Below are 1,153,433 nucleotides of genomic sequence, written 5' to 3'. Positions count from 1 at the left end.
GTGCACGGGTTATTTTTAGTAACATATTAGTCACGGGTAGAGTCTGCAGGGATTCCTACAAATTTTTCTTTTTGTTTCCTCTACTAAAAGTAATGTATAAGATATGTAAGTTTTAGGGTACATAATAAATAAAACACATAACTGATACATCACATAATTGAAAAAATATGTAACAAAAATGGCATTTGGGGTCCAGCCAGACCCGTGCAGTCAAAGGTTAAAGTTCAAGGAATGAGTGAAGTATTGGATTCTCATAAATATTCTAATGATTAATTGTATCTGTTTAAGCGCTTACCTAATTGTATAGCTATACATTCTTACTACAATAATTTTTGCTACGCTAATTCGCCATCGTGGTATTCCCGGTCACAAATCTTTCGTCCGCACAAGTTTGGACTTTCTCACTTCGCTGAACTCCCGAATGCCTGCCGTCGCGACGTTTGCCCTCCACCGACGTCGAAGTGCCGCGAACGGACGGTAGTTCTATCGGACAAGATCCGTTATCCTTCCGCAGTTTTCCGTCGCGTTCGTCGTTTTTTTCGTGAAAAAGTACCGGCGAAGTGGCCGGGTGGCGTGCGAAATGTAAACGGATTGCCCGTACTGCGGCCGACATTAATGCCCAAAGTTCACCGTGCTGGGTTTTCTCCCTTGCTACTTCCGTTACGCCCGCGCCCGCGGCTGAGACTGTGATATACAGCGGGCGCGGTGTTCCCAGTATGTTACGAAACATGTTGTTCGCATGGATTTAACCCTTTCATACAACTCCGACACATACATGTATACAATGCGATCCACTTTTTCTTCATTTGTGACACGCAAATGCATACATGTCGTCATGAAGTATTCGTTAATCACACAAAAACGTCTGAATTAATATTTGTGTTCTATTGATATCGGAATTTTTTTTTAATGCTGCTATTAAACTGTTTGAAGGACAAGATTTGACATTTAATTTGGTAGAAATTAGTAATGTAAATGGATGTAAATGTAATTGGATCAATATTATCGTATTGCATGACAGTTAATTGCATCTCAAATTTTCCTGAGATAGAGATGAGTTTGTGTGACTTTGTCGATAATTTGATCGGTCGACCAACGAGATTTCGATGAATTGATTACATGATTATACACATGATTACATCTGCAAATAGCACTCATATGACGATATTAAATGTGTATATGCACAAGACGTATATCAATTTCTCCGTATATCCTTCAATTTTGGGTTAGTTTGTAGTCGAATATATATATATTTCTGAAATACTGTAAAATAATTAAAACTTTAAGAAATTTGAACTGACTAGTTTTATGAAACTTTATCAAGCCGTAAAAAGAATCATTGCGAGCCATTCAATTATTCTAGAATTATAGAAGAATGCGTAATCAACAATTCTTACATTTTGAAAGTAAAAAACGTATTTTTAGACAATGAAGAGTTTTATAAACGTTTTTGTATAATGCAAAGTTATTTCTGCGTTTTGCTGAATATAAACTTTATTTTTTCTTTGCATCATACCTTAGAAATAAATTCTAAAGATATTTTCAACGCGGAAAATACGAGACCCGGTTACATAACATTCTTAAACGCGTTTTTCCGATATTCAATTTGATATTTAAACATTAATATTTTTACAATGACATTTTTTTGTATCTTCCATATTTTACAAGATACGCGATGAGAAAATAAAAATTTTTAATCCAGAATCAAAAGTCCTCTGTACGTGAGAGTGCACCTGTAATTTCGATTATATAATCGTTAGCAACGTAATCGCTGCAGATACCACGCACGCACGTACAGTTACGGACGGTTCTATTTTGCTATCAGGCATATTGAATATTAATGTTACGCAACGATTGTTAATGGACTTAGCGAGAAGCACATTACGTAAGTTATAATCTTTTAATGCCGCATGCACGTGCGGAGCAATGATCGCTTTTCAAAAAATAAAATCAAAGGCATTGATGCATTGCAATCGCGAAATAACAATGTATTCGTCACATTAATTAAATCAATGGACATATTACAATTTCTAAAATATAAACAATTACCTTGCGTTGCAATTAATTAAATGATTGCAAATCCGAGATTTAATTATTTGTTTTTAATTATATATTTGCATATTTATTTAAACTGAAATATTATACCTATTATTTAGCGGTAGAACAAAATTTTATTTTTTAATCGCGATGTATATGTAAACGTGTATGTGTGCGTAAATTCTTAATCATAAAAAATATTACATTGGAAATTGAAAGATAATATAATATGGAAAAGGAAAATCGTTTTATGTATATTGACTCACTCGGTTACAAATTAGCATTATTTCAAGATAAGCCGGGTTTGTTTTATTGTACGTGAATTGAAATCCGGTTTCCCGAAATTGCGGGAAACTCTAATCCCCTCTGTTACACGCTAATACTGGGTAAGCTAACTCTACCACGAGTTTTCGCTTACATACAGCATAGTGTGCGTGTTCATATTGAACGGAAATTCGATTAAGATAACTGAAGAGTTCTAAAGTAAATTTAAGCAAAGACAAATTGTTGGATTTCCGTCAAAGTAAGAATTAGGAGATACTCTTTCGTGAACATGATATTTGTCCTTTATATTTTCATCAATTTTTGAAAGAAGGAGAGAGAAAAAAAGAAATCTTGCAATAATCTGAAGTTCGCTCATGTCGCTTGCAGTTATTCTGAACAAACCTTGCGACTACCATCTGATTTTTCTGAGTTTAAAGCCCAATACCTCCATAGTCTCCCACCGAAATAAAATCGCGACAGAACATTTGTCGGATTTATAAACATTTCACAGCAAATTCTTACAAATATTTACTTGAACGTTCCTAAAATATTTAGTTAAGTTCCTTTTACGATATAAAATAGGTTTTTTAATTGTAATTTAATAATAAAATAACATCTAACAACATAATAATTAAAAACTAGTAGCTTTATTTTTAATTTTTGAAAATAAAAGTTATTTGTTAATTGTTCTTTAAAAAATATCTTCAAAGCTTTATTATCTTTTTTCTATAACTTCTTATACAAGAGTATATTACTCTTTATATGACTATAAAAATAAATATATACATACATATGTATCTACATTATAGATACAATATTATTTTGTATCTCTTAAGCTTCTAAAATTCTTCTTAAAGAAGATTCCGTATGTGATATCGATTAGATCGCATTCTCCATCACGGATTAGACCATTCTCTCCGAATTAGACAAGCACTCTACTGGCAGATAAAGATGCAAGGGAATAAAACGAACAGGGACAACCGAGAGATCAATCTCGTCACGCACGGATTTAGGTCGGCCAAAGACAAATCTTTCGCAGATCTGTGACGAGATAGAGACGCGGAAAATGTGCGTTTTTTTCCCCTCCCTTCCCACGAGAAAGGAGAGTTTCGAGTATCTCAAGAAAATCGACATACCCTGTCGATCCCCGAAATCAGTCTTTCAGTAAGTTTCATGTAACCACTGTGCCACTTTTACGTGCTACGAAGTAAAAAGAAAAGCACGCTCTCTTTCACACGTTGAGAGAAAAGATTAACTATATAGTTGCGCCGACTTTATTACTGCCGTCGAAAGATCCCTTTAGCTTCGAAAAGGAGATTGATCATTCTTAATTGCATGTTTTTTCTCTTTTACCTAGGTAATTACGTTTATATCTTCAACGGTAACTATCAAGAAGATATTATTTTTATTGAAAATTTTATTTTATTTTATTTACTTATTACTAATCCGCGCTTTTTTTATGAAGAAAGTAAGACGAATTTTTTTAGAAAGAATTAAAAATACTAAAAAAAATTTAAAAATCTGATTTATAATACACGGGATATACTATTATACGCATCTGCAATGTGTTATCGATTGCCATGTTGGAGAAAATGTCAATTAACTGCTAAAACTTGCGTCTCGGTCGCGTGCCCTATACGTCCGTCCTTTAAAACTACAAATCAAACGTGAAAATCTTCGCAAGATCCACCGCTGCTTCATCGATCTATGTGCCAGTATCTCTCGACTCCAAAATCATCCTCTTCAGTTGAGGAGTATAGAGTTGAAGATCCGTTGAAAGGAAGCTCAAAGTTCGTATACGTGGATCTGGGTCGGTCCCGGACAAATCTTTCAACGATGCATGACGAGATAAACACGCGGACACAAAGGAAGCATAAAACTGCGTTTTTCTATCGCATATCCGATGCGGCGGTCGCGAGACTTAGCAGCCACACCAAGCGGTAAATATTCTGGCTCGAGTCCTCCGAAAACAAGATAAACGGCCATGCGAAAAACCTGTTTATACTGTTAATCTGAGCACCCAGCTCTTCGACAAAAATAATAGTCTTTAAATGCGTGCTTTCTTTCAATATCTAGATGACCCAGATTCTATGACAAAAAATTCGCGCTGCTTTATCTCAAATGAAGTCATTTAAATGAAGTATAACACTTCATTATTTGTCCAATTTTTTTATTAATTTCAAGCCAAATTAATGGCTGACACTTTTACGTATATATAAAATATAATTGTTGTAATTTCTATATTATAAATATATTTTTAAACCTGGCATAAAGTTTGTTGAATGAGAAGAATGGAAGAGTTCTTTCACAGTGATATATAAATTCCATTTGGATTAGATATATTTGAGAAATTGTATGTATTCTCAGTCATTTCTATTTCACAATTACGTAATACTTTTGTTTCGTATATCAATCGCGAATTTAATGTCAAACTTTAGTGGAAAAAAAGCTTTAATAGGATTTGCGTAAAATACGTATGATGCTCTTAGCACAGGGCAGGCGCGTATGTACTCTTCCCGCATATGTGCATTAATAAACAAAAATTTACCGCGTCTGTGCGCGGATGGATAAACCGCCGACGGAAAGCGCCATGAAACCGAACATATAATCGTATCAACCTCAATTTCACAACTGTGTAGTATCGCGGTCTTGTCCCGTGGTGCCTCAAAGGCTAGAAAAAGGGGCTACCGAGGGGACGGAATGGGCGACCACACTACGTTTCACTCCGTCGTTTCTTTCGCATCGTTGCGCCCGCACGAATCGATTTTCCCCTGTCGACTTCAACTCGCGATGACCGCGCGCGATCTTGAACGAGGAGAAGCCGTAGTAACGACTTGTCCTTTTTGCGTTGTTATTTCTTGCCGTCTTTTTCTTGATTTCCGCACACAATCGAATGATTTGTAAATGCTGTAACCACCATATCTATCGCGGTAGGTTATATTTGCCAGGAAAACGTAGAAAGCGCGAATGGCATTCAAAGTTCTGGCTTTCGAAGATAGCGTCTTGTATATACGGGCTATTTCTGAGATGAATAGCTAACTTAAAGGAATGTCACTTATACTTTCAATCAGTTGGAGTTAGTATTAATATTTTTCATGTAGATTTCATATCCATTTATTTTGGAGCCATTTGGTACGTGTATCAAGCAGAAAAGATTTATATTATTATATATACATCACAAAAGAGTGTACCTTGTGTGTGTGTGTGTGTGTGTATGTGTGTGTGTGTGTAAGTTTCTTTTTTATTAAAGATTTATATTGAAGATAAAATTTTGTATTACTGAATAAATGATCTTATATCAAATGTGAACGACTATCTAATACGCTATTCTAAAAGTTATTTTACTTTAGGATAACTAAACCATAGAAATTCGTAATTCAAATAGTTTACTATCATTTTTATATACCTATCAAAGACATTAAAATAAAATTATTAAAAAAAATAATGAAAATTCTTTTTTATTTCTTTTTTTATAATCCGTATTTACAATTCAGTGAGAGCAGGGGCTCGATTCTTGAATTTATTTGCAAGATAAACATGTGCGCAAATTCCATTCTAACGAAAAATATTGAACAAGTTGATTGGCTAAAAGCTTTGCGATAGCCAATCAACTGCAACTTTTCTGTATAAAAGCAGAATTTGTTTTGCATACATTTCTCCTGTGCGACTAAATTCAAGAGTCGAGCCCCTGGTATTCATTCTAGTTCCCAAAAAGAAACAAATGCGACAAAATCAATTCATCACCAAATATAGTAACTTAGGCCGAATTTCACCAACGTCGATCAACTGTAACCTTCGATTAAACTGTCCCTCTAAGGTCCAGTTTCACAAGTGTCTAAGGGGGACGTTAGAAGGAGACGAAGAGTGAGTTAATCTAAGATTAAAAGTTAACCGACACTTGTGAAACTCGGCCTTAGAAAGAGACGAAGAGTAAGTTTAATCGAAGGTTACAGTTAATCGACGTTAGTGAATATGGCCTTGACGAATTATCTCGCTCGTTTTAATTTTCTATAAAGTTTAAGATTATTGAATCGACAAGAGGAGAGATACGTGCGTAATTGACAGTGTAGCTCGAAGTTATTTCGAGCTGGTTTATTCCATTATGGTATGGCTCCCAAATTAGTATAATTCCGAGTTCTCCCGAAGTGAGAGAGAGAAAACCAGAATCGCACGAAGACACAAACGTTTTTATTAAAAGTACCGTTATTAAAAGCTTTTAGGCACTTAATTAGAGGCTTCTCCCGAGGGTCGCTCCGCGGCAAATGTTGTTGCCAATTAAAAATAATTACGCCGGCGGTTCTAACGAGCCTTAATCTTCCGTTGTCAAAAGAAATGCAACGGCTGCAACTTTCACGCATTACGTCCCGCAAATTATTTTGATTGCGAGTATTTCGCGAGAATGCAATTGGAGTCGTGAACGAAATGTCTTTCGCTCTTTGAGCGTTTGTTCGAGCATCGATTATTCACTTTTGTGCAGAGTATAGAGTATTTCATTTATGCATCACACACACACACATACACACACACACACACACACACACATGAATACATTAGCGTATCTTATATAATAGAATATATAATTAAACGTAGAGAAAAAATATCGCGTGGATACCTACAGGTATTCCATCACTGAAAAAAAAATCTGGTTGAATTAATTGGACGTCTGGTGGAAAATGAGCGAACCAGATTTTTCCAATTAATGCAACCAGAAATTCCAATTAATGCAATCAGAATTCTAATTATGCAATCAGAATTTCTATTAATTTTTTCAACCAGATTCTGGTAGATTCAACCAGTATTTTTCTGGTGGAAAATGAACAAACCAGATTTTTTTTTAGCGTATACGCGTCAAAAAGTGTCCCTGTGAAATTATTGTATTGAGTTAAATTGCCCTTTTTTATTGTTAGCATGCACTAGACACGTTGCACGTGACACGGAAAAATTGTGCCGCAGGTTCGTGTAACAATTTCTTCCTCGCTTAGGCGTTGTTTGATCTGATGCGAGGCACGTACAGGAATGCGGGAAGTAACACGGGAATATACAAGTCCCGTTTCTCCTGTCCCCTTAACTCCCCCCTCGTCTACGTCGACAGGCTCGATGCGTCTCACGTCGTTGCGTCTTCCGCATTGTTGCACCAGATCGAATCATTTTCCCTCACCGGGGGCTTGCACCCGCTCCGTCTTTCGGGCTCGTACCAACGTAACCGGGATGTCATGCAAGAAACCATAAAGCAGGTTTTCCAACCGGTAATTTTCGAGAATGCTCCGTGTGCGTTGGCCCGAGAAATCGAATTCGTATTTTCCCCTTTCGCCTCTCTCTCTCTACCGACTTCCATGTATATTTATATATATCCGATAGCGTCACAGGCTGGCGTTTTCCTTTTTCCCTCCATGCACATACTGAGAAAGGAACAATGTATAATAATTACGAAGTTTTTATATTCCAAACGTATGAAAAATTAAAGCAGCTTGTGTTTAACAAATCCGAATCCTATATGAATTGAATTACAAGTGCATGAAAGCGAAAAATTGAATGGCAATGCGGAACGGAGAGATTTATAACGGAAAAGCCGTGTGAATGCTTTATTATTTGTACTCGAAATGCCTTATTCGTATACTTGATAGTTTTTCGCCAGGAATACGCGATAAATCTTTAAAAAAAAGAAAAGAAAATTATCAGTCCTTTTACGAAGCAGTCCCAATTTCGGGTATTCATACGCAGAAACTTTCGAAGAAACTTCGGACCGCGTCGTGTCGGGTCGAAGGTAAGAAGGGTAGGACGCGGCTCTGGGTACTGCTGCTGTTGCTGCTACAGCATTGTCGGCCTTTTGTTTCGCGATGCTATAGGACGCGGATATCGCGAAACAATGCGCGAGCCTCGAGCAACACCGAGGAAAGAATCGCGCTTTCAGAAAAAAAAACAGACGGGATATAGAGTCAACGAGAGAGAATGAGAAATAGATACAGAAATAGGTAGACACATAGAAGAGAAAAAAATACGAGAGGGAGAGAAAGAGGAGATAAAGCAGAAGATAGGTATAGTGGCAGCTGTCAAGAGAAAAGGCGGCAAACGAGAATAATAGAAGAAAATGAACTAAAAAATTGCAGAAGAAAGAAATGTAGGAAAGAGAAGAAAAAAGGAAACAAACAAGACCGAAGACAGAAGAAGATAGCTGTGGCCAGCTAAGAGAATCAATGAAAATAAGAGCTTCACAAAAAAGCAGAAGAGAGAAAGAGCGCAATAAAGGTTCAATAATAACCGTGAAAAATGAAATAAAAGGAAATGATGAAAGAAAGGCAAGAGAAATAACGATTTAAAAAACGAGATAAAATGCGAGAGAAGCAGTTATCGCTGCGACGGCCGACAAAAAAAGCGCATAAAAATAACAGAAGAATTGGAAGAAAGCTTTATTAGACGCGAATATAGTACGATTAGTGAATGGGAACAAGTATAGTGGAGGAGACGCGGGAGAAAATAAAGCGAAAAAAGAGAGAAATAATTACAGTCGAGCGAGAAAAACAGACGAGACAGAAAAACGGAAAAACGCGAGAACGGCGATGTAAAAGCAGAGAGAGAAACAGAGCGAGAGAGAGAGAGAGAGAGAAATATAGAAAGATAGAAAGAGAAAAAGAGAGAGAGCGTGGAAGTACATATCACGGATGAAATAACGAACGAGCGGAAAGATGTCGGCTCTGCCTACGTTTAATCCCCCACTGGTTTTCTTCCCCTCGCGCTTTTTGGATTCAATAAGACACCGAGACGCGGCGGGGGCGGCGAGAGGATGTGTGATTTCAAAATCAAGCGCGCCGCGTTGCCCCTTGCCAAAAACCGCTACGCGGCGGTTAATCGATAAGAGTTCCAGTAGGTCACGTCGGCATAGAGAAAACTGTGCCAAAGTCTTTTCTTTTCCGCTCTTCCAGCTTCTCTCTCCTCCCTTCATCCTGCGTTTTACCGTGTAACGCGGCGCGTGAGAATGTTTTCCTCGCGATAAAGAAGGTTTTGACATCGAGGTATAAAAGCGTGGAGGATCTCTTCTTCTCGCCGAAGGAAGGATACGACGTATATAGGGATAAAAGCATGAGGATCTTTTCTCTCGGCGGAGGGGGTAGTACGGCGTAAGGATAAAAACGTAAGAATCTCCTCTTCACAGTCTTCACCGAGAGGAAAAGAATCAATGTAAAGGTAGAAACGTGAACACATCCTACGCGGCGAGGAAGGTTTCTTGATGTAAAGAAAGAAATGTAAATGGATAGTCGTTTGGAGGCAAGCGATTAAGGGGGAAAAAGGACGACATTTTGGTCGCTTAAGTATTTCACAGCGATTTTGTAGCGATCGTAGCTTATTATATGGTCGATATCTCGCAGCTTTATAATAAAAAAAATATATATTCCTCTGTCATTCTTATTTTTGATAGCGTTCGTAAATAGTATACGTTGGTTACAAGTACGACGCGTGTCAACGCGCATTTAAACGATACCAGAATAATACACGAATGAAAGAAGACTTGTACTCAATGCAACACGGGGATGAATGCTCTTTTCTGCTCTCGCCGTGTTTCTACGAATGATCGACTCGAAAATTGTCGCGATTTATGACACTGTCACGAACGAGGCCACCCGGCTCGCGCGATGTAAACGGGGATGCAAAGTTGCGCGGACAACTCTCTCTCTCTCTCTCTAGGCGGCGGGTTACCTCGTCCGTCGTGGTCGTGGCGTAACAGACGCGCGCGTCGACGCATCAATGCCTCTCCCTGACAAAGACGGACTTCGTGGCCGCGGCCACTGTCGACCGGAGAAACGCAGATATCAACACCGCGCCATTCCCACTTCTCGCTGGCGCGCGGTGGTGGTCGAGGAGCCTGTTTTAAGTAGTCGAAGGCCAGCCGTTTGCATTATGTCGCAGATCGAGTAAAACAGTTATGTTAAAGTAACGATAGAATGAAAAAAAATGTTGATATTAAAATATCGATATTTTATAGAAACATTGACAATAGACAATAGAGGTATAAGTATTGTATCAATATTTCGAATACCGTTAAATATCGATAATTCGCTTTCGATATTGAATACTTTTCGCTTCCCTACTTTAACATTAATCAATGGAACATCATAGAAATTTGTAACATTCCTAATCATAATTTGCAGTAGTAAGTTAATTAAAATTGTCCGGTCATTAGTGTGTATATGTACTCGTATTTATTAAATAATCTTAATTGTTAACATAAAATTTGTTAATTCAATTAAAATATTGAAATAAAAGATTCTCCGTTTAACTTTGGCATAAATTACATTGTCCTAAAAGAAAGCAAATTCATATATTTTTTATTGTAAATCAGTTAATTGGCAAATCAGTTAACTGGCACGGGAGAAATCAAAGGGTTAAGACCATGATAATGCTAAATCCCAGCGCTGCTTTCTGCCATATTGTGTGAAATTGATTGTGAACCCCGATCACGTATCACATACGCATTGAGGGTCTTTCGTTTATTCCACCCTCGTCCGTTCCCTTAAAATGGCTTTCTGAGCGCGGCGACCACCACCGCCGTTGAACCCTACGTATTGTCGACGTTATGCGACCAAAAGGGCGCAAACGATCGTTGAGCTGATCGGGCAAGAAAGCACGACGCGGACGCCTCGCCTAGTAATCGAAGAAATATGGGGCTCATGCGACGGCGAATAAGAACGTACGTAGAGGATGAAGCTCGGCTAATCCCGCGATAATTTAACGTCAGTGTCAGCAGAACGCGCGCGCTTTTCGTCGGACAGGTTGTTTAGCTTTTTCCTAAATATGCTGCCACTTCGTACCAAAAACTCGAGATTTAATATGCGAGATAATTAACTCCGTAATAATTACCCTATAAATTATCTCTGCAGATTAACACCACACATATTAAAGTAACCAGTTGAATAAAAGTTGTCAACTAATTGTAAGTAAGTTTGATTGAAGCTATAAGAGCGTTTTTTAAAGTAACAAAATAGTAAAGTGTATAAGTTTTAACAAATAAGTGAAACTACAATAATATTATAAAACAAAAAATATATAAAAATCATGAAGTTCCGAAATATGATTTAAAATGCATATTTAAATTGTTCTAACATAACCCATGAATTAATAAACTAAAGTCTAAAAATTGATGTTCTTGCAGCTAGTTTATATTTGTTTTTTTTTCTGTTTTGTTATCTACAAGATCAACAAATTTTTTTAAAACTCAAGACGATATAATTTATTAGACGAAGATTGAACGGCAAGAAAAAACCAATCCAATTATTAACTGATATATCTCTAGCAATCTCTAGATCCGAAATCCGACGTAGCGGCAGCCTTAGTGTGATTGGAAAAATCCGTACACCGTCTATCAACGTTCAACTCGTATAGAAGAGGAGAAGGGACCTAAACAGTTTGTCAAGAGAATCCAATTTTCTACCAACAATCATCGCCTACCGCGAACGGAAACGCACTTTACAGTGTATGGAGATTTATGAGCACTCACGACATAAGCAGGTTGCTTTTACGCTTCGGTAAAAGCATTCCAACGCACGCAACCGATATAATTAATCTCACGTTAATGCGCGCCGCTTAAAAACAAACATATATTCTTACGGAACAAGATAAGGAAGCAAGAAAAGTGGAGATGCTAGGGATATACTTACTAGCACACAGAGTTTCTATTATATTTGCATTAATTTTTCCGGCTTTTTAGACCACAAATGTATAATAATAATGGTCTCTCGTTTTGTTATTTATTAAATCTTTATAAATTTACAAAAAATTACTTTTGCATTGCGAGAAATTGACTTTTAGATACTTTATTTATTACAATGCTTCAATATTAACCTTCATTCAAATAGCCTATTTTCTAAACGCAAACGCGGAACGTTATTTCTTCTGCAGGAGAAAGCGATGTTACATGAAAATTTTTGTCCGCCGGCTTTGTCTCCGAGAACACGCGCTGTCGTTGACGTTTAACAGCGTCTCAAACAAATCCAATTCCGCGAGCAACATGAGAAAACCTATATTGCAATCACAGCAGGATGGAGTGGCTCGAAAAGGGAAAAGAAATGCGATATCCATTCAGGAAGGAGGACTCGGGTTTCGAGCATGCTGCTTCGCCGCGAGGTATATTCGATGCTTGCGACCACTCTCTCGAAGTTTACGAACAACAATTGTCGTTCCGAGGGACACTCGCCTATCGATTATTACAAAATCTTGCGAATATCTTTCCATTTCTCGACACACGTAACACTCATATAGAGTCCCTCTCGCTCTCGATATTCATTTCAAATTTATTCCGACTTAATAAAGGTATTCCGAGATAAATTGAGAAACTTGAACTGCTTCCTTTTATATATAAGAGGAAAAATGATTCATACATCGAAGTGGTTCCGCAAACACCTTTATAGATAGTATCTCATTTTGGAAATATCTTCTAGCGGACTATAATATGGGTCACAGTATACTAACTAAAAAAAAGCAACTACAAAAAGCACCCCAATAACACACACACACACACGAAGCAGTTTTTTGTCTATTATAAAAACGCTTAAAAAGATACGATGTTATCATGAATATCTTTTAATTATCTCCAGCCATATAGTTATTAATTGCAACCAAGAAGGAAAAATAAATTTGATGCATTCTGCTAAAACTTATTTATCAAAACTGTTGTGTTGTAAGATAAAATTTTATCTAAAAGACAAAGTAGAATTCCTGAGGCACATGTCTGAATTTTTGCTTGATCGCGTGATACGCCCTTGTACATCGAAGGAAGTATATATTACGCTGTTAACGCGCTGACGCTGCTATCGCAGCGACGAGATGCATAATGCATCATCCGTCGTGTAAAACGTAAGACGTGGACTGCGTCCCGAGTGCGTCGTATCGTCGTCGAACTTTTCCATCGGACATAAGCTACGCTTTTATGGCGAATCGCCATTATATTCACATGGCCACTGAGAGATAGCCGCGGCGGCGTGGAGAGCTAGGTGTGCTTTGATCTAGCTGGAAACTTATGGTTATCCGATAAGCGCTGGGGAAGAGAGAGAGAGAGAGAGAGTAACTTTCTCGCTAGGGAAAGGGTTCGGTCTCTGCATCACGCTCGATCGGCCACCTTCAAGGATGGCAGGTTCTTTTGTCGCCGTCGTTCACGGATAGGCCGCCGGATAGGACTAAATTTAAGAATAAGATCGTCGGAGAGCCCGCGGCTTACTCGCGACGCGAGGGGGTCTCTCGCTCGGAAAATATTGACTCTTTAACGAGCAGCTCGGTAAAGTAACTTTGAGAACACGAGTTAACTCGTGAAATGGAGCTTCGTTTCTCTATTATCTGTCTCGCGACGAAAATCGCGACATTTTTCTCTCGTGCAAAAGTAGAATTTGGCGAGCATGCACTCAAAGGTATATCTTTTTCCACTTTTGCAGTAGTATAGAAGTAGTTTTAACGCTACAGATAGCGCTGGACATCCAAACTCGGAACAAACTCATCGCTTTAATTCGCCATAATTAATTAAAGCCGGCATAATGACGGTAACGCAACACCCGTCGCTCGAAATAACTCGCAACTCGCTTTGGAATCATGTGTCAGACGGGAGCACCCAGTATACGGGACATAAACGTAGAGAGACTGTATACTCTCTCTACGCTGAGCACCACATCAGGCTAATACGTCACGACGTCCTGCGGCTGTTATAAGACACAATTTTATGATTGCATAATATGGAGACGCTTAAAGATACGTCATGCGCTGCTGATAAGCTAACTGTTTCTCATTTATTTCGAAAGCGGCATTCATGCGAATTAAATTTTTGAAAATTCTAAAATCGTACATTATTTTTATCGTCATGAATAATCCTCGAAGAAGAAATATTTAAACAAATATTAAGTCTACATTATTAGCAAAATTTTCATAGTTTATAATAGATGATGGAAAACGCCAAGAAGTAAATATATATATTCTAACAAAATATATGTTACAATGTACAAGAGATATACGTATTATAATGTATTTTGTACATAAAATAAAAGTTCAGTTACGTATTGAATACATTTTAACGACAAATTTATATAAATTTGTTTAAAATTTTATTAGAATTTTTGATGACTAGATTGAATTCAGTTTGGATTTTAGGATTACTTATCTAAATATTGGCTTACGCGTTTACATTCGATGCAGCCTATCGACCCCTCATCCCCCAACAAATTTCCAATCGCGTTTAGTGCATGCGTATTCAACAACTATATGCTTTCGCAATTTGACTTACACCATCGAAGCGATAAATAGCTCCGGTATTGGTGTAAATTATCCGTATCTACGTCCCGCTTGTTTGTCCGAAGGACCAATTTGGCGCCGTGAAGAGGGTTAACGTGTGAAAAGAAACATATTTACGCTAAACGCACTTTTGAGTCGTTAATCTGTAACGATTGTGCTCTTTATCATTTAAGTTTTTCAAAGACGAGCGCGAATCGTGGCTGCCGAAAAGAAGCAAAAACGTCTTCCCGAATAAACAAGGGGTGCTAAGACAGCACCGAGGATGCTACTACTTTAATCTGAATCCAATTAGCGCGGCGCCGGTAATGGCAAGCCGAGATGTACCTTGTAACGAGTTTTTGGGAAGGTAAATTGTCTCTAAGACAAATAGCTGCGCGACGTGCAACGACTAAATGTGGCGAATTAGAATGATGATTGTTCGTTAATGTTTTAACGGGATTATGTAACGCGTCATAGTATTGATTTAACAACGCTAAAGCAACAATGCCTTAACGAAAATTTCGTTGGACATTATCTATTTCGGCAACGTTTCAATTTTCTATGTGTCTTTTTGCATTTAATTTTATTTCAATCGCTTTCCCTTTAATCAATATAACGTTTTTTTTTTTTAAGTTTTATATAAAAAATTATAAAATCTTTTAGTACATAATTAGGAGGTACATAATAGTAAATAGAATCAGATAGAAATTATCATATTATCCATTAATATCTTATATAAAACCATGAAGAATTTCGAAATATACAAAATAAATTTACAAGTGAGAGTCGGTCGTACGCATTAATTCGTTAATAATTCTTATAATTAAGCTCTACCTTTGGTCAAGTAATACGTGTCGACTGGTACACCCCAGCAGGCTCAGCAAAATTAAAAGGGGCTCTGTCTCATAAGACACGAGATTAACATGAATTTTACAAAAGAACGCGGTTTGAAATCTAGATTTACGTTCGACGTTTAATCCGTTCCCCGTTACGGAAGGTTTATTTTCTCATCGAGTGGCTCGTAAGGAGCATGAGAGTCGTTCGCCTTTAAAGAAGCCGGTCTATGTAGGGCAGACCCTTCGCTCGCGACCTTTCCAATCACGTACCCTCTCTACCTGATAGCAATAAATTGTGTGAACGAACGTAACGTCCTCCACTCGTACGCGGTGGACATCGTTCCTTTAGCACTAGGCGGTGCTCAGCCGTGAATACAAAGCTTCTCTAAAAGGGCCACTGAACAGGATTCCATCCTGACGACCCGTGAACCGGTTTCGGATTTCGAAAGGAAATGGCTTCAGTGGCTGAACTGAGTAGCACAATATATCGAATAAATCGAAATTCTAAAAACTGAATTTCTTAGTAAAGTCTTACAAGTAAACTTCTCCGGAGATTCTCGTATATCGTGGAATATGTGGCGTTCCAAACCAAGAAGTCTTATGTATTAATGAATTTCTGAGCAATTTATTCCGGAAAAATGGTGTCGAAAGAAATATAAACGTTTAAATGTTTTATTTCATGTTTGTCTTCTCGGTTTTCCGTTTGTGTTAATATATAAAAATTAAAAATTGTTTGCACGTACAAAGTTAAATTTATTGGACCTTTTTTTATTTCAAAACTGAATTGATGGAGATATTACGTTACAATATATGTAGTATCATACTTGTGATTAATGCATACAGAATAAAATGGCATTGATAATGCGATATACGCCGCGGTCGAAGAATATAACATTTATTTCTATATTCCTCATATTTACTCTTTTAATGGCTGCCCTATTATCTCTGTTGTATAATAATGTTTGTAGCTGCTGTTCCCCCGGATGCATTGAAACGATGCAACGGATCGATTCGTATGATGGCAGAAGTCTTTGAAAGGCCGGAAAAACAACCTCGGCCGGTCGACGACCTCCTCGGAGCGTTGAGAAATTACTCGGCTTTTATCAAAATTACTAAGCATGTATTATCCAATGTTTGTGCGATACTGAATGAATGAATTAATTAATATTTACAATATTCTAATATAATAACAAAACGCGTATACACGATTATATTTAAAAATATAACAAATACTTTTGTGTTACAATTTTTGACAGTTTAAAAGCTTTGTCTTGATTTAATACGGCTTAAAATTTTTTGCCAAATCGTATTCAATTTCATAAACATTCTCATTGCAACTGCAACAGATATTTTGAATGAGCATTCATGTACGATTAATCACGCGATACGGTATAATCATCGAGACATAATTGAGCGATGCTTAATTGCATATTGTATAATTTCATTGTCATTTCATAATTTATTTTTTCTTTCTCAAATACAATGTACACACATATGATACACATACACACACATGTTTGTTAATTATTTAAAATACAAATTGCAAGTTATAAAATGATATAAATAATATTTGATTTTGAAATTATAACAAACTTATTGCACAATTATGCATTATTTATCGCGTAATGTCCACGAGTGTGAGTATATATATATATATATATATATATATATATATATATAATATATATATTTATCGCTTCTCGATTATCAAGTATAAAGTTCTATCGTTCAATACTCTTATAAAAAACTCATCGCAAATCTAATTCTACTTTCGTCGTCCGAATCTACTTTGTCTTTTTATATCCTTCAGAATGTGACAAACCACTGCTTTTCTTCTTTCTCCCACTATTACGATCAATTGAGTTTGCGATCGATTCTATATACCTTGAGTTGGACGAAGAATGTTTTTTTCCACTTCCAACCAGGACACGACGTAAGGATCAAAACGTTCTCTCATCGGTCCAACCAATCTTTCCATCCAGCAATAAATTCCGCGGATTAAAACGTCAATTTATTTTCTATCATCGTGGATGTAAACCTGGAATCTTTTTATTTACGAATTCTATAATGATGGAGCGCGAAAAATCTGAAGCTATTTCAGAAATAACTTGAGCACTCTTGAACATAACGTATATAACAGTAAAAATTAAAACGTTTCATTGTCGGTTTTATAGTTGATTTTTCCACGAGACAACAAATATTATGGATTAAAGAAACACACACATATTGTATATTCTATAATAATCGTGATAAAGCTAAAAATTTACGAAATGATTTGAAAAAGTTTATTAAGAAAAATTTTAAACTAGAGAAGCTTAGTCGGGAGAATAAATTATCAAACGAAAGATTATCTTAAAAACATTGGTTTTAAATTACACGAGGTATTTAAAAGAAAAATATGAACTGTTGATGTATTAATATACATATCGTATAATATTAGTATACATTAATATATAAATACGTTTTTATTTTAACAAGTGGTTTCTTGCATCAAGAGACACGGCAGGAAGACAGAGAGCGAGACCGCACCGTGACTCTTTTACGCGTTTTAATTACCATTTTGTACTTGTTATTATTGTACTTGTTAAATTATTTTATCCCAAGTAGTAGAATGACGTCTAAAGACGTCTTAATGACGTTTTATTGACATTAAGACATTAGAGACGACCTTAAGACGTTATTAATACGTCATTTGACGTCACTCTGCTACCTGGGATGTATGCTCGTTATAAATAGCGAGCATACGTGAAATAATTCGAATGAAAATGTTAACGTGTTAACATTTTAACAATGAAAAAAGACATTATTAATTTCCCATTTTTTTAAGTTCTCGAAAACAAAGCATGAAAAAGAATTTATTCGATATATTTATCGCGGCTTTGATTTCAATATCCCGTATGCGCACAATGAAGCTCAATAATTATAAAAAGCATTCGTGCTTCCCTATCGAACCGAACAGATCGACTTCAATCGACTTCGACTAATCCCGGCGTTTCTAGAGTCGTCTCGACGCGCGGCGGCGAGGTCATGCGGCGAGAATCGCGGTTGCGTTCGATGGTCGCATCGGAGGACGGCATTCCGCTTCGCCCGGGCGTGCATTCGACTGCAATCCGCGTGTCTGTCTGTCTGTCCGTCCGTCTGTCTGTCTGTCTGTCTGAGCCCGCGATGCCCGCGCGGTGCCGCGACCGGATCGATCGTCGCGTGACGACGGCGGTCTTCGAGAGAACGGCACGAAAGCGCGCGGCTCTCTCAGTAATAGCAGCGACAGCAGCCGGGGAGTCAGCGACCCTTGACACTCCTGGAGACGGGAATATAGCTGCAAGTTTCTGCGCTCTCGTTATCCTTTTTCCTTTCATCGTCGCGCTTCGAATCAGCGCGATGCGCGAAAACCGCGCATCATCAATCTCTCGTCTCACACGAATCCAACGTAATTTGTTTTCTCTCTTTCTCTCTCCTTCTCCCGAGTTGGGAGCTCTCTATGAAGAGAGAGAGAGAGAGAGAGAGAGAGAGAGAGAGAGAGAGAGAGTATAACTGTATACATTAAAACTTTAGACACATCTATCCCACGTCTCCGTTCTACGCTATTAGGAAGTTATACGAAGAAGAAAAATTCCGTATTATGATATTAATGTATAGTTATATTCGCAAGACGTTCTACGTCCGTTTCAACGCTATGCTTGTTCGCTTGTATTATTCGAATAAGTTGTGAATTTACAAGTCCATCGGTCTTCCACGTTTAATTTCCGTTGCCTTCCCGACGGATCTATTGTACATTATTATTTTTCTACGTGATTTAATAAATTAGAACAAGTGGAAAAGTTAGAGTAAATCTATATCGCGAGACTACATATTTCTTTGGCTCATGACGAGTTTCGAGCTCTCCTGTCAGATAATTTGCTGTCTGCCAGAAGGCGCGATGGAGGAGAGTTACAAGACTCCTCGCTCCGATTTCATCCAAAGCAAGGATACAAGATACTTCAATTTGACGTAGACAATTCGATGTGGCATAATTTCAGCAGCAACAAACTCAATTAGAACTTCGATCAAGTTCCCCGGTAACCAGATTCCGCTGTAAATCATCCTTCATGTCAGACACATCGATATTTATTCCGATAAATCCTACATAATGGGTTCCTTTGACATTACGCGTATAATTATATTGGAAAGGGTTAAATGAGCGGCGGAGAAATGGTTACGTTTTATCGACGCGGTGCTGCAGTAAGCTTTTTTTGAATTCTGCGTTGACCTCATTCTTCGCGTATTACTTTTTTTCGGCCTTGCGACGGCGGAGTATATCCAGCGGGTATATAGGTGGTATAAAAAAGCGAAGATTATAATCGCTTTACATAATACCGCTCGTCGGGTTATCAGTCTTCGAAAAATTCTGATGAAAAAATCTTCATAATCTCCGCGTTTCTCGAAAATTATATGAACAGTTAGGTCACGCAACGAGCGATGAGTCGTAAATAAAATCAGCAGGATCCGCGCTTGCAACCAATTTTTATTTGATGGAGACATTATATACATTATTAATTTACAAAATGTGTAAATAGATATACGTGATTTCTAGCATAACCAGAGGAATCTCAATATTCCAGGTTTGCAAGAATTAATCAAATACACGGAGAGAATTTTTTGTTATATTTTACCGTTAAATTCACTACAAACTTGGGACAACTTGGCAACCAATCAAATATTATCGGTAACAATAGACATTTTTGAAGTATACAAAAAACATTTTACAAACTACATAATAAAAATTACCAAGCAGATTGGTCATTTTTGAAAAATTATTGAAATTTTACTATATATTTTAGCAAAATTAATTAAACATTTTATATTTTACTGTAATAGATATTAATCAGAATAGCTTGCATAAAATTCTTCGTAATACGTGTTGTCCCACAATTACCATGATTTTCACGGTAAATTCTAAGAGAAAATTCTCTCTGTGTATCTGAGAAGAAAACTTACAATTAGAATAAGAATAGAAGAATTGAAAAAGATTACACAGAGAGAGTTAAATAATAATTTAATGATCTAGAGCAATCTATAGAGTGTCAGCAATCTACTAGCAGCGTGTAAGTGCTTCGTTTACCATTAATAATAGATAATAGACTTTCGATAACTTTAAAAATATTAATCTAAAATATATTTTTTCGCGATTGCGTGAAAAACGACAATACCGCATAATAGCAAGAAGGCAGCGGAATAAATAGAGAAATGAGATAAATAGAGATAAATAGAGATAAATAGGAATGAAAAGAGAGAGAATTTTATTATGTGTGTGTGTGTGTGTGTGTATATATATATATCTATATATTTGAGAATACAGATCCCTTAAGAGCACTAAGCTAGCCACTATACCTCGGTTATATAAACCGCGTGAAATTACCATCAACGCGCGATAAAATTCGAATAAATAATATGGCTAAGCATTAAAACGAATAAATATTTTCGCTATTATTACACTATAATTATTACCTATTTATCAAGAGTAATATGTATGATGTAAAAAAATATATATTTTGAAAAATAATAATAATAATAGTAAGAAATAATAAATAAAAATATATTACGTGTATTTTTATAAATATGTGTTATATATACTATGATATGAAGGCTTATGATCATTTTATTCATTATATTTAATCATTATCTCGCATATACGTGACGAGTATTTTTTCCTTTTTCTCTGCCAAGAAATATTTTCTACCGAATTCTTTATATTCCTCTTCTGTCAGACCAACGGTTAATAATAAATTTCTAATAGGACAAAGACCCTTATATCAGAATGTTTTTGAATTTATACGCCACTAAGGACAAAGGATTTTTTACTAATAAAGCTTCCCAGGGAGAAATAAATACAACTTTATTTTACATTTAATTTCAAGCGGAGTTTTGCAACTTAATTTTAACTTAATTGTTAATTACAAAAATATCGAACGTTGGGGATTAAAAATTTGTGAACGAATAAATAAAAAAATTTGCCGGGGACGTTTCCTCGTTAAGGGAAAATCAATCTCAAATTCTTTAATGATTCTATCACCGTTAACGCCATTAACAGTTGATCTGGTAGAAATGGAATAAGAGATCCCACACATGAAATAATTTTTATGGATAATTTTATTGCATTTCGTACGCCAGTTGCGCGTAAGAATATAGATAAATGCATTAACTTAAATATGCCACGATGCATTTTAATTTGAAGAACCGATAAAAAAAGGACCAAGGGGAAAGAGAGCGAGCGCGATGGATAGCGTGCGAGTGTAGGGCTGACACCAGAGAGAGAGAAAGAGAGAGAGCGAAAGAGAGAGAAAGCAAGAAAGAGAGAGAATATTCCAGAGGGCGGCAGTTGGAGGGATGCAGGCGCAACACGTGCAAACCACTCGGCGGTTTGCCCCACTTCGCCCGATAGAGAGAGAGAGAGAGAGAGAGACGTTCTCGTATTAGAATCGATAACCGGTTCGCTTTCGTATGGCTGACAATTAAATTCTCGTATGAGAGCGCGGCGGTCGATGAACGGCGGCCGATGGATGCCCACTCTTGCCCACCTGCCCCTTTTTCCTCCCCCCCGCTTCCACCTTCCTCCCCCTTCAACCCCCAAATGCACCCATTCACACATCTCTCGCGCCGGTTATCAATAGCAACCGAGAGGCCGGGCTAGCAAGAATCAAGCGCGAGCCCATATTTCTTGCTAAATGAGTTATTTATCATTTACTCGCTCGGGGGAGCGGTGGTCCATCGATCAATGACAACCCCAGAGGTGCCTAGATAACGTGTATATATTCCGCGTTTACTTCTTTTTTATCTTCTCTTACTTAACGCTTTCGGAGGATTGACGGAGAAGTTGGCTCCATTATCATAATGAAGTACCAACCGACAATGGCACTTGGTCTCTCACACACACACACACACACACATTATTCGCTTCATTAGTAATACTAATAAAGATAATATCTCATGAAGACTCGATAATATTTAAGAAAATTTAGGATAGCTTTTGAATATTAATTCTTGCAGAATTTAAAAAATTAATTTGATCGGATTGCGCTTACACTTCGTGCAAAGTAACATATTCTGTAATAAAGAATAAATTTTAGCAAGAATCAAGATGGACAACGACAGCGTCTTTCAAAAAAAAAATCTTTCATTTCCGTCAAAATTCTAAGCTATCGATCGTACATTCCTCGAGCCTACCTTGTCCTCTAAAGAATTTGGCTGTTATAACGGGCCGGTCTCAGATTCATTCTAGCGGAAAGGCGCGTGCAAAAACGTCGATAACGGGAGAGGCGAGAGGAACAATGACGGGATGTGACACTCGACGAATAAATACCGCGGTAACCGCCGGTATATCAGTACACCTTTTGTGTAGCCTGAGCGAAAGAAAGGGAGAGGAAGATCCCTCTTGCTATGCGCAACCATGTGCACGCCTATAATCGTATTCGCATCGCGCACCCATACACGGATGATCCAGCTGCAAATCCAACGACGTTAAATTGCAAGCTGTTGCATCGCCTAAACGACGATAAAGCCTCTTCCAAAACCCGCCGAGACTATAACCCCGTTTGCTTATATTGCTCCCATTACCGCTTCTCACGTGAAACTTTGGCGAACGCCTCGAGAATTCGAGAATGGAAAGACCTGTCGTCCGCCGGTCGACGGCTAATTTTACGTTCTCGTTTGGAATAAAATGCCGGAGTTGCCGGATATTATTTCCCAGCGCAGAATTTTAAGTGACGAGCAACGAGTCATACATTACTCGAATATATATAGCATTAAGTATAATATACGTCATATATATTCGTAAAAATAAAAAATGTATATTTCTGAGAAAATTTATTTTATTTATTTTTCTTGTCGTAAATATTATAATTTAAAAAGCTCTTACATACGATGTTTGAAAACACCTCTAATGTATTAACATTGAAAAAATAAATATTCTTGACATTTTTTGAATGAGCGAAGATGGTGTCAAGACCACTAAAGACTTCAGGAGATATCTCTCGAAATATTTCAAAGAGATATTTCTCGATGCTGTTATTAGCCAGCAAATGAAGATATCATTCGGATAAATAATATCTTGCATCGGGAATACTTTTTTTGCAACAAATGGAGGTAGAAGGTGACTATATGGATTATTCATAGGGGTCCGTCCTTGTTTAATAGAATTGTCGAATCGAACTGTCTGGCATTTATTTCTGTTCGTGTTATTAGACGGTCAGATGATTACGCCGAGGTGCTGCTATAACGCGACTCTGTATGAATTCGTAACGCATCGAATGTTTTTATAAAACGTATTAGACAATCAGTGCCAAAGCGTCCTTGTTATCGGATCGTTGTAGTGTGAAAAATTAAGATAGCTCTGTTCGTAACCGCAAACTGCATTAACAATTCACTTTCTTGCAACTTCCTTATAGAAGAATATTATAAATTCTTCAAGAACGCAAAAATTAGAGTTTAAAAAAAATGTACATTTATTGATTACGTATTTTTGTTTTTGAACAATTTAATGCAGACATTTGTTATGCTATAACAAAGCTGTAATATGAATTTTATGGGGGTATTCACAAATAATAAAATAATCGAATCGCTATTTAATGTAATAATTTTCTAAGAAAATCATGTGGATTTTAAAGCGCCACACTTAAAGTAACGAAATAATTAGTCAAAAAAGTTGATAAACATTTTATAAATATTACTCATTGTTACTATCTTCAATATCTCTATTTTCCAGATAGAAAATCTACGTGATAATCTGACTCGTATGAAATAAATCATTTTACGCGAACCGTATACGGAAATCATTTTAGAATAAGTCTCCCTATATACCTACTTCTCTACACAGAAATCCCCCATTCCCACAAAAGTAATCTAATCTCCATTGCCACACGATTAATCTCGCCGGCGACATAAATAATGGTGCAGAAGGATAGGCGCCCCTTGGCCCTTCTAACGATTTGATTGCGAAAGATAATCAACTCGAGCACTAATTTGCCCGGCAAGATTGCTTGCCGCAAACACCAAAGTCGTTCCTGCGCTAAGCCTTCCCGCTGTGTGCTTACCCCGTAACTCGCGACACAGGACCATTTAGGAAGCACGACACACACAGTTATCCGGTCAAAGTCGTCCACGGTATTCGGTCTAAGACACTCGATTGTTGCCGTCTCGGCAACAACTCCAATCAAAGCGGCCCGTTGGCGTGCCGCTGCACAAAGATGTCGTATAACAGTGTCAATTGTAGAGCCCGGCTATCGCAGGCAATTGATAACAATGCGCAGTCTATGATACGGTCATTTTCAAAAACCACCTCGCTCAGATTTGAGATCAGTTACACTAACATATTCGGTTCGTTAGCACTCATCTGATTGATAGGCGCCTGTCTGTTCTTTGATCATAGTTGTAGCTGTAATGCAAACACAGATAGAACAGAAATGCAGTGAACCGATTGTCGTCAATTAACGTCAGTGTTCTCATATCTTCCTAGTTAGATTTTACGTATAAATCCTCATGCTAGTTTGATTTTTTGATTTATTTTACAATTTTCTTTTTTTTTATTTATATTTTTTTTAATACAGCTAGCGTTTCTTGTAATTGACGATATAACGTTACACATCTCTCGAGCGTTTTACTCGCGAAGAAATTCCCTGATATCGAAATTACCTGATATCAGTTTTGCGAAGGGGATGACGACGACAACGACAAGAGTATTGTCGTCGTCAGCGGCAAAGTTCTATCGCTAAACGAAGAGCGAGATCGCACTGCGCGCGGTAAGACACAATAGCAAGTCGCGCTGCGTTACGTCGACTGAAATAGTTTAGAACATTGTTAATCCGAAGCCAATAAATGCCGCGAGACATTCTCAGTGACAATACCAACCTGGAAAGACAGAAAGTGAAAAGGAGCGAGTGAGGGGAGAGAGAAAGAGAATCATATCAATTCGAATCTTTTTTTTTCTTTTTTTTTAACACAACGTAGAACACACTCAGATAAGATAGTTTTAATCTGAATTATTTTATCTTTATCGTGAAAACAACTGATTGTTAGAGGGGCCTGTTTAAGGGGCCTTTTCATGCTGACGCTCGACGCTTGATTTAGGGCGTCAAAACTGGTCACGTGACCAACTTCATCGGTAAGAAGGCGAAATAGCATCAAATATGCGAGCGTCAAAACAAGCAATTGACTGAAACGAGCGTCAAGCGTCAAAGCTGAACACAGTTGAGCTTTTGCCATTTGACGCTGGAATTAAAAAGACTGTCACGTGACCTATCACGTGATCAAGTTTGACGCCCAAATCGAGCGTCGAGCGTCAGCATGAAAAGGCACCTTTATAGTAATAAATAAATAATATTAAAAATTATTACAATGTAACCCTCCATTTGAATTAATTGTTTCGAACTAAACAATAAATGTAGGATGCATTACAAGAACAGATCACAGATCATTCGAAAATAATGGTTTTTCCAAGATATAAAATATCCACAAGTAAATAATAAAATAAATAAATAAAATATATATTTATTGAAAAATGATTTTATACGAATAATGCCTAATTTCGTAGTATGGAACGTCCGCGACAGAATGCAAGAAGTTTATAGGGAATGAAAGATGAATCGTAAACGCGAGCATCAACAAAGCATTGTTCGAGAATTTAACGATACCGTGGCGCGAAAATGGCGAAAGCTACCATCGACCGAGCTCGTTTCCTCGTCTACCGACGCGTCTTCCGTTGGGGGATGGTCGCGTGGTGCGGAACATGCACAGGATGCGCCCGTGTAATATGATAATGACGGTAGGTTTCGTTGCACAGCAAACGAGATTCGCAGTTAAGGCAAGTCAGGTTTCTCGGCGTTACTTGCCGCGAATTGATTACTAAAGAATATATCGTTAAGGCTGGAAAAAAAAATCCCTTAAATATCCTCTATTTTACGAGAAAACAGGTAAAGTGAAAATTTAGATTTACATATCTCTACTTCAAATAAAAATATCGTTAAATATTAAACAAATCTAATAACGGTAACAGTGTATTATTATAAAGAAATAATTATTAATGTGGCTTAGCCACTTTTTGATGCTTCGACAATTACATGCTCAAGTGTCTTTTTATTGAATATTAAAGATGCTGGAGAGATGCTGGATGCTGGAAATATTACGTGATTCATATTTAACGCTAAGTTTTAATATGAATTAAGAGATTATACGAAAGTATGTCACGATGAAAACGTTAAGCATCGCAAGATACTCGAGCTAAATATGTATTATTTTCTTTAAAAAAATACATTAAAATTCTGTTTTAAAAATTTCAGCTCTCTTTGCCGTTTTGCAATTTTCATATCTTGCAATTTTGCTTCATTTCACGAAGCTTATTTCATGTCTCCCTATATACCTCTTTGTATCCCTGCGAGTAGTATAAGTTGCATATGTCGCATCATACTCGAGAAGTAGTAGATGCGCGCACAAACAGACACTTGAAATCATTCGGTGTTTATTATATCAAATGATTCTCTTCACAAGTGGCGAAATACGAAAACGTATTTCCTCACGATGATGTAACACACTAAAACACATACATATATAACGTTTCCGAGATTGTCATAATCATATTAAATAATCACTATATACAAAGTTTCTTAGTCATTGAAAGCTAGAATATAATTCTTGAATCATTCGTTACAAAGTTCTTTCATAGACCTTTGACCCTTTTATTTGTACATTCAAAGGTCTTTGGACAGTTCAATTCCAATCTTTCATCTTCATACCTTCCGATTTCTGTCAATATTTATATAGCTCATCTGGGCTTCGGAGAAGGTCCCGGCGTATATCACTCAGTATACTCGGTCCGGTTCTCAAACGAATTACGCCTTTTTCTCATTGGCAGGCACCGGACCGAAGAGACAGAGAGAGACAGAGTGAGAAAGAGAAAATGAGCCAAGTTTCGGGCGTGTGCATTTATTGACAACGCCAGACACCCCGCGTTTCCGTCGCAGGCTGCGACGGGCACGCTCGTAAAAACACTGAGGTAGCTAGTAGGGGCTGATTTCATCGGGGGGCTACTCGCAACGTTTGGCACAGTTTTCGTTTATTTATACGTATAAGATCGCGCGTCCGCTCATGCAATTCGTCGAGAGAGAGAAAGACAGAGACAGACAGAGAGAAAGAGAGAGTGAGGCAAAGGAGAAGAGAAGTAGAGAGGTAGAGACATTCGAAGATATTTCACGAAGCGGAAAGGTGATAGTGATAAAGGACGGGGGGGGAAGCGGAGAGGGAAAGGGAAGAAGTTGTCCGCTCTGTTTAGAAACCGGCCATCTCCATCGCAAAACTTTCTACGGGAAATTTTTTACTCGCCGTGGATTCTCGTTCAAACTCGTCGTGCGACTTTTTTACGACGGGATAAAAGAAGATATCTAATGTTTGAGCGAGTGACTTTGTCGTAGAGTAACTCACTCTTTTCTCCGGTCCGAAAGACCGTAAAAACCATTCATTTATTTTAATTTTAGCATTATTAATTACTGAACTATACGTAATTCAAATACATTCTTAATCAGCAATCGTAATACAATCATAATACATTTGTGTGTATGCAGTCCCAACAAATAGATTCAATTGTAAGGAACCAATTTAAACTGAAAAATTTCACAGCAATTTGCAAGACTCACGTTTCAGCTAATAACACAGTGTGTAACTTTAATTAATACATACGTGTTTATATTATGTTTAAAATCGTTGATCATATTTATACGAACTGTAGCATATTAAATATATTCATTCGGCCGAATCATTATCATTAGCATTCCGCGAGCAACTAATGTAAATGACGTAAGTAATTTATTACCTACTGTTATTACTGCAATTCATATTATTAAATTGCTACAGAATATAATCGAAGTTACACGGATTTAAAGTAAAACCGAAATCTCCCTCCTACGTCACGTTAACTTTAAGGGCGAGGATATACATTATACGTTATCTCTGATTTTACACAATTCTCGCGTGCAAGTTGAACTTAAGATTTCAAGAAAATCTAATTTATGCGATAATCAATTTCCGAATCCGCGAAATATCTCGTAAGAGCTTTTACGTTACCCAAATTAGAGGTGCGAATCGAGATTACGCGAGATCCTTGGCGTTGATATCGGTACGGCTGTCTCGCGCGCGCACACATATATACGTACGATTTCCCTGTCAATAATTGCGGGTTTTGGGAGAGATGGCCGATTTTGCTGGCGGACGGCTCCGTGATACGCGCGCGTATGTGTGCAAGCGGGTTGACGAGTGCGTGTAGCCGTGCGGTGCGTGCGTGCGCGCACGTGCGAGCGTGAAGTGTCTTCTTCCTCGGCCAGCTGCGCGTTCGATAACTCTCCGGCGCTGCATTGCACGCCCACGTCCGCACGCCCACGCATCTGCGTGCACCCCGCTGCAGGTCGCACGGCATGGGACATCTAGGGATGCTTTATGCTGGCTTGGCCAGTGTGTCGTAGTATCGACACTCTCTTGATAAGTTCATGATGCCAAAAATTTTCTGCATTTATTTTATTCTCAAATATATAACATATTTGAATATCTATCTTTTGTTACGGAACCTCTCAGGCTAACAAGACACCTTTCGTACGTTTCTTCACTGATTTAGAATCGGCTCTTCTCGAATAAAAATGCTGGGGAACGAACATATTTGATTAGATTATTTAATATTGAAAGTTGAAAACGTCGAACAAATTACAATGATCTCCTCGGCTTGTTGCTCAAGAAGAATCAAGTCTAGATTGGATCAAACAACCTAATAAGATGCCTTGCTAGATCTCAGATATCCTACATAATCCCCAGGGGCTACACTTGAAAAGTATCAATATCGAACTGGAAGTATTGGAACTATACTTGAGATTCGATACTTTCTAGGAACATACAGATATTGATGAGGCACTTGATACCCTTGGAACTCTTGGAACAAGCGTCAGATAGTATGAATACTTATCCGACGACATTAGAGATAGAATATTAAGAATTAAGTAGCAAAACACAGTGCTGACAATGTAATAACATTAATATATTTAAAAATAAAATTGGAAGGATGGAAGTAGAGTATCGATACTTCTTGTACTCGATATTTAGATTAAAAATATGGGTGTTTTGTGAATTTTTAAGCATCCCTAGATTTGTCTGGAGACTACTGTGACACGAGACGATGCGGCGAACGACACGTGAGTTACCCGATTGAATGTCGCGATGCGCCCGATTCGCATGGGTCCTGTTACGATCGTAACAGTATAAGAATCTCTAACGAATTTTTCTCAAGAACGAGTTAGATGTATACAGCGTCTTTATATGTCTCTCAAGTTTACAGTCAAGTTTCTTTACAATGTATTGAGGGAGTCGAGAGAGTAAACGGAAAAAGTTTCCAATAAACATCGGCCCGTAATGCTTTATTAAATGCGCTCTGGGGTTGTATCTAACATTTATTCGCGATAACTTGTAACATCTCAGAAATGCTTAAAAAATATTGGCAATTATTAATTCAATGAATAGAAGTTTGTTCGAGCAGGAAGAGAAGAAATTAATAATACCACTTGTGACCGATACAGTTTTATTATTAGTTTATATATATATTTATTATATTAGTTAAATTTCCAATCAAATATTTTCGGTTATATATTTATAGGAATCTCTTTTAGCTACTGAACTCTCTCATTAAATTGTAAGAATTTGTTTTATAAATATCTTATACACAATTAATAACAGTATAAATGCATTTTGTCGGGTATTTTTTTATTAACCCATGTTTTGTATCATAAAATTGACTTTTTGAAATTTAAGTATTGTGATTTATTACCTTAATATAATTATACAATTCAATATTACAAAAATAGGATATATAGTAAAATTAGTCTAGAAGATATATTCTACGTGCATAATTTAAAATTTATATTTATATATTATAATAAAATATAATATAAATATAGTTTTTCTTTCATAGAGAATGTTTCAAGTATTTTACTACAAAACTCTTATATGTAGGATTATTAATAAGGATAAGATAGAAAGGTAAAGAGAAAGGTATAGAGCAGTGAAAGTACAGGGGAAAGGTTAAATCGTTTGCGACGTGAATATATGTCCACCGTTGATTATTCGACAACTTAGGAAAATTCAATATGATACATATGGTGCCTATTTCGTCATAATACTCTTTGCAATTATCGCATGTTTTTTATCCAAGAGTGTAGTATAACAAATTTTACTATTTCTAAGTAACGTGAAATAACACACAGGGTGTCCAGGACGTTTCCTCACACACATGATTGATATATTTGATTTTTTTTTAATCTATTTTCTGAAATATTTTTGAGACATAATTATGTTTCGAACAAGCTGAAAGAATATCACGCGAAGATAATGTTTTAGAACATGCAATTTTTAAAAACGATATTATTCAATTTTTTTCAAGCTAGCTCTTCATCGTTCAACTAACTAAAAAGGTTCAAAGTTCAAAAGAGAATGTTGCAGATGCGATAATTTTTGGACGGTAAAGAAATAACATCAATTATTAACACTTCGAACACGCTCGGAAAAGTGGTATTATTTCTGTACTGCTGTTCCATTTATGTCATGTGCAAAGTATCCGAAAACAAATCTGTGACTAGCAGTTTGAAATTAATTAATAAATTAATTATTCTTGAATATTTCTGTAGGTACTGTCGTTAAAGGGAAGTGCAATTAATTAGTATGCATATATATATATATCCTTTCACTTTCACGATACCACTTTTACCTTGTAACAGTCTGTAATTATTACACCGTTCACGTGTTCCGTATACGGAGAGATTGCCAGATACAGACAGAATAATCCCGAAAGTTTTTGTCTATGTTATTTTTAACTTCTAGACTTTGCCGCGGTAATTCCGAAATTTTTGTGTAATCCGCTCTAGAAAGCTCTGCGGGGAAACTGTGCTGTTGCTTGAAAATTTTAGACATTCTTGAAAGTCCGTTCGAGGAAAATCCCTGCGGAGGAATTCACTTCGCCTGACGAATCTCGGTGTTTCTCGAAAAAAATTCGTCTTTAATAATTGCGTATTCTAAAACACTATCTTCGCGTGATGTTCTTTCAGCTTGGTCGAGTCGTAATCATGTCTCAAAAATATTTCAGAAAATATATAGATGTAATGAGGAATAATACAATGGGAATATTACGGAAATGATTACAGAAAATGTTGCTATCAAAGAATTTATATGAGTAGCTCAAGAGATTTTGATGTCTCATGCTTCCTCGCCATTCTTTCCTCCATTTGCTATATTACTACGATTACTACGAACGCACGATCTGGTGCCGCGTGGGTGGATAGGTCAGCAATTATCAGAAGCCTCAGTAGGCGTAATTGTTCCCCGAATGAACGAAGATAAACGAATGAACTAGCGTAGGTTTATAATTAATTGACAAAGTGTCATTAAAATCTTGTAAATTCATCTTTTTATAGAATGAAAGAAATAATAAAATATATTACGTTTGTAACATTAGAAATTTATAAAGAGATTCAGATTCAATTTCAGTTTGATTCATATATGCCATTATATGTTTCTTTCCTTTATTTGTTATTTATAAATCTCCTTTCGACCAGGTTTATTTCCGGAGATAATTATATATCTCAAATTATAAAAATTGATATTTCTCAGAGTCCAGAAAGTGGATCGGAAATATATGTACAGTAAATAAAACAATTTTAGGTCAATTTCTAAAACTTTTAATTTCACACTGTTATAACCGTCTGTCATTGAATAATTATAGATCTGAAAGTCTTTATCATTTTTGTACAAATTAATACGTAGATCGAATAAATGCAATATAAATACAGGTTTTTAAAAAAAGTCGAGCATTTTTTTCATTTTCTAGAATATATATTTTTTCAAAAAATAAACTTTCAAACAAAATAAACAAAAATAAACTTTCAAACCAAGAATAAACTTTCAGATACATTCATGTACGCACTCAACAAAGGCATAAAAAAATGAAAAAGAATTTTATACCCCACATGCAGCAATACAAAATCTATTCTTCGAAAACAATGAATATCCTGCGAAAATATTTAAAATATTCGAGATAAATGACTTAGCCTGCATATAATGTAGTTGTCTGTCAAAACAACGAAGATGAACGAATGGTTCGTAGCATATAGGACTCAAATTAATCAACGTATTGCATCGAGGAACCTCTTGAATTCGAATCTCACAAATCGCTTCAATATATTTTTTTACAAAAACAAATTTTAAAAAATCGCAAAGATTTGATAAATATTAAGTCAGCCGATAAAATTGATATTTTAATTAATTTGAAACAATTTCCGTTAACTTCTACCGAAAAAAGTTTTCGTGTCGCGTACAAAGACGTCTCGTTTAACATCCGCAGATTTTTCTCGGAGTAGCGATCGATCGACCAGACGAAAGCACGCGTTAATCACTTGGAGAGAAGAACACTTCCCGTGCTTTCTTGCGGCGTGGAGTGACTACGATTTTTGCAACCATTTTCATTCCGACGAGGCGACGTCTGCAACGGCGCCGGTTGCACCAGCACGGCCAACTGCGTTGCCAGCCGGCGCGGCGGTGGGATGCTAATTAATCAACACGATACGTCATGACAGAACGATCCCCGGACACGCGTGGACGAGGTGGGTAACTTCCTAATTTACATTTTACACGGGGCTAACATGCACAATTTGGTAGTGCAGGTGGAGACAGCTTTTGACGTGTGCCGCGACTGCAGCACGGGAATGTTTCCATTCGGTCTCGATCAACACGCGCGACGGACATTCATAATGGAATTTTCGTGTTGTTTTCGTACGTAAAAATATTCACGGCATCGCGAGCGCGATTGAATGCGGAACGCATCAGAATTGAACGATTATTATTTTTAACAGGCACGTTGCAATTAATTAACGTTTCACAACGCGGAACGGGAGGAAGCGGCAATTTATATTCCGCTCAAATTTATTACTACTATTTCGAACGACACGATCGTAATAAATTTAAAACTGAAAGAGATTCAGAGATTATTTTTAAATGAAGAGGTTGTTGAACCAAATGCTTAAATTCTACAATATTAAAAAAAAAGGGAAATTGTCAGTTCGGAATATGTATCTCATTATTAGTATTTCTGAAGAGTCGGAATGCTTTTGCAACTATAACGTATCATTTTCTACTTTTTTTAAACGATACAATTTATTTGGAAAGATTATATTGAAAGAGAAGATAAAAAAAGGGTGTGAATCTTTAATCATAATATATCTTCTGTATAATAATGTATCGTCACACAACGGTGGACAGTCTACATTTGTTTGGTTAATTTTAAAAGCTGTACATTCCACATTTCCGAGATTCATCCGCGAATAACGCGATCCGTGCTATTCTTCCATTTCGAAAGACGACGTGAAGGCGAAGGCGACGCGACGCGACGCGAAGGCGCGTCAAAGATAACGCGATCGCGAGCTCCGGTTCAACGCAATAAAAACACGATTGGCGCAACGCGCAAATATTTGTGCGATGCCGATTTGGCGCGCGACGCGACAACGCGCGCGCGTTTTGACTTTCCAGCTGGCGGCATCAACGTGCCGCTAACGAGGCGCGAGACATCGCGTCGCTCTGGAAGCGCGTCGCGGGTTGACGTCAATATTGAAACGCTGCGTCCACCCTCCTTCCCTCCCCAACCCCCCTGCCTCCCCTCCTCCGCCCTGTTTCTCCTCCCGGGATTGCGGGCGCTCTACATCTGTGCCCGCTCCATTCAAAGCTCGAAAACTCGACGAGGATCGCTCGCGCCGATCCCGAAAGTGAGAGACCGACGTCGAAGAGATGAAGGATCGCGATCAACATCCACGCCCGGAAAGCGAAATTCGCCCTCTTTCGTAACCCGGGGCCGGCAACCGTGATGTTTAACCGCCCGGCGCGACATTTCGGAAACGAAGTGCGAATCTGAGTTTCGGGGCGAACGAATAACGGAGATCATCGCGAAATGGAAAAGTATTTCTCGTATATAAACAACGAAATTGAAGAGATTTTCCTAGCTCAAGTGAATCGTTCTCTCGTCACCTGGAAAATAATGTTAAAGAAATCATAGCAAGAGTGCACTCGTATAAACAAAACTTGCTGATATAGCAATTTCTTCGAGCAAACTTGAAGAAATTTATCTGTTTACGAATAGAAGCCTCGCGCGAATTCTAAAAATGAAACTGGTACGAACAGATGATTAATTGCAATCAGGATTCGCGCGAAATTGGAAACTTCAAACTTGAAGAATTTCACATATACTCGACAAGTCGGCCGATCTTCCATGCTTTCGCATATATAACTAACAAAAGATCGTGAAGATACATAAAATTCTAGAGAGCAGTAAACTTCTGATCGAAACTGTCGATTTGCATTAGAATCAAAATTCACCGATCCGAATCGTAGTATTGATATATTTTCAATCGCAAGCTGAACGAGTCTTCATGCATCAATATCAACAAATCGTAAAACGAGAGATCGCGTGATAGAAACGAATTGCCATGATATTACCAATCGTAAAAAAAAACGTCGACGCCACTGGCTATTATTCAAACTAGTCAGCCGTCCAGCGATGATTTTAATTATTCTCCAGAACGATGCTAAAGGGGAACAGATCGATGTAATAATGAAATATGTGAAATACATATCGTTTTTGCGGCTTCGTACGTTCGCAGCGTCGGAAAGAAAGAAAGAAAGACGGAAGTTCGGAGCAACGAGTGACGCGTGACGTCGACGGACACTTGTGGAAGGGACGAGTGGGAGTGGGACACAGTGAAAACTCGAAGAAACGTCCTGACGGATGAGGAGAGCCGGACCGATGGTTAAGCGAGACGTACGGCGGACGAGTTCACGTCGCAATCAAGGTTCATGTGGACGGACATGTCGGACTAATGGCAGAGACGCTCTCCTGAAAGTGGAGTCACTCACCCGATGCAGCCAGGGCTATCGCCGCGACAAGCGTCCACGAACGTCTCATGTTTGTTCGAGGGGGTGCCGGAACGTAGCTGCTTCCTCGATGACCGCCCGGCCGTGCACCACCTCCTCCACGTTGCCGATTTTCTCCACTTCCCTCCCCGCCACCGCCGCCTCACCGCCGCTCGTCCGCTCGTCCTCGCACGTGGTTGCCAGGCGGCGTCGAGCGAGGACGAACCTCGACCTGAACCGCCCGGAAGATCAGCTGTCCCCCGGCGGCGAGCCGCGCTCGGCGCGATGGGAACGGAGCGATCGTGAATCCTCAGGGCTCGCCCGGTCGCGCCTGCACCGGGCTCGCCAGGTGCATCGTCCTAGCTCCGTCGGGGGCACGTGACCGCCTCCACGCAGCGATGTCCCGGTACTGTCGCACGCCGCTATCCGGCACCGGATGGCACAACCTGCGTGCACTATGGCCTGGACAGCCTGCACCACAACGCGGCATCGTCGGGCAGCGCGGACATCTCTTCCGATTTGGATTCGCCTGCGGATCCCGTTTACCACCTCGGGGTCCCTCTCTCACTCCGATCTCGCGAACAGTTCCCGACAGACACGCCGTCGGTCACGAGCAGCCGAGCAAGGGATATCGGTCGAGCTTCGATCGCCAGCGATCGCAACTGGGGATCACTGGGGGCTTGATGCAGATCTCTCGCGTGGCTCTGTGTGTATGTGTGCGTAGAAAATGGGCTTAGGGACGCATCCGCAGTCCGATCATCGGTACGTCCCGTACGTCGGGTTTCCCGCGTTCGCTCGGCTGCCGCAGCATCGGGTCATGGTGAACGACGGGGAAGGAGAGAGGTTCACTCTCGGTACTGCGGGTCTCGGTACGCGTGCGACCGGCAGCACCGCGAGAACATCCCTGACGTCTCTTCCTTCTGCTATACGGATAAGCGTACGTCGGACAGACTCTTTCTAAATCTCGGTCGCGGAGCCTACTGTATCACTCTCTCCCGTCAATGGGGGGTTGTCAGGTGCGGCCTCGCCGGCGAACAACGCTGGACTGATTCTCATTTAGCTGCAGCGCCGCGCGGTACTGCCGCTTCAACCCGCTTTGGCGCTAGCTCTGTGGTAGCCTCTACCACCACCGTTCACCACCTTCCCTGTCTCGGTTGCTCGCGATATCGCCGTCCTTCGCGTTTTCTCTTTTTCCCTTTCGGCCTGTCTCTCTCTATCTCTCTCTCTCTTTCTCTGTCTTTTTTTTCTTCTCTCGCTTCCATCTTCTTTGTCTAGTTCAGCATATACACCTGCTAGTCGCCGTGCGCGTCTAGATCCCACCCCTCTCCATCATTTTGCACCTCCCTCTCTCTCCGTATCGTTCTACCTCGATCACCGACGCTGTCCGTCTCTCGCAGTCCTCTCCGTCCCTCTTCTTCCTTCTCGCTCTTGTTCTCGTCACCTATACCTTCTCCCCCCTCTACCGACCGCCTCGGTAACCCCCTTTCTCTTCGTCCCATCGGCGCTTCATCCCACGCTCTCTCCCTCGCGTTCAACCCTCAGCGGCCCACATCCGCGCATCGTGGGGTGGCGTGGTACACCATGCGGTACGACCTGCCTGCCCTCTCTTCCCTCTCTCTTTCTCCCGCCCTCTTCTCCGCGAACCCTCCCGCTCGCGGCTGCTCGCTCTCTCGGCATCCCTCTTCCTCCCGCGGCTATAGTGCATCCCGGCATCGCTGCCGGAGAAGAGAGAATCGTTACTATGGCGAGATCAATATGATAGGACGGCGCATGCCTCGGTATCCTTATACTTGAACCCTTCGCCGCCGCCACTCGCTCTGCCGCGTCTCTCTCGCAGTTCCGCTTATTCCGTCGTCGTCGCACCTCATCCTTCAGGCCTCGCCACCTCGCACTCCATCACCGACAGCCCACCGTCTCCGTCGCTCGTACGGATCCACATTCCCCCCCGATGACGTCCTCCATATATCTCTCATCCCCTCGCGCGATATATCCTTCTTCGTCTTGGCGCGCGCTGGAGGCCGCGTGCCAGACCGTGGGCGGCGTTGACTTAAGTCACTTTCAGTCAACAGAGGCCCGTATGCGGGAGGATACTGCCTCGGTCTCTTCGGTCTGGATCGACCAAGGGATGTTCTCCTTTTCTCCCATCGAATGAAGTAGAGGCAAATACGTTGAAATAAAACAACAGCAGCTGCCAGCTAGTTAGGGGAGACCTTATTCAGAATCGTAACCGCCAATATTTTGATATTGGAATAAAGACAACAGGGTATGCCTGATTGTGTATACTTCATTCAGCTCGCATTTGAAACGAGCGGGCGCCAACTAGATACTTTATAAACGGAAGAGAAATGAAACTGGCCGTTTATCGTGTGTAGTATTTTGGCACGTTCGGGAAAACGACGCGTTTGTGTGCTACTGTCCGAAATACGTGATATACGACTATCGAATCGCGATGCGGCATATCTACGTACGACGAGACGCACCAAAATCATATCGAAAAGAAGAAATTTAATACAATTAGGGTTTTTTTTTTTAATTTGGCTGGCGCAGGGAGCTAGAATAAACATTGAAAAGGTACATAATTGTAAGATAAAGTTAATTTCTTTTAAATAACCGTATACACGCTTGGAGAACAAAGGAAAACAGAGGAAGGCACAATCGTTGAAAGCGCTGACCGCGTAGCCTAAATGAGGCGCCATGAAACATTCCAATCTTCGTTTGCTAGCAATTCTTCAGAAGCAAATAAAATATCTCAACGTGAGGGTCCGCGCTTTTTCTTCCAGTTAGAAAAAGGGATCATCTGGACGGAGGTTAACGCTCCGATGGCCCGATTCTCCTTTGTGCTGCCTTTTCTCCATCTCGACATTGCGCTCCGCTCTTCCGTGTCGCGCGCGTTTCCTCACATGCTCGTGTGTGTCGAACGATAATGACGACGGGTGGAAGATAATCGTACAACGACGGCATTCTAATCCGACGCCGCGCATCATCGTACGAGCGAATTCCTGAATCAAACTACAATTGAAACAGTCTTGCGCTTCCTTCAGAGATAAGCTAGCTATCCTATGTTACTTATGCTTAGTCTTAATCATGATTAAACGAAAATCTAAACATGAATATATTGTCGATTTGTTTTAGAGAACATTTCTGGAGATCGTTACTCTTTAAATTAACTCTTTGCCGTCCAAATTTCTAGTAAATGAGCAAATATCAAGTATTTTGTCTCAGTTTCATCCGATCAGCTTGTCTAACATGAATCAAGGGATTTTTATTACTTGGAGGAATTTATGGAGATCCCAAAAATATAATTTGCCGATTATAATCGCGTACAGATTTAAATACTTGAAGAATCATGCGATAGGCAACATATTGTCATATCCAAGTCAACATACAACTGCACAGGATTAAAATTACGAAGAGGTAAAAGTTAGTAAATTAGGAAATTAGATGAAATTAGATGAAATGGAGTTTCTTCGTGTAATTATACCACGAAAATTTAGTCTGCGAAAAGAATCTTTTCACAATCATTTGCAATTCAAAAAATATAGACGATTCGACATTTCATAAATGTGCGATTGAAAATGCTACAATCCTAAAATTTAATGCGACAAAAACATTCTACATTAACACGTTCTCAAACTGAGTTTTATCATCTTCCGGCAAAACTTTGAAATATTCCGAAAGAAATTCCAACGTTGAAATCCGATTCTATAACGTACCGACGCTGATAACCCTGGATAGACGCATTGGGCGCGCTATATTTACGTTTGCATCACTGGCATCCGGACATTCCGTCTTTGCGTATTCTCCGCTGTATACCGCTGGTAATAGTCGCGAGTTTATACACTCCGCTGGCGTCAAAGTTCCAACGTTTCTTGGGTAGTTTCCACCACGATGCTCCGACATTCTTCGACATCTACTCGCGCTTCCGCTTCTGATTGTCTGTTCCGTTTCCGCCTCAGCGATCCCTTACATTTTTCAATCCAACCTATTTGACGCTGTCCAATCGCGAAGAATAACCAATGTAAGCCCGAGTTTGCCCGATCGACTACAAAAAAAAAGCGACGTAAACTTTTCCGGCTTTCAATGCATATTTGTCTTTATTTCGCCGCTGATTGGCGCCGAATCGGACGGAGTATTATTTTCTATGGTCTGACTCTGACAATGAGTCGTAGAATCATAATTATGTCTATCGACATTTCAGTATTTATGATATATAATATTTCAAAAATTTGACGAATATATTTTCAAATCTATGAAAATACATTGTTAATTAAAAGTATACACATATGTGGAAAACCGTTATTACCGACAAAAATTACGAAGCAAAATTATCGTACAATTCATGAATAATTACTTTGTTTCTCAACTTTTATCGAAAAACCAATCAGTGTTCAGAAATTAAAATTTACATAATATCGGACTTCTTTGCTCTAAAAACGGCGCGCAAGCCAACTTTAGTCCAACGAGTCAGTGAATTTAAGTTAACAAAGGTCGGAGGTCTTCTCGGACACGTGCTTCACTAAATCGAGACGCGTGACAAACTTTCTTATCGCGTTACGCGACAGAAAGTTGTAAATATTCAACATTTTCTAAATATCCGGTATATATCCGCATTACGTGCAGATTATTCCGCAGTATTCGATAATGGCGTAACTCACGGCGGCTATTGTGTATCCCTGGTGTACGTTACCTGACACGGTTCAGTAATAGCATGAACGTCGTCAACCGCGGCGTTCCAACGTTATTTCTTGGCCGCCGGTGAGCGATTGGCGATTATTGGCGCGACGTACGTTATATCAATATTATCGATTATCGTTGTTACCCACTCCGTCGTCGCTTGAGATATGAGTGACACGCGAGATCTGTATCGCGATGAGACGCTAATTAACGCCATCAAATACGATCGATATATCAAGAGTTAAGCTAGGACCCTTGAACGAAAAAGATCGCGCGCATCTCACGAATCTCACGTTGGCTCGTCGCCGGTTTGCTATCCGCGATCTGAGCGGATATCCTGCGCGGATTTTGGAATACTTTCAAGCTCGGCGTCTGTTACATCCGCCGTAGGAGCCATTCAATCAAATCAGCTAATGGGCACGATCGACGAGATTGGCGGACGCGTTAATTATTCACAATCCTTCTCTCGTCGCATAAGACTAGAAATTTATTTTCATCTCCGAGCGGATAAATTAAAACGCTGACCGCCAAACGCGGTCGACGTTTCTTTCAATATGATGATTATAAATCCGCCGAAAGCCTGATTAAAATCTTTCTGGAGTTTATTGATGGAATTTGCATAAATGAAAAAGATCTCTTATATATAAACTGCCTCTCTTATATAAAATATTCGCAGGTTATTCATTCGTGAGACACGTTTGCATAAATTTGAGGATTGTCCGTATATTTTATCATTGTCGTTTTCGCGAATAAAGGCGTATTTTGCGTGCTCATCGCTAGATTACCTGCAGACAGATGATAAATTACTACATACAATCAACTTTATGAACTATTACGAAGCGCGTACGTTCGAAGGATTTGCAGTAAGCGAATAGACGCTGTTCGCTCGCTTAAGTTAAAGCCATATCGAAAATATTATAATTAGCAAATTATTACGGAAATGTATTAAATGTCCTATCATCTTTAAATTTTAACTGTTAAACAATTCATCTTCTTTCTTTTCTTTTTACATAGGAATTTAAAGAAAGTCTTCTATGACGAATATTGTCAATTCTACTAATTAGCTTTGCTATTGGAAATTTGCGATAAAATTAGTTTAAAAGGAGATCAACGTTTGCTTAATTATGAAAAGAAAGTAATAGATTATCTCTTCCAATCCCAATTTCAATAAAATCGATAGTTACATCCAAGTATGGATACGAAAAAGAATGACGGAAAGAGGAAGAAAAAGGATGGCACAACGTAAAGTCATTTATTATTTCGGGGGGATTGCGAAGTTTCAAAAATGGCAAGTTTAATCAATCAAGGCTATTTAATAATTGCTTGCTGACGTAGTAACTTCATGTTTTAAAGTTATCAAACTTACTGATTTTGAACTGAACTTCACCGAGCTTTATCAGGCTTTTTCATAAAAATGTCGTTCGCACCTAACGTTCTGCCAATATAAATTATTATTTCGATGTTATATCAGAAAATTAACGACCCTTCTTCGGAGGCGATTGATATCCGTCACGAGACCTCTTGATGAACCGAGCGAAAATGTGCATAGTGACTTATTATTTAACCGCTGCGGTCGAAGCACTCTCTTCTCAATTGTCGTCATTACTTTGAGTTTTCGCCGGAGTTCGTCCCGGTGACGAACTACTCGAACGCTAAATAAAAATCGACCTTTAAATTCTTTGTCGACCCCGCGCCGCGCCGGGTTCGCGCGCGATTGTGTGTGCAAACGGAGAAACGAGAGTTCGCGTCCACCATGGGGCGCCAAGGGTGGGATGTTTGCGCACTTGCACTCTCTTCCTTTCCCCGAGTCCAATTAACGGAATTACCTCACGCCCGCTACAAAGGATTTGTTTTAACAATCCGCGGTGCTTTGGCAGCCGCGCGACCGGCGCGGGCGCCTCGCCGGAAGGAACTCCCATTTCCTGAATTATCCTCTCGCAACTCTCGTCCTCCAATTAATGACGTTTTCCGCCTCGAGAAAGACGCTCGCCCCAATGACGCGGATGAGTCCTCGTCAAGGCGGAATTTGCAGGACTTGAACCGAGAGTTGTCGCAAGTTTACCGATAGTTAATGTGTACTTTTGTGCGCGAAGAAATTACGTCAAACTGGAACTCAGATCTGGGAGTCCAATTTCCGAAAACGTTTGACTTAACAATGACTTATTTTTAAGTCAAACGACCACTCCTGGAAATCAGGGAGCTTTCTTGTTTGGCGCCGCTGCCGCCGCCGCCGCCGCGTGAGAGTTTCGCGCTTGCATATTAATAAATGTTAAATTGAATTCGGTGCGCCAAAATTTTATGCCCTTCAATTTGCGTCTCTCCGAAAACGCTCCGGAAATCCGGGTCACCGCCGGTTTTTACCTTCGTTCTTGTCGATCGGGGCTTACTTCGGTTACCACCCGTTTTTCAGAAGTTCAAGATGGAACGTCGCGGCAAGATGCTGCACTTAAAAGTCACCGTCGAGCGCCGGCGAAACGTTTCACGAGCAGGCATTAAGTAAAAAAGGAAATGACACGTACTTGAATGTGGGTCAAGTCAGCATAATTTAATAACGTCTGGTCTAAAAGGTTTCGCGAAAGGCTTCGATGGCTGTGTTATCAACGGCGCGAGCTCCGAGCGACGCGCGTCTATTCGCGTGCGATATATAACCGGGGCACGTCGACGGTTATTATACTATCGGATGAAACAATGAAGGCGCTCATAAATTTATTATTAAGTACGTTTCAGCAAAAATTATAATGTTAATTTCGGAATCGGTAAAATTCCCGAAGTTTATATACATATATCTTGACGTCGCGTTTATCGCGGTAAATTTTCAATCGGCAGTTTCTGATATCGGAATTTAATTAAAGCGATCTATTATACGAAATAAAGCAAAATTTTAATAGTGCACATGTTTATAAACTTTTGCGGCCTACGCACGAAACGCGAATCCCATTTATAGTGCTGTTATTAATATATATTGTATTTTCGAGTCTCTTATCCTGCCATCCAATAACGGTTAATTATTGCGCAATTAATTATTACGCGATAACGTTGATCATCATTCGATACATTATCAATTCATTTAATATCGCGGATTCTTTTGCGCGATATTGCAACAACAAACGTGTACAAAAAAGTATACTGTAAGAATTTTTCACGTTATCGGACATCCAACGAGCTGTCAGTAATTAATCCGTCAAGCGGAATAACGATAACGAAAAACACAACGCGAATATGAAATTCATCGAACAGCGCTCGTACGGAATAATATTCGTGCTTAATTAGCCCACATTTACGTGGTTGTTATTTAGCATTTCAACGAGATGCAGTTACATGTATCGCGCGTGTAACTCTGCAACAACGAGATGTGCTTAGAAAACGCTGAAATCGGGAAAAAAAACCACCAACTCCGAAATAATGTAGAATAACGATCATCTGATACAATAATCGTGCCATATTTACACAAATAATGATAGGCTTTTCAAAATTTAACTCTGATTGATTAAAACCATATCGTTTAGCTTTTTTTTTTTATTTATACAAAGACTCCGCCTAAATTTTCGTAAGAATAAGATAAAAGTTAGATCGAGTTCCATGGTTGGTTTTAGCTAGAAGATTAAGGGAAAGAGCAGACTAATATTGTAAACGATACTTAGAACGATTCTTTATCGTTGAAATAAGAGGGTCAGAGAATTTTTTTATTTGAAATTTATGAGAACCAACGGAAACATTTATTATGCGATACGATACGTATTAGCATTTATCAGCGAGGTAATGGAGCGGGGACGCGTATTTTGATATCCCTCGTTTTGCACGTACCACCCGTGTCGAAAAATCTCATTTTACATCGCATAAATAAGGAAATACGTAACTTATTAAAACTTGGAAAACTCGCAATGTGTTCGTTAGCACGTGAAATCTGATCGCGCTTCGTAATTATGTCCAAGTTATCAATTTTGTTGGCGAATAGATGTCCCTGTCGGAAAGTTTGTTATTAACAATATTCCGTTGCTAAATCGACGTTCCCTTCATGCTCCTCGGACGACGCCAGTGATCAATTATTTTTTAAATAACTTTGACAGTTGATTATTAAGTGACGTTTATGACTAGAGTAATCGTTGAGATTAAATAATTAATTACGAATTAATGTATATAATTTGTAGTCGGTACTCACAAGATATATAATTATTTTTTATTTCACTCGACGTCTTTATCGTATTTTTCTTCTTTAAAATGACGAACGTATTATAAAATTTGACAAAGTCATACAATTTAAAAATATTACAAGCCATGCCTCTATCTTTTACGTCCATTTTCTCAACGTTCATATATAAAATTATTGCATTTCAATATTACAAATAGATTGGAAGAAATAGTTAGATTTACGATCAGACACATATAAAAAGTTGTTTCTTGATTTTATCACGCATGCGTACAAATTTTCTCAAAATCTAGGAGAGACGTGAATTGCAAAAGTTGCGTTGACTTTACATTGGCTTGTATTAAACAAGTTGGAAATGGTCTCGAGGTATCGTTATAAATTACTAACAATCCCAAAACAACGGCGAACCATAAAAGAGACACAAAATACACTCTTCTTTCATTCACTGTGAAGGATTATTGTGCGACGCGAAACGAGATACATGCGCCTGTGACATTAAATTTATACCAGTGCTCCATTGTTTGCGAACATTCGGGAGCGTGCTTCCCGTTGCGCTTTATCGAAGGATTATACTATACGTATATTACGGGCTCGCTGGGCGATGACCAGATGTCTCGTAGATTTGATAATGAACGGCTTTGAGTTACGGCCGGTTATAAAAACCCGGGTCGACGTAGCCCTGTACGATCGCGCGGGAGGTCGATATGGAAATTCGGTAATACATACCCCGGCTATATTGCACGGCCGCGATAAGAGTTGCAAAACTCTCGGGCAATTTTCCTCAGGACCGCGGACTTCATAGTCGCGGTGAAATCTGATACTTTACGCGACTCGGGATCGCGCTTAACGGAACGCGGTAGTCAGCCACTGGTAAAAAGAGCCCGGTAGCCCCGTCGATTTATCGAGTGTCGAAACTTCCCACGCTCGAACATTTCTTTTGATACCAGGCAACGACGAAGTACAAATGCAACTGATACACGGTACTTTGTAATCTTCAAGTTGCATCGAAGATACACCATGTCTCTCTCTCTCTTTATTTCTACTACAATATACGCCGATATGTTAAATCGCAGATTTATTCGCAAATCATTGAAATAAAAATGTTTACGAAACAGCACAAAATTATTTAGATAATACTTTTCTCGATCGTATTATCCGCTCCGCAAATTATCGCGCGCGTATATAGGTACACCGCTCATTGCAATGCACACTTCTCGCAAAGCCCAACCGCGTAATGAAAAATTATCGCATTGCGGCTCGTCCGCTAAAGTAAGATTTGGTGTTTTGGGCCGCAACGCGATATTACATCGGTCCGCAAATTAACTCACTTATTAACTATCCTCACCGCAGGCTCGTGTAGGTGTTTATTTATGTGCCACAATTATTCTGTAATTAGCCTTCAGTTATTCCGTAATTAGCGTTAATAGAGTTTAATGAAAGCTGTAGCTATCCGTTGCGAACTCGTTGCTTCTCGATTAGCCCGAAACTCTAGGCGCATCCCCCGGAGATGCAGGCCGCGATGTACGGATGGTGCCATCGTGGGCAGAACTCGTGGAGATAATGGCGCGTCTTCGCGTGACTGTGTATAACACTACATAGACAACAAGATCGCATGCCCCGCACATGCCCATCGCAAGTTATTGTTCTCAAACTCGCCGCGATTCGTCTTGTCAAATAATGTCTCCATTTTTCTTCGTTCCACGCTTGTGTGCCATGCCAATTCGTTCTTACACTGAATCCTTATATACATTTAAAATATAATTTGAAGATAAACGTTCAAGTTCTTCTCTCTTTATTTATCATCATAATTATTTTATAAATCGTGTATTCCATACAAAAATTGCGCGATAAAACGAGATTTTATAACAATTAATAATTATCAGCTTTATCTCAATCATATTTATTCTTTCTTCGATATTTTTCACATATTGTGTGTGTGTGTGTGTGTGTGATGTAATTTAAATTTTCTATCTAAATGTAATTTTAAGTACAGCTGTCACATTTGATGAGAAAACGCAGCTGTGCATTTTATATACGGCAATTTATATATACAAAAATAAAATATTCTGCTTGCATATAAAAAAGTAATATCTTAATTAAAATTGGGACATTTAATTTATACAAAAGGCATGTCATGAGTCAAATTTTGTTGAATTTTGTTAAATTAAATAGCTATTTTTTATTTATGCTTTCTTTTCGTATATAAGCTTTTTCGTAATAAGTGTAATTGCTTTAAAAAAAATTGCATGTATTATTGATTGTCTAAAAGAAAAAAAAATAAGAAAAAATAAATCTTTCTCTGTTTATTGGGAAATATACGTCAAGTTTATCCTTTTGTTCATTAAAAATAACTTATTATTCCTGATTATTCAATCTCTGATTACTTGTTATCACTTAAAAGATATTAACAGTCAGTAAATGATATTTAGCAAAATCAGCAGATGCTTATAAGTTCGAAAAAATTCCGATTAATTTAATTGGCAACTTAATACTCGTACTATTTTTTTAACATAGATAAAATAATAAATTTTTTTATATTTAAAAAATCATATAGAATAAAGATTTGATTAAAGATAACAAATGTATATAGTTAATAGAAATTTTACGTACAGTAATCAACTTCGGTTTAATTGATCATTGATCAGATTAATCGGAGTCATCCTCAGAGAAATAAAGATATTTGTTAAACATGGATATAGAAATCAATTTTTTGTTAAATAAAAAATTACATAGAAAGAAAGATATTTGATTAAGAAACACCAAATTATATATAGCTCAAAAATTTGCAGTAATTAATTCCGATTCAATTAATCATTGATTAAATTAATCGGAGTTATCCTAAGAGAAATAGAAATATTTTTTAACATAAATAGAAATCAATTGTTTTATTGATTAAGAAATTGCATAGACAGATTTGATCGAGCGGACGGATACTTGGTTAGAATTTTTACATTTATTACAGAGTAATCAATTCCGGTTCAATTAATAACTGATTAAATTAATTGGACTCACCCTAATGGGAAATAGCACGAAATAATGTCCACACGAAGAAACTTTTTATTGTAAAAAATACAACCAGTATATGGGAGTAGGAGCAGGCGACACAGGCGTATTTGATGAAAAGAGCGACCAAAACCCAAAACGTGACATACGCTGCCATCTCGTGTTGCACTGTACAAGTTTTGTAAAATTTATTATATAGTATGCCAAAAGTGGGATCTACGAATCTGTAAGAGATGCAGAATTTGTTAGCGGGATGATATATGTGCGCATGAGATTAAATAAAAACGAAGATCTTAATAAAATGCATGGTTTAATTCAAACATGTATTGCACACTCTTTCGCGTTGTAGTGAAGAAAGGCGAATTGATGTCATGTTTTTATTTTTATTTGTATTCTCTCTTTATTTATTAAGATGGAGTTTTAATATTTAAATGAAAATTTTATCTTTTTTCGTACACAAAACTGAATAAAATTAAAATGCTACAACAGCGCTTATTATTCCTGAAATATTCACCCGATACATTTATTTTCTATACAAAGTTTAACATGCTAAACAAATATACAAAATATCCAGTTTACCCTAACTAAAAAGTAGTTCTTGTAAAGTTTCATCATCGTATACATTCCTACCGGATCAAGCAACTGGAATGTAACGATGACCTTTCGATGATAAATCAAAGTATATAATTGGATATGACTTCAAGTATAAATTGTATACAACATGATACAGTTATTCATCATAATTTACTGTACTCTGATAAGTTCATCCCATTTCTTATAAACATTACAATTTGTGTCGGTGTTGACCAATACGTGTATACAGAGTCGTCTCAACTCGAATCTGTAAGATTCCACGGGGATTAACAGACAGGTATACATTGGCTTGAGTTTAAGTCAGCTGACGAGCGGCATGCAGGCATCGTGGTGGTGATGGTAAAAGTAAAAGCTATAATCATTCGGAGTTATTCGGTTAGAAGATGATAATGATTCCCGCCTCTTCCCGGCATGCTTTTTTGTAAACTCTTTCGCATGGCATTTTTTAAAAACTTTTTTCTATCCTTCAGAAATTCTTCAGCTAGATCCGCTCTCGAGGGATGCTCGGGCTCAGGATCGTTCACTAATGCCAGGCTATTAGGCTAGGCTCACTGCAAGGTCTGCAATTGTAAAATGGCATATGTAAAGCAGGGAGCACGCACTTCTGCATAACGCATAACGCGTAAGCATAAGAAAACTGATTGATCTATTTTCTTATGCCCATCTCTGTATGGACCAATTAATTTTCTTATGCTTACACATTATGCGTTGTGCAGAAGGGTGTGCTCCCCGCTTTTTTTTAAACTGCACGTCGCTGTACTCCCACCTCCCACCGCCGCGCATGCGCGAAGCCACGCTGCCAGCTGTGCCACACTGCCACGCAACATGACTGTCCGAATCGCAGAACTGACTGTCTGAAGAGTGCAGGCTGTGTGCTTTCGGAACTAATTTTTTAAACAATTTTTTGGCGTGTTAATCGCAGGTCAGTCAGCCAGGAAGAGCCAGGAGTTCGCAAGCGAAGGACCTTCGCAACTTTCAGATGGCCACGCTCGAGGATAAGTCTATCTGGGAGGATGGAGAGGTACATACGCGACCCCTTTTTTTTTTCTTTTTATTTACGAGAATATTCAACGTGTCGTCGACCGAATATTTTCGGGTCGACCGAGAGTTTTCGGTCTTTTTGACGCATCCAGTACTTAGTTCTTTTCTTGAATACCGATAACCTCGTACGCTCTCGTGCGATTGTTACTACGTATATATCTTGTTGTCACTTTTTGACAGCCTTTATTGTTGTGCCATTTTCTCTTAGGAAGGTCCAAAGAGCTTTTAGAAGTCACACTAATGTTTTTTTCTAACTTTCCTCAATGTTGCACGGATATGAAATTCGCAATTTTTCTAGTTTCGTGATAAAATCTATTTCTAACCTCAAATCTAACGCATATAAATACAATATGACAATATCTTGAGACTCTGCTCCGTGTAGCAACATTTATATAACCTTTCCTCGCGATTCATTAAATTATAACGGTTAGCTCTTAAACGATTAATCATCGCGATCAATCTTTTTGCTCTGCTAAACCATGCATGGTCTGCTAAATCATGCATGTTTGTTTTCCATAAATGCAATACTCGTTAAAATATTCAATTCCCTTGAATCTTCTTTGTAGTTTTAACTTTTCTCTAGTTCTATTGTACATATCTTCTTTATAATGTCCTCCAGTCTTTAATAAGCACCTTGATTCTATCGTACTTCTTCCGTTGTCTCCTAAGCTAACGCACCTCGTTTCCTTTCATTCTTACATGACTAGAAATATATCCTGTAATATTTTTTATACTATTATCTACCTTAGATAAAACATCTCCTGCAAAGGAATATCTTTTCTTTCATTTGATAGATATGTTTATATTGATAGACTAAGGTCATTATTACAAAATGCTTTATAGGTTCTTAGTGAATCACTTAAAATCAATGTTAGTCATTTTTTGTACAAAGCTTAAAATTTTCTCAATCGTCAGTGCATTTGTGATATTATTCAAAATCACAATATAAATATACCAGAATTCTAAAAAATAAATAAGATTTGTAAAACCAGGACTAAAAATATAGAACATATAGATGATAGATATTTGTAAGATAAGTATATGTATATTGTTATTGAAAAAGAATTTGCCTCCTCCAGTAGTTTTGAACTAAGTACATGAAATATATTTTTTTAAAACCTCTTCAGTTTCAACTCACTAAAGTATATGAATATATGTATATTTAACAATCGTCATGTGTATAGTTAATTCTTACATTTTAACAATAAAGAGGAATTTTGTAAAAAAAAAAAGGACTACGTTGTCTCTAGGAAACATTGGGAGAGGACGTCCTGCGAATGTCCACGGACGAAATCGTATCACGTACGCGACTTTTGGATAACGAAATCAAGATAATGAAGAGCGAGGTGATGCGGATTTCGCACGAGCTTCAGGCGCAGAACGATAAGATCAAGGAGAACACAGAGAAGATCAAAGTGAACAAAACCCTCCCGTACCTGGTATCCAATGTCATCGAGCTATTGGACGTCGATCCGCAGGACATGGGAGAGGAAGACGGAGCGGTGGTCGATTTAGATGCGCAAAGGAAGGGCAAATGCGCGGTCATAAAGACGTCGACTCGCCAGACGTATTTTTTGCCTGTGATCGGACTGGTCGACGCCGAATCGCTGAAGCCAGGTGACTTGGTGGGTGTCAACAAAGACAGTTATCTCGTACTGGAGACTCTGCCGGCCGAATACGATGCCAGAGTCAAGGCTATGGAAGTAGATGAGAGACCTACGGAACAGTACTCTGACATCGGTGGGCTGGACAAGCAAATTCAGGAGCTTATCGAGGCCGTTGTGTTGCCTATGACCCACAAAGAGAAGTTCGAGAACCTGGGAATACAGCCCCCTAAGGGCGTTCTGCTCTACGGCCCACCTGGAACCGGAAAGACTCTATTAGCTAGAGCCTGCGCCGCCCAAACAAAATCTACCTTCCTAAAACTGGCTGGCCCGCAACTAGTACAGATGTTCATCGGCGATGGTGCAAAGTTGGTCAGAGACGCGTTTTCGTTGGCCAAGGAGAAGGCTCCGGCGATAATATTCATCGATGAATTAGACGCTATCGGCACAAAACGTTTCGATTCGGAAAAGGCAGGAGACAGGGAGGTACAACGTACGATGTTGGAGCTGTTGAATCAATTGGACGGCTTCAGTTCGACCGCCGACATCAAAGTTATCGCCGCTACGAACAGAGTCGACATCTTGGACCCAGCCCTGTTGCGTTCCGGACGCTTGGACAGAAAGATCGAGTTCCCGCATCCCAACGAGGAAGCCAGAGCGCGCATCATGCAAATTCATTCACGTAAAATGAATATGTCGCCTGATGTAAATTTCGAAGAATTATCCAGATCCACGGATGATTTTAACGGAGCACAGTGTAAAGCTGTTTGCGTAGAAGCGGTAAGGATTGAAGTTCAGGATCAATTATATCTAATAATAGCAAGCATCAACTCTTTAACTGAACAAATATAAAATTTTTTCTGTCTATATATTCACTAATATATTATTAACATCTACATCATATCATTTAAAAATTATTATATTGTCCCAGTTAATGATTTGTCCTATTCGATCTTGCTACGTAATTTTGTCAAAATAATGATCAAAATGTGATGTGTTTCAGGGTATGATAGCATTACGACGGAACGCAACAGAAGTTACTCACGAAGATTTGATGGAAGCTATTAATGAGGTCCAAGCGAAAAAGAAAGCAAATCTGAATTATTATGCTTAATACGCCGTGTCGCGTCATTTATTTATTAAGATATCTTTTGTATAATAATAAATATAGAAATGTCTAACCCCTTCATATTTTCTTATTTTTCGGCAAATACGAGATGCACAAAGAAAAACGACTGAATGAATACTTTTCAAAGTCGCATGTATTAAGAACAAAATTTTTAAATGTCATGTTCTTTGCTACACAAATCTTGCCTTCTATACTAATACTGTTCAAACATTATTTCACAATGACTTAAAAAATGAAATTTCACACTTGAATAACAATTTTTATTAAATGTTGCAGATACGTATATTTTTTAAAATGCCGTATCGCGCTACAAAAATAAAATTTTAATGACATTTATTTTATGCAAATTGGTACAAGGTATAGTGATGAATGTAAAATTGTTGCCAGATGATAAGAAGTATATCGGAGAGAAACCAAATTGAAATATTCACACAAAATATTAATAAATTTAGCTTGCACAGTAGATGATATCTGAGTTCGTGATCTTCCATTTATTAACTAATTGTATATGACGTCCTTCACATCTAGATAGATTACAAATAGATTTAACGAGAGAGAAATCATTGGAAAGAGTAACTATGTTATTTCCAGCGTTTACAAAATGCTCATCAATTATAAGATAACTTGTCTTGCTTGAAATGACGATACATAATAGAAGATACGATATCATGGTTATTAATCTATAATTCTCATCGCCTTCTGTGACTTCTTTTCCTGATTCTATAAAAATGGAAAAATATGAAATATAAATATCGATATATGAATCTAAGTATTGTATCAATTTAAAGATTCAAATAACTATATTACATAGTAATACTTACTTCTTCGGTCCTTTTACGAAGCACCAATCGACGGAGATAGCCTGACCTAAGATTTCTGTGCCGTTTAGAGCCTCTTTTGCAGCTTGTGCCTCCTTAAACGTTTCGTATTCCACCAATGCGTAGCCTTTTAGAAATCCCGTTCTTCTGTCCAGATTTAAATGCAAGTTCTTGATCTGGCCAAACTCGGAGAACTTGTCCTGAATATCGTCCTCCTGTGCCTCCTCGTGTACTGAATTTATGAATAAGATCCATCCTTCCACAGCTGAAAGTACATAAAAAATATTAAATTATACCGACTGTAACAAATAAAATGGAGAAAAAAAATAAATCTTGTAATTCAAACTGAATTCTCACATCTCTGAGGGCCAGGCTCGTTGTCGTCCTCTTCAACTACATTCATGGACTCATAATGACCAACGTCATCTCTCGTCGACACTAATTCCGCGCCATGGCCTCTGCCTTTCCTCTTTTTCGCCTTCTCCTTAAGACGAGCGATACCCTCTGGAAACACACCAAAATAATCAGAACAATTTTTCACACGGTCCACATCGTTATGATCTTATTGCCATCTGTTTTCACGTTTCTCATCATGAAATCTAACGATTTCAGATGAGATTGACGTTTGCACCGCCAATATTATTCAATAATTGCACGCTATTCCAAAACTGCCAGGGAGAGAGATATAGGGCTTGCTCGTTTTAGCTGAACTTCTCGCACGATTGCACGCTATTCCAAAACTGCCAGGGAGAGAGATATAGGGCTTGCTCGTTTTAGCTGAACTTCTCGCACGATTCATCTTTCAAAAAGAGAAGAGATAAACTGTGCGAGAAGTTCAGCTAAAACGGACAGGCCTATGGTGCTCAGCTTGTTAAAGAGACACAAATGTATGAAAACGAGATGAAGAGAAGTTATCGAAGAACAGTACGAAGTTGAGGTTACAAGCTAAATCAATGCTCGTAAAATGTGACGAGAAAACGAGACTTACGATCTCCCTCGTCATCCACCTCAAACTCCTCAGCGTTATCGATGTCCAAAACGTCCGCCATGGCTAAAGTTGAACTATTTAAATAACGTGTTTTGTTTGTGAGTTAATCACTCCGCTTTACGCGCGATATCGCGTTTACCGTTTACTACGCGTTGCCGCAGCACTTGACTTGACTTGACCCTTGACCATGAGCAACAAAACAGTGACTTTAGCGCCACTGAACACTCCTGGCGCAATGGCGAACTAAGCGTGCGACAAACACGGCGACGAAAATTACGGGAACCAAATTTAAATCTTCATGTATGTATACGCACGTATATCTTTCCGATAAGTAAAAAGTATCAGGAGAATATAATCAGGTAAGAGATGAGAAAATTGAAACTGCAGACACTGCCATTGCAACAAGCTTGAACGTATTTATTATTCTCTTTACAAGCATAAATAATGCTTGTTTACTACAATTGTTGTTATTAAATTTAGAAAGTAAATGGTTACACACATACGTATACGTATATATTCGTCACATGTTTAAAATGATGCATTTTCTCTCTACGACCACACGCAGGAAGAAACTTTGTAAATCAATTGTATTCTATATATATTTCTAGAAATATTAGTTTGAGCAATTTTCCTCCATCGTGTTGAGGCAAGAAGAGAAATTTTATAAATTGAATTTTTTTTATACATTGCTTTCATATTTCTGAAAACATAAGAATAAATAAGGTAGCTTCTTGATCTACCGTAAAAATTATAAAATGTCTTTCACGAGAATTTCATCATTTTCTATAGTTCTGTTACAATAACTGCATCACATAACTTTGTTATAACTTGTATTATTATAATACAATTAGTATTATTATAATTTTGTTATAATGGTTATTATAACATTGTCATACAATTGTATTATACACTTTTGTTATATGTTGCATACTTTTGTTATAATGATTATTTAACATTATATAACGTCATAGTAATTTCGTTATGATATATACGCTAAATGACAAAATTTTATTTATCATTTATTAACCCTCGGTTGTCGCACCTCTTTTTTTCCAATACGTTTATCACTTATATTATCAATTTGACCCCAACCATCAATTTTCAAGCAGCTACCGTTCAAAAAATGAATCGCAAAAAAGAATTAAGTTTAAACATTGCGCAATGTAGTCTCATTATAAAAAATTAATTTTTTCGAGTGGCATCGTGTTAAAAAAATTCTTAAAGAATGTAAATTTCGGCAAAAAACGAAATCATAACTTTCATTTTTCAATGTTTTTTGGTCAAAATTTTGCATAATACTCTTAAGATATTTTACTTTAATAAAAATAAAAAAAATTGTCTAGGGTCACTTGACCCCGTGTGACAACCGAGGGTCACCTTTAAATAAAAGTCAGACTTCATGAATAACACTTTTTATCATTTTCCTTTTTGTATTGACTGCAAGCCACCGCGAACGAGCACGACGAAAGCTGCAACAGACATAAAAAATAAAATAGAAAATTTAGTTCATTATGTTTTGTAAATGTTACTATAAATTATTATTGTTAAAACGTCTTAATGTTTTTTCAATCGCCATTGGAATGCTTTTAATATTTGATAAATATATAACTTCATTATGATAATATGTATATATACATATTAGTCATATTACAGAGTGCATGTATACTATCGACTTATCTGTGAATTCTTTAATCAATTTAGAGTTGATCTTTCCTTAGCAAAAATATCAAAATAATTTATTTAGTTTTAAATTATTGTATATTTTTAAAATTAAGTCTAATTACACTATACATTCTAATTCTTCTCTTCGGAATTTATTTTATTACATTCATATTTTTGCCAGTTGCTTATGATCGATTGAGACGATAATCTGATTGTGAGACTTGAATCTTTTTGCTGAGAAGATCATAAAGAATCAGATAATTATCATAAAAAGATATTGATAATTAACGAATTACGAGATAATCGATGTATATCAGTTATATATATATAGTACACATATGTTGGTATTTAATTATTCATATACATATGCAATAAATAGAAGTCTGAATGTAAAAAGTTAAATAATATAATTATTTATTCGAACGTACGTGGCATACGCGCGCTGCAGTAACTCCAGCTCGTACGGTATGTGTAAACCTATAAGAACTCCTTAAGTATAATGCTCCCGAAGTTAAAGATGCCTTTGGTCCATGAATTATTAGTCAAGGCTAATATAAAGTAACGTACGATTATAGTGATCATACACGCGTTATATGTTAGTGTACCAAGTACTATAAAAAGAAAATAACAGACTGCTCGAAACATGTCACACATCTCTCTGCTATTTCTGCATATCTGCCAAAAAAAATTAACGTCATATACAAAATATATATTAACGAAATATTCCTTCTGATAAAATCATTAACAGTTATTTCGATAATTAAAACTGAACGCTTAAATTCTAAAACATTGTTGACATATCCCATTACCATTAAATTAACATTCTATCACCATTTTATCTGTTTTCTTACGCTCTTGGCTGCGGTCCACTTGACGCTACAGGCTACAAATGCTTCGAAGCATTCTTCTCCTTTCTTTCAATGATGAAAGAAGAAAAAGTACGCTTTAAAGCATGTGTAGCGTCAAGTGGACTGCGTCAAGCAACCTTTATAGGCACGCTAAGATTATAAATTGTTCAAAGAATTGAATATTGTCACGATAGATTGCTTATAAAAAACAATGTCTTCTGTTATAACTCTATTAAAAGTTTTATTTTTAATATATGTATTTAACATGCTTATATGTATTTTGAGCTTTAGGTATGACACTGATGATCTCATTTTTACTTAATAACGTATATTGATTTCTCGCAAAATACATTTTTTAAATTGTAAAGTAATAATCTATTTTGCTATAAGATATAGAAATTCTTTTCTTTCCTTCTCTCTCCCAAATTTGATTTTATTTTCGACGAGCACTTTGCGATTGTCAATCCCTTCATATGGATTACCTGTATTAATGATTTGTACTTTACTTCTAATGGAAAGGCAGCATTACAATGTGTGCAATGAGATTGCTTTCTGAGGTTTGACGTATATTCTAAACAATGAATATGCATAAATTCCCGGTCACCGGTGCATTCACATGGACGTATGAGTTTCCCCTTACTGTCATCTAGAGCATAAGCAAATTTATACATACATTTGATTTACAATGCTTCACAAGTAGAATAGAATAAAATTTATTTACTTCAGCTACTTGACAAATAATAGTTGTACATACATACAATACACTTGGTAATAATTTCGCGTCATTAGAGAGCGTTTTCAATATCTATTTTGCAGAAATATGTGTACGAAATCTTTAACTTGTGAGTGTTGTGCCACACCGTTGTACAAATCATATAAGTTCAAAAATACAATCTTATCAAAATCCCCAAAATAAACAAAGATTCATAGATGTCTTTTCTTAATTTTATAAAACGAATATACATACCTTCGTTACAATGTCGGCATATAGATGTAAAGGCAATAATATCATTACTTTCCATATCTATCGAATGAGAGAACATCGGTTGCATGTGTATGCCAGGGTTCAAATCGTCCATTTCGTATGCTTCCATTTCTGATTTAATTTATTAAACAATTGTTCTTGAACACTTGCAGCATTAATGCGAGAAATTTTCCGAGTTTCCCTCTTTATGTCGTCACAATTCACTTAATACTGCTTTATATGTATAGTACCGCGTTATAATAGTACTCTAATATTCTTCGAGACTGAAAGAAAATATTTTGATATACTTAGACGGAGCCAGCTCAAATACAAACAGATGCTCGGAATATTCGGTTTAATGTATGTGTGTATATATGTGTATATATATATATATATATATATATATATATTCTCCTTCGGTTTCGAATCTATTTGATTTCATTATCGATTTTATCGTAAATTTCGATTTTCAACAACTTTCACACTTCAGTTGTCACATGCCCTCCACCTAAAAAAAAGGCTGAAAATTTAAAATTCCCGTTCACAGATGCCAAATATAAATTAAAAATTTTCATGTTCAACAAATAAAAACGTATGTATGTTCAATGAAACAGATAAAATGACTTTTCCATTGCATAGACATTTATTTGAAGTAATATGAAGAAATTGTCAAGGTAATAACCCATTGTAAAAAAGGGATTAACTTCTGCTCGCCATGCTAATTACAGAAAAGCATTATACATTACTTATGCTATTATCGTAATTAGTCATTCTGGAAAAGTCGAGCGCGATAAATTCCAATAAATGATAACTGGTTTTTGTAAAACTGGAATTGAGCATTATCTTCGCACTGAGAGAAAAAATCGGACAATTCTTTCAAAAGGCAACAAATAGATATTACCGATCCATTCAATCAGAATTATAAAAAGCCGATCAAGGAATAATGTCCGATCAATGATATCCGAATATTATTTAAACTCGGATTTTTCTCTCAGTGCGGAGAATTCTGTTAATTTGTAGCTTATTTCAAACTTCCTTCTTGCAGCCGAAAATCTAATTTTCGCCGGAAATGGCAACGGAACCAATAATGAAGTGTACGTCGAAAGAGCAACTGGCTGGCGTGAGATTGACAGATGAAAAGAACGGTGAAAAATCGGATAAGAAATTGACGGTGCTTGAATCGCATGGTTATGCGCTTGGGAAGACTATAGGTGCCGGATCATATGCCACCGTCAAAGTGAGCATCCATCGCATTTCCTTTTCTTTTCCTTTCCTCTCTATATTATGCCATTTTCTTTTTTAATTCTAAACTTTTGTTACATGCTCTCGTGCACAGATTGCGAAGTCTGATCGGCACGATTGCCAAGTGGCGGTGAAGATAGTCTCGAAGTTCCAGGCGCCTGGAGAATACCTCACGAAATTCCTACCTCGTGAGATCGAAGTGGTCAAAGGCTTAAAACATCCAAATCTCATTCATTTTCTGCAGGCGATAGAAACCACACATCGGTTGGTTCATCTTCCAGATTAATCCTTGAATAAAATCAGTAGGCAGATCAGCGTAGAAATAAGTGTATTTGAAGCGATTGAGATGGAAATTCATCCCATGAAATTCCGTTATACGAATGCTCTTTCAATTTCTTTCAAATCGCTTGCTTTTTCCAGGGTGTACATTATTATGGAATATGCACAAAATGGCAGCTTGCTCGACGTTATACGACGCGATACTTATATCGACGAGTTACGTAGCCGTAGATGGTTCCGACAGCTTTTGGATGCCATCGATTATTGTCACGAGCACGGCATAGTGCACAGGTAAAGAAAAATACAATCATCGTAAATGAAAATTTTTAAAGAGAATGAAGATTTTAAAGCTTGTTGAAAGACATAATCAAGTTACGATCTCGAGAGAGATCTAAATAAAGATTGTCCAGAGCAATAATTTTAATATAACTCTGATGAAAACTCTTGCAGAGATGTAAAGTGCGAGAATCTGCTCATGGATTATCGCTTCAATGTTAAATTGTCTGACTTTGGATTCGCGCGTGGGCAAATGAAATCGAAGAACGGCGAGTGGCCTCTCAGTACAACTTACTGCGGCAGTTATGCCTATGCATCACCTGAAATTCTACGAGGAATCCCTTATCAGCCTCAACTCGCCGACATATGGTCCATGGGCGTGGTGCTTTATGCTATGGTTTACGGTCAGCTGCCGTTTGACGATACAAATTACGCACAACTGCTAAAGGTATCCAGGTATATGCCAAGACCAGTATACTCAATGTATACTGAAGTCGAGACCAATCTTTCGCATATTCTTCTTCCATGCTCAATTTATAAAAATTATTTTTTTTTTAGGTCAATAACAGATCATATAAAAAAAATAAATATTAATATATATATATATATATATATATATATATATATATATATATATATATATATAAATAATATAAAGTAGAGAATAATAATAATCTTTACTGAACATGAAAGTACCAGTTAAAAAATTACTATTTTCTACATACGTTCCTTGCAAACGATTACGCCTTTTGTGCTGTTATTTTCTAATGCAATCCATTCCTCTCTCTCCTTACTCAGCAAATACAAAACAGAGTGATGTTTCCTAAACGTCCTAAAGTATCTCAGTCGTGTCGTTCTCTCATTACCCGTATATTAGTACCTCAATACGCACGATTACGCATCAATAATATAAAAAGCGACGCTTGGCTCGAAACATCTGTTGTCGCTCAAACATCGATCAGCGACAGATTTATTGTAAGAGTTAATCAATGCACCCAAGTTTATATGTGTGCCTGAAGAATTTTTGCGCTTTATCACCTTTTATGTTATTACAGGAAGCATTATCTACAATACCTGCAACTAAAGAATCCAAAGTATTTGACGAATGCGTAGTATCCATTGATCCTGCAATTTTTCAAGGGAATGAGAGATCGAAAGATGTTGACGAAGATAACACAGGAATCAAAAAGACTGACTTAAACGCAAAACCATAAAGCTCATGTAATATCACAAAGTAACATTGTAAAATGAATTAGTCAAAACACAGAATGTTGAATAATTAACAGATTAAAGATATAAAAAAAGCAGTAATTTCCTAATGGTTCTTATTAATATACTATGTATAACAATCTAGTAATTATTTTATAATATTATGGCACTTTTTATTCTTGACTGTTTTTCAATCCATAAATATTAGATACTATAATACAAATAATAAAGCAATGCATCATACTTGGTAGACATATTTTCTGTTGAAATAACCAGATTTTGTCTAAATGCAATATACAGTACATGGTACTGCATATACAAACTTATTATAAAGTAGATCTATACTTAGCAACCATAAGCAGTATCATGGTTCCAATTATAAATACACCGGGCGCAGTCGCTTTATGTATATCCTCTGTGTCATCTGCAACAGAAATATCTGAAATTAAAATTTATTCGTATAACAGTTTCATATTCATTAATAATGAATCATTATTAATAGTTACCACTTGCTTCTGGGAGTGGCTCCCAACCTAAACTTCTATCAATACCTATTTTCCACTGAGAATATAAAATATCACGTTCTGAAATTAATATATTAGTTAATTAATCTCTCCGTACACAATGCCATAAAATTTGTATTTTATGTAATAAAGTATGATTATTGTAAGGTAATCACCATTCTCAGTTATTGATGGGAAAAAGATATCACTGGGAACAGCAGCGTCAATCTTCACATCCCATTTCCGTATTCCTTCCGCGCTACCCGCAGCAATCGCAACTCCAAGTGCAGTAGTTTCACACATTAATGGTCTAACTTTAACATATAAAATTATGCGCGCTCATTTAATTTGTTAACTTTTAATCTAACAATATGTATGTAAGCTATTGGAAGAAATAGTTTACCTACCTACTGGAATACCACAGATATCAGCTTGCATTTGCATCAACAAATCATTATTAATCATTGCACCGTCAACCAACAGTTTTGACAGCACCAAACCAGTATCCTCCTTCATAGCTTCCAAAATGTCTCTCGTCTGAAAACATACCGCTTGCAGAGCTGCTTTTACAATATGTGCGTTAGTAGTATCTTCACTAATACCACATATGACACTGAAAATAGTTAATTCGTAGACTTAAACATTGTCGCAAAGTAGTCAAATTCCACTGTATTGATAAAACTAACTACCTTCGCGCATCTTTTCTCCAGTATGGAGCATACAGTCCAGCAAACGCTGGTACAAAAACAATACGATTGTCCGCGGATATTTGTTCGACAATAGTTTCACAGTTTTTTATACTAGTTAGTATCCCAAGATTATCTTTCAACCATTGTACAACGGCACCTGCGATAGCTACAGAACCCTCAAGAGCGTACACTGGAGAAGCGTGCGCTCCTAATTGATAAGCAACTGTCGTTAATAAACCATGGGACGAATCAACAATCTGTAACAATGAGAGAAACAAAATGATATTCATTTGTCAATGAGCTTATACTTGTACCAATATATACACGTTGTGACGATATAATAAAATTTTTCTTACAGCTGTGCCAGTATTATAAAGGAGAAAGCAGCCAGTGCCATAAGTACTTTTCGCCTGTCCTTGCTGTAGACACATCTGACCTACTAAAGCTGATTGTTGATCACCTAAACACTGCAACAAATATTTTTATACATACTTGAGTCAGATTTACCTTAACATTCATAATTAATATTACAGAATAAAAAATACGTTACATTAATAAAAATTAAATTTTAATACCATATTATTTGATATTATATCTTCTTTGTTATACTTAATAATACTTAATAAAACAGTACAAGGATTGCCTACCCCCGATATAGGAACGCCCTGCAACAATTCATCTTGTATATAGCCATAAATCTCAGAGGAGCTCCGTATTTGAGGTAAAATGTCAGGAGGTATCTTAAAAAATGACAATAGAGTAGGATCCCACTTCAACGTCGCAATATTCATTAACATCGTTCTCGAAGCATTCGTGACATCTGTGCTGTGAACACCACCGTGGGCACCACCAGTCAGATTCTAAATTATAAAATTGGCGTGTTAATCTAAATATCGATCTAAAAAGATTTCTTTACATTACGCTTGCTTTGCGCGAACAAACCCAAATTAGCCAGGAATCGATGGTGCCAAACATGAGACGTTTGGCGGTTAAAGCTTCTTGAACCCGAGGTACATTCTCCAACAACCATTTCAATTTCAACGCACTAAAGTATGGACTAATTGGCAAGCCGCAGAGCGGCTTCAAATAATTCTTATTTTTATCGTGTATATCCTTCAATATATCATCCACAATCGATGCAGCTCTCATATCCATCCATACTGCAACATATTATCAAAATTAATGACGCGTATCGCGTATTGACAAGCCATTTAGGGAGTCTAAAGTGTCCCGTTCGTAACATTTATAATAATGCAATTTTACCTATGGCATTGTAAAGTGGTTCTCCCGTTACGGAGTCCCACACAACCGTAGTTTCCCTCTGATTCGTTATACCAATCGCAACTATGTCAGCTGGATCTATCGTCAACTGCTTCAAGTTAAATACAGTTTGCTTGAGGCATTCCCTGACTGCCCTCAATATTTCTAAAGCGTCCTGTTCAACCCATCCCTCTTTTGGACATGTCTGCGATATCGAGACCTGGTGATACGTCAAGACCTCAGCTGTATCTGCCGCAAAAACCTGTATTATTGTAATGGAGAAGAAATGTGTAAGCACACGTATCTCACAACCTTACGTCATAATTACTTTAATAACAACGATCAATGATCGACAACGAAGGAAGGAATGGACAAGTGAAAGATACCAGATCTGTCACAAGTCTCTTTTGGATCAAACATCATCATCCATGTTACAAATTAAACTACATACTGCTTTGAATGTGTCTTCACACACACACAACTCAACAATTTATTTTAATTATACGAATATTTCGAACAGATTTATCACAGTAGTATCGTATACGGTGCATCCTCGGACTTCCGATCGCGATAACCGTGATTTCGCGGCAAAGCGTTATCTCTCGTTATGATCATTGATACATTGCGAGACGAGGATTCTTCGTACCAGGAATCTCGCGCTGCTCGTCCCCTCGTCGATCGCGCCGACGAGAGGCCCGTATCTGCTCATCGATTCATTTTTGTTCATTTGAGCGAACGCGTGGTCGCCTCCTCGTCACGACCGCGATCGTCATGCGACTTCAACACGTGCTCGCTAACCCTGGCCCGAGTTAGCAGTCTAACCGACGCGCCTCGAAACTCGAAAGTACGACTGACACTAATAGCGATGAGCGATCCGTTGTCTCCTTCTGAAATATGATAATACATCTGTGATGTAACCGAAGGAGAATCATGTCAAACTAGGTTTATTAATCAATATCCAAGCAGTTAAATTGATCGTCGGACATTGTTTAAATCGACCATGATTAAACGATACTCGCGTCTCGCGTGAAGTCAAATGAATGATTGCGATTGAAATACGACGGGAATATATGTTTGGAAACATTTAGTTTTTCTTTTATTTCAAGTTTTGTATTTTATTAGACCGTAGAACAATTGCGTTATCATTGAAGTAATCTGAAAAATCTCGAGTTTAATGCGGCGACAATTAATAATTTAAGTTATCTCAAAGTGGATATGTATACCACAGTCATCAAGAGTCGTTAATTGATAAACGTTACGTTGTTCGATATATCTTAATTTGCAATTAATATCAAACTGGATTCGTCTTTATTCAGCTGTTCGCGTAAAATTGCTTGAAAACTGCCTTAAATTCGACGAGATGATTGCGCATGACGCGGACACGCGTGTAGGTCGCATGAGGCAACCGCAATTTTGAGAAAACTATACAAAACTGTTATAAATTGCGAACGCGAAGAAGATGTAACGTTAAAGAATAGATCCTTGCGGACACAAAGCTGAAAAATTAACGCTATTAGCTATTCTGAACCTCCATAACGGCGAGTTGGACTCGCTCACCCATTCATTTTCTACCAACGTAGATTAACTCTGTTCAACTTACTTTTAATCTATATCTCTAATGTTAATTTCTATCACTGTAGATAAACTTTAATCTCAGTTCAATTTACTTTTATCTTTTTCTAATTGTAAAAGAAAGAGAGGGATATATAAAAAGTGAAACAGAGATTAAAGTTAGCCCGCGTTGATAGAAATAGACAAAACTCTTGGAATGAGTTTAATCAAGATTAAAATTAATCACTGATAAAGATAGATCATTCGATTGGAATTCAATGAGAACCGCCTTAAGATTTCAACAAAAATAGTTCAATAGCTCGCTATCAATAATGTATCAGCGAGGAAAGGGAATTATTTTCAATCATCAGTCATTTTCTCTGTGAAAGAAAGGAACATTTTTCGGCGGAAGAAAAGTAGACGATTCACACGGACGCGTGTGGGTGTGGGTGGATCATTCGCCGCACGCGGCACCGGGCACGGCGGCAACACGACGGCAGACGACGGCGTCGCCATAGCAGATGGCGCGCGTGGCGCTCGCCCGTCCCCCTACGCGACGACGTAATCGGTAATATGCCGGATCCTTTCCGTCCCAGCCAGACAGCCGCCACTCGCCAGGTAGTAAAAACGCGCGGATACCGATTACGTCGCCATTTTCAGGATTCCTCTGGCGTCGCAACGGCCTTAAGTCCGTCACCCGACTTGCTGGCCCGGACCGTCACACACGAGGCCTCAACGCCGTCGTCGGGGCACCGCTGGGCACCGCTCGGCTGCTGTTCTCCATCTCGCTGCCAATCGTCCGCACCGGGGAATGAAAATTTTCAAGTCAGTGCTGGCAACTTTTTGCGTCTTGTTATCGTTGTTGTCGCGTCCGACACCGCCGTTACCGCTCGTCACGGCCGTCACGCGCTTGCCGCGCGCGTTCTCTCGATTTCGGCCGCCGAGCGTCGAGCAGGATCCGCTCGCGTGGAATCATGTGCGTCCTCGGACGATTTTCTGAGCGGCGTCCCGTCGCCCGGCGACGTATCCGGGACTCGTCGGCGAGGGTCGCGTGTCGCGTTCGACGCGGACATGGCGGGAGAGAACACGGACGGCCCCGCGACCGTGTTCCGCGACGCCCGCGACCGCGAGCTTTCGAGCGCGTCGAGTCGCACGGGCACGGGCGAGAGTGGCGTCTTCCCGCTTCCCGCAGCGCGGCTCAACGCCTCGAACTCGGCGACCGTTTGCGAGATTCGGGCTTTTATCCGTATATTCATTTTATTCGATTTTCACGTCACGAGATTGCAAACGCGGAAATACAACTTGTATTTTTACTGAAATCGCGACGCGGGTAGGCGGGTGGACGTCGACATCTTGCGCGACGCGTCGACGAGGACGAACGACGCCCGGCGCCCGGCGCTTCCGGCTTCGGTGCCGTCGGTCACCGTCACCGTCGGTGCTCCGGCGTCGTTGACTGATGACCGTGCACGCTTATGACTCGCATTAAAAAAAAACGGTTGGCGCGATTATACATGTCTAACATTTCGAAAGCTCTTTTCAATGTCTAATCGCGATAACGGGTCAGGATATGTAGAAAAAAAAAATGTATGATTTTATTTTCAGTAAAATCTCAGCAAACGCCAACCAACGATGACGTTATACATATAAGTGTATATACAACACATGTACATAAAAGTTAATTGTAGGAAATGATATATTGATATATAATGATACTGTTGGTTGGCGTTTGCTGAGATCTGTTAAAAACAGATTTTGCCAAGTGTTGGCGCGTTATGCCTGCGTTTGTTTACTCCCAATAGCTCCCAATGTGACCCTGGTAACACAATTTGATAGTTCAGATACGTCCCAAAGAAGTGCGCAAGAAAACAGTTCAAAATTGCGACAGAAGTGCGTAAGAATTGCGACAGTTTTATATATAAAATTTCACGGTAGCTTCTTACAGCAGACTGCTGCAATAGTACGATAAGTACTCGTTCAATCATAGATATTGTGCACTTCTGTCGCAATTTTGGACTGTTTTTTTGGATACTTCTTCGGAACGTATCTGAATTATCTGATTGCGTTACCAGGGGAATAAACTTGCGCGCAGGCTTTGTCTGCGGAACGCTAATAGAGATATAAATCTGTTAACAGAATATGATGGCAGATTTTGATTGTAAAAACAGAGCAGAATCTGCTATTTTGTGTAACCATTTATAAATGACGTATTCCACTTATGCATTATAATATGATATTTATTTATTATACGCCACTTTTAATTTTCTTCTAGTTGAAAATACAGTTATTATTCTTAATGACATGTGGTGCCACATGGATTTCTAATTTTCCACGCGAATCGTACGATGATACCATTCGTAATGAATTAATTGTATACGAAATGAAACTAGAATTATGACCACAACACGTATTATGTCAAGATCAAGGTAACTGAAGGTAACGATTGGAAAAAAGTGGCGCCCGTATAATGAATAAGTACAATATGTGTATAATGCATGTATAAAATGGAACTAGATTTTACTTGATCCATTCGAATCTACTTGGCAGACTGCTAATATTTAGTTTACTGAGACATAATGAATAGATTCATACATAAGAAGCCTCTCAGAAGTCAAATTGATAAACTCCATGAGATAAAAAGTAGAGAAAATTGAAAAAATTTATAATTTAATTGTGTCCTCTGCTAAAGTTAAGGAATAAAATAAAGTTGATCGGTGTGACTTCTAAAAGAGGTTCGTATATATTTAAGAAATAAGACTTGAAAATAAATTATTACTCTGACTACAAAATATCTGAAAGTTTCGTTAATAGGCAGGCAGAATAAAACTTACAAATTACATATCTTCACATCTAGTATCACTCACAATAAAATATATCAATTGCAGCGGTAAAAGATGATGGCTGGCTCCGATAAAGATTCCATACAATGCTTAGTGTGCGACAGTAAAATTGGAGTATCCACTCGAAACAGTATTCGCATCTTTGATGATTCCAGTTGCACTGCAAGTGAGAGATCACTGGTGGATGTTATATCAGCTGTTTTAGAAATTGATATCAATGAGGAATCTGCGCATTCCCACGTCATTTGTAAAAAATGTTTTAAGCTGTTCAATGAGGTAAAGCAATTACGTTAAACGGCGATTTTTCGCGCGATTTTGCAATTTCCTCGATCAACAATTTATCGAATTGGTCGAAAATTACATTTTTCTTTCTTTTTTTTTACGATTTTAGGTGGACGAACTTGAAAGTAAATTAACTGAAGTCAAAACGGAGTTACGTAACAATTATAAGAAGACAATTGAAGTTAAAAAATTATGTGACATACTTCAAAATGAAGAAGATTGTAACGATCATGATTATACTGATAATACGGAAAGTCAACACACGATAGAGGTAAGATGTCACGTAAAGCTTGATTCAAAATCAATTAATTATCAGTTATAGTTTAGTAGCATATAACTATATTTGTAATATTTATAGGATGTGAAAGAAGAAGATATAGATTATGCACCAGAGGACGATGCAGAGACACAAGAGGAAGGAGAACGAGAACTGCTTGTAGAATCAGAAGAATTCACGGTTGAAGAAGCGGACGAAACAAATAGTTCTGATGGCAAAAAGAAATCGAAGAAGAGCAAAGTTAAAGTACTTCGCCCTCAGGAAAATGTACGTACGGAAGAATTCTTATTCTCGCAACATAAATTATAAAAAATTATGGCATATGGATTATGTTATGACGTTTTTTCAGATTGTATTTAAAGATGAATCTTCGTACACCTGCTACTTGTGTCCAAACGACGAGGAGAGATTCACGGGAGATGCTAAAGTCATTGTAGTGCACATGAAAGAGGTGCACGATATTCGTTTGTATATTTGCGACGTATGTGGACAGGATTTTAGAAAGAGAAACGAACTCTCCATGCATCTCGACGATCACGTCGCGAAGGAGGAAGGTGACTTTCAATGCGAGATATGTAATAGAATATTTAGTAATCTGCGACTATTCCGAATTCATAAAAGGATACATTATCCCCAAGTGAAATCATGGCCCTGCGTGACATGTGGGAAAAAATACAAGTATAGTATCGTGAAATCAATATATAAAACTGTAAAATATAAATAAAGTAGAAAGAGAGAGATAATATGTATATTTTTTCTTCGATTTAGTTCCAAAAATTTATTAGAGGAACATATGAACACGCACACGGGTGTTCGCCCATACGTGTGCGAGACTTGTAACAAGGACTTCGCATCCAAGTATACGTATAAAGCACACGTAAAAACACATGAAGTACGACCTCGTCCATTCGAGTGCACTCGATGTAATAAAACGTTTTTAAGCCAGCAAAATTTGACTCAACATGAACGGACGCATAATGGGATAAAGGAATATATATGCCATCAGTGTGGTAAGATTTATATATATATATTTCATATAATATTAATATTTAATATTTTTGATACTTCTTGTGCCAATTCAATAGTTATCCCTTTTATGTTAACATCTCATTCGCTTTTTAACAATCATCTTTTTTAAATTTAAAGGGAAGGCTTTTACCTCATCTCACAATTTAGAGGTACATAACATAGTACATACCGGATATAAACCCTACATGTGCAAAATATGTAGCAAAGCGTTTGCACGTAAAGCGGAAATACGTGATCATGAGAGAACTCACACAGGTGAAAAACCTTATCAATGCGAGTTTTGTGGAGCAACATTTAGGTGAGTATTTAGGTGAGTAACAGAAAAATTAGAGGGTTACACAGAAATTCTCTATGCTTAAATTAATTGTTCGCAAACGCGATTAATATCACTACTATTATTTGCAGTCAGAGATCGAATCTACAATCCCATAAGCGGGCGACGCATTATAACGACAAACGTTACAAGTGTGACGAGTGTGGAAAAGGTTTCAAAAGAAGAAGATTGTTGGATTATCATATAAAAGCGGCGCATACTGGCGAAAGGCCGTATAAATGTGAAGTATGTACAGCTACGTTTGTCTATCCTGAGCATTTCAAGAAGCACAGACGTATACATACAGGCGAGAAACCATATCTTTGTGAGGTATGTGCTTTAAAATGATCAAAACGTTTTCTCTAATTGTTTCTCATCCGGTCGTTTCTATTCTTACGTTTAATTTGCATTTCTCATATATATAGATGCGCTCTGTTTCAGGTCTGTGGCAAAGCATTTAACAGCAGAGATAACAGAAACGCTCATAGATTTATACATAGCGATAAAAAACCGTATGAATGTTTAGTGTGTGGCATGGGCTTTATGAGAAAACCATTACTTTATGCACACATGCAAACTCAGGTAATATATGAGAAAACGTTTTGAGCTTTAGCAAACTCTTTCTATTTTTGTTACATGTTATTCCATAGTCATGGTACGGTAGATTATTATTATGTATTGTAACACGTTATACTTGACATTTAGAATATTATTCATTATTTAGGGTCACTTAAATGATACCATAGTAGTGAATCAACCGCGACTGACAACGGAAAACGAGCAAGTAATAACTATTCCCAATAATAATGGCGAACTGTTGATGGAAGAAGTTGAGAATCAACAACAGGTAATTTTTTTGTGTAAGAGATATAACGTGTGTATAAATTATATATTTTTATACAATTATATCCTCATAAGTGAAAAATGTACAATAATATTCGTAGTACATTTATTCTTGATTTAAGAACGGTTGTTTTATTGCACACAATGTACAATATCGTGGAATATATATTCGCACAACGTGCGAAGTTTTATTACGTAAATATTATATATATATATATATATATATATTGTTGCTTATATATTCAGCTGGACGAAACTGGGTTATATGTGACCGAACTGAAAGATCATGTGATTATACAACAAGAAGGGGAAGATCAGATATATAATGAAGAGGATGTTGTGTTAAATATTCCGGCAGAAGAAGTTGTAAGCGCCGAAGTCGACCATCTTGTCGTCGAAAATCAAGTAAAATAATATAATTTTTTTTAGAAGTTTGCTACGAAGTAAATTTATTGCATTAAACGCTACATTTTTTGTTTTATAGATAGAGTTTGTGAAAACTGAAACTGTAGAAAATAAACCCGATATTAATCAAGTAGAAACGGTATACGCTTTTAACGAGAATGACGAAGGCGAAACGATAGTTGTACCAGCTTCAGGAGAGACCAAGAACGTGCGATTAGTGCAGATCAGATTTCCGACTTCTGTAGATGAAGAAGGCAGAAGCTGGTTGAGCTTAGTACAAAATACTTGAATTTTTTACTATCAATATGCTGTGTAATTTACTACGATTGGAAGTATGACTGGAATAAGTATGTACCAATAATGACATATATGAGTCAGACGACATTTATGTGTTAGAACAGTTTAGAATATTAGATAATTTAAGCCTTGCCTCAATTATTGAATTATTGCTGTAATGTTCTTATGATGAATTTCTATATAAAAAATTCATCATTTAAAATAAAGATTTATATACTATTTTGGTTGCGATAAAATTAATTAAATTTATGTGAAAGTTAAATGTCAAATTCATTATAATCTAATAAATTACAGTCTAATTCATATTAATCATTACCATACAATTCAATGTCCAGTGTTATAAGATTAATTTTAATGATAATTTTTGTATGATTTACTGAAGAACATATTACTAAAACGCATTTATATTTTTTATTACAATTTCTTTGAAATATACATCTAAAAGATTATGACACGTATATTATATTATGTGTGTCTGTGTGTGCATGTTATACATATACATATATTATTTATATATATACACATATACATATCACAAATTTTACTGTTTATATATATCATTAGGTACTTATTAAATAAGGAATATATATAATATATATTCATACGCTATGTTTTATTATTTTAGTGGAGGCAAATTAGACCAAAAAAGTGCGTTATCTCGGAACTGGTTTTGAGATAAAAACCTAATTTGCCTCCACTATTTATACAACTTCAAATTTAAAAGTTTGAATGTTTAAAATTACATTTATCAGTCTAAGTATCAATTTTTCCAACTACTTCAAACCATTGACGTAAGGCATCGCTCAGAACTCCCGGTAATGTGTTTATGTCTTTAAGAATCATATAAAATGGAAATGGAAAATTATCCATATATGATCGAATTCCTAACAATTTTCCTCCTTCGAACACAGGCATACGGATGTCTAATATTGAATCCTGAAAAAATAAACAATCAGACTTAATAATCATTTCTTAAAGTTTTTTAGTGTTGAAAATGAACTATTATTATTATTATTGCGATGATTATTAATAACATGATAATTTTAAGAAGTGAAATAAGAATTACCTTGTTAATTGGATTGTCGACTATTATGAACACTAGGAAGATATCTACAAGTCTAGCTCTCCTGACAGCATAATTCACTTTTTCTTTTCCTTCTGAAAATATCCCTCTGCCATCCGATAGTACTACCAACAGTTTAGCATTGTCGGATGAAGTACGCTGATCCTCGAGCATGTCCACCGTAAAATCGACTAATTGCCCAATCATTGTCTTTTTTTGATCAAACCTCATTTCTTGTATTAGCCTGTAAAGAAAAGAACAGAAAAGAAACATGAAATGGCTATAAAATTCCACACAATTTTTACATGAAATAAATAAAATAAAATAAGATTATCCTGATTAAGTTCTTAAACAGTTATGACTGATAAATTTGAATATGTAAAATAGTGACTAATTGTAAGATCAATATCCTTTGTCTAGTTTTATCTCCTAAACTATTGAGCTTATATTTAATTTAATATTAAATGCATATAAAGATTTACGTAAAAGTAAAGGTACCTGGATCCACTTTGTTCTGTGAAAGGTTCTCCTAAAGGATGCAACACTTTCACCTGCTCCCCGAAACTTATGACACTAAGTTGTCCTACTTCCAGATACGTCATTGCCTTACTAATCAGTGACAAAGACTCGAAGGCCAATTCCTTGGAATGATTATCTGCCATGCTGCTGGAATCGTCTAATGCGAGGACGATCTGATAGTCACGTTTCGACGGTTTCGTGCGCCTGAGCCAGATTTTATCCTTGCGAAATTGACTGGCTATATAGGGGATGATTTTTCGCATATTGATGCGTTTGCCCGTCTTATAATCGCCCTTCAATCTCGACGCTTGCGTGGGCTCCAACACCAATCTTAATTTTTCGGACAAATCCCTAGCGGCTGCATCCGTGACCGAACATAGACGATTCCATGCGGCTGTGGCTTCCTCCGTCGAAGGCATTTGCGTCCATTCGCCCAACATCTTTTCCACCTCGAATCGCTTTCTTTCCGCGTAACCGGAGGCAAGATCACTCTCTTCCACGCTCCATTCCATCGTGTGAAATGTAGATTCAGTTCCTCTCTGCACTTTCATAGTTTCTGCTGTTTCGCCTTCCAATTCGACCATTGTCTCCGTCTGATTGTCGTCCACGTTGTTTCTTTTACCATCAGAATCCTTTTTGCCTTTGTTATCTGTAATCTCGGAGATCTTTTCGGATTTATGCTCATTTATTTTATCATCCGCCACGTCGTTCTCTTTATCCTCGTGCATCTCTACGTCCATAGTGTCATCTTTTTTCTCCTCTTCATTCTCATCTTTATCCGTATTCGAAGCTTGTTGTCTGACCTGATCTTCCGTCGCGGCGTCGAGCGTGCAATCGTCAAATCTTTCAGATTCCTTGATGTGTTGAGCCATCTCGGCTTTGTCGCCATCAGCATTGCTCGCATCGTCCTCCTTCTCATCTTTCGATATCTCGTCCTGCGAGTAGATCGTCTTCAATTTCTTCAGCGTCGGCTCAAATCTATCCAACAGACTGCGATCCTCGTTGCTCTCGCCCGGGTTCTTCCTCTTCTCGACTGGTTTCGTCATAGCGTTGCTCTGCGGTGCCGGAACAGTTTCCTGCTTAGATGATCCTGAATGCCCGCTTTCTTGTTGTGCCGATTGCGACTGGCCTGTGCCTTTATCATTATTATCCTCTTGAGTATTTTCGGCTGAAGTTTCCTCCTGTTGATCCTTCGTGTCCGGTTGTTGCGCCACCGTGTCCCGTGAACCTTCCATCGTTTGCTCAATTTGTTGCGCAGCATCCATTTGCTTGGTCGCATCATCTGCACTCGGCGCTGCCTTCTCTTGTAATTTGTCTTCCTCCGCTTCTTCATCTCGATTCTGCTCCTCGTCTTTGTTCTCGGCTCCCGCATTCTCTCCACTTTTCTCTTCAGTTTCCTTATCAGTTTCGAGCTCTTCCTCTGTTCTTTCCGCTTGGTTTTCTTTATCCGTATTTTCGTTATTCTCGTTCTCGTCTTCGCTGGAGTTCTCCCCAGAATCATTTTCTTTAGTCTCCTCAGATTCTTTCCCGAGTTCTACATCCTGCTTTTCTGGCGGCGGCTTCTTCATCTCGTCGATGTCGAAGGGATTCTCGTCCTCGCCCCCCTTGTCTTCCTTACCGTCCTCATCCAGATTCAAGTCTTCCGGTAAATCAAGCGGTTCGGGTTCCGGTTGAGGCTGGAACTTGCCGTGATAAGGATTAATTTGATCCTCATCTACTTCTGGTTCATTCAGCTCGTTTATCTCCTTTTTATTTTCCTCTTGTCGATTTTCATCTGTGTCGTCATCGTCTTCCTGTTTTCTGTTATCTCTGTCATCCCTCGCGCCCATTTCCTTCTCACCGATTTGTTCGCCCGTGCCTTCCTCTTCATCCTCGTTTTCCGGCTGTTCGTTGTTCTCTTCGGATTCTTCCTGATCGTCGCCCCAGATTTCTTTATCAAGCTGCTCAGCGCCTTCTCCCGTCTGTCCCATTTCTTTATCCAAATCGTTTTCTTCGTCATCATCGCTCTGTTCTTCATCATTATCGTTCTTCTCCATATCTTGAAGCTGACTTTCGAAATCCTCGGACATGTCGATTCCCTTCTCCTCTTCATTACAATTCTTATCGTCTTGTTTCTCCCGTTCTTGATCCGCGGGTTTTGCATCCTCAAGCTGATCCTCGGATTCTATTCTATCGGAAACGTCTCTCGTTCCTTCGCCATCAGCTAAACCCATTCCGCCTTTCTCTGTCATCTCGCCTGACTCGTTTGAATCGCTTTCCTCCAGATCTAAATCCTTTGGCACGCAGAACCCATTTGCAGCCAGATCTAAGAATACGTTTAATTGCAGGTACAGCATTTTGCACGTGATACGGAATGATGCCACCTGCTCGTTTAAATAAAACTGAACGAGCAAGATATATTGTTCCAGTAGAGGTAAATATTTTACGAGCGACCTGAAAAAAAAAAATATATATATACTTATTAATTTCACGGAATTTACAGCTTCTATTTCACGTTAGCAAAAATTTATTAACATTGTTTTTATTTATAGATATAGAAAAATAATATGCTTTTGTTCAATAAAAGATTTCTCAAAAGAAACATCACATTATATTGATTGATGACACATTATATTTTAAAATCATCTATGCCGCCCGCGAATAGTAAATGTTGAATAGTCAAATAATCCTTACCTGGTACAATAGTCTGCTGATTGTAAAAATAAATTGTATATGTTAGACAGTTCCAGTTCGGTTATATCCTGTTCAAGCAATTCAACAAGTTTCACCATTAATTTTTCTTCTGCTTCTTTTTCTATGTCGTTATCATTTTCCTCGTTCGGTTTCTCATTGAGGCGCGGCACATCTTTCTCGGTATGAGCTTTGTATTTCTTCTGTATTACAAGTAATATCTTTTCTTTTAGACATTTTAGAGCTGATTCATACTGCTTGATATTGTGATTTTTTTCTCCTGATTGCTCTCTATTTTGTATACCTGTTCTAAATTTTTCGACGCAACAAAGGAAAGATTCCATTTTCTTGTCTAATGACTCTATATTGTCCCAGATAGAATGTACAACGTTCAAGTTGTGCTCAAACAGTCGTTTTAATTCCTTAGTTCGCGCTCTTAGGACTTCGATTGTCGCACAACATTGCTTCACGAATTCAAAGTTCTTCGAACTTAAAGGTAAATTATGGCTGGCTTTAGGTTGATTTTCCGATAAGATTTTAAGTGGCATGAATAAGGCGTGGAAACGTTTTGCGGTATCTCTTACTGAATTCAAATTATCCTTCAGCAGAGCGTTCGCGTTTTTCCAAACTTCGTCATTTTGAGAGCCAGCGATTATAGGAAGTGCATTCGCGTCCAACGTAAGTGCCGCTCTGTTCGGATCCGTTGATGATTTCGCGGGACAGCATTGCAGAAACAGCAGCAGCTGCTCGAATCCAACTTCCAACGTAATCAGCAACGTTTTCAGGTGCTCCGCGCATTCATGTCCTATTTCCCGCTTCTCCCCGTACAGATCCTGCTCGTGCGTTTCGGACAGACTCGAAATCTGTACGCGAAGCAATGAGAAATAATTGAATGTCTGGACGAGGGTCTTCTTCTTCTTGTGGGCCATCATCATCAAATGCGCGGAATATCCACGGCAACATTCTATGTTCCGCAGCCCCAGATCGGTCTGGCTTGTGCTGAGCATCGCGTTGAGAGCGTTCAACCTGATGAGAGATTTATAATAATACTTCTCGCAGCCTTTCCACTGCATCAGCATATCCTGATCAGGTTTATTCAGTTTAAAGTACTGGCCGATTATACTCAGATCCAAAGGTGGCACCGTGAAGTCTATCACCTTGTCCGCGTCATTTTTCAACGCCTGTATACCAGTGCGATAGGATATGCCTATCTGAGTCTTCAACGTCTTGAAGTACTTGGAGAGCGTACTTTTCTTCTGATGCAAAAAGCTCTTCGCTTCAGACTTTTGTTTATTCTTCGGTAAACTTCTGTTGACGTTCGTATTCCGTAGACGCGCGCTCTGCTCCATGTAATCTTCGATGAAATTTTCAAGTTCTTCTCGTACCTGGGGATAAGAATTTGCCAGGACTATCTCTTTGCATAGACGCCTGGCTGTCCCTGTTCTTTTGACAAGCCCACTTAACTGTACTTCCACGTTTACAGCTGGTGGTATAATAAAATCTTCAGGGTTCATCACGTGCCTACGATGTTCTCCATCATCCCAGATGCCCTTGTTCATCTCTGTACTATAAGATTCTGACTTAACAGTCAAGCAAGAAGACACGTTTTGTTTCAGGGCATTCTGAAATTCCTTTACGTATTCATGCAGTTTGCGATGCGTCTTTTCGACCTTCTCCTTCACAGCCGAATAGTTGATATCGTTCGATCGCTGAGATAGCTCGATCTCAACGAAGTCCTTCAGCTTCTTCTCGATGGGCGCTTTCAAAGCGGCGATCTTTGCATTCACATCGTCTACGAATTGCTTGTAATAATTGTACATGTTCCACAATACGGCCAAGAGCTCGTTCTTGTTGTCGCTGTCGTCGAAGTAATACACGTGACAGTGGAACGTCAAGAGGAGATCCAAGCGCGACTCGAATTCGACGAGGGACGACTCGTTCATGAAACGCTCCAGTGATTCTACCAACTTTTGCCTGGTGATAGGCTCGTCGTTTGCTTGCTGAACGTTATTTTTCTCGGGTCTCATAACGTAACTTTCGATCAGCGCGTACAAAAAGAACCACCACTTGGACGTATCCGATCTGAGATTCTTGTACGTTGTATCGAGGCAACCTTTCCAGCTTTTTAGCGCTAGTTTCCTCCAGGATTCTATCCGCTGCGTTAACTCTGACATGAGGTCCGTGATTATGACGCCGCTATGCGCGTTCTCCTTCAAATTGTGCATCTCGTCGAACAGCAACACCAAACCTGTCAGAAATCTGGAGACAGGTGAAGTGATCGAGAACGTGTAGATCCTTTCTATTTTGCATCGTATCGATCTCAAAGTGGGGTGTTCCGGCCTCTCCTCCAGCAGCAGCTGATCGACACGATTCAGGATACTCTCGCACAATGGTAGACACTTCTCCACTTCCTCAACGTTGCAGTCCTTGTAGAAATCGTATGCTCTCATTTGTCCTTCGATGTTCTCCAACAAATTCCGATCCGCGCTCTTCTCTCGACTCGCTTGCAACCCCAAAGTGACCAGGAAGTTGAAGCTGTTGTACAATTTGACCGTAAATTTTTCGCTTAAACTCGGCAGAATGTTGTCGAGTATTCCGTACACCACGTTGTACCTTTGAATCAGAGGCCCGATGTAATTCGTCGAACTCGCCGCAGCAGAACTGTTGCATATCCACTTGGTCGCGATGTAAGACGTGACGATGTTCGAGTGGATCTGCTGGATCTCCCTGATGTCGTCTTTGGTGACGAGACCGGTGAAGCTCATTTCCGTCTCGTCTGATTGGATCTCCTTTCGATCAAAGGAGTCCTTTTCGCGGTGCGTTGGGAACAGTTTGCGGACTTCCAGAGCAAGCTCTTCCTTCTCCGTCAACGTGTCGCCGTGATTTTCGATCTTATTCTTGTACAAGCTGTCTTTCTCCGCGGCCCGTTTCTCTTCCTCTTGCTGCTGCTGCTTCCAGATCAGAACTATCTGTTGCAGCAGCTTATTCATGTCTCGCCACTCTGATCTAGTCAGACCTCTGTTGACAATTACGTAATTACGTAGTTCGTGCAAACCCGACTTCAATATCCGGAACTGCTCCCGCATTTTAACAAACGTATCTGTGGAAGACGAATACTCGCCGATGAGATTCCTTACGCTCTCGGAAACGCATAATCTACTTAGATGTGAAAGATCAGCGACCGACGACCCGCCGATCGTCGGAAACTTGATCAAATTCATCATACGCTCGAAATCCGCGTCATCGGTTTTATACAAAGATATCAGTCGTCGGATTTCGTTGATCAGTATGGAAACGCCGTGATTTAACTGCGCCAGCGCAGTCAGTAATGGAGAAATCACGTCCGGATAATCTGACAGATAATTCGTCTCGATCCGCTCGGCGAACCCTTGCACTGATAAGCTCCAGTTTTCCGCTTCTCGCAAAACACGATCATCTGATTCCACGCGTTTTTTTTCAATGATCTTGGTCCCGATATCACACAGGTTGTTCATGTGCTTCTTCACCTTCGTGTAGGAACCTACTCCGTTCCTAAAATCGGCGCAGTCTTTGCTGAGCGAGGCAAATTTGACGGGCGGTGGCCTGAACGCTCTCAGACAGCTGAGATTATCCCTCAACAAGAACTTCTCGTTCTTGTAGGTGCTCGTGAATGCTGATCTCGGATGGATTCGCTCATCCATCACCGGTGATATACCCAGAATACGATCCTGCAACGTTGTAACGTATATCGTCTTTTTGCAATCGGCGATGTCCTCCTCCAAGTACTTGAATTTCAATTCCACTTTATGCACGGGATCGATAAGATCCAAATTTCCAAAAAGTAACAATTGCATGTAACCGAGTATCATCCACGCTCTTCCCCGTTGAAGCGTGTCTTTTTCTTGAAGGACCGTCTCCTCATTCATAATCTTTATTTTGTCATACGCTTTGTTCAATTCTTCCTTCGGCTCGAGATAATCGCTCGTCAACCTACGCTCCATGTCTTCGCAATTTTTTATATCGACTCTAATCAGGTCGATTTCAGGATTCCGGTTAGGATTCTTTCCGTCGGCGTCAATCGAGATTCCAAGTATCTCGTACAGTTTTGATTTGTCGACCGGAAATTTGGATACATATAAGTGCAAGTAAAACGTTAATGTTGCTAAATCGCTACGGCTTGAATCGCGTCGGGAGTTTGTTAACGAGATACTATTGCGCCACAAAATCTCATTTAGTAGCTGCAGCTGATTCACTTGCGCCGCATATGTTCCGAGCGTGATTGTGGAAAAAACATTATTCTCTTCTTCTTGGTTTGTTTTATTCAACATTAATTGCAGTACTAGTTTCAAGAGAACGGGTCCACCGACGTATATAAATTCCCTCTATAAATAAATGAATAAAACGATATATTTTTAAATGAGAAACTTTAGAAAAGTTTCGAGAAGTAGTTAAAATTTTGAAAGATAATTATATCTATGATTATGTAAATTATAAATATTACATTAATTGTGTGGTGGCCACGTGTGTCCCTATCAAAACGGCATTACACTAAGCAGACAAAACGCACTTTCTCGCGAGCCCCTGGCCGCGCCGACTAAGTTTATAAACGATTCCATCAAATTACTAAGCGGCCAATCGGTCCTTTCATTAAGAGTCGAATTGGGCACATCATACTAACGAAAATCATTATCCGACTCGTAGAGCGCGAATGGCTATTTTTAGGGGCACACCACATCAATCACACGTACCCCAAAATTGTATATATTGATTAGATTAATTGTATTTGAAATATCTCCTAATAATAATTAATTAACAATCAGTTTCGAGTTCCTAACTGCTGAAAATTTAATATTAGTAATTTATATACAAAAATAAGACACAAACCTTGGATTCGGTGTAGGAAGTTACCGATTTCTCTATATCTTCCTCCGTTATACCGCGCCAATGCAAAAGGCGGCTCGAATCCTTAAAAGCGTAAGAACGTTGAACAAACTGTTCGAGACAGCGGAACAGTTCCGGCAGCAACAAGAGATCTGATCCTTGCACGACTTCCTTTCGAGCTATCGCGCTCAACAAGCCCATCAGATCGCTCGGTATACTGGCCACATCCGCGAATCTCGCAAGACATTTGGCCAAAGCGACACCGGAAATCGTTGCTTTCCGACACATTTCTTCTTGCAGAGTACAGGCGAGCGACAGAAACACGTACTCGTAAATCGGCCACAACTGTGTCCTCATGTTCAGCTGCGTCATTTCCTCTTTTGGAAGAGAGCGTACTTTGTTCAGAATATCCTCGACTTCCGTAGGACCTCGCAGACGAATGTGGCTCTCTTTGCAGAATTTTTCTACCTCGTTAACGGTTTGCAACGTCGTTCCGTCGCTCGACTTCCTGGAGTAAATGTCGCTCCACAAGGAAATCGTTTGCTGTCTCATCGCCAGCGTGTTCTCAAACTGCGCGGATATAATCTTTAATTTTTGTTTCAGGGTGCTGCCTCCTTCGTCTCTCACATCGAAGTCCCCCGTTATCCTCATTAGTTCCGAGTGCACTTCCATGCTGATCTTCGTGGAATGAGGCGGTGGGAGGGTCAATTCTTTCTTGATTCTTTTCGATATCTTCCCGAGAGGATCGTATATCGATTCCAGTTGGTTGTTTATGGGGCTTATAGTCTCCCTCAGCCGTTTGACTACTACGCTCATGGTTTCTACGCTCAAATATTCTTTGGCTCTCAGGAGTAGTTCACGTATGAACTTCAGTAGCCATTTATAATGCACTCTTAGCAACAGAGAAGTCTGTTCCAAATTCGTGACCACGTCTTTAGACTTTTCTGACTTATCTATGAGCGTAATTTCGACCAGTCTTTCGAATCTCGCGAACCATCTCAACCCTGCTCTCCATTTGACGTAACTGTCGACATTTACCTTTACATATTGTAAAATCGCTTTGATGCAAGAATGCGCTTGTTCAAGGAACTGCACGAAGCACGTTATGAGCGGTTGGTTTTTCAATTGTGCAAGTAGCTTACCTGCAAGTAAAAAATCTTACTAATGGTCTATCCAATAAAAACATCGTGCCTTGAAACAAAAAGCAAAACTAAAAAGTAATAAATGAGAAATCGAATACTCTTGCAAATTAAAATTATTAACCTTTTATTTATAAGATAAACTAATTAAATAAATTGTTTTATTCTGGAAAAAATTCACGATTTCGAAATAAGATATTGCGTTAATTACGAATTGATAGGCTTAATTGCACTTCGCAATTTTATTTCCTAAAAAAATGACTAAGTTGTGAGACTTTTCAATTCAAGATGCGATATCGTTGATAATGTAATTAAATTAGATATCGTTAGCTTAATCTAGAATATTTACCGTCATTTACAACGCTAGAGTTATAGTTATCGGATATCAAGTCTTCGTTCTCCAACATCTCCGTCTTTTTTTGCGATGTATCACTTTTTAGAATCATACCGAATGCATATAGCAACAGTAACAATTTATTCGCGTCGCTAAGTCCTCCGATGGAAGGATCCTTTCCAACGAGCTGCCATAGATCCCAGGGTAACGAACTTCTCGCGTTTGCAGATTCGAAACAAAAATCTGCGATTATTTTCGCCCATAGCGCGTTCTTCTCCTCAAGATCGTCAAGTATCGCGTCTCCTCGCAAGATCTTTGAGATCCATTCCTTCCTGAGTAGCGCGTCGTCTTTCGAGGATTGCTCGTAAAAATTCAAGAGGAGATACGGCAATACGTCAGCAACGTCAACGTCCAACTTTTCATCCTCTTTAAGACCGCAGAAGTCGTTCAACAACTTCGTCGTAACAATATCTCTTTCGATATTTCCCGAATCAGATTTTAGGGATGATTTGTACATGTTAACAGCAGCGTTCAATAGTAAGCCTTGTTGTCTGATCCTAACGAGTCTCGAATTGTCTTGCAGATTCTTCACGCTCCACGTGGCGGCATCCAAATCGATCATCGACATCTCTTCATCATCGCGCGCGACATGTCGCTCAACAATTTCATCGATCAGGGAAGTCAGATGGTCTTTGAAACGCGGATCTCGCGACGATCTAGACTTCACGTAGACGTCGATACACGCGTTCCTGATCGATTGCTCCGCGGGGAATCCGCGCAGCGACCGTTGCTTCACCAAGAACGCGGTGTGCAGCAAATCGATCGCGCTGAATCGGTCCACGGCGACGATCTCCTCCGACATTCTGTCGTAAATCTCGAGCAGTGCGTCGCGATGCGCGGACTTCGTAATGCCGGCGCTAAGTAACAGCGACTTGAAATCGATTACATCCTCGTTGACGTTCTCCTTCGAGCCGAGCATGTAAATCTCGACGCCTCTGTTACGCATGGCCCTAAAATCGTCAATTGTATTTTGTATTAATGGGTATCTAAAATTATTCTGTCACGATATAATTGATATAATTGATTTCACAAAATAATTTCATGATTTTAAAACTGTATTGCAACATGTTGAATGTATAAAATGATTATCATATATTTTTCAAACATTATATTGTAATGTAAAGTTGCCGTCTTGGTGGCAGCTTTTTATTCCATTTTTGTCAGATCTTGGAAAATATATTTGCATATGTGCGAGAATTTGTGACGTAATATTTTCGGAGTAGGATAATAATTTAATCTCACGACTTTTGCACATAATTGACGTATATAAAATCATACGATATTTAATTATTATTGACATGTTGGTGCCAAGAGATATAAATCACCTGGAAATTTCGCCGTATCGGGGATCCATGGTTAGAAATAGGCGAAAATTTTCGTGCGGCTTGATGGTAATGACATTGCCTTCGCTATCAACTCCTCGTTCGCCGATACTGAGAACACCGTTCGGCTCTAACAGTCCATTAAGTCTGTCTAATACAGCCGGGCTACACAGATTAACCTGGTCGATGAGCAGCCAAGTACCGTCTTGCAAGCACTGAAAGATGACTTCGTTATATTACTTTGGACGAAACAAAGTTTTAGCTTAATTTAGCAAAGTTTTGCTGATTGGAAAATGAGATTCTATAATATACAGCTTTTCACGGATGTGTAAGAAATTACAATATAACTGCGCTAAAAAAATTGTTTAATATAACAGATTTAAAATGTTTTTCAATATATTGCCGAATTGCAAAATAATCAGATGAATATTTACGGTTTACTTTAGCTTGACAACTCATTAACTGTCATATTACATTTAATATATTATAATAAAGAGGAAATGCAATAAAATTGATATAAATAATGAATAGAAATAGTTTCACGTGTTGGGAAAGTTTTGGAAACCACAATTTTCGACTCTATTAAAACTTTTGTAATACTTACGTTATCATGTGTCAAGGATAAAATATTAGGATAGGTAGCGAGAAGTAAAGTTCGAAGTAGCCCAACTTTATCGCTCGCTATGTAAAATATGAGAAGCATCGTAAAGAATAACGTATTAGAGTTGCCTAAATTAAGTTCGGGTATACTACGAAGTAAGGAGAATAATTTAAAGCAACATTGTCAAAATGTCTTCTATCATATACATACGTTAGTATCATGCGGTGGTACCACGTGATACTACGGTACATCCCCATAAAGTGAGTCTTCATAAATTTCAGTAATGAAAATGTAGCTCTCTATGATAAGGAAACGTATAAAAGCGTGTCATTGGATTGAATACCTTTACTAACACACTGTCCACCCATTCGAACTTTCCGCCGGCATTCAGGCATTTATCCTGCTCGACGAGAATCCTCAAGTCGCTCAGCCTCGACTCGATATCTCTTAGCTCCGATTCGCGGGATGGCTCACGAAACTCCATCGCCGACACCACGTTCGACAGTTCCTTGATTTTACGTAAGAATCGCCCCGTCTCCTCGGCCATTGTTCTGCCGGCGACGTTTTCATCTGGCGGCGAACGGATGGTGAGTGATAAGATTTTATTTCAATAAAGGAAATCAGATTTCTCATTGTGATTAGAAAGAAAACCTTTTCTGACGATAAACTATAGTTTTACTTACCGAATAAGTCTCGTACTTGCTCCAGACGTTTGTGAAGTTCGGCAACTTGCTCCAGACGTTTGTGAAGTTCGGCAACTTGCCCAAAATTGTCGATAGCTATCTTTGTTTGCAGACTCTCGATAAGTAAAGTCGTTACGCGCTCAAATAGTTGTTCAAGATGCCGATTATAATCCGTCTGAAACAATAGAAAAAGATACTTAATTGTTATCAAGATTAAACTATAGCAGGACTATTTAACTTTATTTATCAACTTCAAACTGCCAAATGCCTAGATAAAGTTTGGAGCGTTTATAAAGGAAAACAAATAAAAAATTGCCTTAATTAAAAAAATTATAAAAAAATATATGTATATTTATATAAAATACGATAAAATTACAACAAAAAATCAATTTAAAAATAATAAACAAATAACAAAAAATAAAGAAAAGAGTGGAATAAAATTTTCACAAAAACACCGATTCCCGTGATTTACCGTAAAATATACAAAATGTAAAAACAATCTCTAAGATTTTTGACTGTAAGAATAAAATAGTTTAAATAGTTTAAATAGTTTCAAATAAAATCTAAGGCTTGCGCGTTTGGCTAATATTTTATATAAATAGTTTAAATATATAAATTCGTGCAAAAGAAAGGAACTCAAATATCTTTTTAATAAATCGAATGTAGAGATATATGAAAAAAATTATTAGTAATTAATTTTAATATTAAAACACAAGTTATATAATATTACAATTTAAAGGCGCTTTCAAAATCGAATAGAATTGTTATCTCAATTAGTGACGGCAGTTTTAAAAACAACGCGCAAAGTATGCGATTTAGTCTGTTCATCAAAGAGTAAAGAACGGAATATTCGACGTACATTAATTCGCTGGATATATTAAACGTAATTTTTATTATATCGATAATATGAGTCTGTTTCCTATTGCCGAACTGACCGCGCTAGTTAAAGAGTTTATCATTTTCCTTCTAATGTGGAGTAACTTATAGTTCAGCGATAGAAAACAGACCCATTATTGGCAGCGAGACGGTTGGCACGCTCGGCACTGGTTTTTGTATAAACCGCGGCGCCATACGTCACGCCGTGACGTCGCGCGAATCACAGGCCGCGCCCGGCGCTGTGTGACTTTACAAAAAAAAGTCGCCGCGCCAGCATTCTCGTCCGGTGACTCGAGCCGACAGCCAGCCGAGCGTGTGCCGTGCCGCTCCGCGCGTATAATATTGTTACGCTGCGAAGTCCTTCGCGGTGAATATTACGATATGGTATCACAGGTATCGAAAATATATATGTACATGGTCCTCTTCCTCTATTAATCATCGTCTACGCGACATTAAGTATTTGTCTACGCGACTGATCGATTCTCACCATTCGCACGCACCGAGATGCTGGTCGTTCATTGCAGGCGCTTCGCGCGGTTTATTCGCAGAGGGAATCGGAAAACTAGATTAACTCTCCGTCTGTATCACGGAGATAAGAAGAACAGGAGGGAGCATAGTTACAAACCCCCTGCTTCCTAAGAAGTAAGGGGAGCTCACGGCCATCTTGTTTAAGAACGCATTTTTTATAAAGAATTGGATCGATAAAAGCAGATATTATATTTTGGCTCGAACGTCGTAAATTCTGCACGTATACAGACGGAGAGTTAACGGTTCGTCGCGATTTACTTAATGTGAATCCTGATTATCTCTCAAAAGATATACTTGAACTCAAACGCGGTCCGATTAATCGTTAATCTTAGGGTAACTTATTAGTATCCGCTTTTGCATTTCGAGAGCGCGGAGTAGTACGCGAATCGTCGGATCGCGCGATTTAATGTAATGGAATACGCCGATATACAGTGTGATTTAGGTAACGGAGCCTAGCGCAGTGATGTGTTAACTGTTCAATTGCATTTGCATCTCGCGAAATTCACGCGAACGTGTCTCGAACGTATATATATTTTTGGACGGTTTGTTCGGAATGGCTCAATTGGCTGCTGATTTGACTCGCGTAATATCCACGTCGGTACTTATATGAATGTTTTGGCGCATCGTCGGATTTAAATCACGAAAGAACGTCGTAATACGTCGATCGTTTCATCTCGGGAGTGTCTAAATAAACTTATGACAAATGGTTCGCTCTCGAGTATCGACCGCGTTCACGATTATCGTTGTTGGAAGTGTGTATAGCGAGGAGACTTGAGACGAGAATGAGACATGGGAGAATTCGTTGACAAGACAGATTATTATCTTTCTCTGTTAACTCGAGGTGATGTAATTGGGTGAATATGGTTAGATATTTCGCCATATTTCAAAGATCGATTGCCTTGATATGAATAGACTAGAACAAATTGGGGGGGGGGTATACCATAATATATAATATATAAATGTTTAATCCTGGAATGGAATCCATTGTGCACACAAAAACGCACACGTATATAGAGTTCACATCAGAACGGAGCTTGTAATTATCGACGCGTTATTGATCGAACGAATCACTTACTTGCAATGCATATTTCGATACTACAGTTATTATATAACTGAGCAGTAATTACAAGAGACAAACCGTTAGAAGCATGTCTCAAATTTTTTTTACAGGAATAAATGAATATAAATAAAAAAAAAATTATAAAATATATATATTTCTTATAGTTAATGCTTGGGGTAGAAAGTGATTAAATTATATAGCAACACGGTAATTTTTTTTACAAAAATCTGGAAGATCTTTTTTTCTTTTTGTTAAATACTTTATATATGCAGATAAAATTTCAGGAAATAATATTAATGGGATATCATAAAGATATAATTTATTAATTCTCTAATGTCAATATATATTGTGATTAATTAAATTTTTGAGCTTAGTACTTCGATAAAAAAAGATAAGAAAGAGATATAAGAAAATTATACACAAATAAGTAAAATATTTTTGGAATATAAATTCTTTATTTAATTTTATTTCCTTCATGTGTGTGTGTGTGTGTGTGTGTGTGTGTGTGCGTTCGTGCGTGCGTGCGTGCGTGCGTGCGTGCGTGCGTGCGTGCGTGCGTGCGTGCGTGCGTGCGTGCGTGCGTGCGTGCGTGCGTGCGTGCGTGCGTGCGTGCGTGCGTGCGTGCGTGCGTGCGTGCGTGCGTGCGTGCGTGCGTGCGTGCGTGCGTGTGTGTGTGCGTGCGTGTGTGTGTGTGTGTGTGTGTGTGTGTGTGTGTGTGTGTGTGTGTGATATTCACATTTCATGAACCAAGAAGATTAGAGCAAGATATTTATTCCATTCTATATACTTACAAAATAATAAATAAAATAATAAAATACATTATCTATACAGATTTAAAAAAAATATTAAAGTATTTGGACGTGTTATTTTATTTTCTCTTCTCTCTTTTGTCTAAATATTTTTTAAATAAAATCTGAGACGCGTTAAACATTTCTTTTTTTCTTCCAGAGTTAAATATATATAAAATGATATAAATGAAAGAGAGAGAGAGAGAGAGAGAGAGAAATACCGAAATCTCTTAAATATATATCTATAATTTAGAAACATGTAGAAAAAAGAAAGAAAATATTTTAGAATTACAATATATCCTGAATAATTAAATTGATAAAAAATATGCTAATAATTATTGCTTTATAACACGTCAATTTTAATTTAATTGTTCATAATCTATCTACGTATTATATATGCATATAATTGTATAATTTTTCACCGACGATATCTTCCTTCTTATATAGGTACGACTTTGGCGCGGTGGGAGGACCCATCAGTACTCCGAGGATTACCCAAGCAAAACCCTTGTTCTGCTTGGATAAAAACCCAAAGACGGGGAAGCTCACGTACCCTCGTCGTCGATTTAACAGAATAAACGAACCGCAGCCGGTTCGTCGTGCCGCGCGTTTACTTCGGGAGTGCCGTTCAAGTTATCGGACTAATGGACTTTTTTTTAAGGCTCCGAGATTGAATCCGAGGTCTCCGACGGCTTGGGAGTCACCCGTCGTGAGGGGACCAGTATATATGGGATCTCAATTTACTTTATCCTTCGCTGTAAAAGATTTAAAGCTGATTGAGAATACACCCTGTTTCCGGCAAACGGTTCGGCCCTAAGCGGTAATAATTCGATCGATTGATTAGACACGATCGATTTCGTCTTCTTCCGCGTGGCGCTTAACCCTTGTCCGGTATTGTTATATTGTGGTTCCAAATATACTTGTCTACCTTGCAGGGCTAGACGCTGCTAGCTTTTGAAGGAATTCTCGAGGAGATCTTACGTGGAGTGCCGCAGTGTCGCGCAAATTAATTAGTCCGCGCGCGATTGTAGTATATTATCCGCGAGTGTTTTCCGCGAGTGTCCTGAGTAATGGAAGAAGCAGGAAGAGACCGACGATCCAAACATCCTGAGAGGAGGGAGAGATTTCGGGCCTCGGCGGAGCAACTTTGGGGTAAGGATTATTTCTTATCTGCATAAAATTAATAGTACTTTCCCATTTCTTCGGATCGTTTTATTTCGATAAGTTATGAAATAATTAGAGAAAGAGAATTTATTTAAATTTTGATATAAAGTTTATTTTTGTACAGATCTTTTATTCAGAAAATAGATAATTGCATTAGTAAATATTTCATTGAAAGAGATGAATTAAAAGTCCTTTGCGTGTATAGAACTATCTTTTAACTATAGTTGTATTGGTCATTTTGAGCTCTATTTTAATTCGAATCGGTTTGTGTGTTACAGTATCATCGTAGCTACGTGGCAGATACCTCCGCCCGTTGCGCATCAGGGTCGGTGAGTCAGAAAGTTTTATTTTATATTGGGGTAACAGATTTATGAAAAAGAATTTATCCAATATATGTACATATCTACACATCCACGATTAACAACGTAATAATATATCATATCTCACAAATCTGTTGTCTTAAAATGGATGGACTAGATTAAATTAGTTCAGATATTTAATCCTGGATATCACTATTTATTGGTTTATTGTGTATACAAGGAAGTAGAAGCTCGTCAAAAGTTATTAGAGCTCATTGTAATCGCCGTTTATATCGCGTTAAGTATATTAGTTGAGAACATCATATTTTTCATCAGAACGCCACATATTAATAAAACGTTTATATGGATAGTATCGATCTGTTATATACATTTCTTAATTAGTATTCAGTATATTACATCTATAAGAATTTTTTTGAATCTATTGTTCAAAGTATAGAATATGAAACTTTAAGATATAAAATTTTGACGCGTTTTTATTAATATAGAGCTTTTATTAAATTTCACAATTTTAAGTCTTCCATATGAATAATTATCATTATATGTTCAGATTATTTGTGTATCCTATATGCTTTTTTATTCCAAATAAAAATAAATAGATAAATGATAATTAAAAATTAATAAATCAGGTAAAATAAACAAATAAGAAAATTAAGTTAATAAAATTGACATGTATACAATAGAAAAAAATCATTATAATAATTAAATATGTTTTATTTACTCGTCTATTCTCTTCTCAGATATTTTTCCAGGATTAAGTATTACAAATTGGTGCAAAAAAGAAATATTTAATTCAAAGTATGTTAAAAGATTCTTTCAATATGCATGCATATGTGAAAGAAAGAGAAGAAATATATAAGTTACACAGCAGATTTTATTCAACTTATTTAACGAAAATCGCGTTATTGATTATTAATTATACATATATATATATACAACTTGTATGCAACGCACTGATTTTGTCCTAATTTTGTATAGTTCATGCATCTATATTAATTGGCTTTGCATGAAATAAAGCCAGAGTAAAAATGGATGACATGAGATTCAATAAATTAATTCGATAGAAAATAAGGCTTCGCGGATATTTCTTTGCGTATGAACAATTTTTTACATTAGTTACATTAAAGTTCGTTTTACGTTCCATTAAAATAATTATAATTTTAAAGTATATATTTTTTATAAATAATTTTGATACGGAAAATAAGCAGTATAGAATATAAGAAAAAGAAAATATCCGTGTAAAAACTTCACAAAAGAGTATAGCTCAGAGAGATGAAAAATTTATGTGGACAATAGGCACAATAGTAAGTGTACGTACAAGTCATCATGGATTTCATGTCATCCATTGTAAATATCTCATCTGATGAACGCTCGTTGAAATTAAAATAATGATCGTAAGAAATACAGACTAGGGAGACTAAAATACCTAAATACAGATTTACGCGTTGGATAAATACAGATATATACGATTACGAATCTCGGTTCGCGATAGAAAAATTCACCTATTATTTTCGAAACAATTATAATTTCTTATTCATATTCTACGGTTTAATTTCGCGGAAAGTAATTTAGATTTTTCTGATCTCTCGGTGAGATTTAATACATAATATTCATTTTTAACATATATTTTTCGTATATTTTCCAAATTCTTGTGTGCAATATTAATGTCGAGACATCACGTGGATGACTATCTTACGTAAATAAATCACGCGATTACATTCTATTGAACGTTTGGCATTCATCTTACGTGATTTACGGCGCGAAGCTTTTAATAAACGACCGTATTGTCTTGCAATCGTCTTGCATTAATGAGCGTAGAAAACTACGTTTATGTGCTGGCGCTGATTATCAACTGCAATGCAGTTATGGTCAGGATCAATCTGGCCGAAGAAAGAAGAAATTCATCGAAGGTAGGTGGCCGATATATTGGCCAAAGTTTGTAAAAAGTTCACTTAAGTACACGTGAATACATAGTTTTTCTATATATATTTATAAGTGCGATGTCGCGTAATTAAAAAAGAAAATAAATGCGACCGGTCAAAAATTAAATTACGATTAGGCTACATCACTTCTCCCAAATCTCGGGTGATCGCGGATTAGGTATCCCACTGGATTAATCAATAAGTAGAGCTCATCGTAAGCGAGTTAGGAATCGTGTTGGTTCAGCCAGCAAATAGATCGCATAGGCATATATGAACGGTTTTAATTAGTGCGCTTAACAATAAACTTGCGGGAACTTGCATTAGTAAAATTTTAAAGATAAAAACGCGGAATTTAAATGATAGGTTAATTGTAAGATGTTAGAATTATTGCTAGGAATACTATTAAAGGCAATATTACTAGAACAAAATTAAAATACATAGTAAGCTCTCACGCGAATATATTAGAAATGTTATAGGGATACTAGGTTTGCGATAGGGATGTTAGGATTGTTAGGATATTAAAAATCATATAAAATTTAATTTTTCAGATAAAATTTAATCTTAATTTAATAAAATTAAATTAAGATTTTAAAAAATTATATCTAAAACTCAGAGATAAACTTAAGATATTAATTTAATAATATTTAATTTATCTTTTATAAATAATCTTTTAATTATTAAAAATAATGAATAACGGGTATTTTAATATAGGTATGTATGATTTATTTTTATAAGTTTAAAAAAAATGTGTAATATATTATATATATTTTATAAATATATCAAATTCAAACGTATTGTCAGTATCTTTATAATTCCAGAAATATTGATTAAAGCTGAATTAGATTTTGTCAAAAATAATTTCTCATACTTTTTATTTTTGAATTATTTCCGTTTAGAGATCATATTGGATATTGACAGCATAAAATTGTAAATTGTAATGTAAGTTACACCTAATTGGACCCCAAGCTATCGATCAAGCCTACTTAGAACTTGATCCGTTCACTCGTTATCGAGATCTCAACATCTCGGGTACTTGCAACCCGTCGCGTCGCGTAAAAGAGTCACGGTCGGTCTCGCTCCGCGTGTACTTGGCGCGAGACACTACCGTGTCTCTTGATTGTAAATTACATGAAATCGATGAAATTTCGCAAAACTCATTAAGGTAAATGTGCCAATGCCTGGACACATACCTATGTCTAGACATTTTTATTATTTTAGTCCTTAAATAAGTTATAACGCGAATTAAAATTGAAGAATTAAAGATAAAAATATTTTTCTAGTATTATATTTTTATCTTTAATTTTAAAATTCACGTTATACTTATTTAAAAACTAAAATGATAAAGGTATGCAGACATAGGTCTTAAATGTCCCGGCATTGGTACATTTACCTTAAATAAAAATTGATTTGATAAATATTCGTTTAAAAAATTTATTTCAAAAAATTATTCAGAAATATTAATAACTTATTTTATCTATGTCAAAATCATTATTAAAAAAGTGTGAATATTCATTTGTAAGCCAACAATCAAATATTAGCCTCTCGTTTACAAAATCTGACAATTGCGTTTTCGACATTCGAGAATCACTAACACATTCGGTAAAATTATAGTAATTCTTTTTCTCTCTTTCTTCTTCTTCTTCTTCTTTCTCAGCATTATAATTCAAGAGGGTCTACAATTATTCTTCTCTAGTTATTCCGATCTCTCGTGACGTTGGCCCAGTTACTAATTTTCATTCTGCTTAGACCTTCTCAACATGTCCATCTTTTTTTCCCGTCTGCCCTTATTTCTGCAGCTACCTTCCGAGTTACTGGTGTATATTTCTTTTTACTGCTCCTTTCCTCAGACATTCAAATAGCACTCCATCCAATTCTTTGCGCTTTTATCAAGCGTATAATATTTTGGTTCTTTGTGAGACATCTTAGCTCGTAATTGTATCTAATTCTATATTCTATATAATTTGTGCCATCTCTCTCTCCACATTTGCCATTGGCCCATATATTCTTTTTAGAATTTCGCACTCAAACATAGAGCGAGTCGATTAGTTTCTTTTTGGAGTCCACACTTTACATATACAAGTGTTGGTCTTATTAATGTATTATAAATGTTAAGTTTTATTCTTCGGGATAGAACTCTGCTCATTAAGAAGTTGATCAAACAATCCTTTTCATTTAGGATATATGTATTTCTTTCTTTCTGTGTTTTCTTTATATATTTCCCTTACATTATTTCGTGCTTGATATTTTTCTATTCCTCGTACTTTGGCATTTATTGCCACCCTTTTTTTCTCTCTCTTCTTTGCAACATGAATTATATGTATATTTGTCATCTTTTATGCCAAGATATAAATAAAATCGATGTAATCGAACATTAAGAGTTATACAATTAAACACGCATAATTGTGCTGATAATTTTAAATGTTTGTTTAATTTCAAAATTATGGAAGAATAGAGAAGAACTGTTAGAACTTCATCAAACGGACAGGATATTCAAGCCAAACGATAATCGCGATTATCTTATCAATACACGCTGAGCCAATGGAAACGCGCAATAGAACGCTTTAAAAATTGGTATTGATAATAACTTCCAAATAAAAACAATTTTTTAATGATTACGTGTATATTAAGAATTTCTGATAATATAAGCAGGTATATGTTATATACATTTGTACCGTTTAATATTGCAAAGTTGATCAGTGTTATAGATTAAAACAATAACGTAAAAAAGAACAATAGAAAGTAGTTTTTCTAATTGTAAAACGTGAAAATTCCATTACTGATATTATTTTTACTGTATATCATTCATATCATATCGTACAGTTGCGTAGCATTTCAACACGACTCTCAATTAAAATAAAAGCCTTAATGATCCAGTTTCAGATGGTATCTACGATAAAATGCAAACATATTATATTTATTTGCGTATATGCAAGTTTATTAAAGGTCTCACTATATATGTTTAAGCTAAAATTGCGTTCTCAGATAACTTTCCTTTATAAAACTTAACATGATATTTAATCGTTTAAATTGATTAAATAGAAATATGTTATACAATTATATATATATATATATATATATATATATATATATATGTATGTGTTATATAAACAACAATCATATTACCTACATTTTTTAGATAATGAAGTAATAAGCTCAATCTTTTCACACATGTATCAGTTTGTATCGCTTTTCGTTATCACGTTATTCAATTTATATTCGTACAGCATGCACGTACCTACAATCAATAGAAATTCTATGAGTACAGCTCAGAAAGAAATATCTACTGAAGTTCTATATATATATACTTTATTTAATAAAAATAGAAGAAAAAAGATATACATCAATCATAGATCTTATCAGAAATAATGTTATAAAGTGTTGAGGCAAAGATGATCCTAGATTACAATCATCATTTATTGTCGCTAGTTAAACGTTTAGCAAGGAAAAGTCAGACAAGCTATAGTTAACCAAATAAGTAATTGAAAATGTTGTACAATGTACATGTACACTACTGGCGTGAAATAAAAGCATGATGTATCATACTAGCACGCAAGATCGCTTATTAACCGTTAGTTGCTCGCCAGTTGCAGGGTTCATTAAAAATAACACGCAAGACTAGTGTCCCGTCCAAGTCAAATTTAGTCCTTACAAACGTTAAACAAGTGTTTTCTTTCCGCAATTTACGAAAATTTGGTCAAACTCGCAATTAAACGACGACTCTCAGTGCTTATTCGGTTATTCGAGATTTATCGTTTCAACGAGGAAACCATGTTCAATTGCACATAAAATTTAAAAAACATAACGTAAGCTTATTTATTTATATAATATTTATAAAATATTATATATATATATATATATATATATATATATAATCGTAATATCATTTAATATAAATATACATATGTTTGTTAATCAAATAATAATTAGTCCATCTAGGTTGATGGTGAATGGTTTGAGATAATGTCGAGTATGAATTATAAACAGGCAGTTATGCCTATTATATGGCTCAATTGTATATTTTGCATGGGTATATTTGAAATACCCATAAATCGCCCACAATATTTTCTAACTGCTGTCTACATCATCTCAGTGTTGACTGTATTTTTCATTTCGTTTTACAAAGGAATTTATATTTTACAACAAATATTTATTCAAGAACTTATGATATTTTACGTTGTCGTGGGAGTCAACGTCTTAGTTGCCGTCTGGGCTATAATTGAGTTTTGGCGTTATAAATCAGAGGTAGGTATGTAATAACATTTCGCATGATCTTAGTGTAGAAGTGGCAAACAAAAGTTATGGAAAGACTACGTTAATGAATTAAAGAAACATTAATATTTAGCTTATTTTAAAATATGTGTAAATTGTGTAACAAAGGATTTTTTTCTTCTATTTACATTCTTCTTGTGAATATACCAGAATTGCTAAGTATAGATTTGCATGCGTATAGATTTTTTCTTTGACATCATGACGTGTCTTCAAATAAATATTGAACAAATTTACTAATCTATTAATAAATCTCGATACTTGAAGAATATAAATAAGATAATTAAGAGGAATGGTATAGCGGACAATACTTTAGAAGCATTGGGCATAAAAATAGATTATCAGAAAATATACCGCTCTACTCGATGTCTTACGGCTATCTGGGTAGTAACTACGATAACACTAATCTTCATGCATACACTATGGATGTATCGCGAGGAATACTGGGTTGTCTTTTACAACAACATGAGCACATCTTTTCCATTTATATTAAATTCTGTAGTGGACCTCACCTTCGCCGCGCTTGTCAGGCAAGTAATATGTTTCTTAAAGTAATAAACAACAACAATATTTCGTGAGAAGCTCGACCAGAAAACTTTGTCAAGATTTCTTTGATTTCTAAGATATTTGTCAATTATAATAATATCTCTTTAATTTGTTTGTAATGGACAAGTAAACATATAACATGTTTCTGTTTTACGTATTTGAGTACTGATTAAAATTGAAATGCGGCAGATGTGTTGGACTAAGATTTCAGAAGATAAATACTCTAATCAATAATGCAGTGCTTTATGCAAATGAATCAAATGCCTTCAAGATTTATAATCGGCACGATAATACGTCCATTGCATTTGTAATGGCAAAATATAAAAACCGCAAAGACAAGATAATGCATCACATTCAAACGCTAAGGTATAAGAGATCAATAATAATTCTTGCTCCTATTATCAAGTTTGTATATAATATGACAATTAAACATTAAAAAGACCTTATTTACATATCTTTCCTCTCTCCCATTCTCTCATACACACACTCATAGACACCATATGTCCCGGATTCTGTAACTCGTTCGAATAATTAAGTATTTGAAAGATTTTAATATTACTTAAATAATCACTGACTATTTAATATTTTTCTGTCAAAGACATTTACATTTAGAAATTACGAGAATAGGACGGCAAACAAATCGTACTTTTTGTTTCCTACTTCTGCTCGAATTGGCAGTTCATTTTACGATAATAACATCGACTACTTACTGTTTACATGGTGCATTTTTTGGCCAGTTAAGGGTGACACTCGACAACGAAAAGATTATATCCATGGCAATGTGGGCATGCATTTATTCATTTAAAATTATATTAATAAATTCGCTTTGTTCAAGTGTATCAACCGAGGTATAAAAAATTATTTTTTATATAATAAAAATAATATATACAATTATATATATATATATATATATATATGCAATATTTATGTAAAATTGAGTTATTTGTAGTTGAACACATAAAATTTATATTAAGAATATTACATAATTTATTTATTTTATATAAATTGTATATATAAATTGTATATAGGTATATACAGAATGTCTTTTAATAATGAATACATATAATAATTTCAATTTTTATATATGAATATAGAATGTGCACCGCACATATATATTGTGCAATTTATTCATAATTTTATGTCAGATTTGCATCGTATGCATTAATGTTTATTTCAGGCATATAAAACCGGCGAAATTATACAATCTTTTGAAGGATCTATTATGGATGATGACATGAAAGAAGAGGTGAATCAATTCATGTATCATTGATAATTATACATATATCAATCAAATTAGATCTCTTTCTCCATAACATATAACATTATTATTAGTATTATTAGTAATATTTATATACGGCGATTAATTTATTTAAGACATTTAAGTGTATATAAATTGCAAAATTTCAAATCTATAAATTCAATGTATTGTTTATGTATATAACATGAATAATGCATATATTCATGTATATGGTTACATATATGTATAATAAGAATACAAATATATTTGCAGATTCAGCAATTTACACAGCAAATAATACTTAATTCATTAAATTTTACCTGTACTGGTTTCTTTTCAATTGATAATTCTCTTACTGGGAAGGTATGTTATTTACTTTATTACTTACATATTTGTTTAACTTAATCATTTAAATGAGATTATGTTATTTATTTATTCTTAATAATAATGTTTTTAACATAATTGTTATATATTAAGCTACTTGCTACATTATTTAATATAATCATGAGATTATTGAAAATGAAAGAAATAAGAAACTGTATACAGTTTAATTGTTTCAGTTCTTTATCACGGTCTTGAAGTATGTTGTTATTCTAATACAATTCAACACAAAATGACATGTAAGATAAGACTTTATAGATAAGCAATCTTCTATTAATATTACTATAAAAAAAAGGAATTTACAAAGGAGTTTAATAAGAGCTTACTTAAGTTACTGTTCTTTGCAAATGTCATGTATTTAATAAAGAATTAAATAACATTATACAAACTTGATTAGTAAAATTGTGTTAATTTTATTATAATTGTATTCTATTTTAAAATAACATATAAATTGTAAATTTGGAAATAAAAAATGATAAATAATAAAAACTGAAAAACTGAAAAATGAATTGGACAATGAAAAGAGGACCGTCGATTGGAATCGGCGGGAGTGATGAAAAGATCTCTGCAATGCAGGTTTCGTTTTTACTGGATAATAAAGATCTTTACTCTCTCAAATTTAACATATTGAAAGACGAATATAACTGGAAACATTTGTTTATATATTAATAATAAATTAATAAATGCAGTATTAGTGACTCTAGCTCGGTTTATTCGAAATATATACTACATGCGCAACGATCCTATTATTTGTGTACGAGAGGATTTCGATGTTAAAGAGAGTTGTCAAAACCGCACGTCGAAATACACGTAATAAATATGTATTCAAAGGGCAAATAATGATCAGAAAATTTTAGACGCATGGCGATACGTATACGGTACGTGTAACATATTCTTATAGACAAGATTGCAACAATGTAGGAACCTTACACAGCTAACGGATTTAGCAGCTTACGAAGCGAACACGGCTTTGACCAGGAAGTTTGTAGAGCTTTTGCTTTGTGCACGATACATGATACTTGTCGAGGACACTTTGTATAGGATCAACCGCAGCTAATTGAAAACTTTATCGGGTTGTGAGTAAAGGAATCGATCTTGCATACGAGACAATTATATAATCATGTTTCATATAAGAAATAAGAAATTAAACTTCTTAAAATGATAATTTTATTAGAAGCAAGTAAAATTGTGCGTAAATTACATAGATGCTAATAGAGAAAACTTAGCAGACTCGTGTAAAAAAATCTGAATAATAATATAAAAGATATCTTCCGTAATTCACTTAATTTTAATTACAAATTCTCTGACAAATTTGAAGTAAATTTTTTAAGTAAAAATGTTAACAAAAGTATATAGATTCTGAATTATAAGTAGCTCCAAAATTTTTTTCACAATCAAATTTTAAAGAAGACTAATAAATAACAGAATAACATTTGTTGCCTAATTTTAAGTTTGTCTTAATATAATTTTAATTCGAGGCTTGATAAAGAGACATGAAAAGTTAGAAAATTGGAAATAGTGTCGAGTTTTTATAGGAAAGTGCAAGTTCGATCGTAAGTTTGTCGGAAGAATCGTAAAACTTAAGATTGCGAGTTATGGAATATTCCGTGTTAATCCTAATTAGTACATCGTACTTCGTACTTTATAAAAGTATGAAACTTCTGAAGAAATATCGACTCTAATCAATAAATGAAAAGCCATTAAAAAGTGATAGTAATCGTGCACAAGATTCTAGAAGCAAATGTTTTTTCCATTACGGGATTATAAGGATCTAATATCTGTTTCCATTACCGGATTAAGGATCTAATATCTGTTATTATCCTATAGCCGAGCGGATGTCTCTTTTCGCTCGGCGACGAAGTCGTTCTCATACTTTAAGAAGCCGGCATAATCCTCCGACCGCGCGTCTTCCCAGTCGGCTAGAGAAAGGTTCCGTTCCCGAGGAACGGGAACATCCGTCAGGATTATCCTTCCCCGGGCGAATCGAACGGCGGCTGAGAATATCAGGCGTGAATCAAGATGATTGATGTCGGTCTGATATGGATTTTCACGTGTTCGCGTAACCGACCTCGTATAGATAACCTCGTAAAGTCGCTCATTTTTCACAAATCCGTCAAAAATTAGCGCGTTCTGGCAGGACGGTTCGCTTCGCCTCTCAAGAAAGTCGCTGCCGTAACGGAGTTACGGAGCAATTTAATCTGTCCGAACGAATAAATGGATCGTTGAATTGATTGCGAGCAACTATTCGTCACATGGATTGCGGATAATCGATTGTCATTCGTGTAATTATTTTCGGAGTTGAGCTTAGTTTAGATTAGAAGCTTAATTTAGTTGAAATCGTTCGCAAATTCAAATTCACCTCGGATTTGTTTCTTTTACTTCCCATTATTCTTGATACTAATATCACGAGGCAAGCTCCGCGTTGTTGTGAATTCTAATCGGATATAAGATATATAATATTAACTGAAAATACTGAATTTGTGTATTTATGACGAATGATTATTTTTCGAGTGCTAAAATACGCTTGATTTCTGAGATGCTTAAACAAAATATTTACAAAGTAAAAGTTAAAAAGAAAATGTATCGCGGAAGATGAGCAATATCAAACATAACATATGTTTTCGTTTCTTTACAAATGGGAATTTATTATTGCGATTCGTATGTTACAGTTTTATTTTCACGGAGAACGACATCGTCGATCACGGAATCGTTGGATGTGTTTTCTGCGTGAGCAATACAAATTATGAAAAATGGGGGTTACTTCTCAGACAAATCGTTCACTGAAACACTCACTTCGTGAGAACCTGCCATTCGTGATCTTTTTATCGCGAACAATGAAGCAATTAATTCAAGAAAAAATTAAAGGATGTCTTATACTGCATTAATTAAGACGTTGAACGTGCGTAGAAATAAAAATCGTGATAAACTACGATCGCGTAAAATTTTCCCTGAGGGAACTAATATGTAAAAAAGTCTATAGCCGCGCGTAAGAGATGGCACGGTGTCCAATGCCGACGCATCCTAATAACGCGCGTATTAAATATTTATTACGTTTGCGTATACAGACCGAAACGGCGCTGTGAATTCATCTCGCGTGTGTTATGTAGCGAGAAAATTGATATCGAGTTTCCCCGACTGCGCCTTTCGGCGCCCGTCTTCCTTGTGAAGGAAGTACCTCAACTTTTCCTCCTTTATAGCGAAATCCAAGGTAAAAAAAAAAGCAAAGAGACATTCCTTATTGCAAAGTTGCGCGACGAAAGGTTCAATGCACGTGTGCCAAAAAATAGGTAGCAACCAACAAACGGAAAATTGAACGTGATGAAAATCATAACGATTAAATTTCGCAATGTTATTTTTCTTTGGTACTTTCAGAAAAATGTTTCCAACTATTTTCAGCAGCTTCCAACCGTGTACGAATGGAGACAGATCAATTTTTCATAAAACTGTTGTGTAAGATTTAAATCTTAATATTATCGACTTTTTGTATCAAACATTATACATATATCATTTAAAATTAATAGCAAAACAAACGTATATCGAAAAATAATGTCGATAAACGGTCAATTGATTTCAGTTAATTACTGCTTTATTTTTAGTACAATTGCATAATAATTAATAAATTCTCCAGCCATGGAAAAAAATATTATTTATAACTTATGAGACAGAAGTGCATTCGTCATATTGTGTATAAGTAAATGGTTTACATTTTCGAAGGATTATTCCTAAATCTGCACGCTGGCAGCTATAAAAAAAGATACCTGTCTTATTTCAAGCTGTTCTATATATCGAAAGGCCAACTCAAAATTGGACATTTCCAATCTCGTCTCCAGTCGATCCTTTATCTCGTTCACGTCAAAACGAAACGCGGCTTTTTAAGAGGACTGCTACTCCGCGACAGTTTTCCTGAGGGATTCACGTATTCGGGACACGTAAAATCCAACGAGAAACGAACTGTGAGTCCGAAACGAGGCTCGACCGGGAAGGTGAAGAATGTAAATTCCGCGATCGTGGAGAATGCCGGGGAATCGTCTGAATCGGATAAACCCTCAAACAGTCAGACGAAATTTTTTATCCCGACCTAACGACTTCTTTATTGCGCGAAATATTGCACTCGCGAGCGCAGCTGCAGCAAATGATAGCATGTGGAGATATATAGATAAGAAAGATTTAAGAAATAAGAAAAATAGATGGTAATCGCGCTGTTTGACTTTGCTTCCACTTGAAAAGATCGGTGAAGATTTACAAATAGCTTTAAATAGCATTGTTCATTTATAATTATTATATACTTGTACACCTGCATATGATTATTTATAAGTGAAAATGATTTATTAGACTTTTCCTTCAATTATGAGTTTTAAAAGTATATGTTTGATGCAAAGTTTTGCATTAATATATTTACAGAGTAATATTTCTCAATTTATGGATTGTGGTATAAGCATGACACTACAAAAGTTTTGAAATTGAGGAAATATTGAAATATATCCTAAAATCAGGCGTTCACCTTCAATTAAATAATAAATAAATAAATATAAAAAAGCACAAAAAAATAATATGATAGTTAATGAGACATTTAAGCGGATATCTCACTTTCATGAAATGAAAATCTATACGATTTTCTTACAAGCGAATTCGTTAGATTTAGTCTGTTTATTTTATTTATTTGTATGGATTTCGTTCACAAGTAGGCTCGTTAGTCAACAGAAAAATCTTGTTCGGTCGGATTCTTGATCTTTCACGGAGCATCGATGAACGTAGTTTTTCCAATCGGGTTATTCGGTTCAGAGGAGAAATAGAAAACAACTGACTTTCCGAGCCTGATCATCAGGTGCGGAAGCAAAACGAACGAGACGTAATTTAACGGTGGCCGATTCCTCAGCTATCGCGAGTGGAAGAAAATTCTGCTTCCGAAGAAAAGAGAAATATACTCGAAACACGGAATTTCCACTGGCGTCAGATACATATTTTTTTAAAATATGTACATATATATAGGATATATGACATAACCCGATTTTATAGGATGTATCTTTACGTACATCGAATCTGGTAGATCTGATTTTAACCGCGACGTATAGTGAACAAACAATTGGATTCGCCAAATATCGAGTAAATATGATTCTACAAGCTTTAGAATATTAAATTCTATTTTTCGGATAAACTTAAAAAATTTTGATGATATAATATTTCATAAAATATATTATAATAATATATTTGACCAAAATATATAATATATATTAGTAGATAATATTTAGTATCATCTATAAATTAACACATGTTTAGACATAAAGAAGTATTTCTTATTTCTAATTAAAGACGATTTTTTTTCTCTACACGGAAAAAAAAGATTAGCTACTATAGCTAAAATAGTCATAATATATGGATAACCAACATTTTTTACAGCGAGAACAAAAGGTTTTGCTATTATTGCTAAACTATAGCTCTCGCTGCAAAAAATATTAGTTATCCATATTTTACGACTAAATTTAGCTAAATTTTTTTCCGTGTATAAAAATTTGGCTTTATAAAGTTACTTTTTTGATATTAATTAATTAATTTTTTATATGGAAAAAAAATTCTACCAGCTAAATTGCGAGTTAACATAACTAGACTGCAAATAACTTTCGTACGTCATAAAGGCATTTGAAAAGAGCGTATAATGTTTAGACTTTTGAAAATAATTTGTGGCGACCGAGTTTGCGAATAATGCCGGAAAAGAAAATGGCTTTCAGTCAAGTTATCGGACGCTATTGTCGAATTACTGCAACTTTTTCCCTACGTAGAGAAGAATTCCGTTGCATTAGCGTTCTCTCGCATAAAACATCGTCGTAGAACAAGGACGTTATTCTCAAGCATTCGCGGGAATTGTGAATCCGTGCACGCGGAGTCGTATGAATGCTACTGCTACATAAATGTACAAAATTATTCTTTCCAAAGCAAGAGTTTTCATATCGAAAACATAATAATTTTATTTCTTAGCATTAATGAACCATCAGATGATTACAGACTAAATTAAAAGTAATATAGTAATTCTTAAAGTTGGAAAGTATTCTCTGATTTCAAAAATGTATTTAAAGTCAAGTATAATTATGGGATCAAAGACTAAAATACCCTCAAATGTTAAAAACATAAAACGATATTGAAGGAATTGAAAAATCAATAAATCGGGAGATGTAAAGACGTAATAACGATCTAAATTAATGTTAAAGGATTTTAGATCTTAACAATTCGACAAAAGTTCAAGATATTAGAATGTAAAAAATTCTCGAAAAAATTCCAAGAACCTTTTAATGAAATCTAACAGAATTTATGTATATTTCTTTATCAATTGCTATAGCATGTTCGCAATTTACAAAAATAGATGTAATAAATAACAGAATCCATACATTTTTCTCTCCTCCCCCTTTTTCTCTTTTTTTTTTCATAGAGATAATGTTCGTTCGCTCCGCGCCAAAATTAAGAGCGCATTCTTCGAGATCGCTTTAATGACTTCACGATACGCTTCTCTTTTCTGACGGCTTTGAAAAATTATTTCCGAAGGCGAAGGTGAAGTTATAAAACGGTGAGTGAAGTATGAAAGAGGATTTAACGAGCTCATGGGGGGAAGTGGCCCGTGAATCGTTAGCGCAAATTTCCGCTCAAAGATGTATGATTTTGGCCATTGACTGGCAACGCGGTAGGACACAGCAACAGCGAGAACGATGCCCCTAAAAGGATCGTGCAAGAAAGAAATTCTGACGCTTTTCAGTCTATCATCTCGAGCTTGTCTTTCTGCGAAATCTAATTCAAGGCTGCGCGAAGCATGTTGGTTTTACATATAAAGTTATGTCTCGTTTTTAATTAACATTTTTAAATATTTGTCATTAACGATTATATATCAGCAGGTAATTGTTGCACTATTATCGGAATACTATAACCGCGAATAGATCTGCGAATTTATAGCGCAAATAATGTTCTTTATGGCGCCATATACGCCGGTATACAGCAAAGGATTTAAGTGTTGACTATTGCGCATTTTTCAGATATGTCCTTAAAGTCTGCCGGGGCAGTATCTTCTTAAAGCACTTTTATCACGTGACACTTCCCACGGGTATTGTTGAAGGTGGCTGGCCGCCCTCGTAACATGAAAAAGGGACTTATAAAATATGTGAAATGGTTATTGTCAATCAATCAATAACGACGTCAGCAGCAATCAGATCTCAAGCGAATATTATATAGTGACATTTTGTCAAAGATAAATTTTGAAATTTATCCAGATATTATTCCGATCATCGATATTGATTTAATCAAAAGTTTCTGAAGTTATAACATATTTGTACTTGACATAAATATTTCCTACCATACGTTATCTCACTATTACAGTTTCTAATTTCTATTATAATTTATTTTATTACATGATTCTCGTATATTAATTCATAAAACAAATGTTTTCTATTATTATAAAAATTCTTCTTTTCCTCTCTTCTTTAAGGCATAAATTTTACATGAGTCTTCTGTATATTAACTCTTTCCTTGATGACATCATAATTTTGTTACGGTTTTTCTAAATTGCATGAAAGTTTTAACCGCGTTTGCACGATAGAGGGAGAGAAAGGAAGAGGAAATTGCTGCGAGGGCGACATAATGTCGTGCTATGCATAAATAGATTTTAAATTTTCAACTGTTCCGACAGTTCACGGTTTCACCACGTAAAATATGACTATCGCATATTCTGTGGATACGAAACGAAAGTTTCGGTAGCTATAATAGTCCAGTCACTATGTACATTTAAAAAAGACATAATTCTGACCCAGGATTTTTCTTTTGGGGGGTGTTGGGGGGATCAAAAAAAGCTTAATCTCAAGTTTTCGACCTTTGTTTCCCGCTTGCTTTTTTTACGGGAGTAAAAAATGTGAAAAATGGTTTTTCCGCGATAATTCGGTTTCTAATAAAGTTACAAAGGTCGAATCGGAGCTCATTTTAAAGTTTTTTTTACGCTCTACAAATTATGTCGTATGACATTTTTACGTATGATCGATTGTTTTCGAGACATGGAACGAGAAAGGGAAATAAAAAAGTATGAGAGATATTTAGTTTTTTCTCTTTACTCATTATTGTCGTCCGAAATTGCAAAAATGCTTCAAATGAAACTTGTAGAGCGTAAAAAAACCTACAATTTTTATTTGTTATTCATTTCATTTCGTTGAAAATTACGCCTTGTAGAGCACCTCAAAGTGGAGAGTCGTCGCCATCGCGTCAGCGATAAAGTATTTCTTTCTTATAAACTTACTTCACAAATATTGTCACTTAGATATAAAACTGCACGCTTTCATGTATTCTTCAATGAAACGGTAAGTGTAATTAAGAAAACTTGACGGTTTCAAAATAGCTACAATAATTTCAGGCTTTGCAAGATTTATTTGCAACTTTAAGGCGTAGTGCGGTATGGAATTTTCAACGAAATTAAAGTAATAAATAAGAACATTTTACGATTTTTATTGCTGTGCAAGTTTTATTTGAAGCGTTTATACAGATTCGTGTGCGAAAAACGATAAAATAGAAAAAAACGAACAAAAATGCTCAATTTTTCCTTTCTCTTTCGATATCTCGAAAACTATCGATCGTACGCCAAAATATCACTGAACGTAACTTGTAGAGCGGGAAAAATCCTATAAAAAACACCTATTATGTTACTTATTTGCGTCAATGAAGTCGGAAATCTTAGCGAAAGCGTTTGGTGCCGCGTATCGACGTAACCAACGCGCCGCTAACGCGATGACGACGACTCTCCACTTTGAGGCGCTACAAGGCGTAATTTTCAACGAAATAAAATAAATAACAAATAAAAATTGTAGGTTTTTTTACGCTCTACAAGTTTTATTTGAAGCATTTTTGCAAGTTCGGACGACAATAATGAGTAAAAAGAAAAAACTAAATATATCTCTCTCATACTTTTTATTTCCCTTTCTCGTTCGATGTCTCGAAAACAATCGATCATACGTAAAAATGTCATACGACATAATTTGTAGAGCGTAAAAAAAGCTTTAAAATGAGCTCCGATTCGACCTTGTAACTTTATTAGAAACCGAGTTATCGCGGAAAAACCATTTTTTCACATTTTTTACTCCCGTAAAAAAAGCAAGCGGGAAACAAAGGTCGAAAACTTGAGATTAAGCTTTTCTTGAGCCCCCCAACACCCCCCAAAAGAAAAATCCTGGGTCAGAATTATGTCTTTTATAATCCGTTTTTTTGTACATAGTGACTGGACTATAACGCGTTCCTTTCCCTCGCGACCGTAAAGCTAAATCAAATATAACGCAATACAACGAAATTTCAGTCGTCGAGAATCGAAAAGTGCCTCTGCAACTTTGATATCTTCGCGGGCGATTCCCCTTCAACACCTCGCGCTTTACTCGAGTTTCGTAAGACCGTTTTAGATTCCGATTTGATGTACTCGGCGGTTTTACACTATAATTAAGAGGTAGTTGCGTGCAATCGTCGATAATGAAATAATTCCGAGTCCTTTAGAACGATATACATATATATTTTAACGTTTAACACGAGTTTGCCGTAACTTATCAAGGCAAATTCGCTCAGCACTAATGAATAATAATATAATATTTAAAATATTAATCGCGGCGCAAGATTAACATTGACGTTTCATGAAATTTTTGCATAAGTATAACTATTTTATTATTAACCTCACGTCATTTAATTATCGCAGTTTTAGGTAGATATCTTACTATGAAACGTCTGCCTCTTTAATTTGTTTCGCGAATATCGGAAAAGCTGCCATCGCAATCTTTGAAATTCTCTCAAATTCTTATCTCATTAGAAGGATCAGTCACTCAAAATATATTAAGCTGCAAACGGTACAGCTAACAATACAGATCGCTGAAATTTATCACTAAGAGAAACGGTATCGTGACTGAAAAACAAAAGGGAATTTCCAGACAAGCACACTTGCCAAAAATACGTTAAAATATGGAAGTTCTATGCCATTAAATGTAGAATGAGAATTCTCTATCTTTCTATATAGGTATTATAGATAAATTCTTCTTTCGTAAGTAGAAAACGAAACAATCGATTCTTTTAAAAAATAGCAGCTCTTTTATCACGTTATAATATCATTTTCATTCAGATCAGTTTATCAACATAAATCTTATCTTTAATCATATATATATTTGTTATAGCGAAGGAGAGAAAGTAATGTAGCATTTCTGCCAGAAATCCAAAATATTTCTATTTATTTTAAAATAAAACTTTTCAAGATCTCCCCTTGTTGAAAATTGCTATAATCTTTGTAATATTTTTGCGTCGGAATTGTTTCTACAAACTTATTTATGACTCCAAAAACTCACTTTTTAACTTTACTATTGTTTCGTATATTACTGCACATAATAATCCACCACCGTTTATGCAAGATTATGTGCATCTAACTGTGCAAAACGGCCTGCGTTATTGTGCATTTCGGAGAGATTAATCGGTGAATATTAAAGATCTAGATCTGGAAACTTGCAAGTTGGTTAGAATCCACAATTCCTCCGTATTCTATATTCTGCGCTATAATCGAATTAATAGTTGCCATTATCTTGCGCCGAGAAGTTGAATTAAACTTCAGATTTTACGTAGCAAAAGATAAATGAATTTCTCGGACGTAGATACTCAAGGAGAAGTTTGCAGGTGCTTTCCGTCGCCGCTGGTAAAACTCAGAAGAACTCTTGTGAGAGTGACACTTTCTTTTAGTAATTTTGCCGTGGATAATATAAAAATTAAAGAAAAAAGTATAATTACACGCTAAAAAATTTTTTATCAAATAAAATATTGCAAACTGTTACCGACTAAAAGTATACAATCCGTGTACAATGTATCTGCACAATTACCTTTTCAAAGAAGATAGAACAATTATGCCAAGTACACGCGCCTTTTGTACCTATTTTTTGTGCAAAAGTCTATTTTACGATCCAACAAAAAAGAACTTCACGAAAGTAAAAAAAATTTTATATTCATACCTCCATTAGTGAATATTATTAGTGAATAAACCATTTAATCTCTCATTTATACAACAGATTTAATATCAAAAATAGACGCCGACTTATAATCCCGTAAAAAAAGAATCTTACAAAGGTGAAAAAGACATGCCAAGTACATAAGATATGCAATAAAAATATCTAAAAATATATGTAACAAAAGTTTAAAAAAATTATTCAGAAATAAACTCTAGCTGTTCTTTCTAAAATGGATTTGGAATTAATGCAATTAGCTAAATATTTTATTATTTAAAAAAGATCTCATCACACAAAGCTAACCTGTAAAAAACCTAGTAAAAACTTTACTGTTTAAAAATTGGTATAAATATCAGTGCAGTTAGTCAAGAATTCCATAATGCATTCATAAGTATAATATATTTAGCAAAAACTTAACGTATTTAAAAGTGTATGTAACAATTAAAATTCGTAACATTCTGTGCACTTTAGTGTGGGAATATAATATTGCAACACCCACTCATCTTCAGCTACCGGGTCTGCCATTATACTTTATAACCGTTTTATACTGCGGAGAATTAGGTACTAAATACAGAAGGTACAGACAGACGTGCATTATTTGAAGAAACGTTTACAAATATTGCTCGCTGGAGGTTAAGAGCAAAGGTCCGACTGTAAATATTGATATCATGCTTTACTTTCGCTCTGTGCCTGATTACCAGATGATACAGCTCTATTTCTTATATTATATTGATCGTTCACTTATTTTAGATTTATTAATATAAATCTAAAACACGCGCAATACTTATACACGAGGGTTAAAAAAATAGAGTTAGCTGTACACATAGAAAAAATTAATATAATTTTACGATTATTGTAATCTTAGAAAAATTATAGTAACTGAATATACGTAACTGCAATATAGGTTTAGAAGTTCAAAGTTTGAACAAAAGCAACCGTTGCGTAACATGGGCTTCATCGGTTTTTCCGTTTGTTTAGATGCATTATATAATATTACGTGTTTATAATATTATATACAGCGCTTCCTGTTTATAAAGAAGCTAGTTTTAGACCATCGGGAAATACTTTATATCAAGAAACAATGACCCATATATTCTGAACGCACTTTTATCGATGAATGCGCACATTTATTTCTGAGATTCTATAGTATGTAACGTAAACTATATGTTAAATTCGCGCATTTAGCGATAAAAGTGCGTTCAGAATACGGGCCAGTGTCAGTTTCAAGTTTACGCGCAGCGAAGTTTGCATAAAACGGTGCGGCGGTGAGATGCCCGCGGCTCTATTTATCGCTCAGATAAACGGAGCGCACATTTTCATATTTTGACGGCTGAAGTGATTGAATTGTATTGTAATTACTAGTAATTAAACTCAATCGATAGCTATGGTTAAATTGGATAATAAAACTATGTTTATATAGTTTTTTCCTTCGTATACCCTACGAACGGAGATATCATATAATGCAAAATTCAAGTTTTTAAATTGTTATTAAGTAAGAAATGACCACGTCATCATTAGACAATGGCGTAATATCATGGTGTGACTTTCCTATTTTCGAGGTACCAGGCAATAGAAACAGTCAGAGCAGAGGAATGATTTTTTGTCCGACTATAAATATTGATATCAGTTTTTCCATGCCTGATTAGTGATTACCAGATCATGCATTTTATTATTATCGCGAAAATACAATAGAATCTGACTGAGATTGATAATGGCTTCGTATGTTCAACCAAACGGAGAAAATAATTGTGCCGTAAATCGAAAGAAATTATGATGTTATCGGGAATGGAAAATATATGAGGGTACATTTTTACAATTATGTAATATATATATTTTTATGAAAATATACATAAAATACGTACGAAGAAATTGCGGATGTCTATACGTATTTAATATAATATTAAAATATAATAAAAAAGATATAACATGTAATAGCATATATATGTATAATCGTTGAAAATATCGTTGAAAGCTTATTTCGCGTTTGCTTAACTTGATTATCTTCCACGTTATTTCGAGGAGAAATTCGAGTTTCGTAGGACGGAATCAAGTACGTTTAGTTAATGTGTCTCGTATCCACGGTTCGGATTCTTGCTCGGAACGTCCGTAAAAATACAAAATTGCTCTCGAGTTTCGTCTTGAGCAAGTTTGCGATGTGCAAATAACACACTCGTGTCAAGATCTTTAGCGGTTAAAGCGCAGTACAAATGCCAACGGTGACAGAGATAAAAATTTCATCGTCGCAAATTTCATGTAACCCGATTAAAAGTTTCTCCATTTTTCTTCGTGCTGTTTCTCCCCTCTCGGCCTATATCGATTCACCCCCGTGCCATTCGTTCTCCTACCGTGAATTTGTCTTCCAAGAATAGTACGGCTATGCTATGACGAAACAAAGTGGCAAATATCGAATCTTCGACTTCGGCTCATCTGCTAATCCATCAGCGCGATTGATGTTTCCGAGAGTATTTTTACGATTCAAAACTTGCGACTTGTAAAAAAGCACGAATTTACTGTCGCAACTTTAACCACACATTTGTAATCGTGATAAAAATATGTGTAAACATAGAAAATTTGTGGCTTAATTTCGCAATTAAAGCGCCTCGCGTAAATTCTCCTCGCAATGTTCTATTTGGAAAGAGCAGAAATCCAAGTTCATTCCCTTGTGTATTCAGCCCCTGGCTAGGATCCCATTAAGAGACTTGTCGTCCTAGATGACGGGAGTAGCCACTGGTGAGAGAGATGGGAGCTTTACCCGTTTCTAGAACGCAGGGGAAATGGTCCTCTTCAGGAAGATGTGGGCAAACATGTCTTGGCTACATGTCGCTTCTAGAACCGCGACTCATGAGCGAAAGAGAATCCCTTGCACTCAGTTGGCTTGTCGGTTCGAATTTTAACTGACTCTGCGATCGCGCTAATAGCATTTTTTTTATGAATTCGAGCGAATCCAGTTTCGATGTTGGACACAATGTCACTGTTCGCAAATTACGGTATCAAGAGTTAAAAAAATTAGAGATAAAAGAAATTTGTGTGTACGCGCATGTATGTGTATTACAATGGTTATTAAAAGTTATTATTGAAACTTATTTTATAAATAAGTACTTGAAATAAGTTATAAAGTGTAATTTATTTAAATGAATTAAATAAAAATAATTGCTAATATTTTAAATTAATTAAAATGTTATATAAATTGACATTTTAGACGTCATGTTAAAAAAAAATTTGTTAATTTTACACATTAGTATTAATTTGAAAGTTACGATTAATATCCTGGGATTCATAACTTGTATAACTGTACTGACCGTAATTTCATGCAGACACGAAATTAACTTCTTTCTTTTCATTTTTGGATACAATATATTATTCATATTACAGTGCCTAATTGCGTGTTTAATTCTAATTTAAGAATGACAAATTGTTTTAACGTTGATGGCAGCGATCCAAAAATGTTTCTAACTAATAGTAACACAATAATGCATGTTGTTTTTGGAGAATATGCAATGCACCCAAAATGATTTATTAGCCGATGCTGCATGTGCAGAAACCTTGCAAAGATACGCTCGATGTGCGAAAACGTCTTTGCGCACCCGAAATTTAGGAGTATTGTTGGACGGGATCCAACGAGACTTAAACGAATCGTGTGTTTGTGACATTAGAAAGATAGAAAGGTATTCAAGATTAATGTAATTCATCTGATATATTATTTACATAAGATACTTATGAAAGTCTCTCTTCCAATCATGAGCAGTTAAAAATACGACAGTATAAATAAAAAAAGAAAGTCAGTTATTCGCCATTAAAGTATCGAAACGATAGTTTGTGTAATTAAGCAGGATTATTTGTAGAATTAAGCATAAAAAGTTTCAAAGAAGAACAAAATTTTATCCTAAATTTAACTTTACTTGAATAATTTTTCTATATATTTCGAGATATATATTTATATTCAACATAACATTTTAATAATTCGCTATTAATCACTAATGAAAAATCCTTTAAATTTAAATTAAGAAAAACTCTACATTTGAAAGAAAAAGCGTGACTCTTGGATCATTACTAAAACATTTTTATTAAAATAAAACATCGATCTATTTTCTAAAGAATATTGTAAATATTTCATCGCATTTCCTAAAAGCTGGGCTTTATTAAATTTTGTACATGGTAACGTATATGTTCTGGAGTTAATATTAAATTTACTTCACAAAACTATATGAAGTGTTATTTGTCCTGCATTCAACGTCGACATGCAAAAGGAAATTAGACATCAGTTACACTCAGCAATAAACGTCCAGTCGACATCTTCGAAATTGTGAAGTAGTTTGAAGTGAAAATGTATCATATGTCGCGTGTATTACACATGTTATGCGCATTTTACGGCTGCTGCGGTATTACATTTTACGGCGGTGCACGCGCGTGTGGTCCTTTATGACTCTCGAAAATTTCAACAAGCTCGTCACGTATATATACAGGATAAATATCTGGTGTGCCTCGGTAGAGGCAAAATAACCCTCCCCGAACAGGCAAGCGCGTAACTCTCCTTCGGGAAAAATCCATAAGCTTAAGAAATTGCGGTTGGTATCTTAGGGTCGGTTACTTTATGAGGTACCAACGAGGATTACTGAGACACGTGATTTAATGGCATCGCACGAAACATTACCCTCCGTAGGATGGTCATCAACGGGATTATCTTATCTTTTACAGGATATCGAATCACCACTACTGCTGCTAAGAGTAAACAGCGCTGAGTTCGTTCAATAAATCTCGAAAGTGCACATTGTGCTCTAGCGTTATGAAAGCACAATGAAGGATGAGATGTGTAGAAGTAGTATACAGTAAAAGCACAAACTGTCAAAATTTTAATGGATTTTCTGGGGCATTTAAAATAGATATTCTCTTAGGAAAGATCTCAAAAGGAAGAACAAACTATAAAGATATTTATAAACGTAATAATAAGATCTTGTTTATGCTGAAGACTTTCAGGTAGCGTGGACTTTAAATTTTGGCTGAGAGAGTTTGCTAATAATTGAAATATATATATATATATATATATATATATATATATATAAACTGAGAATGAAGTTAAGATACGTCAAGGTATACATTTTAGGAGTACAATTTTTTGTAATTACGGGATAACGGATAAAAATAGCGGTCATGTTGCGCATTTTACTCGCCGCGGCAACTTCCGGATTGGTTAATCCGAAAGCACGCAATGGCCGTCGTTTATCTTCGCGTTTACTGTTACGTCTTACCGTCGACGGTCTTCGCAATTCAAAATGTAATTCCATTTGAACGATCGTTAAACCTCAAGATTGAATGCGTGCGGCCAATAAATCCCTAACGATATCGGTAGTTAACTCGTGTAAGGAAAAAATCGCGCGTTAAGTCTATTAAATGAATAAATTACGGTCGCCGAATGCGGTCCCTGAATTCGTACCAGCATCACGGGAGCCAGACGCGAGAAATAAATTGCGGTGCATTAAACGGAATAACAAATTCTCATCCCGAAATGCCAATCGCTGTTGTCTCTTTTATCTTATCTTTACTTAAAATAATTAGTATATACACATATAAAATATGCTTCCTTGTCCTCCAAAATAATGTTGACAAGTAAAATTTACTATAAAAAAGTTCGAGCTTCCAATTCGATGAATCTTAATGTCACATTCCAAGACTCATATAAATGTAAAATAATCATTTAGCAAATATTAATTATATACGTACAAGCAATAGCTAAATGTATGTACAATAAAATAATTCACAGCGATAGAACACAATTTAACAAAGTAACAAAAGAAAAGTGGATTTTGAGAGTCAAACGCGGCTAGCTATACGTGAGTTAACTTTATGTAACATTTAATTAACAATTCAATATAAAGTTATAATTCTATACAAAGTTATAATACGTTTCGACTCTATTTTGAGCCATCTTCACAGCAAAGCGGTAACAGATAAATTAATACAATTTAATTTATTTTACAAAGAACATCAACAAAAAGTTATTGATTTAGTTTAGCTTACACATTTAAATAAAAATATAGCTAATACAAGTACCAAAAGGAAAAACTGTATATCATATGAATCTTTGTGTATGTATTTCGGATCATATAAATCTTGTGTATGTATTTTATACACCCAAGTATCTGACAAAACTTTGATGCAACACAGCGAGAAGCATTTCGAAACGAAAAGACGCAAATGCGCGATTAATAATTGGTCTCGTTATTATAAATGTCACTGTCGCGAACGGCGGCGACGCGACGAAGTGAAAATAAGTGAGCAAATAACGGCGGGCATTGACAAACGAGAGTGCAGAAACGAGTGACGTCGCTGACCCGTCTTCGCCTGGCGCGAGTTCTCCTCTCGCGCTCGCGAGTGGCCCATTCTCTCGGCGAGCACAAAGCGATTTCCCTGCTTCGGTACTGATCGATGAATCCGCCAGATCGGGATTGATGAGAAAAGAATGGAGAGCGAGAAAGGAAGAGATAGAATCGGCGAAGGGGAAAAGGACGCGTTGAAATCACGCATTAATCAAGGTAGATCAAGCAACAAAGAAGAGAAGGAAACCTGGTGGATCGTTGTACGTCGAAAAAAAGTAACTTTGCATAAATTCACCATCTGGCAACGCCGTTCCGTTTATGATTACGCGCGATACACCTGCGTTCTCGGAAGCGAATAAAATCCTTCTTGGTTTTGACGGATTTAAGCTTAGGGATCATACACGGCAGATGGAGTTCGTTCGCGTACAACAAAAGCAGAAATCGATAAGATAAACTTAATTTAAGATCAAGATTTTACATTAATCTTTGTTAAAGCTTTACGTATTAGTAGTATCGGTCTGTCAAATCGAATTCTCGAGATGAATTTATATGTTTGTTATAAAAGAACGAAAACAAAATTGTAATAAATTAGTGCTACGTTCTTTTAACAATAAAAAAAATTTTATATTCTTTCCAATAATTAAATAGATTTTGTAAGCATTGACTTTGAGAAATATTTTCATTAACGTATTTACTAAAATGGTCTGCCAGAGCGACAAATAGAATATTAAGCTGTTTCCATAAAATACATAGCCACTTGCTAATATTTATTCAATCGCCAGGTGCAAAAATGCAATCACTTGTTACGTATTGCGTCCTGCATTTATGCATGAAATTATTAACATATGTCCATACAATTTGATGGCACGCCAATTTTACTGATCATCGTGCGATTACGATAAGAAGACAGTTGAGATTAAATGCATCATCCTGTAAAGTGAACGAGATTATGTTCGGCGCTGCATCCGTGCATCGATGAGTCTTGAATTATGCACACCGGCATGCCAGTGCTGCAAGCTGCTGCCGTCAGTGTTCATCGAATGTATCGAGATACCGCGTACTTATAACGCTATTATAAGCTGTCCCAGCATGTTTGTGCAACCGAAACGCTTGAACAGTTCAATGCAGCGAGCTTGAAGAACACGCCTATACAATACCTTCATTGTTGTATATTTTAACTCCTCGAAACCACGAAGGCCGCAGGACAGGTGAAACGAATCAGGTATAGCCGGTAGTGCAAAAGGAGAACGAAAGACTTTGTCTACGGGGGCTGCGAGGAGAAAATTCGTTGCTTACAGCTCGCAGATAGGGCGTTTATCTCTTTCCAGGTCAGAAAAGGCACGGGGAAATCTCGCAAGAGACGTCTCAGAATTAAGTGCGCATTCGAGGGAAAAGTGTTTCCAAAAGAGCGTTTCCGTCTCACTCGGCTTGGTACATTAAATGCACCACGTATAAATAACGTAATCCATTAATTATGCCTTTTCGATAAATGGTCGCGAGGACAGTCGTCCATTTTTCTGAAGAAATACTTAAGAACTGATTAATTGCAGTGAGTGCACGCAAATAATTTACCTTGCAATAGTTTCCACCGTTAAATGCAATTATTAAACAATCTATACGATGTTTTGAAATTCAGATAAATCCAGATAAGCTATAAGAATAACGATAATAACAGATGTAATCCAGTTGTTTCAGTCAAATAAATTTCTAGTTCATTGGGTCGTATATATAGCAGCGTTTGCAATAATCTCGGGACGACACCGCGTGCTCACCGCCGCGCTTAGGAAGTTAGGCGCTTAAGAAATCGCGTCGCGTTGATGTGTCTTGCGGGACGACACCGCGTGCCCACCGCGCTTAGGAAGTTAGGCGCTTAAGAAATCGCGTCGCGTTGATGTGTCTTGCGGGACGACACCGCGTGCCCACCGTGCTTAGAAAGTTAGGCGCTTAAGAAATCGCGTCGAGGACAATGTCGTGCCTGTCGCCGCGGAAACTGTAATAATCTTGCGAGGACAATAGACTCTCTTCGAGAACCTCCGTTTACATATGTCACTGAACAGTTGCTGATGAAGTACATTGTAATTATACGTGAATCGAAAATATATATCTAATGTTATATTAAATAATAACCATATAGAATAATTTTTAAATACATCGAAATTTCAACGATATTCTTTACAAAAGTCCTGTACATCTTTTTTAAATAATCTTAATGCCTAAAATAATATAAATTATAAGATTTTTAATCGGTAACTTTTATTCTGATATCACTTTAAAAATTCAAACAATTTCTTCAAACAAAATTCTCAATTATTAAATCTGCAGGAAATAACTTCAAAACTTTTGATTTTTCAGTTTAGCTTCTTCACTTACTGCGTAACATGATATACGAAAAGTACGTGAGAGTTTCAATATTACGAGATACTTCTATAGATGATAACGGTTGATTATTGCGATTGGTAAATTGCGATCTGCGAAAGAGATAAGAGTCAGTACTTCCATAGCGACATGTTCAGAGCGACTTTCCAAGAATATTACCGTTTGGCTAACGATGTTTCCAACGAGCTCTTCGAATGCGCAAGATATACGAAACGGAGGTGCACTTTGAGACAAGCGGACTTATTGTTAGATGGTTATGAAAGACAAGCGCGTCTAGAATCTCTAACAGTCCAGAACTTTATTATGATAGAATAATTACACACATTTGTAATGCGGCTACAGAAAAGATCGATTTTTTAAATCTTCTCCTAAAGATCTCAGGATTATAATGCGAGGATTATAAATAACTTTCATGACAATCAGTTTCGATGAAAGTTGCAATTAAAATATAAGTTTAGAAATACAGTCTTCAATTATTGAACTTTTATATTACATTTTGATATCTTCTTGTATCTTCGGTAAGAACTCTTTTGATTTTTTTTATCTGGAAAAATGTACACCCTTACAGGGGATAATGGAGAAACTTGAAGGTCGGCAGCTGCGTAAATACAGTCTTCAATTATTAAATATTCACATTACGTTTTCATATCTTTTTATATCTTCAGTGAGAACGCTTGATTTTTTATCTGGAAAAGTGTACACCCTTACAGGACATAATGGAGAAACTTATAGGTAGGAGGCTGCATAAATACAGTCTTCAATTATTAAATTTTCACATTACATCTTGATCTCTTCTTATACCTTCGGTAAGAACTCTTGACTTCTTTATCTGAAGAAGTGTACACCCTTACAAAGGTGTAACGGAGAAACTTGTAGGTTGGCGGGCGCGTAAATCATCACGTCGGTCGATGATTCGATCGACGTACGATGCCCCAGGTGGTCTATTCTCGTATTATCGGAAAACAATGAATCTAATGTCGTCATAGGACCAGTATGGGGCGCGTAAAAAGTGCTAAAAACTCTATCCGAGTTTGGAGAACGGACGAGGCATATAAATACAGTCGTATCTCAGCGTGTGCGTCGCACAATGCTTTTCCAATATCAAAGATCTAAACAATGATAATCTGCATCCATTGCGTAAAATATACACAATGACATTTTGCGATAAAATTGGATATTTACGAGAGAGAGATTCCGTATTTCATTTTTCGTCCAATTAATATATATGTAATGTATATGTACAAACACAGAATGAGGAAAATATGCAATTATTTGTAACGTTCAAATTGTGACTCTTTATCGCAAAAAATTATATTCATAAGAATTAGTGATATCAGAAGCGTGAGCGTAATTATTACATCGTTTTATTATTGTCCCTTCGTCTCGATAGATACACGATATAATAACATACAGCAGAAAGGATGATTGTGCATCGCGAAATTCACGAGGGATATAAAATTTCCAACCGCGATACTGTAATGCACCTCGAGCATAACGACGTCGGGAATCGTAAAGTCGCAAATCAAAGCGCAACGTCACCCGGATCTGCTTAACATGCATGGAATTTTTCAATAAAGAAAAGCAGTACGAAGCAGTCAGTTTTTCCCGTGCAAAATCGCAACTGACGGGGAATATCCATTTGCTTGTTCGAACGAGCGATGCGTTTAGTCTCGATTTTTACCCAATTAAATAAACGCGCGCGCGAAAGTACGATTATATGCGGATCGCAAAACCGAGTCGAGTGCGTACAATGCATCTCTATGACAGAATACGACAACTGCAGGTGATCGCAATCAATTTTCCATTGTGATATTTTTGTCACGTCGCGTCACTTCGGATTCCGCATTCGTTTTTAATTGACACGATAAATTAATTCCCAACCGACTGACTATTTTGAGCACGCGTGCTCAGAACGTAACTACAAGACATAAATACGTTCGAACAAAAGGAATAACATAAATCTAATACGAAGTAGAGAGATACAATTGAGACAATACGCTTGATAAAGCATTAATCTCTGTATCAATTTTATTATTATTTTATTATTGATCAGTAAATTATTCCGTTGAATATAAATCATGCACTTAATATCGACTGAATTAATCCTCAACCGACTATTTTGAACACGCGAGTTTGGAACGCGAGACGTAACTACGAGACATAAATACAGCAGATACGTTCGAACAACGAAAATACAAATAAATCTATTACGAAGTAGAGAGCTACAATCCGAGATGATACCCTTGATAAAGCGTTAATATCAATATCAATCTTATTATTATAAATTTATAATTAAATAATGCACTTCATGTTGGACTAAATGTGAATTATAAGTTGCGCATTCTTTTCAAATAGTTGCGTTTTTTGACACACACAACTTCGTTAATTTTTAGTTTGATTCAATTTGTTATTTATTCAATTAAAAAAAAGATTTGCTCTTCTTTCACATTAAATTAGTTATGGAAATATGGTAGGATCGTATGTCTTTTCGGCGAATTATACTTTTTGCCTTGGCGAAACCAGCCACCCTAACGGTTGACCTATTTCCAATGTCAACGATCCCATCGATCAATCAATCGAGCATTTAGATCGGTCGAGGCTAATACGACACGACGAGGGATGAGATGGAGAGCCGGGAGGTTTCTGTGTGGATCTCTGGGCACTCGAGCGCTAATGAAAACCTATGCCCACACTTTTTTCATTCAAGTTGCCTATCGAGTCAGTGCTGATCAATCTTTTTTTTTTAATGACGTATATTATTTTTTAAATATCAAACGGTTTTATATATATAAATTGACAGCTATAAATATATGTGCATTATATTTTTGTATATTTTTAATGTTAATTTTTAAAACGATATAAAATTGTTCTATTACAGAAATAATTTTCTGAGAAATAGAGAAACGTAAATTCAAAATTTCACTTTTAAGGCGAAAATCTAGATCGAATAGTCCTATTTATTGTTAGAAGTTTTGATTCGATTTAGTTTATTTCGCAAGTTGCTTGTTTGTTAAAGTACACTACAAAATTTGTAGAAAAAGTTTCGTCCCGCGCGGAATGGGTGCGTTCAGCCGATACTCCGCTAGCCTAGCAATCGTGAGCAGTCGCTCGTTTACGCTCGTTTCCTCTCCTTTTAATCCATTGGGTCAAAGGAGAGGAAACGAGCGAAAACGAGCGACTGCTCACGATTGCTAGGCTAGCGGAGTATCGGCTGAACGCACCCAAGTTGAAGAACACGTTACTATACGTACTGCAGTAATGTGCAGACCGGTATAGTGCATAGCAAGTACACTCTACGTAACTGCCGAAGCGCATCTGTGCAACATACATGCGGTCCGATGCAGCAGAATCGAGCGCGGACCAGTGTATGTATGTACACCAAATTGCCGGCAGCTCAATGATTAATCGCTTCTTGCAGTTGCTTACAATCTCTAATTACATTACCACCGTGATACTCTCCGCATGCGTTATATGGCGCGTTCAGAGAATTGCTCATTTCCTGCCGATTATTTCGTCATTTCCTATAAATTGTATGTACGTTAAATTTAACGGTGTCTCTCTTTCTCAGCAAAAATTGATTAAAAGGAAATTGTATCTCGTTTTCAACGTTAGAGCTATTTTCGTAATTGCGCACAGTAGTATGTACAAATACATCAAGATATTAAAAATTTTCGTCTTCCTTTAACAGCATTTATTTATACGTAAAACATTTGAACAAAAGAAAACATATATGAAAACAGATTACATATATCTATAAAATAAATACGCAATGCTTGAAGGTTTAAAAAAAGAATTGTAACTCTGAGCAAAAAATTACAATTCCGCGAATAGTAAAGAAAACAAAGTATTTCAGACAAAAGTATAGACCTGATTTCGCACATCGGGAAAGAAGTCTTATTATAAATAAACCTCGTATTAAAAAATTAACCCATTTCATAATAAAAATCATCCATTAAAATAAATATTTGTTGAATAAATTGGTGAAACTGAGAGAAATATCCGTCTAATATAAAAATTGATAACACTGTCGCTAGCTTGATGCGGTATGGCGCGTATTTATCGGTTAAAATGCGTATATACACTTCGATGCAACAAGACGCAACGGGTCGAAATCAAGCGTGAACTGTACACCCAAATTGTACTGAACGAACTCTATGTATTTGCACTTCGTTAACTCATGCGGCGACCATATTGACTTTTTCCCGATACGTCCGCCTCTCAATCAAGCGTATGATATACTACCTTATAAATTTACGAAACCTGCAAGCACCTCATCGTCAAGATTTATATCGAGAAAAAACCTGCGTCGTAATTATGAACATGTCTAATGTTTCAAATAAACAAAGTACATTCAGATATTAAGTCAATTGATTTAATTAGCGCGACAAATAATATTTTGTCGATTCAATATTTATTGTTTGTCAATCACATCGACGAATTTTAACGTTGCAACTTATTATATCACATAATTTATTCGGCAAAATTTATATTTGCTTGGACGAGAAAGTATCCTCTGTTCGCCCAGACAGTTTTCTTCATTTTTAAGCATAATTTCGTTTTCTTAAAACACAATTATAAACATGTATTCGTGTGTTAACAATAGTTAAAACTATTTAACTATGATCAACTTTTTATTTAACCATTTCATAAAAAATTAGCTAATTACTTTAATTAGCTAACATTTTCAATCGTCATATATAATTCCGGCTTTTACGTTTTACGCGTTTATTATTATGATTTGTATACGCGTAGAGAGTTATTTTATTACCAAGAAGTTTGCCATATATGTCACTGTTGCACTGGAATGAAATTTAGTCATCGGGTGAAATGCGTTGGCACCCGCTTGGAAAACACTGCAGGTGACGTCACGGAAACAACATGTAAACGCATTGTTCATATGCAAGTGTTGGAATGTGTAAAACATTATACATATAAAATTTCACCAAAGTCGTTATGCGAAACGTTCGCGAAGCAACGCGCATTTTACATATAACGTTATTACATCGAGTTAAATACAGCGACTGAAATACAATGCACTTCCTCGTTGCCTTTTGCCTCATCTTATTTATGATTGCAGCAAATTTTACACCGTCAAAATAACGAGATATTAAACGGGCTGTTGAGTTTGTATATTTGCGACGTAAAATATGAGATTAGCTTTCAATTCCGTTATGAAATTAGCAGTTTACGACTAATTGCTATATATGTTAAAATAATATTTTAACGATCAAAAGAAAATTTGAACGATTTATTATCGTTATATGCAATATTCGTCAAGCTATTGTTGAATCATGAAAGCTTTAATATTTCATAACTTTCATAAAAATTATGGAACAAAGAAAGGAAAAGTATATAAATGCTACGAGATGGATAATAATATTTCGTATTTAATACTCATTTTTAAACTCAATGTATTTATGAAATAATTTTTTTCTCTATAAATAAAATTTTCTCTTCTAAATATTTCTAAAAATATAGAAATCTTATACATTTTCGATAAATTAAAAATGGAATTAAATTACATGAATTAATACTTTAAATATCGAATAATTTTTTCTGTAAGAGCTGATAATAAATGAAAAATATTGATATGCATAAAAATATTATTTTTTACATAAAGAATTAGATTCATATATACATAATTTATTTTTTTTAAGTACTCATAAATAGATAAATCTTTGTAAAAAAATAGAATATTTAAAGACACAGTAGTGTCTCGCGCCAAGTACACGCGCAGCGAGACCGCGCCGTGTATCTTTACACGATTCGTCGCGTTGCGAACACTCGAGATTAATAGATCCTGATCTCAATAACCGCTCAACTTATCATGTTCTAATAGAGATGGACGTGACAGATATCAGTTAATATTAGGTCTTATTAATTGTAAGAAGCAAGCTCAAGGCAAGCTTTTCGAAAGCAATATCTCTCTCTACCCGACCAGTATTATTTTCTTTATAGCGAAGATCGTACCGAAGAAAACAATAGTATCGGCTTACATATCTCAAAAGACAGGCGTATATATTCTAAATTGAGAAGAAACTCGCGAAGGGGGGCATGAGTAAAAAGTCTCGGTTAGGTGTGAAATCCCAGTTTATGTGTGTGTGTGTGTGTGTGTGTGTGTGTGACGATATTAAGGAAACTCACTCTCGTGTCCGCAAAAACTGACGATTGGCCAATTTCCACCATCATTGAGGGACAGCTTGAAGTTACCCGAAATTGAGTGTATGTCGAGGACGATAGCGGGAGATGGAATCTTGTGAGAGTGTGAAGAGAGCGTGAAGTGGAGTTTAAAAGAAGAAAGACAGAGTGCAAAGAAAGAGCAAGGTAGATAACGAGACAGAACTGACAAGATAGAATTTTGAAAGAAGACAAAGGAAAGAGAAAAGGAGAAGGGAGAAAGAGAGAAACGGATACGGAGTGGGAAGCTGGCGAGGGCGAGAGGAAACTCGAGAGAGAAATACCGAGAAAGAGAGAGAGAGGGGAAGGACAGAGAGCGAGAGGGAGGAGTAGCGGCAGTTCAGAAGCAAGGGTAGCGAGGGGGAGGGTCGCGGCTTCGAATCAGGGGTTGCTTTCAGAGGAGCACGCAGTGCTCTCTCGTCTCGCGAGCCGGGAGAACGGGAGAGAACGTGCGTGCCGGCTCGCGGAAAGAGGGTAAATTTCTCACACCCTCGGCAGACTCCTACCCTCGTGACTCCCCCCGGCCCCCCTACCCCCCGGTTGCTCGTTCCCGCCAAAAGAGGAACCTGCGGCAAGATCGTGACAAACGCCGACTGTGTCAATACCCTCCGCTTTTCTCTTTTCCTTCCGTCTCTTCGTGTCTCCGTGAAATCTGGACGAGGCGCTCGGGAATGAGACGACAGCCAATTAATGCGTCGGGATTTAAGACCAGGTGGAAGATCAAGGAGTAACACTCGTGCGGACAACGTGATCCTCGAGGTATTCCTCGATATTACAACTTTCGCTTTCGCGGAAGTGCTCCAGCGTTGGAGTGTGTCGCTGAAATCCCGATCAATTAATGTTCCGATTAAAACGATTGAAAATCAAGTTAATCAAGTGAAATATAAAAATCATCGTAATGCGATTTTCAGGCTGTTTCTCGGCACGAAATTTAGCTCGCAAGTCTCCCTAAAGGGAGTTATCGGTTGAAAGATCGGCATATTCCCGATTGATCAGGTACCTTTAATCCTAACCGACGCATTCCCTTCAATGGTCCACTCGACGGTCCATTCGATCGTGAGCTGATTAACCTGTCGGGGATGGAGAAATTAACGCAGCGAATGCTTTAGTTCAGATATATGGCGCTGATACCACAATGAGTTTGCTGATCCGCGATTTCCTCTTATCGTCACGAAGACGGGAAGGATCATTTAGTAGACCGTTTTCCCTCGTTTTCAAGTCCCTGGGAGATTTCAATGAGACAGTCGGCTATGAAGCAGCCAGATTAACGCGTAAACAGCTTGTAAGGAATATGTTGCAAGCATAAATAGAATAATGTTTTGTAAACATAATAAAAGAATAAGTGTCTGTGCAATTAAATTAAATGATAAGTTGTCAGTCTACTTAACCACAATTAAGTTCTTTAATTGTGTGTTAAAAATCGTTCTATAACCAGGTAAAAATACAAAAAAAAAGCGGTTTAAAAAAATTATATAAATAAAACTAATCAAAATTCATGTGTCAAAAATATACATATTTTTCCATAAAATTATATAACAGATTATGTAATATAGATGCTAAAATATAATTAATAATTAAACTAATTGAAAATGTGTCAACTCTTTAATTCATAAATTCTAACTACTTTGACAGGAAAAGTCACAAAATAATTTATTAAAAGCGTTTATTAATCTTCTAGTTAAAAGATGAACCATCTAACGTCAGGAATCAAAAAGATATAATTATTTGTTTAATATTAGAAGCGAGGAAAAAGTGATTACCGTGTTATTTATCGCACTTGCATTATTTTTTGGCTCAGCTAATAAACGTACGTCGTTCAAAACTCGGGCGAGACGTGAAAAGGTTAACACCCTAAAAGAATCGCAATAGGATCCTTGTAGTATTTCGGGGTGGAAACTGAGACGGACGTTTCTGGGTACTTTAACCCGTAGTGCACATTCAGGATTGTCACGTATAGTAAATATTAAGGTTGGAAATCTGAAAGGAGCTCTGTTTTAAACTTGAAACTTCTCTTATCCTGTTAATTACAATCTTATATAAAGCATAAAGCATATCTAACGTGAGAGTCAGTCTCACGTTAGAAAAAATAATTATTTTCACGATTTTATATGATGACAGTGTCAGTTCTTATTTCCTGAATGAGTTCTCCTTTAAAAGTATGCCTTCTTCTCAGCGTTAACTGTGGAACTTTTATAATCGTACATCGTACATGACAGAATTCATTGTCATCGTTAAATTTCGCGAAAACTGCGATACTAGACGTAAAAAAAATTGGAGTGAGAAAGCTTTGACACCTTCGTTCGTTTCACTCGTTCTCGTAAAAGCCCGTGTTACTGTTCAGGCGGAATCGAGTTTTCAAAGAGCAAGAACGATAAACATAAAGACTCACGATCGATTTATGAGGTCCATTGATACGAAATAGCGCTCTTCAATAAATACAGGCCTCGAAGTTTCAAGGCAACAGTGAGATTGAGTTCTATTTGATCACTGACTATTTTTAAACTACAATGTTTTATTCCGTTTCATTAATAAATTGTGCGCCGATTATAAACATAATTGCATTGATATTTAAACGCACTATTTTTAGTTTTAATTTTCCGAGAAATATTATTCTAACAACTTTTATTCAATAATAAAGACATTAATGATATGCATATATTTTGCATCAATAGTCAAATATTTAATGATATACTCGCATATACAAGAAGATAATTGCTTCTATAAAAGCATTTAAAAATTAAAGCAATTAATTAGTTTAACAATTATAATCTTGCTTAATTAAATAGTAGCCTTGAAGTCTAGTATTTAATGTAAAAAATAAAATGGTACGATAAATAATGACATTTTTCCGTAGTTCGTAGTCTTAAAAAAATTTGTGTGACGGTTTTCATCTTAAGATCAAGAAAATTTGATCTTTAATGTTTCGCATGATATATATTTGCAATTCTTTTTTTATATGGGACAAACCCCAGGATAGTCAAACGAACGAACCGCCGCTGCACACGGCAATAACCATCAATTCCGTCGAGGAGGCTTCTTTCGTTGATCTTAGGTCGCGCAGGAACGACTCTCGTCGGTCTATTTGCTGAGCCGGCGGAGAGTTTATCTTTCCAGGTCGCGGATTTGGCTTTATTTAATTATTTCCTTTCGGTACACTCGCGCCAAAATCACGGCGGCAGTCCGGTCTTTCATCATGTTTACAAACGAAGACTCTGATTTAGATGCCAAATACGATCAATTTAGTCTGCGACATGGCATCCGCGGCAAATCGGCCGAGAGAAATATCCATAAATATCCTAAATATCAACTGTTCATAAATTTAAAGTGATTAGTAACGCTAATACCTGTCCAAATGAAATATCGTCCCGACGAAACGATGCAAACTGCGGTTGCAAACTCGTTACCTTGCGCGCCGACTTCGTAACATTTGTCGACTCGATTTTATTTCCACGTAAAATTAGCGAATCCAATTAAACGTGGTGTCTAACGAGGCTAACTTAATTTAACTCGTTTTTCCGCGCTGCACACGACGTGTCTCTTTATTATGTCAGTCGCGTCGCCGTTACGGAAATTACGCGCCGATAGCACCGCGCTTTTTGCCAGGTTGAGGACTAATTTCGGTATAAATTCGCCCTCGCCGTTCGCAGAGAGAGAGAGAGAGAGAGAGAGAGAGAGAGAGAGAGAGAGAGAGAGAGAGAGAGAGAGAGAGAGAGAGAGAGAGAGAGAGAGAGAGAGAGAGAGAGAGAGAGAGAGAGAGAGAGAGAGAGAGAGAGAGAGAGAGAGAGAGAGAGAGAGAGAGAGAGAGAAAAAGAGACTAAAAAGGGGGCACGTACGTTCCTATGGATATCAAATTTGCCTTTGCCTTTCCTTCCCCTTTCGCGAATATAAGAGACGGTAAATCAATTCGCAATGTAATTTAATCTCAAGTGATCGAATTGAATTTCAAAGAGTAGGCCATGTAAGTTTCCGCCTGGAGGCAAATTTGCCTTTTTCTTCGGAACTTAAAAATAAAGAACAACTATATGTATATATTATTAGTAAAAGAACGTTACGACGCGAACCACGTTTTGATCGAAAAACGATTTAATTCAATTTAAATTAATCTGATTCCAATTTATGTAATTAAGAGTACTTATGATTTGCTTTAACTTTTGATATGACTTCTCTAAATCGTATAATTAAAATTCAATCAATTAAATTCAATTCTATTCCTTGGAGCATGAGACTATATAAATTCACATCTCATCACTTCGAGTCGCGAGAGTAATAGAAAAAATCCCGTAAATTTCCCCGCGAAGTAACATACATAAATATCGAGTTACGTTTTACCAGAGCGACGATTAATTTCCGAACGAATTCGGCGCCCTCCCTGAGTGCTTCGATGAGGAAAAAGCGGGTTGGTTAAGTTTCTATCGGTAACCGTGTTCGTCTTTTCCGTTCGCGTTGGCGAAAACAAGGAACAGCCCCGTTGCTTCTAACTTCCAACCAAAACAGTTCGGTTCGGCGCTGATGAGTTCGAGCATGCGATGGAAACTTCGGCGCGGTGGAACGTGTCCGGCGGCCACGGTTCCGGACGCGTCTCTGACGCGATCCGGGGAAGTTTTCCCCGGATCGGCGCCAATTGTGCCCAGCGGAATCAGCGGGGAATAAAAGGAGATCCGGTTTTGATCAGACTTGATTATACTTGTCCGAATTAGCGGTTGTCGCAGCGCACAAGATGTACTAAAAATTTATCAAATTTATCTTACTTCATCCGGAAAACTAAAACTGCTACGAGTTAGATTTAATACAAATAATGTTAATATACAAAGTACTTAAAAAAAAAAACGTTAACACATATATATAATAATATCTACATGTCATATATACAGGGTGCTTAAAAATGTTATATCATATAACACAAGATATTATATCATAGTAACAAATGTATTTTGTCTTCAAGGAGTCTCCACTTGTTGACCATCATTGTCAACATATTCCTGGAATCTTTTCCAAGTGATCCCCAGAGCCCTGAGATTTCTTTGGGTATTGTTGCAATCACATTTGCAATTTCCTGTCAAAGATCTTGCACATTGCAACGATGGTGAATAAATGGAGACTCTTTGAAGACAAAAATACATTTGTTACTATACGATATCTTGTGTTATCAGTTCTATTTCTTTAAAAATGTTACTTCCATATAATTGTTAACATTTTTTTTAAGCACCCTGTATTATTTCTCGACCTTGTGTCCTTGTATTATTGTGAAAGTGTACTGGTACTTGAGAATAAAAGAAAAACTGATACCTTTAAATTATACAATGTAGTATGGCGCATGGAATCGAAGGAAACTATGAATAGCAATCGTTTACTCGTTAATCGCGTCGCGAATATTTTAATTTGACGCGGTGACCGATAAACGAAATTACTGTGTAACGAAGAAATTAAGATGGAACTGATGTAATTAACACGCCGGATATCGGCGACAGAAATATTAACGCGTGCGCGCATCAAGAGAACTAAATCGGGACGGTAGCGGTGACGGCAATTAACACAATATTCTGCACATATATGCTAAACCAACAAAGTCAGGTTAAAATAATTCCAAGCAAGCTGTGCTCGCTCCGCTTATCTAAATATTAACACTTGCTAAAATCCGAACGCAAGTCCGTACACTTTACGTCACTTACGCCGTCACAAAAGCCTCTCGGAAACGTTGAATGTAATATCAAACAATGGACCGGACCGGGAATGAATGATGCATGTATAACTGGCAAAATCGTGCAAAAGCGCATATTGAATTTGATATTGTATTTCGCTACTTTGATGTTAACAGGACCGCGGCATGTGCACATGTCGCGTTCACGCGCCATTAAACTGCAGTTTCATAAGATTTTTACCCATATTATTTCCGATCTGTTCTACCGATACTAAAATGTGTTTCCGTCCACCGCGAAATGCAGTAGAATCTTGAAGCATTAACCAATTTCTTTGAATTATATTTCAGTCATCGCATTTTTACTTACGAATTAAGGAAATAAAAACTTTTACTTCTTTCTTCTCGTAATATATTCTCAGGCTTGAATATTGCGTTCATTTTTTTCTAATAATAATTTTACTGGGGTATTGGAATTTTTAAACAGCTTGTCGTGGTAAACATAAAGTGGATTGTAAACATTATGTTCTTAAATATTTCCGTGACGTAGATTTTCTTCGGTACAGCACTTACATTTTATCCTCTTCTTCCTTTTTTAGAGAACTAAACTATAACGCGCTATTCATTACTACGACAAAATTCTTTTTATTCGTAGTTTCTGCCTCTCAAAGATGCCTTTTAGATTTTATACATATACCTCTGCATTAATAAAATATCGATTAACTTTTTCTATTAGCTATAGATCTATTGATAAAAACTTCATTTTCTTTAACTATAGTTCCTTTTTAAACTGTTTCATTGTCGCCAATTTTTTTTCCAGTGTTAATTATTTACTTCGCTGCCAAATTTCTGTAGCAAAAACATTTTTCACTTATCAGAAAATTAAATGTAACATTAATTTCCTGGAACACTTCATAGAGTTCGAGAAGTCGTTTAATTTCTTTTTCCCTTCTTTGGCGAAGCACTCTTATATATATCCATACTAGAAAATTAAACTTTTCAAGGCTTCTCTCATGCAGAAGAATCACGGCGCGAGCACGAGGGGCTTTAAGACGAACATAAAATGTGGTAATATTAAGATGCTTTACACTTAGTACACGTTCTTTCACAACATATAATCCAAAGATACAGATAATGTATATAAAGAAAAATGGCACTTACTTCAATCTAAAGTCGATCGTTAATGACTGTTTGATGAATGACTAAACATTAAGGATCGGCAAATTAAATCTCGAAAATTGAAGCAAAATCTTGTTTCTTCGCTAATCTTAAATAAACTCTACTCATCGTTAGATTATTTATCTTCCGATAAAGAAAAAGAACGGCGCAAAGAAAAGGCAATCGGACGTGATTAATTATATACCATCCAATATCCCTTGATTTTTCTTTCGTGTACATATCCGTTAGGATAAAAAAAACGGGCATATCAAGTATTCAGTTGAAATAAGAGAAGAACACATTAAGCATTCATCAAGAATTTGTCAATGCTCGTGAAATAACGAAATATTTCGAGAATATCGAGGCAAAAAAAATACATTGGAGGAGAAAATTTAATTAGTCGCAACCTAACAGACAATTCCCACTTAATATTTCCTTTCGGACGATGCTTTTAAATTCCTGTATTATTTCGACATCGGGTGTAATTATACAAATATGTGATATTGATTAAAACACATCTCCGAGAGAGATAACTCTTTATAATGTGCTGGTTATATTCCCACGCAGTTATATATTCTCGCGACAAAATAAATTTCACTCAGTAACACACACAATTAGCAACTATATACTGCCTGCAGCAAGCAGCATTTCTTTTTTTGTCCGTTTGCGTCATAAATTATCCAATGGAATATAAAACTGGCTTACTTCCCTCGTGTAAAGCAAAATCTCTGTAATGCTGTTTATGCAGCTGGTAATTACTAACGATTATCTGCCTTACAAAGTATTCCGATAATATTAGCTTGTATTTGCATGTGCATCCGTTCTAAACACCCATCGCGTTTTATTAAAATCGTGACTTGGATAAACAGCACGCGCACACGTGTTAACATACGCAACACTGAATTAAATTAGACCGGAAGTTAAAGAGAATTCAATTAGTATATTATATTTAAGATCTTCCTGCGCGAACGTGTTCGTAGATAATTTTAATTGGATGACTAGTATATTAGAAAGTTGTATAAAAATTTCCGGATACGATTTTAGCATAAATCAATTTACTTAAAAATTCATTTAACAAAGAAAATGTTTACTAAAATTTCATTTTAATTTAGAATTATATATGTGTCGTATAAAAAATTAAGGCGAAAGATATTTCATATACATATATATTATTTTATTGATAATAAAACAATTTTAAAACAAGTTCTAAATAAAAAAAGTATGCGTCAGTATTCAAGCAGCTTTATTTCTGGTTAAGATCAAGATCATCCATTACTTTTCTAAAATGGTAGTGAAAAGTCTTCTTGCACCGATCACCATGTTTTGTGCGTAAGTCTAAGTGTCACTACGGGACAATAACAACGTTCGCGTGAGAATTATTCATCGTGGACGACGAATATTAAAAAGTAAACGCGAGAATCATGGTCGGACAGTACCGTAACTTCTCGTTGTTTAGCATTGGACTATTTCTCCCTTGGGTGCCAGTAGCTTCTGAATATTGCAACGTCGCCGTAGTTTGTAGCGCTTTGTATACTGCGATAAGGACGCGCTATTTGCAAGATGCAAAACCAATTACACGCCTGCGAACATATCGATCCTGTGTATATCCGTAAGCGTTGAGTGTTATTTCTCCACATCGGCATCGTCTAAAATTACTCAATCTGAGGCCCGTTGGCCTCGTTCTTCTTTTTTCAGTTAAAATTGCTCAAATGGAAAATATCTCATTCTTCCATCCAATTTAAAGTTGACTCCTTCTCGACAGACAAAATAACAATTTCCTAATTATTTATATGCTTCCGGAATAAAATTATTTGTCAATATCGACTTCTAAGTACGTTAACTAAGAATAAAACTTCAATTTATATTTTATTTCAAGTAGATTTTTTGATAGAATATTTAATTACAAGATTTTAAATTTTAATATGCTTAAAATAGTTGAGAGGGATATATAATTTCAATTTTAATATTCCTAAAATTATTTTGAAAGAGATGTCAATCACTTTTTAATGAAATATAAATGGTATATGTAAATATATCTTTTACTCTATAAAAGAAATAAAACGTAGAAAGAGACGAAAAACTCATAAAGATATCGAAAAAAATAACTTAAGCGTTTTTGAAAACAAGTTATTTAGATGTCATAAGTGAGGAATTTTCACAAAACCGAATGAAGACTTTCTGATCACGTCTTTCTCATCACCATTATCTCGCGAAAAAAATATTGCAAGAAAAGCCTCATCCGCCCAAGAATTTCCGAAACGGCCCTATCGCCATGGAGGCAAGATAAAAAGAAACGTCCTCTCGTTCCTTTGACGACCATAGAATCCGTGGTGAGCGCTCGCAAGGGAAACGTTACTGCTCTCTTTTTTGCTTATATAGACTCACTTTATATCCTACCATAATAACGTAATTGCGCTTCTCAAATCATGGAGTGCGCTCGTCCCCCGCAGCCGGGCACAGTGAGATGTCTGAATATTCTAACTGCTATATATATATTGTATATAAATGAAGAAATAAAAAAATGCAAATCTAAAAAAATAGTTTATAAACTTTAACTTGCGTATTTTTAAAATCTTTTTACTACATTTTTTGTCGACTTGTTATAGTAAAGTAAAAAAGAATTTATTGTATACATGTAAAAGAAATCATCTAATTTTCCTGAAATAATTTTAATAATTTTCATGACTTGGACATGCATTTAATATGCTTTGATATAATTTCAAAAGTGACATATACTCTAAACAATATTAATATAAATGCATCTCCAAATTCATAAAATGTCTGTGAGAAACATTTCGTTTATAGCAAAAATTGTAGAAGTTGTTGCAAGCCGATAAATCGAATGACTTACTTTGTATAAAGAAAATGGAAATCGTTGCATTAAGGCTCGCGCAGGAGATTAAAGAAAGATACGATTGGGAACACAGGGAGAGCGCGATAAAAAAAGATCCGCATTCGCTCAGTTCGAATTTCGCGATACACCATTGCATAAGTACGACAAAGCCGCTATAGTATTGCCGGCTCGATACTTCTCTGGATACGTCTTCTCGCGCGACAACAGCGGGATAGTTTTGCGCTCTTGTCGACGCAGTTTTGCGCCTCGTTGCACCGCGGCGTGTAAGCGCCATAATCCGGTCTGTATTAGAGTCGAATGCGCCGCCGTTGTACGGAGTAAATGCGGACCGGTGTGCAAAAGCTGCGAATTCATTTTTCCGATACACCCAATTGCATCGATCAACGTCGGCTTTACAGTATATTTCGTCACCGGGATGTGTGGTTCGATATGCCATTCGAGACGATCATTACGGCAGAGAATTTCTGCTTTTGTAACACTCTCGTCGGAGAATAATTTCTCCCTTTTCCTCGTCGACACGTTGACGTCAAATGTAAATTATGAATTTCTACTTCTGCATTCCCCGACCGCGCGACGTTAGAGAGAATAACGAATTTCAACTATAGCTTCGACGAGGATCTCTTTTGTCGCCCGGAACGCACCCCCTGGTTTCGTTAACGATGAATATTTATATTTTATTGCGTTTACGTCTCTCTACTCCTCTCGCACAAAAGCATCTATCCGCGCGAACATATCGCGATTCGTCCGCAATTTTTATTCAGTTTTCTTCTGCGCATTCTCTTTTTAACGTGCTTCTGTTGCAAAACGGTGCTATCGAAAAACGGGTTGCGTTCTCCATCTGTTATCGTTATCACGTCGCTTTTAGGATTTATATTGCACCAGCGTTAGTTTCATTCGATAACTTCGGCTATCTTTGCCGGCATAATGAAACACTATATAGACAAACGGAAATAATCTTCCACCGTCTTCTAATTAATCCTGCAGAAATAAAGTACTTCAGATAGTATTTTCAAAATTGTATCGATGCGAACCTTTGGATTTTATTTAACGCGACGTGAAAAATACAATTTTCGCGGCCACTGTTTCAACGTTAATTAAACGGTGAGTATTCCTTTTCATGCCGTGTTGTTGAAAATGTTACGAACTACTCGGCCGTTTATCTTCTCGACCACTTTCGACACGGCGACACGTGGGAAAGGCGCAGTGGTCGCGTTTCATCGTTGAATTCTCATTAACTGGGTGTAAAAATTTTTGTTTCTCTGGGGTGAAAGAACAAAGAATGATCATCAGTATTGTGAAAATTTTCTGCAAAATTGCATAAATTTGTATAAACTTAAGAAATAATATTAAAAAATAATCGAAAAACACACATAATTGTATTTAATGTTAAATATAAAGAAGATGTAGAAATATAGTATTTCTAACGCTCAGAAATAACTTCAAAGTAAAAATGTTAATCGCTACATCGATGGGCTGAGCTATATTCTCGGATTTTCAAGCAGGGGCACGATGTATCTGTCTAATTCCGTGACATTGTAAATTCGAGAAATGCGGTATACCAGAAGCAGCTTTTCTGTCGATGTAAAAAAGCGCTAACACACTAGCTGATAAGTTCGCTCGTGCCACGAAGAAAGTTCAAGGCAAAAGAGCGTAATCCATCACGGGGATCATAACGCGACTTTCTTCTGCCCTTCTTGCGTAGCCGGATGCGAGACGCTCGTAAAAATGGACGGTGGGATCCCTTCGGTGCAGTTTCGAGAGGGGGAGGGGGTTTAACCGACCAACTTACTACGTCTTCACTTCCGGAATAAAACGAGCATGACCAGGGTATTGAGTTAAGTTAAGCAAAGTTTAACTTTTCTACGGTGAAAAGAATTCTACTCTCGTGTGGCCGAAGAATTGGAGAATCGATTCTCGAGCGAACGCGTGAGAGGAGTAGCTGATGGGTATTAAGCAGAAGCAAGTGAAAAGGGTGCATGAGAAGAAGCAAAATAGAGGATTGTAACCAAAGGGGTGGAATAAGTCGATATAAGCTGATGCTTGTATAAACGCGGCAATTAAATGTATAAGCTGAAGAAATTGACAGCATAAATAATAATGATAAACGAGTGAATTAATGCTCTCTATACAATTTAATTTTCGAGCAATTAATGAATTACATAGCATATACATATAGGTGATAGAAATTACTAAATTACATATCGTTATATTATTACGATAAAATATATTATTATTCTCAAATTTAAGTCTTTGCGCAAAATAAAATTTACAAATACTGCAAAAAAGTCTGTTAAAAAAAAAACCAATTTTGTATGGAAAATGTTTCTAATTTTTATGGTGTTCGTTAAATCATCAAACACAGAAGTCATTATCAAATATTCCTGAAATCTTATAATTAATTCTATCTAGACGATCTCGTTCCATCATTTAAAGGTTAAATCCCTTCCAAGCGGAACATCTTAGTACGTGTAAAACTTTCTCACTAAAGTACGCTTTATTTCAACCAAGTTAGCGCATCAGGGCGTAATCTTGGGTAAAATATGCGGAGTTGTACAGTAGGAGAGGCACCTCGTAATGTATTTTGCTAATAAACCCTCATGTTAGCAGTGCGCTCACTTATGAGTTTACTTTTATTTATTTGTGATAAACACAAATATATATATATATATATATATATATATATATATATATATATATGATTTCATTTTCTAATTTAATGTTGAGATAAAAATATTCAGATGCCTCATTCAAATCTTTTTCACACATCGGAAATTTTTGGAAAAGGAGAACGTTAATTAAATAAAACGCAAATTCAGATAATATCTAATCTTACGATTATTATTATAAATATAATAAACAAAATTTTTAAACGCAATCGATAAAGCTGCGCGATAATTCCGAAATATCTCGCGATCATCGAGACATCATTACACCGCTTCCATTCATGTGCGACAAAAGATTCACCTCAAGAGAAATTAAGGGCGCTGTTTCACGAAACGAGGGGTATGCCGAGAACGTTTTTCACACGCTAGTATTCCGTTTCGTGCGCGAAACAACTCTCTCCGCATTTCTCTTCGCCCACGTCATAACGCGAAACTACCAACAATACCGTACACATTGAGCACGTTCTTCGTTCTTACCCGTCATAAACATTCATTTGTATCAGCAACGTAGACGTGAAGCGATAGAAAATATGTTTTACACATGTATATTTTACTCATATGACAGAAAATGCGTTTTTATTTTTAATGAATCTTTAAAGAATATTATTCCAAACTAAATTAAAATTTGCTGGAATTACAGAATTGTCAAAGTTGTTAAAAAAAGATTTGATTTGTTTATATCATATACAAAAAATCTATGTTAGACAAAGGGTGACGCCATTTTGCCATTTTGTGCTATTTGCTTTCCATTGCAAATTTATGCTGAACAAATAAAAATGTTCGTTATTAAAAAATTGACGTCACCGTGGCTTTAAAATTAATCTTGCTTTCCCAGGGTTTCTCAAAAATATTTTATATGCATAAATGTAAATTACATTCATGAATTTCATTTGAAAATCTTAATCTACTTTCCATTTCTCTAACAAAAACGATTCGATATCGAACCAATTGCAGATGTTTTACACATTTAAATAGCAGATGATTGCACTCCCTATTAGTTATAAAATTAGTTAGCGATTTTTGTTGCTAAAATCACACTCTCAGCGTAAGAGCTACATCATTCATTTAAAAGAAAAATAGAATAAAATGAGATTAACAAACAATTATGATTAGGTCGTCCAAAAATAGCCACATTTCAGTAATTTCGCGCGCGCGCGCGCGTAAAATACCTAACTCTTCTCCGCAAGACGGTTATTCCAGGAATATAATAGGATATGTGTGTGCTCCTGGATAGGGGAATCGGAGAAATTAATACACGGGATATAAGCTAACAAGGTTTGTTATGATGTGACATTTACACAGCAGATAACAATGATAATTGCGACAGAGAGAGAAAGAGAGAGAGAGAGAGAGAGAGAGAAAAATAAGAGAAAGGAAGGAAAGGATTTAAGCTCCTGAAATGTGCAGAATGTCTTTTGCCGCGAAAGTAGCACTTTGGATTTTCAATAAAAGCGAGATCCGATAAAAGAGAAAAGGGCTCGTGTTGCATTAAGTTACATTCAACTTGTTTTAATAACACAGCCGTTTCCGATGTTTTTACCCCCGAACGGATTTATTTTTCCTCTCTAACTTTATACGCGCCAGATTTCACGACATCTCGCGGTAATTATAAAACACTCATGTAATTCAAATCGCTGGAGTGAAAAAAGCTGTAAAATATGCACCCGGCTGATGTAACGTCGTTTCCTCATAATTATTAATGCTCGTGTGTTAGTACGGGATTAGACTTGTCATAAACGAATATCGCTCGACGCATCGAGCCGCTGTAGATAGGACGGCTTGATTGTGTTACGATAAAATCAATATTCTATTAACTCGTATGCGTATCAGCGTTCAGCTCGTGGGAAATGAGAATCATTTCGCGCTGATGGAACACGAACGAGTGCATGGGACGTGGATAGTGCACATAAACAAATAGTCATATAGCCTGTCAGCTGTACCATGGTTAAATGCGTAAGCACACACACTCGCCGATGCTCGAAAGCACTACAAAGAAGCGCTTGATTCGAGGAGATCTCGATCCCGTCAATCTCGAATCAGTTTCCATTATCAAGCGATAGATTTTAACATGTAAAACACGTGATTTAATTAATTTAAAAGATTAATTTCAATTTAATAGAAAGATCTGAAATGTTTGAGGTAACGCGATATCCTTTTGCATAATATTTCCTGTCTAACACAATTATCGTAAAGTGTACGTAGAAACTTTGCAAAATTCAACTTTTCTGGGTTAATCCTTCATAATCACAAGTTTCATTATCTCCTTTCATTATGGTAAGTGCAGGGAAAATTATGGATACGCGTATTGTTAGCGCAAATTAATTAGTCGTAATAAAGACCCAGGGGAGAACTATAGGCACACAATCAATTTGCGCATTTCATCAATTTCTACCATTAAATTTATTTCGATGACTATACGTATGCGTGATAGGCACCTAAATACAGACCAATGAAAATGATCGCCGCTATTTATCCTCGAAATGAATTGCTCATCGGTATAAACAGCGATACCGACAATCTCTGCGTCGATCTGCCAGTATTGCAGAATGTTAATAGTATAATATAATTCGCCGATAATTCGTGATAAGCGCACGTCGACAAAGAACGACGCTAAGCCAACTGTGATGAATGGGCAACGAGTCGAGAATGAGTCGATTAACGGCGATAATGAAAGCCGCACTACCGTCAGATCGACGGAGATACGAAACCAGTTCGTCGTTATCAAGTTATTCCCCCCTTCCCCCTCCCGGGACTTAACCCGATTATATCCCGCAAAACCCCTTTGACGAAAAGTCGATATAGCAAACAATGACCCGGGTATCTTCAAAGTTTCTCACGTGATCTTTTATTTAAGAAAAAGAGAAAAGTTTTGGGATGGAAGTTGCAAGATCGAAAGATCCGACGAAGACACTGCAAGCGTCACTGATTGATTGATTAATAAAAAAATTGGTAACAGAACTCTCCCCTATGCTTCGACTATGGTATAATAATTTCCAGCAGTATTTTAAGATTTAATTGTAACATTCATATTATATTTTAATTGTATAGTATTCATATTATATTTTATTCTTAAAAAGTTATATAGAGTACTTTACATATATCGAACTTATCGCACAATAAACTTTTTAAGTACGCAAAAAAGAAGAAGAAAAAGAAAAGCGTGCGCGCGCAAAAACATGGGCCATGTAGTGTTAATGAAATATTTCATAGCAAAGAACGCGGCGCAGTGAATTTTCGCAAAAGCTTTCTAACGCGAGAAAAGCGCGCAATAAAGAAGTCAGCTTTCCGATATTTATTCACGACCGTAGAAATAGGTTGGGACGGCTTCGGGACGATAGAAATTTCGCGACATCTCTGTATTGTGCAAAACTTTCTTCTAAATATTAGAATAATATCGTACTTACGTAAACTTCGTGTCGCGCGCGCGCGGGGAATGGCACCAGCTGCGAAATAATATGCTGGAGATGAGAAGCGAACGTAAAACATTTATAAACCTTGTTACCTCTGCCATGGGACGCGGAAAATGTATAAAGTCGAGACAGTTAATCACTTCTCTCTCTCGCCTTAATCCTCATGCTGTAGCATCTGCCTGCGAGAGATTCGTTGTACATGCATAATTATCATTCAACTCTAATTATAAGTCACATTTTATCACGGGCAATAAAATTAACCACAAAATTTTCAGAATTGCCCATTTTCAACAGTTTTCATTTCTATTTTATTTCATAATTTATTGGAATAATCTATTTTATAGCTAATTGCAAGTGCAACGTGGCTACGTAAATTGAAAATTATGAAAGTCTGTACTATCATAATTCAAGCTCCTGTACGAACCATTTGATGCATATAATCGATACGTATAACGCATGCCGGCGATTAGTCAGAATATAACAAATGATCTTCGATATAGTATATACTCGATCGTGTGTTACAATGGAGCAAATAATCGTTTCAGTATATAATTACATCTCGAGTCTAATATGCAGTTCAATTGAAAAAGTGCGTGTGTACATCATTAAATACGTTAACTATGTTAAAACTTTTAGAGAGAAAATCCGTTTTATCCTTCTAAATTCCATTCTTACAATTAAGTGAAAGTTAAAGTCTTATTAAGTCTAAGGATTTTGATTTGCCAAAAGTTTACACAAATTATCATTCCTTTGATATTTATAAAAAGTTTCTAATTTCTTCTCGCTCAAAGCATTCTAGATTAAAGAAACTATAATTTTATTCTGAAATATCTAAAAGTTGTTACAAGAGATAAAAAGTTTATATTAAATGCACAACCAAAAAATATATAAAAGTATTTAATCTTTCTTTAGGTAAAATTGGATTTCAAATTCTACGTGCATATACACATATTGAAAGTAATCCTGCAATTATAAATATATGCTTTTTTGCAGCATTTTATAACTAGCAGTGAGTATAGGCAACGATTATTCAGTATGCATATCTAGGGATGGCAAAATGTGATACAATATCGCGAAATTTCATCCCGTTATAAGATGTCCCTCGACCTAATATCACGCGCAATAACATTTACATATTCGCGACATTAGGACCGAAATGCGGTTTCCATGAAAACATGAATTTAATTATGTTTTACATTATTAAAACCGCCAAACGTAGCAAGTCCTCCTGCAATAAATTTTCACATTTTTACTACATTTAGACATATACATTTATATACACAATGCCGTCCATAAAAATTCCTGATTTAATAGAAAATACAAAAATTAAAATTCTTATATATATAAGTGATCTATTTATCACATTAAAAAAAAAGATATCAAATAATAAAGTTTATTCAATAAATATAATAATAATAATTAAAGTAACAATAATAAAAAAATAAATAAATAAGACATAATATTCTTGAATAATTTTTCTCCATCGCTTATTCTTTTGATTTGTCAAAACTTTCGAATATCTTGGATATGTTTATGTTCATTTCATAATATGGTGCGGAAAGCGCGTTTTCAAAGTTCATACGCCCGCGGCAACCACGACAAAGGACAATGTATTATTAACCCGAAGATCTCGAAGATGCGCTAAGCCAACATTATTCCCGCAGTTTTATTAGAATTTTCCTCAAAGAGACTCAGTAAGCCTGGAGGGATAAACTTTTAAGATACTCCGCGAGAGAGAGAGAGAGAGAGAGAGAGAGAGAGAGAGAGAGAGAGAGAGAGAGAGAGAGAGAGAGAGAGAGAGAGAGAGAGAGCGCGAACGGTATTCACGTGTACAATTTCCAGTTAAGATAATTCGAAATCTCCATTTCATCCTGGGAAAACGAAAATTAAGAGCCCGCGGTGTTCGTCGATCTTCGATTCGGCGTTAATTAAACATTCAGTCTCCACGAACAATTGCCGCGGTCAAACATGCGACCGTTTGAACGTTTGCGTAAATTAAATACATTTGGTCCGTAATGTCGGTTTTATAAATGTCTGGTGCATTGTAGTAACGAATATTATGCAGCAATCGCGTAAATTTTATTATCGCCGCAAATATCGTTTATTGTATTACTTGTATTATTTTATTTTTCGACAGTTTTATCAGATCCTAAAATAAATTTGTCGTTTTCCTCTACTTTCCATCATCGTTATGACATGACATTCGAATCATATATAGCTTAAGAAATTTTCAAAGATATCCGATGTTCTTATCACGCTTTGCTCTTGACACATTTTTGCTGAATAAACTTCTCAAGTATCTTAAACACACGTATCTGTGAACATCTGGTTTAGAGCCCCCTCAACTGTCAACGACCGTTGAACGACCGTCTCGTGGACGTCCGACTATGCAAACTTCTTGATTTATGTTCGCCAGGATTAATTACATGCGCGAACTTGAAGTAAACATCATAAATACGAATGAATGCGAGCAATAAATCACTCTATTATCAACAATCTCGCAGGACGCGTCCTATCCATTATTTTACGCAGCAAAAGTTGCGCTTTGCCAGAAATTATTAAACATCATAAGGGATAACGCATCATAAACCTAAAGCCTCTCACATTTAAATTATTATTCCCAAAGCAATATTGTAATAATAACGCTTAATTAAACAGCAAAGAAACACGTGGCAAGTCATATTTCGAAGTAAGTCTCATTCGTCATTTAAAACTCATCCGCCATGTAAGGGCTAATTTCGAAATTGAAAAAACGTTCGCGGGCCCGCCGTCCGTGTCAGCGGGTTGATTCGATTAACAATTTTCGCTCAGAAATAATTTCATGCCACGTTACACACCTTCATTAAATCGAAATCTGACCTCGGAATTTCACGTGATTTTATTCTGCCGGACGCGCTCGTCGGGGCGCGATATCCACGACAAACCAGCGGACTTTTCTTTCCTGTGACACGTCGAATTCCATAGAATAATCACTTCTTGTATATCAGTCTGTAGAATATTTTTATCCTAGCTATTCCGCTTATTTCTATATAATGATGTAAGTGCAGAAAAGCCAAATTGTTGACAACAGATCATATAGCATTTATAACCTACTAAAAATCGACAATTATGATATTAAATAAAATATTTTATATATTTATATTATTTTTCTCTTCTCTCTCTCTCTCTCTCTCTCTCTCTCTCTCTCTTGGAAGATTTTGAATTTACATTCTCGGAAAAAAATTCTAGATACAATACTATTAGGATCGAAATAGGGCCAATCATATTTAGTATTGAAAGAAGAATATTTTTATCTTAAATAGAGGAATTCTTAAATCTCTAGAATAATTCTGAGAAAATTAGAGGAATAGCACCAAAATTATTTTATTCTAGATTTAAAAATTCCTCTATTTTTAAGATTATTTCGATCCTAATAGTATTGTATCTAGAACTCTTTTCTGAGAGTGTATATCCTATGTGTACGACGGAGAAAAGTAAATATATTAATTGGATGTCAGTTGTACGGTATGTATCCGACACGGCATCATTTATTATTAGCTCATCTTTATCCATAGATTGCAATGTGTATACCTTTTGGCATCTCTAGACGATTCGTCACATCTTTCTGAAAGAAGCAACGCGCGTATCAGGAAAAAAATCGCCATCAGTTTAACGAGACGTATATCGATGATCGAGAAACGCGATATCAAGTACAGGGCGACATCCTTATAAGAACGACAGCTGATGAAAAGGATGACGCATCCCTTGCGCGGATGGACGACAGATCGAGGAAGAGCGTTTCGCACGTCGCCGAGGCGCCGTCGGCGGACCAATTAGACATAAAAGTGATCGGTTGAGAGTAAAAGCAAGCCCCGGGAAAAAGAAAGTCGCTGCGCCGAGGTCGGGAAAATCACGAGGGCGAGAAGAAAGCGGAAGAAAGCCGTGAGAAATATGTCCGTCGGTAAGTGGAAGTGGAATGCGAACGAATTAAGCACTCACCGCGATGCACAATGCACGGATCTGGCTATCGGAGGAAGTGGCAACACGCTCCTTCGCGTATTAATAGCGGTCCAGCGACTCGCTTGGAGAAATTGAACTTCTCTTTCGCTTCTCCGCGTCAAAGAGCACTCGCGGGAGCGGCGCTTTGCGACAGAGCGTGAACGATTTCCATAATCCTGCAAGCACTTTAGCGCCCTTCACGCCGCGCGGTTAAATACCACTCTGCTTGACTCTTCTTAGAGCCACACAGGCTTGTTATATATAGTCCATACACATCGTAGTGCGTAAATTTCTGATTGCCTCGCGGCACCAATTTGCATTGCACCGACGTCAGCCTGACCCATCTCTGTTTCCACTCAAACACGCTCGCACCTCTAGATTGTAACGATGTAGCCTGTAGCGCATTAGTATGTGCTTGTATCGTTTTTATAGAGTAATGTAATGTTATACTAAATCCTTTTAAACTATATATACATATAATTGTAAAGAAAGTATTATTTGACGATTTTGTGTGTTTATTTCTTCTTTTTCTGAAGGTTCTATAAATTCAGAATAACGACTGCAACAATGACAATTTGGCTATAGTTACGTTTAGAACGTCGTAACCATATTAAATCTTTTGAAATAATTAAGCCTTTTTAACTCAATCCAAGAATGTAATCTTTATATATACATATATATATATATATATATATATATATATATATATATTGCATGAATTCTTTTTATATTACTTCTATATAAGCATTATAATAACAATCATGATAATTTTCGAGAAGAGTTTTAGGAAAGTTTTAACTAATTATGTATGCAAAATTTTTTCCGTATCTTACTCATCACAAAAAAACTTCCAAAAGTTTCACACACATTCATCTCATTATATGCATATATGTATTATCTATAATTCTACTATGTATTATGTAAATACGTGTATAATTTATTAATATAAAATTTTCTTTTCGAAAAGATTATCGATGTAACTGTTGGGAAATGTTAATATCAAATTGAACATACATTATGCAAGCCAAACGTATCTTTGCAACATAGACGAAGAGACGAATCAAATGTAATTTCCATTTGTATGACATCCTAGGAGATTACCGTGAGATGATCGTGACCCATTTCCCACGCCATGACATTTAGCCCTATATATACGAAGCAAGATCAGGTCTCACAGGGTAGTTTAAACTTTAAACACATTTTACGGCGATGTAAACGCATCGGATGTAAACGCTACGGATGTGCGCATCCGCAAACACATGATATCAACTAATAAAATAGACAATTTGCGGTAAACGGTTATTTCTTCACTCGCATTGTGTCTGTACGGGGTGTTTAAAATAAAATCACGGTAGCAACGGTGAAAATGGCGCAACATATCGAAGATTTCTCGGAACGTGACAAAGAATACAACTCGTAACGTCTTGACTCTTGTACTTTCCATTCTCAAAGACGGTGAAAGGAAACTCGCGACAAATCGGGAAAATACTCGAGTGTGTGAAAATGCAATGAAAAATGAAAATCCCATATGCTCGCTTACTCGTACTTTATCACGGCAAGCATCCGCGAAAATTGTATTTTCCATGTCAGTAAAAGCTCGAGAGTATCGCGCGGAATATGAACCACTCCTCTCGCGATACTTCGCTTTCCTCCGGGAATATATAATTTCGTTCCGATGTACACGGGCGCCACGAAAGGGAAAAAAAAGAGCCAAAGAGTCAGAAAGAGAGAGAGAGAGAGAGAGAGAGAGAGAGAGAGAGAGAGAGAGAGAGGAGACTATTTCGCAAATGGATCTATTTTTGTCCGAGGGCTCAAACGCACCGTGATAGTATCTTGCGTAACTAGAAATTCGACGCATTTCTCTCAGAGAAAGAGCACGAAAGTACGTACGGATTGAGAAAGATCGTCGGTTATTGTTCGAGAATTTTAGTTCCTCTATTAGTGATGGGAATTGTATAGATAAGAACATTATATCCTAAATTGATAAAAATATGCTTCCGACTTTTAGTAGCCCAAAGGTTCAAAACAGCATATCGCTTTTTTAAAATAATTTAAAAAGATTAATGATTAATTAACTAAAGACTCTCAATATTAAAATTAACGAGTAGCAAAGCAAAGTGAGCTTTGAAAGCCAAATGCGGTTTATATATAGTTGTACGTAAGTTGATGCTGTATAACATTTAATTAATAATTCAATACAAATTATAAATCATATACGTTTCGGCTCTACTTCGAGTCATCTTCAGCGGTGATAGATAAATTAAATAAAAAAATCAAACGTACTAAATTGTATTAAATTATTAATTAAATGTTACACAGCATTAACTAACCGCGCTTGACTCTCGAAGCCCACTTTTTCTTGTTACTCGTCAATTGCAAAAATGATATTTTGCCTCTGCATTTATTATAAATGCATATTTTTAGAGAAATAAAGATTTCAGCTTTAAAAGAAATATGGCAATATCTTTATTATTTAAGTGAATACGCTTTCTGAAAAATATTTGCATTGAACAATAAGATATAAACTTTGCTTGCGCCATCTTTTTCCTTACTTTTCAACTGGGTTTTAAGTTAAGCAGGTTACATAAATGCATCATCACGATCGTAAAATCCTTTCGTCCTATTCTTCGCGGGATAATTTGACCGTAATGCAGTCGTAAAAGGTTCTCCGACGGCGCAATTAAAACTGAAATGGGCGAGGATAAGTTGCAGCGCGGCCGTGCGTAACTACACGTGACATTTATTCAGAATCGCGACGTTACGAGGGGAATAAAAAACGGCACTCTGAATATATGACGAAATTTATGAATTAATCGCAATGTAACGCGACACGCTCCGGATAACCGCGCGTCTTCATCTTCCGCATCTCTCCTCCTCTTCCTATTTACCGCCACCCCCGACAGCGAAGACGGAAATGGCGTGGCTTTGATCTTGAAATTGCTTTACTGAAGCGTAATTCGATTCCAAGTTTGGGACATGAGGGAAGAGCCGCGTATAGGAAATCGGTATTCGCAATTACTTTGTTTTTTGTTCGTGCCGGAGCTTTTTAATTCGCCCCTGCAATCTTATTACTTTTAATCTACAACGTTATATCGAGAATTTTAAAATGACATAGAAAATATTAAGGAGATGAATTTTTAACTGCCCGACTTTACGTATTTCGAACACGATCGGATATTGCTGTTTAAATCGAGGATAAAGGAAAAAAAATAGGGTGCATTCCGTTTCACGCATGATGCACATAATGCAGCATTTATCCTTGTTGTTCACCGAATGTTAAACAAAGATAAATGGTGCATTATGTGCGTCATACGTGAAACGGAATGCACCCTATTTCTTTTCCCTTATCCCCGACTTAAACAGCGAGACAAATATCCGAGATCGTGTTTGGCGAAATATGTAAAGTCGGGCAGTTAAAACTCACCCTTAATATTTTCTCTGCCGTAATCGTTTTATGAGAAGTTATCTAACATATACAAAAACTGAGAGTGAATATATAAAAACTAAAAAAAAAATAATAATAAAAAAATTAAAACAGCTTCGATCGTGCGTTCTATAGTAACTTAATTTATCGTAAAAGTTTCATAGATTGTTCCGATGTTTTCGCGCATTTGTAAATTGGGTTACACTGGTTACGTCGTCGTTGGAGCTCTCAATCACCTAACAAAGCCGCCCCACTTTTCCGTGCAGTGCGAAACGTATTTAGCCCGCTACACGAACGACCTGTGTTAACAAACTGTGAGAATTCATTATCGCGGCAGAAGTAATTATTGTCGCCACCGCATTTTTCTCCGTCTTTAACCAATACCGGTACATGTCGGTAACCGTCGAGGAAATAAAACAAAAAAAGTATTCCAGCATATATTGCTGAAGAAAAATAGCTTGTTTACTTAGTAGGTACGGGTAAATCGCGAGATCTACGATTCGAGGGAATTCCGTTTGAAAAACGGTGCCAATTTTGTGGATCTTATTGTTAGATAAAAGTACAATCCTAATAGCCTACGGATTAAACTGCTCAGTCGTAAGAATTTTGCAAATGATTAATGATACCTAAGCGTAAATTATCCGAATTAATAGTATCTACATGTAAATTGATATATGAGGTATAATATAGTGCGTTTGCTAATAAGTAGTATATTGTGGGTACAATTACAATATCACCGATTAATAAATGAAATATTATATTTGACTTTGGGAGTTGTGTAATATTTTTTTAACAGAAGCCATAAATATCTCGTTTATTATACTTTTAACGTTATATCTGATTCCATACATATTCCGTGATATATCTTCCTCGGAGCACTTTACAATTTTTCATTCGGCGCAAATAGAATAAATCACGCTGACGTTTTCTTTACGATGCGAATTTATTCGTACGCGCGCGTGCGAGCATTGCAGGAAATTCTCATGGCTCTCCGCAAAAGTGAACGGACTTACAGACCGTAGGGAGGCAATGGTGTGCGGATTATCGTCTCTGCATTAGCCATTCTACCCGCGCCCCATGTCCCTGCGGGACATTAGATCCGTTCCGGAACGCTGAACTTGCAGAACATAGGCCAAGATTGCGCGAGCAAGAAGCAAATACTAGCGTGTGCATTTTGTAATTTGTGTAGTATTATGTCAATTAGATCGTTGGGTTACTTACCGATCTAATGATCAGTCTATAAATAAGAATAAATATGGCTACTTCTTTCAACACAAACAATTGCCTAATTGTCAAATGACTTCTACGTATAAAATGGATTGATTAACATTAATTTTGGTCTAAACTTTTTGCAATACTTTTTCAAAAGTGGATTGTAATAACTGAAGAATATAAAGAAAAGAATAATTCAAAACTCAATATGTAATTGTTTCAGTATAGCGCAGTGCAAAACATCGCAAAAAGACTACTTTATTTCTTTATCACAAACGGAATAAAGAGTGATGTTTCACAATGAGACAAATTTTTTATAAAATGTCGTCTGATTGCATACTGCATAAGGTAGTTTCATTAGCATTAAATTGCATGGCACCTGCACGTTTTATTTGCTTCCTTAACGGCGTTCGTGATATCTAATTGCAAATTTAATGCAAAGTAAAACGCTCACACATGATTCAACTTTACACTTAGAATAATATATGAGTCAAATATGCATGCAATTTTATACACAGCTCGGTTATACACATTATATATACATGTAGACATTTCTAATTGAATGCATAAAATTTGATACCTATATAAAATCATCATCATATCTAAAAAAGGCATGTAAAAGTCGATACTCGAATATATCAAAATTTATTGTTGTCGCTTTACTCGCTTTTCCGCGATGCCGGTTGGTTCTCTCGCTGCGCTTACTTTATTTGCAGCTGTCATCGTATATTTTGACAGTTATGTGTATCAAGGAGTTAATAGTGTAATAGTAATAGCATAAATGTCAAAGCAAAATAGCGCGCGCGAAGCGCGCGTCTGTGGTGTCTAGTATATGTTAGTATATATAAAAAATGTGAGAGAGAGAGAGAGAGAGAGAGATAAATAATTGAAAATATAAGTTAAGAAAAATTTTCATATTTATATTTCTATTCTTGTTAATTAATTTTTTGCTAATTTATAATGATACTTAAAATGCGACAACATACCATGATCTCATTGATGCATCAATCCTTTTTTAGGTCAATGCTGCAATAAAGAGAATAGTAGTGTTCGAGAGAAAATACCGTGTCATAAAATGTTGAAAACTGAGTGCACTAAACGGTGAAATAACTGCATAATTTTGCTCAATTTGTCGAGAAATGTGTGCGAAGGGAAGAACCCGATGTTAAATGAGATACAAAACTATTACGCTTGCTTTCACTTGTAGAACTTTTGGCCAATGTAAATTCAACGTTTTCTTAATAGAATTTTAAAGAAAGTTTTAATTTGCTTACTTAGCATTGATATAAGAAATTTCTCCACTATTATCTTTAATTAATTTAAAGAGGATATAACTATATATATAAAACTTTCTAAAACCAATTTTGGGAATTTGTAAGGCTAATGTAACTTAATGTAAGAATCAGTAAATTTTTGTAAATAATAACTCGCATAAAATTCTTATTAAAACAAAATTTCAAATTTGTCAAAGAATCTAGCTGAAAATAAAAAATTCCACAATTCTAAAGCACAGTATGCTTTGTAAGTAGTTTTATACAAAAGACTGCAAAACAATGCGCGGATCATACGACAATTAAGTTTTAATCACGTCGTCATTTAAACTTCGGTGACTAAGAGAAGACGATAAAAAAATCATGGTCGCGGTCTGTATCGGCTTTAACCAGGTTTATCGCGCGTCGCGCGGCATGATAATAAACCGGCCGTATTTTTCCCCGCAATGCCTGCATAGCCAATGGGATGCCGCAGACCGGATCGGTTTACGGTGAGCGTGGAGTTATGGCAATAATTATCGGGTTTTGTGCATTCGCCACTAGACGCGCCGATATAGTTAACGAGCACTTCGCACGTTCCATTTGCATCGACGACGCATGGGAAATGATTCACAGGATAACGACGGTGTGTGTGATCGTCTCGCAGAGAAAGCCTCGCTTCCGAGTCTCGGCCGTGAGTTCTCCGCAAATATTTGACGCCCGTAGCGCGAGGCGTTCACGCGGCGCGAAATTGCTGATTCGCGCTCGAGAACGTCGATCCTGTGCCGCGAAGTCGATCTTGCGCCATTAGCCGTGAGAAAAATTTTACGTCAAGTACAGTTCTCATCCGTGAAAACTCAGGGAATCGGAAAATCAGTGTAACCGAAAGTACGACTGAATGAAGGAGAGAACTCTCACATTTATCATTCGAAGGCGCTGACTTTGCTGTTCAATGAAATGTGTCCTTAACACGTTATGACGTAACTGTGGGATGTCGCAGTCTCGTTATAATAATTGAAGATTTCGTTCAAAAAAAAAATATAAAAAAAATTAAAGATTTTAATTTAGCATTTTGTAAAAATGTAGAACTAATATGTCAGAAAATTTATTATATTTAATGCAAAAATATAATTGCTTGTATATATTACTTACTGTTTAATAAAAGAAACTGCAAATAGATTTTTTTCTAATTAATCACAAAATATGCTAAAAATTTGTTAAATCTAATAACTCTAATAACTACTTTATTAAAAGTGATACATTATGTTTCCTAATTTATAATTTTAATTCTCCTTCGCCTCTTTCTTTTAATAAATAAGCCTGACATTTTGATTTACGTTCTTCGACTGAGTGCGTAAGAGATATGTTTCAAAGTTAATGCGTCACTCCTACATATTCAAGCTTTGTAAAGAAGAAAATGCTACAACAAAGAAGTCACGTCGAGTTTGAGAGAAGGAGGTAATAGCGTGTGCATTGTTGTCCCTGCTTATACGAGGAGCCCGAGGAGAATGCGAGGGAAACCAGAGCGCGTTTCAGAACTGTACACCCTTCACAAAATGGTACTCTGGTTTCTCGTAACGGTCGTCTTTTAAATTTTAAATAAAGCCGGGTTTGCGCGAGAATTCCGCCGTCCAGGCAAGGTAGACAATGAATTTCTATCGTGGGTCAGTCTTGCCGTACCGAGAAGTCGGCTTGTCGCGAGGCAGCGGAGGTGTTCCCATGGAATTACCTTGCCCGAATTGGCCAGAATAATATTTTGAATCCCGGGGGGGATAAAATATTCGTCGTTTCGCGAAAGTCCGAACTCGGAATAAATTTTACGAGTGAGACGCACTGAGATCGAAGGAGGAAAGGAGAGGGGCCGGACTACAATAACGAGAGTGAAGAAAGGTGCTACTAAGAACGACGGGAAGAAGATCGGTTCATGTTTCGACGTGACGTCCATAGAGACGACGAAGATTATTGGGGAGAGTAAAGTCCAAGGATCAATTGGGCTTTGATCTTCGAGTTGACCTATACGAATACTGTATCTGATAAGGAGAAAGAGTATATGTATTTGCTCAAAACTTTGATCGAGATAACGTGAATTTCGAACTTCGAACGACCTGGTTCTTGCGTAAGCATCTTACATAAGATCTTCAAATATATTATAAGCATAAATTTACATAAATAAAAAATATAAGGAATTAGAAATTGATATAAACTATATGTGGGCAAAATAAATTAAAATTAAATATTTATGCGAGCAGATAAAATTCATAATGTCAAAATTGCAATAAAAAACAATATACATTTAAAATACATTCTGATTTTTACAAATGTAAATATATATGTATATCGGCAATAGTTGAACTAAAAGGTCACGAAAAATTTTTCTTTATACATTAAATTAATATTAAGCGAAACTTAATTGCTTTCTTGTGATAAATATATTAATTACAGTTGTGTGTGTGCGTGTGTGCTCATCGAAGTCATTCATTCAATTCAATCTCAGTTGCGTATCCATGCATGAAGATAATCCTTCACAATAGTAGAGATATCAAACATCCTCCCATTTATAGCTATTGTGATAGCTATTGCGATAGCTATACTTTGAGGTCATAGCGATGGTTTATGCGACGGCAACCATCGGGAAACCGCAAAAGCGGATGAGAATTTTTGTGTGGAGATTTTATAGATTCTTCGCAAGCCGCAGTCACTGTCTCGGAAAATAGGTTCTTAAACAAAGATCGGTGCGCACACGCGGGCGTCACTCTATAATACCTACGAAATTCCATTTTCCGCTGTAACACTGGAAAAACTTGGCGAAAGTGTGATATTGGCATCGATGAAAGTCAGCCATTTTTCGATGCTGCACAAGAGAATTCTGTCGATTTCATTTCTTTTTAGGTTTTTTTTTATATGTATGTTCTAAGCTTCTAAGTGCCGTGAGTTTAAGATAACGCCCGCAAAGATAAACGAGCGACGGGGGAAATTCGATGAATCATGACATATCATTTTCTTTACAACGCTGCACCGGCAAAATTGACTTTTGATAAGATCGATCGACAACCTAGACAAACTGCTCGGGACTCGCAATTTCGCAAAGAATTTTTGTTTATTTTCATAAAAATTTTGGTTAGATTGTATCGTATACATACCCCCATCGGATTGTCTATATATTTAAATTATATAATCAAAAATATTTAAAGTATACTTGTAATTTCCTGAAATAATATACTGAGCTTTCTCTTGCAATATGACTTTAATTTTACTCACCCTATTTGCTTGATATATGATTATAAAGCCTTCTCTTAATATTAATTGTTTATAAAACCTTATTTAATTACTTTTCATCGCGTTTATACAACAATTTATATATTTGGAACATTAAAAGTTGCAAAATTCGATACGTTTCTCTTACTTCTTTTAAATACAAAGAAAATAAAAAAATCTTATATTTAACAAACAATCAATTTGTCCCGAACTGTGACTTATCGCGCGCCGATGTTCACACAGTCGTCTAATGCGCGACAAGCGAATTAGACGCGGCGGGAATTTACAAATTAATCATCCCCGAATGCCGGGCATTCATGCATAATCGTGCCGAGTCGCGCTCGCTTAAAGGCGAACGATCCTGAATACGTCACCACTTTCCAGTCGCTGGGGGAACATACGAGATCCAATTACCGCCGCGGTGAGGATGCGTAATTAACATCTTTGATGACGTTCCCCCAGAATTATACCAATGCGCGCTCGATCAGGCTTTCCCCCTTCATGTATGTACGCGAGGAGACCGAAATTTAATTAATCACGCGATGTAATTGCCGCGGGAGTCTCGCGCCCGAGACCGGAATAATCAAAACGCATTCTGCAATCGCGCGATTTCAATGGTTCGCGGAGGACATCCACCGCGGATTTCCGGCGATTGTTATGTCCCCGCGCGTTACCGCGCTCTGCGAGGGAGGCAAACTTTACAAGCGCGCGTGATGTATTTTCCAAATTACGCTCGAAAGACAAGCGAGTTTGATGAACTCATATACATAACACAGCAGTTGTGCCAACGGGGCAACAGTTTCAGCTAAATAGACTTGACTTAATGATTTGCTGTCTCTTTCTATATAAATTATAGCTTCATCTACAATATAGATTAATTGGTTTTAAAGAAATTTTCATTTCCCGTCTATTACTAGTTCTAAATAATATCAATGATGTCGGTTTTTAAATATCGTCATAAAATGATGAAATATTTGTTTTAGTCTGCAATTATATTTGCTGAATAAATAACTATTATTTTAATGAAACGGTAAAAGAAAGATATCGAACATTGCAATTTCGATGAAATTATTCTGCGGTAAATTACTAGGTGCACGGCATCGCTTCACGAATTATTCGGATTGTTATTGGTTTTCACCCAGGCGAAAGAAAAACAGGGTAAGCTTACAGCCGATTACCAAGAATGGAAAAATCGAAGGCGAGAAAACAACGGGAGAGACAAAGAGAAACGGTGTTGGGATCTCGTCAAGACTTAACGAATTTATTTAGGTCTGTCTAATTGGATTGCTTTAAATCCCATTCGTTTCTATCGGAATCTACGTGATCCACTTTATATCTGTGTAACTGTGTGTCAATTACCGATATAATCCTATTTACACATGTAAGTGTTTATCGATCGAGTAATCAAATATTACCAATAAACCGTCGACTTTATCACGTCTTGTTTAATTTAAAATCTTTGCGTTAATTGAAAGGGTAAGATAACGCAATGGCTAACACTATCAAGAATAAAACATTTCAAGGATCCATCGCAGAGGAATTTGCATATGCAAATAGCCGTGAAACTATGAGCAATTAAACTTTCGCTACAATACATCATTTTGTCTATTTATTATTCAACAATCTCGGATTTTTACGATTTTTAAATCTACATTTAAATCTACAGTTAATTGAATATTTTTATGCATCGCCGTGCTAAACAAAATTATGTAAATATATTTCAATTCCAAATTAATATTATTAATACAGAAATTCGTTAGTAAATCTCGATTTTCGCAAAGTTCCATCTTTAGGACAAAGTCGTTATCGCTATTGTATAACTTTTATGTTATAATAATCATGACATCTTAATTTTTCGAGACAACTAAAATGTAACTCAGCGCTTCTCAAAAGATATCTTAATAAAATAGCGCATAATCTTTATTTGAAATAGATTTCAGTCCACTGCAAATCCAAGTGTGTTATGTTAGCTGAAGCTCTTCTTACACATTTCTTGCCGTTTTAAATCACGTCATTTAACACGATTAAACGTATTAACTTTTAAATTAATACAATTAAACGTGTTAAATAATGTAATTTAACACGTAAAGAAACATGTAAAAAGAGCTTAAGTCTAGTGTGTTATTTTTAGACGTTTATGCATGTGAAAATGACACACTTAGATTTGCAGTGTGAACAATGTCCATTCAATATCAGAAAAAAAATTGAAAATTTAATAGTATATTTTGCACCAATAAGGGGCGAAAATAGCATTTTTCAGACGAGTGTGAAGTTTGACGCTCGAGCAGAAGGCGAGGGCAGCAAATCAGACGAGTTTGAAAAAGCTTTCGACCCGAGATGCACACGATATTTTTCACGACATTTTTACGGAAAGTTCGATCTCCATGCCTAGAGAGGGGCGAGAGTGGTCAATTTTAATGGTTACTTTCCGCCCGCTATGTCGCCCTGGCGTGAAATTGACCGCTTTCGTCCCTCTCTACAGGCATGGAAAGTCGAACTTTCCGCGGCGTGAGGTGTTGTTGAAAAAGTATTAAATCTTTTTATATAAAAAAGAATATCATAATCTGTGCAGAAGTCTTTTGTAGATAGAAAAGAACAATTAACGATTCGATATTATCGGCTGACTATTATACGAACACCGTCTTTACTCGCCTTTTATCAAGATACCGTTTGAGACATCTTAATAATATGGCGGATAATTTTTATTTGAAATACATTTCAGTGAACAGTCTATTTAATGTCGGAAACAAAAGCTTAAAAATTTAAAAGTATCAATAATCTTTTTATATAAAAAGGGATATCGTAATCTGCACAGAAGTCTTTTGTAGATATAGAAAGCAATTTACGAATCGATAATATCGGCCGGTTTATTATACGTACACGTCCTTTACTCGTGTTTTATCAAGATCATCTTTTGAGAAGCGCTGAGTTATTATACATTTTAGTTCTCTCGAAAAATTAGGAAAATGTCACGGTTACTACGACATTAAAATTATACAATGGCAATATAACAATTTTATCCGCTAAGAATGGAACTCTGGTGAAAATCGACTCCACTATTTTGGATCTTTTTTCTTTTTTTAATTCCAATTATATCAACGCGCCGCGAATGGGCGCCACGTGCCTCGTTGCCCAGAAATAACCGTGATAAAACTCACGTAGACGAAACGGAAAACGCCGCCGCGCCGCGGGGAAAACTTTCCCGCGAGAGATAACTTCGTCCTGGCGCCGGCTGAATATACATTCAAGTTTTGAAACACGCGAAAAGTAATTTCGAGCGTTACTGCGATTCTGGACCCGCGCTGCGGGCGAAGGCTGGCCCGCAGCAGGACGAATTACCGGCAGGTTAATTGTGAGATGGTCAGAGGGAGGGTACACCGCGCTGCTGATGTACCACAACCCTAAAATTGAATTATGTCATCCCCGCATAAATATGCATGAGATATATGTTCTTCTGGCGCTTCCTAGATGCGGCTCGCTAAAAACTCTCGAACAGATGGAAATTTACGATTCGTGGGACGGTCGACGAGAAAAACGCGCGCAAAAAAAAACACGCTGTCACGAATTGATAAGGAGTACGAATCTGTCCGTTTTAAATCAATACATTTAAGCATTTACCCAGGATTTGGATTAGTTTGTGTGATTAATCAACATCGAAAAATATCGTAGCTTATAGCAATTGTAACAGGGATCAAATTTATGATCCCCAAATTGAAATTAGGAAATCTGTTTTTAAATTCTTTAATTTGTGATGCAAGCCTTCTTTGAATTCGTCGGCTTTGATTGTCTTTTCTAAGTCTTTAAGTTTTAGGGAAAGTGGAGAAGGATATTGATTTAAATTAATCGCTTATTTGATTCGAAATCTGATCCGTTTTAGCTAAACTCGTTTACCTTCTCTTCAGAATATTTCAATTTTAATTTAAACAGCTTCCTGAAAATTAATTATTTCATTTGAAGCATTTCTTGGTTGTGACAGATTTTGTTTATACTATTAGGTATATCCGACTCTTCATAAATTTGAATTTCCAATTTCAAGATAAAATTTTAAACATCGAGATAAATTTAAGTTGAAAAATTACCTTTCTTCGACAATCCCGAAATTTTTCTAGAATATGTTGAGATTTCGCTTAAGTGTAAAGACTGATCGACTTAAAAATCGAGAACTGGGAAAGTTACTACGGCATTTCTGCGCATTAATTTATACACTCAAGTGGCCAGAACCCCCCGTGCGAGAGCTTCTCACCATTTCCTATCCATTCTTGTAGAGAAGAAAGGTCTCGGGATGTAATTATATGCTCGTCCAACCGGCGACCTGTGGCCGTTATGCCTATATACCGTATCGGAAATCGGATAAATAATCGATATTACTCTACTGATATCTGCTTTCCTTAACTTAACCTATCATTTGGAAATATTCTAAATTAATCGCCGTGGTACTATGACTCAAAGTAGAGTCGGAAATCCAACGGGTCAAAGGAAAGGAATATTCTAAATTTAAAATTCGTCCGCAAGTCCGCACGCATTGTCCGCCGCGATTTTTAATCAGAAACATTTCTCTTTCTAGATTTCCATCGACGTGTTTTTATGTCAACCTATCATTCCTAATTAAGTAGCTTATTTTAGAAAGAGACTTGATCCATTATTGCAGGTTTCAAATTAAAGGCAAATCTTGTTCTCTCTCCCTCTCTTCTTTCTCTCATATCATAAAAAGATATGTCTGCAGTAGCATAAATTTAATTAATGTAATTAATTAACGAAGTTAACCATGAGCACTTTATTTCGCACGAATTGCTTCGTTTGAGAATAAAGATACTTTGATCTTTTTCGATATTTCAATCTATCTGCTTTTGCCTCGCGTCTTCTTAATTTAAGAGTATTGCGAAATAACTGATTAATATTAGGAATTTATAAATTAGATACCAATGATATCAATCCACTCACAACTTAACGATCAAAATCCGACATCAGATAAAAGAACAGTAGTAGAGTATATACTTTATGGTAGCAGTACACCACGAGAGAATCGTCGTTTCTTTTTTGACTTCAGATCAGTAAAACTTTTTGCCGCGATCGATAGCTAAAAGGGAAGACTCGCGTCGGCCGATTGCCAAGCGACTCCCAGCAATTCTGGAATCGAAAAAGCTGTGACGTCGAAAGGCGCTTTCAAGATTCCATGACGTGGCTTTACGGCTGCAAGCTACGAACTTAATGGCAAACATATTTTAAATTTTTCTGTGACAAAAAGTAGAATAAAAGAACCGTTGTTTGCTACTCATCTCGCTGTTGTGTCCGGAGAATTCATCGTTACAATACCAGAAGAGTAATAGTTTCGTCTCAAAATAAATTCATCAAAAATGCAAGTGAAGAACTTGGCGATGAGGGAATTTCCCGGACAAGTTGTAAATAGCTCGGAAAACTCAGAAAATCGTATAATGCTGGACGCGAAGCGTACGTCGTCGCAAGAATAAGCGGAACCGTGACGAAGCGCGCGTGTCAACAGGCGACAGAGGATATTTTCTCTTCTCTCACCTTCGTATAGTTCCTGACACAATTAAATGCAGCAGACTGAAATCGAATTAGTTCGTATCGGATGCTGCTTAATTTCGCTGGCTTGGCTGTACATCGATAGCTATTGCAGTTTTCCCGGACCGAGTCCGGCAACGACCGAGTTATTACAGGTCGAATGAAGTTGAAGCTCTGCTTCTGGTCTTTGTTTGTCTCTCGCGCGTCTCCCTATTTTTCTCTTCCCTTCTCTCCCTTAGTTGACACTTCTCGTACGGCAGTATAATATATATATATATCTCTCTCGGTTAATGCGGGTCACGAGTCACGAGTCGGAAATGTGGGTCGTGTGTATGCGCGAAAACAAGGAGACGTTTCGAAGACAACCGCGCGCCCGCGTTTATTTCGGTAAACGAGAACCGAATGATTTTGCCCGAAGGAAGAAAGAGGGATATATGATCTCGCGATAAGTGCTCCAGAGCGCGCAGCGTAACCTGGATATATACCTTTATTGACCGATAAGAGATGAGATTCTCCCCAAGCCAAGCACTTTACTGAAAATTCGTTTGGCCGCATTAGACGTGTTTCATCAATCTTATACGCTTATTCGTTTTTACGATAAAGAGATATCTGTAGAAATTAAATTAAACATAAAGTTCTGTGGTCTATTTGCAGTATTTGATGTACATTTATTTGTGCAAGAACAGTAGAAAAAATATTTATAGATATTAAATATAAAAAAAAACGAATAAATGATATGAAATTTTTCTATCGTTTATAAAATTGAAGCTTATAGTGCGCGCGGAAGGGCTTCTTTTTCTCTTGCAATTCAACTTCTGATATCGTGACATTTATGACAATGAAAAATCGATTGCAAAAGGAAGTCCTGCGAGTGAAGAAAAGTGCGGTAGTTCCGAGACACATATTGTACGTTTTCAGGTACAGATATCTATAAAATTCAGATATAGTCACTGTTCCCAGTCTCTCTCCTATTTTCTCACTTTTCTTTCAATAAAATGTGCGCGCAACTGAATCCCGACGAAAGAATAAACAAGCAATATCGCGTTCGCCCGGATAGGTATTTTACGCCTCTTCGAAATATCTAGAGATACCGTGCTTGGCCAAATTGGTTTAAGTGAATAAAAATGGTCAGAAAAATTGAACAAAGACTGAATTAAAATAAAAATGTAACCGCTTCTGAATAGAACGATTTAACGAGATCTATATTTTGACATTTTACGGCGCTGTTTAAAATTTATGGCTGATCGACAGCCAAAGAAATGGAATCTTTTTATAAAGACCGTATTTTCGAACCAATATTTTTATAAAGACCGTATTTTCAAAACCATAGAGTTGCAAGTTATCAATATCTATAAAAGTCAGCAATTTAATTCAATTCAATTTAAATCAATTTTTGAAATGTTAAAATTTAAGAATTTGCATCAATCTATATTCTATCAGCAAAAAGAATGTTTAAAGCGATCAAGTTGTATTTCAAATAAAATTTATTAAATCAAATAATTGATAATAAAATAAGTTTTATAATAAAATTGCCGAAAAGATAAGATTTCATCCTTGATCAATCTAGTTTTGTCACCACAATGTCATCATGTCAATGACCAACTGAATTAATCAAAGGAATCATTGGCAAAGATCGCTTCTGATGCTATTCCATAATTATTGAGACAATAATTGGACGTTCAATTAGTGTTCGGCCTCTAGTTACACACGAAGGATCATTAAGGCCTAACTAGAGTAACTGGATTTCAATGAGAGCCGGGAACGGAACACGAGATTTCACGGAAAATGGAAATATCTGAGATTCGCGCGTTCTTCATTAATAACAACAACTTTTAACGTGATCTAATAATGACCAGATTTCTGCTCTGTACTTAACATATTTTGTTAACCGGAATTGTATGGATCATTAAGAAGAATTTTTGTTCAACATGCACTTGGAACTAATAATTCTCACATCTTGCTACAAGATTGTGCTAAATATTTTATACTATTCGTTAAATTCGAACATTTATATATTAAAATAAGATTAGTACACTCGAATGATAGGACGATTTCGGGATTTCAAGACCGTTCCGTTCTAATAACTAGTACAAAATTGGAACGCGTGCGTTCGACAGCTAAATGAGACGATTCTCTGGTGCAGGTTCAGCGGTAGCGATGATCGGAGCTAATCTGAGATTCGGCATCGGCGCTTCCGGGAATGTCACGTCCAACGCCACCAAGGTGTTCCAGTGTCACCCCGGTGGTGTGACCGAGGCCACCGTCATATTTAGCCTCGGTGCACTAGGGATGGGGGCGAATATCATCCTCATGACGTTGATACTGGCGAAGCGACAGCTGCGCAGGTACGAAGCGATAATAATCCACGGAAGACCAGGCGCTTTATGATTCCCCCCTGCTAGCTTTGCACGGCCTGATCCGCATGGAATAACGCCCCGGAAATTCTCGCGTTATGACCCGTTCGATATACGACACAAAATCGCTTCCTATACCGGCATATCGCGCGACGATGCAAAAATTACCCGACCGTGATTTCTCACAAATGGAAGGAAAAGATGCTGCGCGATATGGAAAACGCCATATTTTCCATCGCGTTCTATTATATTTGCCTCGTAGCGTTCAAACGCATTGTGAATTTAATATGCATTTGTTTGATATAGGAACATGCTGTCGCAATAAACGAAAACAATTTTGCTTTATTGCGACTTCTCATACTTTTGAATAGAATTTATGAGTAAGGGCAAGTTCAGTTTCCGTGCCATACGCGTGCAGGATTTTAATCTCGTGTAAAAGTATATCTTGACTTGTTGAACTTTATTTCAGGTATACGTGAACAGGCAGCTATATTGCGGCTCGGTAACCGTCACGTGCTGTTTACCGAATAAAATCTCGATCGTATGCTGTATGCTTGCGAGTAAACAAAATATCTGATCGATACGCGCGCGCGAAACATGGCGCGCGTGACAAACTGCGGAGTGTCCCAAATATGATATCGAATCTTATAGGAATGTACCTTGCTATCAATTTACAGTTGATTTTCCTTCTCGAAAACGTTGGTACATGCAATATCTTTTGAGATTGCAAGTAACTGCAAGTAAAATGTGTATATTTCTTGCAAACTAAACTTCACAGATTGAAATGGTTTAAATTTAATTAATAAAATATCTAACGTTGAATGCAATAAATGACGGAGGGAGATAATCGTTACATATATTCATGTAAAAAAATTATAATACGTTCTTGATTCCATATCTTAGAAATATTCTATTAGCATTCATGTTTTTTTTTTTCAAACATAATTGCAAATAAACTGAAATTGCCGGAGACATCTTATATAAGATGCACACAATGATAAGTTCTGCTATTGGATATTGGAAGGGTAATCGGAGATGAGACGGCTACAGAATAGCGAACGTGTTGACATATAGTTATCCCGGGATTCACAGGTGGTCCCAGGGATTGTTATTCCACCAAGCCATGGTGGATTGCGCGAGGGCCGCTATATTGTTGCCCCTAGGCTCCAGTATATTGAATTGTCAGCCCGTTAACAAATGCTCTCTGGTAGAGACCGCCTTTCTGCTACTGGTGACCGTCTCCACGGTAAACATGCTAACGACCGTGCTAAACGACAGCCCGGTATTCCCAGAGAGCGACGAGGAGGCAGATCTGACCGCTCCCTTGCTGATGGACTCACCCCAGGTAAGAATTATGACGCGAATTGTCAAGTTAATGCGATATGTGCTTTCTATTCGACAAGGATTTCTCGTGGTTTTCTCAGATATGCATCGTAAAGTAAATAAGAGTAGATTCGTGCATACGTCTCGATCTCCGAGAGTTTTAACACAACTCAGTTTTATTTAACTTATATCCCTCAGCACTCCCCCCCAGCTCGTTCAATTTACAAACTCCCTAACTTTCAACCCTCGATCTTCTCAATCGTCTCTTAACTCGTTGCGGTCCAAACTATTTTCCATAAATAAGCAAAGATAAAGTATTTCGTCTTCAACTTTTGTCTAATTAATTGATTTGATGTTAATCAAAGGATTTTTATTAATTAAAGGAATTTACAGAGATCCTAAAAATATAGTTTGCCGTTTATAATCGCGTGCAGATTTTATTGCTTGAAGAATTACGTGATAAGCAACGTATTATATCGAGTCTAACAACTCATCGGTAAAGGATTAAGCATTTGATTTTACGTTTGTACACACATTACGGTTATAAAATTACGTACTTATTTAAACAAATATAGATACTGCTTTTAAAACGTTAAATCAAATCAAGGTTAAATAGGTTTGCTTGTGACAAGCTATTGATAAAATATTATGACATAAATAAACCGCGTGACTTTGGCTAACGTAGACTGCGGTTGTCCATCTCGCATGCAAAATGAGAGAGAAATTTCCGCTGAACCGCAGCATTGTGATAGCGAATTTAGCGCTGACTGATTGCGGTGCAAACCGTCCGCGTCGGATCGCAGCATAGAGATATCGGAGCGAAAGCTGTCGGACTAAATCGGATTTTTCAAAGGAAAATTAATTGCACCGCAGAAAAAAAAACATTAAGCGCACAGCCTGAGTTAGACGCTTCTTAATAAGTTGTGATAAATTCATCCAGTCAACGTTTGTAAAGACAAAATTTTTTTCTGTCAATTTCATAGTAAATTTTTATATATTGAATTATTAAATACTTAAACATAATCACTAATAAAGTATAAAAATAAATAACGTTTCAATTTGCAAGTATTGTACGACTAGTTCAGTTTTCTCATCACAAATTATTAAATTATTATTATGTTCTACAATCTCTCATTTATAACTTTAAGCAAATTTTGTTTTTATTCCAACTTACCTACACAATGAATTTAATTAAGAATTTAAAAATCACGAGGCAGAACTCTGACACCGAGGGAAAGTTATCTTCAAATTCATCAGACTACACTGCAAGGCTTCTAAAATTCGATGCAGATCTTACGAGGCATCACCTATATCATTACAATACGATCCAAGACACTGAATTAGCGCAATTAATTCCTTAACGACTTGGCTTCTCTGCGCGTATGTAGTAGCAATTATAGTTTCAAATTAATTTGACGCAATAACTTGTACGTCTAGTGACACTCGATTCGTTTTCGTAACAACAGAATTCTAATAATGGTTCGTTAAACATGCAATGCGAGATGTCTATTATTATGTGTCCCTTGCGAGCAAATTGCAATTGTAGCCTTATATGGAATGAAATAATTTCTGCAATTACTTTAAACGTCGCTAACAACATACGTTTTATTCGGCCTTAGGTTTTAATTATGTCAGAACAATTTTCTTGGTACCCATTGCAAGTTTATTAAACTCGCTTGTTGCAAGTTAAATTTCTAAATTGCAAATGAATAATAAAACGTAAAATGTGTAAATTTTTAATAATTGCAAAAAATAACGAGGCAAATATGAAATTATGAAATATGAAATAAGAAAAATATGAAATAGATTCTATTAGAGAATTTTAACTTTTAATATATATATAATTATATTTTAAAAATTTTATTATAATAATTTATTTTTATAATTTTGACAAAAAAGAGGCGTATTTAAAATAGTATTTGTTATTTTTATCAGCGAGCGAATAAATGCAAAAAATGTAAAATCTGGTTAAAGCTTGGCTTCGGTAAAATGGTCTTTACTCTTTACGATGGCGGATCAATTATGGATTACAGTATTGCATAGGTGTGTCAGTTTCTAGAATTCCAACGAAGACAATCGGATTATATAATTAATATTTATGAAATTTTATATATATGAAACCTGTAAATATATGTTTTCTAAAAATTTACGATCGCTATTTGTAATGATTAATGGTTTTCGATAATATTTTTGCTGATACTGTTTCGTGCTGGACAATTAAATCCATAATTATATTTGTAACACATCCTACTGTGAAAATTCGTCGGATCAAACAACACCGTGCTTGATTTAAAATTGCAAATTTAAATTTTCTCTTGTAGAATTTATTTATAAATTATCAGCATCGGTCAAGTAATAAGATTAAAATAACTATAGCATTTCGTTCAACTATTTAGTAAGCTCATTGAGACATTATTTATACAGAAAACATAGAGGACTAGTTTAATTAAATTGTGAAAAAACAGTTTGTATCGTATTTTACTTGAGACAATAGCAATCAATAGGCGCTCTCATATGCAATCATTTGCTATCGCAAAAAAGGATAAAAAATATTACAAATAATTCGCAAAAAAACGATAATACTTAATTTAATATGTTAGTACTATATTTCCCAAATAAAATCCGTTTCATTATCTTTATAAAAAAATTTCAAAGATTCGTTGTTGAAAAATTGTTATCAAACCGCAAGCGCAATTCGCGAAATACTACTGGTTTGCGCCGATAATTCCACCTTCGAAAAACTCAGGAAAAATAACGTGACTGGAAAAATCATTTTGTGAACTTTATCGAATAATTATTCGCTTATGTTTATTGCAGTGCGTGCTCTTCGGCACCTTCATGATTTGGTTCGCCAGCATAACTATCAATTTGGGACCTACGTTTCTTAGCGGGGCTTTAGCGGCGAACACGGAGAGCGGTCACAACACGCCCAGCTGCCCATTAATACACGGTCCTTTTCGTCACTATATACTCAATGCCCTTTGGATTGTCATCAACATTATTTGCGTAGCGCTCACGCTCTTTCACTTGAGAAAGTTGCACAGAGATCTGACAAAAGCAAACGTCGAAGCGGTAAGCAGAAAAATCGAGCCAACGTCTATCAAATGTATATAGGTATAATAGATAATTAAAAATTCGTTGGTTTCTTCTACCCCTATTTCATATAATTTTTTTAAATTTGGTTGACTAAACCCAACTTTTTATATACGCAATCGAAGGTTCATATACGAAATTCACGAAAACAAAGCTTCCTCTATGAGGAAGCAAAAGAGTTCCTACTTCTAAAACTTACAAAATATTACAAACTATTACAAATTAAAATATCACAAAAATGTAATTAATATATATTTTTGCATTTTTATACAAGAAAAAAGTTTTTACAAATTTTATACATTTTGATAAAAAAATATCACTTAATTTTACTTAAGTTTTACTTAAATTTATATAACATTGTATTTATTTCCAGGTACGAGTAGCTGGCCTCGTTACAACGCTCGTTAATGTGACGGGAGGGCATCAAGGTGCAACGAATGCGCTTGCAACCGAAGACGGTGACACGAGAAACGGTACGACGCCAAAAGTAAGTCACGTCAATGATTTTCAACGCGAAGAGCGTATTTCTTTTCTATATACATATGTTAATGAATAATTATTTACAAATCCCCTCATTTTGATTGATAATTTAAATAATAGTTCAATCTAAAAAGCAAGTTTTAAATATTACCAACAACAGTATTGACGGTAGGTATTAGTTTTTCTTTATATATACATATATACATTTTTATACACCTACAAATGGGACACATATGCGATGAAGCAGATGGAAATGAAAAAAAGAAAACGCGAGTGCCATGTAAAAAGATATAAAATTACCCAGAAACGACATTTCAGAGAACGGGTGCCATCGAGGAACACCGGAAAATGAGGAATTACCTCAGGAGAATGGAACGCGAGGGTGTGCAGAGGGTGAAAATGTTCCTGGTTATAACAGCGGCGTACGTCTTGTTCTGGGGACCATTGTTTTTCGTTACCCTGGTGCATCATCCCGTTATAGGAAACCCTACTGGTTACGAGGTAATTAGAACGTATAGAGTGTTGCGAGAAGATAATGGCAAGTTTGTATCTGCGTTCGGGTTAATGTTACTTCCCGCGAAATTTAGACGCTATCGATATTTATGTCCCCCATAAATATCTTCCGGTCATTACTTATCTCACTTGTAATGTAATGGCGCATTTGTGCGGATTTGCGATATTAGGGAGAATATTAATAGCTTGATATACAAATGTTTCCCGCGCCTTCGAATTTCGTCCCGTTAAAAATATGGCATTATATGTCGTGTTATTTATTCAACTGTGAATGAGCTCCCTTATATTAATTTCAAAAGATGTATTAGCCAAAAATAATCGGTGGCATATCAGCAGCTTATATAAATAAGCATTACAATAAATACAAATAAATATACAGTATCGTCACACAAAAATAGCATGCAAATGTCGAAGTTAATCGTCTGAAGATGTAAATGACTGGAGATACAAATTTCACCCTTTTTCTTAATCACTATAATTGAACGTTATATAATATATAATTCCTTAATCCTTATAAGTGCGCAGTTTTGCATATATGCAAAGCGACTTTTCTCCGTGTAGGTACTCTCTATGAAATTCGAACTAAAAACGCGCGACTTTGCACATCTACTTTTAAGGGTTCAAATTAGTAAAGAAGAATTCTTTTAATGTTTTATTAAAATTCTTAAAAACAATCGTTATTTATTTAAAAAATTTTTAAAATAAAAGGGTAAAAAAATTTTGCATTTCAGGGTTAATAATTCTAATGACGCGATGTCCAAAACGTGTGCGAGATATAATAAAATTTGTCAAGTTTTAGTTCGACTTTGTGATAACACAGAGAGATCTGAGATAGAAAAAGAATGCGAAAACTTCGCGTGAAAACATGAAATCGTAACTTGCTCGACCGTGCCAATACGTTGTATTGCTCGAGCGAATTCACAGAGCAGAGTTTCTCCGAAGAATCTTTCCACGAGAATATAAATTTTCCAAGAGAGGAGAGTCTTCGCCGAAAAACTCGTCGAGAGACTCGAAGACATCGCGCAGCGGTTTTGCTGATGTAGCATCGTAACAGATGCACGAAATTACTGCATTTTATTTCCTCGATGCGCGATAAACTTCCGGTATTTTGACAAAACGTAGATGAACGGCGAAAATAGTGAAAAGCGCAATTTAAAAAAATCTTCTTGTGTAAACATGTATAAACTTCAATATCTTTCAATGTAGAAATTTTATAACATGCCTCATATAAAAAGAAAGATTCTTTTAAATATATAATTCTCCATTAATTTAAATAAAATCAGATTCATACGAATAATTAAACTATAACATTTATTTTTATTGTTATTTTTAGCATTTTTTTTATCGTTCTCATGCGATAAATCGATCATATTAACTATAATTTTAATTTCTTGCTTTAAAAAAAGACAGTGCAGCTTCTCTACGTGGTATCGTCCTCCTTTCTATTTTATAAGTATCACGCTACCACGCAATTTTGGTTTAGCTTATAGATTTATGTTTGCAGCAGCACGATGCAAACTGTGCATCGCATCTAAATCACTGGATTCCGCGGTTTTGTTGTACCAGGTGACCCTACACATCGCGTACGTCCACGCCTTCGTAAACCCGGCTCTGTTCCTCGCCCTGCACCGGGGGCTGCGGCAGGGTATGACGGACGTGTGCTGCGGTTGCTGCGAAAGCATAGCCCGGTGGATCCTCGGACCCGCCGCGGCCGGTCCGATGCAGAACGTTCAGCTACCCCGATACGAACCGCCGATGAATCTCCCCTCGCCGCCGGATCCACCCCTGGCGGCGCCGACCGTGCCGTCGGGATGCAATTTTACTGATGTGGCGCTCTTAAAACCACCCCTGCCGCCAACTGCCAAACACTTACTGGTGGTAGGACACTCGTCTGAGTAATCACCAAAAGTTATCGCGGAATTCGTATTTAATCGCTTAAAAATTGATCTTTAACGACGCCCCCATCCCTCAATCACTCAAAGATCACTTATTGTTAGATTAATTTTCCTCGCGATGTTTCTCCTATCGAGACATTTTTGTGTGATTATTATATTAATTATATAAATCTTTTATCCACAAGCTTACGATACAAATACAAAATTATCAGTAAAATTACAGGACGATTCCATCGTGATACCACCCGATCCTTGGAGTCTGACCTCAAGACCGAAGAGCACCTCTAGCCTGTACGGGGAGGAACTATCCAGGAGACCGAGCCTCCTGCCACCACCACCGACGGAACTGAACGATCTGCAAATGAGTCCGACGAGTAGCGACTTCCCCAGCGAATAAACGACCTTGATCAATCATCGAACCAAAAAGCACGACGTTAATCGATTACAATGTAAAAATAATTGCAAAAACGATAAAAACAGACTTTCAGGAAAAATCCTTCCTACCCTCCTAATCCTCTCCTGGAGCATTATACTCCAATCAGTTCATATATTGTTGATAAAAAGCTGAAATCAAATGAATCACGCGCTACAAATACTGCGTTACTTAAACATTTTTTAAATGAACGTTAATATATCAGCGAATATCACAACTATCTCCAATTGCGTTTGAAAATATCCACAAAACTTTACGTTCATGCAGTTTTTAATATCAATATTAATCTAGATAAAATTGAAGTTATACCATCGTAAATTTTTTTTACGGACATTTAATACAATATCGAGGAACAAGAATACGTCAAAATGTTGATAAAATGTGTATGATTGATTAATCATACAAATAATGCAGCTCGAGTTTTGTTAGAAAATAAAGTTATTAAAAAAATTAGAGTACGCACTTTACTTTTACAATATAAATAGACTTAAAAAAATTGACAGACTGACTTTTTTCATAAAACTCGTATTTATGTATATATCAATTTCCACTATTGTCACGTCCAAAATCGTTAGTTGAAATAATATAAAAATCATTGCTTTCTTATCCGAAAAACGGTATTATCTTGCCTTAGAACGTACATGCATATCTTATATCTTATTTGTCACAAAATTTATCATTAGAATTTTTTCCGACAACTTTTACAATTTTCATCATAAAGCAGAAGTACTTCATCAAGAAATCTAAAAAATATTCACAAAATTTAATCACACTTCTAAGCAGTAGTGTAGTAAATTGACAATTAAACTGATAATTAAATACTTAATAATAACATTAATTTATTTTAACTATGATTTGCATGCGATCAGCAATCCAATTAAAATTTCACGTTAATTTAATATTCTGAATAATATATATGCGCATAAAGTATGTTTACTTATCATTGCAAGCTATGTATTTTAATGTCCGGATATCATTCGATATCATACAAGTTGAAATTTAATTTCCTTTTCTTTTTGATAAGTTGGACGTTGTAGCTAAAAAATAAAACGCGACAAATCGAAGAGGAAAGAAATGTAATCCACCGGGCATCATCTGAATGTATCTGTGATTGCTTATAAACGTCCTAGTCTCTTTGTCGGTGTGCTTTCATGGTGATAGATTCTTATCGTTAGAAAAATATAAAGTATATACAATGTATATGTACAGAGCGATATATACCTTTATAAAATAATATTAATTCGTGATCTGCTTTTTCAGCTACACAGAACAGAACTGAAAACGAAACGAATATCTCTATTGCGAGTCAGGGAAGTACAATACGTGGTAATGGTAGAAAGTATAATTAACTGGAAAATATTTATAATTTCTTCATTTAGCCAAGTTAGAGGTGCACTTATTAAGTGTATATAACAATCGAATGTGCAGTCCTGCCGCATTTCAGTCCTTCGTAAAGTGGCACTACTATACTGAGCATCTTCATCTGGGGGACTCAATCTTCTCGAAACGAGATACTATATATACTAAATTACATAATATATTTTCTACGCGACATTTTAGCGTTGCAATCGCACGATGCATCAATAGGCCCCTTATTCGTTTTCACTGCACTTCTGAACTAGTGCAATAAATTAGAATGAAAAAAAATATATTTGTTTTATTCTAACTTATTGCACACTAATTCAGAAGTGCAGCGAAAACCAATAGGCCTAAGTCTCGCCGATCTAATTGTGCGTTACACCAAAACTTTTGTTTTATGCAAATGAGAACAATTAACGAGAGTAAAAAAGCAGAGAAATCAGTCGTTTGTTCTACAAATGGAGAACCGAGAATAATTATACAGTAAATGTAGATGTAAATGTAGATATGAACAATCATCCCCATTCCGTTGAAATTTTTTGCTAGTTGTACGCTTGGTATATTAATACATTTCCATAATTGTTCTCAATATATTTACCTCCAATATTTATTTTCAAATTTATAAATTTAATGTTGTATTTGAAGCAAAACAGCGAACCAAAAGCGATATATCCCTATATATATTTCAAATATTTGCTCATCACATTTCTATAATAAAGAAGAACTTGAACGGTTTCGAAGTCTTACTCCCAAAAAATTATAATATTGAAGTGATTAACATGATATTATATAAAACATATTTAAAAAAGGTCGACTCTGAACATTGAAACAAGAAAAATCGACAAAACAAGAAAACTCATAATGTTAAGAACAATCAAAACTCTATTAATACCTAATACTTAAAATTGACAAATTAATGTCACGTGATCTTTTAAAGCACAGACATAATACTTCACACGAATTAAAGGTATAATTCCTAATTACAAGAATAACTAAAAGCAGTGATTTCTACTAATTGTATGTAAAAAAAATTGTAAAAATTATTCATATCAGGCTTGCGTCGTACTATATCGTAGTTCGCAGATCATAATTGTAATAAATTATCCTCTAAAAATCTAACTAATAAGCATATTTCAATCTTAAAAAAGACATTTTGAATTTGTGGACGTGGAATCTAATAAAGAATATCTTCTTAACATGTTTATATTATTTATAAGTCTGGTTAAAATAAACACAAATCGGAATTATTAAAATTTCTTCCAAAATTATAAAAGATATGCACTATTGGCATAATTAAACATATATTAAAGTATCTTAAAAGTGTTAGTATAGAAATTGTTTCTTATTGTATAGCGAAAAGCATATCAATGTAGAGACGCGTCATGTGTTTGAAAATGAATATACGGCGTAACATTATGTGGCGAGTCGATATTTATCAAAATTATGTAAAATTAATATCCTTACTCAATCCCTTCTTTCTTTATTCACCAGAGATGTGTCAAAAGCAGCGCGCGTAATAGGACGTTGCTTAGGTACAAGTCAATTAACTGTGACTACCACAAAATATTTTCTTCTTATATAGGTACGTCGCGTTTGTAATAAATGTTTAATGTAAATTAATGTAAATTATATGTGTAAGAAAGTGGCAGAGCAAGTCCGAAATTTTTTATTGTAATTTTATAAACGCAACATCGAGACGTGATCGATTAATGGCAATTGTAAGAAAAAAAAAAATTTAGAGATGTATTAAAAGTGTAATATACGAGATGCGTTTGAATAGAAAGTCTCGCAGCCTCGATTATATGTTTAATATATTGAACCGTACATTTCTTGCAATAATATATTATTTTAATTCATCTTTACAATTATTTACATCGGGATTATTGTTTCAATAAATCCCGAATATTTGGGATATGCTTGAACGTCCTATGTATTTTGAAATACATTTAATGTTCACCTGTAAAATACATACTCCCAAAATTTTATAATTTATCGTCTTAGGTCTTTACCATTTAACAGCAAATATCTCTTAAAATTGCTATTAAATCGATTTTTTTTAGAGCGTTCTCTTGAAAGCCAAATATTTAAGCGAATTATTCTAAATAATCTCATCAGGGCAAAGTATTATTATTAAGAACATTTCTAAGAGACCGGTGCCTGAAAAACCGAAATATCGCTGCGAATCGACAGCAGAGTATGCGAGATAATATCGTAAACTATATAAATATATATAAATTAACGAGGATGAATTTAATCCTTTCCAGAAAGAGAGAGCCATGCTTTATATTTAACTGTATATAAAACCCTGCTCACACACATATTTAAAATAAAAGTATGTGTGATATATATAAATTATATATGTTCTTCTTTTTATTTAATTAATAAAATATTGCGTATTTCAAATATGGCGAAATAAATAGCAATATATTTTTTAAACTGACCTTACACATTTGTAATGATTAGAAAATATTAAAATTTCTCTTTAGAGAAATGAATTTTGAACAATAATGATAAAATATTAAAGACATTTTTTTTATATTTATTAGATTAGAAATATCAAAGACACGATTAAAGTAAACCTTCCATTGCTTTTCCAAATTACACGAGCTATTTCGTTCTCGCGGTTAAAATTTGCAAAGCGAAAGAAGCAGACAAAATAAGATAAATAATAAGAAAATATTTAAACAAGGATGTGGATTCTAACAATTTGTTCGTACTGAACAAGACTTACAATATTTGGTAACGAAGCATATTAGATCAGGTCTAGAAGAACATTATTATTCATTTTCATATCATTTGAACTTATCATATGCGTTGAATGGCGGTTCTAATGAAGAAATCCTATCGGATTGCTGGTCAGAGAAACTAGCGGCAATCCACAATTTGGCAACTAATTGTAGATATCAACGGCTAAGTTATATATATGTAATGTAAACTGCTATACCGAATCGTCTATTTCCTTCAGGAAATATAAGACCCGTCAGAAAGCATACAGAGAAATCAGAGGCTCTTTGAATATTCGAAAATTCCTAAAGGCCATTGCACGTAACGAAGTTTTAGTAATAATCGTAGGGCCGTAAGAAAATAGACCAATCACACTCGATTATTCTTCGAGCTCAAGGAGAATAATCGACTGTGATTGGTCTATTTTCTTACGGCCTTACGATTATGACTAAAACTTTGTTACGTGCAATGGCCTTAACGTAAAGTTAGGAAAATATTTATCTGTCTCACGTTGTCACTTACCTGTTCGAAGCCACCTAATATCTCCGTCGTGTCCATCGCAGAATTCACGGCAATTGATCTCAGCTTCTGGCCTGTCAAAGCGGCAAGTAAACGAACTACACTGCTTTTCCCGCACCCCGAAGCACCAACCTATAATATATTACATTTGATCGCATTATAATTAATTTAGTCAAAAATGGAAGTTTAACAAAAAGCATCTCACAAAATATAAATAAACGTACAAGAATAGACATCCAATTCATTTTAACACACTGCATGAGACTCCTCAATGTCTTTTTCTGTTCTCTCAGCACTAACAAGTTAAAGTCCTGTGGTTCACTGCAATTTTTTCGGCTTAACGTCACGTCGCCGATGAAAAGTTTGTCTTCCGTGATGTACATAGGTAGTTGATTGAGTGGGAGAGGATAGCTCTCTAAGAATATATTTTTATATACCTGATAAACCTGTAAGACAAAAATCCAAACTAAGAAAAACGCTATATAATAAAAAATATTATAACTCAACATATTTTAATAAGCCTAGCAACTTCTTGCAATACAATTCTGAATTTTTCGATATTTTTATTAGATACTTTGATAAACATAACTTTATAATGACTCACCTTTTGTCGATCTTCATTAGTCCTCATTCTGTTAACATAAATGAGCTCCACGCTGTCACCTGGATTATAGTCTAAATTACTACTGCGAAATTCGTTAGAAGCGGCTTCGATAATCGTTTCACACCATCGAGTAAGATCTCGTAGATTCATTTCCCATGGGGACCCGGCATGTCCCCATACGATGCCAGCTTCCGACGCTAATTCGCTATTAAATCGCACCATGGCATTGATCAATTCCACAGGAAGTTGTGGAAATTGCACACCAAGTATAAACATCAAGTCGTCTTGCATTAATGCATCTATGGATACCTGCAAGAATGATAAATTTAGATTACAGTTTAAGTTACTTATTTTCATAGCACACATTATATCACGCTATATATATGTATATCCATAATATATAAATACCTGAGTAAATCTATTTAAAAAGGATCTCGGTAAGCCTCGTCTAGCTCCACCTTGCCGCAAGGGATTTTGACAACCGAACAATCTTGTACCAGGTTTGACTGAAAATGTCTTCCCTAGTTCGGGGATGTATATCTCTCCCCTGTGATCAAAGCATGCATTAAGGCCTTCTAGGACCGATTGCGATGCCAGGTTTAACTCATCAAGCAGAATCCAATATCCGGCACGCAAAGCTCGCAAAAATGGACCATCCCGCCATGCAAATTCACCGCCTTTCCCGTTTTCTACGGGAAGATCGGCGCCAAACAAGTCGGATACGTCCTGCAGACACAATAGCGATGTCATTTATTTTAATTTTTGATGAAATAAGCTATACTTTAAGAGAATACGATAAAAATAAACTGCGCCATTTTACGGTACCGTTTGGTCGCTTAAATTAATTCTGAGCAAAGTACGCCCTGCGGCTTTCGCGAGTGCGGAAACCAGACTAGTTTTTCCTACACCTGGACTTCCTTCCAGAAGAATCGGCTTATTTAATTGTAATGCTCTTAGCAATTTCAACGTATTCAGTTTCGTAATGGGAGTTGTGAATGTAAATGCATGAGTTTCACAAGAGATATGCGGGCCTTTTTTAACATAAAATGGTGGCACCCCGAATACGTCTGAAGTATCTATAACGTCGTTTTTGTTTATCATAGAAGTAGTTTCCACATCAAGTTCCAATTTTATTGTATCTTTGACTTCCGACTTGATAAATTGAAAAGCAGTCTCTGTAAAATCTTTCAATTTACTGGCACTAAAAATAAATAAAAATCGATTACTAAGCATTAAATTTTTCATTGCATCAAAATAAATAAGTATTTATATTGAAGCTAATTCAATTGAGAAAATTTAATTAAATATAGATCAGGTCTAAAATTAAGACGGTTGAACAATTTTTACATGCAAAATTAAAAAATATCGGAATACAATAAGAAATACAATAATATTATGTGCTAATAACACTTACCTCTCCGAACCCGTGGTACCAGATCCAAGACTATCAATATACGTGAGACAAGCGCCGTGATAATATGCATCTCCGACTGTCAAGATGCCGGCAGTAGATACATTTATAAAATCGATCCAGGTGAGTACATCTCGTATACTCGCAGTAAGCTTCTTGCCTACTTCGGTAGTTTGTAACCATTCAGTGAATCTCAATATCGCAGTGGCGACGGACTCTCTCGTTGTTTCCGAATCGATGCGAAGATTATGTTTTATTATATCGCGTAGATCGCTCCTGGCCATACATCCCTCGCACCACACTTCAGTGAAGCGATTTCGCAAGGCCGGCGAAAGCTCCTTCTTGCCGTAATCACCGCCGGGATTCATCGTGCCGATAAACACAAATTTCTCGTCCGCCACAATCACAGTGTTCTCTTCACCGTGCGAAGACTCTATTCCTTTTTCAGCCAGTAGAAGACTACGCTCCGGCTCTGTACAGAAAGATTTATTATAGAAACATATAAAGATCATAATACGAGTAAGCTTCACTATGGATAAAATCCTGTAATCTTCTTTTTATAACAATTATATATACACGGAGACATGTGCACGATTGATTTCCTCCGATAGAACACGATTTGTTTTATGCGTCTCATGCTTACCTAAAAGTGAGTTTAATCGCTCCAAAACGCTATCGTCGGCTAATGAAATTTCGTCAGCCAAAAACAGGTCGCCGTTACGCATGGCATTTATCAACGGTCCATCCACCCACTCGAAGAGCCTCTGATCATCCTTGGCGTGCTCACGAACAGGTCGCAGATTTCCCAGAAAATCGGACGATTCGGTATGCATATGGCAATTCACACCGCGCATAGCTTGGCCATTGATGGCTGCGATCAACTGGCAGACTGTGGTTTTGCCTCCGCCGGTTTCTCCAACCAGCAACACCGGTTCCTTAAACTGACAGGATTTCTTTACCAGAACCGCCATTCGACGCATGTGATAAGTCCATACGATATGGTCAAAGCCAGGAATACTGTTCTTCAGTTCTTCCAATATATGCCTCGTTACTGGCGAAGTCTTATCGTTCAGTGTGAACAAGCTGTCAGGGTCCACGTCCCTCTTCAAGTGTTTTCGTATCACTTGTCTTATTTCGTCCGCTTCTTCCGCTTTACGGACCTTAGCCGCGAGAACGAGGTAGCCTTCGTCCGCCAGATGTTGACTCCAATCATACAGTTTCTCGCCTACGTCGGGCGCTAATCTGTACCTCTCACCCCAACGAAATAAATCTCGCAGAGTTATAAATCCTTTTTTACCAGCAAAAGTCGACGTACTTTTACGTCTTATTTGGAGATCCGTCATTACGTTGATTATTTGTTTGCAGTACGACACTGGCATACTGCATCTCTGATTGAGTATTATCTGCAACTCGTCCGGCGGTATTTCGTCGAAGTGCAATTCTACAAATCGGTTCCTGAACGCTCGTGACAAAACTTTTCGGCCGCCGTAGAGCCCAGGAGGATTTTGCGTCGCAAACAGCATAAAATGATCATGCGCTTTTACTACCTGTTGCGTCTCAGGTATGAATAATTCCCTGTTATCGTCGAGGACGCGATTCAAGGCTTCCAGAACGTCGCTCGGGGCTAAATTTAACTCGTCCAAAATAATCCAGTATCCTTTACGCATCGCGTCAACTAGGACACCTTCCTTGAACACCAGCTTTCCGGTCTCGTCCGCGATGTAACTTCCAACGTATTCCTGCAAATCTGTGTGCTCGTGATTGTTTATACGGACGCAGACGTGTCCCGTGGTCTTCGCCAGATAGGTAATTAAACTGGTCTTGCCGACTGACGTGTCGCCTTGTAGCAAAACTGGAATTTTTCCGATCGACACGACTCGTACCAAGTCTTTCAAATTTCTCCTGACGGAATCAGTCAATATATAGTTGCTAGGTGTTTCGGGCGTTAAGCTTCCTTGCAGGACCCAATATCCTTCGATGTACAAATATTCTTCTCCTGGACTGCATCTCGGTTTCGGTATAGGAGTGCCAAGAATTGCTTTGGCGCTCTTGTTATCGAGAATAGCTTCCTCGATCATTTTCTGTACCTTCGGATACGAGTTGTAATCCAGCTGCGTCAGAAAACTCAAAGAGAAGGCTTCGTACAGGGATCTCAGGTCATTGCCACAGGGATTCGACGCGGAAATGTACAAGGCGCGACACAACGTTCTCAAACTGTAATGCGGTTTATGCGCCGTGCCGTCGAACAACGTGGTCATAGCTTTCTCTCTCACGTTCAGGTAGAACTTCACGATTGATTTGTGCTTCTCTAGCGACAGATTTAATTCTGCCAGATAAGAGCTCACGAGCAACTGAAGATCCGATTGCTCGGTCAGCTCGTCGATGTAGAACTCGGTGAATCTGTTCCTCAAACCGACCGGTAAATCTCTCTTGCCGACATCTGTGGCCGGATTCATGCAGGCGAACACCGTGAAGTCGGAATGTCTTATCACGGATTCTCCATCACCGCGCTCCAATAACGACAGAGACTCCGAAGAGCCTTCCAACAAACCGGAAAGACATTCCAGTGTCTCCGCGTTCGCCAGATTGATCTCATCCAAAAGAACCCAATAACCGTTTCGCAAAGCCCTGACCAGACTCCCCTCTATAAAGGAGAATGCCAGCGCATATTGACTCCTCACCTGAGTTCCCAGCTTGTCCAGTTTCTCCAGTAATTTTTCCCACTTTCTCAGTAGATTTATATCAGTCTGGATATCCTGATCAGATTTCTCTCGAGAATTTTTGTCTTGTTTGGAACGTTTCAAAGCGTCTTTCTTGAACGCATTGTCATCAAGGTCCCCGCATTTATCTTTCAATCTCTTCACAGCAGCGCGCGCACTGTGACTCATCAAAGCAACAAGATTCTTCCACTTCTGCTGCTTGTAACACAGAGCAATGTGTTCAAGAAACTTTCTGTTTGACTCGATGACGAAGTAAGAGCGAAATAGGATCTCGAACTCCTCTCGAATGGGCGAGATCAGAAACTTCAGATCGACCGGTTTGTAGCCACCTAATAAATCCGCACTCTCGCTCTGCTGATTCATATTTATGATTGTCAATCTGTGGCCTGTAATCTTCGCGAGATATTGTATCGAACTCGTTTTTCCGGTACCAGTCTCGCCGACCAGCAGCACGGGCTCTTTTTGTATGACGCAACTAGCTATGCGCTCCAACAAACAGGCAGAAGGTATTGTAAAGGAGAAATTGATCTTTTCTACATCTATTCTCGCGTATTGCGCTTTTTTACGTGTTAACTTCGCCCTGCCCGCTATCAGAAGCTTGGGACGTAGGTCTATATCCGGTTTGCGAAACATGTTACAAAAGTGCTTTGGCTTCGTCATTACAATGCCAAGTTTAGGAGCTACCGCCATCGCCAAATTTAATCGTTGCTCTAAAAAGATAATATAATTAATTATATAATATTTAATTGAGAACACACTTTTAAATATTATTTAAAAAAAAGTGGAAGACAAAAATGTATAAATATTTATGAAATGTATAAATTGATAAGTAAGAAAGATCTAATAAACATATATTTAAACAGAAAAATTAGGAAGAAACTATTACCTTGATTAGGCACCGAACAGCAAAAGACGTCTACAGCATCCTGAAATATTTTGAATAGAGAATCTGACGATGAAACTCTGTAATCAATGACAGCTCTGGAACACCATTTTATTAAATCTCGCGTCGACGTTTGTCGTCCAATCTTCAGTGATAGTATAGCATCACTTGCGTTACTTTCACCGTCGTGATCTCCTGCGGAGAACAACAAAAATACATCTACTATTTTAGTAGCAATAGTGCTCAATACTGGAAACAGTGTTTGGACCACAGTCACTAATTCGTCCTTGGACAGAGGTTCCACGTTTAGGCACAGCCAATGCTTTTGCAACAAACTTGATGCTCCTGTGACATGTTTTTGAATGCCCGTTGTGGACATCATCAATCGCTGAGTAACGAATAACTGGAAACCGCTGTTGGTATAAATGGTATCGCGATAGCCGGGTACGCTGAGTGTTCCAGTTTCCACCAGATTGCTCAAAACGCTGGCTACATCAAGGGCAGCGCTATCCACGTCCTCTAAGAGTAGCCATTTGCCAGCGACAACCGCCTGTGTGAGGACACCCGGTTGCCAAACAAATTCGCCAGGCACGTCGGTACACCTGTACATTCCCAGCAGCATCTTCGAGTCGGTCTGATCGCCCAATTGCACTTTAACGAAGTTCGACGTATCGTGTCCAGTGACTCTGGCTAAATACTCCACCAGAGCCGTCTTACCGCAACCAACTGGTCCTTGCAGGCAGATACATTTCCTGGAGCCAACGGCTATGGCCAGACTTTGCAGATTTTTCTTCGTGGAAGAAACCGCGACTAAATTGTGGGCGCTTTGATTCCTGCCGAGAGTGGGCAATAAAATGCCACCAACAGATACGATAGATGGAATATTTTTAACTGTGTCCACCGTTGACTCAAAGCTGGCACAAACAATACTAGTATCTATGCCTTTGTCTTCATGGTCAATTAAAAATTTTAATTTAAATTTTTCAAAATTTGGAATGATCTTTTGTGCCCACAACAGTTTTGTTGATTCAGACATGTTCAAAACTATAGCTATACATTTTAAGGCGATCCTGAAATGAAATTAGCAAATTTTTACTTTCAAACAATTATAGATAAATTAATTAATTAATATCATTCTGGGATATATATATTATATATATTTTTAAAAAAGATTTTTATTAAGTTTTTTGCAACGTACTTACCATTTCACCCTGTCATCTAAATTTTTTAAATACTCGTAAAATCTAGACCAATGCCATTTTTGCTTAAAATGGCTAGTAGCAGACTGCAAGATATTGTGACATGCGATAACAATGTCATAGTCAGATACTTCTAAAATACATGAAAATTTTCTTCTGTTTTGTTTCTTTGGAGGTGGAACTGTATCAAGAGAGTTGTCGAATGGAGCTAGGTTATTATCGAAGTAACGTAAGACAAACCTGAAATAAGAAAATATATAAATTTCTTCGTAATCAACAGAGAACATTAATGTTCAACATTTAACTTTTAAATTTGAGAACAAATAACTAATATTTAGTTACAAAAATGTAATTTTAATTTAATACTTTATACTATTTAATGTTTAGCGTAAATCTATCCCACTTTGCATATCACTCAAAGAAATTCATAAATTGAAATTTTTTGCTCATTAATCTTGCATACATTAAACATCATAGGATTTTATAAAGTAAACTTATTACTGCAAAAAGTAAAAAGTTTATAACAAATACGTACACTAGTAAATCTTGATTAATATTAACCAGCTTTCCTAATATGACACAGTTTAATCTATGAACCTTGTCCTTGTCCTTGTCCATTAATGCTGACAATTGTACGTCATTTGCAGGTATCGCTACAGAAACAAGCGCTGGTAACAATTCTGGAAAACAGTCAGCAACATCTTTTGTGCACTCTGGTTGCATCAAAAATTCACTTAATATTTCCAAAATTTTGTCAGGTTCAAGTTTATTACATTCCTGTAAAGAAATAAATAGAAAATTAAATTTATATTTATTTTAGACGTACACAAGTTCGGGTTAAAACTAAAAACTAAAATTAATAAACAATAATTAGGAAGAAATCTGCAGGAATTTACAATAAATATAAAGCAATATTTAAAAAATAACGATACCCACTTCTACAAAAGATGAAAATTTCTGCTTATATCTCTGATTTCGTTCACAGAAAACTGATAAATTTTTAGTTAACATCTTGATTATTCCGGAAAGTTAAATTAATTATTTGAAAAAAAAACAGAGAACATTGTTGGCGCCGAATGCCCCGGAGAAAGTTTGTTTTGGAGACGAGTGCTTTCAATTCTAAAGTTATAAAAGTACAATCACAACTCGACTTCGTAACGCTGAAAAAAGAGATTAAAACAGGTTACGACCACGACGTGAGAAACACGTGGTCCTGCGTGGTCCCTCTGTGAGCTTCTCCAGTTTCCCGAAGGCGGCAGGGCAGCGGCAGAGCAGAAGGTTTTGTTCATTGAACTTCTCTCTCTTACTCTCTTCTGTACTATCTCTTTCTTTTTTATTGTGTAGCCATATATCTATTTCATTTTAAGTGCAGATAGTACATACACAATAGTGTAGTTGCGAGGAATAAATCTATAGAGAGAGAAGCCTGAACGCCCTGAACGTCTACTGGCGCTGACTGGTGCCTCTTTTTACATACACCTTGAACCTTGAACTAGCCACGGATATATATATTTCCGACTTCTCTGTTCTCTCTACCGAGATATTCGCGCATCGATTGTTGAATGTTCGAAAAAAACCAATTTTCTGTCTAAAAGCGCAAAAATCAATTGCCATTTGACCAGGTCGAATTTTTTTTCGTTTCGTTTCTTTTTAAAACATATCGCTGCAATATTTTTTTAACTTATTGCGATTACGCATATAAAATATATAGGTAAACATACACATTTGATAGTATATGTAAATTCGCAAAGGTAATTATTATTGGTCATTTTTGAGATTTTGATTTTTCCAATTATGAAAATAATTTTTTAGGGCTTACATCAACTTTAATTTTTAATTTTTATTTATTTTTATTTACTAATTTAGGCTATTTGATTTATGCAAAACATTTTCATTTTTACAAAATATATTTCTATTTCTCTCACACATTTACATTTCCGCACACGCATTCTTTATGAAACTATACATATAAAAATTTATATTTGCTTCTCTATTAATGAACTAATAAATTACTATGTAATCTATTTCCATTTTTATAATAGTTGACAAATAATCATGTTATTCTTTATAAAGATTATTCTTCATTAACGGTGTTAAATAATTTCAAATATTAAAAGTTTATTAATAAGAAAAGTTACATAATGTATGAAAGATATTAATTATGTACAAAAGTATCTTTAAGTATCTCGAGAATTGTTTGTCAATAATCAAGATCAAAAACTTAGTAGATCTGCATGCGTCTTGAACTCCTCTTGGATTCTTCTTTCGATTCCTGGCAATACTATGTTATCTGCAGTTATGTTAAAACTAACATATATTGGTTTTCCAAGCTTCACGCTCAATCTCTTAGCCATGTTCATGGATGTCGCATCGGCTACAGAACCCATGATCTTAGTCGCAATAGGCTGTCTCTCAAAATTTGACGCAAGAGCAAAAGACAGATCTCCCATGATGCGATTAGCGGAATCTCCAATCCACAGATACAAGCAATCTTCCATCTTTATTATCTGGCAATTAATATTAACATCGCTGACTATGGCAGCAAAGTCATGAAATTTGAAGCTGCACGGTAGTAACTCCACGTCGGATCTTTTCTCCGTCACATTTGCCATCCTTTATTTTGGTTCCCTTACCTATGGATTACATAATTTTAAAGTTAAATTATATATCAAAAATAACAAAAAAAAAAAAAGAAAAGATAAGTGAAATTCATCAGAACAATGTTACATGTTGATATATTAATATACTGAAATTATACGAATACTTTGAAACAATAAGATATTCTAATTTTTTGTAAGTTTTAAATTTATATATTTAAATATCTTCTTCAGTAATCAGTTTCTTTAAAAAGATAAAGTATTGTACTTTATTTTGGTAAATAAGACTTGAATTCATAGCACAAAGGGAATATTCTGCTAGTGATGTAAATCTTGACATAAACCAGACTGTTAAAAAAACCTAAGAGTTAGGCAATCAGTAAAGATAAATAACCTGATTGATAACCTTGATTTTCAAGTAGTTGAAGTACACGAAGCTTGGCTGACTTCCAAGTTCAACAGCTAACAGTGCAATTTTTGTATTCCAGCATAAATATTATTTACGCCATCGTGATCGTGACACACAACTGTGCCCAAAAATTGTGTTCAGAAAACGTAATAATTCAGTAACCATTGCCTGTGATTGGCTTAATTGAATTGTAAACCTACCAATCAGAGATCCAGTTTTCCAGAAGCCTATCACCACCTACCACTAAATTCTGTTGTTTTCTGAACGCATCCCCGAATCTGTATATGCACTGTCTCTTTTTATAACCTGCTTAACCTATGCAAACCTATGTTGCGTGCACGTGGCGGCGTTGAAACGTTTGGTGTTTTGATCGATTGATTGATCGAAACATGAAGACAAAAAAAGAAGATGCGGCATCCAAGGAGTCGGTCCTGAGAAGAGTTGTTAAGAGCAAACAGAAGATATTGAAACCGAAAGCAGGCGCCAGCCTCGAGAAGGCTGTGAAAAATGTCAAGCAAGTTTTCAAGGTATCGACATAACCTCCAATAGAAAACGTATCCGTTGCTTTAATTTTATTTCTGTGCTATTTTGTATTTATCTAATTATTTTATCATATATTTGTGCTAATTTATATTGATCTGCCATTATTGCTGTTATTTAACTTATTAATTGTTATAACGATTGTTGCCCTTTTACGAATTGTGACACAATTGTTCGAATAAAATTCTTAACTAGATTTAAATTGCTAGGTTAGCAAGTGTTGATATTTAACAATAAATATTTTTTTTTCTAGGAAAAGAGAGCGGAAGCTAAAGCCGCCAAGAAGAAGGAGGCGAGTTTAGCAAAACCCAAACCTGGACCTAAATCTAAATCTAAACAGTTCAAAGCGCGAAAATTGGGACCCAGAGGAATGGTCTATGTAGGGCACATACCTCATGGATTTTATGAGGAACAAATGAACGACTATTTCAAACAGTTTGGGAATGTAACGCGAGTACGAATAGCAAGATCTAAAAGAGTATGTATATGTCTTGTTGTAAATGAATTGTTAACTGTTTTATGACTGTATGTAATGAGCTTATTAAAAAATATATATATTTCCAGACCGGCAGTAGTCGTGGTTATGGCTATGTTGAATTCCTTCATCCAGATGTTGCTAGAATTGCAGCAGACACCATGAACAATTATCTCATGTGCGGCCGATTATTAAAAGGTATTTGCATTATTTATAATTACATTAATATTCTTAGTTAATTGCCTTTCTTTACGAATACCTTTTTTTAGCTACATATATTCCACCTGAGAAGCAGCACTTTGGATTTTTCGCAGGCGTAAATTGGTCGAAAGATAAATATCCCAGACTGGTGAAAAGAAAAGAGGTAACACTGAGTCGAAATCGGACTCAAAGTGCTGAGGATCATGAGAGATACGTTAAGAGATCGCTCAGTAAACTTTCTACATTAGAAAGTAAACTAAAAGACAAGGGAATTAGCATGAAATTTCAACCCGTCGATGCACCGGAAACGTAACAAATATTTAAAGATATCTAGCTTTATTTTATTTTTAAGTACTTTATATAATTGATTACTTGCATTAAATAAACAATAGGAATTCATCTATATACGACACCATATTCTACAAATATCTGGAACATTGGATAAAATTCTAAACTGAATGAGATTTGCATTTACATAAATTATGTACAATTAAATCTGAATTAATTAATTAACGCACTCGAAGAATATATGTCACGATGCAGTGGTTGCTGCCTGTACGGTAGCCGCGTTCCCTTTCGTTCGCTTCCATTTCATGCGCCTATTCTGAAACCACACTTTCACCTGTAAGAAATATGATTTTACCGATAAAAAGATACAAAAATTCTACATTCCATTTAATTGCTTATAATCTACCTGACGTTCCGTCAAATCCAATGCTACGGCAATTTCGTAGCGGCGCAAACGTGTCAAATAATTGCTATGAGCAAATTCGCATTCGAGATGTCGGATCTGTTGCTTCGTAAACGCGGTTCTCTCCTTCCGCGGCTTGTCGCTTGTCCTCTTTGTTGTTTCTGCGATCAACAGAACAAATAATAAATCATAGCAACGCACTTTACTCAGATTAGCAAAATCTTCAAATCTTAAATATATTCTATCGAAGAGAGAGAGAAATATGTTTACATCTTCAATTTTAATTATCTACACTTTCTATATCTCTAGTCTTATTTTCGTCTAATTTCGCAAAAAATATATCTGATTAAAAATTTATATAAATGCAGATAGATAATTTTAAATGCAATTTAAATGCAAGAAAGTAGTTTTATATATATTATTCAGGACAGTAATATGGAATTTATAATGGCGTAATTCTTATGTTTCAAGCCATCGATATATTCGCTTGAATTTTAGTAAAGAAAGCATAGTAAAGTGTAATTAGAAAAAAAAAACGAGCTCGTGTACTATCTGAAGAGAGTGTTTTCTGATATGCGCCCTTAATTCCTCCCACCTTTCCCGTTTGCGTTAAGACCGTTAAGAGCATATCTCTTAATGATCCAGTTTCCTCCGCGGATGGTGACATAACGCGTTCATCATCCGGCTCGATCTTCTTGCCACGTGGTTTTCCGCGGCAAGATTTCGCGGCTCGTCGGCGACTTTTTGTCGTCGGCCTCAGATGAAAATAACCGCGCATGTACGATGCACCGAAGCTTGTCGCTTGCGAAACCCGCTTTTGCTGGAAGCGCGCTTCTCTATACCGCGATGCGACACGTGGCCGTGTCGAGAGAGCGAAAGGCTCTCTCTCTCTCTCTCTCTCTCTCTCTCTCTCTCGCGCGCGCGCGCGCTCTGGCTCTCGAGGCCCTTAACTTTGCTTCCGTGCCGCTATCTCGGCTGTAATTGCCGAGCTGACGTCAATCGCGGGATCTCTAGCCCGCGGCCCGCATCGATGGCCACTATCGAGAGCAACACGAGAGTAACATCAAACGAAGTAGCTAAAGCCACACATTTTGACGCTACCAATTTACAAATTCGGAATGGCTTAATGTATATTGACGTTCATATACGATAAAAAAAAAATATGATACAGTATTCCATAAATTGAAGCGTCTCAATTTAACTTTTTTTTTATATTTGAAAGTTATCTGGTTAGAAAAATCTCTAACTAAAGAAGTAAAAAAATATTGTGTCATTAAGTTGCACTGCTTGTCGATATATAGAAGTAAAAATGTTTAAAATAAAGCACGTGGATTTTATTGGAATATTATAATTGCAGCCATTCTTCACCGATTTGAATTCCCGTCATCATTCATAATGCTTCCCTTAATTAACGTTTAATATTCAACAATGTTAATACAATGTTAATCAAGATGTTAGAACTTTCTAATGGGAAAAAAGATGTAAAGATACCGATTTTAATTTTAATTAATTTTAGTTTTATTGATGATTTCGTTATTTGTTCTATTCAGTTTATGTCAGAAACAGTTCTCGACGTAAAAGTTTTATTTGCTGTTCAACAAATAGCAGTGTAGACAGAATACGTTATCAGAATATCAATGTAATAACTAGAGATACATGACGTTTATGCAAGATGTATACCAGCTCGATGCAGTTAGACTTCCGATAAACATTTAGATTGTACTGGGCCTGTTATGGCCGCATTGGCGACACTAAAGACATAAAACTTCCAACTGTATTGTCAATGATTTACGTCAGAAATCTGTCGAAGCTACGACTCGGAATGTGTTTCCAGCTAATTTATTACGCACAGCTGTGCACAACTATTAGAATTTGTTGAATTTGTATAACGGTTTGATTTATTGCTTCAGAATAATTTAAGTAGAATTAAAACTATTTTCCAACAAGTTCTAATCAATTTCTATCTGAATGATAGATAGCTTTTTCACAGAACTTTTCTAATATAATTTTAATTTAGTATAGCTTTAATATATATATAGGTTTTCAGAGCCAATTTCACCAACCACGGTTAGCTTAATCGACGGTTAAAGTTTAGTAGGGTGGATTTATTTCTGTTGGTCAATCCTGCTAACTTTAACCGTCGGTTAAGCTAACCGTGGTTGGTGAAATTGGGGCTTTCTCTTATGGGGTCATTAATTAAGAAATAACGCATTACCTTTTTCTCGTTGATGCGGACGTGTATTTTCTCCGAAGAACGAATTCGCATGATTCTCATTATGTTGCGAATCCTGCCAAGATTGATACTTGCTCTCATGCTCGCAGTCCATATTCTGCAAATGAGGCATCTCCCAAGTGCGAAACGTCGTTCCCGTGTTTGTCGTCGTCGTCACACGGCGATCTTGATTATTCTCGTATAGTAAATTTTCAGGTTTACTCAAAGATCTCTCATCTTCCTTTTCATTCAATTGCTCGATTATCGGATGAAAATCTGCTACATCTTGCTGGGAATATTGCTCCCATCTTATGAAAATTAAATGTTATATAGTTATACATAATTATATAAGATGTAATACATCGTAATAATAATTGCACGACACAATTATGTTAAAAAAATGACTAACTTTATCTATTTTGGAGAAATAACAAATTATAATAGAAACTTTAAAAGCGGCTGTTAATTGTATAATAATTAGTTATTAAAGAATAACGTGGCTTTAGAAATTATGAGTCACAATATTCATATTTTTATCGTTATTAAAGCAAGATATTCTTGAATAGATATTCTTTAGAGTGCAAAATATACATAAATGTAATTTATGTATATATACGTACATATACGTAAATGTACATTTTCATAAATGTAAAAATATGTTTTTAAGAGGAGTTGTCTTTAAAGCATTTTTTTATGTTGACTAAATAAAATACTCAGATAGTAAATAAGTAAGATGCCAGAAGAAATATTAATTATACGCCGCGCGTCCCATCGGATTTAACATTTCTTACCTGCACGTGCGATAATTCTGATTGCTGTCGGTGTTTTGGAGAAAATTCACGATGTAAGGCGGCGGGATTAAACGAGCGGTATCGTCGGTCGCAATGTCGAATCCGCTACAAGGATTCGACGGGTTGCTCCAGGACCACCTGTGGTACCACGAGGTCTCGCAACCTGTTGCCGATCTCGCGTTCTGCCCTTCCATATGTAGAGACGACGGTGTTGGCGGTGTCGGCGGTAATTCGAAATTGTCGGATATCCGATGGCTGTTCGCTATCGTATCTTTCGACCACGACATAGCAACGAATAAAGATTTTGACAGTTTCAGCGTGTCACAATTTGCGAATTCTTTATACGAGTCTTTTTGGAAAGGATCAATAAAGAAAAATTATCAAGCGCAAAACAATCGGCAATGAGTCTGCAATAATTTCTCAATGATTATTCATTTTTATGTTTCTTTGATCTTTTATCTTTTTCATCTATACTTATATGAAAAAGAAAACAGTGGAAGAATATTAGGAAGGATAAGTTCCTAACGACACTTATATCCGTTCAGAAAGAAAATTTTCTTATCGGACGTTACAAAAGAAACGAATTAAATATTAGATAATGATCTTTCTTATATTCTTTGCTCGTATTTTTTCGCTACGGTTCTTATATTTACTTTCTTGATAAGATTGCGTAACATTCCGAATTTGCGTTAAAATATTATTTCAGGTGGTAACGTTAAATTTCCATCACAATGGATAGATATGTAATATCTATCAATTGTCACTATATAACTCGTTGACAAGCGAGCACAGGTTCACCGTAGAATCACTCCGCGCGCAGATGGATGCGAATTGCGTTAGTGCCTACTCGGAAATGTCAAACGGAGCACATGTGACGGCGCCGTCATAGGGCAGCGAGAATGTCGTGGAGAACGCCGAGAACGTTCGGAGGAGAGTCGTAGGAGTAGGGCCACGGAAGCTCCGGAATCTTCTTCTACGTTTCCCTCAGCTTTTTGGCCAGGCCAATCCCTCCAGCGTGAATCGTTCCTCGCAGCCTCCAAAGTGGCTGGTCGGCGTTCGCGAAAGAATTCGAAATGGTGACACACGAAACGGCAGCTGAGTTTTTTGCTCCGAGTTATATATTTGTCGGGAATTGAGAGAATTTTATACGACGTATGTGAAGAGCGGTGTTCTTGCGAATTGTTTTATCTGAGTACCGCTAACAATAAGTTTTCAGTAATGTGTTTCCACGAGTGTCGAACGAGACAAGTAATAGCCAATTAGGAATATATTCCAGATAATTAGAATACCTATATTAATTCTAAAATTTATTTGTTAAATGTCTAAAAACTTACTTTGTAAAGTTAAAATACATTTTAAACATATATGTTTTTGTACCTTTTGTCTTAAAATTGCCAAACAATTTTCTCTAAGTCGAGATAATCAGATAAGATAAAGAAAAACTGAGTTAAAATTAAAGGTTTATATTTTAATCAATCATTTTATGTTTAAATTACATTAATATGTATTTGTTTTTATATATAGCATTTATAGTAGCACCACCGTCCAAACGTGATCCGGATTTCTCCCCCATTTTTGAAATATGATACTAACTTCCGACTATGAGACAAGTGTGTAATGCTATATTAGAAAGGAAGAAATCATTCGTTTCGGTTGTCACAAATTTTAAATTTTTTAAGAATTTAGTAGAAAAGAAATTTATCGTGTAAAATATGCTCATAATATGCTAAACAAAGAAAGTCGATTATTCGACTTTCGTAAGTATAGGCATTTTTATCAAATTCTTTTAATATTTTGAAATTAAATATTATTATGGTATATTTAACGCTGAACGACTGACTCTTCTCATTATTGTTAACACTGTGCTTTTAAAAATAATATAACAAATAGATAAATTATTCATATAATTTAATTATTATAATTGATTATAATTAATTTAATTATTATAATCACCATTACTGTTAATAATGCATGGTAAGAATACGGGCTCGAGTATTTAAATGCAATCTTCCTATCAACAGAAATCGACGAAAATAAGAAAGATGCAGAGAAAAGGAATCAAACTGTTTCCTTTGCCGAGCCGATTCATTCACGATTTCGTCGTTGGTGTTTCATTGAGGATGGCCATTACTCCATCAACGAGGAGCGTAAGTCAATCTCGGTAGGGGCCCACCTAAGAAAACACAGGGGTAAAGAGAGGAGAGAAAGAGAGAAAGAGAGAGAAAGAGAAAGAGCGAAAGGTGACGGCCGCGCGAGAGTGAGAAAATGGGTGGATGGGACACCACCACCGGCCGGACCCCGACGCGGTATTTTGAAGGGTCGATTCCTTCCCGAGGGTCACGCGTCTCCATTAGTCATCGACATTGTTTGGCTTTCTCTCTCGAGCGCTCGCCACCCCCTCCGAATGTAGCTCACATTTGCACGATGCCGAAAGAGACGCAACGAGAGGCCCACCACCTCGTCGAAGCACTCGGCTCTCGGCACAGGAAGCGAGATTCCTTGAAACACGAGACACTCCTAGCCGCGAAGTGGTGCCGAGCAGTCTGCGAGGACGGGAACGCCCGCTCGGAAACGCGTTTCCCGAATTTCACGTGTCGCAGCACTAGCTTCTCCAACATCTTCCATACTAGATAAAAAATAAAACACTAATTTAATTCGCAAAATTATAAAGAACGATTTAAATACCGTCATTATTGTTAATCACACGACATATTAATTTTTCCATCTCGGAAAAAAAGATGAATAAGATATCTCTCTATCGTCTAGAGAAAAAGAAAGATAAATATTTATATAGAATAATATAACTCAGATATCTCTATCTAAAATTTTATCAAAAGATATATATTACTACCTAAACCTATTACTGACCAAAATCACATACATCTAAAATCAATCTCAAATAAGACATTTTAAAGATATCTTAAAACAATATACATATATCGAAGACACACACACACACATAATACAGTTATATTTTTCTAATAATTTCATGAGATGTCTTTGAAATCTTAGACGTCTCTTAACCGATTTCGAGACGTTATATAGTGCTCTCTGGGAGAATTGTATCTTAATATCTTCTTTTTAATAATATAAAAATAAAGTTTTAAAATATGCAATACGTTTTTTCAAAATAAAGCTAAACTTCGAGTCAATTAAAATGCTTAGTTTTCTAAATCGACATTCCTTGAGAAATAAGAGCTTTTTGCTCTATAAGAAAACAATTATTACGGTTACGTTGAAGATCAAAATATTGTTCAGATAGCTTAGTCACTGAATTTCTTTGAGTGACGGTAAATTTCAATTTTAATTAATAACTGAATTATTAAAGATAGAAGCTTCCTTTTCCCACGATTTCAAGAAAAATGATCAGAGTAGACAATATCTCATAAACTAATAAAGTTCTTTTCTTATATGAAACTGAGTCCCAAGTTTCGTGGGACGTAACGTGAAAAAAGTAAAATCCCACAATGAACACTTGTTGCGGGCTCAGTCGAGTCTTCCTTTCGAGTATAAATCCATGAGTGTAGGTGTCTGGCTTTCTCATCAGCAACCGAGCAACGATTCTCATGCAACTAATTCAAAAGTTAGATGCTAATGCCGACATATCTACGGGCCATAGTCGCAGCACATTAAGCATACATTAGACACTCACGTGTAGCTCGCGATTATCCAATCGGTCTACTAAACGAATTAACTGCCTGTTGACGCAACAATCACAAATAATTCCAAGTTGTTAAATAATAATTGATAACAGAAACGCCATATTTTATAACTTGTGAAAAATTGCAGCACTTAAACGGTAATTTAAAGAATTTAAAGAAGCTTATATTGTGTCTTGTAAAAATATCTGTCAGCCTATGAAGAAACTTTATATACAGAAAAAAAATAATGTTGCTTCAATTAAACGTCGGCGTCTCGGGTTGCCGCAAGCTTAAATAGTTAATTCAATTGGATATTATTGAACCAAATATTTATTTTATTATTAAAATAATTTATGTTTTTTATTCATTAATATTGATGTTGCATAGATTTTATCTCAACTTACACTAATGCTGTTAATACAACATCATTTTTTTCCCGTGTATAACTATAACTTTATACTATATCTAAACTTTATACTATAAATAGCAAGCGATTTGAAATATAGTCGATTAATTGATATAGTGTTACATTTCGTAGACGTCTAATTAAACGTTCATCACCTTCAAGTTAGCAGTATTCCGCAAACGTTATACATGTATTGGGACCAGCGAGAATTGTTTTCTGGTACCAGCCAATTTCGTCTATCATGCCTGCGCGATGATTAATGGACGAAATGACCCTGAACTTCCCCTTCGGCTATTTACCGGAAGCCTATAAATTATAAACGCGAGATGACGGCGCTGCTCGTGTATTCTCGACGACGCGTTGCATAACGGAGACGCGCACTCGTCACGACGACGGACGGCCCGCAAAAAAGTTTCGGGCAAATGGCGATCGACAGTAAACGTCGGTGTAAAGTACAGAGGAGGGAAATGTACAAGTGTCTGCGGGTGTATTTTTGGCGGGCGTATCTGGTCGAACCACAAGCCCTTGACGCCGTTTTCTGCTTTTCGGACGCAGTAGCCGCTAGTTACCCGTCGTGGCGATGTTCGTTCGATCGCCAGATCCTGCGGGAGCGTAGCTCTCCGTCGCCGGCAAGCATGGAGGATAACCCGACGCAAGGTAAAAGCATGGGGTTGCGTCGAAAGAAGAGCTTGTTAAAAAATGTAATTTGTAAACGTGCGATACAAGAAACACATATATATTCATCATATTTCAATCAATCGTATGTAACACACGACAACTTGTACACAGTGTTTTATAAAAATCACCAGAATAATTATTTCTTTCGCCAAGATGAACCCTGGTGAAAAAATTTCTTATACTTTCTTAGAAATTTTCTAAGAATTTCTCATACTTTACATTTGTAAAAAATTCTGAAAAAATATGTCAAATTTCTCAGATCAAGAAATACTTGGATGAGGATTTTTGAAATATTTTAGTATCTGTATGTATGAAAATTTCTGATAAATTGCGCGGATTTTCTCATATTTATTCAGATTTCTACAAAGATGAGATAGATTAATTAAAGACAAGCTATGGTATGACTACGTATCACTAATTCTAATCAAAGTGATTGAAAACTATAATCTTTGCTATTATCTTGCTTATCTTGTTGAACAAATAAATAAAATTTTAAACTCATGGAAAAAATGCTTCAGAAATTCCGGCTTACGTTAGGCGTGGATGGCACGTGAGAACGCGAGTCGCGGTGGTGATACTCATCTGCGTCGGCTCGATGATCATTTACTGGTTCGTCAGTTCGAGCATGGAAAATCGGCGGGATGGTAGATACAGGGGGTCGACCGGTGGGAAGTCTCGCAAAATGGCCCATTTGGAGAGACTGTCCGATCAGATTTTACCGTTAGAATATACGTAAGCACACACCAACGCGATATATTTCCGATCATTGATCACGGAAACATTAAAAACAACGAAGAGAAAATGTTCTGTCCGCTGCGATCTTTGACTATTCCCTAAAATTTTAAAGATTTTTCGAATATTAAAAAATTAAAACTGACGTAACAAAAGAGGAAAGCTATTTAAATGCTGCGGTATAATATTTAAATAAATGCGTCTTCTCTTATTTTATATTTAAAGTTGAGATAATATGTTATATTGACAAAATTGTCACTGTGTTAGTTTTTGACTGACGTCGTCTTCTCTGTCCGCGCCGCATCTATCATTAGTGACAGACATCGCAGACTTAAACTAAAATATTTGCAGCACTTAATCTCACTTGTTTTACTTGTCAGACTATGGCTAGGATTAATATTAGAAACTATAAGACACGGTAATAGCCAGAAAATGAGATATTTACATTTAGAATAACAAATAAAATAATAAATGCAACAATAAAAACGAAATGAAAACGATAAAAATATGGACTTTTAAGACATACAAATAAAATAATAATAATGTTAATTCTTATCATCTTAGTTTTTAATATCATGTTACAATTTTTCTCTCTTCACTGTAGTTTGAAAATACTGCCCATATTAGAAGAGAAAAATTTCACGATGATCGGCGATGCGCAGATCCAATTTTATTCCAAAGTATCGACTAAGCACGTACGACTTCACGCCCGCAAGCTCCTCATACAAGACATTAGCGTGAAGGAATACAGTTCACCGAATGCAACGATGTTAATGAACACGTACCTCGTAACGGATGAGGGCTTTATCGACGTCTTTCTTTTACATGTATTGATAGCGAGAGAGATTTACATTTTACACATAAAATATATGATCCCGCTTGATCAAAAATCTGCAAACGGACTTTTTAGGAGCTCGTACATCGACAGTGATACAAACGAAACCAGGTATTACGATTTCGTGCATAAGTGCGTTGCTATATCAATATATAATATATTAGCTTCAATAATTCTTTTTACGACGTTATGTTTAACGCAATAACTTACGTTATACCTGATGCATATTGCGAAAGCGGACATTTCTTCCCAGATGGATAGCGGTGTCGAACTTCTCTCCGGACTACGCTCGCACAGCTTACCCGTGCTTCGACGAGCCGTGGATCAAGACGCCGTTTCGCATCTCGATCGGCAGAAAGTCACACATGCGATCGCACTCGAACTCCATGCGCAAATCCACTGAGGAAATGTAAAAAAGAGCGATTCAATTGTGCTGTATAAGTAACATACGTATACACATCGCTAATCGCATCCCCCGACAGTAATTACAGCCGTTTAGTTAAAGAATATAATCCCGAGTTTAATCCAGTCTCCCTTTTCCTCAGACGCGGCATGCCGGGATACGTCTGGGACCATTATGAGAAAACCTTCCGGATGCCCACTTACTTGGTCGCCTTTATGGTCACCGATTTTTCGAGTTACGACGTCGCCGTCCGCGATCGACCGTCGCACACGATCTTTTTCCGGAAAGAGATCGCGAATGACACGAGATACGTCGGCGATCTGATACCGAAGGTTCTCCGTGTGATACAGAATCTTACCGGATCTTATTACGAATTAGATAAACTGGATGTGATCGTGGTTCCTGAATTAGAGTATGCCGCGATGGAAAATTGGGGCCTTATAACGTTTCGGTAAACGAAATTATTTTTCCGCAATAGTTCAACCTTTTTGCGAAAGGTATTAGATATACTCTAAGAATCGTCGTCTTTAAGCGTGATTCGCGCATTCGGGTTTTCCTCAATAAGAATTTGTGATTGCAATTACTTCAGAATGTTATGTTTTTCTCGCACAGCAAATTAATATTATCAGAATTTTGTGCGCAATTTAGATTAAAAGTTATATTGATGTTTTCAGAGAAGAAGTTATTCTTATAAAGAAAGATGACAGTATTGTTGAGACCAAAAAGTCATTGGCTATTATTGCAGCGCACGAAATCGCCCATCAATGGTTCGGTAATTTGGTAACGCCAAAATGGTGGGATGAAGTATGGTTGAAAGAAGGATTTGCTTCATTTTTCGGAATCCTAGCACTAAATACGGTAAAGTGGATATAAATCAAATTCATCAAAAAAAAGAACATTTGTCTGAAACTTATTATTTAATTATTTCACGTAACAATTTTGCTTTTCAGAAGCAAAGAAATTTGTTTCTTTAGAAATTGTTTGAATATTCTTTTAAATAAAAAAAAATTTTTTTGTACAAAAAGTTTTATTATTATATATAAATAATATTAATAATACTTTAATATTATTGTTATTATTATTATTATTATTATTATTATTATTATTATAAATATATATAAATATTAATTTTTACACCATTAAAAAACTATACAAATTTTGCGAAGCTATGTTAAACCAGAATTAAACAGAAAATTGATAGTTGATATTTCTGTTTTTAACAATTTTTTAATAATTGATTGATAATTTTTCAATATCTTTATGCGTGTTTTAATAATTTTATGAGAACGAATTTTATCGTTGCAGTCATGGTATTGTGGCATTTGGCCGACTGTGCCGCGATTAATTCTTGCTTGATCTTTCAGGTCGAGCCTGCATCCTGGGACCTGCGGGCCTATTTCCTGCTCGTGTGTCACGACGTGTTTAACAGCGACGCCGACGAAGCGGCACACCCATTGCATATTGATCTGAGGAAACTGAGCGATCTCACCGACATCTTCGATACGACGTCGTACGTCAAGGGTAATTGCATGGCGCACATGATCTATCATTTTCTGGGCGAGCGGATCTTCCTCGCGTCTGTGCGCCACTACATGCGCATGTACCACTATCGCAACGCCGATCAGGAGGATCTCTGGAGCGTTTTTCAGGTGGAGATCGATGGAGCGAAGGGGCTACCGGTTTCCCCAGGACTCCGCATGAAGGACGTTATGCGTACTTGGACGTATCAGGCCGGCTTCCCGGTCCTGCGCGTCCAACAGAATCGAGAAACCGGTGCGATCGAGCTTACGCAGGTGCGTCCGATGTTTATCGCAGATCGATCTCCAGGCGCATTTCTTCATCTTGTTCCGTCGACGACAAATTATTTATCGATGGAATGCATTTACGACGATATTAATCATCGTTATTCTCTTGGCGCAACAAGAAGAAAGGAGGTTCCGTGGTTTAAGTTCACGAATAAATTATACAGAATGCCTCAATTTCTTTCGGATCCTTCGATTAATTTGGGATCAACTTCTTTTTTAGTAAAAATTTGATAGGTTCCATATTTAACCGTGCATGGCTTTTCAATTTCTCAAATTAATGAGGCTTTACATTTTAAAAATTGCTAACACATTGATAATTTTTATATCAACTTGTCTGGATAAATAATCGACAATATTTCTTCCAACTCCAATGTCTTCAACATACTTTTGCATGTTTATGCGTGTTGTAAAATTACAATTTTATTATATAAAAATTGATGAGAGAGGGTATACAAACTACAAAGCATTACAGATATCTTTTATGAATAAAACTGCAATTTTTTATAATATTTATTATAATATTACAATAAAGCTATGATAATGAAAAGTAGTAAATGAAATAAAGAAGTAAAACATAATTATATGTATATAAAATGTCTAGAGTGGACGTCGATAAAAATTGCTCGATTATGCGATGTTTGTGTTTCAGGACCGATTTTATCATTATGGCCTAAATAGAACGAGCGAAGAGTTATGGCACATCCCGTTGACGTGGACAACCGAAAATGAAGAGCAATTTAGTAATACCTTGCCGAAGGCATGGATGGTCAAGAAACGCATGAAAATTAACGATATTGCTTTGAGCCAGGCGACTTCCAACAACCAGTGGATTCTGTTCAATATCAATCAAACGGGTAATATCACTGTCGTAACATATGCCGATCAATTAAGAAGATAATACATAAAGTATTTTTATACCGACAATAACTAGTGTCGATCAATTTGGGCTGCACTCCGATATTTACTGTCAGCAACTGTCAGTAAACTGAATACTGAAAATGTATAGTATACGTGACATAAAATATAGATTTTCAGTACTGACAGTGAATATCGGAATACAGCCTTTGAAACAAACTCGAGTCACTTCATAAATTCATAAAGAATTTGTTTTATATATAGGGTGTTAAAAAATCGTCTTATCGCTATCGCAAATCGCGGACATTAGAAGCTAGAACAATCAAATATCATCAAGAACAATCCCGTTTATCGTAACATCGAGCGAGAAAGATTAATAATTTACTATAATACTACAATATTCTTTTCGGAAACTGTCGCCTCTGAACTTATCCATACACTGAGAGAAATGGACAGTTTGTTTAAAAATTAACATGGATTATAACCCGATATTTTTAGTACGAATTATGAAAAGCCGATCAAGATTAGAATAATGCCCAATCAATGATAACCGGATAGCATTGATAATATAATCGATCGGCTATTCATAATTCCGATTAAAAATATCGAATCCATTTGTTAATTTTTGAACGAACTGTCCATTTCTCTGAATGTATAAGACTTCTAGTAATTAATTAACAGTTTATCTCTATCGTATTATTTACAGCATTGTACCGTGTCAACTATGACGCAGAGAACTGGAAACTGTTAACAAAGTCCTTTCGAGTTCTACCGGAAATAACCAAAGCGCAGTTACTAACCGACTCGTTCGCGATAGCTAAAGCCGGGCTGCTCGATAAAAGAATTATGTGGAATATTCTTGAGAAGGTGGAAGCAGAAAGTGGAGAAATACTGTGGACACCCGCGTTGCGTTTATTGACTTCCATCCAGCGTCGTCTTTGGGACTCGGACTTGTTCAAGGTAATATTTGAAACTGCACCGAGGCGATATTTGAAGCTACGCATTTATGCATGATATTCAAATAATAAATTGTAATTAAAGCGTAATTTTTTTTTTTTTTTTTCAATTATAAGCATCGACCATTTCTTCGATAAAGAGACGATCGTACACATATGTGAAGCATCAGTGAACCCTTTTTAAAATCTTTAAATATCTGCGGTATTTTCGCAACATTCTAGAGTTGCGCGACTCCCGGTCAAGTTTATTCGTCCTTCCAAGTAGATTAGCGCGAGATTGCAAAGGCGAGCACATTTCCCTTTATTATTAATTTATATTATACGGCCGCGGCGCGATAAGATATGCGAGATATAATCGACGCTGCTTCGCGCAATCTAAATCGTCCGCTATGCAATTCCGGCTTATGTCGTTATTACGCGCAGTTAAGGCTTAAGTATGGCATTATAAAGCATATGATTATCCCTGGGACAGATATACAAGTGATCATCGGCCCATCGGGCCGTCGTTACGATTCGACATTCTCAATTAGGTCGGAGGACTCAATCATTATTTGCACCGAAATACGAGGCACGTAACATTTAATTAAGCACTCGCGCCGACCAATATTGCCGTAGCAGTTCCCTTTTCACAGAAGCCATTATTGCAAAAATATACGAGAGGAGAGAAGGCTTCCACCGCGAGCACGAGAGGCGGGACCCGCGGTTTCTTCAGGCGCTCTCCACGTCCGTAAACCTAACGTGCCAAATTAAATAAATACGTTGCGGCGTATCTCTGCGTTTTAATCCACCCGGTTTATTGCTCGTAAATTCTGGATAAATGGAATTACTTACTCTTACTTCTTGTGCGAATCAACCGCAGATCTCTATAATGTTGCGATAAATATCGCTGCCGGTTACTTTACCTTCTTCCTCGCAATTTCACAAGAATACTTTGATGTTTTTAAAGACGAAAACGGAATCCCCTGAAACGGGAGAGTGATATTCGCTCTCGATACGGTAGCAGCAGACACACAGTTTTTCTTTCTCAAGAAAACGAGATACGGCGAAAAAAAAGGACAACTTTATCTGAAATAATAATATCAGATTGTTACATTTTTTTGAGAATACTTTTTGAATTGTCACAGCCATTTTTACTTTTTTAATATTCTAATTAATTATACTTAACACGTATTGAAAAAAAAAAACGTCTGTATAGATAATTTTATATTTAAATCTTAAGCTTGATGTTTCTCCATTTTTTTTTTTTTCACTTAAACGAAAAGCGGAAATTTAATCGACTTCTTCCAGTTCGTCATGTGCAAGTTTATAGATAAGGTGTACAGCAAGACGGCACCGACGGTGGTATATAAGGCTCCCACGCTGTGGACAGAATTCGAGATCAACGTAATGAAATCGGCATGTTCGGTAGACTATCAAGCATGTTTAACGGCGGTCCTTAACTTTGCTCGAGAAATGCTACGAAATGAGTCATCAGATTCGTACGTACCTATAGCGAAGTAACTGCAAATACTATTTGTACATTTAACAAAAAATATAATTGCTTATTTTTAAGATTTGTCTATCACGTATGTGTTAACGTTAATTGAATATCATGAAATTGCTTTTGTATTAAATTAAAATGACAATACGAGCGATAACCTTTAGAAGATTATATATAGAAGAAAAATTATCTGTTAAACTAGTTTGCCACAAGAATTTCGTAGCTGGACGTACTGCACATTCGTGAAAGTCGCCACGGAGGAACAATGGCTGGCACTCCTGAAAAGATACAACGAATCAGCAGCGCACGATAAGAAAACCCTCGCGTTCGCATTGGGATGTCATGTTAACGCGAGTCTGTTGCAAAGGTGAGACACACGAAAGTCTTAACAATTGCAGTACGAAAGGCACTAAGCATTTTTGTTTTTATTATTTCGAATTATAATATATTGTTTAAATGTATATTACAATTTCTTTTTCTTGCATATTATAATTTCAGATATTTATCTGTAATACATTCACAGAGGAATGTATCGTCTGAATATGTAGAAATAGCTCTAAGGTCCATCGCGTTGAATCCATACGGATATCACGTTGCAATAGAATTTATAACTCAACATTGGAATAAGTTTAACATGTACACAAATCAGGAAGGAAGTAATAATTAGTAAGTTAAATAAAATTTACAACTGGTAATAAAAAAAAATAACTATTCTGTTTCAAATTACTCTAGAGATAATTATAGAAAATTTAATAATTATTGATTATTTTCGCTATACATTTTATACGATCGTCCGACTACTATTATCTCGCTACGACATCTTTGTTGTTTTACTTCCAGCGCAAATGTTTCCTTGATCGAAATATTGGATGCCTTCTCGAAACGCATTCGTAAAGAAGAGGATGTGGAATGGGTAAGAAAATTGCGCGAGCAGTGAAACTTAACGGGGATCGAAAAGTAAACCATGATATTTTTCTCTGAAAACCAATGTACTTATGTAAACCTCGGGTGTTAAAAGTGTCAAATCGTTATGTAAGAGTCACATTCTTCTTTTTTCTCCTCAGCTGTTGCGATTGAGAGGCAAGGGCGAGAAGTGGGACATCGCGATTGGAAAAGTTATTAATAGAGTCGAGACCAATGTCGCGTGGTATAAAAAGCAGAAAAATGAGGTATAACTGTCGAGTCTGAATACTCAAAAAGTGAAACGGATTCTGTAAAGTCAAACACTATATGAAATTACTCGGTTCTCGCATTAAAATCAACACGTTTCCGCATTTGCATGTGGTTTCATTAATTAATTGATAATTATAACTTAATGGCATCTAATGTATTCTAATATGTAATTGCTTTAATTTATCTATTATAACTTACAGTTTATTTAAATGACAAAAAGACAAAAAATGGATACGATAAAATATATCTATTTGTTTCACAATTTATAATGACGTTAATTTAAAAAAATAATCTATTTGCCAACTGTTAAGATCTAATTCTTTGATGTATTTTTTCTGCAGACGTTACAGATACTAGAAGAAATTTCTACGAGACATGCCGAGACAAGAAATTGCGGAAAACGAAGTTAACAGACATATTCTGCGAAAATCTTATTCAAATCAATACAATCCTGCGATTACATGAACAAAATTATTACAAATAATTATAATATAATTAGTTTATATAAACTCTGATGCCATGACGTTGCAATCAAAAACTAAATTCTTACTGAATTAGTTTTTATTTATTAATAAAAATAATTTATCCAAAGAATATGCATTTTTTTATAGAATCAAATAAAGAAAACTTCTAAGGAATTGTATGCTGCTAGTATTTTTTTCCAGCACAAATTAGCAAATAAAACAATATATAAAAAACAAAGTATCGTATGTAATACGCAATACGCATTATATATAATAATGTACCGGAATTTCTGGAATTAAGCAGTTCAGTTGAGAAAATAATATTTTTTATTTTTAACTTTTCCTATTTGGGATTATCTTCCGAATATATTGAGCTAATTGTAAAATCAAAGACAATCTCTCGATATCAAAAGTGATCAGTTATTCGAAGCTATATCGCGTCACCGTCGATGGTAAGGCGCGGACGCTGCGATGACATCGGGGGGATATTGTCAGCATCCCCCGAAGGGGTACGAGGGAGTTGCGAGAAGTTCTTGCTGCGAAAAGTGACGGCGGTACCCCGGTCCTAACCGGACAGTAACGAGCCGGACTTTCGTGTGGTCGGAATTTGTTGCTGCGTAAGGGATTGATTCACGAGCAGTTATAATACCGCCAAACCGAAGAGCCCTAATAGATTCAGGTCAATGCCACTACCGTTCTTCGAAGTCGTTTATTATGTGGGAAGAGCGGGCCCCGTTCTCATGCCACACAGGTCGCCCCGGTAAGCAGTGTGTGCAGCGGACTCTCCGCATCGAGAGGATTCGCTGCAACACCGGGGACCCGAAGTCAAGATAGAAGGACCCTTTAAGAGGACCTTTTCCTTCGCACGATACTTTCTTTTATTCCGCATGAGTCTCGATGCAGTTTATTGAACCAAAATAATGTGCGCTCTATTTATTTTTTTTCATATAAAAAATATAGGATATACATATTTTTATAATATATATTTATAATACATTATATATATATATATATATATATAATTTGAATTTACCAAACTTGATCAAATTACTATAATTAAGTCAAGTACTGACTTGACTTTTCTAGCTGTAAATGCTATAAATCTTTTTATTTTTTGTTATTATAATAAATGTAATTTTTATATACAATAAAGTTATTTGTGATTTGAAAATGAAAATGCTAATAGTTACATATACTCTCTTTGCCAATCAAAATTACAATAGTTTGCTAAAGGAAGTTGATTGGTAACTTTCTCACGCCTGAATAGTTACCCTTTGGAAAAAGAATCTCACGCCAAGTTGTTTTGACCGGCATAGTTACACGAGTGGTGTTCAAGTCCATTTTTGCAGAATGTTTCTAGCATAGGTCACGTAAGATGTTAAACGACGGTTGGGTTTATGGATTAATGTGAATATACGCTGCATTCGTGATGTGTATACAAACAATACGAAACATCGACATCATTTTTGCGTATATATATATAAACGTATATATTTAATACGAATTAAAATTCCTAATCAAAAGACATCTGTGATAGTAAAAAAAGTTATATGATAAAGATTTTTTTTATTCGACCTAATTGACCATCTTTTTGTTAATTATAATTGTCAAGACCTTTTGACTATTGGTTTTGGAATTAACAATAAAGATTTTTTTAAATATACGTTTAAAAAAATAATTCAATTTTTTCTAATACGAGGATTAATTGAAAAGTTTCCGGCCTTGTCAAGAAAACATTTTTTTAAGCAAAATAAAATTTATTTTTTAACATAGTCTCCTTTCAGCTCAATACATTTACCATAACGTTTTTCTAGACCTTTCATGCCTTCGATGAAATAAGATTTGTCTAAATCCGAAAAACAGCCATTTATAGCGCCGATTACCGCAGAATCCGATGAAACTCTCTTTCCAGATAGCCATTTGTTCAAAGTTGGGAACAGGAAGAAGTCACACGGGGCACAATCCGGAGAGTACAGTGGATGGAAAATCAATTCATACGGTAATTCTGCAATTTTGCCATCACGATTGCTGACGTGTGAACCGGCGCGTTGTCCTGGTGGGACATAATTTTATTTCTTGGCCAAATGCGGACGTTTTATCTTGATTTCGGTGCTTAAACGTTATGATAAACCATGCCACGTAATACTCGTTTATTGTTTTTCCTTTTGCAAGTAGTCGATAAAAATTATCCCGTGGAAATCCCCAAAAACTGTGGTCATCGGCTTTCCAGCCGACAAAACTGTTTTCAGCTTCTTCGGAGTCGATTCACCCTTCGAAATCCATTGTTTTGACTGTTGTTTTATCTCAAGTGAACCCAAGTCTCATCAATAGTAACCAAACGCCGCAAAAAATCGTTTTTATTACGCTTAAAACGTTCAAGACACATTTCCGAAATATCTATATATATAATCAAACACGTTTTTGATCCACGGTCAACAAACGCGACACCCATCGCGCGTGCTCAATTTTCTAATACCTAAATGTTCATGTAGGATGGCGTGTACACGTTTAGATGAAATGCCAGCAGCCTCTGCTATCTGTCTTTTTAGAGTCAATCTACATACAAGTTTTGCTTTTTCTTGCTCAGACCGGAAACTTTTCAATTGAATGTTTTTAAATTTTCGTATATAGTACATGCTACAAAAAATTACTTTTTGTATATGATATTAAAAAATAAATAATATAAATAAAAATTCTTATATATATTTTTTTTAATAATAAATGTTTAAAATGTTGGACCATATATAGGATTTCCACTGGCCATAGGAATCTTTTCCACGGTTAACATGCAAAGTCAAAAGAAACGAGAACGGTCAGGAGATTAAAGACAGAACCCTCTTCCCTCGAAAAAGGGGGTCAAAGAGCGCTACCGTGTCCCCAAATACAACAGGGACGCGCAAAAGAAAGAAAGAAAGGAATAGGAAGGAAGTCTCTCGTCGCTTTGGTTCGGCGAAACGCGCTCCCTGCGCGTGTGCTCCTTGCTCGAGCGCGAGCCAGGACCCTTCCTGAAGTTAATGATTCGGTCATTGCGATGGGTGGCGATGGCGGTGGAGAGTGGTGGAAACGAAGTGGTGTGGGCCCGGCGCGGCGTGTAGAGTAGGAGAAGAGTGCGCCAGGAGGGCGAGAGCAGAAGAGAAGGAGGATTGGACTGCACAGGAAAGTAAGCCCGATCCCAGTTCGAACGCTTCGGTTCGGTCTTACGGGTTTAGTCTTGAACGGCGGATTGGATTGTTACCGTGGCCGATCGGCTGGATCGGGGATAGATATATACCCGAGGGTTAAAGATCGTCGTACACACACCGCCCAGCCGTTGTCACTTAGCGAGCGAGCGGGCTAGCGCCATGCACCACCGTTCGCGTCTCCTCTAACCAGTAAGAAGGGCGACGTCGCGTCATACGGTGACTGAAAAGGGCTGATCGTCTCTTCCGGTCTCTTCCGAGGAGTGATTCTTGACGCTCATTCGAGGAAAGAAATCCATCCGCGTGATATATAGAATTCACGCGGGCCGAGAGTAGGCTGCTCCCGAAAGGACCATCAACAATCCGATGCCGCACGCCGGCAATCCGACATCAGCTTTAGCTGCGAAAACAAGGCGGAGGCAGCAACTACCGGCCACCCTCAAAAGTATGTATGGGAGATGTGGGGTTGTAAAATGAAGATTATGCGTTTATACCATTCAACAAAGAATAAATATATAAATATTAATTGCTTTGCATACTTTATTGCAAAGATAATTTTGCACAGATATATTATTAATTTGACCTATATGCTTTGCCATCATTTTATTTAAAAAGTTACACCTAGGACTCAAATGTTCAAGCATCGAAACTATTGTTGATATTGTTGGAGCTAATTTTTTTATTTGTAATATTACTCAGCATACAAATATACATAGCTTTCAATTATAATACAATTAAAGAAAGCAAATAAAAGTCGTATACAATATTTTGTTTGGATATATAAATATAAGGGAAAAAAAATTCTAAAAACAGTACACCACGATATGAGACATATAAGACATTTCGCGTATTCGCAAAAAGCTAAAGTGGATTGACAAGAACCACTTACGGACGCTGGTCTTGTTGAAGTACCGTTTTAACTCAAAGATTCTCGGTAGTATATCTTTCGAAGAGTATTCCATTTATTGCAAAAAATTGACGGTTAACTATTGAAAAGCAAAATTGCGGCTTAAACTTGTCGTAAAATATCTTTTTTTTTACTGAAACAATTCCATTAATTTAACTCTGTCAAAGAATTTATTTGGAGAATATCAGATAGTAATAAATACAAAATAAACATTCCACAAAAATTTAACAAAAAAATGAGATACTTGACGTATTTTTATAAAAAGCTTAAATTTATCGTGCTTCATCGAGAAGCAACCTATAATTTATAAAAAAATATGCAAATATTATAATTTTTTGTAGGTAAATATATATTCTAATATTGTTTCTTCTGAGTGTACATAAAAATATGATTAATAATTAAATACAAATATTTTTGCAAAATAATATAATAATAATTTTCTGTATAACGTTTTGAAATAATTTAAACATAAATATAGAGAGAAAGAGGTAAGGAGGAGAAGGGGGAAAGAAAGAAAGAGAGAGATGAAAAAAAAATATCACACGATCAACCTCGTTAGTTGATCACGGTAACTCATTTACCATGCTAATGCGTAATATTTGCAAAAAGCAATAAGGCTAATACTCCTTTCTCTTCTCTGGTAATCGGATGATATGTACATTCTGAAACACGTAATGCACTTTCTTGCGAAAAACATTAAGATAAGCGTAATAAGCAAGGAGAACGTTAAGAAATTATCAGTTGAATTAAAGTAAATCCATGCAGACTGTATATTAGGGAGTAAGTAAGTGAATCACAAGTTTTTGTTTTAATCATTCGTACGATGCATTGATATTCATCTAGAATTAAATTCAAAAATTTTTTAAATCAAATTAATAATAAAAAAAGCGGCCAATAACAGCGAACTATTACATATCAGTTTAACGTTAGTTTCATCGCATATTGCATAATGCTGAATTGTATCTCCACAATGCTCGGTCGAATTTCTGGAAATATGAACTAGACAGAAAAATTTAGACTGTCTTGTTTCTATTTTCTCATTTTTCATGCTAAACGTAACAATTTATAATCATTACCAGTCTACCAAAGAAAAATGTACGCTTTCTACATATAATGGAGCGAATAAAATATGAAATATGAAATATGAAATAATATGACTAGTATTTAACATAAAGTGATGTACGGCCCAAAAATTATCTATGTTAATTCCGGGGAGGGAAGGGTTTTTAATTCTAACAATTACTGTGTTTTAAGTCCGACAAATAATCGGCGCGCAGTTCGTTGGAAAAATTATATGTATATATATATATATATATAGACATATATGTATACAGAAACTAATATAAGGCTTTCAAAGACCTAAGCTTGGATCGCATGGCTTTTGATTCTAATTGTTTGTTTATCTATGTTATTTATTTAAATCTTCCTTCGTCGACCAAAAAATTAATTAAAGGTTGAATCAATCTTAGCTCCAATTTACGAATTGTAACATCTATACAGATAATAACACACTAATAAATCTTTCTCTTATCCAGTAAGATTAGCAGTCTAATGGGAATTAATTATGATAAGTGGGAGTATATATTCACGCTCTGAAATCAAGCGTAAGCGCTCGAGCACCTTCGGAATATCCGCGTTAATTAACGGGCCAGGATCGGGCCATTAAACGCGCGAATTGACAACAGGCAAAAAATTAAGAGGTCGTTATGTTTCCGTTCGATTGTCGCTGGTAACCGGCGACCTTTATTTCTCCGCTCGTTCTTTTCTCAGGAGGACGAGCACGTCCTGCTTGTTGAGAGCAGGCATTGAAGTCACCGACAGGCGCGCTTCTTTTTGACGATCGATGTCGTAACACGTCGCGAGTTCAACGTATATTAATGTTACAATTGGTGTTAACTATAGGCAAAGTTGAAATAAGAGATGAGATATAATAAATTACGTTATAACTCATCGCAAATATATAGATGACGATAAAACTTACTAATATGACAAAAGATGTAAATATTAATCTTTTTCTTAATCTTTCCGTTACAGTATTATGATAATAATAAAATAATAATTAATATTCTTGAAATTAATTCAAACAACGAGATTATTAATAATAATAATAAATTCATTAATTGCTTAATATTATTGAACAATATTCTCATTTTTTTCACGGATCTTTTTCTTATATCTTTTTAGCAATATTCACAGGCAAGAGTTGATTTACGGCTTTTATTCTTTAGCTGCTTTCCCGCTTATCCGCATTAGTATGATCGATCGCGATCGTCACCGCGGTGCCCGCGTACATCTTTCACTTTGTCCTCGTGACTCTCGCGGTCTCTCCGTCGTCTCCGTCGTATCATTCCGGTCTCCGCATTTACGCGAACGGCGAAAAAGCGGACGTGATCACCTTCTACCTTCTTGTCGACAAACCCCAATCGGAATTCCGAGGAGGCGCGTGGGATCGGCGCAGGCAGGTAGCGTATGTCCCGTGATCGCGATCGAGCGAGCGAACGAGCGAGTCGATACTCATGCGACCGCATGAATCGTACTTTTGCTAAAATGGAGAAACAATCTCCCCAGGAACGGGGCGACCGCGGTCGGCTCGTTCGCTCGCGGTGCGCTGCAAAGTAAAAAAGGACGAATTCCTAAGACGGACTAAATGACGCTCGGAGCTATCCCAGCGGGTAGTATACTAACGGCATACATACGTATCGCGCTTCCTCGGGATTACCGTCGTGGAAGGTAACGCCGATAGCAAGGAGAGATGCGAACGCACGGAGAAAGTGCAAAGCGCCGTTAAGTATCCAATTTCTTTGAAATTCGCTCGTCCTCGAATCACTCGGACGCGGAGCCACCCAGAATATATCGATTCCAAAGCCACACATTTGCGTTACCTATTACAAATATAAAGCGGAAAAAAATGTGCCCATAAAATTCCGCCTGCTGGGTGCGGAAGAGTTAATAAAATGATGTCTGCGCAGAATGGTGGCCGTGGTGGTTGCTGCTACCAGGATGCTTGGCGTCGTGGACGCGATACGTCGAGGAGTACGATTCCATTAGAGTGGCCAGGTGCGACGCCCGATGCGGGGAAAATCAACCTGACGAGGTACGTAGGATAAGGACACGTTATGCAAGCGAGTTAGCTTACAATTAGCCGTATCGCCGTTAATATCTGTATACCATCATTATATCAATGATGTGGTAATACTATATGATTTTCAAACGACGATTATTATATAATCCTATACATGCTATATACTCTAAAATCTAATACAAAGTTATTAACACAATGTTGTTCTGCGTTTTAAATGTCGTGCGAGTGAGCATGCGTGTCAAATGCATTATAAATAGCATTATTTGATCAACATTTGTGGGGAACATTATAAAAATTAATATTTCAGTCTAAAAGGATTAATGACAGGGAAAAATATTAACATTGCACAAACACAATCGTTATTCCAAACAAGATCGTTGTTGGCGCTTATGGCATCGACCCGCGTGTCGCAATCAGGCGGAATAATCGCTTCGATTAATCAACGCGCTACATTGTGCGCCGCTGTCCGAGTGGAGATCGATTTTAATTTCGATGGCCGATTCGACACTCGACAGCGTCGCTAAATAAACTGGTTCCCCGCAACGCTTTGTCGCCTTCTCGAGAGGGAGAGAGAGTCGCAGACGACGAAGACGCGAGATCGTCGATGATTCATCCGGGGCTTGTCCAGGTTTTGCGGGTTCTCTCGCTCGCGTGTAATTAGTTATGCGAGTCCGAGCGTCCCTGAGTCCGCGCCCACTTGAATCTCATCGTCACGCTCGACGATTTATGAGGCACGCCGTGCCACCGGCCGCGGCCGTGGGACTTGACTCGGACGATGCTAATTCGGCATTTCGACAACGGCGGATCGATAACATTGTATTTGGGTCATCTGCCTGAAACCTGCCGTATCCCATAAAACTTCTCGAGAACAAGTGGAGAACAATTGCACTGATCGCGATCGTCTATGCGTTAGGGGTTTCTAGAATAAAGTTAATATTAAAATTGAAGTAAGAGGCTCCTGCTATTGGGCGTCACCAAGTAGAAGAGGAGCGGACTAATTGAGAGCCAAGCGCGGCAAGCGGTGCGCAAATTTTTCTTGATTAATAGTTTTTTATTTTCTTATTAATAAAGATAATTTTAATTTTAGTTTTGGAGGGGTGTGACATTATCAGACTTGTATCCCTCAATATTTGCAATAGCATCTTGCGACACTAAACCTATCGGTTTGCGTATCGTACATTGAAAATGAGGTAGATGCGGATAGCGAGAGGGTTAAACATTTTAATTGGCGTTGGTTGCACGATAACGCCGCGACGAATATGAACGACAACACTCATTGACTTACCAGTAACTCGCGCCGCGGCGGGCGCTTTATTGCTGACATTTTTTGCCGGCGTGTATATACACACGTCATTACAGCAAACGGCCCCGAAATGATTCCGGGGATGGGGTGGAGGCGGTTGAGAGAGGGCGAGGTGGGATGGTGGACGACGGGGAGAATGACGAAGAGATAGCCCCCGAGCTCTGACTGCCGGCCAGCAATAAAGTCCCGAAGTAATGGCCTATAAAAGAGTTGCGCCGCGCGCAACTCACTAAGTCCGGATGCGCGCCTATGGCGCGCACTAGAAACGTATCTTCCGACATTATCAAAAACAGGTTCTTATCCCGAAGCACCGACGATCAATCTTCCCGGTGGCACTCGGCTACGTCGCGCGCTCTCTCGCGCGACGCGTCACTCTTCGGGAACTGAATCCGCGCATTGCCACACGGTTGACGAAACTTTCCGTTTCCGGCATCGATACCATGAAAGCGAGCCTGCCTGACGATATTGACGCTTTCGCGTTTCCTGTTGATGCTGCGTGGACGTACCAGGCTCTAACAAGCATCGAACAGAAATAACGTGAATGGGAGAAACATGACAATCGAAGGATTAGATAAAAAAATCTGATATGTAAATTCATAATTTTCAAGATATATTGTACATGTGACTTTAATTTAAATTAATTGATAAGGTTAATAGATTACTTTAAAGACTTCAGTTCGCTCAGTAAAAATAAATTATTCAAAATGCCAATTAAACCGCACGGATAGCTATTAATTCTCTTCAGTTATTTTTAGAATAAAAAATTTAAATTCCCTACTTTTTATTCAATTTAATACTCCAGAGATTAGTACTCTCAATTTAATTTAGAAGTAATTTTTGATTTGTGTTTATTTGCAATTTCGCTTCCGTGAAGTCTCACTCATTAATTTGCGTGTCATTTCCGATTAGTGTGTGAAGCGCGAGGCATGCACAAAGTAGATATTCACAAAGCATCATCGTCATTCGGGATATTTTGCGCACGTTTCACCGGAATTTATATCGTATTTTTATCTTCGCGCAACCAGTTACCTAATCTTCCGCATTCTTTTAATGACGTTTATTGTTGCTATAATTAACCGACGTGTATAATCGCTACCAAACTTCGCTAAGGAAGTTTTCTGGACAAATATAAATTCTATGATGCCAATCATGATGTCGCCTCATCTCGAATACTAATTATTTTTGTTTAATAATATATAAGTGGACTGAGTGGACAGATGCAAACAAAAAATAGCTGCTATAATTAACTTCGCCGATATAGTCGTGAGAGCGGAATTCCGCTGGTAACTTTGTGTATTCTATATATAAAAATGTAAAAAAGATGAAAAAAAAGAGAGGATAAAAATGTAGTTGTTTACTATTATTACAATTAACTTCATTAGCATAACGTCATTGCAAAACTTCATTTTGAAAGTAACGTTTAATGAGTAGACGTGAATTCTTCAGTATCAAAGCGGCGGCATCCTTTAGAATGTTGATGAAAAAAGATAAACCACTGCCGCTATGACAATCGACTTCGTTAGCGCGATCGTTATATCGCGGGGAACTCTACCGGAAACTTCACTGTGTTCGGCCGGATCAAATGCAGGTTCCGCGCGCAGCGCCGTTTCGATTGTTAATTATTATCGGTGTCGTTCGCGGAGGGAAAAGAATATGCGAGAGAAGAAAACGAAGTACAAGAGAAAGAAGACGAAGCGAAAAGAAAACGACGCTGTGGTGAATCGCCAATGGGCAATATAATTTTCTTAACGACGGCGATCGGCGGCCGGCCAATTCTCACGATGAACTTCGATGGAAGGCCGCCTCGACTATACCGTTCTTAATAAATGCTTCAAACTGCGATCTTCACCAAGTCTTTAATTGGGGTAGTCCACCGATGCGAGAGAGATCCCCGAGAGGAAGGGAGACGGAAAGAAAGCGGTTCCGCGGGGGAGGCGGAGGAAGATGGAGCAAGGATCGGCGTGCATGATTTTTCAGTATTGCCGATCGACACTATCGCCGATCTTCGTGGCGGACTACATTAGTCTCCTGCCATACCCTAATCTTCACGATCACTTCACGACGGCCGCGCGCTCCAATCTTCGCGAAGAAGCTCTCGACTGGAACAGATCGGACCCCGCGCGCCTTCGGCGCGATCGACAAAGAGAGCGAATGCGTGCGGAGAGGGACGGAAGAGCGAGATCTGGTGAACTTCGTTAGCCTTCTTGTACATCTTTGATCCGCGTGATCGCTTCGGATATCACTCGACGATCTCGGCGCGCATCGGCGAAGTTAATTCTTCGACCGTGACGACGCTTCATCAGATCGCGCGCACTTCAGTTTACTCTTTTCACCCTTTTACGTCCCGGGAGACGATTATCACTCGCGTTGTGTACCGCGCGAAACCGACAATCGTCCACTTAGGTCTTCTGATGCTTGTCGAAAAAAAAATGTACCAAAGAAAATCAGAGCGGGATACTTTAATCCGAGCTTAATCTTTTCGAAAGTTCGTATTTAAAAAACCTGACGACTGATTTTTTTATAAGATATTTTTACATTGTAATTTTATCGTAACTTGCACATATCTCTATAATTCAACAAACGTTAAATTATAAATCAGATTTTTTTTTTAGACTGAATCATTAAATTGAGTCATTAAATTAAATGACAAAACATTAATTTATAATAATATTATTGTAATTAATCAAAGTTGAAATAATGTTAAACCGCAAAATGATATTGATTGTTTTATTTTATTAATTTATCTAGAAATTATGAATGCAATGAAATAATATAGTGATCCTTGTAATAAACAATGTCCTATTTTGTAACAATAACGGTATTTATTGCATAAGAGCTTAGAACACAATATAGTGATCCTTTTTCATCGTTCTTGATAATATCTCATATTGCCAAGTCATACAGGCGCTACTTCGCTAGAGAATGGAATTCCAGCCAATGATAAATAGTACCTGTATAAGTTGAACCTTTATGTAATGTTACAGAGATCCGTATCCCACACATACACACACACATAATTCTCCAAACTATTTATAATAATATATATTTTATATTTGTACAATTTTATTTATTATATTATAATTTATAAGTTTTATTTACAATTTAAAAAAATGATTCTAGAACATGAATAATAAATCAAGAATATATCAAGAATATATCGTAATATATCGAGATGTTATGAACATAAGAAAACTATAATAAAATTGTACAATCAAGATCTTTTTAATAAATATATGAAAAACTAATTCAATGATTAATTAGACTAGATTCCAGGAACATTATACACTGAGATTCCCGTCTGATATTCCCGTTTGACTTGCAACAAATTTCAACTGACAACGGAACGCGGAAACCAACCTACCAATCGCTTCTGTATTTTTGTAGCAAATGTAGAGAGAAAGAGAAAGAGAGACAGATAAAGAGATGTAGAGAAAAAGAGAAAGATATGCTATGTATATCGACAATATACACATATCAGACATATCCAATTTTATTTTAAAAAAATGTCTAAGATTATTTTATGATTAATTTCTCTTCTCTTGCTTGGTTTAGTCTAATATATCATCTGATTCGTAGATAAATAATAATAAGTTACATTTCGAATACGTAAAATATATTTATGTAAATATATATAATATACATATCTACACATATTAATATATTACATAATAATAATAATATATATTTATAATTCGAATGAAAAAAACAATATTATATTTAGCTATTTTTATAAAGATTTCTAAGATATGAGATTCCTCGAAATACCTTCAGTTGTAAAGATATTCAATTAACAGTCTCCCAGTTTCTTTTATATATATATATATATATAAAATAAAAAAAAATCATATATGTATATATATATACATATAATATGATTGGTTCTGAATACACGGTTCCGCTCTATAGAGCAACGGATCATCGGGAGCCGATTTGGGCGGTGCCCGCGGGGGAGTCCCTGAGAGTCCCCTGAGAAAGGGGGCAGGTATAATAAAGGGGTAACGCGATACGTATGATTTCGCTAACAATACTGATCGCGGCGCTACCGGCGATGCGACCCTCGCATTGCAAACTTTATTAGCTGGTCAACGGCCCCGGGCGATCAGCGTCGCGGACGCTGTCCGGCGCAGTGCCACGGGTCCGCTTCGCTCGGCGCGTCCGCTTCCCTCTGTAAAAAGTAGGCCAATAAGTAAGCGAACCAGTTTCCCCGACCGTGCGAATGATATATGTCGCGATCGTAACAGCGCGACAACGTGTAAACATTTCCAAGAATGTTCCTGGATCTCCTCCGGGAAGAGCCCGCGACTCGTCATTTGGCAAATCTTATATCAGAGCTCGCCGTGTGTAAAGGTCGTTAGCCATACCCACGGATCGGGGGGAGGGGGTCGATCTTTTGATTTCTCCGATTTTTAATATCATCAGTTTAGCACTTGTTAACCATAATTACGATTTCAGAAGAAAAAACGTGGATTTTTCTTTTTCTCGTTTTTTTTTGCCATCGTACACGTAATCTTTTGTAAATTTTAAAAGGCTCTTTTTAAATGTTAAACATTCCCACACAACCTTTCCATTTTTTTTAATTTCTTCATCTTTTACAGTATTTCTCTTGTAAATGATTTCACATTTCTTTATGAAAAATATTTTATGAGACGTTAATGCAAAGCAAATTGTCAATATATGCAAATTATCTTACCGATTTACACTGCATGTTCCTAACGATCACCAAAGATTAATATTAAACATTCCATTCACGCATATTCGAATATCGGATGTAGAATTCTTAAAATACAAGCTTGTAACGACGAACCACGTCGCTGATAACCATCGCGCAATTAATGCATTTAAATATTTGAAGGGCTTCTGTAATGTATTTGTGCTATTTTTGGTTCGTATAAATTATACCTCATAAGTCAACTTTATAAAAAAAGTTATTTATGCAATTACTACATTTCCGAAAAAAAATTTTTGACATGTAATTAGCGTTTACTTAGATTTTATTCTTTTACAACTTATTATAAAAAAATATGTATTCAGTGTTTAGAGTAAACGATACGATGTGTGTTACATGATATTATTCAAAACAACTGTCGTAAAAATACATTGATTACATGTCACACTTTACACGCCACAAAATTTGATGGACGCACTATACGTAAGTTGCAGCCTCGTCAAGTTCGTTTGTTCGCAGCGAGCAACGCGTTTCCTTCAAGTGATTCTTTATGGCCCATCTAGTCACATACACGTGTCACTGGTAGACGATACAGCAGATACAAACCGTCCATAAACCGTCCCAACATCCGGCATAGATCTACGAAGGAAATGTACTGCGTTACAATCCATAAACGACGGCGACTCGCGACTCTTCCTTTTTCAATACGTATATACGCGGCGCGCGTCTATTCTTCGATGAAGCTACATCGATGAAGCCATCACAATCGCGAAATTTGATACGATGTACTTATTTTAACGAGACTTTGAAAATTTGCCTTGAGTCGCCTATTAAGTTTAACGACACGCACTTTGCAAACACCATATTACGCTTGTAATCATATACATCTCGCAACGTCGCCGACGCTTATCTTAAATGTTGCATTTTTCGGTTGACTTCACAGGGGACCGGCTTTCTCGCGTCTCTACATTGTACGAAAATGATGACGGCATAAAAACACGGCAACCCGCGCGAACTCGAACGCGCATTAGGTTGAAATATATATGAAGCGGCGCGGCATCTCCTCTCGTCCTGACGATTGGGAATATGCCTCGGGGCCTCGTTTAAAAGGATCCGGACTCGCATTTCGCATTTGAACGGAATCGAGGAGCGGCAGTTTCGTAACTAGCGAGAATTGGCTTCCACGAAAATGGCAGAGAAGCTCTCAATCGTGGCAGAGAACTCGACATCGGCGCGGCGATTTGTTGTATTTTTATTTTTTTTCCTTTTTACACGGCTATTGGCCGTATCTTTTTCGGTACCGACGGGATTGGATCGGATCGCGGATGGCGAGCAGATCGAAAGCACTTCGATTAAGATGGAATGCGATGAAGCCGGCCTTAATAAACCCGCCCCGTTGAAGGAATAGTGAAGAAATAATTTCGCATAAGTTGTTGAACGAAATAGCAATATAAGTCAATCAAAAGAGGATATAGAAAATGTACAGCTTTCATGAATGTAATAATTTTGGTGAAATAAAAGTAAAAAAAATTTTTTTTTTTTTAAATCTCATCAAAATTTTAATGTATTTAACTCGTAATATGTTTTATTTTTAATGCATTCATTTTCTAAATTATGACTAATACGAGAAAATATATCAGATTTTATTTGCTGCCTAAGATTTTAGAGCAGCAACATTACAATCAATTACTTAATCAGGTTTCATTGTATATACATACAACTGTCAGGAAAGAAATGTTAAAAGTTAGGAATGAATATGTTTAAATAAATTCTTTCTCATCATATTTCGTCATCCTGCCGTCGTAGTGCGTGGAAAATTGCTTGGCGTCGAATTACACAAAACCTGGTTATTGCCCTGAGAGAATGTCTATGACGCCCTTCGAAGCCGCTTGCTTGATCGCCTGCGTCGACGACTCCCGCTGTCCGGATTTGGCCAAGTGCTGCTCCCACGATTGCGGCATCACGTGCATGCATCCCATCGGTTTGGACAGTCGAAACGGTGAGTGTGGCAGTTGTTATTTTGTGAGCGCCATGTGTTTATTTCTCATTCGTATCTGTATCATGCAGACTAGTAATTTTGTAAATTGCAAAAGAGCGTCGTGAAAGGTGAAAGACTTCGGGAACTAAGTTTCTGAAGTACAAGCATCACTTTCATTTAATTTCAAGTGAATTTCATTTTGATTGATTTGTAATTTGAGAAAGAATTTCAAAAATATTTAACGTCAAAGATATATAGAAAATTCGTGACAAAAATGTCCTATTTCGACATCGCGCGAAGATCGATTATAAACTGATTGAAAAATTTGCGAATAAAAAAAAAGACAGCTTGTGCTAATTCCACTGTAAGGTTCAAACTTACTTATTGTGAATAATGATTTCAATTAGATCTGCCACCTGTGCCCGAGAACCTACAGATACAACAGCAAAAGAGAAATCTGGTACATTTGACGTGGCGCAACGGCAAGCCAAGCGGCGGTAACGTATCCGCCAACAACAAGGACGGGGATGTCCGGTATCTGGTCGAGGAGCGTCATCTAGTCGGCCCCAGATACATGGAATCCAGATTGAGTTCCTGGACTGTGTGTCACGTGTCAACGAAGCCGCACGCGACCCTCCGAGGTAGGCTGAAAACAGGACATTGGTATCAGTTTCGTGTGGCGGCCGTCAATGGAAATGGATCGCGCGGATATTCGCAACCTTCCAGGCCCTTTAAAACGAAAGGTGAGTACGTACAAACGAGATAAGACCAAATCTGCGCAGTCTATTAGCCGCGATTGATTATTATTCCGATCAAATCGTTCAAAAAAGCATTGAAAAAAAGAGCGGATTTATTTATAACATTATTATATGAATTAATACGCGATGCTTTTTATATAATATAATATATATGCGAAAACTCTTATTAAAATGAAAATAAAAGTATATATTATAGTGTCAAATTGAAACTTGCAAATGTAGCAAGTTTTCTTATTCAGTGTAGTTATTATTATCGACAATAATGTACGTTTCATCGATGGCCCAAACCGAATGTCAGTCTCCGTGAAACGTTTAAGTCCCGTCATTCCTGCATTCTAAATTGACAGGAGAAAACAACAATTTAAAAATATTGTGGAAGGCTAGAGTTATTATCGTTGATTGTCCGAACTCGTGGAACAACTCGTCTCACGCGAGGTCGACATGTGTAATGTTCCACCCGAAGAAAATTTTACCTGCGAGTGTATTCGTGTTTGAGAACTGTTTGTTTGTTGACTTCGGAATTCGGGCCATTAACCCGCGGTGAAAAGTTTCAGAGTCGCGTTAATCGCTTGCGCAAATCGCCGCGGTAAGTATTGCTTAATGTTGACCTTTCGCACGCAAATTAAGCTTCACAAAGTGAAGGCCAGTGGCTAACATGCGAGAGCAAACATGCTATTGAAAGGTCGCGAGTATACGGTGCGATTCGACAAAAAGAAAAGTGACCATGGTAATGAGTACCGATATTAGCTTAATTATTAATAAGCGGCGTAAATAAATCATAGCGTTAATTGCTGACTTAAATAAATCTCAAATATAATTTTACATAAATTTTTCGCCTTCGTCACGATCACGGCAAACGGGTTTACATAGTTACGTGAAAAAGAAAGAATTATTAATATAATGAATGGTTCACGCATCGACGAATCATGCAAAACCGGATTAAGTAATTCCAGTTATTAACAGCAAGAACTAGCTAGAAATCACATATGCGGTTATCATTTTGAATTAGTCTGATGGACGATACATTTTGCTACTTTACTTATTTAATACCTTTAATCCTATATATATATATATATATATATATATATATATATACTTTATGCATATATCCTACAGTGAATGTAATAAGAAGATATAATTCTTCTCTGTAGTAAATCACCATCGCAATTTAATTAATGAACATATTTTATTTTTTTTTTTATACGTGGTATATAAAAAAACTTTTTTAAATTAACGATGGTCACTTAATGCAAAATACCTTTTTTTATCTAGTTATTTCTACAATAATGCAATAATCATTTAATAAGTATATTAGTTCAATAAGTCATAGAATAATATGATAAAAAACATTATCCAATTAAAAGCTATTCTATTCCTAAAATGTATTCTCTTTTGGTAAAATGTACGTAATTATATATATATATATATATATATATATATATATATATATTATAGTTCCGTTGTAATTAGCATTGCACTGCGAAGAAGCAATGATCTTACGGTGTCTCCCTACGGTCGGTTGCAGAACCGCGAAATCCGAAGGAACCGCAGAACTTGACCTTGTCTAACGCGCGGCTCGTTGGTGGAAAGCTGCGTATTAATTTACGATGGGTTAAACCGGTATCGGACGTGCCGATATCGTTTTATAAAGTGTTTTGGAGCAGATTTATCCACGGACCTGACGGACCAACAAACGATTCTATTCTCGTCTATCACAAGACGATTCTTAAAGTAAGTTCTCTTCATCGTTATTAGAAGATTTCGTAGAAAAACCTATTTTATAGTCATTGAATTTAATTTTAATTTGCAACAAAATGTAAAAAAATAAATTAATTTTATTTTAAATAATTAGATGTAAACGTATGACTTGAAAAGGCTGTCACCCCAAATATATACATACACGTGTATAGGTATCTTTATTGCGGCGCTCGGAATTAAAAAGAATCAAATGCATTAAAACATAAATCATGATTTGCTTGAAATTTTCATATAATGTGTTACACACAATATTTGTATAATATTTAATATGAAAAATTGTATAAATATATTATAAAATATATATGTTATAAATATATATTTTATATACTTACATATTATAAATTAAATTTATAATGCAGGTACCTCCTAGTTCCAAATGCCGATAATTTTCGCGTTTGAGTTGAAATTTTGTTTCTGATGTAATCGAGAGATTTCCGTATGTGCTTTCCAGGATAAGACCTGTTACGAACTGAAGAATCTGGAGGTCAAATGCCAGTATTTCTTTCAAGTGCAGGCGGTGGCGATGTACGGCGGTCGGCGTCTTACCTCGCGCAAGGCGTCCAAGGTCTTCAACGGCACCGATTACATGGCGTACGGTAAGGTACCAAACAGTCAATCCTTCCCTCAGTTTCCCTTCTTAAGTCCAGTGTAGTCGGGATAACCAACGAAAGCAGTGACCTTTTATTGAAGCCGACGTCGGGAGACGTTCTCGCAGATGCGAGCGAACGCAGGCCGGCCTCCACGTGAGTCGCATGAATTGCCATTGTGGGGAAGTCAAGGCGCGTCTAGTTTGGCCGACGAGCAGCGACGCTAGCATGTATAATGTCACTTGGCAAGAAGAGTCCTGTTCACGCAAGAAAAGCCCGGAACGTCGGCGGAAATTCGTTGCTTGGAAGGTGGTTCAGGTATGCCGATTTCAAATTCCTTTGCCTTGTGCTTTCGCGATTGACAGTCATTGGCTGTGATTGGCAAAGCTTTGGAAATTTAGTAAAAAATGCACAGAATATATTTTGATATAAAATTTGATATAAAATATTGGATTTAATTGCATAACTGTATTGCAACATATGTAGACACGATAGTATAAAATGAGAACTTATAAACAAGAATGACATTTCAAAGAAAATACTTGTAAAATTTTACTTTCCAATAATATTGTATCTATTTTAATTATTAATACAGCCATAATTATGCAGTCTTGTCTCTGTAAGAAATAAAAATGTTATATATACATAACATATGTTTTTAAAAAAGAACATCATCTATCTTCGTTATCTTAATTATTATTCTAAATAACATTTCCTTTAGACTGTAAAAGTTTTAATACATTTGAAGAAAAGTTAGCTTATTACATTATTTAATTTAGAACTGTGCGAAAAACAATTTTAGAAAAGAATTTAATACGTGACATCGTGTCAAGTATAATGAAACCAAAACAACTGATTTCAAAATTATTTTAGAATAGTAAAAATTTCGAAATAATTAATCACACAAAATAGATATGGTATAATCGGGTACTTTTCTCTATAATTCTCTTCGCTCAGATGAACTCCTGATATGTGTTTCAAAAAATATTTTAGTAATTGACACTTATAACAATAAAAACGAAAATGAGAAACAGATATATTTTAATATATCTCAAATCTATCCATCAATTTCAGACACCGCACTATGATTTGCGACAACTTCGAAACGACTGCATGTATAGCGCGAATGTGCGAAACATATTGAAGAACGGCGAAAGTGTTGATCATGGAACCAGTATAGAGTTCTTCGCAACCGGATGTCAGGACGATCAGAAGCAGCGGAAGTATTCGCGGGGAAAAGTAACGCGATGCAAAACGAAATCGTCCAGATACACGAAGCGGTTTTCTGGTTTATTTGTGATAAATAAATAAATAAGGATAAATAAATTTTGGCAGGATGTGCGCAAAGCAAACGAATTGTAAGCTGTAATTGTAATATCTATAGCTTATGAATAATAACGATAATTTCTTCATAGCTTATAAATATTATTCAGACATCTTATAATTCAATTGTGCGTTGTGTGGAACAGTTACATAAACCGTATTCGATAATGCGGTATTGCAGAAACTTTTTAATGTCAAAATGTGTATACAATAATTTTTCGAAGAAAGCACGAGGCTTCTGTAACTTCACATAGATGCTTTCTTTTATGAGATTTTTTCATAATAAAGATTGGAGACGTATAATATTTCTGATATATACATACATGAATGTTTTTATTTAATAATAAATAAAAATAATTTCTTTATATCTTATTTAAATGTGTTAGAGGAAGTGTAAAATTTCAACATGTCTTACTTTTATATCAGTAAAAACTGAACAAGCGATTATTTTAATTTGAAAGTTAATTGGCTTGCGTTCCTCACTTCAAAACGCGTTTCCGAATTAGATGCTTTTATTTTTTAAGAATCTTATATGAAATGACAAAAAACTTAAAGAAAAATGCAGACATATAAGTCTTTATTTACGTAAGAATGTTGTTCATAAATGATAAAGAATATCCACAGAACATATATATAGGTTTATCAGAAAATAAATATATGTACATGAATATATTTCGTAGAATATGAATTGCGAACTTTCATTATTATATATTTATTAATAAGAAATATATTTATCTTTTTTTAGGTAATACACAAAACTGAAATTTATTCCATCAATAAGTTACAGCTTTTTAAATTTTTCTGCAACTTGTATTTTTTTCCGTACTTTAGTTTTTGCAGAGCAAAATGATATAATATTTATTCTTTACCACTTACTTATACAAATAATAGATTGTAAAGCAACTTATATTTTTATGCATCATAAATAGTTTTTTATAAAAACTTAAATTGTTTTATTTGACTCATCTTATATGCTCAAACTGTAATATTACATTTAATCACTAATGAAGAGAGAAAATACTTCTATTAAATACTTTTGTTCTACAACTGTTTAAATTCCATGATGCTGTTTTACATAATATCAACGTCTAATTTAGATTGCATACATTAATAATAAATATCTTCTATGTAACAAATTCACCATCTAAATTCATATTATTGATCGAAAGGCGAAACTGAGTATGCACATCGTTCACCGTAACGCTATTCAAACGTACGTTCGACGTTATTTTTGAAAGAATAAGTTTAACGAAGTCTCTAATGTGAATTTAGACGATGAACGTATCTAATTCAGATACATTTACCGTATCTGAGAAAAACGATATTGCAAAAACTCCCTGTCTGCTTTAGGTACTACACATCACGCGATGAAGTAAATTCTAAGCATATGCCATCATTATTGTGATTAAAATTTTTATTTTTCTTTACCTTACTGATTTCTAAAAAAATCCACTAATAACGTGTATCTCACACCAATAATCATTGATCATTATTTCCTTGTATTTTCTTTACTAAAACAAAAAATTATTAACTTTAGCAACATAAAAAATAGATTCACAAGTTTATTGATTGTTATACTTACCTTGCAAAATAAAGTTCTGCATCATATTTGAGATGTTCGCAATACATTCTTTATTATTTTTTAACCACTTTTAAACATAAAACAGCAATTGAGTATGATTGATTCATAATCTGGATAAATTTTTAATAATAATAGTTTCATATATAAGCAGGTAAGTGATACAGTAAACGCACGTAATCTTACCGTCATATATGATGGCAAAGAAATGTTAAACTTTTCAAATGATACAAGTCTACATTTTAAATTATTGGCCATTATCATTAACATGAATTTGCGTTTTATTGATGGCCGAGACTGATACCAGTTTTCGTGAAATGCCATATCTGTCATTTCTGTACTCTAAATCAGATGGAAATTAACGCATGGTAGATTATAATTGTTAATCAGAAATACCTTTTGATATAACTTCAGGAATGTTTGTATTTCATAAATGTTTTCTAATTAAAACAAAAAAGTATGTAACAATATCTTTTATAAATAATATTCAATATTCGAAAAATTCTTATTTTGTTTTATTTATCACGTTATATATTCGTCAGAATGTATGTGACAAGCGGTGGCCAAAGAATGCTGCAAATCTCTAGCGCAATCATTGAGACAATTCTTAATTGCGTAAAAATAAATATTATATATAATAAAACTTACTGCATCTAATAATTTTTGTACATTAGAACACAGAATGTAAAATTGTATTATTTCGCCAGAAGCAAAGAAAACCACCGCAACCCGTTCAACAACAGTCTTTAGCAGGTCCTGAAGAATTATGAAAGAAAAAAGAAGTACATCATTGCACTTACCTGCATATTGTAATTTATGCAAATAAATAAATAACCAATTTCAAAATTTATTCTTTTTTAATTATGTTTGTAATTTTTAAATGTAATTTCGAGATCAAATGCGTCTAATATTAATATAAATTTTGCAAATTGAGTAATTGTAAATTATTACAAAGAAATGTATTGCATGTGAAGCATCGTCTATAATATTATATATAATTCTTATTTCTTTAACATTTACACGTTTTAAATTACAAGAAAAAGATTTTTAAAACATCTGATGTTAGCAAATATTACTTACTGTATTACTCAACATGACTCCGATAAAGGAGAACCGTAAAATGTTACTTATATAAATTAAACAAAAGTTTGAGGACAGCAACTTCTTTAACCTAGACGACATGCTGAAAGAAGTACAAAGGATGCAATACGTATATACATGTAATTTAAAATAAATAGTACTAAAAAGATATTTTAATTGTAGGAATGGTAATTTGACAATAATTGAGCGAGCTGTGAGGTAAAAGTAGTTTCAAGATAATTTATTATCAACGAACATTTAGATACATATTCGCTTGCTACTTACCGAATCACTGTGTTGTGATGCCGACATATCGCTCTCATCTCAATTTCTGCCCATAAGTCAGTCTCAGGATAAGATTCCTTTTCAGAATTGTCACGTTTGCCCTGCGAATTTCCTTTCCGAAATATTTCTTCAAGTTTTACCGAAATGTAGCGATATTGCGCTGTCATCAACATCACGAAATTCAACGTATAGATATCTACAGCGGCTTTCTTTATAATAACGTACACGCTGCAGAGCATCAGCAGCAGACCTCCCGACAGAAAAATTTTCGTCGAGAACGGTTGCTTGGAGATGGCGAACGGTAATCTGAAATCTTCGTAGAAGAAGGTATTCTTTTTAAAAGCCGCCGTGAGCGGCATGCCGATCCAAATTAGCGTAGTCGTCACGCTGGACACCCAGTAATACTTGAACGGGGAATACATCAGTTTTAGAGACGCCATCACAACGCGTCTCATAGTCTCGTTCTGGACGCGAAGAATGTCGTTTATATCCTGAATCAATTGTACGATCAGATCACGGTGCGAATGAATACGGGCGATCATGAAACATATTTCTATGATGAACACGATGGCGAGCATGCCTTCGTTTATAGCTTTTTCTTTGGACACCATAATGAACCCGAGGCAAAATCCACTGATTATGGCTAAAGTAATCAGCCATGTAACGGCGCTGTATATCCTCCAGCCAATGGGGAATCGCGAGTTATCCGTTGTCATCGGAAACAAATTGCCGGAAATCAAGTTTATTCGCACATTCAGAAGATTTACGCTTTGGAAATCCATCATCTCGACACTTTGTTCTTTTGAAGAGTGTTCCTGTCAAACGTGCCTTATAAAAATCGACCGATTTTTCAGAGGTTTCGATGCTCGTGTGTCATTCTGTACCACCGTGAGTTTAAAACTGAGTGTGACCGAAATTGAAGCGTTTGCTCATGCCGGACAAGTGTACGTCATTATGGTTAATTTGGAAAAAATTGACTGGTTTATAGTCGACTAATTCCTAAAGACATCTTTCTGAAAATTTTCTCTTTAAACACAGAGGGAAAAGAAGTTTATAATGACACTTAATGGCCAAAATTAATATAACTAGTTCTTAAGACAAATAGCTACCTTTAGTATTAAACGTACTTACTTCTTTATTTGCATGCCATCGTCGCGCGCATGTTGTTTTCTATCGAAAAGAAAATGAACAGTTTAATTATTGGATGTAAAAATCGTTGGTAAGTCATTATCAATTTTCGGAAATCTATTATTCTTACTTTCTTCTGATTGTTATTAATATATTGTGCAACGTTGTACGTACATATTAGTTATATTTTGATTTTTTTTTAATTATTGACGATTTCTATGGCCATTGCCTAGATTAATTATTGCAATATGAATATGTTTCTCATTATAATTTTCTACTCTTCATACAGCTAACAATAAGTAATGAAGTTCATCGATAAATGTTGCAATGAGAGTTTATTGCAGCAATAATTATCCTTATCTTCCTCATTAGGTTTACTACAGTATGATATATAGGTATTTATGGATTTTGTTGTAATTTGCATTGCGATGTGAAGATAAAGCAATTATAATTCTTTGTCGATTATTGTAGAATTGTAGAGCAGTGAAATTTCAGAAAATCGAAGAATTTTAATATGTCTAATATGAATCCCATCAACGGAAAAATACGCATTAATCTACAACGTGCTAAACTAGATTTGGATGTATCAATATATCATTTTACACAACATTTTGAAGTGAGTATTTTAAAGTAAATTTTCTTCATATCAGATGATCTATGAGAAGAATGATTTCTAAAACAAAAAGTTAAATGTGTGATTATAAATAACTTATATGCAAAAACGCAACTAATTCCTGTATAGATTTATTTAAATACATAAATCGTTAAAATACTTAATTTGTGATGTGTTGTTTTTAATTTCTATTTTGATCTGTTTTTATTTTGTAAAATTACATCATAATAATATTTACAGATATTTCTAATATAATTACTAATTTTAATTAAATTAGCCACAAATTTATTACCATTAGTTTCAAAAATAAAGTTTTGATTTCAGAAATGCCGCATTTAAGTAATCTATATATCCTTCATTACTATTCATGTACTCGTAAGAGAAGAAGAGCAATCGAATACGATTGATTTAAGATCTAAAAGATTGCCAGAAGGGAGAAACACACAGACATAAAATTCTAATATAATATCATTACTAATAAAAATATAGAAAATACATTAACTCTCACCGTCATAAATGAGGGTAGAGACAAATTAAATTTCTTGCACGTCGAGAGCTTGCACTCTAAATTGTTACTTATTATCATCAACATGAATGTACGTTGCACAGATGGTCCAAACTGGTACCACTTTTCGTGAAATGCTATATTCGTCATTTGCTGACTCTAAATGAAACATACAAAAATAACAATTAAAGTAATTTAAATCGACCTGACTGGCAATATATATAACGTCTTTCCGATATGAACATTGATACAAAAATAATAAATAATTAATTCATATAATTACTAATTATTGTTCATAAACAGTGTTGCTGCATGCAATATTTAGATCAAAACTTAAAAGTCACAAATCAAATATATGTATATTTGACAATTATTTTTTTAAATGTACAAAGATGGAGAAAAGAATATAATTAGTGATCTCTATATATATAAAAATAAATGTATGTATGTATGCATGTTTGTCCGCTATGTAAATCTACAGTTTTTAAATTAGAACAACCAAATTTGTTATACTATGATACTCTAACTTAGACCCCCGTAGAGGGTTTTGGGAAGGGGTCTGAGCCCAGGGACAAGGGGCCCCCATACAAAATTGTCTAAAATTATATATCTTGAATTAAAATATGTTTGAGATTAAAACAAACAGATTGAAAATTGTTTTCTAAAAATTATTAAGCAGATATTACATTTCTTACTTTCCAGTTAGGTTTATAATTTAGATATTAGGATGCCTCCCCAAAAAAGAAGTTTAATTGGGAAAATTTCTACTAATGCGAAACGGAAAAAGACCGAGAGGGAAAAAAAGCATTAGAAAAACATTGTTAAAAGCCAAAAAATGAAAGTGAGCCAAAAGTGGCGGGTCAGCGGATCGAGGGTACATCCGCGCAATGCACGGGCAAAATAAATATGTATCTCTATATATATAGATATTTTAGAAAGAAAAATATAACTTATGTTAAAGTAAAAAAAACCGTCTACGATCAAAAAAGTAAGAGAAAAGAAGGTTTAGGTAGAGAGAGAGGTCTATATAATAAGAAATAAATGAAGACGCCCCAGCCGGCGGAGGGTCGGTGGAGTGGCCGCCGCCGGCGGAAGGTTAATGTATAAATGAATAAATCAATGTATAAATGAATATAGTTATAATTTTAAAAACTTACTATTACCTACTTACTATTAATTTTAAACTTACTAAATATTATATTACAACTTACCGCATCTAGCAATTGTTGAACGCAAGAACACAACAAGTATAATTGCACTATTGAGCCACACGCAAACATGACAATCGAGAGAGCTTCCGGCAAATTTGTTGATGGTACCTGAAAAGACATGTAAAAATATATTATTTATATAATATAATTTATAAATAAATAAATTATATACATATACGGGGCATTCTTTGTCAAATCGGACACCCCCCCTGTTCAAAATTGGGGGCAACCGAAAAAATTTTTTTAGGGCTCATTTTATAGCTATATGCATGTATAGCTATATGCTATATGCCTTTTTGAAAAACAAATATAGCGGACCCAATATGGCGGCCAAAACCTGGAAAAACTGAACTTTAAAAAGCAACATCGCTCATTAGAGCGTACTAAAGCAATTGCTTTTTTATGAAATCCAGTGGTACAGTGTTTTCTTCATCTCTGGTAATGAACAGTATATATAAGTCTCAGTTAATAATATCATCATTTTCTACCATTTTCTTGGCATTTGACCGCCATTTAAATTTCACCATTTGAAATTTGATAGCTTTAGTACAAATTCGTTACCAAGGACGGAGAAAACACTGTACCACTAGATTTCATAAAAAAAACAACCGCTTTAGTACGCTCTAATGAACGATATTGCTTTTTAAAGTTCAGTTTTCCCAGTTTTTGGCCGCCATATTAGGTCCGCCATATTGGTTTTTTAAAAAGGCCAGAGTTAAAACAAAAGTACATGCATATAGCTATAAAATGAGCCCTAAAAGAAATTTTTCGGTTGCCCCCATTTTTGGACGGGAGGGTGTCCGATTTGACAAAAAAAGAATGCCCCATTATAACATATTTATATCAACCGATAACAATTGTCTATAGAATCATTAATTGAGTAATTAGCATTTGTTACTTACTATACTCAACTTGATACCGATAAAACAAAACCGTAAGACGCTGATCACATAGATCATACTGAAGTTCAAAGACAGTAATTTCTTTAATATAGATGATAAGCTAAAACAAAGCTCTCGTATACATAAGATATATCATAAAATATTCTATTAATATTTTATATATATATTTAGAATTTAGTTTAAATATATAAAAATTCTATTAATCCGCTAAATCTTTATTTCTTGCATTGCTCAACACCTTCGAGATGGCACACGAGAAATATTTTCGTCTTACATATTATGTCACAAATTACTTCATTATTAATACATTTGATTACATTCAATTTTAAATTATTAAAATATGTGACAAAATAATAACACAATTAAACATAAAGCTACATAAAAGTGCAATCTGATTTTTTGAAATAAAAATTAAGAGAGAAGAAAATTCCAAGTCAATTTTTGAGTTTAAAATTCCTTTAATTATTGGCCATTGTCAATGCATTCTTATAAGTATTTTCTCTTAAGCAATAAGTACGTTTTAGCAAAATTACTTACCGAACGACAGTGTTGTGATGTCGGCATAACGCTATCATTTCTTTCTCCACCCATCGATCTATTCCGGAGCAGTACTTTTGACGAGATTCATCGAAGTAACTTAGCGGGTTTCCGTCTCGAAATATTGTCGCGAGTTTTGTAGAGATAAATCGATACTGCGCCGTTATCAGTAGTACAAGATGTATCATATAAACATCCAAGCTGACTTTTTTTACAAAAATGTACATGTTACCGATCAGTAGGAGGATGCTGCCCAGTAAGAAGACTTCAAACGAGAAAGGCTGTTTGGAGAAGACCGCTGGCGTCCTGTAGTTCTCGTAAGAGAAGGAAACCTCTTTGAAGATCAACAGAAATGGTAAGCAGGCCCACACGAAGACACCCAACCAGCCAGACAGCCAGTAAAACTTGAGCGGATTCTCCATAGGCTGCAGAGTCGTTGTCACAACGTTCTTCATAGCCTCGTCCGCAAAGCGTAGAGTGTCGTTCAGTTTCCGAATCAGTCGATTCACCAGCTGCCTGCGCGAGTGAATCCGCGCGGCCATAAAAAACACATCTACAGTAACTACACAGAGAATTGTGCCATCGTTCAGCGCTTTTTCCCGTGACACCAGGATCAGTCCGGGAATTAACACGATTGTTAGAACTATTTCAATCAGCCACACCAATACGCTGTATACTCTCCATGTTGCAGGAAATCGCGAGTCACCTGGTTTCAAGGGCAGCAAGTTGCCCGAGAGAACGTTTAAGCGAACGTTCAGGGGATTAACGTTTTGAAAATCCATATTCTCGGCAATTCTTCTTTGTGATAAAAGTTAGACAATGGGCTTTCGTTTTAAATATTCGTGATATTTGGATATAGTTTACGTACGACTGCCACTATATGTTTAATACTAAACCGGCACAATATAGAAGGGACAACATAGAAGCTGTTCGTCCATATTATGATCTTATCATCGCGCGCACACTTCTTTTCGATTTATACGTCGAATTTCTGTAGCATTTTGAAAGTCGCTCTCAGACGATCATGGATCTAGGGCTATTCATTAGTCCCCTTTGGTCACTACTTTTCTGCTGGGCTGTCATTAGTATATTATACGTTATCGTACAAAGAGACAGAAGATATTCTGTTGCTTTCAGTCGCAATTAAGCGAGACATCAATAAAATTTTCTCGAATAAAGACTTAGAGAGATATTGTCGCAGGCAAATGAAGAAGTTTATGGCTAAATGTTGCGATAATATATGAATATTTATAACAGTATGATCTTTTTCTTTATGTTTATTGTAGAGAGATGCACGTGACTGTAAACTTCTTTTTAATTATCATTGCTGTGAGTGAAGAAACGATTATCTTATAGCACTTCGTCGACCGTTGCAAAGTATCGAAACCTGACCATGTCTCAACGTGAACTTCGTCAACTTGAGACTATAGATTAACCTGGTTTAATACTGCGAAATACTACTGCAAACATTTCAAAGGAAGCTTATTTACGAATTAAATCCTCATATCCTACAAGCTGATACTTCAGGTTTGTCCTCAATTTTTTATTTAATAAAAAGACCGTAGAAAAATTAAAAAGTAAAAGTTTTTAATATATTGTGACAATATATTTTAATATAACAATAATTATTATACTAAATTTAATACAGATATTGCTGTTACATAAATAGATACAAATTAAATATTACGTTTAACTTTGCAAACCTATAAATGCTATAGAAAACTGTACCTACTAATATTAAAGACAGTAGATTTTTGAAAGATAAGAATTGGTTTCTTTATAAAATGTTATAATTTTATCATTAACCGCATATTAAATATTATGTCACATAAAAATATTATAATACATTGTAAAAACACATTTTCTATGTTGATAAATAAACTTTTATTTTTCCTAAATTCTATAATAAAAAGACATACCTTTGCAACAAATATTACTTTTATTTTGATATTATATTCTGATTTAACTATTAATTTTTTAATTTACAAATGATAAACATTAATAGTATATTGTGCACCAAGGGGACACAGTAGCGTTTTTTCTCGAAAAAAGCTTTCGACCCGAGATGCACACGATATTTTTCACAACACTTTTACGGAAATGTTCGACTTCCATGCCTAGAGAGGGGCGAAAGTGGCCAATTTCACACCAGGGCTTACTTTCCTCCCTAGGAAAGAAAATTGATACTTTCCATTCGGTATAGCGGGCGAAAAGTTGTTACGGAAAGTATCAATTTTCTTCCCTAGGGAGGAAAGTAAGCCCTGGCGTGAAATTGGCCACTTTCGCCCGTCTCTACAGGCATAGAAAGTCGGACTTTCCGTGGAGGTGTTGCGAAAAAGCTATTTGTCACTATTCCTTATACGGAAATAAAAACTAAAAATTTTAATAAAACTAAAAAAGTTTTCCACTTATATAACATAACAATAATAGTTACTATATATTTCAGAAATATATTGTCTTTGTCATTTCTTATTGCATTCTTAATAACAGAAGGGCAATAGAATATGATTGATTTAAAACCTAAAAAGATATTTGAACAAAAATTATACAACACTATCTATTATTTTTTTAAATACTAATAAAATAAACTATAAAATAAATTTATATCACATATTATTCATAAATCTTACCGACATAAATGAAGGTAAAGATAAATTGAAGTTTTTAAATAATGAAATTCTAAGATCCATATTGTTACTAGCCATTATCACCATCATGAATATACGTTTTACGGAAAAATTGAATCGATACCAGTCTTCGTGAAATGCTTTATCTGTCATGTCTGAAGTCTAAATTTGATACAAACAAAATAATACATTTTATAATTTTCAATTGTAGAATATGCTCAATTTAATAATTTATGTTCATAATTGGACATATTTTTTACTTAAATAAAATATATATTTTTTTAACATTTTTAATCAAACACACGGACTACATTTACACAGCGGCTTATAATCTAGCTTAATAACTGCCGTACACTATCCAATCCAAAATTTTTCTTTTTTTGATTCTAACGATTATTTAAATATGTACCTATTTTGGTACTCTAAACATTACAGTTTTTGGATATCTTTAATATTAAGCGAAATATTGCAAGTTAAAGTTTGAATAATTTATCAAATCAAGCACCCATAAATGTCTTCATATTCCGCAAATAAAAAAAGCATCGCTTTGAAGTACTATTTTAAATTAAGTACTAGCTATATTTACTAAACCATAGCAAATACAACAAAAGTTTATGTACATTTTGTATTCTACTCAGGCTTCTCTTTCACCTCCTTCTTAGTTGGTTGACCTTACTTTTCGCTACCTCTATTATACATATATATATTAAAAGTTGTAATTTAAGTATCAAAAGAAGCTCGTATCTTAAATGATTGTTATGATCAAAGGAAGAAAAATTTTGGATTGGATAGTATATATACGGTAGTTAATTAAACCGGATTATAAGCCGCTATGTAAACATAGTCATGGTTAAAAAGATTATTAGCTATTTAACTTGCTCATAAATATAGCGAGTATAAGTCAGTTAACAAAAAAAAAGAGAATTAAATTCTGTCACCGATTTAAAAATTATTCAGAAACTTTTACTCTTGAAAAAATGTAATGAATAATGATATATATTAAAATAAATCTTACTGCTTCTGATAATTTCTGAAAACAATTACACAATATATAGAACTGCGTTATCGAGCCGGATCCGTACATAAAGACCATTGAACCTTCCAAGAGAGACGCCGATATCTGAGGTTTGACAAACATCGCTGCTATACTAACTGATATAGTAATTTGAAATAATTCAATAGCAGTGCTTGTTACTTATATCTGTATAATTGCGAACGCATTTCTAAAGTAACTGATGTCATAAATTATTACTCACTCTACTCAACATGACACCAAGAAAGCAGAATCGAAAAACATTATTCACATACATAATAACGATATTTACAGATAGTAATTTCTTTAGCATTAACGTTATGCTGAAACAGAAAATGCATATATATCCACAATGTTATATAAAATGTTAGTACAGAGAGTATTAATGTATTGATATATTATAGAATGCCATATTACATTACTTGTAATGAAACAGAATTTTATATTAGGTTACTTAAATGCACTTACTACACCATATTGTTGTATTGCCGACATAAGTTTTTTATCTCCTTCTCTATAGACGAATCTACCCTAAAATTACTTTCTAGAACATTGCAGTTATCTGCTTGTTGGCTACAATTTCGAAATGCCAATACAAACCTCGAAGCAATGTATTGATACTGCGCCGTTATCAATGATATCAAGTGCGTAATATAAACATCCACGCTGACCTTCTTTACAAAAATATATATATTGTTGATCAATGTTATTATGGTACCGATCAGATAAATATCGACGGAAAATGGCTCCTTGGAATAAACGCCCGGTGCTTTAAAATCCGAGTAGTAAAATTGATTTTTTTCAAAAATCAACGGAAGCGACATGCAGCACCAGAAGGAAGCGGAAAACGTGCCGATCACCAAGTAAAATTTGAATGGAGTCTCCGTAGGTTTTATATTCGTTAATACGATATTCCTCATGTTCTCGTCTCCAATGTTCAACGTGTCATTCAGTTTTCCTATCAGTTGCTGTACTAGTGCTGTCTGCGAGAATATTCGCACGATTACGAAGTTTGCTTCCGCTATGACGATCAAGATAATTATTCCATCCATTGTTTTCTCTATCGGCACGAAGAAGCAACCGAGGATTAATGTGACTACGTAAAACAGTTCGAACAACCACACGCAAGCGCTGTATATCCTCCAGAATGTTGGAAACGACGAATTGTTGGTCATCGGTAGCAGATTGCCCGAAAGCAAGTTTAACCGAACGTTTAAGGAATTTACGCTTTGGAAGTTCATTGCTGCATGCATTAACTCGGTATCGCGGGAACTTTATAACGCGTAGAAATTGTTCTGTAAAGTAAAAAGTGTAATAATTGTGAGACGTTGAATGATCCATTCTATTTCTTATTTATGCATTTTTTTTCGCGTCCACGCATCAAATAAAACTCACTAAAAGTGGCCAGATTAAGACTTAATTCAGATTTCGTAATATTATTATATTTTAATATTACAAGAGGTATTTTACTTAAAATTATGAAAAAAACTTAATTAGCAATATTTCTATTTAAACTAAAGTTTTTTAAAGTAAAAAAAGATAGTTTATTCAGTTACAGTTGTTTTTAATATACTGTCTTATAGAGGAACTACCTTCAGTATACGTTAGGGAAATATGACAATTCACAGTGCGAGTATCTTACCCTTGTTTCACATTGATCCACACGCTCCTTTCTGTCTAAAAGTAGGTATGCGAAGTATTTCTGACGATATTTGACGATAAAATTATACTAATGAATGCGCGCACTTCGAACAATTTCGTAGCCCCCTTTGTATTATTTCTATCATTTATCTATATATTATTCATCTTCACGTGACGGTATATTTGAAGCGGAAACAAGTTTCTTTCCTTGTAATCAGAGTTTGTCCTATGATTGAAGGGGTGCATCGCGGATGAATTATCGATAATAACGTAGGGGTGTAGGTACTCGAGGGTGTACTGGGTAGCTGTTTATTTAGAAAGACGATATTTATGATATGTACGAAATATTGTATAGAAGTTTTATAAAGAAACATCGCGATATGAATGACGGTACGATTTATGGAGGATATAGGTCTCACTATACATATATATTCACTGTCGAACGCGACTGTGATGTTACTTAGCAATTATTAATGCGCTATAAAACGACTATTATCTTATGGTACATTGTCAGTCCAAGAATGCTGCGGAGTCCTTACAGACTCACAAAATCTAAAATACGCACAAAATGATTTTGCCTGACACGCGCAAAGTACTCCGACCAGTCTGTACAATATTTAACGATTCTATCGGTTGCAAGCTGATCCTTAATGTAAGTTGTTATTTTTATTTAATTACTATTTGATGTTCTATCAGTGACAATTTTTAAGAAGTAGGTAAAGACGAGTATCAAAATTCCCTTTTTTGTTGTGTCACAGGAAATTGAGATAGTATAAGATTTCTCTCGACATCAACGCTTTACTCCTCGAAGAATTGTCGAAAACTTCACGTTTAATGTTAATCCTCAATCCTTGTGTCTGTATGCTGTGTGGTTTAGTGTCTTAGGTGTTCGTTTAATTTCGCCTTATTAGCAAACGCCGCTCGAGTTTCGGAGACGCGTGCGTGGAAAAATCGATAATATCGATTTCTATCGAGCAGAAAACCCAGAGAGAGGGGAAACGGACCGCGTAGCAATCAAGAAGAAGGGAAGAGACATTTCCCTTCCATCTGTTAAAGCGTGCGGTTGGCTTTCGAGGAGTTAATTGTAAATTTCGAGAAGCTCAATTGTAAATTAGTATATTTAAATGGATTGTTTGTTAGTATATTAATGTCTCGGGAATTATCTCCAATTTGGACGGCGTCGGTCGCCGGAGAGCCTGTGCCAACAATTGTGGGAAATTCGTTAGCAAAATCGAACGTCTGTAAGTGAAATAAATTTATATTCTTTATCTCAACTTCTTGCAAATCTATTTTCCTTGGGTTCACCAATAAATTGCAAACACATGTCTCATATTCATAAGTAAACTTGTATTTTTCCTAAATAAAGAGATCTATCTTTGTAACTAGTATTACTCATATACCAAATTATAGTCTATAATTTTTTAATTTTTAAGTGATAAATAATATTAATTGCTATTTGTTATTATTTTTTATGCTAAAATAAAAATTTTAATAATAATCACAAATTTTAATAAAACGCGAAAGAATTTTTCGTATTTATAACATTAATTATAATTATATACCATTTTAGGAATATATATCATTGCCTTTGTCAATTTTTATTTCATTTTTAATATCAGAAGAGCAAATAAATATGATTGATTTATAAAACCTAAAAAGATGTTTGAAAAAATTATAGAAAACTATCTTTTATTGACAAAATAAATTACTAATTACATATCACGTATTGATCATATATCTTACCGACATAAATGAAGGTAAAAATAAGTTGAAATTTTCAAATAATGCATTTCTAAGATCCATATTATTATACTAGCCATTATATCAGCCATCATATCAGGAATGTACGTTTTAAAGGCTGAGTCAATTCCAGTCTTCATAAAATATATGCTTCGTCCGTTATGTCTGTACTCTACATTCAACAAAAACGAAATAATTATACATTTTACAATTTTTAATTATATTATATTCAACTTATTAACTTTATATTTATAATAATTATTCATAATTATATATATATATATATATATATATAATAATACAATAACTTTTAGTTAAATACAAATATTTTTGTTAACATTGCTATTAAAATATGATTAGAAGGATTAATAATAGTAACTATTTTGCTTATAAATATTGCGATTGTGAGTAACGACTTGAAAAAGAGAATTAATTTCTGTCATTAATTTAAAAATTATTAATAAACTTTCACTCTTGATTGTGCTTAACGTTACACGTTAAAATAAATCTTCTGCTTCTGATAATCTTTGAAAACAAGCACACAATATATATATAGAACTGCATGACTGAGCCGGATCCGTGCCGGATTATTACCATTAATTCTTCTATGAAAGACGCTGATATCTACAGTATCATAAACATCGTTGTTATGCCATAAATGATCCAATAACATTATATATATTATATTTAAATAATCGTGCGAATGTATTTTTAAAGTGATGTTATAAGTCGTTACTCGCAGTAGTCAACATGACACGCGAAGAAAGCAGAAACGAAAATATTATTCACGTATAATATAAAAGAGACATTTACAGCTAATAATTTCTTTAACATTAATGTTAGGCTAAAACACAATACATTTATATCTATTATATTACAAAAGGTAAATGAATATATCTACCTATATGTTGTGTTATAGAATTCCATATTATACACACATATTATGTGATAAAATGTGTGTATAATTCAAAATTTTTAGACAATTTGCAATATTATTAATCAATTGCAGATAACGCACTTTTACTTTATATAGCTTCGATATGTTGCCGACATAAGATATTTTACCTCCTTCTCTGTGGAAGAATCTACTTTGGAATTATATCCCGCTGTTCATTGTTGCGAAATGTCGATACAAGTCTGAAAGTAATATATTGATACTGCGCCGTTACCAATGATATCACGTGGGTTTTATAGACATTGATCGACGCTGATTTTCTTGAAAAAAAAAAAATATATAGATTATTGGCCACTGAATGGTTCTTTGGTGCACAAGACCAAATTTTTCAAATTCACATAATAGAATTCATAATTCAGTCTTTTGAAAAATCAGCAGGACCGATATCCTGCACCAGATTAAGGCAGCAGTTGTGTCAAGCACCAAGTAAATTTTGCGTGGCTTTTCCATGAGCTTTAGAATCTATTTATTATACGATATCCTTCATGTTCTTATCTTTAACACTTAGGATTTCATTCTGCAAGTGTTGTGTACGCGTGAATTCGTTCAATTACGAAAACTGCTTCTGTCATGACGACCAACGCCAACGATATAACTCCATAGTTAAACGCTTTAGCTTTCGGTACCAAGAAACAACCGGGGATTAATGTAACCTTGCAAAACACATGGAACAATCACACGAAGAAGCTGTATATCTTCCAATATATCGGAAATGAACAAAAATTGTAAAATAAAAAGCGTAATAATTGAAGTTTTGATTGATTCTTTCTATTTCTTCTTATTTATGCAGATTTATTCTGTCCATGAATTAAATAAAATTCAGTAAACGTGGACACTGGACACATTAAGATTTAATTTATATAGATTTTGTAATATTACTTTATTTTAGTACTTGAAATTGTGAAAAAACTTATTTAGTTAAATTTAATTAGCAATGCGCGCTTCTTCTTAAGCTAAAATTTCTTAAAATTTAAAAAGACAATTAATTTAATTTAATTTAACTAAAATTGTCCTTAATGTGCACATTTGTATTATGAATGATCTACTTTCAGTATGTGTTAGAGGAACATGTATATACAATTCATAAGTTCGTATACCTTATTTCTATTGATGCACACACACTCATTTCTGTCCATAAAAATATACTATATGCATTTCTGTTGATATTTAAAAATTACTAGTACACCTTGAACAATTAAGTGGCCCTCTTGTATTATTTCTGTCTTTTATCCATATGTTAGTCATCGTCATGCGACAGCGTATTTAAAGCGGAAACAAGTTCCTTTCTTTGTAATTATCAGAGTTTGTCCTATAATTAGAAGGAGCGCGTCGCGGTTGAATTATCGGTAATAACATAGCGCTTTACTGGGTAACTAATAAATTAGAAAGAAAAGTTGTCCACTATATACGTATGAATATAAAAGAATACGTATGAATGTAAGAAAAATATCACGATAATGAATGGTGATTTATAGAAAAAAATGGAATAGAAATTTTCCTTTGTTCTTTGAGCAAAAGCGACTGTGCGTTTACTCGTATAATTATCATCATGTGCTATGAGAAGCGACGATATAATACATTAGTTAATTTAATATTATCGATTTCCTCAAAGCCACAAATCTAAAATCCGCACAACGTAACGCCATGTCAATCTGTGCAATTTTCCACGATTCTTCGTCTGTCGTAAGCTGATTTTTTATTATAAATTGTTATTAGAATTATTTAATTTACATTATTAGATGTTCTGTCAATAATAAATTCTCTTAGAAGTATTAAAGAAAAGCACTAATTATATTTTTTCTTTTTATTAAAAAATGTCATTAATTAAAAATATGTGGCCGCTGTTTTGAAATATGAGAATGCTGCTGCAAAAGTTTTATATTGCTATAAATAATCAAAATTTTTATTTTTACGCAATTATCTGTCACAGTGAAATCTACATTTTATACTGGTATTTGCTTACTGTTTATTTAAATTCTTAATCAATTGCTAAGCTTAATACATTGTACATTGTAATATTATTTTTACTGAAACAAAAATTGTGTCCTTTAGGATAACAGAAAGTAGCTCCACAAGCGTCATTTCTAATCATTATATTTTATTAATAAGAAGTATACTTACTGTATAAAATCTGTGCAACAACGCATTCCTTAAGTTCTTAATAGCAAAAGCGCGATTGAATATGACTGATTTAAAATCTAAAATATTATTCAAAAATTTGTAATAATATCTGTTACAGTATTAATAAAATACTAGATACGTTAATGAGACATGAAATGTACATAAAGCTCACCGCCATAAATGAAGATAAAGATAAATTGTACTTTCCAAACGTTGACAGTTTAATATCTAAATTATTAGACATTATCATAAACATAAATGTACGTTTTATGGACTTTCCATATTGGTACCATCCTTCGTGAAATGCATTATCCGTTATTTCAGCACTCTAAATTAGAAATAGAGAGAAAATTCTACATATCATAGAACATTATTAATTACAAACATTTCTTAGTTTAATCTCATTTTGTATGTAACGTGTACATTATTTAAAAGTAGTGCAACCAAGCCTACCGCATCTAGTAACTGTTGCATACAATAACATAATATATAGAGCTCCACAACCCCACCGACTGCGTACGGTATAACCGATAATCCTTCCCACAAAGTTACTGATGGCATCTAAAATTTACCAAAAAATAGAGCGCATCGGTAATATACTATCCAAGTAAAACAGAAAATCGCAATGAGATATCAAAAAGACATAAAAAATAATGAGAAAATAATCTAAAAATCGTCATTTTGCCATCATTTTGACATTATTGTGACTTGCTGTTCTACGTGAGTAACTGATAAGATGCAAACATTATGCTGTCTTTAGATTTAGCACATATTCCAAGAGTATAAATTAGTATTAAAGATTGTTACTAACTGAAATCATCATGATAGCAATACAGCAGAACCGAAAAACGTTTATTACATATATTAAACTAATATTTAAAGACATTAGTTTTCTTAGCATTACCATTATGCTGAAACAAAAACACCACATACGATAATAAGATGCTATACTAAAAGATAAAATAACAATTACCATTGTATTACAGGATAATTATAATAATAAATTTAAATTATACATATTGCAATATGATTTTTGTATAATTTAGTAACACTTATTTATTTTTTAAATAAAATATCAAACATTATAAACCAACACAAATATTAAAAGCAGGTTTAATTAAAAGTAAAGGTTTTACGGTACTTATAACATTTTCGAGAAATTTAAAAAGTAATCTTACTGAATGATCGCATTATGATGCCGACATAAAGCTTTTATTTTTCCTTCTACGTAATAATTTATTTTTTCTTCTGCATTAAGATAACATTTCTTTATGTTAAATTTGCTATAATCATCACTCTGAAGCAATCCATCTTGAAATATCATAGATAGTTTTAACGCGGTGTATTTATATTGTGCCGTTATCAGCAACATCACATTTATTACGTAGCTTTCCACGCCGACTTTCTTCGTAAAAATATACGCGCTGCTCATCAGCACGATGATACTTCCAAACACAAAGATACCGGTCGTGAATGGCTCTTTGGAGTAGACAACTGGCATCCTGTAATCTACGTAGAAAAAGAATTTTTTTTGAAAGGCCACTACAAACGGTGAACTACTCCACAGTACTATGGACGTCACGCCGGCCGACCAGTAAAACTTAAGGGGAATCTCCATCGATTTTATGGTCGTTGTCACTATACTCCTCATCATTTCGTCCTCCACGCTCAGAATGTCATTCAGCTTCTGAATTAATTGCTGCACCAGTCCTCTACATGCGTGAATTCGTATGATTGTAGATATCACTTCCATTGTAACCACAATACCGATTAGACCATCTTTCAGAGCCTTTTCTTTCGGCACAAAAATACACCCGGGGACTAACACGCATGTTTGCACTATTTCGAGCAGCCATACCAGAACGCTGTATATTTTCCAAAATATCGGAAACGACGAATTGTCGGCGGTCATTGGTAATAAATTGCCGGACACCAAGTTCAGCCGTACATTTAGCGGATTCACATTTTGGAAATCCATGTCGTTGATGTCACTGTTTCGTAACGAATTGTACTGGAACAGAGAATGGAAAAGTAGAATATGTGTAAAACAAAAGAGTCGAAAATGTTTGGTAGAACCGCGGTTCTATTTTTTAATGATTTAATTTTACACTTATACGTATTTAGCTTCAAATATTGCCGCTAAAAATTGTTTATACTGTATTTATATAAAATGTACAAAAAATATAAATTTTAGCAAGTTGTTTGCAAATAATACAATAATTTAATATAATAATAATAATAATAATAACAACAACAACAGTGTACTTAACTTAATAATATTTTGCTCAAAACTAATCTTTCTTTACAGCTATCGTCTGTTAGCAAGCATTATTGAAAAAGCACGTATACACTTCATATAAAATCATCAGTGTGAGGAATAAACAGAGAATGTGCCGTTATATTTGTATTCGACTATGTTTCACTTACGCTTCTTTTTACGTCTACTGTACAATGACATTTCCACCAGCATTGAAAGTTATTCGCAAAATAAGAGTTATTTATTATTCCTCTTGAATTTCTATTTCTCTTTGTCCTTTGTGAATATATCATGGTGCCGTACGATGACAAGCTACGATCTCTCAGCGCAAGAATGTCCAAGAGTATTCTAATGTAATTATTATCTATAATTTTACAAACTACTTGATGATACTTACTACTGCTACATATTGAGACTCAGAAACAGTCTTCTTATACTACTATCATAAGTAATGATATTATAGTTTATGAATAATTAGTACGATTCCCTAAGGCGGCTTATTTATTTTTGATAAACATAGAGCTGAAAGCAACCGTGAAATTCCTTGTAATTTCAGTGCTATATGCGCCGCAAAGTCCAGAAAAGTCACGGTACCTATTTGACAGTATCTTACTCGTATGTCATCGACAAGAAATTGTGATGTATCTGATATAGGCCAATTTCAAATGCTGGAAATGCTAATTTTGTTTTATAAACTATCTTGCAGCAATTTTACGGATGTTCACAGACTGAACAGTAAATTAATTTTCTTTTATTATAGTGTATTTCTCATTTGCACTAAACAACAAATCTATTTTGATAAATATGTTAAAATAATAATGTCTTTACTTAATTTAAATATATGTCATTAAAAATATTTGTTGCAAAAAGTGTTGGAAAAGCAAAATTCACACAAAAATATTATCATTAGGCGATCAAGATCCAGTCCGACTAAAGGTAACACTTATCTCTACTTAATTGAAAAATATTTTTAATAAAGTTTGCTACTACTTTAGAATTACTTTGTTTGTTTCATATTTTTAATAAAATAAAAATACAAATTATATTAAATCTTAGGCATTAGTATGTTATCATAAATTAATAATTTAACATAAATGTTTGCTTCTTACAGTTGCTATTTTAGTCTACTTTTTTATTTTGCAGAAAATTTAAAAATTATAACAGTAAGTAGTAATGTATAAATTTTTATTGATTTATAGAACATAAATATATTTGACTATTATCGTTATATTATTTATCAAATATATTTATTATTATTTTTTTGCTTTACTGCTAAGAATCTATAAAACACTTTTTTTCATACATTTTCCTTTATGTTTCATTCTTTCTACTCTTTTTTTCTCTTATTTCTATTTAAAAATTTCCATATTTCTTCCGTTCCATTCCTCAAATTTATTAACTATTTCTTCTCTATTTTTTTTCTTTTCTTCCTTCTGTCCTTACTTCTGTTCCAACAATTCCTTCAACTTAATTATTTCTCCTTTCTTCCGTGTATTTTTCTCTTCTTTCTTTACCTTCCTTTCATTTCTGATAAATCTTTTGTACTTTTATTTTAATAACTTTACGTTTTATATTTGTTATAAATAATAAGTATTTTTATTTCTACTAAATTCTCTATTACAGTGATATCTACATTTTATACTAATTTTTCTTATTGTTTATTTAAATTTTTAATAAATTTCTAAGCTTAACGTTATACTATGCACTGTAATATTATTTTTACTGAAACAAAAATTATGTACTTTAGAATAACATAAAGTAGCCTTACAAGTTTGTTTTTTAACTCTCTTTATATTTTGTTTATATGTATAATAAAAAAAGTATACTTACTCTGTAAAATCTATACAACAACGCATTTTTAAGTAGTTTTTAATAGTAAAAGCGCGATTGAATATGACTGATTTAAAATCTAAAATATTATATAAAAATTTTTAATAATATCTTAAAATATTAAAATAATGCTAATATAAAATAGATACAACACATGGAATGTACATGAGACTCACCGCTATGAATGAAGATAAAGATAAATTGTACTTTCCAAACGTTGACAGTTTAATATCTAAATTATTAGACATTATCATAAACATAAATGTACGTTTTATGGATCTTCCATATAGGTACCATCCTTCGTGAAATGCATTATCCGTTATTTCAGTACTCTAAATTGGAAATAGAGAGAAAATGATATATATCATAGAACATTTTTATTAATTACAAACGTTTCTCGGTTTAATCCCCCTTTATATGTAACGTGTATATTATTTAGAAGTATTGCAACAAAGCCTACCGCATCTAATAACTGTTGCACACAATAACATAGTATATAGAGCTGCACGACCCCACCGATTGCGTACATAATATGCAAGAATACTTCCCACAAAGTTACGGATGGTATCTAAAATTTACCAAAATATAAAATGCATCGATAATATATGTTAACTGATAAAATGCAGAACATTATGCTGTCTTTTATAAATTTAGCAAATATATTCCTAGATTAATTGGTATTAGAGATTGTTACTCACTGAAATCAGCATGATAGCAATCCCGCAGAATCGAAAAACGCTTATTACATATATTAAACTAATATTTAAAGACAATAGTTTTCTTAGCATTATCATTATGCTGAAACAAGAAACATCAGATATGACAATATGATGTTACAGTAAAGGATTAAATAATAATAATAATCATTATTAAAGAATCAGTATTAAAGAATAATTATAACAACAAATTTAAATTACATATTGCAATAAAATATTTAAGAAATGTAACTTCTTGTATAATTTAGTATAAACTATATGTGTTTTATATAAAGTATCAAACACATTATGTAATGATATTATATAATAAATCAAACCACAACTAAAAATTGATTTAGTTCAGATTAAAAGTTTTTCATACTTATAACATTTTTGAGAATTAATAAAAGATAAACTTACTGAATGATCATATTATGATGCCGACATAAGGCTTTCATTTCTTTTTCTGCGTAATAATCTGCATTAGGATAACATTCTTTTGTATTAGATTCGCTACGATCATCACTTTGAAGAAATCTATTTTGAAATATCATCGATAGTTTTAACGCGGTGTATTTATATTGTGCCGTTATCAGTAACATCACATTTATTATGTAGCTATCCGCGCTGACTTTCTTTGTAAAAATATACGCGCTGCTCACGAGCACGATGACACTTCCTAACACAAAGATACCGGTCGTGAATGGCTCTTTCGAGTAGACAACTGGCATCCTGTAATCTACATAGAAAAAGGAATTTTTTTGAAAGGCCACTACAAACGGTGAACTACTCCACAGTACTATGGACAGCACGCCGGCCGACCAGTAAAACTTAAGGGGAATCTCCATCGATTTTATGGTCGTTGTCACTATACTCCTCATCATTTCGTCCTCCACGCGCATAATGTCATTAAGTTTTTGAATTAATTGTTTCACCAATCCTCTACATGCGTGAATTCTTATGATTACCGATATCACTTCCATAGTAATCACAAGAGCTACCAGACCGTCTTTTAGAACCTTCTCTATTGGCACAAAAATAAACCCAGGAACTAACCCGCATAATTGCACTATTTCGAGAAACCATACCAGAACGCTGTATATCTTCCAAAATATCGGAAACGACGAATCGTCGGCGGTCATTGGTAATAAATTACCTGACACCAAGTTCAGCCGAACATTTAGCGGATTCACGTTTCGGAAATCCATGTTCTTGATGTCGTTGTTTCGTAACAAATTGTTCTGGAACAGTGAATGTAGCGTGTGTAAAATGAGAGAGTCGATAATGTTTAATGGAGCCAGTTTTATTTATTTATCATTTAATTTATACACTACGTATTTATATATATTTGCTTTAAATATTACAGCTTACAAAATTGTAAAGTGCCATGCATACTTATATTAAATGCACTATAAGTTTTAGCAAGTTGTCTGCAAATAAGTCAGTAATTTAAGAAATTGTAGTAATATAATATCAATGTACTTAACTTAATGATGTTTTGCTCGGAGCTCTTAATGTTTTTTTATAGCTATCGTCTGTCAGCAAACATTATTGAAAAAGCATTTTCACATTTCATAAAATCATCAATGGATGAAAAGAGAGGAATGAAAAGAGAATGTGCCGTTGGACTTGTATTTATCTTTGCTGACATACGCTTTATTTTGTGTCTGAAAGACACATGTGACATTTCTACCATAATTATAAGTCACTCATATAATTTGAGTTATTTATTATTCCTTTTGAATTTCTGTTACTCTTTGTCTTTCACGAATATATCGTGGTGTCATCCGATGGTAAAATACAATTTTTCACCGCAAGAATGTCTCCAAGAATATTCTAAAGTAATTATTATCTATAATTTCGCAAATTACTTGATGATGCTAACTACTACTACCTCATATCGATTCAGGAAGAGACTTCTTGTACTACTATCATAGATAATAAAATAGTTTACAAATGTTTGATACAATATCCGAAAGCAGTTTCTTTCGTTTAAATATAGAGCTGAAAGCAACCGTGAAATTCCTTGTAATTAGCGCTAGGCCATGCAGCAGTCATTATCTTATTACTCGTTATTGATCATTGCTGCGCTGCAATGTCCAGAAAAGTCACAGTATTCGATAGTATTTTACTCGTATATCATCGATGAAAAATTGTGATATATCTGATATACTAATTTGAAAAAAGTAGAAATATTAATTTTATTTTATAAGTTATTTTGCCCTGCAATTTTGCTTCCTCATAGAGGAAGCTTTGTTTTTTTATGGATGTTCACAGTCTAAACAACAAATTGATTTTTTTATTATAGTGCATTGTCTTGCTGTACTACACATCAAATCAGTTTTGTTATGTAAAAATTATATTATATTTGAGTAATTTAGATACATGTTATTAAAAAATTATTTGAAAAAAAGTATACAAAATTTACATAAAAATATTATTTAAAGCTTCCAAGATCCAATCTGATCGAACGTGGCACTTTTCTCTAATTAAAAAATATTTTTAATAAAATTTATTGTTACAAATTTAGAATTACTTGTTTGTTTTAGATTTGTAGTCAAATTAAAATATAAATTGTATTACATTTTAGGCATTTGCATGTTACTATGTATGTTTGCCTACACACAATTGCTATATTTATTCTTTAAAAATTTTAAGAACTATAACAGTAATTAACTTATAACAGTAATTAGTAATGTGTAAATTTTTGTTGATTTAAAGTGAGAATATTATTATACTATATTTTTACATATTATAATCACCTTATTTGTCAAATATCTTTTTTATTATTTTTTCTACTTTATTGTTAAATATTTAAAAATCTAATAATTGCTACAATATCTAGGCAATAAATTAAAAAATTGGAGAAAGCAGTTATATAATTTGTGTTTATATTATATATGTGAACAATCTAGTAGGTATATATATAATAGGTATATATTATATAATATTGTGTAATATCTAGTAGGTATAGTATTGACATTAACATTCTATCTGTATTAGTTATTGATTTTTTCTCTCAACATGTACATTGATTACGTAAATGTACATTTAAGCTGTAATCAATTTCAGGTATTTTGTCATGAATTGTCGCTACTTTATTATTTTAGGTGCTATTATCGTTGTATATTGTATAGGAATCAATTACAAATTGTAATACAATTACTGGCATTTTTGTTTAATCATTTTAGGTACTTTTTTCACTAAAACACGTTAACTTTACCAAACGTAAATAAGTTGCTCTCATAAAATGATTTATTTTCGTTATTAGATTGGAAGTAACAATTATAACTACTATAGGCAAAACGTCTTCTTCGTCATTTTTTTATTTCATTTTTAAAAACAGAAGGGCTATTGAGTACGATTGATTTAAAATCTGAAAGAAAATTTGGAGAATGTTAGATTTTTTAAAAATATGACAGTATTACTGCGCATAAAAAAATAGGAAATGTACAAAATCTTACCATCATAAATGAAGGTAAGGAGAGATTAAACTTTTCAAATGTCGCAATTCTGCATTCTAAATTGTTAGCCATGATTATCAAGATAAATGTACGTTTTATCGATGGGTGAAGCAGATTCCAGTTTTCGTGAAACGCTTTATCTGTCATTTCCGTACTCTACATTCTCATAATAAAGCAATACAACAAAAAATAATATAATTTTTATTACGTATCAGACACAGTTTGTAATTCACAAAACTATAATGTGTGTCTAGTTTTTTTAAAATCAATACTTTATATTATTGTTATCACTAAAGCGAAAGGAGCAGTTTATGTTTATATATTATTATAAAAAATAAATTTCGTAATAAATCAGTCAATTTTATAACAATTATAAGTTAAAAACAAAATAATATAATCAATAAATTACAAAAAAATTACCGCGTCTAATAATTGCTGCACACAGGAGCACAAAATATAAAGTTGCACTACTGCACCTGACGCGTACATGACAATCGAGATCGCTTCCCCAAACGTAGCTGATGTTATCTTAAATTATAAAAAGATATATTAGTTAATATATCACAATTAATAATAATCCCTGCTATAATTCAATAGTTATTTTACATATCTTTTTATCCGATATTTCTATAAGAAGAGAGAGAGGGAAAGGAAGAGCAATTAATAATAAGAAATTCTTATTACTCACGCTGCTTAGCATGATACCAATAAAGCAGAATCTAAAGACGCTGTTTACATATATTAAACTAAAGTTTAAAGACAGCAGTTCTTTTAGCAATAAAGTTATGCTGAAAAAAAAAGCATAATATACTCGTATTTGTAAGACAAAATTACGTACTGAAAATCACATAGATTTAAATATAAGTTTCATACAGAAGGAAATATTATTCAAGCAAATAACTTAATAGGTACTAATTTGCCGTATGTTAATTAATCATGATATTTATATTTTAAGTACAAAAATTGCTAGACAGTTATCGTACTGACTAAATTCTGAAATACTTACTGTACCACATCATTGTGATGTCGACACAGTGCTTTTATTTCTTTTTCTTTTCTTCGATTTATTCCAAGAGAATGTTTCTTTGGAGATTCATCACCTTCATTTTCTTCTTGAAATATCATCGCAATTTTCAGCGCGATATATCTATACTGCGCGGTTATCATCAGGACCAAATGCACCATGTACACATCCACGCCGACTTTCTTTAAAAACGTATATATCGCGCTGATCAGAAGGAACAGGTTTCCTAGGATAAAGATTTTGAGCGAGAATGGCTGTTTGGAGAAAGCAGCGGGTATTCTGTAATCCTCGTAACGAAACAGATTCTTCTCGAATACCAATACGAACGGTATCGAGCTCCACGCTACTATCGACGCCACGCCGGCGGACCAGTAGAAGTTGAGCGGGGTCCTCACCGGCTCCAAAGTCGTCGTCACGACGTTCTTCATAGTTTCGTCGGCGGTGCGCAGAATCTCGTTCAGCTTTTGAATTAATGGGCACACCAGGTCCTTACGGGCGTGAATTCGCACGATCATGAAAGACATTTCTGTAAAGACTACGAAGCAGATCATACCGTCTGTCAGAACCTTCTCTATCGGCACGTAGATGCACCCTGGCACCATTACGATCGGTATAAAGAGTTGGCTCAGCCACACGAAGACGCTGTATATCTTCCAGAAGAATGAAAAGGACGTCTCGCGGTTGATCATCGGTAGCAGGTTGCCCGAGACCATGTTCAGCCGAACATTTAGGGGATTCACGTTTTGGAAATCCATGCTCGCAACGTTGTTAATTGGAATTGTGTGATATCCTTCGTGTCTTAACCCCTTTGCACAATGCCAGGCAATAGGAACAGGGAAGAGAAATTAGAAATCATGTATAAATGCAGAATAAAGAGTGGCACAGGCAATAGACACCAGAGTTTCCATCACGTTGGAAATTCTGTGTCTATTGCCTCTTGCCGACCAATCATAGCATTCGAATTTTTCAGGTTGTAATTAACGATTTTTTGGTTATTTCCTGTTCCTATTGCCTGTTGCCTGACATTGTGCAAAGGACTTTATATTTACTTTGTTTCACGTGTGTCTCTCGTCGCGCGCATGTCTCTTTCCTTTTATGAAAATTATGCGCGCGGCTTTTCTATCGGAATTCAGAAATAACTCGCGGAACATCGTCGATTTTCGTTTTATTATTCCTTTTGAATTTCTATTCTATATATACCTGGGTTTATATTAATTAAAATAATAGACGTCGTCACACATATGACAAGCAATGGTACTCTGTCCTTTTCATTATGACCAACAATGTTTCGTTCTATGATTAGTATATGTCGGTACTTCAATGTTGTCGATAATAAGGGAGCAGTTTCTGAATAAATAACGATTTGGCGAAGTTATCTTTCAGCCTCTGCTATGAAGAAATGAAGTTTATAAATAAATGTCGCGATGTCTCTCAAGAAATAAAAACACTCAATGTACAGGACTATACAATCTTTATTACATCTATCACAAGGACATCTATACATACGGCTTTCTTGTAAGTGATAATTAGTAGCTTTTTGTCCGTGTTCTACACAGCAATGATTATCTTATAGTACTTTCTTAATTGCGCGTACGACTATACCGCTGGATTGCAAGTTGCGAAGAGATCGCAGTACCTAATGCTGTTTGACGCGTACTTCATCGTGAAACGACGAAATAATTTTCTGAGTTAAATTGGTATCGAATATGTAAATAATGTTCTACACAAAGGGATGCTGAAGTGACGGCCGAACTCCGACGGGATAGCGCCATCATCTAAGAATCTAAGCGGAACTAAAAACTAAATAATTATCATAATAAAGGCTCACAAGATTAGAAATCAATCGAAGAAAATGGAGCGTTGAGTCGTAACAAGGTGTTGGTGTTCGTGTATTCTATTTTTACGTAAAGAAGTAACGTAAAACAATGTACAATAATTTACAGATACATATATTCCAACTTAATAGATTGCGCGCCGATTATTTGTCGGACTTGAAACACAGCTATCTTTGGAACATTAATACCCTTTCCTCCCCGGAATTAAATCGACGCGATTTAATTATTTAAAAAACTGTAAAGAATTTATTGCAAAAAATATTACCTCAGCCAGGATTCGAACGGGGAACCTCTCTCATTCCGTGAAGGGCGTTGTACCAATTCGACTACCGAGGCATGTGGTAATATTTAACGCAATAACCGGTTAATAATAACAAACTTGAAGAAACGCATGTTTAAGCCCGCGTATAAATATAATAATAAAGGCTCACAAGATTAGAAATCAATCGAAGAAAATGGATAGTCAAAACGCGTTCGACAGTATTCGGCAATATCCGTGCCAAAGTCATGAAAAGTTTATTAACTTTATCTTGCCGCTGCGGCAAAATCAACAAATTTTGATTTTGCCGCAGATTGACGCAGACGACTTGCGGCAGTCTTCTGATTGATCCATGCATTCTGCCGCACGGCCTTGCTGCAGCTCAACGCATAACGCATCTATGGAGTCTTAGCTTAACAGTTTTTACGTGTATACGTGCGTCAGTGACGCACAATGAAGCACAAGGGACATTCAGTCATAACTGTCATAAGTCATAACACTCGTAACCTCTCGACCATGGTGGAAGTATACTTCCACCATGCTCTCGACGATCCACATGCTATCGCATGCTACCGATGTTTCCAGCAACACTGCGACTGCAGCACGTGGCGCGCCGAGTGAGCGAAGAAAATATATCGTTCCCTCCTTTTTGCTCTGATTGACAGCTGATATTGGCTGATATGATCGAGGCTGCTACAGTGTGGGTGTAGAGCATACAAGGAAGGAGCCCTGTACGTACGTGTACGCTCGGCGTTGGAGCAGTAGAAGAGCGCAACATACAATCGGCTGCCTCTTTCTCTCCCGAGCTATAGTTATAGCGAATGCCTCGAGAATCGCATATATTAGCACTTTGGCTCTTCTATTACATGTCGCATGTCCCTTCCAGCGTGTATCCCTAGGCGCGAGTCACCATCGTGTCTCTTATTTGTTTTTCAATTAAAAATTGATATTACTACAAATAAAAAACATTATTATTAAAAATTACAAATTAAATTAAACATAGGGGAGACCGGGGCGAAGTCGTCACTATTTTTTCGGTGCCGATTTTTAACACAACAAAACAAATAATTTTAGTAAAATAATAGATGTACGTACATATCTAGTAGGTATAGTATTGATATTAACATTCTATCTATATTAGTTATTGATTTTTTCTCTCAACATGTACATTGATTACGTAAAGGTACATTTAAGCTGTAATCAATTTCAGGTATTTTGTCATGAATTGTCGCTACTTTATTATTTTAGGTGCTATTATCGTTGTATAAGTAATAATTACAAATTGTAATACAATTACTGGCATTTTTGTTTAATCATTTTAGGTACTTTTTTCACTAAAACACGTTAACTTTACCAAACGTAAATAAGTTGCTCTCATAAAATGATTTATTTTCGTTATTAGATTGGAAGTAACAATTATAACTACTATAGGCAAGACGTCTTCTTCGTCATTTTTTTATTTCATTTTTAAAAACAGAAGGGCTATTGAGTACGATTGATTTAAAATCTGAAAGAAAATTTGGAGAATGTTAGATTTTTTTTAAAATATGACAGTATTACTGTGCATAAGAAAATAGGAAATGTATAAAATCTTACCATCATAAATGAAGGTAAGGAAAGATTAAACTTTTCAAATGTCGCAATTTTGCATTCTAAATTGTTAGCCATGATTATCAAGATAAATGTACGTTTTATCGATGGGTGAAGCAGATTCCAGTTTTCGTGAAACGCTTTATCTGTCATTTCGGTACTCTACATTCTCATAATAAAGCAATATACAACAAAAAATAATATAATTATTATTAAGTATCAGACACAGTTCGTAATTCACAAAACTATAATGTGTTTTTAGTTTTTTTAAAATCAATACTTTATATTATTGTTATGCGTCACTAAAGCGAAAGAAGAGAGCAGTTTATGTTTATATTATTATTATAAAAAGTAAATTTTTCGTAATAAATCAATCGATTTTATAACAGTTATGAGTTAAAAACAAAATAATGTAAACAATAAATTACAAAAAAATTACCGCGTCTAATAATTGCTGCACACAGGAGCACAAAATATAAAGTTGCACTACTGCACCTGACGCGTACATGACAATCGAGATCGCTTCCCAAAACGTTGCTGATGTTATCTTAAATTATATAAAAAGATATATTAGTTAATATATCACAATTAATAAAATAATCTCTGCTATAATTCAATAGTTATTTACATATCTTTTTATCCGATATTTCTATAAGAAGAGAAAGAGGGGGAGGAAGAGCAATTAATAATAAGGAATTCTTATTACTCACGCTGCTTAGCATGATACCAATAAAGCAGAATCTAAAGACGCTGTTTACATATATTAAACTAAAGTTTAAAGACAGCAGTTCTTTTAGCAATGAAGTTATGCTGAAAAAAAAGCATAATATACTCGTATTCGTAAGACAAAATCACGTAGATTTAAATATAAGTTTCATACAAAGGGAAATATAATATTATTCAAGCAAATAACTTAATAGGTACTAATTTGCCGTATGTTAATTAATCATGTTATTTATATTGTATATAAGTACAAAAATTGCTAGACATCAGTTATCGTACTGATTAAATTCTGAAATACTTACTGTACCACATCATTGTGATGTCGACACAGTGCTCTTATTTCCTTTTCTCTTCTTTGATTTATTCCAGGAGAATGTTTCTTTGGAGATTCATCACTTTCATCTTCTTCTTGAAATATCACCGCGATTTTCAGCGCGATGTATCTATACTGCGCGGTTATCATCAGGACCAAATGCACCATGTACACATCCACGCCGACTTTCTTTAAAAACATATATATCGCGCTGATCAGCAGGAACAGATTTCCTAGGATAAAGATTCTGAGCGAGAATGGCTGTTTGGAGAAAGCGGCGGGTATTCTGTAATCCTCGTAACGAAACAGATTCTTCTCGAATACCAATACGAACGGTATCGAGCTCCACGCTACTATCGACGCCACGCCGGCGGACCAGTAGAAGTTGAGCGGGGTCCTCACCGGCTCCAAAGTCGCCGTCACGACGTTTTTCATAGTTTCGTCGGCGGTGCGCAGAATCTCGTTCAGCTTCTGAATTAATTGGTACACCAGGTCCTTACGGGCGTGAATTCGCACGATCATGAAGAACATTTCTATAAAGACTGCGAAGCAGATCATGCCGTCTTTCAGAGCCTTCTCTAACGGCACGTACATGCACCCGGGCACCATCACGATTGCTATAACGAATTGGAACAGCCACACGAAGACGCTGTATATCTTCCAGAAGAATGAAAACGACGTTTCGCGGTTGATCATCGGTAGCAGGTTGCCCGAGATCACGTTCAGCCGAACATTTAGGGGATTCACGTTTTGGAAATCCATGCTCGCGACGTCGTCAGTTGGAATTGTGTGATACCCTCCGTGTCTTAATATTCACTTTGTTTCACGTGTGTCTCTCTATGTCGCCCGCATGTCTCCTTCCTTTCATGAAAATTATGCGCACGACATTTCTATCGGAATTCAGAAATAACTCGCGAAATTATCGTCGATTTTCGTCGTTTCATTATTCCTTTTGAATTTCTGTTCGATACCTGAGTTTGTATTAAAATAATAGACGTCGTCATATGACAAGCAATGGTACTCTGTCCTTTTCATTATGACTAACAATGTTTCGTTCTATGATTAGTGTATATCGGTACTTCAACGTCGTCGATAATGGAGCAGTTTCTGAATAAATAACGATTTGGCTAAGTCAACTTTCAGCCTCTGCTATGAAGAAATGACGTTTATAAATAAATGTCGTGATGTCTCTCAAGAAATAAAGACCCTCAATGTACATACAGGACTAGAATTTTTATTACAATTTTTATCATAGGGATATATGTATATGGCTTTCTTGTAAGTGGTAATTAGTAGCTTTTTGTCCGTGTTCTACACAGCGATGATTATCTTATAGTACTCTCTTAATTGCGCGTACGACTGTACCGCAGGATTGCAAGTTGCGAAGAGATCGCAGTACTTAATGCTGTTTAACGCGTACTTCATCGGGAAACGACGAAATAATTTTCTGAGTTAAATTGGTATTGAATATGTTAATAATGTTCTACACTATTAACTGCAGCATGTTTATGTATCACAATATTATTATAAAAATAAATTTTTCTTTTGTGATAGTGTTATAATATCTGTCGCCTGTTAATGATAGATTACAGATTGATAATAAGTGATCAAATTTATAAAACGGATAATGTAATTTAATCGAATATAAATAGTAATAAATATGTAATAAAGTGATTTGTTGCTAATTTAAATTTTTATTTTTTTTTCTCAATACTCTATACTTAAGTAATATATATATAATATAAGTTTATATATATTAAAATATAATAATATATATATTATATATAAATAATATTTGAATTTTTATTTAATTGTTAATCTTAATTAAATTCTGCTGTTCTTTGGAACTGAAACAAAAAATAACAATGGAAATATTAACCCAGCGAAAAATGACCCATTGAATCTATAAACGTCTAATTAAATAGACGTCGATTCGATGGGTCATTTCTCGCTGGGAATCGACTCTACTGGCCATTATAATCGCCAAAACAATACGACCACGATTTGGTTCGATTATAAGCTTCTCATTTAAATAATTCAATTTATTGCGAAAAATATTACCTCAGCCAGGGTACAAACCTGATGGAACCTCCCTCATTCCGTGATGGATGTCGTACCAATTTGACCACTGAGACATGTGGTAATATTTATCACAATAACCTGTATTATATATAAACTAAACAATATTATTCCAACAATAGTAACTGCGCGCCGACAAATCGTCAGACTTAAATAAGATGCTTATATGTATATAAGTATATCAAAGATTGCATGACGATAATCGAAGCAAATCGTTGTCGTATTGTCTTGGCGATTATAATGGCCAGTAGAGTTGATTAATATTTCCATTGTTGTTTATTATTTAACTGGCGAAGTAAAAGTAATTTATTCTGTTTGAAATAAGAAATATAAATATATTACATATAGTTAGCAACGCAAATAAATAGTTTACAAAATAGAAATAAGCGTTTATAAAATTTTATTAAAAATTAAGAAAATGTAGCTAAACTATTTAAGACAAACAAGAAACGTACCTCGTACATTTTATTTCATTCTTAAAAATAGAAGAGCGAACGAGTACGATTGATTCAAAATCTATAAGAGAGAATAGACAATTTGGAAATAGGTAAGCGCCACAATAATATTAATATTGGAATTGTAATGTGTGTATAAATTTTAAAAGGTTGCAAAAATAATTTACAAAATAGGTAGATATTATTATATGTGCTCAATATAAGTACTACATTAAGTCTTACCGTCATGAATGAAGCCAGAGACAGATTAAACCTTTCAGAAATTGAAAGTTTACACCCTAAATTGTTAGTTATTATCATCATCCTAAACATATGTTTTAATGATGGTCCAAACTGATACCACTTCTCATGGAATGCTTTGTCTGTTATCTCTACACTCTAAATTTTATATAAAATCATAAAACATATAGCCGACTTTATATATGATCTATAATTCGCGTCAGATTTCAAAATATAATTATGTTTATTGTATATAGTGAATTTGTGGATATATGTATGTAGATATATTTATGGATACGTTTTAATATATTTTATGTACGTATTCTAAATCTTCAAATATTTTTTATATTATGTACAATATTATAAATATCATCTTTGGATTCCGATGTGTATTGTGTATTGTCAAAAGTAAGCTTTAAGAGACCGTAATTAATTGCAAACAGGCAACTTGCAATTTTATTCTATTTTATATATTTATTACTGATATTCTGTTTTCAGAATCCTTCTCAATACAAAAGAGAGAATTAAAAATTTGAAAAATAGCTACTCTTTTTCATATAATAATTATTTCAATACTAGACATTAGCTTTGATTTTATAGGAAATCAAACGTACGGTAATTTAAGACTTTTTCAAACTTGTTACAGAATAATGAAGACGTACTGGAAGAAGGATGGTGACGATACATTTTAACAAAGCTTACCGCATCTAGTAATTGATTAACGCACGAGCATAAAATATAAAGCTGTACTAGGCCGCCGCATATATACATAGCGATCATAATTCCTTCTACGGGAGCCATCGATAATATCTATATAGGTTTGACATACATTGTTATATTATCATAAACATCTATCTTCAATCGTCTGGAAAGTATTTTTAGTATTATTATTGTCATCAAATATTACTCACCGTGCTTATCAGCATAATGTCGAGAAAGCAAAAAATAAAAACATTTGTCAAATACATTAGACTCATATTCAAAGACAGTAGTTTCTTTAACATTAACGTCGTCCTGAAAAAAAAAACCGCATCGTAATGCGACATTAAGTAAACGACTTACAGAAATTTAATACTGTAAGTGATTATTTGGTTAGTGATTAATTACTTATTTTGAGTATTAAAAGCAGTTTTTAATGCTTTTTAATACTCAAAATAAGTAAATATTGTAATTAATCACTAGCCAAAATAATCACTTACAATATTAAATTTCTGTAAGAGACAAGCATCGGGAATGGTATAAGATGAGGAAGAATATAATCTTAAGAGAGAAAGAGAGAGAGAGACGAGTAACACACACAATAGAAAAAAATAGCAAATAGGTAAAATACTTCATCGCAAAATTGCCTAACGCTCACCAATTACTTACTGGACCACAACAGTGTGATGTCGACATAACGCTTTCATCTTCAGGATCGTCAATGAATCTATCGTGGGATATTCCTCTTTGGATTCATTACGCTGATTCTGTGGAATATTTTCCCGAAATATTGTTGCGAGCTCCACCGCGATGTAGCGGTATTGCGCTGTTACCAGTAACACGAGATTTATCATGTAGACATCCAAGGCAACTTTCTTTATAAACATATACACGCTGGCAATAGACGCGATACAGTTTCCCAGTAGAAAAATTTCCAACGGGAATGGTTGCTTCGAAAGAACTATCGGTAGCCTATAATCCTCATAGAGAAAATATTTCTTATTGAAGATCACCGCGAAAGATATGCAGCACCACACTATTATGGATCCCGTCCCAGCTATGCAATAAAATTTCAGCGGAATCTCCACCGGTTTTAAGGTCGATCTGACAATTATCTCCATTGTCTTGTTTTCAACGCGCAGAATTTCATTTAGCTTTTGAATCAGTTGAATCACGAGATCTCTGTGCACATGCATTTGCCATAATAAGAAAAACACTTCGATGGTGACCACTATGCCAACCGTCGCATCCTGCAAAGCCTTGTCCTTCGGCACGAACAAGATTCCGGGAATCACCGCGCTAGTTTGAATCGCTTCGATCAGCCATATGACGGCGCTATATATTCTCCACGCTACAGGGAATAAAGAATCGTCGTTGGTCATCGGTAACAAGTTGCCTGAGAACCTGTTCAATCGAACGTTCAGGGGATTTACGTTTTGAAAGTCCATGTTCTGGTGGAAATGCTCTTTCGTGACAAATAGAAAATACTGTACAAAGTATAGCTTGCAAAGATTGTTTTTAATATTTCTTTGTTCTTTCTATTAAAAAAATATATAATGTCCTCTTTTAAGTTGACTTCTTTCCTAAGTTAAAAGATAATTTAATTAATTGCAGCTGCGATTAGCGCTGATCCTTATAATATAAGTAGCTATTTTTAAACATGTGTGCTAGATGTATCCAGATATATATTTGTATTTACCTCCGTTTGACATTTTAATTATCGCGCACACTCTATTCTTCCCTTCAGAAGCATGTACGGGACTTTTTAAACGCTATTTGAAAGTTGGTCCGCAACCGATCGTCATCTTTGGATATTTTATTGAATTTTTATTTCTTTGTAGTATATATTATAATATGCATTGTCACATTGAGAAGAACATCATTTCTCTTTTGCCGCAGTTATAAGCGTTTATTCTACGATGACAATATGGAAATATGGCAAATTAACTATCATCACCAGAAAGCTTTCATAGTTTATTGTAAAGAAATAGAGAAGTTTATAATCATCTCGACAAATTTGAGATATGTCACGATCTCTTCGTTTTATTTATGCAGGGGATGGACGTGACTCCAAGCTACTTTGTAATTATCCTGGGACTGTAAAGCAGCGATTATCTTATGATACTCTAGGAGGCCTTTCATTGTGGAGATACTCCATCGCAAAGGAAGAAACAGAAGAAACTAAATATCTGATGTTGTTTAGTGCGAACTTCTTCGGACAACAGCTGAGGATTGATCTGCGATAAGTTACATAGACATTAAACGTGCCAATGTCTATTTTATAAAGTGAAACATATACTCGTTTATGAATGAAACAACAATTAAAGTGAGTTTTTTAGAACAGATATTTTAAACAAATTAGCTATAGAAAGCTTTAACCAATGACTTGTTTTAAATTGCTTACTTTTAATTCTCTGCGTTGTTTAATGTGTGTTACTACACAAGAAATTTTTATATTTTAAATAAATTATTCGATAAATTTAGATTTCATCTATTTAAGAAGAGTTTAAAATAAAATTCAAATTATTGCACTTTTAATATATTTTTGTAACAGATTTTGTGAAAAGATGTAAACTCTCTGTAATCTCAGACGTATATTATACATTATTATCAATATTTAGATATTAATTGTTTTCTTAGTAACGGGCTTTAATATACGTATTTTATTTTAATTGTCGATCCTAATTATAAATATGTACTAATTTTTTTTCATAAATTTAATGTATAAATATTACAAACATTGAATTTTATTACTATACTTCATTACTAATTATAATTTGCTATAAACCTATTTATAAATTTATACAATTTGCCTGTAATTAATTTAATTTTTTTTTAATTAAAAAAAAAAGAAAGACAAAGACACAATTTTAAACAACAGGCGAAACTTATTATTAGTAACGTTATCAATTTCAAAATGTGTTTAAATATATTTTGTGACCATATTTTGAAATATTATCTAGAGTGAATTTGTTCATGCTTTGTTTTTAAATAATCGTAATTTTTTTTGTCTTTTATAATCATTGTATCTTGTAATTGTCAAATTTGAAACGTAAGCAACGCGATTATTGGTTATTTCACTTTTAAGAACAGAATCGAATATAATCGATGTATGATCTGAAGCGATAATAAGAGACGAGCTACTATAAGATACGTATTATATTTATCTTAGCTGAGTATTAAGCTTGACATCTGATAAATAATGCCTCGGGATCCTTACAATATTCCAATGAATATAATATATAAGGATTAAGGATTCTGATGGGGCATTGTTCATTAAATGTCAAGCTTAATACTCATGTGTTAGAGCTAAGGTAAATATAATACGCATCTTATATACTAACGCATGACAATTTTTACGTGATTACGAGAAAGTACTGGCGCGCGCCGCGCGGTAGCCGTGCCGCGGCAGCGTTCGCGGTCGCGGGTCGCGGGTCGCGGAGCGTTCTCGCCAGTTATCAATCGTTATGGTGGACAGTTGGCGGTGTGTGCACAACGTGGTTTTATATATTGTCACAGTCGATATTAAATTATTAAATTATTAAATTTTAAATTTTATTATTAAATTTTTGATAATAAAAATTAATGCAATTAATATTAAGTAATACAGTACGTTATATATACAGGGTGTCACAAAAAGATCAGGACACTGGATTATCTCGGAAAGATGACGTTTTCGGAAGAAATGTTTCAGACAAAAGTAGTTCTATTGAAAAGCCGAAAAAAAATTATACATAAACTTTCAACATGCATATTACACGCTAACAATAAAAATTTTATATTTTTTGTTAGTGCCATTTAGATAATATAAACACTTATTCTATTTATTAGTAATATTCATTTTTAATTCTTAATTCGTAAGACCTGTCCTGAAACAAGCAGCACCAATTTTTACAATACTGATTGCTCGTTATAATTAAATATTTCATTACCAAATAAAAATGCATAAAAGACAGATGCAACGTTCAAGACAGAATAAATATTCTCGTCATTTTTTATTTCACTTTGAAAAGCAAAAGAGCAATCGAATATGATTGATTTAAAATCTAAAACAACATTTAGGAATTAAGAAAAATTTATTTAAATGTATGCTTAAATAGCTCATTAGTATCTAAAGCTCAGAGTATCTGAATAAATGCTCGAAATTTGTAAAAAATAATTTGTAATGTCAATATTATGACATACATTTAATTTAGATAATAATATTGAATATAGCAATATTAGTAATCTTACCGCTAAAAATGAAGGGAGAGACAGACTAAACTTTTCAGAAATCGAAAGTTTACTGTTTAAATTATTAGCTATTATAATCATCCTGAATATATGTTTTAACGATGGCCCAAATTGATACCATTTCTCATGGAATGCTCCATCTGTCACTTCTTTACTCTAAATTTTACAGAAAATAATAATATTTAAAAGATTAAAAGTAATTATATATATATATATATATATATATATATATATATATTAACAACACGCATATTATATGTTTACACGTAATATTTATTGTCGATAGTATTTTGTGTTCAGTTTCTCTTAAAATTAAAAATCAATTATTTTTTGTGTAGTTATTTAATTTTAAAGATACAAAAATTTATTTACATTCCAATTAAAATTTTTTTTAATTGTTTGATTAACTAAAAGGGAGAAAGGATAAAATTATTTTGCAATAGAATTTACCGCGTCTAATAATTGATGAACGCAGAAGCACAGAATATAAAGTTGTATTAATCCACCACACATATATACAATGAGTATAAATCCTTCGAGGAAAGCCCCCGATACCACCTAAATGCGACCCATACTTATAACATATCATAATTAAGAAAAATAAATAATAATTCAATTAAATTAATTCCGTGTTTTTGGTTGTCCAGAAAGTATTTTTGGGATAATTAGATGTTATGTGTCAGTTTTTACTTACTGCATTTATGAAGAGGATATCGACAAAACAGAAAAGAAAAATATTATTTAAGTATATCAAACTCATATTCCAGGATAAAAATTTCTTTAACATCAACGTCGTGCTAAAAAAAACAATGTTTATCTATTAGATATTGAGTAATTGATTTAAAACTAAAAAAAAAATTAATTTCGTATTACCTAATAAATTTAGAAGTACGTATTCAGAATATTTAGCAAATAAATCAGTTAGTAAATAAATAACATTAATTATAAAGTTAGCGAACGCTCAATTACTTACAGAATTATAGTATTATGATGTCGACATAACACCTTCATCTTTTTCTCCGTCAATAAATTTATAGAATAATATTCTTTTTGGGATTCATAGTTCTCATTTTCTGAAGCATCATTGCGAAGTATTTTTGCGAGCTTCACCGCGACGTAGCGATACTGCGCTGTCAACAGTAATACGAGATTTATCATATAGACATCCATCGCAACTTTCTTTAGAAACATGTAAGCGCTGGCAATGGTTTCAATAAGGTTGCCCAGCACAAAAACTCTTGTCGAGAACGGCTGCTTCGAGAAGGCTGCCGTCAGTCCAAAATCTTCGTAGAGAAAATATTTCTTCTTAAAGATCAGCGCGAGTGGTGTACAGCACCATAGTATTACAGATCCAGTCCCAGCTATGCAGTAAAATTCGAGCGGAATCTCTAATGGCTTCAGGGTTGAACGCACAATGTTCTTCATATTCTTGTCCTCGGAGTCCAAAATGCTATTCAGCTTTTGGATTAATTGACTCGCTAGATTTCTGTAGACGTACATACGCGTGAGCAAAATGAATACTTCAATGCTCACCACGATGCTGATCGTTCCACCATCCTGCAGAGTCTCACGATTTGCCACTGACACAAATCCGCAGATCGTCGCGCTGGTTTGAATCAGTTGAATTAGCCATATAACAATGTTGTATATTCTCCACGCTACAGGAAACGGCGAATCGTCGCTAGTCATCGGTAACAAATTGCCTGAGATCATATTTAATCGAACATTTAGAGGGTTTACGTTTTGGAAGTCCATTTTCTTCATGTCATTCGCTCAGCAATAAATAAAACTAATTTTGACAAATTTAGCCTCAAAATTATAATATTCGATTGCTCGAGATTGCATTAACTCTTGTTTTATGTTCTGTCACTGTGAAAATGTTTCTTTCTTTACAGAGGTATATGATATCTATCCTATTCGTATTTCAAAAATTGTTGATCAACGCTCGGCTATTTTCAATAATTCGCTATTCTCTTTGATGCTTTATTTCTCCAGCTTTTATTAATACATTATTGTATACAGTCATACGGCAAACAGTGACAGTATACATTCATTTCATTGTAATTATTTTTATCCTGTGATCATTGTACAAGTGTATCGTATAATTGAATGTCGTACTAATAAACGACGATAAATTCAATGAAGAACTTTTTCGGTACGTTTGTCGCAAAGCAAATATAATCGCTAATTTTCTCGCAATTGCCCCTGTGGTATAAAGTGATAATTATCTTATGGAACGATGTCTGTCGCAGACCGCAAGGAAATCGCATAGTGTTATCGACGAGCATCTCAGTCGGCAGTAAACTATGGCTTTGTTTGCGGTGAGCAAAATAAGTGTAAAAAGTGTTGGAATACATTCAGCGTTGTACAAATCAACTGCATGATTATCGTAAGATTATACTTAAAGTATGTAATATAAGTATATGATTAAAAAATATTTAATATGTTTTTTTAAAAAAATAGATAAATTTAACTAAATATCGTAATAATATACGAGTAAGAGATCTTAATTTACCATGCCATGAAAATACGACTATATATACATAGTCCCATGTAATTCCACTCACGGTATAAAATAGCAGTTATCTTATAGCACCTTTCTCCCTGTTCGTTCCAGAAATACGGAAGGTTTTACAGTATTATTCCAAGTATACGTGTTGTTGAAGAGGATATTCCAACGACTAATCTAATGACTAAATGACATCGAATGTACTAAATTTAAACTCGTTTAAGGACCAACAAGTAAAGTAAATCGTTGACAAGAATTTAAGAAAATAATGATTAATAAAAAAATAGATTAATAGAAGACGAAGATAAATACGTTGACAAAATTACAGTTTACAGTGACAAGAGTTTCTTTAGCCGTTGACCGATTTTCCGGAAAAATTAGACGTAAATTGGTATATAAGGACATATATTTTTTCCTGTAGAATCACAAACTTGCGTTATATGTGCTGACATTATCTTCACAGACAATGAGTAGTGCTACTATTAAACAGACAATGAGTAGAGATATTATAAATATAACAAATTAAATCATTAAATTTGGTTATTCCTTTATTTTTTATTCGAGAAATAATAAGAAATAAGAGAGTGATAGACAAGGATTAAATTTTTTAGCAATATTTAACGCTTTCTCTATATTGTAACTCATTATATTATTATAACTATAATCTTCAAATTTTATTATGCAAAACAAAAATTTATCTACATGTTTTTTAAAAAATGTATCTTAATTCTTTTTGTCTCACAAGTAACTATTCTTTATCTTATATCTTATACCGAGTTTAAACATGTGTGAGAAAAACAACTTTTTTTTTATATTGCTCTTAAGAACAAGAGGGCGATTGAATACGATTGATTTATGATCTAAAACACCATTAGAAAATACGATGTAAGAGGCTTAAAATACTTTCAAGACGTATGTAAGAAATAGAGATATAAATTTTACCGTCATGAATGAAGGCAGTGACAGGTTAAACTTTCCAATTGCTGCAATTCTGCATTCCAGGTTGTTAGCCATTATCAGTAATATAAATGTACGTTTTATTGGTGGTCCAAATTGATACCAGCCTTCATTAAATGCTTTATCCGTTATTTCAGTACTCTAATATAATTATAGCACAAAAATATAGAATATGTCATAGATTGTAGTTATAAATTACATATATTTACAGTATTTACACCTGTCACTGACGTGTACATATACTTCATAATTATTTTTATTATTTACATAATTACAGTTGAACATAATTGTAATGATTAAGTGATAAATTATTAAAGTGATAAATCTTACTGCGTCTAATAATGTTTGAATAGAAGAACACAATAAAAAGAATTGTGTTAGCGAACCAATAGTAAATGAGACGACCGAAATTCCTTCTGCAAAAGTCATTGATGGTACCTAAAAGTGCATAAAACACTTATAGCGATATTTCAAATAAAGAATAACATAAATGTATTTAGAAGTAAAGGTTCACACACATTTTAACTTTTATAATTGAAAAAATTTTCAATTTAAATTTTAAATTAAATAAAAATCTAATTTATATAACATATTATGCAAAAATAATTTTTAAAAAATTTTACTTTGATACTTATTAAATATCCTTAATTTAAAAAAAAAAGTCATTTGATGGGCAAGCACGTATAATAAATTATTAATCTATATTAATAGTTATACTTATAAGGTAAATTTTTTTAGAGAATAATGGTTTATAATTATATAATCAGTTATATATATTAGTTATATATCAGTTATTATTACTCACTGAGCTTAGTAAGATACCTATAAAACAGAATCGAAACACGTTGTTGATATAAAGTAAGCTGAAGTTTACTGATAGAAGTTTTTTTAATATAAATGACATGCTGTAAGAAAGGACAGAGTGTATAAAATATTGTAAAAAAGCCACGCAGCCAATAAAAGCTTCAATATTTTCTTAAACAGTAAAATTAAGGTCTGTAAGAAGTAAGAAGATTTAAAGATTTTTATTTTCCTTACGTCATCACTGACTCAAAAGTGTTGTCATCTAATTAAAAGCCCAAAGAAAAATTCTAATTGCTCGATTCAAACGCATTTCACTCCATTATTCAATTCGCTTATTTACTTTAGTGATCACAGCTGATCACATTATTATGGACTTACTTTAAAACAGTATTTTGGTGCTGACATAATTCTTTTAATTCTCTTTCCATCCATCGCTCTTTCCTAGAACGATACGGTTCCTTTTGAGATTCAGCGTGATAGTTTTGTAGATCCCGAAACAGTATCATGAGCTTTTCCGCCGTGTATCGATACTGGGCCGTTAACATCAATACCAAGTGCATCATGTACACATCCACGCCGAATTTTTTAAGAAACAGATAAACGCTGCCAATTGTCATAAAAATGCTCGAGGGAATCAGAACGCGGCTGGAGAACGGCTCGGCGCTGAAAGCGGCTGGCAAATTGTAATCTCCATAGAAAAAGGTAGACTTCTCGAAAACCAATGCAACCGGCTGTACGGTCCATATCGTGATGGATATCACGCTGGTCACTCCGTATATCAGGAACGGCTTTACTATGGGTTTTATGGCCGACTTTACGATATCCGTCATAATCTCATCCGCATTTTGCAAGTTACCGTTTATCTTCCGTACGAATTCCTCCATCAGCTTTTTGCGCGAGTAAAGACGCGTAAGCATAAAAGACGCCTCCAAAGTGACCACGGCGCAGACGGTGCCGTCCTTCAGACTCTTCCCTTCCGGTGCTAGGAAAAGCCCGAAGACAAACGCAATCGTATGAACCAATTCTATTAACCATACGACGACGCTGTGAGCGCGACAGATCACTGAAAATCGCGAATTATCAGCTGCTACCGGTAATAAATTCCCCGAGAGCACGTTCACTCGACTGTTGAAAAGATTCGCATTTCTGAAATCCATTCCGTTCGTGCCGCGTACTCGCGTGTATTGTAAATATTGGAAATGTCGTGGTAAAACGCAGCGTGTAAGAATTAAAACTTCAATTGTTCGCGTTCCTCTTCCAATAATATCTGTCTCGCGTACCGCTGTCGTTTCTCTCTTCATAAGTGAAAATGAGTGAATTTCCCTTTAGTATTCCATAATTATATTTAATTCTATGTCAAGAAATTTGTTATTCCCTTTATTCCTCTCTGTCTGTTACTGATACATTGTGATCAGTCGAACGGCGAAGGGTGACAGTTCTTTCCCTTCATTCCATTTCTCTGTTATTTCTGCTTGCTCTGTGATCATTGACGTGTAGATATATCGAATATTAAGTGTTGTCAAACCACGTCCCTGACAAAGATAATAATTTCGTGAGGTTTTGCATTATAATAGAAACATAGAGAGATCACTATACATTGAGCGACAGTTCGTTGAATGTAGTCCTGTATTCTTTTTATTCTATTTATTAAGAGCATAAATGATTATTAAGTCCGTCGTATTAATCCCTACATTTTCGCGGCAATTATCTTATGTTCGGTCGAACATTGTAGAACTGCTGAAAACCAGAGACGTCGCAAAAATTATTATTAGTACTATCTGACGCTATCATCTAATAGGACGTTTTTGCAATATCGTCTTTCTCAGATATGATAACGATATCTGAACTATATAGATACGTTCACTGTATAAATTCACATTATCAGTCGAAAAGCGAAACTGCACATCGTTCACCGTAACGCTATTCAGATAACGTCCAACGTTATTTTTGAGAGAATAAGGTTCACATTGCAATTACCGTCGACGTCATAATTACGGTAACGAAATTCCTAATGTAAATTTAGACGGTAAACGAACTACGAATATTAAGTGATTTGAGGCTATTTTTTCCACGGTATAATTAATGTATACATTTTCATTGAATGCTGACTGATTTTTTTACGGTAAGTTTTATTATATTAATAGAAGAATTTTAGAAACGTGTTAAGAATAAGAATTTTGTGATCCTAAAAATTTGTTTCTAATTAAAAGTATCTCTTAATTAAATTTATCTTTTTCATATATTAATTATTTCTTTTATATTATTATCTTCTCCCCAATCTTTAGATATCTTTATTAAAGAAATAAATCAAACTAGAGTAATTTTAGTTATAAAATATAAGAATTTAATTTTCTAATTTTTAATTAATTTAGAGCTAATTTGTAAGATTTTGTAAAAGAAATATAAAATAAAGCAGAATTTATATATAAAACTTAATTATTAAGATGATTTTAAATTCATTTCATTTTTGGCTATATGTAAATCTGTTATTATTATTATAGATAAAATTACATAATATATGTTGAGGATTATAGGATTGGAGTAGAAAGAAAACGCGTGCGACTCGTCTGATTGCTCCATACAAAGTGATATATTCCCGACACCTGTACAACACACACAACACGTAATCGGAGTTACTCCGGAATTGGGCAGATCGCGACACCATATATAATAAAATAGTGCCACGCACACACACACACACATACACACACATAGCCGCCCGCGACATAGCTTATTAATATATAATCCCTAGATGAGATGCGAAAGAAGCACATTCAAAGGTACTATCTCTCTCTCTCTCTAACAATAAAAAATATTATATATATATATATATATATATATATGTATATATATGTATATATACAATTAAATTTAACATATATAATTTATATTTCATATACATACAAATGTGAACATTTCTTTTATAAAAATGCGCTCTCATTTTACGTTTGGTTTTAGTATATGCTCGCAAATCGATAATTTTTAATTATTAATATCTCAATTAGACATGTTACAAATATATTAGGTAATATTAAATAGCAATATACTGCTGTATTTGTTACATCACCTAGTTTGTACAAAACGAATTCTTTATACACGAATTAATATTTAAATATTTAACAACATGCAAAATTGGAATCTAGTATATCTTCACAGAATTTTGCGGCAAATTATACATATATGAGAAGGAGATTCTTCGCAATTTGTAACCCCTTTATCTCTTTTTATATATTATTATTAATTAATTATGATTTGACAATTAATTATGACAGCTCTCAATGTTTTTGTGAAAAACATTGCTTTCCAAATAATGCAGTTATACGATCGTGTAGTATATTAATCATAATAAATGCACATTCTCCAAAATAGTGCAATAAATTATGTATATCACATAGTTATCCTATCGCATTTTAAACATTGTAACATCAAGTCCGATTTGGCACTTAGTTCTCACATTAAAAATTCTTGTATAGAAGTCTGGCTAAAAGATTACTAAGAACTATGTAGATCATGTTCCTGGAAATTTTCGAGGACGCGCTATTATAGCCCTCTAGGCGATGGTACACCTTCCTGTTGCCGAGGTTTTGAACAGGTCTGTAATTGAACTTCAGCGTGCCATTGCTGCTCTCCACGTGTCTGAATACGTTCATCTGCAAGCAGATTAAATATTATTATTAATTTATTATTCCAGTAGAATAATTACAAGTAAAAAGAAAATATTAATATGTAGCATACATCTTAAAAAAATTAATGCTCACAGAAACAAACGTTCTATACATTTATTATTTATATTCAAATTACCTGCGCTTCTGACACTTTGAGTTTTTCAGTCATAACAAACCACAGTACAGATTCCTGGCATCCGGGTGTAGTTAACGATCCCTCGTAATGATAATAAGTCGTATGATCCGTTGGTAGGAATAATAAAGGTATCAGCTTGGTCCTTATGCGCGCCATGCTGTGCCCCACCCAATGCGATACCAGCCTCGTAGCCTCTACAATCGGCGCCAGATCCGGATTGTCATCTAATGATAACTATACGAAAATGATAACGAAACACGAAACATTAATTAATGTTGTGTCCGTGTACACTTGAGAGAATTTCCACTGTAGAAAGAAGTAAAAACACTAAAAACGAGTAACATATTATCACCTCAAATAGAACAGCGACCACGGCAACTCCGTCTTCGTGTTGCGCCGCTACGCTAAAATTCGAATACTTTTTATCGTAATGCACTAAATGCAACTCCAATGGATCACGTAAACCGTCCACGGTATGCTCTGCGCCCCAGTGAAAGTGCATTTGTTCCAGAATATATATCGATGACAGAACTATGCCACTGAGATGGATTGGCACACTGCTATGAAGCTGAATTTGCACTATGAGAAAATTCCAATTGAAAGATATTGAAAGTACATAGGAAATATAGTTGTATTATTGCGGGATATATTGCGGACTCGTGCTCATTGATTCAATATCTCATATTGGACAAAGTTTTTAAAAAAATGTTCAACCAAGAACGCTGATTGGAACAGTAACTTACCGGAATGTCCAGTGTTAATCAGCGTGCTAGGAAACGCGAAATCGTATCGATAGGTTTTAAGAGCACCGAGATCAATTCTTATGGCATCATCCGTCACAATATCAATCGGTGATTGCTTCTTTCCCGTCGTACATATTCCCGGCCAGTTTTCTGGTCCTATGCAACCATTTTCAAACTTGAGTAACACGTAGGCAGTATGTTTCACTTATTACAAAGTGTAACAGAATTTAATATTTATATTATAAAGTATCTATTACTACGGAAAAAATACGTTAAAAACAGAATTGATAAGTTTTAAAAGAACTACAATTTAAAGAGCCGTAAAAAACTTATGAAAGGTATTTTTTTTAAAAGATATTTCTGCGTTTGATAATATTAAAATAAGTTGCAGACATCATACATAATTATAGGAATTTTTATATGATTGCAATTATACAATTGTATAACTACAGCAAAATATAAATTATTCTTAAATTAATAATAAAATGTTAGTTTATTGCTACTTAAAAAAAAAAGAGAAAAATGTGCTGTTATATTATTATTCACAGTTACAAAAATCTACATAGATATATTAATAATTTATATATAGTGTTCGAGATTACACGAGCGTCATTATTCATAGCTTAAAAAGTATAACGCTAGACTCGTCAAAGGTTATCAAACACAGTCAAAGGTATCAACGACAGTCTTATCAAAGTCTAAGTTTATATGATAGCGATATATCATTGCAAACTCGAGTCATTCTAGGAACTTCGTGGGCACAGCTTCTTCGGCTATCGATATTTACCTAGACGAGAGATAATCGCTAGCGGTGCATCTGAAACTTTGTCATAACAATTTCGCAAAATCTATAATATTAGTCTATCATTCCCGCTAAATGTTGCCAGAGGCCCGTAGTCTCTGGCACTTTCTTACAATCACCATGGCACTTGCCATTTGCCATTCGCGACTCGCCAACGACTCGTCGTTGTTTAAGTTATTTTCTTTGTTTATTGTTATACTTTGGCTATTAAACAAAATGTCGCATACGCTTTTAGGTATCAGTGTCAATGTCAGTGCGTCCCATTACGTCTCCATTTTCTTTCTTACGCGCCGCGCGAACATATAGATATTATACATTTAATAATTATCAATACTTTTTCTTAATGTTATGGGTCTTCAAAATCTGAGCCACGGACACGTCAACGTTAAATGCTATCTCATTCTGAAACACTTTTGCGCTAAAACATTGACGCAGCAGCGTTGAACGTGCGAACGTCCTATTTTAATGATAATAATACATTCCGAAATTATGTCAACATTATTGATACGTTAACGCGCTATGATTGGTTAGTATCGAATTACTATTCGAAGCAAGAAGACAACGATGGCTCACAGCATATATGGAAGAAATAAAAAAGATATATATCATCCGTAATAAAATTCCCTATAATGTACAGTTTTTCGCGTATATTGATAATGATCTTATTTTTGCACTTTTCGTCTGCATACGCATATGTTTATATATTACATTTTTTACAATATATATTTTCTGTCTATTCGTACCTTTTATTTAAATAAATTTATAACGAGAGGTACGTCACGGTATTTGCCTATTCTGAAGTGCGAAGTCCTTATATTCAAAATGATTGTCGACGACAGTCGAATCACGGTTGATGCAAAGTAATTGCTCTCAAGAGATCTGATCTAATGGAGAATCGTGTAAGACCTTCTACTCCCGCGGATCCTCTTGATCGAGCAAATCGTGTGACTTGCCTTCTTTACTTTATTTGCAGTAATTAAAATTGTAACAGAAACTAAGAAAACATATATCTATGTAAAATTTTATAATTATAAAATACATAGATTAAACTCGCAGTAATATTAATTTACGCACATATGTTAAGATATAGACATATAGGTACTAAATGATAAAATATTCGGATAACAATTGAGCTTGAGCAATAATATTTGAAGTTTGTAGATAAAACATATGAGATAAAACGCATCAAATTCTTCTAGTATAATAAACATGTATAAATATATTAAATTGTAATAAAGTGATAAAGTTTCCCCAGAAAATGTACTTGTATATTTTCAAGTCTCACGGTACATTATTATCGAATAATATATTTTTACTTAGAAGCTGTTTTGTTATACTAATATACACATACTTGACTTTAGTGTTCAAATACCTTTAACTGACATTCAAGGTTGTTGTTATTAGGTCGCTAATGATTTGAATGTAAGTTTCATATAAGCTAGATGAAATTGTATACATATGCTTATCGCGAAATTTCGTAAACATCGATATTGAAATCGCTTATCATTCACTTGATCGATTTTATCAATCGGTACTTTCCTCGTACATTCTTGGAAGGTTTATCACCATTAAGATAAAATTATTATGTTGCATAGTTAAAATTTCCGATAAAACTGTCTGGCAAGGTAGGAAGATAATGATATGTGTAAGCATATCATTCTCTCCATGACCCTGGCCTAATATCGATAATGCTTAATTTTTTGTTTAGATAAAAGCTTAAGTTTAGGAAATATTTCATGCACCTTCGTGTGACGTTACGTTGTGTGACGTTAATAGGTGAATTATAAATACATTTGCATGGATATGTAAACAGCGTATAAAACTTTCCTCGTAATCATTATGTAATTACCATTTTTGCCCCAATATCCCCAGTCAGATGCTTCCGATGTTTGTAAACCTGTAATTATATAATACTCGTTAGTTTCTTTGAATTAAAATTGATACTCCTTTTTCAACGAATAACTATACTCTCGAGAAATAAGCTTTTAAGAGTGTAGTCTAAAACTCTAAAAATATGCACAAATAAAATTCGCAACAATTAAGCGTTATTAGATCATTCTAACAAACAATTAAAATAGTTAATCGAGTTAACCTTGTATACACAAATGAATCAAACAAACATATCTAACTGCATCTTTTTACATCGAATTGTTAACTTTAAACAGTATTCACAAAATAATAATGTTTATGCTTTAGATTAGAACAACTTTTTTTCATCTGGGACTTTTTTCTACATTTTTTACTGGATAAAAATTTGTGTTATTATTTATGTTATTAATATTTAAATAATTACTTATTATAAATTTCAACAATATTGAAAAAATAAAACAAATTAACTCTCAAATATATTAATGTCAATATTAACGCCATTATAGTCTTCAATTAATATTACTACTCAATTAATAATACTATCGATCACAGTAATTATGATTGCCATTGAAATTAATTTTACACGAACTGATAGGCGCATAATAAGGTAATACATTCCTGTTAGTGATCTCCATGCATAATTAACGGTACGCCTCAATGTGATAATTCCGACTTGTTTCAATCCGGCTGCTCGGTTTCAGCATTACATGCAAATTCGTTCAAATGAGACAAATTGCGGATAAACGTGAGCACTATAATAATCGCGATCTAAAGCCGGCGCTGACCTCGTGCTCGCAATATCAATTTCACGAGTTCGCACGAACAGTTAATAAAATATAATTATTTCCACGTCACTGCGCCACGCGAACGGTTCGCCATATCGCGAGCGTGTGTCCGTCCCATTGGGCCTAATAAGTAATTGAACGCGCACGACAGGAAACAGAATTGACCTCGCATTGACCGCTCGGACCGCGACGAATTTGTTCGCACTTATTCCTAATCCGAATCTCGTCGCGGCCGCGGGAAGAAAGTGACGCGGTGCGAGGAATAAAGCGATCGTTCCGCGAAAGCCGTCCATGCGCGGCCGGCAATTAGACCACAATCGGCGGATAAACGCCGGCGCTTTCTAGATCAGCGCACCGGCCGCAACAACGGCCAAATCATTCAAACGACCCGCAGATTTTAATGATGCATAATGCACGCTTCCGCTGCGGGGATAGGGCGTAAGACCGGCTAATCGACATATACGAGTTTCGCTCATAGTTGGGGATGCTTAAGATAGTTCGATACTATAGACACATATCGAGCCTTCGTCTCTACGATTCTCGTGCATTTCTCTGGTTAAAAAGTGATTATTTTGTGCACTACATTGGCATTACCTCTCAATGAATCACCATTACTCTTTTCGACAAACCTATTGCAATAGAATTTTAAAAATTGATCCTTTTGTTTCCCTCTATTACTCTAAACACATAAGTTTCATTATATTATCAAATTTGGAGAAAAAAACTAGTTTTACAATCTCAAACTTTGGGATTAAAATACTTTTTCCAGTAACAATATTTATCTTGAAATATTCTTTTATCATATAAATTTTATCATATAAATTTTTAAATAATAAATATTATTTTTTCTATATATATCATTTATTCTCAAGTAGTGGTGCTTTTTAATAAGAAAATTTAATAATGATATTTTTGTAAATTTAAAATAAAGTTTAATAAAAAAATACAAAATTAATATCGCTTAGCTGTGTTCGTGAAAAAATATATAGAACAATAGTAATGAGAGTTTAAATAAAATATATACTCACAAATTTGCAAAAGTCTTGAAAAAAAGAAGTGAGCTTTTAAGAATGAGAAAAATATATGAAATTATTCCGCATTTACATATTATGAATTGACTATCAAAACTAGATAACGGTTGCAAAAATTTTCGAAAAATTATTAAAATGATAAATTATTAGATTAAGTATCTAATCATATTACAAATATTTCAGACATACCCAAGAAATGGCAAATGCATTAATAAGAGAAGATATATTCTGAGAGATATTCTTCTTGTGTCTACTAATTTTTTCAAATTGATATTTTCTCTGATTAAGCGAAGTGACAAAAGAGTAATCATGCGGGCGGGAATCAGCTGTCGCAGAGTAGAAGAGCCCTTACCTAGAAGAGCGATTAGGCAGAAGAGACGCATCGCAGGGAACCACCTGAGACTATCGCGATGGGTGACACACGAGCGCGATGACGACGAGTGTACGACTGATGAACGCGACGTAAATCTAACTGGATAACCCCGAGATTATACTAGGAGCTATCGCATGAGGTTTAACGTATACACGGGCTATGTCAGGTCATAGTCATCGCAGTATGCAACTGACCGACCGACCGACCGACCGACCATTTGATTATCAGCGCATTCTATTAACGATAACGTAAAGAGGAGCGGTGAATACTCGCTCTCCTTTTTAATTCGTCAAAGTGGATTACTTTTCGTACAAATAGTCGAATGCGTTCATTCATCTGTACTAAACGGTCGTGATTCGAGCGAACGTTGCAGAGTGATTCATTCAATCTACATTGACTGATTGAATGAATGCACTTTTATGTATCAATTGTTGCCACGAGTAATATACGTTCTTAGAGAAAAACGCATAATGAGAAGTAAAAAGGCATAAAAATTGCAGACCTATTTTTTATTTTCTTTTTGATTATGTAATAATAAAGATTTCTTGCAATTTTTTTCTTTTCTATCTTCAAAGCTGGCGCAAAAAATGTGACCAAACGCACCGTTAAAAGAAAAACTTTGTGAATTTACATTCGTAATGTAATTGAAATTTGTGACAAACGAGTAAGACGTTGCATTTTCGTCGCAGCAATGCCGTCATCGCGCGCTAGCTGAAACGATCAACCAAGTAAAATTAAATTCGTGAACAAAGCATGGTCCAAATCTTAAATTTAGACGCGCGGTTTATATGCGTTCATCAGCCGATCGACGTAAGTATTCGGTCAGCATCAGGTAAGTATAAGCGCAGCGCTACCGCCATGTTATGTGCATCTTGCATTCACTTAAAATAAGTCATCGTCTTCAAGTCTCTCATACACAAACAGTCTCAGAAGTATATTTACAGAAATAAGTTTATTAGCGAAATGACATTGATATATAAGTGCAATACATCTTTCTTATTTTGAAAAAGGGTATAATAAAGCAATAAATTCTTAAACACGCCAGTTTCTATTAGCGATTAACATAATTAAAATTTTTTAAATGTCAAATAGATGTTACAATATTAAAAGAACAAGAAATCTTTTTAGTAATTATATTTTTCAAAAATTTGAGGATACAAAATAAAAAACAAATTAATGTGTTAAATTAAATATTAATTTTGCAAGCGACAAAAAAAACATAACAATATCAACATAAAAACTAATAATTATTGCTAATTTAAACGAAATTTTGTGCTGTTTTAGAATAAGATTAATATATGTACTCACGCATTAACTATTCTCTTTCTCTTTTTCAAAAATATATAATTATTTCCTTTTATTTTGTATTTAATTATGTGTAAAAATTATTACTTAATTATGTGTATAAATAATTATCTACTTTTATTTTTTACTTTTCTTTTTCTTGTGTTCAATATTTGAAATATTGCATACGTTCTAACTTATGCGTTTAGAAATTAACATGTTTTAATGTCTTTAAAATGCCGGTAATAATCAGTAAGATCAGATAAGAGAGAGCAAAAACTTTATCAAAAAGTCGCGAAATGTTTTTACCTGTGCAGAGTAACGTCAATGTGACCATCAGCAAGTGACCTAAACCCATTTTCACATACGGTACACCTGTTATTTTGCCGAGACACAACTTGGACGAGGCTCATCGTCCGACTGATCTACCTGGCAGATTCCTCGCCGAGAGGCTGACGTATCCAACCCCCGCGTTACCGTATCGAACTCGTGCGAAACTGCAGTTTTGATCAGTCGATTTGAGAACCGCGAGTGCGCTCGAGTGAATTTTTCGCGAATTCAGCATTTTTTTTTTTTTACAGAAGAACGAAGAATAGAAAAAGAGGAATCGGATAATCTCCTTTGCGATAATCGCATTTTGTTCAATTACAGCGTGCGATTGGAATTGATTTTCTAATTTAGCGATCAGGTAACTTTTTAATTGTTCGGATATGCCCATTCAAATGTCCATTATAACTGACAAGAAAACGAAGTCATTTCGACCAGAAATTTTTTTCAATTGCAAAATCTTTTCTAATTGCGATGTGGTTCGTGATAAATAGAAACGACAAGCCGACCTCGAAATTCGCTAATCAAAAATTTGCCTTTTTATTGGAGATTATAAATAGTTTTATAATAAAGTGCTTTTTATAACTCTGTTTCTACTTTACCTCTATTCGGCGCTCAACAGAAAGAAATAACTTCAATCGAAACACTGTTGAAGATGTTGGAGCAATTTTCAAATGTATGTCGAGAGTTCAAATTACTCGTAATAAGTTTAGGTATTTTTAGGCATGTCGACATAAAATCAGGCTTCTCGTGACACGTCCGCCCTGTTTCTCGTCATTCTTAATGCATCAAAAGTGATATACATTATGGCTATTAAAATTCTTCGAAATCGAAAGGCGCGGTGTTCTTCTTCCGCACACCCTCAAGAGCATTTATAAGATGCCGGAATATATGCCTCCAAAGCATGAAGCTGATTACGCAGATTGTAATAAAGTAAACTTGTCAGTATTTTAAGTCTTACAATAATTTTTCCGTTTAAAATTATAATAAATAATAAAATACTATTAAAGTTCCTTTTACTTTATAAATACACTAATTAGTTTAACTTTTAAGTAATTACATTAAGTAATAAACTTATTACTTTATATAATTAACTCATTACATTAAGCAATTGCATTAAGTAATTACAGAGCAAAATAAGTCAGAAAAAGTATGTTACATTAAGTAATATACTATTGGTTTAACTTATTCTGTCTTATCATGTCAAGTTTATTACAGAAAGTTTATTATTGCGCTGGTATGTCGAATGTCAAACCATGTAGCATTTCTTTACTAAATGCCTCGCTTATCTTCATAATACAAACGCGTGGGCCTCTAAAAGCGGTTACATTGACAAATATGTTTAATTCCTGGTAAGATTATCTAAGTTCATATGAAGATGCATCCATTACAGTCTACGCAAGCAGTTATCTAAGTTGATATGAGGACGCATTCATTAAAGCCTAAGCGAGCATATATTCGCGGGCAGCAATATTAAATTTATGCATGTATGTAATTTTGCGTATAATTTTGCAAAGGGTAAATAATTCAACAAAGGGGAACTCTTCCCCTTTCACGTTGATGCGGCTTATTATGTCACACGATTCTCTCTATATCTCCCCCTCAAGTTCCGATATACTCGTGATGCTGTTTGGAATGCTGATAACCATGACACACTGCGCCGCTAAAGTTCCTATCACACTTGATATTATTTCACAACCATTCTTTCCAGTGTGTTTCAAAATTGATGCGGTAAGGCATGTTACAATAAGGCTAAACAAATTCTTTATAATCGGTATATTTTGTATAATCGGAATGTCTCTGTCTACAATTAAAGAAAGCTGTTTATTTGTCTCGTGTTGCAGCATACTATTTAGCAACAGCCACTACCGCGTGTAACTATTTCAAGTTCCATATACACTCGTTCCTTCGAATTTACCGGACACCGTTTATGTAGATATGCTGGTAAAAATAGTAAACTCGATGGAGTTAGTTGCATGTAGTTAGTGACTGCATAACGGAGCTATTCTTTTGCTAAATATCGGTACATATACGTTAATGTTGTGTTATCTAAAAATATCACAGTATCGTATCTCTTATCAAAATTTTAAACTTTTGACATTCGTAGAATTTCTAAGATAAATTTCTTAAATTGCGCATCTTAAAATTCTATGTGAATAGACCCACAACGATTAACTCGTAATTCACATTATACCTGATTTAAAGTAGTGAATTGATAAGTCGTTTTAAAACTTTTATACATAGCATCAAATCATTTATTCAACAATAACATGGTTTCTTGAAGCTTGGATAATTTATCAAAATTTTAAAACAATGCAAACAACAGTGCACTTTGACTTTGCGGATTATCGTTCGCAAAATCGTATTAAAACAACGTACGTATATAAGACCACTGTAGCGATTCTAATCTCGTGGAAGTAATCCACGAGAATGAAACAGTGTGGCAGAGTGCCGTATAGTACGATTCGACAAAAGTGGAGAAACGAAGACCGATAGACAGCGGAATCTCGAAGGAAGAAACGAGAAGCGAGCGACGGGGCGTTCCGACCAGAAATAGAAAAGCGGCACGGGGAGAGTCGTCGAGTATCAGCCAAGGTGGTGTTCCATGTGAGTCTCTTCGTGCCGGATCGGAAACTCGTAGTAGTTCACGAATCGAAACATGCCGCGCGGCATCCCAATGAGATCCTCTCTGAGGAGCCGAGACTCGTCCTCGACGTCGACCGGGATCGATCCTCGGGAGCGCATCAAGGACTGCTGCCGAAAGCTGGTGGAGTTCATGTGCACCCAGGTCGGCGTGGGCGGCCTGGTGGTGGGCTATGCCATTGTGGGTGCCTTCGGCTTCATAAGCATCGAAGGCCAGGTCGATCCGACGGCGTCGGTGTGCGTGCGGGAATACATCCGTCAGGAATACGCCGACGAGCTGTGGTTCAGCACCGCCAGCAATCAGTCGGTGAATATATTCAACCGGACCACCTTCTACATGGTGTCGAATAGTATTCTGCAACGTTATCAGGAAAATATTACCAAACGACAGAAGGACAAGTGCAACGGCCTAACGCCCGTCGATCAATGGTCGTTCCCCGCGGCGTTGATGTTCTGCCTCTCGGTGTTCACTATGATCGGTTACGGCAGCCTGGTGCCGAAGACCCAGGTGGGTAAAGGTGCCACTGTGATCTACGCCGTGCTGGGCATTCCGCTGTACGTGCTCTATTTCTTGAACATGGGTAAGGTGCTCGCGCAGACTTTTAAGTGGCTGTACACGCGATTGTACGAGTGCACCGGTCAACGGAAACCTGGACAGAGGATCATCGTGCCCTCGACCGCTTGTCTCTGGGTGATATTCGGCTACATATTGGCCGGCTCGATCATGTTCGCCGAATGGGAACAGTGGGACTACCTGGACAGTACCTACTTCTGCGTCACTTCGCTCTGCAAAATCGGCATGGGCGACTTAGTTCCAGGCTGGAGCCAAAGTACGCAGGACAGCCAGACAAAGCTCATCATCAACTTCGTGTATTTGCTGCTAGGCATGGGCCTGATAGCCATGTGCTACAATCTGATGAGGGAGGAAGTGTACGTGAAGGCACGGGAACTCAAGGAACAGCTAAACCAAGCGATGGATGCGGTCAATTATAAATTAATGACGTGTTGCAAATCGGAACCTACGAATTGAGAGATCAAAAGAAAATCGCAGGATGCATTACGAAAGTTATAATCTATCGTAAAAGGATGCAAAAGCGGTAATAAGGTGATAATTAATAAAAACTTTTAAAACCTAATCAAAGAAGAGATTTCTTTCTCTGTAATCAGCAAAAAGTTATATAAATACAGAGAAGAAAGAAGAAAGTGGAAACATTTTGTATCTTTGCATAAATGTAAACGTTATCACAAGTGCGGACTAATCGTTAAGTACATTCGCCAGCGATTGTAAACGGTTTGCGATATATAGCGCGTTGTTTCATGCTGTGTGTCCAATATTGTTATGACATATATAATAATGTTTATATTTTAATTTTGATATGTTAAAGAAAGATAAGAGATTCTCGTCTAAGAAATAAGTTGACCCATTTTCGATACGTGATTGTTAAATAATTACTGGAAGTTATAGAAACAAAATTATGGAATAAATGTTACGATTGCTGTCAAATGCATTGTACAACTAATCGTAAAATTTATAATTTTTATTACGTTATTACATTAATTGTTAATTATTGCTATAATGATGAAATTATTAGTATTTTTATGTTTTATAGACTTAAGTATAGATAGATTAAACTCTAGCTCCCCATATGAAGCGTCTAATCGACAGTGCGTTAGAGCAGTTTACTTGTGAAATACGAATCGTGATTTATATCAACAGTCAATAATATTTTTAATACCATCATAAAATCGCGTCGTCGATATCACCTATACTCGCGAATAGTATGTTTGGGATGACGGTGTGAAAGTTTACATATTGGTCACTAGAGATATCGGTGGTAGAGGTATCGCTCCGTGGATTTTTGCGACGGATTATTTGCGTTCCCTGATATAAACCTTATCGTAGAATTATCAACGCTTTTCTGCATATAATAATATAAGAATTGTAAGAGAGACATTAAAATAGCTAGTCAGATACATTAAAACGGAAAAACGGAATATATTAATAATTTTTAAAATCGCATTTAATAATCGTAATCCACACGATATCTTTATTTAAATATTAAATCAATATTGATTATATCTGATTCTAAATCACTATTAAATGTATTTTTTATTTAACGTATAAAAATTAGGTGTGAATGAGCTATATGATAAGCTATATTTATAAGAAAAATTTACACGAAGTTATAATTGTTTCACTCATAAAAACATGTTATATTCTGACAACAAATTAATACGATTATATGGTTTTTGCTTACGTTTAATTTATTGTGAATTTTGAAGACAACAGGAATTTATAAAGCTATCGAAGTGTCCGTCATGAACATACACATGACTATATATACATACACATGAGAATATATTTATCTGACAGCACATGTCAACCACAAAATAACTGTGCTACCGATTATTATCAAGAGTATAGTCACTCTGCTAATTTATCGATCACGATAATGTCCAGCACAGTAAATTAATGAGGCTGCAATGACCTCGTCGAGAGAAATGATGCACAAATGTAGATAATTTATTACGCGCATTATTATACATTCCACGAAATGATTTGTACATGATTGCCAAAAAATAAAAATTTATTGCTATCGATAAAAGAATTTACGTTATTTTGATGTGGTGATTTTATTTTTATAACCATACGCTGCTTTAATAAAATTATAGCGAAAGGTCATTGTATTTTGTTTGTCACAAGACAATGCATAATATTAATATCGTGATTAATATTTATTGTACTGTATTGCAAACCATATTTTTTCTACTTCCATTTGTATGTCAAGTTTAGAAAAGTTATTTGACTAAAAATAAAATATAAATTTATTATTAACAAATCTTTAATTTTATTGACTTTAATGGAAAATTAAAATTAGAAATGTTTAATATTCCTATTTAATATACTATTCAGCATATATATGTGCTTAGATCGTATATATCTATGTATGCTTTGAAATAATAATCTAGTGCGATCACAGAAATAACCTAACCCGAAACTGTCATGATTCTGGTGAGTCACTTTGATTTCACTGCAAATGGTTAACGGAGCTATCTACATACTCCCAGTTCACGTAATTTCTCGCTGTACCAAAACTCGTGTTTTGAATAAAAATAGGAATCTTACAGCAATGTTAGATCTTGGATTTTGTATGTAATTCATGGTATTGCAAATTAAATTTCCCCTTGTACTATTGATAAAAAATTCTCATAAATTTATCATAGTGAATGATTATTATTTATCTCATAAATTTATTGTGATAAATAATTATCGATCTCATAAATTTATTATGGATGGATGAATATTATAGGTGGATGGATGATTATCAGTCTTATAAATCGGATAAAAATTTATCGTAAAACTCTGTAATGTTATCGCGCCGGTATAATTGTACAGTAGCTGATAACAGTCAACTATGCTTCTTCTGGTAAGTGTAACTTGTTGAAATAGAAGCGTAGTTCTCTACATCGCGGAGTTCTCTACTTTATCCGCCTTCAATAAGATCGCGTAACGTAATGACATAAATCATAAATGCATTTATTGAGCACAGATAAAAGATGCTTTAACTTTAGGCGTCGATTTAGATTTTTTTGTTATAAAAAAATAGATATATTATTAAAAGAGAAAGATATATGCTTTTCTAAAAGCTAAAATTAATAAAAAATATATAGTTTATAGCATGAAACTTAAAAAACTATAATTTTTGATACGCGGCTAAGGCTCGGCATCACTTTTAACAAATAAATTATAATTAGATCATATGTTTTTTATAAAACAGTTTAGATAACAAAAAAATAATTTTACAAATTTGATCCTAAACGTTCAAAACACTTTGTTAAATATATATAATTTTCTATTTTAAAAGAAGTATATCCATATATAAATGCTGTTGAGAAAGAAGATAAATAACTTTTGTGTGATGAGCTAACGAATTATACGGAGATGTTTTAGTGGTAAAAAAAGAACATTTATAATTCATAAATCTCAATGAGAGCCATATACACAAACCGTACAAATTTCTAGAAATGGTGCCTCTAATCTACCAGCTAATCTTGCTAGTTGATTTAAACTTTCATACATCAACGGTGGTACGATATTTAATAGAATTCAGAATAATTCGGCTGAGTGCTATTAGGTTAAATGCATTTGCATCGATAAACCACAAATAATAATGTAGCAGCTTTTATGTGTTAAATATATAGTTCACAATTGATTAATTTCTCTAATAACAAATTAATTTGGTTACATTAATTAGAAGTTATTTATTAGCACTATTATCATTGTAATCAAGTCTCTTATTACGCAACCTACTTAGTGCGATTATTATCGCCTAATAGTTATTTTACTTATAATTGTATTTTGTTAAATTACAAGAAAATAAAGTATACGTATTTAAATATTAAATATTAAAAATAATAAATTAAGCATAAATCTAAAAGCAAAGCTTAAAAAGATCTAAGAAGCTTAAAAAACTTAAAAAAGTCTATATAAAAAATACAGCACATAAGAACATTGTCATAACTTATTATAATACAATTGCAGATGTCTATAAAAAAAGAGTGTCAGCGCCTCTTTCAAGAATCACAGATTAGTAACAATCAAATCAATCACACTTGAAATCCCGGCGGAAAGTGCGCAAGGGAGTTACCTCGATGACAAGTTGGCACCGTCGTCGAATTGTTGAAATTTGCAGTGGGGTCCTTGCAGACGTCCAAGCTTACTGGCGCAATTTGTCGAGTTGCTCTCGCTTGGCATTTGAATGCAAGCAGACCTGCAGTTCTCCAGGATTGCCGAATCACTACGGAATCCTGCCTCCGTTGGTCGTTCTTCGCCGTGTACACGAGCTATGTGCTTATAGAGATATGTGAAGAGCTCTAGTTCGATAATATCAGCAAAGTGGACAATCAGGGACGCCGACATCACGGTACCAATCAGTTAAACATTATGCAATCAATGCAATTATGCAAATCTTTTTAAAAAATTAATATATTGCGTAATATACATATATATACTTACGCTATGTGAGTATCGTTTTTAAATATATTTTATTGTCTTATTTTGATCTCCTTTCTTTCCAAATTAAATTTTACATCAGAACTGATTGTGAGTGACACTTGCAACATCTAATATTAATTAGATTTAAATAATTTCTAGTGATATATATATAATTATACATATGTGTCACATAATAATGCATAGAAGGAAATGGAACTATGCAAATGGAATGATACGTAACCAATGAGTTTTCTATTAAGCACATTATGTTTTAATTAGATATTACTGTTTCATCGAGACAGAACTGTATTTCTTTAACAAGAACAGACAGGTTTCTGAATTCACTGAATTTTAATTGATCGTTCAATCAAATATCCTCCTAATCCCGTGCCAGATGCAAAATGAATTCAATTAAATCGATGACCATTCGATCATCTTTATCTGAAATAAAACCATCATTTATTTCAGGAGAACGCAATTTCGAGGGGGATTAATTAGAATTTTCGCCGCGCAAAGATCGAAAGATTAAAAAAAGTATTGGATTACCACTGACCGACACTGGCGAAGAAATATGTTTGCGCTAAACTATAAAATATTATTTATAGAGGCATATATTGACGGAGATATTTTCTTCTTTGCCGAAGTTTGAAGGCAGACACCTGAATCAACATCGAATGCAGCGCACTTTCCCCCGCGGAAGCAACTCGCGCGTTTTGCGAGGCCCGCTTTGTTGATTCTGACAAATTTGCCCCCGAAAGAGCTATCAAACAAAACGCGAAACTTTCGGGGAAGGTTCTACTTCGGTAAACGAAACAAAACCGAATCTTCATATATATTGCACAGTGAGTACAACAACAACAAGGCTTAACTGTGAAATCTCCAACGATAACCATTTATAATATCATAATTAGTGAAAATAGATATTGCGGAAAACACACTTATTCAATTTGCGTATACTGAAGTCTCATTGACCCGTACAGTAATTTATATTTACTGACACAATCGACAGATAAGTTTTTATCTAAAAATTACCAATCCATTAATCAACTTTTATCTATAAAGTATAATAATTAACAAATTTGTTTCTTCTATAAGAGTCGACGGTATATACATCATGATGTCCGAACTCGTGGGTAATAAAAGGGATAGCCGTCTCTGTGGCTTTGGCGAGAGCCGGATCACAGTTTGGAAATTCTATAGCGATAACTCGATTTAAACTGAGTAAACTCCTGCCGCTGAAACATCGCGAACTGCGTCGGACTTGAAATTAATAGTAACTTCTGTGCTCGCGAGCGTATCCGCTGAGTGCTTTGACTAGATATACGAAGCAAAATCTCGACGGTAATGCGAAGGTAATTTTCATCGAGAACACTTTGACTCCAATCAGGTTTCTGCGTCGGGAATGAGCTAGCTTAAAATTCCGTCGCCTTGAATATCTAACTTTTACCAGGTCAGCGAGAGTATTTCTTGAAAAATATTCAATTTACTCCGTCTTGCGCGTACTTCAAAGCACGTATACTCACGGTGTAGCTCTTGTATTATGAATGAGATTTTAACTGTAACTGGACATTGTCTCTGTAGAAAATTAATAATATATCGTACAAGATTTTCAACTCATGATATCTTCAATTTTAATAATTAGAACCATTCACGTCGACTGAAAGAAGGTTTTATTTGATTTATTGTTTGATTCTTAATCTAGTTTTCTTTTCATACTGCGCAGTTTTGCGCTACAAAAAGTAAGAAAACAATTATAAAATATCTCAGACGTGTTTCTCTTTCCAATCGCGAATGACAGTCGCTATACATTTTATTTAATTCGGACGTACAACTACAGAAGTGTAGTCGGTCCTTTTGCCGACAGATTTATTTCTATTTTGCATCGCGTTTGCACACAAACAAGGAGCAAGAGAGAAAGATGCCCGCGAGTGTTCGTATCATAAGTAGACACGAGCGCAAGATTGATGGCACAATCGCGTATTTTTCCGGCTTGTATTTCCCCGGATTCTAATTCCGGTAACGCCGGCTGACATTTTTCACCTCGGCGTGCTCGGCTCGGCATCACACATGCAGATACACACACGCACACACACATCTGACATGTACACATTGGACAACGGTAAATCGGTCGGGCAACCCGTTTGAGACCGAAATCGTGAGGCGTAAAGTAGATAACGCCGATAGTGGCGATCCAAGGAGATTATTGGAATCTTGCCAAGTCCCCTTCAATATGGAGCTCCCACGTCAACCTACCTCCATCTCCTCGCGTTTATCCGATCGCTCGACACACGATGTGTAACGCGGCACAATGGGCAAGAGAAAAATACGTCGTCCTGGTAAAAAGAGGAGTTGACCAGGGATACTGCTTTTTGTCGGTTGGCGTTTTCCGCGACGGAATTAACCTTACATCTCGTGAATAGATGCGAAAGGCATCTTTTGAGATAAAGCAGCATGTTACTTCGACAATTCGCATAATACAATGACAATTAAATTTCAGAACACGACGTTACGGAATTCACTTCTTAATTAGCATACGTCTCTCTCTCTCTCTCTCTCTCTCTCTCTCTCTCTCTCTCTCTCATTGTTTCTCCTTTGAAGAGAACTATTCTAATTTGCTGTGTACTTCAAACGGAAGTTATATGTACGTTCTTTTGGAAAACGCCTATAAAAAAAAACTCCTCAAGATATAAAAGATAAAAGTAAACAGGAGAACTAAGAAATAAATCTCAATCTACATCACGAACGAAGTACAGATTGATCCCGGTAATTTCTGGGGCACGTTTGAAGTGCCCATAACGATCCGTCGGATGAATTAAGAAGGAAGTTTTAATTCTTGACAAACAACCCGCCGAACTTTCTCAGTCCCTTTTATCCTCCGCTCTCCGCCATCTCCCTTCCTTGCTTTTTTTCCTATTTGCCGAGAGGGAGATTGGCGTTCAAAGTCCGGTGATAAATGAGCTACTCCGAATCGAGACGACTCACTCTGCTATACGCCTGTTTTACTCAGTCCGGCTCGTCTTTGACTTGTAAAGACCAAGCAAGTCTCTTCCCCCTTCTCTCTCCCACCCTTTCTCCCTCTGCCTCTCTGCTATTGCAATTTTAATTCATCAATATGTCGGCACGTTGCCGGAAGCCGGATGTTTCGTACCGGAGGTTTAAAGGGATCGTCGCGGTATGCCGGTTAATGCGCCGCCATACAATGCCACACCGATCCATTGTTCCAGCTAAGGAACACCCGTTGCCCTGCTCCCGGTGCTTTTCATGGAGTTAGCTTAGTCTATGCCATAAAATGGCGAACTAGGTTCATGAGCGACGCTAAATTAAATTTACGCGAGGCTGGCCTGCGCGCTATCCGTATTTCCCAGCCGCGTATCTCTCCAATATCATTATATACCGGCCGCTTATTTAAGGGAAGGTATGTGTACATTTTGTAATAATAGTACAGCAAATTTAAGCGTTGGTTAAAATAATATAATACATCAATTATATTCAGTTTTACCATACAGTTTGAAAACTGAATTCTTGTACTAGTAAATTTTGCGGAGATATTTTCTACGTATGAGATATCTAAGAATTATATTGCATTTTTACCGATTATAATTTTATTTCATGTCATTTTCACTAGCCAAAGGTTTTTCGTTCATCAAAGGCAACTATTATGTAACGTCCGAAAGACGTTTTTACTATTTGTGTGAAATATCCGCCGCATCATAGATCACGAATAATACAGATATGATGAAAGAAAGTGCTATCTCACTATAGAGATAGATTACGAAAATTTAGTCTCCATATGTAAAAACATTATTTTTGTTTCAGGTATTTGCCAGATGACATTGCTGTAAACTAGCCGATTTTTCAGCGAGATAATCCAAGCAGCAATAACACGATTAATCGCTTCGCATTGTGTTTATGGCGGGACTTATCATTCAGAAAGGTTTTACCGTAATCTCGAAGAATCAAGCAATTAATGTTACAAGTGCAATTGCTTGATCTTGTTGACGATACGAACGCTGAATTGTGCGACCCAAATAAAACATTACTCCTCGCGAAGACTTGCTTCTGTCAAATGGGAACAACAAAACTCAAATCCATTTGTTTTGTGGATGAAAAATTAAAAACGTATAATCCGGGAGAAAACAATGCAGAGAGTTTTTATTAATTTTCCTTTTTGAAATGAAAGCAGCCGAGTCATTTTTATATCCCTTCAGACGGATGAAACTTGAACCTTTTTCTTAGTTTTCACATATTTCATGCACATAACGATTTCTTGTATTATATGTTGTATAAATCTTATTTTACGATCTTCATCGTCAATGCAAATTTTCAGAACAACGATCACTGTTCCATTTTGTACGACGTCTCCTAAAAACAGACTTTCCCGACGTAAAGAAAAACCATGCATCGCGGCGATCGATTTCTCGTCATCTCGCGAGATGATCGAAGTCTATTCAACCCTTTCGACGGAGAGAAACCCCTTTCTCACTCTCTTCGCGTATATTAGGCGGAGCGCTTTTTCCAGCTGATGTCTTCGCGGTTACTGTGTCGCGCTCGTCTCCTCGTGCATAAACGTACGCGCAAGTTCGGTCCAGATTCCTCCATCGCGAATCCACCCCACCGTTGGCGTCGGCGGGGATCACCCTCCCAGACGCCCGTCTCTCCCGCGGGCTCACACTGCGCCCGGTGGTGCGCACCCGGTGGCGCCTCCAAGCGATCGAGATCTCGGCGCACCCCCTCGACCACGGGCTCGCGACGACGACTACCTTCAGTCGTGGGTGCAGTGCGTGCGAGTGTGCAGCGGTCCCGAGAGCTGCTGCGAGAGACCGGCGTGGCTTATTGGAGTGCGCGCGAAGTTAGGTCAGTGTCACCACCCCCCCCCGTTCATCCCCTTCGTCATCGTTGTCGTCGCCCACGGCGGGCACCGCTTGGGAACGACGGCACCCGAGATTCCCCGCCTCCGACCGAAATCATCGGGTTTGCCGGGCGCCCCGACGCTACGTAGTTCCCGGTAGGCGTGATGCATATTTCTTAGAGGAAGGGGGTGTCGCAAAATCCTCTGCGTTTACCACGCGCAAGCAGTGGAAAATAGACGGAACACAAATTTGAGAGATTTTGAATGCAAATTATGTTGTTCTATTAGAGTACGCGAAAATTATGAAAATTATTCAAAATAGAAATCTTCGGGGATTGCAAATTGCATGCGTGCAAATATATCGATGAAGAGGATTTTACAGTAAAATTTAGGCGATATGTTAATATCAGTTCTCGTAACTAATTATTTACAAAATATCAAATACATGTAAATTTATGTAAACTATAATAGTAAAAAATAAAAGTTTTCAAATAGTTTTGCATATTTTGATTCTTGTAACATAATTTTCTGCAAAAGTTGTATAATGTATTTTGTAAATAAATTTTATTTTCCACAGGCAGCATATAAATGCATAATTGTTTATAGCTGTAATTGCAAAATATATTTTTTGGGATGTTGATTTCGAATTAACACTAATTTTCAGCAAAAATTTAAAGTAATATTAACATAAAGTCGCAGAATGTGGGCGAACTGTATGATTAATATTTTTCAAGAAAAAAATAAAATTTACGTTATGTAGTAAATCTTAATTGAGAAAAAAAAGGAATAAGAAAATTAATAGGGATAATTTCCGTATTTGCATGAATAATTCTCCGAGTTTTATCGCGCGGATTCAAACATGCGTAAGATATAATCGCGAGTAATTAGAGCGAAGTTGCGGGGCTGGTTCGCGCTCTCTCGACAGCTGCTACGCTAATCTAAATTCTCATAAACTTTAATCGCAGAAAGCATGAGCGGCGGAGCGCAGTAGCGGAAAGATGCGAGGAATTCGCGATTCGCGCGATATCCGCGGTAGCGGCGGCGTTGAAACCGTCGTGAAGTTATTTCATTGAGATTCGACGATTATCAAAACATTTCGCTGCTCTCGGACACGCGATGTCGCGTGGCGTTCTTTTTATTATTTCTCGCTTCACCTTCTCTCCCCCCCACCCGCTCCACCTTCTGCACGACGGATTCAATATCCTCCGCCGTGAGGAATCCTCTCCATTGTGTCCGCATGCGGAACTTTCGGTATTCGAATTGGAATTGCGCCACGATTTTTATCGAAGTTTAATAAACGCTCTAATCCTGAATATCATTCACCAAGAACTTCAATATATCCCCCTGAAATCCTTCCGATTGTATTCTATAATATTATCTCGTATCAAAGATATACAATTTAATCCATCATTTATCCTACGCGTGTTTTTTTTTACTATTTCATATCTTTATTCGTTATAATATTACTTGATAATACCCGTAAAATAATAATTTTCTGAACAATCATTTTTTATAAAAAAAAGAAAAAAGGAAGAGTAATAATTAATTCTTCAACTACATGTAATTATGAGATTTAAAAATTTGCATCAATGTAATCTTTTTGCGACAGATTTTTTCCAAAAAATAAAACATTTGCGCGCGGATACTTCAAAAAACGTATTGCATGTGTAATAATTGAAGTAGTAGATTGTAAAAAGTCCCATGAGCTTTGACGGATTTTGACCCGATCGACAGATTTTCGCTTAAACTTTCATCGTCAGCAAAGTACATTCTGGGTCTTTTCAATTATGCGTCCGAATCGAATGCTACGGTGTGCGATGCCGTGGAATCCTTTTCAGTCCCGGGGAGCTAATGGATTGTCAAGAATAGAAACTTCACGTGGTTTTGCGATCGTTGGCTCGATATAACCGATCAAATGTTTTCAATTTTATTTCCCACGGACCGCGCTTTACCCTCCCTGTCGAAGCTGAAATAGTTTCGGAGATAGACGTCATTGAAAACAACGTGCCATTTTCACACGATAACTTTTTAATCCGCAACATATCGCGCGCGTGCGAAATATACATGGTATATCGCCGCGACCGACGACGTCGTATCATAATTATTTGATATTAAACAAAATATAATGTGCTTTAGCTGGAAATTTTAATGGGACAAATTATAATATGCGTAAAAGCACTAAACAATCGATCTCTTGATGTTACTTTAATTTCGATCTCGAAGATTGCCTCGCACTATAAATGCAAATAGGCACGGGAAAAACTACTCTACCTGTTCCGATCGTTAATTTTACAGTCGATATCGAGTGCCAACCGAGTTCATTGTCTCGATTTCCATCGAATTCGCGCACTAGAAGCGATCCTTACTCGGAGGCGCTCGAGCGATTACAAAGAGTGCTATAAAGTAATTTACTTTCTCACTTTCTCCATAGAAAAATAAAGAGGAAACGCGAGAGAGGTATGCAATGAAAGCGAGCAAACTGTGCTGAATCGTGGAGCTGTTTAAAATCCATTTGGATTGTACGATATCGAATTGCTCAATGCTGCGAATTATACGCACTGTGGAATCGATCAATAACTCTATTCTATATATATATATATATATATATATATATATTCTATATATATATATAATCGTGAAAATATTTTATTAAGTTAATAAAATATTTTCTTATGTAATGGTAACTTAGACAGGTGTCACTTAATAATACTTAATCTCTAATATATTAAACATATTATCCGATTATTTTAACTCATTGCTTGTTTTATACAGTTATAGCACATATTAGAGAGGGCACGTTTTAAAATTATTTCAATCAAGATATAACTTAGAAACGGAAAATTTAGGAATTGAAAAACTAAAAAAGTAAGTATGACTATAAAGATCAAGACAGACTCTCAATGTTCTCAGATTCAATGCTGTCAGAGATGGCGGTTTTAATATCGAATAGGGGCCCCTCAAGGCGAATTCCCAGCTGATGACAACATCGTGAGGTCGGCTCTCCTCAGCTCGCTAATCCGAAATATATATACCGTTGACCCAGTTAGCGGTGCAACAGCAATTAGACATTCGCGCGGTGGCAGACAAGGCGGGACCAGAGCGTTGATCGATCCTCCCTTGTCTCTCTCTCTCTCTCTCTCTCTCTCTCTCTCTCTCTCTCTCTCTCTCTCTCTCTCTCTCTCTCTCTCTTTCTCTCTCTCTCTCGCTGGGCGTATGTACTCACGTAAATTCTCGTCGTTAATACCCGCGTATCGGCCACAACGACTGCGTCGACATGGACATGAGTTACGGTCTCAAAGTCGCTCACCTAACGGGGAAGGAACTGCTTATAATCGATTTAAACAATAGCGGCAAGAATTTCAGAATAACAATTCGATATAATCCGGTCATGCTTGTTTCATATAAAAAGTCCGATTTGCAGCAATGATAGGTAATTTAATGCTTGGCTCAAATATGACCGCGTTAATAATATTGCGTTAATAATAAGCCCACTGTTATTTGCAAATTAAAAAAAAAATTTTTCTATACAAGAGAGAGAGGGAGAGAATGAGGCTATCTATCATATATATAAGTATCCAAATTGAGGTTACTTAGATTTTTAAATATTTTCTTTGAAAGTCGACCAGAAAGTTTAAGCGAACTGTATTTGGGTTAAGCATCTGTTATACTAGTTACATAGAAGTGACATCTCGGCGCCGGTTGTCTCCTCTGTAAATAGAAAAAATTTCGCGGAAAGTACGGAAACTTTTAAAATATTGTTTCATTGGCGGTTCTATTATCTCGCTTAGTAACTTTGTTGCATAATGGTATTAGGTAAATGCGCATATAAACTCGTGCTCTTTCTTATCTCAGGATACAAAAGTCTTGAGAGTATGTAGAGATGTGGAGAGTAAAAAATAGACCAGATGTCTCTCTCTCTCTCTCTCTCTCTCTCTCTCTCTCTCTCTCTCTCTCTCTCTCTCTCTAGTTTTGTCATAATAATCAATTTATAATCACAAACATTCCCACGGACATCATCCGTAGTAATTACAAAATAATTATGTTAAGATATCATTTTGTTGTAAAATGTAAAATGAAATGAAAACTATTACGTATTGAACAAGCTATTTACTTACGTTACACGTTTATAACATTGTAGTCTAATCATTAGTAAATTGTATAAGTCTAACTTAAATGCGCAGCTTTGCATATATGCAAAGTGACTTTTCAAAATATTCTCCTTTATGAAATTCAAAAACTCTCGGCTTTGCACATCGAAAGGATCTTCTCTGGCCCTTCTGGATGAAAAGGTCCAGAAGCTAATTATTTATTTTGAAAGTATACTCAGAATGCTACGAAAAATTGCGTAGTTAAACTCGTAAAATTTACAGTACATAAAATTATCTCTCTATTTGTTGCAAATCAAACTTTCTTTAGATAATTTTTTATCGCATCATTTTCTTGATGATAAAATGTTAAAAGCGTTAAAAGGCATCGAGCATCGAACATGAATTTACTGTAATCGTTGCAATTCGGTCATAATAAAATCCTTGTTTACGTAATAAAGAAAAGAGGCTAAATCCGTTTCATCCGAGTTTAAAATTGGTCAGTTAACTCGCTTAATCGTGGCATTCGCGATGAAATCGTTGCGTAATAACGCGGTTGACCGTTCTATTCGTTTGGACTCCGTTAATACTCCGGTCGAAACGGACGAAATGCCCGCGTAAAGTGCCTCACAATTTCCGAAGTGTGCGATCAATTCTCGATCAATGACGGCGCGCGATTTGCAACCGTCGAATTAACGCTCTAATGCGCGTCGAAAATCAACGCCCGCACTATGCCAAGTGTCGATTCACCGTTAATCGGCCCGATTCCATCCGAACACTTTAACGTCGTTACGCATCGCGGTTCGGGATCACAGGATCGTTTCGCCGTCGTGCTTCCGGTTTACTGCTCGTATCGCCGTATATATAGTTACGTCGGGGATTGAGATTACCAACGCATTTCGTATTACTCTGCAAGTTTGTAATATTCATCGCAAAGCGGGTAAACCTTTCGCGGCCACGAATATTTTGTAGCTTTAGCGAGAGAACAAAAGGCAAGAATCAAAAGAATAACAGTTTCAAAAATTAAATTTCAGGCAAAAATGTACATTTTACACTGAACGACATTATTTTCATATTCAAAGCAACGAAATTTTTTTGTACGACTCTCGGGGATGGGGAAAGCGAGGGAAGAAGAGAAAGGGTTGAACTCGTTACTTGTACCCATAAATCCGCCCGCGGACCAAGTTGTACCGTTCGCAGTCGGCAGTCTATGGTACACTGTACATCGGGAATTGCACGTAACGAAGTATATAGTATGCACCTGGCAAGGTGTAACTACACAGCGGCTTAAGTTACTTGAAGTTTCGCTTGTGTGTTAGTATAACATGGTATATCAGGATTTATGCATTCTCTTGCGGCGCTTAAACAATTTAGGGTTATTTTGTGAACTTCTTTTTTAAAATTTAATAAGAAGCCCCGTTTTTCCTCACAACTCTTTAATTAAATTTGAAAATTTTCTTGAGTAATAAGATACACTTGGAATTGTAAAGAAGTTTAATCCAAAAATTAATTAACAAGCTGCGAAAGATACAAATTTCAAGAATTTTATTAAGAATGCTGATTAATTTCCGAGAGTAAAAATCAATGATAGAATTGTGTGTCAATTATATCGCACTGTAATTTATTCTAACGATAAAGAATAAAATTAGCATGTGATTAAGATGTTCCCAAGCGGTGCTCGTGTCGTGCGAATGTCGAGAGAAAAAAACAGCGGCTGACTTACATATCTTCTCACATAGATACGTGATTCGCGCGGCCGAAAGAGGGTACAAAGGGGCCGGACGTGTCGTTCACGGTGGAGAAATCAGGGGACCATGATGCCCCCCATAATCGGGGAAACGCTGCGCGTATGGTTCCTCTCGGCGCTGGTCGTTCACGGAGCCGTTGCCGGGAATCCGGACGCGAAACGCCTCTACGACGATCTGCTGTCCAACTACAACAAACTCGTGCGCCCCGTGGTGAACACCTCGGACGTGCTGCGCGTATGCATCAAGCTTAAGCTCTCGCAGCTCATCGATGTGGTAAGTGAGCGTTTCTTTGAAAGTTAAAAATTGTTGAAAAATTGAAAAAAAATTCAATAAAGTTCGATTGCTGACAAAATTACTGGGCTATAATTCAATAGCTATCACGAGCATGCTCGACAATTTTATTACGCTATTGACATGTATGATTAAAGAGTTTGCCACAATACAATAGTCGACGATTATTATTTATTGGCCATATTCTGATCATAGAAATGATCATAAACAATTGTTGGTATAATAATTGACAAGTATATTTGCCATCAATCAAAATATATTTAAAGTAGTATTTTAAAGATTTTTTCAGCGAACCTATAATATATTAGCGGCAATTAATCACCTTTTAAGAATACAATATAAACAATAGTTAAAAAATCGATAATTTTATAAAAGATGAGAATATACAAATTTTCACGATACAGAAATTGTTTAAAGAGTAAAAAAGATAAGCGTGAATTGTAAAATAAAATTTGTTATAAAGATGCTTTATAATATAATTTTAATTTTTTTTATAAGAATTTTATTTTATTTATTTAATCCTTGCTAATGTTTAGCCACAAATTCTCCTTTGGCTTGATCGTAGAAGAATAAAGAACGCGTTATGTATAATTTCTTCTACTTCTACCAAGCGGTAATGATTATCTATATCCAAAGTATCTGTATAAAGTATAATCTTCAAACTTTGCTGATATTGCATAGTCTCCAAGACGACGGTTAAACTTGTGCAAGTATTAAAGTGCGTGTTACAGCTATTATAAAATCAATAGCTTATAAAGTCTACGGACATTTTAGAATGGCTAATTTGCGATTCAGGTTAAGATGCTCCCGTAGAAACTACTATAGAAATCCAAATTGTCGCAAATGAAAATGGCACGAAACTTGAGTAATTGGAATAATTACTTAGTTGAACTTTGACGAAATTTTAGTTATGATTGTGCCTCGCTAAATTATGGAGTATGGATAAAGGCTCTTAAAAGCATCATTTAAGACCCTATTAATTATAGACTACACTATTATTGATAATACACACAATTAACTAATAATATAATTAAATTGTATTATAATGTATAATATTTTAATAAGATCAATAATTGTATCCAGTAATCGCGAGAAAAGTAATATTCAAAATAAATAATATTTAAAGGTCTCTCTTAATTAATTTTACCAAAATATTTGTGACATTTAAAATTTTGTACAAGTAATGATATCTAATATAATACTTAATAGCTTTATATCATAAAAAATTATGTAAAATCAATCAACAAGCAGCATATAGTGTTACACTTGCTTATATCATTAGGGCAATACACGACGGCAAACGTATAATGAGAATCAGGAAATATCTTCTTGTTCAGTAACTCTGCCAGAAGTTCATATCTATACGATTAACTCCTACATCTGTTTGGCAACAAAGCACTTACAGTTAATAACACGTGCATAAACTAATTACCTACGCTATTAAGTTGCGCCTCTCTCTTTGAAATCTGTTGAAATTAGTCGCCGATTTAATATTGATACTTGATAGATCGTTTTGTCAAGTGCATTTATGATCTATTAGTTATGTGTCTTTTCAATGGAAAATTATAGAGCAAACAGACTTCTTAAGTCTACCTTTTTTAATACATTAAAGTAATACTAAGCAAATAAAAACAAATATATTTTAAAAATTAAAAAATTAAATTAAAATTTGTGGAATTTTAGAAAAAAAGAAAAAAATTGAAACTCTCTGAGGATCAATGTGCGCGAAGTATCAATAGTCCTTTCTTCATATTTCGGTCATCCGGATGTAGAAATTCGATATACGTAACATGTAATATCACGAAAGTTTATCGCGACGTACAAAAACAAGCAATAAAACGGGCAATAAAACATTTCATAAGGGAGCTAAAAATTTTTCGTAAACCACCCGGCGAAAAATTTGCGGATACACAGAACCGCCAGTAATATATTCGACATAACACCACGCATCCATTTCATAGCCGTGAAGAATAATATCACGATTTCAGTCTTGTGAAAATGTACACTGGGACAGCAATTTCTTGAAGATGTCGACTAACGATTGCGGGAACTCCCATCGGAACGACCGAACAAGATACACAATCAACGTCACGACTCACCGGCAAATTTTCAGTAATATTTGAACTGTCCTAGTCTTTCAAAACGCAAGTTACGATTTTATTAATGTTATACGCGTGAAGAAATGAATTAATTCACGAAAGAATATAAAAAAGAGTTTGTTTTTGTTTTCAATCTGTCTTTAATGTTTCTCTACGTTGCATATCGCTTTATATGTAAAAAAAAACTAGTAGTAATAGATAATATTAATATTAATATTATTATTAATTAAAATTAACTCTCCAGTAAGCGTGTATTTTACACCTCACAACAGCTCGTTAAACATGAGCGGTTTAAACTCATTTTAATATACAGAATCGATTATTATTTAAAAAAATTAAAATTAAAGTTTTAACCTCTTAATATGCTTTAAATTAAGATATGTACAACAATGAATAATATTAAACAAAAAACAAAAAATATTAATTGGTTTAATATTTATATAATATAAACCATGCAGAGAGTGTAAAATACATCCCAGCACTCCCTCACTGGAGAATTAATAATATATATATATATATATATATATATATGTATATATTGATATTAACAATAATTAATATTACTAGTAAATTGCGTCCCATGCGTCCTTTTAGGTTCCAAATTTTCACGCGCCCACTGGAAAATTAATAATATTAATATTATATTAATATTAATATTAATAACGTTATTGAAACAATACTTACATAATGCAGAATATACTTCCACAAATACTGCATATTTAAAAAAAAAAAAAACAGTAATTTGGCTAACAATAAGACTTGCTTAACGTTCAATCAATGTTATAGTATTAGGAACAGTTTGCTTCAGAACATAAGATAAGAACTCGTTTGGAGAGAAAACTCATCAGGAATTTATTCCTGGTATAATAATTCTCAAATTAGTCAAACCTCCACAGTCGATTTGCGTGACTCCTCGTGACTCCTTGCTCCCTTCCGGAAGCGCAATTTCAGTCATACGCAAATGTATAATTCGCGGAAAGGGATATATTCTCGCATTTTGCTTTTACAATTGGATGTACGGGAAGCCGTTTGACTTAATGCCGGAACTCGGTAAATCTACTGTGAAATCCTTCTCGGCCGGACTTATAGACCCGTTAATTATGCGCGTGTGTCACAGGAATTTCCACGTGACTCATTCTGCCCGTAATTATATTTCCCGAACCGGAGAATCCACGCGCAGCGCATAATTATATGGCAATTATGCGACCGCTAACATTGTAAAATGTGGGGGCTTTCATGCTACTGTCGACTGCGCGCGAAAACTGCAAGCGCGGCTTCTTTCGAGGTAAAATTTTATACGAAGCACATGTTATACGAATAAGCATATACATTATGTTAACGAAATTTTGCGTGCGCCGCACTAAAATCTAACCGGCTTTAAAATTTATAACGTCCCGCGTATTATAAACAAATTGCAATACAACTACAAATTGCAATATCCGAAATCCATTAGACTTCTGACTTTTCCAAAATAGAATGCAATTATATAGTCAAGAAATATTTCTTTCTTTACTTTCGTTCCTCACAAAAGAGGAAGCAAAAATGAAATACATGTTGTTGAGATTGAAGTTATAATACGAAGTCTTACCCAGGTAAAACAGAAAGTCACAATAAAATCAAAATGACGGTAAAATGATGGTAAAATAATGGTAAAATGACCAAAAATCGTCATTTTGCAGTCGTTTTGACTTTATTGTGACTTGCTGTTCTAGTGTAGCCACACTACGTCAAATGTTAAGAAATAATTTTATTTTATTTCAGAACTTATTAACGATTAATCCGAGAATAGAACAGCCATGTATATTAAATGATGAAAAAAAAACATCATCTTTAAGATTCAGTTTGTCGACCTTACCGAAAAGGTATAGTTTAGCCTCGAATCAACATAACGGCGCGGCCATCGTTGCGGGTACAATCTCGTGCACGGCATCGAATCGATATACTTTGCCATATCTCACGAGTCACTGATGGATGCTTTCACGCCGCGTTCGATCAGCACCGCGGTTTCTTGCGTGATCAAAGCGCGATCACGCGAGTTCTCATTTTCTCGGGATAGCCTGAGCTTTACGAGCGCCTGCAAGGCGCTCCGCCAATTTTCTCCGGTGCCGGGGCTTGCGAGAGTCGTGGGGCTTGCGAAATCGCGCGCGGAGGAAGGCTGCTAAAAGTTAACGAAAGACGGAGAAATGGGTGGAAGCTAGAAAGAACGGCGAAATAAGCGTGGACGTCATTGCATCCGATTTTATCGGGCTTAAGAGGCATATCCATCAGCGCTGCCAGATCCATGAGCATTCCTGGCCGACGTCTCGATCGAGAATTCCTTGTGCTTTTATAGAACCTCGTGAAAGTTTCATTCGACGTCAGCCGCATTTTCTCGCGGGGAGGAATTCTTCCATTTGTATCAAATGAAGCGGCGAGCGAGGAAGATGCATCGCATTCTTACAAAACTCTCTCTTTCTCTTAAAGATATCTCGTTATTTATTTTTCCTTGTGCAAATAAAAGATTAGAATCGTAAAAATTCTAACTTTAAAGAAATTATTAATAAAAGCAAAGAAAAGTTGTTTAAAAATTAGATTACATTATTTTAGACTAATTTATTTTTAAAATTATAAACTAATAAAGAATTAAGAAAAATAACTTCATAATATGTATTATGGAATATCCTCGTTTTGTGCATGTGTCCGAATGTTCGATAATTAACGATTACTCTTCGACGCACTTAAACACTTAAGCTAAAATGCATTAATGCCTGATTTATTTTTATTACTTCTATTATAAAAATTTAATTGAAATTGTTATTTTGAGAATATATATGCTCCCCTTGATAATTATATATCGTTAATTAACTTTCTAATTAAATTACAGGAAATAAAAGAATAATGGATGACTTTTGTCTTTAGTAATAATTAATTTATCTCTAATTAATTTTGGTTAGTATTAAAGATAAAATTTCCCGCAGAATGCAATGCGCAGAATGCGATGAATTAAAAGACTTTTAAAAATTAGTGAATAATGTAAAATCCATATTTCACACTAAGTACCAATACATCATATAAAGTAAATCTTAAACGTTATAAGCCATAAAATCTCATCTAATTGAATATCTTAGTAAATTTTCGGAGTACCTTGTAGTATAGCAGAAAGAACAACGTAAGACCGCAAAGAGCGCTAATTGGAAGAGGTAGCACAGAAATATTTGGATTTCGTGTACTGGCAAATAAGTGCGGATACGATAACGCATATATATATATATAGATATGTATAATAACACGTGTGCTTACGCGTGCTACCATCTATATACGTAATCCCGTCTTAGATATCACGCGTATATGACGTTCTGCCTCCATATTGTCGAGACGATCTATCATAAGCAGTGCACTTTGCGTTGCACCACTGCGATATATGGCGAAGGTATTACCGACACGAACGCGAACGTGTTGGCACGGCACGGGGCGGCTGCAAGTTCTCGAGAATTGCCAATTGGATTCCATTAGAGTTCATTAAAGCGTATTACGAAGGCCTCCACGGGGCAAGGCGATCCATCCACTTGGAGTCCCGAAGTGATGATGATTGTTCCGGAAATTTCAACGTTAAATCGCCGGCGCCTCGCCAGCGATTGGAGATTATCGACTTTTATAGATTTATCCTCGCGGGGAGAGAATTGAAACGCGCGCGACTGGATCAAGCGCCGAGCGATTTCGTGTCGCGCGAACGGCGCGCAATAATTATTCTCGCGTACAATCGCGCATTCTTCGCAAAATAGCTCGATCGAGAGGGGGTTAAAATTATTTAGTCGTGGCGTGAAGAGTAATGATTTCACGCCGACGAGGATTGATTAATTGACGCGGCACAACATATAAAGGTCGCCTATATCTCCCGTGTGCTCGCGTGCATTAATGTTATCAAAATGTTATCAAAAGGGAGCCACCATCAGGCACAATGTTCGGCGGCGTGTGTTAGAAAAAAAAAGACGGCCATTGTCCGCCGGCGTACACACAATAATCGGATGATACGCGACATAAACGAGATAATTTCATCGTCGCGTCGTCGTTACCTCGGCCATTCGATTTATGTGTCGCGCATAAATTTATAAATTACCCGCTACCTGCCGATATGTACGCGAGAAATTTGCATACGGGAGTACCTAGCTGCGCACATACAAGTATATGAATGTATCGTTTTAATGCCGTCACGTAAATCAAGCCGCGCTTGTTGTCTGCAGTCATCCGGTTGCATTGTGCGCGAAAGCAAGAAAGTTTATACATATATGTATATATTCGTGTCGCATTTTACGCGTTTCAAAATTAAATTCTGTTTTCGCGGTTAATATATATGTAATCAGGATTACAATTGCAGAGAGCACGTATCCCTGTCCGTTATTGAGGCTAAGCGGATATTGTTGGAATGACGGTGCGCAACATTCGAGCGTGACGCGTTCATCGGGCTGGTCGTATTGATTACTAAAACGATATCGTCACCCTGTCAAAATTACGTTGCGTTATGTACATCCCGCGCAAATTTCTAAAGTTTCCCGCCTGCCGTCGCGTGTTATCTTAATTAAATTTTCGTTCGGTTTGCGCGAATGTAAATGTTGTCGACTCGATAGCGTTTACACGCATTATAATTCGATCTGCGTTCATGAGTAAGAACTTTGATGAAACGTTTGTGCAACGGGGCGCAGTAATTTTCGCGTTACGAACAACCGTTTCGAAAAATTTGCGCCCGTTAAATCGGAGAGATGACACGCACGATAACTAATTTTTACGTGGTCGCAAGGCTCTCTTATCTACATTACGAAGGGCGTATGTCGCCCTTTATCACGATCTAACGCTCGAACTCTTCCGTATCAACGTGGCGTTTGCCAGTCGCGTCCGCTGCTTTGGTATTCATAACGACGCGCCGAAGGCCTCGTTATATCGTGCCTGATGCATTCGCTTTGATATTTGGCACAATCTCGAAACTTTGAGCTGAAGTTGCAAATGCGACGGCGATACAGACTCGCGTCTGCCACGACCGCGTCAATAAAGAAGCGATATATTTTTGCGAACGTCTAGCGTTAATTGTCTCAATTTTTTCGCGGTCCAATTTTAAATATCTATTTTTGTTCGAATAAAAAACGTAGCGTCGTATTGATTATCCCTTGACGAATTAAATACATATATAGTGTAACGAAATCAAATTTAGTAGTAACAAAATTTTATTTCTCGACTAATGTCAAGCGCACTGCGCCTTTGCAAAGACTCGATTTAAGAAAATCTGAAAATCGATGGCAGAGTCAATCGAATTTTCGTCAAGGAAGAAATCCGGTAGAGAATCCGTATAGTCAAGAGTAAAAAGTCTCTGGGACATCTTTATATTACTACGGCACTAAAAATAAGTTTCAATCATATTAAAGCCAATGCTGATTAAAGAGAGGAAGATACGAAAAAATGACAAGACGCGAGCAAAAGGGACGGTTATGTAGAGGAAGACGGTGGAATGCCCGGGGAAATATAAACAAGTAGGGCTTTCAGTATACGTCGCTCGAATGAGCAATGTTTATGGCAAAAGTTCTCCACCGGTACGTGCCCTCGCAAGTATCGCAAATGCGACCGTGCATTTCCGGAACGCCGACGATTTGTCACGAGAAAGTCCTATAAGAGAGAGAAAGAAAGAGAAGCTCCCTGGTTCACCGTTTCCTTCGGAAGGGCGGCGAACATACATATCTTCCCAATTCAAATTTCTATCATCGATCCTCCTTCCTGGCTTGTTGCATTATTACGATGACAGCTTTTAATTATTTTATTTATCAATTAATTTTATAACATAAGTATGTTCTATTATCAACTACCAATTATTTCATTTTTTATTTTTTACTATTTTACTTTGTATATATTGACACGTGGTAATAAAATAAAATAATATAATATTTGAGCGTATCGGCTATGCTTTTCTTATTCCGTAATTCTATTTTCACATCTTCCTGGTGTTTCGACGATATAAATATCAGAAAATCGATTTTGTATCAATCTTCGCGTTTTGGAAAGCAAATCCCAATAAAGTCTTGAATGGCGAGACTTTTTTTCGTTCTTTTTTAAAGAAAGATCTGGCTGAAAGCTCATAAACTGATATCGTATTACCCATAATTTCAGATGGTCAAAGTCGATTTCGAAATCAGCCCTTCGTCGGGAAATACGCGGCGTCTTCCAGCGCTTCGTGTTCCCGCAGGAATAGCGAATAGTATCGAATCGAAAATACATTCGATCGCGTTCGCGTAGGGATCCTTCTCGAGTTACACGAAGGATTGATACGAAAGTCAAAACCCCGAGCTCATTCTCGTAAACCGCGAACATAAGAGCCGCATCCATCGGTATGCGACCAGACGCCTCGACGGTTCTCAATTAATTTAGACGCGAATCATTAAAGGATAAATCCACCGGGATTCCCGCCAGCGCGCAGCGCACTGAAATTCCCGACGGCCGTCATTAACCGAACGATAAATGAACCGTGTACACTTGCACCTGTGTTCCATGACTATTTACGAGAATCCTCAGATCCATCCAGTGGATGGAGGTAAACCGTGAACAGAATTAACGAACGAATAAACGTCTTAATATAACTTTACGATGTATAAAAAAAAAGTGAGATAATGTAATGCAATCAAGTTAAACCAAATTATTTTTAAATCATCGGCGAAATATTTTATACGCAGAATGCTCCTTTTCTTTTCTTCTTTTTTTTCAGAAGTATTGAAATATTTGAAACATCGTAGACTTCGATCAATTTGAAGCCGACTTTTCTTTAGCATATTTAAATTATTAAGTTTTAAATCAAAAATTTGTTATACAACAAATTTGCTCGAAATTAAACAGAGTAAGATTTTGATACCTACAGAACTTAAATTATGTGTGAAAAAGCTTTTATTTCTAATTGTTATTGAACTATAATTTAACTATTTAGAAAAAGTATTTTCATATTTATTTATTTTCTAAAGAAAAATAAACTCCAAACTGATTAAAAAATATGCAAAATTTATTTAAGTATTTTAAAAACACAAAATTTATTTATCAATTTGAAACACGCGTCTTTGAAATTATTTTGCGATCAAAGCTATAAGAAACGCGGGTTTTTATAAGCTGGGACCGATAAGTTTGTCACCCGACGAACAACTTTTTCAAATTCGCTGAGTCTTAAGCGACTCGCGATTTAATACGAAAACGAAAGCTGTCGATTATGCGATCGACGTAGCGGTTTTTAGTTTGAAATTGCGGCAATATCAACGTTGTCTATATACTAAACAATATTATATTATATTACAGTTTTGAAAATGCGACAAAATTGCTGTCCCCGTCGATTATCGACACATTTCGCGAGATCCTATTAATGTCTTGTTTATTAAAGATTAAAATTATGTTGCAAATAGAGATTATTTACTTTAACAAAATTAATATAAATATATTAGCGCAAGTTATTTGCTAAAACAATTATTAATCTTTAAATATCAGGGATAAATTTTCATGTAACTTTATAATAAATATTGAAATATATTGATGATTAAAATAATATTTAAAATTTATTATATATATTCGTTTCATTCATAAACGATAATTGACTCGACTTTTACTAATTTGTACTATAAAAGCATGTAATACATATTATTACATACATTATTCAATTTATATGAATTGAATTATTCAATTCGAAGATGATCAGTTTTTGAGGTAAATTTCACGTTGTGCTGAAACTTTATTGTTATTTGTTATTGCAAATAGAAGCTTCTAACTAAATTGTAGCAAAAGCATCAGTAAACAAATTGCAATGCAACCGAAGCTCAACCGACGTCGGTCGGTTTATGCTTTATACGAGCAGCCACGTTTACTATGTTTGCTGCATACCAGTTGTTTGGTGTTTCCCAAAGTTGAGATCCGAATTTCACCGCGAAGTGCTAAATCAACTGCACTTAATGCAAGTCCGTTGGACGAGGAGGGTAAAATGTTTGATAAAAGTTTCAGACACACACACACACGTTATATGTTACGCGCGTTACGGCAGACATTAAGAGCTTAAAAATTATGACTCTTTTAAATTAACACACATTTTTCACGTTGTAAAAATTAAGCAAATTAAAAATGAGAATGTCCAGACTCATCAGACTCACGTCGTGCGTATTTAAAGTATTTTAATTACAAAACACAAAACATAGTTTTTTATTAATTAAATAAATTATTATTAAAATTGGAGGCCGCATTGTTACTCGTAATTAAGTTAATCTCGCTCCAGAAGTAAGTTTCTGATTATATGAATAATGTTGGGCTTGTAATTAATGTGGCGCACCCCGTAGCAGCTCGCCTGTTTGGACCATATTATAACGCTGTCTAATGGTATTAATACCTACCCGGTTTAGAAGAGATCTGGCGGTGAAGTTGATTACTTCGCTTTCTAATTACGTGAGAATTAAGTAACCAAAATTCAGGCATTTTCTCCTGCTGATTCACTGGCGAGAAACGTTCGTCTTATATGTAATTAATTTGCGAAACCTAAATCTCGTTAGCATATAAAAAAAACATGAATATATTCACTTTTTGGATGTGTGAAGATGGCAGTGTGGTCTAGTGGTAAAGCGCCAGACTCGTAACTACGAAGAACCGGGTTCGAGTCCACTTGATCACAGGAATTTCAATATTTTAAACTGGCATGGCACCTTTCCGCACGGAGAAATTAACGGGAAGACTCTCGTGCGGAGAAACTGGGTTCCGTCTTTCGGAAGATGTTAAACCGTCACACAGCTGACAACTGCTAAGTGCATCCTCCATTTGCTATCATGCCATCATGATTCAAAATATAAACGAAACAAATAATTACTCATGAATTATATGTTTCTTACTCGCTTTCTCACATGATTGAAAAGACAAATCAAGTGATTCCTAACATTGACATTGCGCAGAGAGATCCATATCATAACTATAACTGATTGATATATTCTGTGCAATGTTTAAATGCCAATGTAAATACGAATATCTATTTAAAATGGTGTATATTTGAAAAAAGCACTTGTTAGAGCATGGCATAATTCTTTACCGCCCACTACCTAACGATCTACAGTCACATTAGTAATTTACTTCCACTACCTGACAATCTATAGCTATATTTCAGAAAAAAAAACATTGTTAGAACACAACATATTTCTTTACTTCTCATTAACCAACGACCTACAGCTACATGTGGCTGTAGGTCGTTGGTTAATGAGAAGTAAAGAAATATGTTGCGTTCTAACAATGTTTTTTTTTCCTTTTACCTTTATTTCTTTTTAAGATGATTGAATCGTGCTTTATGTAAAAGCACCTTACCACTAGACACTAGACCATACTGCTACTTTTGCGCTATATTTTGTATAAATGCAAATATATTATTTAATATCGTAGAAATAAAAATAAAAAATATAGATTTTATTGACTAATATCGCGAGATAAGCGTTAATAATATTCGCATATTTAAGTTACGGCAAAAATATATGACGATATAAAATCGGTTACTAGTAGAATTTATGAGAGCAGTCGGATACATACGTTACTCTGAAAATTCCACTATGCAGTTTTCCCAAAGGCGCTCTACGTGTCTTGAGGGAGTAAAAAAGAGAAATGAGTAGAACTCATCGGGAAATTGCCCTTGAAATGTTTCGTTACGCTCCATATAGAAGTATAGCTGGGTGTACCATCAGGTTGCTCTAACGTTCTAAGGGTGTCAGATAGAAAGAATCTTATGACTGAGGCGTGATGAGAAAAGAAGGGGCGTCATTTTCTCGCTAAAAAAGAATCCACGCTCAGGTAGAAAGAAAAGTAAACTTGATTAGGGTCGCGATAGTAAATAAAGTTATGTAAAAAGTCTGGGTAAGAACGAAACAATGACTCTATAAAATTTTGTTTCCCGTTTTATTACGAGCGTGTTTGGATCTCGGATAAAAAATAATTTTATTCATTAATTAATCGATTTAAGATGTACAGCTTGTTTGTTAAATTAATGCACTTCAATTTTGGCACGTTGTTTTACGATATTCCCCTTGTGGCTTTTTCTTCATGAATATTTACTGAAGAGGGAGATTAAATATGAAGGATCATAATAGTTACTAATATTTTGATGAAAAACAATCAACTTTTCTTCACGAAAAATAACAAACTTTGTTTTCACATTATTTTTATCCAGTTTACTGTTCAGTTGTGATGTAATTTCCATCACATTTTTATGTTTATGCCATATATTGTACAAACGGAAGCAATCTCTCTATTTTAAACACTGCACAAATTATTAAAACAATTTGTCACATAATATTACTATCTGTCATGTTTTATCATTTAATTTACATATTATCTCATTTACACTCGATTTATTTTCCGTTTTATCTATATATCCTATATTATATTGTCAAGCACCATTCTTGTATAATTTATGTAATGAATTTCACCTTGTTTATTTCGGAAAAAACTTTCTACCACATACGTCTGTATGCAAAACATTAACAACGTTCTGTTAATTAACTTGTACCAATCCTTCTGCCACCGTTTATATTTGCACGGCAGTATTATGTTGCTCGAGGATATGTACATTATATTATCTATATTCTGCTATGAGCCTTCGACAAATAAACGAGAAGGTAATCCGTGAATCCTTCCTTTCATGTTAGCAGCTTTCACGTTAGCAGCTAAAGCATTGCTTTATTGTAACTGCTTTCGGGGGGAAACGAAATTAATTTAAATGCCACAGATATCATTACTTTACTGTAAAACATTTTGCGAATTCGATATTTATTATTTATACATGTAAAATGAGTGACGTTTACAAAGATAAGTGTTTAAATTGAAAATACGATCGAAAGCTTACTCATCTTGTCGCTGCGGTAAGATAAGTAACCCTTTGGGATGGACGATGTATTTTCAACAGTTTCTTGAGCTAGACAAAGTCTCAAGACATTTCAATTCAATTTAATTTCAATTTCAATTCAATTCATTTCAATTCAATTCAATTCAATTCAATTCAATTCATTTCAATTCAATTCAATTCAATTCAATTCAATTCAACTCAATTCAATTCAATTCAATTCAATTCAATTCAATTCAATTCAATTCAATTCAATTCATTACAATTCAATTCAATTTAAAACAGGTATATCAATGCATTGCCGTCACTCATGACAAGTTCCTCGACAACACTAACGCGTTATCGAGAACGTAAAGTAGAACCGAAAAGAGTCGAGGGGACGCCGGCAAAGCGAGAGAATTGACGGATTCTTTCAAGGATACCGAGGATACCGAGGATACCAAAGATACCAGAAATGGCAATATAACGCTTCGACAGTCCGAAAGATAACACCCGGGTGTTATCATCCGGGTGAGAACCGGGTCATAACGGATGATTTAAGAGCTTTAATCTGTTAAACAAACGAAACATAAGAGAATGTAACTTTGTTAATACAGCAATTTATTTCACACATCTAAGATATAATAATTTAATTTCTTTGGTTTTCATTCTTTGTAGATAAAATTTTGTTAATAACAGAAAAATATTATTACCCAAATGTTTAAACAATTTTCCTAAACTTCCCTAAATGATTCCCAAATTATATAAAAAAGAATAATTCAAAAATATTCAATTTGTCTGCTAACTCTATACGGCGGTGATTTCCCCGGCTCTTTCGATCAATTTTGGAATTTAATTTTTGAGTTTGTACTACGCCGCAGCAGAAATATCGACGGATGTTTGATATCTTTCAATCTCAGTGTTTCGCGTGCGGCGAAACATTTCCGCGGCCGCGGATATAAGCGCGTGCAAATAAAACGACGCGCGCGAAATACGACGGATTGGCGGAACGGCTTTCCCAAAGAGCAAAGTGCATACACGGCCGGAGGCATTCGCGCGGTGCATCGAGCGGCGAGAGATAACACCCGGAAGCGAAACGCGTTACGTTATGGCGAGATGCGCGGCCGCGGCGGTAGTTGAGGTGGAATTTGCAGATCGGGCTCGAACGTGCCTTGTTCCAAAGTGCCTCCAGAGCTAGCCGATATTGACGCACTCCGTCGAACGTTTGTCTCGTCATATCTCGATATTTACGACGATTGAGGGCCCTTTCGGAGTTCCTTTCCGAGTGTGTTATCACCGCGCACTTTAGGAGACCGCTTGGACGAACAAACTTACACCGATGGCTCGCTAATAATGGTACGACCGACGTTACGACTCTACGACTCGAATAAACTACGTATTTCTCCGTCGACATTCAAGTATACTCAACTCAGTACGATGCATTTCCATACGCGTCCGTGGCTTCCCGAAACGTATTAAAGTTCTTCCATTTATGTGTATTACTTGCGTATAACTTTAATTTACTCGTTTTAATTTTCACATTAATTTTTATTTGAATTTCTCATTTAAATAAAGATCTTTTTTATTCAAAACTAATTCCAGAGGATATAATTTGATCTTCATAATTTGTAATATTGGACAAAAGGTTCATGGTCGATGATCTTTATTCCAGCTGCTGGCACGCGATATGAGGGTAATTCGTTGTCATAATAATCGCGCAAAACAAATGTGTATGACAATCATGTCAGTTGATAAACTCCCATACGAGTACGCGACTGTAACTAAAATGCGAGATGCGATTCCTCTGGCAAACGTAATACGGAAATTAAAATTTACCAAAAATGGATTCGTTTATTTGATATTCATTGCGCGAGTTTTGAAGCGATCCTCGATCCTCTCTTATCGCGAGTCGAGCGTCGCCGGAAGATAGAAAAGAGGCAGGGTGTGGAGATAGAGAAAAGTAAAGGAAGAAGAAAGAGAAGATCGGGAGTAGGATGCGCTCGATAGAGGCACCTAATGCAAGAAACCATATCGACCGAGATATCGGCTAACAGAAGGAGAAAGGACTTCGAGCCGCGAAAGGGGGGGAAGGAGAAGGAGAAGAGCGGTCGGAGAATGAGATGGGTAGGGTTAAGGGGTGAGGGTAAGGTATGGGGTGCGGAAACTACGCTGGGAATCCAACCTAACTGAAAATCAATAGAAATTTCCACGGTGCACGCATCGGGGAGGTCTCGATATCCATTTCCCCCTGAACAAACGTCTTTCGGTATCGTAATCTTTTCCGAGCACATCCATCGTTCCCTCTTCCTCGCTTCATCTCTTTCGCGTTCGCGTTGTTTTCCGATATCCGGCCGACTCCGCGGTTTGACCCGAATCGTAGCCATTTCAAAGCGGACAGAAATATTTTCTCGCTTCTTCGGATCGTCGCGAGTGACACATTTCACCTTACGTGGACAGAGAATTTTACACAGTTACTGCTAATCTACTAATAGCAAATTTTTTATTGTTATATACGAAAATTATCGATTTTCGTATTATGCTTACGGAAAAAATTATAGAGAAGTTGTGCACGTGTCTTTTTTATATCTTTTAAAATAAATTCAAGATAAGTGCGTTACACTTATAAAATTTGTCATGAAGAAAAATGGATACTACAATAATAAGCAAACAAAGATTAATGCAAGAACATGTAAAAAAAAAAGAAAAAAGAAAATCTTACAGAATATACTTTTCAATTAATACCTTTTACGTAATTTATATATTATTCAATTAAGATCGACTTTAGAATATACAAATATTAGTCATCGTTAATTCGGTGGAAAATCACAGATTCCGAGAACCGTAAAAAAACCTGTGTTTAATTCCAGCTTTGTAAAAGAAATTCCGAGATCTCAACGGGACACCAAATTAGACATCGCAGATGGATCTTGTGAGAACTGATGAAAAATAACTCTCCACAATGAGAGTTATTATGATTTCCCGCTGGGACGAACGCGTTTGTCCATCTGACACGAGGAGTAGCGATATCATCCAAGAATGTGAGAAAAACGCGGTTATATGTTAATTAGAATCGTACGACATTTTGTACAGAACGCCCGAAAACTAAGAAAAATGCGATAGTTACGATCGAGAGCAAATAAGTCTTAGCGCGACATTTTACACGGCACTCCCGAAAACGTGAGACGACAAACCGTCCGAGGTTTGCTTGTATATTCGGCGGCGATTGTCGGTGAAAACTGACATGCACAAATCACATAAGAGTCATTGCCATTGATTTTATATGCAATAAGTAGCTTCCTCGTCTTTGGGCTTTCACACCCTCGGAGTACTGAACCCTCCTATCTCGTCAAAGTCATAAGTACCCGTAGGGCGAGTACAGCGAAAAATCATATAATTATTGGTGTACTTAGAGAAAAATAAGTAGTATCGATCAATTCGACACGAAGTTGCAGAATATTTAATTATAAAATCAATACCAAATATATTTTATTTAACTATTTAATTTTAAACAAGTGATTTTGATATATGGGAATTCGTCATTACTCCGATCTAATGTTTTTTTTTTTACTTTGTTTTACCTCTAATTTATAAGTAATAAATATTAATTTGTAAGTAAATTATATTTAAATCGACGAATAATTCTCTAATGTTACGCTAAATATCGAATCCAAAAGTACTGCTAATGAAATAATTATCGTAAGTAGAAGTTTTACAATACGGCTTTCAATGCGGATTTCAAAATTACAACACTTCCAATGTTAGTTATTTGGTATTTACGTGCACCAATGAATATAATAAATAAATATATGATACAATAAACGGTATATTTTATCATTGATTTACAATATTTATATTATTGCTAACATAATATGTAAAAATACGTTTAAATGCATATATCACACACACATAGACACACATAGGCACACATCTATGCATATGTATATAATATATAATACAATTTTTACATTTCGTTATCGAAATAAAATAAATGTCTTTTTGTGACTCATCAATCGATGCATAACAGCGATATTGTTGGTCTCGTCCTCCTCTTCTCAGGTTGATCAAACAAATCACATGAATCACACGAATCACGTGATTTATCATTGCAACATTTGAAATACAGATAATTACCGCGTTAACAGTCACGTATGAACTATCTATCAAAATACATATCGCGTGACACTTTGCATGACATTCCCAAGTTAAATTAGAAGTTAAAATTAAAATAAGCTATCCATTATATACATATGTATACATATAATGATTTCTCATTATTTGAATCTCTTATTCGATATGCTTCGTATATGATCGTTCATCAGTATAACAACGTGCCTTTGAAACATCGATACCAAACGATATTGAATGTAATGCCGGATACAATCCATATGAAACAATGATTTTATTCCGCGACAGCGTGGCATGAATTACAAACGTTACGTAAAAGCGAACACGATCCTGTCGCACGGATCTCGTGATTAAAAATATTTCCCATCGTAATATAAATTCCAGTGACGCTTACGAAAAGTCAATGCGCTTCTTATCGATCGCGCCGCGTTATATTTGTTACATGTTCCTCTGCAAAATTATTCTCCTTCTGGAGAGCTCGTGTCTCTAACGAGAACCTAAAACTTCGGCTCTTTTATAAGTCCAATCAATTTTGCAAAACGTAAAAATCGAAATGGGCTATATACCTTTACCTGAAATATCGTAACAAGGACTTCTTATCTTTAGCCGCATCCCCGTTCGATCGGAACGATCCACTTTATCGCGAAATGGGCGGAGGAACTCAGAGATGATCGGCGTGATGAATGAGCGTTTCCGGCCGCTGTCTCGGCCAAACAAACTATTAATTTCACGGACAGAGTTAAGCATCGTGGAGCGCGCGCGTTATATCGTCCGTGAATCCGATTACGTGTACGCTCGTAACTCCTTTCTTTCCACGACTCGCAAATCCGCTTGAAAACATTTATCCGATGGTAATATCGCGCGTTGTCCATCGATTTATAACTCGGGGAAACTCGGCAATGCGGGTAAACGCAGTAACTGCCATTGCTCGCGCTTCACCGCAGCGTCTTTGTATATAACGAATTTTAATATCCATTATGGAGATCACAAAGATATTCCGAGATCGCTCTGAAATGTATTCCTCCGGTTTTCCTTCTTTCATTCTTGATAGTTTGAAAAATTACAGAAACCGTCTTTGCGATATGCAAATTGTATTCCGCTTATACTTTTGGTAAAATATAAAAATTGGCTCATTTTCTCTTTCAAAATTAATTTACAAGATGTTAGATTTTCGCTGCGCTACATTCTGAATTCTGAGACTGACACGTCAGACAGTTAAATGCATATGTATAAATACGCAGCAAGTATAGTTCTTGCTTATTAGAAAAGATTGATGGGTTCCAAATTCCTCTCAAGCGTGTTTAACCTATGCGTATATTTTTTCCACTGCAATGTCGCGAACCACCCGGAGGACAAACAAAGAAAAAGTGTCAAGTGAAATGGAAGTCTCGCTAGTTGGAGGCATCGTGTAAAATTCTTATTTCTCGTCTGCTCATTATTATTCCTTTGCGTTACAGCTAAATTGCCTTAACAGTTTTATCGCGTTTGAAGTCGCGCAAAGCGATTTGCGTTTTTCACAATTGCTCATTAAGTATTCTATTTGCAAATTTAAGCACAAGAAGAAAGAAACTCAATTTTTAAAAAATACTGTATTTAACATCTAACGGATCTAGCTGTAACAAGAGATTGTTACGGGAAAGTTTTCGATGTTCGCTGAGATCGGAGATTGTTCGCAGAAACGAGATCGTATTATGGATGATCGTGATATATTACGCCGCCCACCGCATCGCAGTGATTAGATACTTCGGCTTATTAGGAATCGATACGCCGCAGCATCGCGTTTGCGAGCTTCCTCAGGGTCAACTTGCAAATGGACGGAGTTCCCTTCCGCAGAAAATAAAGCTGCGCCACAAAGCTGTCCGATTTCTGCCACGAGAAGACAATGCGACGTAATAGCTGCTAGTTGTAACAATACGTGCAACAACCGGCTATCTTTCAACGGGTGCACGTGCATCGATGGACAATGCCGAGAGTAGCTTGCGCGGACGCTGCGAGCTATCGCGAAAGATGGCTAACTCGACGGACGATACGCGATGCCGATGCGTTCACTTTTGTACCTTCCTTACTTTCGCTGAAAAAAAAAACGCGCACGTAAGAGAACAACAATGCAGGGAAGAAACAATCGACCGCTGCGGATTAAAATCGAGCGGCGGTGTCGTCAAATTGTGAGAGCGTATAAGGAGAAAAAGCGAAGTTTTGGGAAACCAGTAGTATAACTGTATGCATGACGCGATCTAACTAACGAACAACAAACATCCATGAGATTTAAATCTCTCGGATATTAAAATACCTGAACTCTCATGCATCGCGATCATCATCAATTGATAATCTGGAGAAACGAGAATAATATAGAAATTATTTCTACGCTACAATATACGTCGAAATAAATAAGTTTCTCTTGCAAATTTTTCGCGGATTTTTTTAAGAACTCGATAAATGGACGCATAATTCGTATATTTGTCGTGAGCGGAGCAGGGCACAAGTGAATTAAATTGTACGGTCATTTGTCGATTAACGAGCAAAAACCGGAGTATCTAGCGCAAGTTGACAAACACGCTTTATCGATCGCGAATTTTCAAGTCGGAAACGCATTCCCTTCGTCGACGTATATTATACCGCGAGAATAAATCACGCTTCTTTCTCATGCCGTAGTTTACATGATAATCTGATAAATAAATTTTCTAAAATTATTTTAGTTTCAATAAAAAGAATTTGTTTAACCGGCAAATCAAACGACACTAAATTGGCACCAAACAAATAATTTAATATTTAAAACAATATTATTTTACATTAAATCTTTTTGTTGTGAGAAAACAATTTAAAGTAAAAACACGGGCAATAATACTTTCTTTTGGTTTAACGAGCAAAATCGTATGCTTCTATCGAGAACTACTGTAAAATTCATAGTGTAATACTCTCTCGGATGATCGTCTACAAAGGATATAAATCATACCTAATTCAAGTTCAAATCTGTTGCGAGACAGTTTAGTGACTCTCTCAGGTGTGTAAATCAATAAACAGTTGCAGTAAATCACGTTTAAATCACATTTACATCAAGGTACATCGGTATCAGAGACGAAACTCGAGCTGCTTTACCTATAATATACAGTCAATATATCCAGCTTATCTGCTCAAGCCATTTCACTGTCTGATGTAACATCGTTGTTTAAAGGCGCACATTAAAGTCATTGGCTCGAATTTATGCTCCGCATTCACCGTCATTTAACATTTCACATTTATCCAACACAAACATTGCGTGTAGTTTTATGCAATAAATTGAAAATAATATATATTTTAAAAATATCACTTTAAAAAATAAATATAAATCGAAAAATTATGTATAAAAATATCGTATTTTCTTATCATATGGTGCAAATCCTATCGCATTTCCTGTGACACATTATATTTCTAAGCTTCTTTAGACTTGCCAAGTCATTTAAATGCAAGATATATAATACAAATGATGCGTGCATCTCGCAAGGTAGCAAGGGAAATCAACGTCGCTTCTCATGTCTTCTTAGAAACCGAGGAAATTACCCTATCACGTCGGCGAGGCGGGTTCCGCCTCGACGAAGCCGTTCGGTAAACTTTACCGTGCTCTCGTAAATCGTAAGTTTTCCCCATTTCGGTAACGACCTATAGCTCGCCGATAAGAGCTCGCAAGCCTATTACGAAGCTTTTCGAGCCGACGAGCGTCCAAAAGTTACCGGGCGGTCATGATGTACCTTCGCATTATATGGACCCTTTTGCACAAATCTCGCGATAGTTTGAAACATAAATTTCACGCGTTTGATATGACTGAACCACCGTCATTAACGCGTGCGTTGCTGCTCTTTATGGTATTATGTCGTAAATATAAAAATAGAGATTTGACAGAGAGCTATATTCATTAATATGAATTAACTTTCTGTAAAGGTTCATGTTACAAGTATAATTTATATTTATTTGTTGCAAATATTGTTAGAGAAATATCATAATTTATTTAAACATATATTTATCGGATCTATAGATATGTTTTATCTAATTTCATCTTCTTGAATATATGCGGTACCTATATATATGTAGGATTATAGAGATCCGGTTTTTTTTAATAAAAGTTTTCTATCCTGGAACTTTTGAGAATTTAAATGTAAGACAAAATATGAGAGAAAGAGAGAGAGAGAGAGAGAGAGAGAGAGAGAGAGAGAGAGAGAAAAGAATGAAAAGCAATTCTACGATTCGAAGATCGAAGTCAGACTGTACGAACTTTTACATGTATAAAATTGCATTAGTTTAAACTCCGCTCTTTAATAATTAGATTATAATTTTAACAATTATTACATGCTTTGTAAAATCAAAAGAATTTTTATACGAATCAAAATAATAGAAATAAAATTATTTTCGAATTTAATTTAGTTCTTTTGTCTTTCTAAAAAGCTTTTCTTGTTTTCTTAATCCGTAACTTTAAATTATTATTATTATTAAGCTCCAAGATTTATAAACATTTCTGCAACGTAAAATTTCCTTTATAGATTCTATATCAGATTTAAACAAATAATTCTTCTTAGATTTTGATATTAGAATTTGTTATCAGAGTGTCACAAAAATTTGCAAAACGCATTTAAACTATCGGGTCGACAATTTATCAGAATGGTTACGATTCAACTTGTAAACATAGAGATAAGAAATTTCGATCGTGTCATCTGCAGACGGTCGCCGAGAGGCAAAATTCCGCTTGCAAACTTGCAAACGCGAGAAGTCCCGTGCTTTTCAACATTGGCTCGCTCAGGACTAGATCGGCGATAGAGCCGGAAGTCCGCTCGATGTACGGACGCGGTGAGCTATAAAACGCGTTACTCGGCCGCTCGGCGGATATCTGAACTTATTCGTATGTTAATATATTTCCATGTTTGGCAACCAGCCAACTCGATTGGCCTCAATACCGTTCGTCGCGCAAACCACGTATCTCGATCCATCGGTGCATCGATGCATCGCACCATTTGCAACACACAGTGTCGTAAATGCATGTATTCATAATCAACAATACGTGTTTCAGTAAATTAGTTAATAACTTAATGTACATTAATAATAAACTTTTAATTAATATCTATTACTCAAGAATTAATTAATTTTTACTATGTACGTATTAATACTTGAATTTAAATATAAGTCTAATTTTCAGATACTTTACGGTCAATGGATCTCATTCTTTTACAAAAAAAAGATAAATCATAATATATAATATATATAATAAATAATAATAGATCATAGATAAAATGAAAATATAGAATTTCTTCATTAATAGAAGTTGGAATTATTTATCAAAGCATACTTGCATGAGTGTGCTCTGACAGGGATGGCGTTTACATGCAAATATACTTGAAAGCATAAAACAAACGCCATAGCAAAAGTAAAAAAATTATTCATATAAAATATAGAATGCTTTCAACTTTACTTTAAAACAAATCTCTACTTCATGTTAAGAACATTTAGCTTTTATTTATGTGACTTTCAGTATTTATAAAGTAAGCACTGTTAAAATCATGTTGTTGTCGCTTTGTTAACGAGAGCTGCTTTGATGCACCCCATTCACGCGGGCACGGTCATACGCGTTGCAAATGCAGCACCCTCGAATTCGGCATCGTTTGCACGAAATCGGAGCAAGGATATCCGTTCAATTTGCCAGACCGACATTTATTTACCCGTTCGGAGTGGACTGGTCGAATCGCGGCGCTCACGACAAGCGAGCCGGTAGAATCGTTTAAATCACGCGGAGGTCGCGCAGAATGCAAATCGGGTTTATCATTACGACCTGACCGGATATCGGTTCGCCGACTACGTGCCGTCGATTTCGTATGTTTTACTGTTTGGCGTTCGCGTTTAATGCCTATACGAATCAGCAATCTCAGACGATCAATCCACGTGAGTTAACGATGCTTTTGTCTTAAAAGAATTAAACGAGAGCAACACATTTCAAAATTGTTTATCCAGCTTAATTATAGTTTAACATTCTATGTATCTACTTCTCGAAGTACGCAGCTTGGGAATGCAAACGCTGGATTCAGCGATCCTACCCCACTGCTGATAACAATTCCGGAATTTCTCTTCCATTAAGATGTCCGGAACTGAATCGTGACTTCTAGAGATGTTGTCTCTACCGTCTATTAGAAAACTTTTAATTGAGAAAAAATTCCATTGCCAAGTTGCTATTATACATTCTACAGATCTAAATCTTAATTGTCATCGTGGGATCTCTTCCGAAAGTTAAATCAATATCGAAAAATTATCATCATGTAATAATATGTCATATTTAAATCCCTCTAAAACGTATCTTTTGGAGAACTGTATATACACAGAAAAAAACGAAGTGTTAAATTAAGACTTATATTCTTGTATATAAGCAAAAATTTACAATCTTCTTATAAGAATTTCAACTTTTGTTCCTGATTAAACTATATAAATACCTTCAGTCAAACAAGTTTTCTTTAACACAATTTATATCTCATTTCAAGATTATATATTCTTGGTTATATACAAGAATATGTCTCGATTTAACACTTCTTTTTTTTTTGTGTAGCTGTATCATTTTTCATCCGTAGTCTATTGGATAATCAAAAAGTTAGTTTGCGTATAAATATAGAACATAAAGCAGCAGTAAAAAGCAACAGTTTTTGAGTTTTTAATTTTTTACATTTTTGCGATGTAAAGAGAATGTGTATGAGTATATAATTTTTGAAAACTAACAAATGTCCATTGAGTTTCAAGTGATCCAGCCAGCACCAATTAAAGGGAATAATTATACGAATGTAATTGTATGAGATTAATGACAAAATTGTAGCTTATTCTCATTATTTTATCGTTTCTAGATATTATTTTAATAATGCTTCCTAAAATATGTATAAATCTTTATATAAAAAAATTTGGAAAAGTATTCTTGTCGAGAAGTGTCGTATATTAATTAATAATGAATGATGGATAAAAGGTACCCATATGTTTGCATTGATTAAGGGTCAGGTGGGTGTCGGGATAAATTCGTTCTAATCGGTAATGCATATGGTATTATAATTGCAATAGCAATAATACTCAAACCGCTCGCATCTGTTGCCGTGCGCAATTATATATGTACAGATATAATATTTATCAAGGTTTTTACCGCCGATGCTGGATCAGATTATTGTCGTTCCACTTGGAAATTATCCAGAGTACGACACTTACCATTCTAAGCGAGGGATCCGCAAAGAATTATGGCCAGAACACGTGGCCAATGGGCATATCGCTATCCGCAGTCATATATTCGCGTTAAGCCCGTTCCAATCTTGCGCTTCCGAAACTGTTAAAATCTGTGCGTTCCTCGACAGAAAATCGATTGGTGAATTATGTCGAGTTCGCATGACACGCCGTTTCATGTAGAAGAAAAAAACTTCTCGTGTCCCTTTAACGAAGGTGAACCATGGAAAAACGGTTACACGAATTTTCGATTAATGTGCAAGAAAAAGAAGACAAATATATGACCTGCTTATTATAAATACAACATACAAAATCGGGAAAGGAAACAATTATCTTTAAAGGAAAGAAAGCTTTCTTTATTTTTGAATTTAATTATTTTATAATAAATAATAAAAACACGCACACAACACAATTAAAAAATGATACTATCAAGAAAGCCAGAAAACGTGCAACGTGATTGAGCGGATTTTGAACCGGTGGTAATTTGTTTCCTCTCCCATCGCACCTTTAACAGCTTTACGCAAAGCTTTACATGCATTAACTTCAATTACGCAGAAACATGATTTCGTTTATTTTCTCGGGAAACTATAGGTTATATTCGTTATTCTTCAACTTATTTGTATTATAATTGTCAAGTTGGAAATATTGGCAATGAGTAAAAGTTATATTTTCTTTTTATATCCTTTTGCAATAAATAAAATATTTAACAAAAAGATATATTTCCTGATATATTTATATTTTTGGCACTCGCGGTTTTTCTATATAGCCATTGCAGTTCTTCAATCGTTATATAATTCTATTTGTGGCAGGTGAGTTTTCCCAGAATACAATAGACTCTTTTTCGTTTTCTCTCTCTCTCTCTCTCTCTCTCTCTCTCTCTCTCTCTTTCTTTCTCATTTTCTTTCTCTTTCTTTCGTTTCGCGCGACAAACCGCTGGCACGCTCGCCGTGTTCGCATTTCTGCTGAGTCAGTTCTTCCCCTTTTTGTCCTGACCTACATCTCCGCGAGGCGCCTCCTCGTAAACCATTGCACGAACGTCCGATTCTGTTCTTCCCGGCCATACCGGTGAAGCGTCTATGATTCACTACGCGTTTTGTTTTTATCGCCTCGTCTTTTTACACCGGCAATGCACAATAGATGCGAATGCACATCTCTCGCATCTTGCATTCCCTTCTTCTCGATAAAAAGGCCTGTAAAAGTCTCGTAAGGCTCGCGAACTAGGCTGAAGAGATCATAATGCGTGTCGCATAAAGGACGGAAGAAACGACAAGAATAAAGAAATACAAGAGGAGAGGAAAACGGTTTAAGAGAATCAATTATAAATTCCACGCGCGCATCCGTTTATACACAATCAGCGATAATCGCCACCTCGGAATAAAGGCATTCCCCCCCTTCTTTCAATTAACTAATAGTAAGCCGATCCGGCCTCTGTCACTCCTCCGCTACTCCGAGAGATTATTTAAGTCCGTAATAACAGAACCGCCATGCTTCGCCCGTTGTACCTGTTTTCGGCGACAGCTACAAATGCTATCCTCGACACCCTCTCTCGCCCTCTCCACCCAGTGTGTTTCAAGCGCGCATACACCCGCCGAAATTTAATTACTCTCCGCGCGGCTACCCACACCGAAACTCCCCTTCAGCTCGTAATAATTTCGTCGGAAGCCCTGTGAGTAATGCCGAGAACGAGGGGTATCTAGGGAAGTCGCCCGTCCTCTTCGCTCTTACCTGAGAAATCCGCTGAAGCGGGGATATTCTAATCTCCCTCCCTCCCCGCCACCTCGTCTTCCGCCGCGCTTAATCCACACCATTGTGTACTCCGCGTGTTAGGGGCCATTAAACGAGCTCTCATTTTTATATCCAGAACTACCAGTAATAAGAACTGTATATATAGCGATCGAGATGCTATTGCAATTAAATTTAATTCTGGTATTAGCAAACAAGCATCGTTGTGTTTGTATATACAAGTGTCGTCGTATCGAGATATTAATGTACATAAAATAAAATGCAACTTTGAGAGAGAAAATAGGAGCGTCCATTTCTCAAATATCAAGTGCAATTAACAAAATTAATTTTGAATATCTTCTAAATATCATCTTCGTAATTACGGTCGGGAATACACTTATTCTTTCGTGTAATTTAGATTTAATATATTATTTTCGAAAAAAAACCTAGATTAATATGGCAGTCGAAATATTATACCTTTTTAAACAACGGAAAAGAAAAAATGTATTTCTTTGAGAATAAGCGCGCCTTGACTCTCCGGACTGCGGTTTGGAAAACGTTGTAACGGTGGCACGCGTGCTAGAATTTGAATACGGCGCGACTTCTTTTTACCGAGAGCAACAATGTCCCATAACGCGAGTCACGTACGACCTAAATTACCCCGCGTGCACTGCGTTAGAATTACTCCGGATGCCTGAAGCCACATACCGATTACAAATGTAACGTCGTAATGTGTTGAGAAGATAAAATGAGAGAACAAAGAAGAGCAAAACTCGAAATATCTCACGAACATATCCATAGCAGCGTACCAAGAAAATAACATTGTATTAATTAATTGCTGTCCATTAACACTAGTGATACCGCTCTTCATTTTATTTCTTTCTGTTTAACTTTAGCAAATATTTTTATACAGCAAATATTTTATGTATTTTTAATAATTATTTTAAATAAATAATAAAGTAATTAATCTTTATATTTATCGCTCTCGTATGACATATATGTTATAATATTTCCTCAGTAATGTAAATCTGCGGTTTTGACAATTGCGAAATTATTATTATTAACTCGAGAATGTATTTACGTACGCGCACACGCAATTTACTGTAATGAATACCATAATTTACTACAATTAGAATCATATTATATTTGTTGTGTAATGCATGTTATCATTACACGGCACGATTAAATTGCGGGCAATTGCTTCGCAATTCAATGTAATTAATACGAAACTTCAACTCCTCTGAGATTTCTAATATAGTATTAAGTATTGAAAAAGTTTCATAATATAATATAAATTAATTTCAAGATAAATTAATAATTATTATCAGCTTTCTTCTAAATACACCTAATTGTAAGACAAGTCTAAAATTTAAATGTATAATAATGGTAATTGCAATCGCCATATAATTTCTTCTCTTTAAACTAACGCTATCCTCTTACTTCTGTCAAGATGCGTTTTTAAAAACACATGCAACATTACCTTCGTGCCAAATGTGTATGAAGATGACTAAGAGATTTGCATAATACATTTTTACATTACACTACTCCGATGTCTTTTACGTAAGAGTCGTATATTGTACGTAAAACGACTTGTGTCGCGCAACGACATTTTGCATCATTCAGTAGATTCTTAGTCTTTTAAGTCTTAACGTGCACGCAACTTACGTTTCATTTGCTCATGTCAAGTCACTCCATAAATTCATTCTTAATATATCGTAATCCATGTGCTCTCTTATCTTTAAGAAATTTTAAAACAAAATAAAGAAACGTATTCAATATTTTTCACACTATATATATAAAAAGTGTTACATTTTTTTATTTGATAATTTTCAATTTGATTTTTCTCTACATCTATGTAAAAAGTTAATTGAGTTAATAAATATATCTGCCTAAACGCGCACAAACTTATGAAATAATCTGATGCTTTCTATATTAATGAGGGATTTAGATCAATTTTCGAAAAGCAAGAATTCGTTATAGCAAAAATGTGTCAGAATGGCTTCGCGTAATCGTGACAAATATACTTCAGAAGTATGATATATATAGGCTTGTCCGAAGTGCCTTATTGTGGTCACGTACGTAAAGGACCGCATGAGTGCTTCCGTCATATCCTACTCTCCCTCTCCCCTCCTCCCCCACCCTCTTATCGTTTCCTCTCGACGCGGATTCTAACTAGGGCAGTAATTTTCCCCAATGCTCGCCCACTACCACTCTTCTCCACGCACTCGACCCTCGTCCTTGCCTCCCTCTTTTGCATGGGGCCCTTACACGTTTTATCCCGACTCGCGCCGCGTGATCTCGTTGCGTGCAAAGGGCAGAATTATATATCTGGCTGCCAGACACGAAGTAACAGACAATGATTCGCTAATTAAAGTTAAAAGCGGTTAATTTATCATATCGCCACTCCAATATCACGTCCATGTGTTAAGCTGTGGGTTAAATCACGTTCTGAATATGGAAGTTTTAATCTCTAAGTACGTAATTGCTTTTGTAGTTGTAATTATGTAAATATGTTACTATAATAAATATTTAAATATATAAATAATTTTTAGAGTGTAAAAGACAAGAGATGTTATCTGTTTTTCTTAACACATAAACTTTAAAATCTTAAATTTAAATAAATATATATCGCGTGTATAAATGCAATCAATTTTTTAAATAAAACGCCCCATTTTTTTTCTTGAACACTTATCTCTCTGAAAGACGTTAATGTCCGTTTTTACCAACGTCATTTAATTTTAACCTTAGTTTAACTCACTCTTCGTCTGTTTTTAACGGAGACTGTTAGAAAGAGACAAAGATTGAATTGAACTAATTGTAAGATTCAAGTTAAACGACGTTGGTGAACCGGGCATAAAAGATTTTTTCCTTCTGCATAGAAAAGAAATATAAATTCTTAAAGAAACTCATATTTTTCCTTTATTCTTATTCAAAGTTCACACATTAAAAATAAAATATTAAATAAACAATTTTATTAAAATGACTATAAAATCGTCAATTACAATGTAGACAGATGTTTGTGAATTTTTTTATGAGTTTTCTAAATACTTTAACGTAGGAAAAATAGCGTCGAACGCAACAGACTCACGTATGTACTGGAAAGGTACCCGTATATACATACGAAAGCTTAAATGTTAATGGAACTATTTTATTATTTAAATTTGTGCAGTATTCATTTATACGAATACTTGGTACCTATGTAAAAAATATCAAATGATGTTTCTATAAAATTAATTTATAAATAATTTATTTGTGACGTAATAGACCAATAAACGGGATCATAGTTATAGCATTCAAAAATTACGGGAAACGATTATAATTATTTTTGTTCTCGTGTATTTTTTTTACAATATTATTCGGTGTTATTTTGACACCATGGGACCTACAGTATATATCGCCGATTCCGAACGGCTTTTTTTTTATAAGGCTTCATTGAGGCCGGTATAGGTCATAATCGGATCTTAAATATAAGATATGACTATATGAATACCGAGCGGTGTCATTCCAACAAGCTGCTTTTATATACCATTGTTCGTCGTATTTTAAATCTCAACATCTCGGGTACTCGCAACCCGTCGCGTCGCGTAAAAGAGTCACGGTCGGTCTCGCTCCGCGTGTACTTGGCGCGAGACACTACCGTGTCTCTTGATACGAGAAACGCCAGCTAGCGGATGCCATCCAGCGGATGATCTGACATTTGCATTACATAGATCTTATAGATATGGTCTGAGACAATACATAGCAGACGCCTGTCCGGAGTAAGTTTATAGAGAGAAAAACGTACTTTTCAGTACTCCTTTCTTAAAGTCAGAACCGTCTCTCCTCGTGTGCAGAGAATAAAAAATTTTATTTTGACGAATCAAGAAACATATCGCATTATTTTAATTATCATATTTATGTAATGATTGCCGTTAATCAATTAGGATCCAAATGATTATATGTTATATTTATATGTTATATGTTAAAATAAAATAACAGTTACAGCAGAACAAACGTCAAAGCGTTAATTAAAGTTTCTTAATATATTACGACAAAATTAAATTATCATTTAATTAACACATAATTCAAGCAAATACTGCAATTAATTACAAACTACATAAATTCGCATTACCGCATCCAATTCCTATTTTCTACACACACTTCGCTCAATATATGTGATTTTAATTAATATTTAAAAATATTTTAGATATAATCCAAAACTAATAAGTAATTATTTTAAAATATGGTAAAAAAGCGTTAATAAAAAATATAAATTTTAATTAAACTTTTAAAGATAAAATTTAAATTAACTTTATTAAATATTTTATAACATTTTGTAATTTCTGATACGTTAATTATAAGTATAAGCGATGGCGCGGCGGTAGAATGAGACCTAGGTCGAAATGATAAAAATAAAAAAATGATTAAAATAGCTTTAATTAAAATATTCTGCCCACTTTTAAAAACTAGACATTAAATTTGGAATGTAATAAAAATACATTTATATACATGTATATCGTCAATAAATAAAAAATACTGCTTACGTGACAATACTGACAATTAATAAAGTTTTCAAGATAGACAAAACTGTAACTTCATATTTTATTAAAGACATACATATTTGACGGAATAAAATAGTATTTCGGTTTAATGAGACATAGCAGTGCGGCTTTAGTTAGTACATAACATGGCATAACAAATGCTTATCGCCTAGATATGAGCGAATAGAGATTATACGATTCTCATTAATATGTCAAATCTGTAGCATTCAATCCCCGAATTCCTCTGCGACCAAAGTGATAAGTACTTCCGCTTTCAACCATGAAATTATATAATATCGTTCTCCATTCATATCATGCGTTCTTTAATAATATATTCAAGATAAATTTGTTTATATATTTTTTATCTCTTGCAAAAGAGGAAATATACAAATTATGTTAAGTAAAGATTCAGTTTAATAAATTTATTCATAAAAATATTGGATTTATATTAAACTAAGCACCTTTAAAATTTATGCAGACTTCTTTCATTATACAATTAAGAAATATATTTTATAATATATTTAAAACTTTCAAAAATTATATTTGAAAATAATTTTATATATATAATATGAGGTATTTTCATATAATTAATTTAAAAAAGATTGATGAATAATAGATTATCAATAATCGATCAATATAATTTATCTATATTTGGATTTATTGGAATGATTAAATGTCATTCTACATCATGAATTTATCATAAATAAATTTCATTTAGAAAATTCTTTTTCATGTAAAACTATTGTTTCCGAGTTTCTTCTCCCGATCGTATACGTGTTTACATGGCGTTGAAACAAAAATTCCGTCGTTTCAAACGTTACGATATCACCGCTTCCTTCCAGATCCAAAGTTCAACGAGGTCTGATCATATCAAACTCAATAACATAGTGCCGCGGAGTGTGAAAACATCGTATGTGAAAGATTCTCCTTCGTTTATATGCATAAAACTGGAACGAAGAAGTATATAAAGCAGATATTTTCAAATTCCACAATTACCATCGGAAAAATATGATTAATATTAACAATAAGTTAAGACAGTCGTTAATAGTAATAATAACGAATAATTGCAAACGCACATTAAGTTTTTATACTGGCTAAATATAATTTTTCCTTTTCTTTTGCGCGACAAAATTGAAAACGGTGAGTTACAAGCTCAAGCTCTCTCGTTTGAAACAAGTATCGCGCACACAACGCTCGAACGACACATCGGCTATTCATACCAACGTACCTCATTTCTTTATCCCATTCAAGGCTCTCTCTCCCCAAGCCTATCCTTTTATACTTCTTTTTCCCGCGCCATAAACCTCTCGGCGCATTTAGAAAATAAGTCCCGCGTGCAAGAACATGGCGCGGCGCTTTCAGGAGAGTGTTTCTAGCGAGAGAGGGCAATGAGCCTCGGCGCGATGTAAAGTCTCGAGGGCTAATAATGTCCCAGAAGCGTATACATAGGAGAGGTCGTAAGACCAAACACACGATGTCAGCGACCCCGACGCGGCACACGACGAAGAGAGATTCGCGCTTATCAATACGATAGACGGCGACGCGACGGTGTTGCCTGTAACCTGTAATATTTGTGAAAAATGCGAAGAGGACGTATGCAAACGTAGCTCGCATCCTGAGGGCCCGGCGCAATCTCCCTGCCTCATCTCGCCGTATCGTCACGCGTTTCCGCGATTTATTTCGACGGTATATCGGCGAAATAAAACAGTTTGACAAATATGAGACTCTCACCAGTTAGTTTCGCAATGCTCGCAATTTAATTCGCGCGTGAACGACCTTGCAAATTTTCCAACGAGTTCATAACTTACAACGCGTAATTAAGAGCATGAAAATACGCGTCTTTTTGCAACGGCGAGTCCGTCATCAAAGAAACTGCAATCTGTATCCAACTCGCGGAATATGCACGAAGCATTGCCATCAGACAGGCGAATATTTCGCTTATAAAGCATAGAAACTGCAAAAAGGAATTTTTCGCAAACACTCATTTAAATGGAAGTGTTCGCAGAAAAAATGGAGCAACTTTCTTTGCGTGTTTACGCGGAAAGAAAGTATCCAAACGGAAATACAATGCGTGGGGTCTTTTATTCTTTATACGCGTGCGACGCGACACCCGCATTTAGAGATATACGCATTAGAATAATTTATTCGCGGAAATAAATTTGCGAGAGGTACCTCGCGTTATGTGTGCGCAATATATAAATTGTAGTTTCTCAGATAATATGAGACATCATAATTTGTTTATACTGTGCAATTTGTATGTTTGAGTTTATCGAATAAAAAGATCCTTTGTATCCAGCAGCTATTACTTGCTGCCGTAATTCTAATAATAAACAACTAACTAAACGCAGTACATATGGTGCGTACGCGATGGACCTTTAACAAGACTGGTTTTAGTTTATCACGCTTCTCCGACGCAAACACATTTGTTTTACTTAAAATTGAGAATGAAGCGAACAACAGAAAGACATTACTGTCACAGACGTTACCGTCAATTATCCTGCATCTGAAAAGCTGTCGAGGCACGCTAGGCAATATCTGCGAGAAATTTCCTGAAATCGTTATTCGCGTCTGCAAACGACTGATATTAAAGTTAAAATTTTCCATTCAATAAACGGAGATCGGAGATGTCCGAGAAGGTTTATTTAACGCGGAGATTTCGCATTGCTCGCGGGCACACGCTCTCACAGGGCGAATAATACGATACGTCCATCGGGAATTCCATTCCTGGCACGGCGTGGCAGCGGTGTTGCCGACATCGGACCCCATTGCAAATATTGAAAAACGGCAGTCACCTGCTCTTTCAGACGTAATGAATGCCCGTAAAATATTACCCGCCCCTATACGCGCCTTCTACTTCCAACCGCCCGTGCCGTTTGGGCATTTTCGAAAGTTTTTCCGCGACGGTTTATAAAAAAAAAAAACTCGCGCAGGCCGAAACACGCTAATTGAATTCGCAGAATTTAGTGTTTTAATTAACTCTCTCTCACCTCTTGGCACCGATATCACTTCATTTGTGCGATCGTCCGCCCCTTAGTTCTCACGTCCATTCGTGAATTTCCATAGCGAAACTGTTCTTTGTGTAACGCTCGGAAGCCCGCATTGTCATGGAAATGGAAACTTTTTTTTAAAGAGAGGATTGTTTCCGCCATAGCACAATATTGCAGCAAATGATAAAAGAGTATTACATAGTCGCTTTGTCAAGCGTGTAACAAATTTCTTTTTTTTTTTTTTTTCAATTCACTGCTCAATTAAATCTGCAATTTTCCAATGAAAAAAATACTTGGGAAAAAGTTATTTATTCTATTAAGTAAAATAAATTAATCAGATATTTTTTTAACTGCGTAAAATAAATTACGTTTTTTATTAGGTATCTTATACCATAGGTATTTATTGTAATATCGTGTTATATTTCTCTGGTTACCGTTTACTCACTGCAGCAAAATATATTTTCTGCGAAAAGGAATTTAAGTCTTGCAGTGTCGGACATCAACAAAGTAACAGCAATATTTATGTCAAAGTAGAATCTAACAATAAAAGAATGTTCATTCTGATACTCAAAACAAAGTCTCGCTCCATTGCGATGATAAACTTTTGCTTCAAAACGCGCGCGATGCGACTGGCAACAATTTCTGCGGCAGACTGTCTCTTCCCTTTTTTCAGAACGCGTTAGAGTCGAGCAGTAACGAGAACGTCGGTATATGTATAGTCGGGTTTAATTAAAGTACAGCGGGCACGTAGTTTAACGCTAATGCGGTCCGCTGTGGGGAAGGGGGGGACAAAATAAAAGTATGGTATGCGAGTTAATTGTTTGTCACGTCTTGCACTTATTCAAAACGAGCGTTAAAACCAAGGGCACAATTATTTCACAATTATTTCACGTCGGAATCTATAAAGTCTAGAGTAATTCCTCTATCGGACATCGTTTTAACATTTTGCGAAAAATTCATCTCGATTCTCGAATATCGCGGCGAAACTTCTGCGAAAGTTCCAAGAACACGAAAAGACGTCGTCGAATACAAATACGGTGGTATTAAATATTTTCACGTAGACTCCTCTAACAATTTTCATTTCCTAGCAGTACGCATCTGCGACCCGCGGCTGCGTAACACTCAGGCGTATGAATATTTACATTAAAGAAAGTCGGACCGAAAAAAAAAGGAAAGGAAAGTACTTAGTCCGTGGGATACAAAAATTGCTGCATCGCAGCATTTATTACGGCATTATTGTGCGCAATAAAACATTAGAATTAGAAAACAGAAGTAATTTTTTAATGTAAGAAGCACTTTAATTAAAATTCTGCTAAAGTATAATATAATAATATAGTCATAATCGTCGTAATTACGTTGCAGAATAAGATTTTATTTACTTCTACCTCTGAAGCTCTTAATTTGCAGAGTCTTTCGTTTTTAATTATTTTTAGCTAAGACTGTTTTAACGTCTTTGCCAAGACAAAGTAGCAAGTAACAAATTGACAAGATGTTTTAAAAGTAGAACTCCATACGAATCTAAGCAATAACGTCGTAATTGCAATGCATTTTTATCGTTAAAGTAAATTAAAAAAAAAAAAACACGGCCAAAAGTTAAAGTAACGTCATATTCGCTCTTTCGCATACACGGCGTGTTCGCGAATTTTGCTCGCTGCTCGATTGAAACTGCCCTAAATTGGAGGTCAGCCTAAATTGCATCGTATCAACGGTGTATCTGATTGGGTGTAGACGTGTAGACCCCGGCAGCGTAATTTCTTTGATAGAATAAACGGGCGCGCGCGGGTATCGAGGCACGATCGGAATAAACCGGAATTATGTATCCGTATCGATATGCGTTAATGACACAAGTGGCCCACACCGCCGTGCCGCGCGCCGCGCAGCTGCCATGCGGAACCCCATCCGTGCTAAACCGCTGTGTGTATACGTAGCAATTCGTGGATGGTGAAGACCGTGAATGTGAGCGCCATAGTACATGAGCCGCTAGCATTCCGGGCATTCCTAAATCGGAGGTCAACCCAAATCAGATTAGATCGGTATGAAGCTTGTCCAGGAATTGGAATAGCTTGCACGCTAACGCAACACGACGATCGAAGCCACTTGTCGATCGGTGGTTTTGAGATGACTACGCGAATACGAGATAAAAAAAATCTCAGAATTGGAAGAGTGAGATAAAGCGGCGAAAATGTGGTGTTCGTATAGCTTAAAAATTTATGATTTCTCAAAATACCTGAGGCTATGCAACGAATCCCGAAAAGTTCAATCTCAAATGTAAAATTTAATAAAACTACATTGGGAATTATATTCACAATATTGATTATGTTTAATCGAAGTACAACGTGTAATTGAAACAGCTGTCTTTCTGAAAATAAGAACAAATAATTCGCATTCTTTCTCTTTCAACTTATATACCATAATTTTCTTATTATTTCAACTTATCACACATCATATAAGTTACACGTTAAGAAACATGCTCTTTGTATAAAAAAGAAACATTTTATTCCCAAAAAGTGTCCTAAATCTTCGTCAAAGTGACGCGTTATCTTCGAAAAATCTCATAATCTCGGTGAAATTCGTGGTAATATATGTCGACTACTTTCGTTTCGCAGAAATCGTCCGACGAATTCTTTTTGTGTCCCGAGTCGCCGTTGAATATTCCCCGACGTTACGCGCGATGCAAATGATAAAAAATTTACATTTTCCTTAATTTGCACAATAATGGCGACGTCACTTCTCGACCCTGTTCCACTCGCGACTCTTCCGTAAGAAAACTTTTCCGTTGTACTGCAACTCCTCATTGAATTTCCTCGAGATATTTGCGTTATTCTCAACGCTGTAAAACGTAATATAGTAGCACTTGACGTACGAACCCATCACAAATATATTTTATACCAAACAGTCGTAAAGATACATGATTATTATTATTCATTCATTACATAGAATGCAATAGTAATGACAGTAAAATTATGTACATGTTAATTAATGGCACCAATAGATTAACCTTAAAATAAATTTTTTTAATATCTTTTTTGAGATTATTGAACTTAAATAATGAAAAATTTATCTCTTCTTCTTTGTAAGCAATATATACTTTTAGTACAATTTATTATATAATATATACGTATACACATATATATATATATATATATATATATATATATATATATATATATATATGTATATATATATATATATATATATATGTATATGTATATATATGTATATATATATATATATATATATATATATATATATATATATATATATATATATATATATATATCTATATTAATATTATATAAATAAATAAATAATATTTTATATATATAAGTAATCTAAAATATATTTTTTTCTTTGGTATATGTTTGTAACGTTCCACTTAGATAAGCCTGTTTAGATAAGCACGTTACTTTCTTCAGTGACATTACTGTCAGTACTGGGAAAGGAGAAACATCTAACAAACAGAATTTTGATCTTAACTTTAAATCTTCTTCGGGACAAGAGCGATAGAATTTAATTAGATGCCAACTTGGTCGTGATACACGGAAGATATTTTAAATTCATGAACCTCGCAAATTGGGCTTGAAACCGTGTCTCGCTATAGAGTTAACGGTAGTCCGCGATGTACTTGGCTCGTGTAACTTTCGCGAACGTTTCCCGCGTTGCATAACAGCAACTTAAATCGTACCGCCGCGCGCGAACGAAGCGGAAAGTTTTGGGGAAACTTTACGGAGAGGTATTCATTTGCGCCCGTGAATCTTACGGCTGTTTCGTGACCGAAATGCCCGACCGTAAAATGGGCAAGGAAATTGACGGAGTCTTATCTTTTCCGATTTATCAGATCCCAGATTATTTTCTACGAACATTGAGGTTTCGAGCTTCAATCTGCTTTAGAATGTATCTGAGATCTCGTCAACTTTTGAAGATGGATGAACAAGAAGTTCGACAATTTATAAACCGAACCGTGTCTGTTAATCGTTCAAAATCAAGGCAATACCGAACGTTTAGCAGCGAAACCATTACGGCGCAAATTTCAGAATCCCCTAACGGACCTGTACATCATCCCCAGGCGTAGTGCCACGACAACGGCGCCGGTATTTACGTAATTATTGGACCGGGCGTTTGCTTTGTGGCTAGGCTCATCGGTTGCCTCTCGGGTGCATGGTGCATGCATCATTAGATTAACTATGCTGCTCTGCGTTGTGTCAACGACATTTATCGATATTTTAAAGCCATTTATTTCAAAAATAATAAAAATTCAATTCCATAATATTCTGAATTAGAAATTGCGATGTAAATCTAATCAAAGAATCTGTCACTAAAGCTAATCCCAATCTACGATATTCCATGCGTGATGTATAAAGAGCAATATTTTCTGTCAATCAAATCAAATAATTCTTTATTAGAAAATTTTAAAAGTTAAAAACAAACAAATATTGGCGCGAACGGGGAAAAATTTCCTTGAAAAAAGATGAAGAAAAAAAGAAAATTGTCAGAAACGTTCGATCCATTTTAAAAACAATTAAAACTTTATATTATTTATCAATAAATGTAATTTGTATGGGAACGCAAAAACAAATTCAACGTGGTTGGCAAGAATACGTTATAACAGCAATATCTTTCTTTACAATTGATCATGACTATTTAAAAGAAACTTGTCATATATCATGCACTGTAAAATCGAGATTGAAAGTTCAAGAGTACATTGCAAGAATTGGCGCATTAACAATTTAGATGGTACAGTTCGATAAACGAAAGTTTCTACCTTTAGATATTGTTCTTAGAAATTATTCTGCTATATTTGCTACTAAAGAAACCTATTCCATGCGAAAAATACACGCGCAGAATATAAATAATACCATATCTTACTTTTTATTTTTCATTTCATCTTATTGTAATCGTACTATCTCTTACAAAATATCAAAAATTTGCTTATAGCTACCGCACTCAAAGAAACACCGCGTGACATTAAAAAATTATACTTATTAAATCGTCTCACTTGCTACGAGACCATTTGCTAGCCTGTAAATAATTTTTTCACCGGAAAAACTTGCGTGTTTGTGTGTAATCGACCAACTTCTCGACAAAATAAACAAAATGTGTTAATAAAAAAACATAGAATCTAATTTATCTACTAATTAATAATACGAATTCACATAATTCTATCAGTGTGCCCTAAAAAGAAAGAAATTTCTGGACTTGTGCTCTTTCTACTTTACAGATTTGCATTACAGCTAAGTGATGAAGTGCGTATATAGATCAAATAGACGAGAATTACTCTTATTCTACCTAATCTTCGTTTTGATACGCGAACGTGCCGTCGCGTAAATGAAAATCATTTCGCGTAGGATAAGCGGTAGGTTATACATCAAGCATCAAAAGGGGATGAACGCGGCTCTTAATCCATGAAAATGGAGAAACCAGCGAGTGTTGCCTCTCGATATGAATATCTAACGGCTGTGCTCGAACTCCCATAGTCTGAGTTACGGCCCCGCGGATGAGTGTGCAGGTTGGTCCAGTAGTAATGGAAAGCCGCTGATCAGCCCTTACTACAACGATATTACAGGTCATACACAGGATTATGCACTTTAGCATAGTTAACGGGCCAGAAGCTAGGTGCACGTTAGACCGGATTAGCATAAGCAAAATAATAACGATATCTGGCGAAGAGCTTAACACGCCTTAAATCCCTTAGATTTCCTCTATTCATTAAAAAAAATTATTTTCTTTAGAATTTTTCTTTATAGGAAAAAATATTATACACGATTTTTAATTCAGTTTGACTATCTACTTGATATTTAATATGTATTTCCTACATGTAGATATTTTATTACAACAAATTTATAATTTAGATAAAATTTCAAACTGTAAAGAAAGTAAGCGTTAAACGTGAAAACATATAACTAACAATAAGATATCTCTTGCTCGACTTGACTTATATAATTAGTGACACATACGGGAGTTCTCTCTCTCTCTCTCTCTCTCTCTCTCTCTCTCTCTCTCTCTCTCTCTCTCTCTCTCTCTCTCTCTCTCTCTTTCTCTCTCTTTACGGAAAAGTAATATTATGAGAACCCGTAATTGTGTAGAAACGTAACGTAATTAAAGATGAGTCAACGAGATTGACACGATCGTGCTGGGCTTAATCGAGCTGTCTAAGGGACGAAGACGAGAGTCAGACGACAGATGATGGAAATCATAATGAATCTCGTCGTTTCGCCTCCGTCGCTCAGGAATGTGAAATTACGACAAGAACCTGTCTAGCACGCTCGCTAATATATATCAGTGACTTCGATCTTCATTAATCTTCCACCCTTGATCGATCTTGGATATCTGGCATTCTTCCGAGCGCAATTTTCTTGTTCGCCTCTAACATAATCTAGCTTACTACAATAATTTACACAAAGTCATTATCTCATTACGGGATGGTATTGTAATTTCAGTATTTTAATTATTTCTTGGTACCCCTATAACGACAATTAGTTGCAACATTGACATCTTGGAACAAATTAATTTTTCTTTATTGCGCGAAATTATGCATTTTTTTGTGCTACATAATGCGATTAAGCATTCGAATTATTGTGAGTATCGCAATTAACACACAAGATTAGTTGAGTAACTTTTCTTGTAACATTAGCGCAAAACCGATATCTCTTCTCTCAACCTTTTTGCAGACACCCTCACCCTTTGGCTTCCTCCTTTCCCTTCGCGTGCTATGTACTTCCTTTTTCGCTCATTGATCAAACACTATCTGTTTATCCCTACTTCTGAAGCCGGAATTCCTTCACGATAACCACCCCAAGCAAACACCAGCGTGAAATATATCCTTCAGCACTACGACGCGTCCTGATGCCGATGCAGAAGCGTCAAGTGGGTTATCAGTTTCACGATAATGACGATCAGTATCGCGATAATGTTCAGTGAGCGGGTCACATCGTGCCCGCAAAAGCTCGCGATTGTAATTAATTACGAAACATCTAAAAACACTTCTAAGAAACATAAAACGTTAAAGTTAGAACGATCAATTAATTCAATTAAAGAACTTTTAAGAAGCGAATTGAAGAATTTAGAAGTTATCATTCGAGTTTTACATCGAATCCCGCGCTATTTAGACAAGAGATGAAACTCGACTATGAAAAAAATTATATGAATTTGGAAAAAGCTGTTAATTCACTTCGGGTTTCACCGCTCGGCGGACTTATGCAATTAAACGCGTATAAGTATATAGATATGTATGCAATGAAACTGACGAGTAATTCTTGCAAGTAATAGCGAGCTTACTCGCTTGTGTACCTGTACTAAACGACCACTCTCTGAGAGTACTCGTACATACACGTACAAACACGAAGAACGCATTCCTTGTAAGCGTTTTACGAAGACTGGGATTTGCTCATAAATATGTAAATTTCTCGTGGGTACGTATATAGGGGCGGCGCGGGTAAAAATGTGGCCACGCCGAGAGTTGCCGATACGAATTGGATATTCAATTACGATTGCATAAAACGGCGATTGCTGAAAAGCGAATATACCTAACTGTGGTTCAACACAAGAATTGACACCATGCCATCTACGCATTTATTAATTTTCATAAGATATTAACGTAAAATCTTAATTGTATGCTAGATTGTATACGTGATTTGACATCGTGGATATAATATTACCAAGATAATTTTTAATAATATACAGGGTGACACAATAGTTCCCAGAATTTTTTTTAAAACATTAAGCAGAGCTACAAATTGATATATACTTATAAATATAAAATCTACACTTTAAACACAGGACACAAAACTTTATTAGAACATTAATAACCAAATTGAACAAAGAAAATTATAATAAATACTCAAAACTGTTTTCTTTGTTTTTAATACATCTTCTAAGCCGCTTCGGAAAATTGTTCACGTTGGTCGCGCATACTGTTAGATGATAATTTCATTCCAGTCACGTCACAGGGTCACTTTAAGGGACTCCGTTGATTTAAAGCAAACTCCAGAGATCTTTTGCTCCAAGATAAAACCACGAAAAAGTCCATCGGGTTCAAATCCGGCCAAACGTCCTGGCCCCAAACAACCGGGAAACAGCTCTTCACACGTCGCGATCGTTGTTCGCGCCGAATGAGCTGATGCTCAATCTTGCTGGAGCGTAAATCCTTCTCCACCAAATGCTCCGATGCCCGTGGCTTCAAAACGCCTCGGAGAACGGTCTCTTGGTAGCTGTGACGTTGATTTTCGCGACGTGTGCTAAGAACTGTTTCCCACGCAGTTTTTGGGGCAAAGACGTTTGACCACCAAACTCGCCGGATTTGAACCCAATGGACTTTTTCGTGTGATCTATCTTGAAGCAAAAAATCTCTGGAGTTCGCTTTAAAACAACGAAGTCCTTCAAAGTGGCCTTGCGACGTAACTGGGATAAAATTATCACTTAGAAATGCGCCGACCATTATAAACAAATTTTCCGAAGCAACTTCGAAATAATTAATTAGAAAATTGATCAAAAGACCTTCAAATAAATATATATTTTCTAATTAATTAAACAATTAATCATATAATTGTATTCTAATTGCTCTAATAATAAATTAACTTACGTTAGTATATCGATCATTTAAAAGATCTTTAGTAACTACGGTAATATTTTACTTTGTAATTACTAACTATTAATGAATCATAGTACTTATTGAATTATATAAATGTAATGCATGATTAAAATTAATTTAAATAACATTATATATTTAGCGATTATCTTAATCACGATTAAGTAATTTATTAATTGCCTCACTGCTCACAAGATTACAAGAATAATCAATCCCTCTAATAATGATTGCAAGTGACAGCTTGACACTGACAACTGTGCAGTGTGGCGGAGAACTTCCGTCGCGAACGGATTTCCGACTTTCATGCGTTTGCATCGCAACGTTCAGTTTACATTATTCATGTGCAACGACTCACGACTCACTGCTACAGGCAAATCATATATGCAAGTATAAAATAAAAATCATCTTGTTATGCATCGACTATAGCGACTTTTACGTGTGTAGTTATGATTCCATAACAACTTTGCATTTTTCTGCAGACTTGGATTGCATTTGCTCAAGATGCGTCAGGAAAATGGTACATACAAAAAAATGGTGAAATACACACACGCACATATACATATATTTTTTTAAAATATATATTAAATATGTATGTTAAATTTTTTTTTTTAAATTATATGCGTGTGTGTGTGTGTGTGTGTGTGTGTGTGTGTGTGTGTGTGTGTGTGTGTGTATTTCACCCAGTATTTCACTATTTTTTGTATGCATCTTGGACAAGTGCAGCCTAAGTTTGAAATATATACATATATATTAAAAGAGCTAATATGCTTTCAATTGCGATTTAAATATTTCAATTTTTATTCTCCGATCCATTTATAATTTCGTTTATATCGATGACTCAGATAAATCCATAATTCTAAAAAAGTAAATCTAGTTTTATAGTTATCTATACCAAATATATTTTAAACACGTTCCATAAGATTTCTTCGTATATGTCAAATGTAAAAAATATTAATAAATAGTAATATTAAAGGCATTTCGAAAAATTAGTGAATTAATGCTATAATATTTTCATATAACTTTTTTAAAACTTATTGTAATAATGAGTAAATAATATAATATACAGTAATGTAAAAAATTTTACCAGATCTGTATATTAGAAATAGTATATGAAAAATCTCTCCAACCGCGCGCTTACATTTACAGCGTAAAACTTGACATGCTCTACTCGTCGCGTGAATATCGCGGAGAAACTGAAAACAGTATAAGAATCACATGAAAGCATCGAGAAGCCTAAAAGCACCGAGTGGATTTAATGCGCCGTTTTTCCACCTGAAACTTTTAAATAAATGAGCTTTCCTCCTTGACCCAAGTTCCTTCTAGATATCCCTAGTGAAATAATTCTCTCTGATGTATTTTTACCATTTAAATAGTATTTTCAAAAGAGAAGTCTTAAAAATTGTACATTTGCCAAATAAATGTAAATATTAATAAATAACGTTAAAAACGTCTCAAAAAATCATTGGTGATTTTTTTTAGTACTATCATATTTTTATATAACTCTAACAGTAAATGTATATCTCACGTGAATAATGTAACATCTCCGTAGTAAAATATTTTATCAGATACGTGGAAATGGTACGTGAAAAGTCTTTCTACTCATTTCCAGCAGTTGATACACATTAAAAAGAAAATTGGATTAAACATTGATCGATATATTCGTAGTGCAGCTTTCCGATCGTCAACATGCCTCTTAATTATTGCGGTTTAATGCATTTAGAGGATCAAATTGCTCGCGGAGCGTTTAAATAGCGCACGTCAAATTCACGTCGGCCGCAACTGGGTACTTTACGTTCGATATGCGCTCATTAACGTGGTACGTGAAACACATTGAGTTTCTTTCGATGAGTATAATCGAGGAACGTTTGGAAGTAATATAATTATATGTTCTGAAACGTAACGCAAATAAATATAGATACGTATATCTAATCGTTATAAAATAGCAGATTAGATCGAATATGTTATCCGCCACTCGTCGGTGATTGCAAGTAACAGAACGAAACATGTGAAAAATTTATTTAACGGTAATACGTTTAATTAAAAATAAAATTCAAGCATAAGCTTTTTACTACGGTACAAGATCCCGGACTTGATAATTATATCCCTCCAAATCTTTTGCGATTAGTATAATAACTAAAAAATTTCAGTTATGAGCAAAAAATTACGTTTCACGTAAACTCGTGGTTGTCACGCCGAAACGTTTTGCGTGTTTCGTGAATATTCAACAATCTTAAATATTCAACGCCGGAAAACAGCATTATTCATCTCTTGGTGCCAGCCGTTCCGAGCATACATCTATTTTTGTCACTCTAATCCTACTCCAATCGGTCATCTTGATTTACGACGTTAGAAATGAAGAAATTATTCTCGGGAGCATTTTGCTATCTTTGTTCTTTGTCATACTGTCAACTTCATAACATTTGCCGTACGTGTGACTTATGGCCACCAATTAATTTCGGATCTCGTTACAGCGCTGGAACTCAGTAAATCTGATTCAGAAATATATAAATCCACTCAATCCAATTAATATTTTACGCTTCGAAAAAATATACATCTTTCATAAAAATATAATTTATAGTTCTCTGAATACGCGCGCGTGCAAACTTTGTACATAAAATACTCTTCTCTTCCGCGTCCACTCAATTTATTTAATTTATACTCAAAGCCGACATTCTTTATGTTCCGCAATGCTACGAAACAATCTATTTATTTGCTGACTGAAAATTTACTTGATGCGAAAAGCTTCAGTTCTGAGTGTTTTATTTCTTTTTTTTATATCATTCCTATATCTATTGCTGAAAAGTTCGCGCAGGTGCAAAACTTATTTGCTACCAAATCGAGTTAAATCGATGTGACAACCTCGAACAGCGATACAAATTAGATCTGCCTGATAACGCTTGTCACTCACTATATTTTACTTTTCCTACGATCGTCTTTCTCATAGCTGCAACACGTTCGCAATATCGCAAAGGCTGGCTGTAGCGATACGAGGAACGCATATTTCTATTTGAGTGAATTCGTAAAAGAACGGACAAAGATCAAATCGGATTTTCTAAAATATATATTTTACGCTAGAGTAATTTATTGTAGTGAGTAATATTAAACTTTCTCTATAGCTTCAACCAATATATTATGACGTATATTTAAAATATACGAAGTTTTTTTAAATTACGTTTTGAAAATTACGTTAATCGATAAACTATAATTGTAGCCAACAATTTTCGTTTCTCATTTCTCACGGGTCACGGAGTCAGATGTCTCCTGCGCAATAATTACCCCGTCTTCATTGTTGCCGTAATTACTAAAAAGCAAAAGCAATCCATCCTTTCCTGAACTGACCAACAGAGCCGAATACGCGACATGCCGTATATAGCGCCCGAGAATTAATTAGAAACGATCGGTTGGCGAATACTCTCTTGCGCGAGAACTCGACAGGAATTTTCAATTTACGATCCACATGGCCAGCACAACGCGAGTCTAATATCCACCTAGGTACCGGAAGCCGTCGCGTATGGTCGAATCAATTAACATATAGCACGCTCGCGCTAATGGTAGCGCGCGTACATTCGTGCGATCGGTAAGGGGCGTCCACTCGCCACCGCAATCAGAGTTTAATTACACATAAAGTAATTTGCTAATTACCTTTCACTCCGCCCGCAATCGGCAATATGTCGCGGTATTGATGCAGAACAGTTCGGAGTTACTCTGATGGTATTTTTCGAATTGTTCACGTCGTGGCTGATCAATGCGAAGAATATCAGCGCTGACTTCAATAACAATTGCTGCTATTACGTCATTACATTATTAGTGTCAGTTTAATTAGGTGATACTATCATAAGTCAAACTATGACATTATTTATCATTAATAAATAATTGACAGTCCACAATAATGTCAATATTAAGTTACTGTATCATTTTATTTGATTTATCATTATTATGCTGTTATTATTAATATTGGCAGGCATTAATACCGCACTAACCAAAAAGCATGGCATTATTAATTGTTATTGTTATCATTATTACCGCTGTACTCTCGACACTGTTTCACGTCAAAATCGATTATTCGCATCAACGAGTGCAGACGTTTTCGCATCGGTGCGGAAATTCGTATAAACAGACAACGCGAGTTTTCCGCTTTCCACGGCTACAATCCGTATGACATTAATTTCGAGCGAATGGGCGAACACGCGCGCGTATATCGGATACGCACAAATTAATTAGCCTTTACCCCCCTGTAATCGCGATAATGCGCATCTTCGCGACGAGTCCTATATAATCTCGCGAAAATTCAATCGATTCGACGGAGTCACGCGAGTAACAATCTGCGCTTGTTATCAAAATGTTGAAAGAAAAGAAGGAAGCAACACATCGTTTGTACAAACAAAAAGTAACGTCGTTTCTCTTCAGCCAGGAAAAATAAACGTCCTCGTTAGCGGTGCATATTTCTATAGTGTAAAAAATATAGAAAATTAATAAGATACATTGCAGAAATGCAATATGTATTAAATTTATTACTTTTTAAAATTGCAACAACGATAGAAAAAATTGCGGATTTAAATAATGCCGGCTATCCGAAAGGGAACGATCCTTTTACATTATTTTGTTTCGTTATCTTATTTATTCTTTTAATTTAATACGTTTCTAATAGCATAATAATTATAAAATTTATGTATAGAATAATTATAGAATTCTAGTATCATGTAATAATTATAGAAGTAATAGACCGAATTGTGCTTTCCGCGGGAAGCAATGCTAATGTTTCTTGATAGCGTCACGATAATACATCCGGTCTTCGTTACATTTACATCCGCGATTCATCGAAACTCGCAGACCAAAGCTATATTGGTATATTATTACATTTGCATATGAATGCAATCTGCCTTCCTATCGCGGAGGATAACTCATCCCAGAGTGAATATCCATTCAATACCGTCCCTCGATGCGACTATGCTATGTTGCGATGATTACCTTGTCGGACACCTTCTCATTGGTGTCACAACGGAAGCGCCCAACATCGTGAATGTATATATTTATTGTATCGACACACAACGGAAATTCATGGCTGTACATAAATTTCCGCGGCGCATTAGCATTGCGAAATTAAAAGAGCGAAAACAACGTGAAAACAACAATATATAATTGCACTCCGCGAGAAGATAAATCATTGACCGGATGTTTATATGTAATAAATATCATAATATATCCGAATATCAGATAATGCAATAATAATACGTTATCAAATTAATAATGTTGACACAATAGAAGAGAAGGTGGTAATATGGAACCTTGCTGATAATATGGAACCCCTCAATATCTTAAAAACTTCGAGCTACACTTTATAGGTGACAGCTGGAACTTGTTTATTAAGTTGCCCTTTGAGCCGTAAGAGCGTTAGATTCACTAGTTTGGCAATAACAATAAAGTAAGAAACACATATATTGTCGATTTCCGAACGTTTAAAAAGTAAGTCAAAACTTTGTTTATTTGTAACCGTTCGTGATTAACAGCTAACGTTTATAGTCAGACACTTAAAGTATATGACGTTATCTAAAAAGAATTGAGAATCTTGATACAGTTATACATATAATACCAGAAATGAAAGAATTAAGCTTATAGTTTACAAGAAATAGCTTAAAAGCAAAGTAAAGTTCAATATTACCACCTTTCTCCTATATAATTTTGATAATAATTTTGTCAATTGCAATAATTATGACGATATCGATGGCAACGCCTACGGTTTTACTAATAAGTAATTAATAATTGTATCTCCAAAAGTCAATAGCCATTGAATCAATATATATCGCAGAAATATTTGAGAATGTACTTGTCTCCGACACACATCGTTCGCATTCAATCAGGATTAGATTTGCTCGCATATGCAAACAGATGAGGGCGCGGATAGATTCCGTGTGTGGTATAACTTGAATTGTGAACGTCGAGGATTCGCGAAATAGCGGAAAGTCCAAAATCGCATACTCCAGCAGTCCATAACTCTAGGATTACGGCTGCAAGTTCCATCTATATGCGCCTGAGCAGCTAACTGGTCCAATTAGTCGAGGGGCGACGTTGAATTCGGAAATTACAATGCACTGTGGGTGACAAGTGCAAAAAGGAGACGAGGAATGTCCTACACTTTCTATCGAGATCCGTTGCCAAGCGCTTGCCAAATAGGGTTGTAAGAATTGTTATTGAAAGTTGAATAAATTTCCAGAGAACGTCAAATAATTTATTTCTTATGTAATAATAAATAATAAATAATTATTTTAAAATAAATCTTAATTGCATTAAAGATTCTATAAATCGATCAAAAAATGTGTATGCTAATAAAACAAATAAAAAAATCTAATACAAATTAAATCAAGAATAATTAAAATAAGTTATATAAAATAGAATATATAATTGCAAACGGATTATCAATTTACGATAATATAATTAAGAAATGTATACTGTTTATGTTTATTAAAAAAAACGTTTTTGTTACAGAATTTGAAAAACCAGATCATGACGACGAACCTCTGGGTCGAACAGGTGAGCGATAAATAATTTTCTTTCAAATATTTAATTCGTAACGCGTACTCCTTGAAACATTTCTCTTACGATTTTGTACAAATGAATAATTATTTATAAAACGTTGGCATTTCTAACGTTATTGCACAACTTTAATAAAGATTAATTTAAATAATATAATTGCGTGATACGACAATATTATTTAATCAGCATTTAATTGCGCGAGTAAAGTATTCACTCGTTTTTCGAACTGCAGCGATACGCGAAGTTTGGTAGAAAAGAAAGACTCAGAAGTGTAATTGGACCGTTACAAACATTAGAAGGAACATTATGGAAGGAGAAAATTAACGAGGTAACCGAAACGTTCGCGTTTGGGAAACAACGGCTGTTTCGCTGCTTCACGTTACACGAACGGCAAATTACTTGTATTATTATACCTGGTATATATACATATATATCTACCGATGTATCTGCGTGACGTTGTGGCCGTTTACCATAAAATACTAGGCAGGATAAGGCAAGAGAAATTAGACAACAGGTAGCGCACCGTCGCGCATAATTGAAGAATAATTAAGGCGTCGATTAGTATAGCGATTACGGTCTGTTTCTTCGGCGAAACGACGCGCAAAGCTCTCAAAACATTGTCGTTAACGGACTTCAGGAATGTCTAGACGTTAACGGTTTCTAGGAAAATGCTAATTGCCTTCACAAAAAGACTATTCTTTTTTTTATACAAGACCTGCCACAATCACCGTGCAATGCTTTAATATTTTGAAGATTATTCAAATATTCTTAAAATTAATCGAAATTAAAAATCTTGAAAATGTCAAGATCACGATAATTTTCAAATTATAATAGTTAAAATTAAAGGTTAATGTTCGATTAAAGTTCGTGTAAAGTTCATGCGTTCATATACTTGCGCTTATATAATTGCGCTTACATATGCTTAAACTTACTTTAGATGATTCATTAATTATTATGAATTAATAATTGAAAACAGTTATATACATCGTTTATCCCGCTATATAAGAGATTTTATAAGCTTTATAAAGTGCATTGTAGTATAATAAACTTTATAAATTGCTATTTAATAATCTTGCATTTATAATTAATTTGAAATACATCTCTTTTCCTCCTTGTTTATCATCACTTATCTAAATAATAAATTCAAAAGTTTAATTAATTGTTATGTATCTGATATTAAAATTAACATTTTTAGCTTCATGATGTCCTAAATTGTATTTTATAAAAATTGTATTTTCTAAAAAAAATAGCATAAAACGCTTGGCAAAAAAATTATGAAAAATAATAACAATAATATCTTTATGAAATTCAATTGCTATAATATTTATACTAGAAAACAATTTTTCTATTACAAAAATTACTTTATTATTATCTATTATCTTTTATCAATGTTTTTGTTTTAAAATGTTTTTTATTGTTTTTATTTCTATGGAGTTTAAATTGTCCACGTATTTCAAACGACTTGTGTAGCTTTTAATTATTATTTCATTGCGTAATAAAGCACCAAAAAATGCCGATAAATAAGCAAAATGATCAATAATGATTCGTTAATGAAGCTTTATTTTATGAGCTTTTTATTATCGAATCACTGAGGTCGCTTTAGTTATCAGCATATACAGCTGGCATTTTTTGGTGCTATATTACGCAACTAAATAATAATTAAAACTCGAATTGTCATAATTCTGCCAGTAAATAAGCAAATGGTCAGTGCAATATATAATTCGATCAATGAATATTTGCTCACGTTCCAATATTTAAGTTTAAGTATTACCAATCATAGCTTATCCAGTATAAGATATACACATAATAATACATAAATCTATAAAATATTTGTTCCATTGATCTTCTTAATAAAGTATCTTCTTAATTTAGCATACATGCAGTATAAACATTTATATAGATTTTATATTTGATACAATATTTCTTAAATGTATTAGCTCAATTGAAATAAATAAAAATATTTTGTCACTCACCGACACACGATGCGCAGCGGCGGAGTTATAACGCAAAAAGGTTGATCTGTAATATGTACAATATGTAAGTTAGAATTGGCGCTCACAATAACTATAACGTTTTAAAAACTAATTGCCATAATAACTAATAACTATATAATTATCTCAAAAAGAGTAAATTTTTATATAAACTTTCATAAAATCTAAATAAAGAATGGAAGTGCGACTCTAATATAAATAATTCAAATAGCGAATCGTATAAATAACAGATACTTACCCCGGTTGCTCCCCGCCGTCGCCCGATGCCTCCCAGACCTCCGCCTCCTCTCAGCCGCATAGTATACATCAGCACAACACTCGCGTAAATACCGTTAATTACAATCACGCGTACATGATTCTCAAACGGGAGTCACTCAATGGAGCTGGAAAAAAGAAATAATCACATCGAGCGTCTCTCTTACAGTATACTTGCTACGACGGCATATCGAGCTTTATAATAATACGAAGGCAATAAAGGCATACTTTTCGTACCGATACGTGAGTAAGTAGTATAATAAAGCAACGCGCACAAACTTACAAGCACAACGCATCCTATACCACAGAAAATAAACGCCGAGCGTTGCGTGCCAGCCGTTACGAAATATTCGATGTATTAATTTTTTAAATACAGATTCCGTAATGTATTCTGGTCTTTATATATCAGTTACCATAGCCTACTACACGCGGCATTCCCCGTTTACCCGTTACTTACATCACACGGATCGGATTTACGCAGTGAGCCGGTCCTACACAGTAAAGTTGTACGTACGTCGGACTTCGCGGCGGAGTCGGGTACTCGGGTCTCGGGTCCGAAGAAAAAGAAACCCACCCCACCTATCATTTTCAAATCGGAAAGTGCGGAGTAAAGTCTGTTCTATACAACCAGATGGTCGGTGCAACAACGCAGCCGATGGCCCAATGAGAGAATTTCTTTTTTCGAGAACGAATTTTTCTCATTGGACCATGCACGCGGCTGCGTTCCGACATCTAGTTGTAGAACAGACTTTACTCCGCACTATCCGATTTGAAAATGATAGGTGGGGTGGGTTGCGTGTATAATTGGAGAAGGAGAAGAATTTAAGGCGATATATCCGAAGAATCAGTGTACACGGGAATCACGGGATCGGGGATACCGCGACGACCTCGACTGCGTTCGGGGAGCGCCGAGCGCGCTATTTGCCTATTCCTATCCTTGTTTTACACCTGATGAGCAAAAGATAGAATGATATGCAATAGCGCGCTCCCTGAACGTAGCCCTCGTTGCGCCGCCGTCCTTCTTCACCTCCACGAGCCTCCATCTTCCTCGACGTATACGTACATATTCGGTGCGGTGCGGGGTGCGGCAGCGGCGCGACATCGCGGCGTCGACGGACAGAATTTAGGTTAGGAAGGCCAGAGCCAGAGCTTCCAGCTTCCAGCTTCCAGCTCTCGCGCGGGGCGACGCGATGTGCCGGTCGTACCGTCTAGTTTAAACGTCGTTGACATCATTATTGGCCGTAAGTATATTAATGAAACGATGACTTAAAATTCTCCATTTCTATCGCTCCGATCTTTCTAGCTCAAACGAACAAATATCTGAGTTTTTGCCTAATCTTACGAGTAGTTCGTATAAACGAGAGTAATTCATGACGCTTGAGTAATTGAGCGCCATGTATAAATGAGTAATAAATTATTGGAAAATGTCACTATCGGCTCGTTCGGGCGTCAACGAACGAATGATTGCGTCGTTGCGCCGCGCGTCGTGCCAGACCTTGACACGCAGTACGCACTATGAACAATGCTCTACCCTGTGAGTCAAAACCACGGTCAAGAGCCGCGTGTGTTAGCCAAATTTCCGTTCCTTATATTTTTGATTACATTATTAAATGCTTGCTGCCTATCTCGAAACGGATATTTATTTATTTTAACTAAAAATCGAAGCTGTAGGATAAGAGAATTTTTAATTATTGCAATGTCTTGTGCCTTATTTATGTATTTATATGGATAACGATCATTTTTTCAATGTATAAACTTGAATATATTTCGAATTGCGTTTTGCATTGTTTTGAATGGACTATCGTACTTGTGTTTTATTTCACAAACTTGTTAGCATCGTCTAAGATATATCTATACCGATTATTTTTTCTCAAGTGTGTAATTAGTCAATCATTTAAATTTTTATATAAAAACGGGTTGAGTAATTTTTATGTAAAAGTTAAAATTTACTAGTGAAATTAGTGATAAAATTTTATTCTAAATTCTAATACTAATTAGTGTAATTATTTATTATATTGACTTTTTCTTTCGATTTTACTAAAAATGAGGTAAATAGTAAAATCAATATTATACTGTAAAGATTTGTACAAATTAATAGATGATATATCGGTATGCGTAATTTGATAACAGGAATTTTGAGTGATATTATTAATCAACTTTGATCATTTATAATTTCGAAACTATTGCGAAATTTTTGACATTGGAATTATTAATTCTAATTATTCTTTATAATGAGCTTTATATTATTGTATCGTGATTTTGTGATATCCTATATATGTACCTACAGAACGTTATATTGAAAGAGATAAATCTCTGGAATAAATTTTTATATTACATTTAATTAAGACGCGACTCACGCGACAAAAATATTTGTATAAGCATATATATAGTTAAAACTTGGAGGACAATAAAATTAAATTACGGGGTATTAGGGAAATTTACGACAAATAATAACGGTCGCTTAAAAAAAAGGAAGCTTTTATGTTACATAGAAAACATCGGAAACCAAGATTTTGTTATGTAGATTTTTAATTACAATTAAAAGAGATTGCATTCGGCAATGTTTTAACTTTATAATATAGTTTTAGTTTAGAATCTATATTCAGTAAGATAAATTTTTCAATATTTTGCTATATTGAATTACTTCTGAACTTTTGCCAGGCGCGGCTTAGTAAACTATTATATTTGTCTTCAAAAAGGCCGTTAACATCCTGACAGCTTTATATATGCGCTCTCTCGATTACAACAAAATTCGCTCATGCAGAATGTTCCGGAACAAAACGCGGTTTCGACGTTGCATCGCGTGTATATATAGTTTCATAGTTAAATCCGATAAAATCGCGAAGGTATACCCACGTATGTCGGTCCGTCGAACGACGAACGTTAACTCGTCGCGGTACGAAAACGATTCATATACTTTCATACGCGGGCCATACGGTCCGCGGATCGCCTGGTTCGGGGGGACGCAGCCCGTTTGCAACACGAGTTACATTTCTGTCTAAACGCGTGTTGTACCTACGTGCACATGGCAAAGCATTCCCGGCGCGTCTCGCAGAGCGACGTGCCATCCTTCAACGTCGAATCCGCCCTCCACCCTCGCAGAGCGACTGGCCGCCAACAACCTCGCCTGATGCTGTTAGTGTCGGCGCGCACTACTTGTCACTCCGCCTCGCTCAGGCTCATCCATACCGTGCCTGTCGTTATGTCGCTTTTCATTTTCAATTATTCTTTAGTTTAGATAGCCGACAAATCTTTATCGCGCAAAATATAATATGAAAAACGCATGGCATAAACAGTTTTTTTTTTATACGAGATTAAAATATAGATCCGGAAATTAATAAAGCGTTATTAATTTTGAACAAAAATTTAAGTGGATATTCTTAATTAATGATTATGAAGATTATAAAATTAGTCATAATAATGCTATATATTATGCAATATTACGGTTTAATATATTTATGCATAACTAAATATTAAATTGTCAGGGAAATTTTTATTTCGTTTGATGGAAAATATATTTAAAGTACTTAGTGACATATTATTTTATTAGGAAACTACATTTTAATTTAAAATAATATTAAACATAGAAACATTTATAATTAACACAGAAGTTTCAGCTAGAAACTATACTAATTTCTAATAGAGTCCCTGATACTTTTATGTACATAGATATATAACCATGTAACTAATTTGCTTTCAGTGCTACATGCTACGCATGCAGTGACAACGAAATTTGGGTTTCTGATGTTATCCATGTAACATAAAAATTTTTTTCTTTTTAAAACGTCGGTATTATTTGTCATAAATTTCCCCAACATCTCGTAATTTAATTTTATTGTCTTTCAAATTTTATTCTGCACAAAAATTAATATCTTTTTTTAGAAAATGTAAAAAGAGATGAAAATACACTGCATCCAAGTGTGTTATTTTTACACGCATAAACGTTTAAAAACGACACATTTGACTAAAGCTCTTTTTACATGTTTCTTGCGCGTTAAATTATGTCGTTTGACACGTTTATTCGTATTAAATTACAAGTTAATATACGTTCAATTGTGTTAAACGATATAATTTAAAACGGAAAGAAATGTGTAAGAAGAACTTTAGCTAAAATAACACACTAGGACTTGCAGTACAGGAGAAAACTTGAGCATTAAAAATATTGTTATTGTACTTGTTTACGAAATTTTATTTTGGTTTAGCTAAAAAATGAACAAATATCGATGCTATTTCACTAGCGATTGAAAGTCGAGACATTTCTGTATATAGTTATAAATCATCAAACGATTGTGTTGATTTCTTGGCTAAAATTTAAATTGTAATTCTCAGATAAAATTTTTAGACTTTACGCGAATACGCACAATTTCTCTATTTTTATTAAGGTCTTCTGTTTGCGGAGGCTCGTAATAAAAAGTTTATTTCTTTTTCTTATCTTCTTACGCGCTCATTCCTTTCCGTCTGTTTCATTGTCCATGCTATGCGTAAAGATAATAAAGTTTCATACAGAATAGGTTCGGCATACAAAGAACCATCGCGATAATCTGCACATATAAAAAATCTGATTATGCTACAAGATTTCGCAGAACAAAAGTATAAAACATGAAAAAGTATTTGTAAATGTACCGTCTAGAAAAGAAAGGGTAATTTTCTCGTATATACCATTTCGTTGTACTTCACGATTCTTAAACTTTAGAAATATTGACATGTCGAAATATCGAGAGACTCGTCACGTAACATTTCCTGATATGTATCACAAAGTTTCTTACGTATATAAATACGGGAAGGCATGGCGGTACCTGCGCGATTTATTCCGACGAAATGGCGAAATATCTGAGGGAGCTTTTCTCGTACGTTTTGAGTTACCAGTTTAATTTTGCCGTAAAATCGACCGCGTACATATCGACAAATCCACAAGCGAAATTACTTTTCCTTGCTTGAGTACGAAAACGAATTAAACTACGCAACGAGATGGGAATTTTGCTTAATTATATAAACAATGGGATTGCTTTAAAAAAAAAGGAAAGGAAAGATATTGCAGAACTGTTGAAACGCAAATATGTCTCCGCTTTTAATAAAGCAGCGCATCAGCAAGAGAACTGTAAACGATTAATCGATCGATTTTATTGTTAATGGAAATAGAATGATTGATAAATTGTGCACAAGTATCGAGCTTGACGTGCGGAAATTTCGTTTTAATTTTAGGATGCAATATTTTTACGTCGGCATACTCGCGAATAATTGAGCAACATGAAATATTTGATTAATCGCCTATTCGATAATAGAACGATCTTTATCTTAACCGTTCCATCTTGTATAGATATATCTATATTGTATGATATATAAATTTATTTCTACATATATTTATAAAAAGAGCAAAAAGACGTTATTAACTTTTAATCAATTTTCTTTCTTTCAATTAATTCCAATAATAACGCACGCTTATTTTCGAGCTATTATTTTATATATTTCTCTTTCAGTGCTTCGTGAATTTGAGTTTTCTGAAAAGAAAATTATATTCTGGCTTCTGGATTTTCCGTGGTGAAATCGATATCTCGAATAAGAGTGAAGGCATATCCCATAACAGAACTTGTTTTTTTGAACGGCTTAGACAGACGGTAGCCAATATGTCGAAAATAAATTGATATAGCGACAGAACGTCGACAATCCTGTTATCTACAAATACCTTGTTCACACACTCTCGCCCAAACTTTTTTTCTGCTTTTTTCTTGACGCTCGGATATCACTTACTTGCTCATCAGATATTATATTTACTATCTGTTCTTATGTTTCATTCGGCTATGTTTTTTTGCTTTCAGCAATCAAATTTTTCTCTAATATTTAAAACATTTTTATATATTTTTGTTCATACAATAATTAATAGGTACAGCTCAATTATTTCATTATGTGGGAAAAAAAGGAAAAAACCGATGAATTGCAATTGTGAAGTCTCTTTGTAAATGCGAGTGTAATGAACGGCATTAATATTTTTAATTGCACATCCACTTCTTTTCCTTGCCTTCAGCGATTTTTAATATTAAATGATCCTTCCTTATTTTATATCAAGGATTAATTAATATACGCTTCGCATTTACTTCTTTTTCCCTTTATCTTCTTTCTCTCTTTCTCTCTCTCTCTCTCTCTCTCTCTCTCTCTCTCTCTCTCTCTCTCTCTCTCGCAGCCCCTTTCTTTCCCATTTTTAATATTTCCTCCTAATCACGTATCGTTCATTATTTATTTTCCTCTGTCTTCTGTTCACGTTTTTATGTATTCGATTTAAATTTGCCTTTATTTTTTTCTCCGCTATTTTCTAGCCTCGTATTTCTTTATTGTTTTGCTTCCTCGCCCATTACATCTCTCTTTACTGCCACCTCGATTTCCCTTCTTCTTCTTCCCTATACACTTAATCCATCGCTCACAGTTCCCGCTCTCTTTTTCTCTTTGTCTCTTTTTCCGCTCCATTATTTTCTTCTCGTTCCCATCGCTGTCTCTCCTTCGCTTTTCCTCCTCTTTTTTTTTGCGCTTTGAGGTCGCTCGCTCTCATCAGTCTGGCTTTCGATTCTCCGTGTCGATACCGAGTAACAAAGTTAGCATGCCGACAACGCATGTTACGCTTCAGGTGACTGATAATCTTTTATCCTTTCCGCTTCCTAACCCGACGTCGTTGTATAAATAAATCGGGTTTCCCAAGCGAACGGCGAAGACTTTCGCATTTCGACATCCTGTTACCGCAGGAAGCCCGCGTTCGCCGGAAATGCGCGCTGTCTACGACGTACGCGCCGATATATACACCGACCGCTTATCAATAAATCAGATTTCTCAGGTGTTTACAAGATTTCCGCGACGCGCCAAGTAAATTTTCTCGCAACGTTGAGCAAACGTTGTTTGCGAGCCTTGCAAATCTTTTCTCGATATACGCATGATCTCTCTACCTCACAACGTAATTTATCCGTTTGCTATTGATTTATACTTTCTCTTTGGAAGGAATATTCCAATCGCAAAATGTACCCTTTTTTGTTTTAGTTCGGGTGGAGTATTGAACAATGCGATTACAGTCACGTTTACAGAACTTTGCGGTTTTCGATACACGTGTCTCGGTAATGTCTCGCGAAGGAGATGTCGAAGTTAGCTTCCGCGTTTTCCTCGAAAGCAACGCCTCCGTCATGTTCGCGGACGAGAACTTCGATCGTCGTATCAACGTGCACCGCGAACCAAAACGGTTATCGCCATCTTCTATGAAGTCGACTTTTACGACGGCACGTTTGCCTTCGTGCGAAACATCGACTTTTAGCACGCCGTTGACCGAGGTGTTAAATAAAACAAGACTTTTGTCGTCGAACCACGGGGGAGAACTAGTCTAGTTAGCTGAGCGCAAGCTTGCTCCCTGTTTAAACTTTATGTAGTTATGGGTTCTTCCGGGATGCGTAAATATAACTTTTTCCGGGGGTCTCTCTTGCGCGACTAGTTAGAGAGTTAAGGAACTTTCGAAAAGGAGCGAGGCGAGCTGCCGCGCAAGATCGGTCATTTGTCTCGCGAACGAGATATCTTTTTATTTCTAACTGGATGGCGACCAATACCTGCGAAAACATCGCAAATTATTAGCGACGTATCAATTTGCCCGCGTAAGCCGTGTTCCTCGGAGCCATTTCTCCTTTAATCGGCGCGACGTAATATCACTGAAAACGTCACTTATCAGGATTGCTTTTTAACTTCTCAAGACTAAACTTTGCAACCTCGCTGACTCGCGCTCCTCTCTCTCGAGATCGCTGATTCAATTCGCGAACCGGCGAACGTTAATTGCCGCGTCGTCGCTCGAAATTCTCGGTGGAGCTTCTTCGAAACGAGAGATTGGTTTCGCGTAACTTTTCAGGCGAATGCCCCACCGGACTCGGGGGGGGGGAGGTGAGAGAAGGGAGGGAGGGAGGAAAACTGCATCGTCGCAGAGGGAGAAGCTGCATCAAGAGAGGTGCTATCGACTCCGCTCCCGAAAACAACCCCGACATTCCACCCTCTCCTGCTAGTTTCCCCTCTCATCTCACGATAAAGCATAGCGAAAAACACATAAATCTAAACTTCATTTACGTTCGCCAATGCCGACACAAAAATGCAGCTCGCACATAAACATTTGCTCGTACTCGCGCTTGAATTTCTTTCTGCTGATTGCGGCGACATGTAATCGTCGAAACAATTCTCGAATTTATGCGACAGCTTTTTTCTGAGATTTTGAAGGCGGACTCGTAATAAATGAAACCAGATTAAATTGTCCACGTCAAAATATTTATATAATTAATATAGAGTAGGAAACACACACAAATAACTTGCGAAATTAAAAAATAGGCATAAATACCTAACATTTAAATTTTATTTTGAATATATATGTGTGTGTGTGTGTGTGTGTGTTCTGATTTAATTTTTTAAATATATTTAGTTTTATATTGCATAAAATTTGACTCCAATCTGATTAGAAATTTATTCAATCATTCGATATCGATTTTTTAATTGTGCTCTAATTTTGATTAAACCCGAAAACTTAATTAACCGCACGGGACTGATATGTCTTTGCATCACTTGAACTTTTGAGCCAATCGATTGAAGTCGACATAGACAATTGTTTTAATCAGTAGCGGACCAGCCACTAAAACGTTGAACTCTCCTCAGATCTCTCAATACTCTGATTGAATCCTGTCTGGAAGAAATTCTCATTGGGTCCCGCACCATCTGCAGACTCGCTGCGATAATTGGCCGCTAATTAACGACCGCGGGGCAATCGAATTTTCACGAAGTTTCATCTCTCACGAGAGGATCTCCTCGAGCTCTCTTCTCGAACAAAATTACTCCCACTGTGTTCTGCAAGGAAACCGAGTCATATTTTGATTGAATTTACCATACAGCCAATTACAAAATTTTCTTTGCGTCGTAATATCCGTATCTATGTTACGAAAAAGGCGAAATGTATGTTCCGCCGTATATATAAATCCTAATTCGTGAAGTAGAAATTTCTAACATTAAAACGCATTTTAATATCGCGCAATTTTCGATCAATTTAGAAAATGCTTGTGTAGATAGAAGCATACAGAAAAATATGTAAGTCTAATGATTTTGACAATGACTTGAAAATTTGACTCTAAAAGAAAAGATACACGCATGAAGCAATAATAATTTATAATTTAACTTATGTTTCGGAATGTAACGTGGTTTAGGTGTTACACAAATATTTCCATCGCGTTGCTCGCGTGCATTTTCCAACTGCGTTACATAGCGATCCTGGCCGCTGGAATTTTAGGAAGCACATTTACCTTTTGGACGCGTCTGATGCAGCCGCCGAGTTTCGCCCATTTTCCACGCGCGAAAATGCTAATATTTATATACACAGTTGCCATAAAACTGCTTTTTCGCACGGTGCTGTCTAAATACGTAATTTACGACCAGTTCGTAGCAACAGCTACATAAATGGTGAAATTTGCGAGGATTTAGTTTTTAAGCGTTAATACGTGGTGACACTGTGTCCGTGTACTGTCATATTTTTTCCAAAATTTACTTGGAGTAACCTGAATTTTACAACGAAAACAAGTAAAATTTAAAACGAAATTAAATAAATTTTGTAATGAATTATTTAATGTTATTAATTTTTAACATTGTTACTTTATATTCATTAATACGGATATAATAGGAAAAAGAGAGCAGTGTATATATTGTAACTGTATTTCTACAAATTTATTTATTATTATTCTTGTCGATTATTATTATTACTTTGAACAAGCATTTTTGCAGATTGAAAAATTTATAAGAGGATTTTATTTTCGAGTTAACACTATAATTTTCTATCAAATGTCAATTTTCAATTATTTTATCAATTCCGCCAGTTAAACAGTTAAAAAATTGCTTGCTATACATGGCTCTGTGAAAATAATTTACAAAAATAATTTAGCGCAAGTATTCTTGAATCTAAATTTTTTTCTTCATTTTTTTACAATTTTTATAACTGATCTTTTTATGTCTTTTTCTCTCGTCTTTTTTTTAATCTTTAAATAATATACAAGCAAAGGTAATTTTTTAGAATAGTGATGAAAATAATTTCTTAGACAATTTGATTTGGTATTTACAATCGCCCATTTTACTTTCTTCTTCGCGCAACACATAATCGGTTTGATTCTAAGAACTTCGTAATGTACAAGCTCGCAAAGGCGTAAAGATCGCGCTTTGTTATCTCGGGGTCAGTCGGCCTGCCAAAACTGAACTACTCAATCCTTTGTGCTTTGTTCCTCCAGCTTAAAGAAGTTCTCAAGCTCAAAGAAGCAGAGCCACGATCAGGTTGTGATTCAAAGGCTACTAACAATAAACAAAAATAGAACACGATTTATGTGATAGAATTTTGCAGTGTTTCCGTACATATGTATATTTCAACGCTGCAAAAATTTCGAGGCAGATCGTTTCCTTTCCTTTCTTGTTATCGAGAAAATAGTTCGCTCGAGATACTATACATGCCGATGAATCCTTGCTCATTCTTCTTCTATCCTGTTGTCCTCTCAACTTTTGAGAGGACAACCGATAGGTTTCTCCGAGAGGTTATCCTCTCGAAGGCTACTTGCCTCCCTCGAACAAAACCCATGAAATCTCGCGCAATCCCAATGCACAAAATTTTCTACTTCGATATTTTTTGGCATACAGAACACGTATGTTTCCTCCGGTCGCTCTCCTTGTAATATGCGCGCATGTACTTGCAAGTGTATGCTTATGTATGTACACGTGCAAGCATGTCCGGGCGCAATGCGAGTGGAAACGCCGAGGAACGAAAGGATCGACGAATGAGCGAGGGAAAATTGTAGACTCAATGGGGTTGATAACCCTTGCTCGGCAAAGAGAGCGACTGCCGTCAGCTCTTTCATGATCGGAATAGTTTTTGCCGTTTGAAAGCTTAGTTCTTTTAGGACTTATTTTAGATAATCTATAATTCACAACAGAATTCCATTTACGATTTTATTATAATGCGATATAATAAAGAATTCTCATAATTATTAAGATTTAAAAGAACGTTATGAGACGTATATTTGTCAGCGCTTTTATGTTGCTGCTCTATGCGTAATAGCGACAAGAATCATTATCGCGCGCACCTTTCCCTTATCTTCTCCTTAATTAGTGAAACGTGCATAAACATCGTACAATCGATCATACTGACAGAATGCTTAACATGGGTGTAACGTGATGCGTGCAAAATATGAATATTTACTTAACGACGACCCAGATGCTGGTCCATAAATCAACGTACTTCATAATCTATACAGACCCTCCAAATACATAAACCGTATAACGAGCAGTTGCGTCGTACCGTGTATTAAATATATTAATGGCGGTATTAACGCAGGGCGTAAAAATAATTTATGGTACCGCGAATGTCAAACTCTGGAGCGCGTGCCAAATTTTTAACAGCGAAGGCACATGAAAGCGCGTTAGACATAAATATGACGTATACCGTGTCCACCGGGTTTTTCTCTCATCGTGAAATTATTTTTTTTAAACAATTTAAAAAAAAACATCAATTTTTTTAATACGGAGATATTTTATATCCCGCATTAAATTTACCTCGTATATAAAAAGATATCGTTACTTTTATAAGTAGAGGAGTTATTGAATAATAATAGAATCTTTTTATCCGCGTGACGCTTATAGTAAAATATTTTCTTTTACTATATTACTTGGCAATGTTAATTAATCTTTTTGAACAGAAATTTAGGCGCAAAAGGAGGCTGCGGGGATAGGTATTTTAACCAATGAATTTTCACGTGATTTCGAAATCTGCGAGCATCGGTGACTGAGCACCGGGTCTATTGAAATAATTGATCCATAGATGAACTAATTACTAGCTATGATGCTTGAACCGCGGTTTACATTAGCGATGGCACAACAGCGCGAAGCCGCGAAGCTTGAGGATGTATATGTGCACGCATAACGTTGATCCGTCGAGTGCCTCGCGAATCTATGTGAATGTTTCCCGTAATTAGGATGGCTGATGTCGTACGTATACACGTACGCATCAATGTGTCGTGATTAATAGACATGTAAATATAGCCACAACCCTCAGCTATTTCCTCCCTATTTTGTGCGAAGCAAAGGATGAATTTCATATCACAATAGTTTCCTCTCTCATGTTCAATTATTACGAACTATTTACAAGATAATTCACGAGCCATGTAATGATGTAATCTGTTTTGAAGATGATTTATTATATTTTTATTTTTTATTATTATTTATTACCCTCCATTCTATTTTCCCCAAATTTATTTATTCTGAATTCTGATTCTCGTAGACGCCTTGAATTAGAATTGAATGAAACTAAAATGATAATATATGTCTCGTTGCCGGATATTCAAATCAGTGATTAATGATTGTAATTATATAATGAATAATCACAAGCAATGAATAACAGGAATATCTATATTTGGTTATTTTTATGATTTATTAATCATTGTTTGATGAATGTGTGATTACATAATAATTGCACAATTAATAATTACAATTACTAGCCAACAATGCTATAAAAATTCGCTCATTTAGAAATTGCGTTTAAAAAACAATTGTGACTCGTTATCTAAAGTAAAATTTCTATTTCCATTTGCATAATACTCGATTATAAAATTATTCAAATACAAAATTGTGTCATGAAAATCACGCGTTGTTATTATTATGCGATAAAACTTTGTGCAACGATGTATGATCAACTGGAAATGTCAAGAAGAGAAACCAAGCATGAAAACGTGAGGCTATTGGATTTTCACTTGACGCCTTTCCGGGATAAATTCGAATCTTTTTTGGAAGCATGCGCGCGGCGTATGTCCGGCAAAACTGTCTGTACACATGCGTGTTCACGGAGGAAAATATTACGTGACTCGTATACAGATTATATGATATTTCGTATGATTTTTTGGTATCAAGCGAAAACTTGGAAAACTGCTTTGTCGAAAAGAAATCAGTTTTGATGGGTTCAAAATTTTTTCGATGAAAATTATTAGATAAATATTTCACAAAAAAAATATTTTAATCTTTTTCGGTATAAATTATATAAAATATCATTTTATAATTGATTTGTTTTATATATAATTTAGAAATATATTATAACAAAACAAAATAATATATTGTAGATGCGTTTCTTATTTTATTAATTAAATAACAAACCTTAAATATTTAATAAAATTAGATTTCTCTCTCTCTCTTTCTCTCTTTCAAAATTTTAATTCAAGTTTTAATTGAATATTTAATGTTAGAATTATATAGATTATAAGGAAATTGTAATAGATTTTAGTTTACAATGACAAGGCTATATTGCGAAAAATTTCTGAGTACATTGGTATTACACTGATTGAAATCCTTCACAGACAAATGAACGAAAAAACGTAGAGAACATGAGAGAAAACACGCAGAAGAAGCTTGCTCGAGTATTCGCCGACCATACACAGAGAGAAATGTTTCTTTAGATTTAATAAATTTTCTTAAATCTAAAGAAATTTATGCATTGGAATAGTCCAACCGAATCAGTGTTTAAACTACACATTGCAATTGTTTGACTTTTCAAATAAAATGTATCTTTACCTTAAAATAAATCATCTCTCAAAAAGAGTTGAATATTTTAACTTAAACAATTTTATTATTTTGGCTAAAGTATTGCACTATTGTACTTAAATTACATTTATGTTGAATGAAATAATTTCATTATTTCGACTAAAGTAATATACTATTTCACTTAAATTATAATTTTGTTGAATGAAACAATTTTATTGTTTCAGTTAAAGTATTGTACTATTTCACTTAAATTATAATTTTGTTGAATGAAACAATTTTATTGTTTCAGTTAAAGTATTGTACTATTTCACTTAAATTGTATTTTTGTTGCATTAAAGGCCGATATCACAGTCTTCGATTAACGTGATCCTCCGATTAAACTCACTCTTCGTCTCTTTCTAGGGGGACAGTTAGAAAGAGATGCAGAGTGAGTTTAATCGATGGATTACGTTAATCGGAGACTGTGATATCGGCCCTAAGGAACTCTCTTACAACTGCTAAAAATAAATTTATTATATTGATTAAATAATTTAATTATTTCAATAAAAAATTCGTTCTTTTAATTAAATAATTAAATAATCTAATTCAGTAACAGAGAGAATTTTAGGGATTTATTTGAGAACTTATTTTATTTAAATACTTTCTAAGGTTGAGATAGCAGAGAATAAGACGTTAGGCGTTTACATCTATTGTAGTGGAAAGTAAGGCAGAGAAAAACGTAAGTTGTAACAGGCTGTTGTATACAATAGCCTCTTGTTCTCTGCCATCAGCCTTACTGTGTTAATTAATTTAATTGCAAATAAAACATTGATGCAGTTTGATAGATATGGCACAAATTGAAAAACAAATATATTGTTATTAGAAAAGTGTTGCTCTTAAAAAGTAATGTAAAAAAATATATAAACAAGACAAAATAAAGAGACAAAATATATTAAAATATAAATATTTTATTATACGAAAATATTTTTCAGTGTTTTTCAACTACTTTCAATATTGTATAAGATATTTAAATATCTTCAAATTAAAATATAAATTATATGTTGATATAAAAGTAACTGTGGCCATTTTTGTTATTTCAACATAATTACAATAAATGGTAATTTTTAGACTTTTACACATTATAACATAAATAAATGGCATTGGACAATGTTTTTAGAGATCTCACAACTGACAAATAAATGAACGAGAATATATGGTAAATCAAAAACATACTTTAAACATTTTGCAAAATGTTAGTCGCCAATGTTTCCTAAGATCTTCCAACTTACAAATTAATAAATGAGAACAGATGGTAAACTAAATACATATACTTGAAGCATTTTAATCGTATAAGTATCAAACTTTAATCGTATAAGTATGTAATGGCTAGCGCGAAGGAAATATCCGTGAGAGTGCGATCGCACAGAAACGTCGGTCAGTCCCGTCAGAAACTCTCGATTCTTCTCAAACACTTTTCACGTTCGCTTCTTTGTTTAACGGCACACGGCACACGGCACACGTTCGCTGACACGTTCGCGGTTTGCACACGTTTGCACCAGAGATGTTATGTTCGCGACGTTGCGTTTCTGTACGCTACTACAGCGCGTGGTGGGGGGCTACGTGGGGGTAACGCACACGACTCGGCCTGCTCAGCCAGCTTCGGGCTGGTATAGAACTGTAGAACAGCTATCAGCCGGTAACCAGTAACGCGTGGTAACATGTATGCTATACTTACAGCACGGGAAAGAAAGAGACAGCAGATCATATGTCTGCGCTCTTCTATACGCAAACCTGGCTGAGTTTTCATCTTACATTCTTTGCCATTACTTCTGGATTTTTAATCAGATTTAACGGTTATTCCAAACAGAACATTAATTGTAAATAGTAACACTCTTATTTCGATCAAACATATTTTATATTATTTTTATGTAAAGAAATGTTTTATTTCATTGAGTAATATTTAGTGTAACCAAAGAAAATGTTTTTTCATCGAAACATATTCTTTCAAACAATCGTGTTTTTTCTATTAAACAAATGGTTTAATGTAATAAAATTACAAAATTTCTATTCAACAAAATAATGTTTTACTTAAAATAAATTTGTTTCTCTGAAATAAATATAATCCAAACAAATCGAAATCACGAATGTAAAGAAATATTTCTCTCTGTGTGCGGAATAAATTCTCGCTCGAATCGGAAAGCTTTTTCAGGGAAAACGCCGAACGAGAAATATTTGCGGGGAAAAGTGCGATGCGCTACTGTCTCTCGGGTTTTTAGTCCGTGACGGTAACCTTCGGGGAATGTGGCTTTTTACCACTTCACAAAGCAACAGAAATCATTATCATAAGAAATTACGTTTGGGCTTTAGGGTGACAACTGGCTGGAAAAGAAGAAAAAATAAAATGTAGATTAGAATTATCCAACTTGTACTACGTTGCATGCAGTTTATCGCATATTAATATTTCAAATGAAATACTTCTTAAGAATTGACTCACCGAATACATGAACTCCTCTTTTCAATAAATTATAAATAATGCAAAATATAATATAAGTATAATATTTGTAAATAAGTGAATGTGCAATCTATATAATCGATGATAATCCGCATTATCGCATTAATATCCATTATACCTCTATATCGTATTGTTTCATATTAAATTATTGGCCATAGGGAATTTTCCCCACAAATTTCGATGTCATTTATCATGATTTTCAATTTTCAACGTTATATGTCTCTGTAATTAAGTTCCAAGTTAAAATTACGTTAAAATAATACTTCGCTTGACTACTTGTGCGAAATTGACTGAGAAATATAATTCTGTTAACCATGAAGCTTTGTTTACGAAAGATTTATTACTTTTTGTTCATAAATTATTGATACCAGAGTATTAAACAAAGAATCTGTTATCATTTTAATAATGATGAAAAATCACCATTATTTTTATCATGAATGGATTCGCTGTTCCATTTATTTGCAACTTCATATTAGTCGTATTGTATAGACTACGCGATTTAATGACACGCAGGAGCATATCAATAATATGTTTATATTTGTTGTATTGGCTGTTTCAAGTCATGGTACGACTACAAACTACGGTGGGAGCCGAAGGAGTACGGCGGAGTTCACATGTTACACGTGCCGTCCGATCACATATGGCGGCCCGACATAGTTCTCTACAACAAGTGAGTTCATCAGCTGCGTCTTGTTTCGGATTTTGATTAATGTGGATACACATTGATCTGGTATATATCGTAGTGGCACAGCATGCTGCCGAGAGAGAAAGAGAGAGAGAGAGAGTGAGAGAGGCAGAAAGAGAAATGGAGAGACACTGGGGGTCGAGCGAACACACGTTTAACACATGGTGGGTTTTGCGTGGGACGCGCGATGCAAATTACGATCAGTGTCGAAATATTGTGCACGCGGTTCTTTTTTTTTTATTGCACACAATATGACAATCCGCGATATTGATCGCATGCTGATTTTAATTAAATTTCATACGGTATGTTATTTCATTTAGGATAAATTGAAATAAAAATAACGATTTATGTGTTTACAGCGATTTGTAACTATTTAATTTAATTTGATTTATAGTAATAATAAATTTCAAGAATCGAAATAACTGCGATTTATCATTCACAATGTTAATTATTTAAATTAGATTGATAATTTTTTTCTTTTTTAATCGCAGCAAAAATAATATTAGCTTTCTATAACATGTGTATATTTATTTTTTAATTGTTTTTTGTGTAATGTAATTTTACGCTACCGATGAATCTAAATTAATTTAAATTTGTAACCCCAGTAAATCGATAGTGCATGTGCGTACCGGTATGTAACTGTTTGCGATGAATAATGAAACTAAACGAAAAACGAGTGTCCACTCGACCTCGACAAGAGAGGTACGATTGTCGTGCATATTGCATTTCAAAGTAGGACGGTATATTTGATGCGGGCGGTACAACTCGCGCCGCGGCATCGTTTTGAAAGTTACGGAAAAATGTGAAGCATTTCGATCGGCGGCGATTTTAAGGAAGCTCGTGAATCTTAAAAAAATATCTTTAAAATAAGTCTCAATCAGATCATTAGTAGTATGTGAAAACCACTTTACGCGCGCGTTTTATTTATTTAATATCGATTACATATAAAAAAAAATGTTGACACGTTAGAAGAAAAAAGTTATGTTAAAATATAACATATGTATATAAAATAGACGCGTGTAAAATGTTTATATACTTCCCAGTTTTAATGGAGACGCATAGCTAAATAAAAATTATTTTTTGCAGTAAATGTATTGTGTGTAAGAAAACTATTTATAGGTATTATTAACAATTTTTGAATGCAGTATATAAATGCTGAATGCTGCAAATAAACGCAGTATATAAATTATCGTTTTATTGACTCTACCAGGAACCGATATTCTTCATTAAATAAATATATGCTCATATTAAAATGTGACTAATATGCTAAAGTAGCACATTACAATATATAGAGTTTTGTCAATAATCCTACAAATCATACGCGCGAAATATATTCCAGTGAAGTTATAAATATTTTCATGAGCGCAATAAATATGAAGACGAAAGATGAAAATTTATGATGATATAGTAATATGGCGAGATACATCAAAAAATTTCTATCTCAAAGATTTCGACGACTTCACGTGCTTCCTCCGAGCCTTTGCCGAGTACCGAGTGGCCGTTGAATAAAACATGCGCCGAACGTTCTGCTACTACGGGCAATAACATTATTTATTGCGCAATAAATCGTCCCGAGAGAATTTTTACCATGATAATTGAGACACTTCCGGCACACTCTTACCGGGTATAGAACGTTTGGCACGCATGAATTGGCCTCGTAACTGCGAAGAGTTAAAGCCGCGAAATTGTGCGCGCCCTCTCGCTTGTAATTACATACCGGGCCCTCAACATTCCCCACCGACATTGTCTTCACATATTTGCGTAACTTTATACGCGAGCTTTTTCGTCAGATTGCTATGGAATTTGTAATTGGACGTACATTATTTCGCAATTAACGCTTTAAATCGCTCTGTCGCCGCGAGTGTCAAAAAATGTAAAGGAATGACTCGTTCATGAATGTCGACGTTCGGGGACGTTAAAGAGATTGGAATGATATAATTTCGGTGTTACAAACGACCCAAGATATATTTATTTGCAGCTTACATTACGGTTGTAATATTACTTAGTTCACTTATATTATTATAAAATGCGATTGTATATTATCGATTAAGAAAAATGTCGAAAAATCGAGTTGTTCGATTACAAATCCTGTGTTAGCTCACGCTCGTGACAGGGATGCGAGCAATGTAGTCATCCCATAGATTATTATTCATATCGCATGAAACATGGGCGCTGCGGCGAAACATTTGCGCGAACGGGCCCCGATAAACGAGGCATCACGACCGCAGGGAATCGCGAAGAAATGTTATGTGCTGAACAGCCTCAATTCTTTCGTTAAATAAACAATTAATCACGGATTTATTTATTTACAATCTTACATGGATTTATTCGGGATACAATGAATCGAGAAGACAACGCGATTGTGTGTGTGTAGGCAATCACTATAAAAAACAATTCTCGATTATATCTCTCGATACATTAAACGAAGATTCGTGTCTGTTCTTCAAAGCGGTGGTAAAATTGCACGACGATCTTTCGAATCAATATCCCGTTTTTATACCTAAGTGATAAATAAATTGATCGCCTCTGTAAGTATTTATTATCTATTTCATTATTAACATTGCAAACAACATTATTATCGCGATTAATATCTTGTTTGATTATGCATTCAAACGCGTGACAAGATTTTGTAAAATTTAAAAATGAGGTTAAACTTTCCTATTCGTATTGCTCTATTGCTTCCTATTCTATTGCTTGTAATTCAATTTTCTTAATATGCGTATTTTTGCGACGTTTTCCTGCATTTTTTCTCACTCATCTCTTTCTTTTATATATGATATAACAAAATATTATTATGAGAATAACGGTCAATAATCCTCAAACTGTAAGAATATCCATATTCAATTATGTGAACAGTTGTAGATATATATATATATCTTTTCATTCATATACGAAAAAAGTTGAAATCGACAGGCTCTAATTTCAATCAAAACGGAATGATAGTGATCAAATTCTAATATTAATCAAATGTTTGATTGCTCTGGCGTAATATTCGGAGGTTTTAATAATAGAAATCCATATATATGCCACCAGAGCATTCGATGTTAAACTCAATATCCGAGAGTATTTTTGCTTTTGAAACAGATATTACAGCTTTTACTACACTTTCTTACTATTATACAGCCGCAAAAAAATGATTTTTCCGCTGTATAATAGGCAAAGAAAGAATTCTATCGGTTAAATAATTTACTCAGCATTTTATGTCAATTTTAAACCGTTAATAATTCGCGTACAAGTCTGCGCTTTTCTGTATTCGAGGTGAATGCATCGTTGATATCGAATCTACATACCGTATAGATCGTGAATATTAAGCACTATGGATATAAAGCGGAAAGTAAACGTTGTCCGTACCTGCTCACGGAATATTTCAAATATCGCGATGTTAAAACGCGCACTTGTTTCCGATACAATACTATTTTTAAAAAAAATTAATCACTCGTCGCGTAGCATTAAACGAGTGTCGTTTGCTTGAAAAACAATTGAATTTAGATAACAATGTATTTCACTTTTTCGAGATTTCTAATATACGAGGGAGCACTCAAAAATTCTTGGGATTATCTTTTAAAAAGTATTTCAAAATGTACTTATACAGGTCTGAATTTGTTATCTCCTTTGAAGTGACTCCCCATGTGACTTAATGCAACAATCTCCACCTCCCGCTTCAGGAAACATTGTCGAAATTCTTCTTTCGGAATGCTAGTAAGGATTGCCAGCGATTCTTGAATCTTATTGAGCCAATGTCAGTGAAACGCCTCCCTTTAAGTTGCTATTTCATTCGTGGATAAAAAAAAATTACAAGAGGCGAGGTCGTCGCGTGAGTAGGGCGGGTGGGACACAGTTATCATTTTATTTTTAGCAAAAAATTGGTGAACGCTCGAGGCCGTATGAACAGAGGCATATTGTCGTGATGCAGGAACCAATCACCACTCTTCCACTTTTCAGAACATTTTTGCAAGCTTTTATGCAATTGTTTTAGTGCATTCAAATAATATTGCTGATTTATGGTTTGTAAAAACGAGGTTCAACGAGAATCACTGGCAGCTCTTAACAGGATTCCGGGAGAAGAATTTAAATAGTGTTTCCTGAAGTGAAAGGGGATTGTTGCATTAATGATTGTGTTACATTCGAAGTACTCTCTATATAAATCATATGGGAAGTACTTCGAAAATGATTGAAGCTTCAAATCTGTAAGTACACTTCAAATATTTTTTAAAAAATAATTTCGGAAACTATTGTGTACCCCTTCGTGCATACAAATTTTTAAACGTTTTTTAAACAAAGTTGATGTTAATGACAAACAATCTTAATAATAATCTAATAGTGGAGAGCATCTACGAAAATACTATTTCCACCTTTTGTTAGTATGAAAATATTTGTGCCATTAATGAATTGAAAGGCAAAATATTTTTTTCTTTTCTTGGTAATAGCACGTCGTTTAGTAAAAACACAGTCTTCGATCCCCAACAATAATCGGAAGGCATTTCTTCTCATAAATGCCATTAGTTCACTGATTATTTTACGTTTATTTGCCATGGCATGTTACTCTTCGAGTATAATTACATTAAAGACGATGGATATAAAATAATTCGATAATAATAAGAAGTGTTAATTATTTTGCATTAGCACATAAATTATTCAATGAGTTTATTGACGTATAAACGAAAATCGTCATTTTCGTGCAAATACATAGTTATTTTCTTCTACATTTACACGCGCGTCTTGCTCCCAGAAAAAAAAAGAAATGTTCCATGGTCCACATAAACAATTCTCACAACAACCAACTAACTCGGCGGCCGCCAGTTTATTGGAGGCGCCGTCAGAAAGCGAGTTCCGGCCAGATATCGGACCTAAAAAATGGACGAGAGCGTAACGCGTCCTTTCGGAAACGACACACCTTTCTACGTGAATTCTTTCTAAGCTATGGTTTACGAGTAATCTGGATAAGGTATCAACGTGTACGTATATATCCCGGCTGGAGGGAGATTGAAATTTTCGCACGTTGAAATTTAAGCGGCGGAGACTCGCGCTATCTTCCGTGTCCACGTTCTCGGGGTGAGAAACGTTTTCAAAAATTGAAACGCGCCGCGGAGAGATACGCGGTAAATTGACGACTTGATATAAAAGAGGTCGTATAAGTGTGTCATGCTCTCGGGAAAAATCATTTTTCGTTGAAAAAGTCTTTGTGCGCGCGCACCGAGGTCAATAGCATTGTAAAATCTTGCAGGTGCCAGTTACGAGAACATTTATGAACTGTAGAATGTGTGAAATCCAGCCCGAGATCCAGCCCCTTCATTTTTATCGATAAAGTAAAATATATTGTTTATATAGGCAGAGCCTATAGCTGCCCTTAGGACTTTAATTGAGAGCTTATTTCACGCTGAATTCTCAATTACGGCACGAAGGATGCATTATTGCTCGGGAGTAAAGGCTTAACTAAATGAACCTTTTTATCACATATTTAAGAGTCTGCGCGGTGTGCGAGGTGAATTTATTGAATGGTTAACTTAATTTATTCGTCATTTGATTTTTGCGAGACCCGGTTTTCTCGTGAAAGCTATGTTAAATCTCGTCGCGAAATAAAGTTGAGTTTCGCACATATTTGCATTCATTGCGAGTCGCCGGCTTTAAAGGTTTCCCATTCACCGTATCCAAATATTCTCATTGGGCGTACCGTAAACTCTGCCAACAAAGAACCGGCCGAAATGTGATATCGCGAATCTTCGTGAAAGCATTACCGTGTGTGTTGCGATTATATCATCTCCCCGCCGATTTTATACATTGGATCGTATCTATCTACGTAAATAGGAAATATAATTTTAACGTTACCTCTATATATATATATATGCTGCTTTTATTCATTCGTAGGATATTTTATATAATAATAGAGAAGAATTTAAATTTATGATATTTAATATTAAACTATTTATTAGAAGTTATATATATGTAAAAAGTATTTTTACAAAGGAAATATCACGAAAATTTCGATCTTATGATGGTACGGGAAAGGTACGGGTAGCTAAAAATTTGAAATAAAAGCAAGATTAAGTGCGTCGCGGCAATAACTGTGAGATAAATGGTGCTGCTTCTTGCAACAGACATAATATTTTCTCAGCTATTATGCCGGTTGTCCAATTTGTTGGTAAACTACCTAATAGTTAAATCATTCTATTACCCGTTGATACTTAAACAGGCTTCTATTTCACGTTTTTATTTAATGTTTCACAAAAATCAAGACTTATGAGTTTTACATATGGCGTTTCAGATATTTCAATTATGAAGGAATCGTAACGCGGCGCGATGCGATCAGTCTGACAGGAGCATAAAATCGTTATGGCGATTGTTTACTCGATTTTAACGCGAAAAGTTACGAACACTATTTTCCGTCGCGTTCTCATCGTCGAGTATGGAACACCATTCTGTTACGTTAATAAAATTTTAACGCGGAGACATAATTTCAGGCGAAGCGATAAAAGCGACACGTTATTTCGCGGCGATCGAAACATGAATGCATATTGCGCGTCGGTATTCAAAGGATGAATTTAGGGACGAAGTTGCGATCAATAATCGTATAGTTAATTGAAAAAGAGCCGCGTATATAGAATGCGAAATTATTGTCGCTGTCTGCGTCGTTTGGAATGAGATATCGATTATTCCGCCACGTTCGCAGACACCAATCAGACTTAAATTATTGTTAGTTTGTATAAGGCCTATAAAAAATAGTTTATGTCCGACATTTTGAGATAAATGAAGAATAGAGTTTATTTCGTAATTTCTATTTGCAAAATGATCGAGAAACAGAGTGGGTTGTTTGAAAGATTTTTAAATATATCTCATATGGCTGAAGTCTCTGAGTGAAATACTATATACTACATAAATTAGACTGGAAACTCCGTTACTCGCAATCTTTTTCAGCGTGTAGTATCCCAGCGGTAGATTTCTGATCGATCGATATTGCACTTAATGTCTTATTATCTATGACTCTTTTGCAGCAATGCCGTTTCTCGAAGCGAGAGTATCCGTTTTCAATTATAATGCATTAACTATGGCGCGAACTCGATCATGAAGTTGCTGAGTTATTACGCCGTGCCAGGTTAACGGATCACGGCTGTATAATGAAGCAGCGATATACAACGATTAACATGCTTTACACGAAAGCGGGTGAATTTACGCGCGTACGTCTCGTGAATCCCTGCGTTGCCGGTATATGATCGCGCGTTTACACAGTCGGTGTAATACCATTATATATTAGCAGATTTGTGTTAAATCAAGCGTTGCATATTCGATAAACGTCATGTTTACGTCACCTCACGCTCTTGCGCAGCCCGGGCTCTAGACGGGTTGAGAGAGACGCGATCTGTTTGATAACCACTATAAATTTATTCCTATGCATATGTGTATAAAGTCGGACATTGTGAAAGACTAATTACTAAAACATTATAGAGTCGACGCTATTGTCTCGCACTTGCATCTCGCGCGCTATTGTTTCTAAAAATATATATTTCGCGCAATATATAGCAAGTTGCATAATAAATTTTGCGGCGTTATGGAAATATTAAAATATCTTGAGCCATTGAGAGCGACACTTGCAAGTCGGACGGCAGAGGGTGGTTTCAGCATCATAAACGCAAGCGTAAATTAGATCCGACGCGGATCGCCGACCATTGTCAGCGTGATCGCATAGTGGTTACCGTGGGTCCGGGACAGCGTTATTATATTCCGAGACCGGTGTGAAAGGGGTTGAACTCGCCTCAGTCGCGAATGTCCCGAGGATTCCACATCAGCGACGGGATTGACGATACGTGCTGCCAGATGCACGTAGCATGAAATGCGAGATAACATACCTACGCACCTTCATAGTTGCATACATAAACACCGCGCGTCTTCATGAATCGTTCAACGGCGTTTGCATAGGGTGACGAGCTTGAAAATACTCGTAATGTTCGTGTTGGTTTTATGCTTAATTTTTAATTCTTTATTTTTCGAGAAGGGATAATACGAAGGAATGAAGGAAGCATAATTTTATAAAAATGTATGAGGGTATAATTAACTAGATTTTAAAAACCTTAATTTCTATAACTGCATATAAGTCAAATCAGTCAAAAAGTATCAAGTCTTATTCTTTTTTACGCGAAATATTTTATATTGTATTAATTATTAAATTGTCTAGAAATTGTGTGTCAAAGAATTAACATACTGATGATTACTAATAATGAAATCTTAAAAAAGGACAAAGATGGTAATTAGGACATTTTTGGTTTATTAATTTGTTAAAACTAGTGAATCAAATTATGATGTTTGATAACAGAAATTAATGTTTAGTTATTGTATATATAAAGAAATATTGGTAAGAGGCACCTAGAAACTCATTTCATTAAAACAGAAATAATGTATCATAATTGGGGGGCGATACAAACATTAAAAGGTTTCAATGCACGAGATATAAAGTCGAGCTGTAGCACTCTCAAAGCGAATTTTCGAGTTAGAAAATAAAAGGATTAACTCTAACAAACGAAGTTAAGAGATTATAGCAACGCTTGGAGTTCATTTTACAGTCGTTCGATACAGTTGTTAGATACAGCAATAACAGTTCTCTTGTCTTTTGATTTCGTAGTACGAAAAAGTAGTCGAGAAAACTGAACATTAAGTATCGTCAAAAAATAACATTTCTTCTATTTATATTTCTCGCTATATCGTCAACAATTTCAATTCTTTTTATATCGACCAATAATGCTTGTTTATTAAATGCATACCACTTTTATTGGAAAATATATTCATTAACTTTTACATCAGTTTTTGCTGGGAGAGAAATGTCGAAATGCTGGGAAGTCTCTCGAAACGGACGATTACAAGTCAAGAGTTCGAGCATGAAACATTAAACGACCGCTTATTCCAAATATACTTTTATTCTGATTCGTATCGAATGATCGTAAAGAATTTCTACGTCACCGTAGCGAGTATCACTATTGCTGACTTTTCTTAAAAAGCGACGACACGTGAATTTTAATAGAAAAAAAATATTTCGCAGAAAATGTGGAGTAGTTTTGTTTCAATTATGGAACTTAGATCCACGTGTTTTTTTTATATATATTTTTACTGTTTTATTTTATTTACTTTGCGATCCCTTGTCTCTCCTTGTACACTTGCCAATTGATCGGCAAACGGAGGAAGGAAGGTAAAGGGAAACGGAAACATTGTTTAATTAAGAGCTTGAGGCTTTTTCCTTCTTCTGGAGGACAGGAACAGTGGATCAGATGACAGCAACGCCAATTTCCTAAGAGGTTCACGTTATTTAGAGAACTTATTGGTTACCCCGAAGAAAACAACGGATCTTGTGTATAAGAACTCTTTCGAACGAACCAAGGAGTGAAATTTAACTGGATTAAATTGCGGTTCCACGCGATGCAAACAGAAATTTTAAATGAATGGATAATTAACTAAGAACTCCTGATGTTGAAATTAACAAATAACAAGGAAAAAGTGATTGAGAGCTTTTTAAAATAATTTATTAAATAATTTATCTATCACTGCTTCGCTAATTTTGGCCCAAAGTAGAGTAAAAACGTATGATAACTTTGTATTGAAATGTTAATTAATTGTTACATAACATAATTGCATTTGATTCTCAAAGCCCACTTTTTTCCTTATTACATTATTGCTAATAATTTTAAAAATATGGGTTTGTTTTCGCAAATATATTTTCTGACAAATATGCTTTTCAAACTTTTAAGCATTTTGGAATAAATTTAACAAAGATACCACAATATTAATTATAACTAAATTAAATAATTAAAATCTCACAATTTCTACGAATTAAACTTTTGATTTGCGAGAAATTGATGTACAAAATTAATTATTTGCAAGCAAAACATCTTGTTTAATGAAACTTTTACTAAAGAAAAATCGAGTTAGAATTTTTCAATTCACGTACTTAGAATCTGTTTCAGAATTTAAATTAAAATTATAATAAAAAGTATCTTTGACGTTCTCTCAAAATTTCTTTTGCATTTTTAAATTTTGTAACAAACATTCAACAAAAGATATTGATAGATGGAATTACTGTCCAATAAATTTGCTCTGCGTGCTTTGAATCTTTTGAAATAGGAACGATGGGGTAAATTCCAATCGTGATACACAGTTGCTCCAACTTTGAGAGTAGCCAAAGGGTGACTCCGTCGAGAAGGTTGATGGATGACGTTTTAATTAAGCCTTAAGATGCTCGCGGTCTACATCAGACGTACCTCCTTCCGCAATTCTGTGCACTTCAAGTAATAACACGATATTGCATCGTTCGAACTTCTTGCACGCATTATCGAGATGAAAGTCATTCACGAGTTCTCACGCCCATGCTTAGCACTCTCGTTGAATTCATTTCTCGCGAGAAAGCTATAGCTTTCTGTCAGCAATTAAACTTGAACGCTTTATCCTATTTCTTATCTTTTACCTTGGAAGTAGTGGTTTTTCTTAAAATTCTTTTACATAAAATTGAACATTTTTTAAAAAGAATTTTACAAGATCAATTAAACAATTAAATTTTTAAACAGTAATAATAATGTTGGGTAGGATAAAAAAGAAGAAAATAACACGTTAAAATTTATATATTAACTTAATCAAAAATTTTTTATTAGAAAAATTCCAGAAAAATATAGTTTTAATTTTAAATTAAAACTTCAAATATACAAGATAGAATGAACATTATTTTAACCCTATATCGCAGAATTTAACGCTATAACTCATTTTTTTAAGTATTTTTTAAATGATAGGATAGGGATAGATGTACCTATCCATTTGAGAAATTGAGTGAATATTATAATAACCGCGGCGGGATCATGGCCTGAGTCTCGCTAACGACAACGGCAATCTTAAACTAGCCTATTAAGTTCTTAAGCGATCGATCTGAACGCACACTCCTCCGAGAATTAATCTCGTCGTCAGTCAACACGGCGGTAAGTGGACTGAGCGCGTCATTACCCTAATAACATCATTCTCCATTTTCTGAATTATTGGAAAATTTTAATATTTACAAATAATTTATATAATTTATATTTAGAATTTACAAACTGTTTTTTATTTTCTTTAAATTAAAGTTTAATTAGAATGATAGCGTAGATTACGCATAATTAAACATTTATTATTCATCGTCTTTAAATTCTCAGTTGTAAAACAAAGCATCTTACAAGAAAGGACGTGTAAAAATGAATAAATTAAGTAAGATAGTAGCAATCCAATTTTCATCGATCAGTTGATTAGAATCACTTGTTCTTTCCATTTTTCTGTATTTCTCTGCTAAATTTAATTATTCATAAAGTATGTGATTGCTCAATTATAATAATTACAGCATTATAAGGTATTTTGGTTTAGAGGGATGTATCCATTGTGTGTAATCCGATGCTTATTATAGAAACCTTTCGCGCATCGCAACAGCTGGACAAGCAGCACGCTTATTTGTTCAACATAACAGTATTGCAGGTGATTAAATACTTTGTGCCACGATACAGCGGGCATAATTATTTCAAATGTACAAATTCTCGTTTATCCGCGTACAGTGCGTAATTTAGAACAGACCATTCGGAAATAATGAAGAATTCACCAATTCGATATTCGATTCTCTAGAAGCAGATAATGACTAACATTTGATCGTAATAGTAAATTTATGCTTGGCTTGCTCTAGCTAAATTAAACTTTAAAACTTTTTATAGAATTTTGTTAAGTTAAATAATTTTGCATATTTTTCCCTTATTAGTACAAAGTGTAATTTGAAAATCAAGTTAATTGTATCTTTTTAAAAAAATTATTCTGTAAATTTTAGTTTAATTTATTTGTATTGGTAATTGTCGGAACGAAAAAATGGTGTTACGCGAAACGTGAAACAAGATTAATATGTTATTGATATTTCGATAATATTTCACTGTTTTCAGCAGAATATTTTTATGTGCATATCGTTTTACTTTAAAATATGAAAACGTAAACAATATTTGACAAGATTTAACATTTTCCAAATCGTGGAGTTTAATTTGGAAGAGTTTTTTAAACTCGTATACGATTCAGTACTGTTACTCACTGTATTGCGGTATAGATTTCTTTTAATTACAATGCAAATGGTTTTCACATTGTGATCGGAACAATCGTGTTCGTTGCATTTCGATTTCGTTGCATTAAATCGGAGTACCAAGTACATTATGCTCTCGTATTTGCTGCATTGAGATAACTGTGTAAAAAGTAATTTTATCTTTTTTAACAATATTATCGCAGCAAGCATGTAATTAAATTAAGATTTGCATTTATTTGCGTACAATGAAGATATTGAACGTTAATATTTAAATTTCTTTTATTATTAATATTTAAAGTTTATGCAGAGTTTGAAACGCATAAGTTCATTTAAGAAGAAAAAGAGACCTTTGCATGTTTTTTTGTATGTATATATATATATGAGACGTTGTACGTCATACACAATTAATAATAACAATGGAAAATTATGAAACGATTGCCGGTAACAAATTGCGATTAAATAAGTAATAATTATCTTTATATATTCGAAATGTCCGTTTTTCTCTATGAACTACTTTATAAACAGAATGTATATAATATAATGAAAACCAATATTGCCCCATAGCGATAATGCTTCGTAGAGACTGCAGCTACACGATGCAATTATCGACCACTCGACGAACGTGTCAGGAACGTAATGAAGGAGATCAATGGATTTTCAATTGCCAGTATGGCACGGACTCGCACCAGAACTTCGAAATAATGCTGGCGCGTTGTATAATTGACCGACGTTATTTCCTGGTGCGAATTATAACGTGTCTCCTCCCACTCCTCTCCTCCTACTCTGCACGCGCTAATGAGATTCAGAGAATTAACAATCGATTCACGCGGACAAGTAGCATCAATGTCACATTACGCTCCTATGACAAATCAGATCAAAAAGTATGGCGATTAATAAATTTTACTCCGAAGAGAGACGAAATGCAATGTTCGATAATCAAATATCATGATAACACAAGTCATGGCATTATGGCATAAGTTATAAAAATATATTTTACCCCATAAATTTTTCATATTAACATATATTTATAAAACTACGTAATGTTATGTTCAAATAATAGTAAAATCTCTCCTTTAAAACGTTATGCTTAATAGATATGATCACATTTACGAAGAGAGAGTCTTTTATGTAAAATATTTTAAATTGTTTTAATCTTAAAACATTATTTTTACTTGTACAGAATTTGAAAACATTTATATGTTTTACTAGCGTTTTAATTATATTGCTGTATTGATATAGGAAGACAGAATAGAAACTAGAATGTGAGCATGTATCTTCATTATTCATGATATTTAATTAAAGTTGCTCATAATGTCGTATAGATTATAATTACACTGTCTACGGGCAAATACTGTTTGTCCTAAATGCGAAACTGGTCTCTAATGACTTAATTATAACTGCAGGCTTTTCGCTTAATGAAAGGGACCTAAGTGCAGTGCGTTAAAGTTGCAATAAAAACTCGAGACTGGCGTCTTCGCGTTTTAAGAGAGTCCGCGTTTTTCTTCTTAAAACTGCACTAACGTTCTAAGAGACAAATCTTTTAAGATCGCATATAAATGCTATTTTCTTATCAGGCTTATACAGCGCGTTGCGCATGTTTTTTTGGTCGATGTATCATTATAGAATTCTCCCAGAAATAAAGGGAGCTCTCTAGAAAAGAATTTCCGTCAAAAAATGATGATGACAATAACGCAAAAACTCTCTTCTCTTCGTAATTGTAAAAATCTTATTGTTGCAGCTCAGTCTGCTCTTCTTTTGCTATTTTTGCTGGTTCCACATCGCAAAAATAAAATTAATTTTAAACTCACAATGAGCATAAAATCCATAATTGAGAAGAACGTCTATAAAACGTTGGTTAAACAGATAATACAGAATATTCCAGACACTCTTACACCAGTTAAGAATTGTCTAATATAAAGTTAATCTTTCCAACAATAACGTCGAAAGACTAACAGCTGGAAACAGAATAAACTTTAAAAAGATTTAAACATATAATGAAACTTTATTCTTCTTACAATATCATATAAATGTTGTTTTAATAGTTTTTTAATTCGGGAATTAATTACAAAAAAATGTTCAATATTGAATATTAGAAGATTGTGACTAAAAATGATCTTTCTCAATGTTTTTTTTAATAAAAAATTGATCCTATATTAACCAATATTAACCAAAGAAGGTAAAAACGGCTCGTCAGAGAAGAAAGATCTGAAACATTTTATACAAAGTATATATTCATTTAATTCAAATTTGCTGCTTTTTTTACTACAAATATCCATTAAATGTGATCCGTCAAATCTTTCCTCGCATTCTTAATCAGGATATGTTGCATCGGATCACCTGCAGAACGTGACTAAAAAGCACAATATATCAAAGCGTGGTGGGTAGCAGATCGTGATAGGAATTCTGTTGTCGTTTTTCGGACGATATGGGATCGACTCGCGCACGCGTGCTCAACTTTTATACACATAAAACTCGCGAACTCCAGTCGTAGTACCTACCCATCCTGAACAGAGAGTTGGATTTAGATTCATGAGGTCCCCGCAGGCCTCCGTGGACACGCTCAACTTGACTGGACTACCGCCGGACTTATTCCAGGCAACCGCGTAGAATGAAAGAACACCCTGCGGAGAGACCAGTCGTAAAGAATATAAGCAGGATGGTCTCTTACCGCAGCCATCCTTTCGGTCGAGGACATTTTGTAGCGAAAGGACGAAAGGACTATACTTTCAGCCGCGACAAATGTCTCTCCTTAACTCTTCCAAATTTGATGACACGTCCCAGATTTTTCCGTACCCTAGAAAAATTTATTCCCATTTTTTCAATTTCTTTACAGCGACGAAATTTTCTTCTTATCCACACACACCAATCGCGATTTCTCTTCGTTAAATATTTCTAAAGGCAAAAGTAAAAATTTCGTATGATTTAATGTAAGATTAATGGAATGTTTATTTTAATTTGATTCGATTATATTCTTTTTCCTAGTTCAGATTATAACTCTGTATATTATTAATATAAAATAACTTACATTTATCCTCACATTTAGTTGTATCGAGGTACTATACACATATTTCAATACATGAATTTTTACGTCTGTTTGACGCATTCTCAACGTGTTATATATGCTTGGTGATAAATTTTTCATTCGGACATCTGCGTACAAAATTTTGCGAAGTGTCAGGTGTAAAAGCGCTCGCTTTCGCTTCACAATGAGATTCGAAAAGAAGTATCGTGCGAATGCAAGATAGATCTAAAACGCTCGCACTTTAGGAAGGTTATATGTATATATGCAGCATTAAGAGGAAAATTTGGATAAAAGAGTTTATATATTTGCTTAAAAATATTAGACGTGATATGCAAAAGGCGAGAAAAGAAAACCTCCTAAAATAATATTTATTACATTTTTGTGGCATAAAATTACTTTTTCGAATAGTAATCTTAAAATTTACATTTTAACTTGAGAACGAGCGCTTGAGGTGAATTTTACACCCCAGTATCTAAAAAATGAAGCTCACGTTACAATAATTTTAACATCTTTCTTTTGTTTTTTATATTTTTCTTTACTTTCTTCTCAGAAAATTTTAAGTAAATCTATGTATAATATATAAATATTGTCATCAAATATTTATAAATTATAGAACAATCAAAAATATGCAATATATAATTAATAAAAATAACTTTTAAATGGGGTGCAATAATCACCCCAGATGACCATTAAAAACAAGTCAAACGCCTGTTCATAGGTTAATTGAACAGATCTGTTTGTTTATAAACAATTTGGATTTGTTTACATAAAACATTGATCAAATTTACTGTGAAAATGTATATATATTGTATTTCGGACACATCGGTATTATAAATCAACTTATCATCTTTCTCCTATTTATGTTGTAATCAATTCCATGAAATTATAATGATAGTTTTAATTTAAAACAAGTAACATACAATTTCACATGTATCTTCGCTGAAATAATTTGTTTTAAGAAAAACTGAGCAGAATTTTCGGCATCGCAAACGTTGTCGATTTCACGCGTCAAGCGGGTCTCTCCCCGGAAGTTTCACGAGACCATCTTTCTGTCACGTGCACTTTCGGAAGTCCTCGCGCGATTTTAGCAGAAGAAAAGTTTCGAAGAGCTAGGATCTTCTTTGACAAATTTTATATCAGCGCGCCTAGTCGAGGCGAACGTCTGGCGAAAATTTATAGCACCCGGGGGAACAGTATAGCTGGAACCGAAGGAAATAATCGACCACGTGATTTGTGGAATTTTCGCTTGATCCTCTCGCTTTGTACGAATCTTGCTTCGTTACCGTCCATTGATGACTTTATTCTCGTAGTGATATTCGCGATTCGATTATTAACATTCGTTTATCAATCGGAGAAAGAAAATTAAAAATAATTTTATATTTTAATTTATAATATCCTTTGAAAATGCAAATAACGATAATTTATTATTCCTCTAATAGAATTAAATACAATTATAGAAAATTTACTTTCACAGTTTATCCTTAATGGATAAAGTCATAATAGATAAATTGTAAAAGTTTTTCTCTGCTGTTACGAGAATTTGTAAGTCGATTTCGAAGGAAAGTTAACAATTATTATTTCTCAGAATATGACCGCGTTGGACAAGTTAAGTAACGGATATTATATTATGTGTCGATATTGTTCTTACAGTTACACACGTTCTTCTTTTTTCTGCAGATTCTCAGAGATTTCACAGCGATGTCGTTTTTGTTCTGTAGCAAGAAAGAGAAATAGAAAAAGAGGAAGAGATATTCTCTGAAAGCCCGCATTGACTTTCAACACTCGTGAACCTTCTTCCTCTTGTACCCTAGCACTCTCAGAAGAAGGAATCCTGCCCGTAGGGTTTATAAAAGCGTTGAATACACCGAATGTATCAAAAGTCGCATAACGATTTCTCTTGAACTTATAGTTGATTTTTTTTCTTCTTAACAAATATTTGTTCGATTCTTTCTTTAAGCTTTAACATTCAACTTGAAGTAGTTTTGTAACGAAGCGCAACTTCGAAGTAAGTATTTATAGTGTGTTGGAGCAGAGCATGGCAAATATTCGTCTTTTGACACTTACATCAACTTTTCAAACATTTTATTTCTGTTTGCTACAATCTCTCCGAGCAAGGAACGATTGCCAATATATAATCGCTTGATTCCTACACCGAATATGAATTCGCGCGGATTAATTCCAATTGGACATTCGGAGTGTCGGAAGCGGAGCAGGGATTCAGGGGCGGTCGTATAATTTCGGATTAAACGCGGAACACGCCGCAGGAACGTTTCTGGGGAAAATGAAATGATTTTTCGCTGGGAAACGCGTAATTAAACGCAACTCAATTACAGTCGTGTGCATCTCGTCGTTTTATTCGAGGTTTTATTCGGGCGTGCGGTCTCGTGTTAGAAATAAGATTTACACGATTCACTGAATCAGCAGCGCTTGAAAATAAAAACCTTTTTGGAATATTCGAAGCATATATGGACGCGATATATGGACTGGATCAAAAAGTCTGCAAATGTAGTTTCGAGCAAACGCGTATATTTCCTCCGACATGCCTCGGTCAAATATTGAGAATTTTTCAAGCATACTCGAATATCTCTTCGCCAGTCATGCGCCGGTACCGGCCTGTCAGCGTTGTGTCAGTTAACTTTGACCACAGGACCGTTATAACACTGTTCCGAGATGTACGCCGTTACTGACAAATAAGTATGCGCCGGGTACTGGTACGGCAATACTGTACAGAGTTAGTTCAGTATTTTGAGAGCCAACGAAGTTAGGCAATATCAGCTTTGATTGCTCCGTTTTAACAATCAATAACGTTTTCTGGCTTGTATATTGAAAATTTATAAAGTACCAACACTAAAAATGATAAATTACTTGAACTTTGGAGTATACATTGAAACATATTTACCGTTAAATATTTATTTAGCAAACGTGCATTTGATTTAAATTTAGAAAGAAAATTCTTAAATCGTTAAATTCGTTGTTAAATAGCGAGAGCAGACAGCATTGGCTGTCAATGCTTGACCACCACTACTGACTTAATATTCGACTTATTAAAGAGAACATTGGAAATTTTTACGTTGCACGCCTGAATGACCACATAAATGAGTTCAGGAATAAGGCATCGTATTGATCCGTTTAGCTAGGTTTCCAGCACAACGTCTGTTAAGTCCAAGGTTAAATCAGTTTTGTTCTCATTTATGTATCTCGACTCGCCTCGGGCAATCTTTTTCGATGCATAACCTCGGTTGAAACGGAAGCTGAGTAACGAGATACTTAAAGAGCTCGTCTTGTCCTTCTTTTTTTATCCACCTTCAGCCGGCCTTCGTTTCTTAGACCTGATTCCCTTAACTTTAAATCTAAGCACCAGATTTCGCACGTTTCAACAAGTTCTCGTTTTCGAAAGTCTGTCGCATGAACATCCATTATACAGTTCTATATGTGTTTTTTTATCCCTCTTTAAATCTTCTTTTTAAAACATTTTTCTTCGTGCGATGGATAAAAGACGAATCTTTAACAAAATTATATACAATATATTTTCGTTGAATCGTCTTTCTATATATAATTCTATCGATTTTCTTACATGAAAATTAACATGCATCTTAAATATTAATTATCCTTAATAATTAGATCTTATTTAAAGAAAAAGTATTTAGTTTATTTTTATAATGGTTTATTTTATATAATATAAATGATGTCGTCCTATAATATACAGTTCTTTAATCGTAAATTAATAACCACGTTTATTTCTTGAATTCCCGAAAGCACGAATAAACAGCAGAAATGCTCCATGCTCGTCATATACTTTCTCACACGACGTGTCAGAAAAATCGATGGCTGCGTCGTTCACGATGCTGCTAAACCTGGAAGCGATTCGCTGTTTCTTTCAGGTTTTTCTCAAAAGTATCTCTCGGCGAGAGGCACACCGACATTGCTCAACGATGACCAGATAAATAGCACCGACGATTCATTTCTCTCACACGTAACATTTAGAACTATAGGTTTTCTCGGGTAGCACGCGAGGTAACGTGAGGTATATAAAGAATCGTTGACGATACCACAGGCTTCCATTAACCTTCTCTTATTCGGTTTCTTTTATCAAAAGATGAATAAATAAAGAAAATATCTTGCGGTGGGCTAAACATAGCGAGGTACTATGGCTTGGTTTGTAATATAGCTTATTTTATTATTCCTCTAGCTTTCTAAAGCATCTCTGTGCCCGAACGTTTAAATATCTACCCCTGAGAAAGACGTACCGTAAACAATTTCAAAACTTAATTAAACTATTGCCTTTTATCATATATTTTAATTTAATATACTGAGTAATTTTCGATTTAGTATATGTATCGGTTAGAAGTAATATATTACATCTAACTTCAATAAGAAGAGGACCCACGAATAATGCGTGAATTATGATAATATTTGGTTAAAAATGTAGAGTAATTTTTCGTATGACACAGGTTGACCCAGGCATGGTCGGTTAATTGCCTACTTAAATTCAGGAAGTTAAGAAAGAAGGATTTTTGAAAGGACGGAGATGCAATCCCGATTAAACTTCCGACTCTGCGGCGATATTACCGGAGTATAATTGAATTTCTCTGTTCGTATTTCCCTTTCTCCGTTCTTCCCCACCCCTTTCCCCCGTCTCGTTCTGGTTCCCGACCACGTCCGGTCATTAGTATAAGCAGCGATTCCGATTACAAGAGCCCTTAATTACAATATAATTTAGAGATCTTTTTTATCCAACCTCCCGTGTTGCAGTATTTTTCTCTTTTGTCCTCTTTTTCGTTGTTTCTTCATCGTGAATGAAGTTGTACTTTTCTCGATCTGTCACGAGAAATTAAATATTTTGAATTGTCTACTGTATAACACATATACATTAATATACAGTGGATTAAAAAAGTATTTGCACATTCAGTTTTCTTACAACTTTATTGGAAGGAATAATACATAATTACGAATTGTATTTAGAAATAATTTATTACTATATATGTAATAAGTTACTTGTGGACACACAATTCGTAATTGTGTATTATTCCTTCGAATAAAGTTATTGTAAGAAAACTGGGTGTGCAAATACTCTTTTAATCCACCGTATATTAAAAATTATATTACGTGCAAAAAAAAAGCAGCATGTCAAAAGTTGTTTCGGTGACAAAGCGAATAGAACGCGTTTTATTAACTGTGCGGTTAGGAATTCGATATCTCCGGAACAATGTGATGAGCTGACAATCTCTATCTCACGCGATTGACGAGTAGCGCTTTTACGCGGGCGATCCACGCGAGCGAAACTTCCAATCTCGAATTTCGAGATAACGACGCGAGTATTTCCCCGGGGAATATCCCTCGGCGCGCCCGCGCCGTGCCGGCAATCTCGCCCGATCGAGAGACACTGGTACCTCTCGCGACGCGTGTCCACCAAATCGAGTTCTTCGTATATCGAAGATAGCGCCGACGGTTGTTCGTCTTGATGGAAGGTATGACTCAAACTCCGTTTTACCGTTTAAATTGATCTCGAAATTGCGCGGAAGAAAAAAAATGATCGCCTAGATGAAATGAACGGTTCAAAGGAGTATCGCAATCTTGGAGAAGAGCAGGAGTTTTACACTATATTATGGAGGAAAAGAAGTAGCAGAAAGTTCTTTATTATAAAAGTTTGATATACCGCATGTTTATCAAAACGGCTAACGGATGCTATTCGGTATATCAATTTTCACTATCTATATACTGTAATAAGTTGCAATTTATATTATTATATGACAAGCGAAGCTTTCGTATAACGGGAGAAGCTTTTAGTCCGCAATATAGATTGAGATTAATGAATCCCATCGAGTTGCAATAACGTTGCATATAACGATTAATTTCCTGACTAATAACTTGCTCTAATAGTAATGCATTATTGCAATATCGATTTGCAATATTGTCATTGTAATTTTGCCGCATCTGCAACGTAGACGCGATTATGTCTAAACGACAGAATAACAACTATGTGTAAAAAGCAGCAATTTATCATTATGATCTAAATTAGATTTGATCTTGCGCAAAAGCTTTTTTCATTTTCTGAATTGGATAGCTGGCTTATTTAAATCTTGCTGAAGAAAAATGAAACTTAATTGTTTTATGTAATTATAATTTACGCAGAAAAAAGAAGGACAAATGTGACAGACGTGAATAGACACGAGCCAGACAGGTATTTCCGTTGTCACCAGCGGGTGGAAATAATATCGGAGATCGGAGATTCGATGGTGAATTGTACAACGTGAAGGCGGTGACGTTTTGAGAAGCGTGGGGGTGGGCCATGGAGGGTCAAAGGTTAAGTGAAATTGAAGTCCGAGTCGTTGATGAAAACTGATGCGGGATACGAGCGAGCGGGCTGCCAACCCCTTGAGCACAATAGTTCCGTCCTCTTTTAATCTCAGGAAGGGGAGGGGGGTGGAGGGGACAAGGGAAGAAGCTGACAGCGGCGATCTGGAGAACGGGATGGTACCAATTGCCATCCGTGTGTGAGAGCGCTTCACGACGGACGGTCGTGTGCGGTTAATCCTATCACGGTGCCGCGCTGTTATAGGACAGCGCGAGGTATCCGGCTAAATAAATTGCCGCGGACCGGGGAGAACGACAAACGCGGGAGCTTTCTATTGAGAGAGATGATTTATGATCGGCGGTCTCGCGCGCCGCTTTTCCACTCACGGCTTGCGGAAAATCTCGACGGTCCGAAGTAGAACGGATAGAAGCGAATAAAGTATTCGAAAGAGAGAACCCAACAACGTCGGCCAGAAACCTGCTAGTCGATGTATCGGGGGGGAAGGAAGGATGAGGGATGATAAATATCACGGGGTTGAATTTGGGTCTGGCAGCATTGATGCAGGCTTTCCGAATCCACTGATCATTTTCACGGATATAGTGGCTCCAAACATATGCGCTATCATGGTGATTGGAAAACTCGCTATTCTTCATTAAGCTAGAATACTGTAACTTCTGTTGATTTTTTTTTACATCAAACAAGCGAAGATAAGAGAGAATATATAAGAAAATAGTGAAAGGATATCTTTTACGATCGTACGCATCAGGAATTCGCGATTAATCTTCGAGTTTATCCACGATCGTTACCCAACACCGGAGTTCCGTTTGGCGGGTCTTGATAGAATTTTCTCCATTGTACGTCAGAACGCTTTCCGGCGGAAACGTTAAGGACGAGGCTATTTTTCAGCCGGCGTCGGGCCGCTGTATCTGGCCGCAGCCGGTTAATTCCATGAAATATCGGTGCCTGCACTTTTCCTGATAATGGAGACCTCGACAGACTGCCCCGGTACAAGCAATTTTTCATTTTGCCGTCAACGCCCCTCTCTCTCTATTACGACTCGTTTCGATTTGTCGATTATTTCCCGTGTGCGATACGCGAGTTTTTTTTTTTTTTTTTTTTTTTTTTTTGCATATCCGATGCACCAGAAAATGAGGGCGGCGTATCGACACGCCGTGGAAACGTTTTAGGCTGAGCGATTTTCGCACGCTAACGGTAATTCTATGAGCATCTCTCAACATCAAAACGGAAATGAACAATTTATCCACGCAGCAGTTTCTATTTTTCGCATGGCAATTATGCGATTTTAATCGCTTCCTTTAAAAACATATTTTTTAACGAAAATCTGACAGCAGCTTCTTCTTTCTCATAACGTATCTTATTAACTAAAACTCGTATCTTTATTACATTACATTTTTAATAAGTTTATATTTATTAACTTTATTAAATTTTTATATTCAATTTTAGGTAACATAACTATTATTACTATATACCTATTGCTATTATTAAGTGCTTTGTAATTACCATAGAGTATTTTATTATTTATTACCTATTTTTAAATCGTTCTCTCAATTTACCGCAAGCGTAAGAAGCTGTCTATCTTCATACCGAAATGGCTATTTCTCATCCTTCTTACTTCAACCTCAAGCATCTTCCATTAAAAGGAGAAGAATCTAGGGCATTCGGTATATAATATATCACATACCCTAACGCGCGCGGTATCATATCACTTTGCGGCTGATAGGCAACACGAGAAGCGCTATTTTCACGAAGCGCACCTCGAAAAAGGCTTTCATCGCGACGCACACACATTCTCACGTGAGCCTTCATCGAGAATCATTGGGGATTCTCGCTGCAGGAAATTGCGATTTCGCGTTTGAACCTCGAGATAGAAGAAGACAGGCGGGCGTATGCAAATTGCCGAGCGCGGCGGGATAACGCTGATGTAGGCTCGAAATCGAAATGTGCAGTGGCACTTGATCCGAATTAACAAGAATTGGATTCTATCGTTTTGATCTTGAACAAATGATCGTACAGCGTGTCGATCACAATCGGTTTAACCGTTCTCGAGCTTTCAAGCAGAAAATTAAAAGTAAGGAACATATATACAGCTCCAATAATTTATGTTACTCAATGTCATATGAAATTTGCGCGGTTTTTGTACTTAAGTAAAATAATTGTATTATACGTACATAATTAATGTGTAATTATTTTTATAAAAGACTAAAATTTGACTCATAATTTTTATTTAAAATTATAGTTTTAAATTATACCTCATATTAAAATCGATTTAAGATCAATCGCTCTAAATCTTGATGTACATATATAAGTTTAGCAATACAAAAGTTTACAAAATTGCGTCATCAAGAATATTTAACGATATTTGACGATCGGCCGTCAATCGTAATGTGTGTGTGTGATGCCGTCATCTTTTTCACGTCTCTCAAACAGCCGACAGACAAATCGATATCTCTGTGAATCTCCACCGGGTCGTAAATTGATTTCGATAAGGGGTTCACGCAACAATGGCTACACATCGCATCGTAGTCCCGGTATTCCGCGAAATGATGTATCCCATTAGATCGTGTCTGATGATTGACCCTTACGTCTCAAAGACTCGTATGAAAATCGGTGTTCTTCTCGATGTATTGTGCGTAGCACAATTATGTGAAAAATAGGTAGCTCCAATTAAGGCTCTTTACTTTATGAGCGAACTTGCCCCTCGATCTCTCTGTCTCTCTTTCTCTCTCTTTCTCGATGTCGCCATTTAGTTTTGAACCACATGCCGTGAGTATAGGGGAAACCCGACTACGCTTTCCGACCGAAATTTGAGACACGTAGGGTGGGGAAGCATCTGTGCATTTGCACGTAGATCTGTGATACTTCATACGAATGATGCGAAAGGAGAGGAAAAATATATCCTCGTGGGCGGACAAAATGCATTTTTCCCCAAGCGGAGGGCAAACTAAAATGTATCAGGTGCGATAGCTACAATGACAAACTGGTCTTTTGTACAATAAAACGGGCTGAGTTTTTAAATTTTGTACGAATGTTTAGGCGAAAAAGGAAAACGGATAACGCTTTCGATAAATATAATATGATACTATATATAATTAAGATTGATAAGCAACATTTATTAATTAAACATTGATCTTTCGCTCGTAAAACACTTTCAGCGTGCTGAAATTGAATCTCGCCTTGAGTAAATCTTTCGATCTTTTTCGTTGCAATAACTATGTTTGTTGTGTGAGTACAACTCGGTTAAATATATCTGCCAAGTGGCCGCTCGTATTTACGCACGAAAGATTGGAACGGTTGGGCCATGATTGCGCGAACGTAAAACAACGCGATTTCTACATTCATTCCCTTTGTACGAATAAACACACGCCTGTTTGGTTTACGTCAAATACCGAACAAAGGTCCATGCCCACATAGTGGATAAGTCGGTCGGGTAAACTGTTCGCCGAGGCAGGTTTCGGTTGAATTATTAATGCAATTCACGTCTCCCCGGAGGGTTGTGTGGCGACGCATTCGAGATCGAGAAATATCTTGCCAATACGGTGACGGTCCATGCAATCAATGCTGTCTGTAGGCGAAATCGTATCATTGGAAAGTTGAGCAATGTGTAAAGGCTGACTTATGGCCGCCCCCGGTGGGACATCCAACGAAATTTAAATAAGATTTAAATAAAACTTGATGAACTTATTTTATTTCATTAATTTATTATATATGTGTATCAAGTAATTGTAGAATTGTCTGAAAGAACAAGAAAATAGACTATATAGTTTTTTCATTTCTACTTATTTTTATGATATGGTATATTTTATTACATTTATGTGTTAAAATATTAATATTATATTTAAAAATTTGTTTTTAATTTTTGATTGCCATATTATAAACGTAAGAACCTTAGTTGCGTTGCAAGAAATTTTGTTTAAGACACACACATGTTAAATAAATAAACAATTAATAAACTATTAAATAGAACTATTAATAAAATTATTAATAGACGAATAAAGATAATAATTTTTCGACACGCATATTTCGATAAGACAAGATCGACATTTTCTGAGTTATAAGTAGGCCAGTGTAAAACGTACTTTTCTTGCAATTCGCAACAATTCTCCTCCCATTCTTCTCCGGCTTAGAAACTCGAGTTAGTGATCTACACTTTCTGACTTGATCGTAACTTTCGGGACCGAAGATAGTTCACGAGAGACGAAAGGAAGCCGATAGCAAAATAATCCCGGTGCACCGCAGTCATCCGCGATGACTTAGTACCTCCGGATTCTCTTCTCGACTCCGGGAAACTCGACCATCGCGCTTAGTTTGCTTGGCAATCCCACGTGGCCGATGCGATCCTGACAGTAAACGGGTTGCTATCGACCACGGATATCTATATATCTCCGTTATATCGAGCTAGCACATCCGCTGGTTCTTCAATTTAGAAACTTTACTAAGCCATTCAATTTTACAAATATAGCGATTGAGTGGTTAGTGTGAGGATAATTTGATAATGATGGACATAGTCTATCATAACTGTCGTCGGTATGATCATCAGGATATTGATTCTTTGCAAATTTTTAATTAAATGGGAAAAGAAACAATTGTTTTTTAAATTTTATTAATCAGTAATTTTGTATACGCATCATTCAATTAACATAAAGTACAATATAAGCTGGAAACATTGAGATACATATAAATATTTATTAGCAAGTAAACTTTCTTTCTTTATTCAAATTACGGATAGGATAATAACTAACAATAAGAAAGAAATAACACAAGTTGCTTTTCTATATATTATTAACTAGTTGCAAAGCCAGATTATTGACGTCCCCCAGCCTTCGAGCTTATAGTGGATCGAAATAAGAGCCTGTGCGATAATCCAATCCGATTTTGCGAACGCTTTGAGCCAGATAATTTCTATATATCCGAGTTGAAGTTGCGCCGGATTCTCGGAAATATCACTTTTATTTGCGCGGATCTATTTTACCCACGATTGCTGATCAAATCCAGAAAAACTAACAGATTTGCTTACGTTCACGTATGATCTCTATCTGCCTATTTAGCGGATACTGCTAATTGTGTTAAAACGCACACGTATATACATCCATACACACGTACAGAAATAAATTTAAAAAAAGAAAAAAAACAAAAAAAAAGACGGCTTGGTATCGAATCGGAAGTACAAAGTAAGCTCGACCGCCGCAGCGCCCAGAACCACTAATGTGCTCGCTCGCAGCGCGGACGGCAACTTCGAGGTGACCTTGGCCACGAAGGCCACGATCTACCATCAAGGATTGGTCGAGTGGAAGCCGCCGGCCATATATAAGTCATCCTGCGAGATCGACGTGGAGTACTTCCCATTCGACGAGCAGACCTGCGTCCTCAAGTTCGGTTCGTGGACCTATGACGGCTTCAAGGTAAATTTGCATGGTAGCCGTTAAGTCGTGTTCTTCCCCGACCAATCCCCCCCCCCTGCCCTCGAGCCCCCAAACGATTAACTGAGAAAATTAGCCAGCCAAATGTCCGAGACGCGGATCCGACACGGGCTCCGTCTGCGGGATGCGTCTGCGGGACGGCGATCAAATAGATGCTAAGCGTAGAGTAGATCACAGGCGATTGGCTCGTCGCGTGGGTCTCCGACGATCGCGAGGGAGAATACGAAGTTTCCGAAAACCACCCCCAGAAGACGGATGCTGCCATATAGCCCGAGATGATACGGTCGTACTTATTGTGCAAATAGAGTGAATCGTCGTGGATCAAGCATGAGATGACGATAATAACTCAAAAGGTGACAACAATCAATATGATTTTATTGATTAAAATAAAAAAAAGGAAGCTTATAATTTTTACTTTTACCAAAAGTAAAGTCAATTGTCGTTACCAGTGTCTCTCGAGTGAGGTTGATACGCGAATCCGTAACGTTTCCGAAGCTATCGATCACGCGATTCAGTCGACGCGTATCGGTTTTCCGTTTTGAAGTCTCTTCTAGACAGTCGAAAGAAAGACGTTTCGCGAAGCAGTGAAAGTACCCACGATAACCGACGAACGTGAGCAAGATTCACTTTGTCGATACGTGTGAAGTCGGATATCGGAAGAGACAGAAAGGTAGTGGAGATAGAGAGAGAGAGAGAGAGAGAGAGAGTGAGAGAGCGAGAGGGAAAGAGAGGAAAGAGGTAGGGAAAGGATGGCAGCATCCGGAGACCTTCTCTCCGAGCCAATCGTGATCACGCTCGGCTCGTTTCTTCGGTGATTCCAGCGCCGACGGCAACTACGAGGTGACGCTGATGACCAAGGCCACGGTCTACTATTCGGGATTGGTCGTCTGGCAACCGCCGGCCGTATATAAATCTTCCTGCTCCATCGACGTTGAGTTCTTTCCGTACGACGTACAGACCTGTGTTTTGAAGTTAGGCTCCTGGACCTATGACGGTTTTAAGGTGCCGCATTACCACAACGCAACCGAGCACGAGAAACCGCAGTCTCCAAGCATTTAGTCTCGAGAATACTTTGCTCATCATCGGTCTATTCTAACGTTATCCTTTAGCTCGTCTTTTTTTTCTACCATTTTGTGTTCTCTTTGTCAAAGAATGCCTCCTTGACACCCGTAATCGTTTCTTGCGATGCGCTAATCTTGGACGTCACGTGATATATTTACGTATATTTATATTCATCCGTCTACGCATGTATACAGGGTGCGCCAGATACTCTGCATTCCCTGCCACGTATTTCTTCACCAATTTGAAGTTGAGCCTATTGAACAAACTTGAATGAATGTCCTTTGCAACTTTATCCCACTCGAATACAAATTATTGAAATTGAATGAAGAGTGAATTATCGTTACTCATTCACGCACGCACGATAATGCTTGGTTTTTTGTTCTTTTTTCAATAATTCAAACTCTACCAGCGCTTTGAAGTTCTCGGAGAGACCTACTCTAAATTGGTGGAGAAATTCATGGATGAAACAAAGAATATGGGGCGCCTGGGACACCCTATATATGTGTGCATATATTTGGATATTGTTACGTGGTGTGGACTGCAGTGTTATTTTATTGACCACCATTCCATCGTGGTACGACGCGCGGTCGGCTCATTTTCATTATCATTCCACGACGTGTTTGAGAAATCGGCGGGCTCGCGAGTCACCTAAAACGCATTCGTCAGTTTGCGGCTCGTGTTTGCTGTCTAGGCGAGGATCGACGAGCTTATCCGATGTCCACTATGTCAGACTGTAATGGAGTGCGCGTACCGGCGATTCGAGAGATTTACCGTTACATGTCGGACGGGATCGCACCGTCAACGTTTGTTAAGCGGTATGTCCTGTTGCACTGCGAATTAATTCCGTGATTAGAAAGACAGTAACCCAGAAAAGACTTCAATAATCGTCATCCCTCCGACGATACGTTGCAATATCTTGCGTGTCATTGTATTGCTTAAATTATGGAAAAATGTAAATTATTTTGCTGTCTCATAGTCATTTACTGTCTTGAAAGTTTCGGCAATTGATACACTCAATTTATTATTTAGCTACTTCTCATTTTGACAGATTTGCTATTTGATATATAAAAATTTTATATTTTATAAATACATAATAATTATATAATATAATAGTTCATATCTGGTTTGCTAATAATGTACGATTTGGATAAAGACTTGTATTTATTGCAAGAGAGACTCGTCAAATACGAAAAAAAACATAATCTCCTCCGATCCTCGCTTCGACAAAGGAAAAAGAAACGATACGTTGAAGGTCCAAAGGGTGCCTCGATCACGATACACATGCCGAAGGAAGCGAATATCCGCTTCCGGTCAGTCGCGCCTCGTTTTTTGCCATTTACAATATGGAGCGATGCCGAATTTAAAAGAACTCTAAAGCCACGATTACGAAACTGTTGTCGATAACGCCGGTTGTGGAGTCTAGCTGTTTGTTTCTCTAGCTTGTTCTCTTTACAAAAACACACAAGGGCGTCACTATTCGACACACGTGGGAAAGGTATAAAATATCGCGACAAAAATCGGCACATCATGACACATGAAACGAGAGACATGTTAGCCACACGCATCCGATTGTGCCAATACCGGGGACACTCCGTTTCTTTTATATGCGGCAATCTCGCAAGAATTATTGTCACCTCATCTATATGCGTCCGTCATCGTCGGTGCTAAATTTTCTAACATATAATGACAAGACGGAAAGAAAATTGCACAGTTTCTTGTATAAGTAGGAAACAATAAATTGTCAGACATAATTAGTGCAAGGTTTGTAATAGAATCTATTTAATTTATTTTTTAACATCAGGCTTCTTTATATTACATATTGCTATATATATCTACTCTAATAAATTTGTACTCCGGAACTTTTGATCGTTTCCTATTTATTCAAGAGTTGCATAACTTATTTTACGATACTTTCGAGTATCTACGTTCTCTGTCTTTACAACTTTATCATCTAATAATAACTGTACACTGTGAAACTGCTTCAATATCCACAAAACTAATTAAAAGTACATTTTTTTACGAAAGATCGTAATCGAAACGTACGATATCAAAGGAAAGAAAGTTCATAATATACTCCGAAACGCGCGAAATAGACTGAGTTAACGGATTCCTCCGATATCCGCCATTTAGTTTGACATTCTATTAATCGAGCATCCAAACGAGCGATCTGTTATTTTATCAATCGTATCACTCGATTGCGAATTTGAACAACGCTGATCGCGGGCTGAGCGCGCAATTAAACGCGCGTCGACAACGCAATTTACTCGTCTAGACCGAGCCCGCGGGAAAAGTAGGACGATCGAGACGCAATCGATAGCGGGAAAGAGTCGCCAGCCGCGCGCCGCAGTGCCATGCTTTTCGAATTTCTCTCTTCGCGATTAAAACACGCTTGTGTCCCTTCCCCCCGCGAAAGGAATACGGACTGGACGTAAAGTGCCTCTCCCTTTCTTGAGAGCAATTTACCGCATTCTGCTATATGTAATATTAAAAGTCGCTTTAGCAGCTGAATAAATTCGGTACTCTTTAACCGGACTGAATAAGCGACGCTCTTGTTCCAGCTTTTTGAAAAGATTCCGTCGTAACATTATGCATGAGCTCTTACGTAATGTCAGTCAAGTTTGGTGTTGAATTGATATCAAGGAAATCCTTGTTACTTCTCGCTCCAAATAGCAGTTTCAATTAATGCACTTTTCAATGTCCGGATATAAGAAGATGTTTTAAACTGTAGCGCATTGTTCTTAATCACGTTCTCTTAATCACTTAATATACGAAGCATGGTTAATCAACATACATACATAAAATTTTATAATTTTACACTACATCGCACATTTGTAACATTACTATGTGCTTACAAGACGAGGCTTGCAGATTTATGATTGTGTAATTGTCGCGCCAAACGATTTCCATGATTCATGCGCTCGCGCGTGAATACAGTCAACTTACGTGTTATTTAGTGCGTGTTCTCTTTGATTCGCGGCTCATCCGTAAGTCCCGCACACTCCCACGAGCTGCATCGTTAAAACTTTCCGTCGCGGAATTTTCGTGTTTTTTGCAGCGCGACGCGCATCGCTCGTTAGTTCCCGCCAATCGTATCTCTAATGGATATATTCCAATGGGAAAATATCCTTCGTGATATTTTGGATAGATTATCAGATTTACTGATTGTCATTTTGTGACAGATTGTAAATTTCTTGGAGTTAATAAAAATAATTTATATAAACGATATAATAGATACAGGTTCCTTTGAAGGAAGGGACAACGAAGCTTAATCAATTCCAACTTGCAATCTCTATATAATTAGAATCTTCTTCCAAGAAATATTTTTTAATATTTAATTAATTGTATACAATTCAGAAGCTGGTTCATAACTCTTATTCATATAACTCACGGAAAATCAATTCGAGAAATTGCGCGAAGAGCCGTGGGAAAAAAAAGATGTGCAAAAAATACTTGCGAACGTGCACGGTACGTGGTACTTCATTCGCGCTCGTCAGCCCGACGATTCCGCCGGAGTCGTGCATCGCGAGATAATACGACTTTTCACGTATCGTCTCTCCGTGTTCCTCCTGCCGGCATGCTTTATTGCTAAAAGGGCGGATCAATATTCCAGTGCACGTACGCGGCTTCTATCCGCTCATTCCCGCGCATATATATATATATGCCAGTCGACGACGACCAGGCTTCGTCTCTTTTCCGGTGTCATCAGATGGTACATGAAATAAAGCTCGAGTCGCGAAAGGGAGATCGGGTTGCGGCTGGCGATCTGACGTTCTCGATATAGATCGCGAGCGATTCGCCTATCCGCTCGCAGCGTTGTGACTCTCGCGCGATTTGACTCCAGCTGCTAGGCTACACTTTCTTATCATAACTCTTTAGGACGTAAAACGGGATTTATTTCGAGTGACATTCGTTCCAAGCGCGGCCGTTCCCACCGACACCGACGCTTTATTCAATAAATGGATAACTCGCGTAATTATGTAACGGCGAACACAGCACCGAATAATTTGCGCGTTGCATAAATAAAACGGTTGCAAGGGGTCAGTGCGCTCCCTCGTCCGCGTGACCTATCAGCGAATAATTTGGCTATTCGTCCTGTAATGACGCCATTAATAATGCGTCGCGATATCGGTGCGCTCGATAATGATTAGAATATACGAGACGTCTCGCATTCATGAACGGAAATTCTTGTTTGTTATAAAGATATATGGGACGTGAAAATGTCGCGCAATATGTATATATTATAATATATACATATATTTTATTTTATTTAAAAAATTCACAGATAAAAGTACGAATTTGTCCCGTATAATTTTGTCATTCGCTGCCAAAAATAACGACTTGATTGTTTCGGTTAATCCGTAAGTTGATTTCGCGTGTCCATTAAAAAAAAAATACATCCGGATAAACCGTGCGTTTCGCTCGACTGCTCGAACATCGCGGCCGAGCGATTTCCGGCGGCTCCGATATTTATCCGCTCTACTGCGACGTCGATTGTCCGTGGAAACGCCGCAACTCCTGCGCGAGTTATTGCCGGGTTAGTCATCCGAGACGGACATACGCGAGTTTCGGGACGAACAGACGATAATAATTCAATTTCCTGAATTCCTGCAAAGACCTCCCCGTTTCACGAAACGTTCAGCCATTGCTCGCTCTCTTCCTTTTCAATCGAAGTAGCTAAGTAGCAGATCGTTCGGATCCAGAAATCAATATAGCTCTTATATACGAGACAACGGAGCGATTTTATAGTTGTGCGATTAATATATCGGCGAAGAGGGAAAAGCGTATGTCATGTTGAAGAAATTGAAATTATTCCGGTGAAATAAATTTTACGCTTAAGACGCGCGAGATTATTTCGATATTTTTCGTGACGGTCCGATAGTAAATTCGACAAAGCGCCTATTGGCATCGCGTAAAACACGTGAAAAGTCAGACGTAAATTGATATAAAAGCGTATTGGTAATATTCGCAAAGGCGCGTTACCATCTTGACCATCGAGCTGCTCAGCCTGAATTACCATATTGTTCGCGGAATTTATGTCCGAAGTTTCATCGGTCAAGACTTGGCTAAATGTGTGTGCGATAACCTTTAGTGCGCACCGATGTGTACTAACGCAGCCAAGCAACGAATTCGCAATAAATCTGATTGAACTCGGAAGCAAGCTTCGTAGAAAATGAGAAAAAAATTATGAAGGAAATTTCTGCGACTTTAGCCTTATTGATATATAATATAAAGTTACATTTTCGAGACACTACGATTACAGAACTACACGGAGAAAATGTTTTGTTAATTGTTATATTTTACCCTTAAATTCACTACAAACTTGAGACAACTTGGCAACCAAGGAATTTTTAAAATGTACAAAAGACATTTTACAAACAACGTGATAAAAATTACCAAGCAGATTGGTAAATTTTGAAAAATTATTGAAATTTCCTAGATATGTTTTAGTAAAATTAATCAAATATATTTTATATTTTAATGTAATAGATATTAATATTTTTTATTATGGTGGATATTAATCAGAATAACTCGCATAAAATTCTTGGTGGTACATGTTGTCCCACAATTACCATGATTTCAGGCTAAATTTTAAGAGAAAATTCTCTCCGTGTATAATTATGCATTTAGTAAGGAAGAAGAATATGTAACAATATTTTTATTAATCAATTTATTGATACGCCATCCTACTAAACGTGCCATAAAGAGAACGCGGTTACAAAAAAATATAAAAGAATTAAATGATATCCAACGGGATCAAAATCCGCCTGATCCGTTAATCTTATTTAACACGCCGCAACTTCGTAATCAACGGTTTGTGATAACGTGCTTTGTCTCGCATTGAAAAATTATATTTCTATAGCGACATAACGCGTAATAACGGCGCGCAATGTCGGGATGACCGATGTCGGTATCAAATTGATAAGTGAAGCGAAGTTTATACGCTTCGCTCGCGTCACTAATTAAGACCTTTCACAATAATTCTTTTTCCAATACGCGACACCACCAGCCGCCTCAGATCCGATTATATCTTTGGAAGTTTGATATGTGCATGCAACGAAATAAAATAGAAAAAATATCCAGATTATATAACGCGTATTCTTCACATATTTTCTTAACGAATTTACAACCGATTTTAAAACTGCGCTGATATGACAGTCGTTTCTATTGAACACATCTTAAATAAATAACATTTTTTTTTGTAATTGCAGCTTATAGTATTTGTCGAAGAATGGAGATTTATTAAACGAATAGATTAAACTGTGTAACTTTGTAGCACAGAATTTATCCACGAGAAAGCCGTGTTTTTCCCGAAACACATATGTATAACAAAAAAAAAATGTTGCGCATACATATTCATAGATATATCTATATGCATATTTATTGTGCTCTCTTTGTTTCTTTTTGTCTGCAGATATATGCACTCCGCATATTGATTGTGTAGATTTTTCAGCGTCTATAAATTCAAGTCTAATTGCTGACAAAAATAAAATGCTTTATATCTTTGATACATTTAAATCAATATGTGTGATTATATATATATACCATTATATATTTACTAAAAAAATTAAAACATAAAATGTTGGCAATAATATTTGGCGTGCGTGCGAAAACGGCAGCTAAATCGACGAGGTATGTTAAGCGTTACATCCATTTAAAAATTTTCTGATAAATGTTTAAAACATTTTCAAGCATTTCAAGCTATTCAAAAATTCGACAACTCTTCGATCAATGCCGTAAACTGCAATTTATATTTAATGTGTCATTTACGGTATTTTTTATCAAGCCATATATAAAGAATCGGAAAACGGCGACTTTTTCGTTCGGCATTTTTACGAGCGCTTTCATAACTTCGCTCAAACTCGAAACGAAACAGCAGTGGCGATTGACCGCGCTAACTTGATATCGCCCGTCAAAAAGTCGTCCCCTTTCGGGCTTCCAGGTCGGAGGGCCGCAAGATATTCATCGGGAAGTGCGGGAATTCTCCGATCGCGCGCACGAGCGCGAAAAGGGCGCATCCCCTTTAAGAGGCTCTTAGGGGAAAGTATAGTGTGCTTTCGCGGCTTTAACTTAGCAGCGGCGAGTCGTTGACTTGTTGAGTGGTTCATGTCAACGTGACCGGGTCAGAGCGCAGTCCGATATTTGCCGGAACAACCGACACGCCATGCCACCAACCGATGCGAGACGATGCGATGGGACGGGACAGGACGGGACAGGACGGGACCGAGAGCGCGACGCGCCGCGCCGTCGACTATCCATCGACTTTATACGCCATCAGGATCCGCGATACGTCGATCGCACGCCCCAGCGTGAAATCCTGTCAGCGCTCAGCGCATTAGAATGCATCCAAGCTGTGCCATGCGCACATCTCCGTCACACCCGAACGTCCGTATATATAGGACGGAGATTCTGGATCGATGCTCAGCAGAAATCGGCCGGCTTTGTACAAAAAACTTTTTCTTTTTCATTCGAGATTCGACCCTGGCGCTAAATCCGCTCCAGAAAATATTTACCGCAGCAATTTATAAAAATTTATGTTTGTTTGTTATGTAGATTTGCAGATGCGTTTTTTGTAGTCAATTTTTGACACAGAAAAAGTAAGAATATTATTATCCGTTCATATCGTGACAAATTGATAATGAAGAAGTATATAAATACGTCATTAATTAAACAATAAGTTGCAATCTATTTATCTTGTTTCAAACTCCCACAATTTATAGGTTGACTTAATAATAAGAAAAGAAAAGAGGAAAACAAATTTTTAATATTGTTACACTAATTACGAAACTTTATAACGTGAAATTTAGATATTTTTATTTTACAGTTAGAATAATGACTTGTTAACACTGTTCGTATTAGTGACTAAAAGTATCGCGAGAGTTTCTCATGATTACAGAAAGAGCTCGCAATTGTAGAATTTGTTCTTGTTTTTCTACCCATCTCTACGTAGATACAGTACCTTGGAAAAAAAAGCTTTTCCGTGTCTCTCTCTTTTGTATTTTCGGAATTACGAGCTCTCGTAATTGGGATTTACACCTTTGGAGTTCACGTAAAAAAAAACTGTTATGTTTCGCGAAGAATAAACACAAAAGAAATACTCAGTTTTGAACAATAGTAAACACGAATAAACACAATGCATATAATACTATGCGTTGCATGTTTTGAAGGAAACGATTGTAAATTATTGTAATTAATTCAAAGATATCCAAGTGCGGTTCTCTTAGCGGGTTTTATCGATAGAAATTCACAACCGAGAGAGCAAATTAAGCTCATTCAATCAATTCGCAAGATCCGAATAGAACGAAACACGACTCAATCTCATGTCCATTATTACGTCGATTTACGATCCATCTGAAAACAAGAAGAAGTATCCAGAGTTGAGTGCATCGGTTCGAATTTTGTGATCATCGATAATACGTCCGCTGCAATTCCTGTTATTATTGAACGCACATAAATTAGACTATTTCGAGTTGTACTAATCTAAGGAGGAGAGGAGGATCGGCGGACGGAAGGAGAGAGAGTTTATGTATTACCGTGATCGCGTCTGCCTCAGACGTTTCTCTCCGTGTCTTTTTTTACCGAGGAAATCGAATCTAATGCGAACGTTATTATTTATCGCTCTCCTACCATTGAACGGCTATAAAAAGATGACCGCGAGAAATGGCTGCGTGAACTTTGCGTCTCCTGGAGACGGAACATCTTCAACCCGATTGTAAAATTGTGGCTGCGTTCCGATATTCGCTGCCAATCTACTGAAAATCTATATCTGTACGTAACGTAAAGACTATACGTACGTAGTGTACGTAGCCTGTGTGTTACGAACAACGTGAAACAAACGAGAGAGAAAAAAATCAATGCGATATATACATATATAGGCCCATATTCTCAAACTGTCTTTTATCGATAAAAGCGCGCTTTTCTTTCTGAGATGCTACAGTTACGTATACTATGTAGCATTTTAGAAATAAAAGCGCGCTGTTATCAATAAAAGAGAGTTGAGAATATGGGCCATAATGTATATATCGGTTTGATCTTTATATATTGAAAGTGGCGATTGACGTCGTTATTCCTTCTCGAATAATGCACACGAATTTTATACCTTTTCCATGGGGGCTCGACTTTCCATAGTGGCGTCGGCGCCTTTTGTACGCGCGTTTCGCTTTTATCATGCACTTACACGTACACACAGACGCGACATGCATCAATATACACAAACGCATACACATACACGCGGGTATACTTTACGTGTGTCATGCCGAAAATGCATTTTCCCGCGGCGCTCGCGATGCAATCAGAAGTGGCTTGGCTTTGTGTAAGATAAGCGAGCATAAGTGCGTATGCGCGGCGCATAATATCATTTTACTTCCTTAATAAATTTGACTACGTCGCGTTGCCATTATCTTTCTTATCCTTCCGAGGTAGAAGAACAATATAATTACGTGAAGATGTTGCCAGCACGTGTGCAAGATGATTTATAATTAAATCGTCGAGATTCACGGTATTACGTTTTTTTAACTTTATAATTGATTTTTTCCTATAGCAAAACACGATACGCGATTCTAATACGAATTCTTCTCGAAAGAATTGACATTTAATTTGATTTAATTTCTGTTAAAACGAGATTAATTTCAAATTTGTCGAAGAATGCGCTAGTCAAGTATAACGATATATATATAATTTAAAGACACACTTTGTATGCACTTTTTTACCCCCGTGAACTTTGTGCGCGAAAAAAAGTGCTAAAACGTTCGCTAAGAGAAGAAAATCTCTTATATACAGAGTTTAATCTCGCAGTTTTTATTTGTTGCACAGCGAGGTCTGCGATACTTACCCGTGGAGGACCGCGACGCGGCGGAAAGATTAAAAAAGGATGCATCGCGCCCCGCGGTTGCAGCCAAGTGTTGTACACGCAGTTCACACATTCACACGTATACACGCACACGTATTCGCACGTATATATTCCGCAAAGTACACGGAATCTTATATGCATACACACTCGGTGTACACGTTACAGGCTGTTCCGAAACTGCCAGGCACCTTGAATAAGCCACACGCGTATCCTCGCGTCGTTTCTCTAATCAAGTCTAAACATTCTTGTACATGGGTCAAACTGCAGAACACAATGGACATCCAAAATGTTGCTCGCGGGAGTCGTGCGTTCAAACGAAACGACTAGACTTTTATTAGAAGCGCGAAAGTTTAGTTAGCGCGTCTATTATTAGAAGGTATCGCATTTTAGAGATGTGTTCGCATACTTTTTCCTTAGATGTTTCCACCGCGCGAAAGTTTCGGACCATCCCGTAGAGAAGCAGAGTTTTACTCAACACTACACGATCCATTTACACTCTCCCAAAACATAAATATGTATGTTTATATTATTGTTGGGTGTATGTAAGTGTGCGTTATGCGATAGTAAAAGCCAAGTACCGCAAGCTCAATGTGTTGTTGCGCGTAGGAAAGCGTTAATGTGCTTGCGCGCTAGGAAAGCTTTCTGTCTCTAGAAGGGCTGCAAGTGTGATTGTAACGCAACAAGAGGGACAATAAACGTGTCGCCCGGGACACGGCAGGTGTGAAGAAAGCGCGCGTCCTTTACGCTATTCTCGCGGGTGCATCGTGCCCTGGCGTTAACGGCTTAACGGTTTAATAGCCCGGTTTTATCGCCCGAGATTTAGAGAAAGGACCGGGCTGCCAATTTTCCTTTGCCACCAAACGTCCTAATTTACTCGTATATTACTATTACGCCGCAGTCGATAACTTATATCAAACGCACATGGGACACGCGAGATAATGTGTTCGTCGTTGTACAAGGCATGTCATTATTTCCATCGGAATCAGTTATCGCCTCTCTTTTTAATAAATATTCCATTTTTAATCTTTTAAAGTCCGCGAAATTAGGTCGCATCTGCTCTCTCCGATGTCATTTTTTCTTATTTTTAATTTAAAATATAGCTTCGGTCACAAGAAATATTCACGCGAAATAAAAAGGTTCTTTATTGATATTCCTCGTACATACGTTTTGCTAAAAGATTCGCTCGGGACACTGGACGCCACGTTTACACATACGGTTTAGGAAAATATGAGAGAGAACGGTATTAAAATTCAGAGTCAAGTAGGTAAGTTCGGCGTTAGAGGTGTCGCATAAATGTGTAGACTGGAGAGCGTATCAATTTGTGCTCCAACGATATCGTTAGAGAAAAACGTTTGAGTCGATAAAGAGGCTCCTGTTTTCCGTCGCCCCAAAGGAGCGCCTCGATTTTACGGGTAGATCGCCACGATCAAAGGGACAGAATTCCGTAAAAGTCGTTGTGTAGTTTCATAGTTTTCTCCTATCGAATGCGAGGGCCAAAGTAACACGTTATTCACCCAGTCGTTTTTCCATCCAGATCTACAAAAACTCGGTTTTTCTTGTCCCTCGGGATACGTCTCTTCAATCTTGAAGTAACTCTCTCGAGTGGATAGAAAATAATGTGAAAGTATTAGGGGGTATCAAAAATTCGATGAAATTAGCAGTGTAGGAATATTTGATAGATACCTGATCGTAAAAACGACTTCATAGAAATGACTTTTATACAATAAATAATATGAGAAAATTATTAAAATTTAATATACTGTTGCATTATGTTTATAATTAGAGAGGTTTTTAAATTCAATCTCTTAAATCAGATTATCTTCGTTATTTATTATTACGCGGAGAAGATAAAAATATCGAGCGAAACCCTCATTAACACTTGGACAAGTAAAATCGGAAGCGAGAAACATTCCAATAATCGCGTGCACTTGATGCTAACGTGCCGTGCGCGCTGGAAATGCAGCGATCTGTCAAAGAGCCGAGTTCGGCGGGGTGTGAAAAATTGCGAGGATTTTTCAGCTCCACTTCTACTTCCGCATCCGCCGCGTCGTCGGCCCGGGGGCCTCCAGTTTTTTCTCCCCTTCCCCCCACCTCGAATTGGACTCGTGAGCTTTCTTTTCCTTCGTAGGAAAATAGGTCGCGGTCCGCGTCGCGTTGAAACTCGGTTAAGCGGCGAGCGCCGCGCGTTACACCTCGCGTCGTGATTTATGCACGCCCGGTGTTTCCGGTGTACGGTCCTTCGTACAAAGGCGTTGCAAACCCCGACTTGGACACTTGAGAGCAATCATAGAGAGATTTATCTTTGTTGAAGTATCACTTGCACTTAAATAACGACGATGTCCCGGAGACGTCTTTCACCGATCCGTCGTCTTTACGTGCACCCTCTTCCACTTTTACGTTCAAGTCGTCTGCAACGGTTAAAGCGAGATTTTATTGCGACCCGCGCACACATTTCGCGGCGAATAAGTGGCACTGCTGCCTGTTTAATGTCGGCTTAGCTAAGCAGCTGTGCGTCGTCTGGAAGTACTTTGTGTTTCACGGTTTTATGGCTATCGTCTGTATAAAACAATGACCGGACGTTTTATCGCGCAATTGGAGCGTGATCGATGGACAACGGGAAATCGTAGTTTATTCTTTTAGAAAATAGACACCTGCAGGATTTTTCTCTCAATTTTGAAGAAACTTTTTTAAATTACAAAAAAAGTGTTTATTCTGACAACCTTTGGCAATCGAAATTAAAACATAAAACGTTACAGCGTTTTTTAAATTAATTTTATAGATGGTTCACATTTCTTTGTGATATTATGATGCTGTAACACTGTGAGAGATATTAAAAGAAAAAAAAATAATCGAATTATATATAAATTGATTAAAATACTTAAATTAAAAAATAATTGTCTTCTCTATTGGCAAACGTTATATAATCTGATAAAACACCGAAACTCCAAACTGATAAGTTTGCAAACACGATATTGGAATAATTATTAATAATCTTGGTTTAACATCAAGTATCGGTAATTCCGAGAAAATTGCGATTTCCTGGATCCATCCTACGTAACGTTGTAATTTTACTTTTCCTCGCATTGCATATACATTCCACGAGCTGTAAAAACGTGATCTTTCGTTGTTGTAAATATTACACCTGAATCTCCAGGAAATGAAACTCGAAAACCGCGGTAGAAGAATATAACCGCTGAGTGAAAACAAGATTTTGCTTTTCTTTGTTAAATTATTGCTAGTGCAACAGATTGAATATTATGGAGACGCGAGAATAATTCAGCGCGCGCTTTTGTTTGGTCGAGAAACTTTCGAGCCAAGAAATCTGACTGGAAATCAGCTAACTCGTTAGCAAGTTCGCTGAGATGTCTACGAAAAAAAGTTCCGTTCCGTTGCCGGTGAAATAGCGTTCCATCTCTTCGAAAGAATTCTATTCGAAGAAACTCCATTCGCAACGAATTAAGTCACTTTCTCGCTTTTCGTCAGAAACTATCAAGAAATATATCCCTGATATCACTCTATATATCCACATTTATTAAGGAACAACATTGTCGAAAATTCTCTTGAGAAAAGAGCTCCTCGTGTATCCGCAAGCTTCTCTTTAATAATGTTTATTCGCGTCTTAGAAACGCGTCTTCTTCTGGCACGATCTTCATGCCATTATTGCGCACAAAAAACGACCGAAATAACAAAATTATCCAGAAGCCGATCGCTTAAATTGATGATTCAGAATAACAAAGCGTTTTGACGAGCTCGGTCTGCAAGCTCGCACTCCACACGAATTCCCTCCCCTCCCGGGGGGGGGGGCAATCTCGAGACCGCACGGCGGCGCTCACCCCGGGTGCAAGTGCTTACGATCTAATCTGATTCGCACACGGACTCGCACTCGGGTCGCCGACCCACCCTAGCACAATTAGGCGAACTACAGAAACGTGCATCCGTCGAAGCTACGGCTTAGTGCCTCGCAGATAAAGCCACCCCCGGATTCTCTCCACGCGGACTACGTGCCGCAATCGGCGATGTGTATCGCCACGTTATCTCCCTTGACGGCGTTTAAATGTCGTTTGGGGAAAATTGCCGCGGAAAAAAGAGACTATATGTGATAAACGGGAATCTTCTCGGGATAGGAGAAATTTATCAGAGCAAGCCAAACACCTCTCATTCAGCTTGCTGTTAACAATAAATTAATCATGTTAATTATATTTGTATTATTATATCGATAAAGTTTTAGATTGAAGAATGTCATTTTATCACAGATTATTATTGTCTCGATGGGAATTTACTTGCATGAAAAATCTCTTAACTGGCACATTTTTTAAATGCTAATTGTAAGCATAGTCTTCACTACATTTGATTGCCTTTAAAGTAAGGATTTGTGTTTTCTTCAATGAAAAATATATCTCAATTTTTATCTCTTATTTCATAATATCTTTAAACTAATTTTTTTATAGAGTTCAAATTAAATAACTGATGGCGAATAGAACATTTTAATCTTTATACTTCTTCGATAAATTGAATGAGCCTTTTATTGGAATGTTTTATTATTTCCGATCAAGTTACCAAGAAACGCTATAGTATCTCGCGCCAAGTATATTTTATTGATAAAGTACATCCGTGAGACATTATATCATTACAGAAATAAGTCAGTATTATATATGTTAAAGATGCAAATATTGGGAGAGAATATAGATTTTTCCGATTATAACGATATCGCGGTGACGCATATAAATGCACTTGACGCAAGAATTTATTTGACGAATATATGCGTGTATTTTTCTTTTCGATTTATGTCATTCAGATAAGATGACGTTCTCGTCATCATCTTCTTCGCAAAGATCCAAGAATTTTGTTGCCGTAATAAGCAATGAACTCTTATACCGATTCTAGAAAATTCTTTCTACTAATTCCTTTTTACGTAAAAACTTATTTTTATAACTAAACAATCGCAAAATTTTCAACGCTCTGCATGAGCAAATTGAATAAAATTTCTATTTTTTACATTTTTTTCTATTAAACAATTTTAATTTTCCATTATTCGAAAGCTGGAGATATATGATCGTACAATGCTGTTTGAAAAAAAATTGTAATGACAAAATTAAAAATTTTAATTAAATAACACTGGGATTGTAAATTTTGACGTTGCATTCCGTTAAACGCATACGCTTGTCGAACTGTCTCGCTACTCTTCAATCAGTCTACGATTGATAAAACGTCCCTGCGCGGTGCTGATTGAGAAATTGTCGCTGGCAATTATCGAGACCACGTGAATAACATGAAAATTCAGCGTATCCAATCATGAATAAGCACGTCTCTCACTCATCGATGTAACTTTGTGGACCGACTTGCTCGTGAGGATAACGAATAATAATGTTATTTGCAATCAAGCGCAATCAGCCCCGGGAGTTAATCCAATCCGGGACTAATACTAATCCATTTGGTCAATTTGCATTGCAACGGCTAAACTTCCCAAAGTCTCTTTCGGTATTTTATAAGGTGGCCCGCAAGTAACCGCAAGATATGTATTTAGATTTATGCACGGATTGTATGCGTAAAAGCATGTGTAAGTATAGAGACAATTACTTGCGGGACATCATGTAAAATAATGAGACAAGATTTTAAAAGGCAGCGAATTCTTTTGGGTGATGCAAACGAAGTCGGATATTTTGTGTCTGTAAATTTAACGAGAAATATTCGAATCTGTTTCGGTCTGTAAAAATCAGATTCGAAAATACTTCGATTACTTTCAGTTAACAGTTGCGAATCTGGGAGTATTTATTCGCAAACGATAAACGCAAATTCAAAGATATCGTATCATTTTTAGTCGAGCTACGTCAGAGCTCAAAATATCTTAATTTTTTTTAATTTTTTTATAATAAAATCTTCTCAATTACTTTTAAGAAAGTTTGTCCAATTACTTTCAGCGATAATGTCAAATCCAAGAATATTCTATTCGATTTTAACATCACTATCGAAATTTCGACTATATTTGAAAGTATACCCCCGTTGTGTATTCAATCGACGCGTGATAATGCTGCTCTTATCGGAAAAAACATGGCGCCTGTGTTACTGATCGAATCGTTATCTTCTATGTAGAAGACCGATGACGAGCGTTTAGCATCCGCGAGAGTTTTCCGCAACTTAAAATGTGGGTCGCTCGATAATTGCCAACGATCGGGCGACGCTGTTCCAACGTGGAATTCATTAGCCCGATTTATCTTGATCTCCTGCTTCTCCGGGGTGCTATTTCCGGTAAGGCCACTTCCCCCTTACGCGATGATACACGAGCAACATTCTCGATTACATAAACGAGAGGTCACGAGCTTGACAGGCGTGAGAAACGGAAATAAAATTTACACACACAAGAAAAAGAAATGTCAAATCAAAACTTATATATTTAAATTAACGCATCATTGTTTCATATATGTACACGCATGTATAATCATCTTATAAGAATTTTGACTTTTTATTTCAACTTTTTTTCTTGGTTTAACTGTATAAATCTTCATTCAAGCAAGTTTTCTTAATTCGTTTAACGCAATATTCTCTCATTTCAAGATTTCTACGTTGAAACTAAAAATATTTTCAATTTAAGGATATTCTTTTTTCCTGTGCAGGAAACACAAAGACACCTAAGAGAAATCTTTAAAACCAGTTGCAGTTCAAGATTATTTAGAGCTCGCTTTAATTAATTATATTTTCCTTCTCCGTGTCATGTGACACTATTATATTAGAAAGAAACAGCGAGTTGTTGAACTAGGCTTTATTTAATCTTCTGGTACAATCTAGATTTTCGATGCAATTACAATCTATTTTACAAATATTTTTAAAATTTTATAGAAATGGCTTTTCAGCTTTCTCTCTCGTATTCTTCTTCGCGAAATGTTTGCATTACCATTCGCGATTCTTCGTTTGGCAATTCCCATATGGTACGAAATTTATTCAAATTAACGATTGCATCGTCCAGAGAAAAAGCAGGATAAACACGCAACAACCATGTTCCATATAAGCATATCGTCTTCCTGAGTTTATCTTTTTCTCATTCTTCTCATTAAAGTTCCTCCATTTTAGTGGTTGTCAGTGTCAACGTCAGGTGCGGCGAGGCTTTTTCAAAAGCTAATCCTCGACGCCGTATTCGAAGGCGTGGCGTAATTTTTCTTATTACTTGTCGTTCAATATTGTCTTTCCATTACCACCACGTGTTTAAAAAGGATGAACACCAATAGATTATGTAGATCAATTGCTTTCCAGGCATAAATATATTAATATGATTTTAATATTTATTATAATTAAATTTTTTATTGCTTTTTATGGATTGCTTGATGAATGAATGCGTTAACGGTGCACGAACTCAACTCTCAATCAGACCGATTTCGTGATAAGAGATAAAAAAATAAAAAGCTAAAAAGGTAAAAGAGAAAGATATTTTTAAAAAGTGCACGCGCGTAATGGATTTATAGCTTGATATAAATGTTCTCAAGAGTCCAACTATTGCCACTTTTGTATACCATCAACTTTGTTTCAAACATGAAACTGTCTCCTCGTGAAATTTAAGTGAACCGTCAAGTTTGTCAAAACTTAGAGATCAACGTTGACGAGCCTTATTCGATATAACAATTTTTTTTTCATTGCTCGATATAAATAAATCTTTTTTCCGTTCGTCGCGATAACCATCGCGACAAGATAAATGAATCGCGTTTGCAACGATGAAAAAATTGTATTTGCGTATTCGAGCGATTCAGCTATCGTTTCGTACTCTACAAAGAATGTTTCTATTTGTTTAAAAGGTTACACTTTTATTTAAAAAAAAAATGAAAAATTTTAGTATTGCAGGGAAATTCTGGTCAGAATTTGGTAGCGGAATACTATTTTGCTCATTTCTGAAAACGGCAATTTATTTTCTGCGCTTCATGCTCGCGGATTAAATCAGAACTGGAAAGGTTCGTATATTTTGGGTCGCCTGTGCAGCCAAACGAAAGCACAAAACGCAGTTATGAAAGCTCGAGTTCACGCTTGCAGAAACCGGGGGCGTTTGCCGGATGGTATTATGCAAACTATGATTTCATTCGCTTGCAAACACGTGGAATTTATGCGCCAGCTAATATCATGCAAACCACTTTGCACGGCCTGTGCGCCGTCCACTCAAGAGACTCCCGTGCGAATGTCGCGAAAATTCCGCAGCTGTTAGATTTTTCAGATTGTCGTCAACTTTCGTACGCCGCGTCCTTTGCTACGTTGAGAATATAAAATGGAGCACATTATGTTTGACATTAAGTTTCAAGAAATTCCATAGTATTACTTTTGTAGCACATTGTAAAAGAACAAGGACATCAGAATTGTAAAATAAATTCTTTATTTTTAAAAATACGTTTAAGTTACAATATTTAAATACTTGAATATGCATGCCAATAAAATTGGATTTTAAAGCATTTGTTATACTTTTACTTGGATAATTTGGATATTTTAACTATTTGGAGTTTGAATAAAATGAATAATTAACGTGCGCAGATACTTTAAATTTGCATTTTTTAAAAATTGAATCTGCTTCGTCTATATTTTTAACGCGCTCGGAGGGTTCGCGTTCCTAAAATTTACGTCATTTTCACGATTGTAGACAAAGAATAAAACATAAAATTAAGTCTGTTTAGAATGAAGTACGTTTGTTCTAGAGAAGAGCGTTTTCCTCGTAAAATGAGAATTTAACAAATCTCGAGTTTCATTTTGCAAACCTCGCAAATCTCGCAAATCTCGTAATTATTCATTTTGCACCGCGGCGGTCCGTCCGTTCCTTCGCGAATCTTTCTTTCAACTCATCATGCGGCCAACTTTTCGGAGATAATTCAAGATCTCCGTTGTCCGAGTTTCTCCATTAAGCACGAAAGTGCGAGACAAGGACGAAGCGGATCGTGAAAAGAAAAAGGGCGGCAGTCGCGGCATCCATCATCTTTCGGCCGCAATTCATCATACGCCGTTCCGCGAGCGCCGTACCGATAGCTAACGACAAAAAATCACTGTCCTACGAAATCGATTCGTCCGCCCATCGTAACTTCTTCGTCGATGTCAAGTGCCCGCCGGCAAAAAGCTACGGTCCCTGAAGAAACGCAATTAGTCGACTCGACGTGGACGCATCGAAATTATACTTGGTCCGCGTTCCTCCCGTTTAAACGGCGCCGACCCGGAGTGGAAAAAAGGAAGAGGACAGACACAGAAATACGAGAGATCTTGAGTAAGGGCGCAACTGCAGTCTCTCACAATGTTATTGGCCCTGTCACGGTAGAGTTTTTTTGCTAAAGAAAAAATATTTTAAGAACGCGGCGTATACTTGCGTCTAAATATTTACTTGCGTTCATCTCTATGTCGATTGTAGAAAAAATGAGAGGAGGCAGGCGAAAGTATGAAAACGGGGAAAAGGGTGGATCTATTTTCTGATTAAGGTTTTATTGATCTTGATACAACTTTTATAATGAAAAAAAGGGAAGAGAATTTCTCGCAAATGACGAATTCTTTCTGACATCAAGAACAGCGCAGTCTACTATAATATCTAATATTTATATACCTATATTGCTATTCATCTGTTACATTTGCAATGCAAAGTTTTTCTGTTCTCAATCGTGAAAGTGGTCGCAATTAAAATGCATTACGATACGGCGTACCGATCGAGCGGAACGCACGTGAGGAAAAAACCGTCGGAGTATTTTAGAATGTTAAGTGACCGTGCGCTCGCTCTCGCACGGCCACAAAGTACAATTTAACCCGCCCACGATGCGAGAACCCGCGCGCTCTTCATTGTTGAATACAGCACACCCCGTACCGCCTTTCGCCGTCATTCCCCCCTCCCCCCTCACATATCTTCCCTCGTCGTGTCTAGACCGAGGTCTAGACACCGTAAGCCCGGCTATCTAAACCGCCTCATCGAATCACCCTTTCAACCCATCTTCCATCACATCAAGCTCACCTTCTATCGCATCAAAAGATCAACACTGATCTTTCGATCAGCAAAGCTCCTATTCTCGAGGTTCGTGCGCCGTGCGAGAGATCGATTTTCGCGAAGCGCGATAAATTCAATATATGTATATCATGCAAAATTTCCAAGCAAGTTCGCAAAATTTCGCCGTGTTTGAAGACCAAAAGTGACGAAAACAAAGCGGTATTTTCGTTTTTTTCGGCGAATGTAGGTGAAGTTAAAATTGTTTTCGCGATCGATTATACGCGGTATAACAAAAGCAATAGGCGACGATGCAATAAGTGGAGCACGTGGAACTACCATGACATATATCTCAGTCAAGCAATCTCCAACGTATCGGCGAACCAGCTGTCTTGGCGGCGATCCTTCAGAAGGATTCGTCTCTTCAAATAAGTCAATAAACAATCTATCTCACGCGTTATTATTTCTGCGAGTATCCTTTAACATCCGCGCCAGTCTTTCGGCATTCACGACAAAGATTATTTAAAATCTCCGTGCTTCTTTTTTTTATACCAGTCGCGAAGTTGCCAGCGGGCACTGTGAAATTCGAAACATTCTCGAAAAAGAGTTCGAGGAACGTTCGAGTCTCGTTTGACCGATGTTACATCGCCCTGGCCATTTGTACCAGTCGATTCCTTTCCGAGCTTGCAATTTTGAGAGATCTTCCGGCGACATTCATCACTGCTTAAAAAGTACGCGCGTCTCGCGTCCTTTGTAACTTACGTCTGTTCTTCTTCCCAAGTCGCGAGAAAACGTTCACAAATCGTCGGACTTTTATTGGGCTTCTATCTCCCTTTGTACGTCAGTTAGTCTGAAACAAACGCAGTTTGGAAAAGTGCCACGCGGAACTCTTTATTTTTCAAAAAATCTGAGTAGAAGAGCTACGAAGATAATATACTGATCATTGCAATGAACTTTTGCTTTGAAACATTTCTTCGTATTTTAATTTCACCGTCGACTTGAGGAATTTATAATTTCTGATAAAAGATAAGGATGAATGAGAATATACTTTTTTTATATTTTAAGCAATTATTGTAGTGCTAATAATTATATATATAACAGAAATAATCGGTATATTAAATTAATTTATGTACAAAACATTTTATTACGAAAACGACATTTAATATACAGCAGAAAAATACAACAGTATATGCTAGAGCTAGATGAATGCATAGAAATATAACGATAAATGAATAGTAGGTAATTGTAATAAAGTGATACTGCGGAGGGGAGAGAGAGTAAGTGCTATAAATTTTCTTCGTGGAACGGGAGAGTAAATTGGCGAGATAAATGCGAAGCGGGTGAATCACACGTAACGATTACGAGACGTGCAAGATAACGCAATTTTTAGAGAAAAAGGATTGCGCGACGTGCTTCGACTGATAACGCATATTCTTTAAATTCCGTTTTCGTCCGACTACACCCGCGAGATTAATGTGGCAGCCTGTCTACACTTCAAAGGATCTTTAGCGAAGTTCGCCAAGATCAGATGGTACGGTATACCCCCGCCGGTACACGCCGCCTTTAATTAATTCCGTCTGCAGCACCTCGATTTCGCGTGAACCTAAGTGAAATGTTACTCCGTAGCACTGCAGGTGCGAAGTGCGCGTTCGCGAGTATAATTCTCGTTTTAGCGGAATTTTAAGCCGCACACGTCTGCATAATTGGGTGTAAAATCCTTGAGTATGTTGTTTACATAGCGAGATAAAACCCTTTCTTAGATACATTACCAATTTTCATTTGAAAACTTTACATTTTATTCTCGTTAAATTATTTCACACAACGATTGAATTTAATCTCGGAATTCGAGCTTTTCTTATCGGAACAGACAATTATCGGATTTAAGTTGGAGAAGTGGATCGTAGAAAATCACAAATCTACTCGAGTTTTCTTGTAGTCGTTTAGCTTTTTCACAATTTCATAAATTGATACAGGACGGGAGAGGAGAGATACTGCAAGTTTGATTAGTTTCCTTTTCAGCTGTTTTCATTAAATACACTTGAAACTTTCAGAAGACGAACAGTCCCGTGAAAAAAATTTGTAACAAAATTGCGCTCTCGGCAAAAAAACAGACGAACGCGATTTACAATAGTGCATGGCTCTCTGTGTCGTCGCGAAAGCCGACTGGCTCGTCGGATTTCGGGGCAATTCGGGGCGATTGCATTCTTCGGAACCGCGATCACGGGCGCGCTGCATCGAAATTGTTGTTTGCCGGCTTTAATCTCGCCCCGCAGCCAGTGACAAAGTATCGTCCGCAAGTGCACCGTTCCTCGAGTCCTCGAATCACCGGAGATGCGTCTGCCCGAGGTATTTCACGGTAATACCACTGCAGAGCGAGCGATCGCCTGGGCCAATGGTTAGACACTTACGTAACATTAAAGCCGCCGCTGGCTTTAATCTCGCTGCATGTCGCTCGAATGGCTTCACAGAGAAGACAATGTTAGAAACTTAACGGCGGAATTATTCCCGATGAGGCAACTATTTGTGCATCGGTTAACTTGGTCCCGCAATAGTTATCGTCGTAATCATATAACATGCAGTAAATTTTACACAGTAAATCGCAAAGTTTACATCCATAAAAATGTTACTGTACAAATTACAGCAAGTACAATTATACGTTTTTTTCTGGAATAGTAGAATTTAATTTTGCGCGATAAAAATTTCCCAGTATATTGAAATAACTGATGTCGCCTCTAACTCATGGTCGGAAGAATGAAACGTTGTACAAAGAGCAGACAGTTTATTAGAGATAGAGTCAGGAGCTCGCGTAATATCTCCGCGGAAAAAAGTGACAATGATTATTATAAATTGGGGAGGATAAAGTTTCAGATTTACACGAGAACTAATTTTTCTTCTGGGTAAGGATTTTCATTATCTAAGCTACACAAAGCTTCCACGGCAGTCTACAGGTCGAGGTCGAAAGTCGCTGTCAATGATTCTAAAAAAGAAACATATTTATACACCGAAAAGTCGCGGCTGAATGGAAACGTCTCGTTAGCGTTAGGCGCATATAGCTACTGTTACAGCCTTGAATTGACGAGTGAAACCGAATCGAGTGCGCTAGTCTGGTTTCTTTCTTTGACTGCGTGTTCTTTTTACTCTGCAATGTGGTGCACACATATAGATATCGATATTGTATATAAAGGCGATATACTCCGCTGATCTAGTTGCTGCTCTAGAGTGTCCTGTTGTTGCGGACCACCACAGTCGACGCTCCATTTTTTCATTCCTTGACAATTAGCTCCCTCTGCGCTTCTGCGAACACCAAGTGCATCTCAAGACAATGCACTGAAAGTTTTTTTCAGAATTATTATTGTTCGTAATTAAGCAGTTAACCGCGAGCGTGCAGTTGCAGACCGAAGCCCATGCACGACGAACCGATATATTTGTTAAATCCTCTTTTAAGATTCGAGGAAATATATTGGAAAGATACATATAGTAATGGAATCCCTTTTATCTTGTTTATATACGTTTTCATAAGAAGCTTCACTAGCTCTCCGACTGCACGCTCGCACGTCAGAGATGAATTACGTGGGCATGGAGTTCGAACGTTTTCAACGACGGCGAGCTTTCTACGCGCGCGAGCTTAATGCCAGCCACTTTTTCTGTCACTTAGGTCGATCTAAGGCACATGGACGAAAAATTGGGGAGCAACGTGGTGGACGTGGGAGTTGACCTATCCGAATTCTACATGTCGGTAGAATGGGATATTTTAGAAGTGCCTGCAGTTCGGTAAGTGTCCGTTGCGCGCCATTTTATTCGATCCTCGAATTCGGAGAATTATGTTGATACATCGCTGATGTTTGCATTTTAGTATATGATATAAAAAATAACTCTATATATATTATTGTAAAAAAATTGATCGGAGTTTTATTGGATCCGTTTATACGCGATATATTTCGTAAAACTCTTAAATTGAGATTCGAATTTGAGATCTCGTGAATTGTGGTTTATCGCCTTGTGTCAAAATTCAATATAAGATTTGTCATAAAGTTCATCTATCCTCTCTGGATAAAATCTCAATCTAATCCCGGAGATCCTCAAATATGGCAGAGGAATCTCTCTCAAAGCGCGTATAAAAGAGACTCCTTTCTCTTTCCTTATATGAAACGCGTTTTGATATTCAATATGCTCGCCTGGCATATAAGCGAAGCTTCTGGGCACGATTCAATTCCTGATATTCAGCATGCCGCGATGCAACGGGAATCGGGTTCTGCTTTCGGAAGCTGCCGTAGTAGTAAAATGGATGTTTTCGCAGACACTTGAGGTGACTTGCCACTAAAGATGTTTAAGATATTCCGAGACATCCGATGCTTTAATGTTCGAACACTTACGGTATCAGTATTATATCTCTCATATTATATGGATAACGAAACTGCCGCGGAAATTCTGATCCAACGAGTAGATAAAGTCAATCGCAATTACATCCCAAAAGAGGATAATGTATAGGAGGGTAGGTAGCAAAATTTGGGTCAATCGTTCAATTTGTAATTTTCTTGTGTATTTAGGATCTACTTTTGTGTAAAAAAAAAAAAAAGAATTGAATGTTTGAAAAATAAATTCAAATTTATTCACGACACAAGACACACTGACTCAAGTTTGAAACCATCGGCCTGAATAGAGGGGACAGACCTGGGGGTCGAGGGGGGGAATGTATAGGGAAGTCTGAACCGAGTTACCGCGACTTAGAGAGATCTTCGACGGAGTTATACGACCTCGCGAAACTTTCCTCATAAGTCTCGCTCACCGCCGACCCTACTTACTTAAAACGTACTTATTGTCGGGGTACAAACGCCTCGCCGCGCCCAGAATAGCGGAATTTTTACGTTTTTTGGGCGATTTTTTTCTTCTCTCTTCTTTTTACTTCATCGCCGTAATCCTACCGCGCGCCCCTTTGCTCGTTCATCGATCCGGCGATTAACCGCAATGTCTCTTGCGTCTTTTCTTCTCGCAGGAACGAGAAGTTTTACACTTGCTGCGACGAGCCCTACTTGGACATCACGTTCAACATCACGATGAGGAGGAAAACTCTCTTCTACACAGTGAACATCATCATCCCCTGCATGGGGATATCGTTTCTTACGGTTCTCACGTTTTACCTGCCTAGCGACAGCGGCGAAAAGGTAAGCCTCTCTCGTCGATAAATATTTGCGTTTATTATCGCATTTTTATGTGTGCCTCTGATTACTTAGTTCTCTAAACAGTCTAAACCTCCGATAAATTAATGATAAATTTATTATACGAGGGATATCCATTTTTAACTTTTCTTTCTTACTTCATATTTCTCAAATGTTTGTTAAAATTTGGCTTGTAAAATTAGTCCCGTGAGATTTGCTTCTTTCTTAATTACTTTAGCGCTTGTAATTTTAATTAAATTGCAAACGTGATAGCAATCGAGAATCAAAAAGATTTCGTGAAAGTTTATGCTAATAATTATCGTACAATATATCATTCTCAGGAAAATATTATCCGAAAACAGGATACCGTACTGGATTCTGTTTTTGGATAATATATTTTCAAAAATACATAACAGCGAATAAACATAACTGAAAGAGAAAGAATAAGGGACCGAACGATTAATCCCTTTATTCTCTCTCGGAAGCGGCCGCGGGGCAGACGTGCGTGAAATATGCGGCGAATTAGTTCTCTTCCGCGTGTCTGTCGGCCTCGTTATTTACTCTTATCTGTAGGTAAGAGCTAGTAGGTGGTTATATACGTTTGGCTCGACGGCGCCGGCGATTTTTCATCTCCACCCCGTCTTCCACCGCCAACGACTTACTACCATCTCGACTCGCGCTGTTCTCGCCCGAGAATAGATCCTTTTCCCGCGCTGTCAATGCAGTGCATTAACATGTAGTACCAAAAAGATTACTCCCACATAGGAATAAGTGTTTGAGGATTATTTTTAAATATTTTTGTATATCTTTTTAGTGTCGCTTGGATATCCGTACGTCACTCGGATATTCTGGACAGCCCATTGATATTTTTAAGTCTCTTCAACATTTCTCGACACTGCTTAACTACGCGTTCTGTCAAACAGATCTTCGCTAAATATCCTTGGATATATTCTGTAGGTATAGATATTCTTTGGAGAGGGAGATATCCTTAGACGTCCTTAAGTATCCACTCAACATGCGTGCCGTGCCTGAGCCTACGCGTTTTCTCCCTCCGACGAAGGAATATTTTTAAGAAAGGTTTATCCCGCCAGAACGACGCTTACAGCTGACGTTCTTCCCGAAGCGTTCTTCTTCGCGCGAAGTTATCGACGTATAGCGTGACAGCTCCCCGTGCCGTACGTTCCCCACGCGTTTTTTCCCCGTTAACGTTCCTCGGCACGTTCGCGACATGCCACAAAGGTTACTCGTTACTCGGTGAACTCTGGCATTGTAAAATGTTTTTTCTTTCCCGACCTCCCTCGGCCGGCAATTCTTTGTTTCTTCCGCTGGGCCGACCGCGCGGACTCGCGCTCGAGTAATTTCTCTTTTTCCTTGCTCTTTCTCTCCCTCGTGCCTCTCTCCTTCTCGCTGAAAAAGCATAACTATTAGTCGTACTTGAGCGCAGTTGAAGAACTATTGATCGCGCGTGCAATTAGCATCCGGCGTCATTAAGAAGAAACGAGCGACAGTCGATTGTATTCCGAAGTACCGGGCGTAATAGGAATGTTTTTACACGAGGCAACATGTTTGCCTTCTTTCATTAACCCGTTCAGTGTCGAATCTTCATTGACTGAAAGAAAATATCAATTTGTCGAGCAGTTTCCTATACGTGGCACGCTAGAAACTTTTATTTTCGCGCAAATTAATTTTAAAATTATTAATTAATTTAATTAATAACCTGCATAATTATTTTAATTAATTATCGACGGAATTGCCAAAAGAATTTTCACATTTGTAACGTCGGTCGTATTGTAAATTGCATGGCTTTTCTCTATGTTTAATTCGTACTTTTCGAATAAATTGTTTTAAACGCCGCTTTCGCTCCGAAAATGGAAAATTACAAACGTAGATATACCGGTCCGATATTCGGCATTTTTGACCAAAGTACGGCGGTGTGATTTGACGGGGACACGAGAAAGCGCACAAAGTCAATCATTCATTTTATCTTTAACCGTTTATTGATTTTGCTTCCGAGAAGCAGGCAACGCGAAAAAGAAACGCCAATCCATTATGCATTTGCTACCGCCATTTTCAAGCAAAAATATAAGCACGGGACACGTTCCACGTATACGTTTGCAATGTCCACAATGAAACATTGTGCAAGACCGTGTCTTGAAAAAAGATTGCGACTATGAATTCTCTCTATGTTCAATTCCTTGTTCCTTATTTCTCTCTTACGCCACTTTTTATCGTTCGGTCAAATCTCTTGTGCGGTGGTGAACTTTCGCGCGGATTTATTTCGCACAATTTCGGGAGATACGTTATAACCGTTTGAGAAACTATATCTCGATTGTGCGTACGCTTGTTTCTACGCTGTCGAGTGTCGCATTCCATAATTTCTCGCAAGATTTTCGTGGGATACATCGCGCGAGACGTGCGACGAATGCAAGCGAAAAAAGTGACGCGAAGAATTTGCGAATGACTTTTCGCGGAAGCGTCTCTCGTCCGGATAGCTGTCGAGTCGAGACTTTGCTATCAGCATTCGCGTTCCGTAATACGGATCTTCCGTCATGTCGGAAAAATGCGAGGAAGTTATAAGACGTGCCAAGAGTCGCCGCGCATCTTCGGGATGTACCGGATACCTGACTAAAAAATGCAATGCTCGTTCGTGTATCGTGGCATATATAGTTACTGCTGTCAATAATCAATATCGAAAGCTAAAACAGTTTTATATACGGAACGGAGCTATACAAGAATACAAATAAAGTTCTCTTTCTCTTATACCTATAATATTATATTATATAAAGCACAATTCTCCACGCGTATTTTTTAGTAACTTGAGTACGCGTTTTAATAAAAATTAATCTTTTGAACATTCAGGTACTTAATATTTAATAATAAATAAAATGCCAAATAATTACATCTTTCTTAGATTATGTTAAAGACAAATTGATTCCGATAAATACGATACAGCCATAAAAATGCTAATCTTGTTGGTAAAAATATCTTTTTTTATGCATCGTATAGAGCAGATCATGGAGGACAGATGCTACCAGATGCGAGGAAATATTAAAGGCGACCTTTATCACACGGTATAGTCACACTTCAGAAGCTCCGCGGCCTAAACTCGGCGCGGTTATATAAAGCCACCTTTACACTTGGAGTTTTCTTGCGAGTTTGAGAGTTTCATGCTGTCCTTAATAATAGTTTGTTCTTGTTCTTACATAACAGTGAAATAATTTGTGGCGAGCACAACTGGCGCATTTCTCTCCCAGTTTAACACCAACGAATGCATTATTTTACTAAGTTTGCATCGTTAGAAAGGTATAAATGATGAGAGAAGCGCGGAAGACTGCGAATATTTTCCGTGTACGTTGCAAAAACCGAAAGGATTTTTCAATATTTGTAGGGCGGAAGATGGAATAAGGTGATAGAGAAAAAGGAAAATAAATTTGGTTGCGGATTTTTGAACCAAAAAAAAAATAAAGCCGCGAGCGTCTGTTGCTGCTTCTAGGCATGTCAATCAAGCAGAGGGAATCGATAAGCAATATCGCGGTTCGGTGATTGACCCGCAGCCACACTGCGTCTACCGAAATTGCATACCGCATGCATTCCCCGCTTCACCTTTTATGACATGCCTCATGACTGTACACCGCACTGTTTTGTCCCAGTAGTTTTTATCGTCGCATTTTTAGATTTATTCGGTTGAGCACCTCGTCGCGTTTACGAAGATATTTAATGAAAAAATCAGGTTTACCGTGCAGCATAAATCTTTCTCTCATAAACCCATATAGGAAAGAAACTTTGAAACTTCGTGTCCTGGTTAAATAACTGGGCGATATTATAAAATTAAGAGAAAACATCAAAAAAAATATACACGGAGAGACTTTTTTGTTATATTTTAGCCTTAAATTCACTACAAACTATAGGGACAGCTTGGCAACCAAGAAATTTTTAAAATATACAAAAGACATTTTCTAAACAGCGCGATGAAAATTACGAAGCAGATTGGTAAATTTTAAAAAATTATTGAAATTTCCTAGATATAGGTATTTTAGTAAAATTAATTAAATATATTTTATATTTTAATGTATATAATAGATATTAATATTTTTTATTATAGTAGATATTAATCAGAATAGCTCGCACATAAAATTCTTGGTGGTACATGTTGTCCCACAACTACCATGATTTCAGGGTAAATTTTAAGAGAAAATTCTCTCCGTGTATGTATAGCTGAATATATGATGTAGACAAAAAATTCTGAAGTTAGTGTTTAATTTATTCATTGCATAATTATTATTTTTGAGCTTAACCTAATTACACACGAAAATTTGGTACTCTCGAATGTTAAGTTTTGTTAATTTTCATCAAACGACTATGTTTTATGCAAAGACTCGATGTTGCGACATAACTACGACGGGAGATAGATTAATTATCAAGAGGTTTGTAGACGACTCTTCTACGCGTGGATCGATGCGCGCAATCTGGGATGCCGCATGAAGATGTTGCTCGAAGGTTATTATCATTTGACTGATGCAGGGCGGATGTAACGGGTGGGGAAAATGGATGACAGATACCGCTGAGTATTATTATGTCATATAAAGGGAGGAAGAGAGGAAGAGAGTGAGAGAGAGAGAGGGAGAGAGCGGATCCGCGAACAATATAATCATATTTGCCTTATAACATTCCTATACACGTTCAACGTGATTCGACGATTTGCGCTCACGGGCGAGCCAATTTCGCTGCGGGCTAACATTCCACTCACGTTAATTACGCAAACAACCCCGCTTGAGGACAAGTAAGGTAAACGGCCCAGTTATAGGCACCTTTATAGCAGCGGCCCTGATTTTCTATTATTTACGAACGCGATATATTGTTAAACCCCAAACAAACTATTTTAACACGTGCATTAAAGCTTTCTGAGTAAGATTCACCTATATTTTTAGTTAAATCATTCAGTTCTAATAAATAAATAATTATTTTTATAATGCTCGTTACTGCCGGCGTTTTTGGCACTATCGAAGTGCTCTGCCGCACTTTATGGCACCAACGGGCCCAATTTTCGGCACTTCGAGACGTCACAGTTACTTAAATTGCGCTGCCCATATATGTAGCTGTGAAAATCAATGGTTAATTCCTAATTCGTTCACTGGTAGGTAGTATATTTTGTCAACCTCTATGCAAAAACTACATATAATATAAGATATATGAGATAAATTAGCTACCTTCGAAGAGTCCAAAGTCTCCATCACTTTTTTCTCTATCTGTGCTTACTCTGTTACAACAGATTTTTTATATATTACATTAAAATACAAAAAATAAGACAGGTGAAAATAAAACACAGAAAACAAACTTTATCTGTAGCGTAAAGTGTCAAAATGTGTTGAATAATTAATAAATTTCAAACAAATTTCATAAAAATTCATTAGAATTATTTTTTTCATAAAAAATGTTTTTTATCATAAATTTTCGAGTTACAAGTATCAATAAATCTACCTCAATTTCTAGAATAATAAAGCAAAATTGATGATGCAACATATTACAAACTCTGTGCCAAAAAGTGAAACATAACCTTCATTACGTGACGCACTTCTTGGCATCGGGAATTTAAGGGAAAAACTAACATACAGATAAACTATTACTTATCTAATCGATAATGCAAAGTAATCAGCCGAAAGTATGCCAGCAACTTTCTATTTGGAGTCACACGAGGGAAGCTATACGCTTTTTCTTCAAACTAATCTTCTTTCTTTTGCTTGCATATTGCTTATTAAGAACTTCCTTATAAGAATTACTTTATTATCTAAAGTAATTTTGTATTATACAATATATATACTTATTTTAGAAAAGATTTTATTTAAAAATTGTCAAACATGGATTTTCTCTTTTCTCACATTGTCTGTAAATAATGTGTAAGAATATCTTTTAATTTACACATCACATTATTGGTAAGTAATCACTGAGGTGATTAAAAAACTTCCAAATAATTAATACTTGCTTTACGGGTAATTTGCTTAAAATTTCATTTTACTAACGTGAGTAGCTTCCGGTATCACACGCGCATATTTTACAAGACCAAGTTAATCGAACACGACGTGTCACGTCAACCGTGCGTCAACGTACATACGCGGATCTTGTTTAACTGCGGATATGCCATGACGAACAGACTGTGCTGTGACAAGGCACAAGCTACAAGGCATGGCAGTATTAGTCCACATCTCTGTCGATCATACGCGACTTACGACAAGCTCCTACAAAACATCTAAATTATTCTTTTATCGGATTATGGAATTTTTATTGTATAACAGAATTATTGAACGTTTTTTCAAGCACTCTAATTCTATGATTAATTTATTTAATTATATACACAGAAAAAAAAAGAAGTGTTAAATCAAGACTTATATTCTTGTATATAAACAAGAATCTATATAATCTTGAAATGAGATATAAATTGCGTTAAACGCGCGCGAAGAAAACTTGTTTGAATGAAGGTATTTGTATAGTTTAATAATCAAGAAAAAAAGTTGAAATAAAAAGTTGAATTTTTTATCAGAAGATTATAGATTCTTGCTTATACTTAATACAAGAATATAAGTCTTGATTTAACACTTCTTTTCTTTTTGCGTATGAATTTATATTCAGAGGATTAGGAACCAGTTTTCTGAGGCTTCGGAAGCAAGTAATTAGTATCATAAATAATAAGAATAACGATAAAAAGTTTTTTAAAATTCAGATGAGATATTTTACGAACTGGAGAATTCGGGACAAAGTTACCTATATATTCCCGCAATATACAACAATTATCGGATCATGCGAAATTTATTCGGAAACGTTTGTTCAAACATTTGGTAGAAACAACGACAAGATACGCGTGCGATTGCCAGGGGGAGCAGAGGGCAACAATAATTAAAGGCGCGGTCGGATGGAAAGTAACTGAGCACGCTATCGATCCGAATGCATCGATGAAAGCCGCCAGAGCGAACGACAGGGCAGCAGCCCGATAGACGCTATCGCCCCTCCGGTGGTCGATCCTTTAAATTAATCGCTATGAAACGCCATTGCGATAGTGAAACCGCAGTAAAAATGAAGCGCGCGCGCCCTCGCGTTGCGTTCAATTCGCAATAAAAGCTACTGACTTGCTGCCCGATAAGAGCCCACCGTTGATGATCGCGTGTTATACATTCGTGGTTGCTGGAAAATGTAAACTGGTTTTTCATTACTGAGCCAGTGCGGCAAATTCCGATGTAATCGACGGAAAATGCGTTGAAAAGAAACGACCCGTTTTACATTCAAGTCATAATGGAAGCTATTATCTCACACGTGATTAATGATTAGAAATATTTTTAAACAACTGTATGTTAATTATACTGATATATTACGACAGTTATAGATTAGGGATTAAAAGTTAACATAAATGCTCGTTAAAGAGAAATATACAAGCAAATCATCTTTTTATTTGGCTCTTACATAAAAATGATAAATGCATAATAAAAATAACTGCAAATTATTATTTATATAATAAGTGTAATAACTGTGTAAGTGTAATAATAAATGATAAAATAAATGTCATACATGCTTTAAATTTTGGTCAAATAAAAATTAAATGAATAAAGGTCGGCAATTTATATATTATTTAATGAAAGTAGCGATAACGAATTGAAAATTGCGAAAGCTGAAAGAAATACATTAGCTTATAAAATTTTTGAAAGAGAGATATAAACATTGTCTGGCCACTGACGCTTTGATGGATAGTTCCATGTAACGACGAGCCGTACTGGTGTAAATTAATAGTCGTAAAACTCCGCAAAGCACTATTAAAAAACCACGCGACTGTCGCATCTAATTAAAAGGGAAATATAGGCTGACAACGTGCTATATGCTTTCGCAAATGCGTTTCGTCGGAAATTATTTATCGGGAATTATCTCACGGGAATTTATACAAAACGATACATTTATACAAAACAATTATATACATCCTACAATGGATATTATTGACAGATAAACAATCTCCGGTTTCGTAAAAGATCGCGGGACATACTCAAACAACGCACATATGATATTAAATTGAGTTTATTCTAAAAATTTTTTTCTCGCAAATAATATTAAAGCTACAGAGACGAAAAGTTTAATTAAACTGACAACTTTGAGCCAAGTGCAATCGTAACTTTTATAATTTAATTTAATTTGTTAAAATATTTAGCTTTATTTTTTCAAATCGTGATATATATATGCGAATTTTCCAGATATTAGTTGGAACCTGACGATCGATCACGCAAATGTCAGCGCATTTTTACATTTATTTCACTTTTCATCGTCTAAAATCTTTCATGGATTTTATTCAATCAATTTTTATTCCGAAAAAAAGTTACGTGATCACGGTTACAGTAAATTTGCGTAAAAAATCTCATTTTTTATTTTTTTAAGAGGAATATTACGTGTAACATGATCCCCGGATTTGCAGCAAATGTAGTTGAATTCAAATCCTTTGAAGCGATTTTTCAATTTCTTTTAAATTCTGATATATACATATAATATACAGAATTAAGATATTAAAGATATTTCTATATTTTATATATATATATATATATACCACTTTAAAATATTTAATATACATGTACTATAACCATTGCAATAACATCTAAATTTTTAGAATATTAGAAAAATGTAGCATGTAAATTTTTAATTACAATTTTCTTGTTTTGATTTTTGTATTAAAACCTAAGTATTTCTTATGGCGGGCATTTATCATCTAAATAGAAAAATTATTTTATTTTTTTTCTTATTATTACTACACTTTCTTTAAAAATTCGTTTAATATTAGAAAAATTACTACAGTTTGGAAAGTACATGTCTGACTTTTCAACTTCATACAAGTTGCACTTTAACCTATATAATGTCCGACATAAAAGAGTATAATAAAACCCCGGACGTGGAGACTGTTCCACGCAAGAAGACCCTTTTTTTCCCCCCTTTTTTAAGTAATCGTTAACCCAGTTAACTTCCGCAACGTGCCTGAGAAATTCTTCACGAAAAATTTTTAATGTTTCTTGTTTAGTTACGGTATATCCTACTATCTAATGCAATATTTGCTCGAAGCGCACTTGTTTTAGGAACAATTATACTTTTCAAACCAATCTCATTTCAAACAAACTTTGCAATTTGACATTTTTTAATCTTTTACACAGTTTCGATATTAGGTAACTCTAAAAACTCATAATAATTATAATTATAAATATAAGGTTATATTTAGCACTACAAAAGAATATAAAAAAGTATGTCAATACATATGACAATTAGGTCTTTAATTAGTGCATCACGTTTTAATTGAATTTGTATGTTTAATTTATGATATTAAATGTACTTGTTTATATGTTTTTTTTTAATATGCATTTGGTTCGTGTATGGACAAATAAATATATGTGATATGAATTAAACATATAAATTTAACTCAAAATGTAATAGTTTTTATATACGACATTTATTTATAATAATTTTTTTATTTAATTATTTTATTTAATTCCTCGAGAAAAATCTTATTTCTTAATATTGCTGTATGTGTATGTTACGATTCCATATTCGTATTAAATTAGATTCATTTATCAAGTGTTACAATGGTATAGGTAAAAACATTTCATTTTACTTTGCTCCTCGTTATTCCGTTGTACTTTTTCATTTTTATTTTTATCATACTTGGCAAAAGTATTACCGCTGCGAGACATGGCTGTACGTGCCCGATGTTCTTCGTTTACAAGTTTTATTAAAACAAATGGATCACGGGCACATATAAATTCTGTCAGCGAGCAACTTTCACCTCACGGGGCCGACCCGTTTATTCTTCTGGCTCTTGCTTCGTACATTCTTTACGCAGATCATAAATACGAATTTTCCACTCGAGTATCCGTGGCCCTTTATTATCCTGGCCCCTTCGAATAGGTGCGAATTTTGTTGCCTGTCAAGGGACATATTTTGAAGGAAAGGCAACATGTGTCTTTGAACTATCTTGTTCCTTGTTCCTTGTTCTTCATATTTCTCTTCGTCATAAAGTGACAGAAGTAGCAAAATAATCTTTTTTTATTCTTGTACTTCTGCACTTTTGTTCTGATATATTTGATAAAATATGAATTAAAAGATGATTGAGACTAATTCCCTTTCAACACAATTTTAAACAAAATATTGATTAAAGGTTAATTATTTACTAGATTAGATAGGAAAATATATGAAAAGAACGTTACATACCAATTTATTTATTCGATTTAGAACAAACCATATATACAAATCCATAAAATTTTAAATATAAAGTATAATTGTATAATTCTATAAAATTATAAATATATACGATTATAATATTATAGGATTACAAAATTCTACATCTTAATCGTACAAAGTAGTTCAATGGAAGATATATAAATGACTAGACATTTATAACTTCATCCTGTTACTATAATAAACGCAATCATTTCAAATAAAACAAACTTTTAATATATCACATTATTCCTTATATAATGAAACTTTTCTTAACAAATGTCTCGCAATTTCAGGTAACGCTCTCCATCTCGATTCTCATCAGTCTTCACGTGTTCTTTCTGCTGGTCGTCGAGATCATCCCGCCGACGTCGTTGGTTGTGCCGCTGCTTGGAAAGTACCTGATATTCGCCATGATACTCGTCTCGATAAGGTAAATGCTCCGACACGACGCGAAAGCGAAATAAGACGAAGAGCTTCACAGCGGAAAATTACGTTCGCGCGACACTTTTGCCAATTTAGCACAGCCGAGGAGAGAAAAATGCGTTTCTGATTGCGACAAACTAGACGGTGATATATACAGAAACAATTTTCAATAATTTCCGCACAATCGTATAGGAATTATTTCCCGCGTTGTTCCATTTTCGCTCGTATTATCGCATTTTCTTGTCGTGTTAGCGCGCTATCAACGTCATCGATTAACGCTTCAGCGGCGATTTACCCGTTTATGTTTACGACAGCAACGATTCCGTAGCAATTAATGTAACTTCGCGGAGGATTGTAAAGAGGCTATACGATGACACTTGTGTTTGTCAGCGAGAAACGAGGAAAAATAACGACAAAGATTGGACTCGCGCTCGTTCACCCTCGTAACGAACGTTGATTTCTGGTAACAACAACATTGTTCGCACAGCTGTTCTTTAAAACATTTCTCTTGTCACGCGAAACAGTTAAGTGTAAAACATGACTGTCCACTTCTGGGATATCTTTCGCTATGATAGAGAGCCAAATATTTTTTATCTAAAGAGTTACGTTCAAAGAGATTTAGCAGTAAATACGCGACAAAGATGAAAGATGCAAGACATGTGATTGTAATTAGATCTATACAATCCATCTTACGAATTCTATATCGATTTTGTTGCATCTGAATACATTTCTACAGTTTTTGGATTTCTATCCAATATATATTTCTTTCTATTTCTGGCAGGAAAAATTTATATAGGTCGTTTTTGTTTCTTGTTACCTAAGTTTTTCAATCAAAATTTTCTTTAGTCCTCCAGTTCACTGTTGTTTTACTTTTATTTGTCTCAATCACGCATACGGCACATCTGTGTGTGTTCAGTATATTAGTAGGGGTATCTCGAGGACTCGATTTACTCAGAAATGGGCGCAATGGAGCAAGTAACAAATAGCAAGCACGATTTACTTTCCGATCCCAAAACCGAGCACGTACGCATTTCTGATGACACGAAGGCACGATACCTATTAATGTGATTTTACCAGGAAATATTCGGCAAAAGAGAGAATTCCTTTCTATTAAATAAAACCGCGGAGAGGAAAGTAAATCCGAGAAGGGAAAGAAAAGGAGAAATGGTTAGAATTGTAATACTTCTCTTAAAATAGTTTTAAAGCACTTCTCCTAAAATTGGAACGAGGATCCGTAACGCATGATACGATTTAATTAATAAATCTTAAAAATTATTTTAATATTTGTTACTACATAATACTTGCGCGCAATTATGACTCAATTAAAACATTTAGATGAAGTTTATCTTGAGACACAATCTTAATTTCGTGCAATTCAATATAATTGATCCTTAATTATAAAATCAAATATGTATATGCATGTTAATAATTTTTCAAATTTTTTATTATATTTCTCTAAAAATAACTTATGATGAAGACGATTACTTTTTTTTTACATGAAAAATCTGACTTGAAAATCCAAAAAATAGATTTTTAAAATACTATAATTAAGATTTACAAAATACGACACTTTTATTATGACACTTTTGTATTCTGAAAGATATTATTATTGTCATATTAGATGATAATTTCCTTGTATTTTATCCTGATTTAATGAGATAGGTGTTTATGTCAGACGATTATTTTGTTTTTACTAAATTTGATATGATTATATCATAGTTATGAATATATATGAGTCTCGATATGTGAATATTTTTGCAATATTAAATTGAATATTTATTTTATTTCCAATTTTAATTTTTTTAAATATAATACGTCTGTATTATTTTAATTAATTATTTGTAAATGGAATAATTAACTGATACATATCAACCATTTAAATTATCATTAAAAGAAGGAAATAATTCTTATGCAACATTAAAAATTTATATTACTATTAGTAATATACATTTATACACATATATCGAGATCGAGGCAATTCTCTCATCAATTAGTATTCAAATAACATTTTTTCTTTATTTTAAAACACTCTTTTGATCGAACAGAGTCAACCATTATTTTACGCTTACAAGTCCACAAAACAAAGTGCGCAATATATGCAATAACAGTTCTCTTATCAAAATTGATTAAAAATACAAGAAATGGCATATTCCACAGTAATAATCTATAATCTAATAATTTTGTTGAATCTTTGGTTGGAACGAAACTGTGTAAATGTGTCGGTCAGCCTTGGTGTTGTTTTGTTAAGAAGAGAAGAGAGAGAGAGAGAGAAGAGAGAGAGAGAGAGAGAGCGCGCGACCTCGGTAGAGTCGGTAGTACCAATACCAAGGCTGCCGCGCACTGCATTGTTATTCGCGGATCGAGACGGCACGCAGGCAACGGCGCGTGTCGCTCCATATATCGTGGTATTATGTGTTGGTATCTGAACGTGATCATGTCAAGTACGAAGAGAACCCAAGGCAATTATTCCCTACGAACAATTAGCTCGACTATTAACCATCAGCATAATCAGTCAGCATCCGCGATTAATTGACTGTAAATTTCTCGTGACTAGTTTTATTAAAGCAAATATTTCGCACAATTTATTCGTTTCGCTTAAGATTTAAGAATTCAAGTTACAGCTGGGGATAGGAGTTATAATGATATTGTTTTATTGCGATATTTATATGCGGATGAGAAATAATAAAATTGTTTAATCATGCTTAAATTCGAACGTATTCGAGCTTAATTTGATTTTGCTGATTTGAAACATAATTTTTTTATTACTTTTGGATTAAAAGCGGCCGAATATACATATATCGAGCAGATTATAAAGCTTCGTTTCTTTTACAGTTTTTTTTTCGCGTTAATTTTGCGATCGCGTTTTGATGGAATTCCGTCGTAATGTAAAATACGTGATAAAGCGCGCGTCGCGTGCAAGTAATATCGGCAGTGTTGTACGAGCGCAAAACGAATGGAATCTGAGAAAGAGAAGGGACCTGGAAATCTGAAAATAATTACAACTTCTATCGTATATCGGTGAGTAATTATTATCTTTTATTAATGCAATTTTTAAGTATAACGAAATTACATTATATCGAATGTATATTGAAAATTCATTTGAAATGCGCGAAATTGAATATTCGACATACATTTATTTTACGTATAATACGATACTTCGTTAAGGAAGATTGGCTTGCACATATCCTTTGTCCAGGTTCAAACCCTGGCTGGGGTAATATTTTTTTGCAATAAAAATTTAAATTATTGAATTTAGAAATTACATCAACTGACCAAAACCTATGGTCGAAATTAATAATGTCTTGATGATGATCTGAAAATGCAATGTGCTGTGTGAATCCGACAAACCAAGTTGGCTCACAGTTTTTCAATGTTCATATCATAAGAGAGCAAATTATTTTATATTTTGTCTGTTACTTGCAAATTAATTATTTATAATTGTTTTTTTTTTAGACAATTATTTTTCTATATATATTGATTATTTTAAACAGCTATAATTTTTACTATATAACAACAAATGTCCTGACTGGCTGACTGGCTGATTGACTGATCAATTGACTGACTAACTGACTCATCAACGCCTAGACCAAACCCCTAAATTTAGAAACATGAAATTCGGGGTGTATGTTCCTTCCATGACGTAAACACTAGGGCACTAGAAGGGATTTTCAGAAATTCGACCTCGATTCCTCGAAAAGAGGTAAAATGCGTGTTCACGAATTCCTCAATATCTCTTAGGCCCGATGAGATATCATATCGACTTGGTTCTTAATTTAAAGTAATTACATACCGTAACTACTTTACGGAACACCATGAAGATATAATACATTAATAATTTTATTCGATTAACTTTTTATCATTAAAATTTTCCGTCAAATAGATTATAACGAATTTAATTTACAAGTCTATTTCTCAGACAATGAGATAAATGAAAAAAATAAGAAAAAACACAGAAAGAAATAATGAAACTATGAGAAGTAGAATGCTGATTTTTTTTTAAAACATAAAATTTTTACTTAAATCCCTTTATGGTGTTTCTGTCTTATGGACGAAGATTGAATGAAGATTGATGAAGATTGGAAAGAACAAGCTATATAAGAAAGAGATTGAAGAAACTATCTAAGACTGTCTAAGAGTAAGGAAAAATTATTAATTTAATTGCGATTATTATCTTCTATCCAAATATTTTTTAAAAATAGAATTTAAGGTGGCGATTATATGGCGTAGAAAGATATGCGCTGCTCTAATGAGCTGAAGATCCGAGTTTAAATCTGACCAAAAATCGTTCTTATTTGATCGCCACCTCTCCAAAGGGTTAATGGCAACCCACCGAGAGTGTATCTCTAAGAAACCAGAAAGGGAGGCCTCGAATTTGATAAAGGCCGAACTTCAAAAGGCCATGGCTAATCTTCAGCTGTAGAGCTATTGAAGAAGAAGAGAAATTTGATTAATTTCTCGAAAAAGGAAAAATGGAGCATTAAAATCTTTCGCAATAAATTCAGAATTTTTTACAGTATTTTAGATGTTTATTAGGATCAATTAATCGGCGAGGGGTAGGAGATTTTAATGCTCCAACGAAAACTCTGTTTTAAAGTTCGACAAAAAAAAATCGGCGCGCAGTTTAGTAGATTGAAAAAATTTGTGCAAATACATGAAAAATTTATTATTTCATATCTCTCGCTTTAATAACGGCATATTGCTCTTATTTGCCTTATGCAATAATATTGACATTAAATGAAATTGTAGCAAAATTTATACTACATGAATTTGAAATCGCGTCGCATTTAGCCGGTGGCATTTTTAGCCGAATTAAGTCGTCGTTAATGATTTTTCTCGCTCATCCGGCTTCTCGTTCCGGCTACGGGTACATCCCCATTTACGCTGACGACACTCTTTGCCAATCTGCTGCTAATAATCCACTTCAGTGCTCACTTAATTAATTTGAACTTCAACTTACTTTTCCTTCCTAAAAGAATGAAAGTTCTGCATACAAAAAAAGAAATCTCTCTGCGTTTATAAAAACTTTATTCAGTTAAAATGTCGCATTATATGAACAAATTGCCTGCAATTTTCAAAGATAATAAATTACATTTCCAATGTTTATATCTTTTTAAGATATTATTATTATAAAACGTAAAATATAATTGTTTATTTTTCGTAATTTTCTTTAGTCGTAAATGTGGCCATGTCGGTCAACAAATTTATATATAATAGGCGATTTTTTATCTAAATTTTGCGATTTGATTGAGAGTTAGGAATAATGCCTGGGAAATAATGTAACACGTATTTATATAACTTTATTCGAGAAACGCTAACTAAATTAATATTACTAATCAGCAATGCACATTAGTGTATAAAAGCATGTGATGAAATATTATTATAACAACAAATTCTAGTTACATTTTAAAAACGTTTTTTGTCCGCGGTATCAACGGCTATGCATTATTTCTCGTGTAAAGTCCATGATCATAGTTCTATTATCGGCCGACGAGATAATTAATTAATATCAAAAGTGAGATTCTCGACGAGTAACATATATTTACCAATTACAATGAAAATGCTACCTTTCTCTGTGTCTCTCCATTTTTCAGTATAATTTCCGGTACGTGAGAAACATTCGCTGAGTAAATATTTGTTTATCTATTTGTTATTTGTCAGGGATTAATTAATAAAATGAATAAAATTGTATAAGCGATACCATGTATACCACTGTATACCATTAATAGCATCGAACAGCGTTGTGTTCAATATGAAATTTTGCTCAATGCTTTCGTATATATTTTAATGCAATTTAATTCAATGCGAAGAGAGATATTTTTTAGTTAATTAAAAATTCATAATCTAGCGTAATATATATGATGTAATTAATAACGTATATTCAAAATTTTAAAATAATATTAACACATTATTAAAAATACTTAAAATATAAAGTAATTTATCATTAATACGATATTAACATGTATTACTCGGAATTTTACACGATAAATAATTTCTTACTTTTATGTATTTTATTATCGTAGCTTTGAAAAGGTATTTTTGTGTGCGTTCGTAATTTACGATAATAACTAAAATATCTTTTATATTGATAAAATTGCACTATACCAATTTATATATTCTGATCAACTTCTATTCTGAAGTTTTAAAATTAAGACGATCCTATATATATATATATATATATATATATATATATATATATATATATATATATAGTCGTTCGAGACACACGAAACTCTGAGCGCGACATTCTTGCCGAAAGCCAAACCATATAATCGCCCGCAGATTGAGCAAATATGAAACTAATCCCCAAACTTCTCAGATTGATAAGAGTTGATATTTATCTTCGATCCGCTACTAGAGAATTAATGATTTTAACGATAATTAAATTTGCGGAATGATTAATCGGATTCTTGCGTAATCAGAAAGTAGTACGAGTCAATGTTTAATGAAACTAATCCCCGAACTTCTCAGGTTGATAAAAGTTGATATTTATGTTCGATCCGCTGCTAGAGAATCAATGATTTTAACCATAATTAAATTTGCGGAATGATTAATCGGATTCTCGCGTAATCAGAAAGTAGTACGAGTCAACGTTTAACAGTACATTGCAGGTTTTATGTTCTTACGAAAGTATAATTCTGCCGGTAATTATCAAAGTGGTCTCTAAGTCGTAATTTGTTAGTAAAATAATTAAATCTCTTTTCACATATGTCTTTTTATGTTAATTAATATCTCTTTTATAATTTATAACAAACCATATTTAAAATGTTTAAAATGTTTATATTAACCGTTTCCTGGTTGTTGCACATAGATGACATTTTATTATAGCAACTACAGTGTCAAATTCATAGGGTTAAATTCATAGGGTTAAATTAAACTCAATTTTGAGTAATTTTTAACTATTCCATAGGTCGCAACTGCTCCTACTCAATATGTAATCTATTTAACTAAAACAATGTTAATTTGACTAAATCAATGAAGTTAAAATAATTCTATTTTATTTCAAACTAATAAATTTTGAAGCACATGATGGTGGTTAAAAATAACAAAATAAATCTAACTCATGGTATTGGTTTAAATTTTATCCTCTAACCTTTAACAGTGTATTAATTAACGCTTCTGAAAAAGCAGATAAATTGTACTTTATCAAAAACAAGACAACTTATGTGTAACTTGCAATTAAAAATTGACGAATTTCTAATTACTATGTACTAATTACTAATGACTAAGCTTGAAAGAAGGGGGCAAGTATAGAATGTATATAGCCGCACTTGACTTTTCTATAGCACTCGCGTTATCTCCGGATACTTGATATACCGGTCAGCCGGTCGTCGACATTTCGGCATCAATTTTAGAAGTGTGTGTGTATTCACACTCTTTTGAAATTACCTCGGGCGCACTAGCGTGCGCGCGATCCTTTTCAAAGGAACCTCGTTTCAATATTAATGGCAGCATTTGCCGGCTTCACGCCGCCGACATTTAACTAACGAGCCGGTTTCTCCACCTCGTCATTCTTGCGCGGCACCACGGCACACGATATGTTCCCCGGCTCTGCTTTTCCGAACTAACCAGGCCAAGAGACAGGATTAAAGAGCAAAATGATGAAAAACGAACTGTACCTGCGCTATGCAACGATAAATCAGTGTAATATTTTCTTTTTTAATTTTTTTTACATTAAAGGGTTTGTGTGTCTATAATCCGGTTCCATTAAACATTTCATTGCTTTTAAAACGATATATGCATGGAGAATATCCCAGAAAATCGAATATTGGAATCATCAGATTGGTTGGTTCATCGTAAGAAAAATTGAATGGATCAAATCGATAGTCCAATCAAATAAAATTAAATTCTCCAAAAACCAAGGAAATAAAACAGTTATTCATTCCATTGTTTTCGTCATTGTGCTTGAAGAATTTGTTCCATCGTTTCTTCACATCTCAGCATGCAGGATGAAAATTTAGCTCAATGTATTGCGTTCAGAAATACTGTTTAAATGTTCACTAACTCGAGTTTATCAAATTTTTGCGCTGAATATTACTGGCAAATTGCATTGTTTTCCACCGAGGTATTCGTGGTGGACGGAAGAGGACGATTTCGGGAAAGGCGGGAAATCACGGAACAGTAATGATGGAAGATCTAGCGGTTCTGCGGCGCGAGGACACGGCCTGGCAAAGAGCGGCAAAGCGCGACATTCACTTTATGGAGCGGAAAGAAAAAGGCGGTAGCGAGGTCTTCGGTAGTCGTTCTGGACTCGGTCCAAACTCGGCGCGGTCCGCCGCCGCCGCCGCCGTTACCAGGATTTTAAAGCCGACAACAAATTTTCGTAAACCGGAGCATAACGATTTCGTTGCTTTACTGCTCGCTCGCTCGTTATTAACGACCGACTACGTCTCACTACGTCGTTGCGTCAGTTGTCGCGATTTTTCTACGATGAAGAAATTACCGGATATCTTACCGACAAGCACTTTAGATTAATCGATTCAAGTCGCTTTTCACCCGACTGTGCGAGCACATTTCGGAAGATTAATTTCGTGTAAATCGCCAGAATCGCGAGACGAAAACATGATTTTGTACGCGGCAGATCCTTTCATCTCACATCGATTTAGTCCGCGTGTATAGAAAATTATCAGTAATATTATTCGCGCAGGAATCATTTATGAACTGTGATAATAATTACGCATATACCAATATTTAGAATTATTGCCTATATTTGTCAATTTGAAATATAAAGCAAATAATAGCAAAAATAATTTTATAGCGAATAATAATTAATATAAAATTTAATATACAAATGTAAAAATGAATTATAAACGTTTCGAATTTAAGATTTATTCCGTGTTTGTGTTCAATAACGAAACAATGCTTTTAAGCTAAAATCAACGCACAAACTGAATGTTACACCGAAGGGGATCTAAACCTTAAGACCGAAACGTTTGTAATTTGTTTTTATATATTTGTATATTAAATTTTATTTATTATTTGCTATAAAATCGGGTCTTATTTGCCTTGTGTTTTAAATTGATTGTAGGTACATCTATTAGAGAGCGTTTTTCTTGACCTATATTCGTGCTTTTACAAAAAGTTTATCCACATGCTCGGAAATTCTGAGCAGAGTTTGATTTATACGACGAAAAAGTTTCAGACAAGCTGTCTTGATTGAATTGCATTTATTTTTCACGGAGACGTATCAATCATTTAATACGGCATTTAGGTACCTCCTCCGTTGAGCTTCATAAACCGGAATCAGCGCGAGATGCAGTCGGGCAAAAGAAGAAAGAGAAAAAAAACGAAAGAAAAAAGAGGAAAAAGAAGGAGAAGAAGCACACTTCGGTGAAGAACGCAAAGCCGAGACTTCGCTATTGTCTGCAGCGATTGTGCCTCATATAAAGAACGCCCGCAATATCTGCACTTCCAACAAAAACTCGTTTCGCAGTCGTAAAGCGTGAAGTTTTGATGGAAGGGCAAAAAGGGCTTTCGCGACTTTCGCGACGTGACTTCGTTGGATATGTTTCCGCAAGCTGTCGCGATACATTCATCATCGCGAAGTTAAAAATCCCTTCCGCGATAGAAATTACCGAAAGGAGAAAATGCTCCTGTCATAAATATTGAATGTATATCGGAACATATCCGAAATCTAGCTTCGAAGTAAAATTTTTGCGAATGGAATATTGATTAAGACGCCACGGGCTTAAACTCTGTGCACTGTAACGATTATGATTAGCAGACGATCGCGTTTGACATCTTTAAAAAATTTGCGTTCAAACATCACGTTATTTGAATAATTAAATGGTTTCTCATAAAAATTTGAATAACATCAGCTATCCGGGCAACAACCGGATACCTGCGTAATCCTCTCCAAGCCGGAAATCAATGCCGCCACGTTTCGTCTAGATTGTCGAGAAACAGCGCACGAGGCGTTCCCTGAGTTCCCGATTTAATGCCAGGTCCGCTCAAAATATAGTTGCCTCCTTATTCCGGACAACTAAATTGGAAATTCCACATCCTGTAGATGTAAGGCGGAGGTAGTGCTGGCAGACTTCCGTTCGCCGACCGCGAACCTCGGCTGTTCCTGCGGGAACAGAATCCAATTTTAGCGTGGCGCGATTTCCGAATCGTGATACCGGCTTGCCTAAGTGCATCGATCGCGTCCATGCACCTGTGCTCAAAATCAGGACGACGATATACTTTGATATCACTTGTTACATTTCTTTAGCACTCCTTTACGAATTTATCATTCCTTCCAAAAACCGAATCTTAAAACGGGAATACTACATATATATTTTTTTTTATTCACAATGATAAGGTTAAGCAAATAATTATATAAAATTAACTGGCGTTAATTAAGTAAGTAAGACCCAAATTGATTACTCCAAATGTCATTATCTTCTTTCCAAAAAAGGGCAATTAAATTACCACATAGCAGATCTACGAAAGTTAATTTCACTCACCTCTTTATAATGCTGTGAATTCTACCATAAGAATAATCGAATATGTCCAATTCGCGCCCATCCGTTCTTCATAATCCTTTAAAAGCGGAAGCCAATCTCATCGTTAAATAACTTTACTTGGCGAATAAGGAATTACCCGGCGCGCGCGGCGGTTATCTGTCTTCGCTTATTCCCACGGAAAGCGTTGGAGCCATTTTTCGCCCGCGGGAATGATATACGAGAATTCTCGCGCAGAAGCCGAATAATAATCGAATTTAATTTGCACGGGGAAACCGGGAGATCGAGGAAAGGGGGACGGTAGGAAAAATGAGAGCGCGGTGTTAAACCCGGACGCGATGCGGCCGGAAAGACTGCGACCCCATATGGAGACCATAATTATCCGATCGGGTTTTAAGGTCGCTCGTAAAAGTCGGGCTTTCGCTTTACGATCTCATCTGGCCGTCTTACACGCGCGCGAATACTTTTCTGCATCTCGTTATGCATCGCAGCGTTATTTCTTACAGCCGATTGGCAGACGCCACTGGTGCCTTCGCGCGTGCCCATTCGAGCGAGTAATGCCTTCGGAAGCTATTCGCGTCAATTGACGAAACGAATTTTTCGAGCGCGAATCTCGTCATATTTTCTCTATAGCGAGCAAAGTAGAGACATCGAAAATTGACGCTCAAACGGCCCATATACGAGATGTCGAATTGTCACAAAACCATAAACGTGTAGCGTTGAAGTTTGGATTAATCTTTTTCTATAATAGCGAGTTCTTAAAATGTTTCTCGCAAAATTTTCAGAATTTTCTACATTTTTACGAAATCGTAAATTAGATGATTAAGTTAAATGTAAAATTACACGCATTCTGCAAAGTTATTAGTTCAAAACAGAATGTAACGTGCGTAATGTAATGTAACGTTCGTGACGGCTGCCATGTATTCGAGGAATTGTATTTTCTACCATACTAGTTTATTACGGAACTCGCAGTGAGCTTGATGCTAATAGCACCGGATATCTTCCGTTACCGTCAAGACAACGCCGCCGGAGCTACGAAGAAAGAGTGGCATAAATCCTTGGCGACACGCAATGCCATCAGGAGAGCTCTATTTGCTCTCCCGGATATCCATCAAAATCCCGTGCATTGGGGATCGTAATGCATGCGAGTTACATCAATGTGTCGAACTTGAAGGCCGCAAACGTCTGCATACAAAAATAAGATACGCTCTACAGGGTGTATCCAAAAAATCATCGATGGATCTTTAATAGAAAATAGTAATTCAGTCGATATCGAGACGTCAAATTATTTTTGTATTTAAAGCAAGAATTAAAAAATTTCGTGAATTAACAAAACTTTACTTTGCAGTTTTTGATGAACTTTAAATAAACTTGATTCAAATTTAAATGTTATACGATAAGAGTGAAAATAAACAAAGTTATAAAAAATTTATTTTTCTTAAATAATTTTTTTTATAGAATCAGTTGTTTATTTTAATTGATATAAAAATGATAAATATTTTTTAAAAAGCATATATAGCTATTTATTCTCGCCTTTTTATAATTTAAACAATTTATATAAATCTGAATTTAAATTTAAAAAATTCACACGCATAATCTAAACAAACCGATCTTAAAGTATTTTTATTTTACATATACTAGGCTCTTGAAATACTTTTACTTTAGAACACCTTGTATTCTCTCACGAGTCCGTCTAGTTCGCGAATAAATGAAAGATATTGCGAATACTGAGTTGGTGGAAGAAATCGAACTGAACTCTTTCGTCTGAACATCACTTTCGTTTCCTCATTCTCGTCAGGCAGGGAGATAGCTCGAGCTACTTTCGGTCTAAATTGCTACCCAAGCGAGTGAACAATTTTCCGTACGAAAGGTTGGAAAATAAAAACGAGCGGCGGAAACGCTACCTTTTTCAACACGTAACGGATTTATGGTCTAAAGGACTTTTTACCCGCGTCCCATTTTTAGAATCATTACATATCTATAGATAATATCTAATGCCCTACTTCAATTCGTGTTCACTGCTCCAAATAGCGCAGGATATTTGTCGATTTCACGGTTCGAAGGGAATGAAAATAAAGAGATGGTGTATAGATTATGAAAGTATATTTTATGTTAAAACTAAAATATAATAATTATTAAAAATTATAAGGCTCTCGTGATTAAATCGATTAAAGGAAAAGAGGCAGTAAGAGCCGGCGCGGTAAATAGGGCGCAAGTTATATATATTTTTCTTATCGTCAATACATAAAAAATAAAATAAAAAATTCGCGAACGTTTCGACCATTTTTTGTGGTCATCTTCAGCGCAATAAATTAAAAACGTGTAAAATTAAAAACTATATTGTAACGCGGTCATTGGGCTATTGTATACTCGCACGTTGCACGCCGGTGAAGGAAAAAGGAACGTGCAACGTGCGAGTATACAATAGCCCAATGACCGCGTTACAATATAGTTTTTAATTTTACACGTTTTTAATTTATTGCGCTGAAGATGACCACAAAAAATGGTCGAAACGTTCGCGAATTTTTTATTTTATTCTTTATGTATTGACGATAAGAAAAATATATATAACTTGCGCCCTATTTACCGCGCCGGCTCTTACTGCCTCTTTTCCTTTAATCGATTAAAATATAATACTCAAACTCAAATTTTTAGCAACACATTTTTTTCGTTAAGGTTTTTATTAATCTTAAATTTATTAATAAAATAATGGTGGTTTCATTCCTTCATGTATAATTATTAAAAATACATTAGAGCATTATTAATTTGATTTTAAATCTCTTTCTCTTTTTTTTTATTAATATATTGATATATATGCAATTTCACACATTATTGCACAAATATCGTAATGTTCGATGTTTACACTTTGCATTTAATTATGGGACCTCAATTATCTCACTTACCCCGTAGCGAGTAAACGCTTGGACCGTTTGCCAGATTTCGCTTTTCGGGGAAAACTTTCTGGCCGTTCGTCTCGCTATCGAGCAAGTTCATTGGAGCTCGGAACGAGTGATAGCGCCGAAAATCCGTGCGGGGAACATAGCTATAGAAGGGGGGGCTACAAATCCTTACGTGCACACTCGCTATCGAGGTTTATCTCGGATTGCGGTTGACTGGTACTACCCCTTCGCGTCCCCCGTCGCGCCGTTCAGGAGGACACGGCAATCCTTTCCGCGATAAGCGAAACTCGTAAGGGATGATCCCAACCGTGCTGCCTGGGAGAAACGTCACTGTATTCGTACAAAAGGTATGAGTCTTCCGAAACGCGCAGCTGCGCGCGCTGTACACGATATTGTACTTCGGCAACGTGTACGTGCTCCGACTTGTCAGGTGCCGCGCTGTGCCGTAATATGAAAACGAATAGGAGCGTGAAATAACCAAGGAAATAACTTAATACAATTTAAGCGATCATTGCGAGAACCATACGAGATAACTTTCCTGCGCGAATACTTTGGAGAAATCCTTTTATTCCTAAAAGAGATTTACACCGGATTTAAAAGTAATGGTCAGGAATACCTAGATTTATTTTATTTACAATAACTTTTGTGGCAAAGAATCTGAATATAAAAATCAAACGGTTGTTAAGAACATTAAAACATCTGAAGGTATACATTTACAGTTGAAGGAAAGTGTGATAATTCTGATATATAATAAGTCTTCATAATGACTTCCATGTTACAAGAAATAAAATAAAATTTCGTTACATTTATTTATTGGGTACTTAAAATTTGCACTTTATACAGTAAAAATCGACTAAAAAAAGGTTAAGAATGTTTCGTCCCGCGTTTTAAATATTAAATATTTTTCTTCTAGCATTAATTTTTTCTTCTGATACGGGTCACGAGTCACGGGATACTTGGTACTTAAAAATTGCGCGAGTGCGTCGTCGCAGGAGAATTGAAGAAACATTTTATTACTCGAGAAAGTTTGCTAGAAATAAGTGCTTATATTATCGTGCTTCTTTTAGCATAATGTTTACTGATCCTTGAGATATAAACCTAACCGATTTATTATTTTATTTTATTTTATTACTTTGTATTGCTTTTTGTGACACACAGTAGGTATAATTAAATATAGTACAATAATTGTAATAATTATTTTATTGTGCGAAATCAAATGTTTTACTAACCAGAGCATGAATAAATTTTTTGATATGAAGTTTATATAATATTACAAACATAAGTGTATATAATATGATGTATAAGTTAATATAAATACATTTATCGTATAATAAATGAATATATTTATCAAATAATAAATGAATAAATATATATGCAATAAATAAAATTCAGACAAAACATTTTATAAATTTTATTTGATATATACGACGCGCATTTGAAATATACTTCTAATTCTATCTCAAGTAAAATTTGTGTTATAATTAAGAGACATGGGTTAATTTATAAAAGTTATAGAGGTGTGAAATAGTTATATTTTTATAAAAATATTATACAATAGATTATACAGATATATAATTGTAGTCACTAAATTGTATGAAAGATATAAAAAAAAGATATACCTCTTTATATTTTTTCTATATATTTTATATATGTGTGTGAAATTTTTTAAATTCTTTTTCAGCTGCAAAAATGATTAGTTAATAACATCTATGCAATAATCAAAATGTAAGCTATTTCATATAAGCTATTTTGAGACGTAGCTCGACAAGATCTCACTAATTTATCATGTTATTTAAGACATTCGCGCAAATATTAATGTGGCTGGAAGACCCGCCGCATTGAGGTCGACGACTCGCACGAGTAATCACTTGTCTCGTCTTACGCGGGGCTTTTCTACTCGTTCAAGTGGGCAATAATGCCAATATTGATATTAGTCTGGCAAAGTAACTGAATTTTGTCACCTCGTGTCTTTCTCTCGCGCTTGATTTGACTTACTAACAATAATAAGATGACATTAGCGTTTGTAAGCTCATCTTTTAAGCATTAATTTTAATCTTAAAAGACATATCGAGCGAACAGAAAAAGAAAATTGCATCATGACCATGTTCAAGAATATATTATCTATAAATTATTTAATAATTAAGATGTTATAAAGAACAGAATTTATAAAATTCAATTAATACTTAATAACCATAATTAAAAAGGTAATGTTTTTTTAAATTTGTTAAATAGCTTGCTCACCTTATATAACGAGGGTGAGCCATTAAATTTTAAATGCATATTACATTTGATGCGTTTTTTATATACGAATATTAGCTCTTCCTCTGGGATTCTTTTGTAATTTTATTTCCTCGTTTTATATTTAAATACCGTTTTATTTTATAAAATCTTTTAAATGACAAAATCATAAATTTTATACGAGAGATAGAGAACCGATTTTATGACGCAATACGGTATAATATTAATGATTTTGCGACGCAATATGTTACTGCTTGATCGATTAATAGATACAAATAAATCTCATAACTTTTCCCAATAACAAAATTTTCCACAATGTGCGAGAACTTGGTGAATATTATAGAATCTAACGATATCTCAAACTAAACTTCGAAATAACAGATCCCGACACGCTGAAGGAACAGTAATACCTATGCAATATAATTTATAGCAAATGGTAAAATAATTTAAAAGCTACTTTCATAATTGATTTATAATTTCAAATTTATTTACGCAATAGTACGAATATTTAAAAATTTAAACTAAATTACTTACAATTTATTTCAAACCAATTAATAGTTCTTATTTTATTAGTAATTTTTAACGAATGTTTATATTTTATATAAAATTGAAATCTCAGCTCATTATAGAGCTGAATGCACGATCAAACTTCAAATTCCCTTTTCTTGTATTTCGCTGTTTTCCGATACTATACCTGACTCACTCGTTCGTCGAGTGTCTTTTCCGAGTGGACAGTGATGTCGTTACTCTTGCTAAGTAAATTTCATCGCCTTGAGTGCCGCTCTCCCCGACTTGTCACGCTTGTAAGCGGCAGCGACGTTTCACGGCTCGTGTCAACCTCTCTATTAAAAGTTTCGTTCGCGCGACGGCGTAGTCTTTATGTCAAAATGCGGCGAGGGGCCGACGAGGCGTAAACGTCGATTTACTTTCAGGAATCTTAAAAACGAAACTGATAGAAAAAAGGTTTAAATATAGAAAAAGATATCTGTGTCTCGGTATAAAAAATGTATAATAAAATTGCGTTTACGTCATGTATCAATTACGAGTTAAAAATAGCAGAACACCGAAACTGTTGAAAAAATTCAGCCGTCATTCTTTTAAAGTGGCGAATTTCGAAATTTTGTTTGAGATAATTTGATATAAAGTGTTTAAATACGTGATTTTTTAGGAATTTCTCTTGAAAATAAATTGTTAATTGTTACCGTATAACACAATTATAATAATTTAATAATCATATCGAAATTTCCATCTCCCTAAAATTTACGGGAATATTTACAAATTTAATAAAACAGAAGAGAACAGAGGAGAAAGAGAAAGATTTCGAGTATACGTATAATTAAACCGTTAATAACAATATTAATATTAAATAAATAACGCTGGTAGAAAGTATGCGTCACTACACATTTTTCCAACGCATCAAATACAATTTCGGTAACGAAAATTTCGGGAAAAATCCGCCGATGGAAACTGGAAGAGTGCATATATACATTCGTATGCGGAATTTCTTATTCTTACGAAACCCGATAGATACAGCCGGATTCATAACGGATTAAATTCAAGTACGGATTGATAGAGCAAAAAGATGAGGAATAAAAGATGGTATACGTTCTTCCGCGAATAGCCATCGTTCTTCTTAGATGCCAGCTACAGTGATTGAGCGACTAAAACGACGAAGCACTTTTCGAAACCGATATTGGCTCGTGACAAGAAGATTTATGACAAATACGAATGAATAGCGGTACAAGCAACGCATTGTCCATTAACGAAGTAAAACTTTTGCGATCCTCCTCAAATTAATCTTTGACCACGTCTCTGTAACTCCAGCAATCGCGCTTCTAAGAAAAACTCGCGTACCAGCATCCAAACGTCCTGTATCGGATTTTTTTATTAATTAAATTTATTAATAAAATATAACTTTTATACTAATGATTACGGTGATCGAAACGTGTCCTAAAATTGACGCTCTATTGGCACATGTGAAATTTTATGCTCAACTGCGCATTGGTTTTTTTAATGGAAAATGCTGCGCGTCGCATATTAAATGAAATTACCAGATCTCTATCGACGCCGCAATAATGCTCGCGGGATATACCGCGCGTTATTAAATATTCAATGGCGATCGTACAGGATTTATTACCACGCGAGGGACCGGCTTGAAAAACGTTATTGCCCGGCGGCATCCAATATGACCGGGGCGGAAAAATATTCTGAAGTTCAGAACTCAGTCGCCGCGCCGGCCGCCGCCGCCGCCGCCGCGAAAAATGAAGGAAGAAACGCCGTAAGAGGGATGAAAGGGAAGCCGCGGGCCCCCGATACATCGCCCGGCCGAGTAACGTGGACAACGCGATGGAAAAAAAAAGAGAACCGAAAACGAAAAGGGCGAGAAAGTTTCTACGTGTCCACGCTACTGATAGGACCGCATCCGAACTTTAAACAAGTTCGAAACTCGGACCCTGCGGCCGCGGGGCCCCGTCGGTCGCGGCGTCGATCGATGCATTAAACGGCAAACTTTTGCGATCCTTGAGAATCGCGCGTTACTGTTTCCTCCCATCTTCCTGTTTCTCATGGTAGTAACAGAGTATAAAGTGTGCCAAACATCTATCAAACTACTTTTGGTCCTACATCTCTTTTTAAGAGATTTTTAGTATCATTTGGTTCCAAGATACTTAGATTTTTTTGTATTGCTGATTGTGAGTATTGAAAAATATTTCTCAATACACATTAATAATATGTTAAAAGTAATCACCTAAACCTAAGCTTCACGTAAAAATTTATATATTTTTCATATACATAAAAATACAAAACGAAATATTCTATAATATATAAAAACAAATGTCCCCCGACTGACTGACTTATCAACGCCCAACCCAAACCTTTAAACCTAGAAACATGAAATTCGGGGAGATATATTCCTTCCATGACGTAAATACCCACTTAGGAAGAGGTTTTTAGAAATTCGACCTCTAAGGGGATGAAAAGGAGTATGCATTTTCTTTGTTTGGATTTTTCAATATTTCTTAGGCCCGATGAAATATCGACTTGGTTTTTTATTTAAAGTTACACACACACACACACACACACATACCGTAGCACAGGTATCAAGCTAATACATATATACATATATAAGTTGATTATCGACACATACGATTGAGATGAATCTTTTCGAAGTTTTTAAATTATTCGAAAATAACCGTCGTTTTTATTGATTTATTTCCATTTCCGTTTGCATTGTCTTTTATATTTTCAATTATGATGTAATGAATTCTGTTGCAACTCCGAAGCACGATGCAATTTTCAGCGATGTTGCGGCGGTCGATAAATAATTTCGCTAAAGACCTCGGGACCACACCAACCAGAATGCATTAACCTGAATTAATACGTTTACGTTTCATTTGCGAATTCAATATTTGCCGACGGATAACAGCGGATACTCGCGCATCAGCAAATATGTGGACACTCCTTACATTGCCGGGTGAGATTCTATTCGGAAATAAAGTTTGGCGCGCGCTGCGTCTCGTATCAGTATCGCGATATAATCTTTTGCGACGAACGAAAATGTTCTCTTGCGTCTGTTTAGAAACTTTAATTAAACTGTTGCTAAACCGCGCATTAAGAATCCATGGTAACATTAATTAATTTAATTTGAACGTTAAGAGTTTAATTTAAATGGAAATTCCACAAGACAATGTGGGGAAGTTCTCCTTGGATGTATATATTTACACTTAAATATAATATATATATTATATACATATATATATATATATATATTTATTAAGTTTTGCTAATTAAAAAGTTTTGCTTGACAAGAAGCAGATTGCACATATTAAAACTTCTACAAAGTACCTATATCTTAAACGTCACGCTTTTTCTAAGCATCAATATTAAGAAAAAAATTACTTAAATGAAGAAGAAACTATCACTAAAATTAATTAATAGATCGATAAAAAATTGAAGCGTTAAAACAAATTAAATTTTAACATTTAGAGATGTAATAATGATACATTTTTTTACTTTCTAAAATTTTTGGTACAATAATACTTTATTTTGTATACAGCGATAAAATGAAACAAACGCAGAGACTAACCGCGGACTATTATGTCAGTGTTACTATATAAAGCATTAGCGCGCAATTGCCTGCTTGGAAGTTTCAAGGGATCAACTTTTTCTTACGTTTAACACAGCGAACAATATGGCTCACAAAGTGCGCCATGATTCTCAAGGTGCTCGACTTCGATACTTGCGCTTGGTAACTTTAATCGCTCTTCCGCATCTTCGAGCGAGGATATAACGGAACGACAAAAAAAACAAAATATACGGCACTTATCTGTCCCCGTCTCCCGCTTTTTCTCCCGGAAACTTTGTTGGGAAGCATCTCACGGTCCCGTGCCGTGGAAACTTGCCGTTGCAGTTCGGCCAGCCGAGACGCCGTAGGTGCCCCGCGTCCCCCCTTTCCGGTCACTCGCCTGGCCTACGTGCTCGAGATACGTGAACGGCTTTTTCGAACGTGATTACGATTCATGCGGTCGTCGCCCCGAAGATGAACGGTTGCGAAACAGTACGTGCCGGTTGAACATGAATCCACGAAGTGGGTCACAGAGAAACCCGCGTGAGGAACAGACAAACCCGGTCCCGGGAAATCCCCGCGAAGAAATATTTCGATTCGCCGAAAGGGCGTAGAGTTCGCGACGAAGAAAACGTGCGAACGTCGGAAGTGAGCCGGTGTAATGCATCATACGGATGTAGGTTACATCCTGCTTGGCCCGACCAGGCTGTAGGAGCCTCTGTTGTAGCTTCGCAGTTATGGCCCCCGTTCGTCGCCTCTGAGAATATACCGCTCGTCCCGGAAGGTGTAATCACTTCTTGATTTGTGCGTATTTCTGCAGTTTCTTCTTCATCCTATCAGATTGTCGAGGATACACAACGTCGTATAGCATGGCAATCATAAATAATTACATGCATAAAGCTATCGTTGTTACATTTCATAATACATCAGTATAAATTTGTAGCACAAATGAAGAAACATAATTTTAAACCAATATCGCCATGCAACAAATAACATTTAAGAAAATCGTTGTACGAATAATTTATTAGTGCTCACCGTCTCTGAAACATAATATCGAAAACTCTTGTTGTTACTGATGTACCGCGATTATGTCGTTAGATTTTTCTCCCGCGATCTCCCACATTCATTCTTCACGAATTTCTCTCCGCGTTGCTCCGCGTTTGCCCTCTTTTCTAATATATTTTTTTTCTAAAACTTTTTCGAACCCATGGCATGCTTTCCGTCTCGCGCAACACTTCTTTTCTTCGTGACTGATGGCCGACGATGATGAAGCGACTTGGAAATTTGTACAACGTCGCTTCCTCGGCGTGACGCGGCCGATTCACAGCGAAGATCGAAAGCGTTCCCTTCGACACGCTTGCGTTTCACCAAAGAAAACCACACGCACGATCTTATTTTCCATGTCGGGGGAGCTTCGTGCGTAAAGCGTAATGTCATCATTTAATTTTTTAAGAGCGATAAAAAATGTCGTTCTTTAAGATGTGCTTTTTTTTATTGCCAGACTCTTCTCAGCGGGAATACCTTCTCAAGTACATTAATTCAAACGCGAAGTATGTAAATTGGTTTTAAAAAACGTGCGTTAGCTCGCCAGGGCGCGCGAATGGAGGAGAGCATATTTCTTCTTCTTAGATACACACTGGCAAATACGAGCAATAGACTACGCGCATCCGAGACTTTAATGGTCTTTTCCTCGGAGAATCGGTAGAGGAGCGTTTCAGCGTTTTGCGATTTCACGATTCATTCCACGTCCGCGAACGTCTTAGAACAGCAAAAGGCTTTTTACTTCCCGGTAGCTCTCGAATTTGCAATATTTCTCTGGATTACGCGGCCAAGTCGAGCCAGGACGAGCGCGAGATGAAGATTGCTTACCTCTCGAGCGGATTTGGTCTTCACACAATGAGAAAAAAAGGAGAAATAAAGAAAGGAAAAAGAGACCTGGTTAAGCGTAACAACCATCCGGCAGCCATTGCGAGTTATTATTTCCAAGAAAATATTTGATATTCGAACGTTTCGTTAAAGAAAGTCCCTTTCGTTTCACGAAGCTGTATTAATGAAGGCAACCCTTTTTTTAATGACGCAACTTTTGCACGTAATTTTTATATAATGTTGCGTGCATTATAGAAGTTTTTCTTAATTAGATGCACAAATTTCCGAGATTTAAAATAACCCAGAAATAATTAGTCGAATCGAGGTCGATTTGATGTTGATATACCGTTGATGAATATCGAATACTGGGTGATATTTTTGTCATCTTCGATCTCGAATTGCACAATTGTGAATATTCCTATAAAGTTTCTATTGTCTCTCGGACAGTTCTATATCAAATTAATGCAAAATCGAAAAGCACAGTATATACATACCTATACTGTGTATTCGATATAGAATGGAAGGAAGGAGCAAAAGACAATAGAAATCTAATAGAAATGTTTGCAATTGCTCAATTAGCATAGAAACAATTATAATAAGAGATCAGAGATAACAAAAATATCACCCAATATTCGATACCATCAAATCGAGGTCGATTTGACTAATCATTTTTGCCTAAGTATAGAATATAAATATTCAACTAAACTTCATATATATTTGATATTACTGTAATAACTACAATTATTATAATACTATAATTACTATAATATAATACTATGTATAATAACTATAATTATTATTTTCTCATATATGAATATCACTAATCTCTTAAACATTAACGTAAGAGCAGAATTAATCCTTTTACGCATGAATTGTCTTCTTAACACAAATATGATTTTACTCACCCCATAAAATATGCAAAGATGCATGAAAATATTATAATGGTCAGAAAAGAATTATAAGTTCCTTTGAGAGGGACTTTTAAAATAAAATAGAATAATCGGAGCGTGGATGTGACATCGAAACGTTTGAAGTCTACCAATTTGAAACTTGAAAGCGAAGTCTCGAGTGTCAGCCATTATCGACGTGGAGGACGTTGAACGTGTTTCCATAGGGGCGATGTAGTCTCGTGCCTTAAGACGCACCCCCGGTTGAATCGATGACGCGATCTACTTGGGCAACGAAGAGTAAAGCGGCGAGTTCTCCTTGAAGACGAGGGAGTCAGCAAATTGGCGAATTGGGCCGACAGCATGCGGGCCGTTGTTTGAGTGGAAGTCACGTGTCTTCCTATGTGTGTGTAGGCGTGTAATTGTGTGTGTGTGTGTGTGTGATTGTGTGTGTGTGGGGGGGGAAACCTCCTAATAGCTTCGGACGCTGCAAGGATGCAGTAGGTGTGACACATTAATCAGTAGCAGCGTTCACTGAGGTTGGGCTCCAGCCACCCGTGGAGTTGAATCCTGGGATGTACAGCGCTTAGGTGTTGCGCATTTCCCGTGATTGCGAACGTTGCGGAACAAATAGAAAAGAATGCCAAGTTCGTTCCAGAACACCGAGACATTGGTAGCTATTAAGCTACGTGCGATTGAAAGACTTAACTTAAAGAATTATAGACGTGAATGCCGCGTAGTATTTCGCGAATAAAGTGACACAGTAACACATTTTTATTTTTTAATTGTTTAGTTTTAAGCGGGCGTGGCATATATCGTAACAGAATCTTAACTTGAGGTATAATTAGCACAATATATTAATACAGAAAATTAAAGAGATACGAAGAAGAATCTTATTTCCAAGATAAGAAATTAAAGTTCAAAGGAATTTATAATCGTGAAGAAATGCGCAATGTCCGCCACACCGTACATAGCGCCAAATTTCCCATCTCACTGGAATTTCAAGAAGATCACTTCGTTCTCCTTCGATCGGCACCATATTATGAATTTCTGTTAGGATGTGTGCGGGATTCCGCGCGTGGCATCCTTTGGCGCATTAGCCTGGTGAACGCATCTTCGACCTAGCAGTAGTCTTGATTATCTATACGTATATAATACGATTGCGTACATATTTCTGCAAAATTTCTCTTTATCAAAAGGCATTTCTTTCATTTTTATTTATATAATACATAACTTATTGAAATTTACATATATATGTATACTATATAATATTTAGGGGCGAGGAAGAGCTTAAAAATATACGACAATAAAATTAATATATCCCATATCCAAAAAGAAAAGAATAAAAATAATAATTTATATACTAAAATATTTTGTAACAACTAATCGTATTATTAAACATTTGTAATAAATGTTTTTATTATTTCCTATAAAAATTCATCTCGAGAATTAGTGATTATAATGTTTTATCGTAAAAATCTTTCTTGTCACACGTCCCGTCGTTCGGGATTACACGCTTAGAGCGAAGATAGCCCGCATGGAGAACGGCTAATACGCGAGCATTATGGCACATTTTGCCGGGATGACTAACGCGCGAGCTCGTCGGGAATGATAAAAAGCGAACAGACGTGAGGATCGAGAATTTACGTCGCCGCCGCGGCGATGTAACCCGAACCAATAAATAGTTTGAAGCCGTGTCGAAGAAAGTGGATCCAATATAAACCGCGGCCTGTCCTTTGCTCAGCTATAGAATCTCCCATCGCCGAATGGATCCGCGTTATGAATAGTCTCGTGTGATTTACATTCCATCCCGCCTTCGAGATCAATTCTGGTTGTACGTTATGGCAATTTGCCCCCGTTCGCCAAGATAAACTCGCGGTGACCTAATGACCGATTTCTAGAACAGACAGTATCATAAAACTATGAAATTTTATCGTCATTCGCGAAAGAGATTAAGAAACGTGCATGCAGAAGAATAGAAATGGAAATTTTCTAAAGTTTCCGTAAGTTATTTAATGCGTTATTTTTCTCTTTTTTCTGGAAACTAGTATTTGTCAAAATAACAAAGTTTTTTACTGCAACGTCCGGCTTAAAAAGCTTGTGCAGTTAAAGTTGCAGTGGTACGGCTCCACTGTGTGGAGTGGAGCCATACACATTAAAACCGTGCGTAGGAAGCTTAACGGGGATTAAGATCTTCACCGTAATGAAGCAGTGTTTATTAAAAATTTAATTAGAGCTTCGTTAAGTGCCGCAGCTAATAATTTTGCAGTCAGCTTCTAATTACCATTGCCGTGCGAAACGAATACATGTATTATTTTTGAGGCTGCATTAATTAGGAACTTAGTACGAGTATATTATTCGTATCGGCCGGATTAACATTTCTACGCTAATACTTACATTATTATATACAACAAAGTTTGTTACTAAATTACATTTGATCAAAGGCATATATATTATCTAAATGTTATTTACATTATTGTGGGTAACAAAGTAATCTTCTGATACATAATGACAAGATATTCTGCTAACACTTATTTAATATTTTATTTATAATGTACACGTATAATTAATCTGACTTTGTCTTTTTATTTTTTTCAGTATATGCGTTACCGTGGTCGTTCTCAATGTTCACTTCCGTTCACCACAAACGCACAGAATGGCACCCTGGGTGAAGAGAGTTTTCATACACATTCTTCCGCGACTCCTAGTCATGAGGAGGCCTCAATATAAATTTGAAACTAGCAGGTTGGTATCAAATGTAACTGTGCAGAGAATGTATATTATTTAAAAATACGTATGAATCCATTATTCCTTTTTTCTTAGCAGAAAATATAACACAATTAATGTAATAAAAAACACGGTTGTCTTAATTTTTATTTTAATTAATTTGAAAAAATTTTAATTTCAAACTTTTTTATCAATACACTTTAGCTCTGAAAATTAGAGAAAATATTATAAAATACTAAATGTGTAAAGAGAGAAAACCTCAGACGCGAAAAATAAGCCGTTGCTTATACATGTTCTTCGTGTACGAGCGATAAAAATCGCAATCAGGGATTTCGTTACACGGAGATTGCGTCGTAACAATAATGTTTTAGACACTTGGCGCGACATTACATTCTAGTCTCTCGGCAATAGTCACCGTCAGCTAGCCCGTCGCTTTTCAGGACGTGGCACGACCCGCATTAAAATTCCGCGTCCGATTGTCTATGTTTGCAGGTACACTTCCGGCAGAGTGCTAATGAGGACCGTCAGAGGAAAGGAGAAGACTTGTTATTATCCTTATCATCCGTCGAATCAGGAAGACAGCGAAGAACACCTCACACCCAAGAGATTCCACAGCCGTCCTCCGTCAAAGGAAGATCTCTCGCCTTCCAGGTATTTATGACAATTAGAAAATGCTCCTACTAATTAGCTCTTTTTCCTTACGTTATTCTGTTGAGATTTGCCACGCTTATTTTAACGACTCATTATTTTTGTCAGAAATGTTTATATAATTACGAAACATAATTTAAAAATATCTCCTTGTCTACAAAAGAACTTACACGGATAAAATTATAACTATAAATTTAAACTCATGAAATGATCTTAAAATATTGTCTTCTTTACAATAATAGTGATGAAAATGCTTACTAGAAGGAAGAGAGAAACATATCTAACAGAGTGTTATGCTCTCCGATTGCTTCAGCCTTACAGACGGTGCGAGGTTCGGAGGCAGCTGCTTGATTCATGGCCCCCCTTTACCACCGTTACCGTTACACACCGAGTGCGAGGATCTCTCGGTCTCCGGGGACGCGGGCATAGAGGAAGTCAAGAGTCCCGCGTTACGAAGCCCACCCGTCTTCTCGCACTCCCGTTGTCCACCGGAAGTGCACAGGTCCTGCATCTGCGTGCGCTTCATCGCGGAACACACCAAAATGCTCGAAGACTCGACTAAGGTATATCCGTTGAAATAAAAGTAGAGAGACATCTTTGAATAAAAATTTTACTTGAACAATTATTGCTTTTTTCTATTAATATATATATAACATATACATACAGTCGTACACATATATTTATATATTGTACATAGAATACCTAGATTGGGTGTGAATATGTCTTAATTCGCCACTATCAACAGAAAATATTTCGATAAATCAAAGACATCGTTTCTCTGCGCGCAGGTAAAAGAGGACTGGAAGTACGTGGCGATGGTGCTGGACCGCCTGTTTCTCTGGATCTTCACTCTGGCAGTTCTAGTGGGTACCGCGGGCATCATTCTGCAAGCGCCCACCCTTTACGACGATCGGGTGCCTATCGACAAGAAGTTCAGCGAATTCGCGACCACGACGGTAGTGAAGTGTCCGCCCCAGTAGTCCATGCCCGAGCCCTGCACCGTAGAGAAAGACTAAGGGCCAGACGTCCCGGGCCTAGTCTTTAGGAGTGTCCGCAAGTTCCACCTCCTTATCCTCAATGACGAAGTTACGGCAAAAGGGCTCCGATTTTTGCGAAGAGAGTGATCGAAAGTATACGATCGACGATTTTAAAGACGACGAGTGGGATGCTAAGCTCCTTTGAAACAGGAAAACCGAAGGAGCGAAATAAACATCGTCTGTTTGGAAAGACAGTGTCGATCGAAGAGTGAGAAAGAAGACGATGTATACGTTAGAAAATCCTGAAACGAGAAAACTCGTTGCTCGAACAAATTACACTCGGTGTCTCCCAAATAAGGGCGCGTCGCTCGCGTAATAGACGTGAGATTCGCAGGAAGATCTACGTACACCTACCATAGTCTGCTCAAGTAAATCGTAATACGAAGCTGCCACTATTTAATCGGGTAATACATCAGGCTAACGGACATTACGGTGTAAACACTGTACAGTATAATTTTAGTCGCCTCGGGAATAACGGGGACTGAACGTCGACGATCGAGCTTGCGATCTCCGCCTGTCGTTCGTCGAAACGTGTACGAACGGGCGCTGAGTTATCGTTCGAATAGGGCGCGGAATAGTAAAAGCTCGACGTGAATTAGGGCTAACGCGAAAAATTAATTAATGTCATATTTCAGTCTACGTTGTAGATTTATAATCTAGAACGAGACAGCCGATACAAATATATAGCTTTGACTGTTGATGACATCGCGATGCGGTTGCATTGCTGCAGCATTTTGCGCGCACGTTTTACAATGAAGAACGCCTTAATGTGAGCAAAGGTTTTTTTCTTTCTCAACGTTTTTTACATTAAACGCATTATATATCAATAATTCCGTAGCTTGTTGCAGCGTGCGCAATTTACTAAAGCTTGGGGCTTGCGAACTTCTGCATTACAATAAAATGCGAATGAGAGGCTGCAGTACCATCGCAATACGATGGCAGCAATCTGTACGCGAATAATACTTCGCCTTGAACGACGAAAGTTGCGTTTTGTGAGCGTTTTGCCCTTTGCAACACGAGCCGGGAGTCGCTCGCATTATGCGAATTAATTAGGTAATCAGCGCGTAGCTAGCTCGTCGTACACAGACCTTAGGGCGTAATCTTACTCGACGTGTATAACCAGTTGATAATTTTAGAAACATAACCGTTTATACGAGTATATAATATGTATAATATATTTAAGAGCGACGGACGAGCCGATAGCGCGTCGGTAACGCAAAGTACTATTCAATTAAATACTATCTCAAAAATACTTAATCAACTAATCTTCCTTTTTGATAATCTTTCTACTATCAATTACTATACTTTCATAGTTACACTTTCTGCGAGCTTCGTATCTGTCACTTAATTCTCTCGCTCTCTTCTTGATTCTCTTTCCCTTTTCCGATAAGCGATGTAAATAAATTTATTTGTACGTGAAGTTATATTATTGTTTCCTCTTCTCTTCGATGTTCTCTTCGCGAAGAAGAGAACGTATATCTAAGCGTTCGCCGACGCATCTCGCGTTACCTCGTCCAAATAAAAATATATTGTATTTTGTAATGAAAAGTGAAACGCGTGAGAGTATGATAAAGAATAACCGATAGTACGGTAAGAACAAGTAAAGCATACGAATTCTAAAGCTGATAGTTGTAGGGAATTGAACAACCATTGACGCCGTTGTTCAATACCGTAGTTCGTGGTCGTTGTCACTGTGAGTCGTCATTTTGTTATTTTGCCCTTTTTTTTGTTTTCTTTTATAGACACAGTTAACGCGTCATGTATGATACTTGTCATTTGTGGTCAGACGATTTGTCTGTCGCGAATCGCCCGTGCGGACTGTTACTCGCGAGAAACGTGAATCAACGTCGGAGAATCTTGGATCCTCTTCTTATCTAAATCATCGATTTGTCGCGTGTTCAGAAAATTCAGAGATGGAACTTTTTCTGTGATAATTCAATACGAATTTATATGTAATTTACGCTCCAGAATTGATGAAAATACTGAGTAACGTGTTATTCGTTTACATAGAACAACATTGAACTTTTCATTAACTCGAGAACGGGCGTCTGGGTTTTTTTTTCATAAATGGTCACCTAAGGTAATTTTTACATTTTAATTAAAAGTCATTATTATTAATTACATAATGCATACTTTTGATTGTTTTATAATTTGATAGTATTTGAGGACAATATGTACATATAGATTTACTCAACACTTTCTGAAAAAAGTAAGGAGAAATAAACAAAAAAAATATTTAAAGAACAAAAGAAGCACATTAAAATTACCATGAGCTTAATTTTTTACTGGGGTGTAAAAATCACCCCAGGCGCCCGTTCCCGGGTTAATTTAAGTTCAAGAAGCTTAATCGACCAATTATTCGGTTTTATCCGGTACCAACATTTACATGCACGTAAAAAAAGCACAAAAGAAATGACTTTCCCTTTCGATGAAACAATAAGAGGATTCACCGATTTTGCCGATAGCCTTTTAAGTCGACGATTGATACTCGCGTCGATGTATCCGATTCTTCGACGTCTTTTAGTACTCTTAGTCATAACTAATGAGTAATAATTTTCGCGCATTCTAGATATAATATTGTAGTACGATGAACTGTAAATATAAATATATATATATATATATATATATTTATTACTATTACGGCGAGGGGAGAAAATAAAGATTCCCCATTACTACTGCCATTAAAACGCAACGCCGATACTTTAAGAGCGTTTTAGCACCATCATTCGAATGGCCATCGATCGTTTAAAGAAAAAACAATTTCCGGCATACGATCGCTTCTTTCATTCGTCAATCAATCGAGGGACGGATCAGCGAGAAGGTGAAATTTTACGCAAAATAATTTCTTCTCGGGACTCGAACAAATATATGTTTCTTCCTGACTGACCACGCAGCGATCGACGCCGATCGCGATCTATGCCGAATATTGTGAACGTGATCGCTATTCGATTGAAAATCGTCCAGTGAACGCCGAAGCGTTAAACTCGAGGGAAATAAAGAGGCGTGCATTTAGTATCGTAGTACACTCAAGGAATTATTCTCCTAGCGAAAGAGAAAAAGCGAAAGAAATCTACTCCGCACTAGGTCGTTAGGAAAACAACGCACACATTTTCTATGATAGAGTTATATTTACTTGTTATAAAATGACACCGCGATTGGTAATATTCGCGTCGACGACGATTTTATAGCGAAGATGGCATTTAAACCCTAATTAATGCGGTGAAACAATATGTCAGTGTTCTAATTTCAACATTATAGCTTCCGATGAACTGAAAAAAATAAGGAAGCCAGTTTTAGCCTAGCTCCTTGTTTCATCGAAATTTAATTATCACGTATTTATTGCGAGACAGCGATAAAACAGTAACGTCATTTGAATTCAAATTGATTAAATTGTGACACTGAACTATAAATTTATTTAACTATAGTAATTAAAGATTGAGATAATAGTAGACAATTCCATTTTTCAGAATACAGAGAATTACAAAATTAAAAATTTTTTATTTAAGTAAACTTTGATTAAATACACGTTTTGATATGTATGTTTATTACACACACACACACACACACACACACACACACACACACACACATACACACACACACACTGTGGTTTACATTTTTTAAATATAAATTATATGGTCATATTTTTCAAATTTTGCGAAAATGCTTTTAGTATATGATATCCTTTACATATATATTAACATTTTATTCAGTTTTTAACATTTTTATTAGTCATTTTTTTTTATAATTGATATGCAGCGTTTCTCATTAGAACCTATTAAAAAAACTTGGACTTTGTTATAAATCTTAAAAACTAACTCCGGCGAAGAAATCGAAAAAATTTATATGCTAATATTATTTGTAAAAGAGCATACATTTTAAATTTTATGAAATTTTTAACATTTTTAATTCTCTTGAGAATTTTAATAAAAATGAATACGCTGTTGAAATACTTGCGCATATACATTTAATAGATGTAATATTTATATTTAATAGATCGAAAAGATATTTTAATTTTGTACATTAAATGTGTATTAATTTTTTCTAATTTACCTACTTTTAGTACTAATTTTTCAATTTTTTTGTTGTCATTGTCAACAGTAAAATGATTAATGAAAGCAATGGAGTTGTAGACAACGTCCTGCAAACATACATCGCCAACTAGGAAAATCACGTCGATGTGATCGAAATATTTGATCGGTAGGATGATCTTAGATTATTATACGAATCGAGAGCGAATAAGAGACAAATAGAGCGAATGAAATATGCGCATTTAGATAATAAATTATTTAACAGGATAATAAATTATTTAACAGAATTAAGATGTAAATACCGTGTAAATAACGAGATGTAACGAGTAAGTAAAAGTTATAAACGATTGAGCCCTTTTTTATGATTTTCAGATAAAATCGGTATTTTCCCGAAAAATTGTATGGGGCTTTTTAATACATTGTACTGATTGTAACACGTTACTACATGCGTTATTTCACAATTTTTCAAAACAATTTTAATCTTTTAGCCAGTGATAATACTGATAATAATATATTCGATCTTTGTCTGATTAAATATCAGAAATTTTTTTCAGCGGGAAATAATAATTGATAAAGTTTGAGAAATAATTCACAATAGGTTATCTATTTGTTAATTGTTCTTAATACTAAATTACGTAATTTTTATTTATGATTTAAATAGTGATTACCTTTTAAACTATTTTTATTATTTATTAAATTTTAGTAAATAATATTAACTCACAATCTTCACATTGTTATATTATAAAAAAATAATCTTTACAAATAGAAAAATTATAAATATTCTTTTGAACAATAAAAAGTTATTCATATATTTGCATAAAACACATTTGGATTTCATCAAAAGCAGCAACTAAAATGCCAATAACGTAAAAACATAAATCAATGAAAAAATTATGAAAGAAAAGCACAAGAGACAAAATATATCTTTTTATTTGTCATAATCTTTCAAATCTGAAATTCTGTACAATTGATGCAATATTAATCTTTCGTCATGATATAATAACTATATATTCGTGATACGTTTTTCCTTCCTGCAATATTTTTTTAATATTAAATTTGCAAGAGATGTATTGCATTAAAAAATGTTCGCGCAATTCGTTTTATTTATCCCGTTTTCAATAGAATTCGATTGACGCTCGATACAGGATTATTGAAAATTCGAACGCCATTAATTAGCGTTTGGTCACGATGAAAAGAGCGTGGAATTATCTCAACGCTGGCGTACAAAGTACTGAACAGTATCGCATATTAAATGCACCGAGCGAAACTCGCCATATTCGGGCGGAAAGAAAAAAAAAGAGCGCTCGACGCAGAAAGGCATGACCAAATATATAACGAACGAAAACGTATCTTTTTTGACATACGAAACGCGTTTGTCACGAATGCGAAATTAAAAACCGGAGAAAATTCGCATTTGTTTGTTTGCAATCGCGCACAAAATGTTAATAATTGTATTTCATCGTGATGCCGATGTGTATATATGCGATCGTTTTAGAATGTCGACAATGCGCTCACACGCAATACCGATAATAATGCGTCTGATAAAATCGAGTGAATTGTATGAAGACAATAAACGATCGATTCCTTTTCCAAACGATTGATAATTGAAGGGGTTGTTTGCGAAATAAGACGTAATCTCTTGAAATGGAGCTTTCAGAAGTAAAAGGAAAACATTTATCTGTGTTAATATCATGTGAATTATCTTTTCGTTCCGATAGATATTCTTTGTAAGACTATAAAAATAAATCGATTAAAAACGTACACGTCTTAAACGAATTCTGATTGTCAGCGTAGTAAAATTATGATAAAAATATTCACGTGCAATGTAATCCATATGCTTCGTTAGAAGATATGTCTCGTTTCGAAAATAACCCTTGCAACATATGAGAGATCGGAAAATAAAGACATTTTTAGAACAATTCTCGTATATCGAGAAACTTTATTTGCAAACAGAATGCGCATTTAGCGCCAAATGCGCTGGGCTTCAACACGAGATTCCCGTATGCAAACATAAAATGAAAACTGCCGCCACAGTTAAACGTTAGATCCGACTGTCTACAGACTTATCCAGACAAACTTGCATAGCTGCATAAGCAAATGTATTAAAAAAAAATTATTCAATCGCATTTCACGCGCGTTCTTATGATAGAAATGCATTTGGATAATTTTCTTTATGCATATAGTTATGCGGCTACACAAGTTTGTCTGGATAAATTCGAAATGTCATTTTTTTGTGGCTCATCAAAGTATGAGGATACGTTAATCGATATAAACGTGTAGGAAAAGTCGCATTTAGCGCTAAATGCATTGTAAAAAGTGGATTGGACGTCGTCGAAGTATATATAAAATCGACGCTGCGCAGTTCTGCGATTTTAACTCGTGTCTCGAGGGATTTCGACATACGCGAAGAGATGAGACTTCGCGGTGTGTTCAGGACTTCGATTTTAATACCGCGGGTGATTTTAATCTCCAACGGGCCGAGGCCCCGACCGACGATAAATCATCGCTTCCAACCCTCGAACTGCGTATATTTGATAGCTTTTGCGAATACCGTACTGAACCGCATTTAACGAGTTAGGCTAAAGGCGAGGAGAGTAAGGAACGGTACGCGGATAGATTATTGATAACGATATGACATATAGTGTGTTATAAAACGAGCGTACCGTATAGCAATAGAGCGCCGTTAACGTGAGCGTGAACGGGGAGAGTTTTACGGTAAACATTGGAATAATAATTATCACCGTTAGATACGATTATTATGTATATCGTTTGTTAAATATGTACCTACTAACTAATTATATACTAACGACCGTCGTTCTAAGGCTACACGATATAAGGACGAGATTCTTGTTGCTTGGTTTTGTAATCATGCTTGACAAAAGCATACGGAGAAATAAAACTTGTTGTCGTAGAAAAAAGCGTTCCCCGCAGTTCTTTTCGCGTGCGCGAGTGCGCCAACCGCCGCATACGAGAGCGAATCGATAAATTATCAGGGCGCGCGCGGGGGATGTTTCCTTCATCCCTATTGCACCCGACGGATCTCACAATTCATATCGCTGTCTCCGTGGAATTGTTCGCCGTTAACCACTCCTGCACTTCCGGTAAGGATTCCTTCAGCCACTTTATCGCGAATTTAGCGTGCGCTTCGACCATCGCCATGGTATACCCCACGATCTTTATGCTTTCGAGATTATCCTCGCTGAAAGTCTGAAACTAAAGGATCAAATATAGACATTAAAATTGCACAATTGCAATTTGTAATATTTGAAAAGATTATATGTCTTTTGAGCTACTACCGCGCAGTAACGCAGAAAGAAACCGTAGAAATTTTTCCCAGCATAAAAATGAAGATTATAGTGAATTCATTTATTATTAATTATCCTATTGTCTTATTATTTTAGTATAAATTATTATTTCTGCGCGTGTAATATTAAATCATACTTACGTCTTCAAAGTCTTCCTCGCTGATCAAGCCGTTTGTCATCGCCAATGCGAAAGCTTTTACGATCGGGCGACATTTGGAGAATCTAAACAGACATGAGAGAACATCGTTATCTGCTTTCAAGTTTGACGAAGAGATAAGAAGTTTGCAAAGTACCTTGTGACGATAACCTGCCAATTATTTTGCACAAACTTGCTGGCGATTTCCGCAGCGACCGGATTTTGCGGAAAACTTCTTAAGATCCTTTGCGTCTCGTCCTCGTCGTACATCTTCCCCTCGAGAAGCTCGCTAAGTACCCTAACATACATTAACATGAATTATAGTCTCGTAAACATGCTGTTTTTATATTTTTATATTTTTGCAGGATATTTTTAAATAATACTTTAGCAGATTTTTCTTGAATTAATGTGTAAAGAACCTGTTATTTTTTATTTAAAATTTTACTGAACATATTTTTCGCACTATTTAATTTTAATTAACTTTAATTTAATATCTGGCTCTAACTATATATAGGAATTAAATTCAATCTAAAAAACATTTACTTGAAATAGATAGAGGATATCTATGATTTATTAACTATCCAATTTCTAAAAATTCTACCTCCAGATAAAAATTAGAACGATAATAAAAAATGTATAATGTTACTTATTTTTAATTTATTATACTAACAATTTCTACTTACGATTGCAGAATCCACGGCGTCTGGAAGCATGCAAATGCTGATAGAATGCGATTTTTTTCATCTCGATCTGCGGTGGAGTTTGCCCTTTCAACGAAGTAATTCCACTCATTCCGCGTGCCGTATCGTGCGATCGTACAGTACAGCACTTCGCGTGCGTACGCCGGTACACTAAACAATTAAAATTATTAAAGTTTTACCTCCAAAATAAACCGTGAAATCAAAATCATTCTTTAAAAAATGAAAATTAATTCGAAAATGTCATCATACAAATATTACTTTTTTCTATTTTCTTTATGTTATGCGCATAATATTGCGCGTTATGGTTAGTATATATAAATAGGATTAGTATTGTTTTTTTTTATACGTTTTAGTGTAATTGCCATGAATGAAAAAATTACAACAATTTTTATTTCGAATTTTGAAACAATTTAGTGATTTATTCTTAGATAGTACAAATTTTCTATCGACGATAATATTAATAAAAATACAACTCCCAATCTTAGAAAAACTAGCAAAAATGTATAGCACATTAGTCAGGATTCTATTTTACTTGAATAACAAAATTTTGGAATAAAAAAAATAACTTGTATAAAGACTGTAATAAAGCCACACGTCATTATTGTTTGAAAGTCGTATGAATGTAAATAGGAGCGAATTTCGAATTACAAATTAGGCATTTTTATCAAACTTACACTTCGTCCGCATCGGAATGGTCCTTCAATTTTGCAAAATGACTCCTGGCCCATTCGAGGCATTCCGCATTCTCGAACGCGCAAGCTATCGTAAGCGCGGTCAAAGTTAGTCGTGATCCCTCATCGACTTTCCATCCCACGTCCGAGTACAATTTCGAAGTAAATTTTAATGTAAATTCCTGTAAACGATCCATTCACCAAGTCATTTCATCGTATCACTAGTCAACAATAATGTAAATTATTATTAAATAATAATGCGATAAAAATAACAAATTAATTTAAATACTCTTTTTTTTCAAATAAATTTTAACCTCTGGATTTCTTAAGTTTTTGAAATTCTTTATTGCTTTAATAATAAAAAAAAGATACCAATAAAGTATTAAATATAAATTTCTTTTCAATAGTTTTACAATGTGATTTTTCTCTATTCATATATTAAATATGTATTATGTTCACAAGGCATTTATAATTAAATTATTCTTGACTAACATTGTATCTTTAGCTTGCAGCTAGAAATTTTTTTCACAAAATATTCATCGACTTATTAATTATATTTTACAAACCAATAACTTCTTAAAAAAATGTCAATTAAATATAAATAATTTAACAAATTTATACCAAAAATCTTTAACTTGATTGACTATGTTCTTTTGATGTTCTTTTCTGTTCATAATTAAGCATACTGGCGTTACCTGAAAGGCGCTAAAACCAGATGTTTCGTAAAGGAGACCGTTCAACTTCAACAGATGACGCATCAGAGCACCCCAGGGAGCGTAATGCCGTTCCTTCATTTGCATATATTTAATAAAGTCGAAAGCGGTCGCGTATTTCGTCATACCGACCGCGGCGAGTCCGAGCACATCGTCGATGAGCGACGCCCTGGTTTCTGCCGGAAGGGCCTCGTGATTTTCCTCGAGAGCCTGCGTCAGGAGCTTCCAATTTTCCTCGTCATAGTGCACACGGTAATAACCTTGAAGGCAATTAATAACGATAGGTCCAGATACTTGCATCCCGTTTCGCAATTTCATTAAATTGGAGGATATTAAATTTAATGTATCGTACTCTCGAACAAGAAGTTATTTTCTGCATGAGTAAAATTTGAACGAATTATTTGTTAAGAAATTAAAATTACGTTATAATATAGAAATAATTAAAGAAGAAAAAGAAAAACGTCAGAAATTAATTAAAATACAAAGTAAAACAAATGTTTCTCATTTTATTAGACGATGTAAATTGCTTGTCTATAAATATCTGAAAATATCCAGATAAATTTTACTTATCTCCCATTATTATAACAATTTAAAATAATAAAATTTGTAATTATCTTTCTTCAACTCTTATATTATAATGCACTATTTTCTCATCGTCGAAAGAAATTATAATTAACGCATTAACAATTTCAATTAACAATTAATAATTTCATATATAACAATAAAAGAAATATTTTGCTAATTCTGATAAAAACGTCTTAATTGCTCGTAGCCAAATTTTTTTGGTAGCTAACCTGTTTTATTCACATTGAACACAATCCAAGAATCTTGAGCGCCAACGTTATGCACCACCATCTCCGCTTTGGAATGCAACCACAGCTTTGTCGGAGATGACCAATCATTGCTCGTTTTGTTAATATAGTCAAGCGGTACGTACCACGTCGGTTGAGTGTCAGATAATGTTTGCTCATACGTAAATCTTAGCTGTGCAACATATAATATAGTTGATGATAATAAATATTTTACATCGAGAAACATATTGATGCAAATTATGCAAATTATGATTTCCCGTATAATAAAAAGATTAAGTACGCAATTTAATTCCTATAAGAATTTAAATCGCACCTGTCGAATGACAGCGGTGCCTTCCTCGTATTTCCTCTTGACGCTAACAATCGGATATCCTCGATGCGAAATCCAAGAGTTCATTGCTTCGGCCAACGTGATTTCGATGGGTAATCCGATAGTTTCTTCCGCCATCGCTTCCCAGAAATCGTCAACGTTCGCGGTCGAATAGTTCCTAAAAAAAGACATTAATTTATTAAATACTAACTGGTTACCCGGGCTTCGCCCGGGAGTCGTTTTTCTTAAAACAACTTCATTTATGTTTCAATATTTTTATTGTGAACAAACATAAGGAGCGTTCATGGATTAAACATGTCGTAACCAATCTTTTTCTACTCGGTCAATTATTTCCAAAAAAATTGGAAAAATTTCTGATACCGGTTTCTAAAAAGATCGATAACGAAAAATTATACACTTTATGGCACTCCCCGAGAAATTCTACTCCTGTTTTATATACAATTCTTTAAGGTTCGGTCAATTATTTCCCGAAAAATTGAAAAAACTTCGGATAGCAGTTAAAAAAAAAAAAAGATAACGAAAAACTATACAGTTTGTAGCACTCCCTGGGAAATTCTACTCCTGTTTTATATACAATTCTTTAAGATTCGGTCAATTATTTCCCTAAAAATTTGAAAAATTTCTGATACCGGTTTCCCAAAAGATCGGTAACTAAAAACTATACATTTTATAACACTCCTCGGAAAATTCTACCCCTATTTTATATACTTTTGGTAAAAATTCGGTCAAATAGTTTAAGAGTGTATAAAGAACATACACATACATACAGACATTTTATATTTTATAATATAGATTAAATATTTCAGTATTTTTCTGTAGCAAAACATGGAGCACTATTAATGCATCCCTTTGTATGTATCACGCGACAGGATTGTACAATTTTATCTGTACGACATTGCGACGTTCAATGCCATACGAAATATGTATATCGATGATAGGTGCACTTATGTAACGAGTCCGATAAAGAAGCATGAGGAATAATGGTCGGCAGCTCGTGACATTCAACGACTGGGGCATTACCATAAAGCCAGCGGGATAACTCGCAGTAAAACGCGTCGATTATCGTTTCGATGACTGAATCAACGCTGTACCGCGCATATGTGCGAACGGCCGAGAGCCGAGTGATATATAAACGTCGATGTCGGGATTACACGATTAATGAACGTACGACGCGACGGCCCGGCGCGGCGGTCGAAGGAATAAAACGACGATAATGTGATATACCCACCACCTCGCTATGAATTTCCGGTAGCCGTTCCTAAAGGCGGTATCGTTTATCACGCCATGCAACATGCGAATCAAGCATGCACCTACAAGAAGCAATCGGAATGCAGAGTCACATTATGCATCAGCGTTACGAGAGCGTATATATTCGATACTGCCTTTCGAGTAAAGCTGAGATTATCCGACATTTATTTCACGTGTTCGCATGTTCAGAGAGATATACTGATTTTAATACCTGTTGAATATTGGAAAAGTAGCGTAAAGAAAGCGAAAAAAATATGCTGAAAAGCAATATAAACTTTTTCACTAACGACAAAATTATTTAAAATAAATAATGCAAATTTTAGATAGTTATAAATATTAACATACCGATATTTGTGTTCTTGTAATAATATTCAACTGTTTCATATTTTAACTTTTGTGTGGAATGCGCAAACATTAAAATGTTCGAATAGTCACAGCTCCACTGTCGATGTAGCTAATATTAAAAGTAAAATACTAATGCCAATAGTATTCAAAAGCAAGATAATGATACTTGAAAGTATCACAAGCATTGCTCGAGAAAGAAATGTTCTTTACCTTTCTTATGTCGAGCGTTGTCGTCCGAAAAATCTAAATGAGCAGGATTTATGTTCGATTGCAGCGGCTTTGAAACGCTGTAGCTATCCTCTTCCATGGCATCCCATTGCACATTAGCAAGGAAGGCATGATTAGAGTCCAATGACGAATCTATCTGAAAATAAAATCCCATAAAAACTTTGCTTTCCTCGGAAGAAAATACTGTACTTATCTAGACACTGTGAAATGTGAATCAATTATTTCGAAAAGGTAACATATAAACTGTAAACTAAATTAAAAGAAAATACTCAAAAATCAATTTTTAATATATTAATATAAAATAAAGAATATATAAAAACAATTATATAATTTAAATTAAATCTTTTTCCCCGTATAAAAAATTTAATTTTTTCCATTTGTATAGAAAAAAATTTGCAATTTTGCACCGTGTAAGTAAAATTCCTTTTATTTATTTACTCGTAATTACCTTTTTAAAATAATTAATTTATGTTTTAATATTAACTGTAAAAGTACATAATTTTAATATAATTATGTTTAATATAATTTGACATAAGTATACGTTTAATGTAATTTAACGTATGTTGCAGCACAAAATACTGTTTGTCGGACGTCGGTATGCACTTTTAGAGTTAATGGATGTCGTAAATATTATTCCAATTATGTGCCTTCTCGATCATCGCGTGTCGCAAGTGGAGAGTGGAGCCTTCAAGTAGCCAAACGTCCGTCCAGTTCTTCATGTTCACGACACCGCCCAGCCATTGTTCTCCTATCAGGCTTATCAGAGCGCTTAACGCGTCCGTCTTCGTGACCATGGGAGATCGATCCGCGGCGTAGAAGAGCGATTGCCTTGAAAACAATTTAGCTTGATATAACGCAATGTCGAACGTACAACCATTGTAGAGTATAATGGATTTAGCCTGGCAATACATTTGCATCCAGTCGCAATTTTTAAATATAAATAGCAAGCATGTATTTTAATAATTTTAGTATTTTAAATAACATTTTTTTCTTCAAAAGATCTTTCATACAATTGTTATATCGACTAAAAATTGCTCTTCAACCAAATCTTGCTTGAATTTTATTTTGTTGTCTCAGACTTTATTACAATTTAAAAATTTTTTGTATTTGATATTTTATTAAAACTGCATTTTAAATTATAAATTAAAATCTTAAAATTAAAATGCATTTAAAAATAAAATTTTATTATCTCTCGGAAGTTTATGAAAAAATTACAATCTTCTCTAGCAAAATAATTTCGCTAGTAATCTAATTATATTCTTGTAAATGCAATAACACCATGATCTCTCTTACTTCAATGATATCAATCCCGGGCTTCCGGCGTTATCGACGATTCGCGACGGTAATGCGACGATATCCAATTTCGGTAGCGGATAAGGCATCGAGAATATGTCGTACAAATGTGTAACAATTTGGTCGAGCTTGTCGAGGAGATAAATCCCCCGTGATCGTCTTTTCGGATCGCCCCAGAAAGTCACCCCCGTCGCGTTATCAAGCCCCGTTTTCGTCTTGCCCAACGACTCGACCTCGCCCATTACGAAAGCCAGATTGTAAGGCGAGAGCAACGGGGTATCGCTGAAGGTGTCGATCACTCGATCACCCGATCTTGAAAGATACAAGTCACACACTGATCACTTCATCAACTCATAAAAATTGCGCACGTGGAAAAAAAATATAAAAAAGTAATGCACACGTGAAATTAATTCACCACAAAAAATTGCACTAAATTAATATTTCAATGAAAAAAATTTTTTACTTTAACTCACTTTAATCTTACTTTAATTTGAAATAAGAAAAGATCAAACTGATCAAATCGATCAAAACCAATAAAGCCTGATAGCATTTAAAAATTGCCATGTAAGAATGATTAAAGTTACAGGCGATTTTCAATTTTTTGTTTCATGCTATGTTTTTCTGTTTTAACTTGAAAAAAACACAATTGAGAAAACAATAGTGAAACTGGACAGTCTCGCTATTTCAAACCGATATAGTCCTCTAAGCACGCAACGTTGACACAGCTGTAATTAACAGTATGATATACGCACGTGTCTTTAGAGATATTGAGAGGCATGTTCGACAGGGCTCGCGCTTCGCGCGGACGTGCCACGGACACCGAGAAGACAGCCTTGAGATTCACGTCGTCGAAGATAGGCAAAAGATGCGAGGCTCCCACGGGTTTCAACCGCGTCCCGATTAACGATCTACTAAAAATATATGTGGAATCGTTGAAAAACTTAATATTAGATATTCTAAAAGTGAACAGTTTTAGCGCGCAAAACAAAAAAGATTAAATATATAAAAACATATTTTTATTATTTTTATAATTATCAAAAGAATATTAATAATAATTCTATAATACTAAACTTCTAGACAATTTGTTTTGTAATTATTGTCATTAGTATTATGAGTAGTTATATCTTTGTTTTAGTTCTAATATAATCAGCAATTATATATAGTTAATTAATTTTCCATGTTACTATAATCATAGAAAAAACTTACTTTCCTTCACCGGGCTCTCTGAAGTTGACCGAATAAACTGCCTTTCCATCAAACACAATCTCGTAATCGATCTCCAGGCTGTACGTCCCCGGATTCATGGCGACGGCCGGATATATCACGTGTAATCCGTTATTAGCATCTTCCTCATATCGCTGGATCTCCACATCGGTTACGCTCCCGTTGCCGGAAGTTACCGTGGTGAACGTCGTCGATCCAGGCGTCGTCGTCGCGTTCACAGATTCCGCGATTTTCTCATCGGCCACGGACGAGCTTTCGTTCGTCGAAGGAGAAGTTTCGTTAGCCGAAACGGTCACGTTTCCCGGAGGAAAATCCGTAACAACGACTCGCGTTGTTTCATTATCAAATTGCGGAGATGACATCACAGTAGGAGCCAGAGTGGTAGCATTGTCTGCGTTGAACAAATCGATGTCCGACATTAGACACAATCGATTACGTAATTTTTACTAGGAAACGAAAGTTTCATATAAATTCCAAAAAAAAGCGGTCGTTTAATTACCAGTTTATATATATATATATATATATATATATATATATATATATATATTGAAGAATAAAACTAGATATTTTTTTAACCAGCTGAATTACGTAACGTTTAAAACAGTAAAAATAAAATATTTTTTCTTTTTAATTTAGAATTCATCGCGAAGGTTACACAATTGACCACCTGCTACGCTACTGTACTAGATATTAACACAGCTGCAAACTAGTCGTCGACTTATCGCACATATTTCACCACCAGGGGCCCAATTCTCTAACGATAAACGTATGCGTAAACTCTGCTCTAACAGAAAAGCTGCAAACTTATTGGCTAAAAACTGTGCGAAAGCTAATCACGTTGCAGCCTTTCTGTTAGAGCAGAGTTTGCGCATACGTTTCTCGTTAGAGAATCGGGCCCCAGAAATCTGTTGCTTTGTTAAACCGTTGCTTTATAACACCTAGTTACATTCGCGGTGCAGATTATTATCCAAATGAAACAAGCACGAGTCACACTCGTGACATAGATTACGATTCAAATCTAAAAAAACACTAGTCTCACTTACAACACCCAAAAGTGTAAATTTTTGCATATATATTTAAGATATATTTAAAAAATAATTTAAAATAACTAGTTGATCACATTATTATTTGACTTATATATATGAGCCAAATTATATTGAATTATTTGAACGTAGTTAGTTTCTCACTTAATTAATATCTATTCTTTTATTTTATCTATTTCGTATCGATCGCGAGGTGTTCCTCTTAGTTACAATTAAAAAAAAAGCAGAAAATAATTTTGATAAGAAATATCGACTTGTCGAGAATGTATACGACATTTTCGAAGGAAATACCAGTAGCGTTCACTTGGCCGCCTTTATCGTCATCTTCGGCACGTCTCCTACGCCTTCTTTTTGCTCGCGCGCCGTTCTCTTCTATGAGCGACAGCTTATAACGCGTCGCCGTGATATTTCTCGCATTCAGAGACAATTTGTTTAATGGTGTTGTGTCGTCCACACGAAATTCGATGACAACTCGTCCTTTCAGCTTCGATGTCGCGTTGACGTCATTCGACAGCGTCAACTCGAGACTGTATCTCGAAGGGTGAACGAAAGGCGATATCGTGTCCGTAATGACATCGTCCCCTTCTTCCACCTCGTCCTCGATAAGGGCTAATGGATCGTACATCTAATTAACAGAAAGCGCAAAGTTTGAGAAAAATTATTATTATTAAAGTGATGGCTTATGTTCCATTATATTTTGCATTTTAAAGCCATAAATGTAAAACAGCACTGATTTATTAATTAAAATTTGATGGCAATAAGATAATAATGTCTTTAAAATAATAATTTATTTACATAAAAATTTTTTTATTTTATAATTTTAATTTTTCCTTTCAAAAGTGTTGCATTTAAAATTGCTGTAACAAAATATCAAAATTGTGATCATGATATTAAATTATTAATAATAATAATACAATCTAAGTTACAATAAATTACTTACTCTCGTTTTGGGCATCGTGCCGATATTCCATCCGATCAGGCCGGCGACGATCACAACGATCACAATCAGGACAACGAAGGAGAGAATCTTTTTGTACGTTAAGAACCAGCCACCCTTTCGTTGATGAACAATTTCCTCGCAGGGCGGAGGCAGCGCGGTGTTACCCTCATACGTCTGCATCATGCAGTCTGCTGAAAGTGTTAGAGCCGCTATAAAAAAGATGCGCACGTTTATTGTCGCACTCAACATTCGCGCGCGCGTGCCTATTGTTCCTATTTAATAAGCTGTAGCACTTTCAAATTGACCGTCAATCGTGGCGATCAGGTAACGGGCTACTTGACACGTTATAACTTTTACAAGTTATTGAATATTATTACTCTTCTCTCTCTCTATATATATATATAGATAATTTAATTTTTTTTTTAAACTTGAGAAAAATTATTTAAGCAGGAACGTCTATACATTCTCCAGTTTCGTATGTTTAAGAAATAAAAATTAGAAAGTTTTTACATTATAGTCTATATATCTTGAAAAACTATCTCATAAATATTTTACGATTTAAATAGCTAATTAATTTAAATGTCGAAAAAATTATAAGTTTTTATGATCATTTATTTAAAAAATATTATAATTACAAAAGAAACTGATAGGGATAAGCTAAATGAATAGTATAAACAATTTGATGAGAATAAAAAGAAGATAAAGATATTTATAAATGTAAAAAAAAACTTTAAAATTAATCTTTGAAGACGAAAAATTCCGCTTTTTCTCAGATAATGTTCCTCTCAGCATACATATTTTATTTAATAGACATCTATTTTCTTAGAAATATGACAAGCCGCCATAATCGAGACCAGTAATTTCGAGTTTACGATCAATTGATTAAATCATATATAGAATCTTAAAGCAATTAAAATAATTACGAAAATTATAAGGAAGACTTGTAAGCATCGCTGAGACAATTGACGAGTCGAGGCGAGGCGAGGCGCATATACCGATTGTCCATACCAGTTTTGAAAAAAAAAAATTGCAATTATCCATGAGCGCGCATCCATCGTATCGCGACGAATTTCGTGTTAGTAGTGCAACGCTAGAATCGCGGAATAATATGCGGATGATGTCATCGAAATTGGTTCCCCGTGATCGCAGGAATCCGCGATAGGCCCGTGAACGCAACAAGCGGCAAGAGACGCGGTTTCAAGGTCCTGCACTCGTGCACCTCGGCCGACTACGTATCAACTCCCAGCATTCGCGTAATCACCGTCGCGCCGATAACGCTCGTATCGGTGCCGTTCGCACGGTATTAGCGGCGACGGTCACAGCATTGATTTTGACCGGGCGTAACTTTTCAAACGAGGTATATTCACAACAAAAACAAGCGTACTTTCCATAGTACACTGTTACTACTTCACCGCGTGTATAAGAATCCAGCTAAAATTTGTTTGCATTTTGCATTTCATCAAATACTATACGAAGTTATAACGCATCAACGGTGAATGAAATAAATTCGCATCGTCACAGAAAACCGCAGCACGAGAAAAATAAGCATTATTTGCACCTACAAGTAAAATTTGAAATATTATATTAATTGAAAAAGTTTGTCTTCAATAAAACGCATTATGCACTTTTGACTTTGCTAAAAATTTTGAGAGATATGCTTTCAAAACGGGTAAAGCACACTATAGAAGGATGTCATATCGCATCTTCTCTTGATGTTGAGATTAATATCTGCGGATCTGTTAATCCTTCTTTTTTACTCATTTAAATAATGTTCTTATTATTTGTTTGGTCCGGAAATTCTCTTTTATTATGTCACATCGCAGCGTCAACGACGATGTTATATCACGTTTCTCGTTACACCATGTGACTGTCACATAAACAAATGTCAATATCTCAATGCTGTGTTCGAGACAGAAGTCTGTACCAAGAGAAGTTTAAAATAAACTCTTTGAATTTTCAACAGATGCAAATGATGCACGGGAATAAATGAAGTTGCTCAATTAAACGTCGACGTCACGGGCTGCCACAAACATAAGTTAATTCAATTGGATATTTATTGGACCAAATATTTAAATTATTTAAATTATTGAAACACTGTGTGTGTGTGTGTGTGTGTGTGTGTGTGTGTGTGTGTGTGTGTGTGTGTGTGTGTGTGTGTGTGTGTGTGTGTGTTTCTTGTTCATTAATATTGATGTTGCATCAATAGATTTTATCTCAATTACACTGATGTGACTGATGCTATCGATATACAGGATCATTTTTTTCCGTGTGCCCAATAGATATACTCAAGTACTCAGTTACCAAGTAAAATTTCTTTACTTGTACGTACAATTGTTAATATTATAAAGTAAACTGAATTTGTAAAGTTTAACATTAAATGAGAAAAATCTAGTAGTTTTTACATATTCCTGTATTTATATCTTCCATATAGAACTAAATCTTATGATATTCTAGTTTATACGAAAGTATCATGTTACAATTTAATTTTTAATGTAATTTTTTTCTTTTGCAACAATCACGAAATGTTGAAATGTTGATAAAAACTTGCGCAATGGTATCAGCATTAGTAACGAAGATATTACAAATGAATATCGAAGGTAATCTCAAAGTTGGCAACACATGTAACACAGCGAACAGATAGCATCAGTAATAACATAATTAATGCGCGAGAGAATTATTTCAAAATACTCGAAATTGATGTGACACCGCTTCCACGTGCATGCATATGCATATTTTAAAAAATTATATATTTGTTCTGAGAGACAGTTTTATTGATTTTTCAATGATTTAACGCATGGAATATTTACAAGCTTGTCTGAATATAACTAATTGAGTTATTCAATAGATTTTTTACTGACAATGAGTCATTTAACTGACTGAGTAATTTGACAATAACATATCGTTTTATACTTGCAATATAAAATTGTAAATGTGACTCCGACTTCCAGATCGTTATTAATTTATGATCAAATAAATAAAATAAAAAAAAAATACAAAAATTACTAAATAAATAAAATAAGTTCTTGAGAGTTTTGCATTACACGTAACAGAGGATCGAAAACCGTACCCTCAAAATCTCGCATGATTATAACCGTCATAAAAAGTCAACGATCAACGAGCTACAATGGTTCGGCGCAATGATTTAATTTAGTTGATTAATTTACGGACCCATTCATATCGATGCAAGCAATTTCATCGTTTCCTTACACATTTAACGATAAAGCGAAATCCGAATAAGTTAATTTGAATGTTCTTCTTTAAGCAATCCGTAAAAAAAATTCTGGTCAGCGTTAACTATCAAGACACCGTATATAACTTTCTGATAAGAGCATTTAACTTTAAATGAAAGATTTTTCACTTATGCAGTAAAAGTATATTTTCAAAGACATTTTTTTCCTTTATTAAAAATAATATTATTCAACGTGGTATAATTTTCCAAAGTTTAGTTAGTTTTCCACTTTGCTTCTTTATTATAGCTAACACATATCTCAGATTATAAATTTAACTTTAAAATGTATAATGCAATATTGTTTTATTTTTATATCTGACATTAAACATTATTTTCATAAATTTTTTAATAAGAATGTAAAATTAGATATTATAATTTTCAAAATTTAACTCAAAAAAATACTATAAACATTTTTTAAAATAAAGATTTCTATTTTAATTGATGTAATTCCATCAACGCTAATTTATAGACATAAAAGCAACGATGGCAAAAGCAAAAGCAGCTGTTATCCACTTACAATTTCGCTGTCCATAGGACTGCCAACTGCTGACGGATCCTCGCCGCATCGTTCCAATTTAAAGAAATATTGAATGAATAATACGAAGGTATTTTCTTAAGAAGAACGACAACAAAAATGCGCGAAAATACGAAAAGGCGGTTTTGGAGAACGAATGCGCATCCAACGCGGAAACGAAATCGCGAGCGTGGCGGCGCACAGGTAACGCAGGTACAACTGCAATTAGCCGTTCTACCTTGTGACGCCGTGTGTGGATGTTGGTCGAGAAACACTCGCGTGTTTCCCCCACTTATTCTCTTCGTTCGTCAGCTCTCCGTGTCGTTCTCAACGTTCGTTCCGCTCCTTATCCTTATGCGCGCTTCTGCCATAATTCGCGATTAGAGCCGCTATCGGAACTTTTCTGCGCGCCTGCTTGCAGCCTTCTCCCCTTTGTCGTGACACGTGGAACTAAGTCCAGTATGATAACACAGCATCACACAATATGATACTGGAGATAAAGTTGACCAGCTCAATAAGTTTTTTCCTTAAATTTCACAAAATGTGAATGACGATTAAAAAGAGGAGTTAAACAGAAGACCGCGAAAAGAATATTTAAATAACGTATAAGAAAATAATTTTATTATTTGTGATAAATATTTTTTGTAATAAAAACAACACTTATTGTTAGTTGTAACTGAAAACAACATTAAAATATTGCTAAATAATGCTATTTAAACAATTCTGCTTTATTATCTTTCGTAACAGCAGTTTTTCCATAAAGCTTTTCTATATATTCTTTATACAATTTTTAATACTTTGAGCATGTAATGTAGTTCTTCAGATATTTGTTATCTATTTTTTTTCTGATTACCCTATATTAGACATTTAACAAAATTAAATTAAGTTATCGCATTTTCAATTTGCAGCAGTAATACTAATGCAAGATGTTCATATAGTTAAAGTTTGGAGCGTTCTTAAAGCAAACATTAAAAAATTTAATGTTATATTAGAAAAATAAAAATTAAATTTATATATATATATAAAATAAAATTTTAACAAATAATCAGTTTAAAATTAATAAATAAATAACAAACAATAAAAGAAGTCACAGAATAACATTTTTATAAAAACGGTGATTCCGTGATTCAGTGTTTTATAATAAAATGTATAAGAGTAAAACTAAATTTTTTCCATCTGCAAAAATTAAACAGTTTGTTTAACAGTCAAGATCTGAAAGTGCTCTGATTAGTTCAAAGAGCATGTTCCGGACCTCGACTGTCAACAAACTAATTTTTCTTCTTATCCTCTATCTTATAGAGAGAGATAAATTGTGTTCGTGCACTTGTATATTTTGCCACAAAACATAGAATTCACCGGTTTTTTTTTTTAAATTTCATTCTGCAACCTTTTTTGTCTTTTGTTATTTGTTCATTAATTTTCAATTTATTATTTTTTGTTATAATTTTATTTTTTATATACAGGGTGGGTGGTAATTTGTAGTACAACCGAGAACAAGCTTATGGCGGTAATGCATCCGCTGCAGCTTTCTACTATAGACAACGCAAAAATTCATGAGTCTGTAATTAAAAAAGCACAACTTTGTATTCAACAAGAAGACCAACAGTTTCCATAGTTTCTGAAATAAATTTTAAAGTAAGAAATTAAAAGAATCATTATATTACTGATATCTCCAAACAAAAACACAAACATCAAGAATAGCAGTCTATAGCGAGATCTTTTAGTCGAGATATAGTCAAGTGTAAGGTAAAGGCATCAATACCCGGACACTTGAGCATAGAAAATGTACCGATACCGGGACACGTATCTGTGTCTGGATACCTTTAAAAAAATATAAATTTATGAAAATAAACGTTTGGATATTATAACTGAAGTTTCAAACCACAAGAAAAAATACTTTTATCTTTGATTTTAATTCGCGTTATACTTACAAATAATAAAGGTGTCCGGATATAGGTATACATGTCCGGGTATTGGTACCTTTACCTTACTTCATAGATTTTCAAAGTCGTTTATTTCGAAAACGAAGCCTCATACAAAGCCTACGAAAAAAAATATTCTATTATAATTTCGATTAATTTGGAACAAGGAATCACCTTACAATTAGTCTCGGTTGTACTACGAATTACCATCCACCCTGTATAAATATTTCTTTTTATAATTCTTTTTAGTTAGAGCATATTTTTTAATTTTTGCTCCGACTTCAAGTACATATATATGTCTCCCAAATTTTATTGTCAATATTCTTCTAAAATATATAAGATATCATACAGATGACATTGTCGAATTCGTAGCCGTCGCGTCCTCGATTATAGCTTCGATAACTAACCCAGTTATTGCGCGAGAATCCGAGCGAGAGAAGAACTCGCGAACAAAAACACTCCATCAAGTTCAATTAAGGCGATATGGTATCGTAGTCCAAGTGCACATTGGGCTTGGTCCGGGGTCGGTACCAGGAGCCGGCACGCAGATCGACGGCGCGTGTCATCGGCGATGACGACGTAATACAGACAAGTACGCACGCTGGCACGGAGTGAGTCCAAAGGGGAGCACAATGGCGTCAAGGTCCTTGCAACAAGCGATGCTCGAGACGCACTTTGTTCCCCCATTTGATGGTCGACACCGTTGACCGCAGATTGGCCGTTGACGTCGTCGTCTCTCTTCGTCGCATCCGGATTGACTCCGGCGCGATTAGGCTCCCCTTCAGCAACACGACGGCCGCGATCGTCAAATTGAATAATGGATGGACGATCCCCCCCGGCCGATTTGCCCTAAGTGGATCTGAATCCGATTCTCGGGGTGTTACATTACGCGAGACTGGCACCCGGCGCGTTTTTCCGCGCGTTTCCGCCGCTTTTTGGCGCACCAAGCCCCACGAACGTGAAACCACCCAGGCGACAGTTCACCCGCGGCCACGCTATCACGCGGTCGTTCCAGAAATCCTCCCGAACTCGTCTATTCCCAGAGGAAGTCGTCTCTTTTTAAAGGGGTATCAAGGTCAACCGGCGCGGCGCGGTGCAGCGGTACCGCGGTGATATCCGTGTAAGCTCTTGGCAAACCGCGATCGCGCGCCGCTGACAGATCGTCCTCTGCGTCCCTCAGGCGTGCACGCCTGCCGCGAGGATAACACGCCTTAAGCACCCGGAATCGATTAACCCGCGATTCTCCATAACGCGAAGTAAATCCTTTCTACGAAGTGTCAGAATACTCCATTCATGGAAGCAGTACAAAATTTTATCAAGATTATACAACCGAGAAGTGCAAGGATAACTTGATCCACCTTTTTAGATCTTTGAAAAAATTTAATTTTCTCCAAGTTTTTAAGAAAGGACTATTACACTCTTCAATTAGCACACTGTTATACTTTATTTTATCTCCGATTTATTTTAATTGCGTTATAATTTAGCGACGCGACGATGAAATTAAAAATTCAAAATTTAATTTATTCTTCTCAGCTTAATATATTAATTTCATCAAGTTCTTAAAAAGATAAGAAATCTTGACTGTTGTGGCACCAAACTTTTTACTTGACTCCAAACTGCTTCCTACCGAATTAACTAAGCAAGTAAACGTTTAAATAATTTTACATTGAATACCAACTACAATATTCAGGTTCACTCTGTGCCATTCACCATGATGTGGACAACGTTGCTGTCGGGACTCGTTCTACTATCGGCGATATCGCCCGGTCTTCCTCGAAGCATTAGTGATGCCGAAGTATAGTGTCAACGAATTAAAAAAAAATCTACCGTAATCACGGTAATCCAACTGTCGGACATAAAAAAAATTGCTCGTTTGATCGCAGGGCCGATGGAAACGCAGTATCGACCTGAACGATATCTACTACACGAAAATGCGTCAGTATAGATTACCTAACGAAGTTAGGCCGACCAGTTACCACGTGGATATCAAAATACCCTTCATCGAGAGCAATCGGTTTAACGGTCGTGTCAAGATCAATTTCACCGCGTACGATATCAGCGACAGGATAACATTGAACATCCATCCGAATCTTGAGATTTCATTAGTCACCATCAGACTAATCAAATCACCGACTGATGAAACGTAAGCAGATGAAATAATTAAATTAACGCATAATTAACCTAACACAAAAATTTTATGGTTTAAATATAAAATGCTATTCAGTGATTTAACTTTTTGCGCAAAGTGTACGCATTTTTACAGCAGCAATTCTAATAATTCTAATAATTTCTCTCAACTAGAATTCTAGTAATTATTGTTACTAGTTGCATTCTCATATAACAATAATACATTTCCTTATAATTTGTTCATAACAATGAGCTTCGAAATCGTAATAAAATCTCGTATTCTGTCAATGTTTGACATGTGACACAGGACGCCAGATGAGTACTTTAATATCGCAAGGACCGAGCGGCAGAGTAAGAAATCTTGGTACATTATTCATCTGGAACAAATGCTGAAGGAAGGAACTTCCTGCGAAGTCGACATCACGTACCTTGGGAATCTTACACTTAACGAGACTACTGGCCTATATAAAAGCGCGTACTTGGATTCCGACGGTCGAAAACAGTAAGAGTACAGTAACAATTTTTTCATTACATTTCAATAAGATTAAACTTGAAAATTATATACATTCGTCAAATAACAGTGAGAATGACAATGAAGTTTACGTTACTTATCTTCCTTCTCATTTTTCAGCCCCTTCATCGCCACTTACTTACAGTTAGACAACGCGCAGAAGATGTTCCCCTGCATGGACGAGCCACCCTATAAATCGACTTTCAAGCTGACTGTATCGTATCCTAAAGGCTTAACGGCACTCACGAACACGCCGGTAATGTACGTATACCGAAGACATTAATATCGAACTTTTTCACTCCCATTACGCCGGGCTGCATCGATTTCCAAGTGTAAAAAAAATATCGCTTGAGTTTCATAAATTGTTAGCTTCAGTTTCGGAGCCAGTCTACTGATAATAAAAAATATTACTTTTAATTTTTGTCTTCTTTTAAGTTCTCGACACGAGTCGTCCGACAAGATCGAGGAAGAGTTCGCGGAGACACCTCGAATGTCGACGAATCAATTCGCCCTCATGATCTCGGATCTGCAGAACATCGAGCCGACAAATGAAGTTAACGAGATGGATGGAATGAAGCTGCAGGTGAAGGTTTGGGGCCGTAAAGAATTCATGGAGTCGCTGGTTAATGTTCCCAACAAAGTTGTAAAAATCGTGAATTATTTACAAGATTACTTCAACAGCTCCATCGGCTTACCGAAATTGGACGTAATGGCGATTCCGCTTTACAGCATTTCCAAAGCTTCCGACAATTGGGGTCTCATGTTCTTCAAGTACATACAAATCTACAAGGATAATTCTACACCTCCGCACAAAGTGGCATGTATAAAATAAAATATCTTCTTTCAGGGAAAGTGAACTCAGCAGCTCTCTGATCTGGACCACTACGTACGAGCTTCTCTACCAATGGATCGGTCAATCCGTTACACCGTACCAGCGAAACGATGCGCCGATTAACAAAGCTCTTAACTCGTTCTTGGCATCCATGGCGACAATCGATGTAAGTCTGCGATTTTACTTTTAATTGTATATAGTGATGTCTTTTACGATTGTAAATATATTAAAGAAGCACTTTCGTAATATTATTATAAAATATTGTTATATTATAAACTCTGTGTTATAGTTACATTTTTATAATAAAAATCGCGATATTGTTAATTCCAGAGAAACTAATTATGTGTATTTTGAACAGCTCAATCCAAACGAGACGCAAGGAAAATGGCCGATGACGATGTTGTATCCTCTATATTACGAATTTGCGCAAACGGCACCTTTCTCAAGAGTGGCTGGCATCAGGCAAGAAGCAACATGGACAAAAGGTAATTAAAATAAATTACAATAATTAAATACTTTTATAAAACAATGAAAAATACATTATAATTTATATATTACTCACGAAGCTAACATTCGAGGAAAAAGTTTGCATCACAATATAAAAAGAAAATTTAATTATAAACAGAAATAACAATATAAAAAGAAAATAATTACTAACAAATAATTGTGTATTTAATTGAAGTAAAATTAAAATCTTGAGTAATTATTATATAAATTAATGAAACTAATTATCTCACCTTTTGAATTTTTTCAGCCGAGTTGGTTTTCCGAATGCTTAATTACACTCTTGGGGGCGACTTGTTCCAGAGGAGCTTGAGGAATTTCTTCCATCAGCAATCGAAAGAGTAGTAATTGCCTCCATCAATTAGTTGGGAAGCAGATTCTACAATTAGATTCGACAATTTAGCGTTTTTTACGTAAAAGCAAACTTCCGTCTTTCCATAATAAAGAAGTAAATTAAGTTTTTAAGTTTTTATCGAAGTTCGCGTAAGCAATTGAGAATTGTTCCAAAGCAATTGAGATTTTTTTTCAAGCTATTTTTGTTACGCACTGCTTCCCGACTATTTTTCTTCACAACAGATCGTTCGCAGACTCTATATATCTCGAAATATCGCCTTTCATGTTTAGAGATCACAGAACATTTTTCGCCAATGATATCTTCACTTATCTGAATGACGTGGCGAACGAGACGAACAATCTGCCACCAGGTCTGACCATCAACGGCATCGCCGCTTCGTGGATCAATCGGGACAGAGTGCCGTTGGTCACGGTCATTCGCGATTACGAAACTGGAAAAATTAATCTCACTCAGGTAAGCTGGATAAAAGCGTTATTTCCTGCAAGGACGCGCGACGCGGGAAGACAGACGCGATTTTCGCACAGATAAAGCAAACGAAGATGGCCACGTATATGCTATTACTCGCGGTTGAAGCATTCCTCTCGTCAACGGAAGTTACATTTGTTTCAATGGCGAGAATTAACAAAGAGTAGTGCGAGATCAGTAATACTGATTCTATCATGCTGAATGCCTTTATTGAATGAAATTGATGAAGAAATTATTAAATACTTCATTACTTATTTAAGAAATTTAAAAGTAAAATGTGCGTATATGCTATTAGAATAAATAAAGGTGTGATTTTGATAAAAACATTAACGTATATATTTTACTTTAAATAATAATATAAAATAGTATTGCATGATTATGCGCAACTATTAAGTTAATTATAAAATGCACTGTTTTCTTATTCGGAACAAAATATGTTGTTTTCCGCAGAAGAAATATGAGCGTTAATAAGCTTGGTCATAAAAGAATAATGCTTGTTAACTGATTACATTAATAAGCATGTTTAATCTCCGAAGCGACACGCGTTACAATAATCGCATCGTTTCAAAGCAATAGCAAAATCAAGGACTAATGCGTTTAGTTGCGTTACATACATGTGTTGCGCAATACTTGCAGACGCCTCGCTTCTATAGAAACACATAAATTAGTTCGAAGAAGTCGTAATTTCCATGTAATTTGCGTAACGAAATTTGTTCAACAAAAATATAAAATATATAACAGCTAGTTTTAATTTGCGAATGCTCGTAAAATTCGCCCATTGGTAGACCTTTATATTTTTGGATTATAATTATTAAATTGTTAGTTATCTAGTATATTATAAAATTCTTATTTATATAGTACATTAGGTTAAAAAATTTTTAGATTATCTTATTTCAAATTTATTAAATATTTTGTCATTTTATTTTACACATAATTATTTACATAAATACTTATGGTAAATAAAAAGACAATAATATGTAAAAATTTTAATTTAAATTTTCCTTAAAAAATAAAATTTAAAAAAATTCTTATTGTGTATATCTTCTTTCATAATATCTTGTTCGCGTTTCTAGAAAGTCTATCTGAGAGATATACCACCGCAATCGACGGCCAAAGTGTCGTATCAGTGGGACATCCCGATCGTGATGCAGGCACAAGATAAATTAAACTTTAACAATACCAAACCGACCGTATGGCTGAAAAAAGAAACCGTACCGAAGAATTTCACTATCACAGACATCACCAACAAAAATAATTTCATCATTGTCAATCCCGAAGAAATAGGTAAGTAGATATTTTTTGTAATTTTTTTAACGGCAAATTATACAACATTAATGGTATTGATTAAAACAATGATGATTTCTGTTTCGATATATTACATTTTACATTTTTATATATTAATAACAATTGTCATTTAATTTATCTGATATATCCTATAAATGTTGCAGCTTTAAACATTTAAGAAAAATTTATTATCATAGATTAAATCAAGATATTTACAGATATCGTATGTCGCGAAAACGCAAAAAATTGTCTTTTTCTTTTTAACAATTAGTAATATTTCTTCGCAGGAATGTTCCCGGTGAATTACGACTCGTGCAACTGGAAGATGTTGTCGCAATATCTGCGAGGGCCAAATCGCGAGAAGATACCTCCATTAACCAGGGCGAAGCTTCTGCACGACGCGTGGAACTTGGCGTACGCCGGCGAGCTGTGCTTCGGCATCGCAATGAACATGACTCTCTTCCTCAAGGAAGAAAAGAACCACGTGGTTTGGGAACCGGTATTCACAATGATTCATCATGTCGGTCGGCGGATTGAGGGCTTGGACGTATATTTGAAATTCGAGGTGAGAAAAAACGTTATTTTTTACCGATTCAATAAAGTAATCAATGATCAATACCAACGTTAAATGGCAAAATAGAATAAGGTGTAAATAGTATCCAATATTAACGTGAGCAGACTTCGCAGTAGACACAATCAGTGTTGACAGTATATATATATTGAACGTTTATATATTAAATAATTTAAAAGAGACATTCACATTAAATATCGATCGCCCGAAATTACGGAGCATCATATTTCGCACAATATCTATACCAGTAAACTCAGTAAATGTTAACTAGCACATGTATACACATTTGCTTTATTAACTTTAATTAGTCTCCTTTCTTCTTCTTTTCCTCTTTTTTTATTATTTTGTTTTAAAATTCATTATTTCATATATATGCAGTTTCCGACTTCAATTTATTCACTAAAAACATCACATTTTGTGCCTTGATAAGTAATTAAATAAAATATACTTAATTTCAGGCGTACATTCGAAACTTATTGAAGCCTCTCTACTTGCAACTTGGAGATAATCCAAAACCTAATGAACCTTCCTGGAGAACTCACATGCGCGGTCTTATGCAGAATTTCCTTTGCCGTGCTGGATACGAACCTTGCGTTAAGGAAGCCAGGGATCAATTCAAAAAATGGTTGACCGACGAGGAGCCGGATAAAGGAAACCCGTCAGTGTTCAAAATCGTCAAAAAGCGAATTATGACTCGAACAATTAACCCTAGGTACACACTGGGGTCTCCGGGACCCCAGTTAAATTTTGAAACTCTACCATTGGTAGAATAAATAAATAGGGAGGGAAGGGGTAGAATTGCTTTGTAAAAAAAATTAGAAGTCTCTTCAATAGCTAGCAACTGCCAAAGCAATCAGTTATTTGTTGGTTCTGCAATAATTAACACCTAAAGTAAATCTGTATTAATTCTCATCGAACTTTGTTGTGCACTCAATGCACTGAACAGATGAAGTAATCTATGTAAATGATTGACTTTTTTATATATTTTGTATTTTTATTCTTTTTATAAGCAAATATGTGCATTATAAGTCATTGAATTTGTATTTTTTTAACAAAAATCCTAACTTTTATACTGCAAAACCGTTAGAAATTTGAAAATTTGTTATTTTTGGAGCGTTGTAATTTTAATGATAATATTCCAGTATTTAAGCGGCAAATTATTTTTTTTGCACTTTGAAATGTGCTCTTTCAAAATCTGCAAAGTTTTCTTGATTATCTCTATTAGCAAAAAAGATATGAATTTTTTAAGCACTTAGAATAAAATGACGTTTTCTCTACACTTAGTAATTACAATTTTTCACACGTATTTATTAGTACTTATTATAATTTTAGACTAATTCTGAATAAACGTACTCATTTTTCAGTTTATTTACGATCTGAAGAAAAAAAGGCAATCAAAATACAATCATTTTCTCAAAAGTTCTAATAGAAAATATAGCAGGGGTTCTCCAGACCCCAGTGTGTCATCTACGTATGCAAAAAATAAATGTGTATACCTAGGGTTAATTAATTTACTCGAGAAATTTACTATATATGTGCATACTCAACCATTTCAGTTCACGTAGTTTAATTAAAGTGTTTTAAATAAACTTGTTAAAAGAATCTCACGTTTTATCGAAAACGGAAATTTTTATTAACGAACTCATAAGAATGACGCTTTGCAGGGTCGCCAATAAATTCCTCTGCCCCGTGTTCAAATGGGGCACCGACGAAGAATGGGAGTTCGGACTGCAGCGCGTCATAAATTTCCCAAAGACCAGTCTGGCTAGGAAGCAGAACGAGCGCACCTACCTACTGAAGACTCTTGCCGGGTGTCCGAAGGATGCAAACAAGATCGAAAGGTCGGTGTAGTATCACAAAATTTAGGGTATTCAAAATATACAGAGCTTTCAGTTTCAAATAAATCCTCTTTCTCATAGCATACAATCAAACAAGTCGTTAAATGCAATTTTCTCAAAGTTCTCGAGGACTATTTTCCTCGTCGTTCCCAGCGAGCTTAATTAAATAATCCATTTTACTTAAACTGAGTTCGCGCCGTTTAAGTAAAATGGATCACTTAAAAGTTCGAATACGTACGCTATTTGAATAAGAAACAATTAAACGCAAGCGTTTGTCTTGTTAATGCAAATTAACATTGTTTGACTATATTCTTCGTAAGACAGACGAGATAATTTCCTTGAGTAAATGAATAAATACGTTAATGATAAATAAATATTAATATCGCTTCGGTTTCGCGTTCGCCGCATCAGACTGCTGCAAGTATCCGTGCTGGACCGGAATGAGAATTTCACGGACGCGGACATCCACCTGATCTTCAGTATGATGACCGGCAGCGCGACCGGCTACAAAACCCTGTTCAACTTCCTGCTCGAGCATTGGTACACCGTGAAGGAGCAATTCGGGAACAAGACCTTCCTCTGGGACGGCATCGTCAATTTCGCCACGTCGTCGTTCAACACGCAGGAGGGCTACGATATGGTGACCAAGTTCTATATCGATCACAAAGACGAATTCGAATCGGCGGACGCCATCATCAAGAAGGCGCTCAGGGTCATTAATCAGGAGACTAAATGGAACGAGGAGAACGTGCCTGTGATCGATAGCTGGCTCGTGGAGAATCTACCTAAGGAGGATCTGGAGGCGATCGCGGCTTCGATCTCCGCGTCCAGTCTTTCCACGACCGCCGTACCGATCAACAGTACAACGACAATCAAACAGCAAGATACGAGCCAATTCCACGGATGAATAAGCGAACTTGAGTCCGGCGTTACGGCGTTATCGATCTATAAAGATAGTATTTTTAATCTTATATCTTCTCTCACCTGCTCCGAGATATCCAATTTTTTTTTCTCAACCATAATTATAATTATAATGGTATCTTCGCTTGCTTGACAAATAGATAGATCGCATCGTACAATAACTTTGCTCCCTTATATCTAATTTTTATTAAAATTGATGTGGTGGATGTATAATCTGCAACGATCCTTAAATCAAACATAATGCAAGAATTTGGAAAGTCCGATCGACCGATTGGAAAACGTGACGGCGTGATTAAAAATGCGACAAATGTAACATTCCTTTTCCTCCCCTCTCACTTTTACAGATAGAGTAATTTAAAAATGCCGATTTCGAAAAAGTAATATGTTGTATCATAAATTTAAATTTTTATTTTTGTAAAACGAATAAAGATCGACATCGCTCGTGACACATTGGTTTTACAGACGGTTGAAGAGTACGCGTTCTTCTCAGGAAAAAAATATACGAAAGCATCGCTCGTAATTAAGAGATAATTTAATTAAGATTTAATGTAAAGTTTGTTTCGATAAATAAAATTAATATTACACAATGGGGTTTTATCGGGGGTATAGAACGTTATTTATTCGATCAGTAATTTTATACACATATTTAACATGTGTTAGGAAAAACAGTCTGTGTGTGGTCGTTAATTTACGTAAATTTATAAATGATTATTTTATATATATCAGAGTTGTCACTTTTTAAAATTAATAACGAATAACGGTAACGATAACAAATTTGGACCTTTAAACGCATGGCGTTGTAAGTGTAGCGTATAGCCTTCTGTAATTCGTCTCAATTGTCCTAATTTCAAAATATTTAATAACAGTTCAAGGGTGCCATTATACGAATCTGCGTCAAAGTCGCGTAGAGTGACTTTTAACAATCAAAATAATAGTCTTGTAATCGCTTCCGTATAGTTTTCCGTGCTAACTCAAATTTAATTAAATGTTACGTATATCGAGGACCAATAAAATGCATTTAACATTTCGAGTGATTTCTTTCGTGATACGATCGCGAGAAAACACTTTTTTGTCTAGTGTCGTCTAGGTCGTCTAGTAAATCTCTCATCAGCCACTAGATGGCTAGTCCAACAGGCTTCTCTGAAATCCTGACTATTTTGATTATTTTCTCGATATGCTTTCATACTTGTTTTATAGTATATATGCAAGTTTTTAAGAACCTTCAAACCGTACTTGTAGCGATACAGTGTATGAGCTACGGAGTAACGTAGATGACGTCGCGATATGTAACCATATTTTCCATGTATATAGCAACACTGTGTCAGGCTACAAGTACGCGACGTCGTCGGCCCTGGGCGCTGGGAATATAACCACGTTATTATAACGAACAACGATAATTTATAACGGTTACATATATTGGAACGATACTGACTGAGAAGAGTGGCGAAGCTCGACGCTTAACGTCTTCGATGAAGTGAAAATCGTTCCACATTTTTTTTTTTTTTTTTTTTTATGAAACTGATCTTTTTAGAACTGCATCAAATAAATCGTTTTAACCTAATTTCCCTTATATTTTTATAAATTATATGAAGTAAAAATCGTTCCACATTTTTTTAAATAAAAAATTTGCGAAACTGTTCTTTTCTCTCTCAGAACTGTATCAAATAAATCATTTTAACCTGATTTCCCTCATATATTTTTGTAAATTATACACAAAGTTGGAAAGTAAGGCGAATTACTCATTAATTTCAACATTACAAGTCATTTTGATACATGTCGCGACATCTTACAAATCAACGAAAAATAATCTTGTATACCTTAGATGTTATCTTCAATTAATCAAGTTAACTTTTATTAACGAATTACCAATAATTGATATTATCAAACATATATACTATTTTAAACATACGAAATAAAATAACAGAAGCATAATTTTTCTACAATATATCGAATATTGTACAAAATGGAAAATCAATTTTAACAATTGTATAATATTATAAAATAAGAAATAAAAACTAGCGCTCTGGGGATCTGGTGATCGGTCGGTAACCGATCACCCCGCCTTACCGACACGACAATTCGCGCACGCGCGTCCGGCGCGTCCCATCCGTTATCCGAGCGGGGAGCGGGGCAGTGAGGCGAATCTGTGCTGTGCAATTGTCTGCAATCTGCCCATCTATATACGCTCTTATTACTGTGCTCTTGGCAGACGCGATCGTCGGGGGTGCGAGGTGCGAGCGAGCTCAAAATCTCCGCGAGGCCAATGTCGTGTAAGGCCGTCGGTTTCCCCGACTTACGTTCTCGCCGGCGTTTCATGAGCCTCGACGGGACACGTGCGAACGCGCGACATCACTGCCGGCGATCAGCGATCTGCGATCGCATGCATCCGCGTCAACGACGTTACGACGAACGCGTCTCACCTCTACGATCTATGCCCGACCGCGGGAAGGACGCCGCTGTTGCCCGATCGCAGATGCGCACGTCGACGACGATCTCGTCCGCACCGGTGAGTACGCGAGCCACCCCGAGCTCCCCGAGATCGCGAGGTCCGGTTACTCCGATTTTCGTGGCATCGCGACGAGGAGAAGGCACCCTTCGACGACTTTCCATTGTCATTCCATCCAACGATCAGTCTCGTCTCGTCTGGCTTTGCTACGGAGTTCTGGAAGTCTCGCCGAGATTATCTCCTTGCTCTTTTTAAGCCAGTTAATTATCGCTAGAAAACTTATACAGTTTGTTTCAGCTTCCGAACGTGCGCAGGTACGTGCACGTGTTTAATTTGAGAGCTCGCGTATGCCCCAAGTGCGACAGAGGCAAAAAGGGAAAGTTTTGTCTGATTAATCTTTTTATTTGTTTAACCGTTTAACGCGAGCTCGGACATCTTCGAATTTCGTCAGACTCTGAGATAACTGGTGGAAAAAATAGCTGATTCTGTTCCTTCATATCGCGTCGCTTTGTTCCACGTCTGTATCTGAATTTATCAGAGCTTGTCGTTTGTCCTATTTTCTGTGTTATATAATAGATTCCAGCTCTGCCAAAATTTATTTGGTAGATTCTTTGGTGAATATTCTTTTGTACTGATATTTGGCATTGACGGGTTTTTTTAATTTATGCTCTTCAAAACGAGCAAAACTTTAGAAATCTGATATTCTTTACAGATTTAGTGTGTCAATCTTATCGTATATTTGACATTAATTTTATTATATATTCGATATTAATCTTATTAATTTTCCTTTTGCAGTAGCCATGGTTGAGATACCGAAGGATTGTGTTCTGCAGTGGGCCGGCCACGCGGGATATATTACAGAAAGATTCAGTGGTCTTTTGGCGCGTCAGGCCCTAGTCGATGTCACATTGATCTGCGATGAACAAAAGCTACGTGTTCACAAGCTGGTTTTAGCTTCAAATAGTATATACTTTGAGGTACGTATACAAATGTTAGAATACATATTCCCTATATCCTTTTGTCACTTGCTAATCATATCACATTATATATGTATGTTTTGAAAATTGTGTTTGTACATTTACATGTTGTTTTAATTATTTGTACGTTTGAATCTTAGTGCCTGTTTCTCTAGAAATATATGTAGGTATATTTTTGTATACATGCATTTTATATTAAAGTGATAGATTTCTCATACGTATAATAAATGTGTGTTTGTGAATATTGCAAGTATTATCGCACATTAAATTCAAGACTTGCGTTACAGACTTGCGTTACATTTAATAATTGCAAAAGTGTTTACAAAATACTTACGTGCTCCGATCAATTTCTAGATATACCATCAAACATTATTTTCAAATTTATACAAAAGACAAGATATTTCTTTGATTATTGCAAATGTTTTGTAAAATAGTATATTAATGAGAAGTTGTATTAATAAATATGATTATAATTTTATAGAGATAGAAATTAGAGATAAGAGACCTACATTTTACAAGAACGATGACGTGAATTGGTTATACAGAGTTATACTTATTCTTTTATATTTACTTATTACAGAAAATTATTTTAAATTAAATTTATTAAGATATCGATGTTGATTAATGTTTGGATGTGCATCTTTTTTCCTTTCAGATCTACTGATGACTGAGCTGTGTTATTAACATTTTATTGAATGAGCTTTCAAAGATGTCTTATTCTTTCTTAATTATTTTACGTTATTTAACTATAGAATTATTTATTGATTAAAAGGACATTTAATTGTTTGCTCATTTAAGTAAAGTAATGGTAATTTGGAATTATATTTTTCTGATCCGTATCTATTGGTTTTAGTGTAATGAACAAAATTTTTCGTACGTCATTTTTAGGAATACAAGGGAAGTTCCATACATACCATTATTATATACCAAAGAGAGATTTTATTGTAATATATGTAGGATTTAAGTATATACAATTACAAATGTGCTGTATACGTACTAGTTCAAAGCCAAACAGATTTTTTTACTAACCCATTTTTCACTAGAATGTCTACCAAACATCATTTTACATTTATAAAAAAAAAAGACTTTGGACTTTTTTATTTGATATATAAACAGTGATATGTAGAGAAGAAAGGTATTCTTATTATATTTACTTCAAAATTGGGAAATATAGTGTACTTATAGTCGAACAATTTTGCAGGGATAATATAAAAATTCATATAAACTAAAGAAAGCCTTGTATATCGGAATTTCAGTAGTTCTTAACAAACATTTGAAGAAACCAAGTTTGAGGGGCATACATTTTCACAACTTTCGAAGAACTTAGAAAGGTATTAAATAACTAATTATATGATCTAAGGATAGTAAAGTATGTACACTGAGGTGTTTTCGTTTTCCAAAAACATATTTATTGCTTTACAAGATATGTAAATATCTTTCCTGCATGATTTCACTATCTTTCTATATGTATCTTGATAAATCATTATTGCACAAAGTGATATCCGACTGTTTGAAAAACAAATTTTACGAACGGACTAAGCGAATACTAAGATAAATATTCTAAAATATTAGACATTCTGTATGGACATTCTATATAGACATTCTACGTCTTTCTATTCTTTAACTCTCAATTTTGTCTCTATTCTTTAACTGAATTTCGTCTCTTCAATATTTTTTATGATGTTCTATTCTGTTTTGTACTATAGGAAATACTACAACAAGATTTGGGGCAAGAGCCAATTATACTTTTAAAAGACTTGGACTTTGAAATTTTGAAGGCCATGGTCGAATTCATGTATTGCGGCGAAACTACGATATCTCATCAGCATTTATCATCGTTGCACACGGCGGCACAAATTTTTAAGGTACGCAATGACTGTTTTAATCAATGAAATAATATATTTTACAATTATTTTAGTATGCCAAATTAATATATTCGTTATTCTCTTTCCAGGTTAAAGAATTGGTATCTGTGATCGATACTATTGTTGATTCCAAGAAAATTTTGGATGATTTTGAAAGTTGCCTAAAACAGCAGAGAGGAGATTGTAGTTTAAAAGTTGCAAACAATTCGCACACAGAGGATGATTACGTGTGTGTTAGATGTGATAAGCTAAGCATGGACGAGAATACGACGGTCTGTGCAAATAGCAATAATAACGATATAAGCTCAAATAACAATCAATCTGTAGAGAACGACATGATCGAAGGCACCGAGCACGATTTAGAACACACTTTGTACGAAGAATCGAGCGCTATCGATGCCAGCAAGAGAGATGCGATAGATACATTGTTCTCAACGTCTGATGTAAATATAAATATACAAAGCGACACTGCTACCAATACCATACTTACACACGTAGGTATGGTAAACGAAGTACAAACCAGGTGCACAAACAGCAATAGAGACGAAGCTTGCTGTCATAGTCTCGATTTTAAACCCATCTTGTACGAGCAATGCTGTGATTTTTCCTGCGACGTAAACGAAAACGATCAAACTTCTACACTGTCGCAATCTTGCCTTCCACAAGTCGAAAACGACTTGGAGCGCTGTTCCGAGAGTAGCACAGATGTTCCTAGCACGGTAGGAAAATGCGTCAAGGTTTATACGCCTAAACGACGTAGATCCATTGACGAAGTTCGCAATAAGCTTGTACATACGCAATGCAATTTAGTGCCAACTCCGCCGCACTCTACGGATTCCATAGATTTACTAGACGAGCCGTCCGCTAATGATGTACCAGTTACTCTGTTGACTTCCTTAGATATGGAAAGCGCCGAATATATCTTAAGCTTGAGTACAGAAAGCATACAATCGATAGTAGGTGGTACTATAAGCGATCAACATACGGTGATCGGATGTAGAGGAATAAATGTGGAACGAGATGCCGCTAAGGAGCGACTAAATTCCCCAACGAGTGACACGGATTGCGCGAAACCGGTTCTAAGACGTAGCACGCGACTGAGTCAACAAGAGAGCGACGAGGCTGCGAGTCTTTCCTCGGGAAGCTCCTCGGGAACCGAGAAACCGTTCAAAAAAGGTAATTCCCCCAACAGAACGGAATCTTACGCGAGAACGAAACGCAAGAGGAAGGAGGATCGTAAAGTGCCGGATTACAGCGCAATCGCGAGCGCAGTGCAATCCAGCAAAAAGAGCTCCAACAGCAAGAAGACTAATTCGAAATTGATAGTAAGAAAGAGTAACAAATCCGCGTGTACCGTTGCCGCTAATAAGGAAAGAGAAGAACCGAAGCCGAAAACGCATAGTAGATTTAAGACCGAAAATACGGAGAGATCGATGACGGCGGAACATTCCACCGCCTACCACTCCAATGTATGCAAGTGCATAAGTCGCGCTTTGTGGGGCGATATGTCCGATACGTTAGATTATTGGGAGAACGAGATGGATCTGCTCGCGTATCCGTCCAACACCGAGATTCCCTTCGCCGTCGGCTTGCTACCTTTGCGGACCGCTCTGGAAAAGATGCAGGCAACGCCGGATTATCAACCGCGCAAAACGCGTTCGTCAGTCGCGCCGATGAAGCAAGATGCAGGTAATAATCTAAAACGAAAATACTGCACACCGTTCGACGCTGTAGTACCGTCGAAAAAGCAAAACGGCAATAACAATGACGGGAACCCGAACACCGTGTGTCACATAGAGATACGGACAGCACCGTCGCAATGCGTAAAAAATCGTAAACGATTCCTCCCGGATTCGATTACGAGCCTGCCAGCAAATGGACCGGCGTCGCAAATGGCGAGCAATAACGTGGGTTAGAAATTTACTCGCAATAAAACTGTTAGCTCAAGTATGCCGTATCGTAATCTTGAATAGCGTTAAAGATCATGAAAAGGCAGCGAAATACCAGCGTCAGATTCTCCTGTTTTTAAGCTTAACTGGTGCGAGAATAATTAAGAATAATAACTTATTTTCCTCGCCATTTAGAATCCATTCGTATAACATTTGAATATCTCGCAATTTGTACAATGATAAATGATCTTAATTTAAATGTAAATAGGAATATTTTTACATACGTTTTTGCACGAACTCTTGCAACCACATAATTACATTATACCTTGCAAATAATTGTACTTCTCTTAAGCCATTCATATATCGTAGGTAATTTCATATTTTTGATAACGTTAATTTAATTGTAATTTAACTTCAAATACTATTTGCAATTGTGTAGAGAGAAATAGAAATGTTTCCTGTTATATTTTCAACAATGTTTAAAATAAGCACTGTCCGTTCTCGTTTTGTATATTCGTAGCAAGTGCAGGAACAAATTGTACGCATGGTTAAATTTTACCTATTTAGCACAATTGTTTTTAATCAAATTCAAACGTAATTTTTTTCTCATCGCGCACATGATTTGATCACACTTGATTACATAAGAGTAAATACGATTATTTGTGCTTGAAAACGTCTGAAATTTATTTTAGGCAATACAAAACGATTATCCGTGAAAAAATAAGAACGATCTATTTTTATAAATCTTTGTTTTTTAATTATACACATTTGTGGAAATAGCTCTGTAGAACAATTTTAAGACTTTGTACCTTAAAGAGTATATATAGCAGCAATAACATTTTAATAAAAACTTCGTGAGTCATATTAGCGCGTGTATAACTTAACATAAATTTAGAAAGTAAATAGAAAGCAATTTGTAACGGAATATAGCAAATATTGTGATGATAATAATTTATTTGTCGATTCAATATCGACAGAGTGTATTTCTTTCTTTCTTCTTTTTTTACTTAAAAAGCATCTTTTAACTTAGAATAGATAATATATGGTGCAACTAACTCAATATAAAGATGTGTGCTATAAACGGAGACGAAGTCCTGTGTATTTAAGAATCACGTTGTAAAATTGTGCGTTTTTAACGTACAATGTACTCTTTCAACGCAATTTATCAAGTGTCGTAACTTAGAATCGTGCATCTATTTGGATTTTGTACATTTAGCTACAGTATTGTTAGGATTAAAACAGTCGCTGCTCAATATAAAAGGATTGTTCGACGTAATAACAATCAGTAATGTTTAATATAACTAAATATGTTTGAATATAGATATGGTTGTACATACAATATACATCAATATTATGTATATACACACACGTATATATACATATATATATTTTTCCACAATAAATGTTTTCGACAGAATTTGTGTGCAGTTTTCATAGTGTTGCCAGTGTTATATCTCATATAACTGAATCATTTATTTGCAAAAGGAATGTAAAGGTTTATATATGAATATATTTCTAATTATACTCTTTCCGTCTAAATATTATATAATCTTGTGGGTCAAGATGAAAATATCAAGCGTCTTCTTTTCATTCTTTGAGATCCAACAGGCTGAACGCGTTGTAGGATGTAAAAAAAATATTTTAATAATTCTCTCTCGTATACAGGTAAATGTACCAATGTACCGGGACACTTAAGACCTATGTCTGGACACCTTTATCATTTTACTTTTTAAATAAATATAACGCGAATTAAAATCAAAGATAAAAATATAATACAAGAAAAATATTTTTATGTTTGATATTCTTTGATTTTAATTTTCGTTATAACTTATTTAAGGACTGAAGCGATAAAAATGTATACGTGTCCAGGCACATTGGTACATTTATCTTATACAACCGTCTAATTGATCGATTAAAATGTGTGTTAGGCCGAAGTGTTAGGGCTGAAGGAGGCTGAACGTGAATATAGCAAGGTAACATTGCGCGCAGGAGGAAAGACAGAGATTGAAGAAAGTAACACGGCAGCTTCTATTTATAGCTGCGTAATTTGATTGGCCGCACAAATACGACGACACGCGTGTAATCCATGCGCGACTAGGCAACGATCTCCATTAGCGTGCACATATTTGCTTATTTCTCAGGTCAATCGTCGCCACATCGCATCGGTGCGGTCAGGGCTCCGATGCCTGCCTGCTTGCGGGTGTAAGGGAAAATTGGCCTTGTGAATGAACGCGGATATACCTATATATATATATATATATATATATATATATATATATATATATAAATCAAAATATATAAATCAAAAATACGCGTGGTCGTATTTCGAGGTGGACGCGCCGGACGCGCGGATCGAGGAGTTCTCCGTATATATATATATATATATATACCTATATATATATATATACACGGAGAACTCCTCGATCCGCGCGTCCGGCGCGTCCACCTCGAAATACGACCACGCGTATTTTTGATGTCGGAAGAAAAGAGAGCACAGTTTACACATAAGAACCGAATATGAAAATAAGTTCGACTTCTATAAAAAGAACGATCTCTTTTTCTCAAGAATAACGCCGAGGATATTTGGGAAATTTGTTTCTGTGTAAAAAAAACTCGACTCATATGTGGAGGGGTAAAAAGTATAGTGGTGTAAGTCAAATATTTTTAAAAATTTGACTTACACCACTGTGGTTTTTACCCTTCCATGTAATAATTACATTTGAAGAGACGTAAAATTGATAGAGCTATTAGACATTAGACGATCGGCAAATCATTGTGTGAATAAAGTTAGCCCCCTTTTTTTTGAAAATTATATTTTTAAAAATTGTTCCAGACTGTTTTAATTTTCCACCATATTGTTCTAAATCAATTATTTTACTTCAAACGGTTCATTAATTAAACGAAAAAACCGTTTTTTTTCTTAGTTGGCCCCCTTTTTTCGTTTCTATCATAGTCACGCGAACGCTTATAATTGTCTGCTTCGCGCATACCCGATTTAAGCTCCTGACTATGGTATATGCGCATGGCGCGTATAAATAACATTCCCCTAGAACCAGCGTGCTAACTATTCGAGTAACGACCGCGTAATAATTAAGCTCGCTAACCGGGAAGATTTTGGTCTAACGAGCCGCGCGAGCTCGCTCGAAATCCGATCGCAGTGTCGTCGCTTTCCGCAAACGCGCGATTTCTTCGCGAGGAGCCGCGGTTGATTGGAAGAAGACTCTCGAGGGGGATTAGGGGAAAAAAAGGAAAGACGAGCTGTAAAGGTACAAACATAAATCATCTTGACAAACGAGATATTATATATAGTTCGTTATTTGGAGCTAGCTGCACTGTATTGTACTTTCTGCACTTGAAGCGAAATAGATGTATAATTAAATATTGAAGAGAAAAAGAGGAGAGTGAAAGATATAACCCAGACAGCACAATGTCCAAAATCGGGACAAAAAGACGTCTTAATGACGTCTTTAAGACATCTTATGTCGGGATTTTGGACATTGTGCTGTTTAGGAAAATTGTTCAAAGAATTGAAACCGATTGTCCCGCGTTATCTAACGGGATGCTCCATCAGCCGAGGCGTTTTGTATCTCACGCTCGCTCAATAATTTCATGCACAACAGCCTTTACAAAGTGGCAAAATAAACCGGATAACTAAATTTGGTAAATCAGATCAGAGATGATCCGACAGGCGACAGTGCGACGATCAAATCGGACCGGACGATCGCTTTCAATGTCAAACGGGAACGTCGTGGCTGCTCAGCGCCGGAAAGGCGGACGCGACAGCGCAGCCACGGTGCAATCAATGAGCGCATATTGATCTCAACCTTTCGCCGGTGTCCAACACCCGCAGCGTGGCGGATCGCCACGAGCGGCGTGGCGCGTAGCGCGCATCGCGCCGCGCCGGGATCTTCCGCGGGAAGCGCTCTGTTCCGAAGCCGAAAGCTCGGAGTCGGAGCGCGAGGCGCGAGTCAAACGAACGGAGGTCGTCAGTTGTCACACGAGCGAGTTGGCTCCGGCTCCGCTTTCCCTCCCCTCCGGATTCTCGCGCGACGAGCGACGAGACGAAAATTTCCGACGCGCACGCGCGTCCGAGCATCGAGACTATCGAGAGATGCGAGCGAGCGTGCTGAGTTTCTCTGGTATGCTTTTTTACCTGGAAACGATACGCGCGGTGTAAAACGCGATATTAGATTGCGCTTCTAACTCAATACTCAATATTGACAGAAATTTGAGAGAATTCGAGTTTTGCTTGCGTCGGTATATACTTCTCGCGGCTACGCGGCTGCGTTATTTTTCTCGCGCAAAATCCATGAGATTTCGCAAACGGAATATTTTTACTTTGCTGGATGTTTAACATATTTGTTAGATGAGCCGTATATGAATAAATTCAATGAAAGGCAGGTTAATCTGCGCGTATAATGCATGAGCAATAAAATTACAATATTGTTGACTCTAATTCTATAGCTTTCGTAAGAAATAATTGAGAAATAATGAATTCCTAATTAGGACGAACAAAAATGTAAAAGGTGTTTTTTTTCCGGTAAACGTCGATTAATCGACTCTTTTAAAACGACGAATGCGCGATCGCATATGTTGGTAATTTTAGAACTCCGATCGCTTCGTCAATAACGCATTCGAATACGTGGGATTCAAATGAAATTCGAAATTAGAGTTCGATCGTAAAAAGACTCTATTTAGGAAACACAATCACGTGTTGTTATTTTACATGTATAATACATTCATGAATATTGTGTAATTAAATTGTCACATAATATATAATGTGCATTTTTACACAATTTTTCTTTGTAAGGGATATAATTATTCAGGAGAAAATATCAGGAATAATTAAATCGTAAGCTTACAATAATTTTCATTCAGAATAATTCAATTAAAGAAGCTCTCCAATTAATATAGTTTTTATTATAGTATTCCACACCGCGCTTCTAAATCCATCAATTAGAGAAAAGTAATAATTAATATATATCGTCTATCGCCTTTTTAATTATAGCGTTTTATTGAAGATATCTGAGTTTTTTTCTAATAAAATAAACTCTCGATCGGTTGTTTTTTGCACTTATATTTTCTCAATATGTATAAAATATCGTCAAAATGGCGACTGCGACGCAAGTTTAAATGTTGCGATGACCATGAAGCAATTATGATAATCCATATATAGTTTCATGTATTAAAATTAAATGTAAGATTAGTCCTCAGGATTACTGGAAAAAAAACATCTGGTTCGTTCATTTTTCACCAAAAAGTACTGGTTGAATCTACCGGAATCTAATTGAATTAATGAGAATTCTGGTTGCCTAACTGAAATTCTGGTTGCATTTTAATTCAACCAGATTTTTGTTTCAGTGATGTAATACAGCATCTTCATCGTCTAGTCTGTTATCAATCTAAGGTATCGTTGCTTACACGGAGTATTCCAGAAATATTGGCCATAATATTGACAGTTTTACCAATTTAGCATGCATTTTTAACAAAAGATACAAAGATAGTCATTCGTCTTCCGCTAATCGATTCGGTAGTAGTGAATTTTGTAGACTTTCATTATAAAAAGTAAGTTATCAAGCATCTGTAGAGGAAGTCTCGAAACGGCAAAATTATTTCTAGTAGAGAACGCGGCGACGCTACGGACGCTATGCGTTAACGCAAGCGGCCATATTTGAACGCGGCGAAGTGTGGCGCGCTCCGTCGAGGATTCGACGCGACGGCCGACAGGTGGCGCGCGGCGGTCTGCGCCGAACGTCCGGATTGGCCGCTTCGAAAGTAGTGCCAGACATGTGTCTCGTTTCCCGCCTCCGGTGCGGCTTGTGTTGTGTTGCGTGTGGGGGAGCGGGAACGGACGGCCGGGGATGGGGGGAGGGGGGCGGTGGAAGAGGAGAGGAGGACACCGCCACACAAGTCCGGCGAGTCGGCGTCGGCGGCGAGCGTAGAGACACGTAGAGACGCGGCGCGTAAGGGCTTGCGGACCGGAATCGAACCGCGGGTGTCGAAGGTGGTTTCTCGTTTCTCTCTTCACTGCTGGTGTCCTCCTGAAGCACGCCACACGGGAAACGCGTCGGACGCACCAGTCATCGCGCACGTCAAAGCTGGGGCACGCCACGCACTGCAGCAGCAGCGACGATTGAGATCGGGTTGGCAATTCGACGTCTCCGCGCAACTGCCCGGTGACCGAGCGAACGTGTTGGTTCTCGGCCGTGTCCGTCCGTCATATTATATTCCCGGCCCCGAGAGAGTGAGAGAGGAGCAAGGTTGCTGGCGCACGTAGTTGGTGTTGCGACGCAGCGGGAGGAGGCGGCGGAGGAAGAGGAGGAAGAAACGGACGACGGCGGCGGCGGCGGCGGCGGTGGCGATACGTTGCGCGGTACGGAGCACGGAGCGGAGCGAGAACGAGCGGATCGGGGACTGCCGACTGCCGACCATGGAGAAGCGGATAGAACTCGAGAAGCGGGGAAAGAAGCCCGGCGACGTAAGACAATCCTCAAATTTCTTTTACTCGCGCCTCGCTCACCCCGCCTCGCCTCCAATCTTTATCTCTACCGCACCAATCTTTTCCTCTCCCTCCCCCGCGCGTTCTGTGTGTGCGTACGTGTGCGTACTTGTCACCCCCCTGCCCCTGTGTTCGACGTGCGGTCCCGCGGACACTGCGTTTTCGCACGCGCCGCTTTATTACGCGGGTATTAATGGACCAGCACAGCGTGCGTCGCGAAATTTCAACCACGCGTCCTCGTCGTCAACGCGTCGTCGTTAACCGTCTTGGGAATCTCACGAATCTCGCGTTAAACCGGCGGCGTTCGTCGTGCCCGCGAAAGAGAGAGAGAGAGAGGGAGGGGGAGGGAGAGAGAGAAACGGAATCGCCGCCGTGTTGCCTCGACGCTTCAGCGGCGACACAACCACGCACTCGCTAATGTGGCACGCCGTTCTGGCCGCACACTTCCGTCTGTTTCTCTCTCTCTCTCTCTCATCTCTCTTTCTGTCGCGCGCGCCCTTTCTCAATCTCGCGTTCGAACGAATTTCGTCTCGGGACAAAACGGCGACCGCGTGGCCGTCTCCCGTCTTCGGGCTCTCGTCGCCGATCGGGGGGGGGGGGACGGCATATGCACGCACTGACGATGCATGGCCGCGAACGAGCAACGGGCATGGCATGGCGCACCGCCGCGCCGAGGAGAGAACTCGTTGTTCCCCCCCCCCCTTTCTCTCTCTCTCTTTCTGCCTTCTCGCGCGAATAAAAAAAGAAACGTGGCTCTCGCGCTCCGCGTGCAGTTTCCTATCCGTATATCCCACGGACTACTCCATTTCTCCGTCTTCCCTGGCTTCCCTTCCTTCCTTCCTTCCCGCTTGATTTGCCTGCGCGCTCGCCTCGCGTCACGACTACGCTTCATTTCGCTTTGTTGCTGTCGGCAGCGTGTCGGCCAATCGCCGGCCCTCCCCGCCCGCGGAAGTGATCTCGCGACGCGGACGATCGGATCGGAGTCGCGTCGCGTCGCGTCGCGTCGCGTCGCGTCCAAATTTCTCGGGTGACGCGTGACGCGCGATCGCCCCGCCGAAATAAAATGGTACGAGGTTACGCTCGCGTGGCTACCGCTACCGTACGCAACCCGTTGCTCCTTCTCGTTGCGATCTTCGCACCCGTCCGCCCGTCCGCTCGCTCGCCCGTTTGTCCGCTCGCTTTCTTATCGCTCCGACGCGGGGAGAGAGAGAGAGAGATTTCGCTCCGAGTTACGTCGCGCGCGCGCGCGCGCGCGCACACACACACACACACACACGCACGCGAGGACCTCGGAGTGGAAGTGGAGTTACCATTTTTCCGGTGGCGTGGAAAGCGGGAAGAGGCACGCGCGACACCGGCCGCTTCTCCGGTGCGCGCTCCGCGTGATTAATGGTGGATTCTCACCAGCCCAGCGTCGTCGTCGTCGTCGTCGTCGTCGTCGTCGTCGTCGTCGTCGTCGTCGTCGTCGTCGTCGTCGTCGTCGTCGTTGTCGTTGTGCGTCGGCCGACTTTACCCGCAGACAATTGATCGAGAGCTTGATTCTCCGCCTCCTTCCGGATGATAGCGTTGGTTGCAATATAAATGAAGATGAATTCGTTTCTCTCTCTCTATCGCCGCGACTTTACTTTCGCGGCTAATAGACGTCCACTTATTGCGCGACTTGATTTTTTTTCGTGATATAATCCGTATCGGTGTTGCGCGAACTACGCAGAATATACACATCGAATGCAATTCTAATTTAAGAAACATGTGTCATATACGTACATGTATATAATCAAGTAAATAAAATATGTGCCGATATACGGTCGGGACATATTTTGTGCCTAATAATATTTCAATTAATTTATGTATACATTTTTCGTTTTGCAAACCACGCGCCGTTATACTATCGGTCTTAGAACGCAGTCTGGAGCTGAAGCTAGAATAGTACCAATCACATAAATTGATAATCAATTTAACAACACCGAAACTGATACGCATCTTTAGAAACCGCAAAGAATACGTTGCGAAAAATATCCATCCGTTTGAATCTGGACCTCCTCATTATCGGTCAGGCGTCTTCACCAGTTCGACCACTGAAGCATATTATATACATATACATATATATAGCTGCAATTATTTATGTATAGCATATACATATATACATATATGTAGTTACAATTATTTATACATAGCATATACACACATAATTACAGCTCTACGTGAATCCCCCGTCCGGCGTTTACCGACACCCATGTATTTGATACACATATGCGAGCGGGTTGACACCCAAATCCGGGATTGATTCGAATCTAATTTTCCGTGACAATGAGCATATTTAGGAATAAACGCGTAAACATGAATGCGTGTCTCGTAATATTTTTTTTTCAATGAGCTTTTTACGAGCGCAAGGGCGTGTAAAATTATCGATAAAACTTGCATAAGTGCAAAATTATCCACTCGAATGAATATCAATCTCAGGATGTCCCCGGGAATGAGTCACTTCGCGTTATTGTGTGAAAAATCGTGCCGTGATTCCCAGATTAATTTGTATCGCTAGCTTGTTCTTGCTCGGGAATCAATCTGCTTAGATCGATACACCGAATTACGTAACTTAACGCGTGCATATATGTCCGTGGTTTAAATACGCGAAACGAAAATCGTTGCGACGTCACGGGGAGAAAGAGAGAGAGAGAGAGAGAGAGAGAGAGAGGGGAGAGAGAAAGAGAGAGCTAATTAAATCCAATCAGTCCGCGCGATAATATATTTTTAGAACAAATTTGCAAAACGGTATCAATCTGTCTGAATGTCCATTGGGCTATTCGTGTACACGACGGTTAACGGTAATAAAATGTAATTGAGAGACAGGGTCCGATGCGGTGCCATAAATGTGATTAGAGTTAATCAGCGAAATACTTCGATAATGGATTTTCGGATTTCACTGCGGACGAAACGCGTCAAATTCTCCATTAATGGTTACGACCCGTGTCCATTAATTAAACGTGACTCTAATGCAAAGAACTGTATAATAATCGTCACCCCCCCCCTCTGGGAGTTTTGTGATAGATATGTGTGATACGTCCGTTAAATGGCAATTAGTAGAGAGGACTTGTAAAATTTCGGAGTATTTCTCGCGCGACTTAAAATCAAATTAATATAAGAGAATTGTCTAATCGAGAATGATTTAGAAATTTAGATGTACCATGCGTTTCTCAAGTAAACTTATCGAATCTTCACTTTAATGGATCGAACTTGAACCGTTATTTTGTCGAATATCTCTATGTATATGTAATTACCGTTTCCATAATAAAAATCTTCTTTGAACTTTATAACGATCGAATATCTTAAACACACGGTCTATATAGATATTTCGAAAAAAATGTAACTTGTAACAACTTTGGACATGTTTGTAATTACATTTAAATTTTAGAATGCAAGAAAACGCTGTATACACAGATGATATAAATTATAAATAGTTTCTTTGGAATTGAAAGTCTATATTTCCTTAATTAAAAATTTGGTATTTTTATATTAGTAAAACTAAAACTTTTAGTTAAATCTTTTTTAATGCCAATTAATTTAGAATTTTTATGTTTTTTGTATGCTTTTTTTTATTTCTTATGTTCTTAGACACGAAATTCCACGTTTAAAATGTAATATTTCAGAGCACGTCTCTTATAAGAGTTTTCTTTTTGAAAAAAAATGGGTTTTTTCTTCTTGGTTATAATAAAGCAAAAGTATGATAGTGCTTAGTGATAATAAATAATCGTTCCCGAGGATCTTTGCGATTTGCGACATCGATCGGTATAAGAAGGCCGCAACGAGGTGTTGTCTTTCCCGAGCGAGCGCCAAAACGTCCATACATCTCGACGCGAAGCTTTGCAAACGTTCTCAACGGTAGTTCGACACATCGAAACCTACTAACGGTGTTTCGTACTTTTGGTCAATCCGAAAATATCGACGTAAGCATCGCCTCGGCGACTTAACGCCTGACATTTTGTTATCGATGCGTGTTAAAGTGCAAAGGACTTTACACTTTGCTGACGCAGTTCGCGGAGAAAGTTCCTGAAAAAGGCGTCTTGTTTTCTATATCAAAAAAACGTAGACGCTGATAAAATCAAACAATTAGCAACCCAAGTAATTTTGTCGCTAGACAGAACTGCCTTGGGTTGCCATTAATTTTTTGTTGCACTTCCCGTAGATTGTGTCTTCCCTTTCTCTCTCGCAATATCGCGTTTATCGCGATAGAGATCGTTACGTGATGCGCGTGAAGAATTAACGCGACATATGTTTACCCGATTAATATATTTTTTAGCATCGAGGCGTCGCCACCGATCCTCGTCCGCGCGAAAAAGCGTGTTGCGCGCGCGTCGCCAGCGGCCGCGTTATGTAAATGAAACGGCAAGGCGCGCGCGCCGCCATAAACGAGGCGCGTGCACGCGGCAATCTGGAAGTCGCCATTGCACCGCGTCGCGTCGCGCCGCGCCGCGCGGCGTGGCGTCGCGTCGGGACGCCTTCACCGCCGCGTCGCGACGTCAACTCGTCGTCGATCCGCGCGTCCCGTCGCACCTCGCGTTTCCACGCGTGCATGCGTATGCGTGCGCGCACGCGCACGCGTGAGCACGAATCACCGCCGTGCGCCGTGCGCACCGGATGGCGTTTCGTGACGCGTCGCCAATCGCCGCGCCGCCATCTTGGACGAGTCCACTTTGCCGGCTGATCTCCGCCGCCAACCAGCCGCCGCGCCGCGCTGTGCCGAACGGCACGCGCGCGCACGCCTCGCGCGCGGCCACGGCGAACGAATTTTTTCACCGTGGCGACGCGACGTAACGTAAACGTCACGTCGCATCGCCGAGCCGAATCAAGCTGCCTGCTCAGCCGATGTCAGCCGGCATCGCCCGACTTTCTCAGGTGCATCGCCGCGTCCGCGTCCGCGTCTCTCTGTATGTATGTACATACGTACATACGATGTACGCGCGTAGGCGTTCGCAGAGCCGTAGCTAGGGTGTGGCGTCAGAAGAGCGGGGCTTCGGCGTGACGCGACGCAATTTTGGAAATAAATTTTTCTCGCGCGCGCTCTCTTCGCAAAAATTATTCTACCTGTCTTAATGCGTGAATTTATGCGTATATTCGAAGCGTACTCCGATAATCGTCTAAATTCGTGTGCTAAAGCGTTAATAAGCTGTATAGCAGTAGAGCCACATGGACATTCCACGTAGTTATTTCTATACTAAAACGAGAGCAGAACGGGGGCAAATCTCGTTTTAATATCTTTACTGTTGTTCATCATCCTCGTTCCTAAATGCATAAGTTAAACAGATGTCGAGTCTACGTGCTAGTTACAATCGCGGGCAGCTCTTACATATTTACGACTCCTGAAACTTCACCCACTCCGCGTTGACCACCCGCGTCGCATTTGCAATGCATCTTGGACGCAACAGTGCCGTACTACAGTCCGGGACTACTCCGGAGCACACACGGCGGCTCCGATATTTTCCAAGTTGAGAAGGTTCAGGTCGATCCTTACGACGCGACGCGGTCAAAGGATGCATGCTCTGCATTTAAATCTGTTATTACGTCGCGCGGATTTAGAAATGAATATACATATAGAAGGGCGCATCTTGTGGGCGTAAGACGAGAATATCGTTCTTCGGCGATAACAATAAAACCCGCACAGTTGCGTAATCGTGCGATTACGAAGCGTTATCCGTCTTTGTTACGGAAACCATCGCGACAATTTCGCATTTCAAAACGCCGAAGAATCCTATACAGCGGCGTAACGTGCGCGTCTTCCTGGTTGCCTTGATCCGTGACTGCGTCATTGATCCGCTCCTATGACACCTCGTGACGTTATCACTACGATCGGTGCAACACGGGGGTAATATATAACCAACCTGCCGGCCGATTGGTCGCGTGGAGTACGCAAGATATTTAGGCGAGGAGTATAGGATGAAAAAATTATGTGTAACTCGATCAAAAATTAAATCCAATAAACGCAACACGTGTTGTGTGTTTGCTCATGAAGTTTAACTTTGGTTTCGTGAAAAAATTTGCGCATTAAAATTATTATATATAAAATTATATAAATGATATTATAATAAAATTATTACATAAATTATTATACAGATTTATCCCTCAAGAATACAATTTTTTTTTTTTAAGAAAAAACGTATAAATATATTTTTTATTATTTCTTTAGTTATTGATAGTGTAATGTCAGTCTTTAATAATGTCGTTAATCGTTTTTGATTGGTAATATAGAGATCAATTATATTAATTTCCAATGGATAAATGTATAATAAATAAGATAAAAGCTAAAGTTTTTGATATTTCTTAGCATAGAAATAATGACTTAATATATGAATAAAAAACATACATATATAATTTTGTTTCCCATATTTCTTTATTTATCGAACGTGAATCAATCTCATATATCTACAGATTATCGCTCATCAATGCAAAATGCGACATATCAATCTACATATCAACGTGATCCGATTGTATCTACATCATTATAGAAATAATTGTACATACTAAATGTATATCGGAAAATCGCGGAGTGTCTCAGTAGTTCAAGTTCTAACACTATTCATGAAAGAACATCGGCGCGATCGCGATGTAAAAAGGACACCGTATAAACATCGCGCGTAATGGCGGCATTAGCGAGATCGATGTGAGCGGCCAATCAAAAATCTATACTCCGACGCACCTAATCTACGGCGCCATGGAACGCCTGGGCGGGCTGAACCACTTTTTTTTTTTTTAAATTCGAAAGACGAAACTCCGATTGGCCGTTCGCTAATAGAAACGAGTGCACCGCCAACGGAGGTGTTACACCTTGCTTCATTACATCATGGACGCGATAACGTAATATGGAAGTATCGATACTTCCGGCATCGAGGCATCCGGTATCGATGATGTGTCCACCCCTCGCTCCCTCCCCCTCTCCCTCCGTTATCCAACCCCACCTCTCGTACTCGTCGCGTGCCGCATCAGTCCGCCGTGCTTGTCGCTCGCCGGCTTTTCCGACGCCGCTAAACAAGACGCGGCATGCACTCCGCTTACCGTCACGCGTCACGCTGCTCCACCGCCCCCTCCCCCCTCCCCTTTCCTCTCTCTCTCTGTCTGTCTACCGTTCTTCATCTCCCTCGCCCTTCCCGGCTCTGCCCCGCGCCTTCTCTGTCCTCCTATCCGGTCCCACTCTCTCTCTCACCTTCTGGCCTTTCTCTTTCTCCGATCAATAAAATAGCCCATCTCCCGCGAAAGCTTATCGCTCGTTTGAATTTTAGCGGAGGACGACTTTTTCGACCGCGAGCGTCCGTCACCGCGCGACCCGTCTGTCCGCAATCTGAGCGAGAAACTCGCGCGATTCCCGCGGCCGCGCGAACCCGATCACGATCTCGATTCGAGTACGATTTCACGAATCGATGATCGACACTCGCTTCAAAACGCGGTCATTCGCAAATTCAGAAATATTAACGTTCTAACATGATTATATTTTCTTGGTTTCAGTTATATTTAAAAAAAAAAACAGTAATTTTGACATATATTCTGTACATGTACATACTCTACACATGCGATTTTTTTTCTTCGGAATTGATAATTAAAAATCGCACGATGCAATATAATTCTTTAAGCACGTTGCGATTTAGCTAATATCGCATGGAAATCGCTTCTGATATTTATGTGGACTTTCTTTGTTTGTTAGCCACTCGTAAATAATCATATGATTCACGTTCATGTTACAGATCAAAGAACTTGTTCTTGATAATTGCCGGAGTACGCAAATTGTGGGCCTGACAAATGAATTCAGCGCTCTGGAATCATTAAGTCTTATCAACGTGGGTCTTACCAGTCTAAAAGGCTTCCCAAAATTGTCCAGTCTTAAAAAGGTATACGTCTGCTTATCACAAAGTACCTATTCAAGATACTTGTTAGATTAAAATTATCATAAAAATAATATACATATTAATATTATATTAATATGAATATTAAAGTATTCTTTAATATAAATATTAAAGAATGAGCGATTTTTCGAAAAAAAAAAAATAAAAATAATTGTCTTTATCGCACAAATAAGTTTCTTATCGTAAGTACAAATTGTCTTTGTTTTGTGCAGTTGGAGTTAAGCGACAATCGGATTTCGGGCGGTTTAAATCTGCTTGATTCGAGCCCGAAGTTGACTCATCTGAATCTGAGTGGAAACAAGATCAAAGATCTCGATACGCTACAGCCATTGGTAAGTTCGCTTATTACAGAAAACTGAAATCTATCTATCCGATCTATCGCCAAGTAAAATCACTAACACGAAGCCCTTCCGTATTTCAGAAAGAGTTCAAGAACCTGAAGAGTCTGGATCTGTTCAACAATGAAGTGACAAATATGGATAATTACAGGGAGAAAGTCTTCAATCTTATTCCCAGTCTACGATATCTTGACGGGTATGAAATTATACTACTGAGTTTGCTTTGTTACTTTGTTTATATTTTCTTAAAGCGGCTAATTATGTTTTGTCTGTGAATTCAGATACGATGCCGATGATTGTGAGGTCGACAGTGAAGGGGAGGATGATGAAGTGAATGGAAATGAAGATGGAGAAGGAGGTGGCAATGAAGAAGACAGTGAAGAAGGTTGGTTGAGAGTGTAATCATGTAATAACTGTAACTAAAAATTCGGTTAATAGATGTTTATTAATAATAAAAAAATAGTTATATCAATATGCATATTAAACATATCGAAATATAGTTTCAGATGAAGAAGACGAGGAATTCCTGGACGACGACCCAGGATTAGATATCGTCTACAAGGATAAGATTGTGAGTTTAGTTCATTTCACATTTAAGTAATTCATAAAGTTAAACCGAAAGCGTGTTTAACACGAGAATGCTTGATGGAATGTCCATCGAGATTTTTTGCTTATTAAACATTTGTTATTCATAATATAATAATAAAAATATGTAGGTGTTATTGGTTGTTTATATAGCATATTAAATGATCTAACTTTATTTAATGAAATAAGTTAAAATAAAATTAAAAAAATAAAATATTGGATACAGGACAGTGACGAGGAGGATTATATGGGCGAAGAAGAAGAGGAAGATGAGGATGAGGATAACGAAGACGACGAGCAGGAGGAAGAAGAAGGTATGATCCTCAGATATCTATATTATTTTTATTGCTTATTTTTATATCTAGAATTTTAAAACCTAATAATAGTTTAAACGAATATGCAGTATAAATATTGAAATGCGTAATTATTTCAACGAAATAATCTTTTTTATTCGCTTATCGCTTATCGCACACGTTATAAGCGAACCTATTTCTATAATGGAACCGATTATGTTTTGTGCAGAAGAATCTCCTGTTCGAGGAAAGAAAAGAAAAATTGACGATGTAGGAGGAGAGAATTTGAACGCTTAAGATGGAGAGGGCTGTCTCTGGTACTGTTGAATGAGTGTAAAATTCATATAAATAATAACAATAATTGCGATGCCGAGTGAACAGCTGGGAATCAAACTAATCGACCGACCAATGACAGACTACAGTTAGTGATATGAATTTATCAGTAAATCATTGACTGCGAGGAAATTGTCTGTGTAACAACAAAAGATTTATCGTATGATAGAAGCAGAATGTGAATGAAAAGCGCAGTGAGGAAAACTGGGAAAGAAACGGATAATGATGGCATAAAAATAGGGCTGCATTCCAGCTGGACACAGCACAGTTTTAGTTATACTAACGATATTTTATATAGAGTATATAGAGTTAGAGTATTAGTGGTGTTGCATAGAGTGGGAGGAAGATCGAGGGGAGAAAGCGCGAGAGAAAGGGAAAAGGAGAGGGCGAGAGTGAGAGCATGAGAGAGCCGAGAGAGTGCGCGTGTGTGTATGCGCGTGCGAAAGAGACGGAAATAGATTGCGGGAGGTAGCGGGATTTTACACTTGAAGGAGCATCTTGTCTGTTAGCTCCTGTCGGCCAAAGGCTGGTCACGCTGGAATGCGGTCATCGTTAATCAGTAAATAAGGTTACATAAGTTACATTTTAAATACATTATTATTGTACCGTGAATAAGTATAGAGTAAATGAGGAACAACTTTTGTACAGGTTTACACCATACATCGAGGTGCATTATATGCCTCTGTGATTTTTGGGACAGAAAATAAAGAGAGAAATATATGTTACTCGTATACGTGTAAACGTATTTATCCGACAAGGGATGGTGGGGTGGGGATTAAGGAAGAGTACGTTAAAACAGAAAAAAAAATTCAGGACGGTCGCTGCGAACGATGGCAAATTGTGCGCGTTCTTCGCAAGAACGTTTTACATTACGGAGATATCCGATATCAACGAGAGACGGATAGCGAATAGAAAATAATATCGTAATATTTATATTATTGTTTTCAATCGCGTGATTCCGACAGCAGAGGAGCGAGAGTTAGGACCGTTTTTATCCAGATAACGTGGAACACACGAAATTCTCCGATACACCTCGACGTGTCGAGCGTTGCACATAAACGCGGACCCGGTGTTATCCTAACTTGGACTTTTTTCTAGTAAGTTTTAAGTTCCAGATATTCTATGTACAACGGCGATCGACCGCCCGACGCATGGCTGTTAGGATTATTGTTATTTACTCTCGGGCATTGCGTAAATGTTGTGCTCTAATATAATGTAAAAGGATCAATTTGATTATTACGATTTACGATATTCTCCTACTTCTGAATATAATTGTACAGCTATAATTTGATTTTTTCTTATATATATATAAGAAATATATATATATATATACACATATACACATATAAGTATATAAGGCATCACAGATTTATCGTGTTTTCTTTTACCTATATATTCTATAATAATTAGGCTAATACTTTTTTAACAAAAAAAAAAGAGAAACAGTAAATATCAAGAAACATCGTTGTTTTGTTTTGAGTAAGTTATTTTTATTGGAAATTTAATATCATTTACTTCTCCAAGTATTTGATTATGAAAATTAAAGAGCTTATGCCGTATATTGAGCTTCTATCGAGATGAAAAACTGAAATATGTGATATATTATTTCTAATAAAAGAAGATACGATAATTCTAGGACATTCTGTGTATGCCAAAGCATAAACAGTAAATTATGTTGATTGATTTCTATGTAACATTATGTAACTGCAGTAGGCCTCAGTCTTTGGAACGAATTACTAAGAGGAAACAAAAGTCAACATCGTGCGCGTCAAAACGATTAAATCTTTAATTTCTGTCTCTGAAGTTACCATTGCGCTGATACATTTCGTGATGAATAAATAAGTGCGAAGTTGAAAGAGGTAATGGAGATTCATCAATATATTATGATTAACATTAAATTACAAGTATGATTTTAAGAAACAAAATATTTACACTTGCGCTTTCGCACTTTTGAATTGTACTAAAGTCAGAAACGCAAAATTAGATATAGGGCAAGAACAAAAAAAAAACACGTGAAAAAGAGACAGTCGCAAGATAAAGAGACTCGCAGAATGGATCAGACGATGTAGTTAATGATGCGACGAGTAGACTTGGACAGGGATAACCAATTAACTACGTAATCGTGTGAGAATGGATGGGAGTACAATGGCGAGTGAGAATGCGAAAAGAGAGAAAGAGAGAGAGAGAGAGGATCGGTTTTATAAGAAAAAAAAAGAATGAAAAAAATAATTATGCGGTAGTATCGAGAGGACCTGGCGCCTCCTTGTCGCCAGTTTGGTTATGGCCTTATCCAATTTTTCCAAGACTAAAAGCAAATTTATATTAGGTACAATGAGTATATGTGAACATGTACAGGTCCAAATCTGTAAATTTCCAATCTGCAATTTGTAATTGCGGTTCGCGCGGAAGCGTTTATTAAGCGTTAAATTATAAATATAATTAAGAATTTAAATTATAAATAATTAAAAAAAACATTCCGCGCGCCCCGCGACACACGTGTACACGTACATACATATACACACATATGCATACTCCCAATATACACACACACACAACACTTTTGTCAATTGCGATTTTGGATAGACCATTTAAGTAAGGGGGGAAAAAAAGAAAATTTGTCTATCACCTTCTATTATCAGATATATTACATGCTGTGTACTGTCTGTCTGTTCCGTTGTTAAAATGGATTTTTATCATAACGTTTGTTTATTTCGAGCAATCCTCATCACACAAAATAAGAAAAGATAATTTATTAATAAAACCATTTACAAATCAACGATGGTGTATCCGATATGTATTGACAAGTGAACCTAGCTTTTGCACTTGTTTTTTTTATCGCGCTTTTGGCGTTATCAATGCGAATATTTTTGGTTTTTTTTTTCATTCTCGCTTATAAGTTATTTTTAGATAATTTTACAGAAGATATCCTTTATATATTTATTCTAACTCGCCGATCATTCACTATGAGCTTTAGTCTCGCTACATCGGATATACGTAGATATAAGTGAAAATATATATATATAACTGAAGATATTTTAAGGAAAATCATTTCGTAATTGATCTGTAATTTATTTCCGATTATACTTTATTGATCCTAAATTTGCCTATGTATATTCTATAAAGTACGTATGACATAGATTTTCTCGCGTAGACTTATTATTTCTAGTTATATTCCTTGTTACACAGAAATCTAGATCAAACAAATTCCCCATTTCTCGTCTCTAATTCATCTTTCGTTTTGCAGATACGAACTGAACGTTGGAAGTACGTGGCTAGAATTAAATTAAGGCTCAAAAACAAAAGATTACAAATTATTGACAACAATTTTGAATTATTAAACAGATTTCGATAAGTTGCAGATCGAGCTATACGAGGTAATTCGAAATACAAATATTTGAGTTCGAAATTCAAGAGCGAATTTTTTTCGGAAGCTAATCGATGTAAAAAAAATTCAAGCGGAAATAATATTCGCTGCCAACGGCGCATGTCTGTTCCATTTTAGTTAAATTTGACAATTCGGAGGTGAATATATTTCAACGAAATTACAGTTAGATATTTAAAGTCGAACGAGATTTTCGATCGCGATTGAAAATTCTAATCTGTGCGGGTTTCGAAACGGCTGCGCGCCAACATGGCCGGCGCGCGCCGCCCGGCATGGCCGCCGACGCCTGCGCAATGCGCAACGGTCGCGCGCGCCAATAACGGCCCATGGCCGCCGGCGGCGGTGGCGCTGGCGCACGGGTTCGTCCGGTCCGTGCGCGCGGCGCGCGCCGTCGCATCAGTCCCTCTCCGCGCCTCGGTACGAGTGTTTCGGTCTCGCGAGTTGGTGTGCCGCTGCCTCCCCTCTTCTGCGCAAAGCTGCGTGCCGTCGACAAGTTGAGAGAATTTCTTAAGTGTTTCGTCTCTCCTGCCTCCGGGACTCCGGCACTCCGCAACCGACGCTACGGGAGCATCATGGCCGAGAGCAAGGGCGCGTTAATCGCGAAGACAGTGCAAAAACACGCGGGCAGAGCGAAAGAAAAGGTAAGTGCACGTATCTCTGTGTGTCTCTCTTTCTCACACGCTGTATTTCTCTCTCTCTCTCTCCGGTCTTTTCGGACAGGTCGCTCTCCTCGAGCACTTCGCAGACGACGTGCGACGTGTCCTCGCGAGACAGAAATTAACGCGAAAACTCGCGAGCGACCGGGGTTGACCATAACCTCCGTGACGTGTGTCTGCCGACCGAACGCCGCCGACGACGCGGACGGTCGGGGTTAACGTTTCGCGTCAGCGCCGCGTGACAGTTGCATCGCGCCTCGCGATTAAATCGCGGTTGTCTCCCGTTCGAATTGGGCGATCGCTGTGCGGAAGGTATAAAACCGCGGTGTCTCTTTACTCTTAATGAAAAATTCGTGAGATCTGTGAGAGAGAGAGAGAGAGAGATAAGAACGTATACGTCAATCTGGTACAGTCGTGTTTCGCTCGCTCGACTCACGACACGGAAATGTGCTTCCGTGAGGTTTCCTCGATGCGACGCGACATGTCAATCGGATATTCTGTCATTTGCGTAGAATCGCATGCGACGCCGCCGCAATACTGATGAGCGATTTTGTAAATCACACTCGTCGATAGATAAAAATAAAAGAGCCCGATGGAAGAACAGCGAACGACGAGTTTCGGTTAGCGGCGAAAAAAAATAGCAACGACCTCGTCCTAGCGAGTATTTACGCCGATATTTCGTATTTTGCTCCGTATAGTCCGCGAAATAGTGCGGACTTGCGTCGCGCTTTTTTCGCCGGCGGCGCCTCGCAATGTCGCGCGCGAGAAGTTTTTACGTAATCGGTAAACACGTTCGCGCAAGTAACTAACTCTGCAACGGTATTCGTTCGAAATGATAATTACGCCGACTCCCACCCGTGTCCGGTCCGGGCCCCGAGACGTAGGAAACTGCGCGTGCATGCACCAGGTGCATCCTGACTGCGCGTCAGTGCCGCGCTTATCGGCGGCGATCGCGTGTTTCGTGCCCGCGGGGCGCATGATCTACGATTTGTTTGCCGAAGACTGCCTCCTCAAGGTGCCATACGTGTACCCACTGACTAATCCTCCGACGATCCTCGAAGCTTTATATCCGGGAAATGACTGACTCTTGACGTTAATATTTCGAATATTGACGCCGTTGGCGCTGAAATTAACCGGGAGTTTTCAAGTCGAACGAAAGAAAACGATTTTGTATATCCGCAGTTTTTAACTTAAAGCCCGCTTCAAACGATCTACAACTTCGTATTTCAAGATGGAATTCTATTTATGATTTTATTTTAACCGTGCATTTTAATGTACATATATATGTATTTTGATAGATTTTATACACACGTGCGTAATTTTAATTTTTTGAAATGTCTCGTATTGCAAACACAAAATAAAATTATAAATAGAATTCCATTAATTTTGCACGCGATTTGTAGGTCGTCTAAAATGGGCTCACGCGCGGTCGCGAAGCACAAGATATCTCCACGTCGCATGATTTATTTTAACTGCACGATTTTCGTTAAACTCAAACGATAAATATTGCTTTTCCATGCAAGGCGCCATGTGCACACAGAGAGAAATGTTTCTTTAGATTTAATAAATTTTCTTAAATCTAAAGAAATTTATGCATTGGAATAGTCCAACCGAATCAGTGTTTAAACTACACATTGCAATTGTTTGACTTTTCAAATAAAATGTATCTTTACCTTAAAATAAATCATCTCTCAAAAGAGTTGAATATTTTTTTAACTTAAACAATTTTATTATTTTGGCTAAAGTATTGCACTATTGTACTTAAATTACATTTATGTTGAATGAAATAATTTCATTATTTCGACTAAAGTAATATACTATTTCACTTAAATTATAATTTTGTTGAATGAAACAATTTTATTGTTTCAGTTAAAGTATTGTACTATTTCACTTAAATTATAATTTTGTTGAATGAAACAATTTTATTGTTTCAGTTAAAGTATTGTACTATTTCACTTAAATCGTATTTTTGTTGCATTAAGGGCCGATATCACAGTCTTCGATTAACGTGATCCTCCGATTAAACTCACTCTTCGTCTCTTTCTAGGGGGACAGTTAGAAAGAGATGCAGAGTGAGTTTAATCGATGGATTACGTTAATCGGAGACTGTGATATCGGCCCTAAGGAACTCTTTTACAACTGCTAAAAAAATAAATTTATTATATTGATTAAATAATTTAATTATTTCAATAAAAAATTCGTTCTTTTAATTAAATAATTAAATAATCTAATTCAGTAACAGAGAGAATTTTAGGGATTTATTTGAGAACTTATTTTATTTAAATACTTTCTAAGGTTGAGATAGCAGAGAATAAGACGTTAGGCGTTTACATCTATTGTAGTGGAAAGTAAGGCAGAGAAAAACGTAAGTTGTAACAGGCTGTTGTATACAATAGCCTCTTGTTCTCTGCCATCAGCTTTACTGTGCTAATTAATTTAATTACAAATAAAACATTGATGCAGTTTGATAGATATGGCACAAATTGAAAAACAAATATATTGTTATTAGAAAAGTGTTGCTCTTAAAAAGTAATGTAAAAAAATATATAAACAAGACAAAATAAAGAGACAAAATATATTAAAATATAAATATTTTATTATACGAAAATATTTTTCAGTGTTTTTCAACTACTTTCAAAATATTGTATAAGATATTTAAATATCTTCAAATTAAAATATAAATTATATGTTGATATAAAAGTAACTGTGGCCATTTTTGTTATTTCAACATAATTACAATAAATGGTAATTTTTAGACTTTTACACATTATAACATAAATAAATGGCATTGGACAATGTTTTTAGAGATCTCACAACTGACAAATAAATGAACGAGAATATATGGTAAATCAAAAACATACTTTAAACATTTTGCAAAATGTTAGTCGCCAATGTTTCCTAAGATCTTCCAACTTACAAATTAATAAATGAGAACAGATGGTAAACTAAATACATATACTTGAAGCATTTTAATCGTATAAGTATCAAACTTTAATCGTATAAGTATGTAATGGCTAGCGCGAAGGAAATATCCGTGAGAGTGCGATCGCACAGAAACGTCGGTCAGTCCCGTCAGAAACTTTCGATTCTTCTCAAACACTTTTCACGTTCGCTTCTTTGTTTAACGGCACACGGCACACGGCACACGTTCGCGGACACGTTCGCGGTTCGCACACGTTTGCACCAGAGATGTTATGTTTGCGACGTTGCGTTTCTGTACGCTACTACAGCGCGTGGTGGGGGCTACGTGGGGGTAACGCACACGACTCGGCCTGCTCAGCCAGCTTCGGGCTGGTATAGAACTGTAGAACAGCTATCAGCCGGTAACCAGTAACGCGTGGTAACATGTATGCTATACTTACAGCACGGGAAAGAAAGAGACAGCAGATCATATGTCTGCGCTCTTCTATACGCAAACCTGGCTGAGTTTTCATCTTACATTCTTTGCCATTACTTCTGGATTTTTAATCAGATTTAACGGTTATTCCAAACAGAACATTAATTGTAAATAGTAACACTCTTATTTCGATCAAACATATTTTATATTATTTTTATGTAAAGAAATGTTTTATTTCATTGAGTAATATTTAATGTAACCAAAGAAAATGTTTTTTCATCGAAACATATTCTTTCAAACAATCGTGTTTTTTCTATTAAACAAATGGTTTAATGTAATAAAATTACAAAATTTCTATTCAACAAAATAATGTTTTACTTAAAATAAATTTGTTTCTCTGAAATAAATATAATCCAAACAAATCGAAATCACGAATGTAAAGAAATATTTCTCTCTGTGCATCCACATGTACTTACTTGAGTAATTCTTCTCTCGGCGATAGTTTCTTATCCAGGAAGCTTCGTATCCAGGAAGTACTCCACATTAATATCACGAACATCATGAATTATATGAAACTTTTTTGATCCTTAAAGCCCGCTTTAGACGGTCTGTAATTTCAGATTTCGGGCTAGAATTCTATTTATAACTTTACACATTTTGGTACGCGACATAAAATTATAAATAGAATTTTATCTTGATGCGTATTTTAATATGTACTCTATATATATGTATGTAATTTTGATTTTTAAAACATTTTTTATATTACGTGAAATTAAACGATATGTATACATAAAATGACATAATACGTATAAAATTAATAGACATTTTCCGAGTCATCTAAATTGGGTTTAATGCAATTGTCCGATATCCTGTATTTAAAATAATCCTCTATTTATGACGGTTTCAGAGAATCCTCTATAATCTCTATATCTCAGAATTTAAACTACAATCTGTCCTACGTGAAAAATACCATAGCAAGCAAGAAAAGAGAGAGGGAGAAAGAACAAATTAATTATTTCAGGAATTGAAGATAAAGTTATCTCGTATCCCTGACGATTTTCATTTAATCCCCACGTCATAGAACGACGTCGGTTATCCTTGATCCGAAATGAGGCTGATATGACAGCTATTAGATATAGGATGTAGAATGTTACATTATATATGCCGAGTCTGTGCGACGAATAGATCGCCCGCGATTAGATAATAAATGCACGCGCGCATTTACGGGCGCAAAACGAAACCCTCCGACATTCTCGCGCGAGTCGCTCAGACGCTATTTACGTGGTTCACTTTTGATGATTCATTCTAGCGGCAAGCAGAGAATCTCTCTTCCATTTTTTTTTCACGCGTGTGCCGTTCAACGATCGTATTTGTGGAAACGTCATTTACGCGATCCACTTTTCACTTTGCGCAACGCGTTGCATTCGCAACGATTGTTCGAAGCGGAGAGAAAAGTCGAGAATTTCTTTACCTCTTTCTCATATTCATCCCGAACAATCGTTTCTATTGTACCTACAATATTATTTGCGCCAAATATTCTTTTATTTCAGCCCATTTATCCGCGATTGCTCTAAGGTTTTTCTCTGTGCCGATTTACTTCCATTAATTTGAAAGCTATAATATAAATTACCCATTTTAAATGACCTCAAATATCGAACGGCACATTTTAGAGAAAAATGTTTCAGATAAAAGTTACAACTCTGTCATTTAAAAGGGACGCTGTATATTTATACGTGCAGGTTAATTTTTTTATTATATACATTCATCAATCAAGCCATTTGTAATATTGATAGATATATATACGTTTTCAAAAACGCAACTTTATTTAACTGTCCGAAAAATGTATACATCTATCAAAGTACGCATTTTAACAAATTCGTTAGAATCCGTAAGAATCGCGATTCGTAGTTTGGGAATCGCCGATACGAATTGAAGCTATAATACGGAAATTTGCCTATGCGAGAGAGACTTCTCAAGGTGTATTATAGATCGCGCTCCGCGATGGTGCACGTCCGTGCATCGCCGGCAACCTGCGCTTTGGATGCGTCGCGGGGACCATTCGTCGCATGGGCATTGCGTAAGCGACTCCTCCTTCGTGTCACGCAATTCGCGTGCGCGCCATCGGTGCGCGGACTTCTCGGTATTACGAATAACAAACGTTCGCAATTTTTTCTCTCTCACGCCTTTAAAATCGTAGACTTCCCGGTTGCTCCGCACGACGAACGGAAAAGGAAGATATGAACACACAAAGAAAATAACGAATAGATGACTTGAGCGCAATTTTGCGGAGAAAGCGCCATTTGGCGAGAAAAACCCGTTTATTTTCAATAAGAAAATGAGTTGCAAAATCGACGAAGCTTATCGATTTTTTTATTTAATTATTAGCAATATTTGTTTTGCAAATAGTTAATTTGTATTCCGGACCGACACGAGGGGGCGGAAAGAAAGAGAACTAGCTGCCTCGGCTTATCTGGTAGAACCGGTCTAAAGGTAGTTATAGCTATACTAAGTCTGTTATTCTCCTGCCTAAATCGAGAACGGGGTTTGAGTTCGAGACACATCAGATAAAGACTCGAGAACTCGAATTTTTCCCGAAACGTTTCACCAGAAACACGATTACTTTTGAAGAATATCCTTTTCAATGTTCCGGGACGCAACGCCTATATAATCTTATTTCGGTATTATAGTGCGCCATTAGGTCTCAAATTTATATAGCGTAAAAATTGTGCTGGAAAAAAATTTTAGCTAAATTTAGTCGTAAAATATGGATAACTAATATTTTTTGCAGCGAGAGCTATAGTTTAGCAATAGTAGCAAAACCTTTTGTGTTCTCGCTGCAAAAAATGTTACTCTCATTGCAAAAAATGTTTAGCTATAGTAGCTAATCTTTTTTTTTCGTGTACGGACGATAAGGAACATTAACTACGTTGATAATAGTCTTATCTGTTGAGAGTGACTAAAAGCAATAACCAATATCTTTCGCGCAACACAGAACAGAAAAGTGCGTTTACACAGTATTTATAGCACAGGTAAAGAGAAACGACACGTATAGGAGACACGTTTGTTCGGCGACAGTTTTTAGCGGCGCGGCGGGACGCATTAAACGATCCCAACATAATTGCGTTACGGTTGCGTAAGTCCGGGATCGTTATCGCACACCTTTTTGATTAAATCGATTTTATAATAATGTAGCGTATATCTCGTTCTTTTAGTACTACAGAATTTCTTCAATAATCTTAATGAATTATCTCTCGATCGTTCCTCACACGTATATAGGATAATCGATAGAGCAATCGCTGCAGCGAACTCGCTGCTCATACGAAGCGAATAATACTTATTAGCTCGTTTACACCGATATGCCTTTCGTAAATTACAATTTTTACAACTTCACATTATTCGCAATCAGGCATACGCTTGATAAAATAGTCATCGGCATAACTTTCTCACAATTTGTTAGCCACGTAAAATGAATGTTTCGTCGAAAACACTTGGGGGATTACGTCGCACCGCCAGAAGCAGCGAAAGGATTAAGTGCAGCCGGACATTTTTTCGCGGAACTATTATACACATACACGCGTATTGCAAAGTAAGAAGAGGTACTTAACATCGTAGATTCGATCGCGCGCGTATCGGCGCTCGCATGCCAAGGGTTCAGCTGACACTCGAGGCGAAGAAAGTTAGTGTGGGCCGAGGATCATTAAGGGGCCTTCACACGACCGATAATCAGCAGCTCGTGTATCGATACTGTGTCGCTAATTGTGCACACGAGCGATAGACTCCTATAGCTGCAAAATTATTGATACCGCGCGCTATAATGGTATTTATATAATGGCAACAAAATGTTAAGAGATATAAAATAATAATACTGGCACTTTCCTCCAGATTTCCTCGACTCGCTCCAGCTGTAATAAACGAGTAACTCTTTGCTGTTATTTAGCAGTTAAACAAATTAATTCCAAATCTCGATTGTGGAGAATGTGAGGACAGTTTAAAACGCGAGCCTCGAAGCTCCGAAACCGCATTTGACGTTAAAGTCCGCAGCGCGAAAATATACGGACGGGACGTGTCTTCTCTCGCGCACCGCAGAAGTGCGAGTTGCGGTGTCGTATTATAGAATTTGCAGACGTTCGCGTTTGCGGACCACAATAAAAACGGCGCCAACAGCGAACGTGTTTCTTTCCTCTCGCTTTTTTATTAAATAATAGAGTGTCGCGACTCATGGCGCCTCGAAATGTTATATACGCGAAATCATCGATTGGCTTGACGCATAGAAAATAGAGCAAAGACGTCGCGTCTCGTCAGATCTATCTATCATTTCCTGCAACGGCCGTCCATCGACTTCCGGATGTCTATTTCCGCCATCAGGGTTCTAAACGCCGGGACGTTCTTTATAAGGTTGTCGCCGGTTTGTTCGCGACGCGAAGGAGAAGAAGTCTCTCCTGGGTCACGCTCTCTCGTCGTTCTCCTACTAGACTCGTTAGATTTCTAAGTGTGTCCCACCGGGAGAGACGGCTAACTATTCTCGTCCCCGAGACGCGTTCCCGGACAACCCGCGACAGTCGGCAAATATATCTACGAGCCCGCTTTTGAGTTTCGCGGCGTTTCACATTTCCGTCGCGCTGCCGCGCAACAGCGGCTCTCAAAGCTATTAGCCAGAATATTTCTCAGCGCGCAGCACAGTCATTTATTAATAATCTGTCTGTAAAACCGAAATTTTTTAACTATCGATATTTTAAATCCACTGACCTCTCCTGATCTTTCGAATGTTGGTCCATTTCGCTTAGTAACTTTCAAACCTGTTTAAACCCGTACAAACCTGAACGAATTTCCACCATAACGAATGGTTAAAACCGCAATATTCATAACTGTTATTAATTTTACAACTTTTCGTTTTAGTTTAGCTTTGATTCGCTATATAATTATATACTTGTAATTTTTGGCGCGCACACCTACTCTCACTTCTGTTACGTGTGGGGATATATAATTTACGCTTATTTTACTTAAATGATATATCACGGCATCTAAGAAACCCCTCCATCTATCGCGGTGTTGTATAGTCACATGTGTACATAATATATACATATAAAATTGCAATCCGCGCTTACTCCGGAGCGATCACGAACACGTTTAGATTTTGCCATGTCAGACTGATTAATGATACGAGAAAATTGTATAGTCATCATTTGAGAAAGGATTATACTTTTGATCCTTGACTCCTGGAATCTTGGTAACACATAAATTTTTATCGATAAAATATGAAACATAACCACGGAATAATGTTTCCTTTATGTCATTTCAATGAAAATCCAACGCTAATCGCGCAATTTTCTGCTAATTCTTGCCGAACCCCGACCTTGCACATCGAAATTCTGAGTTTAGTTCGCGGTATAACCTCGCCTCTCCTACTCGTGTTACTGAGTGCAACGTGCGTAACAGCGGCTAGCATTTTACACGTTACGCAAGTCACTTGCATGAATATGAATACATCTTATATCAGCATATTTCGCGACGCGCAACTTGCGTTATCTTTTGAAGCGCGAAAAAATGAGACGAGACGAGGCAGCCGTTTAATGGCTCCGCGATCCGAGCTTTAATTGCTCGAGCGCTAATTGCCGCGTCTCCGTTATTTCGTCATCACTTTGGAGAACTCTTTGGAGATAGTCCAAGCGAGTCCCGGTCGTCGCACGAAGCTGCATCGAAAGAAAGGCGCAGTTGAGACGAGCATCCGAGGATCCGAGTGACCTTTCTTCTCAAATAGAAAGGCGTCCCGCGGTGCACACACAACGCCGCGAATAACAGTGCGTTAGTGTTTCTCCTTCGCGAAGACAATCGACCACGCGCTTAACCCTTACGTTTACTTACAGGCGCACAATAATGTAAATGTCGAACTGGGTCTACATCGCTTGTGTCAATTACCTTTGGGTACAAGACACTATAATTCCTCAACCGAGGAATACACGAAAAAACCCCCCTTACAGGCGCACATGCACTTGTCTTCTCATCGAAAGGAAATGCGATTCCCGCTGGAATAACAGTCTAATAAAACTATCATCACTGTTTGATACCTTCCGTATTAAAATATTTGGCATGCAGGCATTTGTGTGAAACGACCTTTTTTTCCAACAAGTCTTTGCCAAGTGATTTAACTCAACTTTGTTACCGCGATTTGCATTTTATAGATTTAAATGATGATTGATTCAAATTGGTTTGGTAAGTTGAAATCACAGTGCTGATGTAGACGATAATATGATGATCTCTGGTCTGTATATTTATTCGCGACGATAGACGTAAAGTCTTTTTTTTTAAATCTATTATCGAACTTATCGATGTTATCGATTGTTTAACCAGTTTCTGTCTTCGTTGCGTTTCGCTATTTTGCGTGTCTATCAATTGCGATGGTGACCTGTGCGGCAGCACATATAGACGCTCCGGTTTTCTACTAAAATTAGCGACACTCAGTGTGCGCCAAAAATTTCTTTCGTCTTTCGTCCAATGCCTCTTTCGTGACTTATTAACGAGGTAACAAGCGCGGTAAAGATTTCGTTTGTTCTCTGGAAACGCAGCGATACTGTGAAAAAAACCGAGAAAGCTTTTCGAGAAAAAGATTTTTCCCTGCTTACATGCATCACGCAGTACGCTTTATAATCGTATTCCTAATTATTATTTGAATCAATAAGCAATAAACAAGCGAAGAATTGTTTCCTTTTTCTATATATATTTTTTTTTTACATTTTAGATATTTAAGGATTTAATTAGGAAATCATGATTTTTATTCCAGAATATAATGTAATTTTTAATTAAAATTTTTAATCTCTTTTTAATTTAATTTTTTTAATTCTCTGTAATAGTTAACTTTTTGCAAGCATGTTGTCAAAAGTATTAAAATTTCGGAGATCGATTGTATTCCGAATTTACACGTGTTCACTTGTTCTCTCTGCGTAACATTCATCGTGAAGACATCGCTTCAGCACAGCTTGGCGCAATCTCTTTGAAACATCGTTGTCGAGAGTCGATAATGCTGGCCTGAGTCCAGTGGACTCGTTATAAATACGGCTCACGACAAATGTAGACGGAGACGGTTGTCGTTCTCAGACTCTTTCTGCCTCTCGTCACCCTTCGTGTCATATTTTTTGTTCTCGTTGCTTGCCTTCTAACGACACGCTTCTACATTGCGCTCGTTCTTCTTTCCTGCTTCTCCTCTTTGTCTCCTAATGACGTGTTTTTACGTTTACACTTGTTTCTTTTCTTACCTTCTTTTTTTTTACGTAACTTTTTTTTAATTTTTATTAAATTGTCTATTCATTTAAATATCTATCTAGTTGAATGCATTTAATGAAATCTTTTTCGAAATTACAATTATAATATTTATCCTCACGCACGCACTGAAATCGATATCGATATTGCTTTTTATTTTCATTGCATCAATTAAAAAAATTTTAATATTTTATATACATATATAAATCTTTATTTTACTTTATTTTATTATTTATTCTATGCATTCTCTCAAATTCAAATAAGATTTGTAGAGAAATTGGCGTAAAAAAAAAAACAGTTTATTACGAAAGAGAGAAACAACTGATTTGTTATATTATAATCTCAATTTTATTGCTTCTATAATTAAAATCGAGAGTGCTAATTCATAAGGCTACTATTTGAAACACAAATTGTAATTAAAAAAAAAAAAAGAAATATTAGAATAAATTGCTACTTAATTATTATAACTATAAGATATCGTAAACAGATGTCGAAAATATTTAGTGGTTTCGGATGCACTGATACAAAATATCATAGCCACACAAGAATAAAATGACTAAAAATAAGAAGTTAATAGTATATTATAATATGAATATATTTCTTCAATAAATTATTCTCGAAATACTTGTGCAGAAGAGAGTCAGCATACCCCACTTTAATATTAATTTCCTACTGATAATGCATGGACAATAAATTCCAAATTAAAATGCCAAATTATTAATTGTGTAATTAGCATGTAATTAGGTTCTGATTCTAAATTTGCCTGTTACGTCATGTACCGTATGTTTCACGTAATATACATAAATGTGGAAATCCGCGCGGGCGTAACACTATGTTCCGGATGACGTTGTGGCTTGCGAGTATTAATAACCATCAATTTCCGCGACCACCGATTTTCAACGCGTGACTTTATGCCGGTTTTTCGCCCATTTTCTACCAAACAGGCGAGACTTACTACTCAAAAGAGGGTGACTCGACGCGCGCATTTACTAAAGAATCTTTTTTTTTTTCCCAAATAGGAATTTTCAAACCGAAGTTAAAAATTGATTTTTAATTGACAATTCTCGAAATTACATTTCTAAACTCTGTAAAGTTCACAAGAAGCTTTGTTTCATATTTTCTGCTAATGCTATTAGCAGTCACACCTGTGCAATGACAAGATAAACAGAGATTATTTACCAAGAAGAATTTTTTAAGCTTCGAAAAACTTGTAAGATAATCCTGACGCGTTTTTGTGTTGAGCAAAGATCTGTTACAGCCACACACACACACCTGTAAAACAGGATTCTTCGGTACCGGTTCAATATTCCGGTCTCCAAATCTTTCCTCACGGCATTATGAAGGTCCGTTTGAATCGGAGATCGTTGAAATCCTCGTCTGTTTCTTTAAGATTTGTTTCTGTAAAACCGTTGAGAAATTTCGGTGTGCAAGGTTAAGGCCGTTAATTGGAATTAGCATATCTTGTTTTTTTGCAGATCAATGTGTATAAAATTTTATGGTCGATTATTCCAGTATATCAATTTACATCGCGATTTTAAAATCAGATCCAAGATATAATCAAACTCTATGCTGAATCAATACAATATTAATTTCATCTTCCATCAGCTGTATTTAAAATAAAATGCAGTTATAATACTGATCAAATTGCATAATTCATATACAAATGTCGGAAGTAATAATACGAGAATACTTAATACCAAGGTGAGAGATGATATATATATATATATATATATATATATATATATATATATATATGCGTTTGTACAAAATATAGCAATGTTCCTGCTGATTTACAAGACTTCTGGTATTAACCGAGCGCAATGAGGCCGAGAACGCCGTTACATATCCCGGTAATACGGCAACTCTCGTCGCGCAAGTGTTCGATCGCGAAGCGATCCGGCCGGCTACGAAATGGAAACGGGTCTCGATTACGGCTGTCCGAGGAACAGGATTCGATCTCCGGGTGGACGCCGCGCCGGTCGCGGTATCTTCGCGTACGGTAACGGGAGCTTCCCCGAGTCACGAGGGAAAGAGAAAGAGAGAGAGAGAGAGAGCTCTCGTCGTTGCGGCCGTCGTCTTCGTGGCTGACCGACACACCGGTCGAATATGTACGCGGAATGCAGGCACGACAGGAAGTGACGAGGGCGCGCGATCGTGTCGGGAGGAGGGAGATCGCGCCGACCCGTTTCGTCCGCCGCCGCGCCGCGCCGCGCCGCGCCGTTGGAAGCGGAAATGGAACGGAATCGCCCGGTCGCTCGTTCCGACCAATTGGGTTGCGAATCCAGGCCGAGATCACCTGCTACACGGCTAGCGGCAACACGGCCGGCGCGGCGCGGATCTAGATCCACGGTGGATGATCTGGTGCGGCGACCCGGCGTGACGCGCGCGATCCTCGGCGCTACCGCGCAAAAATAGATCTCGCGCGCACCCCGGCGCGCGCGATTTTGTTCAAAATCTTTGACGCACGCCAGAACGAAAAAACACACCGCGTGCATGTCTTCTAGAATTTGCTTTCCCTGCGCGGCTATTTGTTTGGATTGTTAGCAGCGGTATAGGAGCGTATATTTATCCGCTTCATGAATATGAACCAACTAAAAAAGAGGAAAAACTTAAACCGTTCTATTTTATTTTTTTACGGCAAGATAAATTAATATAATAATAATATGTATACGTACTTATTTTGTATCTGTATTTTGAAGAGTTGAAGTTTATCCTTGTTTGCCCCATTGTGATTTCCTTCTCTGTCTCTCTCTCTTCTCTCATATTTTAAATCTTTCAAAACTTAAATCTTCCGTTATTAAGGAGAATAATAAAATTACTTGATTTTTCCATTCTTTTTCGTTTACTTGAGAATCCACCGTGGGCGACGTCTCGATGCGCATGCGAGTTTTCTCGATTTGCATACTTGATTCGCACTTGAATTATCCCGGTTGATCCCCATATGGCGGTCATCGCTGCAACGCCATTGAGCAGTTGATTTGGTCACAAAACGTCCTCGTAGAATTTCAAAGCAAACCTTATACAACGAAACTCGATTTGTCATAAGCAACATAAATCCTGATTACATGCACGCGTTTTACGGTTTGTGATGTAACCCCGCGGACAGAGCTGGTTAACTGAATGTTAGGCGTGTCTACCGGACAGCGATTAGGTGTTGATCGTCCGCGTGGCATCTATCGATTATACTAAGTGCGCGAACGCACATGATTCACACCGTGTGTAAATTGTTTTATCTAATTGATCCAAAAAGGAGATCGACAGCTCTTTGCCTCGAGTGGTGCTGTCTAGCTCTGTCTTCTGTATATATTCTAATATATGTATATAGTAGGAAGTTTTCACGAGGGATGCACGATAGTAGCAATTAAATTTTCTTTTCTTTTAATAGTAATAATTTCTTGTCACTATTATATCTATTTTTACATTTTCGGAGGCGACCTAATTACATTAATCTTCAACGGGACTTTGTCTTACCGTGGCTAAAATGCAAAATTGTTTAATTGCACGCCTCGTGCGCATGCAGGTTACGCCCATTTGCACCGTAAGTGGATACATTACCGAAGACAAATAAATCGTTAACGGTGACTGTCCTCCGGGAAAAAAACAAATGAAATTACGGTGGAAGGAAAGTTAATGATCGTGCACGAGACAAATGACAAGCATTCGCGGGATAATGATGGTTTTTTAGTGATAGAGACTCTGTGGTTTGGTATTCCACATCCAATACTAGACACAATAGCGTTCGATTTTTAATTATTTAAGAGCTCAATATAGTTTATCGTAAACATGATAATTATTAAACGAATCAATTTAACTCGATCAACCCGGACGATTATTTATTTGGAATGAATACATTAGCTGGTTTACGCTATATGTCGTCAATGTTTGTGCACGGTACTGGGTTATGACCCAGTTCTAATATTAGAGAACACGCCAGACGCCATTGTCAGCCGCCAAAAAAGTGAACGCGACGCAGGCGAATACCTGAGTATACCTTTCAATGAGAACATTTAGCGCGAGAGTTTGTCTCGAAGTATCAAGTATCGAGTCCGCGTTTTACGTAACACATCAGACATTCGTCTCTCTGCGCGGTAGCAATCTTATTTCAAATTCACGCCGTTGCTTCGATGCAAAGATAAATTTGGGACGTCTTGGGAATTCAAATTTGGAGAGAGGAGTCGTAATTTCATGTAACAAACGAAAACGAAATGATTTAAGAAACGCGTTTGCATTTTCAAGGTAAACGCAGTCATATTATTATTATTATTTTATTTATTTATTCAGTTCTCTTATTCCATAGATGCATTTATATGCTGCTCGTAAGAGGGACGATAGCTGAGTCTGGATTTAGAGAGACAGGTACTTTTCCTGGCTCAGACTTGTCCTGACCTCCTCGTTTGCCAATGCGCGAACTGATGTGTAATCCTGATGCGGTACTTAACCCAGTAGCGAAGTGGCGTTTGCGTCGCTATAGTCCATGCAGTCCAAATACCCAGTCAGACTTGTTCCAGCTAATCCCAGATTTAACTTGTAATGATTTAAGCGTTTAGAATACGCGTCAATCCGTTACTGAAATAATTTCAAATAAATCTTAATCTAAAATATGGATAATCTACGAATTAAAAGACATTTGTTCAAACATTTAAATTATACTTATTTTACTTATAGAAGCAATTTGAATCTTTACTGATTAAAAACATTATAATAATCAAACAATTATCGTGACGAGTAATGCGACTGCGACTGCGATTAAAATTTCTTCAAAAAATACAAAGAAACTATTTTAAAAAAAACGATGCATCATATTGTAACACTTTGCATAACAAATTTAACAAAGTATTGTACATATCTTGTCTTATCCAATTCTGTTCGTTATCTCAATCAGGATATATTTTCATATCTCCCTTGCATGTCTATCATATTTAATTCGATTGTGCCAAAGTGACTGTGCCTTAATAGACATCTTCTTGCGTGAATGCGGCTCTGAGAATACTTTTTGTCATGAAAGAGGGGAGTTATTGGCGGGCAAAATTTCAATTACACCCGCTTCGTAAGGGTGATGGCTCGATGAATAGACCCGACCGGCGTGGCCGACAAATTTGATTGCGTTCAATTAGGAGAATCGAGTCTCGCGATTGCGTGCGTCACTCTCGGATCTGTGGCTCTAACGTACGCTTGGACGCGGTCCATGAATTCACGGAACCGGGAAGGGCTGCAATAATACCGGCTGGATTATAGCAGTCTGGCTCCGGGAGAGAGGATTTATGGCAAGCATTAAATCGTAAGTAACCCGAGGGAGTTGCGTATATTCCGAATTTTTGCGTATATCTGAAATTCAATTAATATCTCCCTGGGCGCTGAGCAAGAATAACGTAAAATTACTATTGTTATAGTATTAAAGAGTATAGAAAATTAAAATTATATAGAATTTTTAATTTAAATTTGTTAAATTGCAAGACCAGACATTTGTGGAGCCACGCGTCAAAAGTTTGTAGATCGAGAATCTGGACTCCAAAAAGTGATAGTATCAAGAATTCAATAATAACATATTTAATCATCGTTGAAATGAAGAATCTAAAAATTTTTCCGATCCGAGCATAAATCAAAGATCATGCGTTAACTTACCCATGCCTTCCGTTAATTCAATTCTGACTCAATCGGTTTGCAAAATGCAAAGATATAGATACATTCACGACGCTTTTACCGGGTCAGTCGAGAGGTGTGAGGATAATTCGTTTCGCGGATGAAGCGCATAATCGCGTTCGACCTTCGCCGCGGTTGCCACTCGATTACGCGCTGTGCCGCATCGTCAAGGCAATTCAGTTTGATCAGCTCGCACTCCTGACAATGGGGGTTCGACGTGCCTTAACCCTTGGTGCACTCGGCGCGTAGCACGAGCTATCAAGGCCTCTTTTTATCACGGTTAAGCCGCGTTAAGCATACCGGAGGACTCGAGCCGCATGCGGCGCGAATCAGCGAATTCGAATCGCGGAGTCGTGTGCGTGACGGTGTGTGAAATTTCGCAAAATATATTTTCTTTAGGAATGAAAGTATCTTTACACGAAACCTCGAATTGCGATTATTATCGCTCGGGAAAATGTTATCGTTAAATTTTAGGCCGACAAAAGAAACGATTACTCTCGATTTTGTGTTCATATATATAATCCTCTGCAGTCATTCGGTTATTTGTTCTTTTTGAAATAAAAACGAGTAATTCGATATATGCGCTTTTAAAGAGTTCAAATAACGCGGATTAAATCTTTTTCATTATCTGTACATATTGCATACGTTTTATCTTTATTTTCATAATTATATTCTACAAACAATTTAGTGCCAAAAATTTATAAAATGCATATTTTTATACTTTTGAAGAAGCAGGCGTTTACTAGAAATGAAAAAATTAAGGGAATTAACTAAGTGACGCGCCATGCTGGACTGACAATTTTCAGCTGCTGAGAACGTACACGAATTGTCGATGAATAATTAAAACGCGCCGACCTCTGCTCCTAGAATGAGCAACCTTGTACATTGTGTACGTCAGCTATAGAATTTCGGATCGCATGGTCGGAGAGGAATTCCTATTACATCTCGCCATGGCTCACAATTTATTATTCGCTATTTGCAGCAGTATAATCAAGCATATGCTAATCGAGTTAGCCTTCATCTGCATACGACGCCGCGACGCAACTCTTTTAGTATTAACATGGTTATTATCACAACGCTGATACGCAGGTATACTCGCTTGATTTAGATGCACGAAATCCAGTCACCAAAAGTATAACACTAAAAGGGTTTTAATGTTATGTTTCAAATACATGGAAAATTCTGTTCAAGATTTTGCAACTGACGGCTCATCTTTGGGAACAAAGCTTCCGAGCCAAACCACACGAACTTATCGCAATAATGCTTTAATTGTAAGTACATACATTGATGCCCATATACGACTGACAATCGGCCTTGATATTGCATTAATTTGCCGTGCTTTAAGAAGCAGTTAGTTTAAAATAGAACGCTACAATTGTTTATGCGATTATTTAAACGACGATGTTGCATCACACTTGCAATTAATTGCGTCACTCATAAGCATAACAAAGTGTGCAACAATATATTCCAAGCAACTCGAATAAAGTCGTAAGAAATAATATTTTTCCCCAGTTCGTAATAAATCAGACATTAAATTATTAACCATATACTGGTTATTTATTTCTTTATATGTAACATTGTAAAATTGCAGTATAACAATATTCTTAGCAATTACATTTATTTTTATCAGTGACTGATATTATGATTGTTAAATAAGACGACTATAATCGTAAAGCGATTAATAAACGTTACATAGACACGTGTCATCGTATGTGTAATTACAAATTTCCTCATAACGCATTCGGCATCGTTAGAATGAGCGTAAGAGAACCTTAAAGGGACCGAACGCTTTGCCACAATTCGGGAACCAAATAAGTACCAGTTGTATGCATGATGATTTCATAAGCATCATCCCGCGACTTCGTCGTGCCTAATACGGTGATCATCTATTACTTGCCCAATTAGCATACAGTGCGTTGGTGGCACCGTATGCTAATGTATAGTGTAGACTGTGTAGAGTGTACAACGTGAGCTGCAAATACGCAGATCTGTCTATCAAAGGAGGATAAACAAATTCTGGAGTTGATTTTTATTAATTTTGCAGGGAATTTCTAATATAAAGATGTTATAACACAATTTGTTTAATCTACTACGTTGTGTCTATTCCATAAGTAATTGACATAATAAATTCCTTAGTAAAGCAACGTCAATTCTATTTTTTATTATATATCTTTAAAAGGTTTTTAAAAAAACTGTCTTTTTACATTAAAAATGTTAAGAAATTATAGAGGCAAGTTCTTTCTAAAATTGACACTGTACTCCTCGATAAGAATCAAGTCAAAATTAATTAGAATCTGTAGATAAAGATTTCTGGATGAAATTCATGGAACATTCTGTATATTTCTTTATCGTAAAAAATTAAGGGATTAAGTAGATTAATAAACTTACACACACTCAACGGCGCGGCGCTCAACACGGTGTTCAACGGGATTCGATTATTACAGAGATAGAAATAAAACACTTAAACTGTCAATAGAACGAGCGTATATCTAATAATGTAAGGCCGTTTACATTATTACCTACCTGCGCAATTTGTAATTTCTACACGTGCCAGTCTCCCTTACAACAGCCGCCGCTTTAACGAGTGCCACCCATTCTCATTGTCTAACAATAAGTCACATTCCGAGGACTCGCTTGCCATAATTATATGTAAAAGGCAGTAAGCTATGAAATCTCTCAACTGAGTTAGTTAACCTGTGACATAATAGCTAAGTACTGAATCTCAGGATTGACGTGTACACATCTACAGTCTCTCAAAAATATTTTACACAGATAAATCTTAAATTAAAAATTCCAAAATTTAACTTGCGATTGATTTAATCGACTAGAAGCATTGAAACGTCGTTGAAAAAATCCTTCTATAAAGAATATCGTCTTAGCATCAAATATGCAGTTTTTATGGCGCATTCCGCGTAACCGCATACGGTTGTCGATATTCATGGTATTTGGAGAGACAGACTGAATAACAGTACCGGCACGATATTAAATTTAAACGTATCTGCATGCCTTTTGAGAGGCCGAGTAATCGATCAGCTGTTTCGGCATTCCTTGTATCTCTCCGTCTCTCTCTCTCTCTCTCTCTCTCTCTCTCTCTCTCTCTCTCTCTCTCTCTCTCTCTCTCTCTCTCTCTCTCTCCCCCCCCCTTCTCTATCAGCTTCGGCCGGTTACCAGCTCGAGCCGGGCTAAACATCCGAATGGTTCCGTTAGCTCAACCAGCCGGGATGCCTAAGTGAGAAAGAAAGGAGAGGCTGTATGAATGCAGCTCCTTCGCAAGGACGATAACGGCGCGCTTGTATCTTAATATCTTGTTGTACACTCTTATAAATGCCATCGCGTTAAAAACTAGGCAACGCCAAGCAATAGCCAACTAAGCGTTACAAACTTTCAAAGATAAATATTATACTGTACACATGTTTGTGTGTATATGTATGTGTATGCGTAAAAAAAAAATTTATCAACTGATAACAATATAATATGTACTTTTAAAGTTAAAGCATTATTGCGATGGCTTTAGCTGACAATTTGACATTAGAAACTTTATTTCCAAAGATGTCTTGCAAAGTGTTTGTGTATAATTTCTCACTCTATTTTCCAAAAATATATAATTAATATATATAAAATTATTGGGTATTCGTTAGTGTGTTAGTAGAAAAGCGAGGTAATTTCTGCTTTAAAATTGTAAATCACAACTAATTTACGATAGCGTCTCTTCGTGGAGCATCATACTCGATAAATTAGAAGCCTGCGATATTTTCTGGGAATGCTCCTTAATTACTTCATATATTATAGATTTTGTTAAGCAGGTGCGTATATTAACTGGTGCACGGCCAACAACGTTGCAACCCGAGATTCGGTATGTGCAAACACTGTTGCTGTGCTATAAATTTAGAGCGGCCCGATCCCGCAAAATGTTCTTGCCAGAAATCCCGTTATAACGAATTACAACAAAAATCCGTTATAACGAGTATCGACGGTGTAACGAAATTGGATTGAATCTATTGACGTTTTACCATTATCATTACGTATCGCGTGTCATCCAGTCTACATTTGTCAAACAGATAACATTCCTTTTGGCGATTAAGTATCTGAAAATATAATTTTTTCTTATATAGAACTTTGATAATCACCCAATATTGTGGTTTGCATCATTATAGTGGCAATTGTTTCGATTCAATCATTTATTCGTATATGTATTCAAAAGTTAGCAACGATGGATCACTATATATATCTATGAGCGGTATTCTCATAGTCGAATCTTATATTGAAAACCGTCTCTTAAGATGTTATGAACTATTCACAGAGCCATATTAGCATCTTAATATATTACTTAGAATAGTTTAAGAACGGACTATGAATACGGGCCTATGTTAAAAAAAAAAGGATTGACTTAGCGAGGTACCTACCATTTGTTTCGGTAGATAGATCGACTCTTGTAAAATGTAAAAAACACATGATCTGGATACCAGTAGGATAAAGTCCGTTCACTTCGCGCTCTTACCTTCTTTTTTCTCCTCTCTCTCTCTCTCTCTCTCTCTCTGTATCTTTGCTCTTTTAGCTCTTTATCGATCTTGCAATGGCATACTTTTAACTCCGATCTGTATAGCATGAAGATAGAGAAACATAGGTGCAATGTTATACATATAATAATTTCATGGCATAATTAAATATCTTATCACTTTATGCGATTTCGTAATAGCAGAATTGCAATTCGATCATTAATTACTGAAATATGTAATATATTAAAAAGCGAAAGAGTGTTTGCAGGGTATTTATTTTTTGTTAAAGGAAAGTCCGCTTTTTCCATTCGCAATATTCTTATATTATACGTTATCCCATCTTCTACATGTAACCGTACGATAATATAAATATGGAAATCTAAAGTGTGTTTCCTGTGGAGCTAATCTAATTAAAAGTCAGCGTGCAAGAAACTGTGCCATACTCGATTATATAATATATCTCCGTTTATTCTTAAGGGAATATATAGATACATAATATGTGACTTTCATAATAACTATATAATGAATGATACGCGTATTGCGATGTTATTCTAACACGCATGTCGCGATGCACCGGTTACAACTGGCTGTAACCGCCCTGCATAGACGTCATATTCTTCGCATCGCTTCTTTTTCTAACGGTGCACGAAGTGCTCGTAAAATTCCCGCCTTGACCTACAATATCAGGTTTATATAGATACCGGGCAAAATATAATTAGTAAAGAGCGATGGTAATGCCACTATTAAGGCGTGACTTTAACAGCGAACTTACGGCGACTCAATAAACTGTACCGTCATCCTGTTATCACAGTGTTGCACACAATGTCGTGTATATAGTTACTTTGTATGCAAAATTGCAGCCTTCTTAACGAATCGTTGATCTTAGTATTAACCTCACCTCACTATCCCCACGTGTGTTGTTGCCTATGTCAATTATGACTCAATGTAAACAATGTTGCCATCACCATTTAGAGATAAATGGCAAAGCAGGAATAATTTTTCTTTTATAAAATATAAAAGGAAAGTGTTATACTAATTTTATAATATCTATAGTAATTTTTTGATAATTATATAATTTATTTATTCATTTATTTATTTGGCTTTACACGATATGACAGATTATGCCGGTATAGTTCGTCACAGAGATTGCAATTTCACTATTTCATAATGCGTATTCAATTGGCAGCCCTTGACCACATATTTCCGTCCTGTCATTATGCACTTCACTTCGTGGCAGCACAAAAGTTTCAGACAAGCATTTCAGGGACAAAACATGAACACACTACGAAATTGGAATCGCATATTTATGTTAATTCATCTAACTTTCGGAATTTAGCTTTTGAAGCGGAAAATATTGTAGATGTTCTCGCAAAACTGGCAATCAAAGCGAATAAATTATAATAAATATAATTTATATATGTATTTATTATCATAAATTAATATTAATACCAATATTAATATTAATTCAAACTTAATATCTCGATATGAGCTTTGTAATGAAAACGTATTACACGCACAATATCTATTTATGACACAGCAGAAATACCTATTTATTTAAGTACAAGAATGGTATTTAGGTATTTAAGTACAAGCTATTATATACTTATATACTATACGTCTCTTTTTTTTCTCTTTCTCTCTCATTGAAGAGCGAGAAAGGGTTCAAGCCGTGGGTCGCGCACGCATATGTACGGGCACGAATTACCGTTCGCCGATGGGCGCCGGATTGGCCGCTCGTGGCGAACGGCGGGCCGACTGCCCGAGAGGTTGATGTCCGAACTCCGCGCCAACATTCCGACTCCTCTCGTTCCTTCCTGGTGGTCTCCGCGACTGGTTCCGCGCACACGGCTCCGGCGCGGCCGAGAACACCATCCGCGAAACGCCAAAAAAAGGCTTCGTCGCTCCGCTCGCTCATCGCGATCCTGGAAAAACTTTATCACTTTTGTTAACGGGTCGCTATCGTGGGATTGACCCACGTCTTTTGGATTTTTGTCACATTTTGCATACATTAAATTGATTAAATCACAGTATTTTACAGATTTTATATCGCGTTAAATATTAATGACATTTAAAAAGTTTGCCGTGAATTCTTATACATATAATTAACAATCTTGATATAAGAACGTTTTATCAAATTTCAACTTACATAATTATTAATCTGTGTTGAATATTACAGTACTTTTATAAACCTTATATAAAAAGAAATGCTACTTGAAGAGACATTTAGACGTTTCTCTTACGGGATTACAAGTTCGATTTATATAATTTTCGCTCACGGCAAAAGTACTTCGCATTTTTTCCCGCATGACACCGTCTCTACGACAATGGTTCTCCCGGAGCACAATGTGAACCAGCAAGTGGCGAAACGGGGCCATAGGATGGCACAATAATAGCGATGCAACGGCACATTCGCGTCATCTGCTCGACTATTAATAAGCCCGAGAGAGGACCATCTATTTCGGAAACGACACGTCCGGGTCCGTTCGGATTTGGAACCAGCGTTATTAAAAATACAGCATCCCCCGAAGCATCCCGGTGCATAAATGCAGATTTACTTTCATTGGTCCGATAAATTAATGTTGAACTCGCTGGCAAAAGGAAGCCTGATGAACCTTCGAAGAATCGTTTCACGTATATATATATATATAGGATACGGAAATGCAGTTCTGACTTCAAAGCCCAGAATTCTAATAGTTCTTTTCTAACGCTATCTATTTATGTCATCTGTATTATTAATTACCACCACTACCAATTAGTATTATTACTCACACGCGTGAAGTTTACCGACACGCGAATGTGTACCATATCAGCGAGACAGCTGTAATTGGTCGCGTTCCAATGCTCGATCATTGCGCGAGTAGGTACTTATTTTCAGCTACCGGTAGTGTATATATAAAAGAATTAAAAGAAAGTAAAAAAAAATTCTCTCGTTGCCGTCATTATCTTTATAATAATTTATTTCTCATATCGTCGTATTAAGACGCAGATTAAATCTCCGAGGTATTCAGACCAAGGTAATTGGACATACAGTTTTAATGTAAAACGAAAGAGTCGGGACGTCTTTTCCAAGAAAATTCTGACCCATATGTTGTTCTTATCGCGCAAAATAATACACACAGCGTGTACCCACATACAACTCTGCCTTCGTCGCGTCGAGCACCTGGAAAATCGACTACACACAAGAATAGAAATTCGCGCGCGGCCGCGCCGGAAAGCCGGCTCAGAATTTTAAGTATAAATTCTCTCGGGATGGGCGACGTAAGAGTCGAACGAGTCACGACGAGGAATCTTCCGTGTATACCCGTTAGGCGCGTTACCTATCGCACGAGAGAAAGTTTTCCTATTTATACAGAAAACGCCGGAAGCAGCGAGTATAATTGAACGAACTGTCGAGGATAATGTCTCGAGGGGGAAAAAAAAGGTTTCTAGAGTCGCCGCGCAATTGGGTGCTGATATTTACCTCCGCTCGAGCGAAGTCGTTGAAAGGAATTTCACGATAATTTTCAGACTTATTAACAAGGTTTACAGAAACCGGTGATATTTACGGGATTCTAGATATTTGTAAAATTTATAAATAAAATTTGTGAAATTTGAATATAAGCGTTTTTTTTTACGCAATTACGCAGTCGACAGGATGTTCGTATCACCTCGATGCTTACAGTTACAAGCACGCTAATAATATTGTATTAATAATATATGCAAGTCGGCTATATACGCGTGTAAACCAGTTCAGTCTTCGTTCTCACCTGTTGTACGAGGCAGGTATCGAACGGAGACTACGTTAACCGGATAACGGTACGAAGGCGCACGGAATCGTGACAAAAATCGTGTCTCGTGTCTCTCGGACTGGTGAAAACACCGCGCACAGTCGTGCAGTAGGCACCTTGTCGGTCAGACGCCGATGCTTGAACGTCTGTCAATACCGTGCCAATCAGGGTCGTTGCATGCATTAATCTCGGTTTACAAAGGTTGCAATAGGAGAATCGTGCGGCCGATTTCACACGCAAGATACATGATTTTCGTTGAATTTAAATGATCCTCGAGAATTGAGGAGAAATATATGTAAATTTCGCTTGGATTTAGATTAAGGCTTGAAAACAATTTGCGTATTGATTATACCGTATAGAGGTATATATAGGCATCTTTGATAACAAAGTCTCGCGTTCTTTCATAAAACAAAATATTTCGCGAAACAAGTATCACGATGCGTAACGGTACAGCCGATATACCGTATAACCAATAGGATGTGGTATATCTGCAATATGTTTGTGCTGCGTCTGCAAGTGCAACTTGCGGGGCGAAATTTTTCGCGGCACCGCTCGTGACTCACTCCGAGATAACACTATTTTTGTTGCTCCGGCTAATACGCGTACTCGCCCGAGGCTTATCTCGCGATGAGAGCACGTTCTCTGTAGTCGATGATTCATAAAAAGATCGTATTAAATATCGAAAACAACAGACATTTTAATCTCACGCGCTCTAATCTCTTTTCTTTGTCCGACTATCATATATGCGGTATATCTCTCGTCGCTTGACGTATCGGATAATTTAAACGTTTTAGCTTTTAGACTTCACGACGAGACGTTCAAGATAGATACCATGGCGTTTAATCCGAATTTTCTACATTAAATTTCCTTGAATGATGCATATCGAGTTTAACCTCTTTCATTTAAGGAGAGACCACTGCTGTCTTAATATTATGGAGCGAGATAGAAATCGTAGCAACAGTACTTTTAAAGCTGCAACGAGAAAATTATATATGGCATGCAGGATGATCTTGACCTGAAAGTGCACGAGCGAGTTAATAGGATTAATCTCTCGCACTCTCCTGAACGACCGAACCCGAGTCTCATAAGCCTGTCGCGATTCAATTTCCTATTAAAAATTTCGTATTTTATTGCTAATTACGTGCGATTGCAATAAAATGATATGTATTGTTATTTGTTATTTAAGATGAAAAAAAATTAACGTCAAGCTTTTCTAGTTCTGCATTTTGTGCTTCAACATCACGAAATGTAATTTCTTTCTAAATGGTCGTCCTATTAGAATAAATCACATATCAGGCGATAAATAACATCGTTGCGCAGGTTAACCGCCTTTAATAACGCCATAGAGGTAGTTGAAAGAATTAATCTAAACGTTTATGCCTCTGATAACAGGCGAAATGCCGGACGCGTGCAACACATGTGTTTTATTAACTGCTCTCGTCGAATAAAGGTAATTAAAATAAAAATTCCATAATTTGTTGCACCTGCGATATTATCTCTAACAAACATAATATCAACATCTTTTTATATATCATTGATGAATCGACATAATTATGCAATAAATTATTTCTACGTGAATGTTTGGGTCCATAAAGATTTAAATGTACGATAAAGATGATACCGTATCAGAGATGTCCATTTCTTTTACGTATCAGTTTCCAGGAATTACATCATTATGAATTATCGTATGACAAAATTCTTTTATCGTGTCAGATAAATAAAAAGATAGCCATTGCCTTTATGGTTGATGTAACTTCGATAATCGATGTTCTTTCTCGGAAGAAAATCAATCTTACTCAGAGATGATTAATTTCGAAAATTCTAAAGCTAATTAATCATTTCGTCTGTCTCGCCCTGAATGTAGATTTATCTCGCGCGATACTTCAGCACGTTTATACCGATGAACTATGTATGTACAATTTGTAAATTTGCGACAATGCTCATTCGAGGTCGTGATATAGACCGACGGAAGGTTAAAGTGACGAAGGCTTGAACTAGTTCGACGTGTGTCGTTCCGACTCGCTGGCGTTACGAGAGTCGCACCGCGTGTAACCGGCGCGGCGGCCGGCGGCACGATTAATTCCCCGGGAAACTGGAGAACGGAAATTACTGGATGATACAACGCGACGCGCGATTTCCTCTCGTTTCTCCGGGACGGACGGGACGAGAGGAGAGCGGGACGGACGATCTGCATGTATATAGCAGAAGGTCGGCGTGCCCCTCGCCTCCGCGGCGCGGACAGATCACCGGCTTCGCGAACGGAGTCAGTCGGCGATATAGAGGTGGTTACGCAATGGCCGACTCGCGATTTCCATCACGGACGTTCCAGCCTTTGATTTCTGGCCCAGCCCAAGAGAGACGGTCGACATGGGCGCCGCGGCATCAGCATCTTTCTTCGCGTTCCAGTCTAATTCCCAATCTCGGAAATATCAAGCTACTTTTTTAGCAAAAGAAAATAGAGGGGATATTCCAGAGTTTTAAATTGTGAACTTATATAAATTTATAATGCGCACGTTGAATTTATTTTATAAATACATTATTTACTATTATTTAATTAAATACTTAATACTTTTTCTGGTAAAATTGGCGATAATAAAAAATACAACAGTTTTTTTTCAATTTAATAATAAAGTAATCTAATTTTAAATAAATTTAAATATAATGTAAAGTAAAATATTTCTCAAATATCTTTCTATGTAAAATACGGTCTTTAGATAAATCTGAGATACTATATAATTTCTTTCCTTTTTGTACATATTACATATTCTATAGATAATCATGATTCAATTCGAAATTTGAAGATCAATAGAATTTCCAATAGTTTGCTGATACCTATTATAGCTTTAGATAATTTCTCGAAAGGGCGATCTCTTTCCCGCCATTGAAGATCGTACAGGTGTCACGGAGGTAAATGAAAATCGACGAATGGCATTCCCGGCGTGAAATTTCTCCGCGGTCGATAGCTATTGTTACATCATCCGCGTCCTTTCCCGTCGCGCCTTATTGCCGATAATAATGGCAGTGGAGTACGCGCGGAGGCTCCGATAGATTTCTTTATTAACTTGGCAGGGGAGGCTGAGGAAATAACGCGAATATAAATCACTTTAACGCATTCGACAAAATTAATTAGCTGTTTATTATTATTTTTATCGGTATCCACATCCACTTTTTTATTTTATGAACCGATAAGGTTTAGCAGGGTCTGTTATCGTGCATCTCGTAAATAAATTTATGAAATATAGGAAATGTTTTAACCCTTGGAATAGGCGTGAACTAATTATACACTGATGTTCTTTAACTTTGACACTTTTGTATTAATGCACGGAACGTCCGTGAGATAATGTTAATTAAAGTTTAAATAACAGGCGTGATTATCACAGATCTTCCACACGATGCGATGATAATACAGACGGTGTTTATATCGTTTCGTGACGAGCACGGTTCAAAGGCCTTATTTGCGATAGCCATGCGTTTACCCGCATTTGTATAGTCAACCATGAGAAATGTCACATTTGATATACTTCACTCCGTGAAGTTTATGGAGAAATATGGAGATTTCTTTTGCCTTAAGCCAAATTTTCTCTTTAACAGAAATATGACACATAAATAGTTTCTCAATTAGAAGCACTATTTTAACGAAAGCTTGAAGATTCTTGAAATATTTTATACTGAAACTTGGATCTTAACTCATGGCTTTGTTTACACATATTTGAACCACTGGAATCGCGAGAAAAATTATATTAATAAGATTATATTAGTATTTGAGTCTTTGACAAAATTGTAACTAGTATTTAATTGCAATTTTGTCAAATAGGCTCCATTCACGAGTGATAACAGTAAATGAATAAAAATAGAAATGAATATATTCAAGATAAAAAGGACGAGACATTTAAAAAATTACGTTTTCAAAATTGTTTTCAATAGACGAATTTCGATCAGACTGACAAGTCTGAGGAAGAAAAATTGAACATTATATATTGAGCATCTTATATGGAGATACTTCACACCTACGCAAGGCTAACATTTGTGGGAAGAGACCCACGCAAAAAATTACGCACACGTCCTCGAGTTTCATTCAACTCCGTCAGAAAGTTTTCCGATTACCTACATGAATGTACGGTGATTCAATAAATTATGAGCATATGTTTTATCGACTTATTCCGTTATTTATTCATATAAGCATTGTAAGTTTTCGCTCGTTTATATGTTTCTTTCAATCTTTTACATAAATTACATCATATTCATTATATAGCGCATATATAAAGATATTCCGTATTATTATTGCTATTGTATATTACAATTTTTATTAATTACCGTATTAATTTCACTTCAGATCGATACCCGCAGATCATGTTGATAATGGCTGCATTTCGATATTCACTGTCAGTGTACTGAAAATCTATTTTTTTATATTTTACGTCGCGTATACTATAAATTTTCAGTACTGACTGTTGCTGACACTAAATATCGGAATGCGGCCAAAATATAAAGGCGATTAATATATAAAAGCGAATTAAAAATTGAAGACGCATTTTTTTCTCGTTGCAGTTTCTTCAGAATCTGGGCAAGGTCGATCGAACCGCGGATGATATATTCGACGAGCACCTGCAGAACTTCACGAGGCAACAGAACTCCGCTAACAGACTGCAAAAGGAGTTCAACAATTACATCAGGTGTGTTCGAGGTAAGTTGTCCCGCTGAGCGAAACCAACTCGTCTTCCCTTTAAACGGCAGTTGCTATTTTATATTTATTAGGCGCGCTAATGTTTCTCATGTTTTACACGTATAGTGCAGAGGGAAAACGCGATATTATCGATAAATCGGATGCTTAAGTGTACACACAGATTTTAACGATTCGCTATAAAGAGATTCTTTATATGGAGTTTCGAATGTATAGCAATAATTACGGTGGCATGCGTCATCGCGGTTGAGCATCTTAACTTTCGAATGATTAGGCGTTTAATTATCTATTCAGCGTCTAGAACATATGTCGGATATTGATTAGGCATTAGAATTTTACGTAAGCGCTTATTTAACAACGTATTCATGACAATTGACAGATGTAAAATTTTATATTACATAATTACAAACTGCACAGCAGAAGCGACGATTCGTCAGAGAATAGCTATATTCACGCTGGCGAACCTTGCTATAGAGCTATTAATGTCTTGATAATTTCTATAATTCATAACAAGTGTTTGAAAATTGTGACATTTTTTTTTCAATTCTTTAATCAGTTACGTTTTTTCGATATATAAATTTTATAGAAAGCGCATGAAAATATATTAAAAATTGATTTAAATAGTTATCATTTCATAAATTCTTGAGAATTCCTTTTTTTTCTGTCGTATACATCTATGTGACGTAAGTAGTACGTAAAATTCTTTGTATTTATAGGATCAGCGTCGAATTAACAAACCCATGCGAAACGCAACATGTATTAAAAAGGAAAAAAATATTCACGCAACCTTGCATCGCCGTGACCCGGTTGCCAAGCTCACGTGGAGGCTGAATTACTTGTTCCGTAACTTTGTACTCTGTCCTCTCTTTTTTGCAGATTAAGATAAATGCGTCTATCGCGCGTTAGCTCAGAATTAATATTCCTCAGCGCGTCTTCTCCCCTCTTTCTTTCCTCTATGCGTTACGATATAATAATTATATAGAGGCAAAATTTTTGCGTCATACAGGGATAAAAAGAATGTCTACAAATTATTTTGAATTTTAAGTAAAGTTACGTAACTGAATGTAATTCTTTCATCTAATATAAGTGCCGAAAAGACTTATTGGAAACCTCTGTCGTGCGCGCCGAGTTGATTAACTTAACCGAAGGCTGTCATCAACATCAATCGGGGAAAATGATTTTCGCCGTTTATCCGACACTCCCATTCGCGTATATCGTCGGATGAATGACGGACAGATGTATAACTCGCAGACGTTGAATAACGACCACCAGCGGTACCCGCGCACGGCTCGTCGGCATCAATTACTGTCGAGAGAAACCGACGTAATATTTTAATCGCCGTGTATATTCGCGGTAATGCATCGCAGAGGTACATAGACACATACGAAACGACCTTTGAGAGAATTTGAGGTATCATCCGAATTTTAAAGTTAATTCTTGCTCCGCATTTTGTTTCATAAATAATAATATAATAAATAAATAATAATTTGTCTGTGATTTATAATGTGTGAAAAAATTATGGCATAATTACGATTAACAATCGCGCGATGTATGTACATATTGTGTTGTTGTAGAAGCGCATTGTGATTCATATAGCATAAAATTTATTATCAATTTTAGATTATTACTAATTAAAATTATTATCAATTTATAAAGCGGTTGGCACTGACGCTCGATGCAACGATAAAGTCTTATTCAGGTCTCCACGAAGTTTCTATATCTGCTTCAGCTTCACGCGAGTGGAATTACGCGTTTTAGAAGCTGGAGACCGGAGACCCGACGTCGCGCTTCTTTATTGTCTCTCTCACCTTGATGGCGAGTCTTGACACGAGGACTGGCAAAAACACGCGAAATCAATAGAAAAACGTCATCCGATCTTTAATCCCTCCTACTCGAATCGTTGTTGCTAGTCGCAAACAACTTTTCCACGCTTGGCTGGTCTACGCAGCGACGTTGTTCGTTATTCGCATGCTTTTTATAGCCTCTGGCCTTTCAGAGATATCGGTACGCCTCGACGTACCGCTGACCACGAATTTTAATTTTCGCTGGAGACCCGCGGCTAAAAATCGACAAAAACGTGCGGAAAAGAAATATAGGCACGACGAATTCAGGGACGCCGCCGTTTCCCGTTAGGCAAACGTCGCCGACGACGCGGTCGCGGACGACTTCCTTGGGAGAGGTACGTGTTAATCTCGGAGTGCGCAGCGGACTCGCGTTAGCGTCTCTTAGCTTTCCTTTTATCACTCGGCGGACGGGACGCAGCTATAGTGTCGTTCACGCATAAATACCCGCATGCGAAACCGTGTCGGTAGGAACGTAACATGCGACGAAACCGTAAACGCGGACAGCGCGGCGGGGAAATACGACGAAAGCCATGTCCGTCGTATTTGCGTTGCAAATCCAATCGCCGACGATTCATCGCACAATTTTCGCGATTTTTTCCGCTCTACCTCCGAGTCCAAGTTCCAAATGAGAAAAAAGAAACTAATGAGGACGCCGGCGCGCGCCACTCTCGTTGAACCGAGTAAAAAGCGATCATACTGAGAATTATGGCAACCTGCAATGCTTACCCGCTTACGTAATTTGCATTAACGACGAATTAATTAGTTGAGTATGTTAGCGCCATGAACGATGTTGACTGCCTTCAGTGGCGCCTATAGGAGTAGGTCTGTTAGAAACGCCTATAATTATTTCACGTGAATTCGTCGAGTCAATGGAGATTGGTATTTTTTATGGTAAAGCATTTTATATTATTTTATTTATATAATTTGGATTTTATATATATATATATATAGCATATTTCTTATATATGTTGTATCTAGGAGTTTAATTAAAATAGCGCAAATCAAAAATGCATAATTAAAAGAAATATTTAATTGAAAAATTGTATTGCAATGTCACATATAAATTAAATGTTATGTCGATTTATGTAGACGATTATGTGTCGTCTCGTCTCCCTTCTTGCAGTTCGAGGCATTCCGAACATCGAAATTCAACGCGAGCGATAAAGCCGCACTCCGCAACTTTTACGCGAGCCGGAGTGAGGAATTTGTAAGCAATCGGCTTATCGCTGTAGGTGAATGCACTAGGAGAGGTTTAGATGTAGGTCAGGAAAGTAGTCACCCGCGTCGCGCGTTTATTCCTGAAGCAAAAAGACACGTGTCGCCGTGATGGAAAATCGGCGTGAAAAAAAGTTTCTCTCCACGTCTTACGAAACAACTTGTCCGTCTCTCCCGACGACCGCGTTACGCGGTGTCTTCGACTTGAGAGGATAAATCTTCCTCTAGCGCGTTTTTTTCCATTAGCAGTAATTTTCCAAATGACAATTAAAATGCCAATGAAAAGTAGACGAGGTAAACGAGAGCGAATCGACGTTTCGTTTTTTCAGCGGTGCAGGCCGCGTCGAAGACGCTCATGGACTCGTTGAATGAGATCTACGAGAGCCAGTGGACCGGGCACGATCTGTTGTACGTACAGGCACAAAATCTCGACATGCTGTGGCAAGATTTCACTCACAAGCTCGCGGACCAGGTTCTTGTACCGCTCAACACATATCAAAGCCAATTCCCGGAGATGAGGGTACGTTCCGTGCAACCCTCGACTGGTTGCAACCAGGTTTCTTCATTATATCAATAATACTCTTTTCTCGCGATTTGCCATAAAAAGTAAAACTTTATTAATCGCACAACTAGATTAGTATATAAATTAATTAATCTTTATTTCATTCTTCTCTTGTACACTTTTTTTTTTACCAAATCACGACGTTCCTGTTTTGATGATCACTGGAAACGTAAAATAATATTTCGTTACTTCAAAATTATCAAAATGACAATAAAGATTAAAAACAAATTAGGAATTTTTCTTGGTATTTTGTACGATATTTACGACGGAATCACAGAATTGATAAGTAGTAATTTAGGAGGAAATTAGTAATAAAATATTATATAACTGCTATATTTCGAGGATTTTATCGATTTTCCAGAAAAAGGTCGACAAGCGTGGGCGTAAATTGGTGGATTATGACAGTCAGAGACACAACTTCCAATCGTTGCAGTGTAATCCAAAGAAGAGGGACGAGCTTAAAGTATCGCGGGGGAAGGAGCTGCTGGAGGAAGCAAAACGTACATATGAGCAACTAAATTCAGAGCTGCACGACGAACTACCGGCATTATACGACTCGCGCGTTCTTTTCCTCGTCACAAATCTGCAAACGCTCTTTGCCGCGGAACAAGTGTTTCACACTGAAAGTGCCAAGGTATCTAAAATATTAAAGATTAGTAACGGAGATGAGTCCCTTCAAAAATATTTTTTTCAAGCATTTTTAAACAAGATTTAATACTTTGGAATTTTGTATTTTAATTGATTTCGAGCAGAGTTTAACATGAATTTTATTTGGCTTTTTTTCATTAAAATTATATAAAAATTAAAAGATTCACAGAATTCCATAGTAAATCTTTTAATTTTTACATATACATTTCAATGAAGAAAGAAATAGAAAAAATTCTGTAGTATAATAATATGTATATAGCTGTTATATCTTTTTTTATTAATATTCATGTTCCCAGGTATATTCCGAATTAGAAGCGATCGTCGATAAATTGGCTAATGAAAGTCAGCGAGGATCTTACACACTGAAGAAAAGCACGGAACCGCAATCACCGAAGTCGCCTAATGCGAATTCGTCGTAAGTAAATCGATTCTGTAAAATTGAAATTAATAAGTAACGCAAAGAGGAGTTACATAAATTTCAAAAGTGGTAATTTTTAAAGACAGTAATTTCAAAAGATAAACGTAATTTTGCTATTGCATAAAACGAGATATTGCAGCGGTTAATTGTTATATAAAATATGATATGATAGAATAATAATTATACAAAGTGTAAAACCAAGAGCTGTAGTAGTTATATAATACTAATAATTCTAATTTATATTTCAGCCTAATAATTAATACACAGCCAGCGCAGAACAATATCTCAGGAGGTAATTATTATGCTGTATTTTTGTTTAAGTTGGATTTGTGCGCGTGTGCACTAATTATATATACGCGCATACATGTGACGCTAATACTCGCATGCCTGTAATGTCCTTGTTACGCTAAGAACAAGACGCGAAACGTTCCGAAAGGCCGTATTGTGGCTCGGCATTCAGTTTTGAGTGTGCTTTCTCTCGCGTGTTTCAGCTTTGGACGATACCGCGCCCGCTGCGCCCAGAGATACATCGCCGACCACCCAGATAAATGGCAACGCTAATAGCAACGCTAATAGCAACGCGAACAGCAACGCTAACAGCAATGATAATTCTCTCAATAATCAAGATGCGTCGCCGCAGAACACAGTCGCGCCTTCCAAACGAGTCGAGGAGCTGTACGATATTCCAGTCGGTAAGCCGCTTGCCGTTTAATTTAAACTTTGCCGTGTTCTTTAATGTGCTTGTTTCCTGACATTATCCGATCTTAGCGATTTCAACTGAAGTCGCATATATGAAATGATCTTAATTAAGTGGTACTTCATGTTCAAATTTTTGTCTTTAATAATTTAAAGACGATATTTTAATTTAATTATATTGTAATATTAAAAATATCTGCATAATTAAATAACAGAGATCCTGGTTAAAATAAAAACGAAATAAAAGAATAATTGAAACGTAATTTTACAAAAACAAATAAACGATAATCGATTGGTTTGTTTTCGTAAAATTGCGCTCAATAGATTTCAAGTAAATTTGCGCGTATGTAACGTAACAATTAAATCGAATGTTACTGAATTTACAGTATCGGGTGATTGTTAATTACAATAGTGGTACGCTGCCTGCCCCTTTGTGCATGGTCTTGCCAAAAACAAGGTCGTAGTTAATCTGACCTAGTTGCGAAAATGAAACGTTAATTATGCAGTTAGACGAATAAAGCGAAACTTTACACATAATTGGTACACATCAAAATCTCCATGCGGACGAAATCACAGACAGGTCCATGACTAACGGGGCGGACTCGATCCTTCTAGAAGCGGAATATGAAAATGCTGCTAATTTCTCTATAGGGGCGACAACCGACAATCTGCCGCCGGGCGTTTTATACAGGGTTAAAGCCACTTACAAGTATAGTCGCGAGGATGTGGACGAATTGTCGTTCGACGTCGGCGAGATTATTCGCGTCGTGGAGTACGACGATCCCGAGGAGCAGGTCCGTAAGCCTCCGAATATAAATAAGACTCGACAACATCTATTACATTATCTGTTATCTAACGCGTTAACACGTCCGACATTTCTTTTCACGATATTCATTGCTCGTTACAGGAAGAAGGCTGGTTAATGGGTATCAAGGAAGGCACCACTGAGAAGGGTATGTTCCCGGCGAACTTCACGAAACCGCTGTGAGAGCTGAACTCAGTTCGCCATTTACACTCCAATGCTCATCAGAGACAGCGTATTTTACTTTAAAGTAGTTAAAGAGTCGCGTAATTAACTGGGAGATAAGAGCCGTGCGGTCATGCGAGATAATATTACGCGCGACGTGTATGTATGTAAACGTAAACGAAGAAGCGAAAGAGCAGGCGACGGGCTGCAGGAGGGATAAGCGGGGGAGGGAGCGGGGAGAATTCGATAAGATAGTTATGCTGGAGGTACTGCGGAGAGAATCAATCACCCCAAAGTGCCTTAACCCAGCCACTGTCTGTGCCAACATTCACTCTTACTCGTCAAAAAAAAAATATATATTAATATATATGGGATTGACCCTCTCATATCAAACATACGAATACACATCATGAATAATAATCAAACGAGATATTTAAGCGACTAAATAATATATTGTAACACGTACACACAACAAGAAACACGCGCCACACGTACACGCGTACACAACGATTATGCAATATTATATAATATAAAACGAAATCTATATATTAAATTTTAATATTATTTTATGAAATTGTGTACATAGATCTATACATACGATTTAAGAGTATTTTACGAGATAACTTTGTGGCCACTGAAAATTTATTGCTAAGAGACGTACATCTTAAAGTTTTAAGAACACGCGCGCCACTTGAGAAATCCTCCCCTCCCGTTCAACGGGAAGGGTGATCGTAAAATTTGCAAGGTCCAACTACCTGTCTGCATTCGTAAGGTATATAAGGTTCTATTTACTCGCCTAATGTTCGAGAGTCTAGCAATAGCTCCCATTAAAAATCTCGCCACAATTTGCATGCCAAATTTTTCAACGACGTAATAATAGATATCGAAAAGGTGATACGTGAGAGAAATAAATATTACAATGTATAAATGAGATGAGAGTATAGCTTCTGTGTATTTATGATTGATAGTCCTTTTCTTGTTTCTCCGCCTTTTGGAGCACCGCGACTTTCGTCAGCGAAGTCTCTTTGTGAATTATTTTGCGCAGGTTTTATTCACACTTGTATCCGAAAATCTTATGTACATGTATGTAGAAAATCGGGTAGCGACGAGAGAGCGTTTATTATTATATTATTTTATTACTATTGTTATTATATATATTGCTATAATTATTATCGCTCCCGTATCTATTCACATGTTGTCAGGATAGAAAACGAATACGTAACGATCCAATCCCGAAACTTTTTGTAGACTCAATCAATACTCGTTAGATCTGCCGAAACAATCTTGTATTCGCATCTTGTGTAATAAATAGTGTTGTAATAATAATATACATATATACACGTACATACTTACAGCGTTAGCATTAAGAGAAAATATCAGTTTTGAGAGAAATTGTGTGTCTTTTTATTTTATCATGCTGGCTAAAACTGTGAAAGAATAGGAAAGTTCGAGTGCCCTTTTTGCGAGAGAAACCACTTGGTTTCGACGATTGATTGTTACGCAGTTAATTGGTTATAACTTAACAGAAATATTAATAAATTCTCTTGGTTTCTTAAATTTCTCCCCGAAAGATACTGTAATATTTTAAAAAGGAAAAGGAGAAAAGAAAAGCAAGTTTTTATACAAATTTGTATTAAAAAAAGATATCTCGAACAGATTTAATCAATTCTTTCGAGCTTTCAATTTACATGACATGTGCAATAATAATTATATGATTATACAAAACTTCATTGAAGTATTCATCAAGTGGATAAAACAATGCATTTAAATACTAAGAATGAATATGAAAAAATTCTTTTGCTAATTATGCGCTAAATATTTTTTTATGACATTCAAACACATAATAAATGTGTTACCTAATATATCCATGTATTAAGAGAATTCTGAAGTAACGACCAAATTTCTCGACGTGAAACTTGAAAGCACCCTTGTCTAAACAGAAATTAAAATGTCGATATATTACTGACATTATTATTTCGCGCAGACTCGGCAGGCGCTTAGATATTCGCATATATTGGAAAGGGCAGTGAAACTACAGCTCTTCATTCTTGTATCCAATATATATGAAGATATATACTTTTCTATATCATCTCGTGCAAATGCAAAGGACTCTAGATATATGATAAATACTTCACGTCTGAGTCAGTTTTGATAATTAAAAGGTTCAGAAAATACAGAAAAAATTGATTTTTATTTTATTATTAAAACAAAAATTTTTAAAAAAGATAAGTAATGAAATAATGTGTGAAAATCGATAGTAAAATAAAACAATATTTTTTATGTCATAGACGTTTTATGTCATAGTCTCATTATCTATCGTCATAGACACAGGAACAAATCTTCAACATTCAAATTGACAAATATACTTACAAATATGCATAATAAAAGCAAGAATTTAGCGAAAAGGAAATGTTCATTCCGTCAAAAAGCTTCTAATAGCATATATGGGTCACACGTGTTCGCAATTTGTCCCTTCAATATGCTTGGGGAGTAATTTAAATTTTGCTGTTTTTCCACTTAAAAAAAGTCATTTATATCACTAAAAAGTTTTTTTTTCCCAAAAAGAAAAATTGAAAGATTTGAAGTGACGATATACGGGCATGAATGATCCACGTGTGCCATTTAAGAATTAATATTTTATATACTAATATAAAACGCAGTTAGAAGGACAAAAATATACAAATATAAGGCAAAAGTAAAAGCTAAAAAATTATTATCTACAGTGGAAATAAAGATTCATTATAATGGGCGCGTAAGTGATCGTTTCTTTCTATCTCGTATTTTCTAATTTTTTTCAACATTTATTCATTATCGTTTGAAAAGGCTTAAACTGTCATATTATTGTGCAACGATTACCATAAAGTTTCTTCACTTTTACTTTTACCAAGTTTATATCGTACGTCTAAGAAAAGCTGCAGTCTTTTGCGAGCCAAAAGAGAATAAAGAAAATTTTTCTAAAAATATATTAAGTTGATTGATGTGGATAAAAAATAATCGCGAACGCGACGTTCCTCCAATACATTTTTTTAGAACTTTGATTTATTAAGAGTTCACATTGTATTCTAAAAATGTGTCGATATTATAGGCTTTCGTGAAGCCTCATCTGCTAAACTTAATCCTCTCGTCAAACAATGACAATAGTTTTGTGACATGCGTTTTTACTGATTCATAGAGAAACGTACGCGATGAAATATAGGAAACGTCAGTCGGTGGAACGCGCTACGTCAAAACTTGTTTCAACTTAATTCGACATTTCGAAACGGCAATTTTTAATTAAGTTCAAATATTGAGGCGGCAAATTTATTAATAAAGCTAACAATTTCTTTTTTTCAGCATTGCGGCTTCTCGTTCGATATAAAAAATTGGACCAGCGAGCCTCAAGAGCGGAACAGCCAATGGGAAAACGGGTCGTTCTAAGTGGACGAGAATTTCCGATTAGCGTCGCGCGATGGAAACGGAAAGAGAAGCAGGAAGAAAAGATAAACTGATAAAATTAGACAAGTAAAAATGACGCAAAGCAGCAACATTAACATAACGCGAGAATTAAGTTTGAGAAAAGTTTTTAAGAATTCTTATAAAAACGCGATAAATAGTCGCTAAAAAAAAATCTAAACATTTTAATTTATCATCTAATTTTCCATTATAGCGTTAGATCGAAGATTTCGCATTTCTAGCGTCATGTAAAACCGTTTTGCGCGATTCTCGAGAATCTCGAGTTGATTTCTTTTCGCCGTGGCGCGCGCCATCATCGGGCGGACGGTCGGTCGGTCGGTAAGGCAGGCAGCGCGGTGACCGGTGGCGCTCGCAGCGCCGCGCCGTTACGTTCTCCGTGCCTCCTCCCCGGCGGGTGGCGGCCGCGCCTCCTCCTATTCGCCGATTTTAATCTCGTTAGCGGACACGTGCGCGCCCCCCGCGCCCTACGGTGCTGGGTCCGATACGCAGGCAAGCCAGAGCCAGCCACGAGCGTACCGAGCGAGAGGAGAGAGCCTGGGCTGCCGTGGGTGCCGCGTCGCCGGGGCTTCGCCAATCTGGTTTGGTCTAACAGGATTCACGGCTCGCGCGACGCTTCATAAAAGCTGCGCGCCGGACGGGCGCGGCGCGTGTCGCAAGGAGTTGTTCCGCTCGTGAGGTGTGGGCGCTCGTGCAGCAGCAGCGGCAGCAGCAGTGATATATAGACGGAGAAAGAGTGATAGATAGAGACGACGAGACGTCGTCACGGTGAACCTTCTCTCGCGGCGGTCCGACCCGACACGTCGCCGTCGTCGCTAACGTGACCACGCGCATCGTCGTATGCCGCGCGCTCGTCTCGTGGTATCCTCGTGTCGCGCTCTCGCGTCGTTCGGTGCGTCGGAGCAGCAGCAACAGCAACAGCAACAGCAACAGCAACAGCAACAGCAACAGCAACAGCAGCACCACCAGCGATAGCAGCAACAGAGCGGCGGCGGCAACAGCAGCGACAGCTTTTCGCGTGTGTCACGGCGAGAGCGGGACGGAGAGAAAAGCAGGCCCGCGCGGGAGCGAGCGAGAGCGAGAACGTGCGAGGAGTGAGTGAGCGAGCGAGCGAGCGAGAGAGAGAGAGAGAGGAGGGAGACGGAGCGCCGGTGGGTTACCACACCCAACACCGCGCGAGCCGGGGAGCCGATCGCCGAACGTCGCCGCTACGCCGCTCTCTCGAGAGCCTCTCTCTGGCCGCGCCGTGCGTGTAGTACTACGCGGGTGAGAAGGCGCGAGCGACCATCCAGGGATTCATCCGTCGATCGTCACCGGCTGCTTGTCAACCGGGTGCTGCTTCCGCCGTGCGCGCCGAGTGTTACCTTCCATCGCTGCGCGCCGGGATAAGAACGGCGAACACACGGATAGTAACCAAAGAGAGAGAGGAAGCGCAAAGAGGGAGCGAAGAAGTGCGCGAAGAGCAAGAGAGAGAAGGGGAGAGACGGAAAAAAGGAAGGAGCGAGCGAGAAAGGGACGGACGGACCTCGCCCTCTGCGAGGGAACGTCCGTCGAGGTTACGGCGACGTCGTGCCCGTGGGAAAGGCGAAACGTGCGCGACCGCGGACCGCGGTGGTTACATGTGTGCGCGCGTGAGTAGTGAGTAATAGACAGAGAACGAGAGGTACGTAATAGATAATTATATACATATATAAACCGCGCTCACACGCACACGGCAAGATTCGCCCAGTGCGCCTCGACGAAAGCTCGCACTCGCTCGCACTCGGGGCGAAACGTGCGTGCGCGCGAGCGCGAGTGGGACGGAGCGTGGAGACGAGGGCGTATAACGGGAGAGAAGGAAAGCGAAGAAGAAGAGGAAGAAAGATCAGAGCGGGCGAGTAGTCGGTGGACGACAGAGGCGCAGGCGGCGCGAGGGTTCGTGTGCGTGCGCGTAGACGCGCGTTGATGCGTCGCTGGCGTCGTCGAGCCCCGCCAGGAGCAGCGGCGCTGCGTAGACGCCGCCGTCGTTGAGGGGGGAAACACGGGTGCGCCGCCGGGGACGTTCCCCCGTCGTCGTCGTCGTACTCGTCGCCGTCGCCGTCGCCGTCGTCGTCGCCGTCGTCGTGGTGACCGTCGTCGTGCCGGCCGTGCGAGTGCCAGTGGTGGTGGTGGCAGTGGTGAAGGTGGAGGAGGCGGAGGAGGTGAAGGAGGTGGTGGTGGTGGTGGTGGCAGTGGTGGTGGTGAGTTGCCGCGAGTGAGTGAAACACCACCGTCATCGTCGTCGTCGCCGCTGCCGTCGACGTGACCGTCGTCGTCCGTCGTCGCCGTCGTCGTCGCCGTCGCCGTCGCCGGTGGTGTCCACTGTCCGTAGTAGTAGTAGTAGTAGTAGTAGAAACAGCGGTAGTGGGAGGCGGCGAGGAGGAGCGAGAGAAGCACCACCGGGACGTGAGAGACGGAGAGAGAGAGAGAAAGAGTAAGAAGACGGGGACCACGAGGACGGCGACGAGGCGCTCGTTCGCCGTCGCCGCCGCCGCCGCCGTCGTCGCCGCGGTGGCGAGACAATACCCGGTTTCCCGCCCGTCGTCTCCACCGGGACGATCGCCGACTTGCATCTCAACGCGTTTCTCGGGAGCGCCGCATCGTCGGCGGCCGCGTGCGTGAAAGAGAGAAAGAGACAGAGACAGAGGAGAGGAGCAGCAGCCGCGACGAAGGTCGCCGCCGGTCGGCGAGCAGCAGCGCTCGCCGTTCCCGCGAATCGCTCGTTACATACCCCTCCTCTCCCTGCCTCCTTCTTCGTCCACGACCTCCCCGATATTCCTGCCCCTTCGGTCACTTCCTTTTCCTCCACCTCCTCTCCTTCTTCGCCTCCGTCTCCTCCGTCAAAGGAGGATTCCGCCGTTCTGAGCCATGGCGTGCTGCCTGTCGGAAGAGGCGAAGGAACAGAAACGCATCAACCAGGAAATCGAACGGCAGCTGCGGAGGGACAAGCGGGATGCCAGGCGGGAACTCAAACTGCTCCTGCTCGGTGAGTTTCGTCATTTGCTCATAAAAAGAAAGAAGAAGGCCGCCGCCGCCGGCGCCGCTGAGCGCCGATAGAACGGCCGGCCGAGCGCTGTAAAAGTCTTTCGCTCTTCTCGCTCTCATCGCGCCTCGTCATCTTTTCGCACCGTGAGAAAACGTTGGCGGGGAACGTAGGCCGTGTGCGGATCGAGCCGTATAACGGGCAGGCGCGGGCAGGTTACTCCAAAAATAGCGAAAATTGTAACCCCGACACGCACACGCGAGGAATATAGCCGGGTTGGTTACTCCGGCTTAAACTTACGTGCCGTGCCTGCCGTGCCGTCGTTTACCGGGGAAGGTAAAGCGAGTAATTTGCCACTCGACTTGCCTCCCCACTATATCCGCGGCGTAAACCCCGGCATTGTAGTCGGGAATATACGAAGCCGGTAAAAGCAGAGACCGGCCGAGTGTGTGGCAAGTCGATCGCCTCGTTCGCTCGCTCGCTTTCCTCCCCGGTGGAGGAAATTAATGAAGGACGATAACGCTGTATGAACCCGGTAGGGAGAGATTAGTATAGCGAGTATAGCGGCGAGTTGCCTACTCTCCCTGTTATTTCGATCGAGGCGGATATAGGTGTGTATAGTCCTCCCCCCCCCATTTTCCTTTACCTCGCATACGGAGACTTGTTTGTTTCCGAGAAACCGCTGGTTGTGAGGACGTAATTTCGCCGAGCACCGCATTACCGGCGATTTAAATCTTAGGTAGAACGCCGCGGCGGTTTCGCTCGAAGTCGATATAGGGAGGCGAAGTTCGGGGTAGTAACAGAGAGATGATTACGGAACAGGTGGGTGAAATAACGTGCTCCCCGGCTTCGTGTAAATCTGGCATTAGCGTTACCGTTATCGTTGACTAAAAATCTACGTAGGTCGAGAGCTTTATAAGGTTCGGCGAAAAACCGGCGAAAAATGACGCGCACAATATAGATCTTATCTCTTTCTCCGCGAGGTGTATATATAGCGTAGTTTGTCTGTTAATGGAATTTTTTTATTTACCGATATCCCGAATAGTCAATTTTCCAGCGGATCGATTTACACGCCGCTATCTATCATTACGTAGAAAAATGCAACGCAACGTTGACGGAATTCCCGTCAGGCTGCGTGGCCAATTCGAATCGACCGCGATACTGAATAATCACGACAGGCGGCGGAGGAAGACGCCTTTTTAATAACGCGAGCCGACAGCGGTTTTGCGGAATAATAATCGAGATAGACATACGATTCGAGAGAAACAAAAATTCGTTCAGCGGACGTCGTAAGGCTCGTCGAAGCACACGACTGTCAGTTCCGTCGTCGTCCGAGAGAGAGAATGACGATTATTAATTTTGCCGTTGGCCGTTGGCGAGATTACCCTGATTGACCCCTATGTACTCTCGTTTAGAAAGAGTCCGCTCCGAGCCCGTTTCATTCATGCGCGCCTCTCGCGAGCGGCGCGGCGCGGCGCGGCGCGGCGGCCGCGGCCGCGTGCCGTCGACTCCGACGCCGACGCCGACGCTGACGTCGACGCCGACGCCGGCGCCGCCCGGGAGGCGACGTCCGCGCGTCACGGTACGTTTTCTCGTCCTGTGCACGAGGTCGATCGGCGCGGCCGGCGTGCGCTCTTGACAGCTCTTTCCCGACCGGCCGCCGCGCCGCGCCGCGCGCCGCTCCGCGATGTACCGCTGCTTATACACGGTGTCCTCGGAACGTTACCGCCGCCGATCTCTTCTTAGCGACAATCTCCGTCGGACGTCTAACTTTTCAGCACGGTATAACGTCTTGATGTTTAGCTTTTTAAACGAGCCGACGACGCGCGACGACGCCGACGCGACGGGACGGATCGAGTTTGTTATTTATAAGATTCCACGCAAATACCGAGGACGTATATCTGAAATAAACCTTGCTAATCGGAGTTGATGCATGTCGGATCGAAAGATCTTTTAAATGTTGTGATTAATTAATCGTCAAATATATTAATTCATCCTATCGTTAAATGTACATGAATCAGAGGGTTTTAATTGGGGTATAACGAATGGGGCTGTGAGATTACGTGGTTGTTTGTGCGTAAGTTTTTATAGATTAAAGCCGGTTCCACGATACGTCGCAAACGATGGCGACTGCTAGTTGAAAAGTGTTATTTCCACGTTGCGCTTGTGTCAATTGCGGTTGTCAAAAGAGAGTTGGCAAACTTTCAACTTTTTTTGGCGACAGTGTAACTGGCAATCGGCAATCAGAAATAACACTTTTTTCAACCAGCAGTTGCCATCGTTTGCGACGTATTGTAGAACCGAAATAGGAATTTAATTCGGACGTTTCGACTCCACATTGAACCGCGTCTTTAGCGGTGTAAAAAAATTAACAAAAGTTTACCCAGAGGGTTTGCTTCACAGATTTTCTAGATCTAGATCTGGAAGGCGCAAATTACGCCTATGATTAGGCCTTTTGAACGATAGTTCATAAAGCTCGTGTGAAGCTCTTAAAAGTCACCCGATCACAGCGTCTGATACGTCAACTTTTATCTCGTCTCCGCACCATACGGATCGGTAATGCGAGCGCCAGCTCGGAGGAGCCCTTTTGCGTCGCGCCGACTCGGCGTATTAAATTCGCCTCGCTTATACGATCTGACGAGAAGTCGTCGCTCGTTAAGCGCATTGTTTTCCCCGACGTGCTCTCTGCGGTTTCGTGATTCACGCGAGCCGCGTGTGCATATTTACCCACCTATTCCGCGAAACGAAACACCAGCACTGGGCGTGCACTCGCGACGTCCCCTTATCGAGATTTATCATCTCGATCGTACGGAAGATCGTATATATATCTTTTTCTTCAACGCGCAAAACCGGTTGCATTTACAGGCCCTGATGCTCTTTTCTGACACGCATTTTATATGTTCGCATTTGATACATTGCGCGTATTTTAATATAATTTTAAGCATATAAATCTCCTTTCTTCTACACATATACATGTGTATTTATTTAAAAATGACAAGCTTGAAGTGAAGACATATATCTGCGGAATATTCGATGAAATCGATTCGAGGACAGAAGGTCGATGCAGCAATATTTCTTTCGTCTGATATTGCATGATAGATATCTAGATATTTTTTTCAGTTTTTTTTTTTTTACTCAAAATTAGATATCTTTATAATTTAACGGATAAAAATCAAACTCCTGTCGAGTATTGTAGTAATCTGCACATATCGTAGACCCATAAAAAATTTCGAGATACTTATATTATATCACTAGATTTTTATACTTGGGACTAATCAGAATTCTTACAAATTATTTTTATATGTAGCGAATTAACTGATGTCGTCTGCGTTTGTCGATCAATTCCGTAATCGTCCAATAATCATCTCATTATCGATAATCACTATTTCTCATTGCAGCTGCGCTTTTATCTTGGATTTTCTCGGAGATAATGTCCCCTGAAATGAAAAATCATGACTCTCGATGTTTAACCGTTGTTTTGTACCCTTATCTGACATCCGCTTTCAAAATTAATAGACTTTCGAATTTAATAGACTTGGCGCGGAGATGCACCGGTGCGGAAGAGCAACAGCTAATCGTCGTTGTCATCGTTGGACGCGTTTCAATGAATCGCGTATATATAAGGTGATGTCTTGGAAAATTTGCAGTTATATTATTTTTGATATCGTATACTTTGAAATTATGCGATCAGCTTTTGCTCAGAAAATATTTTGGCGGATGTTATTATCCGCGGACGTTACAATTCCGCGAATTTCACGCTGTTGAATATTAAAGGATGAAAATTTAAACCAGTACCTTGAACCAAATAACGTTTTGTTATTTTTAACTATCATGTGTGTCGAAATTTATTATTTCAACGCAAAATAAGTATTATTTTAACTCCATTGATTTAATTAAATTAACATATTGCGTAGGAGTGGCAGTAGGAGTAGAGAATGATTAAAAATGACTTAAATTGAGTATAATTTGACATTACGAATTTAACAAGTGCAATATGAAGTGACCAGTTAATCGAAATCTTTATTAAAATAAATAAAAAAAATAGATTACACATACATATTTATATAATTTATATATTTACACAGTAAAAAATCGTGTGTACATAGCGGTCCATATGTTAAAATTTTCTCATGTTACCAAGATTTGATTATTTCAATGTAAAATTAACATACAACCGCTATGTTATTATTTTATTAACATTTTCATGCGTTACATTTATGTCAACGTGATAACTTAACACTTTATGTATGTCATTTAGAAATTAAATATCATTTTGAATTCTTTTAACACAATTTTTTAAAAATTAACACGTCTTAAAGTTATTTTGACACATAAACAAAAGTTAAAGTAAATTTTCAAATAATTGTATAAACTTTGACATACAAAAAATAATTAATTTTACTAAAATTTAATGTTTCTATTACACACAATTCAAAAAAAAGTAATTAATATCATGTGTTAATATAACTTGAAAAATAAAGTCAAAAGAACAAATATAAATGTAAAGTATAGTGTCAATTAATTAACATTTCTATAATTTGTTAACAAGTAAGTGCTGGTCTACCACCTTGCTTTAAAGGGTATTTAAGCTCTAAGCCGTAAGAAATTGACCAATCACAATGGAATGTGAGGAGAATACTCGATTGTGATATGGTCAATTTCTTACGGCTTAGAGCTTAAATACTCTTTAAAGCAAGGTTGTATAGACCAGCGCTAACGCACGATGAATGTCATTTTCACTTAAAATTTAGCGTGGACTTTCTGGGCCATGTAAAATAGGTTAAAATTACGTTTTATTTTTTACTATATATATTTTTTTTATACTATAAGTTGAACCGTACTTCAATGTTTTTGATGTCCGACTCAAGCGTAAACTTTCGTCGGATAATATGTCGCTGTAAATTACCGCGAATTATCGGCCATTCAGTCGGACAATCCGGACATTCGTGAGTTCCCAAGATTCGCGCTCGCGCTCATCAAATCCAATTTCGAAAATAAAGGGTTCAATTAATGCGGCGCCGGCCGATCGCCGATTCAGTCCTTTCTCGGGGCGCCCGGCCAAGTTCCCGAGTTGTCGAACTGCGGAGACGTGTCGACTCTGTCGACTCGGCGAAATTGTAAATCGCGCGGGCCAGCGGCAATCCAATTTCGACGATTGTGACGCGACCACGCTGCTGTACGTTACGCATGCACGTACATCAGGCTACGTTCGGGGAGCGCGCTATTAGCGCTATTGTGATGGATCATTCTATCTTTATCGCTCATCAGGTGTAAAACAAGGATAGAATAAGCAAATAGCGCTAATAGCGCGCTCCCCGAACGCAGCCACAATACGCACGCATCCGCGCTGCTCGCGGCACAACAATTTGCGCGAAGAACAATGTTGGAAGAACAATTCGCGCGATTCCTAACGCGGTTTCGCGTTCCGTTGGTCATCGAGAGCGCGTACGCGTTCTTTCTTGTGGAATGCATCCGCTAAACGCGTGATACACCCCGATTGGACGATACGTGATCCTGCGACGAGTTCCTTGTCGCCGTACGATTGCGAGTGGCGGCCACTTCGTGACTCCGTGAGAATTTATTAAATCTGCCGCACCAAGATTATTCTAATAATACCACGTTAATTAAACATCGTTAATTTTTTTTCCCCAAGCATTATATGATTCGGCAGATGTTTGCCTTTTTTTTATCTTGAAACTTTGTTCTAATATCAACGATCATTTTCTGGTCTGAAGCTTTCACAAGATAGTGAAAGTATTTTATAAATTGAATTTGGGAGGGACAAAATTTTGTTTTTATTAAGAATTTATTCGTTGCACAAAATGCTTTGCAAGTAATATATACATATAAAATATTTATTCTATTTAAATTGGTAACGAAAATTTTTGTATAAAGATGGCGAGGCATAAAAACAATTTCGAGTTGTAAGACGTTTAAAGATGAAGGTTTCGTCGTAAAAACTATAAGAATGTAATTGGAATGTAAAAAAATAAGACTTTGTTTTTTATTTAATTTTATTTAATTTAAACTCAATTTTTTAACAAACGTTTAAAATTCTTTTATTATGATAAAAGTAGTTTGCATTTTTTACTGCAAATAAACATTAATGTATTATAGTCAAAATATATAACTTTCTGGAACAGATTTTCATATCGGAATTAAATTAAGAACTCTCTCTCTCTCTCTCCTAACGTTTCGTAAGGTATGAATCATCCTGCGTTTATATACGAGCAGTCATGAATCGATTTAAAAGAATTAAATGCTATAATTAGAGCAACTTTTTTAAATCGAAGATACGAGCAGGCCGGCTATGGCACTTTATTTGACCAATCCGTGAGAGTTTCGTCACAAGTATACGATCTCAGTCTCTCACGTCATCCTCAATCCTCAAATAATCTCGGCACACTTGCACCTTTTGTCGAAGTAACGGAGATACCACAGAAAGAAGTACCGGGATACTCTCTGCTCTCGGACTCTGTTCTTCCGGTCGCGGAGAGACGTGAGCGGCGTGACAAGTGAGGCCATGATTCTCTCGGTCGCATTTCTTCTCATAAGAGGTCCAGTTGTCGCCAATTAAGCTCTCGATCTTCAGCTATCGCGCCTTTTTGCATCTCACGTAATATATGCAAAGATTTTGTTCGTGCGACTTGTTAAATTTTTTACTCGACGTACCAAGCCCGATTCATCGGATTCATTGAAGTATTTCCGAAATATTTTCGCCGAAAATTCCTCTTCCTTCTCCTTCTCTCTGTCTCTCCCTCTCAGAAAAGGCTCGAACGTGACTAGACTACGCCGGGCTTTGACCACCTCGCTCGAGCTGCGAAATCTGCAAGAGCAGATCTCTGGACGATCTGTGGAAAAAAGCACCGGAGTAAATTCCGCCGGTAGTAATTCGCGCTGTAGTATCGAGTCGGCCGCCGCCGCCGTGCCGGTCGTCCGAGAGTATTATTAGCGCGCTCGTAAACAGCGGCCCCGGAAGTAGTGACATTAAAGATTGCGGTCGCTTCCGTAGCCGCGTGCGAGCCGCGTGCCCGCCGCGCCGGGTCTGGCTACTACCACGCTGTCCTTTTGTCGAACAATGTGGCACAGAAACGGTTGCGAGCTGAATGACCGTTATTTAACGAAGTGCACCGTGTTAAACAAGCCATGCCGCATTCGTCCGGATTTCTTTCCTCGAGGAATCGTCGTGAGAATACACGTGTGCCGTCCCGACACTTATTAGTCCGAGAAAAGACGCGACGCGCGTCTGCTACACGTGATGTATATATATATTTTTTACAATTAAAATAGGTTTTCTTAGAACATTTAGGATAATGAGGACTGTGTACCGGGCTTGAAAAGATAAAAATTTATTCTATAAATTTGGGAGGGGTGGATAACGTATATAAAATATTTTATTATATTTATGAATATTACCGTTATCTCGTAAAAAAACACAATTGAAATACAATAATTTTTACTTTAGGAAAGTCCTGTCGCGCGTCGTCGTCGTATAGAACTAAAATTAGGCTCTTATAAATAAGTCGATCATGAAATCGATTTGTTATTTTTAATCCGTGTGCGTTAAGCCGCGAAGGCCTTCAGTGAGGTAAATAACTCCATAATTAAGTCTATCAATCCATTTAAATCTTCTCTAAGAAAAAATCAACTCCTTGTTCTTAAAAAATTATACGTTCTTACTACAACGCATTTATATTATATCTCACGGAGGTGCATCACATTATAATATATTATACTTGAAGATTTATGAGGAAATACCAAAAATAAAATTTTTGTATAAATCTACATTTTTTTACAATTGTATGTTTGGAGATAAAACGTTCTTTAAAATATTTCTACAAATAGCAGTCATTCAATTTTGTTATCTGACTTTGCTACATTGTATCTTACATTTTTTTTGCAATGGAATGGCAATTTCTCAAATATTATATATAATCGCATTCTTTTTCATGTTAAATTTTTGAACGCTATATAAATATCTCAAAATATTTTAACTGTTTTAAGCAAATAATATTAAAATAATTATTAATAACAATTGATAGTATTCAACCTGTTTTGTATTGTAAGGAGTATTGCATCAAAAATTTTTTAGTCATGTCATTTTAAACGCGAAACGAAGATCGTCATTTTTAGGCAATTTGCGGCGCGAGCAATAACTAAAATTAAGCCCTTATAAATAAGCCTGTCGTAAAATCGATTTGTTATTTTTTAATCCGTGTGCATTAGCTCGCGAAGGTCCTTGCCGAGGTATTTTCCGCGCGACGCTATTTTCGCCGTGCGTTTGACACATCATGCAGGATTGCTGCGAGTCTGGGAAACCGTATAGAAACCTGGAAAAGAGTCGGCGAGAAGTTAAAACTGGTCGAAGGATACCGAAGAGAACCAGGGAAATCGGTAAACATTTTCAGAGTTCCTCATCGCGAGGTATATAAAAGCGGGATAAAAAATCATTTAATCAACAATTTTAACGATATTTAACCCTCCATCTCTGTATACGTATTCTTTTGCGCCGTTGGAGTGATATATATACGTGCTGGGTCTGTCACGTTTGACGCTATTTTTCCTTATCTTAAAGTACGTAGAAAAATCTGGAAAAAAATTGTCACAAAACATCTGTCTACATTGTAGTTGACGATTTTATAGTCATTTTGATAATCATCGTTTATTTAATATTTTATGGCAGGCTTGCAAGTTTTACAATTACGAGCAGATATCATTTTGACTCGACCACCGTGGACGGAAAGAACGATTTTGCTGAAGTATCTAAAAATTTAGCTAGATACAGATCTGAAGATAATTTTGTTGCACCATCAAAATAATTATGTAGAACACTCAAACTGATTGAAAATTATTATCAGCATTATCATCATACTTCAGCGACCTATACATATAATTATTTTGATGGTGCAACAAAATTATTTTCAGGTCTGTATCTATAGCTGAATTTTTAGATACTTCAGCAAAACCGTTATTTCCGTGTTACAGACGGTGGATTAAATATATTATGCTAACCGTCGTTATGCATGAAGAGATGCAGCAGACGAAAACTATAAAATCGTAAAGTAAATATGATAAGATAAAATATACATATGTAAAGTGGAAAAAAAATAAAAAGAAAGAGGTACATATGGTAAAAAAGGTGATGACAGACGATAACGAAGCCGGTTTTTTTTGCGTGTGTGCATCAGTATTTATTTTCATTCTGTTTACTCAGTTTGCTTCGCCCCTCTTTCGCGGCGCTAACAAATGCGACCGCTTTTATATACGTGTTACATCGTAATCAGGCGAGTAACGACAAGTAATGAATCTTATCGCGCGTATTGTCGTTTAACGGAGCGACAATCAATTTTGTCGACCGCGTGGTAGGAGGGGAACGTTGTTCCATGATGTATCCTAGATAATCTTTAATTATCTTCATTGGCAAGTTACAGCAAATTTACGCGCGTTCGATATATCGGGAGCATCTGCATACACTCCGTACGGATCTTGCAAGTATAAGTGTCACTCGCTGTGCACGTATATGTGTGTGTGTGTGTGTGTTTATGTGTGTATGTATAGTATATGCGTCCATATATGGATGCTTCCGTATGTCGTTCGATCGAGCGGAATATTACGTTAATCCCAGTTTCGAATATTTCGTCTATTTCGCGTTAAATGGCGAACTAGCGGCGCTAACTCACTGCCGCGACAGTCGCAAGACGTCGATATTCGGTTTTGGTCGAATTTATAATTCCTTATGATATAATCACGTTCAAATCAACAATTCACAGTGAAATCATGCTATGTGCACTATATGTACCACCTATTATATACCTGTCTGTTTTATACATTTATATTGGATTACAAGATATCATGCTTTTACTGAGTTAATTGCTGCAAAAGCTATGACAAATCTCTCCTCGAATCGATTTTTTCTTGATAAATATATCTATCAAAGAAAATCACTCTCTATTAAATTTTTTTTAATTTTTGACATTAATTACGACATCTGAGTTAACAAACAAATTAAAGTTTCATTATACTGAAATGCTTATTAAAAACGAACAAGATTATTATTTATTTGACTTTTTAAAGCTTAGCTTATGGAAAGCCTCTTATTTTTAATCGCTCACAGCAGAAAAAACTATAAATGGTTTGATATTATGATATTAAGATCCTTTGTCTGTCCAATTTTATTTAATATAAAATACAGTGACTTTACCGCGTCACCTTTTCATCATAAAATGAAGAATCTAAGAGTTCACATTAGGCCGCAGTCATATATATCATATATATGTAGTAGTCCTGGTATATATAAAAGTTATATATTTTTATCCATTTTTATTCACGGCTTTTACACATCGCTATTACACCCCACGACTCATGTAAGAATACTTATATGACACTTTGAACTATCGAAGTATCGATATTTTACCTTCGATATATTAGCCAACGCACATTAGCCGTAACTATGCCTTTTTGGACACGTGCGTTTCCATAGGGAGCTCTTCTTCCCCTGATCCCTCCTTTCTTTTTCTTCTCTCGTTTCGAGATTCCGGCACCGGATTCTAAAAATAATCGCCGCACATATAATGTTACACTCGGAATAAAAGCCGTCAAATTATTCCACGTGTACGCGGCGAACAATCGCCATGCTAACGATCAACAAATAACGCGAGTTTCCTCTCCTATTCGCGGTAGGCGATAAACACAGATAAGCCGATAAAAAGCCCCGTGGAGCTCCTCGGGCCGTGAGCAGGGTTTAAAAATAGAGCTCATTGAATCGCTGAAACACCGTCGCTGATTGCGCAATCACGCGATCGCTGAAAACACGCGGTCGTTAATCGCGCGTTAATCGCTTTTATATAGACGGGGATCGCGTAAACATCGAAACGCGTGCGCGTGACTCCGCACGGAATGTAACTCCACGACCCGTCGATACTTCAATTGTGTATATTACATCCGAAAATACATATAAAAGAGAAAAACTGTACAGGGCCATCCCGATATATTGACGAGAAATAGTCAATATTATCTTTTTTTTTGTAAATTTTTTGTATTCAACGAAAATTTGAAGACGGCCATTATTTTTGCATTTGATATCAGTCATCTTAATTTAGTAAGACAAAATCGTTTTCATAAATGAAGAACCAATAATTAGGTTTTTTTATATCTGTGAAACTTAATTTACGAAATGAACATTTTTTTTAATATCTTGTAGCTCGAAGACTATATTAGTACTGTCACACTTTTTTGGAATAAATAATGAAAACAGACTCCAGATTTCACGAGATATTTTTGCTTCCATTTGTTCAATTCTAGGACAATCTGTATATAACTTCATAAAAATTTGCCAGAAATTGGCAATATCTTGCGTTATCTCTCGCAAGCGAGATAGAAACAAAAGATACAATTTAGCATGGAAAAGAGAGAGAGAGAGAGAGAGAGAGAAAATAGAATTGCTTTTTACATAGAAATATTTTCTGCGCAACGAAAATAAATCTTATTTATATGAATAAAAATTAATGTACAATACGCTGGTAATATCAAATCGATGACAGACGTAAACAACAATTTTTAACGTGAAAGAAAATGATGAACCCCGATGATTTATTGTGCTTTTTGCGTGCAATTTTCCTGGTTTACATCACGCACGTTTTTCCACCGTCATTATTATACAAATATGTTTATAGAAACAATTGCCAATAATTTATTTACTCACAATTTATTTACATAAAGTTGTCACGCGATAACTTAAACAAAATACTTATTCTTCTAATTAAGAATCGACTGTACTGGCAATGATTATAATCGTGGCAACGCACCGCGTCTCGACCAAGGATTCTGGTCATTCTAAAATTGATGAAATTTATATGCTTATATTGTAAGCATCTAAAAACCTATAAGACCAAGGATTCTGGTCATTCTAGAATTGATGTATAATTTTAGATATTAATAATATAAGCAATTTTAGAATGATTAGAATCCTTGGTCGAAACGCGGAGACAATTTGTCGCGACGATTATAATCGTTGCCACGATTATAATAATTGCCAGTACAGTCGATTAAATTCTTAATTGGGTAAATAATTGCCTGGCGAAGCAAATGTTACTTATTCGGTTCAAAATACTTCTCTTTTCTTTCGCTTGAAATGGCTGCTACTATCCTCTCCGAAAGTATTGACCTTTTCTTTTGAACATCTTGCGTAACCTCTTTTAAATGCGGAAGGCTTATGTAATAATATCTACGTTTCCCCCCCCCCTTCCAAGGAAAACGAGTCGAAAATTGTTGTGCAAATGTGCAAGCGGGTACGGAAAGTATTAAACGGCGTTTTCCGTCGATCATATATATAACGTTCCGCATGCACCGTCAAAATTAATTTTAGCGCGGCAGCGGAAATGTGATTTGAATTATCGTTTTCACTTGAGCGATCCAATCCGGTATCGATGCGTTTTGTTGGCGTTTGTGAAACTTTATGCGAGTCGTTCTCCTAGAAACCTATATTGAACATTTTACAAAAAATTGTACTTTAATCAATTTTAATACGTCATAAAGAATAAGAGCAATTATAGGACAGATGCAGTAATTACGCAAATACCGAGTACATATTCTTTTCTTTATTAAATACCCAATATTGGTTATATATATATATATAAAATAAACAATAATGTTAATTGAAGTGAGATAATCCTCAAACGTCACGCTTCAGGAGTCAACCTCGAACGCCACACTGGGGTCTAACAGGCACAGCAGAGTTTCAATGGCAAATCAATTCTCTCTCCGTATATCTCTCGTCACTGGATAATAGGTCGAAGGGATTTCTTGGAAATCTGAGTAGAGATATCGACGAGTCAAAAATCACTGTTTGAAAATAATTAGCGAAGAATATGTCACGCGGGAGTTTCACTGTATTTTCTAAAGGCTCTTGACGCATTATACTCCAACGTGGACGTTTCAAGGGTTAATTGTAATTTACCCTTCTTACGCAAGGGAAGGGAAAGGGTATATATCGGGCTCCGAGTCGCAGAAAAACTGGTCATTTTATCGATACCTCACCTTTACTTCGGACGCAACATTTTATATTTTTCTCCGCGATCGTCCCTCTTTAATAACTAAAATTGCTTCCCTACGTCAGCGGTGTTATATAGCCATTTATTTTTAATCGGTGCTCATTCAGTCGCGCCTGAACAATGTACCTAACGGCGTTGGCATTCAGTACGGGAAATAATGTCACGATTGTGCGCCAAAGGCCTCCGCCGACAAGACTTTTACAGCCGCGCGCGCAACTTTTCACGTGCATTGTGCGCGTGCACCGACGACAGACGATACGATGTTACTTCTGGAGAGAAAGAAAGCGGGAGAGGGCATGAACACGCACGCCGGCGATTTTATAAACAATTATTTCTATGGGAAGGCTGTACCGAATTGATCTTTCAATACCTCCCGGTGCATTCCCCTGCTCCCTGAATTATTGTATGTCGCGCGTATACAACATTGCTCGCGGTTAATCGCGGATAATTTAAATTGGAATTAATTTTTTAGAGCGTCCCCGGCATCCAATGTTTTATCCGAAAGAAAAGATCGTTTAGGGAAACAAAAAAGTAAAGTTTGTAAATTTATTTCTATTACGAATATCTTTTTTTCAATGTGCGAAAGACAATTTTATTTGTTTCTTTTATTGTTGATTTTTACCTCTAGATTTTATAACTCTTGCAGTTTAATTGGCTTTATTTTCTTTCATCAATTTCAAAGAGGAGAGGGGCAGACACTGATTAATATATAGGATGTACTAGAATGTAGTGGACACGCGGGCGCGAAAGGATTAAATTGCTCTTGTTGTAGATTGTCTTTGAAAAATTAAAGAGATTTAACGTATGTTTATAAGGACTTAATCGGTTAATTATTACTCGAAGGGGACAGTGCGAGATCAGAATTAAGGCTGTAATTTTAGTAATTCGATAGCGGCGCTTAAGCGGCGTTTAATTAAAGTGGAAAATGTATTAACGTCGCGCGTTTCTAAACTGATCAAACGGATCGGGAGGTGCCACTGAACGAATGTGTCGCTTATCGTGTATCGCGCGATCAAATAACTATAGGTAATTAATAGCAATATAGTCGTGCGAGAAACAAAGACTTATTCGCAAACAGGGTGTCGCACGATAATGATGGGACGTTCGTAACCGAATTAGGTACGTGCTTTCGAAATCATTTTTGGACGAGAAGCCCAAACGTACGTCGGATTCAATTTTGCAATAGAGCAATGTGTATATGCTCCAAATTATAGTCGCGCAACTTTTATATACGTATTCCCTTGGAATCGATCTTTCTTTAATAAAATTATCGAAAAATGAAAGATTTTTGCAAGCGTCAGAAATAAAATTAGAACAGAATAATATAATATTTAAAGAAAGTATATATTGTTAATTAAAGCTTTGTGAGATATTCGTTATAGACGCTACATTATACTCGTGTGTTACTGCACTGAAAAACCCATATTTTGTTGAATCAACTAAATCTCTGGTTGGATATGGAGCAAAATTTGGTTCACATAACAAAAAATTTAATTATGTTAAACAATTTTTGTTATGTTAACTTTGTTATATTAATTAAAGAATTTGTTTGCTTCATATCCAACCAAGATGATTTAGTTGATTCAATAAAAATGGGTTCCTCAGTTTGCATATATTTTATTTTTATTATTTTTCAATTTAATTACCGCTTTATTGGCATGTTAATTATCGTACGCTGTTATTAATTTACATGCCATAAAGTGTGTGTAATTATTGGCGCGTATAATTGGTGTGTTCCGTTGTATTTTGATGTGTTATTCGCTATGCCGTATACGCGCATACGTGCGGTATGTGCATGTGTATATGCACGTAACGAAAATATTTTGCCGAATTGCTTGGACAATATATATATCTCTCTCTCGCTGCTTCTGTTCGCGCTAAAACGAGGGTGTTTGAATATTTTATTACGCACGATCCTCGCAAACGGAATAAACTTACGGAGCTCCGTTTAGGGGATGCCTCGTGATCTCTGTGCTTTGTTAAATTTACTGCGTGATTTGTTTGCAAGCTGAAGCTTAATTCTTTATTCCTTCGAGCTAGCTTTGTTTTAATTTTGACTGCGCGTTATACTTAAATTATAATTTAAATTTTTTTTCCTTATACTTAAATTTATTTGCATTTTCTTCATACTTAAATTAATTTGCATTTTTTTCCTCATGCGATGTGTTAATTAATTATAATATATAATACAAAAAGTAATTAATATAATATAAATATAATATAATATAATTAATAATATAATTTAATTACGTAGATTACATTCGAACTTTCAAGTACTTTTAGATAGTAGTGAATGATGGCGAGACATGGTGTATCATTTTTATACATCTATTCGCTACGTTCGATATACAATGCGCTATAGGCGCGGCATGGCACAACGTTCGAATAAACACATGAGCAAGAAGCGATAAATTAAATTACGATAATCACACGCGTGTATTGTCATTGTCATAACGCCGCGGAAAACCATGTATAGACAAACCACACATCCGCACATGTCGATAATGCGACCGCTAACAACTTCTCGCGATTGAGTGAAATTATCAAACGCCAGTGAATATATCAACGGAAGTTATTATTGCTTGAGTTTCGAAAAACGGTCCCAAGGCATTTGGATCTCTTTCAACCGTGTTCGCCAATCGCTGTTTCATGCATTTCGGATTCTATCGATAATTCGCTAACAATGAATTGTACTAGAGATAACTGGAGTATCCGACAAAAATGTGTAAAACAAAAACAAATACTACTGTGCGTTGTAAAATTTAGAATCAATCTTTTTTAAATCGATAAATATTAGAATCTGAAAAGTGGAACAAATGTCGTCTATAGGAAAATTATTATCCGGTTTCATTTCAGATTCTGTCGTAGATGGTTCGCCGATAATAAACCGTCTATACAGGAACAAATACACATAGCATTGTAATCGATCTTAGTATTGAGAATTTAGAGTGAGTTATTTCTCAGCAAAATCAATGAATATTAAAATCTAACAATTTGTAGGAGAAACGTTATCCGGAAGAATAATTATTCCTCAGATTTTTATCTCTCGCAGTTACAGAGCCGTTTCACACAATGTAATCTAAAACGGATGATATTCGAAAAAACTGGAGGGATTATTCGCGAGTCAAAATATTAAATCTAATCCGATTGTATTAAATCCGACTGTGCTAAATCTTCTCGGAGTTGCCAAAAAGTTTATCGCGTGCTGATCTCTGAGTCGCGACAGTTGAGCTTTTGTAACATTGTCAGCTATTATCAAAACATGCATCTTATACCGATGACGTATATCGATGACGTTTGCTTAGCGGATCAGAAAGCTCACGGTTTTCGGTAAACTTATTCGGTATTTTAAATATCTCTTTTTCAGTATACTTTTACAGTTATACTTAATGTTTTACTAAATTGTTAGGTGTAATCTTTTAATTGCTCGTATATAACAATGTTTAATACCGGGTATCGCTAGCGAAGACCAGACTCGCCGCTGAGCGCGGCTAATGGAAGTCCGGGCTATCGTAGCAGGTGTAACGTTTTACACGAATTGCGTAAATACTTAGTGATTTGCATATTTCGCATTCGCGAACGGGCTAATTCAATCGGCACTCACCGCGATACCGGGGACCGCGAGTATGTATATATTTGCAAGTTCGATCGATACGTTTAAAATATCAACGCGTGACCGACACGACGTCAAAATTGGCCGGCCTCTTATACGGGGTATGCCTGGTTATTTGTTGCGCAAAATATACAACATGGGAAATAATATTTCGACATTTCGCATTATTGAATTTGTGCCGGTTAATTTTTCGTTGTATATTTATCGTTCTTTTATCGCGCAGTAAAAATTAATTCCGGGGAAGAACCGCGTACGCTTTGTTTTACGTTATATGTTCAAAGGAATTATATTTCGCAATGACGTTTCGCGCGAGTTAATTGCGTCGAATAAAATAGCAAATCATTTTTCGGGCTGAGTAAAAATGAATCGTACGACACATAATAATGCAAGAGGAAAAACATATTGTTTTAGGTTTACAAATTATACTCGTAATCGCGAAAAACACGAAGGAGGATATCTTTCTCGCGGGTAAAGTTTTGTACGCAATTCATACAAAACATGATTTTCAGAGAATCATTGTCGGTGCGTTTCGGGTTATCTTTGGAGGAAAAGTTCATAAATCTTATGCATTATCACGGTATACATTATCATGCATGAGTATCACATGACACAGTTAAATTAGGGACTTTAAAATTTGCATTTTCTCAACATTTGAATGTATTTTTTATTATTTTTTTTGTACATGTATGTGTAATAATATTATGATTTTTTATTATATTTTACTCTACTTTTCGGCACACATGCCGATAATTATGAAAATGACCCATCACATTCTTAGACTTTTAATGTCCCCGTATATGAAAAAATACTTTATAACAATTTAGCAAAATGTATTTAAAATATATTTATCTTTATATTAATCTTTTCTACATACGCGGTTATACACATATGTGAATACCTTACATAAAATAATGTACATTGTAAATTTAAATTTTCTACGTTTGTGTAACAAACCATTTTTTATAATTATTTTTATGCATTGAAATCGAATATATCAAGAAATTATATATAATAGGAAGAAATTATTTGGCAAATTATTGAAAATATAATAGTATCTGTTGTAATATACATGATGTAAAGAAATGTATCTTGGAACGCAACCGGTAGATTCTCCCCACGTTTCTCAAATTTTTAGTGGTCCCGCGTGTCCAGCATTATTTCCACAACCCATTGAGACGGTTCACATCCGGGTACGAACTTCAACGTGTGCAATTCGGTGTGAGTGCCGCCTGAAGGTGCCGGCAAAGGGTGGCGCGCAAATATCGGGGCGCGGTGGTGCTGCGGCCTGGGAGACGAAAGAGCCCTGTGCTCTGCCTTCCTCTCTCATTCTAACCGGCACTCACTATCTATCTTCCCCTCTCTCTCTCTCTCTCTCTCTCTCTCTCTCTCTCTCTCTCTCTCTCTCTCTCTCTCCCTCTCTCTCTCTCTTGCCCTATCTCTCCACGTCGGCATCTATCGACCCACCCCCGGCGACGGCGGAGCTTCCACCGCCCCGGAAAGCTTCCGCGCTTGGCGCGTACACGTCCGTCGATTCGGGCTTTTCCCTTCGCCCGCCAACGGTATACGTCGAAGAAGAAGGGTGTCGATCGTCGTCGTCGTGCAGGGCGGAGCGATGCCTCGTCCTTTCGCGCGAGGGGCGTCGCGGAGTCCGCCGGAAGAACAACTTAACTGAAATTAAAATAATCGAATAGTCACCTTACTTGAATTAATCGAATAAATTCGAATGTAACGATTCTTAATTGAGAATGCTCGAGTTAATTTCAAATATTACCGGCATTCGGAACGGTCTCAGAAATCGAATTTTATACCGTTGAAAGCATTTTTGTATTTTATCGGTAAAATTAGAATTTGTCAGTGCAACGTAAAAATATATGCAAAAGAGACATTGTTCGCAAACGTTAAAGATTCAGAAGAACTTGACGATATGACGTGGCATAAAAACGTTTTACGTGCCGTTAAAACAAGCACGATATTAAAATAAAGTTTATATAAAACAAAATGACAATCCCAAACGATTCATCTAATCTCTTATAATTCGAATCGAGAATTCGAGTAGTTAAATCTTTTAAAGTCGAATCGCAGAAACATTTGATTATTCGGGCATCTAAAATATATCCGGAATACGAGGCTGATTTACATAGATTTACATAGATATATTTTCCAGATTTAGCTCCAGCGCATGTCCACGCACGGTACAAGAATTTGTCTTATTTTATACGTGCGCGGTACAACCGTGCACAGTTATATTACATTTTAATACAATTATTATATATTTTAAAAGAAAACAAGAAAAAAAGTTATGCGCGTTGTGAAATCAATTTTAGCCGAGTTGTTTTCTCATCTCCGCGTATTTCTCATCCGTCGTTGTCCTTGATGATCGTTCAGGATGTCTCTCGAATATACACACCGGTCGGACTTGTCGTGCAGGGAGAACGGATACTTCGGTATATTACCGCAATCCATTCCTAGCAACCTGTTTTCAGGAACGCGAGGCAGCGAATATATGAAAGGGGACTTTTTTTTTTTTTAATTAATCATCGAACTTAAATACCATGTCTTTCTGATTCTCGCATTTGTACATTTTTTTTCTTAACACGTAATTTGCAATTCCAATTGTCGGGTTTTAATTTTTTTTCTATGTCTATACTCGTCTCTTTTTACATCAATCCTCAAAGATCTTTCACATCGGAGGAGCCTTGGAAAAATTAAAAATTTAGATTTTACGATATCAAAGTTTGCAAGATTTTTCATGTCTCTTTATGCGAATCTTAAAATAAAACATTATTATTTTAAAACGTTAACTGAGATTAGTGTTGGCTTGAGTATCTAGTCTTAATCGCGTCAAACGATTTTCGAAGGCAAGAAGGCCGGAGAAATGAATTTGTAAATGCGTCTGTATATTGCCAGCCGATCGGGAGTTTCGATAAGCGGAGTCAGCGTACTTTTTCTCGGAGGGAAAATAATTCCATGGGGGGTTAAGTTCTTCTCTCTCTCTCTCTCTCTCTCTCTCTCTCTCTCTCTCCCTCCCTCCCTCCCTCCCTGCCTCTCTCCTCTCTTTCCCGGGTTGAACGAGAGTTCTAGCTTTAGTTACGCCGTTGAAGGAATACCGGAAGACAGTTTGAGTTGTGCGTCCCGCCCACCGTCGGTTCTCATTCATTCATTAACCCGCTGTTTCTAACGCTTCACCTCGCTTTTCCTCTTGGCGTTCAACAGTCGATTGGGATCCCGCGAAGTCGTTGCCAACGCCAGCCGATGTCCCCACACAATCGGAGAATGTTGTTGCGAGGCTAATATTAACCCGTTGATACTCGCGCCACGAACACGCGTCGCGTGAAATTGAAATAGCGTCTATACAGAGTGATCTTGAAATCCGTCGACGAATGAAAGAGATTTTATTTTTTATATGAATATCACTAATATAGTAGAGATGAAAGATCAATTTTGTCGGTGAAAAGATTATCCTAGCAACTTGATATTTATTTTAGTATTTTTATCTTTAAATTGGGGGAATAAAACAATCAACAAAATCACTTTCTTGATTTGCCTGAATATACTGAAATGCATCTTTGTGAAAATACAATAAAATACAGTGACGCCAAAGTAAATATATAAATGGAATTACAATTTTGCAGGAGCTAGTGTGGATTCGGTGATGACGATTATTCAAAGTAGAAAAATTAAGTATAACAAAGAAAGTCCGCCACTCTCCGGTCAATTTTCTGGAAAAGCGATCCGATGGGGAATTACCTACTTTAATTAACCGTGCCGCGATTAATATAATAACTGAGCGTGACTCGCGCGAGAAAATTAACGCGCGATGCAGTCACCGAAGTGTAATCATCGTCGGCATTGATCAGCGACAGAGCCGTAACTCCGCGAAGATATATAGACTTCAAAGAGAATCTTAAGCACCTAAGCAAACAAGCACGACAAACGCACTATGTTCTCCCTATCGTAGGTATAATCGCGCTGTTGTTGCACGTGCGAAGTTTCATCATCGCACAATAACTCGCTGGGATTTAAGCGAATCCGGGATTCAGCGAAGTTGACAAACGCGTCTAAACCGACTCTTCGTCTGGGAGATTGATATTCCCTCGTAGATCTCGAGAAGACAGATCCAATCAGGCTTTATGTAATTTCTAATTAAAAAAAAAATACTAGATTGCCCCGAATATAATAACCAGAAACCGATAACGTTTCCGCACAAGAAATTGCGGACTTTGTCTTTTACATTTCCTGATGTTATTGAAAGACAACATAATTTCGCGTGAAGTATAATTGTGAAATTAATATTATGATAATACAGGATTATCTATAAGTATATAATAGTAATTTCACAATTATCTTGCGTGGCGTATAATTTCCACTTAACATTCAAAGATCGCTTCTAAAAATTCGCTTCCACACAGTATCCTGAAGTTTTACACGATAAATTCGTGATTACAGTCGTTAGAAGAGTAATCGACGAGTGAAGGAAATCCCACGACAATTTCAATTAACGACTTTCGAATTTTTTGTAATGCAAAGCTGTTTTTTTTTTATCGTGGCGCGAAGAGTTAATTCCCAATCGAGTGGAGGGGGAGAGGGGTATCCCGTGCGTTTTTTCGATTGATAACACACGGCCGTCTTTATCGATAAAAGGCGCCACCGCGTATGCCCGGTGGCCTTTTTGTATCCTCATTAAGGCGGAGAAAGGCGGTGCTTCTGGGCGCGCGAGAAGCGTCTTTTCTTGGCGACGCGGCATAAAAAGCTCTTTCCTCTGCATCCAGCGTGTCCCTCGCGTGCATGAGGATCGATTCAGGTTACGCGCCCAACATTATTACACAGCATTGGGTACCAGCAAACACTTCTCCTGTCCTTATCTGAGCGGAATTGGGAGGGATTCCTCGAATCTCGAAGTATACTGATATACCTACCCGGAACGCGCGGCGCCTCTCTTCTCGATCGTTTAATTTTAATGATAGATCTTTCGACGAAGCTGAAAAAAATTTCCAGGGAAGCTATCGATCGAAACTTGTAAATATTGTACTAAATGAATCGATAATGAGGAGTATCAGAAATTTGAAATGAAAGATTTTAGCATCGAAGAGCAACGGATGAGTTTAATTCATAATTTACGAGGTCTATTTTAGACACGAATTATTGGCTTTTACCTTGTTTTATTATTGAATTTTTTCAACTCCAAAAAACCTCGTTCAATTTGTAATGAACAATCGAGTGTTTTGCACATGCTTTATTGTAGTAATTTTTTACCATTCTATGCAGGTAAAGTCCAAATTTTTTTTGAATGCATTCGTAGCATTATTTCCATCAATAGCTTTTGTATGTATTTTATAATCCTGAAAGAGTTAAACGTTCCTCCGTTCAGTCCGAAAGTCTTTTACTTATTCAATTCTTAATTTATCTATCAATTAGGATATTTCATGAGATATTTTATATCACTTAATAAATGTCCTATCGTTATCTTTAAGCGTTATTAAAAGTTATCTGTCGATATTCTGATATCTCTCATGATTTATCTTAACTCTAGCTCGCCACGCTCCAGTGGACTATTTTCACATAATTACATGATTTTCTAGTTTCCTTATATAATAAACTCAGTTTAAATTCAAATAATTTTCTTGATATTATCATAAACATCTTATTCAGAGTCTGTATTTTCAATTTCTGCAGCACAAGCTTAAAAATATTAAGTAGAATGAAAATGGCAATGCGACAGAGTCGCTCCGGTCTTACGAACCGCGGGAGTATGACGAAAAGGACTCGAAAATAAGTGTGGCTAGCTAGGATTAAACACGGAAGTCCGAAATCATGTTCTTTCACAAAGTTTTAATTTCAAGAAAAGGCCGAGTAACTCGAGTAATGTTCCCGATGCAAAGCGGCATCGTTATCCCGCCGTTGGGAGAGATATTCGTAAGGTTAAGAAAACCGCCGCGCGTCGCGCCGGCCGCGTGCGGCCGCGTTCATTCATGATTTCGTGAGGAAACGACGGTGGCGACGCGACACGCGCCACCTACACGCTCGCCACCACCGCCGCCGCCGCCCCGCCGCCGCCAGCAACAGCATCAGCGCCAGAACCACCACCGCCGTTCACCGCCGTTGCTGTTGCTGCTGCTGCCGCCGCCGTCGCGGCCGCTGCTGGCAGCAACCCCCCTCCCTCCACTTGCATCTGACCGACATAGTCGCGTCCCACTGTTTCCCAGAAGCGGACAATCTTCGCGCGAGCCGCAAGGCGCGAAGTCGCGAACGTGTCGAATGATAGAAACTGGCATCACGAGAATTTTTTTTTCCAAAGCAATTAACATTAGTATATATTAGAGTATATATTTAGTGGAACTAAATTTTACGCGCGACGCGTAGATCTTTCTGTTAATTTGCGACGTTTCGTTGTGTTCTGCCGATTGATGTGGAAATAATCAATCGGAGCAGTATGTTGTCTCTCTAGATTTCAATATCGCCTTTCCATCTTTTTTATTAATAATTTTAGAACGCTCGTTCTCGTTACTGAAAAGTTAAATAATTTATGTCTTAATAATTCGTTAATTATCTGCTAATTTTATCGCTAAAAATCTGCGCTCCGTTATCTCGTTTAAAAAGTTTGGATATATCTGATCGGAAATCTCCGCACGGTCTCTCACTCCCTATAAGGGAGGGACACCGTTGCTTATCTATTTACTTTGACAGCGGAGCTAATCGAGACCCGAAACTTTGTCGCAGGTACCGGCGAGTCGGGCAAGTCCACCTTCATTAAGCAGATGAGGATTATCCACGGTTCCGGCTACTCGGACGAGGACAAGAGAGGGTTTATCAAACTTGTATACCAAAACATTTTCATGGCGATGCAGTCCATGATCCGGGCGATGGATCTCCTGAAGATCCAGTACGGCGATTCTTCGAATATAGTACGTATCGTTCACTACCTGGGCCAATTGCTTGTGTGGTCAGTTGGTCTAAAGTCTCTAAAGGAAGATTTTATGGCAGCAATAAATTGCAAAATGCGCCAAATTATTAATTCTTCGATGTATTTTGGAAATTGAAGTGACAGTCGGTATAAATGGCTTTAAATAGGCAGCATCTTGACACAAAAATATTATACCTTTTATAATTTTTGCTTTCTTTAATTAGTTTATAGATCCTATCGCATGTTTAATTTTACGTTTTCATGAATTCCAGGTGTATATATTTTGAATATAATATCAAATGTTTTAAATCCATCATTACGATCGCACGCAGGTCAGGCCTTATGTTAAAGGGTTAATTAAAGCCTTAACTCTTAAATGTGCAATTTTTTATAGCATTTTGAGTATTTTTTAAATAATAAATGACTGCTCAAGGAATCTTAACAAATATTTAAAAAAAATTCTTTACTAATTTAAACTCTTTGAACCATTTTTTTTTTTTGCACCCTCTTTGCACTATGTTTGTGATGATATGAGAGCAGATGTACACAAAGCCGCGCGTTTTTAGTTTGAACCTCATAAGAGAGAGTACACGGAGCGTCGAAAAGTCGCTTTGCATATATGCAGAGCTGCGCACTTAACTTTTCTACACGTCGGATATCAAATATCAAAGGTTAATGATAACTTCGTATTGCACACTTGATATCGTACTTACGTCCCGATACGCCGGACCGGAAATCGTATAACGCATAAATCGCATGTGTCGCGGTTCCGCTTCGCCGTTTCCGTATAGACTCATACGTCTCTCTTCTTCTCCCTTTCCAGGAAAAAGCGGAACTGGTGCGGAGCGTCGACTTCGAAACAGTTACGACGTTCGAGAGCCCGTACGTGGAGGCGATCAAGGACCTGTGGGCGGACGCGGGTATACAGGAGTGCTACGATCGTAGACGAGAATATCAGCTCACGGATTCCGCCAAGTAGTGAGTATTCCAGCTGCCGATCGCACCGCGTCTCCTTTTCGCGGAACCGAACGCGCGTTATCTCCGTCCACACATGTTACCGAGAGATTATCCTTCCGTTCCTCCGTCTGTAACCTTCCGGACCTTCCTCGCCGAAGAAGTCGTACAACAGAACGACCCAGGTTCACCGCACCTTTGTCATTTTCTCGTTGATTTTGTCTTCAACAAATTAGGGATTTTCTCTTGAGAAAAGCATCAAAACACTTCTGCGTTTTGCAAACAAATTATTTTATTTCATCAGTTCGTCTGTACAATTCCGATCGAGCGAAAGGAGAAAACTAAATTAACAAGAAAGATTTCTTGTCGGAATTGTGTACGATCACATGGAAGAGATACTTCGTGTTTCTTCCGTCTCCCGAACACGCAAGCATAACAGCTCACTTCCGAAAGGGCTTAGGTTCAATTTTGAATAGAAACGTGTCTTATATAACACACAACGTGTGTAGGAACATATTTCCATTCAGTTTCTCTCTCGTGTGAAAGAGGAGGACAGTTGACTTAAGGTCTTTCAACAAGCTCTTCATTTCAGAGACCTTTTACCGAGATGATTTTTCGGAATCTTGTTCAAACACGTGCCCACCTGATCCATCTTGCGTTTGCGTTTCGAAGCAATCCTTCGATATTCACGCGCTCACCGGACACGATTTAATTCTCTCACGGTGGCTTTTACTTCCTTCCACACTCCTCCTTGTTCTCCATCTCCTTCCTGTACACCGGGTATTGAGAACACGATGTTTCAGTTACCTAATGGAGATAGATCGAGTCGCGGCATCAAACTACCTCCCCACAGAACAGGACATTCTTCGTGTGAGAGTGCCCACCACCGGTATAATTGAATATCCCTTTGACTTGGAAGAGATCCGATTTAGGTATGTGTGTCTCTCGCGGTCGGGCGACGAAGATGATGAGAGAAGGAGCGAGCTGCCTGCCTGCGCCTGCAAAACCACCCTGCATCGGGCCATTTCTGCATTTTTTTCGTTTTCTGTGATTTGCACCTGGGATTCGCTGTTCGATTAAGTGTTCACCTATCCCCCCCCTCGTTCTACGTGATGCTATTTAAGTCCTGTGACTACGCTCCATTAAATGTAAACAAAGCTAATTGGCGATAAGCCCATACTCATTGAATTGATTCCGTAGATAAAAGAAAAATTTTAATTGCTTTTTATTTTATGAAAGTTTGAAATCCACTAGCAAACTATTAACTCTTTTTTTATATCTATTGTTGATAAAAATTTGAAATTTGTGGATGTATGTGATTATTACACATATGATATCTCTACTTTATCTGAGATCTAAATATACGAACGCAACTGACTTTGCTTTTGTATTTTAAAGAAATCTGTGTGATGTATATACAAATTATGTATTTCCAAAACAAAAATATGTCGTAAAACGTACCAAAGTAAGTCTCAGGACTCGGCATCAGCGTCAAAAAATTCTTTCAGGCTAAACCACTGGACAAGCATGTATGAGAATTGTTTCATACGAAACGTTTCATATTCCCTTGTTTTTCGATTACATATATATATTTTTTTAAGTTACCACGCATGGCATGCACTTCCAGACAGCAGCTTTTTGTTTCGTTTTGCAGTTATCTTAGTGACCTAGAGCGTATCGAAAAGCCCGATTTCCTTCCGACCGAGCAAGACATCCTCCGGGCACGAGCTCCCACCACCGGAATTATAGAATATCCATTTGATCTGGACTCCATCATATTTAGGTACTAATAGTCTTTCAATCCAATTCTAAAACTTCGAACATGCACTTGAATTTTTTAGCATCGCAAGATATATCCATACGTAGGAAGCAATGTGAACCAATTAAATCTTTTTCTTTTTATCATTGAAATGATTTTGAATAATTTTTTTTTATAAATTTAAAATATAGATTGTTTTCTTAATGAATAATTGAGAATCTAGAACAATAGAAAATCTATGGAATATAGAAATACATTTTAAGGAATTAAACTTCTGAAATGCAAATAAGATAATATGTAATATAGAATTTATTTTTAAGTCGACCGCTTCAATAACATTTTAATTTAAGTGTTAATAAAACTACTACTAATTACACAAACATATTTAAAATTGGTTGTTACAAAAATTGGAATAAAATTCAATATATCCAATTAAATAATTTTATAATAGATATCCTTTTCTCTTTCATTTTCCCGAGAAAGGAAAAGGATGAACAGGAGTTACATTGTATATAATTATATATATATATATATATATATATATATAATTAAGAAGCTTTGACGCTTGCATGTATTTTTATGTGTTTTATATTTTTTTAACATTAGATTATTTAGCTAAAATGGGTGGCAAAAGCGGACGGACAGCAAATGCAAAGATAAATTTATTTGAAATTAATATTTATTTTTTAAATGTGTCTTATTAATGAATTAAATTAAACATTAACGAACGTACCGCGTTTGCATTTATTATGGCATAAATAATTTATTATCAAACTTTACCAACTTAAATTTACATTCGCTATTCGTTCGCTATTTGTTTGTTCGTTCAGTGTATCGTTACAATAATGCTACTGTGCATGCGGTAAATTTTTATAATAATATTATTTGTAATTACGTGGTTACGATTGGGAATAATAAATACGTACCTTTTTTTATGAATGTATACAATTAGATGTTTTGCGGATTTTGTAGAGTTCAAAGTTGGATCAAAAAAGAAAACATGTACTGGCTTGTTTTATAATAGATTATTAATAAAATTGAGAACTTATGTATTTTTTTTTATTTTTATGGTATAATACATAATAGTCTATTTTTTTAAATAAAATTAAATTTACAAGCGCACATGATTAATGAAAGAGATATAAAGAGAGTTTCTATTATTTTACTTGTATTTTTTTTTATTGCAAACTACAAAATCTATAAAGAATAAAGAACACAGCATAGTAGACGCGTAGGTCACAATAGCGACACATTGCATGTGATTCGTCGAATTTGTCGAGATTTAAGGGCCATCTTACTCATCTTATGACCCGATTCGTCCTACGCGTTTCTTGACTTTGACATTAAACATTGAAAAGCGTGTAGAAATTATATTCGATAGACTACACTTTTCAGTAGTCGGGAAGATTATATAGCTGAATCTTCATAGTCATAGTTTTTTATTATTTCTAGAATAGTTCTCTAGGATCTTTCTCTTTAAAAGACTATTTTAAAATATTTCTCTTAAAAATATTTTAAAATAGTCTTTTAAAATACAATTTTTTCCGTAGATTTCTATATTAATTCTTATTAGCAATAAATCTAAATTTTCAGAAATCTGAAACTTCAACTGCATTAGAGAAGAGATGTTCAATAGATCATTACAAATTAAAAATACGAAGATTCGACTATATTTCATTTATATCCTATTAACAGTACTCGGTTTAACAGAATATTATTTGCAGGATGGTAGACGTCGGTGGACAGAGGTCGGAAAGAAGAAAGTGGATTCATTGTTTCGAAAACGTTACTTCAATTATATTTTTAGTAGCTCTAAGCGAATATGATCAAATTCTATTTGAATCGGAGAACGAGGTAATTACAATACTTTCATGGATGGAATTGTCGATGAATTTCAACGCTGTTGTAACTTACCTGTGTCTGATTTCTTTTTAGAATCGAATGGAAGAAAGTAAAGCACTGTTCAAAACGATTATAACATATCCCTGGTTTCAACACTCCTCTGTTATCTTGTTTCTCAACAAGAAAGATCTGCTAGAAGAAAAGATTATGTACTCTCATCTTGTCGACTACTTTCCGGAATATGATGGTAAGTTATGATATCAAGCATCCTCTTTTTACAAATACAAATAGAATCTGCAAACGGATTATCATTAACCATTTAACATAAAATGCTAAATATTTATTCTGATTGTTAATTAGTCAAATTAGATCTTATCTTACATTTAAAAATGGAAATAACTCCCCACGCACACACACACACACACACACAAGATGTTTAACAAAAGACAAAAATATATTTGAAGTTCCTGCATCATTGCACCATTGCAGTGCTCTCACAAAAATTAAAACAAAACACATTGCTCTTTAGTAAAATTGTTAATTTACCTTGAGGTACAGGCTGAATAAAGTGATGAGATTGTTAATTGTGATATTGGTAAATAAATAAGTTCTATCGTGTAGGCCCGAAACAACAAGATGTGCCGGCCAGGGAGTTCATCTTAAAGGTGTATCTCAATTGTAATCCCGATCCTGATCGAATGTGCTACTCTCACTTTACGTGTGCGACAGGTCTGTCCGAATACTTGAGTGTGTCCCGAGCAGAAAACGTAGATTCTCTAGTTATTCGTCGAACAGTTTAGTAATGATATTTCGTGCGACTCTCATGCTCTTTTATTGTAACTTTGCCACTCCGATATTTCTGAATTTACGTGGTTATTTACTATTAGTAATAATCTATTTGCAAGGCTATTTTAATGCCAAACCTATATCTATTTCTGCGCATAATCAGTAGCACGTAATCTTGATAAATTGAAATTAACTTGTATGTAGATTCAAGCTAGTTAATCTGATAGCAATAATTAGAACGTTCGTTGCATCCTGTATTGTAATTTACAACTTTGTAAAATATTATGTAATTATTGAACGTCCAACAAAAGTTACATCAACACATTGAAATTCTAAGTATCCAGCGAAAGTTATATTAAATTGAAATTCTTAGTTCGCGACGACAGATTTTCAGACTTTATTACGAACTACAACGTGTAAGTAACTGATTCGAATTTGCAAAATTATACTCGGTGTTCTTACATAAGCTTTCTAGCTTATTAATGAGGCTTTCGAAAGGCTTCTTTGATGTTCACTACGACTAATTTAATAAGCTGTCCTTGGAGAGAGCGTATATTGGATTTGAGTGGAGTACAACATTATTCCATTAAAATAGATCGATATCCGTCTGCATTTCGCGTTATGCTGTGCACATGAGCAAAACCGATGTCGCGCGGCGACATTTTCCAGATGCAGAGTTATTCCGGTCTTGTAAAACACTTAGAAATCCTGTAACACGAAAGAGTTTTCTCTCTTGGCCAGATTCCAACTTATCTTTTGTTGTATTTACACCTAGTAAAAAACCTCAGTAATACGTATCAATTAATCGTCTCGTTATTGAGCGACCGCTAAAAAATATTGACTATGCATTATGTACTCGCTTCGTAGTTGAACGTAAGTAATGCCATGCCCCTTCCTGCTTGTATATTCCGCAGGTCGGCCAAGAGAGGCTATACAAGCTAGAGAATTCATCCTGAAGATGTTCGTTGAATTGAATCCAGACAGCGAGAAGATTATTTATTCCCACTTTACGTGTGCCACAGGTAGGCTAGCCTCTTGATAAACTCCTGTGTACAAAAATACCGTATTTCTCTCTCGCTTTATAACAGTTCTTCGATGTGTTGTGTCTTGTACCAGAGCTTGTATGTTGCCTGTCTCCCGTATAATCAGGTGTGTAATTAAATGTTATAAATGCACCGTGGAAAAATCAACCTATATACATGTATGAAAGACATCTTTTTTCGATGAAGAGGACGAAAGAAGAGATATATTTATGTCTCATGTAAAAGATTGCATAAAAATAAAAAGACAAAATAAACTAATTTAAGTAGATAATTATTTTTTATAGTAGATAAGATCTAAAGCATAGTTTTATATATATACTTATTAAAAAGAGAAATGAATGCAAAGAAGAGTGAGATAAATTACAAATAATATATTGATTGTCTTTAGCACAATTCTAATTTTTCAAATTTATTTAGTGCAATTTATATTTAATGTAAATTACGTAGTATGTATAGTTTTATAAATATTGTCTGTATATTTCTCAGTGTTTACTGAATTATAGATTATTATACGATATTAGAAGAAAATATACAAATATCGATAAATTCGGTACCAGGTTGATTTTTCAAAGGCGTAAAATGGAGCAGGCCAATCTCAATGATGCTCGATTTATATTTTGCATGCTGCGTTTATGGAATTAACCATCAGATACGGAAAACATCAAGCTTGTATTCTGCGCTGTTAAGGATACGATCATGCAAACCGCGCTTAAGGAGTTTAATCTTGCTTAACGCGACTGTACAGATATTATCGAGTAAACGCAGATTCTTGACGATGTTATTGAATATTTTGACGCCGAGAATGACGTAGATGTATACGACAGATTTGTATGACAAAGCTGCCTTAGAATAATTCAATCAACGAGTACTAGGAGTAACCAAATAGTATAGCGATTGCTTGACGGATATTATTGCAAAAATGAATTGTTGATTATTTGTCAAATGTTATCATATGTTGCTCTTTAAAATTGATTCCGTAGCATTAGGTCTGTGTCATTCTTGGCGATCGATCGTCGACTGCGAATACAACAACTTTACTCTCGAAAATTTCGAAAATAACTGCCAGCTTTGTCGTTGACAACAATGTATTACAATATACATTTAGTGAAAATATATTGTCAAACCCTTGTAAACTCTAAATGAAAGGGATATAACACAATTGATGTTTACTCTAATAATTGCTATTAATAATTGCTAAATTAATCCATTTCTTGCAACATTGCGTTACTAATATGCCTTTGTAATAAACAAAGGCTCCTTGCGGTATTTTTATGTCTATTATAGGTATTATCATAGAGTCTGGCAAAAATAGAATATTCCACTTGTGGTTAAGGTTCCAATCGTTTTACAAACGCTGATATATGAAGATAATACAATATTTTTATAACGATTGTAAAATTATTATTTATGTATATGTATTCTAATACTTTGAACTTAATGAAATTAATGAAACAAATCTTTAATACCTATTTATATATTTGTTTAAGTACCTACTTAAAATATTTCGCGCTTTAATATGCATTATACTTTAATATTTTAAATATTTAAATGGATACTAACATAATTACTATAATTTTTTTGCATTATTAATCTTCGACTACTTAAGCTTATTTAAAACAAGTATCGAAAAAGGGAATTTTATATTGTGTTTATGGTTTCTCTTTCGTAATGCTACAAAAAGTATCTTGAAGGGAATTGCATGCTGCATGCGTGTCATGACTGTCCCAGGGTTTGAAGCTTCTTATATAGGGGGTAAGTGCCGATCTTTGTTTTGCGCTTTTTTGTTAATTTTTTCAAGACAGATCTTTAACACAATATCCTGAAGTTATTAAAGATTAATAAATAATTTATATTATATAGCACTAACTAGCATAGTATAGTATGATATACTTACAAACAAGTATAATGCTCACCGTCATTAGTCTTAAGTTTCAATATCAATTTTCTACGAATATATTTAGTGGCGTATGTGTATCAGAAATCTCTCGCAAGGTTTAAATGTTATTACAAGTCACAACAAGTTGAAAATTTCATTTGAGAAGAAAGAAAATCATTCATGGCAATCATGGCATGATACCGAACGGTGCTTTATGCAACCAGTTAAGCGTTTCTCTTGAGCAAGTCTTAAAGGTATATTCTGGTATTTGAATACATATCTTTTTTCTATTCCACAGATACGGAGAACATCAGATTCGTGTTCGCGGCGGTGAAAGACACCATTCTACAGTCCAATCTGAAGGAGTACAATCTGGTTTAGACGGCGAAGCGCGCTACAAATCCGAGCGGACTCGACCAGTTTCTCTCGCACCCTGACCAATGTATCAGTGCGAGACTACTCTACTCCGTTGACTCGCGAGCGTGATCCGTGGAACGACGTGAGGAACGACGAAGAGGCAGCGCGAGACAAAAACGAGACAAAAACTCGTGGTGCCATCGTATACGCATGCATACGCGCAACGCATATATCGACAACGTGCGGCGCTCCGCGTTAAGCTTCGTTGCGCCGAGAGTGTTGTACTAGCACAAAGTAGTTAAGACGCGTAATATACACGTAATTGTGAAGGACATAAAAGCGGAGCGAGATAAGAAAGCGAACAAGGACCTAAAAACGTCACGAGCGTTACGCGTTCTTTTTTCTCGGCGGAGGAAAGGGGAATATGAGAAGAAAGCGAAATCTCTTCACTGTCGATACCAACTCACGCGAGTCGATTCGGTTCTCTCGTACATCGGTTCCCGTTTTGGGATTTGTTACCTTTCTTTTGTAGATTAGTTCTTAGTCGATATCGCGGGCGAATGCGCTCCACTCCCGGGCCAAGGATGCGTCAATACCTGACGGTCCCGGGCATCGTTGTCTGACTTTTATATATATATATATATTTCATATATAATTCATATATATTATATATATATATATATATATATGAATGAACGAACGATAGCGAATCACGTGTCTCACGTGCGTGAGCGTGGCGCACGGCGCGGCTGTGCCGCGTGGATTTTTAATGGCGCGTCCGTTTGTGTTCGTCTCGAGTCCAAGAGATCTCAACAGAGAAGAAGAAACTGAAGAGGCGAAACGGCGAGGCGAGCGAACGAAAAAACATAAAATAAAATAAAAAAAACAAGCTTTTTAATCGCGAATTAGATTCAATGACACAAGTGAGAGCAATTCTAGTGCCATTTACTAGTGTGGTGTTGTTGTTTTTCTTTTCTTCTTTCCTTTCTGTTTTCTTCTTTTTTTCTCAAGTGTACCAAACGCTAAATTATGAGAACATCCTACGTTTAGAGTTTTTGCGAAAGCCAAAGTGTTTTTGTTTCTTCCTTTTTATCCGTGCCAGAAATGACTCAAAGTTCTTTCTGCATGTGACTCGAACCATTAAAAATTCATCATATAAATATTGTTATATATAATATATAAAAAGAATGAGAAACATAGATTAGAGCGCGAGAGAGGGAGAGAGAGAGAAAGAGAGAGAAAGCGAGAAAGAGAAAGAGTGAAAGATTACCAGCAGTGGTGGCGGAGAGGGAGAGAGGAGAAAGAAAGAAAGTAAAAACGTGTGCCAGGGAGAAAGAATGAGAGGGAGAGAGTGTGCGTGCGTGTGCGTGTGCGTGTGCGTGTGCGTGTGCGTGTGTGTGTGTGTGTGTGTGTGTGTGTGTGTGTGTGTGTGTGTGTGTGTGTGTGTGTGTGTGTGTGTGTGTGTGTGTGTGTGTGTGTGTGTGTGTGTGTGTGTGTGTGTGTGTGTGTGTGTGTGTGTGTGTGTGTGTGTGTGTGTGTGTGTGTGTGTGTGTGTGTGTGTGTGTGTGTGTGTGTGTGTGTGTGTGTGTGTGTGGTTGTGTGTGTGTGTGTGTGTGTGTGTGTGTGTGTGTGTGTGTGTGTGTGTGTGTGTGTGTGTGTGTGTGTGTGTGTGTGTGTGTGTGTGTGTGTGTGTGTGTGTGTGTGTGTGTGTGTGTGTGTGTGTGTGTGTGTGTGTGTGTGTGTGTGTGTGTGTATAGCGTCTGTTCGATGTGACTTAGGTAATTAAGGCGTGCGGGAGGAGCCCGCAGATATCTCTCTCTGCCGTCTCCTCTCTCTGCCGGCTGTGCGTGCGGGTCGCGCGAGGAAAACGTTCCTCGAGCCGCGAGCGAATTCCTCCGGAGCATGGAGTTCTGATTTGCGAGGACAAGGACCTCCTCGGGAACGAGAGGTTTCGTTCTTGCACAGAAATGAAGTCTCAAAGAATACGAGACCCGACGATATTCTCGGGAACGAGGAAATCTCGTCTCGATTTGCGAGGACGATTTCTTTAAGAACGGCGAATTTCTTATAAATGAGCATCACCCCTCGGTTTTTCGAGGGTGAATTTCTTAAAACGTGATGAGAGGAAGGAGGGGTTCGTCGCGGTTTTCCCTTCATCGGGTATCCTCGCCTATCCACGCAACGGCACAGCCACCGCGCGCAGCCAAGATCATGGGTCCCCTCTCCTTTGGAAGAGGGGGGTTTCATGCCTCTCGCTCGCTCCGTATCCACGTTATACAGTATATGTACGTATGAACTGCTCACTGCCTGCGCTTGGTCATATGCTGGCTAGCGCGCTGCCCGTTGCTCTCGTACTCTCCGACGGTTCGATATCTTTTCGAAGCCGCGATTTTCGCCACCTTCCCTCCTTCCCCGATGACGCATGGGTGGAAGCGGCCGAATGAGGAACGAAAGAGATGATTAACGAAATAAATTAATGTTGAATTTGAAGAAATTAGAAAAAAGTTCTGCAAATTAGTATAATAAATTAGCCAGGAAAGCGCGGAAGAAAGAGGCAAGAGATTAGCTGTGTAAACGTTTCTTTCTCTATTGAAAGATACGATGAAAGGAACGGAATAGCTAATAATACAAGGAAGAAACGAAATTTTATAAATACACTGTCGGTGGATGAGAACGAAAGACTCTTCTTCTCGTCTCGTTCGATTTCAAAATCAAGATCTTTCAAGCATATATAAAAGAATTACGACGAAGCGCGGAAACGAGAAGGTATGACAAGCCGGAACTTGCCAGGTTTTTTTTTTTCGAGGGTGGAAATGCGAGGGGTGAAAGATCAACTCTGCTCACAGTAATGCGAGGTGTTACGAGACGATTTCTCCGAGTCGAGAGCGGTCTCACTAGGCGTAATCGCGAGGGATAGCGGGAGCCGCGCGCGAACCCGGAGAGTACGTCGCGCTGATAGAGAGGATTCTCCTCTCTACGTGACATCGGCTGAGTCTGGGAGGTTTCCTGTTCGGGCACGATGCCGTGCCATACGGCCCGAACATCACCGGACTCCGCCGGCGTTGCGCACGCACATACACCGGGCAGTATGTGTCATATACCTTAGTTGTGTCACACCCACCTTGGTTGGAACACTGAGTTTATATGAAAGAAAAAAAAGTATATATATAAATACATTGGATAATATATTATATATTAAGCGGATACCAACAAATAATATTGAATAATAACATTAATAATTATAATAATGATTATAATAATTATAATGATAAAATAATAATAATAGTAATAATAATTAATAATAGTAATACTGCTTGGTTTTCATTGAGAGCGCGTGACTAAAAACGGATGATGGCAGAGAGGGAGGGAGAGATAACGCGTGTGCAGGACACGAAGTGCAAAACGATGCTAGTGAGGAATACGAATAGTGAATGAGAGAAAAAGTATGTGTGTATATGCGTATGTGCATTATTGTGGGTGCGTCTCTGTGCATGTGTATGCGTATTTGTGCAATTGCGTGAGCATACGTTCGCGTGTAAGAAAAAAGAAAGGAGAGAGGGGTTGGCAAGAGAAAAGAGAGGCGAGGCGAGGCGGAAAGAAGGCGAGGGAGTAAGTTTCATTGTGCGTGCGTGAGAGACAATTTATCGAGAAATAAACACAAAAAAGAAGATCGGTTGCAACACTACTAGGCTTTGTACAACCCTAATCGAGAAATCGGCGAGTAGACGACGTGTAAAAGTCTCCAAGGGGCTGTTAGGTTCATTTGTAAATCATCCCTCCTTCGTCAGGAGGCGTACACCACCCTTCTGAGAGCGTAAAATATGTTGGGTATTCTTTCTCTGTGTATAAAATTGTAAACACTATCAAGCCCAAAATCAATGTTTCTAACTTATTTATAATAAATAATATACATTAATGATAAAAATAAACACAGTTTGTGACAGTAGTATTGACGAGTGTGATGAGAGGATTCATCTCTCAATCGCAACAGCGATCCCTTCTCCATCCCGCATATTTACAACGCCAATACCCATGCGTTGTCTCATACCGTTCATTTATATTTCTTGCAAAAATATATTGACAATATTTTCGCAAAAAAAAAATTAAAAAGAAACCAAGTTTTCTCAAAATCACGAATTTCCTAAAATTTTTGGGAAAAATTTTTGGTATTTTGAATGGGCAACCTCCTTGCTGACTATATTCCGTCGATATTTTATTGATTTTTTTATTTTTGCAATTTAAAATTCCGATTTTTCGGAATCGCAATTTTTGGAAATTGAGAAAATTCTTAATTTTAGAAAATTCGTAGAAATTAAAATAATTTTTGGAAATTTAGAAAATTTGTGGAAATTAAAAAAATTATATCTTAGAATTTTAAATAGCACAATTTACTGATTATATTCTTCTGATACTTTGTCGATTTTCTTAAATGTGATTTGAAATCCCGAATTCTTGGAATTTTTGAAATGTAGATTCCAAGAGTAATTATATTCTTCTAATACCTTTGACACTATTCGATTTTCTTTTCGCATTGAAATCTTTAAACTTCAAAATCTAGAAATTGCCATTCTTAAAATTTTTATTAATATTATTAATGCAATTGGAAATAGATATAAAGAAATGTATTTATTTATAGGAAAAGTTTTTCATATTAATAATGTAATGTAATTTTATTACATTTCTCAAAATTACAATTAAAATATATGTTATTATTGATCGTATTTACATATATATTTTATTAATAAAATTTATGTATTTGTTTAATTGATTTGAGCACAACAAGAAATGGAATACGATGACTTCCGACCTTTTCACAATATACCTATAATGCGCATTGCTAAGAAAGAAGACGTAATAGAAATATGACAGCAGCAAATTTCTTACATGGAACATATCGCATGAGTTCATATAAGAACATTCCATAATCAAATGACGTAATCAGCTAGATAACATATCTGTTGGCACATGGCATATACGAATTTATCTCACTTTCCAAAAATCAGAAATATTATTAGTGTTCTTCGATAATTTTTAAAGGTGTAACTTTAAATTTTTATCGGACATTCTTATATGATATTGAAAAGAACGGTGAGAGAGACGTAATAATTACAAATATTTAAATACAAATTGATTCTTTTTTTTTTATATCTGAATAATATTAAATATAATACTTCTTGTGTGTAAACGTAATACAAAATGTCCCTTCATTCAATTATGATTTACCTCACGTTTCGATGAATTTATACGACGATAAGTAATTTTGAAAATTTATAAAGTTACAGTGCGAATTATCCCGTCACAATCGAACGTCCCTTTATCGTCGTATTCGTCAAACATATCGAAGTTGAAAAATATAAAGTAACATCTCTATATTTCAACTTTGTATGTACAAATAAATAAATTGTCAATTGTCAAGTTTATTGACAGATTTATTTAATTGGCTAGCCTGTTACTACGTTTACGCGAGCGTTATTTCTGTAGTAACTTACGGTATATCACTCGTTTACGCGGAGTAAATTATCGCAAGTTACTACAAAATCCCGTTTACGCGAGGGAATTATCGTAAGTTACTACGGAAGTAAAGCTCGCGTAAACGTAGTATGTGGCGATCTTTTGCGAAATAGGCCACACGGAGAGATCTTTACCGCGTGCGTCGAACAGCTGAGGGTAGGGGAATTAAAAGAAGGGAGCAGCTGTACGTGGAGTGCGCATGCACCAAGAGAGGGTGAGCATGCCACCACCTGGCCGTGGTGTACCTTTGATCTATGTGCCAGAGAAGGATGACACGAGTCGAAGAGGAAGGCGGACACTGTGTGAGCGAGAGAAGAATGCACTGTCGGAGGTGAAGAGATGGACATAGGAAAGAGGGACGGTGAGAGAAAGGAGGAAACTAAGCGCGAGCTAAGGAAGAGCAATTTGCGATGGAGAAAAAGAAAGAGCGAAACGCAAGAAAGAATGAGAATAAGGCAAAGCCACAGAAAGAGAAAGATAGGCTCAATTATATGCGTGGAAGAGAAGGACAAGAAACAAGCAGAAGGAAGGAGCGACGACGTGAATCGGAGAAGGGCCGAACACGACGGAATAGGGGCGGGGAAGGAGGAAACCGCGAGATAATAAGAGGGGGACAGAGCGAAGCGGAAGGAGAGAGACCGAGAACGGAGGACGAGAGCGGTAGAGGGAGAGAGAGAGCGAGGAAGGAGGAGCGGGGGAAAACGCGCCAGCGGAGTAACGGCGCGATTCCGCGGCTATAGTCCTGCGGAAGATCATCGAGAGGACTACACCCTTGCCGCGGTGTGACGAGAGAATCAAAATCCTCCCCGATAACGGTATCCCGCACGCATCGCACGACGCGCGCTGCTCCGAAGCGGAGAGGATGAGTCTTCTGCTGGACGAGGAGGAGCTCGACGAGTGAGTTGTTGTTCGTGTTCGATAAGGAATTTCAGGAGGAGAATCTGATAAAATCGCTGCCGCCGCTCAGGCTCAATGACTCACTCCGAGGGTAGTCTCGCACACACGCGTTCCTCGAGGGCGCGCGAAAAAGGGCTGGGCTGGCCGTCCGAGTCGATCGCGCGGCCGCCCTTCGCTCGAGCGCTCGAGCGAAAACCGCCACCCGCGCGTTAATTCGCGCTGACCCTGAGCGGATCTTGGAGCGAATCGCGAATCTGTGTATTAGATTGATCGAACGGTTTTAAAGATTCGAGGATAATTGACGCGATTCCACACAACACACCTAATTTGCGGTGTTTTATGTCACATTTTATTTCGATGCGTTTATTCAATATGTATAAAAATCTCGCAGTGTATAACAGTCTCTTCTTATTTTATTTCGATATATAAAAGACGTGTATTCTCCCTTCGTTTCTGCAAAATTCGAAGAATATATAGTGCTTTTATATAACGTCCTGCCGGACATCTTTTGAGGAATTTGATTTTGTGTGACAGTCGCAGTCGCGTAATGCGTGTCTCGTTTCTCGTCTCGTTGTGTGTCGCAACATTTTAAGGGATGACGTGTATTTTGCGAGCATGCAAAGTACATGCTCATCGGACTAAAAGAAGAGAGAGAAATGTTGGACAACGATAAAAAAAACTCTTGCCTGAATTTAGTACATAATTTATTTAGATTAATTGACAGACCCCCCCCAAAGATATTATCATTAATAAAAAATTAATATATTCGTAAAAATGAATAATATCTCTGGTATAATACCGAGATATTAATATGACTTGATTTAAACGTTTTCTCTCTTCCGCTTTGTGTATTAGACTCTTTGTCACTCCATTATTAATTAAAACTGAGAAACGGGTGTATTTACAGCACGCGTTTTCAACGGAAAAGATTTCTCGAGGTAAATAAGCGTATATAAGATAACGCTAGTAGAAACAAATTCTATGGGTTTTTTTTTTAAATAAATAAACAAACAAAGGCAAATAAAAGCTAGTTCGCAACGATAGTCGGGCGACAGTAATAAAACTAAAATTACAATAATAAATAAATTAATATAATACAATATACTACTGTATTACATTAATTAATTTATTATTGTAATACTGTATTATATTAATTTATTTATTATTGTAATTTTAGTTTTATTACTGTCGCCCGACCATCGTTGCGAACTAGCTCTTATTTGCCTTTGTTTGTTTATTTATTGTTATTGAGAGCTTTATCCCTGATGTTTTTTTTTTTTAACTTCTACAAATAATAATCTGTGAATAGTGGTTTTTCAAATATAGAAAATTGATCAGATTTGATTTATTTCTCTTAAAGTTAATGTTTAAATAAAAAAAATTGCGATTAAAAGATTAAACGCAAGAGACAAAAGAAGTGACCTAAAAAAGATAATTGCGATATAAAAGTTACGGAGAAAAATGGCACAGAGATTAACGAATTATTTTTCAATACCGTAACACAATTTTTTTAAATACTAATTTTTAATGGAGAAAGGGTTCCACGTTTTTAATTAGTATTTTACAACAATTATATTTTTAAATTATCAATTTTCTTAATTATGTCTGCAAAGTGCAATCGTGCTAAGTAGTCGACCACATTCACGGTGCAAAAATGAATAAGTCGCTAAATTTAGAAAACTGAAATTAGGATGAGACATGGAGGTAGACCGCAACGTAATATTCCTCTTTTCGTATACACCTTATTATATACGGCATATATTTGTGTGCCGTACGTTTTATCGGAATCGAGTTTCAACGATCAGACCGGCGGCCTTCGTCAGAATCAGTCAAGTACGTTTTATGTCGCTAAACGATTTATAGTTGTGCGCGGTTTCTCTTTCTCTCTCTTTCTCTCCCTATTTCAAAGCAGGTGTCATTCACAGGCGCGTCTAATTAGGGCAACTGCAACTGTGTCATACGCAGTGTCCGTTGAAAAGTTTTCCGCTAAATCAACCGGAGTTATCGAGTTATGCAAGAGGAAATCAGCCGGAACAATACAAAGGCTGCGTCCTAAAAATTAACACGGCAGTTTATAATTATATATAAATTATGTTATATTATATATCGACGCGTATTACTTTTTAACGGCAGATTTCGGGACAATTTTTAGAGATATGCTCAGTGAAAGTTTTTAATTTTTCGTATCATGCTTCATTGTAGCTCAGACTGAAATAAAAATGTTGTTAAAATATAATTTTAAAATTAACTAAAAAACACAGTGTCGTAATTTTTTCCTTCTTAGTTCCCCCAAAACAATTAGATTAAATTTCCTTATAATTAAATTCAAATTATATAAATTAAATGAAAGTTTTTATAACAATTAAATTATTATTTTGTTTTTAATCATAACGAAAACGTTTGTTTTAATAAATTAAATAAGCGATAAACATATTGACGAATTTCTGTCGTGCATCGTGCCTCGCAGTTTAGGTTATTTGAGAAGTAGGGGGGTTGCTCAGAGAAAAGCAAGATTGTCAGGAAACACTTCCGCGGACGACGATGAGCGAAAGAAACGCCGAATGAAACGCATGAATACGTGTACGTTGACTTGCATGCTTTCCGTTGGTAACCAAGTGGACCGATCGATGCGACTCTATTAATAAGAACATATAGAAGATCGTGCCCCTTTCTATATTCTACGTACCAGTCGCGTCCCCTTGCGCGTCAACCCTTGTGCTAGGGTACAACAGACCCCTGAATCGTTCCAGAATTGTACTTATCGCGATACGTCTCACGGTATCGCGTATACTGATCTCACGTAACAAAAATTCCAAATGTTTCATTATTTTCCAGTCTGGAGAAAATCCTCTAGAAACCCGGTAAATATACGTCTACAGAAGGGAAGTAATAATTCGTTACAAAACGCGTAAACTTTCTTTGACGAAGAAATGTCGGCTTTACCGCAAACAGGAATACGTATATTTTTTCAGAGATTAATTCAGGAGTTATTTGCACGACAAATTGGGTTTTTCATTTTTTCAGTTTCGCGTCAGTTTATGAAATAAAATTGCATCGGGGTATGTAAACGCTAATAGGTTACGAAGCATTGTTATTTTACGCAGTAGTATATCAAGTCGTTTTTCCAAAGGGCTGAAGGCAAACCTTCCTCCGCTTTTATTTGCTACCTACTTAACCTTCTCCCACGTAAATCACAAATAAAGTTACTCTAACAATAAAACAGTTATAGGTACAATACATTACACACATAAATAGAAAATATTTCTAAATAGTAATTTGTAAATTATATATATAAAACGTTTTTAGAGAGACATTTAAAATTCTTTTTTATCACATCTTTTATCAATCTTGCTAACAAGATTTTGAAAAAATCCTTCTCTCTCCTATCCTTGAAGAAGTATATATTTTAATTTTTTTTTTAACTTTATTGGAGAAAGTAAACATCCTCTGACAGATGTAATATATCTACCATGGAATATTTTTCAAAACATCGTAGTAAGTAAAGTACTCGGTCTCAATAATTGGTACAAGACGGAATCGGAAGTCACGATTCCATTTCAACAGTTGGAGCGTATTATTGCGCGCTATCCCGCAACTCAATAATTCCACATCACGTTTTATTCATATAGGTGTTTTTCGATGCTCGCCATTCCAGAGTGCTTTTTATCGCTATATACTTTCATGTTTGCCGTGTCCAATAATATAATAGATAGCGCGAGGTAAATCGGACGAAGCGAGCTGAAGTAATAAATAATAAATCAGATAGTCAAGTACGAGTCATCGACGGACACGAATGCGAGAAACGTGACGGGATGTCGCGCACGACGAAAAGCCTTTTAGCCATGTGCGTGCGTACCTATTTGAATGCAAATGAAATTGCTCGAGTATCCTCAACAAAAATGGACAATATTTTACGAAGATTCTGTAAAACTAGGTCGTACCTTTTTGCATACACTCCAATATTCCCTCGGGGAATGTGTGTAAAGTTGTTGCACTGTTCTCCCCCTTTTTTTTCTTTTATCTACGCGGATTATGCACAGTATATCTATATTGTGACACGATATCCATTTCACAATATTATATACGCTACACAATGAGCTTTCCGACAATGAGCTACAGGGTTTAATTTTTTTTATTTAATTAGTTATTTGAATATGCAACAAGATATGTGTTTCCTCTTTATTATGTTTCTATTTATTTTATTTTATATTTTAATGTTTAGATATATATAATATATAATATATTATATAATATTATTTATGTTATAATTTTTTGAAAGAGGGAGAGACTGGATATTAAATATTCAGAATTCTAAATATTAAAAAGTATCATATAAAAATGGAATTATAAGTAGCGTTCTGTCGTTTTATTTCTTATTTTTATCATACGCTTTTTAAATGCATTTATAACGAGAAAATATTTTATTTCTCATATTTTGAAGTTTACTCCCATGATTTACAATAGAATATATTTCTTATTAATTTTGATATTAATGTTAATTTAATATCCCGCAATTTTTCCTTGTTTAATATTTTTTAATTATAATTTGGCTTAAATTTTTACGATATCTTACCTTCGTGCTTTTTCACCTGCATAGGAGATTATCCACGTCTCATCGTCAGAAATCCATTGGAGTCGCACAATATCTGGTTGATCTTCCGGGCAATTTTCTTTTCAAATCAAAAGAAAAAAGTCGGATTCTATACCAACAGACATTACTTAATAATTTTATTACTAATTCGAACAATATTTCAATATCTTTCCCCCAAAAAATCCAGATTTTGCGATGCTACCTTCATTCAGAATTTCTTCAGAATTTTTTATAATCTTGTTTACACTAAAAAAAACTTAGATCCAAGAAAATATTTTTTCACATAATACCAATGGCTTATTTATTTAATATAATCACATATTGAGAGAGAGAGAGAGAGAGAGAGAGAGAGAGAGAGAGAGAGAGAGAGAGAATTAGATATTTTTACTTAATTTAAGTAAAGATATCTAATTCTAAATATATATATATATATATATATATATATATATATGTAATTATATTAAGTAAATAAGCCATTGGTACTATGTGAAAAAATATTTTCTTGGATTTAAGCATTTTTTCTTCAGTGTAAGATAAATGTACCAATACCGGGACATTTAAGACCTATGTCGTACACCTTTATCATTTTAGTTTTCAATTAAATATAACGCGAATTAAAATCAAAGGTAAAAATATAATACAAAAAAAATGTGTTTATCTTTGATTTTTTTATTTTAATTCGCGTTATAACTTATTTAAGGACTAAAATGATAAAAATGTCCAGACATATAGGTACGTGTCCAGGCATTGGTATACATTTACTTTATAATACTTTTTAATTTATATCTATATTTGAAGTGTTATATATAAAAGTCCTGTAATTGTAAACGTTGGCTTTCATTGTATTCGTATTTGAATCAGAACCCCATGTAGAACGTGAGCCAAAATCGCCGGAAGCTCGTATACTCGGTCCACGTGTATGACCGCTGCTAGCTCAAATGTTCTGCTTTTTGCGGTAATCCTTTTCCGACATAAACATAATTTTTTCCTTTGAGCATACCATATACTCTATGTTTTGGTCGCCATAGTTACAGGAAGTGGCACGTGATAATGATCTATTCTGTATCTAGATAGTGACAGAGATTTGTCGGAATTACATTACCGTCTTTCGATCGCGTAAAAATCGCAGAATCAATCTGAAGCTGGAACATATGTGATCGCACTGCAAAAATACACACAAATCGTACACACAAAACTTGGTAATGAATTTTTTAGCGTTCGTTTTTTATAAACAAAATCGTAAAATTATAATCGCAAGAAAAAATAGAAACTTATAATATAATATTATAGAATATATGTTGTAAAATATAATTGTCATATATAATTCAACAATTTATACAATTTAATAATAATTAATCTCTCTTTTAGTAATAGCTATTGTTATCCATAATTGTTATTAACATAATAAAAGAGGTACTAATAAGTACGGGATTCGCAGATATATGATGCAGCAAAATCGTGCATGGGAACATTTGCAATCGTGTCACTCGCAATCTGCGTTATTCGGGCAATCGATAAATTGTTAATTATTAATCTCGCCGTTCGTGTTAGATTACGTAATGTAAAATAAGCCTGTTCATACTCGGCGAACTTTAATTACGCCGTTAACAGGATCAATAATTTCTGAAGCTTTTCAACGGTACTTCCCAAGTTTTTTCGTGCTCTATCGAAATGTAAGAATCACTTACGTAGAGCACGAGAATGGACTCGATTGAGATCGGAGAGATCGGAGACACGTATCGACACGTATACATTTTCCGATTGAGACCGGCGAGATTGGTTTCACTGATATGCAGAGGAAACGCATATCATGTATTATATTGGGATACAAAATGAATCCGTTAAGCCCGTATCAGACTACGGATTGAAATTGAGATTGGATTGAAATTTGACCGATCAGAGCGAAGTTCACTAAATTTGAGATCAGTTTTCTTTATTCTGATTGATTAACTTTCAATCCCAATCTCAATCCCAATACGCAGTCTGATACGGGCTTTAGCAAGTGCGAGTCTATTGTTCGAATTTGAACGTAATATCGTTTATATACACGTTTTCTCAAATTATAACATTGTTTTTTATTTGCATGATTAAAGAACTGCTCGTTAAAAATTTACAATGCAAAGATGGTACGTGCCCGATGGTTTTAATTTACATTTTTTATTTAATTGCATTTTTGCGAGCAGGAATTTAAAAAATATAATTCTAGTATTGATTAGATTTTGAACTGAATTTTAGTATCTACGTTTTTGATTCCTTGCCGATTTCGTCTTGTTAGCAGAGAAAGAAGGGAAAGCGTTTTTATCATTCCGCGAGGAATTACAAGTTGCATATCTTCAAATTCTAGGAAATATACGCGATCTTATATTTTAACGCATATGACCGGTGCCACTTTAAGCTCGTATACGAAAATGAGGTCAGAGGTCAGGAGCAACGTGATAACGCGTTTCCTGCATAATGCCGACACATTGATCACCTAAAAGCGATAGAATTAGAGTACTCGAACAACAGTCAAACACATTCCCGCTTGTTAGGTGACTCAGTTCATGGATACTCTCGCGCGCTATTCATGTATACTCATCTCTTCTCTGATATGTGCATTTCTATCTCTTTGTTCCAACTGCGAGTGAAACTCGAGAAAGCTGCTTTTTATATAAATTTAGATTACAATAAACATAAATAGACAATATAATTATATAATAAATACAGAATATAATAATGTAATTATAATATAATGTTACATGGAGTTGGTATAAAGATATATTAATATGTATAGAGATATTAATATGTATTAAAAAAAATTATTTCCATTCTACAGCTCCATAATTTCCATGCTATAAATTATATATCCCGCACTGTATTAAATTTAAGAAAAATTACGCGAAAAAGCTAAGATGATATAAGTATTTTATTCTGGAAATAAAATTTTGTTTAGGGTTTAAAATAGAATTTATTTTTATATTAGAGATTCATAATCTTATTATATTTAATAAAAATAACCGCATTTTAAGAGATACATTAAAATTATTATTATAATGTACATATTGTGGATTTTAAATTAATTTTTAATAATTTGATGATTACGACAGTAATATTTAATATTTTAAGCGCAATATAATTTTATTTTGATAATATAGAATTGAAAAATCGAAAATTGAAAAATTATACCTTAAACCTCTTACCGTAATTATTATTCAGTAAGTTCAACGTGTGGGGTGTGTATGCGTTTGCCACGCCGATCGTGATGGTATACTTCGCATCCTGATACCGTGTGAGTAAATGATTGTTCAGTTAGTCATTAGTGGTTTAGGAGCTAATGACACGCGTCTCATTATGCTATATTGACATTCATAATGCGGATCACGCACTTTCTTGCACATTGCACTATATACGTTTCATGTTCGACACCAATTATGCAATTGCAATTGTCGATTAGGCCCCCGCGAATTTACGAATGCGCGAGGCTGCGTTCGCGTGCGCACATGACTGATAACGCAGATCGCATACACATAAATAAATACACGTAATAAATAAGTTTGACGCGGCGAGATATCGACGGCTCCTATCGGTCCCGAGGTGCCATTGCCTGGCGCGGAACGATACGGCTTATTCAATTCATACGCCATCGATTAAATCCAAAATCGATGGAGGCCGTAAAAGCGTCCGCGATTGTGCGTCACGCGTACGATACGAAGCGAAATTGATAGGTTGGGCAAGAGACCGACAAGGGACGTGATCGTTGGCTTGTACGAGGCGCCGCCTTCTATCGCGAGGAAGAACTGCAAGCTTGAAATAAGTAGAACAGGAGCGGGCGGAAAGTCAACACAGCGGGAAGAAGTTTACACGCGTTTGTAATTAAATTGGAAGTTATTGGACGTGTTGATTTAATTAATTAATTTGGCGGAGCGGAATAAATGTTTTTTTTTGTTTCGACAAGCCATAGAATTTAAGAAACAAGTGCTAATAACAAATAATTATTATTAATTTGAGTGGTTCCAAACTTTTATAAATTAAAATATTGACGATACATTCCATTTTGTCATGATCCTATGTTTATTAGTTTTATTAGGCAGTTAATTAAAGACATTGAGATACCTCGAAATTATCAGCGTTTCTTAATAAAATGATCAGACCTAACTATATTTCTTGGATTAATCTTGATGAATGATTACTACCGATCATAATCTATAATTGATTCGAATCTATAATAGATCTGCTATAAAAAAAATATTTGGTTATATAAATAATCAATAATTGCACAAGATGGATATCTATTCGGCGTATACTATTTTATCAAAAGTGCAATAAATGCGCGTTCTATATAATATCGTGTGACAGATCTCTCAGAAAAATCAGCTTCAGTCAAGAAGCATTTCGGAAGAAATCTCTTTATTCACATAGATTTTCATTACTTATAAATCGATATAATTAAGCATTGAATCTATGTAAATTTCACTATACGAATGCATTTTTATTATTAGTTGATTATTTTTAATAAAGGGATGAAAGAAATTTTTTATTGCATTTAATATATTTAATGTAAAACAGGATTAAAAGATTTTATTAAACAAAATCATTATTTATTAAAATATATATATACAAAACTTATGATTATATAATAAAATAAAATATCAATTTGAAATCATGAGTTAAAAATTCTGATTTTATTATATTTATATTTTTTCTGGAGACACTTAGCTCGTTCGAGAAATCCCTTTCTTTTCAATTGTAAATTATAAATATCGTTAATCGTCAACATTATACGCTATTGATATTTCATTAAACCATACATACCTATTTTTATTGATCTACACCAGAGATGTATAGGTATTGATATGATTAATATTAAATATGTGGATATTTCTAAGTTCGCGCACCTATTTCCGTTTGCCAAAAGACGATTCAAATGCATTTGACGCAGCAAGTAAACCATTGGTCGGCATCGTCGGTCTAAAAGTAGCGACAATCCACGACCGTCTCGCGGTGCAAAGGTTGTCGAGCGACCGACACTCCTGTCTGTTGCTCCGGACCATCTCGTGAGAGTGAGAGACTCCGCTTATAAAATATGAATAGTGACTTGTGAACTGTGAATATATGACAATGTTTTTCCTCGGCATATAGTGATCGACAAAATGAACAGCGACCAAGCTTAAGAAATACGGAAGATATATAGGTGTCTGAACGTCATCGCGACGTGAGGTCATTGTTAATTCTATTACCATCAATGCCAAGAATATGAAGAACGAAGAAGTGTCCTGTGACTCGATACAGACATAACCAAAGCCAGAAATAAAAGTGGTCCGTTATTGGGAATATAATTAAATAACCAAGAGAAATCTATCTCTCGGATACATCGTGGGAGTCGTGGGACACTGAGTTTATATTAAGAGAAAGTCGAAATTTAGCGAAGAATCTATCATCAAAAATTAATATAATATTCCAGTTTAATTTTAGTATTTAGAAGAAGTATGGTAGTTTCTCTAACGAAATGGAAAAAAAAAAGTTTTTTTTATTGTAAGTATAGTAGAAGCGTATTTTATCTCGGCAATATAAAATTTCGCGCTCTATCGGTTTGAAACGCATAGCGGAAATTAAAGTGGTTCGCCCCAGAGCGTTTATTAAGAAAGCGTGCGCAGCCGGCCCGTCGAGATGACACTTATATTTATCGGTATCCCGCGGGAAGCTTCGGAACAATATTTATAAACGAATTGCTCGGGGAAGCCCTGCGGATGGAACTCTCACCCATCGTGAGAGATTCCCCGCGGAGAAACACGCCCCCCCCCCACGTACCACGAAAGAAAGGGTCATACAAACGGAAATAAAAGAAAGAACCTCGAACCCCATGTTTCCTCGGAGCGGGCAGGTGCAATGTGTGCAATCCGTGTGGATCGGAGAGTTTAGTTACGTAACGTCTCCGACGACCCTCGTAGTCGCGCGAAAATAACTCCAATTTCTCGGTTTCTGCAATGCGGCTGGAAAGGGAAACGGTGAATTTCATTCCTGTTATTTGCGGTTCTGTAGCTCGTGAAACGCGAAAAATCCGATGAACGCAATTCCACCCGAGATCGACTTAAAATGACGGGCGCTTATACATATAGGGTGTAGAGTTCAAGGTTGTTAATTCTCCTCGAGGTTTTCAATAAGGAGACACGGATTATTAATTTCTACATCAAAACATCTTGAGTTTTAGTTATTTCGAGAATTTATTTTGCAAGAAGTTTATATAATATAAATATATAAAGTAATTTTTAGACGTAACGCGCGCGCACTGCAGAGGGGATAAATTTAGATCTCGAGGAAATTATGACGGCACAACTTTTCCACCCATTACTCCAAGTTACAACAAATCGAATATTTATTGTCCATTTCTATCACTGCAAATTAACTTTAATTTCGATTTAATTTATTTTTATCTCATTCTAATTCTCTTAGAACTAGAAAAAGATAAAAAGTATATTAAACCGAGATTAAAGTTAATCTAAGTAGAAATAAACATATGTCAATCTCGACCTGATGTTTGCTAATATTAAAGTATTGTTTTATTATTGGCTGGAAGAAACTAATGAATTCATGTGAAGAGCTAATGAGACGAACTATTAAAAACTGGTTATTGTCAATCATGAAATGAAGAAATGGCTAGACAAAATATTGCCTTAATTAAGTCTAATCTAATTTGAAGTGTAAATAAAATGTAGCTGTATCTTTGTATTGCGCAAAAAATACTTTATATCGTCCAATCGAAACTTCGACATTCGCAGTGATATAGAAGCACGAGAAACAAAGTTCTGCGTATACATTCTTATCATCGTGCGTGATAAGAATGTTTCACCTTTACCACAGATTCGCTCGTTTGGGATAAGATTCGAGAGCAGAAAAAAATTCCACGCGCAAACCGTCCTTGTCCCCTCGATTTGGTCTTTGAAACTGCCTGTCATATAGCCACTCCGATCCGCCAGACACCCCATATATGCCATCGTATTCGCCGTTACCGGTAACGGCGCGTGAGCCGCACGTTTGCAATCAAGGCTGCGGTCCATTTGACGCTACAAATGCTTCGAAGCATTCCTCTTCTCTTTTCTTTCAATGAAGAAAGAAGGAGAAGAAGAACGCTCCAAAACATTTCTAGCATCAAGTGGACCGCAGGCAGCCCAAAGGTCCACGATTTGCACTTGCACCGGCCAGTTATTGCGACCGGTTACGCATGTGTCAGCGTCCGAGGAAAACGTGTCCGGCGATTGGCAGCTGCGACTGGCAGCGATGTGGTGGGAACGAGGCACAGTGCCTGGCCAGAGCCACGCGACGTATAAAGATCCTCGTCGCAACCGCCGCCAACTATTCTCGAACGTCGCCGACCGGCATCGTTTCGGTCACGAAACGTGCGACTTACGTCGTGCTATCTTATACCGTCTACGTCAACGAACCGCGAAGCGATCTTCGAAATTCTCCGACGCGTACGTCGCGGGCGAAGATCGAGACCGATCAGTTTCGCGAGACCCCGCAAGACCGGAAACCGCGTGGCGATTCGCCGATTTTCGAGGTGGTGAAACCTGTGCTTCGAAAAAGAATCGGGATGCCGACGTGTGACTGCCAGAACAGGACTCTGGACGAGTCGGAGGAACATGTTTGCTCGTTGAAGCCACCGGTGGAGAAGGACAAAGTCAAGGAGCCCAAAGAGTCGCCCAATCCGGTTAGGTAGGGCGCTTTTTTTATTAGATAATAAAAACTGGAGCCCCTATATATATATATATATATATATATATATATATATATATCCGGCTCGTTTCGAGTATCGGTTTAGGATCAGGTAGACAGAGAAGCCGCAGATCTATTTCGCGTCCTATTTTCCGATTTTTTGCGAACTGGAATGAGTAAAAAATAAGTTACATCACCGAATACTAATTTGAAATAAATTTAATTTAAAATACATAATTTTACACTAACCCGACTACATATGTAATTTATTTTTTTCGAGTTGATGGATTAATTTCTTTTTGCATAATATTATTCATTTACAGATTGTCTAAAATACTCTAAAATTTCATACAGACGTATTTGAAAAAAGGCGAAAAATTCTTTACATCAAAATTAATTTAAAAATTGCTATAACATTTTTTTATATCTAGTGTAGCGTTATTGTCGGAAAATTAAATTTGAAAATTATACAATGGATGTGTGTGCGATTGTTGCTTTGATCTTTACGTCATTTCACTGCACGAGTAATTAAAATCTATAAAAACGAGAACGTTTATTGACGTATCGCAATTTTACTTTTTGTTGTCGAAATACGGAATCTATAGAAAATACACGCAATAAAATAGGAAAATAGAGAGATTGATGTTTGAAAGGTCGTTTTTTCCATTTTATTCCATTAAGTCGAACTCCATTTTACGATACGGAGTTGGATCATTGTTTTTTCTCTGCGTGAAGTTGGCAGACAGGAATACATACGACAGCACGTATGTATGTACAGGAAGATCAGGTAGTACGGCAGTTCGGTTAGAGCCGTTAGAGGTGCTTTCTTCCTACAGGCGACCGGATCTCAACAAACAAACTCAACTGACCGCAAGAATCGATTTTCCTTCTAATATAATATGGGATTTCTCGAGGATGCCATAAAGCGTGAACCTTATTTTTCGTTTGCCACTAAGTTCACCATTCAATTCAGTCATAATTCTATATTTTATTTAAGAAAAAGAGATAGACTGTAAATGTCGAGCAAAAGACAAATTCCGCTTATGTTTTGAAAGTGACGTAAAATAAATTGGAAATTGTGTTCAAACAAGTCTCTCTCACAGCTTTTGTAGATTTTATTACTATTGCGAATGTGAAATTTTTTACATGAGAAAATGGAATATTTGCGCTTTTGAAATTCATATTGAGACAGGCATTAATTCACCACACGTTTTGGCGATAAAGGATTATACGCGCGAACGCTAATGTATTTCTATGTATGCCAGGTACATTTTTATATATGTATATCTTTTGTACATATACATTATTTGTTGAAAATGTTATAATCTCTCTTGCATTCATCTCTCTTGTATCATGTATGTACCATTTATATATCATTTATGTGCCATATTAATCCTATGATGGATAGAGTCTATGACAGATTAATCCTTTAATAGAATATCCCAATATATTAATACGTAATAGATCGTAACAACATTAACATTTTACGTAATTACAAATAAATTATTATTTAATTGATTTATTAACATTATTACGTATGCAAATAGTGTATTACATGCGTTAATGAGATTATTACTTCGATAGCAATAGTTTATTTACAGTTACATTATTCATTAATTTTCATATTCAATGCATCGCAAGAAAAAAGCAGAATAAACGACCGCCTAATTTTTTTTTTATATAAATAGTCACCTGGGATGATTATTACACCCCAATTAAAAGTCATTGTTATTAATTACATATTGCATATTTTTCATTGATTCATAATTTATTTGAGAACAGTATGCATATAGGTTTACTTAACATTTTCTGAAAAGAATAAAGAGAAACCAAAAAAATTTTTGAAAAACAATAAAATAAGCGCGCATAAAGATTACTGTCGCGTGAGCTTTATTTGTTCTTATACTGGAGGCGTAAAGTTTATGTTAGGCGGCCATTTCCAGGTAATAAGCTAAAAAGATGCATTCGTTTTCATAACATTTATCATATATGCTACATAAGATGGGAAAACCCGGGCTATTTTCTTCTTTAATATATGCAATATGAGAAGTTATTGCGAAATGCGCGAAGAAGAGAACATCGAACAATAATGCTATTCTGAAACGAAGATGCACGGCTGTGTCCTGCTTGATGGTAATGACGGAAATATAGCGCGAACGCAACTCCGCGACATAGACTGTGTACCTTCACATTCCCTATATTATTCGAGCGTGAGAGCATAGTTTCTGTTGAGCTCGCGTGAAGAAAATAATGGAAAGCCTGTCGCGAAGTACAAAAGATAGATAACGCAAAACGGGAGACCTTGGGTAGTTCCTCGAACGAAGATATCTCAGGATGGCAGAAAACGTCAAGAATTTTCTTTTAAGATATATATCAAATTGATAATAATACACTGAAAAAAAAATAGTTAGATCCATCACATATTTATTTAGAATTAGATATCTTTACACACACACACACACACACTTAATGTGATTATATTAAGTAAATAAGGTCATTGGTACTATGTGAAAAAATATTTTCTTGGATCTAATTACTTTTTTTTTCAGTGTGGGCAACGGATAATTAAAACTGTGATTAATAAAAAAAAACAAATTAGAAACTTGTGTAAAGTTCATCTTTTTCGATTTTCGCTCGATAATTGTAATAAAGAAGATGGAGGATTTCAAGAAATCTCTTCATCTGCAATGCTGAATATACATAACAAAATGGAGAACCATTGCAGTCGTAACTGCGATTAAAGACTCGACTGACCAGATATCAGATTAACTGGTTTTCTTCTCCAATTTTTATTCAATAACGGATAGAGAGAAGAGACAATTCGAAGAAATTTCTTGCTTCTATTTGAACGACAGAAAACGACGAGAATTTTTTCAAGGATTTAAAATATATCAAGTTGACAATGATATAGGCAGTTGGAGCTATCAATGAAAGAATGACGGATTTCGGAGCTTATCCGGAATTCCCTTCTTCGATAATCGATAAAGGAAATAAAGAATTCGAAGAAATCTTTTGATCTGCTAAATATAATAAGGTAGAGAAAAGAACCAGTCGCAGCTGTGTCTAAGAGATAAAATTGATAAAAAGATGCGACCGGTCAGATATTAGATTACACTGTGGGTTTCTCTCTCTTCTCTGTTTTTTATCTAATAACGGAAAGGGAAGATAATTCGAAGAAATTTCGGATTTATTTATATTTGAAGATACGGAAGAACATATTTATTCGTCATTATAATTTTCTAATTATCGACATTAAAACAGACCTTGGTATCTTGAAGTTTTCAATTGAATTCCATAATCTAAGATTAATTGGAAAAGGAAGCTTTGATGCATCTGCAATATTTAAAGTTTAATCAGTTTGAAGAGTCTTTTATTTACTTTGTTAAGTAACTCGATCTAGATATCGAAACTTATTTCTCAGTTAATTTCAGCTGAACTTTACGTCGTCAGAAACGTAATCCGAGGCTGGATTAGTATAATTAGGTAACTGCCACATCGTTGAGAATATATAATAAAACGTGGCCGAGAGAACTTTTTAAATCTCCATCAGAGCCATAAATTTACTTAATAATTATATTTCATATTTATCAATTTATATCATATTTATATCTGAAGAAACGCAAATGGTAACCCCTGAATATTTTACATACATATAGTGAGACATTTAGATGCAAATTGACGAGCATCTTCGCTGATTATGCATGCAAAATTTCTCAGGAGACCGTTACAGCGTGCACGGTGTTACACGTCACACAGACAACGAGATGAATGTACTGACGAGAAGACTAAGCACTGCAACACAAAGTTTCTTATGTTTATGTTTGTCCCTCATCGAATATTATACTTATCTCAATACAATGAATCTTTCTCGAGACACATTTCTTTGTTCATCCTTAAACAAGAAAGGTTCGCTCTCATTTAAATGCCTCGTGTAACCGTGTGATAAAAGTTGGCGTATGTTCGAAATCAATTTAAAGAATAATCTCTGAGGAAAACTCCATTGTGGCGTTTTCCTTTACGGTTGCTCCGGACATAGATACGTGCAATAGATGTCAAAGTGTAATAAATATGACTTGTGAGTATTGTCCGTTAGCGTTCATCGCAACTAAACGGATCAATAGACGCGATTTCGCGTTCGTAAATCGAAACTGATATCGACAACCGTCTGTCAAGGATCAACAAGGGTGTGCTGTATACATTTACATTACGTTGTCCAGGAACAACGAATGAACTTGAACTTGAAACTATCGACGCGCGACGAGTATTTTCTTCCACAAAAAACTTTTCACGGAAAGACAAACAACCCAGCGAATAATCTTAAAATGAGCAAACAACCACAACTTTGCTGTTTCGTTCAGCTTTATTTTGACCCATTTCTTGATTTTAAATGTGCGACATCTTTGTAGATATTGCTCCTGACATCTCTCTCTCTTTTTGCAAGAGCAACCTCCTAATGCACCTATACAACGTCAACATTCTGCCGAATTATATCACACTAGGCCGTATGTATCACGTCTTTTGTCATCAATATCAAACAGATTATACGTAGACAATGTAAATTTAATAAAAAATGTTTACCTTAAACAAACTGCAACTTTCTGCGACTTTCTGTCGGTGAAATTGCCTCACGAAACGACGTATTTTCTTTTTGTAACACATAGGCTCAATTAATTTTAATAATTCCAAAAACTTGCATTGCGGCATTCTAAAATATTGGTAAAATTTGTCTTCATATTTTAATAAATTTTTCAATAATGTCCAATGCTTTTTTTTCCTTCAAGTTTTCTTTGTTTTAATATAGGATATACCCATTTTCGATTCTTCTTCTTTTTTTCACTTTGCCTTCATCTTCGTCTAAAAGTAAGGCCATAACAGCCAATTCATCATCGCTAGATGATCCATCCATTTTGTGGTTGTTATAAAACTGACGGTCGATTGCCGAAGCAATCTGAATATACGTAAAATTTGTCGCGCCGGTGCTGGTACGTGTCGTTGCCGGAACGTGACGGTCCGTGCCGTATAGTGATGTGAATCAACCTTTTATTCATCTCACGGTGAAGTTATTTTTTTTTTTATTTCTTTATCGTATTAAATGTTTTATTGTATTAAGAACTATCCACAAGTTCTTTGATAGAACGTAGGATTTAAAATACTCTGCAATAAAATGTAAGTCAAACGTTTTGCATCTATCACAGGTACAGCGATGGCTCCGTACGATTACGAAACCCCAATATCGAACTCATGGATCAGGACATATTGTACCATCTCGCACTCGGCAGCGGCTCCCACGATCTGGTTGAGATGTTCGGTGACATCAAGGTAAGTCAAAGAAATTTCTATTATATTTGTACAAAGGAATGAAGTATATTTACATAAAAAATCTTGAGCGAAATACTTGAACAAACATAATTGGCTCATTCTTTAATTTCCAACTTCCGCTTAACGGAAATTTAATTCGACACGCCATCGTTTTTGCAATTTTTTTAAATTTTTTCGATACTTGTTAGTGACATTCAATGTGTCTCGGTAACTAAGATCGGTATTAAAAATCTATTAAAGTAAAATCCGTAAAAAATGCACAAAATTTATCTATTTCCACGCCTAAAGTTTAATATAGGAAAGATTCTTGCTTTAATCACTTTTATAATAATTTAATAGCTTTTATATCTGTATTAACTTAATAGCTTTTATCTATATTAATTTAATAGCTTTTAATTATATATGAATATTTTACGTGACATAATTGTTATAACTATCTACCAAGGTATCTGTAATTTGCAATATATTACAAAATCATGTCGTAATAGATAATATATTTTAATATAACAAATATGTTATTATCATTAGCATAAGTTTGACAAATGTAGCTTTATTAAATTAAAAACGTACATTTTCATATTAAATATTATGGAACTCGTATGACAAATGATTATAAGAAGCATATATCGCATATGTCGCGTATTACGTCGCATACGTTGTTATCACAGTTTATCGCTATTTTTTTCTCCTTAACACTACGTATTTTCATCTGGCGTTATTCCCGCTTTCTCGTTATTTCACTTCAATGATATAATACGCGATAGTAAATATTCAATGCAGTTTTTTAATCAAAAGTAAGTAAGTCACGTAATAATTACATAAATAATAATTATCAACGTGAGAGATACTGCAGTATCTATATAGTATATTGTACATGTATTTTTTCTTACGTTTCTCTGTTTTAAAAAATTATTGGAAAGATAATATATAAATAAACAATATACAATTTTTTGAATAGAAATCTCTCTCTCTTTCTCTAATTTGTACTTTTCGAAGATCTCCTTCAATCAAGCGTAATTTTGGCTGTTAGAATAACTAATCTGTCTTCCTTTCGACATACACAGTTACGTTAAATTTATCGCACATAAACAACGAAACAATGTGACGTAAGATGTTACATCACTTATTAATATTGGGCCTCTGACTTCCCGCGATAAGAGTTCGTACAACAATCTCGGTGGGTATTTATTACGTTTGTCAATAATCGATTGGTCAATGCATCCTTACGCCTTGCACTTGACGCTCGATCTGGATCAGAAACTGGAATACGCACCACTCGTGACCACACGAAGTTAGTCGCGATGTCACGCGATGTGCTCGTGATGTCCGGCAACATCAATAAATCGCGAAATATACTTCAATGACGTGCGATTACACCATCGGCCGCCGCTCATTTATTTTTACTAACGTAACCGATGATCTTTGACATTTAAGATGAATCAGGGCGTCTCGAGATTCAGGTCACATCACCCTAACGATATGAACTCGTCTTGCCCCCTCTTTGTCGGTCACATTATTTCAGCCACTTATATTATTCCAATTATTACTTCAACAATATTATTATTTGAACAATCGGCTTACGAGTCTTCACTTTTTTTTTCATATCAAATCTCTGAGTACAATTGCGCTCTTCTCTCGTTCCAGTTTGTCTGCATGGGCGGAACGCCGAAAAGGATGGAACATTTCGCTAATTACATTATGCAGGAGATAGGTCACAAGCTGCCAGCCGGAACGACTCTTCTCGACATCACTAAAAATTCCTACCGCTATTCGATGTTCAAAGTCGGCCCGGTCCTCTCTATCAGCGTAAGTTTTTCACATTTCGAACGTTTCCCGCGAAACGCGTTCCTTTCTCTTCGACAATAATTTTATTTGCCGGTTTAATTATCGTGGAAAGAGCGAAGTCATGTAGACGGCCAAATAGTTTGGTTCTTTAAAGCACTTCGTGTGCTGCGGGGTACTGTGATTGGAATGTGGAATGGATTATATACTGGAAACTTTGCGGCTAAGTTTCGAGCAAATTTACCTTTGCATAATTGAGTGGTACCTGTTTAATCGCGGCGTTAATGACCGACGAACGTGGTCGCGATGCTTGAAAGTTGTTATCCTTTTATTCAAGCCGTGACTAATTTCGCATAATTCGACCAGCTTAATGTCTCTTTTGAGTAGTATATAATTAGTAAATAATTTGTATAGCATCGATATTTCGATTATTATTAATTACAAAATTAATATTTTTATGAATTTAAAAAAAAATAGGAGAATAATAAAATAATTTTGACAGTATTGCTCGTGTGATTTCTTAACAAAATGTTTAAAGTGAAAATGTCAAAATTATTATGTCGAAATTGAAAATTGATTTTAAATAAGCAATAATAATGTCAAATGCGAAGAATAGAAAAGTGCCGTTTTTGCAGAGCGTATATCGCAGTAATAAGTGAACGCTATATCACGCACAAGAGAACATGATATACCTTTAAAAAGAAAAATATCGCAGTGTCCAATATCTTTATAGTATCTCTAGATTCGATACCGACGGTATAGCGAGATACACAATCCGTTCCTGGCAGGCAATATAGAGAACCCGCTAACATTCCACGCTAATCACGCTCGGCACCTGCCTTGCCTCGCTGTTATAATAGGCACTTTACTTACGCGGTTTACACGCCTGGACGATCAAACCGTTTTTCATCGTCTCGCTTCGCGCGAATTACGCACCCGGTATGCCGAGCGAGCCGAGTGGAGTTCAGGACGCAATTGCGTTAGGCATGCTGATTGCTGGAAGCAATTATTTATGGCAGAAACGTCTTGGCGTTTTTACGAGCGAATGTATCTGATGTCGTGGAGTTTTAGTACGAAACATGCCGAAATAATAGAGCCGGTTTCTTCTTATTTTAGTTGTATTTACGGTAGATATTACTAAATTCTATAAAAGAGAACATGACTATTTAAAAAGAAAATGTCACACTTTAAATGCCATATTTATCTGTTTAGCACGGAATGGGTATACCTTCGGTTAGCATTCTGCTCCACGAAGTTATCAAGCTGATGTACCACGCGAAAATAAGGGATCCAATCTTCATCAGGATCGGCACCTGCGGTGGTATCGGCCATGAAGGTGGCACGGTAATCATCTCGGAGGAAGCCCTCGATGAGACGATGAAACCTTATCTGGAATTGGTTAGTGATTTTATAAAATCCATACCCGATATAAGTTTCGCAAAGCTTTATATATATTGCTATGTTTCTATGTTTTTCTAACTAATTAATTACAATTTGCCTATGCGCAAACTGTTTTGTAATTATGATTTATAACGTAAGTCGTAAAAGAATCATAAAAGAATTAACATTAGAAATATCAAAGTAGTCAAAAAGTGACTAATTTGTAATTTTTTATGAAAATTATTCAAATATACAACGATATATTTTCCAAGATAAATAATTAAATTGATGAATTTATTTTTTTCCCTTTTATTCCATTTTCTCAAAAATATATAGCATACTTACATTTAAGTTAAGTATATATTGTACGCTTGAATATTAAAAATAAATCATCAACAGAAACTTAAATGAGAATGTCAAGAATGTGTTAAACGAGAATGTCACGCGTTGCAGACGGTGCTCGGAAAACTGATACGTCGACCGGCCAAGCTCGACCGGCAGCTGGCCCGCGACCTGAAGGCCCTGGCCCACCGCGACGATCCCTACGACACCGTGATCGGCAAGACTATGTGCTCAAACGACTTCTACGAGGGCCAGGGTCGCCTGGACGGCGCGTTCTGCGAGTTCACGGAGGCCGACAAGATGGAGTACCTCACCAAGCTGCAGAAGGCCGGCGTGGTGAACATCGAGATGGAGAGCCTCTGCTTCGCCGCGCTGACACACCACGCCGGCATCCAATCCGCCGTCGTGTGTGTGACGCTGTTGGACCGACTCAAAGGCGACCAGGTATATATATATATATATATATATATATATATATATATATATATGATATGTGACTCACGTATTTTCGATACCAAATAACTCTCGGTGCGCTCATCTAATATGTGCCGCACACGAGCTTTTTGCGTCACACGAACGTTGCGGGGCTTATCGCCGGGTATCATCTGTATTCTCATCTATACATGCACTTTGCGAAACTGTGATAATTTCGCGACGAGGCAAATGCGCCGGTATACGCGTCATGCATGAAATTATGAAAGAGCAAGATCTCATGAGCTTCAGCTCGCAGTTACGTAAAGCTTGCCGACTTATTCAGGCTAATTCTGTTACGTATGAGGGACGTTCAACAAGTAATGCAACACGTTTTTTTCTCATTCAAGGTTTGTTTGATTGCAGTTTTAATTACATTATATTTTTCCTTAATTCTTTGGCTATATATAAAAACCTATTTTTCAAGATAATCTCCATTCAATTTTATGGCCTTATGGTACCACTCTGAATGAGGAACAGATCCCTACAGCCCAGATCTTGCACCTTCTGATCCACTTTCATCTCTTTGGTCATCTAAAAGATACAATCCGCAGGAAGAGATATGGCAGTGACATAAGAAGGTCATAGCCAAAGTAAAAAATTGTTGAGTCACTGGCTCTCTAAGTAACGTAAGGCCAGAAAAATCGGTTTTTGTAGCCAAAAAGTGGGGGAAAATACGATGTATTTAAAACTGCAATGAAACAAATCTTAAATAAGAAAAAAAAGTGTTGCATTATAATTGAACGCTCCTCGTATAGGTATATAATAATTCAATACGTGACTGGTCAATATTATTGGTCGTTCGACTCTTTTGAATCGATTGAGATTCGCGTCCAACTGATCTTCGTGATTTGCAAAGGTTCTGGCGCCCAAGGAGGTGTTGGAAGAATGGCAGATGCGACCGCAGAAGCTGATCGCACGCTACATCACTACGTACCTTCAACGCAAGGGCCGCCTCTCTCTTGAGGGACAACACGGTTCCATGTACGTGAAGAGTCCGCGCCGGTTCAAACTGGTGCAACAGGAGTCGGAGAATTACGATTAAATAATTCTCAAACGAACCCGAAGATGCGGCCACGAAGATCTCCCCAGGGTGCGATCGGCTCGACTACGGGATCGGTTAACTTACGCCGCGCAAGCCGCTGCATCCGTTTATTTTTGCTCGCGAAGAGAAAATCGCGTGAGAACGGCGTACAGAAGAGGACGAAGAAGAAAAGACGAAGGATTTGAGCACATAGGAATGGATTTGAACAATTTACATATCGTGCACCACAATAGGATATTTTTGGCGTCTCTTTGAAGAATGTAACTGTCGCAAATGTTTTATTTTTATGCATAATATTTGAATTGTTCAAATCTGCTTCTCCGTTAATTAAATCTTCCCTGTTAGATATTAGATTTCTATTCGGAATATTTAAGACATTTTTTATTTTGGATGAGGACACTTCCGAGCACAGCTGACTTGTAACAGTTAAATTGCGCAATCTTGCTTTACATTTTATTGTGCGTGTGTCAATTTTGTTGAATATTCAAATTAAACTTGTTTCACTGACGAGAGCTCCCCTGCGTTCTGTAGATAATTGATAATAACGTAATTAAGAGTTGTACACAGTTTCTCGCATCGCGAGAAAGCACGCCGCCGTTGCGCACACCACACGTTGAGAATGCGTTGAGACCTCCGTGAAAATTAATCAATACCGAAGCGAGACCGCCAAAGCTTCACCGCTCGTTTCGCGCGCGGTGACCCAAGTACAAAATGTGCAGAATGCAACTTAACGAACTGCGCTCGAAAACGATGCACATTTTTCCACTCGACCACATATCTTTCAAGGCCGGGTTGCATCATCCTTGATCAGCGCGAATCGTACGATCTTTGATCGTATAATTAATAAGATATATTTTTTAATCTGCAATATTAAGTTCTACACGATTGAATCGTTAACTTGAATTCTCTCGTTGTTCAGAGAGATCGGCAAAAAGTACTTGATATATCCAAGCTGTGCAGAATTATAATCGCTGCTGTGAAACAAGAAACAAGGAAATTGTAAAGGCGTTGATCAAAATGGTGCGACCGGTCTCGCGTAGTTCTGTATAGTGATTTGATTTTAGGATTCGCTGGCAAAAACGTACACGCGTTCGCGCATTCGCCGATTAAACGCACGACTTTTAGACAATTTTCTTTTCCTTTTCTCGTTATTACGAGCGACGATGAGATTCGGCTCTCGTAAATCTTCAGGGATTTGTATTGAGAAATTAGAGACGAAATCCGCTAACGGACCTATTTCGCGGTTTATTGCGAGGTATTTGCGTGTTGCGTCGAGAGCAAGAGAGAACCTGTAAATTTAGCGCTACGTGCGTATGCCGGCACGTGACATACACACCCGGCGACGTGAAGAATCTATGTATTAACACACTCTTAGCGGTTTGGTAGAAGCACATTCCATATATAAAAAATATATATACTTAAATATAGTCGAATCTAGCGCGTTTTTCGTTCGATTGTTATCCGTAACGTGGGCGGAGACTATATGCATTACATATGTACATATATACGCGCGACAGATGGATGTTGAGAACACATTCGTATAGGCATGCCCTAAATTGCATGGAAATTGGCTTAGAAACTACAACAAAAAAAAAAAACGTTTCAACAGATCGTCGTCTGACAAATTATATTTTTCTCGTATGTATTCCGGATTAATGAAACTCAGATGTTTAAGAAGAAAGAAAACCTGCTGTGACCAATATACGTTGTAGCAAGTAGCAACGAGCTAAAATGAGGGTGACCGATTTATCACGAGTAATGTATAATTGTTAATTGCAATAACGTAACTACGTATATGTCGCCACGCTGACACTTCTCTGTAAGTATTGATCAAGATTGACCAGCAAATGCAATATTCAAGTGATTTCAAATGTTCAATGTTACAATTTTGCTTAACAAAAATTTAAATAAAAAAAGGAAGACGATGAAAAGTTTTAAACTTTTCACATCAAGAAAAAGAGGCTACTAGCCATTGAATATTTGTGGTACTTTCATGAAATACATCAGCATAAAATTATAATAAATATTTTCGAATGAATTTGATATTCGTGTGCATTCATGCATTATTTAAATAATTGCAGAAGGCATAAATAATCGCGAAGCGAATATTATAATTGCAAGACGAGATGATTTAATAAAGAAATTATTAAATTATTATAAATTATAAAATATATAGCGAGAACTCTTTTGCGAGGCAGTACGCGAAGATAATTTTAACGACAGCAATAATTTTGTCCACAGGGTTGAGCAAAATGCTATTAAGATGTTTTTCAGGTACAAAATCAAGATACGAATTTTTAATTGCTTTGTAACGTTTTATCTTTTACAACGAAGAATATGAAGAATATTAAGATTTTATTCATAATACAAAATATAAAGATTCATTTTGCACTTCACTCATAATTTCGTGTCAATTATAACGCGAAACTGCGTATTAATTTGAAGTACTGCCCAGTCCTGAACGCCCACGTTACGTCGTGTTCGTTATTATTATTAATATCCTATTATTGCGAATAGCAAAGTTGGATAGTTGTGCGATACGTCTTCATTAAGATTGTTGCTGGCCGATGCGTACAATTTGCTTTCGTCGTTCACATTCATCACGGACTTGCGGATATAAATAGATAGTGTCAATAGCGATTTATTGCAAAAAATAGTGCCGTTTTCCTTATTTTATATTTTCCGGCACGTTTTTTTTTATTGATGTTAAACAAACAGCAATATTTTTTATTTTCACTTACCATATTTTTTTTCCCTCGCGGACCGTTCTGTCGGGAACACTCGTTTTACAATTGTAACACGCGCCGAGATGTCAACGGTTATGATTATTTTTACGTGCCCGCAATAAAATATACAAGATGTTCCACGAAAGTTGAGGCACACCGAACGGCAGGATACTACTCACTTATTAGCCTCACGTAGATCTCGTTCAAGTTTCTGCTCTACGAATTCTTAGAATTGAAGAATTCGGAATAACAATAGTCGAGTTTATTTATTTATTTTTTTTTTGACAAAAATAAATCTTTTAATTAAGAAAAAATAAATTTCTCATGTCCTTTAAAAAACAAGTTGATCATCAGTCAATCTTTTACTTTAATTATTAGAGCCGGGTAATTATGAATTTATAGTAAAAGACTGTCAGACAGACTCACAAAATATGCTTTGGGAAAGCATCAAATTCTTTGGAAATAGTCTTGCTATTAAATTTCTCGCGTTCTTTACAAAGCAGATTGATCACCGTTCAATTTTTTAATTAATTGTATCAAAACACGTTTTTTAAAAAAGAATTGATCCTTTGGGAGTGAAGTCTATTAAATTTCTCGTGTGTTCTTTAAAAAGCAGATTAATCACCGTTCAATTCGTTTACTTTAATTATTAAAAACGGATAATTATAAATTTATAGCAGAAGACTGTTTCAAAGCATGTTTTTTTTTTACAGAAAAATCGAATCTTTTGAAAATACAATTCTGATGCTGCATATCATTTTCAGGACACCGCCGTGCTCTCGCCGATCTTTGTTGTCGCCATTCGTGCTTCTTTTCGTTCCACGAACAACGACATATCTGTGATGCGTACTTATAACGTGTACGAGGAATATTAAACAAAATGTACCTAACGTTGATATACGTAAAAAATATATATATGTATATTCGCGCGTGGCGATCTTATCTATTTTCCTCGCGAGCGCGTAATTGCTATTTCTGTACTTACAATGTTACAAATTACCCTGTGAAACCTTCGTTGTTACCCCTCCCTCCCTCCCTCGCATATAACAATTACACTATTGATCTATTATGTCTCGTCGAGGTATATCGGCCGGACGTTCTATAGTGTAAGGTTTGTTAATACTATATACTCATTGTCAGCTATCTAATTGTATTCTCACTCTGTAAACCGTTATTTATATAATAACTCACGAGACGTCTCTAACGTGTCCTTTTGAGAAGTAATTGCTGGCACACGGGTTACATGAAAAAAGGAAAAAAATGAAAGAAAAAATACCGTTGTTGATTGTACGTTATAAAAGGACAATAAAAAGGAAATATTATATACTCGACGGCTCTATTTTCTTTTTTCTCCAAATCTCGCCTCTGAAAGAGACAATCGGATTGAATGAAAAGTTGCTTATTATCTAGCTGAAAGTATGCGGTAAGGACGTGACGCGGCTGAGGATGCAAAAAACATGTATATATTTATTCCGTGAAATAATGTACAAATAAATAGATGCGTCCGGGGAACAAATACATTATATTTCATGAGTCACTGTAAATGCTAGGGTAGCGGGGGATGATGCTCTTACGCAAGAGCTTTGCGAGAAGTTTTCCAGTTTTCTGTGACGGCCCGATCGCTCGTTTATGACAAATTTATAGTGAACGTTCGAATATAGATCAGCTTTCGTCGTCAGTGCCGATCGATAGGCCAATCCGGCTTCATCTCTCGTAGAAAATACCCATACGAAATTGCATATGTTGCGATATTTCAAGAGATGTTATGTGTTTCATTCTTAATATTTAATATTTCTTCTTAATATATTTAGCGAGAACGATTTAGCGAGAATTCAATATATTCAATATATTGAAGAATTCAATATATGTTTAATAAGACATTGGATTTGTCTGGTTTGTATCCTTTGTAAAAGAATAGAGAAAAACATCTTTAAGCAGCAAGGAAAATATAATTTCTTAAGAAAAAAATTATCTTAAACCTGCTTTTCTTTATTCCTATTTGTAAGAAATGGAACGTTCTAATTTTCTCCGAGAGAGTGATAGAGATTTAAAATATTCAATTTAGTAATAAAATTAGACTACATTAGAATGCGCATTCGGTGATCGAAAAATAATGATATCGACTTTTTTTTTATTCCTATAATAAGAATATAAAGATATTACAGAGATGTATCGTAGAATTGTCGTAGATAATTCGCCCTCGCACGGTGATCAGGAGTATCGTCGAGAGTAGGAGGACGAAAGTATGAAGAGCGATTTTATTATACTGGAATTTCAACTCCTTACACAATGATCATTGTTAATATACAGTTAGGTGTAGGTGTATCGACACAGAATATCGAATATAGAGCCGCACTACCTCGTCACCGCGTCGTCGCGGCGGATGACGATAATAGATAGCGCGATGATAATAATCATATAGCGATAATGATGACATCAATGTTCAGACGTAACGATCTCACACTATGCTAATTGGGTCTCTCTTGAAACGTTCTTAAAATGCCTATATGGGGGAGGGGGGAGATTCATGCATCCGCCTTGTTATCGCGTTCGTTTCGCGATCGCAACGCCTTCGATCGTTCGCCGCTGCGTTACTCTCCCAGAGCACTTCCGATTTCGCGGCAGAAAAAAACGATTCGATCGTTCATCAAATAGATACCAATTAAACGCATCCGGAAGCGAAGCGCGTCAAGCGACAGCGAGACCGATCGACAGTTCGGTATAAAAAAAAATTTGCTTTCCTTAAAGAAGGTTTCTTTTCTTCGAGCGGATTCGCTCGAGTGACAAATGTCGCTCGGTCCCACGTCTCCTAATGCGCTTTAACGGAAATTACATGCCCGCGCGAGCTCGCGGTACGACTCATGTGCGACATAGGCTGCGGTCCATTTGATGCTACAAATGCTTCGAAGCGTTCTTCTTCTCCTTTCTTTCAATGAAGAAAGAAGAAGAAGAAGTACGCTTCGAAGCACTTGTAACATCAAATGGACCGCAGCCATACAGTTGGGTGTTACGTTCGGTTCCTCGTGTCTCTACACGCGCGTATAGGCCATAACTGCTTCCTTTTATTGCCGTCGCCGATCGCTACGAGCGTAAGTATAAAATCGCACCGGTGGTGCCGCGATCCGCGACCGACTGTATATAAGCGGAATTCCGTCGCAATGAGCTCCGCAGGCTCGCGCGTCCTGTTTTGCTAAAATAAATTCTCGCTGAATCCAATGTGACCTACATATCGATTTATGCAGAGAGAGTTATATAAAATTTTCTTTTTAGCTTCATTGTTTCGCCGATGGTTTCTTGTGTTACATAGTCATCCGTCAATCATTTATTATACAACAAGCAATGGAGTTGATGATATTCCATGTAATGACAATGACACTATTATCGAATTTTAATCGTAATAGATAAGATGAAGCGTTCTATTCTAAAGATACTCCGTTTATTCTCTATTCGTCGTGGCGTTAGCGTCGCGTCGAACGCGGCTAAGAAAAAGGACAAAATTGTCGGGTACTTATCTTAAGGTAGGTATAACTACGGTGATAATGATGATAATAATAATAACGCGTATCTACCATACGAATATCTTTAACTGCATTATATATCAAATGTATCGAGTACACTGGAACGATATCTAAACTTAATCAGCCTCTTTATAATAATCAACAGCTATAAAACTCATCCTGATGTGTCGTAAAATTTTATATATCTTGGCTATATGTATAATTATATGTATATTGTAAAAGTACCGTGAATGCGAGTCGCACGAGTCCCGCCGGATGGACTCGATTCGACATGACGATACGTCTTTAAATCGTACGCTTACATCTATGTCACGTGGAAGCCTTTAGGCAAGCAAGAGTCGAACGAGTACGGTTCGCCTGTTTGTCAATTTGTTTTCACGGATATGCCATCGGACTAGCATCCATTTCATGCAGACTTATTTAATTCTTAGAACTAGAAAAAGATAAAAAGTAATTTAAACCAAGATTAAAGTTAATCCGCACTGGTGGAAATGGACGTAAATCGCTTAATCTTCTGTGAAGGAGGATCATTTACCTTTCAAGGTAATTATACTGCTATTATTAATTAATCTAATTAGGACCGACTTCATTAGCATAGATTAATTATCTCCTGTTAAGAGATAAAATATTATCTGTTTTAACAATTAACTTTGTAAGTTTGCAACGAATGTACTCTTTATAAAAACTTTAATTGCAAATTGATTTTTAAAGCAGATTTCATCCACTTTCGCGTTGCAGCGTCGCGAGCTTTGAAATTACAAAAGCGAGAGGAAGATATTTTCAACTCGTTTCTCAAATCGCGGAGAAATTATTCTAGTTACAGCACGGTAGGCGCTTACCGCGCGAATCGCTCGCGGCAAACTGCACTCGGCAAACTTGCTCGCTTATCGGCTTCGTATAAGTAAGAATTAAAATCGTAATTATAGTATAGTCATTTGAATCAATCTTATGGCTTACGTGCCTACGCGTTCTATCACAATTCGCCTAAAAAAGAGGAAAAAAAACGTATCACCCTTATCTACGTAACCGAAGTTCTGCCATCACCGACTGCAACGTGAGAATGCACTCTCCGCCATCCGGGCAAGGATGTGTCCGACGAAGAGCGACGAGAGCCGCGTTAATTTCTGACCTTGAGCGTCGCCGACGCTTGAAGCACAATTCATTCGAATCACCCCGCTCGGAAATTAACATCGCAAAAATAAAAACAAAATCGACCGATTGAAGGAGAACAGAGCGAGAGAATGCGGGTCTCTCTATTGAAACTTGAGCATAATGACTCGACCTGACCTGTATCGCTGATGTAAAGTCGAACGCTTTAGCGAAAAACACATGGCCAAACACATTGCTTTGAGAATCCGAGGAAATTAATCTCAATTCTGTCGAATTAAAAATCCAAGGTTAAAATTAAGAGACGTATATCTGTAAGATTTATTTCCTCCAATTCCGAAAAGAGTTCGCCCACTGCTGCACTGAATCTCTTCAACAGTAAAAGCATCGCTCTCGGCAAATTTCTCACATAAGTGTCTCTCATAAGCTCTTTACGAGCTTTTACCCCACCCCGATCCCACTGTTCCATCTTGTTGAAGACAATGAGACAGCATTGATGAGAATTCTCGCGGGGAAACGTTCTGGAATCCATTTAATTGTGGGATTTCATTTTCAGCGCGATATTACGTTACGTTATTCCAGATGCCGTATCTTAGGCTCTGGCCAAAAGTGGAACAGTGGGACGAAATGGAGCAAAACAGAAGACGATACACGAAACATCCGTTTCGTCCCGCGCAAAGAGAAATTTGTCCTACATTTTGGCACACGCTTCCCTTGTCTCTCATACTCGTGACTTAGGGCCGCTTATTACGACGATGGCACAAATCAAATCCATGGAAATCTTATCGAAGCGATTTTAGAGTGAATACCGTTACACCGGATTAAATTACGCCGATACAAGGCGACTCTGCATTTCCAGATGTTCCGACCTGAAAATCGGGGATTAAAATGCGATAGCTGAGTACGGATTATGTAATCTTTGTTTTAAATCGAATTCGACTTGCGCCATCCTCAAAATAAACGGCGTCCAGTCGAAATCACCGATTCTACTCGTGGATCAAATGATTTCGATGAACCGCCTGCGCGATTACTCGCCCACACGCAACATCTTTCTTCACCTCCAATCATTATCCTATACGACAGCACGAACAAATGCTATATTGAGTGAGCTACATACACGTGTATGCGTTACTAGACCGTTACGATTAATGTAAATATATTGTCGAATATATCCAGAAACTCAAGCGCGTCCGCTTCGAGTTCTCGGGCGAAACAGTTCGTGACAGTTTCGGCCGAACACAGTCACTCAATTCCGGGGGTGTGGGAGGTCCTCGATCAAACCCGTGGAATAACTAGCACGTCGTTGACACAGGAGCACGTAGGCGGATCTCCGGATTATGCACCGTATACATTTTTAAAGCCCCGAAACAGAATCGAAATTGTGAAACGGGCGAAAGTTCACGAGTTCATCCGCCGGCGTTTCGATGATCGATATACCTGAGATCGCCCATCTCAGCTGTAGCGTCGTTAATCTTCGTTATTCGTATCAAGGGACACAAGGGCGCGTTTATAATTAAATTCTGGCGTTGGTCCGAATATCCGGATGCGCGATATCGATATACCTCGGCCTCGTGCGATTTCGCGATTCACAGCTTCGATTCTTTTAGATGGACAGAAGCGCATATACATCCATTTGTTAACTCTTCGAGCGGATTTTGCGTTTGTTAAAAAATAAATAACTACGTAACATATATATATCTAAATAAAAAGTACAAAAGACCGATTTTTAAGATTTTTTCCTCTTAATCTTTTTATACAAAAAATAACGATTAAATGGTAAATTCCTGTAAAGGGATAATATATGTTCTTCTACGGCAACGTATCCCCAAAGAGTTAACAATATCCTTTTTCTCTCGATACAACCGTAAGCTCATAAAGCGCGTACATCTGCGATATCTCTTCCTCGTCGATTACAATCATAAGCGTGAAATGAGTTCGAAGATGCTTTAAACTCGTCGCACGCTTCTCGACTGATATCTTCGTTTATATACGTATTTACAGGACTAGAATCTTACTTAAAATCTCGGCTGCCTGCTCGAGGAGGGTCTCGAATCCGCGAAAGGGGGGGTGATCGAGAATCGATCGTAGCATCGTCGAGCAAGCAGAAAATTATGAGCATAAACGCGTGTGTTACCTTAAAGACTATACGCTTACTTTAAATATACTATGCAATTAGTACCCATCATTTTCTCTTACGATAAGAGTCATCAACGCAAATTGCCTGATATTCCGGCTAGCACCATTATACGGAGTGCCATCGGGACGCCTCTTAACAGATATCGCTCAACTGACATACTGTTTTGCCTCTAAACTTAGCATTCATTAAGATACGTTCCCATCTTAAATAATAATTAAATCTTTTGCTATATATAATTGAACATTCACGTCGCGATAATTATACAATATTCTTTATCTTAATAATCTTTTAATAAAGTTATTGAAAAAGTATTAATATATAATATATATATATTTCTTCTTATTTTTATCATATTCTTTCTATATCATTTCGATTCCATTATGTTTTATAACATAATCTTAATCGTAATCTTTATTTCCTTAAATTTCCCAAATTTAGAATTAATGATGAAAAATGCGTTAATCGTGATATATATTCACACTGTGGGATAATATATTTTCTCTCTCGTAATAAAGCTCACATTTTCAGTTGTCACCCATCTGTCCGTTTATATCTTCCGCGAATGTTCGGAACGATACGTGTTAATTAGCGTCACAAAAAACCCCATATCCAGTTTCGGTCAATTCCATCAAAAGCACTTAATCCGATTGCCGTGGGCCAGTGTCGTGTTAAGGATCGTGTTACTCGTTAAAACCTGCTCTCATCTTGCTTCTCATCGCGAAGCGCCACAAGCGCCGGAAGAATTTCGCTTTTCGCCTTATTATCGAGATAACAAAGCGTGTCTCTTTGACATCGACCATCTACGAAACGTAACGCGTGTCCTTTCACGCTCGATCCAATCGAGAGTTCCGAGAGAAATGTCGACATTTGAGAATGACAGGGATTGGTGGTAATGTGCAAAATTCAAAACCTCGATTACTTTAACGAGTTCGCGATCTTATACTGAAATAGAAATGTTTCGCGATTCGTTGATTGTCGTGTTCGAATTCGTGATGTGGAACAGGGAGATCTGTGTGTGTGTGTACATATTGCAGCAAACAGTAACGAAGAGTAGAATTTAACGAACTTTATAAAAAACAGATCACAGTAAATTGTTTATCTTTACTCGAACAAAACGTACTGGCATTGAGATAGCTTAACTGAAAACAACTTCAATTTCATATTTATTTGACATACTGCCCGATAATGATCCAAAAGTGATATATTATTTAAAATTCTAAATTTTTAAACATTACAAATCCAAGCAGTATGTCGTTCGAACTATAAACAGATATTTCATTTATACGTAAGTCAGAAAAATAAAATAAAGATTAATTAGTTTAATTAATTATTCTCTCATAAAATGTACCTTTGAAGCGTTTGCTTTAATACGTACAAAGATCACTGCTACAGAATGTCAGGTGTTCGAGATTTCCGCTCTCTTGAGATTTCCTCCATCACTTTAATTTTTCAAGTCCCGATTCCAGCCGTTCGCGTTCTATTAAATTTTGATCTCTTAATTTACTCAAGTATCCCCGAAATCTTCCTCTCGCCTCTTTCCACGATTTATAGCAACACGAATATCTTCTATATAGATTGTCAATAGTTATACAGTCATTTTGCTAGTCGTTTCATCCTGACTTTTTCAACTAATCAATACTCCAAACAATATTTCCCGGGGATGCCAATATTTATGCAGAATTGTTAACTTTTCAGTCTCTAGACATGCGCTTCTCATTTCAGAAATCACGCAAGTTATTTATGATCGCGAAATAGAAACAAATGTTCGTCAGCGACGTTTCAAACGTGATAAATGATCCTATATAAATTCAATAGTGACATTCAACCGCGACAAATGATTCACGTCGTTTTTCAAACTCGTAAATGTGAAATATGACACAAAAATTTCTCTAAATTAGAATTCCCATCATATTTTACTAAACGAATTTTCAAAAAGTGTCAAGTCATTACGAGAGCCAATTTATTTCAAGCTAATGCAAATGCCGAGGAAAAAAGGCTGAACTGGAGTGCTGGATCGCACCGGGGAATCTGTGTCGTACTACCTAGCGTAAATGCCGGTTAGGTGTTTTTCGTTGAATCAGATGAACCAGGTCGGGGATAATCCGTCTGGATTAAAAAGAAGAGCGCCATCTCAATCCTGCGCGAATTGGACCGAAAATCTCATCGACCCGTCTAGGCAAGCTTTGAACATCTGCCAGCGTCATCCGTGTCATCCGCACCGGTTTATCTATTTAGTTAACGTATTTACCTATCTGTGTGAATCAAAATCGAGAATTTTCACCGCTCTCGCGATATCGATTCCCGTGACCGATATCGGCGATTTGGTCGCGAGAGAGAAAGATGGAAAGAGAAAGAGAAAGTTGACCTCCAGCCTGCCTCCAATAACAAAGACGTTCTTGGAAGTTGAGTCAGCAAAAGATGCTGTGAATATATAGCGCCTACGCTGATAAATGCGGTTTAGGATACTTGTCTCACAACTTGTTAGTCAACGTCGCTATTTTTCAGAATTTTACTTTACGTTACTGTTAAAAAATTTTGATAAATTAAGCTTTCAGAGTGCGGAATAAAATATAATAATTAACAACGTGCAAACGTATTTATTCGCTGATCCTAAACCGCTGCTGTGACAAAAATCTAATAATCCGCGAGACCGCGTTTCAGTGAGGAGTGAAAGGAGCAAGAGCAAGACAAGAAGAGGATCGAGGGGACTCGGATTAATCTCGACCTCTCTCACTTCGATGGATCGTGTGTTTGATGTCTCGAGGGGACGTGGTAAATCGCGCGCGAGAATACCTTAAGGACTACTTTTGGCCAGAAACGCGCCCCGTTGCGACGAATATCTACCGGGATGTAAATGTTCGAGACGGTGGAGCTTGGCGGTAGTGTAAATAGGAAGGCGTATCGCTCGATTGCGAGTCGAGAATAACTGAGACTTAATTAATGCGCTGATAGTGCAAAACCGTGCTGGGTGTCTCCCTCCTCAGACATTAGCCCTTTCGATGCGCGAGAAAGGGACGCCCTGCTGAGAATAGTACGCCCTTAATGCGCAAAGAGGCAAATGATGTTCGCGTATGGTATATTAATTCGCGAACATGCATTCGCAAAATTACGATCTCGCGATAAAAAGTAAACCAAAAATTAACATATTACAATTCCATATTTATAATGTAGAAAAAATAATCTGTTTAACATAAATAAATTATTGTTTCTTTTTATTAGAAAAATTATCCAACATCCAAAGTAACAGCTCAGATATTCATTTCTTTTCGCTTTCAGATCGAAATAGATATAACGATGTTTGAAAAATTCAATATTTCGATATATGCGCAAATACTTGCATATTTTTATTATAAATTATAACGGCTAATATTTTATTTTATTATAATTGCTAAAAAAGAAAAAGAAAGCGTATCGATAATATCAAAGCTTGTAAATGTTTATCAAAATTATTTTATCGACGGGCCGCACAAAAGTACCGTGAGTCAAGTCTAATTTGCGAAATAGTTTATTTTTTATTGTAGAGTAAAACATGCAAATTTCGTTACGTATAAAATAAACACCAACGTGTTTTTAATTAAATAACAAACGAACGTGGTATATACGAACGTATAAATTTTATACGTTTTCTCGGTGAAAATTCATTTATTTTGCTTTCCATCAGGCAAAAGATGAATTCTTAAACCAGCACAGTTCTATATTTTTATCTAGCTGGTAGATTTCCACACAGCACATCATTGTGTTTGCACTATGATGCTTGTTACTAATATGTAATTTTCGAAGGTTAAGATGCGTATCAAATAGCATTTCTGATTAGTAGCTGTGTATATTTTTAGATTATTAACAATGCACAATAATGCCCTAATAATGCGACAGAGTAAGTAAACATAAGCGCGATCGATTCTGCCACAGCTTAAAAACGCAAAAATTTTTCAATGTCGTTGTTAATTTTTGGAATATTATTATTGTATAGTGCTGGAAAATTCCCAGCAATCGTATTTTTTTTTTTTTCAATTACGTAATGAACTTGTGCGATGTAATTTGACGATTTGCCATCGAGTATCAGACTATATGGAGACACCGAGCACGGTTTCTAGTCGATATAATCAGACAATGTCTCCGTATAAGCAATGATAATTCACGATAGTTTAAAATATTGATTCGCGTAGAGTATCGTTAATCAAGCGGTAAAAAGTGATGAAGGATTCATCACGAGGTCCCTCGTTTCCTAATGTCGACGATAGTTCAAGCCCTCTCGGGGTCCTTGCGAGTCGATCGCGATCTAAAACGGTCAGACTTAAAACGGACCATTAACCGACGTTAACCAGTCATCAATCACTCACCTCCGTCGTTCGTCAGACAGTTTTACTCATGCATCGTATATGCGGAGACCGTGCCCGAGATTGGGGCGGACGAGAAACGTGACGAGATCAATTAATTCTCAGTTACCCGAATCGGATCGGCGTGTAACGCGCGCGAGACGCGTCGTTTTCATCGTCGCAGCCTCGACGAACGAGAAGATTCTCCTAGATCGAGAGCGGCTGCTCGTCGCAACGGTGCACGAAGCCGTGCTGCTGTTGCTTATGTTGTTGCTGATGCAGCAACTGCTGCTGCTGTCGCTGCTGTTGCTGCTGTCATCCGCTCTGTTCGGGTAGCAGTATGCTGACGGATTTTCGGTTCGCCGTGGAGACGACCAGGTTCGTTGCGGCCAGGGCGGACGTCGGTAGTGGCCGATGGGACGGCGCGACCACGCGCACCTCCGGCCTGGGTGAAGCCTCCCTCAAGGGGCTACCGACCCCCACCAGCTCCTCGGGGTTCGTCGTCAATACCACCGACGGTCTGCAACGACGACCGCCGTTCGTCTCGTGAGTGTCGCGTACGTTCGCCTCGGCCGCGTCAACCCGTCAGTCCGTAAGCCAGATGTATATTTCGTCCATTTTCATCAGATAAACTCGGTCTAGGTAAATTAATCTTTTCTTTTGTATTTATCCGTTTTTAGGATTTTTTAAATTCGTTATAGATCCGTTAAGATGTAATATATATTTATTGATTTAGTTTAGTTTTTTCTAATAATTGTAAATTCAGTCTTTTCGAAATATGAAACGATAGGCATCGATCTTACGGACTGGAGATTAAAGGACAATGGCAGAAAGTTCATGCATTTTTATTGACTAAATTAATGATTACGTTTGCACAGCGGTTTATAATCCGATTTAATAACTACCGTATACTATCCAATTCAAAATTTTTCTTTTTCGATAATAATCATTTAGATATGAGCCTTTTTTGATAAACTACGATTAAACTACAATTTCTGTAGTATAAATATCAAAATAGATTGTAATTTTAATATAGATATATCAAAAATTGATTCAAATGTTTAGAATATCAAAATAGGTTTATATTTAAATAATCGTTATAATCAAAAGAAGAAAAATTATGGATCAGATAGTACACAGTAGTTATTAAACCGGATTACAAGCAACCGCGTAAACGTAGTCAATAATGCTACCTTCAACATTTATTGACTAAATTAATAATGCTTCAACATTTACCGATTTCAATAGTGCATCGGCTTAGCATAAATAAATGAACGAGTGAAACTATTAGAATCTCGTCGGAATTCGTATTTATTTATTGAACTATTACGTGACTCACACATGAATAATTTTCACATTACCACATTCAATTTGTGCTAAAATTAGAGACTGCTTCATTTGCGGAGGCACTGAATTTATTTCACGAAGTGCGTTGCCCGCACTATCGGTATTCGTATTTGAATATACACATCGAAATCAAGTAAAATAAACGGCATTCACCTACCTGCGCGGCGGGGGCGGCGTGGGAGTCCGCGATAGGGGGAAACTGGCGACTTCCCTCGTCACCGAAAGCGACCGGATCGATCCGAATGTTTCGGCCGGCGATAAATTGGCCCCGACGCTTTGCACCATGCCGCTACTGGAACACGGACATCGGTTAATTGCCAATTAGGCTGCGCACAGAGGCGCATGCACGCGGCTCGTCTGTCTTAACCCTCAAGTTCTTTCCGAACGTGTCTCCAAGGGTGGACTCAACGTGTGACTTTGTTCTTACGTTTCGCGGAATACAAGTGAATCACTTAGCCGAGGGGTTTCGGACCAACAAGAGACGGTTTCGGAGACTAACAAGAGAAGTTTGACGACCCGTAAACTCAAACAGATTTGAAACTTTCGCGCGGATATAGATTTTAGGGGATGAAGCGACCCTATACAGAGATAAACCAATTCTCTCGAATTTCTCCGATAGCTTTGAAATCGTCCGAAGTTGTCACGGAAAAGTTAAACAAGAAATATTTATTGCAGCTTTTTCGAGAGATGTGTAAAACTGTGTAACAGTCTTCGGAAAAAATTAATTGGGTTTTAGTCCTAAGCGCCTAACTTGAGAAAAAACATTGCTAAATAAATTTTGAGAGAAACCTCGGAAAAAAATGACATTGTCAAGTTCCATTAAGATAAGTTAGAGCGAATGAAAAAGAAACTCTCGGAATATTCGTGCACAGTTTCAGTATACGGTGCAACTTGCTCGAGTACGTCAGTCCTCGATTAAATATGCCTAATGACCGCGAGATGACGCATAGAATCTATTCTTTTTTTCATAGCAGTTCTTAAGAACTTTACACTTCGTTGCCCCGGAGCAAGGTTCTGCCGGATCGTTACGAAGACGTGATTAATGCTGCACGCAAGACGTTAATCACTCTCACATTCGTATACACGCCAAAACGCGCTATTAAATCCAACTTCGATAATGCCTCTAAAAAAAAAAACTGTTATAAATACTCCAATTTACGAAGAGAACTGACTGTTCTTTATATACCGAAACGCGATTAGCTTCCCGTCATCATCAATATAAAAAGGAGCTGAAGATATTTTTTATCAATATATGACGAGGAATGCGAAACGCACGGATTCTGCGCTCTTATATAGACGAGAGATTCCAAAGAGAGCGCGGAAAAATCTGCAGGCCGACATATGAAAACTCGCGCACGTATCACGGCTTACATAACAGATATATATGGATTTCACACACTCTCGCCCTCCTTCCGCCTCTGCCTCGTTCGCGCCGTTAACATTTGTCAAGTTGACGAAAAGCCTCCTGAGTTTGAGAGCGGAGCAATAAAAGAGCCAATCGATATAGCTTCGATAAGTACGGACGCTGTACAGATACACCTACGCATTCAATTTGCCTCTACACGCGGGGCATTTGTGCCCTTCGCTGACGCGAAAAGAACGTCTCGTTCTTGTCCCACGTTCTACTAAGAGCCGCGACTATTTTAAGAATTTAAACGCGACCACGAGCGTAACGGCATAAGCGATTTCTTCATAGAATTTCTCCAAACGCGCGATTAAAACGCAAGACATGCGGAACGGTATATTAGCCGTTAGAAATATCGCGACAAAAATACCGCCTAAAAAATATCTTGTTCTTTTACAAAGAAATGCGTGTCACATTATTGACTACCTCGAATCAAGTTTGACTAATCTGTTCTTTATAGTTTTCACTTCGCAAAAAAGATTTCGCTTCTTTTCCGTATCCAGTGTTAAACATTTCGATAATTAAATTCTAAAATTAAAATTTTACTAAATTAAAATCTATTTATACAGAACTCTAAATAAAGAATATTATTTTCTGCTATATGTGCGTATTTTCAGAATCGCAAAAAGCTATTATAGGCCATTAAAAATTACTAATACGTTTAAATATTTTAGCAGAAAAATTTTAAAATGATAAAAATTATTAAATCGGTTTTAAATCAATTTATGAATTTTTTATATATAAACGCACAAAGATAAAAAATATAATGTATAAACAGTATAAAGTACACAAAAACATTTATCAGCGTATAACGCTGATTAACGACAAGCCTGCTTATCTGCGATATATTCCAATGTATCTCGCATTCGTGCCGCGGGAATTCGCGAAACGATTATCGGACGACGGGACGGGAAATAGTTGATCCAAAGTGGATGGTTATCGATATTGCAGCGGGGGCCCTGAATGCTTTGAGAGATGCCATGAATTATTCATTCAGACTAGAGCGGGGCATGTCAGGATGTCGAAGTTATTACTCCGCTCACATCCGCTGAATTTGCGCGAACTTTTCGGAAAGATCTGTTCCCTCGCGAAGGGACATCCCTTAGGTCTTTTGGAAAAAATTTTCGTCGGAAATGGAACAGGATAGATTGATAAATAAAACAAATTTAGCTTTTAACAGAAGCTTTTAACAGATTTACAGATTTTTGCAAAAATTGAGATCCATTTATTTATATATCTATATATAGAGATTGATTTAATGCGTTTTAAGATTAAAAGTATACAATTTTTGGAGATAATATTCCAAACTTGGCATAAGCTGAACAGCAAGTTTTGTGCAAGTTCATAACTCTGAGTAAAAATAGCTTTATCCCTTAAACTATATGCGCGATTAACGGCCGCGCTCATATATCGCGGAAAAGAAGGGCTTTCTCTCTTGTTCTTATTCCATTTATCTGCCGGTAATATGTTTGTTCCAATTTATGAATCGGCACCAACGCATCATAAAATTATAGCGCATTTATCTTGTCTGCTTCGCGTTACTTTTACGGCTTACCTTAAGCAGCGTAGAATATTTTATTCGCATAAAAAAAGATGAGAGATGAAACTCGGGAACTTTGTGTATATTATGATAATTTAATACTTTCTATATAACTGGCGGAATACTTAAAAGCTACCGCTTCAAAATTTATCTTTGTGCATTTATATATAAAAAATTTGCAAGTATAAAAACATAATATTAGTCTTATAAAATTCTCACAACAAGTGATATTAAAAAGTTGCTAATGACTCTTGCACTCACATTATATTAACGAAAATCATTATAGTCGGAAATAACTGTAACCGTTATAGCGAGTGTAGAAGATCGCAATTAAAAGTTAACAACTCGTTAATGCTTCGTTAATATGCTTAAGAAAAAACAAATAAAAAGGTTTTTAAGGTTTTTAATTAAACCTACAAGTGTTTCTAGTAATTTATCGTATATAGATATGGTATAGAATAGCACAGATATTATTAGTTGAAATAAATACAGTATTACATATATATAACATTATTTATGTAACATAATATTGCAAACGCGTTTCCGAGTTTTTCCAGTTCCCACAACATCAATTGTTATCACATTATGCCAGACGATAAAAAATGATTGCATAAATAAAAGAGGAAGCGTTAGCCATCGTACCTTCATCGATCGTCCGACGTTACTTTAATATATCAAATGCAGCGATATTGCATGTCGCCATTTTTTTTATTTCAGGAAAAAAGTAGTTGAATAAATAAATTCAATATCACTGATGAGAAGCAATTTGTTATAAATTTAATTGCTTTAAGAACAAATATAAATTCCTTTTGAATGCTTGGATGCAATATATAATCATGGATTTATTAAATTATTATTAATGGACTGATTGTCAAGCGTAATAACACTAAACAAGAAACGTTTTATCGAAATGATCTCTTCCCTGAAGTCATGATTAAGTCATAGAAAAGTCATTTGTCTCATCAGTCACGCGCTCCTGGCGATAAAAATCAAGGAATCAATATGACGATTGACGTACGTGGCAGGAAATTATAATGGATCAGCAATGAATTAAAACGTACATTGACTACCGCCCGGATGAACTTTGTGCGACTTACACTATACCGAGCTATGTTTGTCTCACGGCTGGATATAACGTCTGATAAAATATGTATAAAACCTATTTTGAGTGGACGTGGCCTTTACGCGAACGCGACAGCGATGTCGCTGTTATGTCGAAAACAGAACTCAGCAATGTTCTGCGAATTTACATAATTGCGGAAGGCCTTATCGCCATAAGTATTGCTTCTCGCAATGTTTCCTCGATGAGAAATTCAAGTCAGGCTGAGCTTTATTCGAGACAACCACGCGGGAAATAAATAGCTCCGAGTTCGGTAAAAGGAATAAGAAAGCAAACTTGAAATTGTTTGATAAAGAAAAACATGAAAGAAATATTACGACGCCGGAATCGGCAAGAAAGCCGTTTCTAAAACCCAATATCAAACTTCAGGAACGCGTCCTATTTTTACACTCGGTGTGACATTTACAGTGATATATATTTTCTATTATAACGCACAGTTTGAAATCCGTCGGTTTTGCCAAGCTTGGCGCTAATAAATCGAATCTCGGTATTAGGCGTGTCACCGGGGGTAACTTATATATGACGTATATATATACATATTATAGAAGGTGTGAGCTGTACTCTCACCTGACGGAGCCCGAGGTCACCAGGAAGGGCATGGGCGTCGGGCACGGGCTCAAAGGCGAACTGCTCACGGAGCTGCGGGTGCTGCTCAAAACGGAGTGCGGACATTGCGGCGGGCCTACGTGCGGTCCTCCCGCACCGCTTCCGCCTTTGCTAGACGTGCGGCCTCTCAGACACGGGATCTTCGGCCATGCGCTCACGTCCTTGCCAGATACCCCTGAAACAACACACATCTCACTGGTTATTTTAGGAACGAGCGCCGAAAACCGATGCACTGATGAAACATGCAGATACATCAGCGGCAAATTGTTTAACTAATTAAACGGTAGAGTTTTTGAGAAATTGAAATAACTTTTTGTTAAAAAGAATACAATTATCGAGCTTTTGATAATTCGAATTTCAAAGAAGTGAGATTATATACACTGAGAGAAATAATTTTTTTTTTGTTTTCCAATAAAAGCTTTGTTGATTTGATAAAATCGGAAGATTGTATGTTGCCAAGCAGATGATTTGATTGGCTTAACAAAACATTTGTACAAAATATTTTGTTCTTTTTGTTCAAATAATAGACGTGTACTTAATTCAATAAAATAAATAATTAGATCAATAAATTGAAAAATCAACAAAATTGTTTTGTTGATTCTACAATATTTTTCCCTCGGTGTAACACACACTGTATTTGGTCTGAAATAGTTTATTTCAACAAAAATTTCATTTGAGATTTACTTTAGAAGATATTAAACTTGAATGTTAGATAGTTACAAACGTAATAGTTAATTAAACTGATATTACACTATGATATTGATAAAGAATCTATCTATAGATTGTCATTCGGTGCTTTGAAACGCATTGTATAATAGGTATATATAAATATACTAGACAGACGACAGATTATAATAGATTATGCCTCGCAACAAATTATATTCCGAGTCTAAAAGCGTATCGTGGTAAAAAAGTTGTTGGTATTTTTAACTACCTCAACATCATTATAAAAAAAAAAACAGGGACTTTCATCTCTTTTTTAACAAGCTTTATTTAACGATTTTGAAAATATAAACTGTTTCGCTTAACTTTAAGCAACATGTGAATAAGAGCTGGTTATAAAATGATAAACGTATATACGAACGTTAAAATACTATTCGTTGAAAATTTCCCGGTGTTTAAAAGCAAATTAGATGTAGATAATGAAATGCCTCATTATTTTATAATATATCATCTTTAATAAATTTTTATTTACAAAAGAACGCCAACTTAGAACATTCTAAGTTAGTAAATTTTTGCACGTAGGAAAGAAAAGTCCGTCGGTAATTCAAGGAAATTCCTACGAAAGTTATTACGAAAGTTTCAGGGAAAAAACGTAAGGAAGTCCTTTGGCCCTTGCACGACTTTTCTTCGATATTCATCTCAGGAACCATTACGAGATAGCCGTGCTGGTATATGTGTGCTGCACGCTTATCACGCGTACCGTGCCTGGAGTATCGTTGCGCTCCTCCCGTATTGGTAACGTTATTGCAGCGTCGGGATAATGCGGCGTTTAGTATGCAAAGGGGAGCTTTCGCGACCTCTTTTGAATCCACCGGCCATTTAAATATACGCGGCATTGTTGGTGATTTGACGAAACGATACGCGCGTAGAACGTCTCTCTCGGTCGTTTAGATTTCCGTTAAGAGATAGGAGCCCCATACATTAGCAGACGGAACGATCGCATCTTCACTACCAGACAGCAACTGGATTCGCTCTTCGTTTGACACTAGTTGCTATAGCGGGCTGTAAATAACGCGTGTCATCGTTCGATAAGAGAGATATAAATTGCGATCACGTAATTCGTACTGATGTCGGGGGCACGATTATTTAAAATGTCGTTACGAGCGAAATATTCTGACTCGTTTTTTCCGCGACTGTTTGAAGGTTAAATGAAAGGATCTTTAAACACCGCGCGATTAAACGTCATATACAAAAAGATATACAATAAAAAAGATCTAAAAAATTCGAGAATGGATTTCTGAGATATACCTAGACTTAATTGACATCCCGACGTTTGTTTAGCATTGTTAACGGAAACTCGACTCGGTGCCGATGAAGGAAAGAATGTGAAATTTAGAATAAAGAACGTGAATGGCAATCTCGGAATTTTGAACCCTTTGTTTTAAGTGGGTGTATAATTTTGCGAAATTTATTACGTCCGAAATTCAGGAATGCTCGTTTGGACATCCCCGGGATCACGGTCGCTCGCCAATTAAATCCTAGCATTGCTAGCTACCTTCCAACATCAACGTTGGATAATTCAGAGACAGGAAGGAAGCCGCTCAAGCCGTCGTGGTGCAATGCGGTGGAGCGGTGAGCAAGTATGTACAAGCATGAAATTTGTAACGCAGTCGGACTCTCGACTCGAGGAGGATCTGCACAGAGCGCGGAATACTCGCGGTTCTGCAATTCTCGATCTCCCCAACAATGGAGATCAGCGCGCGTCGACAAAGCCGGTGGGGGCCCACGTTTTCGTTCCCCGCTATATGTACGCTTCACGCGTGTGTACGCACGTTGTACGAACGCGAAAAAAAATTATGGCTGTTGCCAAATGCATGACTGCACGGTGATGTTGTAACACCCCCGCGAGGCGAGAAGATGTAGGTGAATAGATGTGCATGTGATGCTGTGTATTCTTCGTCGATAGCACAAGAGTCATTTTATTGCGACAAAAATATTTTATACACCAAACATCGATGAAAAATGTTTATGTGTAAATATATTCCTTCAGAGAGATGAGAAAAACTTATTATATTAATAAAATGATTTATGATAAGATATTTCTTAATAAATATTACTTGACAATGAGATATTTGAAAAAACCTGCTTATTTCTTTTGTATACTTTTATATTCGCAAAAAAACAATATATGATATACCGTCTACCGTGACGTAAATGAAATTCTACCTTCCCAGGACTCTCTAAATACAAGCATTCAATAAGGTGAAAGGTTACGGCGATTAGTGGGAAGATTAATTTTTCCTTCCAGGAAATTACAAAATCTTATAACGAAGGCTGCGCTGACGTAGGATTTAAAAGTTTTAAAGAGAATTTTCAACAAACGAGGTAGTATCGTGCATGAAGTTTTAATAACAAAATTAGTAATCAGTTCTTACATGATAATTAATTGTTAAATAAACATCCAATATATTATTTAATGATTACGATAACAACTGTTAATTCCAGTATTATCGAGTTATTATCCAATCCCACGCACTTAAACAATTTCAATTATCCTCCCTCGGCTCCCCCACACACACACACACACCATTTATTATTTTTATAGCGTCTGGACAAAAGCTCTCGAGCTAAATTCGATTTATCGGCGGACGTGTGAGTGTACGAGCATGAATGTTTATATCGTGCCTGGCCGTCGTATATAGCCGTCGCGCGCAAGGATCGCTTAATCTCAAAGTCAATAGCCGTCATTTCACTTCCGTCAGAATTTCTCGGGCTTCGTGAAGCCGACAATGGCAGAAAAGAGCGAACGCGGCGGTGGAATACTGCCAGGGTATTGCGCTGTCGTCGGTACAAATCGCGCGGACAATAAGAGGAGAGGAAGAAGTCACAATCCGGAGGCCGAAAGTATCGGAAAACCGTTCGATATTCGTCCCGAGATGAGGTCTTCGAGTAGAGACTGGTGGAGAGTTTCGTCGTGGGAGGACGATGAAGAAGAAAGAAGGATGAGACGGCGAGGCCTGGAAACGACAATCCACCGGGATTTGTTCCTGACCATCAACGTCCAGGATCTCAATAAACTCGCGGCGAACCGCCGCGCCGATCGATTACCACCGTTCACGTAACCGTGGATATATCTGACAATCGGACTTTACCGTTTTTTCTTTTAATTGAGCGAAGAGAAACGTTGGTTATTTCGATCTTAGAAAACAAATTTCATTTTGGACAAATGAAATTTCAACTACTTGTAATATCGAGATCTATTTTATAAAGTATTGGGGAAAGAACAAAAGAAGAATAATAGAAAAAGAGTCTCTATATGGTACTTTATCTACCGCGCGTTACAAATGTCTCACACACTTTGCAGTTTTCATATAGGGCAACTTTTTTGTTAATAAATTTAAAACTGACCTTTTTCTTTCCTAACGAGAATTTGATCGAGTATCTTCTTAACAATTTTTAAACGCTAATATATCAGGTATGCATAACAGATTTAGAACAGGAATCGTTGAAAATAAACTGTAACGCGTATACGTATAGATATGCAGTACTGAAATAACACCGTTTTAATTGCTTAACCGACTGACATATAGTTGATTGGAATAGGTCAAAGAAAGATAGCCGAAGGTAGCGTTTTAATTGGTTGACCGGGCATCGCCGAAAAGTGGGTCGCCCACTTTTGGTAAAGGCCAAGACTAAATCTACTGGCTTAGCCCGCGTCGCTACGTTATGCCGTATTAATCACCGTCTCCCTCGCCCCGTTATATCTCTGACCGCCGCGCTAGGGTTGGCGTGTGCCCCTGCAGCATACGATAAAGCTGACCTTTCAGCAAAATAAAATATCCCATCGGATCCGACGATCGCACGGTTGTGAGCGATGCGGCGAAACGCGTCCTTATGGAAGATCAATTCGACGTTCAAATGACGATCTGACGAATCGCGAACTATTAGCGAAATATGCTCGATCGTCGGCGGAATTAATGCCCCTCGGAGGCATAGGGTGAACGGGATAATGCCGACCGCCAATTCTGTCCCTTGTGGAACAGCTGCGCATTTACGGGAAATATAATCGACGGCTCAGAATTCAGAATCCTGATGGAATAATTGAGCATGGAGAAAGTTGAAGATAACAATTTCGAAAGGACTATTCGTAGACCCAACTTGTGGAGACATTTACGAAATTTAAAAAAATATTTAGATATAAAATAGAAAGTGTTCTTCTTTTTCTACGAGTAAATAGAATATTTTTTCAAAAGTTTACTCTAAATGTTATCACTATACTTGAAAACGGTTATTTTGTTATCATCATCGTATATGTATTAAAAGAGTCGATAAGCTTCCTCATGCGCCGATTATCCGACCTTTGCATTTATGGATAAAATTCGCTGATGCATTATTATAGCTTATCGTCTAGCACAATAGCCTTATCATGCAGGTAGCATCGTGTAATCTGACGCAGGTATTGCTGAAGTAATAACGCGAGATGTGTGTGCACTGTATATGCAGCAATTTAATTACAACGCTACAATTAATATTCTAATTAACAAAATGTCAGAGCGGCTTAATTAATGAAATGCGATTATTGGAAAAGACGTGAAAAACAAAGTAAAATTGTGATGCATAATGAACGTAAAGTTGCATTTTCATTGCACGTGTGTCTAATTAGTTTAGTTTATTTAATTTAACAAGACCTCTTCGCATTGTTAAATTCTGTAAAATTTTTAAACTCAGCCCACTAATACCGCCGAGAAAATACGTCACAATCTAAATCTTGAACAAATTGAAAAAATTTATCAAATAATCTGGTCCTAGTTAAAGAAAGTTTCTCTATTATCTTTAGCTTTTAAAATTCCGCTTTTTTCTGCGAAAGATTTTCAATCCTCTTTATCCAGAAGCAACTTAATTTCCATATTTTTACCGAAAAAATATCATCCCTACATTATCCGAAAAATTCACAGTTGAAAAGAGTGACGTCCAACGCAAATTATATAACTGACCAGGAAGCCCTACGTCGATGAAACGACGCTATATTCATCCGCGCGGCAGTTTACCTCGCACTCTAGCACTTTGTCGTCATAAACCGCTGTTTTCTCTCTCTCTCTCTCTCTCTCTCTCTCTCTCTCTCTCTCTCTCTCTCTCTCTCTCACTCTCTCTCTCTCTCTTTCTCTTTCACATCGTCTACTCGCCCACGGAAAACCTTTCAATACTTGAAGAACCGGAGAAAGTCAGACGACGGTAAGTCGCGTAGGTAGGTGGCGGGTATGCAGATTGAGGTATAGAAAAAAAAATTTTATCGACGCAACGTTTATAGTTTATACACGCGCGGCCCTGAGAACGCGGCTGCAACATCTGTCGTCTAAATTGTAAAGCACCGTCTGTCGTCCGTGCCGCAAATCTACATTATTATTTTGAATATTGAAATGACGGAATGGCATTTTTCCACGCGCCAATCGGTTACGAAACAGTTCGTGCAAGCCAATGTATCATTCTTGAAAAACAGATAGCTTCTTTGTACGGTTTTTTTTCATGGTTTCTTGTTAGTATCATATTACTGCGCACTTGAAGTTCGTATATATAAATCTACTAAGTCAATCTACTCAATCTACTGAGAATTAATATATGGATAGCGTGAGTTTATTAAATTCGTCGTTTCAATGAAATTCAAACAAGCAATCCGAAGCCAAACCTTTCGATAATTAATATTGGATAAAGCAAATTGAAGAGACTTGACGATCGCAATAGGGACAGAAAGGCTAAATACAGCCTAAAAGCTTTTGGTCTTTGATTGACCCTTCTATTCCTACTTGATTTAGGGCCGGTTGTTCCAACCTGTTGGTAAGTTAACTAATAGTTAAATCATATGTCTGTCTTTGTCTAATTTGAAGGGAAAACGAAGACATATACATGATTTAACTATTAGTTAGTTTACTAACAGATTGGAACAACCGGACCTTAATTTATACTGGTCTCTGTCCATGACAGTTTAAAATTACTTGTCTGCGTGATACATATTTATTAAAGTCTTGCTAAAACAGATTCAATTCAATTTCCATTTACGAGATTAAACTTGAACATCTCTGTTTTCAAAAATTTAATTTCTAGATTTGTGTTATTTCCTTTATACGACTGATTCATGTATACTATTAGAAAATGGAATACGAGTAACTAAGAGCTAATGGAATCACAAATCAGAGTCGTTTTTATGAGCGGAACGTCCTCGCGAGGGTCTAAGAGCGCGCTTACCGTCGAATCTTCCTCGATAATAATAAACGTCGCGTTTATCATCAGTGACGTTCACGAACGCCGGTAAAATGCGAAATGCGATTAGGTGGAGAGCGAAACGCGGTAACGACATTATCCGACATCGTCATAGTGTATTCGTTAAGAGGGACGAGCAGAAAGAAGTTAAAACGAAGAAGACCCACATCCCCAGGAACGGGAGAGGGAGGGCGAGGCACGGGGAGGAAGAGGAGCAGGATCGAGGGCAGCAGATGTCATGGACCCTGCGCGACCCAGTTTGCCGTGTCGTGCACAAACTAGCTCGCTAATGCTATTGCTAAACTACCATCGACGACATTCAGCGATGCCCGCCGTCATTGGTTCCCGATTAGCAGTCAGCAATCCGTGTCGATGGCCTTATAACGTTATCACTACTACATTGTCTAATGCAGCCTCACCTATTCCGACGATCGTTTGCATATCTTTTATTGACGGGCTATAGTCACCTTTGCTCAATCGTTTTTATTTCGTAAGATGTATAGAGCAACATGGCGCAAATAAATTCTACAAAAGAATTAATTCAAAATTTACTTTTGAAAAGGATTTCCGGACTAAAAAGAAAATAGTCTACATTTTTTTTTTAAGTATAGCGAAGCTGTTGTTCTTGCGAACACTTTTACGGGTCGGTTATATTGAAAGCGACAGAAGTCTAACAATCTCGGAAACCTTGGAAAAATGTTCGAAAATAAATGATTGGTACGAAGTACGTTCTGGAAAACTTTATCCGATCCCTCGCTTCGATACTTCGCCGTAAGTGTATCGCACAATTGAATCCTGTCGCATGAAAAATGCACTCGATTGCGTCACGGGAACGACCGTCGATTAAATTTCACCTTGCGGTCACTTCTTCGTCTTCTCGCCCCACCTCAACGTCTACACGTCGCGATTATGCGATTTGCATTCCGTGCCGTGGCCGATGCACCAAGGCTACACTTCCCGCGGACGAGCCCGCTGCGCTGCCGATGGCGAATTTACATTTAGATCGAGACACGATCGGTCCTGTCGCCGGAGCGAAGTCGATTCGGCGACAACGGATGAGCACCGGTTTTCCGCTTCATTTCCGACGACGACGGCAAGGAGATTCGAGATCGCTATACGGACGCGCGATATAGGTATAGACTCTCTTCCTTTCCTCCTGCTTCTCGAGGCAGGGCTTAACGCATCGCCGCGAACGCTCTCGCAGGAAAATTGCGTACGAACTTATCGCCGAGTCATACTTCGCTTGCGCTACGCGAAGATCGAATTTACGGAGAGTTTCCGACAACGACGAAATGAATTTATCGAAGCGTGAACGCTTCACGTCCGTGTTAGCGCGGAAGATAGCAAACTTGCCGACAATCTGTGAAAATATACATCAGAGTGTAGCAGAACCTCGCCGATAACTTCCAACGGATGTTCCGCTCGAGCAATCTATAATACAGCCGATTTTTCCTTAATTAAAACATGAAAGGCTCGGGCTTGTATAAAAAATATTAATAAAAATCATTATTTATTATTCTTTGATATTCATATTGTCAAAATTTATTTCATAATTCAAAGATTCCAATAATGAGATAAAAATTCAGTATGTTTTTAGGGTATCTGCTCCTATGTTCCTAAAAAAAGTATCGACAAAACAAATTTCGTTTCTTTTGACGCAATTTTGTAGCGTTCTGAGTATGTTTTAAGTAAATAATGATTGGTTAAGGAATTTTGAAAAAATATTAAAAAATTTCTTTTTTATTAATTTGGCCCTTTGTCTAACTTTTTTGTCCTATCGGACACCCAATGAAGTACATGCAGAAAAGGCCCTTTATTTAAACGTACAATTTCACGTTTTCAGTTTGAACTTCATAAGGGAGAGTACACACGGAGCATCGAAAAGTCGCTTTGCACGTGCTTGCAAAGCTGCGCACTTATAGGGATTAAAACTTGCTCTTCGCAGCTTAGATTAGTGTCATCGTCGACTACTCGAGTTCACTTTTGTTTTTTCATTTTCCTTTTCAATTTCCGGTTACGTTCGAATTAAGCGTTACTCGCATCAGACGGAAATTTTAAAAGCGCGTCGCCGCGGTCACGCTTTCCATGCCATTCATCGCTCTGATTGTCTACCCCCGAGTAAGATTCTTGCCCGCGTTTTTTTTTTTGTACGGCCTCTTCCGCGAGACAAGCTGTGTTTAGCCACGCTCCGCGGAGCCAGACGTAATTTCGTCGTCTCGTCATAAAGCGGGAGCTTCGGTGTGGCGGTTGTTATTACCCGACGCCGCCATGGAGAACGAGATTTCTGTTTTCGCACGACGAATGCTCGTCGCGCTTGAAATTACGACGATGGTTCTAAAAGCATATCATGTTACTCTTCATACAAAGCATGTTTAAGTGCTTGTTTGAAAAATGTTATCGCATAGTTCACGTCAGAAAGCTTCAGCTAGAGTAGGATTGATATAAAGAAAATAGTTTATCAAAAATAATATATAGCTATTTAAATTGTTATTGAAAAATCGATCAGAAAGTAGACAGTTATACTTTTCGAAGAGTTATCATGTATAAACTAACATCTTTTCTCGCAAATTTTAATTTTTATAAGCATGGATGTTTTAACATCTAAGTCTTCAATAAATATATTCATCTCGTTCCTCCTTTTTTTCGTCTGTTTTCGACATGATAAAAAAAACTCAGTCATTAATTTTTATAAAATAACTTAAATCCAAATTCACACAAAGGTCTAAATAAGAATATCAAAGATATCAAATAATTTTAAAACTTTTCAGCAGTATATATTTGTCATAATTAATTCTTTTTCTTTAGTTAAAAGTTACAATCGTTTTCGCAAAACTACATGTTAATAGATTATTTTGGAATGTCTACGCGCCTGTTTCGAATACTTCGAAGTGAGAATATCGCGTTCATTGTCGGTGTGAGGTTTCTAGAAAATGATCAAACTCACGAGGACCGTACAAAGGATATATCCAAGCGCTACCATAAAGAAAATGGGAGACGAGAATCCGTCCTCTTGATAGAATACACTAAGCTCCTTTGGCGTACGCGATGAGACGTCTGGGGCATATAGCGCGACGCTCCGGATGTGCCGAGAATGCGAGATGCGTGAAAAGGAACGCAATTGAATCGACGAACGTACAAAGAGGGAAGAAAAAGAGTAACGATTCACTCGGGCTGAAAATTAAATGGAAACGGAATTGAAAGTGATGCACAAGCGTCGCACTGCATATACGTTCCACGGTTCTGGATGCAAAGAGCTCTTTGCCTCAGGAAATTGTCGACTTCTGCGCAATGAAAATTAATCGAGACGATTGACCCTCGGCAGCGTAAAATCTATCTTTCTCTAAACTTTCCCTTACATGCGCGACGCTTCTATTATACCAGCTAGAATTCTTTTCCGAATACATGTTCACTGCTGCATCAATATGTAATTATCTCTTTCACGTAACTATACGTGATAGCAATTACGCGCGTGTTCAGATTAAAAAAAAAGAAAGCAAAATATTGAAAAAAGAGAGAGAGAGAAAATAAGATTTGGGTAGCTCTTCGTTAAAAATCTAAAATTTCCGAAGGACAGCGAAATCGTAATTTTAAGGTCAAAGTGATCGACATCTTCGATTCAAAAGAAAGAAGAACATAAATAAATAAAATCTCGTAATAAAAAACATCGGCATCGAAAAAATTGTATATGGCGGCATGCTGCGTAAAGCGCGCGAAGGTCGATGCCTGATGTAATTTCATCAACGACAACTTTATTTCCTTAACGTAATCGCAGTCTCCTCACCCGCGAACGCCGACGCACTTCGCGAAATCTGGGATATCATCAGCAGCAGACATTGCATTTTCCGGTGCATTCGAGTGTGCATATTCGATTAGCAAGATTCCAACATTTTGCGGCACGTCGACGATATTTCATCGATCTACAACCGACGACGGTATTTCGTTCATTTAGCGATTCTACGATTTGCATGTACTTACGTCGCGAAAAGAAGGCGGTCAAAATCGAGATGATTGTCATGTTTGCTTATATTTTCTATTCTTTTATTTTCAGCCGTTCACATTTTACCATGTTAAGCGACACATTGTGGGATAAGGAATCCCTGTGAAACAGGCTACCGGCTTGTTTTGTGGGATAATGCTTCCTAATAGATCTCGCACATTGATGAAGCTTAATAATTGTAGCGATCCGCGGTATGAATCACGTTACTATGGAACATTTCGCACAGGGGGTACGCAAAAGTGACCTTCGGCTCTAATAAGATTTTATTGCGTGCTACGCCGCGAAAGAAATTGCGACTGGGCAATCAGTCCAGTTCTGAGCTTTGCGACCCGAATAAATCGTTGTGCAGAAACGCATATGGGAAAACCACGTTGAAGTTAAAGTAAGAACGTACGTATACGCGGAAAGATTGATGAAAAATCAAGAACTAATCAAACCGGAACCACATTTCCTTGCACTCTTAACATATATTTACCCATTACCGAAATACTTATCAAAATTGACTTTTATTTTATAAAAATCAAATCAGATACCTATATTATATATATTTATATATTTATATATATAATTATAATTTTAATAATTTAAATAAATATGTGTATCTCGCTCTCATTACCTTTTCGTTATAACTTTATAAAAATAAGATCCTTCTAAATGGAAATACGTAACAATTCTACTTTAAAGTGCGAAACATTTATGTTGCTTCGTGTCTAGCCAGAGATATGTATGCGAAGAGACTGGCTGTCTTGCAATTTTTATTTGCCGTTGCACCGCCGAGTTCCTACCTGCAGCAACAACTGTCACATGCGAGCGTTGCAGCAACAATTCTCTCAGAAGTTTGTGTTTCCCGTCGAGATATGCGACTGGCGCGAGCTCTAAATTTCCAGAGCTTCATGAATTTTTGATGCCGCGCTACTTTCGAGACTTGAAAAATTTAGGCCTTCGAATCGGCCGTGTCCGATGGCAAAATAACCGTTACAAAACTTGTTCGACGGTGATCTAACATATCCTGACATCTCACACTAAATTACATTGTTATAATCCGTCTATCTCTCGAAGTCGAGCAATCGATAATTCTCGTTACTTTCACGACATATCTATATAGCTTCTCTCTCACCGATTCTCCCAAGTCTAAGGTCTGAAAATAAAGAGTTCATTCTCCGTGCTGAAGATTTTGTTATCAGACGATTCAAAGTGACTTCTCGATCTCTCGGCGAATGCGGAAACTTGTATAGCATTCGCGACGTGCGCGATCGACCCACGCAATAATCTGATAGAGTCGTATTAGCCTGAATTCCGACAATCCAGTTAGCCTACCCTACTCCTCGCTCTGGCTGATCCAGCCTCGTCCTGAATTCGAGGCAATTGGCACGAACTGGCACGTTCGCGACGATAACGTAACATAGGCCGATAGATTTCCTAAGACGGTATTGTCAGGTACTGTACAATGAACTTGCAAAATAGGCGAGGTATCCCATACATTCGCTATTACGATCAGCTGGAATTAGTTATCGATATATCAAGCATTTAATATACATTTAATTGACATATCACTTGTGTTACAGAAGATTTACGAAGATTTAAGTAAATTATGAAATAAAGTTGGAATAAATAATCGTCAAAAATAGTGAAAACGACGCATTGAATAAGGCAAACGGCAGTAAGTCATTCGCCAACCTCTCACATTCTAACATTGATTATTGCAGATGTAATTTAACTGGCGACGCGTATTTCTCGCAAAAAGTGGATCGTATACCACTTAGCTGTAATTTTGACAGAACATCTATAAAAAAGTGTAATGGCATCGCGTGACACGACAATAATGACTGGCGATGTTGGAAAGAAGCATAGAGCATCTTTTCTCTCTCGGGGAGCATTTTAGCGGTTATTCCGCTCTTCGAGGCTCATCGAAATTGCCGGCGCATTTATCGTCGCGCGGACGAAGGGATAAGTGCACGCAAGAAACGATCACGAGACACCGCAAGGACTCTGGAAACATGTGAAACGAGTTTCGGTGATCACGCGACAGTATTTACACAGAACAGTTTACTTTGTCTTCAGAAGCGCGTCGATGTATTTGCGATAACGATGAAGTAAACAATGGGAAAAGTTATTTTCATTGTTATTCTTCAAAAGATTGAATTCTGAAGTAAACTCTGACGTAAAGACTATTATAAGAATTATATTAAAGAAAACAATAGGCATTTTAATAAACTTAGCAAACTAATAAGAATATATAAACGCGGGTAAATTAAAAATTAAATCTTTAAATTAAAATTTTTAATTTAAAATTATTTTATAATTAAAAATTTTAATTTAAAGATTACATTTAAATAAATAATAATTCAAGGCAATTAATTAAGCAGAATAAAAAAGTAACTTGAACTAATTTATAATCAATTTTTTCTTAATCAATTCAGATTAATCGATTAATGTGTGATAGAAATTTATGATTATAATCGCAGACTTTTTCTTATCTCAATTAATTTGAGAAACGTTTATCTACACAAAATTTCCTTTAACAGACGAACAACGTTGAAATCGACTCACCGAGCATCTTGATACCTTGGACCGGACTCAGAGGGTAGAAATCCCCGTGGAGCGGGCAGTGGAAGCCAACCCTGCGCTCCCTCCGCCTCGCCCGTCTCGTGAGCATGCAGAGTAGCACGCCGAGCGCGAGCATAAGGGCGCCCACGACTATGCAGATCGGCCCCAAGATACGGGAATTGCCGGTAAAGGCGATTCGTGCGGCGTACGAGTTCTTGTCCTCGTCCTCGCCTGGGCCGCGATAAGAAGCAGCTGTAACGGAGAAACGGGCGAATCGAATATTAATCGTGAAAGTTAATTAAATAACGACTGTTAAGTTGATTACGTTTAAAACTGTCTCCTTAATATTTTCTCACATTTTTCATCGTTTACTTTTCATTCTTCAACTATAGACGAGAATCGTATTTTATATTTAAAAATAATAATAATTAATAATAAGATAAATTCTCACATGTGTGTGTATATTAATTCTATTAATTGTACAATAAAGTATCTTAATCTATTTTTGTTCCTCTATAATGTTGAATAAGCTGTTAAGAGATGATAATTCTCAACTGCGAGAGTGATTAAACGATCTAAGAGATATTCAGAGATGCGATCTCGTTGCGCTCAACTTTCGCGGAAGCGCTGCATTCGAATTTGAACCAAGAATTTATATGCTTTCTTCGCGTGTTTCGTGTACCAATATACCGCAAAGCCGCTTCGCACTTTGCGAAGCTCCGCCGTAATCGCGTTGGCTCGAGAACGTTCAAACCGCTCCGAATTACCGGCATTGTGACTACGACGCGAATGAGAAAACTTTTCTAGCACGAAGTTTTATGTACTTAAAGAAAAGAAACTCCGGTGTACGTTATAATAACGCTCGTCTTATCCCCGCCAATTGCGAGGCGAAAATGTCAGCGGCATATCTGGGAGAAAAAATGTGCATCTGCAAAGTAGCGGAAATCATGAACATAAATACGTTCGCCGCAGAGAGCTCGCCTTCGAGCATATTTTAATCGATAACGCTGGTGAAACGCTCCATAGGCGGTCAGCAGCATATGCGCAGATCCGACGAACTTCTCTTTGCATTTGTCTTATTTCGCAAATAAGATAAGTATAAGCGAGCTACTAAAATGCAGTAACGCGATTAAAATGAACGAATAAATAAAATAACGCAAATACGTGTTTATATCTACAATCTACTTTATGTTATTTCTGATACATCTAGAATGAAAGTTCTTAAATTATTCTGACTCTAAATTATTATTCACAATATTTAATACAAAATTTAATTTTCAATATCAATTCAATTTCAAATATCGACACATCTATAATTTCAATTTTTTATAATAAAAAATATTTGAAATTTTAAGTACTTTGAACATAGCAATGTCGATAAATTCCAAAAAATATACATTTTTTAATATTATACCTAATAAATATGTTATAAATACTATATATGCCTCCTAGTATACGAAATTAATTTATTGTGCCCTTTCTTTAGTGTTTATTATCGTTGCAAAAATAAAAGTATTTTATTCTGCACCAAGGTTTGTAGTAACACGAAACCGTAAAACGTAAAATGTATAAATAAAAGTGATATATAGGTATAAAATAGAGTTAAAAAATATAAAAACTTATAAATCTCAAATAAATTATAAACTTAAAAATTTTAAGAAAGTGCGAATAGTAAATAAATTAATAATAACGTTTACAAAAAAATTCAGTGTTTTATATTCAAAATAATGTATCTATTAAACCCGTTTCATCTGTACAATAAAAAAAATCCTCGTTTCACTTGACTCTATCAAAGGGGACTTGACTCGGCGCAATAAACGTATTATAACAAAGACATTAACGCGAGGCACGAGTAACCGGTAAAGACGGAGCGATATCTGGAGCGTTCAAGAGGAAGATAGAAATATAGAAACAACGAAAGGAAAATGGGCTATTCGACCGGTCTTGGCACGGCGACGGCAAGAAAAAAGGAAGACGGAGAAGAGAGGACAGACCGGTTCTGATAAATCGGTTGGTAACAACTCTCGGCACCTCGTATGTGAAGAAACGTGGCCACGAGAAGTGACGCCGGGAGATGTGACGGGCCAGCTGTTGCTTGGTGGAACAGTCTGGGCCCTCTTCTACTTTTCTTTTTCTTTTTCTGCCTCTTCTTCCTCGCGATACGAAAGCCGTATCTATATCTCCGCGGGGTCAGCGCCCCGGCGAACAAACTATAGCGCCTCGCAAATTAATTCAACACGAGAAAGAACGAGAAATTAGTTTCTCACACCTTTAGAGAAGTCGCGAAAGTCTTCCGCTATTAATACATTAATATTGATTAATGTTAAAATTCACTTTTTAAATTCGGTTACGTCTGATGAGATCAATCGGCAAGGCATTTCTGAATAATACCTACGTATTATCGAATGCTTTTATAAGATCAATCATATAATAATATAAAATATAAAATTAACATTAAGATTAAAATTTGAAATGTATAATACAAAATACAGATGTAGGTATAAACTGAAAGCCATCCAGAGCCGCAAGGCAATGATTAAGAATGAAATAAATAACAAATATATAATAATATTAAGATTAAAATACTTATATTTGCGAGAAACTTTCAAGCTTAACGTAAACAATGACATTAATATTCACGAGCATAATAAAATCAGAGCAAACTCAGTTGCGACGTAATTTACTTAAATGCATTGCATACAGCTCACCAAATTTACAATATTTGTGCATTGCTTGCACTACTACTGCTTCAGCTTACTGAATATGGCTTCCTTTTCTATATAATTAATCCGCTTATAGAATGTCATTGGAGGCTTCAGTCCGATTAGTATATATGTAACGACGAATACTGAATACTGACTTGAGACATATCTCTCTTCGTTACGTTCGCACTGTCGACAACGTGTTAATGTTAATAATCGCGTATATCGTTGTTCAAAATATATTTCTCTTCCATGTAACTTCAGTTTTATATTATTCGTTCATCATTATATCATAAATAAATAAAAGATTTTCAGTCTTACGGAAAGATCTTTATTTTCGATTCTATAAGATTATTTAATTTTAAAAATATTTTAATAATCAAAATAAAATTAGTGCAAAGAAGTTTATTTTCTTCATGTAATTATAGGCACACGTAATTTATCTTACTAAAAAAATTAAGATAAAATTTCTGTATAAAAACAATATTGATAAATATTATAAAAAATATGTAATATATTAATAGAGTTTCTAATTAATTCCTCGTTTAATCTGTCCGTATAATTAACAGGAAAGGCAAAATAACATTCTCTGTATGGATATTATAAAACAAATAATAAATACGGTCATTAACGCTAAAAAAAATAACAATAAGATCCAGAAGACACACTTTCTCGTTAAGCGATAATGAATAATCATGATATCTCATAACAAAATAAATATACCGATTCTCCTTTCTAAGTGACCCACATGCGATTACGGAGTCTTATATGCTTTCTCCGAAATGGAAAGCTTGAGATTATTCTCATCCGCTAAATCACGCCGTGACGCGAGCTCGATATCTCTATATAGATATACGAACGCGCGGACAAATACAAGTCAAACTAGAAGAAAAAGTCTGAAAATGATTGATCGTCTGTGCGCGGCGCCGACTGACATTGCAAAAAATTATGTATTATCGAAGTCATAAATTAGGTTAAAATCAAAACGATATATTCCGCGATATATATTCATTCGTTACAGTCGAAACTATACTATCAATTCTCAGCTGGATTGTCAGAACTTCGCCGCCGCGATTTTGCAGGTCGATCATGAGAAACAAACGACGCGTTACGAGATAACGGGGAAAAAAAACGAAAAATTAAGAGATCGATGAATATTCAACAATTCAAGAGTCGCGCCCTGCGCATTGCAACTATATTGTCCGGCCACACTGTGTGCTTTTGCAATATCGTAATTTATACGAGCGCACCTCTAATTGCACCGCAAAATTATGAGACGCAGTTAAAACGGGATTTCCCTGCAACGGAAAATCTTGCAAAAATATTTGCGAGAATAATGAATCGTATTTATCATTTTGTTCGTCACTTTTATAACTTTATCTCCTGACGAATTTGTGACATTTATATTGTATTTTTTATCGTCCGTATTATGTCCGTTCGTATTTCGCGTTGAATGTTGAATCAAGGATGCGGTCTGCGATTTTAGAAAAAACTTGTGTAACAGGATCCACAAAGGCATGTGATATGTTTTGTAGAGAAACGTTACGAGATACTAGAGGAGTCGCTTTGACACAGAATACAGTTTAAAAAAAAACAATGTTCGTAACGATTCTGAAGATGCTCTTTGTAACATCATCAGAATATCAGTTTCGCGATAAATCCTGCTTTTTCATCCGCACTCTTTACGCTTTGTTATATTAATAATGTAACGCATATTACTCTGCGACTATAAAGAGAGAGAAGACAGACGTAATTTTAAATAAATAAATCAAACAGACGCATTCACGTATATATATACGAACCAGTGAGTACGGCGCCGACGAGCATGAAGAGAGTGCCAAACGCCGGAAGGGCGATCTGGCAGTTCGCCGCTATTACCACGCCGGCCACCATCAGGCCGCCCTCGATCTTCTCCACCCTCAACCGCGATATGGGGGTCGGGCATTTCAATTTCGCGCCCAAGCCACCACTCAGCATTCCCTCCTCGGCTGCCATGCTGCCGGTCCTGCAACAACGAGTAAGACTAATTACGACAGCTGTAATAAAGACTCCCCGGTGAAAATTGCGTGGATGAGTGATCATCCACTAAATGGGGGGTGGGATATTCATTCTTCATGAAATTTTAAGTGAGGTCGTATATATATTCGGGTAACAATTATATAATAAAAAAAACTAATGATAACGACGCATTAGTGATATAATTTTATTGCGAGTAATGTGATTTATAATGTGAATCGGATTTATCGCGAAATTTCGACAGCAATGCTTTGCAAATCGAGAAAAAGCTATGAGATAAGAGATAAAGAGTTGAACACGGTCGAGAGGCATCTATATCGCATTTAAAGCAAGGACATCTCTAAATCACCGAGCCTCTCCAAATGTTAATCATCGTTAACGATTACTAAATGTAATTATCATTGTAATGATATACTAAATGAAAAATTTATTTTTTTCCAAAAATTAATGTTTAGTTTTTTCGTATGCAATCTTAGTTTGTGGAAATTCGCATTAAAAGAATAAAAAAAAAACGGGCTCAGCCGGGATTTGAACCCGGGACCTCTCGCACCCAAAGCGAGAATCATACCCCTAGACCACTGAGCCGTTCGTTCATTCCTTCTCATGCAAAACTCTTGAGTATATACTGCAATTATTAATTTCCACTAACAATTAAAATATGCCTCTAATAAATACAATTCTATTTATTAAAATCTAGACAAGAATGTAATTGCAATTAAAAAATATAATTTTTTATTAGTAATTTATAATATTAATGTTATAAATTAATAATTTTTTATTATAAATTTTACAATTTTATTATAAATTAATATTATAAATTAATCATTTAATTAATACAATTTTATAATATATTATTTAATATTAATTATTTTATAATATTTTTATATTATATATTACAGATCTTTATACTTAAAAAATTATTATCTAAATTTTTTTTAAATAAAAATTATATATAAAATGTTATAAATAGAACAAAATAAACTCCGTTTTAAATATGACTTTATACATGAAGTAGATTTCATACGATAGATCTCTCGCTCTCTAAACGTCTCATACATCATTCTCCTGCCGACCGACGATCAAACTTAGACATCTTATTCACGCTTCAAAGCTCCATAAGGAAGAATAGCTTCCTCATAGACACGTCCGACCTTCTCAACTATGATAAACAATTAGAGCATAAAATTGCACGAAAGTTCGTTCCTAGCAAATTGAATCAATCAGCCACCATCACGGGCAGTTATTAATTCGACATGGAAGCCGAGACTCGATAACGTATCTCCACAGGGACAGGATAATTAACGCGAATGCCCTTTGCCGATCGCTGATCTGACAAATAGCATAGGTTCCGTCCGAGTGATGAAATGATCATTCTACTAGACCGCGCCACTACCGCAGTATTAATAATCTTAATTTATTGATCCGCCTACTCTTGCGCGTGCATAATGCATCATCAGTTGATAGGGAATTTGCAAAACAATCGTCCAGAACCGAGAAACAATTTTGTCCATTTAGTTTCAATATGCCGAAAAAATTGCAGAGAAAATACACAACTAACCGAGTCTGCGAGAGATTAATTAAAGGGACGTGAGATGAACGACAAAAGGACTTAGTTTGGAATATTGTAACAACACACGTGTGGCATTTACGTGGCCAGCCGCGGTACAGCATTGTCTTTAATATGCAACAGATGTATTCGTTGGGAACATACATACATACATACATACATACATAAAAACGCGTAATATCCTATGGTCCTATAATATTTTCGATGAATAACTTTCAACGATAAACAATGCGGAATAATGTACATCGGCGATAGCTCGTTACTGTGGCTGATAGATAATCTCCTGTAGTTATAATAGACGCCAAACTGCGCTATTTGCAGTGAATAGCGCGGATAACGTACACAAAACTTTAATAATAAAAACTGCTTCGACAACGTGAGCAACGGTGATGCAATGCGTTAAGCGTATGACATAATTTTCCATTCGTATAAATGTATTTATGTAACACGTGCATGGAAAGTGGCCCATTGCGCACGCTACGCGTGCGTGATAGACCACTTTCCACGCACTTGCAACATAAAATAGGGTATGCAAGTTGTGCGTAAAGATGAAAATTCCCGGGTGCGGAGTTGACGCACGAACCGAAGGCGAGTGCGGTCACTTGCATCTTACAGCACTTGTTGCACAAATAACTATTCTTTGCACGTGCACTTTCTATTTACGCGCATTTATGTGCATCCTTTTGAAACATATTTTCAATTAACAAGCGAGAGTTCTATCAAGTTTTCTCGAAAAATGATGTTTATTTCTTTCTGTTCTTCTAATTGAGATTTTTTTCATTACAAGTGATTTTCAAATGGAGGTCATAATTCATCTTTGCACAAACACTTATTCTTGAAATAGTCCTTTTTCTCTGCTCTCTAGTTTCTACAGCTTCGTAAAATGGTAGATTAATTGGCATTAATTCCATTAGTCTCGAATTAACGTCAATTAATCCGAATCATTTCGAGTTACGAAGAAAATTGTATAGCTTTTTGTTGTGAATTAACCATCAAACGATAAACTCAGTCACTCACAATTAATTCTCTTTCTTAAAAAACAGCCAAAAACAGCACGACAAAACAGTCTCAATAATCTCTACGTATCGACATCAATTCTGAATAAATTGTATACAACTCCAAACAAATTGTATCGACGTTCGCACAACGGACGCTTCAACCGCTAAAAAATTACTGGCACTGGCATGCCCGACGATTTTGCTGAATTTTTTTTTGCAGTAACTTCAATGCGATAACAGCTGATAAAATGGCAAATTTTTATCATTTTTATTTCGTATGAGAATATGCAAACAGCGTAAATTATATGTACAGATATCATACGATAGAAGACACTGCCTGCAGCACGATGTATTCCTAAATTTATAAACATGCAATAAATAGCGTAAAAAAACACCGTATAAATGGCTTATTTACATGGTATTGTTTTGCGTTGTCATTTGTCGCGACAGCAAAAACTCGAACGAGTCAATTTCACTTGTGATATACGGCATTTTTGATAGAACCAAATAAAATTGTCATTAAAAAATCTAATTATTAATAATGGAACGTATATAAAATAAAATCAAAAGTGTTCTTAAAAGTTTGTATTAAGAAAATAATTTTCCATGCCGAAAAGCGATAGCGTCTATCGTTCGGTGCGTTTCGATTCACTTTCCAGCAACGTCGCAGCTTATGCTAATAACACTCGTACTTCCGTCGGTCAAAGTTTACAAGAATTACATGAGAAAATGATTAGCGCCGCGCTATCTAATGTATAAAATTCAAGTTTTATCTCCCGACAGTCAAAGGTTTTTGCGTCTCTCGTTCCCGATAATAATAAATAATACATATATTGCATGGATAATACATGCATTTTATCGCATAATAGCCGAAGAATAGAAACACTAAAATATTTTTTCAGATTCTAAATTGTGTAAGACATATCTATTTCTTGCTATTACAAGACTACTCAAGACATATCTTGAGTAGTATATTATAATAAAATATTTTATTTTATTCATATTTATTAAGTTTTTACGTATAACTTTCGTAAAACATTATTTCAACAAGATATTAATTAAGCTTTAATTAACTCTAATTGAATCGTTAAAGCAATAAATGTTTGAAAATAATTTCTAACATTTATTATAAATAACTTAAAAGTTATACATTTCGTTTGCCAAGCTTAATAATTTTCTAGTTCACGTACGATATTAGAAAACATGCTAGACATTTAGTCACGTTATTTTTAGATTTATATTAGCCATGTAATTGTTACTTAGTCATAATTCCTAATTGTATTCAAGCTAAGAAAATTTGGCACACACGTGAGTCGTCTGAATAGAAATAACCGATAGACGTATTTACTGCGACTCTGATCGCTCAAATTACCTAATATTTTAGGTATTTGGCGCTATGTCTTGCACGCGTACACGATCACTACAATGATTTAGCGGATGGCACAGAGGACATGTATAACGATCAACATGACCTTATTCCGAAGATGTCGACGAAATAACCCGTATAGCCGGGCGAATCTTGACTCGCCTCGCCCTCTGCCCCATTTACCCGGATGTTTCAGGTCATCGAGATCGGAGGGGAATAGCAACGGAGGTGGGGATAACAATTGAAGCAACAAGAATGAGTGCCACTTATTCTCATTCAACTGATTATAAATAGGTGCCCACCACGCGTATACTACGTAGCTTAATGCCACGTTCAAAATTATAAAATCGATGTTCGAAAGGTTATAAATTAAGTGCCTATTTTACGAATGTGGAAACATTGGAACGGTTACTATTTTTTAATAGTCCTGCGTGTTTATGTGTGTGTGACAAGGACTATCTTAATTTTATCGAGATCATTAATAATAACACAATATTAATCTTAAAACAATTACTGACCTTACTTCAATGTGTTTACGATAGCATGGCTTTAATTCATTTAAAAAAAGACGCGATTTCCTAAAATCTATTTAGAAAATTTTGTATTGGTATATCGCATTTAAACTTGGAAAATATAATCGTATATTTCCTCAATTAGAATGGTAATACTTATTCTTTTTTATTTTTCTTATAATAATTTTTATATACTGCGCGTCATCATGATATGGTCAGTTGTTAACGAAGTAACTACCTCGGTAACTACTTTCAGTATTAGAAAGATGAAACATAGCATGAACGTTATAAGCCTTACGTAAGATGTACAATACGGTGCATTTTAATGATGATAAATCTCTCATACATATTTTCGCGTGAACAAAACTCGGCATTATTTACAAAAGACGGCAACGACATATGCACAAATTTGCATGCTTGCCTTAACTTATCACAGATACATCTCTTATGCAATTGCCATAAATCACACTCATATATTTCGGCGACGTCGTCACTTCCTGAATTCAAAACAAACTCAGAAAACAAAAGATAAATATTCATTTCGACTAGTTCTTACTAAGCGTATTTTATATACTGAGAGATAATGTAACGATATCGGTGCAAAAATATTACATAAAGCAACGCACGACGCATAATTTAATTAATCTAATAATAAAATACATCCGGTTAAGTTACATCACCTAATTACAAGTTGGAGATTACATCATGTATAATAAATTCGGGATGCTAACTTCCTCTAGATTATACAAGTTGTTCCAATATTGCTCTCTTCCTAATTAACAGGCTTTATATAATAAAGCTTGAACAGAATCATTCTCAGTGAAATATATGCGAATATCATTGTTCATAAAAATTACATTTTTAATTAACTTGCAATGTTAGATTCAGTAATTAAAAATTGATTACTTAACGTGATATTTATAAATAAACTTCATATAATAAAGATATGCAATTATATAAAAAAAATAAGAATAAATCTTAGTACTGAAAATTCATAGAAAACACTGTAAATTTTCAGTATGAATTGCAAGTGATCAAGTGTTAAGGATGAAGTCGATGTAAAGAAACTGATTGAAAAATTTATAAGAAAAAAGACGTGGGAAACATGCGGTATTGTCTTGTTCCTCAAGAAATCTAAATGGATTTTTTTCCCCTCGTGAGAAACAATATAGTAATCAAGAAATCAGAGACACTCGTTACTCGCGAGGCGAATCACGCGGCGTGTCAAGTTCGAGGCCGCGATTGATCTCTGCCCGAGCGACGCGACGAGTTAATCGAGTCTACCTGCCGAGAGTCCGGTTCGCGTCGGTCGATCCGCGTCGCTAATGGCATAAGCGAAGCCTCCTCCACCTGACATAACGAACGGCGGTTAAAACGACGACAGACCGCGAAACGGCAGAATAATTTACCGCGGGATAATTTGCCGCCAGGACACAAAATGTGACTCACCGCGTCTGCTCGAGATTCTGCCAGGAAGTCCGTTCATCTTCCACGCATCAACCATATGATTCTATCGCGATGGAAGATATATTAGACGCGCCAAGTTCATTATCTTGCCGGAGATGAACGAGCTGATAAAACGAGCGGAAAGGCAAGTGTATGATGAGGGAGTTACGCTCGTACACTCTTAACGAACGCTGAAATCTCTACTTACTTATTTTTCATAAGCACACTACCGTAGGTTCCGTCAGTTTAGTAGCGCAATAGTAGACCCAAAGTAACTGGTCCGTGCGCGTACAGTTAACGCGCGATAATAGAATTATTACTACAGTCAATGACGAGAAAATCTAACGGAATTGATCAATGCATGCGTTATTCATGAGCGACAACGGAACATTATTATTGCAATCATTAGTCGAGCTTCAAGATAATAGAATAATAAAAGTAATAAAAAATATTATGAAGTATACGCTACGCTGCAAACGCTATATAACTGCAATGTAAGATAATACAAACCGTATCGCCATGCATAAGAGGGGCTTACGTAAAGGTAAACTTGGCAACGAAATTATGCGCTCTCGGCAACAACTCTACCGCCGGATCGATCGAGATAAAACAACGGAAGTGTAGAGAGAAATCGTTATTGCGTCAACGCGCGGAAATTTAACATCGCGAGAAGCTCCTTTCTTGTGTTCGATCTTATTAACGTGCACTTCCCGAACCGGTCGCTATTTGGAAAGATAGCACACGAAATACTGAGAAAAGAAATTCACGCCTTTGGCAAACTAGATTTTCCTGACGAGCGAGATCGACGATAGAATACCATAAAGAATCGCACGCCGTGCATTGAAAGCACCTATATGTAATGATCTCGTGAAAGGAAGTTTGTTCCGGCTGCGCCCATTGTGCTTTCCCGCGCAAATTGGCGGAAAAATAATCAAGTAGCGATAATTAAATGCAAATTCGTCATAAAAACTACACAATGATTTATCGCTTGATTAAAAACAACCAAAAATTATCTATCCTTTTTATTTTTCTCGGTGCAATCGCAAATATTACCCTTTCAAAATAATTAAAAAAATGTTTATTTTATTGTACATAAATGACACATAATTATGATAATTACGATTCCTAATAAATAGTATTCTTTCCTAACCATTTCTTTCCTATAATTATCCAATTCTCCTCATATAATTCTCTATTTGTTTCTTCCTATGTTATTTTGCCCCATATATGCTTTTTGTATTTTACATCGGAATGCCTTATGCCTCTGCTCTTTTATTTATCTCGGTCCTTCTTATTCACCAATCTTCTTAATTGAGCAAGTCTTATTATATACTCTACATTTTATAAACTATAATTAAGCTCAAAAGTCGTTCTTTTTAATGACGTCAAGACCTAGAGTCTTGATTGAAGACGTAGTTTTAGTAGACGCGAAAGGAACGACCTTAAGAAAGAGTTCAATCGAAGAGAGCGGGGCTGTAAAGCCCGTGTCACGCTACGTATCGCGGACGCGGATCGGATGGAATTACGGATCGCGGATCGGAATTCAGCCAATCACAGATGAGCTGCTCGTCTACGATTGGCTAGATTCTAGATTACGATCCGCATCCGCGATACGTAGTGTGACACGGACTTAAGGCGCTCGGCTGGGAAAGTCGAATGTGGAGCAAGAAGAAACAATTAATGACGGCTCACCAATCAAGTAACGCATTAACCGTCTTCGAAGACTCTTCGTTTGCGACGAGCAAACTGATCGCTAATTCCGACGCGCCGCCTGCGAGAATGTTTTGCCTCGCTCATCCTCTGAAAAACTCATTAGATAACCTCATAAACCCTAACAACCGAGATTTAAAGGCAGTAACGAGCAAACTTATCGGACTCTCGCAATAACGTTTATACACGCTACATCTCTCCCTTTCTAGACTGCTCGCTCGCACACCGACAGAAAATTAAACTTAAATTAACGCTACTTTAATTCCATAGAAATCATCTTCTTTCATGTAGCACTTATAAAGCCTATCCCGCATCTACCGCAGCGACCCTTAATAACATGCTCTTTAACCAATTTAAAGTCCATTTTTCGTTAACGGAAGCGTCAAAGAAGATTACTTAATTACTGCGACCAGTATGTCATCGATTAATCAACGATCACGCTTCAGATCGAGTGATTAACCTCCTAATTAAACGATGCCTTATACGGCATGCGTGGATATACGTAAGAAAACGTAAAGAAAAGTCAACAAAATCACTCAAAGAAGATTGGCTGTCGAAGGATTACGCGAGATTCCTCTCTTACGTATGATTTATATCCCAAGCGCTTCTGGTCACCTATTCGATTCATCGCTCTAGCCGTAGGCGTGTTTAGTCGCGCGTCGACTTGGTCGACGACCAAGACGAACCTAAGTAAAACGACCTTGCGCAAACAGCGACGAACGCGCGCTCGGGTTCGACGACCGCTCGCGGTATAGCTCGCGAGACGCACAACCGGCAGTGCCTTTCTACAACCTTGACTGCAACCTCCAGCAGCGGCTCCGTCGTCGCCGCTACCAGCCTCGTCGCGTGCATCCTGTGACGTGGTCACTATCCCTCTCCGCCGTCGCGACGAGCGCGAACAATGCGCGATGCAACGCGCGAGTAGATAAAATAAGTCGAATTGGCGCTTTTCGCAGAACGAAAACATGTGCCTATTGTGCGTGTGCTGGTCGTGCGGCGTGCACGCACGTCATTATTGCTTTCCTGAACACGCACGGCGCTGGCTGGCAGTTTGACCCTTTAATTCTATACGGGTGCGGTATGTGCGCGTCCTGCCACAATGCCATGGGAAACTTCGCAGCAACGGCAAACGTAATAACGCAGCGCAACAATACCGACCGCTTTTGCGCTAATTCGTAACGCACACATCCGTGCATATTGATCCTTTGTTATTTCGTATTATGTTATTTTCCCTGTGTGTATCCATGCATCTTTATTTATTAAACTCATATGTTCGCGTGAAATATAGAACCTGAGTCACTTTTATTGATCATGCTTCATACGCATCAACATGATATTTGACCGCCGGCTTGATTATGCTTTATAATACTTTTTTTGCCACATACGTTTCGTTACCTTACACACGACAACCAACTAAATTAAATAAATAAATGCATGTAAAAAACAGCCGATTTTCTATGATACATTTATATATTATATTCGAATAAGTGGAAGAAATTTCTATAATCCGATCTTGAAAAGCTCCACACATGCGCAATACAAAGTTATAAAAGAATTAAATATAGTTCACTACATTTTATCCATGTCAGTTATAATTATCGTTTCATTTCTTTCGCATGAACAAATATCTGTCGGTTGGACTAATGACTGACAGATTTTGCTGTTCCCAAGCGATTCTTTGTTACATATTATCGATAACGAATTTCAAATACGGCTTCAAAGCATTCGAAGAGACAATATATTCATTAGAATTTCTTTTACCAATCTCACATTTCACCTGATGTATAGGGATTTGCTCATAAATATCTCATGTTTACCTTATGTCATTGAGAGTACGTCTCTAAAATTTGATATATACTATGGATAACGAATGCTATGTAATGCGTTCGTAAATTGCGTCAGCTTTTATGATTCGAATGTATTTTCGTATCAGTATTTCTTCTGTGACTAACAATAAATAAAAAAGATTCGTACGCTGGGTATATCTGAATATTTCAATATTACGCTTCAAATATATATATACAAAACACGGTTCATCGTATCCCTGATTTGGATTGTACGGCTGTGTCGTAGATAATAAGATCGCAACAATCAATCCCACTGCGCGACCTTGCCTCTTTTCCACTACCGCGGTATTGCCCGGATTTTTCTAGTTCGCTGATCAGCCTCAATTCGATGGCATTACTGCGCGAATCTATCAGCGAGGATTATTTGATTTCGCGAATCTCGTAAACGAAATCATATCGCAGAAAAATTGGGAAGACGCTCGCAGTAATTCCCACCTAAAAAATATTTGCTAGCTATTTCTGTAGCGGATATATTGTTTCAATTGATATCTAACATTGCAATGAGCAAGTTAGCGCATTGTTAGAATTTCTTAAATTTACTCATGTCAATTTTAATCTCTATATTACTTTTGACACCTAATATTAAAGTTCTGCATGCAAGTTGTAACGCAAACGTGAATAAACATATATTTCACCATATCCACAAACATATTTCACAATCTCCATAAAAATATTCATTGTGCTCATATAGAAACAATGGGTTAAATATCTTCCAACGGAGTGCAGTTTTCGCGCGAGTAATAAATCGCTTAAGTGTTAACGGAAATATGGCCGAGGGGAACCGGGAAATTTATACGGTGGTCCGGTTAATCCTTTCTTTGTGAATAAACTTATCGTTCCCCCGAAGACCACCGGTAAGTTTTACGTAACCACGCGAAAAAGCAGAGCGGCGCAGCCGCGTTTTATCGAGGCGCGCCAACAAAGAGCGTTTAATAATGTCGACGGGGAATTGAGTGTGTTTTCTCATTCGCATTCTTCCTCGTGCGTTCGCTTCTTTCCTTACTCACCGCTCGTAACATATACGTGCATCGCACGCTGATCTATTCCTTCTCGCGTGAACTCGCACGTGAACGCACACGACCACGTGCGTCGTTCACGCAGAAAGTATGATCGAGACACTAGTCACGTTCCGCGAAGGACGTATTCGCGACAAAGCGCATTTTTGCAATCGCTTTTGCTTCAGATCCGCGCTTGAAAAATTATATAAAGTGACGATAAAAATTACATCTACGGAATATACTGGGGAGAAATAAAAAGAGTATCAGCGTTTTCGACTAATAAATAAAAGCATTTAATAAAGGAACAACACTGTTGACCATCGTTAATTATTCACGCTAATTGTTTGCGTTGCATAAATTTGCGATAAATTATATTATTCACGATAAATTGCTATACAGCTAAACAAATTATATTACCTATTAAAATTGTTCAAATTAATTGCAATAATCACGGGAATTTCACATGTGTTGTTTATCCTAAAATAGAGCTTCGTGTAAAATCAGAAGGAAATGACTTGGCAGTTCCTTTCAACGAGTGAACCTCATACTGGCTAAAAGCAAATATAAACGTTTTCTTGTGCACGATATAGAAGCGAGAAAGCCTATAAGTTGCCTAAACATCAACAATCGTCGTGCATTTGTCGTTCTTTGTGAGACATTGCTTGTTGTAACAATACTGTATGCAATTTTTATCGTGAGATGAAATTTCTACAAAAATTTTAACAACTCTATCAAAAATCATATATTTACATACTTTCTACATTTGCCTACAATTTTTTATTCATATAGTTGTTTAATATATAACGCGATATCGCGTAAAAGGTCGTAGTTCAAAAGATCAGAACTACGATAAAATAATGAGATATGATACTGAAGAATAGAAAAGAATGAAAGATGATAATAAATTGATAATAAAGACGTACATAAATTTATGTACATCTCGTAAATCATTAACTTTCATTCTCTTCTATTGCCGTTCTTTTGTTAAATCTTCTATTCACTATGATCGAAAATGTTAATATTATACCCTTTTTATTTCTCTCGGTATATATTCATGTACATAAGTATAATTTTTATCGTTACGCATTATAATTTTCCGGCGCGATCGATCAAAAGCCAGATTTCGATTTTGATTCGAAGCTATCGGATCGAGATTCGCTTCAGGAATCAGGATCAAACGGCACGGGGACGCCGCGCCGTCGTGAATGCGAGGCATATACATACCGAGCGGAATTCTCGTTGGCCAACTGCGATTTCTCGGTGTGGAACGGCGTGCCAAATGTCATGACAGAGCAAGTGGGCGGCGGGCGTCGCTGATGGGAATGCTCGTCCCGAGTATTATCCTTATCAGCGGTGCGGCCGCCGAACAGCTCGACTAGTCAGCTGATCGCGCGATGCTTCATCGCTTCGGTCAGCGTGCGCATAACGGCCGCAGGAATTTTCCCGTGTATCGCTCGACTGCCCTCCTCCCACGCGATAATCGGCACTTTTTCACTCCGTTAGGGTTCGACTCCGGATGGTCTGCTCTGAAGGGGAATTGAAATCGCCCGCTTCTTCCTGCTGTCACCAATATATTCGCTCGGCTTATCGCCTATCTTCTCTACGACGCGACGGGTTCGGGATTTGTCGGGCTTGCCTTTTAGGATAATTTAATGCCGCTTCGCGCACGCGAACATTCGTAATATCTTTGACGGTTAGCTGGAGGCGTTTAAAATCCTCCTCTATAAATTCCGATTCACCGATCTTTTCTACCAAAGGTAAACACACGCTCGGCTCGAAGAGCGCGTCCTCGTTCGCCTCGGAGAGCGGAATTGGGTATCCGGTTCGCGCTGGTCGGCGTGAAGCGGGCCTCTCTTCACGCGTACGTATAACACGAGAGGCGGAGGCCGGTGTGTCGTGGTGGTAACGGTATATCGCGAAGAGGCGTTCGTAGATTTACCGGAGCGAGCAGACGAGGTGCAACGACCGCGGCTGATCGGCGTCCACCGCCACACTGCGACTTGTCTCGTTTCGTGTTGAATATGGGTATGTTTATATGAGGGCACGCGGTACAGCGATACGTTATTGAAAATTTCAGCCGCTTGATCCCCCGGCGCTCATTTATTTTTCATCTCGCGCTGAATGTGCGTTCCCCCGTTCGAGCGCGTCTCTCGACCCGCTCCAAAATTAAGCTAGTTGCCGACCGATCCCCCAGCTACGCGAGGGGTATATCCCAAGCTGCTTAAGCGCGTTATCCTATTCAGCTTGTGATCGTCACTTGAGCTCAGCTATCCGCGCAACTAATCCGCTGCGCCAATTTGTCTTGTCTCGGAATGGATATTATCTATCAGATTGCCCGTTATCCGTTTCGATTCGTTTCGAAGATTAAACGTCTTGATCCAGCTACTTATCCCGATATCTCTTCAATCAAGCTATCCTACTGTAGCTCGCGGTTACGGGCTTGCTCGATTGTTTGACCCGTTTTATCTTGATTCTCGTCGCTACTAGAATACAGCGTTGAGCATCCTCTATTTAATCCAAGCTCCTCAGTTATAATAGTAAATTTTGTTTCGGATTATAGCCGTTCTTTAGACTTCCCAGTCACAAAACATCCGCACTGATTCACCTCGGGCAGGATTTCGTTAGCGGAGCACCAATCGGAGCACACAGTCGGAGCACGTTTCCGCGGTTTATCCCAGGCTCTTCGATGTCAATACGCAACGCGCTATTTGGAACGCGATTATCGTTTGGATCTCTCGCGATGTCGATGAGCGCAGTGTCTCGTTTCGACACTCCCGCGTGAGATATCCGTTCCCGTCGGGATATCGTGGCACGGTTCGTCTATCCACGTCGCTCGAACGTCAACGCGTATCCTCTCGCCAATGTTAAGCCTCGCGGTTGTACCGCTCTATCTCCTCGTGTCCGTCGACTGGCAATGTGCTGGCCGATGACAGGCGTCGCGGCGGGAGCGTCGAACGTGGTGCGTTGTGTGTCGCGCGTCGAAAACAGCGGAACGTAACGAGCAGCGTCGGGCTTTTCACCTGCCGCCGCGGGTCCTCGCTCGCGAACGCTCTCGGAGTAACGATCGCACGAGCGTATACGAGAGGAGGAAAAGGGAGAGAAGGAGAACGGGCGGGAGCGGGAGCGGGATCGACCGACCGCAGCCGAAGTGCAGCGAAGAAGGTCTGGATGGATACTGGGTATGTATGTACACCGGGTACCACTAGCTCGTGTCGCGCCTGGCAGCCGACCAGCCGACTGACTCCGGCGAAAGAGGATGAAGCCGGGCGACGTGGCTCTGACGCCGCCGCCGCCGCCGCCGCCGCGGGGCTTCGCCGCCTTCGTCCCGCCACCGCCGCCACCGCCGTCACCACCGCCACACTGTTATCGCCATCGCCACCCCCGGATCGCAGCACCGCTCTGATGTCGCCAATGCCGCGAACCGTATATATCGGTTCGCCGTACCTTCAACCCTCGCCGTCATATATACCCGTATTCCCGTATTCTCAACCTGCGGCACGAGGAACACGTGTCGGCAAGATAAAACTATACGTGGGTAGGCGATTCGCGAACCGAACGGGGCACGACGTCACGTCGCCGGTATTTCGAGAGACAGTCGATTTTAACCCCGCTCGTCCTAAAATAATCTGCGGATAACGGCTGCGCGCAGAATCTCATATTCCGCAATGTAGCTTAACAATATATAATGGTCCATTATCCGTGCTAAAAACAAGATACGGAGCACGATGCACGTACTTTAAAGACAGATACAACACGTGAAAGTTGAAGTTTATAATAAGCGGGTAACACGTCGCGGTTTAATTGTGCAATAATATTGTGTAACGAGCGATTCACATATATTAAGGACATATCAGGATATATCCACGATATCAATGCATACAAGGCGGTTTACGAGCGCGGACATTAATACGTGATCAAAACTCTCTTCCCGCCCGCTCGGACATGATGATGCAAACATGTTGGGTTTACGGATGCGACAACGACGTCACCGGAATAAGAGAACACCTGTTTGTGCTCGTACAATAGCACACTGTCGGCAGCGCGAGCTTTCATACATACATATAGACACGCTGATATACCGCGTCCGTGGTATTTGAATGAAAATAAGTAACGCCCGGAGGATGCAAAGTTTGTATAAAATACAACATCGTTCGTGTCAATGCCACTTCTCGATATTTATTATTCCATTCGAGTTGGACGCAACTTCGCTTCGCGTCCGAGCTCATTTGATTAACAATGAATGAGCATTGATCGGCGCGATACAACGCGAAGAATTAATATCTAAAGCGTTCTGACGACCATTTCAACATCAGTAAAATTTAATCACAAAGCTATGCAATGAAATATAGATACAATATAAACTTTTTATGTTTTGCGCGGCTTTCATAACGCGGAATTTATTTTTTTATTTCTCGAAAAAAGAGATACTTGAAATTAAAATAAATTCAAGTTGATATTTCATAAAATTTGTCGATCTAATTTTCCCGAAAGGTTTCCTTCCAAGCTGAATAGGAATCCTCATATCGCGGTGAATTCGTGAAATAGAAGCTTTTTAAAAACACTGCGAAAAGCGAAGAGAGATTGAGTAACGTTTAAAAAAATTGTAACTGTCACAGATATCGATATTATTTCTATTGAGAGATATCCACTAAAATATCACCGCTCTCTCACTCTAATGGAAGTTCGCCGAAAATTTTCGGCGGATAACGGATATCGTGACCGCGCAAGATCGCGAGATAAATCAGTGGCAGACGTGAATCTATGACGCAATGCTGTGGAATCCGTCGGGTGTGTCCGACGTCACGCTATTATTTTCAACCTCACGACCTGCCGAAGCGCCTGACCTATTCCCCCCCTCCCCCAAGATACACCGAGACATTTCCAAACGGATGGATTTTACGGATCGATAAGAGGTTGCGGGGGATAGAAAAAAAGCTCTCCGAGACGTTGGAGCTAAAAAAAGGCGAGGCAAAAAAAATCACGGGTAAATTGAGGTAAAGGGTAATCGACTGTCTTGCCTGCCTCATAACACGCGGGTGCATGAACTGTTATGCATAATAGGCCGCTCCACATCGTAATTAAAGCACTTTCCTACGATCAATTAAGTAATCAATGGATTAGTAAAAACGGCTTGTTAATTCATTTGCGCGCGGCGAATCATTACACTCGCGAATTAGAATTCGAGATACCGATGTGCGAAGGAATCGCTTAGCGCTTTAAATATATGGAAAGTAAACGGAGCGTGAAGGCGAGATTGCCACGCGGCGAAGTTAACTCCATAGATCCTCTCAAAGACCTGGAATTCACTGAAATCCTGTTGTACTCATATTCCTTTTTAGTTCCTTGATTTCTATACGTTAAATCTCTGTTCGATATAACAAGTTAGATATTTTGTCGTAAATATGTCAGTTTTATTTTACGAAATATATCGTTGCTTTCTCTCATGTTTCCGTCGAAGCTCGTTGCGCTTCATTTCTCAAGCTCTTTGTAAAAATAGGAGGTTATCTCTTCGCGTATCTGCAACACGAATGCAATGCTAATGACTGGTAGTCAGTAATTTATTGAATATATGCATATGGCCATTTCTCGAGTAGACCCGAAGTTCCGCGGTAGATTTGCGATAACAAGTGCCGAGTTTCGTATACACCTAGTATTACTATCCCTCGCCTTAATGTGCGTTCGCCAACTTGCACGGTAGGATGAAGCCATTAATTACGCCAGAACGAGCTTGAAGTTGATGATACGAGTAAACGCGACCCAAGACACGATGTTATAGTATATACAGTTATTTTATGTAGCAAATGCATCATTACGTATTGCTCGTTATCGATATAACAATTATCACGTATAGACGTAAAGCGTATTTCAACAAATTGAAAAATTATTGCAGTGCATTGTGAAGAAACATATCCATAATAAATTTCGATTTTTGCTAAATACAAATTCGTTACTAAATGGTTTAGTTTTTTAAGGAGATTCTTAAAGAAGTACACGCGCAAGATATCATCGACAAATAATTTTTCGGTGGTGACAAAACTGCCTAGGAATCTCTGATTGTGAGTCAAGCTAGTTATTATAGATCGCGACTGTGGTAACATTTTTCTTAGCTACCGGAAGGAAATACATCGGAGAAAAACACAAGCGGGAGACGCGACTGAGTGAGTTAACTCAAAATAAATCCGACACTCATCGTTCTAGTCACATCTACTTGGCAGATCCCTCGTCTTCAGTCCGAGGAAAAGAGCACATTTTAACTGAGCGGGTGAAGAGCGGCTTCAACTAAACTAGTTTCTAGGATACGTTAGTAAAAATATCATATATATTTTAACAATTTCTTGTCGAAACAATAAGAAATTTACAGTTTAATAATTAAAAACGTTTTATACTCATTCCTATCTTTTGCGATTAATCGAAATCGCATAATATGCATGATAAGCAATTTGTGTTATTTATATAAATATCTAGATTTTTAACTACTTATATATGAATATTATTAATGCTCCGACTTTTACGTTGTGAAAATATGTATTACGAGTTGTTCAAATAATCTACAGATTCTGAGACATCCAATGTATGAAAGACTGCGCAAAAATTCCTGATGGCGATGAACGAAAAGTTCTCTTCGAACGTGGGTGTTTGTTCGATCGAGCTTCATGCGCCGCGTCATGACCGAGATGCACAAGGACGAAACTGCCACTGCAGTCGCAGGCTGCGCGACTATGTATCGTCGAGCGAGCAGCGGCAGGAAGTAGTGCGAGTGCATTATGATAATTATCATCCGCTCGCTGGAGCAAAAGCGTGAGGCATCCGATGTTCTACTTGCGCAAGATCAAAAAATATTATTATTCCATTAAGTTCAGTTATTTAAAAAATAATGCTTAGTCTTTTTTCGGGTAGGGGAGGCCAGGGAGAAAAGTAATGTGGGATGAACGTAATAAACGCGATTATACTAAAAAAAAAAAACATTCATGTATGAATTTGCCTGTTGCTATGTAACATTTTTTGAATGCTCCTCCTACCTCAGTATAGCGTTCGAAACTCAATGATAAAAGGTTGTGCGTTTATTGCGTCTATGCCGTAAAAATAAGGTCAAAGTAAATACTTTGTGTTTTTTTAGGTTCCCCAATATTTCATGGAAAACTTAGTTTATTCCCTTATTTATTGTTTATTATTTATCAATAATTATTCCTTTAAGTAGTTTAGTACACGAAAATAATATTTAGACGTTATTTTTTTTATAAAAATGATCAATTCTGGCAAATGTATAAGTCGGGATGAAAGTAACAGTCTGTTATTTTTGTCCCGAAAGTAACCACTGTTATTGGTGTTGATTTATCCATTGATTTATATACAAGGTGTTTCCTAAGTGATGTCGAAAACTCTAGAAAGTGATTCTGCCTACAATAATTCTTGTATATACGTATAAGAAATAATGAATCAAGAATATATAGAGCTCAGAAATTTCACAGATTCAAACTTACATTTGAGTAACATTTTTTTACAATCTAGGAATGACATTCAAAAATTAATTAGGATTTATGTATCATCAAATAATATTATACATAGGATGAAAATAAGATGTTTCAAGATGTCGCGTCAAATTTCTGAACCGTATTTCGTGCGGATTATCCTGTTGTATAAGTCAAAATGAACAAGTTAATGCTTCAGTTATCACTTGCATTTACGCTCTTAATATGGTTCTATCCAAAGTCTGGCTCGTAGCCGAAGCTCGCGGCCACAAAACGATACGAAATGCAACCGCACCGAGTGGCATTCGAGAGCTCTATGCGGACTGCATGCAGTTTGTAGCTCGTATAATAACGCTCATAAAACTGAGATGATGGTTAATGCGAATTACTGGATGGTAATGCGAATTCAACGTATATATAGACCCCAAAATAATCGAATTAAACAAGATATATCGGGGTTTTAATTAATTACTCAAATTTCTCTTAATAGCAACGTCTATGGACGGGTGCAGTTAAAGTAAATTTAGCGTTCAAGATATACGTCAGTGGTAAGCAAAAAAAGTGAGTGTATCACTTAAAATTCGACCCTTGAATTTGACCCTTACTAAATTATGTTCTCCATTCATAACAGGCCCAATCGATCAATGAAACACATTCCACGACAACATTGCAATGAATAAAAAATTTACGATATAGCGTAGTATTAGATATGTAAATTTTTTCGTACACGTTTACAATATACTTTTCTGTTCTTTCACAATCTATTTATATTACTTCACACTATATCACATATCTATACTTACACGTCAATTAAAATCGATGCAATGCAAAAAGACTAAGAGCATCTCTTATTCACTTCGCCTTGGTTAACATCGGCAGCATGACGTAAAGATATCGGTTTTCCTACTTAGCATAAGAACCGAACGATAAAGCGACGTGTAATGCGCTCCGCACCATTTGACTAACGGCAATAAAATGTACTTCACGGAGACTGCAAGGGTCCTTCGTGATTCCTCCATCTCGCGATTGGAATGATAAAAGTCTTTTACGCGTTCACATGTGTATACGTATAAGATAGATCCGAGAAGAGAAGAATCAACGTTTCCCATTAGTAGGCCTCTCTTGGGGATAATAGCCATCGTATTCCATTAATGCGAAAGAACGAGGTAGAAATGTGTACCCAGACCGAAATAGGCCTAAGTAGGTACGCGATGTATTTTGGCGCTTGATTGTGTGATATATAGTTCGTTAATTTAATATACATATCTACATCATTTTACTAAAATTAGAAGTTTCCTTTTTATAACCTCGATGACGTGAACGGAATTATTTTGAGAACGATATCTCGAGTAATAAATATAATCTACAGAAAAATGCAAACAATAGTAGCAACAAATGTACTTGCTATATCTTGTTTTATAGTCGCTGCCCATCTCATGTAGATCTCCATATAATACGGATTCGTATAACACGACAGAAAAATTTTAGTATGTTTGTTTTAAAGTAAAATAGAAAATATATTTTACTGTTTACATCTTTAATATTCATTCTACATTTTTTTCATTTATTTTTACATCTTTTATAATATATGTGTTTCCATATGTGCATACGTAATCCATATAATGTATAATTTATGATTCGTATAACATGGATTCATATAACATGAGACGCATCCGTGTCTACTACTATATGAAAATCAAACATTCCAACTCATGGACATTCCTAACTGATTCAGAGTCGACGTAGCTGCCGACCTAAACAAAAATCGTTTTTAACGCGTGTCATCAGAAATGTGAGTTGGAAATAAGAGTTAAAGAATCATCCATCAAAATATTAAGATAACGAAGCTGCAAAGAGAAGGAAGAGCGGAACAAGAAGAAAAGTCGCGAACAAAGCGGAAGAACGAACAAAGTCGGACGAGACCGTTCGTGTTATTAAATGAGATCGCGAACCGAGGATTAAAAATACCGGTTCAGAGATAATTCCGCGTTCACGCCGTTTCTCTCGTTACATCCGTGAAAGAGTTACGTGTGCCATTCGGAGCTCGAGAAAAGGAAGCGGAACGGGAGTCGCGAAGCAAATTGTGTCTCCTCGCGATCCGTTTATCTCGCGATATCGCACGTGCTACAAAGTAAGAATTACGCCAACACCGGCCTAATAATTCTGCTTCTTTTTCGCACGCTCTACCGTTACGCGATTTTTCAGGGCGCATCAACACGGAGGCTTCCCCGCAGTATCCTTGAACCTTCGACTCAGGCCACTCTCGGCGGCTGTAAATTCTCCAAAAGTCGGAGATACCTGTTCGGTCACGCGAGGTACGGCATGCCGCCGATATTGCTATTGATAGCAGTACCTTTATCCCCGATTATATTTAACTCAACCTCGCCATCATATTAATTTCAGTTTATGACAAAAGAGGAATTAATGTAATAAATGATTTGCATCGGTAATCGGATTAGCATCTCATTATTAAGCGAAAAGCACACAATTGATGATGTTTATATAATTATCAAAACTATCAATAGCATATTTTTAAAGCAATTTTTTAAGTAGTAAAACAAATGACACATTAATTTATATCTAGATAGTTTTTATCTTTTTCGAATAATGCAAGTTTCCAATTACGAGATTTTTATAACAATCTTATAATTATAATAATTTAATCGATGTGCATCAATCGTTGCAAAAAAATCGACAACCTTCATTGCTTGCTTACTGTCAAATCAACAATATAATCATTATGACAGATACGATGTCGCGAGATTGATTTCGTGCTTAATGCAGCATGAACTCTGGACGTGAGATATCTTGACAAGCGTCACCGGTAATATTATAATTGACATATCAAGTTTGAAAATTAAATTGCGAATTTCAGACTCGAGACGTGACAGATTCTAGAAATAGGCCACCTCCCAGCGAGACATATGTGGACTTTGGGATGTGTGCTGGTGTGGACTCTGAAATTAGACACCCCGTACGAATTGTTTTCATAAGATATCAAGCTCGGCATATACGGTTGACATACGTCGTTTAGCAGACGGTTGTTGCGGGAAAAAACGAAGCACCACAGACTGATGCGTATATATACGGAAAATTCAAAAATACATTCTAGCTAGAAAAGGAGAAAAAGTTACGAGCAGCGTTAATGCAGCGGACTAACGTTACTTTTTTTCATAACATTGTCTCTCTCAACTCTTTGATTAAATTTTATTAAATAAAGAGACGTGAAATATGTCAAGAACGTTCAGCGGAAAACTCAACGTAAATGTTTTGCGATGTAACATGTGAAATTTGAATGAACTCGATTAGGACATCGCTGCATTTTTCAAACGAGCGTAGGAAAAGAGAATTATCCGGCCTAATAAAGCACCGCCGAGTTAAAATGACTATAAACACGCGTCACACGTCGTCGGTTTAAAAGCAAGGTAAAACGTAAAACGCACACGCACCAGAGGCGTGCATCGCACGCGTTTTCCCATCACGCGGACGCCTACAAGGTTTTAGGAATGGAGATCCCCTCGCATTCCGGGCGCTGAGTCACCCCGTAGATCCCACACGACGATCTCGCCACGAGAGGATCTGAAGCGTATGGCTATTGTCGTGGTCGAGCTAAGTTAAAACTCGATTAAAAGTGCGTTCGGTCTGTGAACTTTGCGCGCGTATAACAACGATATATACGAGGGAAGGTAAACGACACATTGATTCCAACGCTTCTGCGAAATTCAATATGCAACGCGACCACAAATGTTTGTGCCTCACGATTTCGACATAATTTCAGACGGATACCATAACACCGTAATTAGACCGTGTAACATAATATGGAAATGACGTTCAGTGGCTATCGGGTTGCAGTATGATATAACATCGTATACAAATTTGCACTTTCGCATTTGTGCTGAATTTCACGGGCCGTAAATTTCGGTATTCCGTACTTATCTCGTCGCGAGCGGCTTGAAAATTAGAAATATGTCCGCGAACGATATATGAGCAACCATATCTTGCACGGAGTCGGGCGTCAGTCTCTCATAAATTATTACTATTGTAGTTTTGTAATTGAGAGCAAGCGTGGCGTAGCAGACAGCGCACTAGTCTGCTAAACCAAAGATCTCAGGTTCGAATCCAGGCCTGGTAGAACCAAAATAAATAAATTGTATCGCTTGTCTCTCCTCCTCAACGGAATGGCAGCCCGTCAGGAGGTATCCCTTGCCTAGAAACCCCCTCTACCATGCCGTTCGGATTCGGCGTTAAAGCGGGGAGCACACACTTCTGCGCAACGCATAATGCGTAAGCATAAGAAAATTGATTGGTCTATTTCCTTATGCACATGTGTATGGACCAATCAATTGCTCCCCGCTTTAACGCCGAATCCGATGACTTTGGGGGAGGCCTATAAGTCCGACTCGGACTGTTGCGCCATTGAATTGAATTGAGTGTTGTAATTAAGATGGCCTGTGGAACACATCCGGCTCAAAGTATCATAAATCTTTATTTAAAAAAAGAAAAGATAATTCATACGTTTGTATTACGTTTTCACTTATATTCATTAGTGCTACCAATATAGATTAACTTTAATCTCGGTTTAATTTACTCTTTTTATCTTTTTCTAATTCTTAAAACTAGAAAAGGATAAAAAGTAAGTTAAACCGAGATTAAAGTTAATCTGCATTGAAATGGACATTAATATTCTCACGTCATTTCGGCGATATTACAAATGCAATGACATTACAAATCCGATATACTGTCCGCATTTCCTGTTGTTATACGCTATAGATAGGCGTTGTATATCGTTGTATTACACAACGATGCGCAAATATTCACGGAGCAAGTTTTCGTAAGATAGCATTGTTCTCGGACCAGATATCGATTAGGTATACAAAAAACGTGGAAGGAACTTGTTTACGAGCAATGAAAGTCGCCGAGATAATTTTGCGATCCTTACGTTCGCAAATTTTCAGATAAATTACGCGTTCTACGAAAAATGTTTAAAATCATATTTCAAGCGGGAGACATTTTCTCCAATAATTATAGTGTCCTACGTTTTAGAAATGTACAAATCAATGTTAAATTCATTATACGGTTAAAAATATCTGTATCTGGAAAGAGAGTGGAAGAATCTGATGCCTTTCGTGTGTCTTTTTCTGTCGCTACAAGCTGCGAAATGGGACGCATCGATCCGAGAATCCGCGCGCGTTTCGAAGTAACGCGAGAATTTATCGAGCTCTGAGAAACGTCCCTGGAAAATTGTCACTCAGCCGTACGAAAATAAGATCGTGTCATTAATTCGAGAATCGCATCGTGTTCTTTTCGCTTCGTTCGCCATAAGATAAAAATATATCTGGCGCCGAAGAAATTCGTACACGTATACGTAACTCAACGCATATAAAACATGTTGCAACAAATTATTTATAGTATTAGTCTTACATAACGCATGTCCCAGTTAATATAAAGGTAACGCAGTTATTATAATGTAACTCTATTCCCAGAAATATAGTTTTACGGCAAGTTTTATATATTTTTATTATTTTCTTTCTTTTTTTAATATACCTACGGGGAAGCGTACTGTACATCTTTCCATTTCTATCATACTTTTTCTCCGTATGTTATTTAAAGGTCTCGGTTTCTCTCTCGGCAAGCTCCCTCTTTATTACTGTATCTTTTTAGCACATATTCCTTTTATTATTATATTTATTAGATTTTTAGTTATTTTACTCAAAAAGATTTTTTGCTGTATTCATAACACAGCCCGTAGAAGTATAGATGCATAATTTGCTGCGCTTCGCCTATGTAAATAACTAGACGTTCTTTCATTTAAAAACATTTCACTGTCTCTAAAAATAATTTTATAAAAAAGGGACCGTGCTGTCGCAAAAATCAATATTTTCTAACTAACAAGATCAAGGAAAAAACATCGCTATTTGCATTAAAAACTCCAAACATAAATCAACACATTTATTTCTCAACAATAACCATAACTCAGCTTTACCTTCAGTTATGCACAAATACCAAAAAATGGAATAGCAAGTTGACAAAAGTCGTGGTAATATCGCGTGACGAAATTAATTTTCGAGATAACGGAACAGAGTATAGTCTTCGTAAATAACTGTGGGCCTATAAATTTCGGTTATAATATACGGCTCTCCTCTTCGGCTCGATGGAAACACTCGCAATTAAGTTGGCTCGCAATTCTTCTAATAATTTCCCAAATCGATTGTACCAAAGGCAGTCTAAATTTTTCCTGACAATTCTCTTCTCTATGAAAGCAAAGCTATTCGAAGCTATCTAAACGTTCTCTTCTAATGACCGAATAACCGAAATAACCGAATAACCGAATAACCGAACAACGAGCAACACTCTATACACTTCCCCAAATAAGTCGCATAATTTCACGAATTCATATTACATAGGAGCTGCCGCCCACGAGAAGACCCGCAGCTCGAGATTGATCCATCTTATGATGACGTAGAAGAAGACCAGCCGATTGATCGTGCACACGACTTCGAAGAGATCGTGCTCCGTGGGTATACCGTACAGGAGATCGCGAAGAACCGGCTCGTCGGCGAGGAAGCTCTTGCAGGATCGCTCGGGTTCGATCTCGCGATCAATTGTTTTACCTCCCGCTACGGAACATTTCCGCTTGACAGTCTTTAGATCCGCGTCATCACCGTCTCTCCATCTCTCGATCGCGCGCAAGATGGAATACACCTCGCCCATGATCGGCCCCGCGTCGATCGCTCAGAGAAAAAATGATCGTCGGCGTCGTCGCGTACACGGGGCTGACTAACGACTGATCACCACTCGTTCTCGATGCTTCCAGATGGTATTCTGGCAAGCCGGATTGACTTCTCGCGCTATTGCAACTTTCGGTTACCTAACTTGGCGTCGTCATCGGTCAAATGTGCTCCGTCTTGCGATTGCGAAATTCGCGACTGCAACGCGTGCTCGCGGACAAACGATCCGTAGACACACACACATATTATACGTGACGTAAAACTGTCATTAGATATCAAGCAATCATATTTGAAGTTTTAAGAAATCGCGACTTTCTAAAGGAAGTACAAAGGGGAACAGATTTAGAGAAATAAAATTAGATCCTGCGTTATTTTGCACCATAGAAAAAATTACTGCACGATTTATGATTTTGATCTAAAGAAACCGTCATGTTTCGAAGAAACGGAAATTGTAGTTGTGGGATACAAATTTTCGCGATTCATGCTCAAACATCAAGATTTGACGCGATCAAGAATTTTTCAATACAATTCTTGCTAAGAAAGACCAAAAGTTTCTCTTCAAGAAATATATTTCTCGTGTCGTTAGTTTCGGGAATAATCGCAGCCCTTTCTCGAGACAAGCTTAGAAGCGAGCTCGGGAAGCGAGTGCATGGTCTGGGCCGTTGACACCGTCGGTTTCTATAAATAAAAGGGCAACCTACACTGCATTCTAGAATCTGGAAGCTACGAAAATATCGAGAATGTCGGCTCAAGCGTATAATGTCGTCCGAGTTGTTTGAAGTAGCATAGGGTCAAAGGTGGAGCGCGTTAAACCAAAGGAGGCCTGAATCAAAGGAGGCCTTTATTAAGGCTTTATTGCTTTATTGCGAAATATATTATCTCATATTTCTGTATATAGATACTATACGTTATATAATATGATAAATATATTTTGGGAAAAAATTTATAAAGAATATCTCGTTTATCCGTTTCATAATTTGTAGATTTTGTATTTCTTTGCCAGGAAGGAAAATGAAAAAGGTGCAAGTACTCTACAACGAGAGCAATTGAGCAATTAGCATATTCAGAAAAAGCGCTATTAGATAAAGTTTCCTTATGTTTTCACTGTTTTCAGCTACCCGAAAAGTCTGCTTTGAAAGTTATCTTAGGAAAATGTTGCTCGGCAAGAAAACCAGCGCAATTTCGAGGACAAAAACGAATGTGCGAAGTCATTTGGCGACACTCTCTTCAATGAGACAATTTTAGAATATATACGACGCTAAAATCTCAACGCTGATGCACACAGATGTTCAATATAATGACGCTGGCTATATTTTATGATGTTATATAGAAACGAAATAATATATATAAAATATGTTTCTTTCTTTATTTTTATATTCTCTATAAAAAAACAGTTTTATTTACAAAATTGTCAATTTAATAAAACTTAATATATAAAACGTGCAGGAAAAAATGTATAAATGTCAGAAAATAACGTAAATAATAGCAATCGAATTAATTAATTTTAATCCAAAATATTATATTTGGTTATTAATAACAACGATTACCGTTAAATATACACGTATAATTGATAGAACATATTATTGTAATAGATATTAATTTATGTTAGTAATTTTGCTAAATGTAACGTTATACTTTCTATATTAATATCAGCCCGCACAATATATCTATTATAAAAAAAAATCAATTATCTTTTAAGCTGATAAATCATGTTCAATTCAAAAGCGAGCTTCTTTCTGACGACAACTGCGTTAAAAATGCGACTTGATTTCCTATACAACTTATTGTAAAAATTGCATTTTGCAGTCTGCCAAGAAACATCGGAATAAGAATCAGAAAAATATTCAAACTAGAGGAGCTTCTCGATAGTCGCGAATTCTATTACGAGCTATAATGCTATTGTGACGTTTCCGAGAAAATTGATCAAAGAGAAGCAAGGTAAAGGACGCAGCTGCTGAGTTAATGTACTTTTCATTCGTTTCTTTATGACAGCGAGCAATAAAGAAGTAAATCGGATCTTCATTGCACCTGCTCCTGATACGAGATTCACGCGAGAAAACTGTATTTTGAATTATTTATATATATCATATGCAATAAAATAAAATAAAATCAATACAATTTTATCATCTTTAATCAGGTCTGTCTCCTAGCTTCTAATCCAATTTCCTTTCACTATATTATTATAACTGTTTCGGAATGTAGTTGCCGGAAGTATCCTGTCCCGGAAATATTTCTCACGCGTATCTCTCCCAACGTAAAATAATTCTGTGGATGTGTTATCACACGTGCGAGTTCGCGAGAGAATCAATCCTCGATCGAGTGACGGTGCCGCGAATAATATCAAAGCGTCTATCGCGACGAGCAGACGGAGATCGCTATAACCCGTCAGGATCCATCTCGTCGCTGCTCGCATCACTTTCCAATAGGAAAACGGAGGTTGTGGAACTCGCTTCCTTGTTCGTCACCTATAGATACACGAAGAGACTGCGAATGAGGAAAGGACAATGCAGCATGAGTGTAATGCGAATGGAAGCGAAGAGATGAGCGAGAGGAAGGCGACGAATGGATGAAGAGCGTGTGAGAAAGAGAGAGAGAGGGACAGAGAGAGAGAGAGAGAGAGAGAGAGAGAGAGAGAGAGAGAGAGAGAAAGAGAGAGAAGAACGTGTATGTATATGTGTGCGTCAGGAGAAGAGAGAGATGCAGAATGGCCTGGCTGCTGCGGATCGATAGAACGGAGCTGCGTGATAGTCGACTTTCTACACGGAGAACCGATATAGATGCCGGGAAAATAGCTGTGAATGAGACACACAGTCTGCCTCATGATGAAGGCAGCCGGAGGAAATTGCTAATATGCAAGCTATCCGCGATCTGACTTCCATCGCGGTCTGTCAGTCAGTGACCGATTCCTTAACGAACCGCTGTGCTCTATATCACTATATTTTGCGAGATAACACGAGTGTTTAGAATGGCAAACAAATTTAAGGACGCAACACCAAGATCGAGAGCGAGCATTTAATCACGTTCAGTCACAATAAAACAATTATGTACCTATATTCCGTTTTTATGGCAATTTTATGGTAAACTGCCAATTGTGATATCTGTAAAAACGTCATTCTATTTTTAAACTTTTGATATAATAATATAATTGAAAGAATTCTTTATGAAGTATCAATAAATAATAATCTCTTGAACTCTTTAAGGGGAAAATCAGATTTCTGTTAATTATATCAAAACTTTGAAAAAGCTACTTCTAATTTTATAGAAGTTCAATTATAACAATTTATCCGACATAGATAAAACTTTAAAGATTTTTATAAATTAAATTCTTTTCAATTTCAAGTTAAATCGTAATCAAATATTTATTTAAAGTAAATTTAAAGATTAATAATATTCTATTACAATAAAAATCCAGCAACTATGTTGATTTAATAATCTGTAACTAAAATATCAGCCGAATTTTGAGAGATAATCGTATAAAGACTCGTATTTCCGATAAAATAATAAATGTACCCGTGGAATGCAATATACAGACGCACCTATATATAATTTCCTTTTCGAAACGCTATCCATTAACCTCTCAACAAGAGTGATGATTTAATTAGAAATGTCAGACAGCTTTACACACGGAAAATCCCGATGAATGTCGGGAATCGTCGCGAATGACATATGCAAGCTCCGCGATAAATGCATGCAGTCAAAGGAAATTGCACGTACGCGACGCTTTCGATACATGACGTATTTGGAGCGGACTAATCCAAATAGTATTCGCTAATAAAATATCCAGACGCGCGATTCTTTTTCCTTGAATAACTACGCATTTACCCTCGTGAATATACAGGCTGTCTTTCATCCACAGATTCTTTGAAGTGTAGATTTTTTCCGCATTCTAAAGTTAACATATACGTTTTTAAGGTAAAATCTTCCATCAAAGTAAAAACTGAGAATAAAATCTAGCAAAATTAAATCTTCAACCAAAAATGCCACTTGCCTTAGTGGTTAGAATATTATAGCGAGAGCACAGCTCCAAGCTACAAATTTTAATCACGTCTGAAAAAGACAAGTACACAGCTTTTAAACAGCCAGGGTTTAGCTCTTGGTTCTTTTACTATAATACATTACACATTTTTACTAAAATTGCGTAAAAATTAAACATGCAATCCGCAAGAAGTTGGCTTACTTAAATTTGAAAATTAAAAAGAATTTTAATATTATTTTAAAACAAGCTAACATTAAGGTAATATTAAAACTCGTAAATTTAATAAGAATGACGTAAATATCAACTGAATTATAGTGTAAATGTGAACGTAACTTTGATCCTCTATATAGAGTCTTGTTTATTTGATATGTTCAAATAAACGCGCCAGTTTAATGTCATCCACGTCATACTCGATTTCATTTAATCGCCAAATTGCATTATGACAGTGCGAATCGCGGATTTTTCCGTTCCGCTAAATGTGAGAGAGTAAATATATATATATGATAAAGGAGGAGAAAGGTACGAGCGTTTCCGCCGAACGCATTGACGTGCAATTTCTGCACACGTGAAACATCGCGTGTTTATGCATCCTAACGTATTTATGAATTCTACTGGGACTGAAATATACGCTCGCGCGCATCGTGAAACCGTCGCGCGTCGAATGCCCCGAGGTTTTATGCGGAAAAAATACGCGTATTCACACACACAGTGGCATTGATGTAATACATCGACGATATCGAGATTTCGTCGGTGAAGCACGGTGAGAAAAAAAACAGCGTTTATTGAAAAATCGATACGCGCCACTCTCACAAAAACCGGGTACAGATTTATCGCTTGATAAAGGGAGAAGAAATTTTTTGTGTAAAAAGAGAAAATGCGGTCTGCGCGAAATACGAGCTAATTACCGTTAATGACTCACAAAAAGAGAATCTTTTATAACAGAAGCTAAAAAAGTCTATACCAAAGCACCTGCACAACGAGAAATAATTTCTATACTGTGTCAGCAAATAATTTTTAAAGGATGTCCTACGATCATTGTATAATACTTTAAAAGCTTATTCCAGAAATCAATTAAGTCAGAAGTTTTGATAAGAAAATATAGTTTCTAAATTTTAATCAATAATCGCAACCAAAATTCATATGTTTACAATTGTATATCGTTTAATTTTCATTTCATTTTGTCTACTTATTACAAAATATTTAGCTATTTAGTTTCAATAACTTGTCATCCTGTATTTTCTGTTTCACGTGTTTCGAATCAACCTCGATGAATAAGACTATTATTATTTTTGCACATTAGATCGAACATTTATTTAAAGAATAAAATTTATGTCGCTTCAAACAGAAACGTATATAGGGTAATTTATTATTATTACTTCCTGCCAAATTTTCACGTTCCAAGAGATATTAAGTTCTGTTTCTAAGAAATCATAAAATAAAATTGAGTCGTTGCAAGAAATGTGGCGACTTATATTCATTAAAATCACAAAACTTTTCACTCTTTGCGAACACATCAATTCAAGAATTGTAATAGTAATAAATTATAATTTTTATTTTACATTCAAAATAAAGATAAACTTTATTTTTAACATGGATGATGTCAATTGCTGTAATGTGTAAAATACTTGCACGTAAGAAAACACAAAAAAAACTTAGGAGTAAAAATAAACTAAACTATGTGTGAAAATAACAGAATACATAGCTCGATACGCATGTAATCGATACAAATGTGATTCGCGAATTTTATGTGATATCGTTGGTCAATTTTAACTGTTTATAACTAAAAAATTATTGTTACACCTTTGTCAAAAAATCAAATCTGTAGAATACGCTATTAAAATATTGACTATGAGACGTTCTCCAAATAATACGAAAAACTTTACATCATTGGTAAACACAAACGATAAATTACGGAATAGGTAATATCAGTTAATTAAAAGTCAATACAATTATTTGAAAATTAATATTATAACACAAATCTCAGTTATAATAAAACATATGACTGTAGTTTTAAAACATATAACTGTAATTTATACTTTTTAAAATAAACGTTGAAAATAAACACTGAAATCTCTATATGTAATTTTATACGATAGTTTTTCAATATAATCGAAAGAGAGAGAGAGAGAGAGAGAGAGAGAAAGAGAGAGAATTTATCTATACTTTTTTATTCCAAAACCAAAGTTTATATTATAAAAATCGTTCATTACTTTAAACTTTTAAAATCGTGCATCGTTTGCAATTTTTTGTGTGAAAAAGGAATTTTTATTCTATTCTTTCATCGCTTATGTTCTTCTTGCTCTTTCAAAAATACAGTATTATACAGCTACATTTGCATACTATCGAATAGAAATTGATAAATTTTCATGTTAATTTTTGAAATGTCACGATCTTATTAATTTTTGAAATGTCATGATGTTGTTAATTTTCAAAAATACAATCTATCGAGATATATTTAGTTATTGTACATTCGGACTCATGCAATTTGCATGACAAGCGTGAAATGGAATTCAAATGGAATTCAAAGAGAAACTCCCCCGCGATTTGAAGAATAAAACAAAAGGGCACAAAGCAAATTGAATCAATTATACATGCAATTGCTCGGATATATCGAAAAATAATTCATATCAAGAGACACGGTAGTGTCTCGCACCAAATACACGCGAAGCGAGATCGCACCGTGACTCTTTTACGCGACGACGCGACGAGTTCTCGAGATGTTGAGATCTCAATAACAAGTGAACGGATCAAGTTCTAACTAAGTAGTCTTGATCAATAGCTTGGGGTCGATTTATAAAGAAGAGCGTTGGGAATCACCGCTTTAGAAGATGCCGCGCAAAGATAGAAATTACTCTAAAGTATGAGTGCATAATTAGCGCAAAATAAAACCTGGATATTTGTTTCTCAGAATCGCTTGTAATTAACATGTGGGGAAGCTCACTGGCAGCCTACTCAGCCCTCCGTTATTAAAAATACTTTCTTTTTTTTTTGTTAAGCAAAACAAGTGCAAAAACTTTTTTCTTATGGATTTAGAGAACGCATAAAAAGCGCATTATTATATAATTTATTCATTAAATTTTAATTAAGTAGTAGACTAGCTAGCCAGACGTCGATAATCGCTTAATAAAAAAGCCGGGTAGGATCATTAGTTGTCATAGTCTAACTTTCTACATTAAACATCCTAGCAAGTAGGTCTCGACTGCAATTTGTCCAAGTGAAGTTGACATTCATTAGCCCGAGAGCCAAGTTTTATTCTCCATTTACACCTCCGACAAGCTCAGCCCGCGGCGAAAACCTTTTTATCTCCAAAGCGAAATAAAAGTCGGGGGAAGCGCTCGACAGACAATAAACGATCGGAAAATTCACCCTTTGGACACGCTTCGATGTATCCGCGACAACTTCGCCATAGCATCAGAAATGGATTCCGCGTTGGAGCTTCGCAATCAATGATGCCACATACACGGTCAGAGGTCAACGGTCATCGACCTCCGACGTCGCGTCCGCGTCACCTGACAGCCGTGTGCAGGCTCTTACTTATTGTCCGCGTAACAAAAAGTTCGAGACGCACAAAGCGTCGTCCGTCGAATCGTTGACCGCCCTGCACGGCGATCGGCAATGTCATTATAATGCATAACGCATAACGCTGCGAACGTTGCGCGGAATCAACGTATATCTGCGTCAATGCTCGAACGTCGTATTTATCATACACGGCTGTAGATCTCGCGAGAAGTCGCGTTATTCTTTATAGAATAAATGTAAATAATGCAAATAAAGATAAATATTCTCTCGTAAAAAAAATTCGGCGAGCTGGCTTTCCAGCCGCGAAAGATAATTTGAGTCGAGACTCGAAGGTGCTGAAATAAATCCTTTCTTATAATAAATTAAATGAGTAATAATTATATCCATAGAGAGATGAAAATGATTAAAGGCGTGAAAGGGTTGAAGATTAAAAACTCAAAATACAAAATATGCCTTACGTTATTATTTCTTAATCAATACCTTTACTCCTCTAAATGTATTCTATCCGAATTTTTCTGCTAATTGCGTCGATAGCAATCTAAGTTATCTATAATTCTACACATTTAGGTATGTAGGAATAAATTGAAAGTCAATATTCATAATCTTGTACTTAATCAAAGGTACATGCAAATTTTACCGTAGAAAGCGATCGGTAAATGATCAGATGGACCCCTCCGATTTTACCTTTGACTTCGAAATCTGAGAAAGCAGTAAATCCAACCTTGATCTTCGATCGAAACATTATCCCGAATAACATTATAAATGTATCCGCGTCGTGTGAGAATTGAAAGCGCCGCGAGACAAGTCCCGTCTTTTTTCCGCGAGAGAAATACGGTCACGCGCGGAGGAATCCTTGACCTTCTCACTACGTTTTGTTGTTAAACGTTTGTTGAGATTCTGCGTCAAGATCGTCAAAAGACACGCAAGCCGCGATCGATCGCGAGCCCTCCTCCGCGTATACCGCGCATGCAAAACCGAAAGCGCCGCGTGTGCATGCGTGGTAACGAAGCTCGCAATGCATCATGCGCAAAAGACTGACTTTGTTATTATTCAACCCCTTATTATCCCCCAGTCACGTCCGCCCCACGAAATTCGCGGAGTACTTATATATCTTTAAAGCGGAATCGATTGTCGGTACTCGTACAAGTTTCCTGGACGCACGCAATGGCACCGTCAATGGAGTCAGTTAAATCAGTAATTTAAATTTCTATCGCGTATTTATAATTTTTTATATTTAGTCTCATGATATTAAAAAAAGAAGGGAGAAAGGGAGAGAAAAAAATTAAGGAATTTTGCCTAGTCATTTCTGGACGTAGAGAGTGAGTCTCTACGTTATTTGTTAAGATTGTAAACAAATTATATATTCAAGTAACTTTAGATATATCGTGCTCCGAGAAGAATACTGTCGCAACTCAAAAGTTCACAATTTTCCAATTTTTTTGAATCGTGAGATAACTAACGCAATTACAATTATAATACTTTGTTATAACAATATTGTTTCTCGATGAGGTCTACTGTGATTCATTTGTCAATTCATTTGTGACTTGTGACGCTATTCACCCAAGAAATCGCAACATAGCCAGTTTAATAAAAGAATAATGACATCTGCCTCAATGCATGCAGCGAGGTTTTGTGCTCGTTATAAAGAATATATGTACTATGAATTATTATGAATTCAGAGAAAACAGGATTTGAAGTTTTTAAATAGGGAAATATTTTTTTTAGATATAAAATAAAAGGAGCAACTTGATTTATTTTTAATAGTTAATAAATAGTACAACTCTGTCAATAACGCCTGATTAAAAAATTAGGCACTATAAACATTTTTATTACGACTTTTTCTAAACATTGTATCTCAGGAACTAGTGATAATCTAATAATATAAACATAAGACGCTTTACGATTATACAATTTAAGCTTCCGTTTGCGTTGAAAAATGTATTAACTCCATTTTGACAAAAACTGGAGATGCTATTCTTTACCTCTGAGGTACAGGTATAGACTTGCAACACTATTATAGCACGTAGGTAACATTTCAGGCATACTTTTGAGTTGTGACGGCATTCTTCTCGGCATACGATATGTAAATAAAAAGCAAGAGGCGGTGGGAGGGGGGGTAAGAGGGAAGAATTGCGACTGCACGCGCAAGCCGTTCGCGCCGGCGCGCGATCCCTCTCGCGTGACACTCACCAAATATATACACAAAAATGCAGGGACAAAGAATGCGCTCGGGACAAAGGGACAAATCGGCCAACGACGCATTTAAATGCGCGAGAGGCGCTGAGGCATTTAAAAAAAAAAAACCCCCGTGTCGAAAGGGATTTAAATCGCCAGGCGCGTGTCGATTCGCGACACGCTGTGAAATTCGTCTCGCTATTAATAGCCCCGAAGCTGAATCAAAATAGAATTAGGACGATGGAATGAATAGAACAGCACCTTCCGCGTTTATCTCAACGTCGGATCATCGCACGCGACGACACCCCCCGCGACGAGAGCGATCGGGCGACGCGACGCGGGCGGGAGGGTCGCGGAAGGATTGAGTCGACGAGTTTCGCGGACGGGACGAGACGACAGTAGGACTACGTCAGATTAAATTCGGCACTTACTTAACGGGAGCGATGAGCGATGCGCCCTATCTGGCGAGACGACGCGGAGCCATCGTCGTCGCCGTTCTCGCCGTTCGCCTCGTCCGTGGGGGGATGCACCGCGGCGCGGGCGGCATGGCATGGCACTCGGGCAACTCTTTCTCACCGGTGCCCTTCGGCGGGTACTTCGCGACGAGCCTGTAAGTCGCGGGTCGCGGGACGATCGTCGATGTATTTCACACGAAGGTGACGCACCGCGCGCCGGTGGTGGTCGGCATCGCCGCCGCTGGCGTGGCGCGCGGGAACGACGCCGCGCGGCGGATCAAAGACGAGAGCCTTCTCGACCTTCCTCTCGCAACAATACGGCGGGCGGTTCGACACAAACGACGGACGAGGACACGGAGGACGCGCGTCATTCCCGTGTAGGCAGGTTGCGCGTTGCGCCTACGTCCCGCTCCGCGGCGCCTATTCCGCGCCCGCGAAACCACCTGATCGCCAACCGACGCGCAGGACACCCCGGGCGCCAGCTGGCCGAGGCCCGCCGCAGTGACACAGTGACGCGCGTCTCGCGTCCCGCGCGTCGTCGTTTCGTCCAGGCGTCGCCATCTAGCGGCGACCGCGCGAACTGTTTGTAAACTCCGCCGCTACGACCAGTCGATAACTGCGCGGCGCGTGGAGTTGCTCTTGTTCGGAATGATATAACGAGCGAGAATAATAAGAAATTAATGAAAATGGAGAGAAAATGGAGAACGAAAACGAAATTAAGCGTCGAGAACGACTCAGATCGATCATTCTAATAGATCTGATCGCGATTTCGATCGAGAATTCGTAAATTGAAAGTCTTTATATAAGATGTTATTGTTATATGAACGCGAATCGAATTATTATTGTTTAAACATCAGTCTGTTTTGTTGATTATTTGATACTTTTTTATGCTTATTAATTTAATCTCAATATAATGTTCGCCGCAAGTTTGAAAGTTATTATAAAATGACGCGGTATACTCTTTAATTGACAAGCGTTTCAAAATGGCTACATGCGTGATATTTTGCATGGAATAATCAATACCTGTCCATATTGATGCTTGTCCATGCGGCAAGTTGAGATAATCTTGACGGAGGAAGAGCGATATATCTTGTACGCAGTAGGATACGTCGTACATTTACACAGTCGCCCTTTACACAAGATGGCGCCCGCGCGCGCGCGCGCGCATAATTCTCATATATTGTCTTAATTTTAGGCGACGATTTCTTCGCGAATTGAATTTTGCTTCGTTAAGTAATTAACTTGGAAAATAAACTGTCTTTCTACAAACATTTTTAATTGCTTCACATCGCGCATCATATATTTTGCATCTCCGGTGAAAAATGTTTTATTATATGTATATATTTTTCTACATTTTTATATTAAAAAATTAAATACTTCATATATATATATATTTTTTTTTACAAAAAAATTTTAATTGGATAAAATAAACCGAAATGTGTGTTCTTTAAAGTAGAATAATCAGAAAAACTTTCAAATTCGAGGCACGTTGCACCAAACGGCGCGGCGTATTTTACTTCTGCATGCTCCCTTTCATTTCTAAAGCTCTCCGTCGCCGAAGAAAATAGTCGTCGCTCTAGTTGGAGCCGCGCCAGCAAACGATGCGCTGCTTTTTAAATTCATCGAATAACCTTGACTTTCGTCGCGACGACACCGACAGGTAAAAGCCGATGGCACGCACCTGCCTGTCGAAGTTGGAAAATAATCGTAGAATTAATTGTAAGCAGCTGCGCTCATCGAACAGCTCCGCGCTCGAAATAATGTCTGCGTTCGAACGCCGCGAAAGCCAAACTGTTGCAAACGGTTGCGATAGGTCATGCAGCTGTACCGGGTTTTTGTCAAGTTATTCGTAAATTTACGTAGAAGAGACATCATAACAGAAATGCTAGTTCTCGAATATCCTAATTACTCATTTTATTGATTCTACAATAGAGATTAGATATGTGTGTTGCATGTACGTTTCATATATAATAATGTTACAATATAAAAACACAGAGTCAACGAATTGCCGTATACAAATTGTCGTATATTGCGGCATAATCTTTGTATGTATAATAAATGTATTCTCTTACAATTAGTTGCGAAAACGTGTCTTCTAGATCTATCTAAAACCCTTCCTAAAATAGCCACATTGCGCACGTTTGAACTTTGAACGCAGAAGTAAACGCCGCTATAATATATCGTCACGCTGAGATATACCTAATACATATACAGGGTGTTGATTCATGTGGTAGATAGTACACGCTACATATAAATGTTGAATGATTTTTTTTTTACACCTTGTATATGTGAGTAAATATAATGCCGGTCGCATTATTTACGATTGGGATCCGTTAAGGGAGAGCCGCCGCAACTCCGTGACGATTAAGTAAATGGATGATATATATTATTAATGCGCACGTAGAGAGAATATCGATAAACGTGACATGTATTAAAAAGCAGGTACGAGTCCGTCGAGGTAGACGTTCACGATTTGTTCTGCATATCGATCGCAGGAATGGCGACAACGGCGAAACGAATTCAGTAATTTATTATAAGTACGTCTAAAGTCTAAACTTCACTTATTCCACTTCTTGGATAATTATTAAACGTTGAGTAGTTATCACTTTCCTTAATTATAATATATATATATACGTAAAAACAACGATTATTTGTAATTTCTGCTTTGGAAACATATTTTATATATGCACTTAGTTAAAGCTTATTGTTTATCTCTCTTTAATTGTAATGCGATCGTTTTTACTCAAGAAGATATACTAATACCATCGATTACATATAATTTTCGCAATGTAAATTACTTTCCATTTGTCAACGTGAATTAATAAAATACGTCTTCTACATTACAACAAAGTAAATAAAGTTTTAAATTATCAATAATTAGGAAAACGCTCTCAAAATACATCATTTGAGATTCATATTATTACATAAGGCAAATAAAAAGAACACGCCGAGAGATATGAAATAATACATTTTTCGTCTATTTCCAAGTATACACAAATTTTTCCAACTTACTAAACTGCAATACGTGCCAATTTTTTGTCGAACTTTAAAACACAGTTTTCGTTTCATCATTAAAATCCCTTACCCCTCCCCAATTAATTGATGCTAATAAACATCTAAAACACTGTATCAGCCAAAAATTTTTTGCAGTGTTTTAGAGGTTCATTAGCATCAATTAATCAGGGAGGCATAGGGGATTTTAATATTCCAACGAGAACTGTTTTTTAAAGTCCGATAAAAAATCGGCGCGCAGTTTATATAGTAAAATGGAAAAATTTGTGTACTTGGAAATACACGAAAAATGTGTTATTTCATATCTCTCGCTTTAATAACGGCGCGTTGCTCTTATGTAATGATATTGGTTATCAGTGTGATATTAGATTATCAGTAACATAGCAATTACTTAAACAATTCTATAAGTATCCTCCGGATCGTACCGAGATCGTACATACATCTTTGAATTATTTGATTATCGCGCGCCACATATGAGTATTTAATACAAAAAATGTATTTGTGTGTGTGTGTGTGTGTGTGTGTGTGTGTGTGTGTGCTCGAGGGGAGATTTTTGTTTTCATGCAGTTTTTTTTTTTTCTTAACGAGAAACAGTTATCGTGTAAAGTCTCACAATCAGTAAGGCACTTTCAAAACACATCAGACAGTCTCGTTACTTCTTCTTCTTCGGTTCGGTATCGAACTCAACTTTCTTTACCTCTTTTTCACTGTCGCTCTTCTCTTTATTAGCGTCGTTTTTCGAGTTTTCCTCTTCTTCCTCCTCCAGAAACTTGGATTCCAGTTCGTGCTTCTTCAGCTCCTCCTCCAGCAAGGCGTCCCAATCGGACATGTCTTTACCCTCGCGAACTCTTTCCAGCTCTCGCTTGAGCATGTCGAGGCACTCCCTTCGCTCCTTCCACTTCTCCGTCATCTCGAGGCTCTTCTTCCCATCGTCGACCTGATCCAACATTTCCGCCCTTTCCTTCTCCTCACATTCTAGCACGTATTTTTCGTAACTCTCCACCTAAAGAACCCCATACGTTTATAAATTATTAATAATTATCTTACGAAATATTAAAAAGCTCTTATATTAATCGTTTTTAAACCGTTTTAAAAGATGGAAATCGAATTAAATAAATCTTCGCTAAGTTTGATTAATGTTTACAATCCTTATTTACTTCTACCAAAGTAGATTAACTTTAAACTCGGTTTGACTCACTTTTCATTTTTTTCTAATAGTTAGAATTAAAAAAAGATGAAAAGTGAGTTAAACCGAGATTAAAGTTAATCTGCATTGACATCAGAAATGTACATTAATAATATGATGAATTTTTGTAAATGCATCGACTAAGAAAAAAAAACGAGTGATCAAATTGAGTTAAAAGGTAGTCGAGTTCACCTTATCTTGCAACATTGTTTGAACGTCATTTTGCCTTTTCAGATGTTTCGGCAGCCAAAAGCAGGCCTGGATGAGCCGCAAAAATATCCAGACCGCTCCGGCGAGTGCCAGATAGGAGCAAGCGGTGAACACCATGTTCGTCATGTCTACGGTTACTTGTTGGTGCTTCATAATGATAATTAATTCGATTTAAATATTCCTGCAATAAGCACAGCAGTCAACGTGTGGAAATAATTCATAAAAGCGACTTTCGTTTAAAAGCCGCTTGTAAGAATATGAATAATAAAAAGTGAGTTAAAAAATTTTGCTCAACAAAAACAACGTCTTGAGAAAATGTTTGTCGTTTGCCAACTAAACAATAAAATATCTAAATTTCCTTAATTTTACGTGAGCAACAGATAAAAGCGATAACAACAGATAAATGTACAAAACTTAATTTATATGTACAAAATTTAAAGGAAAATGTGTGCTTTTGCTCCACGACTCAAAAAGATGTTCGCCGATATATCTTCCGTCCACACACACAGACGATTCTCGTTCTTCATTCGACTCGTTAACTTCGGCGACTCTTGTGCGAAACGCGCCATATCGATTTTGCGATCAAATAACGCGTGCGATATTTCCCTTTTCCCATGTCTATCCGCGTTCACCCTAGTATTGCATAAGTATACCATTCACGAGAATCACGAGACAGTGTACTACGTTGCAGTTGCTGACTCGGAAGCGATTACACGTGGTGATAAGTGACCTACTGCGGATCTTCGCTGTGTAGCTTTAAACGCGCCGCGAAGGAGAGACGTCGAAACCAGGTATCCCGCGCGGCGAAACGTATATATATACGGACGTATTTAGGTTGATTCATTCCGATAGCGTCGGCGAATGGTTCCTCGACGGAAACGAGGTGTTATATTTTTCAATGACACATGACGTTTCGTAAATACAGCGTGCGCAGATGTGTCACGTCGCGGCATCTGTTTGGTTTGGTGTCTTCGCGGCCGTTGTGTATATCGATTACACCCGTTCAGCGAAACGAAATGTAACATACGCGATATATGCGGCGCGTGAAAGAGAAAGCTTGAAAATTTCCATTTAAGATTTTTATCGCGGAGAATAAAATTATTGCGAATAATGCGGAGAGGAGCGAAGGAGATGATTTACGCATCGTGCCGGTGCTTTGCTACACTGAGAAAAAATTTTTCTGCATTTTAGTAAATATTAATTTACATCCGACAGAAATTTAATACTGTAAGTCAGTGTGTAAGTGATTAATTACTTATTTTAAGTATTAAAAAAGCACTGTTTTTAATACTTTTAATACTCAAAATAAGTATAATTTTAAACACTAACCAAATAATCACTTACAATATAAAATTTCTGTGAGAAATACAACTGTGACTCCATTTATTAAAATAAAGAAAAAATTTCCTTTTTATTAGTATTTTTTTCTCAGTGAACACATATGTATATATACTAATAAAAAAGAATTTTTTCTTTATCTCAGTAAATGCAGAAATTTTTTTCTCAGTGCAGGTCCTCCGCGATAGGAACTGCCGTCTGCACGACTTGCGCAATTTTTTATATGTGAGGATGATGTGTTCACGTCAACATACAATTATTTTCTGCGATTTTACTTTACTCACCATAATGACAAAGAATTCGACGTTTAATAGTTACGGACGAATGTGTTTCGGACGCGTACTCGGAAAAATGCACATAAAAAGGAAAATTCATTAAGAAATTCTAAACGAAAAATAACATAAATGTTTGGAACGTGAAATTTGAATATTAAAATACAATAAAATAACAATGGATTCTTTGTGAAAAATTTATTAATAATCGTCCTGCTTTAAATAATACGCGAAAAAATAATACAGTGAAAATATAAATATCGATATAAATTAATGCAGCACTCACATTATAAAAGATATACTTAAATTAACTGTCAATTACATTTAAGTAAAAATAAGAAAAAGAATGATTCATATATTTAAAAAATTATTGGTAACATATATAAAAAATTCTTTTCAGATTAATTAACAAACGCTATATTGGAAAATTCTTAATCGCTAATTAGCTTCTCGTTCATTGTACATTTTACCAATTAGATCTCCCAATATAAAATCGTTTTAAAGTTGTTCCATTATTCTATCCACTTGCCTTACTCGAGAAGTGTCGACGAGAACATAGCCGTGTAGGAACGTGCTCCACCTAAGAGATGCGAACTACTGAATGTATCACGTCTTGAAGTAGTAGGAACTACTATGTGCCCGACTGACAGGTGGAACGTTACTCCACTACTAACCCCCTATGGAAATGATCGATATATGGATGTAGCCACGTATGATTGAGCTGACACTATACAAATATTTCATCATGTGTACACGCGATATTCCGAGCGGCCGTATGCGCATATTCGGCGAAGATAAAAATTCCGCCGAACCCGTCCTGACCGGGTCATTAGCAAGAGAGCTGGACGGCTACGACGATGAAAAGAATTTATTTCCTGCATCGATCGCGCATCGACAGCCTCCTCGTTACAGGCTGCGTTGTAATTCATAATTGATTAAACGCGAACGCGCGACGTGTACTCTTATTTGCGCTAACAGCTGAAAATTGAATCGTGCCATTTTCCAGCGCGTGATCGATTAATAATATTGGAAACCCGCGGAACGATGGACGACCGCAATAAACGACGTTCTAAAATATTCAAGCTACGTCGCCAATGACGTTCATCGGTATAAAGTCGCCGGTAGACTTCCTGGGGGTCGGGTCAGGTGCCTCCATCTCGCGATACGGTACAAAGCACATGTGGTAGACAGGTGTGTGTCAAGAATACATAATTTTTTTCTTTTTTTTATTATTTTACAGATAACTCAATAATAAAACGTTCCACGTCCCAACTAAGGCTAAGTCGTCTACGCGCGGAATTGCGATGCTTGCTCCGTGAATTCGTTACGTCGAGTTTGAAGGTATTTCGTTACATTTACAGAAGTCAGCTCGACGTATAACCGTCCGATCGACGGGAATCTAATGTACATAATATGATTGGCGGTAGTTTTATTACCTACGAAAATAATACACGCTCGCGTCTCTAAAGCCCGATGCGGTACGTATGCAGGAAGAAGAGAACTCGGGTGATTTGGAATGTGCGATACATCACAGCACGATCGTTGGAGAATAGAGGGAGAGGAAGAGAGCAATGTGGGAAGAACGAGGCCCATTTTTATCATCGTGTGCTCGCTGCTGCTTCGCTCGGAGAATTCCAAACGAAGACATTTTGACACTGAACTTCCGACGCGAGGAGACGAGAAACGGCAGCTTACGTCGTCGACCTCACATAGAACAGGAGATAGGGGGTGGCGGAATTCCGCGCATTTGGCGCCAATTTGTCCTCGAGTTCTCGCAGCGGGATCACGTGCACCGCCTCGTCGTCGCACTCCAGCCAAGTGACCCCCTGTTTATTTCGCCTGATGCCGCAACAATCCATGCTACGACAGCCGACTCTATTCACTAGCTGCTCCTTGTTCTCGCTCGCGCTAGGCTTGCTCCTGAAGTACTTGAGGAGGCGTGTCGCTTTGTCAGAAGAGGAAAACGACGATGACGAGTTTGCATTCGCGGCGCCCGCCTGGCTCGAGTTCTGCCGCTTATTGTCGCGATCGCATTGGGAATATTCCGCGTATGCAGATTCGTCGGGTAAACGTGTGTAAGCGACGTAATGCCCGGCGGTCATCGTTGCACCTTGGTGCATTATGACCGAGTATAATTTGTACACATGCCGCGTCTCCGTACTGCCACCAGCTGTCGTCCCATGAGTCTCATCGTTACTGCACTCTTCGCAGAAGCATTGCAAGGTAAACGGCGTCGGCATATGATTATTGATTTTCTCCATCGAACTGAAAACGTAAGTTTCAACGTAATCGCGATGCGAATATCGCAAAAGATTCTTGATCGATGTAATATAAATGTAACTCAATGTGACTCGAGCAAAGTTAAATATGCAATAAACCCTTTAAAAATTAATAACTAGCGGAACATTTGTAATTTTAATACAATTGTTTATGATTGTCATAAATTCCAAAATCATTTTTCGATAACTTTTACAAACTTTGAGCTATATTTTATTGGTATCAATTATATCAATTATATAATATCTGTTGCTTTTTTTTAATGCTGAACGATCACACGAGACTTACCCAGCGGCAGTAGAAAATCTCTTCAACTGCAAGATAAGGAGTCTGGGTAAGGAGGGAAAACATACGGCTCTGCGAGCCTCATTATATCGTAGGCACCGTGCACACCAGTATTTATCCCTACCCCAAAGCAGTTCGCTAGTCACTACAGCGCGTTTGTATACCTCACTGCTATCCACCAATTCACCATCATCATCTATGAAGAAAAGTCACATTATTATGAATTGCAAGTTAATTCTGGAATATAAAATACTTGAGCTATCAATGAAAATCTCATAGACAGAGCTTAGAAACATATGTCATATGAGCTTAAATGATAGTAATAACATATTTCTACTTTTACTTCGCATAAAGCGAGCAAGAACTAATCAAGTGCGCACCTTTCTCATTTGAACGATCAATGTCAATGGGTACGCATATATCGCAGAACGTCTCCTTCCGTTCCGTCACGTGTTCGCACTCGAGACACGTTGTGCGCAATAGGCTGACACCCTCAAAGTCCTCTGAGATAAAACACTTCTTGCTCTCCGGCTTGCGCATCCCTATCTCGCCGTTACTCTCGGCGAACTCTGCGTGACCGTTCTCATATGGTCTCGCGGATCCTACGACGCCATTCGCGTTTGGCTGCGCGAGAGATACCGAACTCCCCCTACTCGTAATTTTCTTCTTCTTTCTGGACTTACGAAGGCTCCTCTTCGCAGAACCGCTCTCCAATTGTGTCTCCGTCACGGAATGATTCGTGGTAAATTCAGGATAACCGCCGTTGCTCTGACCGAATTGGCTCTCTCTGTATCTGACCAACAATTGGAAAGTCTCCCTGATGTTGTCGAGCAAGCAGACCAGAAGTTCGTGTGCGTCCTGCTGCTGATTTCCCTCAAATATCGGATTTACTTCTCTGTAATGAAACCAATATAAGGATAATGCGAACGCAAAACACTTCTGCAATACCTCGACAATAATATGCATACCTGAGAGCTTGTAAAAAAGCATCTGGTTGATACGGTTCGCTGTTCTCTCTCACCTCCGATGCTCGCAATGCCATAAAGAGCTCGTGTAATCTCTCAGTAGCTATTTGAATACGTGGTTTATTGGTTTCTACCGTTGATCCAGCTAGCGCCAGCAGATCTTTACTGCTCCAGCTACGACTCCCGCTCGATGTTAGCGATACTCCGGTTCTACCTAATGAAGAAGATTTGGCCTGCAAGAAAAATATTGATAATTTGGATATGTATACATATACATTTAGATAAAAAAAAAACTACAAATGTTTCAACAAATCAATCTATTTACTTTTGTCTGAAGTTGCTTGTCGTTTAGGTTTGACAAATCGGTGGCTAAATGATGCAAATTGTGCAGAAAGGAAGGCGCGATTCTTAAAGTATATAATACACTATTGAGGAAGCAAGTATTTCCTAGATTGCATAAGGTGGCTATCTTTAATCCTTCCGTACTGGTACCAGACACGTCGTGGCTTCCATCCTGGTGATTGCTCAGCTGATTTCGATAGCCATTCAACATTTTGCTTGTACCTTTATCAAAATCATTGTACGATCAAAGATGTGCCTCTTGTTGAAATTACATATCGGTCGCCAATACAGGATGGCAAGCTAATATCGTTACGAATAAATGAAAAAAGCATACTAAACGAAAGATCTGTTCTATCCAGAAGGCCCCCTCTCGTGGATGTAGGAGGGGGCTGCGGGACGACGATGGGAATTGCACGTCCGCGACCTGACAGGGACAGGCAGAACTTCTTTCTAGGAGGAACGGAGCGTTTATCTGCGTCTTCCTCCGTTTCTAATACTGTCATCTTCTGTTAACCTAAAATCACGCTACCATGTTCTACGTTTGCCGTACCGTCAAACAGACCGTGAAACGCGGACGCGTCTCACGTGCACGAGTTATCCCGTCCGTCCGACCTCGCTTCGTCGAGAAGCCTCGGCTCAACTAAGTGAATCTCGCGGCGAGACGGGAGGTCGGTCGGACGGACGGTCAATCACTGACAATCACATCTCGCGATTCTCGCGCGAACGCAAGTCGCGTCACGTCGCGTCGCGAGGCGACGCGAGATGGAGCGCGTCCAATTACTCCAACTATACTCCAAAGTGCGTTCTACTCACGTGTGATCGAGTGGGGAAGTCATGGAACGCGAACGAGCTCGTTTGTTATAATTGTTGCTAGTGCGAGCCAGTTCTTACGTTGAGAGACCCACGGGAGCGCCTGCCAAGACTGACAAGACTCGCGGCAAGCTATACATGATCAGCGTCCCAAATCGGCGAATCCGCCCCGGTTTACGCCGCTCGCTGACTCGTTCCGCTCCCCGAGACAACTTCACTTCACGCGACGCAACCAGGCCGCGGGCCGCGGGCCGCGGTTAGGGACTCCGGGCAGGAGGGGGAGGGAGAGTGGACTCGCACGCCGCGCCGCGATCGAGACCGCAGAAAATGTGCGTCAGCGCTCCTAGCGGACACAGGGTCAATTAAACTCGTCAGCCAGGGACCGTCGACGAGATGCCGGAATTTATTTTTATAAAAAAAAGAAATAAAATTTTATTTTATTTTATTTTTGAAATTAATTTTTTTACTCAATTAATTTTAATCTTTTTTTTCTATTTTCTTCATTTTATTTCTTTTTATTTCTACGTTGCTTTGTCACTTTTGTCCATTTTCCATCTGCGTCTTGCACTATATAGTTCAGAGTTTATCTTTTTTACTCCACACTGGATGGAAAAAGATAAACTCTGAATTAATGTGCAGCCAGTTCAATAACAAACAGATTCCTAAATGATCCCATGTTGCGCGCAAGAAGAAGGTAAAACGCAACAGACCGAACAAACCTGCATGTCGCGCGTTGGCCACTTCTGATTGAACGGCACGATATTGCGCAGATTGCAAACGCGCCCTGTCCTTTTAGCAGCGCGGACATCCGTCGAGTCGGTTTCATCGGTTTCTCGAAATGGAATATTTAAGAATAAGTATTAAATATTATAGGAATCGGAAATAAAAATAATAATTAAACGTAAAGGCCTCCGTACAATAAAAAATATAAGGAACGAGAAACAGATATTAGCGATTACGACTAAAGAATCAAGAATAATTAAAGTTGGATGATGCACAATGAAAAATACAGGCAACGGAAACAGGGAATAACACAGACAATAGATTTTTAACCTATCGGAAGCCGTGTATCAATATTACACCAGCTTTATTCCTGATTTCTTATTTCTAATCGCTAATATCTGTGTTCCTTTATTGTTCCTTATATTGTTCATTGTGCGGAACCCCTAACGCACAATAATGGAAAAGACCAAAATATAAGATAGGTATATAAATATAGGAGTATTCCTACATTTACATATCTCAATATTTAATATTTATTACAAGAATATTCCTATATATATATTCCTGTATTAATATATTTTATAGATCCTAATATTTAATAATTGCTGAAATATAACGCCCTCCCGCCGATTCCTTTAAAATTTTAACAAAATTGGTGTATTTTGGGTTGTAAAAAAGATTGAGAAGAAAAAATCGTCTCTGCGTCATGTTCCGTTTGTTTATATATTATTCTTATTCCTAATATGTGCTCTATTGTGCGGACCTATAAAGCGAAAAGATTCCAAAGCCGCGTTTTCATCGCTTTCAGCTCGTCGAGGGCACTGCACTGAGGGCAGTCACGTGGTCGGTCAGCTCGGGGGAACGACGACGAGGGGATAGCGCGTGCGCGGGCCAGATTCGTCGTGCCGAGGGCCTCGGGGGGCACATCACCACGAGCCAATCGGCGTCGGCGATTCGCCGCTTCCCGTTTCCACCACGCCGGCGCTCGGGTAGCTTCCGGTAACGCCGGATTGATGCGCGCGCCCGTCTGTGTCTTGAACGACGCCTCCGTGTGTCGCCAGTTCCTCTGGCGCTGCTCTGCGCGCATTTGCTGACACACAGTGCCGCCGATACCACTGCTACACACAGTACAAGTATAAGCCGCGTTTACCCGACGAATACGTACCGAAATACCGAAAACCGCGAACTGTTTTTATAATTGATACACCGCGCAACTCTCGTGGGCTCCGTGTCTGTGGCGTTCGCTCGTTCGCTCGAGGCATCGCCAATCCACCCTCGCGTGAACCTCGTTCGCGACACAACACCGTCGGCTTCCCGCGCGATAAGCAGCCGCTCTGCCGGTCGTGCCGAGGTGCTCTCCCCCCCCCCCTGAGGCCCCGAGACAGAGCTGTGCGTCCCCGTGCCACACGCGAGAGCGCCCGAATCTCCCAGGTAAGGCATCTCCCCCCACGCTCTCTATTGTTGCCGTTTCGTCGTTTCGCGGTCGCCGCGAGGACCGAGGTATCGCCCGCTCGGTCGCCCTCCTCGAGCACGAGGGAAGCACGCCAGAACGTGGTCGCCTTCCACCGTGCCCGTCGCGATCCGCCCGCCCGGGGCAGCCCCTCGACGTCGCCTCTCGGCCCGCGTTGGCGTGTTCCCGTGCACGGGGCATCGGGAAACATCGCCATGCTTGCGCGAGCGACCGGGCGCGACCGCGCTCTCTCCGTCTACCTCCCTCTTCTCTCTCTCTCCCTCTCGTCGCATCCGCGCTCTCGTTGGCGTGCTCTCCCTCGGCGACTCGCGGACCTCTCGTCGTCCTGCTCCGCGCGCGACGGGGATGCCTTGAGGAGACGTCGTCCTGCTCCGCTCGGGGTTGAAGAGACACGTGCTTGCGGGATATACGCCGTGCCGAGCATCCAGCGCGGTGTCGGGATCGTAGAGGAAGAGAGAGAGAGAGAGAGAGAGGGAGACAAAGAAAAGAGAGCCCGACGGTGGGGGGAGAGGAGAGGAAGAGAGAGAACGAGAGGTGGTGGCACGCGAAAATTTTGCCATGCGCTCCGCCGAGCTACGCGCGTCGCCTATCCCTTTGTGTTTGCCGCATGCTCGTATCGCTCCTCGCTCCGATTATTTGCGCGCTGCGTAACGAGACGGGATTTCGGGAGGCTCGGGGGATTTAATCTGCCCGCGGGTGAGGTTGCCAGGGACGATTCAGAGACGAAGGGCTACACGCGAAGGATAAAGGGCCGTGTGTGTACCTCGAGGAATCGAGAATCGTACGGGCTCCGCGTGGAGATCGCCGTAATAATTTCTCATCGTCGCGGAAATAAATCGTGGCACAGTAGTACAGGCATTGAATAAATCAGCCAATATTTTAAAATCCGAATAGAAATCGAACTGTAAAAAATATATATATATATATCAATGTGTTTTATCAAATATTTATATAGTATACATTGAATATATTTGTATGATTATCATTGTGTGCACATGTGCGTGTGTTTAATACATTTCCCAAAATGTCTGCCAAAAATGCTCCAAGATGAAGAAACTGCCGCATGGTTTCTTTCGTATTAATCCATTTTTTCGTAATTTTCGTAAACGTTGCTAAAGAAATTTTGTAATTAAAAAAATTTTTTTCCTTAAAATTTACATATGTAATAAAAAATATTTTTGTTTTTTGTTAAAACAACGTGTTTTGAGATTTTAATTAAACATAATTTATTCGGTTTTATAAATCATAATTAATAATAATAACTTTAATATTATACTGGTATACACACGTTGAATTATTCCGTCAAGTATTATATTGATACATTAGTAAACTTTATAATATATTTATATATTATAAGTTGTATCTCTCAATGCCCTACACAATTTAATAATTTTAGTTTTAATCCACAATTTTATACTAATTAATAATTATGTTGTGATGCCGTCTCTAACGAATGTATTTTTCTCTTTGTTTCAGATATATCTGCCTTAATAATTTTAAGATTTTACATTTGAACGTTTAGTTTGCTGTTTTCCAGCGAAAAAATACTCTAGGAGTTAAAAAAAATAAGAAAATGGTCATGGAGGCATCTCCCTCTCCACAGAGTGTCGGTCGCGAGTTCGTCCGGCAATATTATACGTTGCTGAATCAGGCGCCTGCCCATCTCCACAGGTGATTTATCTAAAACTATACTTGAGTTATTTAAGCTAGACTTTTTTTTTCAATTTAATCTGCGCTATAGATTTTCTATCAGCTGGAACAAACCTTTAAGATATATTAATAAACAGCCATTGATAAACAGCCGTCTGTCCACAGCTGCACATAACAGAAACCCTATAATAAGAGACTGGCCATAAGGCCAATATTGTCAAAATCCTGCGAGAGAGAAGGATATACGTTCGTATCGCTTTCTCTTTCTCTCTTATATCTCTTTCACTTTCTGTTTCTCTTGCTTTTGACAAAACTGGCGGACCAATCAAAACTGGCTGTTTTATTATAGGGTCTCTAGCACATAAGTTTCCTCTAATGTTTTCCTTAATTCATAATATTTTGGATTTTTTTGACTATGTAAAAAGCGTCGCGTTCGTCATGCGTATTGACGCGTTTGTATTTCTCTTATAAATCTAATCACATGTATATATAGGGTGAGGGTCAGGCTTGAACCTAGGATCTGTCGACTACGAATCGACCGCTTTTCCTTGCAGCCACGCGTTATTTCCCGTCGAGGAATATTTTGATCATCGCAATAATTGTTACGAATTTTACGATTAGGTTCTATAATCAACATTCTTCCTTCGTGCACGGCGGATTGGATTCTAATCGAGAGTGTACCCCAGCGATCGGTCAAAAACAAATACACCAGAAGATTCAACAACTGAATTTTCGCGATTGTCATGCTAAAATAAGCCAGGTCGATTCTCAGCTCACTCTTGAAAATGGAGTTGTTGTCCAGGTAAATTATATCAACTTTATATAAGGTAGGCCAGAAACGATATGATTACAATTGTATCTTATTAGAATTGTATTAGAATACAATAGCAAAATTTCAAATATGCATTGGGATATTGAATACACTATCTTCAAAGCATTATTACTTTTTTTTTTTTTAGTTTTATAGCACAATTCGCTTCTTAAATAATAATTATGCATGCTTTAATTTATTTAAAACAACACATTTTTAGAAAATAATCTAATCTTCTGACATTTGTGATTTTAATTTTTTCAATAAGTATATGATTATTGCTGTGTAATTAAATATTTATCTTTGATTATTATGCAGGTATCTGGTGAACTGTCTAACGCTGGACAACCGATGCGTCGATTTACCCAGACTTTTGTGTTGGCCGTGCAAGCACCTAAAACGTATTACGTGCACAATGATATCTTTCGTTATCAAGACTTGATATTCCCGGATGAGGATGAGGCTGACGTGAGTGCCGGGGATAGTGGTGAGAGCAATGAGAGAGAAGTTGAGGAAATTGGTCGATCTGAGCCTGAGGAAGATGAACATCAGACTCAAGTGCAGCAATTATCGGCTCCTACTCAAGCTGCCGAGCAGCAAGCTCAACCACCTCTTATTCCGACCCAGCAACCTCCGCTGCAGCAACAGCAGCCGATGTATTACGCTGCGCCACCTCAACCCCATGTTAGTGTAACAAATATGACATATTATTACAGTCAAAAAATTAACAGTCACTTGGGATTGGTAAGCAGTTTATATAAATGCACACACACAACAGTTCTTTCTTTTTCTGTATTTGGATTTTAAGAATTAAGTTTATCTGTTGTCTGATTTTATCTACCATAGGTTATGATATAATTCTGTTCGTAATTTTTTATTTTTTTTTATCGTTAGGTTCATCCAGTAATACAGCAAGTGCTGAATGGAACGGTGCATGAGGAAGTGATCAATCAACAAGCACCGCAGCAGCAACAACAACCGCCGCCACCGCCTCCAGCGCAGCAACATCCGTACATAGCCGAGCCAACTGTTCAATCGCAGTTCGTGCAGGAGGCAGAGCTAAGCAATGGGGAGCAACCGCAACAGCAGAGCGAGAACGAGCCGCAGGTTCAGACGGAGGAGAGGAACGAGCCTGAGACAGAAACATTTACTGCATCCGCGCAAGAGACCGAACCCGAACATCAGGTATCTAGCACCACTGTCAACAGCAGCGGGCCCAAGACGTATGCTAACTTGGTAAAGGCTTCTTTCCCAAGCGCCAATACTGGTGCTACTAGCCCGCAAGCTCCCAAGTTATCTATGTCTCCGGTAAGTTTTGTTTCGTGTAGTTTTATGATTTGCAATGAAGAAGAGGCTAAATAAATTTCTTTTTCTTTGTAGCCACCCATGACGAATATACGTTTGGACGACAGGTCGCCATTGCATCCTGCAAATAACGGACCGACGTCTATGTCTGTATCCAATAATGTATCTGCAGTTCAGCAACAGGCGCATCGAGTGGGCGGAAATCAACCGCCGCAACAGCAACAACATCCTCAGCAGCAACGCGTTCCAAGAGGGGGATTAGTTCAAAGAGGTAAAAAGTACTGGGATCTAGTACAAAGGGGGCTAGGACAAAGGGGACTAATACAAAGGGGACCAGGTAAAAAGAAATAAGATAGATCATGCATTTAAAAGGTGGTTAATGCAGAATGTAAACTTCCATATTTAAAATAATATGGAAATGAATTATATATAAGACACGATCCCATCAATCTTGGTTGATTTTGTTAATTATTTTTTGTGTAATTAATACAAAAGTATTAATTACTTTTGTACAAACTTTTGTACTTTTGTATTAATTACTCATTATTCTCATCATTTTTCTTTCTTTTTTTTAAATAGAATTTTGTTTTTTAACATATTATTACATATAATAATATATCTTAGATGGAGAACGACGTGGCACAAGACCAGGACAATACAGCGACGCTCATCAACTTTTCCTGGGCAACTTACCACACAACGCTTCTGAGAACGATTTGCGCCAGGTATTCGAGCGTTACGGTAGAGTCGCTGAATTACGTGTACACAGTAAATCCAACGACAGATGCAAAGGTCCGCAAGGCGGAAATAATACCGCTCGAGTACCTAATTATGGATTTATCACGTTCGAGGATCAACAGGTTGTGACTAAGGTTTTAAATTCCCTGGTAAGTTCGTCTCTTAGACATATATATCGTCGCGTTTAATAAGGATGGAACTTGTTGCTTTCATTACGGTCGTTGCTTTAGCCTATCTATTATCCTGACGAGAGTGGACAAAAATTGAATGTGGAGGAAAAGAAGGTGAGGCCTAGGCCCATGTTGGATGGTAGCGGCAGATTGAATTCCGGCGATGGCGGTATGCGCTCCATGGGCGGTCAACAACAGCAGCAGCAACAACAGCGTGGACCAGGTAATTTCCGGACTATTCTCCAATTTACTGATTAGTACAATTTTTTTATTTATTAATTCGTTATTGATCTAATATCAGGTGGACCCGGAGGCGTAATGAGAGGCGGACAGCATGGTGCACGAGGTGGCCGTGGAGGATTTACGCGAGGTGGCGATGGTGGCAGAGGAGGTATGCGACAGCCAGGCAATCCGAGTAATCCGGGTTACCAAAACCGTCGCTAATACCGGCCACAACTATGCAACAGTCGCCCCTTCTAATTTCGTTTATGCTGAATAAAGTCACCCGTATCACGCATCTGTCATCTTCATTTCGAGAAGTGGAATCCAGGACTATTTCGTATGTCGCGCGACCTCATTACCGATGCCAACTCATGTGCTTAAACGTCGCTTGCAACAACGTTTATCAAGCAACAACAACAACAATCGATATTAGCTGACGTAGCTCAAAAAGAAATCGTACGAAATATGAGCTCGAACATGGATGGCGTACCAATCGAAGTCTCGGACGAGGCTCACATTCCTCGCGCGAGACTTTGACCTCAGTGGTGTGTGTATCTAAAATCATCGGTCAGAAAAACGATGATTATCGGTTCGAATCCCGTAGGACTTTGCGTCGCGAAGTATTCACAAACGCAATCATAGACACATAACGCATACACATAACACGTGCAGCCGTGCGACAAGTTCAATAAGAGCTCACAGGAGAACGTTGTCGGAGTGTGGCAAATTTTAGTGACGGAAAGAGGCAACGGGACGTGATCTGAAATCGGGAAATTGTGTCGGAACTCTTTGTGAGGCAGTTACAGAGCTAGTGCGCAGCATTCGTCACTCCGCGCGTTTCTTCCGGCTCGCCAAATCGCAGGACGAAAGGGAGCGGAGCGAATTCCGATGCGCACATACACGTATACAAACACACACCACGTAACCAAGCGAGAGGCGACCAAGTGAGATCGAAGCGAAAGAAGGACCACGGAGTGGCGCTGTGACATGCATCTCGTACGCTTTCGAGTCGACTCATCAGCCGCTGACGAAACTGTTCTGTTGCCCCAGGTGAAGAATCGGCGTAGATAGCAATCGTACGGAACGAATTCCGACGAAACGACTAGAGGATCCCAAGACTGTGTCCCGGTTGCACGCGGCAGAAGAAGAAAAAAAATAAAAAGAAAGACGGCAATTTCTTTTCTTCTACGATCCCCTTTATTTATATTGCCGATCGCCGATTGACCGGTATTGATCGTAGACAGGACACTGCTTCTAGACTGCAGCAACTGGTCTCGCCGTTTCTTCTCGCTCCATCCGTATATAAGCATACAATCCTGGCCCCGTCTCGTTGCAGTTCGGAACTTTTTGTTCGTCCCTACCTCTTCCTGGTCTCACCTTCCTTCCCTATCTGCCTATCTCTTTTCTTCTAGAAACAATTACATTCTCTTAACATCTTTCTGCGCTACTCTGTTCTCTCTTGTAAAATCTTTCTATTCTACCTCCCTTTCCTCCTCACATACATACTTATTATTACTTTCGTTTAGATAATGTTAGTAAAGATCGCGCGCGCGCGCATGGTCTTGCGTTGTGTCGCTCAATCGTTAAATTATCGATCGCGTTTTCACGAAGGTCAATAACGTCTTCTGGTAATTGCAGAACTCTCATTACGCCGATCGTTAAATGTGAACCGCAGTCGGCGCAGAGCGCGGAAATGCGTCCGACGTAGCGACAACGCAGAACATTTCCGCGCTGTGTAAACCATTGCAAGAGCTACATCTTTTTCGGGACATGACGCACCAATTTCTCTTTGGACAATGTTTTATCTATTTGCACTTCTTGACGCAGTATTCATATGCCGTAGACCGCTTAGAGCATGAAGCGAAACGAGAGTTCTAGTCAGTAAAAACGTTCACAAGCAATGCGCGAAAGGGGGTTCTGCGATTATTGAGAGATTGGGCGATGCATCTTTCCTGGCCTATCAGCCTCATTCCTTTACGAAACTATCGAAATTTTTGAAGCGATCGGTTTGAAATCCACGCGACACTGTCGCAGAAAGTAACGTCAAAAGCAAAATTTTAATGTTCTTGGAGAAAGAAAAGGACATTGAGAATTTGCACTTGGCAATAAGTAGTGAGAGAAAGAGAGTGATTGAGTGAGTGAGTGAGTGAGAAAGAGTATGAGAGAGACGGAGAGAGAGAGAAAGAAAATTTATGTTAGTTTGTATTTCTCGTCGTCGTGATCAAGATCATCGTGGAGATTGTTAACGTAGATCACGCACGAGCGCGACTCCACATCCGCAGTAGTCTATAATTGAACGAAAAAAAAAACAAAAAAAAAAAGAAAATTCGTCGTGATACCCCGCGTCTGGGACACGGCGACCGCGTCTTCTCTCTTCAGGGCTTCGTCTCATTTAACGTAATTTTTTTAAGCATGCACTCTAGTGATGAATATTTGTCATGTATAGTATTATGTACGCGATGTTGATGTCAAATTTAATGAGTCGGGACGGTGACGACATAACGATGACGAGACGACGATAACGATGACAGACTATGATAATGACAATGGCGGCGATGATAACGCGGCCGCTTTGACGCAGGCGCGGATAAAGGGATAGGTTTCGCGTGGCTGCGATTTTTGCTTTTTTAAAAAAAATTAGGGAAGAAAATGTAAAAGGACAAGTAAAACCGACAAGCATCAAACATGCGTTCCCGTCGGACTATGTAACATCTCAAAATCGTAAGCCTATCTATATTTCCGTTATAGGTATTAAAGAACGCTACGTAGGATGTGAACGAAGATTCGAACCACCTCGAGTCCTTTTTCTTTATAAAGTTAGTTTAGAAACGCGCGGAAAATGTATTTTCGGACTTATGTCGAATAGTTATCACGTAATTGGCACAATTTAATATTGTTAAAAAAAAAGAGAAAAAAAGAAAATTTGATCATTAAATTTAAACCAGAAATATACAGGATGGAGCACTTAACTCTTTTATCACTTCTCTCTTCCTTACGACAAAATATTGCGTGTGTCTTATGTGATTATGAAAGAGAGGATCGCGAAATGCGATTGAGAGATAAGTCACTTTCATGTCACTTTCATTCAATTATAAACATATTTTATTCCAATGTAAAAATTTCAATGTACTTGACCTATTAACAATCAACTTGAAAAGTATCCTTTTCTTTTGTATTTTTAAACAATTGTTAATAGACATTTATATCGTTTACACAACATCCTCTTAAAACTATATAAAACATACAAAATACAACACGTTGAACATCGCGCTTATTTATTACAAATTCGTTTAACACTTCGACTGAAATTTCACCCCACAATTTCTTGGAAACCATGGCATCCGGATACAATTAAGACCCATGTCTCACGCTTCAGTCACGTTACGAACGACAAATACGAATTAAAGTAAGATAGTCATTCGCATAAAAGAGTGCCATAATTCCCAAGGAAATATAAGTATCGTGTACGTATACCGTAATATGACAGTCCAAGTGTTAAAGAAAGAATTAAACTCGAATATATATATATATATATAGCATGGTGATATTAGGTACAGCTCGTTACTCAGTTAAGGCAAAAAATTTTTGCAGAAGTGACTTGCACTTTGTTTAGCAGATATATTCGTCGATTTAATCGACACTTAAATTAATACCGCAGTGGTAAAATGTTTCCCTTTTCATGGTATGTGCGAGATATAAATATGACACTAGAAAAAGAGAGACTTCAAGACATTGAAGCGCCAGCAGCTTCAACTTTGTATACATATGTAGAGCATATTTAAATGGATATTTGTATGGCTAAGAGAGAATTGTCATTCTATAGATCCTCTTGTACATTAACCGATAGACCGTTCTCCATTATTCTTATCCCAACTTAAGGCCGATTATGCATCCGATAATTCTTTATCAATCATTGTGCAGAGAGAGAGAGAGAGAGAGAGAGAGAGAGAGAGTGTATTTTAAGCTGAGCAATATAGTCGTATTTGAAATCGCAGATATGACTTCCGATTTTCGCGTGCCACCTAAATATAAAATATTCTACACACGCTCACGCGCCGTTTGACTTCACTATCGTCCTTATCCATGTGCATATCCGTGTGTTCAAGTACAACGTGTTCAAAGCCGCAGTTACGCGAGATCATCGCTTTACATTAACTTGAAGGAGAGCTCTGCAAATTTTTAGTATGAATGTTTTCATTTTTAAGTAACTATATATTAATATTAATAGTAATGAAGATAAATATATAATAACGAACGAAGAAAAGAGAGAGGATGTGAAGGAACACACAAATAACTATGTATGTAATAACGATTGAAGAACGGCGGTCGATAAGTTACGAATTTTTGTAGCATACATTTATTATTTCCGGTCTGCCAGGCCAGTTTGTGTGTATACAACCAATTGAAAAACGACGTTACTGCGATAAAAGAGGGAGGAGAGGCTAATGTTAAAAGGAGAGGAAAAAAAGTGAAAAAAAAAACCGAACATCAAATGTATTGTAACTTTTTGCATTTAGTATAATATATATACTTACCTTATACTACCAACCCCTATCATAGCATCTCTTTATTTATCGCAACACGCTCACCTGTTTGGCACGAACTTTATTAGCTGGCTTTGCGCATGGAATCACATTTCCTCTATAATCGGCTTTGTCGAAACTGCTGAACACCGTAGATTCATCAGCATTCGACGGCGATTGACAATAAACTGTACGATGAGGAAAACGTGAATATAATCGACATGCAGAATTTCTAATTTGTCATAAAATAATATTTCGAATACGGACAAATCTCGGCAAAGATAGATACAGTGTAGACTTTTCATTTTTTTTTCTCCTTATTTTACTTATTTTGCAACAAACTTTCGATTGGGATATTGGAGCCGCGGTTGAAAATAAAGATCCAATTTTTTACATTTTAGTTTGTGACGTGTAAATTTCTTATTTTAATTAAAATACGATACAATTTTTTCAGAACGAATTTAGGCGTAGTTAAAACAAGTTATAATTTGATTATTCATTTGTCGGAGACTGATTCCACCCTTCATCAGAATGTTTTTGACCCGAATTTCTGATTGCAAGACAGATCATTAATCCTTCCACGGTGTCAATGTTGAAATTCGTCGAGGTGAATGAGAATGTTCGAGATATCGCCGAGACGCATCGGTCGTACGCATTGCGTAAGAAATGTGACGGCGAGACATACGCATATGCGTGCGGTGGAAAGATCGGACGGGGGTGTAGGAAGAGAGAAAACCGCGAAAGAGAGATGAGATCATCTTTCCTCTCCGGCTGGCCGCGCGTTCCGCTCAGCGCAGCGCAGCGCGCCGCGATGTGCCTCGCGAACGCAGTCAGTACCGGTCCAGCGACCGATTTGGAGGGCTGGCTGTTCTTTTCTCGATCTTTGTTGCCGAGAAAGAGAGCCGAGTGAACGACAGGAGCGGTTTGTGTGTGCGAGGAAAACTCAACGCGAGGTACGATATCGGCTTGTGATTTTCTATTTTGCATCGCCTTGCAAAAATATTATTTAAAAAAACTGCGGTTTCTATATACGTTTAAGATATTTCCGCGCTCTACCCGCTGTTGCCTTTGCCGATTAATGTAATATATAAATCGTCATATTCAAATAGATAATTACACTGCATAGTGCAGAAGCTTGCTCGTGTTGATTATTAAAAATATCTTGCGTGTCTTATCAATTTTAACATATTTTAGAACAACATATTAATGTCATATTTAAAATACTTAATCTAAGCAAGTGACGACTCTTACAAGCATATATTAATATCTAATTGTTCACTGCAAGTAACGATATTAGACATTCTTGAACATTTTTAATTTATACCTATATATTATTATTTATTTAGTAAGAAAATTATTTTTAGATTCATTTTTAGATGTGTGTGAGTAAAGGACGACAATTGCGCGTAGACACGCATGGAAATAAATATATAGGCTGCCACTAGGTAGTTCGCAATCAGAATTCAAATCTGTAAGAGGGTCTTTTTTCACCGTGGAACCTTTTCATGGATGATTTTAGTGGTTTTCTCATTTTAACAAGATTCCTCTAGCTTTTCTGGTATAGAACTAGTTTTTGCCTCTTTGAGTTTACATCGGCAATTTTTATCAGATTGGAAGTATCTCATAGCTCGAGTAAAATAAAATGGAAATTCGAAAGAAATGTACTTCAAATGAAATTGCCGCGAGAAAAGTGTCTCAACCCGTATTAATTCACGCAGCGTTAATGTGAGTCACTCGCAGAACTGCATACGATGGACGTTTTATATCAGTGGGCGTACTCGCAACTATAACACTTATCTCTTGTCATGTATTTCTCGGAAATCATGTCCTTTCTGGGGCGGAAATCAACATCCTTTGTTCATTTAGGCGACTTATCGTGGTGTGAATTAAGAAAAAGACGTATTATTATCATTATGTCTTACGATCGTTGATTGAAAAATTTTGCGTTATGTTTAAAGTTACGTTACGTTACGTCGATTGTTAAGTGCTAGCGAAGTTGTGAATGAAGTGAAATCAACTTGTGAACAAGTAGCGTAAATTGGAAGTGCGAAATTCGCAATTTTCCATTGACGACTTAAAATAGAAGTGATGCTCTCTCTCTGTACTTGTTATTTCCAGCGAGACCATTCATTCGACCTCTTCCCCGTGCCGCGATACTATATACCGCACGATATCCTGGGAGTTCAAGACTAAAATCGATAAGAAGACGTTACGCATATTATTTTTTCAATATTTATTCCTTCAAAGGGAGCACACACATATCTATCGTTCTTTGAAAAGCAAAAATGAATAATAGAAATATAACGATGAAAGTATAGTTATTACAGATAAAATTGCTTCTATATCTGATAATTTTTTAAATCGATTAAATATCGTTGAGTCACGTACAACGCAAATTCTTGCAACAATCTCTTGCAATCTCGTCTCTCCATGTTATTTTACGGAAACGGATTTACGAGCAATTTTCCATTAAGGGCTATATACATACGCGTTCCATACATTTTATTGTTCGTAATAATATCAAGTCGCGCATAAACTTCCGCTTGACGAGGAGCAAATTGAACGAGATGAATCGAATCAACGCACATTCAGCTCGAGTATCTCGTCTGCAAACTAGTTAACTTTTAATTCCGCGTTGGCGGAGATGGCACATAAGATGGATAGGAAAGAAGCGTTCCCTCATCTTGTGCTTTATTTTATGGGATTAGACTTTTATAGGCGTAATGACTGATTTAGATAGATGAAAGCTGATAAAAATAAAATTTTCATAAACATGACTCTATCTACATTATTGTATTTTATTATATGGATAGAACATTACTGTATAAACGCTTATCCATATTTTGCAAAGCTTTTTATCAATATAAATGCAAATATGTATTTTATTGTATTTATAATGCATATATTTACTCTTTTTTTCAGAAAACAAAACCGAAAGCATTTTCATATATATATTTGTCCATATTAATTTTAATTTATTAAAATTCACTATTATTCACACACACGCATACAATTTGCTTTTCATTTCACTGCGCTTTGGAATAAATTGTACCTACTCCTAATTTTTTTGTACATATTGTTAGATATTCAATTACGTAAATATAAATTCATTATAGAGGATCTGCGTATATTGCGCGCGCACATATATTGATCAGTTTCTACGTTTTGGCGTTTTGGCCCACGTGTGATGAGCGAACTCCGTTACTGCGTGCAAAGTGAATAAATAACTGCGGAGACAAAGGCTTCTTTTTATTCGGAAATACACGTTCGTTCCTTTCGTCCACTTGCAGAGGCGGTTCGCCCACGTCGGCGAACCGCGCGATAAAAAAAAGGGGCCATGTGCGATTCCTACGCGCGCGGCCGCGCTGGAGAACCGACGACGTTTCCGGAGAACCGCGCGACGCACCGCGGACGCGCTTTGTCGCCGAGATGACCGCGCCGGAACGATCGCGACCGGCGCACGTTCTCCATATAGAGAAGACTCAAGACCTTAACCCGTCACATATGGAAACCCTTACCCCTCCTCCCGTTCGGTCCGCGGCTACGCGGTTACGTATTAATAGCGGTCGCAATGAAGTGTTACGCAATTTTTTTTGCGGAGTCGCGAATGCTCGATAAGATATTAACTTCTCTGAATGTATGCGACACTGATACGACTAATTCAATGCCCGGTTTGGCAACGAAGAGAATTGTGAGAATCAAGAAATTAAATTGGTAAATTACAAATGCAAAGCGGATTACGTATTATTATTTTTATCTAATTTTATGTTTGATAAAATTTTTTTACTGTTTACGTTGGCACATAAAGATATCATTCAGATGTTATTCGAATCAAAGATTCGGGAATAGCTATTACACACCAGATTTTTTTACTTCGGTATTAATTCCGTTTTTCTATAAAAATTTTTTCAAAAACTTGACTCTCCATGTAGAAACACAATTTAATGAAAATTGATACAACACATCGATACGCTATATACAACGTATATATACAAAATGGCTTTGATTTTGTGTCTGGTTCCGATTATTCGTGTCATATAATCTCCCTATGTTGGCGAGAAACGGAAAAATGCCGGCTTAACGAACTGATGCGAACATCTCGAATCGGTAAAAGCAATCGGACGGAACACTCGGCGGTAAACCGAGTAATGTATTCAACACACAACAGGAAACCCTGGTGTTTTATTAACCTAACGCCTATATATACGCGTATCGTCAGGATATTTACGTTGCTGCGACCGTATATATAGACTGCGAATTTCATCCGAGTCCATTCTCGCTCTTTTTTATCTTTTAAACAGTTTAAACGATAGATTGATTGTGTATTAAATAAAAAAAGATCAATACGATAAAATATAATTTGAGTCTAAATAATAGAAACATTCTAAATCTCATACCTATCTTGCGAATTGGCGTATCCTAGTTGACTTAGCTTCAAAAGTATCTTATAATTATTAATCACGCAACGTTTGTATCCTAAAGAATATTTAAATTATAATATAATAAGTGTGGAGCAGGATCGATATGATATATAATCAATTAGAGAAAATGCCTTTTACGGTCAGGACTGTATTGGTTGTCTAATAATATACCTATATTATTCGCTTGAATTATATTATCGAATTGACGCGAATAATATTATTAGGCAACCAAGATTCAGTCCCCTGACCGTAAAAGGCGTTTTCTCTAATTAAATATTTAACTAAAATTTATATTTGGTTTAAAAGTAGCTCGCGTTATATCTTCAAAAGGATTACCTAATAACCATCTAATTTATAAGACGAGCTTCGCACAAATTTCATCGCGTTCAAATTTTACCGCTGACGAAGGCGGCAACCGATCGCTGACGCTACGTTACATGCGCGCGTCCTTCGACGTTATTAAAAGCGCAACAATGAAGACAGCGACGTGTATAAAACGATTGTATCATCCGCGAAAGGCAACGAGAGCGAAGTAACGAGACGTCGCGTGCGTAGAAAAGGCGCTCGTCACGAAAGCGCGCTCGCGATCGGACTCATTCGCGTCCGGATGTATCTGAAGCGACTTTAATTTTCGAGTATCTGGGTTATCGCTTCGTTGCTCCTATTAAGGTCCCGCGAGATTTATCTCTGGTTTCGCGTTGACCCGCGCTCGCGTTGATCGGCGCGTGCGTGCGTGCGTGCGTGCGTATGCGTGCTCATATTACGTCGTCGATTTTTTGAAATGATACGAGTGTCTCAGGGAAATGTGATTCGTCTTTCGTGCCGACACCAACTGGAAACGCCGCGACAATAAAGCGCGAGAAATGATGGCTGATTTATTTACACGCATTCAGGCCCGCTTGCACCCGATTTAGCTCGAGGATATTAACCCCTTTCGGCGCGCACCGAGAGAGACTTTTCTACTCGACACGCTGCTTTCGCAGCGTTACATACGGAATTTCGGAGCTCTCAGAAGTTTCTAAGTGAATTCCTACTCGAGAGATGAAATCAGATCGACAAATAAGGCTCTCTCACTCTCATGATTTATAATCCAAGTTTCTGGAGTCTTACTTAGAGAGAGAGAGAGAGAGAGAGAGAGAGAGAGAGAGAGAGAGAGAGGCGGAGAACGAAAATAGTTTACGTTAAGTCCTCTTTTCTGAATTGTGACAGTTAATTCGATCATTATACGTTTGAACCAAACTTCTCTAGAGCGACTCGCGAAGACGTAATGTATCCTCCAATCCCTCAACGAATGGCTCATAGTTTACGAGACTCGTAAATTGTCAGTAACGGGAACGTGTCTGGAATAATAACGATACTATTGCTCCAGATGCTATCAAACTTCGTTAGGATTGAGACCATTTTACTCTAGATTAGATTGATTATTTGAAGACTTTAAGATATAGAAGCATCTCGCATACATACTCATATCGATTTGTTGCAGAGATCGCAATGTCGACGAAGCTGCAGCTGCTGTTGGTCGCGTTGCTTCTGGCGGTCCTGATAGTGGACGTGTCTGCCCAGGTATAATATTATTAATTGTCTTTTATTACTAACATATATCACACAATTTTTCCGATTTTATCAAATTTATTGTAGTTTAACAAGAGATATTTAAGTTAAAGTATGATATTTAAATTTAATCTAATTTTTAATCCAGTTTCGCTTAAAATTTTTTTTCTCGCGCATTTTGCTGTGTCTAGTAAGTAAATCTACTCAAGTGATACACTCCGATTTGTTTTAAATTTGTCATAAATATAGAAGTACGAGAAATATTTCACTTATGTCTTTCCATTTTTGTCCATAAGCGGTACGAACAGTTAATACCCAGTTAATATTCAATTTTCGTTCTCCTCTCATTAATAAGTACATACAATAATGATAATAATAATGCACAAGAAACACAAAATGCAAGATATAAGAGATTTTGTGTGAATCGTTTGTTTGAATATAATTAAAAATAATTTATTTTACAAGTTTGATGCCACATTTAAAATCATTTATCCGAATAACTTTTGTAACATATGTCACTATATACTGTTTTTTTTTCAATTTTTAATTATTTAAATAATTTTGCAAATTTTGACTTCATATACAGAAAAGAATAACAGAAAAGCTTAAGATTTTTTTACAAAAACGTTAAAGACCATTTAAAAAACATTAAATTTACAAAATTTTAAATTTCTATGTACAAAATATGTATGTATATATTTATGTACATACGTAAAAATATTGTATATTTTCCGTGTATGTTATAATTAAAAGTGGTTGCGAGAAAACGAGAAATAATCGGATCCCATAATAATATCGATTAATTCATTTTCCAAATCAGCTGAAAGTATAAAGATGCTGTTATGTAGATCTACATCAAAATCGTATATATATCGACTTTTAATTTTTTTGTAGGTTTTTGTGCTAACTAAAAATTAACAAAATGTTATCGGCGTATATCGGCGACAAATAATGCATTTACAAATTAATGTGCGAAGTAACAACAAGCTATTTTAAGTGATTTTTATTCGTGATACAAGTAAGAAAACACGTGACAAATAGTGATTTTTTCGTCTAGTGTCATTTAGTAAGTCTCTCACCAACCACTAGATGGTTATTATACTCAAGATTCTCTGAAATCTTGGCTATTCCTATTCCAGTTTGACAATTTTCTCGATAATGCTTTCATGCCTGTTTTATAGTATATATGCTAGTTTTCAAGAATCTTTGAACTGTACTCAATACGTATCTACACTGTAGTAACACTAATGTGTATGAGCTACGTGTATGAAAATAAATACACATATACATATGCCGGACGTGCAAATGAACATATATTGGAACGATACTGTAGAAGAGTAGCAAAAATAACGTCTTCGCTGAAGTAAAAAACGTTCCACATTTTTTTTATCAAAAAAATTTGTGAAAGTGTTCTGTTCAGAACAATATTAAACGAAACTTTTTTTTCTAGTTTTTCTTATATTTTTGTGAATTATATGCATACACAATTATATGCAAATTACATATACAAAGAAACGAAATACGTTGGCATTGTATGTTTCTCGTAATAATCTTGATTGTTCTATTTTTCAAAACAGTTGAAAGTTTAAAAGTAATATTATGTAAATGTACGTCACAGTCATGTATATCGACTTTTAATGATCAAAAAATAATAATTTTATAAACCTTTATCGTAGTTTTCTGTGCTAACTAAAAATTATTGAAACATTACGTATATTGAGGACCAATAACGCACTTGAGAATTAATGTGCAAAATAATAACAAGCTCTTTCGAATGACAAGCAAGAGAATTCACTCATGCCTTTCCATTTTTGCCGATAAGCGGTTTTACAGCCAGTTAATACCCCTTCAATTTTCACTCTCTTATCATCAATAAGTACATTGATAATTCATAAGAAACTGAATGACCGTTTATTGAACCGTTTATTGTTTGAATAATTTATAACAATTTATTTCTCAAATTTGATTTGCCATATTTAAAATCATTTCTCACTCAAATAATTCTGTTATAACATATGTCACTATATTCTATATTTTTTCAATTTTTAATTAATTCGACAAATAATTTTGCAAATCTTATTTCATATTTGTAATCAGCGATTCAAAATCTCCCATATCTTAATTGTATTACATTTTGTGTTTCTTGTACATTATCATTATCATTGTTGTACTTATTGATGGTGATAGGAGAATGAAAATTGAAGAGGGATTAACTGCCCGTAAAATCGCTTATAAACAAAAATGGAAAGACATGAACGAAATATTTCTGGATTTTTGGTACTTCTACATTTGTATTTAAAAGAAATTTAAAAGAAATCGGAGCATATATCACTTGGGTAGGTTTACTTGTAAGTTGTGTAAAATATTATACTGTAGTAACATTGATTATACATAAAACTAGACATAACACACTTATAGGAAAAAACACAGATTTTTGAATAATTCAAATATTATGCACCACAACGTGAAACATTCTCAACATTTTCTGTCTTTCGAAGAAAAATGGCAAACGCAAGCAGTACCGAAAACTTTGTGCAGGGCATGTATTATGGAACTTTTCGGAATAGATTTCTATCGGAATTGTTTAGTTATTTCTTAGAATCCTATTGTGTTTTCTAGGAATAATTAACTGAATAATTCTGATCAAAACTCTTTCCGAACAGTTTCATAATACTCTGCTCTAATTTCGTACCGTTTAAATTGTTTAAAATGTTATCAAATACGAAGGAAGGAGAAAGAAAGAGAGTATTAATCGAAATTTATATCAATCGGTTTCCAGCGCAGACGGAAATATCGGCGTCGCACGACCACGACAGAGGCACCCGCACAAGATGAGATCATGAACATGCTGGAGGCTGACGAAATAGCCGAGGAGGAGGCGGCGACGGCGGAGGAGGCTGAGGTCATTCTTGAAAATGGCAGAAACGAGGCTGGATCGAAGCAGCAGCGTTTGCTTCAGACGGACCCGTGCGTGGACAAACATTGCGGCGCTGGTCGTATTTGCAAGGTTCGTCGTCGATAAGACGACTCTCTTTTATCACGTCGTGTCAAATATAATTGCTCTATATTGCAGCACGATGCTGCAGTGAGTCAATATTGCGTAGATGCCAAAAATGCATTAATGAATAGGGACATTATTTTGAACATATTTGATAATTTGATGGAAAATTATTTTTCTTTTACTTTTAATGGAATTGTTATCCTTCTGAATGGTCTCATGTAACCTTTGTTTTATTTCTTTTAAAATTAAATTTTTTAAGGAAGCGTTTTTAGATTTATGTTTGAAGAGCTTCTCAATTCAATTTCTTATAAGACCTTGGAGTTTCATTGACCTGACCTGGAACATCCTGTAATATATGTACAAGGCCATCAATGACGAAATCTCGTGGATTTAACGCATGCAAAAATAAATAAGCGCAGCTTGAGAATGCTCTCTACTCTTCCTGATATTTATCCTAAATTAAATCAATTTAATAAATCAATCTCCTATATATCAAGATCTATAAAATAAATATTTATTTGTTTATTCATATTCTTAGACTTTGTGTTTTGTCAACTTCTAATACTTAAACGTGCATCGAAGTGCCGAATGTGCTGGAAGTAAAAAATACATATGTTTGATATATATATATATATATATATATATATATATATATATTGAAATTTGAAGTAAGGATTTTGTCCTCTTTTTAAAGTAAGACAAGAACAAAAAGGAATGTGAAATTTCTTCGATTTCAGAACACGGAGGAGGGCACGGCCGAGTGCGTTTGCGTGGAGCTCTGCAACGAGGAGGTCGATCCGCGTCGCAAGGTCTGCACCAACTACAATGAGACCTTCGGCAGCGACTGCGAGGTCTATCAGGCGCGTTGCTTCTGCGATACCGGTGACGCCAGGTGCAGGGGCCCCGACTATCTACATGTCCACATTGAATACTACGGCGAGTGCCGACAGATGCCCGTGAGTATCGTTCTGTCACGTACGTGTGACGAAACGTAATTCTCATGCAAGCAAAACCCTACATTATTTTCACGCGATAAACCGTAATCGAGTAACATTTCTCCGCAACTGTTAACTGACGTACCTCAGCGATTCCCGACTGAAAACGATATTAAAACTGATAAAATAAACTGTAACGATAATAAAATATCAAAAGCAATGTTTTTAAAGCGCTTTTCGACTATACGATTACACTTATATAAACGCTAAACCTTTTAACGCGCGCAGATGTGCAAGGAAGAGGACATGGCCGACTTTCCTAGGCGAATGCGCGACTGGCTGTTCAACATCATGCGCGATTTGGCGGACCGTCAGGAACTGCCGTCGCATTACTTGAAGATGCAACGCGAGGCCGAGACCAATCACACTTTGCGCTGGGCGAACGCAGCCATCTGGAAGTGGTGCGACCTGGACGGCCACCCGCACGACCGATCGGTGTCCAGGCACGAGCTCTTCCCGATCAAGGCGCCCTTGATGGCCCTCGAACACTGCATCGCGCCCTTCCTCGACTCCTGCGACGCCGATAATGATCACAAGATTACGTTGATCGAGTGGGGCAAATGTCTGCAGCTCGACGAGGTACCTCCTCTCCCTTTTGTTATTTTTCTTGAGAAATATAAGCGAATATTAAAAAATCTTGCAAATAGTTTTAATTTATTACGAGTATTCTTGGAAACTTGAATTAATTTTCTAGACGTGATGTGGACGCATACGTTTCTCTCGAACTGTTTCGCAAATATCTTCATATACAGATACACAGAAAGTATCAAAGAAGTATCAAATCAACATTTAAATATACCTACGCGTGTGTATATACACAAGAATCTATAATAAACTTGCTTGAATGAAGTAAGACGGCGATTAGACAGGCAGCAAGATATAATCGCTGAGTCTAGTTCTTAAAATAACAATAGATTCACACACACACACACACCCTTTAGCGACCATGTCAAACACACGCGAGTAATTTTGTACTCTGTATGCAGTTTTTTTTACTCAAACTGACTTTTATATTTAGTTGCGAGCAGCAAGCTTTACATCTCGCGCAAATTATTCTTTTGAGAAACGTTTACTACTTAAGAAAGAAAAGGAACATAAAGAATATTCCTTCTTCCAGGAAAAAAGATAAAAGGAAATATCCTTAATTGCCATACAAATGTAAAAGAATTCTTTATACGGACTCTATTAATATTGTGTGTAACATTATTATAAATTCTATAAACAAATGATCGACTTTTTAATACAATTGTAAACGACGATATCAAAGCTACACGAAGGAATATTCAAATCGGGCTCAATGCATATCCAGCGATAACATTCAAGACGTCGCATATAAGGGCCTCCGCACAATGAAAATTATAAGGAACAGATATTAGCGATTAGAAATAAGAAATCAGGAATAAAGTTGAATTTTTTATCGTGCATCCAACTTCATTCTTGATTTTTTAGTCCTAATCACTAATATCTGTTCCTTATATATTTTTCATATATATTGTGCGAAGGCCTTAACTTTATTAATTGCAATGGTGATAATGGTAATGACGATGATTTCAGGATGATATAGAAGACAAGTGCGACGAGCTGGTGGAGGCGAATCAGGGACAATATTAGAGGATCCGCGCCGGATCTTCCTCCACGGAAGAAGGACAGCGCGAGCGACGCGGCGCGCGCTAGAGCGGGACGGGACGCGAGGGGAGCACAATAGCGGGAAGTGCGGGAACGGCGCGGCGGGCGCGCGGAAACGGTCGAGGAGGGCGCGACGAAGGGCGCAGCGCAGGTGACGCGCAGGGCAGGGACGGCGAGACGGGGCTGGGTAAAAATGGCGGGAAAAATCCCCGCCACAAAGCGCGAGCGCGCGCGCGCGCGTGTGCACCGACGCGCGCCAGTGCGCAGGCCCCGCGCGCGCATCGACGAGTCGATACCGCGCGGCGCGGACGAGAGAGGCATCGTCATCGATGCCGATACGCACCGACCTCGTGCCGGCCTGCCAACCCATGCCAACCGACCATCGAACTCTCGACATCGCTCCTCAATAATACAGAGGCATCGTCGTCGTCGCCCACAGCGGCGATTTGATTCGCGAGCCTGGGCTGTGGATCTCGCGACCCGGCAGGGAGAATTCGAATTTCCGCGTAATCGGACGCCCTCGCTCGTCGATGCGCCTTGATGCTTATGAAATCGCACGATGCAATTAATTCGAATTCGAGCATCAGATCGAATGCGACACGTGATTCGCGTGCAAACGCAGAAAATTCGCCCCTTCGGAGGCAAGCGGGAGATCTTACGGAAATATAGAAAAAAATCTCCGTTTCTCGAGCGCACCATTCGGATGATTTGAATTCGAACGAAACGAAATTCCTCATTAATTATAAATAGATGAATGAGAACTTGGTCGAACTACGGATAGAAAGTTGTCATCCGTCGCTTGAAAGAAGGCAGATTCGGCTGGGAATACGCCCGTATACACATCGGGAGACTAAAAATAAACACAGGGTGCTCTATCGACGAACGCGCAGATTCGAATTGTTTGAATTGCGTCATGGGGGTAGATGTTTACATACTTGTTCGCCATTTTGTGATCACTCCGCTGCAAGCCCGCAAATTGCTCGCCTCGTCGTCCTATGGTTCATATATATACAGCTCATCACTATTATATGGAAATTCTTCTTTCGAGAAAGGATATTGCCGTATTATCATAAAGGGTTCAAGATAAAATGGCCGATTCGCTCGCGCTCCTTTATAGCATAATTTCGAAGCCTCGTAGAACACGATTTTCTATATGCGATACTTTTTGTATGAAATCACTGCCTTTTTTCGTCAATAATAAAGAGATGTAATACTGTTTCGTCAAGCTTTTCTCGCGTGATATCACATTTCTTTGACATTACCTCAAATTCATATTCTCTTTTATTATTCTCTTTTTGTCGCCAGAGAGACACATCTGTTTCAATTTAATTAAATGTATTACGGAATGTGTGTTTCACAACAGTCGTTTATTATTTTACACATTCACGAGTCCATTCATATCCCCGAAATGTAAAAATGTGCCTTCAATTAACGAAAATGATCGATTTTAAATTAATGTATGCTATTGCACGACACTCTCTTATTAATTATTATCGATAACATATTTCACCGATACCGTTTCACAAACATATATCGTGTACCATGAGAATAATCGAACTATCGCGTCGTTGATAACACAATCGTTACGCGATACTATTGATGTGAAGAACAGATTGTTTATGATGTAATATCCTATCTGATATACACATCTGTGTTTATAATCGATAATTCAAACATGAATGTATAAAACATTTCTTCATAATCATTACATAAACATTTACTCTGCTCATTTAATTCTTTCAAATCAGAAACGAGTTTTATACATCGCGAGAGAAAAACATAACTGGACATACGCAAGGAAAATAAAATCGATAACTAAATTTTAATGTATTTCGCGCGACGTATATACCATATGCTTGGCAACACCCGGCGATATTTATAGCTACAATAACTCATCATCGTAATATTTAAGTTAAGATAATAGATCGTCGGTTAAATACGATTAAGGTATTTTCTCGGTTTTTTTCACAGCGAGATACCCGCGCGAGCGAGTTATAGCGAACGCGCCGCGCGTTCTTTCGCCTCTGATGTTTACTTCATTTTTATTCATACGACCCGAGCGTGGTCCGTCGAGGGAACGACGGACGTACGACCAGGCACTAGGCAGGCCGAGGCGAGCGAGAATCGTTGGCGCATACGCATGGTGCGCACGGGTCACTCGAGACGAGAGCCCCGAGAGCCGAGAGCCGAGAGCCAGCGAGAGACAGCCTGTGCGAGAGAGCCGTTTATCGCTCGAGCGATAACTCGGCGAGTTCGCCGCCAGGCGGCGCTCCGCTCGGCCGCAGCGCCTCGCTCGACGCTCCCATTAGCTGACGCGCGGTCACGTGGCACGACCGCGGGAGGCGCTCACAGCGCCAAGCGCATTTGGCGGGCTCGTCGCGTTTAGACGGCGTCGTTCGTGGCTGCTCGTAAGTCTTTCGTGCTGTGCGAAGTGCCGAATATCCACGTCGCGCAATGGTGAGTATCCGCGAGTTTTTGACGCGCACGACGGCCATCCGCGGCGGCCCGCGGCGCCCCCGCGCGCCGCGGACCCTCCTCCGTCCCCTGGCGGAGTTTCGCGGCTGGATCTCGCGAATTAACCGTGATTTTCGTGTCCGAAACAGGCTGGCGGTAAGGCGGGCAAGGACTCCGGCAAGGCGAAGGCGAAGGCGGTCTCGCGTTCGGCTAGGGCCGGCCTGCAGGTGAGTCGAGCCGACGTCCAACGACGGCTAACGTAACGACCCGTCGCGGCGCGGGGGATCGATTGGCGAACGGAGGCACGCGGATTTCCCCCGGTGCGGCACGGCATACGCGCGACACGTCCCGGCCGCGGCACCGCGTCCGCGTTTCTTCCTCCCCGTGCGCTTCGTCGCCGCGGCGGCTTTGCAGGTTAAATCATCATGGTTGGCGCGAAAACCCCGGCCGACTCTCGGCGGCTCCCCGGCCGCCCGGACGCGCCGCGCGGACGCGACGCGGTGCCCCGTTTCTCGCTCTACCCGCGCCGCGCCGAACCTTCGAGAAACGGCCGTGCGGAACGATTTACTTTTCGAATTGCTCGCGTGCGGTCCGCGGACCGTTTTCAAACGCGGCCGACCGACCGGCTCTCTCTCTCTCTCTCTCTCGCCCTTTTCCCTCCGCCGCCCGGGAATAGATCGTTTCGGCGCGATTATTCGACCCCGCGCGGCGACCTCGGCGATCCGCCCGTAAATCTTCCGATCGGCTTTCGCTGCGGAACTCGGGGAACTTCAGCGCGGACGAGCGTCGCAACTGGCCAACGCCGGTCGAAGGCGTCGACGCGTCGTTTCTGTTCGCGGCCCGCGCCCGCGGCTCTCGCCGTTTGTTGTTTTCCGTTCTCCCCGGGCGATCGCCGCGACCGACGCCGAGGCCCGAGCGGCGGCCGGCTTGTTGTTGTTTTTTTTCTTTTTTTTTATCGTATTTACGTTCGTCGCGACAGCGAATATTTATCGATCGCGCACGTGTAATCGCGCTTTATCCGTCGACTTAGCCCCTCCCCCTCTCTCTCTCTATCTCCTTGTCGTGCCCCTAAGGACACGGGGTGATTCCGCATCGGAACGGCCGATCGAACCGACGACGGGGCGCGAGAATCGCAAATTCGAAACGCGGACACGTTTTCCTCGATCGCGGCGCGTCGTTCGTTTTACAATAGTCCGTATCGGATAACTAATTAACGCAAAAGGCGTCGTTTTCCAGAGAGACCATCGCTCGGAGTAAATTTTATCTGCCTGTGACAGCGCGCGTGGAATACATCCCACTCGACGCTGTGTGCAATTTTCGCTAACGCAATTTGACGATCCGTGTAACAAAATTCCGTCCAACAAAACCGATGTTGCGTAATGCGCGACGGAAATAAACAGGATGTCCAGCGAGAATTTTTTTTTTTTTTTTTTGAAACTTATCTCTACAGGTCCAAATATATGCTTCGATTTGTTACGACTGTAAACTATTAAATAAGTCGATAATTAAACAGTGTCTTATTACCGTTCAAGTGGATTAAAATGGAAGCACCGCGGCGGTGCTTTTTAAATTAAACATTCTGTTTAAACGTTTCGAGTATCGACGAAAAAAAAAGAGAGAAGTGAATAAAAATAACGTGTCCGCGAGATCAAGCCAGTGCCGGTTGTCCGTTATTTATTTAAAAAGTTCCTAGCCCGTGTGTGTGTGTGTGTGTGTGTGTGTGTGTGTGTGTGTGTGTGTGTGTGTGTGTGTGTGTGTGTGTGTGTGTGTGTGTATTCGATACGTTATCGACGGCGGTGTCGCGTGTTTCCACGATCGCGATTAGAATTCTCAATTGTGAGATCACCGGAGATCACGCGCGGCCTCTTGTTTAAATGTTTAACCGAACCGTCCCGTCCAGGTAGCATTAATGTCTAAAAGACATCATAAACGTGTCTTTAAGATGCCAAGAAATCTTAAAGATGTCTTTACGATGTCTTTTAGACATTAATTGCTACCTGGGCGGGTGTCACGCCGATGAGCAGAAGCCGCGTGTATCCGTGTATAACGTTGAATGCGAGATCGGGGTCTCCTTTGTTTACAAGGAGACCGACGCGACGCGACGCGACGTATATACGTGGGCTACAAGCCGATTTAGCGGAAACGCGAACGACGACGGACGCGGACGCGGTGGGCAGAATACGCCACCGCTCGAGTCGATGTTCCGGCGCGATAATTTCGTCGCCCAGTAACATTTGGCGAATATTGCTTCCGATATGTCGCGCGTTTTTCGGATAGAGATTATTACAGCCGTGCCTCGCTCCGCGAGACGACGACGACGACGACGCTTCGCGGGCGGGAACTCGCGAGGCGAATTATACTTTTGTCGTACTTTGGATTGCGTGCAGATCGCGCAAAAATTAAACAAGTATTCAACAAGTCTCGATCGATAGCCGGATATTACCCGGCTGCTTACGACTCGTCGAATGGTGCTTCTTGTGAAAATTAAAGTTCCAGCAAATTGGTGGACGAATTGTTCGTTAAATCGTTAATCTTATCTTTGAGTTAAATAAACGTTTGAAGAAAAAAAAAAACGCGGGTGTCCCCGATAAACGCCGAAGCTGCGTTCTGTGATAAATGTGCGCGAGATTCGCGAGGTTTCTCGAGTCAGGTGCGGTTTAAAATTTTCCCGACAACCCGACGGTACACAAAATTCTCGTTGTTACGGCAGCCCCAGTCTCCCTCTGGAAACGCGACGTTTCGACGTGTCGATCGCGAGCCCGGTATCAGCGGTGACAAAATTATTGTGCAACAATATCGACCGCGCTTCAGAGAGAGAGAGAGAGAGAGAGAGAGAGAGAGAGAGAGAGAGAGAGAGAGAGAGAGAGAGAGAGAGAGAGAGAGGCGGGGAAGGGGGAGAGGGGGACCAGCCACTTACGCGATCGGCATGGGAGAATCTTCGAGCGAGAATTTTAGAGCAGCGGACGGGATACGCTTTAGAGCGAGGTTCTCAAACGCGTCTCGGGGCGTGCGTCGGATGACGAAACTTCGTGCCAAAAGCTGGAGAGGCGACGGGAGTGCGAGAGAAAGAGAGAGAGAGATAGATAGATAGAGGAGCGGCGGGGAGAAGGAGAGAGCGAGAGAGAGAGAGAGAGACGGAGAGAAAGAGCGAGCCAAATCGTCCCGCTCGATATTCGTATAGCACGAGAACGGGACGAGGCCTGATATTCGCGCGGGTTCCGCGAACAGAGCCGAGAGAAGAGCGGGAATTTTCCTCTCTCTTTCTCTCGCTCTCGTGAAGGAGGGGAGAGAAAGAGAGAAAGAAATAGCGTTCCCTGCAGCGGAACGACGCGGAATGCCGAAATGACGAGGCGGAATGTGCCCGGGACGTTCCGGGCGAGAACGAACGAACGAACAAACGTTGACTTCCCGGCGACGAGACGGCCGCGGAGGAGGAAACCCGGGGCTCGTCCCGTCCGCGTTGCGGAACGCGTCGCGGAAATCCGTGCCGTCGCCTTATCGCTCGATATTCAGCCTCGGCTGAGAGAGAGAGAGAGAGAGAGAGAAGCTACCGACGGCGGCGGCCGGATGTCGCGCGGACGGATAGTAGACGCGAGCCGACCCCGTCCGGAAAACGTTCGGCCGTTACTGGCGCAGAGGTTCCGGCAGAAGTCACTAGACGTGTCCTCAGTGGCGGATTAAGACCCCCCAGGCGCGAAGAAAAATTTCGGAATCGATATCGTTATTGATAAATTAAATTTTTGTTCGTGTCATTCCGTTATACTAATTATAACGCAAATGCAACGCACCTCGCAAAATAGCGTATAAATTATTAACTAATGTATACCTTGCCGACTAATATCGCGTTAGTTTCATCGCCGGTCAGTTACTGCTTATTGTCATGATCACTGATATCGATTCCGCTTGTGTCAAAGATTGTATAAGATACACGATCTTCAAGTGATATGAATTTTCAGCGAGAAATAAACTATAGATTTAAGACTGCCGTATTTTGTGAGGATTTAATACATTGATTTTTAATTTTGACACTTTGTTTAGTATTTTCAATTATTATTATTTTTTTTTATTAGTATAACTTTTGGAGTAAATTTTGTTTGTGGAGCCTCACGCGCCCGTGGAGAAATCGCCCCTGAAACGCATTGAATCCGCCGAGAACATTATTGGCGCTATGAGCGGCTACGTTCAGATCAAACGTCATTTTACGTAGTTTTATCCGTCTTCGTTCGCTAGGTATATACAGGGTGTTTCTTAACACGTGACGAGTCGATTATCTGGCTTTACCAGGAACTGTTTAAAATAATTATTAACTCTTGAACGCATTTCCAAATGTAGCTCACACGTCGCAAGTTGCTCGTGCTTCGTGTCTTGACTCGAAATCTTCCGAACAAAAACAGAAAATTTTGAAAGTTCGGAGCTTACAAATTAATGAGCTTTACGTAAATTTTTCTATCGTTTCTATCTAATTAATATATTTTAAATATTTTTTTCGTCCAATATATGTTTTGCTTAATAACGACGTTTAGTTTTCTCACTGATTATTTTTATCAGATTTATCGTTCGGTGTGATAAACGATATATTTATAACGTTATTCTTTGCTTATAACGCTTTACTTATTTCACTTGTTATTTTTTTTGGGGGGGGGGGGAGAAAACATTCTTCGTGCATTCTTACATGTTTCTCTCTCGCGTCTTGCCTAGTAAAGTTATATTCTCTTTCGGAGATCCCTGCAAGCTTTGAGCAATATTGTTCAACAATATTTCAGCATAAATAAATCTAGGCGCAAAAAAAGTATAAATTTGTGAAGGTATAAACTTAGTATTAATTTTTTTAAATATTCCCTCTTATATCTTCACACCGGGGATATCATCTTTGATATAATAATGTAATAAGTAGCAAAATAAAATTTTGCGGCGCAACTTAGGGCGTCCGAATTAGACACAATATTCGGTCTCGTTTCAAAAGTCGAGTGTACCTCGTGTATATATTTTTGACAACGTACGCGAGAAGTGGAGAGGGGAGAGATGTCGGTAATGACGTTTATTAAGTTTTACCATAATTATACGTGGTGGTCGAACGGTCGTTTCCTTTTTCGCTCTGAAACCTAAAGTCCAAGTGCGGGACCGAGAGAGAGAGAAAGAGAGAGAGACAGAGAGAGCTGTTTATATCACTACACACGTATTACATACATTTCTGCGTAACAGTGACGTCGGTGTCTTTCAACGCGTAAGGAACATATACCGGGTGTTGGGCCACGAGGCTCGCAGCACTCTCGTCAACCTCGTCGAAATTCGCGTTCCGGGGTCAAAGAAAACGCGGGCTAATGCGACCGATTCATTGCAGTTCCCCGTAGGCAGAATTCACAGGCATTTGAAAAATAGAACCACGAGTCATGGTCGGGTAGGCGCTACTGCGGCGGTGTACAGCGCGGCCATTTTGGAATACCTTACGGCCGAGGTAAGTGAGCATATATGTGTATGCGTGAGAGGGAGAGAGAGAGAGAGAGCAAGCGCGAGCGAAAGAGAGAATACGAGAGATATTGCAACTGATATTGTAACCGAGACCGAAATCGAGACTCCGCTAAGTTCGGAGTAAATACCTCGCAAGATCGAGAATTTCGTTTACGAACAATAATTCGACAATTGTCGAATGTTATCAGAATATTTAAGACGAAAGGAGATCTATAAATATCTATAATTATCTATAATTATCTGTAGATAGATAAGAATGATTCGAGCTAAAAATACGTAGAAAGAATAGTAAATATTACAAATGATACCGACGAAATAGACGAGATTACTTATTTGTGAGGATAGGATCGAAGTTAAAATTGAGGGAAACATTAATGTATCGCAATGCTTTTCTCATTGTTAATACTTAGTGCGTTTGTAAAGAATCATCAGGAAATGTAGTTAATCTTTGAATTAATCTTCAAAATCGTTCAATTATAATTTAACTATAATTTAACTATTATTATACTTACAATTAAAAACGATACAATTTGACATAAATTTAGACTAACAGCACAATTACATTGCACGAGCGCCGTTAGGTGGACAAGGGGGACGAGTCCCCCCCCCCCAATAGATGCAAATACCTATATGATAATTTCGAATAAATTAAAATAATGTTTACTCGCGTAACCTGAAAACCCTAATAAGTTGAACTTTAAACTGCACTCTTTTTATTTCTTATTTATGTTGTTTCTTGTTTTTTTTTTGTTTTTTTGTTTTAGTTTCTAAAGCTTTCCCTCAAGTTTATAGCTAACGGCGCCAGTGTACATTGCTTATAATGTAAATACACAATTAAATAATTAAATATTGATATCAAATAATGTTCTCGTCGATGCAAACTCAGGAAGAGGAACACGAAGAAAGAGCGGACATCGAATAGAGGTGGAGAGGGGGAGAAAGAATTAAATTACAGGCAGAGAACAGTCATTATAATCCCGGCGAATACGATAGCGTCTCAGTTTCTAAAAAAACATGGTTGTCTTTCCCGCTTTTATTTTTGAGTTTTAAATGCGTTTTAAATTGATTAAATATTAAAGAAGATATACAGGGTGATCCATTTTAAGTGCCCATCTCAAATATTTCTTGAACTATACATTTTAAAGAAAAATAAAAAATGGGTCACCCTGTATATTTATTGAAATTAAAATTGCAAGAAATTCCTCAATTGACGAATAATCACTTTTATGTAGCTTATTACTTCCGTTATTTGTGTAATTAAATTATTACCGATGTACTTTATTTTGTTTCAAATGGTTCATTAAACGATTGTGCTCTCTTTTTGCTCAGGTATTGGAGTTGGCGGGAAATGCATCGAAGGATCTGAAAGTCAAACGTATTACACCTAGACATTTGCAACTCGCTATACGTGGTGACGAAGAATTAGATAGTCTCATTAAGGCAACAATTGCAGGAGGAGGTACGTTTCTTCTCATAAATTTTTTATAACTTGTATAATTATACATCGTTAATACAATTTATAATTAATATAATTATACATCAATAAATGCAATTAATACAATTATACATCATTAGTATAATTTAATCGTTCTAAACAATTTATAATTTTGAAAATTATTATTTTTTTTTGGAATGAATTTTGTACGTAGCAGTATATTCAGAGTTTCTGTACATAGAGTTTATCGCTAATGATATTTTCTTTTTGTACAACTTATTACGAATGAGAATACGAGAAAGAAATTATACATATATGTCATTGTTTGATTGCAGGTGTTATTCCACATATCCACAAATCACTTATTGGCAAGAAGGGTTCGCAGAAGCCAGCATAATTTAGCGATAATTGACATTGAACATTTCAAGATTCGTGGGCAAACGGGAGGAGGAGTTGGTTCAGTGCTTGTTGCAACAAAGTGTACCTAGGTTACTAAATCGATGGCGAAACTGGCGTGATATATACATAGATATATATATATATATATATAGATAATAAAACAGTATATATTGAGATATAATTTAATATAGATAAAGAAAATGAGAGTTAAAGAAAAGACAAATGTTCATTGACAATTGACAAACGGACAAGACAGGGAGAGAGAAAGAGAGAGGATTCTAGGCCGAGTGTAGGAAATTTTTTTTGTGTGTTGCGAGCGATGCGTTGTAGCATGGCTCGAGATGATGGCAGTCTTTGGTACAGTTTGCAATTTTTGAACATTGCGGTAACATCAGAGGACGTGTGAGAAAGTCTGTTTAATTACCACGTTTAATTATTTACCATTATGAACGAAACTCGATTACTTTATCAAACCGCCATCGTTAATTTTATCTCATTTTCGCCTTTGACTCGCGTCATGTGCCAGTGAAGGAAGTTTTTTGCTCCCAAGTAGTAACGCTCTCATTTCACAATCTCGTACACATTAATTGTGCAGTTCAGTTAATTATTTCAGATGAATTTTAGTGTGTTTAGATTTATTACATATATACATTTATGTCAGTGGAATTATAATACATGGATTATAAACGGTAAAGATTTTTTTTCGTCGAATTCATCACGACAAAAGAGAAGGAGAAGAAACAGCGGACATTTATACGCATAACTTCCAATATAATTTTGGAATCCAATAACTCCACTTGGCCAAATTCGTATAAAAGTACATACTAAAGTTTTGATCTGCTACTTAGATATTAAATCGTCTCTCGTTGCACGTTCGCCAGTTTACAAGTTTCTTGCGCTTTCCTCCTGTTAGAATCACGATGATTTATTACATAGGGTCCCGATAATAAATAGCAACGATTTCAAAGTTTGAAAGTTTAACTTTGTGACTCGATTGTACATAGTGTTTTTTAATTGCATACATAAAACTCGTGTAACATATACGTGAATATTGAGTTTTGTGAGCTTCCGAAATTAAATGAGCCTTTTATCTCAAGAACCAGATTGTGGAATGTTCAGTTTTATTAACAAAATTTTCTAGATATCGCGATAGATATTGCTATTCTGGAATAACGAAGGCTGAATTCGTTTCTTGTAAAATAATCTGAAATAGATGTAGTAACGATTCGACCGAATAATCCGAAGATTTATTTGCACATGTAAGAACGTGCCGATTTTTATTTCCGCTCCAAACATTTTTCTTTCTTATTTTAATAATATTTGTCAGTTAATCCTACGATTTAGCATAATTTTTATTGTACCTACACGGTTTCGCACCATATGTAAAACGTTCATTTTCATAATAAAAGATAAATTTTATTAAACTTTGCACACAAATCATAAATTACTATGATACTTTATACAAGCTCTTTAATTTAGAAAAAATTTTGTATTCTATTCTTTAGGAAAGGAAGCTATACTTATATTTTCACAAGCAATATTATATCGTTGAAAGACTGAACTCGTCTTTTTTATCGCGAGTATTTATACACCTATCTCAAAATAAAAAATAATGGAGAGAGATAAAGTAGGTGATTCTTTTGTGTGGGATATGTACATCGACTCTATAAATAAGCTTCGATTTCACTCCGTCATGATGGCATCAGGTATCGTCCGGATATCGAAATTATGTAGATGCATAATGCATACTTAGATGCCTGCGTTGCGGAGTAACAACGACGGCCCTGAATCCTGTGCAAGCTGGCGCGCGGCGCGCCCGTGCGGTGGCGCCGTTTGGCGAGCGACGCGTGAAGCTAACACGCTCTCCCCCTCCCCTCCCCCGGCGACCGTCGTCGAGCTGGTCGCGCCGGGCGCGATATAGCTGCGCGGGAGGCCAGAGGGGAAGGAGTGCCCGCGCCATTGGCGAGCGCGAGCGAAACGGAGCGAGGGTTTTCGGAGCTGCCCCCCACTCCCGCGACGGTGCGGCGCTTGGTGTAGTGAAGTCGCAGTCGCCTTTCACGGGTACGGTCGGGTTGGTCGGTCGGTCGTTCGTTCGGTCGGTCGGTCGCCCGAGCGGGGCTTGGAGCAGCGTATACACACGCTCGCGATCGTGCTTGTCGTCGGGGTCGTTCCGGGAATTACGCCGTCGTCGCACCGGGGAACAGCAAGTCCTTCGGTAAGGGCCGGCTGCGACACGCGCGCAGGCAGACGCGTACCTTCGCTGCCCCCGCGATCCGGGCGCGCACTCGGCTCTCGGCTCGCGGTGACAGGTCGCGTGGGACAGGAGCGAGTGTGTATCTCCCGGCAGGACGCGTGTCCTTCCATATTTTATAGAGAGAGAGAGAGAGAGAGAGATCCCATCGAGAAAGGTGCGTGCGTGCGTGCGCGCGCGCGCGTGCGTCTCTCGTTGCTACTTGTTTTAAAAACGCGCACCGCCCTGAAGGTTGCCGCGTCCATCCGATCTACCTCGCTGTCGCGTGAAGTTGACGCCGGTATGCACGTCGTCATCTGCATCTGAATTGAATGCGCGCGCGAGTTCGTGATCGGTTTTCCCCCCTGCTGACGATCCTCTCCTGCTCGCGATCAGTGCCAGCCTGCCAGCCGCGTGCGGAATTCGCATCCGAGAGTTCAAGGAAAGAGCGCGGTCCGCGGAGCCGTCTCTCCTCTCCTTTCCTTTCCCGCTCGCTTCGCTCGACGTCGCGTCGTTCCGTGTTGTTTCGGACAGGGCGAACAAAATCATCCGCTCGAGCCGGTCTTCGTTTGCGTGACGTTGTTCGGGTGATTCGCTCGCTATTTTGAAGGCGCGTTGTAACAATTTTTGAATAGTCCTCATATCAGGTAATTCTCTTCATTTCCTCCATGCTTATACATTGAGGATGCACGTATGTCGATGTTGACGCTTGATGCTTGAGATTGATGAACGTGAAAAGCTGAAAAATATGATTCAAATTGTATCTATTACATATTTTTTATATTATATAATTAATATCTAATTGATTTTATATATATACAATTGTTCAATATCTCTCCAACACATCGTGAATTATTTTTTAATCTGCGACGAGGACATTCGTCGGAAAATAGAGAAATATTTAGGGTATTATTTGACAGAAAGGGCAGCTATTTCTCTGATTGTCGTTTTCAACTTAATTTTTTAAATCTAACAGTGTAAATGTTAAAAGAATTCTTTCGTTGACTGCACGTTGACGACGTGATCATTTATTATAACAATTGGAAAGGATATTAAACAACATTTATTGAATTTAGCGAACGCGAAATGTTACAGAATGTCGATGAAGCTCTTTCTCTTTATATCGGATTCGATCGATAAATATTTTACGCTACGTCGTGGCGAAATCTGCTTTTCGTCGTATCGAACGATATTCATTTTCATATTTTTCCGAAAGTAACTTGGGGGTAATATTTGATATTCGTTATTTTAGTTACTATAAAGTGATTTTGATGTCTATATAACGAATCAGTTTATCCGTGTAGTCGAGTAAATTCCAGCCAATTACGCCTACATACTCGAACGATTAATCATTAATTACTCCGAGCCGGTAAAGATTAACGAACGCGTATGCGTGCAATTATGGTCGCGTCCGGGCAAATGGAGGGTAGGTAATTGCAAACGCCTAAATACCTTCGCAAGTAACGAAGTTGAGTAAATCAAAGATACCGAGTCTTCGCTTAATTGACTCGATCTTTTACGAATGTAATCGAAAGCGAGGAACTCGATCAAAGCGTAATTTCTTCGGTTCCTTAGTCGAGCGCCGCATCACCTTCGGGCGCGTGTCTAACGTATCATACAAATTGCGCTTTTTTCATCTAGATTAGAGACACGGTTGGAGAAACAGACAAACGAATTGATATAGATATATTTTACGCGGAGAAAGGAGGAAAGAGAGAAGGCGAAAGAAGGAGAAAGACGCGAGACGCGACGTCGCGTTTGCGAGGCGAGCGCGAGTTTGGGTTTGAATTCCGTGAACTCTTCGCGCGCGCCGCCGCGGCTAACTTCCGATCGCTCGAACGAGATTCGTCGCGCTCGGACGTCGCGGAGTCGCGACGTGACGCTCGGAATAAAATTGCTCGAAAACGGAGCCCGCTCGAGAGAGAAACGTCACCTCTTCTGCTTCTTCGAAGGCTGGTGTGCGCGTCGCCGTCGCCGTCGCCTGGCATGGAGTAATCTGCTCGCCGCCGTGAGTCTTCCCACGCAGCACGACCGGCCTAGGATTCTTCGAGGATGACGGGCAGACACGCGGAACGAGCCGTCGCCGCTCGGTGAGTCCCTTATTCGCCCTTTCGCGTATCTTATAGCGGCCGCGTTTTACATGCGATGCACGCTGAACGTGATCCGAACGTGTGGTCTATCCGTTTTAGCCGCGCGCTCTTACATTTTTTGCATTGGAATTAGAAAAGCCGGGTTTGGTTCTTGAGAGTGAAAGAGAATGGTGGAAAAAGCAACCCAAACGGATCTACAGAGAGATGTTAGATAGAGGATACGAAGGGAACGCGAAAGAAAAAAAGGGGGCGGGGTAGCTGAACTATTAATTTCAAATTTGCTTCCTCTTTCACTTTTGTGATTACCTTGATATGAAAGAAAATACGTTGGCATGCTCGATCAATGCAATTGCACTCTAATGATAATTGGCGTGAGAAATCGTTCCTTCTTCTTTCTCGAAAAAGTGTCTGAATTAGCATTTTGCTTAAAATATCTCAAAATTATATACTTTTTTATAGATTCAAATATTATTTTGAGAATATATCTTTTCCGTGTGTTTGCGTACAAAACTGGAGCTAGAATGACCCAAGGCGGATATTTTTGGCGGATCTAAATTACAGATTTATTTTAAGTCGTTAAATGTAGTATTGAATTTTAAGTTATAAATCATAGTATCGAAAGCTTCTATAGTATCAAAGATTAAAGTATTAAAATTAATAGCTTGCGAATTATTAACCGTTGAAAATGGGGTTTTTCTCTCAGTGAGCTATATTTTACAGATTTAAATAGATAAAGATTTTTCCTTTATTTAGTTTCATCAAATGGATTTTGCTTTATTAAATAAAGAAGCGGCTACATATTAAAATTTTTAGATATATTTCTAGTCTCTCAAATGCAGTGGGTTTTGCATTGAACTGTGCTTTACATCCATGTTAATTAATCTTCCTCATTGTGTGCCACCGGTTTCCGATTCGTATAACCTACATATTAATATTTATATACCATTTAATTTTGTGAACTGAAAAAAGAGGAAACATCCAACTGTAAAATATTGCATATATGTATGTATAAATGAATTTCTGCACCGACACAAAGCTGAGCTACATGAAAAAAAAAAAAAAAAACAATTTCCCCATTCGAGTGTTCCCATACGTAAAATAATAAATAATTGATATACACATTCGAATAACTTTTAAGCGTTAACAATAATGATTGTTAAATAATATCTGGAATGTTACTAGCGCGAATATCATAAATCCGATATCCTATTTTAGTTTTAACGATATAAATTGTTTTACGAGCAGCATAATATAATTATAGCGTAACGCCGTACATTTTATAATTATTTTTATCCGTAATGGCCCGTTTTATCGGAATTTTTTTCCCATCGCCAGTTTTATCACTGGCAAATTCAAAAGATCTCGCTGCTGTGATATTACGCGTGCAATTTTCCTTTTTGCGGCGCCGAGTCTTATTCAAACTAATCTTGTGAAAGACCATCTTTTGAAAATGCGCACCACTCGACAGAATCCTATTTACACAGGCACACCACGGGGCGCTGTAATATCGTTAATGCAAACTTTCACCGGTCACGAACGCCTTACTCAATTCGGGCTTGTTTTCGCGCGCACGCGGATGTAACACTTCGCTGATGATGGGAGCAATTATGGAACTCGCGGTCTAAGTTCGCCTCGCGAGCGCAGTCGCGATAATGAACCGAGATCGCCGTGCGGTCTCTCGGTGCAACACCGTGTATATATGCTGCCGGCTGCCGTTTGGAGAGCATCGTGCGCGTTAACCCTTGAAATAATATAACGAGAAGCGGTATAAGAGGTATCCTCGTTCTCATAATTACTGTTTCGTTCTTCGCCGTGTCTAATGATTTGCATAATTGTTCCAATTTACGTCGGTTTTGTAAAAGTTTCCACGATATATCGCTAAAAAAAGCAGCAAGATTTTTCACGGTGCTTATACATCAGGTACAAGACGAGCGTTATTAAAGTAAATTTCAGAGAGGTTTTTTTCTACTTTATTCGAGGGCGCGTGTACACGATGAAAAACGAAATATTCCTCGCGATGTAAACTCGTTTAGCGCTTTAAAAGTTACCGTCGCATTTTAACGGAAATAAACAATCATGAGCGATTACCTCGTCGCGCGCGCGCAATAATTAGATAAAATATAATAACATCACGAGAATGCGTATATCGCTCGGTTGTTTTTTTGCGCACACACACACATTCGCGGATTTTATATTTTATATACGAAGGAGAAGCATTCAAATATTTACCCGGCCGTATTTCGGCGGTATGCTCTCGCCGAGGTAAAAGCAAAGTTATACAGAGTTATTGCAGCGGCGCGGCGCGGCCCGGCGCAATATTGTTTGCCGATCGCGTCCTCGTTTACCACCCATTGATTTTAAAACACGCGTAAACGGCGCCCCGTCGCCGGTGCCGGACCGATTTTTCGACCCTTGAGCAAGCGCGACCCTCGACCACTCGGCTCCGCGAGACAAACACGCTAAATCGACGATATATCGCTGTGTGTTTTTTTTTTAACTCTTGGTGCTTCGCGGTGTTTTGTGAATACTCCTTGAGCGTCCTACAAAAACTTCGTACTTGAAAAATCGATCTTGCCGTGTGATTTTAGTCGTTTCGACGAAAACGGCTTTTAAACAACTTTGCGAAGCAATCCTTCATCGATTATTCCTGTGTATCCGGGAGATTGATTTTCTCTATTCTTTCGCGAATAATTCCAAGGAAGTAGTTCTAAATGTACTAAATACCAAAATTACGTGATGCTTGTATAGGTTTTTAATAATTTCTATTAAGTGCAGCAATCTCTATCAATTTAAACGGACACGATATTTCTTGCTACACTTTGTTTCCTGCCATCTTTCTTTCATACGGAAGAGAATGGCATACGGAACTCCGCGTCGCGTAAAATTACCAGGATGCGGGACGGGTTAAGAAATTACACCATAGGCCTGCGAACGTTGTTGCTGGGTATTCCTTTTTCACGCGAGCGTGTCTGGCATAACAGTTGCGTCCTCTGCGAACGTGTGAAAGTTACCCGCGAATTAAAAACGAAACAAAGTCAGATGCGGGATCGCGCGTTATAGAAAACGTGCGGGCGAGCGAGCGAGCGAGCGGATTTGCTTTCGATATTCATCCGTCGCCATTGAGTTCTGAGGGAACGTGAGCATATCGTTTTATAAAGCCTTAGAAAACGACGGCTTTCCGAGAGAGATGCACCGGCGCGGCGCGGTGCATCCGCGAGGCAATAATCGTTCTCTGAGAAGGAGAAGAGTGCTTCAAGCGGAAAGTTCCCGGCACATTTTTCATTAAGCGCGCGAATCCTCGGATTTAATTGAAACCGAATATCACGACGGAGCTTGAAATTTCGTCCTTTTCGCGTTGCCTCTGCCTCTTTCTGTTCCCTCTTTTCCCTTGCAACGACGCAAGTTTTGGTCGAATAAATATATTCAAGGAATCTCGCAAATACACGAACTGCCGCTTAATTTGAATGTATAATATAGTTTTTTTTTTAATAAGCAGACAATGACGATATTTAAATGATTTAAAGACAATGTAATACATGAAAATTCTTATTGGTATAAGTATAAGTATAAGATGGCTTTATCTATTATATTATAAGTGCAGGCATTTCAAATAAATGTTTCAATGTCAATCCTCGAAATTTATGTAAAAGTCACATCTATTTACAATCGTGCAATTTATTACTATATGGATAATTATCAGTAAATAAGAATCGAAAAATTAAATTTTTCCGTCGTATTTTTTTCATATTCGTTATATTTGTACGATTTCGAATTTGCTTCGTCGCATCGGTCATTACGTGAGTCATTCGAGTCGAAACAATCTCGCGTTTCGCGACCGAGGGATCTCTGATTCGATCTCCGATCTATCTTTCATCGACTTGTAATACTGAAGCGAGCTGGTATATTCCGCGTAATCTGAATACCAGTACTCGCGGCACGCAAGGTCGGCCGATCGTCATCGAGGCGCTGGCGAACGCCGCGCGGTGAAAGTTCTATTCCGCGTGGAAGGGACCTCCTGGCCGCGTGTTCATGCAGGAACGAACACGGAATCGTTCTCGGAACGAAAGTCCCGGGTCTACAAGTCGACGGGAAACTTCGACCGTCGGTCGGCCGCGAAAGAGTTGCAAATGCTCGAAACACCGTGTTTTCGAATGCAAGTCATAAGAAGAGCTAACATGCGTCTTCAGAATATGTCGTTGTTAGAATAGATTTCAAGCTTTTGCCCGTCCTACGCAGTTTCTAATATGTTTCGAGATGAATTCGAAACGAGTAAAATATATGTTTAACTTATTGCTGTTGGAAATCGAATATGGCCGTAACAATGGCAATACCGGGTCTGATTGTGAGCCTGACTAAAAAGTAATGAAATACAGGTGGGATACAGGTCGTACGATTAAAACAGTTGAAACTCAAAGTGCAACGATATTGAATCGGTCTGAATGTGTGCTGCCGGTAAACATTCGCTATATTGAAAAAGCTCCATATTGCCGGTCACCATTATTTTGGTAATTTTTATGCGGCCTCGATCGTTAATTATAAATAGCATTAAAATCTAATTAGCGCACTCGTGATAAAGCTTTGCGAAATTGCGAAATATTAATTTTCTATTTGCAGCGGCTGATCACCGAATATTTTGAAGTGGGTCGAACATTTTATGCGGAAAACGGACGGATGATAAAAAACTTTTCAACATCAATTTAATGCGAATTTAATTTATGCGAAAGATCTCTTTGTTATTCTGAAATAAACTTCGCGGAAAATTATATATCTGCTCGAAACAGGTAGGACCGGTTTCCAAATTAAAATTGCAAAATTCTGTCGCGAGAAATGAGATTGTATGATTCGATTATGACGAGGTTTCTTGTATTTTCTATTGACGTATCTACCCCGTCGTCTATAGTCAATGCAAATGAGTTGCTGCAATTTTTGATTGTTCTATTTTGAATGCAAGCCTCGGGGCTGCTTATGAATTTGACCTCCCATATTCTGCGCGCCATTAAGACGTCTATCAATCTCCTATCTTTGTCAGACTAATCAAACAATACGTCGCTTTGATTGTATTGCTGAAATAGGCACTTGATTGTCGTGATTACGGAAGGGGGCTACACACACACAAACGAGCTCGCGTGCGATAGATATATCTCTCTCTTACAGATACCTTTTTGCGCTTTTAGAAACGCTTTAGAACTTATTAACATTATAAATTGAAACCAAACTTTTTTTTAATCTGCAATGTAAAAAATCTGTTGCTTGAATTTGAATCCCAGCTTTAGTTGAATCTACCATAAATGCACATTGATTATAAACAATTTTAATTATTAGTCGTAATTACATCTAACAAATGAGTACAATGTTTTTTGTGGAATTTCATATTGATCCGTAATTCACCGAGCAGAAACATTAAAGTATTAAACAGTTTCGAGCAACTGCTAAGTGAAGGGCTTCCCTCAAATTAAAGAAGCTCATAAATAATGCAATTAGTTATCATGCAATTTGAAGTGGTCTTTACGTTAATAGAATTTTAATTTCAAGCTTAGTTAAAAGCTTACTGAAACATTCACGTCTTAAATTTGAAAAATAATATGGTAATTCAAAGTTTGAAGTAATAAATCTCCACGATAGCGTGTCGTTAAAGAAAAGTTCTATATTTCACAAGAAATGATACCATTCCCTGTATATCACGTTCCGTCAATTCTATAAAAAATGTTATCGTTTTACCAGAACTCCAAAAACAACACTCCTTAATTTTTTGTAAATGTTAGGTATAAAACAATGGAGAACGAATGTTGATGAAATTTCGCAAAAGAGATTATCACGTCTCCTATTACGATCAAATTAAAGAATTCCGCTTGGGCGTTTTATATATGAGGCGCCTCGCGCCATTTCGGCTCTGCCGGAATGAAAAGGTTGCGAACTTGTAATCTCGTTAGAACGTAAAACTGGAAGTTTGCGACTTCATAAATTCAATCTCACACGTCCGTATATAGTCGTTATTAAATTAAGCGCGGTCGCGTTCCAGGTCTGTTCTATCGATATTAGCCTGAGCTTGAAATGGAATTAATGTGAAAATAATGCACAACGCATGAATTAGTATATGCGAGTGCGATATCTCGTAATTCATTTAGCTAATATTTTTATAAATTTATAGAAAGTATACACGCGTTACGTTTTTTCGCAGAGAAAGCTACTCGAAGAAATATCGATAAGTTTGGGTTTCTTGGAGAGAGAGATATATATAAATGCACTTGAGAATTATATATTTTAGCAGGGGTGTACAGAATTTCTTAGACCACGCGATGTTTTCTTTTAACAATATGTTCGATTAATTTGCCGAAGTTTTTTTTTTCCTAATCGAAAGTTTCGTAAAATATTTTTGTCATAAAATATCGATCATTATATCAAATATCGAACTTTCAAGTAAGGTTTTAGTTGAAGATTAACGAATGAACAATAAAAAGTTTACACTTGCGATTAAAAGAGAAAACATGTTTGATCTTTAAGTTTCCAAATAAATATCTTGAAGTTTCTAAATTTAGTGTTTGATTAGAGAGGTTCAATGTACTGCCGTGGCTATTTTGGACTAGACACGATCCTGGGGGCCCCGACGATATACTGTGTGAGCAACGTTAGCTTAAACCGTTACTCCGGCATGTCGCTTCACCTTTATCGTAGACGGAAATACAAACGCGCGGCATTTATTCTGTACGTGCGTAACATGTCTTCCGACTACCTCGGCGCATATTCTTCCGCAATTCCGTCGTGCTCGGACTATCAAATGACGATATCTCCTAATAGGAATTGCAACAGTATCGACGAATTAAAAGTTGAAAGTCAATATTCAAATCGCGGACGTAATGCGCTCTGTTAAATCGCGGTGTTAAATGCGCCGAATGCGCGTCCGCGCTCCGAATTCAATAATATGCTCGACAACAATGCGCTTTTTGCTTCCACGAAAGTTTCTTGCGACATCAAGTCCGACTCTAATTGTAAGCCGTAGCGGTTAATCGACCGATCGAAATCACGTCACACGATTACATTCTCGCGGAAAATGGCGGCGAGGGAAAAGAGAGCACGGGTGAAACGCAGCCCGTGGCATTCGTAACGAAGCACACGGGGATGTTTCAACGCGCTGGATATGATAGATATGATCCGAGACTACTGGAACAGATGTACGAGTGTCCGGAAAGTGATTTATCGTACGGGGCCGGCCGGTCGGCTAAACTTTACGTCGGTGGATTTTTCCCGGTATTATGCCATGTACGGGGTGCCACGAAAAACCTATGTAAATCAGTCGAATAATTCATGAATGGTTACTGAAAAAATTTTGTGAACGACACAGAAACACGAGTCGCGGGAACATGACTTATTGTTAAACTCTAATTTGGGTCGTTAACGTTTCGATGCAGGATCCGAATTCTGTACAAAAGCGTTTTTACGTTTAATGGATGTGGTTAGAATATTTGGGCAAATTATACATTTACGTGAGAATGTACACTGCACTTGAATTATATCAGTTATAATGATACGTATTAAAAACGTATTAAAAGTTTACCGTTGAATATGTTTTTTATATATTATAACTCTCAAATATCGCTCCGCGGAAAAAAAAGGATTTGCTATTATAGGGACAACCAACATTTTTTGCTGCGAGAGCTAATTAATTTTGCAATAATAGCAAAACTTTTTGTTATATTGCAACAATTAACAAATATGTTTGCTATAGTAGCAAATTCCTTTTTTTCCGTGGATCGTTTTACTTTTGTTCAGTTAACACAATTACGTTTATATACGAACGTTCTCCTTCGCTTTAACGCAAAAGACTCAATCCCAAAGTCTGCTCAAGTATTTCAGTGTCATCCTATGTAATTTTGCGTGACGCAGAGGTGGAAAAATAATTTTTCTGCACGCGCGGTGTTTGTCGGAGCACCTCGTATAACGCGCCGAATCCTGTGGGATTCGTATGCCACGCACTCGTACTGGAAGTATCTCCTTTCCTCGAGGGGGTATCTCAAGTTGGAATACCACACGGGAGCTCGAGGCGAGGTCAGGATTCGCCAGAGGATACTCGCGAACGCGAGCTGCCGGGTAGTGATGGTGTCGATGCTCTCGCGCGTCGGATTGTGTCGAATAATTTAAAAAACGTGCATTGAACTTTTTTAATGGTTCCCGTACATGTCAATGATCTCAGTCTTATACAGTCATTTATTTTCTAGTGTCAAACATTCGTGTCGTAAATAGCATCGTATAAATAAAATGTAGCAGCCGCTTTCCCTCGTACTTGTCGAAGCAAGTACGCGTATTTGTTCGAAGAAAGCGTATATATTACAGCTTTTTCTTATTCACTTGAAATCAGAATATAGACTTTTACAAGAGATCGTGGAAAATACTGTGAAATGACATTCGAAGTGGGAACCTCGTAGCAAAGATACAAGATTAATTATACAAAATGTAAAATATGTTTTCTGTTTCGCATTTTTACTTGAAAGCGATTGTCTTTGTGTTTGAATATTTGTTTTATTTTTTGTTACAAGAAAGAGAGAAAGAGAAAGAGTGAGATAGTGAAAGAGAACTGATAATAAACAATACATATAATAATATATCGTGATATATAGTGCATTGCTTGTACGTTCAAAGGTGCACGGTAATGATACAATTTTCTGAAGACAGTGGCACCCTAACAAGCATCGCTTGCAGTGCTTCACAATTTGCAAGCGAGTATTGGGTCGAGGGCCATCGCTACCTGTGCCTGTGCGCGATCTCCTACGCGTAGCGGCCGCGTGGTCGATGACCCAGAGGATGTGCTAACGGATCGCAGCGTGCGACCGAATAAAGAAAGACTCCCGAAGTCGTCGTTCGTGAATGTCTTCGGGCAGCACGATTGAATGACAGACTTAGCGCTAAACGTTAAACATGATTTGCTATATATCTGCAAGTTTATTATCCAATACGATTACTATATGATAATCAGTCTAGCGATCTGCCTTAAATATTTTTTAACTTGATTCTTATGCCGCGTAGTTGTCAAGTATAAAAATCTACTTACTTAGAACTAAACGAATAATACAATTTTGTTATTTATGCTTCTGAAGTCTATAATATACTTTCCGCGCAGTTTGTTTTTACGATCGCTCACAGACTTTAAATATATTGTATGTAATTATTATATGTATATGTATACACACACATACACGCGCGCGCGTAATCCAACGTAAAATTATTAATAACTTTCTCGAAACGCTAAGGTATTCTTCCGCACATAAAAAACAGGTAGTTTCCCCGCGGCTGTTACGTACACATATATACACGTCATTTTTGGTACACCCCGTACGTATGTGCGGACCGTATATAGGTGTCTCCTGTCATACACGCCGTGCACCAGTCGTAACCACATACAACATATACGCACGGTCCAACGCCGGTCATGTGTATACGGTCTTTATACGCGGTGCTCGGCGTATTCCCGTATATCAGCGCTTACGTACACACTTAAAAAGACACACGCGTATATATACCGTATACGCACAAACGTATACGCTCGTAACGCCAGCGTGTATCTCCGCGAGATGCACGTGCATTCGCGGTATAGGCTGGTAGGCATTCGCTTGCACACTTCGTGTCGACGATCACGCGTGCCGTATGCTGCCCGCCCAAACAAGCCGACGTGCTCATACCTGAATGTGGAATAAGAACGCGTTACCAGCGAAGAGGTAAAGAACGAAGAGGGATAGCTAGATGGGAAAATATAGGCGAAAGGACACTGTACTTTATGTAACTATAAATGAGAGACGAGAGTGCGTGCAAAAGAGTATCGGCGAAAGCTTGCCGCGTTTCGCGCAAAACGTGTTTGTTTATAACAGATATAGTGAAATTATTTCTCAATAACCATATATGTTATCGCTAATTACCACGCATGCAGTCGACCTTTAAAGATAATTCTTAAGATAAATTCAGGATAAATATCACGCAAAACAAATTTTAATATAGAAGTTAATTAAATATGAACGAAATTATAATATATTTTTAAGAGCAATAAGAGATTATATTGGACGTCTTCATTGACGTAACTTGTACTCAACATTTTTACTTTATCTAAATGAAAGATTTCGTAAAGAGAACGCTGAGATATTGTGTCAATCAATATTTTCGCTGTGTATAGCGCGTATACTCTCTCTCGTCAAGAATCGCGACCCAATTAGAATCGTGCTAATAAAGTTCAGCGCTGATAACGTAATTACTCATCGTCTGCCAACGACGTCGAGATGCACGTCGCGATGCAGAGTCCTCGTAAAAATCTGCGTACCGTTAACGGAAAGGAGATCAACAATCAGTCGTGCGGCGACTTTCGCATCGGGTTACCCCGTTCGGTCCGTAAACTCTGCTCGTTTCCCACCGAGTAGTAAAATGAAATACCTCATCTAAAAGCTATAAGATTCGGAGATGAATTGCGCCCGCGCCCGCGCCGCGCCGATGCTGCGCCGGAACGGGAGTGAAAAAGACACGAGGTAATAGAATTTAATGAATGGTGAGAGAATGGCGAGGGATGGGCGATGGTTGGGGCTTGTGTACAAGCACCCGTAAAATCCTCGCGTCGACGACGGCTGAAACGATCGAACGACGATCGTATCGCGTCGGTTTTTAGTCTCCCTGAGGAAATGGAGTTACACGTGTCTCGGATTATCGTGGAGTCGTCGCCAGCTCTGAAATCCCGAGAAATTGCTCGCGGATAGAATGGATTTCTTTTTCCGGATTTTTTCCGCTACGAAAGAATCTCACGTCTTAATACTAAAATAATTTATCTTGCATTACTTAATAGCGTTTTTTTTCTGCCTAATTTCCTAAGTGGTACAGAAATCCCGTGGAGAATTTCTCGAGGTCGATAAGTCTACCGACTGGTAAAAGTCGCGGATGGATATCGGATTAGTGCCGGTAATAAATTTTCCAAGCCTCCTCTGGCTTGGAAACTTGTTTCACTATTAATACATATGCAAATGATTTATTTTATTACGCTAATAACAAATTCCTAATTTTGTAAGTGGCGCGCAAGAAATCCCCGCGGAAATAGAGGAGATGCTCTCCGAGATCGGCGAGTCTACGTGTGTTGGCAAAACTCACGGATAATTATCGGATTAGTGCCGGTAACATCTGGCAAAGAGAGCACGCGCAATCGAAGATAACGCGTTTACGGCTGTTTTTCTCAACAGGAATAACGGGCTGACGTTATTCCGGCCTCTCGGTGTAAAAAGAACCGCTTTCGGCGACGTATAGCCGCGGTAAAATAGCAGTCGCGCGAAAGCCAACGGCGAGATATATAAATCGCGCAGAGCCGTGGAAAGCCGAGCTGTAAAACAATTGTATATACAACCGTGATGTAACGCGTACTACCCTCTCCGTTTTATTGGTAGTTGTCGATGTGCGCCCTTGTTCGCGGTTTTATATGCTGCATAAAGGTTTAAACTTCGTAGTCAGAGGCGTACAAACGCAATGTAACAGAATTTGCCAATTTAATTTAGTTATACGACGGATTATATGTGTGTGTGTGTGTGTGTGTGTTGTAATGAATTGCTGGATTTTTTCGTCGATACTTTTTTTTTTAATCCATAGACTGAATGTATTTCGATTGTGAACGCTTTGAACAGAAGGAGTTATTTTGCAACCTTTTTATTCTTAAATCCCTCAATGTTACATCAAGATCCTACTTATGAATTAATTATCGTGTTTTAACTATAGAATACTGGTGTATTGCGTGGAGAAATATAATTATGGTATGAATTATGTAAACTGTAGCAGTTTAGCAGACGCTGATGTTGTACTGACAATTTCATCGATTAACGGTTCAGCTATTTTATAGCTAATCTCATGCGCGTAACATGGTGAGGTATATACTGCCCGGTATATATTTTTTTTTTACATGCAACGGAGATATCTGATACATAATATATGCCGTTATCAGAATTTGAGTTCGAATTATCTAGCCGGAAACTTCGAACAAAACGATATTTGAATTTATTTTTAGTACAATGCACATATCAATTATTCTTATTAAACAAGCGTTTTCGTTCCGGCGCGCGGCGTGTTGATTGAAATCTATATCGGTTATTGTCGCGATAAAATTTCACTATTATCTGTTATCTCTTTACATTTGTTCTTTGGTTCATTTCGTACACACATGCTCGACATATTCTTTCTGTTATACATATCCGATAACTTTCTACAACTATTTTTGTACATCTTTCGTCGTTATGCACGTTACCGCGAACACGCGATTTTATAGGCATGACGTATTAAATTATGCCATACCGTGTCTATTGTAATTTTTCGCAGCACGTTATGCGTGGCGTAATAGGCAAATGTAGGGTACAAGAGCGAGAATATTATTCTCCTGTGAATATTATTCCCGCCGTATTCTTTGCATCATAGAGCGAGCGGAGATATCGCGAGGCATTAGGCCTAAGATAGACACGTAACTCGCCTCATTAAGCCTCGCTCTCGCTTTTTAAAGCCGCATCTATTAAGAGCGTAACTACTCTGCCTCCGTTCATGGATTCCATTTACGTAATAGAGAAGATTTCGCTTCTGTTCGCGTTCTAGAAAGTGTGGGATTATCTGTGAAATTTCTTTGATGAAGTAGAAGTAATCGTTTACATCGTTACGCGACACTTATTTCTTAAAAGAGAGTTATATACTATGTTTTTCGAGTGATTGCTTGTCCAATTATATTTTTTCTTGCAACTAATACACAAATAAAAAATTAGTAATAAAAATATTAGTAATTACTAATTACTAATGTTAGTAATTACTAGTTCTTGCTTTTCAATATTTTTCTTTGCGTAGCAACTTACGTCACTGCGATTTTGTTCAAAAGATTATGTATTCAAAATATTGAGTACTTATTAATATAAATTAACATATAGTAATTCTTTCTATTGGACAATTTTGATCAGAACTCTCTAAGCACCGTGAATTTTTTCGTTACATATACTCCGGGATTTAGCCTATGAATTCACCAGAAATTATAATTTTTTTGCATTTTTGTTTTATGAGATAATATTCCAACAAACGAATTACAAGCTGTGTATGGATTTTCACGTAAACATCGGGTCATAACTGAAATTAAATTAGTAGCGAGATATAGGCCCAAAGCAGTTTCGTCGTAAATACTAATACTAGTACTTCAGTCTATTATGATACAACGTTCATTCTAAAATCGCTCATAAAATTCCATTTAAACTGTAGCCGAGGTAAAACCCGAATGAAGCGTTATCCCTATTTGCTTGTATTAGTTACTCAAAATGAGACGCTATTAGTTCGTAAATATTCTGCCATATCCACCGTATTTACATTTGTAACCCCGCATCCGTATTTAGCGCGGAATGCTATAATCCGACTTAAAAGATCCATTAATTCTGTTTATCTCAGTTTAAAAATCCGCCACACTTAGCGCGAATTGAGGTATAATCGTGTGGTACAGACATTGATGAATTTTACTTTTTTTTTTACTCGATTCATTTTTATGTGCTCGGGGGAAAAAATCGCGGGCTTCCATGAATCTTTGATCTCATTCTTGTCGGGAACGGTTATCCACCATCGTGGGAATTTCTAACGCGGTAGAGTTGCATAATGAAAGGCGATACAGCTGCGGGCGTAACGTTTCCGACTTTACGGTGCTCGCGCGCGGACTCGTTATCACGACGCGTAGGTGCGTTATATATATTCTCTCGTGCGTTATTATACTAACGCGCGATTGTTGAAAACGAAGTTCGGAGAAATTGCAGCAACGCGGAGTAATAAGAGTGCGCGCCGAGTTTTAGACGCTGATAATATCGCGATAACCCGTTCGATCCGCGTGTTTCACCTGTTTCATTGCACCTATTCCCGGGGGATGTCGTTTCATTGTTCCGACCTACGACCGTTTTGACTACGTTCGCGCGGTGCGATGCGATAGGTGGCACGGTGAAATGCGTTCTTAACTCTGACGATGAACCTCGATATCTCGTCTACATCGCACTCGTTAGGTCATTTAACGCGTCAAGCCCTGTAATAACGTTGCATTGCGTCTGTGACCTGCAGGCCCGATTACGTCGATTTAGATCATGACGATGTCGATTTAGATCATGACCCTGATTTGGCGCGATCCTATCTTTATTTATATTATATTTTAAACTACAAAAGAAAAGGTAACAAAAAATACAATTAATTAGTCAATTATTTCGTTCTTTCAGAATTTTTTCAAATAAAAACTTTATTCGATATATCTTTGTTTCCTTTTTATCTAAATGAAAAAGATAATCATATTGATTTTAATTACGCGTATTTTGAAATAAAATAATTATATATATGTGTAGATAAAATAATTACACACGCGCACACACAGATTACTAAAATTAATTTAAACTGCAACCGAAAGTTATACATATTTGAACAATTTTTACAATGTAGTCTGTATGTCTTTCCAACACACAACATACATTGCGACATTATTTTATTCGTTACGTTATTTACGACAAATGACTTTACTACGACATCTCCTAAGGTAAACGTGATGATAAATGCGGCACAATTTTTTTCGCTTAACTTGCAAGATTGTAAGATCCAAGACGCTTTACGTAGTGCACTTTTACCGGGTTACAAGTGTGCTAGTTTGCAAGAGCAACGTTTGCAAGGATCGAGAGGCGATGCGAAGTGTATAGAAAGTTACTGTGTGACGAGATGCATTTTCTGCAGTGCTACATAGTTGCGACGCATGGCAAGACATTATCGAATAAGAAAGAGATTTTGTAGAATGCCAGACGTACGTATGAGTGACGTCAAGCTGTAAGATTGTACCGCACAATTACTAGGAATTGACCTTCAAGACTCGTCTGGTATACTTTATTGATTACAACATGCGAGTGATTATTGCTCATTAAACATCATAGATAACAAAACCGAAGGTATTGTGGAAAAGTAATCTTATGGTGGAAAAATAATGCTTATATTTACTCATATTTGATACAAATTTTATGGAAATTTTTTAAAATTTTGTATTACTGCGTGTGAAATGCACACGGCTTGCATTGCTTTTTATACCGAAAAATCTAATATTTGTACTGCACTTTTTTAAAAGATTTATTTTAATAATAAAATATAAAACATTTCTTATCTTTTAATTGTTAATAAAAATAAAAATTATGGACATTTCAAATTTTAATATTATCTGATAGAATATTTTTAATATCATATTTTTAATACTAATAGGCTCAAAAGATTAGAAAAAAAACCAACCAATATATATATAAGAAGCTAGATTCAATGTCACAACAGGATATTCGTGTCGTTTATTAAAATTATAATTTATTATATATATGTATATACATCAAAGATTTGGTTTATTGAGTTAGGTAAGAAAATGTGATAAGGAAAGATTGGAGAGACTCTGGAATGATGAGTTTAGACACCACCAAAATAAATGTATTGAAGGAAGTTTATAGGGAAAGATTAGGGAAAAAAAAGAAGAGAGAAAAAGAAGGATGGAGAGTATAGAATAGGCCGTTGAGTTGTGCAACGTATGAATGATAAAATAGGTTAGTAGTGTAATGATGCGAATTCTCGTGTAAATGTTTAAAAAATTTTGTAAACCAAGTCCACTTCTTGACTGTAGCTGAATAAATTAATAAACTATTATTATAATTTATGTACATTTCGGTCTGTCATTAGATTATTTTTTTAGTGTGATAAGAACCGGTAAACAAAAAGATATAAAAATCGCGATACACCTCATTGATTGCATTAAGTATTAGTTGCAACATATATTTAAAATTAATCGCAAATTCTGTTTTCTTTGTATAGAAAAGTCAAATAATAAAATATAAGTTGTGATGAGAAGACATATAATATTCTTTGTTGATAGTCATGTTGTAAAATTGCCACTTATAATATTATTAAAATCAGATCGGGACAAATATCGGCATGCAGATTTATATTTTTACTTTTGCTTGTAATTTGGTTTTTAATGTACTGATCGTTGGAGAAATAATTTGGCACAAAACTCAGGAATCACCGTTTTTGTGAAAATTTTATTTTATGACTTCTTTTATTTTTTGTTATTTGTTTATTAATTTTAAATTTGTTTTTTTGTTGTAATTTTATTGTTTTATATATATATTTTTTTCTTTTTATAAACCTTTTTAGGACAAATTTTTAATTTTTGCTATAAGGTCGCTCCAAACTTCTACATAAATTATCGATATTTCAATAATCTTATAAAACGTTTTATCTGAAACATTTATTTTTTATTTAAAGAAAAGTCTGGTTAGTGTATCAAGAATTATATATCGTGTTATACAAATATGCGAACTCGGAAAAGGTTTCCTGTATTAAACAAGCAAACAAGCAAACGGGATTAGTCACGTAGGTGCAGGTGTACTCGTTACGCGTTCACATATGACAGGTATATCGACGAGTTTGTCATTGCAGGACATGTGGTTGAATGAAAAGCTATACGGGAGAACGATGTGACTCCAATATGTCATGTCTTTGAAATCTATACTTTCGGGATCCATTTTCGCGATTTCTCCCTGCTTTCGTCAACCTGTCACCTGTAAGATCTCACCCCGGCGCATCATCTTTCTCGCGTCAGTCGATATTCTCCCAAAAATTCGCAAGTCCAAGTTCGTGCTCAAATTCTGGCAATCTTGAGCGTTTGAATTTTTAAACCTCTTCGCTCCGATGCGAAATTTTATCATTTAAATAAGTATAATGAAGAACCTGGCTAGATTCGTATTGTTATATAATTTACCTTCATCCATTGGAAAAAATGTTGAAAAGGGGGACAGAGAGGTATCGTTTAAAATTGCAGCTGGAAATTGCGAGAATGTACAATGTTCTCCGAAGTTCTGTGAGGCATGTTAAGGAACTTTCGAGAGCAGAAAGAGCTTCAATTCTCCATACTCGTGTTAATAATCCTTTTACTCGCGCTCGCTCGCGCGGATGAAGCTCGCGAAAGCTTCCATAAAATTTTAACTCGATCACGTGCGGTGCATTTATACGACTAAGCCCATTTGCTTTAACGACACTTGATAAAAAGGCACATCTCTCGCGGCCGGCCAACAAATTCACTGACCGCTTTATGTTTATATGCCGTGGAGAATATTCTTTTGACTTTTTGCGCGATAACACAGTTATTGCGCAGGGATTGAATTAAAAAAAGAACTCTGGGTATGTTGTTAAACATGTATGAGACAGCGCATTATGTGCAGTGTTTCTGGTTAACCGCGCATTTAACAATGAATATTGTGGAATACATGAATACATTAATATGGTTCATATGTATATCAATTATAAACATTGTGGATACTATAGTTATACAAACAGAAATTGATTTTTCATGTAAAACCGAAGCAAATTTGCTTGTAGGTATAGCTCGAAAATTGATATATGTATAATAAACATCAATTATGAAAATCAATTAAACGAAAAATATGATATTACGTATCATATACTTTCGTTATGAACGTAATGTTAATATAGAAGTTTTCTGAAGTTTTTGCGAAATTGCCTTTTCTAAACGTGCTCAATTAAAGCTACTTATATACTAATTATGAATAACGTCAACGTTTAACGCGAGTAACGGCGTAAGCATTGCACATGTGCAATTTCTGGGAAATTTAATGCATCAAAACGGCCTAAAATGCTATTACATTTCAGTGACTTTAACTAAAATTTTATTGAAGAGATATTTTTATTTATTATACCTAATGCGCATTTTTAATCCGCTATATTTCTCAATAAAATAACACTCAATAAAGAAAGCACCAAATGTATCGGCGAGAGTAGATTGTACCGCGCTAATTTAACCTGAAGTGCAATCAATTGTTTCGGACAATCTCTAACGAACTATCGCGCGTGTTTCATTTGCATTACAAGAAAAAAAAGCGCACACTCGAATATTTCGATAACTCTGCGAGAGTGAGTTTTGTCACTGAAAGAGTGGCGCAGAGCCGCCGAAATTGTTTATTGACGCGACGTCCCTACATATACATATACACAGTTTGTTGAACTTTCGATCGACTATGTATTACCCGCGCGACGTTGCCTCGCGCATAAATGAAAAGAGAACAAAAATAAAACACTGACTTCGATATGTCACGTTTCCGGCCCGCCGCTTCGAGTCGCGACAAAAGTCTCCCGGAGGAGGAACTGGGTAAATGTGCGAGGAAGACGGGCGCGGCGCACGTGCTGCTGTGTGGACTTCCGGTGCGCGTGACTGTATGACACGTACACGATCCGCTACATTTCGGAATGCCTTCGAACGCGTCCCGAACGGGTTCACGGAGCGCGACTGATATCTTTCGATAACCAGAGAGGATTGGGAGGAAGAAAAATGTATATATACTCTACGGACACACTCTCTATATATTTAACTCTTTAGCGCTCATGTGTCACTGGCACTTGTTGCTCCGAATCAAAGACGGCGAGACTCACGTGTCGTGTCAGAATTGTCGATCTTAATTTCAGCGAAATCTCATTTGATCGATTCGGAATCGATTTCTCGGGACAAATTGAGGAACGATGAGGATGAATTTAGGATTCTTGTTCTACCTTACGGCTCCGGTATCGGTATCTGAAGAGTATAGCGCAGGCACAACCGGTATATAGGATATTTTTCGGTTGACGGCGCGTTTTATCGAAGGCGCACGATATTTCGTGACTGCCATATATTCTATTCATTCCTGCCATCGGTGATTTCCCGACTTGCTGCGAAGGGAGTTCGTGAGGACGGATCGGGAAGGAGAGCGATGTGAAGAAATCGCGAGTGATATGTCTGCGATATCGTCTTACGGACGAACGGACGTAGATTTCTAGTTCACGAAACACCCCGTCCTATCGGAAACATCGCCGACGATCTCTACCTCGTTTTTGCTAGTCTAGGTGCACCGATGGCGGCGTGTTTTGCATTCGCTTTGCATGAAACGCTGCAAAACTCTAAGTAGACGGAATAACATCGTGCGCCGTTGCGTTGCGCGGACTTCTTCGAGTTTTCTCCCGGAGAACGAATCTTCTTAGTGCGAGAGCGTTTTGGAAGGTTTACATAAAACTTGAACGGCGCGCATTCTTTGAATTGAACAATAAAGCTTAACAATCTACTCAGACAATATATCCTTTGAGGAATAATTATACATATATATTGTATAGATATGAATCTTTCCTTCAAGGTATAGTCTCGAAAATATTACGAATATATTTGCTCGCGGTATCTCTCAAAGTTCAAGAAAGGAAAGTTTGCTCCCCACGTACTGAATTAAATGCCCCATTTTAATTACGCGCTGCATTACGTTCCACAATGAATGCATATTTTGTGAAAGAACTTTGCCATTAATTTTTAATTAAATCTCTGATGTACGTCTATTCAAAAAATTTTTTCCCTTTGTGAAAAAAAAAGATAGCGGGTAGGTATATTAATATAACGAGAGACTTTGTGCGAGGCAATAACTGCGATGCCATTCACAGGTGAATGGCAGGACAGCAGAAACATATTGCCGTGTCCATGCAGCTTGTTGAAAATATGTAGAAATTCTTCGAATTTCTCGACGCGCACGTTTTTCGCGCAATACCGTACGGAGAGCCGGGAATACTTTTATCAGATTTTTATTCGAGACTTTTTATTCGGGATATATTACATAGCTGGTACTAATATTTGCGTTAATTTGCGATAGAGATAGATATTAATCGAAGTACATATAAATTGGGGAAACAGTGCGAATATCCGGCGAGCACGTCGATTCCTGCGGAACATATGTCCGTAAATACGTACGCCATCAGCAGCACAGCGGGATGCAGTACAGTATATTACGCTCGCACCTTGCGCGCCAGAATTTGTGAGACCTTGCGGCCGCGGGCTTCTAAATAATCCCAGAGTTGGTAATATCACTTGGTCCAATAAATTCCCCCGGAACTAAATAACGAAGAACAGGCGTGCTTGACAGACACTTTCGCGAACTGCCTTAGGTTTGATTCACTCAATGTGGAAAGTTATACGCATTGCTGATATTATCGCGGTTTAGCAAAATGTATGTTCTTTAGCGAAATATTGTATAATTACGTAATTAGTCGAGTGTTACGTATAAGAGGCTCCGAGGTGGAGCTTCGGGTGGAGCATTTGTTCGTGGGTATTTTAATTAATTTGGATGAATGTTTCCTTACGAAAGAACTCGAGAATCGTCGGCATCTGTTACAACTTTTGAATATTCAATGTTTAACATCTCTTAGCGATTAAATTTTGAATTAAATTCTGAAAAAGTAAAATTTGATAGAGAGAGAGAGAGAGAGAGAGAGAGAGAGAGAGAGAGAAGAGAAAAAAATTTGTCCAAGAAATTATCATTACAGACCATTTCTAGTCGCGGCGATTCTGGACTATATTATATCTATATTTGAGAGATGCAGAGAAAATAGTAAATCCAAAATTATTGGTATTTCGGTATGAAAGGAGGAAACGTCCACACGAGGAGAGTTTCGTATAGTGTGTATCGCTGTCTCCTGCGCACGGCGCGCGACACGGGTTTTATTCACGGTGCATTATGGTCTGCCGCGCGTAATCGCTGTAATGAAATTTAAGCCACAGGCTCTGGCACGATGCGGAAATGCATTTCGCGACGATAAATTCGCTCGCCAGGATGCTGGCTGGCGGGATCTTAACGCGCGGCACGGCTTAATGAGGGGAACGCGGCGAGAGGATCAAAGGCGTAATCAAGCAAGTGTAACACTCGTATTTAGATACTGTATACACCGGCGGCGAATGACCGTCATACAAGGACCGGATTCGCCACTACTAGACGCGTGACTCGCATTTCGATCGGATTCGGGTATGCTTGATCAGACCTGGTGCTACAGCCCTAAGTGTCAACGTGCCTTATCAAAGACAGCTCGCCCATTGGATTGGGAAGATACACGTCTTACATTGCGATACGATGATAACGATTGGATTGGATGAGGCGGGGCGAAGCACTACACGTGGCTTGACTGCATTTAGGAAGCTTGGAGGGAAAAGGAAACGCGACATCAACAAATCGTGTCATGTCGCGTGAAATATCAGATGTTCTTCAACTGCTCCCATAACATAGATTTATGAGGCTTTACATACATATATATATAAATTGAGATAAATGTGACTCAATTTGTTAAAAAACAAACAGTGACAATTAAACACTCTCTAGCTATGCCTTTAATTCTATTTAAATCGCAAATAATAATCTCGCACGAGAAGATTTATATACGCGATATAAATTTTTTCGACGCGCGGTTCTACGTAGTTTCTGCCGTTTTCGAGGTAACTGGATTTTCCACGTACTTCTCTTGTCAATTAGTTCTATGACACGTTATCGCTCGATGAAATAGATCCTCCGCAAGATAGTCTGCGAAAGATAACTACGTGAAAGATTTCAGATAATTTGGACTTGGGATTCTGAATGTGAGAGCAATTTGTAGAAGCATTTGGAACTTCACATCTCATATGATGAGAAATTCGATTTGAAGTTGTACCAGAGGAATTTGAAATTCCTTGTACGCGTTATATCTTTGACGCAATGTCTTATTTCGTCTGCATCACATTTGCACGATTGGTTGCATCTAACTTGTACGACACGCGGTTCATGTAAATCTTAGAATAGAGTTTTAACATTTTCCTGAACACTTAAAATTCGCGTAATTCAAAAAAGCAAATAAAATATCTCATATCTTCTAAAAAATTCCAGCAGAAGCAATCGGGAAGATACAGGAAATACATATAAAGATAGAGATAAATTTAAAAATAAATATGTATATGTATAAATATGTATAACTTATAATTTTCTTGATTTGAATCAAATAATATGTATAATTTAAATGTAAATATGTATAATTTAATTATCTTGATTTGAATCAAGATAATTAAATAAAAATATTTTGAAATAATCGTAATTGTTATGAGTTTCATATATTTAAGACAGTTTCTTTCTATAAGATAGCCTTCAATAATGTCATGAGAGAATAAGGATCAGTTCATATACATAGTTTATTTGCCGTTGTGTTTAATTTATATACATAAATAATCGGAATATTCCGTTGATTATAAATTGTATCATGTGGCGAATAATACAAATACTTAGGGTGATCACGTTGCCGAGTATAACTTCGCTACTTTGTTTGATCACGTTGAATCGATTGTTTGATCGTGATGGACGATGAGATTGGCAAGCGGGTAATTAATGATAAAGGAGAATGTTTGTTTTCCCTCAGGCAAACTATTTGTACGAGCGGAAGTGTATTATCTAGATCCTACTGCGCGATAAAACGCTGCCGCAATTAACGCGCGATTCCATTTTTTATTCTGATGAGCAAGTTGTTCTAAATTTAAATATCCGAAAGGAATGAAGTCCTTTTGACTTTAATGAAAGAACAGAATTTTTTTTATTAATTGCAGGGGAGACCGGGGCTATATGGCTCCAGGCGATGTGTTGTCCATGTGCTACTTTTTAGTATTTATCTTGAGAGGGACATAAATAACATGGATAAACATTCGCGAAATGGGTTTTTTAGTATCTAAAAGACCCACTGTTCTTCTCAAGATAATAAATACTAAAAAATAGTATACATGGACGACATACCTCCAGAGCTATACAGCCCCGATCTTCTTTCAAAAATATATACAAAGTATGTTACTTACACGTAACTTGCCGTTGTTTATAAAGTTTAGAAACTTTATATATTGAATCTTGCTTTGAGGTATATTAAAGAAAAATCGATTCCTAATTGGTCAAAGCACATTTTAATTGACATAAGAATGAAAAGTATTCTTTGAGAAAATTTCCGGAGATTTTCGCTAGATATTTGAGATTGTTCTGTACAAAAAAGTTCCGCGAATAGTAAAAAAAAAAAAATTTAAGATTTATAGTTCACATTCAGCGAACGCCGGTTGCCGTAAAAGGAAAGCGTTCTACCTCGTTCTTTCTATGGCATCTTTTTCTCCTTTGAGAAGGATACCGCGATTAAACTTTAAACAATGTCATAAGGTGTTCTCGAGTGAAGTTTCGCGTAACTTTTGCGCATCTTCAAAGTTCTTCCCGCTATTTTCCGGCGGACTCAGCGGAGGAGAGTTAACCAGGGCCGCGGCTTTGCGTACACGTTTATCTCGGGGACGTACGGCGCGTCGCTTAATCTGCTAAATTACCGTGTACAGTCGAAGAGCGAGATCTTCGAGGATTACGGCTTAATGAAATTTGAACCCGGTGGATTTGCTCGTGGTACAGGCGTACCCGCAACCCCCTGACGCGAGTACATACATACGTAACTCCATGGAATCTCGACCTTAAGACCGGCACTTACCCTAAAAGACAAATTCGTCGAGGAATATTCTAAGGAACCGTCGCAACAGTATGGAGCGTAGTCGCGTGTTTCGGTAATCCGACGGATGTAATCGCCTTCGCTATATACGATACGTAAAGGCCAGCTGAAATCCGTTAAGTCGTCTTCATCTTGTAAGATACATCCGTGATATCGTCCGCTATTCGAAAAGGGGCAGAGGAGAGCGCTATTTCGACTGTACGATCGCGTACAGTCCATGTGAATTATCTTGCCTTGGGATTAAATCGAATTGTGTCGTGATTCTTGCGTTAATACTGTTAAGACAGTTCGTCTTTTGATTGACCTTACTCTTTGCAGATAAAAACATCGGATATTATTTAACAATCAAACGTTAAAAGCAATCTCAAGAACTCAATAATATTTCTACAGTAGTATATTATTTATGTTATTACTTGTTATTATATACATTACAAAACCTTTTCAGAGAAATCTTTGAAAAGAACAACGCGATATTTTATGACGAAACGATTTCTTTGAAGCGAAAGTTTAATTAACACTTTATATTTTTTTATTACTATATACTTGCTATTTTCCCTACTGCCTTCAACGTTAAATTTCAGTAAGTAAGGTTTCAATGAAGTTTCTATTGTATCTTCTTCGAGTCTCTCTCCTCGGTTCATAATCCGAGATAACTGACGTGATGCGGGTATTAAGGGTCTTTTACGTCTTCAAGTTAAATAACAATTAAGCATTAAGTCGCAATTACCGGCTACAAAAGGCGATGCCGAGGTGGCGCTCTGGCCTCACTATATTGCAGCATCAAAGACCGTATTAATCTCTTCCTTGCATCCCGAGGACGATGGCTCGACGCTTGTAAGGTATTCACCGATTGATCACGAAATCGTCTTTCGCCAGATGGGGAAGAGAGGAAATTGCTATCCCTCTTTTGTTTTTCGAAAAGCGGCGGCCATTGCGCGGCGAGAAAAAGAGAGGCGATTAGAATTTCGCCTCTCTCTTTATACACGATATTTTTTTCTTTTCTGCCGCCGCGCGGCGCCGTCCCTTTTTCACGCGCGCAACCGCCGGAAACCGCGCTGTTCTCACGTAAATGCGCATAAATTTTTTCCGCTTCCTCCTCTCTCCTCACCTCGCCACTGACTCTGACTCGCGCGTTTTGCTTTTTTTCCCTTGCCGGCCGGCGGAGGGACTTTAATTCCTCGGTCATCTTAATCAAAAGTTACGGTCCCGTTGTTTTGCGTTGAGTTAAAGCGTCGCGCTAGGCGGCTACAGAGGAGCGCGACGCGTGCGCGAACGCTTATGAAAATGGATTTTAATTCGGTGAAAGTGAAAAACAGAGTTAATCTTACTCCGACAGTCGCGCATCGCCGAGCGAGATTAAAATTTCGAATCGTCCAACGACAGAGAGAAAGAGAGAGAGAGAGAGAGAGAGAGAGAGAATTCAAAGAAATTATTAAGGTTGAAGCGCTTTATCGAGGCGCAAGAGGCTGCAACACCTCGAGTGATATCATTTAAATATTTCCATGCATTTGCGACGATTGAGTCTTGAAAATCCTTCTATTTTATCTGACTCGCGCCATAAGTGACGAAAAATATTGTATAATGTTTGAATATATATTCGCTTTCTCAATAACGCATAACGGGGAGAAAACTCGTTATGAAAACGACGATTTGCGGTATAAAATATATGATTGCCTTGCAAATTTGCTTACAAACATAAGATTCGGTGATCGATAACATGGTGTAGATTCACTTTCTGCGATTTACTATTACTCGATATATTCCTTTAGTAATCGCCGCGATTTAAATCGCTAGTCGAGTATTTACAAAGCTGCAGCTCGCTTCCGCTTTGATTACTTTTATAAGCCAATCGACTTCCGTTAATGATCGGCTTTAGCTAATGGGATAGACCGAGGAGGAAATTAGAAAGATACGATCGCGCACTGGGGCCACTGCGGGGGCGAGGAAGAAAGAGAGTAAGGGTGGAAGGGAGACAAAGGGTGGAGGTTAAATAGGTGCCTCCGCAGCCTTATCTATACGCTTTTCGCTTGCGAATCTCGTAAACTTTTGATGTTATCCGCTCGGATAAGAGGACCCTTGTTTCGGTGAATGAAGGAACGCACAAATCTTCGAGGTGCCGGATAACAAACAGTTTGCGCGCTAAAGCAGAGGCAATTATAGTCAATTAACGTGAGATGTTTAATTAGACCATTTAATTCTTGTATCACACACGTCACACAGTATTTGCTCCAATAACGGAAGATATAGACATCTAATATCACCAAGCATGAGATGAAATATTACAAAGTATTAATATGTACGTTTTTCACTTTTATTGCTTGAAATATCTGTCTCTTTCTTAGCATTTTCTGGACATAACGAATAAAAAAAAACCATCGGTATGTTTGTTAAATAACACATTGTTTAATAATGCTGATTACGGATATGAGTTACGCCGTTGGTTGCCTACCCACGCTAATAAAGGCATTGTTGCGGAGAATTATGAACTAATTAACTCTTCGCGCTCAGGATTATATCGCGCGTGCTTGAGTAGGTGCAGTCGCGCAAGCCGCAGCAATGTCCGATCTGCAGGGGAATTGTAACGAATTTCCATGTTAATTAAGTTGGAACTTTCAACGAGCGACGAGACATGTTGATGATTTCCGTTCATTTTGTAGAAAGTTTACTTATACGCGCTCGATTTTTGTATAATGAAAAATTTCTTTATAATATCAACTTTCGTAGAATAAATGCGATAGAATTCAGTATAATTTATTAGAAAGTCTATTTTATAGATTTCAGATTTATATTTCAAATTCTTTTTAAATAATAATATTTCGTAATATATATATGTAATAGATACGTATAATTATATGTCCACAAATAATATTATTATCTTTGCAATCAGGAAAAGCTACGGTTCTACGCTTATAATAAATGTTCTTTATGATATAACGCATGCTGATTTATACAAGGATTATCATACAATTAGATCTTCTTAAATGCAAGAACCCTTTAATGTAACGTCATTTTCTATTAACACATAACCAGGAGTAAATAATGTGAAGTAGATGCGAGAAGAAAATTAATTTTCGCTGCTGTTCCCGTACGCTTAATCCTGTTGCGAAGCATGGCGGAAAAGAAAAGAAATAGAACAAGTAGTTCTCGTATATACATATAATCTATTTTGTGGGAAATTATTTTTAATTAGTATTACAAAGCTTTAATGATTTTCTAATTTGAATACACTGTTTTCTTGACAGAGACATCAGATATAAATAGTATATGTATATAGAAAATGAGTATGTAGCATCAACAATTCAGATTTTTTAACATTCTCTTTATTTAAATGAAATTTAAGAGAAATTATGTACTCTTCTCTTATTTGAGAAATAGAATAAATGAAGTGGAAAAATTATATCGTGGAAAAATTTAAACGTTTTATTTGTAAAACATAAAAAAAAAAAGAAATATTTTTATATATAATATAGAGAGATATCATATAGAATAATATAAAATAAATAAGTTAAAGAAATTATTTTGTAATATTTCTTAGAAGAAACAATTGTGTAACTTTGAAGAATGAAAGCGACTTATCTTGTTTCTCAAATAACTGACCTAATTAAGAAATAGAATAGAAAGAGTTTAAGAGAGAAATAAAGTTCACTATGTCTTTTCCTTAGTGTAAAAGACAATTAATTTCGTTCATCCGTAAGCCTCTAATCATAAAATGAATTGTTCGCTACAACATTATCTGCTCGGTAAAGTGCGGACACAGTGTTTTTTTCAGTGTTTGCTTATTAAAGAGATGCGTTTTAATTAAATTTTACCGCGTCTGCAATTCGCTGGATATGGTCACGAAAAGATTCGTAGAGAAATCTTTCGGGATTCGCTCCAGACGTCGCGGCGCCCGACGCTTATTACAATGCATATTCTTTCCGCATCAGGGAGTTTTATATCCTATATAGCCGTTTTTTATCATTTTGCGAGTTCAACGTTTCTTCCAAAATTGCGAGATACGGGCGAGGTCTCCGATCGAAACGGGACGCGCTCAACTTTTGCTGCTCCACGAGATTATCGTTCGTTCCTTCGCCCGTGTTTTTGCCTCGAGACCCGTGTTACCTCTCCATCGTGAAATGTATGTTAGTGACTGTAGTAGTGGATCGCCAGTTCACTTAACCCTTAAATCAGACACACTCGCGGCTTGCCAACAAAGTGATTGCGGACATTGATCCGCTTTAGACTCCACATTTTACTTGAACAAGATATCTTTTTAGCACGGTTAACCATTCTTTTCTATCGGAATGCAATTGCAGAATGTAATTTTTTTTAACAAAAAAATCTAAGTTAATAATATTACAATTATGAACAAGCGAAAAACGAAGATCTTCTTTGAATTAAAAATTATAATTCTGGATTTGTCAAATTAAACGTCATTGATATAACTGTTGCCTTTATTAACGTAATATCGCGCATTTTAAAAACCAAAGATATACTGCAAATGTATAGTAATTCCGAACTCATATATTATCTCTTGCCTCTCTTCCCTAAAATGCTCACGCAAAGACAATAAGGGACCAATGGAAGTGAAAAGTTTTTTTCCCTCGTCTTTAATTTTCTCCCTCTTATTTGGAGGTGTCGGTTTGCGATGTAATAAAGAGCTGCGAGCCATTTTGGAGTTTTGCATACCAAACGTGCGCACGTTAACGCGTGGGTGAAGCGCGCGCATGTAACAACCGACATTACTTCGAGATCTTGAAGCGTCGTGTGTTACGACCGTTCGCTTCCTCCTCCTTCCCGTAGTCGAAGGGGAAACTTTCACTATATAAATAAGCTGTTGCTCCGTCGTCGCGACTGACAGCTCCATTTGCGACTTTAAGGGAAAAATTCCTCGCGAGAAAGACTAATCGAAAGTATGCTCACAGACTGGCTGTGAGTTTTTCCGACTTCGTGAGGGACCTCGCGTTTCTCGCTTATGCTCCTTTGTCCGACGCTTCATTCGACGCCACGCAAATGCGGCCAGAAAAATTGCGAGACCGTAGTTTTGTCGCGAGATAAAAATTAATCTTCAACTACGAATAAGTTTTTTACATTTGTATCTCTCTCTATTTTCTTTCAAATAATTAAATCAGCGTTTACATCGTATAATAGAACGTCTTGCGTATTTTAATCTCAGCATTTTTTAAGATGGAATTTGATACTTTTTTATTTTTATCTTATATATCTTAACATCTTTTTTTGACGGATGTCGCGATAATTAACAGATCGGCGGTTAATTCATGTCGATTAAATCTGACGCGCACAAATTTGTTCGCGTATTAAGCACGGAAGTTTGGATTGAGCTTATACAACACGATATCCCCCCCGCAATCCCGAATGCGAGAAATTTTGGCAAATGTGTTATACGACGGGTTATACGATCCATTGCCTCGGGGACGGTCAGCGGTCGTAGGCCGTGCAAGGTTGACAGTAAGATAGATTTATAAGCCAAAGTTTCGCCGACTGTCTGGCCATTTATCATAACTAACGCGCTGGATCACGTTAGTCAAACCTTTAACTAGCGCGAGCACACAGACACGCGCGACACTTTACTTGCGACACTCCTCTATACTGCATTGCCCTAATATATCCGTCGCTCGATATTATCTTCCACGACATTAACAGTGAGAAAGTATCGGTTAATATGCGGAATTCGGATGCTGTATGAAGTCATTTTTTGTCGTTCTTTTACTTTAGGATCCATTAATTAAAAATATGATATCTATTGATTCGTTATCGATCGCCGTACATTACGACAGTTTTTAATACAATAAATTTATTGTTTTATTCTTATTTATTTAGAATACATTATCATGTTTACATTGCAAATTAAATTACATATTTACGGACCAAGTTGGTTTTTTTCCGAGAATTAATAGTTATTCCTTTTATTAAATCTAATATTGGAAAGTGTAACATTCGTATTTTAGATTAGAAGTTTAAAAAAGAAAAACAGACTATGTGTTATTTATATATATATATAGTAATTTTGGTGATTAATGTAAGAATGAAGAAGTATATCATATTTTAGATCATTTTAAAAATCGGGGCTTAAATATTTTTTATTATGTTGCTAATCTCTATTACGTTTAACTTCAAAGATCCAAAGATTCAAGGATCGGTTAGGTTTTCTTCAATCGCATTACACCTAGGATTTGCGGATCACTGCGATTCTAAGAGGGTCATTCATTGGTCACGAAACTGTGACAATTACCGTCGTTCCTCGTTAAGACGCCACGCTGAACGCACCATTGTCTAATTAATGAGGTTACCGAATTGCACTCGAAAATGATACCACAATAGATTGCAGATATACTGACACCGAGTGGACCGGATTTCTATGGCGTATTGACGCGCAACAGTGCCCTAATCTATTCTGGCTTTATATCATCCGTATTCATCTCGCACAATGCACTGTATATAGTATTAATCCGCGCACAAAGCAAATTGTATGATATTGTATTATGCGGCGATATATATTTCCCCGCTGTTTTCATTCCTTCTGTCTCACATCACCGGAAAATTTATCGTTCAAAAGTGTAGTGCGTAATATAAAGAATTTATATGCGGAATACTTGTTAGAAATATTGACTTTTCAACGTGTCTCTTTAAAGTAAAGATTGTAACATCTTGGGTGGGAGGATATAGAAACACTCTGGTACAAGATTTTCATTAAGGAAGATTAAACTCGAAGTTTACAAAACGAAAATTAGAGAAAGATCCGCGTATATGCGTATCCGCAATCCGCATAGCGACATATATGTATAGAAGATTCTCGTATATGACATTCTTGCGGAAGAAGGTTCGGTCGAAATTGCTTCGACAGCGTAGTTCTGTAACTGATATATGTCTCTTTGTAGCACTCGCGTATAGACGTAAGTCAATACGCTTCGACATTACCTAGCCGATTCGTTGTACCATTCGTGTTTGCGTTTAATCTCTTTCCTTAGCTCCGAGCTACCAACCCCGACATAAAGGCATCGTAAAGTCCGCTTTGATCTCTTTTTGCGCGGCGTAGCCTTCGCGCGGCGTAATGCATACGACGCCGACGGCGCGGCGAGATTATGCGTTTATTGAAGATTATGTCGATATAACGTCTAGTGGTAAAAAAAACATTGTAAGGATCGCGTCGGGCTCCGTTATGCTGTTTCGCGGATGACGGGAACTGAAGTCTTATCAAGGGAATTGGAAGCGTAAGAACAAAAGGCCAAGACCTTTCGAAAAATGTAACGAGAAACCCGAGAGATGTGATTTCCTTAATCCCTGACATAGCCTTTTTTATGCCAATCCTTATTCTTTATTCTGAAAATTTATGACAATATCTTATTTTCCTGTGTGTACTTGCAATATAAGTCTGTTGTACACTGGGAAAAAAATATTTAGATCCGAAAAAATATTTATTAGATGGCTCCTAAAAACATATTTACTTAATTTAAATAAAAATATCTAATTCTAAATAAAAAAAATATGTGTATTATATTAAGTAAATAAGCTATATTAGAAGGCTAATAACCTATCTAATAAATATTTTTTTGGATCTAAATATTCTTTTTCTCATTGTATGTAAATTTTCGGGATCCGAAGTAGTTTCTACGAACGCGCATTGCTTTTTCCACTCCGGACCGTTGTTCGACGAATACTAAATGGCGAATAACTCATTTATCGAAGAAAGTAGTTCCCTCGTCGATTCTCGTAGCCGCGAGCCTTTAATTCGCAATCGCTGCCGCCGCCGCCGCCGCCGCCGCCATCGAAGATGCCGCCGTGAGAATTTCAGATCGTTATTTACCTTTCCGGGGGAGTTCAGAGACCGCCGCGGGACCGAGGCTCGCGTATGCAAATAGATATTTCATTCCTGTCTGCGGGAACAAGGATCGAGGTTGGGGTGGGGGATAAGGTGATTTTCTCGAGGGAAATTCAACGTGGGGCACTCCGATTCGCTGAGTGCTGCGTTTCTCGTTTGTCTGTCCTCTTTTCTTCCCTTCTTTCCTTGTCCGCAGAGCACGGGCTGCGATAGAAACAGGCTGCGCGGCGATGTACTTTCCTTCGATCCCGGTTTATTTTCCCCGATGATTTCCTTCGGGCTGCGTGCCACCGTCAATCTGACAGCGGATGGTCTATGTAGATCTGTAGATTTAGAAACTGATCTATTCGTAAGCGGATTCGCGTGCGCAGATTCAGTTTCGTAAATTATTTTATTCGCAGAATTAATTTCCACGTTTTTAAACATTTAGATAATGCGAAAGTATGACATTCACTAACGATGAAATATTTCTTTTTTTTTTCAGCGAGGAATGCGGAAGTCGAGGATATCTGAGACGACCGTTGGGGTGAGTACGATGAACTGTTGAGAATTTTTACGCTAAACGTAATCTCGGTTTAAGTCGCCACTAGAATCTCAAGCCCTCACGAGCCAAGCGATAATACCTAAAACTAAAGAATTAAGCCGGCATGCCTGATGTCCTGACACATCTCGCGTTCTCGTAAAAGCAAGGATGAGAGTACGGAGCTGATTTAAGGCTATTTAAGGCTATTTTAATCATCAGACTTTCGAAGAATCTATTTTTACTTATTTTTTAATCTTGAAATATGAACGGAAACTATAATCGCATAAAATAATTCTCGTCAAATTTTTTACATTCTTATCATTAACGTACACTTTTGTTTCATTTAATGGCGAATTGACAATTTTATCTAAAATTTTACGTAAGATTTTACTCACTTCTTAATGATTTTATTTTTATTCGGAATGATTAACAAATGAATTGTATGCAACTTCGTTCCTTTATGAAGTCAAGTGAGCCACAAAAGCGATATTTATAATACACTGAGAAAAAAAGTTGTTAACTTGATTAAATATTTTCAACTTATTACTTTTTTAATTGAAATATTTATGTATTTAAATTAAATACGACATATTAAATTTGACATGATGGAATTTTACTCAAATATTAAAATGTTTCAATTAAAAAAATAATTATTCGTTGAAAATATTTAGTTATAACAAGTTTTTTCTTTTCTGTACATAATTTATTGCAATATATGATGGAAAAAGATACTGTACATATGACTTCGCGCGTGAAAACTTCGTAACATGGCTGTATAGCGCGTATGATTGGTCCGGCGTTCTTAAACCCGTCCTGTCGATAGATAATCAACGTGTATGGCGTAACTGGTGCATTCCATTGCAACCTAAGCCGAAGTTTCATCGACACTTGTTAGATCGGAGTAATTTCTACTCGGCAAATCGAAATGCGCGGTATCCACGAAGTGTCGGAAGATTAGTTTCCTAGCAACCGAAATTGGAGTGGGCTTTGCGCGCCTCGCCCATTACAAGGACTTTAACCCAGCCTCGCCTTAATTACAACACATTTACGGATTAAAGACTGCGATATTTAGAAGGGCCTCGTCGACCGACAGTCGACTAAAGTCCGTAACGCGCGACCTAAAAGTTTATGTACTTGTTCACAAACAAGTTCCACCGAGTTTGTCGAAGAATATTTATTGCTTATATATATTATATTTGTGGGAGATATTAAAATATTTTCTACAAATATATTAATATTTAAAAAATTAAATCGCTATTTATATAATGCATTCGTTATTCGCTAATGTTTCTTAATTGAACTCTTCGTGATTCAATTATTTTTAACCAGACTTTGTGGTTTACATTACCAGTTTAGAGAGTTAGGGGATTAACCCTACTGTAATCAGGCACCCTTGCGAAGCAGCCATTAATTTTGGAAAGGGAATTAAGGTAATGAATTTCATCGAATGAATTAAAACTTTAAGTCATCAGTTGCAAAGCTGAATTGACTTATTCGCGTAAATACTTATTTTCAATTGATACTCTTTGTCTCTCTTTCCTATATATATAGAGTATCTTACAATCATCGCGTACAATACTTTAATAACGTATATTACGGAGATTAGTTAGAACTGAAAATTGTAATATAGAAACTTAAGTACTGAGCATCTTTCGATAGATCTTTGTCTTTATATAAGGAATTTCGGAATTTCCAAAATGTTATTATGATTATAATTATGATTATAATCGTTTTTACCACGTTATTAATTGAAAATATAAAGCTGGACATTTTTCTTAAAAAAAGGAAGGAATGTATCTTAAGAATTTCTACTAAAATTTTATGTGACACTCGAGTAAAAAATTACGTTATCCGAACAAGAGTTAAAAAAGATCGCTATCATTCACGCTGTCTTTCTTATAAAGGCCGACGTGTGAGAACGGCCTTCTGGCTAAGTAAAAGTACGTATGAAAAGCATTTTTGCGAGAAAGGGACACGATAATAGGCTCGCCTCTGAAAGCAGTTCTCAATTCTCAACGTTCGAAGTGGGTGCTCGTAACTAAAAGTTACGAGCAAACTTGATTAAGTTCTCGGGAAGGGTTGCCCACGAAAAAAGAGAGTACATTTGTTTAGCAGGGTCGGAGAATGTAGGAAGTAAATGTGGCACGGAACGGCCGACTGGTAGTTAGGGACGTATTTACCACGCCTAATGACACAAGCAGTTAATCATTTTTGCTCCTGAAATTCGCGCGTCACTTATCTCTTCTCGCGCAATCACCGAAAATTAATAGCCTCGTCCCTAGTTTGACAAGTAAATCTTTCACGTTTATCTCGAACTTTAATACTTAACAAAATCCGAAAGCAAATATTTTAGGATTTATAATATCTTTCGTTACTTTTGTAACCTTGCAATATACATGGTTACATATATAATATATTCTGTATATATGGACAATATATAAATATATGATAAAAATATTATATATAATACTTACTCACACACAGATTATAAAATAAAGCGCAAAATGTATCACGATGACGCCTTAGCCCACGCGTAGGAGATATATCCTAAATGTAAGAGACGGAATATTCAGAGCGTGGGGATTTATCTTGTAACGTATAAAATATTTCCCCGAAGAGTTAACTACCTCATGTGTAAACAGCTCTCGGCGCTCGACGCTCGGTACTCGATGTATACAGCGTGTTGTCAGTACACAAGGTAATAGTGTTTATCACTCGCGCGTCGAGCCTTGACCCATAAGTCTGCAATGAGAGGTCGTCTTGCGTCGCGTTACATCTTGGGACACCGTCGCGTCGCGTTAAGCACACGGATGAGTAAAACGCGATCACTCTCTTAATCGGTCAGCGGCTAATTGCGAGGCGTCGGAAACTGCGCGACACCTTCGTCGCATTAGCCCTTTCATCGTAATGTAATAAGGCGTGCATCGGAAATGCTACGCAGAGAGAGTCGAGCAATGTAATTGACAGCCCTCTCGCGAGTGAATGTGAGTATTATGATGAAGCAACGAGAGAAGCTCAGAGGAGAGGGGAAAGCATCGAACGACGGCGGAGCAACGATAAGAGGTAAGTACTTTATTATTCATTAATTATTTATTATTTTATTAATTAATTGTTTGTTTCCACGATAATCACGTGTAATGCATATAAAATATTTCTGATTTTATTTTAAGAACAGTTAGCTTTTTCTAAAATAATAAATCGAATTCTAATTATTTTTATTACTTATATAACTGTAGATTTTTAATATTAACAAATTTATTGGAAAAAAAATTCTATAAGATATTATTATATTATTTTATACGCACAATATTTATTTTTCGAGATATTATTTTGTGCGGTTTGTTATAATGTAAATATATTTTTGTTTCAATGCATTTTGCACTTCACTGTTGTCGTATGGGTGAATTTTAATTACTTTTAATTTTAACTTGAGATAATGGATTTGTGAAAATTTTATCAGATATCCGTGACATATGACATGCAAACGCATGTACATGTATTAAGTTAAAAGAAACAGCAGAGAGAGAGAGAGAGAGAGAGAGAGAGAGAGAGAGAGAGAGAGAGAGAGCATAGAAGGATTGCTGATAAATCTAATATATCACAGATCCATTGTCTTGTAATATGGACTAAGATTATATTAGTATTAATATTCCATATTTGAACGTGTATATTGATACGTAACTATTGATTTATTATGTAAACGAAGATGCACTGCGCATATATAAGAAGCTTATAAAATAGAGCTGATTATACGTATTCATCATGTATTGATTTTGTGTTTTACACGTACCTACAAAACTAATCACAAAATATCTCAGTTTGAAATACACCTTTGAAATATTTCAAGAAAATATTTCAAAGGTGAAGCAAACTTGGTAAAAAGTAATAAACAAAAATAGAGTGATTTAAAAAAAAAATTGCTTTTAAACGTAATAATGATATTATTTCTTACAACTTTTACTAAAGTATTTTGTACATATATATGATTTTCAGGAACGCAACTAAAAAACGCAATGAAGATACAATACACTAATAATATCAATTTGAATAATTTTATTATATGTGCATTAATAATAACTGATTCTATTTTTTGAGTTACCTATTTTTTAGAAATATTCTTTAGTGAAAGATGATTTCAAGCTTATTTTTTACAAATATTTTTTAATGAAAAAATAAATTGTACTAAATATAACAAATAAAGTCCTGATATTTTTATAATATAAAGTTTTTAATTGAGTTTCTCCATGGTGTTTACATTTCATGGACGACGAAGGCTAGAACAAAAATATATATATTTTTGTATGATACTTATCTGAAATAAATTAATTGAAATAAATTCATATTCGTTAAACACACTAAGGAAAAATCGTTAATATTTGTATATTAGTAGGCGTGTTAATTAATTATTTCTTTTCCTTTGCCTTTGCAAATGTGTTCCCAAATATTCTGTTTGAGGTATTTGGTTTTTATTCTTCTAAGATGGAATATTCTATAAAACTGACATTAAAAAATAACACTGGAACAATAGACTTGTTAAATATGTATGTATATGTCATAAGATGATTAAAAGAGACTCAAGGAATGTGGTTTACGGTCACGTAGTATAATACGAATTTAACACAAAAACCGCGTAAAAATGTAAAAAATAACTATTAATTACAATTTTCTCACAAAATGCTTAAATTTTGTTTTTTAATCTCTTTCAAGGCCTCTGTATGTGTCAATCCATATTTATTTATAACTTTATTTTATATAATATGAAATAAAGTAAGACATATATATACATATATATATAAAATCCACTAAATATTTTATCGTAGAACAAAAGAATTTATAATATAGCAACTTTACTTAGTTATAACATGCAAGGAGATAATTCTGTGATGTACATTAGGTATACATCACAGAATTATCTAGTTGCATGTTATATTAAAATACTTAATAATTAAAATAATTCTTATTATAAAAAATAATTATAATAATTTGTTAGTAACATAATAACGGGATATTTGATTAAATTGACATGAAATTTATGAAGATATGTGTAAAGATGTGTCGGGAATATGAAAAATTCATATTGACAGCAATACCGATAGTACAGGATTATTCGTTTTGACTCTCACCTCTTTTTTGGCGAGATTTATCTTCCATAACTGAACTTTGGAGTTTTCGAAAAGTACCTGACCAAAGTTTTTATCAACTTATGAGACTGTGAACACAGTTACGTTGAATTTATTTTAAAATCTATGCGAAGAGTAGAAAACTATTATGATCTCGACATTTTCTTGTTAGGGTTTTCCAATCCCTTAATTTTTTGAATATGTTTTTAAAGTATTATACGATGCGGTTTCGAAATATCTATAACAAATTTTGTAAATTTATTTAAAAACGCGGTTGCACATCCGATAAAGAATCTTAAATTTAAAATTGACCCAATAGTTCATAAAGGAAGTAATTAATTGGTTTATTGTTTGGTCTCAGAGAGATATAGGGAATGCATTAGGAATACACATAGTTAAATAACCGTAAACCGCTTTTGGAAACTGCGCCGCGTATGGAAATATGATAATTACGTCCTGCAGATCGCTGCAGTTATTCGAGGACTCAACTATAATTGTAAGTTCGCGGAGAGGTCGTCGACGAGGCGAGCATTTATTCGCGGTTTGCGACGGTGAGAGCGGCTCTCGCGGAGAGTGGCTCATCATAACATCGGGCGGTGACAGTTAGTTAAAAGCGCATTTCCTCGCTCCCAACGAAATTCTCGTCACGCGACCGTTGGCGTCGCAGTCGGAACTAACAGATGTAACACGTGCGAAAGCGCTTCGTCCCCGCAGCTTCGTTGCATTCGCGGGCGGTTCGCGGGCTGCTTGAGAAATTGCCGCGCGCGTTTTGTAAATTTTCCCCGCAATCCGAGAGATCACGAGAAAATTTCAACCGAGATTCTTCATCGTGCACAATAAGTCGCGCTATAACAACCTTCGGCAAAGATTTTTTCGATTTGAAAAAAAGCATCTAATTGGATTGTCGCTGATAAAAACGGAAATTTAATTTGCGACTAAAAATGATTGAGCTTATATAACGGACATTTTTTATTTCTATCTGACTGTGATAATATTACAGTTGATTATTATAGCAACTATAAAGCTCTCGAGAATGTCTATTTTCACTCGCAGATTAAGTTATCTTAATAACTTTAATTTAAAAAGCAATATTTTTTCAATGACGCAATACACGGAGATTTTCACAGAAAGAAGAATGCGGGACAACATCACTGATATATCTTTCCTTAAGAATATGGTAATCAAATTTCATTTTTATTTTAACGTGAAGTTATACTTAAAGATACTGTTTCTCATCGTGTAAGATTACATCATACAAATACACCAGGAAATATTTCTCTTACGCTAACATCTAACGCTTTCATTCTTTAACGATTCCATCTAGCGAGGTTTCAACATATTGTTGGACTTGATTCAAAACTTGTCCGTGAATTAAGCTGACGTCAATTGTGCTGACGTCAATACGGATTAAAATAAGCTATAATTAATTTTTTAAATTTTTTAATAATGTTAATATATACATTATAATGGTTTCCCAATTTTTTCTTCATTGCTGTATAATTTGAAGATTATACGAGTATGAGCAAAATTATACGTTCATAATAATATACTATGAAGGTATTAGTCTCAGAAAAAGGTTTCAAATTAGGGAAACGAGTACCCCGATATTAAAACTACGGAATATTTCATTTTATTTGTTTCGGAACGCGCGACGGAAAATTGTTGGAAAATATCACTACGTAAGGAAAGGGCGGCTCGGTGTGGGTGGTTTGCGAATCTTAGAAACGTGCGGAAGGGGTGTTTTCCCGACGGTGGAAGATTTGTTTAGGGTCTGTAGGGGCGGCTAAGGTGGGTGGAGTGGTTGGTTAGTCGGGAGAGAGACTTAAACGGCGAGCAGCATCGGGCGGTGACGGCTAGTTAAGCGCATTTCCCTCGGAGAAGGGAAGTTCTCTGGTGCGAAAACATGTCGTAGAGAACATCTGCTGTCCTGCCTAAAGAGGGAACTCCGACTCCTGCGCGCGTACGGAGGTGACAGAAATCGCCGTTAAAATCTGCTATTTGCGACGGCCTGCGCTGTTCTTGTTTTCGTCATCCTTCTTTTCCGGCGCTCGCTGACTTTCTCGCTCCATCGACTGAAGTCTCTCGCACCTTGTAAAATGATAATGATGCAATCTGGCGTTGTGTACTTAACTTTTTATGGCTCAGACCATTCGAGGAAAAAATTCAAATGTAATTAGGAGAGTTAGTGAAAGATTTATTGACGCCTTTAAATTTAGGCATAGTTCTTTTTATTGTATGACAAAATATTTGTTTTAAAAAATGCCTAATACGTTATATTTGGTATCATGTATCTAATCTTTCATTGGAGTAAAATAAGAATATAATTAAACGTTGAAGATAAAAGTTTTGTTATAAAAGAAAAATCTCAGGTTTTTTTTATATGTTTCTTTTAGCTTAATTCTTTAAATGCATATTTGTACAATTTTTACCGGGTATAAAATATTTAATCTATATTTAATCTACGAAACGCAAATTTAACGATTGTATCGACTTAATTATTTAAGGAATGTTTGGAAGATAATATAAATGAACGTTTCCCCCAAACGAAAATTTGACGTAATGAGAAAGTTTAGTGACGTTTTAAACACGTACTTAGGTATAATCTTTATTATATGTAAGATATCTCTTTTGGCTTTCCCGAGGCAAAGCTAACAGTGATATCTTAACAATTTTGCATCTAGTATAACGTATTCAATCCTTTATCAAATGTCCTGGGATAGAATATATAATTAAGAGAGAAATGTTTAAAGAGAGTTTTGTGGGAGTAATTAAATTCTCCTTGAAAGATTGTTACGCGCTGCATATTATGCTAGTTATTTGATCGTTCTTAAACGAGAGTTGTAACGATTATAAGGGAAATTCTCATGCTATCTTTTGCGAAACTTTCTTTTGTGTCGCATCGTTCGTTTTAATTTTGCAGACAGGGTGACATTGGGAAGGGGAAAGATTTGTTTTTTTTTTAATTTTTGTCAAAAATTTAGTTGCATAATTCTATATTTTTTATAATAAAATATAAATCATATATAAAAGACAAAGATACAAAATATTACAAGAAAGAAAAGTAATTTTTACAATCGTTAGTTCTTCGTCAATTTACATCAATAAATATAATTTCGTACAATTAAATACTTTGAAAATATAGAAACAGTTGCAAACAATTTTTTAGTTAAAATTATTGATAATTCGTTTAAATGTTTAATCTCGCTCACCACAGCGGTTTTGAATCGAGAATATTCACAGTTTGACTATAACTTTTGATCCCATCGCTAGTTTACACTGTCACGATTTGCACAAAGAGCACATCTGACCATCGATCATGTCCACCTGTCGCAGTAACGTGAAAAATACACCACCATCTTTTCGCAATCACGCTGCCAAATATATTCTCCAGCAGCTACATCGTTCAATGTTGAATCTGAAAATCGAATGCGGGTATAGGTATACAAATATCTGATTTTAGCGACATTCGTTGACAAAAGTCAATCTTTCTTGTTATTGACTCATCGAATTAATATTTTATTCAACAAGTTTTATTCAGTTTTCAATGTTAGATTAGTGTACACTGAGAATTAATCCGCAAGTGTGTATGTACTTTGAAGTATTTATTTCTGATTCCCCTCAGCCAACGGGTATGTGAGGCGTAAACGTGAGCGCATCCTACAACAAAGAAATATTGTAGCTCGCGATAGATAATTGCGGATTAATAATGACTTTGTTTAGCCTAAAGTATTTGTCTAACCTTCATTTTAAGCTTTTTTCGAATTCTCTAACATATCGGGTCATTACCTATACTTTATAAAAAATAGCCAAAAACACACTTTTTTGCAAATTTGATCTCAATTTTTTCAAAAACCAGATGTGATAGAAACATTTTACTGACAGATTCGGATTTAGGGGCCAAAAATCTACAGGAAACGACTCGAAAAACCCAATTCCCTATCTGACACGTCGACCAGTGTTATTGTACGTCGTAATACGAGTTCGTAATTTTAATTATTTATTAGTCGGATGATGACGTTATAATGTCCTCATTTTTGCGTCCAGCAATTACAGCTTAGCGTATATTGAATGGCGAATGAAATTATCGCTCCGTATTGCCTATGAAGAGAGAGACTTCTTAATTAATAATAATGTTTGAGCTTCGGCGGTAACAATATCGATATAATAGGGCCTCCTGGGAGTAATCGATTCTATTTTCCGTGGATAATAATCGAGGAGCGGTCGGTACGAGGGATATAGGTTTTATTTATGGTCGCCAATGGCGGTACATTGGATAATAATGGTGCCATAGAGTTGTATGGTGGCCTTTGTAATAATTCAGGGATCGATGTAATATTGTCAGCATACACATTTTGAATTCAGCATTGATATCGCGGGTCACTATATCTGGAACGGCTTTGCAATATATATTAAGAACGCATAAATGCACGCAAGATGTCCGGGTTGCATTGAACTATTCATTATATATGCGCACTCATAATGTAATTATGAGATAATTTTACGGCAATATGTTTTCGAGACTTTCGTATAAATCTGAATTTTTCTCTATGACTATACACATGCTTTCGTGAAAGCGTAGTTCGTCACGGAAATTTTGGTATATTTTTGCGCTTCTGACGTCACCGATATGCAGATACATGTACTATAGCTAAAACGACCATCGCATATACCATCTTAAAGGCAAATTTTTGCCCTATACCGTTCGAGGGAGCAGGAGATGCCGGAAGATATTGTTTGGGCTTTCGCCGAGTATCATTCAAGGATTTTTCAGAATTTCCATCTTTCCCGGTGATTGCTCATATCTTATGAAACATACGTCGCAGCAAGCATTCTCCTGTGTAATATTTTTTTACGTTTTTACTGTAAAAAGAACGCGCAGCATCTTTATCGCGTTCGCGAAACACGTGCGTGAAACACCGTCGTGGATGCCAGCGCGAAAATTACCTGCTATTTAGCGATTTTTCACGCGACGCGCTCATTCGCAATAAATACCGAATTACTAAAATTACGCGTGAGCGAGCGTGTATTTTCATTCGTTCCATCATTGTCGCGACATATAGAGGTTTACCCACTCACGTGATTCGGACGATTTTTTCATGCGGGATTTTTGACGAATTTTAAGCTGACTTTTTATTACGGAAAATATGACGGAAGTACATATTTGCATGTTTACTATATATATATTTTTTATTTATAAGTTCAATTTGTTAATTTTATTTCTTTATTGCGTTTTTTATATTGCTGCATATATGCGGCGTGATCGTATATACACGAAATGTTAAAATTAAAAAAAATATATTTATAGATAAGGAAATTAATTTTTCAAATTTATCAAAGAATCTGCCATTAAAAGAATTAATTTTCGATATTAGTGAGATTTCTCATATTTTATTTTGTCCGATTCCATCTATTCCAACGCTAAGCCGACATTATTATAATTATTATAAACGCGGACTTTATACATATCGTGAAAATTAAATTCTATAGTAGTATATAGAATTCGGATAAAGCATGAAAAATTATGTTTAATTCGCATTTATTAAAGCACTAATTGAAGGACTCCGGCGTGTTGCATTTCGCGTGACATTTATTATACGACACGGGAATTAGTTTGCTCGCTTAATATGATAAAACAGCATTCGCGCGTTAAGCGATATGAAATGTAAACGATCCGTGTTTGGCAAGCGCAATCAATTTTCGCAACAGTTAAATTCTGCAATAATTGACGAATGTATTTGCCAGGTCAGAATATGTCGCGTGTCATGTATCACAAGTCTGTTCGAATGTTGTGTGTGGCTTGTTATCAAGATTTTCATTCATCAATTGATCCGTTAAATACCCACGTATATTATCATATTCTCGTGGGAAATCGTAACAATGATAATGCAATTATATGTCGAAAATTGTTACACGTTCGTGATCTTCTCGATAATAATCACTTCGCACTTATATGAATTTTTCAAAGACTATTTTGAGAAAAGTATTCCAGAGAAAATATCGCAGATATCTTATTTATATAGCTAGCGAAGATAACGATGAAACGCGTAAATGTAAATTGTTCGTTAAACTGAAAACATGAGGAGCACAATTTAAAATTTCGAACTCGGAATTCAATTTTATAACCTATTTCAAATCCGAGCTTGCAACGCTCGACGGCGTGACGAAATCCGGGTTTTCAATCACCGATCATTCAAAGCTTTAAGTGTAAATTAATTCGATTTTCCGCTTTTCATTGTGTCCGCTGTAGCCTGAGAAATCGATGCGACGCGGTGATATATTTTATCATGGGGGACGCGGCGGAAACGCGCGAAATACGTCAGGCATAAGCTCGAAACGTCCCGCCGGACGTGATTTTTACGGTGGAATTGTAACGCTATATCGATTCACACACACGCGGGGGATATATATTAAACCAATGCAAATGGACGGAATTTCTGTTCCACTTGGTTTATAATAAAATTCACAAATGTTTAGAGACACGCCTGTTAAAATTGGCGCAATTTGATAGGGCGCCGCGCCGCGCCGCGCGATAGTACGATTTTTATCGTCACCGGATGTGTGTATCGATTCCCGGGCTGATTTACGGGCTGTTTTTTAAGCGCCGCATCCGATGCATCATCACGCGGTTGACGGGCACGTTTTATATAGTCACGATTATTTATTATAATAAAACGCGTAATCCGCTGGCGACCAATATGTCGTCTCGAGCGAGCTTCGTGCGTGTCGCGATGATAGTGTCTCATGAATATTAACGCGCGTCGCGCGAACACACCGTTACTTCAGTTCCTCCGGTTGTTGTGCTGGCCGTGACACTCATAATCAAGAAATTACATTCTTACGTCATGAGGTATCAATTTAAGACGATGAATATGTAGCCGAGTCCAGTGACATGACGCCGAAAGTAAACGGGCCGCTTGGATATAAAAAAAGTGAGACTGTTAATTAGAGAAGGCCTATTAAGACTCCTTAATATCTACATTAATTGCCCTGTATTATGACATAAGAAGTGAGAAAATCACGAGAAAATAACCCGCGAGTAACTTTGGCGACTTATTATCATTATCTATTACACGGAGAAAATTTTATATTAAATTTTACTATGCTCTCGCACCAACTGCGGACCATCAAGACGCCCAAGTTTAAATGCTTATAGTCTTATAGTAAAATTACTATGTCCATAGCATTTAGTGCTACGATCATAGCATTATTATAGCATTGAATGCTATGATCGTAGCATTAAATAAACAAATCATTTAATTTGCCGGTAATTATTTATGTGACGCATCGCGGCCCACATAGATTGTTTCTTTTCCCTTGAAATTTTAATTTCCCACAATTGCTCACGAATTAATGACCGGCAATGGTTATACCTTACATTTTATCTTTTTTTCTTTTCTCACTGTTAATCCGTGGAAACTAATCACCGCCAGTTTTTCGAAAGACGTTAAATTAGTAATTAAGTAAAATGAAGATGAAGTGTAGTACAATAGAAAAGATTATACGTGCGGCAAGGTGACTGTCGAGCGTGACGGACGGGTATGGTCGTTAAATGCGAGAAGCGTCGCGTGGCGATGAGACGAGGAAACGGCATCCATCGTAATGGATGCAATTAAAAGGCGCAGCGAGAGCTGCTGAGATATCGACAAAGTCTACACCGCGACGACGTCGCGCGCGGCGCCGGTCTTCAATCGAGTTCTCTCACTTTGAGAGATTTTCGGGAGTCTCTAGGTAGTTGGTGACGTCGACGTCGTTGTTGTCGTCGTCGGGTGTCGTGCTAGAGTGCATCTTCTCTCGCGTCGGCTGCCGGATCGATTCTCGCGTTTCTCCTCGCGAGAACGGGGTGCAGCAGCAGCAGCAGCAGTAGGGAGGGATTGGTGAGGCTGCGAGAAAAGGGGAGGAAAACGATCGCTGAAGACCTTTTCTCACTATCGCGCGTTTGCCGACGAGACGCCGGATGCTGTGACGTTTACGCGCAACAACAACCGTCATCGCGAAACCGAGTAACTTTGCGCCACGATAAAACCAGCTTTTCGTATCAGAATCAGTGCGCAAGAAAGCAATTGGTAACGTTAATTAGATATACAGCCACGTCGCCATGGGTATCTTAATAACTTTAAAATCAATATATTTTCAATATTATACGCAAAATCATCTGTCCGATAAAGTATTATTGGCAATATTCCGACAGTAGAATGTTCTTTTTAAATTACGGAGATTTCTCTTCTTCCTTCTGATGCCGTTCTCTTTTGGTACAATTTTCTTGTCTTGGAAACTACATCTTTCGAAAATCGCTTATTCGCCTTTTCCGATGCGATACCGTCGCGTACAGAAGTTCGTTCATCTGTTTGTCTCGCCGCCCTCGCACTTTGCGGAAGTTTATGCTTGAGAATCGAGCGTACTCTTTCCTCGACCTTTTATTTTACTTTCTATCCATCTTTCGTATTTCGGTAGAACACGGGAAAGCGCGGGAGATGTTTTCTCGTAATTGAAGTAGTATCGAGGTACTTTCCAAAAACTTTCTGAAAAGAGATATATTTTTTAATCATATATTAGATATCTATACATAGGACTAATAATATAAATTATATTCTGATGCTTTGGAAGTGCTGCACGCTTTTAAGCTATTAAATATTGAACTACATCAGTTTATATTACAAGCTTCATACGCTTTTAGCCAATGCGGTAGGTAGGTTATGCTAAAAGGCACGCCATTCCATTACTGACAATTAAAAAATGTATGTACGAAAATGGATCGAAGTGAATATTTTATTCTTGGATTGTGAATATTCTTTTTCTCATTCTCTCTCGCTCTGTGTCACGTTGTGTGCCCTTCGTCGGAATTGAACTGGCATCGACGGCGAGTAAATCGATGATTATTTTCATCGATACGATTGCGCGATTGAGTTTTGTCGTCGTTAATCGTCACGATTGTACGGTGCAAACGAAGTTTTATGGTGCATCGAAGTTGTGCGTCTGCGCGATGCTTTCATCGTTGGCCTATTTGCATTCGTTGGTCGTGGCAGCTTGCCTAAGCCTGAAGCGCGCCAATTTTTCATATACGTTTCATGAAATTTGACTTCTCTGCAGAGCAGATTATTTGACGTTTTCAAGCACTTTGACCCATTTACATCTTTGCACGCAGATTGAAACATATAAATATTGTAAATACATAAATTAGATATTTCTGATTTTTTTAAACAAAATTATTTATTTTTTATTTTTTCGCATCTCTCTCTCTCTCTCTCTCTCTCTCTCAAAAGTGGACTTGCACGTGCATAATTATATCTAAAAAATTTATGATATTATATTAATGTTTTTTGAAAATGACAGAAATCTTGAAACTTGATATCTGGAAAATACTATTTATTAATCTGTCTGATAAATATTAATACATTCGCAACAGTTGCTGGTACTTTAGTATTACATAAATGCTAATTCATCTCTCTGGTTTACAAAGTTGAGTTATAACAATGAGACGTCTGAACGGTTTGAATTTCTTGAGTATGCCTGATAGAAGCAAAATCAATGCCATACAAATTTTAGGAAATAAATTTTCTATTTTAAATTTTTGCTTATAAGTAGGCACCTTATAATTACTCATTGCTACCTGATTAATTATAATACCACTTTTCACATCCGTTTCTCATTTTTCTTATATATGTATCGAGAGATAAGAACTCGCGTGCAGTAAAATATTTAAAAAGTTATATAATTTTTGCACGGCGGTATTATAAATTGTGCAAAAAATTTGCGAAAAATATATAAATTGATTAAGGGAAAATCAAATCTTGCAATCGTAAAAACTGAATTGAGAAAAGTGATTGACGTTGTTTTACAAATGACCGTTTGAAGTGGGTTAAAAGGTCGGAAAAGCATTTTTCGCGCGTGCATCGCTTTTCGTGTTACCTACGCGATTACGTTCGTCGCGTGCGGTTTAAAACGTAATGATTTCCTGATAATTAATACGAATTGCTTCGGAATAACACCAGGTCGCATTTTGATTAAAAAGCTTTAAATATCGATAGCGGGCGAAATATAGAACAAGCTATCTGGCAAACAAAGCGGAACACAGCTTTTTCATGTTTTCAGCGATGTTTAATATCGCAGCGCGAAACCATAAAATAATTCTCTCAATATTTTATTGCGAGCAAACTTTTTCGTCTTCCAGCCGATGGAAGAAATCGTAAAAGTGCTACTGTAATTATTTAGTGAGCAAAATAACAAATAATAAATATTTGGAATAAAAATGGTATAAACAAAATAAGAAGCTTCCTTCGCCAGTAAATAAATACAAAACAAAAAGTCATGTTTGTTCGACCCGACTGGCCAAATAATAAATATATTCAAAAATGGTATATATACTCTTTAAAATTTATGACATTTATTTTATCTTATTCGGATATATATTCAGAAGGAGTTCAGCAAATTTACACGTTTTAGATGATTTTCAACTCTTGCGAACAAAAAAAAACGGACTTGCATTTAATAGGTTTTTTTCTTAAAGACGAGATATCTTATATACGATGAAGAAAAGGCTTATAATTTTAATTTTATATATTCTTTTATTGTAAATCGTAAGTTTTGAAGCAAAATTTCTCGACGGAAAGTTGTTTGATCCGAAAAAGTTGAAACATAATTTATAGATATATATGATAGGTTGTATCGAAACCATTTTGCTAGTTTCCCGAAGATTTTGTCATTTTGAACCACACTTGATCCGCTATTGCGAAATTAGGTAACTTTGCAAAAAGACATGTAGCTGAGGTTTTGTATAGTCCCGCATGGTCCTCCTATGTACTTCGCATATGCACCGACAGATACAGCTTTCAATCCATTGAACTTCTTTCCTGGTCGACGTAAGACACGTCGTACTTATTTGTGAATATAGTTTCTAACATCGTCACCGTTTTATACACGACACAATATTCACAATAAAAACGATGGTAAACAATGTTGGTATTATTTTTATTTTGCTAAAAAAATATTTTGTAGAATTATATAAGAATTGTATATTACTATTTTAAATCATATGGTCAGAAAACTATATGTATCATATAATAAAAATATATAAGCATACTTTTGAAAAATTATTAGAGATAATATGTATTTGGACTTTTTGGCGTAATAATAGGTTGGCAAATAAGTTCGTTCGGTTTTTTATATATATACCAGTCAAAAAAACCGAACGAACTTATTTGCCAACCCAATAAATGCATTTTATTATTATCTTGTTACGTCAATACTAAATTTTTTTATGCTAAAACACTTGACACTGAAACGAGAAAAGGAAGAAATTACTTACGCGATACAGTTTTGTTCTGGCGTACACGCGGCGCGAATTGACGTTTCGTCTGATTGGCAAATTTTCAGTACCGAGCAATTTTTCTGTTGACGCGTCGACGCGTTTTTCATTTCGCTCGTTTGCGAAATCAAGTTAAAAATTCATCCAGCGCGCTCGTCGGTGCGTATGTCTCTTTCGTTTCTATTTGCTCGGCCGCTGATTTTTCCGCGTGTGCGCGCGCGCGCGCGTCAGAGTTTTTCGCACGGCGAACAAATCCTACGCGTTTGGTAATGAGAGATGGAGCGTAATTTTGTCGGTCGTTCCTTTTTTTTCGCGGATACCGCCTGACGTGGCATCGATGAGCACGCATATCGACGCGGTAACAATGGCGAATTGACAGCCGCCGACAAGGAAAAAAAGTTCTCTTTTTATGAATCATCTCTTTTTTTAACACGCAAAGTGTGTGACGACAAGATTGACGAACGGCGCTTTCTATCAGAATGCGGATTGTAGCGTTATTTATGAGGCGTGTAAAAACGTAATATGTATTATACTGTGAGAAATGATTTCAATTTTCGTGTTCACGCTCCGTGTATAATGCTCACGCCGAGACACATGGACGGATCTTTAAGATTATGTAGCGTGCAAATCGCAAAGTATCAGGTGCAATGGTGTAATACCGTACAAAAGGCCTTTTCTTTTGCGTCTTTTTACGATATGTCACAGTACAAAGCTACTGCGAGAATGTTCTGGGAAAGTTCAAGAGGGAAATTCTCGCCGAAGCGAAAGGTCTGCCTCTTTGTACTACCGATCGTCATTATCAAGTTTCAGAGCGTGCCTCACTTTTACGAAAATTTTAAAGCGAGAGAAAACTCTATTCTGTTACATTTTCAAATAATTTCTTTTTTTTTCTAATTTAAAATGGTTGGCGAATATATCGCGAGCATATTTACTTTTCGGGACACGTGACACGTGTTTCTCGTGAATTTACACGTTATGTAAAATAAACGAGCTAAACAAATATGTAAAAAAAAAAACATGGAAGAGAGTGCGAGGTTAATTACGGTTGCAATAATTTTTAACTGCATTTTTTATTGAATGTTTCTGAAAATTTCATAATTTCTCAGCAATATATTTTTTCAACGGGTATCACATTTTATTTGATTTCTATAAAAACAACTTAAAAAAATATATTTATTTATATATGAGAAATTATGACATATGATATAAACTAAAATATTAAGCAGCATTAAATCAAAATGCACAACATTCTCAGTCAAGGGATTAAAACAAATAGTTGATATACACCTATGAGAATTGACGGTATGAATACCTATAATATCTAAAAACAAATCTTTAATAATTTTTTATTATACATTATACTCATTACATTACATTACATTATATTCATCACATTACATTACATTACATTTCATTACCGTAAACGATTTTTGTTGTAATAATGTAGTTCTCTGTGCGACTTAAAATAATATTATATACATACAATAATACCTTTTTACAAATTTATATGTTAATGAAGAAAAGTACTTGTTTAGGATAGACGCGACTACTTTACACCTTTTATTGCTCTGGACAGTGTTAGTCGTCTGTAAATCTTTATACGATGAAATCGGTGTAACAATCTGCTGGTTTAACGACAAACTCTTACCATAAAATCGCATTTAAATTCTTGTTAATAAAATGTACGCAGATAAAGACGATGCTGCGCTAACGCTTTATTTTCGTCGGTATAGACATATATGACGGCACGTTATTCGGGATGCCACGCGCGCATAATCGTTCATAAGGTCGTACGTAGTTAGTATTCCGCGGATGTGAATTCCGCGCGACTTCAAAGCACCTCGCACAGAATAATCCGCATTTTTGCGTGACGCCGTGAGTCCGCGAATAAATGCTGCGGTCGACCGAGGAGAGACCGAACGAACGCACGACAGTGAGCGATTTGCGTATTAATAATGTGGAAATGCACTCGAATGCAATCAAATCGGAATCGTTAACCGCGAGACAGGAAGACGCAACCTCGCAGGTTGCACACAGGCCAAGTGCAGCATCAAGTTTGGGGAATAAAACGCGATTGCTTCGCTTTCCGACGCGACGGGGACGGCTTTTTCCCGAGGAAACTTCTCTCCAAGTGCAGACTCTTCGTTCTTGAACGCACGGCTCGCTAATACGGCTTACGTTATGCTACTGCTCCGTTGCACGATCGATGTAACATCCTTGAATGCTCGTTGGAAAGGACATAAATTGTAATATTGTACTTGTTATGAGAGACAAAGAAAATTAAATTTGCCGTAAGAGCGGGGGTTTGCTTTGTGATAAGATGCGACGAATTTCGCAATATTACAGCTCTTTTTTTTTGCATTAATAACGTATTACTCACCTGAACAATTAACTGATTTAATTATAAAAAAACATGTAAATTATACATTAACAAATATGAAATCTTTTGGAGTAAATACAATAAAAGAAACAATTATTGGAATCAGAGATTGGATATCGGACAAAATATTTATAATAACATTCCTGGATTAAGCACATTAAAAGACACATTCATTAGATTCAAAGATTGGATATATAATTAATTTGATCCCGTAATGAATGTATGAATAAGGAAAAACAGAGGTAAGGCAATAGAGATATTTTAATTGCTCTTGTAAAATTCGTAATTTATTGCATATCCCCGCAGGGTTCGCAATCTACTACCAATAACTACCCTTCTCCTCTTACTTTAACCCTTTGGACCAACGGCTTAACGTCTCTTTCCGAAAGACGGAGCCCAGTTTGCTCCGCACAAGGGCCTGAATCTTGCACGGAGAGGCGCAGCTTTCGGAAAAACATTCCACGGCTCTAGTGGACTCGAACCTGGTTCCTCAGATTACGAGTCTGGCGCTCTACCACTAGACCACACTTTGGCACACTGCAATTCTTCGGCATTTCATTGGTACTTGAAGTTACTCGAAAACAATATTTCTAAACAAGCAAATATAGATATGATAGTCTCGTTATTTCAATTTAACATCAATTTACAACGTTACAAATACAAATTAGTATATGATAGTATATATAATATCAGTTAAATATTAAATTAATTACTGAAAAATGTAATAATAACAACTAGCCCTATTCTTATACGCCAAAATGGTAATTGTAGAATAAAATGACCAGCAACCGTCCACCATATATTTTAATGATCTATATGAAAAGAGTTTTTTAAAAAGTTCTTTTGTGCAAGCGAGCGCAGAACAGAGCTCGCTATAGCGAATGGTGACGTTAAAATTCGAGTTTAACGTGACTGTTATTTTCATTTAAGTGTGAACCGCGCTTTATACTGCACGTTTTGCAATTTTGAACGAAGAAACGCGTGCAAAGTGCCATGAACAAAGAACGCAGTGCATTTCGGGTAAATAGGAGGAGATATTCCTTTTCCGTTTTCTCTACCCTCCCACGCTCTTCCGCGCTCGCGCGTCCACGTGTATATTTATTCGTGCACGCACGTACACGCCAGTAAATAGACCGATACACGTATATCGGTGTGCGCACATATGCATGAGCGAGTTAGCGGCGGTGCGATGGTTATCGCGCGAAATAGTCGAAACTTTCAGCGGAGTCCTTTCGGGAAAACCGGAGGGGCGGCTGTTTGCCGGCGCGGTACGATGCACTCGGTACACCATCTGCGAACGGTGGAATGGTGAAAATGGTAAAACGGCGAAAATGGAAATCTGCGAGTGAAAGGGACGAAGCGGAGGAGGGGGAGGAGTCATCCGTAAAGTCGTCTCGCACGCGGAACGCATCTGTATCTTCAATATCGCTCTGTTATCAGAGCTATTTACGATCGCGTTTGGTTGTAACTGTTATATAATCATAAGCGTATAGCGAGGAGAGGATTTTAAATATATAATTGATACTATTTATAAATACAGGCATTATATAATACACACTGATGTTTACCAGTTATCTTTGAATTGCGGAGCAATTCAATTTTTCAGTTTATTAGAAATTGCATCTTCCTGCTTATATCACTTTATATTTTTTACATACCATATATTATTATGGCACGCTTCATCCCTTGTTTTATGCATTTAAAACATTTATTTGTCACGCGCGACACGGAAGACGGGGGTTTGCAAACAGAAGGGAACTTCTGCGCGCAGCGGCTGGGGGTGTAAATTACACGTGTGTAAGCAGGAACTAAGCGCATTGTCGGGACGTTTTCGGAGGGAAACGGCCAGAGTGACACGAGTTCTCATAATCCGTCGCTTGACCCTGAGTCAGCATTCGTAGACCGTCGTAGTCGGGTCGTAACAGTTTTGCATCCGGTGCGGTTCGCCTCGGCGGCATCGCGGATATATGCTACGGCGGATGCTACGGCCCGAGAGATGGTTGGAATACGATTACATCGGCCAAAAAAGGCGACGATAAATCTACCGATAGAAATCATTTTCGTAAATATAGAAGCTGCGTTTTATGTGTGATAATTTGTTAGCAAAATTTGATTGCTGAGAGAGAGTTGAAAGGGCGCGTTGAAACTGTCTTCTGTATTTTGTTATAAAATTAATTATTAACTTTTTTTTATGGACATTTACATTTATATACAAAAACAACTGTCGTTGGGAAATGAATCTTTCTCTCTTCTCCTTTTTTTTCTTTTTGACTTTTGGACGTTTGGGTTATTAATTTATAAATAAAAGTTCTGCTACATATATAATTACTGAATTACTTCTTCTGAGAAACTAACATATTACCCACGGTCCATCTAATTATTTTATCTGCTGCAAGCAGTTAAGAGTGTATCATTTACGAATTAGTATTGTTAACTCTTTAAGGGGCACACATCGATCCCGTTGGAGTGAAACGTTGTAATTTATAAGATAGTCTTAAAAGACGTCCCCGATGAAAGTTTTTTAGTTTTCTTTTAGTTTTTTTTGAAATGTACATAATTATGTACACAGGCCCTTAAAAAAGGTTAAAACGTTTTGTATAAATATAAAAATTCAGTTTGTTAAGTAAAAGGAATCTTATTATATATGAATCAACCCAATAAAACAGAACCTTGTTCCTTCGCGTTCTCTCCATTTATCACAATGAAATGCAATCAATTGTCGTGCCACAAGCATGCACGAAGCGAGGAATGCGTTTACATCGCGAGGAATTCTAAATTGACTCGAGACGGTCGTCTGCGAAGATTTCGCCGTCGAAACTTTCTGGCCGCGCCAGCTAAATCCTTCCCGATTGCAAGCGGACGACCGTGCCGTTGGCCAATTCGTTGAGAATTGACAAAATCGACGAGGAGTGGTAACTTGTGCCGAACTTAACTTAGCACTTTTCGCACTACTTTTTTCTTAACTGTCTCTTCCTGTGTCAATAAGATTTTTCCCCTTCGACTATCTCTCAACGGGAATTGTCCCGTGGAGAACGCTCATTGTTTCGCGGTAGAGAAAAATTAAGTGAAAGAGAGAGAAAGAGAGAGAGAGAGAGAGAAAGAGAGAGAGAGAGAAATAGATATATAGAGGGAGGGAAGACGAAAATTCTTGCTCGGAGAATTTTGAATGCAAATGAACCAGTTGGACCGCGACCGAATAAAAGCTAGGTGGCTATGCAAAATTTGATGACACTGGCCCCACGACGACGCCCGAATGCATAACCATGGCGTCGGGCAAACTTCCCGAAACATACATCGTACCATCGTTCCGACACGGCGTGTGTACAGACGAACCAGCGAACACGGGGCCGCGCGGTTGGTCGGATGCGCATTTATTATATGCCGCGTTATACACCTGTAAATAAAGCACGTGCCCACGTGTGATAAGCAACGTATGACAATCTGTTTAATCAGCCGACTCTATATATGCACGATCGCATCAGTAGATCGCAGGGCATACGCGCTCGCGATTAACTTTAATGAACTCGGCGATGTATCTTCGGTGATGCATTCCTCTGTTATTCACCGCACCGCGGACTTATCGTTTCTCGCGCACGATTAAAATGTGATTTTGAATTTTGGCATTTTATGCAAATTACGTTTACATGTCTCTGCGAATTTATTGCCGCAACCATTTCGTTTTGTAAACGATAATTCCCACGGGAAAGTTGCATATCATCAGAGAAAGTTTTGCCACGTTTATAATTTTATCACGGTCTTTTCGTATTTTGTATCTTCATCGCAAAAGTAATTTTTACGTTCATTTTCGTAAAATTTTGTTTTTCAGATATGTAATTAACACATAATTTGTTACGGTCTTCCCGGCCCGTGTTATTATCGAGTTAAATACGAGTACGCACACCGCAATCATTTTATCGTGGATATCTCGAGTTACGCAAATTACAAACTGGTCTATAAAAGCGAGCCGTCTCTCTAACTTGCTGTTTACGATTGAGTATTAGTGTTTTGGCTTCCCAGCAACGAAAGCGGCTGTGCGTGTGCCGTGGTGGGCGTTTCGGGAGTCAAAGTGCTTTTCGCGGCGTAATTTTCTCTCGACAGAGAGAGAGAGAGAGAGAGAGAGAGAGAGAGAGAGAGAGAAGAGGGACACGTGCACAGGGTACGGCGGTGATCCGAATTTCCTCATAATCCGACGATTGGACCTGGCTGGGGCTGGCGAGAGCGAACTCGTAAAAGCTCAGACCAAGCTTGTCCGCCGTGCGGTCGGTCGACGTTTTATTGCGTTTTGCAGTTGTCCCATTGGACATTGCCTGGCCATATCGCACAGTATGGAGGATAATGACTATGGAATTGGTGCGAAAGATATCCGCTCGGTAATAGAATCGATATAGGAATCGGCTAAAGCGATATAGCTTTAGATAATTCTTAAAGGTATTCGCGTTTATATATAGTTACGGTTACATTTGTCATTTCTTTCGGGTTCCCGAAAGCAATTGAAAAGCATGTTGTTTCGTAAAACTTTCGATTGTTATTATTGTAATTAACGATGTAGGATCGATTCTTCTTTCTCTTTTAATTTCGTCAATAGTATTTTGACTTTTTGTTAGATCTTGGAGCTTAAAATTCGATTAGCAATTTCCACTTTCAAAAAACGCGAGAAAGACACAATGTGTAATTATATATGTGATATTTAATTATATTTAATTATTTTTTATTTGATGATCTTCCGTTTACGATATGTTTACTGAAACGTATTTTTCCAATTTTAATGGGATACTCATGAGAGTTACATCTATATACAAATATAATTACGAGTCGTATATAACGAAGTACGTTTTATCCAAGTGCGCTTGAACGAACGGACGCTCGGACGTTAGCATTTGCAAGTTAATTAATGTGTACCGTCAGCAGACAATCCGAGAATTGTTTCATCGATCTGTATAACTGAGTATTCAATTATTACATCTCTCAGTTCGATCGCTTCTCATCGCAGTGTGGGAAATCTGCAGTGCATATTGCCTACGGCAACGCATTAAGCACTCCCTTCGTAATTTACAATAAGGGCACTGCTGCATTACCGCTCGTATTACTATGCGGACATAGCGCAGTACCGGAGGCACGCATTCCCCTCGCGATGAAACCAATGTAACGACTAACAGTCCGTGTTCCCATTGCCCACAACCATCTCGCAGTCAACATTAACAACGCGATATACTGTGACTGCGAGTGAAATTCTTGCCAATTGTTGGACCGCCTATTTATCAAACAGCAGTGTTTGCCAACCTCTCTTTCTTTCTTTCCGAATCAGGGAAATAATTATCGCAACTAGCATGCCTGACGGGACTAACAAAAACGGTATAATAAAAAAATAATGTCCATTTTTTTGAGATTCTCTATCTTAAAATTATTATCCATATATTTTAAATTTGTCTCTTAAATTATATAATAAATAAATTGTTTTTTTTCCAAGATTTAAAGTAAAGATTTTATATATTATTTTTCAAATTGTACTCCATTCTTTTCTTAACTGTAGTATTTACAGAATCTTATAACTTTTTTCGTAATAAGTAGTTTTGTCGCTATTTCGAGAACAAAACTCGCGCGGAATTCGCGATAGCACTAATAGCGAGGCGCAGAATTCATTCGTATTAGCTATCTCGCATTAATTTTCATTTCTCGAGGAACGGACCTCTTCTAATTATCATTTTTTATCACGTTTGTTTTCCTCAACTTGATCTCGCGCGCAACCACTTCCATTTCCGTCTAATTGATGTATCATTCTGGCAGTGACCGCCGCATGATTTATGGTATGATATTATACAGACTCCCTTTTTTCACGAGGGGGAGAGGGGAGACGTTGATGAACGCGACCTGTTCGGCGAAGTAATGACATCGCTCCTCCTGGAGTAACAAAGCGTTTCGGCGCCTAAGATATTGCCATGCATCTTATTAAGGAGTAAATCTGACGCTTTCTCTTTTCCGCGATCATTACCGATATTTTCTATCCTTCACTTTAACACTATTGCTTAAATAAGAGAACCTGACGAGTACAGGAAGCTACAAATCTCTCGCTTATCACAAAACTGCCAACAATGATTTAAAAGAAAAATATTAACGAATATTTTATCTGTAAATTGAGATTTTTTTGTGACGTATAAATCCATAAATTTTCCTCAAAATGCAAATTTTCCAGACTATTTTCTAATCTTTTGCATATTGCAACGGTAGTTAATACAAAGTTCGACAAAAAGAGATTAAAATTATATTACATGTTACATAGCTGGAAAGTCGCAAGACAAATAGTCTTTCTTCTTTGAAATTTATATTTTGTCATAGAGGTCTTCCGCGCGATATGGCTTCAAACTTCTACAATAAAATTCACAATTCCATGAAAATTTATAAACCATCATTGTGAACAAGAGTTCGAAGATTATATCTCTAACTCTTCTCATCACTTTGCCGAAGGCTTCACTCGAGGAACCTTGGCGGTTTCGCGAAACATTCCGCTCTACTTAACTTTATATTTCGAACGCGCATAAAAAAATTACATCGGGGGGGAGTGTATTAAATTGAAGCGAAGTAAGCCGTTAAAGAAGACGGTGAACGAGTCGTGTAATCGTATCAGCTATCTTTTTATCCGGTGCGGTTAATAAAATTCGATTGTATTTGAACCGACGGAGTCTTATTCCTCGCAAATGCCAAAGGCAGCCAATAGTTCAAGAAGGGAACCAGTTTCCGTCGCGAAATCGGGTCTCTCTCTCTCTCTCTCTCTCTCTCTCTCTCTTTCTCTCCCCTCCTTTTTACTTCGTAAGCTCGTCGTCGGCGCGTTCAATGAAGAATTCCAATTCGACGGATGGCACTTCCAGCGGAATACCGAGAGTCATTAACCGGGCGCTGCCATTCGCCGTCCTGAATACTCAATGGCGTCGCGTCAAAATCCACAAACGTAAGTGGAAGATCGCCGATGGATCCCGGTTTCGCGAAGCGGTACTCTTTCCGCGTATAGCGCCGGTAGGTACTGCCATATCGCTTTCAGTTGTTTAATACCTCGAGTTTGAAATTCACAGAGTGTCTACGAAGTTTCGAGATCAGCTCGGTGAACCGTACTTTAAAATCAAATTGGCGTGAAAAAATTGCAAATTTAGTCTCGACATAAATTGCCAAAGTTGATGCATCTCGTTAATTCGTAATAGTAGCGACGTGATAATATTTGTATTGTTTCACGTTTGATCTCGGATCCGGATTCTCTTTCGCGATAATCGATATTGTATGTCCCGAGAGAGAGAGATGAGATTTAGAGAGAGAGAGAGAGAGAGAGAGAGAGAGAGAGAGAGAGAGAGAGAGAGAGAGAGAGAGAGAGAGAGAGAGAGAGAGAGAGAGAGCAAAATCGAGGAATATTCTTGGAGAATGTACCCCTTACTATATCGACTATAACACGATGTCGATGGGATCGCTTTTATAAGAAAAACCGTGACTTCTCTCTCTCCCCGCTGCCAATTCAACGATAGTGGCTTCGTATGTTGACCTCTTGACCATCGGAAAATCGTGGAGTCGGCCGTTTGCCGTCGCCGTCGCCGTGCGGGTCCAATTTCGCCGAAGCTATTCCGCTCGGAGGACCGAAAACCGTCGACCGAGTTTCCGCTCGAGCCGTAAATAGTCGACGATCCGGATCGGTGCTCGCTCTCCGCCGAGACAGTCGTCTTTAATTCTCTCTTTTCTTTCTTTTATATACGTGTTTCCACTCTCCCGATTTTATTTTCATAAATATGAGCGGTGAAACGCGAACCTGGGTACCATTGTGCGGGATCAAAATGGCCCCGCGCAACATAGAAGCGAACGAAATGTAGCTTTCTCGGTTTCGCGAAATGTCCGAGCGCCAGTGGCTCTCAAACGTTTTTTCTCTGTAACAGTTATGCATACAGGATGTATCAAACGTCACACGCTTTCTTAATTCTAATTACAAATTGTTTGACAAATCTAAATTAAATTTTTATAAGCAAATTAATTACGTACTAATCTTTTTTAATTGAATTTTTTTAAATATTTTTTTAGCGTACATACAATTCGCATTTTGTAGTTTAGGAAAAATTCTCACGCTGCATTTGGGAATCTTTGCGGCAAGCAAGTGATAAGTCACGCATATATAAAAATAAGTACTATGCGAAAAGGTATACAATTAGACCTTATCAGGGCGAGCGACATCTATATACTTCCACCAAGCGAAGTGCATCCCACTTTTATAAAAGCTGCGCGAAGTGCTTGTCATTATATCGAAGTGGCTCGTTATCGTGAATACTCGGTGATCCAAATGCAGAAGCACCGAGGGAGTAATAGACCGATATTTAATTTCTTCCATTTTGACCGATAAATCTGATTTATTCAGATTCTATTTTTCGATTATAAAAACGGCGGATTAATAATTTCCGGATTTGCCCGTAAAGAGTTCAGAAATATTATCCGAGTTCTGGCGAACATCTAAAAGACATTGAGTAAAAAGAGAAGCGAGAAGAAGGAATTGTTAGTGGAATTGTATGATATGCTTATCGATTCATGGACCAGAGCTCGCAATGCTTTCTGTGCGACCCTCTTTCACGTAATCCATTAACCGAGCTTTTATCAGAAATAATTGACGCTTTCGATAATACATTCGTAACAATAAAAATTTTAGAAAATAAGCTTCATCCGGATAATCCAGTTCCTGTCATATGCTCGTAACTCGTATATGCTTGCTATTACAGTAAATTAATGTTTCATTCTGGACATTACGCTCGTATCGGCTCCTCAGCCATATGCGCTTTTCTGCCAGTTTTTCAGCTATTGCTGCATATTTTCCATAATACTGGAATAGAGTTTAAAAAGTTGCAGTTTATCCTATTGATTTTATAGACGCCACGTTTTAGTTTAATAAAAAATAAACTTTGAATGTGTGTCACACGTTAATGTGACATTATGACATTAAAATAGGTATTATTTTCTATCAGTTGGAAAATTTGTGTTAAATATAACATGAATTACATGCAAACAGTCCACTCAAATTTGTGTTGATTTAACATAATATGGATGTGTTAAATGGTAACGCCGATATTATATGTTAATATTTTAACAGAAAAAATGTAATTTTGATTGTAATTTGAAGTTTATTGTGTGTACAATTAATATAACTTTTATGTTGAATCTTATGCTGAATCATCTTTACTTCTGTTATAGAGTAAGATCAACACTCGATATTTAAGTTCAATTAATATTAATTGTAAGTTCAATTAATATAGCAGACATATGTTAAATCTACACATGTATATGTACATATTTATGATGTTGATTACTTTACATAAAAACTTTAACCAGCAGATTTTTTTTCACAAAAGGTACAACAATTTTCCAACGGTGCAATTATTTTTTATTCTGTAACAAATTATATAGTCTATTTTTATCTTTATAATGATTAAAAAATTTCACAATACATTTTGCGTAAAACATATTTCGCTATTATAATTTGCGTAACTACGATGAGTATGACATAAAGAATGTCCATGGAAGTACTTTGCAAAAATGTGAGATATTTTGCGGAACGTAATTAAAATATGTATAATAGAATACCGTAGAATATCGATACGTATAGTTACAATTTCTTGCGGTACAAGCAAGCGCTTTTTATAGCAACTTGTATCCTCGTTATTCCTGCTGATATCTCAATGTATCAAGATTCTTCAGAATTATTTTAATCACATCATTTGTGGTATGAAAATTATTGCAAATATTTGACATTTATACATTTTAAACGTAGATAATAATTCACAGTCGAGTATTGATAACAGGGTTGCCACATTGCAGACCTGGAAAACCGAGAAAACTGAAAAGTCATGAAAATTTAATATGGCCATGAAAAACCTGGCAAAATCAGGTAAATATGTAAAAAAGCCTGCAATTTTCAACTTTGCTCACAATTTTCATAAGTGCTCTTGTTAGAGAGAGTACTTATAATTTTTTAAATATCATATCTAACATTTATAATCAAATGCGTTCAAAACTCGTGCACTTTACAAGTCATTTTTTGCGTGTTACTATGAAGAGGTACTTTTGAGGCGCTCTTGCGTTCATTTCTTGTTTTGTTTTTCCTTATTGCTTCTCTTTTGCGATGTTAATCATAAAAATAATTAAAATTTATGTTTTATTTAGTGCTTTTGTTCAATTGCCTTTTATTCCCTCATAACTGATTCTTTTCTTTCAATATTTATTTATTTTTTGTTGGTCTGATGATCTGAATTTGCATTCAGGATTATATTATGTTATTAAACTTCCAAGTTTGTGTTGCTTCTAATAGTATAAGATCTTATACTATATTCTATCTTTCCCGCAATCCCTGTTTCTAAGTGTTTAAATTTAAGATTACATATCGGTCATGTGGAAAAGTCTCCATTATTGTCTGCAAAATATGGAAAAGTTAGGAAATTTTAAAATTTATTTTCATATAGGTTTATATAGGTAATATATAACATATACATATATATTGAACATTCCAGAAAATAATCAAGTTCTTGTGAAGAAAAAACGCGATTTTATTTAATCTTATATTTTATATGCTTCTCACACACAAGACCATCCGATGTATTTTAATATAATTCAATATATTCATGCAAACAGCGAAATACGGAGTTCTGCATGTTTGCGGATTCTATACGCTTGTCAAAGACAAAGTACACAAAATAGGTAGACATACAAAGGTGGTAGCTGAGTTAATGTATCAAGTTCATTATATACAGATTATTTGTTAATTTACAAATTGAACAAGGAATGACAGAAATCTTGTCTGTAAGTGATATCTCTAGATATATAGTAAAAGGCAAAATTTCAACTTCTTTGGACTTTCGTTGCCGCGACGATGGACATAAACGGATGCAATTGCTTTTTACTGCTCGCAGGGCAGGGCTTCAAGCTTATCACTGGTACTTTCCTTTACTAGATCCATAATCGTCGCATGAACGAAACGGAAGCCCTTTCTAGCTCGCTCGCGAGGATTTGCGGCAGATAATTCCCGTGCGCAAGAATTTTGTAATCTACACCAAGAGGGATGCCGAGGATTCGCGGTGCCGCTAATGAAAGTGGATAAAAGCGGAGAGGGGACTAGTACATGTGCGACTCTTCCCCCCTTCTCTCTCTCTCTTCTCTTTCTCTGTTACTCGTCCTCTCTCCTTCTCTGTCTTTCACTCTTCGGTCATTACCCTCGTACACACGACGTAAGAAAGACAGCCGAGAGGTTGGCGAAGGGGATGGCGCTGAACGGCCCAGGAGAAAGGCAGCCGTTTCTGAAAGCAACGGCGGAGCGAAATAGACGAGAAGAGGGATAAGAATTGCAACCAAGAAACGCCAAAAGAAAGAGAAGGACCAGAGCAAGCTACCGGGGGATGGCGGCAACGTAGCGGCAGCGCGCAGGCCAGGTAAAAGGACGAGGACTCGGCGGAGTCGGAAAAGGCGAGCGTTTAATTTGAATCGCCCCTTTGTCCGCTCCGCAAAATTTAACCGTGCCTCGCGCCCGTAATTCAACGATAAGCGTTTCCGCCCAGGAAGAGGGCGAAAGGAATAAGGAGCGGACGGGAGGACGAGGAGAAAACGAGCCGACCCTCGCCTCGGCCCAATCTCGCGCGAATCGTAAGCAAGCGAAAGCCTCGAACGACTATTGGCACGGGGTATCGTAAATTCTCCAGGCCTCCCCGTGTGCGCGCGCGCGCGCGAGACTTTATTCTAGCTTACCACCATCAGAACCACCCGGGCACCACCACCATCGAGACTGACACCATTTCCATCCCGCCCCGTCGTCTTTTTATTCTCCGCTGCCTTTTCTCTTTCTTTCTCTCTTCTTCTTTGACGTTTCCAAGAGACACAATTTTCCTCGGTGGACCTCTCGTTTCGTCTCGAGTAGCAACGAAGACGACAACGACAACGACGACGACGACGACGAGTAGGACGACAACGAGGATGAGGACGAGGACGAGAGCGCTACTTCTCTCCAACGAACGCTGGGTATCACCGTTTCGCTTTTTATTAGTAAGGAACGTCGTTATTATCTCGATCCCCCTTCTCACTCACTTCGACAGCGTTGTCGACGTTTTTTCTCCGCTCGTACTTCTTGGCAAGAGGGAGGAAGCTAAGAAAGATACAGCGTTTATCCGCCGCAGCGTTCATCTCTTCTTCATCGACCATCGCGCGGGCTTCTTCGTCTCTCGATCGAGAGATCTCCACTGATCGAGGAAGCCACTCGCGCAGCCCTGTCGCTCCGAGATGAAGACCGCCCTCGTCGACCTTACTGCATGGCTAACTTCCTTCGTTCTCGAGGGGTACCGAGATGGGTACGAGATAACTCTGGACGAATAATTGGATCACATTCCGCAAAAGGAGATGAACCCGTGGGGATTCTGTCAGATCGAAAGACATCGTTTATCAACGCGAATAGCTGCAACGATCCTGATAAATCTTTAAGAAGTCCGCTATAATCGATCTTCTCCCTTCTGCCCTCAGTTACTTACAACGGAAAAAAGGATCACAGCTATTGAGAATTAGTTTTTTTTAGAAATCGTATAAATTTATTAAATTAAATTAGGTTCTTTTTCCCTTGAACAATCCACTAATGTTTTATTATGCGTTAGTTAGGTTTTATCTAAGGTTGAGAAATATATTTCTATACGTAGACGCTTTTACGTAGTTAGAAAACTTTAGAAGTGCACTCTGTGTGTGTGTGTGTGCGCGAATCTTATTTTTAGCAACAAAGGACTGCTGGATGAAGGAACAGTATTTCGAGTTAGAGCGATGCAAGCGTTATATACGCTTCCTTTATATACATTTGTCGGTAAATCTTGTTGGCGCGCATAAATAAATTTTATCCTTTTCCGGAGTCGCATCCGCGGAGTTTACGAATGGTAAGAGGGTGCTCCTATATTCAAGCTTGCTTAGTTCATCGACAAGCCAGCCAACCGAGACAATAAATAACTCTCAGGAGTTGCATGCATAGGCGTGCGCGCTGCAGACGTGACCATTAAGCCAACTCCGGATCTAATTTAAATCGGATCTGTCAGGTCGGCGCGCACACCGCTTTAAACTTCCACGTCGGCAAGTTTGGCCGCAGTCGATCGAAACGAACGAGACCTTCCAATCGGATCGCGAGGCCGAGATAATAAATAACTAGCGGGGCTTCTCTGCGGAAAAACCGCAACTGCGGGAAGCGCGCGTTTTTAGGATAAATCGAATGCGATTTCCGAAATGTTTGGTGAACTCACAATGACGAATACTCGCAATAAATCCAAATTCGTAGACGACATTTATTTTCTTTATAAATTTTTATATCTAATTTGAAGCACGGTAATATAACGCGATCATATAAAAATGCGATAATTATATATACTCGTACGATTTAAAAACGTTTCAAAAACGTTACTCAACGTTAAGGATAAAGAGATTATAATAGATTGCGCGAGAAATAGACTCATCGATCATTCCGCGAGAACCATTAAAATGATGGTTTATAAAATATTGCTCATAAATTTATTCAACCCGCGATGATAAAAAATTCCTCGATATCGCCGCGGCGCGGCGCACCGCTTTAAACGAAAAACTTGAAGAGAAAAGTCATGACCCATTAGACCTTCATTTTCGAGGGATTCACGCGTTTCTTGCTGTTCGCATTGAAAGTCTCCGCCTTCGGTCTCTCGAGTACTTGCTCTTTTAAAGCCTAGAAGGCAGGCGAGAGAGACCCGTCGATATGGCATTAACGTGTACCCCCGTCTCATTTAAGTACGCGCGCACGTTCGCGTAAACTCCTCGATTCTCGATAACGAATTTTTCCCGGAAACGCGGAAATGCTTTTCAGAGTTTTCTTCGTTCTCTCCTTCTCCGTCCCCCCTTTCTTTGCTTCCTTTTTTTCTGATCGCTTTTCTTCATTTTTCCCCCTCAAGCCAGCTCTCTCTCTCTCTCTCTCTCTCTCTCTCTCTCTCGTCTCTTCTATACAGCTGTTTCCCCGAAGACTTTTCGCGACTGAGAAAGGCGAGAGGGCGAGAGGGCGAGGCAGTCGCGAGTCTGAAATGATCCGCCACCGCGGCTCATCTTCTCTCTCGCAACCGACGAAACTTTCGAGAGTCATTCTAGTCGTGCAGGCGGCAAAATTCTCTCCCGGCAACAATAAGAGCGATTATCTCGAGCGACTGTTCCTTTCTTCCACTCGTATATCTCCGACGTTCGAGCGTACAACGCTGAGTGTCACTGCGATGAGACACTTCGACACCACGCATTTCGAGTGAATCTTCCCGCTGGGTGCGCACAATAAGAAATGTCAAAACTTCAGCCATACATCCTATACATTTGAAAATATATGAAACGAGATTTTAAAAGCCGAAGAGAAACGCTCTATTAAAAAAAAAAAAAAAAAAAAAAAAAAAACTGAGGATCTTTCGTTCTCCAAACTCCTCTCTGTGTTTTTTTTTCTTTATTCGATTATTCCGGAAGGTAAAAATTTGTTCTATTCGTAGAAAAAATAAGATTGGTTTTTTTTCCGTATCATCCATTTTTCTTTCGCAAATATATTTGTAATAGCAAATTCGCGCAGATTGTATATTTTTTCTGGTAAAATAGCATTGTTTCAGTTTGCTGTGAAAAGTAACATTTTTTAATACTTCGATTCGCTATTTGATTCTGCCTTTTGTTCCAAAGGCTATCGAGCTAAAATTTTCAGCCAGAGACGTCACGTCCGCGAATCCACGCCGGTCCGTTCAGCTGCACCGAAATCTCGTTATTGTTGCCCCGTCAAGCCATGCACACGTTATTTTTTTTTTAATTTTTTTATTTATTTACAGACGCGTGCGCGGATTTTGTAATTGGCGGAATTTCGCGAGAATTTGTTCGTCGCCTAGTTGAAACGGCGCTTTTTTCTCGTTATTGGTGCGATTTCGCGACGCGACGAGTGGAATATGAAATAAAAGGGCCAAAAGGAAACGTTGGCGCCAATGATTATCGAGCGAAAAACGTAAACAACGTTAACGTGATAAAGTGATAAATAAAGCAAGCGCGCGTCGCGCGAATCGCCAAGGCGGTTGGGAGTCGCGCGATTGGAAAATTTAAAAAACGCCACGCAATTCCGACAGACAAGCAGAATTTTCTAGTGTGCCGATCTCTGAAATTCGCCGTGCATATTTTTGCTCGCATTTGCGTTTGTATGTAAAACGAAAACATATCTTGACTTTTATTCAGGCCGCGCTTTTATCGTCTCATTTTTCGACGAGACACCACACCCACCCGTTTAGGATGGAAGGCGGAGGAGCGTAAAGCTGCCTTCAGGTATCTACTTGAAATTTTTCATCAAAGATTCATATCACTCGCCCGGTGGTCTGATCGGCCAGACTAGCTGTCTGTGTCATTTTGTTTTTCATACATTGAAAGTGCAGATTGCATTGTGCATAATGCACTTTATTCCGTGGCAAATTAAGTGTAAAAATCGATAATCTTAGCTCCATTTTGACTCTCCGACATTACATATTTTAATCGTTTTAATTCTTACGTTAAACTAATGGAAAATTTAACCGTAAGCAGTTAATACTGCTAGAAAGTAAGATATTTAACCTTCAATATCGAATAACATAATTATCGACATTTGATGACTAAAACATATTCTATACAGTACGCGTGTCTCTTCGATTTAGCCTAACTTCGACGTGTTTAAAGTTTATCAGAATCGGAAAACAGGGTTCCTTGTTGCAGCCTAGCTGAGCCGAGCTATATACGTTCTTTTTTCGAACGTCGTCTTACGCTTCTCCGCTCTCGTCGCCAGTACGTGTCCTGATATCTGACACGCGGTATCTTGCGAGAACGATCTCTTGTACATTCTCATTCGACGAGTGAAAATATAATTTCCTGCCGGCATCGGGACATGTCAACGTGTTTCAAGCACCGAGCACGTCGCGGGGAAAAAGCGAAAACCCTACGGTTGGCTGACAGTAAAATTTGTTTTCCTCGAAGGTCCGAACTCACACGCGAATTGTTTCTCGTTGTCTCAGTAGAATACAGCGTGTCCGATAAGGCGCTATACGGCATTCGCGACGTCGACATTCTCGGCAAAAATTCGCACCGAACTGCCTTCGGCCGGGAATACGGAGAAAGACCGACGACCGGAAATCGCCTTTGACAATATTTCTCTCGCATGATTGTCTCGCAAACGCTCCTTGACGGTTTCTAATCTTTGATCTTCAGAATTGCACAGTACGTTTGTGAATTTTTCAACTGTCCATGATTTAATGAAGTAAAGTTTCCTATATTTATTTAGCATCGTTTATAAACCAGTCTCTTGCGAGGTGAACTATATGAGAGATTGTTAATATACTATATAATAAATAATATTTTATTTAAGTTGAATTAGGGAGAGCAGAATTTACGCTTTTGCGAAAGGGAGACATAAAAAAGGGAGCTGTGAAATTATACAACGTGTTCCGCGGACTTCATGTCGTAACTTTGAGATTAGATTCTCGAAGTGATTTCAACTGTAGAACGTTGGGTGAACATGGATCCGATCCTGAATAATTCCTAGAGTTCCTAACTCTAGGACACCCATATTCACGTAGAATTTATGTAGAATTTTTAATTCGGGATAACTCCGGAAATTAGATTCCGAAGTTATGACATGGACTCGCGGGACGCACGGTATATAATCTTACAACTCATTTCGTTCTGGTAGAGCATCCTATGAAATTTTAGAAGTCGGTTTTCATTTCCTCGATTTTGATTCTTTTCTCTCATCTTGATTCGAACGACATCGTCGTTGGAGAAATTTTAACTCGGAATTTCATCCGTCCGCTGGCGCAATCGCAATTGCACGAATCACACGTCTACCTCGGAGGAAAACGCGACGGGAGAAATTGTAATTAACACGTACGGTCTTATCTGAAGTTTGAGCGGTACAACTACGTTTTCGTTATTTTGACGGGCGCGAAAAGTTAACGAGCTTTCGCCAATTTTTATTCGCGCGACGTACGCGCGGCTTCGTATGTAATCCCTTCAATTAATAAGCAAGACTTACTGAAAAATTAGTTTATCTTATATCGGGAATTGTGCAATCAATTAATATACGTAATGCTTTTCATAAGTATAAAATACATTGCGTCGTGATTACGAAACAACATTGAAGTTCATATAAGTATAATAGTCTCGTAGAAATCTATATAATTCTTCGTTATATTACTTTTTTATTTAACTTCGAAAATTTGCTTTTCTTATGTAGCCCAATATTTACATCATGATGGGGGAACAAATAATGAGAATACTCATTTTAAATTATTAAAAAATATGATGAATTGCTGCGAAATCAAAATATGTATATGCTGCAATAAAAAGTCTCGAAATTAATTTTAATAATTAATAACATAAATCATATTTTTGAATTGCGATATGCATGCATATAGAATATTTTCGATTAATAGGTATTTACGTGGATTGGTCGCAAACGTACATATAATATTTGCGTACGTTAATTGGGAATGTTCGATCATACGAAATTGCGACGGCTCGTCTCGGCGCGATGGCTCGTCTCGATTTTCCCGAAAGAGAAGTAAGGGAAATACAGACCTTGCACGCTCGCGGACTTTGTTTTTCCGATTTCCTGGAAAGGATAATCTCCTCGACCGCGTAGTACGTTCGGATTGAAGTCACGCTACACTGTATGTTCTCTCTCGCCGCGGGAGGATCAATGATCCTCACTCGCGTGAGCAGAGCAGCCCGTCCCGGGGTGAGAATGAAAGGACTCGTCAGAGCTAAAGAAGCTATCGTGCGGCAAATCGGAAGCTCGCGATCAGCGATGCGCGATTCTCACGCCAAAGTATCGGAAACGTGTCCATTTTCTTCGGATTTCTTCGCCCCCTTGACGTTTTTCGTACGCCACTCACGACCTCCGAGTTCTCCTCGTTCTGCGAGACCTGCATTTTTTATTACAGCTATAAAAATAAAGATATAAAAATGTAAGTCCACACTCAAGTTCTGCTGATGGTATAGAAAATCTTTACGTGAAATTTTTTGTTAATTTTCACCAGTTGTGATAAACTAAATCGCGGAAAATTAAAGCTATTAGAGAACGGACGTTAAACTGGTAGTTGAAGGTAGACTATTTTTTTTGTAGAAAATCTTTTTCTTGAAAACTGATATTTTAATAGTTTAATAAGATGCACGTAGAAAAAAATACTTTAGAGTATACGTTTTAAGGAATACGTCAATTATATTAAAATAAAAAAACTTGGAGGTAGCGTGGGAAACTTGGAGTGACATAAAAAAACCATAAAATTAATTAACTATTATTTTAATATGTATGAGCGCGAGAGAGTTCCAACAGTATATAAATACGGCTTTGCGAAATCATGTTACGTGCATGCCGTACAATTTTGGAGCTGTTATATTTGTCTGGGACAGGAAGAAGAAAGGGGAGAGCGGCGGTAGGTCGTTCATCAAATCTGAGGTCATTGTATCCGCAATTATGAGCGAGAATCTGCGAATCTATGGACGTACGGATCTATCAGTCCGCTTTGCGTTATATATCGATGGGGCTATAGTGATTTACGGCTGCGAAACACCCATCACCACCGCAGTACTGTACACAGCTGCGTAATCGATTTAGCCGCGTACGGCTTAATGGACGTACGAATTTATCATGCTGCGAAGAAGGATAACGGCTGTCTCTCTCTTACTTTCCCTCTCTTTGTCTATCGCTTTGGCCTAAGTACAACAAGACGAAGAGCAACACTTCGAAGAAGTACGTCGTCGTCTTGGCGACGCGACGCACGCGGAGAGGCAAGGTAATACCTCTCGCTTTAAGGAGCGCGCGAAAAAGCCGTTTCCTCGTCGAAGAAAGGAAGAGAGAGAGAGAGAGAGAGAGAGAGAGAGAGAGAGAGAGAGAGAGAGAGAGAGAGAGAGAGAATCAAAGAAGCCGTAAAGGAGGAAGCACGCCGACTGGAAACCGCGGCTACGGAAAAGCTCCGCAATAATGCAGGATAGATCTCGGGGCGAGTTTGGCGCATTGTTAACTGGATAATCTTGTCGTGAGTCTATCCGGACCCACGTCGACGTCGTCGTCGGGGCCCGTCGTCGCGACGCATGGAGCGAGGAAACGGAATGAGATAGCGGGGCGGACGGAGGACCCGCGGCAAACGTGGACGGGATAACGAGAGAGTGAAGGAGACAGAGCGAAGTACCAGAGCGCTCGACACAGGCTTATTCGACCACGATGATTCGAAACGCTCTCCGGCTTCCATGCGCAATGCCCGATCGATATGGCTGTTTCTCACAAGCCCGACACGGGGCTTGATCCCCGTTATCGTCGTCCTCCTCGTCCTTTCTGCTCCTTCTCGACCTCCTCCTTCCGCTCCTCGCCCGCTCCTCTCGTCGTCGTCGTTGTTGTTGTCGTAGGAGATAAGAGAGATTCCTCCCGGCGATCGGCTCGATCGACGACGATGTCGTATCGTTCCGAAGGAAAGTGGCGAGCGACTCGGAAGAGCGGATAAGGAGGATGAAGGACGGAAATTAAAATCCTCTTCGCTCGCAAAAAGTGATATTATGATGGAAACGATGGATGTAAAGTTAATGGAGCAATCGTGCAGTATAACGGAGTACCGCTATAAATGATCAATTACCTCTATTATAAATGTTTCTGTTTTTTATTTTTAATTGCTAAGAGTAAACCGAGATAGTTTCTTAAAAATTAAGTATTTTTTTACTTTCTTTAAAAAACAAAATTATTTATGTTTGCTTTTAGTACGCGAAATAATATTTCATCGTATTTCATAATGTACACGTGTGTCGTATTATTGCGGATAATCTGTATAGATTATTTTACAATAAAATTAGAAAATAGAGAGAGAAAGAGAAAATAGCATGAATAATTATTTGAAAATTTTAGTCGTAATCGCACGTTAATGGAAATGCGAATGTTCGTTAAAATATCTAAAGTGGCTGTAGATGAAGACGAAATTTTGAATGGTACTGGTATCCCAATGGGGATATGAATGGTATTGGTTTCCCTGGCATAAAATATGCCTTCATAAATAAATTTTGCTTATCGTAGTAACCAGACGAGGTAATAACCGATAATAAAAAGCAGTGTGCTGTTACGATGCCGCCGTAATTCGTCACACGCTGTAACACCGGACGATAACGGAAGGAGCTTTCGAACCGAGGCATTTTCCGCGTTTTTAAAGCCTAATAAAAATCGTAACGAATCCACGCGACGTTGCATCGATGCAGGATGCTGACTTCTCGGTCTGCAGTTATTTTACTATATGCTTGCGGTAATCACTGTCATATTCCGTATCTGATTATTAGTAAAAATCTCAATTTTCTGTAGGTCAAAATTTTCTTCCGCAAGACAGACTTGACAGTTATATATTTTCCATTTTTATACTTTTTTAAAGAAACATATATCTATATATATATATATATGTAGTAAACGAATAATTCTTTCTCGCACACGCGCATGATCCCCAGATTTACATATAGATATCTGAATCTGCTTTCCATTTTCAATTTCGAATAAGTTAGGGATTATCTGACAATTTTTACGCGGACTTTAGCGATCTTTCAATACTTTTACACGAAGTGGAGCGTATTGTCCGATCGAAATGAAATTTTGCGCTTACTATTCCCACGGGAACTCGGAATCGGTTCTGAATTCGCACGCGGCGCGCACTGTTCGTCCGCGATAGCTCTCGCGCACATTACAGCGCAAAAGTTAAACTCGGGGGTGCAATCTCAACCCACCGGCTCGCGATGAGTATATGTATAGGATCTTGAAATTTGCGAGAGCTTCTTCGCGAGAGCTCGCGCGGAATTCATTAAAACGTTCAATGAACGTTCTCCAGTTCAGGATATTATTGTCCCCACCTATATCATTACGCGTTATTACAGCTTGCTGATATTAATTATAATTAACTATGGCGATGGACCGCTTTGTTCTAGCTGTTTGGTTGGCTGGCTGGTTGGCATCCGACCGTTATCACGGCTCGATAATGCCGCGGCCTCCGTGTTGCTACAAGCCGGCATAATTACGCGAACGTATAAATTTCAGCGCCGACGCGGTGCCGCGCGCGCTGCGCGCCGGTCGGTTTCCATACATTGTAATTGAAGCCATGCACCGAATTTCAGCGGAGCAATGTAGCTGCTGGGTGGCCAGCAGTTGTATTGAGTGGCAATTTGACGCTGACTATGGAAATATTGATTGTTACCCGTTCCCGTATTTCTCCTCATAAGCGTAATGTTTAATATCGGATTTATACCTAACATCTCATTATGTGAGGTTTGTTTCTGACGGTATATAGCTCGAAGCGATACAAACTCTGTTATATTTTTTTTCAAACGTTATATTATACAATTTTAGGTATTGTGCGCATCAAATAATCGCGCATCGGGTTTATTTTTGATGCGTTTTATTGGAATATCGTAATTCCCCTAGAGAATGACGTTCCTTCTCTCGCTCGATAAATTTTGATAATCGATTTCAACTATCGTTGTACGATTGTCTGTCCGGATGTTCGGACATCAGCGTCGCTGTTATATCAGTGAATTTTGCATAACGCGAATGTCTGTCCGTGATAGGGCAGACGTGCCGGCCGATCACGCCATGAACACGCGCTCGCTCGTATCACTTTACGATCAGAGCCGCCAGCATGGTCGAATTTGTGTCCTTAAAAAATCGATGCATCCCGGCTGGACTGATCACTCGACCGGAATTCTATGTTATTTTAAAACAAAATAACACGGAATTTCGGTCGAAAAAGTCACAGATTGTTTGAGAATATATGTCATTGTTATCTCCACAATGAATAAACGTATATTTATCTCTTGCCGGGTTTCTCGCCTGAATTTTTATCAAAAACACGCGCGCGCCGAACGTTCATATCTCCTTCTGTTTTTGTAATTTTATTTAAAACTTTAACTACATTTTTGCTATGCGACATGCGCGTATTAACAATGTAGATTAGCTCGTGCGCGAGGATACGATTCATCGCGTTGCACAAAAGTGCAATGCAGTAATCGTAATTTACTTTTAATTGCAATGGAAGCAAACGTGGCGCGTTTCGATATTTATAGTAATTAAGCACGAGAAATTATACAACCGGAAGAGTACGTTGAACGTTGCTCGAATGTAATTTGCAGGCACGAGCTAATCGAACTAAAGACACGTATACGTGACAATGCATAAAATAATATTCTGCATGCTTGCAACTGCGAGTATAACGTATAAAATAATGCTGCAGCGATAAATAAATTAATTGGGACGTGATCAAAGTTTTGATTAACGAGCGTTATTGTAAATGTTCGATTGGAATTCTATGCGGGAGGTATGGAGCGGCAATAATACGGGGTGCCTCGCTCTTCCAATCATTCTCTATCGAGTCTCTTAATGAGTATATACTAGAAATATAAATTACGAGCAAGACGTTGAATTACGTTTTAAATGCTGTGAAAGTCGATTTTTCACCGCAAAAAGAGCTATTTTATATGCAAGGGAATGTCTTAACCATAAAAAATGTAAACAAATTGCGTTTTGCGGAATTATATCACAATTCGCAGTAACGAATAGCGCGTGATTGAGTATATAAAAGCGAGATGGTGGTGGACGTTGTATACCGAGCAACGTATATACACAGCCCTTTTTCTTCAGCAGCGCCTTAATTCGCGCGCCACGGTTTCCGCGTGTGTTTTGTACATACATAATGTAACATCCCCTTCTCCGCCGCAGTTTCTCCGTCAACTCATTTCCGCAACTTCCAGTTACATACACTCTCAAGACGGGCGGAATGTTACCGCGCGGTTTACGCTTAATGCTCCTTGTTTCTCGCAAACGAACAACGAACCCGGCGCGGCGCCACCGTGTCTACGTGTAAGTCTGTGTCTATTACTTCACAATTAGCGTACAGACAGCGAAAACGAGACGCCGAATATATATATACGTCGTCGAAGGCGTCTGGTATGGGCGTGAATGTTAATTCTCAACGCAGTCGCATGCGAATTCGTAGCATTGGATTATTACGGCAGTAGCGTCTCCCAGGGTGGAGACTGTCAATTGTGACGGGAAGAAGATGAGGATCTTTTCGGAGATGTTGCTACACCGATCTTGAGCAACAAAGTGGGACAACAAACATTTAAAAGTTATGATTTCTATAGAGTTGTCTGAAAAACGTATATTTACTATATTCTTGAAAATCGCGCGGTGTTATCTTATACTTATATAATAATTTTATACTATCTTATCGATTTTCATGCGAAGCCATTGTTCTCTTCGTTAGAGGTAAATCTGCAAAGTACTATAACATACACAATCGTCTTTCGCGTACGGGTGAGAAAGGTTATACACACAAGATCTTGGAGCGCGAACTGCATTGTGTGGGATGTTGCTGTTCCCAGCATGGGCAGCACGACTACGTAAAGTTTTAGTGGAATAGTCGTGTACGTGTAAGATATTCAGCTGTATTACCAGCTTATTGTTTGTTGAAAGTGAATATACATATATCGCGTCTTGTACTAACTTCTTCGATTAAATTTATTCACCCTCGGGGTTGTCGAACAATTATTTCTGATCCATTTATCGTGTCCGTTTTTATTCAGAATGCTCTGAGACGAACGTATAGACTCTCTCGTAGATCAGATTGTGCAACAATTTGGTCAAGTAACGCAAAATTCTACCAATATGCGGGGGGATTGTATCTGGCTTCGATAATCTGCGAAGCAGAAACTTTGTCCAGTAATATGAAATTCCGATAACATGGAAGGGAGGGGCGTCCGTCTAACTTTTCGACGTCATAACGAAATTCAGTGGCGAGAGTCTCGAAGTTATCGTTTCGTATACCTCCTCAAAGCAATGTCGCGACGTCGCCACTGCTTCTTTGATGGATATAGCAAGCGTGTTCGGCTAATCGCTTCTTACATTATAATTGGTAATCTCTCAAAACGGACTTTCTCTCATGGGTCTTTCGTACCCTAGCGATTTCAATTACTAAAGATTTCTCGAAAATCCGCACAAGTTTGTAGACGGTTCTTATCTGTGAGAAAAAAAGTTAGCGGTGGAGTGAGAAGCTTGTGGACATCAGTCAGTTTTTGTTTATATGTAAGAGCGATTGAAATTGTTTGAAATCGATGACGGACACGAAAGACCTATACGAGTCCAGTTTTTGTTGATCAAAACGGAAATAAAAAAATAAATGTGTTTTGTTTGGTATGCATTCAATTCTTTTGACCAAAATAAACTTATTGAAAAATAAAAAATAAAAAAGAGAAAGGCTCGCAAAGTGTAATATTTTTATTTTGTATATGCATCATATATATGTTTTTATTATATGTTTTCTTATGTTTTTATTTCATGAGATATCTAATAATATAAACACAAAATAAAGATGAAAAATATTTCTTTTCCTAAATTTCATGTCTTTATCTCTTCTAAAATATACCTTTGTTTTCGTGCGACCTAATAGTTACCTTTTTTTTTGAACGACAATAATTCCATATTTATTTTTATTAACTACAGGTTTTTATTAATCTCAAAATACGATAAAAATCAACTATTCAAATAAGCTTTTCGCCAATTTCATTATTTGAACATTTAATTAACACTTTAATGAACTTACGTAAATTTTTTCAGAATTTTTTGAGCACATTAACATTATTTAATAAGGTGCCGGCACGAGAAACTCGTAAGTCTGGTTTATGTTGACGGAAAACAACAGTCCGTTTTAAGATTTGATTGCATTAAAGCGTTAAAAAAATTGCATTAAAAGTAGATTACTTAAAGTATATACTTAGAAACGTTTAAAAATAACTTTTGAAAATAGAATAGTTTTTATCTTTTTAAAATAATTTAAATAATGTGTGCAAAAGTCTTTCTCTATAATTTTTCTAAAGCTATTTTTTCTTATACGAAAAGAATTTCTGTATCTACGTATCTCTGTACAATTTTCATAACTCTGCGATCAATTTTCCTTCAAAAATATATTCGAAGGTTCATTAAGAAAGAAAATTATTTTGCTTAATGACGTGGCATAATAATAGAGAAAAATTTATAGGCAATAGATTATTTTTCATTTATTTTTTTACCTGAATCAAATGTTAACGAAGCAAAGATTAACGTTAAGGGAATAAAGCAGACGAGTCGATAGATTCAATGCGAAGTAGACCGTTAAATTCTACAGTTCAATTGCTCCCGCTAGCTTTTACATTAATCGCCACGCTTCATTAAACCTTTGTACCTCAACCTTTCGCCCTGAAAATGGATGGCTTACCGGCGACGCTCGTCGACGCCGATGTCCGATTACCTAACTTGCGAGAAGATGTCTCAACCCCTTTATTTAATTTGAATCATCTCGGTTGAAAGAGAGCTCTGCCTAACATATTAAATATATTTAAATCTTGCGAATTTATATTAACGACATAAAACGATCGAGTAGAATAAAACTTTTCAAATGCACCGCGAGCTCCGTATATCATATCGCACATATAAAATGCTTATAAATCTTAGTACTTTTACTCACGCGGTTTAATGGCGAGGTGTAAAAACTTTATGGAACGACCTAATGATTTTATTGATTTTTTTTATGTCGGACAGTTAAGCGATTCGCCATCAACAGAGGTTACAAAAAGAGCGAGCGAGAGAAAAGAAGAATATAAAGCTATTGTAGTAAAAAGTTGACTATTTTTCTTTGGAAAAAAAAAATATATAGAAGATAATTTAGAAATATTTTATTGAACATATTTTCAATTCTTTTTGAAATAGAAATTGTTTGATACGATCGTTGCTGCGTATATACGATAATCCTATAGAAGGATTAAAACCCCCGTCTGGTCGCAGTATGGCCGATACACAAACCCGTATGCCGGCGTAACGCGTTATCGCGTTTTGATCGACTGGATCCGAACGGCCTCTCGCAATCGCGGGCATCGATAATCGTTGGACATGCGGGCTCAAGTTCAAAGGTTGCACTCAGGACGTCTGGCTCGCTCTGGAAATTCCTCGCGAATTAAATTCGTGCGCGCGGAACGGAGAGAAATCGTGCGAGTGGAGAGACAGATAGATGGAGAGAGGTTAGCCGGAGGGGGAAGGGGGTAAATCGCCCTCCGAATATCATCCCGGTCCCGCAAATTCCTGGGAGCACTCGAACCGGAAACGCCGCGCTTGGTTACCTGGAGAGCGTGTGCCGCCCGCTGCCCACGCTCGTGTGTTTGCACGCGTACACACACGTGCACACATGCAGGTGCGCGCACACACGAATACACACACACACACACACACACACACACGATGTAAACCTGCCCGGTAAATACACACCCTGTGTGGACGTGCGTGCCAGTGGTCCTGAATATTCCACGCTAGATTAAATTACATCATCCCCGAATCACTCAACGGTGGACGCTTTATTTATTCGCGGCGACGAAAAGTATTTGCTTCTTTTTTTCCCTCTCCCGATTTTCCATTTCCTTGTGTTGAATCGTAGAAGTTGACTGCAAATCACATTATTTTCATCTCGATAATTTCTAATTTAATCTACCAAAAATTCGAGACGTCCAATAACGTTATTATCTCGATTTCTTCTCCTCTCTGTATCTATATTTTGTTAACTTATTCCTTATATTTGAGGACAATGTAAGAGAATTTCCTTTTCACTTAATTTAGTTATTACTATTAATTAATTTGTATTCTTAATTTTTGTGTTTTATATTCATGTGTTGCAAGCAGATGTACATATATGATAGCTTCTTAATTAATTATGCGCAATCGTGCATGATGTTTCTTAATATTTTATCTAATATTAATCAACGAACTGTTGATACTGAATTGTTTTATAAGTCTGACAAATCTATATAGTCGGCGCGCAAATTACTAATGTTGGAGAAGATATGTACGTGTAATACACAAAATATATATATATATATATAATAATTGGACTACACCAAGATCCAACCTCGGACCGTAAATGGCGATTTGATTTAATTTAATTTGTTCGTACATCATAACGGTCGTATATTTCTCGTATTATTCTTAATATTTTATTTATCGTTGTCTATGGAATATCCTTTTTATCTTAAACGATCCTTTTTCTCTCGCGTTCTTTTTTCTCTCGGTTTTCTATTTTTATCACACATCGTCGCGACCACAAAATTTTATCGAGGCGCGAGAGTGGACGGCATCGTTTGTTCGCGGTAATTTGCGAGCGGAACTGAATCCAGGTCGGGAATTTATAGTTGGTTTTAATGTACGGTTTTGGAAAATGCACGCAGGCGAGTGACTCGATCGTTCTAATGCTACCGTCCGCGTTTTTTTTTTTCGTCGCTTTTGAAAAATACGAGAAAGATACTCCGGCCAGGAGCGCACTCGGTACCGCGCAAAAAAAAAAAATATAGTACAAGAATTTTTCCCCGTTGCTTCCCTTCACGTTTCGCTTTAGCGCTCCTTTTAATTCGGCCGTCTCACATTTATATCGCGCATTGCACGTTAAGCATGGCCACTTGATCCTCATCCCACTGCAGTTTAATCACATTTAACTAAAACTTTTAAAGTGTAGACATATCCACAAATATAAAAAGTATAAAAGAATAAAATTTAAATTTAAAGAGAACAATAAATTAACATTTAAAAAGATATTAATAAATATATATTAAGTTTTTCCCATTTATCTGGTTTATTAATATACGGTAATCAACCGATAATTAATAATTAATCAGCTTTTCCTGTTTATCTTGTTTATTAAGTCGATATTCGAGTTGCAAAATCGCGTATTGCACAAATTCACAGAAAATTGCTCCAAATCTCACCGTACTTCGCGCACCCGCTTTTCGAGCGTAAACGTGACGGCGCGGCGCTTTCCGACAAGTCGATACGTCAACACGACGTACGGCTTTTAATATTCTCACTCAGCGGTCGGATTCGGTTGCGCAAACATCGAAACTCGCTCCGCAATTTGCGCACCTGTCCGGAAACATGTATACTTTTACGAAGAACCGCTACTTTTTCTTCCGTCGGATATTAACCCGTGCTAGTTGAATCTGAAACTCAGTTGCGCCAATATGTTATTTCGGAATTTAGATATTTCATATCATATTATATGAAATTTCGTGAAATAATATTCTGCCTGAAATCACGTACATATATAGCAGTTCTCTAACGTCAAAGCGCAGCGCTGAAGATTTCTGTCGATCAGAAACAAATTTTGTTCGACATTAAATTATATTCTTAGTCATTATTCACTTATATACACCTGTGATTTTATTATTTATTAAAATTTAATTACACGCCATTTTGATAATATTTAATGCAATTTAGTAATTACCAGTTACATAATGTTACATAATGACGTAACATATTAAAATTGCGCATTTAGTCATTATTTACTGTATTTATCATCAGTATCTATTAAGCAGATATTTAATAAATGATACTATCTAAATTGATCCATTATCGCCATCCATTATTGCCATCGCCACATTTATTTTTAAAATCTATCAGCTTCGTGTAGCTGATAACGCGCGGTCGTTCAATATCACCTGATTGAATGGCCGCGCCGCGCCGATCTATCGACAAAGACAAGCTCTCGAAAACATCGCGTCGACTTTGAGGTTGATCCCGCTGAAAGTTCGGTCGTTCTCCTACGGATCCGTGGTTACCCACCGGGTGCTTCCCCGTTTTTTGGCTTAACTTCCTGTATAGCTGCGGGAACCGGACGGCAAGGGCCGTCTTTGTCGATGCAGCGCGGCAGCAAATCCTCCGGTGTATCTTGGCAGGATTCACTTTGACGTTTCTATCCCGAGGGATTGCATACAGTACACGGTGGTGGGTTATCTGTCATTCGTCGCGAGGCCCGCAGGAAGCACTCATAACGGAAACCGGTTATCTATGGTAGGGAGCGGAATGTCATCCGCGCGGGGATGACGTGACGCTCCCTTCCGGCTATATACCTGTGACGACGAAGATAACCCGCTAAACCCGCGTATCGCGCTATCCTCGTCATCATCATCGTCAGCAATATCGTCAACATCAGCCCCGTGGCGACTGCTACCGGTGACTTCTACTCGAATTCGTATGCAAATCACACGGTATGTGATTCAATATGCGCGACTGCGTTGAACATGTCGCGATCTTTTGTGGCTCCCCTTTGTACCGCGACGGTGTCTGCTTTACATAACTGGTGGCGAGTACACGCGGTCTCGCAACTATACGGAAATTCCGGCATGTGAGACGTGTCGCAACAATATTATCGATCAATTGCGCGAATGCGCAGTAATTAGCGCGACTCCGGTCCCTCCGGCGATTTTTGATTCGCGCTTAATTATTGCAACAACCTCAAACATCGCAAAACGCACGATTGCATCGCGAGTATTGTGCTGTACATTTTTCATTTTTAACATGAACATTGGACGCTTGGAAAAATACTGAAGAGGCAATTTGATTAAATATTAACTATATATATATAGTTGGCTAATATTTTGTCCGAAATTTATTTATTTTATTTTTATTACAATTTAGTTTACTTTATTTTAAGATTTTCAAGATATTTTCAAGGACTACTTCTGTCCCTATGTATATATGTATACTTGCCTGTACAGATGGGGCATTTAAAGTGTTACAAGCTACTATCTCTGAAAGTACTGGTTTATTGGAGAAATGTTTCAGATAAAAGTTGAAGGATTTAAAGGGGGCTAATAGACGATTTTATTAGATTTTGGATCCGAAGTTTGTTGAACCCAGTAGGGCCCAAGTTAAATTTTTTCAATGAAAACCCCTATTTTTTATTGCGTTACTTTTTTCTACTAATTAATTTGAACAACTTTTGTCTAAAACATTTTTATATTTGCCTAATACTTTTTGAGATGTTCAAAAAAAACTTTGTAACGTTTTTAATATTTAGTTTATACGAAATCTCGATAATTGTTTGTCGGAGGGGAAAGTGGTACAGGATTTTTTTCACTTGATTTGGTCTCAAGTAGACATTTCCTTGAAGCTTTCATTTTAAAAAAAGTTGGGATACTATATTGTAACAGCATATTCTTGAGATCAAATCAAGTCAAAAAGTCCTGTACCACTTTTTTCTACGACAAACAATTTATCGAGATATCACAAGTTAAATATTTAAAAAGTTACCAAGTTATTCTTGAAAAAAATATCTCAAAAAATATTAAGTAAATAAAAAATTGTTTTAGACGAAAATGGTCAAATTAATTAACAGAAAAAACAGTGCAATAAAAAACAGAGGTTTTTATTTTAAAAATTCAAGTTGGACCCTACTGGGCCCAACGCCCAACATAAACCTCGGACTCAAAATCTAATAAGATCTTCTATTGGCTTTTTTTGAACCCTCCAACTTTTATCTGAAACATTTTTCTAATAAACCAATACTTTCAGAGATAACAGCTTGTCACACTTTAAATGCTCTACCCTGTATAGAAATAAAAATAATATATCTTGAGAAACTTAAAATTAATTAAACATCCCAGGTATTAGATATATATTTACAGAAGGTGAAGTTTCAGATTTGATCGTCTTCATAAAGTTCTTCCGCTCTGTGCACGGTTTTCATCGAGGAAAAACCATTTTTACGTTCTTCAAAATGTCCGTCATCAACGATTGACATTGGGGGAAATTGAACACGTCGTATTAATCGGCGCATATCCGCGCGTCTGTCAATATCTACTTATGTTTCTTCCATCTTGCGTGAAAAATGATAGCCGATCGATATCTTGTCGGCCGATACCGATGCTGCCATTATCGCGAGCGGTATCGATTCCAAGTGATCGAAACGAATTGCACTTACCAGTAAGGCGATACGTCAACGCGACAGAGCGGATGCCGCACGGCGGCAGTTTTATTCGACTGCAGATTGGATTTGTACATGCGGAATTAGTTCGAAATGGATATTTTGTCCCCAGGCGTGAACGCGATCCATCCTAACTGGCTGACAAGGCGCGCATACTCGAAAATCAAAATTGCACGAGTTCGACCGTGTGGCGAATTTATCGCGTCAATATTTCGTCCCTGACGACTCGCTTCCGTCGTTTTATATTGACAGAGGAGATTGTCTATGAATATAGTCATCCGCTAATTTCTCACCGTGCATTTAAAATGTTTCTCACCGATCATGTTGAGCTGTGGTAAGTGCGGAATCCAATCTTCAACTTTAATGACAACTTTAATGCCTTTATTTCTGATCTGAGAAAAAAAACACTTAAAAATTTATTTGTAGAATATAAGGTTTATATTTCAACCGAAATAAATCTCACTTGTGGAATATAAGGATTAAATTATTTCACAGAAATATCCAATCTGCATCCGTTTCACAGAAATAAACCTTATATTCCACAAATAAATTTTTAAGTATTTTTTTTCTCAGTGTGTTCTATAGTTGGTTGCGGAAATTTTGCATTACAAGAATTTCGAAAGCTCTTAAGTTATGTATAAAAAGAAATTTCGTGCACAAATCCGAATAAACGATCGCGTATTGTTTCGGCGTATTTGGTAAACCACACGTAGCGTCAAATCTTAATTTAGATGGACCCGCGTTAAATGCGAGCCCACGTTTGTGAGCCGCGCGAATTAAACTGAAACGAGAGACGACGAACTGGTGACGTGGCCAGATACGTGTTTCGCTGCCTATTATCAGTCGCAACAGGCCGCTTCGACGTTGGTCAAATATGGACGTTACTGCTGAATGCACTTAGGCGAACGCATAGATAAACCGGTTTTCGTACGCCGCATCGCGTGCCGCCCGTAAATTCTGGCGTGTTTCGTAAGCCACAGCGAAGCAGATCCCTCACGCGTATATACTTCGAACAGTTCGAACAGGTTTGAAATTGACGTAATCCTCCGAAATCGCGCGTGTTTTTTTCTCAACTATGAATAATCGGAATTATCTCTTTTATTTCTACATATTTTTCCTATTTCGATTTTTTTATCGTATGTAGAAATTTCGCGTTTTTCACTACTTATTTTGTTTCAAGATTCTGTCCACGTCCTCTTTGGCGTCGGTGTTGTCCCCGGCATCGCCGAGGACAACGACGTGCGCATTTTCTCCTGATAATGACGTAAAAACGCCGGCGAATCTCCCGTGGCGTGGAGTTTTGTCATTGACATTTTCATAATGAGTTTTTATCGGATTAACGGGCCACATCGTCGTGATGCTCCGCTACGAGAGAGTTGCCCGGCCCTCGTAAAGCCCCGGACATTGCGCGTCCAATTCGATTCGCGGTCGTTTCCGTCGGGTAACGTCCGCCTCCGACATTGAAAATTTAATATCCATTTTCGATATCTGCCGCCAACACGCGCCGCGTTTAATGTTTCCAATGTAGCGTCCGCGTTACGTAGGTAGGCACGGATGGCCACGGCCCGCACGGTTCATTACTCGACTACATTAGCTGCGCATCTCGTCCGAATCAGCCGACAGGCCGACGCGCGTTTCGCGCATCTTATAATGAGCCTGGAGCAGAAATTTTACCAAGCGAGAGTAAAATCGAACGAGGTTTGTTTCTCAAAAAAACTTATTTTCACGAAGCGTAGCTCGCAATTCTTTATTCTTTTACTGGATTATACCTAAATAAAAATTTGACGTTAATATGACTTTAGAATTTGCTACACGCTGTGATACGCTTATTATAAAAAATAACAATTTTATATGCGTTTTAAAGAATAATTTTAAAATTTCTCTAAAACGGACATGTTAAATATGCGTTACATATTAATCAGTAAACATCGAGAATTGTAAAATGTGTCAACATTATTCCTTCTATACAATCCTGGAGGAACAAACCAAGATGAGAGCGGAAGAATATTCTGCATAGTGGCTGGCTGCGGCCAGTATCGCATTCAATTAAGCCGGACGGCATGAAACTGTTAATTAACACTTGCGACAGGAGAGCGACCGAGAGAGGAAGAAGACAAGAGGGCCCGCAGGTCGACCGCTACTCGTCGTTCCGTTCTTCACGACGACCACGAAATTTGAACGTCGACCTCCGTAGGATGTATATGGAGAATAATTAGCTCGCTCTCGCGCGCGCAAATAAGAGGTCGGGGTCGTTAAATCGCACGCCAATTAATCTTTTCGCGCGTTACTCGCGGGAAATGCAGGGAAATGCCCACGGGAACTCAGCCGCGCGTCAGACGCATGGTGCTCCAACGCGAATTGCACTGTTACCGTGTTACCGAATACTTGCATCGCACAATCACGAAATCACGTCGGGGGATCGCGTTATTCCCGCGAATAACGGACGTTCGAAATTCTCATAGGCGAGACAAATCTTCGCGAGACACTTCCGTATCTCCGCGCGTCGACTCCTTCCGTTTCAATTTTTGATCGCGCTCCGCCAGATATGAGACTTTTCGGTGACAATCTCATAAACGATATTAAATTTCGTCGCGGATTCTTCTCTACTCCTACGCGTAAATCCGAAACGCCTTATAATCCGCGCGTCACAATTTATCTGCAATTTCTGAAATAGCACCGCTCGCTTTTCTTTGTACTTACGTTGCGTCAAGTAGCGTAATATATAGAATATTTTGCGGAACGGTAACGCGATTTCTCTGCGAGCTAAAAGCGCCGCGTGGGATTTATAAAAGTTTCATCGCGAAACGATCCGCTGTGCCGGACCTCGAATTATGAGCATAAAGTGAGTATTATTTGCCAAGTCGAAATTGTGCGTTTTAAAGGACTCTTTGAATTTACTTTTAAGCGTTCTCGCCGGTCTCTTGACGAAAGGCTTCTAATACACTGAGAAAAAAATACTTGAAATTTATTAAAAATTTATTTCTGGAATATAAGGTATATTTTTGTGAAATAATTCCACAAATAAATTTTTAAGTATTTTTTCTTAGTGTATATACAAGACACATATAACGTAATAATTGGTTTAATAATGCTTTTTGTATCGATCGATTTAAAAGATCTGCTTTTATATTTATAAAAAGTAGGGTATATGCTGGTATGTAGAATGTATTTCACACGATAGAAGGATTCACGGACGTAGGGGAGAGTATTAGACTGGCAGGTGCATATATATTTTTATACGAAATATTTTTTTATTGTTTAAGCCATAAAAAATTCTGTTTTACAGGGTCGATTGCTTACGAGCTTCGATCGTAATAAGAACGAAAGTTCGTGCAGCGTTTTCTCGTATTTTCACGATTGCACACAATTTCACCGCGTCGTTTCGCACAAACACACGGCTGGCACAAACCGACAAAGTTTCCCGAAAGGCGAAAAGCTTATATGCATCCGCGGATCCCGCCGGGTGGCCTCGCCTGCGTTGCATCCATTAAGTAGTATCAATGCATAATTACCGGCCTTGTAGAACGCGATTCTGTCCGGGCGTTGCAACTCACCGCGCTTATATGAAAGCCGGGCGGGAGTCTCTTCCATGCCTTTGAGAAAGCGCCGCGCTAATAAAAGCATAAATACGCGTGTAAACGGAAACGCGTCCGCAGACCTTCCGCTCAAAGCCAATTGCGGTCCTCGAGAGCGTAAAAGCGTTTCACGCGTAACGAGGCTAAAAGCAGGGGTTCGCAGAGCGCCGGGACGTATCCGCGCCACGCCGAACTCCGCGCTGCGCTGTTCGCGAGGCTCGCAATATCAACCCGCTCGAGCTATACATGACATTTATACAAGTTGCGTTTTATATATCCTTTTTTTTTCGATTGGCGTCGATAGCACGCGCGGTATCATTTGTCGCATTTTTCACGTTGCTTTTTGTCGTGCGCCGCTCGTGGAAACGATGCCACACATTTGTCCGATCCTCAGCTGCGATTTCGCGGGAAACAAATTTTTCACGCGAATATCTGGCGAGCGTTTCACACACTTTGGGTAAAACGCGACGTCACGTTTTCCATTTTTCTGCGCGCTCGTACTAGAGCGCCATCGATAGTGATTATTTGTCGTATTGTTTCTGTTACTTCTTGTCGTGTCTGGAATGACGTCGCGACGATTTATCTGACTTGAGCTTTCCTTCGCGCGAGACTTTTCCGTGGCATCTCGAGGAAATGTTTTAGGTCGCGAGAGGAATCGGCGTATTTAGAGGAAACGTATGAAATGGGAAGTTTGGATTAAAATTCTCTCCGAGTCGCGCGCTTGAATGTTTCGCATTGGACGAGCGAACGGTCGAGTTGGTTGGGATTTACACGCAGTGTGCGTCTCTCTAAATTACATTGGTTACCGCGATAACTCGAACGTATATTAATTACTATTTAAAAGGGGATTAAAGCCGGGGATAGTGGTGGATTTACTTCCAGCTGTGATAAGGGTTGACCGAGTTTCTAGCTGCACTACCCTATTCGGCGGCGTGTATATATCTATTACTTCCCTTTTCCCTACCTACTGACCTCTCCTCTCCCTTTTCTATTACCTCTGCGAAACCCCTGGGATTTCCCGCCTAACGAGAGATCATCAATTCTGACTCTGACTTAATATCTCCAGAGGAGACGTAATATGCCGCCACGTTTGTTACACAAACTGTTGTATAAAAATACATTATTAATCGTGTATTTAAAGTAAAAGGTAGAGCTGTGACGTACATTATTTAAAATAAGCGTGTGTCTCAGCTTCCATATGTAATTGGATGTTACTTGCCGTAACAAATAAATTGAGTCTAATTTAACCAAGCACCATACAACGGTGCGGCAAAATCTCATTAAAGTTTAATGTTTTACGTTAACAACCCTCTATCCCGCAAACCATTTTGTTTCTCAGAGCGAAGGAGGTTTTATTTATATACAGTCACTTAGCTCCCAAATCAAATATGACTTAACAGATTCTTTTATAAATATTATGTTTATTGTGAGTTATTTTTTTCAAGAGATAGAAAATTTTCTCACGGTGAAAAAAAGGGTAAAAGAAATAGTCGAAAAATAAATTCGTCTCTCTCTTTCTCTTGATTCATATAACTCATGATTACATAACTTTTGTTTTCAAGAGACAAAACGTCGCTATATATTATTGCCCGATAACGGAACTGAATTTCGGCACTTGAGCTCGCGCGCGAACTTTTTCGTTCTCGCATCGCGAAAGTTTCGGCATGTCGCCGTTCGGCAGATTTTATAAAGCGAACCGGATGTGGAAGCTTCCGACTTTCCAGTCCGATCGGACGGAACGCGGCGCGGCGCAAGATCGGCGCAACACCGGGTGAAATATTTCGTATTTTTCGCGAGCGTGATATAAAACAATTTCATAAAACGTACAAGCTGGCGCTGGCTGGCCCGTTTTCATCGAACGCGCGTGTTTGACTTGCGCGCGTGTAAACGCGCCCGGATTTAACGACGATCTGGGCGCGGGTTAAACCATCCACGTTACAATGAAACGCGAGAGAGAACTCTTTTATCTTTTTTTTTTTTTTTTTAATTTTGACATTACACGTGCAGTCAATATTTTCTGTAGAAATTGCAATTTTATTGATGCTACGAAAACAGCAGTTTGTATTATGGAAAACATGGTATTTTTTTTATATATAAAAGGATTCTCAGAGAGTTTCTTTCATAAGGATTTTTCCTAACTAAGCATTAGGTTGAAATTACATTGGCTAAACTAATGGAAAAGCCGAGGCTCTTGAGAAATTAATGTTCGATGCTAAATTCCTTTGATCTCTAAGCATTCGCTAGATCTGAAGGGTCATCCGCTGGTGAGTGCAGACGAGACCATTCTGCATATTTTTTGCGGTAATTAGCACGGTCATGGAACAGCTGGGCACCGTGAAAAAAAGAACGCGTTATCAAGTCACAATTTATGCGCGGAAGTTAATGCGGGTTTCCTCGCAAACGTGGATCATACCAGCTCGACCGCTGAAACGGACCGGCGCGGCGCGGCGCGGCGGCGCGGTGGAATAAAAAGGGCGGCGAGCGCGGAGAAGAACAGCGCCTCTAATTAGTTGAAATATTTTGCGAAATACGCAGGTGTGCATCGCGCTTCGCCGAGAGCTCTATATACTCGCGGTGTATCGACGCTGCGAGACGAAAAGGGAGCAAGCAGCGAATGGGTTTTCTTCCGTTAATGGTTTTTCGAGAAGGGAAACCCTGTAGTAAGTACTGTAACAAGTGAGAATCGCGCAGAGAGATGTTCATTCTTTCGTCGATGCTACGTAAACAGCAGCACGATATCGAGCTGATTATGCGGTGATTACAGCGCAAACGCGATAAAGAAACTCGTGTTTTCACATTTTGCATCCCTCTTATATTGTTAATCATTAATTTAAATCTAAATTTAGTAAAATTAAAAGAGAATGCCAACGTAAAGTTATATTTAATTAACGAAAGGTACACAGAGGAAATAATAAAACTCTTTCATCTTTTTATTATAATTATAATATTTTTATAGAATTCTCTGGGATATATTACTTTAATATCGTTTTATGAGATCTAGGATTAATTGTATAAGCATAGACATCGATAATAATTTCGCGGTCATTCTTCTCGAGAATATGTTTAAATGCCGAGAATTAAATCTCAATTTCGCTTAATACAATGTACTCAACGTACTCGGGAATGTGTCCATAATTCAACGCGGCCAAAGGCTTAAAACGAACGGCGCATAATATCGCGGCGCGATCTGACGTTTAATTTCCTACGACATGACTGAACGTGCGCGGTCACCAGGGATCAGGTGCAATATGTATGCACGAATCCGGATCTATTTGGCACCCCGAAGTACCATTCTAGTGAAATCTTACAAAAATTACTCCCGCTCGATACTTGCAAAGATGAAAGAGCGGAAGTGGACAAGGGGGATGAGTGAATTTTTGAAATTTGGGCTATCAGTATTGTATATCGCAATCTTATATCTCGACGCTGCATCGCATAATTTGACGAAAATTCACGTTACGCTGCATCTCGGATTTACAATATAAATCTTTGTAGGGCAGACCTGCGTTATAAGAATGGTTTTTTTTAATTTCGTTGTATTTTCTTAATTTTGTTTTCTGGTATTTTAGAGGCATATTTTCACTATATGTGTTCTCTTTGTATACTTTAATTGGCATTTTATTTGATGTCACACAATCAAATAATAACTATTGGAACGGACAAAGGATTTTAGATTCTTTGCGGGACTTTAAGTCAGTTTAAGTAGACGAAGAAGTTACGCGTCGGACTCGTACTGTTATTGACTTATACTACTATTCCGCGCAATGGCTCTAAACTCTATCTCCAGAGGTAGTCGCCGGGCGACGCGAATAATGCCGTTCTCGGAGCTCTTCCCCGGCACGGAAAGGAGCCGCAATTTTTACGGATACCGAATTGGCCGGGCTCTGTCGATTGTGATTCACGGGACCGAGGTACGGCGCCGGAAATAGTCACTTCGTCAGGCTCGTCGCTATATGGTCCGGCACTTCGTCAGGTATACGGACGCGAAGCGCGGCGGAGTACAACGCTCCGGTCAGGCGATTTCGTTCGATTATCCTGATAAAGTCGTTGATAAAGTCGTTTCCTCGTCGCGCCATTGCTCGCCGAGAGACGCCGAACAGACTTTAACCTGATTAATGCAACGTCCACTACCGGATAAGCGGCGCGATAAATCGATCCCGGCGATCGAGTGTTAAATCGTTTGATAATTCCGTGCCCTACCGGCGAGATAAGCGGGAACAAGCGCCGAGAAATACTTAGGTGGAAAATAAAATCGTGGAAATAGGAAATAGAAGTTGGAAATCGGGATTTATAAGTCCCGTGGCGTGCTTTCGCTCTCGCGGCCCGTACAATTCGCGACGTGCCAAACTGCACGGCGCGCCGCGGGTGAGAGAATCCGCCTTTAATATTTTATTTAGCAGCCGAAGAGAAAACCGGAAAATGTACGGCTCCGAGGTTAATGGCACGCTTCATTCCACGCAATTGGGCATAATCGTCTTCTCGAACCGGCAGCCCCCGACTTTCGGGTCGGATCCGCCTCCGTCTTATCCGCGAACGGTGTTGTTAAATATGTAGATATATATCCAGATATGATTCACATTGTAGCTCGCGCGCATCGCGGATGTATTTACAGAGGTATAGTCACGCAATGTCTTGTAAATGTACCCGGTATTATACGTGTAGCATAAGCTAGACAAGAGCTAAATATTGATAACGATATCTTGAATTGTAGCGTTCTGTAAATATGAAATTACAAATATAGCACAAAATACATATGTATTCACTGATACATTACATATCAGTAAGGATATTTGAAATTGCAGCGAGAGAAAAAAATCTCGTGTTATGCAGAAAATACTGCTGAAAAGAGATTTTTCTCTCCTATCAATAAATGGGGAAAATGATATTCCGAGGAAACGGTACCCATATTTCAGGAAACATGAAATTTTAAGTATTTTCTTTCTCGCTGTAATTTCAGATATGTCCCTTATTGGCATTTAGCCGACATTTCCGTTCTCTGCGAGTGTCAAGAAGTCTCGTTAGAGATGTCATTCCGCGTGAAGGAGGCAGGCAGGCTGCAGCGCGAAATTTCCGAGAGAGACTTACGAGTCTCGTGCAGGACGTGTCGATGCGGGCGTGCACGAGCGCGTTATTCTGGTAGACGTTAATAATTTATGCAATCAACGCCAGGCCTTTATTAAACATGTCCGTTTCACGGGGGAGAGTTGCTAACAATTAATACGGCGTCGCGCGCCGCGTACAACGCGACACACAAAGCTAGGCGACGTCGTTCCGAGGATAACTTAATTAAGAAGCGGCAATTAAATTACAGAGCGCTTCGTCGTCGTCGTCGTCATCGTCGTCGACGACGAAAGGAATATATGAATTTCCGTGTGCTCCCGTGTATTCTTAATTTAATCTGTTTGATGCAAGAGAGAGAGCCCCAGCGCAGACTTCGCTGGAGATGAAAAGGATTTCGAGCGTCCGCAGAATCCGGCACCGACGCGACCGACGCGCGACGATGCTCCTGTTGCATCTAACGAGAAGGATGCGCTCTCAAGATGTTGCTTCTCGCGTTTTATATAAATTACGAGCGTGTCGCAGCTGGGAAATATTGTGCGCTGACCAGCACGTATCTTTTCATACGTGCTTTGCCGCCGCGAGTTTATAGCGAGCGGGACCTCCGTGTACACACCGGCCCCGCTGATAGAAAATCTACTCTTTGGGACGTGGAAACGTTATAAAATATCTTCGACGAGAAAAATGCCAGATGGCGAAATATTCACCGCGAATCCCGTACGAAAGACATAAGCGCGATGATAAAAAAAAAGAACAAGAGATATTTAGCTCGCGTCTCGCGCTATGTTTCAAAATTTTCAAATCCTGGAGATTAAGCCGCGTCGACGCGTCGATATAGGCGCGATATTGCGTACAGAAAGTCGCGAAAAGAATAAAACGCGTCTCGCAACGGGGACCGGATTACTCCGAGATGATCCGCCGGAGCTTTCGACGGATAATTTCGGGCGGGGGACCGCAATTTACCGTCGTCGTTGTGCATGGTGGATTTCGCGCGCTTCCCACCTGAATAATGAACGTTCGCGTTATACTTGGGCACACCTCCTAACGCCGGGCGCGCGCGTAATACACAGCGCTCCGTGGATTGTGGGTATACACGATCCACGTTGAACTTTATTAAAGCTGTCTGTTCCCCGTAGCGAGTATATAACTTAGGTGCCTCTGTTTGCTGCGGAACGGCATCGATAAGTAAACGGAGTAGTCTGCAGGCACTCTCGTATAGCCGCCGCTGCCGCCGCCGCATAAGCACGACGGTGGCGATGTTTAACGTCAACTAATTGGCGCGCACACGCTCGTTTCCAGGCCGCTCGCGCGCGCGTTGCAACACCAACGTATAGGTATGCACCGCCTGTCAATTTGCGATGCGGTCAATAATATACGAAGCGTGCAGCGTCGAGCGACGTATGAAGACAAAGAAAATAGCTGCCGGAAAATGGGCTGCAGTGGTTTAGAAAGGCATATAGCTATTATATCTCAGGATACACGACATTTTGTGGGTAGATTATATATCATCCTCGATGTATTCATTACCGTGGAAATTTTTGCGCATTACACTAAGATTGATTCTCATGCTTTTTATCGAAATAATTTTTATTTAAAAGAAAACGAGAGAGCACATTATAATCAATTTTTGTGGTGTCAAAATTTTTTATTCTTTACTGTCAAAAGATCTAGTATATATTCCCCGTTATCTTTTTATATAAGGTTTCCTCATTATTTCCACGTACGCTGCGTTACCATTTTGCAATCGATGGACGAATGAAAATTTATAATAATCACGTGTATGTGAAAAGAGTTTACGGATCAGGTTGCAATTATGACAGTGTATAATTCGCTAATGTCTCCCGACGGTATTAGAATGTGCTTCGCGTACGTACGGCGACAACGTTAATGCAATTTGCGCCGCACGGCTGGCCACGATGTTAATAATCGATGCAATTAACTCGGCACATTATTAAACGTGCACGCTCGGAAGGAAAACTGGGTTATGGCACGACATAACACACCGCGCTCTGCGGGCTGTTTACCGCGCGATGTTAACAAGCGGTTCCGTCGTAGCATCTTCGTATGGCATGTCGCTGGCATATTTGCACTCTTGTGCACTAAAACGCGGCTGCAATTCGTTGCGTTATAATACACCTGACAACGGGGAGTCATTATGTCCCTCATCGCCGTTGATGATATTATTTCCGTAATGGCGTTTGGCGTGTCAGCTCTAATTAATTACACTTACTGATCGTTACTGGCTGCATATATAATCTGCACTTACGTTGATTATGATGAATTAATGACATAGTCCATTCCCTGTTTTAGTTTCACTACCGCACTGTTACTATTACGTAATATAGTATTTAATTTTATTATTTATGATGAACACTTTGATAGACTTATGCTTCGAATAAATAATTTGTCGCGATAAAAACAGATTAATATTATAAATAAATATGTTTTTAATTTTTATTGATATTTATATAATGAGGGATATTAAATAAGAATTTAAAAAGGAGTATTTAAAAATGCTCTACAATCTGATATATATGTATTATATTTCCATTAAAAAAGACAATTTTTATATAGGAAACCTTCATAAATTTTAACTTTCGCATAAATAAAAAAGAAAAATTTCATGAAATTTAATAGATAAGCCAGTATTAATGTAAATTTATCACGTTTCCTTTATATTTCGGCGGATCCGCCGAAACTTTGCATGACGATGCAACGTAAGCGCAAGACGCAAGTTATCTCATTAACCTCGTACTATCGAATTCCGGTCTGTCAGGGGTAATGCATCGTCGGAACGTCGCGGTCGCGATGAAGCCGAGCTTGACGTGTTAACTTTAGTTCGAGCTTGCATAATTTCCGATCGGTCTCAATAGTGCAGGCTGAGAGTGCCGCAGCCATCGCGCGGCCCTTCCACCTTATACGCGAGATAGTCGCGATTAATGCAATTTGCTTGTTGCACGGACAAGCCAGGACGTTAATAGTTGATGCGATTAATTCAAGCTCGGTTAACTTGAGAATGTATGAACACACATTCCGCATGAGACGGAATAATGCGTGCCATAATGTCAATCTAGCTGATTCATGAACTTCGTTACACCCGCTTCGTTTCTCGTTGCGGCTTCTCACTCTGCGAACTTTATCATCGCGAACTTTTAGGTCAGAAGATTGTCGTCGGATTAAATAGTCATTAGACATTGCGATATATAACTGTTAAAAAATGAGATATTACCGTGTGAAATATCTGACGCGATCTCGAAGAGAAAACCTTCTTATATAATAAGCGGTTATGCATTTTATAATAACGTACTTTTTTCTACGTTTGCCATTCTTACCTAGACGCGTAAGACTTTCAAGTAATATGAAATCTATTTTATAGATTTGATGATCGTCCTATATATATTTTAGAGCTATAGACATGCTCGTTCCGCGACGTTGGTTTGAGAACCACTCGTTGTAACAGCACGAACGCATGCGACGCAACTTATCTCGCATGCACTATCCGCGATTGTGCTGATGTAACTGCGATGTCGCGCGTCAACTGATTAGCACGTGACCATTTGCAAATTTGACCGCGAAACAGTTCGCGCGGTTCGCCAAAGCACATATAGTGCTTTGCATGCATCCGTGTGAATTTGTGCGCATGCTCGAGCATTGACAAGATTTGTATAATTTAACATTGTACAATAGATTCATTGCGTTGAAAATGGAAGACACCGAACGAGAGTTTGCGGCGATAATCCTGTAAACGCAATAGAAAATAGGGTATCGTAAGCTGGTCGTTAAAAAAAAACGGATCATCTGATTGTGAAATAATTAAAGATCTTGGTTTTGTTTTTAGAATTAAATCCGCGTCAAAAACAATTTTGAAATACTTCGTACTTTGATTTGGCGAGCCACCGAATAGACAGTAGAATGTCATCAAAGTTTTATTACAGATTAAAAGCTTTTCTATTTCGTTTCGCTGTTGCGGTGGTCCCAGTAACATTTATGTAACTAATATGTCGTTAGAGATCCGCAAGAATCTAATTAGATCTATCTAGATTTCCCCGCGGAGGGGAAATACCTCCAGTATCCATAAAGCGCATAAAGCACAAATCGATTCGTCATTAAGCCATGATTGAATCAACGTTATTACTTCAGAATTTGCGACGTGTAGTTGCTTGACGTAATAACGATTGGACATAATCGTTAGCGAGACGCGATCGCTATCTACAACGCTGACAAGCTGTCTGTCCATCGCAGCTTATTTATCACTGATTCTATCGTCTATGATTAAAACATTCGCGCGTGCACGGTGGACGTTGATGTAGTCTGTATACGCCTGTTACGCACTGAATTACGTTATATTTTTTCACACGAGACTCAAATTCTATGAGTTTTACAACAGTTTGCGTATGAACGCGTGCGTGATTACAAATTTAATTTTTTTTCAACATACAGCTAATTAAAATATGTGAATTGTTCTTTCAGACTTGGCGATTTTTGGCTTACGCAATTCTTACGACACCGTATACGATCTATCTTGCGTCTTGTTTCGAGAATGTTGTTGATGAGGAACGTCGTCATATTTCGAGTCGGTCCTGAGTGCCGACACGGCACCGCGGGGGGCATGTGGCAGATAATGGAAACGTCACTCTGAATGCCACAGTGTTATCTCTCGCGCAAATGTTATCTCTGCTAACTCCTCTGCGGCAGATAATGGCGTTTGGCGGCGACGGCGGCGGCGGTGGCCAAATGAAACGATTTAAAACGATTAATACGAAAAACACGAGCGAAAGTCGCCGCTGTTCGTCACGACGATTAAAGCGAGATCGCGTGCATCCTCGCGTGCAGGCGCACGTGACGCCGTAAAACGCAATTCGCGCGACCGCTTTAATGGGATACCTATCTAACGTAATGTGACGCTATCATAGCGACGCTAAGATAGCCGTGTGAACGCTCAAATTAATTCCCACGGCGATTAGCGTGAGCAATACTCAAACCTACCATTATCGTAATTGAAGGGGCAAGTGTCCGAAGGTGATACGAGGCACATATGGCGATATGACATATATATATTTCAATGCATTTGGTACTATGGTATCAAGGTTCTATGCGTGGTAGACTGATTGGGATCATCGTCCCTGCCCTGACTGCTCTACGAGATCAATTCACGAGATCAATTCATAACGTTATTCGAGATGGAGAAATTGAAAATTGTCAAGTGTTGCTTTTTTCGTTTAATGTAAAAAACGGGGAAAATATATACGATAATAGATCACTTTCGAGAACCTGCCGCAAGAGATAATTTATCATGCTTTGTTTTGCTCGAGGATGAAAAAAAAAAAAGATTACGTTATAGGGGGAAAAATCAACTTCATTTGCGTGGCGATTGTTCCGAATAGAGATTCGTAAAATCAAGTGGTCAGTATAACTGCGCGATGGTCAGTGTAACCATGATTTATTACCCTGCGTTCGGTGTAAAAAAAAAACCCACCTTTATTTATGTAACACGAAATGTATATATTCGTACAAAAACCCATTTTACGTAACATGTCTCTCATTGTATGAAGAAGAGACTATAGTTTGTTTGTATAAATTTGAACGGTTATTCTTTTTTGTCTATATCTACGTCTTGTCTGACAATCGCTTACTTGTGTTACACTTTCTTTAAAAATGTGAAGAAATTGCAGCAGAACTCGGTTTTAATTATACATAGTGTATACGTTATTGGACTGCGTTATTTTAAACAAGATTTTTTGTATATGTCTATTTTGCCAACGACACCTGCGGTTAAAATGGGCTGCAGTACGCGGGGGCGGTATCTCTCTCATTTTTGCCTCCTCTAAGTAGCGCTGCTTCTAGTAAATTTCTGTAAAATTACATCGTAACAACTTGCTCGCGTATAAGAACGAGCTCCGCTCTCCTCTTTTAAAAACAGCTTTAATTTTTTGCCGTGCAGAATAGTACTTTATAAAATGGACACTCCACGCTAACTTTCCCGCGGGATGTTGAAATTTTTCCAGGGGGTGGAGAGCAGGAGAGGTTGAGCCGCGTATAAAGACTCGTTGCTTATTTTTCCCCTCGTTCGGTGGTATAGACGCGAAGTCGATATCACCAATTAACCCAAGACTGTTTACCGTTCATGTCATGGGACGGTCCGTATCGAACTGGCGGTCCTATGTAACCGACATGGCAGTATGTAACAGACATGTACATACATACCTATGGTCAACCCGCCAGGTAATGCCACTTGGTTTGCCGCCTGGTCGCCGCACCGAAGGAAATAATAGTGTTTGATCGGCCAGTCTAATGATATGTAAAGAGCATTTAATAGAAATACAAAATGTTTCGTAGTTACACTAAAAGACTTTATCATGAAAAAGACTTTGAGTAAGAATTCTCTTCTCTCACTCTCTCTCTCTCACTCTCACTCACTCAAAAACATCTTGTACAGTCTAGTCCTGCTCGATGTTTTGAGAACTCAAGCGGCAACTTTCACTCTGTACTTATTTCTTGCTAAATATTCATTATACTTTATTGTTCCGTTATACCGTTGAATATTCATCACTTTGTTGTAGATCCACTATTTGCAAGAAGAGAAAATAGAGTAGTTTAATAATCAAATACTATGGCGAATGGTTTTAATATGAAACTTAAATCGTAATTCTCCGAGACTTGATTTCAAGAAAAGCTCTTGCGTTTTATTTAGATACGTCTTTGTAATATTTGTTTTGTCACTTCGTTATTTTACCCTTTTATAAGCAAATACAGCAGTTTAATTGCAGAATGAAAGTTGACAACGCATAATTACCGCGATGTATATGCGCTTGTCACGACAATATACCCCCCGTATTTGCGATCATTTTGGCAGCAATTTCAACCCTGAGATTATTCCGCCGTCGTTTTGACCCAATTTCATTAAAGTTTCCAGCCAAATTTACAATCGTGTCCGTGTCGTTGCATAACTTTATTTAAGCACGGGCAATTCCGCCGGTGGATAACCGAGTTTCGTCAGTTAGAAACAAGCACACAGAGCCGATATTTATAACCCAATGAAAAACTGCAAATGCCACGTTTTAAAAATACGTCACTTACGGAACGAAATTTAATGCTGACACGATGCCGTATCTCGTCTCTGTAATGTCAGTCGGGATTGTTGGAATTTTATTTTTAACTTGCAGTTGCAAACGCGATACCTGTTATTGGATCGGCGCACAGGCCGAGATATTCCAACGGAATATAATCCGTTTAATGCGGTTATCTATTCATCTATTCGTCGATTGATTCGCTTATCGTATCACTCCTGAAAACCATTAATACGAATATGCGTATACATTTTGCGTATAGCAAATTGAAGCACGTTATTGTTATATTTTCTATTCTGTTGCGAGCGATCATCAACAACTGGATATTGATATAATATTAATTGGAGCTTTTTCCAAATAATTGCTGAAATAATTGCGTTAATTGCCTATCAAATTTACAGGTATATATATATAAATAATGAATAATATAAAATATATATTTTTTTCATATAATTTATTTATTGATACAGCAAAAATTGAAATGTATTGCTGTTTCTTCATCCTTCTCTGCAATAACATAGATTAAGAACGTAAAGTGTTTTAGAAGTGTAAGAATTGAAAGTCGACGGTTTCAGAGAAGTAACGCGCTCGAACTCTATATAACATCTGCGAGCAGGCAGGTATTTTGAGCAAGAGATCCGCGCGTGAAAGCCACAAATGCGCAATTAATTAAGCGTTCCAGCGTGCGTGTGGAGCATGACGCGAGATTAATCTGTCTAATCGCAAGTCTGATATAGCCGCCGAGTTCGAAGTCGAGCGTTACCCTTCTCTCGATTCGTCTCTCGATTGGCCTAGAGGGCTCAATCAATAATCACCGTCCTCCTCCTCTGCTTGCAGGTTGCCCAGGAAGCGAGCGGTTCTGCTGGCGATTTGTCTCTTGGCCACTTGCACGGGTAAGTCTGTCTCCTCCGCGCGTCTGTGTGACGTCCCACGCGCGTGTTCTCTTTGCCGAATTTATTCAGCGATCTGTAGATCGTGTTACGCGGATGGCGACGTTCCGTTTCGCGTTCTCGTCGAGGCACGTGCACGGCGCTCCACAGCATAACCATGCGCCAGACGACGACGATGCTCTTCCTCTCGTCGCTGAGGAGAATTTTATTTGATTCCTCTTAGGCCGTTTCAGAAGTCTCGTCGACCGTCTCGGGAACGCGGGAGTTATAGCATCCTACCCGTCGCTTTACTACTCGCGCACGTTTGAATTCTGAGAGCAAAATGTGGCCGGAGTAGAATGGGGGTTTGCGCGAAGCTCGGTAGAATATCGCGACATTTCTAGAAACACGTCCGAAAAAAAGGGACTTATTTTTATATGAATAAGTAATTTTTACGACAACCTTATATATGTTGTCAATCTTTTATGAGGACACTTCTTTCTTTTCGGCCGCGATAAAATTTATTTGCGTGATAAAAAGAATTAAAAAATATATGTGTTTATACGAGAAAAGCGTTATTTGTTATGCGTAAGATATACGTTATATTAAATCACATTGCGAGAGTCGCACTCGAGCCAAGGAACGACTGTTTAAATATCTCGTTGTCGTGAACGAGACCGAAGTACCGGGTACCTTAGTGATACGAGAAGGCATGAGAAGATGGTTGGGTAGCGCACGTGTGGGGGTGAGAGGGGGTGCAAGAATGGAGGAAAGGCGTTTCCTCCTTCCGGCGGGGAACAGGAAGCTTCTAGCGAGCTGCCTCTTCCCGCTCTACCCTTCGTCTTCTCTTTCGCTCTCCCTTATTCTCTCGTTCCCATCTGCTCTCGCCTTTTTCCTCTTCCGCACCGCCCGCGCAACTCAGCTCCCCTCATCACCGTATCTCGGCGAAGTCGAGAAATGGTTTCTCTTGGAGGAAGCGAGCGAAGCTTTTCCCTTCTATCGCCTCTTCATCTTCTTCTAACACATCATTGTTTCTCTCTTTCTCTAAGTTACAAATATATAACCCAAAGTTATATATGTATATATATGTATACAATATACATATATAACTTTATAAATAAAAATGTAACGTAGAGTTATATATATATATATATATATATATATATATATATATATATATATATACATATACGTGTATGTGTGCGTGTGTATGTGCATACATATAGCGATTAACGTTTATGGCAAGTAATGCAGCAAACCACTATGTGCTCATTTCGCCAGTTTCGCGAAAGTTTGACGTTCCTGTGTCTTGCAGTCATTTTCAGTTCGTTTGCTCAATTTCTACATATTATAAAATTTACTTTATTACATGTTGCTCGCTTCTTCCCTTTCATTTTCGCTAGTTTCTTTTTTCTTAATTAAATGTCTATTCGTTAATATATATACATATATATTTTAGTGTAATTCATCTTACTCTTGTAGGGTTCAGTCTTTTGGAGAAATGTTTCGTGATACACAACTAATCTTGTTTTATTCTTTCGCCCTCATTTTGAAGATATAATGTACTCAATATTTGTTCATTCAATTTTTCACTCATTTACTTTCTCTCTCTCTCTCTCTCTCTCTCTCTCTCTCTCTCTCTCTCTCTCTCTCTCTCTCTCTCTCTCTCTCTCTCTCTCTCTCTTTCTCTCTCTCTCTCTCTCTCTCTCTCATATTCTCTTCTTGTAACTTTTTCCCTTTTTTTCTCTATACATTATCCCCTCCACTTTCTCTACTCCTTTTCTCTCTTTCACATTCTCTCTCTCTATATTTTTTCTCTTCTACCTCTTCCCTCTTTTCCTCTTCACTTAAAGCTGCTCGTCGTAAATCTGTTGCCACCTACTTTCTTCCTGTTTCCTGTCCCTCGTGTTTTACTCTCGGTTACAGCGGCCAGATATTTATTATTCGCGCATATCACCCTCGCATTTTTAAGGCATTATTTTTCATTGCTTATTAACCGCGCCGCCATTTCCATGTCGATTCTCGCGAGTCGGTATAGGTTCGTCAGCGGCGAGACTTTTTTACGTGATCGCTCGCGAGGCGACAATTTAACCCGATAATTTATGTTAAACGCGTTTGCAAGGAGGAAACGGTCGAACGTGCCGAAGCGAGATATGTCGTTCTTCGAGAATTATGTTTCCAGCGACATATATATGGAATCTTGTTGTGCGTCGGAACACTTTCCTTCGCGTTAAAACGCTTTCTTTCGCATTAAAAAACATTCGATCGATAATAACACCGTTCGCAGCTTTAAAAAATTTCGAGCACGCGTATTGATACGCATTCAGTAAATCCCGAGAGAACCATCTCACAAATACTGCCGGCATTATCGGAAAACAATAATATTCTAATGATTTCGGAAACTGTAGCCTCCTATTTACTAAAAAAAATCCTGACGATATATTTAAATAATTTAATCGAAAATATATATAAAGTGTAATAGATTTTTATTTCTCTTATATTAATATATCTGTGAAACATAATTTATTTTATTTTTAATTATATCTCTGTGCTTAACACCTTATTTTTCAAAGACAGACATTTTACCTCGAAATTTATTTAAAAATGCCGTCGTATTTTAGAGAGTCAACTTTTTTGATATAGTCTGTATATTTTTTTGAAGATATCACAATATCGTTTTAAGGTTGTTCAAAATCTCTTTATAGCTCGCATCTTCTTTGACTGAACTTTAACAAAATTGGTCATTTGTTATTAATGCTTATAGCGCTATTTTCCATTGATTTTCGTATAGATACCGGGAAATTTATTATCCTCTCTTTCTTTCTCACGCTCGAGAAAGAGAAGATAAAGCTCTTCAGAGCCTCGGCTCTGGAAATTCCCTCGCACGACCCTCTTCTCAGGGTGTTCCGCAGTTTCCGCATCGTCGCTCAAGAAGATCATTGACTGCTGGGGCGAGAGTCGCGAGTAGTAGGGTACTTCGGAATTCGACCGGTCGGTCGGTCGGTCCTGTCGAAGGGTTGGTTGCACGATTGATCACTCGGCGGGTAACGTTTGAGCAGTTACAAATACACGTGATCAATCGTGTCCTAATGGCGCGCACGAGTGCCTCGCGTGCAACGGAAACGGCAACGGCAACGGCGGTGGTGCAGTAGTGGCGTAACTGCTGCACGGCAAACCTCATGCGCTGAAAGTATTTGCCCGAGTGCATTAATCATTCAGCGCGTCTGTTCGATGTACTCCACGGACGAGACTGCTCGGCGCTTTCGATCGAGTTCGATCATTTTCTCCGGATTTGTTATCCTTTTTTTTCGCCCCGATCTCTCCGCCCCGACGTTGATTCCGCGCGAACTGTCGTTTCCGAACGATCCGATCGTTACATGATAAATGGGAATTAATTTCACGTAATTCCATTTTTACGATTCGTCAAGAAAAAAAATAAGGTTAATGCAGCGATATATTGACGATGAATACGGGATTTACGTGTGATCTATTTTAAGCCGTTTATGGGAATTTACGCTACAATAGAACGCAATAGAATTTCGTAGAGAAAGAGCGAGAAGAGTACAATTCGGGATTAAATGCATATATAGATTTAAAGGGATGTCGGATGAGCGAAAAGTGACAACGCGCAACACGATTCTATTGTCTTGCTTTGCAGTTATAAAATCGAACAAATCCGAGGGCAAAGCTATATTATAGATGCGAATCAAAGGGAACGTAAAAGCGCGTTGAAAAAGCACGTCAGCAAATTCCGTCATTCGCCATTGAGAGGGTCGTCGCGTCGCGTCGCGTCGGCTCGTCGACGACGCGACAACGACAAATGCATTCAACCAACCGCACCTTGTGCGTTCGAACGCGACAATGCGCTCGCTAGTTACGTGCGGCTTTACTCGTTAGCGCGTACGTCGAAGGAACCCCCTCCCCCTCTCTCGTCCTCTCTTTGGCCATCACTCTCCGTGTCGTCGCCGTTGTCCGCTATTTCCGAGCGCGTCGCGACTCGTTCACGGTCCGACCGTTAAATACGGCTCCGACGAGGCAGAGCAACGAGTTTCCGATAACGCCGGATGCGACGGAGCGTATTACCGGATAGGAGTGCATCCCGCGTTCAATAATACGCGCGGCATTCGCCTCTGCTCGATCGCACGCTCGATCCTCCGCCTCAATCACATCTCGTTCGTTCTCACTTTTCCCTCCGGCTGCTCCTCTGTACCCGTTTTCCGTCTGTTTCCTCGCTCGTGTAACGCATTACGATAATTTTATTTACGATTTACAATTTTACAATCCTATACGCGATACTGCGACACGTCAGTCTCAATTTGTGACGGTTGGATTTCGTTAAATATTTTTTACGGTACAACATAGCAAAGACTAAAATCATTCACTTGTAAGCAAAATTACTTAAAATTAAAGTTTATAAAATATATTTGGGAAAATTATATATGTGCGAGAAAAAAAAAGATGATTTATTGATATTAATAATATTGCATTTAAACGAAAATAAGAACTTTATTATTTTAAGATCTTACCATGTTATAGTTAACAATTCGATTAAAAATCCTACTCAGATATCTCACTTAGATATCAAATTAAACTTGGTTTTCCGCAAAAAATACATGATTTAAAATATCCAATTTCGTTAAAAATAAAATGTTATTGAATGTTATATATTTAAATATCCGATTTATGATACATATATCTTAGAATAATGGAGACAAATTATCTTGTTTATCAAAGATCGTTAAGATTAAGAATCAAATTTTTGGATTTTGGATCCTATCACTATTTCATTACGGACTCACAAACGTTTCGCGTGTGGTGAAATTTGGGCGAGGTCTTCGGTGCATTGGAGCCCTCTTATCCCTAAGCAGCCACAAATTGTCAGTAGTTCGACTCCGTGTATGGTCCGCCAGTTAGCGAACGAGAGACGATGTATTCCGAAGCGCGCACTGGAAATTTCGCTAACGAGGAACGCAAGTTCTTTGATTGGCGCGAAACTCTTGGAGGGCTTCCATGTTTGTTGATACGAAATACGCGCGCACATTGCGTACACGTTTACTATTAAAGCTGCTCTCCAAGGTACTTTGCATTACCTCCCGCGGTGCGCGAAAAATTCAGATTATTAATGGTCGGTTCAACGTAGATTGGTATTTTTGTTTATCGTACTTTCAACGTTTTAACATCATACATCACTATTAATGACTTATCGATGTACAGTGTGCTTTAAAATTATAACTATATTCTCGTATATATATGAGCTCTGTAATGGGTTTGAAAGCAATTACTTCGTAAAGGTAAAATTTAATTAAAAAATTTTAATCTCAAGCTTGTTGACGATTACATTTTAAATTTAGTGTATTCGGGTAAAATCCAGGAAAACTAAGCGGATAAAGAAAATTTTCTTGTCTGCTTTCATAGGCTTAATTTATTAAAATCGATTATACTCTCGAACATTGAACAACGAAATCTGCTATCAAAGCGTAGCGAAAATCTATATATTATAAATCAAAAATTATCTTTAATAAAGACTTATAGACCCGAATAATCAATAATCGTGTTGTCTCCATGCATCAAGAGCTAAACACCTTATCCGATTGTGTTAACTACCGCGAACAGTTATCGAAGAATCGCATAAAGCGCCCGCGATGCGCCGCTGAATTGCGCGCTATACAATTCTGGAAGTAATCCATCATATTTGGGGCGGTATATGTATCCGACGGTACCGTTTTTCTCGGCATTAAGCCTCGGTAATCCTCGGCTCGTTATCCCTCCGCTATTAGTTTTCCTTGACGTTTCTCTTTGTTAAAAGAAAAACCGAGGTAAGCCGGCGGGGAAATCGCCGCATTACTTTAAAACAAAAATGAGGCGGACTCCACTGCACTGGCGCGGCGGCGGATATCCGCGTCTCGGCGAGGAGGTCGCCGCTTAAAAATGGCCGGGACTTGCGCAAGCTGATGCAGGATGAATGCGAGATACATGGGGTTATTTAAGAGATCCGTATCTCTTTCTCTTCCTTTCTCTCTCTCTCTCTCTTTCTCTCTCTCTCTCTCGGTAAACTTACTGCCGCGTCGCGCATCCTTGATTCTCCTGAATCGCAGACAGAATGTAGTTCGTGACAGCACTCTACCTTTACAAAAATTGCACATTTAACGCCAAAACTCGGCAATTTATCTCGCGACACGGATACGGATCTCGGCGTCTCGCACGTTACGTCTTCCACCTCGAGGTTTAAACGCGCGTTTCTATCGACACAGAAGTTCATTTTCTCTTTAGCATATTTACCATATGCTAAACTTCATGTTTGATGTCTCGACACGCGAACACCTGGTCTCGCTCACGTGACATCTTCGCGAAACGAAATTCCAGTCCATTTTAATTCTGTCTCTGTATTCTGGGATGAAGGATGATGTGGATCTAACTCCATCATCATTATTCTACATCTATGCGGATATGTTCTTATTTTGTTTAGGATTCCGAGACAGCCAACTCCGCGGCAGTTTCTTCGCGCAATGCGTTCTTCGCGCGCAGCTCGATTGATCGATGCGCCGCACCGGCAGACGCTCGCGTCTTCGGAGCGGTTCCGCGAAACGACAGCGAGACGAACGACGCGGATTTACGAAGGATCGCATGATGTAAAAGCCAGATAGGAAAAAGAACGGGTGGAAAAAGGAGGATGGAAGAGAAGTGCGCATGCAGGCGCGTCGTGTATCATGATTACCGGTAGCGCGCGCGGTGGAACTTTTGTCACGGTTGCTCCAATTTCGAGGCATTAACAATCCTCCTTTTAGCGGGCCACGGCGAGTGGGAGATTTTACGTTTTAACCCCGTTTTTTGGGAGTACGAATTCGCGCTGAGATTCCGGCGCGAAATGCCACCGTTGGTCATACTTGAGAGTAGACAAACGGTTATTTATTTAACGCGGTCGGAAGTTAATCCGCACGACGCGGTCTCACTTCATTTCCTCACCGCGCGTACCGAGAGCGCGCGTACTTATCCCGTTTTTAAAAAGGGACGTAGACACGCGCGAGTAAGCGTGAAGTTATCGTCTTCATTTCTGACTTTATTAAAAAATTGCCTCGCGTTGCTGCGCCGCCAACCTGTATTTCGTCGAGACGAGTTTCTGTTTCGTTGAATTAATTTACAGGTGCAATCGTATATTGGAACGAAATTGGGAGGGTATTGGAAAGCTCACGGCAACCAATTTCAGTAACAATCCCCGCCGAAACAGTACTGGTGTTATTACTATAATAAATCGAAAACTACACGCATCCATTTTTCGACGAATGTGTTATTTTATGTGCATTAAAAACGTTATTACTTGAATGTACGCTATCCGTTATATATGTATATTTATTTTATTATATTTGCACAGTTTAATTTTTGTCGCGGATCGAACTTTCGTTTATTTCAACAATTTGTTCAATCAATCTCCGTTGAATTGGAAAATTTTAGAGCGTGAAAGCCAGGAACGTTACTCGAATCCCATCGCAGCGTTGCCTCGAAAGCGAAGGCAACGAAAGTGCGTGGCGTAATGGCTGGCGTAAGTTCTCACCGTGTGTGTGTCTCAATAAGAAAAACATATACGCTTGTATCTTTGCTCGCGAAACTGCCAGTTGCTGCTCGCGAATTAACGCGTCTGGCGCGCCGTAATCGCAACGAAACGTGGTCGTCGTTGTTCGCGTCGTGACTCGTGACTCCAGAATAAATTACCCGCTTCTCACGGCGAGCCCCCGACTTCAAAGCGCCTTCGCGGTCATTTAATTTGCGCTGCCGGGCTGAGACGGCGCGCGGAAAAAGGAGAGACGCGCGGAGAGTAAGAGTTGCCGGGCGCAGAGCTCTCCCTCCCTCTCTCCCTCTCTCTCTCTCTCTCTCTCTCTCTCTCTTTCTCTTCTCCTCGTTTCCTTCTTTTAACCCCCTGTCCGTTTGCCTTATCCCGACGCCTTGATAACGCGTGCATACGGGATACCAGCTAAAGACAGGGTAATTATCTACCCTGTAGAGCCGTGGCCTTTATCTCGCGCGCTGCAGACGCGTGTTAGCCACGTTGTCGTCGTGACGTACCGCGTATTTCGTCACGTCGCCCGGTTAATCGCCCCGGGTGCATAATTCGCAGCGCCTTTGCTCTTTTGCTACTTTGCTTTTCGGAGGTCGTATTCCGCAACGGGAATTCAACTTGCCGCTGCTTCGTGTACTTTAAACAAATACTATTAATATCATCGCGGGATATATATTGTATCGTTAATATTTGGGGGAGATACGCGATGAAATATCTGGATTATATTTGAAACTACATTTTCTTCGCGTAGCCGTTACGTAAATTCGTATTTAGCGGAAGGATAACGCATAATATATAATGAACCGCATCTCTCTGTCGCTTTCTAATTCTCTGTATCGAGTGTTTTGGCCCAGCTGAACTACACGGCCCGGGGGCGGTCAGTCGGCCGACCGGTCGACCGGCCGGCCGGTCGGTCGGTCGGTCGGTCCAAGTGTCCATTGAAAGCCCCGTTGAAAAGAGCCAATATTCCGGCCCGGACGCCCTATGCAGACTTCGATTCATCGGGGAATTCAATTAGCGCCAGTTGCCGGAAACCTCAAGTAATTTGCGCACGGCTGGCATCCTCTCACCCTCTCGACGCGACACGACTGCGATTCCCTTTCCGTCTCTGTTCCGCGGACGGAAAAGCGGTGCCCCACGTCGCACTCCTACCTACCTCCCCCCCTCTCCCCCCTCGCGTGGAAACCTTGGTCACCGCGCTCTCGCGCCTGGGAAACCGAGGCAACCATTGTAGTACGTGCCTGCCTGCCAGAGACGTATATTGGGGATATTCTCGCTGGTTGCGGGAGAGACGGAAGGAGGCTCGGCGAATGAACCGACGCTGCCATCAATCAAGTCCGTGGCAACCCCGGGGCCGCGTCCGCGGCAGATTATACCGGCGGCGGGCGGGGAGGAGGGCAATAAGATCGAACGATGTTTCCGGGGTCACCGAAAAGTATCAGTTTTTCATCGGGAAAATTTTCCCGATGTTCGCGTCGTTTCCATGGGTCCGACTTTTGAGGGTGATCGCTGATAGTCAGGAAAGGCACACATGTGTACACTTAATATTATAACTTTTAGATTGTTTCTGACTTTTATCGTTCGAGAAAAGCTGATTCTTTTATGAATTGTTTCTGCAGAATCGTAGACGATTCCAAAACTTTCAGGGGATATCTGTGAACGGACGTATTCTGAAATAATTCAGAAATAATTTACTTGCAGGGATTTTTCTTTCTCTCCGGCTCGACATGGGAACGAAGTCAGGGATTAATCGTGAAATGTTAAAGGACTTCCGGTTCGAAGTAGCGCCGCGAAGTTGGAAACGAGAGAGGTTTTCTCGTGCTCGTGACGAAATTCAAGGGATGAAATCCGATTTTACCGAAAGCGACTTGATAATTGGTGCTCGCGTACAATTGAAAACGCATGACGGTGCCATGCGCACCGGAATGCGAACGTAATTAGTGCACCCAGTTGAACGTAATTGTTTACCGCCAATATAGCACTTTGTGTGTGTATGTGTGTTTGAAACGCCTGTGTGTAAACAACGGCTGCAGTCAAATATATGATGAATTATATCGGAATTTCTAATATGAATATTTCGAAAAATAGTTTCAGCTTTGAATAATTAAATTTTCAGAGAAAATGTGTGTACGTTAATATATGAATGTCCTAGAAAATAGCTTATTTATAAGTTGGACAGCATTTTAATGAGATATGTCCCAACTATTTATAATGTACATAAAAAGTAGGTTAAAATGTTGCGTGTAAGTATGATTATAGCTATAATTACTTGCGGATTACAATAATTTTGGATCTTTTGATAATTGCAAACGAATTATTTTGTAATCATCTCGCACTAATCTCTTTTCTTCTCTCTTCAAAAACAATATTCTCTCTCTTATAATAATAATTATAATAATTCATATGCACACAAGTTCAATAAGGTTCGAGTAGTATTTTCACAAACACAAATCTCTGCAAAATTTGAAGTACTTACAATACATTTTTAATAAATCACGAATATAGCCAGTTCTGAGTTTCAATAGGAGCTTGATTGTACCGAGCACCCCCTCGCGAGCGAAGTACTCCGTAAGTATAATACGTCAAATGAAACAGCAATTTTTCCGAATATCACGCAATTTCAATGCAACGGCTATTGAATTGATTCAGATTCATGAGTACATATTGAGCTTGATTCCATCTCTAGCGTGGGGATCCAATTGACGACGCAATTACGTGCGTGTGTGTGCGCGGCTGCGTGTATACGTGCGCTTCAGTTGTACGCACATCAGGATCAGGGTACTTCGGGCGTGCCAGAAGCCAATGCACTATCGATCCCGAGATCGTTGGTGTAGTTAGAATATTATCTCTATTGTCCAACTCGAAATCAAGTCTGCTACAACGATGAGATATCGTCATATTTGGTTTGAAAATTATAATTACGTGAAAGTTAAGAATCAATTGAAAGAATAATTTCAAAATATTAGGTGAACAATACTCTCATTGAATTTCAAATGAAAAGAGATTGTTAATTCCAAATGAAAAGAGATTATCTTAATTTCTGATCTCATATTTTATAAATATGATAAAACGCAATGTAATTAATTAACAGAAATACGCGTTTTGTTAAGTGTCAAAAATACTTTAATCAGGAAGTTTGGTAGAAAAGATAGGTTTTTATATTATATAGCGGTACGGTGCCCCTGTACTTTCCGTTATTGCAATACGTCATTAATTCACGAATTCAACTCGCAAGCTATTATTTCCAAATATTTGTCTCTCTGAGAGCAACGTGCAAATGACGGTATTAAACTCTGAGTATAATTCGCCGAGGAAATTCCAATATCCGGGCGACGTAAGTTTCCATTCATCGGCGGGATAGATGCGACGGACGAGTAACGAGGGCCGAGCTGAACGGGGCGCATTCAGTAGCAGGGGGGGGGGGTGAATCTACATGCGCATTCTTGTACGTGATTATTATTAAATCGTCGCACGAGGCCGACGCGCGCGATGTCAAATGGCCGAGGCAATTTGTTCGGGGGTTATATTTATTACCTGGCGCGCGAAAGGCAAACCCTTTTCTTCCGGTTCACGCGGAAGGAGGAGGCCGGGGACGCAGGGGACGAACGGCCAGATTATATTCGCTTCCCGAGGAAACGTAATATAGAAAGGAATTTAATAACGTCGGCGATGCGCGCACGTCGCGCGCGTTTTCGAAGCGCATGTAGGCAGGCACTTTTATTCATCATCACGCCGAAAACGCGGGCACGAGCGAAAAGAGGATTTTCCGACAGGTGCGGAAAACAGTCGCCGTCGCGTCAAGGGGGAACACGCGTTGTAGCTCGGTAACGCGGCTACGCGTGTCTCGTCCCGAGCTGCGGGCCGGGTCGTTTGTTGCGGTTGATGGGTCCAGAAAGAGAGAATGTGAAATTCTGCTGGAAGAAATCTGTGCAAAAATGCATCTATCGCGAGAAAATGAATTGAGGTATACTACTTCGAACAGTTTGTGAAATTAAATTGTAGATTAAATACATTAAGCTATAATGTTTAGACATTTACCTTTGACATCGTGAATTTTGAACCGAAGATTAAAAGCAGCATAATTCTGGTGCAGATATTGGATTTTAATGGCTATTGTTTCTGCGCATTTACGACGATGCAAATCCGATGATATGAAATGGAGCTTCCTGTCTAAATATTAATCGAACAGTTTATTAATATAACGGAATATTTGAAGATACTTGTTATATTGTTTATCGTTTCGGAGCATGCCCGTTATATTTGACCATCCAGTATAGTGTTTATGTTTGTGTAACGCTTCGACATGAATTTGTTTTTAACAATGAAAGAGAAGTGCGTCACACAAATTTTACACGTGCATGGTTTTATTGGCAAATGTAAAGCTATCAATTGTCGAATGTCGACGCATTCCATATATAGGGAGTGCTTCGCAATGACGATTGTAAAGATCATTGATCCGAGTAAACCTTTGGAACATATAAAAAAAAACTACGAGTTTGATAAAATGCACTATACTTTCATTGCATTTATCGTTACGGAAAGAGCCATCAAAAAATATTGAGCCACACTGTTGCTGATATCGGTTCTGTAGAATATACACTCCGCCTATTTTAATTGTCTCTATCAACTTACAGTATTCGATAAAATTAACTGTATACAAATATAAAATAAAGTGAAGTTTAAAACGGTATTTTTAATAGTTTTAAAGAGTGAAGTACGTTTAATGCTATAGAAGCTGCGGAATTATGAAAGATATAACGTTCGAGAAAAGTTAACAAAAGATGAGTCGCTATTTCTGCCGAATAACGTAATAATGTAATGAAAGAAGCTATGCAAACTCTAGGCTAACATCTTGGATATCGCGTGCATAATTTTAAGCAAACTTGATGAATAATAGACGTTAATGATAGGATAAGATCATTATCCTTCATGTTAAAAATTTCTATTGCTCCTCTCTATATTTGTTTTTCTCGTATTTTTTCATAGTTAGTTCATTTTTACCTTAAAACGTTTAATTTTTCTCCCGTTTGCGACTGATAATAACTTTCGTTCGTCTCCACCGTCATCGGTTTCCTGCGAGTTATTTCTGTGTATCCCGGATCCATACGACTTCTATCTCTCAATTTAAATTTAAACTTCAACTTCTTTCCCTTTTCTTTTCCCAAAGTTATATCGGTTCCATCTTCACAAGAAGATGTATCAGTGGGATGTTCGTCAAGAAGAAGTTTCCCGCCCCCTTTGCAAAGAGAAACCGCACTAACGGGCACCGTAATTTAAATAATACTTAAATATACTGATGACACACATAATAGACTTTTCTCCTTTCGAATTTTATTGAAGCTTCATAATTAAAAGCACTACGCTGCATTTCGATGAGATACTTTTCCGGATATTTGAAAGAGATATTATATAACGCGATTTCAACTTATGACCGATTTCCGATTTTATCGTGAATAAAAGAGTTTACATGAAAATGAGATCGATTTGGAATTAAGCGATGACCAAGGCAAGGTTTCGTCAATTTTATAACGATTATATCCATATTTTATGAGCTATCCGGATTTTCTGGATTACCTATATATATATATATATAATTTTATTTCTTGCGTTATTAAATTGTAAACAAAAACAAAAATTGCGATAATTTGCGAATTTTTGCTGAATCTCTGTGCTGTATACGATGAAAATAATCAGAGAGAAATTGTACTGTGTGAATAAATATTCATTAATAAACAAATATAGTTTAATAATAAATCCCACTTCGATACTCATTTTACCTGATGATTACTCAGGGATGGTAACGCTAGGATTTGCTAAATACCTATACGCTGGCATTATTTGCTTGCATTTTGTTGTTCATTTAGTTGCAACATCTATAATAAATGTATGCATATTTAATGATGTAACAAATTATTTAAAATTTCAATCATTACGATTTCATCATTTATTCTGATTATGTATATTAAATATTGCCTCGTGTGGAAAAATTTTAAATAAGAATACATTTAATATATTTAAAATGATCTCTATTGTAAAAATATTTACACTGTTTTATACTTGTTGCATTATAATAGCAACTATATAGGTTGAATAGGGGAAAATTTAAAATAGTAAAACATATGTCTGCGATGAGAGATTTCCTGATATTTTCCTCGTATGTGCGCAAGTAAATATCTTCAGTATAAAACGACCAAATCTATACCTATTAGTATTTATATTTTTTAAAAATTTGCATCATTTATAGCTCGAACTGATGGCGCAAAAAATAGCGGACGGCTCAACTGCGGGAAATCATGTTACTTCGAAGTCAAACAATCCTCGCTGTCGTTTTAAAATGAAGGGATGATTTGTCATCGTTACTCACAATCAGTCGTTTTGCAAGGTTTCGGACATCCCATCTCCCGACGAAACCACCGACGCGACGGCACCGAGACTGCGACTGTTCATTTCGGATTCTATCGGCGAAGGAATAAACTGTAAAGCACCGCGGGAGGAGAGATCGGATACCACGGTGGCGTGTGCGAGGATATGTATGTGCAAGCGAGGGAGGGTGGAAAGGATGGGGGGAGGGGTAGGAGGGGCGAAGATTAGAGGGAGATGCTTACCCTTCGCGTACGTCCGACACGGAAGATTTGGCGAATGCAATGGTGTTAGGAAAATCCTCTTTGCGATAAGAGCATTTTCGTAGCTTTCTCGTACAAGAGCGACGGCTGCCGCGTCGAGAGGAAACAATCGAACCTAAATCGCGCGCTTCTTTCATCGACCGTCTCTCGCCCGCCGCGCCGTGGACGACGTTGCCGCCGTCCGCCGTTTTTATCCTCGCGGCCATGCGGAAAACTAACCGTTCTCCGCGACTCGTCGTTCCATTCTCTGTTTAATATGAATGCGTAATTCGGATTCGTTTAATCCTTCGGCCGCGCTGTATCGGATGATAATCATCTTCCCGAGGGTACGCTTCGCGTTGTGCACAATTGCTGTGTACTTTTCGGCGTGGGGGCTATTATATGATAGATCGCAATTTACTGTAACAGATAGAGCCCGTTATCTTCGCGCGTTATTCCGCGCCCGAGGTCAGTCGAAGTAAAAGTAAAGCGTGCGGCAAGAGAGTTAAACGGAATTCCGGGGTGTCGCCTCCGTTCGCCTGTCCGCGTAACATCCTTATTAAGGATGCCTGCGGCTTCCGCGGTGTCCGATCGGGTGACTCTCGACGTTCGAGGAGCGGTCCTTAATTGCCGGCAGCGAACTTTCGGGGTTTCGCTCTCCTGATCCATCCCGCCCTCCCCCTGCCCCTGCCCCCGAAGGACTCAACGTGACGAAAGTGCTGAGAGCATCGAATTTCCGGTATAATTCGGTTCTCGGGGCATCGAACGCCACTTCATCTTCGTCCACGCGCGCGGATGAGCCGGGATACGGGAAGGGGGATGGTGTTGACGGCATTGAAAAATATCGAAAAACTCCCGCTTGTTCTCGGAAACTACGTTGAAAAAGTGTCGGGCGACGCGACCATCTGACGCCAAAAATCTTGTAACAACGGTATAGAGCGACGACGTCGAGAACTTGCGCGCGGAACGGCTTGCGACGATCTCACCGTCCGTCGTCACCAAAATTTCTGATAAATATCAGCCGTGCGTCAAAAAAGTTGAAAACAACCGTCGGAGATACGTCGTATCCTCGTCGTATCCAATTATATCCATACACAATTTTAACAAATTTAAGCTAGGGTAACGACATCACTGTAAATCCAAGTGTGTTATTTCTACACGCATATAAACGTCTAAAAATGACATACATTTAACTGAAGCTCGTTATACATGTATATTGTTGCGTGTTAAATTAACACATTTAATCGTATCAAATTAAAAGTTAATACGTTTAACCATGTTAAATGACGTGATTTAAATTTAAAACGGCAAGAAATGTGTAAGAAGAGCTTCAATTAAAATAACACACATTGGATTTGCAGTGATTGAATATTGAATTAGCCTAGCAAGTTTCTGAATTCTAGGATGTTTCATGTGTTGCATGCTTTTATAATAATTAACAATAGGAAGCCTTAACCGCACAGAAAGTTAACTTTGAATGGCTTCAAAGGAATAATTAAATCTTTTCTTCCAGGAGCTTTGCTCTAAGAACTAAAATTATGTTTAAAATACCAGTAAGAATTATATAAGAGAAATATCACATATTAAAGGAGCGTCGCTCTAATTGATGAGTTAACTTTTATTCAGTGTCTAAAGCTGATCTCCTTTCGCTATCCGCGATTTCCGACCGCGTTTCCCTTTTTTCGCCGGCGGGTGATCCGCGAACACGACAATTCCCTCCCCCGTTAAGCGTGTCGTCTCCCCGACGCGAAACTCAGGCAATCAGTGGCACTCCTCCGTTCTCCTCGGACGGGGGGGGGAGGGAGGGAGAGCGGTTCAATGCATAATCTCTTGCTCCACTTGGCGAGAATGAGATCTCGACGACGCGCGTCCCCGGAAGGAGGATCGTCGAGAAGCGGACGATCTGGAAATTCGGTTACGGGCCTCGTTACCCTCGTCTCTCGCGCCCTTTCCCCCCTCGGGCTGTCGACGACCGCCGGGGGTTCGAAAGCTCCCGCGACGCGCATCCAGGGGGAGTTTCTCAACTCGTTTTCACGAGCCGTTTGTGCCAGACATTCGCGATACCTATACGATCGTGGCTTATCCCCTCTCCCCCGTCAGCCTGCCACCCACGTCTCTCGCTCTCCCAGCCTTTCTTCGGTAGTCGTGTCGCGATGGTTCGCAGATTTTCAATCTGTGGAAACAGAAACGTTTAAATTTAACGGGGTTACCGGTATTTTTCCTCCTTCGGTATCAAGTGTGAATAAATTGCATCTGCATATCTGAATAATTTAGATATCGCGCATCACACAATGGAATGGTTTTTTCATCTTGTTTTTTCTTCTTTATGAGAAACGATACTCTCTATACTGGGTTTTGGAAAGATCTATTTTTAGTATATCGAAAATCTTCTATTCTGTTACTCTATACTTTATTCAATTCGCTTTCTATTCAGGGTGTGCGGGGTATTCAAATTATTCAAATATACTCCGCCCTTTATTTACAAAATTGAATCCAACTGACAATGAGTAATCGTTTGAAGCTATATGAAGATATCACATAGGTGCATGCTCGTACTTGACTCGCGACCACAGCTTGTTGGAAGTTAACGTGATATGGCAGAGTTACTCTGACCCCAATAATGAATGTTAATCCTATGTTAATGAGGTTGGCAAACCGCTGCGACTTTATCTTTTATCATTTATCTGATGCGTAATGAGTATGCAAAACATGCGACCTCGTACACTATACTTATGATGAAATTATAAAAAAGCATGAAAAGATAAAAATAAGTTGCATACATTAGTGTATGCTGGATGATATTTCGAGATAATTAGGGGAGTTAACATTTTTATACACATAAGGGATAATTAACGACGCGCTTCTTCCGTCGTATATAACTTTCTTCGCTTCAATGTGTCGAGGACAATACTTTTAGCGAAATAACACGCACGCACAAAGGCGGTCTGTCGATATTCTCGTGACCGACCACAGTTAAATTCGCCGTATTACTTCTCATTGCGCGTGTGTTGCGCGGCACGTTCAAACGACTCGACATTTAAGCGTACTTACGCGTTTGGAGGGCATTTATTATACCGGATGAGTTATTCGTACCGGCGCAATCCGGGAGAGAAGCGGCTGTTAATAAAACTTTCATTTACAAGAGTTAATTACCCAGACGGCACGAGCGGGGAAACTAATTGCGATAGTTGAAGCACTCTCTTCGTGAGGCCGCCTCGCCTTTAATAAATGTAACTGCGCTGTTACGCACAACCGTAGGTTTTCTTTCGCTTATAAATATTTATGCTTTCTCGATTTGCATTTCCCTGATATACACTTTTCAACATGTTTTCTTTCGACGTCATTTCGTGTATATATGTGGAAAGCTGAAAATTTCAGAGATCTCGCCAGTTCTTTCTCGGCGAAAATTATTTCGTCAGAGGGGGATTTTTATTATCTTGCTGAAAATATTGTGTGTACCTGTCTTCTCCGCTTTTTTTCCGTAGAAGAGCGGAGAACGTGTGGTCGAGTGCCACGATAATGGACACCATTATGTGCCCGCTATGATATTCAACGCTATAACGGGATATCTTATAACATCGTATGCGCCCATCAAAATATCAGTTGTCAAGTTTCAAGATTTTTAAAATCATCTGGCACGGATTGCCCCTAGCTGTTAATACTTTTTACCTCTTTGTAAATATAACAAGTAAGATGAAAGAGAAAATCAAGTAATACATATTATTTGAACGTCGCTTGAGAAAGTATACAGAAAAGTATATTTTATATTGTTTAAATATATATGTATATAAAATCGATTTCTTCTTGACGTAGATATCAAGAGATAGCTAGTTTTTAATTTAAACGCGCTCGACCTTTTTAACATAAAATAGTTAACAAAAGAACGCGACTGAACACATTGCGAAATTCTGATTATTCATCAACGGATATCGGATATGGATATCGTCTTTGACATTTTAACTGCTCTTTGCTATCGAATTTTTTCGTTCCCGATCCATTATTTAACGCATCTCGACGGATAATTATTCTCCACGGGCAAGAGACAAATACCGCGGGCGGATAATCGATAGCTGTGCGATACAAATAATCAGATCGTCGAAAGTCGAGAGCGGTCCTTATTATCGCCGGGCGAGATTGAATCGCCGTTAGCGTCGACCGGCGTCGTCGTCGTATATTCTCATTGACGCTTCATCAATCACGAATGCCGCGCGGAACTTTTCTCGTCGGCGCGCGGCGCGGCGGTCCACAGATTTCGTCGCCGTTTGTCGTCGTTCGCGCGAAAATTAGGACGGAATTCGAGAAGAACGCCGTTCTTACCACGACAATTTATCACGGCGCACGCTCGAAACTCAAATACGCTCCCCCGGTACCGCGATCGTCGCAGAAAGGGGGGGGGGAGGGAATCGCCTGATACAATAGGCGATGGAACGTGGTGCCCGTTCGCGAGGCGGGCGAGCAAACTTTGCGGCCGCCACCACCGTCGGGTCAATTGTCTCGTTTCCTCGCCGCCCGCCCGGTCGCTCGTCGATATTGCGGAACTTGATTGCGCGAGTTCCGATCTCGCCGACAAATATTATCCGGAATGCCAGCCGCGACCCGTAATCACATGTCGTGTCGTCGCGAGAAAATCTCATTGAGACGAGCAATCACGCAGCGTTTTCTTCAGCATTTATTTATGAGATATCTATCTCTGTTGCTTCCGACATTTTTTAAATATCAATATGACTCTTTGTCGGTCTTTAATTTTTTTTCATATTTTTAATTCGAATATTAACCCTATTCACTCCAACGTTTTTTCCGCCCTTTTTTATTCCTCCAACCATGCACTGTCTTACGTGTTTTTCAAAGTGTTAATAGCTTTGAAAAATTCTCCAAAAATTATTATAATATCTTTGTACCTTCGACTAAAAATCAATGTAAAGAAAATTTGGAAATCATTTATTTAAATATTTTTTTACAACAATTATATGTTGACAAACACGCGTTACGACTCGTTTTACTTAAAAAATCATAACTCACGAACAAATTGACGAAGCTTATAATGAACCAAAACGCAAGTTAAAGCTGAAAGTAGTGCAAATGAGAAAAAAAATATGAGATAATTATTAATTAAATAGGAATACTTAATTTCGTCGCCGCAAATTTGGTAATTTTTAAATGGTACAGAAGGACTTTAAGGACTTAAAGAATGCTAGAAAAAGAATTTCTGAATATAAGAAAAGACGAATTTGAAGTGTGACAGATATTTTTTATGTAAAAAAATTAATTTTTTTTTATAATCGTAGATCCTCCCCACCTCTTCCACCTCCACCTGCCTTTGAGCTATAATAGACCTCTGTGGAATGTTAAATTTTTTTTTAACGACAAAAATATTTTAAATACGCTTAAATTATACACAAAAATACATTTTTATCGAAAAAAAATGCTCATTTACCTTTCACACAACACTGACGCAATCCTCCAACCATGCACTTTCGTGTCCCTCCGAGATTTTGATTATTCGCCGTTTCGAGAGTAAATGAGCTAGGACTTTGAAATTTTTACCTGAGGTTCCCAGCCACAATAACTTTTCCGGCAAGGAGGGGATTCTCCCACGATCATTTGTTTTCCGGAACAAACGACTATTAGAAATTCGTGGGACACGAAAGGCATGGTTGGAGCGAATAGGGTTAATTATCGTTCTACGATCGCAACGCGATAAGTAAGTATCGGGGTTTTTGAAAATTAATGTGTAGACGACATAAAATTGCTGCGGCTATGGCAGTAAACACGAAGCCATTAAGGCGCACCTGCGTACGTTTACGTATAAGTGCACTCCATCAACGGTGCGGAATGCACGCGCTATTTTCCGTGCGACCGTACAAAACTCCGGCCCGGTCCTCGAAATCCCAGCCGTGCGTCGACCTAATGGCCCTTGTTACGATACGAGTGCCGTACGGGGCAACGAAGATGGATCGGAAATTGGTCGAGCGTTGATGAATCATCACATTCGCGATGAATCAGAAACTATAACGAGATTTATTCGTTAACCCTTTGACACATTTATAGGAATCAAAGTCGCGGGTTATGGGTTATGCGGCTCGCATGTATGATTTCTTCATCGATGCAACAGAAGAACTTTAGGGATCTTTAGGACTCAAGATATAACGTGGTAAACGAATAATTTAACTTACAGAGATATGTTTGTATTTATAATATAAAATTGTACACAAGTATATGTAGCATAAAAAATTTAATTATCATTTGAAGTGACATAATTCATAATGTAGGTGTTCTTAAAAATGGAAATTCGGGTATTATCTAATTTCAAGATTTTTTATTATTAAATATTCTTGGCCATCTGTGTGTGTGTGTGTGTGTGTGTTTTAGTATTGTATAAAAAACGCGAAGAATATTAAAGAATTTCTTGCAATCAGAGTGCAATTTTTGAGTTGACATTTTACGAGATTGCAAAAATATGCTAACGATAACAGTACAAGCGCCGGACATTCAATTTTTGCTACAACGTTTACCTCCGCTGCACTTGCTGCTTTGCCACCAAAATTTTAGCAGGAAGGCACTATACGTTATCGCGCACGAAGCGCGGTAAATGCGCATGCAGGAACAATCTACTCCGGACTCGGTGATAAGCATGCAAATACAAATCCACCGGATTCCGCCTATCGAGGCGGTAGAAAGCATCCTAAGCACACAGTTGATTGTTTGTTATCTCGCGAGAGCGTGTACGGAGGGTTCGTGGCTGTCCAGCAGCCATCAGCGTGTAGAATTTTCAGAACGCAGCTCGTGATGGTTTTAGATTCTATCTTTTTCCACGATGAAATATTTCGTGCCGAATATTTTTTGACGAGTCATGTTATGTCTTTTTCGTAAATCGAGATCTCTCGTTTTAGGAATCGTATTATAAAATATTTTTTCGCTTATTCTCTCTCTCTCTCTCTCTCTCTCTCTCTCTCTCTTTCTCTCTCTGTCTCTCTTGTGCGCGCGCGCGCGCATTAAACGTAAAGAGATCAATATAAAGCTACCCCGCTAATTGAGGAAAATTTAATAATGACAACAAATTCCGGCATTTGTAAAATCCTGGCGCATTTGTCAGAAGAAACTAACTTACCTTACAATTTTATGCGAACGTAAAAGAATCCAATTTAAATGCATGGTAATACGACATACAACTTAAATTCTATACGCACTTCTACATTGAAGATACAAATTTTTTTTAGACTTTTTCCTTTTGATTCAACGTCTCAATTGATTATCGTTACACATTTCGCTCCTGCTGTCGCATAACGGATATCTAATACTTGACATTCTCGCGGTACGGTGAATTAATGTGGAATTTGGTGAATTTAACTGGCTGTCAACCATTCTATCATCTATCATGTGCTCCTGTCACACGAATTTAACAGTCAACAGTGGACGGTCCTTCGTTACGGTCGTTACACGGTACAAAAACACTCGAAATGACAGGATCTGTATTTTTTGTATCTGTATTCATTACAACGTCTGTTCGATTTTATATTTAGGTCTGTGTAATCCATAGTTATTTTTTATATAACGAGATCTTTTCTTGATATATTTCGGATATATTGAAAAACGATATTGGTATTTTGAGTTATATCGAATATACCCCTGCCTTTGAAAATTTTTTGCCAAAACTGTTGCCGCTGCTGCATATCGCGCAAGATTAAAACAAGATACGAAATGTTTATTCGTCATTATCGCGCACGCAAAAATAAATAACACATTAGTCGTATTTTGTAAATAGCTTATAAATATTTTATAAAATATTTGTATATACCGGCTTTTAAAATATTTATTATAAATATTTTATAAAAAGCCGGTTTTTTTTTATAATACATGTAGCGTACGAGTAATATTAATTATTAAAGTCGAGCAACATTCCGATTTAACGGCAATCTCATTCCCGTTCTCTTCGATTATTTTTTACCCAATTCAATTTCTCTAATAATCACTGTAACGCGTAATGCGTAGTTCCATCTGTAATGTTCTAATAGAAATTTGGCTATATATTTACCTGCACAGTGTATATACTGACCACCAGCTATATCGATCGAGCATGCATTTCCTATCCCGAACTCCATTTACACTGTAAACTGCATTTGACGTGGTGCGCACTAATTTCGGAGCTCTCCGGCAGCTCCGCCGTTACACCCTGTAAGATGACCACGTTCTGGAGGGTCGTTTATGGTCGGGGTTTGCATGGTTATGATCCTTCTCACTAGTCAGCTTAGGAAACGATATTAGTTCAAGCGTCGTTAGTTCTCGCAATATTGTCGTGTTTGAGCGGTTTAAGTTTAGTCGAACTTTAGTCGACTATTAATTACCATTTTATCTGCAAATAATCTCGCAATAATGTACATAATATGTCGTTCTCTCTCGTTTTATTAAAAAATTAAAAAAATTTACCATGAGCGAAATAATCAGTATTAAGCAGTGTGAACATGATTAACTGGTAAAAATAGTTGTCAGGTGTTTTTATCCGGGACTCACGGACTAAAAGGAATGAAAGAAAATGTCATGCGAGTGAAAGAGAAATGTGAAGGACCATCTGCATGGACAGCGCGCGCTTATGGAAGAATCGAAGGTATAACGGAGTAGAAAGGGTATTCGAGAGGGTATTTCCCGTACTTCCAGAGGCAGCCCGAGAATCTGTCGCTAACGACAATGCAATTCCGCGGGACGATCCGGTCGAGGGATGGTATTTTCCAGCCGTCTCCTCGCCTCAGCCTCTCGCGATTCTTTCAATACTAACGTAACAGAAATTCACCGCCGTCTGCTGTGAAAGGAGGATCCTCGCCCTTCTTCAGCGCGTAGCCGGTGCTAGTCAAACTTTTACCGCGTCTCTCGTCGTCGGGACCCGACCGATTTGAACTCTCTTCTTGCCGCTGCTGCCGTCGATCCTCGCTGGTTTTCAGGCAAAAACTTTCGGCGCACCGCCTGCGCTAAGTTATCATGCCTGCAATTGTGCCGTTTCGATTCCCGTCGAACAATGCATTCGTTAGAACAATGGTCGTTCAGAATTTTCTGCTTCTTTGATATTTATATCGCTTTTCAGTAAAGTTATTCTTTCCTCTAAGCGATTATTGTTTCGCATCTTGTTTGCTGTTGAAGAAAAAAGTGGTCCAATGTGGAATAAGTTTAATCGTAAATATCAGGAATTTACACTGATGTTATGCATACGTTTTTACATTTCCATGACAAATAATTACTCTATCTAGGATGAAAAATATTTTTCTCCATTGACTTTTATTCTTTTCATGTATATATGTGTTCGTAAAATAATAAATAATTGTATGAAAACCATTATCGAGAGAGACAAACAGAGAGAGAGAGAGAGAGAGAGAGAGAGAGAGAGAGAGAGAGAGGGGGCGAAGAGAGAGAAGGTTAATAAATAACATTTTTTGTGATTTCGTTCAATAAAGATTCATGAACATAAAAAGCCTCAAATTCACAATACCCATCTCGTTAAAAGTTTATGCTTCCACTCTTTTTCCTTCTCTCCTTCCCCCCTCTCTCTCTCTCTCTCGCTCTCGCTCTTTCGAATTTCTCGTTTCTGCTTAGAATCTGAAAAATTCAACGGTAGCATGTGCACTCGCATCGTGCATCCGAACGAGTTAACGTAAATATACGCGGAGTATCATGCTTTTACGGGACCGTATATCTATAGCTTATACGGACCTTCGTGGAAACGCATCATCAAAGGGCAGAAATGACAGGAGAGTTCGAATAACGAAAGCCAATTCCTCGAAAGCAACGACGTTTACGTTCGTTCGCGAAACGATAATCGATTTCGGTCGTGCGGGCATACGATGCGTATCGCATGCGGAGGGCGACGTGCCTTCCTTTTCCTCCGTTACATCCGTAATTGGGGAATCTTCGACCTTCGTGCAAGAATCCGACAATTCCATCCGAATATCATCAGGTAGCTATATACCGTGTGTATCAGAGTGTACCTAAGTGCGATGAACGCGCATAGCGTAGTATTAGTGCGAATACTCTGGCGTTCACGTCTCGTACTTACATACACATATATGTATAAGCGACGGGTAACTTACGAGCTCTGCTCATCTCTCAACTCTGTCAAGCGTCATCCCGCATACGTCCGCCAATTTTCACGCGCTTCGGCCGTTATCTCGCATAAAATGCTCGCTTCCCTCCATTAGGTAACGCCGTTCGGACAGTCGAGGGTTCGGTATAATGGAATTTCTAATTTCTATATACCCGTTCATTCCATCAAGATCTTCAATTCAGCGCGCGAGCGAACAACGCGCGGGCGCGCGCGCGCGCTCATCTCTCGGGGGTGGCAGTGTTATTTTTCATTCGAACGTGGGGAAGCGAGGGAGAGGGGAGGAAACCCGAGGGGAGGCACGAGCGTAAACCCGACGCGACGTTACGTCGATCTATCTCGGCGCCCGAAGATAGAGCCTAACGACGAGCGGCGCGGTCCTTTATCTTGCCCCGCGTAACGACCCATGATTATTTACCCTCCACGCCTTCTTCTCTTCGCGCCCCCGTTACAGCAGCTCGCGGATGGAAATTCAAAAGACTGCGAGCGCGCCAGGATGTTCATCCTGCGCGTTCAATGGGCTGCGAGAGTGGTGCACTCGATCTTCCCCGGGTGCGGTATGATGGGTTGAAATTGCACCGGCAACGAGTAACTTTGCGCCATAATGAAAAGAAGTATTCGCGGCCATTTAATACGTGAGAGAGAGGGAGAGGGAGAGGGAGAGGGAGAGGGAGAGGGAGAGGGAGAGGGAGAGGGAGAGGGAGAGGGAGAGGGAGGGAGAGGGAGAGGGAGAGAGAGAGAGAGAGAGAGAGAGAGAGAGAGAGAGAGAGAGAGAGAGAGAGAGAGAGAGAGAGAGAGAGAGAGAGAGAGAGAGAGAGCGATCCATGAATCCCTCAGCCTCGCATGACTTTTTTTTATTGCTAATCGCGATTGAGCAGAACACTTTCTTACACGTTGCATAACGTGTTACTTTGACATATCTACTCCCGTGCGATCAGAAAAGTAAGCGCTACGAATTTATTACCCGCTATCAAACACCATTAAACAGTTACACAATGCGCGGTAGCGCGCACAGAGCGAGCCCTATATAGTAGTTTCTCTGAGAAATAATCCTGCCGAGGGTCACGCGGACTCCACCCTGCGGAAGGAAAAATCCTGTCGTCGCGAATACTCGGGCGGATTCAGAATGACGAATGCGAATATTCGCACGGTCGCGCGCGGAACAAAGCGGTCGGAGGAAAACGTCGGGGAATTATTTGTGCGGCGAGCACTCGCGCAGAAATCAATGACGAAGAGCGTGAGATTTATGGGGGCGACGGGGAGGGAGGGAGGGATGGACGCGCGATGAAGCAGAACTAAGGACGAGGAGGAACGACCGACCGCTGCGGGCGGCATGCAGCAACAACGAAGATAGCGCGCGGCGAACGCTTATCGCCGACGCGGCGATAACGACCGATGAAGTATCGCGGTTTAATAATCTGCGGGAAGCGATCGCGCTGAATCGACGCGACGGCGCAAGCGAGACCGCGAGAAAAAAAAATGATGTACGGCTGTATTCGGCAGAAACGCTGATTGCAGCCCTGTCGGAGAAGCGAAGAGTCGACGCACGTCAGAACGCGATCAGAATTATTGCTCTCGTCGCATCCGACGTCTGTGAGCAGACTTTTACACATTCGCGAAATCTTATTTCGGTGAAATTGGCAGAAATTTCGGAAATAAATAGTTTATATGATGTTGATTGAAAGTTATAATGGGAAAGATTCACAATAATCGACCGTTTAAGTGCTACATATGAGCGTTTGAAGGTCAAAATAATATTGTAATCCACTGTCCCACAATAGTACTGAAACCGACTGAAACAACACCTTATTTTTACTTTTGAACACTGATAACCGCGCCTAAACGATTATTGTGAATCTTGCCCAGTGTGACTTTTGATCAGCATTACATAAACTATCTATTTCCAAAATGCTTCAATCAATTTCACCGAAATCCAATTTTCATAAGAACTGTGCGGAGGTCCTTTATCTATTTAAAAATTTTTTATTCGATTTTATGAGAGTAATTGTTTCTAATTACAACGCCGCGGGGATATAAATTTGCTGGAAGATACTAATAACGTCGCGTAACCGTAATTTGCGATGTTTTGAATTTAAATCTTTCGTAAAATATCTACGTTGCACTACACTTGTATTTCAAGTGGAAGATACATTGTAATGCAAATGTCCCAGTTTTGCGCTTCGTCGTCTATCGACCCCTGGAAATGCAGTCTCTCCCGCACTCCCGCGGAGTGCTAACTTTAATTAAGTGCTGATAAGCGAGAACGCCGGGAATTTATTTCGGAGATTCAAAGAGAAATATTACAGTTCCGTTACACTCCGGAGCTTTGCAAATATCTTGGCGGTATTTAAGCGCTGTCTGGCTCATAATCAATTGCAAACAATAATAGATTTATTACCGATAAAGGTAATATCTGGTCATTTTCACGTGAACGTTAACCGATATCATCAGAAATTCCATTGCGGTATCGTTATGTGATAATTTTGTACATTAACATATCCTATATTCACGATTATCGTAATGAAATTTACCTCCACTACTAATGAACGATATTATTTCGCATTATGTTTGTCCCTGGACGCGCAAGCATATATATTTTTTAGTATTATATACGGTGATTCAGGGCCTCTGCGACAAACTCTGAGGATCTCACGACAAATCTCGCAGAGAGGACCATTTTCTGTGAAACAACTCATGTTCTTTGACACGTCATTTAGGAGCTGCGCGACCGCGCAGAGGTTTTAGGTGACATTTATTACAGTTATGAGATAAATTATTCATTCATTGTTTCAAGTACACTTGCGGACAGTTTACAGAAGGCGTTCAGAGTCTCTACCCTGAACCTGATCGCATTTGTGACACCGTCATAACACTGATTGTCCGGACTCTATCAAACATTTGAGGTCATGTTGCGGCCAACTGTGGCGCAGAATGCACTTTAAACACCTTCTGTGTGTGTATGTGTATGTGTGTGTGTGTGTGTGTGTGTGTGTGTGTGTGTGTGTGTGTGTGTGTGTGTGTGTGTGTGTGTGTGTGTGTGTGTGTGTGTGTGTGCAAACTATCTTGTAACCAAGTGTACTTGAAACAATAAATAAATAATTTTTATCTTATAATAATAAATATTTTTTAACAAAGAATAATTATACAAATATTATATCAATTGAAAGGGTAAAAAATGTAGACATATTATGTTCAAGATGTAGCAATGTTTTTTACCGAGTTATATACTCGCGACGTTTTTCCGATGGCCAGTTCAATTATTTATTATTCGTCTGCTTCATTAATTTCCAGGGGACCATTAAAGTAATTATTGCAACCCGATAATATTCACCCGACACTCATTCATTCCATACAGTTAATTAGTGCGGTAATTACATTACATACGCATGTGTAATAAAGTTAAAACAACGCTACCATCTAAACGAAGATCTATATTTATTTGTGACGATGCGTGAAATTATCAGAATGAAGAATAATTAAATATCTATATATTAATTATTTTTTTATTTGAATTAATTTTTTTAACAATCCAGAATACAGAATACAAAATTACGTTTATAAAAATATATTTAATTTTTCTTCGTGAAATTTTACATATCCGAAAATTTATTTTATAGTAATGTCTATTTTTATCTATCATTTAATTCGAAAATAAATCGCAAAATTATACGGCTTATTCTGTGCATTGAGATGCGTAAAAAATAATTTTATATGTCAAAAATTGCTTATTAACGATTTTCTACAGCTCTTAGGAAATGAATAAAAACATATAGAGCTCTGCATACAATTTCTACGCTACTTTTTTTAATTTTTTTTCTATTTTTCATGTAGATTTTATGACTCTTTCTTTGCTCTCATGCCTATTCTGCAAATCTATATTTCGCGTTTTTTTTTCTCGTCGCAAAAGCAAATATCGTTCTCTTCCATAAGACATCCTCAACCCGTACAATTGTTCAGGTTTTCGGATCGCTTGATTTAACTATTTTTAATGCGAGACGCGCATACGGAAAAAAAATAGAATAACAGCACGAGAAAAGTCTGAATTTTTCACGAGTCGTTCCTACATATTATACGAGGATTACAAATTGGAAAAAATTGTGCCCATATAGTTGTGGACGCCGCGGTTGTAGAGGCAAAAAGATTAAACTAGCGACGTAGCGAGGGGAATAATTAACCAGTCGTCCCGTCCGCGTCGGTCGGACGGCAGCGAACATTTTTCATCTGACCGCGGCGAATTGCATTACTCGATGCCGCATTAATTAGTCGCATCGAGGCGACGGTGACGTGATTGCGCATGTCGAATCCGCGCGTATCGGCCCGACAGATGGAAAATCTATCTGGGGCCGCGGGGACGCGGACGCGGACGCGAACGCGGAGACCCTTGTAAAATGTAAATTCTCCGCGATTAACTCGATTAATCCAGCCGCACCGACCGTGTCTCGATATAGCGTTGTTTTCGCGCAGTCGAGATGCATCTCGTCGATGCATCGGCGTGGGGGGGGGGGAGAAGTACGGACGGATCCGCTTTCGCGGACTTCGCTCGCTTCTCTAAGCCCATAAAGCAGAGGTTCGCGAAACCGTTCCCTTGTCCGTCGGACTGTTTATATTCCGAACTACCGACGCGAAGTAACCGTTGACTTTCGAAAAAAAAAAAAACACGCGCGAAACTGGAGCGTAGCGAATGTTTGAAATCTTAAATTAAAAAGAGAGAGGTTGATGATCTATAACGAGATCCTCTTTGGAGAATAAGAGATGGAAGAGAACAGAATTTTCTTCAGCCAGCTACATATAACGCTTAACGATATATTCTTGGTCGTTTTTAATCTTTTTCCTTTCAAGGTTTCCAACAAAATATTCTCTTAGTACCGTTTTTCCTTTACTCGGAGTATTCTCAACGTCTCCTCACTCGCGAATAGCCCCGCCGTCGTTGAAATCCAATGCGGCTTGGCTTACCCCGTTACCTCGCGAGGCTCTGCTTTCGAATGGGTTGAAGAGGCGGCCGAAAAGAGGATTGAAGGAGGAGGGAAAGGGGCCTAGAATCCTCTCTGAACAATTGAACGATTATCGGGAGATTTGTTGCCGTTCAGTCGCGATTCCGAAAGATGGCCGTGCGTCTACTCCACCTTGTGAATTATTCAATAGTTCTAGAACGAAATTTTATCTACCCCATCTCCCCCGCTTGTGTAATTTCCTTCTGTTCGCGAACGACGACACGTTGTTACTGTTTATGCGATTCCATGAAACAGAGCGTCAGGAACGAATTATCGGTGCGAAAACCTGGAGAAAACGAGATAAAGAAGGGTGCTTTGCCTTTGACAGATACACTGTTGGAAAACTTTTGCAGTTTTGTCAAAAAAAAAGGTCCTTGTTAAAATTTTTGTGTGAAACAATCAACACATACATGTGTAGATTTAACATATGCCTGCTATGTTAATTGACTTTAACAAATTTAAAATGTAAAATTATTAAAATAATTAAAAAAATATGTTAACCCTCGGAGAACACACCTATTTTTTCATTCACGGAGAACACTCTGGGTCAATCTGACCCTACACACACTTTGATCGCCCACCATTTTAAATTGACGAGTGTGATCAGCTTGAAAAAATTTCCAATGTGCTTGGAACATTGTTAAATCAATTGATATAAATAAAAAGTGCCGTTGCCCAACGCCCGCGTGTTGCGCTGTACAAAGGGGGCATCTTAACGTATAGTTAGTACCCCAAACTACAGCTAGAGGGTCTCAGACTCGCCAATTTTTAAAAAATGCTTTCCAGATATTTACGATAAAACTCGGAGGTAAGGGTCAAATTGACCCTGTGTGTTTTCCGAGGGTTAAAGTAACACAATTTGAACGTATTAATTAAATGTCAAAATTTACAGAAAAAGAATGTTGATTTTACTCTGTAACAGAAATGGGAATAAAAATTTACAGAAAAGAATGTTAGTTTTATCTTACAATCTTATAACTTTAACATGAAAGTTATGTTAATTGTACACATAATTAACCTCAAATTACGATCAGAATTACATTTCCTTTCTGTTGAAATATTTTAACATATTATAGTATATAGATGTTACCATTTAACACATCCGTATTATGTTAAATTAACACAAAAATTTGAGTGGATCGTTTGGGACATGTAATTTATGTTATATTTAACACAAATTTTCCAACAGTGTAAATGCGATAGTGTCGTTACTACGGATACATCGTTTTTATAATATCATTTCTTGCTTTGAGAACGAATTTATATCCGAGAACGTTTAATTACCTGAATCGGCTGTAATAATTTGTGTAGTTGGCGCACTGAAAGGATAGACGAGATGTTTCCTCGAAATTCGACGCGATGCCGCGCGGTGTCGGGTGTTCATAGTTTCAAATGTCGAATCGGTCATTCGGGAACCATTTACATTGGGGGCGATACGGATTTTTTGTTCCCGCGTTCGATCGCCCTCGTAAAAGCGTGGCGCGCTAGATATTCGATACCAAACATTGAAGTTACAATAAATGATGCTTCAATAAATGTTGCAATAAATGTTGTTTCAACCTTCGCTGAAAGAAAAAATCTCATTTTTTTCTCTTTTTTTTTTACAGAAAAAAGGTAATTAATACGTGGTGGTTTTGTAGTGCGTTGTATACATCACGTGGAGTGTGTTTTTGCAGAAATTCAAAAGCGTCAAAGGCTCTCGAACAAAAGCGAATGAAATGGGATACTTATAGTGCCTATATTTGCGTTTGCGTTCGAAATTTTTGTCTCACCGCATCGTTTTCGGTAAATTCCGATTTATCGCGGCCGGCTCGATCGTTGTGTTACACGTATAAAACGAAAAATCCGCTGGAAGCTTTATAAAATGACAGAGTTTACGAGATCGCGCATAAACGATCGACGCGGCGGGACATGGCGCAACATCGGGATGCGCGAGGACTTCCCGTCATCTCATTCGCCGGTTATTACCCGATAAACTGCGATAAATTTCACGATCGATTCCTGAACGTCAGCTCGAGCTCCACGTCGGGAACCGAGGGAAATTTCTTTTCTCTCTTCTCTCGCGGATCTTTCTAATCGAATTTTACTCAAAGAGCCGACTTGGCTCTCATGGACGTAGCAATCATAAAATTTTACCTCAAAATGACACTTGGACGAAAATATCTAAAATAATTACAAGACAGGATGCGCATTATGCATAATTAGAATATTAAAATGACAAAGAATATATCTCCGCTTCCTTATTGTCTTTTTATCCAGAAAATAAGTTTTAGCACGGTTGAAATGACTGAAATATCAAAACTCTAGATCGCGTGTATTTTATATATTCTCTTTTAATCTTAATAATTTTAATATTTTATAATTTCAATAATGTCATAAAAATTTCCACGTCATTTTGCTTACAGCTGTGAAAAATGGAATTTCATATATACGATACTATAGTCATGCTAAAAATTTAGAGAATTCTTTTGCATTAAAAAACACAAAAAGTGTGTCTCTTACAATTAATACAGCTTTTACATGGAGTTATTTACACAGTATATATAAACCTCTCGTCTCTGTTGTTTCGAGTTTCTAAATCAACGTAAGTTCTTTCTTACGGCATTTACTTGGGCACACGGAATAACATTACTCATTATTTATGTTTCAACATCGTTTCCACTGCGCGAGGAGAAAAGTGATTTCGTTGAAAGCTACGAAATCTCAGTTCTCAAATAAAAGTAAAGGGGCCGACCGGAAGCCGTGTCGTCTATTGCGCGAACGAGAGCGGCACGGGAACCCGGGGTAAACAGACGAGTTACCGTCTGGCCGTACTTCTGTTGTCGCGACAGGACTTTCGCATAGAATATGCAAGAGCTCGCGCCCGCTACATTTTTTCCGCAATTTTTACCTTTCCGCAGAGAGAAGACAGATCCACGTCCACAGTCATTTGGGCTTATTGTTAGCGAATCCACGGACTCACTCGCACATAGTGTATTATGTACATATCCGTATTCATACATTTTTGCGAGAGATAGGGCGTGAGTAATAGGAATAAACATTTGAGGAAAAATGGAGACAAGATACGATTTGGTTTAAGAATAATAATAAGAATAAAATCTAGATACGTGTTTGATGTAAAGCTATAAAAAATGCTCATTTCTTATCTATATTTAATTAAGAAGGAAGTTTTATCTACGCGTTGACTTGTAAATTCCATTTCGAAGTTCGAGGATGGCGGGGACAACTTTCGAGCTGCGAATAATATTCGCGTCTCGCTCGACAATAACGTTAGAGCTGCTGTGGATGTACTTCGGTAACAGAATTTATTAAGCCGCGCGAGGATATAGGTACGCGCGATACCGTACCGCGACGTTCCGAGATGTTTACGACGAATCCGTTTTAAAACTAAACTAACGTATAACTTTATACGTGCCGGTACTCAACAATAACTTGCAATTTCGCGCAAGCATTATTTATTCGGTTTTATTCTGCGAACGGTGTCCCAGCGCGAGAAGCATCCTTTAAACGACGGCGAGCGAATTGCACTTTAGCGTAACTCTGTATTATGCGCGTAAAAGAGCGCGATACGACACCGGAGAGGAATATCTTGTATCGCGCGCGCGAGATGTACCAGGAGAAGTTCGTTGGCTTCACGATGGTACCTTTGCGTATACCAGCGGACGATATCAGACGCGTTCTTTGTTAAAACACTCCCTGGACACGGGTCGTAAACGGCTGCCGGTTACGAAATTGCCGTGAATTCCCGTGAATTATCGGCCAATAGGGTCTATCATATCGAGTCATAGTGCCGTACTCTCGAGTCATAGTTTGCAGCCATTTCTACGTCTTCGGATGCGAATTTCGCCAATGCGCGGCAGGCATCTCGCGCGTACGCGAGCAGCGGTGTCATTTCCCGCACGGGGCCTCTCCGCTTCGTTAAGTTTTAGCGTAACGCGAGGCGAGCTCGCAAACGCGCTTCCGCCGCCGCAGCTTCCGGCTAGACGGCTTCAGCGAAATAGTTTGCGTGAAGTAAACTGTTGCCGCCGCCGCCGTCGCCGTGTATGCGTTTCTCATTTGAAAATTAGTCTGCCGCGCGGGGGGTATTAACGAATAGTTTCGGCAAACTTTATCGACGAAATTTTCGGCCGCTGGCGCAGTCTATTGTTCAGCGGGAATCTCGTTGGGCGCCATCCCCTTTCCGCATTCTTCCTAAAGTACGTCGGATATCTTTTTTCCTTTTACTTAATTTTGCCAGATATTTCAATAATTAAAATTTGCAATTATTTCCAATAAAAGTTTTGCTCTAAAGCAGGATGGGAAGTAAATACTATAACTGATTGGTAAGTATTCGTAATCGGCGTTAATATTAAAAGACACGATGATAATTTTTGGTTGAAATATTTTATTGGCTATATTTCAGTATTTTTTATAATTAATTATGAACATTCGTCTTTAAATTTGCGAGCGTATTTCAATTAAATTAGTCACGATACATTAAAGCTGTATACCTTTGCAGATAGGGATGCGTAAAAACAATTTAATTTCGCGTACCGTATAAACTTTATTGCGAAAGCTATTTGTTGGAAACTGTTGCAGTAATCCCCAAATTTAGTAATAGTTTACAACGCGTGTGCATAAACGCGTTGGCCAGAGCTTCGAAATTGTTAGTTTAATGTATCCTATAGGAAGTAGATCATATGTTCATAATAATAACAGGCCAATTGCGCGCACCGCACGGACTTTTAATTAAACAGATGCCATTCATTTCAGGAAGTATGAGGTTCGGTTACAATCCGCGTAAATAAACTGTTAGCTCGCGCGAGACCGTTTATTGCAGGCGCGCTTCTATATTTTGGATATTAATTTGATACATCACGGTAGTTGATTTCGAAATGAAGTATTTTGAATGAACAGCAGAGCTGAAATTAATCGTATCAACGAATAATTTAATCCAATTAATGTATGTACGAATGAATATTCAAAATGAGATATCAATAAAAATGCACGCTACGCTGAATAAACTCGAAAATATTCCTTACGAATTTCATAATTACTCATATTACGTGGCGTGTATAAACTCACCGAATTCCCGATGATTCTTCCGCGAGACTTTCGCCGGTGGAGTTAACAGCGAGCTGCAACATTTTCGTGTGTTTCGATTTTTGTCGATTTGCGATCATCGGATCATCGTCGTCGTCGTCATCCATAGTGATATATCGAGCGGGTCCCTTTTTAATTTCCCGGCTGAGAGGTTTCGAAGTGCGCGAGACGAGCTTTAATTTCACCGAGTGAATCTGAATGCTGCTTTGTCCCGCTGCTTGCGGCAGGACCGCAACGATGACGAAAAGAGCGGATAAGCGACGGAAGGGGTGAAAAATACCGGCGGGATACGACGGGCTGGCAAGGTGGTAAAAGTTTCGCGCTTCAGTGCTAAAGGTTCGGCGGAGTAGCGCGTTCGGGCGAAAGCACTCTTCGGGATTCTGGAGACTTTTACGGAGAACGAGCTGCGATGGCGGTGGCGGCGGCGGCGACGGCGACGAGCGGAGCGGCAGGGCGCGAGAGGGTGTTAAAATGGGGACGATAATGGGACGCGAGAGTTCGCGAAACATAGTTTGGCGAAGCCGCATCGATTTTCGTTGGCGAACGGACTGTTTAATTGTTTCTCCGTTCGGCATCCATTTAGCCGGGAGACGACGAGAGGAGAGGAAGAGGTCCGAGTGGAAACGTCGCGCGACGGACCGAACGGTCGTTGAACGGCATTCAATGCGGCGGACGTGGGACATTCATAGATTTAATTCCCCCTCGTTGGCATTCTGAGAAATGTCAATACCTCTGCCATAAACTTTATTTTTAGGTAAGCTTCGGAAAACGTGGCTATATGGATATCTCGGAACTTGGTCGCTGAATATTTTATGTTGAAGAATTGTGGTAGTTGTCCAGCATTAGTTAAATATTGCATTTGCTCTACATTCGTCTTGGAATACCGTTAGACAATATCATTGAAATTATTTTCTGTAACTGTATTTATATACTGAAATATTTTTCAACCAGTATACTATTTGTATATTGCCACTTTACCACGGTTAGGAAAATAATATTAATATCATTTATATACCATAGAGTACGTATAGTTAATATCATTTAATCGTGAAGGATCGTTTTTCGCTCGCGACACTGACAAGTTGTTCGATATCCGTCCGAAAATAAAGCGGAAAGAAAAAGGTGGAAGTCTCGTGTTTTCTCGTTCGGTGGAGGGACGAAAAGCACTTCTGCGAAGGCAATTAAAACTCCTCGCTAGGTCGGAGACGCGATCGGGTCCCAGAACGACGCCACGGAGGCGGCGCGGCGGGCGCAACGGAAAAAGCCGCGGCTCGAATGCGAATGCGAAGGGCGGCGACTCGTTGGTTTCGTCCTACACTCGCCGGAATCTCGTCCTGCGCGTCTCCTTTCTGACCGCGAACCGCGTGTGCGGGCGGACTCTTGAATTATTGCCGACTTACGACGCCGCGCGCCCCCCGCGTTTTCCGCGTCCCGCTGTTAATTTTGCGGCCGTGTGGGCGAGCCGCGAGGATCTTTTTGCCACTTATCCCCGGCGTACCGCGACGCGGCGACTTTTTGCGACGACAGCGCGGGTTTAATGCGAGTTGCCACTAAGTGACGTGTATGTGTGGCAACGAGGGTTGTTTTGAGCAGACAGAGATTGCATTTTTATTCAGTGGAAACTGAATTATGTTACATTGCTGTCGCTATTAGCGTTGACTAAAACGTAATCCCATGAATGCCGGAAATGTATAAATGTAAACTTATATAAAATGCTGAAGAATTATAATTAATTTTCCAGATTGCTTCAACAATACAAAAATTCTAAGAATATTCTTACGAACGCATGAGTATGGAAAGACTTGTTTTTTATGTCATATGCGATAAGCCCTTATTTCACATTCAATTCTAAACTGGCTTTGTTTAAATGGAATTTTAGATTTAATTTTAATATAATGTTTAAAATATTTGGTATTGGAAATTAAAAAGATTAAGAAAGATATTGTTCAATTAATTTTGCTAAGGGAACGTTAACTTCGTATTGACTAAGAAAACTAGAAAACTATTGACTAGAACGCAAAATTCACGAAAATAAAATAGATTAAAATATATTAGATTAAAATATAAAAAATAGAAAATATTTAAGTATTGAATAGCTATGCGATTTCCATTCAAACCATTAATCAAACTTTCATACTCTGTTTACAAGCCGCCAGTAAGCGACGAGGTCGCATTAATATCGCAGCTTTATATTAATATCGCACGTAAATTTCATAGTAAATGCTGATCGTCATTTGATTGGTAAGCCAAATGTATTCGACGCTCTAGGGAATTCGCATGAAATTTGCTTTACGTTATTTCCGAATTTCTACATACGCGTTATTGACGTAATACGTGAGGCAGCGTGTAAAATGCCCGTAATCAGAGTTTCGTAAACTTTCCCACTTGAAATACGGTCAAACAGAAATTTGGAATATCAAGATCGGACTCCTCGCGATATTCTAAAATAAAATGCAACCTCAATCAACAATGTTCTTCACCTGTTTAAATACTAGTAAGCTTCGTTAATTGGTTTAGCTCCGAGAATATTTTATCGACGCTTCTCTAAATTCTTACTGACAAATTAATGTATGAAATACAATTTCTATCTTAATCTTGTTTTTCACAGCTAAATTCTTATCATCAAAGCGTCTAATATATTAAAGACACTAGAAAATTGTTGTTTCATGAAACGCAAGTATTTTAATGCAGCCGATGTAAAAATAATCAAGAATTAAAATTCGTATTATTAAAGAATAAACGCGAGATTTTCGACAAAGATCTCGGGAATCTCTGGCACTTTTACGGCGCGTTCGTCTTTCAGAACGACCTGCAGATAGCCATCCTCGGTCGGATATCGCCCGCATGGCCGTTAGTCTCTCGAAACGTCGAAGTTGCGGCTTCCACCCGCGGGTAATGCCGGCATTAGCAACTTTCGGCCGGGCTGCGCGGCGGAAAATTGCGAAAGTAATAAAGAGCGGGCGGAGAGAGTATAAAAGAGCGGCGGGAAGGTTCCGGGAGTCGTATGAATCGGGTTGTCGGTATTTTCGGGATGTGGTAATACGGGAGACACGGGAGAAAACACGCGATCGCGCACAGACATCAGGGAGCTTGCCTGCCGCGCGGCGCGGCGCGCGCACCGCAGGTATCCTGTCTATCTCGCGTCACTTTACCGCCGCACGACGAGCTCGCGTTTTCTGAAAAATGCACACACTTGCCAACGCGCATTTTCGCGCCCGCGATCGCACCACGTCCGTCACGCCACCGCGCCCGGTTCCGCCCGCCACTTCCTCGCTGTCGGGAACGCGAACAACGGCGCGACACCTTGTATCTGTCCCGACCTTTTCATCTTTTCCGCGTACCGCAATTCCCATCATTGGTTCTCAAACTGCGGCTACGTGAGGAAATTGCGAGCACGCCGCAGAATGTCGAAAAAAAAGAGAGAAAATTATCGACGAAGTATTTTAAAATGAATCCACGTCGTGTGAATTCTAGATGTGAATTCTGTGCTGCGTTTCTTTTATATATTGTAACGTCATTATAATTTTACATTATTTCGTATTTTATTTGGAATTATTGCTCTCACTATGAAAGTCTCGAGAATCTAATATACGAGTTTTTTCTGTGTATAAGCATTCTGTGAACGTTGTTTTCTAAATGCGCCCATAAATCTGGTCGTCTATACGTCCTTTCGCGGAAGCGAAGCTGCGCGCTTCCGACGGATTAAATTTGAGATGCGCGGCTAGTGCTTTAGATGCAAATTATCTTAATTCGCCGTCAGCGCCGTCGGCACCAATTTCGCGGCGACGCGACGTATACCGTAAATTCGTAAATATTTGCATCGCGCCCTGATTGGAAAACTCCAAAACAGATTCCGGCTCCTCAACATATTCGAAACAGAGTTGGACCGTTTCGCGAGAGATCGTCGTCGCATTCGTGAATTATTTACCGGAGAGGCTGTGACACTGACGTTAATTTATGGCGCCGTTTTATCACGTGCCGGAGTTTTTTTTCCGCATCATAGAGTACATTACTGCGACGGAATAATTGGCGAAACCTGGAGGAAATAAAAAATGCATACTCGATATTATGGCATGCATCAATTTAGGTGAAGAATGTGCCACACAGTGTCACGTTAACGTGAAAAACTGCTGCCACGTTACGAAACTTTTATTAGGTAAACGATGGCGGATAATCAATAATTTTAATTATTATTCTTCCGTAATTTTAATTGTAATTCTTCTACCTCGTTAACGCAGATCGCACGGCTTGGTAATAGAGGTACAAATAGGGCTATTTCTTTTCGTTAGGAAGGAAATCGATTTCAAATCGATTAAAGGCTTTACGATAAAGAGCGTGTTCAATAACGTGCGCCGGTACGTCCCGAATATTGTGGTTATTTTTAAAAAAAAAATTGGTTCGCTGTTATCTTTCAATTACTTGGCTCGCATAAGTCGGCGGATTAACGTGGTTTTATTCGAACGAGAATATTAGCTCAATTTTCCATTCGCCTCGCACGATCGTAAGTCCGCTTCCGCTTCAGCCTTCATTTAGTAGCCATCGGAATGAACTCGGATCGTCTTGCGGAATACGCCAAAAAAGTTCACCCGCGCAAGTTTCCCGCTGATGAAACCGCGGTTTGCTCGCTGCAAATTCAACCAAATATCGAATTCAGCACATTATATGTAAGTTGCGACAAATATCGACAAATGGAGTTCCAACTTTCTGACAAACAAATTTCTGAAGATTATTTGAAGTGAGTATATACAGAAATATCTTCCGTCACGACAAGTATAAGTTTGTTTTCGTTAATTAACTAAGAAGATTGATATTGTTATTTAAGGATGTATATCGCTTATGTCAGAATAGAGGGATGAAGCTGAAGTTTACAGAGATTGTGCACTTATATATCCCAAAAACCTGTGTTGCGATCGATTGTCTGACCCGTTTCTGAGATATTTGCTTTAAAAGTTACAGAAATTGTATATATATAGATATACTTCCCATGTAAATATCATAATATGTATTTCTGCTCCTGTACAGTAAAAATGAATGAAATTTTTATGGTACACTTCTATTTAAGTTTTTCTGGTAATATTTTTTTTTCAATTTTTGAATGATTTATTTAAACAATATCAAGTACAAAAATGGGATAAAATTGCGATTTTTACGCTTTTTCTGTCCCAATGATAACATGTTGTTTATAAATAATTTCTAAGACTAGCTTTACACTGTTTAATCAAGAAAACAAAATTATACTGCATATATAGCTATACGTAAAACATCCTTAAGAATAAGCTCTTCGAAATCGAGTGAATAATTTAGCTTTATTATTCGAGAAAATTTTATTTTATTTCGTGAGTTTACGTAGTTCGTAACTTATGTGTGTCTCTGCAGATTTCAAATTTTTATTTCGTGGTGATAAACACCGCCGTTTTGTTCTCTCATCGCCTGAGGCGAATTAAAATATTCTGCACTGCCGTTTGCATCGCGACTACATTGGATTACTTAAACCGAAATAAAATATTCCGATAGATTGCTGTAGCGCGACACGTGTGGGAAGGATAAAGCATGGTTATTCATATTCATCGACAGCGTGTTATCGTTTATAGCGCGCTAGAATCTCCCTTAGATATCGTGCTATTTGAACAAAAAAAAGTCTCGGTCTTTGAGCATAATCCCCTGGAAACAATCCTCGGAAGAAAAATCTTCTGAAAAATAAACTCTCGGACAAAAAGAACGATGGGTATTGTTTTCTTTCGAATACCCTGGATGTATACGTGTATGTGTATGTGTGTGTATGTGTGTGGGAGGGGGGGGACGCGCACGTATGTAAATACGTGTGTTTGCTTCGCGCCATTTTTCCACACCCCTCGGACGTGCACGGGCGTGCACGACCCCGATTTTCAGTTCTTTGCGGTATCAAAGTTTTTTCGCGAGAATTTATCTGCTGGCGCCGGAACGAGCTCCCGGCGAGCGTTTTCTCGGGGGGCTAATTTCGCCGCAGTTTGTATTCGCCATTACGAGGCCCGCGGCAACCCCGGGTGTACTTCTGCGCGGACCCGAAAGGTAACGCGCGAAAACGGTACGATGGATGCCATTAATAATGCACCGCCGTGTGAAGTAGCGAACAATAAATGCGAGTGTAGTAAATTTTGCCGAATGAAAGTTTGAGGTGTATTACGAGTTGAAAGATGCTCCCGATATCGCTCTCGCATTTCACGTTTTTCTCTGCTTCTTCTTTTTGGTGTAAATATACATATATTACGTACAATTGATATTGCTTTATCTCTCTCTCTCTCTCTCTCTCTCTCTCTCTCTCTCTCTCTCTTTCTTTTTTACTGTAATTAATATTTTAGGCGGTTTCCTATAAAGCTAACAATAAGTCCATTTTGCAGAATTTTCATCAATGCGATGAATATTTTTTAATCGATTCCACTCGCGAAAATTTACTAAAAGTTAATCGAGGGTTAGAGAAACATGTATACCGCGGTGTATTAATACTACCTGTGACCAGAGAAAATGTGACGTCATCACTTTTACGCGACACGACCGCGATTCGAGCTGCATTGGGTCGACATTCCGCCGAAGAGAATATTGATCTCATTTCATTTGTAATTCACTTCCTTCTTCCCTCCTTCTTCCTTCCCTCCCGGTATTGCGTACAAGTCACCCCATTTTTTTTTTTTTTTGAGAATTTACTTTCCAGAAGATGTTGCTTCTGAGATTTTTCAGGGATTAATTTCCCCAGGGATTGCGTTGCTCATCCAGGACTGGGAAATGCTCCATTCGTTACTGAAGTTGTTCAAGTGTGACTCGTGTCCCAACTTGCGCAAAATGCAAGATGTGGCAAGACGTGGAGCCGAAAGCCGTCAACTCTTTTCTGTATCCAATTCCGGATTGTATATCAGTCAAATTAAAAACAAATGTCAGTAATGTCGATACTGCACATATATAGGTAATTTTTTTACGGCGTACATTGACCAATTGAAAAAAATTAAAATTGATTGTAAATTCATTTATTACTGTACAATAAAACGCGATATCCAAACAGCTTGTGTGTCATATGTTCGAGATAATACGTGTGATAACATTTTAATACCTCGATCAAGCCTTCTAATTGTTTCACCTTTAATTCGGATCTCTAAATTGGGATTAATGAATGTATACGCTGACCAATACGAATTAATTGTGTTTTCCACTGATTTCAAAGAACTTTATGCAGATTTATACTCTCCCTGCCTTTCGTTTAACGCTAAATGTGACAAATTATTTTTGCAGCATGAGTTGAAAACCAGAGTGCCTTTTTTACAGCGAAAAAACGAACGGGTATCACATGACATAAAAAAAAGAGAGAGAGAACGTCATTAAAAGCGATGACACTGTCAAGTTGAAAAAACGATCAATCCCGATCGCTAAATTAAACTTGCCGCAGACGCGCGGCCAGATACTAGAGTTTTAATACTATCCTAGAATTACGACCACGCGAGAAAACTTTGGTAATTTTTTAAAAGTAAAAGAACAGGCCGCTTCTAAGGTGCAGCGTCTTGGTAAAACGCGGTCAGCCGTAAGGAAGTTTCCGGACGAGACCGCGGCGCAACTTCCTTTTTTTTCGTTTTTCTTTCTTTCTTTCTTTTTTTTTTTTACATTTGGTCGGATCTTTGAAAGACGTCGGCAAACGCGTCCCGCGATTCGCCTCGCCAGTAATCGCGAACCTTCGCGATATCATTCCGAGCGTATCTTCGGAGCACGCGCCACGAAGACACAAGGTATTTCTATACGAAAACACCAGACAAGAGTGTTGCGTGGGACGATTCTAAGTGCCTTGGCACATAGAAAAACTTAAGCAGTAAGAAATCAACGGTATGGATTCGCTACCGCTTAGGGCCGTGCCTTAAGTTCTTGACTGTGATTGGCTGATTTGCTTACTGCTTGAGTTTTACTGCTTAAGTTTTTCTATGTGTCCGGGCCTTAATCATCCTTTTTACGGCTCGCAAAAATTTTTACGCCTCTCCGCAATTTTCCACGCTCGGCAGTCCGAAAAAGTTTCGCTATCACGTCGACCTTCGCATCTCGCGCTCGTCGGGAAACTTCGTCCGCGATTCTCGCGGTTGTCGTGCGGTTGTCGATGATGATGGAGGAAGCCAACCAAGTTCAGCGCGCGTGTAATATTACGCGTCCATCTAACGAAAAATTTTTCCCGCGACAGCTAGCCAGCCAGCTGCGAAATCGATATCGCCGGTATCGCTGTCGAAAATATGCAAGGCCGCATGACCGCAAGATAGATCGGGAAAGTTGCGCGGCCGCTCTGGAGTTGTCGGGGAACGAAACTTCGTAAATTGTTCATTATTTGTCCGCTTTAGACTTTGACATTTTAGGGTTGACGTAGGTGGCGTAATATTTAGATAGAGACATTTTTACTCTTGAGTTTACAAGACATCTTTGGTTTTTTTTTATTGTGAAGTTTGTTTTTACAAATTCTTACAAATTCTAGATCACGCTAAAAAATAAATAATAAATATATAAAAATATAATAAATATTAAAGAACAAATATAATACGAAAAGCATAATACACAAATATGCAACATATTTTATTTAAAAAAAAATAAAGACTTAATTTTTATATTAAAGAAATATTAGTGTTTATTATTTAAGTATATAAAAAGAAGAAGAAGAGGAAAAAGAAGAAGCTGGCTACTCCAATTAGTTAGGTGCTTCCCCGCGCTTTCAAATCGAAAAAGAAATACTTCGGTTAAATTGAAAAATGGTTCCCCAACAAAGTATTGCTATTTCCTCACCTGTTGTCAGCGAATTGCAATCCGCGCACGTAGTTCTCGCCGAAGTGACAAGAACGGGTGAGGAGATTCGTACGTGATAAGGGTTTCTGGTCGCACGCAGAGCCAACGAACGGGGAGGGGGGAGAGGGACGGATGGAGAACGCCGGCGTTCTCTCCCGAACTAATTATTTTTGATCCCGGACGGGGGAGCTCGGGCCCGGACACACAATGGCCGACGGGGTTTCTTTTGTAACCGGGTGCGATTAATTCCGCGCGCGGCGGAACGTTACCCCGGAGACTGCTCGTCTCAGTCCGAGTTCGTGGTACCCTCTATAGGATTCCTCGACGACCGAAAAGCCCGTTCACCATGCAAATCCGCGCGCGCTGCCGCCAGGGATTCCCATTAAGGTCTCTCGGACCTTTTCGGCTCGAACGACCACCCGGACAGCTTCTTCGGATCACGTCCCGCTCCTTTTCTGCCTAATGCAAGAACGAATTCGGACGCGCATTTATTTCGCAGCTCCGTCAGCCGAACAGATGACTAACGTAAGAGAAAATAACTGCCGAGACAATATGTAATTACTAATTATCATAGAATTCTAAAGAATAATAATGGTAATGAGCAATATTGAAAGAGCCATATTGGGATAAATTTCGAATACTACATTGAAAGCGTATTCAATTAAAGCCTCAATATATCAAATATCAATATTAGAAATCTGTTTGTAAATTTAAATTTTGATGAAGAACGATATCAATAATTATGTAATATTATATGTTCATATACATATATTAGCTCCCATATCGATATCCTTCTATAACATATGATGTGCAGCCTTTATTTCAAATGCTTAATTTAATGTAAATATAACAGTTAATTACAATGAGAGTTACGTATCGAATGAGTGCGTATAAAAAGTGTAATTTCCAATATATAATATATATTACGTACTCTCTTTTATTACGTATAATGTATTAAATGATAAAAGTGCACGGAACTGATTTTCCGCGGGAATATATCGAGCGGAAGGCGAAGATGAAATCGAGACCGCGCTTGCCAATATCTTTTTTTTTTTATAGTATCGATAAATATCATTTATTAGCCGCATGTCGCATCAATGCTCGCGTTCGCGTTGGATATCACAGTCGATAACTCTTCCGCTGTCTTGCATATAATGATTTTCTAGCTCGATTTATCGATACTATTTGCTTTCTTCTCGCTGCAAACAGCCGGCATAAATTCGCATTATGTCGATAAACTCTGGACTACATTTGCCTTTCTCATACAGTTATTTTGTCTCTTCGGTAAAAATAAAGAAATAGTTGTTTTCGACTATTGTTATCGCGGAAAAGTTGTTAAAAAATTCGTTTCTTGCGTCAAAATACATCTATTTGCATTTATTGCATTTATTTCATTTATTACTTTAATTCCTTTTTTCACTCGCAAAATTTATTTTCTTTGCAAAGATAAAAAATCTTTTTTATGTCTCTTTTGATCGTCAAATAAAATATGAATGCAGGAGATCACTGGAATGCGCGCTGCATTGAATATTTTTACAGTAACATTTATTTGCAAAAAAATATAAACGCGTTTATGCAACGTTGCCGCAGTCGCTTTCTACATCAAACAAATCTTTACTCGACTCGCAATACCATTCGTAATATCGTAATAGATACAATACTAATTCGAACATGCGTGTGTAGATATACACTTTGCACGGCTTGTCATTCACGGGGCTATTGTTGTATCGGTGAACAACTTCGTGCCTATACAGTATCAACGACAACATATACCGATCGCGAAGTGGCTCGCAATTCTAAACACGGCGGAGCAGCAGCACGCGGTGAAGTAACACCGATGAAATTTATCGTTGAGAATTTTGCTTCGACAACTTGTCGCGCGAGTTCGCTAACGAGCGAGATTAATGATGCCGCCGTCTGAGCGGCGCCACACACGCGGGGATAACAATGTGTTGTAAAACTTGTTCTGACACGCGCAGGATATAGCTTGTAACGGTATGTGAAGGTAATCGTGTCAATTATTCTTCTACGGGCATTTATCTCGCACCTTTCGGACTTTCACAATGGCAATCCGCGCGTGTATGATTTCGTAACGCCGCCATTGATTCCGTCTTCCATTCACCGGTATCGGAAATGTATCGGAATACCTTGTATCGCGAGGTACGTATCTCCCCGACCCTTTTGTCTACAGCCCGGGCTCCGTCGATTCCCGACGATAAATTGTATATGAAGCTCGTAGAGGCGAATAGATTTGATTCCAGGCCTGTCAGATAAGCGAAATTCATGGCGGCTTCGAGAGGCGGAGAGAACCGAGGAGCGCGCGATTGCATCGACAATTTATTTTCCTATACTCGCAATAGAATCTACGTAAGTAGTACGAGTCGGCCGCGATGCCGACGCGGAACCCTTTCCTCCTTGGCACAGCGTTCTGACTTACATATGCATTTAAGCCGTATATTGCGCATTCGCCAACGACGAGAGGAGACGTTTTGTAAAATTCATATACCACGCGCGATGTTTGAAATCGCGACAAATGATGAATTATTTACGAATCGCGAGTATTTCTTTTAACATTGGTTCGATTCGTATTGAAACTGTAATTCAAAAATGATGTCGCGCAACAAAGAGAATTACGTGTTTTTCATCCAGCGAGGGGATGTAAAGCGCGCGCTGGATATCTCGCGGGGGACCGATGCAATATCTCGCGGCACGACGAAACCCCTCGCTTTCTCGTGAGAAAGTGGAGGAGGCGGCATCGCTCGAAGTGGCTGCACTCCCACGGCATCGCTCATATACGGCTGTAGCAAAATCTCTCTCGCCATGCCGGCGCATATATGAGGGACTGCAGATACCGCGTAAAACGCCAACCACTACATTCATCCTCCGAACTTCGGATCCACGACGACGTGGCCTGGGTGCCTCGCGCACCTATTCGGCGGTGTATCGCGCGAGCTTTCAAGGGAATTGCATTAACAAGTCTAAAATAATTCCTTGAGCCGGCGGCCAGCCTTACCGAGATCCCAAAAAGAATCTTATCTCCACGTCCACGTCGTTTCTTTTCCCGCAGCGCACACACACACACCGTTTCTCTCCCTTCTTCTATTTCCTCGAAATGATAAAATCGCATTCTCAGTCGCAAAAGAATCGTGCAATTATATTTGTGATACTAAAATAAACATATTAATAACTAAAAATATTGTTCTAATTTACACTTATTTTATTTATTTGCGTTTTACTTCAAAATATTTGGCAAAATATCAGGGAAGATATTTTTACCCTCCACATTCTACATTGTCTACATTACGATTATTTGTTACGTCAGAATAAGAAACACCAAAGTTAATGTTATTCCATTTTCGTTCTTCATGTATAATCATCATCCGGCGCGAAAGTTTGGGCACTGTCTTGCCTTACGTTTCTATTTCCCCTATCTATCTCTCGGCATCCATTTATTTTTTTCCTTCCTCTCTCTCTCTCTCTCTCTCTCTCTCTCTCTCTCTCTCTCTCTCCGCCTTTTTTTTATTTGCGCTTCTCGTAGCCAGTTTCGGCGGAGCACTTTGCTCCGCAGGATGGCCGCGCGCGTCCTCCGAAAATCCGATTTCCGTCACGAGCGAGCTTTACAGCGATCGGTCGATATCGCGGGGATTACTTGTGTAACTACGTAGTGCGATGCCCGAAAGACTACTCTCGGTTTCTGTGCTGGAATGGTCATTTTTGGAGGTAGATATCGGAAACGCGCGCTCGCGCGCGCTGTTTATCCAATTCCCTCTTCGAACGCGTCGAACGTTCCTTGGCTTAATGGCCCGGCAGGATTGCGTGGCCGGTATAGCTTGATCGATTCCCAAACAGGTCTCCTCGTGTTTCAAGGATAAGATCCTCGTGGCTCTTACGTCACGCAGGCTCTTAGAGCGATAACATTAAATATCAAAGAGCGATCGTGGCTCAGAGAGAGATGCGCGCTGCTGTAATAAATCGAAAAACTCTCAAAGTGTTCAAATCCGGTCGAAAAAATTCTAGATTTTTATTTTACCTCTTGGAAGGTAACCCCACCGAGAGTATCTCGCCATGAGAATCCCTCTATTTCGTTCAGAATAGGTGTTATAGCAGGGATCGTGAGCAGCCTATCCGTGGTAAAACAAAATAAATGCTCACAGGATCAACAATGGTCTCGGAAGAAGTGCCATAAAGTTGGGAAAACAAGCTCAAGCCTGATCTAAGAGGAAGAAGAAGATCAAGGAGCGAAAGATCGGAGGATTTAGCACATTATCAGTTTGCGACATCGGTATTCCACGAATAATTACGACTAGGAAGAAAATGAGTACGGGAATATAGTCGAAATAAATAAAGATCATGGAAACAAAGCATGTCGTCCATTTTCCTAAATTTAGATCTTTTTAATCTATAAGATTTTGATAAACGTCATATATATTATTCGCAGTAAGGATGAATTTTGTAAGAACGAATATCGGTCTGTTTGTTTATATTAGCGATAGAGAGCCGTAAGCTATTAGTACTTGCGCTACCGTTTTAATGTTTGCTAATTTATTCCGGGCTTTAAATTCCGACTTTCCTTGGTTCCGCGGGAATTTGTGAAAACCAGAAGTAAGGAAACAGAAGGGGATATCGCGCGCGATGAATTAATCGTTGGACATCTTAGCGGTGCGATAACACCGGAGGAACCTGTTAATTTCCTGCCGCGCTGAAAATACGGCTATTTTATGGTAATTAATCTCAAGCGATGTTGCTGGGTTTTTATATCTTAATTATGCATCGTCTCGACAAAATATATTTCTAATACGAGAACTCGTATTAATATAAAGCTATATATTAATTGATTATACCAGTATCTATGTATTAATTGATATTAATATGTTAGTTACGATATTATTATTAATTATTCTTTCGTAAGACATAAGTGTAGATAACAAAATTTTGTCGTTTAATATTAATTTTTAAAAATCTGAAGAATTTTACTCAAGAATTTTATTATTAGTATGTGGATTTGAAAACATTTTTTTGGTGTCATTTAGATTTCGAAGAAATGTTCAAAACTGTCACTACTTGTCAAGAGTAACACACAATATTGCTTTTATTTGGATTACCATACATATATTACTCGAATGTATCCACCGACATAATTAATTGAATATCCGTTGTTCTATCCGGATTTTACAAGCTGTAGAAGCACGGCGTGTCCGTACGTTTCTCAGAATTCACCACAGGTATCTATCTTGTCATATAAACGCTCTGACACGTTTGACTCAGATGAAATGAAGCTAATGGCCCCTGCCTTTATGCCAAGCGGTTTGCCCTCCCTTTTGGATTCGCTCAAACCCTCTAAGTAACAGACGAAACCAATTCCCAACAGTTCTTTTCATCTTCTGTCTTTTCACGCGGCGGGCGTGTTCTTCTGCACGAGATAACAGCGTGAAGGGATTTCATATTATATATTTGACAGGTCTAAAATTCGATCAAAAGTAACGAATTTTCAGGAGATATTCTCAAAAGACTACTCTATTACAAGACATGTATTTTCATTTTTTAATAAAACATAATTTTACCTTATACAATAAAAAATCGTTAATTTTGACCTAGTTTTAAGGCCAGTCAAACGTGTGTAACTCCTTAAGATTTATTTTCGTATTTCCACGGAACTCAATTTCCGACCATGCGACTAAAATTTTATTAAGCTTAACGTAAACGACATTTTATTAATCTGTCATATTAGCTGCGCGTTCCCGAATCGTACTCGGATCTAATTTACGAAATGTCACTCTTCCGTGACATTTGAATGTGTTACAACAGGAAAAAAGGAAGAACAATAATTTACTTTGCAAATAAATTAACAGTGTCCGAGGAAAACCGATAATTTACTGTGATAGAAGTAAAGAGATTCCTCTCGTGGAAAGATGCGATATATATTACAACAAAAAACGGTCCCCCGACCGATTGCGGATCGATATTTATCAATATTATATGCGTGCACCAGGTTTCTACGTTATATAGTGAAGATTTATTTTCGCGCAGTCCAATTTCCGGACAACGACCCGCGTTAGATTCCGCTGGTTTCCATTTTACGATATCGCATTAATCTTTCGTATATTATAGTTATTACGCGTATCTTTATGATGTTCATTTTAAACTTGCGATGGACAACCAATAATTTATTGCGATAAAAGTATTATAGGAAGGAAATATTACAGGATTATGACAAGTTTTAACGAGAATGGTCAAACGATCGATATTTATTAATATGTTCTTCTAAATCTCATGCATATTCCCAAGATTGAATTTATAATTTTACTATATACGTTAAATGTTAATTAATAAATATAATTAAATTTTATAAAATTATAAAATATATATGATTTTATTACGTACATCCCTAGATAACGTTTATGAATTTTAATATACTGTAATAATCATGGACGCTTAAAACTATATTGATAACGTAATATTCGTAAAGTGAATTTAGAACGCCGTCGTTTCGCTCGAAAAAGCTTCGCTTCCGCGCGGTGAGAAACAGACGCGTTTATTTCGCAGGATATATCGCCGACTTTAGGGTTAATGGCGCGACGAGGAACAGAACGGTCGACAATAAACGCGGTTTATGTGAAGAGAGCGGATCATATAAGTGCGCTTAGGAGGCGCAATAAAAAGGGACTCACAACGCGAAAATTGTTCCTTATCGCGCGCGCGAAGAATTGTCGCTGGAAGGACGATTCGGAAATGGAGAAGATTAGTGAGCGGAGACTATTAGGGAGGAGGTAGAGGCGAGAGACGGGCGACGCGACGGTCTGCCGAGGTGAGATCGCAGCCCCGAGCCACGATTGCATGATGGAGTTCAACCTCGAAGGGGAAAGTCACGCGGCGAGAATGGTAGTTACCGATTCTCAGTCTTATCTCGCTTTTCGATTTCCGTCAATCCCCTGTAATAACCCAGCTTTTTCGCGACCCCGACAAAATCCTCCGCGGAGACGATTATTCCGCGAGTTTTCGCGCAATTAAGGTGAAAATTATAACGGGAATTGCTGCCGTGCTCCCCTGCCCGCGATCGCGTAAGGCAGACTCCGAGCAAATCGGTTCAGTGAGTTTCAGTGATTCGTAAGATAATTGTATAAAGTCATTGTGTGAAGAAAGACGTTGCTGTCGACTCTGTTTGCGCTCTAAAATTTTTGCTCCTCGTCGTTCATCATTAGCGTATTAATTAACGTAACGTAACGTAACGTATTTAACGTTTCTTTTCACGTAGAGCATAAAGATGTTCTTTTAGCGACGATTTTTTATCTTTGCGTAAGACAGGGATAAGTTAGGCGACGATCCGGAAAAATGTCGGTCGAAAGTTCAACGATTAATTTGAAGGGGAGATATACGGAGTTACGAAACGGTAGTTAGTGACTGAAAATTTATGGTAATTCGGTTATTTGCGTCATTCGTGTGATGCTCGATACCGGCCGTCACTCGCGCTCGCCCGTCTCAAAGAAAGTTCAGTCTCCGCCGCCGCGCCATTCTCGAATTCCTTATTTGAATTTACAAAATGCGTTTGAAGAAAACTTTCCACGAGAAAAGTTGCCGCCGCTTCTCTTTTGATGGATCAGGGAAAATTTGTGCGTACAACCGTCGCGGTTTCCAACAGTCTTACTTCTTCGATGCAGCAGCAGCGGGAACTTTCAGCACAGAGACTTCGCTTTATCTTTTCTACTGACGAACTTCTCGGAGTCATACCGAATCATGAATTTCCTTCCCGTTGTTCCGTGCTTTCAACATCGTAATAAATCAAAGGGACTCTTGTATAAGAATTATCCTTTTTGTAAAACCTCTAATCTTATAATTAATATAATTTTAGAATTAATATATAACACATTAGGTACATTAAAACCAATTACATTCAATTAGTTCCGTGAAATATCTTATTGGGTATATAAAGGACACTGTGTACAACTTTTGGCATGTACCAATACACATACATATAATAAACTATCTCATTTATTTTTTAATATCTTTTTTATCATGCAAGTCTCTGTCACGTCTTTCAATCAATAATTAATGAAACAATCATGTCGTTACACTTTTGATGACAGAAGTAATATCGTTCGTCCAAATATAACAGCTCTGCTAACAGAAAAATATAATTTAATATTTTTAACTCTTTAAAAATTGCTAGTGATAATTTTTCGCCGATTATTCACTGCACCGTCTGTCCTGAAATATCTCAAAACATATAATGGGTCTTTCTCGATGAGTTTTGAGTCAACGACGCTGTACTGCAGCGGGTACTTTGCCCACGATTTTCCTACTTACGAGCGGTGCGTGCAATTCGCGTAAAAGTCCGGGCTTCTTACGACGGCGTCGTATAACCCGACACGTAATGGCAAAAATTCTAAGCGACCGTGAATCTGCGACGGTAGCGGCAACCGCGAAGAAAAGAATGAGATCGCGATCGCATGCATACGTCGTTACCCCTTTAACGATTATCGTTGTTCCTTGAAGAGGCTCCTTTCTGTCGTCGCCCTTCGTTTTGACCTTTGTTGAGAGAGAGAGAGAGAGAGAAAGAGAGGGGGGAGAGAGGGAGGGAGGGAGGGAGGAAAAGAAAAGAAGAAAGAGAAAGAGAGGCATGGAAAGCCGCAGCTGCAGTCTCGCAGCAGCAGTATCCTCGCGCCGAATGGGGTCCGTAAAAAAGTATAGCGAGCCCCGTTTGGCCGATCTTAAAGCCCGCGATGTATCTATTACGTCCGCCACAATTTCCGGCTGGAAGTTCGGAAAGAAGTTTCCACGGCTGCGGGGGCTACTTCGTACGCCCCAACTTGGTAATAGTTTTACGACTTTTCGGACTTACGGGGTCGAGCCCTGGTGCTCGCGTCGAATTAGCGGCTTGGGACCTCCGGGCTCTTTTGAGTCCCGAAGTATCGTGACCTAGCCGCGAATAAAGCTCATCCAATGTTTCCCGGGGACGAGGTGATTGTACAGGGTGTCCCGCCACTGATTCCATTCCTTTTATGTCCGCCGATACTTTGATTACGCGAGTCTCGGTATTTTCTTTCATTATAGTAATTTTTACGCCGCGAGAACGTAATTACACAAGAAAAGGCGAACGTGAAAGAAAAAACTTCTCTTCAAAACACACTATTTATTTCGTTTCATTTAAACGTGCAATGTAAAATACCGACGTTTAAATTTGTTATTATACTTTCTTGAGAACAAAGTGTGGAATACAAATGCTTTTCTTGAGATATTGATACGTCGATAGTTTCTACCTTCGCAGAGAAATACAATAAGAGTTATTAAGTTTTAAGCTCAAGAATTCGTTTTCCAAGGCATTTGTCTCTCGTGACAAAGCGTTCTTCTCCCTTGTCCTCGTCTTGTTTTCGTCCTCAAACGATATAATGATATAATGTGATATAAGAACCGGGAAAGCTTCTTTGACGACGCGATATATTTTCTTGTTCAACGCACTGAATTGGGATTTCCGTATTGATTGCGCCTGTTGCAAAAGGAGCATGAAAACACTAAGCCTCCGGATCTCGCAGCGAAATTGATTATCGACAGGTCCGGCGGGCGATATTGGCGGGCAAAAATCGATTTCCGCGCAACGGATACATCAATCATAATCTACTTAGCTCGTGTAGCCTTAATCATCTATATCGATCCGATAGCATTTATGCACAATAAATGCGCCGACCCCAATACACCCTTAGCGATTGAATTCATCGTGATTCAACGCAATGATTAAATACACAGGTTCTGATTATGGTATCATCTTAAGGGTGGTCCTTTCGTGAGAACAAGTATTAGATAAGTACCTAACGTTGATATATGTTAAATATACAGTAATAAGAGACATGTGTACGAAAAATCAAGTGAGGTTACCGACACTTTACAAGAAATAAGTCATTCTAAATGTGTCTATTCTTGTTTACATGAACGAGAAAGATAGAACGATGCAAATCGCCACGGCCGAGGTTTTCAACGAATAATACATGTACTTAGCGATCAGACGAATACATTATTCATGTCTTAAAATATTCCCTGAAGTTTCCGGATTTCGTACATACCTTGAAAATAAGGGCTTGCCGAATGTTTTGCTCTGATATATGAGGTTAAATAAGTAGTGGATCCACGCGCATATTGCTTTACTCGTACTGTCATGCCTGACCTAACCTAACGCGAGTCCAACCGCACTACTATTGTGATATTTCTTTAATTAGTAAATAATTAAATACGAGTAAATCGTGCGTGTAAAATCATGTTATATTATTATAATTATTGGAATGCTGTGTAATGTTTGTTTTCAATTACCTCATGACAAACTGTTACTTGACTAGCTGGGTCCGCGAAAGGACCACCTTAATCGTAAAAATCAGCAGTTTCAAATATTGACATATGTTACAGACGAAAAAAGAGGAATATGTTTGTAAGACAAAATAGTATAATCGACATGTAAATTTTTTATTTTTTAATTCGTTTTACAACAAACATGTATTTTAATCTACAAGTGAAATTTTTTTTAAAATGCATATATGAAAGTAATGAATGAATATGGTTTTTTTTCCATGCATTATTCTAACATTATTCAATTTTTTTTACTCCGAGTTTAACAACGCTGAAACTGTTCGTGCTTTTATAGTTATTTTCGCGAGGGTAACTTTCGGGACACCCTAGACATTTCGTTTCAAGCGAACGCAGCTTGCAGCGTGTAAGGGGGAGTTAACGAGAAGAATAAATGAACCCGCGCTCCAAGGTACATAGGAAGGGATTTCGCGGGCGTGTGGGGTGATCAATATAGGGACCAACAACTAGAAACTCTCGAAAACAAACGTTTCTTTTTTTGCTGTTCCAGCGGGTAACAACGTGAACGAGCCACCTATCCTGGAGGCCGGGGGATACCCCACGGGCCTGCCGCTCTCGGAATCGACCAAGGTCGGGACAGAAGTGTTCGTCCTGAAGGGCCACGATCCCGAAGGATCGCCGGTGAAATATGGCATACAACTCACGGACCATTTCGTCGTCAACCCGCGCACCGGTGTCATCACTCTGGCGAAGCCGCTCAATCGCGAGGTAAGACATCGTTCGATTTGACTCGACTCTGGGCTCGTCCTTATCGGACGGGGGAGAGCTTGCACGCAAATTGCAATTCTTAATTGAGCGACAGATACCCCCACCCTATCTCTTGCGGTACTCTAAGCTCGTATTGCAATATCTTCCGCGCGACTTCACCGACACACATCGTTTGTTTCTCACAGTTTTTTTTTTTTTTTTATATTTGCCTCCTCCTAGATCTTTTTTCTCTCTCCGGCAATACAGAAAAAGAAAAAACATTATTAATTCTAATAAATGTATACATATCCCCGTTACATCACAAATTGACCTTAAAAGCGAATTGACAGAGACAACTTGATCAAATTTAGCTCCTACGTATAAATGGGAAGAATTCAGGTTAATGCAATTCACCGAATTTTTTTTTGTCTAAATTTAGACAGAAAGTAACGGTTGATGAGGGGAAATTGACAATTAAAATTAATCAAGAGCTGTCGCCGGAAGCTGATTACAAATTTATTCATCCGAACAATCGTCTCCGCTCTTGTTAAATTTATCTTGTTTCGGAGAGTTTCTTGTAGTACACGCTATATTTACATCACTTATACTACTTATACCACTGTAAAGTAAACAGCGTCATGAATACTGCTTATGAGGTTCATACAACTACTTAAGCGCTAAGAGGACACGCTTGAGTTCGTAGACAGTGTCGTCTTATCTTCAGCACGTCCCTGTACATACACCTGAGAGGCTGAGGAACCAAGTAATTAGTTATTATCAAGCATACTTAGTAGCAAGAATATTAAACACCTGGCATTTAATCAAGCCATTGCGCGAAAAATGACATGAATTTAATTTAAAAATAAAAACTTGCGATGTATTTTAATCTTCACGTCTGATTAATTTTAATCGACACGAAGTTATATTGAACGAATACCGATTTAGTTTGCTTTTCATAAACTCATTTTTATCGAGGATGATCGGGGAATTATTTAATTATTAATCTGTTCGACAAATCGCGATTATTCTCATATCCGTTTCGCGAAAGCCGAAGTCCAGCAAATCTCGTGTCCTCAATTCCTTTTTCTTTCACCTGCCAGTGCGAATACATAAGTATTTTATTTTCTATTATTATCGTAAGCCGTTTATTTATTGGGTTATTCGACAACCATGTAATGATTATTACATACGTTCCCCCCCCCCCTCGTAAAACTGTCACGCGATCGCTAATGCTGACATATTCGTATTCGACCACGTTTTGGAAACAGCGCATCTCTGATTGACAGGAATTTAGGAAATCAGGTTAATCACAGCTAACTATACCTCCAAATCATAAATATTAGCGCGAGACCGATCGATTCGTACGATTCATACATGCTGTGTGGAATAATCTTCAATAGAATTGAATACCTAATACAAACCGGATGCGCGGATATTTTTCATTCGTGTATGATTTCACCGGTAATCCGGTCTTTATGCATTCCTATGCGTTCGAAATAAGCGTATTATTAGCACTACGATGTTTTTGCGACTGCATATTTGTCGCACGAAGAGAATCCGCAGAACCGGTTGGCGCGAATAATTTTTTCAAGACACGCATTTGTTCACATTTTTGCACGTGCATAGATCTTTAGCAATCTCGGACGAGACACGTACCGCCATTTTAGGTGATGCTGGAATATTTTAGAAAGCATATTTTTAGGGCTCGTCTGCATTCGCAAAAAAAAATAACGTCGCGAACTACAAACGGTTTTTGGATATATTTCGCGCGAGCTATCTGCTTCGCGGCTGGATTCATTTCCGCTGCAGCAGCAACAGCCAGCACTCGATACTACGGTCGCCATCAATTCGGAATGGAGCCTGTCAACCTCGAGCGCGAAACAAATATCGGAAATTTTCCGTCGCCGAACTTGTCCGCGGCGCGAATTCCCAGCCGCGCGCGTCGCGTCCGGCTTGCCGCGCGTCGCAATCGGACCGCGTTTGTGCACCGGTGCTCACGTTCACGGTGTCGGTCAATGCAATTAATGCGATTACGATGTCCCGGGGACATAATGCGACTGCCGCGCACGCGCGCGCGCGCGCTTCGTGGATCCATTTTCGTACGCTGATCCATCTCGGCTGATCCTCCATTGATTTAATCTAGCTAAATAGGTTCAGAACATATTCGCACGTGCCCGCGCTGATTTCCGAATGCGCGTGTAATGCGTGAGCGCATTAGGCGAGATTCGCCCCCCGCGGCGCGCGTCCCCCTTTCACGATCGAAATTAATAACCGGTTACACGCATATACGCGAATCCGAATCCCTTTTGCGACGGAGCTCAGCACGTACGAGACCCCACCCGACGAGGTCTGCTTCGATGGATTTATCAACGGGAATAATTGACGCGCACGCATTTTTATTTGCGACGAGTTTGTTTAATTCGAAATCCACGAGAGCCATCGGAGCTTTGTCGATCGGTATTGGTCGCGTATTGGACGTATTCTTATTTTCCTACCTTACGTATGAGTAACACGTGAGGTGGAAATACAGTCTTCTAAACAGCAACCAATCTATACGAGTAAAGAACCCGATTTTTCATGGCAGAATCCCTTTTGTTCGAGCCAACCACTTGTCGCGTACTGTATCTCCTGCCATCGTTAAAGATTCGGCAAACCCGCGACATTCCCGTCTCCCAGGGGCGTGTCGCTCCATTGACGGGTGGAAGTCGTGAAAAATCAGCGACGATAAAGTTCGTCCGAGAAAAGTTCCGAGGTCCCCGAACCGCATCAGGCGCGCGACGGCGCGGCCGCCCGATCGTAGATACACATTTGGAAGTTCCGAGTCCCAAACAGCCGTTCGTTCGCGCCACGTTTCATTCGCAATTTCGCGAACAATATATTACTCTACTAGATTCTTTCGGGTCAAGTCGGATGGATTTTGACACTATTTTATTTTTCACTCTGTGTTACGCGCTATTACTTCGTATCATTTTTATATACATTTTACATTGAGTTTGATTTTATTAATATTATTAGCTATTATACGTTTATTTTCTGTATTTACATAACAGTTTTTATGGACATTAACTTGCACGTGTCTAATTTATGCACAAATGTTAATTATACTGATAACAATATAATGTTACTTATATATTTTTGTGTTATATAGTTATATCATACATTTTATAAGCGGGAATATTTCATTAATGTGTGTTCGTGTATTTCTTTTCGCGTACCTCTATATGCATAGTGCAAGTAATTTGGATTTTCGTTTTAATAACAAAGAGAGTTTTACGCGCTTCTGAATCCGCCTCTCAGCGGAGGGGGAAAATTCGCTAATTGCAGTGGCTCGAGATACATGACGTTCGTGCTCCGCGAAAGAAAAATTAGCCGAAACACGTGCAAAATTCACTTGAAGTTACAACGTGAAAGGATTTCCGGGTTCATTTGAATACGCCTAATTATCTCGGGGGGAAAAAAAAAGATAGAAGAATAGAAACTGTTTTGCGGAACCCGCTCTGCAATTTCTCATCTAACAGCGAAAAATCGTGCCTCGCGTTTTAGCGGAACAATTCATTGGCATATTGGTGGAATCTAATTATTGTGTTATTTTACAATGCGAAAATTTCGAGCGTTGTATCGCCATCGCCGAAATATTCGCCATTATCGCGAACGTACAACTGCACTTATTTGTTGTTTTTGGCAATAATATAGATGATTACTTGCCGTAGCTTTACACTGATGGACATCGATATCAAAGTGTTTTATGTTGTATGTATTTCGAACTGCGTTACAAAAAAAATACCATATAAAATTTAAAAATATAATTGTCAATAAATAAACAATACCATCTATGTAATGAATATTCTTGAATGAACATTGAAACTTGATTAAAAATAATATATGTATGATTTTTTACGACCTTACCCTGTAGAGTGTAGATTGATGATACATAACAATCGAAGCTACAAAGTACATTTGGAGAAAAATGTTACAATGGGCGGTATTATTTATTCAGAAATGATACGTTAACGAAGAAACCAAGTAATAAATGTGTAATAAATATGTGTACTAAAAGAGAGACTGCTCGTGCTGCGTAATAACTGTTTACTCAGAATTAAAAATAATTGCTTTCAGGGGGTGAGAAAAAAGTATCGAGATATCGAGCGCGGGTAAATCGATTATCTAAAGCTCGCTCGTTTGATACCAACATCGGTAACTCTTTTTTTTTACATTTTGTTTACCTAGTGTCGTATTTTCGTGCTTTTTTTAGTACCGTATATCGGAACGCGAGTCTTTTGATTGCGGGCATCCAAATAACGGGCGCAAAAATCTTGGTATTCGTTCGGGATTAATCGAAACTGTACGCCGAGAGTACAAAGGCCGCAGAGAAATCGCTAGTTATTTTGATTCCCCTTTAGTTTCTGATGGACAGCGGCGCATACGAAAACAAACGTTTCGCTAACGTTGTTTCGCGGAAACAATCGAGATGGAAAATCGCGACGCTATACTCACTACTGTGCAGCTCGCGTTGTCGCTCGAAGGGAAGCACCCCGGCTCGCTCGGATCGCACGCCCGTGTTCGATCATGCGAATTACGCGATTCTCGCTTCTCGCGAGAATAAGAGAGAAAGTATACGCGGTGGCCGTAACATCGCGCAAATACGAATCGAAAGCGATTACTGCACGCTGCCGCCGCCGGCGAATCTCCGAGAGTTTTCATGGCGGACTTAATTGCGAAAATATCATCTCTGTGTGCGTGTGCGTGTGCGTGTGCGTGTGCGTGTGCGTGTGCGTGTGCGTGTGCGTGTGCGTGTGCGTGTGCGTGTGTGTGTGTGTGTGTGAAATAGAAGCGACGCGCAACGCGTTCTAGTCCAGTCACTATGTACATTTAAAAAAGACATAATTCTGACCCAGGATTTTTCTTTTTGGGGGTGTTGGGGGGATCAAGAAAAGCTTAATCTCAAGTTTTCGACCTTTGTTTCCCGCTTGCTTTTTTTACGGGAGTAAAAAATGTGAAAAATGGTTTTTCCGCGATAATTCGGTTTCTAATAAAGTTACAAGGTCGAATCGGAGCTCATTTTAAAGTTTTTTTTACGCTCTACAAATTATGTCGTATGACATTTTTACGTATGATCGATTGTTTTCGAGACATCGAACGAGAAAGGGAAATAAAAAAGTATGAGAGATATTTAGTTTTTTCTTTTTACTCATTATTGTCGTCCAAAATTGCAAAAATGCTTCAAATGAAACTTGTAGAGCGTAAAAAACCTACAATTTTTATTTGTTATTCATTTCATTTCGTTGAAAATTACGCCTTGTAGAGCGCCTCAAAGTGGAGAGTCGTCGCCATCGCGTCAGCGATAAAGTATTTCTTTCTTATAAACTTACTTCACAAATATTGTCACTTAGATATAAAACTGCACGCTTTCATGTATTCTTCAATGAAACGGTAAGTGTAATTAAGAAAACTTGACGGTTTCAAAATAGCTACAATAATTTCAGGCTTTGCAAGATTTATTTGCAACTTTGAGACGTAGTGCGATATGGAATTTTCAACGAAATTAAAGTAATAAATAAGAACATTTTACGAATTTTATTGCTGTGCAAGTTTTATTTGAAGCGTTTATACAGATTCGTGTGCGAAAAACGATAAAATAGAAAAAAACGAACAAAAATGCTCAATTTTTCCTTTTCTCTTTCGATATCTCGAAAACTATCGATCGTACGCCAAAATATCACTGAACGTAACTTGTAGAGCGGGAAAAATCCTATAAAAAACACCTATTATGTTACTTATTTGCGTCAATGAAGTCGGAAATCTTAGCGAAAGCGTTCGGTGCCGCGTATCGACGTAACCAACGCGCCGCTAACGCGATGACGACGACTCTCCACTTTGAGGCGCTCTACAAGGCGTAATTTTCAACAAAATAAAATAAATAACAAATAAAAATTGTAGGTTTTTTTACGCTCTACAAGTTTTATTTGAAGCATTTTTGCAAGTTCGGACGACAATAATGAGTAAAAAGAAAAAACTAAATATATCTCTCTCATACTTTTTTATTTCCCTTTCTCGTTCGATGTCTCGAAAACAATCGATCATACGTAAAAATGTCATACGACATAATTTGTAGAGCGTAAAAAAAGCTTTAAAATGAGCTCCGATTCGACCTTGTAACTTTATTAGAAACCGAGTTATCGCGGAAAAACCATTTTTTCACATTTTTTACTCCCGTAAAAAAAGCAAGCGGGAAACAGAGGTCGAAAACTTGAGATTAAGCTTTTCTTGAGCCCCCCAACACCGTCCAAAAGAAAAATCCTGGGTCAGAATTATGTCTTTTATAAACCGTTTTTTTGTACATAGTGACTGGACTATTCGCTATTCGTATGGCGCGGACGATTTTTACATGAATTCACAAGATATAAAATCGTACAAAATATATACCGTTATACTATTATTATCTTACCGCGCAGCAAGTGTCGCGGAACTGCGCGGTGTTGTCTCAGCAACTCTCTATGGTATACGCGCGATAACGCAGGAGACACACGCCACCAGTACGAGGTAAACGTTTCCTTTCTCGGGTGCTCGCAAAATCGTTAGCCGCGAGTTACCATCTTCTTGCTGAGGAAGGCTGAACTATAACATAATTGTAACACATCGTAAGGTAAATGGGTAAACGGCGCTCGCGATCTCTCTCGAGATTCCGTCGTGGACTGTGTTATCGAATTTAAACGAAATTATTCCACCGATTATACGAAGTTTCCCGAAATGTCATTAAAATTAAGGTGATACGGTTGCGCCTGAGAGTCGCTCGCGTGATTTCCAAATCCCGCCCCCACGCACTCCCTGTACACGCAGAAATTAAAGGCACAAGAGCCTTCCTCTAGAAGGCACATCTGTATGGCTCGACGACTCAGCCCGAGATTTCCGTACTCTGGGAGAAATTTTGACCGGTTTTCCCGCAGTTATTAAGCAACTTAACAATTTGGCTAGTGGCCCTTAAGTGAACATTATCTTTGCGTAACTGAATATCGACAGAACTAATTGAGAGAATTAACTAGTATAACTTAACCCTCAATTAGCACACATGTGCTAATTCGCACCATTTTTTTTTGTTCATCAGCATTTTATATATTTCAATGATAGAATAGCTATTACGATTTTTAGTTACGCGGGGTTTATTAGGGTTACGAATCCAAATAATTTGATTACTAATCGGGCCCCAAAGTGGGTTGCTTAATCGTCTTTTTTCCCCAGAGTGTCCGTTTATCAACAACAACAACGTCGGAGAATGCTTCGCGACTTTTCTTCAAAAGTAGCTCGATTCGGCTCGAATCTTAAGATTGACTCAGGACATAATAATGGGTTTCAAAATATCTTACATAAGCACAACTCTGTTTCATACCTATACAAACGGAGGAGACTATTATGCCATAACGGATAGAAAGAAGTTACTAAGCGATCAGTAGAGACTGACTAGTGGTAATCGGTTTAATCGATTCGCGTTAATTATTCTTTTTCTATGAGGTCTGGACCAATTAAACGAAGGCTAACGTAAATAACGTTGGATAGCCGCGGATAAAGCATGGCTGTGGCCAACGATGTCAACCGTGTGCAAATACACATCGCGACCGCGCTCGCGACGGTGACAAATCCAGGCCTGCCGGCTGTTTAACAAAGTTTTATCGCAACGTCACATGTTATTATGGCCATTCACATTCCTCTTCCCTGCGAGCGCGTTTGTCAAGCGCTCGAAATGAACGGGGGTCCTGTACAGAGCAATAAAGATAACTGCAGCTAATTCGGCGTTCGTTGGGGCCCGCATGGTTGCCGATCGAGAGCGATCGGATACCAAACTCGATTACGTCGCGGACAGCACGATATTTTCGTGAAGCGACGACTGAGATCGATCTCTCGTCGCCTCAGCGAATCGAATATCAAAGAGACGCGAACGTGCTGCTTTACGTGAATATCTACTGTAAGATGTTTCAAATCTGAAATGGATGGAGAAACAGCGTTTTCCAAAGTCTACAAATTTGCCAAAGAATTTCAAATTAATGTCGATCCGATATATTATTTTTGCATCGGTTATTTAATATACAACTTTTAAACTGAAGCTTTCTGGACTATTCTCGTAACATTCAATTAACAACTCAATCCAGAGTCTTGGCTTGATATAAAACGCTTTTCGTATATTGATTTGTAAAAGGTATGTTCTCTTTTTCTCTCTGTATGCTAAAAGGAATTTTTGCCCGTTAAGATTATTATTATTATTATTATTATTATTATTATTATTATTATTATTATTATTATTATTATTATTATTATTATTATTATTATTATTATTATTTTTATTATTATTATTATTATTATTATTATTATTATTATTATTATTATTATTATTATTATTAGTGTTATTTAGCACATTTATTAGTGCCAACCAAAAAAATTGATTTTGATCATTTATTTTATACAGTTCAGTCGAGACTGAAAGTTTTACAAATTGCGGCAACTAAATTGAGAAACGGCAGGACGATTGAACGTTGGTATTTAATATGGGTCACAGCGGTCGTAGTAAAACAGAATCGACTAATTAAGTACTAAGTCCTAACACGCGACACGTCCATCAGTCGTTCGTTCCATGATAAAAATGACATCGTAAATTAATTTCGAAATTCGTATTTGCTGGGAGTTTCATATTTCTGCGCACTTCAAATGTAATAGATAATAAATGCATTTAAACATATTGAGTCTCTTTTACTCCATCAAGATATTAAATATTATTCTTGTCCATATCAGCGACATGAAATATATTAATAATATTACCGCATGATATGTATATCTATAAGTAAATAGATGACGAAACAATAGCCTCAAAATAAAAATGTCAAATAAAGTTTATTTTAACAAAATTCTAATTTAATTTTGCCTTTAATCATCTTAATTAATTTAAAAAGGATAAAAAGGTTACAAGATTATCTTCAAAAATTGGAAAATTACAGTGCCCGAAAATTTTTCTCGATGTTTTCGCTTGTGAAAAAATGGATTCCGCGCTCGTCAGAGACGGTGACTGTCATTAAAATTAAGGTCGAGTGCTATATATACATGGAAGCAATTATAATAATTTAACTCAAATATAGAGAGGCAATTAAGATTTTCGTTCGATGAGAACGCAGAATAAATCTCGATCCGTCCCACGGATCCGAGTCTTAATAGATCGAGAAATTCGATTCGTGTATAATTAATTATCGCTTTGGAGAACAGGCAGAGGGACCAACAAAGGAGGCTTGTTGGGTGGGCACTCATTTTCGTCGGAACAGAAAAAGGATGAAATGAGGCTCTTCTCGGCCATAAATTTCGGCGCGTTTATGCAGAGGCGCTCTCCCCGTATAAATGAAAATGGCGAGCGCGAAAAGAATATGGATGGACTTCCCCATTTCAAGCACGTAGCGATCGTAGCTCTCGACTTTTCAACTAATCCTGAAGGGAAAGAGAGCGCGGATATATGAGGGACGACGGAAAGAGGGGGGTCGGAATCGTGAACTAGAGATTTTCGGACCGGTGTCAGCCGGTGCATCGGCTTCATATTTGTTGCCAAAGTGAAAAGTAGCATATACGACACGCGCCGCGTGTCACGCTTGTCTTTGACTTTCAGAGACTGGGCGTCCACAAACTTGAACCGAGGATAGCAGGTGGATGAAAGAGACGCCGTAAAACGTTGAAGGGTTGAAATGCCCCACCAAAGAGATTCTCATAGAATACTCATAAAATTCCCGAAAAACGTCGCGAAGAACGTCGAAAAGCAATTGCTTTTTTAAATGTTGCCGATTTGTTTGTATTTTACCGTTTCATAATTTAACATCGCGGGACCGGCGCATAAATCCAGTGGAAATTAGAAGATGAAATTAACTGCCTTCTCCGTACCAGGTCAAATATAAAGAGCGAAAAAATTAAACGTTAAAAAATGTCACTTTTAAGTCGATATTTTAAATTGTGTGCTTTTACTATTACGAGTTGATTCTGAAAACGCAAAGTGGTTATTACAGATATATAAAAATATCGTACAATTTGTCCTTTGTCGAAAGGAAGCAGCCTGCCAATAATTCGCTTGAGAGAGGCACTATCCGAGCACAGTATATTAAAGCACTCGAAGGAAAAAGGAAAATCAATATCCTATATAATTGGTTGGATATGCGGTCAATTATTCCGGTGGCGTATAATTTTATCATCGCCTGCGCACACTATTAAACGTATGATCTAGGTAAAAGCGAAGTGTAATTTGTTTTAATATAGATTTTACGAGAGCAAATTTGTTATCGAAATATGATGTACAGTATAGCTGTGTGTGAATCGATTTATATTTGATATAAAATACTCATTCTTTTAATTTAGTTTTCCATTCCTACAAGGATATTGCAAAGGAAAAAAATATTATCTGGCGTTATAGAAAAATTCGCAATGAATGGTCTTACATATCAGGTGCATCCAGATTTAGAGATTCATTATACTAAATAATACTGTGTAAAATATGCGATATATAAGATTAATGAACGTTCGTCTAACATACGAGCAAGAATTCTCTTCTGGATACAGGCATAAAAGTCTTCGGGGTAATGTTCGGGCGTAATGTTCGAGCCTTCGAGCGTTGTTTGAATTCCGTGAGAGATTAACGACTTTCTCGTGCATCGCATGGCAATATTTTTCTAGCAATCCAACTGCAATTTAATCGTATTCCCATTACGAACTTTTCTGGCTCCAAAGTGGAAGAATGGCTCCTTATCCCCGAAGTCGTTTCGATTCTCGAGACTCGCGCAAAGTAAGTTCCAGCCGTAGATTACGCCTGGTAATAGCCCGGTTTCTTATTTCCCTTCGTTATCGATGCATTATGCCGCCGATTAATGGATATACAGCGCGTTCCATTGTGCCGCCGGAACTTTTTAAAACCCGCGCGATGGCGAGCGCGTCTCGCTAAGAAAATCATTTTCCGATAGATATAAATCACAGCTTACCCCCGCGTGGTATCGTAAAAAGATTATTCGTTTCGAATGTAATTCCGATTCCGTTATACGTATTGTATTTGTATAATTTCACGCGATTTCGCATAATATCGATTATACGCCCTATTTCGTGTTACTTTTCCGCTTTTTCATGTTGCACTTTGTACTTTGCACTTCTTGGTATTGTTATTCCGCACCTGCCTACAAATGAAAAGTGCAAAGTTAAAGCAAAAATTAATTTTAATGACTCTTCAGTTTTTGCCGTAACGTTGTCCCAATTTTATCGCCGCGTTGAAAACGCTCTAAATTCTGGTTGTTATTACAATCGACAATTGAAAGCTTGGGCGCAATAACAGCGAGTAAGTAGAAAACAATGTTTTGAGAGAATAAATTTAAAAGTAATGACGAAGCATTATTTTGATCGATAAAATTTGAATAGAAACAAATAATCTCCTATTTGCAGTTATTTCAGAGATATTGTCTGTCTGTGTGTGTGTGTGTGTGTGTGTGTGTGTGTGTGTGTGTGTGTGTGTGTGTGTGTGTGTGTGTGTGTGTGTGTGTGTGTGTGTGTGTGTGTGTGTGTGTGTGTTTACATCTGCTTGAATATATATATCAAAGTTTCAAGCTTCACATTGTTACACCCAACTTACCAATTACAGCTGATATTGTTGAGAATTACTATTCTACTAGGGAGAGACTCTTGTCCCAAAGCTTCGAAATAAATTCTATCTATCCACCTGTCTACAAACTTGGTAATAAAATCACGCTCTTGTATACATGCAATCTCATCTTTTTCTCCCGTAATAAAATCAGGATTATTCGTAATGAAAATGTGTGTACCGGCCGGAGAACAATAGATAGTCGATGGAGCGCGCACTTTCATTGCCGGAACTCGGCAACTTCGAACGCGAAATCGCGTCCGTGTGTCGTATAATCGTCCTTTTAGCGGTCACTCGATCGTCAAACGGCGACGGATTTATTGAAAAAGAGTGCCACACACCTGATATACAATTGCAGCGACACACCGGCGGCTTGCTGACGAAAGCACCGCGAGAGACGACCAGAAAGAGGCGGTTCGTTCATGGTCGATGGTCAACCGGCTACCCGGGTGCCGGGCAATAAAAGCACATCGTCCGAGCCCTGATGCAGCCGGACGGCCGGGCCCTTTGTCCTGGCAGATTGCAATGCGAACTTCCGAGTATTGTTTACAGCGCGCTGCTAGCCGGCCGTTAAATAATTTCATTGCAATAGTATCCGGTGTGTTACGCTACGCAGCCAAATGACTTTGTACAAATGGAAGCGGACGCGTATCAGTTGGGAGAAAATGGGGAGGAAATACGCTTTTAAAGATGTATTTGATGTACCAACATTTCACGATGAACCAAGTGTTAAAATATTTTCGAAAGAGACGATATTCCGAGATTGCATATTGTACGACTGCGTGTGCAAAAGTGCAAGCTTTGCTTTTATTACGATTTTTAATGCCATTTGTGAATTAGATAACAAAATGTATAGCGGAAGTTTAGCTGTACATTTTTTTGAGTTGATTTTTGTTTAATTTAACTCCATCAAATTTAATTTTTCACTTTATTTATCTATGTTTACTATGTTTATTATTTATCTGACGAATTTTCAGATTATATTGCAAATAAATTTTTATGATTTTAAAATCAAATTATTTTATCACTTTATTTCCCACAAAATTTGAAAGTATTCATCTCCATGCTTTAAAGAGTAAAAAGTTTAAAGGAAGACAGCACAGTCTGATCTCTACACTGTTGGAAAATTTGTGTTAAATATAACATAAATTACATGTCCCAAACGGTCCACTCAAATTTTTGTGTTAATTTAACATAATATGGATGTGTTAAATGGTAACACCTATACTATAATATGTTAAAATATTTCAACAGAAAGGAAATGTAATTCTGATCGTAATTTGAAGTTAATTATGTGTACGATTAACATAACTTTTATGTTGAAATTAAAATTGTAAAATAAAATCAACACTCTGTTTCTGTAAATTTTAACACATTTAATAAATACATTTAAATCGTGTTACTTTAATATATTTTTAAAATTATTTTAATAATTTTTTACATTTTAAATTTGTTAAGTTCAATTAACATAGCAAGCATATGTTGAATCTACACATGTATGTGTTGATTATTTCCCCCAAAACTTTAGCAAGCACCTTTTTTAACAAAATTACAAAAATTTTCCAACAGTGTAATCAATGTAACAATAATTATAATATAATATAATAACAAAATAGGTAAGAATGCAATATAAGAATAACGTTGATTTTGCACATGTTGTGAAGAAATTGAACAGAACGAGAGGAAAAAGAGGCGCTAACTGGAGTCGGTCGATCGAAGACTGCCTTAAAAGTGAATTATTACGGCGCAGCGCGGGCGTCGATCAAATGTCTCCGCCAGAAAAATTGAGTCCAGCGTAATATCGACAAACGAGTAATTAATTGCACCTCGGCTTAGTATTACCACGCGGTACCACCTGAGCGACCTACGAAGTTGCAAGTTTAAAAAAAAATTGAATAAAATCCCGAGAGAATTTGCAAACGCGCGTCAGTGAATTGCATAAAGAATATTAATATTCGTATACTTATTCACTCAAAAATATTTTCTCCTTTCAGTAACGCGACTTGAAATTCACATTTTATTTGCAGCAGTTTTAACGTACTTTTTTTATCGTTTATTATTTGGCTCGAGAAATAGATAATGATAAGTCGCGAGCACACAGAACAAACGCACTATAAGAGCGATCAAGATTCTGCCGTCTACGCGGAACGGTTTCTCCTCTGCGTTGCAATTTCTTCGTTGCAACGGTACGCGAATACAAGCGCATTTACCTCAATTCACCTTACAGCCCCGGCTCACCTTTTCGACCCGCGCCGTTGATATCCTTGTCATTACTTACAGCGACACGAAGGCCGCTTACGGCAGAACGGAGGCTGCGAGCACGTGTAGCTTTATGAAAGCATTTACCAGTATGCACGCGCGACAAACAGCGCGCGACGGTTGCGACCGGCTGCATTCGTTACATACACAGATGTGCCTTGATGCCATCTACGTGCCCTGCAAATAATGCACCCTCGTTAGAGATGCGCGTCGCGCTGCGAGTCCACTGCGAGCTATAGACCGGCTACCCCGTCTCGCCGCCGTCTATCTTTTAACTTCACACCTGTTCGACGATCCAAATCTGCGAACAAAAATTCCTCTCGATTTCTCTTATCCCAGAGAGATATGCGGAAATAACCGAGTTACCTTCCTCGTATATATCCTATCACTTTACATTTCACATTTCTCTCCTCCTCTTAATTTTTTTCTTTCTTCTTAGCTCTCGTATCTGCTAAATATGAGACCGTTTAGCGCTGTCTCATTTTTGTCGCACGATTTTTCTGCTCGTGACACGGAAAATTCGCGATATCACGTTTCCGACCTAACGGCAGTATTTCACGCGATCGCTGACGTCATTATTCCTAATGCGACCGGTCGTCACGCGTTAAGCTTCGACTTATCTCACACCCCCGGCTCCCAAGTATGATATGTACACGTCCTATCCAAAAAATAGTCTCGGCCGACACTCTTTCCTCCGCGTGTAGCTTTATCGCTGACCCTCGAGGGGTCCCTCGCAAAAGTATCTCGCAACAAACCTCGGCGGCTTTTCTTCCCTCCAGGGAGTAGCGCGGTCACGCGACCGTTCCACCCTTCTCGTCACGACTCTTCCCTTTACGCCCGCGCCAGATAATTCTCCCGGTATTCTTGGACTTCCTGTCGACCGCAGACTGGGAACTACTTTCGGGAAGACATACACAATGCTTTTACCACCCCCGCCCGCTGGGAGGGAGAGCCACCTCTTCCTCTCGCGGGCGTCGTGCATCGCGACTACGTGCACGGAATCGCGAGCCCCTCGGACAATAGGGTGCGCGTGCGGGCCGCCGCCGTCGCGTTGCCTCCCCTTTTGCCGGTTTTATTTCGGTGCCGGTGCAGCCGACATGCCCGCGATACGAATTGCCGCTCAGATAGTCGACAACGCCGTTCAGCGCGGCATTTTGCTCAAAATTCCGACCTGTAATCGACGCCATGCGATCTTTTCTCGGCGTTTCAATCGGAAAGAGACACCCTCTCTCGCAAGTCGTGCAGCAGCTTTAGCGTCATCGAATGAGAGAATCTAGAGCTTTTGATATCATTGTAATTTGTTGCCCTATATTCCCAATCTTCATACGCAATTTTTTGTTTTAAAACTCTGGTCAATCGTAGCATTTTGGAGAATCGATCAAGTAATGTTTCCTATTAATTCCTATTAATTCCTGCAATTTTAACAGGTGCACATATTTTTCGTCCGTTGCAGTTTTATTCTCGCGAAGTTTATCAATCTTCTGTTAATCCTACGATATAATCAAGTTTATTATATCGATTATAATTAATAATGATGGCCAGTTAGGTCGAATAAAATCTTTATTGATGTTAATTAATTTACTGGCAAGATATAGAAGTTTTAGAATCAAGTTTAATCCAACAAGGAAACTTCATGGATATAGAATATAGATCAATCCTCTAATATCTAAGATGAACGCGCTTCTTCGTATCGGGCGCGGAATTTTTGTCGTGTCTTAATTTTCACATTTTTGCTCGCTTGTGACGGACGTTAGAGCTGTTCGCCGAGCTCGTACGTCACGAAATTCGCAGACCGAAATCACGATCGCCGGTGAAGGAAGACGTGAAAAACGCGAAACGCGCTCGTTAGCCGATAGTTACATCGCCATAGGAACGGTACCGCCAGGATACGTGCGAAATAAAAATTGCAGCTCAGCGATTTCAAGTCGCAAACGTGCGCGCGACCTGTTAAAGTGAAACTAGTGTGATCGCGTATTTCCCGAGATATCCTGGGGGTTCGACCCGGACGTCGTACATGTATAGGATATTCCGCGATCGAGAAACGAGCCGACGCGAAGGCAGCTAGCTCGCAGACGCCAGCCAATTACGATTAAAACGCACGTGGGGCCGTGCGCGAGGGGAAACTTTTTAATTCGCACGAAATTAAATTTGAATTAGCGATGAGGGGGCATGGGCGCGGAGGGATAAGCTACGTCTGCCGTTTGTGTGTGCACCTTTCATCGGATCGTGTAATGTGTAATGTGTGCGTGTGTGTGCGTGCCGTCAGTCCCAATTATCGCGTGAATTCACGCTCTTATCGATGCGCCGAGGGAAAGGCGCGCGCACACACACACTCACACGCACGCACACACGGACGTTTGATTTTGCATAAAGCTCGGCCCGCTCGGAGCTCTTGCATTGTGACGTCGCGATACAGGGAATAATTGGCGGTAATTGTGCGAGTAATTGGACGAAAGGAATTTTTCAAAGGCGCAATTTTGGTGTATTAGGCGTTGGCAAATCCACTTTAGCCTCTCTTTGAGAAAGGACACCGGACTGCGTATTATCGAAAATAATGTTACGTAACACGTTCGTTATTCGATCTTTATTTCCTTAAACGTTCGCTTCTTTTCTTTTTTTTTCGGGCAATTAATTTTTGTGCGAAATCGTAGGGAGTCTCGTATTGCGACGTTGTCGCGGACAAGCAATTAACCGTAATTGTTCTTCGTAATTTTGCGAGGGGAACTTTTGTGGGACGTAATTTTATTATATCAGCTAAAGCCCATGGAAATCGTGCATTATTGTAACGCAATCAAACGCCAGTCATTTTTCGTCCAATAATGCAAATGAAATTTCTGAAAAGAGCGATATTATATTAGCTTTGATTGAACTCATTTATTTATTTCTTTTTTTTAGAAAATGCTTTATCGTTGAAAATGAATTATTAATAAATGATGAGATCTGCCTTTTTCATTTCTCATTTTTTACCTGATATTAAGTTCTAAATTTTCAGGATAGATGCTTTTTAAAATATAATTGCCATTTTTACTGAAAGCTGCTCCAATTTTTCTTATTTTTGTCACCCGTAATATTTATTTAATAAACTACAGGAATATCGCCTGACATTTAGACACGTTTTTATCAAGCTTTAAAAATAAATTATTAAACGAAAAACCCAAATAAAAAACGGTTATATTTGCATAAGTTTATCTCATACCGACGTTATATGGCAAATGATTTTATGAACAAACATTTCGAATCGTATTTACGGTATCGCATTTACGCCGCGGTTTCAAATAGCTCACTATTTGTCGAATACGATTGAAACTTGAAACTTTATTTTACATCAGCAGTCACCGTATTTTCGTTTTACAACTAAAACGTGTCAAAAAGCACGACGTTGAATTCAATGAAATATTGAAACAATGCATCGGTATCGAGTATATCGCGTCTAAATGTACAATAACACTATAAAGCCATTGTAGCCGCGCATTTCTTCCTTTAATTTCAATAATATAATAAGTTCTCTGAATCACGTAATCGCGAGCGGGAATTTCGCGAAAGAATGCAGCCCCTCCGGCACAAATGCGATTGCGTTCGAACGTAAAATTCCTTCCCATTTAATCCGAATAAATAATCGATGGTGGCGCGGAATGCGCGCGCGGGGAAATGAGTGGTAGGTGGGAAGGGGGGGGAGCGAAAAGTTAGAGCGCGCTTTTCACACAAGCGTGGCTGCATTCCGTCGACCGGCGTAATGATGGAATTGTCGTTATGTCAAACGCTCTGTCACGAGTACCTCGCGCTCGTTTCGCTTTGCATTTGACGAGGCGACGCGACGCGACGCGCGACGCGCGTCCGCCGCTGCGCCCTGCATGCGCGTGCAGATTAAAATTTCAATAGCGAGCGCGAATTTAACAGGGAGCACACGGACGCGCGGACGGGGCCGTTGCGTTGGCAAAATAGAAAGTCGCCTGCATTAAACAGAGCGCGTGCCGACCGACCCCGGCGCCAAGCTCCGGTTTCCTTCGAATTAAATTTTTGACGAATCGCGTGAGCGACGTAAAGCGAAAAGTTTCGCCGCTTGGGTAACGCGATTACCCATGCAGGGATCGTAGGAAATTAAATTATGACGACTTTGGAGAAGCAACGAGCCAAAAATGTCCGTACGCAGAAAAAAAGAAGTGTCAAATCAACACTGATATACTTGTATGTACGCAAGAATAACATATTCTTCTTATAAGAATCTCAACTTTCTATTTCAACTTTTTTTCACGATTGTACTATATGAAACTTTGTTTAACTACATAAATGACTTCATTCAAACAAGTTTTCTTCGTTTAATGCAATATAATCTCATTTCAAGATTATATGTTCTTGTTAATTACATATATTACAAAAATATGAAAAAAACTTCTTGCAAAATACAGTGAAATGTAATTCTGTATAGCTCGAGATTTTCTATACTACGCGGTCGAGAACTAACAAATAAAGGACGGAGGTTCGATAAATGAAACCTACAACGATAACGATGAAATCGCTATAAATGAAAGTTCTATAAGAACGTACCGTATATCCGATTATGTGCGCGCGCGCGCGTCTCGATACATATCTCGTTGCCGTATCATAGATGCCGTAGATGTGTAAAGTACCACTCGCAGATATTGCCATCGGTCCAGATCAATTTATACGCGGAGGCAATGCGGAAGGATAATACCATTAATGCCGAATAATCGACGAGCGTGTTACGTTATAAGCGGGGGTCGTTCTCGTGAACTCGCGTCGTGGACATTGCGGACGTTGAGCACCGATTAATTAGTGTGCCTCAACAAACGCACTCGTGTTTGTACGCGGATTATATCGGCATATTTTTATAAAAAGAATTTGCATAACGCGAATAATATCATTATTTATTGGCAGAGAGTGCGACAGTACGTTAAAACACTTTTTATACATAAAGAGAAAAACAGATGTGGATATTTTATTAAAGATAATCTCATCGGATGTAATAGATGCATAAAAAAAAAGGTGCACAAGAAATTAAATAAAGATTTATATAATCTGTGCTATCAAATCTTTTTATGCCACGTTAGCATCGGTGGTTGTATTAAACTTCTTTCTTTACAAACACACACCTACGTACGAAAAAAGAGAGCAACATGTACAAGGAAAATTTATTTTTTAATATTTTTGCAATACAGTTCTCTTTCTAAAATAAACGATCTCGACATTAGCGCGAAAAAGAGCAACGCGCGGGCTATAAACTTATCTTCGAGCCCCGAAACTCGTGAACTCTCTCTCTCTCTCTCTCTCTCTCTCTCTCTCTCTCTCTCTCTCTCTCTCTCTCTCTCTCTCTCTCTCTCTCTCTTTTCCGCAACAAATAATAAGATCGCATATCAGCCGGCCGCGTAGCGTAGTAATTCATCGGGCGCGACGGCAAACCGCGCTTTTTTTTCTCCAGCGACTTTTTTTCCTCCCCCCCAGATAAGCCGGAACGAAGACCTCACCCGTGTTGGGTGTTTGTCATGTCGCACGCAAGCCGGTATACGAAATGCCCGTCGAGTTATTCGATTTTCGTCGGTCATTTAGCCGCGCTTACTGCATCCCACATCCCTGTGTATTCCGCGACGCGGACGCCGCGATGCGCGATTCCGCCCAAGTACGCGGGCACACAATTGCGCGTGAATTATAGTTTTAATATCGCAAATGAAGGACGCTAACGCGAAGAACGGAACGGCCGTCAAAGTATTTTATTTCCAATTGATGATGCACCATAAATATACGACCGCCGTCGTCGGAGCGATTAAATCTCCGTTTCCGGCGGGATTATTCATTTCGCGGGACAAATCGCTGCGGTATGGCTGCTCTGAGAATAATTTAAAATTAATTAGGGTACTATCGAACGTAGAACGTAGCGCTTCCGCGCGCATTCTCGACCGTAAAGGAAAACCGCGAAAGTTGGTCTCGTTTCTTCCTCGTATTCGTTTCTTTCCTCCTTTTTTTCCCCCTTGCAACGGAAACGTATGTCCGCCCGTCTATCTTTCGCCAAAGCTTCGGAAGTTGCTCAAAGGCACGCGAAGATACGGAAGATGGCAAACGAAATGGAAACAGGCAACTTCGCCCGACGTCCAGCCATTTCAATTACCCGTTTCCCTTTCCACGTACGTATCTCGTCGACGCGGTTACTTTCTGCAGTTGCGAGCCATTGTATCGATCACGTATCGTTCCCTTAATGCATCACCGCAATGCTTGATACACGACAAATATCGGATATGCGAACGTTTCTCGGATGTCGTTATTTTAACTCTATATAGTTATACTTATTTTTTGCATACGTAGATACCACACTGGAGTTGGAAGGACTCCGCTACTGTTTTCATTATAACTGTCGAGAAAATCACCGTATTTTGACTTCCTTTTTTTCTTCCGATCGTAAATAAACTGAAAAATACGTATACATTTATTCAGAATTAATTCAAAATCATAATAAATACTAATAAACACATTTTGAGAAAATTGTATCATTTTCCGTAGATAATCCTACTTTTTATGCCAAAAAAAAATTTCAGAAAGAACCTTATCCCAAAATTTTTTGCGGAGTTTTATTGTGCGTAGTGTTAGAAAAGACTCTATTCGAGCGGCTCGCCATTGATGTGAAAATAATAATGGCATGCAGTAAATGGACGCTTTTATGCAGTATAGCATTAATGTCACTGAATACCCTTTGTATTTTTGAAAATGATGAAAGTCATTCAAAGTTCTAAAGAACGCGCCGCAGCTTTGTAAAATAAAAAGCCACTTTAAAGAAATGTTTTATTAAAAGCTCTTTGCGCGTTTAATTTTAATCTCGCACAATTAATTATCAGCGGGAACCAGAATACGGCGCGGCGAGTCAAACGCAGCGACCCAGTTGTTCGTGACACATTCACCGCGCGAGTGTCGATAGTTTAAACGGTGAAACGAATCGAGCCGTCGCCGTCGTAACGTGCGAATTGTCGGCACCGTCCAGAGCGGGTCGAGGGAACATTTTTCGGAAATTCCACCGTAAACTCTGAAGCGGACAGCAGATCGGCTTTTAAGTAATTTCAACGTTCCCCGGCCGTTCAGCGCGCGTCGCGCGTGATAACAACGCCGTCGTTCCTTTACGTTTTAATTCGGCCAACCGGACTCGCAGCTGGAAATCTTCCCGGCCGATGCGACTCTCGCGGAGATGGGACGCGGGATGAAAACCCGCAGTTCCATCCCGAGGAACTCATCCCTCGCCGTGACCCGCTTATCCGCGCTTGACCCACCGCTGATATACCGCTGGCCGCGCGTTATTTCGACCGTCGCATTTCGCTGTCCGCGTTTAACGAGGGAGGTCCGGCGCGGTTGCGAAGAGTTTACGATAAGGCGTTTTACGTGCGAGATCATCCGAACCGGAAGGACTTTGTTTCCTTTTTGTGAAAACTTCGCCCCGCAATCTCGAGCTATATATACTTTGCCTGTAGCCTTCGCCCCGGATTCGAGGTTGGTGCTAAATCGAGAAGTTCACAATTTATTATCTTTCATAAAGTTTTAGGACAAGACGGATCGTATCGGAGGTAGAATCGTACAAATGCCCGATTGTCCCGATTTTATACTATATTAGGAATGTATATAATTCGGACTGTTCCGAAAAAGGATATCAGGTGTTCTTGGAAATGCACGTGTGCTTTTGGATATTTTGATGAATTTATTAATACATTGTTAAGTTTTGCAGCACTGGAATAGAGATATCCAACATAACTTTATTTAGAAGCGATTGTATAATTTGCGAAATAGCCAAGAAGTATGCCATTGAAAAATAGCAACAGTGAGACATCGCTAATTTTAATAAGTGAGACATTACCGTTATGATAACAATCAAGTAATTAGAAAGTATGCCAATATACGGTTGAGCTGGATCTTTTGTGCCTATAATAATATTTCTCGCGTGAATTTAATGTACAATTTTCTACTTTGCAAACTACGCGCCGATTACTGTCGGTCTTGAACCGCAGTCCAAGCTAAAACTAGAATAGTACCGTCACATAATTTAATTAATACTGAATTTAATAATACTGATATCTTCAGAAACGCAAAGAATATGTTGCCAAAAATATCACCCCAGCCAGAATTCGAACCCGAGGTTCAATTATGTATCTTGAAACGAGATAAAAATTACAAAAGTGAAAAAATTTACTGAAGTATCTACGGTTTTATTTGTTGAAATCTAGTAAATCTGTTCACTTTTCAAATGTTTATCTCATTTCAAGATACATAATCGATGTATCTGGACCTTCCTATACTATTCGGGACGGGCCGTCTTTATCAATTCGACCACTGAGACCAGTGGTGGTGTACATTTAATTAAGTATGTGATGATACTATTCTGGCTTCAGCTTGGAATTGTGTTTCAAAATCGACAGTATTCGGCGCCGTAGTTTGCTAAGCAGAAAATTGTACATAAATTTGAAACAATAATAATAAGTGATTCAGGACCGTTGTAACATACCCGTACAATCAATTAGAGAGAAGAATACCATTTACGGTCTAGACTGGATCTTAATAGCTTAATAATAATATTGTGTAAATTTTGTATAGGACTTTTTCCAAACTCGGTAAACTGCGCGCCAATTTTAAATAAATTCGATAATAATTAAAAATGAATTGGAAAAATATTATTAAGCACAAAAGATTCAGCCCGACCGTACGTGTATTTGGCACATTTTTTATTTACTCGATCGCTAATTTTGTTCTAGCAGATCTGATTTTTTCTTCTTTATTTATAACATTGCGACGCATTGTTATTTTGCACACATCGTAGCTAATTTTACAAGAGGAATCTGAACGTGCAGCCAATTTTTTTTTATTCTTACGCTCTCCAAACGGATGTCGAATCATTATATGTTCCATAATCTCCAGCAAGACGGAATACCTCGGTTCAGCTCGAAACTCGCGCAGAGGAAGCGCAGTCAGCTGGAAAGTTGAAATTACAACGTGCAAACGTTATACGTGCGTGTACATACGCATCCCCCACGTGTCACGCATTATGCATTGAGTTTCCGCAAAATCGATGCAATTGCAAACGAAAATAAGTATCAGTCTCGCACCGTCTCGTTTTCTCTCTATCTTTTATATTGAGTAATATATAAAATTATCTCTCTTTCTCTTTTGATCGAGCCATTCGTATAGACGCACTGAAAAAAAGTCTTGCAATACTTAACAAACGCATTTGGTTGTGCGTTTCAGCGCAATATTTGATAAGTAGTAACAGATATGCTAATTGTTACCAGCCGGTTGATAATAATTACAAAATAATTAGCAAAACTTATTTTTTATGCAGTTGAAACAATTAGATGGCTTAGTAAAAATAATGCTAAATACTTTGGTAATAATTATCAAATAATTTACCATAGCTTTTGATAACTGTAACTAAAAGTAATATTTGGCAATGCTTATCACATAATGTATAGTAAAATACTACTAAACAATATGATTTTATGTAACCAATTATTTTTTGATAATGTGTCTCATATAAATTGCTAATAATCACCAAGTCTTGGAAACAAATACCAAATCTTGCTACATGATTATTTGTTAATACTTATTATGTTATTATATTCATCTAAACATTGAGTTGAAACTATTTCACTAAAGCACTTAGTAACTATAACGATCCAGACTAGATGATTATTACCGAATCTTTTTTTCAGTGTGTTCACGAACATTATCGACATTATCTACCTAGGTACGCGAATATTGCGTGCATCATTATCCGCCTCGCTGGTAATTTTCGATGTTTGGCGTTGTAATTATTGGAGCACGGCGGGTATGATAACGCCGATGTTACGTTACAGTATACTATCAAGCACATTATGATGCGTTACAATTCGCACGCCGTTGTTAATATCACTCCGCCGCATTATTACAGTCGCTTACGATGTTTGTTCGTCATACAGCTTCTCGTAATTAAGAGATAAAACAAATGCCGTCTATGTTTTAAGCCCCTTTAGACGATCTATAATTTGCGTCCGATATCATAAATTTTTTTTATAATTAAATAAATATAATGTATTTGTATATATACATGAATTTTAATATTTATTTTATATATCTGTTTTTCACATGTATATTGAGTAATATATAAAATTATAAATAGAATTATTCTAGATTTTCATACGACAAGATCATCTAAAAAGTTTATTAAATTTTTACAGCAAATTTTCCGACTTTCATCAATTTTCCTTCTTTTTAATTTAAGTAAAAGCTTTTTTTTTTAATCTTTCTCCACGCAACGACGAAGACCGCGATCAATTTCTTACGAGGAAATTGCGTATCTGCATTTGCCCCGTAATATGTTACAAGCAAATTCAACTTCGCCGTCAGGTGTATCGCCGTTATTATTGTTCTCCATTACCATGACGCCTTTGGGAGACTATCTACCGCGTAAATATGTATATATTCTAATGCATGCGCAATTGGGTACACGTTCACACTTGACAAGAACTTTGAGTGCCATCTTTCCACCCTCGACCTCGTTAGCTACTACTAAATCCTCGGTGCTACCCACTTTCCCGTCTTTTCCAAACTTCCGCGCGAGCGGCACCTACTCGAAACGACACTTCGCAGCCTTTGTATTTCTTTTATTTTCGTCGAACTGCTTTCGAGCGTTTCGATTTTCAATAAATTGTCGCTGCAGTTTCTGATTTTACGTTAATTCCGTTGTCCATTTAAAACCTAATATTACAATAAATAACTGTCTTTTTGATCATACTATAGTTTATTAGAATTAATTATAATAAAAAAGCTTCTATTATCTTTTTTACGTGACGGAGGAATATCTCGTTTTCAGAGCTGCCTTTCTTCCTGTCATTTTTCGACGAAGTTCGCGACGAAGATCTGAAATTGTCTACGGAACTTTCGGAAAGTAGCTTAAAGATGCAGACTTGGAATTGCTTTTTCAATATTAGAAATTGGCTCTCGGCTCTCTTCTCAAATGAGAGTCGCGAGACTCGACTTGTATATTCGTAAGCTTGGGAATATTCCAACATGATAACGTATTTATCCATCGAGGAGCAAACGCGCGGCACGTTTTTTCACGGTAAAGTACGTAACAATACGCGCGATGAAAAATGCATTCATCAAAAACGGTCGAAATTTTTCCCAGCGACGAAGAGAAAGAGAGTCGCATCTCTCGAAATCCGGGAGAGGCGAATTTGTTCCTTTCTTCCCGTATACAGTGGAGTGGTTTCCGTCGCACAAATCCGCCAATAAAGCCGAGCGTTTACTACAACTTGCTGCGACACACACAACTCTCGACTTCTCTTCGTCGAGAGAAGAAAACTCCTCTCGGGATGGTCCAGAGATGAGACTTTTGCGAAGACCCGTTCGCAAATGATCGATCTCTTAAAACGGCAGCAAGCTCGAAAGTACGCTCTCTCACGTACGAATCGAGGCACGTTCGAGACCCGTGCGCCTTCTTTTAAGATTTTAAGGCTTCGTAAGGGATACAGTAAAGTTCTTAGCGTGAGAAGGGAGTTCCTGATGATCCCGCAGCAAGGGATCGTCTAAAAACGCATGTGTATCCTCTGGCACATATAAGGATGTGCGATGTCACTGCGAAGGATTTAGATGCAAAATACGTGCTGTAAAATCACTAAACGACTGCAAAAGATATTTAACATTTTGACTACCTTGTTACTCATATTTAAATGAGTTTCCGCAAAGGCCCTATTATCTAAAGTTGGATAACGATTTTTTTTACACAATCAGAAATTATTTTAATCAATATTTACAAAGATATTGGTGAAAAACAATTTAAATATCATATTTATAATATAATTAATGATTGAAAATAAAATTGCATTAATTTTGAGTGATATTCTCAATCAAACAAAGGTTAATGATCTTATAGGACGTATAGAGGAATACATTACCGTTTTTCTGTAAATAAAATTATTATTTTTATAATATAATTAATTGATTGAAAATAAAATTATCGAAAATTAAATTAATTTTGAGTAGATATTCTCAATCAAAGTTTAATTTTAATTTGGCAACATATAGAGGAACACATTACCGTTTTTCTGTATTTTTTCTTGCGGCACGACAAAAAGATATAGATATATATATATAAGTTATAGTCAAAGCCCGAAACGCGGGCATTCCTAGGATTGACTAGTCAATCCTGGGGAACGACCAAACGTCTTGGTCAAAGCCCGAAATAAGTTTTGCGTTTCGGCTTTTGACTAGTTAATCCTAGGAATAACTAATACGGCTGGTCAAAGTTTGAAACTAAGAAAAATCACTTCGGACTTTGACTAGTCAATCCTAGGTGTGGCTTAATTCGGACTGTGTGACTGTTAACAAATAAAATCAAAATTTTTTTTACTAAATTAAGTTCTTATTGTTAACATAATGTAGCTTTTTATTTAGTCGGGGGTCATTGTTTGTTAAAAAGTTATTAACAAAAAAAAGTTTAGAAAATATAGCAGTTAAATTGAGTATTAGAAGGCATAAATGACTAATATATATATGTCGAAATAGTTCACGCATACACTTTCCACGCGAAACGAGGTGCCACATGGGTTCATGACGCGCTTTACAAGCTCGTTTAAGTACATGCGTGAAATTTATCCTGTGACTATCTTGACTATATTAAATTTTAGATGTTATATGCATACACACACACACACGGGGGGGTGCGAGGGGGGCCTTTGGCTTACAACTTAAAGTACATGCTAAGTTGTAAAGCGAGTTCCACGCTGTCTACCGTCGGGGCGGGTGCGGGGGAGGGGGGGGGCGAAGGCCCCACCTCGCACTCCCCGTGTGTGTGTGTGTGTGTGTGTGTGTGTGTGTGTGTGTGTGCGTGTGCGTGTGCGTGCGCGTGTGCGTGTGCGTGTGCGTGTGCGTGTGCGTGTGCGTGTGCGTGTGCGTGTGTACGTTTGTGTGCGCGCGCGCGCGCGCGTGTGTGTGTGTGTGTGTGTGTGTGTGTGTGTGTGTGTGTGTGTGTGTGTGTGTGTGTGTGTGTGTGTGTGTGTGTGTGTGTGTGTGTGTGTGTGTGTGCATAACATCTACAATTTAATACAGTCAGGATAGTCAGGAGTCAGGATAAATTAATAGATTATTTTATTAGTTTATCCTGATTATATTAAATTGTAGATGTTATATGCATACACACACACACACATGCGGGAGTGCAAAAGGGGCCTTCGGCCCCCCTTCCGCATCCACTTCCGCCGGTAGACAGCGTGGAACTCGCTTTACAACTTAAAGAAATTATAAAGTACATGCATGGGGAGGGGGGTGCAGGGGAGCAAAAACCCCCGCCCACGCATGTACTTTCACCTCGTTTCGCGTGGAAAGTGTATGCGTGAACTATTTTGATATATAGGAAAATAATTTATATATATATGCAACGTAATTGGAGAAGTTGTTAGACCGATTCTTTCAATTCTAACAATATAAATTATTTACTGAAAAGGAAAATTAAAAACAGAAAAGGAAATAAAATATTTATAATTGTATTTTCTTTTTTTCTATTAGTTTTGATAATTTGTACAAAATTAACAATAATAGAAAATAGAAATACCAAAGATTACATAGAAGTTTGAAAACAAATAACAAATACTGTCCTTTCATTATCACGCATGTGTCAAAAAGGTTTGATTATTTTTTATTCGTGCGCGTATATTTTAAAAAAGGCTTCTTCTAATTAACTTAACAGATTACTATACTTACGCGGTGCTACTAATCCCCTCTACTTTTTCGGTAAACTGTCGTGTAACCCATTTTTAAACTTAAGGAGAAAAAACTATGTACAAAAGTAAAAAAGTAAATAAAAAGCTACATTATGTTAATAATAAAAACTTAATTTAGTAAAAAAAATCTTGATTTTATTTGTTAACAATCACACAGTCCGAATTAAGCCACACCTAGGATTGACTAGTCAAAGTCCGAAGTGATTTTTCTTAGTTTCAAACTTTGACCAGCAGTATTAGTTATTCCTAGGATTGACTAGTCAAAAGCCAAAACGCAAAACTTATTTCGGGCTTTGACCAATACGCTTGGTCGTTCCCCAGGATTGACTAGTCAATCCTAGAAATGCCCGCGTTTCGGGCTTTGACTATAACATATATATCTTAGCGATCGACAATGCCTGGCATACTTTATATATACGACTTCATACTTCTCGAGCTTGGTTCTCCCAAAACTTATACTCGAAATTAGCTTGGCAATCAAAGTGTTAAGAAGATTTAGGCGAAAAGTGGGTTAAATCCATAATTTCTAAGGTCCGTTTTACGGCTTTATACTTGAATTATGGAATTACTCCGCTCTTGCACCGAACCTTTAATTTAAACGCATAAATTGAACGTTTTCGAGCTTAAAGACAAAAATATTAACGCTTTCGAACTTGGAACTAAGAACGCTAAGCTTCAGTCCTTTTATAAGTTAATTCTAAACCGTCTTTAAAGTTAACGGCATAATTCCCGCGCGCTGAAAGCGTCGAGCTCAATTTTGCAACGTTTTACGAGCGGAGTTCCTCCTCTTCTGTTTCCAGGAGAACGACACGATACGCTTTCGCGTGACTCTGGAGGACGAAGTGCCCGCGGGGCAGCAACCGAACATCGTCGGCGTCGACGCTTACGTGATCGTGTTGGACGAGAACGATAATCCGCCGCATTTCCTGGGTGTGCCGTACGAGGCGGTCGCCGAAGAGGACACCCCGGTCGGCTCCACCATACTGCCGGGCATCAGGGTCGTGGACCCTGACCTGCTGGGCGACATTATAGATCTAACGTGCGTCCCGCAGCCACAGGTGAGTCATTAATACGCGTTAGCGCGCGCGGTAATGTCCCGTGAAAGATACTTTTATCCGGTCTCTCCCCGGCGCGGCGCGGCGATCGAATTTTCTTGCCGCCCTATTCCACGTGGGATTTCCCGTGGAGGAAAATTTCAACCGACGAGCCGTGCCCTTCTGATCCATCGTCTTGGAAAATCCGTCGTTGATAGAATTACCTGGAGAACAACAGCGTGTTCCCTTTCTTTATCTCTTTATTTCTCTCGACTTAATATCTTTACGAAGCGCGCGCTTTCCGACAAGAAACGCGAGTCGCTTTTTTCCCTTATATTTCTCTTCTTCCGAACTGCTGATCGAGTAAAAGAGTAATGAGGCCTGACAGGTCCCACATGGATTCATGTAACAATTTCCCCGCTAATATATATGCTATACTGCTTTTTATTTCGAGTACCGCGCAAACCGCGAGCTGCGCGGTTTATTTCGTAAACTTGATATGGGATGTAATTTTTCTCTGTGTTTATTTGAAAATTCCGCCTTCTCGATTACTTTCAATCGGTACCGAAATTAAATTATGTATTCTATCGCAAAGTATATACAGGTGGTGTTCGGAGAAAAAGAAAGATAGAAGAATGAGAAGAAAAAAATGAAAAAGGTCCCTTCTAAATTCGTTTCTGCTATCGCGTCGCTGACGGTCGCATCCGCGCGAAAGAAAGCGGATAATAAACAGGCTGCCACACACACACACAGAGAGGGAGTTGTTTTCCGCTCAAAGGATTTATTAAGGAGTCCTCGGTCCGCGTCCGTCGTCTCGGTCTCCACGACGCGACGCGGGGCTGGCAGTATCGGGATCGGGGGCTGCAACGGGGCCGCTCCCTCGTTGAGATGCAGTTGGTTGCACAGCGTGATAAAAGATGTACAAGTGCCGGTGTTTCACGTAAATGAAGAGCGAGCTCGGATGAAGCGTTCCCCTTGTCCGCGAGACGAGGCGGAGGCGAGGCGGAATATCGGGCGCCGAGACGCTTTGTAATTCACCAGTTTTCCATTAAGTTATCCACCTCTCGTATCCTGTAATAAACTAATAAACTCGAAGGCTGAGAAAGGAGGGGAATGAGGAAACGCCGAGCTCTCTCGCCTCGCCTCGTCTCACCTCGCTTCGTCTCGCTACGCCGAGCAGCACGCCCGAGGGAGCTGAGGACTCGTCGACGACGTCGGCGGCGGCGGCAGCCAGTTCCCGGTAGTATAGTCGGACTTTCGCAATCATCGTTGTGGAGCCCGACGTTAACCCCTGCGGAAAACGCGTGGCCTATTTCGCGCGAGCGGGCGCGTAGTAGCGCTCGCATAACGGAGCGCGTTCGCAAATTTAATAATCGTTCCGATGCGTATATAAGGAGAAATTTTATTACCGTCCTCTCGCGTAGGAGAATGTGAATTCAGCAGTTTCTTCGGCAGCTTAACCGGCGATGAAATTGGGTTTATATTCCAGTATGTGCGAGCGCGATACTTATATCCCGCTTTACAATTATAAATGCAGACGTGAGTTTAATTTAGCCTTATCTCTCCACGATTTTTCGAGACATCGCTACCCTCTCTTTTTCTCTCGCCTTTCTCCCTACTATATCGTCAAATATCAAGTGTGCGTAGCAGGATTAAAACAATTAAATAACGTATAAAATGCAGGAAATACCCCACTTTTGGAATAAAGCGCGACTTTACATTTTAAGCTGCTGATTCGACGCACGGAAAGGAAATATATCGTCGAAAATCTATTTTAGATACCGAGATATCCGGAAACGTAATTTTTTTTAAACATTTCATTCAGCACAAATCCAATTCGGATAGTTGGTTCCATCAAGTTTTTGCTTCCATCGCACCCCGCGCGAGTCTGTGAAAAATTTAAGTCACGTCCGAGGATCGTGTTTACGGAAAGTTGTAACGCGTTACCGTGGAAAATTGCTGTTGAAAACCGCTTTCTGTTTTGGGTTCCGATCCGATCGATGTAACACGCAATGGGTTATGCGATACGCGCCGTTCGTTTCGTCAAAAAGGGGGCAGGAAGGAATGCCCCGAAAATTCAGTCGACGGGAAAAACCGCGCAACGTATCGCTTTCGCGTTTTTCTTCTTTTTGCGAGAGAAAAAAGAGAGAGAGAGAGAGATGCAATTCGTATATCATCTCGCGACCCGTTAAAATTATCTGCCTGCAGCCTCCTGGCTTTACCCCCCTTTCTCTCTTTCTGCACCCCGTCTCTCTCTCTCGCGCTCCTCCCGGGAAAGATGCGCGGCGGGATATTAGTACGTATAACGCACCACCCTCTACGTCATATCCGCTCGATAAATTCCCGGTCGGAGCCGTTAGGCGCGACCAATAAAACCGTAAAACCTTTTAACTAATGGTCCACCGGCTTTACGGCGGCAAACTTTAATGCCCTCCCTCGTTTTCGTTATACGCGCGAAAACGCGACGCGCGGCGCTGCACTGCACTGGCCGAATAGGACGCGATTGCGTCCAGTCATTAAGCGTAACTAATGTTTACCAGTGCTCAGAATACTCTGGGGCGCGAATCATACGCGAAATCGGAATCAACGGTGAAATTTTCCATTAACGATCCGCGGCTTCGATGCGGCGATGATGCGGCAAACTCGACCGCTCCCAGCAAACACGAAATTTGCCAGAAATTTATTATAAATTGGGGAGACACGCGCGATTTTTTAACGCGAATTATTTTGAATCTGTGGACATTTATATGGTGATGTCTGGATCCGCGTTAATATTTTTCGTTTATTTCAAAGAGCGTGACACGCATGAAAATTGCGCCAGCAATTTCTAAATTTCCTGTGTGATTTAACAAATATGGTTTTATAGATTTGTAAGTTTCCATATTGAGAAAAAAATACTTGAAAATTTATTTGTGGAATGTAAAGTTTATTTCACAGAAAGTGAAAGTAGAAAGTATTTTTTTCTCAGTGTACATACGCGAATTTGACGAAACGTATAGAGCGTTTCATAAGAGCTCCAATTAAGTGACAAGGTGCCATAACTTTTAGATGCAGGACTCAATGTAACGACAAATCGGTTAATTAACGTTGGATCCTCGCTAAAACTTCGCGAATACTTGCCGAAGTATTCCGGCTTCATACGTCGCCAAAATGGCGAATATGCCAGGCAATCGGCCGTATACTTGTTGCGATTAACTCATACTAGCGCAATAACGCTCAACTTTTGTTGCAGTTCCTGGATGCCTGCGAGAAGTTCGGCATCGTCAACGTCGAGAGGAGCCAGAACACGTATGTGGGCGCCCTGGTGCTGCGGCAACCCCTCGACTACCGGGAGAGGCCTTTCTATCAGCTGCTGCTGCGAGCGAGCGTGAGTATTTCTCCCCCCCTCCCCCCCTCTCTCTCTCTCTCCCTTTCCTTCTCTCTCCTCCCTTCCCTCAATTCGTGGATTGATTCTAATTATGCGCGCCGCGAAGGAAAGCCAAGCATCGGCCCGTTTCTCGCAAACACGTCGGATATAAGCCCGTCCGTAAACGGGATGCGCAACCGTAACACGGGCGAGATTGCGGGCGAATTCGGGATACGGGCGAATTTGCGAACTAACGAGGACGCGGAGAATGACGTGCGTCGGACGGACCCGCGTGTGTCTGTTGTCGGCCCAGGGTCGGCTTAAACCCCAACCGTCCGTTCAGTGGCAAAACGAGCGATTCTCGCACGGCAGCGTTAATTAACGCTCGAACGTTTCTCGATAATTACGTCTATGACGACGTTTAAACAGCGTTTCTCTCTCTTTCTCTCTGACGCTACAGTCCCATTTTAGCAGATTGGAGATTGCGTCTGTTATACATATTAAACGTGACCTTCTTTTAATCTGAATTCTTTTCTCTCGTATATGCAGCACGAAGCTTTAGCGCCGGTTGGATCGAAGCGCTTTCTTCCGTGGTAGAAAGGCTTCATATTATTTAAAATGAACTCCGCGAGCTCCGGCGAGCGTGAAGAACACTATCGAGTTTACGTGACTTCAAAGGGTTTACAGATAAAAGGCAGACCGTGCGGGGCGGGCCCGGTGCCCGGAAATAGGAAACCTCAGTTATCTCGGTTACCCTTTGATTCCCGTCGACGCGCGACGTCGTTCCGATCCGATACGCTAAAATACACTGTAAACACATATATATGTAGAAAAAGGTCTAAGCCCGCCGGCTCTCTCTCTCCCCGTGTGCCAACTAAAAAGGGAATCGTGATTTACTATATGCGTTTTCGTACGCGAAAACGTACGTTGCGCCGCGCAAACCGGCAAACATTGAGCTCATTTAGGTCTTACACCGCGAACGTGCCCGTATGATCGATGCGGTTTCTCACCCGTACATCGATTCCGCGGTATTTTCCTTTCGCCGCAATATCTGAGGAATATAGCGGCGAAATTGAAGAAAAACAGTAAATATATATGCCCGCCGTACGCGGGCGCGTTACGAGCTATGTAATGGCGCGTTTTCTCGTCGCGCATTTAGCGCTAAATGCGATCTGTGATCTTCGTCTCTCTCGCCGACGCGTCGTTGCCCCGCAATCCTTGCATCAGATCTTTACATATAGGTATAATAAAAGAGAAAAAAAAGCAACGTCGGCTGCTGTGTAGCGACTACATTGCAGATCAAATCTCTTCTAATTTTTTCTATTTGAATTTAATATTCTTTGCGACGCGCTATCATATGTGTCTTGTAATCCAAAATATGAGAATTATTCACTGTTAAATATTAAAGGATCTTTAAACCAATATTTTGAGTTAAATAACATTTTGTTATTGTTAACTATCATGTGTATTGAAATTTATTATTTTAACGGAAAACAGTATTATTTGGACTCGCCATTGATTTAGTTACATTAAAATTGCAATGCTTTAGTTAAATTAACGACATATTGAGTAGGAGTGATGACCTATACACGGAGAGAATTTTCTCTTAAAATTTACTCTGAAATCATGGTAGTTGTGGAACCACGTGTACCACCTAGAATTTTATGTGCGAGCTATTCTGATTAATATCTACCATAATAAAAAATATTAATATTTATTACATTAAAATATAAAATATGTTTGATTAATTTTACTCGAGATTTTACTAAAATATATCTAGAAAATTTCAATAATTTTTTAAATTTTACCAATCTGCTTGGTAATTTTTATCACGTTGATTTTAAAATGTATATTTGTATATATTTGTATAAATTCCTTGGTTCCCAAGTTGTCCCAAGTTTGTAGTGAATTTAAGGGTAAAATATAACAAAAAATTCTCTCCGTGTAGGAATGATTAAAAATGACTCAAATTGAATATAATTTGACACTATGAATTTAACAGTGTTATATTATGATCTTGAGAATATTATCCCATTCAGCCGGTGATGAACGGCAGTCCGGAATTTAAAACTGATTGATCCGAAAATCGCTAATATGTATGTTCTTACAGCCAAATCGTGGATTTCTCTCAATAATCGAGGATTCTCGAGGGGGGGGGGGATCCCTGCAAGGATTAATTAATCAACGTCGCGCGCGCTCCAATATGAGATGTCGTCCTCGCGCGTTCGCGTGTGCGAGATAAAGAGATAATTGCGGTTACTTGCGACACTTCGTGCGCTCGCGAACGACGAGCTCTTTCTGTGTGCGAGAGCAGCGGAGATTGATTTTAATTACGCGTTCTCTCTCCGAAGTGCCATCCCCTTTGCCGTGCAAGAAGATGGTCCCGTTCGCGATAGCGCGCATAATTACAGCGGCGAAATGAACGGACACGTAAATTACGACTGAAACTTCACGACTGTGCGAAATAAATCTTATCGCATTTGAACGTTTTATTCTCGAAAAGGATGAGTAGTCTAAATGTTCTATATTATTGGTTTATAAACCGAAACTAGCCTCGAGAAATTCATCTCATAATTAATCAGAAAAATATTTGATAAATCAAATCGGAGTGACATGTGACTTTAAATATTTAATTCTCGAGTCTCTTCTCTATTCTCAACACCAGAAAAGCATGATTAATCGAAGGTAAATTTTAGGAGACAATTTTCTTCCGCATACAGTCCTATATTATATTCTATGATTGATGAATCTACATTTTTAATAGTAGAACTAAGGGGGTCAAAATGATTTGACATATTTTTAAATAATTATTATTTATTTTTAAAATATCACGATTTCTGAAATTTTCTCAGAATTTGATTGAAGCATACAAATATATTTAATTTCATAAATTTGTTTGTTCTTTTTCTCTTTCTTTTCATTTTGATTTCTTCGGTAGAAATAGATATAGGTTCGGTGATTTTAGTGTTAAGAAATGTGAAAGGAAAAGCGAAAAGAATAAAATTAAGAGTATGGAGATTCGTGACTGTGTGTGTGTATATTGTGAGAACGGAGTCAGGGTGTCGTGCATGTTCCGAATCTCTCGATCGGACAAAAGGAAACCGCACCGGAGTCGGCTCGAACGTGCGAATTTTATCCGCAGGACGGCCTGAACAATGGGACCACCGGTGTCGAGATCAAGGTGGCGGATATTCAGAACAGCCCGCCGGAATTCCTGGACTCGCTGACAGGCGTGGTGCGCGAGGACGATCCCATCGGGACTCTCGTGATGACCGTAAAGGCTCGAGACGGCGACAGGGGCATGCCGCGGAAGATGATCTACGAATTAGTCACCAGTGAGTATTCTTCCTCCTCCTCCTCCTCAGCCTTCATATCTAAGCTGTCATCATAAGTACAAAATCGTATTCTCATCCGAACTGGATTCGAACTTCCACAAACTAACGTTAGTTTATCCGCATAGACTTGGATGAAACCATGAAGAATAGAGATATTTCTATTCTTCATGGATGAAACAAACATAATGACAACGTTTAGGCGCAAAATTCTGTTTTTACCTAGTATATAACAGTATCTAATTTTCCCAGGGAGTAGGAACGTTTTACCCGAAATTCTGTTGAGGATTCGACAGATAAAACGCAGAATTTCGGGTAAAACGACTCGATGAGATTACAGAATCAATTGCGCATGCACGAGCTTCCTCGTGCAACAATAGAAGGTCTTCATGAATGTCGAAACATCACGAACCGTCCGTTTTCCCCGCAGACCCGTTCGATTACTTCCTACTGGACGACGACACGGGCGAGCTGAGGACGGCGAAGCCGCTGGACAGAGAGGCGCTGGAGAACTCGACGGGCGTGCTCACGCTGATCGTGAAGGCCCGCGAGCTGATCGACGGCATACCCGGCAACGACAAATTGACGGTATCGACGGCCGAGGCGACCGTGACGATTAAGGACGTCAACGACGAGCCGCCCACGTTCAATCGGCGCGAGTACAACATCGAGATCCCGGAGAACGTGCCGGACGGCACGCCGTTGCCGCATCTGGACATGACGGTGAAAGATCCGGACGTGGTGAGCACCAGGGCGCCGATTTAATATCGATAGATATTACCTGTCGCGCGCGTTCAAACCCGAATGCGGAGCAAGACTCGCGCTCTCTCTTGATTCTCGGGGGCGAAAAATATTAGGACCGGAGCCCGCAGCTTCCGCGTCCGCGCGCGCGCGCGCGCGGTCAATAATCCGTCATCGTAAAATCAAGGGTTAATCCGGCACGCGCGATAAACGCCTAGCTATAATGTACGTAACATTTACAATTAATATATTCGGCTTTTTGTAAAGCTCCCGCGGGGAACAATAGCGAACGATCGGAAAAGCGCCGCGTGCGTGTTTAACTCGGTTATTATAAATGTCCCGCGTATTTAATGGTAGCGAGCGCAATATGGAACGGCATGGATAAATAATTCATAACGCGTTATAAAGCCTCGATCGGATATAATCATTATTTTGTCGCAGTCGTATTGACCGGTCATTGTGTTGAACGTGTTTTCCATTGTTCCGCGCGCAACGCGGAACTCGCCTCGCCTCTTTCGGTCGCGGGAAATCCCGCACGTGTTTCGCGAATGGGAATTAATAAGACGGTGGCGTTTTCACTTTAAGGGCTTAAACTCCGTGTTCTCCCTGCGTCTGGAGGATATAACGGGTGCGTTCACCGTGGAGCCCGTCTTGGCGACCGGCAGCACGTCCGTGAACATCCGCGTTACCAATGGCTCGCTTGATTACGAAAATCCTAATCAGCGGAAATTCATTATCCTGGTAAGTGGAGCTGGAGGCATTTACCTCTCTCTCGCCCTTTCTCAATTAGTTTTTACAGACGCTGCTGGATAAATTAAATCAATATCTTCTTCAAAGGGAGAATAATTCTCTGCCGGGAGGTGACTTAAAATAAATAGGAATTAATATATAGAATGCAAAATGTAACGTAATCCGATTAAAATAAAATTCACTTGATCGTTAATAATTGTATTAATAATTATTTTATATTTATTTATGATTTGGTACAATAATTATTACAAATATATATGATATAATGATATATATGATATATATGATTATAATTAGAAAGATATCGAGTCGTAGCGTCTCTCTTTCTCTCTCTTTCTCTTCGAGACAATTAATTGTAGCCGACAACGGCGCGCGAAAATTACGCGGAAAATAAACGTGGCGATTATCGTTGCCAGGTCGTCGCCGAGGAAGTCCACACAAACCCGAAGCTCTCGTCCACGGCGACGGTAACGATCTCCATCACGGATGCAAACGACAACGCTCCTTCCTTCGGGAGCCCCACGTACACGGCTACGGTGTCCGAGACGGCGGCCCCGGGGAGCCCAATTATAACGATTACGGCGAAGGATCGCGACAGCGGGCGGTAAGGGCTCGTTAAGCACGCGCTTTGTACCCGGGAGACATCAAAGCACGTTCACCCTTCATTTACGTTGCGATTCTCTGTCCCGCAGCTTCGGCACCGCCGGCATAGTCTACCAATTACTTGGCCAGGGCGCGGAGCACTTTGCGATCGACAAGAAAACCGGCACCATCACCGCCGCGCCCTGCCCGACGCCCGGCATGTCGCCCTGTCTGGATTACGAGCAGCAGACGGAGTATTTTCTCACTTACAAGGTGCCCTCACAATTGCGATATCAACAATTAAAACAAGCCTAATATATAGCATTATAAAATATTATATTTAGAATATATAGTATTACAAAATTTAAAAATTAAGGGCGATAATAATTGAGTCGATCGAATTATGTAGTTTGATTAAATTTATATTATCTAAAACGGATTTCGTTCTCCATGCATTTTTTTAAATAAATTCAGTTATTTTTACTGGCGTAGAAAATCAGCAAAGATTCTATAAATACGTGACATTCTTTTTTTAGGCAACGGACGACAATGGGGAAGGACAGACAACGAGCGTTTCGTTGCGCATCAGCCTGGTGGACGCGAACGACAGTCCGCCACGCTTCCTACAAGACAAGTATCGCGCGGTGGTGGACGAGGGTGCCGAGAAATTCGAGCCCGAGCTGAAGGTGCAAGCGCGCGATAAGGACAAGACGTCCAAGATCACGTACGCTCTGGTGGGCGGTAACGAGCTCGGCTTGTTCGCCGTCGATTCGGACACTGGCGAGATCACCATCAAGAGCCCGGTCGACATGACCAACGCCACTCACGACTGGATCGCTCTGACGATACAGGCGAGCGACGGCATATTCGTCGATTCCGCGCTCGTCAACATCACCGTGCGCGACGTTAACAATAACGCGCCCGTGTTCCCGCACGACATATACACGGCCAGCATCGCGGAGATATCTCCGATCGGTAAGTATCTGGATTACGCTTAACGACGATCGTGCGTGTCCTCGATTGCGCAATTACGAGCAGTCTCTCGCGGGTGTAATCAAAAGGTCATCGGATATGGGATATCTGCCCTGAACGATGCCCATCCGCTATAGGAGGACTTGCGTTTCTCGCCGCGAGGCCATTTCATTACCATTTTCCGTGAACTAATCGTGTTTAAGTTAGTAGTTGACCGCATTCGACTTTTCAGGAACTGTAGTGGAGGAAGTGACCGCGACGGACGCCGACAGCGGAGTCAATGCCGAGCTGGTCTACAGAATACAGAAAGGAGCTTTCGACGACTTTGCTATTAACGAGACCACCGGCGTGGTCACGGTGTCTCGAAAATTGGACTACGACGAGAAGAACACGTATCACGTAGAAGTGATAGCGTTTGACAAAGGTAACATTATCATCACGAACGATTGGAGAAATTAAACAATGGTAACATTCGTGTCAATGCTTACTCTGCACGAAGGAACTAAATTTTTTACTTTGCAAAGAGCAATTTAACAATTGATCGCTAAAATTGTTGCAAGTGACTCCACGCTCATTTCCACGACCCCTCGTATTTCATTCCAGGAACTCCGAGCCTGACCGGAACGACGACACTAATGATCGAAGTGGAGAACAGCAACGACAAGGCCCCGTATTTTACGCCCGAAACGCAGCGGGCCGAAGTTACGGAGGACACGCCAATCGGTACCGTTTTCGCAACATTGAAAGCCACCGATCCGGACAGCACGAATCTCGAAGCTTTGAACTTCGCCATTTCCGAGCCAATCACCGCTATTGACAGAAATGGCCAGCGCGTCAACGACAGCAAATCTTTTAAAGTACGAGAAACATTTTCGTTTTGAATCACGTTTGAAAGCCTTTAGATCAACATAAATTCGTGTAGAGATTAAGAAATTACTTTTATATATACGTGTAGTAAATAATATATCTTCTCGTGAAAATCGAATTTTTGGCGTAAATTCGTAATTTGATTAATTGTGTATTTTATAGAAGATGTAATATATATATATATATATATATATATATATATATATATATAATTTTTATATAATATATAATAAAGATATATAAAATATGATAATTTATATGATTTATATAATGTACTATATTATTATTTTTAAAATATTTTCTTATCTTCGTACATAGCTTATCTGTATCTTTTTATCACGTTTCTTCGCTCTTGTAGGATTTCTTCGCGGTCGACCGCGCTACCGGACAGGTTTCCGTTGTTCGGGCCTTGGATCGTGATATAGCGGCGACGGTAAGCGTTACGATCGTCGTAAGCGACACCACGGCACCCACATTGCAGCAGGGACGAGGTAAATAATATATTTTTCAAAAAGATGATACAAAATATTCTTTGTCATTCTTGACATACATCGTGCAATCTTCAATAGGCAAGCTGGTAGTCACTATCATCGACGTGAACCACATGGCGCCGGAATTTCTGAAGCCGTGGACCCGAGAAAATTCACGGTATCTGATAGAGATGCAAGAGGAGCAACCCACTGGCGCTGTCGTGGGTGCTTTCACGGCAACAGACGCTGATAGTAACATAGCGGGTTACGCCATCGATCCGCCGAGCCCTTACTTCAATATTGATAATATTACCGGTAAGTTGCTCATCGCGAATCCCCATGTCAGTTTCACGTAAGCATGTTCCAAAAGTCACTGCCGAAAATCAATTTGCTCGCTAAAGCAGCACTTTACTATACATGATGTATTTAAAGGAATCTTAAAATAATTTCTCTGTAAGTAGAGAATGTTTTAATAGCTTCTAATTTATTGATCTATATTATTACATATATACTCTTTGCATCAAGAAATAAACAAATCACGAAATAATAGAAATAATCGATAATAAATTGGATGCTTCCTAATGAATGCGAGACACCAGATCTGTTTTTTTTTTACTGGGAAGAGTGCGTCTGTTTCAAATGTGATGCCTTTGTTCACAGGAATCGTAAGAACCAGTCAGGTGATCGATTACGAAGAAACAAAGCAATTGGAATTCACAGTGGTCGCTTACGACTCCGGAGTGCCGCAACTTTCCGCGACTGCGAAAGTTACCGTTACCGTGATCAACGTGAATGATCAGGATCCGAAGTTCGAGAAGGACATGTACAATGCATCGGTGAAAGAGAATTCTCCACCTGGCACTCGCGTTACCGTTGTGAAAGCTACGGACGGCGATGAGGGACCTTTCGGCGATGTCAGCTACAGCCTGATTGGCGAACATGCTGCTGATTTTAACATCGGTAAGCTAGCAAACATGATCGATTGCATTGTATTAGTAAAAAATAAAACTAAGAAAATTAAATATTTTTTTTAGTTTTGTAAATATTTTTATACAGTGTTACATAGCAATATATAATGATATATGGCGTTTAATTTTTCATTATTTACACGATCTTATTTCAATTTTTAGGGCATGAAACCGGAGAGATCACTGTGGGCGGTGCTACGGTTCTCGATAGAGAAGTGACACCGGAAATCACTATAACGGTGATGGCCAGTGACGGCGCCCATGTAAATTCGCGTCGAAGCACTACCGTACCGGTGGTTGTCAAATTAATTGATGAGAATGATAACAGACCGATATTCTCACAACACAGCTACAGAGCTTCCGTTGCGGAGAATTTGTCCGTTAATCCGCCGGCACCCATCTTGCAGGTATTACTAAAATCACGTTGAGAGAACAATCCGAAAGTAATAACTGTTATCACAAATAGACGTGAAATTTTTTCATTAAATTATATACGAGGCTATAATTAAACTTCTCTAATATGGAAAATGTCCGAAAAAATATATATAAAATTTGAAGTCAACCTTTCATAGAGAAAATATCGATAGAAGTCATACTTTTTAATCTTCAATGTTTATAATTTGCAATATTCTTCGTTTTTATTAACTAATTTTTCAAGGCTTATGATAAAATTAACAAATTATGATGTTTTTAAGGTACGAGCGGTAGATCAAGATGAAGGAACAAACGGTGAAGTGTGGTACACAATCATTAACGGAAACGAGAATGAATCGTTTTCGTTAAACCGCGAAACGGGCATCCTGTACCCCGCGGCCGCCCTCCTCGGCAGAGCCGGTTCTTATAGGATCGAGGTCGAAGCACGCGACGGCGCCGGAAATGGTCCACATTCGGACAGATGTTACGTCGATATAAGAGTCACGCCTGTGAATCAGCATAAACCGCAGTTTGTGATGCCGGAACTGACAAACGCGACCGTGGAAGTGCCAGAGGTATGTACATATAAAAATGTTTCCTGTTTGCATCGAAAATAGAAAAAGAGCATATAGATTTTATAGTCAAGTCAAAATTAAAATATATGAAATATGAATTTATTATAACGAAATATATATTAATAGCCGGTTAATTTTCAGAATGCAGGTGTGCCGAATTATCTAATATTAACTGTAAAAGCAATCGACAGAGATCCCGGCGAGAATGGTCGTGTTAGCTATCACTTAAAAGTCGGCAATAGGAACGTTCAGGAAACCGAGGAATTTTCTATAGACCAAGAGACCGGAGAACTTCGATCGAAAATTATCCTCGACCGCGAGATCAAAAGCAAATTTGAAGTGAGTAATATGTTAAATTATTTTCTAACGAGACGACTGTAATTCTATATACATTTTCTTTCAGCTTGTTCTCGTAGCGGCCGATCATGGCAGTCCTACGGCGTATGAGACCCTGCGTCTATTAACTGTTCAGTTAGTCGATACAAATGATAACGTGCCGCAATTTTACGAGGAGTATAATTTTCACGTGTCTGAGAATCGACCGAAGGGTTACTTCATTGGCAAAGTTACAGCGGAAGATAAAGACGAGGGCAGACATGCCAAAGTTTACTACTACATAGAAGCAGGTAAATATATTACGCTTTTCTTTTAGTTATACTTCTCATAATTTCTTGACAGTTATTTTTTGATAAAAAATTGGTAGAAAGATTAGTCTTTTTACGATATTTTAATTTTCAATATATATTTTCGCAATTGAAGGTTCAAGTATCTTACGTGTATTGCTCGCTCCTTTAGGAAACGAAGGATATGCCTTTTACATGGATAAATCTGACGGAAGTATCTATGCGAATAAATCGTTTGATCGCGAGACAAGAGACAAATACATTCTCTCTATTCTCGCGTCCAACGATCCCGATCTTTATATCAATCCCACGCAAGCCAGTCGGCCGTTAACTCACAATCCGGAGCACGGCCACGTGAACGTAACAATAACTGTGCTAGACGAGAACGATAATCCGCCGATCTTCGAGCGCAACGATTATTATGCCGGCGTAAATTCCATGGCGAATATAAACGATTTTGTGACCAAAGTAACCGCGTCCGACTTAGATGTCGGTGACAACGGTACTCTTCATTACTACGTCGCCAGCGCGAATCTTTACAAATACGGCTCAGAAAAGCCGAGCGGCTCAATAGTGCCAAGCCCATTCAACGTCACGCAGGACGGCAAACTCGTTACGAGCGGATATATGGCAGAGTATAATCAAGATAGATTTATCGTTGAAGTCATCGCCAAGGAGACGGCCATTCCAGAAAGATATGCGATGACCAGAGTTCATGTAAGCTTCTTACAGTTGTCATTATAATTTAATACTTGATATTAGCAGAGAGAAGATTGAGAGTGGCCACGCCGGCAACTCTAGTGAGTTCTGAAATTGTGGTTGTAAAGGCCCTCATTAGAAATAGGAAACGGAAATCAGAAATGCTGAAAATTTCCAACGTAACAAATGCTGTGTCTGTTGCCTGTATCATCGTCCATTCTGCAAATTGATACATCCTATTGCACTAGATCGCCGGCGTGGCCGCTCTCAGTCTTCTCTCTGATATTAGTTATTAATATTAACACATAACATTATTAATAATTAACATATTGAATTATAAAATTTTTCACATGACACAATTGCTGCGTCAAATACCTGTCTTTATTTCGTCATTTTAAGTAATTTTTATCTTTTCTTAAGGTCTGGGTGTTTGAACCATCTCAGCTAATACGTGTCATATTGTCCCGGTCTCCGGAAGACGTGAACAGCGTGCGCGACGAAATTGTTTCGCAGTTATCCAACGCCACGCAAAGCAGAGTCGTAGTGGATGATATCAGATATCACGTTGACGCTTCTGGGCATATCCGCAGAGAATGGTAATTGCACACGGATATATGATTCTTTTCCAATCTGTTCTGTCGTAATATTCATATATCACATACAATTTATATGAAATTATTTTTTAGGTGCGATATGTATTTGCATGTCGTCGAACCGAAAACTCAAACCATCGCGCCGATACCCCACGTGCTCAAAGTTATTGATGCGAAATACGATTTCTTAAAGCACTACTACGCCGGATTTGCCATAGAGAATGTCGTGGTGAGTATTATCGCGATTGTACAAATATGTTTACTTATTTATAATTGTAAACTGTATAAATTAAGTTTTTTGTGATGTGAGAACTGATAATATTATAATTATTGAAATATATGTAATTTATGATTATTTCAGCCCGCATATGCTGGAGTTCAAGAGGAACCGTTCGACCCTGCACTCGCTGCTTTAATAGCTCTCTTAGTTGTCTTACTCGTAGGCGCTGTCACTGTTACAGTAGTTTGTTGCTGTTTACGCCATTGGTAAGAATAACAAGGCTCCAATTGTGCTCTCACTTATACATCCAATACATGTACGTCAATGATGTTTCAGGGTAATAACTGTGCCAAATGATATACGTAAGAAGGACGGCCTAATTAAGAAACAGATCATCGACGAATTGAACACGACGGAGAATCCCCTGTGGATCGAACAGTAAGTCTCGTTTCTTCACACGCATTGGTCTCACGCGAAGATATATGACGAGGTATTTTTCTCGACTGTAGAAAATTGAAGCTCTACGAGGAGCAAGAGTTAACGATGCAAGTGTTCAGCGAGCCCGAGGGCGGTCTCGGCGGCGAGAGACGCGGCAGTGGCGTAAGCGTCGGCATGGGTGACACGTCCCAAGATAACACTTACGCAACCATCCAGCATCCATTGCCTACGAACAGGCATCGTCCGACCACGCCGGATTACACGACACTTCCAGGAAATCACAATGTAAGTCGATTAGTCGAATGAAGCTAATGAGCATTACAGACCGTCAGGCCTCGTTACACCGATAGATTCTGATTGGTGATTTTCTTTCTGAGATCATAGTTTTAGCCGTAACATGAATGAAAATTACAACGATCAATGACACACGACTTGAAAAAGTAACGAAAAGAATATATACATTATATATAGATATATAGAATATCTGCTTTATATTAATTCCGCGTGTCTTTTTGTTTCAAGAACAAATACATATAAAAAAGTATCACGCTTAGTGGATATGAATTTTTTTTTCATTTTACGTTTCAGTTATACGAATCGGCAATGGGTTTTCAAGGATCAACATTCCAGCCTTCCCCGAACGTGATGCCGCAATTGACAGTCGACCGCGACGGCCAGCCCCAGTTCGTTTCGGGACTAATATAAATCAGCTCTGATACGCGGGCGCGCTCAGCCCATCCTCTCCTTCCCCTTTCTATCTCTAAAATAAGCTCCGTCGCCGTACGTTGTACCTCTTTGTCCGCGGCTCTTTTTCACTGCACGCGCCTCTTCGGAGCGTACTTCGGGCGACTCGCATGCACACACCTCTTTGACAATAACCGAGTTAGATATTGGTCGGGTTTGTCCTGCGAGTAGACGCATGTACGAGAAGAGCGACACGACACGACACGACACACAAACACACGAGACACGACATTCGCGAGATCCGCCCTCTCTCTCACTTGCGTGACCATTTGCCATTTCTTCAGTTCAGACTCTTCCCCGAGAGCTTGCGAAAGGACTCATGATGAAGAGTGACGACGAACGACACAGTCAATATTACTGGAGTAATTAATCCCTGTAGCTGGTGTGTGCATGTATATATGTGTGCGTTGCCAACCTGGGGTCCCGTCTGAGACTTTATCGTTAGAGTCTACTTTTTAGGAGAATCAAAAAAAGGCAAAAGAAGAGAAAGAGAAAAGAATATAAGCTAGATAAAATAGAATACTGTGAGATAACTCTACCGACCGAAGCTTGGCACGACAGATATATGTATATAAGTGAATGTGTAGATTCCGTCCAGCCCAGTTTTCGTATTATTTTTCCTCGTTAGTTTAGTATTTATGCGTTTCCAAGGGTACGTACGCGTGCGTTCGAAACACGAACGGCATCTCGTACGGATGTTCTACAACGATCACTGCCACGTTTTCGGCATCTACACGGATGCGGTTGTTGTATTCGGTGAACAAACAATTGCGCCATTGTTACTACACGCACAACAGGACGTTTATAATCGAGATAGCGCGTATAGTTTTTAAGTTAAATACCGTTAATTTCGTACTAGCGTATATTTATTTAAGGTAGTACATTTAAATGACTGATATTTTTCTCTTCTTTCCGATTGAACTGTGATTTGATTGCGCCCGAGCATGAGTGTGATGATTTAACATTTAAACTCGTAATGATTTTGCACGAGTCGCTGGCGGTGGGCGGACATAGTCATATCATAGTTAGATGAAGTATAATGACGCTCGCAGCGAATTCCAGTGTCATTGCGGCGAAATAATCTTGCCTTCGAAAAAACCGTGTCGACTTTACACTTTAATAGCGACTTCACAAACCGTCCTCGGCTGAGTACACAAAGATCGTGACCTTCGGGAATTCCCTGCGGATGCCACTTTCCGTTAAAAAAATAAAAAATAAAAACGTATCGCAACTACTCGAGAACAGCAGTAACTTAACTTACGATCGAGTTATTTCTAAGAACATTTAATGTAAAACTATTATCGGTATCATGATATTACTAGATGGTTATGAATATTCCAGTTAGCAAAAGTATCTGTTTTATTAATTACAAATTTATTGTAATATTGTAACATATTTTATGTAAGTCATTAATAAAAAATATTCGTACACCAGATCTTGGACTAGTCTATAAAGTGGATCTGATTTGAGCTTGATTGGCTTTCTCTGCTTGTATATTGACGTTTACAAAATGGATCAACTTGTAGGGTGATTTTTAGTTTGTTCTTTTACTTTCTCAGGAGTGTCTCCAGAGCCAGGTTTCTGTTTGTTCTTATTCTTTGATTTTGGTGTAAAATCTAACATCTCGACCACTGATTCGGGCTGATCGAGCCACATTTTGTATCCTTTTTTCGTAGGATATCTCTTTGTATTCATGCAAGTTAAACACGTCCATTTGATGCTCTTTACAGGCTTTGATACTAATCTAACTCTGGCTGTCTCTCCAGGTATAAGTGGACTTTGACAGCATTTACAGATAGTTCTTTTCAAATTTGGTTCCCTAAGATAACAAATCATTAATACAATTTCCATAAGTAATACCTTTTTTTCCCAAGAAGATTGACGAGTCATCTAGAAACTTACATGCGTAATACTGCCTTCTTGGCACAAGCTACCATATTATTGCCAAAGTAAGACGCCGCAACTCGATTCTTTAACGCCATTAGATGACTAGCCTGCAAAGAAATGTTAAATGACAATAGCGTCAAAAGTATCTCGTATTTCATCAGATAAAAACTACTCAGGTAGCTGACTCAACAAGCTGATGTCATTTGTAGTCAAAATGACGATAAATAACATCAGCATGCTATCTGGATATTGTAATACGGTAAGTAAAAATCACTTATTGAAGGATGACAAATTTCATAATTATTCGTACCTGATATAAATAATTCATTCGTTCAAAGACGTCTTTGTGCTGACAAAGTTGATTCTTATTTCCTGTAAACACGTGTATATAAATATACGGAACAAATGTATACACATTTAAAAAACATCTTAATAATATTTATCTCACTCATTATAAAATATGTTATCTATTGCTCCAACTTGGAATGAAAATCAGCAATTTGGAAATTTATATTGTCAAACAATAACGAGAATTTAATGCGTCATTCTTGACAACTCCTCAACAATAGTTTCGCACTTTTAAGGTTAGGCTGAGTCGGTTTGGTTAAGGATTAAGGAGTCTCTTCAGTCTAGGTTAAGATTGCTTCCACTTCCACCATCCATCCATGCAGGATTGTTTACAGCACAGTAAAAATCGACTCAATTTTTTTCGTATGCTTTTTTATTATAAAACTTCTTAATTACAAAATTCTTTGTTACAAAAAATATGTATAAAAATCCGTAAAAACTAATTTCTTCTATTTTAATTTTAATTCTAACTCTATATATTACATCGTAACGGTAGTAAAATTGTAATGTAACCTTAAAGTAACTCAGCTTCATATAGTAACGATGTATAAACACATATGCATTTATATAGTTCAAGAAAGATTAAAATAAATTATAAATTACTTTATATTTGTTTTCTAATCATTATTTTTATCGTTTATCTAGACAGGCACATCTTTCCTTTATGTCGCTGAGAAATTGGAAAAGCAGAAAGTATATATCAAGTTCTGAAAACATATTTATTATTTTTCAGTGATATATTAGTTTTTATTCATGGAATATACTATAAGTGCAAGACACAATTGTGACCCTTGATTTTTGCAAAACTTACTGCTGTTATCGGTTCGCATAAATTGTTCGGTAATCTTCGATCGTACGAAGGTTGAAGTAGTACCGTCTAATCTTAAGAACTTTACGGTATCAAGATTATCTTCTCAATACTTTTGTAGTTTGTTTCGAGTAATTTGATTCTTGCACAGGTGTGTCGCTTAAAAGTGAGCCTTTCCTATTAAGAATCTCTGACTGTAGAACTGACTTTAGACTTTTGATTACAGGCGTCGCGATACCCTTGATCGGATTCTTCTGACTCCCATTCAAACTGTCCGATTCTCTGGATTTAGCCTTGCATTTCCACGTCAAGTCCGGCGTAAACTCGACTTCCATGTCGGGCATCTCTTCAGTAGTCAAAAGATTGTCATTTGCACAATCCTGACTAACGTTTCTAAAAGAGAAGAAAACATCACGGCAACTATGTCTTTGTAGTATGTTTGGTAAAATTGCAAATGCACAGTAACAATCTCTCTCTCAGGGATCGAAAACTTATTCTATCAATTGATTGGACACATAAGCGATGATACCGTACCGTGACTGATTTTCTGAACCGCCGTTACTCTCTTCATAATGATAGCCATATTCCGCTAGAACAATGTCTAAATTGTCGCACTGCCCCTTCAAGTCTTCGTAAATTGCTTGTGACTCCTCCAGCAACTGATCTGTCTCGTCCAACGATGGCTCCAACTTCGACTTAAGTTTCTCTGCCGCATTCTATTAATGAATAATTGCACACTATATAATCAAATGCTCACTTCAGAATTTTCTTTATAGTAAAAAATACATTACTTCTCATGATATCTTATTTTATACATGATTCCAAGCATAAATAATAATAACGTCCTACAATACAACGACATTAACGTTTGATAACAGAAATATGACAATTTGTAACGCTCTTAAATGAAATTATAATTAGATAAATGATCATTTCCTTAACCTATTATTAAATAAATTATTCTAGGAGGTCCCCCATAAACTTTTCTCTTTTAAATCATTGTAACTCGGGTCCTAATGCAAATTTTTAAACTACAATTAGTATTTAAAAGTGAAAAGAGTTGTTCTTTCTGAAAATCTAATCGGCAATGGAGTAGGATATCTGAAAAAAAGATAGAATAAATAATTCCATCTACCTGTTTGAGTATAAAAAAATTGATATAATTATTGTTTGAATGATCCATAACATAAATTCTATTCGAAAAGCTAAGTAAAATCATTTATTAGTTGAATATTTATCAGTAAAAAGACAAAAGTCACTTTTCTTTTCGCCTCTATTTCCAACTTTCATATCTTTCTTTTCCAGATATTCCATCCCATCAGCGATTAGATTTTTGGAAAGAGCAACTCTTTTTATCCTTAAATATCAATTGCGGTCTAAATAAAAAAAATTTTGATTAGGACCCAAGGATTTAATTATAAAAATGCAATGTTTTTTTTACTAGATTGATTAATCAAATCTTATATTTTATATAGCGATTATAAGAGAAAATAATAAAATAATATAATGTGTTATAATATTTATTAGATTGACTCGATGAAATTGTTAACAATAATTTACTTCTTTTTGGTTTTGGTTAATCTTTTCAGTTATTTCTTAGATTCAAAGTCAAGATCCTGGATTTAATTAAGACAAAATTAAAATGTAATTTATTACTTTAAGAGAAATATACAAATCAATACATACAGCAATATAATTTTTAAATGCGTGCAATTTTAATGAGAGAAAAGCGCGTGAAGGCCTCCTAGGACCAATGTCAATTAATAATACTTTTTCAGGAAAAATAAAAAGATCAAAAGTAATCTGTCGCATGGTTTATGATATTTTTATCTCACGTAAAAAAAAAAAACTGTTGAAGTTTCGTTAACGCGATCTCTGGGATCAGGCCGATCAGGTACTCACGCCGGTGCTCCGGATAGATTCCCACAACTCCTCCAGGCAGGCATTGGTCTCGGCCGTGCGCTCCGCATAGCCGCCGATAAGGAGATGCGGCGTCTTCCAGGTCTCGGCGAGCCTCTCGATGCCTCCGTCGATCTCGCGCGCCTTGCACCGCAGTCTGTCGAAATAATTCGAGGACGACGCGAACGAATTCTTCTCCATCTCTCGCCCACTCTCGCCTCTCGCCTCGCGAGAAAGCCGCAATCAACAGCTGACTGGGCCGACCCCGCCGACTTTCCGTTTATTCTTTGTGGCTGAAACGTTCTGCACCTTTTATCTCGTCTCTCTCGTCTCTTCTTTCTTTTTATTTAACCTCTAAACTCTGAAGTCTTTATTCGTGTGTCTCATTTTAAGTGCAGAAAGTGCAACATAGCGGTACTACAGAGAACAGATCGTAAATAAAAAAAAAACGCGTGTGCCGATTCAAATCTCGCGCGCACTGCTGCCAACCTCGTCGAGCGCGCGCGCACGCGGCGCACTTCAAGTCGTTCTCGGGATCCGCGACGAGAAAGAGCGCATCTGTCTGCCTCGAGGTGAGATTTCCAGTTTCTCATTTCGATTTGACCGTACGGTAGCTTTTTGTCGAAGAAGAATGTCGCGATAAAGCCGGTGATAATTATTATCGATTATTATATTAACGTCGGTTCTTCTGAGAAGATATATATATGTATCTCAAATCTTGTCTGTCTCTCTTCCAGGAAGAGGTTTCTTCGGTGTGAGTAACCGGAAATGAGAATCGCTGATTTTTTTCCGTATAATAGAATGACTCGCCTGAGGAAAAAAACATTTCGACATTTCAAGGGAAACAATGAAACAACTTGTGTATTGCGGCGAAACCGCAACGAGATATCGCGCCATCGCGTTGCCGAACGTGTTCGTTTGGCGCCCGGAAAATCCGTAAGATGGCGGGTAATGGTTGCCGGCCAGCCGGATGAGCGGAGAATGAATCGTAAATTTTCCCGGCGTTTATCAATCCCGATTGGTAGCGATATGGTGAGTCAATCTTTTGAACGATTTTTCAATCTCCGTCGCGAAGATCGCGCGACGCGATGAGAAGCGCCGAAATTGATTTAGGGCGTGATATCGACCAAGCTCCGATTAACGTAAATCGGTGAATAATTCAACCGGCAAAATTGCTCGCTGCAAAATTTCTAGCTACGTCATGATATTCCCTAATCTAATTTTTTTCTATATGTTAACCAACAAAAAATTCTATCTGTAATAATTTTATCCATGTTAACAAATATATTTGCTTGAGAAGTCGTTCACTACTTCGACCAAACCTCGATTAACTTAATCAGTGATTAGTTTAATTGGCAGAATTGCTAAAAACATTCTAGCAGTATTTTGTCCTTTAATTGAATCTTTTTTTTCCATGTATTAAACAACCAAAGTTAATAATTATTTATGTTAAAAAGTTAATACAGATATTAGTTTATAAAATCAATCGGAGTTTGATCAAAATAAAACCTTAAAGTAATTTCGACCAAACCATTAATTTAATTAGTGATTAGTTCAACTGGCAGAATTGCCCGTCTATATAATTGCAACATTTTTAACTAAATAATTTGTTGTCTCAAATTTAACGTTGCGATATCTTTAATTATTTGGACAATTTGATTTTTGTATTAAAATATCTTTGTGTTTAAACAGTTTAAATATCTTTATCTTGAAATAAAAAGAAAAAAGTATTTCTATAATTTTTGTTTTAGAAAAGAATGTAGCGATATTTGATATTATGAAATATTTACGCTGTGATGGTACGTAAAACATGAAACAAATAAAAATTTAATTTGTAGAATAGTCTACTTATAAAATAATATAAAGTAATTTAAAAAATTAGTTTAATTTGATGATCTTAAATTCTATTTAGACTCTGAAATATGCCCTCGATTTAATTGTGATTATTGCACAATTCCTCCTATATATTATCTGCGAAATAATGAGTAACTAAATATAATTAGCATTGCCCATTAGCACAGCGTTTCTTCACTAATAGATTTTATGCATCTTGTTTTACAATTGCTCGATTGCAGTGTGCCGGAGGATGATAAATCTATTTAACAATAATATTCTTGGAACTTTTCATTTACAATTCTAATATCAATATCGTCAAAAATAATCTTATATCTATATGTTAAACAAAAAAAATTAATAAACAACAAAATTATACAGATATTATTTTATAAGTTAATCGAAGTTTAATCGAGATAGCCGTTAGGATTACAAAGAGAGAATATCATGAGGGAACGAGAAAAAAACAGGTTTCGCAACGGCATAATGCAGAAAATGACCTTATTTTTAATTCCTACATAGAGAATAACTTATTTAGTTATTTTTAATTCCTACAAATCATTATATAAACGAGAAAAACGAGTTAAAAAAAAGAAATTGCCACTTACTTCAAGGAAAATTGAATCTACGTGTTTTTTTTGCATGTATTAAATATCGAGTCAAATGATGATTAAGTATATAAAATCGTCCAAGAAGAAATTCATTATTATCGCGCACGTTGATTATAATGGCACTTTTAAATCGATATAATAAAAGATACATATTCGATATACAGATGTTTCCCCGCGTAATAGATTTTTACAATTGTCGCATTTTTTTATCACGAACGTACGGGAAAGAACCGTTAGTCGGAAGGAAGAGAGTTATTACCGACTTCCCAACAAAAGTCAAAGTGTCACTTCTTACGTCATATACGTAATTGCGATCGCTCGTGCGTATTGTCAATAAAATTATTTACTCAGCGCGGCGCGCGTCACCGCAGATCATTCATGGTTCTCATCTCGATCTGTGATATCCGATCTTTCTGCCGATTTTCATCAGTGTAACAGAGTGACAAATTTACGATAGTCCGAAATTTGCCGCATTTTAATTAATAATAATCTTACGTTTGCAAATTATTACGTTACCTTGGAATTGAGTTAATTAACACTTTTGTTTAGAAAGGAAATTTGATTTTAATATATTATCTAAAAGGATATAATACTATTTTTAAAAGGATTATATACAAGAAAAAAAAATATATATTTCCAGTAATATGTATATAATTTTTTCTTCCTTTTAAAATTTTTTTGCATACTTATATATGGAGGGGTAAAAGCCATATAGTGGTGTGAGTCAAATTTTTTTTAAATATTGACTCGTGTGCATAGATGAAATTTGTATATTGTATAGATTGCATCTATGCACACGAGTCAATATTTGACTTACACCACTATATGGCTTTTACCCCTCCATATATAAGTATGTAAAAGAGTTTTAAAAGAGGAAGAAAAAATTATACATTACTGGATTTTATTCCTCCATATATATAAGTTCTTTTCAATAGTCAGTTAATATACAAAAATATGATTTGCTGATAATACTCGTCGAATAAGTATATACGATTATCCATTGATGTAAAATTTTAAAATTAAGTTATCGAGATACAATAGAGGACGTGTAAGGTGAATAAAATTGTATCGTAATAAAAGTTACATTTGATTAATACGGAGGCAATATGATAATGGCAAACATGATCGCGATAGTCAGAGAAAAGAAGAGAAAAGTGCTCGACATACCACATAGTCGTGAAAAATATCACGTTATGTCTATACCTTCGATAAAAATAAGAGCGACGTTCGCACGAGTGATTTATGATAGGCGAGTCCAACTGTTGCAACATTAGATTAGACTGAAGGTTGCGAGTACTTGCAGTACACTTGCACTTGCGACCCTGTCGCGACATTCGGTTCAACAATATCATTAGCCCCTCGTAGAGATTGCAGAATCTAAAATTACTTTAATTTCACCCTTTGTTGCGAATGAAAAGAGACTGATAAGGATAAGGGGATTGCTGATATCGTATATAACGTATACAAAAGATTTTTTATACTTTCACTATCGTAATTATATATTGATTAATCAAATATTTGCCACTCCCATAATATGTTTATAATTAAGCAGATACATAAATTATAAGATACAAATTGATGATTATGTTATATCTTTCCGTTTTAATTTTTTTTCCCGTTTCTTGTCCAATTTCGTCATCTCGATTGATCAACGAGCATTCAATAAGTCATGTGTTATCCGGCAATTGGAAAAGTATGATAAAATAGAGCTTATAGAAATATATGATATAAATAAAAAAGCGTTTGAAATAAATAAATTATACATTACTGAATACTGAAATATTGAAAGTATAAAGGCCCCCGCACAATGAAAAATATAAGGACGATTAGGACTAAGGAATCAGGAATAAACCTGGTGTGGCATTGATACACGGCTTCCGATAGGTTAAAAATCTGTTGCCTGTGTTATTCCCTGTTTCTGTTGCCTGTGTTTTTCATTGTGGATCGAATTTTATTCCTGATTCCTCAGTCCTAATTGCTAATATCTGTTCCTTGTTCCTTGTATTTTTCATTGTGCGGGGGCCTTAAGGAACTGTCAATCTTTATGCCAGCTAAGAAATGTTAAATGTATGACTCTCCCGTTTCTGAAATTTTGCGAGAATTTAAATCCCGTCAAACATTTTTCTGCATATCTTCTAAATTTATGTCACGGACAATTTGATCTTGATGAAATCAATTGATGTGAAATTTGTGAAACTATGAAGTACAATGTTATTCTTTATTGAAACAATAACGAAAAAACATTTATCAATAATATTCATCAGCGCATTTTTTCGAGGAAAAACCATTCGAAGGATATTTTGCAGAATCGCACTGATGTAGATTTATGTTTGTCTCCAAGATTCAACTCAGTTTATCATTACCGGAAAAGCATTGTTGCACATTATCTCGTCGCTTAATATCTCGACAATAACTTGATAACTATTCTTTTATTAATATGACACAGATAATCATGATTGGATAAACATGATTTACGAGAAAACTCTGTAGTGCACTTTTTGCGCCTAGCAATATAAACACTCTGCCAATTGATTTTGCAGAAAACATTGAAATTACGTTTAAATGGTAGTCACATATCACATCGCTGTCGGCAATAGTTTTTGTCAACATTTCACGCCAATGCGAATCGCGTCTTTAGATCGCAATAGTACTTAACTGTGTTATCGCTCGTATATCTCTACGTCAGTAGCTTCAACAAGAAACATATTTTTCTGTACTCTATAATTGTCGTTCAGAGATCAATTGTTTCTTCCTTCGACGTCATTTCGTTTATCCCATTTTTCTTTTTGCTTTTCCCTCTTTTTTTCTTACTGCGCGATAAAGCACTATTTACGAGGTGAAACATTACCTTCTTGTTGATCATTAACTTAAATGGATTGAAGGTGCGCTGCTTTTCTCGAATCTCGTCAAGGATCTAAAGTTTTGCGGAGTAGAATTTAACTGTACCTGATGACAACTTCAAGAATCACACGAGCATGGGCTAAGTGTATATCTACGTTTCTACGATTGCTGACGCACGTGTTTGACCTGCAGGAACATTTTTTTTTATTTCTCTCTCTCTCTCCATCTCTCTTTATCTCAGCACACACACCCTGGGTAGGTCAGGAACCTACCTAACGTACGCCCATATCACGATTGGCCTTGGATTTCGATTTAACGACTTTCTAATGACACACGTATCGATCGTTTCGTTGTGGATAGACGTCACGTGAAACGTTACTTGCATTTTTGCATTCGCAGAATAGACGGAAGAAAATGGATAACAATATTCAAGTGATTAATAGAGAATAGCTCTTGACTCGAATGTACAAAACTCGGAGACCTCAAATTCTCGCGTCAAAAATTCCAAAACGAAAAAGAAAGTTCTCATAAACGTGAGAACTGAAAGGACTTTCTTTCTGAATAATAAGCGACTGTATGATTTATCGCTGGAGACGCTTTATCTTCATAAATATACGCTAGATATACCGAATCTCTCATTCCCAATTTCTACAGCACATTCTAGGTCAAGAAAAATTTTATTTTATGCAACGCGTATTTGCAAAGATATTTTATGTCGAAAATTTAAAAGTAAGAAAAAATAACGCTTTAATGCCCATTTCTAGCAATGTAGATTAACTTTGATCTCGGTTTAACTTACTTTCTATCTTTTTCTAACTCTAAGGTTCAGTTTCGCCAACATTGATTAACTGGATAAAGATATATACTTTATTTACCCCGAGGGGCCTTAAAGGGCGTTTTTAAAGGGACGTACCCAACCCTATCCCCAACTCATCCATTTCCATTACCATTTCCTTTGGACCAACGGTTTAACGTCTCTTCCGAAAAACGGCGTCGATTAACTGTAACCTTCGAATAAACTCACTCTTCATTTTTTTCTAACTGTCCATCTAGAAAAAGACGAAGAGTGAGTTTAATCGAAAGTTACATTTAATCGACGTTGGTGAAAAACTGGGCCTTTAGAACTAGGAAAAGATGACAGGTAAGTTAAACCAAGATTAAAAGTAATCTGCGTTGATAGAAATGGACATAAGTTAAAGAACACTGAGATTAAATATTTGTGAGACACGCGCGAGATACAAATCCTGCAGAATCTATCCAGACTATTCCAGACACTCGACAAGAAATCGATTGACACTCGACAGGATGTTAATCCTGTTTCGTCTGTCTCTGAAGACGTTTCTATAGTTTCGATTTTGACGAGTCATTTTTGTCGATTAATTGTAAGAAGCGGTGACAACTTGTTACTATCCGCAACGCATAAGCGTCACACAAGTGCGTCTCGTTTCAACGACGCAGCAAGTTAATTAATCATAATTACACTGACGTTAATTTGTGCGCACAAGGTAATTTAATCGAGCGTGCCGATGCAAACGAGACGAATTTGCTTAGCGTTCGATTTGCAATGTATCAATAGCGCACTTTGAAACACAAAAAGAATACAGCAGACTTTCTACGATTAATTTCTGTTTGCAACCATGGTGGAAGGATTTTTCACCATGATCGCAACACTTTGCGCGATGCGATATTATTTTATTTATAAAATTTATTTTCGCGATTATATATATACAACGATATTAATGGTCTTAATTTTCTTTTGTTTTCTGGGTCCGAGAAACAAAAAGAAATATTTATACATATATTTCGATCAAATGGAGAAATTGGCACAAGTCTCTTTTTTATCTTGCAGGAATTGCAAACTCCAAAACAGACCAAAATCGTGGTTCAATTATATACGACATATGTAATCTTATATATTGTTAACTTTGTATCTTGCCATATAGGATATATATATATATATATATATATATGTATATATATATTATATATATATGTATATATATATATATATATATATATGTATATATATATATTTTATATATATATTATATATATATTATATATATATTCATATATATATATATATATATATATATATTTGTATCTTGCCATATAGGACATATTCATATATGGGCGCAATCTCTATACATGTATATTAATTCACCCTACTTCGTCTTCTTTTTCTTGGCTCCACGTGTGCCGAGGATCGTCAAACTAGTTTAAAAACTTGTTTTTTATTTATTGGCAGTTTCGCGCATATTCTAATATCTGTCAAACCGGATTCTCTTCCTCGCGAGACTGCAAACTGCGTATTTTTTTTTTACTTTTTAAGTAAATAATCTTTTTGTGAGGATTCACCGCGGGATTCATGGGAATGCATGGATTTAATACGAGAATTGACAGAGCTCCCTAATTCTCGCATATACTATTTCTGCATTTTTATATTTAAAGAAAATTAAATTACCTCGGTCTACAATTTAATTTTATTAAGGAAGATTAAATCACGTGGCAATAAAGCAATATGTATCGCCTTATAATCGCATTGTGTAATAATTTTATATTTTGTTTATAAGAAATATTTGTAATTATATCTTTATCTAACTAATTACTTTATCTAACTAATTACTTTATCTCGAAGTAAAAATCTCACGTGCTGCGAGGCAATTCGTATATAAGGCCTTAAGGCTCTTATCGGTACTCGCTGCCTGCATGACTGGGCTTTGTATCATATTCATTTTACGGCTGTTCATTAACTGTCAAGGGAAAATAATAGTTTTTGGAACATTTTATAAGTGAGCTAAGTCTAAAGTGTTTTTTTTTTTTCACTTAATATCTTTTATTTGTAAGTGGCATTCAAGGATTCTTAGCGCGTCATTTCTCGCTTCTGACGTTAAGTACCGATCTAACATGGCCGCGGCGAATACCCAGGAGCCTTAATTGGGCAAAGTGCAAATTTCTTTTATAATGTTAAACGTATTATGTCTCGAGTGTGTCTCAAAGCTACAAAGCAATCAGTTTCAAGCATAAATTATCATACATAAAAAAATCTTGAAAAATAAACTATTGTATATTTTAAATCTTTGGGGAAAAGTGTTCTTGGGAAAAATATTTTACCTATAAAAAATATAATATCAGAAAATGGCACCGAGTAGAAAGGAATCTTTAGAAAAAAAGTATTTTAATCTTCGGAAAAAGCTGTTGTATTGTACAATTACGAAGGAGAGATGTATGTACGGCGAGATGTATACGTTTCCACTTTTTTGCGCGAGAGAGATTGGCTCGTTTTATCCAAATCGCTTTAAACTTTTCACGCCACCCCAGAGTATCTCGCTGAAAAAATTCCGCTCGATTAATCCGGTCTGGTGCGTCGACCTGCAACGCGATAATCTGGCTTCAAAACAATATGCATGAAAGCTTTTGAACTGACTAATTGTAACTACAATCACATGAGACATGATAATAGACTTTATCAAAAAGTTAAAGCGCGAAAAATATGTATCTTCACAATTATTATATAAATTATTTTTATTGGAGGGATTAATGAGTCTGTTTTTTTTTCTTATCGAAAGCGCTTGTGAAATATTTCTTTAGCAGCTTGTCAAAATCTTCGAGCGCAAAGACACGCTCAAACTTATTCTTGTCTATGCAACCTATTAAACCAATAAACGAGCTTACGAGGGTCAATAGGTATTTAATGCGTCGATTGACCTCTTAGCGATTCGCTAAGCTGCTTTTCGTCCGCGTTTCTAAAAGTGGAAAGAATTAGATTCGATAATAAGCTACAGTTTTTGTGAATTAGAATCGCAAGGAATGCAAGGATATATAAACTTTTCATCTCTGAAAATTGGTATTTGAAAAACATGCATCAATAACCAGACAATTTTAAAATCTCTCATTCTCTCTCTTTTTCTATAATAGTAAAGTCAAACTTTATTCGATAAATTTCTTTTTCACAAATATTTGATATATTTTTTTTTACTATAGTATACTAATATTTTAATGTTTAAAGCGTCTCGGTACTCTTTTCAACCGTCAATTTGCATCAGAAGAAGAAAATAGAAGTTAACTGATGCAAATGTAATTTCTCTATAATTTTTTTTTGTGTAAATGTATTTTATAGCTCGTTGAGATTAAGATAAAATTCATATTCATAAGACAAAATCAAGAGCGCTATCGGTGGAATACATTTTCGAATACGAGTGATAACGTTTGAAAATTAGCTGGCGACTTTTCGGTTTTCATTACAGTTATAGAGACCTAATATTTGAAAAAGAAATCTGAGTTTTTTTTATCTAACGATAGCACACTGTTCATTAGTGGCGATTGCGATCGTTAATAATGGGGTCAGCGAAATAAGGTCGCAATCGCTTGTGGCGATTTTAGATATGAGGCGTGTGTATAAAGATAATCCGCCATAATCGCCCGTATCATCGAGGCTATACTTGTAAGAGTGCATTAGTATTCAATAGTGACTTCAGTAATAAAAGACATCAGTTATTTCCGGCTGTTTCTTCTCAGAGTCACACATGCGGGACGCATGTCGAAAATTTATTATAGCTCTTGCCGCTTCTTCGATTTCGTTGTCGTATCTGTTTCTAGATTTTCAGATTCTAGAGAGAGAAGGATATTACTTATAAATATCTTATTCAAAGGAAATTAGATGCATCAGATAAATATCAGTGTATGTTGTGTGCATTTTGTATTAGAAGAAATACACGCGTACAAGTCGAGGTACAAGTGTAATTACATTATATCTTAAATATGCAATATATATCAGGCAATTTAATTGTTTAATTGCACATGTATGTTTCTTTCGGGCTTATGTAAACGATAACCCGTGACCTAGCTAGACCCGATATAGCTTAGATCTAATGTCAGCAGCGCTTCCATTTTCCGATAACGGACCCGTAGCGCGATTCTGTAACTCGTTATGCTGTCGTTACGTGCTTATAATGATGATAAAAAAGCTACGCAACGACAACATAACGATAACGATACTGCATATAGCGATTTACAGAGGATCGTTTGTATTTTTAGCAGATCGATTTTAGCATTTTCAATCGCTACGTGTCGCGTCGCTTTTTCTTCTTCAAATATCGGTTTCCGGCGCTAACCACCGGGCTAAAGTTCAAGCGATAAATTCTATCGCCATGCGGTATTCCGCATTTACTCGCGTGCCATGTCATCGTAGGCGTGTTTCTGACGTTCAACGCGTGATTACGAAATAATAGCAATTCAGAGCTGGCACAACGGCTAGGAAATCGAATTAAACACGTAACCTTGCGGTCGATGAAACTATGAGCTTTTCTTTCCTTCTTTATCTTGTGTCACGTGTCGCACATCTCGAGCAATTATTTCTACACGTTGGACACTTGAAAAATATCGAACTCTCATTCCAGCATTTTTTCCGGCATTCTCGCAACACATTTGCGTCTTAAGATTAAAAATTCCCCTTGCAAGTTTGATTGCGCAACTTGCGTCAAGTATTGAAGAAATGTAAACATTCATTTATCGCATAGTTTCTATTTTTACAATAATTAATTCGAAGCGATATGAAGATTGGCAACTTCAGAAGTATTAAAGTTTCATAGAACGTTTAGTTATGTGTGTGCTCAGAATTAACTTTAAGGCTAATCGACAGTGTCAACATATAGCAATTATTGCCACGTGCGGTTCTTTGAAGTATAGATCTTCGCGAGAGTACGTCTCGCTGTACAATGAGACGCAATCATAGGCGGTAAACACTCAAGTGTTAAGCTGAAGTTTCGTGGAGATCGTACGACGCTTTTATCTCTGAAGCAGATTGTTCTGTAACGAACAAACATCTGATCCGCGTCTGGATGGATCCATTATTAATGGCACGAAACGTCATGCCTCACGCGATGCATGTGACACGTTATACATGTACGGTAACATCGTACGATTGGCATGTTATTAGCTACAATGTACAAAATTGTGCAACTCTCGCTCTTGCAATTATTATACGCGTAAATTACCTTATATACAAAACGGAACTTACCGATTGCTTCGACAGTTCTCGAACCTTCGAGCTGCGTGACTCCAGAAACAAGTAACGTGTAATCTTTGTATCTTGGAAATTAGTTTTTTTTACCTCCGTAAGTTTTTTTCCGCGTAATAAGATTTTTCCGCAAAAGAGGTGGATGACGCAAATCGACCGTGGCCACGCGTGGTATAATTGATCGTTTATTAATCGTCTATTACTCGTACGTTGATCGTAATATTTCTAATGGTAATAATTTTTTTCGGAAGTCTGTTAAGAAGCTTGTAAACTTCCGTTACATCGTATAAATAAAGTTGCGTGCTACGCGTGTTACGCGTTTACAGCCGCAATCGATTGACAAGATAATAAAATTATACCTATTCGCGGTATTTAGTCATGTGTTAATTCACACGAAAACAATCATGCTGATCGGCTTAGTTATAAGCTGTTGATTACCATAATTACTCATAGCACGTGAATTCCGCTATACGGAGTCTGTAGAAATTTTTTTGTGCGTTGGTAAATGAGTTATTCCAACGTAACAAACAGCCGTTCTTTCTTTTCTCATTGATCCTTCTGAGGATGGAAATTGCCTTTGACCTCGAAATTTGCCAACGGGATAATGCGATCTTCTAATAACTATTTCTTATATATAGAAAAATCACGGGTCGTTTTTATCATGGACAAAATTATACATTGTAAATATTCCATATTTAATATTTATTATTAAATTTTGCAATATTTTATATGAAATAACATGAACTTATATGAAATAAAGATTCTGCCTAACTCTTGATCTAAAGTACATTTTATTTTGACAAATTTTAATCATCATCCCTTCATTAATTATTCTGTGTTTATGATATTTATACATTTTTCATGTATTTTATTTGAATGATTACACTGTTTAAATAAAAATTGTTGATTTTTTACTTTTGATATCCGTTATTGGCTCCGCCATTTTGAATTTATCTATTTTGACATCAGATTAGTATTCCAGCTATCTTAAAATCCTTCTTTGAGTAACATAATTTAAAAATATTTCATAGATCCTTAATGGTCTATGTAAGTCGCAACTTTGACGCAATAGACTCAATGTTATCGACAAAACTTTAATTCTTTTAAGGGCTAAAAGCCCTAATAACATACTTAATTTTGATTGCAATAAAACTTCTCTAATATGTAAATAGAGTTAAATAGTCATTTTCGCAATTTTAACTGCAAATTTCTCAAAATTCTTATGTGATTTAAACGAGCTTGTATTCAGCGTTCAAAAAACTATGAGACATATATGATTATTCTCGTTTTTTTGCTCGAAAAAAGTAATTTATCGTTTAACAGTATTATAAATGATAGAAATAATTAATTATGTGCATAATTTTTGCACAGCTTGCATATTTGAAACTATTCTTTTATCATAAATCGCATTCGGCGTTATAAAAGTTGATTTGTTAAAGGTTAATATACGGCTTCGCTAATGAGATTAAGCAATATCTTGTTAAGATTTATCACTTATTTAGCAATATCTAGAAATATCTAATTTTCCGTCAAATTGCATTGATTTTTGTAATCACTGCGCCAACGTGCAAATGGAATTTCCGAAGATGCAGTATCGCGCTTTTACTATAATTTGCTTTAGATCCCCGTTCGAGTAATTGCGATTGACGTGTGGGGTCTACGAATAGTCGAAGCACGCATTTCATTGTTGACGACTTCGTATCTTGTTGTTTGAATCGTTTTAATAAGTCTGTTGTCTACATGAGAAAAATAGGTGCGGCTAACAATGACGTAGAATACTTTGTATCGCTCCCTTTATCGTAAAAAGCATAAAAACATTGAGAGCAAACTTATACATGCATGCATTTTCTATTTGTGCAATTAGAATGAGAATAAAACTGCTGAAATAGAACTGCATTTATTTTTTTTATTTTTTTACATTCGATTTAATTTAATCGACCTATTTAATTCATCAAGACGCTATATTATTACTTAATTAAAGCAACGATTAAAATGTCAGCGGATAAGTAAAACCGCGGGTACGTTAAGTGAAGACATAAATATAGAAGCTTATTTTGAAGATGTTGCAAGTTTGAATTTTTTAACGACCTCAGAGTGTCAACTACATCTACATTATCAATTTTAATATATTCATGTAAACATATAGGTGATATAATAAAAACTCATATTTTTCAAATTTTTCATATTTTCGCTTTGGCGCACCTTTCTTTAACTTTGATATGTATATATCTTTTACCTATAAATATGCACGTAAGAACGTGAACAAGCAAAACAAATCAGTCTAGACGTCGTTAATGTAGTACAATGACTCGAATGAGAATAATGCGGATTTTTCTGCCGGTGTTTAACCGGACGTCCGCAAGACGTCCAGAAACTAGATAAACTTCTCGTCTTAATATGCAAATCTTAAGTAGTTTCCGAGTGAATTACTCGCCGGGTTTTATACATGTGATTTCACATTATGTAATGGTGTAAAATTTTATTTCTCGAAAAAGTCGAAGTATCCTCTAAAAGAGCAACATTCCTATTCTCGTTCTGTTGAATAGAACGTCATTTATTGCACCTATTATATCCATTGCTATTATTATGACTTGATTATTCAATTTTTTGCTGAGATTGCGCGCGTAATAATGTGAAAGAATATTGCTTTCAACACAGTAATAAATAATTACTCGCCGGTGTTTACCGTTGCGTAAATTTTATACTCCGGAAAAGTCGAGAAATATCTATCCCGTAGAAGAGCAATAACATTCCTATTCTCATTCTGTTGAATGAGGACATTATTTATCGGACCAATTATAATATTCATTGCTATATGACCCTATTATATCTGATTTTTTTGTCGAGATTGCAAAGTCATATTGTGCTGAAGGCACATTGCCTTCAACACAACATATCACATCAGAATAATCAGGGTTATGTATAATATATTCTGGTGTGGAAAATTCATCTAATTTTTCTAAGTTAATCTGATTTGTTAAGAAAAAGATCGGATCGAAGTCGGAATAAAATTTCAAATTTTTCAAGAGTCCATTGTTGTAACATTCTTTACACGATGATTCTTTTTAACAATCAAAATGTCGACGAACATCATTAACGCGACACGAAACTATAACAGTTAACTTATGGTACACCATAACTTTTTATTACGCGTCAGTTCGAAGTGCGTTGTCTCCTTTCGGTCAGGGAAGTCCCGATTCGAGGTTTATTTTTTTACCACAAGTCGCGCCGACGAGTGGATGCCGCGAATGGATTAGACGTGCGGACTATCCCCTTGTGCGTACACGTCCTCACGGCGCTCACGCATACCGGCAGACGCGACTGCACTTTGAAGCGGGATCGCGCCGGCACGAATACCTGTGCATTCGGAACGAGTCGCATAAACTCCAAGAGAGTTGACGTCGGTCAGTCGAGCTCGTCCGAAGGCCGCCGAGTACGCACCAGGGTGTCCGGGGCTATATAAAGCCGGCCGGCCGGATAGTCCACGCATTCACTCGCAGAGCGTATACGGCACACAGTCGATTCGTTCGAGAGCTTTGAATTCAAGTTTTAAGTCGGCGCGACCATCGTTAATCTCTCTGGTCTCGCGACAGTCGCAGTGAAAAGTGTGCGAATTGTGCCAAGTGCTAACGGATCGGCGATCGCTGGAGGTTCCACCAGCTGCATCTCGAGCGAGCCCTTTCGAGTGTTGAGAAGAAGGAGCAACGCGAGAAATTCGCGGCCAGATTTCGCGCTCAGGGAGGACTCGAGAGGAAGATCGGCATCATGTACACCAATCCGTTTAATCGCAAACACAGCACGATCCGTCAGATGCTGGATCGCCTGCTGGACCCGACGAAGAAGCCTATCCGGAGATCCGAGAGTGTCTGTAGCTCCAGCAGCAACGACAGCTCGAAGGGCAATCATGGATCTTTCGGACGGTACTACACGTTGACGCACAGTCATCGAGGTCATCTCCCGTGGGGCAGGAAGTAATCTCCTGACCGCCGCGAGGAGAATCCTCGCGCTGTTTCTCGCACGGCAAGCTGATTGTCCGTGCCATCGATATTCAAGTTATACGATGTTTAACTTAAGTTACGCACGTATCGCGTGGCGCACTTTCCCGCCGTGCGGATTGCCGGCGGCCGAAGTCCTTCTGGTGGAGCGATTGATCGAGGGAAGAAGCAACGCGGAGTCTGATCTCGCTCACGAACTGAATTTCGCTCATAAAACGTGGCTTCCGGCGGCGATTCGTCGCTTCTCGACCCACGCCAACAACGCGGTCATTCGAGAGGAAGAAAAGTCGGAAGATTAGCAATTAAGTACGAGATGACACAAAAATAGCGTCATTGGAAGAATCGGGGAGAGGCTCGAAGGCCACCGTCAGGAATTTTTGAAGCGACCATAGGAATCCGGAGATGGCCGTTAATCGTGTGCAATCGGACCTCTGCAAATTAGTTGAAGAGACATTCTTTTCGATGTTAAAAGAAACAGCAGAGAAACGGCTTTCTGTTCTCGTATTGTCTACTGGACCCTTTCACACTACAGCTCATGACCTGGACCCATCGTCGTCGACCTCCCGCAGTCCCATTCTTAGTTCGAACCCTAAGATTCGTCAGAATGTCTACGGCTCTGAAGGATAAATTCCTCTCGCCGGCCGACAACCGTCAATTTTAGGCCCACTAGTCAAAACCAGTATTAGCTATCAACCGTCATGGGATTGACATTTACACAATATCGCACACACATCAACCATTCTCATATAATTTATATTTCGATCGTTTTGTACGATAGTTTGAATAAATACCAAATATTTTGTAAAATATCTTTGTTTGAAAAATGATTTATAATTCCTAATCGCACGTCCTTACCCCTCCCGTCTCTCTGACCCGCGGCGATTCAGAGATCGCCATTAGACTCTTCCACGTTCTTATTGTTAACGTCAAATAATGTGATTAATTATAGCAGCTTGCGTATGTTACGTGGATATCTCGATTAACTAAGAAAAAGTATTGCAGTACAGTCTTAGACGCGATTAGAGATTATCGTCATCATCGAACCGATATCTAATTCCGTAATCGAGGACGCGCAATTATCGAAAGGCGTTGAAAAATCTTTATATCTTACAGGTAACAACTTATAATCGCAATCCGATCGTAATATTAATCAAATTTTATTACTTTTGCTTTTACTTTTATTATTCATTAATGATGTGAGATATTTTGATGTCATCAGGAACGTCTTTGTTGAAAAAAGTTCTCATACTTGACATTCTTGCTGCAGTATTATAAATTTAAATTACTTGTCATTATACAAAATTTTGAGGCATTCTTCATTAATAAGAATAAGAAGATAAAAAAAGAACACGTAAAAAATCAAAACACTACTCCAGTCCGGATTATAGGACGCTGTTACATATGTATAAATTTGATCTTTAAATCTGCGACTTTTCGTTTATGAGTAACCTTATTCGACATTTCGCTGCGTTAAATTATGTCGGTAAACTAGAATCGACTGTGCATGATATCTTTCTTTCTTAAATTAAACTCTGTTTTTGTTTTTTTCATTGTTTACGTTTATGTTGTGATCTATGTGCATATGCATGTCAGCTTATTACGTATATATAGTTAATAACAGTATTGTGCGTTCGATTTAATCAGATAAACCGGAATATACATAGACGCGCTTTTTCCAATTATAATCTCGGCTATTAGAAATTAAATCTCATAAAACTCCGTTCTAAGTATACATTGACGTAGGTTTCTCGTCAGAGAATTTTCAGGTACCTAAATATCTCGCACACTTATAGCGCAGGTTTTTCCGTTCCAGTTTTCATTATAAATATCTCGCGTCTATCATACAGGTTTTCCCGGTCCAATTTTCAGACAAATATCGTGCCGGCATAACACGCAATATCATTGGATTATTTTGACAGTCTTGGATATAAACGCGCATGATAATTTATTTACACGAAAATTTATGTGTAAATCTGTCGGTTGCATTATTTATCGCGAGTCACGCCACGTGATACGGTTTTATTTTGGCGAAATGCGATACAAACTGAAAGCAAATATTTTGATGAAATATATATTATCGTATAATTTTGACTGCGTCATTTGCTACATTTTTTAATTCAGTTGAAATTCAATTTCTAATTTAATTAAGGAAGTATTTTTGAATTTACAAAAATGCAGCTATAAAATATGATTATCTAATTATCTCGACTTTTGTATAATTCACGTTATCGTTCCTTTTTATTGTACCTTTCATTATTTTTAACATTCTTTTTAAGGTATTTTGTATTATTTCCTGCACTCTTATTTATATACAATTAATTTGATTATAAATTACTAGAAATGAAGAGATTGTATACATTTTATAATCCTATATATCATCTTGATTACCTCAATCGGAAGTGATCGCATCGCAATTCGCAAGTTCAAAGTCTGATGTCTGAGACAATCGGTATAAGGTGTTACGTAGAGGCTCATCTGATGCTGCATGAAAACATGCCGGTCGGCCTTGCAATCGAAAGGAACGCAATAGTCTAGGCCTAGGGTAAAAGGGGGAAGAGACATGGTGGAAGTAATCCACCATGGAAGAGAGCGATTGCTTTGGTTGGAGTTTGATCTATCGGTTATATATATCGTACTTGAAGGACTTGAATACAAATAAAGATGCAGTTTGCATATTTGTTTGGATTGCGAATGTATAATTGTAAGTCGATTGTAACGCGCGACATTATAATTTATTATTCAAAACGATACAGTTCATCGGTTCAATTAACAAGCCGATGAACACGCGTTCACGTGCGGATCTTATCTTCAGACAGATAAAAGCGGGAAACGAGATAATTATTCAATCGCATAGTTAACGATGCTCAGTCAATCGCGATAACCTTCATTATATTTATTTTTATATAACATTATTTTTATTAATCCGTTCTCTATCTCGTGGAGATTATATAAAAGAAGAATGTGTGGATTACTGTAATTGACCATACAATTTAACAATTTAACAAAATATTTTACAAAGTTTTTAATGAAAAGTGAATTAGAAACATTCTCCCCGAATGCACTTATTTTTAATCAATTGCTATGAGGGATAGTTGATTATATTTCTAAATTTATTCAATATTTTTAAATTATACACACACACACACACACACACACACACACACACACACACACACACGATGAATTATGTGAAAAATAAACAAACATTTTATTCTTGCCGTCAATTTTGTGCGAAAACGCCCTATAATAAATATCCAAGCACTTATTCTTTATCTTATTTATTTCTTACATGATAATTCGATATAAGTTAACCCAAGTTAACCTGTGAGTATTCTTCTCTTTAACTTATCTTGAGAATTATCTATATATATATATATATATATATATATATATATATATATATTCGTATTTTCAGACGTTGAATTAAAAGTATTTTTTTATTCGTATTTCATTATTTGTCACGTCATTGCGCACAGAATAGTGTGTGATTAGATATAAGATTAGGTAAAGTAAATTGTGCTTAGAATTTACGGCGCGATTAATTAGTAATATTAAGTTTGATATATCTGTTTATCATGCTAGTAAATCCTTTATGAACAAAAAAAAATCGTGTAGTAATATAAACAAATTTAGTAATTCTAATATCGGAAAGCTTTTGATATTATCAATTGTTTATACATTAATATTTTATTTGGAACTTATATAATATTCAGCGTTTTTTTTTTTTTATATTTCATAGCGGTTAGCAAATATCTGAATATGACGTTTGTTCGTATGAATACACCGTGCTTACACAAGCGCCGCACTATCAATTAAAAAAAATTTTTTTGCTAAAAAAATAGTTTAAAGTCTTAAAATTAATGTGCAAAAAGTTCCAAGTGGATATTCAAAATATTCTTCGAGTTTGACGCATATTCGTATACCTAACGTGCAGGTAAATATGCGAACGGATCGAGCGGCACGGCGTTCTATCTGTACAATTAAAGAAAACCGAATTGAATGACGAAGGTCTAGATTATCCTTGGAGAATGCTGCCCATAAAAAGGAAGGTCCATTGTATGGAGCAGGTATCGATCAGGGCTGACGTTAAGGGCGCTATGCAAACGGTGCGAGATGCGGGGCGGTTAGGTAGATCGGCCCCGGATTAACCACGACCGAATTCGCTATACGGCAAATATTATACACATATCTCTATCCCAGCCAAGCCTACGATAGCCAATCGGAACGCCCGATAAGCTTGTCTGTGTGCAAAAACAAAAGTGGAGATTTATTACTTATATATGTATAATGTTCAAAATTAAAATTAATTAAGTATTATTTCGTTCTTATATATCGCAAGAAAAACTGCCAAGCATAGCAATCAGACTGATTTCAGTATAATTGATGCCTCGCAGTAAAAGCAGTATGTTTTTATTTTTTTAATAAGAAATATATGTATATATGTATGTAACATATTTCAATAAGAATTATATGATATAAATGTAAACTTTGCTTTTTAATTTGCACCCGGCCCCGCTCAGATTAGAACCGGTCCTGATATCGATAATTAGCGGTAAGATAAAAAAATTTATGATATAACTGAAAAAACAAGTCAAATTTTAAACGCATTTTTCTCGAAACCATGTTTTGACTGACGATTTTGTTGGTAACATTTTTAGTTTAAGAACTACAATGAAAATTTGTGTGCCAAAAATTATGAAAAAATTTAAATACTTTTTTTCCATTAGTTTTTAAGAAAACGAAGCTTGGAAGGCAGTAAAATATAATTAATGAAAAAATTGATTTTTCTGTTTTATGACAATTAAAATGGCGGAATCATGTAAAAAAAAACACGTTTTATACAATTTATTCTATCTCCTTCAAATCTTAATATTTTTAAATAAAATTTAAAATTTTAGAAAACTAAAAATATGTATTAATCAACTGTCAAACATGAAATAAATCGCATTTTTACTTTTTTTGCATATCTAAGCTTAAAAGACCTTCACTTTTTAGGCTGACCAAAGTATGATAACCCCTTAAATCTCAAATGGGCGGGTAATTGCGCATATCGCTTCGAATTTCGTCTTGTTATACTATACGTACCGTGATTGCAACAAGTGTTAAAAAAATCAAACGGGCACAGTAACAATTGTGCCGCAACCAACAACGTAGAACTACGTCTACTGTCACTGTTTCATGTTAAAGTATTCAGCGAAGGACAGTTGACGTAGCCCTACATCAACTGTCCTTCGCTGAATACTTTAACATAAACTAGTGACAGTGGACGTAGTTCTATACGTTGTTGGCTGCAACTGTGCCCGTTTGATTTTTATTATATTGGCAATTTTTTTCTAATTCTATTATGTTCTTCAATCTTTTCTACCCCTATTTCATATATGTATAATTCTTTAAAATTTGGTTGATTAGTTCTTGAGTCATATAAGCAAAAAAAAATGTGCAAATTTCTAATTTGCACATTTTTTTATTATATTGGTAATTTTTTTCTAATTCTATTATATTCTTCAGTTTTTTCTATTCCTATTTCATATATGTAAAAATCGGAGCATTAGAAAAAAAATTATAAATTATTACTTTGCAATATTTGCAGACGGTAATTGTCTCTTTGATTTGAATTTAAATATATCTTATATGCGCTTGAATTTCTTTTAATTTAATATGATGGATATGTAATTAGCTTACCTACTATTTTTGGAAGGGAATATACAGTAATGTGCAAATGGACGGATCGAATAATTCTGGTATAGGAAAGCTTCGTGATATATTAGGGAGTTTTTGCAATTTTAAGAAAAAAAAAAGATATGTCAAATCAACACTGGTATACTTGTATATACGCAAGAATATGCAATCTTCTTATAAGAATTTCAACTTTTTATTTCAACTCTTTTTTCTTGATTGAATCATATAAAACTTAACTATACATATAAATGACTTCAAGCAAGTTTTCTTAGTTTAACGCAATATAATCTCATTTCAAAATTATACATTCTCATGCGTATATACAAGTATATACAAGTGTTTGCGTATATACAATAAGTATACAATATTTGTCACTTTTTTTTCTGTGTACAGTAAACGTATCTGAATTATATAATTACTTTCACCGTCTAAATTCACGTTATCGATCGAAAGGCGAAACTGCACATGCACATCATATGTTCACCGTAGTTCTTTTCAAATTAACGTCCGTTGTTATTTTTAAGAGAATAAGGATCACGGTTACCGTCGACGTCATGATTACCGTAACGAAATCCCTAATGTAAATTTAGACGGTGAACGTATCTGTATAATTTATTGTCATTTACTGTATCTGAAAAACGGTATTGCAAAAACTCCCTATTATCAGTCGTTTCGTTTATACATTAATAATTCATGTGGAACGCAAGGAATAAAATATTCGGCGTACGTGGTATTTCTCATATTTCGTAGCAGCACGCGCTCGTTTACACCAGAGGGTCGCCGGTGTCGCCGCGCTATCGGCTATCATTCGCGCTTCGGATCTCGAGCTGGCAATCGTGCGTATTTCATCACGTTATTCGGTGGAATGAAATGGAATGTTATCGCGACAAATGTTAAAAGATATGCCAAGTACGATTATTCTCTACGATTATTTAGAACTATTGATTATCCCGCTCGCGCAATTAATCGAGTCCGACGATTACTCGTATAAACGTATCGAAGCGATTTGCCGAAGCGGGTGCTTTGCATGATTTATTCATTCTACAGTATGTAGAATGTATATAGAAATTACTGTAGAAATTGAAATAAAATATTAAGAAAAAGGAATTATAAATTATTACTTTGCAATATTTGCGGCTATATAATTATCTCTTTGATCATTTAAAATTTGAATACCTTTTATATCGCGCTTGAATTTCTTTTAATTTGATAATTAGCTTACCATTTTTAGACAGAGAATGTGTAGTAATACGCACAAATACGCAGACAAGTCAGAGTAGTGCTATATATATAGTATCGGAAAGTAATATTATACTTTCGTACATTAATAATTCTTGGAACGCGAAAAATATAATATTCAATATATACGTAGTATTTCCCATGAATATTTCATAGCGGCTGGTGTACGCTCGATGTTTGTTGTTTATAAGCGATACGGCACGCTATGTTACACATAGGGCGTTACCGCGCTCTCATTCAGATTTTGATCCGGTTATCGCACTGTAGTATAAGTTGTATAACTTTTCGAAAAGTAAGCATTTTTACGATATTAACTAATAGTTTAATCAATTCTCACGTTTTGTGCATAATAAAGCATGCCATTTGCATGTAATCCCATTTCTTCCTTGTTATTCTCCGTCGGAACTCTATAATAGCAAGTTCTTGTACGAAGTGTTTTAACGTGTCAGAATTAATCGATAGTCTCGCAAGTGAATGTTATGAAGAAGCAACGAAAGAATTTGAAAAGCAAACAGGAGGCCCCTGGGAGACATCGAATTATTCGGGGCGAGACAACTATAAGATGAGTATTTTATTACTTAATATATTAAATTACATCGACTTAACTGGCCACATTTAAAACAAATCACTAATGAGTTGTAATGAGTAATTATAGCGATTTGTTTTAATTGTGGCCAGTTAAGTCGATGTATGTAATTGAAATATATTTGTTAATCATCACTGGCAAGTTACGAAATTGTTTGTTTTTATTACTTATTTATTATTTATTACGGAATTAATTTTTTTTTAATTACATAATTAATTAATTATCATATATATTCTTACTGTAAAAAAATAAATAAATAATTCAGTGCATGCAATAATCATTCTTTGAAATATTGATTACTTTATATATAGGCACTGTTATAAATTGGATTTTATGTCTGGATTTTACAGATCAATAGTGTTACAACTCCGCTGTTGTACATCGTGTATTGGTGAGTGTGGAATTATTCTTTATTTTATATAATCCGAGGCGATATATAGATTTATGAAAATCATAAATATAAAATATAATTAAAATTTTGTAAGATTATTGAAAGAGTATTATAGATAATTACATCTCATAGATCCATTGTCTCAATCAAACGGATGGACTAGAGAACAAATTAGATTTAATATTTCATTCTGATATGCCATTAAGTTTATTGTACATATAAGTATAATGCACGTACACTTATACAGATATACATATACAGATAATATTTTTAGGAAACGCAATTGAGAGAACTCTATAAGAATATGGAATATTTTTTAATATTGTTATTTTGACAATTTTTTTTAAAAGCAAGCAGCATATTGTCCTTGATTAAATTTCATTGTTGAGATAAAAAATAATGAAGAAAAAGTAAAATAAAGCCGTAACAAGTATAAAGAACTGAACAGTTTTAGAAAATATAAAACTTTTATATTAATTTCGTTGTAGTGCGTTCATATTTCATGAACAATGGAAATTGGAGCAAAATATTACATATTTTGTGTTTTATATGTCATATAAAAATTAATTAATAACATAATAAGAAAAAATTTGTAATGTTTAGTTATATATTTTATTTTCCTTTTTATTTCTTCTCCAAATATAGATTTAATAGAATATAAGATCTGCGTTTGGCCTCTCTGTATCTTTTTTCAGGAATAAATATTGCATAAGTCGATGAAAGAAAATAATACTTAGAAATTTTTTAATGTGTCATTAACTAAATACTAAATTAAATAAAATTTAATATTAAATAAAAGAAATATTTGACAATTACTTAACATATTTTAATTAATTTATTTTAAAAAAATGCGCTAATGATTATTATAATCTATTTACTTTTAAGGTCAGTTTTACCCGATTCTTTCATAATTTATCTATCTGTATATTTATTGATAAATTTTATATCACGTTGTACAAAATTAATTGATTTAAGATGAAATAAATATTTTATTATGGAAAAAAAATAATTTTTAATATTTCGTATTAAATACAATACGAAAATTGTATATTGCTCTTAAAGAAGGCATGTAAGAGATTGAATTGTTACCGCTTTATTGCCATGCTGATTAATTCTCTCATTGCGCTTATTTCGCAAGCATCTGTCATCGCATATTTTAACAGTTTTATGTATCAAGGGGTTAATAGTGTAATGTAATAGCAATAGTATAATAGGTCTGTTTTCTATTTTGCTGCACTGCTGAACACGTGCACACTGCAGTAAGTTAGAGTGAAACAAAATATAGATACTTGTCCCTCTCTAGCTTATTGCACTATTATAGTTCGGCAGTGCAGCAATAGAAAACAGATCTAATATTAAAGCTAATTAGCGCGCGCGTACTGCGCGTCTGTGTAATAATAAAAAATAATAAAAATGCAAAAAAATTGGGTGGTAACGTCCCAAGCGGTCATCCATCCAAGTACTAACCGTGCTCAACGTTGCTTGACTTCAGTGATCGGACGAGAACTTTTTTTTTAACGAGGATAATTTATATTAAATCAAATATATATATACATTATATTACTATATACATTGTAGTTCCTGCCTATTTAGCTTAACTTACTTTTTCAATTAAGTACAAGTTTATCTTATGTCCATCTCCGGTACTATATACTTTATTCTCATTGCATTATATACCTATCCTTTGTAATATATTTTGTAGGAAAAACATTTAAAAAATAACCTACTTATCTAACGAGAACTGGTACATTACAACCTGATATGAACGTTACCCTGATATGTCAGTTATCCATAATCAGTTTTATAGTACAATTCTGTTCCAAAATTTTACTTTTTTTTATATGTATAGAAATAAATGTCTTAAAAATCGTTAACTGATTAATCAATGCGTACGATCAGAAAACCATTCAATACTTTTTTTTTTTTTCATTATTTTGCTCTTAAAGAAGGCATGTAAGAGATTGAATCGTTGCCGCTTTTCCGCGATGCTGATTGATTCTCTTACTGTGCTTACTTCGTGAGCATTTGTCATCGTATATTTTGACAGTTGTTGTGCGTGTATCAAGGGGTTAAACCCTCGGTTGTGACACGAGGTCAAAATGACCCCAACCAATTTTCAAACAGCTGCATGCTTTTCAAAAACTAACAGTTTAAGTGGATCTCAAAAAATTCTAGAATTAAGTTTAAACATTGTAGAATGTATTCTCATTATAAAAAATTAACTTTTTGAGTAGCATCATGTTCAAAAGAATTTTTTTTTTTTATATGTTCAAAAAAAGGAGGTGTAACAACCGAGGATTAATAATGTAATGGTAATAGTATAATATTAAAGCTAAGTAGCGCGAGCGAAGTGCGCGTCTGTGATGTCTAATAACTATATTATAAAAAGTAAAAAAAGATCACATATTAAAGAATTATTGAAAAATATCTCACTAACTTCAGATAAATTAAATCTTAATATAGTAGATGAGTCAATCGTACGTGAATATATATAATATCTGTTCTTATAAAGAAAATAATTTAGTCTGGTACCATCAATGAGAAACTATAGTTAGCCGAAATTAGGGTCCATGTAGGGCCAATTGCAGGTATTTTTAGACGACACGATATCGCCGATAGCCGAGATAAATTATTCATGATCCTCCGCGCATAATTTTTCCAACGAATATTTTTACACCACGCAACGCAGCACGGCTAAAAGTAGGCTGAAATTAATTTATATTCACTGCGTGGTATCCCTACTTCCATGTTTGTTTCTTACAGGCTGCACATGCTAATTGTGTTCCGCCGAAATTTCTCGCTCGTGATCCACGATTTAACGAAATCGAGATTTATTGTAAGATTTAGAGTTTTTTTTAATTAATAAAACACATGTCGATACACAGAAACATAACGATCAGCAATTATAGCATTGCATATTAAAAATTTTTGATGAAAAAAAATCTTAGGTGTCGATACAGACGCATTGATTATATTATCTTCAATAAACGTATTCTAATTACCTTAATAGATTCAATGATCTTTATTATTCAATAATTATATTGTTTTATCTGATCAGGATTTCACAATTTGTTTTATATATACCAGCAAGATTTATAGATATAGCGTATCTGATTATATAGCACGTTAATTGGATAATTTAAAGAATAATAAACAAAAGTCGTTTTTGTTCGACCCAACTGGCCAAATAATTAATATATTTAAAATTCACAACGTTTCAACCGCAATTTGAGGATGCATAGCTTGATGAATCACTTGAGAAGGACCGAAATTGCGGTTGAAACGTTGTGAATTTTAAATATATTAATTATTTGGCCAGTTGGGTCGAACAAAAACGACTTTTGTTTAGTATTTATTTACTGGCAAAGGAAGCTTCTTATTTTGTTAAAGAGTAATGTGCGATGTCTAATAATATTTTGCATCACGCACGCAAATCTATATAAGATTTATCTTATAGCAGAAAAATAATGCAATATTCCTATAAATATACAATGTTCCCATAAATATGAAAGAAAGAATCCAGATCAAGCAAGTGTGAACACGTTCGCACTTATTAAAGCAAACCGTTTATTTGTTCACTTGTTAAACGAAAAACAATCATTGAAATACAATTTTGCAATAATCCTTTTTAAATTAACTTGTTTTAACAAATAAATGTTATTTGCTCCGTTTGCTTTATAGATAGGGCAAAAAAATAGGAGATACCTTTTTTTATTAATTTTATCACAAGTTACATTATCACAATAGCAAAAAAATCACTTTTTTAATTTAATAGAACGTCATTGGTTCACACATTAACTGGTTAGCTTCATACTTTTTTTTAGTAGCACGGGAGATTTTATTCTTTTTAAGTGAATAATTTTTCGGATTACTTTTTGGCAAAGCAAGGCATTTTTTTATTGGTTTCTTGACTTTTTTCTCATTTTTAGCTCCAATTTTAATAAAGTAAAAACTACAGAAAACATGTGGGGCAGAACGGAATAATACCCTACAGTCTTATTTTTAGATTAAGTGGTCGTGACAGGATAAAACTTAAAGACAAAAACACAGGGTTAGAAGTAAATGAAGTATATTATAACATAGTATACACAGAAATTATTTACAAGTAATTATCTCTCTCTCTCTCTTTCTCTCTCTCTCGCATGAGATGAAAGAAGTAATATTGTGGCAAAAACATAACAATATGATGCTACATTTAAGGCTTCAGGAATGACTACTAACTGCCGTCTGGGAGTAGACAACTCTTTACTAACGTAGTTTCGAGAAATTCCCGCAAATTATATCGTTAGATGGTAGAAATAAAAGGCCTGTTCGCACGGTTTATCTTTTCTCTGTTTCTTTTCACGTTAGAGAGAAAAAAATAGAAAGATGAACTGTGCAAGAAGTTTAGCTAAAACGAACAGGCCTAAAGGACTGTTCTGTCCCACGTTTTCCTATAATTATATAACATGTGACGATCAAGTACCTACGAATAATTTTCTAGAACTTTTAATTGCGTCTTATGATCATCGGACAAAAAGTAATGATTAATCAATCAATGCAATCATTCACTGTGTTATATGCTTTTATGTAATGTGAAATTTGCAATTGAAATCTGTCTTAAGTAATCTATAAGTATTTTTCCAGAATAATTAATTACTTTTTAACAACAGCTTCTGGCTTTTTTTATACCATAAATCTACAATTCTACATGTATATATAAATCTACATATCTTTCAATCTGAAATTAATTTCAGTTAATATTTATTAAGTAACCAGTACAGGCTGTTTAAAAGTCGTCTTGCGAGAGATTTGGTTAAACATATAAAAAATATAAAATATTGATTGCGTGATAAAAATTATGTAAATTAAGGCAAGAAATATTAAATGTACTTTACCGCTTTGTTATTTAAATTATAAACTAACTTTGTTATTTTAATTTATGAATATCAAGGAAAAATCCCCGGAGACAGAGCCAGGCTATCATTAAAACGTGATTGATTGTTTTGGAAAATTCCTGAGGAATATTACCGAGAAATATCGATAGTTTTGTTCGATTCGAATTTTAATTCTAAAGATTCCTTCACTGACGTAGTATCGATGAGTCTGCATTTAATGAAACATAATTTTAGGTCAATAGCAGTAGATTTCTGACGTTAGCACTCTTATAATTACATATTATACAACCGTATTCTACATAAACACAAATCTCGTAACTTGTTTCTTTTAAAGTTTTTTTCATTCATACGGAAATTTACGTTTCCACTTATACAAGCTATGCATTCAGTATCTGTGAAAGATATAAGTACATATTATATTTTAGAAGGAGTTGTTATAACTAATTTTTTACACAAATTTAAAGTGCAAAAATTAGACTTTTATGATACCTTTGAATTTTTAATACTGCGGGTTACAATTAAATCCTCAAAATAACTGCTACATTTCTCAAATTTTTTTTGTTAATAACTTCTGAATAAACAATAAGCGCGGGCTGAAACCTTTTGAAGGTCACTCAGGAGGGTAACCTTGACAACATACTAAAATATCAAGGTCATCCAAGGTGATCCCCTCTATGTGCACAATTACCTATTCGTCTTTTCTGGACATCCGCGCACTCATTTAAATGTACCGCAAGATCTTCATTTAATTCTTTTGTCTTTGATTATTTTTAGAGGATGAGATGATTATAAGCTTTGAAAGGAGAGAGAGAGAGAGAGAGAGAGATATGATATGATATGATTTATTTTGCCCAAGCAAGGCTAAAGGGCAAAAATAAGATACAGTGCTGCAGTACAAAAGAAAATATATGCGTGCTCTCCCTCGCATATGAGACAGACAAGAATGAAGTAGCGAAGAACTGGATACCAAAGTGTCCAATAAACCAGCGAAGTATAATTCTAAAAACTATAGTATAACTAAGAACTAACGCAACTTAACTAGTAATATATACAATAGAACTAATAACTAACGCAACTTAACTAGTTATATATACAGTATAATTATGTAGTAAAGAAACAACAACAATAAACAAGAAGTACTGGAGAAAACAGAAGACATAAGTAAGAATGTTACCCTGTTTCCCGAGCAAGCAAAAATGCTTGGAGAAGATTCATAAAGGTAGGGAATGAGGAAGTAGAGGTGATATTAACAGGAAGGGAGAGAGAGAGAGAGAGAGAGAGAGAGAGAGAGAGAGAGAGAGAGAGAGAAGCATAGCAGTACTTTCTGTTTGAGAGATTTTTACTTTATTTAGTTTAGCACACATTGAGAGAGAGAAGAGAGCACACAGTGCAAATTATGTCATTTTTGCCCGCAAACAGCGTTTCACGCAATGTCAAGAGTAAATTACATAAGCGTTCTCAAAATTATATTGCGCGTAAAAAATAGGAAACGGTACAACATTTAAAATGTCGGAAGCTTTAGACAGTTTAGACCAGAATTGGGCAAGTTAATTTTTTTAAATTAATTATGAGTCAAGTTACAGTTAATAAGTTTAAGTTTATGTATTTTAAAAATAACTAAAAGTTAAAAATTAACTTATTTTTATATTAGCCAAGTTAAAAATTATTAATTTTTTAATTTTTTAATTTAACTTTTTACTAATTATAACTAGTTACTACCCAACCTTGGTTCAGACGAGTGGCCTACTAAATCTGGCTAAACTAGTCATTAATCGTCTTAACGAAGAAACAAGAAACATTTATTACGAATATATTATGTGTAATAAAATAACCGTATAGATTTTTTCTAGTGACGCATGTGAAGATCACAGAAAAAGGATTTGAGGATGCTTTCTTGCCATTCGTCGGGTTATAATCTGTTTCTTTTATTCCTCTTGCGCACGCGAGATTTCTCCCAACTGATCGCCGCAGGAGCAATTCTTTCGGACGATCGCGAAGATGAGGCCGAGATTGCAACCACTTATATTAACGCCTTGCCGCAAATGCACGCCACTTATACTGCAATCTGACACAAATACATTCCCGGTATTATAGTTTTTCGCCGGTGTAATGATTCCCTTAATCCGTGACGTGGTTTTTACGTGAAAATTCAACGCTCTCGAGATTTACGTATTGTTTCACATACTTTTTAAACAACATTATATTACGAGAAAATACTAAAATAGGTCAGAAATTTTATTTCTTGACCTAATTGGAACTGATTTCTTTTAACAAAAATTTACCTTCAAAAGTCTTCTATACTTTTAAATTAGCAATAAATAAAAACTTTCAAATATCCCGACGATTTGAAAGAAGATAATTTTAAAATACTCAAAAGATACGCGAAGTTTTGCACATCATAAAATAATCTCTTAGAATTGCCTTATATCTCCTAGAATTGCCACAAAGAAATTATGTAACAAATTGAACGTTGACTTATTACAATAGAGATAACAATTATATTTTATATTTTCTTTTGTACGTATATAATGATGATAATTCTGTGAACTGTAAGAACTGTTGAGAGTTTATATAACGTCACACAGCAGATCCTGCATGCTCTTTCCACGCGCTATCACTCTACGTGCTCTTGTTTACAGCTTATCGTTATCTTTGCTTCCACTTCGCAAGAAAGCTAATCACGTTCTCACACGAAGTGAGTATTTAGTCTATGAGATATCGCTTAGATTCGCGCAAAACTAAGTAAAGGATACACATTGCGTAAGAAGAAAATGTGTACGGGAAATACGTTTATATCTATCTAGGCAAACGATAATAAATTAATCAAATCGAGAAAGGTGGAAAGGAAGTTGTACCAAGCATTGAGACACCTGACTCAAACGGGCAGGTCAATGATCGACGATTTCGTAACGAAACCGCAGATCAGACGATTGAATTCGCTTAATTATCGGCGGCCTCTCGCAACCAGGGTCAAGTTCTTCGAAGATCATGCAACAGTTAGAACCTTGACGTGTCTCTCGCTCCTTTCGCGACCGTCGTGTTGCGTTGCGTTATACAGGTCGTAAAACCGCTCGTAAATTACTCGATGTCCTATATTTTAAATAAGCCTTCAAAATCACGTAATTTTTTTTGGAATTCCATAATGTCTGTCCGCAAAGTTGCACGAGAAAGTTTATTTAGATCGTCGCGTACGTAAAAAGTACGTTTTTACGCGCAGTTTATAACTGCGTTTCGGTCATGCGAATGCCCGAAAAGTCGGTTAGGGTCAATTCAAGCAGATTGGAGGACGCGTGGATGGAGTGGCGTAAACTTATTAATTATCTCGATATCAGCGAAGTCGACACACTTGGCGCGGGATAAGGAAACATAAATGTAGTGGCCCCGAAAGTTTGACGAATTATCGATGATACTTGAAAAAGTTTCCATGCGAGAAAGATTGAGTAATCCGTTAACTTAGGTCCTTCGTTTGAAGGAGTAACCTTGGAAAGGTCAGGAAGCAGACGACAACTTTCGCGAAGTGACGGAAACGGCCAAACATAAAAAAAAAAAAAACGTAGAACTTGGAGCGACTTAGAGGCAACTGAAAGTATATCAGTCTTCTAAAAAGTATATCAATCTTCTAGATCAATCGCTTTAATAAATGGAGGAGTCGTCGGATCTTGACGTGGCTCATCAATTACAAAGTTAAAGTGCGTGCCAAACAAACGTTAGACAAACAAGACAATTTTTCTTGTTTAGAAATGAGAATGGTATGAAATATTAATTATCTTTTCCATAAAGGAATACTTTTAATTTTTTAATTGCAAAGATAATTAACTGTGTGTGTGTGTGTGTGTGAGTGTCAGAAACAATACTTAAACTCCTAAATTTACTGTTTGCCTATAGTTCTTACAATTAGTGATATATGTATTTGTCACAATGGCAAAAACGTTCGGATGGGTACGGGGAAATCCCTTGGTATGTATGCAAATAAGATACTTCCTGACGCATATCTACATATAGCTCGAAATTCCATGCAATATATGATTAACCGGACATTTTGCTATACGTGCTGGACTTTGGACCCCGCTATAACAGGCATACTGTTCAAAGTCTAAACCTAGGCCACGAGGACTTTGAATATGTACCAGTCCAAAAAATAATTACTTGATGTGCGATTAGGAATGTGACTCTTTGGAGAAAAACATCGAAAATAAATTTCGTATTATTCTAGTTCAATGTGTGTTTATGAAAAACTTTTCCGACGCGTTTAAAATGCCATGTACAAACTACCTTGATAATGAAAGGATTGTATGAATAAATATATTACATGAATATATTTATTACGCAACAGTTTTTTATAGATTTGTCTGTAAAAATTAATCGGTTCTTTATTGAAATCTTTCTCAGAGATTTTTTGTTGAAATCTTTTTTTTATTCAAGTATTTGATTAGTTAATAATTTTTTATGCATCAAATTTACACATTTATAGCCCATAAATATTTCTCGAATCGCAAGTGTCATCAGATCGTACGCGATTACATTCTTCTGAAAAATATTCTGAAGAAAATGACAAGTACATTTAATTGTTATCTACTAGTACAATAAAACATCAATTATGCGAACGCATACAAATAGAAATTCTTAATTTACGTTAAAACTATATGTTATTATATTTATATTATTTTTAAAAATATTTCACTTTTTTCTCCTAAAAGTTTTATGCGAGTAATTGATAACAAATGCATTATCTCTCTCGAATAATCGGCCTCTCATTGCTGCCGCATAATAAATTCTTTCGTAATAATTTCTCTCGTAAATTGAGATCAATTACTATCGATCCTTATGCTATCTAGGTACAATTCCATCTTGTCTGCCGGTCATTCGGAAGAACCGCGTGTTGACGTTCGTGAAGATGTAGGGCGCGTTTTCCGTAGGACAGAGCACCTTCTCCAATATTCGGGGCAGTCCCTTTTCCGTTTTATTTCCGACCGGCTCCAGCATGTTGTTCCACAAAAGATTAGCACCTGAAAATAGACCAGAAGCGAATTTATATCACGCGGAAGAAGCGAGAATTTATACTCTTTGCGCATGTTTTATTCTATTTTATTTCCGTGTAAAACGATAATATCGCCAACAGTAGCTGGTATGACGTTTTCTTTCACCATGACTCTTGTTGACACCGTCTAAGAGGCGTTTAATGATATTTCTTAACCATCCACGCTCGTTAATGAACGCGCGCTCGCATTTACAACAAGCCAGCTGCGAGGAATTGATGATTATTTTATTGTCCGTGACGGTGTTCAAATGATTCATTTACTTTTAACTGAATCGTTGAATAATTATTAACGAATTGATCTTAGCGCAAATAGAATTGTTATATAATGGCAAGTTAACTTTGAAATATCATCTTCATATTATAATATCCAAATGCATTTATGAATATGAATATGAATATATGAATACGAATTCATATGTACGAATATATGAATATAAACGTGTCTAACAAAGTTAACAGCATATCTATTGTACTCGTATTTAATATGTATATAAAATCCTGAGGTGTTAAACACATTTTTTATACATTGTGTTTACGTAAATCATTTCGTATTAATTTTTCGAGCATAAATAAATAGTTATTTAGAACACAAATGAAATAACTATTTAGGGGTTGGAGATGGTTTAATTGAATATGATTAAAATCCATACATCTTTTTGAAAACTTTATGAGTAATGAATAATATAAGGAAATAATAATTAAACGTAAATGATCAAGTCGATGCACTGATGTTATTATATATAATGTCAAACTTAGTAATTTTTTTTAATTTGCATGAAATAGAAAAAATTGCAAGTTTTATAATGTATAAAGTTAGAAATTTTTACAATCTGTACTGCTATTAACTTTAATAATAGAGTATTTCAGTTGTATTAATAACGCAGTTTAAAAAGAATACCAGAACGAGACTAATCATTTTCTCTCTCTCTCTCTCTCTCTCTCTCTCTCTCTCACACACACACACACACACACACACACACACACACACACACACATTACATTACGAACGTACGCGTCAAGGTACGCGCACACAAAATTTCCTCGCCTAGTAAGATGCAACCGTTTTAACATTACGGCATTTTTTCCGATGACGATAGGCGCTGTTCAGTCGATAAATGCCACAAATTTTATAACGTCATTCAGTTTAACTTATTAATTGTTTCGCTCAAATAAGAACATGCGTTTATATGTATATCATGATAAATGTTAATCATCCCTTACCGAGTGCATGTCCTTTCTGACTGAAGTGGAAACAGTCATATGTGACCAGACTGGAGTCGATCGGCGGAGCACGATGAGGATCTGCGTTAGGTGCATTGAATAATTTAATAAATGGCTGCAACACTACGGTGAAGTCTGGAGAATTATCATATCTATAAAGCAAAATAACAATGTTTTTACTAAGTTTGTGCATACATATATATTCTATCAATACGAATCCCAGACAGCACCATGTCCAAAATCGGGACATAAGACGTCTTGGACAAGTGTGCTGTATGGGATGGATGTACAGTCGACGCTTCATATTCGTGGATCCGTTATTCGCGGTCGACATGTTCTGTGCCCAGACATTATTTTTCTTTATTCGCAGTAGATATTTCAGTGTTCGCGGATATGAATTACTGCACGTGATTGCATTTTAATCATTGCCGCCTATCACAATGCGTGCGCAGTGTTTTGTTTCAAAAAAAAAAAAAAGGCAAGCAAAGTATTTAATAAGTAGAAAAGGCAGAAGTTATTCAGTCTTTCAGTATGTACTGCTTCTGCACATCGTGTCGTGTCCCGTGAAGAATGATATCGGCAAAAGATAAAGCTGAACGCGAATTAAAAGGCAGAAATGATACCATGTAAAAGATATTGGCCACAAAAACAAGCTTTCCCACGATCTCTGTGAATTATTTATAGGAAACGATCGGTCCAATATAGAAAGAAATCTTATTTGTAAAATAGCAGAGGCAATGGATGATTACACGAATTATTTTAAAAAGCTGCAACGTGTAAAGCAAAATAAGTAGATTTTTTAAAACAATTAATAACTAAAATTATTTAAAATTATATGTTAAATATGTTCATACATCATATATTGCATATTTTATCATTTTAAATAAAAAATAACATTCTTCTTTTTTTCCCCTTAATTTAATTTTTCTTGGAACGTACATTTAACTATTCCATATTCGCGGTAGTTGTCGAGTATGTAATCTCTACGAATAAATAGCGTCAACTGTAGATATAACGTATCGCAAATACGATTTAAAAAGTGAGTATATCAAGCATAATAAAAAAACTTCTCCCAGGTACAATAAATTCTGACGAAATAAGAATTAAAAAAATTAATCTTATTGATTAAGTATAAGATACATTTAATTACGTATTGAACATCAATTATACCTTCCTGAGTATACTAAAGTTTCAGCGGCTTGCTGATAGAGTCGTGACATTTTCGACGCTGCGATCTCTGGTTGATTACCCTTGTGCATGCAGGCGCAGTAGAGGGGATGCAATATATTGCACATAGTACTTCGCGTTACTCTAACAGAGACTGTGACATCTGTTAAAAAATAATTATAAATATAAGCACATGAGTGCAAAATTCAAGTACATCGTAATTAATATATGTTGTAATGTATTATAAGATCATGCATTTTAAGATCTGTAATATAATTTAGAGAAAGAGAGAGAGAGAGAGAGAGAGAGAGAGAGAGAGAGTGAGCCTTAGCTATTAGAATTAGAAAACCTGGTAATATTACAATAATAATGTATACGTTTTTTCTGCTTACGTCTATATAAAATCAAAAATTACTAATAAAATATTAAATCACCTATGGCTGGAACCAAATTGACTAGCGTGCGGGGTAGTGCGATCCTCAAGAAATCGAGCGTCCTTCGTAAATGCAAGACGTAACGCAACGGCGAGAATTGTTGCGGAGCGTAACATTGCGCCGAACAAATGTCGTTAGCCCCAAATAGGATCGTAATAAGCTGGAAATACAGGAAATATGAATAATTAGATTCAAGGGGGAGAAAGAATCAAGGTTTCTTTCCACCGACAAGCGTATACGTAGCGATAAAGAGATTTACAAGGTTTATTACCTTCCAATGTTTCTTCACATTTATCTTCGGATTACTTTTAATTCTCTGCACCAGGATTCTCGCTTGGTGCAACGCATCCTCCGTAGCGGCGACTGGAAAGGCGATGTTCAGTTTCGCCGCGGTTGAGATAAACTCTCCCGTTCCGGTGGAATATCCTGTTAATTTGGGATTAAACACCTGCAACGATATGTCGTGATGATGAAGGATATCAGGTTTTTGTTACGCATGAAACATATCGTGCTATATAGAACAAAGAACGAACGTTTACTCTCGCAAAATTCTTTCGCTCGGTCTCTGAATTCTGATGAGAGATGCGGTGAAAGACCGGTGTAACGCGTGAACAAGACGACCTTGAGACATTTTTTGATATTACGTGCATAGTATGTATACCTTTAAAACATTGGGAAGAGTGAAGAACCGCCTCCAATCCCCTTGGCCTCCGACGCACCAACTAACTCCGCGCGCCTCGATGAAGGTTCCTACCGCAAACTCCTCTAACGCGCCACTTCCGGCGACCAAGGAATCGCCGAGACCACCGATCACATCGATGTCGCCCGGTCTCAATCGATGAACATTGTCTGGTATCGACAAGGACCTGTAATGCACGAGAAAAACGTTGGAATTATCCAGACTTGTCATTTATTTAAACTCATTTATCATTAAACGCGATGATAAATCGTATTTATTGACAATATTTATCGATGTCAACGAGTAGATGTCAACGGGAAGAAAAAGAAAGAAGTGAGAAAAAAATAAATGTGGAATTATTATCAATTTTCAAGCATTAAAGCCTAGGTTCAAAAGTTATTAATTTTAATTGCAGAGAGTTATACCTGCCAAAACGCACGTTGCAAGGGAACGGGACGTTGTCAGGAATTATAGGTTGTTTTCGTACGCCGCCATACCGTTCAGGATATGAGATTCCCATTTCATCAAATTTGTCCTAAAAATTATCCGTTATTTAAATAATTCGCATTTATTTTACACATGTTCGAAGGTGTTCATATAGACTTTATTATATTTAGATGTAGCTATAAATATTTGCGCGTGGGCCATTGCACAATTATGCGGAATTGTTTCGGGACAGAATATGCAAAAATTAATGCAATGTATGATTTCGTCTACGATTAGTTAATCATATCTTCTTATAAAATTTGCGCGGCCGAACGGTCATAACGCATAAGATGTAATTTCTCCTTTGATGAAGTTAGTGCCATGCGCTTTAATGTCACTCCGACCACACAATATCTAATTACGCGAGATTCGTATCTTCATTAAAGTGATATTCATCATTCAGATACTCGCTTCGGTAATCTGAGTTTGCGCAACTCGCGAATACGATTTACAGTTTGATTATATACATAATAATATATCGTAACTGTCACGATAACTTTAATTCTTGATAACAGTAGGCACAGTAGGAAGCATTTTTGTCATTAATTAGCTTGCTAAAGATAATATTCACCTTATTGATCGCTATCTGGAAGAAGATATGTAAAGGAATAAAAATTAATAAGGAATAACTACTGTAGATACGTGTACAGTATAAAAACCTAAAGATTTTATTTTCATATAATTACTGTTATTAGTGAATAATGACCAATTAAAATTTTGTTGTTAGCGAAAACGACCAATTAAAATTTTGTTAAATTTTCGGAACTAAAATTGTTACGAAGTCTAAAAATATTGTGATTGATGGAAGATGAGCAAAATTACTGTAACTGCAGATATTTTGGAAATATTCTTGCTAATTGTAAGTTAAACATGCTTGATTCTGCAAATACTCTGCGCAAATATGTATTTAATACATTATTTCAGTTGTAAGAATATATCCTCGGGGCAATCTTTTCACCTGGGATTTTTTTCTGCCAGAGCATTTAAGCCGGTGTCGATTAGCGCATTTAGCATTCGACACGCGTGTACACTCTTGCTTTCTTCGGATTTGCATTCCGCCGCGTCGCGTCACGACTTAAATACTGGCGTATGAATTTGTCGTGGTCATACCATCGGCCGAAAAAGGAACAACGTATTTGGAACTCTTTTAACTGTACAGTCGAATATGGTTTGTTTGTCAAGTTTTTAAAGCGCCAGTCTGTATACTAGTTATTTTTTATTATTACACATGATGCTGTGCCACGATGTCATTACGATACATTTTAATCAGTTTGTCTTTTTAGAATAATTTATTAAAAATACTTTAGCGTTTAGCTTGACTTTACTCTGTGAATTTCTAATGCCTATTTCGTGTTGAATTTTCATGAAGGAAAGGCTAAAGTGGTACTTACGAAATGTCGAAGGACGGATTGGAAATTTTGGAAAGTGGTATAGAGAGTGCAATGTTTAGTATACTTATAGGAACTCAAATGTGTTAAAAAAAAAAAACGGCCCTGAACACATCCGCCACGATAGGAGTTCTTTCCGCGGGTCACAAGGCCGACGAAAAGAAACGTTCCGGCCTTTCTCCGATTGCTCAGAATGCAAAGCATTTTTCTTTTCGAATTGCGTCCGCACTTTCTGGTTTCACGTAACGTTAAACATCCTAGCATCGTAATTCATTCTTATTGGATCTTTTAATAATAATTTCAAAAGTTTGCTACACTGGTAGTCGGACTGTATAATATTGCGTGTTACAGAACGCACAATGATTTTCGTACGTGATGTGATATACTACTTTTGCACGCAGGTTTCCGTGGAATTGGCGCGTGAGAATTCTCTGTTTGGCAGATTAATAACGCATTCATATTTTACTCGTTTCCGACGAAAATGTTTCCACGAATCTGGCGAGAAATTACAAAACGTCCACGTAAAACAAGGCCTGACTTTGACTCGCAAATCACGTGCGATTTCTCGTCTAGCACGGACGTACAGGGGACTTTCTGCATGCTAAAACATTTTCAGCAATCTTTTTGCAATAAAAAACCCTCACCTGTTAGCCATTGCCGAAGCAAGTGCAGGACCGATAACTCTCACTTCCGCTCACATGGAAATTAATATTATCGAAATAAGCTTCCCTCCTCGCGTGGCTTTGCTACGTGAATTTATATTCGCATATTTTCCCATTGCATATAAATAACTTTTTATTTGTTCTTATATAATACAAAATTATATGTATATCAATAAAAAAATACACGTGGTAAACGCAAAGAATGATTTGTAGGAAAAGAAAAGTATTAACAATTAATGTGAATATCGATCTGAAATCTTAATTCCGCAATTTCAATAACAACTTACCCTTCCCCCTTGAAATACGCTGCGCAAAAAATCCATGAAGAGATCGCACTTGCTCGGATGGATGCCAGCGACGATCAGGAGCAAGGAAATTATTTCGACTCTCATAATTCTTGGCTATTGGCGAGCGTTTCAAAAATTGGCTACCAAAGAAAGTCCCCTTACAATTTTCTTCAGACTTTCCTGTGACTTCGAGTGATAATCATTCCATGTTGGAAGATCTTGTTCGGCCTTTGACTTGGTCGAACGAGACTTCCGCTCGCCATCGGCGCGTTCCCTCCAATCCTACAATGCGAGCGTCTCTAATAGCTCTTCCGCGTCTCCGACTGAAGAGAACTGCAAACTTTGACGTACACGTACAGACCATTATTTACGCGTACATACCAGCGGAAATATCATATTTATAAAGCCGCGACCAGATTCTCGTTTATTTAACGGCGATCGCTCGTCGTGACATAGAGAGTTGTTTAGCTAATCTCTGTTGTCTAGCCGTCTAGCATAATCCTTCGTGCGATAGACAATTTTCTGACCAATCTCTTCTCTCACTGTTAGATATAATAGCAAAAAATTTGCAATCTGCAGGTCTTTTTCGCTTAAGATAAAGTGCAGCCTTGCCTGTATTTTTTCCAAGCGAAAGTCTACAACGAAACTGTGCATGTTTAAAATGTCTTTAATTATATTTTAAAATATGATTAAAAACGCCAATTAAAATTTAAAAAATTTAATTTTTTAATCAATTTAGAAAAATAGAGAAAATATTAATTTTTTCCTGTACATATTATCTATGCCGACAATAAGATTGGTTTGGAATGTGAATATTACGGTATGCAATGCGTTTTGTAAATTTAAAGACGACGTTAAATCGGTAAGATAAAAAAAGCATTTTCTTTCGCAATGATATAATAGTCGCGATGAGTCTCAATCCTTCGTAGCCTCATTAGCTTCGTTATCTATGAGAAAGTGAACGTCTTCCGGTATTTTGACTAAATTTGGTTTAGCCCTACATAAGCCGTTCGATTAAACGCACATTAAATTCACATTTCTTTTTTACGTCACGTTCTGACTTACAACATTAATTATATAATATATCGAAAATGACTGTTCTCTCAGAGGGGGGGGGAGGAAGAAAGAAACCGCTGTCACTCAATTACTCGAACGAAACGGAAATGAACGACGAACAATATGTTTTCGCATAATTTTACAAAGATATAAAAACCGAAAGAGTCGACAAAGACTTTGAAAGCGTCGCTTTACGGAATCCCCTTTAAGAAACATAAGGCACACTTTCGCTGATGTCTAAGTTCGCGTTTCAGCCCCCTGGGCATTTTCATAAATCACTCTTCACGCACCTTTAGAAAATGCAATTTGTCATTTGTTATACACAAAAAAAAAGAGTAGGAACAACATCATAAGAATATCGGGTTACGTATGTATACACAAGTACACGGGAAACTTTTTACTGTCACTAGAACACGCACATGCATTTAAAAAAATCATTTCCGCGAATCAAATGTAATTAAAACTTTTCTAACAATGTGTTGGTTAAGTATGTTTTTAATAAGTATATTTTGTACAAACTCAACTTATTAATTTTACAATACTGTAAATTATCATATACGGCATATACAATATACAATGTACAATATTGTAATTTACGCAGCGGATACATTAAATATATGAACACATACATATATATAAGTATACCTTGCTTTCCGATGATTTCTTATTCCGCATCATTACAGTCACGAGATCAATCAAACGCCGTGTAACTCTTGTTATCTTCCATCTTAATTATATATCTTTGTTCACTGAATATATAATTCTCGCGTCTAAAATTGACCCTTCCAAGGCACGAGACGTTCAATAACTAACATTTCTCTCCTTTCACGTAGAAACTATCCGTGTCATTATTCACACAGGAAACGATAAATCAATTATTATCTAAGCACCAAACTGTCGCGCCGAATTTGTAATAAATCACGCTGCTTTCGAATTGTAAAAATCTTCGCGATTTGTCAATTACGGGAAAGAGGCTCCGCCGATTCTCTTCGCCGGTACTACCGGATGACACTGCTAAACATGAATGAAGCGTGTCGAAGAAAGACTCGCTCCTATGCCCATCGATGTGATCCTCCCCCCACTTTTGCGATGAACATATTTACGGTTCCCCTGCATTCTTTCGTATTCCTATGCGGTAGACGAGGTAAGTGAGCAAGAGTGAGTGAGAGACTACAGCCGATGTTAACGATAAAACTTTGCTTCTCAAACTTGTTGACAGTGTCGTATCATATACGTATATGTAGGAAGAGAGAGAGAGAGAGAGAGAGAGAGAGAGAGAGAGAGAGAGAGAGAGAGAGAGAGAGAGAGAGAAACTTGTTTAAATATTTGTTGAAAAATTCTCTTTGAGCTATTTTTCACAAATAATATTAAAGATTAAACGCATCATTCATACCTTTTGTTTACAATATATAATCTTAAAGATATTAAATACAGTTAAATTGAAATACATTTTATATATTAAATCTGCAAAAAATTGCAGATAATAAAGTATTTCACAGATTGACATTATTTAATCTTTTATAATATTGTGGAATAATCGGCATAATACGAAATAATTTTCTATCCGTATTCTATTTTTCTACTTTAAAGAGTTAATGAATACATCATGGCATCTTGTCTACGCTTAAATAATTGGCACTGCGATTCTGTTCAAAGATTGCGACATTGTGACTATGATTGATGACCTAATAACGCTATCGATACTTTCTTTTAAGCGCCAATATTTCTCGTTCGAATCGCAGCGGCAGTTTTAGTAGAAACACTTTGTAGCTTTGAATTTAACATTGTAGTCAAATAAGGCCTCTTCGGCGTCGGGCAGCGAAATTCATAATTGTTCCATTTCATCGATTTGGCACCTACCGGTTCCAACAAATTGTTCCATAAACCGTTTGCATCTGCAAAAAAAATAGAAAATCCTGAATTATTTTCTAGATCATTTCTGTGACCAACTAAAAATATTTTTAATTAGTTAATTTTAAAGTTAGTTAATTTTAAATGAAACATATTTGAAAATTGTCACCAAATTTAAACTTTTTTAATACTAATTAAAAAATGCAACAGAGTTAAACTCGATGCTACAAAACGACTGTTGCAATTAAGCAATTTAAATTTTGGGGACTGATCAAACTAGTCAAACTGGTATAATATTACCAGTTTGACTAGTTTTCTCACATTATTACATCATTATGATATTTAGAAATGTGACCTGAGAAATTAAGTGCATCTTACGTGTTTATTTTTACATTTAGGTTAAATATATAAAAATAAAATATAAATATAAAATATAAAATATAAACATTTTAAAAATATAAAACTATAAATAAAGTGAGTTTTTAAATATAAAACTGTAAATATAAAATGTTTTTTTAAATATAAAACTATAAATAAAATGCGTTTTAAATATGTAAGATCACTGGTCAGTTTTTTAATTATTAGGTAACAAATTTCTTCTTATATAAGGAAATTCTTAATAAACTTACAAAGAGCGTTGGTCTTTTGACTAACGTGAAAACAATCGCTACTTAAATATGTCATATCGGTATACCCATCTGAAGCAAGTGGAATTTTTAAATTCACCAGGATAGGCTGAGCTACGACTGTAAAGTCATCTCTTTGGAATTCTGGATAAGTAGCGATTTCCATATCTAGCTCCTGCCACCTAAAATATATTTCCAAATTTTTAATTAATCCGCAATTTGCTTTTAACGATATAAGTAATACTTTCAATGAACCAAGCTATATAAAATTAATTTTTAATGTCGCAGATTGCCAAACACGTATTTTCTACTTAACGTCGTATCGGATTATTTAAACACAGATAACTTTGCATTAGCGAAAATAATTATATTAACATTTAATAAATAATATACTCTAGATTATTTTCCGTTTTATTTTACGTTATTACGCTTACTGTCGCATGATGTCGTAATACATAGACCTAAAACGCTGAAATGTGAGTCCAAACATGCAAGAACACTCGACTTCCGTTGTGAGGAAACAATTAAGCGATGGTCTTCCTTCACGTGTCTTGACCAAAGCTTTTAAATGCGGTGGCGGAATCAATGCCACGAAGGTTCGCGGCAAATTATCTCTTAACGTCCGCAAAGCTTGGAGTAGATCAGTTTTATGTGTTTCAAGAATTGACCAAGGCGACGGAATCCAACATATTTCAGTGCAAAAGTCATTGGATCCGATCATCAGCGAGATGAACTGCAAATTAAATTTTATTATATATATCGTCGATATATATGTTTAATAAATAAGAATGCAAAATTTTTGACAGCAACGCGAGATATTTTATTGTAAATACAGCATAATGAAAATCTCGGAAAACGTTACAAATTACAAAATTATGACAGACGATAAATAGTTCCGTCAAATTTTTATCGCGAGAAAAATCAGTTCAAAACTATAAGGCGTGATAATTAACTTAATTGCAAGCAATAAAACGTGTTCATGCGTAATGACACATTTGCTGCCCCTCTCGTTTCTCTCGCTGTTTGCAACAAATTGAATCTGTCTAGTCTAGTGCGACAAACCTTCCAATGTTTCTGCACATCTATTCTCGGATCGTTTTTAATCCTCTTGACTAATATCTCCGCCATGTAAGCCATATCCCCGGACTCAGCACCGATTTCGGCAACATTTAATTGCGATGCCTTGTGAATCGTCAAAGAGTCTCCCAATGCATATCCTATCAAATTGGGGTTGAATTCCTAATATAATGAAAATTTGTAGGTGACTAATTTGTACACGCGCACATTGTTAGATCAGCTTATCAGCTTATAACGTTTTATATTTCTTTCCTCTCCTTCCCTTCAAAATGTGATACAACTTTGTTTACCTAACTTATTGTCGGTGTCCGTCCATATGTTAACTTTTTTAATTATAAATCTGTCACAAAATCGTGAAAATCTGTCACAAAAATCATGTATTCAATCATAAACTTTCTAAGATTATTTAATATAAAATGAGAGTAGGAAGAAGAGAAATAATTTTCGGTTAGATAAAGACATTTATTAAAGTAAGGAAAGAAATTAGAGAGAGCGAATAAAGAGGTCATAATTTTAAATATTGCTCAATGATGATTATGATAACGATCTTATTAACCGATATAACGTCCTGAATTATATTAACTTTCGCTCGACATTGCTTAATATCCTGGTATTTTATTCTACAAAGTAAGGTTGTTAGCATCAACTACCTCAGAAATTTTACGAAATATAAAATTTTTATACATGGGATAAAGGGGGAATTCTCTCTTCAAAGCTCTCCTCCGCTAATTACACATCCGTCGCTCTCGCATGAGGTCACGTAGTATCCCTAATGGTGTAAAGAAAGTCAATTTTTTTTTTATTACACAATTATTACATAACAGCCTGCAAATCCAAGTGTGTTAGCTGTTTTTACACAATTCTTATCGTTTTAAATTACGTCATTTAACACGATTGAACGTATTAACTTTTAATTTAATACGATTAAACGATATTGAATGACGTAACTTAACACTTAAAGAAACGTGTAAAAAGACTTCAGTCTAATGTTATTTTTGGACGTTTATGCGTGTAAAAATAACACACTTGGATTTACAATGAGTATATTAATACGAGCTTTGAAGAAAAAATATATTTTAGGAAGATATAATGTGTAAATCACTTACACGTACAATATTGTACATCAGATATAATTGTTCATCTTTACAATGAAGAATCTGTTTCTAAAATGTCATATAATGATATTTACTATTAGTCAGGTATGATTGATGATTGTGTTGGTAATCCTCCGTTCAAAAATTAAAAGTTAGCAAATTGCAATTTTACATGCGCGCGACTGAAGATCGGAGGTAATCATTAACGAAAGTCTATAAAGAAGAGGCAGTCCAACATTGTGATGATATGTTAATGTCATGTTGAGATCCTATTGCAACAATTCTTTCTGCGTTTGTCACGTTTCTTTAAATTGTAGAACCAAAGGTGCTGCATTACGTATTACGGAGAAAATGTCGATTGCCTTGTCATTGTTTTACCGACGCGACGCTGAGAATTATGGCATATTTCAAAATTGATAATGACAAATCGTGCGTCGCGGCTCGTGCACAATTTTCGCAAAAAATTCGCGAAGAGATAAACTGTCCTAATGGTGGTGATTTTTCAAGTTATTTATGTTCATATGAGTATATATATATATATATATATATATATATTCACATCAAACAAATTGCTATTAAAAAATTATATAATGAATATGGAATTTCATGGAAATTTCTGGATTGTTACATAATCGACAATAAATTTTAAGTAGTCGAAAATTAAATTTATGAAATATATATATGCAGAAACTGAAATACATCGTGTGTTTACAAGTGCGTACGGTAACAAAAATGTTTAATGTTCTCCAATAGTGCATTTATGACTTTACATTATTACCGTACATTCACTGCAAATCCTATATAAATGTGTTATTTTAGCTGAAGCTCTTCTTTCAAAATTCTTGCCGTTTTAAATCACGTTATTTGATACGATTTAACGTATTAACTTTTAATTTAATACGATTAAACATGTTATATGACGTAATTTAACACACGAAGAAACATGTAAAATGAGCTTCAGTCAATTGTGTTATTTTAAGATGTTTATGAGTGTAAAAATGACACACTTGGATTTGCAGTGTTAATGCAAAGAATATTAGACTTTACTATAGTTTTAAAGATTTTAATTAAGATTTGATTGATTTAACTGCCATGCTTGGCTGCCATCAATATCTTAAATCTCCGTTTTCTCATATTGTTTTATGCATATTGCAATTTGTTCAATAATAAACGTTATAATGTTTGACGTAAGATTTGATTGCCTTACTTTAATGATATTGGGAAGAGTTAGGTATTGTCTCCACGTGCCTTGGCCTCCGCCAGCCGCGGTAACTCCTCTATTTTCTATGGCAACCTGGAACAGACTGCCTGCTAAGATTCCAGCTCCAGCCGTAAGAGAATCGCCCATCGCGGCAATGACATCGATATCACCCGGTCTTAGTTTATGCACCGACTTTGGCACTTTTGACGATCGACCACCTGAAATTTATTGTCAGTCGTGTAGCGCTCCTCAAGTACACGATGTTTCGCATTTCTATTATCTTTTTTATAACAATTTAATTAATTGTACAACTTTCAATCGACTATTCTTCAATGAAAACGTCGACATATGCGTTCTTATTAGCGATTGAGATAAAATCACACTCTTCAGTTACATAAACCTTGTTTTGCAATAAAATTTTAATTTGTTATACATATAAGATTCTTGTTATTAATATATGTGACATTGAAAAATAAAAATTGCAATGAAATAATTATGTGCGACGATTTTGCTAAAAGAAAAATTCAAGTTAGCCAAACATGAGACGTATATAGACATCAAAAGTATTGAACTAGGAATAAAATGCTTTACTTTTTAAGAAAAACCATTGACATGTAAAGAAGCTTCACAATTCTTAATGACTGTTTTTAATAATTTAAGATGTATAGTACTATAATTATAAAAAGACAAGACAATTATGACCAAAGGAACAATTATCGATAGGGAAATAAGAAACGGTAATAATTTCCTTTTCTATAATACCTGTTACATTACAAGGGAACGGAACATTGTCGGGAATAATTTTTTGCATTTTGTTTGCGTCTCTTGCTGCTCGTAGATACCTTTCCTCTATTCCTGTCCTACCTGCAAGAGTAACAAGGTATACGTTACATTTTACAGAGAAATTAATACCTACATATGGTCATACGTACGGCCATAAATTTTGTTCTTAAGAAAAATGGATTTAGTTTATAATCAAAATATAAAGCAGTATGAAATGTATACTCGTTTTATTGAATTAATTAATTACAATAAAAGAATAATCATAACTATTAAAAATATTTATCTTTTACTTTTACAAATGTTTTCAAATAATCGGACTTTAAACACTCACAGTATGCAGAACCTTGACGTTGTTATATTCACCAGAATAGCCCTATTTTTTTACTATCATTAAAAATTTTTTTATTACAAATGTCGCGCATTTGTAATAGGAAAATTATTGTTATTGTTTTAATGTTCTTGTGCAGCTTTTTTACTACAATAGTATACCTGCTCAACGACAATATAACGACAACTGTCGTTAAGAAATCAGCCTTCAATACCTTGATATAAGATTTAAAACAAGTTTTTTCATCTAAAAATAGTGTTGATACTCATTGTTTTGCCGCAAGAGTTTAAGCTAGATCGTTTGAAGAAATTTGTAAAACTATGCAATGGACATTAGAGTTCGATCAAAAACTCGGTTTTGGTTTCGTCCAGTTTCGGCCAAAAATCGAAGTTTTGGTTGGGTTTCAGTTTCGACCAAAAGATAGTTTTGAACGTAGCCGAACTGTTTATTTTTAACAGATTTTCCAAAAACTTGTTTTGAAAAAAATTTTTTTATTTTCTGTTTAGAAATTTTGTTATTATGGATATAATATGATTGTGATACTATACGGATGGTATATAGCATACTATAGGTATATAGGTTGTGATAATAGGATTGTAATAGTAGCATTATGATAATATGTGTAATTATTATTTTGATAATTAAATTATGATATTTATAAAGAAAAAGTACGAGGGTTATTCGAGTCAAACCGAGACTTTGGACAAGATATAAAACTAATGCGATCGCGACGAGATTTTTTATAGTGGTAAGTGGCAAGTGAGATTTTATCATCGGTATGCGGCGCTCTTTTTGCGTCAATTGATAATTATTATGCAAAATGTCGGACAACAGTGTTAACTCATATATGGAACAGCGAATTATTATGAAGTTGTTTGTGAATAATAAAGGTGTGAAACCAGCGAACATTTACAAGAGACTTAAAGACAGCACAGTACGATGTTTCATCTTTTCGGACCTTTATAAAAAACTTCTTGGGAGGCTAGTATTTTAAAACTGACGACAAGGTAAAACACGCTGTCCAATCCCGGCTCCGGCGTGCAGACAAATTATTCTGTCCTACTGGTATCCAGGCATTATATAGTGAAACACTGTGAATTTATGTAATTTGATAATCTGATTTCAAATACAAGAATTATGCGATTAAAAAAAAAAAAGCAAAAGCAGCTTGCTGCAATAAACACAGAAAAATATTTACCAAAACGAACAGAAATACCGTCGCTAAATAATGATAAAGTACAGAATAATGCGATCCTAAATGTAATGCGGTACGTGCATCGAATTATACCGGACAGAACAATGAATTATGCAGAAGAGCACCTAAACAAAATAGGAAGGAGTATCGCGGAGACGCGAGTTACATTCGTTTGCCGCGTTTACCGGAAAGAAAATCGCTTCCTTCAGACTACGTCGTACACACTGTACGCATATTCATTATTATTTCTTTTTTAATCAAAATTAGCCAGCAAAAAACACGGAATAAGCTTACACAATCATACATCAATATAGAATCTCGATATCTATTTGAAATATCTTCCGTGACAAAAAAAAACTCAACAAGTATCGCCTAAATGCGCAAATAAAATAGAACTTAATAATTATCATTAGATAATCATTAGGTAATCTTACAATACAACGCGCAAATTACATATATTCTTGAAAAATCATACCGTACCGTATCTTTGCAGCTTCGTATGTATTCACATATTTAAATGATAGTTTAATTGTTCAAAGCGCTTTTATCTATTCGGAAAAATCAAGATAATTACGTACGCGTTTTATTTTCAATGCAAATGCATGACATGTTGTGGAAGCATAAGTCAATAGGGGTATTCAAATAAGTTAAAGTTTAACGGTTTGACAGGTTATGTCGGATTAAAGTCGGGTAAAAAGTTAATTTTTAAACTTTTAACCCAAAAATTAACGTGATAGGTTAATAAGTCACTTATGTATTTTGCATAACTTTAAAGAGTAGCGCGCCCAAAGTTAATTAATTAACTTTTTATACTCGACTTTAACCCGACATAACCTGTCAAACCGTTAAACTTTAACTTATTTGAATACCCCTACTGTATACCATTCGTATTGTCTCGCGTGTCGTATCCTCCAATATCGTATCTGTATAATAAGACAGCTCGCGGCAACACGCATGATTTGTCACGCGTAGAGGTTTTAACCGACACTGGCTATCAATTAAAATGTCGCGCATTTGTAATAGGAAAACAGAAAAATTACCTTTCAACATGAGTCAATAAAAATTACCTGTAATAATAATAATAATAATAGGGTGTGTACCGATTACATTAAGGAAAAGAATCACGATTATGTGTGTGTAAAATATTAAAAAATACGATTGTCAAAACGTATATATATATATATAAAAAAAGTCGTGAAAATATATTAAATATCTTACTTCTCGTGCATAATTTTTATTTTTTTGTCAATTTTGGAGTCTCCTTATAAATTAGTTTAATATCAATTATCTTTTAATTATAGTCATATTAAAGTAATGTCCATCTATAATAAAATTAGTTAAGAATAAAAAAATTTTATAATTTATATCATTCTTCTAAACACTGCAAAATCAAGTGTGTTATTTTAACTGAAGCTATTCTTACACATTTCTTGTCATTTTAAATTACGTCGTTCAACACGATTGAACGTATTAACTTTTAATTTAATACGATTAAACGTATTAATTTAACACGCGACAAAACACGTAAAACGAGCTTCAGTCAATGTGTCATTTTTAGACGTTTATACGTGTAGAAATAATACACTTGGATTTACAGTGAAGTTTAATTCGCGAGAAGATTTTCTTCTTCTTCCATGCTTGTAATTCAAAAATTCTTGAATCTTCAGCGTTTTCGCTAAGAAATTATCGAAAAATAATTGAAGAATCTGTAAAAAATATTGCCTGAGAGAAATAAAATTGGTATGTATATGTTTTTTTGTTACATTTATTTCATTTATTATGCTTATAGTATATTAGTTATATTATACGCTTACTATATTTCGCTTAAAATGTCACAGAGTATCTTCGTAGAATCTGACAAGTGCCAAATAGTATTAACTAGGTGTCAATTAGTGTCTGTTTGAACATTTTTCAAGGCTTTATTGATGCTAACGCGCATGATCATTTATTATGCGAGTTCAAAAAACATTTTTATTTTATTCAACTTGTACACTCAAATTATCATAAAGTTAAATATGTCAACACTCACTATATCGGCGGTAACAGACAAATAAGAATATACCTATATTGGCGTAATGTGTACAATGCATGAAAAGACTGTCTTGCAATTTCTGACGATTATATCTTTGAGAAAATTGTTTTTCTAAATTGTAATAATACTTCATTTCTAATTAACTATCAAATTATTCACACGAAATTTTAAATGTACACATATCATTTGCGTGAGTAACCACGTTAAACTGCGACTTAGTAAAATATACATGTCTATTGCATATACATAAGTATTTTTAAACGAGATTTTTTGCTTTCTAAGATTTATTATAATAAATTTATAATAAATTTGAACATATTTTATATGTGCGGATTTGTATAAAGTCTGAAAATTTTCTTATATGAAATGGAAAGAAACGCGTAACGCGTATTACATTTTTTGCTTTTACGGAAAATATAGCTCTCGCTGCAAAAAAGTTACTTAATATAGTAGCTAACCTTTTTTTTCCGGCGTGTTCTTACGTGGAGACAACGTCAAATGGACTATGCCTGTGGTTTTAATTTTATATCAAAGGAGGAATTGGAAAATTCCAGCACTATAATAAAATAACAGTGCGACTAGCGAGAAAAATATAAATTCTTTCGTACAACGGTATGAATAACGTATTACTGGTTGACATATACGTACCGAAAGCATCGAAAGTCCAATTTCGAAAGGCACGGAGGAGCATGATGTTAAAGGGCGTATCAAGAGCGCTCCTTCTATCCGATGCCATCACGGATATATGCAGCAAAACGCAATAGAACTGCCACCACTTCCAGCACATTGTTCTTCGGGGTGCGGACAATGAGCCAGAAGTCGCTTGGCTTTGACGGCGCCGCGTTCACACCCGAACTGTAAAACTTGGTGTTTTGCAGCAGAAGAACGTGTTGCACCGTCCGAGATCGGAGTATCCAATGATCCATCGTGGAGTCGAACCTGCAAAGAAAAAGGCTCGGATGCAGTGGAAGATCCGAGACCTTGATCGCCGCCGCCGTCTGTCTATCGGAGGCAAGGCCACTTTGTTTGTCGCCGCAAAAAACAATAAACCGTGAATAATTTGAGATTTCAGAATACTGCTAATAAACTGAAGACTATTTTTCGATGTCCTCGTAGAAGATTGAGGAATAATTTGATAGTCGTGATAGTTGGTGTCAGAATAATCAATTAGCGTATATTTTATGTAAGACGCGGATTTCTACGATATATTTAAGTAACACGTATACACGTAAAATGTAATGAAAATTATTAACTCATAATTCTGGTATAATATTGACTACAAAAATGCTGTAGTGAATGTAGGTATCTTATACACTGTGTTTTGTATATATAAGAATAGATGAAAATTGTGTTGAGAAAACTGTATGTCAATCCCGAATACGGCGTGTATTAGGTAACTAAAAGAAAATAGCTATCAGTAGATTTCCATTAAAGGCTAATCTTCTTTCGCAAAGATGGAGTTGCCTTGAGCATGAATTCAGCGAATGTTTTTCCCATAAAAGAAAAATCAATCTCATTTATCGATTTGCAGATAGAAACTCATAAATAAGTATTTCGCGTTAAAAACGTAAACAAGTTTATCACAGCAATGTAAAGCAAAAAATTTTATTTACATTTTAATTTTCTGGGCACTTTCGCTATTTGATGTAGATCGAAAGGCGTACGTGTCATCGTGATCGTGAGACACCGTAGCAATAAAAATTATTTTCATTTCTGTGTTTATTAAACAATTTTTCTATCTACAGTAAAATTGCCTTTTTTGTCTCACAATCAGCTCAACGACTCGCTGTAAAGCACGCGTCGCGACTTATTTTAATGTGCAACGTGCGCAATGCATCAATAAAGCGCGTTGAATGAATTGTAAGAAAAAATTGTTTCTTTCTCTTCATTAAAATACACATACATACATTCACACACATGCACGCAAATTATGCTTTGAAAATTCGACATTAATCTCGAATGTGGTGTAGATTTCTAAGAAAACCATCCGAGCTATTTATAATTTTATTAAGTATGTTTGAAAATAGAAACATATTTAAAACTAAATAATTAGAATTGATAAATAAGATCTTTGCGCGTTTATATGAACTTAAATAGCCAAAAGTACAACAGATCTTGCAATGCTGTTAGCACAAAAAGGCAGCAAAACTGATGCCAGAAATTTCTCGTATTCATCATATTTCGACGTCGGCAGAAATACTGTAGCAAATTGTTATTACTTATATAATAAATTTCTATAATGTGTCACAAGTAATATACTCGTATTATTTGCATATTATTCAGTCGAAAAGTATGTTAACGCTGACATTACGTTTCGTGTTTTATTCACGATTCCAATGAAAGATGATGATAGATTAAATTTACCATATTAATTTTAGCATCTGACATTTAATCCATGATCTTTGATTGGAGTCATAAATAATAAGATACAAGATATAGTGTCCAGCATTAAAATATTATATATTTGATTGAATAATATTCAAATAATATATGTTACTTGTGACATAATACACTGCAATTGTACATATTATATTGTTTGGATAAACATCTGGAAATCTTGGAAAATATTAGATGGGTTATCCTTTTCGAGAGGATGCATTAAGCGTTAACATACAGAGTCCCGAATGCATCTAGTTACGGCATTGCTCAAGGTATTCAGCTTCTTGATTACCGATGCAGTACAGACAGCACGCAGCACTCTGATGATGTTTGATGTGTAACGAGCACCTTACATTCGTAGCTATTCATTTTTCAAATACATATGTGATCTACAATTTCGTATCGTTAACTTATGTAATCTATTTTACATATTTTTCTCGCATATCTAAAGCGGCGTATCATACTATTGTGTTACGTACACGTTGGTTTTATTGGAAAAATAAATTAATCAAGAGAGACATGAATACTGTGAAGACAAACGCAACTTTAACATTAAATTAAAATAAAAATTTTTTTTTATTAAATTAAAACAAAATATAAAAGTAACAGAAATAATTAATCAACAAATTACGAAACAATTAAAAATGTAGAGATATTAGAGATTATTATTATTATTTTTTTTTATTTAGGATAATGATTCCCTTCTCGGGATACATGTTCTATGTTTTGCTTAAATCATGTTTCACATCTACACCTTTTCTATATTAATTTCTACACTCATTTCTTGTCTCTTCAGTTTTTCCCTCTCTTTCCTTTTATTGTACAATTTCAGCATCTATTCTATTCCTTTCACGTCTTTTGCCATTATAAATTCTTCGCTCGGATTGGCTGCTCTTGATTCCGGGCATTCCCTTAGTATGTGGTCGCAGGATTCCTCTCTTTCTTCACACAACCTGCACATTTTCTTGTTTTCCTCCTCCCAGTGTCTATTACCTTTCCATTCGTTTCCGCATCTGAATCTTGCGATTGTTTTCATCTTTATGCCTTTTCCTTTACACTCCAAATATTTCGCGTTTTCACTTGTTTTCCACCTGTTGTATTCCTTCGTTGATTTCGATCTCTCCATCTTCTTTCCTCTCTCTTCCAATTTTTTCTCTTTGTAGTTGGTTGGTCCATTCTTCTGTCGTGTTTTTTCCCTGTTCCTCTCTCTTGCTTCTCTTATCCACTGGTTTAATTCGCCCTCCTCGTAAAACGTCTGCATCTTTCTGCCCCATTGTGTCTCCTCCCATATTCTATATTGCTAATTTCTTTTCTGCATTCTCTCAGTATTTCGTTGTCAGTCATTCCTTTTATTTTCTCTTGGTATTTTAGTGCTCTTTCTCCAGCTTCTAGACTGATTTGTGTTCTATCTTTGTTTTTTCTCTGACTATATAGCCTGGCGTGCATCTATCTAAGCCTAATATCCATCTTATGTATCTTTCTTGAAGTGCTTCTATCTCCTTCCATTCTTTCCATCGCCATATCTCTACTTTGTATAAGAGTATGCTTTCGATCATGACATTAAACATCATCATTTTCCTGTCAAGGTCTCCTCCAAATTTCCTTTCACCTATCCCCCAAATCTGTGCCACGGCTGCTGCTGCTTTTCTTACTACATCTTTTATGTGTGCTTCATCGGTGTTGCATTTCTTAAATGTAAATCCCAGGTATTTAAACTCCTTGACTTTTTTTATCTCTTGTTGTCCTTCCATTTCCAGTTTTTTTCTTGTTTAATTCTCTCTTTCTTACAAAAAACCAACACATTTTGGATTTATCTACATTTAAAGTCAGTTCCTTTTCTTCTAAATATCTTTCTAGGTTTTTCAGCATTTTCTTCATTTCTCTTTCCGTCTTCGCCATCATCGCTAGGTCGTCTGCGTGCGCCAAGGTTATATTCTCCTTCTTCCCAGTCTTACGCCTCTGTTCTGTCTTTTCTTTAGAAAGTCCTCCACGTCCGCGATAAATGTTATGAACGGGAGTGGGCTCAGTGGGCATCCTTGATTATTATTATTATTTAAGTTGACTTAATTTAACTTTTTGTTACTTTTCTTGAAATTAAGGCTCCTTGTAAGACACGTTGAAATTTCTTGTATGGTATTTCCAAATAAAAAGATATTTGCACAAAATAACACTTCAGATCACTTGAAAAATACTCCGAGTTCTATCCATTTCCCCTAACAGTCAATAAACAATCGGAAAATGATTATAATACGAAGCTTAACTATGCACGTTTAGGCGCCTGCGCATAAGCCTTTAGGCTTTGCATTACATTCATTTTATCACCGTTTATATTAAGCAGGGACCAGGAGCCTCAAGATATGTTACATAAATCTGTAGAAACAATTAAATTATTCATAAAGTTTAAAAAAATTGCTTATCTCACAACTCTCATCAATTCTTTAATCAATCAAACTGATTTTCAATGATTCCTTTCACCAAGGATCTATGAATCATGTCATGCGACGTGATCACTTATCTTCTGTTGCATTTTTCTGCCATGTATAAATCGCTTACACGACGTGCCGCGAGATTGCGACAGTCGCAAAACCAGTAATGTTGTCGGCATTCACTGGAATATGTATTACGATTTTTATGTTAACAACAATATCTCAATGATGTTTCATTGATGTTTCTTTACAGTTTAATTATAATTTTTATATTTTATCTCTGTTACTTTTTTTTGTCCAATACCGTAAAGAAAAACCAAACTTTAATGTGACATTTAATTAAGATAAGAATTTTTTTGATCACCCAGTGGATTATCACTCCGAGAGGGTATATAAAACGCAAAAATGCCAGGGTATTCAGTGTTCTTTTCTCGCGCATAATCACGCGGGTAGGATGATAACGTTCAGAATAGAGCGGTCTCTGCTTCTGATTGTCTTTTTAATTCGCAAATTAATAAATTAAAAATTAAACGTTTGACTAAAAATAGCTAACAAATTATTGGAGCGTGAAAGAATCACTATCCTAATGATGCGCGGATGGGGTAATAATGAACGATCGTTCACTGATGTTGTTCGATTATTTAATGACACGTATCCGAATCGTCAATTTAATAAGTTCACTCTATTTTGAAAACAATACGACGTTTCAAGATACTGTATATAGCGTAAAAAATCGCTTTAGGTTAGGCAGACTATCGTCTGCAACTAACGATGAGAAACAACTTCATATTTTGCAGAGTTTAATTGAAAATTGCAAAAGAAATTAATTTATTTTCGCCTAAATACTAATTTTCACGTAACTAGAAATTTTTCTCTGTCGAGTTACCTGTAATGTGTAATTCACTTTTATCTAAATATTATTTTTTACATAATTAGTAATTCCTTGTGTCACTAACTACTAATTTGCTAGTTCAATAAAAATTTAGGTAAATATGTAGTATTACGGCATTCTCTTCGATTCCTTTAAAATTTTCAAATTTTGTGTATTTTGGGTAGTAAACAAGATTCTCAGAAGGAAAATTAAAAATGTCGAGGCTGCTATATACAGTGTTTAAACGGAAAAGGTTTAAAGTTCACTAGTGTGCTTGTCGAAATTTTGCGCACTCACGGACGTTGCATGTCAAAACAGCTCTTGCACACTTTACTCAACTCAATAGAAATATTTGAAATTATTATTTACTTTATTTCTTTGTACACTGTTCGCAATACTGACGAATATCAGGATGACAATTTGGCAGCCTTGACATTTTGGCTTTAGGATTTTTGTTTCCAAACAATCTCAGGAATCTACCCTTAAGAGTTGATCCGGTCTTTACGGTACACCCAGTATATTTTGCTTCTTACTATTAGATCATATGTTATTTACAACTTCGTTCAATTACATATTTTAAAATTATAATCTTTGTTAAAGTAGAGAATATAGTAGAAAGCATAAGTACAGAGTATTTTCTGCTTTAACCAAAAGCACAAACTGTTTTCTGCTTTAATTATGATCCTTTAAATTTTTTTATCCAAAACAGCACTACAAATCCAAGTGCGTTATTTTAGGTGAAGCTCTTTTTACACATTTCTAAATGTTTTAAATCACGTCATTTAACACGATTAAAAGAACTAACTTTTAATGTAATACGATTAAAAGTATTAAATGACGTAATTTAACACATAAAGAAATATGTAAAAAGAGCTTCAGTCTAATGTGTTATTTTTAGATGTTTATGCGTGTAAAAATAACAAACTTGGATTTGCAGTGTTATTGCAACGAGTATTAGACTTTACTATATAATTTTAAAGATTTTAATTAAATTTTATTGATTTAACTGCCATGATTGGCCGCCATCAATATCTTAAATCTCCATCTCTCGTATTTGTCTTGCATGCTAAGATTTGTTCGATAATAAACGTTATAACGTTGTAAGATTTGATTGCCTTACTTTAATGATATTGGGAAGAGTTAGGTATTGTCTCCACGTGCCTTGGCTTCCGCCAGCCGCGGTAACTCCTCTATTTTCTATGACAGTCTGGAGCAGACTCCCTGCAAAGATTCCAGCTCCAGTCGTAAGAGAATCGCTTATCGCGGCAATGACATCGATATCACCCGGTCTTAATTTATGCACCGACTTTGGCACTTTTGACGATCGACTATCTGAAATTATTGTCAGTCATAGCACTTCTCAAGTACACGTTGTTTCGTATTTCTATTATCTTTTTTATAACAATTTAATTAATTGTACAACTTTGAATCGACTATTCTTAAATGAAAACGTCGACATATACGTTCTTATTAGCGATTGAGATAAAATCACACTCTTTAGTTACATAAACCTTGTTTTGTAATGGAATTTTAATTCGTTATACATATAAGATTCTTATTATTATATATAATATTGAAAAACAAAAATTTCAATGAAATAATTATGTGCGACGATTTTGCTAAAAGAAAAATTCAAGTTAGCCAAACATGAGACGTATATATAGACACCAAAAATAATTGAACCAAGGAATAAAATGCCTTACTTTTTAAGAAAAACCATTGACATGTAAAGAAGCTTCACAATTTTTAATAACTGTATTTTTAACGCAGATGTGTAGTATTAATTATAAAGAGACAAGACAATTATGACCTGCAGAGGAACAATTATTTATCGATAAGGAAATAGGAAATGATAAAATAGATTTCTTTTTCTACCTGTCACATTACAAGGGAACGGAACATTGTCGGGAATAATTTCTTGCGTTTTATTTGCGTTTCTTACTGCTTGTAGATACCTTCTCCATTCCTGTCTTACCTGCAAAAAATTGTATACCTTACAATTTACAGAGAAATTAGTACCTACATACGGTCATACAGAAATAAATTTTGTTCTTAAGAAAAATATAAATTTAGTTTATAATTAAAATATAAAGCAATTATGAAATTTATACTTGTTTTATTGAATTAATTAATTACAATAAAAGAATAATCATAACTATTAGAAATGTTCATGTTTTACTTTTACAAATTTTTTCAAATGATCGGGCTTTAAACGCTCACAGCATGCAGAATCTTGACATTGTTATCTTTACCAGAATAGCTCTATTTTTTAATGATAATAAAATTATCGTTATCGTTTTAGTGTCCTTGTGCAGCTTTTTTATTATATATATATAATATACCTGCTCAACGAGAGAGAGAGACAATATAAGGACACCTGTCGATAAAAGATCGGCCTTCAATATGAGATTTAAGGTAGTTCTGTCGGTACACGTATCAACTAAAAGTTTCGTCTCCAGTAGACAGGGAGATTCAACACTTATTTCAATGCTACCCGAGCGACACTTTTGACTGAATCTATACAGTCCGAACCTGTTCACATAGAAACAGCTCATGTATGAATACACCACTACTACACTTACGAAGCGGCGCGTTAATCGTGGCAATATCGCATTTCTGTCCCTTTTGAATAATGTCAGATTAAGTTCGTTTGAAAAGTCGGTTTATCAAGAAAAAAAATCTTGATAAACGAAAAAAAGCCGTTGCATAAAAAGCAATGTGCATAACAAATGCTGCTAAATGTGAACAGGTGCCACATAATCTCACCGAAAAATTACAAACATTTCAATTTGAGAGCAGACGTGTTACTGATTCTTTGCAAAGTGATATCTTTGAAACTAAACGGTGAAAAAGTTAATTCTTTTTAAAATAATCTCACACTCATGTTTTATACCCTACTGTTTTTTTTTTATTAAAATCGTATAAGATCCATTCTATCGTTATATATTAAAATGTGATGAAAGTGCCATCTTCCGCGTGGTGTGTATAGGGCGCAAGCACAAAAAATGCTATTTTTAATTAATAAACTAGACGGTGAATCGCGACTTTGAAATTTCGTAATTGATACATATTAACTCCGTCTACATATTAAAATTTCAAAAAATTCGTAAAAAGAGTGAAAAACAAGTTTTTTTATTATAAAATATAGTCCAAGAGCTGACGACACTTTTGGCCAAGTGATTTTATAAATCATGATTTTCCGTTATAACCTGCGTGAACGACTCTCCTTCGATAATCCGACCACCTGCTGGCCGTACTTAGGGGGGTTGAGAAGTACGTAGGTGAGAAAAAAAAACGGATTTTCAAGTCATAGTATAAGTTTTAATTTTTATCGGATATTGATAATTAATCACTCAGGAACATGCAAATAAATTGCCAGTTCGATTGCTCGGGGGGAATTAGTCGCCCAGGGGCTTAATGAAAAATAATTAAAAGTAATTATTTTCAAGTCATACTATAAAAGCTGGGTTTTTTTTACTAACAAGAGTAACAAGTATAGTGCTAACACATACCACCCAAAAAAAGCCAAGTAAAAATTTTGGTGGCAACATCTCTAAAAAAATTATTGAAAATGCACAAAGCCGGCGGAAAGGTCTGACGGTTATATCCGGCTATTAAGTTATTAACCACCATAACTTTAATTTCATTATTCTCTTATTATTACTCTTATTTCTCTTATTATATTATTTAACTTAGCTATTTATTTGATAACAATACTAATTTTTCTTCAACTGTAAATAGTCAAGTATTACGACAACTAATTATTTCTAAACACTTGGCTGGAAGATATTGTCTTATCCTCCCTCAGCCTTGCGTCTAAGATCTCGGAGCAATTTCTAGCATCGTGGACACAAGGCTTCACAGTCCAGACCTCGCTCTGAGCAATTTTCATCTTTACGGACCTTAAGAAAACTTCTTGGGAGGTCAGCAATTTAGAACTGACAACGAAGTAAAACACGCTGTCCGATCCTGGCTCCGGCGTACAGACAAATGTTTTTGTGCCACTGGTATCCAGGCATTAGTGAAACACTGTGGCAAGTGCATAAATGTAACAGAAGACTATTGTAAAATATCGAAAAATAATTTATAGTTTTTATTTCTATAAATGCGTTCCATTTGCGTTATTTCGTACCAAGTCCCGATTTGACTTGAACGACTTTTGTATATAGTATATATGTGCGTATACATATGGCCCTTCTAGGATTTTCATGAAAATTTCGATTTTCAGTTTTCGGTTTCGGTTTTGGCCAAAATTGACACATAACCGAATATCAAGTCGGTTTCGGTCGAAATTAAAAAAGATTGTTTCGGTCGGACTCTAGTGGATATGTCGCTTTAATTAAAAGTATTATATTTTAGTTATGACTATTTTTATATTGTAATTAGTAAAATTCAATAAAGTACACATCTCATATACTGCTCTATATGTTAGTTATAAAAGAAATCTATTTTTTTTGGGGGCGATCACACAAATATATGACTATGTAATTTGACATTCTGATTTTAACTGCATTTTATATGAAAAGAGGAATTGGAAAATTTCAGCATTGTAATAAAGTAACAATCGTGCGACTAGCGAAAAAGAATGTAAATTCTTACACTTCGTACGGTGGCACGAATAACATATTACTAATTAACATACGTACCGAAAGCATTGAAAGTCCATTCTCGAATGGCACGGTGGAGCATGATGTTAAAGGGCGTATCAAGAACGGTCTTTCTATCCGATGCCAATACGGACATATGCAACAAGGCAATGTAGAACTGCCACCACTTTAACATTGTTCTACGCGGGATGCGGAATAGACGATGAGCCAAAATTTAAATTCGCTTTGCTTTGACGGCGTTTGGTTCACGCCCGAACTGTGAAACTTGAAGTTTTGCAGCAGAAGCGTGTTGCACCGTCCGAGATCGAAGTATCCAATGGCCCATGGTCGAACCTGCAAAACGAGCTCGGATGCAGTGAAAATAACCTTGATCGCGCCGTCTGTCAGTCGGGAACAAGGCTGTTTTACGCAAGGAACAATTAAGCAAGAACTTTGAAATAATTCGAGATTTCCAAATACTAGAAATTAATAAACTGAAGACTATATTTTTCGATGTCCTCGAAGATGATGATGTGGTCATTAGAAACTAGTTTTTTAAGATCGAGGAATAATTTAATAGTCATGATAGTCGGTATCAGAATAATCAATTAGCGTATATTTTACACAAAACACAGATGAACAAAATTGCTAATATAATAAAAAAAGTGTACAAATTAGAAATTTCCACATTTTTGTCGCTTATATACAACTCAAGAACTAATCAACCAAATTTTGAAGAATTATATATGAAAGAGGGGTAGAAAAGATTGAAGAACATAATAGAATTAAAAAAAAATTCATGATTAAAATGACTCTTTAACTAACTGAAGCAGAATTAAAGAAATAAACAAGAATTAAGAAATTTTAGGTCGATTTTTGGAATTTTTTACAGGCGAAAGCGGGTACATCGATTTGCATATTAGATGTAGCAACCCGCATAAGGAATCGTCGCTTAAGGAAGAACGCTTTTCATTTTTTATAAATTTAATTTTTGAAAATAAAGTCTCACATTTTAAATATATATAAGCAAAACCGCGCAAATGTGACAACTTACCCCATACCCAGGGTTGGTTGTCACATGACTCTGGATTAATTGTTATGTATCTTTTATGTAGAGGAAACATACGACAAATAATTCCTGTTTTAATATTTTATTAAAGTTAATGCCAGTTTTTGGTAACTTAATAATATATTGCAGCATAAATTAAACGAAAAATTAATAATTTTCATAAACTTTGTAATATAATTCTCATAAACTTCAAAGTCAAATCCCATCTTATTTGAGACAACTTACCCTGAACGGTCATTTTGAACAAAGAAGATTATATTTGTAAACTATGTTACAATGACGGTTAACTAAATACAGGAAAAATTATTTAAAACTATAATATTTCTTATGACCAAAAAGAAATTACGACTATAGTAATTCAAAAAAGCATGCAACGGAACAATGAAAATAGAGGGAAGAAAAATTTACTCATGACCTCCAATTTTTTAAAAGTGCTCGTAAATTTGCGATGTTTTTGAAACGAGCTATTTCGTACACCCGACTAACACGACAGGAGCAACCTAAATTATAAAAAAGAATATTCCACTCAATGTAACAAGTGACGCATTTACAGTAGGAAAGACAAGTTTCTAATACGATAGATTTAAATTGGCAAAAAACCTAGTGTCAAGTTCTCCCCTATACAAAATATTCCAGACTTGTATACGGGTGGCGAAAAATAGATATACACATAATATATTGTTTCTTGAAAAATATGGTTATTAAAAATATCGAGAAAATTATTATTTATCAAAACTTAACAAATTTTGAAATTAATTAACTTTTAATAATTAATTCAATAACCTACTAATACAAAGTTTATTTTAAAACCAATTACATAAGATTGTTTACTTTGCGGCAGCTAGAATACCATTATTTAATATCATCGAGATTTAAGTACACGGCACGAAAGACACGCGACACTAAACTGAAATCAGTTGAAACGTAACGGGCAAGGCATTAAAGCAATAGCGCGGCAAAGGATTAAAACGTTTCTCAGGGGCTCCATTGCAGTTCTTCTCCTGCGCAGTATTCGAATTCTCACAGTCTTCGGTCAAGTATAATTTAAGGATGAGAGAGCGAACGCGAGAGGGGTCTGCTTCAACATTTAGGAGACTTCTATTTTTAGCAGCGGTGTGCGCCTCTTGTTGGGCATCGATCGACGGTTTTTTCCGCGTAGATAAGACGTATATAAGGAGTCGGAACTGGAGGATGTGAGTTAGGGGAGACAGAGAGAGAGAGAGAGAGAGAGAGAGGGGGGAGATGGAAATCTCTCTCGGGGAGGGTCGGTGGAAAAAGGGGGTTGTCAGAGGTCAAGGTTGAGACGAGTGAGCTCTTCCCTTTCTTTATCCTCCTCTCGTCGTCGTTCTCTCCCTCTTCTCCCTGTCGTTCTCTCTTCTTTTTTCGTTAGATTGATCTTCGAAAGCGCCAATTGCCGAATCCGGTCTTCTGGACTGGTGTCAAGGGTCGCCGAACTTCTGATCCAACAAAGTTAATATCGGCCCGATAAAACCGATATGATTTTATATAACAATTTTATATAACAGAATGCAAAAGAAGTCGATGATTTTGTAATTTCACTTCGGGACGTTTGTAGGTGAAGAGAGAAACGGCGATTTAATCCGTGTCCTATATATGCGGCGTAGCGTCTCCGTGCTATTCGGAGCTCGATACTGAATTCATAATTCGTAGGGTCCGCTTCGGTCCGCTTTAAATGTGAAGTCGCGTCGAAAGTAAATTCTGCGTCTCTATAGAACATATACGGAGGCAAACCGCGAATATCCTAACTGACCTGCAGGTTGTAGCAGCGTAAAGTTTGCAGAAATAAAACGATTGCAATTGCAATTTTGTGTTAGCGACTTTCTGTTAGTTTCTGTTAATTTTCTTTTTTCGGCGTCACGATCGAATCATGATCATCGCGACTTTATGAAGGAACGTAATCGTAATCGATTATCGCACGGAAACGCCGAACCTCTTCATGTTATATTATATCTTTGAAATTTTATTCCGAAGATAACGAATCAACGCGCTATCAGTGCTCGCTAGTATATATATATGTATATTTACGCATAACGGTAGGTCGAGACTCTTTTACGATTTTAAAATTAGCAGCCACCTTAGATCGTAGACTAAACTTCGTATCAGATTAAATACTATACTCTTGGTGGTCCAAAATTCATTATAAAGGACTTCGTATTGATTTCTGCTGGAAGTCGTGGCATAATATTGAAATGTCTTAATAAGTTATAAGAGTCATCACGAATAAAATGTTCTTCGATTCTGATGGGATTTTTTGTAAGGTACCTTTTATAACTTTTTATAACTTGCACATTTTAACAACATGTTATATAATATAATACTTATTTAATAGTATATTAGATATCTCGGATTTTTTAGATGCGGGTTGGTGGAAGAGAGCAATTAAATAACTAAATTCATGTTATTTATAATATCCATCATATTTCTACTGCGACATATGTGTTAGGTATAAATATGTTGAATATTATAAATAACAAAATCTTAGTTATTAATTGCTCTTTTTCACCAATCTGCATATAAAAAATCCGACGTCTAATCATAATACTATAGTAGTATTAGTACTATAGTAGTATAATACTACAGTAGACAGAAAAATGTTAGTAGCATTATTCAATAGATTTATTGAATAGAATAAATTTCTCGCTAGCCGTGAACTATGCTGTTTTATGCTAAAAATAGTAACTTGCGCTTAAATAATGAAGGCATATATGTATCAGTAGAGCATTGGCGCAATAAATTTACAATCCTGTTACTTTCAAATCTTTTTACTGATAAAGAAATTAATTACAATGACAAAGCGTATTGTTCGATTTGCGTGGCTTGAACGAAAAATAGAAGATATATAACGGAACATCTCCTATTCTTCACGCGTTGCAACCCCGCGGTGACACTATCCTATTCCAGCGTTCCGTTCTATTCAGATGTAAAAAAAAATTGTGAATTATGCAAAAGAGGATTATGTAAAAGCCACGTGTCGATTGTTATATAATGCTTATACTCATCTCGGTCAAATTGTGCAGTCAAACGAAATATGATTCATTGCACACGCATCACACGAGAATTATATGAGAGGAAATGATACAATATCGCCGTGTATCATATTACACTCGTGGGACAGATAACGATAACGCAATTAGCTGTAACGTTGTAAATTTGCTGTTGATATAATGTAATTGTTGTAAGAGGCTATATCGATTATTATTTGTGATGGAACACGTGACGTTGACTTGTGGAGCGGACATCAATAATATTGTGACCAATGTCGTAACGAGTCGTGGAGGTGATGATCTCCAATGATTTTTTATCGTCGAAATCTGGCTGTGTTGAGATTGAGTTCGTTCGGGGTCAAAGAAATCTTCTGCAAAAGAACCGTTAGATTCGCGGAATTAAGCGCGATATCTATCATATTTATGAGAGATTACTAAGTCTTTAAAACGCGGTCACGCGGGATAACGATAAGACAAGGTGCCTTTCTTTTTTTTTTTTTTTTTAGCTTGTATCGCCTCTCTAACTCGTCAAATAATTTCCAGAATTAGACATGCGAGCTGAAGAACTCGTTTAGTCAACATGTGCGTATTTATCGCGTGAATTTTTCGTCCTTTCTCATCACTGACTCTCACTCGCGAGGATTCGCAAAATCTTAAATCATGAAACAATGCACTTTTCGAATCCACAGGCAAATGAGGATCGGTATAGAGCGTACCCGCATTCACGGCGGAAGTCATACATCATTTAATGAGTCGATTGCACCATAATCTGTTTCTGAAAATAGAGCTTCATTATATAAAACGCCGTTCAAGGAAGATCAGTCCGTATATGTACGTGCAATTTCTTATCAAAAAGTGATTTAACAAAATTTATTTTTTAATTGCATATAAATAATAATAAACACATAAATATTAAATTATATAATTATTTATATCAATTTATATCAATGATTAAAAAAATGATTACATTATATTAACTACATTATATAATCATCAAGAGACACGGTAGTGTCTCGCGCCAAGTATGTACACGCGGAGCGAGACTGACCGTGACTCTTTTACGCGACGCGACGATTTGCGTATTATTAACCATATAATTATTATATAAAATAATAATAATTATATTTTAAATAATAATTACTATAAGTATGTATAACGATAAAAAAATGTATTGTAAAATAAAATAGTCGAATCTTAGATTTCACTAATTGAACATCTTTCCCTGTTGTGTATCGTAATACGAGGTGTGTTCATTTTTACATTGTGCAAATAATATATATAAATGCAAAACAGTTTAAACGCGAATTACCGTTATTATTTCCGTACGTCAGCTGAAATCTTCAAAATATAAACATCAGTGATACATATTTACGTTGATCACATGTATGACATGTAATAACGATACGAGCACAGAGGATCACTTTATCAATTGTTCGACTTTGATGTATCTACCGCGTAATGAACGCGATAAAAATTCACGTTAATTAGATAACCACGTATGCTGCGCTTGCCGGTTCGATGAACCCGCGAATGATATTGATTTAATTTGCGATCAGAAGACGCTTAAACGCAACTACCGCGATGTTAAACAGGTGAAATTTAACATCGACAAGCGAAAAGCAGTTTGAATTCCCGAGTAAATCCTGAATAAACAAGATAAGTGGATAATTTTATAATAAAGAAGTTAATTTTGGTGGCTTTTTCCGATAACTTATGACTTTTAATTATTTAAACTTTAAACTGACGTAAATAGATTAAATTTTTTTTTCTGAATTGATGAAATTTTTCACTCGGCTCTTTGATATGCAATTTAAATTAAAATATTTTTTCGCAACAAAATAACATCAGCATAAAGTAATTAGGTATTTATTAGTTTATATGAGTTTACGTATATCATTAAGACAACATCGAATTCTTACTTATACTGAACAAATATATGGATAGTAATCCATGCATCTATAAATATATGCTACTATTTATGGATGTACATATTGATCAAGTTCTTAAAATATCTTGAAACTTGACATCTTAAATATTTGATTAGTTATCATCATAAATATATTTGTCAGCAAATATTTATTTAGTAAACTAAAACTCTGAGATTCGACGAATATATTTTCTCACGCGAATTGGGTGAGATAGAAAGTCCGGCTATTTTATACCATTGCGATTAAGAATTAAAGCAGTTTTCGAGAATAAATTATTGTAATAAAATTATTCACTTACCTCATTATTTCATTGTAATCACAGATTCAAAAATAGTTTTTATCTCCCTCGTCAATAAATTAAGGTTTATTTATTTATTCTTTATTTTAAATAATGTATTGCAATGCAATTGCATTTTTTCAATAATTATTTTTTGAAATAATTATTTCTAATTTAAAATACAATGCGTCATTAAATATGAAATTTGAAATTTCCATTATAATTAAAATTATTGTACTTTATCGTAAAATACTGAGATATACATCAAGTTTTTTTACAATTAATTAGATTCTTTATTGAATTTTTTGTTATTAAATAATTATATTATATCTTAAACTCAAGTTTTTTAATAAAATTTTGTAGTTAATTTATAAGTCGATTTGATTTTTTATTAGCGAAAATGCCAAAGAAAGTCATCACTATTGTAACTTTTAAATTGCAAATTTTTTGTATTATTTAATCTCTGTAAATGCGTTTTAAATTAAAATTTGTTAACCCATCTATTGTTATACCTACCTAAAATTAATTCAGATATCTAGTCTTATCCTTCATTCAAAAAATTTTAATTTTTAATCGCTTATGACTTGAAGATTATGAATATTTTGATACTTTCATGAAGCGAGCATCCAGTGGCTTTCACACACACACACACACACACACACACACACACACAGACAGTGCATAATATAGAATAAAGAATGCAAAGTAGTAACGATAATGGAATTATCAAAACATGTATGTGTGTCAAGCATCTTGCAATAGGATTCACGTGTGCTTTTGTTCCAATGGATCACGAGTGAGAAGTGCGATATTCAATAAGAATCAGGAAACTTGCTCATCAAACTTACCATTAATCTTGCATGTTATTTTACAAGTAATCCAGATAAACAGCTTTGTATGGATTACATGTTGCAACAAAGCCTGCTGATATCATTGATATTATTGAATTTATCAAATGTTTATAGCAACATGTTTTTATGCAAATTCTAGCATAGTTTTGCAAAAAAATGTGAAAAAATTAATGATCAAACGCGGTCTGATAATAATTATTATCGCAGGAAGATATCTTATTTTAAATTGCATACCGAACAGCCAAATAAAAAAATTAATTAATTGTCAGCAAGTAAAAAAGACTTGCTCGATTTTAATACAAAACTGGTGAAGAAGCACAGTAACAAATCGCAATTGTGCTGGAAATATCAAATTTCGATCATGCGTTGCAATTAACGATTATAATTTATCGACCGATTTTATGTTAACGAGATGCAAAATTGATAATCTAATTACATTCGCATATACTGTCACATTCCTTTTCTTTCTTCTTTAAGCATATTTGCTTTTTTGAGATACAATCATGCTCTCTTCTTCCTTTCCCGCTTTTCGAATATTCTGCTTCAATTCTTGTGACTTTTTCAAATATTGTCGCAGTGATATTATCTATATTAATAATTTACATCAATAATTTGGTGCTGACAATAGAAAATTTAGGTACACATATACATAGATAGATAATGATACTTTAGGTCGCCAAAAATTCCAATTGCAGAAAATTCCGACCATTTAGATATGATAATGTAAAAACGTCTTTATTATAATTTATTATAAACATCTTTATTATAATTTTGTGCAATTAGAGAGATGTAAAAGAAAAGTGGAAAATTGTAAGAAAAAAATTAAAAATTTTTGCGAATTAAAAAAAATTTGTTTGTAATGTTTCGTATAATAAAAAAAATATCTGATTATTCACATGAATGTTAATCAGTAGTCAAGTTAATCTAATAGTCTAATGCTGCACTTGCAATGTTAACATTTACAACCAAAAATAAAATGTAGCATAAATAAAGAATGCAGAGTAATAAATAAATATAGACGCGCCAATCAAGTTATTCAATTACATGGATCAGGTGTTTGAACACAAAACTTTTAAATTTAATTTTCTTAAGAGCAAAGATCTCGCACAAAAAAGATGCAGTTTATTTTTTCAATTTAATTTTTTTCGCTTGAATCGCAATGTTGAACTGAAGAATCAACGAACTCAAGATCTATCCAGTGCACGTGTACATATAAGTTTCTATGTAGTCAGCACTTTATCCGCAACTACTCAGTTATCTGTTGCTACTGATGCAGATTATATCGTATTCTTAGCTCTAAATATTAAATTGCTTGTATTTAAATATTAAATACAAAATACTTGTTTTTAACATTGTATCATAAGGGCCCATATTTTATATTTTGCGTCATTGCTACGACATAATGGTATTAGTATATGTATAATAGTATCTTAAAGTTTATAAATAGCTATCAACATCATACTCGAGATAACATTACAAAAAGAATATGTAGGTAACTTACGTATGTTACGTATGTCCGATAAATCTTTTTCTGAACTTTTCCTTTAAGATTTCATATTTTAAACGGCTTTTTATCACGAAAGAGCAGAAACGACAGAATTTACAATTGTTAGTTAAGCAATTTTTTTCACGAAATAGCTTCCTTTTAAGTTGGACACTAAACTTGAAATTAAATAGAAACACTTTTTAGAGCACTAAGCAATGCGTGTTCACTAAAAATATCATTACTGGTAACACTGTCTCATGTCGACTTGCTTTCACTGTAGCTATACTAGTATAGTTGCCCAATTTCAAAATATATTTTATTCAAATAAAAATAATTATTGAAAAGCGAAAACGTACAAAAATCGCCTTATGCAAAGCAATGATATCAACCAACTAAATCACTGTTGACGAATTAGGCTCTGGTAATAATCCTACATTAATTGCGATAGTAAAATCGAGAGTTTCGTCACATTGATTATGCTCCCCACCTCCTTCGGAGATTGTTTTGCATTAAAATAATCTTCGGCGAATACAAAAAGAGACAGCGCGTGTATCGTTATTACAACACCGCGTATGCAATGTTATTACAAAATCATGGTTTATTATTAATCTTGGCGTATTCTTTTTATGAAATTAACGACAAAGACGAGTTGTTTGTAAAGCAGAGCCAATAAACAGAGAGCATATATGTATTTGACACCATCGACAGGAGATGACCCTCATTTGCTTTCCGTTAAATCTCTGTTGTTACTAAAATTATTGTGAGCTGTTGAATTTATTATCGGTGTGGCTCACAATCAGTGTCACTGCTCGTGCAATGCAAATGAAATTTCCTTTTTACCGGCCACTTAACCTTTTTCAACAAAAAGCCACGTCGCAAAGTATATAAGTCGCAAAGTACCTACAGTTATTAAACAAGTCATCAAATAGATGACATTTTCAGCAGGATACTAATCAAATCAATTCGCACATACATATACACGCGCGCGCGCGCGTGTGTACACTTTAAAAATTTGTTTAAACATTTTCACAAGCAAAACCTGGTCGAGATTTTTATTCTAAAATGACTATCAGATATTTCAAACAATTAAAACAAGTTTATTGCGATTGAGTTATATAAAATCATAGTTGATTTTAAATTTATAACATTTATCGTTCTATTCAAGCGTGTATTAAATATAAAGCGTGTAATTTTAGAAAACGGTGATTGTCGATTATCAATAAAATAAATCAATTTGTAGCGACGATAAATAACTTATAATACACATTAATTATTAAGTTAATTTACAAACTTCTGAACTTCGTTATAGATGCACTATTATGATAATTCAGGAAAACCATAAAATGTACAATGTATAATTATCACGATAGAGAAGGAAAGCCGATACGAAAAGAAATTGCGACAATCTTTAGAATTTCTTTAGATTCGCAGATTGATATTTAATACTAATTAGGTATGTCTATATTTATTATAGCTAATGATTGCTGTTTGTTTAATTAAGTAGCTAGAAAATCATTTCTATTTATATCGAATATCTGATGAGATACTATAGGTGAGAATCATTATCGCGTTGAAACTTAAGTACTAGTCAGCCACGCAATCGTTTCACGTCCATTTAACATGATTCGCAACTCGTCACTATTACGAGTAATGTACTGTATGACGTATGAAATGATCGGCAATTTTAACGTCATTAACGATTACATCATGTTATCCGTGTATTGCGTATTAAGTTTCTCCACGAGTCGATCTGTTGAAAAAATAAATATACAAGATTCACAATAAGCAAAACTTTACCAATAATTAAAAAATATACATATATGTATATAACGTTTTATCAAAGAGATAATTGCAAATTCGAAGATGTCACTTGTTGATACATTTTTTAATTGCTGATCTTAAGGTTCTTGTTTTTGCAAAATTAAGTGTATGCTTCCGCAAACACAGAATTCATATTTATTAATTTTCTATATTATCGCATATTTCACAAAAAAATTTTTAATCCTATAGATGCCTTGCTTTGCAAATTCTTGTTTAGTCGAATTCCTAATTCGAGACCTTCCAATTCGAAGTTACACAGAAGTTTAACAGTTCCATAGGTTGTCAATTATACAAGTGCTCGCTTTAGATATTTTTAGTTCTATATCGAATTTGATTTGAAGCTATTTAGTTTAGTAGATTTTTGGATTCAAGCTCGGTTGAAAACTGTTTTATTCCATAAATCCTTTATCAAAAGTCATCTTATGCGTGTATCACAAATCTCGGTCTTAAATAATCTTAGATGAATAAATCCAGTTTCTATTCATCTCTAAATCATCCAAACAACACACAATCCAGCTTCTATTCCAACTTCTAAATCATCTCCATATCGTGTGTTGGACAGATTTACAATTATATTTACATATCACCCCGAGAGAACAAATAAACACTTGTGCAATTTACTGTAAAACTGGTGTGTCATTCAACATCCTAGTATAGCTGCGTCCGCCGATCCCACTCCACTTCAAGAATTTCTCAAGAATATCTTCGAGAGCGATATATAAAAGTCTAGCCGGCTTGCACACTCTCGTATAGTGCAATTCCGAGTCGAGTGACGATAACGTTGGTCTCTCGCTGAATCTTGTGCTCAAATTTCGCAACCGCGGCTTCATCTTGTGTCTTGCGCGAATTACATTTCCGGCTGTGTCAGGAATACGCGACAACGCTCTACAACAACGGAATTCCGCCCTTTTAGAAGCTCTCAAGCACTCCAAAGATAACGCGACTTGGAATCACGCGTGCTGATAAGCACTTGACCGGTGTTATCGGTAAGCATCCAAGCTGCACTTGTCGGCTTCTATGTACATATACGTTCCCGCAATTGCGCGCACATTAAGAGCAGAAATCCGGAAAATTCTACTTATTGTTCAGAGTTAAACCGCGAGGGGGTTGGAGATACGGACAGTAACTTTCCTGTAACTTTCACAGATCACTCCCGCGGCACATGATGCAATATGAAAAGGTCCAAATGTAAAGTATGACGAAGCGAATCCCAAGTGATTATTCGTCGAGATCATAGTGCCATGTTGATCTCGACGAATAATCAGGAGAAACGTTGAATGTATCAAAAGAAATTGTAAACTTCTCATAGCGTCATCACCTTCGGGCTATCTATTAGATATCTATGTTCTCGGATTTAAGAATTCAAATTTCTAACTTCTAACATTCGACAGTTGGACTATCGTTATTTAAAAGCAAAACTGATTTTATTTCATCAAAGAGAGTTGCAATAATAAACTATAATGCTAATAATTTTTAGATGATAATTGAAATAATTAATAAATATATTTTAGATAATGATATAATATAATATATATAGAAAAATTAATTTACTCGCGTGAGTTTCGAGAAATTATTGATGTACGCGAGATTGACAGAATAATATAATTGTTTCAAAGTGTTCATTATAAAATGCTGGGTAGATCTTTTGATACAAATAGCTACGCGATTAATAAATATTAATTATTATATAAAAATAGCGTTTATCAATGAAATTCTCATATTCTCGTTATGTGTAATAATTTAGCAAATTAAAAACATCAGGAAATTCAGCGAATTTTCAATCAAGGAAATAGAAATTGACCATATTATACAATTTTAACTTTTATTTACAGTATTTCATGTATACGAACATAATATAAACGGATATATTAGTCAGATGTGAAGTACTTGCCAGCGCATTAATATGGATTAAATATTCATAATTACTGTTGAAATACTTGGCAATATAGAAAATATTTGATATACAGGGTGTTTAAGTGTATACACTCTATGTCAGTTATTTTTTTTAATAATAGAATTATAAATAAATCTTTCGAATAATAATTATTTTGTTTAACAATTAAGATTTTACCTATGATGACTCAAACGAAAATTTTTATTTTTATTTTATTTTTAATAACAGTTTTTTAATGGTGTAATTTTTATTATAATATGTAATTATAATTGCATACCTATTTATATGTGAATATTGATATAAATGAATATCCGTGCTTGTTGTAAAAAAATATACTCGTTCTGAATAATTAAGTAAATTATGTGTAATATCGTTTTTGTTTGAGAAATCTAAGAAATAAATTTTTGCGGGTATGTGTATACATATATACCCTGGTGGAAAAGTGTTTCAGAATTTTCCATATTAATCAAAATTTCTATAAAAATTTTCAGATTTTCTCTAAATGCTCAGAACTTATCAGAATTTTTTTATAAGAATTAGAACGTTTTTCAGAAAAACTCCAATAAAATAGCAAATGGTTTAACATTTCAAATTTTTCCCGCCAACACACACATCTTTGTAAAAATCTGAATAAATATGAGAAAGTCTGTGTAATTTATCAGAAATTTTCATACACACGGATACTGAAGTATTCCAAAAATCTTCATCTAATTATTTTTAAGTACCTAAAAAAGTATCTGAGAAATTTTATGTATTTTCTAAGAATTTCTCTTAAGTCTCAATTCTTACAAATTTTTTAAGAAAATATAAGAAATTTTTTTTCATTTGGATACTGTATATGTATAATACATACGGATACTGAAATATTCAGAAAATCCGCATCTAATTATTTCTGAGTATCTGAAAAATTTAATATATTGTATTTTTTCAGAATTTTTCATAAGTCTCTCAAAGAAAATATGAGAAATTTTTTTCATCAGAGTATATGTATAACTGTAATAGATAAATATAGATAAAAAATGAACGTGCACAATATAAGTTTTACAAATGAAATTATACAAATTCATCTTACTAATTGTAAAATGACGTAGCATCAGTATCGGTGTATATCTGTTCTCTAAAACTCGTCAAAACGTTGCATTTCTTTCAGAAAATAAACCATTTGACTAAACGTTTTCAGAAATTAAGTACTTCTCTCCCAAGAGGAATAATCGCCAACGCGATTATCCAGTTTCGCGATAGAATAATCCCCAGCAAGCGTCCTCGGAGAGACTCTGACCTCTAACTTGCGTTTCGTTTTTTTTCGCAGGGGAAGCACGTGGAGTCGAGGAGGGCGACCGGAGAAGCGAAGCGGAGGAGCGGCAAAACCGGCGCGGCGCGACGCGGCGAGAGAAGACGCGCGCTCGAGACGTACCGCGATCGTCCGTCCGATCTTCGATTCGATCCCGACTCGAATTCCGCGCCGTGCGCCCGAGCGCGTCACGTGACCGGGGTGCCAGTCGGCCGCGCGGGCAGGCGGAACCGAGATTATAAATAGAGGACGACAGGCGCCGGGGAATCTCTTTCACTTCCCGCTACGCGTCGCGGCGCGTCGTCTCTCACTCTCGTCTCGTCTCGTCCCATTCGTCCCGATAACTCCTTAAACTCCCCGATCATTACGCGGTGTGCCGTGTGCCTGTGTGGAGCTCGCGCGCTCACTTTCCGACACCCGACGACCCGCTCTCCCTCTCGTGCACGCCGTTCTCGCTCGGTCGCGTCTATCCTCTTAGAAGAGCCACGCGGGGTACAGCCCTGGTGAAGAGAGACGCGGCTCGATTGCACCCCACCGACCTTTTTAAGCGGGCTCGGTGAAACTCGGAGCGAGGCGCGCGGCGGAGTGGAAACGACGAGGACGGCGACAACGACGGCGTCGAGGAGGAGGAGGAGGCAGAGGCAGAGGCACGTGGAGTCAGTGGAGGAGACGAGTTCGCTCGCGGCCGTACGCGACAGCAGTGTTCGACGACGGCGCGGCGGTGACCGATCGACCCCCCCGCACCTGCCCCCCCAACGATTCTGAGTGACGACCGACGACAACTACACCCGTTACGAGAGACGACACGGCGACAACGGCGGCGACGACCCCGAAACGCAGAAAGATGCCGGAGACCGCGCACCATATGAACGGCTACGCGAACGGCCACGCGCCGCCCGAGCTGCAGCAGGACACCTCGTTCCTCTTCACCTCGGAATCGGTCGGCGAGGGACACCCAGGTGAGAGAAGCCGTCTTTTTCCCCCTCCCCTCCCTCCCCCCGCCGCCCGGGGGGGACCACCCGTTAGACGACCAACCCCCTCGCCGGGTCTTATCGGGCGACCCTGCATTATCGGTCGGAAAAGCTTTCATCTTTCTCTCTCTTTCTCTCTATCTGTCTCTCTCTCTCTCTTTCTCGCTCTCTCTACGTCCCCCTGTACACCTCTTGCGGCTTTCGCACTACCACCACCACCACACCACCACTGCCGCCGCCACTACCACCATCATGGAGGAGAGTCGTCTGATCCCGGGCGCTTGTACCGCGCGCTCTTTCCTATACCTACCTACCCTTTTTCATCATGTCCCCCGATCGAGATCTCATCTCGATTGACGCATACACGTCCCCATACACGTCTTTCGTCTCCCGCCTTCCCGTGACACTCCGCCGATCGTTCCCTTCCCGGGACGAACGGCCGGGATTGTGCTCTAAAAAAAAAAAAAAGGCGTTTGCTCGAATCACGAGCGAACGGGTCGCAAAGGGATCTCCGCGTTTCTACATATTTTCTCGCCGACGCGACGCGGCGTGACCTGGCCGGGGCCGGGGACATGGCACATTGCCGCTGGCTGGCGCGCCGCCGCGTCGCCATGTGCTCGTGGCGCCGATCGCGCTGCGATCGGCGCGCGCGAACCGCGCTCGGCTCTCGGCGGACGCCGGTTGCGTCGTGTCCGAAATTGGCCTCCGCCTGAATGGACCCGTGCCGTGCCGTAACGTGCCTTGGCGGCGCCTTTCCGCATCTCATTTTAGATAGGGAGAACCCCCGTTGCTCCGAGATACGTACCGCAGATATGTACCGAAAAATTCGAGATACGTATAGACACAAAAGACGCCTAACGCGATTGGAAACAGAGGACACAGGACTTATAGTTTCGTTAGAAGCTTGGCTCTTTGCAGTTGAACCTTCCGTCCCTTTTATCCCGTTTCCTTTCTGTCGAGTCTGATTACTCATTTCGTCTCGAGTGCAGAAAATGCAACGGAGACACCAAGGAACACACAGATGCAAGGTCTCTGCTATCTGGTAAAAGCCTCTTTCTGGAACGAGCTTGATGAAACCCGAAAAAGCTCATCCATTCTAGATTCTTTTCTTGAACGTTCACCGAAGCGCAGATGCTGCTGAATCGATACAAGTCAACGTTGAGTTACGTATATTTCGTATGTAAAAATGCATTACGTTAGCATGCATTAGCATTAACGCAGGCTAATCGAGATCAACCGTTCTCTGTGTTATAGATAGAAGTGATAGGACTGTGAGAAAAGGGAACAGCTAATTGTGCTAAGGCGAGACCGGTCGGGAAGATGGAATGCGGTCGTTCTACGAATTCTCTTCGTTATTACTTTCTTATTGCTTCGTTATTGCGAGCTTGATTGTCACGAATCCAGTCTGCGTGCATCAAGCGATCGTTTGTCATGCGCGAAAGGAAGTTCGCCATTTTCTAGAGCTTCTAGATGATTCTGTTCGCGACCTAGGTGGCGCGGCTGGTCGCTCGTCGACGCCGCTCAAATGTTTGTTGATGTTTCTTCTCGGAATCGATTGGCTTGAACCGTTAAATTGTTATCGTGCCGATTGTCTGCTTCTGGAGTAGAAATAAGATATAACTTGATTGTTGTAGGCATCGCAGACTTCTTGGGCAGAGAGAAAGAAAGAGAAACATGAAGCTATGATTGAGTAACACGAACAGGCTTCGGGGACCCCCTTCTCGCTTTGTGCTTCCTTTTGTCCTATACCCGTTGGAATCTTCCAGAACTGGCCTTAGAGCCCGTGAGAGACCGACGTTTGGTCGTAGTGAATAATAATAATTTCATATCGTTACATACATTTGTTTATGATAAGTCGAATAATTACAAAGAACATGAATATGGAAAACATGTAAAAAGTAGGGCACTAACAAAGCTGCCGTAATGTATGTTAGTAACAAAAGTAGGACCCGGTGCACAGGAATTAACCAATTATTTTAATTTCTCATAGCTATTGAAATTATTAATCGCAAAAATATTATTCTTTATTTACAAACGCAGATACACTATTTTACACTAGACGCGTAAATCTGAATATTCGTCAAATATCTATTTTATCTAATACTCTGATACACTGATAGACTGATACATGTCCTAATCTCAATGATAACAATCGCCAAATGCGGCATTTGATATAGGTGTATCCGAAATTTATGGAATGCGCGAAGATCATATCAAGTAATACAAAATTAAAATATTTATAATTTATATGCACATACACACACACACAAAAAAAGCATCTTTATATTATATATATTATATATAATAAAAAAATTGTTTCATATCTCGAAAGCGCGACATATGAAGTGCTGCTTTAGTGCTCTCGTTTCACGAACATCTGTTCCTTTTGAGACACAATGCTTTCTTCTTACCCCTTTTTTCTCTACTTCCAACCGAAACGTTCTCTAAACGACCGCCATTGATCACAGAGGGTTTGTGACTGACAAACGTTTATTATCATTTATTATTATTATTATTCGTTACTGAGCCAGAAATCAGCGCTTTTTTCTTCTTCCTCCATCACATTTGTTTAATCTTTTTTTCCCAACTCTCATTTTTTAATGCTTTTCCAATGATTCATTATTAAACCGTAAGCTTTATAATCCACGATTATATCAACGACTCAACATTATCTGTATTAGTCATCTTACAGGATATGATGTCAGGAATGGGGAAATCGCGCAAGGGACTTTTGCAACTAATCGTAAAAAGATCATAGCTCGAAATAGCTTTGACTTGATAAAGTAATCTCGTAATACAAAAACAAATTAACATTTAAGAACATAATAATTTTATGACCGGTATTTCATAGTTGGATCTTATTTCAAGACCGTCTTAAGTAATGTCTTAAGATGCTAATACGGCTCTGTGATTGGTTCATTACATCTTAAGATTTTACTTAAGATGGTCTTAAATATAAGATCCTACTATGAATATCCGGCCTATGAAGCTGATAACAGTTCTGCGGTGTTCCATATGTCTGTGCTTCATGCAACTCTCTTCTCAAATAGTTTTATTTTAAAAAAATGCCTATGAAAATTTATACATATAACAATTGTTTGTGTAAATTTCTTCATTTCTGATACTCAATCCAAGATGGTTGTCGTGAAATTCCACTAACATTCTAAAAAAAAAATCGCAATACTATTTCCGAATTTATTTAAACGTTCGATTTTGTATGTAGCTCATTTTTACACATCTTGATGTGGTAATTCTTGTCTTTTAACTTCAACTGTTTAAAAAATAACGAATAGTAAATTATTTTTTTGCAATCGGCTCGTACGTTGCTAATTATCTCTGCGGTTAATGACTTGTTTTTTCTCTCTACATCTCGGCTCTAATTATATCAAAGATAAAGAAAGAAACGAGTTACGTGAGCAATTTAGGCGAACTAATCTTGGATTAGCGATTCGCTGCTTTTCTTAAATTATATTATAATACAGACAGAATAAAAATTAATTATTATGCTATTATTCCTTTATATAATAATAACGGACCCCACCATATCCTTATGGAAATTGGGTTTCGGTGAAATTAGCTGAAACTTTGGAAATAAATAGTTTATGTGATGCTGATCAAAAGTCACAATGGGCAAGATTCATAATAGTCAACCGTTTAGATGCTATCAGCGATCAAAAGTCAAAATAAGGCGTTATGCATGTCAACACTATTGTAAAACAGTGGACTGCAATGTATTATTCTGCAGAATCATACAACTTATTCTTTTTGTTAATACAAAAATATGTATTTATGTGAAGAAAATATGTATACATGCATGTGTGTATATATACATATATGAATTATAATCTTATAACACATAATTCACATACATGCATATACATTTTTTTCACATAAATACATATTTTTGTATTAACAAGAAGAATAAGTTGTGTGATTCTGTAGAATAATACGTTGCAATCCACTGTCCCACAATAGTACTGACATAATGCCTTATTTTGACTTTTGAACGCTGATAGCGCTTAAACGATCGATTATGACGATTATTGTGAATCTTGCCCATTACAACTTTCAATCAGCATCATATAAACTATCTATTTCTACAGTTTCAGCCAATTACACCGAAATCCATTGTACCACAATAGTACAGAAATAACACATTTTGACTTATGAACGCTGATAGCATCTAAACGGTTGATTATTGTGAATTTTGCTCATTGTGACTTTTGGTCAGCATTACATAAACTATTTATTTCCAAAGTTTCAGCTAATGTCACCGAAACCCAATTTCCACAAGGATATGGCGGGGTCCTTTATTCTCTCTTATTTTTTGTTTATTACATTTATATTTACTTTCTTTACAAGGTTTTTTAATTATATTTTAATCATGTTTATAGATATTGGAAATCCTCTAATGGTTTTGATTAATAATTCACTTTGATTAGTATTATATATTTATATGTCTTATGTTATTTTTCAGACAAAATGTGTGATCAAATAAGTGATGCCATTTTAGATGCACACCTGACACAAGACCCCGACGCTAAAGTAGCATGCGGTAAGTTTCGCCAAGACAGTGCTGATTTCTACAGGCATTTAAACACGTATCATGTATGAATATGTATTCTATTTATACATTAGTTTGTTCAGCCCTGAACTAGTTCTAGGCCGGAACTTTTGACTCCTGCATCTATTGCATTTGCAATATATTATCGAAACGAGCAATCTTTGAAAGAAAAAAAAATGTTTTCCCAAGTACATATATAGCTGCCTTAACATTTACTTTATATAACATTCCTTCAATATATAATCGCATTTAAATATATTCTATATGTAATTTCATTATGTAGATGTGTTACACTATACTTAATCGAGTTTTTCTATTTTCAATAGAAACCGTAACGAAAACTGGGATGATACTTCTGTGCGGGGAGATTACATCAAAGGCTGTGGTGGATTATCAGAAGATCGTTCGGGATACAGTGCAACACATCGGCTACGACGATTCTTCAAAAGGTACAGCAACAGGCCGATGCGATACGCGCTTATATCTGCCCTTAGTCTCAATGATGCACGTCTGTCACTTTCTCCGATTGTCTGACACTTTGTTGGATGTTAATTCTATGTTTGCGCGAGAAAAATTAAAATCCTTACACTCGCGATAAAGAGACTTTAATCATTACTCATGTAACACATGCATGCTCTGTGGCTGAATAGATAGCCAGCTCCCTCGTCCTCATAAAATTCGCCTCATACAATTGTCCTTCATCGAATTGTCACGACAACACGATCGAATCATGGCGCAAAAGATTCAAGCACCAAACATTGTGATTTCTGTTTTCTTATATCGAACATTAATGGTAATACTAAGATGAGTATAAGGATTCTTCTTTGTACACACACATTGAGATGTTTGACTTGGTTCCTCCATGTCTCGATCGCTCGGATAATCAGTATCCTGCTCATTACCTTTCGGACAAAAAAAAAGATCATGCAAAAAGAATGAATAAAGACTGTGTAACGTAAGCATATCGTGGCAGGATTCGATTGGCGTACGTTGAACCTTTTGGTGGCGATCGAACAACAATCCCCAAATATCGCGGATGGTGTCCATACGGACAGGCAAGAGATGGACGTGGGTGCAGGTGACCAGGTACATAACCCATTCTCAGCCCGTGCCACAGAACAGCCAAAAATAATTCAATGTCAACGATCTACCCCATGTTCTTGCTTCTTACTATCCTCTTCCTCTGACCTCCTTTAAACTTCAGACGTTCTCAAATCTGTTTTGCTATTCTGTGTGTCACAAGCGTGTGTTACATCTTACGTGTGCCTGCGTGCGTGCGTGTGCGCAGGTGAGAATGCAAGCACCTGTGCGAGTTATCTAAGCATTATCGTTGTAAGATAATACCGCAAAATATCTCTTGAAAAATTCTTCGCAATTTTAATCGTCAATCGTGCAGGAGAAATTTCTAATTTGGCAGAGATGTCTCGGAGAGATGGTTTACAAAGCACTGGAATGCGATTCCAACAAAGTCCCGATATTAGTTATCATGTATATAGAAAGTGAGGCTGCGTGTACTATGTTCGGACACGGTCATATGCGTAAAATTCACTCGTAATAAATTTTGTGTCTAATTATAATAAAAATATAAAATTATAAAATTATAAAAAAAATATAATATGCACTAAATAGTTTCAAAAGAATTTGATTCAGTATTATCTCCGATATTTCATGAAGTTTCCGTGCCCGAACTCGTACGTGCAGCCATTGTATTAGTTTTTAGTCACTCCAGGATTATTGGGATCAACGTGGTCCGTTAAAAACCCAACGCATCAAAATGGCGGAATTTCGTGCAAGGACAACGTCGACGCGTAAAACAGCAGCGAATATCTTTGTCTCACTACGATGATTTCTACAGGTTTTGACTACAAGCTGTGCAATGTTCTGTTGGCGCTCGACGCTCAGTCACCAAATATCGCGGCAGGCGTTCACGAAAACCGTAGCGACGAGGAAGTGGGAGCAGGAGATCAGGTCAATTAGCATTGCCATCGTTGAATTTCCTCTTCTTTTTATCTCCTGTCTTATTCTCTTTGACCGTTTGCCTCCTGCGCTACTAAGTACAAGTTACAGTAGTTGTATAAGTAACATTTCACTTCTTTATTTCTTCTTGTAATCCTACTGGCCTATTTTTATTTCTTCACTATAGAGGTGGAAGTGGTATATGACATATTGAGTGTTCTTCACATATTTGTTACATTATCACGGTAGTTTGAATGCATTGCTACAAATGTTATTCTGTCGTTGATTCTTTACCGGGATATGGTATATAAGAAGTGTAGGATATATACAATTAGTGCAAAAAATTTCATGTAGATAGATATAGAAACACTTGCATGTTTTACGTTATTGTAGATTCCATAGATTTGGAAGCACTTGCATGTTTTATATTATTGTAGATTAATAACGTCTTTAGTAGGATAACATGATCTTAGTGTAACCCGTAGTTAAGAATTTATTGTTAAGTAATTGTAACCAAAGGAGATTGGCCACTGACCATACTGTTAAACGAATTCGTTAAGTAGTCGTTATGTAAACTAGTTAGTTGGTTATGTAATGAATGGTGTGTGAAATGTAAATAGCTTGTAAATTAAGTTGTTTATTAATGTTAACTTAATTGTTAATAAGTATATCCCTTTTGTCATATTGATATCACTTCTGTTCTGTTCTGTATGGCACCTTTTATTAGATGTTGCTTCATATTTCTCATAGATATATACAGAGTGTCCCATTTTAAAGTTTACAGTGCTATATCTCGCGAACCGATGATTTTACTGAAAAATGTTTCAGACAAAAGTTGCATGGTTAGGAGGAAGACACATGATTCAGATGTGAGTCCTGTCGTAGATGCCATCGCTTTCAAGAAATTTGTTTAATGGAACTTGATTTTTTCCTTGAGTAATAATAACAATAATATTATTATTAAAATAATAATAATCTTATTATTCGATTCCTTTCATTCTATGTATAAAAGTATGAAAGTCAAGACATCGAAACATGAATACTTTATGAGATATTTCATATTTTACATTAAAAATATTGAGTCAAAATTTAAAATATTTCAGGAAATTCTTAACAAAAAAAGCTTTATTACAGTGTTTTGAAAACGTCTCGACGAGATCTACAACTTTTATCTCAAGGAAAAAATCAAGGTCTATTTAAGAAATTAGTCACCTTCAAAATTTCTTGAAAACGATAACATCTACGACATGACTCACATCTGGATTATGTGTCCCTCTCCAAACCATGCAACTTTCGTCTGAAACATTTTTTAATAAAATAATCGGTTCGCGAGATATAACATTGAAAACTTTAAAATGGGATACACTGTATAATACCCCATACTTGTGCATTAATTTACGCTTTACAAAAGCTTTTCAATTTTTAATCAAGCTTTCTTTTCTTTCACGCATAAAAATACAATGTTTACTTTTATATTCTGACGGCACGTAATTTCAAATAATTTATCTACGTATTTGAAATTATATGTACAAAGTCTGTTCGATGCTTGAAGCTTATATCTTATAAATTTTAGCTGGAATAACTCAATTTCTTTCATCAGGGTCTAATGTTCGGGTACGCGACCGATGAAACAGACGAGTGTATGCCATTGACGGTCGTGCTGGCACATAAATTGAATCAGAAAATCGCCGAGCTAAGACGAAGCGGCGAACTATGGTGGGCTCGTCCAGATTCAAAAACACAGGTTTGATTTTCATATGTTTGTATATACTTCTTATTTATCTTAATTTACAAAGGGCAAAGTTCGATAAATTTGATAAGATAAAACAAGCGGAAGTTTCAGTATCGATATGGAATTTTAAAAATTTGTCGGAAGATGCGCCTGGAAGTCGAAAAATTTCTAATCTAATCATTTCCGATACTTTTCACGCTCAGAGACCTAGACAATAAGAAAAAAAAAGTTCATGGACAGTGAGATGATTATTCAATGATGTATTTTATGTATTTGCTACTCTTGAATGCTATGATGATAAAAACCTAGCTGAGAATAATCCATTAAATATAATTTTTTTACAATATTTTAATAACTTAAAAAATTAATGTATAATTAATATAAGACGTATGTGTAATTATGTATACGACAGGTAACCTGCGAATATATCATGGACCATGGAGCCTGCGTACCTATAAGAGTCCATACTGTTGTGGTGTCGCTGCAACATAGCGAAAAAATCGGTCTAGACGAACTCCGGAAGGCAGTCATGGAGAAAGTCATCAAAGAAGTAATACCCGCGAGATATTTAGACGAGAGAACAATCTTCCATGTGAATCCTTGCGGGCTTTTCATTATCGGTGGTCCACAGGTATTATTAAAGTCCCCAAGTATTATATAATATAATCAATGCAGATGTTAATCGAATGTGCAACATATTTTGCAAGTTACTCTGATACATTCTTATTTAAAATTTTAGAGTGACGCTGGTCTTACCGGACGGAAGATCATCGTAGACACGTACGGTGGTTGGGGAGCGCATGGTGGTGGTGCATTTTCCGGTAAAGATTTTACGAAGGTGGACAGATCAGCTGCATACGCTGCGAGATGGGTTGCCAAGTCTTTGGTAAAGGCTGGCCTTTGCAGACGCTGTCTTGTACAGGTAAAACTCACAAACGTCAAGCTTTATTCTTGTTCAAATAAAACAAGCAATTTCCACAACTATTTTGTAATGAAATTTAAGAAAATTGTATATCTTTGTATTATGAAAAAATTTACGATTATTTATATTAGGTCTCCTACGCCATTGGAGTGGCGGAACCATTGTCTATCACAGTTTTTGATTATGGAACATCCACGCGTTCTCAAAACGAGCTCCTAGACATAGTGAACAAGAACTTCGATTTACGACCCGGAAAGATCGTCAAGTACGTATACTTAAATAATTTTAACATTTTTCTCGTAACTTTAATATAACTTGTGTTACGCAAATTGTTATGATAAATATTGTTTTACTTGTGATATATTGCAACGACTATATGATGTGTGTGATATAATTTATTGAATAATGTAATATAATACATCAAATGTACAAAAAGATAAATAAATTAAGGGTGTAATTATCTTTTTTGTAGGGAGTTAAACCTTCGCAACCCTATTTATCAACAAACCAGCACATACGGTCACTTTGGACGAGACGGTTTCACATGGGAGCAACCAAAAAAGCTGATTCTCGATTGATGAGAGGATGGATTTTAAATTGGTCTCGGCGTTTCTCGGTCTTAGATATTTTATAGAACATCTCTGTTTCTCTTTCTCTAACTCTATCTCCCTTTCTATCTCCCTCTCAAAGAAGTAATCGTGTTATTTCAAATAAGAAGAAAAAACAATTTCGTCCGCGATACTTCAATTCCCGTGTCGCTACCATCACCGAAGCCACCGATTTCTTACGCCAATGCTTAGCAATAGAGAGGACTAGGTATAGGCAGTTCTCTTTCTAGTTCTTTTTGCCATGGAATACCGCATTATATATGTGACGACAGGCATAGTACAAATCTCGTTCATAATCCGACACACCGGGTATGAACAGTCATTTCTTCCTTCACTCTTTCGGTTTTTCGTGTGATGGTATCTCTTAACAATACGGCACAATAACCATCTAGATATAATGGGCGCATTATGCAAGTAAAAGCGAACCGAGCCTATATTATGGAGCCCATTGTAAGTTTCCTTGTTCAGGTCTTGAAGAATTTCTTTCTTGAACTGATTGTGAGTTAACTCAGTCTGGCAACAGCAAATCGATTTTTTCCTCGCTGATACACGCTGACTACTTACAAACCAGTAAGAAGAAGAGAAACTTGTAGTGGATTAAATTTTCATCTGAAGAAAATGTATAAACGGGCGCTATACGTGTTTTCAGATTCGGGAAATGTAACTGCAGTCTCATAGATTTTTAGCTGTATTTAGTAGCTCCCTCCCACGTACACGAAAGTTCGATACTCTGACTTAATCAAGCTAAATGAGCAAATTTTTAATCAGACTGCACAATTATACACGGTAATTTATGTAAGCCTGTTTTATTTCAATAGTGACGCTATCGACTTTCCGATCGATCTTTCGTGTATGTACCTTCATTAGAATTATTAATCATAGAGGAGGGAAAAGAAGTGTAAATTAATGACAACGTGTCCTTGGAATGTGTATAGCAAAGAAGGAAATGACGTTTGTGTGTCATGAACGCGTGTTCGCGTGTCATGTTCATGAGTTTCACGAAAGGCAGTTGCAATACAATGCCGGATCGGATGCATTTATCGACTATAGATCAACCATTTTTAAATATTTTAGAATATTTAAAAATCATCATATTAGTCTAATTGAACAGCTTCGTTATGGAATTAGACTTCATTGTTTTATAGTATACGCGCGAATATTCTTAACTAAGCAAAATGTGTTTTAATCGCCCCATGAAGTGTACGGTCATTTCCCCCTTTGCTATTGTTTTAACTAAATAGAACAATTGATGCAACAGATGTTATAAAAGGAAGCGAAACCATTGAAAATCCAATTCCGGTAGAGGTCCAGCACAGACCGTGTGACGGAGCTCGCAACTGTTGTAGAATTTTTCATTGTTTTTTGGTACAAATTGTCCGACATAATCGGATTTTAATGGGAGAAACAAATAGAGAATCAGTTGTAAAAAGATTTTAGTCATCTTCTGGCAGAATTGATGTGTGCGACTTGTTGCGACGTAAATCATATCGGCAATATGTAATAATGCACAGGATCGTTAAAAAAAAAAAGAAAGACAAAATAAAACGGATTTTTTAATAAAAGTATTCCCTGTCGTTTTGTGTACTACCGCATCATTGCATAAGCAAAGTGTATTTAATCCTCAATCTTCCTAGCGTTTTACGCAACGCATAATTTGCATTTGACGGACCAATATTGCATTTCTGTGACCATTTCCCCGACAAATGTGACATGAGCTCTGTCGCACAAGACGCTGCGACTGGCTATAATAGTTCGCGAACGTAGCGAGCAATTTTTACATGCATTTCCACTCTTGCATTTATCACTCTTCAGTATTTGATGATGTAACGAGATGTACATGTAGAATTAATTCCTGTAATCTAATAGCCCACATGATTCCGCCTTGTCGCGCATTTTGTTACATTATAGCAATACTTTTACAGTGATGGAATACCGTAGATGCGCGTATCCAGCAAAATAGATTTGAATAAAACGTACATGATACACTCGTCAGTGTACAACTTATTCCCGTGTATATAAGATTTTGAAATATTCTCTCCTTTTAAATATTCTCCCCCACACTGTTTAAATAGGACTTCAATATATGAATGGCTATATATATAGCATAAAATATAGATTTTTAGAAGATTTAGACTAGGTGATTATAAGGATGATAGTTGTAATAAAATAGCATTTATGTGCACATGAATGACATAATTCCATTAATTTATAGCTTTATATTTAGAACTATATACATCAATTATGAATAGTTATAAATTCTACATCGCAAAGGGGTACGTGATACATAATCATATGTGATCTTCCGAATATAAAAATTATATATAAGAATATGATCATTGCCTTAAAGGGAAAGCTAAAATTATACTAATGCATTCAATGTTGTTGCTGTTATGCTATATTTAGCTATGTGACGTAATTTAAATTTTTAATACGTTGCACATACCTGATTCAAATTACACTTAGTATTAAAAAAAAAATTATATGCTATAATTCAATCACGCAAAGAAAAAAACCTTATCAATTGAATAAAAGAAATGTTCGGGACTTAAAATATTAATTATTGGATTTATTTTAATCATTCTTGTATAAGTTGCAATCAAGTGAACGAGATATTGAATATTTGCTCATACATGTTTTCATTTTGCATGTTGCATTACGTAGTATCTGTTTTATTACATTTAAATGTAACTTATATTTTCAAAACTTTATATCAGTCTAAATTTTTAATGTATTCTTTACTTACAATTTTGTATTTCAAATTTCGTTTCGTATATACATTTCATTCGAATACATGATTTGGGTTAACTTCCCCAATTATAAGATTCGCTCATATTTATACAAGGGTGACTAAAATAAACGTATGTTTAATGTTTCTTAACGTTAAATATACTAATTACATACAGAGTGTTTTTTAAGTACAAAAAAAGGGAGAAAACGCCGTAATCAGTCAGGACTAGCTTTTTACGTACAATTCTTATGCCCTAGCAAACCACGCGCCGTTACTTTCGGACATAACGCAGTCTCGACCAAAGCCAGAACGATACAATCACACAAGTAAATTGATATCAATTTAATTATATTAAATATACCCAAGAAATTCGGAATAAACAAATATGCGAAAATTACGGGATGTATATATATATATATATATATATATATATATATATATATATATATCGCGTTCAAGATCAATAGAACGGAAGAAGATCGATCGCTTCGAAAGGATAGAGGTAGATAGAACGGATCGAATCGAGGGAAGTCCTGGTGGTGGTACACCAATTTAAGATAGTAATCACGGAGATGTAGACATGAGGCTGTCTACGACTAGTCAATCGATACAAAGAGTTGTCGCTGTCGCGCGTAGTATACGGAATAATCAGACAGGTTCCTTTCAACAACAAGCAAAGAGACGTTGCAAAGACTTTGACGAAAAGGGATACTGCATGAGGGGAGATCTCTGTCCCTATGATCACGTCACAGACCCAGTTGTACTGAAAAATGTGGTACTTAGTCGTGTTTTGAGTTTCGGACCGCATAGTGCTCAAGCTCCAGGAACAGTTCCAGTGGCCACGGTACCAGAACCACCGCAGGGTCCTAACGGTAATCCACCACCGCCACATCTCCCTCTTGCCAGTTTACCACCACCTTATTTAAGAAACCACCATTCTAATATGGAATATAATCCGGACGCACCTAGCATGGAGCCACGAATGCCATGGGGTAGACATCCGCAACCTGCGCCTGAGATTTACGGCAGGGGGCAAAGAGAACTGATCAGTGTGCCGGTTATTCCCCACACAAATTCGTCGGAAATAACCCACACCCAGAGCAATCCGCTGAAACGCAAACAAACGTTTGATTTTAATCGTCTGGGACCGAAACAGAGAGTAGTGCATAACCCGGCCAATTGCTCTCTGGAACTGAAAAAGGTTCCACAAAGCTTAAACAATATAACACAATTGAATATTCATCTTTCCAAATTCGGTAAAATTGTAAATATCCAAGTTAATCCATACATATATATATGACTTTAGTTGAGACTGCGTTATGTCCGAAAGTAATGGCGCGTGGTCTGCTAGGGCATAAGAATTGTACGTAAAAAGTCACTCAAGAATATAAAATTACCCATACGCATGCCCCTGATAGATCTAAAAATTATTTAGTTTTATCGGTACTGGAAAATGGTTCTTAATATCACGCATACTATATTTGAATAAAATACCTTTAAACGTTTTCCAGATTGTCGAAATTCTCACATTTTTTTCACAACTTTGACACCCTGTATTTTGGAAACAAAGCAGTTTAAGATATACATTTATAAGAGTTTCTATTCCTAAAATAAGCCTAAAATATCCCCTTCAATTTTTTGTATTTACTTAAGAAACACCCTGTATAATGATTATACAACTAAGCCCATCTCAATAAAATAACCATATAAACTCTTCGAAAATCTGTAGATTTTTTTCGTTAAGAGGTATACTCGCCGCGGCCATGTTAGATCGTGACGTCAGAGGCGAGAAATGACACGCTGAGAATTCTTGCGTTTCCAAATGAAAAGATATTTGCATAAAATAATACTTATCATTTCAGCACACCTCAAAAATACTTCGAGGTTCCTTTCTTTAGACAGTTAATAAAAAGCCATAAAATAAATATAATACGAAGCCTAATCATGCGCTTGCGCTTAAGCCTACATGACTAGACTTCGTACATTCATTGTTACATTTATTTTACGACTTATTAACTGTCACGGGAAAGGGATAAACCTCGGAGTATGTTTGAAGCTGAAATAATCTGAAGTATTATTTTATACCATAATCTTTTCATTTGGAAATGGCACGCAAGAATTCTCAGCGTGTCATTTCTCGCCTCTAACGTCACGATCTAACATGGTCGCGGCGAGAGACCAGGTCTTAATATCGACAGTATTCACCGCAGGTTTAATTTCGACATAGATGCCGGTTCAAAGAAACTGTTCATATCCACTAAACTCAGGAAAATCACAACAAACTGAGCAAGACATTTGCTCAATTTGCTATGATTTTCTTGGGCGCATGGATACGACTGTGTCTCAGCAGCGAGCTCTTATCCGTAAAGGTCTTCTCGCACTCGACGCACTTGTACGTTCTACCAGTATGCGTAACCAAGTGCCTGCTGAGACCTGACGCGTGACAGAATGCTTTTGGACAAAGCTGACAATGATGTAGCTGAATATCATTCGGATTTAATTTCTGGTGCCGGCGCATGTGCACCTTAAGTGCCTCTCGCTGCGTGAAGCTCTTCTCGCAGTGCTGGCATTGGAACGGTTTTTGGCCAGAATGTGTCATTAAGTGTCGGAATAAAATCTCCTTTTGCGCAAAAGCACGGTGGCAGATGTTGCAACCAAACGGTTTCTCGCCTGTAAGTATAGACAGAGACAACATTGATTATATATTTCTATAATAAACTCAATAATTACGCATTTTTCAATGCTATTAAAACGTACGTTACGCGACTATTTCTACTGAGAATAGTGGTAAGGCTATTCATACAGAATTAGATTTTTTCTACTATCGAATGAGATTAGTACGAAACGATACGAACCAGTATGTGTGCGTTCGTGTCTCACTAACGCGGATCTGGTCGGGAACCACTTTTCGCACGCCTGACATGTGAATCCTCTCTGCGTGGAATGCACCGACTGATGACTCTTCAGCATTATTCTTCGGGTGAACGCTTTTGGACACTTGTCACATTTAAACACCTTCATTTCCGGATTACCATCGACTACAATCCACATTTGCCATTTGTAATTTCTAATCGTATTTTGCTTTTATTTTTTGTTACAAATAAAAACATATTCTCGTACATTCCTTACCGATCGTATCACCCAAAGGCTGTAACTTCAACGAGTCGGGCTGATTGGCATTGTTGCTGGTGACCTCCATCATGTAAACATTCTTGTGATCGACATTCGCGATCGCTCTCTGCACCTCCTCCGCCTCGTCATCGGACTCCTGCTCCTGCTTGATGCGCGTCGTCCTTATCGTGCATCGCGCCTTCGCCGTTCGTTCTTCAGCGGGTACCAATGTGATGTTCTCCGGATCTTCCGAGACATTTTCCTCCATCTCCGGATTTTCGGAATTCATTCCTGCGTATTAAACGACGATACATATACACAGTGCATCTAAAGGTTGTTGCCAAAAAGGCGTGTATAGAGGAGTCGGAATAGAGCAACTTTCGATCAGGAACCCGTATTCTCTGAAGTAATCTTGAGTCAATACAAACCTGTAAAGGTAAGGTATGTCTGTAATGTAGTTCCTTACACTCACAGACTTGTACCGACTCAAGATTACTTCGGAGAACACGAGTTCCCGATCGAAAGTTGTTTTATTCCAATTCCTCTATACACCCCTTAACTTTAGCAACAACCTTTAGATACGCCCTGTATATAAACCAAATACTTGTAGACATTTCTCAATGTTCATCGTCTTCCCGATCTAGAGGTGTCGACTAGCTCAATGCTGTAACAGTCACCTGTCAAAATATCCGTGTTCGATTCCCGGATTTGACGCCCCGCATATATGACAATAGGAATTTTGGGTAAGGAAATACTCCATTCTGATAAAAACAAAAACTGCGAAACATGAACTTAATCCCAAGTTAACTGATAAATAAATCACGATATTGCGTTATTCTTCGCGGAACGGAAACCTATTTAAAATACAAGCCTCCAAAGTAAAAATTGGGCAAGGACCTTACAATCCCTTCCCACAAAAATTGTCATTGTAACGAAACCAGCTTGGAAGATTTAGAGCGAAAGGTCCAGAGCGGTGATGCAGCGAAACAAACTCCTCGGTAATACACACCCAGGATGTAGCCGCCGACGAGTTCCTCCTCCGTCACCTCGATGGGATCTCCGTCGGTCTGGCCACTGTCGCCTTTAGTCGCAACTAGATCGGCCAACAGCTGCTTAACCTGCTTGGATTTTCCTGTGGACTCTTTGGACTCGTCCCTATTGCTATCCTGGTTCTCGCCTTCTTCGTCTTGCCCGGTCAACTGCTGTATCAACTTCATATGCTTTCTGAGCTTGGCGTCCGCGGCCTGGCATTTTTTTCTGAACTGATAGGATTTCTCCAACTGATATTTGCAGGGATGACATATCATGTTAGGCAGGCCATCCTGCTCGTAAACCTGAAACATCGTAGGTGCCCAAGAGAGTTATTATCTTCAATTATAATTACAGATCGGTATTCATAGTCAGATCCTATACATATATAAGGTTGTCTTAAGGTCATCTTTCAAATCCTCCGTAGCCAATGAAATGAATCGTACAGCATAAAGATGCGCTTAAGACGATCTTAAATATAAGATCTGACATAGGGGTCTGTTTTTTGTCGCTATACTGGACTGCGCTAGAACTTTCCTTTTCACTTTCGCCAAATTGATTTCGCCAAAGATTAATAGATAGAGCTTAACATCAAAATATATACCTTATTATTTATATCAATATAAATTATTTATGAATTATTATTGATGAACAATTATTGATCTCTTGTATAGTACATACTAATAGTGTAGTAATGTCCACTTCTACTCCGTTATAGATTTTTTAATTCTTAGAAACCACCAGAAAAAGATAAAAAAAGTAAGTTAAACCGAGATTAAAGTGTTAATCTACATTCTTGGAAATGAACATTAGTACAATATTAGTAAAGGCTGATATACGAAGGTCTTTAAAACATTAAAAAATCTCGTAACGTCAAGAAGCCCGGGCGTCCTCCGCAATTTTATGTCGACATCGAGAGAAGTCGCCGCTCGAGGAGGACAATATATATCGCGTCTCTAGACGGCGCGCTTCCCCCGAAGGAGGATTACATCTTTACGTCGCTATACGGCGAGGACGCTACACGTCCGACATACTGCCAACAAATTACAGATCTCTATAAATCCGTAAGGTAAGCGGAATGCCTGCTTTCGCGCGCGCGGTTCTAGGTCTCTGTAATGAGGCGGCGCGCATAAAAGGCCGGCACCGCTATATACCTATCGCCCATAGCTCGTCGATAACTCGGTAAGGCCGGTAGTTGCCTCGCGCAACGTATCCCATCTCGTGTTCGGCGTCATTCGCGCGCGCACGCGTACGTATACGCACATACGCGCCGAGCGGATCGGTGTGTGACGTTGGCGCATACATATGTACACGTCCTCTTTCTCTCTCTCTCTCTCTCTCGTACCATGGTATGTGAACGTATACGCGCACGAAGAGACACGACGCGGCGAGGAGGAGGAGGGGGGGAGGAGATAACGCGAGAGGACGCCGTGCGCGCGCGATGCGCAGAGAGATAAACTAGATTCCTATTTTTCGATGAGCCGCTCCCGGCCGCCGATTATTATCGCCCGCTGTCCAATCGAATATATGCGATGAATTGCGACGCATGACGACGACAACGACGACAACGACGACGTGTCGTTCCGACGGAACGAAGGGTCCGGCGATCGCGTTCGCGCGCGTAAACGTGTAACTTCCTCGCTGCCCGCGACCCACCTCGATGTTGACGCAGGAGAGTATCCGCAACGGCATCGGCACGGTCTCGTCGTCGTAGATCGGCACCATCTCCTCCTCCTTCGCCAGGCATAGCCGGCACAGCTCGTTCACGTGGATGATCACGTTGCTCGGGCTGTCGCCCTTTTTCCTGCTGTACGTTTTCATCGTGCGCCCTTTCCGGCCGTGGGTGCCGCTCGCTCGCTCGCTCACTCGTCCGCCCGCGCGATCTATCTGTTCGACTCCCTTTTTTTCCCCTCCTCTCCCACCGTTTCCCTCGCTCTGTCTCCGTCTCGCCCTCCGCGAATTCGCGGCAATCGCGGCAATTGCACGGGACCGGAGGCGACGGCGTTAAGGTCGTAGACGCGCGACGGAGTTTTCCGTGTGGGAAGTCGCGAAGTCGCAAATCGCCAACAGGACTCGGTCACTCACAACGGAATCTATAATGGCGGTCGTCCTCAATGGCGGGCGCGTACGGCGGACTGGCACTGCTGGCAGCGCTGCGGCGCGCCACACGATGTGGAGTCAGTCGGTGCGGCGGTGGAGGTAACATGGAGGTAACGACAGCCGCGCCGCCGCAGGAGCGAGAGAGACGCGTAGATCGGCGCGCGCGCGCGCGAGCGCGAGGGAACGAGAGCGTGAAGTAGCGCGTCGTTCGTCGTTCGCGATCGACGCGGCAGCGCCGCGGCGGAGCATGAGCGACCGACAGGTTGGGAGGGAGGAGAAGAAGCAAGCATAATAAGAGATGAGTGGGCCGCCGCCAGCCGCGCCGCGCCGCGCCGCGCGAGAGTCGGTAAGGGCGATTGCGATTATTGATTTTCCATTCTTCCCAACGGCGGGAAATGCGAGCCCTGCCCGGCCTCCCTCCGGCGCGAAAAAATGGACTGCAAACATAATATGCGGTATATGCCATATGCCTCTTTCGCGCGCGCCCCGATGACGAAGTATGTCTCATCCTCGACGACAACATCCCGTCGTGCCGTCGTGTTGCGTGCGGCACAAGATCCGCCGGCGGAGAGAACCGCCGTGGAAAATGAAGGCGTCGCCGACGCGCCGCGCGCTTGTCTCTTCTCGGTCACCCGGACGTATCGACGGATAGGCTGATCTCTTTTACTTAACCCATTTTATTCTTCGCGAAAAAAAAATCTATAGTTTCTTTATTATCGAACCGACGCGACGGCGACTCCGATTAGCTTTAATCGGCAATTAATTCACCCGGCGGAATCGATCCGATCAGAATTTCTAACTGCATAATTAGTTTCCCTTTACGCATCATGTATGATATAGTTTGTTTCGGCAAACGGAGAACAGCGAAAATAATGCGTTTAACAATCTAAAGCGTGCGCGAACTGAATTCTGATTAATTAATTATGGCGATTAATTAAACCGGCGGAATTGCTTAAAACGGAATTTCCATCAAGTGTACGATATTCGTTGCTCTTTTTTTTTAATCTAATTTCTTTTTCATATCTTTAAACAAAAAAATAATAATTCTATAATTGATGTTCACAAAATATATGGATATCACTGGATAAGAGTCTTAATTACCAATTAAGTTAATCGGAGTCACCCCTATAAATGTTATTTGGACTACGAATACAACCCGAAATCGCTAATCTTTTTTTTATGTTACAAATAAAATAATAATTTTATCCACATTTACAAGATAACACATCATAGATATTGATTAAAGTTAATCGTTAAGTTAATAGGGATTTGGTCGAAATCGCCCTACATCGGGCAGTTGCGAGAATTAGTCCCTATACTACACCATGTTAAATTACTCAGCCCTCACGTTTCGCATCGTTGAAGGACATACCCTAAAGATACATCCATAATTATGCTCAAACTACTGAGCGTAAATTATCGCTAGCGAAAGCATGACACATCGATATAATCAAAATTAAGTAGCGGATACTATTTCTCCGCGAGAAATCGTTAACGATATTGATATTCAATACGGGAGAAAGGGTTGCAGAAAAACATGTTTCCTTGAGAGATTAATGGCTACGCAAGATTATAATTAACGTACGGTTTTTTTTTTTTTTTTAATTTTTAGACAAGCCACACGATATCGCGTCTGTGTATTAATTGTAAGAAGGTGAGATCCCGCCGAACGCGCGCAGCAGCACAATTGGTTGCAGACACGAATCTCTTTCTCGAGACGCGGTAATGCAGAAATCGAGATGGTACGAATTGCTAGTCTCGCGCAAGTTGCTAGCAACTGAACACTGTAATTTCATATTATATAGCAGCTCTCATATAATATCGCAGGGTAACGACGTGAATAATATGTCGAATCACCTGCGAATAATCAGTTCAATAAGAAATAAGTCGTTGAGAAAGAGAGATTGAGATGAGGATTGGAAGAATCGTCAAAAGAGAATCGTGGCTCTCAAATATCAATTATATAGGAATTAAATTTAATTGCTTTACTTATATATTCCGATGAACTCTTAATCGGCGAGCAACTTATGAAGTAGCGCAGTATCTGTACTCTGTACTATTTTAACATGGATACAATTATTAATTTTGTTGTTGTTTAACATATAGAAAAAAGATTGGAAGAAAAACGAAATTATATAATAAGAAATTTTGCTTTTAAATTATATAGGCATCTCGCTGATTAAACTAATCGGAGTTTAGTCGCCCTGAGAATAAGTAATTAACGGTAAAATTATATATTATTGTGTAAAATTTTGACGTTAGAATTATATTTACTTTGAGGATTCGATTAAACTCCGGTTAACTTAATTGACGATCAACTTATCAAGTATACTATTTTATTAACATAAAATTATTAATTTTTTTTTGTTTAAGAGAAAAAAGATTAGGGACAATGGATCATACAAAAATTTGACTTTAAACAATTCTGTCGATCGAATTAATCTAATCATCCATTGCCATTAATCAGAGTTTGAAGTCGCTGCGCGATGACTGACGTTCTTAAACGGAAACTATCGGCGCTCGTCGCGACCATCTGTTCCGGGGGTGAAGCTTACTTTGAAATATCTTCGGATATATAAATGGATATTTCGAGAAGCAATGTGGGGCACGAGATGACGGAACTTTATTTATCTTTTGTATTTCTTTAAGAGAACGCTCTCTTTCTTTTTTAATTTTAACAAAATATTCAATTTTATGAGTAATTGTGAGATTAATATATCTTTTCAGAGATATACTAAACTCATAATTTTTAATTAATATATTTTTTAAGAGGCATATTAATCTTATCTTCCCAGATAGAGAGCAAGAAGAATTGGAAAAGAATTCTTTTTAAATTCCCGATTTATGAAATTAATTCTTTTTCCGTATCATTTTTCTGTTCTAAAATGACTCTTAAAAGTTCAAAAGTAATTTATTTTTATGTCATCAATTCTGAGTCCTTCTTCAAATACAAAAGAAATTTTTTTTTCTACTCCATAAGAATTCGCAATAAATTCGATATTATGCTTAGATATTATACTATTCCAATAATGGAGCTTCATCTGAGCGCTATTTTGTATCTGAAGAAGATAAGAAAGAATCCTTCATGATTTATCAAAAATCTTCTGATCCAGTTTCTGTATCAGAAAGAACATAAAATGTACTGGTGCATCTTGCCATTCCTCTTCTCCTTTCTTTCAATGAAGAAAGAAGGAGAAGAAGGAGAACGCTTCAAAGCATTTATAGCGTCAAGTGGATCGCACTTTGTATGATATCTCGGAGGTATCACGAAAAATATTAGAATGAAGTAAGTGCGATCCACTCGCTCTAAACGCTCTTGGAAACATTTCATTCTTGTTATTTATCAAATAAACAATGACAAAATGATACTTTGAAGCGTTTGAAGCGACTAGTGGATCGCATTCACAATCAGTCAACTCAAAGCAATTTCGCTCGAACTTCGATTAACTTAATTGGGCGAAGTGACCCTCAGTGTTTGGATTTTATCCTAGCACGTGAGAATTTTTTCTTACGCTAAGGTATTGACACATGTAGCCGCGTCGGGGCAGTAGCGCTCTTTTTGAAATATCAAAAAGGAATTCTTTTTCAATTCATTTCGAACAATTTACACGATATCGTAAAGAATTTGAAAAGGTGAATCCTTTTCCATTTCATAAGGATTATCTGGGATGTATCCGAGTTATTATTGTTAAAAGAGAGAGAGTCAGAGAAAGAAATTTATTAATTTATCAATTATATCATCAGAATATCTTCACCTATCAAGTGATTCATCTCGTATCAAGTTTGCTTTATCCATCTATTATTTCTATTTTGGAAAATCTTCACTTATCATCAAAATTATCACTTATCATATACCTCGCGTTCAAATTATGGATAAAGACATATTTCGTAACAATGGTAATATCTGTCTGCTGATAAACGTAGATTGTCCACTGATAACATCGTTATTACAACGATTCTGATCTCAGGCGTTTTTTCAATGGCAGTATCAATGAATCGAACGCTATATAAATTGTCGTGGGAATCGTAATATCGCGTTTCGCCGTCGGAACACAAGCCGGAACAGACTGTGGAAACAAGGCGAAAGCACGATGCCACTTCGGACTGATTTATTTTCGTTTGCGTTAGCGAGAGCGGCCTACGTTATACACAAAACGTTACGATTTACCGGCTGCGAACGCGCTGGCGGCCCTTCAATTCTCCGCGGCGTAGAATATGCTTAACAATGTTGCGCCAAATAGTCGGCACGAACGTAACTTCTCGGAGTTATCGAATGTGGATATTACGTGGATATACAGTCAATTTCCGTCCCTCGAATCGCTAGCAAGATAAAAAACACTCGGGGATAATTATTAAACGTGGATCTTTTGATGAACGCGTCGAACGAAAAAATTGTTAGGTATGTACGCAACGAATTAAGTTGATAGTTTTGTGTACACTAAAAAAATTTATTATTTGCAAGAAACTATATTTCTTTGAATTTAATTTCCTTAATTCAAAGAAGTATATATTAGGTACAATTAAGAAAGAGTTTAAAATATTTTCTTGAAAATCATATCTACCTATGATACTTCTTTGAATTAAAAAAACTAAATTTAAAGAAATCTATATTTTCTTGCAAATAATGATTTTTTTTAATGTAGAATATAAATGATTAATTATTAATAATTTTATCAATATAACACACTTTTATATATAGCAATTATTGATATTAATATTTTCAAAAAGACTGCGCTGAAGAACGAGTGATTCTTAGGCCGGTATTCATAGTCAGATCTTAATTCAAGACTGTCTTAAGTAATGTCTTAAGATGCTAATACGGCTCTGTGATTGGTTCATGACATCTTAAGACTGAACTTAAGACGGTCTTAAATAACTATGAATACCGGCCTATGAATACTGGCCTAAGTTACGGAAACTGTCTTCAAGTTATCAAGTTTTATAATCTGCGCGTGAAATGTGCGAAAACACATTGGCATCTTACACGTATACTCGCGAAAATGTTGAAATGCTCAATTTTTTTCACGAATGATTTACGCTCTCGACTCTGGTATTTTCTCTCTTTCCTGATGTGTTTCATATTTATTTTAGAGTAACAGTATAGTAATGAATATAGTAGTGAATAATATAAAAGAGAAAAGTATCAAAAGTTAGAATAAAGAGAGCTTAGGAATCTCAAAAATTCAGATAATTTTGTAATATGTAATATATAATGCAAAATGTTCGAAAAATCAGTAAAATTAATTAAGTGCAAAGCGGCTGAAGTTTTTGATCACAGTTATTGTTTTTTGCAAAATACGTTCCGCGGAAATTTTAATAAAATTCGCGCGATTTATATGCGATTTTGTGTTTCGCACGTCAGTCGCTCAAATATTATGTTTGAAATAAAAAAGAAGAAAAGAAGCTTTTTAGATCTTTTTGCGATGTTTTTGTTGAAAATAAATTGCGCGATTGGCGACGTGTTCTGATCAGGCTCACGATCGGATCGCGTAGACGAGATTTTCGAAAACGACACGCGGGTGAGGCTTTCCCGCGCGCGATTGCCAGGAAATCCGCCGAATAGCGGGAGAGATCGAAGAGGGAGAAAAAGAGAGCATCTCGGGGGTCGAAAATAACCGAAAGCGACGGAGGAAGGTGCCGAGGGGGGCCAGAACAATTTCGGCGGCGGTTCCGGGTGAGGGAGGGGGCCGACGATGGTTGTCTTCTGCTGCTGCTCTCCGGTGCTTTCGCTTTTCCGTGGGTCCAGTGTGTTTCGCCACCCGAGGAGAACCCGCGTGCTCCACGTATATCAGCGCGAAGGTAGGTGCCGCGTTCTCTCGTTGCACCGCACATGTCGTCGTCTCCGTCTCGTTGATCGCGTTCCGCGAATAAGGAAGAGATCCGCGGCAGATGAGGACACGGGAAATCAGGTGGGACAGGAAAACTGAGGAAAATAAGTGGAGGATATGATATGTTATGTTAGAATGAGATGAAGTCGCAGGAAAAAGATTCAAGTAGTGGTGCAAGGGGAGCGTGAAAAATTGATAACGGAATATCAAGGATGTAGGAATTCAGAAATCAGAAACGGTGTATAGAAAATAAAAAGAAGGATAGGAAATTCAAGAGAACAAACACGACAAATGTCTATATATTTTTTATTAAAATAAATTATTGTGTAGCGTATATACGGTTAAGATTTGGAAAGAAGGTTCAGAAATGATGAAATTATTGTACGTTTCTTTTCCACAGATACCTCATTTTAGAGATTTTTAGAGACCAATCGATCACACCACCTTCCTATTATTGGCAACTTAACTGACAAGACAATTGTCGTACTCAATTACCATCTTGGCGTTTAACCGCCTAATTATCAAGAGAAACTAGGCCAAGCCGTTGTTGGTAATCAATTACAATCAACGGGGATAGAAATTATCGATTCTATTAATAACGATCTACAATTAAATCGATTTAATTGCGGATCTCTATATAATTATAGAAACGCTTCCAAAATTTTCTTTCTTCTTCAATTTTTCGAGGAAACGGTTTAAAATTCAGAATCGTAGGTATACTTAAATAAAATATCAAGGAAAATTAATCTCCACATCTGTCCTACTTTGCGCGTAAATTATGTCTTTGTATAATTAATTCGTAAAACATAAATCGTGCAGAGCGTAATAAACAATTATAAATGAAGTGTAAAGCACAACGATCGTTTACGTCGAAGAAGTGTCTCGAACTTATAGCTACGAACTCGTGAGTCAGCGGGACGTATTGTATAGAGTATAGAGGCAGGTTCGTCCAGCCAAAAAACGTGATGTTCAACGTCATTCTTGAGAATACACCGCGACTTGTAGATGAGGTGGTGATTGAAATTTACACGACAACACTCTCTCGGCGCGCCGCCCCGTCTATTTGCATAGTTTTAACCACCGCGGGTGAATCCGTCACAACACTCCGGGCGGCCAAAAGTTGTTATACGCAATCGTATCGTTGAAACAATCGGCCAGAAATAGGCGACACGTTGACGAAATAACCCCGGAATGTGGAAAAAAAATCCACCCTTATTTCCCCGCACCCGCTCGAGTTCAATTAACAAGTATTTATTATTAATCTTTATTAACTTTAGCTTATGCCAAGAAGTGGACTTGGTTACAAAATAACTTAACTCACTTCATACCTTCCATGCAACCTTAATAGTCCTGTCTATAATACTCTTCCTCACTTTAGAATCTTTTTCTTTTCATATAATTGTTTCAACACCTTTCCTTTAACTCTGTCTAATTCATTATTCTATATTTTATCTATTATTTCTCCCTTATTTCTTCCTAATTCTATAAACCAATCTTTGGTAAACTGGCAATCCTTTTACATAGTGGCTAATGCTATTCCTACTCGCAGAACACACATAACGTTTCATCCTTCCGACAAGTGTTTATTAAAATAACTTTTATTAAAAAATTCAATTTCGATGTTTTTGCAATCGATTTTTAGAAGGTTGAAGTCGGTTCTTCCCACAGGATCACGATGAAGAATCTTGATTAAACCGGAAATTAGTCGGATAATCAGCAAAATCACACTTTCAGAGAGTGTTAGTTAAATTATTATTCATAATAATTTAATATTAAGTATAATTTTTAATTGTATCGTTATCGTGGCGTTATTATCACATTTGTCCGACGCACAGCGCTCGTTAGTTCCGTGCTCCGCTCTGCGAGAAGAAACGATCGAGAATCTCGAGGAATCGGTCGCGTTTCGCGTGATCTTTTTTTTTCATCACGGAGATCTGGCACGGTGTATACGCGCGAAGTCGACGAGAGTTTCGACGGGGCCGCGACGTCGAGCAAACGCCGTCATCCAAAAGCCGTCGTAGCTTGGAATAGATGCGAGTTATGTAAAGGAAACCGGCCGCTTCTCCGTGGATTCCGGGAGATGCGAAAACCAGTTGTCACCATGCATTTTCGCTGATTTTTTTAAAGAAAACATTGCTTCGATAATCGCGTTTTTGAGTTCGATCCCGAAAGCCCCTCCGTTTAGCTATCATTTGATCTTTAATGTCCATTTCTACCAATGTAGATTATACAACGTGTATATGAAGAGAATTCACCACGCTCGAACACGAGTAATAGGACTGAGGAGATTAATTTGTGTGAATCTTGGTTTAATTTACTTTTTATCTTTTTTCAATTCTTAGAACTAGAAAAAGATAAAAAGTAAGTTAAACCGAAATTAAAGTTTTAATCTACATTGATGGAAATAGACATAAATCGATTAGAATTAGGTATTATTGGATCAAATTTATCTCGCTGATTAGAGTGTGTGATGGGGGACCAATCTTTAGTGCTGGTCTACAACCTTGCTTTTAAAGGGTATTTAAGCTCTAAGCCGTAAGAAATTGACCAATCACAATCGAGTATTCTCCTCACATTCCATTGTGATTGGTCAATTTCTGACGGCTTAGAGCTCAGAGCTTAAATATCCTTTAAAGCAATAAGGTCGTAGACGCACCAGCACTTATCGTTCGTACAAACGCACTTTTAAACAGTGTGCTCTGTATTTCAGTGTTTATTTCAAAACTTACGTGGTTCTTAACATGAAAACATCGCGAGGAATTCGTCAACAATCTCGGCATTGAACGACAACGCGGGTTGATACGCGCTATTGTTAGATCGACATCGATGTCGGCCGATTTTTCTCGCGACGTGCGAGCTTTAATGTAATTCAATACGACCCGCGAAGTGCGCGCGGGCTCCGAGGACTAGCTCGGCGCAGGAGGGGGAAGAAGTAGAGATTTTGCGGACGATGTAGATATATTCGGAGGAATTTTGTAGGCAAAAATAACCGCGGTAGGCACCGGTGGCCGCCCAGCAGGGACGCGTCAGCGAGAATCCGCGGTTTTCGAATGTTAAATCAGGTCCATGTTTTGTCCAGGTACCAATCGAGCGTAATCAAATTGAAGAGGCAGGGAAAGAGGCTTTAATCATTAGATTTGTTCCTAACTTCGTTTTAAATAAAATACAGTAACTGTCCGTGCTGTTATTAGAATAGTAGAACAACCGTTCTTAGAAGCTTCTCAGCGAGATGAGATTTGATAATTATATGAGCGAACCTTTATTGCCAATTCTCTTTAGAAATGTTAGACGTATACGAGAAAAAGATATTATAAACACGTAAGTAACTGCCACGAAAATTTATTGTCGCGGATGATTTTGCAGCGCGCAAACGTGTCTTAAATTATATGAGATATTCAGCGGAAAAGAAGAAACGTGAGAACGGTAGCTTTCGTGTTTATGACTAGGGGATATAAATACGTTCCAAGTTATGAATAAAATGCGAAACGCGTGCGAAATCGCAAGGAAAATGCATCAGAAATAGATCGCTGCAGTTCTGCGAGAAGAGACGCATTTAATGAATCTTATACTTACTTGATCGTGTTTCTTTAAGCGAAGAAACAAGATTCATAACAGAATCGTTAAAAGTACGGGATGTTTATCGAGTAGATAGGAGAGGACGGACATAATCCTGCTTAAAAAAAGCGTTGCGACCTCGATAAATCAGAACGGGGAAACCTTGAAACAAGATTTTGCGCGCCACATTGGCCTCCGATTGTGAGACTATCCAAAATTAAATGAAATTAATTAATAGTTACGCGCGCAAATAGAGATATAAATGTGAACTGTGTGAAGGATGTAAAGAGACGCGGCGAGGGAATGATAAAGATAACCTTTCGCGACATGTAATGTTTTTCAAAATAGTTGTTTAATTCGATCTAATTAACTGGCCAGCTTTATTGAATGTTAATCTTGTCACGACGTTTCGACCACCGGTTTCGATCCTTATCAAGTGCTAATCTAACAATAAGTCGTAACGGCAAAACTGTGGCTGAATTAAATAACTATTTTGTTAATTATTACTGGCGAAGCAAAGGGTTATTTTCTACGCATTTTTTTTTTTTTTTTACGCAATACGTTAAACGCGATAAACGGAAAGTGCCTGGTTATTTCGAAGACACGCGCACGTGTGTCAGCGCGAACTCGCGATGACACTGTCTCGTCACCGACTGAAGGCGACCCGGCAGACGTGCGTCTCGGGTTAATCGGGGTGCACAGTTTCAGAAACTGTATATCAACAGTGAGACAAAAATTAGCGAGGAACGAAGTGTAAAGTTCGAAGAAAACGCGCCTGTTTATTTTCTCTACCGAACGATTTATAGAGAAGGAGGAGAAAAAGGGAGCAATTTTGAATTCTTTCGTTTTATAGATGCGAGAACGACAAGATTACGCGCGAGGAACGTCGGTCGATTATTATTTTCTCTCCTTTACTCCGAATTGAACGCGCGATATCTTTCAACGGCGCGCGCTGCACGGATTTCTTGGCACGAGGCCGGGAATTTAATGCCACGCGCTTTCTAGCGAGCCGTAGAATACCCCGCGGAATCGAGTTAACCATCAAACAATCGCGGAACGATCGTCGAACGACCATCGGGAAAAGATAGCTCGTGACCCACTTGCCGAAATTTGCTCTTCAGCCTCGCATGATTTACGGTCGAATTGGAGTATACGCGTGACTCATATATTCGTGTCGAGACAGGAATATGCACCGTTCGTTACGTTACACGAATTCGTCGCTAATGTCGCTATCGCATCGTGAGAGATTAATGAATGTCGTTCTTCATGGCAATTTATTAATTAATTTTATTCGCGACAGTTCAGCGTCGTTGTCTGCCAAGAAGATTCAACATCGGCTAAAGTTTTTCCCATTTTCTGTGTATTTCTCATCATGTGTTGCATCGATTTTGGTATCTATATTATCAAATTACTTTAACAGTCTGCATTTTCTGATGCAAGATATGATAATAAAATGAAGAATGAAAATTTAACTCAAGTAAAGAATTATGATATGATAATAAATTAATAATATATGACTTTTTACCTTTTTTATAAGCTTATGATAAATCATGCTCAGTCCTCACTTGCAACTTTTGTATTTCTCTTATCGATACGCAAAACGTGCCAACGTAAACAAACGTCATCCCCAATCGCGCATGAGAGGAACGCCAAGCAGAGCTGGTTATTGCATGTAAAACGAAAAATTGCCTTTGTTATTTATTACCGCGCTCAGTTTTCATTCGCCAGGCAATACATATTTGCATCATATACATAGATGTAGGATCTGATAAATTCTGGCAGAATTCGCGTGCAAATAGCGCGGCGGTGGCAGATTAATGACGCGCGTATGTACCATTTGTGGCACACACACACTTAGGAAAATAATATTATATAAGTAATATACGTTCTCTCGAGATTACGACAAACGAGGGAAAATATATGTGCTTGAACTAGGATAGTTTTCATCGTATCTATCAATTCGTAGTAAGATAGTTGTATATTAATATTATGTTATTACATATAATTGGGAAGTGTTTTCGTAAAACTCAATAACTATAGAATTTTGAAAATAAAATGTAAACTCGTACGGTTTAAAGTGACAAAATCGTGCTAATTGTGCGAGTAATTTCCCTGTAGTAACATTTAGATTTAGATAATAACGTGCAATTTATGATTTTTTTTATGTGCAATATTTTTGTGTGTGATGCGTATATTTATATTAATAAAGTAATAAGAGTAAAGTGGGTTTCTTGAAGGATTTTCTTTGAAAAATGTTCCTCAACTGTCAGATTGAAATAGTCAAACTTAATTATTTATGGTTCATAGGGAATAACTCCCTAGAATATCGCTTAACATTTTTCGCTTTTGCATATTTCGTTCCTACAATAATATTTTCTAATATTACAGTAATTCGAGAATATATATAGATCGATTAAGGCATCAACATGACCACCCAGAAAGCAAGACTTGTGAACAAACAGTTCAACTCTCCTATCAACTTGTACTCGCCACAGGCGATACAGGAGACTCTGGACAGGCAGACTCAAGTTCTGGCTAACGGTGCAGTCGGGTAAGTTATACCACATATATAAAGAAGATACATATATGGAATAAGTAAAACATTAAAATCATCTTACGATCTTAAAAATTAACTTTTACAAAAGAATATAACAGCAATAAATTTCGAACGATAAATGCAGTACAATCGTAAGTTTTTAAGTATTTAAATATCTATCAAATATATGTAAGAATGTAGAATGTTGAAGCCGGTTTACCGGAAAGAACAAATCGGTATTTAGAAAAGAAGGATTTATTTGTTGAACTTAAGAAAAGATTGTGCGTCTAAACGTCTTCGCTTCATACAACGACCTGGATCTGGATATATTGTAATTCGCCCAACTCGCTCTCTTTCGAACAACACACACTCGATCAATTAACCACTTATTATTGCCTTTCTTAGGCATAGATAATTATTACATCAAACCCCACAAATTTTTACTCTTTAAATATTTTAGAACAATGAGATTAGTTTCGCGAGGAATTATCCTATTTAACTTATTCAGTTCAAATAGCATGCCCTCGATTCATTCTGGACCGGATTCCAATCCATTCTCTGGATCGTCGCGATCGACTCGGATGTGTGACTCTCGAACATCGTGAACCACGCGGCGACCACCTTGCGTCAATCACCGAGCGTCAGACGTCGGACCCCGCGTGGTTCACGTGTCGTATGCGGTCGTGCGATCATCCCCGTGTAGCGTGTATCGGCCGATGTCGGTCGGTCGCGCGACGACGCGACGCCGGTCGCATGAATCAGCCGTCGACGGCCGTCGGCATCGATTTCACTCGCGACGTCAGACGTCAGTTATTTTCGGTGAGCCGAATCACCGGCCGGTTGGAAATAAACGGCCTGCGCGAAGTCGACGGCTCGCACCGCAGCCGCCGCCGCCGCCGCCGCCGCCGCGTCTTCGTACTTGACTTAGTTTCGCGTGTTCGACGGACCGCGGACGCGCGCCGCTCCGTTTCTCTTCGCCGCGTCGTTATCGTCCTCCTTATCCTTGTCCGCTTCGGGATTCCCTCCTGTCGAGATGATCGCGACGAAGAGGTGACGATCCGACCACTGGTTCCCGGTTCCTAAGATCTGCGGATTTCGCTGAATCCGCGAATTTTTTCTTCACCGCGAGCTTGAGTAGTCTCTTTCTTTTTTTATGCAAGTTTAATACGATTTCGTTCACCGACTTTATAGCACGTTCTCTCGCGATTCTACACGATTCTGTAAAATTCGGCTTTAAAGTATTTGTTTGTAAACGTACGTTTCATTGCTATCAGAAAAGATATCGTCTTTCCATAAGTCTGCATAAAATTATAATGCATATACTTTATATTATCTGTTATGCATGTATTCTGTAAAAGCAAATACTTCAAGCATACGTAATCGACGTTTCATCCACATTTGTCGCGGCGTTTTCTTCAAGGAGCTAATAAAAACAAGAAAAAAGTTGTTTTATTTTATTTATGTGTGAATGGATATTTCTTCGTCATTCGAGGTATTATTAACAAGCCGAGCTTAAACGTGGAGTTCTCTCTTTCCAGGATCGACTTCAGCCAGTTGGCCAAGCCAGCAAATTTGCAGAACAGCGCGGTTCTACGTATGCTCGAAGAAGAAGAAGCGAGACAGCGCGGAGGTCAACCAGGTAAGTGAAGAAATGTGCCTCTTCAACAATTATACGTTTCTTAGAAGGTATATAACTTGGGATTAGGAAGAACATATAACATTCTCCTAGATTGACGCGTCGCACATGTTTAATTAAGTGTCTGTCCGCTAGCGTTTAATCCACGCGCTAAAGTCTATCGCTTCGTCGTAAGAGCGGCGATGATTCACCAGGTGCAAATATCCTCGCGAACTGTTTATGGCTCGGTCATCGATCACCTGGTCGAGGACGGCACGAGCTCCCTGAATTAATGCCGCTATCGCTAGCAATATACGTTTTCAATTTAGCATGACACAACCGTTACTCTCTGGCTGCGGCTCAAAGACGTGGAGTTTACCAGATTGGCAACGCGCTTTCGCAAAGCACACGAGCCTCTCGTTGTCAGTCCGCCGAACGCCGAGCGTTGCGCTCGAGAAAGGTCCCCTTTGTCGAGCGCGCCGCATTAATTCACCTCTAAAAATTGTTCCTAATTAGATCAGAGACCCATTGTGTCCGAATGTCAAGCGCGCGTATTTGGGATCTCTTGATAAATTCGCCGAGAAAGATGCTGCGCCTTGCTGGTCAAAACGAGAATCCGCTTAGAGATTAAGTTATATAAATGGTATATACTTAATTAAGTACAATCATGTCCAAATGTACACGTTGTATGAAGAAATATTGAGATTTATTGTTCTGAAATTATTTTACGATCGTTGTTATTCGTCCACTGAATTATTAAGGTGGGTGTAGCGATATGTAGAGATCCCACGGGAAATTTTTCGCGACCCTCCTCAAGGGCGCGGACTGCCCCTCCCCGATCGGGCACAATGTCAAACCCCACTCCTTGGCCGGTTACCAGAAAAGCTCTAAAATCGGTAGCCAGCTATAGTTTCCACGATAATGAAAGGTACAGGTGCCTCTCCGCCATAGCGGTTAGTTGTTGGCGGGTTTGCGTTTTGGCAGAGTCGCGTTCTCCTCACCGTCGCGGCTGAACCAGCAAGCTCGCTGGGAATCGCATCGGTATGTGGACGCATCATAGAGTCCAGGCAGGGTTTATTAGTTGCCAGGAAATATGTGTTCGCGTCGCACTTTGCGCGATTAACGACGCGCGACCCCATATACGGATGTCGCAATACTCGGCCGCTCGTGTTGCGACACCCTCATCGCGATGATGCACGCGATCGATATATGATACGAAAGCTGCGTGACACAGTTAAATTAAAATTGCACGTCATTAGGTCACTATTTTGGCGGGATGATAAAAATTGCAGAAAAAGGACGACACCGCGTCGGACCTACGATCCATCCCTGTGATGAGATAAAGTTGGATTAAGTGCGTGGTTGAGGAAAATTGATGACAGCGATTCGATGAGAAATTGCGATTGAACGAATATGCGCGACACTGGTGATTGACGACGTTAGTGACAGATAAATGAGTGATATTTTTTTTTACCGTCGATCGGAATCGATAGTGCCTTACAATTTTAGAACAAAACATCTGGTAATACGATATCCATTTTCTCAGATTTAATCTATAGATGTCTGGTATCCAAAAATACTCTTTCATTCTCTCCGTTTAAATCTCGTCTCTAAAGAACGTAATATATATTCTCGCGTGTTATTATTTGTTATGTAAGTCATGTGTTGTTTAAGCGAATTGGTCTCTGGTTCTTATTGGTTAATACAAATATATATCGCGGTCGTAAACGAAGAAATTTCATAGAACCTATAAGTCGCGCCAACGAGCCTTTGTATCTACGAAACTCTATATTATTATCTTAGGTCTCAAACGAGTAGCTTGGCCACCGCCTCCAGAGGATCAAGACTTCGACTACGTGGAGCAAGCTCCCGTCCAAGCGAAGGTAATATCACGGATAATCAGACATACATATTTTCGCGCTAAAGAATCAGGTTTCGTTGCCCCATTATTACGCTGCTGCGATACGGCAAAAAAAGGCAGCGGTAAATAAAATTTGCAATTCTTCTTTTCTCCGTATGATAACGTAAATTAATACATTGAAAGTGAAATTGATATCGTATTAAAGACTATCATATAATAAAATATCAATAAGTAGAGGAAAAAAGGAATTAATTGCATCATAGTGATTCTTATATAATATCTTATTATATATATATATATATGTAATAATAATATTTATTACAAAAATATTACAAGCAAAAATATAGAAATCAAATTTTGACATAAACGCCTCGCTGCCTTTTTTCTTAGCCGTAACAACATTTGTCATTTCATTACGAAGGAGACGAGGGTATAGACGAACATAATCGAGCAAACGATTAGATCGCGATAATTTTAAGCACCTCCGAAAGGACACGGACACTTTTGCATTGCGGAGACACACGACACTTATAAATATCAATTTTTTTGATTGTCTACATGTTGTGTGCATTTTTTTCGTATAATATTATTTATCTCCATTTAGAGCGATATAGCTTCTCCTGCATTTTGCTATGCGTGTAGAGTGAGTGCAACGATGTTCTTTACGTGTTTCTTTTATGTATTGTTCACGTTCGTTCCTCTCTGTGTATGCGTATCAGCACCCTGTTTCACTCGGAGCAGAGATGGAGAACAAATATAACGATATACACAGCGCGAGTTTCTAAATTAAGTCAGCAAACTTGGCCGACGACGTTCTCCTCGATGAAATTGAAGCCGATTCTTATCTTTTTAATTCTCACGTGTTTAATTTTTTTAATTGTCACTAAATATCGGAAAAATTAAGCCGCAAATAAAAAAAATTGATTGAAATATTATCGCGTTCAGGAAAAAATCTGAAATTTTGCAACAATTTTATAGCGATCAATATTTTATATTGTTATGTTATTTATTAAATGAAAAGTCGATACGAAGAAGTGTCGTTCCATCTCTGACTCGCGACGAGTCGTGCACGCAGTGAATATCGATATCGTTAGAAAAGTTTACGATGCGAAACAACACCCGAACATCATCGTGAGCAAAACCGATATTATTGCTCTTGAACGCGCGAGTACGCCCATCATTGCGGTCGTCGAGGCAGGTCCACCGATGAATTAAGTATTTGCAGGAAACGAAACGAAAACGATAGATTGTTGTCGAATTGGTGCCCGTCCCTTTTGATAAAACCGACGGTGCTTGGCTCGAGCGAATCGCGGCCAGATTACGAAAATAATCGATAATGATGAATTAATTATATAATTATTGGAAAGAGTTTATTCTCTTATCTTATTCTAACTCTCGTCAAAGTATTGCACATTCTATTTTATATATAATGACATAATAAGATTGTTATTATAGATTTAATTATAATTCAAATTTCGGTGTATCACTCTTTGATAATTTAATTATTTATTAGATTAATCATTTATCTTATATAGATTCATTTCATAAATCTTCTTTCCGCCCTATTATTCAACTTCCATAGAACTGTCAGCTTCTAATTTCTTATTGTCCAAATTATGTTAATAACGTCAAGGACTTGAAGAATATTCGGCACAGAGAAAAAGATAGTTTAAATAAAATAATTAATATAGACACATACATATGATTATATATATATATATATATATATATATATATATATATATATCGCGTCGTTTCGTAAATCTGTGCGCGTCATCCTCCCTCAAACACGCGCGCGATCATCCCCGTCTTCTTCGGGACGACAGACACCAGGTCCGTGCGTTCGCTCGAGCCTACAAAATTGTCTGTTTTCCTCCGGTAAGACCCGTGGGCACGGTGATCTCGGCTCGTACCAGAGCAGTCCTTCGTCAGGTCCGTCACCCCAACCGCCCTCGACGGTCGCACGGTCGTCGACACAGAGCGCCGTCCCGTCGTCCCCGTCGCCGGTCAGTCCTGGCGGCACGCTCCTGCGACAGCCCTCGCACTACCAGCAGCAACAGACGAACCCCAGGGGCTGGGCGCCCGTGACACCCCCGGCGACCTCGCCGCTCTCCCAACAGCATCCCCCGTTTCCGAGCCAACATCGGCAGCAACCGCAGCCGCAGCAACAACAGCACCAGCAGACCCAGCCTTGGCAGGTAAGTGATGCTCGCATGAATGCGTGACTGTGATGAAGGTCGTCCTCCGCAATTTTGGAAGAAGAACCGGTGATTCTCGGTAAGAAACGACGGCGCGTGGCAAACGCGCTTGTGATCTTGGATGTAAAAAGCATCAGTCGCCGTCGTTGTTTATGTGGGAGATAAATTATTGATCACGCATGTATTCTCTTTCTCTTCCTATCTCTCTCTTTCTCTTCCTCTCCCTCTCTCTCTCTCTCTCTCTCTCTCTCTCTCTCTCTCTCTCTCTCGCACGAGTCGTGAGACGTTTTCAGCCAAGTTTCGCGAGGATAGGATTTCGGGAGATTTACAGAATAGCAACTGGTACGGTCGTAGATGTCTTCGCGTGGGTGTGACACCCTCACGACAGTGAACTCAATCTGATTAACGCGTTCTCCGCGTTTTTTTTCAGCAGCACCCCCAGGATCCCTACGACCGGGCACCGCAGAGGCAACAGCAGACTCCATCCGGCTATTATACAACCGCCCCTGCGGCGTTCGAAGCACCACCATCCACTATCGTCCTCCGTCCTGAGCCGCCTATCTCGCAGGTGAGAGTTTGGTAGCGAGAGCTCGGAGAACTTATTTCGCCGCCAAATAATTAGTGTAATAACAATAACAATTTATATTATGTATAATTACCAATTATATATAAATATAACTGATAATAATTTATATTAATAAATAATTATTGCTCACAAAAAATATATATATATTTGTTAAGTTTCTTTATCTTGCTTCATAAAAACATTTCGCGCACATTTTTGGTTTTTGATCATTAATTCGTTGCATGCCGATTCAATCCGGTATTGAAATCCGTCGAAGCGAATATCGGAAGTCGACGGGATCGCATATGCGCGGAACATATTGTGTTACGTACATCACGGGAGGATTCGGCAATGAACGGGTTAATAAACATATTTGTATATTCGAGATTATGTTACACCTCCCGCGCGCGACTTTGATCTGGCTAAGAATAACGTGGTAAAATATTATATACGCGCGCCTCCAAAACATCACGCGTTTAATATCGGGCGTGGGTTGCCCCAGGAGATGCGACGAAAGAACACCGAGATAGCACCGGAGAAACGGCGGTGCGATACAATATTTTTGCGAGATTATATTCGCGCAAGCTCTCCTCAGTGAGAGTTTGCCTTTGGCAGCATAGCAGCCGTTAAATATACGTCCTCGTCACTCCATCGCAGCATCGATTACATCTCCGTTGTCCGAAATTTACTTCTAAGAATATCCCGCATCTAGCTCGATCTGTTATTTCGAATCTGATTCTCGACTTCGAAAGAATAATCGTTTCCTGCGTCACTAATGAGAATGCTGTCCTTTCAGATATTTTCGCGAGTCTGGGGATCGCGCCAAACTCGCGTCTTAAAGATACGCGAGAAGATGTAATCATTTGTCCAATTAATAATTGTCATATAAACAAATAATTAACATAGAGTTTAAATGTTTATATTTGTGTCTTCGTCTTTCGAAGGGTCGTCAAAATTGTCAGAAAAATAGATTTCTATGAGAAATAAAACAAGTTGAGCGTTAAACTGGATAATTCAAATTTTAAAAGTTAATTTCTGAGTTGTGGTAAATCTATAAGTAAATGCAATTAAAAAAAAAACTAAAATTAGCTTAAATTAATTGCAAAAGAAGGATGGAAAAGATAAAAATAAGATAGAACAAAATTGTAATATTATCGACTTTGATGGATTAAATATTTTTCAGCAGGGCAGAAGCAAATCTCAAAGCACAAACGTACATATCTAAAACGTGATGATATTGTAAAAGTTTATTCGACATTTCTCTCGTCGCCGTTTTCTCTTTGTTTTTTCAGTCTCCTTGAATCATTCTTGATCCGCAGGTGCCAGCACCGGTGTACCAGGCCCAACCCGCAGCGACGAAGGCTCCGGCAACGGGCAACATGCGAGGGGACCTGAAGTGGCCGCCGGCGTCCGTGAAGGCCCAAATGGAGGCGGAGAACCGGGCCAGAATGGAGCTCGCGAGGGGTCCGGCTGTCAGGCCCCGTCGAGTGCACAAGGACTATAGCGGTTTTTTCGCGCAACACGCCCTGAACAGCACCTACCCGGGCTACCGAACACCGCCTGGCACCCAGTACTTCACCCCGGCTTACCATCATTAGCGAATATTCCGTTCCGAGTAACGCATTCGAGCACGAGAGGCATCGCCCTGAGTTTCTCATCGACCGGGACACTCAGGACGTTGTTCGCGGATCCTCCGGGATCCGCGGAGGAGTCAGAGAAACGCATGAGCGATGATTTCTTCGTGGAATAAAATCTCGAAAAATCACGAGGCTGTAAAAAGGAAATTCATACAGTGGAGAATTTCGTCTTGAAACGCGATTTCTTCTTTTCTACACTTTTGAGGAAAAGCCACGATTCTGCGCACAAATTGCCGTGCTGTCGCTCTTCCAGAATGTGGTTCAGACAGCTGAAGAGAAATTTCACGCGTCATGCGTTTCTCGGGTTTCTAGAAAGACTTCCGATCTGGATTTCGAGCTTCAACAAACCTGTGTACACAGAGACTGAACAGTTACCTTTCATCTTCGCAGGGTAGCGCAAACTAATAACAAATTACCGAAAATCTGGTTTATTTTACAGCATTCGGTTTATTATTTGAGCATCATCATTCGGAGATTCCCACGCTTGTGAGCATCGCGTTCTTCTATTTTTTTTTTAGTCTGCAAACCGATATAGTAGGTCTTTAGGTATATTTACATTTATAATAAAACAGTAAGATAAAAATATAGATAATTTATTTTATTTCCTTAAAAAATTTATTATATTTCTTCGCGCAAGACCATTTCTTCAGAGGTTCTTGCTTGTTAATACAAGAACATCCCCAGTTTGGGAATTTCTGATCTACGTGATTCAACATTGTTGTGATAGAATTAACGCTGCAAACAGGTTTACAGGTTTACAAGACTAACGCTTGCCATACGAATCACAAGAATGGCGGATCACAAGAGATTTCGGCAGAATAATAGTGGCAGATTGTATTTTTTACTGCGAAGGCAACGACGATATATGGAAAAGTAACGAACGTCGAATATAGACAAGAATTTGCGAAATAAATCGATCGAATCGTACAGAGTGCAGAACAATGTATTCGGAGAGGTGATGTATTGAATTACCTCTATACTGAAAGGCAACGCATTTGATAATGCGACTTGGCAATGATCTGTCCGTTAACTAACTGACGAATAATTTTTAATAATGTAACATATCGATGTGAATAAATAAATATCGCAATTTATGCTAAACAACACGCCTATAATCATTATTGTAAACTATACTTGAAAATGTAACATGACACATGTGCACATATCTAAATTTCTTAATGAAATTTAGGATATATAAGAGGTAGATAACGATCTTTATTGTGTTTTCCACGTAATACAAGGTACGTATCTAACAATAAGTAACAATTTACAAAATATTTTATATACCAAGTCTCGCAAAAGAATATAGTTCGAATGTGCAATTCGAGTTATCTAAATCACTCCCATCAAAAAGGTGTATCGCAAAATAAAACCTAAAATATTTAATTAATATTAAAATGCATTCCCCCCTTTTTCAGCAATCTATTTTGCCGCAAGTGTCATGTGAAATTACTATGCTAGCTACATGTATGCATACATATATATATATATATATATATATATATATATATATATATTCATTTCATTTTATTATATCTTAAATCTCCACGTATATACGGCAAGCTCAAAAATATACTCTCAAATTAACAACGTGTTTGCGAAAAATATCGAATACGTTTATAAATTAACACTATGCATTTCTCTTTTCAGATCAACCGATGCCTTTTTATTTATATCAATATTATTATAATTATTAATTTGATGTAATAAAAGTTGATGTTGCAATTGATTTAATTTAAAACAGTATTATTCTCGAAATTTTTATTTTTAAAAAGTTAAAAGTTTAGGTTCATTTCTTTTGACTCGTTTCATAACTCATTCACGAGTTATTTACACTGTTCAACAAAAGAAGTACAACAATGACCATTTTCCATAATTTTTCAGGGCGCTGAATACTAATCGAAGTGGCGGATATTAAAATTACCAATTGTCAAATTTCTACTTTTTATAAATTCAAAGTAGTGGATATCAAAATTAAAAATTGGCAAACTTTTACTTTTGATATCCGTTGTATTAACTCCTCTATTTCGAATTTATTAACTTTGACATCAGATGAGTATTCAGTGACCTGAGAAACCCTTATGTTTGAATAAACGTAATAAACAAATAAATTTAATTGAAAGCTATTTGGTAAATCGTTAATTATCTAATTCACAGCTTTTCCGCAATTAACGCCAGATTTAACATTGAATATCTTATTCACCGACACAAAAAATTCCTTTTCAGGATTGAAAGTCCTACAACATATATATATATATACTTAATTTTCATTACAATAAAACTTCTCCAGCGCGTCACATGTCACAGTTATAATATGCTAAAATATATTAAAATAGTCCTTTTCGCAATTTTAAATGCAAATTTCTCAAAATTATGTGATAGAGCAAGTGGCAAACGGGGTCGTATTTAGCGTTCAGAAAACTATAGAAAATGATTATTTTCGTCCTTGTATTTAAAAAAAGTAATTGTTTGTTAAACAGTGTTATCACAATAAAAGAATATTCAATTTGTACATTTTTTCAATTCATTGTTGATTTATACAGTATGTATGTAATTAATTATTGAGCTCGTTTACGCATATGTTTATATTAGTCACTTTTTATAGTACGTTTGTTATTAAAAATATGAACAATATAATAATATAAACTCATTTTTCTTTCAATGATTTTGAAAAGTCGAAACGAGATTTATGCGCGAACGAATTGTATTAATGTTAATGTAGCTTGTAAGGAACTTGCTATTTGTATCAAATAAAGCTGTCTTACATTCATGAGAGTCGTGAAAAAGGCGCGTCTTGGTCTCACACAAGAGAGAATCCTTGATTTTGTTGAATAGCTTGCAATAATTTGTATTTCAATCTTTCGCGAGTTTGATAACGCGGTAGATCGAGTAGATTGAAACAAGTATGCGCAGCCGGTAGGAAACGTTCGTCAGTCATTGGCTGTATCGTTATCTGCAACAGAGGTAGCAAATAACATATTAATTCTTCACGAAGACAAGACACACATTCTCCATGAGGTCACGCATTCACGTCTTCTGACTAAATTTCAATATGTTGTTTTCTCTCACCTTTATAGCTTTCATACCATGTATAGGTATTCTGTCACTACCCGTTAAAAAAAGTAGAAATTTCTTCTTGTCCTCTAATGACAATTCGTGAAAGACCTGCCAGAAGAGCACGATAGTGGGATCACTTTTGGTATAGCCATCCTTGTAAGTGGCATTCTTCTCCAATTCTTCCCAATCGTAATTTTCATTGCCGATCAAAAGCAACATCAATTCGTGACTATGAAACAACTCCAGCACTCTTCCGCCGCATACATTATGAAAACCTTTGTGAAACGCTTTGAATTGCATTTCCACCGATTTGTTCAATATATAGTCCACGTAAAGGTCCACGTATTGTTGTCTGCAAATGAAAGCTTTTGCTTTCCTTTTCTTCCTTTTCCTCTATTATCACCATTGGTGCTGACATGCATGCAATGTTTACGTACTTATTTTTTAATGTTACAGGAACGTTTTCACCACCCGGTATCAATTCGAAGTTCTTCATCTCGCCAAACACTTCCCTGGTCACCACGAAATTCAAGCAAAATGCTTCCTCCAGGTCGGATTCGTTGTATTTGAGAAGATCTTCTAAACTTCTGCAATGCACATACTTAATGGTATTTCGTTTAATATAAGATTAACAACGTATAGATTCTGGAATGAGTAGAGTACCTAGCTATTGTTGGTGACATATCCTTGACATCACTTAGCCCGACTGATTCTCCTAAAAGTTTCTTGTACAAGACCAGTGGAAATGGTAAATTAATAATTACGAAGTTGTAAATGGCCAAGCCGCAGAGAACGCCGATTAGGAAATACATATCTGTCTCCTCTAATGAGTCTGAGCTAAACCAGATCGTCCTCGTCTCTTCATATTCTTTAAACATACCATACTTAAAATCAAGAATCTCTGCAAAGAGAAGCATGAAAAACTCTTTTCTCACACCACCCACGTCTTCAGCCTCCTCATCACGGAATTTAACCTGGAAGAATGTGAATACGCGCTATGTAAGTTAAGTACGCGTTATAAAATTTTGTACATAAAAGATTTAGAATCTCTAGGTCAAGATCTCTTTTAAGATTGAATTCTCAATAGATGTATTTAATTATCTAAATTTAAGGCATTAAAAAGCTTTAAAAAGCTTGATACTTACTCTAAGTGGTCTCTTTAACTCGCTAGAATCATACTTAAATAACTGTTGCAAGGTATCGTTGACTATGTTGTTCCGTGAAACGTGCAGTACTACAAATTGACTGTACTGCTCGAAGTTCAGGATAGCTGTACCAAGCATCAGATCCCTTACAACCCGCGACGCTGCTTCATTCATCGCGGATTGCATCTAACATAAATATAGTTTGTTAACAATGCGTATACGATTATTTCTAAATAATATCAGATTTTTCTATATAGCTACCTGTATAGCTTGATCGGTTTCAAGCAACGTGGTTTTCGCCTCGGCGTCAAATAGGAAAGGATAATTGCAAAAATATATTTTACGGTACTGAAAAATTATAAGGATTATAATGCTACATGTATGTGCAGCAATAAGCATCACTGAAAATCTTAGGGTCACTTACATAAGTCCGATCATCTTCTGTCAGCCACTTGAGGTAGTCGCGGTTAATGTCTACATATTCCGATAATTCTGGCAAGTGGAAGGTCTCATAGGGTACTCGTATACCAGCTGTGACATTTAGTTTATACAATAATGCTAACAATTGCAGAGCACATTGTAGGCTCTCAGTCCACATAATAATCTGCAAAATATGTTTCCCATTATCGTAGAAAAATCTTTATCTCTTTTTAGGGAAGTTATGAGATTTTCATCAAATATCTTGTGTATTTGTAAAAATATTATTTGTACCGATTTATTCTTTTACGATAGAAACAAGAACTAGTCGCAGAATCAATTTGGATTGCTGGACCTATAACGCAGCCGTAGGATTACCAAAGAAATTTGTAAAAATATCAAAATTTACTTCCAAATCATTTATCGCTCACGCGAATATTCCTGCACGTAGTTTACCTTGTCAGCCGTTGACTGTTTCACAAAATGGAGTACTACGGACTTGTACATTCTCACGAGTCTCTCAAAGTAATACGGCGGAGCCGCACTCCACCATATGCCAACGACCTTGCAAGCCTCGGCCTTCAGCTTCAACACCGCCTTGCAGAAGGGCGTTTGTAGAGAGCTGTAGTTGGACAGATTGGCGAAGCGATGATATAGCGGTAGTGTTAAGTACACTCTTAAAGACTCGACATCGGGCGGAGAGTCGACAAACGACGGTATCAGACTATCAGTTACACATGTGAAAATCTGGAACAAAAGCGTGATGTCGCCACTTAAAACGTCGATCAATATTTTACCTGTATCTCTTATATATGTATGTACCAGTTCTTGAATTGTGTTATTGTCCAGTTCTGATATAATTCCGAATAATCTGATCGCGCAGTCGATATCGATTCCGTGATTTTTGCTCGAACATCCATAATGCGCGTCGTTGCTGAGTAAAAAGGACGCATTTATACACGCTTGACTTTTGAATACAGTTTCTAAATACCTGAAAAACATCATAAATACTTGGATATCTACGCGATAATCGAGGCTACGGCAAATTTATTCATCAAGTCAGATCTGTCTGGCAAAGGAGCGAAGGAAAACGAAGAGAAAAACCACAAGGAAATGCGCAAGCGCCTAAATTGAACATCTCTGTAGTAGATTATAATTTTCTTTAGTATGCAATATTTTTCACTTACGTCATTAATTCGTGATTAATCAGTGAACCTGGTGGGATCCTTTGACAGTCGCCTAGCTTTTCCTCAGTCACTGTAAGAATTTGGGAAGTCGACCCTAATATTCTACAGTCATCTGGTTCTATATTATCCTGTAGATATATTTAAGTAGAAATAATTTTTCGTATTTTATCATAGAAACGGTGCGAAATTAAATATTCTGTTGCGTTCTCTCATTTTTCGTCTTTTTTGAAAGAAAAAACCAATTAATCTAAATGTGAAAGGAAATAAACTAAAAAGCCGTAAGAGCGTGACGATATGGAAAAACACACTTTTTTCTGACTGATCGTAGCAAAGCAATGATCGCCTCCACTGAAGATATGCTTAACAACACAGTCTATTTGAGGGCTATAGTGTAGATCGAGCACCATCGACGATCCGCTCGGCGAAGACCATGGTCCTAGGACGACTTGTGGCGTCGTAGCACTCTGCGGAGAACGATTACCTAACTGTCCAGCACCACCCAAGCCCCATGCATAAACTCTTCCTCTAGACGGCACTAAAGCGAGCGTATGCCTTTTGCCACAAGATACCTGCACAAAACATATTATTTATATATAATATTTTAGAGTCTAATATAAATTAATAAATATATAATTGTGTGCAATTAAGATTAACATGACATAATAGTTGCATCACAATGTAAAATTACATCTTAATATCACATGCATAATAATATATTTTATAAATTATAACTCACTTGCGTAACAGTACTACCCATCAGCTCCATAACTTGTCGCGGCAAAATCTCATTCGAGTTATTCCCATGACCTAATTGACCGTACATTCCAGCACCGCACGTAAACACTCCACCGTCCTGAAATAACCGCAGAAAAAGTTATTTTTGGATGCTCTAACTTGCAGAATATTGACCGATGGATTAATAAAATTTACCATTGTCAAGAACACCGAGAAATCCTCACCACAGGTCGCATAACATACTTTTGAGTTTCTGAGAGTACGTAGCTGACATGGTAAACACCTCTGCTGTGTATCATTTAGTCCTAATTGTCCAAAGGTATTTCTCCCCCACGAGAATACAGCTCCTGCGAGACAACAACGAACACAAGGTTTGAGTACGCGTCAAGTCGAATAATACCCACAATGCCAATATAATACTAACCTGATTTTGATATAACTACAGTGTGATAACCGCCGCACGCGACAAATGCAATCGGTACAGCAGCTAATGTGGTAATCCTCTTCGGTTTTATCTCGTTAGACGTATAGGATCCTAATCCTAATTGTCCCTCTCTATTACTACCCCACGCATATAACTCTCCGTCATGGGTCAGAGCGATCGAATGCTCAACGCCACACGCAATTTGCACTATCACATTTGCACCCAATACTTTTACCATACGTGGAACACGCTCTGTAGATTCGACAATATTTAATCCTGTGAGACAATAAATACGCAATTATTATGTTTATAATGTCCAAAAAATAGCATTCTCAATATATTGAGATATATAATATTAATATAAAAAAAAATAAAATAAAATGAAATGTGTGTATACATTACCTAGTTGACCATTTACATTACAACCCCAACTGAAAAGTTGTCCCCATTCATTCACAGCCAGCGTATGACAATTACCGCACGCTATTTTCCTGAACACAAATGCATCCAGGCCAGGTATCAGTTCTATATAAAAAAAAATCAATATATGTTAGTAAAGTTAAAGAATTTTACAGTTTATGAGATGTCTAAATTACATATTTAATTGTAAAAGTTTTGGTTGTACTCACGTAACCTTTTCCTCGCCATCTCATGACCAAGCTGTCCGTAGTCGTTATTGCCGCATGAATACACTTGACCATCTTTTGTAATAGCTACGGAATAATTTTCTCCACACGCAACTAAAATTTTAGATTTTGTCAGAACATTCTCACGACAGAAATTTTACAGACCTTACGTTGTTGGAATCTTTCAAGAGCCTTACTTTGGACAACATCTTTCGCTTCTGTAAAATCCACTTCCCGCGGCATGAAGATATTCTCATCCTCGATACCACCCAAACCCAACTCTCCATGAATAGTGCTACCCCAACAAAACATAATGCCACAGTACTTGAACCGTTTCACCGCTATATGAACCACCGTGTCACTCTCATCCACCGAACGCTTTCTCGATCTGCTCGCCTATATCAACAGACACATGAATTTTATTTTAGACAAGTTTTAACGTACATTATTAAATTTTTGAAAAATAATCATGTATAATACATCAAATGTTGTTTATTTCACAAACTTGATATCAAAGATATTTGAATATACTTATTAGGCTGCGTTCGGGAAGACGCTATTAGTGCTATTTGCTTATTTTATCCTTGTTTCACACCTGACGAGCGATAAAGATAGAATGATGCAATAGCGCTAATAGCGCGCTTCTCGAACGCAGCCTTAGTCTTATTACATTTATAATATATAGATATAATACGAATAAAATTTGATTTGAATCTGTGACAAAATACAATTTATACATGCCACTTTCGACACAAATATGTATTATGACACATTGAGCAACATGGTATAAATTTGTCCTCGGCTTCAAAGATGAACAATTCTGAATTCACTCTCCCCAGAAATCCCTCGCTCACGTCTCTAATTATTAACGGAAATACAATTGACGTACCTAGCTGTCTCATACGACAATCAATTCATTAATGTTAGTAATTAACTTCGCGAGAGCACTTCTCAGACATCACATGGCGTCGCTCTTATCTCTCGCTATCTCCCCTGCGAACTCTATAAACAAACGCTTCCCCGAACAAGTCAATTATAGCAAACGATTAATTCTGTGAATTCTGTCCGCGGTTTCTCCGCGGCCAGGCGTCGCGTCGCGGCACGATTCCAACGGACGACCACGAGGTCCACGTGTGAAGCCGAGCATAGTACCTAAAAAGAGGATAATTCGGCGTCTCGGCGCCGCGGCTGAGTAAGGAATCGTGTTCCGAGTTCGGTGTGACTTGACTTGACTAACCATATTTATCTTTATCTCCCTTTCTTTCGCGCGCGGGCGCGCGCACGCGACGAGGCATCAGGCTCGCGGGCGGCACATGTTATTTATGCGGAACGCGTGGTTCCCAAAAATAATGTCTCCTCGCGGCGATGATCTTCCCCGGGTGTGTGCTGTATCGCTGTATCTGTGGTCGAGCCGCGTGGACCTGGGACCACCGTCGTCCGTGATCGCGATTGGCGGCGCGATTTGCTCGAGCTTCAGGTGGCTTCGGGCTTCTCGGAATAGCGCGGGTCTGCTTGCCTCCTGCCGCACTTCCTGCCTCGCCTCGTCTCGGTGCCGTCTCCGTGTGTGTCACCACGCGTGGAAGCTACGCGAAGGAGAGGGGGGGGGAGCAAAAGGCAAAAAGTGGCAGCGGAGACTCGAGGAACGCGTCGCGACGGACTGAAGAGGTTAACTCGGACACCTTCGCGCGACAACTTGCAACCGAATATCCTCGAGCGAATCTACCCTTCCGCTTCTCAGGCTCATCGTCCTCCCCCGGTTTGTCGTCCCCGAAACTCGAAATGGGGGGGGAAAAAAAGAGACGAAAAATGAGAGATAAATAGAAAAGACGTTTGGGGAGGGGAGACGATCCCTACCGGTTTTCACGGAACGTAAACGTAAACGAACCGACGCGTGGTCGACGTGGAACGAGTTCGATATCGTTCGCGATCGCGATCGTTCGACGATCTCCCGACCCGACGACCCCGATGTCGAGTGACGATGACGATTTCAGAACGCCGAATCGGCCGAATGACGTCGCGTAAAACGCGAGCGCGCGCGGCATCTCTCCTCCCCCGCGTTTCTTCCTTTTTTTCCCCCCCCTCCGTTTCATTTTCAAATGACGATTTCGGTATCCGAACGATCCGTGATAAATCGGTTTTCTATTGCCGAACTGGCTGCATTAGTTCAGAGTTTATCCTTTTTACTTTACATTGGTAGGAAAAAGATGAACTTTGAACTGTTCAGCGGCCACTGGCCAGTTCAGCGATAGAAAACAGACCCGCCATAGGCCTGGCTCGTTTCAGAATTTCCACGGTTCATCTTTTCTCCTTTTCTCTCCAGCGCGAAAAAAAAGAGGAAAGCCGAACCACGCACGTGAATTTTGAGTTAAAATGAACGGGTCTATTGTCTAATGACAGGGGAGCTTATTTGGAGACGTAATAATGCAATTATTCGTCCCTGAACTTTACCACGAGCGGTCGATCGGTTCCCGACATTATCGTTGTTACCTCCGAGATCCGAGTGGCGACGTTTAGGTTATCATGATCATATCGTTGCAGATCGATGCAGAAAAACCGCAGTACGACCGACGACGTTCGGCCCGCGAAGACTCCGAAGGCGAGGATCGAGCGAGCGGGAATGAGCGAGCAAAACTGAGGACGAAACGGAGTACGCGTATAGTTACTTCACTCGTATATTTTACTTGCATTATATCTCTCGCGTCGCGTAAAAAAGGACAATCAGAGAGTTCGGCTTATTACCTATAATTATTTATTAATTGCGCGCGTTGCAGTTCACTTACATTTTCGATAGATCAACATCGCCAGCGGAGGTATATAGGTGCGAAACAATAAAGTTCGACGTCACAGCGTGTGACAGTCGCACGTTTCTCGAACAGGCATGACGAGCGCGTAATCTTCCCCACGACTCGTACGGCGCGTGTTGTAACATACCAGCGTACCATACCAGCGCTATACCAGCCAGCGGTGCATACACGTATAGCCCGATATATAGCCTTTCGGCTCGGCGCGTACCTCCGAGGTTCCAAGTTCCAAGTCCAAGAAACTCGCGGCACCGGAATGCGAGATAGGCGAAAACACCTGGAATGTCAACGAAGTGCTTGACTCGGGCAGCGAGCCGACGTAATTTTTATCGTCGCGTCGTCGTTTGAAACGTCAAAAACGTTATTTTGACTCGAAGTAACGGCTGCGCTTAGGTCGGAGTTTATCTTTTTTTACTCCACATTGGAAGGAAAAAGATAAAACTCGGAAACTAGGCGCAGCCAGTTCAGTAATAGAAAACAGAGATCCACAACGTGCTACCTGAGCAGCTTTTGCTGCCATCGAAGATAAGCGAACAAAATGCTTCAACTTGTCCATATGGTTGTCCAGTCGGTTGTCTCCATCGCGTGATGTCGAGTCCTTTGCATTGCAACTAAAATTATGAAAAATAAAACGCGAGAATTAGCGTGTGAGTTACTATAATGATATTTGGTATAATTGGACATTTTTTCAGATATCTTTTCGATTCAATCAATTGGAACGTACATACGTAATATTTCGTTATTTTTTAGTTGATACGCAGAAAACTACTAAAGAGATTATAAGACTATTATTTTAAGCGTTAAAAATCGATATATTACGTGATTTTGATGTAAATTTAAGGGGATCCTAAAGTAAAGGCTGAACTTTCTCGACGTCGGTACGGTCAACATTTCTAATCCTGTTTTCTATGTCATATATCTATATCTGTCCTTGTCCAACGAGAGGCATCTGTCCTTGTTTCGCGTGCCGCGCCAACTCTCGCTACACGCAATGTCAACCCGAATGTGCTTTTGCACGTATAAAAGTTTATTTAAACTAATCTTTTTTTCTAGGCTTTCAATCTTAGATCTAATTGCACGATATTGTTCTTAAACGTTGTCCCTAGGTCATGCCGGTCTAATTTTGTGGATATTTATTGTGGAATTTTTGTACAAAGCAAATATTGTCGTCGCGTATACCAAAAATTAACAAAAATATTGATTTTTTTCTCGTTTTCGATATAACGTCGACCACCATGACCTAGATTTTGATGCGTACTTTAATTCTAGACAAGAATTTTGCATTTCTATAAAGCCACGCAAAAGATTATAGTGCTAAGAAAAAAAGCCGGTATTACAGACGGCTTTAGGATCCCCTTAATAAGCACCCTTGAACTTTCAACTGTTTTGAAAAATAGGACAATCGAGATTATTACAGGACAGAAAGAAAGCTACAGAATTGGGACTTGGGACCTCATATACATATATAATATATCTTTTCGATTCAATCAATTAGAACGTACATACGTAATATTTCGTTATTTTTTAGTTGATACACAGAAAACTACTAAAGAGATTATAAGACTATTATTTTAAGCGTTATATATATATATATATATATATATATATATATATATATAGCGAATTCGATTGGATTGGATGCGCTCAGCGCGCATTAGCGCACATTAAAGCCGTCGTATACAAATTAATCAACATAAAATGTACTCTTTTTCCGCGCGTTACTTTCCAACTCTGATAATTAGACATCAGCAAGTAAATTGTAAAAAACTGAACACCGAATAAGGCTGCGGTCCACTTGACGCTACAAATGCTTTAAAGCATTCCTCTTCTCTTTTCTTTCAATGAAGAAATTTAAATAAAGGAACATGGTCTTCCAGTACATGACTATTTTATTTTACACATATATTCCTTATTTCTTAACTTATAAATGGTTTCTATTTTTTAACCCAGTTTTGCAGCGTTGTTGCACGATTTTTTTTACATTTCTTAAATAGCTATAAGCTTTTAAACTTAATGATCGTAACGAAATGACATATATAATATCTTCAAATGACTATTTTACACAATTGTTTGTCGGCGACATTACCATTGTATTCTGGTTAGTTGTAAATACCTTACGTAAAGCAGCGATGGCTATTGTTTTCGTTTCTTTACGTTTATTTTTCGTCATGTTTTTAATTTCTGCTTGCAACCGTGAAACTTGTGTACTTAAATCTCAAATCTTTGACTGTGTCTATTTTCTTACAACCTTACACGATTATGACTAGGGCTGGTATTCATATATAGTCGAATCTTATGCCCGATCTACAATAGCTGTAGTAAGCTGTATAGTAAGCCTCAAGCCGTAAGAAATTGACCACGTACAGGCGAATGTGAGGAGAATGATCGACTGTGCGCGGTCAATTTCTTACATCTTGAGGCTTACTTGTAGATCGGGCATTACCGTCTTAAGTACGATCTTAAAATGTCATTAACCAATCACAGAGCCGTATCGGCATATATTAAGACATTACTTAAGACGGTTTTAAAATAAAAACCGACTATGAATACCGGCCAAAAACTTTGTCACGTGCAATGGCCAGGCGTATAATTCTTGCAATTTTTAATACAGCACGTTGGCATGGCTTCTTCGCGAATAAAATACAATATGTAATATCTAATAATAATCTAATAAATTTGATAAATGAAATCTAATAAACATATTTGGCACAAGTATATTTGTTTTATAATGTTTTACGATCTGCGAGAGATATTTTTTCGAACCTTACGACCAGCTGTAAGAAATGCGTGCAACGGCTAACACAAAACAGACGCAAACAGTCCTGCCATTGCACATTGTGCGAGGATTGCGAGGAGCCACACGTTGCTTGTTGTATCTTGGACAAATTTCTGACTGGTCGATGGAAAATACGACTACGTATTTATGAAAATGCTACACCAGTTTTTCTCTCCAACGTGAAAAGAAAAAGAGAAAAAGTGAACCGCGCAAGAAGTTCGGTACGAACGGTCTTGTATACAAAGGAGACTTTCAAATGCTTATAATTCAAAAACTAATCTGACTAATCATAAAGTTAACGAAATTTGAAACTTGTTACCGTGTCGCAAATTCAAATCAAATCTCGCGGTTTTCTTCATCGCACGGCGCACATCTGACCAAACGCGTTCCAAAATTCATCGAAAGGAGGATTTTCTGTTCCGAGAGCTGCGGGCCCGGGACCTGTTATAGACTCTTGTTCGGAATGGATTCCGATCGGAATTGTTCAGTTATATTTCCTAGATTTCTATTGTCTTTTCTAGGGAAAACGGAATAATTCCGCGATCGGAATCCATTCCGAACAAGTCCATAAAATAGGTCCCCTCGGCCCTCTGGTCGATGTGACGACCTCGCGTCTCTCGAGTGTTTCTGAACCGCGTGCGGCGCATCTTCGTGCGGCGCGTGATTCGTGCCCGTTCCCCCTCACGTTCCCGCGCGACCGTCGCTCCGCTCCGCGTAAACGGACGGACGGACGGACGGACGGTCAGGCGGCGGCGGCCATATTATCAGTGAGGTGTCAGTATTTTCCGAACGTGACGGGATTTTTGGGTGTGGATCGTGCGATTTCCTGTTTCGCCGGCTGTCGCGGGGAGTTTAGTAGCGCGAGCGCGAGCGCCAGGCGGGCCATCGTCGTGGATGTGGTGCGGCACACGTGTCACGGGGAACCACGGGTGCGTGCAAGCAGAATCAGGTAAGCGCGCTGTCGACGTCGCCGACGTCGCCGTCGCCGTTGCCGATGTCGTCGCGCTGGAAGGCTACACATTCGCGATTCTCCGATTCGCTATCTCTCGCCGTCGCGAAGAAAAAAAACAGGAATTCAGAGAGCTGGAGCGCCGCCGGCGCTTGCGCGCGCGGGTCGTCGTCGTCGCCGATCGTCGCCGGCAACCCGGTCGGTTACCCGGATCCGGATCGAGACGATCGCGATCGGTTCGATCCGCCTTCGATCGCGGCGCGGCGCCGGCGTCGCGATCTCGAATCACGCGTGACTCGGCGTGATTCAGAAACGCGTGACGGGCAGCCGCCGCATTGCAGCCGGGAGTCGGTCAACCGAGGCGACTTCGCCGCGGGGTCCGACCTCGTACTTAACGACGCCGCCGTCGCCGCGCCGGTCGCCGTGAAGCCAGAGCCAGGAGGCCGCCTCTTTTACCCTCTTTCTTTCGCGGTGCACGTTGGATGAGTTCGGTGCGTGATATATCCCCGGGAACCGGGAAGGTACGAGGAATCGAAATCGAGGTTGCTTCGCCGGGAAAACCGGTTCGATCGCACCGACGACGGACGTCTCGGTCGAGCTCGCTGCGTGTAACCTTAATTTTCTTTCTTTTTTTCTTTCCCGTGCGCCACGTTTTACCGACGTCGCATTCGGCCTCGCCTCGTCTCGCCTCACCTCTCGCCTCGTGATTTAGCCGATTCTTCATTCTTCGTAGATCATATATTCGTACGTATATATAAGTATTCACCGATATTTAATCGATGAATAATCGACAGTGATGCACGCTCCTGATTATTTGACTCGTAAAAGGACGAAAAATTATTAAACGTCCATTTCTATCGCTGTAAATTGATTTTAATCCCAGTTTATTTTTTTTATCTTTTTCTGGTTTTAAAAGAATTGGAAAAAGATAAGAAGAGTAAGTTAAACCGAGATTATATAAAGTTAATTCGAATCTACATTGGTGGAAATGGACATAAATCAGACGTCGTGACGAAATTCGCTCGGTTGGCAAACCACACGACACTACGTTTCTTCTTCCGTATATCGAAGTTAAAGCACGATTGAAGAAATAGAAAATTGCAAATTAATCGTACAAAACGATTGTTGATAAGCGTCCAATCATATTTCGGTTCGCTGTATTAAAAATTAGGGGACTAGGAATGTGAAGGAATTTATGAAGGGATAGAATGATAAATTGATTAATCGACCAACTAATCCGGTTGCACACCCGCATATTTTCCTTTTCCGTCTATAGGGTGTCTCGAACTCGCCCCAGCGCAATTATATTTGAAATAAATATTTTGATGTGTTCGGGCGTAAATATTTTGATGACAAATTTCCGCGAACGGTTTAGAATGGCAAATCGACACATCAATGAGTATATATTTATATTCTTCAATTAATCTCGAGCTAACACTATATATAAGTAACTTCCATTTCGATATTATTGTTAAAAATCCAAATATTTAATATAGAATTAAAATTTGATTAAAATCCCAAGCGATGAAACTCTCAGTTTCAATCTTGGATTAAAAAATCCAAATTACGTGTTGGCAAACGAACGTGATTTTAAGGTAGGCGTCTCGCTACGTGCTAGTCGTGCGACTGTTTGTAGGTTTTCACGTTCGGAAATATATTTCCGGCAATTTTTGCTAAGGGAAAAATAATTTTATGACGTATGGTGTAAAATTTCATACGTGACACAAAGTATGTTACTTTTTTCAAATTATGTGATTTTTCTCATTCGACTCAGTTTTGATCGGCTGATCGACGCGAGTCGTCGAGAAAGGTTACAAGTGAGGTTACATCTCCTTTTCGATTGAATTTTGACACGTATACCGAGAAAGGGTTTCAAAACGCATGACAGGGGTGTCAATCACTATCCACGTCGGCTAAGAAAGACGAGCCTCATAACTTGCAACTACGGTGATTAGCCAGCGGCGTTGCCAAGTCTTCCCAACTTCACCTCGACCAAAAAATGTCTGCTCGATTACCGCATTTTCACTAAAATAAAAAACTAAAAAATTAGCAGCGAAATCTCGCGGTAAACTATATATTTTATGGTTGCATCGGATTCTTCGAGATCTAATGTACAAAAACAATGTTTTTTCTCACTTCGTCTAATCGAAAAATGCGAAAATATGTGATTGAAACCGTGATAGAGCCTTCTATTTTCGTGCCGTCTGTATATGAAGTAATGCAAAATTTGTGATTTTCGTGATCGATTTTCTAGAGTAAATAGTCGGTAAGGAGCCACAGAAAAAATCGACTGCAAAGCTGATCATATATAGGCTACGGTCAACGTGACGCTACAAATGCTTCGGAGCGTTCTTCTTCTCTTTCTTTCTTCGTTGAAAGAAAAGAGAAGAAGAACGCTTCGAAGCATTTGTAGCGTCACGTTGACCGTAGCCATAATTTGATATAAAATCCGAAATCGAAAACTTTATCCAACACATGCCCTGACGAGACGACTACCTTAAGTACATGTTATCCCAGTTTTCGCTAAGGAGTTTCTCTAAGAGACCCGTTAAGGTAACTCGTGTGAGGCGACACCCTGTATAAAACACCTGAAGCTACGGATTTAGAAAGGAAAGGAATCGCGGTTGACAACTCGACGAACGCGTCGAATCGCGTTCTCCACTTTCGTTGTCCCTCGGGTCGAGAGTTATGCGCGTTACGCCGCGCGGGGAAGGGGACGGGAAGCCGGTGCCGTGTGTTCTGTTCGGCGGCGGCTGTGTCGGTTCGAGATTCCCATCCATCCCGGATACGGGACCTGGACGGGACCCCGTCTCGTCGTGTGCCCGCGACACGGCTTCGTCACCTCTCTCGCTGAAGCGTACATCAGAGGTTATCCCTGCACGACGGTGTACCCTACCCTCGCGCACGCTTGCTCGCGCGCCCCGCGGCGCGGGCGCCTTTCTCGTTGAGAAATCCTTGGACGTTCATTCCCGTCACACGTGTACAGCGTTTCAACGTGGCCGTCGCCGCCGCCGCTGCCGCGCCGCTCATCTCGCGTTCACGCCTATCGCGATCGTCACGAATAATACGGTTCAGTGTCGGAGAGAAGACCCGAGCGGAACACGAAATACCGTGTCCGAAGTACGCTTCCTGCACGGAGATAATTAATTTGGCACGCCGATATAAATTGAAAACTTTATTAACGCCGAGCTTTCTTCACGTGCGCAAAGATATTCTTCATATAGATATTTTCTGTGCGCAAAATATTTATATTTATCTGCATTTTTTATCGGCCTTTTCGACAGATGACGTACACTGTTAAATTCATAGTCAGTACAGTTTTGCAACTATTGTATACTATTTGATCCAAAAGGTTTTCTTCTTTTGATCATAATGATCGTTCAAATAGGAACTCCTATTTAAATGATTATTATGCTTAAAAGAAAAAAACTTTTGGATCGAATAGTATACCGTAGGTGCAAAACCAAATTATAAGCCACTGTGTAAACGTAGTTAGTGTCAAATTATATTTAATTTCAGTCACTTTTGACCATTTCTATAAGTCGCCACTGTGTCGATATATGTCGTTACTTTAATTAAAACAATGTTAATTTAACTAAACCAATATAATACTGTTTTTTTTTGTTAAAATAATAAATTTTGACACACACGATAAAGATAAGAAATGTTATTTAACTCAAGATATTGATTTAAATTTTATCTTTTAATATTTTAACAGTAAGTTGGTGTACGCGCATTCATTTTGGGATGTTAATCAGTTGCGTTAAATTCCTTCCGATTACACTTGTAAAAATAAAAGAATCGAAAACGTGTTAATGAATATTATATGAATTATGTGTCTTTCGTCGAAGGTATCTATCAAGCTGACAGTTTTGAATTGATGTCTTTAGATCGTCATGCATGTTCGCATATTTATTGGTCCGCAGTGTCAGTGCGCGTTTCGACCTTGTGTAATATATTTTCGTGGTGATGTCATCCGTTATTTTATGATTCTGTGGCGGAATTGAATCATCGCGGTCCTCTTTCTCTCTTTTTCTCTCTTTCATACGGATAGGATAGTTTATCGTTGTTGGACACACAGAATCGACAGAGATTATCGTGGTAGACCGTGCGGCTTCCTTCCGCACAACTGTTGATATTTCAGTCACTGTCAATCTTAAATCATTTGCGAGTCGTCGTAAAACATAAACGTTGGAAATCCAGACGTTTGTCCCTGACGGACAATTATTTAACGTGACGCAGTGTATATTTAAATAATATTTAAATATATATTAAATTCATAAATATATAAATTATATATTGTATAATTATATATTAAATATATAATTATGCTTTTTGCTTGCTCATAGAGGAAGCTTTGATTTTGAGAACATTTTTTTTTCAATGTCCAATGTGTTCAGAATGTTTTAAAATGTCGAAAAAAACATTTTTAAAGAATATTCGTATGTGTGCGCGCGCGTGTGCTGGTATTAGAAGTATTGTGGTAGCTCTAACTTTCGTAAGTCTAGAGATAACAGACTCATTTTTTTTTTAATGTAGGGTATTATTAAAGCTACGTTGTTATTTAAAAAATTTTGAATTTTTTTAGAAATTCTTTGCAGAGCGCAGTGATTACTGTAAAAATGCATTCTGCGCTGGGCGCAGTAGTACTGTGAAAATGCATTCTGCGCTGGGCGCAGTAGTACTGTGAAAATGCATTCTGCGCTGAGCGCAGCGATTACTGTGAAAATGCATTCTGCGTTAAACGCAGTATATAATAAAATGTATGCTCAGATCATCAAATAACAAACAGAAAAACTCAACAGAAAAAATACTCAGCTCAACTACCACCTGCATTTTGCGCTTAGCGAAGTAAATTTTTTCATAATAGAAAATCGCTGCTAATTGAATGGATATCGGAAGTTAACATGGTAATTTATTATTTTACAAAACGGCAAGCAGTAGTGTGTCTTACAATGTATACATATCAAGTGCAAATGAAGTGATTGCTACTCATATGTGCGCATAAATGCATTTATACCTGTTAGAGTTTGAAATAGCTATTCTTCAATCGATAGATATGATTGTTATATTGTCTTTTGATACATTGTCTAATAAAATTAAAGTCAGCTTCTTCAGAAGAAGAGCTTCGCGAACGAAAAAAATTGTGAGAAAGCAATGGGCAAGTTTTTAATTTTTTAATTCGTTATTAGGTACATCGATGTTAGGCCCTGCACAATAATTAAGGCACAATGAAGCACATATTAGGAATAAAAATAAATATTAAATATTAGGTATCGGAAATAAAAATAATAATTAAACGTAACGTACAATGGAAACGAATAAAATATAAGATACAAATATATAGGAATATTTCTACATTTACATATTCTAATATTTTATATTTATTACAGGAATTTTTCTCTATATTTATATAGCCTAATATTATTTATATAACCTATTTAATATTTGTTCTTATTTGTGTGTGTGTGTGTGTGTGTGTGTGTGTGTGTGTGTGTGTGTGTGTGTGTGTGTGTGTGTGTGTGTGTGTGTGTGTGTGTGTGTGTGTGTAATATGTGTTCTATTGTGCGCGGAGCCTTACATGCGGTCCGCATAAAATATTCCTATAGTTTTTAAAACTGAAAATTAAGTTTTATAAATCAGGTTCGTATTTTTTGTGGGAATCGGTGAGACTTAATGGCATTGCACATTAAATCGTACTTCTGGAAGACAGGAGAATCGAATACAGCACTTTTCTCTGAGGGAACCTCGGTTTCCGGGCTTTGTTCCGCAAAAATCATCGTCGTGCTTCTCTGGGGAAGGAGACCGGATGTTCGTCACGCCGGCTATTAATTACATGTATATTGAATTCGGCGTAAATTATGGTTTAATCGCGGCAATCCGTTACGACAAATCGTCGCGCAAATTTGTTAATTTATTAATGAAAATCGGCTACTCTCTTCTCGAAGGTTTCTCCGAATCGTCAAGCGGGAACTAATAATTGTGTTAATTTCAGAGATATTTACTTTACATCCTTCTATATTCCGTCGTATATTACGACAAATTAAAAGTTAATTACAAGGTTAAAAGATCGATGCGATTGACGATCAATAATCGGCGGATTGCAGCTTGTCGATGAACGGCCTCGAAACGAACGATCACAGGTTGTTGTTAGAGCCGTACGAGGACTCGTATTTTTGTCGCGCATTTAGCGATTGAAACGCCCACGCGATTGTTATCTTACGTCTGTACGGTTCCGAACAGCGATTCGAGGCGCGTTACGAGATCTTCGACGCGCCGAGCCATTACATTTCGTATAAATGCTGGTTACAGCTCAGCGCTAAGTGGCGCTAAATGGAGATAAGCGTTTAAATGCCGCGGCGTGATTCCGTATTTTATTTGCCGAATGTCAAGATTGCATCGAATGTAAACACGGGATGATAAATTAAACGGTCGGTATCCGGCGATGCCCTAATACCGGCTCGATCACTTTGGAATTCGCCTTTATCGCGAGAGCTGCGCAATTTGCGACGAGCGCCAAACATTAGAGATTACTTAATTAAGATATATTGATAACGCAACTTGGTAGTACAATCGATAGCGTGTTTCTAATGCCCGGCCACGCTCGAGATAGTGCGTTATATAAATAATCGTTTAATAGATGTATAACGGTTGAGCGATTGTGAATCGTATGAGATCCCACTCTCTGCCTGGTTTCTTTTCTTTTTTTTTCCATACCGTTCGTATCAGCAAGGTCGGACAGAGTATCATTTCGTATCATAGAACTCATATATAAATAGCTGTTATACAATTGTAGCTTATTAAGGTATTTCGTAAGGACGGCTCGTCAATTGTCGCTTAAATAGCGACGAGCTGGATACGTTACGCTATCGCATAATAACCTTTATAATAATCATCAAAATGAGTTTTCAATATTTTCATCGAGTTGATAAGGAATACTGATTAGGAGAGAGGATTTCTTTCAATTATAATTATTCGCCCATTCGTCGCTTCCGGTTGTCGTTATCGATATAGACGCGCGGTATCCCATATTCTCTACGTCGTCGGTCTTTCCGCCGACGAGTGCCGAGAAGCGGGAGATAACGGCGGTTCAACGAACGTCTGGACGCTGGGTCGGGTCCTAGATAAAGGGGGAATGCTACCTAGACGACGGGACAGATCGGGCACTCCTCGGCCGCGGCGGATGTCGGTCACGCGGATTTGCATCACAAACTCGTTGTCCCCACCCTGCGTTTCCGACGCGCCGACGGCCGCTTGTGTGTCGGAGCTTTGAATCCGGCGCTGGAAAGAGCCATCAGACGCTGGATTAAGGGGGAATTACCGAAAGTTTACCGACGAGTTTACATACCGAAAGATAGGAAAAGCTCACGGGGATTAGAGCAACGAGCAGTAACAGGTAGTTGGATGCCCGTATTGCATATGAGGCGTATAACGTGCACGCAACGACAGGCTTATGTAACTTCATATGGCTATACCTGCCAGAGTTCTGGCGTGATATTATTCATTTGCTTAAGGAGGCTCTTACCTCGATCATAATATGACAGATCTTTATGAAATTAATATATGTTGTAAAGTGAACCACAACGGACCGATGCCCAAAACTTGAGCATAGGTTGACGATAAAAACTGTAAAAATATCAGTATTGAAATTCGCATTTTTAACACAGGGCATATGGTAAACACTAAAATTTTTACCGGAAGTGATGTATTTTCTTGGCAAGTTTGCGAGCCAGGTAAACAAAAAACTAAGGAATTGTAGTTAAAATAATAATCTTTCTAATGATAAGAAGAAAACTTGGTGTTGACGATGAGTTATAAAAGATATTGTAGTTTTAATATGACGTACGACAGGTTAGGCGAATGATCTTCCGAGTGTCAAAATAGCGCGAAGTTTCTAACCTCACTTGCACATGTCTTTTCTCTGCGCTGTATGGTAGCGGCATAATTATTCTCTCGCGCATTGACAACCTTTATTTTCGCGAATTTTCCTTTCATTTTCCCTCTCAGCATTCTCACGTTATATCTTTCTTTTGGCTCCATCTCTTCATCGCGTCATTCGCTACAACGCTGCACGGCTACACCTCACTCCTCACTTAGCTGCAGACTGCTACAGACGACGTTGTGACACGCGCATGTTCTGCTCTTTAGCACTGACGTAGTCAACTGACTTATTGTATAAATTTTAATATTCACACTAATAGAACATATAACTTACTCTTACACTATGTAAAAATCATTATTTATTTTTTTATTTAATTTTCCGATAATTTTATAACCAATTATTAATGATAATTTTTCGGTTGCTACATTGATTAGAGCAGCCGGGTAAGAGCCTCCTTAAAGCGACCAGCGATATCCAGTTTATTTCAAACCGATTTTTCTTTTTTTTTTTATTTCTGGAAATCAGACGAATTTCTCATTAATCATGACATCGAACAAAATTTATATGCACAGACTTATTTTTATTATACCGGATATATGCACACATGACGTAGCACTGCGAATTATTTGCATAATTGTAAGCTATTCATTTCTAGTTTTTATGGTAATGATGATAACTATTAGCTATACTTGTCACTGAAGGGCTGCATCTTCATTACGGTGAAAGTAACTCGTCTGACAATGGGTTCGCATCCGGTACTTAAAGCGTCGCTGTTAATTAAATTTAACGTTGGTAGTTATAGTGACGTTTAAACTCTTGCGCGAATTGATTACGTTGTCAGTAAAGATTATACTTAGTCTTGTCTCTTTGGTAAAAATATGTTTTTGATTTTATAATATAATTAATTTTTTTTTTAATCTTTTTCTATTTTCTTTTTGTCTTTAATTAATCATTAATCTTTTTCTATTTTCTCTTTTTGTCTTTAATTAATCAATACACGTACCGATATCGACACACGAAACGATTTGAATTGCAAAAAATGGTCGTTTATATTATATATAAACATACATAAAATTTCATATATAATTATCTCATTAAATTAAGAGATTCGAAGCGAAAAGGACAACTTACGCAATCTTTGTATTACTTACATCAGCGTCATTATTATATTTTGAGCCTTTAATATTATGATTTATATACTTGAAATACTATTATGACGAGTTATTATTACGATTTATATATACTTAAAATAGCATGTGACGAACCACGATGTTTGAAAAACAGGTATCGTCGATTACTAGAATCGATGACAAAACGTTCGATGGAATTATCTGTTTTTAATCTCGCGTTGAATGGACTTCGCTTTTAGTTTGATTTAAAGTTTAATTACCGTTTAGATACCGTAAGATACGGCGTTTATCTAAAAGTCGTGACGTTGAAAATTAGAAAATTGAAACTATATGATCTGTCTTCTAAGAGCTTATCGGTGTCTTGATAATATTCACAATCGACAACGATTGACGTGCGTCGCTTGTTGAATCGCGTTACCTCACATAAAGTCAACATTCAGTTTTCTTAAGTCTAGTTTACATTTGATTAATTATATGTACGTCTATGTTTGATACTTTGGAATGATCTTTGATACTCTGGAAGCACACGCGATTTATATTTACATCTTACTTAGTATCTCAAGAACGAATCGAGTCCATTGTAATTAAACGACCGATCAAATACTGTAATTATTCGCCAACATGTCTGAACATGTCGTGTGACATTAACAAAGTATAAAAGAGACGTTCTGAATCACGTTCTAAAAATCACGAGGACTCCGTCGATGTACACAATAAATTAGAATACGAAGAATTTGTAATGCGCCTCGCAAATTCCAAGCGTATCACGTATTTTTATTTAAATAAATAGATTTTAATCAGCAATCTTTATATCTGTTTCAGAGGGATAGTTCCGCTGTTTAGTACAAGAAAACAACAGCCACGATGCCGAAGTCGGTATGTATCTCACTTCAGATATTTTAAATCAGTGTACCCGTCTTTATTGGTATTAAACATTTTGGGGATAATCTTAGAAGAAGACAATTTAACAAACTGCGGTTCTCTCTGCGGTTGCATCCACAATTAATTTCCGACACAGAGAATAACTTGAGGCACAATTCTCGCTTTAATAAATTGATATAAATTGATATTTTGCTGCATGGAAAAGATTAAAAGAGAATACGAAGTATACGAAGTGGAAGACATTAACGTCGAGGTACGAGATACCAAGACGGAGATATCGAGACGAGATATCGGGAAGATATCCGTAATCCGAATGTATTTCCGAGTCGCGACTCGCGATCTGCACACGTTCGCGGAATGCCGTCACATCGACCTAAAAGTTCGCGCGTTCACTTTGCAATAATTTCTGTGCGGAAAGACATCGGGTATCCGACTTGTTTGCGCAACTTGTCGCAGCCACACATCGCGCGATGCTGATGGCGACATGTGAATTTCTCGGAAGCTTTAATCTGATCGATTCCATGAAATAAGAAAACAAAAATTATAAACTAATTAACAGCATTTTCTAGTATTAAAATTAAGAGATGCAGAGAGAGTGGAGCTGATCAGTCTCGAGAGGTTCCGTTTGCCCATTTGTTTCAGAGGAATCGGCAATCGTAATTTCGGTTAATTTAATTTTTTGTATGGAAGATAATTGCTTCGAAAATAATCGTAGTTTTTTTTGTCCGTAAATCACGAACGGATACGTCGTACTCGTTGCATCGAAGTCGCGATTAGACCGATCTCGGGTCACCGGATAGACATGTAAGTACTTTGTACTCGAATAAAACGGAAGAAGATATGCATCTTTCCGTTCGATACAGCAGACCGATGAATAATGGAACGGAAACTGCGGCATTTCCTTGCCGTAAAGGTGCAGCCGCTTTTAAAGATGTATTTTTTCTTTTTTTTTTGCGCAAGGTATCTATCGTTATTATAATGGGCTTTTTAATGAATACTCAGGTGCAAAAAATAAAACCATTATGCATATGCAGACGTGTTGTGACTCGTCTGCCATTCACGACTAAATTTCTTTTTTATGTAACTGCATTATGTAATTTGCGACGCGTATACGTACAAAAAACATTTGTTCGTCCAAAGTCGCGCGGTACGTCTATTTTTTTCAGAATTAAGAAGAAGCTACTATCTCATTTTATTTTTCGCGTTTCTCGCTCTTTCAAAGTTGTACAGTTGTCAGTACAGTTGTTTGCGCGAAACGAGCGAAGGCATCGTCTATCAAGAGACCGATACTCATTTGCATAAAACCGAAGCGGCCGCGTTGCATAACGCGAAACTGATTTACAGTTCGAGTCAATAAGGAAAAGACTGAACGCTTAGTTAATTTCAATCGTCTTTAAAAATGGCATCGACGACGACTAATGTCCGTTTTTATCAATGCAGATTAACTTCAATCTCGAGTTTACTTACTTTTTATCAAATTATTAAATATATTAGACTCATTTTTTTTATACAAAGCAATATGAAAGAATATTGGGCCAACGATACGAGATAAATAAAATATATTATATTCCAACTTTATTCATAATTATAGAATCGATATAAAGTAGACGTTTCGACTTCATTAAATCTTCTTCAGTACTAAATTAAAATTTGTGAAAATAAGAAAGGTGACACATTATAAATTAAAAGAAAATTAGAACATAATGAACACTATAGGATACATTGCACGAATATGAGGTCACAACAAGAGGCCAAAAACTCTTTTTATCCTTTTCTAAGAACTAGAAAATAGAATAGAAAAACGAACGAAAAATCTTTGTGTCCATTTCTATCACAATATAGATTAACTATATATAATCTCGGTTTAACTCCCTTTTTTTACCTTTTTCTAAGTTCTAAGAATGAGGGAAAGATAAGGAGTTAAACCGAGATTAAAGTTAATCTCCTATTATTACGTTTATGCGAGCGTTACTTCTGTAGTTACGATAAAATTCCTTCGCGTAAACGGGGTTTTGTGGCAACTTACGATAATTCACTCCGCGTAAACGAGTTAGTAAATTATCGTAGGTTCCTACAGAAGTAACGCTCGCGTAAACGTAGTAATTGTGATAGAAATGGACTTGACAGAATTTTTGGTCGTTTTTCTATTCATTGCACGCTTAATTGCGCGGTCGCGGACATATCGCGCCGTGTAGGTCGGCGACGTAAGGAATGCGATATCGCGTGTGTCGCAACGTGAAAGGCATCGGCCTTTAACGCATCCGTGAGGTCGACGAGTGCCCTGCTCGCTCGTTTCGAGGAGGCCACTGGACTTTACGCATTTTTTTTTGCGAGGAAGGAAATCTTTTTTTTTCCAGAACGCCGTTTTTCATGAAACTCTACGTGACTCGCGACGATCGAGCGACCCAGATGAGAAACGCAGACCGTGAAGAGATCGCTCTCGGACTTTGATGTCGGTCTCTCTCTCGTTACCTGTTGCAAATAAAATTTATAAGCAGTATTATAAGCTGCGTAAAGCGGGGAGCACACACTTCTGCACAACGCATAATGCGCAAGCATAAGAAAATTGATTGGTCCGTACACATGTGCATAAGGAAATAGACCAATCAGTTTTCTTATGCTTACGTATTATGCGTTATGCAAAAGTCTGTGTTCCCCGCTTAAAGGTGGAAGCACATAAAATTGCAGGAGCCGTGAGCAGAATGCAGAAACCATATGCGCATGCGCTATGGTGTCTGCATTCTGCCTATGGCTTCTAAATTTTCAATCTACATAAAAATACATAGTGCATAGTTTATGTAGATTGGAAATTCAGAAGCCATGGGCAGAATGCAGACACCATAGCGCATGCGCATATGGCTTCTGCATTCTGCCCATGGCTCCTGCAATTTTATGTGCTTCCACCTTAAGGTGGTCCTTTCGCGGACCCAGTTAGTCAAGTAACAGTCCGTCATGAGGTAATTGAAAACAAACATAGTGACAAACATTACACACAACATCCCAATAATTATAATAATATAACATGATTTTACACGCACGCGTTAATCGTATTTAATTGTTTACTAATTAAAAAAATATCACAATAGTAGTGCGGTTGGACTCGATTTAGGTTAGGTCAGGCATGACAGTACGAGTAAAGCAATGCGCGTGGATCCACTACTTATTTAACCTCATATATCAGAGCAAAACATTCGGCAAGCCCTTATTTTCAAGGTATGTACAAAATCCGGAAACTTCAGGGAATATTTTAAGACATGAATAATGTATTCGTCTGATCGCTAAGTACATGTATTATTCGTTGAAAACCTCGGCCGTGGCGATTTGCATCGTTCTATCTTTCTCGTTCGTTAGATGTAAACAAGGATAGAATGACAATGGCACGCTCCGCGAACGCACATTTGGAATGACTTATTTCTTGTAAAGTGTCGGTAACCTCACTTGATTTTTCATACACATGTCCCTTATTACTGTATATTTAACATATATCAAATTTAGATACTTATCTAATACTTGTTCTCACGAAAGGACCACCTTAAAGGTCAATCCAAATAAACTTGCATAGCGCATAAACATAAGCATAAGAAAATTGTTTGGTCCATGTACATGTGGATAAGGAAATAGACCAATCCGTTTCTTTATGCATCTGCTTATGCACCTATGCAAATTTGTCTGGATTGACCTTGAAGCGGGGAACACAGACTTTTGCATAACGCATAATACGTAAGCATAAGAAAACTGATTGGTCTATTTTCTTATATGCACATGTATATGGACCAATCAATTTTCTTATGCTTACGCATTATGCGTTATGTAGAAGTGTGTGCTCTCCCCGCTTAACGCGGGAGAATCGTGGCGTCGCTGAATCGCTCGCCAGCAACATTATAACGTCAGCCTCAGTGAAACAGGATTCTTCGCTCGTTCGTATCCTGCGTTAATTCGATACGAATAGCCTACGTTCGCCTACGCTCTACATTTTACCAGCAACGTATGCGTCTAGACATCGCGCGGAGATAAGTCGAAACCCCCGCGCACGCGCGCGCGGGAGAGAAACTTCCGCGATCTCAGGAAGTCTCGGGGCAAAAGTGAAAAATTATGCAATCAAATCAGCGCGGGTGCGCGCGCGCGAGGAGAGAACGGTTGCAACGGTCGCGCGTTCTCGCAAATCGGCCAGGCGGCGGGCGGCGGGAGGCGCGCGGCGCGGCGTCGGTCGGTTTCCGAAAAACGTTAATTGGAGCCAGGCGGGGTCGTTTCCTTCCGCGGCACCCGGTACTTATCGCCGGAGCGCGCGCGGCGCGCCGCGATTGGTCGCCGTGCCGCCGCCGCCACCGATCGGCTCGGCCCACGTGACCGCGTTCGCGCGCCGCGCGCGCTCAGAGCGGGAGAAGAGTTGCACCGTTGCGCGTCGCGTCGCGTCTCGTCGCGTCCCCGGTCCCCGCGTGTATAGGAGAGGGGAAAGGAGCGCCGTCAGTTGCACTTGTGGTTCGGGGCCCCATTGTCCCCGCGACTCCGGAGACCGGCTCGAAGGCCGATCGCGCACGCTCGTTGGCACGATCCGTTAATTTTGCGCCGTCGACGTTATCGAATCGCTGTCGCGTCGCGTTTCTCGGCGTCTCGAGTCGGGTGTGTATTCGCCGCGTAGAGTTCGCGACTTTTTTTTTCTTCATCGGTGGTTTTCCTCGCTGTGAAGGTGTTCGACGAGTCTCGCAGACATGGTCGCCGGCGGCAAGATGGTAAGCCGGCCGTTACCGGCGCGAGACTAGTTTGAATTTCATTCTCTATATATCGCGATGGATATGTCAGAATTGCAACGCAGGCTTCCTTGCGGAGAAATATCTCGCGATTCGCTTAGATTTCATACTTGTATACAGAAAGTCTTCTGTATACCAATGCAGTTGAATTAGAATATTTTTATTTAAACAATGGAAATTTTTGAGGAAAGAACATAAAGGAGCCCAAATTGACGCAAGAAGTAAAATATGACACGAATTAATTTTGTTTTCTGGAGCGACACAAGAAGCCTCGTAATAACGCGACGGTTGAGTCCTCGTTTCTACCGGGTGACGCGTTTCGCTCGCACCACCTGACGGCGTCCGTTTTGTTTGCATGTGCTGCGCCGCGAAGATGAACGTGAGGGTGACGACGATGGACGCGGAGCTGGAGTTCGCGATCCAGCAGACGACCACGGGGAAGCAGCTGTTCGACCAGGTCGTCAAGACGATCGGGCTGCGCGAGGTGTGGTTCTTCGGTCTCCAGTACACCGACAACAAGGGCGACCTTACCTGGATCAAGCTCTACAAGAAGGTAGGATATATACTTACGTATTCGTCCCGTAACGCTTCCCGCTTCCTCGACCGCCCTCCAACCGGATTTCATCTTCCCGTCTCGTAGCTCATCCGACGTCTAGCTGGGGACTCCAAGAAGCGAGCTTCTTTGAACTTGTATCGAGGTTGATAACGTACGTTTAAATATACAATTAAAATTAGTATTAAATTACTTTTAGATCAACATGAAAAATGATATACTACTGTAATTTTATGGCAATGTTAACGAATGGCATTTTAAACAATTACGTTTTGCCTCAGATGCAAATTCGTAGGAGCGATAATTTGCGTAACAAGGATCACCGGTCTATCGTACGAATCATTTTTATAGAAGCTAAGATGAGGATTGAAATCGGTCGAGAAGCTCGCGTTCGTTGGCGGTCCCGGCTGCGAGCGAAATTCCACCGCGATCAATTTTCGGTGTTGATGGCAGTGAAAACTGAGCCCCGTGGTAACGGCTGTGGCATCATCGTCGCGTGACACGCGAGATCCACCCGCGCGTATCGACGCGTTATACATTGTCGGGAACGAAAGAAAATGGAGATGCTCCAAATTGTCAAGTCGGGTGACACCTGACCGCTCGTAGAATAGCGTCCGCTTTGTAAAATTGTAGTCCTGCATTGTGGAAATATCCCAAGGTATACAACAGACAAAAAAGAATAGTCTTTATTTGAAAATAGTCTGAATGTGAAAATCCCTGAAATGAGATTATATTGCATTAAAGTTAAAAGAAAACTTGCTTGAAGTCATTTATATAGTTCAACCAACAAAAAAAGTTGAAATTTTTATAAGATTATAGATTGTCGTGTACATATATGAAACAATGACGCTTTAATTTGAGTATACGTTTTGATTTAACACTTTTTTTATATCTGTGTACAAGATTAAAAATATAGACTATGGCTGCACATTCCGATATTCTCTGTCAGTACTAAAAATTTTTGTATATCGTACGTCACATATACATAGACTATAAATTTTCAGTTCCGACAGTTGCTGACAGTAATCGGAATATCGGAATGCAGCCTTAGTTGGAATCGCATTAGAGCAGAAAACGTAATACGTAAACGAATAATTATTCGCTTACATATATGTAAATTGCGTTTAAGCTAATAAACTTTCACATTTTCCATTCTTTTCCCAACTTATAATCACGTTGACAATTAATGACAGTTTGAGAAAGAAAGACTGTTCAACTGTGAAAAAAGTACACGGAAAGGAAACAAGCGTATATCTGAAAGTTTCACGAAACAAGAAAGTATACTTTGAAAATAAATATTGTTCGTAGAAACTCGTTTGTAACGCGTTTTCAAGATTGCCATTGTTTTGATTTTAAGACTCAATCGCCAAAAATTACTCTCGATCGAGTTAATATGCAACTATTATAGTCGAATTCGGTTTAGGCATATTAGACTATCGATCTCGCGCGTGTAATTTGCGTTTTTTTTTTTTTGCGATCGACCGTGCATCAGATTTACGCTTACGCGCACATAAAGTGTATGGAATTATTGCGCGAAGTACCAAGTAATTGCCGACTTCCTAAGGAATTGCACGCAGCCAGGTATCCCGTCGATGTTGTGTGCAAGGATCTCAAATAGCGGCCGTTCGTGAAGTACATTGCGCCGATTCGCACGAAACCTGTTTTTAGACGCGGTTGGGACGTGGCAGTCGAGACTTTCTAATAGGATTATATTCCCTTAACATCTTTTAATTACGTATATACGTCGTCACGTTGCATTTCACTGGGGAGGTAGTTAACGCGCGCGCGTTTTCCGGGATATGGTGAATGCCTATATATACGTTAATCCACTCGTTTGATTCAACACCTCTCTTAGATCCTCAATTCACTTTTTTTTCTTTATTTTTTATATTTTTTCTTTATCCGTATATTTTTAACTTGTTTCCAGTTTCTCTCTCCAACTTGTGTACCTTCTCCGATGGAAGTTTCGTTCAATCGGCGTGACATCGCGCACGAATCAGCGGCGGCGAGATTTTTTGCCTCGCCATTCGCGTAGCGACGATAAAAGAGTTCTTTTTCTTAGATCTTCGGTCGGTGACAAATGCTGATGTCATCGTCTTTCAAGTGCGAGACACGTGTTCGACGTCTTTGCGCTTCTTTTTCTGATCACGACACCAGGAGCGCGATTTTTCTGACTTGGTCTTGAAAGACGTCAGAAAAGAGAAGTTCGCAAACTTTCCTCATTTGTCAGAAATCGCCGATTGAAAAATGCCGCTTGATGCTTCCGCGAAAATTCACTTTTAAAATCTTTTTCTCTCTTTCACGTTATTATTTTTTCCAAACCTCTAAATATTTGTAGACAGATAAAAATTCCAGATGGGTTTTCTTTCTGCATATTCGGAAGACAAATTATTGAATTTATTTTCTTCATTTTAATGTATCTGAAATATCTTCTGTGTTTCCTTTTACTGCAGGTTTATTAAAAAGTTAATTTTATATATTAAATAATTTATATTAAATCTCTCTCTCTCTAATAATCTATATTAGATTACATATATATATGTATATTAAATCTATATTAAATCTAAAAATTTATAATAAATTTGTATAACTTAAGCATTATTAAGATTATTTGAGAAATGTTGAATTTAGAGGCGATTTTCAAAGATCGCTTTCCGTTAGAAGATATATGAATTGGCTCTCGCATCGCCCGAAGGATTAACATCCGGCGTTCGGCGAGCGAGTATATGCATGTCCGGTTTTGCTACCTGTTCGCGATCAGTCGACTCCAATTTTTCGAGTCCATGTACAGTTACTCGTAGATCAAGCCAGACTCTTCATCGGCTTTCACCGACCGGTTAATGCCGAAGACGACGCTCCTTCACCTTGACACAGTCGCCACTGGTCGCTCGTCTCGTCGGTTGTCTTTCTTTTTTCAGTGGTTATCTCGTCGACAAAAACCACATCCAGATTTCTCGTCGTTCTGCCTCGAGTCGGGCGCGATTAGACTTCTCGCGCGACTAGACTTTCGAACCTAATATGCCTCCGAACAGGAAAACGGGGAAAAACCGACGCGACAGGTGCTCGCCAGGTGAAAATTGCGGTGGCTGGAATACAGGCGCGTGCTTGTGCGGTACCCAGGCCACTGCGAAACAGCTGGCGTGGCAATGCCTGTTCTCACGTAGCAGTCTCGTTTTAGCAGTCGCGTCTATCACGTAGAATTATTCTACGGTTCGTCTTCATTTAAATGTCACGTATAACGTGACATTTCAAGTAAATTGACTCTAGTCTCGATTAATTATGCGATAAAATTATCCCACGAGGTCCTTTAAGTGACGTAAGCATTTTCAGAATACATTTTTAATAATGTTTACATTTCTGTCTTCATAAATATACAACAGTAGTTTCGCCCCCCCTGCTATAGATAATAAATTCAGATTTCTATTTCTTGCGACGAATCACGTATAGAAATAAATCAAGCAAGTCAAAGTTGCTCCATTCTTTATTTTTATATTGAAGTAAGTATAGAGAAACGAAAGCACCTTGAGTCGTTTTTCCGCGGAATTTGTCACGTTTGTGAATCACGATAGCTATTTACGCAACATTGTTGTTCGTACGTTGAACCTTAACGTGTACTTAGATATGCGTCGACGGTAGCACACTTCCATGCAATAAATAAAACATCAGAGCTAGATTCCAACGTAGGTGAATAGCTGCTGGGTAACAAAGATGGGAAAGAATATATGGGTTAATGTGTTAACACGAGGTAGATATATCCACAACCGTTTAATTTGATTTGTATACTTGAAGCGAGAAAGCGGAACTTCGTTAATTTCGCTTTATAAGTTTCGGATATGCACAGAAGATCTTTCTCAGATATTTAAGAATTTACATTTAAATATAATTAAAATCTTTGTAAACACAATCACGTCCTCGAGTCTGTTTATGCCGCAACCATTAAAAAAATTTTTTTTTTTTTTTCCATTATTTTTCTTACACGTACTGAGAAACTTTTTACTTTCTGAGAATTTATTTCAACGTTAAAAATACTCGCGAGTCATATACGTCACAAGTAGCGGGATCAAGGTGTTTCATATTTACAGAGACTCGCCGCAGATTTGTTTTTGATGATTTCGATAATCTGATTTCCGAAAGACATTAATTTAGCATCACCGCTGATTAGATAATGCAATTATGTTATCTGTTATTACAGATAGCCGCGACTATTGTGTAGTAATACATCAATTAATTCGTGACTCATTTTTTCGACGTAGTTTATATATGTATCGTTGAATAGTACGTAGTTTGCTCGTTTATTCCACTCGCATCCCCGCATAATAAGCCAGCTGGCGTCAAGCGCACGTTTTTATTAAATTTTCCCTTAATGACGAAACAATTGCACGCAGCCGGAAAGCGCGATAGCGAGGGTGGTGAAGAAGGAGGTGAAAAAGAAAGTTCGAAAGCTGCGAGGTTATACGGACTCGGATACGGACGACGACGAGTTCGACGACGGCCTGGTAAGATCCCGAAAGGGTCAGGATTCTTTCGTTCCCTATAGACTTGCCCTAACGCGAGCAATTGCGGACATAATTGAGGTATAACGACCACAGGTAATGGTCGGTCAGTCAGTATAGGGGGAACATTTTTTTATATGACAATACAAAAATGTATTAAGACAATAGTGAAAGAAATCTTAGGATAATCAAAGTTTGAAAAACAGACAATAATAAAAAAAATAAAAATTAATAATTAAACAAATAAAAATAAGCTAATAATAATAAATAATAAATAAAGAATTAAAAAAAAAATAAATTCCTTATCTTTTATTTATTATTAATTTATTTTTTATTTGTTTAATTATTAATTTTTGCTTGTTTATTATTAATTCTTCATAATAAAAAGATATCGCAACGAATCGGATATTAATAAATCAATTACAGAAGAAAGTACTGTGCGGGGTCAGGTACGGATGTGTACGCAGAGGTGGAAAATCATCTTTGTGCAGAGGGATATATAAGGCCAACAATAAGGCGCTCCGAGTTGGCCTGGCCAGGCCACCTTTCACCCGTGGATTCTTCGAGCAATTTGGAATCGACGTTTTCCTCGGTGAAAATGTCGAGATAGGTCATCGATCTTTCAACCTGCAACATTAAAAGTCTGCTCGTCGACTATAATAGCCGTTAAAATTAAAAAATCTAATAAATTTTTATATAATAAATTTTTATTTGTGTTTGTTTTTTATCTTGGGAAATTCAGTTTTTGAAAAATTTTTTTATCCGCAATCTCGATCTTTTTCTTAAAGAAGATTTAATGCAGCCTCGAGAAATCTATGAGATGACACGCGATGAATCTGGAATGTTTCGTAAGATGTATTCTTCGGTGTACTCCGTTGCGTGGCATTCTTATATCTCGGGGGGGGGGGGAAGATAGCATCCGCAGACGAGTCAGCCGTTTCGCAAGACTTGCTAGGCGTGTACAGATTGTTCAAGAAAAGGAAAAAAAGAAAACGAGGACGTTGGTGCCGCGGGTCTTCGCAGAAATGGACCGGTTATCGCGTCGCGATTGCGATACAAGAGAGAGAAACGGGAAAGAGAAACGCGGACGATGACCACCCCCGCGCGCATTGTCCGATACGCGTGTCGCTTGTTAAACGATCCAATCGAGCGTGTTACGTCAGTTGTAAGTATGAAAATACCGTCTGATGAGTCACGCGATGAGGAGCCGCCTAAGGAATTGCTTCGCGGGAAAGCACAAAGAGCTTCATCATTGGTTGTTTATGATCGGAGAAGTAAAAGAGTTACGGCATCGAATGAAAATGTCAAGGCGTCGATAGTCCTTTTTCTCGCAAAAATTGACTGGAATTATAACACATAACGTATCTCTGAAAAAATATTTTTTTTTTATATTAAAGTTCTCGGGGATTACTTAAGTGAAACATTGTCTTCTCGTTTTGTCCTTTCATCTCAGCTTTCTCATTCTAAAGTTGTATCTTTTAAGAAACTCGCGCGTTGCGCTAATTTGTCGTACGCGCCGGAATCGTTGATTATTCCGCGTAACTCTTAAGCCTTCCAATGGTGCGTCACTTTCTCCCAATTAGGATTCATATTAACCCTTTAACAGAGGTCGGCTCTCGCGTGAATTGCGAGCGTTATATGCCTGTTGAGATTACGTCGTATACGCGTTCTTTCTCCATCAAGGCGCAATCCAATGTTTTCTTACGCTAAAATACCGTCGCGAATCAAACTGCTAAAGAAAAATAATGCGCCTACGTCGATGCTGTGCTGTGGAAGGAAAGAAAATTATTAAGTTATTTTCTTTCAAGATTAAAAGTTGCAGAAATACATCCAAGAAATATTCTTTTAACTAATTATAGACGGGAACAAAATGAGACATGGTTTCGCTTCAGTAATCCTTTGAATATTTATACAGTGAATCATAATTCCTATTAGTTTCTTCAGGAAGCAAATTGTCTGCAAATTACATGGATAATCGTCATCCTCAGTGTGCGGTATTGATTCATCAAATAAAGCTTCAGTTGGGTGATATACATTGCCGTAATATTGTTAATACGTGGCACGAAATGGCAATTTTATCGGTGTTCAAAACACGGGCACCTTGATAAAGTTGGAACGATTGACACGACTGGAATTCCGCGATAATGAGTAACTTATGAGGTACGGCTAATGCTTCCAACCATACTTGGGCGCGCGCGCGTTTCGCAATTAACGCGCGCGATAAATTTATCGCTAATTGAATCGTAATTCGTTGTAGTGACCGTGAAGCACGACGCGTCGTAATATTTTTCATAGGCGTGGATTTAACGCCACCAATTTATCTTGCAGAGCGTGGTGAATTAAGTCATTGACAAGTCAATTCTTCTTCAGTTGCAAAATAAAAATGGCAAAATATATTCGCATGTGGCATCGGAAGTAAATTAGGGTCTCAGTTATAAGTCGAGAATAAGCGATAATTACCATCTAAGCGCATAAATGAAAAATTTAGTATTCTTATCATGCATAGATCGACAATGCTTATTATTGCCTTCCTTTTTGTAATAAAATAAATGCGGAGAATTTAAAAAAATCTTTTTTTTTTATTGTCCGACAAAATTCGGTGAAAACAGCATTTTTCGTTCGTCTCTGCGCTTTTGTCAAGCCATATACTGCAGCAATGCCTCATTTCATTATCACGCCAGTGTGTCACTGTCAGAGGACAGTCGTAATGTGGCGTGTGATAAAGGCGTCTCGTAAAACTCGTCTCGAGGTATGCGACGGACGTGTCGTTTCAAGGACTCCGTATAACTGGGGCTACATCCTGCGGGAATGCTTGATCATCGTGCGCCTGATCTCCGTAACAGGTTGCGAGTCGAAAAAGACCACGGGTTCACGCAGGTGCGCACCTCGCGGACTGTGGACTGGCTGTTACGTAAACGCGGTAGGATCTCTAGCGATCGGCACATTCTCGTTTTTTTCGTGTCATTGCGACCCGTTCTCTCCGCGTCTCTCATGCCGTATTTTCCGTTATCGCGCGAATGCTGTAAAAGGCCATATTGGGCCACGCATGCAAACTTGGATTGCATCGCACTGATCGAGGGATAAAAATAGATACTAAAATCTGACAATCATCAGTTCGTTATTTTAAATTCAAAATGCGTTGCAACTTTGATCGCGATCTTTAGAATGTTAATATATTCGCGATATGAATATTTCAGGAAAGATATATGGAATTATATCAGGTTTCTTCGATTCTTTTATAAAACTGTGGATTAAAAGTTAGAAAAGCAATACTTCTCTATTAAAGATAGACTTCAATATTGTACCCAAGGCTTTTTTAAATCAAGTTTTAAGAATATAAAATAATAAAGAACGTGCGTCTTTTTCAGTTTTAAACTTTATTTTAACAGACATTTGATTGGGATTTTATATAAAATTGAATAATTAAATTTTAACATTAAATATTTATAATGTTGGTAATTAATTAGTTTTGTTAGGCAAGCAAATGACATTTAAACTTGATGTAAAAAATTTGTCGTTATCCGTCTCAATCGACCTATCAATAATACTTAATTTATCGATGAGCACAAGAGATTTAAAAACTGCAGGTAGCTCATCGTTATTTTTGGTATTTAGCAAATTTAGGAGGACCGTCATCCGGTCAGAAAGGAATATTTTTTAAACTGAGAGCTCTAATAATTAGCGATTTTCATGAATTTTTTTATTCACGATATACGGATAAACATTTTTAACGCAAATTTATCACTTAAGGACGTTCACCGGTTCTTATATACTAATTACTAAATTTTGGTAAAAGTTGAAACTTTGACGCTCAGTGTCTCTATTAATTTTATACCGCAAGAGGTACTGAAATTTATACCACGCATAAAGCACACCTAAATTAACGTATATTCACAGTTTCAAGAAAATCTATAGAAAATCGATTTTCTTTAGTATAAGGACCGGTGAACGTTCTTAAGAAAAAGCTGAATTCTGATTTCCATATAGTCCTATTAAAATAGTTACAAATTTTGTCACTAGAAAATTAACAAAAATTAATTTTTTAAATGTTAGGTGGAATTTTTTTCCAATTTATCGGTGGTTTTATATACTTTCACACAAAAGGGGGAATAATAACACGAGTTATTTATGTCATAAAACGTATTATATAGAATTAGCATTTATATTGGTGACATTTTCTTCCGCTGACTTGAGTTGAATTCCTTCTCTCGTCCGCACGGCAGTCCTTAAAATTATTGTCATTGTACGACACGGCAGGTGGCATCCTACTTACCTGGTTTACCATAAATCTGCAACATACCTCGAATGTCGACTCGATAATTTCAAGGACGCGCTCTCGTGGCCGAGATACGCACAGAATGGTTTTAATATACCGCAATACTTTAACATCACTGTATTTTTATTCTTTGAACGCATGCCAACCGCAATACTAACAACTGGAAGAGTGGACGTTCGTTCTTGTCTAGGGTAAGTTGCGAACAGTTTGATCAGCGTGTTGTGCTGCATGCATGCCAACGAAACGCGATGCACGTTTGACGACACGGAGACATCCTTTTCTGAAATATATATTTAGTCTCGTATTTAGTATTGAGTCCAGAAGTGGGTATTCGAAGTCGTTGAAGAATAAGAATTTCTTATAGCGAGTATGTGTGTAAATAAAGAAATTTTTATTCAGGAGCTATACGACTATAAAGAACGTGATGATCGATGAATACCGCCCCATGACTCGTATAACTCTTTCATTGTGTAGTCTTGTTATGAGACAGACGCGAGATTGTACTTGCCGTCAAACGAGACGTCGCGTCAACTATTTGTCGTACCTTCTGTCTGAAAAAGTAGCGATAACAAATCATATGTTGTTTGATAAATAAGAAGGCGATTCCATGCCGTTACATCATGATCATGATCATGATCATGATCCTGATCGTGACTGGTAGGTTTTTTTTAAATGCCGTCCTTGAAACGCATCTAATGCACGGATGCCACTTTGACGATCTGTTTGTTCGCGAGAAACTGTACCTCGCATACAAAAAGGCATGCGCATCGAGTTTTTCGTAATCTAATTATTCTTTGTTATTTTCGTCCGACACAGATATGCAAGTAACGTTAAGCCGCGCTTGTTGCGTGCGTCAAAATCATTTATGTTTATTTGTACCAACGTAGATTAAGTAACTTTAATCTCGGTTTAATTTATTTTTTATCTTTTTTTAGTTCTGAAAATTAGAAGAAGATAAAAAATAAGTTAAACCGAGATTAAAGTTAATCGGCATTGGTGGAAATGGACATTAAGTCGTCACTTTTTTATTACTCATTGGTAAAGAAAAGTTATTTGAAATTTTAATTGTCATAAATTATGTAGGTTGTTTAAATACGATTTTATAATACTATAGTTTTATAAAATATTAGTATTATCGGCTTGTAATCTCGTTTTATTTATTCGTGACACTAAACATGAAAACCGATATTTTTGATTAAATGCATGTGATGCACCGATAACACCCTAAGTGTAAGGGCAATATGTGATATTGGTAAATAATTGCAGGTGGTTCCGTGCGGTCTTCGAAAAATCTGCCACGTAAGATCACAAAGAGTTTTCTGATCCTTTTTATTATTTCGATGTGTTCTCAGCACCCATACTTGAATTCCCGAATTGAGTAGATAGAGATAATACGTCATTATCGGTGATCTTTTTATATACTCTCGTCCTTGGCGTTTGATATTAGCCGAATTAATCACTAGACGATAAATTCGCAGTTCCCATTAATTCTTACTCAGATAAGAGCACTTTACTTATTCACACGTTTCAGAGAGATAAGTGTCGTTTTGCTTTTATTATCTCCACGAGATGCATACACCTAAGCGTTTCAAATTTGTTTGTTTATTTGCAACGATATATTATACAATTATACAAGGTATACAGCACAAAAAATAATATAAAAATTAGCGAAATTTATTTTAAAATTTAAATCAAGATAACAGAGAATGTCTTTTCTTTTTTGACACAAAAAGACAAAATTTGATAGGACCATTTTAGACATCGCTTAAACATTCGATCGAAAATTTTTACGATTTATTTAGTAGCAAAAGTTGCTTTGTCTTTTGCCATGTTTTGCCATTATATAAGATATAATTTATCTCTTAACTTATCGCAGTATGATATAATTGGAATAATTGTTTGAATTATTATTTTATTATCTCTGTCATGTATTATAACTGTTTTATTTTTATTTTATTATCTTATGTCATGCAAGTCTCGACACAAGATAATGTAATAATCTCACGTGTGTTTTTTGAAACAATATTACTATAGACGTGACGTACGCGCGAACTATGTTTTTGCTTCTCATATACCTTTATGAAATAATATGAGTCGCGAACGGTTCATCACATGTGTCTGGCAGTTGCTGTAAAAAAAAGGATAGGATGACGTAGCGGAATAAAGAGTCTCGCGTCACCAAATATCCTTTCTGCTTGATTTGATTTTCAGTAGTACAGGTATACGTTACATAATTATACGCATCGCAATGCTATTCTCGTACATTACGCTGGAGATATCGCGGAAAAACGTGGTTAATTGTCGTTGCGATAGCTACCCAGGAACGCCGCCGCGGTTCCTTATCTGCTGCAACATTTTTTTTATTTCTCGTTAATACACAGATAAGTTGCTCCGGTAAAATGCGAGGAGCACAAACTCGACGCAGTCGAGACTGTCGTCGTCGTCGTGACGCAAATTCTTTCGGCGGTACATTTGGATAAGACTCCCGCGAGAATGAATAATGAGTGACTAAGGCAAATGCATTCCTCGCGTACGAAATCGCTGCTCGAGACACTTTCGCGCTCCAATAACTTTCGCGATACTTATCATTTCGAGTGTCTTTAACGTAACACAACAAAACGCGATTGTGTGTCGCGATGAATCGAAAATCATCATCTTCGTTCTTATTGTTAGACAGATTGTCAGTTTCATTTATCGTGCTGTAACGGGAAATTCCGTTATCTTATAAAAATTTTATTATCAAATAAGAATTACTACAAAGACTTTATTTCTATTAATATAATAGAGCGTGCCTTATTTTCTTCTATTTTTACAATAACACAATTACGTAATTACATTATTGTAGCGGCATAATGTTTTCAATTGTTGGCATAAGAATTGTATGAAAGTTGAGATAAACAGTTTTTTGACTTTTTGCACAACTGCCAAACATGTGTATTCATCAAGGTAATTAGTGTAATTCTATACCGTAATCACACGTTTTCTTGTACGATGACGAACGATTTTTGAACTATCTGTATTTAAGAAATGCGGCGGTAGATACTCAACTTCGATCGTATCTACAATACTGATATCGTACGCATTACGTAATTATGATGAACTCTTTGATAATAACGTTGACAATATAGCGCGAATATATCTGTGACGAGGTATTACAATATGGAGAAGAATTTATATAAGTATAACGACAGTTTTTACGAGGGAACAAAACTGAAATTTTTGAAAGCGGAAACAGATATTCTAGATATCTTACTTTATTAATTTTTACTGCGATACACAAAAGATGTATTAAATTACATTAAAATATCTTGAAATAATTATATTAGTAGTGTAATAATATATACTCTAAGACGTATAGTAAGATTAACATATCAATTTCCTTAATGCAAAATCACAACTCTTTTAATGAAAAATATTTTTCTGCTATTTCATGCAACTCACAATCTCATGTCTCACGTATATTTATCCATATGGACATGAATATCTTTACGTCACGAGATTTTTGTTTGTCCAACTATTATCTTATGACGCGACTCATAAACACTTTGCACGCTTTTACACGGTTGAGCGTCAAGTGTGATAAAGACGAGAGACACTTTCGACTGTCATTTTATTTTTTCCGATATTTGCAGGTGATGAGCCAGGAAGTCAAGAAGGAGACTCCACTGCAGTTCAAGTTTCGTGCAAAATTCTATCCCGAAGACGTCGCCGAGGAACTGATACAAGACATTACGCTGCGACTTTTTTACCTCCAGGTAAGAAAAATTATTTATGCATTTTTCTCGCTTTATTTTTCTCTCTCTTTCCACTCGCGATTTTAGTAACAATTTTCAATTTGGTACTTCTGTTCTCGAAGTAATTCCGAAACTTATGATTGAGGTACAGAGCAAATTGATGTAACATAAAAACAATGCATCTCATTCATTCGTCGGTTGGATTATAAGCCATGTGCATCAGACTGTTCGTTTATCTGATTTGCTTCTTCTCGTTCTTCATCATTTCATCCTCGCCCCGAATACGCTTTTAATTTTTTTTGCCCAGTTGAAACAGTCAGATACATCAGTGTTTAAGAATAACGATGTCTTGTGAAATTAGCGGAATTTTATTTATAATTTGGAATAATATTTATTTCAAACGATCGTAAAATAAAATCTTGTTTTTTTATATTAATTTATAAATATTTTATTAATTGCTTATAATAAGCCGCAATCTGATTATTGAATTTTATTACAATACTAGCTCTTTCTACTTTTCCCTAAATAGTAATATTTACTCCAAAAAAAAATTTTTTTTTTTAAAGGAGCTTTTTTTAGACACTTTTGTATGGGGGCCTCTTGTCCCCGGGCTCAGACCTCTTTCCAAAACCCTCTATGGTCTAAGTTCTTATCATGAGATAGTATACCAAATTTGATTGTTCTAATTTAAAAACTGTAGATTTGCATAGCGGACAAACATACAAACATACATTTATTTATATATACATATATATAGAATAGATATAAATCGAGATATAGATAGAGATTTTCGTTAACCGATATTGCTGTTTAAATAATTATATGTTTAGTAATACGTTACTAAATAATCGATATCAATGTTTTAATTGATTGCAGGTGAAGAACGGTATTCTCACGGATGAAATATATTGCCCACCGGAAACATCCGTTTTGTTGGCTTCGTATGCCGTTCAAGCGAGACATGGAGACTATCAGAAGGGCAACCATCCCGCTGGGTTCCTGGCGAATGATCGGCTGTTACCACAGCGCGTTGTGGACCAACATAAAATGAGCAAAGAAGACTGGGACACCTCTATTACGAATTGGTGGCAGGAACATCGTGGTATGCTGCGAGAGGACGCCATGATGGAGTATCTGAAAATTGCTCAGGTATTAATTCGCTGTTAAATAACGTGTACCGAAATATATGACGAAGACTTCAGGAGGGGGAATGGATATGACATACGCGTCAATATTTATTTATCGATTGCAAAAATTATTTTCCTTTTTTATTATTTACGTAAACTATATTAGAAATAATTTGTTTTTAGAAATTTTATGTAAAGCATTCTCGTTAGTTGGTGCTGCAATCTATTCCTACAGGTCTGCGCATCTGTGTAACAGCAACGCGTATTGATTATACTTTTTAATTACTCATATAATATCGTATTTTAACTCGACATTTATTTACAAGATATTGGTTTTTAATCCGTCTTTCCGAGAATATTACGCAGACTCTATTTCTGCACTCGGAAATATTTTACCATGCGAAAATTTATGGAATACTGCTACTCTTGGACTAGTATCACTGGTATCGTTTTAGTATTTTCCTTTATTTTTGCTTTCCGTAGGACTTAGAGATGTATGGTGTGAATTACTTTGAAATTCGCAACAAGAAGGGCACAGACCTTTGGTTGGGTGTGGATGCTTTAGGTTTGAACATCTATGAGAAGGACGATAAGCTCACGCCGAAAATCGGCTTCCCCTGGTCCGAGATACGGAATATCTCGTTCAACGATAAGAAATTCATAATCAAGCCAATCGACAAGAAGGCACCGGACTTTGTATTTTTCGCCGCCAGAGTCAAGATTAACAAGAGAATTCTTGCGCTATGCATGGGCAATCACGAGCTTTACATGCGCAGACGTAAGCCGGACACGATCGACGTGCAGCAGATGAAGGTAGGAATATTACGTTATATCTGATATTGAGCTGCGAAAACATAATTATTGATGCATATACTTATCTAAACCTGATTATATAACGTTATCGTTAACAATATTTGATCATCACTTTACGTAACCATTATAGCATATTGCATCTATCTAGAATTAAAATATTTTAATTTAACGATTAACTAAAGGCTGATTATATAATCGTTTAGGATTTACTTTAATTAATTATAACATATACATATTTTGCTTCTGAGATTGTAACGATTGTGATAAAATTCCTTCAGGCTCAAGCTAGAGACGAAAAGATGGCGAAACAGCAACAGAGAGAGAAATTGCAACTGGAGATAGCTGCCCGAGAGCGTGCGGAGAAAAAGCAACAAGAATACGAAGAGAGGCTAAGAAACATGGCCGAGGAAATGGATAGGCGGCAGGCTGAGTTGAACGAAGCTCAGGAAATGATTCGGCGCTTGGAGGAACAGCTGAAACAATTGCAGGCTGCCAAGGAAGAGCTAGAGAATCGCCAGAAAGTGAGTCTATTTAACCATGATTTAAAGAAAAACTATATCACTACCCAATACCCAACCAATAAATAATTAATGTCGTTTTTATCTTTTATCTAATTTACATAATTACAATAATTACATATGTTGCTCAATGAATGTGTCTACGCACGATTTTTTTCTCTGTAACCTGTGTGTTGCGTGTGACGTAGGAATTGACAGTGATGATGGAAAAGTTAGAACTGTCGCACGAGATGGAGGCTGCGGAGCGCGCTAAACTCGAGCAGGAGATAAGAGCCAAGCAGGAGGAGGTACAACGCATACAATCCGAGGTGGAGGCTAAAGACGCGGAAGCTAGGAGATTACAGGCCGAGTTCGAAGCTGCCAAGTATGAGCAATTTTCGTCTTTTTTCTCATTTTTTGTTTCTTTAACATAATCGAGGATAATTGCATGTTTATCATTCTTGTTATGCAAGACTGAGACAAGAAGAAGCTGACCGACAATATCAGGCCAATCAAACTCCGCATCATCATCATGTCGAGGAGAACGAAGAGGGCGAAGAGGAAGGTGAAGACGAGGTTCCTCAAGGAGATGTTACTAAGGACCTCGCGACTGATGAGTCAATAATCGATCCTGTCGAAGAGCGACGCACTTTAGCAGAGAGAAATGAACGTCTCCACGACCAATTGAAGGTACGTTGATATCTGATTTCAATATATTTTATTCAGCTTTTTATTTTTTATTTTAAGCAATTTTGTAATTTTATACAGTTAAAACTTCTGCTTTTAACCGTTTATTCCTCTAGTAAAAAATCTGAAAATACGTTTATGTGCGATTTGACACAAACTTCACGAGAAATTTTGTATGCACTGCTATAATGGAACGCTCTCATTGACAGGCATTGAAACAAGATCTTGCCCAGTCGCGTGACGAAACCAAGGAGACGGTGATGGATAAGATTCACAGGGAAAACGTGCGCCAAGGCCGCGACAAGTACAAGACACTTCGCGAGATTCGCAAAGGGAACACCAAACGCCGCGTTGATCAGTTCGAGAACATGTAAATTAATGTGCGTGCATCTAATCACTTACCTTATACATGTCCTTTCCTACCTTCAATTTTTCACCTGACTTTGCGAAAGCGGGGAATGCAGTAAAATGCTGACGATAACGAAAAGAGAAAAAGAGAAGGCGATTAATAGAAGATAAGACAGGGAGAGAAATAGAGAGAAGTATATATTCTACAATCAATGTATAAATAGAATAATTTGAATAACAACAGACATATATATTTCCGATCAATTAAACTTCAATCTTTCTCAACATTTGCGCGAATGACAACCGTGATTATCGTATATAACGAGAATTATGAGCAATATTCCACGTTAGTTTAATGACGATTCACTATACTTTCACGCAAAACCGATAATCAAAGCTCTCACCTTTTTTTTGGTGAGAAACGCGACGAGAGCGAGTGACTCGCGTCGTCTTCCACGTATACTTCCACGTTAACGCTGCACGATTGGCGGAATCGTCACATGCCTCAGGAGCGCGAGTAAATTTTCTCGCTACTTCGCGCAGAAGTGCCTTGCTTGTGAAACTGATAGTTCCCCCTTACTTTAACTGTCTCCTAGTAGCAAAAACTAAGTTTTGAATATTATTATTACTCTAATAATTTAGCGTAACGATATTATAATTCTGGTTTCGACAAGATAAAAGGCACTTTGCGCCCAAGTGACAAGAAAATTTTCGGTATTGAATCAGTCCGTTACCGTTACTTAAACCTTTGTCTGCGCATCGATGGACCTAATATCTCGATTACCGAGGTGCCAGTATTGGTCTCGCCTCATAATAAGTATTACTGCCGGTCATTTATTCGTATCGCAAGATGCCGATTCTTCGCCGCTGATTATCTACCGGTGTCCTTCTATCCGTCACGTTCTTATCGCGCCGTCACGTATTGTCCGTCCTTGATAATAAGGATTCGCTTTCGAAAAGCCATCAAACGCTATGACTATCACTCGCATCTCGGCCGATGTGTCGCGACGGCAATCGCGGTCGTTACCTGTTTACGGACGGTTTTCTTTTATTTTGTACGCTTAATTCGGGCCATATTTGTAGACAGATAGTACGTTCGGAAAAGCCGCTAGTTGACCGGCTACATCTAAGTTAGGTGCTAACGTCGAACACCGACTATAGAGGAATCGAGATAAGGCACGTGGCTCATATTGTACCGAGTTAGATAGAAATTTAGGCGTAATTCACCTTGAAGTTCGTATTGGGAAGCGACCGTTTCGAGCAAGGGGACATCTCACGACATCCAATTTTATTCGTCTTTTATATTAGCCTAGAGTCTTCTTGAACAATATTACTTATTGGTTAAGTATCTCGTGTATATGTTCAGAGGAAATCTTGGTGATTCTATGCGAACAGATATGAATCTTTAAATCTATTCTTTTACAAAATTCAATACTTCAATTTACCCATTTCCAAAATTTCAATACTTTTAAGATAAATGTCTCGGTCGTCGTTTGTAAATCGCATGTCGCAGTTGTCCCCTCGCGCATCACACGCGAATCACTATTGCGGCACAATCTGTCACTCCGGATTAATAAACGTAAGCGATTCAACACGATGGCATGGCCTATTGCTGGTAAAACCGTACCGAACTATTTTCGTACGAACGAATTTTGATAACACTTTAGCGATTTTATATTGAACACACTCGTGGCCTTTACTTGATATATATATATATACATATAAGTATATAAATAAATATATATATCGAAGTACTATAAGAGTAGTACTAATATAATGACTAGCCGAGAGAGAAAGAAATGTAAGGATATCGCGCCATATAGAGAGAATTTGTTCTGCATACCTTCAACATAAGGTTGAACCGCGCGGTACTCGCCGAATGGCTTTAGCTACCAAGATTTCCGAAAGAATGAGGGAACGAGTGCGAGAGAGGGAGAGAATGTGATAAGGGAAATAATTAACCGTGTGAAAGAGAGTGAGAGAGAGAGAGAGAGAGGCCAAGTGATAGAGAAAACACATTTATGGCAATCATATGCCCCATTGTAATTTTTAAAATCTTTCGCCTTCTTAAGAGAATATTCTGTATACAACGGGATTACAACTAACGAAAACTCGAACCTCGAGACGCTGCCAATTTTTCATATGACGGAATGCAAAACGAAGAGCGATAGTGGTGTGATACGGATGAGGCGTATGTGTGTGAGCTTTACGTAGAAGAGAAGATCGTGAAGTAATGTAAACGATCGCGCCGTATCACGAAAGAGTTTGTACTTTGCTACATTACTATCATTATCCGCGCGTTACAATCATATGCGCGAAGCAGAAAGGAGGAAAAAGTACAGGAGTAATAATGCGATAGATATTTTTTGATTATATTTAATATTAAAAATTTACAAATTAGTAGTGTTATATTATTAATATTAATGTATACAATTTAGTAGCGTTATTATTATTTTATTATTATTATGCAGGTAATATTGAACGAGAACTAAAGCATTTTATAGCCGTCAATTTATACTCTTAAGATAATCCAGCACGTAGATTTGGTCGTAGTTTACGGTAAAAAAAAAAGTTTACAGAGATACTTGAATAATGATCCAATTTTTTTATTCAAATTATGCTTAGTTGCTTTTTTTAAAATCTTTTCTATCTGCCTGCGGATTTGTAGGGAAATTTTTTCTACAAGCTAATACAGTGTATTCGAGAATTGTGATTTGATAAGTTATTTCCAAATTTTTTAAATTTAATAGTGTACAGATTTGTGACCAAATATACGTGTGAACGAAATGAGAAGCAAAATTAGAGATAACATTTTGATAATCGACGAACGAATGATAGGCGAGAACAAACTTGAAAGTTCGTCTCGATACTCTTTGGCGATTAAACGCTTTAGCGAAACCGATGAATTTTTATTGAGACATTCCAGATAAAAATTTCCGGAAAAGAGCTTTTTTCCCCCCTCGATTTACTCGATATTCGATTCGAACTCTCGATTTGGAGATCGCACCTCGACCTTCTTCCTCTCTTCGCAAAATTTCGTGCTTTCACTTGTTCCCTAGAGCGTGCTTTTAATTCTAGGATGCTAAATCATTTATAAATCATACACGAAGTCAATTCAAACGTAGATAGAAACGAACTCTCGCGGTCGTTTCACGTTTCATTTATCACAACTATCTTTCAAATTGGAATGTAATGCGAATTAAAACTGTGGGTTTCCCCAATCGGCGTGAAGCGATATCTAGATCTTTTGGAAATAAAAAAATCTCAGATCTCGACGATCTGATGCCTGGGAAATTTTAACGGGTAGAACGGTCCTCGAAGGATCCTTGAAGCGCATCCTAGAGTTAAATAACGTTATCCAGTTCTTCGCACTTCGCTGCAAATACGAAAGTAGATCTTAAAGTAGCGAGCCGTGTAGTCGTATGTCCCTCATGAAGGTACCCCAAACACACACGTAGAAACGTGCACATGGTGCTGTAGCATTTTTTCCTTACTGGAGCATATCGAAACGTGTGTATTTGGCGCCAAACATTCGTTTCATTCCTTTTTTTGTCTTCCTCCTTTCCAAGCTCTGAGACACAAAACTCGGTGGCGTTGCAATGAATAGAATTCGAACGCGTCCTTTTTCCGTTTCCCGCATCCGTGAGAGGATCCTCGCGTAGCAATGTTATTGAGCTTAAACAAACCGGCGAAGATACGAGACATGTACACACAATGCAGAGATGCATAGACATTTGTATTTTAACGAAAACAATATTATTTGTTGGTGCGAGGATATAATGGAAACTTGTACTTTCCTGAGGAAGCTAGAGATTGTTTAAATAAAAAAAATTCATATCAAACACAAGTTGAATGATGATCTAGCAGAGATTCTTAATGTCTTTTAAATTTCAATACAGAGAATTGGAGAACGAGATGCCAAAATCTACCGGGAAATCTAGTCATTTAAACAACAATTTTATTCCATTAACATATATTTTATTCTATCAATTTATAAAAATTATTTCTTTTTAGATGAAACATTGTATATGAAGAGTCAACTTCTTTTCTTAACATTTTCGGTCGTCAGGCAGAATTTTACGCTTAACCCGGGAATGAGCGCCTGATTTTTTTTTTGGCATAAATGGTCACTTGGGTTGATTTTTACAACCCAATTAAAAGTCATTGTTATTAATTGCATTTTGCATATTTTTTATTCTGTAATTTATTAGTATTTGAGGACAATATGTATATGCAGATTTACTCAATGTTTTCTGAAAAAAGTAAGGCGAAACCAAAAAATATTTAAAAAAAACAAAAGAAACATAAAAATTACTGTAAGTAATGAGTTTTATTTTCTTCGAACTATTAAAAATCAGGTGTTTCCAGGTTAATAACAATTTTTATGAATTTTATACATTTATGCTTTTATATAATTTTTAACCATGCGCTGATTACTATACAAATGCGGTTTTCTATCAAAGCCGAAAACTTACTGCACGTTATATTGATAATTCAATATTATATACCGTTTGACGTAAATAAGCTTCTTATAAAACTATGGAATTTATTGCGAAAAATATTTCAAAGTTCGAACTTGGACCTTTCTGCTATCCGAAACGAGACCATTTGTCGAATAATATCTCTCTTTCGAACGTTCAACCCTCGATCTCTCGCGTGGTTCAAAAATTGCCGCGCGTCCGATATATCGGCGTTAATAATCGATATATCGGCGTTAATAATCGATATATCGTCGGCGGCGCGCCGGCGCGCCGCGCATGCGCATCGCGATTCACGGAGTACGGAGCCGCGCCGCAGAAGTCGCAGAACGAACGACGAGCGATGAGTGGCGACGACGACGACGTCGCGCGCGTTTCTCGTTTATCGTGGCGAGGTGACAATGTTGCGTCGGTCTAAGTCGAGTCGCGCCGCGAAAATCCCCGGCAACGGGTCCACCGACGACGAGGACGTCGATCACGCCAGGTGGGTGCTCGGCGGTTGGTGTCTGGCCAGCGACACGTGGCTCCGACGCGATTCGCGACGGCCGGAGGACTCCGGACTCCGGATTGACGGAACGACACCGGCGTGTCGCTCCTCATTCGTCGCTATCGCCGAGGCGCTCTTTGTTTACATACTTATCGCGCGATGGCCGAATTTGACCGGTCACGGTCAAACTATAGATCCCGGCGGCTCGGCCAGCGCGCACTGTTCGCGCCCGTCGCGTCAGCCGTCGTCGCCGGCCAGTCGCGACCGCGACTGATCCCCCGTGTTCCGTCGGGCGACGAAGCGCCGACGATTTGTCGCGCGAGACGATTACCGTCGCCGCTTCTCTTTCGTTGGTTGCTGCGAACGAATTCGTGATTCCTTGTCGCCTTTTAATAATATATTCCCGTGAAAAGAATTTAAATAAGATTTAAAAAAGAGTTTCTGTATTCGCGGTTGTTTCTTTCCTTTTTCTGTGGTAGTAATGCTCGCGCCAGAAAAAAGACCTTTTTATTTATTCGCACCAAACACCACTACTGTTTTATACAACATTTTGTATATAGTAGAGAACAACCTGTTCTCTCTCTCTCTCTCTCTTTCAGATATTAAATTATTGTAATAATTGTTACTTTGGCAGTGGCATACTTTTATAAATATAAATGTTCTACTAATTATTTTATTTTGTAATATTTTAATTTACTGTTATATCTTCGAATTTCTGTAGAATACCCCAGATAGCCAAATCAACCAAAAACGGGTTTTGCAAAAGTGTTCACTACAAATTCTGTCAGCAAATCAGTAGAAACGCAACGGAATCCGCTAACAGAATTTGACGGCAGAGTGACTGCAGAAACCGAGCAAATTCATTTATTTCAATATTATATTATGTATTTCATTTAAATGATTATGGAAAAATGACAGATTCTATACCCGGTTTTTTCTGTCAGATTCGGTCGGCGGTTTTCGCGGGCAGAATATGAGCTTAACGGGAACGTAGTTGATGCCTGTCCATCGCAATATTCTGCTAGCGAACTACGTACTAACATACCAATTCGCTTAAACGGGTTGGATACTTTATTCATAACGCTTAGTATTTTTTCCGAAAAAATCGCGGGTATAGATCTAAAATGCGTGAGAATTAACGAATTCACGATAACGCTTTATTTCTGAAGCAACGTCCCGCCTCTGCAAATTTCCCCGATGACAATCAGCGATAAACCTTCCGGCGGAAAAAACGCATATTCGATTAAATATCTTGTTTGTAGTAAGGATGATTCAGTCAGTCCGCCAAACGAGTTTGAAGATTCGCTGCATACGATGTCGGATATTTACGGACAAACGCCGCCCAGGACACGTCTCAGTCGCAAGAAGAGGCACATGAAGCAGAAGCTTTCGTCGGGCAGGTGCGTGCAACGAAGCCGCAAATTAAATCCGCGCGAAGAATTGTTGGGAATACATACGTTATAATTATTACGTATACATCAAATGCACTGCATTCGGCGCGACATTTGCGATGCATCATTTCACAGCTAAACATAAACGAATTTAACGAATAATTGTAAAATATAAAGTGCTCTACATGCGTTTTGCGATCTTAACCCTTTATAGCGCACTGGTCGCCAAATTGACCAATAAGGAACGGTCAAAATAACGATCGTTAACGTTTTTCTCCTACCAACGAGGTTGGTGAAAAAAAATAATTTAATATTTGCTTTTTCCGGGAGTCTCGCCGTATAAAGGGTTAAGACACGGAAGATATATAGAACGATTTCGGAAATTAGAAATTACATAAGAAAAATTTTCAACGTGTGGAAATCGCTTTTACGCTTATCGCGGAAAAAGTTTTCGCGATATGAATCAAGTCGGTCGCTAATTTAATTGTCATTCTTGTGTAGCGACAAAGTGTGCGAACTATCTTTAGTCTTTTGTCAATTCTAGCGATCTCAAGTCAATAGAGAAAGAGGCCAGGCCAAGGACGGCTATCCACAGGCGCAACACCCTGGACACTATCATCTTCAACGAAATGTGCGATAAAGCCGACAAAGATAACGAGGACGAGACGAAGGAGGACGCGAAGGAGGGTAGCAGGAAGTGCAAGAGAAGTTTGAAACTATTGCGCGGCAACGAAAGGGACCTGAAGCTCGACGTGGAGGCTGCCTACAACTATGCCGAGAGATACACCGGCGACGTGGCGGTATCGACGCCGAATCAAATCAAGGTTCGACAAGGCAAAGAAGTGATTTTAGATTATTGGCCGCGTTTGGAGTTGCGCCTGTGATTAGTGTACATTTAAATCGATCGATCATCTGTTTTTTCTGGCCCGTCAAACTTTATGCTGTCCCAACGCAGTCACGTTCTCACCTTTTTTGCGAACGTATTTGGCACATAGTCAAGAAATATGCTCTTCTCTTCAGGTCGAGACCAGAAATAGATTTCGCTGCCTGCGATCCAAGCCCGTTGACGTGGAGGAGAAGAAGGTGGAGCGTGAAGTCAGCGAACGGAGCGTGTTGATAAATGAGGAAAACTTGCGCGCGCAATCGCCAAGAACGCAAAGTTTGAGGGAGAGGGAAATCTTTCACGACACATTCTCTTTCTTAATTAAGTTGGTGAATATCTGATTACGAAAAAAACTTGAGCTAAATCAAATGTACTTGTCTATAGAGTATATCGTATTTATATATTCTTTATTACTGATGAAATTATTTTTTTTTGTTGCGCAGGGAAGTACAGAACGGAATTGTCGTCGCCAGATGAGTCACGAGGAGACTAGATGGCAAAACGAATTAAAGGACTTAATATGGTTGGAATTGCAAGCGCATCATGCGGACCGTAGTCTGATAGCGCAGGATGAATATCTATGTCGCCAACGAGAGGCGGTGGAGGGTTTACTTTCAGAAATAATGGAATATAGGTGAGCGGGAGCGTTTTCCTCGAAGGGAATCAATTTTGTGATATATAATAACTTTAATTAGGTATAAAGAAAAGAATAACAGCAGTTACACACCGATAGTGCTAAGAGAACGCAATTATTTGCATTAGATACGATCCCATCGCGGACATCCAAGAGGGAGGCTCGAGTGTCAGCCCTGGCGACGTTATGAGTGATCGATCCACAAATTCCGGTTCAAGCGCTAACATTGAACTGAGTATATGCCCGGGTTGTCTTTCTATGTACTGCCGTGCGTGCGCCCGTGCGCAGGGAGAAGCATTGCAGCAGGTGGAAGGTCTGCTGGCTCGCTTGGAAATTGCGGAAGCCCTGTATCCATCTTCCCATGCGTTCGCCGTTAATTACCCGTTGTATAAGAGTTCAGAGTTCACTGATAGAGTAAAGGCTATGTGTCTCTGGTACAACATGACGAAACACCACCGGTTCAAATTGCTGATACTAGGTAGATTACTCATGATGCTGCACAGCAAAAAGAAACAGGACGAGTTTAACGACTCTGGGATCAGGTACGTTGATTTGAACTTTGCTTTGGTAATACTTTAAAACTATACTATTTGTATTTGAATTTTGTTCCGTTTGTAATGTGTTTAAAACAGAAGATACCTTGGAATTTCTCTTGATGTATGTACAGAAGCTTCGGAGTTAGGTAATCGATTGTTCTTATCTTTAGTTCGCGATCTTCAGATACTGTCGATTCCGCGGAGCGACAATCCATGGTGCGGTTTGAATTACCTCAACAGGACGAAACTTCCAGTCCCTCCGACAGTAATAACAGCAACAATTCTTCGATCGGAGGTTTATCATTTATATCGCAATCACTGCCACCTACTCCGGAAACTTCGTTCTCGTGTCCTGAGGACGAAAGAATCGATCGACTCGATTTCTACTTGGTAGAATTTGATCGACACGCTTATAGGTATATATGTTTTGATAAATATATACTTAATATATTAATTTCTGCTTTTAATTTAAATTTATTGGCAAATTATTTCTTATTTAAATTATTAAAAAATTTCATGTATCTTTATTTTATTTTCAATCAATTAATTAAAATTTTAAACTTAGTTATGACGGTATAAATACATGACACGAATTATATGATGATAATTTTTGTTTATCTGTTTAGAAAATACATTGAGGATGTATTGAAAACGAGAGGTCTCAGAAAGAGTTTGAATTTCCTGGATCGACTACATACATCTATATTGAGAAAAGCTAGATTAACTTTGGAGAAAAATGACTGTGAGGGATGCGATAGTAATGCGAATGAAGAATACGAAGGTGACAGAGAATTACGACGATATGGTATTTGGAGCTCTGAAGCGAAAGAATTGAATCTACCGTCATACAGGTGCGTGGAATTTCCAATTAAAAAGGAAGAAAAAAAAGTGTAGAAAATTTTTAAGCAATGTGCTTTCTTTTGTTTTTAAGAAATTTTCAAGTACATTCTGAAATAGCTTAGAAAATTTTCCTTGTTTGAATCGAATTCAGAAGTAGTGTTGAGTATATTAAGCTATATGTTGCGCTATCTGTTAAAATAGATAGTTTAGTAAAATAATAGTCATATTTTTTTTTTCAGGGCAGCTTTTGTGTTTCTCTCGCGTGTGCCTCTGGATGTGGTTCATGAATTTTTAAGGATGAGATTGGAGCAGAAACCGGAGCAGCCGAGTCCGTTGTCGGTTCGACAGCTCATGCGAGAGCTTCGCGAGGGTCTCAGGATTGCTTGCATCCATCGCGATCGATTCGCCGCACACTCTTGTGCTGCCGTCGCCAGCGATGAAACCGGCTGTGAGTGTCTGTTCGAGGAGGATGTCAAGTACTTCGATGAGAGTCTGAGAGCTGTGTTCGAGGTGTACCTGGATTATCTTCAGCAGTGGGTGGACATGGTGCAACATGACAGTTTCCACAAAAATCTGATTATGGATGAGTGGTTGTTTGTCAAATCCATCGCTGGGAATATAAGCGATGGATACAAGATTGCTGGCGTGAAATTCTAGTGAGTATAATATCAGCTAGATAATTCTTATGTCATTCGCATTGAGAAAATAATAGAATGAACTAAATAGAATTAATAATATTAGTGTAACGTAATAATGACGAAAGTTACATTATTATTAAGTATTTTTTAATTCTTATATTTTAATTTATATTATTTTATATATTTTATATTGAAGATGTGTGTGTGTGTGTGTGTGTGTGTTTCTTGCAGTAAGATTGCGCGTACGATGATTAAACAAGTGAATGAATTTCTTATTGAACGAACTCGCGAAATCCGAGAGAATGCGAATTGCGAAGAGAAAGAGGACGATGAGTTGTCAAGCAAGTAAGAGAAAATTTGCATTTATTTGTCTCTGCTTTAATGGTTTTGTAAATTGTTTTTTCTGTAATGAATTAATGTTTAGATTCCACCTGATGTTTGTGGGCCGCGAGTGGCAAGGAATGTTTGTGGAGACTCGGGAGAAGATTGTGAAGAGTATCAATCTCGCCAAATGCTTAAAACATGACATCGAAAAATGGCCCGTTTCCGACCAGGAATTGGAAGAATCGTTACAACTGTTGAAGGTAAGATTAAATAAACGATTATATGTATAACTATTGGAAAGCTAACGTTTTTTTTTGCGCTATAGGATATTGTCCTGGATTTGAGGCATCGTATAACAATGGTGATCGAAGACTTCCAAAGAGAAGCCAACGAAGTGGAGCAATCGAATACCGAGAACGACCAAATGCCTTTACGATCGAGAATCCGCGAGATTCTCCATCAAGCTTACAAGATGGGTTTCGACTTTCACAAGGAGATGTGCAAGCTATTTTCGCTGGAAGAAAAAGTCATTCTGGCGCGGGGTTTAGTATCATTCGCACTACTATGGATGGAGTTTGTGAGAACGCGATGCGAGCGTGGCCGCGGCTTGAGGCCCAGGTGGGCGAATCAAGGTCTGGAATTTTTAATAACGGTGTGCGAGCCGTACAACACGAAGCATCTCACCGATCAGGAGTTTGAGGAGTTAAAGATGTGTATGGATCGCTGCATATCTCATGTGGTGGGAACCGTGTCAGTTACAGGATTGACGCCAGAAACAGAAAGTAATCTATAAATTTCCAATCGTTAATTTTAACTTTTTTATGATTGCTATTCATCTTTATGACTATAAGTTCAACAGAAATTATAAATATCAATTTTATTACTATAGACGTCTGTTTTATTATTTAAATTTACTAAAGTTTTTGAAACTTTATAAATAATTTGGTCCTAAAAATCAAGTTTAATTTGATTAAATGAATAGATTTTGTTACAATCATTAGCAATATTTGCTTTCAGACTTAAGAAAACTGTCGCGATCAAGAGCTTCATCGCCGTCGCCCCATGGTCGCCCTAGAACCGCGAGCATCAGCATCTCTCAGAAGCCACGGGACGCTTTGAAGTCGCCCGAACTTTCAGTCAATGCGAAGAAAGGTAATTCGCCGAGCATGGTTGACGGAAATCTCGCGGTGACAATAAACACGCCTGAGCGAGGCACGCAGAGGCACGAGAGGGTTATTCGTGCTCTCAGGAAAGTGGAGAACGAACTCGATGAAAGATTGCGGAGCCGGGAACTCATCGGACAAGTCATCGACAGGAAAGCAGTAGATAGAGTTCACATTAAGGCGAGACGAGTTACGTTCACGTGGCAACGAGGTATTAAAATAGGTATGTTTTACGATCACCTGAAATACGTAAAAGAATCATTTATCGTATTAATAGATAATTAACACTATAATATATTATAATTTTTAGTAACAATATTTTAATAAGTGAATTTTATTATGCAGGTCAGGGAAGGTTTGGCAAAGTGTATACCGTGGTGAACAATCAAACCGGTGAATTGTTGGCTATGAAAGAGGTGCAACTGCAACCTGGCGATTGCAGAGCGATCAGGCGTGTCGCCGAGGAATTACAGATATTCGAGGGAATCCAGCATCAGCATTTAGTGCGATATTACGGACTAGAAATTCATCGTGTACGATAAACATAACATAGTTGTTGTTACGATATATCAACTCGTGATTATTGCGTTATCACGATAAATTTCACTTTTAGGAGGAGATGTTGATTTTCATGGAATTTTGCGCAGAGGGAACTCTCGAGAGTTTAGTGGCAGGCAGCGGTAATGGACTGCCGGAATCATTGGTCAGAAAGTACACTCATCAGCTCCTTTCAGCTGTGGCAGCGCTGCACTCTCACGGAATAGTTCATCGAGATATCAAAAGTAGTTACATTTGAATAAAATAATCTTTTGTAAAATTTATGTTATTTTTATGCATTATATAATATTTCTTTCTTTCCGTAGCTGCAAATATTTTTCTAACAGACGAAGGTAATTGTCTGAAACTCGGCGACTTCGGTAGCGCAGTGCAGATTAAAGCACACACAACTATGCCTGGGGAACTCCAAGGCTTTGTCGGTACTCAAGGTTAGTATTTTAATTGTTATGTAGTAAAATCTCATAAATTTAAATTGCGTTTAAAAATTTAACAAATTGTTCAAAGACTTCACAATTCTTGTATTTTTAATTATCTCTTTAATTTTTTAAAGCTTATATGGCACCAGAAGTATTTATGAAGTCTGAAAGTAGTGGACACGGTAGAGCCGCCGATATCTGGTCGGTAGGCTGTTGCATCATCGAGATGGCGAGTGGAAGACGGCCTTGGTCAGATTATGATTCAAATTATCAAATTATGTTTAAGGTAATTACAATTAAATGCATTATTATAAAGTTGAAAAGTAATGATTTTGATGGTTTGAAATAACGATAAGATAAATGAAAATTTAGATGTTTAAGAATTCAGAACTGAATCTTTTTTCTTATATTTTTATTGAATTTTAAATGTTATTGAAATTTAAAATATATTAATTATTTAACTCGAGATTTTTGGTTTTTTATGCCAAGGTCGGAATGGGAGAAACACCAGCCCTTCCGAAAAATCTTTCCGCCGAAGGTATAGACCTCGTGAAGAAGTGTCTTCAACACGATCCGAAGAAAAGGTTGACTGCAAATAATCTTCTCGCGCACTCTTTCGCGCGTGGTGAGTACGAAGATGTTAACGCTGATTTAACGATGCCGCGTTAGAGTTATCAGGAGAATGTAAGTACTCACGAATTTTAATCTTTTAATTTTTTTTTAATAATAATTAGAATCTTTTTCTCACCGATCGAACAAGATATATCATAAGAAAAATCAAAATAAGACAAAGTCAATTACTTGTGATCTGTGCGAAGATATAGTTTGCGGTAAAATCTCTAAGAAGAAAAAATTTCAAACGGAATTCATATGACGTTCAATCTAGAGAGATAATATTCATATCTATGTTTCTTGTAGTGCGCGATCTCCGTCAGAGATGCAAAACTGGCTTTTGCATTCGTACTTAATCGGTAGAACTATTTTACTCATTTGTTATATTGTATTATTTGAATAATAGCGAACTCGGGCGCTTGCACTAGTGCACACTGAGTGCGCACTAAGGCTTGTTCTTAATTCGCTATAAGCTCTTCTGAGCAATCAATTATCAATCCAATGTGTCTTATTCAGCTTCAACGGCACTGTTTAAACATAATATTATGTTAAATATAATAGCCGGTAATATTTGCGGCAGGCTATACAAAGAAACAAGGCAGTCTGAAAATATTTTATCTACTGACAAAACCAGTGTAACATATAAATACTATTGTGATCATGTTACTTAAGCTTAATTATACAGTGCTTCCCAAAGTACACTTTCTTTCCATTACAATTGTTAAATGATGAGGCTAAAGATTACTAGAAACAAAGTTTTTAGCACCGAAAGTTTTAAATTAGATTTTGATGTACATATAGGTATGCAAAAAAATGTAAATAGCAAAATTTAGTTTTACAATTAATTTGAAATAAATTTTACAAAATGCCTCTAATATATATATAGAGAATCTTAGTAGATTCAATGATAAAAAGATATGTAATGTTAAAGATTAAAAATGTTATTATTAATAGTGGCGTCGATTTAATGTTTGTGAATAAATTCAATGTAGTTTTATACACCAGGATTGTCTGGTGGGAAGAAAGTGCAGCTTTGGAATATCTTTTATGTTTTTTATGTGATTTTTATGTGAGTTAGCTACCCTAGAATAACTTGAATAATTTGAGCTAAAAAAATGAAAGACTCCAAAAGCGTTGCAACGAAATGTAATGAATTTTGATTGTCATAAATGATCGCATGTATAATTTTTCACTCATTGTCAGTCGAGTGGTATATGTTTATAAAGAGTATGGTGTTTAAGTATATATAAGAATGCAGTGAAAAATATACATCTCTTTTCATTTTTATCTAAAAATATACCTAAAAATATATATACAAAATATAGTTTTATAATACTTGCATTTATCGTTTATATAAGCTTTAGCATAGTGCTGTGTATTCTTTATAAATGTATGACTGATACAAACGATAGAGGCAAGATACTTTCCATTTCGAGGATTATATCCACACCTCACCTCAATTAGTATTAAATGCGGCTGTCCGACACTCACATAACGTCAAACTTCGCATTTTCACCTGGATGTTTAGGCATTCGTGTTTAGTGCTAGTTGCGACCTAAAAAGAAGTGTGATTAATTGTAAACGTTGTTCTAAGGCACTTTTAAGGTACAAACGGCAGCTTCATGCATGCGTGTCTTATGCCTATATGTTATACGTATAATTATTTCGTAGACGAAATGACTTGTTACTATTATAAAATGGATATTCTATTTTAAATAAAATGACGAACAATAAAGAAAAGACAACGAACAACCTGATATTCCGATGGAGTTTTATTTCTGCACGAGGAAATGTACACATGTGATACAACATACTTTGACATGGGTCAATTACTTAGCGGAGGTATGCTGTGTATGCTTTCCGCGCGAACGGTAAGCCGAGTGTATTTATTTTGTTTATCTATAATCGAACGTTTTACGCACGAAGGTATATATAACTTATGCCACGATTTTTAATTCTTATCCGAGCAATCTCTTTTATCTCTTTAGAAAGATCAGTTACGCTCAAGCGTTCAGTTTATTTAACAGAAAAATATTTTTAACAGATTTGATCGAGATAATAAATAAACGTGAGCAAAAATATCGAACAATCTTTCACTCACGAAAACGAAGACGAGCTTTCAAATTAAATAGGAAACTTAAATGCTCGCACAAGAATTAAAATCAGTTGTACATGATCTAAAAGTAAAGAAAACTGTGCAAACTGAAGGAATTGTTTAAACTACTTATCAGACTTCAAATATAATATATCGAGTTTTGAACATATTTGCGTCAGAGTCTTTGTTATATACGCTTATGTATGAACTATTTCATGCGTAACGTTAAAAATATAATTAGAAATTATAGTTTGTCTTAACTTTTCAGTTTATGGTCTAGCGGACCTCGTTCTTGCTTTATATATATATATATATATATATATATATATGCATTTTTTTATTATTATTATTATTACCTATGTTCGGTTTTACGACAAAAATTTAATTTTTTTTCTAGATTTATTATATGAGAGATATATATAGAAAATGAAAGGAAATTAATATATATATGAATTAATTGTATATGTAGAATTTTTTGGATAGCAAAGTTAATAACCATGTTAATACATTATTATGCAAAGAATTGAAAGTATGAAGGACCGAAATAAAAAGCTATAATTTATATTACATAAGGAACTGAAGTCAACGATTAACTTGAGTCAATCCTCAAAAATTGGCTCCGGACAACCGTACTAGTCAGACATTAAAGTATATTATATTATAATATAACATTATTCTTATATGCGTGCCCTGATAATTCTCGTTTCAACTATATCATCTATACTTCGCATCTACACTTGCAACATTCAAGCACTGGTCGAAGAACCGAAAGCTTAATAATATACAATATATATATCCACGAAGTCTTCAATAAACACTTCAACAACGATGAAAGCCACCTTCGCCTATATAACGATTACGAGTCGCATGCGTGAATCGCCACGTTTTAGAGTAGAAAAAAAAAGAATCGTTTTTATTGATGCCTAAAAATGCAATTTGCTATGAATGTACTTTGTTCAAGTTGTCACAAGATGAGTCCTACATCTATTAACATTACAACGCTATTTTCACACGAATACGCTACAATGATATATTAATACTTTCATTTTTGTTGCGCTTCTTATCACCCTGCGACGCTAACATTAACAGTCTTAACGCATAGTTTAAAATGTGTATTCTAATAACCAACACGTTTGTGGAAACAATAATTTCTATACGTTTCACAAACTAGACACCGATACCGATTTCGCATAGGATTAATAGCTCCTTTTGGAGCTACGAGAGATTGATTCTTAAATATATATATACTAAACCAGATTATATCGCCAATCTAAATGCAGTTTCAAACGCGTGCTATTTTCTGTTTATTATATATTTTTATTGCTTTGTGGTCATCTGCTTACTCCAGAAATACATCTTTTATACCTGCCTCACTATACTTTCAACATTAAATGTATATGAGTTTCATATTTAATACATATTTAAATCAATGAATTAGTTACGAATCAATATTTAATATCGTTTTTGTGTTTCCCCAACAATATTTATCAATTTACGTGGAAATTATTTGACGTTTCAATTAATTATTGACTAAGCGAAGGCATTATTGTGTGTGTGAGTGTTTAAAAAGTCACGAATTAGAATCCCTGTTGCGATTCACGCGATACGAAACACCCCAGAAACAACGAATAGTATAACGCGCACCGATATATTTCTATTTGCTACTTAGAACTCTCGAGTTATATCGTAATTACATTCGTAAGTGCTCCTAACGATTTTTATCAGGATATATGTGATTATATCCCAGAATAAGATCGTCGCTACATTGGCTTTCGCCTGATATGCGTATGATATTCTTGGCCGCAAAGGTGCGATCACAATTGGTTTCGCGATATGTATAAGTAAAGTATACGTATATATCTCTAGTCGTACTTCCTGGCTTTAAACTATGCAGTAATAGTAGCGGCATTTGTATGCCTCTTTCTTAGAATCTAATATAGAACACCTAGCGCGCGCGTACATCGTACTTGTACAGGATGCAATTGAAACGGACGTAGGTCGCGCGTTAAAAATATATGTATAATATAAACTCTGCAATTATATAAATCCAAAGATTCATCCAATATTCGTGCGGTTCACCCTGGCGAAAAAATTTCTCATATTTTTTCAAAAATTTTTGTAAACATTGAGACTTATGAAAAATTCTGAAAAAATATACAAATATTCTCATATTTGTTCAGATTTTTACAAAAATGTATTGGTGGGAAAAATATATTTTATTACTTTGTTCTGAAAAACGTTCCAATTCGTATAAAAAAATCTGAAAAATTCTGAGCATTCTGAGAGAGTCTGAACATTTTTATAGAAATTCTGATTAATAATATGAAAAATTCTTAGACATTTTTCCACCAGGGCAACGATTTCGAGAAAGCGCTTTCAACGGCGTACGTTTTGACCGTACCCTGCATATGCGAAAACACGTTTGTACCTTTACCTTCAGCAGCGGAGGGCCGAAGCTTGCTCCCTTTTCTTCGATATGACTTTCGACCAATGCTGTAAAAATGCGGGTGTCCGTTGTGGACAACGTTTCGTGTTCTTACAACACCGATGCGTTTCGAAATTCGTCGGAAATTAAGTAAAGGAAGTGCCTCGACGCTCTCCGCCATCGAACGTACACAAAAAAAATAATGCTGTATAAACAGCATATATTAGATCTAATTGGCAATAATCTTGTTAATTCAATAACAGTGAAACAAACACTTATTTTATTAAAACAAGAGCATGACGTATTGAATTAACAACATTATTTCCAATTAGATTAATACTATATATTAATATAGATACAACATTATTTTTTCTATGATTCTCGAATGCGCGCGTTGTCGTAATATACACGCATATCTTCTTTTCTATTCCTTTCTCTAACAATAACGAGGCACCGCGTGCTCTCTCGTACTTTTCGCGATTAACTTTCGTAAAATTCGTGTAACTCTAACGTAACAACAAATCGAATAATGATAACATAGATAAAGCTCAACAAGGAAGAACTAGAACGACGCGGAATTCCTTCAGGGCTAACTTAGGAATACGAGAACTGTCCGTAACTTTTAATTGCAGACCCACCGACCCACTTTCTTTAAGAACCTAACAAATTTAACGTAATAAAGCTAAAACTCGAGTCCGGATGACTTCATAAAATATGAATAACACGAATAAATCTATCGCATTTAACGTTAACAATACTTTTGCGAGAACATGAGATACGAAGATGAGGGAGATTCGATATATAACAAAGTCGCAGGTAATTTTTTTACTTTCAGACGCGCAAGAAATCGATCGTGACAGGTCAGATGAAATGACAGATCGCGATAAGATATATGATATAACAGATCGAAAATTTTCGATACAAAGTATCTTTTTTTTTGGTGTACAACAATGCATTATTTTTTTTCATATGAATTTGACGATGGAAAAGCCCCGTTCAAAGGGGCTTTTCCCACATTTTTTCTATCAATTAATTATATCTTAATTAACTAGAGGAACTATCGAGAAGCTAACTAAACACTAAACGTTGATATTTAAAAACTTTAGCTTACAGCCGCGACTTTATCTAATAGAGATGACGCCTCTCGATCAATCGCTGTTACAACTACACACAAGCACACGATGCTTATTGATAACAGCAATATCCCAGTACGAGAGGACAAGGCGAGCGCGACAGATCGCCTAAAATTACCTAAATCGCGGAGTCGAAGAAATGCGGATTCGCCTCCGTATTCAACGAATCAAACATATATATTATATATTGTTCAGAGAAATATATGGGATCATGAGAGGTACGATGGAACGATACTACGCGTATATATCTGATATGTATTTGATATTTATAGATAGATATGCGATAGATTTTTATAAAGGCATAATCTTTGTGAAGAAATATAGGATATCTCGTTTCTAGTTTCTATCATATTATTTTTCATATAGATTCTTCAGCTAATTTAAAATTAAATTTTTTAGCGAAAACATTGAGAGGGATCGTCGCTTTATCGCAATCTATGGATAAGCATTTAACGCGCGCGCGCGCGCGCGTTGCAAAACAAACTCAAGCTTCTGTTAAAGTTAAGTTACTTAAGTTTATTTAAAATTAATCGATCTTGTTATTTATCTTCCTTCGCTGAAACTAAGTTCGCGTCATTTATATATCTTTAATCACTGATTATTCAAGAGCTACAAGTGCTTTGATATGATTGAAAAGTAGACTTTTTAAACGAGTTAAAGAGTTAAATAATATAGAAATGTGGGACACACTTGGTATATTCTTAAGAATTCTCATTTAGAAATTCTCATTTGGCTCTCTGTCATGATCCCATTAAAATGAACAATAATACGTAAATATTAAATATTATCAGATCTAGCGCGAGCGTAACAATGCATGAGAATCGCGTCGGGCGATAAATTTTTCTAAATTGTGCAGAGCTGGAGAAATCTGTTTCCTCCCGTTTTTTTTTGTGAGGTCAGTATATACCAAGATTTGGGACCGATATCATCTCGAAGTTTACTTTCTTGTGTTTGAGGCATTAAAATCCGATCTCAGCAGAATTATATTATACTACAGCTACCATTATGTTATACTTATGTACAGAGTATCCCAAAATGACTGTATGTCTTTTTCCGAATCTCTCGCCGATTTGGAATCTGCAATTTTTCCTTAACAAAAATGTGATATTTATGATTTCCGATCGATTAATCTAGTCCTAGCAAGCTAATCTTTAGAATAAAAAATAAATGATTAATATACAGATTTTGGTCTTTTATTTTTTATCTTAAAGCCTTTAGCTTGCCAGGATTCGAAGATTAATCTATCAAAAACCAATAAAGATAAATAAAATTTGGAAAAGTGATAACTTCCATCAACATTTTCGCCAAAGAAAAATTGTTTTCCGAATTGGCCAAGAGGATTGCGATTGAGAAAACGTTCAATAATCCTCCGAGAGAAACCGCACAAATATTGTTACATATTAATGACACATACATAATCACTATTACGTTAATTACACGTGCGACTTTGTCGAATCAACCGTATGTATATAGTTATAGTCTTATCGGTCGCAAACCCTGGCACGGGGTAGACAGCTATGGTAAATCGTAGGGGGAGTAGAAGATAGACAGATAGAGCTATACCGTCGACGATCGATCGGCTCTTGACGAAGTCGAGCGATGCGATCCGCCGACCTACCTAAGAATTGGACAAGAGTTTACTGTGCGGGCGCCAACATACGTACGATTGGCCACGTTTAAAGTGTTTCTGGCGATGAACGAGTCCCGCGCGCTGGAAAGCTGTAATAACTGGTAATAACAACTGTAATAACTGTTGCGATAACTGTAATAGCAACCACATGGAATGACAAAAGTTCAAATGGATTCCTAAAAAGAAGACTGGGGCAAGTCGGTCGTTTGCGAGAACGCTTTGCAATGAACAGAGCAAGAAGAGCGCGAATTGAGCTTTATCTTCTGGGTAAACTTCAAGCTTTATCCTCTTCGGAAACTCGATTGGAGAAAAAGATCTGGTGATGCGTTATCTTTCTTCGGCTTTTCGACCAAGAGTACGTAGTAATTTTTATCGTTTCAGCGATTTTTCCAGCGCCCGGGCATAACGCTCGAATAAACTTTATTCTTCCCCTCTCTCTCCTGGAGCGGACTAGAGTTTTAAAACGACCGATCGATCTATAACATACGACGCCTACTATACGACTACTGCTGAAGGATTTTTAATTCGCTGTCACTGCGAAGATTATGTAAACGCTCAAGTGTGTGTGTGCGTGTGTGTGTGTGTGTGTGTGTGTGTGTGTGTATGCGTTTTGTACATACTCTTTTAGAAAACGGACAACGAGAGATTCGCTAATACCAGCCCATACAACGAAGGACACCTTAAGAACAAGCGCGCTTCGCCGACGCTTCTCCTCTTCGCTAATTTTCCTCTCTATCTTCTTTTTTTTGTATATTCTCCAGAGATTATACAAAGATTAAACCAAAAATATACCTGAAAAGTTGTGCGAGAACGAATTGATAAATCTCTCTTGGACTCGCGACAATTAAGTTATACTTTCATACATGACTTCATGCAAGGGTGCTTCGAAAGTCGTGCTCTCCACTTCGTTCGAGACGGAGTAATCGACTGATTATACCGCGGGAAATTAAACGATGATATGTGAGGACGAAGAATGCCGCTTTGTATTTACGCGACTTTTCCCGAATGGAGTACGTCGAGAGACATATCGTGAACGAAGGAGAGTATGTTCCTCGACGCCATTCGATCGTGCATCTTACGGGTTCGATCTGCGTATCCACAGCGTAACGAACCACCGCATCGTGCGATGCGCGAAGCTCGACGATCCTCTGATGTTTCACCCCTTCACGTTTCCCCGCCGGGATCGGCTCTATCGGAGAAGAGCTGCGCTGCGTTTCGCGGCTCTATGTTTCGCGAGAAGCTGTCGCTTCGCGCGTCTATCACTTCTTCGAATTCTTTATCATAGCCGCCATGTCCCGCAGGCTCTGCTCTAACGTTTGCGCGAATTGCATCGCGCTGGTCCTGCCGTCGCTGTGGAAGGCCGAGACCGAGAAGATGAAGCCGTTCTTCCTCACGTTGTAGGCGCACCCGTAGCCGTCCGGCACCACCGGCCCGTATCCGGCGATCACGTCGTTTTTCGTCGTTACCTGCGGGACAGATCTTACCTTCATTTCAAGCGTCACGTTGTTAGTCAACAAAAATGTATCCCTGTCCTTTTTAACGTCGGCGCATAGACTCATGTCAGTCGCCGCCACTACTGAGCTAAGGATAAGATGTATCTTTATTTCTTTTAGCGTAAATGAAGGAATTAACGAATCGAAAGAGACATTTGAGTCTCGCGGAATGTATATGTCGCAAGGATTTCGTGTAACTTGGTTTTTTTTTGCAAAATTTCTAGGGAATCCAAAAATCGGGATATTGTGAAATATGCATTCATAACTAATTGAAAGGCAATCGTGTCACAAATTTTGCAAAATTGGCGCCGATGACGGCTCGAGCCGGTGGACCGACCCTGATCACTGACCTGTGACGTCGAGAGGGCAAAGTGATTAACGATCGCGTAAGCCTCGTCCGTGAAGATCTCCGGGATCGGCTCGCCGGCCTCCTTCGCCACGTAACGCAGCCCCATCAGGTGGTTGTCGATACCCTGGCCGTGTATGTTGTCGTTCATCTCTTTCGTCTGCCTCTGCACCGCCAGGTCGAACAGCTCCTTGATCCTTTCCGCCTGGGGAAGCGAGCCGGAAGCAACGTTCAATTGAATCCATCGCGATTCGCGTCTTCTTTCGACGAAAGATTTTCCCGATCACACATATCGAAGATCGACAAAGAGAAGCTCGGAGAAATCACAAAGGGAATCGGTACGCTTTATTGATTTTAACAAGACGGATTTGCTACTCCAATAAATTTCTTAATGAATTTTGAACCAATCTTTCTACATCTCATGCTAATTTGCACCGTAAGTTCCTTTTCATGATATTCCGATTTTAATGAACAGAATTTTATTTTTGCAGCTATATACTATTTTGTGAAGTAGACGACACTCAGTGACGAGCTTATTGCTTTTGAAACACCGTGGTGAAAAGCAACATCGAGCGTGAAGATAATTGGCGTTCGTTAAATCAGTTCTTGAAACGTGTGTTAAATAAAATTCAAGAAGTGGCAAATTAAACAAATAAATAATGCAAAAGATAAGTTGATAATTTCTTTAAAACAAGAAAAATGTGCTTGCGGGGATCAACTAGTCGAACAAATCAATCAAATTTGAAAACTATAATTGTAAGAATTTCGAAAACGTAGCCGCGCATTTTTTGAAGGGATATATCTTTGTAGAGAGTTCAGCTTACTATGAACAGGAAATGACGACGAGCGAGGGAAAAAAAGAGCGGCTGAGACAACATCTCCGCTAAAGGGGAAACAACCGAGGTAAATGAGAAACAACAGCTCGTTGCCGCAGTATTTCCCGTACGAGGGTGAACCGCGTAAGGGAAACAAACGGAGTATTCCCGCGAAACCTGCCCGGGTGCCTCTCGAGGATCGTGCAAATACTCGATCGCGAAGGACAAGCGAACTGAGCCGGCGGCCCGGTCTAATTGATTGCCTTTTTCTCGGGGGGGGGGGGGTTCCCTATTTTTTCTTTTGTCCGGCCAAACTTGCGGATCTTACACGACAAACGGTTTTTGTAACGGCGGTTTTCCTCTTTTGGAGCTTTTGTGCTTTGAGAAAATATAAACGCACGGAGAGACAGAAGCGTTATCTATAGATACAATTTGAGCGTTTTTCAATATAACTTAAATTAAAAAAATTACATATAAATAACGTTTACTAATACAAGAACTCGTACATAACATTTCTACACACCGATGGCTTCGTGCACCTTATAGATAAAGATCAGCTGAAGCGTAGTGTAGTATATACATATACGTAAACGTAACGTATGTCGATACAAAATCATATAATTGTAAAAATATCACATAAACGTATCGTATGTCGGTGTAAAACCATAATTGCATCAAGAATATCACATAAACACACATAACTGTCCAATGAACGGCGAAAATAGATTGTAACAGAAACGATATGACGTAATCTAAATGAAGATAACGTATAATTTTTTATAATAATGTAGGACAAGATACTTTATAAACGGAAAGAAAACAACGTGGATATTATACCGAAATCTTCTCGTAGGTGGGTGCATTTGGCAATGCAAATGGGCAATACGACCAACCGCTGAGAAACTTTTTGTAGCACTGCAAAAGACGCATCGTGATATATATGAACGAATTTGCTACGTAGTAGTTACTACGTAGTAAAAATACTCGAAGCAAGATTTTTGAAAATAGCGTTTTTAACCGGCGATTTATCGAGTCGTGAAAATTTTGTAACATCGTATCGTCCGTTATTTTCAACATTTAATCTTCTCGAGACCAGCGCATATCCAGCAAAATTTCGCTAAGGTTTCGTTATCTTGCGCAAACTGTCCTAATTAAATTAAATTATCCTAATTAAATTATTATCATAAAAAAATATCATAGAACTTAATACGCAAAATAATCCATACGAAATAAAATTTATTTGTATTTACAAAACAAACGGCAAGGAACGCTTCGGGAATCAAAGCACTGGCGAGATTGGAGTAAAGTAAAAGTATATAGGTAAACGCATTCCGCTCGACCTTGTCGCAGTTCTGTCGAGTGTACTCGAGCTGTGTGTGTTACACGACACGAGAATCGCATAGGAAAAATGCCAAGTTTCAGTTACACTGTAAATGGTGAACTGAACTCTTTTGGGGCTCTCGTCCACGGCGTTATTCGGCTGATTCATCTGGCTGTGCGGATCGCCCTGGCACATGGCCTTCGCCCACGCCAACGCTTCCGGGCTAGCCGCCCGGATGCAGTCCACCCGGCCCAACGCGAACCTCCGGATACTGGCGCTCTCGTAAGTGGCCACCAATCTCCCGTGGAGTCTGCGAACACCGCGAGATCATGACGGTGAAACGGCGACGATTTGGCGCGGTTTCAAAAACTTATCAACAACTGCTGCGGGCTTTCTCCACGTGATAGAGAAATAGAAAAAAAGTCTTTCATATAAGATTCTATTCCGAAATCTAATTTTTGCTATCAAATTGCACAGAAATATAATACTTTTAACCCTAGCTGGTCACATTTTCGAGTCCTTAACTCGCCACACTCTGGTACGTGTAGACCACTTGACTTTGTCGCAGTGTCATTTTCATTTTAATTAATACATAATATTTTTAAACTTGTAATATAGGAATTGGAAGAGCAGAGTTTCAATAAGATATTTATGATAATATTAGAGGGTGATTTGAGTTTAAATTGAACTTATCGTAAGGAAATGTGAAAACTAGGAATCCGAAAAACGTTCAACGGTGAACTGGACCGGAATGTGACGAGCTAGGGGCTAAAAACGCACATACGCAATCCGCGCGCGAACGAATCAACGAGAGAAAACAGTTTTGTGTGTGAAATTTTGAAGTTAAAGGAGAATTCTTCATCACTTCCGATATACTTCACCTGAAATATGTAAGCTGAAGCGCCAATTGTATGTACGCGTCCGGACTGACTCTGCAGGCTTTCACAAACTCCTTCGAATAGTCTTTGAACCACAGAATACAGAGGTCCAAATCTTCGACCAGTCTGAAAGACGAGAAAGAAATATATTACAAGTGCAGATTTATAAACGTATTTAACGGTTAATTTTTCAAAATCAATTTTCACAAGAATTGGATTTGCGGTCGCAGATGAACAAACGAGCTTTCCGTGCGGTTCTTTTTCTCTTTTACTTACGCGTCGAAGTTCATCATGGCTTCTCGGATATCGTTCAGACTCTGCTCGGTGAGGCACCATTCCAGCTTTTCGGGCGCCGGCAGATGCGAGGGCACCAAATTCTCGTCCGGCGGCGACATGGAGTCCACCTTCTCCGTTATTTCCTCGAACGCCGCGAAGACGGCCGATGCCTCGCCGGCGGAATGCTCGTACGTCAATCCCCACATTCCGTCCTGTGTGTGCAAAAAACGATTATTGATAAAAAAAAAAGGAGCAAGACATAGTTCTGGGGTAAAAGCTCTAACAATAAGTACAAACGAAAAAATTGTACAGAATTCTGCTTCATTCATGTAGAGAAATAACAATCCTTTTTGAAATGTTGAAATGTAGAAACAGAAACAATGAATGAAATTTGTGGAAAATACAACGTATGTATATTAGGTAAAGCCAGTGACATTAAACGCAATTGATATTAAACTGCATTATAAATGTTAATTATATATTCAACTTCACGAAAATTAAAAAAGGAATATTTTAATGAAAATACACACACACACACGATCTAATAAATATGGATAATACAGAAATACGCAAGAAATGTTATGTATGTATCAAAAAATTAAAATTTATAAGTCAATATTCATCGTTAGTATTATACAAAGTCCACTATTGTATGACCGTTTGTCTATGATTTATAAATATTAATTACAAATATTGTTATTATATCGAGCACTAATAAATGACATGCAAACGGCTAAAAGAGAGGAAACGATCGATCAAACAATCTCGTTCGTTTACGCAATGTGATTAATAAATAAAATGAAGCTATAAAGATGTCTCCCGCCGCGAGAGATTAATTAGCCGATCAATCGTAAATGAGACGCGATGCGGAGATAGACACGAATGCGCGGGACCATTTTTATCGTCTGTGGAAATGTTTCGACGAGGAAGGGGTTAAACACATTCCGTCGTGCGGCATATGAAAGCGCGCAACGTGTGTCGTGCCGCAACGTCGCGGCGCGGCGCGGCGGTTCACGAACGGCGATTTCGCCCGTGAACCCTGACACCAATCAAATCGAAGAGTCATCTTGGAAACGGTGAAAGTGATAAGTGCAATTCGGCCGAGCGCGTCCGCGGAAAACATACCGTCGCGAATTGTTGTCTGGTTGATTGCCGGGTTTTTCGGAAAAGTTGCTCATTTGGCATCGCGCTGTGCGTTTTTCCAATTTACATATGATAGAGAGCTCCGTCAAACGACGCTAATCGTGCCGAGCTTGATGGATTTCGATCAGATTACAATAAAAAATATTGAAAAATTCGATTCCATTTACTTCACTTCAGTTCACTTCAGAATTGAAGAAATTAAATTTTTAATTGATCTGAAATACCTATATATATATATATACCCTCGTACTTTTCATATCTCAGAAATTTTTATTGGTTTTCGTAGCAATTTGCAAATGAGCGAAGTTGTGTTTTTGTTTTGAGGCAGGAAAAAGAATGATGAAAGTTACATAATTTAAGTATAGCTTCTCATTGTGCCAATAAAACTTACGTTATAAATGCGAAACCTAGCTGAGCGCATTTATAGGTCCGAGGATCGACGGCCGGCTGTAGCAGTTTAAACGTACGTCCGTTAAACATACCTTGCCGAGGATAGCGTGGAAAGTTTTGTCGAACCAGCGATTCGCGCCCAAGTGCCGAGATCCTCCGCCGTGAAGAGCGTGATGAAGCACGTTCGCGTAATCTCGGTCGCCGATCCATCGGTCCTCCTTCTTCATGGGATTGTTAAATGTGGTCGGCAGCACGTCGTCGTCGATGCAAACGACGCAAAGACAGCGCTCCAGCAGCTCCAGATTGTGACGATTGCGCTCGTCTAAAAGTCGTTTTGCAGTCCCGTTAATTCGGGCGACAAATCAGCTTCGGCGATAGCGATTTTCGCATCCCGTAGCATCCGCGTGTGTTGCATGATATTACAAAAAAACGATAATAAAGAATCGCTGCAATAATAATGGGAATCAAATGAAAATTTAGAAAGTTTACGGAAAAAAAGGATTTGCTATATTATATAGGGACAATTGGGACAAGTAACATCCCAGGTAGCAGACAGTCGTCATAATGACGTGATTTTTACGTCATTTTATGACGTATGTTACGTCATTTATTCCTAGAGTTTAACGTAAAAATGACGTATTTTACACGGTCCTAAGTCACATCCCAAAGACGTCATTTTCTGACGTTTTATTGACGGCAAAAATAGGTCCAATGTACGACATACCGGTTTCTAGAAATGTTTTTTATGAAATTAAAATTTTAAAATGTCTACTTGATAAACGTTTATAAAAATATGTTCTTTTTCTTTATTTAAGAAAAAAAAGCTTTTTTAACTGTTTCGTTACATGCCATGTGCATATAGCCGCTCTCTCAAGGCGGTCACCCATCCTAGTACAGTACCGCGTCGGAGTCGCTTGACTTCGATGATCCAGTGGACAGTGACGATCTTCTCACCCTGATGCTTCCTTATTAACTGTACTTGTGTATAACAGGTACATCTTTAAAGTGTTAAAAAATTATGTAATGATATCTTCTTGATAGTTCTAACACTGCATGAAGTAGTTGTCAAAAAACTATAATTACACACGCAACTAGATCCACTTATACCATAAATTCACCACGTCAATCATAAAGTTACGAAACACTTTATAAATGTAGGAATATACCTGTGAAAAATATTGTGAAAAATATGTCATTTTTACGTTAAACTTTAGGAATAAATGACGTAACATGCGTCATAAAATGACGTAAGAATCACGTCATTATGACGACTGTCTGCTACCTGGGTAGTCAATTAAACGTCTATATAATGTCATTTTACAAAGTCTTTTTGACGTATTAAAACATGACTTATTCGTCATTCGTCACTTAATCGACGAATGACGTTACTGATCAATTATGACCAAATATTGACGTCAAAATGACGAGTGCTTGCTACCTGGGATATCTTTTGCTGCGAGAGCTAATTAATTTAGCAATAGTAGCAAAACTTTTTGCTGTTGCAACAAAAGGTTTTGCTACTATTGCTTTAATTAGCTCTCGCAGCAAAAAATGTTAGTTATCCCATATTTAACTATATAATTTTGCTATAATAGCAAATCCTTTTTTTCCGCGTTTGATTCCATTTAGTTCACTACGGATTTGAATATTAGATGTTAAAATTTTGATCAGAAATATCTATACGCTCGCATGATTTTTACATCTTAAAAACTTCCATTAATTTTCACAGCGATGCGAAGATGTCTGCGAGCTCGTCCCTTTTCATTTCGACGCGCGATCAAATTTATGTAACACAAGCTAGTCTAAGTATAGCTTTATCGTGCAAAACTTTTACCTCGTAAACACGAAACTTGAGCGTATTTACAGGACGAGATCTATTAGAACGAAACGGCCGGGATCTTGCCATATTAACGAGAGCTACAATCTCTTCGTTGTCTTCGCGACGCTCCTGCCTTTAATTAATCAACGGCGAACGTGGGTCGCCGTTAGCTCGTTAGCGTCGGCCGTTCATTCGATTTGCAGGCGTAGGTGGGTCGTAGGTTCTCGTTGAGCAAGGTCGGGTTAGGGAGTTAATGGGAATATTGCGAATATTGGCGAAGCGCGGTGAACGCGACTGAATAATTATACCGAGGGCACGTGGCGACGAGGGTCGCCCGAAGGTGGGCGAGCTACTTTTTGGATAACCGGATTATCATATTTCCCTCTCTTTCTTTCTCTTAACGATAAAATAAACTGTAAGTGCGGAGCTTCGTGAATAAATCGTTTAACACTGACAACGGATAAAATTACGAGGCACGAGGCGTTTATTTCGCACATGGCGCACAATGACAGATCTGGAGAGAAAAATCAAAAAAATCAACCATGACGCATGATGACACGTAATTATTTTAACAATTTGGAACGCGCTGCATCGCAACGTAAAGCTGAACTAATTGTGTTTTTATTCCTTAATAAAAACCAAACGTTACAAGCGTTATGGATCAATAAAGCTTTTTATCTCCTCTGCCAGTTTCTATAAAGGTGACAGTAGCGATACACCCGAAGAGAGAGAGAGAGAGAGAGAGAGAGAGAGAGAGAGAGAGAGAGAGAGAGAGAGAGAGAGAGAGAGAGAGAAGCTCGACGCGATAAAAACGTGAGATTTTAAGTTTTTTTTTTTAAATTTAGAGACTCACACCAAATTCACTCCAATTAAACCGCTTCAATATTTATCTTTATTAATTGTAAAAGTTTAGGCAATATTTTTTACAAGCGCGCTGCTCTCCTTTTAAAATCCGCTGCACGAAAGAATTTCTAAATCAGGCGCTTAAAGCACGATGTTCTCTTCGCGAATAGGATGCTATATAAATGCTTATATACACAGGACACCTTTATAAACATGTCATACGCACTTTTTATTAACTCCTCCCGCGCCTTCGCCCAGGCTGGTCGCTTCGCGGTCGTGAGAATTCCGACCGGCGGAGTTCTGGGATCGGCTTTGGTCTCCATGATCTTCAGTAACTGCTGGACCAATTCGATTTCTGTGATCCGGCCGCGGTCCGACGCCCTCACCGGCACGCTGTAAAACTGTAACAGAACGAGCGAAGATCGTGACAGTGATCAAAATATCCAGAATCGTCTTCCTATATATATACCGTGTTGTTCGCGGTTTTATTTACTTTTGATAATTTAACACATCAATTGAATTTTCAGAGATAATCAAATATAAATCAATTGCTACATATAATTACGATTAATTTAATCGACGAGTAAACCCTAAAATATGCGTTCTTCTAAAGCGTCAATCATTTTGCATCAATGCGATATATTGTCCATCATTGAATCCCACCTGATTGTGATGCGCGACGATAATGTGGTCGCCGGAGGAAGCTCTGTCCAGGACAATCTGCTCGTCGTTGTTTACACCGGGCCGCCGATAAATCCGAAATATTTGATAATGTTGCGCCATGCAGAGTAGTTGCATGGTCTTGCCGTTCTTGGATTTCACACGTTCAACCTCCAATCCGGACCTATTCGAAATCCAGAACTTATTCTCTCATTTGCGTACGTTTCTCTATTACGAACAAGTCTACAAAGAGTCTATAAACAGCCCGAATAAATTAAATTAAAATTTACTTGAACAGTAAAAGCGTATGAGTCCATGAGTATTGATTTTGAGATCTTCTCAAGTCACGATAGCGAGAAAATCAGTAAATTTTTACTTGATCGAATTTATCTAGTTTATTTGTTTAATCATAATTTTAAATTTTTATTTAAAAAATGTGTTTCCAGAAAATTAAAAAAAAATAGAATCGACTTTCCATTGACTGCATTATTCTCACCATTCGAATCTCTCTCTCTCTCTCTTTTTCTCTCTCTCTCGTTTTATTTTGGAGAAACGCGAAACGAGACGAGCTATGTTCGTCGTTGATAATACCGGCGGCGCCCCCCTATCGCGAATTTGCGTTAGTTTTTGAAAGAAAGGAACACTCTCGTAGCGCCGGCTTATTCTCGTCCGGATGCAGGATTCCGAGGATCCTTTGAGTCCGCTCATTCTCTCTCTCGCGAGTCCCTTTCCTCTTTATGCTCGCTTTCTATGGATCTTACGAGCCGGATTTCCTCGCAGACGTACGTCCTCTCTCTAAATTGATTTCAGCACGGCTTCTTTTTGTCCCCGACGACCAAGAAGATGACAAGATCGGCGCGTCGCGTCTCTCCCTCGATTATTGATAAATTATTGCGCTCGCTTCAGTGTCAACGGTCATTTCAAAATGCGCGTCGTTCGAAGTGAATAGCGAAATAATCGTACAAGTCGAAGATTAAAGCGAAACTTGTAGATCAAGAGACGCGGTAACGTCTCACGCCAAGTATATAATAATTTATTAACAAGGTTATTTTTTAACAAGATACAAGAGAGATACATCCTTTCGTAAGCGATTAACAAGATACAGAAAGAGATACATCCTCCTTTCATATCCTCCTTTCATAATATAATAATATTATTAATTATTAAGTGAGACGCTACAGCGTTCAAGAGACGCGGTATCGTTTCACGCCAAGTATATAATAATTTATTAACAAGATTATTTTTTAACAAGATACAAGAGAGACACATCCTTTTGTAAGCGATTAACAAGATACAGGAAGCGATACATCCTCCTTTCATATAATATAATAATATTATTAATTATGAAGTGAGACGCTACAGCGTATGTTTTACAGGAAGAAGAACGTTTCTCCAGAAATAAATCACCGCAGCACTGAATTTTTTTAATAAAGTCAATATTATCGAAAGATTTAAATACTTGAGAAGAAAATAGATTTTTCTGATTATAATGAAACAACATTGATGCACAGATATGCACTTGATGCATAGATATGCATTGCCCAATTTATGTCATTCAGATACGTCGTCGTCGTCGTCTTCTTTTTCGCAAAATCTTAAAAAGTGTTGTCGGTTTGGCCTACCGTGCCGCTAGATAAATTAAACAAATAAACTTAATAATGATACACTTATAAATTCGAGTAAATTTTGTATATGTTTAATTCTTTTCTTTGCAGTAACATTATCATTACTAGAACCATATGATAAAATAGTTTATAGATTGAATTTGACTATATCATCTTGCATAATACATTTCTTTTAATATCCTTGTTTGTTTACGTTTTTATAACATTAATGTTATCAACATGAAATTTATCAGAATATAATAATGTATAATTGCAAATAGTATTTTAATTAATTTTAATTAATTTTAATCACTATTCAATGGCAATACGCCGGGCACGCCAAGGATGCTGCTGGAGATTATGTCCATCTTCGATTGTTGTTTCTTACATAATTTGATGCTTATTGTCGACGCAACTAAACGCTTTTCAATTTCTGCACCTTTCATTACGCTATCTATTGTATTTTATATCTTCTCATTTTATTATGTCGTTGTATTTCATACATTTTAAATGTCTTCTGCATCCTATATTAAGTTTACATTAATTTTGAGAGATGGTTTATAAAATACTTATATTCCTTTAAATTCAATTTCACGCACAAAATATATATTTTGTGCGAAATATTACTTACTCTAATAAATATACTTGGAATAATACTTTGATTTCACTTCTTTTTCATGCCATTATATTTATTTTTTTGTGATGCATTTTAAATAAATATTTTAATTATTTGTCTAATATTATTTATAAAATTATTTTGTCTAAAATATACTTGGCGTTTTTTTTTACATTTTTAATGCCTTTTTTTAGGATACATTATATCCAAGCTAGAATGGGGTTGAACCGAATACACCCGCTGCAGTATTCAGCGACTGAGCGAAACCTTGCAAGTTCCGATTGAACGATTCATCTCGGATTATCACGTAGAATAAACGAGCAAGATTGCGGAAAATTGCGTTGAGCGCTATCTCACCTGTCTAGCAATTCCTGATAATTAAGCAGCTCGGTGAGAAATCGCGCGAGGAATACCGCGGCCTCCTGCTGGTTCGCAAATTTCTTCGGTTTCGCGGCCAAGCCGGGGTTGCTGTTAATTGGCAGGGCCAGCGGGACGGACATGTACATGTCATTTAGCCACCATTCTGTCGCCTGCAAACGACGGAATTAAATTAATGCATCGTTAAATGAACAAGTAACAAGCACGTGTTTGTGTACAATTGGACGTATAAATTTGTATTAATTTATTAATTACAGTCAAGCGGGTGTTTATTGTTAATTTACAAGTTACAGTCAAATGTAAAGTCATTCAGCAATGACTGCGATTAAAAATTATGTAGCAGTCAGGTTTCTGCGGTCCAATGACGAGGAACAACGGGGAGGCCGACGATCTTTATGTCACAAAATCCGCGATTATCGTGAGATTGCATAACAACAATCACGTTAATTACCCGAGATGACGTCGCGCAGCCTTGCGTGAAAGCATACCCGGAAGTTGCCACGTGGAAAAAAAATATATATTAGCGAAAAGAGATTCTCGAGGGAAGCTGCAACCGCGAGAGTGCGCCGGTAGTGAAGCGAGCAGCGTGATTATTTCGCGAAGCAATGATTTGCGAGAAGGTATACTAATACGTGGCCGGGGGTGCTGCGAACTTCCCGGAAATAAATCATCCGCGATCAGCCAGACGTTATCGTGCGCGATTCGTTAGAGTCGATAAGACAACTAATGATAATAATATCCAGCGTACGTCTCGAAGGCATCAGGAAAGTCCCGCAGACGCGCGTTTTCGAACTTGAAACGCACACTCGGACGTTTCTCCTCGTTGTAAATTACACATTCGTCGTTCGGCACGAAATGTAATTTTACTGTCACTCTTTATAACCGTCGCTTTCTTGTCTTTTTAATTGCTCGTAATTTCGTTGCGTAATTCAACGTCATTCCGGCGTCGCGACGTCGTTTTTCGCGCTCGGCAATCGGGGATCAGCCCCGACGCGTCATTAAATGCGGATTAAACAATCGAGTTTTGCGGCGCCAGTTTTCGTTTCCGCGCGTATCGCGCGATAAAATCACTCACGTTGAAACGGGAAATGGCAAAATTGCCGTTAAAATCCGTGATTTAGGAGTCTCTTATATTATTGTATTAATATTAATATAACATCTAAATATATGAAGCAATTTATATTACGTGCGAAGTGCAGCAGAGATCTCGAGAATAAATTAGTAAATTTAAATACCGAGAGAGAAAAAAAAATCATCGAAACATTACGACTTTACAAAATTACTATAAACAATTCTTTATTCATTTTTCGATCTGATTAGAGAAAAAAGATTATTTTAATAATTATTGGAACTCCCTGCAGAGCAACATTCTTTAAAATTTTCGTTGATTGAATTGTTAATTACACATTATGCTAATAGTCGCGCATTTCCGTGGTAATTACACACGTTATTCGTTATATTAGAATACTGCGCGCACATCGTATCGTTAATCAGCCATTTAACGCGCATATACAATTACAACCACGTAAATTTCGCCATTTATCTACGCGATGTGTCTTTTTCGTGATGTTTGAGATATCTTCTATTTATTTTACAACCTGTTTGACAGAGGCATCAACGTCACGGACTTTCTCGCAAACATAACGAGACGCAGTCGAGAAGACGCAACGAATATATTTTTGTGTCGCGTCAGAGAAAATATTTTCCCCGGTATACTTGTCTCTCGCGCACGAAACCCGTAGTAAAACACACGTCTTTCGTTTATTCGCGAGAAAACGTATACGTATTAAACGCGTACGTTTCGCAGAGACACTTCCGTTCCGTCGATGTTTCAACGTCATGATCGTATTTAACGTCGCGATACAGTTTTACGAGATTTCGGAGAAATCTCCTTTAATCTCCGGGGTTTCTCGATTCAATTCGAGATTTTCGCAACCGCGACTTTTCCGAGTGGTAAACTCCTCGAAAATGTTTTATATTTCTTCGTCGAAAAATCAATTGCTATAAGCTATTCAGTGTCTATGTCTATCGGATGCCCGGGATGCCGAAAGCTTGCGACAAGAGACAATCTTCGGTATTTTCGTCGGTGGAAAATCGAGTTGAAATTGCTCGAAGAACCGAGTACGGGGGCCAGCAACTTTAATCTCATCTCGCAGACACCGCGAGTAATCCGCGTGCATGCGCGGTCGCTAATTGTATCATCCCCCTGAGAAGCGGGACCTCTTGTTTCTCTTGGCGCGATTCTAGGTCAGTGTGACGTGCCGCGTGTCGTAGCTCGCGTGCATGCATGTTTCACGAGATCCGTCTCCACGTCAATACAATATACGTATCGCGAGCACCGCTTTCGAATCGCCTATAGATAGAACTTACGAGCTCGAGCTTTGCCGCGTTATTCGCGGTATAAAGGGCTATATTTGACCGGGGAGTGACACCGTTTCGACATCGCAGCGGGGATGTCGATGGAGCACTTGCGTTCTTTTTTTAGATCGCTGATGTATAGTTTCGGCGATATAGCGAACAAAGGGATTGCGCGCACGGCAGCGAGACCACCTCGCGTCAGTTTGATTTTTTCCCCTCAAACCGGATGTGAATTTTTCCGTCTAAAAAAAATAGACATGACATTTTTCCATTTTTAAATTTGAGGACAGGTTTGGTCGAATTTTTTGTCTATGACAGAAATCGATGAGAGTTTCATTAATTATAAAATTGCTGAGATTGCGAGAATATAAAGATCATGAAATAATGTGTAAATTATTTAAATAATTATGGAAGGATATTTTTTATCTATACTTTGTGAACTCCCATTTTCTGTTTACTTTCAACTCTGTTTTTACGCGGTCTTTTTTAATAACGCGGTTTCTCGAAAAAATTTTGTAATCTCTTGTGTGTATATGTACACTTAATTTAAATTTCTAATAACAAATTAATGAAAATTTTTCAATCAGACACATATGTCCCTCCATACTTATTATTTTGAAAAACGAGTAATACCTCAGATAGACTAATACGTATAGGAAAATAAGTCATAAATAATGTGATAATAAAATAAAGTTTTGTTTGGTTAATTTACATATATGTATCCATTTCCTCAATACATATTACAAAAGATTTTTTGTCAAATGGTTGGCATAAATACAAGTCTTCTTATACGATAGATGCATACCCAGTGAAAAAACTATATATGCAAAAAGGAAACTTTTCCAAATAGCACCATTCTCTTACTCGGTTCATTCCAAATAATGCAATTTTTTCTCACGCGGAATGTATGTATCTATCGCGTAACAAGAGGCTTGTATTAAACTGTGTTTTGTGGAAGAATTAATTATCCATAATTGTTATGACATTTAAACATTTGATGTGGGTGTTACGCCATTATAATGAAATCGCGTGTGATAGGCATTGCAGAGAAGCTGAGTGGCACCGTTTGCATTATTCATTTCTTAATCAACATAATAATTATTAGACAATAAAAAAATTTTGTTTTTCAGAATTTAATTTAACAGAATTAACTTTAACTCAAAATTTAATATTGGTTTGATTAAAATCTAATTTGGGGCCATGCTGTGAATTAAAAAATTGCTATAAAATCGATGATTATTGTCATCTCTCTTCGCCAGAAAAGCTTTATTTTATATTACGGAATATGTTTTTTTCCCAAAAGAGTTTAATTTAATTTAAATAATGGATATATATTTATAAAAATTTACTAAACTGATTTTTGTAAATACGAGGATATAAAGCTCATGGTTTAAATGATTTGTAGATTGTTCAAATAAATATGTAATTCCACATGTGTGTGTGAATTGATTGTACGTGGAAGGATATTTTTTATCTATACTTCGTTAACTACCATTTTCTGTTTATTAGGAAACTATTTTTTTTATAGGAGAATTAATAATCCGTATAATTGTTATGACATTTAAACATTTGTTGTGGCTGTTACGCCATTATTTAAATTAAATATTTCTAAAAAAATCATTTATTTTGATTCACTCCGTCTATCCCTCCCATAAGTACGAATGTCGAGCGCTGCTCTTCGGCTCGAATGCGCGTCTCCGCTGCGAGTCCGGATTGCGCAAAGACGAAACGAGTTGCAGGTCGAGCGCAACGCGTTCGCAGCAGACGCAAATCGGTTCATCGCGTCGAGGGGTCGAACGGGAGCTGGTCCGCGCTCGGCACTGCGGACAAGACTTATCCGACCGGGGACAGCCGGTCGCTTTGACTGCCGACTGCGATGCCGAATGACTCCTTCGGGCACGAACGAATATGTTTCGACAAAGCGTTGCGCCACGGATACGCGGATGCGCACGTGCAACGCGCTGCGCAACACGTATGCACGCGACGAGCGACATGAAACGCGTACTGTCGAATTATATTTGTTGTATTGAGTATTAAATTGTGTATAGGAATAGAATTCCGGTTTCAAGATTGAACGATTTCTGTCAACTCCTGCTTGGGGGCCGGTTTAACGAGCGCCCGGCGCACCTCCCCCTAAGTCGCTTAAATGAAACGCGTTAGCTGACTCGCGTGTAACGACCGCGCTGCTTACAATTATCCCGACGCTGCGCTGGAGCTGCACGTTTCAAAAAGACACTCGTGTGGCGTTATTAACGTGTCTTGCGTCACGCGGGCCCACGTGTGTGCACGCGCGCACGCACGATACGTACGTACGTAAGCACGCGTAATTGGGTGCTCCTGGAAGGATATACGCATGGGGTAGTAAGTATCCCATTGACGTGACGAAGTCGGCGAGCCGCGTTCGAACGATAGCGATCCGTTCACACGTCTCGGAGATCTCTGTGAAAGTAGAGTCGGCAGAGTCCGTCCGCAATCCCTCGCAATCACGCGAAACAATTACCAGATGCTTAAGTAATTGCAGTTGTTATACTTTGTGAGCACTCTAACACTCACGTTTTCTAATTAAAGATCCCGAGTATTAGATTGATATGTCCTGCATAATGGAGCGTGTGAATTTAATACACGCGGCGTTTAGCAATAATAGTAAGCAATAAAAGACGAGCGTGATGTTTATACCCTTTATCAAAGGAAGTTATTTCTATTAATAATATTGAAAGGTTCAAGTATAAAATTTTACGTATAGATTTTAAATGCAAACAGCCATGACCGATTAAAAGAGAAAAGGATTATACTGATGCAGAAGCCAGAAAGAGGGATAGCTGAAGAAGTTTATTCTTCGATTAATCTCACGACTCCTGCACATGTCGGTGGAGAAAGACTTCCAGGATCAGTCAGTGACACGACGACGCGGTCTCAAGTCTCAACTCGGCGCGGCGGCCGCAAGATGGATTAAGTACTTGCGAAACCGGCATTCGGTGTTCCGCGATGCGCGCCGTTCTCCGCGGATTAATGAGACCCCGCGGCGCACGTGATCGGTGCATTAGAGCATCCTCCGGTGGAATATGGATTACCCGTCGAATCGTCGCTCGCCGATCGTCGCATCTCCTTATGCATCTCCGAGCCCAAGTGTTTCGTTATAACGTCGCTTCGCACGGCGAGATGAGCTTCGAATGAGAAACGAATGACTTTACATTTCAGCCGTAATAAGCATTAATAAGCATTACAAAAAGAATCGATCTGTAGAAATGAGACGGTTTTTTGGGGGAAAAACAATGCGGTAATTTACGTTTTTTCGGTAATTTATTTTTAACGCTTAACTCGCGACATGCAGCAAAACACTCACTTACAAATTAGAAGAAGTGCGGGTATTGTGAGATAGGGGAACAATATGAACCATCACGATATATAGCCTATTAAGGGCCGGTTGTTCCAATCTGTTACTAAGCTAACTAATAGTTAAATCATATGTCTATCTTCGTCTAATGTAAATGATAAACAAAGACATATATATATGATTTAATTATTAGTTAGTTTACCAACAGGTTGGAACAATTGGTCCTATAAGTGTGTGGACAGCAGTGGAATTATAGTTGCTGGACTCTTAACTTAACGTACAAAGCGGCAATGTAGTACTAGGTGTCATAGAGTTAATACGTTAAATTGAATATTTAGTGTGTAAAGTGCGTAAAGTTAATAAAAACTTTTAATTTGCAGTCAATCTACTTCACAGATTCTTAGTCGCATTTTGCTGCATGTAAAACTAAGATGGAATTTTAGTATAGTCTATTTAACAAATGTCATATGATGTACATTTATTTCTATTGTCGACGATAAAAAGATAAAACTAGCTTTATCAGAGATAATACAGGGTAGTTTGTATAACTCGTTACTTTTTATAAGTATTGCATTTTATATTCTATTGTTTCTTTCTTTCAGGAGTAATATTATTATGATAAGTATACATTATTTGTTATATTTGTTTGACATTGTTGCAAGAGCATAAAAATTAGAGCTTGTAATAAATTATAATATAATAAATATATAATATAATAATTATTATAGACTATTTTTTTGATCATTAATATGCATCAAAATACGAAAAAAACTATTTTTTTGCATGATCAATAAAGTGTTCACATTGTTCAACATGGTCCAAATTGCCCTTCAAAAATCTATTTTCGAAAAATTTGTTATAAAATTAACTTTTATTGTTATAATTTAACTTTATGTAATAATATTAACTTTTAATATATAATATTAAACTTACTATATATATAAATAAACAAAATTGGTTAGGAACGCGTTGCAACAAACATTTGTTATATTTGCATTACAACTCAGCGAAAACAAAGTTCAGTTATCTTTAATACTTTTCAAGTTATCTTGGAAAAAGTTTAGGGTGGTCCATATAATACCCGCACTTTCTCTATTCTTCTTTTTCCCATTAATCTCTAAGTCTAATATTTGATGTGATATCTTCTTTTTGACAAAGTGTCATTGGACGCTGTTGAAGGGCTCTTCTTCTTTAAATCAGCCCAGTTGATGGTATGAGTAATTCCGACGTAGGTGACGAAATGCTACGAGGTGTAAAAATTCCGCAGCTACAAGCGGAAGGAAAATTAACCGCGAGCTGTATACATGTACACTATGTACAGCGACGAAATGGGTAAGTATTTATCATCGCGATGATCTCTCGCGATGACGCTCATCGCGCGCGGCGCATCTCGCGAAATAAAATCCTCGGGATTGCGCAGGACTCCTACACGTCGGATACCGCGTGTCTGCGCTCGTCGCGCGTAATGGCGCGATACGCGAGGGCTTAACGAGCAGCGCGGGCAGAATTGCGAGAGGAGATCCACGTTCGTCGTTCCCGATGAGGAAACACCTGGCGCAATAACGTCTCAATGCATCATTTGATGGTTGATGTTTGCATTTGTTCGCTCGTTGTTTATCGCGCCTACGCACGAGATCGCCGGAAGACCTTGAGCAGCAAGTTCGCCTAATTTCACGCAGCAAAGATTTCACTGGGAAAGTTTAATCCCGGAAATATGTTTTTTACGGCAAGAGCGCAAAGGGGTTCTTGCAAACTAACGGCGAGCGATATCTTAAACGCTTTAATTGCTGATGACGTCGGAAACGCGAGGAAGACGAGTTTATTACTTTTTAATTATAAGTTAATCTCTCCCTTCCTCTTCTCCTTATCGGTCCAACAACGTGAAAAAGAGTACAAATAGTGAAAAAATGGTGAGAAGTTACATCAATCCTTGATTAAAGATAAACGATGTGAAATTTCACGGAGTAAATCCTAATGATGCTTTTTACTCCGCTCATCTTCAGCAAGACGTTAAATACATCTGTGCTCTTACGCGCGCGAATAAACAGTATTACAGTATTAACATTATTAATTGTCGCCGAGAGAGAGAGAGAGAGAGAGAGAGAGAGAGAGAGAGAGAGAGAGAGACGGCGTCGTGGAGGACGCACGCCGCATAATCGAATAAATCGTCGAGAATTTGGTTTCATCGCGGAGACGAGGGCGGTGTCGAGGAAGACGATTTGTTCCGCCGTAGCAAGAGTGACGGATGATGGTGACGGGGCTAATTTCGCGGCCGTCCCGGTTACCGCGAACTTTCGTCCTTCGCCGTAATCGTTACGCGATTCTCATAAGGGTTGCCCTCCGCTCTTCGCGCTCCGCGCTCCGTCGTCTTATCGGCCTGATAGGTCCACCTTATCGAGAGACGCACGGTCGTGTCACGCGCAAAACGTGAGCAAAACTTAGGATCGCTGGGGTCTGTCTACGTCCTCGTGCAATTACGTCGCGGCGCAATATAACTGTGTAATGCCGTGTAATAACCCTATCGGATAATAGCTCCCGTAATGATTATGGCAACGATCTCTCTTTTGTTGCGCTGTCGCGTAATCGAAAGGTGTTCCCGGCTTCTCGCGGAGGCGCGCGAAATTATAGGAATTAAACTGCGTCCGCTATTATACGAAATACAAATCGGGAACCGCTGAAATAAGCTTGCGATTAATTCGCGCCGCGAATTATCGAGGGACCGCTGAAGCGATGAGTCTATCTATATGCAACGCGCAATTCGTAATTTGTAATTAGTGTCATTTGAAAGAGATAAAAATGTCCGTCGCGTAAGGTGAAGAGGCCCAAAAGGAATCAAAGTCGCGGAAACGGTTGCACCGTGTGTGACCGCCGGAGACATCAACCCCGCTCGGTTGAAGTTCGGCATTCGGGGAGGGTGTCGGGTTACGGAGATTTCAACAGGAGCTGAAACACAGGGCGAGCGAGCAAGCAAAGCGAGAGTTGCCACTGCCATCGGGTCTGAATTCTCTCGTCGGCTCCTCGCCCCTTTCCCCGCATCGCTCTTTCTCTCTCACCGTCTCCTCTTCTCTCTCTGATCCCTTGGTCCGGTCTCTCCCCGTCTCTCCTTCTCGCTCCCTTTCGCTCGCGTCCTCCTACGCCAGGTCGGCGCAAACGCGGCGTTATCGACCACCCGTCGAGTGCGTGTCCGGCCGCGCGTCTCGCTTCCGTGCTCGCGTGCGAGCGCCGTCGCGTCCGCGTCGTCGCCGTCGCACGCGTGCCCCACGTCCCACGTCCGTCGCCCGCGGATGTCGCGTAACGGAGTATATACGCGTTTTATTTAAAATTAAAACCCGCAATCGCGCAGCGATCTATTTCGACCGCCGCCGCGCGCTCTTGAAATACTTCCGACGTTGTGTAACGCTTGTGCGTGGATAAATTATCTCGTGTATACAGTGCAGTAGTATATACACGCGACGCGATGCACGCACGACGTGACGTTAATGAGCAAAACACACGTACACGTGTCCGAATGCTTTTAATTGCTTCTAGTTACTTCAATCATTGATCGTTGTTAAAACAACCGATATTCTGTTGCAATTATCGACGACGATTGGGGCAAATATTATAGGTAGTTGACGTGCTTAACGCACGTGTTCACACGAATTGATTTACACATTTAACAAGCGAATGCTCCATACTCGGTCAAAGTAACGCCCGTGGACAAATAAATCTGATCTATCCGTGTACCTTCTCGGTCGTTCCAGCGCCGTTCTATGTCGCCGAACTTGGCGAAATTTTGGCGAACCCCGGAGATCAGCGGCTCCCTCGAGCGCTCCTACTACGATCGCTCGTATTTCAGACAACTCGCGCGGCGAGTGTACACGGTGTATCGAGTTTCCCCCGTTTAACGCGATACTTCATTAGCCACGGTGAAAACGCGCGACGGGTCGGGTCAGGGAGGGAAACTCTTACGCGCTCTCAAATCGATGGATACCTCTCGCTTCATCCCCGGTCGCGTCCGCAGGTAGGGAAGTTCCCCGAGGTATAATACGCGCGCGATGAAATTAGAAAAACAAAGAAGAGACACGTCCCTTCGCATGACGCGATCGATCCCGAATGTAAAACGCGACACGTTAAAAGAGTGACGTGCCTGTCATATATAGATATCGATATTTTATTTAAACTCGATGTTAAACCCCGCGATTTTCGCTGACTTTTATTTTCGACGTTTCGTTCGACGTGTGCGACGCAAGTATAAGGTATCAGGACGAAGTAATGGTATACGAATCGATTCCGCTCTATGCAGAAATGCATTTTTATAACGTCCTTAACGCCTCAGACTCGAGAGACTTATTATCGGCGCACATTTGGAGTGCGATCAATGTCATGAAAGAGGAATCGGGCGACTACGTTTATCGTTAAATATATCATGGCTCGTAAATATCTCTGGTCATAAAGCTTTCAGAATTCCTCGAAACCGATATGCGCGGCAACTTTAGAAATGAACACCTGACCTGCAGGGAAAGGCCATCGCGCGCTTCGAAGAAAGCATTTCTCGTTGGGAGAGGCATTATGCAGCGAGGCCGGCGTGGAATTGCAACGACCGCGGATGCAATTTCGTCTCGTCGTCTCGGAATGTATTTTGCTCTACGCGCAATTGCTCGAAATGCTAATGCCCAACATCGCGTTACGATTACGTACCAACGTAACCAATTACAAAATGTAATTGAAAATTGAAATATACTATCCGCGCATCCATCGCGAGCGCATTTTACGAAGTGCTATACAAAATGCACGTAGAATCGATTGCGCAAAAAACGGCGATGAGGAGAGGCCGGATCGTTTCAGCGCGCACATACACACACACACACACACGTCAATCCGGGTATTGTTAATGTTGCAACTCGGATAATATTAATATCGTTAGCCGTATGGAAGAGGCTGAAGCTCGCAACCGCACAGAGAAACCCAATCCGGGGGCGATTTTGCGAGTTAATTACGGGTTGCATCCGCTCCGCCTGAGCGCGGTATTATATTAATTCCAAATCGCTTGATTAGACACAGGTTCGAGTCCCGCGATGTCGATTGTAATATGCGACCGCAATTGGAACGGAACAGTAAATTTGTTTAATTTTCCGTTAAATAAATCCCGCGTTGCAGTTCTGATATTGTTATACGGTGCAACAAAACAACGCCGGGATTTTGTTCAATTCCCCATTAGCACATTTTGGCAACAAATATGGCAGTGCGCCTCGAAACAACCTCTTTTCTGCCCCAGTTAAAACGCAAAATTGGTATACAAGCAAATTTAATTATACCAGTTTACTCAGCTTAACTTGACAAATTTTCGTAGCGTTATGTAGTTAATTGTCGAGTATACAATGCCGCGGACGGAACTGGCTTGCAAAAGATCCGCGATGCGTTTATAGACCTCCGGAAGCAATCTGGGAAAATTTTTAAGTAATTATTGTATATAATAAGTAGATTTAAAATAAGAGAGAAAGAGGGAGTACCGAAACGAATTAATATAGATGATCGTGATGAGAGAGATAATATGCGGCGAGCGTTTTGCAAAACGTGCGCCAGTCTCCGGCATAAACATCGCCGTGCATGCGCCTTGTCTAATGGATTAAGGTAGCGAGTAATGAGCTCAGGGCTCTTATTTTTCTATTAGCTCTTTGTTGCGCTCGCAGATCGCAACAAAGTGTATACGGATATAGCGCGTGCATATATAACACACTCCGACATGCGAACGCACTCCGCGTGAGCTATCGTGGACGCGAAAGTGTTAATTATGTGGGAATCATGTGCGTTTTGTCGCGATGAAAATACCGGCGATTACGGTCATTACGATTAGTTCCGATTCTTTGTTCGCCATGAGATAATCGGATGAGGAACTCGGCTGAGTAATTGCCTATCATTTATATCGGGAATGTAATCTCATTTTCTTCACCATTTTAATGGAAAGGTACTTAAACTTTCATTATCGTAAAGATCCCATCTATCAAATCGGTTGCATAACTTTCGATAATTACTCGTCTCGAAGAATTTAGAGAAAAAGCAATTCATGATTTTCAAGTAAAATTATTTTCATTGATATTCTACACAGAAAAAAAAGAAGTGTTAAATCAAGACTTATATATATTTGTATATAAGCAAGAGTCTTTAATCTTCTTATATAAATTTCAACATTTTTTCTTGATTAAACTATATAAATATCTTCATTCAAGCAAGTTTTCTTCGTTTAACACAATTTATATCTAATTTCATGATTATAGATTCTTGCTTATATGTATAAGTCTTGATTTAACACTTCTTTTTTTCCTGTGTAAAATTAGATAAATTTTTCTGTGAGTGTAAATAAATTTTTGACAATTCTATTTGTCCTGAATTATTAAGAATATCGAACAGAAAATTCTCTTTCCCCAGCTTGCGTAGCTCACAGCGATTCATCATGGAAGATTCATGGGCATCCTTCGCAGTCGGAAGCCGGGATCGATCCTGGCCGTATAGGAATAGGAAGCCGGATTGCGGAGACCTCGATGAGGAGACTTCGACGGCGTGCACGGGGATCCGTTGATCCGCGAGGAAAACGAGATCAGGAAGTTCCTCTCGCGACCGCGAGGATTAACTAAGCGTATGTTCTCAATCTCGGGGCGAGTCCCCGCGCGGCCTTGGAAAATCTCGAATTAATTTCTTTTTCCCTTCCCACTCCCACCCCGTCCCTCCTTCTCTGCCATGTCTGCGTTTCTTTCCACGGTAGAGGAAGAAGGAAAGGTGCACGCACGAGGGGGAAACCCCTCGCAGGGTGTAGTTGGGCTTTTAGTTAGGCGCTTTGCGGATTCGGGGAGACTTTTTCCCATTCGCAGAATCCGTAAGCTCGGTAAGTTTCGTTGCTCGAACTTTGTGAGTCTTCCCTAATAGCTTTTTTATTCGACGTACATTATGATTTTTACGATTAATAATAATCTTTCACGATGAAGATCATTGTTCATATTAAATTATTGACAGATATTGAGAAAATTCAACACGTTTTGAGTCAGAGAGTCTTTGGAACTTCTTCCAGGCTGTCTTCTATTATCTTCCTATTTTCCATTTTGTCTCGTGACGGGATGCATCAATTTTTGTTACTGCCCAGGCGATCCCACAGGAACGTCACTCGGAAATGTATGCTGCAAGCGTAGAGGTATATCATTCTGAGGGAACACAATGTAAGAATCATATGTCAACATCAGCATAAATGAAGAGCGAAGGGAAACTCCTTCAATGTTGGTCGATTCGATTCCAGCTTTTGTTTGCTCGAGTAACACGAGACGGGCGTCAGAGAGATGCTCGCCACGAAGACCCGGGGAATGTAATTCGCGACGTATTGCACATCTGCCGCAGCGTGTTATCTCTGGAGATCGTGATGCTGCGCGCTCGGTTTCGATCCGAAACCACGCCGGTACACGGCGGAGATAAAGGCGGTCCGGCTTGCTCGCGCCAGCCAGGTCGGTCGATGCGAATCGATCCGGCTCTTTAAGCGGGTCGTAACCTCTAGCAAGTCCGGCCTTTGGGACGAGGTCGCGGTGACCCAAATTAGGAGCCTTACCTCGCCTTACCTGCGTGCGCTATGGCCGCCTTCGGCTGTGCCTCTCCTGCCTGCAATCGTTACCTCGGATTCTGCGCACTCTCATCGTCACCATCGAGAATACCTCTCTGTGCGAGAAGCCCGAGTCTGCACCTCGCGCGCATCGCCACGTCGAATACTCCTCGTTCGGGGTCAATCCCTCGTTCCTTCACCTTCCAATGGACGATAACACGCATCTTCGTACGTTTCGGTCGTTCGACGAAATAATGGCTCGGTAATAATGGCTCAAGTTTCGCCTGTGCAATGTTATCAGACGGGAGAACTTCGGACTTGAAGAGTGACTTTCTGAATACGCGCGCGCGCATTAAATAGAGATAGATAACCTCTTGACAAACATAACAATAGAGTTTATGTTATTGCTGAATGTTACAAATATAATTTGATAATTTAAGTAACAGCAATAATGCGTCCTGTATATCTATAGAAGATACTAAGGATGTACTTAAAATATACTGAAAACATTCTTATAATATTTTATACTTTACGATATCCTTTGAACATTCTCAGAATATACATTTGTTATTAGAATAATAATACTTTAACGTATTAAAAAATGTTGTTCTCCATACTCGGTATCAATTATTGTATGAAATTATTTATATCTGTAGATAATATGCAAAATTCTGGATTTCTTCTTCTCTGCAGAAGACTACTCGTGCAAAATAAAATTCTTCACATTCTTCTTTTTTTCCGTCGTCGAAAATTAAACTCGACAAATATGTCGCTGTTCTAATAATGTCGCAACTTAGCGCAGCTCCGACGTTTCTTCCGGCGTGCTCGCGAGAGCCGTCGTTTTATCCAAACCGTGACGAAGTCACGCTGCCCCGCGCGCGAAAGTAAACGACGACCGCGGCTCTTTTCTGAATTCTAACGAGTTGCGTTACGCGAGTCTGAATTTTCCCAAAGGCGTTCATATCGGCGTATTTAATTACCATCCGCCACACGGAGAGATTTCGAAAGTAGACCGCCGCCGCGGCGCAACGCTGCGGAAGGATGTTGCTACGTGCGAACGAATTAAAATAAAACAAACGCCGGCCTGCAAACTCTCCGTTCCGCGCGCGCGTTACGATACCCACGAGAGTTCTTCCTTTCTCCGGGCAGGAGACTCGCGCGTGCACGGTGGCTCGCAAAGGTTTGTGGACCGCCGGAAGCAACCTGCGATCGATCCACCTGGCCTGTGCCCTGCCGCCGTCGTCCCTTCCTGCATGTACATACACGCTCGAACTCGGGGACGATTTCTCCGACTGCGCTCGCACAACACAAGTCCATCCCTCGAATCCGGGTCGCGTGACAACACCGGAGTTTTAAATTGAGACTTTAGATCGTAATTTCTTAAAATTCGAGCCATCGAGCGACAATAACGCTGTAAATCAACAACAATAGTAAATTGCACAATTTTCATGAAAACATCCCTCGTAGCTCCTATAACCGTGTTTTGTGCAGTATTAATTAATAGTTCATCAGTTATCATACGAGTAATCAATTTATCACGTGACTCATTCGCTAAGCTGTTCTAAAATAGTTTTTATTACCGTCGTAAATAATGTCATCTTTTAGAATTATAAATTCTTCGTTTAAACCGGTGTTGTCTTATTCCTTTTCTTGGCTCATAATACCCTTCGGGTAACGTGGCAAAGACAGCCAATCTCGTAAGCCAAGCCGCTCGTCAAGCCATTTCGAAAATTTCATTTCGGTCTTGTTCCTGGCCCATGTCGAGAGCATTTGATACGCACGCCGAGGACCCTTCTTCAAGGACGAAAAAGGGGCTGTCGAGACGGGATAGAATTAAAGGTTAATCCCACGGGGTATATCTACTCGATGAGGAAGAGAGAGAGAGAGAGAGAGAGAGAGAGAGAGAGAGAGAGAGAGAGAGAGAGAGAGAGAGAGAGATAGATAGAAACAGAGAGAGAACAAGAAAAAGAGAGAAAGAGACGGATTCCTCTCCTCCTTCGTGTTCGTCTTCTTCTCTCGGAGAGGAGGGTTTTGTTTCTCGCTGGAAGATACCATAAATATTTGCGCTCTTAAGTGCTCCTGGAATATAAGAGGAGGCGTCGCGCTAAGAAGATCCCGGATCTCTCGCACAGGCTGCTCTTTTGAGTGAAGAACGATTTTCCTTGACTTAATCAGCTTCTCCGGAAACGGCGTTAGAGACTGTCGTTGAAGAATCCTCCAAGAGGTTTTACATGTGCAACTAAACTTGCACTCAGCTCAATGCTCATCCATGTCAGTTTTCGCAAAACTGGTTTGCATTGAAAGCGAGAAATATATTACATGTAATTCATACATATTCTTTTTAATCGTTGTAATTTTACGTACTTGGTCTAGCGATTAGTTTTAATCTCATATTCTTGGTTAACTGTTAACTCTTTTAACTCTTAATTCATTTCTAAATCGTTAAATTTATATAAAGCCTGCATTCTTTATTTGTTAAGATTCCAAACTGTGAAATCCTTGATTACATAAATTTTTAAATTGTTAATGTATACAATTAATATATACAAAAAACACACCTTTTTTATATACATACATAAATGTATGAAATAACCATCCGAATCTCTGCGAAATCACCGCTCTTTACGGTATATTTCTTGTCGAATTAGAGATTTCGGGATCATTGAGTCATTCACCTCTGTCTATCGTGCGTCGTGAATCTCCCGCGTGCGATATTGGCTTTGTGCATCCCTTATTCGCGCGGGAACGATTTATCTACCGCGCATCAGACATATCGGTGATATGCCAATTTCGCGAATGGCCCACGTTTTGTTCCCATCGGTCGTTCGTGTCTCCTGGGCTTGTTTTCACATTTCGCTCTTTTATTTCTCGAGAATGGAAGAAGAAAAGAGTAGACTCTAAAACTATAAAGACTCCGTTGTACAGGGTGTCTCATCGAGCACCGAGCATGCTTTCGCGACTGATTTTTAAACAAAACAAAATAAAAAAAACGCGACTTTAAGTTGAAATAGAACGAACAGACGTGGAGGAACACATCCGTGAAGCGCGGTTAACGAGCAGCAATAAAAGGCGAGGCGAATAGGACAAACCGCGAGAGCGAAAACATCGGATAGGGGTTGCCGCCCTTCGGATAGGCCGTTCGCTGTCGTATCGCCGTATAGCGTATCCCGCAGACAATCCGTAAGGGCTTAGCACTGTTTCAACAAGGGATTACCGGCGCGTCCCCAAGCCGAGCGATACGCGATACAGCCCCGTAGCGGACCTGCGTGTCGGGGACAAACATTTAAATTGCCAAGATTACGTCAAGTGGCTAGCAAGTGACACCGTCCAAGAGATGTGCGATTGTTCGCAAAAACGGGTCATTCATGTCGGTCATCTCTCTTTCGTATTTTAGGTCCATTAAATACGATATGCGATTTACTTACATTGAATCAAATTAATTTAATTTATTCAATTTTACTTTTTGCTTTTTTTTCTTATAGAAAAGCTTCGTTTTTGTAATAAATATTTTTTTTTCAGTTTTCTAAATGTGTTTAGAATGTTCTAAAACGTCGAAAAATCACCTTTTTTTTTAAACGTCCCGCGTATGTGTGTGTGTTGTGTGTGTATGTATGCATGTGTACAAATTTCTCGCAAAAATCTCTATAACTCAAGAACTGCTTGAGCTACAGCGTTGCATTCTGACATACAAGTAAAGTAGTACAACACTTTTATTTACTGTCATATTTATAAAAATTTATACAGTGTTTTAGATTTTAAGGCAGTCTCAATTTTTCAAACAATGTGTGTCTCCTATAGAGGAAGCTTTATAAGCGAAAAAATGACAAGGAAGCAATGTGCAAGTTTCTAATTTACACACTCTTTTTTTAACTTCTTTTCGAGTTCTTGCACCGATCTCTTTGTAACAAAAGACACTTATATGGGATATTTTATGATAGATACTTTGAATATTCTTTTTTTTTCGTGGATTTTCTTGATAATAAATTGAAGACATTTTCTAAAAATACAATTTTAATTAATCACTGCTCGTTAGCATTAAAATTTTTGACAAATTATTGGCAATTAGCTTTCAATTTAAGCAGGATAATATTATATCTGATGACGCGAGATAATAATATATCTGACGGCACGAGAACCACAAGAGAGGCACGGTCTCTTACCGCGGGTCGCATCTTCGCATCTTAAAGCGTGACGCATGTATGTGTTTATCTTCGAACGTGTCGAGCCAGCAGCTATTTATGAAGTCGCAATGCCGTGCATATTACCGTCTCGCATATACGGGATGTATCGAAAGTTGCGTACTTTCACTTAATTACAACCCGCTTTGACGAATTTTCGTGGAACTTACCTGCTAAATAGTCCCGTAAAAGACATCGTTGTGTGACTTCTGGCGTAAAAGTTTCAATATCAAGCATTTTGGAAACTATGAATCCGCGATAATAATATTGTTAATAAAAATCCATTTGATATTAGCTATAGACAATTAAGGTTTTCATCTATTTATGTCATTGAAGCTTAATTGGGTCGACGTGAAACACCTTTTCAAAATCAATCGATAATTTAATTGTATAGCGCTGAGAAAAAGTGCCGGTAATTCTCTGACACCTTGTATATTTATTTGCCGCGGTTTACAGCGCAAGATTGCATGTCAGTAATCACCTCGAGCTCAACCTCGAGCATCGTCGATACTCGAGTGTGGCTCGAAAGCGTGAAAACGTCTTTAATCCTTTCGAGCTCTCCGATAACGTGGGACATATAAGCAGTAATTTTGTTTTCTCATTCACTTTTACACTCACGCCTTTAAATCGACGTTTGTTGCAAATAAGATACTTCGGCGTGATAGCGTTAATGGGATAACTATGATGAGATTTTCTGCTGATTAATAGTTACAACTTTTTTTTTATAAATTTGATTGCTAAATAAATATTTGTAATTTTTACTGACTTTATGTATCTGATATCTAATATCTAATGATTAATTAACGAATCTAATCTAAAGTAGTATACACATAATTAAGATTAAAGCTCTTGTCTTCGGAGACAAAAGAAGACAAGAGCGTCCGCGTAAAAGAAAAAATCGCACAAATAGCTGCCATAAAGGTATACACGAGATACGGGAAAAAAAGAACATACATCCCGGCGCGGTGGTATATCGATTTAGTCGAGACTTCAACTTCATCGCCTGCCGCACGTTACCGAAAGATTCTCGAAGCGAGACCTGAAATAGAAAAAAAAAAGGAAAGCGAACGCGAAGGAAGGAAGAAAGGAAGGAAGGAAGGAAGCGCAACTCTAGGATCCTTTGTATCGCCTCTCGCGTGTCGACGAGAAATATTTTCTTTTTACGCGAGGCGAGTCCCTTCTTCTGATGGCGCTCGGTGAATCGCGCGGAGTAAAACGGGGTTCACCCTCGTTCACCCCCGCGTTTTCTCTCCTGTCCGCAGGGATTCATAAGAAAAGTTACGTTCCACGGGACGGGGACATCCCTCTTTCGAAAAAGCGCCAGCTCGGTTTAGCTTTCGATCCACTCGTTACGGTAAACGCTCGGCTTCGTGGGATCAGCTGGTTTCCTCCTTTCGCGTGCGTTTTCCCTCGGAAAAGTTTCCTTTCTTCTTGGCTGTTCAGTTTGACAGCAATTCTGCGTTCTTATCCGCGGAAAGCGGATGTAACAAATACTCGTTAAACTATATTGAGAGAAGTTTCACCGTTGAGTTTTAATGTGAATTAAGTGATCACCTTACGAAATCTTAAATAAACGATGCATTTGTAAAATTAAAAAGTGGACGATTTAAACAGACTAAGGCGCTTTATAATTCTTTTCTAAAATACTTTAAAATCGTTTAATGGCATTTACGAGCGCAGTGGGCAACTTATATTTTCAATTCCAGATTTATTATTCAACATTTTAAGTTCTTTGTGAAGGCACCAAATGCATCATTAAGACGGTGTATAAAACATTTTTGTGGTGCACGGCAGTAAAATAAATTTGAAAAACATTTTCCTTGTCTGTGTACTTTCTTACTTTTAGTCCTTGATTTATTCTGCAAATATCGTGTCGTTAAATTATCTCTTGGCTCGCTCGGATATCTTTCTCTGCAACAATTTTGCGAGCTGTAGGAATGAAATTATATTTCTCCCAAGTTTCGGATTCTCGCGAGCATCAGGCACGACCGTCCGCGCAAGTGAGAGCTTACGGCCATAAAAGTTTATTGCTTCTCCTTTCCGTACTTCACTCCTTTCCCAGCTTCTCGCGGGGAATGAGACTTTGTCGGTTCTCCGCAGAGGAAGATCCCTCCTGAGTCCCGACACGCGGCCATTTGCACGTGCTCGCGATATTTCTGAAACGGTATCCACCTGCTTCCATCCTATCTGCTTATTCCTCCCTCTCGTATACGCGGGGAGGATACATCTACTTTAATCCTTTTTGCGGCGGGCGACGGCGTTACACTTTTACACGCACTTAAATATTGTACATATATATCTGATCATATTTGATATCACGGAAAAAAATTTAGCTAAAAGATTTGCTACTATACGAACAACTAACATTTTTTGCTGCGAGAGCTAATTAATTTTACAATAATAGCAAAACCTTTTGCTGCAATAGCAAAGTTCGGCAAAACTGTTTTCCCATATTTAACAAATAGATTTGCTGTTGCAGCAAAACCTTTTTTTTCCGCGTGCAAATATTGCCAAGATATATATATAATAATTATAAATAATTTAAATAAAAGGATAACAATTTTTTCGCTAAAAATTGTTTTTTCTATCTTAAGATAACGTTTTTAAACCTAATTTTGTCGAAGTAATTTGTGCTGCGTTTGTCAAACTGTTTCATTTTTATTATATTATTTCTAATGGTAGATCTTTGGTTAATCTCTGCAGCAGATTTCTTTTTAATTAAAAAAAAATACCAAATTTTTTATTTTTTCCTCGGCAAGTCAATTTCTGCCTTTAGAGGTAGAAATTAAATGACATGTCGTAACGAGATTACATATTTTTATCGTGATAACACGCAAATTCGTTGTACAAATTTTTAAATTTGTAGCTTAATATGTCATTTATTTTTAAAAAGGAAGTCTATTCAAAAGATAATTGCGAGCTACCATTATCTTGCTTTGCGAGAGAATTTTAGTTGAAACGAGATGCAAAATTAGTTTCCGGGAGATCTCTGCAAATTCACGGGCGACTCATTCCGGTAGTCACGAGGCGTTTTAATCGCATCGTCCTCGTCGAGAGCCGTCGCGTCAGTTGTGAACCGTGTACGGGAAGAATGCGAGAAAGGTCGAGCGTGACGAAGAGGGACGGGGGATTAATCCCGGGCGTTTGTAATTCGAATTGAATTTATCACCGCGGAAACTATGAGGCAACGAACGGACACAGACGGACCGAGCGACGAACGAACGAACGAACGAATGAAGGGGGGTCGGCAGGCCCGGGCTTGCAGATGAATAATGGAGGCCCCAATGAGATTTTCCAGTTCGCCGCGGGGCACCGTAATATTAGCTTACCGTCGCCATCGCGACTCGCCCGCGACTGTGCCCGAAACGACCATGAAGCGCACAACCCGACCCGAGGTTTTAGGCTCGGCCACCCCCGTGTGCTCTACGACGCTTTCATACCTTTCTCACCCCCGCCAAGTCGACGGCTATCAAACGGAGAACAAACGCGGAAAAGAATATCAGGGTTAAAGAGGAGATGCCGCGGAGATTTACGCCTAGGTGAATTAATCAATGCCGCAACCTCTTATAGTCAAAGACACGTCTAATAACGTGGACTCGCAATCAAAAGTTTTTTTCTTGTAACGTAAATCTCAGTATATGTAGAACCAACCTGATTTTCAATCAAATTAAATTAAATAAGAAAAACACCGTTAATGGTCAACGGCTCTTGGTTGCCTAATAATATATTATTAGAGTGCTAATCACGCTATTTTCAGACTTAAAACATATAGTCTCAGCCTGATATTATTTCCGGAAAAACCGAACAATTTCGTCGACGAGTCTCTCGATTGACCGGCGCTCGCTTTTACAAGACGGCGCGTCATGTCATCTCGAAACGCGTAACCGGATAATGCGGCCAGAGGCATTCCTAATCGATCAGATGAATGGAGAGATAGCGTGAAAGGGAAAGCAAGATCGAAGGAGCGGCGGCAATTCGTGCGACAGTCGCCGCTGGCGAGAAAATTGCTTTCAGTCTGGCTTTTCGCGACACTTCGTTCGGGACGAGGCGAGGGTGGAGAAGGGCGCGGCGGCAGGAGTGCGAGAGGTCGACCCTTAAAGAAACGAGAAACGAAAATGTATTTCCGGATGTATGCTGGGCAAATCGAAAACCCGGATCGGCGATTGTGCGAGCCGAGCCTCGAGCGCCTCCCGCCTCGATGCTGAATGGGCCGTTCGGCTAAATTAGAAAAATTACGTGGGAGAGAAAGAGCGGAGAGAGGGACGGGGTTGCTCTCGGAGTGGCAAGAAATAAGATGATTCTGTGGAAGACCGCGAGAAGGGGGTGAAGAGAGGGAGGCATTATCGCGCGGCGCAATAAATGTATTCCTGCGGAGATAAAATTGCGGTGAATCAATCTACCTTGTAACGGATATATTAAAACGTTCCAGAAAATATATATGAGATGCGATGAAAAGATATCTGTTAAAAATATCGCTTTAGAAAGATATTTTCCGATAGGAACAGATATTATATTTTGTTATTATTTTCGGAATAATAATAAAACGTTCAATTACGTTTAATATACTTTATGCTGAAAATATACAAGTGACAAACAAATATCTTATACGAGATAAATTTTACAAAGCAATGGAAGTTTTGCAGAAATAGAAACGTCCGGGGATTCAATTTCTTAAAATACTCAAATAAAAAATGTATTAGTCTAGATACTTGTAATCGTCCCTATGTTGTATGGTTGTCACGTTTCGTTCCGGCACGGAAATTTTGCAAAACCTACGTAATCCTTTGTACCTTCGCGTGCGGAGATATTTTATACCGAGCGCAAACTTTTGCTGAAAAATGCAAAAATAAACACATTTGTGCCCGCTATCCGGAGTCGAGTATAAAGCGTAACGTTGTCCGTAAATATTTGATCGTCGCAATTCGTCTCTTCTCGACAGCTATATATATAGAATGTAAATCCGTGACGCGCTTCTCTTGCCCCCTGATGTAAAGTTATTTTATACTGAAAATAAAATGCGTGCGCGCCTTGTGCACGGCGACTTCCGTATAAGCTATACGTATATGCGTTTACCTAACGCGAATGTCATTACCGCGTTTTTGACGCACGCTGATAACAAATCCTCCCGGCGGAAATACGAAAACGAACGCATTTTGAACCCGAATTCGCGTGAAGCGTGAAACGTTATTTGAATATTTCGACCGACGCGGTTATCAGTGTTAATAATGGTTCCTCTTTGCCCGCGGCAATCTCTTACAACGCGACTCCGCGTGTGTCACCCTTCCCGTCCTCATTCCTCTGACAATATTTGCATTGTTCCGGTACAGTCCGGGCGACCCTTACGTCCATCCCCTTTCACCGGTGCGTTGCAAGAGAGGAGTAATGCGCGGGGAGGAGGGAGGCGCCGGGGCCCTCGCGTAAATCCATTTATTTATTTATTTATGTGCCACACGGGGGGGCTTGGGCCGACGAGGGGGTGCGAGGCGCGGCTTATAGCCGGCGCATGCATCGAACCGGGAATCCCACGGGAGCGACCGTACGGGATGAGGGAGACGGCAAAAGTCACGGGGATACTCGCGCGCGGATACTCGACCTCCGTCTACGGACCTTTCCAGAAGCTCGCTCGGAATATACGGGGTGTTTACTTATTCGCACGTTTAATATGTAGAATATTTCCTGTCCAAGAATGAGAACCTCTCTCTAGTATCAGAATTTAAATAAGATATTGTCACAATTGGACATAGAAACCTATACATCTAATTTTATTCCCTATTGCGTTCTTTTATTGTATATGTTATTTTAAATAAAATTATGTAAGCAAATTAATACGTGTAAAAGTTTCTATCTCGATAATTTGTTTCTTACTCTTTCTAATTTCGAAACAAAATAGAATTTGAGCAAAAAGAGTGTGTGTGAAAGGCCACTTAAATTTAATTCGAAATTTTAGAATTTGTTAAACAAAGTTTGTAACAAGAATCTGCTTCTATATTTAATTTTTTATGACTTAATATAAATTCTATTTAAATAAAATAATTTGTTTAAAGAAAGTTTTAATTAGTATAGAGGATAAAATGTCGATAACTGTTTAGTTTAGAAAAATTAAAAAACAAAGAATTTTGGCAAATCTAAAATTTTCCACTTCTTTTAATTGCTAATAATTATATTAACGCTAATAATTATATAATCTTGAAATTATGTCTTTGAAACATTTTCTTCAAAGTCTTATAGCGTTATTACTTAAGCTTTCATCTTTCAAAATCTCGTTTAGATTTTCGTTTTTCCTATATGAGCATCGGGGCCGATCTCATTTTCGCAGATATTACGATCGATCAAACGATAGGCGAACACCCTGTGTAGAAGCAAATTCTCCCGAGGCATCGCGGCTTGAAACGAAAATGGTGTTGTGCCACTTAGACGCGAAGAGGATCTCTCTCTCTCTCTCTCTCTCCCGCTCGATCCTCATGACCGTGACACACCGCGGTTTTCTTTTTTTTTTTTCGTCTTCCTTTTCGCGACAGACCCTCATTTTAAAGCAACGGCCGTATTACGGATTACGCCGTCTGACTCGGCTTTCCGGCAGAGTCGATGTCTTTTCAGCGATATTACGGAATAGAGAAGTAGACAAGATCTTGGAACGTTGACGGCTTACAAGGGAAGTTCCGCAATACGTAAAGCCGAGAAAAGCATCGTGACTCGGAACAGTACAATCTTAAACGCAAATCTCTCCCGAATCAATATCTTCAATCCAACGGATGAAGACATATTTCTATATTTATTCTTAAAGTTACGCATTAATCTTAACGCATAAAATTTCACGAAAATGCGATTATCGTCCTTGGATTGATGTTTGTGTGAGATATATGATTACTCACCCAGTTGGTCACTTTCTGTCTACGTTCCAGGAGACGTTGCTGGAGTTTCGGTCCAGGACCCGAGAGGAAGGCTCGTACCAGGCTTCGAGTCTTTTCCAGGTGGCTCGGCGTGATGGTTTCGACCTGCGCCAAGTATTTCTGCAAGGTCGTCTCGAGGTCCGGAACCGGAAGACTCGGTAGAGCCTCCTCCTTCTGCAAATCGAACGGAAATAGGCGATTACTATATACGATCGATAAGAAAAAAGATTGAAATAAATTACGTTCAATGCGCGATTAGCAACGAGAGACAGACATAGACATTAGGTGCTCAAATTAAGCCATATAATGCATATGTATATTTCTCGAGAAAAAAATATATTTTTGAAATTTGTATACATATATATATAATAATTGTATATATATTTGTATCTATATATAATAATATCTTGTTCTGTTATTGTAATTGATTAGTGTAATCCATACTTTTAATACAAATAAAGAAAGAAGAAGATAGAGAAAGAGTAAAGCTATATTAATTTACGTTTAATGGGAAGCAAAGCATTTTTGAGGGAGCAGTCTCTCTCTTTCCATTTTAGAGTTCAAGACATATATTATACAAACTTTTGATTACTATTGCATAACGCGACGTCCGATAGTCAGAATCCGGAGACGAGTAGGCGACGTGGAAAACGATGACATAGGGCGGCCGGAAATTGGCAGACGGAAAGGGTCACGGACAGGGCAAGCGTGTCCTGTGCCCTACGCCGGCGCCGCGTCGCGCCGCGCCGCGCCGGCCGTGTATATTCGTTGCCCTTTGCGCGGAGCCACGGCGATTGTAAAATAAAGAATCAATCGAGAAACGAAGCGTGCCTCTGGTGGAGTAAGGGCCCTTAAGGCTAGCACGGTTGGTTGAGCGGAATCCCCTTTTGCAGGCCTAACAAGACCAACTTTGCGATCCGAACACCCTCGTCCTTCAGCTTGAGTGTTTCCGGCGAGCTCGCGCGAGAGCAAAAGAGAGAAGAGAGAAGAACGAGACGAAAGGGAGAAAAGGAGAGGGACTCAATGTCACCCTGTGATAGACTTTATTCCCTTTTTAGTAGATTCGCGTGTTTTGTAGACTCATTAGCCCTTAGGCCGGCCATTTTGTCATATAGACGCTCCTTCGAGTATTTTATAATACACTTTAATTTGGTACGTTGTAATAAAGAAATTCACGACACAATACTGCGATAATTGACATTTTTATAAAAATAAGAGACTAGTAAATTGTCGCGCAGTCACCTCTCTTTCAGTCTTATCGAAAGAAATAAATTTTATTTGTTAAAACAATCGATGCTCCATCTTATTCTGAAGAAAAACTACGCGAGTGGAAGTCATGGAAAAAAGAACTTTGTACACAGAGATGCGCAGGATTCGTTTGAATTTTGCAAAGTATCATCAGTTGATGCTGCCTTCGACTCCTTCAATATTCTACCGATCC

At 37.4% G+C, this 1,153,433-nt stretch overlaps 56 protein-coding genes, 9 long non-coding RNA genes and 1 other non-coding gene across 135 annotated transcripts in view; 30 read left to right on the top strand and 36 right to left on the bottom strand.

Moving 5' to 3' along the window:
- The window catches only part of LOC143897324 (uncharacterized), a 164,980-nt gene extending 130,946 nt beyond the window's left edge, over positions 1 to 34,034 (top strand). For both annotated transcript variants that reach the window (XR_013256899.1, XR_013256898.1), the window contains exon 7: positions 32,770 to 34,034. This is a non-coding gene — a long non-coding RNA (uncharacterized LOC143897324). The remainder of the gene's footprint in view (positions 1 to 32,769) is intronic.
- Nachra7 (nicotinic acetylcholine receptor alpha7 subunit) overlaps positions 1 to 35,519 on the bottom strand; it is a 194,668-nt gene extending 159,149 nt beyond the window's left edge. For 2 of the 3 annotated variants that reach the window (XR_013256897.1, XM_077405908.1), the window contains exon 1: positions 35,328 to 35,519. Coding sequence is in view for 1 of the 3 variants with exons in the window: in XM_077405908.1 (XP_077262034.1) it covers positions 35,328 to 35,376 (49 nt within the window). In the remaining 2 variants the exon portion in view is untranslated. The remainder of the gene's footprint in view (positions 1 to 35,327) is intronic. The other variant, XM_077405909.1, reaches the window with a different exon arrangement.
- Positions 35,520 to 48,548: 13,029 nt separating this feature from the next.
- Rpt5 (26S proteasome regulatory subunit Rpt5) lies at positions 48,549 to 51,574 on the top strand. Its single transcript, XM_077406211.1, has 3 exons — positions 48,549 to 48,763; positions 50,034 to 51,167; positions 51,391 to 51,574. The coding sequence occupies exons 1-3, from the start codon at positions 48,722 to 48,724 to the stop codon at positions 51,499 to 51,501; spliced, it is 1,287 nt and encodes a 428-aa protein (XP_077262337.1). The 5' UTR covers positions 48,549 to 48,721; the 3' UTR covers positions 51,502 to 51,574.
- Positions 51,575 to 51,986: 412 nt separating this feature from the next.
- On the bottom strand, positions 51,987 to 53,497 carry Tsu (40S ribosomal protein S12 homolog tsunagi). Its single transcript, XM_077406213.1, has 4 exons — positions 53,323 to 53,497; positions 52,692 to 52,838; positions 52,338 to 52,599; positions 51,987 to 52,236 (listed from the first exon to the last, which is right to left on the bottom strand). The coding sequence occupies exons 1-4, from the start codon at positions 53,381 to 53,383 to the stop codon at positions 52,206 to 52,208; spliced, it is 501 nt and encodes a 166-aa protein (XP_077262339.1). The 5' UTR covers positions 53,384 to 53,497; the 3' UTR covers positions 51,987 to 52,205.
- An 88-nt stretch (positions 53,498 to 53,585) lies between these two features.
- On the bottom strand, positions 53,586 to 56,971 carry LOC143897503 (E3 ubiquitin-protein ligase MARCHF3-like). The gene is made up of 5 exons (XM_077406214.1): positions 56,800 to 56,971; positions 56,315 to 56,478; positions 55,552 to 55,659; positions 55,413 to 55,461; positions 53,586 to 54,791 (listed from the first exon to the last, which is right to left on the bottom strand). Exons 1-5 carry the CDS (start codon positions 56,924 to 56,926, stop codon positions 54,739 to 54,741), a joined length of 501 nt encoding a protein of 166 aa, XP_077262340.1. The 5' UTR covers positions 56,927 to 56,971; the 3' UTR covers positions 53,586 to 54,738.
- Positions 56,972 to 57,372: 401 nt separating this feature from the next.
- Positions 57,373 to 59,861, top strand: LOC143897504 (testis-specific serine/threonine-protein kinase 3). Its single transcript, XM_077406215.1, has 7 exons — positions 57,373 to 57,470; positions 57,842 to 58,033; positions 58,133 to 58,302; positions 58,459 to 58,608; positions 58,768 to 59,041; positions 59,392 to 59,568; positions 59,649 to 59,861. The coding sequence occupies exons 2-7, from the start codon at positions 57,866 to 57,868 to the stop codon at positions 59,805 to 59,807; spliced, it is 1,098 nt and encodes a 365-aa protein (XP_077262341.1). The 5' UTR covers positions 57,373 to 57,470; positions 57,842 to 57,865; the 3' UTR covers positions 59,808 to 59,861.
- LOC143897497 (glycerol kinase) lies at positions 59,790 to 64,185 on the bottom strand. Of its 2 annotated transcripts, XM_077406201.1 has the most exons (10): positions 62,901 to 64,185; positions 62,258 to 62,516; positions 61,937 to 62,154; positions 61,642 to 61,854; positions 61,351 to 61,461; positions 60,995 to 61,251; positions 60,713 to 60,918; positions 60,482 to 60,619; positions 60,309 to 60,386; positions 59,790 to 60,226 (listed from the first exon to the last, which is right to left on the bottom strand). In XM_077406201.1, the coding sequence occupies exons 1-10, from the start codon at positions 62,979 to 62,981 to the stop codon at positions 60,129 to 60,131; spliced, it is 1,659 nt and encodes a 552-aa protein (XP_077262327.1). In that variant the 5' UTR covers positions 62,982 to 64,185; the 3' UTR covers positions 59,790 to 60,128. The 2 variants fall into 2 exon arrangements, 1 of the variants encoding a protein (XP_077262327.1); XR_013256937.1 differs by lacking the exon at positions 59,790 to 60,226 and having other exon boundaries at positions 60,372 to 60,386; positions 60,482 to 60,615.
- A 201-nt stretch (positions 64,186 to 64,386) lies between these two features.
- On the top strand, positions 64,387 to 70,546 carry LOC143897496 (uncharacterized). 3 transcript variants are annotated; one of them, XM_077406200.1, is made up of 13 exons: positions 64,387 to 64,630; positions 66,688 to 66,918; positions 67,034 to 67,195; positions 67,283 to 67,468; positions 67,551 to 67,755; positions 67,840 to 67,879; positions 67,970 to 68,211; positions 68,348 to 68,528; positions 68,636 to 68,873; positions 68,985 to 69,125; positions 69,268 to 69,390; positions 69,633 to 69,791; positions 69,871 to 70,546. In XM_077406200.1, exons 2-13 carry the CDS (start codon positions 66,697 to 66,699, stop codon positions 70,078 to 70,080), a joined length of 2,109 nt encoding a protein of 702 aa, XP_077262326.1. In that variant the 5' UTR covers positions 64,387 to 64,630; positions 66,688 to 66,696; the 3' UTR covers positions 70,081 to 70,546. The 3 variants fall into 3 exon arrangements, with proteins under 3 accessions (XP_077262326.1, XP_077262323.1, XP_077262325.1); XM_077406197.1 differs by having other exon boundaries at positions 67,551 to 67,879; XM_077406199.1 differs by lacking the exon at positions 64,387 to 64,630 and adding an exon at positions 64,658 to 65,389 and having other exon boundaries at positions 67,551 to 67,879.
- A 295-nt stretch (positions 70,547 to 70,841) lies between these two features.
- On the bottom strand, positions 70,842 to 179,390 carry LOC143897495 (midasin). Its single transcript, XM_077406196.1, has 20 exons — positions 179,079 to 179,390; positions 178,678 to 178,919; positions 178,146 to 178,382; positions 176,947 to 178,013; positions 173,984 to 176,770; positions 173,344 to 173,812; positions 172,755 to 173,130; positions 172,338 to 172,655; positions 171,930 to 172,238; positions 171,550 to 171,771; positions 171,329 to 171,457; positions 83,340 to 83,514; positions 83,000 to 83,226; positions 82,059 to 82,270; positions 80,689 to 81,683; positions 79,204 to 80,342; positions 74,344 to 78,701; positions 71,650 to 74,103; positions 71,155 to 71,395; positions 70,842 to 71,024 (listed from the first exon to the last, which is right to left on the bottom strand). Exons 1-20 carry the CDS (start codon positions 179,151 to 179,153, stop codon positions 70,842 to 70,844), a joined length of 16,215 nt encoding a protein of 5,404 aa, XP_077262322.1. The 5' UTR covers positions 179,154 to 179,390.
- LOC143897499 (uncharacterized) lies at positions 84,501 to 166,701 on the top strand. 6 transcript variants are annotated; one of them, XM_077406207.1, is made up of 11 exons: positions 84,501 to 84,608; positions 87,039 to 87,411; positions 87,527 to 87,743; positions 88,034 to 88,084; positions 158,776 to 158,977; positions 160,079 to 160,331; positions 163,127 to 163,381; positions 163,776 to 163,889; positions 164,201 to 164,383; positions 165,962 to 166,273; positions 166,514 to 166,701. In XM_077406207.1, the coding sequence occupies exons 5-11, from the start codon at positions 158,790 to 158,792 to the stop codon at positions 166,685 to 166,687; spliced, it is 1,479 nt and encodes a 492-aa protein (XP_077262333.1). In that variant the 5' UTR covers positions 84,501 to 84,608; positions 87,039 to 87,411; positions 87,527 to 87,743; positions 88,034 to 88,084; positions 158,776 to 158,789; the 3' UTR covers positions 166,688 to 166,701. The 6 variants fall into 6 exon arrangements, with proteins under 6 accessions (XP_077262333.1, XP_077262335.1, XP_077262330.1 ...); XM_077406209.1 differs by lacking the exons at positions 84,501 to 84,608; positions 87,039 to 87,411 and having other exon boundaries at positions 87,449 to 87,743; XM_077406204.1 differs by lacking the exons at positions 84,501 to 84,608; positions 87,039 to 87,411; positions 87,527 to 87,743; positions 88,034 to 88,084 and adding exons at positions 122,673 to 123,029; positions 141,577 to 141,930.
- LOC143897501 (putative gustatory receptor 28b) lies at positions 93,331 to 96,758 on the top strand. The gene is made up of 8 exons (XM_077406212.1): positions 93,331 to 93,797; positions 93,922 to 94,236; positions 94,528 to 94,790; positions 94,996 to 95,172; positions 95,405 to 95,654; positions 95,984 to 96,052; positions 96,317 to 96,406; positions 96,604 to 96,758. The coding sequence occupies exons 2-8, from the start codon at positions 93,955 to 93,957 to the stop codon at positions 96,658 to 96,660; spliced, it is 1,188 nt and encodes a 395-aa protein (XP_077262338.1). The 5' UTR covers positions 93,331 to 93,797; positions 93,922 to 93,954; the 3' UTR covers positions 96,661 to 96,758.
- A 572-nt stretch (positions 179,391 to 179,962) lies between the features above and the next one.
- On the bottom strand, positions 179,963 to 181,303 carry LOC143897406 (proteasome assembly chaperone 4). 3 transcript variants are annotated; one of them, XM_077406056.1, is made up of 2 exons: positions 181,146 to 181,303; positions 179,963 to 180,775 (listed from the first exon to the last, which is right to left on the bottom strand). In XM_077406056.1, the coding sequence occupies exon 2, from the start codon at positions 180,752 to 180,754 to the stop codon at positions 180,356 to 180,358; it is 399 nt and encodes a 132-aa protein (XP_077262182.1). In that variant the 5' UTR covers positions 180,755 to 180,775; positions 181,146 to 181,303; the 3' UTR covers positions 179,963 to 180,355. The 3 variants fall into 3 exon arrangements, with proteins under 3 accessions (XP_077262182.1, XP_077262183.1, XP_077262184.1); XM_077406057.1 differs by having other exon boundaries at positions 181,134 to 181,276; XM_077406058.1 differs by lacking the exon at positions 181,146 to 181,303 and adding an exon at positions 181,008 to 181,030.
- A 157-nt stretch (positions 181,304 to 181,460) lies between these two features.
- Positions 181,461 to 183,612, top strand: LOC143897405 (MKI67 FHA domain-interacting nucleolar phosphoprotein-like). Its single transcript, XM_077406055.1, has 4 exons — positions 181,461 to 181,675; positions 181,942 to 182,166; positions 182,253 to 182,361; positions 182,433 to 183,612. Exons 1-4 carry the CDS (start codon positions 181,538 to 181,540, stop codon positions 182,675 to 182,677), a joined length of 717 nt encoding a protein of 238 aa, XP_077262181.1. The 5' UTR covers positions 181,461 to 181,537; the 3' UTR covers positions 182,678 to 183,612.
- Positions 182,897 to 187,197, bottom strand: Btn (buttonless). Its single transcript, XM_077406059.1, has 4 exons — positions 186,059 to 187,197; positions 185,271 to 185,575; positions 183,059 to 183,216; positions 182,897 to 182,986 (listed from the first exon to the last, which is right to left on the bottom strand). The coding sequence occupies exons 1-4, from the start codon at positions 186,343 to 186,345 to the stop codon at positions 182,897 to 182,899; spliced, it is 840 nt and encodes a 279-aa protein (XP_077262185.1). The 5' UTR covers positions 186,346 to 187,197.
- A 327-nt stretch (positions 187,198 to 187,524) lies between these two features.
- LOC143897418 (uncharacterized) lies at positions 187,525 to 191,390 on the bottom strand. The gene is made up of 3 exons (XR_013256915.1): positions 191,316 to 191,390; positions 188,474 to 188,684; positions 187,525 to 188,231 (listed from the first exon to the last, which is right to left on the bottom strand). It is a non-coding gene; the product is annotated as an uncharacterized LOC143897418 (long non-coding RNA).
- On the top strand, positions 190,337 to 199,669 carry LOC143897417 (thyrotropin-releasing hormone-degrading ectoenzyme-like). Its single transcript, XM_077406087.1, has 15 exons — positions 190,337 to 190,762; positions 191,302 to 191,515; positions 192,120 to 192,461; positions 192,604 to 192,759; positions 192,896 to 193,204; positions 193,428 to 193,611; positions 194,118 to 194,546; positions 195,208 to 195,412; positions 196,120 to 196,373; positions 197,657 to 197,847; positions 198,052 to 198,216; positions 198,348 to 198,515; positions 198,690 to 198,762; positions 198,914 to 199,018; positions 199,364 to 199,669. The coding sequence occupies exons 1-15, from the start codon at positions 190,528 to 190,530 to the stop codon at positions 199,430 to 199,432; spliced, it is 3,099 nt and encodes a 1,032-aa protein (XP_077262213.1). The 5' UTR covers positions 190,337 to 190,527; the 3' UTR covers positions 199,433 to 199,669.
- A 2,992-nt stretch (positions 199,670 to 202,661) lies between these two features.
- Kal1 (anosmin-1 Kallmann syndrome 1) lies at positions 202,662 to 219,789 on the top strand. Its single transcript, XM_077406202.1, has 8 exons — positions 202,662 to 203,110; positions 206,542 to 206,666; positions 214,430 to 214,622; positions 215,009 to 215,344; positions 216,885 to 217,090; positions 217,569 to 217,713; positions 217,808 to 218,022; positions 218,779 to 219,789. Exons 1-8 carry the CDS (start codon positions 203,032 to 203,034, stop codon positions 219,013 to 219,015), a joined length of 1,536 nt encoding a protein of 511 aa, XP_077262328.1. The 5' UTR covers positions 202,662 to 203,031; the 3' UTR covers positions 219,016 to 219,789.
- On the bottom strand, positions 215,149 to 217,819 carry LOC143897505 (uncharacterized). Its single transcript, XR_013256938.1, has 3 exons — positions 217,664 to 217,819; positions 217,450 to 217,586; positions 215,149 to 215,247 (listed from the first exon to the last, which is right to left on the bottom strand). It is a non-coding gene; the product is annotated as an uncharacterized LOC143897505 (long non-coding RNA).
- A 115-nt stretch (positions 219,790 to 219,904) lies between the features above and the next one.
- Positions 219,905 to 223,098, bottom strand: LOC143897475 (uncharacterized). The gene is made up of 4 exons (XM_077406173.1): positions 221,972 to 223,098; positions 221,687 to 221,789; positions 221,255 to 221,362; positions 219,905 to 220,948 (listed from the first exon to the last, which is right to left on the bottom strand). The coding sequence occupies exons 1-4, from the start codon at positions 222,754 to 222,756 to the stop codon at positions 220,670 to 220,672; spliced, it is 1,275 nt and encodes a 424-aa protein (XP_077262299.1). The 5' UTR covers positions 222,757 to 223,098; the 3' UTR covers positions 219,905 to 220,669.
- Positions 223,099 to 223,314: 216 nt separating this feature from the next.
- On the bottom strand, positions 223,315 to 227,998 carry LOC143897421 (uncharacterized). Of its 2 annotated transcripts, none has more exons than XM_077406092.1 (5): positions 226,868 to 227,998; positions 226,331 to 226,430; positions 225,429 to 225,536; positions 224,221 to 224,376; positions 223,315 to 223,772 (listed from the first exon to the last, which is right to left on the bottom strand). In XM_077406092.1, the coding sequence occupies exons 1-5, from the start codon at positions 227,647 to 227,649 to the stop codon at positions 223,755 to 223,757; spliced, it is 1,164 nt and encodes a 387-aa protein (XP_077262218.1). In that variant the 5' UTR covers positions 227,650 to 227,998; the 3' UTR covers positions 223,315 to 223,754. The 2 variants fall into 2 exon arrangements, with proteins under 2 accessions (XP_077262218.1, XP_077262217.1); XM_077406091.1 differs by lacking the exon at positions 223,315 to 223,772 and adding an exon at positions 223,896 to 224,127.
- A 688-nt stretch (positions 227,999 to 228,686) lies between these two features.
- LOC143897437 (uncharacterized) lies at positions 228,687 to 232,242 on the bottom strand. The gene is made up of 6 exons (XM_077406121.1): positions 232,170 to 232,242; positions 230,996 to 231,822; positions 230,751 to 230,850; positions 230,510 to 230,614; positions 229,498 to 229,656; positions 228,687 to 229,387 (listed from the first exon to the last, which is right to left on the bottom strand). The coding sequence occupies exons 2-6, from the start codon at positions 231,778 to 231,780 to the stop codon at positions 229,337 to 229,339; spliced, it is 1,200 nt and encodes a 399-aa protein (XP_077262247.1). The 5' UTR covers positions 231,781 to 231,822; positions 232,170 to 232,242; the 3' UTR covers positions 228,687 to 229,336.
- Positions 232,243 to 234,691: 2,449 nt separating this feature from the next.
- Positions 234,692 to 239,560, bottom strand: LOC143897419 (uncharacterized). Of its 3 annotated transcripts, none has more exons than XM_077406090.1 (7): positions 239,412 to 239,560; positions 238,163 to 238,995; positions 237,796 to 237,895; positions 237,438 to 237,545; positions 237,157 to 237,312; positions 236,985 to 237,061; positions 234,692 to 235,045 (listed from the first exon to the last, which is right to left on the bottom strand). In XM_077406090.1, exons 1-6 carry the CDS (start codon positions 239,532 to 239,534, stop codon positions 237,014 to 237,016), a joined length of 1,368 nt encoding a protein of 455 aa, XP_077262216.1. In that variant the 5' UTR covers positions 239,535 to 239,560; the 3' UTR covers positions 234,692 to 235,045; positions 236,985 to 237,013. The 3 variants fall into 3 exon arrangements, with proteins under 3 accessions (XP_077262216.1, XP_077262215.1, XP_077262214.1); XM_077406089.1 differs by lacking the exon at positions 234,692 to 235,045 and adding an exon at positions 236,751 to 236,890; XM_077406088.1 differs by lacking the exons at positions 234,692 to 235,045; positions 236,985 to 237,061 and having other exon boundaries at positions 237,097 to 237,312.
- Positions 239,561 to 240,347: 787 nt separating this feature from the next.
- Positions 240,348 to 244,446, bottom strand: LOC143897399 (uncharacterized). Of its 6 annotated transcripts, none has more exons than XM_077406041.1 (8): positions 243,138 to 244,446; positions 242,923 to 243,007; positions 242,187 to 242,790; positions 241,770 to 241,869; positions 241,532 to 241,639; positions 241,248 to 241,403; positions 241,072 to 241,150; positions 240,348 to 240,963 (listed from the first exon to the last, which is right to left on the bottom strand). In XM_077406041.1, exons 1-7 carry the CDS (start codon positions 243,153 to 243,155, stop codon positions 241,100 to 241,102), a joined length of 1,122 nt encoding a protein of 373 aa, XP_077262167.1. In that variant the 5' UTR covers positions 243,156 to 244,446; the 3' UTR covers positions 240,348 to 240,963; positions 241,072 to 241,099. The 6 variants fall into 6 exon arrangements, with proteins under 6 accessions (XP_077262167.1, XP_077262168.1, XP_077262164.1 ...); XM_077406042.1 differs by having other exon boundaries at positions 243,254 to 244,444; XM_077406038.1 differs by having other exon boundaries at positions 242,187 to 243,007; positions 243,138 to 244,445.
- Positions 244,447 to 244,642: 196 nt separating this feature from the next.
- On the bottom strand, positions 244,643 to 247,555 carry LOC143897455 (uncharacterized). The gene is made up of 6 exons (XM_077406146.1): positions 247,455 to 247,555; positions 246,237 to 247,060; positions 245,919 to 246,018; positions 245,651 to 245,758; positions 245,231 to 245,386; positions 244,643 to 245,142 (listed from the first exon to the last, which is right to left on the bottom strand). Exons 2-6 carry the CDS (start codon positions 247,007 to 247,009, stop codon positions 245,092 to 245,094), a joined length of 1,188 nt encoding a protein of 395 aa, XP_077262272.1. The 5' UTR covers positions 247,010 to 247,060; positions 247,455 to 247,555; the 3' UTR covers positions 244,643 to 245,091.
- Positions 247,556 to 247,718: 163 nt separating this feature from the next.
- LOC143897383 (uncharacterized) lies at positions 247,719 to 258,184 on the top strand. The gene is made up of 4 exons (XR_013256906.1): positions 247,719 to 248,131; positions 254,374 to 254,545; positions 256,482 to 256,752; positions 258,053 to 258,184. It is a non-coding gene; the product is annotated as an uncharacterized LOC143897383 (long non-coding RNA).
- LOC143897380 (uncharacterized) lies at positions 249,642 to 251,913 on the bottom strand. The gene is made up of 5 exons (XM_077406000.1): positions 250,964 to 251,913; positions 250,649 to 250,748; positions 250,378 to 250,485; positions 249,945 to 250,100; positions 249,642 to 249,855 (listed from the first exon to the last, which is right to left on the bottom strand). Exons 1-5 carry the CDS (start codon positions 251,734 to 251,736, stop codon positions 249,805 to 249,807), a joined length of 1,188 nt encoding a protein of 395 aa, XP_077262126.1. The 5' UTR covers positions 251,737 to 251,913; the 3' UTR covers positions 249,642 to 249,804.
- On the bottom strand, positions 252,446 to 256,369 carry LOC143897378 (uncharacterized). Its single transcript, XM_077405999.1, has 7 exons — positions 256,126 to 256,369; positions 255,096 to 256,009; positions 254,639 to 254,741; positions 254,430 to 254,537; positions 253,731 to 253,886; positions 253,509 to 253,569; positions 252,446 to 252,821 (listed from the first exon to the last, which is right to left on the bottom strand). The coding sequence occupies exons 2-6, from the start codon at positions 255,872 to 255,874 to the stop codon at positions 253,519 to 253,521; spliced, it is 1,197 nt and encodes a 398-aa protein (XP_077262125.1). The 5' UTR covers positions 255,875 to 256,009; positions 256,126 to 256,369; the 3' UTR covers positions 252,446 to 252,821; positions 253,509 to 253,518.
- Positions 258,185 to 258,338: 154 nt separating the features above from the next.
- Positions 258,339 to 260,831, bottom strand: LOC143897377 (uncharacterized). The gene is made up of 5 exons (XM_077405998.1): positions 259,633 to 260,831; positions 259,354 to 259,456; positions 259,110 to 259,217; positions 258,660 to 258,815; positions 258,339 to 258,472 (listed from the first exon to the last, which is right to left on the bottom strand). Exons 1-5 carry the CDS (start codon positions 260,421 to 260,423, stop codon positions 258,422 to 258,424), a joined length of 1,209 nt encoding a protein of 402 aa, XP_077262124.1. The 5' UTR covers positions 260,424 to 260,831; the 3' UTR covers positions 258,339 to 258,421.
- Positions 260,832 to 261,305: 474 nt separating this feature from the next.
- LOC143897376 (uncharacterized) lies at positions 261,306 to 264,459 on the bottom strand. Its single transcript, XM_077405997.1, has 4 exons — positions 263,308 to 264,459; positions 262,931 to 263,030; positions 262,456 to 262,563; positions 261,306 to 262,266 (listed from the first exon to the last, which is right to left on the bottom strand). Exons 1-4 carry the CDS (start codon positions 264,228 to 264,230, stop codon positions 262,063 to 262,065), a joined length of 1,335 nt encoding a protein of 444 aa, XP_077262123.1. The 5' UTR covers positions 264,231 to 264,459; the 3' UTR covers positions 261,306 to 262,062.
- A 1,041-nt stretch (positions 264,460 to 265,500) lies between these two features.
- Positions 265,501 to 274,045, bottom strand: LOC143897382 (carbonic anhydrase). Its single transcript, XM_077406002.1, is given in 7 exon segments — positions 265,501 to 266,579; positions 266,731 to 266,964; positions 267,083 to 267,309; positions 267,474 to 267,629; positions 270,125 to 270,172; positions 273,927 to 273,999; positions 274,001 to 274,045. Coding segments are annotated over 7 exon segments (963 nt in total). The 5' UTR covers positions 274,031 to 274,045; the 3' UTR covers positions 265,501 to 266,384.
- A 2,145-nt stretch (positions 274,046 to 276,190) lies between these two features.
- Positions 276,191 to 279,179, top strand: LOC143897381 (TWiK family of potassium channels protein 18). Its single transcript, XM_077406001.1, has one exon. The coding sequence runs from the start codon at positions 276,604 to 276,606 to the stop codon at positions 277,615 to 277,617; it is 1,014 nt and encodes a 337-aa protein (XP_077262127.1). The 5' UTR covers positions 276,191 to 276,603; the 3' UTR covers positions 277,618 to 279,179.
- Positions 279,180 to 285,859: 6,680 nt separating this feature from the next.
- On the top strand, positions 285,860 to 453,978 carry Nachralpha4 (nicotinic acetylcholine receptor alpha4). 2 transcript variants are annotated; one of them, XM_077406027.1, is made up of 12 exons: positions 285,860 to 286,437; positions 292,257 to 292,538; positions 341,111 to 341,155; positions 360,007 to 360,116; positions 386,734 to 386,914; positions 411,416 to 411,531; positions 412,754 to 412,922; positions 423,437 to 423,573; positions 448,561 to 448,707; positions 449,182 to 449,340; positions 449,651 to 449,900; positions 450,126 to 453,978. In XM_077406027.1, the coding sequence occupies exons 2-12, from the start codon at positions 292,332 to 292,334 to the stop codon at positions 450,315 to 450,317; spliced, it is 1,713 nt and encodes a 570-aa protein (XP_077262153.1). In that variant the 5' UTR covers positions 285,860 to 286,437; positions 292,257 to 292,331; the 3' UTR covers positions 450,318 to 453,978. The 2 variants fall into 2 exon arrangements, with proteins under 2 accessions (XP_077262153.1, XP_077262154.1); XM_077406028.1 differs by having other exon boundaries at positions 285,860 to 286,588.
- A 2,334-nt stretch (positions 453,979 to 456,312) lies between these two features.
- On the bottom strand, positions 456,313 to 471,370 carry LOC143897386 (endoplasmic reticulum aminopeptidase 1). Of its 4 annotated transcripts, none has more exons than XM_077406010.1 (17): positions 471,142 to 471,370; positions 467,396 to 467,604; positions 466,747 to 467,080; positions 465,395 to 465,803; positions 464,941 to 465,099; positions 464,189 to 464,500; positions 463,543 to 463,723; positions 462,878 to 463,031; positions 462,303 to 462,384; positions 461,057 to 461,231; positions 460,726 to 460,915; positions 459,914 to 460,191; positions 459,222 to 459,400; positions 458,530 to 458,697; positions 458,004 to 458,144; positions 457,851 to 457,932; positions 456,313 to 457,618 (listed from the first exon to the last, which is right to left on the bottom strand). In XM_077406010.1, the coding sequence occupies exons 1-17, from the start codon at positions 471,188 to 471,190 to the stop codon at positions 457,454 to 457,456; spliced, it is 3,267 nt and encodes a 1,088-aa protein (XP_077262136.1). In that variant the 5' UTR covers positions 471,191 to 471,370; the 3' UTR covers positions 456,313 to 457,453. The 4 variants fall into 4 exon arrangements, with proteins under 4 accessions (XP_077262136.1, XP_077262137.1, XP_077262138.1 ...); XM_077406011.1 differs by having other exon boundaries at positions 464,941 to 465,096; XM_077406012.1 differs by having other exon boundaries at positions 467,396 to 467,586.
- Positions 471,371 to 474,040: 2,670 nt separating this feature from the next.
- On the top strand, positions 474,041 to 483,055 carry LOC143897388 (aminopeptidase N). 5 transcript variants are annotated; one of them, XM_077406019.1, is made up of 15 exons: positions 474,041 to 474,180; positions 474,751 to 474,855; positions 474,944 to 475,203; positions 475,495 to 475,689; positions 475,819 to 475,959; positions 476,134 to 476,469; positions 476,546 to 476,696; positions 476,889 to 477,015; positions 477,285 to 477,375; positions 477,659 to 477,842; positions 478,928 to 479,138; positions 479,426 to 479,703; positions 480,168 to 480,421; positions 481,374 to 481,550; positions 481,959 to 483,055. In XM_077406019.1, the coding sequence occupies exons 2-15, from the start codon at positions 474,772 to 474,774 to the stop codon at positions 482,452 to 482,454; spliced, it is 2,985 nt and encodes a 994-aa protein (XP_077262145.1). In that variant the 5' UTR covers positions 474,041 to 474,180; positions 474,751 to 474,771; the 3' UTR covers positions 482,455 to 483,055. The 5 variants fall into 5 exon arrangements, with proteins under 5 accessions (XP_077262145.1, XP_077262144.1, XP_077262141.1 ...); XM_077406018.1 differs by having other exon boundaries at positions 474,177 to 474,316; XM_077406015.1 differs by lacking the exon at positions 474,041 to 474,180 and adding an exon at positions 474,339 to 474,362.
- Positions 483,056 to 484,837: 1,782 nt separating this feature from the next.
- LOC143897375 (uncharacterized) lies at positions 484,838 to 491,062 on the top strand. 5 transcript variants are annotated; one of them, XM_077405995.1, is made up of 5 exons: positions 485,751 to 485,891; positions 486,547 to 487,026; positions 487,093 to 487,222; positions 487,598 to 487,756; positions 487,846 to 491,062. In XM_077405995.1, exons 4-5 carry the CDS (start codon positions 487,673 to 487,675, stop codon positions 489,670 to 489,672), a joined length of 1,911 nt encoding a protein of 636 aa, XP_077262121.1. In that variant the 5' UTR covers positions 485,751 to 485,891; positions 486,547 to 487,026; positions 487,093 to 487,222; positions 487,598 to 487,672; the 3' UTR covers positions 489,673 to 491,062. The 5 variants fall into 5 exon arrangements, with proteins under 5 accessions (XP_077262118.1, XP_077262119.1, XP_077262122.1 ...); XM_077405992.1 differs by lacking the exons at positions 486,547 to 487,026; positions 487,093 to 487,222 and adding an exon at positions 484,838 to 484,974 and having other exon boundaries at positions 485,710 to 485,891; XM_077405993.1 differs by lacking the exons at positions 486,547 to 487,026; positions 487,093 to 487,222 and adding an exon at positions 485,209 to 485,228 and having other exon boundaries at positions 485,710 to 485,891.
- Positions 491,063 to 493,045: 1,983 nt separating this feature from the next.
- Positions 493,046 to 495,330, top strand: LOC143897415 (uncharacterized). The gene is made up of 2 exons (XR_013256914.1): positions 493,046 to 493,784; positions 495,007 to 495,330. It is a non-coding gene; the product is annotated as an uncharacterized LOC143897415 (long non-coding RNA).
- Positions 495,331 to 495,545: 215 nt separating this feature from the next.
- Positions 495,546 to 508,717, top strand: Mapmodulin (acidic leucine-rich nuclear phosphoprotein 32 mapmodulin). Of its 2 annotated transcripts, none has more exons than XM_077406082.1 (8): positions 495,546 to 496,123; positions 503,872 to 504,015; positions 504,243 to 504,362; positions 504,452 to 504,564; positions 504,650 to 504,753; positions 504,869 to 504,939; positions 505,180 to 505,267; positions 505,476 to 508,717. In XM_077406082.1, exons 1-8 carry the CDS (start codon positions 496,076 to 496,078, stop codon positions 505,541 to 505,543), a joined length of 756 nt encoding a protein of 251 aa, XP_077262208.1. In that variant the 5' UTR covers positions 495,546 to 496,075; the 3' UTR covers positions 505,544 to 508,717. The 2 variants fall into 2 exon arrangements, with proteins under 2 accessions (XP_077262208.1, XP_077262209.1); XM_077406083.1 differs by lacking the exon at positions 495,546 to 496,123 and adding an exon at positions 500,901 to 501,034.
- A 621-nt stretch (positions 508,718 to 509,338) lies between these two features.
- Amph (amphiphysin) lies at positions 509,339 to 546,470 on the top strand. 6 transcript variants are annotated; one of them, XM_077406066.1, is made up of 9 exons: positions 509,339 to 509,602; positions 538,660 to 538,795; positions 542,181 to 542,371; positions 542,775 to 543,047; positions 543,358 to 543,476; positions 543,728 to 543,771; positions 543,971 to 544,171; positions 544,791 to 544,969; positions 545,083 to 546,470. In XM_077406066.1, the coding sequence occupies exons 1-9, from the start codon at positions 509,534 to 509,536 to the stop codon at positions 545,161 to 545,163; spliced, it is 1,293 nt and encodes a 430-aa protein (XP_077262192.1). In that variant the 5' UTR covers positions 509,339 to 509,533; the 3' UTR covers positions 545,164 to 546,470. The 6 variants fall into 6 exon arrangements, with proteins under 6 accessions (XP_077262192.1, XP_077262191.1, XP_077262193.1 ...); XM_077406065.1 differs by having other exon boundaries at positions 544,752 to 544,969; XM_077406067.1 differs by having other exon boundaries at positions 509,340 to 509,602; positions 544,827 to 544,969.
- A 2,529-nt stretch (positions 546,471 to 548,999) lies between these two features.
- Positions 549,000 to 587,719, top strand: Galphaq (G protein alpha q subunit). 6 transcript variants are annotated; one of them, XR_013256913.1, is made up of 9 exons: positions 549,000 to 551,596; positions 574,973 to 575,157; positions 575,980 to 576,134; positions 577,765 to 577,893; positions 579,594 to 579,723; positions 579,805 to 579,958; positions 580,333 to 580,440; positions 582,190 to 583,292; positions 583,715 to 587,719. XR_013256913.1 is itself a non-coding variant. In XM_077406081.1 (9 exons), the coding sequence occupies exons 1-9, from the start codon at positions 551,479 to 551,481 to the stop codon at positions 583,795 to 583,797; spliced, it is 1,191 nt and encodes a 396-aa protein (XP_077262207.1). In that variant the 5' UTR covers positions 549,012 to 551,478; the 3' UTR covers positions 583,798 to 587,719. The 6 variants fall into 6 exon arrangements, 5 of the variants coding, with proteins under 5 accessions (XP_077262207.1, XP_077262205.1, XP_077262203.1 ...); XM_077406081.1 differs by lacking the exons at positions 580,333 to 580,440; positions 582,190 to 583,292 and adding exons at positions 576,914 to 577,042; positions 581,412 to 581,519 and having other exon boundaries at positions 549,012 to 551,596; XM_077406079.1 differs by lacking the exons at positions 580,333 to 580,440; positions 582,190 to 583,292 and adding an exon at positions 581,412 to 581,519 and having other exon boundaries at positions 549,015 to 550,255.
- Positions 587,720 to 590,004: 2,285 nt separating this feature from the next.
- LOC143897410 (uridine phosphorylase 1) lies at positions 590,005 to 616,852 on the top strand. Of its 2 annotated transcripts, XM_077406071.1 has the most exons (7): positions 600,243 to 600,283; positions 601,913 to 602,461; positions 607,657 to 607,780; positions 609,425 to 609,586; positions 610,775 to 610,960; positions 611,396 to 611,728; positions 612,615 to 616,852. In XM_077406071.1, the coding sequence occupies exons 1-7, from the start codon at positions 600,258 to 600,260 to the stop codon at positions 612,798 to 612,800; spliced, it is 1,566 nt and encodes a 521-aa protein (XP_077262197.1). In that variant the 5' UTR covers positions 600,243 to 600,257; the 3' UTR covers positions 612,801 to 616,852. The 2 variants fall into 2 exon arrangements, with proteins under 2 accessions (XP_077262198.1, XP_077262197.1); XM_077406072.1 differs by lacking the exons at positions 600,243 to 600,283; positions 601,913 to 602,461 and adding an exon at positions 590,005 to 590,181.
- A 115-nt stretch (positions 616,853 to 616,967) lies between these two features.
- Positions 616,968 to 686,049, bottom strand: LOC143897411 (uncharacterized). Of its 3 annotated transcripts, none has more exons than XM_077406076.1 (6): positions 685,545 to 686,049; positions 650,589 to 650,791; positions 646,088 to 646,336; positions 632,584 to 632,797; positions 628,109 to 628,243; positions 616,968 to 627,124 (listed from the first exon to the last, which is right to left on the bottom strand). In XM_077406076.1, exons 2-6 carry the CDS (start codon positions 650,779 to 650,781, stop codon positions 626,920 to 626,922), a joined length of 996 nt encoding a protein of 331 aa, XP_077262202.1. In that variant the 5' UTR covers positions 650,782 to 650,791; positions 685,545 to 686,049; the 3' UTR covers positions 616,968 to 626,919. The 3 variants fall into 3 exon arrangements, with proteins under 3 accessions (XP_077262202.1, XP_077262201.1, XP_077262200.1); XM_077406075.1 differs by lacking the exon at positions 685,545 to 686,049 and adding an exon at positions 662,471 to 664,539 and having other exon boundaries at positions 628,109 to 628,240; XM_077406074.1 differs by lacking the exon at positions 685,545 to 686,049 and adding an exon at positions 662,471 to 664,534.
- Positions 651,316 to 651,387, bottom strand: Trnap-ugg (transfer RNA proline (anticodon UGG)). Its single transcript has one exon. It is a non-coding gene; the product is annotated as a tRNA-Pro (tRNA).
- On the bottom strand, positions 674,652 to 675,944 carry LOC143897400 (uncharacterized). Its single transcript, XM_077406044.1, has 2 exons — positions 675,042 to 675,944; positions 674,652 to 675,008 (listed from the first exon to the last, which is right to left on the bottom strand). Exon 1 carries the CDS (start codon positions 675,424 to 675,426, stop codon positions 675,112 to 675,114), a length of 315 nt encoding a protein of 104 aa, XP_077262170.1. The 5' UTR covers positions 675,427 to 675,944; the 3' UTR covers positions 674,652 to 675,008; positions 675,042 to 675,111.
- Positions 686,050 to 687,467: 1,418 nt separating the features above from the next.
- On the bottom strand, positions 687,468 to 692,658 carry LOC143897395 (uncharacterized). 3 transcript variants are annotated; one of them, XM_077406032.1, is made up of 3 exons: positions 692,116 to 692,658; positions 689,959 to 690,157; positions 687,468 to 689,583 (listed from the first exon to the last, which is right to left on the bottom strand). In XM_077406032.1, exons 2-3 carry the CDS (start codon positions 690,127 to 690,129, stop codon positions 689,233 to 689,235), a joined length of 522 nt encoding a protein of 173 aa, XP_077262158.1. In that variant the 5' UTR covers positions 690,130 to 690,157; positions 692,116 to 692,658; the 3' UTR covers positions 687,468 to 689,232. The 3 variants fall into 3 exon arrangements, with proteins under 3 accessions (XP_077262158.1, XP_077262160.1, XP_077262159.1); XM_077406034.1 differs by having other exon boundaries at positions 689,959 to 690,123; XM_077406033.1 differs by lacking the exon at positions 692,116 to 692,658 and adding an exon at positions 691,599 to 692,108.
- Positions 692,659 to 692,795: 137 nt separating this feature from the next.
- Positions 692,796 to 696,568, bottom strand: Usp1 (ubiquitin specific protease 1). 4 transcript variants are annotated; one of them, XM_077406022.1, is made up of 7 exons: positions 696,269 to 696,568; positions 695,790 to 695,980; positions 695,439 to 695,677; positions 695,117 to 695,346; positions 694,529 to 695,043; positions 694,152 to 694,344; positions 692,796 to 693,851 (listed from the first exon to the last, which is right to left on the bottom strand). In XM_077406022.1, exons 2-7 carry the CDS (start codon positions 695,956 to 695,958, stop codon positions 693,278 to 693,280), a joined length of 1,920 nt encoding a protein of 639 aa, XP_077262148.1. In that variant the 5' UTR covers positions 695,959 to 695,980; positions 696,269 to 696,568; the 3' UTR covers positions 692,796 to 693,277. The 4 variants fall into 4 exon arrangements, with proteins under 4 accessions (XP_077262148.1, XP_077262146.1, XP_077262147.1 ...); XM_077406020.1 differs by having other exon boundaries at positions 695,790 to 695,969; positions 696,269 to 696,566; XM_077406021.1 differs by lacking the exon at positions 696,269 to 696,568 and having other exon boundaries at positions 695,790 to 696,167.
- A 1,416-nt stretch (positions 696,569 to 697,984) lies between these two features.
- Positions 697,985 to 704,049, top strand: Rin (ras GTPase-activating protein-binding protein 2). Of its 3 annotated transcripts, none has more exons than XM_077406025.1 (9): positions 697,985 to 698,121; positions 699,936 to 700,130; positions 700,731 to 700,911; positions 701,239 to 701,604; positions 701,815 to 702,228; positions 702,301 to 702,562; positions 702,850 to 703,112; positions 703,194 to 703,356; positions 703,435 to 704,049. In XM_077406025.1, the coding sequence occupies exons 2-9, from the start codon at positions 700,033 to 700,035 to the stop codon at positions 703,575 to 703,577; spliced, it is 1,890 nt and encodes a 629-aa protein (XP_077262151.1). In that variant the 5' UTR covers positions 697,985 to 698,121; positions 699,936 to 700,032; the 3' UTR covers positions 703,578 to 704,049. The 3 variants fall into 3 exon arrangements, with proteins under 3 accessions (XP_077262151.1, XP_077262150.1, XP_077262152.1); XM_077406024.1 differs by having other exon boundaries at positions 698,014 to 698,419; XM_077406026.1 differs by having other exon boundaries at positions 698,018 to 698,419; positions 702,301 to 702,496.
- On the top strand, positions 703,956 to 720,697 carry Sparc (secreted protein, acidic, cysteine-rich). Its single transcript, XM_077406029.1, has 6 exons — positions 703,956 to 708,831; positions 713,783 to 713,862; positions 716,630 to 716,857; positions 717,589 to 717,807; positions 718,075 to 718,425; positions 719,401 to 720,697. The coding sequence occupies exons 2-6, from the start codon at positions 713,791 to 713,793 to the stop codon at positions 719,455 to 719,457; spliced, it is 927 nt and encodes a 308-aa protein (XP_077262155.1). The 5' UTR covers positions 703,956 to 708,831; positions 713,783 to 713,790; the 3' UTR covers positions 719,458 to 720,697.
- A 1,074-nt stretch (positions 720,698 to 721,771) lies between these two features.
- Positions 721,772 to 729,403, top strand: His2av (Histone H2A variant). The gene is made up of 5 exons (XM_077406036.1): positions 721,772 to 721,929; positions 722,076 to 722,153; positions 727,268 to 727,381; positions 728,725 to 728,854; positions 729,166 to 729,403. Exons 1-5 carry the CDS (start codon positions 721,927 to 721,929, stop codon positions 729,225 to 729,227), a joined length of 387 nt encoding a protein of 128 aa, XP_077262162.1. The 5' UTR covers positions 721,772 to 721,926; the 3' UTR covers positions 729,228 to 729,403.
- Positions 729,404 to 731,261: 1,858 nt separating this feature from the next.
- Positions 731,262 to 931,622, top strand: Cad87a (cadherin 87A). 2 transcript variants are annotated; one of them, XM_077406008.1, is made up of 29 exons: positions 731,262 to 731,444; positions 733,412 to 733,549; positions 765,205 to 765,246; positions 831,386 to 831,441; positions 885,344 to 885,561; positions 913,974 to 914,231; positions 917,440 to 917,574; positions 920,696 to 920,888; positions 921,316 to 921,626; positions 922,212 to 922,367; positions 922,793 to 922,980; positions 923,069 to 923,231; positions 923,495 to 923,933; positions 924,163 to 924,354; positions 924,534 to 924,787; positions 925,156 to 925,288; positions 925,367 to 925,582; positions 925,928 to 926,227; positions 926,398 to 926,642; positions 926,931 to 927,224; positions 927,366 to 927,563; positions 927,628 to 927,850; positions 928,020 to 928,564; positions 928,967 to 929,142; positions 929,233 to 929,368; positions 929,501 to 929,625; positions 929,696 to 929,797; positions 929,869 to 930,082; positions 930,386 to 931,622. In XM_077406008.1, exons 2-29 carry the CDS (start codon positions 733,512 to 733,514, stop codon positions 930,500 to 930,502), a joined length of 5,667 nt encoding a protein of 1,888 aa, XP_077262134.1. In that variant the 5' UTR covers positions 731,262 to 731,444; positions 733,412 to 733,511; the 3' UTR covers positions 930,503 to 931,622. The 2 variants fall into 2 exon arrangements, with proteins under 2 accessions (XP_077262134.1, XP_077262135.1); XM_077406009.1 differs by lacking the exon at positions 731,262 to 731,444 and adding an exon at positions 731,475 to 731,637.
- Positions 931,623 to 931,867: 245 nt separating this feature from the next.
- On the bottom strand, positions 931,868 to 933,024 carry Rpp21 (ribonuclease P protein subunit Rpp21). The gene is made up of 4 exons (XM_077406035.1): positions 932,877 to 933,024; positions 932,739 to 932,800; positions 932,444 to 932,535; positions 931,868 to 932,360 (listed from the first exon to the last, which is right to left on the bottom strand). The coding sequence occupies exons 1-4, from the start codon at positions 932,878 to 932,880 to the stop codon at positions 932,057 to 932,059; spliced, it is 462 nt and encodes a 153-aa protein (XP_077262161.1). The 5' UTR covers positions 932,881 to 933,024; the 3' UTR covers positions 931,868 to 932,056.
- On the top strand, positions 932,553 to 965,652 carry LOC143897398 (uncharacterized). Of its 2 annotated transcripts, none has more exons than XR_013256909.1 (3): positions 932,553 to 932,687; positions 935,882 to 936,055; positions 936,221 to 937,129. It is a non-coding gene; the product is annotated as an uncharacterized LOC143897398 (long non-coding RNA). The 2 variants fall into 2 exon arrangements; XR_013256908.1 differs by lacking the exon at positions 932,553 to 932,687 and adding an exon at positions 964,329 to 965,652 and having other exon boundaries at positions 935,915 to 936,055; positions 936,221 to 936,515.
- LOC143897394 (uncharacterized) lies at positions 932,876 to 935,824 on the bottom strand. Of its 2 annotated transcripts, XR_013256907.1 has the most exons (4): positions 935,487 to 935,824; positions 934,119 to 934,300; positions 933,588 to 933,977; positions 932,876 to 933,483 (listed from the first exon to the last, which is right to left on the bottom strand). XR_013256907.1 is itself a non-coding variant. In XM_077406031.1 (3 exons), the coding sequence occupies exons 1-3, from the start codon at positions 935,682 to 935,684 to the stop codon at positions 933,683 to 933,685; spliced, it is 675 nt and encodes a 224-aa protein (XP_077262157.1). In that variant the 5' UTR covers positions 935,685 to 935,824; the 3' UTR covers positions 932,876 to 933,682. The 2 variants fall into 2 exon arrangements, 1 of the variants encoding a protein (XP_077262157.1); XM_077406031.1 differs by having other exon boundaries at positions 932,876 to 933,977.
- Positions 965,653 to 968,007: 2,355 nt separating the features above from the next.
- LOC143897508 (phospholipase B1, membrane-associated) lies at positions 968,008 to 977,082 on the bottom strand. The gene is made up of 9 exons (XM_077406221.1): positions 976,618 to 977,082; positions 974,917 to 975,256; positions 972,519 to 972,628; positions 972,076 to 972,280; positions 971,686 to 971,862; positions 971,415 to 971,574; positions 970,984 to 971,143; positions 969,814 to 969,965; positions 968,008 to 968,560 (listed from the first exon to the last, which is right to left on the bottom strand). Exons 2-9 carry the CDS (start codon positions 975,019 to 975,021, stop codon positions 968,382 to 968,384), a joined length of 1,248 nt encoding a protein of 415 aa, XP_077262347.1. The 5' UTR covers positions 975,022 to 975,256; positions 976,618 to 977,082; the 3' UTR covers positions 968,008 to 968,381.
- Positions 977,083 to 977,222: 140 nt separating this feature from the next.
- LOC143897506 (phospholipase B1, membrane-associated) lies at positions 977,223 to 987,095 on the bottom strand. Of its 2 annotated transcripts, XM_077406217.1 has the most exons (8): positions 986,808 to 987,095; positions 986,618 to 986,668; positions 982,584 to 982,685; positions 981,828 to 982,039; positions 979,512 to 979,688; positions 978,884 to 979,182; positions 978,453 to 978,631; positions 977,223 to 977,867 (listed from the first exon to the last, which is right to left on the bottom strand). In XM_077406217.1, exons 1-8 carry the CDS (start codon positions 986,944 to 986,946, stop codon positions 977,683 to 977,685), a joined length of 1,344 nt encoding a protein of 447 aa, XP_077262343.1. In that variant the 5' UTR covers positions 986,947 to 987,095; the 3' UTR covers positions 977,223 to 977,682. The 2 variants fall into 2 exon arrangements, with proteins under 2 accessions (XP_077262343.1, XP_077262344.1); XM_077406218.1 differs by lacking the exon at positions 986,618 to 986,668 and having other exon boundaries at positions 986,808 to 987,091.
- Positions 987,096 to 1,005,490: 18,395 nt separating this feature from the next.
- LOC143897510 (uncharacterized) lies at positions 1,005,491 to 1,007,688 on the bottom strand. Its single transcript, XR_013256939.1, has 2 exons — positions 1,007,480 to 1,007,688; positions 1,005,491 to 1,006,787 (listed from the first exon to the last, which is right to left on the bottom strand). It is a non-coding gene; the product is annotated as an uncharacterized LOC143897510 (long non-coding RNA).
- Positions 1,007,689 to 1,007,690: 2 nt separating this feature from the next.
- On the top strand, positions 1,007,691 to 1,022,361 carry Sam-s (S-adenosylmethionine Synthetase). Of its 2 annotated transcripts, none has more exons than XM_077406223.1 (10): positions 1,007,691 to 1,007,844; positions 1,010,062 to 1,011,002; positions 1,015,492 to 1,015,569; positions 1,015,905 to 1,016,027; positions 1,016,552 to 1,016,664; positions 1,019,135 to 1,019,278; positions 1,019,679 to 1,019,897; positions 1,020,006 to 1,020,188; positions 1,020,320 to 1,020,453; positions 1,020,661 to 1,022,361. In XM_077406223.1, the coding sequence occupies exons 2-10, from the start codon at positions 1,010,888 to 1,010,890 to the stop codon at positions 1,020,764 to 1,020,766; spliced, it is 1,215 nt and encodes a 404-aa protein (XP_077262349.1). In that variant the 5' UTR covers positions 1,007,691 to 1,007,844; positions 1,010,062 to 1,010,887; the 3' UTR covers positions 1,020,767 to 1,022,361. The 2 variants fall into 2 exon arrangements, with proteins under 2 accessions (XP_077262349.1, XP_077262348.1); XM_077406222.1 differs by lacking the exon at positions 1,016,552 to 1,016,664 and adding an exon at positions 1,017,434 to 1,017,546 and having other exon boundaries at positions 1,007,693 to 1,007,844.
- A 636-nt stretch (positions 1,022,362 to 1,022,997) lies between these two features.
- LOC143897507 (uncharacterized) lies at positions 1,022,998 to 1,029,823 on the bottom strand. Of its 2 annotated transcripts, none has more exons than XM_077406219.1 (5): positions 1,029,321 to 1,029,823; positions 1,027,645 to 1,027,969; positions 1,026,645 to 1,026,926; positions 1,026,380 to 1,026,562; positions 1,022,998 to 1,026,194 (listed from the first exon to the last, which is right to left on the bottom strand). In XM_077406219.1, exons 1-5 carry the CDS (start codon positions 1,029,483 to 1,029,485, stop codon positions 1,025,824 to 1,025,826), a joined length of 1,326 nt encoding a protein of 441 aa, XP_077262345.1. In that variant the 5' UTR covers positions 1,029,486 to 1,029,823; the 3' UTR covers positions 1,022,998 to 1,025,823. The 2 variants fall into 2 exon arrangements, with proteins under 2 accessions (XP_077262345.1, XP_077262346.1); XM_077406220.1 differs by having other exon boundaries at positions 1,023,342 to 1,026,194; positions 1,026,654 to 1,026,926; positions 1,029,321 to 1,029,822.
- A 5,578-nt stretch (positions 1,029,824 to 1,035,401) lies between these two features.
- Positions 1,035,402 to 1,050,665, top strand: LOC143897518 (uncharacterized). 6 transcript variants are annotated; one of them, XM_077406256.1, is made up of 7 exons: positions 1,035,402 to 1,035,563; positions 1,041,536 to 1,041,698; positions 1,043,222 to 1,043,322; positions 1,045,102 to 1,045,181; positions 1,047,043 to 1,047,357; positions 1,047,791 to 1,047,925; positions 1,049,242 to 1,050,665. In XM_077406256.1, the coding sequence occupies exons 2-7, from the start codon at positions 1,041,574 to 1,041,576 to the stop codon at positions 1,049,518 to 1,049,520; spliced, it is 1,035 nt and encodes a 344-aa protein (XP_077262382.1). In that variant the 5' UTR covers positions 1,035,402 to 1,035,563; positions 1,041,536 to 1,041,573; the 3' UTR covers positions 1,049,521 to 1,050,665. The 6 variants fall into 6 exon arrangements, with proteins under 6 accessions (XP_077262382.1, XP_077262381.1, XP_077262380.1 ...); XM_077406255.1 differs by having other exon boundaries at positions 1,047,788 to 1,047,925; XM_077406254.1 differs by having other exon boundaries at positions 1,046,986 to 1,047,357.
- A 1,659-nt stretch (positions 1,050,666 to 1,052,324) lies between these two features.
- Herc4 (HECT and RLD domain containing E3 ubiquitin ligase 4) lies at positions 1,052,325 to 1,060,200 on the bottom strand. Of its 3 annotated transcripts, XM_077406248.1 has the most exons (19): positions 1,059,931 to 1,060,200; positions 1,058,388 to 1,058,733; positions 1,057,348 to 1,057,546; positions 1,057,154 to 1,057,264; positions 1,056,927 to 1,057,049; positions 1,056,525 to 1,056,800; positions 1,056,296 to 1,056,447; positions 1,056,102 to 1,056,218; positions 1,055,674 to 1,055,934; positions 1,055,366 to 1,055,493; positions 1,055,001 to 1,055,169; positions 1,054,635 to 1,054,925; positions 1,054,186 to 1,054,365; positions 1,054,023 to 1,054,109; positions 1,053,762 to 1,053,947; positions 1,053,280 to 1,053,590; positions 1,053,054 to 1,053,203; positions 1,052,629 to 1,052,968; positions 1,052,325 to 1,052,512 (listed from the first exon to the last, which is right to left on the bottom strand). In XM_077406248.1, exons 2-19 carry the CDS (start codon positions 1,058,388 to 1,058,390, stop codon positions 1,052,360 to 1,052,362), a joined length of 3,237 nt encoding a protein of 1,078 aa, XP_077262374.1. In that variant the 5' UTR covers positions 1,058,391 to 1,058,733; positions 1,059,931 to 1,060,200; the 3' UTR covers positions 1,052,325 to 1,052,359. The 3 variants fall into 3 exon arrangements, with proteins under 3 accessions (XP_077262374.1, XP_077262375.1, XP_077262376.1); XM_077406249.1 differs by lacking the exon at positions 1,058,388 to 1,058,733; XM_077406250.1 differs by lacking the exons at positions 1,058,388 to 1,058,733; positions 1,059,931 to 1,060,200 and adding an exon at positions 1,059,638 to 1,059,659.
- LOC143897519 (uncharacterized) lies at positions 1,058,748 to 1,061,830 on the top strand. Its single transcript, XR_013256943.1, has 2 exons — positions 1,058,748 to 1,058,906; positions 1,059,689 to 1,061,830. It is a non-coding gene; the product is annotated as an uncharacterized LOC143897519 (long non-coding RNA).
- A 1,628-nt stretch (positions 1,061,831 to 1,063,458) lies between these two features.
- Positions 1,063,459 to 1,098,693, top strand: Moe (moesin). 3 transcript variants are annotated; one of them, XM_077406149.1, is made up of 11 exons: positions 1,078,009 to 1,078,300; positions 1,078,692 to 1,078,871; positions 1,087,808 to 1,087,831; positions 1,088,907 to 1,088,939; positions 1,091,273 to 1,091,395; positions 1,092,251 to 1,092,523; positions 1,092,985 to 1,093,314; positions 1,093,593 to 1,093,835; positions 1,094,021 to 1,094,196; positions 1,094,285 to 1,094,501; positions 1,094,708 to 1,098,693. In XM_077406149.1, exons 1-11 carry the CDS (start codon positions 1,078,280 to 1,078,282, stop codon positions 1,094,870 to 1,094,872), a joined length of 1,785 nt encoding a protein of 594 aa, XP_077262275.1. In that variant the 5' UTR covers positions 1,078,009 to 1,078,279; the 3' UTR covers positions 1,094,873 to 1,098,693. The 3 variants fall into 3 exon arrangements, with proteins under 3 accessions (XP_077262277.1, XP_077262275.1, XP_077262276.1); XM_077406151.1 differs by lacking the exons at positions 1,078,009 to 1,078,300; positions 1,087,808 to 1,087,831; positions 1,088,907 to 1,088,939 and adding exons at positions 1,063,459 to 1,063,676; positions 1,073,511 to 1,073,564; XM_077406150.1 differs by lacking the exons at positions 1,087,808 to 1,087,831; positions 1,088,907 to 1,088,939 and having other exon boundaries at positions 1,078,011 to 1,078,300.
- On the top strand, positions 1,078,878 to 1,080,021 carry LOC143897460 (uncharacterized). Its single transcript, XR_013256928.1, has 2 exons — positions 1,078,878 to 1,079,025; positions 1,079,153 to 1,080,021. It is a non-coding gene; the product is annotated as an uncharacterized LOC143897460 (long non-coding RNA).
- A 914-nt stretch (positions 1,098,694 to 1,099,607) lies between the features above and the next one.
- Positions 1,099,608 to 1,109,563, top strand: Mekk1 (mitogen-activated protein kinase kinase kinase 4). The gene is made up of 18 exons (XM_077406148.1): positions 1,099,608 to 1,099,808; positions 1,101,074 to 1,101,211; positions 1,101,747 to 1,102,026; positions 1,102,223 to 1,102,414; positions 1,102,529 to 1,102,719; positions 1,102,848 to 1,103,261; positions 1,103,426 to 1,103,671; positions 1,103,882 to 1,104,106; positions 1,104,335 to 1,104,751; positions 1,104,965 to 1,105,078; positions 1,105,158 to 1,105,317; positions 1,105,383 to 1,105,839; positions 1,106,075 to 1,106,443; positions 1,106,566 to 1,106,753; positions 1,106,834 to 1,107,002; positions 1,107,084 to 1,107,206; positions 1,107,329 to 1,107,480; positions 1,107,684 to 1,109,563. The coding sequence occupies exons 1-18, from the start codon at positions 1,099,726 to 1,099,728 to the stop codon at positions 1,107,861 to 1,107,863; spliced, it is 4,098 nt and encodes a 1,365-aa protein (XP_077262274.1). The 5' UTR covers positions 1,099,608 to 1,099,725; the 3' UTR covers positions 1,107,864 to 1,109,563.
- LOC143897459 (choline O-acetyltransferase-like) lies at positions 1,109,561 to 1,119,224 on the bottom strand. Its single transcript, XM_077406153.1, has 3 exons — positions 1,119,084 to 1,119,224; positions 1,116,933 to 1,117,133; positions 1,109,561 to 1,116,555 (listed from the first exon to the last, which is right to left on the bottom strand). The coding sequence occupies exons 2-3, from the start codon at positions 1,117,077 to 1,117,079 to the stop codon at positions 1,116,349 to 1,116,351; spliced, it is 354 nt and encodes a 117-aa protein (XP_077262279.1). The 5' UTR covers positions 1,117,080 to 1,117,133; positions 1,119,084 to 1,119,224; the 3' UTR covers positions 1,109,561 to 1,116,348.
- Positions 1,118,575 to 1,121,978, bottom strand: LOC143897336 (choline O-acetyltransferase-like). The gene is made up of 5 exons (XM_077405920.1): positions 1,121,844 to 1,121,978; positions 1,120,219 to 1,120,430; positions 1,119,946 to 1,120,068; positions 1,119,170 to 1,119,374; positions 1,118,575 to 1,118,658 (listed from the first exon to the last, which is right to left on the bottom strand). The coding sequence occupies exons 1-5, from the start codon at positions 1,121,976 to 1,121,978 to the stop codon at positions 1,118,575 to 1,118,577; spliced, it is 759 nt and encodes a 252-aa protein (XP_077262046.1).
- A 3,050-nt stretch (positions 1,121,979 to 1,125,028) lies between these two features.
- LOC143897334 (choline O-acetyltransferase-like) lies at positions 1,125,029 to 1,127,799 on the bottom strand. Its single transcript, XM_077405919.1, has 2 exons — positions 1,127,651 to 1,127,799; positions 1,125,029 to 1,125,257 (listed from the first exon to the last, which is right to left on the bottom strand). Exons 1-2 carry the CDS (start codon positions 1,127,797 to 1,127,799, stop codon positions 1,125,029 to 1,125,031), a joined length of 378 nt encoding a protein of 125 aa, XP_077262045.1.
- Positions 1,127,800 to 1,153,433: the final 25,634 nt, after the last annotated feature.

This window comes from Temnothorax americanus, unplaced genomic scaffold (genome assembly GCF_048541705.1).
Source record: "Temnothorax americanus isolate GAGA-0224 unplaced genomic scaffold, ASM4854170v1 Scaffold20, whole genome shotgun sequence".
NCBI classification, from domain to species: domain Eukaryota; kingdom Metazoa; phylum Arthropoda; class Insecta; order Hymenoptera; family Formicidae; genus Temnothorax; species Temnothorax americanus.
Note: the sequence above shows the minus strand (reverse complement) of the source record. Positions and strands in the feature narration are given on the sequence as shown.

Bases quoted from the DNA above. Each gene is read 5' to 3' on its own strand.
- LOC143897406 (XM_077406056.1), bottom strand. From the start codon at position 180,754: ATGGCAAATGTGACGGAGAAAAGATCCGACGTGGAGTTACTACCGTGC.
- LOC143897378 (XM_077405999.1), bottom strand. From the start codon at position 255,874: ATGGACTTTCAAAACGTAAATCCCCTGAACGTTCGATTGAACAGGTTC. The intron at 254,538-254,638 runs GTGAGTAATATT...AAACCTATATAG, and splicing joins ACATTATGCTGATAAGCACG to ATATTATCGATGGCTCCCGT. The intron at 253,887-254,429 runs GTAAGCTTTGTT...TATAAAATTTAG, and splicing joins TTAATCAATTACTAGATGCG to AGTGTAGAGATAACAGACAA.
- Btn (XM_077406059.1), bottom strand. From the start codon at position 186,345: ATGTCGTGGTCGAAAGATACGATAGCGAACAGCCATCGGATATCCGAC. The intron at 185,576-186,058 runs GTAAGAAATGTT...AATTTTCATAAG, and splicing joins CAGAATTATCGCACGTGCAG to ATGGGAGCAATATTCCCAGC. The intron at 182,987-183,058 runs GTAGATTATAAG...TATTTCTTACAG, and splicing joins TGGATTTGACGGAACGTCAG to GTGAAAGTGTGGTTTCAGAA.
- LOC143897411 (XM_077406074.1), bottom strand. From the start codon at position 662,532: ATGACATTTGGCACGCCGTTCCACACCGAGAAATCGCAGTTGGCCAAC. The intron at 632,798-646,087 runs GTGAGTCGATTT...GTGTTGTTTCAG, and splicing joins CCAAGGTATCAAGATGCTCG to GGGTATCTGGCAAGGACGTG. The intron at 627,125-628,108 runs GTAGGTGAATGC...TCGTCGTTGCAG, and splicing joins ACGCCGCCCCCGCCGCGCAG to ACCGTCGGTGGTATTGACGA.
- LOC143897386 (XM_077406010.1), bottom strand. From the start codon at position 471,190: ATGCGGCGAGGATCCGTCAGCAGTTGGCAGTCCTATGGACAGCGAAAT. The intron at 467,081-467,395 runs GTAAGTAATTTA...TCTGTTAATTAG, and splicing joins GCACGATGCCCAAAACGAGA to ATGTACGATCCATTAGCCCT. The intron at 459,401-459,913 runs GTAACGCCAGTA...GATCGTTTACAG, and splicing joins CTGGTTTTAGCGCCTTTCAG to GAATTTACATTAAAATTTAC.
- LOC143897495 (XM_077406196.1), bottom strand. From the start codon at position 179,153: ATGTTAACTAAAAATTTATCAGTTTTCTGTGAACGAAATCAGAGATAT. The intron at 178,383-178,677 runs GTACGTATTTGT...TTCTTATTTCAG, and splicing joins ATTAATCAAGATTTACTAGT to GTTTGTCTTACGTTACTTCG. The intron at 81,684-82,058 runs GTGATTTATATC...TGACGATTTTAG, and splicing joins CGATACGGCGAAATTTCCAG to GGCCATGCGTAACAGAGGCG.
- LOC143897497 (XM_077406201.1), bottom strand. From the start codon at position 62,981: ATGAACAAAAATGAATCGATGAGCAGATACGGGCCTCTCGTCGGCGCG. The intron at 61,855-61,936 runs GTTTGTTCGCGC...TTTATAATTTAG, and splicing joins TCGATTCCTGGCTAATTTGG to AATCTGACTGGTGGTGCCCA. The intron at 60,387-60,481 runs GTGATTACCTTA...TATTAATTTCAG, and splicing joins CCCATCAATAACTGAGAATG to AACGTGATATTTTATATTCT.
- LOC143897508 (XM_077406221.1), bottom strand. From the start codon at position 975,021: ATGAGAGTCGAAATAATTTCCTTGCTCCTGATCGTCGCTGGCATCCAT. The intron at 972,281-972,518 runs GTATAACTCTCT...CGTGCATTACAG, and splicing joins TGCAACGTGCGTTTTGGCAG to GTCCTTGTCGATACCAGACA. The intron at 969,966-970,983 runs GTATAATTGATG...TTTGCTTTATAG, and splicing joins ACTTTAGTATACTCAGGAAG to ATATGATAATTCTCCAGACT.
- LOC143897496 (XM_077406197.1), top strand. From the start codon at position 66,697: ATGATGGCTGGCTCCGATAAAGATTCCATACAATGCTTAGTGTGCGAC. The intron at 68,874-68,984 runs GTATGTGCTTTA...GCTCTGTTTCAG, and splicing joins AGAAACCATATCTTTGTGAG to GTCTGTGGCAAAGCATTTAA. The intron at 69,792-69,870 runs GTAAAATAATAT...TTTGTTTTATAG, and splicing joins ATCTTGTCGTCGAAAATCAA to ATAGAGTTTGTGAAAACTGA.
- LOC143897506 (XM_077406217.1), bottom strand. From the start codon at position 986,946: ATGTGCTGGAAGTGGTGGCAGTTCTATTGCGTTTTGCTGCATATATCC. The intron at 986,669-986,807 runs GTACGTATATGT...TTAAAACCACAG, and splicing joins TTGGACTTTCGATGCTTTCG to GCATAGTCCATTTGACGTTG. The intron at 979,689-981,827 runs GTAAGGCAATCA...TCATTATATTAG, and splicing joins CTCTTCCCAATATCATTAAA to GAATTCAACCCCAATTTGAT.
- LOC143897388 (XM_077406014.1), top strand. From the start codon at position 474,354: ATGGAAGCAGTACAAAATTTTATCAAGATTATACAACCGAGAAGT. The intron at 474,856-474,943 runs GTATAGTGTCAA...GTTTGATCGCAG, and splicing joins GAAGCATTAGTGATGCCGAA to GGCCGATGGAAACGCAGTAT. The intron at 475,960-476,133 runs GTACGTATACCG...TCTTCTTTTAAG, and splicing joins CTCACGAACACGCCGGTAAT to TTCTCGACACGAGTCGTCCG.
- LOC143897380 (XM_077406000.1), bottom strand. From the start codon at position 251,736: ATGGATTTCCAAAACGTGAATCCCCTAAATGTTCGGCTGAACGTGATC. The intron at 250,101-250,377 runs GTAATTTTTTTG...ATGAGAATGTAG, and splicing joins TGCAGCAATTATTAGACGCG to AGTACCGAAATGACAGATAA. The intron at 249,856-249,944 runs GTAAGATTTTAT...ATTTTCTTTCAG, and splicing joins CCTTACCTTCATTTATGATG to ATTTTAAATCAATCGTACTC.
- LOC143897334 (XM_077405919.1), bottom strand. From the start codon at position 1,127,799: ATGTACATGTCCGTCCCGCTGGCCCTGCCAATTAACAGCAACCCCGGC. The intron at 1,125,258-1,127,650 runs GTGAGATAGCGC...GATTTCGAATAG, and splicing joins TATCAGGAATTGCTAGACAG to GTCCGGATTGGAGGTTGAAC.
- Sparc (XM_077406029.1), top strand. From the start codon at position 713,791: ATGTCGACGAAGCTGCAGCTGCTGTTGGTCGCGTTGCTTCTGGCGGTC. The intron at 713,863-716,629 runs GTATAATATTAT...ATCGGTTTCCAG, and splicing joins TAGTGGACGTGTCTGCCCAG to CGCAGACGGAAATATCGGCG. The intron at 717,808-718,074 runs GTGAGTATCGTT...TAACGCGCGCAG, and splicing joins GCGAGTGCCGACAGATGCCC to ATGTGCAAGGAAGAGGACAT.
- LOC143897405 (XM_077406055.1), top strand. From the start codon at position 181,538: ATGAAGACAAAAAAAGAAGATGCGGCATCCAAGGAGTCGGTCCTGAGA. The intron at 181,676-181,941 runs GTATCGACATAA...TTTTTTTTCTAG, and splicing joins ATGTCAAGCAAGTTTTCAAG to GAAAAGAGAGCGGAAGCTAA. The intron at 182,167-182,252 runs GTATGTATATGT...ATATATTTCCAG, and splicing joins GAATAGCAAGATCTAAAAGA to ACCGGCAGTAGTCGTGGTTA.
- LOC143897421 (XM_077406091.1), bottom strand. From the start codon at position 227,649: ATGGATTTTCAAAACGTTAATCCCCTGAACGTTCGCTTAAACGTTCTC. The intron at 226,431-226,867 runs GTAAGTAATTTT...GCTTTGTTTTAG, and splicing joins CATCACAACACTGTCGTTCG to CTTATCATCTATATTAAAGA. The intron at 225,537-226,330 runs GTAAGTAACAAA...ATGTCTTTTCAG, and splicing joins TCGGTATCAAGTTGAGTATA to GTACCATCAACAAATTTGCC.
- LOC143897507 (XM_077406219.1), bottom strand. From the start codon at position 1,029,485: ATGAAAACGTACAGCAGGAAAAAGGGCGACAGCCCGAGCAACGTGATC. The intron at 1,026,927-1,027,644 runs GTGTGTATTACC...TTTAATACGCAG, and splicing joins CGTCGGCGGCTACATCCTGG to GAATGAATTCCGAAAATCCG. The intron at 1,026,195-1,026,379 runs GTTCGTATCGTT...CTATACTTACAG, and splicing joins ACACGAACGCACACATACTG to GCGAGAAACCGTTTGGTTGC.
- Rpt5 (XM_077406211.1), top strand. From the start codon at position 48,722: ATGGCCACGCTCGAGGATAAGTCTATCTGGGAGGATGGAGAG. The intron at 48,764-50,033 runs GTACATACGCGA...CGTTGTCTCTAG, and splicing joins CTATCTGGGAGGATGGAGAG to GAAACATTGGGAGAGGACGT. The intron at 51,168-51,390 runs GTAAGGATTGAA...GATGTGTTTCAG, and splicing joins AAGCTGTTTGCGTAGAAGCG to GGTATGATAGCATTACGACG.
- LOC143897376 (XM_077405997.1), bottom strand. From the start codon at position 264,230: ATGAAGAGAGAAACGACAGCGGTACGCGAGACAGATATTATTGGAAGA. The intron at 263,031-263,307 runs GTAAGTCCATAA...CCTTTCTTACAG, and splicing joins CACCAAAATACTGTTTTAAA to CATGTCATTTATATTAAAAA. The intron at 262,267-262,455 runs GTAAGATTTATC...TAATTATATTAG, and splicing joins TTCAAACATTATTAGACGCA to AGTACTGAAATAACGGATAA.
- Sam-s (XM_077406223.1), top strand. From the start codon at position 1,010,888: ATGCCGGAGACCGCGCACCATATGAACGGCTACGCGAACGGCCACGCG. The intron at 1,015,570-1,015,904 runs GTAAGTTTCGCC...TATTTTCAATAG, and splicing joins CGACGCTAAAGTAGCATGCG to AAACCGTAACGAAAACTGGG. The intron at 1,020,189-1,020,319 runs GTAAAACTCACA...TATTTATATTAG, and splicing joins GCAGACGCTGTCTTGTACAG to GTCTCCTACGCCATTGGAGT.
- LOC143897417 (XM_077406087.1), top strand. From the start codon at position 190,528: ATGGCGATCGACAGTAAACGTCGGTGTAAAGTACAGAGGAGGGAAATG. The intron at 192,462-192,603 runs GTATTACGATTT...ATTTCTTCCCAG, and splicing joins AGTGATACAAACGAAACCAG to ATGGATAGCGGTGTCGAACT. The intron at 193,612-194,117 runs GTAAAGTGGATA...TTGATCTTTCAG, and splicing joins GAATCCTAGCACTAAATACG to GTCGAGCCTGCATCCTGGGA.
- LOC143897499 (XM_077406204.1), top strand. The intron at 160,332-163,126 runs GTAAGAATTATG...TGTTTATTGCAG, and splicing joins TGCTGATGGACTCACCCCAG to TGCGTGCTCTTCGGCACCTT. The intron at 163,890-164,200 runs GTAAGTCACGTC...ACGACATTTCAG, and splicing joins GAAACGGTACGACGCCAAAA to AGAACGGGTGCCATCGAGGA.
- LOC143897395 (XM_077406032.1), bottom strand. From the start codon at position 690,129: ATGAAGCACCAACAAGTAACCGTAGACATGACGAACATGGTGTTCACC. The intron at 689,584-689,958 runs GTGAACTCGACT...GGGGTTCTTTAG, and splicing joins AAACAATGTTGCAAGATAAG to GTGGAGAGTTACGAAAAATA.
- LOC143897381 (XM_077406001.1), top strand. From the start codon at position 276,604: ATGCCGCGCGGCATCCCAATGAGATCCTCTCTGAGGAGCCGAGACTCG.
- LOC143897459 (XM_077406153.1), bottom strand. From the start codon at position 1,117,079: ATGAACGACAACATACACGGCCAGGGTATCGACAACCACCTGATGGGG. The intron at 1,116,556-1,116,932 runs GTCAGTGATCAG...TCTGTCCCGCAG, and splicing joins TTGCCCTCTCGACGTCACAG to GTAACGACGAAAAACGACGT.
- Mekk1 (XM_077406148.1), top strand. From the start codon at position 1,099,726: ATGTTGCGTCGGTCTAAGTCGAGTCGCGCCGCGAAAATCCCCGGCAAC. The intron at 1,101,212-1,101,746 runs GTGCGTGCAACG...TGTCAATTCTAG, and splicing joins CAGAAGCTTTCGTCGGGCAG to CGATCTCAAGTCAATAGAGA. The intron at 1,103,672-1,103,881 runs GTATATATGTTT...TTATCTGTTTAG, and splicing joins TTTGATCGACACGCTTATAG to AAAATACATTGAGGATGTAT.
- Rpp21 (XM_077406035.1), bottom strand. The intron at 932,536-932,738 runs GTACGAATAATT...ATTTCTTTGCAG, and splicing joins GAATGAATTATTTATATCAG to GCTAGTCATCTAATGGCGTT. The intron at 932,361-932,443 runs GTAAGTTTCTAG...TTGTTATCTTAG, and splicing joins AAGAAGGCAGTATTACGCAT to GGAACCAAATTTGAAAAGAA.
- LOC143897437 (XM_077406121.1), bottom strand. From the start codon at position 231,780: ATGCATGCAGCAATGAACTTCCAAAGCGTAAATTCCTTAAACGTTCGG. The intron at 230,851-230,995 runs GTAAGTGCATTT...TTTCTGTTTCAG, and splicing joins CAATACAACAATATGGTGTA to CATAACGTTAATGCTAAAGA. The intron at 230,615-230,750 runs GTGAGTAATAAT...GTCAAACCTCAG, and splicing joins TTGGTGTCATGTTGAGTAGA to ATATCGGCGTCTCTCTTGGA.
- Moe (XM_077406149.1), top strand. From the start codon at position 1,078,280: ATGGTCGCCGGCGGCAAGATG. The intron at 1,091,396-1,092,250 runs GTAAGAAAAATT...AATTGATTGCAG, and splicing joins TGCGACTTTTTTACCTCCAG to GTGAAGAACGGTATTCTCAC. The intron at 1,094,197-1,094,284 runs GTATGAGCAATT...TTGTTATGCAAG, and splicing joins GCCGAGTTCGAAGCTGCCAA to ACTGAGACAAGAAGAAGCTG.
- LOC143897375 (XM_077405992.1), top strand. From the start codon at position 485,715: ATGGTTGAGATACCGAAGGATTGTGTTCTGCAGTGGGCCGGCCACGCG. The intron at 485,892-487,597 runs GTACGTATACAA...TTTGTACTATAG, and splicing joins CAAATAGTATATACTTTGAG to GAAATACTACAACAAGATTT. The intron at 487,757-487,845 runs GTACGCAATGAC...TTCTCTTTCCAG, and splicing joins CGGCGGCACAAATTTTTAAG to GTTAAAGAATTGGTATCTGT.
- Amph (XM_077406065.1), top strand. From the start codon at position 509,534: ATGGCCGAGAGCAAGGGCGCGTTAATCGCGAAGACAGTGCAAAAACAC. The intron at 509,603-538,659 runs GTAAGTGCACGT...TTCTCGTTGCAG, and splicing joins CGGGCAGAGCGAAAGAAAAG to TTTCTTCAGAATCTGGGCAA. The intron at 543,772-543,970 runs GTAATTATTATG...CGCGTGTTTCAG, and splicing joins GCAGAACAATATCTCAGGAG to CTTTGGACGATACCGCGCCC.
- LOC143897455 (XM_077406146.1), bottom strand. From the start codon at position 247,009: ATGGATTTCCAAAACGTGAATCCCCTAAATGTTCGGCTGAACATGGTC. The intron at 245,387-245,650 runs GTAATTTTTTTG...ATGAGAATGTAG, and splicing joins TGCAGCAATTATTAGACGCG to AGTACGGAAATGACAGATAA. The intron at 245,143-245,230 runs GTAAGATTTTGT...ATTTTCTTTCAG, and splicing joins CCTTACCTTCATTTATGATG to ATTTTAAATCAATCGTACTC.
- LOC143897501 (XM_077406212.1), top strand. From the start codon at position 93,955: ATGTCGAGTATGAATTATAAACAGGCAGTTATGCCTATTATATGGCTC. The intron at 94,237-94,527 runs GTAGGTATGTAA...CGATACTTGAAG, and splicing joins TTTGGCGTTATAAATCAGAG to AATATAAATAAGATAATTAA. The intron at 94,791-94,995 runs GCAAGTAATATG...GAAATGCGGCAG, and splicing joins ACCTTCGCCGCGCTTGTCAG to ATGTGTTGGACTAAGATTTC.
- LOC143897399 (XM_077406038.1), bottom strand. The intron at 241,870-242,186 runs GTAAGTTTATCT...TTCTTGTTTCAG, and splicing joins CATCATAATATGATCATTCA to CATAATGATAATGCTAAGAA. The intron at 241,640-241,769 runs GTGAGTAACAAT...GGTAAATTTTAG, and splicing joins TTGCTATCATGCTGATTTCA to ATACCATCCGTAACTTTGTG.
- LOC143897410 (XM_077406071.1), top strand. From the start codon at position 600,258: ATGGAAAAAAAAAAGTTTTTTTTATT. The intron at 600,284-601,912 runs GTAAGTATAGTA...AGTGGACCGCAG, and splicing joins AAAAAAAAGTTTTTTTTATT to GCAGCCCAAAGGTCCACGAT. The intron at 609,587-610,774 runs GTAAGTTTTTCA...TTATCTGTTTAG, and splicing joins GCCCGGTCCTCTCTATCAGC to CACGGAATGGGTATACCTTC.
- LOC143897419 (XM_077406088.1), bottom strand. From the start codon at position 239,534: ATGATATATTCACAAAGGACAAAGAGAAATAGAAATTCAAGAGGAATA. The intron at 237,896-238,162 runs GTAAGATTACTT...TTTTTGTTTCAG, and splicing joins CATCATAATGCGATCATTCA to CATAATGGTAATGCTAAGAA. The intron at 237,313-237,437 runs GTAGGCTTGGTT...TTTCTAATTTAG, and splicing joins TGCAACAGTTACTAGATGCG to AGTGCTGAAATAACGGATAA.
- LOC143897377 (XM_077405998.1), bottom strand. From the start codon at position 260,423: ATGAAGAAAATGGACTTCCAAAACGTAAACCCTCTAAATGTTCGATTA. The intron at 259,218-259,353 runs GTAAGTAAAAAC...GGTCGCATTTAG, and splicing joins ATATCCTCTTCATAAATGCA to GTGGTATCGGGGGCTTTCCT. The intron at 258,473-258,659 runs GTAAGATTACTA...ATGTTGTTTTAG, and splicing joins CTCTCCCTTCATTTTTAGCG to ATTTTAAATCAATCATATTC.
- LOC143897394 (XM_077406031.1), bottom strand. From the start codon at position 935,684: ATGGAGAAGAATTCGTTCGCGTCGTCCTCGAATTATTTCGACAGACTG. The intron at 934,301-935,486 runs GTGAGTACCTGA...ATTCATTAATAG, and splicing joins AATCTATCCGGAGCACCGGC to AATGCGGCAGAGAAACTTAA. The intron at 933,978-934,118 runs GTACGGTATCAT...CTTCTCTTTTAG, and splicing joins GGTTCAGAAAATCAGTCACG to AAACGTTAGTCAGGATTGTG.
- Nachralpha4 (XM_077406027.1), top strand. From the start codon at position 292,332: ATGATGCCCCCCATAATCGGGGAAACGCTGCGCGTATGGTTCCTCTCG. The intron at 423,574-448,560 runs GTAAATGCTCCG...TATTTTTTTCAG, and splicing joins ATGATACTCGTCTCGATAAG to TATATGCGTTACCGTGGTCG. The intron at 448,708-449,181 runs GTTGGTATCAAA...CTATGTTTGCAG, and splicing joins TATAAATTTGAAACTAGCAG to GTACACTTCCGGCAGAGTGC.
- LOC143897336 (XM_077405920.1), bottom strand. From the start codon at position 1,121,978: ATGAAGAAGGAGGACCGATGGATCGGCGACCGAGATTACGCGAACGTG. The intron at 1,120,431-1,121,843 runs GTATGTTTAACG...TTGCACACACAG, and splicing joins TCCACGCTATCCTCGGCAAG to GACGGAATGTGGGGATTGAC. The intron at 1,118,659-1,119,169 runs GTAACTGAAACT...CGTCTTTTGCAG, and splicing joins TTCAGTTCACCATTTACAGT to TGCTACAAAAAGTTTCTCAG.
- Kal1 (XM_077406202.1), top strand. From the start codon at position 203,032: ATGCCGCACGCCGGCAATCCGACATCAGCTTTAGCTGCGAAAACAAGG. The intron at 206,667-214,429 runs GTACGTAGGATA...CTGCCGTCGTAG, and splicing joins GGGAAAATCAACCTGACGAG to TGCGTGGAAAATTGCTTGGC. The intron at 218,023-218,778 runs GTATGCCGATTT...CATCAATTTCAG, and splicing joins TTGCTTGGAAGGTGGTTCAG to ACACCGCACTATGATTTGCG.
- LOC143897400 (XM_077406044.1), bottom strand. From the start codon at position 675,426: ATGGGCGAGGTGTATTCCATCTTGCGCGCGATCGAGAGATGGAGAGAC.
- Tsu (XM_077406213.1), bottom strand. From the start codon at position 53,383: ATGGCGGACGTTTTGGACATCGATAACGCTGAGGAGTTTGAGGTGGAT. The intron at 52,839-53,322 runs GTAAGTCTCGTT...GTGTGTTTCCAG, and splicing joins GGTGGATGACGAGGGAGATC to AGGGTATCGCTCGTCTTAAG. The intron at 52,600-52,691 runs GTGAGAATTCAG...ATGTACTTTCAG, and splicing joins CGAGCCTGGCCCTCAGAGAT to CTGTGGAAGGATGGATCTTA.
- Herc4 (XM_077406248.1), bottom strand. The intron at 1,055,935-1,056,101 runs GTGAGTTATAAT...TGTTTTGTGCAG, and splicing joins TGGGTAGTACTGTTACGCAA to GTATCTTGTGGCAAAAGGCA. The intron at 1,055,494-1,055,673 runs GTGTGTTTTTCC...ATATATCTACAG, and splicing joins CTACGATCAGTCAGAAAAAA to GATAATATAGAACCAGATGA.
- LOC143897503 (XM_077406214.1), bottom strand. From the start codon at position 56,926: ATGGAAGCATACGAAATGGACGATTTGAACCCTGGCATACACATGCAA. The intron at 55,660-56,314 runs GTAATCCATATG...TTTTTTTGGCAG, and splicing joins AGTACAAATCATTAATACAG to ATATGCAGAAATAGCAGAGA. The intron at 54,792-55,412 runs GTACGTTCGAAT...TGTCTGTTGCAG, and splicing joins CTGCAGCGCGCGTATGCCAC to CTTTCGTCGTGCTCGTTCGC.
- Mapmodulin (XM_077406082.1), top strand. From the start codon at position 496,076: ATGGAGAAGCGGATAGAACTCGAGAAGCGGGGAAAGAAGCCCGGCGAC. The intron at 496,124-503,871 runs GTAAGACAATCC...TTCATGTTACAG, and splicing joins GGGGAAAGAAGCCCGGCGAC to ATCAAAGAACTTGTTCTTGA. The intron at 504,940-505,179 runs GTGAGTTTAGTT...TATTGGATACAG, and splicing joins TCGTCTACAAGGATAAGATT to GACAGTGACGAGGAGGATTA.
- Cad87a (XM_077406008.1), top strand. From the start codon at position 733,512: ATGACGGGCAGACACGCGGAACGAGCCGTCGCCGCTCG. The intron at 924,355-924,533 runs GTAACATTATCA...ATTTCATTCCAG, and splicing joins AGTGATAGCGTTTGACAAAG to GAACTCCGAGCCTGACCGGA. The intron at 928,565-928,966 runs GTAAGCTTCTTA...TCTTTTCTTAAG, and splicing joins ATGCGATGACCAGAGTTCAT to GTCTGGGTGTTTGAACCATC.
- Rin (XM_077406025.1), top strand. From the start codon at position 700,033: ATGGTCATGGAGGCATCTCCCTCTCCACAGAGTGTCGGTCGCGAGTTC. The intron at 700,912-701,238 runs GTAAATTATATC...ATTATTATGCAG, and splicing joins AAAATGGAGTTGTTGTCCAG to GTATCTGGTGAACTGTCTAA. The intron at 703,113-703,193 runs GTAAGTTCGTCT...TCGTTGCTTTAG, and splicing joins CTAAGGTTTTAAATTCCCTG to CCTATCTATTATCCTGACGA.
- Galphaq (XM_077406081.1), top strand. From the start codon at position 551,479: ATGGCGTGCTGCCTGTCGGAAGAGGCGAAGGAACAGAAACGCATCAAC. The intron at 577,043-577,764 runs GTATGTGTGTCT...TTCGTTTTGCAG, and splicing joins TTGGAAGAGATCCGATTTAG to TTATCTTAGTGACCTAGAGC. The intron at 577,894-579,593 runs GTACTAATAGTC...TATTATTTGCAG, and splicing joins CTGGACTCCATCATATTTAG to GATGGTAGACGTCGGTGGAC.
- His2av (XM_077406036.1), top strand. The intron at 722,154-727,267 runs GTGAGTCGAGCC...GATTCATTGCAG, and splicing joins CGGCTAGGGCCGGCCTGCAG to TTCCCCGTAGGCAGAATTCA. The intron at 727,382-728,724 runs GTAAGTGAGCAT...CTTTTTGCTCAG, and splicing joins TGGAATACCTTACGGCCGAG to GTATTGGAGTTGGCGGGAAA.
- Usp1 (XM_077406022.1), bottom strand. From the start codon at position 695,958: ATGACAGTATTAGAAACGGAGGAAGACGCAGATAAACGCTCCGTTCCT. The intron at 694,345-694,528 runs GTGCGCACTTGA...TTTTCTTCATAG, and splicing joins TGATCGTTCAAATGAGAAAG to ATGATGATGGTGAATTGGTG. The intron at 693,852-694,151 runs GTAAGTCTCGTG...TTACGTTTTCAG, and splicing joins AGATTTTCTACTGCCGCTGG to TTCGATGGAGAAAATCAATA.
- LOC143897504 (XM_077406215.1), top strand. From the start codon at position 57,866: ATGGCAACGGAACCAATAATGAAGTGTACGTCGAAAGAGCAACTGGCT. The intron at 58,303-58,458 runs GTTGGTTCATCT...TGCTTTTTCCAG, and splicing joins GCGATAGAAACCACACATCG to GGTGTACATTATTATGGAAT. The intron at 59,042-59,391 runs GTATCCAGGTAT...CTCCTTACTCAG, and splicing joins ATTACGCACAACTGCTAAAG to CAAATACAAAACAGAGTGAT.
- LOC143897518 (XM_077406252.1), top strand. From the start codon at position 1,041,574: ATGACCACCCAGAAAGCAAGACTTGTGAACAAACAGTTCAACTCTCCT. The intron at 1,043,323-1,045,101 runs GTAAGTGAAGAA...TTATTATCTTAG, and splicing joins ACAGCGCGGAGGTCAACCAG to GTCTCAAACGAGTAGCTTGG. The intron at 1,047,926-1,049,241 runs GTGAGAGTTTGG...CTTGATCCGCAG, and splicing joins CTGAGCCGCCTATCTCGCAG to GTGCCAGCACCGGTGTACCA.
- LOC143897475 (XM_077406173.1), bottom strand. From the start codon at position 222,756: ATGATGGATTTCCAAAGCGTAAATCTTCTGAATGTGCGAATAAACTTG. The intron at 221,363-221,686 runs GTAAGTAATATT...ATAATTCTTCAG, and splicing joins GAGTCATGTTGAGTAATACA to GACCTGCTAAAGACTGTTGT. The intron at 220,949-221,254 runs GTAAGTTTTATT...CATCTGATTTAG, and splicing joins TACAAAAATTATTAGATGCA to AGTACAGAAATGACAGATAT.